General features: G+C 42.3%; 3 protein-coding genes and 2 pseudogenes across 10 annotated transcripts in view; 3 read left to right on the plus strand and 2 right to left on the minus strand.

The window, feature by feature from the left end:
* Nucleotides 1-32524: 32524 nt before the first annotated feature.
* On the minus strand, nucleotides 32525-35579 carry LOC143388110 (MRG/MORF4L-binding protein pseudogene; annotated as a pseudogene).
* A 130057-nt stretch (nucleotides 35580-165636) lies between these two features.
* Nucleotides 165637-934121, plus strand: Tenm4 (teneurin transmembrane protein 4). 7 transcript variants are annotated; one of them, XM_076846577.2, is made up of 33 exons: nucleotides 208782-208863; nucleotides 355927-355982; nucleotides 433540-433641; nucleotides 496633-496729; nucleotides 553622-553909; nucleotides 557947-558216; nucleotides 657438-657647; nucleotides 714528-714783; nucleotides 725775-725873; nucleotides 727076-727311; nucleotides 750257-750427; nucleotides 757298-757512; nucleotides 759195-759405; nucleotides 796473-796574; nucleotides 798489-798683; nucleotides 804179-804379; nucleotides 823012-823197; nucleotides 837890-838036; nucleotides 850821-851037; nucleotides 866089-866208; nucleotides 870289-870550; nucleotides 873151-873418; nucleotides 875877-876020; nucleotides 878173-878422; nucleotides 887994-888226; nucleotides 892267-892421; nucleotides 897806-898683; nucleotides 908558-908730; nucleotides 913322-913557; nucleotides 917194-917490; nucleotides 918872-920486; nucleotides 926100-926242; nucleotides 928748-934121. In XM_076846577.2, exons 5-33 carry the CDS (start codon nucleotides 553687-553689, stop codon nucleotides 929504-929506), a joined length of 8472 nt encoding a protein of 2823 aa, XP_076702692.1. In that variant the 5' UTR covers nucleotides 208782-208863; nucleotides 355927-355982; nucleotides 433540-433641; nucleotides 496633-496729; nucleotides 553622-553686; the 3' UTR covers nucleotides 929507-934121. The 7 variants fall into 7 exon arrangements, with proteins under 7 accessions (XP_076702691.1, XP_076964950.1, XP_076702692.1 ...); XM_076846576.2 differs by lacking the exons at nucleotides 208782-208863; nucleotides 496633-496729 and adding an exon at nucleotides 165637-165719; XM_077108835.1 differs by lacking the exons at nucleotides 208782-208863; nucleotides 496633-496729 and adding an exon at nucleotides 182195-182295.
* A 38009-nt stretch (nucleotides 934122-972130) lies between these two features.
* Nars2 (asparaginyl-tRNA synthetase 2, mitochondrial) lies at nucleotides 972131-1109677 on the plus strand. 2 transcript variants are annotated; one of them, XM_076846581.2, is made up of 14 exons: nucleotides 972131-972562; nucleotides 975889-975998; nucleotides 978780-978900; nucleotides 983068-983208; nucleotides 990045-990125; nucleotides 1031589-1031683; nucleotides 1067742-1067874; nucleotides 1080270-1080368; nucleotides 1080484-1080521; nucleotides 1084008-1084074; nucleotides 1087368-1087505; nucleotides 1104258-1104355; nucleotides 1106613-1106639; nucleotides 1108618-1109677. In XM_076846581.2, exons 1-14 carry the CDS (start codon nucleotides 972422-972424, stop codon nucleotides 1108760-1108762), a joined length of 1434 nt encoding a protein of 477 aa, XP_076702696.2. In that variant the 5' UTR covers nucleotides 972131-972421; the 3' UTR covers nucleotides 1108763-1109677. The 2 variants fall into 2 exon arrangements, with proteins under 2 accessions (XP_076702696.2, XP_076702697.2); XM_076846582.2 differs by lacking the exon at nucleotides 1084008-1084074 and having other exon boundaries at nucleotides 1080489-1080521.
* On the minus strand, nucleotides 981797-981957 carry LOC143391268 (apelin receptor early endogenous ligand pseudogene; annotated as a pseudogene).
* Nucleotides 1109678-1127063: 17386 nt separating the features above from the next.
* Gab2 (GRB2 associated binding protein 2) overlaps nucleotides 1127064-1153433 on the plus strand; it is a 181312-nt gene continuing 154942 nt past the window's right edge. Inside the window, exon 1 of the mRNA XM_076846583.2 lies at nucleotides 1127064-1127267. Coding sequence (XP_076702698.2) covers nucleotides 1127193-1127267 — 75 coding nt within the window. The 5' untranslated portion in view covers nucleotides 1127064-1127192. The remainder of the gene's footprint in view (nucleotides 1127268-1153433) is intronic.

The raw sequence follows: 1153433 nt of genomic DNA on the forward strand, positions 1-1153433 counted from the left end.
TGATTCCCAGCACTACACACGCACACACACAAAAATGTGTTCTTATGTTTTCAAGACTGATAACTATCAGAAATGAGCTCTTAAAAATACAGCAATCTAAAAGTCAGCCAATCCTGAGAAATGTGGTGTGAGCTCCAGAAGCCTAAGTTCCAGCCACATACTCAATTCTCTACATCCTATCCCCATCCTATCCTCTGCACCCTTGAAATTGCTCTTTACACCTCCTGAGATAATTCTGCTTGTTACTTGTCCAGTCAATCTCAGATTTACTCCTCCCAACCCAGGTCGATTGGCACTTTTTCTGGGAAGCCTTCTGGGATTCTTTGCTGAGCTAGTTAGTTGTTTCCTTCCCTGGTTTTCTCAGCAGCTCATTCATCTCTCTGTTGCTGTAGGTATGCTGTCTCCTAATTTGCATGTCCATGCATCTGTGGTTCCTTACTCATATCAGCGGTTGGACGTGAGCCTGCCCATAAAGCCTCTTTGACTAGATGTGTGCGTGGTCAGTAGAAGAGGAGGAGTGAGTGGGTAGGAGGGTAGATAGATGAATAAGGGATTGCTTTGTAGTCAAAAAGAAGAACACTGTGCTGCTATATCCACCATGCGATTAATATTTCCAAGGAGGCCCCAGTGCCCACAATCTCAGAGTGAGTCACTGCTGGTTCACTCCTTTCCCAGATCCCCTCCCCAGTCCCCAGTCCTCACCCTGCTCTTCCCTGGCCATGTGCCATTTCTGCTGCACTTTCCTGGGAGTTCCACCAGGCTCCTGGAAACAGCGAGACATACTAATACACAGTACTGACACTCTGAGCCAAACCAACACTGACATCTGTCCTCCACGGAAGCAAAACGATAGCAGGGAGAAGAGGGTGCTGATACTGGCTACCACTTCTCCAGGCCCCTCTGTGTCTAGGTCCTTCCTAGGAGGAATTTGTCAGCTCTATGGTACACTGGCCACAAAGGAAAAGCATTCTCCTCAGAGCCCTAGGAACTTAAGGGTTCTGAAATCCCAGTTCCTCCCGATGCAGAACATTTGACAGCAGGGGACCCAAATTTGTAGGATCAGAAAAGAGTGATCTTTGCAAAAACTTTTAGAATCAGTTCTCAGGTTTATAAATGTGTGTTCATTTGTTATCTTAGTTTCAACAAATACTAAATGGCCTATGAGGAACTGAAATATAGATACCAATTCTTTGAGCAGAATCTACAGAAAGATCTAAAGGTCATTATAATAAAGTGAATCTGAAAGATGTAGGTTCCTAGTGTAGGAACAGGTACATAATAGTCAACTGGCAAATATGTTGAATTGATTAATAAACGAGAAAACAAACCCAGTGAAATTCTAGTATCTTTCTATATCACTGCTGCTTAAAAAAATAAATTTTCTATTTTTCTCTCACCCACCCAGTAAAAATTATCTTTTTCTTTATGTAACATGCCCTGACGGCTGTACCCCTAAGAGGCTTGGAGGTCCCCTCTTCCTCTTTTCCACTGTTCTAGTACATTCCTCCTGTGGTTTGGTCACCTTCGCCTATGACAAACGGTTGTTAATGTGTGTGTCTCCCCGTTGGACTCTGCATTCCTTGATAACAGTGATGTACCACCTGAGTGTATCCAACTTCTTGTAAGGGGCCTGGTTTAGAGCAGGCTCTCAGAAAATGTTCTATAATTATGATTGGAACTCCTAACATATCTGGGAAATGAAGGAGTTGTTTGTTGTTATTCCTGTTGTACAAATGAAAAACGAAAATGGAAACCTCTACAGTGGCCTTTCCACATGACTGCTCCGTTGTGGAGTTCAAGTGGGATCCAGGTGCTGGGGCTGCCCTCTGAAGGGCTCCACTCTTCTCTCGCCTGCCCCAGCATAGGGCCTCAAGGCAGAGAACAGAGATCCCATTTAGGAAAGCTAGCTACAGACCTGAGAGGGACATAGACTTGCTTCCACATGGCCATCGAGGGCTAAGTTGATCTACACGATAAAAAGGCAGAGTGTTCACTTCTCTTAGTGGTTGAAAAAGACAGGATTTGTAGTGAGGTCTCTGGAGCTAAAGCAAAGGGCAGATATAGTGCAAAAGGAGGCCAGCGGCCAGGCACACTCAGAGCAAAAGGGAGCCCAAGCCTTGTTCCCCAGACATGCTAGAAAGGTGCACACTGGGTGCTCACCTGCTAAATCGATCCCATGGATAGCTTTTGTTTATCTTTCACAGCATTGAGTGATGTTGCATAAAATCCAGTTTCAGGCTTCTCTTTAAAAATACTACACATTGTGAGAACCCAGGTCAACTATTGAAACTGGGTAATTACTACCATGTTGTGTCCCTATGGGGCAGGCACTGTCTAGCTTGCCAGGGTCCTCACCATTCCCTATTGTTCTGCAGATTACCCTAGCCCACTTGATTTATTTGCATGCAGGCCTTTTAGTTTAAGGTATCTATACAGGAGAAAAGGTAAATACGGACACAGAAAACCTAACCATATAGCACACGTCATAACAACCTGTGAGGATGGAAAGAGGCAGAAGAGTATAATTCCACTTTAAGGTTGATGAAACCGAGGCTCAAATATGATAAATCTCATGGCCATGGTGAGAAAGCAAGTAAAAGGTTGATCTAGGATTCAAACCTTGGTTGATCTGATTTCAAATCCTTTATTTTCTCTCAACTTCTCCTCTAAGCACTTTCTACTTCCTCCCTCCGCCCCTGGATTTCCTTTGATTCTGAACTTGAATGGTGACCCAAAAGGTCTACCTCATTTGCATATTAATTGAATGTGGTTAGAGAGAAGGGTCATTGGTTCCAGTGTGCAGTCTAAAGTCACACTTTTAAAAACCCTAGATAAACTAATGTGTCATTTTGCTGGTGCTTCTTGGTTAAGGGGAGGAGTAGAGAAATAATTAAGTTACCTGGGTATTTGGACTTCAGTGTCCAGACTACTAATTGTTAAAGGCAGCAAGCTGATCATGAAGGGGTGGGAGCTTTGCTTCAGTACATTAAAAACCCCTGCTTCTTGCGGACACGACAAGGGAGTTATAGCCAAAGAGGGGGCTGCATGTAACTAAATGCCAACACATATTTTGAAAAATGGCTTTTAACTCCTCAAGTTTCCCAGCAGAATCAAAAGGAAAAATTCTTTGATAAAACTCATTCTGCCTCCCAGGAGGCCACTGGGTTGTTGCTCAACAGCAGAGACCTGTGGAGGGAGAGAGTCCCACCGTTGGCAGCATGACCTTCTTCATCCACCCAGATAATAAGAGCTACATACAAGAGGGCATCTCCCTGTGTCCAGCACTCCAAGGCATTGTTTCATTCCCTCTTCACAGTCACCCCTTAAAATATCATTTACATTACACGGATGAAAAAACTGAGGTGCAGAGAGATTTGGCAGCCCACCATTTCCCTTCCCTTCCCTCAACTGCCTGCCTCTGCCCACTGCCAGCTACTTCCCCAGAAATTCCATTAATCACCCACAGGGGTGAAAAAGGGTATGGAAAGAGACAGAACTATGTAGACTTCAATAAATCTAGGTTCAAAGCTTAGCCTTGTTTGGACAGTGTCATGTGTCCCTGGTGGGATTCAGCTTTCTCCTCTGTAGAACAGAAAGTTTGACAGGACCTTCAGGGTTCCTGTGGAAGTTCAATGACACAATATGCATGAGGGACATAGACTAGAAACTCAAAGGCTGCTGTTGGATTCATATTACTGATCTGCACTGGTTGATTCCTGGGTTTTCCTGACAATGAATGAACAGCCTCCCATTCCTTCTAGTGGAATGATCTGGGTTTGGGCCCTGCCTCTGCCCTGGTAACTGCGGAACTTGGGCCAAGTCAATTTTCCTGTCAAGACCCCAATGTGCTACATTATTAAGGGGAGCTAATAACTACCCCACAGGATGATGGCAAAGATCTCTTGAGTGAGCAACTAAGGAAGTTTTCAAGGTCTGATAAAACCTCTTCCCTGAAGAGAGTGTTTACCCCCTTTGAGGGATGGTGTGGCTGTAGCTCTCCACCTTTTGTGAGTCACAAACACATTGCAAACCCAATGAGAGTCATAACTCCCACCACAACCACTCTGTATGTATGTGAGCAAACACATACACACACACACACACACTACACATAGGTATCTGTACACAAGTTTAAGGGCTCATAGGTCCTTCTAAATCCATCCATGACTCTCCAGGTGGAACCTTGGTTAACTCTGTTTCTTTCCCCCTTCCAAGCCCCCAGACCCTTCCTGGTATAGAAGGTGAGGACTGGAAATGCCCCATGTGGCTGCTGATGCTTATTTGGGGATCTTATGGAATACCACAGGATGGTAGACAGAACAATATTCCCTAAGCTAACTGCCAGAAAAAGGAAGCTGAAGAGAGTGAGCCCTGCAACCCTTGACCCAACCTCTCAGGGAACTCTCCTTCAACCCCTCATTAGAGGGCAGTGTGCCAAAAGGAGAGAAGACCAGGAGTGGGACTTGTAGGTCAAAAGGTGAGAGGTTGCAGTGGGTAGGATGTGTGTGTGTGTGTGTGTGTGTGTGTGTGTGTGTGTGTGTGTGTGTATGTATATATCAAGACATTATTTTATGTACCTTAAATATATCTAATTAAAAAGAAGAGAGGACCAAGGAAGGACCAGAGGCCAAGAAGAGACCTGTCTGCTAGGTCCCCAGGATACATAGCTATAACTAGGACATAGAAACAGAAAGATGATAGAGTTCCAGTGGTTGTTAGAATAATTTAAGCCAGGAGCACTTTCAAATTGGGAACTGTCCTTTATCTTGTCTGTATCATCAATGTCTGACACATAAGTGCCCAAAGTCAGCAGATGGATGGATGACTTTCTAAATAGGCTGAAAAATCTGAGTCTGTAGACCAGATTCAAGTAACAAAGAACAATATATACTTGAAGTCAAAGTCAAGTCCCAAAGTTGTTCTAACAGCCAGCTTTAGTGAAATTACCTGGATCATGTGTTTTAAATATCCTTATCATTGGACCTCATTGCAGGTTCATTGGATCAGATTTTGGAGCCTAGGAATATGTTCATGTGTGTGCATGCATGTGGCAATGTGTCTTTCCCAGGTACTTCTTGGAGCCCAGCAAGAGCACCCTTTTCTTTAAGAGGAGTGTGATTGGTGGGTTTATTGTGGGAGCACAATTAGCCTGGATTCATCTGTTCCAGCAACTCGCAGCTATGTAATGTTGGGCAGGTCCCTTGAGATGACCACGTTACAGGTGCATCATCCATACCTTGCAGCTAAATGCACAGTTAACCTCAAGAACTCTGAGGGTTAAATGAGTTTCACTCAGAAAAGTGCCCAGCCCAGCGCTTGGCACAAACCAGCTTTCAGTAAGTATTGCTACTGCTGGTGGTAGTCGGGCTAGTTGTGAGGAATCACTAAGGCATTCACAGTGACCACAGGAAGTCAACAAAGCAGATGCCCATAATTCCAATTTCAAAGATGAGAAGACTGACGCTCAGAATGGCTCGAGGTCTCAGATGTGGAGCCAGGATATGAACCCAGATACACTGGCTGGTACAGGAGCCCCTGTGCCTGGCCAACACCATAGCTTCCCCAGCAGAAATACTTGTTATTTTTCTGAAGTGGAATAGAACACACGGCATACTCCAGGCCATTGCTGGGATTTGGCCTGGGTTGAATTTATACCGAGGGTGTGAGCTGAACCAGGTGTGGGGGCGGGAGGAGAGATGCTTACCATGAAGGAACGCCCTCTCCCTCATGGACCTTGGAATGGACTTGGCAGCTCATGTTAAGTGGCATGCTGACACCGCTTGGCGTAGGCAGATAGCTTTATTAGATGAAGGGTCAAATGCAATAAAATGCTTGGAGGCTTTTAAAAAAACATTAGAAACATTTACCATGACATTATTGACAATCTGGTTAATAAGCCGCCTGGACTGGAGTAATACTGCTGGGGTCAGCAGCTTTTACTTGGTCTTGCCTTCCCCTCCTCCTTCCCTTGTGCTCCCAGAGTATTTGGTTTGTGTTTCCTGTGCAATGGTTAATTTTTGGCTTTGCACTGGGAGTGATTTCCAGGCGGGAGGTTCCTTCAAGGGCACTCACTAGCTCTTTTCCATCTCTGTATCTTTAATACTTAGCACGTATATTGACAGTTACAGATGGTCTCTGACTTATGAGGGCTCAACTCATGATTTTTTGACTTTATGACAATGGGAAAGTGATATGCATTCAGTAGAAACTGTACTCTGAATTTTTAACTTTTCAGGCTATTGATACAGACTAAGATTCTGCTGGGTAGCAGCACAGGCCACAACTCCTAGTCTTCCATGCAAACTCACGGTCACCACATGTAAAAGAGGCCCTGATTTCAGCCAACTATAGGCTGATAATAAGTGTTCTGGACATATTTAAGGATATTTAGGATAACTTGTGATGTTCAACAGGTTAGCTGTATCTAATGCATTTTGAACTTATGATATTTTGAACTCGGGCTGGGTTTATCAGGACATAACCCCATCATGAGTGGAAGAGCAACTGTAATAACACTAGATAATGAATTAACGAGATGTTTTTTAAAACTTACATTAACATCTCCATAAATACTTCGAGTCTTCTATTTGCCTCTTCTTTTCCTGGTTTGTTCCTCGACTCCACACTCATCCCAAGTGATCCATTTCCACTCTCTGGTTCTAACAAAATAACCCCATGGAGGATTTCATGGAATGAGTAAACTCCAACAATTAAGTGAATCTGTCTGAACTCTGCTGGAGATTGGGCAATTCCCACAACAACCAGCCACTTCATGGAGGGCACATGTTCCAGCAAAGTCTTCCCTTACTAGACAGAGACATGGGCCAATCCCTTTGGCCATGAGTGAGTAATCCTCATTTTTAGACATAGCTATAAATTCAAAGGTATTGCTAAACTGGCAATAATTTACCTCAATAATCAGTATTCTCTCTCTGGGCCTGTGTGTTCTCACATGGATACTTACTGTACAAGCAGTACCTATGTCTAAACGTTGACATAGGATTGGTGATTGAGATAAAACTACTACTGAATAGAGCCATATGCTTTTCGAGGGAAACAGGTCTATCTCTCTCATGTTTCTCATGTTCCAAATGCTGACTTTGGAGTGGGGCATTGTTGAAAATGCAACTTTTAATTCATGGAATGTTTATTGAGTATCCTGTGGGCTGAATACTCTACTAGGGACTAAAGGTGAGGCAGATGACAATGGACACTGTCCCTTTTCATCAGTCTCCCAAGATATGATAGTGAAAGAAAGTACAAACTTTAAAAACTCTAATGGAAAGGAGAAAATGACCATTGCTTTAGAAATAAAAATGCAGGGTCATCTTAGAAAAAAATCCATATTTCCGCTTCAGATTGTGTTATTGTTCACTCTCTGCCTGAGAGAGGACGACACTTCCCTGCCCCATTGACAGCAGACTTGGTCATGTGACTTATTTGACTGAGGAAATGTTCCTGGAAATTTAGTGCTTCCGAGTGGTAGCATTAAAATCCAGCCTGTGATTCACCATGTTCTCGTTTTCCTCTCTTCCAAAAACTGGCTGTGGAGCTGAGCAGCAGCAGGTCTGTGGTGGCCATAGAAGATGAGTGAGAAAGCAAAAAAAAATCTTTGGAGCTATCAGAGCCATTTGTTACTACATCATATCCTTTCCCTCTTCTGTCAGAGACAAAATAAATCACAAAGGAATTCCAATGCAGAGGGAAGTAGAAGTTGTAGGCACATTGAGATCTAGACACCCCCATGGAATAAACTTTTGCAAACTAAGTATATACTGGAAACATAGCAAATTGTGTGTGGCCAAGAATACATACTCAAGGAGTTTTGATCCTATTCCATACTCAGAGAGGAGCCATAAAATTATTTGAGCAGAAGAGTGATAGAATCAAGAATACTACTTCTAACCCGGGAAAGGCATGAGCAGATGACCTTGCAACAGACCCACCAGCCAAAGGACTAAGAAGACTACAAACTATGAAGTGTATAAATATTATTGACTTTGGAATTATTGACAGGGTAGCTGCACAAACCCATAGCAGCAGAGCCCAGCTTTAAACCTCAACCCAAAGATATTTATGTGCATGGCCACAGTAGTCTAATTACTCTGTATCAAGTACCATGTATCAAAATACCCTTCAAGATTATATCAGGTTTAATTAAATGCACAGTGAAATCCACTTATGATGAGCTAATTGGGTAGAACCTGATTTTCCTTCCCGCTGCGTCTGACAGACACGAGGACATCCCAGGGAACAGTCAGCATGTGAAGAGAAGATGAAGAGGCAGGGGTCAGAAGCTGCTGCTGAAGGAGCCAAGGCAGGATGGAGTCTCCCAGAGGCAGGCATGTGGATTTGTGAGAGGCTGGGAATGAGCCCAATGAGAGCCATCTTCTCCCATCCTAGAGAGGTCGTTATTCCCAATCTACTCCCACCCCACTCTTCTCCAGCCCATTATTGGCTCCTCCCATGTTCTGTTACTTGGGCCAAAAACACAAGAGTTATCCTTGACTCCCCCTCCCTTCCCTTGTTCCATATATCCCCTCTAGCAGCCAATCCCATGGGCATAATGCTCAAAATATGGGACGTATCTGAACAATTCTCACCACTTCATAACTCCTGCCCGGGTTCAAGCCCCTGTTGTATTTTGCCTAGATGACTGAAATTGCCTCCCAGCCAGTTTCCTGAGCCTCCACTCCCTACAAATTATTCTTAGCCAGATGATCCTTTTAAAGCATAAGTCAGATCATATTTTTCCTCTGCTCAAGATTTTCCAAAGGCGCCCATCACATTCAAAATAAAACCTAGCCAAGGGCCTTACATTGACATATGTTGTTCCTTCCACACACAAAGAAAATCCAAAACTGTGTATGAAGGTTTTGATGGATGAGCTATGTCACTCTCCCTGAGTGAACCAAGACCTAGATTTCTAGACAAATGCTGATCTGAATTGGACTGCTGCTTGACATGGAAAAGATCCCATTTGCTCTCTGCAAGTCTCCAGTATTATTGGAAAGATACACAAATAAGCCCAGATGTTAAGAGAATAGCATAACTACTGGGGAGGGAGAGAGCACCAGATTTTAAAGGAATACCAGAAGGCGTGACTACTTTGTGGAGAATATGGTTTTGATAGCCATTAGTTTTATTTTAAGTTGATCTTTTGCCAGTAATATTCGGTAATGAACTGGATAAAAAATTAATAGTTTTTTTTTTTAGTTGATTCATGAGTGAGATGTAATACTGGCCAGAAATTTCAAGATCATACGAATGTCTAGGTCAGCCCTACTGCATCTTGAATCTAATAATTGCACTTCCTCTGCAGACGACATACTAATTATCCCTGCTGTTGATGGTGGAAAGAGCTGAGTACCTTCTCACAGCAAGGCCAAAGTGCTCTAGTCCAAATAACAGGATCAGAATGCTTGCCTTCAACACAACTCTACCATAACAATATCCTGTAAGCCATAGAGCTGGTCAGGTCATGCCAACCAAGGTCATGCCAACTAGCTCTACAGGGCAGAGGTTCTCCCAGTTCAGGAGACAACTGTGCCAACTGAAGCAAGATTCCAGGAGGCTGGGTACTCCAGGAGCACTCCAAAGAGCATTCGGCCCCACTACAGCTGGCATGAATGGTTTGCCTGGGCACTCACCACAAAGCAAACATTCTCTAAATATTAACAGACCACAGCTCCCTTCTCAGATTCCAGCTCTTATAGATAAATGGGGGAAGTTGTGGTTTATCCATATAAATGTAAAAACAAACGAAGTCCAAAGATACACTCCCTCCTTGCCCCACACCCCTCATGGACAAGGACAATGGACCACTGGAATGGAATTAAAACCAAAAATTAGCATGTCCCCTGCTGCCTCCCTCAGAATCCTCTAGACTTTGTCATTATCAAAGCCCTTGGAAACCAGAGTCACAATGAATGTGGGGTTTGGCGTTTTTTCCATCACGTAGCGATTTTGTCACTAATTATAATTCTGTAAAGTTTGGCAGGAATATAAGAATGTATAGAGATTCTCCCTATAGGGAGGCATTTTTAAAAAGCCTGTGATTCACTAAACATGTCTTGAGCACCTACAATAACCTTAATTGTCAGCTGGAATTGTCTCTTCCAGAGGTCTGTTCTTCCTTGCCACATGTCTTAGTCCGTTTTCTCTTGTTGTAACAAAATACCTGAAACTAGATTATTTAGGATGTAGACATGTTTCACCTCAATTCTGAAGGCTAGGAAGTCCAAGAGCAGAAGGAGCCACAAAAAGAGAAGAAGCAAAAGAAGCCAAACTCATTTTTTACAACAACCCAGTGCCATGAGAACAAACCCACTCCCAAGAGATTAGCTTTAATCCATTCATGAGAGTAGTACCCCCACAACCAGTTGACCTCTTAATGATCCATAACCTCTTACCACTGTTCATTGTGAATGAAGTTTCCAACCTGAGTTTGGGAGGGATGAACCATCTCCAAATCATAGTACCATGGCCCTGACAAATGAAGAGGATCTTCATAGCACTACCTTTTGGGCTTTTTCTTCCTTCTCTCCTTTCACTAAGTTCATTCCCATTGTGGAAAATACATGGCTCTTTGTGATGCATTTTCATGTTGGGATCTCAAAGGAGACCTTTTAATTGGTACCTCACTGCTTTGCTGTTCCCTTCCTTTCTCTACAAACAGGTAGTGAGACATTTGCATGAGGAGAGAGCCTAAGGCATCTGTCATAAAGCTGACAGGTGGCCTCTGCTTCTTATGCTGAAGATGGGCATAGATTCAGGAGATTCCTTTTGGGTCCCTGCATGCAAGGCAGTAGGCATTTGATGGGACAGTAACACCCCACACCACGCTTCCCAGGAGAAGAGATGTAGATGTTCTATGGAGACCATCTGCAATGCTTGATGTTAGAAGCCTTCTGTGGTCTCGTCTCTGCCTGTCCTTGCTTCTTTCTTACCACTGCATAAGGTAGACCTCTGAATCTAACCAAATATTTTCTCTTAAGTGTTCCCTATGTTTTTGACCTTATAATTTTGCTTCTGCTATTTCCTCTTCTGGAACTGACCACCTAGATTGATGAATAGATCCTCCTTATCTCTCAAGGTCTGATTCACACATTTCTACCTGATTCTTACCAACAGCTTCAAAATGATTATTTGCACACATGGCCTGATTAAAATATTTCTTCCAGTCTCCTGAGTTCTTCACTAGAGTGACCACCTCTCTTCTGAATTCTCTCAGCAATTTATCTGCAACCCTCTCCTGTCACAGTGTCATAGGCCCATGTCTATATCAGTTGGAAATCTCTATTACACATGACTACTAACTTCAACTCACAACACTATCAACAACAAAAAAGAAATATACTGGCCTATAGCTTGGGTTGGAGCAATCTCTAAGCTTTCCCTCCTCTAGGCTGGCTCCATTCTTAGCTGCTTCCTTCTTAGTAGCCAGCTGGTTGCAAAAGCGCTAAGATTCACAGTATTACTTCCAACACCAGTGAAAGCCAAGATCTCCTCTGGTACCTTTACCCCCAAGATTTGGATTCATATTTTCTCTCTGCTCAAGAATTGACTCAGGTGCCTACCTCTGAATCAATTTCTAGAATGAGTTGTTCTGCCCCTTCAGCTAGTTGTAGAGCCCACAGATAAAGAAGAATGTAGTCTTCTTTGTCTATAGGGAGGACAGATTCTTTTCAACAGCAAATCATCTATCTCCTTTTCTAGATAAGGTTCTTGAGATAGAAAACATGACACTTGTTTTTTTTTTATTCATTTATGTCATTCAATAATTTCTAAGGCATCCCTACCATGTTCCAGGTATATTGGTAAGCACTTGGAATTTTTAAATCTAAAACATAGTCTCTGTATCCAAATAACTGAAAGACCATTCATTCAATGCACACCTACTTGTTAGATGTATTATACAGTCAGACCACATGCCAGGCATTGGAAATAATGACAGTTAACATGCATTCTCTGCCCTCAAATACACCAAACCAAAACTGATAAATAAACAGCCAATTATGCTCCAGTGAACAAAGTATTATGATTAAGCCAGGTACAGAGTAGTTTGGGAGCACAGAGGAAGTTGCCCTATCCAGCTTACTGCAGGGGTGGTGGAGTGGGGCCAGAAAGACTTCCTAGAAGAGGTACCACCTGTACTAAATCGTGAAAGATTTGCGATAAACCCCAAAGTATTTCCCTTCAGTGTCTCACATGAGATAGGCTTTCAAGAAATGATCAATGATTGAATGCATTAATATAAAAAAAAGTCCAAGCCCTTCCAAAATGAGGAAGGACAGCAGAATTAATTAAGCCCTAATCACAATTATCCACCCCAATGGAGGGGAGAGCCATTGCTTGAAAAATCTACAATTTACTCACTTTGGGTTTGAAATGCATCGTGATCCTTGTGCATTTGAATGTTTTTGCCTAAGCTAATATTAAAGGAGTTTGCATTTCATGCCCTCAGTGCAGTTGGTAAGAATCAGCCAGAAGTAACTTGAATGAAAAGAAAAAAATAAATCTTGGACAGAAAGTGACATGAGTAATAGCAGAAATGAAGAAACTATTTGAGATTAGCTGAAAGTTAGCCATATGCAGGGGAAAAATCTCTCCCAAACAAAATGAATTGGCTGTTACTGCTTCAACTCTAAAATCAGGATAATAATAAATAACTTTTTATATGATTGTAAGAATTAGAGATTAATATATGCAAAGACTTAGCTCTGTCCTGGCAGAAATGTCATAGACATGGCTGCAATTGTCCCTGTTGTTTTATTTGCTGATGTTGCTGCAGTTCTGAAAATGTGTCGCCTTCTCTCTTCTCTTTATGCCTTTACCCATGATGTTCCTTCACCCAGAGCTCCTGTGATCACCATGATAGCTATTCAACCTTCAAATATCATTGCCTCCACCAAGCCTCTCCTCTAAACATTCTCTCCCTCAGACTGTTGAGATGCCCAGTCTGAGTCACCTTGGACTCAAACACTGTTCCCTTTGTTAGTGTCTGTGCATGTGACCCACTTTCCCCCTTGACTGAGACATCCTTTAATGCAATTATAAATTCCAAACTTATTAGACTATGAGGAGTATAGGAGGAAACTTCAGGAGGTGGGACCTAATTGGAGAAAGGGGGTCATTGGGGATATATCTTGGTTGTTTCCGCTCATCCTACTACGACCCCTACTTCCTGGCTGCTATGTTAGACCCCAAAGCAACTGGGCCAACCCATGGACTAAAACTTTGAGCCAAAATATAGGAGCCAAATTTCCTCCTTTAAGTTACTTTATCTCAGGTATTTTGTCACAATAATAGAACTCTGACTAACTCATCCTATTTCTTCATTTTACTAATAGGAAACTAGGGTCCAGGAAAACAAAATGACATGACCAGTGTCACACAGCACAAGTGGTGGCTATGCCCACTTTTTGATTTATTTGATCAAAAGTGATCTGTTAGCATCATGTGTCTACAACCCTCTTCAGACTGCTAAAGACTTGAACAGGGGCAGTTTAAGGAGCTGTGAGCTGAGTTTTATAGCAAGACAGAAGCCCTGCTGTCCGATGCCTGATGGAGGAGTGACTCTAATGGGTGCGTGAGAGTCAAGTTCCCTGGCTCCCACCATGAGAACCTACCATCCTAGGCCAAGGATTACAGCGCAATTCCCCATATTTACAGAATATTTTTCCCTCAATAGGTTCGATTGCTATTTGTATAATGTCAGACTTTCCCTCAGGGCAGTTTCTCAGACCATTCTTGACAGGAATGGATAAAGATTAAAATAAAGAAATTGAAAACCTTGCCTAATCAAGTTGCCACATTTAGTCCTGAAAGGAACTGGCATGATGATCTCGGTATTCTGAAGCCAACACTCTAGTTTCTTCTATCTCTATTCCTCCCCGCAGCCTCCTCTTTATTCTGTTGCCCTAACCCGGCATTACATGCATGCTTTCCAGACTCTGCCGTTCTCCTTGACTCTTCTCAGCTTGCCAAAGTCCTATTCATATTTCAAGACCTAATTCAAAACGCTACTACTCTGTTAAACTTCACCCCAGCCATGAACTTGGCAGCTTCCCTGCCACTGAGTTCGTACTTGATCATATCTTGCCTAAAATCTTAGAGCTTTAGTTCACATTTGAGTCTTTGCCTCCTAAGTGGTTTTTAGGTGCAAGGTCTTGTCTATTCCCTTTTGCATTCCCTTTAAAGCAGTGCCTTAGAATTTAGTAGAGCTCAAACAGGGCCTTTGAACTGGAAAGATGAAATGAAATTCTCAGTCTGTCACTGTCTATTCATTACCTCTCTGAATTTCAGCTACTTCAAGGGTAAAATGGGGACGACCATGCATAGCCTATAGGGTTGTCAAGACGGCTAAATGAGACGACATGGGTTAGTGCTTTGCAAAGTGTTGGAACACATTCAACAGTCAGTGACCGAAAACTTGCAGTGTTAGGATCATAGCCATCTAGTACCCTGACCTACATAGATGCACACAACATATCACGTGCTCTATATGATCAACACCCTGCAAAACGTAACCATTTTTCTTGGTTCTCTTTCTGAACTTGGGTTCTTGGATCCAGAGTCCTGGACCTAGAAGTAATTTAAGCATAGGCAGAGCTTTTATTAGGGACTTCTACTCAAGTCAGAAGGGAGGTAGCACCTGTGGAACAGGAATCCTAGGCTGACTCAAGCAAAGGCCAAGATCATAGCATTCATGGCATCTATGGGGATAGCTGGACTTGATTTTTTTTTTTATGCCTTCACATGTTGTCGTGGGACTTTAGCGGCATTTGTGCTCTTCATCATGCTTCTCCTTGTGACACGTGTCTCATAACCATCTTAAGTCTCCATCTAGGGGTGTGCATGTTACTATGCTAAGAAGGTAAAGGTAATTGTGGGTTACTTTGGTGATCATCCTCCACATGCATTTGTCCCTTACCACCTGACCCTTTCCCTTATCACCTGAGAAGTCTATACTATTATTTTCAGAATTGTGCAGACCCTGCTTTGTTTGGCTTCTAGCTCAGACGGCTGGGCTCACTTCCCCAGCCTCCCATTTTGGCATGCTATCTCACTCCCATAGCTTTGAAGACAGGTGCACTTTTAACTCCCAATTTTCTACTCTGACTGCTAACCCCATCAGACTGAAGCTGGCTTGACTGTCTTATTTTTCCTGAAAGGTGTTTCTCCCTTAGTCCTAAGGGATCCCTTTTCTCATGACCCTGACTGTGTCAGTTCTAGCACTGCCATTTAAGCACCCAATGCACTTTCTTCCTTCTTTTCCATAAATGCCACCTCCTTCAAGAAGTAGCTCCTGATCACAGCTGTCAAAATGAATAAATTACTCCAGTGAAATTTTGTCTTCTATTTTAGCATTTTTTTATTCTACTTAACTAGTCAACAGTTAACTAGTTATCCGCCAAGATTAATCTTTGTACCTTCAGTGTTTGTTTGCAGCTCATGATCAACTCTCAGTAAAAGATTGATAAGTGAATGGTCTTCAGTTTTAAGAAAAAAAAACTCACAACACTTCATGAAATAAATCCTAATTAAATTTTTTTCATAACACATGAGATTTTTTTTTCACTCTCGAAGCTTCATGATTAAAAAAAAAATTCATATACACTTTTCCCCTATGTCTCTTCTTGGTATACCATTCTTATTGCATGTCTATATATGGATGTAAAAGGGCCGTCACACCCCTCTGTTTGGAAATCAGAGACCCAAAACTTCCAACAGAGAAGTGCTCCTACATCCACAGATAAGAAGAATAAGCCTCTGGAGTTTTGAAACAGTTGCCTCATAGTTCAAGCTTTAAACTGTAAGGGAAGGAAGCTCACATTTGTGGAAATACTACAGGTACCATTGACTCTGCCATGGAAATATTTTGCTGCATACCTTCCAGATGTCAGGCCTAGAGCAGGCATTTTCATGTACATGATCTGATTTAATCTTCACCATAATCCTGTGGGGCAGTTTGATGCTATTTTCCAGACAGGAAATAGAAGGCAGAAAGTTCATAGGGCAATTAAATGGCTAGACCAGTATTTGAATCCATAGCCAGCTGTCTCCAAAGTCTATGTCCTTTCTCTCTAAACATTTTTACTTCTGATGTCGGGAAATCCCATTTTCTGTACAATACCCCCTTCTCAGCTAGCACTGGACAGATGTGGCCACGTTATACACACAGTTAGTTATTCGCAGCTGCAGCCGCCCTTACCTGCCATACATCAAAAGCAGAGGCCAGTCCCTGAATCACAGGCATCCATTTTTCACTTATAATTGAGAATTACCTTTCATGTTTTTCCCCACCGTGGTAAAACTGTTCTATATTTATTTCATTGTTATTATCATTTTCATCATCCTAACGATTATTCAGTATATACCAAGTGTCTCTGATGAAACATGCAGGAGATGAAAAATCTTTGGGTGGGTTGGCGTGTTTCAAATTGTTAGTGTATTATTCATTAGTGTATTAATATTGCATGGACTGTATTTTTATATGCAATTTAAAGAACAGGTAGCATAAAATGGGAATGAGACAATATTATCAGATCAATCAGAAGCTTGAGCTTTCACTCAGAGCTTTTAAATGATCATTCCGATCTGTTGGGTGAGAGACTGTGTTGTCAGAAATGTGATGCATCGGCACTGGGATGTTTTCAGGACGAGAAAAGGCATCTCAGCCTAGTAAGGGTGGGACTATTAAAGTAAATGCTTTCTTTGCATTATGCAAAGTCAGGGGAATTGGGTCAGGCCCAGGGTTCTAGCAGGAGCAGTCTCAGGCCTGGGTACCACAGGAGGGAGGGTGGACATTAAGGTTGCCCTGAGGACTGTACTGTGGCACTCCCAAATCTCTGCTGTAGAGAACTAAAAGCACTCATGCATTTTTATGTAAATTACCCTCTTTGTGAAACTGAAATAAGAATTGTGTGATCATTCCGATCTGGGAAATCTGGAGAGAAAAGCTCAGACAATCCTTCAACCATGTTCCTGCAATCCCCAGGGAAAGGGCCCCTGTCCTGACCACCACAGGCTCCTGTCCAGGCACTATGTTACTTAAAGTCTCAACACTTTTCAAGGTAAGCATGCTAGGATCATCTTAACTTCTGTAGATTAGGAAAGTAAGGACAAAGGCAGCTGAGGCATATCTTTTGTTCTCATTCTTTCTTCTTCCTACTAAAATCCACTTGGGGAAACCTTCACTATCAGACGCCCCCAGGCGGTCTTATCAAAGGACTGACCATCCCTGAGCCTATCTCCAGATGCTGCTGAGGTAGAAGCCCCGGATTCAAAGTCAGAAGTGTTGAGTCCCAGCTGAGAGGCCTCAGACAAGTCATGATCCCTTCTTCTGAGCTAATGATTGGTGTATAAAACGAGAAGACTTGACTTTCAAGAGTCACCAGCTCAAAGGCCTAGGGGAACAGAATGGCAATGAGAATCAGAAGATCAGGATGTATGTTAAATTCATAAGGGATTTGAAAATACTTAGGAGTAATGGCAGCCAAACAAAAGCTAGCATGACAGCTTTTATTATTAGAGTATGTCAGCTCTAACTGGAAGGCCACCATGGATCCTTTTAGAATGAGTTTGACATGTGCCATCTGATCATCAACTGACCTTATAAAAGTTAGTGCAACATCCATAAACAGAATAGACCTTCAGAAAACCTATCCTGGCTCCCTCTTTGTGGGTATATCTGAACCTAAAATCTAGCTTAATACTTGTTTTTAAAAGATGAATGTGAACGCAGTTATTTCAACAGTGGAAAGAGGCTTATAGGTCATTTAATGTAAAGTTCCCATTTTATAAGAAACAGGACTGAGAGCTCAGAAGATGGAAATTGCCAAGCTTGCATCTCCTAGATCTTCTTCATCTGAGACTCCAGGACCCTACTAGAGTCTTCCAGTTGGCCTGGCGTCTGCTGGGTGGGCTATGACAGCAGCCCACCACTTGCCTCCTCTTCCAACTCTGGGTCCATCAGGCCCATGAATGCCGGGACATTTCTGGCACAGGTGCCAGGAAGTAGGAAATGGCTTCCATCTGAGCCCAGTAAATATTCCCCGAGATCTGAAAGAGAGAGAGCGAGAGAAAGGCTGCAACAACCCTCCTGTGTAATTATTGCTGGCTGTAAAATAATTCATCATTTTATCACGATCACTGATGGCAGGAAAGAAGGTCTCTTAGGTACTGTACTTCCTGAGACCAGAGCCACACATCTGTATCATAGGCAGTGAAGTGATGTCTGCAGCAATCATCCATTGTGCCATTGTCCTAACCAACCAGCTCTCAGTGTTCATCCTTTATTTATTTATTTATATAGTACTGGGAATTGAACCCAGGGATGTTCTACCACTGAACGATGTATCCAGTCCTTTTTATTTTTTATTCTTTTATTTTCAGACAGGGTCTTGATAAGTTGCTTAGAGCTTCATTAAGTTGCTGAGGCTGGCCTTGAACTTACAATCCTGCTGCCTCAGCCCCCTAAACTACTAGGATTACAGGTGTATACCACTGTACCTGGTTGGTTCATTCTTTTATTATCTACTTACTTATTTATGAAATGTTATTTATAAAATGCACTTTCTTCAAGCCAGGCTTCATGGTAGGCTGTGAAGAATCGAAGTTTAAGAAAAGAGCCCTTGTTAGCATCTAAGGAAATAAACTCATAGATACTCATATTTACTGATACTGGATAATAGATACTCATATTTACTGAGTATCTACCCAATGCCTGGCTCAGTATCAACTAATGCTTATTGAATCCTAATGTGGGTGTTCTTAGATATCTTACAGATAGAAATCTGAAGCTCATAAAACCCCTTGCCCAGTATCACCTAGGAAGCAAATGATCTAAGATAAGTTCACCTGGACCTGTTTTTTGCATCTCCTATATAATACCACAGATGTGCAAAGAAATCATTACAAAATGGAAATGCTCAAGATTTTTAAAAATTTATTTTTTAGTATTAGTTGAGCCCAATACCTTTATTTTATTTATTTATTTTTCTGTGGTGCTAAGGATCAAATCCAGGGCCTCGAACTTGCTAGGCGAGCGTTCTAGCACTGAGCCACAACCCCAGTGTTTCAATATTTTAATTACAAGGGAGAGCAGGGGTGGGATGATTAAAAGGAGCAATCTGCCTTACCAATTCTTTCTCCCTGGCTTCCCACCTACCTCCCATTCTGGCCACCAATTCCAGGAAGCCAAGAACAGCTAAGGAACACTATGTTAATTGAGCAGGGTCTCTTTGCCACTTGGAAAACTGTTTATTTATTTCTCAGACTGTTCCTAATGTGTTGCAAAGACTGTCATTCCATTACCTCACCTCCCATGTAAAGGATGATGAGAAAAATAAACAATAACAGCTTCTCAGTATTAAGCAATTTCTTTGTTCCAGGCACGATACTTGCCAAACTTTATCTCTGAACATCACAATAACTTTATGTTTATAGCCCCAATTCAGAGATGAGGAAAACAGCCTTCCTTGGGTCTCCATGCACACCAGCGAGTGATCCTCCAGGCTTGGATTCCGACCAATCCCAGTGTTTCTGACTCCAGCTGGCACCCCTCTATGTACTGCTATCTCTTAAGCAATAACCACAGTTGTCATTTATTCAGTGTCAACCTTGGGTCAGATGCTACAGGTGTTTTGTTGTTGTTTTTCCTAATCTTCCCAATCAACCGGAGAAGGGAACATTAAGTTTCTCTACTTAAAAATGAGTCTAATTAAGGCTTAGACTGGTTAAACTACAGAGATAGCAAGCCACACTCCAAAGGAAGATCTGCTCATCTCCAGAGATTCAACAGTCCAAAGTGTAGTCCTGCATCTTGACCTTGACCTGCCCTCCTGTTTTAGAAAACAAAGGCACTCTCCCCAGGCCAGACTCATGAACCTTCTACTGTGCACTGCCATCCATTCCAGTTCTTCAGCAGACACCAGGTAATCGATTATCTGCTCACATCAGGAGTTTTTCTGTGAATATGCTCCAGTTATCCAGCAGTAAGCCCTCGCCCTTCCACCCATCAAGTTAGTAGCCTTCTTCCACCTCTCTTCCAGCTAGAGCTCGCTGACACTTCCCTCAGTCTTCTCATTTCACCCCTGATTCCTACATTCCCTGTAATCCAGTTTTTGCTGCTACAGAGTGCAGGGGGTGCTTCCTCAGAAGCCCCCAGGGCCCTAATACTTATTATCTATGGTGGCCTCTAGCCTCTACTGTGTTGGCTCCACTGTCATTGCCTTGAGCCCTTCCCACCTCCCTCAAATCTTCTCTTCATGGACTTGCTCATGGGACCTGGTCTAACCCAATCAAAGATTCTTAAGCCAAAGGAGAATTTCAATGGCTACAGAGGAAACTCCTATCCAGACCAGAGATCCCTTCATGGCTTCCCCACAGGTAGTCAACTAACCCCTTTTAGAACCCTTCCTGAACTGGGAAGCCCATTCCCTTGTGTCTGTTGTAACTTACTCATTGTTTCTCAGTGGTTCTCTTTTTTGTATTTTCATTATTTAGTGATTTCTGATTACAAAAAAAATATGCATTCTAATTAAAAATGAATAAGTAAAAAATCTAATATTTATTCCCACCCCACTCCTTTTACAATACTTTCCATATCCACAAAAATATGCTTCTGCACACAAATATGTGCTGGTTGTTTTACCATCAAAATTAAAATATAGACATTTATCTTTGCTTTTCTCATTTAGTAGTACCTTCTTGCAAGAGTGCTCCAAGTTGAAATTTATAAAAAGATATCAAACTAACTCCTATAACATAATAGCTGCATAATACTCCATAATATCAATGTACTAGTATTTATTCATGATTCCCTTTTTAGTGGATATCCAGATTGTTTCCAGGTGTCTTTGGTTGATGTTTTGTGCTATTTGCTGCAATAAACTTCATTATAAATAAATCTTTACATATCATATTTTAAGTGTAGGATGGACCTACATCTGGAGCCAAATGATATATATAATACCAATTTAAAAATATTTTCAGGTAACTTTCCAAAACTGTTATTACTTCACACTCCCACCAGGAGTATATTGGACCATTGCCTATTGCTCTACATATTTCCAGTAAGTACTTATCAGGGAAGGCATCTTCCATTGGCCATTTATATGGTCTTTTCTATGAATTGCCTGCACACAGCCTCCACCAGTTTTTTTTTAAAATCATTATTAATTTGATTGACTTTCTCCTGCCAATTTGTGAAAGCACTTTATATGCAGGCATGTTAACCTTGAACCCTGTAACTTTATTTATACATGTTACAAATACTTTTTCAGACTATCATTTGTTTTTGTTGTTCTTGTTCCTATTTTGTTTGGGGATATTGGACTTTGTTAATAATATCTCTGTATGCACAAATCTTACACATTCAAATATATTAATATTTTCCCCTTAGACTTCTGAATCTCTTATATTGCTTAGGAAATTTCCCCTAGCTTATAAGGCTTACAGATATTCTAATTTTCTTCCTTTTTTTCATTTAAATCCTTATTGAATTTAGAAGTTATTCTTGTATGTTTGTATGTGGTGTGAGGAAGGAGATTTTATGTTCATATTGCTTGCTTGGTTTGAACCTGAAGTCTTCTCCCTGTCTTCCTTATCTGTGTGTTGACTCTGCCCTCATTGCTACACAGCTCAAGTTCAAGGCTTGCAGGGTCTCAGTGTTGGTCCCAGATTTTTCAACCCTCCCTATATAGGCTAAATCCTAAGTCTTTGACTGGATTCCAAAGAATCTCACTGGGGAAGACTTATGATATTTTATTTTAATTGTGATAGGATTTATTTTTCTATCTCCTGCTCTACATTTTCAGCTCTTTAATGGTGAGATTTCCCTCTGAAGTTTAGCAAACCCAAATAGCACACATTTGTCGGGTTACATTCCCATCACCACACCTCAGATGTCAGTATCCTGGCCCCCTGTGATCACAACAGCCTCCCCTCTGCTGTCTGGAGCCAGTACATGTCGGAAAGTGTTTTGTCCCATTTGTCTGGAGATGGGCACATGGGAAAGTGTCACTCAATTAAGCCCTTTTGGGTTTCCTTGGAGCACTTGCCAAAATCATAATTGTGTATTAATTTGCAATTCAAGTGGGTTTTCATAATTGCTGCTGGGGGGATGGGATCAAGAGCCCATGTGTCACTTGTATCTGAAGGAGAAGGGGATGCTGTTGAGTCGTCTCCAGGGAAGGGTCAAGGTCAGAGCCTCCAAGAAATCCCTCATCTTGTCAGCCCTCAAAGGTCTGATGGCTGTCATGGCCTTATTTGGGTTTGCCTTGTGTTCCTGCCTGTCAGCTCTAGGAATTAGGATTTTATTTTTATGCTGAAGGAAAAATGAATGTACATATACCAACACAGACAGGATAGAAGCAACAGTTTAATCTGCTTCATCTTTGTCTTCCTCTAATTCAGTTCAGTCAATATTTGGATGAGTGAGTGTTATGACTTGTGAGCTCTCTGTCCTATTAGCTAATTACCATTTTATCATCTGTAAAATGGGAATGGTGATTCACCAACTCCGTGGTGAATCGGGGCTCTGTTGAAATGAGTCACATGAAATTCTTCTCACAGTATCTGAGGTAGAGTGTTCAATAAATGATAGTTGCTATCATTATTTTCATTAATTTCATTGTTATTATGATTAGATGGTGTCAGACACTGTGTGAGACTTTGAAATGAAGGGATAAATAACAAAATGTCTTAAAAAGAGAGAAGGAAGACTATCTAAGTGGGAATAGGTATTTTTGTGAAGGAAATGAGTATGAAATGGGACTTATTAGCAGAACAGTAAAAATGAGGAAGAGGAACAAGTTTGGGATGATTGTGCCTCTGGCACGCACGTCAGGGTAATGGACACGGAGACCAGAGGGTGAGAATTGGGAACAAGAGCAAGGAAACCCAGAAATAGGGGAAAACTCCAAGTTCCATGTACTCTCTCAACATGGACTAACCAAGCACCATTTAGGACTTCTCCTGGCTGCTGGTGACACAGAATGTGAGTCAGCAGAGGCCAAGTCTGGTGATACCAGAACCATGGACCAAAGTGAGAAACCACAGCAAAGATAGTCTGCTTCCAAGTTCAGAAGGGTCCCCAAATGGAAAGTGCAGGCTGTGGCTCTAGGGAGCTTCTCCCCCTCTCCAGGCCCATCTCTTTGAGCATCCTAGATCCCTTTCCACAAATGAAGTGCTTGGAGGTCCTGGTCCCACAGATGCCTCCATGTTCCACTCCTCTGTGATACTCTCTCTGGATGCATTTCACAAGAGGAGCAGGAGAATGATTATCTGTAAGAAGAATCAGTGCCCATTGAATTTATTCAACAAATACTAGATGCCAAGCATGGTTCTGGAAGTGAGGCAGATGAAGTTAAAAATCCCACATTATACAGCTAGGTCTGTCCTGTAGTTCTGTACTTCTGTGCTGTTTCTCCACTCATTGGTCTCTCCCTCCCTCTCTCTCTCACAAAGCTCTCTCACAAAGCTCACCCTCTGGGGAGGAGGGCAGTATGCAATATTAACAGGTAGTACCCTCCTGAGAAGTAAGAATAAAAAAATGAAACCAGCAAAGAGGTAATGGTAAGAGACATACCAGACAGAATGGTAGGAAAGGCCAGAATTAAAAACAATATTTAAAGGATAAAGGAGAAGTAAGGAAGAGAGGGAAGAGTCTAGGAGTTCCTCTTTTTCTTTTTCTTTTTCTTTTAAATTTAAATTTATTTTAATTCACATGTAAATTATACATAATAATGGAATTCAGTGAGATGTTTGAATACATACATATGATATGCTCTAATAAAATCCAACTTCCCTTTGTCCCCCACCCCACCCCACCCAATCCCTTCCCAACTTCTAGTAATCACTATTCTTCATCTGGGTTAACTTTTCTGGCTGAGAATAAGCCTGTGCCATTCTGCTCATTCATGGCTGGGAGAATCCATGTAATCTGCTTCTCCCCATGTTGTGGCCCCTCAGCTCTTCAACTTCCAACACCTCTGTGTCTTTGTCTGACAATCAAGAAAAAATAATTTATTCCTGCTAATAAGGCTCTGGGCCAGAATGTTCTGCAGCTCTTAAAAGATCTCAGCACAGGCCTCTTTCCCCAATGTGTGGTACTTCACAATTTACAAACTCTTATACTTGCCTCCTATCTTTTGACCCCCATGAGAGCCCTCACATGGCATCTGACCCAGCCCCTGCTATTGCAGATTATAAAGAAACCCCAGAGTAAAAGAGATGTGCCCAAGAACCCTCCAGTGACTGGTCGGCCGAAGGCCCCAGACCTCATGCCCCCTGTACACTGCTCTTTCCCTCACTGTCAATCAATTTCTTGTCAGTCTTAAAAGATGCAGGGAAGAATGGATGGGAAGTGTTTGGCTTTCTCTTTCCAGGGTCAGCAAACAGAATCTAAAGAGCCAAATAAACTCATCCCACATTATACAGCTAGGTCTGTCCTGTAGTTCTGTACTTCTGTGCTGTTTCTCTACTCATTGGTCTCTCCCTCCCTCTCTCTCTCAGCTGTGGTGTGATAGAAGGAGTACAAGCCAATATGTCAGATTTGAATCCTGACTTTGTCCATTTACTAACTGTTCTGCCTCAGTAGGCCTTGATGTCATACGCTGTAAAATGGCCTTACAAGAGGACCTACCTACACTGGTCAGAATAGATTAGACAAAAATACCCACACAGTCACTCATTACAATATATATTACTTGTTTGTGTTAAGTGTGATGTGGGTGGAATGTTCTTCCTCTACCATGTAGCTACCCACCTAGAGCATATGACCATGGAGGTTGCTGTGTCCAGAAAGGAAAGAATTGAAGGATTACACTGGGGCTTCTATAGCTGAGCCTGGAGGAGGTATAGCTTTGACCTACATCCTGTTCGCTGGAATCTATTCAGGAGCTCCCCACCTAGCCTAACTGCAAGGAGGGACAGAACGCATCTCTCCTGGACCTGGGAAGAAGCAATGTATGATGAACGCAGCAGTGTGCTTACCATACTTTGTCACGGAGGAAACATGCCAATTAAACAAGGGCAGGTGGGCAGAGCATCTTACACAGTATCAATAAGTGGCAGCTGCTCAATAAAACACAGCTGTTCTATCACATCATCACCACCAGCCAAGTCAGTGCTGGGCTGGAGCAGGGCTGGGTTAGCAATAAGCCCTCAGAGCCACCTCCCCTCTCTGTGCCTCCATTGCATCATAAGAAGAGAAAGGACTAGTAAAATAGTTGCCAGGCTTCTTTCAGCTCACTAAAGATCTTGTTGCTTAAGTGATTATCCTTAATAGCCAATAATTTTAAATTTAAAAATTTTAAATCCTCATTTTGGTAATGACTCTAGGTTTCCATTACAGAACTTAAAAGAGTCCCCAAATTCCCTGAGGAAGGCCCCCAGGAAACCAACAATCCTTCCCCGAGTCCTGCCACGCCATAGCTGGGCAGCCGATTGGATGAGCTCCAAGAGTCTCCAATACTAAGAATGCTCGTGGTCCATCATGGAGCAGAGAATTTTATTTTTGGAGAGGGGAAGGGTTGAGCATGATAATCCCTTTCTCCCTTCCCCCTCTGTTATCTATTTTACATATTGGTCTTCTGGGTTGGATGTTGCTTATAGAAATACTTCTGCTTATAGGAAAAACTTTGAGCGATACTTCTTAGAATCCTGACCTGAACTTCTGTGTTTTAGAACCAGTTCCCTCATATTGGCTTCACACCATGTCTGTGGACTACAGAGGCTGAGTCTGTCTCCACCTCCCTCCTAGGAAACATCCCCCGGCTCCCCTAGCAAAGTGAGGCAATCCCATTTTATTTATTTAGTATTTATTTAACGTTTACATGGATCCTGCCTCTTAGCCCTGCAAGTACTTTGTCAATCTTAGTTTCACTCCCCAGACTCAGATCAAGTTTTCCTTTCCCAGCCACCATGATGTCACAGCATCCTCAGGCTGACAGCCAGTCATGACCTTCTCATGAACACAGCCTCCCTTGCCCAAGACTGGCTTTAGCAGCAAAGACCAGATGGATGTACTCAGCCCCATAGACTAGACATACAGTGCAAGAAAGCTCAAAATCTACACTCCAGTGACTTTACCAGAAAACTTTCTTTCTGATTAATAGTGCAATTTATCATGAACCCGTGCCAATCAGTAGAAGCAGGTAACTTACAATATTAAAAAAATAACAATAAATTGGCATTTTATGTATTAAGTTCTTACCCAGTGCCAAGTATTGTTCTAAAGTTCCTTATGTGAACTCACTTGTTTAGTCTTCCCAACATTTCTAAAAAGTGGGTACATTTATTACCACCTTATTAAGATAAGAAAAATAGCTCAGAGAGAGACTTTATAATGTGCCCAAAATCACTTATTTCTAAATGACTGAGATACATTGTCTATTTATGGAACCCCCACTCCTAATACATCATTCATTTCACCCATGGTAGTCTTATTCTTTTTAATGATTGCAGAAAAGTCAACCATAGTTACATGGGAAACTGAGATGGGTATTTAATAGGCACAAGGGCAGCTGAAGGGTAGAAGTGATCCCACCTCTGGCCAAGATCAAGGTTTGGACAGATCCACAATATTTCAATCTCTTTTTTTAATTTCTTTATTTCTTTTTTCATAACATTCCTTATTAGACATATAGAGCACTATTTTTCATATCTCTGTACATACAGTATGTTCATGCCAACATATGCCAATAACCCCAGCACCACACACACACAAAAAAAGCAAATTTCAATCTCTTAATGCAGGAAGAGTTCAAATAGAAATGTTCTAGAGAGTGACATGGAGGACTCTGCCTCTTTCCTCTTTGGCCCATATACCCTTAATGGCCTGCAGACAGCCACATCATGTCTAGGTCTTCATGACTTTCGGGAAAATTACAGAATGGGCAGACTAGCTCACTAATGCCAGTGCTGCCCTTTGAGTGCCTGGTGAGCAAAACAAAAGGCCAGAATCTCCCTCCAGGCTGACTGGCCCTCATCTGCCCACAGACCAAGTAGAGAGAACAATTCAGATGTTCAAAAATGGCCAAGTTAATAAAGAGAACAACTTCTGCTAACATTGGCAGAGCAACTTACTACTCACAGGATACTTTCAATTTCATTCCATTTAACGTCACAATGCTCCTGGGAAGTTATTTTCAGATTTATTTTGCCAACCAGAAAACAGGTTTAGAAAGAATTCAGTTTCACAGGTCCAGAATGAGATCCTTGTATGACCAAGTGGCTAAATCCTAAATATTTATACATTCATATATCCAATCCACAAATACCACCTTTGTTCATATTATGTGCCAAACACTGTGGATACAGAGTCAAACTTAACCCTCCCCACAAGGAGCATACACAGAAAATGGTACTCTAGCCCAAAGGTGGAAGTTTCTGGAAATAGATAATAGGGCGCAGTAGAAAGAATATTGATTTGGCCACTGAAAAGGCCTGAACCCTGTCCTTACTATTCTCTATGTCCTTACTATTGACATGAGTCAAGTTGCTTCCTTTCCTGAGTCTCATTTCTTTATCCATTATAGAGCAAATTTGCCTGTGTTTGAATTTCTGCAACCTGCTGCAGCTTCCTCATCTGTAAATATAGATTCTGGTATCAATTATTTTATAGAGTTTTGGTGAGAATTTAGTGAGATTTGGTTCATTATGGCTAACATTGATTAAATGAATTACTAAATTTGTTATTAAATAATTGAATTATTAAATGTACAGTGGTTTGGACAGTGCCTGGCACACAGTAATCATAACATTAATGTCAGCTCTTATTGTCCTAATATTATCACTATTATAAAACTGGAGCTTGAGCTGGAAAAAATCTCAGTGCTCCCTACACAAATATATTTGTCTTCCCTGACTCAGACATGGCTTTGAAAGGCAATACTGGCTTCTGAGCCAATGCCTAGTGTAAGGATAAAGGGTCTGAAATGTGCTAGAGCCAAAACAGGCCCCTGAGTTCTCCTCTCCCTTGTCACTTGTTTCCTGTTCATGAGTCTCACTTCTCCAAGGCTGATGTTCTTGAGACATAGGCTGTGCTTTCCATCATTCATCCCCAAACCAAGTATAAGAGTCAAGAAGCAAAGACACATTTAAGAACTCTGTCCAGTGAACTAACGAATGAATGAACCCACGGGACTGTAGAAGACCGAGTGTCCCAATGAGCTGAACATGCAAGGAGAGATTTCAGTGACATCTATTTTCTCTGTCCTGGTAACATGCTAATGAGCTGGAGAGCTCTGACTAAATTGCGATTTCCCAAAATGAGTTAATTAATAAACTGATTTTGGGATGATTAACAGGGGGGGCACAGTTAACATGATTTTAATGGGAAAGCGTCAGTGAAGCACAAACTCATTAGCGCAAAACTATTTCCTGCCCCAGCAGGCTTGTCACATACTACTTTTTATGAAGGAAGCTGGAAAAGCCACACTGATAAAGATTGGGCTTTGAGCAGCCAGAGTCCCTAAAGGCAACACATGCTTTCAGAAGCTCCTCAATGGTATATCTGATAGCACCCTTTATATGCAAGTTCTCCGTTGACTTCTCATCAGTTTCTGTAAATTGTCTGATACTAATAAGCATGCTTGATACTTAAGCTTAATTGAGTTCCATATTACTGTTGTCAAAGAATAGGAACAGAGAGTGTGTATAAACTAGCTCCTATTGGTTCCCAAACATTAAGAAATGGTCATTGTAGTGATAAATACTATTATAATAAATAATATTTATAATAAACTTTGCGATGGGTAGAATGGAATTATATTATTTCAACTTTGAACACTTTCATTAGAACATTGCTGAAAATGAACTGCTTCCTTTCTCTGAGTACCTGCTCTGGGCGTTACCATGTTAGGCACCTTACCTGTGGATGACCTCATCAATTCCACTTTGAGATTAAGAAACTGAGGTTCAGAGGAATAAAGAAAATTCCTATGTATAAAAATAGTTCATGAAGCTCAACATACACATATTGTATTACTACAATCTTCTGGGTATCCTTAAGAGATGGATCAGGAAAGTGTTATTTCCTCCATTTTTCTAGTGAAGATGTGTAAGCTTGAGAATGCTATGATGTTTCCAGAGTCCAAGAGTCAACCAGTTAGTGGGGTGGTCATATGAATAGTGATGATGATGATAATAAAGTGGGAATCTTGGCCAGTCTTCATAAACTAAATCTTGTGTTTTTGTTATTACACTCTACTTGCTGATATGCACACTGCAAATTAAATGTACAAAGCAAGAAAATGCTACATATCCCTTTTTGAGGGAATAAGATCATGATGACTAGAGAGTAATTGAAGATTCTGTGTTAAAATTGAGTCTAATAAAAGTTCTGTTGTGCATCAGACAGAAGATCAGTTTATCATTTAAAAATGCTATTTATGCTCTATGAAGGTACCAAGGCAGTAGACTTCTGAGTTGATTTGGAGCTGTTAATGATGACATAATAGAGTGATGCCTGACTTGGATGCTTGGGATCTGGCTGCTGTAACAGGGGAAGAAGCAAATCTCCGTGAAGTGGGACCCAAGTGGAATCTGAAGACCTCTTAGCAGACTACTGGCTTTTCTTTAAAGAAGATCTGTGTTGAATCTAGAATGCTAAGACTCTCCAGAACAGATTCCCTAAGATTTGTTTCAAAGAAAAGAAAAACTGTTACCTAGAAAGGTAGGTTACCATATTCCTGGCTGCACCAGGACTTAACTGCTGGCCCTGCAATAGAACTGAGGGACCTGGGCATCTCTTCTGGTCTCAGCATGAATGGATCCTTTCAACAAAGTATAAAAGAAATGAGGAAAAACACCTCTCGTGTAACCCTCACTGTGAGCTGAGCACTTCTTGGTACTTTTTAATTAATTAAATTATTTCAATACTGAGTAGATGGTATCTTCCATATTTTGCATGTAATAAAAGCCCAAGTAGTCATATGTGCACTGGGCTTCATGGCCTGTTTTTACACATGCTAATTCTTTTACTTTTCTGACCTCAGTTTCCTCACCTGAAAATGGGTTGATTATACAATCCTCACAGAAGGTACCTAATGTAGTTGCTAGCACAGTGTAGGTCATCACTGAGAGAAGGGCAGTTTTTAATGACCAGTGCTGAGTTTCATGGTGCCTTAAAAACTAGTGTAATATCATAATTCCATTTTATACATAATGAAGGAATTCAAATCATTAGTTATTAGAAGCTACAGCAGGAATTCAAATCTTGACCTGCCTGTTTCTAAAATCTGTAACTTTCCATAATATCACATGCCATCAGAAGTTCTGATTTCTATATGGTAAACTGCATCTGTACCACCAGAAATTAACTTTCTAGTTCCAGAGGAGGGTTGCGTGCAGGTCTTTTGCTCTTAAGTAAAGGGCTCTGTACCAAGAGCACAGCTTTGCCAATGCCTCTTGCCCTCCCAAGGAACTTAGAGAAGAAAGAGAAACCTTAGCTGGAAAAGGTGTCACAAGTCCCCTTCCACCCCTCAAGGGAAGTACTGCTCACTCTTCCAAGAGAGAAGTGGCTGTAAAAGCATCCTGACAGTCTGCAGATCCATCTTGTCAGGAAGGAAATGTCATTTATGAAACCCAATTCCACTGTGACTGCTGGAACTCAGATCTGGTGCATATCTTGTGGCTCAGGCTGCCTAGGAAAGGTGTCCATACATCCTGTCTACTCATGGGTACTCTGGGTATGCTTTCATTTTTAGTAAATGTGTTCACACATCAGGACTGAATGGTGCAGGTATCAATAAAACCATCAACACTATTAAAATATGAAGCAACAGGCAATGTATCACATTTCAAAACGAAATTTGCCTAAATTCAAAGGCTACCATATAACCAATCACATCAGCATCGAATCTTAGGTGTGTAGGCTCCAAATAGGGAATAACTGGTAGCCACCCAAATGAAGCATCATTGCAAACTGTTGTTTGTTTAGGGATGGGGAGACAGGCAGAAAAGGGAGCTCATCCAGGGAATCCAACCAGGACATAACCCTGCATAGTTTGGGAAGGCACAGCAATAAACCAACTGAGGCCACTGTGCTCAAGGTGGCTTAGAGAAAGCATTGCACAGCTGCAGATAATGCTAGTTAAAGGGGAGAGTAACAAGGATCAGAAAAAAGGCATAGGTAAAGTGTCTATGCGTGCAGAAGAACATGGTCAACCATATATTGCTATTATATACAGATAGCAGTACAGGGAGGAACAAGATACCATTTTGTTGGATGTTTATCATGGGCCAAGCTCCAAACTGAGAAATTTATGTATGCTTCTCTTATTTTATCCTAACCATAATCTGGTAAAGTAACTACTAGTATCAGCCCTATCTTACAAAACCAAAGACTGAGGCTCAGAGTAGTTAAGTAATTCACCCATGTTTTCAGAGTCAAACCATTAGTTCCAACATAGATTCCTGAGAGCCCAAATTTACAATATATTAATAGTGATATGTGACCAAGAGATCATCTCTAGGTCCTTTGTCCTATAACATCAATAAGTAATTGGATCAAAATCCCATTATAAGTTCAATGGAAAGCCCAACATTCTCAGCAAGATTTTGAAAATTCAGTTATCTCTAGTCCCGCTTTTGTCCCTCAAGAAGTTCTTCCAGGAGCCACCTTGCACCTGGATTATTGCTATCTGTGGAAATACTTGTTTCTGGGTTTCTCAACAAGCAGCAAACCAATTTCCAGAATCATCTTGGGCCCGTTGTGGCCTGTGGTAGGTAGAAGGAAATGCACCTGCCATAATAAAAGTTCCCTTCAAGTTCTGTATAATTCTGTTATCCAGTGAGGTAATTGTGTAACTATTCATAGAGGCAATTTCAACATTCCATCTAGAAAAGGGATGCCTAAATGTGTGAACAGCATCAGAAGGCAGCCATTCAACCCTTTCTCTGGTAGTTGGAAGATTGGATGAAAGCTGCACTTCACCTTTTCCATCAAATCCCTTCGATGGCCAAAACTGATCTCTCTAGAGGTCTAGGGGATTAGCTGAAGGCAGTGGCTGCAAGCTTAGTTTTTTATTTTTATTTTTATTTTTTGTTCTTTAATTTTCTGTAGTCAAATGAAAATATATTTCAACCAACACTGAGGCTATCGCCTCACCAGCACAAAGATTGTGTCTTCCCCTCCGTTTCCTCATTTGGTCCTTTTGCAAGTTACTAGAATTACAAAAAAAAAAAAAAAAAAAAAAACACTATAAATTCTATGTGTCTGGTTTATAAAAACTGAGCAAAAAGTATCTCAGTAATTGTTACCTAAAAACAAAACATCTCAGAAAAAAAATACAACACAGGTTTCACTTCTGCAGTATTCTTTCTCATTTAAGAGAAACTCTAGTAAAATATGCTTCTTAAAAATTAAATAGTGAAGCAACCAAATTACATACATGGTTACAATAGAAGTGAATGAGAAAAACATCCCATTCTTAGTTTCCCAGGTAGGGAATGGGGCAAGTGGCGACCTGGACCACATGCTTCTGATGCTTCCATGGGGCCAAAGGGAGATTTAGAAGGACAAGCAAATGCAGAGCAGGTCCCCAGGAAAGGTTGGCACTATGGTCTTTCCGAGGAGGAGTAGGGACTGTTTCATTGCTTGCTGGTTCACAGCTTCTCCTGACCCCACACCCTTGCTCTCCTCCATGGGAGAAGGCACAGGGGGAGCTAAACCCAGAGAAGACAGACATGGACTCTGTGGCCTCAAAGTCCAAGAGTGTTGGTCCTCATCTTTTAGGTCTTCAACAGACCCTGGTGGTCTGACAACATGGCAGAACCCTCCACACTTCCCTGTAGATGTCCATATTTTCCAAAGGACCTGAGGGAAAGCACGGGGCTGCAGTGTCTGTGTCTGGTCCCACTTGGCAGCCCTGGGACTGGAGGGGTTGCTGTTAGCAGTCAGGACTGTGTGCTTCTGCTTGGCCCCCGTCTTTACACCCAAAGTCTGAGGAGCTCTTCTCTTTGTCTTTGCTGGATTTTCCTGTTGATTTCCCCCAAGTTCCTTGAAGATGTCGTCGGCCCCCTGTGGGGGTCCACATCTTCCTTCATCCCCTCCTTCATTTCCTCTTCATGGACCATTTTCCCTTCTCAGACTTCCTGAATGATCTCTTCTGGAAGTTCCTCTCTGGATTCGGGAATGAAAGAATCTCAGATTCATGCAGTGCCTTTTTGTCGTACTTGGTGCTCCGATGATCCCAGATGGTCTTGGATGGGGCTTACCTCCCAATATTCTGGCTGAACTTGTCAGGGATACAAATCATGAGGAAGCATTGGTTTACCTGCATGGGCTTGTGACCCAGCATGGTGTGGAAGAAGCACACCTCCGCCCCGGGGCTCCACACCACCTGTGTCCTCCACCAAGCTAGTGGCCACCTCCCCAGGCTCCTTTTCACCAGGGGCACCCCACTGACCCCCTCGGGCTTCCCTGTGGTCACCCGGAGCCAGTACCCAGTGCAAGCAGGCACAGCCTGAAAGCTAAAATCTTTGTTGAGATTTTCTTTATTAACCTTAAAACATGGTGCAAATTGTAACAACAAAGAATGTTTTTATATAAAAATAGCACTTTAATTACTTACCAGTTAACTTATTTATATTTTCCAAACTAGGGATTGGGGAGTAAGAGGGATGAATGCCAGGAAGTATGTTTAGAGCTTGACAAATGCTGTTTCATATAATTTTCACACACACACATGCAGAGAGAGAGAGAGAGAGAGAGAGAGAGAGAGAGAGAGAGAGAGAGAACAAGAGTGTGAATGCAGGAGAATGGTATAATTATCCCTATGCATTTTGATTGGTGAGAATAAGGTGTGCCACCCTAGGAAGGGGAGAAGAAGGATTCTAAGTCCAGGTTGTTTCACCCCAAAGTCTGCTCTCCTGAATAGGATGGCCCCTTTGTTGACTTTATATGGTTTGTTTAGCATCATCTATTTGCATGCCCTTATTGAAAGAAATGTCTATATCCGGTTTAATAAAGTCACAGTGAGGATTGCACTTAGGAAAAAGATGGCCTGAGAGCTCCGCTTGCTGTCACAGCTCAGGACCCCACAGCATCTACAAGATCCTGACATCAGATAAGGAGGCCTCTCAAATCAGTCCCCAGAGTTACTCTATCAGGAGCCCCCATGCACCTGGACTAACACAGCCTATAGAAACACCCGTCTCTACTTCCGATGCTAACCGCCAGCTCAATTACCCAAGGCATCTCGGGGACAATTAGCCTGAGCTGTGGTGCAGTAAAATGCACCTGATAAAATAAAAAGGATTTGCACAAAACACCCCCACTCAGATAGTATGAATCTCAGCAAGTTGTCTTAAATCCACATGTGAAAATAGCTCAGGCAGTCTGGCTAAGACTCAACATGAAGCAATGCCTCTGTGTTACAAGAGAGATCTCTTTCTTCCCATGCCTGATCTCATCCCTTTCTGGACATATGAGGATCACTTTTCAAACTAATGAGAAATTTTCAAAACTAAAAAAGGATAGAGTTTCAGAGAAGTAGTCACTTATGTTTACCTTCAAGGTTGAAGCCAGTAGCAGTATGTTGGGGAATTTCCAGTAAATCCCAATGGCACCCTACCCCTCATCACATACCCTTTGGTGTGGGAACATCAGAGTCAGACAGGACTGGGTTCAAAATCCAGCTTAGCCACTTTTGCACTGTGTGGTCTCTATGAATTATTAAACATCAATATAATAATTTTCCTCTCCTTATATTAAGGACAATGCTTTCCCAAGCAAGATGAGTGAGAGGATGGGCATAAAGCTCCTGGCCCAAGTTCAAGTTCCAATTCACATCTTCTTTGCTCACACCTCCATGCCTTTGCACAGACTGCTTGCCTACGATTCCTTTCCTCACTTTATACCTAGGAACGCCTCCTTGATTTTCAGAAGTGACTTATTCAAGGAAGCCTCTTAAGGCTTTCCCTGCTACCCTCAGACACAGAAATTATATTCCACACTATTCTATGCTCTATAGACATTAGCCCCTACTGGGCACAGGTGGTGAGTCAGGAATCTGTAGGCAGCAGGATCAGCAGGTTCACTAGCTCATCCTGAGTCATGTGGCCTGGTGAAACAGAGCGAATTCATGGCACAATGGCTGGCAGGAAAGACGCTGACTGGTGCAATACCTATGCCATTAAGCTGTGGATCCATTAACACTACAAATAGAGATTGGTACCAACAATGGGTAGGCCCTGTGGAAGATGTGAAAATGGAGCATTCAAAAAAAAAAAAAAAAAATATCTCAGCTCCAAAAGAATCCATCACCTAACAGTGGAAATACATGCACAAAGCAACTAGAAAATTCAGGTAGAAAGCTAACCACACCCAAAGTGCAGCCCACGTAAAATATGGTAGAACTTGAGAGAGAAAAGGAAATGAACATGCATTCAGCATCCAGTTTGTCCCAGACACTGTATAAGGTAGGTTTATAAATGCCAACCAGCTTGAGAGGAAAATGTCATTGTCCCCATTTTCAGATGACGAATCTGAGACTGAAAGTGAGTTAAGCTACATACCCGAGAATGTAAGACAAGTAAGTGGTGGAATTAAGATAAAAACCCATGGCGACTTCATGCTGTTCCCTTTTACTCCCCAAACTTCAATTTTCGTGTACTCATGATAACCTGGGAGCAATCTCTGCAAATCTAAATGACATTATTTCCTTGATATTTGAAAGGACAGCAATCCTTTCATCCCCAGCATTTAGACGCAGCATGCAACAGCCTGTCATTAATGTGCTGATACCCTGCATTAGGGCTCCAGGTCAATACCAGCTCATTTTGTCATAATAAATGAATGTTCAAGTCAATGTGGACAAAACTCCCATTGCCTGGCTCTCGGTGCCTGCATTAAGGCAGAGCTGATCACTTCCTCTAAGGCTGAACGCAACCCCCCAGTGCATGTATGTAACTGTTAGGTAGTTAATTGCCTTCCACTTCCAAAGAGCCAGGCCTTCAGAGATCACCACCCACTCCCCTTGCAACAATTCTTCAGTATTTCATCTTTCTTGACAGCCAGCCAATCCATCGCAGGGCCTCTTTCATAATTTGTATTGATTTGCATTTATCCTCAGTAGAACCCATTTGCAGACCATCACTCGAATTCTTGGTCATTTTTAATGACCAGGAAAACTGTCCTTTGGAGTTGACACAACTTCAAAGCACCCGTGTGAAACTCAAAAGAGTGTTCATCTCACTCACCTTGAAGGATTCAGGAGCAGTCCAGTATCAGTGGTTTTAACTAATTCGGCCACAAAGGCAATTGGAACTTGTCTCTCACTCTGCAAGTCTGAGCCACTTGACCTGTGGTACTAGATCCAGAGCAGTCCTACAGAGATGAAAAGCACCGGTCACCTACTGGCAGGCTGAGGCCTCATCTGGCTCACAGAGAGGATGAGCTTGGACCATGTGGTATTTTTAATTAGAACTAGTTGGCAAGATTAAAAATTTTGTAAAATGTCACACACAAATCAGATTTTCCACTTTCCTTGGGACCAAAATGCCTGTCAGAAACAGACCCACATGTCCACCTGATGATTATCAGCTGAGGATGGGTCCCCCTACTTCCAAATGTATTTTATCCACATTTTAACACTTCCATAATAAGTACCATGTGACATTTGAACGTATGGCCTCTAATTTAACTACAAAAGATTGATGTTCAAGCCTTGATTCCCCTGGCAACAAGCTGTGTGGATTTGGGCAGGACACTTACACTCCAAGCTTCTGTTTATCATTTGTAAAAATTAGGAAGTGATTCTATGTATGCTTCTGTAACTTGGGCAAGACACTCTGCTAGATACAAAGAATACAAAGGTAAATTAGATATACTAATTTCTTATAATTTAGGGAAAATGCACATAACTAATATATTTCAAAATCACGTCAGTGTCCAAGCATGCAGGAAGGTGCAGAATTCCAAGGTCCCATAGGGAAACAAGGGGAGACTGCCTAATAAGTGATGTCTGAACAAGGACCACAAGCAGGAGAATGTGTGTGCAAGGCATGTCCAGAGAGCCAGCCAAGGTCCAGGCCTGACTTGATTCTAGAGGATAAGAGCCGGAATATCTGAAAACCTTTGAGCAATTAGTCTAAAGATCTTAGGATTTAGTCTCTAGGAAATATGGAGCCACTGAAGACTTTAGAGAAGATGTAAAAGAGAAAACAAAAGGAATGTATTAAGAAAGTCAATGTGGAGAACATGGGGCACAAGAACTCTTCCTGTCTGCGTGAACTTCTTGGGTTTGGTCCAAGAAAGTTATCTGAGTGAAGAGTTATAATTCACACTCAGAATGGAAACCTCCAGCTACCTGTTATTTCCAGCCTGTTGCAGATCTGATAGAAAGCAGGTGGAAGGACAGGTTGAGTTTGCACTGTGGGAAAAGATCTTCAAGGGCAGAGAGACATTTTAGTTACAACAATCTTCAGAGATCCAGAATATGGTCTCTTGTGTGCCAACTTATCATAAAACACCAGGATCATTGAAGTGGCAGCTGTCATTCAATTCATAAAAGACCAGGTGTCGAATTTCTAGCATCCATCTTATTTTTTCTTTTCCTCCCCAGAAGTGTAGAGAACACATTGGTGAACAGGAAAATTAAAAATAGGACTTAGATTACAAACCTGAGTAGGCATGTTTGACATGACCCCTAGCAAGTAAACAAATAAGAAAAGATAAAACCAATGAAGCAAGATGTAAAGAAAATGAAATTGGTTACTATTATAGAGAATGGCTAGGAAAGACAGCATTTGAGAAGGTGCTGAAAGGAAGCCTTTTAAAGGTGGGGGGTCAATGTGAATTCAGATCTGAAAGATGGGATAACTCAGTTTTGGAAAGAACAATGAGGATCCTGCAATCTACTAGACCTGACCAAGGACACTGGGAAGAAAAGAGTCCAGAACAATAGAGCTGCTGTTTTTAATCTCTGTGACTTCCAATACAAAAGGACACAGAACAGTGCCACAGGGAAGAATTTCATGCCATGCACATAGACCTGAAGAGGGAGAGGAGATCTCCTCTACTGATTCCCCAAGGTATTCATGAAAACTTCTGTGCCCTGAATAATGAAAGAATGATGGACAAAATATACACCAGAAATACTTTTATTATAATCCTCTTCCCCCTTTTTCACATCTCTCTCTTCTGAATCATGTTTATAATGAGTCCATCCATATATGAACTAGATGGAGGTCTTGGAAAAACTCAGTGCACATCTTAGGATAAAAATAGTACTGTCCCCACTTAACTGTTTAGGAACAAAACAGGCAAAAAAAAAAACACACAAGAAGCCCAAATGAGAAATCCATCCTTGGTTATCAGAGAGCTCATACGCACCATCGTCACCTCCCTTGCTCATAGCAGATATTCATAATAGCAGATATTCATAATAGATCATGGCTTTCTTTCCTGTTGGGATCAAATGTGACCTCAGAATCTTTCCCAACTCATGTTTCCAAGCAGTTACTTTACATCTACCAGATTTGAAACGGGAGAAGAAACCTATTTGTTAGCCCACAATTCCAGCAATGCACGGAAGAAAAGCAAGACATTTTGATGTGACTCAATGGAAACGCAAAAATCCTGTCTACCAAGTATGCTTGCAGAGATGTCCCTGTTCTCCATCCCATTTCACATATACATTCATATAAGCGAGGACACAGACATATTAGCCAACCAAAACTCTGCATACAGTAGTCAGTTATTAGGAATTCAGTTCTGATGCCAAGTGTATGGACTCTGCCATTTAATAGTTGTGAAACCATGTTATCCATTCTCACCAGGCCTCATCTGTAAAATGGGCAAAAAAAAAAATTATGCCTATGCCATAGGCCTGCTAAAATGATTAAATAAGTTAAATATATAAGTATTTAAAAATCATATCTAGTACACAATAAGAACGTTATATATGTAGGAGTATGGAAAGGGATTAAGACCAAATGGAAATTGGAAATGTCTGAGACTGAAAAACAATTAGTTATGTTCATATATGAATACACAAACAATATAATTCCACATCATATACATCCAGAAGAATGGGAAGTTGTACCCCATGTATGTATAATATGAAAAAAAAATACATCCTACTGTCATATATAACTAAAAAGAACAAATAAAAAAAGAAGAAAACAACAACCAGAGAGAAGTTTGTCTTCAAGCAGTAAGAACCTGAGGGAACAACCAGGAAGAATAAGGTAGGGCCATGCCCAGGAGGGGATATCATGAGGGGTGACATGAACTTGAACCCCAGGGTCTTCTCCAGCTGAGAGATCATGAGCAAGTCACTTGTCTCCCTGAGACTTGGCTTACTCATTTGTGATACAGCAGTGAATATTAACATCCATCTCTGATGTGAAAGCCAAACGTGAGCACCCACCCTGGCTCAGGAGGGTACACTTCAGGAAATGTGACTGACTGCCCAGCAGCAAGGGGCCTCTGGGCTAGGGAAGAGGGAAGGCTGGGAGAGGGGAGGAGGAGAAGGAGCGGAGTGTTTCTGTGCCTGGAAGGAGACTGCAGGAGTCAGCTGCAGTAGCAGCCCCAGAGAAGGATGGAATTAAAGCCAGACCTGACAGAGCCATATACAGGCTGCTGAGTCCCAGGGCATGGAGTAGGATCCTTAACCCTTGTGGCCAAGGGCGGAGAGTGGGGAAGGCAATGCTCCTGTAGGTTAGAAGGCCGTGGAGGCAGGGGAAGGAGAGGCTGTAACTAGCATAGACTTAGAGAATAGTCGTACTCCAACACAAGAGAGCCGAAGTTCCTAGATTCTTTGAAGCTGTTTCTTTCTTTTCTTTTTTTAATCTTGTGTTTTCTCAGGAACTGAAAGGGAGGTCAGGGGAGTAGGGCCCTGGAGTAGCTTCAACTTTGCTGGTTTTATAAACTGGGGTTCCATGGGGTTTTGTTAAAGGTAAAGTTAAGCTACTTTTTTAAAAAAGGTTTCAGAACTACTAGTTGGTAGCCTGGAAACCATGCATTTTAGAATCACCACATCTTGGAATTAAGCACCCATTTCAAGAACCATCTAGTCTACCTTCCCTAAGCTGGAAAACACTCTGCTGCCACCTTCTAGGGAATCATCTGTCTCCCTCCTAGCTGTTTGCTGAGGGATATCATTGTCCTGGAACAGGGGAGTGTGTCTAATTGTTAAAAAATCCACCGAGTCCTCCTATGGTGAAGCCAGACGATCTCCAACTTCTCTCCATGGCTCTCCTATTCTACTCTCAGGACTTGGCTCCTGTTGGCCCCACTAGTAGACTATCCATCACACGTTCCAAAGAACATATCCATTTACATTGCTTCACCTCTAAAAGCACTTCTGTCACCCCAGTGTGAATTTACTGAGTCTAGCAACCATGCTGTACTCACCTCAGTACCTCTGCTGCCTGGTAGGCAGGAAGGGCTCCATACATTTTTTTTATGAGTACTTGTATGAAAGAAGGGTGAATGAATGAATGCTCAGTGCCTTACAGAACATTAATTGAGCATCTTCATTTTATTAAAAAGTCATCTAGGCCCCCAAATAATTATGTGAATTGCTCAAGGATGTTTAGCAGCAGAGCCAGAAATAGCACCCTGGTTCCAGATGCCCATGAGACATGATCTCAGAACCTGAGATGTGACCCTGAAAAATGTGGTTTGCAAAGGAGTCTGGAAAGTGGGGTTTGCAAGAATCAGACCCCTGTAACCCAGAGCAGAGCAGCTGAAGGGTGAGGAATGTTCTGAGGACACTCAGGCCTGCACAGACACTGGAAGCACTATGTACTTCACGTTCCCTGGTCAATTCCATAAACCCTTACTAAGTATGTACCATGAGCAGTGTTCTGTGCCATGCCCTCAGGAGGAATCCAAGATGGCCACATCCTTCTTAAGGTACAAGCATTCATGACTAGGTGCAATCCGAGGCAAGTTGTTCTTTATGCTATTCCAGAAGTGTCAGCAAGGTGCTATGAGAAAGCAGAGGAGAGTGATTCATTCTGCTTGGGAAGACATGAGGTCTTGTGGAAAGGTAGACATTTGAGTTAAACCTTGGCTGGCAGAAGAATTTGTGTGAGTCCTGAAAAAGTCCTGAAAGGAAGAAGAGGGGTTTGGCACGGTTAGACACACAGGGGACAGGTGGTCAAGTGGCAAAAGATTTTACAAAGATAGACTGATCCCCAAAGAGCACTTTCACAGCCAAGCTCAGGATTTTGCCTCTTTTCTATGGCAGAGGGAGTTACTCAAGAGTTTTAGGTAGAGGAGCAATGTGATAAAACCAGTATTTAAGAATATCAGGGCAGCCTGTGCCACAATCGACTATTCTATGATTTCTCAGCCAGCCCAGGGTGCCAGGCTCCTCGCACAATCTGCCTAAGGAAGCCAGATGAGCTGTTAGCACCTTGGTAGTCTTCAAGATGGCTCTGCCCTCCAGACCTTTAAGACATTCTGAGTTTTCATCACTTGAATTAAAGCACTGGATACATGTAGATTGAAATAACACAGGCAGCAGAGAACTTGAGCCTCTCTGTGGCTGGGAATGGAAGACCTGCCAATCGCTCCTGGGAAGTTCTTGCTACTGACTCTGCATGTACTGCTGGACTCCAGTTCCAGAAGCATATTGTTCTGCATAGTAATAATTTGGATCTATCCCCCATACTAGAACTTTTCTAATAAGAAGCAGAGTAAAATGGTGGCAGAGTCATCAGTCCTAATTTTCTTTAGTTCCCAGCTGTATACCCCTTGGATTTTTGTTGTTGTTGTTGTTGTTGGTACTGGGTACTGAACTCAGAGGTACTTAGTCATTGAGCCACATTCTCAGTCCTTTGTTATTTGAGACAGGGTTTTGCTAAATTGCTTAAGGTCTCACTAAGTTAGTTGCTGAGACTGGCCTTGAACTTGTGCTCCTCCTCCCTCAGCCTCCCAAGTTGCTGGGATTGCAGGCTTGCATCACCACGTCCAACAACCTCTTGGATTTTCTAAATCTCAAACCCTTATCTTCAAAATGGAGGTTATAATGCACATCTTAAGAGGGTTACTGTAAGAGATATAAATCCCCAAGCCCATTGCCAAACTCAGAGCAAGCAAGCAATAAATGGGAAGCCTTTTCCCTTCTCCTCCACCAGAACAGGAAGCAAGATTTACCTGATTTTATTTATCCAACTTCCAGCACTGAGTAAGGACTTAATAAATGTTTGGGTTAAGTGAGTGAAGGTTGACACCATATTTGTGACCTTTGCCCAAATTATCCAAATCCTCTTGACTCACTTTTCTCCTCTTCTACTTCTTAAGATACATTTTTTCCTTTTTGGAACTTGAGACACAACTTCAATAAATAATTTGTGACTCATCATTCAGAAAAAAAATAGAATACCATATGCAGGTTGCTGGGAGCAGTCTAGCTGCAAGGTGTGGTGGAAGAACAGAGTTAAAAAAGAAACCGCAGAGGTGTCTTCACAGAGCTCTGTGTTTTCTCACATTTAATTAATACAGAAGTCAAAGTCCTGTAGAACCATTTGTCATCACTGTGTAAAGTGGTCTGGGAACTTCCACTGGAGCTGACAGCCTGGGGAAAATGAGTCAGAAGGAATGTCAGAGATTGTCATCACAACAATTCCTTGCATAGTACATAGAATATTACAAACCATCCATTTGCATATATGTAGTATTCCAAAAGAGCGTATATTTAAGGTGGCTTATACATTCATGCTGACATTTATTACAGGATTATGCTATACAAGACACCGTACTCAGTCATTTATCTGTAGCATCTCATTAAATCCTCACAAGAAAACTGTAACCACAAGAAAACATACAACTTACTATATGAGCAATACCCTTTTTTTGGCAGGAGGCACTTAACTACTAAGCCACATCCCCAGCCCTTTTAAGTTTTTGAGACAGGATCTCACTAAGTTGCTTAGGGCCTTGCTAAGTTACTGAGGCTATCTTAGAACTTGTGATCCTCCTGCCTCAGTCTCCCAAGCCACTGGGATTACAGGCATGTGCCACCATGCCCGGTTTATATGAGCAATTCTATTGATGGACTTTTCATACCCAAAGTTTGAAATCATGACAGTCCCATGACAAAGACAGTGGACTCTGGGATCAGAAGATGTGGACATGTCTGTTCTATCACATCCTAACTCTCATACCTAGAGCCATCCCAGAGCCCCATTCCCTGGTATATAAATAGATAAAACGATATTGCCTTCCTCATTGCATTAGGAAAAAATCATTGAGATAATACAAATGAAAGTTTAGAGTAGAATCTGGCATGTGATACATGCACAATGAACATTAAGCATCACTATTGAATACCTTACCCAAGAATATGCAGCTAATAACAAGTGGGAATTGAACCCCAGCCCACCGGAACACAAAGCTGAAACTCCTGCTAGCTTATTACCTCTGTTTTTTCCTCACCATAGCTTGGTGTTATCTTCATTCCCTCAAGATAAATAATTGGGCTACAGGGAGGTTTAAGGACATACCGAGGACCACCAGAGTTGGGGATTTGACAGGACCCACAGAAGCACCTTGTGATCCTAAGTAGAATCACTTGCTTTTCCTGACATCACCCTGCCTCCCCATTCTGCAAGAAACTTCACATTCATCCTACAGTTGGAATACCACAGTTCAGAAAGGAAAAACATCTTCCCCCATGATACACAATTAGCAACAGGGCTGGGGCTTCCCTGCAGAACCCAGAGTTCCTCCTTGTTTCTCAAGTACTTCTACCCATACAGACTACTCCATTGCCCTCAGAGAGAATGGGTGGAGTAAGAAGAATCCAGAGGAGAGACAGGCACAGAAATAGAGACAGAGAAACTGACAGAAAGAAAGTATATTGAAAAAGAGAAAGAGGCCTGTAAGCTAAGAGTATCTTTTGATCTTCTTTCTTTAAAGAGGTACTTAAAATGATGAAACGTTGGTAATTTTTAAGACGAGAAAGGTGAAAAATAATACCGTAGCAACTACTTGTGCAGTTCTTTAGCAAGGCTGAATAAATTGGGAGCAGTAGTGGGATCATTGAACGTTGAGAGGGAAATCATGGCTCTGTCAAGCTTAAAATTGTTTAGTCAGATACCTCCCCCCTCCACCCCGCCTCCTAGAGAAAGAGCTAACGCTGTAGTGAGCATTAGCCAGGTGCCTTTGTGCAGTTGAAGATGTGAGAATCGACTAATTAAACACTCAGAAAGTGGAGACAAGCGTTTTGCAAATGCAGGTTCCTATCATTTCTCGGGTTTATTGTTATCTCACCTGTACCTGTTGAACATCAAAGGTTTCCTAAACAGGACCCACGGAGGATTTCTAAGCTTCTGCATGCATTAACACAGAGCCCACCAGAGGAGGGAGGAGAATCAATGGTCTGGGTAATCCAGAACACCAAACCACCTCATTGGAAAATGATGCTCAGGGGCTTGAATTATATCTCACTTGGGTGTCTCTGTTGAGCTCATACCCTGGGCAATGATTATCTTCATTTGGGGTTTACAAGACGCTCTGTTAAGCAGAACTACTCACTGTATCACACACAGGTGCACTCCCCCTTCCTCACCCCCCCAACTTTGCCTGTGCCTATCTTTGTCCTTGGCCTGTGTGTCCTTTCTGCTCAGCACAAGCCCCAGTGCCAGTTCTACTATTAGAGCTCATCTAGATACCCTTGCTCTAGAAAAACTCCCTATTCCACTGGCTTGATTCAACTCCTCCCTTCTCTGAATCTACATAGCATCTTCAAGTTTCTTGTGTCTTTGTAACTTCATTTTCCATGGGACTTTATAAAAAAGACAAAAATACCTACTGGCAGCCTACATCTATGAAAGAAAATAAGTGTTTTATTATGTATAGAATTTAATGTGTGGGTTGAATGCCCAGGGACCCCGTTCCAGATGATTCACACCTGCCTGCTATCCCCAGTTCAAAGAACAAAGTCAGTTGCTCTTTATAAGAATTGCGAACTGGCTGGAGCAGGGCACATACTTAGCCCCAGAATGACTTATTCATTGACCAACTACATACCCATTCATTCAACAAATATTATTTGAACAAGTGTTTTATGCTAGGCTTTGTTCTAGAATCTGGAAATATATCTGCAGATAAAGCAAGGTCTGTTCCCTTTAGAGTTTATAGTCTTGAATAAACAACACTAAACAAGTGTATAAATAAATAGATAAACACACATGTATGTGTGTGTGTGTCTGTGTGTGTGTTTATTTAGAGACATGTTCAATTTTATACAGATAGAGTGACATTTGAGCAGAAACCTAAAGAGTGTTAAGGAATGAGTATATTTTGAGCAGAAACCTAAAGAGTGTTAAGGAATGAATACATTTTATGTGTCAACTTGACTGGGCCACAAAGTGCCCAGATATTTGGTCAAGAATTATCCTAGGTATTTCTGTAAGAGTGTTTGGGATGATTTTAATATTGAAATCGATAGACTGAGGAAAGCAGATTGCCCTCCCAAATATGAGTGGGCCTCATCCAGCTATACAAAGGCCCATGGAACACAAGGACTGATTAGCCTGAAATAAAAAGAAATACCTATTGCCTGACTATGGTTGAGCTGGGCTACTAGTTTTATTCCATCTTTTTGCTGTTGTTGTTCATACCAGGGATTGAAACTAGGGGCCCTTAACCACTAATCCCTCCCCAGCCCTTTTTTATATTTTATTTAGAGGCAGGGTCTTGCTAAGTTTCTTAGGACTTTACTAAGTCGCTAAGGCTGGCTTTGAACTCAAATCCTCCTGCCTCAGCCTCCTAAGCTGTTGGCGTGTGCCACAGCACCTAGCTTATTCCATCTTTGATCTTAAACTGAAACATCAGTTTTCCTGGGGCTCCAGCTTACCAACTGAAAAAGTTGGGACTTATCTATCTCCATAATCACATGAAAAAACTTTGTGTAATTAATCCCTTTCTTGTAATATATTTGATCCTTTAAATTTGAAGAGTCAACATCCATTAATTCAATCACTGTGGATTGAGAAAAAAATCTGTACTGAATATATTCAGATATTTTTCTAGTCAGTATTCCCTAAACAATACAGTATAACAAGTATTCACATACTATTTACATTTTATCAGGTAATATAAGAAGTTTAGAGATGATTTAGAGTATAGAATATATGCAAATGCTTATGTCACTTTTTGTCAGGGATTTGAACTTCCAGGATTTTAGTATCCAAGGGTTTCCTGGAATCAATCCCCCATGGTTACTGCAAGCTGACCACCATCCTGTGGGTTCTGTTTCCCTGAAGAACTCTCACTGATGCTGTGAGCCATGTGAATAATTGGACGAGAGATCCAGACAGTGGAAACGGAGAACTTAGAGGTCTGGAGGTGGGTGTGAGGCTGATGTGTCCGAGGAACAGCTAGAGTGCCGCGAGTGAAGGAAGCAGCCAGGGTTGGAGAGTCACAGGGGTCTGATGGTGGAGGGCCTTGAAGGACAAGGAAAAGCTGGGCTTCACTGTGCCTGAGATGGGCATTCGTGGGAATGTTTTGAGCAGAGGAGTGCCATGATCAGGAGTATTTTGTTGTTGTTGTTGTTGTTGTTGTTAAAAATAATGCCAACTGAGCTAAAAGCAAAGAAATCAGTTAAGAGGCCACCACAGCAATCTAGGGAAAGATGCTGGTGCCTGAACCAGAGGGCTTGGGTGAAGGTGGGGACAAAATGTTGATGTGTAGGTAAAGAAGCCAAGAGTGTCTGAAGGTTGTTTGTATATGGAATGGAATTAGCTATAGCCAATTCCATAGGTGTTAGCCTGAGCATCTGGGAGAATGAACGTGCCATTTGCTGAGGTGGAACCAGTAAATGGGATAGGGTCTAGGAGTTCCATTCAAGATGCCTTTGGACACTCAAGTACAGATTAGGTTATTGAGTACATGAGTCTGAAGATTTAAAAAAAAAAAAAAAAAAGAAGGTCTAGGCTGCAGGTATAAATTTTGGAGTCATAATATCATGAATCTGGATAAATTCTCCAAAGGAGGGTGAGAAGAATGCAGAAGAGGGACAGGGACTGAATCCTGAGGCTCTCCGGCATTCAGATCAGCATTTTACAAAGAGAGGGTTTGAATTCATTAGTGGATTATGCAATCAATTTGGAGGATAAGGAGCGCTACTTGGTCTCATGTAATAGAAAGAGATAGAAAATGTTAAAGAGGACTTTGAAAGTAGTATTCTTTCATGAAACACATTGCACAGTGTGTATTTACATATCTGTGTGCTGTGTGTACTGCATGTGAATTTATCTTACTTTACAACGTGTATGTATACATGCAACTAGACATAATGTAAAACGTTTTTATAATAGATAGTAAACAAATTTTTTTTTTCAAAGATGAAAGTCACTGTTTTCAAGGCCCCTCCTAGCAGTGGAACTCTGCCCAACCAGAGAAGAGAAGATAAACCACTCTGGCTTGCCCCTCTGGGTATAGACCAGGTGGGTGGAGAGAGCTGCCAGCTCAAGGGAACATGGAGCAGGTGTACAGAGAGTGCACAGTCTCCATGAAAGAGAAACAACAACAGAGCCAGGACTCCTGCTCTCTGCAACGACCTTTCTTTAGGCCAGCATGTGGCTCCTCACATTTCAGGTCCCCATAAGTTCATGCACAAAGGCCTATTTTTTTTTTTTTTTTTTTGTCTTGTCTTACAGCAAGCAAGCTGATCTCAGTAAAAGTGGAACTCTGGCAATGAACTTCATTTCTTGACCCTGTCATTTGCATATCTGTATGATGCTGATGCTACATTTGGGGGAATGTTCTGAGGATTAAAAGTACACTGGGTCTCTATCAAACGCTCATTAAATGCTTCATGGAAGAAGGGGCAGCAGATGCTCTTCCGTGTCCTGCAGTTTTCCTCCTATGATACTCTGTGCCTGGGCATCAAGCCTTCTGGTGACACAGCCCAGCCTCAGGGAGGCCAAGGTCTCTTCCACCTTCTGGAGGAGCCCTGAGATGACCCAGGTAGACACAAAAGCCTTTTGAAACAAGGAGGGGCTTTCAAAGGAACTGGTCTGGAGCTCTGTCACCTTCCCTGCAGTGCCTTTTCCTTCCAATTGCCTAAGCAGCTCACAGGGGAAGATGGATGCATTGTCACCCCTGCCAAGAAACAGACGGAGCAGACTAGAAAGCAAACAGAGACTAAGTAGACTGAAGACTCAGAACTGGGTCTCAGAGGAACAGGATTGGGTCATCCTCCCTACACACTTTCTTTGACCAGAGGGATGGCTGTGTAATGTCCGTGGGGACACAAAGTGGCAGTAATTGGAGGAAGTTGCTCTTGGAGCCAGCTTCTGTGCTTTCTCCTAGTCCAGGTCTTAAGCCACAGATGCCTAAGGAACATTTGAAATTCAAACATGGCTCTGCCCAGACTATCAGATTGGCAGAACTTGGGGCTGTGCCTCCTAGTTTCCCATCTTTGATGGTCCTCTGTGTGACACTCTTTGTTCAACATCATCGTGTGACAGAGGAGGAATGTCCATGAAATGTGTATGTTTGCCCAGTGTGCATCCCCAGGGCTCTTACCTTCTCTTCAAGGTGATCCACATATAGAAGATGCTCAGAACCCCCAGAAGCCCCCACACTCCCTTGACCAAGCCCACAAAACCCACAAAAGCATGTCAGCCCATCTGTGCTCAGGGTGAATGCAGCCAGCAGAGGCCAGAGGCCTGAGCTCTGCTTGCTCAGCCCAGCAGCTACTACCAAATTAGGGCTCACCTGGTTCCTAGTGGAGCATAAGACTTCCCAAGTTGAGGGAACTTGGAGCATAAGTTTCTTTTTGTTCAATTTTTTTTTTCTTTTTGTGGCTTTCTTTTTTATTGTTTTTTTTTTAAATAAATGACAGCAGAATATATTATAATTCTTATTACACATATGTAGCACAATTTTTCATATCTCTGGTTGTATATAAAATTTAAGTCCAGAATGATTTTTTTATTTAGTCATATATTCTTTAATGTTCAAACTTTAAAACTCAGCCAAAGGGATTCAGAAGGCAAGTCCTGATGATATCCTAGTTTCAGTTAGATTGGCCCAGAACCTTCAGACTGTCAACATCTCTGGGTTTCCGTCTCTTAGATCAGGATCAGCCCTCTTTATTGTGGATTAATAGTGTGTAGGTCAAATAAGTTACACTCACAGCATTGGCATGATCAAGATAAAAGAAGGTTTTGCTTATGTAAGTCATATCACACTCAAAATATCAAAGGCATAGGTCAAGCCTTGCTGTCGTCATCCCAGACACACTCGTTTTTAAAAATATTTATTTTACATTTTGAAGAGATAATACATCTTCATGGCTCTTAAATCAAAACAACATGAAGCAGTACAAAGTGAAGGGTTTACCTCCCACTCTCTTCCTAACTGTCCTGAACGAGGGTGGGGAACCACCACTACCCATACTGAACATGTTCCTTTCCTTGTGTATGCTTACAGAGTTCCTTATACAAACTGACGCGAACATTAATATATACTCTTACCTTCCACCCCTTTTAAAATGAAATAATAGCGTACTAAGGGGAAATACTAAGAAATGATATTGGCCAAATTATATTGTTATATTGAGAGCATGTATGAATAACAATAAATCCCACCATTATGTACAACTATAATGCACCAATAAAAATACAGAAAACAAAATAATAGCATGCTATAGAAAGATTTCCAAGACATCAATTTTCTCACTTAAAAGTATATTTTTCTATTATAATTATCAGCACATATTGATTGCACAAAATAACAGGCTGCTTTGTGGCACTTTCATGTGTGCTTATAACGTATTTTGATCATATCCACCCTCCCTGTTACTCTCCCGCCTCCTCCTCACCCCTTCCCCTGGCCTCTTCCCTTTCCCTAATAGTCCCCCAGCTACTTTGATGTTGTCTTTTTTCCTAAATTCCACATAAGAGAGAAAGCTTGTGATACATGTCTTTGGGTCTGGCTTATTTTGCTGTACCCAAGGATCTCCACTTCTATCCATTTTCCAGCAAATGATGGGATTTCAGTCTTTGTGACTGGATAATATATTGTGTATATACCATATTTTCTTTATCCATTTATCCATAGATTGGCATAGGTCGATTTCACACCTTGACTATTATTTTTGTCTCTTACATGACTGGATGGCATCCTCTGAGTATATTCTTACTGCCTCATTGCTACATATGTATTCACGGTATCTATGCTAGCCATTTCCCTCTCCGCTTTCATATCACTTAACTTACACTTCTGTGATTTCATTTATGATACTTTTTTCTGTTTCACATATGTATCAGTCATTTCACAAAAACCTACAAGCTCCTCAAGGGTAGGATTTAAAAGCTAGTCATGTCTTGTCCTTGGTACTAAACACATAATGGATGCTCAATTAATAAGTATTTAGTTATTTTGCTAAATGAATTTATAAGCTCAGTTAAGCAAGCATTTATTAAGCATATACTGTGTGCTAATCAGAATTAGGTGTTCATAATATAGTTATTCCCCTGCCTTAAAGTATTGCACACTCCAGTAAGAGACAAATTTTAACAAAGAAACACAGAGTGTTAAATATATAAACGTGTTCAAAATACAGATTCTACCCCATTAAGGAGTCCTTATTTTTATGAAAGAACAGAGAAATTTCTAGGTGGAGGGGATATATGAGCTGGGCCTTATGGGTGACCAATGGATAGAAGTGGGCGAAAGGGGAAAAGGATTCATAGAAAAATTAGTGATATCACCCATCAATGAGAGAATTCCTACAGCGACAGTGCATTATCTTAAAGTCAGAGATATTTTTTTCTATGCTGGGAGCACAGTGCCAAGTATCCAATACACTGTCAGTGACTGTGGCTGAGGATGGTGAACACTATTTTAAACCTTCTACTCAGACAAGTCACAGACACAATGCAAATGTGCTTTGGAAACTGTGGGTAATAAAATAAAGCCATGTTGGAAGATTGTGGGTATAAGGACAATTGATATTCATCTTCTTCACTTTTAAAAAATTTTTCTTCCTAAGGACAGTGGAATCTAATTTAACATCTTAAGCAATTTGTTCAAATGAGCCAGCGCTGGGGTGGGGGACTCCAGAGGGTACATTACACAGGATTGTAGCTGCAGAGCAATCCCGTTGATCAAAAATGAATTAGCCAAAGAGTGCCAAGAGTTATTTGATCAGAAAAGATGCTTCACGGGAAGATGAGGTAATTAAGAATTTGCTTTTAGAAAAGCTGGCAAGGACACCATAGATTGAAGTCTTGGTCCCAAAGTTCAAACACAGGCATACATGCAGGTCTACCCACTGTGTACAGTGCTCTTCAAAGAGTATTGAGGTAAAGAAGGTGAGGTGTGTTCCTTTTAATGGGCTCATGCTGGAAAGACACAAGTGTGCTTGTAAAGAAAGCACCTACCGTATGACACCTGTTGTGGTGAATATATCCATGTCCATGGTCATAATTCACCTTCCCTTCAACACTGCTTCATTTTACAGATGAAAAAAAGTGATAAGTGAATACAAACAAGTGCTAGATAATCACAGAAGCAAGAGTAACTAAAAAGATTCACAGAGGAAGTCCTGACTCACTCAATTGTTCATTTAAGACACTTTATGAGCAACCACAAGGTACTAGACAGACACTGGAAATATAACAATCCACAGTGAAAGATGTTGTCCCTGATATCATGGTGCCCATAGCCAAGGCAAGGGGTGGATTTCATCATGTGCATATACAAAGAAACATGTGATTCCAAATGAGGATAAGTGTCCTGAAGGAAAGGCCCATGGTATTCTGAGAACATATGACAGAGGACCTGGTCACTTAAGGGAAATGTCAGCAGAAAAGTCCCTGAGGATATGATGCTTGAGATGGGGGAGTGTTGGGGATAAGGGCACTTTGGGGCTTATAGGTGACAGCACTAAGTACTGTGGCATGTATAGAAAAAGCCCTGGAAGGCTCAGCAGTGTCCAGGAACTGACAGTGGAGCCGCAGCCCGGAAAGCCATGGCAGGACACAGTCTTGGGAAGCAGGAATGGGATGGAATAAAGGGCACCATTTCAGGGCACATAAGCCACTGGAGGATGTTGGTCTTGTTCTAAGAGAAAGGGGGCAGCCATCATGGGTCATCATCAGAGTGTGACATGAACACGTTCTCATTTTGAAAAGAGAACCCTTGGCCACTGGAAGGGAGATAGCCCCATGTAGAAAGGACCAAATGGAGGCACTGCAGTCTCCAGGCAACCTGCGGTGGCTGCAGGCTGAGGGTGATGGAGATGGATGCGAAGACAATAACTCAGGAAAAGGTCAGAAATGAAGTCCATAGTGTTGGCTGATGGATTGGAGGATAATGGGGGTGAGCAGGACCGGGCAGTGTCAGGACAAGTCAGGATAAGTGCAGGAGTGAGGGCAAGCACATCGAAATTTTTGACTAGTGCCTGCTCTCAGAGATGGGGGCTAAGGAGGGATGCCACTTCTGAAAAGACGTGCGGGGAGCCCAAGAAGCAGCCTCTCAGGTTAGAGTGTGAGGCTGAGAAGGCTCCACTCCAGGCCCCGCCTCAAGGCTTTCTGTGCCTTGCACAAAAATCAAATAAAAATGGATCAAAGGCATAGAAATTTTTCCAGAATCCTTGCAACAACTAGAAGAAAACACAGGGTCAACACTCCATTATATATGTGCAGGCAACAACTTCTTCAATAAGACCCCCAAAGCTCAAGAAATAAAACCATAAATCAATGAGCAGGATGCCATCAAACTAAAAACCCTCTCCACGGCAAGGGAAGGATTAAGAGAGTGGAGAGAGAGCCTACGGAATGGGAGAAAATCTTTGCCAGCTACTTCTCTGACAAGGGATTAATATCCAGAATATATAAAGAATTAAAAAAAACCCTCAATGCCAAAAGAAAAAAAAACAAATAAACCAATCTATAAATGGGGGGGGGGGGCTTCTCAAAAGAAGAAACACAAAATAGCCCAACAGATATAGGAAAAACATTCAGCATCTGAGGCAATCAGGGAACTGCAAATCAAAACTACATTGAAATTTTATCTTACTCCAGTCAGAATAGCAATATTCAAGAATAGGAATAATAGGAGCTGGGGATCTAGCTCAGTTGGTAGCGTGCTTGTCTTGCATGCACAAGGCCCTGGGTTCTACTCCCCAGCACTACCAAAAAAAAAAAAAAGAACAGTAATAATAATAAATAATAATAATAAATAAATATATTATAAATAAATAATAATAAATAATAAATAATAATAAATGCTGGTGAGGATGTGAGGGGAAAAGTACACTCTCACATTGTTGTTGGGACTATAAATTAGAAAAATCCCTCTGAAAAGCAGTGGAGAGATTCTTCAGAAAACTAGGAATAGAACTACCTTATAATTCAGCTCTCCTACTCCTCACATTTATCCACAAGATCTAAAATCAGCATACTAGAGCAACACAGCCACTGCCACATTTAGAGTGGCAGAATTCACAATAGCCAGATTATGGAATCAACCCAGATGCCCATCAATAGATGAATGGATTAAGAAATGTGTGGTATATGTACAAAAGGAAGTTTTACTCAGCCAGAAAGAAGAATGAAATAATTTATTTGCCAGTAAATGAATGGAAATGGGGAAAATTATGCTGAGTGAAATAAGCCAGACTCGGAGAAGCAAAGGTCAAATGGTTTCTCTCTTGTGTGGATGCTAGAGCAAAATAAGGGAAGAGAAGGCAGTAGGGGAGGGGACCGATATCATAAAGATATAGAGAAGACGGGTGGAGTAGATGTGGGATAATGAGAAGGATGAGGGGAGGGCAAGGGGAGATAAATAGAATAAATTTTACAAAACCATATTCATATGTAAAGATACCAAAGGGAATTTCACTTTTATGTATATGTAGAAGAAAGGAAGTTTAATAGACTAGAGACTAGAGAAGAGCAGGAGATAGCAGAAGGGAGAAAGAGTATAAAAGGGAGGAGAAATGGGGCCTGAAATCAAATTCCTTGCCTGTAGGATTTTGTCAAAATTAACCCAGTTTCCGGGTATGGTGGTGCACATCTGTAACCCCAGAAACTTGAGAGGCTGAGGCAGGAGGATAGCAAGTTTGAGCCCAGCCTTAGTAGCTTACTGAGGTCCTAAGTAATTTAGTGAGACCCTGTCTTAATATAAAAAGTAAAATAAAAAGGGCTGGGAATATAGGGTTCAATCCCTGATATCTTAATAATAAGAAGAATAGTGTCCAATTACTATGTGTAATTATGCATGATACTCTAATTTAAAAAATTGCCCAGGGAAAAAGCAGTTTTTTGTGTGTCTATCTGAGAAGAGAACATTTTTGTGTGTGTGACAACTTATCTTTCTGAATGACCTGCTTGAGAGCTCATGCTCATTGGAATGAAGCCTTAGAAGTCTGGGTTCTCAGTATTCCTCCAAGCACCTGCCATCCCCTCTTCTTGGTGCACAGCTGACCCCATCCAAAAATACTCCTGTTAGAAGAAAAGAGGGAGCAGGTTTATAGAGAACCATAGATTGCTATTTCCTCAGAACTATCATACTCTCCAGAAGGCTGAGGCCAAGTTCTCAGTGATGTCTCAAAACAGAAGGTGAAGGGATGTAGAGAGACTGCCTGCTCTTGCCAGTTTCCACATGGAAAGTGCTAGATCAGTCATGGCCTTGGACAATGTTTCAGTGGACACTGCCTCTGTCTAGGAGTCAGACAGACCAAGGTCTGCTTCCGGCTACTAACTCACTGTAGACCCCTTTGGTAGATGTCTTGGCCGCAGGCTGCCCATTTAACAATGAGGCTGGCAGACTCATTCATTCCAGAGAGAAGATTTTCTATCAGCTTTTTGTGACACAAAGCGCATATTTGTCAAGCATAAGCTGTATTTGTGTTATTGAAGTATATGTTTTTCTTCCCTTTGTCAGCTACACCAGGATAATAAAACACCTCCTTTGAGGAGGATGAAAAAGGAGAATGGTGTAGGATCAGGAAATTCTACAGTGAATAAAAGGATCTGGAAAAATAGAAGGATTCAAGGAGACGTTAACCTCAGCAGAGCCCCAGGCAATATTGTCACTGGGATCAGGGGTACTACAGTACCAGCTCCATGATAAGCAGTCCAGCTCCATGATAAGGAGTTCAGGGGGTAAGGAGGCCTGACAAGCAGCAATTATTTTCTCTGATCCTAGTGGTCATTAGGCTCACTACCAAAATCCTATGATGTTTAGAGGAACATTAAGGTACAGAGGGATAACTATCTGATAAGAAAACCAAAGATACCACAAGAAAATAAAACAACAAGCCAATAGCCCTGATGGACATAGATGAAAAATCCATACCAAAATGTTTGCGAACTCAACTCAGGCACACATTTAAAGAATCATATACTGTGACCCAATGGGATTTGTCCACGGGATGCAACCTATAAAAATCAATTAATGGGGCTGGGGATGTGGCTCAAGCCGTAGCACGCTCACCTGGCATGGCGTGGGGCACTGGGTTCGATCCTCAGCACCACATAAAAATAAAATAAAGATGTTGTGTCCACTGAAAACTAAAAAAAAAATATTAAAAAATTCCCTCTCAAAAAAATCAATAAATGTCATAAACCACATGAACAGAAAAAGGATAAAATAATATTGACACAATCATCTCAATAGATGCAAAAAAAATCATTGATAAAAAAGCTTATGTATAAAGGCAACATACTCTATATATAAAGATATGAAAAATTGTGCTCTATATGTGTATATGCGTAACGAGAATTTTAATGCATTCCGCTGCCATGTATTTTAAAAAATAAAATCAATAAAAACAAAAAAATCCAACACTCATTTATGATAGGAAATCTCCAACAAACTAGGAATAGTGGCAATGTGAAAATCCTACAGTCAATATCATATTTGCAAAAAAAAAGGAGGAGGAGGAAGAGAAAGAGGAAGAGAAGGAGAAAGAAAGGGAAAACAGGAAAGGTATAAGACACTTGTACAAAAATCAACTCAAAATGGATTATAACTTCAACATAAGACATGCAACTAAAACTTACATAAGAAAACATAGGGACAATTTTCATGATATACCTCTTGGAACATTTTTTATTTGCCTTTTTCTGTGTCCATATACTTGTTGACTATTTGATTTGCATTTTCCTGTGTCCTCTTGGCAAAAATGTCATGGATACGACACCAAAAGCATGGGCAACAAAGCAAAAATAGACAAGTGGGACTATCAAATTTAAAAGCTTCTGCATGGCAACAGAAACAACAGAGTGAAAAAGTAACCTACAGAATGGAGCAAAATATTTGCAAACAATGAATCTGAAAAGGATCTAATTTCTAAATCTATAAGAAATTCTTACAGTTCAACAATAAAGGAATTAAAAGGCCAAGTTTAAAATGGGCTAAGGAGTTGAATTAACACAATTTACCAAAGAAGACGTACAAATAGCCAACAAGTTTATGGACACAGGAAAATGCAAATCAAAACTATGAGGACGTACCACCACACACCTGGTAGGGTGCTATTATCAACGGAAAAAGAGAAGACAAGTGTTGACAAGATGGAGGAGAAATTGGAACCTTTGTGCACCATTGGTAACAAATTAACATAGAGAAAATGCTTTTGAAACAGTATGGAGGGTCCTCAAAACATTAAAAATAGAACTACCATATGATTCAGTAATCCCATTTTCATTATTTATCTAAAGGAATTGAAATCACTATATTGCAGCACTAGTCACAATAGCTAAAATGTGGAACAACGTAAATGTCCATCAATGGATGAAAGGATTAGAAAATTATAACATATTCATAGAATGGAATATTATTCAGCTTAAGAAACAATGAAACAACACTGATGAACCTGTAGGACATTATGCTATGTGAAGTATGCCAGACTCATGGCGAATGTTGCCTGATAGTACTTAAGTGAGGTACTTATTTGTCTTGTTTTAGTTTTTTTATAGGTGTGTTATAACTATAAATAGTACTGGGATGTGTGGTTACATATTCATACTCGCACACAAGACAACAATAAACTTGGTCAATTTTATTCCCCAGTACTATCGCTTTTCTTTCCCTTTTCCCTCCCCCTGGTAACCTTCTTCTAGTCTACTAGTCATGAGATCTCCCTCCAACTTTTTTGCTCTTTTCTCTTCCACATCTGAGCAAAAACATATAGCACTTGAATTTCTGAGTTTGGCTTATTTTACTTAATAGAATGATCCCAAAGGCTCCCTCAATTTTCCTGCAAATGATATAATTTCATTCTTCTTTATGGCTGCATAAAACTCTACTGTGTATATATAACATTTTCACATCCATTCATCCATTGGTAGATGCCAAAGATGATTCCATAGTCTGCCTCTTGTGAATTACACTGCTAGAAACGTGGCTTTATGTGTATCTCTATGGTATGATGAATTTAATTCCTTAGGATAAATATTTAATTCTTAGGATAAATATTGAGGCTGAATCATATGGTGGTTCCATTCCTAATCTTTTTTTCAGTATGTTTTGTAGTTAGAGTCCGACACAATACCTTTATTTTATTTATTTTTTTTAATGTGGTGCTAAGGACCAAATGCAGCATCTCGTATGTGCTAGGCAAGCACTCTACCTCTGAGCCACAACCCCAGCCTCCCCCATTCCTAATAATTTGAAGAAACCCCATACTGATTTCCACAGTGGTTGTACTAATTTAAGATCCCACTAGCAGTGTGAAAATGTTTCTTCTCTCTCTACATTACTCTAGCACTTATTATTATTTGTGTTCTTGATGACTGCCATTCTAATGGTGTGAAATAAAATCTCAGCGTTGTTTTGATTTACACTTCCCTAATTGCCAAGGAATTTGAACATTTTTTTAAAGATCTATTGGCCATTTGTATCTCTTCTTTTGAGAAGTGTCTGTTTAGTTCATTTGTCTATTTATTGATTGAGTTATTTGTTTTTTTGGTGTGAAGTTTTTTGACTCCTTCATATATTCTGGATATCAACCCTCTGTTGGAAGAGTAAACAGCGAAGATTTTTTCCCCCATTCTGTAGGCTGTCTCTTCATGCCTTTGTTTCCTTTGCTATGCACAAGCTTTTTAATTTGATACCATCCCATTTTTTATTGATTTTATTTTTTTAAATAATGATAGTGGAATGCATTACAATTCTTATTACACATAGAGCACAATTTTTCACATCTTTGCATATAAAGTATGTTCAAGCCAATTCTTGTCTTTATACATGTACTTTGGGGTTTTTTGCATTACAATTCTTATTACACATATATACCAAAATTTTTCATAGCTCTGTATATAAAGTATGTTGAAATCGAATTCAAGTCTTCATACATGTACTTTGGATAATGATGTCCATCACATTCCACCATCCTTGCTAATCCCCTGCCCCCTGCTTTCCCTCCCACCTCTCTTACCTATCTAGAATTCATCTAATCCTCTCATACTCACCCTCCCTGCTATCTTCTCTAACACCATCCATTTACCTGCCAATGCCATGATTTTATTCTCTTTTAATGCTGAGTAAAATTCCATTGTATCTATATGCCACATCAGATATAGCACTAATCTCTAAGGTATATAAAGAACTCAGAAAGCTAAACACTAAAAAAAAAAAAAAAAAAAAACACAAATAACCCAATCAATAAATGGGCCAAGGACCTGAAGAGACACTTCTCAGAAGAGGATATACAATCAGTCAACAAATATATAAAAAATGTTTATCATCTCTAGCAATCAGAGAAATGCAAATCAAAACTACTCTAAGATTTCATCTCACTCCAACACAACAGTAAGTGTTGGCAAGGATGTGGGGAAAAAGACACACTCATACATTTCTGGTAGGACTGCAGATTGGTACAGCCAGTACAGAAAGCAGTATGGAGATTCCTTGGAAATCTGGGAATGGAACCACCATTTGACCCAGCTATCCCTCTCCTCAGACTATACCCAAAGGACTTAAAAAACAGCCTACTACAGGGACACAGCCACATTAATGTTTATAGCAGCACATTTCACAATAGCTAAACTGTGGAGCCAACCTAGATGCCCATCCCATTTATTAATTCTTGTTATTATCTCCTGAGCTTTTGGGGTCCCATTGAGAACTTCTGTTTGTGCCTCTATTTTGGAGTGTTGACCCTACATTTTTCTTTTAGTATTTGCAAAGTTTCTGGTCTAATTTCTATGTCTTTGGTCCATAAGTTGACATTTGTGTAGGGGGAGAGATAGGGATATAGTTTCATTTTTCTTCATATGGATATCCAGATTCCCCAGCACCATTTAGAAGGCTAAGCTTTTCTCTAACATATTTTTGGGTGCATTTGTCAAGAGGACTGTGTGTGGGTTAGTCTCTATGTCTTCTGTTCTGTTCCATTGGTCTACGTATCTGTTTTTATGCCAGTACCATGCAGTTTTTGTTACTATAGTTCTGAAGTATAATTTGAAGTCAGTTTTTTATGATGCCTCCAGCATTGCTTTTTGTTTTTTTTGTTTGTTTGTTTTTTTGTTTTGCTTAGAATTGCATTGGCTATTCTGGGTCTTTTATTTCCCAAATGAATTTTAGAACTGTTTTGTTTTTCTAATTCTGTGAAGAATGGCATTGATACTTTGATGAGAATTACATTCCATCTGTAGATCACTTTTGATAATATTGCCATTAAATGAGGCATTTAATATAGTTAGACTCACCGAAGCAAAGAATACAGTTTTGTTTGTCAGGAGCTGGGATAAACCCAGAGGTAAACACTCTTAATTTTCTTCTGGTTATTTTTAACAGATTATTGACATGGTTGAGATCATACTGTATGCACCCTCTACCTCCTATTTTCATTATAATATTATGGCTAGTGGTGTGCTGGGACTGGCTTGTTCTTGTTCACAACAGCCAATACACATCTCTTCCAATTCTGTGTTGAGAGACATCACACTGGTAACTTGAAATTGGTACGGTAGAAATGTTGGCACCATGGAAATTGGCAAACACCACCAGTCAGGGATGTTTTGTTTTACTTTATCAGAGGCTCGGTTGTTAAATGTCCATAAGCACACTGTGATTATATTGTAAGCTTTTTTAAGTCTTGAATGTTTTTTTCTAAACAAAATTTTAATCATTATGTAATGATTATTAAAAGTTATGATTTCCAAACATTATATCCAATTTTCACTATTAGAAATAATGCTGTAATGAACATCTTAGTGTACAAATATTTCCCATTTATTTATTATTTTTGTTAGGATAGATTCCTAGGTCAGAGAATATGCACATGATTTTTCAGGCTTTTGAGATATATTGGAATTTTTTTCCTGAAAATTTACACCAATTCTATTCTCACAATACTATGTGAAAATATCTATTTCACTCACTTACATTAAGTATATTTTAACAAAACATATAGAACAGGACACCCAATCAGAACAAATACTAATGTGTAAGGACTACATAAAAATAAAATTAAAAAATTCCCTAAGTGCCACAAATAAAATTGAGATAATAAACTAATTTAAAATCTGATATAAACAGTATATATGATGGGTTATTATATTTAACATATAAATAGTTTGCATAAATCTATAAAACCCAAAGATCATAATAAATAAAAGAACCAGGCAGCAGATGTGGCTCAGTCGTAGAGCCTTTGCCTAGCATGTGTGAAGCCCTGGGTTTGATCCCTGGCACCACAAAAAGATAAGTGCTCAAATTCAACAGTATTCTAATTTACTGCTTCATTCCAACTTTAAGACCTCCCATTATTCAACTCAGAGAACAGGAGCAAGTTGCTCTTGGGCTCTCAGGGCTTCCTGGCCAAGTCTCTATGGTATCTAGTTATTCGAGCAATGGTCATGAATGGGACTGGAATTTACTAGAATTTGTTATATTCTACTAGAAACAAATTCCCTCTTCCACTAAAAAAGCCATGCTTAAATCAACACAGGAGCATGATATAAATAGGTCATGTAGTTTACTAAAAAAGAGAAAAAAAATTAAGAGGGTGCAACAACAGGCTAAGAACAATTCCAGCAGAACAGATGGCTCTTCTCTGGTGAAACGGAAGCTCTGTTGATGCTGCCCACCTCCAAGGTTCCTGGAGTGGAGTTCATGTTTCCTTGAAGATTTTTAGATGTTTTCTATAAAGTTCTGGCTCAGGGACTGCAGGAAACTGAAGGGGGGAGCACCAGAGCACCGCTTTGTTCCTGGATGCCAGATTGCTGTCAAGAGTCTGAGCCGTGTGTAGGTTTGAGAAAATTAGTCTTCCTGAAAGTAGAAATCAGAGCCAGAGAGAAACATATTCTGGTTTGCAGCACATTTCATTATGTAAATTGCACAATGCCATTTATATAAGGTTGTAATCAATCACCAAGTGTGTGCTGAGGACCATTCAGCATCAATCTAGGTATACAGGAATGACAGCAAGAAGGCCATGATCCTTGTCTTCGAGAAACTCTGAATCTTTAGGAGACAATTGTCTAGGAATAGAAGCAGAAGTAAAATAATTGGCTAACTTCTGCAGAGAAGGCACACATCCTGCTGGAGTCCAGAGACAGGAAGGAGCTTGGCCATAAGAGCATGCTGTAGCAATTCTAGAAAACTTCATGGAATCGCTGGAGATGAAGAAGGGGAGGACCACAGGAATTATCTGTCAGAAACAGGCAGCAGCACCATGTATTTTGCCCAAAATACAGCATTCTGAACATAATAAAAGTTTCCCAGTCAATGCATGGACTGATCTTACATGATCCCTCCACTGGAATATTAAAAATAAAAAGATACCATTTTTGGATCTAGTCTATTGGGCATCAGTAAGAAATCAGCTTTTCTTTCATTTTATGTATTTGTTGTTTTATTATGATAAAATATACACCACAAAATTTACCATTTTGAGTGTCCAGTTCAGTGGGATTAAATACACTCACTTTGTTGTGCAAGCACCACCACTATAGGTCTCCAGAATGTTTTCATCATCCCAAACTAAAACTCAGTACCTGTTAGGTAATAATTCCTCATTCCCTTTTCCCCAACCCCTAAAAACACTCTTCTACTTTCAGTCTCTTTGAATTTGACTCTTCTAGGTTCATCACATAAGTGAAGTCACTCTCTTTTTAAAATTATTATAATAACTGTCAAGTTCCCAGCAAAAAGAAGATGGAATACTAAATTGGATAATGTAGGAATTATAGTTAATAATTGAATTTAAGAAAGGGAATACAGATTTTTCTTAACGTATCATGGGGTTATCCCAATGAACCCATTGTAAATTGAAAATAATATTAAGTTGAAATGCTTTTAACACATTTCATCTCTCAAGCCTCACAGCTTAGCAACACAGCACACCATAGTGCATTGGTGGGTTCCCTCATAATGGGGTGGCCAAGTGGCAGCTTCAGCTCACTGTGCTGCTGGGCATCTTGAGAGAGTGTAATACCACATGTCCCCATCCCAGGAAAAGATCAAAACTCAAAATTCAAGTGTGGTTTCTACTGAATGTGTATTCCTTTCACATCACCATAGAGTTAAAAAAAAAAAAAAAAAAAAAAAACTTAAGTTGTACCACAAAAAAATGGAGGACCATCTGAACTTGCAAAGATTTGTCCAGATTTAAGGAAATTATAAGGAATGACAGCAAGGATATAAACAACATGACTTCAAGAGCTCTCTACTCTGTTACCAAATCTAGGCCTTTAGGGACAATGACCAGAACCCCAAACCTGTGGCTGTGTAGAAAGTTTCATTGACAGGAACTGAGGCTTCAGTGCAGGGCTACAGCCAACTCAGGACACTGAATACTTGACCTCTGCTCTCCTCCTAACATTTGACCTCCACCAATGCTTTCCATTGACTAATCCCCATCAGAGACACCCAGAAGTCAATGGTCCCATTAATGCAGTTCATAGAGGAGTGGCCTCCATGGATACAGACAGAATGGAGAAAAGTGGGAAGAGTTATCTAGAGTCAAATGAAAACTATCCAGCCTAGTGACTTCCTTTGTCAAGTACAGAGCATACAATTAACATGATGGACTAGAGGTTGAATGTCCAATTATTTAAGAAGAGGATGATATTAGAAGAGAGAAGAGAGATATATTTGAAGTTATCAAAGAATAATAAAAAGGAACTAATTATCTGCCAAAAATAAAATGAACACCCCAGGTAGGTCTCCTAGATGGGTTTAGTGCTTTGGCAATGAGTGTAAAGCCCACATAGCATCTGTTGAGAGGTGAGAGGTTGCAATCCTGTTCACTTTGATTACATCATGTAAGAGAACTGAGATCCAGAAGGAGTTGGTATCTCTAGCCCATACTTTACCTCAAACTCCCACCTGCTAACAATGTTTATTTAAATCAGCGGTTCTCCTGACTCTCCCGCCAGCCCTCAGTTCACCTAACTGTGACTTTAAATTCATCTATCATTTTTATCAGCATCACCCCCCCAAACCTAGAGAGTCACATAACTTTCCTTACCTTTACTCTCCACATGTGCGGGAGGGCATTTGTCAACCATAAAGCTCCATATGAATACAAAGGGTGTTGAAATTAATACTCAACATTATGAAGAAATGGAGAAACTCTGGCAGGCATTAGTAGAAACTATACTATAATAATAAATCCAACTAGCTTTAGAAGGATACGAGGGAAGATAGAAAAGATCACTTTGCAAAACTTTAAAGAATCCACCAAGGTTCCTTGCTCCAGGGACTGGTTGGATTATTGTACTGAGCAAGGAAAGGAGAGGTGGCCCCTCAGGAGGGGGAGAGAATGCCAGAGAAGAGCAACAAACTCCTAACAGCAGGGAAGGCCAGTGCCCTGTGAATGGCAGGGCTGGAGAGGACACAAGAGAGGAAGAGCCTTCAGCCTGTGGGTGCTCAGTGGTCACCAAAGCCTTTCTGGAAGAGAAGGGAGGACAGGATTTGGAGAAGGCAAAGAAGGCCTCCCAGTGACAGTAAGCATCAGAATCAAGCATTTGCTTATTTCTTTATTCATGCAGTAAATATGGGCAGTCATTGTTGGCCACACTTGGTCCTTCGTACTTCTCTTCCAGAACAGTGTGTTGGACTTTCTGTTCCCCCATCAAGCATCAGGCTGAAAGGAATATCCCCTGAGTCACTCCAGGTAGCTGTCTGTTAGACAAAGGCTAGAGCCAGTGCTCAGGAGTCCTAGATCTAGTCTCTGCCCTACAGAGAATTTCCTTGGGAAATTCTAGAAAGTATCCTGGACACATGAAGACAACTCCCTGCCTCTGGGCTTCAGTTTCTTTGTGGATAAAATAAATTATTTGGACTAGATGATCTTTAAGGTTACTTTCATCTTCATCATTTTATGATTTATGCTTCCCAAGACAGACTCACGGATTCTTATTTACCTGGACACCTTCTCATCATAACCACCTATTCTTACATCTCCAAAAGAATATTCAAGCTTTATATTCCAGCAGTTCCCTGCATCTTATAAACCTCTAAACATGCCACATTCCCTCTCAGAATTTCACACCATCAATTTCTTCTGTCTGGAATTTGTACCCTCCCCCTTCCCCTACCTCCAACCTGGCCAGAAAACCTGCCTCACTCTCCCAAGGCAAACTTATAGGCTCCTTCCTATTTCCATTTCATTGATGCATTTGCCCACCCAGGGTTGAGCTATGTTCTTGTCTCTTTACCCCTTTACCTTCCTCATGGAACTGTGAGCTCTTTAGGATCAAGGGCTTTACTCCAGTCATCCAGGAAGTCCCAACAAATTAGCCCAGAGCTTAGGTTAGACCTGTTTAATAGCAAACACACAAATGGGTTTTTTGTGGTTATGGAGCAGGCATCCTTTCATGTTGCCTGCGATCCTGGACATGAAAATTGGACGGCAGCTGGACCCCTGTAGGTTCTGTGCTTTCACTCTTTACCAGGTCTCTCTTCTCCATGGGTCTGCCCCCTTCTTCCCTCCGACTGCCCCTGCCCCTGGGTCTCTGTCCCTGGGCTTCCACTTATTCATTATTTCACTCTCACTTCAACTTGCAAGTGGTCTGTCAATACCCCTATGACCTCTCCATCTGACCTTTGGTACCATAGCCTCATTCCCTGAGGGTTTCTTAGTTCACATTCTCAACACAGTAAATGCCATTGTTTCAGGTCCTCTCTGCAGCACATCACTGACAAGCTGTGGATTAACTAGTCTTGATTATTTCAACCAACACCACCCAGAAGGGGGATTCTGTATAACGTTCAGGTCTGCAGAGAACCAACATCTTCAGCTGGGCTCCACACAGGGCAGGTCTGACCTCTAGAAAAGATCCATATTGACCTGACAGGTCTGACTTCCACCTGCCACTTCAAGCTAACTCACTACAGAGGACTAGATCACAGATACAGCTTGTAAGCTCCAACCCAAAGAATCAGAATATTGTAAGAAATTTCCAAAGAAGAGGAGGTGTTACCAGATGTTACTGATAGAGACATTGTGCTGCTGTGACAAAAAGATCTGACAAGAACAATTAGAGGAGGAAATGTTTCTTTGGTGGCTCATGGTTTCAGAGGTCTCATGTTAGAAGGTTGGTTCCATTCCTTGGGGCTTGAGGTGATGCAGAGCATCATGGCGGAAGGGTGTAGCAAAGGAAAGAGACTCAGGAAATCCTATCGGGAAGCAGAGAGACTCTCCTCACTGTGGACAAAATATATACCTCTAAGGCCCACCTCCAATGACCCAGGTCCTCTGGCCACACCCTACCTGCCTTCAGTTACTACTCAGTTAATCCCTATCAGGGTATTAATTCACTGAATAGGTTAAGATTCTCAGAACCCATTTCACCTCTAAACCTTCTTGCATTGTCTCACATGAGCTTTGGGGAGTCAGCTCACATCCAAACCATAACAGATATCATTAGTCCAGGTCGCCATGTGTATCACCCAGAGGTCAGCCCACGGAGGGAGCTGCACCCCTGGAACATGCCAGCAGGGCACCTGTCTGTTTTGAAGGGGATCAAATATTTTAATCTTTGACTTCCCTAAGTTTCCCTGAAAATGGGCATCAGGCATCTTCTTCAAGCCCAAGGAGACTGTGACCAAATGCAGCTGGAGTGCAGAGGCAGCACAAGTAAGGAGGGGACATCTCCCCAGGCTGCCTCTGCTCCCAGACACCGAGCTGATTGGAAGATTGATTTAGAGAGGGCCCTTTGTAATAAATTGTTCCTCTCCTCGCTCACAGCAGGGGGCCAGCTGCTGCGGGCTCTCTCAGCATGGAGGGCACAACTGTGGATTTAGAACGGGAGCGGAGCAGATGGGCGGCCTCTCAGCATCTTGAGGATGGCTGCCAATTTGGGTTTGTGCTGCCATTTGATCTATTTTTTTTTTCCTCCTGATGCTCATATTATGCGATCTGTGGAGCAGCGTGGTGTCTGGGAAAGAGCACTGGACCCGAGGGCCAGGCTGGGACCCAGAGTGCCTTCCCAGCTGTTCTTCATAAACATTCCAGCTCTGGTCCACAGAGTGCCTTGTGCTAACTTCAGTTTCCCTGGCCTCTACCCTGGGAGAGCCCACAGCCCAGAGGGAGGCAGACTAGTAACAATCAGCAGACCAACAGTTGCAAGGCAGAGGTCAGCATAGGGCTCAGTTCCTGGGTAGACTGGAGGACCCTCACTTCAGAGAAGGGAAGTGCTTTGCTTTCCAGGGAAGGCTTCTGGGAGGAAGGAATGCCTCAACCGAGAATTGAAAGGTAAATAAAAGAACCTGCCAGCAAACAAAGGCCTAGGCACACACAAAAAGTATTGATACCAGGTTTTTATTCAATCAGTCTGGACAGGGGCAGAGCAGCACACTCACTGCCTTCCCTTACTCCAGAGTGAACAATGAGGTGACATGCAGCAGGAGGAAATCCTGCAGTGCCAAGTGGGGGCCAGATCATACTGGGCTCCCTGAGTCTGTTCAGGCTGCTGTAACAAAATGCCTGACATGGTAGCTTCTACACAATCGAAATTTATTTCTCACAGCTCTGGAGGCTGGGAAGTCCAAGGTCAAAACATCAACAGAATGGGTGTCTGATAAGCGTCCCTTTCCCGGTTCATAGATGGCCCCATTTCACGGCATCCTCACAAGATGGAAAAGGCAAAGCAGCTCTCTGGGGCCACCTATATAATAACACTAGTCTTGCTCCAGAGGGCTGCACTTTCATGACCTGAGCAGCTTCCAAATGCCTCACCTCCTAACACCGTCAGCTGGGGGGTTAGGATTTCACCATATGATTTGGAGAAGAAACAAACATTCAGACCATGGTGAGGGCTCTGACTGTCATTCTTAATTAAAAGTTTGTACAGTTTGGGGATCACTAGCTGGATCAAAGGCAAGCCAGTTGCATGTACTGTCTGAGCCTCACTTTCCTCCACTGTCTAATGGGGATAATAAAAGGTCCCATGCTCACTTTGCAGGGCTGTGGATGGGATTATTTACTCTATCAGTAAGTATTCATTGAGCATCCCATGTGCATCAGTCATATAGGAAGGGTAGAGATGCAGAGATGAATAAGCCATTATCACCATCCTTAAAATCTCCACTGTCTAGGGTGGAGGAGCCCCCAGGAAAGGCTAATTAATAAATCAATAAATTAAGTATGAAGCAAGGCAGATAAGGAACAATAAGGGGAAAGGAATGTGCAGTTGACTTGAAGACAGGCATTGAGCTAGATATTTCTGAGGATGCCATGCTATTTAGTAGTTCTCGAAGCTCTCAATGGTAAAATGAAAAATGCAGGTACTAGTGTCCCATCTCAAAGGAGTCACCAAATTTCATGGGAGATAGGAACAGTGGTCTAGGACTCTGCTCAGGCTTACCTGCTTAGCTAGACAAGACTAGAAATATGAGCCCCTATGAAGATCCAACCTGATTATTTCTTTTTATTCGTTTGCCTTCTTCCTCTTAAAAAGGGAATATTCATTTGCTCCCCTGGCTCTATGATGAGAGTTTGATTTACAGGAGTTGTGAAGAACTACTTGAATATGCTTTTGAGGCTGGGTGTTTGGGGGTGAAGGCAGCCTCATGCTGAGATACCTGTTGGTAAAATAATTCATGCAAAGAGCAGAGATGAATTCTTTTTAAATTAAGATTTTGTTTCATAGAATATTCATCACATTTGAGGCTGTGTTTTTGCATTTTTTCCTTGTCTCATTGCAGATCTTTTATGAAGCAGGACTAGGCAACTGGAACTCTAACCAGAACCACCAATTTAAACAACATCCATCTATTAGCATCATTACTAATGATGATAAAAAATGAAGCAGCCTTTTGCATGCATCCATTTGATCATTCATGCAATCACTCAACAAATGTTTACTGAGCACTTAGCCTCTACTGGGCACCATGCTGTGTTCTAGGAGTATGGGAAAAAGCAAGACAGACAGTTCCTGCCCTCAGAAGGAACCTAGACTCCAAGAAAGGAGACAGACAGTAAAGCAAACAAAAAGGCACATAATTATGTGATTGCAATTGATATGTTGCATATCATATGCAAATGATGTTATAATTGCTATGATATGAAAGTACAATATATACTCTGAGAACATAATCCAGACAGACCTAACCTAATTAAAATGCTTAGGGAAGTTTTCCTTGAGGTTTGCTGCTTTTAAGCTGTGCTCTAGAGGCTGAGTAGGAGTAAGTTAGGTGAGCAAGGTGATAGTAATTCAGACAGAAAGAGCAGTGAATTAGTAATTCTGAGGCAGAAAGGAGCTCACCTTGGTATGAAAGATAGGTAGTAGGACTGTTGAGTAATCAAGAACTGGGGGGAAATGGTGCTGTGATTGGTGCTAATGGAGCAAGGTAGCGAGGGGAGTGAGAGAGCAAGAAGCAGAATTGGAGGAGCACAGTGAATTACAAGCAGCCAGTTACCCCTGTGGCCCACTAGTCAGTGACCAGACCTCATGCCTTATGCCCAAATTCTGCCCTCCCTTCAAGGCAGAGCTTCAATATCACATCCATTTACTTTGGGAAATGATGCATTACACAATCTCCCACTTAGAGATTCACCATGCACATTAGGGTATCGATGGCACTGAGATAACTCTGTAATGAGAGATACATTTATCCCATCATTTCCCAAACACATGAAACACAGGAGACACTGTTGTCTCAAAAAAGGCAGTTAAGGAATTGCTTGTCTAGGAGACTGAGTTGTTCAGATTTGGACTGAATTTTGACTATGATATTGAATAGCTGAGTATCTATAGGCAAATTGTTTCTCTACTCTCTCAGAGTTCTCACCTATGCCATAAGTCTTCTATGAGGATCAAATACATAGCCCACGCAAAGTCTCTGTCTTGGTGCCTGGCATTGAACATAGTAGTTCTTCAATAAACATTGACCGATGACATTTCATCTGTGTAGAATATAACAGACTACATCATACTTTACAGAATCTTCCTACCATAAATGACTATGAGATACAAAAAAATTTCTTAGAACTAAAAACAAGTGTTTCCAATTGAAATTATTCATCACATTCTGAATGTAGAACATGAAAAAAAGACTGACGTTGAATCACATCAAGAAATTTCTGAACTCAAAGAACAAAGAGAATATTCCAGTGTTTCCAGAGTGAACAAACAATCATGCACAAAAATTGGAATTAAATCAAGTTTAGACTTCTGGATCTAAGACCAGAGGCGGGACGACAGGGGAGAATTACTTTCAATGTTCTGAAAGAAAATCATTTTCCAACTAAAAATTAATACTTAGACAAACTACCACATAAGCTGAGTAATCAGATGATCAAAAAACCCATAAAAATATTTTTTGACATATGCCTTTTCTTAGAAAAGTGGTTGAAAGTTAAATTACATCATAGGAAGCAATAGGCTGCTGGAAATGGAGAACGCGACACAAGGGAGTCACAGAAGGGCTTCCGAGGATGATGGTCAAAAGAGGACCCACATATCAACTGTAGAGCCACCTGGGAAGCAACCCATTGAGACTAGAACAGGAGGATACTTTGTTCCAAAGGGGTAACCTCTAGAAAACATGGAATTAATGTGTTGAGTTTATGAAAATATTACTAATGGGAGAATATCAAAGATAGTGGGACACGGGACAGGATGGAAACTGGAGATCAATCATGCAAATGATAAGTCAAGGCGGTTACTATTTTCTGAAAAAAAAAAAAGTTTAACACGAAGAGGAGACCCAACTTTGCTGTTTACTATATCTATCAAGTCATAATAGAAATATTCATGACTTAGGGATCAATGATGGTGGCGTGGAAGAGAAGTAAAGGAAAAGAGAGCCACTCTTCATCTATCGCTCAGAAAAGATGCTATGGAAAACTGATAGATCAAGAAATAGCAGTACTGTTTAGCAAGTTGGAGATCAGTACCAGATGCAACAATTAAAAGAGTCGGTAAGGCCAGGGATTGGTGTTTTCTAAAATGGTATTTTACACTATTTGTCTTTTTCAAATATGTATCTATTACTTTATTAGAAAATGAAACTTAAAAGAATATAAACTATGATTCTATGGTAATTAAAGTTACAATTAGGCAACAATCTAGTGTATGCATGGGAAAGCTGGTATCCAGACTCTACAACCCTCCACATTCAAGTGCAAGTCCAACTAACCCACCAAAAGCTGCTGGCTGTGGCACAGTGGCACTTCCAATGTCCCTGCTTTCCTCTTCTGTAGAGTGAAGATAAAATAGAAGTCATTTCACACGAGTGCTACAAGATGGCATCAGAGAATACAGATCAAGTGCCTGGCACTGGCTTTGGCCCATTGCGATCAGTAATAAATGATAACTGTCATTAAGGAAGGAAGAATAGAAAAAAGAGAGGGAGAAGGATGTGTGCAGCCTGTGTGGTGGGAGGGGACACCATCCGCACAGCCTCCCAAGCAGCATGTCTTCTGGGCAGGCTGTCCTCTTAGTGACCATCTACTTAAAGGAACTTTGTCAAGGTTGACAGGCTCAATTTAATATACATTAAAAAGAACTTAGTTCGTTTCCTCTGTTCCGAATAGCCTGTCAGAGCGGGAGAGAGGGTCAGCTTCACTGCAAGGTTAAAAGACTCGCTCAAGGAAAACACTCCCATGGTCCAGCGCCTCCCTAATCAGTCCATTTTGTTTTTACAGCATCCAAGTTCCCGTTTGGAAAATGCACTTTGCCACAATCGCATCCTTGAAGGCCAGGCCTGCCAGGTGCAAGTTATTCTCTGGGCATACTTAGGCTTTCCAGGTCCTATTCAGTGTCCCTCCCATGAGGGCTGAGCTTGTCAGGATACTTTCTGTAAATGCAGAGTGACCAACGGGGACCAGCCACTCATGCGCCCCAGCACCAATCCCGCAGGAGCTCTGTGGTGCTGAATAAAGCAGGGCAAACTAGGAGAGTCTGGGTAGTGGGAAAACACAAAGAGTGGAAATATGGAGCAGATGTGTTGTGAAATGAAGATTAGGATTTGGCCAATTCCAAGTCCTGTGCTGTACCCTGAAGGTTGCCCCACCTAGCCTTTAAGCAAGAACTCAAGCAACATTCACAAGTGGGAAGAATTTCTAGGTGGATTTCAGCTTTTCCACTGCCCTATTCTGCAACCATGAACTAGATCCTCAATCCCCCCTGACTCTCATTTTTGTCAACTCTAAAAATAGGATCACAGTTGTTCTTGCCTTGATGACTTCATGCTCAGAGTTGTCAACATAGGTCTGAAATATATAAAATCTAAGAATGGTGAGCAGTGGTATACCAACCAAAGATCAGATGGCAGCAACCCTCTTTCTGACCTACCCAAGGCCAAAGAGAGTCAGGAATATCATAAGTGGTCACTGCAGCAAGCCCAAGCTCAGCAGAGACCACCTTCTTACTGACCAGCTTTCACATGAACCTCATGGTTCACATCTTCCTGCCCCTTGCCTTCCTCGGTTTTAGACCCTGATTTCCCATGGTTGCTCCTTCCCTTCTTTACCAAGCCAATTTCAACCCCCTTTTCTCATCATCTAATGCTTAACTCTGCATAACCCCTAGATTTTGTAAGCATTCTTTGCTGCAAGCTCAAAACATTTCTCTGGGCCTTTTGACAAGTTACAGCCCAGGCCAAAGCGCTGCAATATGGCCGCAAGGCTCCTGGTATAAATCAAGGGCTCTTTTATTCTCAGACTGCTGATTGCTGCCTTTCAAAGTATCGTGGCTGGATCTCAGTGACTCTGGTCAGCCTTACAGCTCACAATTATCTTGAAGGAATATTTTCTTGCCCAGAACCTCATTTGGTTTGCAGAGTGACAACACTATATGACCAGTTCTTGATCAAAGATTAGTGAGAATGAGGAGGGAGGAAGACAATGCAGGATGGTTTCAGAAGGAAAGACGAGATGAGAGAGAGGGAAAATGAAGGTTGAGGAACACAGAAAGAGAACAGAAGCAGAAGGCAAGGAGGGGCCAAAGAGGAAGGAGAAGCAGATGAGCGCTTTGCCTTGCCTGGCAGCCTCTGAGTCTTGGATTCTGCTGTTCTGGCATGACACTGGGATGCAATGCAACTGGCCCTGGTTTCAGCTCAGATATAAGATCCAATCCTGTGCTGTCATTCCCTCCAGCAAGTCTTTGTAGCCTCCAAACCTCACTGTTCCTATCTGTTAACAGGAATGCCACCACCACTGCTATGCAGGATTGCTTCTGAGATTGAAGCCAAAGCATAAAAAGCAGGGGCACAGGACCCAGCTCAGAGTAAGTGAACAATAAATGGCCATCACCTTGAAGATGATTAGTTTTGAGGGCCAGGGCCACTGAACCCATCACAGGACATTGTGGCTTTTGCAGAACCCACTATGTTGGATTTACTGCTGCTGAGGAATGAGGTGATTTCAACAGGCCCTGCTCATTGTTGCCATTTGGGGAGAGCGTCTGCCCTCCAATCAACTTGCCTTTTTTGCTTAACTTCTTTTCATTAATTTTGTTGCTCTCATTAAGAAGAAAAAATATATATTAAAAAAATGCAGGCTTCCAAATTAGTACTTGAAAGCAGCTGTAAATTCATAAGCCAAACCATCAGAGAAAGTGCCACCATCTCTGAAAACTGAGCTTACAGCATCTGCATTTCATCAACATGTACACACAAATGTGAGCTTGGGAGTGGGGCGCATGAGCCCTGAGACAGCATGCGTACCCACAGGTGGATATGACATCAATAACTTCAAGTCCACTTTGGTCACCCTCATCCTCCAAGGAATCTTTCAAATTCCTAGCTCCTGTGTGCAATTAAGTACATTAAATTGGCTGCTGTAATTGAGTTCAGTTCAATTTCTCACTTCAGACTTGGAAAATTATGTGTAAGAAAAGATTCACATGCCTTTCTAATCAGCCAGAGTTGACAGGAGAAAAAAAAAGAAAGAAAAAGAAAGAAAGAATGAAAACTTCTGATCACTCAACCATTAAACAAATACCAGCGACAGCACCGGTCTAATTACTAGGTTACTATAGGCTTCTGGTATTTTTAAAAACAACACCCTGAGTCTGAAGGTCTCCACACTCCAGAAGTCAATGCCTTCTCCCCTTTGTCTCAGTTTCTGCACAAGTTTCAGTAGATCCATCCACCTCTGGTGATTCCTCTCCACAAGATACCACGCATCCTAGTACCATCAGCTCCTGAGCTCCTCTTGGCAGCCATTTAAAATACAGAGGAAGTGCTCAGAGCAGCATTATTCTCAATAGGCAAAAGTGGAAACAAGCTGAAAGTCCACTGACAGATGAATGCATAAGTTAAGTGTAAGATGCACACATGAACACACCCTGGAATATTGTACAGGATATGACACATGCTACAACATGGATGAAACTTGGAAATAGTATGTCGAGTGGAAGAAACAAGACACAAAGGATCACATATTGTTTGATTCCACTTACACAAAATATCTAGAATAAGTAAATTCTTAGGAACAGAAATAAATTTGGGGTTGCCAAGGGCTGCAGGGAAAGATAAATGAGAAATTCTTACTAAATGGATCTAGAGTTTCTGTTCGAGGTGATGAAAAAAAATTGAAAATTGCTCTTGGGCTGTTAGTTTGGTGTGTGAATAGCTGTTCAACTCGGTATCTCTGTGGGCAGAGATCCCCAGAGTAGCTCACTCAGCTCCATCTTACGCTGCTCTCCCCCCACCAATAATTTTGGAAATATTCATATAGTTATACAACATGTGAATATAATTAACAACATTGAAGTATACATGGAAAAAGGGTTAAAGGGGCATTTTTATGATACACACATACACACACACAATAAAAGATAAACATTTTTAAAAAATACAAAGGAAGAAACTAAAGTTCAGTATAGTTTCAGCTAAGATTTGATTGGCTGCAATGTCAAAAAAGCAGCCCAACTGATTTATGAAAAGGGGGACTTCACTGGCTCTGCTAAACTGAGCATTCTAGGGGCAGATCTGACTTCAGAACTTGTACCAGCACTTTCCCCCTTGCCCTTCTGCATTCCCTTGCAGTTTTTCTTCTGCCTGCATTGTTTTGAGAGCCTACAATGCCTGGGCTCCAGTAAGTTATGGGTTTGGCAAATGGGAAAAAAAAAAAAAACAGAAGTTTGGAGGGAGGAATGCAGTGAAGTCTGGCTACCTCCCTACAGGGAGGTACATCAGGTACTTCAGGCTGGCTATATTTTTCAAAGTGCCCTCTCTATAGGACCCTCCCCTTGTAGGATCTGGTAGCTCCTCTCTCCCATCCCTTTGGACTTAGAGGTGATAATAGCTCCATTGTTATTGGCCCTGAGTCACTGCAGTATTTTTGCACTCTGTGGTTGAGCATTCTACTCCCCTGCCCTCAGTGAAGGGTTCCTTTATTAAACCTTCCTCATATTATCTAGTTCAAGTTTTTCTGTTGGATTCTGACTCTAATGAGATTTTTCGTGATAATTCCCACTGGAGCCTCAACTCTGCATCTCTTGGCTACATCTTTTGCTTGGCTCCATTCTATTTAAGTTTCAGAGTGACAACAGTAGCAACAGTGCCTGTAATTCTCTTAGTTGCAGAACCTATAGGAAAAAAAAATCAGATTCTCACTCCCAAAAGCAACATCAAAATCCTCATTTCCCCCTACTGGTTCTGATTGTGCCCTCCCTGAGTCCATTATGGTGGCCAGAAGAAGGCTCCATGCTACTGACTTGGGCCATAAGTTCCACATTAGATAAACAGTGTGGAAGAGAGCAGTTTCCCAGGGGAAAGTTAAGGGACCATTACCCAAAAAGAAGGTAAATGGACGCCAATTTGCAAAAACCAAAACTGCACAGGAGTCACCTTCTCACAGCTCTCAGGGATTCTAACCCAGCTTGCCTGCCTTCAAGTCTTCAATCTTTCCAGTGTTCAACTTTTCCCAGGAAAACAGGCAGGAAGCTGAGTCCAGGCTCAAGACGGAGGCTCATGTAAGCAATCCAGCAGACGTAATTATAAGAACCATGCCAGGGAGAAGATGGGGCAGCCCATGCTAAGTTAGAGAAGGAGCAAGGAATGAAAGAAGCACCCTTCTCCAGATCATCCAAGCATGACAGCTCTATCATCTTAAAATCTCAGGACATGGAAGAGTGCGTCACAGTCATCTGCCACAAAAATGAGGCAGAATAGAATATGATGGATGGAAGGAACAAATCTAGCAAGTACATTGGCAGGAAGTTATGTTTGGCAGGTAAACGGTGACCTCTGGAAGCTAGGACAACCGTTGAACTTCAGGGCCAAGCATTCAGTAACCAGTGAGGAGCTTGCCACAGAAGTGCAGGTGAGGTAGCAGGACCTGAGCCAGCCCCAACAGGGTACTGTGCCTGGAAAGTTAAGCTTTAAGACAACAGCCAGACTCATTGCAATATTTATTTCATTGATACTAATCAGGAACAATTAAAGTCTTTTAGAAAATATTCATTGAGTACCTGGCTCTAGGCCAGGAACTAAGCATACAATGACAGGTAGTACCCTGCAGGACATTTGGTGCTGTGATGCAGTAAGTTCAGGGGATTGGACCACTGAGGTGGGCACCTGACTCTCTGCAGTTGGTCATGAAAGTCCCCTGAGAGGACCCTTATCAAATTATACAATACATGAATCCCATCAGTTAAACGGGGTACCCCTGCAGGAGTTATTTCTTGAACACTTTTATCCCCAAACTGAGTGTGTCTCCCTTGAAGTCACACAGCACCTATGTGATCCCCCAAATTAGGAGTCCCCCACCCCTTAAGTAAACATTTACGGGGCTTGACTACGTGCCAGGGATGATGAGTAAAACTCTCACACACTCTTTAACGTTACCTGTCCCCTGTGTTGGTCATCCCCAGCCCCCACCCACTCCACTGTGAGAGGCTCTGGAGCAAAGACCATGGCATATGATCCCCTAGTGCATAATATAGAGCTTAAGAAACAGCACTAACAATGACGAAGTGAAAATGTGAATGAAAGAAGGAATCAATAAGCTAGATCTCTTCCATCCTAAAAACGCTACAAAATGCTTTAAATGCTAAAGCACAGATGGTCTTTGTGAGGGACCAGGGAACATGGAGAGGTGCCTGACTTGATCCAGGAAAGGCTTCTTAGAAAAGATGATTCTGTGGCTTCCAGAATATCACCACTGCCAGACACCATCTTTATCCATCCTGGAAACACAGGGATCTTCGGGTCTGGTTCTTGATAGAGCCAAAAATTCTGCTTTCTTTAGGCAAACTTACAGACCCAAGGGACCAGCAGAGCCCCCTCCAGAACACCCATTTTTGCAGGGGAGAATTACCTCTTTAGTTCTCTTTAATTTTATCCTCCCTTTTTTTCAATTATAAAGAATTAAATAATCATTATGAAAAATTAGAAAAATTCAAACAAATTTCTTCCCATTTGAGAGTCCAAGCACTATTATCATGTAAGTATATTTCTTCCCAGGATATTTCTTAAGCATATTTTTTATCTTTACATTATATTATTGATACTTTTTTCTAAAATTTGTTCTGCTTGATTTTGCTTAACATTACATCATAAGCATCTAACCATACCATGAAAATGCCTTCATAAACATCATTTTAAATTGCTACAGAATGTTCTATCTCATATAGATGAGTCACAATTTACATAACCAATCCCAGATCAGACATTTAGGTTATTTCCACTATTCATTATTATAATAAGCAGCCCTGTGTTAAACATGTCTTGTATATAAAGCTATATTTGCATTTCTGATCAGTTCCTTAGATTTGTGAAAGCAGAATTACTGGGTCAAAAGGCATGAACAGTTTTCAGGCTCCTATTATTCAGGATCAGGTTATTTTCCAAGTGATGTTGCCCCAGAGTGGATGTCACCAACAGAGCATAAGAAAACTTTCCGCATTGGTCACTTTGTTTTATGTACTCTCTCCTTCTCTTTGCCCATTTACTCTGTTACTCCTTTCTCTTCGTATTAAAGCTATCTTCCAGGTCAGAAAAATCTGGGGAAGAAATGAATGGTAGGCTACATTGATTGCAGTTAGATTCTTCTCATCCTACTCAGCAAGGGAAAGCAAAGCCCTAGGATTCTAATTAAACTCCTAGCTGCAAGAATTTGATCCCTAAATTACTCTGAGCTCAGGGCCAGGCCCTCATGGGAGAGGGCAGGGACTATTCGGGTGATTGACAGCAGCTGCATTCAATCGTGCATGGAGGAAATAGTCTGGGGCTGTGAGGAGTGGTGGAAATATTCTGGACAGGGAGGTCCCTTGACTTCCCATTAGCTCAGGAGCAGAGAGTGAAGGTGCCCACTGGATATGCAGAAAATTGTTTAATTGGCATTGAAAGGGCCTGAATCAAATATCTACATGACACTTGACTGAGTTTAGGTTCAAGTACAAGCCTATTTAGGACAGGAGAGGTCAGTTCATATCTAGCTCAGAAACTCATCTTTGATTAGAGACTTGAGTTTGGAAATCACAGCCAACAGAAGCAGAGCTCAGAAGGAAGGCAAGAAGCTGCTGAAATCAGAGATGGTTAGAGCAAACACTTCAGTTACAAATGAACAGAGGACTCTGGAAGAACTGTGTCCATGGTGCCAAGGATTTAGAAGCAGAGGCAAAGTGGAAACCAGATCCCTTGACTCCTGTCCAGTGCTCTTTCTGATATAATGTTCTGCCTAAATTTTATTCAAAGGGAGTTGGTCAGTTGTGTTTTTGTAGAAATGTAGCGATAACAAATGCCAGATTGTATAGACAGAATAATTTCCAAGAAATGTTACCTTCCCCGACGGGTTGCGCTCTCCCTTGCCCATCCAAGTTACATGGCCCAGTGAGATGCAGGATATTTTACATACATGAGGCTATGATTCTGAAATTCAGTTTCCCTTGAACACCAGTCTTAAGACCCTCCTTTCCCTTTATTGTCCCCATCTCCATATTAGACATATGCTTCAGAAATAAGAGCACAGTCAACCTAACCCAAGCAAAAATGCCAGCTTTTTTCTTCTAAAGACCTTTATAGCAAAGTGGAACCTGCTTAGTGGAAAGTGACCTCAAGCACTGGTAGACTCATTGGAGGACTGGAGAAACTATCAGGAGAACTGGAGGAGCATATTCAAGCCCAGGCTCTTCTATCTCATAGATACCACTGTTTCCAGCCTCAGTTTCTTGATCTTTAAATTGGACAGGATACTACTTCTTCTGTGTGTCTCTGAGGAGTCATTATTGGGATGAGCTTAGATAATGTGTATCCTTAGATAATGTGATACTCCTTGTAAACTCCAGAACACTCTCCAAACTTAAGCCAGGAATGTATTTAAATGAGAAGGTATACAGAAGCTGCCAGTCACCTGTCCCGCCCCTGCTCTGGAGATCTGAGATCTTCCCAAGCCACCTTGTGGCAGCTGATCCCTTAGAGGAGGGGTTTCCAACTTTTTTTATGAAAGTACAGAATCCTTATTTATAAAGAAATATATCATGGGACCCCCCAAGTATAAATTTGATAATAGTAGCTTTTATTATGTTGGACTAGAAGGTAGGAAGATGGGACAAAGTCATTATCCTTAACTTGTTAGGTACCAACTCACACACACACACACACACACAAAAATGAAATATTTGTCCATTTATTTTGAAGTCACTAACACTCCTCTAAGGACTGTTGAAGCAAAAAATGAAGAGTTAGAATGATCTAGGCACTATGCCATGAACTCTGTATAGGTCAAGTGGGTAAATCCTCATCTTCTCAGTACTTAGACCCTGGAAGACCTGTGTCTGTCCTCCATCCTTGGGGGACCTGGGAAGGCCTTAGCCAATTCTGGATGCTCCCACTTAGGCAAAGAAGAGCCTCTTTGACAGCCCAGGAGGACTTCCTTTACTTCTTTTTTTTTTTCTTTTTTCTTTTGGCACAGTATTAAACCCAAGGGCACTTGACACTGAGCCACATTCATTCCCAGCCCTTTTTATTTTTATTTTTGAGACAGTCTTGCTAAGTGTCTGAGGCTAGCTTTCAATTTTCAATCCTCTTGCCTCAGCCTCCAAGCCACTGGGATTATGGGCATATGCCTGGCTCCTTCATACTTTTAACCAATGGGTGCTTTGTCATTCATTAGACATTCAATGAATTGAGAGCAAACAATTAGAAAGACTTTCAAAAAGTAGCCAAGGTTCTTATGCACAGTATAAGGCAGGTTCCTATAGAGGAAAGAATTCAATGTTCAAATATAGAGGAATCTGGTTGCAATTTGTTTCTACTTCTGTTATGGTTTGGATGTGAGGTGTCCCCCAAAAGCTCACATGTGAGATGATGCAAGAAGGTTCAGAGGAGAAATGATTGGGTTGTAAAGAGTCTTAACCCAATCGATGAATTAATTCCCTGATAGGAATTAAGTGAGTCAGTGGTAGGGTGTGGCTGGAGGAGGTGGGAATTGGGGTGTACCTTTGAGGTATATATTTGTATCTGGCCAGTGGAGTCACTCTCTCTGATTTCTGATTATTCTATGAGCTACTTCCCTCTACCACACTCTTCCACCATGATGTTCCACCTCACCTCAAGCCCGAGTAATGGAGCCGACCTCCTATGGACTAAGACCTCTGAAACCTTTCCTCCTGTACAGTTGTTCTGGTTGGCTACTTTAGTCATAGCAGAGAAAAGCTAACTAAAACACCTCCTACTGTCTGGCTAATGCTGACAGGACTGGAAAAATCCTAATCCCTTCATTGCTTCAGGCTTCAGTTTCCTCAATTGTAAAAAACACCAACCCCCACCCTCAGAGTTGCATGTTGTGAAGACAGTGGAGCCCCAGACCCCAGAGCCATAGTCAGGGAACTCTCTCAGAGGCATGCTAAGTAATCACATGTTTGTTTATGGTGTTAATGTCTGTCTCACCAACTAAATTGTAAACTGCATGAAGAAAAGGACTGGACCAGGTGTGTTCATCACTATGTCCCTGGACCCTAGCAGAGTCCAGACCAGAACATCCTCCATGTATGTTAAAGGAATGAGTGAAGGGCTTAGAACCGTCTGGGCACTATGCCAAGAACTTTGTCTGGATCCAGTAGATACATCTTCACATATCTCATCTCATAATCATTTTTCTTCATGGATGAGAAACCCAAAACTAATGAAAGTTAAACAAATTATCCTAGACTAAATATCCAATTGAGACTGCAATTAAGAACCCTAATCTAACTTATTTCAAGGCTCTGCTTTACCCACCACACATAACAGCCCAGTGGATTGTGTGGGTTGGGCAGCACTTAGTCCTTCCCCAAATCCTGGAGAAGGACAGAGAAGGTCCATAAGGTCTCCAGGCAGAAAGGGGTAAGTTGGAAAGAAGCAGATATGTTCAAAGACCATCATGTGGACCAGGGGGTCTATGAAGTATGGAGCCTGAAAGAGGTTAAAGTCAGTCCGTGGATTGAGCCCACCAAACTCCAGGTATGGAATTTGTCTGGTGGCATTAAGGGGTCCTTGGAGAGATTTAATAAGACAGTGTCACCATAAGTTTTGGAAGGAAAACTCTGGCAGAAAGGTGGAGAAGGTATGGAAATGGAGAGATTCCCACAGAGAATCACTTAGGCTGAGGCAAGGTTACCACCTCCAGATTCCCCTCTGCCACCTGCTACCAAATGAGCCTGAAGTGGTTTCCCCTCTCTGGGTTTCAGTCTTGTCATTTGTATGGTGGGGATGATGAAGTGCCTGCCTTACAGGCTGCTGTGGGAGGTGCATTGTATGAGGCACACCAAGTACCTGACACTCAGGAGGCTGATTTTATTATGTTAAAAGAAGTGGAGAGAGATGATTGGTACTGTAGGCATTTGAAAAATATAATTACAAATTGTAACTCCTACTTGGAGGGAAGAGAAAGGAAAACGGTCAAGAGGTCCTGGGTATCGTAAGAAATGGTGATATCATCAGGGAGAATGTGGAATTAGACTCCTGCCCTTCCAGAACCCTGGATCAAACTGTTCTCATGTTAGAAAGTCCCTTGCTTACCCTGCACCCCCATGGCCATGAGCTAGGCATTCTGAAACATGGCTTAATTCTGTCTCACTCCACACCAGGATTTATGTTCTACATCACTAACATGATATTGAAAAAAAATCAAGAAAATCTTCATCTTATTTTTCTACTGCTATTTATAAAGATTATTAATCATAACTAATATTTGTATAGTGCATTCCAGTTTACAGAACATTTTCATCTATATTGTTGTATAGAGATAAAAAAAAAATTCATCAAATGTAACTGGTCTATTGAACAGTCTGAACTCAGCAGGGCACAAATACAAACAGGTTTTACTTTTTCTCTGATCAGCACCTTTAACCATACCACATGGACAAATCTCCCTTTCTCACCCTTAATGACATCTGAGGCAGATCCCATACTTTTCTGGTTGCTTGCGGTCTAAAAGTGTGCAACTTAGTTTGCAACTTCAGTCTCATATTCCTATTGGACAGTTACCACCTCCTCTCTGCACAAGAGCTAGCCAGGCCTTGGCCTAAGAAACTTGTCATGCAGATAAGGAGAAGGTGAGCATGCATATAACCTGATGCAGGAACAAAGGAAAGAAACCTTTACTACTTGTATGGGTTATGTTGTGAGCTTCTCAGACTAAGCACAATGTCCTTCAGATGGACATATTCAAACCCCAGTGCTCTTGTAGATACACAAGTTCTGCAAGTACCTGGCAGGGGCAGCCCTCTGACGGGGGAGAGTGTAAGCTCACACCTTAACCAACCTCTTCCAGACCTACTTGCTACTCCAGCTCCCATCCAGTGTGGCCCATTTCATGGCCACTTCCAGTCTTCACCCCCAGCAGCCATTCTTCCTGAACAAAGCATAGAAGATGCCCCTTGATTGGCTATTTCCATAAACACCCTTGACTCCCAGGAAACTCACCTTTCCTGGCCATTCCATACATGGAGTACAGGATGCCCCAGTGCTACCTTCTCTCCATTCTACCATCTCTCTGCAATCATCTGTACTTCTGCCCAGATAGGCTTACTATACCAGTAGTTGACTGTACAACTACACCAACAGGGAAAGGAGAAACCTGTCTCCCCTTCCTGCTTACAGAAAGGGTCATGCTTCATTAAGAGTCTCTATGGAGGATCCTTTCAGCCTGCTTGTGGGCCAGGCTAATGACTTACAATTGAAGGATTTCCCTGTGTCTCCTAGTGCCCTGTTTAAACAACTTGCAGCATGAGTGGGGAATGCAGTCAGGGCTGGAATGCACCAAACATTCCTCAGCCCTTGGTCCATAGCTTTGAGCTCTTGGAGCTGATTTCCCCCTCCTCCGTCCAGTCACCTACACTATAAGTGTAAATGATCTTTCCCTTTCTACCCTTCTCCTCTTCTAAAATAGAAGAATTCTAGTTTGAAGGGTTATTTCCATAACCCTCCTTTGTGGGGGGCAAAGCTGGGAAAGGCATGAATGGGAGCAAAGAGAAACTTTACACAGAGAGTTTGCACACACTTTTTATGAGAGTCTAAGCACAATTGATGTCGAGAAGGAGCAAGCCTGATGTGGTAAATGTTAATCAATAGAATGATAGAGAAAGCAACGTTTGAATAGTCTGTGGTATGTCATGAAAATACTCTGTGTATTTGAGAGAGTGTATTGTATAGAGTTAAGTCTCTTGTCAATGACTTTGAATGTCATTTGGAAACATGACACTAACATGAGGTCAAGTTCCAGGCAGGTTACATTATCTTTCACAAAATTGAACTCTGGAACATTGATTTATGAATCCCATTTCTAAAACTCAGAAACTGAGGCATAAAGAAGTTAAGGGAAATTCCCAGAATCACAAGTCAATAAAAAGTAGATCACAGACTCATACTCTCATGTTGGTCTAACTTTAAATACATGTTATATTGTTGCTATGCAATATTGAAGGGAACACCATGACTTATAAACTTTATCAAAATTGGAACTGTATGAGGGATATGCCTCCAAAAGTAAAATGAATCAGACATTATTACCCTAATATATGACTGCATAACCAGTGTGATTCTACATCTTGTACCTCCAAGAGAAAGAGATCTTATACTCCATTTATGTAAGATGTGTCAAAATGCATTCTACTGTCATGTATAAGTAATTAGAATAAACTTTAAAAACAGGAAATAAAAAGGTGATAATGTATATAGATTGGCATCAGCAGTTCTCCAACATCCACTTCTATAAGCTGAAGTTGGGGAATATCCTGAAAGTTACCTTGAGGGAGCAAGCAGTTAGAACTCCCTCCCCAAAGATGCCCCCTATTCTCACCCCACATATCAGAACTCAAAGAGTTTAGTCATAGTTACCAGGACAAGGCCTCTGCCTCTGGCAGGACCACCCAAGAGCCTGCAGAGAGACAAAAAATCCATTCTATTCAAAAGTGGAATCTCAGACTTCATCTCTAAATATTGGCACCCAGAGAGTAGAGAGGGGTGGCAGTCTCCGAATTTGAATGTCACACTATTCCACAAAAGGAGATGATTTGAGGGAGCAAAAGGAGATGATTGAATGCAACTGCTTCCCAAGAAAACAAAACAATCAAGAGCTCATCAAGGTGTCTGAGCTGTGAGGAGCCATTAAAAGCTGAGACGCTCTCTCAGAACCTACACCCCATGACTGGAGACTGTGCTGCTGTTCCTCAGGCCGCAGGGTCCACCCACATGGCATTGTAGGGGTCTTGCCTCCAAATCGCTTTCATGTCTTGGCCTAAACAAGATCCCACTCTGGGCTGGAGAACATTTTGTTAATTGCTTTTATTTTTTAAGTACATGACAGCAGAATGCATCACAATTCTTATTACACATATAGAACATAATTTTTCCTATCTCTGTATAAAAAGTATGTTCACACCAATTCGTGTCTTCATACATGTACTTTGGATAATGATGTCCTTCACATTCCACCATCATTGCTAACCCCCATCCTCTCCCTTCCCCTCCCACCCCTCTGCCCTATCTAGAGTTCAATGCAACATTCGAGTTCTGTCTCAGTGTTGAGAAATATCAAGGTCCATGCAGGCTCATCCAGTGCTTCTTTTTTCTTGATTTTATTTCTAATTTAAGCAGAAAAAGTACATGGCTGTTCAATACATGTGCACATAATTAAAATATTTAAAATGTGTTAATATCTACCCTCCATTAAAAGATTACTATTTTCTATATTTTTTATCTGGTGTTTTTCTTTTTGTTTTTTGTTGAATATACCATATACCAGACACTTTACTGTCTATCATTTAATCCTTATGACCAACTTGGGTGTCAGGAATTTGATCCCTACTTTATAGTTGGAGGAACTAGGAACCATAGTGCACTGGTATCTTTCCCAGGTCTCTCATCTCATAAAACCATGAGGCTGATACTCTAATAGAAGTGGGAGATATGGATACAGCATTCTCACATGTGACAGCCCTTAGCAATTTATGCAGTTCAGGCACCCCAACATCTAGTGCACAGGTGGGATGAGGAAGGGCCAGAATATTTTCAGTTCTATGAAGTGAGATGGGGAAGCAGGACATTGCTTTGGTTTGTTAGAGCATGGTAAAGGAAATTTTTTTTAAATGTAACCAAGATCTCAAGAGGAAAAATATTCACAGTCCATTCTCCCACTCCTCACCTCCATCTGGATTGGGAGCAAATCATAATTAAACAACAACCTTTTAACTGGAGAGGACTCTGGGCAGTTTTCTCATGTGTTTCCACATGCATGACACATTGAGTCTTCATGTCAATCATGTCGCCCCAACACACACACACATTAAAAAAAAGCAAGCCTGGATGAATGGCTGCAGTTTCCATATGTGTCTCAGAGACTTGAAACACCTTGCCCAAGATCTCATGCTGACCCGTAGAGCTTGAGACAGCTGCAGAGGCTGGCTGTTTGTCATCATTATATAGTTTTGTTTTTCTGTGTTGATGAGAAAATTTTATCACATGGTTTCCAACTGAAAACTTTTCATTATCTCAGAAAAATTTCTAAATCTTCCATGATCCCTGACTACCTCTAACATTCTGCCATTTTCCTTAACCCAATCTAATCCAAGTTCTAGAATTTTCTAGCAGTGCATGCTTCCCCATACATATTGTGTGGTTACACATGCTTTTAATGCCTTGGCATCTGATGTTTCTCTTCTTGATAGGACCACCAATGTCCCCAGACTGCCTAGAACACCTCCGTACTTTGAAGACTCAGCTCACTCACCTGCGCTTCTGGGCAGCCTCTTCCTTCTCTTCAGATGGACTTATTGTTAGAAGTTCTTTGGTTTTTCAGAGTTTGTTGTTGTTGTTGTTGTTGTTGTTGTTGTTGTTTTAGCTGAAATTTAACTGCCTGTAGATTCACTCATCAATCTCTTGGGAAACACATTCAATAAGACTATGCCCTTTCTCCCCCAGCATGCTTCAGTAGTGGAAGACCCCAGTATTTCTTCCCTACAAGCATCTCCTCTTTGGATCCAGATTTTATTTCCTTTCAGCTGGATTCAAGTCCCTTATCCTCCTGGTCAGTCTTCAGGGCACATGCTAAATTATTGTAGCATTTGTAAAGAAGGAAAAGAATATCCCAGAGGTGACCTGACCAGGATGCAAAGTTGGAACCAATAAGAAATAACTATGTATTGAGCTGCATCTGGCATTCTGCCAGCTGCTTTATCAATATTATTTCATTTTAATCCTCATTAAAAATAAAATAGTATTATCTCCCATTTGCCTATAGGGAAATTGAAGCTCAGACAGATTAAATGACTTGCCTAAGGACTCACAGCTGGTAGGCAGAAGAGCAGGAATACAAACTTTGATCTGAACAACACCAAACCCATGCTTTTTCCACTATAATATCAGGATTGCTTCTCTTCCTCTAAATATTGCATTTCAATTAATTCAGCTACCCAAGGGAGTCAAATATAAAAGACACAGCTTCTTTGCTCTGCTGAGTATCTCATGATCATCTTGAAATTTTTAGAATCAAGATAATTTTCTGCTTTGTGAAGGTCAAAACTGTGATCTTAGTTCCCCTCTTCAAGAAAATTAAAATAATTGGTGTTTCCCATCTCATCTGCTCTTCTGCATCTCTGTTATTGTGCCAGTTGCTGAACAAACATGCCACCTAAAATAGTCACATCTTCACCATTCTCCATCTGTTTTATTGGTTTCCTTAAATAAAATATTGCTGCAATGAATAATATCATCTAATTGTAAATGTGCACATCACAGCTCACTGCTTCAAGTGGCTTCCCAGAGGGTTTTGATAGGGACCATAGACCTCAATGGCTCTCAGAAGTGTCATGAAGTCACTTGGATAGGGTCCACAGTCCACCTCTCAGCCATGCAAAACACTGATATCATGAATGTCCCCCAATGTCTATTGTAGCCAACATCACCTATATTCAAACAACAGGGTTCAGAAGCACCAGAGCCAGGCAGGCACTCTCTGCTGTGATAGAGCCACCTAACTGAAGGCTGAAGTGTTGGTTAAGTAAAAGATTAGTTGAATATAAGAGTGAATGGCTGGAAGGTAGACAAGATGGGAAGTGGATAAACAGTTGGGTGGTTGTATAGATAAACAGAAAGATAGGATGAATAAGAAAGAGAGGAAGGAAGAAGAGAAGGGAAAGAAGAAAATGGATCAGACCAAAGATATGATACTCATAACAAATAACTTCAGCTATGAAATTTCTAAGGGCCATTTGATAATGTCAGTAAATATCAGAAGACGTTGAATACTTACTGTCACGCCAGATAATGTGCGAGCATGCTACCAAACTATCTAGTTACCAGACTCTTCACAAGTATCATTATTGCTTTATATCCAAATATGGGTGCAAAAATTCATAGAATAGGCCATCGTATGTTTCCTTCTTCATATCCACTCTGATCCTCCTCTGTCATTGCAGGTAACACAGAACAGGTCCCTTTTCAAAGCTCTCCTATGTTTGAATGAAAGTCTATGGACGTTGACTGAGATCTCATGCTACCCAAGGAACTATATTTGATATTTGAGAGTTAGGAGTGAATATGACCTAGTCTCAGAATACTCAGAGTGAAGCAGTATAGAGAAATAAGTAAATTTACAGATTTCACTGTGATTTGTTAAATGGAAACACACCAAGGATATTGCAGGTTTCAAGAGAAGATATGAGGGGAGACCCATAACTGTACACCTACCCTGATGCTTCCTCTTTAGGAAAGAACTTCCTGTGCCTTCTTAACTATCCTTTTCCAGGCTGCCTACCAACCTAGCCATCCTCTGGGTAGCTCCGGTTTGTCTATGACTTTCTCAGAATGTGATTTCTGGGAAAGTCTAAAGGGGAAGGAGAGAAAATGGACAAGCCCCTCCTGTCCACCCCCATCCCTAATTGATAGAGTAAAATGGTGAACCTAAGAAGACCAAAGGGATTTGGAATTCCAGATCTTATGCTGGTTTGGTTTGAGCTTATACTAATGGCCTCAACAGCCAGCTTTCTGTGCTCTACTTTTTGGGAAACTGAAAGAACAAATAAGAGCATATGGATTTTCTTTGCCCTTTCATTTTGTCCATTTCTATTTTAGATAAGATTTTTTTTTAATTTTCTAACCCAAATATGACCTAGTGAAAGGTGCTATATTCAAATCAATACTAAGTAAATTCACTCTACCCTGTAATGATGAGTTGTTAACAATGACACATTTTTAGAAAATGGAAAGATTGACCATACATTCCCAATTAGTGGATGATATCTGAAATCTACAGCTGCATTTCTCCACATTATTAAATAAGATGAAAGTGAAGGCACAATTGTTTCAATGCATGTCAACAGATGTCATATTTTTCACACAGTTTATGGATCGTGTATTCATAAAAGGTGTGGTGAGTCATCTCCTGAAACCTGAAATTTAAACAGTATCATGATAATATTTCTCACTTGTCTGTGTTCCCTGAGAATCTTTCAAAAGTGGCCTAATTTTTCTTCCTTTCTGATGTTTTCCTGGATCAGTGGTTCTCAAAGTGTAGTCTATAGACCAGTAGCATCAGCATCCCCTGGGAATTTGCCAGAGGTGCACATGCTTGAGCCCTACTGATCTGGAGGTGGGGCCAGCAATCTGTGCTTTAGCAAATCTTCCAGGTGATGCTGATGCAAGCATGTGTCAGAGAGCCACTGTCCTAGATATGATGAGCCCCTGGGCAGTAATCAGTTCAATTCTAACCACAACCACTCATAGAGAACTTACTCTGAGGCAAGTCCTGAACTAGGCACTGGATGAAGATTTGTAGATTTGAATAAAACACAGAGCTTGTCTTTAAGGAGCAGTCCAATAAAACTTACAAATATGTGTAAAGCAAAGAGGCGAATTGTATAGTTCTATACTGCTTGACCAGAGAGAGTGGAGTCTCTCTCTTTCTGGAACTCAAAACAATATATATCCAGAAAATCAGATTCAGAAAGTCTGGGATGGATTCCAGGAACTTTACCATAGTTGAGAACAATGTGTTACAGCAAAGAGCTCAGGTCTGGAGCAAGACTGTGCTGGGGTAAACCTTACCTCTGCCATTTATTAACTGTACAACTTGGAAAAGTTGCACATTCTGCTCAGAAAGAAGGGATAGTGCACTGACCACCAGCATACACTCTGAAGCCCTATAACCTGGGCTTTACTTCACTCTCAAACTAGTTCTGTGAACTTTGGCAAGCTATTTTAGTTCTCTAGGCCTCAGACTTCCTATCTGAAAGATAGAATTGCTTCATAAAATCATTCATAGCTATATAGGGTTTGTGATGATGATGAAGACGATGATAATGAAGCTGATGTCCTCAAATGAAAAATAAAATATAGCACCTTTATCATAGGACTGTCAGACAATATTTAGTGGTTAAAATGTGAAACATAAGGAATGTTTCATATGAGATATATTCATTCTATTTCTAGCTTAGGGTTTACTTTGTTTTTGTTTTTCCTCCTATAAGCATACACATCTCCTCCTAAAAATTACAGTGGAGAAATGGCTGTTCATGAAAGATTCAGGTATTCCTGGATGTCCTATCCAAATACTTAACAGTGACACCTTTTTTTAATTATTTTTTTATTTTTTTATTAGTTGCTCAAAACATTACAATGGTCTTGACATATCATACATTTGATTCAAATGGGGTATGTAATCTTATTTTTCCACATGTACAGATTACAGGATCACATTGGTTATACAGCCACGTTTATACATAGGGCCATACTAGTGTCTATTGTATTCTGCTACCCTTCCTATCCCCTGGCAGTGACACCTTAATCACTCTCTTTAATACTGTTCGACCTCCCCATGACTTTTGACTTCTCACTAAGCTGCACATACTATATCTTCAGAGCTTTTGCAAGTTAATTGCAAGCACTTCTTTTTGAAGAACAATCTACCTATGCTTCTTGAAATTATTGTACACATGAATCACCTGGAAGTCTTGTTGAAAAGGAAATTCTGATCCCATAGGTCCAGGATGGAGCCTGAGAGTCTGCTGTTAAAATGATCTCCCAAGTGCTGCTGTCCAGTTCACGCACTGCCTAGCAAAGCTGTAGATAGCTACTACCAGGCCTTTCTACACAAATTCTCTTAATGCTCTCAAAACTTCCACAAGTGGCACCTATATGTTTCACTCTTCTTTTACAGCTATTCCAGCTTTAGTAGCAAACTTTCTAAAACCAGAACAACACCTGGAAGGAACCGTGGGCTGGGAAGGCAGGAGGACTCGCTTCAAGTTTGGCCTCTTGTCCCAAGCCACAATGACCTTGAAAAAATGATAAGCCGAGTTTTTCTAAGACTTTCCAACTAAACCCCCTTCGTATCCTTCACAAGGTTTGCAAAGGCAAATGAGATATTGTATGTTATAGTTTAGATGTGAGGTGTCCCCCAAAAGCTCATATGTGAGACAATGCAAGAAGGTTCAGAGGAGAAATGATTGGGCTGTAGGAGTCTTAACCCAATCGTGATTTAATCCCCCGATAGGGATTAATAGTGGTAACTGAAGTGGTGGGGTGTGGCTGGAGGAGGTGGGAATTAGGGCCTGGCTTTGGTGTTTATATTTGTATCTGGAGAATGGAGTCTCTCTCTCTCTGCTTCTTGATCACCATGATGTGAGTTGCTTCCCTCTGCCACACACTGTGCCATGATGTTCAGCCTCATCTCGAGCCCTGAGAAATGGAGCCAGCCTTCTAGTGACTGAGACCTCTGAAATTGTGAGCCCTCAAATAAACTTTTCCTCCTCTACAGTTGTTCTGGTCAGATCCTTTAGTCACAGCAGTGAAAAAGCTGAGTAAAACATTGTATATGGAAGTACTCTAAAGACGGAAAGGCACAGTATAAAAGCAATTGCTGCCATGCTTACTCCTTGTTAAGAATATGTATGCCGGGTGAGGTGGCACACACCTGTAATCCCAGTGCTCAGGAGGCTGAGGCAGAAGGATCACTAGTTCAAAGTCAGCCTGAGCAATTTAGTGAGGCCCTAAACAACTCAGTGAGACCCTGTCTCTAAATAAAATACAAAAAAAAAAAAAAAAAAAAGGTCTGGAAGTGTGGCTCAGAGTTAAGTGTCGCTGGGTTCAATCACAGTACTAAAAAAAAAAAAAAAAGGATATATATGGTCTGATTCCTTTATTAGTTCCCTGAACAAAAAGAAATGAAGCATAAACTTCCTTCTTCCTCCTTTCTCATATTCCATCAATCCTTGGATTCCAACATCTCTGTGTGGGTTGGCAATCCATGAGAGAAAGGAAAACTTACTCTTGCAAAAAATCAGGAAAAGATGCATTATAGGAGGGATCAGTAACCTAAAACCTGTAGGCCAAATCTGGCCCACTGACTGCTTTTACAAATAAAGTTTAATTAGAACACAACCACAGTCACTCATTTGTACATTGTCTAAAGATGCTTTCATTCTATAGTGGCAGAGTTGAATGTTATGACAGAGACCATATGGCCCACAATACCTAAAATGTTTACTCTCTGCTCTCTGTGACTTTGCCAATCCTGGATTATAGGACGACTGAGAGCTGAAGAAACTGACTCGAGGTGTAGCTTCCAGAAATAACTCTGAAAACGACACAGCTGAATTGAGCTGAGAGAATGGCTGCCCCTGCTATCATCAGGAAGATGTAGAAATAGGAAGTAGCCTAACAGAGTGTGAAGGCATCCCTGCGCATGCTAGTCCTGGAAGGCTGCCTCACCTTGGCTGAGATCCAGGTGGACTTCCTCCTGGGACCTCAGCTACAGCCACCCACAAAGGCAAATGCCTCTATGACTGTCCCAGCCAGCAAAAGAAACAGAAGGAGCCTAGTTGCACACTGCTCCAGGTTTGCTCGGATATGTCTGAAGGAGGACCGTAATCACATTTGAGACTCTAGCCATTAGCAGTCTGGGAAATGTAGTTTTAAATTTTCCAGTCTATTTTATGATAAGACACAATAGAAAGAAATTGAAATGGATGTGGAACAAACCAATATCCCCCAGTGTTTGCCTTAGTCAGTTTGGACTGTTAAAATGAATTTCACAGGCCAGAAGTGCCCAAAAAACAAACATTTATTTCTCCCAATACTGATGGCAGAAAAATTCAAGATCAAGATGCTGGCAGATCGAGGGTCTGGTAAAATCGCTCTTAACTGTTTGCAGGGAAGCTCTCCTGTCCCCTTATAAGAGCACTAACCTCAGTTATAAGGGCTCCACCTAATTATCTCCAACACCATCACACTAGGCATTAGGATTTCAACATATGATCTTGAGGGAACACAGGCATCAGTCTATAACAGTTTTCAATCAGGAATAGGTTCTATTCTTCATTCCGTGTTTAGTGCTTGTTTTTTAAGCTTTCCAAGTGGGGCCTCAGCATAATGACTCCAAAGTTTGGTCTCTCTCCTGACACATCTGAAGTAGCTCTATAATGTCAAGGCTTTATAAGCTCAACTGATTTTTTTATAATGCAATCACATCTTATTTCAGAATTATAATATGCAAAGAGACTCTAAGATGATTAATAGATGTGAAAGGAGTCATAATGGGCCCAGGAATGGTTGGCAGACCAATGCAGCTGTTGTTCTGAGGGCTCACTCACAGTGCAAGTAGAGAGGCTCAACCTGGAACCTCTGAACAGGGGGTTCACTCTGGAGGAAAGTGAGAATGCTCATATGTAACAGAATTGAAGACATCAGAAGAAGAAATAAAAAACATTTGGAATGTTATGGTTTAGAAAGGTGGTTCATTTTAAGAATAATGATGCTGGTAGAATGTTTAACCATATTCTGGTTGCACTGAAATCTAAAGGTCCTTTGGCTATAATTTCTCTGAAGCTTTAATCAAATCTTGGAATAATCTGAAAGTTTGTTTAAATTTTCAACATTCAACATTTCCAAGTTAGTTCAGTAGTTTTCCCAAAATATGCTGGGAAAAAGTGTTTTGATTGTCTCTACTTAGAACTACCTACATCTTCATGTATATATCACACAATTTTGGTATTCACAAGAAGACTAATGGGGGAAAGGATCCAAGCATATGTGATGTTTGTACTTGTTTCTGTTTGAGGAAAATACCATCCAGACCTCACCACCAGATGAGAATTTAGACAGCACACTCTCCTTTATTCTTGCATCCTCTCTACCCCAAAAGGACACAGGTCCAATCAATATTATATAAGCTCAACTGTTTTTTGATAACCAAAATCAGCCATGGAAGGAGCTATCCAGAACTTTCCAATGAATCACAAGAGCACAAATATGTTGGTGCAATTATAAATATGGCCAGTCCCTCCACAGCAAGGTGCCCATGTGTCCCTTAAAAGGAAGCTGTGCTAACGTTCTTGTCTTCCCTTAGCCTTGACTCTCTCATCTCAGAAAGAAAGCATCTGAACTGGGTGTTTTCTAAGTTCCCTACCCACTTAAAACTTGGGTTCTCAGAATGCATTGGTTCCCAGGAAATGACAAAGGGATTAAAGACTACATTGAATTGTAACAGCTATTGTAAGAATCCAGGATTTTATTAGCCCAAGGCAGAGGAAGAAGAGGCCTGGAGCTTCAACATAACCCTGAGAGCTACTCTTTGTGTACCAGATTAGTAAAAGGACCTGTGTCCTATAGATTATGTTTAATTCCCGCATGCAGAATGGCCTTTTCTGAGGTGGCTCTGACCGGTCACCTTCGCCTGGGGTTTAGCAACCCCATCCCAAGGCCTCAATCCCCCTCTGTCGTCCTTCAATTTCATTCTGACAACTGAAAAGATGACAGTGACAAGATGGGTATAGCCCAGGAAGATAAAAACAATGTGAAATGCAGAGATTGGGAGCTTATCAGCCAAACAGGACATGGGATATAAAAAGTAATCAACCTAAAGCTCTTATCAACATCTCTCCCCGGGAAAGGTTTTAAAATTCTGTCATTGCACAAGGAAAAATTATTGGATTATTATAAAGGAATTTCATTTGCTGTGCTTTCTGTACACAGAGGATGCAAACATTCCTGCTAGAGGCTACAGGTAGTTTGTCTTAAAAAATTACGTCTAAAAATTTTGGATATCACATTCTTTTGCAAATAAGATATGAATGATACACACACCTAAGCCCATTACCATCATAATAATTGTAATATCCCTTATACTGTTCTTAAGCATGCTAGAGATATGTGCTATTTCATGCATTTACCTCAATAATTCTGTTGTGCTAGATATTATCTCTCCATCTCCATTTTTTTTTTTTTTTTCTGATTAGGAGACTGAGACTCAGAGCAATTGTCTAAAATCACACTAGTGAAAGGTCAGATCCAAGATTCAAATTCACGGCAGTCCAAGTCCAAATCCTACATAAACAAGACTGTTCAGTTTTGATTCCCTTGCTTTCCCTTCCCTTGGTTATAATAAAATCCAAAGCATACCACCTCAGTCATCACAGGGGAGTACTGTGTAAGAGAAAGCTTTTGCTGACTTTAAGCTCTACCAGAAAAAGAAGAGACCAAAGGAGAACGCTGAAGATTAAGAAGAGGAAAAGGGCCAACCAGAGGATTAGAGAGAGCTGTCATCCATGAACCTTCCTAAATAAGACTGATTTTCCACCAGCTACTCTTCCTACCTTCCACATTTTCAAAATTTTTGCTATAGAGTACCAGAAGTGAAATATGATGTCTGACTTATAATTCAGTTGTTTGGGACAATCTATATTCTTCAGTTGTTCAAAGCATCCCTGATACAGGGTGTTCAAAGTAATGTTGTGTTTAATGAAAGCTAGTTTGAAGATTTTCTTAAATACCTGTCATCAAACCTGAGAACTTCACTAGGAAAAAAAAGCCAATATATACAGTGGCGTCCTAGAACCAGGTGCCTTGCATAAAAATGAAGGAACTGAGGACCAATGAATAGACAAGACAGATTAGTTTCACCAGTGGGTCAACATCAGGACAGGGCCAGGCTCCAGGTCCTGATGCACATTCCAAGGGCTCCTTCCATCCTCCATGGCTCATAAATTGCTGTGGTCAGAAAAGGCTTACTCAGATAACCCTTGAGATTCAGCAAAAGAAAATGGAAGTGACAGGCATTTTGGGTGGCAAGGGAAAATATTTGTAATGTTAAGAAACAAAAAGTAAATTTCCAAATTATGTTTAAAAAAAAACACGGATTCAATTATATTTCTTTAAAAATGAGCAAAGCAAAGGAAATGTGCCAGTGTGTCCATAGAGATCATTGCAGAGAGATGAGATCATAGATAAATTTTTTTCTATTTATAAACACTTCTCTGTACCTTGCAGATTTTCTGCAATTAATACAGCATACACACACACCACATTGGTAGTTTTCCTTTCTATGGTTTCAGTTGCATGTGGTCAACTGTAAAATATTAAGTGGAAATTTCCAGAATTAAGTAATTCATAAGTTTTAAGTAGCACACAATTCTAAATAGAGGTATGAAATCTCACCACCCCACTCCATCCTGCTCAGGGTGAGAATCATCTCTTTGTCCAGCATATTCACCCTGTGTCTGTTACCTGCCCATTAGTCACTTCACAGCCATCCCGGTTATCAGATCATGTCTGTCATGGCACACCATTCGTGTCTTCAAGTAGTCCTTATTTTTCTAAAATAGTGTCTCTAAAATGCAAGAATAGTGATGTTGACAATTTGGATATGCCAAAGAAAAGCCAGGAAGGGGTTCCTTTAAGTGGAAAGGCAAAAGTTCTTGACTTACAAGAAAAAAAAATCATATGCTGAGAGTACTAAGATCTACAGTACAATAAGCTATGTTGAGAAAGACCACTTTCACATAGATTTTATTATAATATATTCTTATAGTGATCTATTTTATTGGTAGTTCTTATTGCTAATCTATTGTGTTTCATTTATAAATTAAACTTAAAAAACTAAATAAATGTGTAAATTAAATAGGTATGTATGTATAGGAAGTCATATAGCAACTGTAGGGTTCAGACTCTAGTTTTTAAGTATCCGCTGAGGGATCTTAGAATGTATCCCACATGGATAAGGAGGAGCTACTATATATAACAATTTTATAATAAGGAAAAGTATAATGTCTACCCCAAAACTAGAGAGGAAAACTGTCAGAAAGGGTAATCTCTTGTGAGAACTGAGTCTCCCACAGACAATGGGTTGGGAGGAGCAGCCCTGATCCTCAGCCCAGCGGGAGAAGAGTCTGAGTTCTGTCCTCATCTCTCACCATGGGAAGCTCAGGCAATATGCAGCCTTGTTTAGGTCACTTCCCCGCATCTGCAGGATGAGTTTATGCATCTGATTTTGTCAAGATACAAGGTTTTTCCTCACTCTGGTATCTTGTGAAAAAGAAAGAGTGCTTGAAAGAACTGGAAGATCTGGAAGATTTGAAAGAGCAGGCCACTGTCAGCCTCCCAGCCTCTAGCCTTGGGGACCACAGGGACTTCCCAAATGTATCCCTCAATGGCTGGATTCAGTGGCTGGTTGGGAATCATAACCATGGACTACAGCAGCTGAGGCAGGCATCATCCTGGGACCAGAGTGACCAAGGATATTGTTTTAGCTCAGTGGACTGTAGAATGAGAGAGCATCAGGGGACTGAAAGCCCACTTGGAGATGTGGCATTCCCAGAGCAGACACACCCTGGAGACCACACCACACTCACCTTATGCTTAGGGACTCCATGGACTCAAGACCTTAACCTGAGTCTTGGGTGACCATGAGTTTTAATCTCAGAGGATAAAAATGAATTATCAAGTAAATTCAGAGCTCAGGCATTGACCTCCTCTAACAAAGTTTTACCAGCCCTACCCTGCCTCCCCCAAGTAAGACCACACACTCCTCTACAGCATCCTGGACTTCCCTCATGTACACTGACCTTCCCGTGTAGAACTGCTTGGTGCGTCTTCCCTGCCAGCTCCTTCAGGTGGGTGGAGCTTCATTCACCAGCACAGTACCAGCTCAGTATACAGGAGGGCTCAGCAAACTATGGCCCACTGCCTGATTTTTAATAAAATTTCATCAGCATACAGCCATGCTTCTTTGTTTACATATTGTTGGCAGCTGCTTTTGTACCAAAATGGCAGAGTTAAGCATTTTGAACAGTGGCATTTGGTCCACAAAGGCTAAAATACTTATCTATCCCATTAACAAGTTTGCCAGTATCTAATGTATCAGTGTGCTAGGGGTACCATAACAAAATGCCACAGACTGGGTGGTTTAAACAGCAGAAAGGGATTTTTCTTAAAGTTCTGAAGGCTCAAAGTCCAAAAGGAAGGTAACCACAGATTGATATCTTCTGAGTCCCCTCCCTTGGCTGAGGATGGCAGTATTCTTTCTGTGTCTTCACATGCCCTTCCTCTGTGTCTATGTCTCAATGTCCTCTTCTTATAGACACCTGTCATATTGGATTGAAGCCCAACCTGATGATGTCAACTTAATTACTGTTTTAATGAGTCTACAGCCAAACATAGTCACTTTCGAAGGTACTGGTTAGGGCTTCAGTATATGAATTTGGGGGACACAGTTTATCCCATCAGCCCTGTTATAGATCCTTGATAAATGTTACGTGAGCTGAGCCTTTTCAGCCAACATAGTGATGGACGTACACTTTGTGCTCAATCAACCTGGGTCCCTCACCTTTGCCTCAACAATATCCAAGTGGCATATTTAAAATTATAAAGGTTAATGAGGACCATTTCCACAGAAATGTAAATTAAAGATCTGCTTAATTTAGCATCATTCCAACATTCATTCACTGGTTTCTGGAAACATCTTTTACACCCACACTTGTGTTCCTTCATAGTTTGGGAAATTTCTGTATTGTACATCTCCCAATCCAAAATAAATAAAGAAACTATAAACCCCATCTTACCTTCTGCGTATTGACAATAAAACAGCGTAGAAGCTGAAAAAGAAAAGGCATGAAGCCCTAATGGAAATGCTGTCACAGGGGAGCCTTGCCCAGATGCCAACATAAAGGGTGTGAGGGGTTTACACATCTTAATTGTGAAATGCCAACCCCCCTCAAAAAAAAAAGTCAATTGTCACTCCTTCCTGAGATGTGTTCAGAGTGGAGTCCCAAAGCCACACATTCCCAAAGCTTCACCATAAGTTAGGCAGATGGACAAGGGCTAGATGCCACAGTGAGACCCAGCAAAGGGGTGCTCATGCCGAGGAGGGCTGAGCAGCTGGCAGCAGCACATTAGAAGGGCTGTTGGACTCCATGTAGCCCCTGGTTTGCTATCTAAGAGGCATCAGGACCTAGAGCAAACAGTCGGGCAGTCTAAACCTGCTTCTCTTCTTACTAACAAGTATCTGTGGTCACATGGTTTAGCCTCACTGTGCCCACCACACCCTGCCTGCTCATGTGAGTATCAAGGGCATTGCACATAAAGTGTTCAGCACAGAACTGGCTCCTGGAGACTCTTGGTGAACTGAAACTGCCTTCCTGCAGCCACCCCAGCTGCCCTCTTGAGGCTCACCCTTTGCCCACAAGCACCTCCACACTCCGAGCCACACCTAACTGGGCTATTCCCCAGAAGTGCTGGGGAATAAAGGAGGACTTTCCCTCCTCTACACCTTTGTATCTACCATCCCTGCCCCTTGGAATGTTCCTAATACCATGACAAATGGCCTTTTAAAGACAAAAGACAATATCATTTCTACAGAACTGTTCTTGACTCTCCCCCTTCCCAGAGCGGAATGAACCCTTCCCTACCCTGCACCTCCACTCTCTGAGGATTTCCAAGGCCTGCAACATTATGGGCCAAGGGATTCTGAAGTGAATGAGCTCACAGCATGTTGGGAATACCTTTGTTGTATCAGACAGTAGTTTTGCATATTCGTGATACCCAGTTCTTTCTGCTAGAATGTGATTTCCATAAGGAAGGATGCTGGGGTTTTCCCATCTCCGGGACCTGGCATTATCTTAATAAATGGAGGGTTTTTTTTTTCCATTTCTAACCTGTGATTCCATGATAGAATTAAAAGAAAATATTAGATGTGAGGTACTAACAAGCATTTAGGGGTCCTTGAGAAAAAATAATCAAGCTTGAAAATAATCATAGAAGTTCTATTTATGGAATGCCTACTTATTACCAAGTCCAGGGCTTGGCACTTGCACCAATGTGCTACTACTGTTCAGTCTTCCCAGTGACACTGTGGGTTTGGTCTCCTGATCTCAGGGAGCCACATAGCTATGTATTTAGGAACTGGGTCTTTGGAGTCAAGTAATTTGGGTTTCACTGCTTAAATAGCTGAGTAGTTTGAAGTAACACAACTTGCACATCTGTTTCTTAATGTGTAAAATGGGAATAAAAATAGGACCCAGCCACCTGGCAAGTATGCTCTGGGCCCTGATGCCTCTCAGGCAACAAACCAGGGGCTACATGGAGTGGAACAGGTTGTTGGGAGGAACAAATGAGAAGACACAGAGTAACCAGTAGGAGGAGCAGATCAGAGGCTCAGTACATAGTAAAAGCTCAACAAAATTAGTTTCTGTTACAGTTGTGGTTGTCCCCATTTTATAAGTAGCCACACTAGATGTGGGCCCAGTATGCCTGACTCCAGTGGATCCCCCTGAACTCACTCAGCCCGGCCTCAGCTCAGCTTGTTCACTCCAAGCACTTTTAGAGGAGGCAATGAAAGGGACAAGAAGTACCCCCAACCCTTCTAAAAGAACACATGGAGGCAAGATTCCTCGTCCATTCCTTTAGGACATGTGGATTCCTTTCCATTATTAGTAAAGGAAGCTTGCTGCAATGCCACGTTATTTCTTCCAAAGTTACCCTGTCTGAGAGAATTAAGAAATCAAGAGGAGGTTTATTTTAGTTTTGTGCTTCAGACTGAAAATACAAGGGGAGGCAATGCAGTTTGTGATTAGGGTGATCATAGGAGAGAACATCGCCCACGAGAGTCTCAGGGTACTTTGGTTGTCCCACAGTAACTATCAGTAACATTCCCTTTCATTTTCAAAAGTGTTCCAGCAAGGAGAGTAAATTATACGGCCCTCTATTTATAATGGAAGGAGCAAGTGTCTTGGAGTCATGGAGATCTTGATTTAAATTTCAATCCTACCACTTACTAGCTATCCATCTGGGGCAATCCCTCTACCTGACCGAGCTTCACATTCTCCTGTATCATTCATTCAATACTGCATGTTTTCTAGGGGGTTTTGAAGACTCAGAAAATGAGAGAATTATGGAAAGCACCTGGTACATAGTAGGTGCTCTGTGAAGGTGAATTCTCCTTCACTCCCCGTTCACCAACCCTATGTAAGTCAGAAGAAAAAAAAATGTGATTTTGTAGTTCTCTAAGTACTTCTTTTAGTTATACACTCATTTAATTTAGCTTACAAATGGGGAAGACCATCCCAGATCCTAAAGATGATAGAGGTATTCTGGCAAATATCTCTAATACGGGAAACCTATAATAAGTTCCCCAGAGGAAACACAAGAGGTCACAGGGTTCAGAGCAGGGAGTGGTGACCTCTGGTTGATGGACTTCCAGAAGAAATATAGCACTGGGGAGATATTCTCAAATGATGGAATTGACTGCAAAAGGCAGACTTAAAGATATTCCAGGCAAAGGACATAGCCTGAGGTCAGGACAATATGAAGTGAATGTAGTAGTTCAATTTAACTGACTATTGGGTAAATTGGGACAGACTTAGAAGGCCCTGAAAACAGAAGTAAGCCATTGGGAGTTACTGGAGGTCTGTGAGGAGGGAGACTGGTCCTACCACTGCTGAGCTTCGGGAACATTCTCTGGCTGCAGTTGGGTAGAATCGATTCCAGGCAATGCAGAGAGGCAGGAGGTGGGACACCCAACTAGGAAGTTATCCTGTGAACATTGTGGAGTCAACTTTATACTCAAGGGTGCAGTATAACCGGCTCCTATTGCCTCCTAAAAATCTGCAGATTCAAGAAATCAAAACTTTATTAACAGAATTATAACCATTCACCTTAAGAGTAAATCAGATTGGTTTTGTCCAATTTCTGCTCATAAGCCAATTAAAAAAAATTGCTAGTCAGCTGGTTTAAAAAAAAAAAAAAAAGCTTTGAAGAGCTCACATTGCTCAACTCTGTGATCAGGTGTTTCATATGATAGATGACATTGCCAACTGTTTCTTCAAGGACTTTTCATCCATTTTTCCTATCTTTTTTGTCTTGATCTTTCTAGTCCTTGTAATATTTTCACTTCTAAGAGGCTAACCCAGAAACATTGGCCTGCATGGTTCTCAGACTCACTCCCTGTCAGTTAGGGTGTCTATGCCTATATTCTGTATTCCCCCCAAAGCACAGACTATGACTGTGCTTATTTGGGAATGTCATCCCAGTGAGAAGAAATGTAAGAAAAGGGAAAAGAGGAAAAGCCAAAATAAGAATTTGATATTGCATTGATCACCGCTAAAGAAACAGTCTCTCAGGACTGTTCTAATAGGAACTTCGCCGAAGCCTTATAAATTGCAATGCAGTCTGAGGGAGGAAAGGGAGCAGCATTCATCCTTCAGGACATCCCCCATTTGTCATGGATGGCCCCTCGGGCATTAACTCCTCTGAACTTCATAGTGGCTTATAGCTGAGCAAAGGAGGCTCCACAGGTATCCCATACTGTGGTGTCTCAGAGGTCCCAGGGAATCAATGAAGGGTACACTGCCTGGGTCCTAAGGTGAGGTGCTGCCAATCATACCTACAAATGCTGTGGAAGCCTGCATAAAACTGGTCATCAGGCAGTGACTGGGGCAAGACATTGAGCCAGGAGGATACTGCAACATGTCACAAGGGGCATCCTGTATATAAGGTCAAGTCCAGAATGAAGCTGCTCTACCTAGGGGTTTGCACTCTACGTGTAGTTGCAGATAAAACATTTCACTAGCAATGTTCCCGCACAGCCCCCTTGAATGGCCAGAAATTCCAAAAAGTAACACTGGATTATATAGAAAGAAAAATAAAAATTATATATTCTGCCGGATGATATGATAAGCAAAGTAATTGCTTAACAAGCTAAGTATGATACTTTGCCTCATGTTCTGAACTTTCTGATGCAATGCCAATATCTTCCCTGCTTTGCAAGCATAGCGACCATCACTGAACCTTTCCTATGTCTATTCAGGTTGCTGCTGTTATCAGATTCCAACACTCACAGCTTATTCATCACTTTTCACAGCAATTCACTTACTAGCATCAACTAATTCTGCCCCCTCTCTATGTCTTTCAGGTATCTTAATTTCCATTCTATGTTCACTGAAATGCAGCCTCTTATTAACTGCCCAGGGGAATTTTCAAGAGACCCATTGATTCCATACATTTCCCCTTTAGTTCAGTAAAATAGGAATAGCAAAAACTATATTTCTCTATAGAAATTTCATGAAGCTAAAATGAGATCTATGTAATAATGTGCATGAAGCACCTAGTTTGGCACTTAGTATACTGGAGTATAGCATTTAAAATTCTGTTTGGGTGGCTGGGGTTGTGACTCAGTGGTAGAGTGCTTGCCTAGCATGTGTGAGGCACTGGGTTTAATTCTCAGCACTGCATATAAATAAACAAAATAAAGGTCCATTGACAACTAAAAAGTATTTTTTTTAATTCTGTTTTGTTTCAAGTAACTGAAAATCACAGTAGCTTAAGCAACATAAAGTAAACACTTCTTATTCTTTTTCATTTAAACATTAATATAGTACCACATCCAGTTATGAAGTATTCTACTAGCTTTCTTCCCCAAAACAACTAGAAAACTAAAGTGATAGTTTTTAGACATTAGACAAAAAGATCGCACATGACTATGAAATGAAGTAAGATAAGGTAAGACTAATAATTGTCCGTATTTCTGCTGAAGTCTCTCTCCCTAGAATAGAGAGGGAGAACCCCAGCAGAGTACAGACAGTTCTACAGAAACAGAGTTTAGGGAGACAGGCAGCTGAGATTTGCAGAGAACTAGATCAGAGAAGAAAGCACTATGCACAGAAAACTCCAAAAACTTTAGCATAGAAATCCATTTGAATTTGGAGCTTAACACTAAACTGTACATGCATAGCATGAAATTCTACCAGGGCAGGAAAACAACAATGAACAGAAAGAGAATAATTACGAGAAAGCTGCTAGCTAAAAGACTCAGAGTTTGAACCTCATTGAACCCTCATTCTGCAGGGACTCTTAAAAAGGTCACATCTTAGAGAATTAAATTATCCCTAGAGTAAAGCTACTCTTGACCTGCCCTAACAAAGCTTCTCAAAAACCCAAAACGATCAAGCTGACCTATAAGTAAATCAACTTCTTATTAAAATTAAACTCAATGCTTTCTAAAAAACAAAATCCGATTGGGTATGGTGATGCACAACTATAATTCCAGCAAGTAGGGAGGCTGAGGCAGGATAATTGTAAATTCAAGACCAGCCTCAGCAATTTACTGAAACTCCCAGCAACTTAGTGAGACTCTGTCTCAAAATAAAAATAAAAGGATGGGGGGTGTTGCTCAGTAGTAAAGCACCCCTGGGCTCAATCCCCAGTACCAAAAAAAAAAAAAAAAAAAAATCCAGACATTCAACAATCTTATATGCATAATATCTAGCATCTAGTAAAAGTTACTAGATGTGTGACTAAGCTGGAAAATGTAACTTATAGTAGGGAGTAAAATCAATCAATAGAAAGAGAAACAGAAGAGCCAGGTACAGTGGCACAAGTCTGTAATCCAGTAGCTATGGAGGCTGAGGCAGGAGGATCACAAATTCAAAGTTAGCCTGAGCAATTTAGCAAGACAGTGTCTCAAAAAAAAAATAAAAAGGACTGGGGATGTGGTTAAGTGCTCCTGGATTCAATCCCTGTATTAAAAGAGAGAGAGAGAGAGAGAGAGAGAGAGAGAGAGAGAGAGAAGAGATTTTTAAAAACTCTTATAAATATGTTCAAGTATTTCTAGGAAAAAATAAGCATGCTAGAGAAACGAAAGCCATTAAAAGGAACAACAAATAGAACTTTCAGAAATGAAAACCCTAATATATAAAATAAAATGTTTTGCATAAGCTTGCTAGACAATTGAATTCAGCATAAAAAAAATTCATGAACTTGAACACAAGACAACGGAGACTTGTCAAATTGATTCACAGAGAGAATAAAACCTGGAAAAATAATACAGAGAGTTAGTGACCTGTAGAAAAATACAAAGCGATTTAACATACATATATTGGAGTTCTAGAAATGAAGTAGTAAGCAGAAAAAGGAAGGGACGAAAAAAGTTGCTGTCCTAATGACTTCCAGATTTCCAAATCCAAAAAAGTGTACACATTCCAAGAAGGATAATCACAAAATTACCCTAATGCATATCATAATCCAATTACTAAAAAGGAAAGGAAAAATCTGAAGGGCATTGAAAGAAAAAGCCACAACTACATAGACAAGAACAAAGATAAGACTTTCTGGAGGCTTCTTATCAGATGCAAACCCAACTAGAAGGCAACTGAATAACACCTTAAAAATTCAGGAAATCAAGAGGCCTGGAGGCAGCTCAGTCCAGGTGGCACTCCACAGCTCTTTCCTTGATTGACTCAGCGACCTCAGCACAGTGCTGAGGTGCTGCACCAGGGTGAAAGATGGCTGCTGAAGTTTCCACCACTGCATCCACAATCCAGTCAGAGGAAATAGGAAGGGAGAAAAGAATCACATTCCCTTTCTTTAGGGAAACTTCCTCTGCATAGCACACAAACACTGAGTGGAACATAATTGCATAGCTACATTCAGGTCAAGGGAGACTGGGAAATACAGTGTTAATTCCAGGGACCAAGTATCTTAACTCGATAAAAATCAGGGGTCCCTTTCCTCAGGAAGCTGGAGAGAATAGATATGAGAGGCAATTAAGTTTTTTCCATAAATATTAATATGTTCAGTAAATGTTCGCTCATTTCTTTTCTTCATGCTACTGTTAACAAGATGAATAACCTTGAGTGATTAAGAGATCTTTGTCAACAAAATGAAGTTGGAGCAGGTGATGTGTAAGAGTCCTTCCAATTCTGACCATCTTTCTTTCAACCTTCTTGCTGGCGTAAAATGACGCGTAGCAGGTATCCTTCCACTAGACCAGCCTGGCCTCCAGGTCAAACCTGGCTCATCACCCATTTTTGGAAATTAAGTTTTATTGGAACACAGTCACATTTATTCAGTTGCTTATAACCCAAGGCTGTGGATATGCAACAATGGCACCAGTGAGCATTGGTGTGGGTGCTATGGCCCCCAAAGCCTAAAATACTTATTCTCTGGCTTTTAACAATGAAAGTTTGCCAATTCCTGCATTAGAAAAAAAAAAGAATTCATTAGACCAAGCAATTTAAGAAAACTTTGCTTTCAGCAAGGTATGTCTTTCTTCTCTTCCATTTACTCCTTCATTAGCTTATTTTCTATAGTTTGCAAATGAATACAGTATGGTGTTCTCATGACTTCAAGAGAGGCGAATGTAGATATTCTGCCAAAGAAATAAATGGTGGAGTATTTTCTTAATTCTTGAAAAACTTTCATCTGTCCTTGAAATATCAGGTTTTAAACACAGTAAGCTTCCTTCCCCAAAATTATACTGCCAAAAAAAAAAAAAAAGACATTGTCTTGGAACATATCCCAAAAATGTGAGTACATAAGGGATGAAATCCTGGCAAAAATGATGAAAATCATTTTGCATTTGTAGAGTGTTTTCTCACATCAAGGAAAAGGATCATAACCCAGAGGAACTCAGAAAGAAGAGAAAGCAGGAAAGGTCTGTCTGGGACTCAGACTAAAGAAAATCACTGGCTAGTTAAATTGGCCCCTAAAGCAGGTCAGCAGAAGTTCAGTTTATATGGAATAAAAAGAATATGGTAAATCTGACTGACCCACAGTGGTTAAGGCCCAGCAGATGCAATGCCTATCAGCATCGATGTCCGGGCTAGGAAAGTGATAGCTGTCCTTCAGAGAGAAGGACTCATTCAGTGGTTTCTTAGGTAACGATGGACAGGTTCAGGCCTCCAGGGAAGGGTTCTGAAAAACACCAGTGAACATGTCCTTCTCAACAAGTGGCCAGAAACTAAAAGAGACTCTATGTGAGGCCAAAAAGGTATGAGTTTTGGTGACTACACAGGATCCCGTATTTCCCCCTCTAGTTTCACATACCAGCTCAAAACTCCTAAGGCATGAGTTACAATATGTCTTCTCTGGACCTCAGTTTCCCCCATTTACAAATTGGAGGTGTTAGCTATCCTGCAAGATGGCTGGGGTTACCACAGAATAAGTACTTGACAAGTAATGCATACTGCCATCAGCACCAACACCACCACCCCGTCATCATCATCATAATCAACCTCATCATTTTGGTGTCAGGATGCCAGGTGCAAAGTAGCAAGTTTACCACTTGGGTCAGCTTCTGATTAGATCTAGCCTGGGAGGTAACAGACCTGAGCCCAGGGTTAGAGGCATCAGTGTCTGTAGAAGAATAAAACTGAATATGGCAGAACTAAAGAATGATACAATTTCTGTGGTTTCTGAGCTCTCCAGAAAGACTCTGGTCCCTGCCCTAGGGAAACAGAGTCCACAGAAGTGAGTGGAAAACAAAACAAACAAGTAACTTAAGAATAGAGTCTATCATCCTGAGTCACTTTCCAGGGGCAAAGGGAGAATTCTTATTTTTTAAAATGTATACACAAGGTGTTCACGACTCCACCACTTACCCTTTGCCAGTTCTCAGAAAGGTGGCTCTTTGCTGAGATGTCACTGTGTCTTGCTTCCTTGCTTTTCCCAAGTCTCTGTTCTAATCTTAGCTTTTCAGAGAAGTAGTCCATGACCTAATCTGGAGTCATTCTCCCAATCCTCCCCCTTTCTCCTTACTTTGCTGCTTTATCCACCAAAAATCATATTTCCCAACCCATTTGGCATTTATTTTATTGTCTGGTTTAACCAATTAGAAGGCATATTTCATGAGGCTAGACACTTTTCTTTGTTATCTAATGACTCTGTACCTACAAGTGTATGAAAAGCGATAGCTAAGCAATGAGTATTTGTTATGTTTTTGAATGAATATATTCCACCTGCCTCCAGAAAAAAAAAAAAAGAAATGATTTTGTTTTTAAAAAATAGATTATGGCTGGGTGTGGTGGTGTACACCTGTAATCCCAGCAGCTTGGTAGACTGAGGCAGGAGGATCCTGACTTCAAAGACAGCCTCAGCAAATTAGTGAGGTCGTAAATAACTCAGTGATACCCTGTCTCTAAATAAAAGTACAAAAAATGGCTGGGAATTTGGCTCAGTGGTTAAGTGCCCCTGTTTAAACCCTGGTACCAAATAAATAAATTAAATAAATAAATGCAACCAATCTACAAATAGTAGAAAAACAAATGTCCATAAAAGACAGAATTCAAGTAGAGAGAGGGGGGAAAAAGGAAAAATATTACTCTAGAAAACCTAATCCACTACAGGGACACAACCACATCAATGTTTAGAGCTGCACAATTCACAATAGCTAAACTGTGGAACCAACCTAGATGCCCTTCAGTACATGTATGAACAAAGAAAACGTGGCATGTATACACAATGGAATATTACTTAGCAATAAAAAAGAATAAAATCATGGCATTTGCAGGTAAATGGATGGAGTTAGAAAAGATAATGCTAATTAAAGTTAACCAATCCCAAAAAGCCAAATGCCAAATGTTTTCTCTGATATAAGAAGGCTGATTCATAATGGGGTAGGGAGGGGGAATGGGAGAAATAGACAAATTCTAGATAAGGCAGAGGGGTGGAAGGAGAAGGGAGGAGGCAGGGGGTTAGCAATGAAGTGGAATGTGATGGACAGTATTATCCTAAGTACATGTATGAAGACATGAATTAGAGTGAATATACTTTGTATACAACCAGAGATATGAAAAATTGTGCTCCATATGTGTAATAAGAATTATAATGCATTCCACTGTCATATATAAATAAAAAAATAATTAAAAAGGAAAAAAGAAAAAGAAAACCTAATCTATGGACACGATTGCAGTTGTCATAGTCCTGTACATCTCAGCAGCCAAGGCCAAAAGAGAAAAGAAAAATAATGATGATCAGCCAGGCGTGGTGGTGTATGCCTGTAACCCAGCAGCTCAGGAGGCTGAGACAGAAAGACTGCAAGTTCAAGGTCAGCCTTAGTAATGCAGCGAGGCCCTAATCAAGTTAGTAAGACTCTGTCTCAAAATTAAAATTTTCTTAAAGGGCTAGGGATGTGTAGTTCAGTGGCTAAGTGCCCTTGGATTAAATTCCCAGTACCAAGAAAAAAAAAATGATGATCAAAGAAGATTGATTTTTCCAGGGGAAAAAAACATATTTAAAATTACTGATTTTCAAACATTTTCATAGTAAAACCTTTTTTCTTCCCATAAAATGTTACCAAGAATTCTAATGAGATAAACAAAAGTCTATTTAGCTCTAATTTATTTTTGTAAGTTCAAAATGTAACATTGACTTATAAAATCAGTGAGAACAATGAGGTTATGAAGTTACAACCTAAAAATCTCAGTATTTTTTTATGTCTCCATATTGTATAGTTTTGCCAGTCTCCAAAATATCCTCATTTGCACATATAAGTAGCTGTGAACGGCACATTTTTAATAGCTTGCTTTGTGATCTCAGGATGCTCCTCAAACCAATTGGTCCAGAAGCTTTCTTTTCAAAGTTGAATCACTAATGACCTCCAACACCTTGCCTTTTTTTTTTTTTACATGAATATAAAGGACAGAAAAGGAACATCCAAGAATTACAATAAACAATATAACTATTCTGAATCCAATAATGCTGCATGGTACAACATTCAGGTGTGCCCACTATTTTTTACCCACTGTCTACTTTGTTATAACAGGAGAATGAAAAGATAGAGGCACCTGAGCCTTGCTAGAAATAGACTACACAATGTTCTCCGGGATGCCCTGAGCGGCAGGAGTGGATGAACATGCATGAGCAGCCTGAGAAAGCCTGACTTAAAAAACAAAAAATACAGAGCTAGACTGCCTGATCAGTGACAGTTATACAAGAAGTTCAGAATGGGCACTACAAAACTGTGAATAGACTAGGAAATGGACCCTGCATCTATTGTACATGTTACGTGCACGTGTGACCACGTGCATGCATGTGTGCATCCTCACACAGATCTGATGATGTCTGCTTTGATGGTTAAGATCTTTGACTAAACTGGAATTTATTTTCATGAGAGAAACGAGGGAGAATCAAACTTTCCTGTTTTCCTAATAGCTAGACATTCGTCCCAGCAAATGCTTATTTATTGAAGAATTTGTCATTTTATTCAGTAACACCTTTGATCCTTTTCCAAATTCCCATATGTTCAGGTTCTGTTTCAAGATCTTTTCTTCCTGTTTCATGAGAAAGCAAAACCTTTTTAAGTTTGAATTTGGATCAAGCCTCTGTAGGAGCCTGTAGCATCTCTGTGGAGTGCTGAGGTTTCCCAGTTAATCTTAATTGAGCATCAAGCTCCACTGTAGCGGAGACCTCCATGCCCAGCACCCAAGCTTACCACAGAATCCAAGCCCCTCCTAGTCCTGCTTCTCACCCAATGCAGGGATCCCAATCACCAAGCCCAGGTCAGAGTCAGCCAGGCCTGTCAGAACATTTTCAAGATAAGAAGTCAAACACCTAATATGATCACCTGTCTTAATGTTGGGTAGAAATGTCTTCCTTTTATCTGCTCCCTTGAGTTTCTATCTATTGATCTAATTTACTTAATAAACACAGAGAAAAGGCTTTATTCCTTTCCACATGACCATCTACTTGAAAACAGAGACCATGTCTTCCCTTAGCCTTCTCTGATTCATGGTCTTAATCTCTATTTCCTTCAATGAATGCTGGTAAATCCCAAAGGACAGAGGCAGAACTTGTAAAATTAGGTATTTGTAGTAGAAATAGTCCTGAATAGACAGCCAGAACATCTCAGTTTAAGTCCCAGCTGTGTGACCTTAAACTAATTATTCAAACTCCTTGAGCCTCAGTTTGTTTACCCATGAAATCACTATTATGATTCCTATCAACATAAATGAGAGTTGGTAACTATAGCCACAACACCGCAAGACTTTGCCTGAGGGACTAGAAAGGTTAAGAATAGGTTTCTTTCTCCTACCTGCCCATACGAAACACATCCACATCCTTAGCCAAGGATGCTCAGACTTCATGCCCAGATAATATTTTTATTTCCTTATCTGAGGGGGAAAAATAATACACAGCCAGAATTCCACCAACCGAATCTAGGGACAGACTTTTTTTTTTTTTTCCTTCGTTCACATTGGACAATGTCTGCATGGAATAGAAATGTATTTGCATCTCTTTGCTCTCTGGCTTAGTTTCCCATCTCACATCTGAAAACTGACACCCAACATTGGTCATAAATATCAGGGCTGAAAGGGAGACAGCTGCATCAGGGCAGAATGTGGTGGGTTATGCTGGAGAAGGGAACCGTTGGGAGAACAGTTCACGAGAACACGTATGTCCCATGCTATCTTCAGAGCACAGCGTCCTTTCCCTCACATGTGTAAGGAAGCAGACATGGTTTGCTTTGTTGGGTTTACTGCCTTGTTTGCAAACAAGAGGATTCATAAAGTCAGTGAGTGCCATTAAGGTTTCAGAAGAGGAAGCCGAGTCATGCTCTTCCTGAGGTTCTGGAAGGTGCTTGATGTACACATGGTATTCGGAGAGACTCAGTCAGCTTGAACAGTGCAGGAGGTGTTTCCCCGTTGCTCAGTGGCTTATGAATATTTAAAGGTAATAAATGTCACATTAAGTGTTTAACGATCTTGTTTACATGTAAAAGTCCTTGAGAAGGGTCTGTTAAAGATGAAGCTGATACCAATTTCAAAATGTCTTTATTCTATTTCCCCCCTCTTTGGGGACAAAAAGATGTCCTTTAATACAATAGGGATTTAGAGGATGCTGAGTCCTAAATTTTAAAAGTGATATAAGTAGGTGTTAGAATTTGTTCTTTAGCGTTTTTCAAAATGACATTATTTCCATTAACAAAAAGAGAAAACTTCAGAAGGAAGTTCCCTTTCTCCCAACTTCAATATTTGCCTGTTTGGGGAATTAATCTAGCTACCAGAGGAAGTCAATCAAGGCTACTGATTGATGGTAAAGGGACCTCAGGCTTTAGGTTAGAGAGAGCCAGGTTTAAACTCTTTGTCTTATTCACGGGGGGTATCTGGGCAAGTCATTCAACCTCTTTGCACCTCAATATCCCTTGTCTGTAACCTACCTCTTTGGGCCGCTGTGAGGCTCAAATGGCATCAATTGATGAGACAGGAGTCAAAGCAACTGACACGTAGATGCTTACCATATGCTTGTTATAAAATTATAATTACTGAATATATTCACTGTGCAACCTACTTTATACAAGACTAAAACTCTAGCAAATGAGACCTTCAATAGAATGTCCAACCCTGCAGACAATGAAATATGTTTTGGGATCTACAGCATGAGAATACAGGTAAAAGTTGTCAAGTTTCATTCATTTAACTAGGCCGTTGTTGAACAACAATGCTTATGTCCACCCTGAGTTAAGAGCTCAGTACCACAGAGGAAAGAGCACGGCTCTCTTCCAGTATCTGAATGAACTCCATGACCCTGCTCCTCACTGAGCTCCAGTTCCCATCTCTAGGTCCTGAAAGTGAAGATAACACTTTGCTGTTGGTGTTGATGTATGAATCAACTAGAAGGCCTGCAGAGGCCATGAAGTGTTCTTGTTTTTTTTTTTAATTCTAATTTGTTATATATGACAGCAAAATGCATTACAATTCATATATTATACATGTAGAGCACAATTTTTCATATCTCTGGCTGTTCACAAAGTAGAGTCACACCATTCGTGTCTTCACACATGTATTTAGGGTAATGATGTCCATCTCATTCCACCGTCTTTTCTACCCCCTACTCTCCCTTCCTTCCCCTCCCACCCCTTTGCCCTATCTAATCCTCCCATGATTCACCCCCATCCCATTATGAATCAGCCTCCTTATATCAGAGAAAACATTCAGCTTTTGGTTTTTAAGGATTAACTAACTTCACTTAGCATTATATTCTCCAACTCCATCTTTTACCTACAAATGCCATGATTTTATTCTCTTTTAATGCTGAGTAATAAATATTTCATTGTGTATATATACCACATTTTTTTTACTGAGGGGCATTTAGATTAGTTCCACAGTTTAGCTATTGTGAATTGTGCTGATATAAACATTGATGTGGCTGTGTCTCTGTAGTATGCTGTTTTTAAGTCCTTTGGGTATAGACCAAGGAGTGGGATAGCTAGGACAAATAGTGGTTCCATTTCCAGTTTTCCAAGGAATTTACATACTGCTTTCCATATTGGCTAAAGTGTTATTGTTTTTGTTTGTTTTTATTGCATTTGCAATAAAGGAAATTGAACCCAGGGCATTTTGTCCCTGAGTTGCATCCCCAGTCTTTCATTTATTTATTTTTATTTTATTTATTTAGTACCAGAAATTAAACCCAGGGGTGCTTAACACTGAGTCACATTCTCATCTTTTTTTTTTTTTTTTTTTTTTTTTAATTTTGAGGCAGATTCTTGCTAAATTGATTAGGGCTTTTTTCAATTGCTAAGGCTGGCTTGGAACTTGCGATCTTCCTGCCTCAACCTCCTGAGTTGCTGGGATTACAGGCATACACCACTGTCCCTGGTCTTTTTATTTTTATTTTTTTTAAATTTCAAGACAGGGTCTTGATAAGTTGATAAGCTTGGCTTTTAGCCTTGAACTTGCAATTCTCCTGTCTCAACCTGTGAAGTCTCTGGGATTATAGGGAAGTATCACCATGCCTGGCTATTGTTTTGACTTTATATTGCTGAGCAAAAATATTACCCAAGGTTACTAAGTTGGAGCAACAAAAAATAAAGTTTCACAGCTTCTGTGGTTTAATGGAGTCCCCTAGTTTAGGGTCTCTCACATGTTACAGTAAAGAGAAGGGGCTACTGGTGGGAGACCAGGGAACCAGGATCATTTAGAGCCATTTTAGGAGCCCACTACTACATTCACTCAGAACTGAAGGTTTATCATTTACATCACATAATAAGCAGGTCTATTTTCCTCTATGAAAACTTTGACCTTTCCTTTCTCATTCTCACATGAGCACCCAATGTCCTGATAGACTGAACCATCCAATTTAACTCTTCTCTTTTTAACTTCTGGTCCACAAGGAACCTTACAATGAGAATACATAATATACAATGAAGGGCAGCAGTGCATGATAAAACATAAAAGTAATCTGGAATACATATGAAGGCTAAAACTAAAAAAAAAAAAAAATGAGGGCTAGAAGGACATAAATATAAATGCTAAGAGACTTTATAAAGATCTCTCAACTTTGAGTTTCTTGACAACCAAAAGCAAAAAGGAGACCCATTAGGTAGTCTTGGACATCAGAGGAAGAAACAGAATTAATTCTCAAGAAATAGAAAGTATTTAAGTATTTGCTAGAAGTTAATACTTTGTAAAAAAAAAAAAATCATTATGAGGTGTACCAAGAGACTCAGTGAATAATGACTGTAACAACTTTCTGGTGGAAATGGAGAGAACAGGTTTGTACGGTAGATTTTGTATCGTTTCTCAATAAAAGCCTAAAGCAAAGCTGCTAAATGCAAAGAAAATGTGATACAAATGAAAAGACTTCTAATATTTTAGCTTAACCTAGAAAAAACATCTAGAGTGCCCTTGACCTCTTATATCTTTTTTTTTCCCATCTTATATCTTAAGCCCACACCATTGGTAGTGACTTCCCACAGGCAATAGAAGCACCGTGATCCCTTATCTGAGCTCAACCAGAAAGAGTATGGTGATTGATTAGTGATGTCTGTCATGGGTGCAGGAATTGGTGGGAATAATAAAGACTGCTCTGGAGTAAAATTTCTAAATTTCTTTTGATCAGAGCCCACTAGTATAAGTCAAAAGAGGCCATAGCCCATCTATTCTACTCTGGCTTCTTCCTGAATTGAAAAGGACACAGAAATAACAAGCATTAAGGGGCAAGAATAATGACCAAAAGAGAACAAAGCATTTCTTTAACAGTAACAAAATAATCAATTAAAAATAAAATTTTATAGCTTTCACACACTGCATCTCATTATATCTAAAATGCCACCAATTGTAATCCTCACCACTATTTTATGTGTTTTACTTAAAAAAAAATACCAATTAAACTCTGGCATAGTGATTCCTTGATCTTTGTAATTGATATTTACCTTAAAAATAAGGTATATTTTGATTGATGAAAGAATATCAGAAATTGAAAATTATATCCAACTCGAAATGGCATGGACACACTCTGCTCATGGAGGAGCCCTGTTTTTTGAGACATCACAAGATTCTGCTCCACTGAGCTGCTCAGTGCTGATGGCTAGGGGACAAGGCTCCTTCCACAAGGATCTGAGCATCTTGTCTTCTTTATTTTTCTACTTAATCATTCAATTAATGGGTGTTTGATCTAAATCTAGGTACAGTCTCAAGAGCATGTCACAGAAAAAAGGGAGCTGGAGACTGAACCCAGAAATTCCAATAGTGTCTAGATTAATCTTTTACGTTGATTAGTTTCTCTCTCAGATCATTTTATCTGAAACATTCCAAACAAGTATTTTAAAGGGAAAAGACATATGTAAAATTGCCTCAAAACACTTTTTCACTTACAGATAAAGCTGGAGGTTTCATTTAGGTGCCTAGTCCATGGTATGTTCAAAATTAGTGCATGTGCTATTTTTCCAGTCTCTGAATTCTCTGCAAGATGTGATTAATCAAAGGATTGTCCCCTCCACTGAGCACTGTTAATTACTTGGACACTTAACATGGAGACCTCCCAGTGAGGGAGCTGCTTGCCCTGTGCCCACTGAGCCTGACACAGGCCCGCCTGGGATTGCAGGGAATGATTTCTCTTGCATGGCAAAAAATCCCCACCCATCCAAATCAGGCACCCTGATCCAGAAGTGCTTCCAACAAAGGAGCCCGGAGGCTAGGGATGCAGATACAGAGATACCAAGAGCTTACTATTGTGATCCTGGGAGTGTTGCCTAAGATACTTCTCCATCTTATACTTCCATGAGTATATACATTCTTCTGGGATTTAAAAGTCTTAGTGAAGCGATTACAGTCTCTAAAGGCAACATCTCTGGAAAATGACCACCCAGAGAAGCAATCTACCTCTACTAGCTCTCCCCAGGGCTTTATGTTATAGCAGAAACCATGGTGATCCTCAGAGAACCTAGGGATGGTATCAACCAGTCCCTTCTCCAAGGAAGCACGTGGTCTAACAAAGAAGTCAGAAAAATGACCAAGGGAGGGGGATCACTGTAAATTACAGCATTAATTACAAGTAGCCATTTTTGCTTTCTAAGAGTATGGGGCCTGATTTAATTATTATCATGATTATTATCACATTTTTTTCTTCTTCTTCCCCCCACCTTTGGTAATAGGAATTGAATCCAGGGTGCTCTACCATTGAGTTATATCCCCAGCCCATTTTTATTTTTTCTTTCTTCCTTCCTTCCTTCCTTCCTTCCTTCCTTTCTTTCTTTCTTTCTTTCTTTCTTTCTTTCTTTCTTTCTTTCTTTTTGAGACAGGGCCTTGCTAACTTGCTGAGGCTGGCCTTGAGCTTGTGATCCTCCTGACTCAGCCTCCTGAGTTGCTGGGATTACAGCCATGTGCCACCACTCCAAGATATACAGGAAAGGCAAAAACCCAGACTCCAAAATTCCAAACAATGTTTCAACTAACTGACATACCTACAGTAAACAGCCCATTGTTTAGCAGAACAGATTATTGAGTCTTTGGACATGGCAAGTGGGCCTTTCAGAAGAGGCATAGTAGAGAAGAGAGTTGAAGAGAGGTGGGTGAAACCTTCAGCCAGAATAAACATATCACTTCAAACCCGCAAAGTCTGCCACATTCACAAATGCCTATGTGCAATGGTTCAAAGGAAAGTCAAGGGGAAAGGGGATCTATCCTCCATCCAGAGTAATACAGAAATGAGACAGAACAACGGAATGGCGAGATGATCCTTTACTGAACATACTCAGCACAAACTGAACCTTGGAGGCAGAAGGAAACCCCATTTATCTGTTCATTCTCTCCCCACACCCTTTCTCTCATCAGAGAGAGAATAAGGATATTTGAGGCACCCAGTGCCCTAGATGGAGTTCAAGCTAATTTAATTTGAAAGTCAGAGGACAGAGAACCCTAACTGCTTCTGGATTGTACATAGAACCCACTGGAATGCCAACCAGGGTAAAGTGGAATGTGTGCTGAAGAACAAGGCCAGCATTGTGCTTTGAATTTGCTGAAACACACGGCTTTAAACCTAATCAAAGGAGTTCTTCAATCATCCTAGACAAAGGGGTGTGTGGGTGGAGGTGTGTGTATCTTTAACCAAGAACCCTACAGGCCAGTTTTGGGCAATTTAGGCTCTCAAGTCAAAGTCTCAGGTTCAAGTCCTGTGCCGTGGAACAAGTTGCTTGAATTTTCTAAATCTGGAGCTTCTCTTCTATAAGATGTGTGTGACTGTGGTTCTAGACATCCAATGAGAAGATGTAATGTGCTTTATAACTTAGATGGCACAGAGCTTCATCCCTAAGGGCTGGTTCATCTGCAGTACCCTGACCTTCCCAGGGTTGAGCTAAAGAATCTATACCCCCGAGTTAACAAGTGATTCCCTCCCCTGCTCATCTGGAATACAGGTATAGAGTTGCCCTGGTGAGAAGCCACTCCATCACACATCAGAGCCTGGGGGTCAGTGTCTGCCCTTAGGTATTTCTATTTGATGCTGAACTATGAGCCACCATTTGATTTTTCTATCTAAGGTGTCTAAAGGTGTCTACCATACAGAAGACACTTAAGATTCTACTGGAGGGTGGCTGTCAATTACTAGTGGGTCTTCAAAGGCAGGGCAAGCTATGTTCTTGTCTTTTGAAGCCAGACCATCCCAAACAAACTGGTCCAAACTGATGTTGTCATTTTAAGGTTATACAGTAATACTTCCACCCAATATCATTTTTATAGATTATTGCTAGTATTATTGCTTTTACCATCATCAAAATCCTCATCATCATCCAAGGTCTATAAGCTTCCCAGGACTGCCATAACAAAGTATGGCAAACCTGGGAGCTTGAAATGATAGAAATGTCTTATCTTCCAGTTCTGGGGACTTGAAGTCCAACCCAAGTGTTAGTAGGGATTGGTTCTCTTATCTTGCAGGCTCTGGGGAGAGTCTGTTCCATGCTTTTCTCCTAGCTTCACATTGTTGCTGGAAATCCTTGAGTTCCTTGGCTTCTGGACATTCGGTCTACCCTCTGCCTGCACGTTCACATTGTGTCCTCCTCTCTGTGTCTCTGTTTATCCAAACTTCCCTCTAATAAGAACACCTGTCTTTGGATTAGGGCCTACCCTAATCCAGCATGTTCTCATCTTAACAAAATTACCCCAAAAAGGACCCAAAGCCCCACTCCCAGACTCTAGGTGGGCATGAATTTGGAGGAGACACTATTCAAGCTTTGAATTCACAGTGAATATTGTAGATGGTAGTGATGGAACACCACAGTCTCTGAGCTCTTTATGACACATGAAAATTGTCTCTGTGTGACCCTCTGTCTGTTTTCTAGATGGAAAAAACAAACCTTAGGTTTCAAAGTCACACTATAAACAGGGTCCTTACATAGGACCTAGTCCTTACTTCTAGTCCAGTGCATTTTCCTACTCTTTTCCTGTAACTTATAATTTTATAATATTTGTTACCATTTACATTTCAGTCTTCCCAGTCAGGTTAGACACTCTGACTCACTTGTAAATAGAAATAAAACAATTTGTAACTCATATGCTTGGTGTGAGAATTAAATAAGAAACTTTACATAAAGCACAGCTGGGGGTGTAGTAGATGCTTATTCAACATTAGAAAATGTCACATATTTAACTTTTCCTCCTTCCCTTTTCTCAAAATAATTGTAGCAGAGAGCAAGATATATAGTCAATGACCAATAAAAATGTGGATTACGATAATTTGAATCTCATTATGGTTCTTCCAAATGCTGCTGTAACCATTTGGTACCTTCACTAGGTTTGAGGCTGGGTTCCATTTAATAGTCATTTCTGAGCAGTTCCTATTCATCAGGCACTAGTCTAGGCATTGAGGATCAATGCAAAGTAGTATAAAACACAGTCCCTGTTGTCCAAGAACTTGGAATCTTCTGGGTGCATTAATAGTGAGCTGTCATTCAAATCACAGGATGATGAATGCTCTGGAAGAGGGCAAGGTATAGTGCTTTGACAAGAGAGACAATATGATGGATTCTGCCTGGGGTGCAGAGAAGAGTTTTCACGGAGATGCTAATAAAGTGGGGTCTCCAAAAGAAAGATGAATCTGAGGATGGCAGTAGGATCTCAGGCAGAGAAAAAAGCAAAAGAAAACGCATTATGATATAAAAGTCCGTGTGAGTCTGAGTTGTAGTCGGCACTCTTACAAAAACAGACAGATGGCATGTATCAGGAAGACATGAAGAGAACTGTGGGGATGGAGGCCATTGGTGAAGGCTCCCACTCCCTGGAGCAGAACAGAGGTGAGGACAGACCTTACCCGTCTGACCTACATGCATTTCATCCCCAGTCCCACCACTTGCCAGGGAGATTCTTCAAACAAGTCACTGAGCCTCTTTAAATCTCAATTCCATCTATAAAGTGGAGATAAGAAATATCTTCCACACAGGGTTCCTGTGAAGATTAAATAAGATAATGAAAATAAAGTTTAAAGCCCAATGCCCCCCAAAAAATGATAGCAACTGGTATTTTTAAAAATTGAATTTCGGGGGCTGGGGATGTGGCTCAAGCAGTAGCACGCTCGCCTGGCATGCGTGCGGCCTGGGTTCGATCCTCAGCACCACATACAAACAAAGATGTTGTGTCCTCCGAAAAAAAACTAAAAACTAAATATTAAATATTCTCTCTCTCTCTCTCTCTCTCTCTCTCTCTCTCTCTCTCTCTCTCTCTCTCTCCCCTCTTTAAAAAAAAAAAATTGAATTTCAGCTGGGGATATGGCTCAAGCAGTAGCGCATTCCCCTGGCATGCATGGGGCGCTGGGTTCGATTCTCAGCCCATAAAAATAAAATAAAGATGTGTGTCCACCGAAAAAAAAAATTGAACTTTTATTTGTTTGAACGAATATCAACTTTTGTGAATGATCATTGATTAGTTGTTCAAGGTGCTGATTTTTATTCACCAAGCAGTAGGAACTCACTGGAAGTTTCAAGCAAGAAATTAATGTCAGACCTGGTGGTAGAAGGACACTTGTAAAGGCAGGAGGAAGATGAAAGGAGAGCAGATGACACCTGGCTATACCTCAACACTGGCAGAGAAGACGCAAGAGCCTGGATAGATGAACTAGATCACTGTGAAGGAGAGAGCTGGCAGGACGTGGTGCACAACCTAGGAGGGCCTCCGCGGTCCTGAACTGGCAACTGTCATGAATGAATGCACAAAAGTCAAGATGAAAAGTTCTGGAAGGGAAGGAGCTGAATTCAGTTTTAAGCATATTGATATTAGGGGTCTGCGGAAGAGCTGGGGATGAAGATGCCCAGCAGAATGTTGGCTCTAGAGCTAGAGGTACTGGAATCATCAGAGCAAAGATGGCAGCTCACACCTTGGCCGAGGACATGCACACCCATCATGAGTGTACAGAGAAAGAGAGGAAGGCCAAATACAGCATGGGGAAGGTAACACCTAAGAGGTGGGAAAAAGAATGACAGAACCTAGCCACCTCTGACTGTCCTCCTTAGTCCCTGTCCATCTATTGTGTATTAGAGCTGAGAGTCTCAGACATCCTGTCAATCAACCTGTTCATGAAGAGATAAGGAAACCCAACAGCAAGTGGGACTTTCCAAGGTCACATGGTGCAGCAGAGCTGTGGCAGGACTGAACTCGAAGTCTCCTGACCTTCCATCCAGGGCTTCTTTCACCACCCTGGCCCCTCTTCTGGCTCAGGCATGGCCAGCATGGAAGGTGCTTGGCTAGCTGCCACTCTTCCCTACCTTAAAGCAGCCCATTTCTCTCAGTCTGGAGGAGTGACCCGGGTGACAGCTCCCTGTCAGCTAATGAACCAGCAGCAGTTGTCTGCTGTGACTTCTTAATTTCCCCCAAATGTGAGTTCCCAACACGGGGCCACAGCTTCAGGCAAAACACATCGGCACTCCCAGCAGGACACCCGGAAACCAGGGGGAGACTGATAGGGGTTCCTGGTGTGCAATCTGTGGCTCCTCTGCACTGGAGCAGAGTCTGGGGTTTGTGATTAGAAACCAGAATAAACAGGATCATCAGTATTCTGGTGCATGTAAAGTCAAGACTGTCAGGGAGCCCTACCATTCTGGTATTCCTGAGGGCACTGGACAGAGGCAAAGTCAGAGTTTCCAAGGACTGCCCGGTTCCAGCCTATGCCTTCTCCACACTGAGGTCGGATTGGATGCTTGACTGTACATAGGGCAGAGCACTGTTCTGTACTATGCAAGTAAAGGATACAAATGTGATCAGACAAAACCTCTGCTCAAAGGGCACATTGCATGTATTTAGTGAAGACTTAGCAGGATCAAGTCCCTCTGGCCCAGTCTATTGACACATGCAAGGTGTATACATGACACCCCCATTCAAACATCCAAAAGGCACAAATAATAGCTCCCAAAGCAAACTTGAGGTTTTTTTCCCCTGCCCACCCATCAGCTCCCCCATATCCTCCCCCAGCTTGTACAATGGAAACTCTCTCAGTCTTGGGGCTCAGGTCAAAAACTGTTTTTTCTCTCCCTTACACGTTTGTTCTCCTTTCAACATTTTCCCTGCCTCTGGCCACCTCCCATCTGGTTCAGATGAAGCCACCATCATCTGTATCCTGTCCCCAGAGAGTAATCCTTAGGTCTGCCTATCACACTCCTATCACCATCTGCTCTCCATCCTGCAGCCACTGGGAGCTTTTTAAAACCTAAAAAGATAACTGCATTCCCAGCTCCCATCCTCCAAAGACCCTGTCCTCCTGTCTCCCAACCCTGTGCTGCATGAGTAGCCTTCAGGTACTCACATGGCTTGCTGCCTCCTTTTATCCTGGACTCTGCTCTTGGTGGCTCCTCAAGGGACTTCCCTGACCTCCCTATCTAATGTAGCTCCCAGCACCCTCTATCCCCTTACTCAATTTTTTTTTCTGATCATTGATCTCCACTAGACATTATGTATTTATCTGGTCATCATCTTCACTGCCCAAAGCTGGGACTCTTTCTGTGCATGGCTCTGTCTCCATCATCTAGAGGATAAGGTCATACAGTAAGTGCTCAATTAAATACCTGTTAGGGAAAGAGAGAAACAGAAGGAGGGAGGGAAGGTAGAAGGGATGTAAATAATGTCAAATTTAAGGTTATGTAACACAGCAGTGCTAGGAAAGAGGCCAGGTATCACCCAAAAGAACCTACCAGAATGGGGCAAGGCACACAGTAGGTGCTTTATAGCTACATGTTCATTTAGCATACAATCAGTAATTTTCACTCTGCTTAACACCTTTCACTTTTGGAGTACTTTATAGAGCAAGATTAAATTTATAATATTTCAGAGTTCTTACTAGGTTCTCCTTTCTAAGCAATATTATGTTGCCTGCTAACCACTATACCTTAATTACCTGTCTGTAAAACTCTATAATTTCAGAAAGAATGTTCACATCATTTTTTTCATGATATTCAAAGTAACCCTATGAATGACAAAAAAAGGAAGATTTGATTTTCTCACTTTTCAGTTGAGGTCACTAAGATTCAAGTGTTTGGTAAAAAGTCCCTCAGCAAGTCACTGGTAAAACCTGAATCAGAATCTAAGTACCCCTCCTCAACATCACAGTTCCACTAAGCCAGAAACAGCTGAATTATCACATCAGAAAGCAACATGTTTTATTTACTGCTCCAAATGCCTTGGCGGTATGGTTTATTGTAAAAGGAGACTTTAAACCAAACTTGACCTGCTATTGCTGGCTCAGGAAATAGCTGTCTCTAAGAATGATGTGACCAAAAGACAGACACCCATGTGTTGCTTTAGAAGAACTGGTTTTTTAAACCATTACAGGAGTCATTGCCAAGGACAATTTGCTCTGTTAGTAAAATACAATCTGAAATTATTTGAAACTATTATTAATCATGGTCTAGAAAGGACACCTTACTTCCCCTACCAGAAATGAAAGAGGACCATTCCTCTGAATTAATGATGTGCACTTCCAACTGTACCTTGGACAACAAGACAATAACAAGAAATTAATTAAAATAATGGAATGCCCTGCAATTAATGGGATTGTTGTTACTTCTATGGGAGACAGCCCCCCATCTTCTGAATATCCAAAACTCGTTTAGTGACAGCACTTATGCTTGAATCTTGAACAATGCATTTTAGGATTTTAATTGTTAGGAAGATTATCACAGTCGTGCTCAAATTTACACAGCAATTTTTTTAAAAAAAAAATTTGCTTAAATAGGATAACACAGAATCACCTTTTTCTTTAAAGAACCACATGATTGCATTATTCCTGTGTGAAGTAGATCTTGCCCCATGACCTCCATCTCCCTTTTACTATCAGATGTATTAATTTTATGCTGTCTTGGTGTCAGACATGATGAGCTGAGAGAACCCCACGAGACCGTCTTTTTGAAATTCCTTAGTTTCTAGATGTGAGAGTAGAGACTCCAAGGGGTCAGAGGTTGCCTTGGTTTCCTCTTTTGTCAAAGGTAGACTCTTTTCTTCTTGCCCTTTCCACTTCTCAGCAAAGTCGGCAAGGCTCCCACAACACCAAAGGAAAGGATGAACGCACAAGGAAGCATTTGGACATGTTTAAAGCAACAATCGGAATTCACATGATCAATGCCCAGACATCCAAATTTTCTTCTCATTGCCCTGGTGTCTCAGGACACGTAGTTCAAGAAGAGAGCATGAAGGACAGAAAGACAGAGACGGACACTTCTCCCGAGAGGTGACATGATGACATATTGATACAATCAATTAAAAAAAAAAAAGTCTTAGGACAAGAATCAATACAAGGAAAAATCTGATACCAAATGAGTACATAGATTTACTGTACACCAGGTATTTTTTTTGTTCTGAATATCTAGAAACCTCATATAAGCTATGAGTTAACAGTTCTGTGAGGCAGGTAATATTACCATCTCCAGCTTTCAGATGAGTAAACTGAGGCTCAGATGGGCAAAATACCTTGCACAGTGATGCTAAGCTGGGCAGTCACAAGGACAGGATTTGAAGAGACAGTTCTGCCAAGTGGTGATGGTCTTAATCTTGCTGCTGCCAACACTTGTTGATCAGTCAGAGTTTAATCCATTTCATCCCAGGGAAGGAGCATACTCAGAGTTGAAGAAATGCTAAAGGCCCCTGAACATCCATCTTTCTTCAGATTGCCTAACATTTGGACCTCTTTAATTTAAATTTATTTTAATATTTAAATTTTTTAATTAAAATGTATTTCTGAGTGATCAAAACATAAAAATCCTGTATAATTAGTGTGCACTATGTAATGCTTTCACATGTGAATATATTGTATATTGTTTTATACCCAGTAGTGGGATTTCTGCATCATCTTGTAGTTCTATTTTTAATTTTTTGAGAGACCTCTGTACTGTTTTCCATAATGGCCAAACTAATTTGCATTGCCACCAACAGTGTGGAAGATTCCCTCTTCTCCACATCCTTACCAACACTTGTTACGTTTTGTCTTTTTTATATAGTCACATTTACTCTAGTGAAGTGATAACTCATTGTGGTTTTGATTTGCATTTCCATATGATTAATGGCAGTGAACATATTGCATATAACTGTTGGCCATTTGTGTGTCTTCTTTTGAGATACCTCTATTTAGGTCTATTGACCAATTTTTAATTTGGTTATGTTTGTTGTCATTGTTGTTTTTGCTAGTGAGTTGAGTTCCTTATATATTTTTGTCAGATGTATGGTTGAAAAATATTTTCTCACATTCTGAGGGTTGTGTTTTCACTCAGTTTATTGTTTTCTTTACTGTTCAGAAGCTTTTTAGTTTGAAGCAATCTCATTTGTCTATTTTTGCTTTTATTTCCTGTGTTTTGGGGGTCTCTTCCAAAAAAAAATATTATCCATTCAAATTTCCTGAAGCATTTCTCTGTTTTCTTCTAGCAGTTTTATATTTTTAGGTCTTACATTTAATTATTGAATCTATCTCATGTTGATTTTCCTAACTGGTAAGAGATAGGGGCCCAGCTTCATTCCAGACATTTAATTTTCCCAGCACCATGTATCAAAAAGACTATCCTTTTTCCAATGTGTGTTCTTAACATTTTTGTTGAGAATTAGTTGACTATAGATGTTTGGGTATACTTCTGGGCTATTTTGTTCAGATAATCTGTATATCTGTTTGGGGTTGGATTGTTTTGTTTTGTTTGTTTTATTTTTACGCCACGACCATGTTGTTTTGTTTTTTTTTTAATATTTATTTTTTAGTTGTAGTTGGAAACAATACCTTTATTTCACTTACTTATTCTTATGTGGTGCTGAGGATCGAACCCAGGGTCTCGCACGTGCGAGGCAAGCGCTATACCGCTGAGCCACAACCCCAGCCCCAACCATGTTGTTTTGACCACTGAAGCCAGGTAGTAAAATGTCTTCTGCTTTGTTCTTTTTTATTTCAGGAGCTTTGGTTATTCAGAGTTTTATGTGGTGATATCTAATTTTAAGAATGTTAAAGAAAGTTTTCTGTGAAGAATGTTAATTGGTATTTTGATAGGTTTGCATTGAATCTATAGATTTGTGAAGTCTGGAGAGTTTAACAGTATTTATTGTTTCAATCCATGAGCATGGGATATCTTTCCATTTTTTATGTTCTTTTCAATTTCTTTCATCAATGTTTCATAATTTTTATTGTAAAGGTCTTTCTCTTCAATTAAACTTATTCACAGGTATTTTATAGCAATGATAAATGGTATTGCATTCTTGATTTTTAATTCAGACAATTTTCTATTGGTGCATAACAATGATACTGATATTTGTCTGTTGATTTTGGATCCTACAGCTTTGATAAATTCATTTATTAGTTATGATAGTTCTTTGATGGAATGTTCTATGTATAAGATAATATTATCTGCAAGTAATTACAATTTTACTTCTTCTTTTCCAATTTGGATGCCCTTCATTTTACTTTCTTGCCTCATTGCTCTGGCTAGAACTTTCAGCACTGTGTTGAATAAACAACATAAACACTAAGTCTGAAAGGGAGCATCCCGGTCATGTTCCAGATTTTAGAAAGAAATTTTCAGCTTTCCCACTTTGTATGATATTAGTTATTGACTTATCATATATGGACTTTATTATGTTAAGGCATGTTCCTTTTATGATTAATTTGTCCAGAGTTTTTATCAGAAAAAATTTTTAAATTTTATTGAATGCTTTTTCTGCATCTATTGAGATGAGCATAAGTTTTTTGTCCTTCATTCTCTGGTGCTTTTTCTAAAAAGGGCATTTAGCATAGTCAGGTAAAGATATCTAGAGAAAACGAGGAAATGGCCCTGCAATTTCAGAGCTTCTAGTATGCTCCAGATGTGTTAAATATCCTCATGACATCCTCATCCAACACATGAGGAAAACCGAGGCTCAGGGAAATAAACCTCCTCCCCTGTGTCTCCCCATAGCAAGTGGCCAACCATCATTTTTGTCCTTCATCTATTTGGCTCTGCAGTCCTTGCTCTTAACTGCTGCACTACACTACTTCTCTGGTCTTCTTTTTATTTTGAGTTTATTTGTTAATTACACGCTGGACTGTGACACAAGAACAGATCAGGAATTGCGATTTAAAAAGCCATACTGGACTGGGCACAGGTTACCTTGGATCTCTGGAAGAGATTTGGTACCTTGGGCTACTCATGAGATCTACCATCACCTGGAGTAAGGCTGCATCAGGTCTTCTGTGTAAGTGCATGCAGAGCTGTGATTTCCAAGTTAAGTCTCATAGGAGACCTGTACTCCTCACAAAGTAGACCATTCTTATACAACTCCCCCGACTCCTCCCCCTGCCATAAGGAAAATCACAATCATTAATCTCAATGAAGAGAAATATCAGACTCTGAATTCTTTACCATGGATCTCCATTATTCATACTTTCAATATTTGGTAGAACTAAGATGAACAAAAGTAGAAATCGTTGCCAGACTTATGTTAGGGAAGGGCCAGGACTGACAGGTACTATTTTCCCATGACTAGGAGGCCACACTTGACAATGACAGTAAGTTCCCATATGACCCAAGGCTTCCCTGCCTTGCAGGTTCATGATATAATGTAGATTTGACTCAACCATTTTTTCAAAAAGAGAGTTGATTCCTGCCATTGACCTTTATGGTGATGTGCCTTTGCCCACATGTCCTTCCACCAAAACCAACTTTTCCCACACTCTCTGCCGGTAGACTGCCTCAAGTCCTTCAGGGACCAGCTCCAAATCATTGTTCTGATACCTGCAGCCAGAAGAATATAACAAATGTCTGTTCTGGAGGGATCCTGCCTAACTCTTCTGGAATCCAGGTTTTTCCTTGGTCCTCCCACCTCAGCAATTCAGCATGTCCCTAGAAATAAGGATCAGCTTGTCCTCTCCAAGCTGAAAATGTCCAATCCTATTTGGCAGAGTAAGTCATACATACTTACGCCAAAAATATTTAAGATGCAATTATCAGGACTAAAAAAATTAACAACAAAATGAGATCAAAGAGATGCCTTTAAGGTTGGTTTTAGGTTGCCGTCCAACTCCACCTGGCTAGCCACAAGGTCTGGCACTCTTGGTTGAGGGACTTTTGAGAAATGTGGTACAATAGAAGGATTTAGTTATTTGACCAGGCTTTGTATAGTGAAAATAGAGTGAAAGTCAGCCAAGCTACTTGAGTGGGCTTGACAATGGCAATAAGCTCCTTTGTGATCCAAGGCTATCTGGAAGAGCTGGGTAGCTGTGTTTCCCAAAACCAAGAGGAATTTATGTCAGGGGATACCACATTACCACCTCTCCCTGTTTCTGTATCCTCCTTTACACACAGCATGGTAATATCTCTCTCTCTCTCTCTCTCTCTCTCTCTCTCTCTCTCTCTCACACACACACACACACACACACACACACACACACACCCTGCAGAGTTGATGTCAAACTTTAATAAAATAATATAAGGGGAAAATATTATTATGAATGACAGAACCAATGCTCCACAGAAGTTGAATTAGTATCAGCAAGCATCCTGGCTAATGAGAGCTTATGTAAGTATTTCCACTTGTAATTTCTCATTCAATTCCCTAATAGATCTAGAAGGTCAAAATTTCTATTTTTCCCATTTCCCAGTTGTGGAAACTGAGCCTTGCTTTCAAGCAGTGAAACTAGGATGTTTAATCTGAATCTTCTGTCTCCACAAACTTTTTCCTGACATTATTATATTTCCAAGGAGAATGTTTCCATTTCACAATGTGACCTGAAAGTATGAAAGTGCAAGGTTATGTAAAGACCCAAGCCATACCAAAAAAAAAAAAAAAAAAATCTGGTCAAGAGACCACAGTCCAGAGGGAGAACCAGACACACATCCCTGAGAGGCCCCTGAACATAAGGGCCAAATGTGCGGTCCCTAGACTCACGCCTATCTCTTACTAACTGGAGAGCTTCTGAAAACGTGGTTTAGCCCGTCTAAAGACTGCTCATCTCTCCATGAAGAAAATAAAAGATATCCATCAGCAAGGATTTGGGAGAGAATTAAGTGCATCAATAGGACGTGGAACGTGTGAATACTAATACCAACTATCATTAACATTGTTAACTATTATTTGCTCAGAAAACAAGGCAATCCATGAAAAAGGAAAGGAGACGCTCCAGTGTAAAAACAGGAGATAAAGGAGGGGAAAACTAGAAGCCTGGGTGTCCATATGATTTGAAGGAAAAGGGGAAAGACTGGATAAACTCCTGGTAGGAGTTAATGGTCTAGATTCATCAGGGTCGAGTTCACTTGGCGGCCTTTTTTGGTTTGATTTTTTGTATTTGGTTTGGCTGGGGCCTCTGTTCATCATCTGAAATATTTTATTCAATCAGAGTTGCTGATGGGGGCAGAGGAATATGACTAGGGATTTCGATGGAAGTTTCAAAGAGGAGCAATAATAGAAAAAACTAACATTAGGAAATGCTTTCAAGTTGATATCACACATTTATACCCCACAGCTAATTTGACCCTCAAAGCAATGCATGGAGATATTCCAGAAAAGAAACTTCATACGCAGTTTGAAGTATGCAGATGGAAAAACTGGTACTCTAAGGAATAAGGAAAAAAGAAAAGGAAACTGGCAATTATTGGGCAATTATTAGATGGCATAATTCAGTTAGCAGATCACATGTAAGTGGCTGAGCTAGGCATCAGAGATAGAGTGCTAAGATGCATTTCCTTCATTCAAAGAAACTGTCCTTTGTGTGATGCAGAAGCAGAGAGAGGAGATCAGTCATTGAATTACAAGGTAGTAATTACTTGGATAAAGAGATGTATAACACAAATCAGAGTAATCACAGGGGCTCCAGGGAGAAGGTGACAGATAAGTTGTTGTGAAGCTTGAATAAGAGATAGCTAGCCAGGCAGAGCCAAGAGAAGAAAAGAAGCTTTCCAGGCAAAGGGGAGCAATAGCTATGTGATGTGAAGACCAGAGTGGGTTCTGGGTCCCTGGAGCACAGGGTGAAAGGCAGGGCAGGGGAGGTGGTACATGACATGGACAGATGGAGGGACTCAGATTCCAGTCACTTGTAGCCTTGCAGGTCATCCTAAAGAGGTGAGATGTTTTTCTGTGGGTGATAGGGTACATTAGATAATTCTGGCAGCTGAATAGAGGATGGAAAAAGAGCAACGAAAAGAATTAAGGCTGAAAACAGAGAGACCAGCATGGAGGTCGAAGCAGTGATCCAGTAGAAAGCAGGTGAAAGGCAGATCTAGGATAGTGGCCGCAGAGATGGAAAGAAAGGGGGGATCCAAGGAGGCAGAGCTGGCTGGATTTGGTGACTGCTGGACATGGGGAAAGTGCTCCTCATCTCAACCTTCCCACAGTGACTTTCAATGTCACCTTGGAAAGGAGCAATTCGATGGAAGGATTGAAAACATAATAGGTGAAGATTTTACACTCCAGATCACTAAGGACTCAGAAGACTGAGGTTCAAGATGTTAAATGCTGCTTATTTTTCAGATTGCAGTTCTGAAAAGACAGTTGTTGAATGCTTTCAAACTCCATGTAAAAACATATACACTCAGATGGAGATCTACAGTCTCCATAAATTCCTAGTCAATTTCTTCAGACTTGGGACACATTTTTAAAATACGAGGAAGAAAAAAAAAAAAAAACAGGTGAGGGGAGAACAGTTTATGCCAATCATTTTATAAACAACCTGACTTTGCTGATGGGAAAATAGACCTTGAAAAAGTGCAATTCATCAATACAGCAGAGGTCAGACTTCAGTAAATAAAAGAAAATTGCTATAATTGCTGATAAAATGCAGCTTTTGTCATTTCATTTATGCATTTCAATTGCAATTAGATTAACAAAGATTTCAAGGGGGAGAAATTTCCATTGCAAACTACTTTTCAGAGTGAACAAGCAAGGAGTTTCAAAAATAGCTCAAAATCTACGAGCAAGGCCCCAGAGGGACAGCCAGGGACAGGTCTTCTGCTTCCATAATCCTAAGTCCCATCTCCTATGGAGAGATATTTGGGGGTGTGTGGGGAGAAGGTGGTGGATAGCAATCCAATTGGGATATAAGCAATAAGGGGGTCTAATGTCTGTAGAGAATTTTTAAACAGTGGGGGAAAAAGTCAGACTGGTTTTTAGGATACTTATGTTCTGATGATTCTAAACAAATAATAAAACATAACTCCCCCTGGGGACTTCTGATCCCACCATATTCCTCCTTGAAAGGTCATTGCCTAAGTCAATGCATGTTTCAACCAACTATGGGACACTAGCATTTAATGGATACCATTCACTCATTTATGCCCTCAACCATTGAGCAAACATTTATTCATCCTACTCATCATTCTACTAGGTTGCTATTTTGACACCTGGCTTTATAATGAGAATTTCGAGACTCAGAAATGAAGAAATTTACCCTGAAAATCTAAATTACACAAACAATCAGAATATGAACCTAAGGCTGTCTTTACTCAAGAACTCATGTTTTTTTTTCTCCTTTAGTAGCACCCTGACAATAGCCAGTTTTAGGAACTAGCTGGCCTTTTCCTTGAAGCAAACCCTTGCCTCTTAGTGAACAAGTTCTACCTGTCTCCCCTAGGTTTCTTCCAAGAGACATGAGGGACCAGTATGGGATGGGAGCTGGTGAGTGTGAGATATTTAAGATCCCAAATGTATGTAACATTTTTAAACTGAATTCAACCCCTGAACTTGATATTTCTATCTCAACACTTATCATGGGGACAAGATATTTCTATGCCAATAGAAGAAAGAATGGCAAGGTGGAAGAAAGTGATAGGAAGGTCATTTTCTCATTCATTAAGATATGAAGATCTGACTCTTATTTAAAAACACTCGAAGTAGGAACACAGGATGCTTGGATAGAGCAGTTGACTAGCATGTGCAAGGCCCTGGGTTCAATCCCCAGTACTGCAAAAAAAAAAAAAAAAAAAAAAAAGGATTCTACAAGTCACACAAAGACAAGGTTCAGATAGAAAAGAGCTATTTGTGTATTTGTGGCAATACAATAAATTAAACTCCCCAACATTCCCATAGCACCTACTTTGTGCTTGGGATACCAAAAGTCTGAAAATATGGTCATGATTAGGTCAAGATCCTGATTCCAGAACTTAAGTTCCTGTGAAGAGCTTCTCATTCTTCTTTTATCCCACAGAATAATGTTCACTTTGGTGGATCTCTAATACTATCTGCCCCCCCCCACACACACACACACTAGAGAAAACCAAATTTCTGATAAAACCATCAAAATGGTGACAAAGAAAATAATTTTTAAAAATTAACCACAAAAATCATACTTCACGAATACTAATATTATACAATAGTGAGAGAGCATCCATAACACTCTACAGACGAAGGCATAGACAAGATAGGATCAGTGCAATTGCTGGCTCCCAGCTGTTCCTTGGTCAAGGAAGGCTGTAGATGCCACTGAGTGAACATATATGAAAAAGCATGGTCTCTGGACCAAGTACAGTAAGGTCCCAGAGGCTGGTGGGACTGCTTTTCCTTGAAGAGCTAGAATAGACCTCCCAGCACTGGTGGCCTTTGATATGAGTCTTGATACAATTTTGACAGATATATCTGGCAGAAAAAGAAAATAATTTCAGGTAGAAAGAACAGTTTAACTACAGGTATACCAGTGAGTGAGGAAAACACAGGCAACATTTGAGCCTCAATAACCAGTTCTGCAAAACTAGACAGATCTAGGGTAGAATTATGAGTATGATGGATAAAAGCTTTAAATCTTGAGTGTCAATGCAGTAATAGTTTCCACAAGGGGTAAGCTGCTCCTTCTTAGCCAAAGCAAACTGAAATTCCCCACTTCTTGAAACATGCCCACTGTGGGGAGCTTTATCTCTGAAAGACATTAACCATTAAGCCCATTTTGCAGATGAGAAAATGACTGTTCAAAGTAATCAAAACGCAGTAATTGGGAAATAGTGAAGTTGAAATGAGCACCCAATTTTAACACATTCAGAAGATTGTGACCCTAATGTTGTACTAGGTGACCTTAAGGGCTTCCTGCAAGTCATCAGCTCTCTGGGTCCTGAAAACCACCCTTACCAACTATGGCAAGAAGCTTGGCCTCTAAGGCTGACTCAGATCCTTCCTAACCAGTACCTAAGACACTTATGCAATTGAACTTAGGGTGTCCAAGATACTTACTGAAGCCCTCTCCTGCTTGCTGTCAGGGACAGCCAGACACGTTCTGTACCTAAGAGACATAAATATATAATGATAATAGAGGGTGCCAAGACCCTTAAGGAACGGGAAAAAGAATAATCTCTCCAACAAATGGTACCAGGCCTAGTGGTGTCTGCATGCCTAAAAAACAATCAAAAAAAAACCCCAACAATTTAGACCCCCAATTTTGGAGAAAATTAGCACTAAATCTTTGTAACTGCAGATTTGTCAATGGATTCTTAGATATAACAACAAAAGCACAGACAACAAGAAAACAACAGGTAAGTTTGACTTTATCAAAATTAGAACCTTCTATATATCAAATAATACTATGAAGAAAGTGAAAAGATAACCTAGAAACAATTTGAAAATCATAAATTTGATAAGGGTTTAGTATGTACAGTATACAAAGAACTCTTCCAAATCAAACACAACCAGACAAATTACTCAATTTATAAAATGAGCAAAGGACTTAAATGGACATTTCTTCAAAGAAGATACAAGTGGCAAAAAAATCACATGAGAAGATGCTGACATCATTAGTCATTAGGGAAATGCAAATGGAAACCACAGTGAGATACCACTGAACATCCACCAGAATGTTATAATTGTTAAAAAGTATAAGCCAGGTGGATGACACACGCCTGTAATCCCAGAGACTCAGGAGGCTGAAACAGGAGGATGGTGAGTTCACAGCCAACCTCAGCAAATGTGAGGCACTAAACAACTCAGGGAGACCTTTTCTCTAAATAAAATACAAAAAATAGGTCTGGGGATGTGGCTCAGTGGTTGAATACCCAATCCCTGGTATCCCCCAAAAAAGTGTAAAATAAGTTTTGAGAATTAAGATGTAATAAAATTGGAGCTTCATACATTGCTAGGATTGTAAAATGGTTCAAATGTTGTGGAAAATAGTTTGGCAGTTCCTCAAGATGTTTAGTATAAAATTTCCATGTGATAACGTAATTTCCTTCCTAAGCATCTACTCAAGAGAATAATAAACAGGTGTTCAAGGAAAAATATGCATGCAAATTTTCATAGCTATTTGACTTTTATGTATAATAGCCAAAAAGGGGAAATAACCCAAATGCTCACATCAGATAAACTGATAAAAAAAATGTTGTATGTCCATGCAGTGAAACATGTAGTATTCGATCACGAAAAGGAAGAAAGTACTAATCCATGCTGCAACATAGATTAGCCTTGAAAACATGTCACTAAGTGAAAAATCAAGACACACAGGTAGTATATTGCATGATTCCATTTATGTGAGATATCCAAACCCATAGAGATAAATAGCAGATTAGTGGTTGCTGGGGCCTCAAGGGGAGGGAGACCCATTGCCTAATGAGCATAGGTTTATGTTGCATATACTGTAAATGTTCTAGATCATCGGTGATGGTTGAGTAACATTGTAAACAAATTGAAAGTCACTCAATTTTACACTGAATAATGGTTAAAGTGGTAAAGAAAGAAGTGTACTGGAGCAGAGGGACATGAGAAATGTTACCTTTCAGGAACAGCCCTGCCCCCAAAAGTAGTCAATCAAAATTAATAAGAGAATGAGAGGAAAATAAAATATCTGACTTAAAAATTTATGAACATTTCAAAACATTAAAGAACAAAACTAAAAAGCAAAGCATAGAATAATGGTATATTAGCAACTAATAGGACAGATGATTGTGCCTATGTGTGTATGCATGTATAAATGTGTATGATGTACTTGTAAGTTAAAAAAAAAAAAAACAGCCACAGAAAAGGTTTAAAAACAAAACAAGGAGCACTTAGATTTGAAAAAAAAAAAAATTCACCCTCTTTAGCAATTGAAGAAGGGTAAGTTAAAATAAAATTAAAATACTTTTAGTTCATTAAACTATTGTTTTAATAGAAATATTCAGAGCTGTAATGGTATAAGACATGCATTATAATACATTGCCTCTATGATGGTAAACTATTGTATTTCAGAAAGGAATTTAACCACAAATATCAAGAGTATAAAAGTATACAAATATCACCTAAGATTCCACAGCTTTCAAAAAAATGAGGTAAAGAGACATGGACTCAAATACAAGAATTTTTTTCATTGCAATATTAATTTGTAAATAAAGTATTTATACTAAAGGAAAAACATGTCAAACAATAAAAAGTACCAAAAAAGAGCAAAACAACCAACCCAAATCTTGGCATACAATAATCATCATCATTTAAATTAAGGTGACAATGTCTCACATTTGTTCACAAAGCTATAGACTGAAAATGGGTAGGTGAGGTTGATTTGGAAAGATGGAAATGGGTTCATAAAATAACCTTATATAATGCTATAATTAGAAAAATACTATTTCACTTGATTTATATAGACAAAAACAGAAATTGAAGTTAAACTGGAGGATTAGGAAACTGCAGAAAATCTCTTTACCATGTGAGATTTCATTTATAAACAATCACTTTAAAAATACTGAGTTTTGTAAAGCTTCTATAATAAAATGCCACAAATTAAATGGCTTGGAACAATGGAAAATTTAAATTTATTATCTCACAGTACTTAAGGTCAGAAATCAAAAATCTTGTTGCTAGCCTGGCCATACTCCCTCTAAAGGCACTAGGAAAAGATCTGGTCCAGGTTCTCTCTCAGCTTCTGGTAGCCTCAGGTGGTCCTTGTCTTGTAGATCACCATTTACTCCTTAGTCCCTGTCCAGATTTTCCCCTTTCCTTAAGGACAGCAGTCATATTTGCTTAGGATCACACCATAATGATTTCAGTTTAACCTGATTACCTCTGTAATCTCCAGGGGCTATGGTTGTGGCTCAGTGGTAGACCACTTGCCTAGCATATGTGAGGCACTGGGTTTGATTCTTAGCATCACATATAAATAAATGGATAAAATAAAAGTTCATCAACATCTAAAAAAAAGAGCCCCATCTCCACATAGGGTCAATTCTGAGATACTGGGGGTTTGGACTCCAATCTATCTGCTTAGGGGACACAATTCAATAACAAATTTATAAATGAGGTGAGAAATCTCCTTTAAGAAAAATACTTTGAAGGGCTGGGGATGTGGCTCAAGCGGTAGTGTGCTCGCCTGGCATGCGTGCGGCCCGGGTTCCATCCTCAGCACCACATACAAACAAAGATTTTGTATCTGCCAAAAACTAAAAAATAAATATTAAAATTCTCTCTCTCTCTTTAAAAAAAAATACTTTGAAAAGGATCTTAAGGATTGTGAGTCACTATGTTTTTAATTTGGTAGACTTATTTTAAGCAGTATGAATTGACCCCTTGCATGTGAATGAATGGTAAACTAGACTTTTTATCAAGTCATCTCATGTCTAGAATTCTGGGTATTGGTTCATCTTATGTTGAATGAATTTCATCAGCAGACAACTTTTATTTTTAGGAAAAAGGTTCGTAGCTATACCTCTGAGTTCCCCAAAGCTTGAAATATAGTACTCCTATGTTGCACTTAAGAGACAATGAATGAGGGACCATTGGCTGATGACAGCCATATTGGGTCACACTTTCCCACCGAGATCAAGGAGAGATACCACCACTTGCTGACTTTGAGCATGGTCTATTCCTTCTGCTATGCTTCTCACCCTCCCTCCATGGACAGCCGGCTTTTAACTGAGTGGTCTTCTGTGGAAGAACTCGTGGAAACTGAGTCCTTATAGTTCATGTTTGGATGTTAACTTTTTGTCTATATATTTCCACAAACATTTGGTCAGATGTAATAACATTTAGTTCCTTTGTCATTCCCTCAGAATATTGCAGGCATTAAATGCATCTGGTGAAGTTGAAGGTCAGTTTGATTTCTCTCCTTGAATTTGATTTGTTTTTCTGTTTGGATGCCAAAACAATTATTTCTTCATCATTCAAATTTGGTATTAAGAGGTTATTCTCTCTTATCATTCTGATCTTTTTTTTTTTTCTGGAATATGATGTGTCCTTTCAATCCTTAGAAAAGAGATGAAATGCATTTTCTACTCCACTTGTTGGGAGCTCTTCAGCAGAGACACCAATGATTCTTATTTTTAATCCACTGTGTCCTTCACATGTCTCATCCTTTTCCCAAGAATGTGAATTTCTGTTCTTTTCCTCAGCTCTCACCGTTACTACCGCAAACCATATTTTTTTTCAGAGCCTGCAATATAATTTGCAGCTGTCTGATTTAGTTCTCTTTGTTTTTAATTTATTATTTCTGTAATTGTATCGTTCTTGCTCAATTTTCTTAGCATTGTAACCCCTCTTTTCATCTTATTGTGTTGTGTTATCATCTCATTTCTCATTGTGGAGTCCTTGTTTCATGGAATTCACATTCTTATTAAGTTCTTCTGTAGTGCAAACACACATTGGAAGTTTTCTTAAGATATATTTTCTTTCAGGTTAGATTTTTCATTTGCCAATTGTAAGCAGTACTCCTCCTTCCTTTCCTCTCCTTCCTTCCAGACTGGATGGGGTGGGCACTGTTTGCTTAGCTGTCACGTGGTTGCTGTTCATCTTTCTCATGTTTGATATGAGCTGTTCTGATGAGACTTTCGATTTCTATGAAGTGGTGCGACTAAATTTTTCTTGACTTCTTTCCCCTTCTATCTGTTCTTCTCCTAGCTCTACTTTAAGAGTCACAGTATGGCCATTCTAGGCCCTACCTGGTGGTCTCAGTCTGTGCTTCCTCTGTGTTTCACAACATAGACATAATGTGCTAGCAATGTCCTGAAAACGATGTCCTAAAAATAATGAGACAGTGAAAACTATCTGAATAGCTCAGATATTAAGATCTCAGGATAGTAATTAGGGGCTCTGAAGCTTTCCCCTAGATAGCCTGTCTACACCCTCCAAATATGGGGTCACCTTCCTCTAATCTGACTTCTCACCTGATGGGCTTGAGTTAAAAACCACACCAGCAGGGACAGAATATTTCCTTGAAGTTCATGGCATGAGACTGTAACTCTTTCCTTATTTGTTGTTACTGATGATTGTGGGTGGAGGATGGGGTTCTAGTTGTCTGCCATTCATTTAGTCAAGACCTGTGGGAGAACACAGCTGGCTTCATGACCCCACCTGGATAGAAGCTCATGTAATTATTTATATAAGTGAAAAAGTAAAGAGAATCCTAGTTCTCAATATCAGAAGATTAAATCAATAAATTATAATAGATCCTTATGACTGAATATTAAATAGTCACTAAATATGTTTTTGAAATTAAATGAGAAAATAAAAATTTTACAATGAATAAACAATAGATCAAACCACAGGCACATGACCCAGTTGTGTTTTGATTATTTGATAGATACAAAATCCAAACTGAAAATTAATCAATATACACATTTTAAAACCTGGATGGAAATACACCAAAGTTGACAGTTGTTTTCCTGGGTGGCTACTTAATCTCTTGAAGCTTCAGTTTCACATAGAGAGAGAGAGACTTCTTTGAACATTTGAAACAGAGGGAATGTATTGTAAAGTATTGGTTCACACAGGCACTAGACAGCAAAGAAGCCAAACAGGGAAGAATGAGGTACCTGAAAGATTAACAGCAAGGAGCTCAAAGGCCCTCCTCTGAAGTTAAAAGATGCCCATGAGGCTTCCCTAGCCCAGGGATGGGGTTCCCTGGGGAAGCCACACATGCAGATACCGTTTGGCCCTCCCACCTCCATCCAGTGCCTCCCACTGGCTCAGTCCAGGGGACACCAGCCAGACTGGGTCAGCCCCTTGCCAAAGAGAAGAGAAGAGAGAAAGTGTCAGATGAACTGAGGACAAGCAGGCCAGGCCCAGCAGTTGCCTCTTCCATGGAAGTCCACCTCAGGTGACAGCTGAAGAAATAATGACTCTAAGCAACCGTCAGGACAGGGGTTCACCCCAACCAGCCCTCTTCTTCAGAAATGAAAGGATGCCTGCGGGGACGGGGAACAAGCAATTACTAACTGTGAAGATGCATCAAGGACCTGTGGGAGACACGGTTTGGGGTATCTCAAGAGTATTATTGTTTTAGTCAGCGTTTTTGCTGCTGTGACCAAAAGATCTGACAAGAGCAACGAGAGAGAAGGAAACATTTATTTCGGAACTCCTAAGTTCTTAGTTTTAGAGTTCTTAGTCCCTAGCTGGTTGGCCCCAGGACTCTGGGGTAGAGGTAAAGCAGGACATCATGGTGGAAAGGTGTGGCAGAGGAGAGCAGCTTGGAACATGGAACCAGGGAGCAGGGAGAGAGAGAGACTCCACTTGACAGTTAGAAAATATATACCCCAAAGGCACGCCCCCAAAGCCCACCCTACCACACCCTACCTGCCTTCAGTTACCACTCAGTTAATTCCTATCAGGGGATTAATTCACTGATTGCATTAAGGCTCTCATAATCCAATCATTTCTCCTCTAAACCTTCTTCTTTGTCTCACACGTGAGCTTTTGAGGGTCACCTGCTATGTAATCCATAACAATTATTCAGAAGAAGACCAGGTAAGCAAGAGTCAGAAGCTGAGGCAGAGACTACAGGTTACTCTCTTAGAGTCCAAGAGGAAGGGAAGGGCTTTGTTTTCCAGAATGAGAATAAGCCTGACAGGCCACCAACTCTAGAGTGTAATGTGCAAGTCAGCTCCACATCCACCAACTCTCCCTGCCAGGAGTTCACCCCAAGAGTAGAACAGCTATCACTACCTGCCCACATGCACTTCCAGAGCATCTCAAACAGGCTGTGAGAGCAAACCTGCGAATCCCTGGCATATGCTGGCAGCCCCACCCACCCCCAAACCATGACGCCCTTTGTGTGGGGGATTTCTCACTTATCTGCCTCGTTCCTTTTTTCCCTCTCATTCTTACAACTTTGGAATGAAGTGTGGGATCATAGCCGCCAAACAGCCTCCTTATTAGCATCGGAACTATAGTCAAAACACATTATGCTTGGCTAATACATTTATTTTTTAAGGAATGGAAATGCCATCAAAGCATAGTTAATCGGAATTGAATTAAATCATAATTGGAGCTCTTGTGCCCAAGGAAGAGAAATTATTCTTTATTGTTGCAGACAGAAAATGCACCAAATGCAATTTACTTTTTTTTAAGTAAATGGCCATTATTGTCAGAGGGGTGTGTCCCGATGACACTGGCTCACAGCACAGTCAGTGCCAGTATGTTTGTTGATAGATCCACTGAGGTGACCATCATTCAGGGTGAGCCCCTGCCCAACCTCCCAATACCCTCTGTGAGAGGGGCAAGTTGATACTCACCCAGAGAGACTCTGGGAGGCAAATGCAAGGATAGAGCTGCTGGTCTCTGGGATGTCATAGTAGAGGACTTCAGACTCAAGTCTTGTTCCTATGCTGTGACTTGTCCACTACTCCAGTGGTTCCCGGCCCAGCTGCCAAACAAGAGTGCAGAAAAATCCTTCCAGAAATAGAGCTAGATAAATGATTCCCACCCAGGGCCTACTTATCAAAATCTCTAGGGTGGGGCTTGAGGTCCGGGGTCTTTTGGAAGCTCCTCAGGTCCCATGCACAGCCAGATTTGGGGACCACTCTACTAGCCCTCTGGGGTCCTCATGGCAAATAGAAAGCACACCTGTGTGGATCTCCAACACATACTACTTAAAATAAACTGAGTCCATTGCTTCCTGAGAGAACAAGAGACACTTTAAATTAATATAGAATTGATCTAACCAAGATCAGGCAAACGCACACGTGCACGCACAGGCACCCAGAGGAGCTAATGTCACCACACCCCATGACTCCTATTCCCTGCTCTAATCCAAGGTCTGCAGGAAGCTATTGGCATCCACCTGTGGGGATTCCTCCTCATCTGGAACAATGGTTATCATTTCCTAAGCACATACTGTGAGTCAATCCTTCATATGTCTGAATCTGACCCTAAGGCAGAGACATCATTATTTCCACCTTAACAGGTGAGGAAAGTGAAGCTCAGACAAGTTAGAGAACTTGCTCAGCCCATGCTGTGGTGTGAAGAATCATGGCAGAAATCAGGTTGACATTTACTCATGTTCCTTCCATGTTGTATCTTCCTCCAAAGAACAGGTGTGCATCATTTAATGATGGGGGTGCACTTGATAAATGTCATTGGGCAATTTTGTTTTCTTCTGGCCATCATAAAATGTATTTTCACAAAGATGATTATGATATCACTAGACAATATAATCTTATGGAACCACCATCATATGTGTGGTCCAGTGTTGGCTAAAACATCATTATTCAGCACATGATAAGTGCATCTGGGTCAGGAGAGGAGGAAGTAGAGTGGGGAACAAGAAATCAGAAAGGGACATCTAGGACTCATAGCCTTGAACCACCATCTTTGGCCATGGGGCGTCTCAAAGCCTAGACCAGTGGGAACTCTTTATGGGGAGAAAGGAGGGAATCAGGAAATAACAAGAATTTAGAGTCATATAGCTCTGGAGTTCCCACATTTCCTAGGACCAAGCTATGTCCTTGGGTAATTTAGTTAGTTATTGGAGGCTGACTGCCATGTGTCAAAGCAGGAGTAAGAGTACTTGCTTCTTGGGCTATGTAAAGAATGACGAAATGTCTATGGGTATTCAGCATAGTGCCTTAAATGTAGCAAAGTGTCTAGAATCACTGACATTTAGCTCTTGTGAGTTGAGCTGCTATAAACATTGATGTGGCTGATTTTAAGTCTTTTGGGTATATGCCAAGGAGTAGGATAGCTGGGTCAAATGGTGGTTCTATTCCAAGTTTTCTAAGGAATCTTCATAATGTTTTCCATAGTGGTTGTGCCAATTTGCAGTCCCACCAGCAATGTATGAGTGTGCCATTTTCCCCACATTCTCACCAACACTTATTGTTGCTTGTATGGAACCAACCTAGGTGCCCTTCAACGGATGAATGGATAAAGAAAATGTTATACACACACACACACACACACACACACACACACACACATATATATGTTTTACACACACACATACACACACAATGGAATATTACTCAACTTTAAGAAGAATAAAATTATGGCATTTGCCAGTAAATGAATGGAGCTAGAGAATATCATGCTAAGTGAAATGAGTCAATCCCCAAAAAACAAAGGCCAGATGTTTTCTCTCAAATGCAGATGCTAATTCAGAGGTACTTTGGATTTGGCAGAGGGGAGGGAAGAAAAGGAAGGGGTACAGGGGTAGAAAGGATAATAGAATGAATCGGACATTATTACCGTATGTGCATATATGACTACGCGACTGGTGCGATTCTACATCATATACAACTAGAAGAAAGAGAAGTTATACTCCATTTATGTATGATGTGTCAAAATGCATTCTACCATCATATATAACTAATTAGAACAAATAAGATAAATAATAAGTGAAATCACTTATGTTGGTAGTACTTATACAGTAGTAGTAGCAACAGGACTAAAATGCCTAAAGTTATGTCTGACAGACAGTAAATGCTCAATAAATGTTACTTCTCATATGCCTCCTCCTAGCATCAACAGGCCTGGATTCTAGTATTGGCTGTTTTCCTTATTGGCTCTGTGACCTGAGAGGTCATCTAGCTACCTCTTTGCAGACCAGTTTTCCTCTCTCTAAACTTAAGGGATCAAGCTACATGTCTTTGATGCTGAAGTCTCCCCAGCACATAACAGGGTGTTAGTCTGCATGCATTGAAGACTGGAGAGGCGGATTAGTGTCCCATGTCATTGTTTCCAAATCTAAAGAGATAGGAATTCTTTTTACAGACTGCTAGGGTCAACAGGGTTTGGCAGGACTGCCCTTTAACAATTGTGCTAAGCCCTATCTTTCTGTTCTCCATCTCTAACTGCCAAAGAAGAAATGAACTATGATTCAGTTATCCACCCATCCACACCCCTTCCCCCCTCAACAAAACAAGAACAAAACACTTGAGCACTTGTGGCATAACAAGAGGCAGGGAGACACACGCACACACACACACACACACACACACACACACACACTACACAAAGGTGGGAACTTTCAACACATATATTAATAGCATTTTAGCTAGCAAGTGGATTTCTTCAATCTAGAGTGACTTTTAATGTTTGATGGTGAAGGCTCAATTCCTTAAGTTGCTTTCAGTGGTCTTGTTTTGAGCAGAACTTTCCAACAATTTTTTAAAAAGAAAAAAAGGCCTATCTTTCTCAACCTACTGAAAAATAGTAACACCAGCTCCTCAGCCATCCTGGACCTATCAGCACAGCTGGTCACTATCTGCCTCTTCCCTGTGTTAAGACTCTGTTCCCATCTATCACCCTGCTCAAAACCCAACCTCCTCACCCTGTCCGTGCCCCCATGTTGTCACCCTTTGGTGGCTTTCCTTGAGTTCCCTTCTGGGACCTCCCATTTGCAGTTCCTTATCCTCAATGCTTTACCATTTCTGTGAAAGTCACAAGTTAAGTCTGATATTCAAGGGGAGCTTCAAATGTCTTTTTGCTGCTAGCTTCTTTCCATCTGTGGCTTTGCCAGGATGATTTATCAGGGTAATAAAGGACGGGGAGTTAGGGAAGAAGGTGGAAGTGTTCAAGAGGGGAGCTTGGGCAAGGGCCATGAGAGCCATGCAGCAACTAAAGAGAATACAGGTAGGAAAAGAGAGAGGAGGAAAAAAAAAAAAAAAAAGCTGGCCCACTTGGAATTTTCACAAAGCTGGCCTTTGGGGCATTCTATAATTTTTTGAGTTGACTTACATGCTACCTGACTCTAAAAAGGATTTGAAGGAAGTTACCAAAAAAGAACAAGGGCATCTGCAATAAACTTAATAAAAATAATTTTTAAAAAAAGGAATCAGGAAGAGAAAAAAACAGATCCCTTAGTTAAAATAGGAGAAAACAAATATGTATAAAACCTGGCACCTGGACTTCCAGCCTTCCAAAGTAAAAGCGGGAATGTCAGAGTTTTAGGCAGGCCTCCTTATTGTGGCAGGAGAGCAAGTGGCCATTCCTTGGGAAACGGGATGCTTTTCCCATATGCATGTCAGAGAGAAATCCCTGATGAGGAAGCTAATCGCTTTGTGTGAGTTAGGAAGTCACGTGCAAACATGAAAAGATAAGGCTCCCAAGGAGCCTTAGTGAAAGTCAAAGACCTGGCCTGGCTGGGACACCCAGAGAGAGCATTAGAGATGCCATGGCAGCCAGAGAAAGCAGGATGACTAGCTTTTCACTTTAGTTTTTTTCTTTCTCTTGAGTGGGGTGAGTTTCGATACAATGGAAAGAAAACATCTCCTGATATTGCTTATTCAGGTGCCACATCAAAATTTGAAAGTTTTATTTCTACACACCTACCTTAAAGTTGTGCCGAGTTTGTTCTGTGACTTTGATCTTGACAAATGACTGACAGTTCCTAGCAACTTGAGAAGCACTGCATGAAAGGTCCAAGTGGTCATCTCCCAACCTTCTCTGTTCCACGTGCTTGGGGTTTGGGACAAGACCCTGGAGTAGAGTTAGATGTAAGATACAGAGAGATGGAATCTTCATGGCACCCAATCAAGTGGGCTTCCTTTCTATCTGCATTTTACAAACAGGACAACTGAGGTTTGGAGAAAATCAACTACTTGGGAAGCAAGGTGATGCCACAAGAGAGATCTGCACTTAAGCAGTATGTCATGCAGCTCTGTCACACAGTCACAATTTCTGTGAGCTTTCTAATAACCAAGGAAAAGATGTTCAATCCACAACATCTCTAAAAGGTAGAAGACAAAACAGTTTTTTCCACAATGTACACCTATTTGTGCACTTAAGCCAAGGCCCTGCTCGATGGAGGGTCCCTGTGTCCTTCAACTCCATGTGGCCGTGTTGAATGCTTTGGAGATGAATCGTACTTTGCATCTCATGAATCTCAGCACAGTGTGCTCAATCACTTTGCCATCATTAATAATACAGACACACCCCAGGAGGCAGGCACACATAAGCAGTGAGGAAATGGAGGTGCAGACAGAGGTTAAGCACCCTCTTAAGACAGCCTTGTAAGAGCATGTAAACCAAAGAGTGACTTTTCCAACTTCACAGCTATTAATTTTCATTCTTACCAAAGGAGAAAGTTGGCTGGAGCACTGAGGAGGCAATAAGACAGCAGGTTTCCAGAACAGGACTCCACTAGAAGTGACAGCCATCCCTCTCTTGGCAGCTTAAGAATTAAAACCCCACTCTCATACTGGCTAGCTCTGTGCCCTTGCACAGGGATGTAGCCCCAGTGGGCTGTCTAGCATGCCTCCATTTTCTTATCTCTAAAATTGGGAAATTGAAATGCCTATTCATAGAGATTTTATGAGGATTCAGTGGGAAAGTCTTTGTCAAACACCTTTACAGCTAGAAGAGCCAAGTACCCAAAAGATGTTGGATGGGAGTGACGACAATGATAATGGTTATCAGCATCTCCAAGAACCCTGCCCAATTTGAATGCTTCTATATCAATAAACTTTCAGGGAAAATAGCATCCTCTACTTTTATTAGACTCTTACAATATCCACCTTGCCTAACAGAGTCTAGGCCAAAAATAGAGACTGTACAAATGTTTGGTGGCCTATTGAAGCTGCACAGAAAACTCAGTGGTAGACTGAAAGTCCACACAACGCATTACTATAAAACTAGATTATCAACCTGGCTTTAATATACTACTTTCTAATCTGTCTTCAGATTCTAATCTTCTCAGCTATACCAAAATTAGGATTGGCCAATAGGTACTTCATTATGGGACCTTGCAAAAAATTACTTCCCTCTCCAAACCTCAGCTTCCTCATCTACAAAATTGGGGTGATAATGGTAAGCATTAAACAAAAGAATGCATGTCACTGCTTGGCACCGTTCATGACACATCTAGAACGTTCACTACGTGTAGCTGGACTGATTGCAACTCCTCCTCTCTAGGTGTACTAATGTTCCTGAATAACCAACACCTGAGTGAAAGTGAGGGTCTAGATTCAGGGCATTCGTGATGATAATGAAGCTCGAAAGAACTGATGCCTCCCCAGCTGGAGCCCTCAGAGAACAGGGTTCGCAGTCACAGTAATTCTGTATCCCCCACAGCACACAGGACAGACACTTGCAATTTGTTCATGGAGACAGAAATTGGTTGAAATGCATGACCTAGGAATGGTAACCAACTGATAATAGTGAGATACCTAATATTTAATGAACCTATACTAAGACACCTTTGTGTCTGGAATATACTAAATGTGCAAAAGATTGTGGATCATGATGAGAGGAAAGAGGAAAAGGATGTCTTGCTATATCTAGGAAAAAAAAGACATCCTCTGTGGAGTTTGTAATATCCACAGTGCCTAATACAGTCTGGGGTAATAATAAAGATTATACAAATATTTGGTAATGATGGTGGGGGTGGTGCTGATGGTGATGGTGGTGGTAGGAGGGACCGTAGTGGTGTTTAGCTGCTCTAAGTCCTTGCCAACTTCAAATTCTTCTGTTGCTATGTATATTTAAGAAAGAATTCTGCACTATACTAAGCACTATACAAATATAATTCATATTCTCCCTCATAACCCTGTAACAAAGTTATTATCTCCATTTTATAGATGAGAAAATTGGAGTAAAAAGAGCTTAAACCACTTGCCAAAGGTCACCCAACCATAAGTAGAAGAGTCTGTATCTACAAGGCCCCCATCCGTCACCGTTGTGCAGTGCTGCCCCACCAAGGCAAATTGCCTTCAATCCCCAGCAGATGCGCAAGGGATATGGCCCTTGGAGTCTGAAAATTGTTCAAAATAACTGAGGACTAATGAATCCAATCCCTGCTCAAAACCTCGCTCTCTCTATAGCCTCAGGCCAATAGTTTAATCACCTCATGTATCAGTTTCTTCACCTAGAAGCAAAAATTTATACTTACCTACACATGTGGGTACTGGAAAGATTAATCGGATGTTCCAAAAGTGCTTTTAAGATGAAAAATATGGATTATTTGCATTATTATTTTAATAGCCTTGGACTTTGTTATCCCCAGTTTACATGGAGGTAGAGAGCAGAAAGGAGATTGGTGATATTCATTTTCTCCAGCTTCAGCCTCTGAACCAAGCAGGGAAAACACAGACACATGACCTGAGGTTTCGGGTGAATCCTCCCAGACCTGTCTGGATGTGCCATGGCCCTGAGGCCTGATGGCTTCCCACAGCTTCTTGAGAAGCTGGCATCTATCAAACAGCCATTTACCACCTGTCCTCACAGTAGTCCAAGGACAGGAGCTTTCCCTGTCTCTATCAACTATCCCCAGCACCCAAATAGGGCCTTAGATGTAGTGAGACTCAATAAACATAATTATTGAGTGAACAAACAAGCAAATCAGCCAGGAAACAAAGACCAGAAAACACTGGAAGTATCTAATCCAGAAAGGAGAGGCAGGGGCATCTTCTGAGAGCCATCCTTGTTATGAGCACCTGCTCTGGTCAAACACTGTGCTGGATGCTAAGATAGAAACAGAATTTGATAGTCCCCGTCCTCACAGAGTTCCCAGCCCTAGAGAAGGAGACACATTCACCAGCACATTGGGCACAGTAGCTTGGGCTCTGATAGACAAGTATGAAAGGTCACCTGAAATGACAAGTGTAGGTAGGGGAAGTAGTGTGGTGACTGATCTCATGAAAGAACACTGTCACTAAGGGACAGTAAGGAAGTCCACTGCCATAGAATGGAAACTCCATGAGGGTGGGGCTTTGTGTGTTTTGTTCACTACTGCATCAGAAGTCCTACTCTGGCAACATGGAACTAGAAGTTCTATGAGTGTGAGTAAGTGAGTGTGAGTGTGTAGTGAGCGTGTGTGTGTGTGTGCAGGACGTGTGCATTACAGACAGGATTGTTAGCAGCAACAAAATTATAAGCTTGCAAAGATGGTCAGGTATTACTTTGTTCCACAGTCGGGGAGAAACCTGTTCTTTGCTAGGGAAAGGAACAGAAGCAACAAGGGATAGAGCTGATAAATAATGGGGTGATTTCAGAAGGGCCTTGAAGGCCACACTCACACTCAGGAATTTGGAACATTCCTGTATTCTGTTCCTGCCTAATTCAAGCTAATATTTCAAGCAAAGATATTTTTTCTCCTAAGGCTCTCTTTCCTCTGCCAGGCCTGGGGGCAGGCTCATAAAATGTAAAATCTTTTTAAATTATTCAACGTGTGGCCAAGAGCAGTGGTCAGGGTAGAGGACGCCGCCCGTGACACCGTAAATCACTGCCATGGCTGGGACTTGGCGCAGCCAGGGAGCGTCTGGGAAAGCATGTGCACAGCAGCCAGAGGCTCTGCTCTGGGAAGCGCCAAGTCAGCACTACACACTTGGTTTGGGATGAATTATGGCGTGGAGGTGGGGACACTCTGTGCCGCCAGCCCTCTGACAGACAGCTGGACGCTTTGACATCCCCTGTGCTTCACTGCCCTCTTCAGCACCAAGCTGGCTTCCTCTAAGCCCAGTAGGACAAGGGGTAGGGCTGGGGCTGACACAGGAGGGGCTCCTTGCAGAGAAAGGCCTCATTGATTTCAGCTGAGCCCAGGCTCTCCTGCCCTTGAGGAGCAGAGAGAGGTCTGCAGAGATTTAGTCTGCACCAGAACCTGGGAGAGGAGGGAACAATGGGCCCCTCTGCTGTAAGGTCACAGAGGCAGGCCCTGCCCTCCCTGCTTTGCTGGGTACTCTTATCCACAGCTGGCCCTGAGCTGACAGGACCCACCCTTCACACAGTGCCAAACAGGAGGCACACTGGTCCTAGATACCAGATCTGAAAGCCAACTCCACAGCTCAGTACCTGGGTGAATTTGGAAAAGTTATTTAATTTCTCTGTCCCTCAGTTTCCTCATCTTTAAAATGAGATTAATCATAGAACGGTTGGGAGGATTTAATGAGGATCACATACATGTCCATCTCTTGGAGTTCTGTCTGGCTCATGGTCATTGATATAAATGTTAGTTCTGATGACCATTGAATTAATAAATTCTCACTGGACATTTGCCCTGGGACATATGCTTTATTTATGAACTCATCCATTCATCAAGTATTAAGAGCACCTACCACATTCTAGATGCCATGTGAGATGTCTCCTGTGTCCTCTCATTGAGTCATTCTAGAAGCATTCGCTGAGCTTGTTTTCTATGTCAAGTCAGAGCCAGAGATTCGCATCACATACCGTTTCATTAATGCTCCTTGCATTACATTCCCAGGGCTGCCATAAGAAAGTGCCACAAGCTGGGTGGCTTCAGGAATGGCAATGTATTGTCTCATGTACCTCTAGGCTGGAATTCCACCAGTAAGGTGTCATCGGGGTTGTTTCTCCTGAGAGCTGTAAGGTGGAATCTGTCCCATGCCTCTCCCCAAGCTTCTGGTGGTTTGCTGGCCATCTCTGGCCCTCTTTGGGTTGCAGATACAGCACCCTGATTTCTGCCTTCATTTCCACATAATGGTCTGTGTGTGGGTGTGTGTTTCTCTGGGTCTTTATTTGTTCTTTTTATAAGGAACCATTGGATTAGGACCCACACTAATAACCTCATTTTAACTTGATTACACCTCTAAAGACCCTATTTCAAAATAAGGTCCTAATTTGAGGTAATTTGGGTTTAGAATTCCAACATTTCCCTTGAGATAACACAATTCAACTCCTAGCTCTCTCCAACAATAATCTCCTCTGCTGAGTAGGCTACATACACTGTCTCAGTCATTCAACAAACATTTGCTCTGGTAAGCACTAAGGCAGAGTTATCTTACTTCTTCCTTGAATGTTCCTGACTCCATCCTGGGCACTGGACAGAAAGCAGTACATCTGTGAGGTGGGCATTCCTATCTAAAGTTATACAACTAGGGGTCTTTGTTCTGGGGATTCAGGTCTACTTCAAAGTCTACAGCCTTCCCAATGTACCTGCCACCTCTTGAATTCAGCAACCTTTACTTCTTCCTGAGGCCCTAGTTGATGGTAAAACCATTTTGCCCATCCCAGGTATCCAAGAGCTGTACAGTTCAGAGCAGGTAAACCACCAAGAAAAAGCCCACCATCAGAAAATGGACTCCCACCCCATTAGTTGTTTGGAAGAACTAAAAACAGCCTAGCATTGACTAGATGAAGGGGGCATTGGGTGGCACAGCCTGTCTCCAACACACAAAAAGAACAGAGAATTGCTGCTCTGGCAGAGTCTTTGGATGAAGTCATAGAGGAAAGAACAGAAAAGTTCACCCTTAATGAGAAATGACCTTCATAACTCCTCCGATCTCCCCCGAGTTTCCTTTGCAGAATATTACTTTTTTCCATATCTAATTCCAATCCATCTATCTTATCACTAGTGTAGAAATATTAATAAAGATAGTTTTGTTTAGGCCCTTTATTTAATACTTTCTTTAATATATTTATTAAATATATGTATATACACACACTGAGTATTCAAATAAATGATTTTTCTGCTCTTTCTCTTCCTTTATAGTCTTTTCTCTTGTTTGGTTTTATAAGGTCCTTGATGTTTATTTTAATATTTGTAATATCCCATTGGGTGAGGCTGACCCTCTTGGCCCTTTGCCACCCAAAGACACGCTATTAGGGACTGGGATGAGCCTCAACCCACAACTTGCAGCTGCAGCAGAAGCTGTCCTTCCTGCATGGGCCTGAAGCCTCAGTCCACAGCCCTGGTCCCCAGGCCTCATCTACAATTCATCCTTCCCATTCCCATCCCATTCTTCTTCATCTTTGGGGCACAACTTATTCCAGGCTGGTTGCAACTATGGGCTGAGTATCTTTGTTAGGTTTCATGTTGTCTGGGTCCCTATCTGTGAGCTTAGCTTTGGCCTCAGTCTTGCCCCTGTGTGCAGCTGGGAAATCAGCAGAAGCTGATTGTTACCCAATGCTGGAATTAAAGTCCTGGGTCCTCCCCTCACTAGCTCCGTGTCCTGGGGCAAATATATTAGCCTTTCTGAGAGTTTCCTCAACCCCTAAAAATGTAAGTGGTAGTGGCCAAGCTATAGTGTTACTGCTACAATTAATAGGAAGAAATTCCCAAAGTACAAGAGATTAGTAGGTTTGGTTACTACCATAGGATGATATCGCTTTTGTGAAAACTAACCCTTAACACCAGCAGACTCCTCATTTTATTTATTTTATTTTATTTAAAGATGCAATCATTGCCTGATTTAATACCACATTCAAAGGAGAGACTGGAAAAAATATCCTAAACTCTATTCCACAGGAAAGAGACTAAGGCTCCCAACACAGTGTGAAGTAGGAGGTGACATAATAGGGGCCAAGAAGGGAGGGGACTTCATGGTAAAGTTAAAGCACATCCCTAACTATCTGCCTGGGCTTTCTTTACTCTCAGGATTCTCAGATGCTGGTCAGATGATTGGTGGTCACACGTATTTTAGTTCATAATTAAGTTTCTCTTCCTGAAAATGGTAATGAAAAGTTTGGAGGTATCATATTAGCTAAGTGTGAAGCTTCCCTTAAGCCACCCAAATTAACAAACCTTGCTCCTGTCTCTCCCCTCACCCACCCTGCACCTACCCAGGGCTCCTGCTGAGGGGACAACACCTCCTGGAGCAGGTCTTTGTATCCCTTTTTGCTCTCCCTGTCTAGGGCCTTCTGAGACTGGCTGGCTCCATCACATCTTTAAGGCACATGCAGAAGCGCACAGTCCCCACTTAAAAGTGACACTTTTTCCCCGCCCCAAGTCCTTCCTATTTCCCTTCACCTTCAGAAATTCTAAATATAGCTTACCTATTATATTGAGTATCTCCTTTCTTCCACTACAATGTAAATTCCATAGGGCTTAAATTGGTGTCTGGTTGGCTCACTACTATATCCCTAGGACCTAAAAAAAAAAGGCCAGGGATTTGATAGTTGCTTATTAAATATTCGTCAAATAAATAAGTGAAGAATGAGTGAATGAAACAATTTATACTGTAACTGACCACAGCCACAGAATCTTTATAAAGCATGCCCTGGAAGCACAGATAGGGAAACAGCCTCTTGGAAGGGAAAATCTGAGAGACTGAAGAGATGAGAACTTATTTTAGTTCTTCCTTGGTGTCTGGATCATTGGAGAGAGAGAGCAGGGGAGCTCTGAGCCCAGGGAATAACACCAGCAGTGTCTCAGAGTCAGGAAACAAATGACATAATTTGGCAGAGGTGAATACTTCCAGAGAGCCAGAGAAGTATTTCCAGTGCATATTTTACTCACTCACTGTGAGATGCCCCTTGAAAGAAGGATGCCTTGCGATGTCCAGAGCAAGACAGGCTAGAGGTCCATAAGGTCACTCAAAGACCTGAGTTCAAAGGTCATCTCAGACACCTCTTGGCTAGCTGAGCTCTCTTCATTCTTTTTCCATAATAGTGGGAGGACCAAATGAAATAACATGAAGTCTTTTTCCCAATGCCAGGTCATAAGAAGTCCTCCCAGTATGGGACTTGGGCAGTAGCTGTGATTTCAGAGCAGCCGTCCATGTGAGAATCAGCTTCTCTGCTGACTAGCTGGGTGACTACCCAAGCCACTTACCTTATCTGTGCCCCAATGTCCTTAACCACAAAACAGGGCTCACCACAGTACTTGCCTGCTAGCATCCTGGGCACATACAATGATGCCTGGCTTGGAGGCCGTGTGACCTTGGTGTCAGCCACACTGTCTCCAGGCAGCCTGACCTGTGGTTCACTGGAAAGCTCTTGTAATGGAAATTTGCACAACCAACCAAGGCTCTGAGAAGTCCCAGAACAAACCAGCTTGCTTAGTCTCACTCAGTATTTTTCTCATACTAATTTCCCCATGGAATGTTGTCTTCCCACCAATTGATAATCCAAAAACCTATTTCCTGGGACTCACCTTTGGGAGCCAACAGGTTCCACCACTGGGGCATCTGCAGTGGGGGAGGGACTGCAGAGGAGGGGTGATAACCAGAAGCGGACCTTCCTGGCCTCAGAAGCTCATGAAGAGATATAAGGAGACAAGAGACCCATAAAACTGGATTTATGTGGATTGGGGGTGCCACTCAAACCCATATCAGAAAGACCAGCAAGCTGGCTGTGGCAATGGTCCTACCAAGAGAAGCAGGAGAAGTAGGATGGTGGCTGTGGGAAGGAGAGGGAAAGGGTGAGTCCCTAGAGGAAGTATGGGGAGTTTCTGTAAAGGGGGACCTCAACTCAGAATGAGTGGGGTTCTTGACAGACATTGCAGAAATCAATTAATGTATGCATCAGTTAGAGGCATAGATATTTATTTTGGAAAACAGAGACACATTCAAGGGGGAATGTGGGTTATCGAGAGAAGCATTGCCTTGGTCTGGAGTTCTAGTATTTCAGAGGGACAGAGGCCAGGTGCCAGATTAGAGATGCATCAGGGTGCAGTTCCATGATGTTGTGTCCGTTTCCCTTGTACTTGTGCATCGCCCTCCTATCATACTAATTTTTGCCTGCAAGGTTGTGTGCTGGTTATGCACATGTTCCTCGCTTTGCATCCCAACAGTTCACGGGTGTTTCCCACATTCCAATGGTGGATGAACACTTCTCTTTTGAGACCCAGTACATCTTTTCCCTGTTTTCCCAAACTTCTAGTTCAGGTGCACATGAAAATTATTTAGAAGACAAAATGGTCAGGGTTGGAGCAAAGCAGGAAAGAGGGTTGAGAGGCATAACTCTTAACACCAGACTTCAGAAGCCATGCTGACTCTGGATGAACCACCCATAGAAGGAAGGTAAGCCCCTGAGTGTCACAAAGCCATACTACTGAGGACAGGATAGGCAAGTGATCCCCATGGGCCACTGGGGAGGTCACTCAGAATGATTCTGAGGGGCCTTCTTTCATAATTTGTCTCAGGACACCCTGGAAGTCACAAGGGAGGAAAGGGGAGACAGTTCTGGTCACTGGGTCACAGTTCTTTTGCTCTTCCTCCCAATCAGCCTTTCTAACAAGTTACACACTCACACACATGCACACACTTTATCACCACCTTGGCACCTGTCTGCTGTGCTCAAACTCCGGCCCACGGGGAGAGACCATGGAGGGCAGAGTTTGAGTTCAAGGTCACCTCCTTGAATGCTTCCTATCTGTGTGCACTCAGGAATTCCATTCATCTCTCTAGGACTCAATTTTCCCATTTGAAAAGTGGGGCTGATAATGCCTTGCTAAGTTGTAAGGATGAGCTAGGATGCGTGCCAATAGCTAAGAATTGCCCAGTACTTCCTTTGAGCCCAGCCCAATGTCAAAGCTTCCCGTGTTTCCTCTCAGTGACTTGTCAACCATCTTGTGTGGCACTCTTCTTACCCCACACTCTACAGATGGGAACCTGGGACCCAGAGAATGTAAGTAACTTGTCCAAGAGCATATAACCAGTGAGAGATGGGATGGATGCAGGGACTCTGGTTGCACTCGCCACTGCTGAATTCTTAAGGAAGTGACAACAAAGACTACAATGAGAATTTACCAGGAGAGTGAGCTTCAGGAAGTTGCTCCCTACCTCAGGGCCCAATCTCCTCGCCCAAACAATGGGAGCAACAATGAGATGAGAGCTGAGTGCCCTGGTGCTAAGACTTGCCCTTGAGAACACCCAGCTTCAGCAGCCAGCCCAGGAACAGAGACTCTTGTCCTCGCAGTCACTCTGGCTTCCAGCAGAGGGATGGCTGCCACCACAGGCAAGGCCTGGACACCTCGCCAGGCAGGGAGAGCAGCCACAAAGGGCTGGGCTGAGCATCTCAGTCAGGCCCCTTGGAGTCTGGCCCTGGGTGGGCAGGCCGCCTTCCAACTTGGCATCCTCTCCTGGCACCTCTGTGGCCGAGAACTAAAAATAACCTGTAAGGGTTCTGCAGCCAGCAGGCTCTCCACTGAGGATCGGCGCCCTTTACGAGCCTTGATCATCTGCTTCCTTCTGACTGATGTTGGCAATTAAAGCACTAGATTACCTCTGCAGAGGCTGTTCCAGGACACAGGTGGGCCTGAGAGGCAGAAGGAGGTCCTTGAGCCAGCCTCCCAGATGAGCGGCCTCCGGACCAGCTGTGCAGGCAGGGAGTGGCCAGGGTCCTGCCTGAGGTGGCATGGCGGGGGGTAGCAGGAGGGAGTTGGGGAGTTGGGTAGAGAAACCAGGTCATAAGGAGGACAGCTGGAGCCAGGAGGGAGAAAATGAAGGAGGGGCCCAAGTGCTTTCTTTCAAACTTGGAACAGTCTTGGGCCAGAATAAAGGCAGCAAATCTGAGGCTGAAGAATACTAATAAGCACAGTTACAACAGCCTCCCGTGGTCCGCAGGCCATATCCTTCAGATGTAGAAGTTGTGCACGACACAAAGGTACCCAAGCTAGGGTGGAGAGTAGAGCTGAAACCTGTTGGCTATGGCACCCAAAGGAAGGGGCACCTTTCTCTAATTCACAAAGGACACCTCACAGATTAGCCTTGGCCTACTGTGTGCTCAGGTTAGTGTGAGGCATGCTCTGCTCTCATTTAGTCCTCACCACAGGCTCCCAGCTGGGTCTTATTTTCCCATGCTGCTGAGAGCCAGAGAAGCTCAGTCACATGTTCATTCAGATAAACAGACCTGGAAGAGAGTGGAACTGGATTTGAACCTTGGTCCAGTTCAGAATCTGTGCTGTTTACATTCCACCACTGGAGTTGGTTGTAACCACTGATTGATTGATGTTCAGGTCAGTCATTCTGCTAAACATTCTGTACCCATTCAATCCTCCAAATAATCCCACAGGTAGAAAAGGTCATCCCCATGCTGTAGGTGAGAATAGCAGAGGCACAGGCAGGTTAAAACTGTTGTTTGGGGTCACCCAGTAAATGCCAAACTTAGATTCAGATCCAGGGCCCCTGACCTGAGGGCCCTGGCTCTTAACAACTGACTGTAACCCAAACACCATCTGAGGTTCATTAATCTTTGGGGAATTGTGTAAAAATCAACCCGAACACCCCTAATCTACACCTAAGTACTTACCAGATGTCAGCCAGCTCCCTGGAAGGAGGAAGTTTTTGGCAATGATAGGCAATCACCTCCTGGGCTTGTCCCAGGGCCCTTCCCACCCAAGTGTGCTCCATTCCAGCTAGTGAAAACATGACTCTTGAGTGCTGATCTTCTCCCAGGTACACACAGATGTTATGGAAGTCCGGGTGATAAGAGAGATTACATCCCAGCAAAGCAGGCAAGGGGAACAATGTTGAAGGATTCCCTCACCATAGAAGGCTGTGGCCACCTCACTCACAGAACCTCCTCACTGGCCACTGTTGCCCAGGGGTGCTGGTGTTTGACCCATCCCCTCTCTCTGTTCTTCCCCGTCCCCTCCTTTGCTCCTCCTCGACATTTTCTATTAAAAGCTCATACCAAACAGTACAGCTTGATTTCCTTTCAGATTGCCTCTCATCTTCCTCTGCACTCCCAAAGGAAGTGGTCTTCAAGGTATTTTCTTAAATAAATACAATTCTCCCCCTACAGTGGACTCTCGTGACAGCCATGAAGCTATTTTTTTTCACCCTTTGGTAGACTGTCAAAGATGGGACAAGCTGCTCTCCATCCTTCTCCAAAGATGGAGAGGCACTGTGTTCCTTTCCCCTGGAAGCCAGCAAACAGGCAGAATGGCAGATGTCAGCAACCACATTCAAGAGCACAGGCTCTGGGTCAGACTGCCTGGCTACAGATGCTGGCTCTACCATGCACTGCTTAGCCTCAGTATCCTCATCTGGAAAATGGCAAAAGGAGTAATACCTACCAAAAAGGATTGAGTAAAATGATGTATTTAAAGTGCCAATTATAGGGTCCAATCTGTAGTAGGCCTACAGTACAGATAATTGGACAGTATTTTTGTTTTGTTTTGTTTAGATATTATTTTCTCCCATCCCTGAAACTTTCTAAGACTCTAATTTTGTTCTCTGCTGACTCATCGGGGTCTATCTCAGGACCTGACACATAGTAGGCATTGGATAAATACTTTTAGAGTGATAAAAGGAATAACTAACAAGAGGATTGTCCTGTGTACCAGAAGGACATCATGAATCATTCTTAGTGAATATTGGTTTGATTTCAATTTCTCCCTAGTCACTGTGTATATTTTCTTGTTTTCCTGCTGCTGAAGACAGAAGAAAGTACAGTCAGTTCTGCTATCGTGCCACATATGTGTTCTGAAAAATCACTGTGCTATGCAAATTTGTCCGTATTTTTTAAAAAAACAGAATTTATGGGGAAAATGGAGTTAGGGCACAAAGCTCAAAAATCTCATCAATTTCATTTAAAAGGGATAAGAAACTAATAAATACAGCAGCAATGTTTTCAGCATATTAAATACTATAATAAATATGGCAGTTGGCCTATAGAAAGATCCAAAGCTTGCTGGTAAAAGTGGATGACACGTGAGTTACTGTGAGATGGTAAAAGAAGGATCCTCTGAAATTGGATGTGGACAGGTGTGTGGTGGATGTTTGGTGTCCATGCATGTGTACATGCTGTGCCTTCCTACAAAGCTCTGTTCAGCTGGATCTTGGAATTCAGTTGTACCTTTTCATGAGGGTAGGTTGCTATTTTAATTAGCTTTTTCACTGCTGTGACTAAAGGACCAGAGCAGCCCTGTTATAGAGGAGAAAAAGTTTATTTGAGGGCTCACAGTTTCAGAGGTCTCAGTCCATAGAAGGCTGGTTCCATTCCTCAGGGCTCCAGGTGAGGCTGAACATCATGGCAGAAGAGTGTGATGGAGGGAAGCAGCTCACATGATGATCAGAGAGAGAGAGACTCCACTGGCCAGATATAAATATATACCCAAAGCCATTCCCCCAATGCCCCACCTCCTCAGTTACCACACCCCACTGCCTTCAGTTTCTACTCAATTAATCCTATCAGGGGGAAAAAATTGATCGATGATTGGATTAAGGTTCTTGTGACCCAATTATTTCTCCTCTGAACCCTTGCAGTGTCTCACACAAGAGTTTGGGGGAGACACCTCACATCCAAACCATAACAGTTGCCTTATGCCCATGTCATTCCTTAGTATAAGTTGCATTAGAACAAATTCTTATTTTCAAAATGGCCTTCAGAGCAGAACTGGGTATAAGTCGTTTTGATGTTTGTATTTTCCTGCTTATTAGCCCTGATTTTTTCTGATTCCAATGAGAGAGAGAGAGAGAGAGAGAGAGAGAGAAGGGGTGGGGACTACTTTGGTAGCATTCCTTCCTTCCAGTTATCCTTGGTTTCAACAGGTACTTTTGAGTACCTACTATGTGCTAAAATTGGAACTATAGGATAAAAGTACAAATGGCCCCTGACTTCACAGAGCTTACAGTCTAAAGACAAAAAAAAAAATTAAAAAGCATATAATAAGTAAAACATTTACAGAGCACCTCATTGTAAAAATAAATATGGCACTTTACCCCAAGCAGGAGCATTCCTAAATCCAGTAATGCTGAGTCCCTTGCATGTGTCAGGTCAGCCCTCCTGGTAATAGATCATGCCCACGCTCACGGCATTGTCTTCTGTTCACAGTGTACACAAGGCATCTGTCCATAAAGAACTGGAGTGCCAGGTAGGCAGAAAGGAAGCCCACACTTCTGGGTGTGTTCTAAGAATCTGGTAGAGCATCAGAACTAATGGGAAAAGTGAATGCTTTGAACTGGTTCTAAGTTTTCCCCTGGCTCAAGGAAGGTCCTCGCTCATGCCAAGAACTTTGGGCACTGCAAGCATCATTTGCCCCTCTCCTTGTTTAAAATTCTTCAGAAGCTGCCCATTTCTTTTAGTAAAATTTCAAGCCTCTCACTGTGGCCTAAAGGTACAGTTGGATCTAACTCTGGCCTAACTCTCCAACCTCATTTCACACCACCTTCCGCTCTTTCATTAAAGTCTTGCCACACTGACTCTTTGTTCCTTATCCTCTGGGCCTTTGCACCTTCTGTTCCTTCTCCCCAGAATGCTCTTCCTGAGGCTGCTTCTCTTATCCTCTCCTCAGCGGGGTCTTCTCCAGTCATCATCTCAGTCCACTGTCTCTTTTATTCATAGTTTGATCATAATCTGTAATTGTTCCATGTATTCATTTCCTACTGGAGCTGTAACAAGTTACCACAAATTTATTGCCTTAAAGCAACCTAGATTTATTCTCTGATCCTTCTGGAAGTCGGAAGTCTCAGGTGGGTAGGTAGGCTGCATTCCTTCCCCAGGCTCCTGGGGAATCCATTCCTTTGTCTGTTCAGTATCTAGAGGCTGCTTTCATTCTGTGGCTCCCAGCCCCTCCCATCTTCAAAGCTGTCAGTCACATCAGTGTAATTCTTATTGTTACACTGGATAACCCATGGTCACCCAGCATCCCAAAGCCCTGAACTTAATTGTATCTACAAGGTGCCTCTTGCCATGTAAGGTGACTTTCACAGGTTCCAGGCTTATGGATGTGGATATCTTGCCAGGGAGGGGTTATTCAACCCACCACACCTTTCATATTTGCCTATTTGTTTATTATTTTTGTCCCTACTACACTCTATGCCCCATGAGACTAGAAGATTTTTTATTATATTCACTGATGTCTCTCTAAAATCCAGTTTAATTGCTGGCATATAAGTGATCGATAAATATTTATAGAATAAAGGAATTGTTGGTTGGGAATTTGTATAAAACTGTAATCCATTTCAGTTTTTTTTTTTTTTTAAATTACACATGGATACTTTATATTCTAGAAAGAGGACAGGAGCATTAAATTTGCTCTACACCTTGCAAATGGCTGTGTGACTTTGTGGCCAGCTGCCTCCTTTCTCTGAGTCTCTGTGGTCACATCTATAAAATAGAATACAACCAAAAATACCTCCGAGAGATTGTGGGTATTAAATAAGATTATGACTAGAAAAAAGTACCTGGAAACTGTACAGCATTCACAGTTACGATAATTACTGTTACATAGATTATAGATGAGCAAGGCTGGGCCTAATGTGGAAATTACATACATAAATAACTAATGCCAGGCATATGGATGCCACACTGGTGTTGCAGTGTGCTGAGGGATAGGGTGGGATGGGGAGTGGGGGCAGAAATCATAGTTACTGATAATAGGGAGTGACCCAAATGATGGCAGGTAAAGGCAGGGAAAAGGAGGATTTGAGAACTGCTGCCAGGAACCAAATTCACATAAATCCCTGAGAGTGGCACAGGCAGAAAAGGGAGACCCATTTGCAATGACCATCTGGCTTGTTAAAATTGATTAAAGGTAAAAAGAGAAATAGAGATCTATGTCTGTGGCATTAAATTACTCCTCAGACAAGCAGGTCTGTGAACTGCAGACTATCTTTGCTGCAATCTCCGAAATATCCAAAGACATGATTTCAATTTATAAAGAAAATTCATTTTAAAACTCCACTAAAAGCCAGCTTCATTGAGAAATGTTCAACACTGCTCAATTGCTTTATTAAATCTCTTTTATTTATGTTATGAAGAGCAGTGTGGGATTCTGCAAAAATAAAACAGGCTTTGTTTCATTTCCTAACTGGGGAGTGGGGACAGCATACACTATTTTCATTGGAACTGTTTTAAATGTTTGTAATAAATTTAAAAGAAGAAATTAACAGACTTTAGGGTGGGACAGAGTCTGAGCACAGGTGTGTGTCCCACTGCTCCCTGACAGTGTGACCCTGAAAAGTCATTTACATTTCTGAGCTTCATGTCCTTCTCCGTGAGATGGTAATCATCACAACCACCTCACAGCGAGATGAGAGATGAGCAGTGACATGGGTCAGTGTTCCCTGATCATGCCACAGGACATGCATGTAGAGAGAACTCAGTAAGCATCCGTTCCTCGATATAGGAGAAATAAGAGGATGACTCAGCAAAGCAGATCTTGGGGAAGTCCAAGGTGCTTCTGTGCCCTAGTGGCATGCAGAAGACAGCCCCTACTTTGAGTTCATTATCTCTTCAAGAAAAAGCATGTATTTGTTAAGACTCCCGGGGACTCAAAAGAATGTCCTGTTGCCTGCCAACCTCAGTCAAAGGGCATAGAAACCTGGACATTTGGTGTCCAGGGATTCTGAAGTCACACGTGGGTTCCTTGGGGAGGATTGCCTAGTAATGTCTGCCATTTTCGGGGTTGTGGGAGTTTGTTCTTTACAGTTCCTGAGCTCTGGGGAGTGCTGACAGTGTCGCTTCACGGCAGCCCTTTTCTAGAAACATAACAAACATCACCACCACCACCACCACCACTGGCTCTTCAGACAAAATTCCTAACTAGCTCCTCTGTATTTTCAGAGCTGTGGGTATTATGGTTTAGATGTGAAGTATCCCCCAAAAGCTCATGTTTGAGATTATACAAGAGGCTTCCAGGTGAAATGATTGGATTCAATCAGTGAATTAATCCCCTCATGGGGATTAACTAAGTGGTAAGTGAAGGCTGGAGGGTGTGGCTGGAGGAAGTGGCCACTGGGCACATGCTTTGGGGGCATACATTTAGTATCAGCAAGTGGAGTCTCTCTCTGCCTTCTGTGCAAGCCACTTCTTTTCACTGTACTCTCTCACCATGATGTTCAGCCTCACCTCCAGGCCCAAGGAATAGACCCGGTTGTCTATGGGCTGAAATCTCCGAAACCATGAGCCCCCAAATAAACTTTTTCTCCTCAAAAATTTTTCTAGTCAGGTCTTTTGGTCACAGCATGAAAAAGCTGACTGAAACAGAGGGTCAATGTCTCCCACGCTGTACTTTGCCCTGGGTCGCCTTAGGGGGGTTTTCTTGTTCCATTAGGCCCTGGCCCCCAGGAGGGCAGACGCCAAGCCTCCATCATTTTTGTGAAACCAAAGAGAAGGAAGCTGTCACGAAGGAGAGAGATTCCACCTCAAATCAGAGTTCACCTTCTGATCCCACCACTACAAGAGCCCTCAGACCTCAGGCCATTTAATTTCCTGAACCTCATTTTCCTCATCTGTAAAATGAAGTGATAGCTCTTCTTGGAGGAAAAGCAGGACTGGAGTTGACTCAGGGGATAACTACCCCAGGATTCAGAGCAAGGAGGGGCAAGAATGGGCAAGGCACGGGGTTAGGATCCAGGAGCACCAGGACAGACCTAGGTGAGGATGGGTGAGTTGGTACAACCCTGGGAGGTGAGGCCAGGAGGTCAATGAAACAGAAGTCTCCTCCCTTCCTTAATCTCAGGAATATGTGTTTAATATAGGGTTGAGGATTAGAGGAAATGCCGTTGAAACAAAGTTACCATAGGCTAATTTGAATTGCAAAGCAACTCCCAAGCCACAGGCAGGCAGTGAGGTGTCTGCAGCTCCTAGGAACCGCTCTTACTCCTCCTAGAGGCACCTGAAGTCAATGTTCCCAGGGGCCTGCAAGCCTGAAGAAGTTCCAGTCAGAGGAGCCACAGTTCCCTAAATGGGTGGTGTTTTACTTCCTGGGTAGTAGGACCTCCCCTCCAGTCGGCTAGGTGGGCTTGGCTATGGCCTACCACAAGGGGGAGCCCAAGAGACTAAGGCTGAGGGGAGTGGAAGTCAGGTCAGGGGAGCTAGAGGACAAGGAAGACCTCCAGAGGAGGCTAGCTAGGTCCTAAAGTGCACCAGGGTTATGCTCAGAGAAGCTGCTCTGTCTGAGAGACTGAAATTGGAGCTTAACTCACACCACAGTGAGCAGATGCAGGAATGGGGCAAGGTGTGCAAAATGGGCTCATCCCAGAAAGCTGCTGAATCAGGCCTGTAGGGCTAACCCTGGCTTTCTCACCTTGTAGGCAGGGTCAGCCAGGCTAAATAGAGCAGGGTCAAGTAGAAGTGGGGGGGGGTCAATAAAGACCCCTCGAAACAGCAATTTATTTCTCACAAGTATGCTATAAATTCATGCACAAGTAGGAAACAAGAATGCATTCCACTCAGAGCTTATTCTTTCTAATACTTATGAGTTGTAAGATGAGCATTAGTGGAACATAAAAATTATGATCATGATAACAACAATAATAAAAAGGGTTTAAATTTGTATAGCACTTTATCCTTTACAAAATGCTTTCTCATTCATTAGCTTGTGTGAGCTTCATAATAGCCCTCCGTAGAAGGCAAGTTGACTGTCATTATCCACTTTATGGGTGAGGAACAGGCTTAGAGAGGTAAAGTGACTGGCCCAAGATCACACAGCTTTGCCACAGATATTTATCCCAAGTCCAAAGCTCTTTTCAAAGCCTTCAGGGAGAGAGAACTAATAATCTTCTTAGCTCTCTGCCTTGTTCAATGTCCCACAATTGCCCCCCCCCCCCAGGATAGCATGGGAGACATCCCAGGGAACGCCAACTGATGCACTATCAAATTCAGTGTGGATCCCACCAGCCCCTCTACTGGCAAGGAAAGCTTTGGCTCATAAGATTTGAAACCTATAGCTGGGCACATCCTCCACCAAGACTGCTCAGAATATAAGAAAAGCCAACAAGCAAAGTTCCAGAATTCCAGCCCCACTCTGTAACCATCTGGGGACCACACTGATGTCCGCTTCAAAGACCACTTTGTGTCTCACCATTCAGGAGCAAAGAAACTGGATATCGACAAATATCACAGCTGCAGGAGCAAAGAAGAGAGAGACGGAAAAATTAAACACACACACACACACACACACACACACACACACACACACACACAGAGGAAAATGGAGAGCCAGAGAAGGGACAGGAGAGGGAAGAGAAGGTAGAATTTGGACCATGGGCAAGAAAGAGCAGTAGTAGACAGGAGGTGGAAAGAGCAGGGAGTGAAGAGGAGGAGAGGAGAAGAAAACAGGTTTGAGAGCAAAAGGAGTAGAGGGTGAGAGACACTGGGAGGGAGAGGGGTGGAGGGGGAGAGGGGGAGAGAGCACACTAGGGCTTTGGCTTTCAGTAGCAAGGTGGAAAGCATTCATTCTTAAGAGCCGCTTAAATATCTTATTCTCCAGTCCCAAAATGTAAATTTCCCCTTTCCTCACGAGTTAATCAGGCTTAAACCAATTCTAAGACCTGAAGGGCTTGGCTTAACTTCAACAAAGAATGTACCCCACGAAGCTGACCTCTGCCCAGCCAGTATGTAAAAGCACCCGAGGGCAGGAGATTAAGAAGCAGTCCTTACCCAGGCAAGGCTACCTGGTCCACACAAAAGCAGCTTGGGAGAGGCTCGCCCTCAGCAGCGCAGAAAGTTGCACCTAAACAAGGAACAGGGCCCCCTGACACAGTAGAGTTTGTAACCCGGGAGGGCCAACAAAGGCCCTTCTGCCCCTTCTGCCCTCTTCTGGCCCCGCAGCCTCCACGAGGGACCAGAGAGGGAGAATCCCTGACGCTGTTCTCATTGGCTGAGAGACAGGTGGCGGGGCAGAAGCCTAGGGGCGGGGTCTCCCGTCTGCAACTCAGTTTAATGTGGCCACTCCAAAGGAGATGACCCCTGGAGACAGTAATAATTGTCGTAATTTCTTTAATAGCAAAGACTGCTACTTCTTTTCATCTGGTCTTTACTATGTATTAGTACATTAATTAGAACCCTGTTCCAATAACTATTGTCACTTAATAAATCACTGCAAATTTGTAGCTTAAAATAAGTCACAGTTTAAGAATTTGGAAAGTGCAGAGAAAATCGCTCCTCTCTGCTTCCTGATTTCTGGGCCCCATCTTTGAAGACTCAGAAGCTGGAGGCTGGAAGCCTCCAGAAGTATCTTCATCCCTATATCCATGCTGTTGATGCTGGCCATTGATGTGCCTCAGCTGGCAGGCCACCTACATGTGACCTCTTCGTGTGGCCTCAATTGTCTCACCCTCTGGTGAACTTACATGGTGGCTGGGGGCTTCAAAGGCCAATGGCATATTACAAAAGAGAAGCCACAAGGCGCCTTAGGACCCAGCTCAGGAAGTCACCAGCATCACAATTGTTGCATTCTGTTGATTACAAGGGGCTCATAAGCCCCCAGATTCAAGGAGAAAAAAACATTAGAGTCCAACTCTTGATGGAGGGGAAGCAAGATTCCAGAAGAGCATGTTAGATGAGTCATGTTTCATACATCTTTGGTGAACAGAATCTACAGCTCTTGAAATACCCACTCCAACTTTTTTTTTTTTTTTTTTTTTTTTTTTGGTACCAGGGATTGAATCCAGGAGTACTTAACCATGGAACCAAATCGATAGCCCTTTTTATTTAGTGACAGGGTCTCAATAAATTGCTTAGGGCCTTGCTAAGTTGCTAGGACTGTCCTTGAACTTGCAATCCTCCTGTCTCAGCCTCTTAATCCTCTAGCATTACAGGCGAGTGCTTCTACACAAGCCACCACAACCACCACCACCCCTACCCATTTTAGGGGCAAATAATTTGATCTGAGAAAGATTAAGTGATATATTGAAGACACCTCAGGTAGCTATGAACAGAGCAGTCATTTGAACCCAAAACCGATTGAAAGCTCTTTATTGCTATGTCAATTGTTCTCCTGCAACAAGAGTAAAGTACAACTTACAGCCTTATAGCCCTGCCATATGCCAGAGCTGTAGTAAGCATTTTGCCACAGTTAAGAATCTACCTTGAGTTTTCTGAATCCAGAGCAGGTTGGCAGACAGTGAACAGTGCTGCTGGTTGTGCACAAAGAATCTGAGGGTGTAGAGGAGATCCGAGGTCCTTTTTCTAAGTGGCCCCAGAACTAGAGAACCCTGTGCAAAACTGGTTATAGGCACCTTGCTTCTCACTTCTCAGTAATTTCAGGATTAAAAGGTATCAGAAGAAAACCTTCTATTCCCTTGTCTACACAATACATGGGGCAAGAAAGTAAATCAAAAGTATTCTGTGTCCTAGGGGTTCCTAGTTCAGAAAGGAATACAAGATGAACACACAAATAACTAGTTATATGGAAGAAAGTTACAAGAAGTGTGGGGATAGAACATGAGGAAAAGTATTATTGAAAAGGAGAAGGACATAGTCTCTGTAACTAGAGAAATCAAAGAGCTTTCCTAGAAGAAATGGCATTTGAGGGGGATCTTGAGATATAAAGAGGACTGCATGGCAGAGATGAGAGAACAGAGCGTTACTTTCCCTGCCTCCCACATCTAGTTTTCTTAAACCCTTCAGAGGGTTTAAGCTTCAGAAAACTATCTCTTTAGAGGGGATTAAATCATTCATACTTGTGTGTGAATGGCTGATTGCTTCATAAGTTATATTCACCAGGGAACTCAGAGCAGATGACACCTAATTGCATAAGAGACATAAGCGCTTCTGAGAAAAAATGTTGAAGGAGATCGTGTAACCCCTAATCAAGGTCCCCAAAATGCTGTGATTGATACCCCATCCAACCCTTACCCCCAAAGTTAGATTACATAAGACAGGATCCTTACTCTACAAGGACAGACATTGCCAGAGGCTCATAACCCACTCTGAGAGAGGAGACAGTGGTTTGAAAGGAAAGCTGTTCATCTTTATTTTGGACTCAAATCTCACCCTGCCCAATTTCCCAGTTCTTGTCAGCTTATTGCAAAATAACTTGCTATATAACCTGAGACGAGTCATTCAATTCCATAAACCTCAGTTTGCATAGGTAGAAAATAGGAATAATCTAAAATTAAATATTAAGTTTTTGTGGACCTCCAAGATCCCTGCTTCATCCAGCCAGGCATAACTTAAGAACTCCACGCAATAACTTTCACATATGTCTAAAAAGCTTATTAAAGACAAATATATGAACAACCACATACCAACATCTGACTTCATTTACTTTTCCTTAAGATAGTTCTAATGTAACATGGGTTTGTTTTTATTTTATTTGTATTTCAAGAATGTTGAAATTATCATGAAAATGCAAACACCAGAGAGATTATATACATTTTTTAGTCTGAAAAAAAAAATAAAACAAACTTTCTCTGTAGATACCCAAGAAAGTTGGGGCAGGAAGAGGGCTTTTACACTGATATCTTAAAAACACATCTTGAAATCATTATGGAGAAAAATGATATAAATCATAAATGAAGAAATGGTAAAATCAGCTGATGCAACAGTTAAACTTGGCAGCCCTGAAGTACCAACCACCCGATGTTTATGAGACCTGGGACAGAAGACTGAAAGTTGGTGGTGTGGGGTGCTGCTGTACCCTCAGTAATATCCAGCTGATAGTAATTCCTGAGTTCACCGAGCTGCATAAGAAGCCCCACATGTGAGAGGTGAGAGGGCAGCTCCTGTTGCTGTGGGTCTGTCCCTAGTTGGTGCTGATGTTACTGCTGGTGCTGGTGGGAGTGGTAGGGCGGTGGCCACTGTATTACTCTTGTCATTTTCAAGTCTGATGTTTTGGTTGCTCCCAGGAGAGTGGAATACGAGAAGAAACAATACACTGGTTTCTAAGTCGGGTGGCCAGTTTATAAAGTCTAGGTCTGGTACTTTCTAAATAAGTGGCCTGAGCAGATCATATAACCTCTTAGACCGTCAGTCTCTGTGAAAGTAAAATGTGGATGCTGTAAGGTTTCCATGATGCAGCGATGGGAAAGCTCTTTTGTATGTGGTCCTTGTCATTCAAATCTGGAGCCCTAATTCTTTCTGTGGAATAAGGGTGATTTTAGTTAATCTGTGTGTAACACATTGTAATTATTTTCATTGGTTCAGAAGGAGCCAAGAGGTTAAACTGCTCAGCAAGCAGGATTGGGAAAGCACCTGAGGCTGGGCCTGGGCCAAGGGCTGGTTTTCCTCCAGGAGGTTGTGAAATGTATTTGGCCTACAGAATTTGGAGCAGGGGTGAGATAGCTCTACCCGCTTGACCGGGGCAGGACTTCTTGGGGAAATGGCCAGCACCCCGTGGCTGCTGGGATCTTATAGACAGCCAGACATCCCACCCACCTCCTCTGTATGCAGTTGGAGCACTCTTTCCTTGCACCCATCCCACAGCATCCTCACCCCTCACCAGCCATGGTTAAAGTCCTAGTGGTCAAAACCTATGTCTGCACAGCAGATCCTTAGAGTGAAGGCAGAGCTTTCTGGGTAATGCGCCTCCCTGTCCTGGTTGTTGCAATATTAGAGCTGCTTGAGTGGGAAAGAAAAGAACAGGATAGCAGCCCTCAAGAAACCAGCTTCAATGTGCATTTAAAGTGTAGTCACTATACTTAAAAGTCAGGCCACAGACAACTTCAAAAATGTTGGGAAAAAAAAAACTCTTAAAATCCTATTATTTCATGTTACAATATTCAAAATCTTGGGTTTTGTTAGCAAAATGAGAAGATTTCATAACTCTGTGGCCACATACTCTACCCAACCCCATCCCACCTGGTCAAATGCTGACAGATAGCAAACACTGAATCTGGGCAGGGGTCTCCAGTCCACCACAATCATGCCTGTGCACCCAGATGTCTTCTAAATCCCCTGCCTGGCCCTGTGTGGGGTAGCTGGAAATCCCAGGGATCAGTTTACAGGCAAAGAAGTCTGTAGATCTGGGTTTGAATCCTGTCTCTGCCATGTGTTGACCTCGGAACAGTGAACCAATTTCTTAACCTCTCTGATCATCTTGAAAACAGACATAAATGAGTTCTTACCCTGTGGGTTGTCATGAGGATCCAGTGAGTACATTTAGTATGGTGCCTACACATAGTAGTTATTCAATGAACATTAATGTCAACATTATTATAGCTAGCCCATTATTATTACTCCTTCATTCACTAGGGATTTTCTGTCATTGGAAAAAACTGAGCACTGCTGAACCAGTGGTGACCCTTAGTTAACCTATACCCCAGGCATAGTGTTCCCATCAACACAAATAATAAAATAAGACACAGGCCAAGCTAGCACTTGGCAGAAACATTGGACAGAAGCTTCTGTAACGGGTGGAGAAACAGAGGGTCACAAACTCCCTTCCAGCACAAACATGGAGATATTCAACCACATGCCTGGCATTTTTCACACTTCAGTTTTATCAAATCCCTACATCAGCCCTGTAAAATAGGCATAATTATTGACCCCATTTAACAAATGAAAAAATGGAGACTCAGAGAGGACAAGTAGCTTGCCAGCAGTCTCAGAGCGGCAGAGTCAGAACTGAAGACCAGGACCTCTTTCTGTCCCTCATCAGGAAATACTTTTCTTGAAGATTGAGGAAACTTCTAGAAGTAGTCTCCCAAAGTGGAATTAAAGCACAGTTAGACACAGTTGAAGCCAGTTGGCAAAGGAGCAAAATACATACTCCACATGGATATAGTCCCATTCCTGTGCCTCATGCTGAATTGACCTAAACTGGACTGGATTGGTTCCTGGAAGCCAGAGCATTAGTCTTTGCATCCCAGTGGCTCTCTCTGTACTTAGCACAGCACTCTTTTCCTTCTTTCACCTACAGAAGGAAGGCAATAACTTTGCTTACCTCATACCGTTAGAAGAGCGAATGAATTTCTATATGTGTATGAAATTTGCTTGGGCAGCTGTAGCCAGCAAGCATCCCTGAGATGGGTGGCTTAAACAATAAACATTTTTCACAGTTCTAGAGGCTACAAGCCCAAGATGGAGATGGTAATCTATTCAGTTCCTGGTGAGGGCTCTCCTCTTGGCTTACACATGGCTGCCTTCTTACTCTGTCTTCACATGGTGGAGGGGGCCGTGCCTGCCCCCTTCCCTTTCCCATAAGGCCACTAATCCTATTATGAAGACCCCACCCTCATTACCTCATCTAACCTTAATGACCCCCCCCAAATGGGGCAAATTCCATGGCATGGAGGACTAGTGAGACCTCCAGTATGTGAGGTCTCCGAACAGTGCCTGCCCCATGGTCAATGCTATGTCTGCATTGGCTGTTGTGTGCCATGCACTCTTCTAGTGTATTGTCATTGAACTTCACATTCAGTTCGCACGCTTCGCTACCTTATCCTGCCTCCAGTATTGAATTGTTGATTGCTTAATGTAAAACCTAATGCAAATGTAAATAATAGAAGGAAAAGAGACAGGGAGAAAGGAGAGAAAAGAGAGCAGCCTGGGTGCAGGATAGAGGATGAGATTGTGGCCAGGGTACCTATTCAGACATCTGTTGCCATCAGACAATCCAAACAGGTAGCTGGCAGGGGTTGCAAGAGAAGCACATAGCATTAAAATCCACCCACTTCATGGAGCAAGAGTTCTCCCACCTCCTCTGAGGAGCTATGTGGTTTCATCCTGGTCCACAGCATAATGATTTGGTTTCTAGACCTGCCAGTCACTTGCTAAGCAACTTTGAGAGAAGCACTTGTCCCTGCTGACCTGTTTCCTGGCTCATTCAAAGAAAAATTGGTTTCCTTGGTCTGGAAATCTCCTTCCAGCCCTGTGGCAGGAAGGAATTGGATATGAGTGAAAAGCCTGCCTTCAGAGAGAACTGGATTTAAGTACTGGTTTGCTCCTTTCTAGCTGCACATCCTTGGCCAAATCATAACCTTTCCCTGGCCTTTTTGATTCTAAAGACTTACATACCTCCTCGCATCTTTTCTTGTCTCCCCCTCATTGCGATTCCATCTTCTCCCACCAAAGGTGCATCCTCTGTGCCTCAGAGAGACTTCATTCCTGAAGAAGGCACACTCATGTTTTCCAAGTATTTAGGCTCTTTCATCTTGGGCAGGTTTGAGACGGTGACAGGACAGCCTTCAGGCCTATTCCCAGACACTATCCTTTCAAAAGCTCATGAAGAAAAGTGCTCTTAAAGCATTCTCAATGTTCCTGCCACCAGATCCAGGCAGAAATCTGTCATCTGCCCACATCATCGAGCTCCTCCCACTTAGCTGGATACTCACCATTGATGGCCCTTTAGACAGAATAAATGCAAAGTCAAGATCAAAGACTGGAGAGAACCAGTTTCTAACCTGCAGACCCTGCAGGGAAGAGAATTAGGAAAAAACTTGTGACTTCTGGGAATCCTTCAGGAGCACCTGGGGACATGGTATGGATGTTCTCAAGAACTCAGAGACAAGGAAAAATCCATTGTGTGGTTCTGAAAGCATAGTCATAACCATTCTGCCGTCTGAGCAGGCAGTCCTGGGGACAATCCAAAACCAGCTTTGTGGTTCAATCAACCCTGTCCCCTATCTTAAAACCTAAGGCCAGTTCCATCAAGGGACAAAAAGTTCTCTGATCACTTCCATTGACCAAAGAGCTCAGCTCAGTAATTAGCACGGACTTAATGTAATCCTTATAATGTCTCAGTTCATTTTAAGTGAAAGCTGCTTCTATGCCTTGGCTAGGGCCTCCCTCAGAATGGCCCTTGAGTGGGAAGCTGGTGTTAGGGTTGAAAGAGAGGAAGGTCAGAGAGCAAGGAGGCAGCCCAGCTCTTGCCTGAATGAGACCTTTGCTGAAGTGGCCAGCTGTCCCTCACGGCTTATTCTTGGCTGCTTCTGAGCCATCAGTGTTAGGGAGGTTGCCTGCAATCCTCTCAACCCAGACAAAGGCTTCTGCCTGGGCTGATCACTTGAGATTTCTGCCTGTCCCTCATTCTTGCAGGTGTCCTTGGTTGGCAGCAGGGATTACCCTGCCCCCTTTCTCAGGTAGCCCGTCCAGTGCTAAGGAACTCGGGGAAGGCAGGCCATTCTCAGCCCAGACCTCCCTTTTCTCTCCTGCCTGAGCAGTGACCAGCACGACCTCTTGCCCTTGAGATTCCTTAGGTGTGAGCAGGACATCAGAGCAAAGTACCCTCCCCCAAATGCCACAGTGACATGTAGAATTCTGAGTGTTCTCAGAGAAGCCCTATCCCCAGGCACAACATAGAAAGACTGTCCACTGTCCCTGCAGGCAAGGCTAGAATTCAAAGCTCACTGATGGCTCCCTCCAAATTCCTCTAGGTTACTATAATTTTTTAAAAGGCTGAGGTCTGTGAACGCCATGTCCTACCAATCTCAGCTCTATGGGTCTCAGACTTCATATGGAGTCAGGAATGTTGGGCACCTTTTCTCAAAGATATTTTAGCAGAAACAAAGTCAGAAGGAGTCCTTTGTGAAGCTCTGTTACATGACAACCCAAAACTGAGCAGAGCAGAGTAAAATAGCTCATGGGTCAGTTGGATTTAAATAGAATCTCACAAGAAGAATTTCACTTACTAAAGAAAGAATATTTATATAAAGCGTAATGTTAGCATAGTCAATGTTGGGCACTGTGTCAACGGGTACTTGTTATATTAGTCTCCATAGTTCTGAAATTTGTTGAAAAGAAAGTCCTTGTCAACCAGAAGAGAAAAGGGTGCTTATTTGTTTATGTAGCAAACATTTATTGAGCACCTATTGTAAAGATCATGTTGGGTGCTAGTGATCCATTGACAAAATATTCTACCATAAGAAAGCACAGGGGTACTTAGGAGCTTTTATGCGGTACATATTTAGTGAGAAAAAGTAGAGAAAGTGTGTAAAAAATAAAACAAGATATAATATAAAAATTTTAAATAGGACAGAATTCAGCCCACCTTGCTGCCAATGCCTTTAACTTAAGCAGCGTGATATGCAGAGAAGGCCCCCCAGGACATGCAGGTCCTCATACCTGAACCTGTCAGTATGTTATTCTTCATAACAAATGAGACTTTGCAGATGTGACTAAATTAAGGATCTTGAGGTGGGAAGATTTAGGCTGGATCATCAAGTTGGGCCTAGTGTATCACAAAGGTTATTTTAAGTAAAAGAGGGGAGGTAGGAGGGTCAGAGTGAGAGGAGATGTGAGCAGGAAACAGGGGTGTGAGAAGCGCAGTTCACTGCCCATGAAGACAGAAGGTGTCCTGGCCAAGGAGCATCAGCCACTTCTGTGAACTAGAAGACACAGGAAGTGAATGCTCTCAGAGCTTCCAGATCTAACAAGGCCCTCCTCGCCAACACCTTGATTTCCGCCCCATGACACCCATGCTGAAGTTATGATCTCCAAAAGTATGTGATGATCGTGTATGTTATTTGTTATAGTTAAATGTGTAGTCATTCATTATAGCAGCAGGAAGCTAATATAAATAATTTCAACTGCAATTATTCAATTAAAAAAAAGGAGAAGGAAAAAAGTTGAGAAAGTATAAGAAAAATATATAATATAAAAATTTTAAATAGGACAGCAATTCAGCCCATCTTGCTGCCAACAAGGTATGCCCCAGAGCAGGCCTGAAGTGAGGTATATTTGATGCTTTTTCTATATTTGGTCTCAGTTGTACTGTGAGCATCTTGTCACACTTATAGCTGTAGGGGAGATTCGGGGACAATGACAACTCTCTGCAACTTTCCACATCCTTACTGATTTTAGAACTTAAGCCCTAGACAAGCAACTTCATTCTATTGAAACTGAGAGGCAGTTGAGTCGAGTGGTTAAGGGCTTTAGTTGTGTAGTCAGACACATGGAAGTCAAACCCTTGCTCTGATTCTTACTAGCTATATAATTTTAGACAAGCTGCTGGAATCCTCCAGCCTCAGCTTCCTGATCTGTGGAATGGATAAATAACAACAATTTCTTCCCACTTTGTAATAAGGGTTAAATTAGATAATGCATCCATAGCGTCTGAAGCGTACTGAGTTCCTAATAAATGATCATAGTAAGCACAATTGGAATTATTATCGGGATTATCTCTCCTGTTGGAATAGAATTGCCCTCTAAGGGCTAATTTGCCTCCTAGATAATGTGCCTGCCTCCAGTACCCATTGCACAAGTTTATTATTAATAAGCTTTTCAATCTTGTTTGTTAAGTAGGCAAAGCCTTGAAAAAAAATAGGGTCCTGTGGGGAAAATAATGAAAGGGGATCCTTAGTTGAGAAAAAGATGATAGGTATCAAAGATCTCATTGTTATACAGATACAACGCAACAGACACAGGACAAGGTACTCACATGCACAAAGCCAGCACCACAGGAGGCAGATGAAGGACTGAAGCTTGGGTCTCCCAGGCCCTTCTAGTTTCCTTCCCAGTTTCCACCGACATTCAGGCCATGTCCAGTTAACAAAGCTGCTTCAAAATTACAAGATCACTCATGACCCTGTCCTAAGCTGGAGTAAAGGCTAAGTATTCCCTGCTCATCCTCATTTGCGTATCTCTGCTCTCCCAAAGATGCCTCCTGAAATACAAAATTCAAACATCTGATGTCAAATATGCACATCACTGGGTTTTCTCCACGTGTCCAAACTTATAACCTCCTTTACCTCCATCCTTTTTTTCCTCTGCAGAAATTTCTTATAGGAACAAATACACAAAACAAAACAAAGTTTTAAAGGTTTTGCTTTTGCAAGGCAGACACAGGGTTAAATTAAAGGGCTAGCCCCTTTTTGTCAGCAATAAGAACAGCTCCCTTCTGGAAGGTACTCCTTTTCTTCACCCAGCCCCAAGTTGTCAGTAGCCAGCATGGGTTCTAGGTTTCTCAATGGGGACATGTCTATGTTTTTTCCAATTGAAATACAGACAGAATCCTGAGTCATTTGAGGCCAAACCTGGTAAACATACTAAATGACCAAGTGGAGACAGTGACTTCTTGAGACAGAGATAGAAGAAAAGGAACTGATCTAAAGATTCCTGAGAGAGGCTTAAAAGTGAGCCCCTAAAAGCTACTCCCAAAGAGGAGCCCCACAAAGCTCTGAACATCAGTAAATGACTGGAAATTTGTTTTAGAATTAAAGGAGAATTACAAAAATAATATCCACATCTGCTGAACATTTAATACACAAAGGGGAGGGGTTGTTGGTCATTTTTTATAAATGCATAATTCTCATCATTATCCTCTCCAGCCAGACAACATTATTATATCACTATTATTACTATTATTATTATTCTCATTTTGTAGGTAAGAAATAGAAATTATAGAGGTTAGATAATTTAAGGTCATACAGTTAGGAAACTAAGACATCAGGACTTGAAACCAGGTCATATATCCAAAGACTTGGCTTATAACCCCCCACTGTTCTTAGATGTGAAATTCTCACAACACACTGAGGGAGAAGGAGGACAGCTTCCTGAAACTTCACACTCATGTTGTGGTATCTTCAAAACATTCATTTGTCCAACAAATAAATACGAGTGCCTACTTGGCTTGGACCTGGGCCTTTAACGTAAAGGACTAAGAGGTGAGCAGAGTGAGCCAGGCTCTGCCCTGTGACAACTGAGAGCCTAGCAGGGAGATGGTCATTTAATGTGTTTAAGGAGAAGAGCAACAGGGTCCCCCGTTGTCACTTTGGAAAGTTCCCTGACCACAATGGGAATCAGATGTAGCTTCCATCAATACCAGGTTCAGGTGAGTTGTTTTTTAAGAACTTGCATCTCAGAAACTTAACTCCTCCCTCCTCCCTCATTCTGGGCTTCCTCACAATTTGTTTTGTTCTTCCCTTTTTACATCAAACCAGATTGTTTGCCTTTGATTTCCAGGTGTGTTCTCACTATTAGATTGTGCACACCTTGAGTTCAGCATTTGCCCACATGCCTCCAGGATCAAGCACATTGCCTGGTAATTCTCAGCTCCCTTAACCTTTTGTTAAATGAGTGACTTAATGCTGTCTATAGAGTTGAATTAGATGGGCTGCCATCTAATAGACAAAAAGCATCTATAGTTCACAAAATACTTTACATGTGAAAACTATGTGTATGTGTGTGTCTGTATTTTTCTATTTATATCCTCTACCAACAATTCAGAGCCTAATCACATTTAGTTTCCGCACCTGTGGAATATATTATTGTTGTTTTCTGTATGGTTGCTAATATCAACCAGTAGAAAGGGTGTTACTTACCTTTGTAGAAGGTGAATCTGTTGTTGTTCCTGCTATTGGCTATATGTTCCACGTTTAAAAATGTAATTAATGATGGCTGATTTCTCTATTTGGCTGTGGAAGAAGGATATCACTTAAATTTAGTAAAGTAAAAAATAGTATTTAACTTGCAAGGGTAATTCTCAGGATTTCTTTCCTGTTTAAAAAAAAAAAGCAAAAGACAAAACAAACAAGCAAACAAAAAACTTTTTTTGTGTCAAGAGTCATAATAAGGAAACATGTTAATCAAATTTTGTGGTTAGAACTGAAAAAAAATGCTTTATTTGCTCATAAATAAATACATGTTCATATTTTCAAATTACATATGCATTTTAATCTCTTCTTTTCCCAGTTTAAAAATTCTAATTTTTTATGCTGGGGTCTTCTCAGTTTGTATTTATCACATTTTGAGCATACTGGCCCCAAATCTTGGTGATCTCAATTTCCTATGTACCAGGCCAGTCTCCGGTATCTTTCCTGTATTTATCTACTCCATCATTCTGTCAGTCATTGGGTCAATTAGTCAGTCTGTCGGTCAGTCACTGGACCCTTCGTGAGCCCCCTCCTCTTTTCCAGGAACTGCATTAGTCTCTGGGGACACTGACCTAAGGAAGGCACAGCCCTTGTTAGGGAGCTCATGATCCATGGAAGAGAACAAACCAACCCTACTCCTCTTTTAGTATCCAAATATAGAACTTTTCAAGGAGAAAATTCATGTGTACTCATTGACACATTTGAACATACTGGTCCAAGATCTCAGTGATTTCAGTTTCCTACCTACCAGGAAAATTGACACATTCCTAGTAGATTCAAAATGCCAAACACCTTCAGTTGACACCATACTTTCCTTTTGCCAATGGCACTGCCAAAAATGCCAGGAGAGTTTTAATTCCTGACTACCTCCTGAAATGCTGGGAGGATAAAATTATATAATGTATTTGAAATTCTTTAAAACCTAGAAAGTGCCGTTCCAAGAAGAATAATTTCAGCAGCAATAGTTATAAGAGACTAGAATTCATTCAGGGTTGACTATGAATTCCTCTACCTTTGGTGACTTGGCTGGGTTGAAAAATGTTGCCCCTACTTCAGAGGTGCAAAACAGGAGGGGTGACTGAGAGACACATGGTACACAGTTTACCAGTGGCTATCATTCATAATAATAATTTCAATTTTTCTCACCTTCATAATTTAATCAGACGGGGCATTTAAAATCCTATAACTCAGCATCTGGTACATACCAGGTATACTATGAATTTCCTTGAAACTGGTATCCACTAGTAGTTTTGGATTTTACTCTATCACCTAACCCTCTCTTCAATCAATAGGCATCTTTCTGGGAACATCATGGAATAGAACAGAAAGGGTGTTTGGCCTCCCAATAAATCATATTGAAACTGATATGTCATGGTTGGCAGTGAAGTATGTATAAGTAATTTGTACCACTCATAGCTCATAACACTATCTAATTGGTGTTTGCTAATAATTTTCTTTTTAAAATTAGGGTAGATTCAAGATGACTGCCATAATAAATGTCCCTCTCACTCTTCAATGTTCAAATGTGATCTCCGGGTAGACAGCAAAGGGTGAGGACTTGGCCAGGCAAATATAGGCTGAGTGGGTCTTCATTTTCCCACTTAGCCTCATTTTCAGGTTTGGGTTTCTATTTTAGGATCTGAAAGCAAGAGGGTATTGGTACAAAAAGGCAGTGGTGTTCTATGCCAAGGTGCTCTGGCACGATATGTCCTGGGCTATACGCCGCCCCCCCCCCCAGTCAGGGGAATGAAGGAAGAGACCTGGAGTAGGGACTGGGCAAAGATTCTGGTGCAGAGGGTAATCCTGAGGCGTGGAGAGTTCCCAGCCCAGAGTGCATTGACCAAAGGAGATACCTCAGAACATCAGAGAGATGGTCCCTGCAAGTGGGTGTATAGGCCTGTGGAAACCTCCACAGCAACATCCCAGAGTGAGCTACTCACGCGTGGCTGGAGCCCAGCAAGCAGTCTCCAGCCCCACCTGGGGAAAAGATTGGTACAGAAGGAGGTGGTCAGGGAGGCAGTGCCCCAGGCAATGGGTGGGATGTGGGTCATTAGGGACCTAGAAAACCAGAGGGGAAACTGAGGCAGATCTGTAAAAAGGGAACCAAATAACAGAGAAAGACTCAGAGATTGAGTCCATCTATGTAGGTGCTGGCTCACCGTACAAAACTTTTCTCTTGAATCTTTGGCAACAAAGGCAACTTTAGGCTTATTAAGAGATGACAAGATGTCTCCTTCTAACTACTGGCTGGGAGGGGCTGGGACTAGGATGCAGTCATTCTCCTGAGTCCTCTGGCTTTCTCTTCCCGGACTGATGTCCTCTAGTTGGGGATACCACTGTCTTCAACTCTACCCCTCTTCTCCTGGCTTCCTATTGCATCTCCCCGCCCCCGCCCCCCCCCCCCACACACACACAGAATTGAGTTGGAAGTGATTCCTTTGGGATCTTGAAGGTATCACTCATTTGCCTTCCAGTTTCCAACAGTGATACTGAACTGACCAAAGATATTCAGATTCCTTCTCTCAGGGCAGAGTGGTGTTCTGCCTCAGCTGTACCTGGTGCCCTTTCTTCTCTGGAAGCTTTTGAGAACTCTTCTTGTCCCCAAAGTTGTGAAATCTTACAATGATGTACCTTGAGTAGGTATAGTTTTATCTAGGCAATCAATGAACCCTTAGATCTCAAAGCACATGCCCTTAGATTCTGGAAAACATCCTTAAATAATTTTACTGATGATTTCCTTACCCATTTTCTATGCTTTCCTTTCTGGAACTCCTATCATTTAAATGCGGAATCTCTTGAGTTAGTATGCCGACATACTTTTCTCCCATATTTTTCACTTCCTTGGTTTTGTATTTAGTTATTGCGTTATTTCCTAAAAGATCTCAGCTTTCTCTTCCAACCCTTCTAATGTGTACCATTTTCTTTACACATTGTCAATTCCCTACATGGACTTCATCTCCCTGGGTCTCCTTTCTCCATTTTGGTCTCCATCTTCCATGCTAATGGTTTTCCCAGATGTCTGCTAATGTTTAAGGCTGGAGAGTTACTTGAGCACACAGGTGGGGTTTGTCTATGTAAGTGTTGCCATAGGAGAGCTGGCATAGTCAAGTGCTGGGAAACCCTATCATCAGTCCCTTTAGTCCCTTCTTCTTGGGTCAGATTAACTAGACCCCCAGAGTAGATCTTTTGATGCCCTATGTGGTCAACAAAATAAAAAGGTCCATGCACTGATCCTTAAAACCTATGAATATGTTACTTAGATGTCAAAGGACACTTTGAAGATGTCTTCAAATTAAGGTTCTTGAGAGTTCTTGAGAGTGTCTTGGATCCTCCAGTGGGTCCACCGTAATTAGAAATTGTGATAAGAAAGAGGCAAGAGGCTCAGACTCCAAGGAGGAGATGCAATCACAAAGCAGAGGTTGGAGTGAGGAGGGCTTGAGCCAAGGAATGTGGGCAGCTTGACAAGTTGAGAAAAGCAAGGCACAAGATTCGCCTTAGGCCTCCAGAAGGGACACAGCCCTGCCAACACATTGATTTTAGTCCTTGGAACTGATATCGGATTTCTCACTTCTGGAACCATAAGATAATAAAGTTGTGTTGTTTTAATTCGCTAATTGGTGGCAATTATGGCAGCAGTAGTAACCTGGTCTGGCCTGTGGCCGGGCACTGGCAGTGGGGCAGGTCTTGCTTTCTGTGAGCAGATATGCACGTCGCCTCCTGCTGTTCACTGTGGTGTTCTGCCTCAGCTCTACCTGGCGCCCTGCAGGGCTGAGCCACTGTTGCATGCTCCCCCTTGGGTGGGCAATGAAATCTCCCAGAAAGGTAAAGCGAGGCAGAGGTTCCAGGGATCAAACTTCTTCCCACTCTGCGTTCCAAAAGTACCTGGAGCTGCCAATTCCTGAGCTATTTGCAGGTCTGACAGTGGAAATTGGGACAACTGTCAGCTTCCCCCTCCACTGACTCAGAATGGGCTTTCTAGTCCCTTGTCACCTGCTGTTAGCTACTGTGGATCTCTTCACTCCCAGTCTCCCTGTCTTCATCAGATTATGTCTTAGAAACAATCAAAACTCCTATAGTTTTAGTGGAGGGTTCAGGAAATAAAACCAGCCAGTGTGCTCAGCCCGCCTGAGGTCTTCATGCTTTCCCCACCTGAGATCTCCCTGGGTGGGGGAGGGGGTGGGTGTTTACCCCTCCTGCCCCTGTGCTGTACGCTGTCTCTGTTTACTTAAGACTGTCTCACTGGGAAAGTTCTCCCCTTTCCTTCCCCTTTGTTTATGTCACATGTGCTCAGGGCTGATTCAGCAGTGTGCCCCAGGTGGGTTTTGGTAGTTGTTAAGATGCTGAAGTTCCTCCCTACTGATTGTGCATGGCCACTGTTCCCCATGTCCCCAAGTCACCCTCCCTGTCCTGGACCCCCACAGATTCTTCCCTGACTGAACCAGGGGAGAATCTGCTGGCTAGGGTTGCCAAAACAAACGCCACAGGCTGGGTGGCACCAACAGCAGACATTTCCTTCTCTGTTCTAGAGGCTGGAGTCCAAGTCAAGGTGCCAGCAGGGAGGTTTCCTCTGAGATCTCTCTCTGGTTGGCTTGCAGATGGCTGCCCTGTTGTTGCCTCTTCACAGGTCACCCACTGCAAAGGAGCCCCTGGTGTCACTTTTATGTCCTGGTCTTCTGTTCTTAGAAGGGCCCAAGTCAGATTAGACTAGGACCCATCTGAAGGCCTTCATTCTTAATTTATTTTATTTTTTGGTCCCAGGGATTGAACCCAAGAGCCCTTAACCACTGAGCCACGTCCCCAGCCCTTTTTTGAGTTTTATTTAGAGACAGGATCTCACTGAGTTGCTTAAGGCCTCACTAAGTTGCTGAGGCTAGCTTTGAACTTGAGATCCACCTGCCTCAGCCTCCCACCCCTGAGGAGGCATGCACCAACACGCCCAGCTTCGAAGGCCCACATTTTAATGTAACTTATTTTTTTTTGTACCGGGGATATTGAACTCAGGGGTGCTTAGCTACTGAGCCACATCCCCAGCCCTTTTTTTTTTAAATTTTGAGACAGGGTCTCTGTTTCTACCTACTTAAAGGTCCTGTCTCTAAATACAGTCACATCCTAAGGTATAGGAGCTGCTAGGCACAATTTATTCATAACACAGACCCTCCTGCCAAGCAATAGCCCTCTGATTACTCCTGTTCTTGCCATGTCTGTGGCTGCATATCTGGAACACCAGCACCAAACTTGGTACATTCTTAATTTTTTACTGAAAGCCTAGGCTACAAAACCAGTCCTTCCAAGATAGCCACAGCCCCAGAACCCTAGCTTTGGAGCAAGATGGTAAACCATGGAGCCATTTGTGTTTGATATCATGTTTATGTTTCCCACTACTCAGAGTATTTTACAATAAAAATGAAAATGATATATACCATACACATGTATTGTACATGACTCTGATATTAAAATCCCTGTGTATTCCCTTGCAGACTTTGGCCTACTGCCATTCACACTTCAAGTTTCACTTATAAAAAATAGTAAGAAATCTTTAGACAATGACCCTTCATATTCTAATTAAATGAACCTTTAAAAAATTACCCACAGAGGGTAGAAACCCTTCATGAGAACATGAGACAGTGGATGAAAGCAGAGGCTTTGGAGTCCATCAGACCTACATTTCAATTCTGCTTCTACCACTTATTAGTTGTGTGACCTTGAACAAATTGCTGAGTCTCTTAGTTTCCTCATTTGTAATAATTTCTGGCTCATGAGGCTGCTGGGAGAAACAAGTGAGAGGATGTATCCGTAGTGTCCACACATGGTGTGGACAGAGGGCAAATTTCTCTGCTTCCCCTCCCCCTCTTCTGCAGAAGAAGAACCCCCACCCCACCCCCCTGAGCCAACCAGACCCCTCCCCTCCCTTTCCCGTCATCCCCTCTAAAGTGGCTCCCAAACTCTGATCTCACTCAGTGCTTAGTAAAATCCTTCATCCCCTTTCACCCGGTGAAGAGGGTTTGTACAAATCCTGTGCTAATAGATTCCTTTGGCCAATTCACTTGGCAGGTTTTACATCTGAAAGACTGTTTGACAGTTTCCCTCAGCCCTTCTCCAGGGTCCTCTAAGATCTAAAACCCTCTGGGAGATTAACTTCTGGCTCTCCCAGCCTAACCAGCAGCCTGGGTGCAGGGCTGCTCTCCAGTACTTTCCCCAGAGAAGGTAAAGGTGAACTTGCTGATAGAGATTTGGAAAGGGAATTTAGAGGGGAAGCAGAAAGAAAGTAAACATTTACCGAGCACCTTTTTAATCTGTGAGGCTCTCATATGTCACCTCCAGCTATTCCTCCCAACCACTCAGAGCCATCCACAGTATTCCTCACCATTTTACAGATGAGGAGACTGAGCTTCAGAGAGAATAAGTAAGCAACTGCAAAGCTATCATGAATGGAGAGTGAAGTTCAAGGCCTCTGGTCTGGTTCACTAACCAAATTAATTAATTAATTAATTAATTAATCTGAATCTAAGTCAGATGCTCCCACCCCCCACTGGGTCCCTCAGCCCTCCTTACAACCAACCTCTTCTGGCCACTCTCTGCCCACTTCTATGTTATGCACCTATTGCCTTCCTCTTCATGTTAGTCTGACCAAGTCTTCTGTCCTCAATTCCATCAGGAAGAGTGCCTCATTCTTCTTTTCACCAAACACACAGTAGAACCTAGAATGTGTCTTAAACAGATGAGAGGTTAAGTGAATGAGTGCATACAGAAGTACACATAAAGATGATTGAAAAAATTTAACTGTTAGTAAATGAATGATTGAATGAATGAATGGAACAGATATAAGAACTAGCACTTGCAAGCAAAGCAAATGTTGCACATACGCAAAAATGAATGCATACAGGCTAGGGCATGGATTGCATGAATGGATTAATAAGAGAATGCATGAACATGTGGATGAGTGATAATGTAAATTAATATTTGTTACTGAGTATATATACAAATGAGTGAATATTGAATAGGCAAATGAGTATGAGAATGGATGAAAGAATTAATACATGAACAAATGAACATAAGGACGAATGAATGAGTACGGGAATGGACTGCAAGTGCATGCATGCAGGAGCAAATGCATAAGTGAGCGAATGAGCCAAAAGTGGGTGAGTGAGTGCCTTTGCTGTTTCTGCTGGATTGTGCTACCTTCTGAGTATGCTGTGACTGGGAAGCCTAAGATGCCAGGAGTCATCATTTATGTTGGAGGCAAAGTTTTGGGGGTAGGATTAAGGGCTAGGGATATTAGAGCCCAACTATACATAGAGAATGTCTTGGTTTGTCCTCCTGTCTGACATGTGCCAGACCCCAGGTGGTCCTCAGGCCCACGCTTCCCAGCACATGGGAACTCTGGGGAGCATCAAGTCACTGTCAGTCCCTTTCTGCCCACTGTCCCCTTTTTCCTACAGTCCATACTCCTACCCAGCACCCCACCCCACCCCCAGCCAAGAGCACAAGCAGGCAGCCACAGACAAGGAAATTAATTCTGAGCATCCAAGAACAGCCTCCTGTAATAAAGAGGCTGCTGCAATATCTTTGCAACAAGCAGCAACCCACATGTTTGATTACAACAGGTTGAGCCATTCCACACTCCCCAGTGCCAGGGCTCAGGGAAAAGGGGAGGGAAAAAAAAAAAAAAACAACACCTAAACACCAAGCAAGAATGCACACTTCCTGACACGACCCACACACAAGGTCCTGGCTCAGTCTGGACTGATGGGGCTTTAGCGTTTCTTGCCGGGGAGTACATGGCCATAACTACTATGCTTCTCTGCTTACCGGTTCCTGAGGAATGCTTTTTTTTTTTTTTTTTTTTTGGCTGCTTCTTTTTCCACTTCAGGCTGAGCCACATCAGGTTTTGAATGACTGACATCTTCTGTCTCTGCATTGGGAGCCAATTCCTTCAGGATTGTGACAAACCGGTATTTCGGGTCCCCCTGGCAACCACAGTATCCTATCTCCTGAGGATTGTGCGTCTCCAGGACGGAGGAGAACTGGCTTCTGAGTGAGAATCTACACCTTTCTCTTTCTTTCTGTGCTGCTACCTGGGTCATGTTTCAGACAGTTTGGTTGGGAGGAAAGGCTGTCCTGGATGTGAGGAGGAGATTCGAGAAATGTCCCTAGTGCTGGGAGGAGAGGGCACAGCAAAAAGAATCTTAGCAAGGAGGACCTCCCACTTTCAGTTTCCACTCCTGCCTTTGCTTGTCTTATGATGCAACTGTCCGTAACACCTGCCACGGAGGACCCGGTGCCCACTTGGATTCAGACACTTGTCAGTCATTGAATTAATCATCTTAGCTTTGCAGGAAAGAATGGGGCGGAGTTGTGGTTGCTCAGGGGTGGGGTGAGCCTGAGGGGAGGCAGAGGGGTGGTAGCGGGTGCAGGCTGTGCATCTCAGAGTTGGAGGCAGTGCCGAGGCTGGTGTAGCAGTTTTCTTCTTTGCCCCTAGCTTCCTTTTTTCCATGCTTGAGAAATTATGTATTGCTTGAAAATTATATTTTTTCCAAAAAGGACATTGAACACAGTGTCAGGAAGGCCTATGTAGCCACCACCCCAACAACTTCCCATTCCACTTTCTGGTTTGTTTGGGGGTAGGGAAAGAGGGGTAGAGGCAGCAGGAGAAAGACCTTGGCCTTGGTGACTAACCTCAAACAATAGCCACTGGAGAAGACAGTGATGTGCAAATTACTGATTTTTATTGGACACTTTGGGGAATATAGTTGTTTGTCAGGAAATGAAAGAGAATGTTTGTGCTTATAAAATTATATGGAAAATCAATGCAGTGTTAAGTATATTTTTCAGTTGTTTGAGTCAAGGACTGTTCTCCAGCCAATTCTAGCAAACTCTAAGGGAGACAAGACATCCCAAAACACAGCCAAGGGACTGAGCAGAAAGGTCAAGCTGCGGTTTATTGCTGCACTCCTGCACTTGGGGAAAGGCCCAAGTGGCTGTAGAAAGTTGTACATGTGGCTGTCAGCCCTCCGTCATTAGCAGTGACCCTCAGAACCATGCTACACAGAGTGTTCTGAAGTTTAGACTAATTCCTGGCTTTTCTTTTCTTGTGTCCCAACTTAAGGACTGAGCACAGAGGTCCTGAGCAGATGGGGAGACTGTGGGGAAATTGAGAGTTCATAAAAGCATTTTTTCAGGCGAGAAGACAAGAGTTGTCTAGAACGTGAGCAAGAATGGGAGGCTCAGGGGTTCATGAGCCATTTACTGTCAGTAGAAGTGGGGTGCTCTGTGTTCCTAAATGTTATCTGTGGGTCTGTCTAGCTCTGAGCCTAGGACAAGGATATGAAAGGAGGCATAGAAACATCTGGGCTCCTGCCTCTTCCAGAGGATTGACATTGCACTGTGGCTGAGGGCCTTTGATGTGAAGGAATGAGAGAAGAGGAAGATATCACGCAAACTAGACTGATCCTAGGAGGTCAAAGACTGATAGTTGAGAAGCTACCAGTAAAACTCCCACCTGTGACCATCAGTTCTTTACCAGATAATATTTTTAAGATGCCAGATTGGGAGCAGACATTCTACTCTGCCATTCCTTCCGTGTGTGACCCATGCAAAATCACTGTCCTCTCGCCTCATTGTTCTTTGCCCTAGATAGTTGTTATAAGGAGCTTCTTAAGATGCCCTCCTCCTCTAAATTCTGTGGTTGTGTGAGAAGAGATCCCTGTGATTCATGGAGACAATAGTTCAGTGGAAGAGGATGGCTCTTGACTGAAGGGGATACCAGTTTTTTCCCTTGCTGGCTGTGGGGCTTAGGCAGGCCACATAACTTTGTTGTGCTTCCTTTTGAAAGTGGGAAAGTGGGTTCTGTTTGTTTGTTTGATTGGTAGGTTCTTTCCCCCCTCAACAGAATTGTGGTGATGGTTAATGCAATCATGTGTGCCAAACTGGAACCCAGAGCTCTCCCCCACTGCAGGGGCTGTGGATCCATGCTAGCTATTGACCATACAAAAGGGGGTGAAGAAAAAAACACCTTTTAACAAAGTGTCCTACTGCTGGTACTTATGGGAACAGTTGTGAAACATAATAATAAATTCCAAAGTCTTCTTCTTACAGACCAAAATGATCCTTTTGTAATGGCATGATAGATATAATTCAGGCTCTGCTTTAAATAGATATCCATGGCAAAGCAAAATAAAGCACTGAATTCGAATTCTGTCTTTCCCATTGTGAGTCAGTTTCATCAGCTTGTGAGGTTGAATAAAGACCAAGGACTGTGGAAGAATTTGATGTTTGTAATATGTACAAGGGACACAGTACTTGACGCACTGGGTAAACAGTATCCGTTATGATGTTAACATTTATTATTTGAAATTCAAAATTTTAAAAAATAAAGATCAAGGAAACAGCAAAACCTCAATTTGATTTTCACATTGCTCCATACTTGGGTACCACTTTTTCCACAAGAAAGATTTTCTCTGCCTGTCTTCTTTCATTTACTCATTGTTTTCTCAAGTGATGGGTGGAGATAATTAAAAATATCATCTAGATTTTCCTCAAGTATTAGAAGTTTCTAGAGGCTTTCAACTGTGTTGCAAACACACCCCGGCTCTTACTGCTTGCTCTAGTAACAATCTTTTCAGAGAGCTCTGACATTTGGGGGTGAGCCCTCTTTGGCTGATGTGACTCAGCTGGCTGTGATTGTGATGAATGGTAATTACAGACCCAAAGTCATCTGGCCAAATATTTGATACTTTGAACAGAGAACCACAAATCCTTTAAAAATACAAAACATGATTGGTCTCATTTTCATTTCTATTGGTGTGGACAGGAATACAATAAAATGCCTTCAGAGCCTCCAACTCCTGGATCCTCAGCCTTATATTAGAACCTTAGCAATAGAATTTGCTTGTTAGTTTGGTCCTTTGAATTGCAATTCCTTTAAATGATGATGATTTTTCCTCCAATGCCAAAAAAAAAAAAAAAAAAAAAAAAAAAGGAAGAAGCGACAGGTCAATTTAAATATTATCTAATTAGAGAACAAAATATACTGTGATCTTAATAATCTTAGTTATGAGCAGACAAAAGAAGAGCATATATAAACCAATAAAAATAAAATACCAATCTTAAGGGTAGACAGCAATGAAATTTGAATTATAGTTGTCTTTGCATAGTGGAAATATAATTCTCTTTCTTCTATCAATTTCCCCTACTTTTTCAATATTTACTGATGTACATATATTACTTTTAAGTAAAAAAAATAGTTTTTATATTTTTAGAAGAATTGTTATATTAAGTAATGGTGCTTTTTTTAGAACAGCCAGTTCTTTTATATCAAGTCAAATAGTAACTGACTGCACTTTACCTTTGTAGTAGCAAATATCTCCCGTTCATTGTACCTGATTTTTAAGCAGGTATTAATGCACATTTAATAAGGTCTTGGGGTATGCCCACCTTAGTGGTAGAGCACTTGCCTAGCATGTACAAGGCCCTGGGATCAATTCACAGCACTGCCAAAAAGAAAAAAGCAATACAAAACAAAACAAAAAAAGCTTTATTTTAAGTTTTCTGCCTCAATGGTGTATTGACAGTAATCAGGCAGGCTCCCGTTGGATTGTCTAACTTTACGACTGCAGTGTGTTAGACTTTGTTGGTGGTGTTTCCAACACAGGCCACCTACATATTTTCTTTTCTGATTTTTTAATAACACCATTGGAAATTTTTATTATAAAGGCAATGCATGTTCATTATAGAAAATGTTGCAGAGAAGAAAATTGATACACATAATACTATATTTCCTCCACCTAGAAGTAATCCCTGTTGAGTGCATGTGAATTTCCTGTTTTCGTATATATATGTGAACTGGATACATTTTAAGCAACTGAGATTATATAGTATATGTGTGTATGCATGCACATGTATGTCTGTATGTCATGAGCATTCTTAATGCCATTACAATTATTTATAAATTTTTGTGCTTGTATAGTAATGCACAAACCGTAACTTATTCAACTACTTCTTTTTTCTGAGTATTTAGGTTCCTCTCAACCCAATTTTTAAAATGCAAGCAATGCTATAATAATCATATTCATGTTCCCATCTTTGATTATTTTCTTAGCACAAAGTGCTAGAATTGGAATTAATGGGTCACAGAATATCAACATTTAAAAAACTTTTTATAGTCAAAGAAATGCAAAGTTGGACAATAATGAGAAGCAAACTTCTCATTCAATATGCATCAAACTGCAAAAAGGAAAACCACTTCCCACATGCTTATAAACATTGGAAATTATCTTTCTTTTTCACCTTTGACATATTGATATACAAAAAACTAGTCCTTTAATATTGTTTTAATTTATATTCCTTTGATTACTAGAGAGACAAAATTCTTTTTCATGTTTATTAGCTGTTTGTGTGAATTTTCTATTCATGACCTTTATCTATTTTTTTCTAAGTTTTTTTTTCAATTCATGAAAGATCCATCTCTATTAAAGATAGCAGACCTTTGTCACTTCTATTTGCCTTTTATTTTTTAATGAATTTTTGGTATGCAGAAATTTGTTTTATGTAGTTGATTGCTGATATCTCTCATCACCATGTCTTCCCATTGTGATCCTTAGAAGTACTTCCTCATTCAGACATCAGATACTCATAGCTAGCATTTTTGAGGGTTTTTTTTATTATTATTAACATAAAAATACAGGGTGAGCTGCAGCAAGTGATGAGGCCTGTGAATTTTATCAGGAGGTGCTTTCCACCTCTTGCATCATTAGGACACATGGAGCATTGCCTTTCCAGAGTGCCCTAAGGTCCCAGAGATGCGAGCACAGGAGGAAAGAGCAAGCCAAGATCTGCTAAAAAGCCAGCAAGAGAGATTTTGAGTATAGGCATGGGTGTTTCGACTGTCATGTAGCAAGTGTGATTTTAAATGTTAGTAACTGGGAAGTCGTTTGGCAGCAGGGCTGCCATAAAAAGGCAGTCTGAGAGAGTAGGTCTGTGGGTCTTCCTCCAACAAGGCCCCTGCACTGGAGAAATATGAGTGTGGTCTCAGGTGGCAGACAGGAAACTAAATGATTCTGAATTAGATCTTTGCTTTGGGTCACATCTGACCAACTCCATTTTCCTCTGTCATTTTGAGGCAATGGTTCTTAGCTTGGAGCGCTGTACACCAGTGAATTCTGCACAGAGGAAGAGATCAAGGTCCCCAAGCAGCAGCGTGGCAGTGGTAGAAAGAACATCAGCTGAGGAATTCCACGGACCAGAGTCTGACTCTTTGTTCTGTCAATGCCTAGCCATGTGATGCTGAGCCTTGGTTTTCTTGTCTATAAAATGGGGCTAATAACAGTCAACTTGCATACTTCTTGTAAATAGTAGCATGCATCACACCTATCATACCCTCCATACAGATCTGCAGTGTCTTTTGGGTCCTAGATTCTAAAAGCAGAGGGTTGTATATTTGCTGGTCCACTCAATAGGATTTCTTGTGCCATCAAACAACAGAGACTTAATTTCTCTAAATCAGAGCTCCTGATTTGCTTTCTTTCAATTGATGAACTTATAAAAAGCACTAACTGTGGTATGAAGTTAGAACTTTATTTCACTAGACATGTAATCATTTGCCTTTGTTAGTAAAAAAAAAAAAAAAAACTGAAATTATGGGAACCAGAAGTGTTCTAGAAAATTAGGCATGGCTTCAGATACAGTATTAAATGGCCTTTACATTGTAAACTCTTCAAACCTTCCTAGAAGGTGGCCCTGTTTTTCATTGATCTGCATATTATCTAAGTATAGTATGCACATGTGATAATACTGATTCATATGTCACTATAAAGAGTTACTTTATTGTGGCAGGCATGAATTATTAATGCTTCTTTAAACTAATGTTTAAAAACCTTTGTGGCTTTCTGTATGAGAGAGAATTAAATATGATTTTTTTTAAAAAAGCAATACTGCAAAGCAATACTGCAGTTCTTTATTGAGCAGCTATTAGGCACTAGCACTGTGCCAGTTCCAGTCCTGGAGGAAGAAAACAAAGGGTGTGGGGATGGAGCAGGGAGGGAGGAGAATGGAGCCAAACACATCAGCTTTGCTATTAGGAGTTCAGCTGAACTGGGGAAAAGATATGAATGTGAACATTTCAATAGTGATGTCAGGTTTAAATAAAAATTCAATCCACCCGACCTCCTGTTAAGTGCTTTAAAGAATAGTGTTATAATCCTAACTATTTATGAATTTGATTTATATGACATACACAAAAGGCAGTAAATACAATTTAAAAATCAGAAGTGAAAGACCTTTTGAGTCACTGCCTAGGGCTTTAGAGCTATGAAAGTCCAGGATCCTGCAGGGTGTCAGAGAGGGAGGAGAGCTTAGGGACCAGTTCTCCTCCCTCCAAATCCTGGGAAGAGCACCTTCAAGGCCCCCACACCTCCTACAAGCAGGTGAAAAGTCTGATGAAGAGTTAAAACTGAATTCAAATCACTTACTTCATGTGTAACCTGAGAGAAGCTTCCGAGTATCTCTCTGAGCCTCAGTTTTCTCATCTGTAAAAAGGGGTGATAATTTCCCTGATGGCCCATGGTGTTAAGAGTAACAAAGGAGAGGGCTCTGAGGGCCCCTGAGAACCAAGAGGAGAGCCACACATTCACACCCTCTCAGACAACCTTGAGGCAACAGAGTACCTGGGGTACATTGAACCCTCTAGTTTAGAAGTGTCCCTACCTCCCACCAAGTCACTCAGACGCTTCAGGTTTCTTCCTGTTCACCTGTGTTTCTAAGCAGCAAAGGAGATGAGTTCCTGTACCCTGGACAGGTCTCTACCTGATGAAGCAGACCAGAGTCCTATAATGATCCAACCACATCAAGGGGAAAATGTTGAAGGAGAAATATGATATTTTTTAGAACACTAAAATCATGTGTCGTATTGTCTGTCACGCCCTTGGCAGCTTGAGAAGCCCTTTGTTTTGAGAAGAGAATAATGTGTTATATATAGATTTACTCATGACATTATGCTGGGCATGCCAAATTTAAAGGTGCCATCTATTCAGACAGCACTTACACATTTAGGATTATAACTGGAAAGACTTTGTGTGGCCACAGCACCTAAGGAAGCCTTCATTCACCTCCTTGTATGTGCCCATTTAGGAGCTGAGAGTAGAAAGTGAACCCACCACAGAGATCAGCACAATAAGAAAAAGAGAGGAAAAGAAGAAGTATAGATTTTCTGTCCTTGAAGGTTATAAGCAGATTGAGAGAGCACTTACTTTTACAAACAGTGGAAAGGGGATAAAAACGAAAAAAAAAAAATTTTTTTTTGAGATATCTTTGGCAATGCAGACCTGGTCCAATCAGCCTCACTCAGAAATATCTATTTCTTCTGGCGAAGAGTTGCAAATTCTGCTTCCTCCATCCCACCTAATCCTCATCAGGAAATCTAGCAGTGTAGAAATGCTTCCATATGCAGGAAACTGGTTTCCCCATTTTTGCTGAGGGGGAATAAAGAAAAATGTAGTTGAGTAGCCAGCTTGCGTAGACAAGTAAATGCTTTGCTGCAGCAACATAGATTGAGTAACAGCAGCCCTCAGAGCTTGCCATAAATAACTTTCCAAGCCTGCGGGTCTCAGCTCACTGTTTGTTGAGGTTTTGCCACAACATGGCCTATTAGCAGAAATTTAATTATAATTTACATAGGTTATGGAAATAATCTAAGATCATCAAAATAGGACCCAAACATTCTGAATTTGGAAATACATAAAGAGGGAGTGCATGTATGGTAGACAGAATCTGTTATCTTAGAATCCAGTTTCTGCTCTGTCCTTAACTAGTTCGGTGAATTTAGATGGGCCACCACATCTGTCTGGGCCTCAATATTATTAATGAGATACTGAGAAAATAAAAATATCTACATCACAGAATTACGTGGGATGGCGTAAGCAAAATTACATTGTTGCTGGGCACAGTGGCATATGCCTGTCATCCCAGGAGCGGGGTTGCTAAGGCAGGAGGATTGCAAGTTCAAAGCCAGCCTCAGCAAAATCAAAGTGCTAAGCAACTCAGTGAGACCCTGTCTCTAAATAGAATACAAAATAGGGCTGGGGATGTGGCTCAGTGGTTGAGTGCCCCTGAGTTCAATCCCCAGTACAAAAAACAAAAAGGATGTTGTCACCTGTTTAACACCAAACAGACTGTCGGCGATGCTATTGGTACAAAAGTGGAAATACCACAGGTACGATGCAAAGAACACTGACTTTGGAGCAAACTGTTTAAGACTGGCTTCTGACTCCATTTCCTTGTGACAAACTCAGATTTTTCTGGCCCTTGGCTTCCGTTTTGTCATCTGTAGTAAGGATCATCCATGACGTCTATTTTCACATCACAGACAGTTTACATGGGAGAATCTGGTAACCTGCAAACCACTCCAAAGGAACCACCTCTATATTTGCTTTCCCAAGTATCCTTTGTATTAGCTTAGTGGTTGGCACATTGGAAATATGCCACAAATTTTGTGTAATGAAAAAAAAAATGAGAAAAGAAGAACAATTCTCAAGTTTTACATTTTCTTAGAGCCAGAACAGGGCCAGGTAATATGTTGTTTCAAATTTTTGTCCAGTTCAGAGTTAGACAAGTCATTACTTGTTTTGTCATATCTCTGAAGGAACATCTGGCTGTTTCTGACATTCCTCTTCCACTCTGATTTGGAAATATAATCAAAGATGAGAGGGAATATTTTTCCACACCAGCTTCATGATTTGCCTAAATACACATGGCCACTAAGCAGGAGGGTCAAGAATGGAATTCATGTCAGGCTGACACAAAGCTCTCTTCTTTTTCCCCTACATGAATGTATTTAACCTGAAGTTCAGCTGTTATCTTGAAAAAGGCCACTTTTAGACTAGGCTCAGAGCCTACTGCCTTTTCTTGTGAGGGGAATGCCCTTGGGAGGCAGAAGGGATGCTGCTCCTGAGTTTCCAAGCTCCCCTGCTTACTCCAGATGGGGAAGAATTATAATCATGCATTATTCTGCCAGGCTATAGGTAAGAACACATCTTTGGGCCAAACTTTGGGAAATGATTTCAAGGAAAATTCAAATGCCTGTCTTAAACATCTGGATTGTACTTACAATAATTTCCTAATCAAAGATGTCATTGGTGAAAAAAAATGACCAAGCCCTGTCTCTGCACCTTCAATATTGATAAGGACTGGAGAACCCTTCCAGGCAGATGCATTTCTCCTTTGATATTTGCAAAGACATTTTAAAAGGGAATAATCAGATCACCACACCTCCTCTAGTTTGACACTAAAGTGTTTGGCAAATGGACCCTGTCTTTTCCCTCTTACCCTCAGCCTCAGACATCTCTGCTGAGATGACGAGCAAAGCCAAAACATTTCTTCTCTTAAGATTGTCCTGCCAGCTTTCCTAAGAAAGCCTGACTATTTGAGAGCTGTCTGCACTGGCCTTTGGCATTTTTTTTTTTTTAAACAAGAGAAAAGAAGAGAATTCATTTCTTGTCCCACATGAATTTGCACTTTAAAATGTGCTGCATGCAATAGTAATATCATTTCATTTCATCTAATTAATGGCTATCATGAGTAAAGTACAGCATTATGCTTAGAATTCTGTGCACAGAGTAATTGCTCCAGATATATGTACGCAATGTTACTGAAACATGTAGTAATGGGAGTTTTGACAATACTGTGCTTTTAAAGTCTTTTAAGAATACCATGGGCCTGTCTACAAAAGAGCAGTGTGAAGTGAGAATTTTAAAATGCTAATATGGGTATAAAATGAAGTTGAACATTAACCCCTGTCTGTGATGGCCAATATTAGCTTAATCCTTATCTTACTGTTCTGCCTTGACTGGATTTGTTCATTTGCCTCAAATTTATATCTTAAGAATGAGCTGGGCATTAGGCCATACAGTGGTCAGCAAGACAGGCACCTGCCCTCCTGAAGTTTCCAGAACCACAGGGAAGACAAATATTGAATATGCAACTAATGGTAATGCTGAGTGTTATTTAAAAAGAAAAGAGGCAAGTTTAACAGGTTGAAAATGCTCTTTTTTAGGTCTGTTACAAATATCATCTTCTGGGCATGTGCTCCTTCTCTGCATGAAATATCCTGCCCAACTTCTCTGAGCAGGGAATCTTTGAAACAAACATATCATCTCACATATTCCCTGAGCCCAGAAGTAAAATGAGGGGCTTTTCTGCACTGTGATCCCAAGATGTAACTCAAGGCCTTTGTTAAGAGACTGTTGAGTGCCATTCCAGGACTCTGTTCCTGAGGTCAGATTCCTTAAGACTGAATCAGGGCTCTTCTGCTTACCAACTGGCCATAAGGAATTAAATTACCTTCTGGCCTCAGTTTCCCCATCTATAAAATGGAGATTTATAATAGCAGACAACTCTTAGGACTATTAAGCTGATTAAATGGATTCATCATATAAAAACCCATTTGAAACCGTTATTCCTAGTATGCAACAAATTCTTAATAAAGATTGGTTCTTGCGACAGTAGCACTAAATAGTTCTTTGCTGGAATTACATGCTTAATACATCTGTCTTCTTCACTAGGTCATAAATTACTAGACTTCAAACTCTTGATTTATCCATTCCTCCAGTTCTAGCACTTGGCATACGGCTTGCCATACAGTAGGTGCTCAAACATTGTTTGATAAATACATGCAAGAGTGGTGAATCCTTGGCTGCTCACAGTGGTGCATGCCTATAATCCCAGCAGCTTGGGAGGCTGAGGCAGGAGGATTACAACTTCAAAGCCAGCCTCAGCAAAAGTGAGGCACTAAGCAACTCAGTGAGATCCTATCTCTAAATAATATACAAAATAGGGCCGGGGATGTGGCTCAGTGGTAGAGAGCCCCTGAGTTCAATCCCTGGTAACTCCCCCAACTAAAAAATTATATGTATATCATAAATATGATATACATACTGTGAGCCCAGATCAAGAAAACTAGGTCAAAGTATTTTAGAAACTTGGTTCACGTCCCCTATATGATTTTGTTCTATTTGCTGGCGAATAACAAGTTAAAAAAGAAAAAAAAAAGTGTGTGTATCATTGCAACCATCATTTGATGTGCTCCTTGGTTCTTTTATTTAAATGAATGTTCTCTTCGGGTTCCTTGGACGCCAGGGAAAATAACTGACATTTCTTTAGATTCGGCCATCACATTCTTTGAATGAGAAAACAATATCGTGTCTCTCTTTTTTTAATTATGCCAAGCCGAGTGTTTGAGACTCATACAACAATGCAATTTTATTTCGTCAAGTGCCTTTCATCTCAAGCTGCATCCCTGGCATTCAAGTTAAATAATAAATAATACAACCCAAGGTGTTTAGAAGGGGGAAGGGAAATTAAAGGGCCCAAAACAAAGGAGGAAAGCTCTGAGAACAGAGAACCTATAATCAGATTTCAGAGGACCTCCAACTCCTTGTCCAGCTGTGATTGTTTGGTGACGTTTCAGACAGAATAACTGGAATGGGGATGTGGTTTAGCAAACGGCTTAAACAATGGCTTTGATTTCATGGTGATGACACAGTTGCACTGTATTTGTCGTGCTGTTTTGGAGCTCTTTACATACCATGCAGGGCTTTCCATTTAGATGGACGTGTCTCAACAGGCAAAATGCTGTCCCCCTCTGCGTCGTCAGAGGAGAATCGAATTGGCAGTGGGGAGCTCTGATGGGCACTGTGAGTCCATCCATGTCCCAGAGTACAAGAGTGAGAGGCCTGAAATTGCAATAACGAGAACGAGCATTTGTCGATACTCCCTGCATGCCAGGCATTATCGTAAGTGCTTCACATATTCTATTTCAGGGGATTGGCAAACTCCAGCCCATGGGCCAAATCCACCTGGGGCCCATTTTTGTGCAGCCTGAGAACCAACAATCTCCATATTTTTGAAAGATTAAGAACAAGATTTTAAGAAGGACAATAAATACAAGAAGAATATGTGATCTTCTGAGACTTGCAAAAGCCTGACACCATTACTTTCCCTTGTTTTACAGAAGTCTGTGGACCCCTGCCCTCACTCATTAATATTAATTCGAGCTAATAGTACTGTCCTGTGTAATAATGTGAGCATTTATTACCCCCATTCTATTATTTGGATGGGATAAGCACTCACCTGATATTATACAGCTCATTAGTGTGACTACTCCCCAGGGATCTCCAACTCAAATACTTAGAGGACTTAAGCAATGTAAATCAGTAATGTAGACTTAGGAGGGACTGTGACAATGGAGAGGGCACATGTCCCTTGAAAAGGACACCTGTGTTTCTGTATAAATAGTGCAACAATCAACATGGGAGTGTAGATGTCTCTTTGACATACTGATTTCCTTTTCTTTGCATGTGCAAGAAATTGTAAATGGTTGAGGTGATAGATAAGCCAGTGACCCAGATCCGATCAGTATGCATTGTGTACCTGTGTTGAAATATCACACCATATCCCATAAATACATACTGTTTTGTGTCAGTGAAGAAATGGGAGCAGCATCCGTGCAGTTCAGGCCTATGGTAGCCCTGCAATAATGGGTAACCCAGATTTTCTGATCTTTCAAGAAAAGCCAAAAAATCAGATTTTTATGTAAGACCTCCTAATTTTTGAATGTTGGCAATGAATTGAAAGTTTTTTAAGTACTCTGAATTAAGCCAAAACAATCTGGCAGGCTGAATGTAACCTAAGAGCCATAGTTTGGAAATGCTGCCTATTATTATGAGTTCACTTGGCCCAACTCCTTAGCTTCACAGTGAGAAAATTGAGGATGAGAAAGGAAGAGCGGCTTGTCGAGGATCCCAGAGCTTAGTAAGAGGAAAATCCAAGTCTTTCAAACTTATATTTGAACTATGTCTACTGAGTACTTCTCTGATGTTTAATTGGTAAAATGAATGTTGATACATAGGGGAAAATATCGTATGTACTTTTCTAGACCACTAAGTACTGCTAGAAGATGACAGAAGGTCAGATAGACTGGGAGATACACTTTAAGATGATCTGGGGACTTTCACCTCCCCCTATTTTTATGGCTTTGAAAACAGTCCGAGAATGTTGCTATAATGTCCAAAGTCACGCAGCTATGTAGGGGGGAGAGGTTGGTCTTCAGCTTCAGACCCCAGTCTTATTCTAATGTTTTCCCTTGCTCATGATGAACTCTGAATATTTCAAGTACATCTTCAAGAGCTCTTTTACTATGCTTAGCTGAGCTAAGCTGAGAGTCACATATAGCCACATGTCTGGTGAGTTAATAGACGGTCACCCCTTCACTCAAGTTGAAAGTTGGCTTGAGTTAACTTGCTTTCTAGGTGGTGAATTCTGAGAGAGCTGGTTCAGAGGGCAATGAGGGAGAAATGTATACATGAGGATAGAAGTTATATTTTCACAGGTCAGTAAGGCTACAGACAGCAGCTAACAGGGTTGCTTTCACATTGAAACCTCCGAGAGCCAGGGCACAAGCGGGGCTGCTGGGGTCCAGGTAACCCTGAATGGGAAAGAGGCTTCTGCTTATGCTGGCAAGAAACACAGCACAGCTCCCACAAAGGCTAGAGGGAGAGAACTCAGTGTCTTTCTACACTAGGAGAGTCTTGCATGCTACAGAACACGTAGAGTTAGAACCCTAGGAGCAACAGGTCCAGAGAAGGTACTAGAAGCAGTGGTACTAGCGAGGGTTTACCTTGACTGACTTCAAAGTGGCTACAATTGGTGAGAGTCTTGCCCTCAAAGCAGTAGAGGAAACTGCTTGTAAACCTGTGAGACATGCAAGGGCTCCTGAAAACAGCAGGTGGTGAAAGAAGAAGAATCTGAGCCGGAAATGATGATATGCCTCCGTAATCCCAGATTCTGGAAGGCACAAGTTCAAAGCCAGCCTTAGCAGTTTAGCAAGGCCCTAAATAAACAAGACCCTATCTCAAAAAAACTAAAATTAAAATTAAAAATGGCTGAGGATGCAGCTCAGTGATTGAGTACCCCTGGGTTCAATCCCAGGTACCAAATTAAAAAAGAAAATAAAGGCAGGGGGTGGGGAGTGTCTGATGTTCTAGTCATGCACATAGAAAGAAAGACAGCAAGATAAGTATATAAGATGGTTTCATTTGTACACTTGGAAAACTAGACCAATAAAAACATGGCCCCCGAGAGAGACCATGGTCTGAGGCCTTGCTATTCAAGTGTGGTCCCTGGACCAGTACCAGCTGAGTACCGTGGCAGTGGCTGAGTAACTCTTACAGTGCTAGCCTTGAAGATGATCGTGAATTTCTGTTATACCCAGGGGCTAGATGCACTCTGGCTCCTGCTTCTTCTCTAACACTTACTCAAATTGAAAGAGAAATGATAGAAGGCACAAAACCACAAATGAAGAAAGAACTTGAAAAAGTGAAATGTTAGACTTGAAAAAGTGAAATGTTAAGATATTAGTAGGGAACACATAGAACGTGGACGCTTGAGGCACTTCCTGCAGCAGAGGTCCAGGTAGAGTTAACAAGGGAAAGGTTGGTTGATTGACTGTGTTAAGATTCCCTCTTCCATCACGATGTCCTGGATGGCTGTTCCTCAACACACAAGGAGATCACTGTCTATAGTGAATGAGCCTGAAAACTCTGGACTTACGGGAAACAACTCAGTTGTGTGTAGATATAATGTGCAGAGAAAAGGAACAGAAAGAGTAAATGGAATCTGTATGAATGGTAAGATTACCTCCTCATCTCTTCCACTACTGGGCTCTCAGAAACCTTAGCAGCTAAACCTGTCCTTCCTAGAAAGAGGCTGGAATATTTCATTCTGGCAAAATCAAGTGGCCACTGAGAACAGACTTACAGAAACTGTTAGGAAATCATCAATAAAATGACCCAGGCAGGTCATTCTACAGGGAAGCCTACCAGTCAACAAGTATTGTTCATATACCTTAAAATTTCCAATCAGTTTTATAGTTGGTTATATATGGATATACATAAACCATCAATATCTGAGCAAAGTAATATGGAAAAAAGAAACACAGAAATAATTATAAAATACCTGCAAAGAACATGGAGACTATGAGAGAGACAGAAGAACATTTTATACAATATATCACTAGTATACTTAGAGATGCTACATATCTGAAACAAGGCTACTGTAAAAAGAGACACATTCAGATCACCAAAACAGTCTCCTGAAAAGTAAAGATAAAACAGCAGAAATAAAAATGTCAACAGAAAGGTTAGTAAGCAAAATTGAGAAACTATCCCAAAAATAAAACAAAAAGATAAAAACATAGGGGATAGAGAAGACAACTAAGAGGTTTCATATTTGAATACAAGGAATTTTGAGAACAGAGAAAAAAAGAAATCATCAAGGAAACAATTTAAAGAAATCTGTCAGAGTTTCTAAAGAACATAGCAACAGCCCTGCACAATGTTATTTAATTGGAAGTAGAAATGAGGACCAGAAATAATTGTCTTAGGCAGAACCAAAAAACTGAAATATAAGGTATGTAAAACCCCCCAGCAATTGTTCTTTAATTTCTGAACTTTGGGAAAAGAAGAAGATCTTTAAAACTTCCAGAAAGGAGCAGAAAAATATGAGAGTCACAGGAACAGGACAAAGGGACAAAATGACATCAGACTTCCTAACAGCAACATTGGAAGCAAAAGGACAATGGAACCATCAATGTCATTAGAATGACAGAGAATTTATTTCCAAACTAGTAGATCCAGCCAATTACATTCTCAAAAACTTCACCTTAAAGACACTTGTTCTACAAAGAACTAAAAAAATTAGACAATAAGATAACAAATAACCCAATCAACAAATGGGCCAAGGACCTGAACAGACATTTCTCAGAGGAGGACATACAATCAATCAACAAGTACATGAAAAAAATGCTCACCATCTCTAGCAGTCAGAGAAATGCAAATCAAAACCACCCTAAGATACCATCTCACTCCAGTAAGATTGGCAGCCATTAGGAAGTCAAACAACAACAAGTGCTGGCAAGGATGTGGGGAAAAGGGTTCACTTGTACATTGCTGGTGGGACTACAAATTGGTGCGGCCAATTTGGAAAGCAGTATGGAGATTTCTTGGAAAGCTCGGAATGGAACCACCATTTGACCCAGCTATTCCCCTACTCGGTCTATTCCCTAAAGACCTAAAAAGAGCACACTATAGGGACACTGCTACATCCATGTTCATAGCAGCACAATTCACAATAGCAAGACTGTGGAACCAACCTAGATGCCCTTCAATAGACGAATGGATAAAAAAAAATGTGGCATTTATACACAATGGAGTATTACTCTGCATTAAGAAATGACAAAATCATAGAATTTGGAGGGAAATGGATGGCATTAGAGCAGATTATGCTAAGTGAAGCTAGCCAATCCCTTAAAAACAAATGCCAAATGTCTTCTTTGATATAAGGAGAGTAACTAAGAACAGAGTAGGGACGAAGAGCATGAGAAGAAGATTAACATTAAACAGGGATGAGAGGTGGGAAGGAAAGGGAGAGAGAAGGGAAATTGCATGGAAATGGAAGGAGACCCTCAGGGGTATACAAAATTACATACAAGAGGAAGTGAGGGGAAAGGGGGAAAAATATAAGGGGGAGAAATGAATTACAGTAGAGGGGGTAGAGAGAGAAGAGGGAAGGGGAGGGGGGAGGGGGGATAGTAGAGGATAGGAAAGGCAGCAGAATACAACAGACACTAGTATGGCAGTATGTAAATCAATGGATGTGCAACTGATGTGATTCTGCAATCTGTATACGGGGTAAAAATGGGAGTTCATATCCCCCTTGAATCGAAGTGTGAAATATGATATATCAAGAACTATGTAATGTTTTGAACAACCTACAATAAAAATTAATTAAAAAAAAAGAAAAAAAAAGACACTTGTTCTCTGAAGAGTAAACAAAGAAAGAGAGGAGTGGGTAGAATCCTACAAACAAAAGACATAAACACAAGAGAGAGAGACAATGGAATTCTTAGGAAGATGTTGAAAGGTAGTCCCCCAGGAGTTCTGCCACAGGCTTAGAATGCAACTTGTCCATATTTGAATGGTGTAGACAAAGGGAAATGAAATTCCTGTGAGACAGGAAAGGAAAATAAGCAAGGAAAGGAAAGAAAGGAAACTGATAGATTATTGGATGGATTGGAATGTATTGAGAAATTTATAACTTGGTAGAGTTTAGGGATAAAAGAACAATCAGTATGTAAACTGCCAAACAACCATAAAACAAAACAACACAAAATCGCCAGTTATTAACTGGAGAGAAAACAAAATTTAGTACAAGAAATTACATCATAGTATACTACATGGCTCAGTTGAAAAAAACTTTTTATGTAATCATGACAATGGAAATATTAAAATTTAACCAAAATTATGATGTAAGTACATTGAAAGGACAGAGAAAAGGGAAATGGCTACATAGAGGAATGCAATTAAATTATTATCTACAATTATAGGAAATATATTAGTATAATCCCTAAAAATTAAAAATAGAGAAACCACCATAGAAGTATATTATTAAGAAACATGGAAATAAAAATCAGGAGAAATGACTCAACTAGTTGGAATTTGGGGAGAGGGAATATTAGGTGGAGTTGACTGGCGAAATTATAGGGCAGAGGACTCTTTGGCATTAAAATTCTTGTAGAATATTTGACTTTCAAAATTATGTTCATGAACCACTTTGGTAAAAATAAAAATTAAGTTGAAAATGAAATGAGGCATTTATATGGGCTTCCAAGTCCTGTGCTAAAGAAAGGGGCCTGAGAACAAACAGGCACTCTACCGTAGGTCATATCCTCCTGTAAAATCATAAGGAAGTGACAATCATCTAGAGATTGGTATTAAGATCAGGAGGGAACACTGACCAGAAATATAAGAACCCTGACTTCTATTCATGGTTCCATCATCTGTGATCCTTCAACCCTCGATTTTCTTATCTGTAAAGCAATAGTCCTATCCTGTCTATCTCACAGAGCTGTTGTGATGATCATGGAAGATAATAAATGCTTTGTCAATTGTAAAGCACTCAACAGATGTAAATAATGTTATCATTATTCTACCCACGCATAAGAATGGTAGAAAGTTTACTATATTGTAATTTATACCATCTGGTTTATTTTTTATTTTAGCAATTTTTTTCTTAAACCTAAAATAAAATTGACTCATTATGGATATTTGGCAAATATTAAAAACAAGAAAGAAATGAAAACTAAAAATTATCTTTAATTTCATTATTAAGATATTTTTATTGCTAACCTCACCTCACATACCTTTGCTATATATCTATGATAACTTCCTACTAATATAGATAAGGTGGCTACTTTCCCGATTCATGAAGTATTTTTGTGCACCTTGATCTATGGTGACTGTATAAAGATCCATCATTCTATTGTGTGCCATAATACATTTGATCATATGCTAATTGGTTGATATTTAGATTGTTTCCAATTTGCTTCTATTGCTACAAACACAATATAATTCTTTGAGATCCATGATTATTTTCTTTGGTTAACTCAATTAAATGTAGAAAGATACACACAATGGAAGTATTTGATAAAAACTGCTAAATTCTCTTCAAGAAAGGTTGTATGAATATATACACATATGAGGAATATAAGAAAAATAACTGTTTTCTGGGTGTGTTGTATTCTCTCTTGTTTTCTCATTTGATAAGCAAAAACGAAACAAAAACTCAGTATTGTATCTTGCATTTCTTGGAGTTATTAGCATATGAAATACATTGAGATTTGTACTTTTTTGGTAAATTAGGTTTTTGTCCTTCGCCCACTTTTCTTTTGAGATATGTTTTTCTTATACTGTAACCTCATTATATATTAAGGATGATAGCAACTTTTTCATTTACGTATCGAATACTTCACAGACATTTTGTTGTTCTTTTGATTTTTGTTTTAGATTTTTAAATTTACAAACATTTAAAATTTTGACATAGTCAAATCTATTGATGTTTTTCTTTATGATTGTTTCCTTTCTATGTCACACACTAAAAGGGTTTCTTCACTTCCAAAATCATAAAAATTGTCACCTATGACTCATAGAATTTTCATATTTGGGTTTTTTTAATTAAGTGTAAAAAAAGATTTTAAAGAGATACTATGAAGGGACAGGGATCTAATTTTCCCTTCCTGCCACATGCATGGTTTGTCAATTGCTTCAGTACAGAATTGAAATGTACACCTTTTGCCAACTGATTTGAAACTTCCCATGCGTTATTTTGTTTAAGAATCAACAGACTTGCCAGGTGCAGTGGTACACACCTGTAATCCCAGTGACTCATGAGGCTAAGGCCAGAAGGTTACAAGTTTCAGGACAGCCTCAGCAACTTAGTGAGACTCTGTCTCAAAACAAAACAAAACAAACAATTAACAACAACAACAACAAATATATATATATATTTGGAGATATAGCCTGTGGTAAATAACTGGAGATGTAGCCTGTGGTAAACTATCCCTCTATTCAATCCTTAGCCCCAAAAGAAAACAAAAAATAAAAACAATCAACAGACATGAGAGTGATAATCTAATTTGCATACTTAACATTTTTAAGCAGCTACTATGTGTTTTGTCTTAAGTTGTTTACCTGAGATTTTTGATAATATAAAACTTATCATAATCACTGTAAACCCTATGATTAAATCCACAGTTATCTTATAGCACATCCAAATAATGATATAGTATGTAATTATAAACAAAGAGTGTGAATATATGTATGTATATCCACAAAAATGGATATACATACATACATACATATATATATATATATATATATATATATATATATATATATATATCCATTTCCAACATACATTGTACATGATAAAAGTACTGTGCCTAACTGAACAGTGTGTACTTCTGTAGTCTTATAAACTGATAAGACATGAAAATGTTGTATTGCAATTTGATTTGGGGGTAGTAGAATTAATTGAACAGGACTACTGTCAGGATTAAATGCATGAATATTTGTAAAGCATTTGTCTGACACATGCTTCATATAACTTCGTTAGAATCACCCCACAGAGGGTTTGAAAGTTTAGCAGAGGCCCTTGTTGTAGCTTTTAGTTTGCTCTTGTTTCATTCTTGATCATCTCAGCCGTGGTCCTCTGGACCAATATGCGGTTCTAATAAATGCTGCACACTCCCAATCCTAGGAAAGGAATTTATTTAGCTTTGAAAAAGACCAACACCTGCTACCTGATCTGCCATGTCTGAAAAAGGTGCATCCACAGGTATGGCAAGGAAGCCTGTTAGGCAAATAATGATAAGGGCAAGGATGGAAATTGGTGGGAATGGAGGCCTCAGTTGAGATGCATCCTTCTTTGGAGAGTTTCACACGACATGGCCCATGCCAGAGAAAAGTGTTAGGAGAACTTCTGAGGAGACCATTCATTACCAGCAGCCCACAGAAGGAAAACAGAATTCAAGCAGTATCATGTGGTACTTCTGCATTGTGAAAGCAGGGGCTAACCTACTCAGAGAGGATGCTTCACCACAGAATTTTGCCAGGTCATCACCTTTGACCAGAACAGATGCTGCTATTTTCTGATCAGTGTTTTCCCATGCTATCTGGGAGCAAATATCAGTGGAGGGACAAAATCTGACATCAGAGCCATTACGTGCTCATTGGAATCTCAGCGCTACTGCCTGGACCACATGCCCTGCAGGGCAGATAATATATGGTTGGCATGGAGATGGAGTGAGTTCAGGGAAAACACCCAGCTTCACAAGTACCTATGCATGTGGGCTCACAGGCTCTCCACTGCATAGGAACAATGGGAGCTGCATTCGTTTTTCGTTTCACAAATATTTATTGAACACCTACTTTATGTCAGGCACTGTTCTAGGTTCTGGGGGTCACAACAGTGACCAAGATATACTTGGTATCTCCATTCATGGAATTTACGTCTTATATGGCAGTTGGAAAGAAGATAAAAAAACAAATAAATGCATAAACAAGTAATTGCAGCCTATGAAACATGCAATGAAGGAAATAGCACTCAATAATGTAATGGCCTACTCCAGACAAGACTAAACAGACCATTCATGAAAAGCTCACCTCACTCAGCTCATCATTAATTCATCTGTCCATCCAACACAAGGAGCAATCCATGATGGAACTAGCTTTGGCACCTACTAAATATGTAACCTTCAATAATTTGCTGAACTTCTCTAAGTCTCAGTTTCTTCACTCATGGAATAGGTACAATAATTAGCTACCACCTTTAATTGTATGCTGTGATTTAAATGACATAATGCCCTTTGCTTGGTCTTCCGTGCAGTGCTCAATATATGATAGTTATTGTTATTAGTATTTGTTTCTTCTTTCAGTAAAAGAATATTTACTAAAAACCTATAAAACAGACACTTTGCTGCCCATTAGGAGTGAGGGGTGGGGTGAAGGAGAAGATGCAACTATTTCTCTAACAGAGAATTTTTATGGGGAATCTAATCAGTGGAGTTCCCAGAAGACAGAAAGATAGCTCAGAGGTTAGACAAACCTCACAGAGAGACAGCTTACAGGTTAGACTGAATCAGCCTGCCCAAGAAAAAAATCACCACTTTTCCTCCTGGTTTTTAAAAATGGTGTTGCTCTGGGAAAGGCTAGTGGCCTGGGAGTTCTAGAGAGCTGAGTTTCAATTCCCATCCTGCTGAGCCGGAGCCACAGGCCTCAGTTTGCTCACCTCTCTCCCCATTTATCACTGGAGTTCATGAGTAACAGACATGCTGTGGAGGATCCAGGGCCACACAAAAGTCTCCCTAGAATTGTCTCCTGTTCTTTGCTTAGTTGTAGCCCCTGTTCAGCCCCTTGGATCGTCCTGGGTCCCCCTACTCCCTTGCAAACTAGAATTCACAGGATCCCTGTCAGGGTGAGTGAAGGACTGAGGGAGTCAAGAGATGCGGAAGCCCTGTGGGAAGGTGAATGGGCTCTGCTTGTATACATTGCTATGATTACTTGGGTTGGGGAGCCTATCCACATGGCAAACCATTCGATGAGATGAAAAATCACGATGCAGAGGAAACCTTACCAGGGAGCTATTTACAGCAACCTTTCCAAAGACTAAGTACATCCTCTGGCGGTACTTTTCTCACCCTCTCATTGTGAAAGTTTGATGGCGCTTATCAGTGGGTGTCTAAATCCTCTGTAACAAGCTTGTGTATTTGATGTAGTATCAGACAGCAGGCAGGAAGCATTGCCCCTTGCCCCTCTGTGTCTCCTTGCTTGAAATACTTCCTTCCTGAAACAATTTTGTTGTAACTGCTGGACTCCGAAGAGAAGTGGTGTTTTTTTTTGCAAATAAATATGTTTCCTAATTAAAATTTGCCCTTTAAAGGCTCACATTTTCTTGGCCCCACTCTATGTTTTCTTTTCTTTGTAACATATTACAGAATCAATAAGGGCAACGCAAACATCTTTAATATATACAGTTTCAATAGCTCTAATAACATTTCTGCCTTCAAAACGCCCTTTCCCCCCTCTCTAGCCCAGATGATCATTTCCCATGATTTGTTAAATACCTTTGTATTTAACTCAAAAAAACCTTCAAAGGCAGTTACTCTCCAGGGGGAGTGGGAATGGTACACTGAAAGGGGATCAAGTGGAAGGTGAAGGTCAGAGCTCTGTCTTTATTTTTAATGACAGTTCTTCATTTTTATTACAAAAGTCATGAATGTGAATCATGAAAAAGTTAAAAATATGAGAGAGAGAGAGAGAGAGAGAGAGAGAGAGAGAGAGATAGAAGAAAATTCATATTACAATCCCATCGCCTAGAGGCAACCATTATTAATATTTGGCATTTTGGATTTTGCTTTTTCAGATCTTTCTACAAGAGGATTTTTATGTAATTAAAAATTTTGGATTCTATATTTTAAATTTTACATGATAACATTGGTATTTTCTATGGCATGAAAAACTAGGCAAAGATGTACTTTGTAGTGGCTGTATAACATTCCAACAAAGGCTGTTCCCCAATTTACTTAATTTTAGGCTATTTCAATTCTGTTATCATTCTCATAAATTATATACTAATAGATCTAATCTCTTACTTTTTTGGGTAATACATAGAGCTAGCTGGCTGTTTGGCAGGTCTCAAGCTGAATTTTACAATTATTTCCTATGGGACAGAGTAGCCATACAGAAGATTCTCAAGTCAGCTATAGGGTGAGATTACAACATAGTAACAATCAACTTTAGTCTCTCTTCTAAAACTTTGACTTCCTCCTGAATTCTCTTGATAATGTAATAAGTAGTGAGTGCCACCCTCCACCAAGACACCAAAGCTTGAGAAATGCATGTTACTTTGGACTTTCCTTGCCTACTCCTATCTAATCAGCTACCAAAATCTGCCCACTACCACCTCTCTTATCCATTTTCATGGCAACTACCTTGGTTTACCTAACTGACTTAACTGGTTCCTGACTCTGGTCTTCCCAAGCTACCATCATTAATCCATTTCTCCACACTGCTGCCAAATCATCTATTTCTCATCTTTTTCAAATATGCTCAAGATCACATCTCTTCTTGACATAAAGTCTTCAACAGCTCTCTACCCCACTCCAACCCCAGTAACTGAGCTTTCAAAGTGTTTGGATCCTTGGCCTCCTCCAGGCTCTTCAATAGTCAACCCTACCTACTACTTTTAACTCTACCCACACACTTCCTTACATGCCTGACTCTGCTGCTATGCCAGCCTTATGCTTTTGTCCATATTATTTGCATACTCTTTCTTACCTCTACTGAGAAAGCAATCTCTCTCCTTTCATGGTCTAGCTAACTTCCTTGCCTTTGAATCTCAGTTTGAATGCCGCCTCCTATAGGAAGTCTTTCCTTATCACCAAAGGTTAGGCTAAGCACACTGCTGTGCTTACACTCTACCTATTCCTTAGGCAGGAACCCAGCATACCCATGTCTGTCTTTGAAGGCAAGGATTGCTGTTGTAGCTTTTCCCACCTGTACCTCTTAAAACTTTAGTTCCACATTTCCTAAAAACAAGGATAGTCCCCCTATTTGGCCATCAAAGCCTGGAAGTTATCATAGATATATACTATTGTCTCATCTACAGACCTTATTTAAATTTTGCCAATTTTCCCATTAATGATCCAATGTAGGATCATGAGTTTCATTTATTATCACACAATTAAACTGTTAACCCTTGAACTGCTCTGGAATGGTCTTTCAAAATTTGCATATTCTTAAGTAGCATTCATTAATTATTTCGTGAAATAGTCCTCTTCAGGCCTGATATGTCTTGATGATTAGATGCCACAGAAGTAACATTATGTCCTTCTCAGTGCATCATAATATCTATTTGTCACATTCCTGATGCTCCTGATTTTAATCTCTTCATTAGGGTGGAATCTGCCAGATTTCTCTGCTCTGAAGCTACTATTTTCCCCTTTGAATTGGACAGTATCTTGTGAGGAGGTAGTTCAATACTGTGTAAATATTTTGTTTCTCATCATGCTCTCACCCACTACATTAGCCTGTGGGTGTTAGTTTTCTCATAAGTCAAAGGAAGTGCATAGCCTAAAAGTTGTTTCCAAAATTTTCTCTTAAGGATTTCTTTATTATATTCCCTGCCATGGACCTCACATTTTTTAAGATTTTGCCCACTGAACAAATGGCACTTCTCTGTGTCTCTTTTTCTCTTGATATATTCATGAGACAAGTCCAGGACACTGTGAATACAGAAGGCAGGATTCATTTTCCTCACTCCTAAAATGTCCAGAACTCATCACATACCTACCACGGGTAGTCAACAAATATTTGTTGAAGAACTGAATCTGACTGCTAATCAGAGAAGGTCCCCAGCTTTGATGTATGTAGTAAGGACACGGAGTTGGTAAATACTGTCCAAAGGCAGAGACTTGACATTTTAGTTTCAGAGGCTTTGTTACTGGTGTTAACTTATTGTAAAGATTTAACAGGGTTTGAGGAAACCTCTTACACATTCCTATCCCCATCTCCGTCTTTCTATTTCAATTAGGAGATAATAAAGGGTTATCCAATACCTCAAGTTTGTAATCTGTGACCAGCTAGATGTAGGTGCTTATTAATTGAACATCTCCTATATGTCCAGTGTTTTCTTTTTATAATTTTATCTTTTAATCCTCAGCATACTAGTGGGATAAGTATAATCTGATTTACAGTTCAGAAAATTAAGGCTGGGTGATGTAAAATGGCTTGCACTGAGTCCTACAGTGAGCATACAGTAAGCTTGGGCTGGGAATTCTTCTGGACTCCCTCTAAAACCTTTGTAAGTTGCCACTACACCAAGTTGCCTATTTCATCATATAAAAATGTCCTTCCCTTAGTGATGTGCTGGTGATCATCAAACAGACATGCATTTGGACCAAGAAATCACTTGGACCACATTCACTGCTATTTTTTTTCAATGATTGTTATCACACTTCTGTAGTTATTACCCTGGTTTGGGGGGAAGTTGTCCCAGGAAAAGGGGCCTTTCTTGGGCATCTTACATGCCTGAAGAAGGAACTCAAGTTCTCAGCTCTTAATAACAACTGACAATGCTGCAGTAGCAACTGAGAGTCCATCCCTGGAAAAGTGTTGGGGGTGTGGATTAACATCCAGAGGGTAGGCAAGGAAGAGGCTAAGGGCCCCAAACAGACTTGGGGAACCGAGGAGACCAGACAACACTACCAAGAGACAAGGAAAAAGAAAAGGAAGTAAAAGAGAGGGAAAAGAACCAAAGTCAAGAGGCGAAGAAACAGAGAAAAGGCTGGACAAGGGAGGAGAAAGTTTTAGAAGGGGGGGCTAGGAAGAAAGCAAGGAAGGTAAAAGAGGACACAAAGAAAGATACCGAGCTGAGAGAGCTCAGAGAATTCGAGAAAGAAAATGAGATTAAAAGGAGTGAAGACAAATGGAGAAAGTGGAGAGCACGGAAAGGAGAGGGCAATATATTGGAGACAACAGAGAGACTGGGGTGAGTGGAGAGGCAGGCGAGTGGACTGGTGAAAGATGCTCATAGCCTGCGTGGCGCCCCCCGGCGCTGTGGTGCAGCCCTGCTCCAAACGCCTGTGCGCGGTGGCTCCCTGGGCCTCCTAGGATTGGCTCCCGCCTCCCATTCATGTAACCTGCATGTGCGTGTGCGTGTGTGTGTGTGTGTGTGTGTGTGTGGCTCGCCCTCTCTGTGTGTAAGAGAGCGAGGGTGGGGAACGGAGGCAGGCAGGCGAGCAGGCAGGGAGGGGAAGAAGAGGAGGGAAGCTATTAAACACACACACTCACACACACACACACACACACACACGCACACACACACGCACACACACGCCCCAACCCCCCAGAAGCCTCGGGATTGCAGCTGTTTCATGTGGGGCAGCAGTGCTGGCAGGGACGCCGGCCGGGAGCGGCCGGGAGCGGGAGCCGGGCGTGTGCGCGCGGCTGGAGGCTCGCTGGGGCTTCGCTCCCCGCGGGAGCTATTGTTGGTCTCGCTGGAGCTGAGCGCAGAGCCGGGACCTGTCCTTCCTGGGCGCCCCGTTCCGGCTCGCGGAGCTGAGGAGCCGCGCCGCCGAGAGGTAGAGGAGCCACCAGTGCGGCGCCTTGCCTCCCTGCCGCCCTCCTCCCCGCTTCCCCGGCGGTGGCAGCCTGCAGCCACGGTAAGGCGGCGTGATCCGCTCTACGGAAAAGCGCCTTAGGGACCGCGGCGGCGCCTCGCCAGCTCTGTGGCCCCTCTGCGCTCGCAGGACCGGGTAGCTCCGTGGCTGCCGAGGGCTCCTGGAGACGCTTGCTCGCTATCCTGGCCCTCACCGAGGGTGGGAGGAGGGAGGGAGGCTGGGACGCGGGTTGCCGGCAAGGCAAGACAGTCTGGAGCCCGGAGCCGCCGCCGCCGCCGCCGCCGCAGCCCTCGGAGCCTGCCGCGGACTGGAGCCTGAGAGGAAGGGTTGGGGAACAGCAGAGATGTGGGCGCGGGCCTGGGACTTTGGACGCGGGTGGAAAGGAGGCGGCGCGCCCTAGGTTTGTCTGCCGCGCCGGGTTCTCCTTCCCCGCCAAACCACGGCCCAGTCGCCCGCAGCCCCTCTGCAGACCCGCCCGCCTCAGACTCCCGGCGGGCGCTGGAGGAGCCCGCGAGGCGGCGCCGGGCTCCAGGACTGCAGCCTACCCTGCGGGCGAGCGCTGGCTGCAGCGGCCCCTTGTGCGCTGCAGTTGGAGTCGAGAGCCTAGAGACGCGACCCTAGCCCCGCACCTTCTGCAACCCACGCGTCGCCTATCCTTGCCTGGTCTCGCCAGCAGCCGGGCAGTGCTGTTCACGTTCGCCTAGGAGCAAGTTGAGGCTATAGCCGCCGGGTGGACCTCTGTGGGGCTCCCGGGTGTGAGTGTGTGAAACTGCTCGCACCTCCAGTTTCTGGAAAGGTGCTCTGTGTTGAAATGTGATCACCAGGCTCCTTAGTCATTTTCCTTGCTATATAAAACTGCAATCTTTACACTGGAGGAGCAGACGGGAAGGTGGTGGCGCGGTGTGTGTGTGTGTGTGTGTGTGTGTGTGTGCAGCCGAAGAATACACAGCCAACTACTTGGGCGAAGGGTGGAAGGGTGGTTCAAGTAGTGAGTCCTTGGCGGGTCAGTACGGTGGGTTTTGCTGGCCACTGCCCGCCTTTTCTCTGCCCTGCCCCCGCCTAGGCGAGGTTGGAAAGTACTGGAAATTCAACTGCGTGGTCTCTAACTTTGGAAATTGGCTCACCTTCCTCGGTGAGATGTTAAGGTGATTTCTGCAGTCTAGTCCATGTGGACAGGAGTATAACTGCTCAGCTGGGTGCGGAGCCCTTATCAGAACTACACCAATCACCCACTCAGTCCCTATTTCCCTCCCACCCCACCCCCAAGCCCTGGCGAGAAGGTTTGTAGAGATGCAGTTAACCGTAAGCCACCAACGCAGCGAAAGGGGAGCAGGGAGGCAGCCGGGGTTTTGCCGGAACCTACGCGCACACTTGGCGTTGGACTAGCCCAGGAGATCACTCTGCTGCTTTGTAGAAGGCGCCGGTGGGGCACGCTCACGATCCCGAGCTCTGGGGCCAGAGGGTGCCCATGTGCTGAGCCAAGCGGTCGCGCACCGGAGGGACAGCTGCCGAACGGCATCGCGGGCAATTATATAAGCTGCCTCAGTGATAACCCAGAACTGTGATGCGAGCACCCGGTTCTTGAAAGACAAGCCTGAAAGTTTTCCTGCTTGGGGAATGTAAGTACCCGGGGCGCTGCTACTTCGGGAGTGGAGAGCGGGGGACGTCTTGTACCCCGGCGCCTACTTCTGCGATGGGTGTTGGGTGCTGATATTGCTGTCCCCAAAGATCCAGTTACTGAGCCAGGGACTGGGTGGGTGGGGATTCAGGGTTGATCTGAGAAGAGCCGGTCAGAACTCGGGTTTCTTGGAGTTCCAAGAGCCTAGAGTCTCCCCTGGGGGTGTTGGAAGGCCTTCCAGGGAACAGCGTTTTAGGAAAATGTGCTCTGGGGAGCTCCAAAGACTCTCTTCTTGGCTTCTCCTGGTGCCCCTCCCGATCTTTACACCCAGCGCCCTTCGCGTGTCTAGAAACCTGCCCGCGATGCCTGTCCCTTTTGGAGATGCCCAGGGATCCCAGACATTCCCGACCAGTTTAACGAGGGTTGAGGGGTTAGCAAGTAGATGGCTGGCCTTTACCGGGGGCGGCTACCATCACGTGCCTTTTCCTGGGCTTGCCCGGCTCCAATGGGGACGGAATGGGGATGAACGCGGGTATGGCTTCCGTTCCCGGTCTCTCCCTTCGCGGACCGCAGTTTTGCTTCTCCTGCGTTTGTTTTCTCCGTCTCTCTGCCTTCTTTCGCCGCCGCAGCCTTGTAAGCACCTTGACGGGCGGTGATAGAGAAACCACAGTAGTAGAGTGTTTTTAAATCTTGTTTTTCGCCTGTAGAGGGATAAGTCGCCCCAAGCTCTGACAGAGCCCTCCGGAACTGAAGTCTGGGACTCAGTGGCCCCGAACTCCCTCCGCGAGGTCAGAATTGACGGGGTGCAAGGGTAGGAAGTGTTTTGGTTTTGCCACCTTCCAGTGTCCTGAAACCCCGCGTCCCCTCCCCCTGAGACCCCGGTCTGACTGAGTGTGTCCGGCGCTGTAAAATAAATCCTCCCTCGCGTAGACCTGTGGGGCCGTGCAGATTTCCTGCCGCTGCCATGATCCTTAACAATGCGGTTGCAAAGCCCGGGCTCGGGTGGGAACAATCCCCAGGTGCCGGCCGGCCGCGCCTTGACCTTGCTGAAGGCGCCTTTACCCGGGCTGCCAGAGGGACTCCGGCCCGGACGCTGGGTCCCGCCAGGAGGAGGAAGCCCAGGAGGTGGCCGGTTCGCTCCCGGGGCAGGGCGGGAATCGGGTCGCGGTGGGGAGGACCCGGGCGGGGGCGGGGGATGGGTTCGGCGGCAACCTGTTTCCCACCGCCGCTCATCCCCCCTCTCCAGTTCTGGCGGTGGCCCCACGTGGCCCTCGTCCCCAGCTTCTGGCAGTCTCCCGGGCTTCCGGGGTTGGCCTTGGCCCCTTCGCGTTATCTGCCAGCGTCGGACCGGCGTCCGGGCCTCGGGCTCCTCGGTGGCCAGAGCTGAGGTCCGCGCCGGCGGGGCTGACGAGTGGGCGGGGCCTGGGCACAAAACCCGAGCGGAGACCGCCACGTTCCCGGCCACGTTCCAGCCCTGAGCCCAGCAGGGCTGGGACCCCGCGGTGCTTCGCTCCCCTCGGCCCCCTCTTCCAGACCCCAGGTGTGCTCCAAGCGTCCTCCCGCTCGGCTTTCCCGCGGAGCTCTCCTTGCCAAACTTAGGAAGGGTGTTTTCACAGGTGGTGGCAATGGGAGCAAGTCCTGCATCCCCCTCCGCCCCCTGTGTGTGTGTGTGTGTGTGTGTGTGTGTGTGTGTGTGTGTGTGTGTTGGGGAGGGGAGGTTTGTGGCGAAACCAGACAGCATGAAAACGGAATTCCCTTATTTCTAGACTCTGTAAGGGAATAGTGAGAATGAGAAAGAATCTGTTCTCTGGTGAGGGTGATGACGAGCAACCCTTCCACCTAGTGGGGTTGGCCAGTCTGAGCTTACTGAACCCCTGCCTGCTCTCAGCAGTGCCTTGCCTGCAGTAGTAGGTCCTTGTGAAGGTTTGGGAACCTGAATGTGCCTAGGTTGTTCAGACAGGACTTAGGGCATAGATATTCTTGTGGCTTAGGGGCTACTTTCGGGAAGTTTTTATTTCCAGCTAGTGTCCTTAAGTGAGTAGGGGCGGCGTGCTTGGTGGCCTGTGAGTCTCACATTTTCCTGGGTTAGCAAAGTGTCAGGGATGGATGGAGAGGTTCTATTTAATAGGGAGAGTTCTCAGGTTCTGCTGCCAATATCCTATTCTTACCAAAGCTTCTTTTTGGGTGTGGTGGTAGAATAGAATAAGGCAGTAAGCCTATAAGCCTCCTATGTCGGGGCAGGGGAAGAGAGGAAGGGTCAGCGTTTGCCCTAGGGTCAGAACTAGTGCTCAGTAGCAACAGGAACTGCAGGAGGACAGTTCTACAGTGAATAGAATGATTTTTTTTTTTTTTTTTTTTTTTGTACCAGGAATTGAACTCAAGGGCAGTCTACCACTGAGCTACATCCCCAGTTCTACTTTGTATTTTATTTAGAGACAGGGTCTCACTGAGTTGCTTATCACCTCGCTTTTGCTGAGGTGGGCTTTGAACTCAGATTCTCCTGCCTCAACCTCCTGAGCACTGGAATTACAGGCTTGCGCCACCGTGCCCAGCTGTAATGATCTTGAATGTGGGGTAGTGAGCTCTCTGTCCAGCAGATGTTCCAGTAGTAGGGTGGATGTTGTGGTAGTGAACAGTTTTGGTTTCCAAGGACTCTCCTTCAACAGAATCTGATTGGCTTTCATATATGATTCTGTTTAGTATTTTTGGTATAATATATTTGGCCATAGGCAAGTTATTTTTGGAGCCTCAGTTCTCTGCCCTATAAAATGGGACAATATTATCTAAGTTTATAACACTGCAAGCATTAATATCCATAAAACCTCTGGCATTCTCTGGGCCCTTTGAAGATGGTCATTCCTTTTCCATCATTGTGCATTTGTTGGGTAAGATTCAACAGGAAATCAACAGCCCCAGAAGAACCAGCAACATTGCATGCAAAGTCTATTTAAAACTAGCTTCAAATGCTTAAAACAAAAATATCTTCTCTTTTCTTAGAAAAGTCATTTCCAGTTTTGTTAGAATTTATGTTTCATTGGGTCCCTTTTTCTGATGAAATTATACCCTTGTGCAGACTGGCATGTTACATAACCCATATTTCCAAATCAAAAGTTAAAATTATGGGAAAGAGGGGATTAGGAATTTAAGATAGAGATTATTGGACAACACAAACAAGGAACTCAATTTAGGATGCCAATTCACTTTTTAACTGTGATGGAGGTTGAAAACAAATGAGATTAGATAAGTTCACAATGGTACAGATCCTCGCTGGAGTGCTCAGTCATCTATCCTGTTCTAACAGCTTCTCTGCCTGGGTCCTAATAAGCTTTTGGTTGCTCCAGTCCCTCCAAGTTCTCTTATATCCCTAACTCTAACATGTGAAATAAAAGAACAATGGGATTTAAATCACCTCCTTGTGGATTTGATTCCAAGAGTCTACCAGGGTAAATCAATGTTGATTTTAGATCTAAAGGGTCAATTTTTGCCTGCTTTCTTACATGTCCATCAGCCTTACTTACTGTAACTGAAAACTGAATGACCCCATCTTTGCTTTGTGCTCACATACAGCTGTGGGAGCCAACATGAAAAAAGTAACATGCCCCAGATCCCAGGGAGCCAAAAGAACAATTCTCCATAAGCATCTTGTCTAAAGAAACAATGTAAATATATATGTGTTAGTCCTGTATGGTTTATGTGTTTGGTACTTTGTCTCAGCTTTTCCCTTAACTTTCATATTTATTCTGATTGCCTAAATAATATGTGTTCATTACAGCAATTCAGGAAATATAAAGAAAAGCAAAAACAAAATAATTTTCACTACATTTTAGATTGTATCTTGGGACTTTTATTTATGAATGTAGAGAAATTGAGGTCATAGTTAAAATAGTTTGAACGCTAATTTTGATTTAATGATAAAGCATACAAATCTATCCATGTTATAACTTTCCTGGCCGTGGCAGCATTATTGATTGATTGATTGATTGATTGTACTGGGGTTGAACCCAGGGGCGCTTAACTACTGAGCCACATCCCCAGCCCTTTTATGTGTTTTATTTAGAGACAGGGTCTCACTGAGTTGCTAAGTTGCTATGGCTGGCTTTGAACTTGCAATCCTCCTGCCTCAGCCTCCAAAACCACTAGGATTACAGGCATGTGCCACCACACCCAGCTATAACAACATTTTTAATGGCTAACTAGAGTCTCCATGTTTTAATGTAACATACTTTGTTTAAGCAGTTCAAATTGTTTGGCTTGTTTATTTTTAATTTTTAACAAAACTGTAGCAATTACCCTTGTATGCTCTGTGCAATGTTAGTATTTCTTTAAGTCAAATTCCTAGAGAGTAGGGTCACAGAGTCAAAGGCTTATACCCTACCATGGCTTTTGTCACACATGAAAAGCATTAGGGTAAACTGTGTATTCTTCATCTTTTAAACCAGAATCTGATGGTTTACTTTGTAATCCCTTTATAGGCTTGGGAGCTGAGGTAGTAGAGGAAAGTAGGGGTGACAAGTATGTCTTCAGCATAGGATTTGCATAACTTTGAGCTGTTCTGCTGACCAGAGAGGCAAATCCTTTTTCCAAGAACATTTTTCTTCCTTGGTTGTCTTGGAATCATTGCTTTCTGTAGATCTTCAGCCAGCAGTGGAGTTGAAATATGTAAATATGTTCCTCAGCCTTGTAGGTGGGGCTGGCTCCATGTTAAATGACAAACAGTTCCTTAGAGAAGTGTGTGTGTGTCTTCCAGCTTTTGCTGAGGGGGTGGATTCCCCTTCCCCACCCTTTTCCCTTTCTTTTGGCTCAGGGGCCTCAGGCTGGCCCTGGAGATCTTACAAAGGAGATAGTCTCCCAGCAAGTTTATCCCCATGCGCAACACAGCATTGCCCTGGAAAAGTCAACCCAACTCAGTCTCTTCATGTCCCAGGGCACAGTAAATAAATCAGTCAACATGCCTACTTGGTGTTTCAAAAGCTTAAGTAGTTGGGTACCCTCCTTGCATTGATCCACTTCAATCAGAGGGTACATTTTTCAGTCTTCCTCCTTCATATGTTGGATTTCTGTGACCCAGAAAAGATTGGTGCCCTGTGATTAGATGACTTGTCATCTGACAAAGAATTCCATGGAGCTAATGGGGGAAGTCCGGTCCTCTCATTTCCAAGGTGTCCCCATGCTCAGCAAGAGACATCAGGAGTTCCTTTAGATCAGGTAAAGAGGTCACCTCAGGGTTGTTGGATAGCATGTCACCATAGAGGGAGCCTGCTCTGCTGGTTGCCGACTTTGACTTCAGATGAGGTTTAGATGCTTCCTTTGATACTTAAACCACTCCAGTTTCACTAGGGCAGGCAAGGGAATGTTTCTGTCTTTTGTGGAGTTCTGAACATCAAATCAGGCTTTTCTTTCATGTGGAAAGCAGGTGAAAACAGGCCATAAATGAAGCAGGATCTCAGGAGCAGTGGCCAGCACCCGCATTCCATACCCCCCTCCCCTGCTTTGTGTTCTACATTGACTGTGTGAGATGGGAGTACTGTCCCTACAGTCAATGGGGTTTAATCATTAAAGTCCTTGATAAATTAGGCTTTAAGAATTTTTTCTCTGAAAAAGTCCATTTGCTGGATGTGGAATAACTGTTGACTTCTGAAATTTTAGTCTTGAATCCTTTGAAAGTCAAGCCAAAGGGTTGCTGCTGGTATATTTATGACTTTGGGTAAACATGCCAAGTCCTAGAGTCAGCCTTCCTCTCTATAAAATTGGGTTGGGTGAGGAGGGTGGATTTGACATTTTATAAATTGGTAATTCTCAAATTTTAACATATATATACCTTGCTGGAGGATCTTGTTAAGAGGCAAATTCTGATTTAGTGGGTCTGTGGGTACCAAAGAATCTGCATTTCTAACTAGCTCCTGGTGATGCCAGGCTTCTGGTCCACTGTCTGTTACACTTGGGTTAAAAAAAGTTTCAAGTTGCTTGTGGTCCTGAGGTTATTTCGCAAAGTAACAGTAATGACTCTGACATCCAGGAGTTGTCCATATTTTTAGAATGGCACTATGAAGGCATGTATCCATTTATCTTTTTTGGATTTTGAGAATTAGCATCTTCATTTCCATAGTCAGAGCTGGGAGGATATAGGCAGTCCCCTTGTCCAGTAGTTGTGGAGGAGGTGGAAGAATGGGGCTAGAGCAAAAGGAAGTCATAAATGAGTGTGAATGCCTTCTGTCAGGCAGCTACTATTGTCCTGTGTTCTAAGATGAGAAACAAGCTCAGCAAGGCAAAGCCATTTGCCCAAAGTCACATGCCTAGGGCTCTGATCATAAGGCTCTGATTACCAAACCCTTCTTCTTCCTGGAATGGCAACTTTGTAATTTTGTAGAATGTCATGTAATTAAAACAGAGTGCTTAGCAAAGTGTTTCTCTTTAGAAGAAAAGTGTTTCTCCTTTTTTCTGGGCCTACTTTGGGAGCGGATCAAGACATTTAAAAATTTGCATCATTATCATGCAAGCAATTAAAGTGCTTAAGAGCTTAAAAGCAATTTGTTCAAGTTGGTTAAATACCCACCCTCCCCAATCTTGTTTGTATTATTAATTTACTCATCAAACTGTGACATCAAAAACCATTGTGAAGGTAGATTTCTGTATCTTCTGATTGGTCAAAGCTTTCAGATGAAAGTTTATTTATTTATTTATTTATCTATCTATCTATTTATTTATTTATTTAGATGAGGTCCACAGTGAAAGGATCCAGTTCAGAATGAGTCAGAGAAACGAACATTTTACTAAATAAACCCAGCCCTTCTTTGGCCCCTGGATGAGAACTGGTTGTTTAAATGTTTTATTAAGGTGCAATTATTCTGAGAATCAGTCAGTAATGCAGCTCTTTGCAAACATTAATTAGCTGATCTTCATATCACCTCACAAGACTGATAAAGAGCATTAACCCTCCATTTGAGAGTACAAACGGACACACCGAGGGAGGAAGAGATCAACTCTTGACTTGACATGAGTATAAGAGGTAGGTAGAATTAGAAGATTATACATATTCTTCACTTAATAAATATTTATTGCAATGCACTAGATAGTGTAGGGCTGTGCTATGCAATATGGTAGTCGGTCACGTTTTAAATAAAATTTGATTAAAAATAAATAAAATTAATAATTCATTTCCTCAGTTGCACTAGCCAGACTTCAAGTGCTCAAGAGACACAAGTGCTTGGTGGCTGCTATATTGGACATTGCAGTTATAAAACATTTTTATTGTTGCAGAAAGTTCTCATGGGGCAAGATTGGTCTTGATGTTTGGGATAATCAAAGCATAACATAACATTCTTGCCCTTGTAAAATTTCCTAAAACAATGGCTGCCACAGGGCAGCCACTAAGTAACCCAAGTTGTGGCAAATACTTTGGGGCAGTGGTTAAAGACCTAGCTTTGGGAGATGAAGGACAAACTCATATTCTAGGCATGTCACAAATGCATTGCATGACTAGAGGTAGATTATTTAAACACTCTGTGCTTCTTCGCAAATTTATGCTACTATTTGTCACTTCTCTTATTAGCCAAAATTATTTTTAAGACAATGTTGGATCCTGGAGAAGGTTCTGGGAGACAGGTGCTCTCCTTTGTATCAGGTGGAAATGTAATAATATACCCTTTTAGGAAGGCAATTTGGCAGTAACTGTCAGTAGTCTTAGAAACATTCATTCTCTTTAGTCCAGTATTCCAATTCCAGGAATCTAGCCAAAGAAAATAATCAGAGATGGGCAGAAAAGTTTTAAGAATAAAAGTGTTCATTGCAGTGTTATTTATTATTAGAGGGGGGAAGAAAGATAAGCAATTTGATTGGATAAATATGGTACAGAAAAGTCAGACTGTGGGGTATTATACAAAGATTAAGTATTGTTTTTGAAAATATGATTTGCAACTTGGAAAAATGTTACAATAAAATGTATTTAATTTTGTGTTTAAAACAAAAAAATAATGTAAATATTTGTTGAAGCAATGCTAAAAAGAAATAGATAAATATTAAGAGTAGTAACCTGTTAAGTAATAGAATATATTTGATTTTACCTGTAAAGTAATAATCACTCTTTGAAAGATTGACTTTTTTCTTAAAGTTTTGAACTTTATTTTGTATTGGCTTTAGTTTTTTTTTTTTTTTTTAATTGAACAGTATACCCCATTGATGTCTGTGCTTCTTTCATTATAAGGTAAAAAAGACTCCTAGCTGTTCCTAATTTTTCTTCTAGGAATTACTGGCTTATTCATTCTAGTATTTGTCTTCAGGGTTAGGGGTTCTTCCTAATATCCAATCTTAGTTCCTCTTTTTGGCCATTTAAATTAATTTTCTGCGGGTGTCTGAGATTGATTCTGGTCAAACAGCATAGGGTGTTGAGAAGAACATCAGGTTCAGACCCTGAGACATCACTTCCTTGCCTTGGCATTTTGAGTAGTCTTTCTGGGCTTCCATGACCTCATCTATCAATAGGGAAAGCAACAGAATCCATTTCACATCTCATGGCAGTGAGGTTTCAGTGTTAACTTCAGTAGAACATCTTGTGCACACAGGTGAATAAAGATGCGAATGACTTCAGGGATTGGCATGTGATGCCATTTACTCATTTAATGCCCCCGAGTCTCTGGAGATTGGAGGTATCCCCACTTTCCAGAGAATGGTATGGAGGCATCATGTGGTTCTATGATATGGTCCCTGCTCTGATGTCCCTCTAACTCTAGTCTTGAGCTGTCTTTGGTACCTAGTGGAAGCCTCTTGCATCAGAGCCATTGTATTTTGTTTATCTGTTTCCCAGGGAAGCACTTCATCAAAATATTGTGTCAACCCCTCAAAGTTTCCCAGCCTTGCTGTTCCTCCTTCTCAAGCAATAAGTAAAACAGATGTCCCTTTTTGTAGAATAAATGATTTACACAAAAACAGGATGAACTAAAAAGTAGTCCTGAGCTGCTAAGTGACAGTGGCTGTGAAGCTCAGCCTGGAGCCATGTTCCAGGAAGAATCTCCAACACTGGGGTCTTGCTCACTTCCTGCCACTTTGAAAGATCTGCCAAGCCTTTCTCCTTGAAGAGGCTCTGAATTTGGTGTCATCCAGTTATGATACTTTTGTTCTGTGTGAGATCTTGATTGAGCAAGTTGCTTGATATCTCTGTGCCTTAGTTTCCATATCCATACAATGGGGATAATAAGGAGAGACTGGCAGAGTTATTTATAGGATTATCCTGAAAGAAATTTTGTGACAGTTTGATGAGTTCTTATTATTGCTAAGTTAACATTATTTCCAGAGCCTTAAGGGTAATTTATTGACGGGGGCATAGCTCAGTGGTAGAGAACTTAACTAGTGTATGCTAGGCTCAGTACTTGATCCTTAGCACTGCAATAAATGAACTAACTAAAAATAAAATAAAAGTAATTTATTGAGGTACAGCTAAGTCATGGGTTCCTTTTTCTCTAACTGCTAATGGTTCTCTCGAGTATTGCACTTAAGTGCTTTCTAGGGCCAGGTAAGACAGTAAAAAAATAACCAATATATTTTAGGTTGAATTCTCTGCTTGGATACCTGGTAGCTATATGCATTCAAGCAAGTTTCTTAGTTTCTCTAAGCTTCCACCTTTTATTATTATTATCATTTTTTTTCCAGTTACAAAATGGAAAGAGCAGAAGTTTCTACATCAGGGAGATTTGTGAAGCAACTTGCATAGTGCCTATTGGTTAGTTCCCTTGTGTGAATGGTGGCTCTTAGAATTGCCATTTTTTCCTGTTATCTCACCTTCTCAGCACCTGGTTCTCTGGCTCTTGCCTACAGAGCCTGTCAGTGCAGTTCTGTGGTGGTCATAGGTGGGGGCGAGGGAAGGGCAAGACTGGGAGAGTCTGGAGGGTCCTCTTCCAGGGTTTTGCAGGCCTGCCTACAAGTGGACTCTGGCATCCCTGCCTGCTGAGAATGAGGTGCATGTAGAAGTGGGAAAACAAAGGGCTCTAGACAGGCCAGCAGATCCTGGCTTCAGGGTTAGATGTTTCTTTGTCACCATGTACCAGCTTGATTATCTAAAAATGAGAATAATAGCACAGCAGTGTATGCCTGTAATTCCAGCCACTTTGGGAGGCCAAGGCAGGAGGATCACAAATTTGAGGCCAGTGTTGGCAATTTAATGATAACCTGTCTTTATATAAAAAATTAAAAACATCTGGGGGTGTAGCTCAGTGGTGGAGTACCTCAAGGTTCAATCCCTAGTACCTAAATGAATAAGAGGATAGTGAATCTCTACCTACTTTTTTGAGCTTCTGTTGTTGTGTGCTAGGTTTAGAGTTTGAGTACAGTGCCAGGCCAGACTCCCAGCCCTGGCTGTGCATTGAATCACCTGGGGAGCTCTAACCAAAGACCAACCCTGGCCCTGCCCCCAGTGCTACCACCGTCTTGCAGGGAGGATTCTGAGGCATCAGAACTGGATAAAGCTATCCAGGTGATTCTAAGGTGCAGAGAGTGGAGAAAATGTGCATAGATAACGTGGATCCTTATTAAAGCTTAGTTCCTTCCCTTTTGCAAAGAAGCATAAAGGAATCCCATGTTGAGCAATTTATGGATGAGGTGAGCCACCTAATTTGTTTGATCCATGGGACTATGGATATGGTAATCAAGGCTTTATTCCTGTCCCCTGCCCCCTTTCTGGCAAACTGGGGCATCTCAGTCAGAAGAGCAGTGCTCTCTCTCCCTTACCCTCTGCTCACTCCAACACAGCTGCAAGTGCTGGAAAGGCCTGGCCCTTTCCTGGAGCTATAGGGGCAGTCCTTTGGCCTACTTTTGCTCCTTTCCTGTTCACTGCTGGGCTGTGCCCTGTTAACCATTTCCACACAGCCAGTGAGGTCTCAGGATTCCCCAGGTAGAAGAGAGAATGCCTGCTTCTGACCGCATCCATCAAATGCTATCACAAGGTCAGTGCCAGAGACTTGACATTGCCCAAGGGCCTGGAGGTTTTACACCAGGTGAATTTACATGTTTTAGGTAATGAACATTTGGTTGAAAAGTCTTTCTATTCAGTTGGAAACTTTTTCTTGAGATTATCTCAAAATCGACCTCAAACTGAGAAACTGAGTTGTAGTATGTGGGCTTTTAAAACCCTAGTGGTGGCATACACCCTGCTACTTGGGAGGCTGAGGCATGGCTATCATTTAAGCCTAGGAGTTCTAGGCCAGCGTGGGAAACATAGTAACACCCTGTCCCCAAAAAGGAAAAAAAAGGAAAACAGTAAAAAAATCTTAGTGCACACAGACACCTGGGGACTTGTTAAAATGCTGGTTCAGGTGAAGTGGGTGGGAGGGTGGCACTGAGAGTCTGCATTTCTAATAAGTTCCCAGGAGATATTGATGATGATGATCCCAGGCCTCCTTTTGCTTGGAAGGATTCTGAAACCTTGTCTTCCTTCCTGCTTTTGCTTTCTCCTGCTCATCTCCACAAGTCCAGGAGTACCAGATGTGAACTGTCCTACAATGAATGAAGTCTGTCAGTTGTATGCATCTGGCTGTCAGTATTGTGGCCTCAGTGGCAGCAGCTGTAGTGTGACAGTAGACATAGTAAATAGTTGCCATTACCATCAAATCATGGAACAATTCTAGCTCTGTGTATTAGGCTGTGCTCACCAAGTTTCTTTTGATTCCTTAAATGAATGAAACCTTGTGATGTATCTTGTAGTAGGTTGTCATTTTTTTTTTCTTCAGAGAAGTATTAGTTTGAAAATTTTAAAATATTTATCATGTGTTTATTTGGTATCATTTTTCTGATTATAACAATATTGCATGTAAAACAATAGAAGATTTGGAAAATCTAAGGTATCCTAGGAAATAAGTGAGAAAAACCCCAAATCCTGCCATGTGGAGATAATTCCTTTCAAAATTTTGTTTCTCATTATTGTTTCTGTATAGAATCCTCATCCTCCTCTTTGCCTGTTCCCTCCCACCACCATCTAAAGCAAATTGTGCACATTGGTTTGTAACTTTAACACATACGATGACCATTTCCCCAGGCCATTAAGTTTCTCTCTGACATGATATTCAGTAGCTATGTAGTATTCCATCATAAGGATATACCATTTTTTTAAACCAATTTCCTGCTGTTGTTTCCAATTTTCCACTGCTGTAAATATTGCTGAGATCCACATTTTCAGGTGTTTGTCTATTTATTTCCTACAACCCTCTTTCTTTATTTGAAATTTCTGGGTCAAAGATTATGCAATTTTATAGAACTTTGGCTATGTGTCGTCCCCCAGGGTCTACAGAAGGGTGCAGCCTAGATTTGCTTCCCTCCAGTCTGGTGGAGGTTTGATCAGGGAGGTTCCCATCATTCTCATTTTGTGTGGGGAGTTTTAGAGACCGTCCCTCACCAGGGGGACCAGGGAGTGCCTGCTTTTGGTTGCGTGTTGAGCTGCATTGCACTGGGTGAGATGCCAGGAGGTCAGCAGAGTCCACCTAGACCACAGCTTGCTTCCTGGATCTCAGAAAGAGAACTTTTAAAGGAAAGAGGAAAAGGGAGAAGAAGAGCACTAATGCAGTGTCTCCCAACCCTCAGACTCCTGTGACTAACTGGCTCCGTGACAGCTCTGCTTCAATCCTGTCACAGACATCTCAAACCCACCATGCCAAAACTCATCTTCACTGTTCTGCTTGTGGTCTCAGCTCATCTCAATTAATGGTAACTGCATCCTTCTTTTTCATAGGCCCCAAGACTTGGGGTCATCTTTGATGCCTGTTTTCTTTTCTCTTCTTTGTACCAGATCCAGCAGGAAACCCTGCTGTGTTCATCTTCAAAGTGAAGCTAACCATTCCTCATTGTCATCACTGCCATCATTCTGGTCTAAGCCTCCATCCATATTCTCTCACCCAGATGCTGGCAGCAGCTTATTTCCCTGGGCTCCCTGCCTCTGCCCTTGCCTCCTTGAAGTTTCTTGTCAATCTAGTAGCTAGAGTGATACAGTTAAAACTTTACTCTGAGACCAGGAGTGGTGGCACATGCCTGTAATCCCAGCAGGGCAGGAAGCTGAGGCAGTAGGATCACCAGTTCAAAACCAGCATAAGCAACTTAGTGAGGCCCTAAGCAACTCAGCAAGACCCTGTCTCTAAATCAAATACAAAAAAGGGCTGTGGATGTGGCTCAGTGGTTAAGTGCCCTTGGTTTAATTCCTAGTACCAAAAGAAAACAACAACCCCCAAACTTAACTCTGATCATATCACTCCTCTGCTCAGACTCAGTAAAGGGTCCCCATTTGCCTCACGGTAAAAGGCCAAGTCCTCACATGACCCCCAGAGACCTCCCTGAGAGTTTGCCCCCAGCTCCAGGTCTCCCCACTGAATCTCAGACCTCACCTCCTGCCCTTGGCCCTCGGCTTTCTGTGCTTTGTAGAAACATGGCAAGCCTACCCCTGCCTCAAAGCTGTGCCCTCTACCTGTAGCGCTGTTCCCTTATTCACCCACAAGGATAGCTGCCCACCTCCTACTATCTGCTTCAGTGTCACCTTGTCAACAAGCCCTGCCCCTGTCACTTCTACTGCAGTCAGAACCCTTCTCCTGGCCTCAGCATTCCAAATCTCCCTCACCCTGCTATATATTTTCTTCTTTCCATAGTGTTAAGTATTATGTTTTATTATTTTTAATGAGATCACTCTGACTGCTGTGTTAAGAATAATCTGAAAGAAGGAGGTGGGTCAAGGGCAGAACATGCTATATAATTTACTTATTTGTTATGTGTATTGACTGGAAATAAAATAAAGGCTGCCCAGATGGGCACAAGCAGAGACTATTTGTTCAGGGCTTGTTCTAACAAGGGAGTCAGCCACCAGCTCTTGCCTTTGTCAGAGACTCAAAGGCAGGCAGGGGAGTGGGCCAACCTCAGAATGAATGGAAGGAAAGGCTTCAGGTCTGCTCAGATGGCAGGTCGCTGCCCAGGGAAACTGGAGGCCAACTACAAGCAAGCATCATGTGTGACTTGTTTGAGAAGTGAAAAATACCTGGCTGTCTCTAGGTGGAAGTAGGGGCCAGAATTAGAAAGCTGGCAGGTTATTGACCAAGTCCTGGCCACTTTTGGCTGGGTCACTATAGAGGCTGTGGGTTAACTGTCTGTTCCATATATGGTCTGGCCATTATCTATTTGTATATTCAGCCTCTCATGATTATTATTAATCTCCACCAGGGTAGAGATCTTTGTGTTCTATGCACTAGGAAATCCCAGTACCTAGAAGAGTCTGGCAAATGGAAGCTCTCAGTTAGAGTTTGAATCATGCAAGGCATTTGGCCCATATTATCTCATTTAATCCTTACAAGATGAGTGAGATTTCATTACACCTGTTTTCTAAAAAGGCAAAGGGGAAGGTCAGGGCACTGGGTTCCACCTGACCATGTTCCTCTCCTGGAGGTGTTTATAGTAGTAGTTCATGGGAAATGGACAGGGTGGGGAACTTGTCCATTCTGTCTGACAGCAGGAGCAAGATACGTACCATCTTCAGAGAACACTGAATTTTCGGCCAACACTGTGAACAGAAGAAGACGTGTAGTCTTTCCTGACACCTGAATTCATTTAGGTTCTCAGAGGGAGACATTTCTTTTGTATACTCTTCCTGAAGGTGGGGAATAGTGTGGGGAAATTCACTCTGGCCCCCCAGTTTGGGTGATGGTCTTGCACCATTTGAGTAGGTTTCAAAGGTCCCCCATTCAGGCACTTGTGTGCATGCGCATATGCGTGCCTATAATTTACAGCACATTCTTGGAACTTTTCAAGTAAAAGAATTGCCATGGCAACTCTCATGGTTGTCATTTCTTGATCTGCTGTTGTCACCCATCTCAGTTTTCCATCCACTTAATAATCAGGGATTTAAATTTATTTATTCAGAAGTGGAGCCCAGAAACAGGCAGGCAGAGGCCAAAGAGGGGTGCAATGTGGAAAAGGTAAGCAGGTGTCACAGAGCTCATACCAGGAGCTGGAAGCCATGTGAGCAGACTCCGCCAGTTGAGCCCCGTCTATTGCTGGGCCCATTCTGTGTGCTAAGCACAGCATCTCTGCGGGCAGTACCTGTTACATTCCATCATTGACTATATGGATGGTGGAGACAGGACTGAACTATGGATCAGTCGGGCTCCAATTCTGTGTTCTTGTTGTTGTCATTCCAAGAAACTAACTTCGGGGTTAGTCTCTTGGGCTAACTAGGATTGCTTCCCCAAGGCTCCAGAGGCTGAGGTGGGCAAAGGCTGGATGGAGGACTGGCTTCAGTTAAACACCAAGGATAACATTTCTGCAAGTATTGAACTGCCTGTGGAGGAAGTAAGCCCCCATCACTGGAGGAGGGCAAACAGGGGCTATCCAGGCTCCTGAGGAGACGCTTCCTACAGGAGGTGGGAAACTGGACTCAATGTCTTCCTTCATGAGCCAGTGACAGAGTGACCTTCCTTTGGTGGGACTCCTCCTCAGGATCCTGGGCACTATTATTAAGTATACTGATGAATTAAGCAACAAGAACTAGCTGCATGAGCTTAACGCTTGGACTAGATGCAGAAGAGCAGCAAGTCCTCTCAGACATTTTAGGAGCCAGGGAAGAGGATCTCAAGACTCTATGAGTGTCAGAGTCGGACTAATCTCAGTTTAAATCTGACCAAGACACCTCTGGCCCAGGCTGTCTCATCTTTGGCACCAGTGACCAGATAATTCTTTGTTGTAGCAAGCTGTCTTATGCATTGTAGGTTTAGCAACACCCCTCGATCACTAAATTGCAGTGCCTCCTCCGCCAGTTGTGACAACCAAAAATATTGTCAGACATTGTCAAAAGTCCCCTGGGAGCAGAGGACAAAGTTGTCCTGGGTTGAGAACCACTGGGCCAGCTTGTGTGATCTTTGGCACAAGTCGACTCTTGGATTTAGTTCTACCCTCTTTACTGTGAAGTAACAATAGCTGCTCTAAGAATGCAAGGAGATAACACTAGTCAAGTTTCTAGCACAGAGCCTGGCACAAGTAGGCATGCTTGAGGAAGGAAGATCTGAGTTCTGAGTCTCTCAGCTCCTGGAAGCAGTAGGTTTTGTTCTGGCCTTACACTTAATCCTCCGTGTGCCTGCTGCTCCAGGTATGTGCATGAATGCTCTCTCTTTTTTTCTGGAGTAGCCAGGAATAGGCCCTCTTTCCCCTTCTTGTTAAGTATGAATTGGAAATTTGTTTCCATGAAGCTCTCTTGCAAAAAAAAAAAAAAAAAGCCCTGAGTAAGCGTTCAGATCTAACTTGGACGAGACAGGAGCTACAAATGCAGCTGAATATTTCATGAAGACCCTTTCAAACAACATGCTCTGCTCTTGTGGACAGTGTGGGGAAGAGAGCATGGCTTAGAAGTCACACCATCTTAGCTTGAGCCCTTACTCTTGATGGAATTTTGAGGGGGAAGTCTCTTCACTTCCCTAAGCCTCAGTTTCCTCATCTGTAAAATGTGGAGGTTTGCAATTGATTTGGGGTTTGTTGTGAGAGTTAAGGAAGCAATACAGGTAAGGGACTTGTATAGGTAAGGGAGCTGGCAGGGTGCTGGGCACTGAGGTGCTTGGTAAATAGCTCTCTAGTTGGATCTTTCTACTCTCTTCCCAGAATGTGTACTTTTAAGGACAGATTGTATTGACTCAGGCAATGGCATTGGACTCCTTGAGGGATTGGATTTAGGGCATTTTGCTAATCTTCTTTGAACTTAAACTTTAGGATTGGGTTCAGAATCCTTGGAGGGTTTACCAGTTGGTCCCTTTCAGAAGACAGGATATAGAGAATTTCCCTCTGCTTCAAATGACCCAACTAAGCATATTTTCAATTTAAAAATAAGCCAGCCTATCAGAAGGCTGTTTTAAAATCAGCGGTGACAAGCAAAAGCCTGCCTTGCCTTTTGCACAAAGATACGTAATTAAAAAGAGCCAAAACAGAAGCCTGGTGAGGCTCCCCTACTTCAGACTCTGCCCCAGGCCCAGCTCCAGCCTCTGCCAGACCCTCACTCCTCCTGTTCCTGCAGGGGAGCCAAGGTTGTTGTAATGAAAACAAGAGATATGTGGTGTTTTGTAACTATTTTTATACCTACATCAGACTTGATGTTAGTGCTTCTGAATTATTTAACATTTTTCTTTCTCAGCTGGCCTCTCCAGCAAGTTTCTCTCTGGGGGCGGAGGGAACTGTTTTATAGGAAACCATGGAGGCAGATAAACATTGACTGCAGGGTTTCTGCTTTTCCATGGGGGAATGCCATTCCTAGGTGTCCTCTTACAAACCAGGGGTCTCATGTGAAAGGGAGGTGGCAGGTATCTCAGCTCCATTTTTACAGAGAGATTGAATAACGTGCCTGTGCCCAGCCCAGCAGGCAGATGGGTCTTTCTGACTGGCACAGCTTCCCCCGGGCCGGGCTGCCTGCCATGCTCTCCCTCGTGCACGTGTGTGTGTGTGTGCATTCGTAGGCTCACGTCAACTGCTAGCTTATGGGTTTCCAGATCAAATCACCCCCAAACAGTGTGGTGGTGAATAGAGATGAGAAAATGGGCCTCAGAAGGCTAAGGAATGGGAAGCAGGGAAGAGGGGTCTCTTTGTGACTGTATATTGAAGTCATAGGAAGAAGACTAGTAGTTTTAGCAGGGGGTCCATCCAGTGCACTTTGTGGCTCCCCAAGGCATTTTAGTGCAAAGTCTGTCAGTGCCACGTGTGTGGAGTGAGGTGGGGCCCCTACCTCCAGGTCCAGCCCCCTCTTTCCAGTGGTATCTGCACCTTGGCCCTCTTTGAAGGGGTGATGATTGGCAGCTCCAAACCACCCCTAACAATGGGAGGCAATGAACTGGACTCTTATCTTCTGCCTCTCATAATTAAAGTCCATCATAGACTTTTAATGGGCATTTTGAAATAGACATCCGGCTTGAAAGGAATCCTGCTGTAGATTGAGATGGTCTCCCCGCCACTGTCTGTCTGATATGTTTTTATTTCAGAGTCAGAGAAGATTACATATTTCCTTATTCTGTTCCTTTGGCTCCTGTCTAATCATCAGTGACCCCCAGATGACTTCTCATTCTACTATATGTGGAAACCCAGTTAGAATTATTATTTGAACTCTCAATGGGAGATGGGCCTCTGAAAATTAGCTAGGGACACTTACTTCTAAAGTGCCCATCATTTTAGTTTCAATAAAATTCCATGGGATAAAGCAGTTGTTAGCAACATTAATAACAGCTGTAGTTTCATAGGAATGCACTTTATATCAAGCGATTTCAAATTCAGTTAAATGAAATAATATTTGACCCGGGCAAATTCCTTGATATTAAATTTTAGATAGCTATATGAAATACTGAGTTCTTCATATGCATGTGTGTATTAAGAAGGGTCCTACATTTTCTTTTTTCTGGATGATTTTATTTATGAAAATGTGCAGACTAGATAGTGGAATGGTATTCCAAGATATTTTCTTATTTGAAATAATTTGATTTAAAGTTTTATGAGTATTAAAAAAATTTTTTTGACCAGTGTGTTTTCAAACATCTCCACTTGTGATTCTTCAGAGAGCAGAGAAGAGAAAGTCACATTTTAAAAATCCTTGCCATGTGCCACACGACTTTGTGTGGGCCTCCGCTCATCTTATGTACCATAGAAGCACGGTGCTCATTGCAACAGTGCTGAGGCCCCCGAAGGTTAAATAATCTGCACTGCTGATGGAATTGGCTTTGAACCTGGGTTTATCTGACAGGAGCACATGCTCTCACCTCATCGTGACTGCAATGACTGGTTTTCAAGCATCTTTTCCCATTGCATGTGAATATGTGGGTGTGTGGAAGGGAGCTTCCCCCCCGCCCCCGCACCACCACCACTGGGGAGAAGAACCTCCTGAAAAACTGCTTGTGTCCAGATAAATTTTGAGAAATGCCAAATTAGATGGGTTAAAGGTGTTCTTGCACTGCAGGAAACCTCAGAGCCTTTCCTCTGCTGGTGTGAATCTCCAGTAGAGATAAATAACACATGAGAGTTCCCAAACTTCCCACCTGAGAGTGGAAAGTCAAAATTGCCCAACATCTCACAAGAGCAGGGCTCCTTCAGAAACTCTGAGAAACAACTCCGTGGACACCTGAAGGCACAGGGTCATTGTTCAGATCTTGGTGCTCTGGTTGAAGCAGGAGCTTTGAGAGTCCTGCAGGGCCTTGACAACTAGCCCTCTTGGAATGCCATAAGCCTGCCTCTCCCTCTGACATCTTAGTCTCTCACATACTTGGAATTGCTTTTTGTTCTAACCCTTCCAAACCTATTTTATAGGAACCATCAAAGAATTGAAATATAAAGAATAAGGCTTTAATGTTTTCTTCATTATCGGGAAACGGAAAAAAAAAAAAAAAAAAAAAAAAAAAACCTTTACCATGTATTGGGAAGGATTTGCATTGTTGAAAGAGCAAAAAGACAAAGATAAGCTTTTAACATACATGGAACAAAGAGAACATAGCAGATTAGAATCAAAATATTTAAATCTGTCTTATTCCATTAAGAGACCTTTAAATAATTGTTTCTCTCCCATTCTCTTCCTCCCTGCTTTTTCTTCCATACACAAACACAAAGCATATAAGGTCTCACACTCAAAACCTCTATATGTTGAATCTGGAGGGAATTGAGGAATAATTTGTCTTTTAATATAGTTGCAGAAACTGAAGGCTCAGAGACAGGAAAGGCCTTGCCCCATCCCTGAAAGCTGGTTTTGGGACACCAGGCCCAGGCATGGAGAGAGGGCTGATGTCTACATGTTTGAGCCCTGATCTCTTTACCTCCTCACACCTCACCCAGGGGTGGGTTCTATTCTCAATTACAGCTGAGGAAGTGAGGCTGGAAAGTGTTGATAACATGTCCCATGGCTGGGAATTGCCATGTCTTGGGAGTTGAACCCATTATGAAGTCCACATCACAGTGTCAAGTCCGCAATGTGAATTTCTTGAAGGCTGATATAATTTTACCATCTCACCCACTACTTGTCCCTGACTCATAAGAAAAAGCTTGGGATTGTCCTGGTGGCCTTCACAGGAGCCAGGAGGGAACACACCCATCCCTGGCTGTGGTTGCAGTGGCTGTCAATCTAAACCTGAGCGAGGAGCAGACCTCATACCTGTGGGCGGGAGCAATTCAGCTTCCTTGTTCCCAGATGCTCAGTGGATTATAAGCAGTGGGATGAATCACAGAGCAGACAAAGGCCACTGACTCAGCACATAGAGGGAGGGGAGGTACCCTTGGTTCTTAACCCCACATTGCCATGGTCTGCAGGAGTGCTTTCAAATTCCTTCCTGTGTGTTTTTAAAAGCAAAGTAGATTTTTTTTCTCTCTCTCTTTGACCACCCTTGCTAAACACAGGTTGTATTGGGGAACTTAGTCATTCATTTACATAGCCTTTCAACTGTATTTGTCAAGAGGGCCTGATTTCCCAGGGCCTTTAGAGAAGGAGAGGCTTCTAAAGGGCCCTGAGGATTTAGGAGATCTCCAAGTGAGGCAATGTAGAAGGAATGAGAAAAGATGTGAAGGCTCTGGGAAAGCATGGCTGTGGGGGATGTGGGTAAGATGAGGTGACCCCAGGAAGAAGGCAGGCAAGAAAGTGAAGGAGATTGCAGGAGACATGCATCCTGTTCTCCAAAGGGTAATGTAATTCTGAGGTCATAGAACACAAACCCCATGGTTCAAAGTCAAGGTTTAGAGTTAAAATGCAAAGTGGACACTTCTTCTTTTTAGATATTGCTCTCCCTGTGATATTGCAGTGTTTACTACCACTTTTGTGGTTGGAGTTTTCTGCAGATCTTTAAGCTCAAGCAACACACCTTGGCCTTGAAGGGGTAAGAGAGAGCAGCCCCACCTGAGCCTCCCCTGGCTCAGAGCAAGAAACTGAAGCCCGGAGAGGCTGACTGGCCAGCTCAGAGCTGCTCAGATTTCCTTTACAGTGTGTGGCCTTGCCCCTTAGTGCTAGAACTCAGTCTCTAGAGTAACACAGACTCTAGACATTATTCTAATGCTTATGTAAGAGTCAACAGCTTGAAATATACCTGCCTTTAAAGAGCAAAAAAAATAAAGTTCTTGTAAGCAATTTCAGCCTAGCATGGATGTGCTAAGCACTGGCCTTCTTACGTCAGTCCTTAGATTCGAGGCCCTCAGTTAACTACTTTTCAGATATCCATTTTGCTTTTAATGTTATACAGTATTGATATATTGATCAGGACCTCAGCCACAGTGTATCTTGGCTAAAGTGCCCCATGTTTCTAACAAACAGGGAATGACTGGTGAGCAGCAAGAAAGTGTCAGCGTTACATTTATCTGCAGTGTCTTTTTCTGCCTTGTCTGGTTATATACCAATGTCCTGACTGTGCCTGAGACAGAGATGCAAACTCTGCACAAAAGCATTGTTGGAAGCAGCATATTCTGCAGGGTTTTGAGCAGCAGCCTGGGCCTGCCACAGGCAAATTACCTGACCCCATCCTGCCTCGGTTACCCCAGCTGTAAACCTGGATCTTTACACGATCCTCATTTGGTTATTATGAGGGTGAGATGATATGATGAACATCCAATTCTATGTAGAAGGGTAACAGTTTAATAAACAGTAATTAATTAATATTATTTCTATCAAATTTTCATGTCATAAAGAGGGTTTTTGTTGTTGTTTTAAATAAGCAATTGAAAGGATGCTCCTCATCATGGGTCATTAGAGAAATGAAAATTAAAGCCACAGTGAGATACCACTTCAAACCCATTCAAATATCTGAAATTAAAAAGACTGATTATACCAAGTATTGGTGATGATGTTGAGCATTCTGAATGTGAAATGATGCTAGCACTCTTAAGAAGAGTTTAGTAGCTTTTTTTTTTTTTTTTCTGGTACTCAGGGGCACTTGACCACTGAGCCACATCCCCAGCCCTATTAATATTTTATTGACAAGGTCTCAATGAATTGCTTAGCACCTTGCTTTTGCTGAGGCTGCTGGATTCCTATGTATTTACCAAATAAATGAAAATGTATTTTTATACAAAGACCTGTGCAGAAATGTTCCTAACAGCTTTTCTTGCAATAGCTAAAAATAGTAAGTGATGTAAAATGTCCTTTAACAGATAAATAGGTAAACAAATTATGGTATGCCCACACAATAGAATATTACTCAGCAATTAACTGATATAAATTCTAACCTAAATCTCAAAATACTTATGATTAGTGAAAAATCCAGATTAAAAGAATATATATTATATGAATTCATTTATTTAAACTTCTAGCAGCATGGTGGCACATACCTTTAATCCCAGTGACTTGGGAGGCCGAGGCAGGGGGTTTGCAAGTTCAAAGCTAGCCTCACCAACTTAGTGAGGCCCTAAGCAAGTGAATGAGACACTGTCTCAAAATAAAAAATAAAAATGTCTAGGGATGTGGCTCAGTGGTAAAACACCCCTGGGTTAATCCCTAGCACCTAAAAAACAAACAACAACAACAACAACAACAAAACCTTTAAACTTTTATTAAATGCAGGAATCCTTTAAGATAGCAAATAGGAGCTTGTTTGGAAAGGAGCGGGGATTATAAAGGGGAGCAGGGAAATTTTGCAGATATATATATATATATTCACTCTTTGATTATAATAATGATTTCATGGTTGTATACTTATATCAAAACTCAAGTAATGGGGCACACTGGTGCACACCTATAATCCCAGCAGCTCAGGAGTCCGAGGCAGGAGGATCACAAGTTCAAAGACAGCCTCAGCAATTTAGTGAGGCCCCAAGCAACCTAGTGAGACCCTGTCTCTAAATAAAATTATATATATATATATATATGGTCTGTGGATGTGGCTCAGTGGTTAAGTGTGCCTGGGTTCAATCCCTGGTACCACACACACACACACACACACACACAAAAAAAAAAACCCACACACAAAAAAAAGTTATATAATTTAGGCATGAGCAGTTTATTGCATAACACACACACACACACACACACAAAAAAAAAACCCACAAAAAAAAAGTTGTATAATTTAGGCATGAGCAGTTTATTGCATATCAAGTATAGCTTCATGAAGAGTTTATTTTTAAAGTTGATATTCACTATGAAGAAGGTCAAATAGTTCACTCATAAATGGAGGTTTGCTTAGGAGATGATAGATTAGCCCCAGATTCTGCCACAATGAACAATGACCCCCAACTGGGCCACTGACTGGCATCTTGGGCAAGTTACTTAAGCTCTGGGAGATGAGGTTTCTCCATATGAAAGTAGTGGTGACACATCTATAGCATACCATTGCTGTGGCCTTTGAAAGAGTTCATGTGCATAAAGCTCTTAGCACAGAGCCCAGCAGATAGGAGATGCCTCATGGCTGTCTGTTAGGATAGTATATTTATTACTTTTAGGGCTGGGGAGTACTTAGATACCCTAGACCACCCGCAAACAGATGAAAATTCCTTTGACTTAACCTGAGCAAAGTGCAATGCTCTGTACTGCCTTGGAACATAGACATGAGAGTTTCCAAAGTGCTGTGGAGCAGTTGGCTCTCCTTGGTTGATGTGCATGCTCTAATTTCACAGATATCAGTCTTAGCCAGCAAAAAAATTCTTTTTGGATTAGGAGAACTTCCCAAAGGAAGTGACTAATCACAGAATTTCAGAATCAGATGAGACGAGAACAACCCTAATCCAACATGGTCATTTTACAGAGATGAAAATTGAGGCTGCGAAAGGAAGCTTCCTTGTCCGGGTTATAAAATGATGGGATCAGGTGGGAATCTGGCCCCCCAGTGAATGCTCTTGTCTGTGTGTGTGGCCCTGCCCTCCAAGCTAGATGCTTCTCTTAGATAGAATAATGGCAGGATCAGCTGAAGCCATGTCCAGATGTTCGAAACTCACGGACTCTGAATGAATGAGATTCTCTGTCTCCATTTGAGGTTCAAAGAATTTAGGAGGAACCTGGCCAAGGGTTTGGTTTTCTTTGCCTGTGATACAGACAGGGCTGCTTGGTTGGGTCACCTCTCTGCTCAGCTTCTCTGCCTCTGCCATGTGTTTCAGATCCATTTATGTATGTAAGATAGCTTTGGAAATGCCTGCTTAAAAACAATTGAAAACTAATTGGATTTCTATTGCCTTGACTGTATGTGTAGGGGTTAAAAAGTTCTATCCATTTCTAGTGACAAGCAGCTCAGAAAAGTAAATATTTTGGAGGTCCAATTTCCAGAAGATTGACACAGAGCCAGCTTTAGTGAGAGGGTGGTGGAACCCTTCATGTGTTTGAGTCTTAGCATTTCTTGCTTGTAAACATAGGCAGTAAGATGGAATGTTCAGATGGCATCTTGATGGTCATTTTTTTCTCCTGGTCTTTGGTCTAACCCTGTGAGATTGGAAGGCAGGATGATTATAGGTCCTGGTGAGGTAACAGTGAGAGTGAGATTTGAATTGGTTCAGTGGCTTCTCAAGATCAACAGCTGCTGTGCAGCATGGATTGAACCCAAGTCCGTGGATGTAGAGTCATTCCCAAGCTCTTTACTCTTCCAGAACACCTATTCTGAGATTTCTCTTAGGGGTCTGAACTTGAAGAAAGCATCTTCCATGTGTATGTGTATGCACATGTGTGAGCAGATGTACAGGGAGGACCAATGGATTCTTTTCCCCTTTGAGGGCAAAGTCAAGTTGAGTTTTAAGATAGATGTATTTTGTGTTTCAATTCTCAATATAAGATGCCAAAATATGCTCCATGCAGAGCCACAATTAATTGATCTTTCTTTTCCTTCAAACATTTGCCATATGTGCTTTCTCCATGTTGCATTCATGCTTATATATATTTTTCTCCATTTTTTGTGGACATGATTTTTTTCTTTTTTTGGTACATACTTCAGCACATCTCTTAAAAGCAAAGACATTCTCATTTATTACCACAATATGAAATTTATACCTGAGTTAGCTAATAATAATGTATGATTATTATCTACTTTCTAGTCCATATTCAGATTGGCCCAATTATCCAAAAATGTCATCTTGGTTTTTTTCCCCCCTAAACTAGGATCTAAACACAATTTATGCATTACATTTGTTTGATATGTTGAACCAACATTCCTAATAAGCAGTTTTCATGAGCTGGAATCATCTCTAAATTAGAGTGAAACAGTCCTCTCCAGCTGAGGCAGCTGTTAGGGGCTGACCAAGAAGGTCTCACGGGAATATATGTGCCTTCCTGCTGATGTCTGTGGACCAATCAGTAGGAGGAGCTGGAATCACTGTGCCAGGATGGAGAGTCTCAGTGCTGCAGCGGAAGGCAGAGCCACGCAGCTTCTTGATGCAAAGGCCATGGATTCTGAGGAGCTGAACCAGAGCCCCGAAGCCATGGCTGGTTATGCAAGAGTCCACTGGGAGTTGACAGAGGAGACATATAAGCAGTGTGGAGTGCAAGCCTATGGACATTTTGGGAACAAGGGACAATTGCCAGGAGGTTTGGGGACCCTTTCTGAAATAAGATGTCAGATTTGGACAACAGGGGTCCCTGAATGTGTGTTTTTACCCTCACTTCTTATTTTGTTTTTCATTTCCATTTTTCATTTGAAAATGAACATGCCCTTGTAGATATATAGGGGGTTTTTTTTCTTGAATTTGCTGCAGTCTGACTAGATGGCCCTTAATGATCACAACATCATTAAGACATGTTGTAACTAGTACTTGGCTGAGGTTCCCACCACAGGTGCCTCTCGCCCTCTGTCCTGGCCTTGGTTAGGGAGCGACTGTCACCTGTGGCTGCCTTCCCTTCTGTGGTGTGAGTTGCAGCCCCTGCGCAGATGCGGTACCTGGCTGTGGTGCAGTGAAGATGCTCCTGGAATAGATACACTGGCCCAGGGTTGTGAGTGTGCGGTGGGGAGAACACTATGGGAGCACCCGGCAGGAAATGGAGAAATGAACGCATGGCTGCGTGCATGAAGATGCGATAATTAGTATGTTTTCTAAGAGGTTAGTACTAAAGATTATTGGAAGATGATGTGAATATTTATTCGATGGATACTTACAGAGTGCTTATTATGCCATAGCACTGTTTTAATGGCTGTGTAAATAACACATTTAATTTTCTTACAAGCTTAGTGGGTAAGGACTATTCCATTTCTTACCTCATGTTCGAGGAAACCAAGGCATAGAGAGGTTCAGTGACTCACCCAAGTTCACATGGGTAGGATGTAGTGGGATCATGACTTGATTCCAGAGTCAGCTCCCAGCTATGTCACTTTATGATCCAGAGTCAGAGAAATCGTTTCAGGAACTTGTGGGTGCAGATCTCCTTCCCAGGGCTGCTGCTAATACTGTCTTGGACTCAGAGAGCAGAATACTTGTTCCTGGCTTTGTTGTCTTGAGGGAGCCAGGTGTCTCAGCCATTTTTAGGGCCTGATGTCTCACCTTGGTCACCTTCACCTGGCAGGACTTCAGTGACTGGGGATGCTGCATGTGGGTGCCCCGGGACTTTAAGGAGTGGCTAAGGCACTTGATAGAGCTGGGAAATCCATGTGGTCTCAGGGTGTTCAGGAGGGCTTCTGAGCTGTCATGGTGGCTACGCCCAAATCACCTATCCTTCCATATGACCTGATCTGGTCACCAGGATTTCAGACCAGCACAAAGGTTGAGCCAGGGGAGCTCCACTGTATGGTGGCTGAGCAAAGCATCAGAGTTCTGCTGGGCTTCTCTGTAAAGCCAGAGCCAGGGGCATCGGCCCCCATGACAATGTAATTCTCTCTTGAAGAGGAGGATTTGTTGGTGTTTCATATTGTTGTTCAGTGGTTTGAATTGGTGCCCATAGCTTGTCTTCACGTGTTGACAGAGCTGAAGTAGGGCCATCAGTGGTGTGGTCTTCCAGAGTTAGAAGGGACCTTGAACAGCTAACCAGCCCCTACAGTGGTTTTGATCATTGCCACTGAACAAATCTTTCCTGAGCTCATAATCATGCCTGCACACACGAAAGAAAACAGAAAATAAAAACACCTCAGGGAGCTTGCAATCTAGTGGATCTTCTCATACTCAGCCTTTTGTGAAAAGAAGAACTGGGAGGGAGAAGGGCTGCTGCAGGGGATTACGGGAGGACAGTGCTTGGCACCATGGGAAAGAGGGAGGTCCAGCAGGCACACCCCAGAGGAACAGGGACAAGGACGGCTCAGGCTCTAGAGTCAATACACCTAGATCTGATTCTTGGTACCACTATCTATTTGATCTATGATGGAGAGCAAATGGTTTCATCTCTCTAAGTCTCAGTTTTCCCAATTATAAAGTGGGCTAATAGTATTTACCTGTTGGGTTTACCCAGGATAGTGCCTGGGGCATTGCATCAATTGACATCTAACAAAATAAGAGGAGGGCCATTTCGCACAGGGAAATGTATTGCCACAAATCTCAGCGGGTTCTAGGGTATTACTCAGTCATTACTACAGTCCATTGACTGCACTAGCAGCCTAATGAAGACCATGTGGCCAGGAAAGGACTCATGAGCCAGGCAAGCTGTATCTTCCCAGCATTTGACCTGCTGAGCCTACCCTTGGGGGGCCTCACTTTCTCTGTCCCTGAAATGGTCAGGTAGCCTGGATAAGTCTAGAAGTGTTTACTGCATGGAAGCAGGAAGCAGAAGACAGTGCAGATCATGCTTGCTGAGCTTGCAATGCAGCAGCCCTATCTTCTCCTGAATATGTAGAAGCCCATTGGGATGACTCACCAGGGACTAGAGGCTGGCCTCACATGGAAAGGGGTGCTTAAAGAATTTTTCTCCCCTAAAGGAGTATGGAACCTAACTATAGAGGTTTAGAGAGAAGGCAAGAGAAAGAAACAGAAAGGAACTCACACTTATTACTTGCCTACCATAGCTAAGCACTTCCATCTCTAAACCCCTAGCCCTTGCTTCAAGCCCAGTAGGCAGGCAATATCATTCCTATGTTGTTCTGAGATGGGCTTAGTGAGGCTCAGATAAGGCAAATAGTTTGCCAGAAGTCACACAGCTCTCTGAATTTTAAAACACTTTCCACTAAACCTCTCTCCTGTTCACAGTGTGGCGAGACAGGAGGACTACATCTTGGGAGACAGGGAGTTGGCATCAAGAGTGTGACACTGTAATCCCTGTTTATACAAACAGTTCTGGGAGGAAGCTTTTTAGCCATTTTATCTTGTCGAGCAGTAGATAGGCAGGGTTCTGCATAGTGGGGATGGAGCAGATCTAGGCTCTGCCCTTGTGAGAAGTAAGAAGAGTAAACATAACCATGGTTAGGCATGGCCAGAAAGGTAATGTAATGGATGGAGAAGGACTGGGAAGCTGGTGGGGTCGTGGATATTGTCATAGTTCTGACTCTCCTCTTCTAGGAAAGAACTTGGGTGTAAGTCACTTATGTGCAATGTTGATTCCAGGAAGGCTGGTGGAGGGAGTAGGGAAGAGGTGAGGAGGGAAGAGACACTCATAGAGGGTAAATTCATGCTGAGGCCACCCCTATGGGCACCAAGGGCTCAGTCCCACTACTTCCTCTGAGAAACTGTGAAGTCATTGCAGGATAGCTGCCCATCAGGGGGTGAGAAGACTGAGGCATTTGCCTACCTGCCTGTGCTCTTCATTGCCATGTATTTCTTCTATGAGCATTAATTCCATACTACTTGCACCCTGCCCCACATGTGGGTTCTTACTGCCAGAGTTCCCAGTGCCCTACTTGAGGTAGGAAGTCTGCATGATATGGAGAACATCTGTGAAAGCCACATGGGTCCATATGTCTTCTAGAGATGGTATGACTGGGGGCAACATTGGAATTGAGACCTAACCAAGAAGAGGCAGATATGGAACAGCCAGGATGCTTGCTGGGGACCCATCCTTTATCTGTCTAAGGGAACCTGCAGAAAGCTCATCAGCCACCGCCCAGGAGGTGCAAATCCCTAGCCAAGGTGCATCTCTGCCTCCTCATGCTCTTTTGACCTGTCCATGGGATCATGTAAATATGTCTTACTCTTCTTTAGTCAACAGAACTTACAAATAGCCTTAGAAAAATATGTCCCTCTTCAGATGATTTAAGTCCTGCTCAGTCACACCAGACTCTACCTTTAAATGCTTCAAACACTCAAACAGCTCTAAGATGTGCCTAAGTGTTCCCACTACTCTGCCACACTGCTATATTTAATCCCAATGCCCATTTACAGTCCTTTAATACATTCTGGTTTTTTTCTGGAAGAGAAGCTTGTGAAAGATTTGTCTTTCTGGCTTATTTTAAAACAATCACCACCATCAATAAGAACAACAATAATACACACACACACACACACACACACACACACACACATACACATACACCTCACTTTATAAATCAGGCAAAGGAAGACCAAAGGGGCTACTTAATTCTTCCAATTTATTCCATTCAACAGAAAAGTACTTTTAAAAGCCCATGCAATTACATGGCTTTTTTTTTTTTAAATAATGATTATTCTGTAGTGAGCTTCAAATAAGCCCAGACCCCATCAAGCACCTCTGTAAGTCCTTCTGCGCGATGTGATACTCCCACGACTGCACTGAGTGCTGGGAAGAGCAGCCCTTGTTCACCGCTGGCACTCGGTTCTGCTGGGTTTCCCGTTGTGCGCGCCTTCCTTTCTTACCAGCTACCATTTCTAATGTCTGTATTCATAGAAAAGGCAAGCACAGTTTATCTGGGCTGAAACATCACTCTCCCTGAAAGTGCAAATGCATTGCTTTCTATTTACAGTGGGGCATTTCCTGGAAAATCTGGTGTGCGTGCTCTCTCACAGAACACTCATCAATAATACAGCCGATGTATTAAATACCTACTATGTGCCAGATATTTGGAAAATTTTATACTTAGTCTCCTTTCATGTAATCTTAACATTGATGTTACCACATAGCATAATTCTCTTTAAAAGATGAGAAGCTCAGCCCCTGTGACTTGCCTGAGGTTACCCATAAAGCAAGTGGACAAGATTCTGACCCAAATCTGTCCGTCTCTACAGCCCAGGAACCCATAACCTGTTGTTTCTCAAAGTGAGTGAGATCTCCAGCTCAGTGGCATCTGCCTCTCCTGGGACTTGCTGGAAATGCCAGTCTTCAGGCTCCTCCCAGATCTGCTACAGGTGGGGCTCCTTAGGCCCTGTCTTAACAAGCCATCCAGGTGCTTCTGATGCCCAGCAAAGTTTGGGAAAAACGGTCACACCCATCTGCTTACTACTAATACATGACTAAACCAGTGGTTAAAATTTGATGGAATTTTAAAATTTCCCCATGTCTTTGTAAGTATAATTAAAATGGAAAAAAATCTCAACAAACTTCTATTTTTCCTTTAATAAGTAAGCCTTTAAAATTTTGAAATGTTTTAACTTGCAGTCAACCATTTGGATTGGTATTGAGGCCTCAGGACTTACTAGCTCTGCAATCTTGGGGAAATTGCTTAACTTCTCTAAGCCTCAGTTCCCAGGTCTGCATTTTGCAAATGATAATGATCCTTTATAGGATTCTTGCAAGGATTAAATGAGTCAGTGTCTGCAAAACTGTTTAGCATAGCACCGAGTGAATCATAAGCCTAATAAATATTAGCTAATTGTTAATAATTAATTATATGATTAGTTTGCTTATGCTGGTTTTGGTAACAGTATCTAAACTGGTTAATGCTTTCATTTAATTACTTGCTTATTTTATAATATTAAGGATCGAATCCAACTCCTCACTCATGCCAGGCAAGTGTTCTACCACTGAGCTACACCCCAGCCTGGTTAAAGCGTTTGTAGTTGTATACTTCATTAAGAAGTTCAGCAGCAGTTTTATTAAGCAGTTTCTTATAACTGAAATGAGTGATATTTTTATAGGACCTACCATTCTTATGTTTAAATCTTAGCAGTACGGGTAGTTATCAGAGCAACTGTCCAGAAAAGATCGTCAACATATCCACAAAATGTTATCAATGGAAATCCTACACACAGTAGGTGCTTTCACTTTGTGTGTGTTTGTGTGTGTGGAACAGTGGGTTAAATGAGTAGTCAATGACAGATGCCAATTCTAGTCTTAAAATTGTTTCACACAATACAGCTGGGTTGGGACTGGGGGCAGGAAGCTGTCTCTCAATTTTTTTTCTGTAGGCCCAGCACATAGCATACATTCTGGCACAGAAATAGATGATCAATAATTACTTGTTGACTGAATTTATTAATTTTTAACAGCAATGCTTGTTACTTTAATCTCTTCTATCATAGCATACTTTGTGATACTATAAGCAAAGATTAGAGTAAAAGTATATTTCTCCCCCTATGTGCTCCACTGCCCAACAGTTTTTAAAAATGAAGTTTTCTATGTGCTTTTAAATAGGACTGAGAAGCCTAAAGACTTGGAACTTGGCTTTGTTTTGCTACCAGGCCAAGATGTGACAAAGGCCTGTCACTTAACTCTGGGGCTCTTTTATTCATGTGCAACTGGAGAAGGTCAGATGGATCTGTGTTTTCCACCAGGGACAGGTACCAAATGGCTGTGTGTGTTACCTAAGGGAGGTGTTAAATAACGTTGAATCACATGGTGACAAAGTTTGGTTTCAATTCCTCTTCGTTCTTTGTGATTTAGTTGAGCAGAGAGCCTGATTTTGGTGCAGAAAGGTATGTAATATCTCAGTGACGCTTGCTCATCTCCCTGTTTAACAAAGGCCTGTCTGGATGAGGAGGCAACAAGATTGACCTTGTGTTATTCTCTTGGTATTTATTCTTTAACTTTTTCCCTCTATCCACAAAGAGATGGCATTTCCTAAATTACCACGATGAGATACATTTTATTTTTTACTAAATTAATTCAAGAAACAAATAGTTGAATTTAAATAAAAAATGTTAGGCTAATAATAGTACAGGAAGTCTGTGGCTAGGTCTGAGATCAAGAAGATGGGGGGCGCTTCATGTGAAAAGTTAGAAGACCACCACAGTCTTTGGGTTCTGCTGTCTGGGAAATAGTATGGAAAGGACAGCAAACTTCTCTTTGGTCAAGATTGTGTCTGGCCCAGCATTGTAGCACATACCTGTAATCCCAGCTGCTTGGGAGGTTGAGGCAGGAGGGTCACAAGTTCAGGGCCAGCCTGGGCAACTTAGTGAAACCCTCAACAACTTAGCAAGACCTTTCCACAAAATAAAAAATTAAAAGGTCTAGGGAAGAAGCTCAGCAGAAGAGTACTTACCAAGCACATGCCAAGTGCTGGTTTCTAACCCCAGCATCCCTTGCCACTTACAGATTGCAGGTCTATATAGTCAGGCCAGGAGTTGGGGCAACTGGGAGCATTAGTTCTGGGACAGTGCTTGAAGCCAGGGCCACCACCTTCTCCCACATACACTCACCCTGAATTTCTGGTCCTAGCTCTGTATGTATATTGTAGAACCTTCCTAGATGATGCTCATGCCCAGTTAGGGTTCCAGATAAGAACATAAAATTCAGCTCACATCTAGAATCTGAAAATCCTAAGGAGATAATTGTAGATTCAGAGAAAGCTGATTGACAAAAATGTTCACCTGGTGTTGTTTATATGCTCAAATGACTGGAACACACCCACCTGCTCAACAGTAAGAGTTAGTAACAGCATCCCCAGGGCAGAATGCTATAGAGGCTATTCAAAATCATACATAAGGGTAGCATAGAGATGTGGGGAGAACATCTATGGTTCAAGGCAAAGGGAGAAAATGTTATACTTCATTGAATCTATTTATTTCAATTATATAAAAGATACAGAAACAGAAGTAAATATGAGTGCATTCATAGTGGTCTTTTCTGGTTGGAGTGATTATGTCTTTTAAAAATGGTTTTTCATATTATAAGACTTTTTCTGACAGTTGGAATCGTGCCAAATCATAGGCATCAGTCAGATGGGCCAAATTAAAATCCTGGCTGTGCCATTATAAATGTGTGACCTTGCACAAGTATGTAACCTTGTGATCCTCAACCTCCTCACCTGAAAAATCAAAGAATTCCTTTCCATGGGTGGTTGTGAGCATTAAATGAGATGTTGCACATGAAACACTTATTGGAGTGCCTAGCTCATAGCAGTTTCTCAATAAGTAGTACCTGCCATTATTTAATAATAGGCATAATTGCTATTGTTGTCATTGTTTTTCATATAATTATTTTTACTGCTGAATTGAGAAGGCGTATCAATTTGCTATTCCAAAAAGAAAGAGTCAAGCTGTAAAAATGTAATTTTGACGTCCCTCCCCTCTGCTCCGTATATAAACACGTAGGCAGCCTGTGGACTGCTGGAGTGAACAAATGCGCATGCGTACACGCGTTCTGGTGGCGCTCGCTGAGTTTGGGTAACAGGAAGACTCACTTCACCTAACATACTCTTACAGAGCCTTCATCACATGCCAGACTCTGGGCTTTCCTTCTTTTTTTAAAAAAAGAAAAGAAATAAAATTCGCAGAACACAAATTAACCTTTAATCATTGAAAGAGAAGTGTGCAATTCAGTGATATTTAGCACATTCACAATATTGCACAACCATCGCCTCTGTTTAGATCCAAGATGTTTTCATCACTCCAAAAAGAAACTGTCCCATTAAAGTGCTTACCAGTACTCCTCCAGCCCTGGCAACCACGAGTCTACTTTCTGTCTCTTCAGCTTCTAATTTTCTCTGGACCCATGTGTAGGATTTGAACCTTGCCTTCCCTTGGTTGGTGCTCATCATCATCCCTCCTTTGCCTGAATGTCAAAGATCCCATGAAGTGAACAAGTAGTCCCAATTCCCACTTCCTTGGTTGGAAGTCTTTGGCTCTCTGCAGTTGAAATTAAAGAGGCTCAGTGAATTCATTTAAAATGCATTTTTTTTTTCTCATAAGGTACTTGGGGCTTTTAATTTTGACTTGATCAGAATGTCAGGTATTTCATTTCTAGTTCACCTGAGGACCTCTGGTGAGGGAGTTTGCCCTCCAGGTGACAGCTTCCCTAGAGCAGGGCTGGACAATTGCAATGGGGGCAGCCCTGACTGGTAAGATGGCAACTGCTCTTTGGGACTTGGGACTGTCTTGCTGTCTGATTTGAACTGAACCTGAGTTCAAATCCTAGCTCTGCCATTCTTTAGGTGTGTGTCTTTGGTCAAATGCATGCAGTCCCTGAGCCTCCGTTTCTGTGTCTCTGAAAGAGTAATCACTGTGAATATTTTGTAGAGGGTTAAATAAGGTAAAGGCTTTGAGAGGTCCCCAGAAAATTATTACCATCATACCCTTGCTCTGCTTCCTTGGCAGTGGGGTGGTATATTACCAAGATTACTCAAGATTCTAAAACAAGACAACCTGAGTTTAAACTTTAGTCCTGCTACTTACCAATCACAGGCCAGTGGGTTCCATGGAAAAGAAGACCACGGAGATGGGCAGGCTCACTTCACACTAGATTCTTTTATTTAAAGCCCTGGGAATTGAACAAGTTCCTTCACCTCTCACAACCCCCTCATCGGCTGGAGGAGGGTAGCAGAGCCTCCTTCCCATAGTTGTTGGGATAGAATGAGACCATGCATGTGAAGTGCTGAATGTCATTTCTATTACTTATGGTGCTGAACATGTGCACATGGACTCAAATGTCTTCATGGGCCAGGTTGGGTCACCACCCAGGGTGGTAAGTGGATAGGAGAAGAAAGTTGGGGCTGAGGGAGTAGGAAAGTGCAGGGGAGCAGCATTGCAATTCAGTTTTATTTTTCCTTTGTAATTCAACTGGAAAAAGAACACTGGCTGGGGTTTGGGGGCTCAAATTGAGCTGGTGAGTTACATACTCTGTTGACCTCTTCCTTAGGGTAAGCCTTGGTTTCTTCATCTGCAAAATGGAGATATCAGTACCTTATTTGACCACTTCCCAGGGTTGCTTTGAAGAAAAAGTAGAGCAAACATGTATGTGAAAGTATTTTGTGAACTGTAAAATGCTATGAAAATGTAACTGATTATTATTTCAAAGATGCCTGTTGGAATCATATCAAACAAGTAGTGCTCCCATTTAGTCAAGGTGATTATCTTTTGTGTCATAAACATGCATAGAGGAACTGTTGGTTAGTAGGTCTTTGCCTTTACCCAAGTAGTCTACAAACTGGAAAAGATGGAGAATTCCTTCACAAAGGGGCCATATATCTAGTCTATTGACAGCATGTCATGTGGAACTCAAAATTGCTTTTGTGGATGCAGATAGATGGCATCTATTAGTTGCTTCTTGTCATCATGACCTGCCAGATAGGAAAATTAAATGTGCCTACAAATATTTCAATATCTATGCTGTGTGAAGTTTTAATATTCATTTGGAGCAGTGAGTGGAGAAAAAGAGAGAGAAATATCCACACTGTTTACTTGGCCTAGGAGATTGCTAAGTACAATAAGAATTCTTTGAGCACCCACCATGAGCTAGTAAGTGAACAATGGGCCAGGGTCTACCAAAGAAAGACTAAATTGGAAGGCTGACATCTTCACCTTCACATACTTTTTCAGAAGGCACAGAGAATCCAAGGTCAGGCAGGATTCTTTGCCCACTCCCATGGGGAGCTGATGAAATTTGCCCAGAGGTTGAGAAGAGGGAAGTGGGTGAACTGGATGCAGAGCAGAGGTGAAAGTGTTTGCAGCGAAGTGAGAGAAAGAGGAAAGTGGGAGAGAATCTGTTAGACTTCAGAAACAAACACTCCAGCCTCCTAGGATGGGAGTGAGTCCTTGCACTTGCAGTTGGGACCAAGAGTCAGTAGCTTGGAATCATAAAAACCAAAATGCACAGGGGTGTAGCTCAGTGGTAGAACATTTGCCTAGCATGCACGATGCCTTGGGTTTGATCCCCAACACTGTCCACAAACAAAAACAAAGCCAAAATGCATTGAACGTTGGGTGAGAAAGCACACAGAAGAGAATGATTTAGCGAGTATGTTTTTTTTTTCCAGCAACGCAAAAATGAATTTACAAGCATTATTGTTATAGCTGTGAAGGAGAGAGCTGTACTAAAGGTATGCATGGCAAATGAAAATAAGTTGTAAAATATATATTGTTAATTTTAAGAGTATGTTGATAATTTAAGTGTCACTGATATTTGATATTTTTGAACATTGTCATTGTCATTTTTTTTATGTCAATGTAAAATATGTTCACAAGTTCACTGGTGATTTCATTCCCCTAATCCTATTTTTTCCCCAGTAAGGTCCTAAATTCCTCAAGCCTGACTTCTCCTGCCCCAGGGGCTTTCAGAAACCTAACCCCCGTGGTTGGGACTGCCGTGTGTGAAATGGTAACTGCCCTCAAGGAGCTTACAATCTAGCTGGGGGTAGATGACTTGCACATGAACACAACTAGACTGTGAGCTTCTAGAGGGCAGGGACCTTACCCTTGTCATCTCTCTGCTCACCCTGCACACCCTCCCTGAGGGATCTCATCCATCCCCATGGCGTCAACCACCACCTGTGTGCTGAGGACCCTCTAGGCCTGAGCTGTCTCCTGAGTGCCACACCCTGCTCTCCTGCTGTCTCCCTGGGTGGGATGGATGATCCACAGCACTGTCAACCCCACCTGCTCTACAAACCCAGCTTGTCCTCGCTCCTCAAGGCCAGCCCTGGCTCCTGGGTTCCAGGGCTTGGTCCCTCACATCAAAGATCCAGGGTCACCTTCTGGACAGAGCTTGATGGAAAGTGCTTATGTTTCAATGTTAAGTGAAAAGGGGGGCCTTTCTCATTGTACAGACATCATGAGCCCATTAAATACATGGGTTGAAGGAGAAATGTAAAAATGGTTGTCTTTAGTGATGAGAACGGTTGTTTCCTTTTTCTGACACTGATGTGCTTTCCAAATCTCCTGTAATGAAAATGTATTATTTTTATAACCAGCAAAAATGTCTAATAAAAATGGGTAAAAGGTTATCAATTTGAGTGTTACCTTCTGTATCCCTTTTCCCTTGGTGTCCCACACAGTCTGCGGCTCTGGCGTATAACTTCCCAGCTGGGTGACTTGTGGCACTGTGTTCTTTTGATAATTCTGTTCCCCATTAGACTGTGAGCTCCTAGAGAGTAGAACCCATGGCTTATTCATCTCGTTTTCCCAGTGCCTAGCACAAGCCTACACAGGTAACCACTCAATGTGTGTTCTTGAAGGAAGGAATAAGAGTACCAAAAAGGGAAAGGGCAATAGGATTCTCAAACTTAGTAATTTCCCTTCCCAAGACTCTTTGCTTATTACATTTTTAATCTACTGAAACACTAATTTTCAAATCAGTAATTCAAATGTTTCTTACTTTTTGTAATCAAAGACCCTATAAATGCCAACCAGAGCTCCTCTTGGGCTCACTGTGGCCTTTTTAGCCACCATCCCAAGTCTGACTTGAGCAGAGCGCCCCCTGCCTGATACCTCCCTCCAGCACAACACTCAGAACTGTCTGGGGTCCTTGTCTGGGACTGTGTGTACATTCTGGAGCATCCCTTTAAGTGGAAAAAATGGGAAACTGTGGTGTTTGAGGAAAGAGGAGGGCCTAGGCACAAAACAATATGAGAAATATGACAACTGCAAACTAATTGTGTGTTTACCCCATGCCAGGCATTGTGCTAGGCATCAACATGCACTGTCCCCTTCAGCCCTCCCTGTAGTCCTGTGAGGTGGGTATGATACTATCCCCATTGTGTCAATGAGGAAACTAGAGGCCTAAAGATACCTAGATGGAGAAACTCAAATTTGCATCTTAGTCTACTAATGTTTTTCCCCCTCTAATTAACACTATGCCATAGGTATTATTATTATTATTATTATTATTATTATTAACGTCTCCATTTTGCAAACGGTGAAACCAAAGCCCAGGGGACTGAGTAACCTGAACAGGTCAACACCACATTCCTCTCTTGAAGTTACAGGAGGAGTGAAAGGATGAAGGGGGTGTTTGTTGAAGAGGAGGAACAGCACCTGCAATTTTGAGCCTTGTTTGGTAAAGTGCAGAGTTTAGCCTGGAATGCTCAGAGCTTTTCACAAGGTCTGCAACACTTATGAAGTTGTAGGCAGTTTTTTCCATGGATGTATAGTTTTCTGGGAGGTTATTCAAAGAAGTTTGTGTGGTCAAAAAAAAAAAAAGAAAAAAAAAAGTTAAGAAAGCAGACAATGGCCTGGAGAAGAATGGGTCTTGAGTCTCGCTGCATGCTGGGAAGTTAGCCATTAATTATCACCCAGAAGAAAGGGGTGTAGTCTTTTTGATAAAACATCTTCTCACCAGGAAGACTTGGAGAAATCATCCTGGAGTGTGTGTGTGTGTGTGTGTGTGTGTGTGTGTGTGTGTATGCGTGTATACATACATGTCTTTTGAGTATGTCAATTGATTACCCAAATCAGTCAACAGATATTTATTCAAGAAGAGACCTGATAACTCCCTAGTCCATCAGAGTTGTTTAAAGAAGGGTTTCTGCCTTAGGTGGAGTTTGGACTAATGAGATAATAATAATTACCATTTATTGAGTGTTGATTCCATGCCAGGCAACACTGCTGGCACTTTAAATACACAGTTGCACTTAATCCTCACAACAACCCCAACAAGGAAGGTTATAAAACTCTGGGGTTGTTTACAAAGGAAGGGACCCAGAGGGTTTGAATGTCTTGCCTAAAGTCAGAGTAACTCAATCTCTCTGCAAGTAGAGGAGCCAAATTTGACTGTTTCCAAGAATCCACATTTCCCCCTCCCTTTCCCTCTCTTGATGTGCAGTTAGTGGGTTTCCACCCAAAGTAAGGTTCATCCAATTATCAGATTAATAAATACATGTTATTCAAGCAAAAACTTTGTGCCTACTCATTAGCCAAGCTCTGTTGATCAGGGAGTCTCATCTTGGGTGGCAAATTGGACAAGATTATCTTCAAGTTCCCTTCAAACTTAAAGTTTTCCTCTCTAAACAAATAAATAAATATATAAATATTTAAAAAATCAGTCTTTAATTGTTCTGACAAAGCAGAAAACACTGCCCTGCCACCTCCATGTCCTTCTTCTTTAACTATTGTAGCAGGAATCAGTTTTCCTTTTTTCTGCCTTCCTAACAGATTAATCCTTGTCCACAAATGTTTCAAGTGAGAAGAAATAACCATGTAAAATATGGGCAACTACTACTCATTTCAGCCGATTCTCCCTTCCTGGAGAAGAATATGGGACCAATAGATTTCAGGTCACTTAAACAGTTGGAACTCATATTATGTGCTTGGTGGATTGGTTTGCCTTTAGGAAATTGCTAGCAACTCAGAATAAGAAATGGCAGGATAAATCATTTGGGAATCATTTGGCTTTGAGGTTTGGGGCTGTCTTCATGCCCCTGCCTGCAAAAAGCCATTCAGGGAAGTGATAGTGGTGACTGTTGATGACTAAATCCTGTTCCCTCCTGAGGGAGGATGGGTGCCGGGCTTGCTGGATGTATGGGTCTGTGAGGCTCACCCCTCCTTATGACCCTGCCTGCTTCCCTCCACATCCCATCCTACTCGGGCTCTGTGCCCTTGCCACCTGCCCCTTCAGCTTTGAAAGCCTTTTCTTTGTCCACTTGGCCAAATCCTACTTATTCTTAAAGGCTCAGTCCCAGAGTACCTTGTCATCAGACAGCTCCCTTCCTGCCTATCCCAGGCCCAGTCTATCGGCCTCTTCTTGGGTTCCCAGCATGCCTTATCTTTCCCCGACCTAGGCCCTAACACACTGTGGCCCTAAATGTTTTTCAGTGTCTGTCTTCTATCACAGAGCCAGGTACTCAACATTTGTTTATTGAATACAGTGGAATAAGTTCTGCAGTCAGCCTGAGTGTGTTCTACTTAAAGTTGGGTTGTATTTAGGGCTGTAATATACTATTTAGTGCCACAATCTAGGTAGGAATGAAAAGAAACCTTGTTGCTATAGCGTGGTTTATAGGTGCATTTACACCCCTCTCCCCTCCTGTTGCCCTCAACAGCTCTGTAAGTGAAGAGGACAACCACTATTACTACTTTCATGATTTGGATGGATGAGAAAACAAAAGCTCAGGGAGGTCTTTTGAGCAGAGTTATGCAGTTTGTAAGTAGAAGTGATGGCCTGGGGTCCTGCTCTTCCTGAGGACCATGAGAGGTGGGGCTGGATGAATATCACTGATTTTTGCATTGCAGCTGACCTGGCTCTCAACCAGATAAGATACCCTGATCCCTGTTTCTCTGTTGCATCTGAAAATTCACATGTCAATTGGACCTCTGCATGTGGAATCCTAGTTGAAACTGTGGGTGGGGTTGTGCTAGGTTAAAGGACATATGTGGTTGGGGAGTTACAACCATGGGAGAGAGAGAAAAGCAGATCATAGGCAGCAATTTAGGACCATCTTCCAGATTGTTCCCCTCCTGTCTGCACTGGACTCCTTACAATTTTTTCTTGCACAAGTTGGGGAAAGTGTAAATAAACACACAGATGTATATTCATTAATTTTAAAAAATAGTCTCTCTGAGCCCTCATTTTTCTTACACAGAAATGATAATAATAATAATACCTTCTGTGCAAGGTAGTCACACAGATTTAATGAGAAACCTCATAAAAATAGGTTTTGCATGGTAGCAGAGAGTTGGCATTTTAAATGCTAGACTGTTTTCCTTCTAACTCTTTACTATGTGAGTTCCATTTGATAGTATCTGATTGCTTTCATGTTCCCAAAGGAGAGGAGAAAAAAACATCAGAAAAACCTCCCCAAGTTTGGACCACTCAGCAGCTGCCTCTCCCTAAAGATTCTAAGACAAAAAGACCATCTTTAGTAGAAGCTCTGTGACCCCCAGACCTGTGGTAGCTACCACTGGTCTGGAAAGGAATTGTTCAGATGCCGAAAAATTGAGGATAGCAGGTTAACTCAGGAAATAGTGTGTAGAGGTGACAGATTGGCTCATCAGTGGGGTCCCACAGTAGCCATTGTAGCACATGGTCACCCAGACCTTGTTAGAATCCCAGTGCTGCTACTAACTGGCTTTCTGACTGTTTTCATTTTATTCAGTTTTCTGCACTTTAGTCTCACCAAAATGGTGATGTCCATAATACTATACCACAGGACAATTTGGGGAATAAAATAAAATTATGTATAAAAATCAGTTAGTACTCTGCCTGATAAGATGTTGTAGGCTACCATGAAGTTAATGTCCCCAGCCATGGCTAGCTGGAATGGCATTTGCCTTCTTAGCTCCTGCTTTTCCCTGAATCTCAGCCCTTTGACTATCCCTCCCTCATGTGTCAAGTCAAAGTCTGCAACTCCTTTCTTTGGGCCAGATGTCTGTCAACTGAACTGGAAAGTCCTTGCTGAGACGTTCATATCCTTGACTAGGCTCTGAAGCCACTTGGTGCAGTGCTCAGGAAAAATCCATTTAAAGAAGGAACGAAAGGCAGAGGCTCCTTCATCACTGGCGATGCTTCCGGCTCCACCAACCAGTACCTACGGAGCCAGAGACAACTTTCCCTTGAGTCTGCCTGCTTTGGTTTCAGTGACTTAGGTATTCAAACTGCTCTCTCTTCCCTCCTTTAAGAGAATAAATAACCCTAAGGAGTGTGAATCAGCAAAGAAAGTGGGCTTGGGAGACCCAGCAGCCCCTATCCCCGAGGCTTAGAGTAGAGACCCGTGCCTGTACCAGGCTGGGAAGCACACCAAAGGAGGGAGGCAGATGCCTTGACTTGGCCAGCATGAGCCATTGTGTCCCCAGCCATTCCCTTACATTCTTCCCAATTAGGGCTGCAATTTGGTGGCCATTTCCTTGCCTCTGGATAGAAGGGACCCCGGCAACAGAGTGAACCACTGGTTGCTTTGGGACCCAGGAAGGCGAAAGTGACAAGGCCATTCAGGTCTGTGGATCACAGGGCTTCTCTTGTCTCAACTTTTAGGGAAGGTTGGCTCCTGATTGGCTGAATTCTTTGGTAGTTTTGTGTGACTTTTTCATCTCCCATTTTGGGGGGCTTGCATAATGAAGTAATCAGCAAGCCAATCTATAGATGCTCCCCAAAAAAGAACTGTATATAAAGCATGCTGCTAGAACACAAAAGGCAAAGAGCTAGGAGGGGGAAAGTCACAAAGGAAGCAATGCCTAATCACCATGCAGTTGGGAGAATATTGAGATTCATACAATTGTAGGGGTTAGGTTGCTCAAGCAAAGCTTACAAAGATTAGAGATTTCATCTGAGTCTTAAAAAATGTGTTTGTCATGGAGAAGTAGAGATGAAAGGAAAGAACTTAGGTAAGGAAAGTTCTGAACAAAGATGGAGTCAGGGAAATATTTGCAGGTGGATCTGGTTTCTACTGCACACCTGCCTAATGTTAGACATTTGGTGCAGCCATAATATTCATGCCAACTATAAATGCAGAATTATCACCTGCATTTTACAGATGAGAAAACTAAGGCTGAGAAACTCTAGATCTTCAGCTGCTTGAGAGCAGGGAGACACTTTTCTTACTAATCTTTGTGTCCTGAGTAAAGAGCCCCAGAACGAGTTTTTAATAAAAAATCAGTGAAATTAAGGGACCCAGGGATTCTGATTCAAGATTCCCCAAGGCCTGTGTTGCTTGTCCCTGTTCTGAAGTGAGTATTAAATGGCCACAAAAGAGGAGTGAGTGGTAAATGTCCAGAGAGGCATAAAAGAGAATTCTGGATAAAACCCAAGAGGCTGGACCTGATGCAGTAGCCACTGGTTGTTAAAGTAAGACCCTGAGCTCAGGAGCCATCTGATGGCCTCATAGAACTTGCATAAGTTTGTCAAAGTGGCGCTGGTTAGACTTAGTGGGTCATGTTTCATCTTCCTGCCGCATTTTCCCGGCGCACCATACACGCCAGATCTTGTTTAAAGTGTCCTTCTTCTAGATTGTAAACTCTGTACAGTCAAGAATGGAGTCTGTGTGGTTCACCTCCGCATCCCATACCTACCCTGGAGCATAGTAGATGCTTCATTATTATTTTGATGTGTTCATTTTAGAAAATGTGGTCAGCACCTACAAGGCTCCTTTCAAGAAATATCTTGCTGAAAACAGGTCAGAATTCATTGAGTTCAGGATTGGATGGTGAAGGCTGATGTGAGGCGATGACAATTGTTGCAGCCATTCAGAGGGGCACCCATTGCTTCATCCTTTATGCTGTAACTCTTGGTTCCTGTTAGAGTACGTTCCACATGACGGATTGGTTCGTGTCGCAGCTTCCCAGGGTTGCCATTACGAAGAATTACAAATCCGAGGGGCTTCCGGGTGATATTCAGAGGTATCTTTGACTTTCCCTGAGTTGCACAGCAACTAGACAGCAGAGATCAGGACACCTAACTCCTGGGGAGCCTTTGCCCCTGCTATGCCATAGGGAAGAGGGAAGGGAAAGGTGAGTTCCAGACAGACCACTTTGGGCAGCTTTGCAATCCAGGGGATACACGGAAACATAGGGCCACATTTCTTTCCTTAGACTCTCCTTCATTAAGAGGGGCTTTTACCAGGAAGCAATCAGCCAACTTGGCTGCTGACATAGCCTATCACTTGACCACCCTGAGGCTGTTAACAAATGCCAAGAGGCTGTTTCCTAATTAACCAATGAAGTGATTGTTCCTCTGCCTTTCTTGTCTGCCTCCAAGCTTCACAGTGTGCTCTGTGCTCCCACCACCCACATTCACCTTCTCTGGCCCCGCAGAGCATCCCAGTGAGCAACCCTCATAGGAAAAGTGTTATCATGGTTGGTGAGATGTGGGATTCAAGGCTTTGCCTTAAGAGACCATGTTTCATGTCCATATCCATCCTGCAGTGTTCCCAGGGCTAAGCCGTAGTGGTTGTTGGCTGTCTTTGACCTCAGAACTGATTTTTTTTTTTGAGCCTAATCTGCTGAATTTCTGTGTGTTGGTTATAAGTAAATATTTTCTGAAATATCCACTGTGTAAAAAGTGGAAAACTGATTTTGTTTCTTGGATCCCAACCCTATATTGATTTTCTTTTCAAATAAAAATAAGAAGTCATTTGGTTATGGGCAAACACCAATTTTCTGTATCTTTTGGTTCAAGGGAACAATAGGAGTGATTATAGCTGTCCCATGGAAATAATAAATGCATGTCCACAGTCCATCATCTGAGGCCCTTGGGGTCAGATGTGTTTGAGAGTTGGTATGTTTTTAGATTTTTGGAAGGAAATAAGTTGCATCTACTGTATATTATGTAATACCCCTGGTGGAGTCTGGGGCTGTGCTCCATAATCAAACCTATTAATTTTTCTGCAGCAAAATGTATGACTGTTCACATTAAGTGGGAAAAATAAAGACAATAAATAGCTTCACATCACTTCGGGTCAGGTTTTGCCATCAGATGAGTTATTAAAAAAAGAACCCAAATAACCTTTTGGTTTTAGAATTTTTTGAGTGTCAGAATTGATAAGGGCCTGTGGCTCTCTATGATTAATACTGGCTTCTTTACTCTATCAACCTGTACAGAGATGATGATTGCCTGTGTGCTGCTGTATAAATCAATTTTCAGTAATTCACAAAGACAGGAAGACCTCAAGTATATGGTGGGAGCTTGACTCCACATGGCATCTCACAGGTAGCACAGACAAGGCACTAAGCAGGGACCCGAAAACCACTGGGTGAATAAATCCATCAGCAGCTCACACGGGCACAAGGTCGTGGGATCCCAGCACCTGACTTATGGTTAAAAGCAGCATGGAGAATAAAAATAACCATAAAACAATAGCATTACCTCACACTGGTGGAATGCTTACCACTGCCAGGTGCATTTCCAAATGCCCTATATGTTTTAGTTTATTGAACTCTCACGACTACATTATCAGGTGACATCTATTTTTATAAATGACTTCCCCAAGGACACACAGCTAGTAAGTGGAAGAGCCAGGCTTGGTACCCTAGGCTTTTGACTCCTGAGTCTGCACCTGTAACACTGCATTGCTGTCCATGTCCATTCAGGCTGGGCTCAAGCAATAAAAATGAAGACTGACAAAAGAAAACCAACCTAATGATAATGTGCATCCTGGAGGGCTTACTGTGTACCAGGCACTGGACTAAGCACTTTGTCTTGCCCTGTTTAAGTCGATTTAAGCCTCTCAGAGGTCATACAAAGTAGTTTCAACTCCCATTTTCCAAGAGGGGAAACTGAGGCTCAGAATGGTGACAGAAGGACCAGGATTCAAAGTCAGGACTCAGAGAGTCCTGGAGCTTTCCCAAAGAACAGATGCATATGTACTTCAGAGACAAAGACATTCTGAGACCAATTAGGGACCATACAGTAATGCTGGTGACATGTTGGCACATTGAGGGCAAGTGGGCAGACTGAATTGGTCTGTTTCCTGGATATATGATATCAGTCAAGTTTCAGTGCTTCTTTGGGCACCAACTTCCTATCTGTAAGACAAGGACAGTCATAACTGCCCTGGCTGTCACAGGGGTGGTACTTGGAATTCAATGATCCAAGGAATTTTAAAGGACATTTTGGCTTTTTGTACAGAGGTTATCAGGAAGGGAACTATTCCCAAGGGCTGTAAAGAGCAAATGGAATCTTCTGGAAGAAGGGTGGAAGGGGAAAGGGACTCCAGTTGTTTCCCAGTGAATGCATAGTGACATGTGTCTAAGTACATTTCCCCTGGGTGGGGAGGTGATGCTCGTGGCTCTGTGTGGTCTTCGATGGCAAGAAAGTCTCCTGGACCTGTCTCTCCCCTTCCTTCCCATGCCCACCAGCCATGAAGCCTTCATATGTTTTCTGTCTGTAACCTCTGAGGGCTGGATTTCCCATCCATCTTGTTTCCATTGTTCCAGGTTATATGTCTTCTTCCCCAGGCCAAGGCTAAATAATAGCTCTTTTCCTATTTCCTCTTCTCTGCAGTCTCCCCTCCTCAAATCCAAACCTACACAACTGTTTTTTTAATGAAACCTCACCTGTATTCCTCCTTCTCAAAGCCATTCAATCACAGCAGGGGTCAGGTATAAATATTTTAGGCTTTGCAGCCTAAGAGGTGACACTAGGCATGCTATGAGAGTGTGGGTTGAGCATCCTTAATACAAAAATCTGAAATCCAAAATGCTCCCAAACTCAACTTTTTGAGTGTCAACCTGACAACACCAAGTCTGATTATTCAGCAGCTACAAGCTGTTGCATGTAAAAAAAATATTAAAAATATGTAAAATTACCTTCAGGGTTTGTGTGGGTGTATGTGAAATATAAATGAGTTTTATGTTTAGATTTGGGTGCCATTCCCAAGATATCTCATTATGTATAAGCATAAAAAAATCTTCACTCCAAAACACTTCTAGCTTCAGGTATCTTGTATTAGGGATACTCAGCCTGTACTTATATAATAAGATAATAAAAAAGAAAACATTTTCACAAATCTTTTATTGGCAAAATTCAAAATACAAACATCATTGAGTGCTTTTTTGTTTTGCTTTAAAAAATTGTTTTTAACTGATACATAAACATAAACATTGTACATACTGATGAGATACCATGAGATGTTTCAATATGTACATACATTGTGTAATGTTTAAGTCAGGTTAAACATACTGCCTCAAGCATCTATTATTTCTTTATGGTGAAGATATTTAAAATCCTTTCTTCTGGCTTTTTGAGATATCAAGTATGTGATTGTTATCTATTGTCACTGTACTGTGCAAAATCTTACCCCTTTCTAACTATAACTTGTACCCACAGACCAGTCTTTCCCCTTCCCACCCCACCCACCCCCCAGCCCCTGGTACTTTGCACCCTTCTTCAGTACTTTGTTGTGATATAGGCTGCTGAGGAGAAGAGTGGAACTTTTTTTTTGCGGGGTGGGGGGGGGAGATATTTTGCTTAATTGGGGTGAAGATTGGGGTTTGCTTAATTGGAGTTTGTTTTTCCTACTATGGAATAGGTCATGAATATTTATCTGTAAAAGCCATTCCTGGTTGAGCCTTACAAAAACGGATTTGGCCCCAGATCCCTGAACTACAACAATGCTTTTCTGCACTGGTGGCATGCTAGAATGGCCTGAGGTGCTACTAAGAAATGCAGATGCTGGGGCCTAAGCCTGTGCCCATTAAATACACATCTGTGGGCAGGAGGGCAGGACACTAGGAGATTTTTAAAACGCTCAATGCTTCTGATGTGCAACTAGGACTAAGAACTGCTGGCCTATGGGACAGAGCACACGGGAGGCCTTCCTTGACCTGGCACTGCCTATCTCTGACCTCTTTTCCTATCTCTCCTCTCTGCTCTGTTCCAGCAACATCATGTGGTAATTTCTCACTTCTGGGTCTTGCTCACCTGTCCCCTCTGTGTGGGAATACCCACATCTAACTCTGCATCCTGTAAGCTTTGAGCTCAGGTCTTCTCCCCTGAGTCTCTTGTATTTTGCATTTTAGCACATAACACAGGTCATCACAGTATGGCCTGTTTACCTTCTAGAACTCTCTGCGGTGTAAGCCTCCTGAGGGCAGTGGCCACACTTCATTCTTTTCTGGATGTCCTATGTCCAGCTAATATAGGGTTAGCACATCATCCACCAGAGCTGGGGATGGAAGGACCAAACTAAGTGGCCTTGGCAGGGCTGCCTACTTACATGCTGGAAGAGCCCAGCAAGCAGGGGCAGGGGTAAGAGGCCATAGGCGTGTGGTTGGCTTCCAATTTCCTGGTAATCACAAGTTTATTTTCTGGGAATCTCATGTTTTCTGTAACTTAGACTTTCTCACATTGTGACTTGGCCCTTGTTTTAAGGAAACAAAGTGGTTTTTCCCTGATTTGATTTTTTCTTTTCTTGGTCTGTGAAGAATTCTGCTATTGAGAAACTTAGCCCATGTGTGGTTAGAAGAGTAGAAATTGTGGCTGTGACCACACTAGCATGTGGTTCCTCCTGCACTCTTCCTGTTGTTTTCATGCAGTCCCCACTGACTCTGTTTATACATTCTCCCTGAGCTGGGGTCCTCCCTCAGGTTTCACACAGTCCCTGCAGGGTTGGTTCTGTCCTTGGTGGAGGAGAGGGGAGCTTGTCTCCTCCCATATAGAAACTCTAAAATGTTTCAAGGCTCCTTGTGAAGGACTCATGCAGCCTTGCACACTCAAAACATCTGCTGTGGTCTTGTGCTAATTTTGTTTTTGGTTTGTTCATTTTTAAATGTATACCAGAGAAAGAAGACTAGATCCCCAAGGCCCCAGGTCATAAGAGGGCATTATAGGGTTCAACAGGGACAGGGAGGGAAGTTCATTATAGAGGTCAAGCTGTTTCCTTGGGGCTATAAATGTATAAATACATGCTTTGGGGTTTTTTGTTTTGTTGTTTTGTTTTGGTGGTTGTGTCTCCCATTTTATCCCACACAGCGCTGTGGAGTAGGTAGAACTGTACTTACTTTCAATTTTTCAGAAGCAGAAACCATGCCAGATAGATTACATGCCTCTCCCAAGTTCACACACAGTTGAAAGGCAGACCAGCCAAGTTTGGGAGTATGTGAGTCTATAAACTTTTATGGATGTTGAGTTTGCAGGAAGAAAGTGCACAACTCTTAAGTGTGTAGCTCAGTGAGTGTTTTATAAAGTGGATGCAGCAATGTAGCCAGAGCTTTAGGCTTGAACAGAACATTTCCACTTCCCAAGCTCATCCTCATCACTGTGCCCAGTCTCTGCCCTTCCCCCACTTCCTACAAAGTTAACTGTAGTCTTGACTTCTAATGCTGCAGATTAGTTTGGCCTGTTTTATACTAATGTAAATGGAGCCATAGAGCATACACTCTTTTTGTATGCTTCTTTTTTTCAACATTATATTTGTGAGATGTATCCATGCTTTTCTGTATAGTCATTCATTTATTTTGATTTTTGTGTAGTATTGCCTCTGTGAGAATACATAATTTATTTATTTTTCTACTGTGGTTGGGCACTGGGTTACAAATGAAAATTCTCATAGGCACTGGTTTACAAATGAATATTCTCATGCATGTCTTTGGTACTGATTTGGTTTCAGGATTGGAGTTTGGGGACATACACACAAACACCCACATTCTGATTTCATAGATACTGCAAGGTATAAACCCAAAGTGATTACGCCAACTTTCCAGAAGTGTGTGAGAATTCTGATTACTTTGCCTACTCTGATGTCATATATTCATTCTCTAACAACTTCCTTTTTCATTTTAGCCATCATTTTGGTTGTATAGTTGGGTCTTACTGTGGTTTGATTTGTGTCTAACTACTATCTAATGACATGAAGTACCTCTCATGTGTTTATTGGCCATTGGGATGCCTCTGTGGGGTACCTATTCAAATCATTTTTTTTTCTTTTGCAAATGAATCATATTATATGCTTTTGTTTGCATTTACTTGCAGAAATTTTTTAAATATTTTGGCACAAGTCCTCTGTCAGATATTGTCAATATTTTCTCCTAGTAGATGACTTGTCTTTTTACTCACATGGAATCTTATGATGAATAGAAGCTTCTAATTTTTATGAAGTTTAGTTTAACCTTTTTTCCCCTAAATTTATGGCTAACATAATTTATGTTTTATTTAAAAACAAAACAACAACAACAAAATAACTTAATCTACTCCAAGATCATAAAGACATTCTCAATGTTTTCTTGTAAAATCTTCATTGTTTTACCACTTACATTTAGATCTGTAGTCCATCTGGAATTGAGCTTTGGATATAGTGTGAAATAGAGGTCAAGGTTCACTGCTTTTCATATGGACAACCAGTTGTCCTGTCCACTCAGTGTCTCTGAAAAGGCCACCTCTCTCCCCTGCCCTACAGTATCATCTCAGTTATGTATTAGGTGACTTCACAGCTGAGTCTGCTTCTGGACTCCTATAGTTAAATGTTTTGGCTGGTGCTTTCTGATTCCAGAGCATATTTTCTTTTCATTACTCTAGAATGGAAAGAATATGAGGAAGTGATTTGGAACAAGCTAAGTGTGAAAATGCATGATCTGTGGTCTTTGCAGTGGAGTCATTCTGTGCTATCCACTGGAAACACTGCAGGTGCTCAAAGTCCCAAAGGGCATAGCTGCATGGTCATCTGGAGGGAGGAAGGACAAGGAGAGCCTGAATCCCCAGACAAAGAAGGAGGTGTCAGAAATTTCTGGCAATGAGTGGAAACCTTTAAACAGTTTTTGGGAGGTAATCCCAAAGGATAGGGGGAAATATATTTTTCTATAGCTATAAAGTAAAGCAAATTGTTAGACAAGGAGTTATTTCTTGAATAAGTGGAGTTTGTAACAGTTTGATTTTAATGAGAGTACATAATTTGTACTTAGGGATTATTAGCTCTTCAAAATCTTGTTCTAACTGGGTTATTAATTACATTTTTGATTATAGGAGTTAATCCATATATGCTCTATTCTTAATAGGGGATTACATTTTTTTTTTAGATGAGGCACAAATAGAGTGTTTAGTAACGTAGCTTCTTACAATTTGCTGTGATTGAAAAAGCTCCTATTTGCCTGATCTGAAATATTTGTTCTAAATGAATATTATTGACCATCTGGTGGAAGTTTCCCAAAATGTTGACAATGAACTTGGATTAGTGGTTCTCAGTTTTGGCTACACATTTGAATCATGAAGGGAACTTTGAAAACACTGATGCCTGGGTTACAGCCCTAGAGATTCTGGTTAGATTTGTCTTGGGAGCAACCTGCCATTAGGATTCCTAAAAGCTCCTCCAGTGATTCCAATGTGCAGCCCAGGTGAAGACCACCGGTCAGGACAAAGACAGTTCACTCTGGTGGGACTCACCTGTCAATCACTCTCATACCACTTTGGGCCATAACCCTTTCTTATGCAGCCCACATCATTGCTCAAGGACAGTGGGGGTGGAATGTGCAGTGATTTTTCATGAAGGGTTCTTCCTGAGCACTAGTTCTAATGACTCACTGTGCAGGTGGGACACTGAAGGACTCTTGGTCACTCAACAGAAATAGGAGGCTCAGTATTCTGGCTGTGTTCACGGGTAGGCAGTCCTTTGTCTTATGTGGACTTTTATTTCTATGTCAGGGTTTCTTGTTCAGCACTTGGTACAGACAATGTTATCAGGGCTGGTTTGGTGAATGAATAATAAATCGAAAAATCTTTATTATTCTTTTTAATTTTGTGTTGATCAAGTAAGTGGGTGGTGTGTTGTTTTTTTTTTTAAACTGGGATAAAAATACACATACACAAACATACATATACATACATACACACAGTGGGGGGATGCATGGGAAGAGAAAGAAAAATCAGCTGCACATGCCTTCCCTTCCCACCTCCTGCTAGGCTTTCCATTGGCCGTAAGTTGGTGAGGCATGGCCAGCAGGGGACCCCATGGTGCCTCTGCAGGCTGAGAGGTAGGACTGTAAGAGATGGCATTTGGAGCAGTCTATGGGAGGCAGAGGCACCTGCAAGCTGCATGTTCCTGCTCCCCATCCCTGGGCACTGTGAGTTTCAGGGAAGTAATTAATACCGTATCCAGGAATCTCATCCCTGAACCCACAATTACATGTACAGGAATTTTTTAAAGAGTTGATGGCAGTACTTTTAATGTCTCATAAACATCCCTCCAAGAATTCTCCCCACAGAGAGAGAGGTGGTTTTGTTTCTCAGGTTTGAAGCCATCCCCAAGCATCATCTCCCCATTCTTCTTCCTCCCCCTTCCCCAGCTCCATCCTCCAGTCTGGCACAGGCCCCTCTGGCTCAGTTGAATCAGCTTGGGAGTGGCCTGGGTGAAGGGTGCCCAAGAAGATGTCTTAAGTTTTGGATCTTAGGCCTTCCTATCCCTGTTTGATTCTCTGTTTCTCCTTTGTTAAACAGCATTATAATTGTGTCTGAGTTGAGATCATTTGTGTAAAAATCTCTACCCCAGTGCTGGATACTCGCGAATTGCTTCCTGGATGTGAGCTGATTTTGCAGCCACTTTTGGTCTGAGCCAAAGCCATATCCTTCCTGTGGTCATAGAACTCTGTTTGTAACTCTGTCCCAATATTTACTGATTCATTTGTCCACCCTCCCCACTAGATTGGCAGTTCTTTTGTACCCTACGTCCTGGCCCCAAAGTCAGTCCAGAGAGGGGATCAGTCAAGAAGTGTTGAATGAATGATTGAGTGATGGGCAAATGTTGGGGACTTTTGAAGTTCAGGGCTACATCCTGTGCATTTAAGCTACCACAGAAGCCATAGTTACAGGAGACAGGGAGCCTGGGAGCATTCCAGAAACTTGATGCAGCTAGAAAGCTGCACACACTGGCTCTTTCTTCCTGGAGTTTTTTCAGGCCATTTAAGCTGTGGGGCATGATTGCATCGTTGGCTGCAATTACCATGTGCCTGAGGGGGGCTTGTTTTGAAGTTGCAGATTGGACTTGGCTGCCCCCTGACTGACCACTTGAGAGCCTGATGATGGCAGGGAATTGAGCCACCTGGGGAGGGCTGTTGCCAAGGACAGGTGGAGCGACTGGAGCAGGAGAGGCTGACCTGCACAGATACACTCTACTGTGTTCTGCTCTACTGTGTGGGGCCTTAGCAGAAGTTTTCTCTATTAATCCCACAGAATTCTGGGAGGTTGACATTCTCATCCTCAACAGACAGTTGAGAAGCCAAGATTTGGGGTGTTTTCTTACATAACTCGTGGGCACACAGCATGCCTTTGGCCCCAATTCTCCACCCGGCCTCTTCTCTTCCATCCTTCCTGCAAGGCTCCTGGCTCGTCTTTGCTAGCCACACCTTCAATTCTAAGTGGACTGTGTTGCCTTTTCTGTAAGAATAGAGGAATTGGACAAGCATTTCCCACAAACTTGTTCCCTGGAACTCTTGGCTATCCAAGCACACTGAAAGGAAACACATTTGGGAAATTCTCCTTGGAGAGTCCCAGTGCCCATTCCCGGGCTCCATGTTCTGCAGGGCCCTGCAGTGGAGAAGCTCTGATAAGCCAGCCATTGCAACCCTGTGTGGCTGGGCATGTTTGTTTTGCTAATGCTTATTAACATCCTGCAGAGCCAGTGGCTCATCAGTAAACACTAAAGCAGATGAATCAGCCTGTCCCCAAGTCCTGACACAGAAAGTGGACCTCCTAGGAGAGGGGATTCTCCTGTGACGCCATCCAGTGCTGAAGCTACACTGGAGTCAAGTGTCCGGGGTTCAGAAGCACAGTACAGCCTTGCACTATCTTTCATTCCCTCTCCCTCTTTTCCTTCCATACCATCTTGATGTGGGAAATGCCCAGGTATGCTATTCCCCAAACCACTGATAACTTGTAAGGAAACTTGAAAACAAAAAATAAAACTGAAAACCTCATTCACAGTCTAACTTTGCTCTTCTCCTTCAAAGCTCATTGCATTTCTGAACATGTCTGATCCCCTTGCCTTTCCCTACAGGATGGTGGGAGGCTAAGCCTGCATGTGTTGGGGGAGCTCCCAGACAGGTGACAATTGTCCTGGCTCCCATTACCCCTCTAATTCTGTCCCACATCACACCACTGACTGCTTTGTGAGGACAGAAAAGGGGTGAGGAGCAGATGAAGGTGGCCAGACCTTGATGTGTCCAAAACAGAGCTCAGTGTGGTTCTTCTTCTGTGTGGCTCTTCTCATTCTGGTGCATCTGCTTTCTCCTGTTCTTCCAGGGAATATGCCCTACCCCAATGACCTCCACCATGCCTCCCACCCTCCACACGCTGGTCTTTCCTTCAACTTGTCCCCATCTGTAAACAGCAGCACTATCAGCCGGTTGCTCAAGACAAAACCCTGGAAACCATACAGAATTTCCTTTCCCTCTTCTCCTTGTGGCCATCCACTGTCAAGACCTGTTGGAAGAAGAGCAGTTGCCATGTAGGCTCTGGAACTGGGTGACCTCAACTGGGATCTTGTCTCTGCCACTCGCTAGCCATGTGATCTTGAAAAGTCACCTAATCTTTTTGGTCCTCAGAACAATAAGGATATGGACCATACGAGGCTGCCAGGAGGGTCACATGAGAGAGTAACTGCACCGCACTTTGTACAGTGCCACCCAGCACTCAAATAAGTGTCAGCTTTTACAGGACTCCTCTTGAACATGTTCATCTCTCCCCACTCCCACTCATGCTGCTCTGGACCCATCCGCTGTTGCCATTCCTGGAGCCATTGCTGTAGGCATCCAGAGAGGTCCCATTCCCGCTCTATTCTGGTATGGTCTCCACACAGCAGGCAGAATAATCTGATGACCTCGCTCCCAAGGTAAAAACCCTCATGTCACCACAGTTGCGTGAAGTGTGTGCATTCAGGCACTCGGGCTACTGTGAGGGGCTCTGTGGCCTTCCCTGTGCTGTTCTCACCTCTATCTGCTGTTCTGGGTACTCTGACCTTGGCTCATTCCCTCAAGCCTCTTCCTGTGGTGACCTTTGCAAATGAGGACTGCTCCTTCCAGAGCAGGATCAAGGTTCTTCAGCACTTCGCATTCAACCACCTATTCATTTTTTTAAAAAATTAATTACTAGTAATTTTTGTTGTTATAATTTTTAGATATACATGACAGTAAGGTATATTTTGACATCCTATACATATGTGGGGTGCCACTCATTATAATTTTGATCCCATTCTTGTGGTTGTACATGATGTGGAGTTACACTGGCCATATATTCATTTATGAGCAAAGAAAAGTTATGTCTGATTCATTCTACTCTCTTCTATTTCCATCTCCCTCCCTTCCCTTCATTCACTTTTGTTTAATCCAATGAAATTCTACATGTCTACTCCCTGTCCTCCCTTGTTATCATCTTTATATCAGAAAGAATATTTGAACTTTGGTTTTGTGGGGGACTGGCTTATTTCACTTAGCATGAGAATCTCCAGTTCCATCTATTTACTGGCAAATGCCATCATTTCATTCTTCTTTATAGCTGAGTAATATTTCATTGTGTAATATACCATATTTTCATTGTTCATTCACCTGTTGAAGGGCACCTAGGTTGGTTTCATATTCTAAAGGAAGACACAGAGAGTAGAGATGAAAAATAGCATCCTCTGTGCATTGGGATTCCTTATTTCTCACCTTGTTTATTTTCTCACTTGCCTTATCTTCCTCGAATGATGACCATTTTGCAGAGGAGCTGCTAAAGCACTGAAAGGTTAGATGTGTCCCCAGGCCTCCCAGGCCTGAGCAGAGACACTAGGATTCTCACCAGGCAGCCTGGAGCCTGCTCCCACTCTTTCCAGCACCAGACTCTTCCACCTCCTCCGTTCATAGCAGCCCAATCTGAACCCGAGGTGAGATGAAGAAGTGACTCAACAAGGTAAAGCTCAGGGCAGGAGTTCAGAAGAAAGAACCTAGTGAACCAAAGGCACTTAGCAGGCAGCTCAGTGTGGCTCTTCCTCTGTGTTGCTCTTCTCATTCTGGTGCATCTGCTTTCCCCCCGAGGCCTTAACCTGGGAAACAGGACAAATTGCTGTAGAAGGCCTCCTGGCCCCGTGCCTTCCCCAAGCCTGAACTTGGCCCCCAAAGTTGCAGGACAGATATGGGGCCTTGACAGGTCTTTTCCACATCTCTAGCAGCCCTGGCATGGGTGAGGCAGCAAAACATTAATTCTGGGGGAAACAGTCATCCTTGTAAATCTTCAATTTGTAGGTATGTGAGACGGTTTCTACTTTTATTTACCTTTTTTCTTTTTCATTTTTGACCAGTGAAGCTAGAAAGTTCTTGGTGGAGCAAAAGAGTTTTGTGTTTTGAGATTGTATTTTGTTGTTGTTGTTTGTTTGTATCTGTTGTTTGGTTTTGGCTTCATGTCTCCTTCTGGGACTTTATGGCTTTACAGTAAATCATATTCAGTCACCCCACTTTCTAGGGAGCTCATGACACTTTTCTTTTAGGGTTGCATTGAACCCATTTCTTCTTGGTAATGCTGGCTAGGATTTCCTTTGGAAATGAAGACCTTGCATGGTGCCTGGCATACAGACCTCAGTGGGTGCTATTCTTTTTAAAATAATAATGGCAGAATAGAAGTAATTTACATGGAGTGACTGTTGTGTGCCTGGCATTGTGCAAGGGGTTGCACATACATGGTGCACTACGCCTCCCCTCATCTCTGCCATCTGCTGTTTCTCTCCCATTTTATTAGCAAGGTGAACAGAAAGGGAGGGACTGGCTAAGACTGAGCTGTCAATCAAGAGGAATCCCACTTCTGAAGGAGAATTGCTGAGAGAGTTTCAAAGCCAGATGGCATCTAGGCCTCCTGACCCCAGATGCCTACTACCTGGCTATCTTGGTGTCCTGTGACTGTTTAACAAATTACTACAAAAGTGGTAGCTTAAACAACAGAATTATCCTTTTACTGTTCTGAAAGCCAAAAGTTCAAAATCCTTGTTGCTAAGCTGAAATCAAGGTGTCAGCAGGGCTGTGCTCTTCCTGGAGGCTTGAGGGGGAACCTGTTCTTCCCTCTTGGATTCCTGGTGGCTGCCAGCATTCTATGGCTTGTGGCCACATAGCTGGAACTTCTGCTCCCATTTTCATATTGTCTTTTCTTCATGTGTGCCCTGTCTCCTATAAGCACACTTGTGATGTCATTTAGTGCCCACCTAGGATAATCCCATTTTAAGATTCTTAGTCATCTCAGCCGAGACCCTTTTTCCAAATAAGATGACATTTCCATGTACCCAGGATTAGGACCTGATATTTGTGGAACCAATTAGCCTGCCACACCCACCCTAGGGGCGGCACAGGCATAAGTACAGGTCCCTTTGGGTGAATAGATCCAGAAGGCAAGAGGTCAGCCCGAGTGTGAGCCACTTGGAGAGGACACATCTGTCCTGAGTGTTAACAGGGTTGTCACTCTTATTCTTGGAGAGGGATACACACATTGGCTTCCTTCCAACAAGAATTAAACTTTGAACCACAGTTCATTCATTCATCATCAAGAAGTTATGAACAGGTCTTCTCTGTGCAGACCTCTGGAGCTTATGCCCCAGACCAGGAACTAGACGGGTCAGGAGATGATTATATAAAATGTGGCCAGTGCTGGAATGGAGGAATGTGCCAACAAGAAGGGCACTTTTGGACGCCCTTCCTGGGAAGGGTGTCCAGAGGAAGTGGTGCTCAGACTGAGGCTTCAAGATAAGCAGGAGTTAGCCAGCAGGACCCACGATGGGAAAAGGGTATTTTAGCAGAGTGATCATGACAAAGCTATGTGATCAAGACTGAGCCTACCTTCTACCTGCTGAGGTCACCCAGTGGTCATCTTGGATTGAGACAACTCTGGAATGAGAAAATGTAGAGCTAAATATTTGCTTTTAGATGTACCTGACATCTTCCTCCTCGCCCACAGTCTCCCATAGGGATGAAACTCACCAACGGAGAAGAATAAGGCTGCAAGTGTCTGCAAGGTGACAGGCTCATCTTCCATCAGATGCGTGCCCTGCTGTCATGCACACATGACCTGTAGGGTGCAGACAGGCAGACTGGTCAGCCATGGGGTCCAAAAGCAAACTTGGTGCTAATTAGAGGCTTGTCATATCTAAAGAATCTAGTCCATGGCATCCTCAGTACTAACACACCTTCTCTTTTAAACTATAAATGTGCATCCTGTGTTTCTCACAGTGGGAATGGCTTTTCAATGTACTTAGTACAGAGTGGCCCACAGCGCTGCTTTCCTCCCCACTCACTGTGTGGTCCCATTATGCTGACCACTGCTAATACCATCCGCCTTTCCTGCCTCCGGGTCTTTGCACATGTGCTTGCCTCTGTCACAACACTCTTACTCCCTTTCTGACCCTGCCAACTCCTTGGCCTTCAGGTCTCCTCTGAAAGGTCACTTCTCTTACTGCATTTGCACAGCTTTAATTAAAAATATGAGCATGTGTTAATTGCTTCAAGTTTTTCTTCCTGAGGGCAGGGAAGATGGTTTTGTTGACCCGGGTCCGCACCACTTGCAGGCATGCATTAAATATCTCTGGAGTGGATGAAAGCATAGTAATGAAAGTCAAAGAAAATTTCAGAAGTCAAATATTTAACAGTAGAAGAAAGATTTAACATTCATGATACCTCCATGCCAGGTAATGTTCTGTAGCAATTAAATATGGTTGAAAGAACATTTTTGTTAGAAAAACTATAATGTTGAATGAAAGAAGCAGGATAAAAAGCTACACATGGGGAGGGGGGCTGAGGTTGTGGCTCAGTGGTGGAGCGCTGGCCTAGCACATGTGAGGCACTGGGTTTGATCCTCAGCACCACATATAACTAAAATAAAGATATTGTGTCCACCTAACACTAAAAAATAAATCTTTTTTTAAAACGTTACACATGGTCTAATCTCAATTTTATAAAACTCATGGATATTTTTGAGAATCTATCAAAATATTGGATTGTAAAGCTATAGGAGAATGGAAGTTTTTGTTCTCCTTTTTTTCTTTTTCTTTTCCAAGTTTTCCTTAATGAGAACATGTGATATTTGTAATAAAGAAATTTAAAAATTTCGATGGGGCTGCTTTGAGCCATCTGGTGTCTTGGTCCTTTCTTAAATGCAGCCTTAATCTTTTACACACACATTACGGGCTCACTAGGAATGAATTGGAGGCCCCACTAGAACGATTTAACCAATTAACTTATTCATTAACTGCCATGGTATCTTATATGCACTGGACAAAAGATTTAGAATAATCCTTATTCTGGGCCGGACAAAGGGAATATTTGAAATCCTTCTCTCTCATTCCTTTCCAGGCTTTCTCATGGAATTCCCACAGGGACTAATGCCCAGAAAAAAAAAGGGCAAAGTGGCATTAGAGTCTTTGAAAGGAAAATGAGTTCAAGACGTGCCCATTGTCACAGCCAGAGCAGAATTCCCATGAAGTGTGTGTGTGTTTACTAATTACCCCAGGCTTTCAACGGCATTTACCTTCTTTGTAATGCTTTCTTGGACTTTGTTAAAACTTCATTGTAATATTTTGCCTTTCTCTCTACTACACATATTTTAGAAATTAATCCCTCACCATTTTTCCTTATATTAAACTTCCAAGAGATATTTTTGGTAATAATCTCTACCAGAGCATCTGGGCAGAGCTAGCATCCTATTACAAAATGAGTTTGGGAAAACTTTTTGACAAAGTTTTGACCCAGTGATACCATTTTGAACCCTTACCTTAAGGATATGGTGCCAGGTAAGATGGGGGAAAGAGGATTTTTATCACTAAAAGTAGTATTACACTGTCAACTACGGTGGAGAAAAGTTGGAAGCAAGGTGAAATAAATATTGACGCTCTGGGAATGGGTATTGCAGTAATTGTGTTCACTCACTGGGCTAAATTAACCATTTGAAATAATGGTTTCAGATAACAGAAGGCAGCACACGAAATGTTTATCACCTTGAGTTCAGTTTCTATTATCAGTGTGAGGGGGTGTGCAAATTGGGTAAGAAGATTGATGTGACAAGTGACTTTGCCACATGTGGACACAGATGTCCTCCCCACATCCACCTGAATGCCTGCAACAGTGCTGAGGTTGCTGTTGACTCTATATTAATAATTACATGTGTTGGGGGTCATGTGGAGGGGTCTGTGTGATCACTGAGTGCAAAGGTTCATCTTTGAAGATGGCAGTCCTCAGTGCCCATTGTTTCCTTGAACTTCGTTTTGGTGAATCACCAGGCGATCTGTGGCTCTGACTTGAATCCACAGAAACTGTCATCTCATCTATGGGCAAGGCACTGATTGTTCCTGGTTCACTGTCTTAGTCTGTTTCGTTTAGTTTGGTTTGGTTGCAACAAAGTACCTGAGACTGGGTGGTTGATTTAAAAAAACAAACAAACAAAAAAACAGAAATTGTTTGGTTTACTGTTCTGAAGTCTGGTAGTCACTGGGAAGTCACTGTTCTGAAGTGCCCAATAGCATGGCACTGCCATCTAATAAGGACCTTCATACTGTGATGTTCCATGGCAGAAGGTAGAAGGGCAAGAGCGACTGAGAACAGGAGGGGACCAAACTCAATTTTATAAGCCCCTAGTGTTGCAAAATTGAACCTACTCCCACCATAACAACACTTATCCATGTCACGACCAATGTGCCTCCTATGGGGTCCCACCTCTCAATGCTGTTGCCTTGGAGATCAAGTTTCCAATATGCAAACTTTGGGGGATGCATTCATACGATAGCATCCAGCACCCCTGGCTTGCCTGTGTGTCCCCATTCCGTCTGCCTCCTTGCTCCAGCCTTGGTAGCCCTCTACCCTGAAAGCAGGGAAATGCTTCTTTCCTCTACCTGGGTATGTGTGAATCTGATAGTAATCACTAGTGATCAAGCCCTTGACCTTTGAACTGAGTATCTTTGCTTTCAATGGGCTGGTTTCTCTGAGATTGCTTTTAACTCTATAGTGAGTCAGGCTTTCATATAAAACAACTATTATAGGAATCAGCCCCTACATCATATTTAACCTAAAAATTAACAGAGGTTGTTTTTTTAATAGCTTCTATTGCTGAAGAAGATATAGGATTTGGTTGTCTCATATGATCTCTCTTTCTTTCAGTGTTCACCTACAGATTCTCTTCTCATTCCCTTACTGAAATGCCCCCACCACCCACCATGCTTCTATCCACCTTTCCATTCATTTACTCACCTACAGAACACATCACCAACATGTTTATTGAGCAGCTGTTTATCAAGTACTGTTCTTAATCTCTGAAGACCACACTGAACACTACAGACAAAAATCTCTTTTTTCCTATGTGTGTCTTTTGTTACAAATGTATTTTTCATAATTAAAAAAACTCTCCCTTAATAAACAAAATAGGCAAAAACTTCCTGTCCTAAGCATTTACTTGTCTCTTCCCTGTATTTGAATATGCCTCTATTGATATACTTTATAGGTCTGATGGCTGATATCCCATTGAACTGTGGAGTCAGCTTGTATCCACATGCCTTGTCTGATTCACTCTGTCCAAGTCCACTAGTATCCACAGCTGAAGTCTGCTACCCCTCTCCCTCATGTGTAAGACTCTTAAGTAAAATCATCAAAAGGAAGGGGAATAATGTAGAACCTGATATTTATCGAACACCTACTACACACCAACCCCTGCATCTACCATGCGGCCAGCGCAATGGTTTCATTAATGAGGTTCTTGGCATAAAAGTTAGCTAGCGAGATCGAAATAAACACACAGACTCAGTTACCTTTTTCTATGACCAGGTCCGAGACGGCTCCCCTCTCTGGTTCCCTTGTCTAACCGCCCGGCAGGGCAGCAAGGATTACTCAGGGCTAGCAGGAGAGAGAGAGAGAGAGCACGCCAGGGAGTAGCCTTTTATTGGGGAGCAAGAAATTCAGGGGATAATTCCATCCAATGAAGGTTGAAGGGGGAGCCGCACTCCAAGGTCAGGGTCAGTGATTGGGCCTCCGGGGTCAGTGGTCAGTTACACCCCCACACGGACAGGTTCTCTCATCAGGAGAGGGCCGGGAAAGCTCCGACACAGCCAGAGCGCCTCAGACCCTAACCGGGAGTCACCCAGTCACGTGTGAGAATGGCTTCCGACATATTCCCCCTTTCTTTTCGCAAAAATGAGGCGGCGGTTCACTCTCCGGAGTTTCTGCATTCTTGTTCTGAAGACTCGCCATCCTACAATTACAATGCAGTAGAGAATTAGCAGCAAAGAGAATAATCCAATAATGTACCAGGCCGAGTGTTTGAGAATATTTCCAGGGTTGAATCCATTTAACTCCTTCAATATTTGGTTAGCCAAAGAAGAAGGATCTGAAAAATCAGCTCTATTATTTTGAATGTCTTGGATATGGTGATGAAGTTCCAGAATATCCAAGCTATTATTACTATTTTGCCAAATACCTAACAAATGGTTTTTAACCTTCTCCCAATCCCAGAGAGAAGCATTGTACTTGGCAGCTGTGACACACACATACTTATAATTAGCATGGCATTTAAGCCTTTCTTTAAATTTTAAGGCTGAAAGTTCATTACCTATGTCAATAACAGTTGCCTCTAAGGCGTTTAATTTAGTTTCAATCTTTTCATCAATATTTACTTGATTACGCAGAGCCTTGGAAGTATTTTGAGCTAAATTATTAAGAAATTTTGCATGCTGAATATTTTGAGACAATGTCAGAGACGCAGAGACAGTTGATGCAATAAAAGAGACTAGCGCCAAAACACCAACAATTATAACTCCAATAGCACGTTTAGGTCTTGCCAGCTGGGCATGAATTTGCTGTAAGACTTGTAAACCAGCATCAGCATACCATGGCTCTGAAATATTAGCAGGTAATAAAACGAAAGAGGGCTGATGAAGTATCAGCACTCCTTTTCCTCCATTATACCTAGTAATACAATTGGTTAGGTTACATTTATTACAAGTAACAATATATCTGTCATCTATCCATTTAACTTTTACATTTCCAATGATTAAAACATAAGGAGATTGGACACAAGCTCGTAAGCCATAGCAAGATCCCTCTTTACAGTTCTTGCCAATAAATCTTGGTAAGGGTTTGTCTGTAAAATGTAAGAATTCTGAGGCAGCAATTAAACGCCAAATATCCTTTTGAACACCACCTTTACTATAAGTCAAAATATTACTAACAAATCCTGCAGGTGTCATAGCAGAATTTCTTCGTAATTGTCTCTTATCAATTTTTGGAGACCAGTCTAAAATATACCCACTATCTTTAGACACCTTATGTTGTACAGGAAAGGGATTTATACAATCCATCCATTTAGGAAAGGTGCCAATCTCAATTGTAGAACTATTTGGACAGTGGTGTATCTGTGGAGGTTTGGCAGAAATGACTGGCTTATTATGGGAAAGTCCCATCTTAATTACTGATCTAGTATTAGGTTTTAAATCTCCATAAATAGAATTATTTGTCAGTCTAGGTCTACCAATCGCTGTCTTTTCTTCGAATGATACTTTCAGACAGCCAGCATGTTTATCGTGGGACCAACACAAGGGTAATTGGGCACTATAGCCAGAATAATTAAATCTAGTCACATGATTGGGAGTAATATGAGTATCTGTAAATCCTCCCATCATGAATGAGTCATTAGTAAATACTGGAATAGATTCTCCAGTCCACACAGCTGGGTGTACCAGGGGTGGATCTGGGAAATATGTCCAGTAAGTGTCTACTTGATCCCCCTTTACCTGACAGCCCAGTAGGGCAATTACTGTTGCTACCATCATCATTGGGGTCCTGTTTTCTCCTAGGTCTCGAAGTATTCAGGAAGCCTGGGTTGTTAGCTTCTTCATGTCTTTCCATGAAATCAGCTTTTCGGCTGGGTCAATCTGGTCTTTCTTCATCCTTTTCCGATATCTCCTCCTCTGGATGGGGGCTCCTCTGGGTTGATCTTCAGTCGCTTCAATCTGGGTTCTATCTCTTCCATGTCTGATAGCACGTTCAGGCACCCAAATAGGACGAGAAGAATTTTCTGGGAAAATACAAGCATGCCCTCTGCCCCATATAATCACCGGGTCTGGGCCCTTCCACTGACCGGTTTGTAAATCTTTCCACAAAACTCTGTCTAAAGGGCCTGTTACTGAGGGAGACATTTGTCTCTCAGCAGCAGTGTGACCTTCTGCGTCACAGTTTAAAAAATGTAAAACAAACAAGGCATGATTAAGGCTATTTTGGGGAGTCATAAGCTTATCCCCCCTTTTTAATTTTTGTAATTGAAGTTTAATAGATAAATGAGCTCGTTCTACAATGGCTTGACCTTGGGGGTTATAAGGAATTTCTGTTTTATGATTAATTTTAAACTCTTGACAAAATTGTTGAAAAGAAGAGCTCACATAAGCTGGAGCATTATCTGTTTTAATCTGCATAGGGCATCCTAAAACAGAAAAAGCTGCTAGGCAATGAGAAATTACATTTTGAGAATTTTCCTTAGTACGTGCTGTGGCAAAAATAAATCTAGAATAAGTGTCCACTATGACATGCACATAACACTGCTTACCAAATTGAGGAATATGAGTTACGTCCATTTGCCAGATTTGATTTGGTTTTAATCCACGGGGATTTACCCCTGATGGCAGAGATGGAGTGTGAATAACACACTTAGGGCATTGGCTTACAATCTGACGAGCTTGTTCTCTAGTAATATTAAATTTTTTACGTAAGCTAGAAGCATTTTGATGATGCAAGGAATGGGAAGCTAGTGCACAGTCATATGAAGACATCTGTTGACAAAAAGCTACGAGTCTGTCAATTTTGTTATTACCTGAAGCTAAAGGTCCTGGAAGATTAGTATGAGCTCGTATATGTCCTATGAAACATGGATATTTCCGCATTAGCACTGCCTTTTGTAAATTATGAAATAATTTAAATAACTCTTGTGATGAAGTATACCCAATAACTGAAGTTTCAATATTTTTAGTAACTCCGACTGCATATAAGCTGTCAGAATAAATGTTAATAGGCTCATTTGCAAAGTAAGTTAAGGCACAAATCAGAGCTTGAAGCTCTGCTCTTTGGGCAGAAGTATAAGAAGTTTGTATTACCTCTGTGTGAACACGACTATAAAATCCTGCTTTACCTGAACTTGATCCATCAGTGAACACTGATAAGGCTTCATCTATAGGATGGGCACGTACAATCTTTGGAAAAATAAGTGACGTTAATGATGCAAATTGTATAATCTTATCACGAGGATAGTGACTGTCTATCTGGCCAGGAAAATCAGCAAAAGCTATTTGCCATGGGCTAGAAGTTTGAAAAAGCCAATTAATCTGTTGAACAGAAAATGGAATAATTATGATATCAGGTTCAGATCCAATTAATTGTAAAATCCTAGTTCTACCCTTAATTACTAATTGAGCTATAGAATCATGAAAAGGAATTAATGTTTTTTGAGGGGAGTGGGATAAATAAATCCACTCAATAACTCCTAATTTTTGCCATATGGCTCCTGTTGGTGTATGTTTAGTTGGAAATATTAATAAATACACCATTTCCTTAGGATCAACTCTAGTAAGCTGTGCATTTTTAATTGCATTTTCAACTTTCCTTAAAGCTGTTTTAGCCTCTAAAGTTAGCTGACGTGGAGAGACTGGAGAAGGATTTCCTTGTAATATCTGAAATAAAGGACTTAACTCAGAAGTAGTTAGTTTTAAGGATGGCCTCAGCCAATTAATATCTCCTAATAGCTTTTGAAAATCATTAAGGGTATGTAACTCCTTAATTTTTATCTGAAGATTTTGAGGACGGATTGTACGTCCTTGAATTATCTGACCTAGATATTGAAAAGGTGACACTTTTTGAATTTTTTGAGGAGCTATGCATAAACCCATTGCTGTAAGCGAAGTCTCTAACTGAGTAAAAATTTCTGAAAGTACCTCTGGATTAGCATGAGCCAATAATATATCATCCATAAAATGAATAATATATGCATCAGGAAAGCTACTTCTTATGGGATCTATCGCTTGGTCTACGTATTTTTGGCACAGAGTAGGACTATTACGCATTCCCTGTGGGAGTACTTTCCAGCAATATCTCTTAACAGGTTCCTTAAAATTAATTGTTGGGACAGTGAAAGCAAATCTCTCACAATCTCCAGGATGTAACCTTATAGAGAAAAAACAGTCTTTTAAATCTATTACCATCAAGCTATAATCTAAAGGAATGGCTGTGGGAGAGGGAAGTCCTGGCTGTAAGGATCCCATAGGCTGAATTGCATGATTTATTGCCCTTAAATCCTGCAGCAATCTCCAATTTCCTGACTTTTTCTTAATAACAAAAATAGGTGTGTTCCAAGGACTAAGCGTTGGTTCTATATGACCAGCCTGAAGTTGTTCCTCTACTAACCTATGAATTATTTTAAGCTTTTCCCCTGAGATGGGCCACTGAGAAATCCATATAGGCTCCTCTGTGAGCCAGGTGATTTTTTTTAGCTGTCTTAGGGATCGGGGAAGTACTCAGGGCCCCTAATAAAAATTTTGGCTTGGAGCATTTACTAATCTTTGTCGTGGAGACTGGTTTGTAAACAGATACTCTTCCTGAAGGGTCTCCCTATCATCTCCAGGAAAATATCTCTGACTAACTTCCTCAACTGATCTCATAGAGTTAGGAGTAACTAATAACAATCTCATTTTGGTTAAAATATCTCTCCCCCATAGATTAGCTGGTAAAGGTTCTGTGCTGTCGCCATTTTGAAATTGGGCTTTTAAGTCACGTGGCTGAGAAGAACTCTGAGCCCCTCTAGGAACCTCTTCCAGATTTTCCTCTCCAGGAAGATCCTCTGCCTCCCTTGGAGGGCTCTCTAGGACCTCGGTGGTATCTCCTCTCTGATGTTGCTCTCCATAATCTCCCTGCCGAGTAACCTGACTTTGCAAGTTTAAATTTACATTTTTAACTTTGGGCCTGGCCCCTAGCGCCTTCGTTTTTACTAGGCTTAAAGGAAAAGGAATTAACTTAGCCTCAGGAGGATTTTCCATTTGAATAGACTTGATAGCCCATTGAATGTCTTTTAGCAGGTCTTCAGGGGGCCACGAATTCTGGCCCATATATTCAAAAAGACAAACTTCCAAGGCCGTCCAGGTTCTCTGAATATTATCTATGCCTCCAGGTAATTCATTTGAAAGACAGACCTTTTGTAACTTTCTTCCTAATTTCTCCCAAGTAAGTAAATTTGGAGATTCTTGTTCACAAAACCAAGGACAATATTTACCTACAATCTCTAAGAATTGTAATAACTGAGCTTTCTTTATCTGTTTTCCTTTCTGATTAATTATACTGTCTAAAATAGTTACATTTCCTATAGGTAGAAGTTGAATTTTTTATTTTAATTAATTTAACGTCTCTTTCCTTCAATATCTTAAGGTACTTTTGTGACCCAAATTGTCACCACTTCCTTTTGTGACCCAAATTGTCACCACTTCCTTTATCTTTTACTTTTTTCTTTATCTTTATAGCGCGCGCGCTCCCACTCAATCTAGCTAATCTAGAATGCCCCCCTCGTGGGCGCCAATTCTACCACGCGTCCAGCGCAATGGTTTCATTAATGAGGTTCTTGGCATAAAAGTTAGCTAGCGAGATCGAAATAAACACACAGACTCAGTTACCTTTTTCTATGACCAGGTCCGAGACGGCTCCCCTCTCTGGTTCCCTTGTCTAACCGCCCGGCAGGGCAGCAAGGATTACTCAGGGCTAGCAGGAGAGAGAGAGAGAGAGCACGCCAGGGAGTAGCCTTTTATTGGGGAGCAAGAAATTCAGGGGATAATTCCATCCAATGAAGGTTGAAGGGGGAGCCGCACTCCAAGGTCAGGGTCAGTGATTGGGCCTCCGGGGTCAGTGGTCAGTTACACCCCCACACGGACAGGTTCTCTCATCAGGAGAGGGCCGGGAAAGCTCCGACACAGCCAGAGCGCCTCAGACCCTAACCGGGAGTCACCCAGTCACGTGTGAGAATGGCTTCCGACACCTGCATCTCCATGAATTCCTACATCCTTCCAAACAGGTATTTTTTCTCATTTTGCGGCAAAGGAAACTGAGGCTTAGAGAAGTCAATGACTTGCCCAAGCTCTCAGAGATGATGGTTGCAATCCAGGATTCACAATCAGATCTACCTTATACTGTCATAGCCCTCTCTGCTTACGTTTTTGGATTTTTGGATCTGAGAACAAGGTGGGTTTGGGGTTTCACATAATAGTAATTAGCAGCTGAGGGGCAGGCCCCATCTCCTTGTACCATGTTGGCTAATTGATTTCAGGAGCCCTGGAGGGGAGACTGCGATCTCACCCATGGAGCAGGATCTTGTGTGATTCTGACCAGCAGAGCCATTCATTACTCTTTACATACAATTTTAACCTCCCGTTCTTGCTGATTTTCTTATTAGATTTTACTGCAAAAGAAAATGGCTCTGCCATCCAAATCCCATCATATGGGTCCCGACTGTAATACAAACCCTGGGATGTCCATCTAGCAAGTATTGGATTGACCTTTCGAGACTGAGATTGGAAAAAATAAAAATAAAATCACCACTCAAAATATATTTCACAAGCTGGGGGAAGGATGCAAACATCCATCTGTCGATGCCAAACTTTTGATGACCCTTGTGAAAGCCCATCCAGTTGGTTCGTATGCAACGGATAGAGGCAGGCAGGTGCTGGGGAGCCGACTCTCTGCATTTGTTATTTCATCACCCAGGGCCAGGCCTGGCATCCTGAGGCTCTTCCTCCGTTAGTGGCAGCTGTCATTCACATCCACCTCTCATCCTGCTCACTGTTCTGAGTGCTCTTTTGGGACTATTTGCCAAAAGTGTGGCTCTGAGCGCAGGAAGAAAATGAAAGCTCTTTTCTTGAGAATTACAGAGGGCTGATGGGATGGGTGATCCCATTTGCTACGTGCAGTCCCCATGAGGTCGCTTGTCTTCTCTGTAATAACTGCCATCATATTCACAGCAGTTTGCATTTCTTTTGTGCCTTTTCTCAAGGGACTTTGGGGACCACAGTTCCCTGGTTTTCTGTCAAAGCGCATCCCAGGCAGGGCACATGCTAGGAGGGCAGAAGCCAAGAATTCTGAACTGCTGCCAAGGGCAAACTCTTCATGTGAATTTTCTCCTTCTAGAACATTCCATGAGAAATCCCAGGGGAGCTGTAAGTGAGTCCTGGGAGAATGAGAATCCCAGGAACTTCCTCGGAGCAACCCCATTGGAGGGGTTGGCTTCTGGGGCCCAGACCATGCTGCTATTTCGGTATAGATTGCTGCATCTAGTGAGTGGAAGGAACAGAGCAGAGCACCAGCAGGGCATTCCCATGTTGCTCAGACAGACTTAGACATCAGGTGCTGAGGATGAGTTGGTCCTACCATCACTGCACACACCTGAGTTGAGCTATGGCTTCCCTTGTGTCGTTCTTCTCTCGCATTCCCCTCCCCACATATTTGAAGGGCAGCCTTTTGTCTGTGTGTTCTTGTAAAGCAGATATTGTTTTGTGCTTGAATCTCTTTAATTTACATTGATGATACAGTGCTATACCTCATTATTTCCTACTCTGCTCTTTAAGCACCTTGTTTTTAGGATCCATCTGTGTTGCTGTGCATAGTTTAGACCACTATTTCTGACTGCTGCAAAATCGTCACTGTTTGAATTCCCCTCACCTTCCCTATACAACCCCCCAGAGAGGGACCCCAGGAAGGTTTCTAACTCCTTGCCCCAATGAGCAACACTGCAGGGGACATCCTCCTGCATGCCTCCTAATGGCCGTGTGGGCATCGTTGTAGGCAGTTTACCAGGGACAGACCACACATGTGTATTTAACTTGACCTAGTGGTACCAGATTGCTCAGGCCGCCTCAATCTGCACTTGCACTGGCATGAAGTGCCCTATATCCTGTATCCCAGCAGAGCCTCTGAAAGTCAGGGCAGAGCTTTCTATTTTTTGCCTAACTGCTAGATGCAGGCATAGCTTATTGGTTTGTTGTTCTTATTATCTCTTTGACTATAAGTTGGAGTATCTACACAAACAGGTTGGTCTTTTGTTTTTGTTATTATTTTTTTCCCATTGAATTACTTCTTCATATCCTTTGCCCATTTGTCACTGAAGGTTTCTGACATTTATTTTCTTGTCTATTGGAAGGCGTTACAAATGCATTTTGAATATTAATCTCTTGTCTCTGTTAGACAAGTATCTTCTCCTAAAACTATACATCCATTAATTTTGTTAAGCAAAATCTTTAATTCTGGGATTATCACATTCATCACTTTTTCACCTTAGGATTTATGCCTCTTGGGGTCTTAAGAAGTCTTTCCTCATCACCAGATCACAGAGATATTTTTCCATGTTTTCTTCTAATATCTCCTGGAGGCAGAGGGAGCATTAGGCTGTATTCCTTCAACCCAAGCTTTATGAATCCCAGGCTGACCTGGAGGATAAAGAATTTTGTATTCTTTCCTTCAAAGAACCCCATGAGCCAACAGGAAAGCAATTAGGTAGAGAGGGCTTTAATTAAATTTTCCATTTTTTAATTTTTCTGAACTTCAGGGGTGCTCATACCTCACATCATGGATGCAATAGTTAATGAGTGTAGGTGTCCCACAGGAGCTTTGCTGCTGCGACAGCTTGATACATGAAGGCCTTTGCCCCCCCTTCGACACTCTAGTCTGATAAAGCCTGGTGTCAGGTACAGAGGCATTTGTGAAGTTCAAAGTCAGTAAGAAGAAGGAAGAAGAGATACCTGTGCAGTTATAACTAAGAACAGAGTGGTCAGCCCAGGCCTCCATCTTAGTAGGTCCATCTTCATGTAAGGAGGGCCACAGTGAGTGTGAGCAAGAGCCCACCTCAGAGGACACAAGGCCCTCAGCCCTTTGCTGGGCTTTGCTTCTAGGGTCCATTTCTTGTGTATGTCAGTTGTACTCTCTGGCTTCCAGAATGAGGACATTGTTGATGGAACATGGCACACTTATACTTTTGAGACCCAAGGCCTCACCTGGAAAGCTTCACCTGGAAAGACCCTGGGCTTTGGAGACAGTACTGGGTTTTAACCAATCTCTAATGGACATTAATTAAGAATTATACAAATTAATGTAAGTATTTGCCATTGTGGTTGGTGCTTTAAAGGAAAGCTACTCAGAAATATGAGATGTTGGAGGATTCCACCCCATCTTGGGTCAGAGAAGTTTCTGGAAGTAAATGAGAAGAGATCTATAGGTGAATTCAAGTTAACTTGGTATAGAGGGGAGAGCTTGTTGGATGGACGGATGGATGGATGGATGGATAGATGGACGGATGGACAGATGGATGGGTGATTGGGTGGATGGATGACTGAGCTGAAGTTTCCAAGGCTGAATATTTTCCCACCTTGTTTGCTCTGTCTTCCGGCCTAGGGAGGCCTTCTGGTAAATTGTTAAATCTGGCAGAGCGAAAAAAAAAAGATCTCTTCCCTGACTATCAATTTTTTGAGAGTTTCACTTAAAGCTGAGCACCTGTTCTATTGAAGTGCTCACCTCTGTCCCTCTCCACTTCTTTGAACCCTATCACTGGTCCTTGGGAAGGGAAAATGCACAAGAAAAAAAAGAGCGAAAGCAGTGTTAATCATGCTGAAATGTAATGCGCCTCTCTGAACCTTAGTAGATGCGAATTATACATGCTGATTTCATCCACTACTTAACTCAGGGGGTGACAGGCTGCAATTGAAGAGGCTTCAGCGGGTTAAGTGCTCCAAACCCTCGCCCAGGTTCTTAAGCCTCTCTCGGAAACCTCTGAGACTGGTTGGTAATTTGGTGGTGTCCTTTCAAGTGATTCCTGGCCCTGCCTGGCAGGAGTAGTTCCCAGTTTAAAAAAGATTTTATTCCCAGCCAGGATGTGGCCTGTTCTTTTGTTGTCTGGGGACCTGAGACTGTTAAGAGAAAAAAAGGGTGGGGAAGAGATTCTGTAAAGAAAGAAAAGCAGGCGAGAATGGACTTGTGTGCTTACAAATGCCACAGCCCCCTGGATAAAGCTTCTTCTTCTTCTTTTTTTTTTTTGCCAGAATTAGAAAAGAAAGGATGGAGAAAACTAACATTTATTGGCCATTTAGTGGGAACTCAGTACCTGTCTTTTCTGAATTTACTGATACACACTTCCATGTAAGACACATGTGATCATCCCCATTTTGCAGGTAGGGCATTTAGGCTAATTAACTTTCCCAACACCATGACAACAGTGATGATGACATTGCTGATGTTGACAACAATGTGGTGATAAAAGCTAATATTAATGACCGGCGCTGTCCTAAACTCTTTGCATGTATATTATTTTGTCTAGTCCTCACAATAGTCATATAGGATGGATGCTGTTGTGATCTACATGTTATAGATGAGAAAAATCAGGCATGAAAATGTCCAGTAACTTGCCCTTAGCTAGTAAATGGCAGAGCTAGGGTGCAAAGGCAAGCAAACTGGCTCAAAATCCTGTGCTTTCCAATACTATGGTGGTCATTTGGAAGTGGGTGTGATGTACTCTGAGCATGCTGCCTTGCTCCCCAAAAAGGATAGTGCTGCTAAGTACAGTCCTGCAGGTGACCATTTATTGAGTGCTGGCCAAGAAGGGTAGCATACTTGTTGCTTTGTCTTGTTGTATATTTGACTCTCACTCTCTCCTATCAAGGTAGGCAGAAAATGAAGCCCAGAGCAGTCAAGGGATTTACTCAAGTTCACACTGCTAATTGAGGCTCTAGGCCACTTTTAAGCCAAATGGTTTCTCTTGCCAGCTCATCTCATTAAATTTATAAAATCATTCCTGGAGGGTTCATCTGTTGTACAAACAGTGGTTCAGCAAACTCTTGGCCATTCTGCGCTGGCAGATCCGAGATGAAATCAACCCATGCTGCCCTGAAGCAGCCCCTAGTCTTGGAGTGGGCTCTACCTTGATGCCTCCTGCCTCTCCCCTCAGGGCCAAAGCAAGCTGGAAATGACAGGATTTGGCGACTCTCAAGACCATGCAGTTCCATTTTGATTAAAGACACAGCAGCCTCTGCTTCCTTTAGATGGATCTAGTTACAGCCAGAGACTATCTTTATTATTATTGCTGTTAATCTGACACAAAGGAGGTCTGAGATTCTTGATCCTGAGAAATAAAAAGCCCCCTTAGAAGAAAAAGAAATGTCAATAACCATCCAAATTGTCACACTTTTTGAAAACTGTGAGGAAGCAGTTGGTCGGGGTTTTGTTTGTTTGTTTGTTTTTCGTCAGAGCAGGCCATTTAAGGGTCACATTTGTTCTGTTTCTCTCTTTTTTCTTTTCTTTAAATAATCTGGATATTAAAATGATGATAAAATTGCTTTATTTTTACATGGCTTCAGCAGGTCATTGACACATTGGTTTGGTATTAGTGAGTTATTTCCAAAGCCCCAATTCATATATATACACACACGTGTGTGTGTGTGTGTGTATGTATATACACATATATATGTGTATATATATATATGTTTTTTTTTTCATATTCACAAGTAGCTATTGTGATGATGATGAAAATGATGGCAGTTCTTCCACTGTATCCAATCAATAACAGATGTGCGCCAGGGAAGGCGTGATATGTGTTAACTCCCGAATAGGAAGAGAAGTTTTAAGGAACCACTTTCTTGGACTCTCCTATGTAGGGAGAGGAATGAAAACAAGCACGTACCATGCTGTGCAAATATCCTCTTTCCGGCTGACTCATAGGAAGTGGCTTCTGTCAGCCCTCCATGAGGGCCTCTAGCAGGCGTGTTATGTTGAGGTCAGAAGGAAAGAAAGAGTAAACAGCATTTTCTGAGCAGGAATTCACAGGTAGTTTTGCCTAGTCTTCTCAATGTTGCCATGTGAGTTAGACCTTAATTTTCCTGTTTTGATGGATATGGAGACCCAGGGCTCAAGGAAAGGCTTGCCCAAGGTGATTCAGATAATTCGCATCAAAATCAGGATGTGAATACAGGTTTGAATAATTCCAAAATTTATTTTCTACCATTTGCTGTACTTTTTTTTTTTTAATTGCCTGAGCCAAGTAAATGACACCTATTCATGGGAGAGTAATCATTGACTGATATATAGCCCCGTGCCTCTAGAAAAGCTGTGGAATGAACAACAGGGGCTTTTCAGTGGTAACTTGCATCATTCATTCATTCGTCATCATTTGCAGTGATGTGATTTGTCCCTTGTTTGGATCCGTTTCAGCTATTGAGTACTCTACCCAGGTCTAGGAATAGAGGATGAGTTCTATGCAGAATTCATCTCCCATGAGCCCTTTGAGAAGGGAGGACATAGGAATGTCAACTGCCAGACATAATACAGTGGGGGAGCATAGGGTGGTGGGATTACTGTCTAGTATCAGGGACAAGGTGAAAATTGCCTATAGGTTAATTAACCTCAAAAGGTCCAAGAGGCACCCTTGAAGTAGAAAAAATGATTGCACCATGAGAGGCGCAAGGGAACAGTGCACTTCATTTCCCTCCTACTCACTGCAGGCATCCCTTTTATTGCAGGGCACGTGCATTGGCCACAGGGGCCAGTGGTTCCTCACACTGTCATGTGTCTGTCTCTGAGAGCCCCTACAAACTGCATGGTGGAAGTTGCACAAGGAACGCGGCCCACTGGCTGTGCATGTTCCCATGGGGGTGTGGTGAATGCCATATAGAATTACTCCAAAGCACTGTAGGAGCTCCTGAGAAAGCCCTTGGAGAATGACTGGAAAGTCTGTACCAGGACTAATGCTGCCCTGAATCCTCAGTGATGACCCTTCCAGTGTCAGAGCTGAGGGTGTAGCAGTTATGCGAGCTCCAGTGGAAAGACCACAGCTATAAAATGGGCACAAGAAAGGGTTCGTTGTGTTTAAGGATTAGGCAAGTTAGCAAGCTAGAGTCATACCATAGCCACTGGTTTCCTGTGGCTCTTAATCCCTTCAAGTGTGGCCAGCCCAAACTGAGGAGTTTTATAAGTATAATAAACACACCAGATTTTGAAGACTAGTCCCCTCACCAAAAAAAAAAAAAAAAAAAAGGTGAAATATTTCTCTTTGTTTTATATATAAAATGTGTGATTTTTATATGCAAAATATAATTTTTAATTTTGATCACATGTTAAAATAATAATATTTTGAATATTCTGGGTTAACTAAAATCTCATTAAAATTAACTTTACTTATATGGTTATAGGGATTGAGCCCAAGGTCTCCCACATGCTAGGCAAGAACACTACCATTGAGCTATATTCTCAGCCCTTAATTTTAGTTTGCAAATGTGGTTACTAGATCATTTTAAATCACTGACATGGCTTGTATTAAATTTCTCTTAGATAGCATTGATCTAACCCAGGTCGGCAAACTGTAGCCCAGGGGTCACATTTAGCCCACCCCCATTTTTGTATGGTCCATATGCCAAGGAAAGTTCTTAGATTTTAAATGGTGAGGAAAAAAAATCAAAAACAGAATAATATTTTGTGACATGTGAGAATTTGTTTGAAATTCAAATTTTAGTGGTCTAAATAAATTTCTGTTGGAAGACAGCCATGCTCGTTTGTTTATATATTGTCTATGGCTATATTTGTACTTCAGTGGTGGAGTTGAGAAGTTATGACAGTGACTGTATGCTGCTGCTACAGAGAACTCGTTCCTCTGCCCTGGGAGCCTTTTATCCCTCGTGTGTGCTCACACTGGTTCCTCCACCTGCGTGCCTCCCCTCCTAGCTCCCTGTGCTGGCTCTCCAGATCCTTTAAGGCTGAGCTCAATGCCACTTTCCTTAGGAAATGGAAACTTCCTCACTGAATTCTGAATACCAGCAGATGCTTGGGACAAGTTACTCAACCTTCTAAACCTCACCTTTCTCTGTAAATGAGGAATAATAACAACTTATGCTGTAGGCATTGAATCCCTGCAAGAGGGATTAAATAATGCATGGCGACTATCACATAGTAGCACTCAGTATTGTCACAGCTGCCACTGTTATTGCTAAATGCAATGCTACCATGAATGAGAATAGGTTTACCATGGCTTTTTTTCCTCCTTGAGGATATGCAGACCATTCTCTCCCTCTAGATCCTCAGTCTGCACATGGGAGGGGCTTAGGAAATATTTGTAACACCTCAGGGTCAAGATCTCTCTTTCATAATTCACAAATGATATACAAATACACACTTACCTCCTTTTGTCTGCCGTTTTGGCCACCATCCTCTCCTGCCTGGATTAGTGTTCTCTACTCTGTCCATTGCCAATGGGTGACATACTGACAAAAGGTTAACGACTTGTTCTCTGAGAGGAAAAAAGTGCTCCCTGTTTTGCAGGGTTGCCAATTTCTGTGGTGTAAATGTTCTCATCATGGCTGATTTCAGGCTGCCAACATGGCGTCCCTGAAGTTGGGTGTTGGGAAGAGAGGCCGCAAATTGGTCCCTCAAGCCATGAAAACCAACTTCAGCATGCCTCTGCCCTCGACTCACTGTCCACTCCACTGCATGGTGACCTTTCACAATGGACTATGCTAGTTAGAGCCCATTGGTGGCTTCCTGTTGACCTCAGGATCAAATTTCAATTTCTTAAACATATTTAAAAACCTTATCGGACCCAGTCCTGCTGCCTGTGGGCTTTATCCCACCAGGGGCTTTCCTCCACCCACACTGAGCATCTTATTCTCCTCAAACACATCCTGCTTCTCCACCACCTCTTCCTTCACAGACCTTCCCTGGGCCTCCTGAGATCTGAGATCTGCTGGGACTTCCTCTTCCATATGCTCTTTACTCTGCCTACTTCTCTCTCTCCTGGTTACGGTTGTGGTCTGTCACTAACCTGCTACCTAACTCGTTGTTACTGCCTGTCTTTCACTGCTGCTGCGTAAGTTCTGAAAGGCAGTAGCCATAATCATCATGTCCATCATCTTATCCTCAGCCCCTGGCATAGAGCTTGACAAAAATGCTTTTGGAATGAAATGGAAGTTGAAGAAGACTGCTCTGAAGGCTATGGGGGTCACCCCCACTTAGGTATTCCACTTCCATATTGGGCAGTATTTGAATACCTAGGGTCTTGCTTGCTTTAAAAATCTCATGATTTTAGAAACTAGAAACAGTGAAGATATTGTTGCATCTGGGAGCTTTGAGGTGGGCTTACCCCCAAGGGACTGTGATGGGCCTCAGAAGAAAACCTAATGGGCTTGGTTTTTCTTTCATCAGATGTCACTCAAGCACCTCATCTTAATTCTTGGGACAGAAAGTTCTTACATCAGAGGGTACTTACCTAGTGTTGAGCAGATCTGGTGCTTAGCATCCCAGCTCAAAGCCTCTTGGGGCTGCAACTTTTCATGTCCAGAAGTTGAAAAACAATTTGTTATTCCTACTTTGCTAAATCTTTGTAATTACATATATTTTCTCCAAAGCCTCAGTGGCAATCCCATATTTATCCCACAATCAAAGCCATTGTGGATTATCAGGTAAATACCTCATTAGGAGGATTTTGAAATGTGTCTCCCAATGGTTTTTGTTTTCTTCACAAAAACAACTGAATTTTGAAGGAAAGGCAATGTATCTATTGTAAATGCTTTTAGCTGAGTAATTTTGAGTATCTCTGTTAAATCCACTTGAGAAAAGAGACTTACAAGGCGATAAATTGCAGAGACTGATTTTAAAAGCAAACATAGGACAACTAGTAGAGCAGGCAGGATCCCTGGCACAGGAGTGAGTCTGGGAAGCAGTTAGCCCCTCACTCTGGCATTCCCAGGTATGTAAGCTGGGGCCTTAGTGTTTCTGGAGCCCCAGCTTCCTGACCTATAACACTGGAATGCTCATACCTCCAGGAATTGTTGCTGGATTAAATGAGATGGTGTGTTCCCTGTCATGTAACAGGTGTTTAATAAGTACTTGTTATTTTTGTTGCCATGGATATTAATATATAATAATTAATTGGCCACCAATAAATTGGCCTCATTGACACCTTTACCATAGTTTTTCCACAACTGTGAGAATTTTAATTAGATCTGTATGAATTTTGAAGTCACTTCTGAGATAATGTAAGAAAGAGAGGGGTGGGGAGAGAGAGAGAGGGAGAGAAAAATCTCACCATTGTGTACATTCACAAGACAGGGGATCTAATTGGAATAAGATGTAGTCCATGCTTGTATAATCATATCAAAATGGACTCTACTGTCAAGTGTAACTAAAAAGAACCAATAAAAAAATGCACAGCTATTGCAAAGAAATCATTTTAAAAGAAAAAAAATAAACAGAATCAGACTTGGGCAGGGAAAATGTGATGAGATTTTGGGGAAGTGAGAGAGAGGTGGAAAAGGAAATCCCCTTTGTTCAGGCCACAGGACTGTGAGGCAGGTGGGGTGTGCTAAGAATTAAGGGAGGTGAAAGGTACTGATGACCTTGGGAAAGCACATGTAGATCATGGCCGAAGGGGGGTTCTGCGCCACTCACTGCTTTTTCCCTGTACCAAGCACTGCAGGCTCCAGCAACTGCAGTTATAGAACTTCGTGTGTGTAAGAGTTTCCATGGCCAGAGCTAAGATTACTTATCCTTTTATTTCATGGATGGTGCTTGAAAAATACCTCCTCAGTGATGTCACTTAGGTAAAGTAAGGGTCACTCTAAGAATTTTCCATCTCAATCAGCAAAGTAACTTTTCATCTCTGGGAACACAATGGAACTGAGAAGGTGGGAGCCAGCAGCTCCAGGTGAAAACATCAAAGTCACTGAACTTTAAGATGAATGACCAGAACCAGAAAAAAATCACTTTGACTTCTGTATTCCTTGCAATGAAGCAAAGTCACAAGCATCTCCTTGCAACAACGAAGGTAGGAAGTCCTGAAATGTATCCAGCTAGCACAGATTAGCATAGGAAAATGAAATGCATAGGACATGTTCCATTAAAAAAAAAAATGGACAACGCTGGTGGGGTATGCCTATACTCCCAACATCTCTGAAGGAGACGCTGTTAAAGCATCAAAGGAGGATTGCAAGTTCAAAGCCAGCATCAGCAACTTAGAGAGGCCCTAAGCAATTTAGCAAGAACCTGTCTCTAAATAAAACATATTAAGGGCTGGGGATGTGGCTCAGTGATTAAGCATACCTGGGTTCAATACCTAGTAGTCAATAATAATAATAGTAAATAAATAAATAAGATGGATAAAATAGCTCTTTTAAAGAAGTATGTATAATTTACCATTTCTTTGAGTAAAACAACAATGAAGAGGTTTTGGAGATTTATTTATAACCTAAGTGCCCCCAGCTTGTTTTTCCAAAAATAATTTGATAATTAGAACTTTTGAAAGACTGCTATAGCGAGACACTGTGCTGAACTTTATATCCACTCTCTAATTTAATGCTGATATCACTTGTGGGAAAGACCTGTTTTAGCTCATGTTTCAGAAAAGGAATCGTGAGCATAAGTTTTAGAGACAGTTTCAGAGGCAGCTGAGTCTCCGAGAGCAACTACACCAAGACCACACAACTTTAACTGACAGAGCCTTGAGTCAAAGTCAGGTTGGTCAAGTTCCCTAATCCATACACTTTATCACAAGTTATTTTCTGATAAAGTATTGTATTTCCAAAATTTGTATTTTTCTACTGTCAGGTTGGGGAAATAAAGCTTGCCTTAGGAGGAGTCTTAAACTCAAATGTCCACAGGAAACTGCCAAGTAGAGCAAGAGGCAGGTGGGGAGTGTGGCAGTGAACCCACAGTGGTCTCTCTCTGGGGGCAGCTGTTATCTCTAGTTCATTGTGGTCAGAAAGAAATAGTTTAGTTTTGTCACTAAACTTTTTATTGTTCCAAAAGAAATTGGAAATCCAGATTTTTCTTTAAAATATTGTGACTTTCACATATTTTCATTTAATTTATTAAAAAGAAAAACTGGTTACAATTGTAGAGGAGGAATAAGTTCTGGTGTTCTGTTGCACAGTAGGGTGACTGTGATTAATGATATTTTACTGACTATTTCAAAACAGCTAAAAGAGATATTTTTGATATTCTTACCATAAAAACATAAATATACAAGGTAATGGATATGCTGAATACTCTTATTTATTAAACAATGTATACGTGTGTGTACATAAATGTGTACAATTATTGGTCAAATAAAAACAGTAATAATTTTTTTAATATCAGAAGACAAAAAACTGTATAAGCCAACAGAATACGCAGAGACAGGTGTTCAACATCCCTTGATTTGTTCATCAAAGTAATCACCAGTGAAGTAACATGCCTGCTCCAACAGTACTGCTGTTGCCCATATTTTAGAGCTATTCCCTGGAAATGTCCTTTGGAACAAGAAGATGGGCTACACCAGGAAGTCAGTCTCATCACAGTTAAAGCCCATCCACTTCTAACTCTGTGCAGGCATCTACCTATACCATTTTATTTATTCCTCCAATGCTTCCATAGGGCCTTATCATTCTTCTCTTATTGGTAAGAAAATCGGTTCAGAGAGGTTGAGAGTCTTATCCAGGGTCACAGAATCATGAAATAGCAGAGCAGGACTGGAACCCAGGTCTTCCTGGCTTCTAAGTGTGTGCTCTTAACCTCTGCACTGTGCTATCTCCCTCAGGATCTATAAATATTCAAGAGTTGTCCTGGGCTTTGCTTTATTGGGTGCCCAGTGTTTGTCAGGACTGGATGTCAGGGAGTATGGGAACTAGTTCTGGAAATGAACACCTTGCCTGGAAAAGCATCTGTCTTCTAAGTAAAGTGCTTTGTGTATCGTAAAACCTTCAATTTAGCTCCATTATATTTTAGGTCCATGAGGGATAGATTGCAGCTCCTGCCTTCCCACTGATTAGAGCATCCTATTTACGTGTATACGGTACCTATTAGATGGCGCGCCTTGCAGAATTAGCTCCCTGATGAACGGGTATTATTTCCCCCTCTGCTGACATGCAGCAGCTGTCTGCACTCATTGTGTTCAAGCTTCTGCACATGAAGAGGGGATGCCAGGGGAAATGGTGCAAAACTCAGCAGTCACAGGTCCTGCCTTCACCCTCACAGAAGGGTGAAAACATGTCCTACTGATTGGATTTACTGGGTAAAAGTGCACAAGCCATTTGATCAGCCTTGGCCTCATTACTTCATCTGTTAGATGAGAATGATCCTTTTTTTTTTTTTTTTTTTTAGTAGAATGCAGGATCTGGTCCAGAAGAACTATTGAGATAAATATGGTTTTGCTCCAACTTCTGTGACTCCTTAAGTCGGAATTTGTGCTTAAGTGTTGAGGATGTCTGGGCTTAGTGTTTCAACTGCACTTATACATAAGCATTTGTCCAGTGTCTATCATTATTTTCTTTTAGCTATACATGACATTAGAATGTATTTTGACATATTTTACACATATACATTATAACTTACTCCAAATAGCATCCCATCTTGTGGTTGAACGTGATATGGAGTTTCACTGGTGGTGTATTCATATATAAACTTAAAGAATTATGTCTGATTCATTCTACTGTCTTTTCTACTTTCATCTCCTCTCCCTTATCTTCATTTTCCTTTGTCTAATCCAATGAACTTCTATTCTTCCCTCATCTCCCCTTATTGTATGTTAGCATCTGCATATCAGAGAGAACATTTAGCCTTTAAACAGTATTGGCTTATTTCCCTTAGCATGATAGTCTTTAGTTCCATCTATTTATGGGAAAATGCCATAATTTTATTCTTCTTTATGGCTGAGGAATATTCCATTGTGCATATATACCACATTTTCTTTATCTATTCATCTGTTGAAGGGCACCTATAGCATAGGTGATTGATGATTCTATAGCATAGCAATTATGAATTGAGCTGCTATAAACAGTTATGTGGCTGCATCACTGTAGTGTGTTATTTTAATTCCTTTGGGTATATACTGAGGAGTGGGATAGCTGGGTCAAATGGTGATTCCATTCCAAGTTTTCTCAGGAATCTCCATACTGCTTTCCAGAGTGGTTGCACCAATTTTCAGTCCCATCAGCAATGTATGAGTGTACATTTCCCCCCACATCCTCACCAAGATTTATTGTCACTTGTATTCTTGATAATTGTCTATGATTATTTTCTACATGGCTAGCCAGTTGTCCTGAGACTGCTTATTGCATAGCCTATTTTTCCCACCCATTGGTTTGAACTGCCACTTTTATCATATATCAAATCCCAAGGTCCCCATATGCTCATCTGTTGATGTGTTTATACCCCTATTTATCCCACATGTTAATAATATAGCTTGGTATCTAGAGGAGCAACCATCCCTACTTTATTCTTTCAAAGTAGTCCATTTGTGCTCATCAGGGTCACAACACGAAACAGGACAATCAAAAGGGGGTGACTGGAGAGTTTCATGAATGGATTGTTGATAGAAGTGCAGGCAAGGACAGGGACATGATTAGTGGTAGGGAAGTATCCAGAGACTAGCAAACATGGGGATTTACCACATAAGGGCTTAGAGAGATGCAAGTATGGGAACCCAGAGAGATGCTCTATGGAGAGGTGTCTGTTGAAGGGTTTGAAGCTGAGGATGGCAGAGTTAGAGTGATGCCTAAAAATATTGCCCTGACATTATGGTGGAGGTGTGAACTGAGACCAGTAGAGGACTGCATTTGAGGCTTGGTGAAAATGAGCACATAAACTCATAAATCTGATACAGGTAAGTAATATCTACTGCAATGAACACAAAATGTCCCTTTCCAAACTAAAGACACCTAAGCCAGGGGGTGATCACTGAGGTCAAGCCTCCCCAGTTTCTTTACAGGGGTGGCCCTAGTATTACGCCCGTGGGATTTTACAACTTGATCCATGCCACTCCAGACGTCCGGCATCATCTGCATCTGGCATATGGGTTCTGGGATCAGGCCACTATCTTGATAAATTGTCACAGGTACCTGATCATGGCCAGGCATCAAACATACATGATCACTTGCAGCTCTAAAATGTGACCTGACTGTGATACACACAGAAGTTTGGTCTGCAGTATCCAAGGCCTTCAGGCTACTAGGCAGGGTAGAAAGGGCAGGAAGAAATAATTCAGAGATACTTTTCAGTGCTTTTTGGGACATGATAGGTCTGAGATTCCTATAACATATTTTGCATTATAGGTGTGAAGGCTTAACTTAAAAATTTTTCTTTCTGGGCACCGTGGTGCAGGCCTATAATCCCATTGGCTCAGGAGGCTGAAGCAGGAGGATTGCACGTTCAAAGCCAGCCTCAGCAACTTAGAGAGACACGTCTCAAAAGGCCGGGGTTGGGCGGGGGGTGCTCATTGGTCAAGCAACCCTGAATTCAACCCCTGGTACCAAAAAAAAAAAAAAAAAAAAATCTCACTTTTTGATGGTATCTCAGTAGATTATGAGAAGGTCTCCGTATAGCCTGTTCATTCATAGAAGCTACCCTTAAATAAAGCCTCAGAAGGACTGGGTCTTTGCATATCTAAAAGTCTTACAGTCCATCTGGCCTTTCATATGCCAAGCAGAAGCATTCAATTAGATGCTTATAATTAGGGTTTACTTCTATGGTTGAAGTGGTTTCTCCTGGCATCAGTGCCACCTTGCCAAACTTATTTTATTTCCTTGATTTTGAGGGAACGTGTATGGTTGGTGTGACACAGACGCACATACTCCTGGGTGATTCCACTGACTCCAGACTTAGCCAAAGACAAACTCCTACTCTAACAGAGGAGGAAGAGACTCTCTTGTATGCAGAATCAACATGCTGATCCCAAACGGGAAGCAAAGCCAACGCACCTCTAACATTTCATTCACATTTTTTTTCTTTCTGCCCTATCACGAGTTATTAGGATTTTAGGAAAAACATTTTAGAACTTATGAATTGCATGAGATTTTTTTGCAATCAGCTGAATAGGCATTCATGGTACACATAGCCCAGCATGAGGCACTGGGATTTAGAAATGGAATTCTGCCCTCCCAAAAAAGTCAGATGGATAAATGAACTATTATATGGTGGAAGACATAGAATCATCCAACTACACACAGATCTGGGGACCCCACCAAGGAAGCAGCTATGCAATGAAGAACTTGAATAGAGGAGGGGTGTTCTTTATGTTTGAAGAGAATTTGATGATGATGATTTTGTTTTCTAAGTGAGGAAATTATATATATATATATATATATATATATATATATATATATATATATATATATATATATATATTTTTTTTTTTTTTTTTTTTTTTTAAACTGTGATTAGCCATCTTCTTTTTGTCCAGCTACCTGGCATGTTTTTTTTCCATCCATAGCCCCCTCCCACCTCTGTCCCAACACCTCAGCACTTCCCAGTAGACTTGTCCCATTTATTTTTATATGCTTTTTTGTTTTAGTTTAGCTTTTATTATAAAAAAATTTCAAACCAGCAAAAACAGAAACTGTTATTACATACCCCTAACCCCATACTCACTATCTGGCTTCAATAATTATCAATATCTAGTCTTGGAGTCCAAATTCCAGACATCATATTATTTTATCTGTAAATACTTTAGTGAGTATCTCTAAAAAGTAAGATTTCCTCACCTTGGAAAAAAATATGCGACTAATTAGCACTAAGTACTTAATAGCATCAGCTATCCAGTCACTATTCATAGTCCCCTGATTATCCCTGATTATATTATAGAGTTCTGCAACACATTATGATAAATAATGTTTATTTTTGTGCCACAAAAGTTCATATGCCTTTTTATTTAAAAAAAAAAAAAAGACTTACAAAAATACATAGAAGGAAAATGAAAGATTAAGGTGTTTTTGTTTTTACTGTATTATCTCCAGGATCCAGCACAGTGCCTGGAGGTTCCTTCAAATAATATTGATTGAATGAAGGGAGGAAGTTAGGATGTTCAGAAGGAGGGAAGGAACAGAAGGAGAGAGGCCTGAATCCCTAGCCTCACTTCCTGCTTCAATTTTTTGAATGGACCTTTTTATGAAAGCATAATTTGATTCCCCTGTGGTGACACTGTGTGTACACCTCCTGTCCTGTCCTGCTTTCCCCACATGGTAGTTTAAGTGTTTTTCATCAGTCCCTGGGGTGGTTGACAGAGCTTCCTGCCTCTACTGGGTCCCTCGCATCCCTCGCCCTGGCCACAGCCTCTCCCCAGTTCGGCTCAGAGCTCCCGGGGAGGTGGAGAGGGAGACCTTCACCTCACAGGCTGCAGGATAATCAAGGTTTCCAGGCCTCAGAGCAACACCATGTAATGCTGGCATTTACTCAGCTGGCACTGTGCTAAAGGTCATTTTTAAAATATTTATCATTTAATTTCCTGAAATTGTTCACCCCATGTGGGGGGGGCAGTTTGCAAAGTAGATGAAGAGCTAATAATTCTAAGGCATTTGGGGAGATTCTTCATCTGGCAGGAGTGCTATGATTATAGCCCTGATATTAGCAGAGCCCAGAAGTGTTAGAAGGGGAGTGCTGGAAAGGAGTGATATTTCTAGGGTATCTCAGATTGTGATAAATAAAACTCTGAGCATGGTAATCACTGTGTTAACATTTCGGAGTGGAAACATTTCCATTCCATTTAGTCTGTTCCCATCTCTCGGTTAACCTAAGGCATAGTGATACACTCGAACTATTTTGAGATTCCAGGAATTAAGTGTTCTTATGGTATGTCTTACAGAGCTTATTTACCTATAAGCACATCCCACACTTGGAAACATAACTCTGCAGCTATTGGTAGAAATGAGCAAGATAATATAGAGATTTTAAACCTAAGGCATAAATTTAACCAAAAAAAGAAAAACCGCCACCAGATACACTTCCTTTCCTCTTATTTTAAAGGGTTGCAAGATGTTGGTGCAAGGTGATTGTTTTTTTAAAAAAATTATTTAGTACCTTCTATATATTGTGTTTTCCCAATAGTGGCTTATTTAAAATTTTCCTCTTAAGCATGCTTGATGAACTGTTAAGTCAATAGGCAATGGTCAGGATGGGGTAGCTATCATGTTCAAGAGCAAGAATTTTGATTAAAAAAAAGTATTTGCACAACACTGGATCTTTATAATTCTCTTAAGGAGATGTACCCAGGAGATTTAGAATGGCTTTGAACTATTCCTGAGTCCTGGATAGGGTCTCTCCACACTTGTGTGTCTTGTGAATATCTCTGAAGTCAGGCTAATGTCATAACTGGCTATGAAAGTGGCCTCAGAATAGTAGTATCCTGAATCTACAGCGTGAGTATATTTGCAGACGCCTAAAAATCTGTAGCATTTGAAAACATATCACTGCTTTAAAATTTGTAGGTATGAAGTTCCATTCCTTGGTCAAGGCACATGTTCATTTCTGCCTCACTGGGTGGATGTTTTCTGGGGGCTGCCTGCAGTTGCTGCCTCCCGCTCTGTGGAATATGGAAGTGGCACCTCATCGATTCTGTCTCCTGTCTCCTGGTTTGTTGAGGTGCTTGACAGAGGAGATGGAAGTGAGGAAGCCCTCTTCTTGGCACCTGGGACAGATTTTTATTTCTGTAAAATGGGGATAACACCCCTTATCCCTTCACCTCAGCAGCATGCCAGTGTCACAAAAGGAGTGTCCCCTCCAGAATTACAGTAGGCAAAAGAAAGAAAGTGTTCTCATTATACTACAATGTTTATTAAGAATATATAGTTTGAAATTGATTGCTGAGATCAAGCACCAGGTCATGAAAAGAAAAGCCAAAGTAATTTTTAAAATAAATAAAAAGGCATTGTTCTGTTAGACATAAAAATGAATCGGAAGGGTTCTGCAGATTACTTCCTTACCCACTGCAGTAACACCTCCATCATTTAGGACTATCGTGTCTCTTCTCTTACAGGATCCTCCCAGGAGCCCCACTAGACAGATAGCCAGAACTTATTATTTCCATCAAACAGGGGGAGAAAACTAAAGCCCAGAGGGCTTATGTGGCTTACCTAGGGTCACAAGGTGAATAGAATCAGAGGAGGAACCCAAGCAACCCCAGAGCTGTCTTTCTTTGAGGATCAGCTGAATGTACCCCACTGTTGCTGTGGCAGTGCTGGTGGTGACTCTGTGCCCCTAGGACAGGTATTTCACATGCATGTTGGAACCTTACAGCCAGTCAACAGGCGGGGATAATTAGGATCACTTTTTAGGTCGTGAAAACTGAAGGGTAAGGGAAGGGTTGCATGTACCTGTGGCCACCCAACTAACTCCAGGGACTTGAGTCCAGGACTCCATAGAGTCCCTCAGGACCACTACCTCTCATTCCTGCAAATGTATAAATATAGAAAGAAGGAGAGTTCCCAGTCTTCTTGGAGAAATATCTAGATGCATCAGAGACACCCACTGAAGGGCACTGACACCCTGCCTTGTCCAGGTGTCCCTGACCACTGACAAGTGGTCATTGGGTGGCTTATAGCACCACTGCCCAGGGTGACTTGGTTTCAAAGCTGCAAATCTAAGAAACAATGGAGAGGATCTGCTGTGGGTCCCTCAAACACCTGGCATGGGAATCTTGCTCCTCCCCCTTTAAGATTTTTATTCTGGCTTCTAAAAGCATCAGAGTAATTTTCATTTCTCATCTTGACAGACACTCAATTGTGTAAATTTGTTCCACTGCGGTCCCATGATTTGTCACTCTGGTCTCATATGTCAGTGTGAGCTAGCTGTATGACTTTGGCTAAGGTGCTTAATTTTCTGGGTCTCAGGTTTTTTTGTTTTTTGTTTTGCCCAGGAGTTATACATTTTTTAAAAAAAAATTATTCTAATTTAAATTTTTCTAAAAAAGTGGAGGTTATAAGACATCTCCTTGTTCACATGATTTTTGTGACTTTCAATAATGTCATTTGTAGGAAATTCTTCTTAAGCTGCCAATACTCTACATAGGTTTTACAGAGAATTGTGTTTTTATGGTGGCTTATTTTTAGGACAGACTTAAATCTTTTGAACTTCAAATTCTTTGTTGTCTTTTTTAAATTGTTGTTTTGGGGGTTTCTTTGCATATATCCTATGGAGAATTATCCTGTGTCCTTGAAACTTTAATTTTTCAGCACATAGAATCAAAAAAAGAGATGAATTAATTTTTGTTTCATCCTCCAAAGCTACTGTAAGTCAGATCTCTTTGGTAAATGGGAACAGTTGAGTACAAGAAAATGCTACTACATTCTCTCCTTTGTAAATAATACTTCACTAGCATCTTCAACTATGTTACTTTAACCACAAAAAATATATGAATTTAAATTTTGAAGCAGGCAGATATAGCTTCACATTCTTTGGCTCTTTTATAATTTTGTGTAATTTTGCTGAGTATCAATATCCTCCCTCATAAAAAGGCACCAAGTCCTTGTGAGAATAAAAATGAAATAAAATATAATAACTTGTACTTGCCATAGAGTGCCTCTCACTAAATGCTCATTTTCCTCATCTAACTTCAACATTCTCCAGGACCCATTCATCAGGATGCTGAGTGCAGGTCCTCCACCAATTCTACCTTTCCTGTGTTCTGGAAACAGCATCTATGAAAATAGCGTTGATAACACAAAATGTTATTTAGCGATCACCTACTGTGTGTCAGGTAGGGTGCATGATGCTTTTTATCTAGCTTTCATTTTTAACTTAATTCTCAGCATGGGAGATAGTGATTATAAAACCACTTTATAAGTGAAAAAAAAAGAATAAGTAACAAAAATAAATAAATAAACAGCAGATTATGGATTTAGCCTCTAGGAACAAAAAAATTGATGTCTGTACTTTGTCCCAGAGGTTGGCAAACTTTTATGAGACTCAGATAGTGAATCTTTTTCCTTGTGCAGGTCATGAGTTTCTGTCACAACTATTCAACTCTGCCTTCGTGTGGAAAGCAGTCACAGATGATATGGAATCAAATGGGTATAGCCATGTGTCAATCCAAATTTATTTACAAAAATTATCTAGCTGGATTTGGCTCATGGGCCTGAGTGTGCTGACCCTGCTGTAAACCCACTTTTTTTTTTCTATTTGTTTTATTTTAATTGCACATCTCTGGCTGGTTGATCATGGGTATATCCTTTGTAGCTTTTTCTTGGCAGTAGCTATAAGCTATTTTTACAGCTTTTCTGATTTGCCTGATTGATTGTAAGTGTTTTTCATGTGCCAGGCAGCACATCAGACTCATTTATAAACCATGATGCATTAGAGATCGTCACAGTTCCAGGATGGCACCTTTGTGGAGTGACAGATGAGGCTTAGGAATTCTAAGCGATTCGCAGAATCTGGTTTGTCAGGTTCAAGGGAAAGACCATTTTTCCCCCCAATAACCACTGTAGAAGTCAGTCCAGAAAGGAGATTGCTTAGGTCAGAAAGCCTTGCTGGATTTGGCCATTGGCACATAGACTCTTGTGAACAGAAGCTGAGCCCTTTCTGGAAAGTCTGGTTTATTGGATAGATTTAAAGGGAAGAAAACTAAAGAAAACCAATTTAAGCCAAATTGCACTGAAACATTAGGTCAGGGGATGCCAGAGATGATCCAGCCCAGGAGGCAGATGTGTGCCCACCACATTTTTGCCTCCCTCCCACCCTCAGAGGGCATTGCTCATCCTACCTTCCTGCCAGGCTAAACCTTGCTTTCCTCTTCTGTAATTTGAAAGTATCAAGAAACCAAAGAGCCCCACGTCCGTCCCCTGTCCTTAGCCTCTTGCTGGGAGACAGGTTTTCTTAACATTCCACTGATCTTATTTCTATGTCAACAGCCTATCCAGGCAGGGGTCCATCTCCCTGTATACTGTCATTTTTCTGTCATTGCTTCTCTTTGATCCCCTTCTCTTTCTCTCATTCTACCCTCTTTTCTACTTTAGAGAGAACCTGGCCCTAGTACCCAGAAAATGCTCAAAACCCTTAATTTATCATGTGCCTGTCTGTGTCTCTGTCTCCCTCTTGCTCTCTTCCTCCCTTCATTCTTCTCTCTCTCCTTTTCTTCGCCTTGGGATAAACTCCTGGGGACCAGGTTGGAGGCTGCTACAGGACTGTCCAGCTGGCCGGCAGAGAGAGCACAGGGCAGAATTTCCTTGCAGCCTCTCTACTAGAAACATCCCACTCCTAATCTTCCACAGGGGCCAAGCACGTCCGCTGTCAGCAATGTGCACAAATCAATTAGCTGCAGGCAGTCACGCTCTGTGACTCTCTCTGTTCCCACTGATGTCACCCAGGCAGTGGTGTGAGGTAACCAATTGGAAAGAGCAAACTGATGGGGCAGAGGCTGGACATGCACAGGACAAAGAAGTCCCTCAGTTCCCTGGGAACCCAGGGGCTCCCTGGCCCTAGTGTGTTGTGGGCTAACCCTTTGTTGTGCACATGACTGGTGATCAGCTGAAGCCAAGGCCTTCAGCACTCGGGACCTTGGCCACGTGTCTCTCTTCTTAACCCTTAGTGCTCTCTGCTCCTCTAAGCACTCCTCCTTCCAGCCTCCCAACTCATCTCAGCAGGGTGGGAACATGTTGCCCTGTTTGGGAGATACTCAGAGCAAGACTCTCCAGAATTCAGTGTCTGTGGAGTGGCACTCTCTAGACATCTACTGTGCAGCACACCTCTCCTGGACCTGACCTTCCCCGTCCCCATTACACATGTTATCTCACTTTACTTTATGAAATAGGCATATGATCCTGATTTTGCAGATCAGAAAACTGAGGGTTATTTGGATTTGGGTGATGGATGGAAAACAAGAGAACTACACTACACGTGCATCCCAGGTTTCACTTTGTTTCCATGGTGCCCAACACAGGGCTTGTCACCTCCTCGGCTCCCATGGAGGCTTGTGGAAACATGGCACTGAGCCATGGGTGGTTAGGTAGATGAGCATGTCATGAACAGAAAAAAAGGGAGGTCAGAGGAGAAACAAGTTTGGTATGGGGAGATTATTTGTCTGGATGTTGATTTATTCCACAGATATTTATGGAGCACTTTCTATATTCCTGGCAGTAAATAAAGCATGCAAAAATCTCTGTCATCAAGTAGTTTGCATTCTAGGAAAGGAAGGCAGAGAGTAAACAAAATTAAATGAGTACATTATACTATGTATGAAAGGGTGATTAATGGTAGAAAAAGCAGGGAATAAGGAATGTTAGCAGCGGGGAGGAACAGAAACTACACACTCAAACAGGCTGAGATTTGAATAGACAATAAAGGAAGTCAGGGAGCAAATCATATAAAAGCCCATAGGAAGGGTATTCCAGATAGAGGGAATCACAAATGTGACAGCCCTGGGTAGGTCCATGCCTGGAGAATGGAAAGAAGAACAAGGGTGTGAGTGAGAGTAGCTGAGAAAAGTGCAAGAAAGAGTAATAGCAAGAGCATGAGCTCTGAGAGGTAAGGTCTTTAGGCCAGCGAAAGGATTTAGCTTTTCCTCTGAGTGTTGGAGACCATCGAGAGGTTCTGGGCCAGGAATGACATGATCCCTCAGTGTCTTGATAGGATCATTTGGCTGCTGAATTGAGAACACCAGAAGGGTATGGTAGCTGGAGGAGTTGGAGGACATTAAAAGGCTATTGAAGATTCCAGGAAAGAGATGAGGGTGACGTGGACCAAGTGTTAGCAGTAGAGGTGGTTGGAAGTTGGGCTTGAGATGCCTGGGTGGCACAGATGCGGGAGGGGGGGCGACTAGCAGGGGCCCACCTGAAGTCAGCATCTAATTCATGCTTGATGATTAAAGAGAAAACCCAGGTAGTCAGGAGGCTTTCTCTTGGTGTGTGCTGGAGAGGCAGCCCCGTTTTGAATGGCCTGGGGTAGATGCCTACTTTCTATCATAGGCACATTTATGTGTGAATTTGACTTATAATCCTCCCCAGTCTGGAGGCTTCCTGAGGGCAGGAGCCATGTGTTCTCCATGTCCCCAGTCAGCACCCAGCCCAGGGTCCAGCACACAGTGAGTAGTAGCAGATGGGCAGAGTGACTGCATGGGACTCAGGAGCTTTGCTCTCCATGAACATCTAGTTCACCTCATCCCTGGGCCTGACTTTTTGAATCCAGATATGAGACTTGGCATATTACAGGCTGTGATAGAAAATGAACTATACTCCTGGCCCTACCATCTCTCTGCTGTGTATGTCTGGGCTGTTTCCATGTCTATAAAATGAGCATGCAGTCATTCATTCAGCAGCATTGATAATCTCTGCCCAGAAAGCATTCCAACAAAAGCTCTCCTGGCCACTTAAAGCAATTTCTCCAACTCTTTCCCCTTCCCTAGCTTTATTTTTTTCCTCACACCACTTGCCAGTATCTGAAACATCGTACTGATAGATTTATTGTCCCCCTCCCTAGCAAAGCATAAAGCCCACGGAGGCAGGGGGTTATGCCTGTCTTCCTCTCTGCTAAGCCTCTGACACCTGGGAGGGTGCCTAGTACCCAGAAAGTGCTAAGTATGTGTTTATGAATGAATGATTCTGGGGACTCAACAATCTACAGAAGCCTGCTTTGCAAACCAAAAAGGGCAAAGCAAATGAAAAGTGTTGGGTTTTTATTATAAATGTGCTACACGCTTAGCACAGCTCTGACCGCACCCACAGTATTTTTCAAGGCAAACATTGGTGATAATTTTTTTTTCTATTTGGGTTTTCTTCAAAGAGAAGAATCCTGACAACCTAATTTAAGAGAATTTCCAGGTGCGGAATTCAGCAGTGGTTCTGCATCTCCTAGCAACCTCACATGGGAGCTGCTCACCGCAGGAGAGAGGTGACAGTTTCTAGTGGGTATGCTAAGTGTCAGGGATGAGGAGGGAGGACAAGACTGTCCCCAGACAGTGGAGAAGTCAGACACCCCAGTATAGATCACCCCTCATTGTGGGACTCCCTGTGAGCTGCACTTGACAAGATCCCTGCAGCCCCATTATCCTACCATGCACAATTCCATCTGGCACATCAGACATAGTATTTACCATTTATTGAACCAGTTTCTGTGTTAATCAATTTATATTCAATATTTCCTCTAGCCCTTATTTCAACTCTGAGATAGGGTTGTGGTCAGCCCCATTTTCTATGTGAGAAAATTGAGGCATATAAAAGATAAGTAAATTCACTGTATTAGTCAGTTTGGGCTGCTATAACAAAATATTGTAGACTGGGTAGCTTAAACAACAGAAATTTATTTTTCACAGTCCTGGAGGCTGAAAAGTCCAAGATCAAAGTTTGGCCCTTTCAGTTTCTAGTGCTGAAGGAAGCTCTTCCTGACTGACGGGTGGCCACCTTCTCACTGTGCCGTCACATGGCCTTGTTCTCTCTCTTCATCCTCCTATAGGGCTGCTAATCCTGTTATGAGAGCCCCGTCCTCAAGACGTCATCTAACTCTACCTCTGAAAAATGTCATCTCTAAAATATTTTTTTTTTAAATCAGACTGGGGGTTAATTCCATATATGAGTTGGGGGAGGAAGCACAGACATTCAGTCTATAGCAGTCCCATAGACAGCAAGTGGCAGAAAAAGAATTTAACTTTGATCATTAGCAGACTACTCATTCTGACTGAAGGGCATCTTGCATGATTTCTCTGCTCTGATACCAGATCCCCAAAAAAGAGGTTCTTCGGGACGTAGCAACTGGTGTCAGACAGTTTATGTGGGCTCAGGGACCCTGACAATATTGCTGACTATTATAGCCTCAGCACATAGTCCCTGCCACACTGGGAGAGATGCTTAATCATTATATCCCACATAAATGAGTGAATGACCATGACAAAGACTCATGACAATGGTTGGGTACGAAACCTCAAAAAAGTGGCTTTGTCCAGGTACCCTAGAAAGACAGGGTCCCTTGAGATCTTAACAAGAGAAGTGAGGGGAAGAGCAGACATTAAATTTCTGATACATGCCACAGTCTTCCAGCTGCTTTTCATTTTAACCTGTTTAAATATCACAACAATCCAAAGAGAGTTGCTCCCTCTCTCTGTAGATAGGGAGATGGAAACTGAGGAAAGGATGAGGTCCCAGGAGCTGAGGAGCATGGTAGCAACTCACGAAAGGTCACAGAAATGTCCAAGAAGTGTGTTTGTCTGCAGGCCCCAGCTGCCGACAGTGTGGTACCGAGAACCACGAGAGTGACGGCCTCCTACAGGGAGGTGCTGGGTGCCCACCCACGATGGGTACAAGACCCTGGCCCTAAAGCCAGTCAGTCAAGTCTTGAGGTCCTCTTTGTACTTACTGTGAGGAAAAGATAGTCAGTCAGTCTTATAGACTTGTCTTTGGGCGTGGGAATTTTAGGGTTCCTTATGCGCTTATTCAGAAAACTGAAAGAAAGCCATAGGGTTTGGTACAGACAAAGCAGACCTAGAATCTCCCTGCAGGACCAATGGAAAGGCACCAATGTAAAGACTAGTGGGAAAATGAAGGCTAAAAGTCTGGAGACTCAGTATGGTGGTACACGCCTGTAGTACCAGCCACTCTAGAGGCTGAGGCAGGAGGATTCCAAGTTTGAGGTCAGCCTCAGCAACTTAGCAAGACCCTGTTTCAAAATAAAAAAATTAAAAAGTCTGGGGATGTAGCTCGGCCAAAAAGTCTCCCTGGGTTCAATCCCCAGTGCCACTCCTCACTAAAAACAAAGAAGCTGGAGGACCTGCCTGGAAGCTTCACTTGCATAGCAGACACTTTTGACTGCATGCACATTTATTTGATGGGACCAAGGACTAATGGAAGTGATATGGAGGCAAAAGCACACCTCCCCCAAACCGTTGAGAATGCTACTTATGATTTTAAAGAAGAAAGGAAGGTTTCTAAGATTCATCCCCAGTGATGAGAAAATTGGTCTCAAGGCAGAAACCCAGGATAGAGCTTTCAGGGGACCTGTGCAGCAATGGAGGCCTCTGCCAGGCAGGTGTCTTAGTGGGAAAGGGAGAGTAAGGGGTGAGAGAAAACAGAAGGCAACAAGCCATGGGAACAGGGCTTAGGAGGCAGCAGGAATCACAGGAATGTGTTCTATTTGTTCAGTCAAGACTGATTGTGTGATTGCAAATCACTTTCAGATGCTTCATTTTGAAGAGCTCTTTGCTGTGGCCCTGAAGCACCCAGGGAAATAGTATTGTGCCCATTTGACAGAAGAGAAAAGTGTGATTGTCAGGGGCTAAGTAACTTTTCAAAGAAAGTTACCAGGAAATGAGAATGAAGCTGAATTTTCTAATCCATCTCCAGTTTTCCTTTGCCTGCCCCTATGACAGCAGATGACTATAAGAATTGGGATTTGGGAACAGGGACATGAAGCTCATTCTGCAGAGGTGGCAATTAACAGCTGCAGCAGCTCCAGCCCCCCACTTTCCATCCCATACACACGAGTTATTACTATTATTAAAGCTACTCCTGCTATAGCTATGATTGAGTGCCTACAGTACGCCACACACCATGCTCAGCATCTGTCTGAATTAATTCTCAAAACCTCTGGAGGTAGGCATTGTTATCCTCATTTTATAGATGACGTGTAGGTAGAAAGAAGAGATGTACTCAGAGTTTGAGGGCGACAGTCTGACTAACATCAAAGCCGTGCGTGTCAGACTCTTAGCACCTGAATCAACACATGGCGTTTGTTTTCATCATCCTTAATGATCATCGCTGCTAGGAGGAGGGCAGAATGGCCTCTGTGGGATTACAGCTGCTTGCATAATGGAATGAGCTAAAATGGACTTTGGGGTTTGACTTGGGAATGTCTGCTGTTGGCTTATCTTATGTCCTTTGGACTGAGACCAGGTGGTCAGGACACTCTCAAGGAACAGTCTGCTTTTCTGTCAACTTAATGGAGTCATGTTATACACCGTTTCCCATCCCACCCTCACCCTACCCCCACTGCCCAGGGAAGGACCCGAGAGAGTCTGAATTTCATTAGGTTCCCAGATGCTGCTGGATTATGAACCACACTTACTGTAGTAAGCATCTCATCCACAAGCCCCACCCACTTCAAGTAATCCATTCTGACATTCTAAAAAGTCTTCAATAAAAAACTGACCTGAGATCCTGCTGCTGGTGTGGAACTACCCATAGAGTAAGAGACAATTTATTAAGTGCCTACTGTCTGCAAGGAACTTCTCAGCAACATGGGAACCAGGTAATTATTTTGTCCTTTATGATGAGAATACTGAGTTATAGAGAGATAAGGTCATTTGAATTCATGTAGCTAATTGGTGAAACAAGAGTTTGAACTCTAGACTTTGCCCCCCTGAGTTGTATGCTTTTTCTATAGATCCACATTAGGTATATAAAACTACCCAGTGATTAAGAGATAAGACTCTTGATACATTATTTATGAAAATATGAAATTGTGTATCTTACAAATTGTCAGGGCTGTGTTGATGTGAATTGTTATTATCAATAATCAAATAATATGGAATTTAATGAGACTAATAGCATGAAAAATTTTGAGAAGATATAAGCATGTAAATCAGTATTTAAGCAAAGCCTAACATTTGTAGCACTGTCATGTAAATACAGAAATAGGAAAACCCAAGAACAATGAATATCCATTGAGAAAAAAGCCCATGGCACTAGAGAAGAATGAAACAAAGAAAAAAACACCCGTGTTACTTGGCTTTGCTTCATCCCCTTTGGGTTCAGAAAATAGAATTGAGACAAGACCAAAGGGGGTGGGTAAAGAGTTTGAACAATGAACACACATTACCAGCATCAGCTGGGTATCTTGTTAGCATTAACCTGATGCATTGCAAGTGAGCTGCAGTTAGAACAGTAATTACAGTAAATAGAATCCATTTGGAATCCTCAAGCAAATATGAGCAGGGAAGAAAGATGAGCTGAAAAAAATCCATTACCCTTTGGAAGTTATGGAAGCTTTGGATGGCAGTGATTTCGACTGTGAATTGCATCTGACTAAGAAGCAGCAATGTGAATGAATCTATCTCCGCTCTCAAGTGTGTTTAGATGGTAAATAAAATGAATTACCTAACCATTGCAGCCAAGTGCAGTTTCCTGAAATATTTGTCTTGGTAATATAGGGAGAAAATTTAGGTAGAATTGGGAAGGTGGCTTGTCTACTCTGCTTCCTGTCGTGGCTGCTAGATTTTTTTCTACACAATAAAATGTTGCCATTTTGCAAGTCAGAAGGATGGGACAGGGTGATGTAGGAGAAGGTAGGGAAGAATTCTGAGACTCAATGTAGTTGTCACTCTTGAGTGTTGGTCATAGTGATTTCATCTTCAGTGACTCCCATGCCAGTCCACAATGGCTGGGCACTTATTTGCAGGTCCTTTCTGTTGCTGTCCATGAGCTCTGTGCCTGTAAGCGCCAGAGCTCCAACCAGTTCAGCTGGGGTAGCTGCAGGGGCATGAGACCTTCCTGCAGGCCTGGGTCTCTCTTATTCCCTGGCTCTGCCTTCAGCCTTCCCTCTGTGCTTGGCTCCTGGTGGAAGCTTTGGATGTCAGTGATTTTGACTGTGAATTGCATCTAAGGTCAAGCTCTCTTCTCTGGCTTACTAACTGCTCTTCCCCAGCTCAGAGATATTTCTTCCCTAAGTTTGCAGTTCACTGAAGCCTCCTGCTCAGAGCAGCCTCCATTGACACCATGTGAGTAATATTGAAATGCTCTGGGGTGCATGGTCTGGAAATTGGGAGATGTGGGCTCTATGAGCAAGTTTTCATATATCCATCTATTCATTTAAAAACATTTTTATTAAGTGTCTGTTCCAGGCATTGTCCCAAGTCTGGGAGTATTTGAAGAATATTTTCCCATGTGGAATTTGGGATTTCCCCATGATAGTGGGCTTTAAAATGCAAAGAAAATGCAGACAACGGAAAAAGAGAACTACCAAAAACATCTCTGGGATGCAGCTGGGAAAAGTGCAGGGTGCCCAAGACTTAACCTGCGTTCTTTGTGCCATCGGAGGGGTCCCCCACCCAGGGATCAGCCAGGGGCAGCTGCCCCATTCCCCCTATCTCAAAGGACCCCAGATGGTGACCTTGGACATCTTCTTGTTGATTCAGTGCCAGGACAAGAGATACTTAGCAATGATAACAAGCTCATTCGTTTCTTAGAGAGCAAGTAAAAGAATCAAGGTAGAGATGGGAAAAATAATACTCTGGTCTTGATACTTTTCTCTCCCTCTCTCCCCACCCCTCTTTCTCTTTTTCCAACTTAGCTATAGTCCCTCTTCTTCAAACCACATAGGTGTTAGTATGAACTTCTGAAGATGAAGCAGGTTGTTTTTTTATTTTATTTTTGGTTTTTGGTACTGGGGACTGAACCCAGGGGCGCTTAGCCACTGAGCCACATCCATCCCCAGCCCTTTTTATATTATATTTAGAGACAGGGTCTCACTGAGTTTCAACCCTCACTAAGTTGCTGAGGCTGATTTTGAACTTGTGATCCTCCTGCCTCAGCCTCCTGAGCCTCTGGGATTACAGGCGTGCACCACCTCACCTGGCTTGGTGTTGTTTTTATCAAGCATCTAAATTCTAAATCCTTTAACAGCTGCTTCACAATAGGTTAACACATTAAAATGTTCACCAGGAATTATTTGTTGGCCCCATTTTACAGTTGGGAAACTGAGAACCAGGGATTTAAAGCTCAGACCCTGGAGCAAGCAGAAGCTCTAATCTTTCCCATTTGTGAAACCTTTGATTAATCACTTCACCAACTTGTGCCTGAATGTTCTCATTTGTAAAACGGGGTGATTTCAAATATCTGCTTCATAACGAATTACATGGAGAAATTAACTAGCATGCATCTAAAGCACCTAACCCCATGCCAGGCACAGAGCAGGTGCTAAATGATCTCTCTTACTTTCTCCAGGGACCAGCAGCAGAATGCTCCCTATCCTCATGTCCCCAGGCCATTCATGCTAGGGTGGGCCTCAGAGAAGCAAGCCTTAGTGATGCTCAGATGAACTGGTAGTGTGAGGCCTCAGAAGCCCACTGTGCCTCAGGGGAGAGCCACCAAACCATTGAGACTCAGTCTGGCTGGCTAGGGAGATGAGGCGGGTGGAACCTTATCCTCAAACACTGCACAAACATCCCCCCAAAGGCCCAGTTCAGACGGAGGACAGGAAGAAAAGTATCAAGTTCATGCAAAGCTGCAGGGCTTCAGGGGTGTGGGCCAGGGAAGGGGAGCGTTTCAACAGCACTGGGAATGACTGAAGGTAATTAGCCCAATTGGAAGCCAGATGACTCCAGGCTGGCATCCTTGCCCTGGATCTGAGTCCCAGAGCCAAGCTGCTCAGCCTTGCCGTACGCTATAATCACCCAGCTTTAACAAATGCCCATGCCTGGGTTCCATTCCCGGAGACTTTGAGTTAGTTGGTTTGGAGTGCAGCCCGGGAACCAGGAATTTTAAAACTCCCCAAGTGACTCTTGTGTGCAGTGAGGGCTGAGAACCTCTGGCCTAGAGAGCTGGCTGGGAGCCCCTTGGACTTTCAGCTCACAGTCCTACAAGAGTCCAGGCAGCTCCCCGTGTCCATGTGCCCCAGTGTTTGCCCAGCTGCCCACTCTCCTCCCTTTTCCCTTCTCCCTCTGTGCTTTCTCTTGCCCATCCTAATCCAGCTCCTATATCTTATCTGTCCCTTGGCCTTTGCCACAAAGTCCATGGTCTCACACTCCCAGAGCCTCCCCTGGCCCCTGATGCTTTCCACCTCTCCACCTTTACTCAGTCCATGTGCACTGCCCCAAAGCCCACCTCTCACCATGGTCCATCAAGTCACACCTCCTTTGGCCATCACAGGCTGGCTTCTTTGGGAAACCCTTCATCCCAGCCCACATCTGCATTCTGGGAGCACCCAGCTTGGATAGCCCCCATGGTATTTAAGAGAGGCAGCCTGGTACTTTATAATGCAGTGCTGTGCAGCCGGTGGGGCCTCAGTTTCCTCCCAATAGTTGTAAAACCACCAGTCCAGTGTGCTGTGCACCTTTGCAGTGAGGTCTAGAGAGGACAGGGACAGTCTCCACAGGAACCCAGTGCTTTGTGTGCATTCATATCCCTACCAGGAGGGATTACTGTATCCATTTAACAGATGAAGAAATTGAAGTTTTGGGAAATATATTTGTGGAAGCTCACCTGCAGGCATCTGGACTCTTAAATCCTGGATTTCTTTCACTTTATCATATTACACGAGGAAGGCTCAGAAAGTATAGAATAAAGTGCTTCCTGATGTTGTTACAAATAATCTAGTTTGGTAGAAGTTCTAGATTCTAAGGGCAAACATTCCATTTTTTAATATCTGTCATACAATAGGGTCGAACAAAAATACCTCCTGGCTAGGATCAGGAAGGTCCCCGTTCAGATGTATACCATGTAGTTGCTGGAACTGTTAAACCAGATTCCAGCTGGGCACTGGGGACTCAACAATCTGCGCCATTGATTGCAGAGGCAATCAACAATCTGCGTCATGACCCTGCATTCTGGTGGAAGAGACCAACACTTACATACACATTACCACATAGTGTGTCCTGGGCCTAAGTTCTAGCTCTATCAGGTAGGACCTTTGTAATTTTCTTTTGGCAAATGGCCTAATCTCTCTGGACTTTAGGTTTTTTTTTTTCACCTGTAAGGTGAGGGTGATGGTAACTGTGCAGCAACCTGCAGTGAGATTGAGGCATGATACATGTCTGGTGCTTGGGTTAGGCCCACCACTTGAAAGGAGCTCACAAATTCTAGTCATGAGGAGCTAGAGTGTGGACATGCAGTTCCAGAGCCCAGGGGAGGGAGAAGGACTCCTGTTCATGTGAATGAGTTTTCTATTGCTGTTATGCCACATGACCAGAGAGTGCCTTAAAACAATACAAATGTGTTATCTTGTAGTTTCAGAGTGAGAAGTCCGTAATCCCTGGGGGTAAAAGGTACTTCCAGGGTTTGTTCCTTCCAGAAGCACAGAAGAGGGAACACATACCCTCCCCTGATGGCTCCCCAGAACTGCCTGCAGTCCTTGGTCTGTGGTCCCACCTCAGTCTCTTCCAGCCTTTTGTTTTACATCTCCTGCTGCTAACTCTGAGCCTCCTGCCTGTCTTGCCAGGCCCCTTGTGATTATAGTGGGCTCACCTAGGTAATCTCCCTATGTCAATATCTTAACCACAGGTTACCTTAGTCATATTTGCGGAGACCTTTTTATCAAGTAAGGTAACATGGGAAAGGTTCTGGGGATTATGTCGTGGGCCCTTGGGGCAGACCATTACAGAGGCCAGGGACAAGTTCCTTAGGAAGCACATTTTTAGCCAGTTCTGGAAAAGGGAGGGGTTTGCCTGATTGACAGGCAAGAAAGGACATTCCAGAAGGAGCTAAGGCATCAGGCATGGAAGGAAAGCCTGCCTGGGTGGGGTAAGATGAGGAGTTCGTGGCCATGATAGTGTGGGTGTGAGGGGTGGAATGATGGGTGGGAAGGCCTTTTATGTGGGGACACTAGAAGCCAACGTGTGTGGTAGAGCAGCAGCTGCGGGAATCCTCTCTGCAATGTGACGTCTTGTCCAGGGAATCCTGACATTCCTCCCTGGCCCATTCTAGACAGCCGCAAGGGTATCATGTTCCAGCCGGCTATTGTGTGTGTCTGGCCATGAGGAGTTGATAGTCCCTAGGGCTGGCACAGTTGTCTCCATTTTATCACCTTCCCCATCAGCCCCCTAAATCATAACAGAAGAATCCCCCCATACTCCCTCAACTCCACCTCCCTGGTTTCCAGAGCCCAGAGCAGAGGCTCAACCCCAGTGTTGGAGGACAAGGCCCAACACCCATTTATTGGAAGTCATTTTCCTCCTCAATATCTTCGGGAGAGGTAGACCAGCTGAGCGACATCCCTGCAGAAATAATTTTTCAATTTCTTATAATAGGACATAAAAGTCGGCCCAGGGAAATTGATTCCATTCGGAGCTCCCTTTGTAGGACACTTTATCTTCCATTGCGGCCTCTGTATTTCAGCAATTTCTAAAGCCCAAGGAAGTCACGTTTCATATTTTTTTCTCCACCCAGCAGAAGGCTTTGCAGCTCAGCTGAATGTCTCTGCTGACCTGTCACTTCCCCATGCTGCTGCCTGTGGCCACTCCTCAGGCCTGGAGGGCCCACCTCACACCAGCCATGAGCAACTGGTCAGCAACCCCACAGTGTCCCCTCTGTGTCCCCAGCAGGGGGCTGTTTCTTCTCGCTGTTTGCCCTTTTTCCTCATCCCTCTCCCTCTCTCTCTTTCCCTCTTTCTCTTTTGATATTGGTCTCCTCCCATTTTTCATCTCTTGCTCTTTCATTTCTGTTTCTTCTTCCCCTATGACTCTTTCCTTGGGATTATAGTTTAACTATAACAACCATGTGACCAAGCAGGTTGCTTAGTCTTTTTGAACCTCAGTTTCTTGGTCTGTAAAATGAGCATAATAATGCACACCGTGCTGGGTTGTGAGAATCGCACAGTTGGGCAGATGCGCACAAGGCTCCAGGAGGGAGGGATGCACACGGGGGCAGGGAGTCAGTGCTAGGCCTGCAGCTCTGCACAGGAGCCTCTGAACTTAGCCCTGACTCATTATTATGGTTTAGGTATGAGCTATTCCCTAAAGCTTGTGTGTGAGACAATGCAAGAAAGTTTAGAGGTGAAATGATTGGGTTATGAGGGCCTTAACTTAATCAGTATACTCATCCCCTGATAGGGCAGTACCTGTAAGCAAATAGGGTAGCTGGAGGAGGTGGGATTGGAACATGCTTTGAGGTATATATTTTGTTCCTAGGGAGCAAAGCGCTCTCTCTCTCTCTCTCTCTCTCTCTCTCTCTCTCTCTCTCTCTGCTTACTGGTGGCATATCTTGAGTGGTTTTCCTTCACCATATCCTTCCACCATGATGGCCTGCCCTGAGTAGTGAAGCTGGACATCTATATACTAAGACATCCAGACTCTGAAAGCATGAACCCCAAATAAACTTTTCCTCTGCTAAAATTGTTATTGTTGGATCTTTTGCTCACGGCAATGACAAAGCTGACAAAGATACTTATAAAAGTTGAAGGATGCTGTGTTTCTTCCAAACTGTACAATGTAACAATTTTCAGAAGCACAGTACTCTTCAGTTTACCAGGACTTTTCTGACCCATTACCAAGCTTGATCTCTATACCAAGGCCTTGATGGAGATAAAGCAGGTGCACTGTAGATGAGGAAACCGAGGCCCATATATGGGCATCTGTGTCATGTGGCCCTGGAGCCTGGTGTTAGCTCCTCATTGGATCATGGAATTCAATGTCAGAAGGTAGCACCATCCACCTCTCTTCTCTGTGACTGCTGCTCTCTTGACCTTGGCGCTGGGGTTGGGGAAAACCAGATCATGCTGGATATTCCCAGAACTAAGAATCCTAGCTCTGGGACTGTGCTGCATGTGTGATTTCAGAGGGGGTTTCCAGTCCAGCTCATGTCCTGCTTTAAGTTTCAGTCTTGCAGATGGTGGCCCCAAAGTGAATAAGTCCATCTCCAGGGTGGCCCCGACTTCCACTCTGGCCCCTCTCCAACAGCTTATTTGGATGTGCAGATGCTCTCAGGCAGATGCTGCTCTCAGCTGGATGGTGATATCCTCTGGAGTTGAGGAAACTGAAGCTCAATGAATGTTACTTGCTCATGATTCCGTTGGGATTTAAACCCAGTCTTTAGTCTGACCAAAGTCTTTAGGACTTTTTTGGCCTCAGGGATGTTGAGGGACTAACTCAATATCATCTAGAATGTTTAGAATCCACATCTGCCTATGCCACATTCCAGAGTACTTTTCACTGCATGCTATGTGTAAGAGAGTTTGGACTGCTCTATGAGACTAAGAGGCCAAGAGCCAGGGCTCTGGAGAAATAAATAAGTGGGTTTCAAGTCAATTTCCACCCACAGGACTACCCCATGATGAAAGAGAGGACCACAGCTCCCTTGGGTAGTTTGGGCCAGGGCAGAGGTCACTTGTTAGAGATGCTGTGGAGGGAATTTTGACTTTTGCTATCTGGGTGGTAGTCAGGAGCCATCCTGTTCCAAGGATTAGATGGTCCTCTTAGTTCCCAGGCCTGACCGGGAGCTGAACCCAAGTTGACAGCAGCTGTCGTTCACAAACAATTCCCAAGGGAGAAGGAAATATTAAAAAAAAAAAAAAAAATTCCCCGGAAGAATCTGGAATCTTAAACGAAGTGGCAATTCTTGCCATCTGTGGGTAAGGATATGCAAACCTCCCTAGTTCTTATTATGGTCGAAAAGTCCTGCGTCTGATTAATGGCTTCAGCCATTTGTTCCACAAGCATCTCGGGCATCTCTTCTGGGGCCAGCCCTGTTTGGCTGTGGGGATGCAGTAGCGCACAATGACGTTGTCCCTCTCCTTTCAGTGTCATGTTCTGTGGAGGAGACAGTTTAGAAACAGATCCTTACAAATCCATTTTCCTAGCACTGTCTCTTCTTTCTGCTGAGACTTGGTGCATAGTTAACACACTTTCTTATAGCCTGAAAAATAGCGAAGGCCCATGGAGAGAGAAGAGCTCTCTGGACTTGAGCTGGGAAAGATCCTGATGTCGTCATGAGAGCCTGATTGGTCTCAGAACCTCTGTGTTTCTCAGGCTGTTCATCTACCAAGCGCGGAGAACAGTACTTACTTTACCCCTGTCCTGGGTGGGGTCATGGATAGCATGCAACAGAGACCCCCCTGGAGGTGACCCAGGGGAAAGATGTCCTGTGATATGGTACCAGGGATCTTTCAGGGAGTACAAAGATAAGAACACAATGCAATAAGCCTCATAGCAAGTCAACATGGAAAGCTAGCTGCCAGACACTGAGGCATCTGCGTCTCTGTCTCTTTCTTCATGTCTATTCTGTTCTCCTCTCGGCTTCCCCAACTCTTGCTTTCTTGTAGATTATAGTCCCAGAAAGTCTTGACCTGCCAGGGCCCACCCTGGTCACCCTGGACTTCTCAATAGCCCCTCAATTTTTACTTTTCTTTTCCTTTGGATTTCTCCCTTCTACTATCTACTACCGTCTCTGCTCCCCAATTCCAACTCCAAATGATTGAAGGAGGAACGTAACCAAGACAAACCCTGAGCTTTGGATAGTCAAGGATTGTACCTTCCTGGGACACATACTCTTTTTGTCAGCTATTTCACTACTGTGACTAAAAAGACCCAACCAGAACAACTGTAGAGGAGGAAAAGTTTATTTGGGGGCTCACAGTTTCAGAGGTCTCAATTCATAGATAGCAGATTCCATTCCTCAGGGCTCAAGGTGAGGCTGAACATCATGGCAGAAGAGTGTGGCAGTGGGACGCAGCTCACATGATAATCAGAGAGCAGAAAGAAAGAGACTCCACTCTCCAGATACAAAATATGTCCTCCATAGCCATGCCTCCAATGAACCTCTTCCTCCAGTCACCATTCAGCTAATCCCATCAGGGATTAATTCATTGATTAGGTTAAGGCTCTAGCCCAATCATATCTCCTCCAAATCTTGCATTATCTCACACATGAGGTTTTGGGGGACACCTCATATCCAAACCATAACAAGTACCCACCCTGTTCCAATCAACTGTGGTCACAGTGGGATATTATCACATGACACAAAGCAAGGCTGGCTCCAGATGGGAAAGTTTCTTTTAGAAAGTGATGCTGCTTCAGTCACCATAAAACATCTGGTACACACCTACTCTGCCTCCTGAGTTGCCTCCACCAGTTGAATGAGGTTAAAAAAGCACCTATGAGACTGATTTCCTGTGCACAATAAGGATTTATTGAGTAACTACTATTTCCAGAAGACCTGAATAAATTTTAAGGTGCTATGCTGATGTGAGGTGTGAGAATTACTGTCAAGTACTAACAAAATGTCAATGTGGCAAAGGCTGGTTTGGCTGGCTTTGGGCCAGGAACAATTAGCTTGGTAACCTCCTTGTTCTCATGGCTGTTTGTTTCCCTGGAGCCTGGGGAGACTGTGTCTTGAATGTGGATTTCTCAGAGTGGCTCCATGCTGTGTCCCTGAGTAGGTCTAGGTCTCAGCCTTGGAAATTACAATTTGTCTCATCCTGCTGGGCACAACTGAGTAGGCACTGCTGTGCACACTGGCCAGTCCCAGCAACTGGGGGCATCCTGGGCAGCTGGCCAGCAAGAGTGACAGGCAGCTTACCTCTTTCTCTCAATGGTTCTGGAGAGCACAGAAGGATGGAGAGGGTCTCAAATATGTTGCATCTTCACTGGGCCTGGATCTTCCCATACCTTAACTTTTTTCATCTTCTAATTTTTATCAAGGGAGCATTATAATCCCCATTTTAAAGATGGCAATAATGAAGTTAAATTAAGTAATCTGCTCAAAGTAGTAGAAAATAAGTGGAACTCTCTAGGCTCCTCAGTGCACTGTGGAGCTTGTAAGCATACAACCAGCCAATTCTTTCTGGGCATAAGAGCTCACTCCCCTCTGGACATGAGATTTCAGCAGACTGTCTCCTGAGTTCTTCCTTTGCCAACATGCACAAAGACCCTAAGTGGAAGTCTCAGGGTGCAGACCTCATGAGTTAAGTCAGCCCATCTTGCACAGTGCTTACTGAGACACACCCATGTTTTGAATGTACACTGATAAGCATTTGCAGTCTTCAATCCTGATTTCAAACTTTGCCTTTCTGCCTAAACTGGATAAGAAATTGAGGTAAATGTGCTGATGACCGGCTCAGGCAGGGTGAGAAGATGCAGTCATTTCTTGGTTTGTGTCTTCCTCGCAATGCTAATCAACCTGCCTTGTAGCAAACTAGCGGTTTCCTAGCAACGCCAAGTGATGTAGCAGGATGGCATCTATTTTGAATCTTCCTGAAGTGACCCATTGACTGTCTTTGAGCTTGGCAGCTATTGCCTTAAATAAGTGGCCTTGCTGGCAGGGTCCTGCGGCAGAGCTGGACTCAACCACATCCCCATCCTGACTCTGTCCTTGTTCATTTTCTTGTTCATCTGAGCACTCATTACACCCCATCGCACAAGGATGGTGGACCACGGTTGCAGGACCTGTGCCACGTCATGGGGCTTCTAGAAGGAATCAGGCTGGTTTCTGTCCTTGGGGAGCTGAGAGTCTAGGAGCAAAGACTGGTTTATAATGAATCCTGTGATAAATGCTATCAATAAGGCAAGAACACAATCAAAGCGGGAGCTTACGGGAATATTTTTCAGAGGAGTTGTAAGCAACAGACTTTGAAATAACAAGAAGATTTTTGTAGGTAGAGAAAGAAGAACAATGCATATGTCAGAAGGGGAGGGTACAGCATAAGGCGACACCCTAAAGGCATAAAAGCAACATAGAAGTTGGTGACCTCGCCGACTAATCTAAAAATCTTTCCCTTGGGATGTTAATGTGTTAGTCAGGCAAGGGATTCTGTCTCAAAATAGGAAATTCATGCTTAGAGTGAAACAGAACTCTTTATGATAGGATTTCTCGATCATACGCAACATGTTTATATTCATTATAATTATTCCGGATCATAAAATTATTTGCAGCATTTCCTAGACTCACTCACTGACTCCTCAGAGCATTCCAATCATCTTTTAGGCATTGGATTTCTTACCCTACCTTAGAACATGCTAAGCTACCGAGTAGCTTACAGTGTGGCGTTGTTTCCCAGGGATGCTTTCAGATAGGGGCTGACCCCCAGGGAGCCTCTGTCAGGGTAGAATAAGGTTGGAATTTTCCCCTGAAGGTAATGAGCACCAAGGGAGGTTTTAAGCAGGGCCCTGGGATTGTAGAGCAGGCAGGCCAGAGAGGGGAGCCTGGGGACTGGGATTCCAGGATGGGCGCAATGATGAGGGTTACTTTTTGATGTCTCTTGCTGAGTATAGATGTCTCCTGACACCTGAGATAGGTCAGGGGACTCAGCCATGACCCAGGACAATCACACTTAAAGTCATTGTTGAGGATCTCCAAACAGGCCCACTGGCCCACAGCAGTCACCTGCCCGCTTGTATGTGACACTATAAGGTATTCTGGTGTTCTGCAGCAATTGTTTGCTTGCAAGGCGGCTGGGATCTGCTCTCTGACTCTCACGCTTGTTTTTGTTAGGGCTGTCATTCTGTTTACTTTCTGCCACAAGCCCAGTTAGGTAGTCAATGGTGTTTGCTGTGAGTGGTGTTGATGGGCTCGGGAACTACAGATGACTTAGATGGATCATTCTTTGCGCTAAGAAAGGCGGAAAGTGTCGCCAGGTTATTGGATCAAAGACAGTAGTCTAAAGCAATAGTCCCGTTTAAAGGAGAGGAAATTTAACAAGTATGAATGTGAAACCCTTTGGGAATAAAAGAAAGCTCTGGAGCCAGACAGCCATGAGCTCATATGGTCCCAGCTCTACAACTTGCAGGCTGGATGATCACGGACAAATCTCTTAACTTCTCTGGGCCTTGATTTTCTTGCTGGGAAATACAAATAATAATGAAAATTTTAAAATGTTGGGCACATAAAATTTGGCTCTGTAGATTTTAGGGTTAGTTTCATTTTTCTTGGGTCTTCACACCCAATATCCAGTAACAGACATAGTTTAGTAGCAGCAGCTGTGAAAACAATTTTCACAGTTTCGGTTGAAAAGTTGCTTGTGGGAAGACTGCCAGAAAAGCTGATATGAGCATAGGCTCCATCAATAAAAGGAGAGATTGCTAAGTCAGGGAGGAGTCAGTCCCAGCTACATGCCTGTCCAGCCTCTGTTCAAAGAGTGCCTTCCATTCTGGGTCATAGGGATGTTGACACATGTTCATTCCTATCATTCAGAGAAAAATGGTCTGGAAACTGAACCCCTAAAGATCAGATAAAGGCACCCTGGAATTTGTACATGAAAAGAGAATGGGAAATGCCATGGTAGAGAGGAAAGTTTCACTGTTCAGATCATTGGCTAGCACATAGTAGATTCTCAATAAATATTTATGGAGGTGGATAAGACAGCAGGCAGATCCCCCGCCCCTTTTTCAAATCCCCTTTCCCTCAGATATCAATTTGATTTAGGGGATAGTCTCCCTGAGTGTCAGCTGCAGATGGAAAGCCTAATGTGCTGTGCTTTTCTAAGGATTCAGTGAATAAAGATGCTGAGTACTGAACAAAGAACTTCCTCCCAGACTCTTGGTGAAGTTCTGCTTCGTTCCCCTGCATGCTCACTGTTGGCTGGCAAAACCTGTTTTGTGGATGGGGAATTGGGTATACCTCCAGAGTTCCATAGTTCAGGAACAGGTAGAAGTTTAGGTGACTTTTTCAAGACTCGAACCATTTAAGAATGATGCAGTGAGCTTCCTGGCCCCAGAGAAGTTGTGCAAGCAGAGGTTGTGGAATGTTTAGCCAGGGCAGCACACAGAAGGGTAGACTAGACCTTCAAAGTCAATAATTTCTAAGAATTTCTCATGGATAGCAATCTACCAAAGCTCGTCCACTTATTCAACTTTAAAATGAAGGAACAATGGTATTGTTTAAAGCAAAATGAAGCAATCAGTTTGAAGAGTGCTTATGAACTATATAAAGCACCATGGTGTAATTAGCCCCCAGATGGATTGTGGTGGGACAACATAAGGAGCATAATGTTGACCTTTTTCCTATTCTAGAAGAGATTCCCATGAAAAGCTAAGGTTGTTCAAAGTACTTTGCAGGAAGCATGAAAGTTTTAATGACGGGGCTCCCATTTTCCCTGGCTACAGGGAGCTGAGATGTGGCCTCCCCCCCGGGGTCTCCTCTACTCTCACCTACTTTCAGTTGTCTCTTAGAACCTGAGGCCAGATTTGCTTTCTGGCCTCTGAAGTCATTGAGTTCATGACCTCAGCCCTTTATGCTAACTTTTAGGATTCGAGCTTCTGGTCCAGCCCATCATCTGCAAACCACCTACTGGCCACTGCAAAGCTGGAAAGGCAGCCAGCGTGAGGGCTGAGGGCATGGCTTCTGGTGCAGGGCCACTACATGTCCCAGTTCTGCTACTATCTGGCCAATCTCTGGTCTCAGTCTCCTTCCCAATAAAATGGGTATAATACCACTGCTTTACAGATGATGTGAGGATCAAGATGGTACCCGGCACCATAATAACCTATCATTATTAAAGCAAAGTGTCCTCTTGCCCCATGGGGCAGTGTCTCCTCGGGCTGATTGGATCTGTGCTGTAGTGCACCTGAGCACCAAAATCTGATAGGTTTTGACAACCGTGACTTCAGAACAAGTGTCCTTTCTGCTTGAGCAGTGAAGGCTTCTGGAATTGGAGACCGTTAGGTGGCAGGCAGGGATTCTGTCTGGAGCCCCCATGGGAAGAGGGGAGGGCTGGCAGGCTAAGCCCTGAGCCCCCACGAGGCTCCCCTGCCCTGTGGTTGCAGGAAGCGCAGTGATTTACCAGGGCCATTAAGCTCCGTTTGGCATCCACAATTTATAGCCTTCCCAGGGTGAGAGGGAACTAATGTGTCACTTACATTTGTATAACATTTAGACGTGAGTTGATGGGATTTTTTCCCTCCTGCTCTTTTTTTCCCCCGCCTGCTCAATCTCCTCACCCTGTTGCAGTAGATGTTGGGGAGCAAAGAAGTGTCTCCCCATGGAATAGGAGGAATACTGGTGTTGGCCCCCAGCTGTCCTCCTGTTCCACCCTGTGAGCCCCTTCAGTGCCCCCCAAGGCCCTCTGAGGTGAGGATTCTGCAGCCCCCATCCTCTAGGTGAAAAAGCAGAGGCACTTACATGAGCCACGAGCTGGAGGTCACGCATCTGCTGAGCAGAGCTTTAGCTCTCAGGACTGGGTTCCTACATCTCTATCAGCCTGGGAAAAAAGGTTGGCCATGCAAAGGGGTCACAAACAAATCCACTTATCAGTCAGGGATGGGGCAGCCCTTCTCCACCAGGCTATTGTACTGAGTGCAGCTATGACCTTGTCCCTATACTCTCTCCACCTCCAAATCATGCAAACAGTGTAAGCAAATGCTCTTCTGATCCCAGGTGGTCTCTCTTTCTCTCCTTTCTGGTCAGGAAGGAGAAATATATGGTTTCCAACTCTTGCTGGGTTTTATTCATTAATGCTATTTGCCATCAGAGCTTGGCAGGGGTGGCTGACATGTCCTTGAGACCGATGGTGAGGCATCTGCTGCCCCTGGTGGGAAAGCATAAAAGGGCCAGCCCTTCGCTGGGATGACCCCAGCAGCTGAGAATGTCAGTCTCTCTGTTTAGGGCTGTCTGAATCTCAGGCCTGCCATGTTAGCTGAGTAGGGGTGGACACATCATATTACATCATATCCTGTCACATCCTATCACATGACTTGGCTCTGAGCTTCATTTCCTCATATGCCAAATGGGGTAGTAAAACTTCAGAGAGTTACATGGGGAGTGGGGATCCTGAAGCAGTGCTTGTGGACCCTTTGGCCTTGATTCTGGAAGTTACTCTGGTTTTGTTTTTGTTTTTGTTTTTGGTACTAGGGATTGAACTCAGGGGCACTCAACCACTGAACCACATCCCCCGCCCTATTTTGTATTTTATTAGAGACAGGGTCTCACTGAGTTGCTTGGCACCTTGCCATTGCTGAAGCTAGCTTTGAACTCCTGATCCTCCTGCCTCCTGAGCTGCTGGGATTACAGGCGTGTGCCACTATGCACAGCTTGGAAGTTGCTCTATTATTTCCCATTTGATCCTCACAGTTATTCTAGCGGGGACTTCAGACCACCACGCCATTTTGCAGATGAGGCAACTGAGGCCACTCATGTGTTCTTGCATTTATCCTTTACTAAGACCTCTCTGCACTGAGTGCTGAGGAGGCAGGGAGGACTAAGACCCAGGGTCAGCTCTAAGGGAGCCCTGAACCTGGGGCATGTGTGCTTTCCTCAGAGCCTCCTGCCTTTCCGGAATCCAGAAGCCAATGAATAGACAGAGGCCAGTGATTCGGGAAGTAGCTTTTCCATTCTTCCCATCTCTCAAGCCTCAATCTTAGAGGCTTGAGATTTCCCCATTTTACTCATCCCCATGGCCAGTCCACTAGCAAGTCCTTTCAAGTGTGTCCTGAACTTAGTAGTGAACTTGGGTTGGCTCACACCAACTTATAGGAGTCGACTGTGACCACTTTTCTCTTATTCTGCTTTCTATCATGTTGACAACTTGAAACTGGCCATAGTAGGAAGGTTTACACCACAGAAATTGGCAAACCAGTGCCCCCGCCACCAGTCATTTACACATTTACCACCACACTCTTGAATCTCCTTACTTCTACCATGTTAGCCCTGCCACTTTTACTTCCCATGCAGCAGGTTCTGCTCAGCACCCTGGCTTGCCCTTCTACTATCTAGTCCCTACAAGGCAGCTGGAGAGATCTTTTAAAAAATATAAATATGTTTTCCTGTCACTCCCCTTTTTATAGCCTTCCCTGGTTTTGCAGCACACTCAACATAAAAATCAATCTCCTTGCTGAGGCCCACATAGCCTCCTCTACCGCCCCTGCCAGCCTCCTCTACCGCCCCTGTCAGCCTCTGATCTCATCCCTCTGCCCTGGTCTCCTGGCCTTTGACACTGGCCTTTTTACTGTTATTTTAAAAAATTTGCCTCAAGTTCTGCACGTTTGCTGGGTGTGCTCTGCCCACAGGTCCTCACGTCTGGCTTCTTCTAGTTATCTAAGTCTCTTCATTTGAGTGACACCTCCTCAGAGAAGTCTTCCTCGACTACCACCCCCACCACCGCCAAGTCCTCCCGTCTGCCTACCCCTCCACTGCCTAAAATCACTTTCTAAAATAGCACCCCCTGACTTTACTACTTCATTTGCCATCTCTCCATGGAAACAGGAGTTCTATATTACCAGCAATGGAGATTGGATTGATATATACTTAACAAATATTTGAGGAACAAATGAATGTCTCATTTCTGCAAAAATCAGTTCTGCCAGAGGTCTCTCCCATTGCTGCTGACTGGGAACACGGCCTCAGTTTCTCTGAATTTTTTAGAGAATCCTGCTGGACCCTGAGGACACCCTCCTACTCCTCCTTCTATGCCTACTTCTCCGAATACCAAATTTGGAGAAGGTAGAAATGAAATCTAAACACTGACAGGGGAAAAGAGAGATCTGTTGAGACAAAAGCAAAAGCACTCCTCTAGTGAAGGCTGCCACTTTCCCACAGACTTTTGAGAAGCTCAGTGGCTCCTGAATGGTGTCCAAGAGGCCAGAACCTAGTCAGGTTAATTTCCACTGGGTCAGTTAGGATGATTTGCTGCCTGACTAGAAGGGCAATTTTGTGGGAACAATGACTTTTCCTATGGAAAACTTTTATTTTAAAAGAGCCTCTGGAGTCAACTTATATCAGCTTTGGAAGACTGGGCAAGTCTCTGACCCTCACAGGCACCTCCATTTCTTATTCCATGAAATGGAACTCATATTGCCCACTTTGCAATGTTGTTTCCATGATCAAATATGATAACATCCATTAAAGTGCTTAACATAGGGCTTAGCATACAGTAAGTGCTCAATAAATGTTATTTTCCTCCCTCACTTCTCTAGGTGTATGAGTGGGCATGTTACTGAATTTGTTGCATTGCAATTTACAACAAACTTTTCCCCACTCTCTGCTTCACCCCATCTCTACCTCATGCCTCTAATCGGGCATTCTGATCTGCATGCTGTAAGTGTAGCAAGGTTAGTCAGTCCTGGAAAGTTTGCTTTCACAGGAATAATAAGTCCTTACTTAGCGTGAGGATGAGGGACTTCCTGGAGTTAGCTGGTCGATGACTCCTGAGACAGACTCTGTCTTTACATCTGCTGTGATTTTCTGAGGCCCCTCGCTGGGTTACAAAGACAAAATGTCCTCTCCCTAGCCTGAAAAAGAAGAATAAGGGTGTTAGAGACCAGCATACATGGACTAGAATTCAGGACCCATCACTCTCTCCTCTGTTACTGGTAAGTCACTTGACCCTTTTGCACCACCGGGTCCTCATGGGTTGGATGTGAGTGCTCACACCCACCTTGCATAGGTGTAGAGAGAGATTGCACATGCAAAACACTGAGTGCAACTCTTCTCAGTGGTCTACACCTATAATCCCAGCAACTTGAGAGGCTGAGGCAGGAGTATCACACGTTTGAGGCCAGCCTTGGCAATTTAACAAGGCCCTAAACAACTTAACAAGACCTTGTTTCAAAATAAAAAAATATAAAGATCTGGGTATGTAGCTCAGACATAAAGCACCCCTGGATTCAATCCCTGGTACCAAAAAGAAAAAAAGAAAAAAAAGAAGGAAAGGAAGGAAGGAAGGAAGGAAGGAAGGAAGGAAGGAAGGAAGGAAGGAAGGAAGGAAGGAAGGAAGGGATTGCATGTAAATGAGTGCCCATTCTCCTTCCCCAGGGTCTAGATTGCAAAAAAGTTCTGACTATATGTTGATATGGGTCTAAAAGGGAAGTGTTTCGATTTCCACCAAACAAAAGAAAAGACATCTTACTGAGGAATCTTTTCAAATAATCTCATGGTGCTTACAGACCCCTGGGTCCCCTAGGGTGGCAGAGGGGACAGATCAGTTGTGGGACTGCTCTTAAGTGCACTGAAGTATTCACTCTCTAAATTGTGCCCTGGAAACATTTCCCTTCACAGTTTGTGGGCAGAGTCTGTGGGCAGAACCTTTAGTTCTTAGGCACATTCCTGTTTTAGTGGCATTTAAAAGACAGTGGTGGAATTGCCTCTTTGGAGTTACACACAGCCCTTTGTGCTGCCAGGATTCAGATGGCCTCAGATCCTCTCCCCCAGGTTGTCATTTTTTCCACTACCATCTTCCATTGGTCCCTTAAGTAGGTCTGATTTTGTGCAAAGGCCACAGGGCTGATAAGTAAGAAAGAAAATCCCATTTAAAAGCCTGGCTTTGGCCTTACTGCACATAAGTGACTTTTGGCTAGATACACAAAAGACTCAGTTTTCTTAGTTATAAAATGGGAGTGATAGTGAAACTCAACTTGGGTTGCACCGACTTACCGTAAACTTTAAATTGAGATTCACGTAAACTCAATGAGCTTTTAAATATGGATGAGTTTTATGGAGAATTTCGTGGTGGTAGTGGTGGTGTATGAATTAATAAATTGTAAAATGGTCCTTTCCCATGTACTTTTGCTATTGGCCCTAAACTTTCATTTACTGCAAAGGAGTGAAATGAAAGGTAATTGACTTGTAGACCTTCTTCATTGATTCAAATGAAACTTCACTACCATCCGGCAGTGAAACCCTTGGCCTCTGTCTCAATCATAGTATTTTATTTCTATAGAAAAACAGTATCCATTAAAATTATCCATTTCTGTGACACTTAAAATTGTCAACATAGTCTTTCTGCTTCACCTTCTGGCTGACTTATGTAACCTCAGTGTGCTAAGGCTGGGGGGAAATGGGTGAGCATTTGCAAAGATTAATGTTTTATTTTAAGTATCAGGACCTGAGTATAATTCAGTTCAGAGCAACTCATTTCTATTGAATATGTGTTGCAGTTATAACATTCAAAGGGGAACAAAAACCAGGTTAAGATGAGGCCTCTACCCTTGGCAACATATGGTCCAGTTTTTTTTTTTTAATTAATTTATTTTTTTTTTAAAGAAAGAGTGAGAGAGAGAGAGGGAGAGAGAGAGAGAGAATTTTTTAACATTTTTTTTTTTTTAGTACTTGGCGGACACAACATCTTTGTACGTGGCGCTGAGGATCGAACCCGGGCCCCACGCATGCCAGGCGAGCGCGCCACCACTTGAGCCACATCCCCAGCCCCTGGTCCAGTTGTTTTTAAAAACTAATTTGTTTGTATGTTTCCTAATTTGTTTAATGTGAGTAGATACCCAAACTTGCTATGTGCCTGGCATGAGGGCATGGAGACAGAGATGAGCAGACCAGATTCCCTCCCTCTGCCTAGGAGGGAATTCATGTGAACTGAAGCAGCCCTGGGGCCTGGGGACAGACACAGTTGATCTGGAGCTGTGTGTGGAGTACCAGCTCTGTGGCTCCCAGTTACAATGGTGGGATTCTGCCGAGAGTGGGGTGGTTTGTAAATTCCATCCTGGTCTGTGGCTGCTATTGGAGAATCCAGCCTGAATCTGGTAGTGAGCAGGACAGGAAAAGCGATGAGAAACATAGGAGAAAGTGACAGCTTTGTCATATAGGACAATAAGTGCCATGGAAGACAAATGAGCCAAGAGCCATGAGACTTCAGGCCAGGAGGAGGTTCCTTAGGACTGGGGAGTGCAGGTAGGCAGGGCAGGAAAGGAAGCCTCTGGGGAGAACCTTGAGGACTGGGTAGATCCTCCAGGACAAAGATCCAGACAAGGAAGTCGCTGGGACAGCAGTGACCCTATGCAAAGACATAATGTGGGGAAGGTCACTGGGTTAACCTTGGGTGGCCTGGCCAGGTGGGTGATGTCTAACAGAAGTGGGCCCTCGGGTGGAAGGCGGGTCAAGGGCCATCCATGTCTCTCCCAGAGCAGGTGCTTCATTCTGCAGACAGAGGAGCCCAAGATGGATTTTTTTGAGCCAGGTTTTCCTTCAGAGAGGTGGGACTTTTTAAAAAACTTGTTGATTGCACTATCTTAGGAAGTCTCTGCCCCCACAGTATGTTCCTGGGATAAGGCACACGTTTCCTCTCTGAGGGTGGCAGTTAATAATAGGCATGGGGCCCAGAGCAGGAATAGGAGGGGCACGCAGGCACATGTTTAATGAGTTCACAAAGTGATTTTGTTTCCTAATTTTCACATTGCCCCCCGCCCTCCCACCTGTGTGAAAGCTCCTTATTAGCGCTGGTGCCTCACATTCCCTTGAGGATGGCAGAAACTGCCGTGTGGTGGTGATACTTCTGCTGCTGGGGTTGGGAGCTATGTGGGTGTACTCTCGTGGAGACAGGAGAGGGATTCAGGGTACTTTGAAATAAGGACAGTAATTTCTGTCCCTCGACTGCCTACCAGGTACTGGTATCATGATCTCAGTTAGTAGACATTCTTTTTTTTTTTTGCCAGGGTGGTGATATGTTGCCTAGGCTGACTTTGAATTCTTGGTCTCAAGTGATCCTCCTCCCTCACCCTTCTCAGTGCTGGGGCTACAGACAGGTGCCATCATGCCCAGCAATATTTAATCTTAAAGGAAGGCATTTGACAAGAGTAGGACACTCTTATTTGGAGATGGTGTGTTATCTGTCTATAGAATACAGTTATTTAGCTGGAGAAGCCAAAATTATGCCAATGAATATGTGTGTGTGTGTGTGTGTGTGCGGTTCTAAGAATTGAACCCAGAGGTGCTTTATCACTGAGTTCAATTCTTTTTCATTTTTTAAAATTTTGAGACAGAATCTTGCAGAGTTGCTGAGGCAGACCTCAAACTTACAATCCTCCTACCTCAGCCTTACAGGCAGGCATGAACCATGGCAGACTTCATTAGTATGTTCTGTTTAGAGTACAACACAAACAAGCAGAAGATAAGGCAGGGGGAAGATTATGTGGACTATGCATTCAATCACTGGCGAGTTACTATCCATCTTGTCCACTCCTCCAAGTTTCCTCAAAATGGCCTGGCATTCCTCCTTCATAGTGTCTCTGAAACTACTACTAAGGTAGCCTGTGTTTGGCCCACATAGATGGTAGCTGCTCTTGAAAAGTCATTAACTGTTTGGAGGTGGGGGACCCCCATTCCTCATGCATAGGGTACCTTTCACTTCATAGGACTAGGAAAGGCCACGGGCAGCCTTTCCCTGGGATATCCATCTTTCCTCTTTGGAACATCACAACAGCAGATCTGAATACTGTCAATGGGGGAGGGGCACCAGAACACATCAGTATCCTCAGAAAATCTCGTCCCAGGCCTTGTGGCAGATGGCCTCTGCCAGGGCCTTCTCTGAAGGGCCTGAAGGCCCAGAGAGGTGGGGCTATCTCCTGGGAATGGCCCCTTCTGTTCTTGGCCCCTTACTAAGGCCAAGCAGCTGCTACATCACACTCATTTGGTTTGGGAAATTCCCTTTCTTATACTCTGTGTCCCCTTCTGTGCGGCCCTGGTGGAGATGGCTTCTAGGGGGAATAGCAGTATCACTTACTCGGGATAATCTAGAGCCCTTAGTCTCTGCACAAGGTTCTCCAGAGAAATGGAACCAATAGGATGGCTCCATCAACTTACCCGCCTGTCTCCCTACTATCTATATCTATATCCATATCTATATCTGTACACATGCACATGTGTATATGTTTGTCTGTGCAAATCATATTTTGAGAGATAGGGAAAGAGATTCGTTTTGAGGAATTGGTTCAATTGTAGGAACTGGCAAATCCAAAATCTGCAGTGCAGGCTGAGCAGCCAAGAAACTCAGGTGGGATTTGTGTATTGAATCCTTGTGTCTTCCTTGGGAAACCTTGGATATTCCTCTTAAGGCTTTCAGTGGATTGAATGAGGTCCACACCTATTGTGAAAGGCAATCTGCTTTACTCAAAATCAACAGATCATAGCTGTCAACCACATTCACAAATACCTTCACAGCAGCATCTAGACTAGTGTTTGATCAAACAGCTGATCACCAAAGCCTCATCATGTTGACACATGAAATTAACCACCATGGTCTCTGAGAGGCCTTACCCTAAAGAGCAGTTCAGCTTTCTTAGGAAGCTCAAGGACCTGGGAGGGACTTGCTTTGCTGCTGAAACCTTAGACCCAGGGATTTATCATCAGAGATACAGCCAGTTGTTAGGCCAGTGTTTGTGAGGAAGAGTTCAGTCTCCAAAGTGATGGAGTGCAAAATGTACCAGATGTTGTTAGAAATTTGTTCACTTATTCATTTGATCATTTGTCCTATCTATCTACCTGTGTGGCCACTTTTACTATATGCTGATTATATACTGATCTCTGTGTTAGGCCCTGTAGGGCCAAGTTGAGAAATAAAAGACCTTTGCCTTTAGGGCTTTATAATTTCATCACTATAAGTTCTCTGTACCAAATCAATGATTTATTATACAGAACTGTGCTTTATGGAAATGCTATTCACTTAGCTTGAGATTGTTAAGGGGAAATGTGAACACTGGTCATTATAGCCCAGTGGATCTTAATCCTTTGTTAGATTCAGGACCAGCCACGATCCTTTCCCCAAAACCATGTTCATTTAAAGACACTGTAATTCATGGACTGTTTTGGGAGACACAGATACCAGGTTAAAGCCCTCTGCTTCACAAAATCCTTTTAATAAAGATTCTTAGAAGAAATTTCATTTCTTCTCCATGTTAAAAATAAATGTGCCTCTCCAGAAAAGTTGATTTGTTTTTATCTCTTACATGGAATTCTATGAAGAATTAGTGTCTCATTGCTCCTATAGACCATTTGGAAGTATAGAATCAAAACTGAGTAATAAGAATCGTAATGCATTCCATTGTCATATATAAATTTTAAAAAAACTAAAAAAAAAAAAAACCCAAAACTGAAATCTACCTGTTGAGAGAATTAAGCTAACTCACAGCTCAGTTTTGATGACTTGCTTCTCCTTTCTTTAAAATTTTTCATTTTTTTAGCTTTAGTTGGACACAATGTCTTTATTTTATTTATTTATTTTTATGTGGCACTGAGAATACAGCCTAGGGCCTCACATGTGCTAGGCGAGTGCTCTATAGCCCTCCTCTTCTTTCTTTTTCTTTCGTTCTCACCTACCAGGTTGATGTCAAATTGCTGTTTGTGGTTGTGGCGGTTTTGTGAGGAGGGAGATTGGCATCCCATTTTTTTTTCAATGTTTAAATGCTCTCTCTTTTTTGGGGCAGTAAAGAAGAATGGAAAGATTACATACAAGTAAGAACAATGATGAGTACAGGAGCATAAGAGGTCCCATGAAACAACAGCTTCAAGAGGTAGGAACAGGCACTACCACAGAATTTGCTGTACCCAGTACAAAGTGAAAATGTAGACCCCTGGTTAAAAATTAAGAATTTAGGGATGTAGCTCAGTGGTAAAGTGCCTTGCCTGGCATGTGTGAGGCCCTGGGTTTGATGCCCATATTGGAAAAAAAAAATTGAGCATTTAAAGACAGCAATGGCAGCACATTAGGCACAGCTTGGGGTTCTTCTAAGATTGTGACCATGTACAATGTCAAGGTTGTATACCCATGAATTCAGCCGTGATGGGAAAGGAGGCTTTCTAAGTCAGGTGGTGCTTGCAGAAGCTAAAGGAAAGAGTAGGACTTTGCTAGCAGAGCACAGCAATTGGCATCCACACAGAGGAACAGCTGGTACCGAGACATGGGAATGTGGGAGTTGAGTCACGAGAGGATATTAGCAGGAGGTGATCGGGCAGGGTAAGGCAAGGTGAGGCTGGGCTCTCCAAGAACCTGTGACCTGAAAATGGGAGCTCATATCCCACTTGAATCAAAGTGTGAGATATGATATATCAAGAACTATGTAATGTTTTGAACAACCTACAATAAAAATTAATTAAAAAAAAAAAAAGAACCTGTGACCTGAAATTTTTGTCAATTCTGCTTCCAGAAGGCCCATAAGAAACTGACTTCACATAGATTTCTAGGCCCCATAGAGCCCTGTTTTGCCGTGACCCAGAACATCTTCATCTGTGTGTTGCATCTGCCCTTTGCCCATCCCTCCCATAGCCTGATATTCCCATAGTGCACTGGGACAGGCCAAACTGCTGCTGATCTCTGCACACCGACCCAGGCCTCTTAAAACCTCAACTCCTGGCTGGCCCTGACTAGCTGCTAACATGGAGGAGACTGTGAGACAGATTTGCGTGCGGCATGCTGTAGCCTTTTGTGATACTCTAAGATGTCAACAGGCCTGGGGAATTTCTGTCAGCCCCATTTGCATGTCCCAAATTGTCCATTTTTTGTCATTCCTTATTTGTGCAGAAAGTCATCATAGGAGTCCCATGGCAAGTTGTTTGAACTCGGACAGATTGCCTGTTTCCTCCTGACTATGGCTGCCTCTTTCCTGGCCAGCAAAAATTGGGTAGTTAACTCCCTCCTTCTCCCCGCAATTTCTTGCTGCTCTTTTACATCACCTTCTCTGATAAATCACTTGGGATGTCGCAACATCAACAGCGTGGCCATAAACCCTTTCTACAGATACATAAATGAGATCACGCTCTGCAGAGAAGCATTAAGCAGCAATCTGGGAAGCGGTTAAGGCTGTTTATTTGTTTGAAACTATAACAGCCAGGACAGTGGCGGTGCCTGTGTGTAGAGTCTGAGAGCGGCGCTGAGAGAGAGCTCACATGGGTCATCCTACCACCCAGGGCCTCTGTATATCCAGGCTGTGGAGAAGTACGATGCCCCTGGTGAAAGCCCCTTATTGTCCTTGTAGGTAAACTGAGGCCGGGAGAAGCAAGGGATTTGCTTAAGTTATAGCCAGGAAGCAGCAAACTAACCCCCAGTCAGGTCTCCCACTCCTGTGCTATAATCACTGTTATGGTGAACACCTCCAAACCATCAGCCGTGTATCTCTGAGAAAGTCTCTCCACTTCTCTGAGCCTCAGTTTCCTCATCTGTGAATTGGCAATGTGGCCACCTTTGTTTTTTTCTCATGATCCATATGAGGAGGCTGCAAGGAGCATTTACACAGAGGCACCTAGCTCAGTCCTTACCCACATGGCCATGGCAAGTTATATAACCTCCCTGAGCCTCGGTTTCCTCATCTCTAAAATGAAGGCTGTTGGGAGGATTTGAAAATCTGATTCCACGAGTGACTGGAGTATTTTAAGCACTGTGAAAATATTGGCTAGTTTCATGATTATTATTATCATTGTCTTCTTCATCATCCTTGGCACTGACTAAACCCTTAATAATTATTTTTTCCCTTTTGTGTAGGCAAAGTTGCAAGGTGGGATTACAGGTGTGTGCCATCATGCCAGCTGGCTCTGCCAGTTATTGGCAGTATGAGGCTGCACAAACTTCTCAATTATTTGGAGCCTTAGTTTCCTCATCCAGGAAGTGGGGTAGCAAAACACACCTTGAAGAGCTGCTTTGGAGGATTGGAAAGAACTGTTACATCATTTATGCTAAAAAATGTATAGCAGTTATCCTTTTTTTTCTCCACTATGATTTGGTTGGATTTTAAAGTGAGTCTCCTCCAGCGAGGAGCTGGGCTGCCCTCCCTGCAGCCCTGTTTGTTACAGCAGGAGCCATTGCCTGGGATTTAGATAGTTTGCATCATGCAGCGCTATCTCATCATTCCATGCTACAGAGGCATGATGAAAAAGCAGGGATGGTGGTTAAGTGGGTGAACAAAACTTACACAGTAAACACTGAATGCAAACATTTTCATTCAGTCGCAATCCTGGGCATGTTACCAGGATTAGAAGGCTGCAGAAGTAAGCTGCGTTCTGCCTGTGACCTCTGGACCCTACCTGTCCTGCCCTGTGCTATGTTCTGCCTTTCCAGCTGGGACCCTCTACTGCAGCAGAAGGTAGGTGGACATCGCATAGAACAAGTGTGTTAAACTGCAGGCCCATTAATCATGGGAGGAGCGTTCACACACTCGGTTAGAGCGTCTTATCAACCAACTGTGAACCCAGTTGGCAGGATCACTTATAATGGATGAAGGGACTAGGGATAAAGCTTCAGGACACAGTAGCGTGGAAGGCAGCTGACTTGACACCAAAATATCCACCATTTGGGGGCACAGTGGAAAAATGGTGGTTAGTAATGGAATAAGATGCCTGTGCTCACTGGCATCTTTGTAATTACAGAGGTGTGCTGTTTGGATCTACTATATTAGGTATCTACTTTGATTTTATTATTTGCCCCTTTGTTATTCCCTGGCTAAAGAAAAATGTCTGTGATCAGTTAGCATAGATACTCAAAACTCCATATCGGGTGGTATATTGTTGACAATCTTGCTGGCCTGCGCCAAATTTTCCATTAGGTGGGATGAAATTAAGCTGCGTATATAGAGATTTATTTTTTAGCTTCTAATGCAGATGATTTAATATGAATCAATTTGATTTAAGATTTTAGTTTTTTGTTATTGTTGTTGTTAATTGCTAAACAACAACAAAAAAAGGAGTGTGCTATTTATTTAAACCCTTGCTTTATATGCTCTGAATATTCTGGTTTCTCACCTCAGAAGGGTGAGCCAACCCTCCTGGTGCCTGCAACTGGGAATAGACTTTCATTTCTCCTGGGTTAAAAATGAGTTTGCCTTGAAGAATATTGGAGGTTCATGAACCAATAGATATAGTGCATTTCTTTTTATATCAGAGTAATGTGCTGGCTTGAGGGAAAAGGACTTGGAATCAAACATTTCAGCACCGTCACTTACAGTTCTGTAACACTAGACAAGTTGGTTAATCTCTCTAAGCCTCAGTTTCCTCTTCTGTAAAATGGAGGTAATATTAGTTCCAAATCCACCCCCTGGGATTTTGATCAAGAAGAATGGGTTAGTGCTTACAAGCTCTTGGCATGGTCACCGGCATGGGGTGGGCACTGAAGGGTCACTGGCAGCTGCAGCTGTAGCTGTGGCAGACACCCCCACTGGATGTGCTGTGACTGCCTACCTCTCCCCCAAGCAGTCAAGACCCCATGGAGATCAGGCTTCATGAGAACTGATGAGTAATTATGGAGGGATTTTATGAGCTAAGTGTTAAACAAAGCCATTGTTAAAGATTAAATGATAGAAACCTACATGTAAATAAGTTATATTCAAAACAAAGGGAGCAATTACTTGATATTGATTCCAGATTCTTTTACTTCATTACACTACCCACCTATGTCTATGTTGTCTGTAGAGTAGAAATCATCTACCATGATCACGCTGCTCACCCCTTCCAGCTCCTCCTGCAGGGACTTCACTTTGCATGGTAGGAATATTTACACCACAGAGATCAGTAAACACTATGAATCAGGGCTTCTCCCATTTCTAGAGGGCCGAATGTGAAATATTTACCAGCCCGTCTTTAGGTAAAACTCACAAGCTAATAAGCTTGGCTGCTTTATTGTTGTGCCACTGTTGAGAAAAATCCTTTATATCATGAGATGAAATGTGTCACCTTCTAGCTGAGTTCCAGTTAGACTTTTTAGTGAATTTGTGTTTTCACTGGTAAATAGATCCTGTAGCGTAATTCGGTATCTTGGTGCCTTTTCGTATCTCCCCAGTTCACAGAGCGTGGAACGTGTTGGTCCTAACGAAAAGTATTATGGTGTTAAATTTCTTTGTATTCAGATCAGGATTTTTAAAATGTCATTCTTAGATAGGACTATTTTCCTCTAGTCATTAAGCAGTTTCAGAAGTGTTTCAACTGCGCTATTGAGAAAATCCAGCCTTGATGAGGAATTTTACTTAAATTTTTTCATTTTGATATAGGCTGTTAAAAAACAAAACAGTTGACTCAGGAGAAGGGAAGTAGATATCCTTTGGGGCCTGTGGAAAGCCAGTCCCCTTCTAGGAGAGCCCTGTCTACAAATGACCATTTACTTACCAGGACAACTCCTTCAGTGCCAGACAAAACCAAAGTGCAGTATCAGCCTGCTCAGATGTGACATTCAGAGAAATGAAAGCAGCAAGTTGCGAGAGTGCCTAGAGGGCCACAGGAAAAGTTGCAGTGCTGCTAGGGCTTTTGAAACGGAGGCAGAAAGGCACTGAGCAGGTTGACCTTGGACAACTTGATCAGAGTTTTAGGATCACATGCTATAGTCCAGATTCTGCTGGTGTCCTTCTGATGAGCCGACCTCGCTGGACCTCTCTGAGCTTCCATTTACCATCTCTGTAAGCAGGGCTTGTAAAACTTACCCCATTGTCTGTCAAGTATGTTAAATAAGATAAAGATATGAAGGTCCAGGAACATAGTAGTTACCAGTAAGAGCCACTCCACCAGCTCTATCCACCCTAATTAACTTAGGGTTTTAAGGTCCTAAAATATTAGACACCCTATCTGCATAAAAGTTGTCTTTATAGGTTGCAGGTTTCTATTACTCCATCATTTTCTTCTTTAAAATGTAAAATAACACTGTCCAAGTTGATTTGTGGTAGCTCATTATAGAGGAGATACTAGTCTTGATTCCTTTTTTTTTTGTAGGACAGACACAAAATTGGATACATGGCTTATGTCTTTCTTGAAACTAATACCATGTGTGGCATTCCATACTGCTATCTCCATGTGGAATTTCCCTAAGTGGGGGTATTGAGTTCAGTATTTTATAAACTCCACTTGCCTGGAAGAAAATTATTTTAAAAGTCACTTTTTGTCATTTTCCATTAGACACCGATTTCCTAGGCAAAATCAAATGTAGGACACTGTTGAATAAATGAAATAACAGACACATGTCAAGAGGTTAATAACTCCCATTGGCCGTTTCTAAAAGGAAGAAAAATCACAGTGTCACTTTCACTCTTGACATTTTGTTCTGTCACCCCTTGAAGTGAACAAAGCATCTTTGTGCATTTCAAAGAGGCCTCCATTTATTTCCTTCCAAAGTTCTCCCGAGTTGTGCCTCTAAATTTCTTGGCTGATGGTGAGCAATGGGAAACCTAAGAAATCTAACTGCAGGGAGGAGCAAAACACATTGCTATTGGCTGTAAACCAGAGGTGTCACCTCCTCCCTGCCCCTCCAACCTCCCTGGGTCTGGTGGCAGTGAAACATCAGAAACGAGAGGGAATTCTCCAGTATGTCAAATCAGTTACACACATTGAGAAATAGAAGCTCGCTACAATATTTGTTCTAAGGGTGGTGTAAAATGTCCCCCAATTTCACTGAAATCACAAGGAACCAGCTCTACTCAGTTTTCCTGTTTGCCCATGCAGACTCAGGTGCGCAAACTTGCATTTGCACAGCTGGACTCTTGGACCTTCATTTGATACTTGAGTTATGGTTGCTTGTTGTTTCTTTGGTGGTGACTGGAAAGTGATATTTGAAGCCAGCTTCATTTATTATTTTTCCTTCACCACTGTCCCCTCAATTGTGTGCCTCCCTAGCTGGCCTAGGCTCTCTTCCCCGTTCTTTTCCTTTTCATCTATAACCTTCTTTTCTCCTACTGTTTCCTCATCTGGCTGAGAATCTTGAGATATCTGATAAGCATCACCATGCCCCAGACATTAGAAAAACAGGTAGTGATTTTCTGACGTTGTTTAAAATACAATTCATAGTAATAAATATTTCTTATATCCTCCTTAAGATATGCATATAGTTAACAACAATACTTGCTTTTACTATGTGTGATAAACTCTGACATTTTAAATTCTTTTCTGTTCTACTTTATTCTTCTCTTTGAAAATGTTGTTTCTGATGGACTAAGTTAATTTCACAAGTCAAAAAGGAGATGCAGCCTACAGATTGAATACACTGATTCTTGGACTTCAATGCGCACACAAGTCACCTAGGGATGTTGATAAGGAATGATTCTCATTCATTAGATCTGGGGAAGGGCCCATGATTCTTTTTGTCTAATAAGCTCCCATGGGATACCAATGCTACTTAACTCTAGACCATACTTGGAGCACTCTGGTTCTCCATTTTTCAGCACCATGGACAGGAGCAAACCTGTGTTTGTCACTAATCTCCAAGCAACCAACAGATCTATGAGTCACTCTGAGTTTGGCCTTTCTGCAAGACCTGTGGCACCAGCTGATGGGGAAGGAAAGAACTTTGTAGAGACTTCCTGACAATGTGGAACATGCTCCCTGGGCTCTCTTCCTCATCAAGGAGCCTCCTGGTCTTGAGCAATGAAGCCCTTGGAGCTCAGCCAAGGAGTAGGGCCAGATACAGGGCTGGGGAGCTCTGCATGGGAGTCAGCACAGCCCTGGAGATTACTTCCTTTACTCACTGATTGTCCTGCATCATTCTAGTTCCTGCATGGTGACTCACTGTGGCTCTGCTTTTAATTGGGACCTAGCAGTAAGGCGCAGAATGCCCTTCTCTTAGATTCTCTTTCTGGTGAGCTCTACTCCCACATGATTACTCAGCTTAAATGACAAGTCTTTAACTTTGCCTTCGTCTGTGTCCCTACTGCCCTTTGAATATAACTCTGTTGGAGCTTTATGCAATGTGTTTATGTCTTCCCCAAATAGGCCAATCATTCTTGGTCCTGGACCCATTAAAATTACCTGGGGAGCTTCTGCAAAATACTGATATCCATGCCTTACCCTAGACCAATTAAATCAGAATCTTTGGGCATGCCGTCTGGGCATCAGTATTTTTTAAAAGTTCCCTAAGTGGCTGTGATGTGTAGCCAGGGCTATGAATCGCTATTACATTGTGAGTCCCTGAGGATATGGATCAAGTCTTACTCACCTTTCTTTTTCCTCTTTCCCCTCCTCCTCCTTCTCCTCCTCCTCCTCCTCAAAACTCTTTCAGCACCTTGCACAATATCCTGGACTCCCACTAGGTGTCTGATGAATAAGAGAGTACTGTATCTAGCTGGGCTCCCTTTAGCACCTACTCTATGCAAGGCACTAAAGGCTGACATTTGTCTACACTAGACTCACAGCAGACCTATGAAGTAGATCTCATTTATCCCAGTTTGAGGAGGAAGGAACTGAAGCCCAGAAAGTTTGAATCACTTAACTAAGGTCACTGGGTAAGTGTCAGAGTCAGGGTCTGAGCTCAGTCCAGGGATGGGCTGGAACTGGTTGGAACTGGCTCCACCAGTCTTCTCAAGAAGCTCCTTTTATTAAGCAGGACCCAATGGCACAAGAAAACTGAAATGCTTTTTCTCTAACATCAATTTTTCTAGAGTTTTAGGGAAGATATAGATTTGTCATTAACATTATTATAATATTAATTGTTTTAAAAAATAATACCCTTTGTTAGAGCTTTCTCTTTGCCGGGTACTATGTTTAGTGATTGCAGCTGTTTCTTGGTATCTATAGGGGGATGGTGTCAGGACGGCCTAAGAATGCTCAAATCCATGGATGCTCAAGTCTTTTGTAACAAACAGTGTAGTATTTGCACCCAACTTATGCACAGGTTACTTTAAATCATTTCTAGATTACTTATGATGCCTGATACAATGTAAATTCTATGTGAATAGTTGTTACACTATATTGCTTAGGGTATAGTGACAACCAAAAATGTTTATCTGTATTTGATACATACATCCCTTTTCCCCCAAATATTTTTGATGCATGATTGGTTGAATCTGTGGATGCAGAACTAGGAGCTGGGGAGGACTGACTGTAGCATTCGTTGCCTACATTATCCTCTGGAGTTTCACAGTGGACCACAAAGCATTATTACTCCTGCTTTGCTTTGCAAATAAGAAAATTGAGGCTTAGGGAGGTTAAGTGGCTCTATGAGGTGACCATGTCTGAAAGTGACTGAGCCAGACTTGAATTCAGGCCCTCCAGACTATAGATTCAGTCCTGCTGAACTGCGCTGCTCCTTCTGCATTTGCAGAACACCATCAGTATGATTATCTCATTATATTCTCAGAGCTCAACAGGGAGATGGATGACATGACTGAAAAAAAAAATCTCAGACTGCAGAGAGGAGGATGGATGAGAACAGGGATTGGCCCCTGAGACAGGAGAACAGAAATAGGGTCTCCACAGACCAGAAGGGCTTCATGGTAAAAGTGGAAATGGCTCCACCTTCACTCACCTCCACAGAACTCCCAGCATCCTTGGTATCCCTCCCAAGACAGTGGGGGAGGCAAGTCCCAGGCAGGGTCATTACTTTGCCTGCTTTCGGAGAGACACAGAAGCCCCTCTGTTGTTGCTGCTGGAGCTCCACGATGATAGATGGAGGGCCATTTGTCGAGCCTGAAACCATCATTCATGGAGGACAATGGCCCTCTGGGACCCAACACATTTGGAGAAGAGCATGAAGCAGACAGAAGCAGGATTATGTGAAACAAAGTCAAAGGAAATTTGTTAGGAGTCTGATTTCCAGAGCCTTGAAATCAGCAGGAATGAAGCCCTTTTTCTGTGAAAGAGTTATTAGCAAATGCATTTAGAGCTGAGGCAGGTTTGCTAGCTTCCTGGTGTCCATTACCAGCAAACATTGGAAATGATTGTGTAGGATTTAGCAGAGGATTATCCTGTTGGACAGCATTACATGGGATGTATCTTGGTAGGAAGGAGGGTCTGGTGCATGTAATTTATGGTGCTTTGTAGTAAAGAACTAGAGTGGGGAGACTGAATCAGTAACTTCAGAACTATCAGTGGGAGTATTCTTTGTCTGGATCCCTGGTCCCTTTGTACAAGTCTGGGAAGAAATAGGCAATTGAATTTTACTTGGCTTGGGAATCACTTAAAAACCAGAACCCCCTGCCCCATTATGTAAACTATGGAAAATTTAATGTTACAGGTATGAAGATGGGGCTTAGGGTAATAAAACTGAAATCAGAGAAGTACAATCTAAGGTCTATGTCCTTGCCTTCTGGTTTGGGGGCAAGGAATGTCATCAATTACACAAACTGATTATTTTTGACAGTGACTAAAGAGAAGGTCTTCTGGAAGATAAAGCGAGTATGAGGGAAGCTTTAATGGATGTGAAACTAGGTGGGAGATCAGTCCTGATGGTAGCAAAGCACATACCTTCCATATCTATGCTCCCTACCAGGAATGGATTCAGTACCTACCCTGGCAGAGAGGACATGTGGTGGTTTGGGAATTGGCAGGGAAATCGTTCATATTAAGAGGAAGAAAACATCCTACTGCAGAATATACTCAGGACAGGCTTGGCAGGGGTTGGATCTGCTCTGTCAGATGCTCATTCCATCTTGGGTCTCACGATGATTGTGGTGGCCTCCACCAAAGGGGTGCTAGGGACATGCTAATTAAGTGCTTGCTGACTGCTTGGTTCTTTGCTAGTGTCTGAGGAGATGAAGATACATGAACTCAGGCAGTGTTTATTGTTCAGAGGTTAAGAACCTGATTGCTGGAACAACATGGCTGGATTCAAGCATGGCTCTGTCACTTTCTTCATCTTGATTAAGCTGTTAAGCATATTGTCTGACTTCTCTGTGACTTGGTTTCTTCATCTTAAGAATGGGAGTAATTGTAGGACATACTTTACAGGTAGGCTGTGTACATTAAATACACATTAAATATGCTAATATTTAATAAAGCATTAAATAAACTAATGTATTTAAAGCACTAAATATGCAAATTCACATAAAACATCAAGTATGCAAATGTATTTAAATCACTAAATAAGTAAATACACAGTACTAAATAAGTTAATGTATGTAAAGTATTAAATAAACTAACATATATAAAGTATTAAATAAGCTAGTATATATAGAACAATAGCAATAATAATGCCTGGCACATGGTAAGTGTTCTATACCTGATTTCTGCTTTACTGAAATCCCACTCTGTGTCCACCCTTGCACTGACACCAGGGACATAACAGAACGTGGTCTCCCCCCATGGGCTCACAGGGCTGAGGGGCAGTCACATAAATGATTACATGGCCAGAAGTGGTTATCCTCTGAGAATGGTTCCGATGGGGAATTGTAGATAAGAGAGATCAAGACCAGTTTGATGGACCAAGGAAAGCTTCCTGGAGGAGGGAACATTTAAGGATTTAAGGATAGGGAGGAATTTCTCACACAAAGATAGCACAGTGAGGGTCAGCACCTGTCCTGCCTTGAAGGCACTCTCCTTCTTGTGAGAGCTTGTGAAATCTTGAATGGTTTAGATTCCTTCAGGGCCCTGCAGAAAATGGAACAGCCCCAAGGAAGAAAGAAAATAAAAATGGCGGCAGTTTCTCTGAGTATTGTGGGATTCCAGGGAGGGAGAGGCAGCAGGGACTTGAATCACAGGGAAAGGGTCCCACAAGTGGGTGTGCCTGGGGCAGGGCAAACACTGAAGAGGTTCTGACTGCTCCAGAAGAGAAACAGAATGAGCAAAGTTTGAGAGGCAGGACTAGATGAACATGGCTAGAGAAGGGTGGGTAGTTTGAATGGAGACTCCAGGGTGCTTGCTAGAAGGGAGGTCGGCTGGAGAGCCCCAGAGGGTAAGCCCAAGGGTCTTGTGTCCTCAGTCAGAGAGTAGCAAGTGAATTTGAGTTCACTCTGAAGGTTTTCATGGTCACATAAAGAACTATACATTGTGGGCTTGTAAAACATTAGTCCCACCCTCACAGCAGCATTTACAAGGTACAATGAAGGCAAAGCCCTGGGGAAAATGGCACACTGACTGTACTTGTCACCCTCCATCCAACCTCCAGCTACCTCCAGCACTCAGCTCCCAGCAGTGCTGCGGTGAGAGTGGCAGGGGACCAGGGAGATAAGCATTTAACATGCTGGACACTGCTGGCGGCTTGACCTGTGGTACTATCACCACACAAGTCCTGACTGCTTAAGCATAGATGCTGAGAAGCTGAGAGCTATGGTGGGTTTGGGACTTCAGGCTCTCTGACTCCAGACCCTGCCTCATCCATTTAGGATGGAGAGGAATTCGATGTGTCAATCATTGTCAGATGCAGAGTCTTGTCCAACTAGAAGCCAGAAATGTCTAGAGTGCACCCTAAGTACTCAGAATGGTTTCCACCGTGTGGGTCGCCACACTCAAAACTCCCAGCCAGGTCTCATCTTATTAGGCTGATGAAGGAATGAATTAACCAAGATGTTCTGTCTGCAAGCAGGTGCCCCCAAACCACATTTTATAGGGTGACATGGAAATGTTAATGACATTTAAAACTTAATATTTTAAAAAGCTGTAAAGAGCCCTCTCTCTCTCCTTCCGCAGCATGCTTATAGTGAGCAGAGGCTTTGGGCTTCTCTTGTTTTCCACTTTCTATTCCTTTTCCTAGAAAGCAGAAGACAGATGTCACAATAACTGACCTTCTCTTCCCAGGTTCCCAGATCTCGACAGAGGCAGGGCTGGAATATGAGGGCCCAGGGTGGAGGTGAGGAAAGAAAGTATTCAAAGAGCTGCTCATGCCTGGGATAAGCAATAGACAGGCAGGGCACAAAGGGTCTATTGTCAAAGAAGGAGAAACTGAGATAGGATGAAGAGAGTTGCACGTGTCAGCTCCAGTGCTGCCCCTCTCCTGTGTGATTCAGCCTTTGGTCCTCACCTTCCTCATTCCGGGTGTGTCCTGCCTTCTTGGAAAGCCGCTGGGTATCCAGTGAGGCAGCGTGTGAGGTATCCGGGAGGATCGGGTGCCTCTTGCATCTCCACCACTGCTGAGCTTTCCTACTTTTGTTCACAGGAGGAATTATCAAAGAAACCATGTACCTTCCTCACCAGAGTTTGGCTGCTCTTTGATGTTATAGACCAAAGTCTTTCTTTTATCTTACGCTTGGAACCACTTTTGCATTTTAACTTGATATCTGATGGTGTGTGGTGAGCTGTCCTGTGACAATCTTCATTTGCAACCTCCTTATGCCACTGCAGGTAGGAAGAGACATCATGCATTTGTCACTGCTTCATTTAGTCTTCGTTTGTAGAGCACCTCCAGTGTGCCAGGCCTGGGCTGACCTCTGGGTGGAGAGAGCTTGGTAAGGACATATACACCAGCAGTGGCCATCCCACCTGGCTTGTGCTGTGGTCAATGGAGGCATTGGGGGCTCTGGTCTGCTCCTGCCTGGCAGAGTCAGGTTCCTGCACATTGACTCAGGCTGGTCTTGAAGGTCAAGTCTGAGATAATCAAACCATCATGAACAGTAGCTTTAGGATAGAGAATCTGACACTGTCAGGAAACTGAGTGAGTTTTCAGATGACGAAATCAATGCTATGAGAAATCAGAAGATCCAAATAATGAATGTGACCCTCAACAAGTCTTTTCTCTTCTCCTAGCCTGTTTCCCCATCCTGCAGATGAGGATCTCTTCCAGTCCCAATTTGCTAAGAATATGGCTCACAGCCTGTAAGCCAGCATGAAGCCAGTTTGAATCTCTGTCTATTTATCTTATCTTCCTATTTATATTTGGAAGCCTGTTTCTTCATCTGTTAGAATTCCTGCATTACACGCCCTGGAAATGTCTCTGTTTACCTTGATGTGCTGTGAGCATGATCCAGGGTTATTAATAAAACAGGGCAGGCTCCCAGCAGTGAGAGGCTAGATCACAATTGTAAAACTGAGTGTGGCTGTTGGGGGTAGCTGTGGTTGTCCAAGCAAGAATGTCTGCTCTGCATGGGCTCCGCCTGACCTCCAGGGCTGGGACGGAGTGAGGACTCCTTAGCCTTTATGGGACACTGACCTGTTTTCCCAGGGAATGGAACCGCCCTCCCTATAAACCCCAGAGGCTACGAACTGACAAGCTTTTGGCCACACATTCTATTTTAAATATCAAGAAATTTAACACAAAAACTGGTACGTTTTGCCAAAATAGAGAGTTCCACCATCCCTTAGAAAGTCAGAGTTGCCAATATTAGTTCTACCTTCTGTAATGGAGTAATGAAGGAAAGTAACCCCTTTCAGAAGGGCACAAGTTCTAGAGTTTGCCACAGTCCCCACTCCTCCCTCTTGTATTACCCCTATAGGCATTAATGTTTGCCACCTTGGGCCCTCCTACCCTTTGGTTTCCTGAGAGGTAATGCATAGTAATTACTCACATGTGACTATTACAGATGGTCCTCAACTTTCAATGGTTCAACTTAATGATTTTATGATAGTGACATATTCATACTTAGTGTGATGAACTTTGATCTTTTCCTGGGCTAACAATACATTATAGATACTTTTTTGTGATACTGGGCAGTGGCACTGAGCTGCAGCTCCCAGTTAGCCACTTGATGAGAGAAGCAACCCCAACTCTCAGCAGCACTGTGGCAGGAAATTATGATGGTCAGGAGATTAGGCATATTAAATGCATTTTTGACATACAGTATTTTCAACCTTTGATGGATTTATCAGGACTTAACTCCCCTGCAGATCAAGGAGCATCTGTGTATGCAATGCAGAATGCTAGCCAGGTAACTTGTCCTTTTCTGGATCATTTTCTCATTCTGTCTTCATTGTAGTCCACAGAGGTGGGCATGGTCATTCCCATTTTACAGATGACAAAACCAAGACTCAAAGAATGAGGTTATTGTTCTGTATAAAGAGTTTGAAGAATCTCACACTTGGACATGGCTCTGAGGAGTGGTATGAGCAGGTCCTGGGAGGCAGCAGGGACCCATTCCTGTATCTGATTTAACAAATTCACTGGGTAACCCTGTGCAAGTCCCTGTCCCTACAGGCACTTTACTTTCCTTTTCTGTAAAATGAAGTTACTGCACTAAATCAGAGCTTCTTAATGTGAATGTGTGGCCGGGAACAAAGTAACTGAAAGTTAGCATTTTCTCCCATTGTGAATGTAGGCAATAAACCACAATAGCATTAGCAGTTTCTGAGACTTTGTTACCAGGAAGAATCAGATATTTTTGTATCCCATTATAGTTATTGGAGATGCCTCAAAATATCATTTACGCTCATCACTATCTCAAGGTTATGATAGTTATTAGGCCTGTCATTAGATCTTGTTATGACTTAAAAAAGAAATAAAAATGTAACGATCACAAATTTCTCTTTTTAACATTTTGATAACTCTTTCAATATAATTGGTTTCCTTTGTAATCTTATTGATTTTTTATTTTATGTATTTAGGAACACTTTTCTAAGAAAGGGCCTGTAAGTTTCAAGAAATTGCCAAAGGGGTTCATGGGACAGAAAGTTTATGTTCTTGTCCCCAGTGTTATCTAGGCCATTCCAGCTCCAAGGACTCCAGGTTCCATGGGTACCAGTCCTGAGACCAGCCCTCAGGAGCCCACTTCCACCCTCTGCCCGGCCCACTCTGCTTTCACAACTGACGCAGCTTCAAGGCAATTCCCTGGGCCCTATGCAGCCTGGGTGTCACTCAGTTACATCAGACCAACATCGACCAGCCTGCTGGGTGCTTGAAGCAATCAGAGAAGCTTGGGATGGGCTACCAGGAGAGAGGGTGAAGGCTCCCACCCTCACTCAGGCCTTGGCCCCCTTGAGGTTTCCGGTGCTAGAAGAGCATCAAGGTACTCAGATCTCTAGACCTCATGCCTCAGTTTCTATCCTGGTTCCTCCCCAGTGGGTTTTTGTATGGAAATCTGAGATTAGAGCTCTTGGGTATTTCTTCTTGTTTTTCAGGGGGAAAAGTTGAGACACAGAAAGGGCAAAGCCTAGGGTCACACAGAATGGGATATCTGAGGAAAGGAAAGAATTGCAGAGAGGAAGCAGAGCGGCCAGCAGGGACCAGGCCATATGGGCATGTAGCCAGTGCAAGAGGCACATGTTCCTGAGCATGGGATGCAGGGAGACCAGTGGGGATCCACTGTAGAAGCTCAGGTGAGAGATGACTGTGGCTGGGATGAAGATGGTGAAGGCAGAGATGGTGAGATGTTGACCGAAATGGGAGAGCTTAAGCAGTTATGACCAGCAGGACTCCATGATGGGTTAGTTCTGGGGGTGGAGGAGAGGGATAGGGGTTAAGGATGGCCTGGGTTTCTAGCTTGTACCACTGATGGGAGGTAGGTCCACCTACAGACATGGGAGCCAGCCAAGGGGCACCCATTGGAGGGAGACCATGGGAATGTGGAATTGATGCAATGCTGAGTTTGAAGTTAACAGGAGGGTCTGAGTGCCAGGCCCCCTGCTTCTTGTTCCTAGAGGCAAGTCACATTGCCTCTCCAAGCTTCATGTCCTCAACTATAAACCTGGGGAAGTGAAACCTGCTTTATAGGGTTGCTGTGATGATTACCACAAACCTGGAGTGGAGGTGCCTTGTACATGATAACTGCCAGTACCCACAGGCAGTCACCAGTTGATTTCAATCAAATATATATTCTTAGGAATTACTTAAGATATTGTTACAAAGAGGCATATGTGGCTAATTTCTCTCCTTGGGAAATAAAATGTGACTCCATGACACAGGTGACGGGGTAAGGTGTCTGTGCTTGGTTGTTGAAGCTTGTACCTATGTCCCCAGCATTGAGGGAGATGGTATTGTACAGAGTGGGATCCTTGGACTGGGATTCAAATATTTGGGCTCCACTCCTGCCCCTATGGCCTCAGCAGGCCACAGAACCTCTCTGAGCCTTAGTTTTTTCAGTTGTCAGATGGAAATGGTGAGCCAAATTTAAATAAAGTGAGTTCATATAGAGATGATGTCATGCACATTATCAGGTACGTAGTAAGCACTTAATAAAAGTTACTGCTTTGCTCTTAAATGACCATTGCTCTTGTGAATTAGGGAAGAAAGTAGTGAGTGACACCAGGCCCTTCCTGGCATGACTTTGTCCCCTATCACCTCTTCATCCATTCCGTATGATCCAGCACAGCGAGCTGCTCCACTTTCTCCACACACAGCTGCTCTCAGCATGGCGTGCCCTTTGCCATCTATGGCTCTCTGGTGCCTTCTTAGTCTCCAGGGTGCAGGCAAGAGCCACTTCTACCATGAAGCTTTCCTTGTGCTACTATGGAGACTTTTGTGTCACTTGACCCTTCTTGAACACACTCCAGCACTCAGTTTTAGGTTATAAGTCAGCCAAATATTCTTCACTATAAACCTCTTGGGCCCATGACCTTATCTGTTTCAGTTTACTAATACCCTTAAAAATAAACACAGGGTCCATGACAAAAAGAAAAAAAAGTACCAAATATATCAAATTAATTTAACTGGTACAGGCTGAAGCACCAACTCAACCAGCCTGCCCACTGCTCCAGGCCTGCTGTGGAGGTTGCCCTGCACCAACTGGGTCAGAAAAGAACAGGCTGCATGGAGGGTTTTACAGTTGATACCTGAAATTACTCTTCAAGGCATTGCCAATGAAGCCAGGCCCACAGCCTCTGCTAACTGGGCCACTGCAGTTATGCTGCTGAGGAGCTGGCGAGGGAGGGGAAATTAGTGACCCCAGGAACAAAATCAGGAACCCTTTCCTTGGGTCTGGATCAGCTATGGCTCTGTGGTTCTCTGCTTCAGCCCTGTTTCTCGCTGCAGCCAGTGATGATCTGAATGACAAATCTGGCCCTATATGTGCCCAGTTTAAAACCCCTGAAGGGACAATCCCATTATCAGAGCCTGGCACCCATGCCTGCATTCCACCTCCCCCTCTTCAGCAGGCCCTTCTCAGAATGGGTCTGCATCTCATGCCCAGTGCCGTGGACCTTTCTGTTGTGCAAAGACTATGCTCCTAAGTCTTACAGGAAGACTGACCTGCCTGTTCTCACCCCATTAGAACTGAACCTTCATTGGTAGATCTCACTGTAGGTCACAGGCTCCCCCATTCTACCAGTTTGTGTCCTTTAGTGCAGGAGCACGTCTTGTGGACCATGCTTAGTGGTAGAAATGTAAAAGCAGGGAGTGTTCTTCAGGACTGCTCTGTAGGACCCATCTAGATGTTTGAGAAATGCTGTTGCATATAATTCCCATAGTATCCCTGTAAGACTGGAGTAAGTATCTCTGGTTTACAGAGAAGGAAGCTAAGGCTCAGAGGGAGTAAGTAACTTTCTCAGTGTCCCCTGACTCAACTTGGGTTATAACCAGAATTTGAACATGGATTAGGCTGATGTCCTTTCTGCTTTCTAGACACCAGCTCTGGTCTGGGTCTGACACAGAATAAACAGTTAAGTGTTGAATAGAAGGGTGAACATGAAGTTGCTGGGTGGAGAAGTTGATCCTTCAAGAAGAGCTCACATGGGGCTGGGATTGTGGCTCAGCGGTAGAGCACTCACCTAGCACGTGCAAGGCCCTGGGTTCGATCCTCAGCACCACATAATAATAAATAAATAAATAAATAAATAAAATAAAGGTATTTTGTCTGACTACAACTTAAAAAAAAAAAAGAAGAAGAACTCACATGGTTGGTTTGTTAAAATTAGAAAGACTCCCTCCCATGGTTCTGTGGCTTGTTTGAAAAGAGGTGACAATATCATGTAGTATCTTGGATCATTATTAGACTTTCCATGTTTTCCATGCACATAATGAAAACCATTTTCTCTGCTGAACAGCACAGAAACTATCTCTGTCTGAAAGCAACTTGATGCAGAGTATCCCAGCTGGGAGCATGAAGGGCACCCAGAGAAGGTGTGGCTGGTCCCCAGAAGGCCAGTTAATGCATCAGGATTTCACCCACACCATGCTGGCTTGTTAGGGGCTGAGGTCTTGTGGCTAGAGTACAATTTTCTCATCCTAAATTGTTTCACACCATTCTGAGCACATACACAAAAATGAAATCTAACAAAGAGGGAGAAAGAAGAACAAAATCTTTGACTCTGAAATACCCAGAAGAAAGCTAAAATGGACATGGTTTGAGGACCTAACTGGCAGCAGACATCCAGGATTAAAAAAAAAAAAAAAAACAAGTACAAGCAATGAAGATGTTGGAAATTAAACACCATAGTCCTTGGGAAGCACCCATCCTTACTCAGACATATGGTGGCAATATGACCAGCTTCACTTATATCAAGAAATATATAATCAGCTGAAATCAGCTACTGCACCTGAAGAGCAGATATATAGAGCTCAAGAAGCATCTCTGAGTCTTAGATTTTCTAGGACCTCTTGAGCAGAGGGAGCAGAGACTTCCAGAAAGGAGACTAGCTGGTGCTCTCTCCTTCCCTGCTTTAGTGAGTCCCAGGGCCCTGCCCTTGCAGGTGTTGACCCACCCAGGTCGACCGTTGCATACGATGGGTAAGCCAGTGGGAGCCTCAGCCCCGGTTGGTGCCCTGTGAGACCAAATTAAGGTAAAGAAATGGTGGATCTACAGCACAACTTGCTCTTTGCCTTCTATCCCAGAGACCCTCTAAGAAAGGGAGCAGGGGGAGAGAGGACCTAAGTGGCGGCAGACATCCAGGGTTAAAAAAAAATACAAGCAATTTAGTTTCACTAAATTCAGTGACTGAATGTAGTGTTGAGGACAAATTTCACTTTGGGGCAGGGCAAAGAGGCAGCTGGTGAAGCGCTGAGCCTCTCTGACATATAATCCACTTTTCTTCCTTTCAATTCAGCAAAATAACCAAAGAGAAAATATTCATAAATATACATATGATCTATAGAAGGCAAAATCATCAAAGCAATAATGCTAGAAATGCAAATTTATTTTTTATTTTTAAATGTTAGGAGAAAAGCTGGTGGATTTGATGTAATTACTATATAACTTGACTCAAAGTAAATTCACTGAAGAGACACTTGTTGAAGATGGATAAAACAGGGTGGATAGAGGAGAGGAGGGAGATACAGAAAGGACAAAGGCATGGACCTCACTTTTGAAATGCCTCAACTCTGGTGAGCTTGTGGTTGCCAAAGTCAGGGATTTGAATTTTGTTCCTGGAAGGAGATATGACAGTCATTCGTGATTAGGTCAGAGCCTGGCATGTGAAGAACAGGTCTGATTTGTCACCTCATATGCTTTCTGAATAAAGACCCACATTAATTTCTTACTAAAACTTAGAGTTGATTGCTTGGTCCTTAGAATAGATTGGTTGTTTACCTTTTGTTTTTCCTTTGAGAAAGAAAGCAATTCAGTGAGTATTTATTGAGTGCTTGGCAAATGTGCTATGTACCATGCCAAGCTCTAAGGAGAGAATGGTGGACCAGGGAGACCTGTCTTTGTCCTCATGGACCTTTCAGTCTGCCACATATTAAGTGAACCACACCAAGCAGCACTCCATCACAGTGTGTGTCCTGCAAAGAAAAGACCTGTACATAGTTAGGAGAACTTACTTAGTCTGGGAGTTTGGGGTTTCTCTGGGGTGATGGCGTTTAAGCAGACAGTCCTGAAGGATGGACTTGGATTAGCAGGCAAAGGGCAGAGCATACGACCTTTAGGACAGAAGGGAATGGCACTAGGGAAGGCTGTGACCCATTTGAAGACCTGAAAGGAATCCAGTATAGCTCAAGCTCAGAGATTAAGGTGGGATGAATGGATTAGCAACCCAGAAGTACAGAACCCAGGTTCTAGAAGCAGCCTTGTAAGGCACAAGGTCACACTTTATCTTTATTGGATTAGGAAGCTCTCAAAGGATTTTTGGCAGGGGAGATAATCCAACTTGCATTTATATATATAAAAAAAATCCCTCTGACTTTGATGGTGAAAGAATTAGAGTGGAGGATTAGGGAGACCAGGTAGACGGGGACTGCCCAAGTCCAGGTGAGAGATAATGATGGCTTGCTTGCATGAGGGTAATGGAGCTGGAGAGGAAGAAAAAATGTAGTGATCTAAGGTGTCTTTGGAGGTACAGCTGTTAGGACTTAGTGATTGGTTGTGGTAGTGACATGCAGGGACATGTCAAGACAGGAGCTCAGGTTTCTAGTGAAAGTAATTAAGAGACAATGGTGCCCTTCCTGTGACTGAACATGCTGGAAGAAGGTTAAAATAACAACAATAATAACAACTATAACAACAAGCAAAAGACAAATGATGAATTCTTTTGTACCAACAAGAGACTGACATTGTATGTAGAAATGGGTTAAGGATAAAAAACGTGAAATTCCTAACAGAAGTGCAGTTGCCAAGACATGTAGAAAAAGATGTTTAACTGTATTTAAGAGAGGCAGATTAAAATATCAAAGCACCATTTACCTATCACATTGATAGAGGATTTTTTTTTTTTAGAAAAGCATGCTAATGCCTAATATTGATGAAAACCAGAATTGGCATTCACATATATTGCTGGTAGAAATTAAATGTGGTATAGTTTTTTTTCTGTTTTTTTGTTTTGTTTTGTTTTTTGCAGGGGAGGGTAGTTTTAAATTGTTCAAAATGTTAAGCAATATAGTTTAAGTACATATTCAAACAACCTTGCAAGAAATGTTTACAAAGTATCAAAGTATTTACACTATGAAAAAATTTGGAAACAATCTCTACATCTGTAAGTAGGAGGTTATTTATGTATCTATATATCCATTGTTTTTGGTACTGGGGATTGAACTCAGGGTCACTCAACCACTGAGCCACATCCCCAGCCTTATTTTGCACTTTATTTATTTATTTATTTATTGTTTGTTTGTTTTTATAAATGTAATAAAATTTTTAGTAATTAAAGAAAAAATGATTTTCATGAAAACTTCAAAATGTCACCAAGCTCTTAGCTTGATTTTTTAAATTTTTTTGTTTTAGATATACATGACAGTAGACTGCATTTATGCACTTTGATATATCATACATAAATGGGATATAATTTCTCATTTTTTTGATTATACATATAGAATCACATCGATCATGTAGTTATATATGTATATAAGGTAATAATGTCTGTTTCTTTGTACTATCCTTCCTATCCCCATATTCCCTCCTCTACCTTCAGTCCCCTCTACCTAATATAAAGCATCTCTATTTTTCCCTTGCTCATTGTTGTGAATTAGTAATCTCATATCAGAGAAAACATCTGGCATTAGCTTATTTAGCTTAGAATGATATTCTCTAACTCCAGCAAACACCATAATTTCATTCTTCTTTAAAGCTGAGAAATATTTCATCACCTACACAGATCACATTTTCTTCATCCATTCATCTATTGAAGGGCACCTAGGTTGGTTCCATAGTTTAACTATTGTGAATTGAGTTGCTATAAACATTGATGTGGCTGCATCACTATAGTATGCTGATTTTAAGTCCTTTGATATAAACCAAGGAGTGGGATAGCTGAGTCAAATGGTGGTTCCATTCCAAGTTTTCTGAGGAATCTCCATACTGCTTTTCATAGTGATTGCACCAATTTGCAGTCCCACCAGCAACATATGAGTGTACCTTTTTCCCTACATCCTCGCCAACTTTATTGTTGCCTGTATTCTTGATAATTGCTATTCTGACTGGAGTGAGATGAAATCTCAGAGTAGTTTTGAATTTCATTTCTCTAATTGCTAGATATGTTGAACATTTTTTCATATATTTGTTGGTTGATTATGTATCTTCTTCTGAGAAGTGTCTGTTCAGTTCCTTAGCCCATTTATTGACTGGATTATTTATTATTATTATTATTATTATTATTATTATTATTATTATTATTATTATTTGGTGTTAAGGTTTTTGAGTTCTTTATATATCCTAGAGATTAATACTTTATCTGAAGTGCATGTAGTAAAGATTTTCTCCCATTCTGTAGCTCTCTTTTCACATTATTGTTTCTTTTGCTCAGAAGAAGCTGTTTAGTTAGAATCCATCCCATTTATTGATTCTTTAGTTTACTTCTTGTGCTTTAAGGGTCTTGTTACAGAAATAAGAACCTAAGCTAACAGGGTGAAGATTTGGATCTACTTTTTCTTCTAGTAGGCACAGGGTCTCTGTTCTAGTGCTTAAGTCTTTGATCCACTTTGAATTGAGTTTCATGCAGGGTTAGAGATAGAGGTTTAATTTCATTTTGTTTACATGTGGCTTTCCATTTTTCTCAGCACCATTTGTTGAATAGGCTATCTTTTTTTCCAGTGAGTGTTTTGGCATCTTTGTCTAGTATGAGATATCTATATTTGTATGGATTTGTTTCTGTGTCTTTCATTCTGGACCATTGGTCTACATGTCTGTTTTGATACCAATACCATGCTGTTTTTGTTACTATAGCTCTGTAGTATAATTTAAATTCTGGTATTGTGGTGCCTCCTGCTTCATTTTTCTTGCTAAGGATGGCTTTGTCTATTCTGGTTCTCTTATTGTATAAATGAATTTCATGATTGCTTTTTATAGTCGTATGAAGAATGTCATTGGGATTTTAGTTGGGATTGTGTTAAATCTGTATAATGCTTTTGGTAGTATGCCCATTTTGACAATACTAATTCTGCCTATCTAGGAACATGGGAGGTTCTTTCATCTTGTAAGTTTTTTTCCAATTTCTTTCTTTAGTTTTGTAGTTTTCGTTGTAGAGGACTTTCCCTTCTTCTGTTAGATTTGTTACATTGATTCCCAAGTCCCCCCGACCCCCTCCGAGGCTATTGTGAATGGGGTAGTTTCCTAATTTCTCTTTCAGTGAATTCATCACTGATGTATAGAAATGTATTTGATTTATGGGTATTGATTTTATATCCTGCTACTTTACTAAATTCATTTATTAGTTTTAGAAGTTTTCTGGTAGAATTTTTTGGATCTTCTAAATATAGAATCATGTCATTGGCAAATAGTGATAGTTTGAATTCTTCTTTACATATTTGTATCCCTTTAATTTCTTTCTTCTAATTGCTCTGGTTAGAGTTTCAAGGACGATGTTGAATAAAAGTGGTGAAAGAGGACATCCTTGTCTTGTTCCAGTTTTTAGAGAGAATGCTTTCAATTTTTCTCTGCTTAGAATTATGCTGGCCTTGGATTTAGCATATATAGCTTTTACGATGTTGAGGTGTATGTTCCTACTATCCCTAGTTTTTCTAGTGTTTTGAACATGAAGGGGTGCAGTATTTTTTTAAATGCTTTGTTCTGCATCTATTGAGATGATCATATGGTTCTTGTTTTTAAGTCTATTGATAAGATGAATTGTGTTTATTGATTTCCATATGTTGAACCAACCCTGCGTTACTGGAATGAACTCTACTTGATTGTGGTGCACTATCTTTTCAGTATATTTTTGTATGTGATTTGCCAGAATTGTGATGAGAATTTTTGCATCTATGTTCATCAGGGATTCTGAAGTTTTCTTTCCTTTATGTGCCTTTGTCTGGTTTTGGTATCAGGGTGATATTAGCCTCATAGAATGAATTTGGAAGTGTTTCCTCCTCAACTAATTCATGGAATACTTTGAGGAGTATTGGTGTTAATTCTTCTAAAAGTCTTATAGAAATTGGTTGAGAATCCATTGGGTCCTGGGCTTTTCTTGGTTAGTAGGATTTTTATGGCATTTTCTATTTCATTACTTGAAATTGATCTGTTTAAATTGGGTAGGTCTTTCAGTTTGGGTAGGTCATATGTCTCTAGAAATTTGTTGATGTCTTTGATATTTTCTATTTTATTGTTGTATAGATTTTCAAAATAGGTTCTAATTATCTTTTTATTCAGATGTGTTCATTGTGATCTTTCCTTAGACAGGGTCTCAATGAATTGCTTAGTGCCTCACTTTTGCTGAGGATGTCTTTGAACTTGCCATACTCCTGCCTCAGCTCCAGAACCTCTGGGATTACAGGCATGCACAGCTGAGCCTGGCTACATAACCATTTTTAAGTATGCTATTTCACTAGGTGAAAAAATAGATCATGTGAGACTCAATGGCACAAGTCTATAATTCCAGCAACTCAAGAGGGTAAGGCAGGAAGATCACAAGTTCAAAGCCAGCCTCGGCAACTCAGAGAGACCTTATATCAAAATAAAATAAAACAGCTGGGAATGTATCTCAGTGGTGCTAGAGTGCTTACCTAGCATACATGAGACCTTGACTTCAATCCTCAGTGCTGGAAAAGAAAAAGAGTTGTTATAATGAGTTTGTTTAATATAATCCTATTTTGTAGAGTATCTGAATGTGAATGTGACTTGTGTGAATGTCCATGAGTCTTCTTACAAAAAGATTTAGGAGAAAATATATATATAAAAGGTATTGCTAGTAGTCAGTGAGATTTAACTGTATTTAGTATATTTGGATAAATAGAAAAAAATAATAGTTTAAAAACAACTCTGATTATCCCTTCCCTGGGAAGGATAATCAGAGTTGTTTGTTTTCCTGTTTCTGCCCAGCTTGGATCTCCTCTTCCATGTAGAAATAAGAAACTTTATAATGAAGGTCTAGGCCATTTCTATAGGCCTTTCAGCCTGTTTGCTTGCTGGTCATAAAATATTCATGCCAATTAATTTTAAGCCAGATGACAGGAAGTGGAAGTTTAGAGCTGCCCAAAGCTCACTCCACCACAGCCTCCATCAGTGTCCAGCACAATCCCTTTGCCACTCTTTTGCTCATCCCTTGGCAGTTGGGATTTCATCCTCATTTGCAGTGGCGGTGGCGTTCCTGGGTGTTAGATTACCAGCCCTTTCCATTTCCTTGGTTACTATCTTGGATCTTTGAACAAAGAGTCACTTTCAGTTCACATTTTTCTAAACTTGGTTTTAGAAATTATGCAGCTTCTTATCCAAGGGCCCTTTGGGGGGTCTTAAATAAGTACTGATACAATCTAGTCACTTTTTGGAGAAGCTGACAGTGTAACAGAACTGGATGACCCTGCCTTGATTTGGAAATAGAATTTAATTAGTGGTCAGATGCTAAAGAAATGCAAATTTGGAATTTGAGGACTGGCATGAACGCTGGGTTAACAGGGCAAGTCCTGGTTCCTTCTGTAAGGAGCTGTGTGACTTTGGACATATCGTAAGGTGTTTTTGTTGTTTCAGCTTTAAAATATGACAAAATGAGGTTCTGAGGTCACAGTAAAGTGAGGGAACTTACACAAGCCTCCCCCCAAAATGTAATGGGGGCACTGAGGGGGAGGTGGGCAAAGTGGATGAGCATTTTAAATGTCAAGAGTTATCTATTATAATAAGAATTAGAAAAAGGTATATAAACTGCATCTCAAACCTGTGACTTCATGGATATTTGTATGTAGAATGGTTATAAGTATAAACTGAGTTGTTAGCATCCCCTTTGTATCTACAGAATCCATTTTCAGTTGCAAGACTACCTTTCACTAGGCACGGGCGGTGGGGGTCACAGGAAAGGAGCTGTAGAATTTTTTTTTTAATAATAAAATCCCTTAAAAATAAAGTTAAACAAGAATACGTGAATTGCTTTGGAAAAGTTAATGATAGTAGAGGCAACCCATGGATATGGTAGAAAATGTGATGTTGGTGCCCAAATTACTGCATCAAGCCTTGGATGGATCACTAAGCCTTATCGAGCTACAGTTTTCTCAGCTGTAAAAATCTCCCAGGGTGTTTATGAGGATCATGAGATAATGTCTGCAGATATTATCAGCTCAATAACTGTCACTTAGTAGGGACTCAAATGTATGAGTTTTCTTTTCTTTCTGTAGCCTCTTTTTTTTTTTTAAGTTAAAATAATATCTGTGATAGGCTGGTAAGTTTTCTTATTTTCAAGATGAGGTAGCAGATCCCAACTGGAGAAGGACAGTCCAAGGGCTGAGGTCGCCTGCTCTTTACTCCGCCAGGCTCAGGTGTAGCAGTGAGGGCATAGATCAGACCTCAGATCCAAAGAGCTTGGGGAAACTGACCAAGCTGAGAGAACGAAATAAAGCAACCAAGGCAACAGTCCTGCTCTAACACCAGGGGCCAGAGAGGGAGAATCACAATCTGCTGGGCACTGAGTACTTTTAAATTGTATGGATTTGTATAGCCCCTGCTCTGAATAGAGCTGAACTCCATGTATACAAGAAAATAAGTTTGGAAAAGTATCTCAGAATGTTGGAAGGAAGTATGTTGAGGTTGCAGACCTTTTCTTTGCTCTATTTCTTCTGGTTTCTTAGTGGCCTTTCACAGATTAACATCTATGAAAAATAAACATAAGTGCCCAAATGATGGGAAGGCTGAATTTTCTGTCCTGGGAGTTGGGCACTGTTGGCATCCGGGCTTGCAACATAACTATTAATTACCATGCTTAATTTTTTATGATCACACTTCATTTTCTGAATAGTTCCCCTTGCAAACCGTGACCATTGGCAATTTCCTCTGCTCCATGGGATCATGGAGAGTTGGTAGCCAACATTAGGTATAAAACCAGTGATGCATTTTAGTCCAGAGGACTCAAGGGATTAATTGTGATTGTCTTCTTGTTTTGCAGATGGAAATTTTGAGAATCAGAGAGGGCTGGTGATCTCTCAGACGCTTGGTCAGTAGGTAAGTGATGATAAAGGACAGTCTGAAACAAAATATGCTTCTAGGCTCTATGACCTAGCCTCCGCCAGACCCAGTGGCTCCTGTTTTGTGACTTTTCTATTTTGCACAATTCAAGTAAGGAATAAGATGAGCTGGTTTGAGGCCTTTGCAACGTCGTGTGCACTTGTTTCTGGTTGTTCCCTTCGTGGAGTTGGAATGAATGTTCAAGTCGAGTTTTTGAAGACCTCCTAGGCATTGCCTGGCCTGCAATGGGACTTTTCCTGGGAATGGTAGACCCATTAGATTCTGGCCTGCCCTGTGGCTGGTGTGACACTCACTGACTGTCCCTGCAATAGACCTGAGTGTTTGATGAATGTAGCACTGATCCAAGGGGTCAGAGGGTATTGACCTCAGCCCCACAATGACCCACTCTATGACCTTCAGTACACAACTTCACGCAAGGTTGCCTTCATTTTGCCTGCCTTCTTCCCAACTGTTTTACTACAGAAAATTTGGTGCTAGTCTCTGTTCCAGGTACTGGAGATGACAAGCTAAAGACAGCATAGATTTTGCCCTTGAGGAGCTCACGGCCCAGTGGATGAGCTCCTTCTTTCCTTGGTAGTTTCTCATCATGAGAATTTCTCATATCTGCTTTGGAGTTTGTAGTTGGTGGAGTGTTTTGTGACCTTCACAAAACTATGTAAGATAGAAAGAAGTTGTGACTTCCATCCACAGAGGAGAGACCCGCGGCTCAGGTTGGCCAAGGCTATCCAGGGAGTAGGACTCAGAGCTGGACTCCAGATCCTTGCTAACTTCAAGGTTGGTTTCTAATCCCAGCAAAAGGTTCCCCCTGACAGTTTTAGCATGTGTGTGGGTATTGCTGTGCCCTAACCTTCGGCATCAGAGATGAGGTTGGGGAGACAGGCTCTTGGATGGAGCCCTTGTTGATGTGGGAATAATTTCTGCAAGTCGTTCTTTCCTGTATCTAGCTGATAGGTGCAGAAGCAATGCTTTTCCTCCCTGGCAATAAAAGCAGCCATCGGCTCTGGGTGAGCTGGTAACCAGAGGGAAATCTGCCCAAGGCCAGGGTTTCCTCCTCCAAGTGACTGGGACTTAGCATATCAGAGAGAATCTGGCAAGGTGTGGGGGGGGATACAGCCCCCTTCTTGTGCGGTGACCCTGCCGAAGGCTGCTGCTTCCCACCAAAGCTTAATGATCCTGGACTAAAGAAAGCTGGTAGCTTCTGCCTTTGCAGAGCTGCCTTGCCTCAGGCGCAGCGCAGTGGAGAATGATAGGGATCAGAGGCTGTGCTGTTTGTTTATGTGGAGGACAACTCCTTGTGGAGGAAGTTCTTGGATTGCCTCAAAGTCTGGAATTTCAAAGGGTGCAGGACTAACCTCTGGGACTAGACCTGCTTTTTCTATTTTGCAGTTTGTGTGTGTGCAGGGAATGGTGGCATCCTTGAGGTAGATATGCCTGGAGTGTGGGAAAGTAAAGGATGGCAGGATTTGTGGGCAATGTGTGAATTTGTCAGGATGGGGTATATGTGTGTGTGTGTGTGTGTGTGTGTGTGTGTGTGTGTGTGTGTGCGTGAGAGAGAGAGAGAGAGAGAGAGAGAGAGAGATCCCTAGGAAGCAATTCTTATGGGAAAAAAATAAAACTTGCTAGTATTATTTTTCAGCAGGACCCCAAAATGGGCTTTAAATAAGTCTCATTAAACTCTTTCATGACTAGGGGAGGCTGGCCCTTCTTTCACTCTGGCTGGGATCACCCAGTTCTCCCTGGCCATCTTCTTTGGGGTCAGATAACAATGCCAGTTATTTGTTTTCATTTCTCCAAAGCCCTTCCCCCTCCCTGCCCTCCACAGCCCCGACTCCCACCCCAGTGCTGTGTGATCTCTCCGCCTGGCCCTCCCCTGGACCTTAACAGGGACAGGGCTGGTGTTGGGACTGACAGATGATAGCTGCTGGAGTGCCCTGTGTCTCTCATTGTCCCAGCAGGGAACTTTAAGGTCTTTGTGCAGGAGGTACACTGAGCTGGGAGTTCCGGGGCACCTTCCTTTCCCTGAGGGTCACTTATGGCTGCAGATGCTCCGCAGGACTGTGTGTGTGCAAACCCTTTCCTTCAAGGGTTCGGTTTCCTCTTGTCCGACATGGGAAGAGGTGAAGTCCTGTTGAAAGGCAGGTTTCACCCTAGACTGCAAGCAATCTGCCAGGTCTCCTGAGTAGAGCCGTTTCCCAGAGTGATTATCTTTCCTGAGCTGAGAGCCAGGTGCTCTGCAACAGGAAGCCAGGCAGGCTTAGCAACAGACTTATCAGGCTACGCTGCAAGAATGTTCCTTCGTGTAAACAGGTCTGGGTCTGTACAGTTCTGTTCCTCTCTCTGCATTGGCTCAGCTCTGAGGCTGGTGCATCGTGATTCGCAGGGCTCCTTCGCAGTGGTAAAGCACTCCCTGAGGTGTGCGGCTCTTCTGCATCATTCTTGTTCCTCCCCACACAGAGCTGCAAGTGGCTGAGTGTATAGGAAGGACAACCAGTGTTTGTGGTCACCACAAAGAAGCCACTGGCTCAGGGTGGGGGGCGGACAATTGTCCCCCTGGGGTGCTCATGACTTGTATAATATAGCAGGCCTTCATCTGAGTCCTAGTTTGGCCTTTATTGAACCAATTGACTCAACATTTTGCTCCGGTCATTGCAACCTATTGTTGAAGATGTGTCATGTGTATTGCTGTCTAGTCAAGGGTGAGTGGGAATTCACCATCATCCTGCGTCCATTCTACTTGCCAAATTACCTGTCTCAGAGCTGCTGCAGCTGCCTAAGGGATGAGGTGTCTTTCCTGAATTCATAGAGGCAATAAAGGCATTAGTGGGGGCCATGACTCTGTCAGCCTCAGTTTCTTCATTTCTTAGGTAATAGGTTGTAGGATCGAATAATGATAATCCACAACACATAGGAAAAGACTGATACACCGCAGCAGTAATCGTAGTAGTAATGATGACAGTAATGATAATGCATTATTTTGTGGTACTGTATATTTCTTAAGGTTCTTTTATATTTGATTCTCTCAGCAACCCTGCATTAAAGGCAGGATTAGGATTACTCTCTCAATTAGACAGATGAGGAAATTGGGGCAAAGAGAAATGTGATGTGACTTGTCTACTGCCAGCTCAGAAGGCCTGGTCTGGAGTCAGCAAAAGCCATCATGGCCACAGTGTGGGCTTAGGGAAATGCTGGCTTGGGGATGCCTGGTAGAACTAGAGCATCCAGCCTGGTTGGAGCAGGAAGTACTTCCTCCCCAGACCCTTCTGCCTTTTATCCACCTTGGTCCTGAAGAGCCTGCTGTTTGGAACATTCTGCTTGGTGCTTGTCAGCAACTGCACCCTAGTGGTCATTCTCGGAGTCATCGTGGCTACAGTCTTTGGCTCGAATTGGCTCTAAACCAGAAAAGCCACCTGGCATCAATCCTGTCACATGCCCCAGGTGAACCCGTTGCCTGACTTCAAAACTTCCTAGACAGATTCTCCAGGGGTGGGAGAAAGCAGCCACCCAATATCTGCCTTCTATGTGCTCTTAGTCACTGATCAAAAATGCTCATTCAAACACTCTGATCAATAGACACTTAGTAAGCAACTGCATGTGCAAGGTACTCTGGGGATAGGTATATATTTTTTTCTAACTTTTATCTTTTTCACAATACCTAAGTTTCAAAGAAGTTAGTTAACATGCCCAAGACTACATACTAATTTAGTAAAAATGCTGGGATTTGAACTCAGATTCTAGGGCTAGAAAGCTTACACTTTGATTTAAATAAAGCATGTAGCACAGAGTGGCTAGCAAGAAACAGTGGTCATTTATTAGTGAGAGTTCTTTTTAAAAATAATCATTAACAAAGCACTCACCATACTACATTCTAATTGTTGGTTATTTGTGGTTCTCTTCCACTGGACCATGCAGTTCCTGAGGGTAGAAACTGACAGATCCAGCCCCTATCAAGGTATATGGTTTATAGCAACTGATCAATAAATGTTTGAATGGTTAACAATATTAATAATGAGTGAACTATTGACTGCATGCTAGGCATAGTGCTAAGTGCTTTATGTATAGTTTTGGGTCTCTTAACTTTGGGATTCTGAGAACTATTCTGAGAACTGTGAGGTTAGGGAATTTCATCATTTTGTGAACATCATCAGATATATTTACACAAACCAGGTGGTCTCAGTCAATCACTCTATGTGGCCTCTTGATGCAATCAAGGGACACAGTAATCATGAGATGCATAAAGCTGCTGCTGGCATGACACAGCATGCTGTTTTATGGTAAACTGATCTCTTGTAAGTATTACATTCTAAAATCATATTAAAATACAGTATAGTAAATACATATACCAGTAACATCATTGCTTATTATTATGATAAAATATCATGTGCTCTACATACTTGTATGTGCTGCACTTCTATATGACTGGCCGTGAAGTATAGATTTTTCTATACCAACGTCATCATAAATATGTGAGTAATGCATCATGCTATGATGTGATAATATTTACATCAGTAGACCGTAATAACTTTTCATTTTCTATGTGACCACTGTCATATGTAATCTGTCATTGATAAAAAAACATCCTTATGTGATGCATGATTATATTATTTTGCTTAATTTTTACAGCAACCCTATAGGATACATACTATTATTTTATACTAAAGAAAAGGTGTTGGAAGATTTTTGAGTTACTTTACCAGGTTGCATGGCTGGCTGAAGTGGCAGGACTGGGAGGGGATCTGGGCTAACTGATATAAGATTTGGTGCTCAGTGGATATCCTGTGTCGTTCAGATGCACTAGTCTCCCCAGTTGTCCCCATGTTCTTCATAGCCACAGCTGATTCTCATGGCTCCTTCTGTAAATTCCTGTGAAGCTGTCACTCAAATGCAGGGCCTGCTAATCTTGAGCTGTGTGAGGTTTCCATGGAGAAGAGATAAAGCTAGTGAAGGCTGGAGATTCATAATCATATATGAAAAACAGAATGAAAATCCACTAACAACACTAATGGGAAAGGGGTGTCTTTCCCCGGTAGTAGATTAGATTTGTAAGATACAAGTGGGGGCAAGGTCAACGTCAAGAGGCACAATCTTTTGAGTTCCATGAACAGTGGGGAAGTATTTCAGCAGCATTCTCTGGTGTAACTTTTGGTTTGGCAAGTCCACCACAGCAAACTCATTGGTGGGTGAGACTGAATGAAAGGGAAAGAACAGTCTTGGTGCATTGCTCTCAGGGGAGGGCCTTTACTTCTAGTACCTTCCCACTGGACCTCATGGACCAATGACTTGTTTCATCATGTGGAGCTTCATCTTATGCAAGCCTAAGAAATGGTACTCTAGTTTCCATGCCACAAATAATTGACCCCTTGTGACTTTGTCCAAAAGGTAGCAGGAGCATATGCTTTCTGTGAAAGTAAAGCAGCAGACAGGTAGATCCAGCTGGGAAAGAGAGGGGCTAGAAGTGGCTCTGGGGGCTACCTAGACAGAACAAGGATTCCGATGGAATTTCTGATAGGCCAGAGCTCATGTTGCATGATTCCAGGCAACATGCTGAATCCTGGGGTCCACAGTAAGGAGCACTGGTGCCACCGTCTATAAGCACAAGCACCTATCTTGTGAGGCTGCAAATGAGCACTCCTGCCAAAGGAAAAGGTAAGCAGAGTAACTTTCTGACAGTCTATCAGTTGGAGCCTCCTAGGCATGTCTTTAAGTAGAATCAGGGCTTTGCTGTTTTGGAGGCTAGTCCTGTGCACCCAGGGCGGGTGATGTTGCTAGGTCTTGAAGTTGGACCTGGAAGGTACTTACTCTTTTCTGTACTCCAATGGCTTTTGAACTATGCTCTGCAGAGCCCAGGGGGTTTAGGGAATCCTCTCTGGGATTTCCATATGAGATAAGCAGACAATTCTCTGTTGACTCCTGTCCCTCCAATCTGTGGTTCCTCTTCTGTTTGCAAACTGGGCTTCCTTGCTGCCAAGGCAAAGGTTCAGCCAGGATGCACCCCAGGACCCTGCTGTTTGCAGCTGATGTTCATTTTCACTGCAGTGTCTGATCTGATTGGTCACTGCCTGTGCCTATCAGTTGTTAAATATTTTGAATTTTACTACTCCCTGCAAGCCTTCCTTTGTGCAACAGAGGCATGGCTCTGTACTAGCTGCATCCTAAAGTAGTACCATCTGCAAGGGTCCAACCTTGAAGCCACTGCTGCACAGAGCAATGGTCGCATTATCTTTGAGAAGGGCTTATCAGTCCATCTTGGGGCCACAAAGTCACTGTTCATGTGGAGGTTGGTGACTTGTCTATTCTACCCCTCCCCCTATTAAAGCAAAAGCTGGATTTGGTTGCAGTGGCAGATCTGGGAACCTGAATCGGTCTTTGCTCTCTCAGCCCCTGCGTGTCTCTTTAGCAAGCAGGTAGCACCACGGTTTATCACCTGCATGTGAACTTGACTCCCAGACTCACTCGGCTGTGCTGTTGAGAACAAACAGTCTTCTCAAAATGAGCAGGAAATGCCAGCTTCTCTGGCAGAATTCTACACCGGCATCTCCCACTCTGTCTTCTTAAAAAAAAAAGAAAAGAAAGAAAAGGCAAAAGGAATAGCAGAGGAGATGTTATATAAAGGAAAGTATATGCACTTGTCACTCAGGCAGGCCAGGATTTATGTCCAAGCTTTGTTCCTCATTAAGCCATTTGACTCTAGAGAATTGGTTCAATCTCTTGGCCTCAGTTTCTTGGTCTATAAAATGGGAATGATGTTAAAATGGCATTTATGATTTACCATGTACCTGGCAGAATTTTAAGCATTTAGATGATAATCTCTACATTTAGATAATAATCTCTACTAGATAGCATTATTCTCTCTTCATCCTACAGATTGAGAAATTGAGGAACAGAATGACTGATTTTTCTAGGTTAACACAAATGGTAGAGCAGACCTCAAATCTGGATGGTTTGGCCAAAAAGACCACACTCCAAACCTCTGTACTTCTCCAGCTCTATCTTGATGCTGTGTAAGGACTGAGTAGTCCCCCAGGCACATGTCTGGGTCAGTGACTAGAGCTAAGCACACATTCCCTATAGCTGATTCTGTCTGCTTATTATGCATTTGGCAGAAATAGAAAAAAAAAATCTTATTCACTGAGTGCTTTCTATGTGTTTGCACCTATCATCTCTTTTAAACGGCAGTTTTCCTTTTTAGTTTTGGGAGGGGAGAATGGGATAAACAGCCTTCTGAGTTGTGAGCTCCCCATCAATGAAATGCTCTAAACAGGAATAGGATGGCCACTTGTCCAGGTTGTAGCAGGGATTTGGGCATTGCATTGTTAGATCATCTCCTGAATTCCACAATGCTCTTCAGTGCTCAATGAAGGATGCAAGCACTACCAAGATCCCATGGGGCCCCACAACAGTAAAAACAGAGGATGGGAGAAGACCCTTAAACTAATTCTGATGTTTCAGTGTTCTCTAGAAATACTGCACTGATTTCTGAGAGAGTAGCAAAGGCCAATGAAGCAGTTTCTGTCTGTGGCTGCAATCTGTATAACTGTCTGCCAAGAAACCTAGCTACCGGTCTACATTCTGCAATGAGTTTGCTGTGTTATTTAGAAAATCATTTAACCTCTCTGTACCTTTTATCCAAAAGAAATGACAGTACCCTCAAAGAGTCACCGTGTCTACAATACTTACACATGAGTTGAAAGCATCTTGCCAGTGAGTGTCATTAACATGTATTTCTTCTCATCCTGCTGACACCTTTGCTCTATAATGATTCCTAAAAGTGAGCTGTGGATAAAGGCTAACTATCTCTCTTAGGGTTACAGGGGGAGAGGAGGAGTGATTGAAATGAGAGGAATGGAGCCAACCTAGCCTTTATAGACTGGAGAGCCTCCAAATCTAAAGCAAAACCTCACCTCTGACATAGGCAAAGGAGAAGGAAGGATAAGAACTTTGAGTTTCCTTGCTGCCAAGTTAAAAAGAGAAGACTAATGGACTATGTGTTTATCTCATTGGCTAATGGTGAGTCTTCATTGAAGAGTAAGTAAGCACAGATGACAAGCTATTAGCTAGGCAGAGAGGGGATAGCTTGTGCAGGAATGCAAATACATAATGTATTAGGTGGAGTTCTCCAGGGCCAGACTCTGGGACAGAGATTTGCATGCAGAAAGTTAATCAGTATGCGCTCTTAGGACTAACAACTATAAGGGGGCAAGGGAAGCAGGATTGGGTGGAGGGAAGAGTTGAGCTATAGTAGAGTCACAACAAGGACTTCCACTGGCCCCGCTGGATCACTGGAGCTGGGATGACCCTTCACAAACCCCACACTAAGTCAAGGGCAGTTGGCTTTACTGCCCACTGCAGTGACAGCTGTGCACTGCCGCCAGATGACAGCTCTCTTGGACTAAGGGTCATTCCTGGAGAGGGACTCTATTGAGAGTGGTCAGCAGCCAACAGCAACAGCCCCCAAACTGCAGGAGTGAGTGCCTGACTCCCCAAGGGGGAACCTGGCTGTAACATGACAGCATCCATCTCACATGGCCCAAAGGCTGCCGGTCTTTCCCTCCTCCCCACTGCAGATACTGCCAATTAAAACAGCCTCTTTACCTTCGCATCCAGAAGAGGTCTTGGAACATTTTCAAATGCAAGGCTCCAAATAAATGTTACCAATCAGCTGAAATTCACTTGTGATAAGGAACCCATTTTCTACTTTACCCTCTACATCTGTAGGAGACATTTATTAATGGTATAATAATAGGTCTTCAGTGTTATGATTGAGCTTTCAAGATCGAACAGCTGGTAGACCTTAGAGAATTTCCCTGATGCGTCTACTGGAAAAAGCGATTTTCTTATATTTTCCCTTATTATGCCCTCTGACCATTTTGATCACTGGCTTGTTTTCTTCTGTCTCTACTAAGTGCTGTTTCCCCTTGGTTTATTTCTTTTTTTCCTTCTTTTCTTTTCAACATATACTCTCTTGTCATCACACTCTCATGTCAATCATCAACAATCCTGTGATAAACCTGTCCATCTGAGTAGCTTCTGTAGCCTCCCTAACAATACATTACATCCATTTTAGCTGAAGAAGAAACTGAGACTCAGAGAGGATATCTCATCTTTGCTTATTTTAAGAGACAAAGACAGCTTTATCTTTGGTCTATGGGTCCCTAAGTTTGTGTGCTTTCTTCTCTACCTTTGAGATGTGTGTGTTTGTTGGGGGTGGGGGTGATCTTGATGGATCTCCTTATTGAATTTTTCCTGGCTTGGATTCCTACAAACTCCTCTTGTGAATCCTTCAGGTCATTGTGAATCACTGCAGAGTGCTCTCCCTGCCCAGAGTGGTTACAGAGTTCTGGGCACAGCCTGGCCCCTGAGCCTACAGTGTTCTGTTTCATTCAATTCTGGAGATATTCCAATGAAGGGAGGCTTTAGGATCACAGGCTCACTGTCAGGAACAGTGCACTGGGACTAACACAGAAGCCAAATAATGGTCTGGTTATAGCTCTTGATAAATGAGACTGTGGTCAGATCAGCTGGCCAACTACCAAAAGCTTGGCAGCATCTCTGGGGGTGCCCACTAGGGTCTCTAGGCAGAATGCCTATACTCTGATCTGTCATCCTTCTCCTCCCAGAGAGAGATTTTAGGTAAAAGAAGGTCTCTTGCCTTTGCCAAGGGAAGGTTCCATCAAACCCAAGATTAGTTAGGCTGTTGTTGAGGAGGACCCACTGAAGCCCCAGTTCTGTGCCAGGTATTAAGCTAAACGCTTTGGGACGCACACACAAATCAGTGTCCCTACCCCCTCACAATTTGGGCCCGTGTCTTTGTTGTGTGTGTGTGTGTGTGTGTGTGTGTGTGTGTGTGTACCCTTTAACTAGCAGACATGGGCCCCACAGGTCTGTAATGTGTTACTTTTGGGCTCTCATGTCATGGTCTAAAGCGCCGGGGGCAGAATCAACAAACTGACCATGAGATCATTGGAGAAGTATTTATTAGACATTGGTGATCCATAGAACATACTTCCTTAAGTAATACATGAAATCCTTGTTGGATAATCTAGGGCCAAATGGGTCCAGGGGTTCTGTCTGACCTGCTTTCTCACTGGACACCCAAGGGGAACAAGTTACACACTTAATAACCTCCTTCCAGCCATGACTTGGGGAGAACTGTTCATTTTCTGGCACCTCACTTCTGTGCCATCTTCCTTCCTCATGGGTAGAGCCAAAATTTTCCAGAAGAAGAGATGGCTGAGTGGAGGGGGTTTGGCCCCATGTGCTGGCTTTATCAAACCACACACTCTCTTGACCCTTCCATGACTACTTTTCTGAGTTGTAAAGCAGGGTGATCATCCTTTCCTTGCTGGCATCCTCTGAGAATTGCACGTGAGGATGCATATGAAATTCCATTACTGAACAGCCATGGGCCAGCATGAGGATTTGTGGTTCTGGATTCTGTCTTTCTTCTATCAGTTTTTGTTTCCTGGTCTGGCCCCTTCACCATAAGCTCCCATCCCAAATTCAGAAATATATTTTGTCTATGCACATAGCTTTTCCAACAGCTATTTGTAAACATCTTCACCGTTACCCTTCCCAATGAACTTGTTTTAGTTATCTATGTGTCTGTCTTCCTTTCTAAACACCAATATATTTAAAAATCTTGGTTCATTTCTATCCCCCGTATACAACAGATGTTCCATAATTGTTTGAATAAATAAATGAAGATGAAGGGGAATGAGCAGTATGGGCACCTGCTACATATCTTCTCTGGGTATGGAAGGCCACATACAATCCTCACAGCAGCTCTGGAAGGTTGGTGGTATGCCCACTTCTGCAAAAAGGAAACTGAGATCCAGGGAGGTGGAGTCACATACCCAAGAGAGAAAGGAAGAACAGACTCAGGCCTCTGGACTCAAAAGCTAGGGCCCATTTTCTATGCTGGGCTCTCTCTACCCCTCTCCTCTGTTCACATTATTATCGCACAAAACAACATTAATACAACAATAACGGGAAAGGAAATAAAATCACCTTCCGTCTCACTACTTTTAGCAAGTCAGCTGTTTCCATTTTTTTCCACATTCCCTACAGTCTCTTTCTTGCATATTTTTTATAGCAGCATTATTGAGATATAATTCACATGCCATAAAATTCACCCTTTTAAAGAATACAATTCCCTGTTTTGTAGAATAATTACAGAGTTGTGCAACCATCACCACTATCTAATTTTAGAACATTTCATCACCCCCAAAAGAAACTCCATCCTCACTAGCAATTGCTCCCCATTCTTTGCTCCCCCCAGCTCTGGCTACCTCTAACCTACTTTCTCTATGGACTTGGCTATTCTGAACATCTTATATAACTGGAATCATACAAGATGTTGCCTTTATTCTGGTTTCTTTCTTTTAGCATAATGGTTTCAAGGTTTATTCATACTCTAGCATGAATCAGTAATTTTTTCCTCTTTCTCTCTCTTAAACACACACCCTGCATTTTTTTAATCTGTATATCAGTTGGTGATGGACATTTGGGTTGTTTCCATTTTTTGACTACTACAAGTAATGCTGTCACAAACACTTTTGTATAATTTTTGTGTGCATATATTTTCAACTCTTTTGGATATAGGTCTAAGAGTGATATTGCTAGGTCATGTGGTAACTCTATGATTAACATTTTCAGGAGCAGGCATCCTGTTTTCAAAGGTAGCTGGTACCACACTATAGAGTCCCACTGGAAATTTATGAATTTTCCAAATTCTTTTACATTATTTATTTCCAAAATTCTGAAAAAAAAATTCTGTGGTTGTGTATGGACAGCCTGCCTTTATTTTATTTGTTTATTTTTATGTGGTGCTTAGAATCAAGCCCAGTGCCGCACACATGCTAGGCAAGCAAGCATTTTGCCACTGAGCTACAGCCCTAGTCCTCCAAAAATTTTTATTATGTCTTCTTTTAGACACCCCTGTGGGTTTGAGATGGCATCTCATTGTAGCTTTAATTTGGATTTCCCTAATGACTCATAATGTTCAGCATCTTTACATGATTATTGTCAATTTAAAAAATCTCTTTGAAGAAATAGCTATTTAAATCCTTTGCCCATTTCTTCATTGAGTTGTATTTTTATTGATGAGTTATAAAGGTTCCTTATATATTCTTGATACAAGTTACTTATCAATGATTTGCAAATATTTTCTCTCATTCTGTCTTTTTACTTTCTTGGTAATGTCCTTTGTAGTACAAAAGTTTTTTTATTTTGATGAAGTCCATATTTTTATCTATTTTTTTCTTTTGTCACTTAGGCTTTTGGTGTCATATCTAAGAAGCCATTGCTTAATCTAACGGCATGAAGATTTATGCCTGTTTTTCTCTAAGAGTTTTATAGTTTTAGTTCTTACATGTAGGTCTTTGATTCACTTTAAACTAATCTTTTTATCTTGCATGGTGTTCTCAATCCAACCTTATTCTTTTGTATTTCAATATCCAGTTATTCTAGAATTATTTTTTCAAAAGATTTTCTTTCCCACTGAATTGTTTTGATACTCTTGCACAAAATCAATTGACCATAAATATGGAAGTTTATTTCTGGATTTTCAATTCTATGCCATTGATATGTATGTATGAATATATGTATACACATACACCACACACACACACACACACACACACGCACATGGATATCCTTTTGATTACTACTTCATAGTAGTTTATAAACTATTAAGTGTAGAAATGTAGATTTTCCAAACTTCTTTTCAATATTTTTTAGTTTATGTATCCTGTGCATTTCCGTATAAATTTTAGTATCGCATTGTCAATTTCTATTTGTAAAAATCCAGGGGGATTTTGATGGGAAATGTATTGAATCTGCTAGTCAATATCGCCATCTATACAATATTAAGTCTTCCAGTACATGATCCATGATTATGGCATAACTTTTCATTTATTTAAAACTTTCAAAATTTCTTTTGATGGTGTTTTATAATATTCAGAATGCAAGGATAGTACTTTTTGGGGTAAGTTATTCTAAAGTATTTTGCTCTTTTTGGATGCTATTATAGACAGAACTGTCTTCTTGGTTGTATTTTTGGTTTGGTTATTGCTAGTGGATAAAACTATAATTATTGATCTTATATCCTGCAACTTTGTTCAACTTGCTTATTAATTCATAGTAGTTTTTAAATAGATTTCTTAAGATTTTCTAGATGTATAAGATCTTATTGTCTATGAGTAGAGAGAGTTTCATTTCTTCTTTCCCCTAATCTGAATGTTTTCATTTATTTTTCTTAGCTAAATTCTCTTAGATGTTTCAGTCCAATATTGAATAGAAGTGATGAGAGCAGACACCTCATTTCTAATTTTTAGGGGAAAGTTCTCAGTCTTTGACAATTAAGTATAATGTTATCTGGGGTTTTTTTTCAAAGAGGACTTTTATCAAGTTGAGGATTACTTCCTTTCATAGTTTTGTTGAGTTGTGTGTGTGTGTGTGTGTGTGTGTGTGTGTATGTTATGAAGGAGGGTTGGATTTTGTTATTTTTCTGTGTCTATTGATCATGTATGTCATTTTTGTCCTTTGTTGTCTTAATATGCTGTATTACATTGATTAGTTTTTATTTGTTAAACCAACCTTACAGATCTTGATAAATCGTAACTTGGTGATGGTGTATAATCCTACATGTTGTTGTTTCAGCTCAGTAGTATTTTGTTGAGAATTTTTCTGTCTATATTTATGGGGGGCATTTTTCTATAATTTTTTAAAAATGATGTCCAGGTCTGATTTTGGTATCAGAATCATAAAATGAACTGGGAAGTGTCCCTCCCTCTTCTATTTCTTACACGATTTTATAAAGGATTAGTGTTAAATCTTGCCTCTTTTTTATAAACTTTAAAAAGTCCTGATGAGCATAAAGCTTATGACAGCTTACAGTTATGTCTTTTCCCTTGTTCACATCAGAAAAAGAATCTATAAACCTTAGAAACTTGGTAGTGGATTGAAGCTTGAAAATTTCCCTGTGGGCTGGACAGTGAATTTCTTGACATTATGCTAGAATAGGCACTGAACACTGAGGACCAAGGGTGGATAGAACAGATACAATTTTTAACATTTTAAACATTTGAACACAAATGCCTAGATGGATGCTCCTTTGAAGCAAAACTTTCTCCTCCATAACAGATAATAGATTGGCCTCTCCACCTCATGCTGAACAAGACCAATGCTCATACCATTATCTCCCCTGGAATCCATCCTTGTCCTTCTAGAAAACCAAAATATCCACCAGTATTAATAGCTCGGCATCCAGGAGGTTAACAAAAGAGTCCAGTGTTTGTTTTTGTTGTTTTTTAATATGTGAAATTGCGTAAAGAATATTCCTGGCTGAAATTGCTTGCAGCAGAAAAACGAAGAGTCTGAGATTACATCCTGAAATGCAGCAATTTCACTACAGTACAGATAATGAAGTCAATCCTGAACACTTCTAAACGAGAGAGGCTTAGAATTGTGGCCATCCACTCATTCATACAGTGACTTCATTAGTTAATTCTGCAATTATATATTAAGCCTCTTTCCTGTGCCAGGTCCTTTACTGGAGTGTCTGGTCACACAGAAAGGAATCCATCTGGCTTGCTGCCCCAGAGGAGCACTCAGTCTTATGGGGGGCATATTGGACTCTATTCATTGACTCACAAGCTTGAACATGGCTATAACACAGGCATGTAAGGGAAGTCACAGGAATGTGGCGGTAGGAGGGATCAAGGATGAACAATGTCAGAAGAAAGTGGTCCACACAGAGTCTTAAAGGATGCAGAGGAGTTTGCCTACTGGACTATGGAACAGGGCCATGGGGCACAAGCAGAGCCAGGAAGGCCATAAGAGCGGAGTCTATCTGCATATTCAAAGACATTCACAAGAGCTTAGGGGAACTTCTGGAAGGTGATATGGAGAGGCCCAGTGGGCAGGTCTTAAAGGACCTGTGTACTTTGTGAAGGAGTCTGCACTTTCCCCTGGGACATTAAAGATTTTAAGGATTTGAGACTTTGTCTCAACAGGAGTCCAGTGGTATCAAAGCAGAACTAAAATAAGATCTGATAACAAAGGCCAGGTCTAGATTTTGGAGAATCTTACTTGGATGGAATGTGGATCTCCTGGTGCCCTGTCATTGAGCACTGCCCACCCCATGGCCTTCATCTTCCCTTCCATTGCCCTAGAAAGGCCATCCCAGGTCACCAGGAGGTAGAACTTAAAAAGGTTTAATTCCAGCAGAGTACAGAGATGCATGCTTATAATCTCAGTGACTGGGGAGCTGAGGCAGGAGGAGTTTTTGACAAGTCTCAACAACTTAGTGAGGCCCTGTCTCAAAATAAAAAATGGAAAAGGGCTGGGCATGTAGCTCAGTGGTAGAGCTTCCTTGAGTTTGAACCCAATACCAAAAAAAAAAAAAAAAAAATTAATTCTGATCTCAACTATTATTTCCAAGCTGGGGCTGATAACACTGAGTCTCACTTTTCTCATTGGTAAAATAGGGACATTACATTCATGCTGATTCCTAGATTTTTGTGCAATGAAACGAAAAAGGGCTCTCCAAATTTTTAAAGAAATCCCTACCAATTGGACTGAACATGAGTCCTAGTCTGTAATGGATGTGAGACCATCAATGCTGAGAACTAGTGATTCCCATCCCTAGTCACCCACTGGCTGCTTAATCCTGGACAAGTCATTTAACATTCAACTCTCTGAGTCTCAGTGTCCTCCTCTGTGGAAATAAAAACTCCCTTTGCAGGTTGCAGAGGGTAGTAAGCATGAATGATCCCAGGCATGTCCCTGGTATTGAGAAAGTTCTTTAGAATCTGTGTGTGAACAAGGAAGCCCTGCTTTTTTTCAACTGTGGGGCTTTGGGAGGACTGGGCTGTGTCTCCTTCATCTCTCTATATGCAGAGCCTATTGCCACGCTTAACCTGTGAAGACAGTTCGGTGTTTTCTGCAGTTGAATTTATTTTATTTATTTATTTATTTACTCATTCCACATTTCTGTCTAGTTGCTAAAATAATTGACTGTGACCTTTTAGAAATCTAAATAAATCAATAGAGAAAGAAGATTTCAAATCATTGCATTTTATATACCTTATTTTATCCAGTGGACCAACCAGGTGTTCATCCATTTGGGGCTTCCCTAAGGGAGCGGGCAGGGCCCATGGCTTTAGCAACCACTAACCCAGCCTGGCTGTCCCAGTTTCTCCAGCAGAACAGCAGTGCCACATCTCTTGTGCCTTGGGGAGTTAGAGTTTAGCCTGGGAGAGATGTGTTCTTAATGATGCTTTTATACCCAGGGGCATCCCATGAAGAGAGCTTTGGGAAGGTGAAGTGGGGCAGGAGGCTGCGGGAGTCACAGGCCAGGGGACAAAATGTGAAGAGATGGGACTCACACCCTGGAACTTGACTCTAGGGAGGGCGTGTGTTTTTGCAGCAGCCCTAAAGACAGTTTTAGTGCAGAGTGTGACCTAGACTTGCTTCCTTCCTCAGTCTGGTTTCCATACCTGCCACCCACTGCTTCTTGTCTTTCCACCCAAATGAAAGAAGCAAGCTAAAGGACTCACAGGCCCAAAGCCAGGCCCTGAAGCTACAGTACACTCCTTGCCTAGTCTCCCACTAGTATCACCTACTGAAGACAAGGCTTTGGAATGAGTGAGCCATGGCTGACCCCTGGAGCTGGTCCCTGTGGGAAAACAGCCACAGAGGAATGAAGAAAGGTCTTTGGGAGCCCTTTGGAGGCTACAGTGAATTCTGACTTAGGGAAGAGAGAGGTAGAAGGAAAGAGCTTTGAAAGCTGCAAGAGATCCATGTCTTAGTCTGTTTGTAACAAAACGCCTGACAGCGGATAATTTATAGAAAGTAGAAATTTATTTCTCATGATTCTGGAGGCTGAGAAATGCAAGACCCAGGGGTCAGTATGTTAGATGTCTGCTGAGGGCTGCTCTTTGCTTCCAAGGTGGTACCTTGTTACTGGATCCTCTAAGGTGAATGGATGTTGTGTCCTCACATAATAGAAGGGAAGAAAGGCAAAAGAGTCTAGGTAATTTCCTCCTTTTATAAGGTGCTCATCCATTCATGAGGGCAGAACCCTCACGAATAAATCACTTCCCTAAAGCCACACCTCTTAGGATTGTTGCATTGGGGATTAAGTTTTGACATGAATTTTGAAGGGACTCAACTATTCAAACCATAGCAAGTGGGTATTTGAGGTGCATGTTGAAGGGTGAAAAGTGACATAAAAGGAATCAGAGGGTATTCCAGGCACAAGGAAAGTCTGCCCAGGTCTCATACCCAGAAGGTTCCAGAGTTTTGAAGAAATGGGATAAAATTCAGTGGAGCAAAAACAATAAATATTGGGGCAGGAATGGGGATGGTGGGGAGACATGAAGTTTTTCCTGGTTAGGAAAAGCCTGTAGGAGGGTGGACTCCATCCTTTGAGTGGTGGGGATGCCAGATAGACCAAGGAAGGTTAACCTTAAGTAGCCCTGAATTAATTCACTGAACAATCATCTGTGAAGCACTTCTTTGGTCTCCTGTTGCTTGACTCTGGAGTGAAGCAGTTGGACTTGACCCAAGGAAGCTTATTCTCCATCACCCTGCCTGCCATCCTCTCCTTAATACCATCTTATCTGCTGCCCCTCTCTTAGAAGTCAAGCACTACAGAGTTGTGTTGCTCATTTTCTGCCTGGGTACATGTGCCAAGGGCTTCTGGGTAGAAGGTGATTAGGAAACACATTAAAAATGAACCTCTTGGCAATTTAGAAAGTTCGCTGAGGTCCTCCAGAGCCCAACAAAGAAGTTCCTAACATGGTGGACTTCTAGCTTGCAAGGCCCACCTTCCCTGGACCCATGCGGAATCTAAGAGGTGCAGAGAGCTGATCCATAGCTGTGAGAGTGTCAGGCATTGGTGGTTATGCAAATATCTGCCAGTGTAGACACATGTATATGTGCCTGCTCCACAGGCGTGTGTGTATGACCTTGGATGTGAATGTTGGGTAGATCTGTGTCCCTGGACCCCTGTATACTTGTCTGGTTATGCTCCTGTGGACGTGTCTGTGAGAGTTCCTTTCAGGCTCGGTTGGTTCTTGGAAGATACAGAACTCCTGCCTCACCTTGAAAACAACCCTTTTGTTTGTGATTTCCTGATGGTGACAGTGTCGCCACGCTCGCCTGTCACTTGTGCACATGCACACACATACCCAGCACCACTTGGGAGTCGCGAGCTCTGAGAAATTCCTGAGAGACTGCCATGGGCCACTTGAGTGAGTTGCTAATGGGCCTGCCTCCTTCCTCAGAGAAATGGTCCAGGAGAGGGTTCTGGAAATGAGATTTTAGTATCAGCTTAACTTCAATAAAATTCAACAAAGATGGAGTGGGGAAAGAAGCTGCTTCTTCAGATGCTGTTCTGGTGGGAAAGTTCCTCTGATGTCTTGAATCTTGGAAGAGAAGCCTTCAGAGAGGTGCTCAGGAGCTGACAACAGCTTCCTCAATACAGGCCCACCCTGGTCTTGGGTTCTGAGTCTCTAATCTACATGCTGACTGCCTTGTAGACTACTCTAGAGGGTGCCTTTTTGCAGTTGCCAGAGAATAAGCCTGTGTGACAGTCATCAGTCAGTGTGTCCAGCCAGACTCATTTTCCTGGTGGGACCCAACTTAGATCTTTGTGTTTCTAGACTCTCTCAACTGTCTTCATTGGCATCAGCAGTGCCTAAATCCTTTGGCCTTGACTCCTTGTTGGAACAAGAAGGTAAGAAAATAAACAATGGAATGACAATATGTGTTACCACCACTCCCTTTCAGATCTGCTCTCTCTTCTGTCTTCTCTGAGGAAACCTGGGAAGTCAGGAGAATCTCATTTGCACTCTGCTGCCTTAGGCAGAATTAGGCTTGTTGTTCTCTTTTACTTTGTAGAGAGGAGTTTCAACCAGTGAGCTGATTAGAAGGCTGCTCTGGGACCTCCTGGTCAGTACGTGTGCAGTTTGCTCTCTGAGCCAGGATGGAGAACTGGCTGTCAAAATAAAGAAGACCATCAGAAACAATACAGACTCTCAGAGGCAGGGCCAGAAACATTTCTGGGGTCCCTTTATCTGTACCCCAACCTAGGCTCAGATAGCCTTATCAGTTACTCCCAACAGGCTTGCCAATAGCCAGCTTGGAGTTCAAGTCCCTGACTCCAAAGCCAGCTCTCTGCCTCCCTGGCCCTAACTCTGTGCCATAGAGAGGTAGCCTGCTTTCACCATATTCAGAAGATTCCTGCAGGGTTGAAGCCAGTGGACCTGACAGCATGATGAAAAGCGGAGGTTTTGGAGTCACAAAGCGCTGAGTTCAAATCCCGTCTTTGCATGACTAGTCATGTGTCATAGGATAAGTTGCCTTCACTCCCTCCAATCTCAATATCCTCATCTGTAAAATGAGAGCAATAACCCTCCTCTCCCCCAGGGTGCTGGAAAGATTCAATGAAATCACGTGTGCCAAATCTGTAGTAGTATCCCTGGCTCAGAGTAAATTATCAACAAATGTTATTGCCCCCTCCATCTGGAAGCTGACAAATTCAATTAACCAGAACCACCCATTTCCACCCCCACCCCCACCTGTTCCACAGGCCTCCCAGTTCACAGAATCATGAATCTTGTGTTTGAAAAAGAACTCTATAAATCACCTGGCATAGCCCCTGGCAGGGGAGCTCTCGTGGTACTTGTTCAGTGTGTTCCTCAGTCTTGCTGGCTCAGCCTGCCTTACTATAAGCAGAATTCCCACCAGCACAGCCAAAAAAAGGGAATGATGTTGTCGGTAGATTCCACAAAAGAGCTAATATTAGCTGGGTAAGAGGATGGGGCTGCACCTAAATTTAGAATCTGTGTCTTCAGCCCTTTCCTGAGGCTGCAGAAACAGGGGGATGGAGGGAGGGGTGTTTGCCAGAGCAGGCAGAGCAGCTGGGCTGGGCCTCCCTGCCTCAATGCTGCTTCACTGTCTCTCTCCCCGGAAGTAGGAAGCAGAAAATGGCCACTAGGGAGGGAGGGAGACTGCAAGCAGGTGTCCAAAAAGCAGCAAGGTATAAAATAGTGACAAAGGTCTTTAAGGCTCCTGTCAGGATACCAGAGCCCTTGGAACAGGGTGGTAGGGAGGTAGAGGCATGTGCTCTGGAACCTTCTACTCTTAAGATGGTATCCAGAGAGATACTGGTTTTGTCCTCCAGCGCATGCTTCTGTGGAGGCCTGGGTGTCACAGGACACTGGGCTCAGGCCAGAAGGGATATGCAGAAACTTCTGGCTCTGATGTGTCCCCAGGAGTGGTGTTTTGCACATGCTCTCTCACAAAGTATCTGCCCTTCCTTTCTCTGCTTGATAAACCCTCTTGGGGCCTTGCTCCAGTCTTCTCCCTGTGACCACTTTGCCATCCTTCTAGCCCCTGTATGTAGGTAAGTCAGTCAAGTACTTCTGCTAAGCAGACATCAAGGTGCAAGGTTCAGGGAGAGCAGAGCGTGAGCAGGTCCCATTTGTTCTACAGTAGGTCCCATTGTGCAGGGCACACCCTGAACAGCCACACTGATGGCCCTGGTATTCCGCCTACATGCCAGTACTGTGTCTCAACGTGTGTGCTCTGCAGGTTCCTCAGCCCTTATCACAGTGTCTTGCCACCAAAATGAAGGCCACAGCTGAAGTCCCATGGCTTTGGGGCTAAGTAGGATGACCAGTGGCCTAAAGTCCAGCCTAGGTTCTGCTCCTATAGCTGGAGGAGTCCCAGCAAGGAGCTTTCACATACCCCCTCTCTATTTTCCCATTCTTAAAAGGAGGGGGGTAAATCAGATGATCTCCAGGTCTTTCAGCCTTACAGTCTATTTATCTGCTCATTTTTAGGTGGCATGATGAAAATATAATCAGAAAAGCATGTGTGCTCTACCCTTCCCCCAAATAAAGTCCACATGATCCAAAGAGAAATAGAAATTACTTATGATTTTTTAGAGTCTGGCTTTCCCCTCATTGGCTCCCCTCTGCTGGAGTCTTAGGCCGGACCAGAAGGCCTGTCTATACAGGATGCCAAGGATTACCTGTCACCCAGGGAGGACTAGCCCAACTCTGCTTTGCCCTCAGGCTGTGTCTGCAGCTGTGGCATTAGGATGGGGCTGGGGTTGCAAGTTTCCCCAAACATGAACAAGCCTTTGGAAACATTAACAAGTCAACAGCCCCTTTGGGACACTTTTTCTGGCATCACGTCACTGTCTTGAAATGGTTACTGGATAGAGTTATCTGGGCCTTTTCCTTCTTGGAGAGATGGGCAAGAATCAGGGAAGTGCTGGGGGGCAGAGCCAGGGCAGCAGCAGGAGGAGGAGGAGGCCTGGGTGTAGGTACCTGCCTTGAAGAGCTGTGTTTGTGCAGCCACTTTCCTTGTTTGCAGGCAGCAGCCTGCAGTGTCTCTTCCATCTCAGAGTGTAAAGCACATGGCTGGGCTGGCAGAGAAGTAGGCTGGTTCCACCTGGCCTGCAGGCACTTTTTGCACATAAATCACTTGAGAGCAGTCAAGGTGTCCATGTAAAATGTTTGCATGTGGTTTGTGTCTGAGCAGCAGAGGCACCCAAAAGAGAAAAGAAAAAGAAAACGTTGAGGGATGTAAAAAAACAAACAAACAAACAAAAAACTACATGCACAAATATATTGCTCACACCTACCCAGCCCCTGGAGACTTTTGGGAATTGTTTGTTCCTAAGAATAGATTGAAACTTGGTGATTTTTAGAACCAGAGAATGTCAGCACTGGGTGGAATGTAGGAGATTATTCAGTCTGGAGGATTTCAAGCTTTTATTGACCACCAAAGCCTATCTTCAAAGAGAATTTTACAGGGACCCAGACTGTATAAAATAGAGCAAAGCAGTGCTATTCCAGATAAAGTGGGGAAGAGAAGGGAGGGGGCAACTCTGGACTCCCTTGAGCAGAGGGAAAGCCACTGAGCTCTCCCAGTTCCCTCTAGGAAACTGAGGGCTAGAGTGATCTCCTCACCAGGGTCCCATGGCCAGTGAATGGAGAGGCCCAGATGGAACCCAAAGCTAAACTATGGGAAAGGTTGTTTCACAGCAGCAATGAGACAGGATCTGTGGGGGACTGGTTCAGGATCCCAGCCCTTCATGGATGTCAAAATCCACAGAAGCTCATGTTCCTTGTAAAAATGGCATGGCATTGTCATATAACCTGGACATGTCCTCCCGTGTACTTTAAATCATCTCTAGATTACTTATAGTACCTAATACAATCAGTGATTATACTAGATTGTTGAAGGGTTAATGAAAAGGGGGGAAAGTCTGTACATTTCAGAATGGATACAATATTTTTCCCCAAATATGTTTGATCTTTGGTTGGTTGGATCTACTAGTGCAGAATCTAGGGAGATGGAGGACCACAGTGCTGCTTCCTTCTGAGCCACATCAGCCGTCTTACTATCACAACAAGCTGCCATGGTTATGTGATTAAGACCCTCCCAGCAACTTATAGTAGGATCATCAAATGCCACAGCTGGAAAGGCCAAAGGTTTTTAATCTGCCCACTGCTTGGGACTGGGGTTTCCCCAGTGGAGAGAAGGAAGGTGGCCTGGTGAGTCCCACTTTCTAGTTCACAAGACTGGCTCCTTTCTTACCTGTTTGACCAACTGTACCTTGAAAAACATAAAAGGAATGAAGGGAGTTACTTCAACTAAACAAAAAAGCATGAAAACCTCCCATTATGTTCAGACTTCTTCAGCCTGATTTACTTGACTCCATGGAAAGAGGCTGAACTTTCTATGGAAACTGAATCAACGAACAAAACTGCTGTCCGTTAAATCACTGCAGGCCCAGCATTTGTCGTCTTAGCAAACATGAGAAAAGGCCTGATGCCTCTGCAAAAGCCAGGCATGTGGATTTGTGAGCAAATGTAGATTCCTGTGGGGGACCTTCTTCCTCTTGTCCTTGGTCCCTGCCACCATGTAATTGTTTGCTTTTGACCTGTTTAGGACCTAAGGTGACCTCTCCCAACACTCCCACCCAACCTCACATTTCCTGCCCCTGGTCATTTCCACTTCTCACACACTGCCCATGTCCCCTCTCCAGTATGGGGTGCGCCCAAGTGTTAAATCTTTCTGACACTGAAGAGGTGGCCACCATTCTTCCCTGTGAGTGGATACTGGGTCTTAAGAGTTATGCATACCCTGAGCCCTGCCAGCCTGCTGGCCTGGACAGCCTTGCTCCACTCCTCCCTCCAGGGCTCACAAAGGTCTTCATAACCTGTTGCTTTAAGTTCTGTTCCTGGAATTAATCTCATAAGCTCATGCCTGGTGGTTTGATCTGAGCTTGTCTGAAGAGTTCAGTGCCTTTTCAGCCCATCAGCAAGGTGATCAGACAGCCTTGGGGCAGAGGCCTTTGGAAATGGCATGGCTTGGTGGAGACCACAGGCCCAGGTTTCTGGTAGAGCTTTTGACATGTGCTAACTGGGTGACTTCACCTCTGAACAGCCATTTCTTTCTTTTAAACATGAGTAATATACACAAAAAGACTGTTTTGAGAAGTGATTGAAATAATTTAAGGGGAGGTGGCTGAGCCATACTGAGGACTTAGTGAATAGCCATTCCTCTCCTTTCAGGCTCCAGGGCACCAGCAAACCCATCTCCTGAGTTCATGTAATTTGATCCAGGTAAGAGCTCAGCACACTCTTCCTTCAAGTTCTATCCAGTGACTCACCAGGAAAAAAGCAGTGGCCAGCAGTAGTAGTGGGGTGGGAGTGGGTGGGCACTATATTTATCACATACATTTGATTTTAAGACCAGTAATTTAATACTTTAATCACTCAAATTGGGATGTATCTTATAGTTGAGGGTGGGTCATCTGGCATTGATGTAGGAATTTTCTCCCTTTTTCAATGGTTCATGAAATTCTAGTGTCTTATTGTTTATGTAGCTATAATTGACAACACCTTCAATTTGATGAAATTGAGTGTTAACAACTTATCATATTCCAGGAACAATTCTGGACCAGTTTATAGCAGCTATTTAATCAATGCAACAATTATGGATACGAAGGATTGATAGCCCCTTTTTATAGATAGGGAGACTGAGGATCTGAGAGGTATATGGTCTTGGCCAAGACATGGATTTATTAAAGGGTAGAATCGGGATTTGAGCCAACATCTGACTGATTCCAAGCCTGTGCTTTTATGGGTGGATGTGTGACTAGGAGAAGCTGGTTTCTCTTTGCTTCCTAGGACCATCTCTGAGCAGATCCATGTCCATGTCCTAAAGTATGATTCATTTGAGCAAGTACAATTACATATACTTAGGGTGTCTGCTGTGTAAGCTTTGGAGGGTCACTAGTAAACAGATACTTGTGGAATTAAAGTCTAAGAAATCCAAACAATTACAAACACTTAATAGGTGTTTTAATAAAACCATACAGAATGCTGTAGGAGCATGTATTAGAGAACTTGACCCAGGCCAGGGAAAACATCTAGTAGGAATTGACCTCTGATTTCAAAGTTAGTGCAGCAAAGTGGGCTGGGGTGATAGGGGTCAGGCATAGGGAAGAGCATGTGACATGTGAAAAGAGGTAAGTTCACGGCTGGTTGGAGAATCTGAAAGAAGATCAAGATTTTTATTATCCAATAAGGTAGCCAAAAGCCACATATGGCTATTAAGCACTTGAAATGTGGCTGATCCAAATAAGTATATAGTATACATGCAAATATCACTGGATTTGAGAGACTTAATGGGAATAAAAAGAATGTAAAATGTCTCATTAATAATTTTTTCTGTATTGATTATGTCAAAATTACATTTTAAATAAAAATGCATATTTTTAAATGAAATAAAAGCAATATGCTGTCAATATTAATTTCATTCTTCTTATTTGCTCTTTTAAATGTAACTATGAGAAAATTTACAATTACATACATGGCCTACATTTGTTGCTTACATTATACTGGGACCTAATCCATCAGAAAATGGGGAGCCATTGAATGGTTGAAATTTGGGGAATGTAAGTTAGGGAGCTCAGTTAGAAGGTACTCATTTAATCCTTAAAATAACTCTAGAGGTAAAGATTTTTGTATTTGGGCGTGTATTTTTTGAGACAAAAGGGTATTGGCTATGTTGCTCAGACACATCTCAAACTTCGGATTCTCCTGCATTAACCTCCTAAGTAGCTGGGATTAGGTGTGTGCCATCTTGTCCAGCTAAGATTTTAAAATTCAGATGTACAGTTAAAAAAAAAAAAAAAAAAACTAAGATTGAGAGAGGAGAATGACTTGGCTAGGGTGTTACGGTTTGGATATGAGTTGTCCCCCCAAATCTCCTGTCTTAATGCAGGATATGAAATGATTAGACTATGAGACATGTGACCTAATAAGTAGATTAATTGATGGATGAATACTTTGAATGACAGGTGGGATGTGTCTTGAGAAAGTGGATCACTGGAGATGTGCCTTGGGGATTATATATTTTGTCCTTGGATACTCTTGCTCTCTCCCTGCTTCCTGGTTGCCATGAGCTGAGTAGTATTCCTCCACCGTAATATTCTGCCTCACCTCAAGCCCAAAGTAATGAAATTGGCCAAACATGGACTGAATCTCTGAAACCCTGAGTTTAAATAAACTTTTCCTCCTAGTTGTTTGTGTCACTTATTTAGATCACAACATATGAAAAAGTGACAGACACACAGGTCACCCCAATGACCCTCTTCTTTTGGACCTTCTATAAGCAGATCAGAGCACACAGCACAAAATTGCTAAGGACATAACTAGAACCCAGGGCTTCTGGGTCCAGCTTGTACTCTGTATGCACCATCTCTGGCTGCATTCTGTAAAAGACAATGTGGCTCAGGACATGGACATATGGATAATCTGGACCTCAAATTTTCACTCTATTCCTAGGATTGGGTTTCCTTTAAAAGATTTTTTAGATCACTTACTCTAAGCAATTAACAAAGATGTGATATGTCAACTACTTTCCCTGTAAATGAGCTATGATGCTTGGTAATTTCCCCAGCTTCATTATTGATTCCTTAGATGAGAACTATCTTTAGAAAGCATGGAACACTCCTGGACATTCACCACCACTTCTAGAAAAATGGCTCCTGTACCACTTGCCTTGGAATGAATGTGTAACACACAATAGAGATTCCCTTAACACCATCTTGTTCATCTACAAATCACAAGATTGAGAGGTAGCTGAGCAGAAACACAGGAATTTTACCAAAGCCCTCCAAGGTCAGTATCTTCTAGAAGAGCAAGGAAAGCAAAAAGCAGGGGATTTTTTAGTTTTGTTTTGCTTTTTTTTTTTTTTTTCCATTTTCTAAAATGAAGGAAATCCTTATAAATGACTGCAAAATAAAATAATATAGAAGGTCTTATAGTAAAAAGCAAATTCCTTCCCCAGACCCAGACCTCCTCTCCAGAGGCAACCACATTTAACTACTTTTGTTTTTAGTTCTTCTAGTGGTTACTTCCACATCACTTAAACTGCTCCACAATGATGTATCAGTTTTACACTCCATCCATTGCCTTCCTGCTGGGTCAAATGAAGGATTAGCTTACTGACATCCCGCTTCCTTTCACAGTGCACATGTAATTAGGAGTCAATCTAGATCACATTTTTAGTTCTTCTTTTGGTTACCTCTGTAATTCTAAATAATGCAATTAAATAGGAATGGTTTTGAAGGGTCAGTTCTTCCGCTGCATGTATGTCTCTAAAGCTTCTCTTCCAGTCGGGAAGCTCTGCAGAAAGGCTCCTTATAGGAAGAATTGTTCTATAGCACCTGAAAGATCCTCCTTCTCAATATTTTTAGGGGGATAGCTACACTTAATTTTTACTATTGTCAATATTTTTCTGGTTGCTTTATATATCTTACCTTCTTCTCTTGTTCATCTTTGTGATTTGAAAGCTTTTGGTTTTGATAAAATTTAATTATTTTTCTCCTTTGTGTATCTAGTTTACTAATGACTTTGTAATTTGGTTAATTTCATGGTGGTAGGTATCATTCTTCCACTTCTAATGCAGACTCCCTTAAACATTTCTTGTAAGGCTGGTCTAGTGGAGATGAGATGCCACAGTTTTTGTGTCAGAAAGACTTTCTTTCTTCTTCAGTTCTATGGGATAATTTTGCCAGATATAGTATTCCTGGTTGGTGGTTCTTTTCTCTCAGGACTTTGAATATCTCATCCCATTCTCTTCCATTCTGTAAAGTTTCCACTGAGAAGTCTATTATTAGTCTAATGGAGAGTCTTTTATATATAACTTGATGTTTTCTCTCTTGATATTTTAAAAATCTCTCTTTTTCTTATACTTTTGACAGTTTAACTATAATATATGCCTTGAAGAGGATTTTTTTATGCCTTATCTGTTTATTTTTATGTGTTGCTGGGGATCGAACCCAGTGCCTCACGCATGCTAGGCAAGCATTCTATCACTGAGCCACAATCCCAGCCCCAAGGATCCTTTTTTGCTTAAATCTATGAGGAGATTTTTGAGCTTTCTGGATGTAGAGTTCTGTATCTTTCCCAAGATTTAGAAAGTGTGTTCTTAGAAATCATTTCATTAGATAGGTTTTCTATGCCTTTTCCCATTTATTCTCCTCATAATGTATATCAACTATTAATAACTATTAATATATCAGCTATTTTCTTTTTCTCATCAACCCATGAAAACAGCTTCTTGGTTCAAATAAATTTCAGTCAAAAAGTTCAATAAAGCAAAGGAAAGGGAAAAAATTACTCATAATCTACATATTTGCTTAATGATGTTACAAGAGTCTCATAGACTTTTTTCATTCTTTTTACCTTTCTTTCTTTCTTTCAATCTGATTGGGTTTTTTCAAACAATCTGTCTTAAGGGTCTGATTTTTTTTTTCACTTATTGCCTTCCTTAATTTCAAAGTTTCTGTTTTGTTCTCTTTTACGGTCTCTGCTGAATCTTTTCATTCATATCATGAATTCTCTTTATAATCTCATGGATATTTTATGTTTCTTGTATCTCATTAAGTTTTCTTAAAATAACTATTTTGGGTTCTTTTTCAGGCAGTTCATTGATTTTTCACCCTCTTTGGGGTCTGTTCCTAGGGAGTTATTGTGTTGCTTTGGAGGTATCATGCTACCTTCTATTTTTATATTTCTTTTATCTTTATGTTGATATTTGTACATCTGGAAGATCAATTGCCTCTACCAACTTTATGAGGTAACTTTCAATAGTGAAAGAGTTTCTCTTGGTGATGTGTCCTGGGGTATCAGTTTGGTAGACCTTATTGGTTCTGGTTCCATTTGGGTACTTTAATATTGTGTGGCTTCTTCAACTAGAATCAACTGCAGCAGTACCTGCAGATATCTCAGTGGTCTACTCTGTGAGTATTTTTGGATGGCACTGATAGTTGGGCTGCAGGTCTCTTTGGCAGGCTGGCAGGTGACTCTGGGTTTGGTTAGACTGGCTGCAAATATATGAAGCTTATAATTCTGCAAGTCTCATGGAAATGGGGTCACGCTCATGGACCACACAGGTGTGGCACAGTGTGCCTGATAGCAGGGCAGGGGGTCTGTCATTATTTGAGGGCTGTGCAACTGACTTTGTAGAACCTCTGAGGCTGTTCTGCTCAGGGCGGGCTGCCAGCTGCTTTGTGAGGAAGGATGGGCAGTGGGGCTGTCTATCTGATTCCCAGAGTTTTTGTGGGCTGAGTCACTCAGTGTTGACAGCCCAGGAAGCTTCATTAGTTCTTCATCATGCCTTATATCATAGGTAGTGATCTGGAAATCAAAGCTCACACTTCTGCCTTTCAGAAGGTGCCTGACTCCTAATGTTGTAAGGAAAGTGTTGACTATGGGACTATTGGATTGCAATAGAACACATCTTGTCAAAGTTAGGTCTTAGCTAAGGGAGCTTGCTCATCCCACAAAAGGATCTCAGAGGTCCTTTATTTTTTCTTTTGAAGAGACTAAAGTGCAGGGAGATTAGCCTAATATAGCCAGCTTTATAAACTATTTGGAGAATGAGCAGGGCCTTGCAAATGTGACACAGGAAGTGCTACATTTCCATTGCCTTCCACTGATCCACAAATCTGGAACTCCAGAGCCTTCCTTGTGCTACAGAGGGACTAAGAGTGAAATTCAGAATTGGTTGAAATTAATTTTCCACCTAGTCCTAGAGTTAACCAAAGTCATAATAATTTAGTTGAAAAAGCAATGAAATGTTAGCAAGAGCAGCACTGTCTTATATTTTGTGTATGTGTGTGAGTAGGTGAAAAATCATTAATGCTAAGTTAACTGCTAAAAAATTTTCATCTTAATTTTTAGAAAAGAAAAAAAACCAATTTATTAGTTACCTAAAGTATATAAAGTACTGAACACTGAGGATATAGGAACATTTAAAATATTCACGAATTTGGTACAATTTCAATAAGCGATCACTATGTATCATGAGTAATACAGGGAATCTTGGAGAGACAGCCTGAGGCTGACGGAGTCATAGGGGACTTCCTGCAGGAGGTAGTGCCTACAGAGTCTTGGAGGATGGATAGGCATTTGACTGTGAAGGAGAAGATACTGAAGGTGCTCTAGCTAGAACAGGAACAGGAAGCAGAGGTGGAGTATAAGTGAAGAGTATGTTGGGGTTAGGGTTGGAGCCATGGTCAGTGGAACACAATGAGAAGAGATAACCTGGGGAGACAGAAGGGCCCAGAATTCAGTGAATGCCTATGTGCCCTGTGAGGTGTTCAAATTTGATCTGATGCAGATGATACCAAGTCACTTAAGAGAAGGGAAGAATAGTAATTAGATTAAAAGTGTAAATATAGCAGATTTAATTGTATATAATTTAGATACCATATATTATGGTAATTAGATTACAGGATTAGAAACTAGATTGCTTTGGCTACAAAATGGCATAAAACCATTTGGGGATTGCTTTGGATATCACAGTCCTGTTCCTCACACTAGGTGCCAGCTATGCTCCCTTGACAACAACCCAAATCTTCCCTGCATGCTTCCAGAAACCTCTTGGGGTGGAGGGATCGTTCCAGAGTCTTGAAACAGAAAGAAGCACAATTTCAAGGTTCTTGCATGTGGCCAGGCAAGGGGAGATGCTGATCGGAAGGAGGGTGGTGTGCTGGGGAGTAAGGGGTATGGAGACAGAGCCAGGAGCCAAGGAGGGTCCTGACCTGGTAGGGCCTGTGCCCAGGCCTGTGCTTCCTGGAAGGTGGGAAAGGAACCTGCTGCTGGTAGAGACAGGAAGGGGGGAGGTAGGGGACAGGAGGACACCCACAGAGCTGCAGGGAGAAGAGAAAGCCCAGAAGCAGTTAATCCTGCTGGTTGAATTGTTTTTACAAACGACACTCTAAAATCAAATAGATGCAATAAAAACACAGTGGCCTTTTCATTAAACATGCCACAGAGGCCCCTTGTTCAGCAGCCGTTGTCAATCAGATCTGGGCCATTGTCTCTTCCCCCAACCCCCTATAATTGGCATCTGTCTGGAAGAAAACAAATAAATACCAGGTCGGCATTTTAACTAGGGCAGCAAGGAGTGGGGGTGCTGCTTTTCAGGGTCTGCTCCACCAACAGGGCAAGTGAAGGCCTGAGGAGGCCTGTTCCCACTCAGGTGGGGCCTTCAGGTATAGCTCCTTATTTCCCTCCCCGAAGAGGCTGCTTGGATCTTTGCCCAAAGTTAGTGATCCTGAAATCACCTTATACTGTTTTCTGTCTACAGAAGCCTCTGGGAAACCATCTGTAGGAAAGCCTTATCTTTCTCCCTTCAGGAAGTCATGGGAAAAATAAGTGGACACATTCTCTGGCTGACTTTGGATACAACCACTTAATAGCAGCAATGTAGCACTCTTGCTACAGATGGACTGATGCTAACGTGGTTAATTAGTAATAACATTAAAGTGCTGTGATTAACTAGTAATAATAGCATGTCATAGCATTTTTATTTAAAATGCTTTTGTGTGTGTGAGCATGGTTGGGATGGCAGGGGACCCAGGGCCTCACACATGCTGGGCAAGCACTCTGCCACTGAGCCACATCCCCAGCCCATAGCACTGTTATTAACTAAGAATTTTATAATAGATTGTTAACTACTACCTTGTCCCGTATATTCATGAAAGGTGTTTCTTATTATTTGTGGTAGTTATGTTGTTTGAAACAGACATGAACACTGAATTAGTGAACATTGAGCCATTGCTTCTAGGGGAAAACAGGGTGAGGGTCCTGCTCACCTCTGGTCACTACATTTTCATCAACCTATCAATTCATTACCATTTCATGTGCGTTTCTACTTAAACATAGCTTATTTAACATATTTTTTGATTCTCTGACATTGAACACACAGCCAGTAGCCCAATAAACTCATGTCTGAGTGAAGCTGATCTCATGCATGCATTTTCCCTGTGAGGCACACTGCGGCTGGCACATAGGAACACTAGACGGCACTTCAGCACTATGCTTGAGGGACATTTTACACTGTGAAATCACCAAAAAAAAGGAAAAAACAAACAAACAAACACACAAAAATATGAAAAGCATGGTATTAAATAAACTGTGACAAGGACCTTTGTCTCTAGTAGGAAAATTGAAACAAGAAGCTGGCAGACAACTGCTGTGCTCAAACTCAGCTGGGAATGTCACATTGGGTGACATTAGTTTTTCATCACTCTGTGCGTAGTCACAAATGACCATGAGAATGTTGAGTCATTTGGGGATTACAAATAAATCTAATGAACAAGCAAATTCACAAATACATTTTAGGGGAAAGGTACACAGGGAATCTATAAACAATAAGGACTGAGTTAGTTCTCACTCATGCCAATCATTCCCATATTTTGGTAGAGGAAGTAAGGTTTGAAGAAATGAAGTGAACTTACAGTGTCTGACAGCTAGTCCATGGTTCAGGGTCAGTTCACTTAGCCACTTGTTTTTGTCAACAAAATTTTATTAAGATACAAACATGATTCATTTATATATTGTCTGTGTCATTTGTTTTGTGTTAAAATGAAGAGCTGAGCAGTTGCAAAGATCATGTAGCCCACAAAGTCTACATTATCTACAGTTTAACACTTTAAGGAAAAGTTTGCTGATCCATGTATTACTGCAAATTTTCTAGGTCTCCTTTTCCCTTCTGTTTCTGTCTCTGTTTCTCTCTCTCTCTCTGAGTTCAGAATAAAGAAGGTTCTCTTTAGTGAGTGACTGTGCTTTTTCTAAGCAGTTCAGTTTTCCCTCTTAAACACTGGAATTTCACAACTGAGTGTTTCCTTCTTTACATTAATGTTGAGAAGCAAAAAAAACTAAAAAAGCTAAGGATTCTTCACATTCATGTGATGAAATAGAAAGGATCATCTATCTAGGTTTACTTAGAAGAAGGTGAAATTTTACCAGCAGCACAGTTAAAAACATGATCAATTTATAGGTTATACAGGCATCTGGAACTTTTCAGTGAGGAAGTGCTACATCTGGGGCAGGACATGGGTTCTGTAGGAATTCTAGTTTTCCCTAAGGAGACAAAGACCTACTTTCCATGAGTCATCTTTTTTCTTTCAATCACTACAATTTATTACAAACTTGAATTCCAGATACTTGGATAAGTTCTATCCATACCCTGAATCATTCAATCTCTATGGCATGTACTATAAGGTCAAAAGAGGCCATACCATGGAAGTAGATAAGATGATCCTCTTTTACACAAGAGGAAACCAAGAATCAGAGATAGTAAGTGATTTTTCCTAGGTTCCAAGCAAGAAAGTAGCAGATTTGCAATTTGAAGCCAGACATTTCTGACTCCAAAGCTTAATCTCTATACTCTACTCTAGTGTCCTCTGCAGCTTACCCAGCATCGCCCTTCATCCTCTGGCTCAGATTTAGCACCATGGTCTGAGCAGTGAGGCTTTCCCAATATCCTTCTCATGTTGGGACATTCATCTTTGAATTTCAACAGAGCAGGTGGCCTCTGCAGAACATTGTGTGTGGGGACTATGTCAAGAGAAGACACTGGGATATTGCAATAGCCCCAGTGATGATGTGATGAGGGAGGACCGGACTCCAGTGCTGGCAGTGTGGATACAGACACATGGCAGGTGGGAGAGATGGCTAGGAAGTAACACTGACCAACTGAACAATTGATGACATGTGGATGGAAAAGAGAGTGATGGGGGGAGGCAACAGGGTTGTCTCTAGTTTCTGGCTGGTTAGGTAGGTGGATGGAGAAGTCAGTCACTGAAATTGGAAGGAAGCGATTATAGAGAGAAGACAAGACTTCTATGAGAGATCCAAAATGTACCCTGCGAGTGCTTAGCCCGTCACTCAACCTGGTTCATATCTCATGACTTAATGTGTGTGCCTGTCTCTCCCACAAAACTTGGTGGTACTGAAGGGCAGAGAGCCTTCAGTTCAATGATCCTTCATTTCATGGCTACAATGGCTTCCATTTACTTTTCTTTTGATTACTCTTTTTAGACAATCCTGAAAGTCTTACCAATCTCCTCAGTCACTTCTGCTATGCCTGTAAGTAAAGCAAAAGCCTTGCTTTGGTCAATTCAGAGCCTCCTCTGTCTCCATCAGAACCAATAAATAGTGGCTGTCACTCTGTTATTGCAACTCCTAAACTCTTTAGTACTCAATGCAAGCGAAGGGTTGTAAAGACTCTGTTAAGGAAGTCTCTAGTGAGAGCCATGGCAAAGATCAGGGCCTGAATCTTGCAGAAGGATGGGCTCTGGGAACAGGAACTTCCCCTGCCCTTTCACCCTCTTCTTCTGCAGCCATGCTTATGAAGATTCATTGAACACCTGAGATCCACCATGTTGTGAGGAACTTTTTTACACTGGCCTGGAAGCTCCATGAGAGCAGGCATTTTGTCTGTTTTGCTCATTGCAATATTCTCTGTGTCTAGACTGTGCTTGGTTTGCTTGGTACATAGTAGATGTTTAGTAAGTATTTGTTGAGAAAATAAAGACACCTCCCTTTGAGAAGAAGGATCCGTCCATTCATCCAACATTTTGCCAAGCATCTGTCAGATCTTGAGTCAGGACTTGGGGCAACAAAGAAGAGTACACCAGTCCTTTACCTAAGAAACTTTGTGAAGGAGACCAGCTGGTCCAGAGATCACACCCATTCCTGGGAGAATTGTGGCAATGGTGACTTGAGCTCAGTGACAGGAGGGGCAAATTGGAGTTCTACTGACTCCATCTGCCACATCAGGGAGGGCTTCACAGAGGAAGTAGCAGTTTCTCCAGGACTTGAAGGATGAGAAGCAAATAAGAAAGGCATCAGAAAGGGAAACTTTGAAGGAAAGAACCGAGACAGTTTCATGAGTCATTTACAAATAACCACACCTTGGGCAGAGGGAGGGAGTTGGGAACAGGTGGTGTGCCCTCCCAGCCCCAGAGGAAGACTAGTTTTTCTCTGAATCCCTATCCCATCTCCACCTCTCATGTCTCATTATCATCCTACTTGAAGATGAGAAGGAAAAGAGAAGACAGGAGAATGGAGATTATTGGTGGCAAGAAATGTTGAAAATAAATCACACACAACATAGACATGTGTGAAATAAATGAAGGCAAACTGACTTCAGAGCAGCATTTTCCAATGAAATAAAATATTTCAAATTTTCTAACAGGGACTTTTTTTTTTTTTTTTTTTTTTTGTGGTGCTAGGGATTGAACCCAGGGCCTTGTGCATGCAAGGCAAGCACTCTACCAACTGAGCTATATCTCTAGTGAATAGGCACATTTTTAAAAGGGAAGAAACAGGTGAGACAGATCAATTTTAGTAAGGTATTTTATTTCACACAATATATTCAAAATTTAAACATGTGATTAACTTTAAAATTTGTAAATGAAAAACTTAGTCTGTGAAATGGGATATGTATTTTACATGTGCCACACATTATTAGTTGGAACTAGCCACGCTTCCAGGGATGAACAGCTAGCTGTGGTGACAGCATTGAACTACGCCAGCCTAGGCTGTCTTTTTTACCCAAAGTAAAACTGAAGAATCAAGGTCTGTGTGGGCTCCATGTGTTCACCCAGTCATTCTTCTACAAAGCACTTATTGAATGCCCACTGTTTGCTTGATCCAGTCAGTATTTACTGATTGCACATTCAATGTTTGATTCAGTTAGCACTTACTGAATGCCCACCACGCATGCACTTGAGGCTTCCACAGGGAAGTCAGCAAGGAATGGCTGCTTCACCAGGAAGCATCCAATGTGATGCATTGCGGGCCAGTGAGCTAGCCATCTGACTGGGACTAGGGTCTGTTGGTTATCAGGGCTCTCAAACTGGAGGTTGAGGGTGATATGTGCCCTGTGCTTTTTCCGGTACTATATCTTAAACAACAATCCAGCAGGTGTTGTGTTTCTACTCAAGACAGCATCTTTATGAACTCCCATTTTTACCCCATATATAGATTGCAGAATCATAACCCACTTGAATCAAATGTATGAAATATGATATGTCAAGAGCTTTGTAATGTCTTGAACAACCAATAAAAAAAAAAAATGGGGAAAAAAAAAAAGACAGCATCTTTTGCCCCGTACCTGGATAACTTCTCTTACTGGGTTACCTGTGGGGCCTCTGGGGATAATTGTGTGCAAGAACCCTGGATGGGATATCCTCTAGAAATCCTAAGTGTTGACAAGACTAAAGGCAGGTGTTCACAGAGGCAACCAGGCATGGCTTGCAGATCTCTTATGTTCTGGAGTCACCAGGAGCCCTTCTGAAACACACTCTTTGGACATCACCCTCCAAGATTCTGATTCAGCTGGTGTGAAATGGGGGTGAGGTACAAGTACTTTGTAAAAGTTCTTCCCAGTGCATTGGTTCAGTTTCCAACACAACCACTGGGAAGCTGCTGCCCAGAGAGGCTGAACTTTTGGGTCAGGGTCTTGCAGTGTACCATTCTCCGACCTCTCCAACCATCCCTGTTTTCTCCTAACAACACTGAGGGTCAAGGACCCCTAGAACCCTCCTTGAATATTCAGGAGGCACTGCCACAAACCAGAAGCTTGGAGCAAAGGGACAGGAATCTATAACTGTTGTGTCGCCTCTCACCAACAAAGCTCTTGTCAGTTTACCACTCTGGGAAGATTGCCAGCCTCAAGTATTAATAATAATCCCTTTGTTTTTTAAATGCCTTATAATTGCATAAATAAAACCTACTTTCTCTTCTTCAATGGTAATGAGACTTATTGGACTGATTGGTTGATTAATAGTACTTTAATTCCTCCAGTGACAAAACACAAAGGCCAAGCGATGGATGCTGGCTCTGGTGGCTTGGAACTGTGGAGTGGCTGTTCCAGCCAGTGTTTGCAGCTGCCTTGGTAGCATGGGGAGAAAGGTGGCACCCTTTCTGCACAGTCAGACACTGGTAAGGAGGGGCTGCACTCAACATCAGGAAAATGGCCCCTGCATCTCCCATTGGGATACTGCCCAGCAACACCTTTTTCTTCCCATTACACAATGTTTGTTCTCTGAGAACCTGTGGAAGATATTTCTCTGGCTTAAATAATGGTGCTTGTCCTGGGTTTTTAGACATTAGGAATTGCAAAACAAATCAAAACTGATGCTGTTTACTGCTTCCTGTTGGCTGCCAGGAAGCTCAGAGTCAAACCTATATCCCACCTGCAACAGGTATAGAGGTGTCCTCAGCATACTTTTTATGTACTACCAGTAGCTCCTATTTATAGAGCATTTAGTATCTACTCGGACTCCTGGTACCTTCCTTTCAGCAAGCAGCATATTCCTGGAAAAACTGGAACACAGAAATCACTTTTGTAAATCAAACCATGTTTTCGGTGCCCTTGGGGAATACAGACACTCATTTGAAACAGATTCCTGTGTTGAGAGTAGCGACCTCCTTACTCCACCGTGTTCCTGCTGTTCACCGTGTTCCTACAGAGGATGCCAGCTGAGCCCAGCTGCTGCCTCTGAATTGGCTGTGAACTCGGCTTCCTTTTCCTGAGCCCTGCAAACCCCATGTTCTTGCTACAAAGCACAAGGCGGAGCAAAGCCCAGACGGGGGCCCACTGTTGTGGACAGCTTTGCACTGTCACGCACTGGCCTGGAGACAAAGGGAAACGGGAGGGCTTTTATTGGTCATCTGCCTCCTTGCAATGGGTGCCTGATAGATAGCAGATGGAGAGACATGGGAGTTAATGAGGTCTGCGTTCTGGCCAAATGCTTTCCATCTTCCTCTCGCCACTGAGACCATTGGAAAAGAATGCTGTGCTGGGCAGGCAGTGAGGGAGAATTAGAAAAGCCGAGTTTTCACCAAAGGTACTAGGGAGGGAAGGATAATAACAAACACAAATTCAATTCAACTCTTTTTGGTGAATATTTATTAAGTGCCTTCTACATAAGTCACCTTTATGTCTCATCCCATTTATTCCTGAAGGATATCATTTTTCTCCTTTTATAGCCAAGATACTTATGACTCAGAGACATTAAGTAATTTGTCCAAGATCACACAGTCAGCCTAAGACTTAGCTGGGTTTGAATTTAAATCTCCCTCTTGAATCTTAATGCACCAAGCAACTTCTCTGAGAAGCTCTAACCCTGGCAATGCCACACATTCCTTTTTGAATTGTTTTCAGAGTTACACCTTGAGGTCTTATTTCCAAAACAGCTCTTGCTGTCCTGAGGAAATGGGGGTGGGAAAAGGGTTGATCATCAAAGCATTAAGGGAAATGTGTAGAACGAGCTGTTTACACTTATAAAATTCGTTTTCAGTTCTAGCCAGGGGTAGTAGTAATTTAATCACCAGGGCTGGTGTCCACTTCCTGGGGGCTCCCGGCACAGAGACACATGTTCTTTGTTGAATCTGGTAATTTTCGAGGAAAGGTCCAGATTGGAGTGTCAGATCAACGGCTGGTCTGCCTGAACAGAGCTCGTAGAAGAACTCGAGGAAACTATCAAGAAACTGGCCAACACAAAGCACTTCACACTGCCGCAGCAGCTTTTTCTTGCTCTCGTGGCAGCCCAGGGAGATAGGTATCATGACGGGTCCCATTGTGTGGATGAGAAAACTGAGCCTCTTGACTCTCCAGGGTTGAGTGCACACCTATCATATCTCAGGGGACACGAGCCTGGCGCCTGGCACATACTGGATTCTTATGCACTTTCTAAACTTCAGATTCCAAACTCTGAGGGTTTATCTTCCCTCATGCCCTCTCCACTTCTGGAAAAAAGTCATCTATCTTGAAAGTCCTGTTTTCCAAAGATCAGAAAATCCTTGCAGGGCTGTGATGTCATGTTCCTCCACAGGCCCCTTTGGAGTCCCCAGGGACCATGCATATGATTTGCTTTCATCCATCCAGAGGCTAGAAGAAACCAAATGTCGGCAGCATAACATCTTCGGAAGAACGCTAAGCCCTGCCCTGGTATTTGTCTCTGGGGGTCAGGGAAGAAATTCAAGAGGTTGTAGAGGAAGAAGGCACTGGCTTTGTTTTGTCAAGATCTGTGCTATTAAATGATTTCATCCTTAAACCCATACACCCTCCGCCTGAAGAAAAAATAATCCAACAAAAGCGTAAGCTTACTGGTCTATAGGACCACAGACCGTTCTCTCTCTCCCTCTTGCACTCTGGCTCTCTCCCTCTTTCAGTTTGTGTATTTCCAGCCCAGCCCCCAGACTCAATGGTGGGTGGGAAGAGTCGTGCCCAGGGGTCACTGGGGTATGAGGTTCCATCCTAGGAGGGTTGAGATGGGGTTTGGATTCAGAGCTAAACCAACCCAGTCAATATAAGACATTGAAACCTAAGAAGAAAACTAGACTCATTTCCTTTAGCCTTTCAGGGGATCACGGAGAACATCAACAGAAGAACTAGGAACAGAATTGGTGCCTAAGTAATGATGGTTGCATAAGCCCCTTGCCAAGAGTTGGGTGCAGGTTTGAGTGGTAGAAACATTAAAGCATTTGGGCTATGGCAACTCAACACCCTTGCACAACTCTGTCACTAGCTCCGTGGCCAGGTACTGCATTATCCTGGGACTGAGGCCAGGGTTTGCAGTGAGGAGATACTGCCCAGGGACTTCCCATGCACAAGGTCCAGTTTGCAAAGCTCATGGCAGAAATGACCTACTAGACAGCTTCCCACCACATACCTGCCTCATCAGACAGGAGCACTGGCCCCTGTGCCTCATGGCAAATTTTCATTCAATTATAGCCTCTTTGGAGCCCAGATGATTACAAATTGACCTGGCTGTGCTCTCTAAGCTGCCTCATTTTCTTTTTCTTTGGTTCTAGAAAGGAAAATCCAGTATCAGGAAATGTCATTTTCATAGTCAAGATATTCTTTAATCAAAGGGTCACAGGAAGAGGAATGGCAGGGCTGGGCAAGGCTGGGTATGGTCTTGTCTGAGTCCCTCCAGCAAGTCTGCATCTGCAGTGGGGGTACTGGGAGGAGCGAGGGACCCTCTGGTGATAATGAGGGCAGCCTGAAGGAGCTTTGAGCCAGCACCAGGAAGTACTCTGTCTGAAGAGGGAGACGGGAGTTGAACTAAAGCAAATGGTGGTTCCCTGAATCCACAATCCTATTTCACTGCATGAGGCACAGGAGCTGCCAACTGGGCCACAAGGAAGAATAAGGCAGCTCTCCACCTTCCCTGGAGGGTTTCACTGGATTCCAGTTGGTTTTCTATTCTATGATCATCAGTCAAATACCTTCTTTAACTACAGTTTATTCTCTAAAATCAAGCAAATAGAAAGGATTTGTAGAGTGGTTGTGAAAACTAAAATAATGCATACAAAATATATCTAACACATTTGCAGGAATAAAGAGAGTTCATCAAAGGGCTGCTGGCTTGGAATTTAGCTCAGTGATGAATTTCTTGACTCAATCCCCAACACTGAAAAAAGAAAGAAAAGAAGGAATGAAGGCAGGAAAAAAGAAAAGAAAAAAGACCAGACCTGACCTCTGGTAATTTCAAATGGACCAGAGAAGTGAAGAAAAACATCCCTGGGTGCACAGCTAGTGAATGGTCTGAAACTCCACTTCAGCTGCTCATCTTGGGCTTGTTTCTTTTCAGTTGAGCATGAGCGATTGGCTTACCTTGACTCGTGGGTGGTTGCCTCAGTCTATAGACTCAGTGCAGGATCACATGCTTTAAAAGAGACCAACAGTTTTGCCTGGACCTCCCTGGTTGAAATAACTGCATCTGCCTAAGCCTCTGGCTCTGTTAGAAGACAAGGATTATGTGATGTGCTGGGAAGCCTGGTCGTCTATTGGTATTTAATGGATTCACTGTCAGTAAAGATTTTGTGGGGCAAGAAGCTGATAGGATTTAGAGATGTAGGCAGGAAACTTCTCACATTTGAAAACAGATGTTTTACAAGTCAAGGTCACTTTTGGCTCCTGCAAATTTGACCTCATGAAATAAAGCCCTGACCTGGTCCTCACAGATGAAGGATCAGAGGTGGTGTAGAGTTGTTGCAAGGGGCCAACCTTTGCTTTCACAAAGACTTGAGTTGGAAAGGAGTTCCCACAGCCCCAGCATGGAGAAGAAGAGAGACGAAAGGAGGCAATGCTTCTGAGCATACATCATGCCAGCTCACCTGGACCAATGTGGAGGCGCACTGGTTCTCTCAACCCTTTGCATGGTCCACAGGAGTGTGGGTATGTTTGACCCCATTTTACACATTGAGGAAACCAAAGGTCACCAAGGTTTCATGTTTTTATCCAAGGGATCATCATCAGTTACTGATAGAAAGGCCTGTTCGACTCCAAAGCCCTTTCCATCTAGACATGTGACAAGCCACCCAACCTCTATCCTCCTTTTCTCACCAGCGTAAGGGAGATAACATTAAATTTTCCACTCACCCAGTCTCTATCAAGTGACCCTTCACCTCACAGGTGTCTGCAGGAAGAAGGCTAGAATTCTTCCACCTGAGCAGGCTCATGTTTTTCATGCTGTTTGCACCCCTGATACTGGTGGATTCTCAGATGACAAGCCTTTTGAACATCCGCCAGGATCTCAACCCTTCTAATTAAAACCACATTATCCGTGATGATTCTTAATGATAGCATTTGTGGAGTAGGGATGCTCTCTGGTCTCAAGTTCAGTTTTGAAATTTTCCTTTCTGAACACACATGACATGGCCTTGATAATGGGTCAGGTGGAGATTCTATGTGACCTACTTTGATAGCCTGTGTGTTCTCTTTTTCTTCAGAAAACTCTACTTGGGGAGGCTCAACCTGCCTGGCAGATTGTTTCTTGCACAGGTGTCAAAGATACAAGTCAATTATTTCTAGTTTATTTTGTTAGCTGAGGTCTCCTCATCCTCCACCCTTCCAAGGTATAAGTGGAAGGAAGCGAATGGATTAGGACTCACCAGCCATCATCACTATTAGGCTTCAGGAGGAACTTCTGGCTGATGTACATTTCCTCTAGCTGAGGACCCTGATTCCAGCAGGCATGTGGTAAGCTCCAGGCTCTAGGTTCTCCTAAAACTGGAAGAGACTGAAGAACAGCATCCTTGGTAATGTGTCTGCAGGAAATGACCTATTTCCTTTACTTCTGAATAGGTTTGAAAAAGTTTTTAAATAAGCTCTTTAAGAAATTAAAACAGCCTTTTGAGACATACCATCTAGTCAAGAGGCTACTAGGCTTTTCACTTATACCTTGGAATGGTGGAGCTTGAAGAACCCACAGCTAAGGCAATAACAATAATAAACTAGTTGACATGTAGTTTTGACACCCATGTCCCCAACCACCACCCCCCCGCCCCCGAGGTTAGTGCTTCCTATTGGATCAACCCAACCACGAAGATTTTGTGGGGCAAGAAGCTGATAGGATTTAGAGATGCAGGCAGGAAACTTCGCACATTTGAAAATGGATGTTTTACAAGTCAAGGCCACTTTTGCCTCCTACAAATTTGACGTCATGAAATAAAGCAGAAGGAAAGGAATACTGCTGCTATTACTCCAAACAACCAGCATCCTGGACTGCAGAAAAGCCAGGAAAGGTAGAGCAATGTGCCAGCTTAGTAGCATCTGAACTGTGGGCCCCAGTCTCATAATGGAGGTCTAGTTCCTTAGTGCACTGACCAAGGCCCATTGTGATTGGTCCTCATATTCCTTTCCAGTCCACCTCCTCCCACCTATGCTTAGAAATGCTGAACTACTGGCATTACCTGAACATTATCCTTTGTCAGGCCAGCTCCCCTACCTGGAAAGCCTCTGCCTTCACTCACCACCGTGTCTCCATATCCCTACCATGCCAACTCCTATTCATCTTTTGAAACACAGCTTTCTGGAGGAAACCTTGTGATTCTGGTGAGGTGAGGTGCAGTCCACTCAGCTCACACTATAGCAGATTTCCTGCCATGTCTTGCTCATTTTGGCCACTCCATGTGACCTGGAACAGAGTAGTGGTTTAGTAATTGTGCCATGACTAGGTGGATGGATGAATGAGGATGTAGAAGACCTGAGCTTCTACCTTACTCATCAGAAAGTCCCAGAGCCCATTGGCAGTCATGAAATCTGAAGGTGGACCATGTGAGGTTCAGAGACCAGGCAGGAGCTTTAGGAATTGGAATCCAAGAGGCAAAATAAGTGCTCAAAGGCTGGATTCCTACTGCATCCAGACAAACCTGGTAAGGACAGTCTTAAAGACCCAATCTTCTGAATCCTTTCCACTCTGAGGTAGGACTTCCCATTGGTTCTCTTGTAGTTGTTAGCATCTTGCAAATTCTTGCTGATAGGTCGGTTTCTCAGTAGTTTGATGCAGTTGTCAAACCATGCTCTAGTGTTGGGCAACCCTGGCTTGGGATTCCAGTTCTACTGATTCCTAGTAATATGATCTTAGGCAAAGAGATTATGCATGAGGTTGTTAGGGTCGATGTTCTTAGGGAGTGGCATGGAGAGATACTTCTACTCTTCTGGAAAATGGGGGCATTGAATGAAACGATAAAGGTAAGTGCAGGAAACATGGCACACTCCAAAGGGCCCCTTGAGGAGAGTTCAACAAAAGGCAGGTTGTCCAGACACCAATAAGGGAAGCAGAGCACCCCAGGATTAGCCACGGCAGAAACATCCACCATACCCAGGACTAAATTGGAAGGGGTGAGAGGAGTTACTATTCAAGAGCTGTAGCTACCGAAGATGCTGCAGAGGAGCCACGGCCCTGGGTAGAGGAAGAAGCCCCTGTTAACCTGTTAGCAGGGAAAAATTGGGAATAAATATTCCAGCTCTGTCTTCTCCAACCCCCTGAGGTTAGTGCCTCCTATTGGATCAACCCAACCACAAAGCAGAAGGAAAGGAATACTGCTGCTATTACTCCAAATGGCCAGCATTCTGGGCTTCAGAAAAGCCAGGAAAGGTAGAGCAAGCCCTCCAAACCCAGCTCTGTCAAGTTCTTAGGCAGGGCTGTCATTCCCTCTTCTTATCAGTCCCTCCACCTTGACAGAAAAAGGGATGGAAGAGAAGATCAAAGGACTCTGAGCGTGTTCTTTATAGGTCCTCACAAGAGTATGTTAGGGATGAAGTTGAAATGGGGAGAAAGAATAAAGGATTTTTAATTTTGATTATCTGTGGATTTCTTTTATCCGTGTTATCTCTTTCCGCCAGTAGCTGGGATCACTGACACCTCATTGCCTCCCTTAACTTTGGCTCTTCGACGTGCTGAATGCACATCAAAGGTGCTTTTGAAAGGAGCTATGTGCCGTCATTTTTAATTAATTTTAGTTTTATTTTTACATTTGATCTAATAGAGTCAAATGAATCTTTATTGCTCAGATATTCCTAACTGGCTAAATAGGTCAGCTTTCCAGAAGGAGTTCTCTGAACCTCTTTGCATGTATAAATAACTTCCATTAGCAGATTCCAGGCTCTATAGAAGACCTGGCTGCACAGATCTGAGAGGGACACTTGAGCAAGGTGTGGGAAGCAAAGGCTACCTGGACCTCATAACGGCAGCATCCCAGGAGGCCCTTCAACGGGTCCTACTGACTGGGGGTACTGTGCTGGTGCTGAGCAGAGAAGGAGACAGAGGGATACCCATGTTGGTATCTTACAACTCCATGGGAAAATAAACTTGAACAGTTGGGATGAAAATTTAGCAGCTACCTTGCTCATTCTTCCTGAACCTACCCTAACTGTGGGAAGATTCTCCCCATGCCCATCCCTGCGTGGTAACTTAAAGAGCTTTGCTGTCACTTGTGAGCCATGCTCCGTAATCCCTGCAGGACCCTCTTACTGGGCTTTTTCCATGTTGTCCTTGGATCCCTGCCACTTTCTGCCACCTGGAAGTTGCCTGATGCCCCTTCAGTTCCCACCACAGCTTTTGCTTTTAGGGCTGCATACAAATCCATCTGTCCTACCCTGACTTCCACCATCTCCTTCCTCGTCCCAGTTTCTTCTTTTTTCTGATTATCCCCAGGACAGAACAACCCTGGCTTATCAAAGAAACCCACTGGGGTAATTCAAACTCCTCCCTTCCTAGGAGCCCCACCCCCCCACTCCTGCCCCTGCCCCTTCATGTTTGACTCTCCTCCTGTCTTCCTCCCTGTCACCTTGCCTGCATGGCACTTGAACAAATAATAACAAACTCCTAATATTATAATCTGGCTGGGGTTGTGGTTCAGTGGTAGAGCGCTTGACTAGCACATGTGAGGCCCCGGGTTTGATCCTCAGCACATAAAAATAAATAAACAAAGGTGTTTTGTCCATCTATAACTCAAAAGAAAATTAAACAAAAAATATTGTAGTAAGTTGTGACATTCATTAGATTTTCTTAACATGTGAAAGGGTAAGGAAAATAAAAGGAATCTTTATACTTGTTGCCCTGGTAACTCCTCTTGTATGGGGGTGCAGAGGGCAGGGTTCAGGGTCAGAAACAGCAGAGTTCAGAAAGATGCAGGGGAAGGTAAGCTTAGATCAACTTCCTAGTTGTCTACAGCTGACCACCATAGGGGAGTTTCTTATTATTCCAAGAAAAAGAAAAGGAGAAAGTTTAGACCTGTGTTTTATTTACATCAAAGAGATGCCTCCATCCTCTGTTCTCTGCTCAGCATAGCTCCTGGACTGCATTACTGGGGGTTATTTCACTATGGCTACCTACAGAGCTCACTCATTCCTGTGAATTGCTGTGTACTTGTCCATTGTTGGAATGTACCAGAGGTTGGTTGCACACACCTACTTAGGCATTTCTAGTTTTTTTTGCTAGTATGGATAACTCTTTAATGAACTTGTAAGTCTATTTTGGCATATTTTAGAGTGTGGTTATAACTGAAGAATAATTTTCTAATAATCAAGTGGATGGACCAAAATGTTTTTAATTTTGATGGATATTCCAAATTGTCCTGCAAAAAAGCTTTCCCAGTAGACACCCACATCAATAATCTCTGAGAAGGCCCTTCCCTATGGGCAAACAATGGAAATTCTCAAGCTTTTGTATTTTTGTCAACCTAACATGGAAAAAAAATGGCATTTTATTGTTTTTTTTGATCTGTATTTCTTTAATTATCCGTGCAACCAAACATCTTTTCATATGTTTATTAGCTGTTTGAATTTGTTCTTCCCTGAATAGAATGTTTTTATCCTTTGTCTATTTTTCTTTCTACTGGATGGGAAATAAATTTTAAATTGTTTTGTGAAATCAAAAGCAGGATCCAAATCTCAAGTATTTCATCACTGATTTTATTTCAGTTTGTTTTGAGATGCCAAATCAAAGGGGGAGGGATGAGGGTCTAAACGTCTTTATATTCTGCTGCTTGAACAGGGGACCCTCTCTACCCTCTCAGCATGGCCTGTCATTCCCACACCAAGTAGAACAAGACAATGAATTATTTAGGATCCCATCAGGTCAGAGGGAAAGCTATACCAATCAAACCGTTCTCTGGCAGCTGCTAAATACCAGGCGCTATGACACAGATGGGCTCTGTGCCATCCATCTAGATGAGGGCTTCACCAACTGCTCACTGAGAACCTCTGGAGGTCCCATCCTTGACACCATCTGATGGACCATGAAGGTCACCAGCAAGCCAAGGAGGAGTCTGACAGGCTGTGATTATTTTCCACTCCAGGGCAGCATGGTTTTCTTCCTCTGGCATGAAGGGGACTCATCTTCTGGGCATGTTCTTGATACAGCAGAAACCTCCTAAAGGGGAAATGAGCCTCTTCAGGGACTTTGACGTGCTCGCCCAGCTTTATAGGGTCAGATCCTGAGGGTGAGTTTGGGTGAGTACAGGTGATGAGCTAGGCCCCATAGATGAGTTGTTATCAGTTTGTCTACTCATTCATCTGTTCTTACATCAATACAATAAACACTGCTGAGATGCAGTTTGGTAAAGGTCTTTAATGTTCAGGTGTTAGAAATAGGGTAAGTCTTGGTTCTTAAAATTGACCTGAGTGACACTGGATAAGTAGTGTTCCTTCTTGTGGCCTTTCGGTTTTCCTTATGGCAAAATGGGGTCAGCAAAGCCCACCATGGAGCTGCGTAGTTGGTTGAGCAAATACATGTATTAAGTAACTGTTGCCACAATCGTGCTGTATTAATGAGCCACTTGAAAATTCAGAGACTTAAAATGATAATTTATTCCTGCTCATGAGTCTGGGAGTCAGTTGAGGTTTGCTGATGGACAGTGGGCTTGTAGGGTTTGGCTCCAGACTGCAGGGGGTGGATCCAGGGGCTTCCTGAGATTTTCCTCTCCCTGGACCAATGGATCAGCAGGGGGCATATGCTCCTCATGGCAGTGGCAGGGGAACAGAGGACAAGCTCCACAGTGGAAAGTCGTAAGTGTTTCCACACATTATATCTATTAGCATCCTATTGGCCAAAGCAAGTCACATCACTAGACCAAAGGGTAGCAGTATAAGGGTATGCACTCTGCCTCTAGTAAAAGTATTGAGAAGTCCAGGGCACAGAGCACAAGGAGAACTGTGAAGAATCAGGAATGATCATGCCATCTGACACTCAGGTAGCTCCGGGCACCCAGCAAGTGCCCTAGTTTTCTGGCATGTGCACCAGAGAGAACAACTTGACAGAACTGTTCCCCCATGGATGACTGCTACCTCCTGAGCTGCTTTCAATCCATGATTCTCTTTATTTCTTAATTCTTAATTTTTCAGCTTACCAAACATTGATCCCTTTAAGACAATGAAAGGAAACCAACACTGAGAGATTTCACTTTTTTTTTTCTTTGCCACCTTTTGTCCATAGTTTCATGTCCCTGGTCAGTTTGGACCATCCTCAGCTCTCATTTCCTCAAACCCATCCTCTCCTCCATTACTCCCTCTGAAATTGCCATGAGCTGGATATTGATCTCATTTATCCTCCTTTGTTGTAACGGATCTGTCCTGTTTTCCATCTATTCCCATGTGCTGCATTATGGGAAATTTCCACAAGCCTATTTTTGAGTTCCCTAAATCTCCCTTTAGCTGTACTTAATCTGCTATTTCATTCAGCGCCTGAATTTTAATCTTAATGACTGTGGGTGTTTTGTTTTTTTTTTTTTTCATTTCTCACATTTTACTTGGTTATTTTTCAAAACTGCTTTTATGTTTTCATAGTTGAAAGAACATAGTCTTGTTCTTTTAATATAATTTTATCCCTTCATTTATCTTTTTAGTCATTTAAATACATCCATAATCTCTCAGATTATTTTAGTATTTCAAGGGTGTTAGCTTCCTTGCACCTGCTGGTGAAGAGTTCTTGGGTGACTTATCATTTTCTGTAAGCTCATCTCCTGTTTCTTTTGCTTTGTTTTTCCAGTGTGATTTTTCTACCTGCAAAGTTATAGAAATGCCCCTCCAGAATCTATGGGACTATTTTCTGCCAGATTTGACCAAACACCACAGAAGGTCCACTGGTTTTTGGCTGACTTTCATGTTAACTTCTTTGTTTAGGATGCTAGTAACTCATAGGAATTATAAATTTGGACTTCAGAGTTTTTCTGTATCGTGGAAAAATCATTTTCTCTATTCAAACACCTGAGCAGAAGCAAATTTCTAGTGCTTCTATGTGGCTGGATAGACAGAATCTCATACTTAGAGGGAAGAAAAGCTTCCAAGATCCAGGTCTTATGCTGGGATGTTGTCACTCTTTTCTAATTCTCTTACACACATGATCATGTGGTCATTGATATGTCAGTCCCTACCTATCCAGGTCTACATGTCGTCTGTGCTGGTGGGGCCACCATGGTGTCAGTTTTTTTCACCTAACACTCTAGTTAAATATCCCCTTATTTGATTTTTTTTTTTTTCCTTTCCATTTCATTTTGTCTCAAATTTCTGGATGGTTTGATGGGAAGGGAAAGCCATACATCTAATCCTCCATATTGCCAGAACCCAACACTTACAGCTTCTCAAAAACCACTAATGGGTCCTTGTATTTTAAGCTTCTTCCCAACACATTGCCCACAGAAATACATGTTCACTGAATAATTGACTAGCGAGGCACCTGTTGGATTTAAAAAGCAATTGAGAATTTAAGCTCTGCCTAGCAAGTGACTGTCTAGAGTTGCCTTCTATTGACTCCTGTAATAATTAGAATTTCAATTATTCATTTTCAATTAGAAGCATGGCATAATGATCACAAATGTCATTAAGAAATTTAATTGTGTCTAATGTTAGATTGATACAAGGCAATATTTTCTGGGACAACAGGCATCCTCAATTAGAAGAGCAAAAGTTATAGGAGAACTTTTGAAAGATGCTAAAAGGAATGTAGAGCCGTGGGGTTAGCCTTCAGTGGCACAAGAATGTGTGATTCTGTTTCTAGTTAAGACAACGGCATGCAGTCTGATAACTCCCAGGTGCAACATAGAAAGTCACTACCTATAGCCTTGGCAGGTCACCTCAATCCAAACAGAAACAATGACTGTGTGGCAACGAAGAGACTTAAGTTGACAGAACCAGATTCCATTTGTGCCCGCCTGGTGCCTGGTGCCTTGCTTAAATCTATGCTTAGATTGCCTCAGTCTTACAACCACCTTTCTAGGCATTTTCTTAGATGAAAATTAGTGGAGACACAAATATCGTATTGGAAGTCATTGATGCATAGCAATGGTTTCAGTAATGAATGAATGATGGTGCAACTCATGCAGACAGGAATTGGTTACTCAGCTTCAACTCTGTCAGTTATGGGGACAATCAGCTTACATACGTTTCTTGATTTCGTCTTCCAGTTCACTTCCTGAGATTACTCCTGTTGGAACTATGGGGGAAACTAGCTAAGAGAAGCTGGATAAATTGCTCAAGGCCACAGAGCTAGAGAGTAACAGTTGTAAAATCTGAACCTGGATCTTTGTTTTTTGTTGCTGTTGTTTTTGTTGTTGTTGTTTTGTTTGTTTGTTTGTTTTTGTTAACACTGTGTATTGAGAAAGCAAGAAAGTTGGAGTAGAGTTTTGAAATAAAGCAGATAGATGTTTTGATATGTTCATGTAGCTCAGGGATTTTTGTTTATTCATTTTGCAGAGGAGTTGAGGGAGCATAATTCCAATTTTTCAGGAGAATTTCACATGGCTGTATTTGCTAGATGGATGGATTTGAAATAGCACCCAGCACTATGCCTGGCATATAGTAGGGGTTTAATAAATACTTAATGACTTTGTCATTCATTAGTGATTCAGTTGCTAGCTGAGGGGTCACACTAATTTCTTTTAAAAGATGGACTAGAATCATGATAAAAAATGCATGGGCTAGGTTTGGTATTAGAGAGAACTTATGTTCAAATCTTGGCTGTTGTGTTTACTAGCTCTGTGCCTGTGACCAGGTGAATGAAATCTTTCTGTGCCTCAGTTTTCTCACCTGTAAAATGGTGCACTTAGAATAGTCTGTACAGATAGTAAGTACTAGATAAAAGTTATTGTTTTGTTGTAAGCACTCAAGAAAATGGGGCTTATAATTAACAATTGTCATGCATGCCACTAAGGTTGTGTTAATGATGCTGAAGATCAGGTACAAACCTAGATCCCACAGGTAGCATCATCAGGTTGAAACTCAGACTTTCTTCCTCTTTCCCTGTATTTCTTTCCTACTTTTTTGGAAACCTGGTAACCATTTTCTGATGTCCCAAAGAGGACAACAGGGGAGGAAACACATCAGAAGGAATGGGATAAGAGAGGGGAGACTTGTCTTCCCACAAAAGGAACAAAAATGGCCTTTTATTCAAAGTCTCTGCTGAAAGGGAAAAATCCTCTGCAGAAAAAGTTGACCATATCCAATGGAAGATGCTGTGGTTTCCATGGCAATTAATGGTGTTAAGTGCACTTCATAACTGAGAGGTCTCTGGTGAAGATACAGGAGGAAGAGAAAAGACGTGCATGGTTTTTTAAAAATAATATTTGAAGGTTTTTTTTTTCCTTGAAAATCCTTTCACTGCCTCGATTGGGCAGGAATTTGATTTTCAAATTCTTGGGAGGATGTGCAAAATGACTTTAGCAACAGAATTAGAGATGCAATTGAAACACCCAAAGTAGGCTTTCCTCGAGGCAAGGAGGACACTTCTGAAAGAAGCTTCCTGCCTTCACTCCAGAGCTGTCCTCCAGCCCTGGTGGGAATTCTCTCACACCGTGGTCCCAGGCCACCAAGTGAAGGCTTCCCTTGCTCTAGTGCCCACAACTGTGGGACCTCAGCAGGGAGAGGTTTGCAGGACCCCTGCTCTAACCCCCAAATCATGGAAGCCAATAAGTAAAAATTAGTTAACAAGTATGTATTTATGAAATGCCTTCTGAGTGCCAGGTACTTTGTTTGGGACTCCACACCGGTACCTCATGTAATTCTGAAGAGAGTGAGAGTCTCTCCTTTTTGGAGGGGCCTGAGCCTCAGAGTAACTTAATGAAGTTCTGCCAGGAATTCTGGTACTTTTAGGAAGGCCACCACCAAGCTCCAGAAGAGCTGTGTCATCTGGGGCTCTTCAGTCTTCAACAAGATAAGAGGACCTTTACAAGGTGCCAAAGGACAAACTGTCGAGGTAAGCAGGGCTTCCATGTCCTCCGAGGACCCAGACCAAGGTATGGGCCATTCTGCTGCCACCATCCTTCACCTCAGTTTCCTTATCTACGAAGCAGAGATGAAGGAACACATAACCTGAGGCAATGTTCAAGTGCTCTGGGAGTCCAGAAAATTCCCTCACCTTAGTTCAGTCCTTTAGTTCTAAAACGCATTTCTGAAGAATGTGAGCCCGGTGGGGAAAAGGGCCATTTAGTATAATAGAAATGGCACCAGAGCATCGCCTGGGACAGATGTGGGCTAAATCCTGGCTCTGACACTTCCTGGCTGGGAGACACTGAAAACATTCACATATTTCCACCACCGTGGAATAAATTATTAATGGCTACATTGCAATGCTTTTGTAAGGATTAGTGATAATGAACATAAACATCCAATGCGGGATCTGGACCCGCCAGGTTCTCAGGAAGCAGTAGCTGTAATGACCATGATTGCTGCTGTCAGAAAGGAAAGACGGGGCCTCCGGGCCACTCTCCAGTGGAGGCCTGGAGTCAGCCCACCCTTTTGGTTGGCCAAATTCTATCTACCCGGTGCCTAAATGTCTCAGATTAGATGGAGGTATTCTAGAGTCCCCATTACAGAAGAAGCCTTGTCTTTTTGTTTTGTGGCTTTTGAATTTTTCATTGTGAAACACAATATTCATACAGAAAAATGTATGCACATCTATTGCCCGATCCAACAAATAATTGCAAAGTGAGCACCTTGTCGCCACTGCCCAGGATCAAAACAGGACATTTATGATGCCCTCGGAGCTTTCTTGAGCCCCTCCCAAGAAACAAAGCTCTCATTGTCCCTCAGCCCATCCTGTGGGTGGCCACCACCCACATACTGCTTTTCTTCATTGTTTCAACTCCTACCTTGTGACCCAAACAATATAACCGAGTTTTCCTGTTTCTGTACTTCCTATGAATGAAATCACACCATACATAGTCCTTTCTGGCCATCTTTGCTCAACTCCATGCTCTTCAGATTCTTTCCATGTGTGCATAGTTCAGGTTGTTCCTTTGTGATATTCCACTGAACGAGTCCAGAAATTATCCATTCCACCATTGTGGGGGCATGTTTTCAGTGTAAAAATGATGGTGCTAAGGAAATTTCTGTACAAGTCTTCTCCGTATGCTGTCTGTTGTGTTTACACCTAGGAATGAAATTGCTGCTTCCTAGGCCTGGTGTCTTCAACTTTGCTGAACAACACCCAATTATTTTCCAAAGTTCACTGCCTTGTCTTTTTGTTAACTTACGCTGTAGATCAGCCAGTCTCGGAGAGGCCCCAGTTTCTTCGCCTTTAAAATCTGAGAAATAGAAGTCATCTAACAAGGTTCTCATAAAGATAGAATAAAATAACGTTTTTGTGTGTGTTTAGCACATGCCCAGCACAGAGGAGGGTCTTTCATACTAGCTAACGTTTACTGAGCACCCACAAATGTGGCCCCTTTGCCCTTTCTGTGCTTATCTGTGGATTTGCACCTAAAATTATGTAAAGACTTAATCTCTTCCTCTGCTTTCTTTCTCCGTTTCAGATTTAAGGTCCTCTACCCCACTACCATGATACTTTTATTTTTCTTTCTTCCTTCCATCTTTTTAAAGTATTATGTTCTATGTGCTTATCATGTGGCATCCGATTTAACTTGTTCAACAATGCCATGAAACCAGTTCCATTATCACCCCTGATTTGGGGGTGAAGAAACTGAGGCATAGAGGAGTGATATGTCTGGCCTAGGTCCCCTGAGAGTAAGTGGTGCAGTCAGGGACCCTATGTCACCTACTTTTCCAGGGAGGGCAGCCAGCTAGCGCTCTGCATGAAGGATGTTTGCCTACCTATCAGCCTCCTAGTTTGGGTTTGGTTATTGGAATCTTGGCTGTCACATTACAAGTTTCCCTCCTTCAGTGTGTGTAGAGAGATGAGGAGACTGAGCAACGTTATTAAGGCTGTCAAATAAGCAACAGTTGTGGGGCTCTCCTGCTAATCTGCAGTGACTTAAGAATGCGGGTATACTGCATTCAGCCAGCCCAGAAAATTCAGTCCAGTAGGAAAGCAGTCATGACTGTAAACAGTTGTCATAGGAGGACAGAGTTTTCTGAACTCAGAGCTGACAATAAAGGGCCACGAAGTTTAAGGTCCTTCTGCCTAGAGAGATCCAGGAAGGCTTGCTGGAGGAGGTGCTCTTCAAGGCCTCACTTCCCCTAGATGCCTTTTGTTGGGACAGGGTAAATCACTTGATAGAAGACTTTTTTCTCTAGGCAGCCACCTCTGGGGGCCCTGCCTTCCGTCAGCCTGGAGGTCTTTGGTTGCCTAACAAGAGTCCCAGGCAAAGACTGCACCCCGTGCTATGAGTCTTCTTCCCTGACTTCCCTTCCCCCACCTCTTCCCAGGTCTGCAAGGGACACAGGCTTGTGAAAGAGATGACTATTTGTTTTATAACAGGAGCTTAACATGATTCATTTCAGATTCCCCAAGGACTTTTGTAAAGTTTGGACTGAGTCATAATATATTTTTTATTAAACTCCAAGACCCAACAAGCAGGAAGCTCTGTTCGACAACATAATATAACTGATGTACCGCAAAGCGGCTTTTTATGGGTGAGTCCTCAAGCTGCTCCAGAAATCCTCTGGCCTCTCCTATCACCGCCTGATTCTGGAGGGAGATTAAAAGGGTTTTGGAGACTTGTCATTTCACCCCCCAAGCACCACCACATGCACACATGTACACATATAACACACACACACACACACACACACACACACACACACACACCTATATAACACACACTCACATGCTGTCCCTCCAAATGACACAGCTAAAAGCTGAGAATCTTAGGACAGAACGACCCCCATTCCAGACCCTTCCAAGGGCCTAATATGTTCTGCCAAACACAGAAAGGCCCAAAGGGCAACATTTGAGCAGGGGAAACTGCTCCCCACCCACCCAGAGAGTGTAGGGTTATACTGTAGGGCAGTGATTCTCAAAGGATGCTTCTGGGTCAGCAGCAGCAGTGGTGGCAGTAGCTGCATCACCTTGAACTTCTATGAAGCACAAATTCTGAGGCCCTATCCCATATCTACTCAGTCACAAGCTCTGGGGTTGAACCTAGCAATTTGTGTTTGAAGGGGATTTCCAGGAGATTTTGGTGCTTGCTAAACTGAGAACCACTGGTACAAGGGGCCTTCTACTCAAAGGATGCTCTCTGTACCAGCAGCCTCAGCATTGCCTGGCAGCTTGTTGGAAATGCAGACACTCAGGCCTACCCCAGGCCATTCAGAATCCATATTTTAGCAAGACCTCCAGTTGAATCCCATTCATATTAAAGTTTAAGAAGCACTATTGTAGTCACCATTGGACTTAGGGATCTCTGCTGGGCACATAACTTCTGAGCCTTGTTCTCTTGACTGGGCCCTGGATTGGTGCGTGGGAACTCTGCACTCGCTCCTGGTTGAAACCAGGGTTGGAGGGATATCTGCCTCCCACAGCCCCAGCCTCACAGAGGTGCATAGAACCTTCCTTCCCGCTTCTCCCTGGTGATCGCGTGACCTCTTGCTCCTCGGACCCTCACCCTCTCTAGTGACAGGGGCTGTGTTCTTGCAGCCCTCCCACTGCTTGTGTTTCTGCTCTTTCTCATGATTAAATATCCCCTGGAGCACGTTGCTGGAGTTCTCTGATTGTACTGTGGAAAAGCTCACATGGTTTTCACTTTGAAGTGTTTCATTTCTTTGTTTAAATCCAGCATTGCCCTCTGATTGGGGCATATCCAGTGACCTTAGAGTACAAATCATAAAGAGTTTCTCCAGGACCATTCAAAATAGACCCCAGAATCCACTGTATGGGGATGTGTTTGAGTACAGCTGTTAGGTACGCACTCCTAAGCCTTCCCAATGCATGATGGTACTTTAAAAAAGGAGTCTTGATGAATTGCTGAAAAGAACTAAAAATGACCTCAGCATCACAGATACCTCCTCCCCACTTTCCTGCCTCCTACCATGTCACAGATCTGTGACAAGGGGCACACAGTCGGCTTAGTGCCCCATACCTAAGGTAGTGAGGCCAGAACCAAATGTGGGTCTCTAGACAGAGAAGGGACGAGGGGAATGGAAATCCACTATTCCCTCCTGCAGCCACCGAAGGGAAGTTAGAGGAACAAAATACTCCCAGCCTCCAGGCCCCAGACAAGCCCTTATTTCCCTTCCGGGAGCGTAGTATGGTTTAAACATGTATCCAATCAGGGGCTGCCCGCCTGCACAGAGGAGCCCTCGCACACTGTTAGTCAGAAAAGTAGTTTGGAAATAAGATTCAAGAGCCTTGAAAACGTCTGTATCCTTTGACCCAGTAATTCTACTTCTGGGAATCTGTCCTAAGAAAATAATCTGAAATTCACACAAAAACGTGTCCACATGGTTGTTCACAGCCGCTTTATTTACCAGGGAAAAATTGGAAAACCACTAAATGCTCCACTTCAGGGAATTGGTTAGGTAAATTATGGTTCATTCAGAGAAGGGAATATTTTGTAGCCGTTAAAAATGATGTTTACAGAACTTTTAATGACACGGGGAAATGTTTATGGCATCCTATCAAGCACAAAAAGCAGGATGTAAAATCCACACGTGCAGGCTGATCTCAGCCATGTGCAGCAATTATGGGGAAATGGCAGGAAGGAAAAGCACCCGCAAAAACTGTTCAGAGTGGTGGTCTCAGGATAGTATGACCATGGATGATTTTTCTCTTCTCTTTCCATTTTTCTGGGATTTTTGTCTACATTTGGAAACTATTACTGATCAGCACCGGGTATTTATTTGAGGCAATGAAACAAAAAGCAGCATTAACCCAACAGTGAGCAAGGAATGGAATAGCCGTCTTTCCCTCCTGAACATACGTTGCTTCTGAAAACAGAGGGAAAATTAAATAAACATTATTTACCAAACAAGAACCCAATCAAAATAAATAAATAAGGCATCCCTGCGGAGGAAGGCCCCTGCTGCTACAAGAAGTGACTGCCTGTTTCCAGCTTATCATTTTTGGGGAATCTTAGAAAACCAACCACTGTGAAATTGACTTCTTACTGATTTTAATTGAGATGGGTCCCAAATGCAAGGATCAGAAATGAAATTCAGGCCGACTGCCCGGGGCAGTCAGTGACCCTGCACTGTCCCAGATGGCAGAGGAGGTAACAAGGGTATCCCGCTCTCGGCCTTTCAGGGGTGACTCTGAGGTCCTTCCACCCATTGGCTGAGAGCTGAGTGCCAGTTGATCTCAGGGGACCTGGGCCAGCATGTGGTTGGGCATTCACTCCCCAGTACCCGCCCCCCACATACATTCTCTCACATACAGACACATCGGGGTATTTCCTTCCCTCTGCACAAGGTATGTAACATTTTGTGATGGTACAAGAAGGCACCACATTTTAGTGTGTACTTTAAATCCCACAAGGACTTAAGAAAGTGGCATCAAATCTGCTTCACAGTGTAGCAAACTCCATTGAGCATTCTTCCTTCCACCTGCTTGTGTAGCTCATGTGATTCAGGGGGAGCCTCTCTTCACTGGGATCCCCTTCAACTTTGGAGTGACTAGTTCTCTTAATGTTCCCTTGAAGCAGAGTGCCCAGGATAGTCTCAGTGTCCCTGCCACCTTTTCCTACTTGCCACCTTGGTGTCTGCTCTCTTTTCCCCTCATCCTCCTTTTAGGTGTCCCCCAGTCCCCCTTCCAGCAGTCTACTGTTTGACGCATCCATGGCTTTCTCAATAGAAAAATATGACGCTTCTTTGCCTAAATCCTGAAGACCTCCCATTTCATGTCAAAACAGGCTCATTATTGCTGCTCCCCCGACCCCCCCACAAAGAGTTTTCCCTGAAAGATACACTCTGATTTCTAACCAGTCAGCACCACTATGGCCAGTATTTTAAGATCACTTTGCTTGTATATGCTGCTTCTGGCACTGTAGGCTGTAAAATGGAGGTAATAATGGAAAACATCTGATGTTAAAATGAAAAGGGCTAATAAATAAGAAAGGAAATAAAGCAACTGATGTGATATAAAATCATAATAATACAATGAGCTATTGTAGGTACTCTAACAAGTTTGAAAATCTCTTTGAGACAGGAGATTTTCTGAGAAAATGTAAGTGACACAAAAAATTTTTTAAAAAATTAAAAGAAAAATGATGCTAAAGGGAAGGAGCATGTTTAAAAATGTTTTGATGAAATTATTTATTTTAAACAGATCTCAAGTTAAGAGGGTTTAATGGTGTCTAAGTCTCAAGGAACAGAATTTCTATGTGGGTTGCATAGTAGACAGTCTTTGGGATCAGAAGGTCTGAGTTTAAATCCTGGTTTACCCTTAACTAGTTGTGTGATCTTGGGTATGATACTAAATCTCTCTGAATCTCAGTTTCAGTAGGAATTCAGTCAAGGAACTAGTCATGGTAAGACTGAATGGTCCACGTGTGCTTTCTGGAGGTGCTGGCCTGTGATGGATTTGATATATCTGCCATGGTTACAGCTAGCCTTTCATGGTTTGTTGTTGTTGTTTTGTTTTTCATTTATTAAAAATTTGTTCTAATTAGGCCTTTCACATTTTTGCACAAACTTCATACGTTTAAGGGATGGATTTGCAAGTTGCCTGACCAAAGTTAGAATAGAGTCCATTTCATGGAAGTGTCCAATCTGCAAAAGCACTGTTATTCTCTATGGGCTATCTGCAGCAATACTATGTTCTACGTATAGTGGTCCATTCAATCCTTACAACAACACTGTGAAATAGGTGGCAGTATCACCCGATCTGAAAGATAAGGAAACGGAGGAAAGCCAGGCTTGAGAGTGCTTCTCCCATGGTCGTATAACAAATTTAGGATTGAACTCAGGCAGTCTTCCACAGAGCACTTGGCGACCACAGCCTTCTGTTCCTACCAGTGCCTTGCATTTATAAAGCACAATATCATAGACTGCTGCTCATGTGATCACGGCAATGGTGTTAGGTGCTCTTATTTTTATAAAGGAGGAAACTAGAGAATTCTGAAGTGACTTACCCAAAGTCCTACAGAACCTTAGCTCTGGGCTTGGCCATTCCTCTCTTTATACCTGAGTACTCGGAGCCTCAGTTTCCTCATTCTTGGGATGGGGATAAGGATGCCCAGTTTGCTGGGCTAAGGTGAGGATGGGACATGTGAAGCCTTTAGAAGGGTGCCAGGAATAGTAAGTGTTGAGTGGACATCGGCTACTACACTGTCATGGTGATCATTATTGTTCAATGTCAGTTAGCTTCCTTTGCTCTGTGATTTACAGACCCTAGCAATGCACCCTCTTACCAGAGTTAACGAGTGCCCCGTGTCCAGGTTAGTACAAAGGCACTAGAGTCAACACTCTAGGTCTTTGCCACTCCTAAGTTTGTCCCACACTCTGTGATTAGCCTCTCTGAACCTCAGTTTTCTTCTCTATAAAATGAGAATGATAACATCTGTCTCAAAGGATACTTGGGAGAATTAAGTGAGCGCATGTATTTTGAAAGTGCCTGACTCAGAAAATGCAGCAGCAAATATGACTTCCTTTCCCTTCTTTGGAAGTGTTTTTCATGGAGCAGAGCCATGCGTTTGATAAAAAGCAGACATTGCAGGTGCTCAGCTGTGTTTCTTCAGTAGGAGTTTTCAAGGTTCGTCTGCTGTGAAAGTGTTACCTGAGCACCTCCTATGAACCCAGGGCTAGGTGGGGATGCAGAGGAAACATAAAATATGACCCTGTGACATTTCACCTGTGGCTTGATGGGATCCGATGCTGGTAGGAGCAGAGCTGCCCCTGCAGAGAGAGCGCTCACCTGATAACCCAACTCTTGAGTCCTGTATTAGTCACCATTATACAGAGAAATGGAACCAATAGAGAGAGATGTGAAGAGATCCTTTATGAAGCATTGACTCACACAAATATGGAGGCTGAGAAGTCCCACCATCTGCAGTCTGCCAGGAGGCCCAGGAAAGTCAGTTATGTAGTTGCAGTCCACCCAAGGACCTGAGAATAGGTATCACTGGTGTTTGAGGACAGGAGAGGATAGCTCTTCCACATCAAGCAGAGAACAAATTCAGTCTTCCTCTGCTTTTTGTTCTGTTCAGGTCCTCATGGGATTGGATGATGCCCACTCACATTGATAGGCACATTGATGATGACACTGTTTTCTTAGTCTGCAGATTCAGTGCTAATCTCCTCCAGAAACACACTCATGGACACACCCAGAAGTGTTTTATCAGCTATCTGGGTACCTTTAGCCAAGTCAAGTCGACACATAAAATTAACTATCCTCTGAGTCCCCAGGCCAGGGAGAGCTTTCAAGGAAATGTTTCTTTTCAGGTAGGTAGAGCAATACGATCTAGACAGCCCTCCCAAACTGTTAGCTGCGTATTAGTCTGCAGGGACTAATATCATAACATAATTAGTATAGCAGTGCTCCCAGCTTAATTAAAAATGCTGCATATGAAGGGCAGTTAATGAGAAATGCAAGGTTTGATGATTCAGAACTGCTGAGATTTAGCAGTTTAGTGGGCGTAGCGAGGAAGCGTAGAATTTATTTCCTTTTGCTCTTCTCTTTGTACATCTGGACAGGAAGGGGTCTGAAAGGAATTGCTCACAGTATGTACAGTTAGCGAACTTTGATTATCTGGAGGTCCCTCGGCTTTCTGCAACACTGCTGGGGGCCAGCCAAGCAGGAAACAAAAAAAGCCTTGGAGCCCACAAAACACATTTCAATTTGTGCACCAGTCTTTTGCTTTTCTGATAACAAATCCACTCAACCCATACTTGAAAGCTATTTGTTGATGCTTACTTTATGCAAAATTTTAATAAGCCAGGTAATCTGATTTTCCAAGCATTAGCAGAACAGCAGACACTCAGCTGGCCCTGGGGGACAGGACCTGCAGAGGTGCCTGGCTCTGCACCCGCATCGGGTCAGGAGCGGTCTCCCAGGCACAGGGTATGTTTTGAGCACAGGAGAGATAACTATGTAAGAATCTCTACTCTTAAGGGGCTTACACTTTAGGAGCAGACAGACGTTGTCTCAGTCAAGGATCTTGGGTTCAGACAGCAGAATCTATTCTGGCTAGTTGGAACAGAAAAGGATTTGGTACAGGATATTAGGTGGCTTGCAAACTTTCCAGGAATGCCAAGGGCTCAAGCTTAGATGCTATAGAACTACAGGAGCAGCCAGCATGTCATAGGACTGTTGTGATGGAATCCCCTTTGTCCTCCCTCCTTGGGACTCAGAAGTCTAGGAACTAGACCGTGGAACCTACACCACTCTGTCCAGATCAACAAACTCCTCCACCAGTGTGCTGGCAGGCATGTCTCATTTACCTGAGCATACTCACCAGCTGCAAGAACACGCAGCCTCCACAGCCCTGCAGGATCACCAGGAGGGATGCTGTGTCCTTGACAGCTGTCCTCCCCATAGACCAAGACGGGGTGGAAGTGCGTGTTGAGAGAGTAAGTATTTGATGTCTGCTTCAGATGCAGCAGATGATTGGTGGTCAGCAAGACACATCCTGTTGTAGAGGCACTTTCTGAGGGCTGACTCAATGCTGGATGGGACAAAGGGGACACAAAAGGACACCTGTGACTATGCGTGGGGGTAATGGAGAGACTCTGGGGATGGAACCCAAACATGCTCTACTTCTGAGCTACATATTCAGCCCTTTTTCTTTTATTTTGAGACAGGATCTTGCTAAGTTTCAGGCTAGTTATAAACTCATGATCCTCCTGCCTCAGCATCCAGGAACTTGAGATTGCTGGTATTGGCCATTGTGCCCAGCTGCTGTATGTACCTACTTCTTATCCAGAGAGTCAAACAAATCTCTGCAAGTTAAATGAAAGAATGAGAAGAGGACTGGATGTGGTGGCATTAACCTGCAATCCCAATGACTTGGGAGGCTAAGGCAAGAGGATTGCAAGGTTGAGGCCAGCTTTGGCAATTTAGCAAGACCCTACCCCAAAATAAAAATAAAAAATAAAAAAAAAGAACTGGGGATACAGCTCAGTGGTAAAGTGCCCCTGGGTTCAATCCTCATTACAAAACAAATAAATAAATAGGGAGAGGGCCTACAGGAGGGTGCTAATAAGAGGAAAAGATCATTTCCACAGAGCCTCAGGCCAATGCTCAGTGTGAAACATGACAAACTTGATATGTGTTTGTATACTTTTTATATCCATAGAGTCACGTACTTATATCTATGCAGAGGCTGTTACTATGGCTTCTTTACTATTTCCTTCTCCTGCTTTCCATTCCCTTTCCCTGTCTTCCCAAACTTTCCTGGCCTGAGTTCCATTGGAACTTGTTAATTTCATTAACAAGATCATTACCATTGATGTGGATTATTGTCATTAGTGTTATTGTTAAGGTCCCAGCTCCCCCATCCTGGGTACCTACCACACATCAGGTCACACAACCAGGAGAACGCAGGAATTCTGACTGTCCCCATGTCCCTAGGCCTCAGCCCCACATCTCACACTTGGTTCTCTACAGTGAACCCCTCTGCCTTTTGGAATTTAATTAGAATGCTTCTCCGGGGGAACTCTGGGAAGGTTTCTGGTCTTCTCCTCTTAGTATTATGACAAGGCCACATGGCTTACCCAAGCCCAACACCAGCTCTTCAGTTCTAGAAATCTTTATTGCTGCAGCAGGTGTTTCCATCTTGCCTTGCCAGTCCTCCTGGCCAGCTGCCCTCCCACAAGGGAGAAAAGCCCCCGACATGCTCCACTGGCACGGATATGGGACGAGGCTTCCTGGGTGCACCGTTTCTTTTCCTAAGGGAAAAACCAGCTTTGGGAAATCAGCCCACCTCCATTCCCACGTAGCAATTATGTGCATAATTACATTCCACCAGGTGTCACTTAAGAGGGTGAAACCCATTAAGTGTTCAAATGAGAAAACAGAAAGGAGCCTCTGAGAAAGCCCAGGAATGGTGCTCTCTGCAGGGGTGGAGGGAGTGAGCGCGAGGAGGTTTCCCAAGTGTCCGCCAGGCCCCTGCTTTCCTTTAAGTGATGGCTCAGCCTGAGCATGACCCTGTGTGCAGGGGAGAGTAGGCCTGATCTGAACCAGTGAGCAAGCTGAGCTTAGCCCATGCAGTGGATCTCCCAGGGGCTGCCAGCCACAGTGAAGAACAGCCTTTACAGGAAGTGCGCCCACATAGCACTCTGTGGTCCATTTTAAATTCATAGAGGAGTAAACCTTCGCTTTCTTATTTTTTTTTTTTCTTTCTCCTAACTTTCAGGGTACCCAGCACATAGCAAGTAACCCTGGGGCACATTCCCATTGAGTTATATCCCCAGTCCATTTTAGTTTTTATTTTGAGACAAAATCTCACTAAGTTGCTGCTAAGATACTGAGGCTGATCTTGACCTTGCCATCCTCCTGCCTCAGCCTCCCGAGTCTCTGGGATAGTAGGCGTGTGCCACAAGTCCAGCATGACAGGCTTCTTTATCACCATTCTCTCTCCGTTGTTCTAATGATGAACAGAGTTCACAGGGAAAGAAGATCTGAGGGAAGAAAGCACCAGGCACAGGCGAGCTTATTTAAATTGACATTTACAATGGCTGCTGTAGAACTCATTTTACAGATGAGGAAACGGGCTCAGAGAAAGGAAGGGACTTACCTGAGGCCACTGAGGATTTGAACCCAGGTCTGCCCAACTTCAAAGGCTGTTCTCTTTGTACTAGACTGAAGAGCCCCCCTTGGGGTGCGTCCCATGCAGAGCTGACTGTGTGCTCTCCTGTCAATGCCATGAGGGAGGAACGTTCAGGGGTGTCCAGTTCCTGGGTTCAGTCATATTGAGAGAGCTCCTTCCATCCTGCTCACCAAAAGCTCCATACCCAAGCTGAGTCAGAAGAGCCTTCTGCTTACTCATGTGAACCCTGTCTTTGGGCCATCTTGATCAAGCTTTGTCCACTGAAGTTTCACAAAGGGCCACCTGGAGATTCAGTGAGAACACAGACTAGAGGCCTGTCAGCCTGCAGACCTGCTTCCTCCCTGATTAAGCCAGACTCACCCTCTCCTTTCCCTACTCACACCCCTACCAATGTGAAGTGACACCTGGGTCCCTGTCTTGCCTAAATACACACACTGTGCCCTGTCCAGAGCTGGGGGTCAGCCTCCTCCCAACATCCCCTGACCTTTCCTCACCAGCATTTACCAGGTTCAATTAAGTCAGTCTACCAACATGGCTCCAATCCCTGCCTCCTTCCCACCTCCTACCTCCACCATCATCTAGACCACTGCACTAGTTTCTCCAGAGACCTTTATATCTCCCTTTCCGCTCCCATCTCTCACACAGTTATGGGCAAGACTTGCAAAACGTTTATTTTATCCATCCAACCAACAAGCTGTCTAACCTTCATTCAGTAAGTATTTGTAGAAAGTATATGTTTGCCGGGTCAGGTTTCATCTTGGACTTGAGATGAATGTAAATTTAGATAAGAAATGGCCCAATCTGTAGTGTTGAAGAGATAAATAACCAAACATCTGCTCAGGTGGAAGGCAACCCTAGGAAGGGTGTCCTACCTGGCCTGGCAGCCTTGATGGAGGCTTCTGGAGGAGGTGGCTGGGGCGGGGCCACGGTGCACACACAAAAGCCTGACCCTGCCTTGAAGTTTGAGGAACTTCAAATACCTGTCGAGGTTAGAGGGAAGGGTGCTTGCTGCAAGTGTAAAGGCGAAATCTTGAGGAGCCTTGAACTGCTGTTGGCAGTGGGATGCCCCTGAGGGCTTAATCCAGGGAGCAGATGAGCAGAGAGCTCTTAACATTCCACCCGGCCTCACTTGCACCCCCTGGTGAGCTTTTGTTCATTTCCACCCTCCAGCCAGTTCACTGATGAACCTCCTTTTCTGGGTGACTGGGGTTGTACCTGATCAACACTTTTATTCAACACTGCTCGTGCATAAGGGTCACACTCAGAGAAATCCCTTTTTATTCTGTGTCTATTGCTGTCACAACATGGCTTGAATGTTGGCACAATTTGAGAGCAAATCATCTGGGATGTGCTCAGCCACTCCTGCCTCCCTGCCTCAGCCTATCCAGAGTGCCCTACTGGAGGGCCCAGTAGGAGCTGATCAAAAACAGGCCAGCTGCTACCTCCTGCTCTTCTAATCATCTATGGGAGAAATGGAAAACCCACTCCTTTTCTTTGCTGAATGCAGATGGGGTCAGTGTATCTTGGGTTTGGGAGTCAGGAAGTGGAGGGGCTCAAGCTGGGGGCCACCCATGCAGGGTTCCTGAGCCTAAAAAACTTCCCCACCTTACATATTCAGCCCCCCTTGGCCCTCTTTTTTCACCTATTGCCTGTCTGCAGCCTCTGTTCATGTCCCTTATATGTTCCTGCCTCAGCAGAAAGCATGACCCAAAACCTTAAACCACTGGGTTGAAGCCCTTGGCTGTGTAACCTTGGGCCAGTAACTTACCTCTTCTGAGTTTTGGGTTCCACCTTGAATTGTGTACAGGGCTAATGTTCCCTGCCTTACTTAAGTCTCAGATCTGGGTGAATCAAAAGTGTTAGCAAATGTGGAGAAGCTTTCTACATGTCACAACTGCCCTCAAGTAGGTCTCATGATCCCTATTTCACAGGTAAGGAAATAGGAAACTGAGAGGTGTGAAAAAACTTTCCAAGCCAGAAAGAAAGTGGGTGCCTGATGTAAGGCCCTGCAGCTAGAGATCATGTCTGTTTATTCACCCAGTATATTTGACAGTGTGGCTAGTATATAGGTGATAAATAAGTATCTTCAATGACTACCTCTAAAGATGGTGATCTTTCAATTCATCTCCAATCTTTTAAAAGAAAAAAATAAGCTTACTAAGTAGGCATAAAGGTTTTTTGTTTTTTTTTTTTTGCTCTAATTTTTATTTCTTTGATTACTAGAGAAACTGAACATTTTTTCCATGTGTGTATTCAGTCAACACACTTCTTGCATAACTGGCCCCTGCCCTTTACCAATTTATTTTGGGGCAGGGTACTAAATACTTTTCCTGATCATTTGCATAGGTTCATTATTGGATGGATAATAACCTTCTCCTATCTTCCATGCTACAAATATTTATCCAGTTTGATGTCCTTTAAAAAAAAAAAAAGTATGTCCTTTTTACTTTGTTTTCTTTCTTTCATGTTTTGCAGAATTATAGAATAAATTAATTTCATTCATGATAAGTTGTATCATTAGCATGCCAAAACCCCAGCCAAGATTTGGAAGTGAGTTTCCCCAGGCAACACATACCTCTCTCTCTTCCCCAACGAGCTGGGCAGGTTGAAGGTAGCATCAAAAGCAGACGTGAAGGTAAAAGCAGCCACAGAATGCAGCCCTAAACCCACAGGCTCTTGCTCAACAGCCAGAAGACAAATCTTCTGTACCATAAACATATGATTGGCTTATGTGTGTTTTACTATACACACGTGGTTTTGATCTTCATCAAAAGGCCTAGTGACATGTTTTTCAAGTTCTCCTTGATTGCGCCCATCTCCCTGCACACTGCCTGTGTCACCCTTGGCCAAATGTCACAGAGTCAGAAAACATGAGACTGGGGTAAGTGGCTGATGAGAACAACAAGACTGCTCTGGGTTTGGCTTTACTGTGACACCCCACTTTGCTATCCATTTGTACATGGGTGCTCACAGCCACCAGCGGTAATGGTGTGGGTGACGATAGGATTTCCACTCTCTGGCAAGGGAACTGAAGTCCAAGAGCTTGTTCGTGGTCCCCGTGCCCGTGCCAGCCACAGGCAGAGGCTGGAGCCTTCCCCAGGGATAACACAGCTGCTATTGCTTCTGCTCTAACAAATGAATTCCTGAGCCAGTCTTCACCATCCAGTAATGGAATGGGGCAGTGTTTTGCACCCCAAGCCCCACTCTTGAAAGAGAAGGGCCTCCCTGCTGCTGTGGAGCTCTTCAGTTCTAAACTTCTAGAGAATATCTTGCATGATATGTGTGTCCCTTCAGCCACAAGGAGATGCTCCTCCAGAGAGGGTGAGGTTATGTCTTAAAAGAACCAACAGAGACTAATGACAGCATTTCTGGAAATGGTCTTCAAGCCAGGACTTAAATGCCAGCTTGGCCATCAAACCTTCCTTCCTTCAACAGAATCTGTCCTAGAAGCTTAGAGTCTATCTGAAGAGAAAGTGTCCTACCTCAGTGACTATAAAAGTAGACTCCAGCACTGCTGTTCACTCACTCAACCAATATTTATAATTGAGGAGCTACTCTGTGCCAAGCATCACCTAGTGTAACAGTAAACACAAGAGGCCACCATTATGCACTTCCACTCCGCCAGGGAGATAGGCACCAGACAAGTGAATTGGCATAGAATGCTGGGAAGCTGGAGCCCTGGGGTGGTGAGGAGGATGGTCAGGAGTGGGCAGGAATGTGCAGTGTGGCACAGAGAAATGAGGGGTCCATCCTGCTTGGAGTGGTGGCTCAATGAAGCTCTCAAAGGGAAGCTTTCTGTGCTAAGTAGGCCCTGACTTCTGATAGGGTTTCAGGCAGACAAGGGAAGGAACAGTATTTTTGGCAAAGTAAGAAGCAAAAGCATAGACTTGGAGTGCTGAGAGGTGTGGGCTTGTTTGGGAAATTGCAAGCAAGTCTGTTGTGGCAAAAGGAAGGAGGAGGGAAAGCCAGGACTCAATGCTGGAGAGGTACATTGTGGCCAGACATGAGGGCTCTGTGGTGTTGCAAGAGCCGAGAACACTGATGTCTCTGGAGAGGCTGCTATGACCACAGACCATGTCTGCCATGGCTGCCTGGCCGAGCTGTTGGCCAGTGGCCCCAGCAGGCATAGCCATGGCTTCTGTGAATAAGAAATTGTTAGAAACACAAGGGACACTTCCAAAAGCCTGCACACCCCTCATCATAACCGAGAGAAGAATATTAGATGATGTCCAGTCGTGGGCATCTTACAAAACCCTTCCAGAACTCTCCCAAACTGTCAAGATTATAAAAACAAGTATGAAAAATTCACAGCCAAGAGGTACCCGAGGACACATGAGACTGAATATAATGTGGTATGCATGTGGGATGCTGGGACAGAAAGAGACATTAAGCAAAAACTAAAGAAATCAGAATCAACTATGGACATTAGTTTATAATAAATAGAAACCAATACTCATTCATTAATTGTAATGAATGAATCATGTTATTACAAGGTATTATTATGGGGAAACTAGACACCAGGTATAGGGCAGCTTTCTGTACTATCTTCCTTAATTTCTTTGTAAATCCTTAACTGGTTTTTAAAAATTGTGAAAGTCAGGGCATAACAAAGATTGGAAAAAAATTAAATGGGGAAACATTTGTGACCCAAAATGTCCTTGCTCCTCCCAGCTCTAGGTATAATTCTTCCCCATTCATCTTGATTCCTCCCCCAACAAAGTTTTCAGCTTCTTTAAGGTAGAAATGGCACAGGTGTCCTCATGGGTGGGCACAGGAGGCTGAGAAGGTGGATGGGGATGCTGAGGCAGAGACAGCTGTGGTGGAGCCTCGGCCCCGGGCTTCCTCCCTGGGCCAATGGAGGTTTCCAGGGAGGTGAGGCATGTGGCAGTTCATTAACAGCCCTGCTGTCGCACACCTGGTGGTCCTTTCCATTCCTATGGGGGACATGGTCTGGGAAGCTTGGGTCAGTCAATAAAAGGCCACCTGTGACAAGAGCTTGAGCAGAGGCAGGAAGCAAATGCATCAGGGATCCCAGAGCCCTCTGACCTGACTGTGGGAAGCTGACCTCTGCTGTGAAACTGGCCCACACCTGTGGGGCTCGAAAGTCTTTGTCCCTTCCTTCCTGGTAGATTTTCTTTTTCCCTCCTGCCTGTGTCTTTCTGTTTATAGAGACTTTTTTTTTTTTAATGTTCAAATTCTTTTTTTTTGCTAACAACAACAACAAAAAAAAAATTGTGCTCTCAGTAATTGCTAAAATGTTCTTCTTTGTATCCCTGACTATCCTCCCTCAGTAAGGAATGCTTCTCCACCCTTCTGAGCCTGGCAGGGCCAGTGCTAACCCTTCACAGTTGTAAGCGTCCACACAGACCAGACCCAAACAAGCCACATCCCAAGAAGACTTCAGTGTCTCACCAGCTCTTCTGGAAGGTGTCTTTCTTGGTCACGGTACTTTGGGAAAGAGCTGGATCTCTTTTCTCAGTTCCATTAAGCTCCTGGCTTTCCGGTAGTAAGGCAGGCCTCCCTGCCCCAACCTGCCAAAGGATTCCGAAGTTTTACCACAAAGCTGTTGACATCACTGATTGCCTCTTCCCACGTTCACTATCAATGGATAGCAAGAAATTTACATTCGAGCCACCTGCCCCCCCACACACACACACACTGCACACACACAAACACAGCAAAGACCTGACCATGTCTTTACCTTCTTCCCTCCAGGGCTGCTTCCCACCCAGCACTTACTTCCTGCAGGGCTTCCCTGCCATGGTGAGTTCCTGGCAGTTCCTATGGGCTTCCTGGCCTAGCCCAGGCACTGGGAGTCCAGGCAATCACTATACCAGGGAACTGCGAGTAGCAGTTCTTTCTGAAGATTCTCCCTCAGTACCAAGTCCAGCCCAAGTCCAGGTAGAAGAATAGAAGCCACTCTAAGTCTTTCAACAAAGAGAATGTAATGCAGAAAACTGACCACATAGTGGATGATACATCCAGGAAGCTACATGGTACAGGTTGAAGCAGCCCAGGGATCAGCAGGAGCAGGCAGCCACTATCACTTCTGGGCTGGAGAGACAATGAGAGGAGGGAGTATTTCCAGATCTCAGAAACTGGGACAATCCACAGAAACTAGAACCATCTTGTAGGGTGACTGTCAGGACCTGAAACAGCAGAGATCATAGGACTGCTAATGAGCACATTGTCCGAGATGGTACAAGACTAATAGAGAAGCTGGCTGCTCTCTTTTTACTTCCAATCTTCTACCAGTGTCTCCCATTAGACAAATCTGCCCAGAATCCAGTAAGCAAGGGACACTGAGCAGAGGAGGGTAATATAAGAGAAAGCATCTGGAAACAAATAGACAAATGACTGGCACAGTGTCCAGTCACCCTTCTCACCTGCACCCACATGCCTTTTTTAAAGGCTGTGTGGACCCACCCAGCCACCCACTCCAGAAAACTCCTACACTTTTCTAATTTCTCTGATCAAGACACTTGGCATCTTAATGAAGCCATCATGTTCTTATATGATCTCCTAGATAGAATAAACGTGGGGTGATCAGGATGCTCTTTGGCTTTGGGGAGGGGGTGGTAAGCTCTGTGGTCATCAATCTTGCTTCCATGTGTAATTGCACTCCTCAGTCCTTTGGAGAAGAGCTGTGTCTCTTTTCTTTCGTAAGCTCTTCCAGGCATACTGGTTCTGCTCATTCTTACAGCCCCAGAGGCTCAGCTATACCTCGAGCAATTATCTTCTGCTCTACAAGACCAAATTCATAACCCACACCCGGCTATCCAGCCACGTTCTGCCTGTGAGGGCCAGAGGGCTGCTAAATTGCGTCAAGAGCTTTCAGCTCTTGTTTGAGGTGGTTAATCAGTTCCAGCCTGCCTCCCCTTACATGGCCTTTCTCCTCCTCTCCTAGCTGGGAGCCCTTGCTGCTGGTGTGGGAGCCCTGGACAGAGGCGAATGTGCAGAGGAAAAGTCCAAGGGCAGAACAGAAGAAACAAAGGCCCCTAAGTTTGTGCAGCCAAGAAAACAACAGAAAACGTGAGAAAGGATTTGGGCTGAGCTTTCTTGTTTTGTTTTGGAGCATTTCAAGGGGCCAGGCATGCAGTTATGTTTGGATTGGGAAGAAAGGCATAACTATGCAGAAGAAAATCCTTTTCAGATTTTATTCTGGCTGTTATTGGATTAAAGAAAGCACCGAGAGGATTTCTCTGGGGATGGAGGCTGTTGCAGCCAGTCAGGAGGGGCCGTCTCTTCCTGGGCCATGTTTAGACAGCATTGGAGCCAGGGGGCTTGCTTGGTCCTTGGTCCCCAGGCTGATAAATGCAGCCATAAATGGCTCCCCACTGGGAACCATTCATGTTACTCCTTTTCTTGATTTTCTTGATGGCAATGATGATTATTAAATATTAACAACAGTGCTAGTTAAGATTGTTGGTTCAAGGTGGCAGAACCCCAAATCATCCTACTCAGAACAGAGGGATTGCCTACCATCTCAGAGAATCCCAGGAGATGAATCCTCTAGTCAGAGAAAAGGCAGAGATGCAGTGGAATTGTGTGTGGACTTTCAGTTCTGTCAAATTTGCTCTGTCCCTTCTGCCGTTCTGGTCAGCTTCTCTTGGGCTGTGTGCTCAGTTCTCTCCCTGCAGACCAACTTGCCTCCCTGTATGAGCTTCCTAGGGCTGCCATGACAAAACACCCTAAGACTTGACTTTAATGACAGAGACTTGTTGACTCACAGTTCTGGAAACAAAAGGTTGAAGTTCAAGATGTCAGCAGGGCCATGCTCCCTAGAGGGGCTTGGGTGTTCCCAACTGTTTCAGCCTTCTCTCGCACCCTCTGGAAGTTCCTTGGCTGTTGACAGCAAGGAACAGAGGATGCTCGAGGGTCTTTCATTGGCAATTAAATCTCTCCCCATGGTGTTCTCGCTGGGTACACACCTGCCTCTGCCCAAATCTCCCCCTTTTCTCAGGAGAGCAGTCATTCTGGATTTTAACTTGATTACCTCCATAAAGACCTCATCTCCAAATAAGGTCCCTGTCTGAGGGACTGGGGATTTAGATTCTAAATATCTGTTTTGGATGACTCAATTCATACCATAACACCCACATGACCCACCAATACCTCTGTTTTTACCTTTTATAATTTTCACTACTGAACGCTACATTCTTTGTTGCCTCCTATTTTCAGAAATCCCAGGAAGAATTCTAATAGGTCCATTTTTAATCAAATTCTGGTCTTCTCAAGGGGAACAAGGGATCCAGAACTACAATTAACTCCTACTTCTTTTTCAGAAAAACCAGTTGATGATGGCCAGGGAGACAGAATTCTTTAAACGCATGGCAATTCTTATAGAACCCATGCACCTGCTGCATCAGCTGATAAATGCTGGATAAAATCACCCCCCAAATCACAGGGGCCTATAACAGCAAAGGGTTCGTTCTCTCATAGTCCACATCCTGTTTGGACAGTAGAGGTGGTGGGAAGAGGAGGGGTCTCCACTCCTTCAAGTTTCCCAGGGACCAGGCTGAGGCACCACTGTGCCAATCACTGTGCTGGTGTGAAAGAGAATGCTGGAGGGCCTTTCCCTGGCAATTAAATCTTTCACCTGGAGTTGATACAATCCTGCTTACCACTCACCAGCTGCAACTAGTGACATGGCCTTATCAGGGCATGCAGTCTCACTGTGTGCCTAGAAAATAGCCAGAATTTTGACAAAGAGCATAGATGACTCTCACAACCCTATGATAGGAGAAGTGGGAAAGGGGGGTTTCCAGTAAAAAGGATGGGCTTCCCCAGAATGAGATGGGCACCTGCACAGGTAACCTAGCAGGTAATACAGGGCATCTCAGCCCAAGGAAAGAGAGCAGGAAGACAGTGTTAGATATACTGGTTTGGCTGGAGCATAGGAGGTCTGAGATGAGGCTGGAAAGCAACCAGGCTGGCTGGGGAAGAGAACTTCTTGCTCCAGGGAGGAGTTTGGATTTTGTCTCAAAGACAATGGGGGAGCAATAAGAGCTTCAAATCAGGAATGGCAAGGTCAGCCTGCATTTTAGGAATAGCATTGGCACTCCGACAATATATAGGATTATGCCAGGATCTAGTGGTACAATTAGCCAGACTGTGGCTAGCGTGAGAGTACAATTAGATGTGATAAGTATGGATGGCTTGGTGGAACTGCTGGGATCTGCACTGTCTCCTGAAGGGTAGCCAGGAAGGTCTGGGGACCATGGAAGGAGCAAGGGTCATGGCAGGCTGACACAGTCGAGCAGAGGCCCAGAAGCCTGGGAGGACTCTGGTGGTTGAAAACCAGGGTTTGTGTATTTTCTCCTGAACTTTCAAATCCCAGAATTTTTGATGGTTTGCTTGAATATTTTTAATTAGTTAAATAAAAGCAAGTTTCAAAAAATTGACAAAACTCTCCACAGATGTCACAGACTTTATTAGGTTGCTTTTGAATACCTGTGGCTCTTTAAGAACCAAGTATTTGCTTGGCGCAGTGGTGCACACTTTTAATCCCAGAGACTGGGGAGGCTGAGGCAGAAGGATTGCAAGTTCAAAGCCAGCCTCAACAACTTAGTGAGACCCTGTCTCAAAATAAAAAATAAAAAGAGCTGGGGATGTGGCTTGGTGGTTAATCACCCCTGGATTAAATCCCTGGTACATTTTTTTTTTATTCCCCTGCCACACACTTCCTGCCATACATGCAGGCAGAGATTCTGTGCATCTCTCGTGAGAGCCCAGGGCCTTTTCTCATACTCCCAGGCAGTGTGCTGAAGCACCTCCCCACCTGCTCCACTTGACCTTCTCTCTGACAGACGTCCCTGCAATAGCACTAATCCTCAGTTGTTTCAAAGATGAGCCTACACATGGTTCAGATTTTGGCAGCAAACCCTTGGAGGATTCATGAGCCGTAGCTTGCCATGGCTGACACTGAGAACCACTTGAGTGTATCAGAGGAAGAAGAGAGAGAATATCGAGTAGAAACCTGGCCACACTCCCCAGATAGATCAGAAAACAGCCAGCGACGTCTACCCTGCTTTCCTGCACCAGCAGAGGCAGACACATCCTCACCATGCCGTGTCCTGAGCTGGCTGGGTTGACCCTCTGAGGACCTGTGGATCAACTTTTTTCATGCCTTTGTGAATAAGGATGCCCAATTAAAAATTCACAGGAAGATTGCAAAAAGGCATCTGCTGACTTTATTTCCCTCTGTGTGCATTAAAAATATTCAGCTGCTCATAATGAAAAAAATTCCATTATGCCATGTGGCTCATGAGCTGGTTGTTCGTTCAAGTTCAGGGCAGAGAGAAGGTGAGGTGGAAGGGGAGGGGAAGGGGAGGGGAGGACACACTGGGATTTCAACCTGAATCTGTCTTGAGCACGGCATTGTAGAATTTTCTACCCCATTGACATTCTTTCTGAAGGAAATGCCATTCTGTGTAGTCTGTGTCTGTGATTGAGTCCCTTGGTGAGTTTGTGGTGGGGGGTGGCGTGGTGGGGTGTTTGTGTGTGTTTTTCTCTTTACTCTGAAAATTGGTCTTGGAGTCCACAAGCAGCAGCAGCTGCTGCAGCTGCCATAATTAAAATGAAATAACCTGCTTCCTTCAGTCCTTAGGGACAAAGGCATAAGAAAGTATCCATATTGTAAATGAACTCAGGAATGTGGTAGATCTTCTTTTGTTTACTTACAACAAGTTCTATAGCTTTGCTTTTTTCTGGAGTCAGAGAGAAAGTAGGGAATTAACCTTTACTAGGCATTTATCCTGACCCCAGGCACTGTCCTGCCTGTCCTAACTACACAAGAGAGGGTTTGGGTCCAGCTTTGAGGCTTCACATCTTTCCCCTTTCAGTATCTTGTTGGCCCCCACATCTCTCCACCTGGTCCGATTTCATCCATAGAGCTGGAAGGATTGGCATTATTAAGATGTTATTGAATACGTTGGCACATGTAATTGGCTTGGATTAGAAACCAAAGCTCTTAGCAAAGCAACAAGAAGTATTTTGTGATAATGATTTACATGATAATGAGATGGCTTTCAGAGGATTGGATGTGTTATTGAAGGTGTTGCTTAAAGTCACTCTTCAAACCAGTCTGGGAATTGAAAATCCCAGAAGTTCTGCAGACACTGGTTTATTTGGATCTCAAAATAAGGCATCAAAGGTAGAAGAAGCCAACTCTATGCTGGGAAAGGAGATAGTGTCTTGAAGGAGCTCCCAGCATGGTGGGAGGAAAGACATGAAGCCAAGTAATTATAAGACCCTGCTCATAAGGTCAAGGTCAAGGATATAAACAATTTGCTATAAGTTCAGTCTTTTTTCTCCCCAAACCCATTTCACCAGGTGACTTTGTGAGAAGAGCATCCTCACTAGGAATGCCCAGAATGTTAAATATCAAATGAGAAGAAGAAATTATTACACTGTCCATTATTATATATGCACTAAGGGTCTGGTATTTGTTATCTCTAACTCATTATTTTAATCCCTGTTTAATAATAAGAAGACATATGAAGTTTGTCCCAGGCCACATAGCTGGTGACTGACTGAGGTGTTATTCAGACCCACTCTGTCTGTACACCGGGCTTTGTCTCCCAAACCTACACTCTTGGTTGCCAGGCACAGCACAGGTCTCCCATGTCCCATGTTTAGAGTGAGAAAGGTTTTTGTTCCAAAGAAGAAGAAGAAAGACAGTGGGGAGAGCAGAAGCAAGAGGAGCAGGAGCAGGGAGGGAGGGGAAGGGAGGGGGACGGGGAGGGAGAGGAGGAGTGAGAGGAGGAAGAAGAAGGTAAAAGTTTTACTAGCCGGCATCTTAGTGGGAAAGATTTGCAATCATCACTTCCAGGCTGCAGGTGCAAGGACCAGACCCAAGTGCATTGTAAGTCCATTGTAAGCAGCCCTCCCTGAACAGCCCTGTCAGCCCGGAGCATGGAAATGCTGGCTTTCGCACTAACATTCCGCATGGCCCCTGCAGGTTCTGGTATGTCCAAAAGATGTTCCTCTGGATTTCCAAGTTCACTGCTCCTGTCACCACAGCTTAGCCAAGAAGGGAAAGACAAAAGTGAGCACTCCTTGCCAGGGACATGGGTGGTTGTCTGCCTCCTTTGAAATTCTCTGCAAGAAATTGAAGTGTGGTTTAAGACCCAACTCCAAGGACAATTTTATCTCCTTGATCTGTGGACACTTTGGGGGAAGCTAACAGAAGCAAAGGGTTCTATGTTAATTCCACCTGGGCTGTCCCTAAGGGCAGTCCAGGAAAAGATCAAGCTCTACACACTCCAAGGCAGGGAGAAAGTGCTCTGGGAGCAGGACAAGTGTGGCAGGCAGGCAGGTGTCATTTGCAGGGTCACAGCATGCTTTGTGGCTCACCTGGAAAGGAAAAGAACATGGCTCAAGTCTCATCTCAGCTGCTTCCCAGCTGGGGGATTAGGGACAAGCAGCTTAGATGCACCAAAGCCTCCTTTCCTCATCAGCAAGTCAGAAAGGATAATATGTGCTTCCTGCAATTGTTCAAAAGTTTAAATGAGATAAAGCACCTGACAGCCTGCCCAATACCAGCACCGTACAATCATGAAGTTCCTGTTTGTTATGATTTAACTATAGTGTCCCCCACAAGCTCAAGTGTAAGACAATGCAAGAAGGTTCAGAGGAGAAATTATTAGGTTGGGAGAGCCTTAACCTAATCAGTGAATTAATCCCTAATGGGATTAATTGAGTGGCAACTGGAGACAGGTAGGTGTGACTGGAGAAAGTGGTTCATTGGGAGCGTGGCTACGGGGTATATATTTTGTCTCTGGAAGGTGGAGATCCTCTCTCTGCTTCTTGATCACCATGATGTGAGCTGCTTCCCTCTGCCACACACTCAGCCATGAAGTTAAGCCTCATCTCAAGTCCCAAGAAATGGAGCCAGCCTTCTGTGGACTAGGACATCTGAAGCCCTCAAATAAATTTCTCCTTCTTTCTAGTTGTCACAGCCGTGAAAAAACTGACTAAAATGCTGCTCCAGGTGTGTCCCTTCCAGTTCCTACTGTGCAAGGCTAGCCAGATTCTGCTAACTAGTTCAGATCGCCAATTATGGCACATCTTTGCTCAACAACCCTTGATGGCTCCCTATTACTAAATAATGACCATTCTCTGACTTGGCATTCAGGGCTCATCCTGTTGAGTGTGACGTCCTCCACTTACCTCTACATAATCCACAGACTCCAGAATAAAAGCACCCTCCTCCTTTGTCAGGGTTTCTCCTCCTATGCCTTTACTCCATCTTGTGGAGTCCTTGCCCTGCCCCACACCTACACCATCTCTGGTGCAGGTGTCTGTCCATGCCCCATCCTCTCTCTAGGCCTCACCTATATCTCTCATGAAACCACAAGCAGTAGAGTTCTTTGTGGCCGTGCCTTGTTCTCCTTGCCAGCCTGCAAGCTTCCTGAAGACAGGATTTGCTTCTGAGTCATCAGTGTCTCCTGCGGAGCCCCTAAAACTCAGCACGGGGGTGAATGAATGAGTGAGTGAGTGAAGGAATGTCCTGATCCCTTCCTGACTGAATTTCCTCTGAACAGAGTGCTCGTGTGTACATACTTCTAAAACCTTTTCAGTAACCTATGAGTATTTTGGTATTCTTAATAGTCACCATGATGCTTATGGAAGGTACTTTGAAAAAGGGGAAATTTGAGAAGGAGGACTGAAAAAAAAAATAGATAAAAGAAAAAGAGGTGAGGGTCTCATGATTGTACCGCAGCCCATCAGGTCACCTGCCCTGGCTGCTCAGGAGCCTGATCCCCGAGGGTGGCGAATGGTTAACCCTGCACGTGGACAGAGCTTGGCAATGTTTCCTGCCTAATAGAGTTATTCTTTGTACAGAATAATTAGAGTTTGCTGTGCAGAAACATATGAAATATGGGTAAAGCTGGCAAAATTTCACACTTAGGAGAATTTTGCTTTTAATGGGAATTACTAGTCATTCCTCACCTTAAAAGAGACAATAATGACTTCTTAGATAGTTTCCTATGTATATTTGGCAAACATATATTCAGGGAGTTTCTCAAATACTGGCTTTTTGAAAAACACCAAGGCTGTGGGGCTTTCATACAAAAAGGCATTCTGTAGTATTTGTGTGTTGATGATGGTATAGTACAGAGAAAAGTTCATAGACTATAACTCCTTGAGTCCCTGTGTTCAAATCCCTGTTCCTCCTCTTGCAATGACCTGAGACAAATGACTTAAAGCCCTTAAGCTTTTCTTTACCCTTCTTTTGAAAGGGATAAGATCTTTTATATTGATTTGACAATCCTTTATTGTATGAGGGCGTTGGCCCTGGGCTCCACACCTCCTTCAAGACACACAGTCCTTTGTTCATCAAATACTCATTCTCTACTCTGCTCCAAGCCCTGTACTGCATGCCTTGGTTGCAAAGAGGGCTGATCTGCAGTCCCTGTCCTGGTAGCGATAGGTCCACCTGAGAAAACATGTACGTCAAAAATGACTCTAAGAGCTGGGCACAGTGGCACATGCATGTAACTCCAGCGTCTTGGAGGCTGAGGCAGGAGGGTCATGAGGAAGCCTCAGCAAAAGCGAGGCACTAAGCAACTCAGTGAGGCCCTGTCTCTAAATAAAATACAAAATAGAATGGGGATGTGGCTCACTGCTTGAGTGCCCCTGAGTTCAATCCCTGGTAGCCAAAAAACAAAAACAAACAAACAAACAAACAAACAAATGTAATGCAAGACCATGGCTCCTATAACACAAGAGAAATAGCGAAGAAAGGAAGATGCCCCTGAGCCTTCCAGAAGGCTGCGTAGAGGATGTCTGTGGGGCTTAGAATCCCACTCACTTCTAATCTAAATGGTGTGGGGTGGGCAGTCCCGTTTCCCCACTGGTGTGCATTTGCAATGACTGCTGGGGAGCAGTCTGTGAGACAGGGTGTGAGGCATCTTGCCACCTCACTTCAGTCTGATCTCTGTTTTCTGCTTCAACAGAAAGGATTCCGCCTTGTCCTCCAGGATCCAATGGCCTTGGAGAGAGGGCTGCAGGGCCCACGGATACTATTAACTCTTCCAAACGTGCTGACATGGAGCCAGGTCAGTCCCCCTCATTAGCTCTGACTTTCTGTTGTAAACTGCAAACTGTGGCATTCATGAGAAATATATCTTGGAATATGAAACATGCAAACTTTTTAGTTGGAGGCTTTTGCCACTAGGCAGCCTAGGAAGTGGAAGACCTCAGCCGAGTGGAGGTCTCTCAGGGAGAGAGAGATGCAAGAAGAGGACTGGTGTGGGGCAAAGGCTGCTAGAAACCAAGCTGGCGACCAGCATGGTGGGAGGCCATGGTGGGCAGGTGCCAGGAGTCTAGGACGTGGAGGGGGTGGAAGGGGGATTTAAGGGAGTGGAAAGGGGGTGTAGTCAGCCAGGAGGCAACATGCAGATCTGCCCAAGAACACAGAAGAGGGGTGGCCATCAGGCTCAATCTAGGGTCCAGGAGACCAAATTGCAGAGCCTGGAGTTGCTAGTGAGATCAAAGGCAGAGTTGAGAATGGAGTAGAGTGAAGGGAGTGGAGAGCTGTCAGAAGGCAGATGCTCCAGGGGCAAGGAGGGCTCTCTGAAAGCTTTTCTTCATATTTCTGTGCAGAATAGCAATGATAAAAAGCAGGAGGTGACTGCTGGGTTGTACAGGGAGAGTGGCATGATCTTTCAAGCTAGAGAGAAACCCATTCTACCCCAGAGAGGGGTAGAATCATAAATACAGGCTGATCACCATGAGGGAGGCTGAGGAAGCAAGGAAGGAGCGAGGGCAGAGGGAGTGTGTCGGTTATTGGAGACCTACTATGAACATACTTGGACCAAGCCCTGTTTCTTATCCTCTGAACAGTCTTGCAAGGTGAAGTATGAGTCTTGTTAGGCTGTGTTATGCTGCAGTAATAAATTAACTCTAGAATCCCAGTGGCTTAACACTGCAAAGTTATATTTCTTACTCATGCTTCATGTCTAACCCAGATGGGTGGAGAGCTCTGCTCTGCTAGCATCTCAGAGCCCCGGATTATGAAATCTCTTCTCTGTTGTTGTTTGCTGCCTGGAACATGTGGCTACCTTGGTCTCCATAGAAGGGGAGGAAATAGCTGGAGGTGTTGGCTGTTAATTGCTTCAGTCCAAAAGTGACACAGCCCACTGGCCACAACCAATTTCCACATACGCTGCCTGATTTCTACGGTTCCCGGGAATGTGGAAAAGACATGGATATTTGATGAGCCCTAACTGTCTCTGCCAGAGTAGATTTTATTCTTTCCCTTTTGCAGTTCAGGAGAGGCTCGGAGACATTAACTCTCTTGACCAAGGTCTCCCAATTAAAGTATGCCAAGGCTTGGACCTTCCATCACCTCTGCTTCAACTACATATTTAGTTATTCACCAAAGCCAGATGCAGTAGTTACTATAGGCCTGCAAAGAACAGAAACAAAGGGAGTCTCTACTCTCTGCCTGAAAGGTGTGTAATTGCAAACTGAAGTGGATGCCCTGCCATGCAGATGGGTGATGCCACCACAGATCCTCTGGGGGTTTTAACTTGTTGTAAAAAGGGACGTTTATTGAAGCATTGGCCAAGTACTTGGTGTATGCATCTCACCTCCCACAACCCCATGAGGTGGTTCTTACAGCCCCGTTTTTAAGATAAGAAAACTGAGTATTGCTCAGCAAGGAAAAAGCTAAAAGTCACCTTTTTTGCCCCATTCATGCTCTGTGCAGTAATACTGAGAAGGTCATGAATCTAGACCCCACCCCATCTAAACCAAGAAATGTGGTCTCCACTTGTCCCTCTGTCTTGGGCCTTCTCTGCCTGGTTCCCCAGTGCCCTGCTTGTGTCCTGGCTATGGAGATGCAGCCGTCAGCTCTGGCAGAGGGAGCTCCTGGAGCCCCAGACCGGCTTGCTCATATCCCCATGCTGGTGCTGCCCACAGAGCTCAGCCAGTGAGGCTTATCTCAAGCCATCGGAGAGGACGTTGTGTAAATACGTTAAGTGCAGGATCTGAGTCTGGCAGGATGGGGCTGCATCTGAGCCTTGACATCAGCAGGTTCGTCTCCTTGGAAGGTTCTCCCTCTTCTCTCAGCCTCACCTCCCACCAGCCCAACCTTTGCATAGGGTACTATATATACGCTGACCGGACACTCTGCCCTCTATTCTTCTCTGTGATCACCTCTGTTCCCACACCAGTCCCAGTCCCAGTCCCAGTCTCAGTCTGGACTATTGTGGCAGCATGGTCTTTGGGCTCTGCTTCCCCTTCCCATTGCATCTTGCACATAGGCGACTGGTACAGCATCACTCAAGTCACATCACTCCCCTGCTCAGAACCCTCCTGTGACTTCCCATCTTACATGGAGGAAGAGCCAATGTCTTCCTCTCTCTTCCATACTTACATGACCCCGCCTGGCTTCCTTTCCCACCCAGCTTTCACGCTTTAGCACTGTGACCTCTTTGCTGTTCTGTGAACAATAAAAACTCTCCTGCCTCAGAGAAGAAAGCACAGATACCTTTTTCCAGTCTGGCAGAGGGAATAGCAGTGAAGAGACGGGACATCATCATCCAAGTGAGCAGAGTGTGACTGGGCTAAAAGGTCCAAGCTCCTGAATGTTCACTGATCCAGAAGCTGCAGGGGCCAGAGTGGTGGAAAAGGGTGGTGGAGATGAGGGCAGGGTCTTCTCAACCAGCCGGTGCAAGGAACAGTCCTCCCAGCCCAGGTCTTCCTGAGACCCTCTTCTGTTTGAACTTTTTAATGCAGCATTTATCTCTATCTGATGTGTTATGAGTTACTGGGTAAGCTGCACTATTTTCTGACTTCTCCCATTAGAACATAGGTTCCATGAGAGCATCGACCTACTTTATGCCATGCTCTGCAGTGTTCTTAGGCCTGGCCCATGGTGACCCTCAGACTGAGTGAGTGAATGAACAAATAATTGAACAACACACTTCATTGTTACTTGCTTCCAAGCTATTGCTCCAACCATCCTGCTGCTACTTGTGCTGTGCCCCTTTCCCAAGATGTCCCTGCTGTCCTTCTCCCCCAGAATGCCCTCTGCCTGCCCACGAGGCTGCCTGTGGCACACTGCACAGAATAATCCATCCATGCATCCCACAAGTCCAGGGAGTTTCAAAGTCAAGTATAGCTCCTTGTCTTTGAGCCCCAGTTCCTGCCACACAGTGAGGACCCAGTTACAGTTCATTGGCCTATGCTGAGTGGACCAGAACTTCATCCAGAATTGCAGCCAGGGGACCCTTCCCTCCTCCTCTGCATGTCCTCTTCACCTGCAGTCAGGTGGCAGAACCCTTGTTGCCAGCTCAGCCTCCTCCAGCTTAATGCCTGCCTTGGAGATCAGGATGAGGAGGTAAATGGGACACTAATGAAATTCAGAGAGAAAACTAAATTGGGAGGTGTTGCAAACAACATGCAGGAGGGAGGCATGATTTAAAAGGATCTCTCCAGAGTAGGAGAGAGAAAAAGGCATGTAAACAGCCTGAAGTCAGCTTCCCACAGGCCCATCTCAATTCCAGGATGCATGGTGACCTATAGGAATCCCGTTCACTCTAGGGGCTTCACTTTCCAGTCTTTGCATTCCGGACCTTTTAATCAATGGACTCATTTATTCATTCATGCCTTCTGACCGGCTTGCCAAAAAGGATCTTAGTGGATTAACAATTTAAAATCAATCAATTAATGAATTAACGAAGACCAAAAGCATTAAGTGCAAAAAATTAAGGTAGAAAATAAGAAAGAAAACATGAAAATTGAAAAGAGAGCAGTAGAATGGAGGAAAGGGACCAGCAGTAGAGGGAGGAAGAGAGGAAGAGGGAAAACACTGGGGGATGGTACTAGACAAATGATATTGTTGTGTTGTGCACATGTCCAAATGTACAGCAGCAAATTCCACCATCATGCACGACTAAAATACACTATTTAAAAAAATTGTGGAGGGAAAAAACAAAAGGAATGAAGAAAATAATGGAGGAGGGAAGATAAAGAGATGACCAGGGCCACTCCGGAGGAGGTTCCTGAGAAAGGGGTTGCAAACCAGAGCCTTTAGGATGGCAAGGGCCTATGACAAGCCAGTGGGGACATGGACCTGGAGACCTTCAGGACTGGAGGAGCCCTGGTCAGATATGGTAATAATGAGCAGTGTTTCAGAGACCTTCAGATCCACTGTCCATTCCCCGTGTCAGGCATTGACTGTCTGCTACTTGCCAGGAACCCCACAGGGCATTTTTCCCACATGGCATTTTTCTCTCAGTACGTCATTAAAGTCTCTCAGCATCTTGTAAGTTGTTCCTTTAAAGCTCACTGTAGAGACGAAGCCACTGAGGCACAGGGACACTGAATTATCTAGTTAGCCAACAATGCCAGAACTACTGGATGCTCACATGCAAAGGCAGGAAACTGGGTCCTTCCTCACACCATAGACAAATTCTAACTCAAAAGGAAACCATCAACCTAAATGTAAGTGCTAAAACCATAAATCCTTAGGAGAAAGCATAGGCATAAATATTCATAACCTTGATTAGGCAATGATTTGGCACATACAAAAGCGGGGAAATAGAGAATAAAATAAATAAATTGGACTTCTCACAAATTAGGAAGTTTTTTTGCTTCAAAGAGTATTGTCAAGAAACTGGAAAAAACACCCACAAAATGGGAGAAAATATTTGCAAATCATATATCTGATAAGGGACTTAGATTCTGAATACATAAAAAACACAGCTAAGCAACAAAAGGACAAACAGCTAAATTTTAAAGTGGATGAAGAGTTGCATAAACATTTATTCAAAGACAATACAGAAATAACCAATTCGGACATTAAAAGATGTCAACATCGTTAGCCAACAGGGAAATGCAAACCAGAGACATGGAGTCATTTGTGTGGCCAGCCTTTCTCGTATCAAAGCCTCCTGATCATACACCTCCCTGAAGTGGGCAAAGAGGTTATAGTGAAGAGAGGGGACCTGTGCTGCCACGGAAGGTTTTCACAGGAAGGAGGAGAAGGAGTGACCAGGGAGTGGTAGGTCAAGACAGAAGTGTTCAGCCAGGGATGGACTGCAGGGGGCTGTTTGCTCAGTGAAAAGCATAAGTTGCTATCTGCAAAGGATTCCCAGCAAGAGCTGGACACAGAGTCCTCTGCTGCCTTCTCCAGTGCACACCTGAAAGCATCTTGCTTTCTGGTTTTAGGACCATTTTACAACTCAATAGTATTGAATACCCCAAAGGAGTTTTGTCTTTGTGGGTTGTATCTATGGAAATTTGTCATACTAGTAATTAGCACTAAAAAGATGTTAAAATTGTTATAAATAAGAGATCATTTAACATGCAATATTAAGCCCTTACATTAACATTGAGAACACATTTCTATGGAAATGTTTCCATAAAAACCACAATGTCCAGAGTGGTGTTGTCTTGCATTTTGTCAAGTCTCTTCACTGACTGGCTTACTAGGAGATGTACCTGTTTCTGCATATAGTCTGGAAACCTCCACTGTGTACTCATGAGAATAAGAATGAAAAGGGCAAAGACGTTACTATATTATTATAAATAGTTTAGTCCTCATGGACTTTCTAAAAAGGATTGGGGGCTCTCTGGGATCCAAAATGTGAGCCACACATGAAAAACTGTGGTACAGAGGTGAGGTCTTCACTATAGAGCTGAGTGGAGGGTGGGGGGAAGCTGACAGTGAGTGCAGTAGAGAGGAAGAGAAGTGAGAAGAGGCTTAGTGGAGAGGGGACAGGAATTCAGGAATGAAGCCAGGCTGCACGAGGGATGCTGGGGACTTTGACATGATGTTCTTCTGGCCCAGAACGCTTCCTCCCATCCTGGCCATTTCGCAAAATCCTCCTCAGACGCAGCTGGAAAGTCTTTCCTACCATCTTTACCATCTCAAGGCTGCCACCTTTCTACGCCCATCACCCTGGAGGCTGCCACCAGAGTGAGCGGTTCAGCACAAGAGTGGTTGGAGATGGGATTCCAAAAGGAGGTAGAAGGCTTGGGATTCCAGGCAGAGGAGCTGGGACTTTGGGGATTGTTGTTTAAAAAGTGAGAAGCCACTGAAAGTTTTTGAGAATATACAAATATATGGGGACATGGTCACCAATAGGCAGATAAAAACCATCCTATACTGATTCTAATTCATTAGCAAACAAAGTAATGTCAGTTATCCAGAAGGAGAAGGGAATGAGAAAAAGGAGGAAGGAAATGGCTAATTGAGGCTCACCATGTGCCAGGCATCCACCATGTTATCTGTCATAGGTGTCCAGTGGTACATTCATTATCCCCATTTTACAGACAAATAAACAGAGACCTTTTTCTCCCCACAAGGACACTATGGTAGTAAATGATGGAACTGGGATTTGAACTCCAAACTCAAGTCAATTTGCCTGCAATGCCTTTGACTGCCTTTCCCACACTCCACGTGGCCTTGGAGCCATTGGTATGGCCTTGAGTGTTTACTGCTATATACTAATCTTACATTTTTTTGTGTTCCTATCATCTTTCCAAGCACATTTTTTTTTTTTTTTTTTTTTTTAGTTCTTGAAAAGCATAACAGGAACACCAATAATGCTCCTTTGTTCCACTGTTTGGGGTCTACCATGGCAGCTTCCACGTTCACAGTAATCCATGATCCTCGCTGTGGCATGGCTTCTGTCTTCTCACAGAAGTCAGGGTCACAAGTGAAGTGCAAACCTGTGATCATTAACTACAGATACTAGTGACTCCAAAAACATCAAGGGGCCAGGCCCCGCCAGAACTGTCTCTCTTGGTTAGGGATGGGAACCTGGGAAGTCAAAGGGATTGGGACAGGTATATTTTTTCATAGAGTGAGTTTGAAGAAATAAACCTAAATGGGAGGCTCTAGTTCCTATAGAAATAATAAGGCAAATAAGCTTCATGAGGCTAAGAGCATATCATCAGGTCAGTTGAGTAAGGATAAATGAACATTTATTGAACTCTTTTTATGGATTAGTATCTGTGCTAGGCACATTGTAGGTTTCATCTTCATTATGAAAACCTATATATTTGGGGCTTTAGGAGATAGGAATGTCCCAATTTTCGTGTGTTCAAACTGAGACACAGAAAGGATCTGGCTCAGGGATATATAGCTGCCACCTAGTGACGCTGAGGCTTGGAGTAGGTCTGTTTGTCTCATCCTTTGGAAACACCATCCCATCCTCCACATAGAAAAAAAAAAGCTGAGTCTGGTCCCAGCAGGGAGCCCTGCAGTGACAGGTCAAGCTGTCCTCAGCAATGCTGTGGTGTAGCAGCAGTAAGCTAGTGCTGGATTCAGGCTCCATTCTCCCATACCATGTCCATCCATCCCCCTGGGCTGTTTCCTTACCAGAATCTGCACCTTTGGTCTTCACCTACAGCACTCGAGGTGCCCACAAGCCTTCTGTGCTGCAGTCATCTTCCAACTCAGTATTTGTTTAATTAATATTCATGGGCCAACTAAACACTGGATATTCTCAAGGAGGGAGGAGCAAATAACCTGAGGTGAAATCCAAAAGGTGCTGTAGATCTGTAGATCGGGCTTGAATGAGCAGGCCCTGCAGGGGAGTCATGATTTGGTCCCGCCTCCTGTGTTTTGGGAACCCAGCAGCTGCCTTAGAAGCTGAGTGTGGAGTTTTCTGTTTTTGTTTGGTACTGGAGATTGAACCAGCTGAGCTTTACCACTGAACTAAATCCCCAGTCCTTTTTATTTTTCATTTTTGAGGCAAGATCTCACTGTTAAGGGTCTTGCTAAAATGCTAAAGTTGGCCTTAAACTTGTGATCCTCCTACCTAAACTTCCTTAGTCTCTGGGATTATAGGCAGGAGGCACCAGCCATTGCCTACCTGCTGAATGTGGAATTCTGCCTTCCCTGAGGCCTCAGAGTCTGCTTAGTAGAGTGAGTGCAGCACTGCTGTGGGTATTGCTGCCCTCCCCAAACCCCTTAATGTGATCCTTATTTACCTATCCCATGTCCTCAGAGCAATCCTGCTGCACAGTCCTGGGTGTGCAGTCGAAATAATCACAGAGCCATTTAGCTATTTACAAGCTGAATGCCTAGTTTATTTCCAAATGGGAAGGTCAGTGTCATTATACTTGGTGGATTCAATTACCAAATCATAGGGCTTGCTTCCTGTTGCTAATTGCTTCTTCGACTGCACACCTCAGTGGCCAGGTTAGCCAAAGCAGCCAAGGTAGAGGCCTAAGGGCCCGTTTCCAAGGCCGTGGACCTCTATCACTGTATTGCCTTGACTTACCTCTGGTGCAAAGGATGTATTTAGACATCTTCCACCTCCTGCTGCTTTTGTGAAAGTTCCCCTGGTGGAAAAGAGCAATGAGTCAACAAGAGGCTCAGGATCCTTTGCCTCTTTGGATTCTAACCATAGTGGGAAAGCCAAGTGCACAGAAAACGCTCCAGGGGTGAGAACAGACATTTGTTGAGGACCTATTAGATATCAGCCACTGCACTGGGCATTTCACAGTCCATTTAACCCTCCCAACTCCCCGGTGAGGTAAGCATTGATATTTCTGATTCACAGATGGGCCCAGGCACCTCAGAAAGGGTCAATGATTGTAAGTCACATAGCTGGGAGGTGGGGGAGGCTGGAATTGGATCAAGGTCATCTGCTGAAAAGCCCAACTTTTTCCAACCAGGTTGATGATAATAACCAAAATGACTGCAGCAAGAACTAGCATCGGTGGCAAGCTCACTCTGCCTAACTTGTATTAGCTCATTTAATCCTTAAAAAAGTCCCAGGGTATTAGGCACTATTGTCACCCCCATTTTATACATGAGGAAACCAGGGCATAGAGAAGTGATTTCAGAAAGAATCATTTTCCAAAAATGGGTGTTGATAAGTCCCAGCAATCTCTTACTATTTGCTGCTCTATTATGAATGGCTCATCTAAGCAAAGTCCTTCCTCATAGGACTTACTTAGTAATCATTGGCAATTGATAATTCATGGTTTTCTTGCTACCCACTTGGGTGGGTAGTTTGGTTGCTATTAGTAAACTATTCTCAGTATTGCCCCATACTCTAAAAAACTCCTAATAGGTCAAAGAATCGTAGAGCTTGATTTCCAGAATGTTCAGGATTTCCAGAATGTTCAAAGTCAAGTATAATAGAAGGGCATCTAGTGTAGTGGTAGAGAACAGGCTCCAGAACCATAATGATGGAGTCCAATCTTGGCTTACCAACCCCAAACTCTGGTCAAGCCTCTTACTCTCTGTGCTTTAATTTTTTAAATATGTAAAATGGGTATAATAAGCCCTTACCCCAATGCACTATTGCAAGGACTAACCAGCATGAAAAATGTATATGATCATGGGTAACAGGAACACCAGATACCCTGTGTGGATAACATCGTACAACACAATATGAATTTATAGAACTGGGCTTAAGAAGGGATCTAGTTCTACATTTCATTTGCAAATGAGGAAACTGAGGCCCAGACACCAGCAGTGATTGGCCCAATTTACACAGCATTTTAGTTTTCCACTTCCGACACCAAGGCTTAATATGATAATGTACAACATATTAAGAACAACAGCCTCAAGAAGGCCACACACCAATCTTATTTCTAGAAGTTCTAGTTGAATATCTTTCAATCCACTTTATTTTTTTTTTTTTGATAGTCTGTTCTTTGCCTATACTTTCACTCTCCTTATGATATTTCTTTAAATATTGTATGCACTTATTTTATTTTCTGAATCTGATCATTTTGGTACCCATATTATTTGTAGTCTGATTCTTTGGGTCACTTTTTCCTGCTGCCTATTGCTCATGGTGGCTTGTTTCCTCATGTGTTCTTTTATATTTTGTGATCATTAAAATTTTTGTGGGACCTCTTTGAGGACTAAGTGGAAAATTAATTGTTCCAGAAAGGATTTGCATTTGTTCCTGCCAGGTACCTTGGAGGAACCACCTACTTGGGGACGTCCCCAAGTGCAGAGCTTAATTACATTTAAATAGGCAACTTGAACTTTGTGTTCTGTCTTGGTTTGGTTTGGTTTTCTCACAAAAGTTCTTGACCCACATGAGGGCCATTTTATCATCTGGGATTCTCAGGGAATTGTTTTTGGGGTTTTTCTTTCCCTTCTACCATGGCTAGGTTTCTCACTGTCTCCTCTGTGGTATAAGATTGTGTGTTTTTCTAATGCAACCTTTCGCCAGGATTACTGATGTTGTCTTGAGGAGTCTTGGCTTCGGGTGAGGACACCAGTCTGTCTTCCCACCTTTTGAAGAACGTTAGCTTTGTTTCCTTGGTTGGTCCTTCAAACCCAAAAGCCCCAGACCACCAAGGGTTGGCAGATGACTTCAGGATAGCCTCGCCTTTGGTATTCTGTAATCTCTGTGGATTTGTGCTATTTTGTAGTTACTATGACCTTTGAGGATTTCCTTCTTCTTTCTGCAAGCTTAGCTATATATTTAAAAATAGATAAATTAGTTTGCTTATTTAATCTGGTATTTTTCTATGTTCAGCATTAGGGGAATTCCTTAGGGTGAGTAGGCAGCCATGTTACTGGAAATAGAAGTCTAGAGTGGTTACCACTGTCCTTTAGTGATGTGAACATGGGACTTCATCAGTTAGGGTTCCCCTGGTTATTACTGGTTGTCAGTTTATCATGGTTTTGCCCCAAATTCCACCCAGTGTGCCAAGAGAGCAAAGAGGAAGTTTCCATACTGCAGGCCAAATCCCTGTCTCTCACAATGATTCTGTGATCACAGGCTATGTTTGTCTCAGCCCCAGAGGGGCCTTGGCCACCAGGAACATTACCTATAGATGTTGCCAAGTGAAAACTCTAGTTTTGTAAAAGGTACCCATAAAATACCACATTCTGAAGGCATGCCTACATTTTATTGCTATGATACAGCCGTCTCAGACTTGTCCTTGCTAGAACATCAAGCCAGGTAAAGCAGAAGCAGCACAAGAAATCTTATTTACCCCTTAGCTCATTCATTCCATAAATATTTACTGAGAGCCTACTATGTGCTATGCCTGTTAGGTTTTGGCATGCAGAGATGGATAAGTCTCAATCCTTCTTCTTAGGGGCAAGTTCATATACATGGACAGTGATCACTGAGTAGGGCATTGCTTTGGCAGAACAACACTGGGGACAAAGGGAACTGACTTAGCCTCAGGTGGGTGTGCTCAGGCAGGCTTCCTGTAGGAAGTGGCATGTGAATCTAAAGCATGAGAGATGGAGAACAAAACAGTGTAGAATCAAAAAGACCACAAGTCACCAATTCCTCTAAAGAAAACATCTACACTCAAAGAAATGGTCCTGCTGGTTTTCCTTCCCCAGTCCTAAGTTATGGGTGAGCAGTGCCCTCTGCCACTCCAAGTTGCTTCAAGGATCACTGGTGTAATTTATGGATTATTGACTGGGGCAGGCTGGTTCCCAAGGGACAAAATTATTTCTTGGGGGTTAAGGGTTAAAAAGAATCTTAGTTATTACAATAGTTTGTGGTTCCCCCAAAGAGTCATAGTATATAATAGACCTGTCATATGTCTATGGTATGGAAATTTCATAGGAAGGGTGATTTGTGGAGAAAGAGTTTGTAAAGGCTCCTTGGTAACTGGGGTAGGAAGAGTTATAAAGAAAAGAAAGGTTAAGAACTCCTGGTGTCATTGAATGAGCCGTGCTGTTAATGCTATATGCACTAACGTTCAAATGCTACCTCCCTCATTTAAACCTATATGACTCCGAACAAATTAGCCTCACTGTGCCTTAGTTTCCTGGGCTGTCAAATGGGCAAATAACACCTCCCGTCACTAGGTTTTCTGAAGATAAAATGGAATAGGAAATGTAAGCTCCAGGCACTTGGTGTCGAGTCTATAAGTGTCTCTGAGTATTGGTGCCCTGCCTTCGCCCAGCCTGCCACACATGTGTTTAGAAGGAGACCACTGCTGGCTGGCTGCTTTTCAGATGGTCTGTGCTCTGGGCCATGAACAGTCTCAATAGGAGAGTTCCTGTCTCTGTCACCACCTGCATGTACAGTGCCCCCAGCTCTCGGAATCATCTGGAGAGAGATGGAGTGGTCCGTTGGGTTATAAAAGATGATGTTTCCTGGCTCTTCCTTCACAGACAAAATTCATACCCAGCCTGCTGAAGCTGAGGAATCCAGGTGGAGGTGAAGCTTGTTAGTAATCCTCTCTTAAGGGAAGAGAGTTTGGGGATTTCCCCAGGTTGCCAATTAATTCAGGGGCCTTGACTTGAGGTCCTGGCCTCTAAGGTCCCCATATCATCATTCAGGGAAGAAATTGTGGACCCTGCTTGGGCAGGGGTGGTATGACAGGAGCAGGGTAGCCTGTGGCAGGAGGCACACGACACGGCAGGGAGAGCGCAGAAAGGAGGCTGGCTGGCCCTGCTCTTACCCTGAGAGTCCTGCTTCCCTCTCTGCCTCCTCACACCCGGGTGAGGGCTGCATGGTTTAGAATCACCTGAATAACACCCGGCACAAAATCCCTCATTATGTATTTATTGGATAACTAATTCTCTCCTTTTAATAATTAAAACTAGCATTATCATTAAATAATGGGTTATGTATTGTACTGTTTTCTCCTAACCCTCAAAGAAACTCAACTGCTATTTCATCATCATCATTATCCCATTTTATAGAAGAGGAAACTGAGACCAATAAGGGATAGGACATCGCCCCAGAGGACCAACTTGCAGGGCCAGGGTGAGCAGCTCTCTTGCTTGTCTTCCCATCCTGTCTCATACCTACTCTGCCATCACTGGGCCTTCCTTGGGGTGGGGCTAAAGGCAGATTTGGCTCTGAATCTCATGCCTGGCCCAAGGAAGGGACGGAAGAATTTTCCTTTCCAACAGTGAAAATGCCTGTCTTCCTCCTTCAGCCCTGTCAGAGCCACCCTCCTACATGGCTGCTGTCCTGACTCCTGTCTGGGCCTCTGCAACTCAGGTGAGACAGGCACGTCACCTCTGCCACATCACCAACACACAGGAGACAGCGCCCAAACCTGCAAACCAGGGAGTGCTGCCGTGTTCCCCAGCCAGGCAGAGGGGCCCTCTTTCTGACCCCAGCTCTTTTCCCCACAGGGCTGGCTTCTGTGGTGAGGCAGTGTCTGAGCAGTTCATTATCTCTGCACAGAACATGTCAGGGCATGGGCCTCGCAAATCCAGTGCAGCCTGGAGAATGTTTTGCAGTCCCTTGGCCTCTCTCTTCCTCACTCTTCTCACTATCTTCAAAGGAAACACACAGAAAAGATAGAGAGCAGGAGGTAATGAAGAAGAAATGAGCTTACACAAGAAGAAAATAATCTCTGCTTTGTAAAACCTTGCAGTTGGCCAGGGTGTGCTCTGTGCATGGAGCGCCACAACAGCCCACTGAAGCAGGGGTGCTGTTGCCACCTCATTGGGGAGATGAGCCTGTTTCCAGCCTGGACACCATGGGTTCTCCAGGAGGAGCTTCAGGGCTGGAGGGACTGTGATGTCATGTCATCCAACCTCCTCTCCAGCCAAGGCCCAGGAAGGGAGGGAAGCTTCTGCAGCTAACTTGGGTGTCAAGTGGCAAGGTGAAGACTTGAACCCAGATCCTACTGACTGCAATGGCCACTCCTTCCCTTCCCTTGTGAGAGGGGAGAGGGGGGTAGATCAAGGTCTGTCCCTAGAAAGTCCCACAGGCCCAGATCAACAGGAAGGACCTGGGGAGCCTCAAGAATTGTATCACCCAGGTTCAGAGAGAGACCTGTCATTAGGCTTCCCGACACTTGGTCTTGGTCTTGGGAGTCATGAGGTAGGCTCAGATCCAGCCTTGCCCATTTGGAGGTGGTACTGAGGAGATGGCACAGAATTGGACAAGGTGAAGTTTAGTGGGTCTGTAACACTCTGGGAAAAGGCTGCTTCCTAAGCTGGTTTCACACACGACTTCTCCAGGTGCCTACAATTATGGAAAGGAGCGTTGCCTAATTCTCTAAAACAAGCTTAATTTTAGTTCACCAAAATGTTAACATGCAGAGAGAGAGAGAGAGAGAGAGAGAGAGAGAGAGAGAGAGAGAGAGAGAAGAGACTCAGAAAAGAGCTAAAAAGGCCAAAAAATCAAGGTGTTTGTTTGTTTGTTCATTTTTTTCAGAAATGTTAAGGAGGGAGTTAGAGATGTCTCCAAAATAGCATTCCTGGGTGTGCCTGTGGCCCTTTCCACAGTGACTTGGAAGCCAGAACTTCTCATTGGACTATAAAAGCCCCCTTTTTAAAAAGAGTTGACCATAAATGGCAAGGAATTCAGGCTCTGAGTTCAAGTCTCGGTTCTACTTCTGAAGTGTGTGGCCTAGAGCAGGTTACTTAACCACCCTGTGTTTCTATGACTCTGTGTAAAATGATGTAGCAATAATAATAAATAACATTGTTATTGTTGTTTGGATCCCAAGAGCCCTGGCCTAGCACCCAGCCCTGTCAACACTCTTAGTTTGTGTTAGTGGTGATGTGATTGTTAGCAGCGGTGGCAGTAGCTGTAACAGCAGGTCATCCCAGCCTCTGCAACTTTACAGTGCTCTTCCCTCAAAATGGGGAGCCCTCTGGATACTTTGAATTGTCAAAATCCTGCTCACCTTTCCAGCTCTCCCTGGAAGGTGAGCTCACTGGCAGCCTGCCCTGACCCTTCAGGCTTGTTTTCTGGTTCCTGCCTCTACCCCACAGCTTCTATGACCTTCCCAGCACAGGTCAGCCTTTTCTGGTCACATGAAGGATGCATTTATGGATGTCTCAAATAGGAGCACTCCTGACCACAAAATGCCTCCTGATGTCTCAGCCCAAGGCAGGCCCCCAGTAGATATTTATAGCATGGATCTGACTTTGCCCTCCTCTCTCCCCAGCACCAAGAAACTCATAATAGATGTTTGTAAGGATTTAGGCAAAGCTATTTGGTGAGAGGTGTGGGAGGTACCCAGGAAACCAGGGCTCCACCTGTCTCCCTTGCACCTGGCAGAAACAGTATCAGGGCTTCATTATCTACCCACTGGCACCAAAAACCCAACCACTTTGACAATTAGAAGAAAGTTCTCAGTCCTTGCAATTGTTGTTCTCTATTCCAGCACTATCCAGATACTTGCTGCAATCCCGGATATTTATCAAAGGACTTCCCAAGATTCCAGATTTCACTCTGCCTCCCTTGAGCCTATCCTGTTTTCTTCTCCCTTCTTTGTGATTTACCCATTTCAGGGCAGCCCACCTACATGCCCAGAGAGGGCTTCCCCTAAACACTTGTCCTAGAGGCTGGAGGTCTCGAACAGGCTTCTTTGTTCCCATGGGAGACCTAGAACCTTGAAGCAAGTGGGTACCCAGAACCTGCCAGGTCTGTAGCCTCCGTTGTCCCCCTGAGCCCTGTACTCTGGACTGTACTTTTTGATGGCTACTCAAACTTGGCCCAGCATTACTGGTTCTTCTTTTCTCTCCTCTATTTCAACTGGAAAATAATCTTCATATCAAAAAGTAGAATGAAGAATATACTAAGAATCTGTAGACCCCAAAGAGTTAAAACACTGTAGGTATCTATGAGCTAAACACCGCAATTAGTCTAGATGGCCTTCAGAAGATGAATGGATGGTCCTTCCACTCCATGCTGTTTTATGCTATTCAACACCAAAAGGATGAACTATTGATACATGCAACAACTTGTATGAATCTCCATGAGAAAAGGCCAGTCTTAGATATTTGAAATGACAAAATTTTACAAATGGAGAAGAGGATGACAGAGTCAAGGGAGGAGGCAGGTGGGGTTATAAAAGGGCTGCAGAGATCCTCGTGATGATGGGAATGTTCTGTATCTTACCGGTGGTGATAGGTGCACAAACCTGTGTAGGTGATAAAATTGTATAGAACTTAACACATATGCACAGGAATATAAGAAAAACTAGGAAATGTGAATATGATTGGTGGATTGTGTGAATATCCATACAATGGCTATGATAGTATTTCACTTTGGCAAGATGTTACCATTGGGGGAAAGTATACAAGGGATGTCTCTCTGTGTTAGTTCTTATAATTGCTTGTGAATCTACAATTATATCAATATAAATTATAATTAAAAATAAAATATATTGCAAGTAACTGTTTAAAAGAAATATTATAGGCACAATTGAAGGCCCCAGTGTGTCTTCCAATCTCATTTCTCTCCTTCCTAAGAGGCAACCAGTATCAGAAATTGGTATTAATCATCCTCACAATGTTTTTATACAAGAGATGTGCCTAGCATATAATGGGGGCTCAAAATTTATTGAATAAATGAAAAAAATATTAATTCCAGGTGCTTTTGCTTGGGAGAATTATGGTTACTTTCTTTTTATTTCTTTCATTATTTCTTCTTTAATATCAATCATTGCTATTTAAAAAAAGTATAATTGAGATATAATTGATATATCTTTTAATTCACCTATTTGAAGAATCTAATTCAATGGTTTTGAGTATGTTCATGGTTCAACTACCACCTCAATCAATTCTAGATCATTTTCACTACCACCCTCAAGAGAGGCCAAGCCCATTAGCAGCCATTCCAGAGTCCTCTAGCCGAAGCTTCTCCTACGCCCTCCAGGTTGCTGGGGTCACCAGCCTTAAGCAGCTCCTAATCTACATGATGTCTCTATGGATTTGCCTCTACTGGACATTTCATAGAAATGGAGTAAAGAACTGTGTTCTTTTGTGACTGGCTTCATTCCCTTAGCATGTTTTCAAAATTCATCTGTGTTGTAGTAAGTTTCAGTACTTTATTCCTTTTATTGCCAAATGATGTCCCATTGTATAGATACATTCTATTGTATTTATCCATTCTCATCTAATGAACATTTGGGTTGTTTTCATTTTCTTGCTATTATGAGTAACACCACTATAATCATTTGTTGGAAGGTTTTTGTATAGTCACTTGTTTTCATGTCTCCTGGGCATATATCTAGGTGTTAACCTTGTAAGGAATTCTCAGACTGTTGTCAAGTGGCCATAATGTTTTACAGTCCCACAAGCAGCATATGGGGATTCCTGTTTCTCCTCATGCTCACCAACATTTGCTATTACCTATCTCTTTGATTTTCATTCAATCATGAGCTTTTGAATCAAGTATCCCAGTTTTGCTGTTTACTAGTTAGGATATCACAGTTAATCCCTCCCCCTCATTTTCTCCCTCTGTCAGATAAGACTAATAATACCCACCTTGCAGGACTGCTGTGAAGATGGGTCAATTAAGACAATGGTAGGTAAGACCTTAGCATATAGCAGGATGCAGCTGGCTGTCTTTGGAATGCAGTAACTGTGACAGCTTCTTATTATGGGCATCAGCTAGTTCATTTTCTTCTTCCTGGGATGCACTTAGTCACCTAGAACCTCCACTAGCACCTCTCCTTAGCTGACTGGGGGCTAAGCCATGTGCAAGTGAAAAGCCAGGGGAGCTGCCCTTCATAAATGCACAGACCTCATGGTGAGAATCGGAACAGTCCTCATCACCCCAATCTCCAGATCCTGGGCTTCCACGGGGGGCTGGCCCCCTGGCAGGGTCTTGCCAGGCACCCCTCTCCCATCCCACAGGAAGGGAGAATGGCAAAAAACATTAGCAGGCCCAGTTTCAGAAGCTTCAAATTGGGTCTGAACCACTTGAGTTTATTGAAATAGTTTTTCCCCCTCCTTTTCTTTGGCAAGAGCCCATTTTTCATTCCATCATTTTTGCAACAATCACAAACATTATCTGCACACCCAGCCATTGTATAGGGGAAGAAAAGATGATTGCCTGCTGATTGCTACTGTTGTTCATTTTGGAGATGACTCTATAGATGGGAAGGACACAGCTGTGTGTCAGAGAGGCAGAGAACAGCACAGTTCAGTAATGCCAGGGCATTGGGAGGAAGAATGGAAATGGGGTAGTCCCTCGTTGCAGGAAAGACACAGCAGTTGGAGTGGCAATGGCTCATGGGACAAGGTGTCTGTTCATGACCATGTCATGACCAGTGCAACAGGAGGCATATCTTTTCTGAATACCTCAGGCTCATCATGCCTCCAAACAGACTCAGTATCATCTCTACCTCCAGCCTACTTCCCGAGTCCTCCCTAGCTTACTGGGCTAGGATCTTGGTTCTGTTCTTTCCTTTGTCTCAAATATCTAATCCATCATCAAACCTCAAATGCATCCAGTTCCCAACATAATGTCCCTCCTGGATCTCTGTGTAGCCTTCTCACTGTTTCCTGCTGCTCTGCCTCTAACCTTGCTCCTCCTGATGAGTCATACTCCAGCCCACACTAATCTGCCCACGAAATAAATAAGATCAGGTCACTTCACTTGAAAACCCTACAATGGCTTCTCTTTTCTCTAAGAATAAAGCCAGATGTCCTTAAGCCATTTGCCCTGAATATGCATGCTTCTAAAGGCTGTTGTGATTCTTTGCTACTGCACTGACCATATCATTGGTTTACTTACCTGTCTTCCCCATTCACCCCTAGGTTCCCTAAGGGTAGAACTTCTGACTTACGATAGGTGCCCAATGTTTCCTTCCACCTACATTTGAGAAGTCTTAAAATTTTCAGAACACTTTTGCCTAATTGTTTCTTTCTTTAACCATCACTGCTGAAGTACACACAATAGGAGTTTTTAATTTGCATTTTACAAATAGGAAATACAAGACTTAGAAAAGGTAAGTGATGGTTCAAGACTCCTACATAGTAGGCAAATGGTAGAGCCAGACTAACCATGGGTCTTCCAAAGGAGCCATCACTAGAATTCCATGAAGAAGGCAAGGCAGGTTACTAATATCTGTAGTTCATGTAGTGTGGTCCCTGGACCACCAGCATCAACATTACTGTTAGAAATGTATTTGGAGCTTCACCCATAAGATGATAAAATAGCAAGTGTGCAAGCCCACACTTTCCAACTGTCATCTTCCATCCAAGATCATATTCTCTGTGTTGTCTGATGTTCTGCCTCTAGAGTTACTCATGTCCTTAAGTTCCAGTGGTAGGCTCTGATGGACCAGTTAGAACAAAAACTCTTTCGAAAGACTCTCTGCAGAATGGTCTTTTTCAATAAGGTCAGAAAACTCTGTCAAACACAATAGTGCCACCCATGGAGCATACTCTCTGTCAGGACTGATTAAACAAGGTCTGACAAGCATCTCTCCTGGGTGACTTGGGGTGTTGAGGCAACCAGAATATGAGTCATTTGTAATGCCCCAGGTAGAAGTATTTCCAGGGCAAAATAACCCCTGAGTGTGGACAGAAACTACTAGTGACAGGCAAAAAGTTCAGAGGCTGTGCTTGTGCCTGGAGCAACAGCTTTGTCCTCTCCTGCCCCCAATTTGACTTTGAAACATTCCGTCAAGAATGATCAGTCTGGAATTGAAAGGCATCCATGCACCAGCTGAGCCAAAGACCTCAGTGGTTTTGTGGGATGCCCACGTCCCTTAGGGGCACCAAGCATGGCTGCACAGTGATGAGAAGTGAGCCTGGAAAGCCTGCCTGCATCACTCTGGTGCGTGACCTTGGATGACCCTTTCCTCTCTGGACAAAATTGACTATAGTGATACATCTTTGAGACCCCTTCCTGCACTGATGTGGAGAACTATGGCATGTTCGGGGGTGGGGGTGTATCTGAAGAGCTCTGGACCAGTTTTCTTCCAGCTTCAGAATAGGAAGTCAGTGAGATGTGGTCAGCTAATAAGACAGGACACCTGTCAACCCTCAGCAGCTTCAGTTCTCAAATGTGTAGCCTCTGAAAAATAAAGGGAGAGGGAGAGAAGTTATTGTCCTCCTGAATCTCTGTATTTCTGACTCCGAAGCACTGTTAAAGGTCATCTCATCCTTTGTATTCTGCCTGTCCAGTCTGGAATCAGTCTCCACTAGTTCTCAAACTTGACTGCACTAGAATCCCCTGGAGGTCTTGTGCAAAACACAGATGGCTAAGCTTTGTCCATGGTTTCTGCTTCAGTAGGGATGGGGTAAAGTACCAGAATTCACATTTCTAACATGCTCCCAGGTGCTGCCACTGCTGCTGGTCTGGAGATGACAGGACAAGCCAATTCTCTGCTTCATGATCCCCAGTGGCTATCCTACCCCTGCTTTCAAGTGCTCTGGAGCATGAGCTCACTCCTTCAGAGTCAGCTCCCTCACCCTGTGGCATCTGTCCTGTAGATGGAGTTTGAGACCTTTCTGCCCTGGCTTCTACCTATTATCTATGAACTTAGACTTCATAGCAGGTCCCTGTGCCAGAAGGTGAGGATAATAACAGCAGCCGTTTCTTGGGCACTGATCAAGCTCTTCACATACATCTTATTGATTCCCTCCACTCGTATGGGAATAAAAATATTCTTTCCAACTCACAAAGTCATTGTACAAAAGGACAAAAATGTGGAATCATTTTCTAACCTTATAGACTAAGGGTTTGTTTTTCACTTTCAAGCTTTATATTCATCAGCTACAATATTCTTAACAAAATACCACAGACCAGGTAGCTTCAACAACAGACCTGTATTATCTCACATTTCTGGAGGACAGAAGTCCAAGACAAGGCTTGGTTTCTTCTGAGGACTGGCCTCTCTCCTTGGCTTGCAGATGGCCACCTTCTCACTGTATTCTCATCTGGTCATCCTTCTGTCTGTGCTGTGTCCTAATCTCTTCTAAAGGACACCAGGCATCCTGGATTAGAGCCCACCCATATGACCTCATTGTATCCCAATTACTTTTCATGTTCTGAGGTTCTAGGGGTTAGCACCTTCACATAACAGATTTGAGGGACATAATTCAACCCAAAACAAGCTTCTAATCGAAGTCTGATTGATGCCTAGCTGTGTGACTATGGAGATGTAAACTAACATTGCTGAGTCTTGCCTTCTTCATCAGGGCCCAGATTGGAACACTTATAAGCACAAAGAAAGGATCTGAATAGGGAAGAGAGATTCCAACTTCCTAGGAAATTGGACTTGGAGAAAAAAGAAGACCAAGATGATAGAATCTGGCTGAGAATCTGATCAGGAGGCCCCTTGTCCAGGCTTTGTGAAACCCCACCCAAGGAAGAAATCTGCAGAACCACACAGTGATGCATTGTTCCAGAGCTCTATGCAACCTCTTTGGTGGTGGAGGTCAGAGGCAAGACTCTTGAGGAGGTCCTAGGAGGAAGACTTTACTAGCTTTCACACCCTGTCCCCACTCACCAGTCAATCAGCTGCTGCTAGGGAAGATCTCCAATCATGGAGCTACCATTGCAGTCCTCTCTGAATTCTAGAACTTCCTAAACATGGGAGGTGTATAGGGTTGGAAATAAGCTAAATATCTATCAATAGGGGAAGTATCAACTTACTTACAGTTTGAGTTTGCCATCATTTATTGTTATTATGCTATCATGGGGGAAGTACACCACAACCCTGTGGTGATGGTGACCATTACTGACCCCATTTCATAAATGTAAATACTGAGGCTTAAAGAGTTCAATGAACTGCCTGTGGCCACACACCTGTATGCTAGAGCCAGGGCACAAAACGAGATTTTTTTGAATTGAAGCTTATATTCTTAAGCTCTATACTCTACTCATGATAAGTCCTGATGTAGAAGAATATTGAATGATATGGGGAATGCCTTTGATGTGATGTTAAGTGAAAAATAACAAGATATAAAGCACTCTATCTCAGTTCTATAAATAAATGTATGTGCAGTGTATATAGACAGGGGAGAGAGCTAAAATCAGTGCTTATTTCTAGATAGTAAGATTACCTTTTGATGTTTTCTGTAATAACTGGAATAAGGAGAAATGGATCTTGTTAAAGGGGATATGGATCAAGGTTTTGGAAGGAGACAAATGTTGGTAGGAACCGCTGGCTGTAGCTCTCCCTAGCTATATGACACCGGGCATCCAGCCACCGCCCAGCCTCTGGATCTCTCTGAAGGATTCAGGGACCCATGGCAAGAGACAAGGATTGGGAAGCGCACCTGATTGGGGTTCTATTTTTGAAAAAGGCCTATGCTGCCATCCCCAGAGACAGAGTGCACTGTATTTCCCTGAATAACCACTGCTATTTTTATAGGGCGACAATGAACTATGCACCCAGGGAGAAGGGGAGTGGAGCGGCTGGACGCTTCTAGAGACCCTGCTAGTCCAGAGCTGGATCTTAGACTTCTTCTTCAAAAGTCCCTGCCTGGGAAGTTGTTCCTCAGCCTTACTGTGCCCTTGGGGATTCTGTAAGGCCACTGATATCTGTAAGCTGGGAGGGCAGGGCAGTGTGGAGCACCAACCTCAGGGGACCGCTTTTCACCTTTGCCTGGTGCAGGTGTTATCAGTGTTGTCAGCTCCCAGGACAGAGGAGATATCTGAATTTAATATCCCTTTACCATGGCAGGGAAACAAGCAGGAAAGGATTACTGTCCAAGAGCAAAGCCTTCAGGACATGTTTGTGAGAATTTTTAGAGATGGGCAGAGATCAATAAAGATCAGAGCCAGGAAGAATCATGGATTCTTAGACTTCAGGGGCACTTCATCCAGCTGCCTTGCTCACATGCTGTGTGCAACCCTGGGACCTACAGTGAAGGGACTTCCTCCGAGAGCCCCCATCCTTCCTAGATTGTTGCAAGTTTGCACCAAGAGGTCCCCTATTCTCAGGCATGTGTAATGATTAATGATAAATAGTGAGGATGGTGAACTTGTGCTGCCTGCTTACCACGCATCAGGTAATGCCATAAGTAATCCATCCAGATTTCCTCCTTTAATCTTCACAATAGGAACTCAGTCACTTCATTCTAAGTTAGGTACACTATCATTCCTATTTTGCTAATGTGGATAGTAAAACAATGCCTAGCACCTAATAATAATGATAGCAAATATTTATATAGTACTCACTATGTTCCAGGCACTTTGAAAGTGGTTTACAGGAATTAATTTAGTTGTTATAAAAGCCCTTATGATCATCTCCAAGTTGGACATGGAGACAGTGAGACACAAGGAAACTAAACACATAGCTCAAATCCTCAGAGCTTCTGAGCACCATCCCTGGCTCCAGGGCCAGCGGTCCTGCTCCTCACCATCCAGGCCATGTCATTCTACCTGCCTGTGAAAGTGTATATGATGAATATTGGCCCTGCCTGCTCTCTACCTACTTCCTTTCCCTTCATCCCATTCTCTGGCTCATTGGGTACTAAAGATGGTCCTGTTGAGGCTGTCCCTTTTAGCCATCATGCTTCAGCCTTCAGGTCATTGTCTCATTTGCAGAGAGGGCTGCTCTCCTTTCTGCAGACCAGCTCAGCCCCTGTTTCACCCTTTCTCCTCGTAGCTGTGCTCACCTTTGTAGTGCCCACGACCCACCTGGGCTCAGAACAGCAGCTCCCAGGGCAGGACAGCTCCATCCTCCTACTGACTGCCATTGGCTGCTCGGCGCCTGCACAGAGGAGATGCTGGATTAAGAGTGTGTGGAGACAGGGCTAGAAAATGAGCTGGCGCTGTTCCTCTTGGAGGCAAAGGGGTGTGTGAAAGCAGGCTGGGTCTGTTCCCACCAACACCCCAGTTTCCTGAGAGCCAGATTGTGTCCCTTCCAATCATCAAGGGATCTTTTCCTTATGAAACAACATCACACCCACTTGAGAGGGGATAGTCATGGACAGAGGGGAAGGGAGGGGCCAGAGAGGCTCTCAGCTGCTATGGAGAACCACCTGGGCAGCTTCCCCGCCCCAGCTAATGGAGTTGGAACCACTGAGGATGGTGCCTGGGCTTGGGAACATCTTATATTATCAGTTTCTGTATCTAAGTCTCCATGGATTATGTTTTGGAGGCCAAGCCACGCAAAGAGAAGGAGCCCTTCTTACAAAACACAGGTCCATTTTTCCCTCTTGGTCCACGTGGACTGAAGGCATAGTATGAGAGGCCTGTCCTGCAGGGGCAAGGATGGGGACAGTGGCTTAATGCAACCCACTGTCCTCCCCACTTTACAACTGCTGTGACTGTGTGCTGAGGGAACACTGGCAATCATCCAGGCCAGTGCCTGTTAGCTGGGCAGTGGTCTTTTTACAGAGGATACCTAGATTAAGGTCACACAGTAGTTACTCAGGCCTCTGCGAGGAGGTCCAGTCCCTGCTCTAAGGGACCTGTACAACTCACAGGGAGTGAAAGTGTCCTTCCCTTCAGCACAGAGCACAGTGCAAGTGGGAAAACTTCTGCCTTCATGACTAACGAGACTCTGAGAAAAAAAAAAACAAAAACAATCCTGACTGGAAGCCTGCTGTATTCTGTGCTAGGATTTAGGAGAAATCCAGGATTCCCCCCACTGGGTCCCCCAGCAAAACAATGCATTTTAAATGGCTCCAAAATTGCTAAGCTATTTCACTGCTTCAGAGGAGAAATAGCTTGGGGGAAGCTATCGGCCCTTTATGCCCTGAACATCAAAACAAAATGCCAAATGGGAAAATGAAATCACAGGAGGTCGGGGGAAGTGGGAGGATTACGTGGGAAGAGCTTGCTGCAAAGCGTGGGCTGTGTTGAACCTGGGATTCTGGGAGGATCTGTGGGAGGCTACACAGCTCTGTGCCCATGAACCCGGCTCTGGGGTCAGATGGAGCTGGGTCAAGACTCAACAGGGAATAATACACCCACTGTCATGGCTAAGTGTTACCTGCAAGCAGGAAGGTTCTAGGGGATTTTGGAAAATGCTGATGCCCAGGCCCCACCTTCAGAGTTGCCATTCCATTACCCTGGAGCCCAGGCAAAGCTGCCCAAGTTTTAATGAGCAGAACCTCTATCTAGTTCCTCCCTTCCCCTCTCTCTAGCACTCTCGCTCCTCTGAGTCTTGGACTCCTCCTCTCAAATGGACATGATGTTATTTGAGGAAATAATAACCAATGCTTTCCAATGAGATGAGGCATCCTCAGTCAACTGTGGTGATTTGGTGGGAACAGTCCCAGCCTGTTTGCAGTCACAACTTTGCCTCCAAGAGAAATCAGTGCCAGCCCTGGTTTCTAGTTGGCATTGAAAACAGCACTGGGAAAAAGGCCTGTGGCTGGCATGGAGCATCAAGTACTCAGGCTTGTTTTTTGGGGTTTTTTTTTGTTTTGTTTGCTGAAAACCTATCACCTTTGGATATGACCAAATGCCTTCTATGGGCCTGCACTCACAATCCTGGCCTTGGGGGAGAGGACATTTTCAATCCTGAGACTGATTCTACTGCCATGAGGCTGGTTGGAAGGTTCTAGAAATGTGGGTCAAGGGCTTTGGACCAGGCCTATTATAGCTGAGAGACAAATTCCGCAGGCCCTGGAGAGAGAGAGAGGGAGGGAGGGAGAGAGAGAGAGAGAGAGAGAGAGAGAGAGAGAGAGAGAGGAGGAGGAGACTCTGGCCTCTAGAATTTTGTTTGATGAATAGCGTGGTGAGAGGCCTGGGAACAGGTGTCACCAAGGCCCTTTCAAGAAGAATGCATCCCCCTGAAGCTGCCCTCAGGAGACGTTGCGAAAGATTTCCCAACCTGCACTGGGCTGCATGGTGCATGTTGGTGATGATGGTGCTACCACTGAGGGAGTGACAGCCCAGGACTAACCAGATTCTGTCACTGCTCCCTGAAACAGCTCTGGGAAGGAGGGCTGGTATCCCCATTTCACAGCAGAGAAACAAGCTCAAGGGGCCACCAAACTAGTCCATGCTGAGGCTGAGGCTTTAGAGAATTTGAAGTGTGGCTTTCAGACCTGCATTCTCATAGGATCTTCTCAGCAAGCCCATACAATAAGCCAAGGAGGGACCATTGTCCCTGTTGGTGAGGAAAACTGAGGCTCAGAGACACATGGTGATTTCTCCAGTGTCACACAGCTAAGGAGCCATAGCTCAGATTGGTATTCTTTCCCCACAGCAGGTTGCCCTGCCGTCCACTCTCTTACCCCACTCTGGATACCTCGCCAGCTGGGTTGTCCCCAATCTCAAACATTCCCTTTCCTTATATCCCTCCTGAAACCCACCTTGGCTGCCATCTTCTAGCTGGGTGACCTTGCTCAGGCTGATTTTCCTTGACTTCTGTGAGCATTCATTTCCATTTTCATTTCATTCCCCTGCAAGTTGGGGAAAGGAGAACCAATCTCCCAGCCACCTAGGAGTACGAAGGGCAAGCGTATCCCTGGCACCATGCCTTCCCTGGCTTGGTAAGCATCAGGACCCTGCTGCTGATGGGCATTTGGTGGATCACATACATTAATCTGTGGAGCGTCCCCACAGAAGCCCAACTCCACTCAGGAAGCTGAGGACTAAAGGAGATAAGCTCTTGACCAGGGTCACTTAGCAGGTCAAGGCCAGTCATTGTCTCCTGATTCTTGGCCCAGTGTTCCATGCCCCATCCAGGCAGTGCCTGAGGACCTGGGGCAAAAGGAAGTACAAGGGACTAATTCTGAAAACAATCCCACCACCTGAAACCCTTTGAATCGCAGTTGTCCTGATGGGAAGCAAGCTTCCCCCTGGAAGAGCTCCATTGTCGCCTCTCCAGACCTGAGCTCCCAACTGCCCTGCTGCCAACTGCCTGGGAGCTTTTGGCAGGTAGGACTTTGCTCTCTGAAGTCCAGATTCTGGATTGGTGACATGAGGGAGTAGATAAGTGAAATCTTAGAGCAGGAGCATGGGGGCTGCTCCAAAAAATGGTACCCATTGGCAGGCAGTATTTTTTCTCAGTCCTTGAATACTAAAAAAGAAATGGTGAGATGGACGGTGATGGTTCTCTCCCCTGGTTTATTCTCCAAAAATTTTTTATCACTGAAACACTCTGATGCAGGCTCTGTACTGAAAATCAATCTCTCTCTCTCTCTCTCTCTCTCTCTCTCATTTTTTAAACTATAATTGAAACTGCTTTGCAACATTAAAAAAGAAATCTCCTTGAATTTCACAACCTATTCATAATGACTATTTACATTTTTATGTCATTCCTTTCAGCCACAGACTATTTTTGTTTGGAGGAGCAGTCTGCATTAGGGTCTCCAAAATGCTTCTTGAGTGGTTAAGAGATAGTGTTGTATACATTCCAACACACATGCACTCGCTGAATCTAAAAGTAAATACTGAGTATCTCCCTTTTCCTGAGCTCTGTGCCAGCCTTGAGGATCTTAAAGTAAAATAAGTCTTGGTTTTGTTTTCCAAAAAGGGTAAGGAGAGGGAAAAGAAAGGGCTTGTCATCTTCAGGGCACAGGCCAAGCACACATTATCTTATTTAAGCCTCTTGTCAACTTGCGCCCGTTTACCTTTAAGAGAGCTGAGAGGCAGAAGGTAGAATCAGTACCTACCACAATTTCACTAGTAGCAATCATGAGGCTAAAATGGGAGCTTGTGTTTAACAAAAAATTGAGGCCATCTTTTTAAATGCTATGGTATCTACCATATATGGTATCTACCAAATAATACAAATATGCAAACAGAGAACTATGGTCTAATGGGGAGAAAACTACAGGATTTTTTTTCCTCCCAAGCTGTACTAGAAGCAGAGAAAAGGAAGAGGCATATGTTGCTTGCAATGAAGGCTCCAGAAGGCTGTCCAGAGGAACAACAGGGTTTCTGTAGAAGAGAAATCATTACTCCCTAATCCTGTTGGATATGGGGAAGCCACATAACAGTAAGTGATCAGCTGCCCCCTAAGTTATTTGTCTGACCATCAGTGGCCTGGGGATCCCACAGTGCTCTGCAATATGATCCCAAGAACAGGGAGTCTGCTCAGATGGGTCTCTGGCCTGTCAAAGCTTGTAGCACTAAGCAGCTTCTGATATTATACCATCAGGCCTCTCTTCTATTATTCATGCCAACCATGGAGCCCAGTCAATATTAGCTTTGGTTTCCTTTCAAATCAAAGCAAAATCCATTTTGCAAATATTTATTGTAGCCCTACAACTTACACAGGCACTGCTTATCCAGGGTGTGAAAAGATGGTTAAGACCTAATGTCGGACTTCAAGGGAGTCTCAGTAGAGGAGGGAGAAGAGAACTAAGTAACTCTGTGGGGGCTGTCCTAGGGCATCATGGGAGTGTTTGAAGAAAGACCAATTGACTCATTTGCTGCTGTTTGCTGAGCACCTACTGCAATCCAGCATGGTGCCAAGGCCTGGGAATCAAAGAGGAACAGGACACGGTCCCTAGTCTTAGGTAGCACACAATCTGCTTGGAAAAAATCAGACATAAAATTATGATTAACTATTGTGTGATGATGAGGTGACTACTGTGGGGACACAGAGAGGGGGACTAACTGCCTATAGAAAAAAAGAAGGGACCTAACATTAATCAAGCCATTACTAAATGCAAGAATTTTACATATATTGCATGTCTTCTTAGTTGTTCTTCCTAGATTTTTTTAATATAGAGGTAGAAATTGAAACTAATAAAGTAACTTACCCAAGATTACAAATTATAAATATATGAAATTTCGCATTCTGTTTCATAATATAACCACACTTACAGTCATAAGAAATAATGTATTAATTGACTTGCCCTTACAAGTATTTTTTCATTCCCTAAAATTCAGCAAGACACCCCACCAAAGAAACTATTCCAATTACATCTATTTTAATACCTGGGAATTTCATACTAATAAATTCCATGCTCACTGGGAACTCTTTAGGATTCCTTCTTCACAAATTCAATACCATGTTTCAAAATTTTTTAGCATGCTTACAGGTAACACGTGCTAACTTTTACCCCATATCTGGGCCTTCTGAGGTTAGGACTTGAATTTCCACTTGCCATACCCATCCTTCTGCTTTAGCCCTGCCTGGGCAGCCATGAATAGACCCCAGCCCTCTGTGCCCCTCCTGCCTCCTCTGCCATTCTGCTTTCCCCTCCTTTGTCCCTCTATACTCTTTCCTCTTTTCCTTTCTCCCTCCCTTTCTCCTGGATCCCCTCCTTCTTCCCCTCCACCCTTTCTCCTTTCCCTGGCCGCCCCCAGCCACCCCTCCTTTCGCCTCCTCTTCTCTTTCCTTCCTCTCTTCCTCCTTTTCTTTCTGTTCTCCATTATTTCATCTCCACTGGGACTTCACCCAAATCCTCCACTCTAGGGTTCATAAGCCAGGATCCACCAACCCCCACAGAGTCTGTGAACAGCCCCTATCCACCCTTGAACCCAAATCCTTCTATTCTATATTCTCAGGATTCCCAGGAGAGGGACAGTGCCCAAAGCCAATCAGTCTTCCTGGGAAAAGTTCTACAGCTTTTTCCAGATCTCAGATACCTGAACGTGTGCTGGCTTGTTTCTCTTCTCCATTCCTAGTCTCCAGTTCATAATTCCTTAACTCACTACAGCTAGTGAGATTCCCAGTTCACTTATAATGGAATCAAAGATTTGCTGATTATGGAAGAAGGAACTTCACAAAAATCCTTCTTAAAGAGAACTCACTGCTGGTGAAGAATAGTATCCCAGCAGTTGTGTGGACTAAATGAGGTCTCACAGGCATGTATGGCATGTTGGCAAACAAGAGGTTCCCTCCCTCCCAACTTGTATTGTAGATGAGTAAAAGTGTATATAGTCTGCTACGGCTGCCATAGAGTACCCCAACCTGGGTGTCTCTAACAACAGAAATCCATTTCCTTCCAATTCTAGAGGCTGGAAGTCCAAGATAAGGTGTCAACAGGGTTGGTGTCTTCTGAGCCCTCTTTCCTTGTCTTGTCAATGACTGTCATCTTTTGGTGTCTTCACATGACTTCGTGTGTGTGTGTGTGTGTGTGTGTGTGTGTGTGTGTGTGTCTGTGTACTGATCTCCATTGGATTTGGGCCCACAGATACGACCTCATTTATTTTACTTCTCTAAAGTTCAACATCTCTAGCAATTAGAGAAATGCAAATCAAAAACTACTCTAAGATTTCATCTCACTCCAGTCAGAATGGCAGTTATCAAGAATTCAAACAACAAGAAATGTTGGTGAGGATGTGGGGGAAAGGCACACTCATACGTTTCTGGTGGGACTGAAAATTGGCACAACCACTCTGGAAAGCAGTATGGAGATTCCTTAGAAAAATACGAATGGAACTACCATTTGACCCAGCTATCCCTCCCCTCAATCTATACCCAAAGGTCTTAAAGTCAGCATACTATAGGAACACAGCCACATCAATGTTTATAGCAGCTCAATTCACAATAGCTAAACTGTGGAACCAACCTAGGTGCCCTTCAATAGATGAATGGGTAAAGAAACTGTGGTATATATGCACAATGGAATATTACTCAGCATTAAAAGAGAATAAAATTAAGGCATTTGCAGATAAATGGATGGAGTTGGAGAATATCATGCTAAGCAAAGTAAGCCAATCTCAAAAACCAAAAAGTTCAATGTTCTCTCTGATGATGCTGATCCATGATGGGGGGGAGGGCATGGGAAAACTGGAGGAACTTTGGGCAAAGGGGAGGGAGGGTTGGGAGGGTGCATGGAGGTAGGAAAGGTAGTGGAATGAGATGGACATAATTCCCCTAGGTGCATGTATGACTGCACATACGGTGCAATGCTACATCGTGTACAACTGGAGAAATGAAAAGTTGTGCTTCAATTGTGTACAATGAATCAAAATGTATTCTGTCATATATATCTAATTAAAATAAATAATTTTTTTTAAATAAAAGTTCTATCTCCAAAAACAGCCCACATTCTGAGATAACAAAGATCAGGACCTCCACATATGAATGGGAGGAGGGGCTACCATTCAGTCTTTAATAAATTGCATAGTCCTACTAGTTCTCTGCCTGAGAAAGCAGACACAGGAGGGGGGCAGTGCACAAAGCCAATCAATTGAAAACTATTGCATTTAGAATTTGGTCTTAATTCAAATCACTATTGACAGAAGGTTATTTAGGAAGCACTTTCTGGCCGAGCAGATCCAGGATTAATTATTAAGAGCCCATCCATGGGCCAGGCAGAAGTTGTGGACACCATGTTAGCAAGCAGCCAGCCCATGTGGTCACCTCATCTTCCTGACAGATAAGAAGAAGCTGTGTTTTATTTATATGTGCAGCTATTCTTAGTCTTCTACTTTTTCCTTTATGACCAATGGAAAGGATTATTGTAACTACTCTATTTTGAAGCCCTCTCATTATCAAATTAATAGATAGGGTTCAGGTCATTCCCCTGGAGTTCAAGGGCTGGTTGTATTCACCCCAAAGCACCCTCAGACCATTAGAGCTAGTGTATGTAAAACAATAACACTCGGGACAAGACTGGAAAGGAAGGATGGGATGGGACGAGGTAGCAGTAGTGAGACTGCAAAGTGTTTAAAGGTCATTTATAAATAATGCCACTCTCCTGTGAGAGTTTGTTAATAAAATCCTTCCTATAACTTTATCTGCATTGTAAATACATGGTCTGAGGATAATCACTCACCAGAGTCAATGGCCAGAGAATCTGGCTCCAAGGAGCTGTTTCAGATGCAATAAATTAGAACTGTGTCCTTAATAATATCCACTGGATGCAGGTGAATCAATAATCTCCGTGCATTCAAGAATAGATCCAAAGTAGTTGATTCCAGGAACAATAGCCCATGCTACTTATTTGGGTAGTTCTAGGCAACTCAGGTAAGAAAATCAAGATGATAAAGCTATCTCTGCCCTCATTTGCCCACCCTATCCCCCAGTATTTAATTTCCCCAGATTGCCTGCCTTGTGGATAGTAACCTAAATTATAATTGAAGTACCTTAACTGGTTCTGGGCTGCTGGCATAAAATGAAAAGGAAGGTTCTCCACTGACTAACTGTTTTGCTATATAGTATATCATTTGCCTTTCTAGGACTTATCTTTAAAATGAGGATAATATACGTGCTTTATGGGATTGCTGTAAGGATTAGAGAGGAAGTCTGCACAGTGTCCGTGTAGTGCCTGATAGAAAGAGTTGTGATTGTTATTACAAGAATAGTTGTGATTGTTATTACAAGGCTCTGTAGATGGCTTTGAGTGTTGGAAGAAGTTCTCAAGGGAAGCAGGACCTTGGATCTCTGTCTCCCTGCTCTGACCCAGAGCATCTTCATTCTGAGCCACAACCACCAGCCTGGAAATTGAGGCTATTGCTAGCTTAGCCAACTACAAGCAAGAGGCTTGGCAAGTTGATATTATTCATTCAGAACATGGGACTATTATTAAAGACATGTAGTATAAAGGAAGGAACGTAGTTTTGGTTGTTGGTGTTGTTTTGTTTTGTTTTTTCAGTTTGAGTGATCTGGATTCAAATCCTTGCTTTGTCACTTCCCCTTGGTCATATTATCTTATCTCTCAGTTTCCTCAACTTTGAAAGATCATCAGGACAATGAAATTAACTCCTCTACATGTTGAATACACCACATTCAGTCCCTGGTTACCCCCTGACCTGGTAACCACCATGCTGTCATCGTCATTGCTGTTGAGGATTACCTCATTGACAACTGTTTCTGGAGATTTAGTGAAACTGTATAAGGAAGAATTTTGAAAAGGAAAAGTTAATGTTTTTTTTTTTCCCAAGCCAATGCTCTTTTTCTAAGGACTGCTAAGGTTTATGATTCCATCAGAATAAAGAATTTGTGGACAGACATAGACAACTGCACCCCAAACCTGGGGCAATTGTGCATCACAGTTAGCTTTTCCATCGTCCAGGCAAGAGAGAATGAAACAGTGTAGGCCAGTGCTCACGGCAAATAGTCTCTTTCTGTGGAAAATTCCATAGTGATTGTCTCCTTTTGGCGCCAAGAGTCTCATGGCACTGAGCCATTCGTTGATGATACATTATGAAAAATGACTATTATAACTGGACCCAGTTAACCTACTGCGTCAGCTATGAGGCTCTAAGCTTCTGGTCTGTCACTTTTTGACATCATGAGCTTTGAAAAGTTACTTCTTAGTAAAGGAATCTATAAATTTTTTCTTTATTTTAAATGTTTGGATTTCTATTTCAAAAAAATATATATTTTCTGGTTTTAACCAGAAAATATAAGACATTAAGGTCTCAATCATTTGTAGCTTAGTATGGGATATTAAGAGTCTTATATTTAATTTTAAATTTTTGGTAAAGTTCATGTAACATAAAATTTACCATGTTAACCATTATAAGTATACAGTTCAGTGGCATTAAACACATTCATGTTGTTATGCAACCATACATCTCCAGAAGTCTTTCCAAACAGAAATACTATACATTAAACAATGATTCCTCCCTCTGCCTTTTCCCCAGCCCCTGGCAGCCACTAATCTACTTTCTTTCTCTATGTACTTGATTCCTCCAGGTACCTCATATAACTGGAATCATACACTATTTCTTTTTTAAAAAATATATCCCTATATACATTTTTTCCACATTTTAATTGGTGCATTATAGTTGTACATAATGGTGGGATTTGTTGTTACACATTCACACATGCACACAATATAACAGTACAATTTGGCCAACACTACTCCCCAATATTCCCACCCTAACCTGGTCTCTTTCCTCTACTGATCTCCTTTTGATTTTCATAAGATCCCTGTCCCCACACACCTTTCTTTTCCTTTTTCCTCTCTAGCTTCCACATATGAGAGAAAACATACAACCCTTAGCCTTCTGTGTCAGGCTTATTTCATTTAACATAATGTTCTCAAGCTCCATCCACTTACCAGTAAATGACATAGTTTCATTCTTCTTTATGGCTAAATAAAACTCCACTGTGTATATAAAACACATTTTCTTTATCCATTCATCTATTGATGGATACCGAGGCTGGTTCCATATTCTGGCTATTGTGAATTGTGCTGCTATAAACATGGGTATGCATATATCACTGTAGTTTGATGACTTTGATTCTTTAGGATAAATACTGAGGAGTGGTATAGCTGGGTCATATGGTAGTTTTAATCCTAGTCTTTTGAGGAATCTCCATAGTGATTTCCATACCAGTTGTACTAATTTACAATCCTACCAACAGTATAAAATCTTCTTTTTTCTCCAACTCCTCTCCAGCACTTATTATTGTTTGTATTCTTGATGGCTGCCATTCTGACTGGAATGAGATAAAATCTCAGTGTAGTTTTAATTTGCATTTCCCTAATTCCTAAGGATGTCAAACATGTTTTTTATAAATTAGTTGGCCATTTCTCCTTTTGAGAAGTGTCTGTTTAATTAATTTCCCCATTTATTGGTTGGGTTAGGTGGGGGTTTTCTGGCATATATATATATATATATATATATATATATATATATATATATATCATATTCTATATACTCATTCTCTGTTAGAGGAGTAGCTAGCAAAATTTTCTCCCACTCTGTAGGTTCTCTCTCCACATTCTTAATTGTTTACTGTACAGAAGCTTTTTAACTTGTGGAATCACATCCTATTTCTTTTCATACACTATTTCACTTAGCATAATGTCCTCAAGGCTCATTCATGTTGTAACGCAGTTTGAATTTCTTCCTGCGTATGCCTGAATGATATTACATTATATGTATGTAGCGCATTTTCTTTATCCAATCATCTGTCAATGGTCTCTGGGTTGACTCCACCTTTAGAATGGTGAATAATACTGCTATAAAGGCGGTTGTACAAATATTTCCTTCAAGTCCCAACTTTCAACTCTTGAATACACACTCAGAAGTAGCATTGTTGGATCATTTGATAATTCTATTTTTAATTTTAATCTTTTAGAGGAATTGCCAGACTCTTTTCCATAGTAGCTGTACATTCTACATTTCCACCAGCCATGCACAAGGGTTCCAATTTTCCCACCTCCTTGCCAACACTTATTTTCTCATTGGTTGGTAATAGCTATCCTGATGAACATGAAGTATAGAATGAGTGATTGTTAATTTTAAAAAAGTGATAAATAAATCCGAACTATACACCTTAGAACAATGTTTACTTCACAGCAAAAGCAAAATTGAGTGGAAAGTATAGAAGGTCCCATATCCTTGTGTCTGTACACCTGCAACCTTTCCCACCATGGACGCTCTGCACCAGAGTAGTACATTTGTTAAAACCACTGAACCTACACTGATACCTTAGTATCACCCAAAGTCCATAGTTTGCATTAGAGTTCACTCTCAATGCTGTACGTTCCATGGGTTTAGACAAATGTATTCAGTGACAAGTATCCACTATTGTGGTACTGTACAGAATAGTTTCACCACCTTAAAATTCCTCTGTGCTTTGCCTATTCATCATCCCTCCCACAACCCCTGGGAACCACTGACCTTTTTATATCTTTTTATCCAGTAACTCATAACACATCTTTTTGTATGTTTACTTGCCATCTGACTATCTCCTTTGATTGAGATGCTTTCTTATTGTTGAATTTTAGTGCTTCGTATATTTGGGGTAATAGTCCTTTACCAGATAGTCTTTTGCAAATATTTTCTCCCAGCCTGTGGCTTATTCTGTCATTCTCTTGAAATTGTGTTTCACAGATAGAAGTTTTTAATTCTTATGAGGTGCAACTTATCAATCCATTCTTTCATGGATTGTGCCTTGGATGTTGTATCTAAAAAGTTGTCACCAAGCTGAGTATGTTGTTCAAGATCAGCCTGGGAAACTTAGACCCTGTCTCAAGATAAGATTTTAAAAGGGGTTGAACCATTTGTAGTTTAGTGGTAGAGCTCTTGCCTAACATGTGTAGAAGCATTGGGTTCAACCATTAGTACTGAAGGAGGTAGGGAGTCATTACTAAGCCCAAGGTCTTCTAGGTTTTCTCCTATATTTTTCTAGGAATTTTAGTTTTGCACTTTACACTTAGGTTTATGATGTATTTTGAGTCAGTTATTGTGACGGGTGAGAGTTTTGTGGCTAGATTATTTTTTTTGCACGTTGATGTCCAGTTATTATTACACCATTTGCTGAAAATACTATCTTTGCCCCATTATATTGTCTTTGCTCCTCTGTTGAAGATCAATTGACTATGTTTATGTGGGTCTAGTTCTGGGCCCCTCTGCTGTACCATGACATTGTCTCTACCTCTCTCTCTCTCTCTCTCTCTCTCTCTCTCTCTCTCTCTCTCTCCATTATTACACTGTCTTAATTATTGTAACTTTGTGGAAGTCTTCAAGTCTGAAAGTGCCAGTCCTCCTTGTATCCTCCTAGATTATTTTGTTTCTTCTTGATCTTTTCCTTCTCTGTACAAACCATACAATCTATTTGTCAATATCTACAACATAACTTGCTGAGGTTTGATGGAGATAACATTGTATCTGCTGATAAAGCTGAGAAGAAAAGATATCTCAAAAATACTAAGTCTTCCCAACCATAAACATGGACTCTCTGTTTTGTAGTTTTTCTCTGGCATCTGTCACCAAAGTTTTGTAGTTTTTCTCATATAGGTATTACATGTGTCTTGTTAGACTTATGCCTAAGTATTTCATTTGCGGGGGGTGGGATGCAAATGGTAATATGTTTTAAATTTGAAATTCCACACATTCACAGCTGGTATCTAGAAAAGTGATTCACTTTTATCTGTAAAATGGGAAAGAACTATAATGCTGATCTCATTAATTGTTGAATTAACGATATCATGCACATGAAGACCCGAGCACTATTCTTTAAACAGGCTAGAAGTTCCATAAATACTAACTAAAATTATTACAAACCATTTTGAACACCTACTATATGCCAAGCCCTTAATTGAGTCATCTAACTTTGTCTTCAAACTTTTTATCTGTCCCTGATATTTTTGACTACAAATCCTCAGTATTTGCGAGTATTTAGAAATCATATCTATGGTTCATTCCCAATTCATGGAATATACCTGAGGCAAGTTTAATGCTTCCTCTCTTAAGATTAGGAAACAAAATAGATGTCCATGTACTGTATTTCTTCCCAAATTCCAAAGGACCATCCTAAGCTTTGTGGGCCTTCGGTTTAGCTCACCTAAGACAGAGTTTAGTCAGCATTTCCTGTCAAGGGCTAGATAGTAAAGGTGTTTTTGCTTTACTGGTTCTCTGTCATCCCTACTCACTGTTCTGCACAAAAGCAGCCACAAACAATACGTAAACATGGGATGTGGTTCTGTTCCAGTAAAGCTTTATTTACAAAAATACGTTTTGGACTGTAGTGTGAAGAGGACGACTTGCTCTGCTGTTTAAATCCTAGGTTCCCTCTGGGAAGTACCAAGTCCAGCAGTACTTGTGAATGCTGTGAAGCTACTGGCAAAGAGGAACTGTAAGGCACGCATATGACAGCTGCCTCCAACATGTACAAAGTGCACTCCGTCAAAATCCTGACCATTGCTGATGTCATTCATATCCAAACACTTTCCCATGCATAGGTGAGCCCTGGCCCTGACTTCCTGTGCCAGCCTGACTTTGCAGGAATGATAGGGAATATTTTATAAGCGAGGGCATCCCTCTCTGACCGTTTGGAAGCAAGATACATTCTTTCATTTAATTTCCTCTCCCATCTTCTGACCCCTTTGCCTCATCCATATTAAAAGGCTGGGGTCTCTTCTGTGAAAAGGTGGGGATTCACAAACAGGAAAATAAAAAAGACTGGTGACTGTGGAGAGATGGCTCGTCCATCCACTGGTCTCCCTCGCTGCCTATCATGTGCCAGGCACAGTGCTGGACATTAAGAGTGGGCATAGGGGGTGCAGCTATGAATGAGAGGCCATTTCTACCCTTGGGGAACTCCAGGCAGACTTTCTTCCCTAACACCCTTACAGTGTCATCCTTGCAAGGTCCCTGAGGACCTCCAGTTTCCTTAAATTCAAAGGTTGCTGCACAGTACTCACACGACACAACCTATGGCAGCATTTTACACAGATTTCACCTTCTTTCTTGAGCACTTCCTGTTTGCTCAGGGACTCCAGAGGACCTGGTTCTGCCTTACCTCACTACTCATCTCTTCTTCTGCCACTGCTAATGGGTCTCCCTCATCCCCAAACTACCAGCACGGGGTTATCCCAGGGCTCAGGCCTTGGACTTCTTTCCACCCTAAGCATCCTAGGAAGCGTCAGGTGATTCAGATCCATCTATATGTAAATGACTCCCCGGTTTTATCCCTCCAGCCTTGACCTCTGCACTGAACTCAAATTCATACCTCCGCATAAACTGGTGATGGCTCTTCTCAAACCTCACACACACAGAACCTCCTCCTGACTCTCCCCTCCCATCTGCCAGCACGCACTTCCTGGGGCAGCACTGTTCTTTATCTTGCTCAGGCCAAACGCATCAGCGTAATGTCTCCTCCTTTACTCTCACATCCCACATTCAATCTACCACCAAATATTGCAGGTTCTATTTTTAAGGGTGAATGGGGGGTCAGAACACATCCTATCACCTTCATACCCCACCTGGCCATTTCTCACCTGGACTATTCCAGTAGTTCTGTGTCTGCTCTTCTGCTTCTCCCTCCACCCACACCCCCACCAGTCTGTTTATAAAATTTGTCTGCTTGAAACCTTTCAAAGGTTCCCACCTCAGAGGACAAGGCCAAATCTGTACAACATTTCAAGTGATTCTACACGGTTGTCACAGAGTGTCCCACTCTGATGCTGAAGGCTTGTCTCCTTCCTCGGTCTTCAGCCCACCACAGTCCAGCTGCACCAGCTTTTTTGCTGTCCCCACAACATGCCACAGGCCCCGTATACCTTAGGATTCCCCTGGGTACTATGGGCTTTGCTGCCCCACTCCCTTCACGTCTCTGCCCATGTCACCTCCCCAGAGAGACCAGCTCTGATTTAACTGTGGAGCAAAATATTCTCATCCCTCTCTTTCCTCCTTTTTCTGTTGTTTCTTTCTATAACATTTATTATCACCTAAGGTTATGTATTTCTCTGACTTCCACCTTAGGCCGAGCATTCTGAATAGAGACTTGTTCAATGTTTGAGCCCCTGAGCTAGACCAATCCTTAAAGATGCTCCATGAAACTTTGAAGAGGGAGGGAGAGAAGGGAGGGGCAGGGAGATAAACAGCGTGCTGGAGGAGCTCAGCCCTGCAGTGCAGAGAAGGGTGTTCTGGGACTAAACGCAGGAAGCCCAAGGGATTGCAGCCCTCAGCTGCCTTCACTAGAGAAACACTGCTTTTATCTTTTATATGCTGAGCATCAAGATAAATTTTGTTTTGGAGGGAAAGTCCTACCACTTTCTTAAAAATAGTGTTTTAACAGTTCGTTCAAAACAATGATTCTAAGCCATCCATGGTGGCCCTCACCTGTAATCCTACCTATCTGGGAGACCAAGGCAGGAAGGTGGCAAGATTGAAGCCAGCCTGGGAAAGTTAGGGAGACCCTGACTCGAAATACAATAAAAAGGGCTGGGGAAAAAAAAAGGTGGGCTAGGGATGTAGCTCCAAAGTAGAGCCCTTGCCTAGCATATGTGAGGCCCTGGGTTCAATCCCCAGCACCACAAAACAAAACCATCTAAGTCATGGGCAGCCACTGGAGGGCTGGGAGCAGGTGAGTGATGTGGTTGTCTGCATATTATGAAGCTGAGGCTGCCAGGAGTATGGCAGTTGGAAGGGTTGAAGCCAGAGCACAGAATCCAGCTGGGGGACCATAAAAGGGTCAAGATGGGAGGTGATGACAATGTGAACCTTCAAGTCAGGGGACCAGAGGAGGCTCAGCAAGTTCCCACCTGCTCGTTGATGCTGACAGCAGGATGCTGGTGACATCCTTGGGATGCTTTGGCCCATGCTTTCCCCTACTAGGTGAATAAAATGAATGTGATTGAACTGTACCAAACACAACGCTATTATTACCAAGTATATATCATACAGTATATGTTACTATTACTAAATGCTATGACTGTTATGTATGTATAAGAACTTATCTCCACAGGTAAATGACTACGCATGCAGATTTATGTTGGTTAATTAGATTCACTGAGTCCTTTGGAAGCAGAAGTGAGTAAAAATGAAGGAGTAAATAATTAGGTGTCAAAAAATTAAAAGTACTGTGGAGAAAGAATGGCTTTTACATAGTTTTTTTTAAAATTGCATTTTTAATATGACTGACTTGGAAAGTTTCTCTCAGAAGATGGTGTTGATTGACAGCCTATATAGTTATAAATAACATGGAGTCAATCTGCAAGGAATACATTAAGTGTTCAGGAGAGAGCACATCTGAAAGGGACTGCCAAGGAGTCAGGCAATAGTCTCAGATTGGGCACATCTTTGTCTTGGTGGGGAGTCAATGACCACTGCATGGGATTGAAGTCAGTGGTGTGTAGAAGCAGATGGCCAGAGAATCCTAGTCATTCTGCATCACACTGTTTTGAAATGCCAGCCTCCATCAACAGTAAGACCAGAAGCCATCAGTTAAATGACTGGTCTTATAGGCAGAGCATTCAGCAAACAGTTTATAATCAGAGACAATTAACGAAATCTTCATGAGTGTCTCTTGAATATTAAGATTTCTTAAACTGTGCTTGGTGATTTTTAAAGACACATTTTATTGTGATATTTTCTTACTAGTAAAATTATATTTATTTAGTCTTAAAAACTTAGAAACTACAGGTAAGCAAATGGAATAACAAAACGGATCTGTTATCCTACCACATTACAATAAACACCGTGGATCTTTTGGATCTGTGAACACATACACACACACACACACCATTAAAAGACAAACTTTAGACAAATTAAATTGAGCAAAGATTATTTGTGCAAAGAACAATTCACAATTCAGGAAGCACTCTGAATTAGAAAGGGTTCAGGGAGCTCCTCCCAGCAGTGTGAACAGCAAGATTTTAGAGGTTAGAAACAGAAGCAAAGTCGACAAATTACATGATTGGCTACAACCAGGTATCTGTCTTATATAGGTACCATGGAATAAGTTGGCTATCTGTGATTGACTGAAATGCAGCTGCTTGTTATACTCCTGAGTTAGGTTCTGGCTTGTTTAAATGGTAATAACATTCAGTCAATGTTAGGGTGCAAGTTAGATTGTAGTTTGTTAGGTAGTACCTAGCAGCTTCCTCCAGCTTATTTAGCATATTCACCTTTTGATTTAATTTCTAAAAATAATACTATATTCCCACTGAATTTTGTGATCTACTTTTTCATTTGGTGATATATACATCCTTACAAATCAAATTCTTATGTACAGAATCATTTTGTAAGGCTACGTAGTATTCTATCATATGGAAAGCCTGAGTTAATTTCCATTTCTCCCTCTGTGTGATGATTAGGTTGTTCACCATCTCCTTCTCCATTCTTGTACTTAATACCACAGTGAGTACTCAGCTCTGGTGTTCAGTCAGCTGGAACTGCAACAGTAACACAGCCTGTCCTGTTTCAACTAGGAATTGCCCATCCTAGTCATCAAATATTTTAAGATCCCTAGAAATGTTTTCCTATCAATCCAAGGATTCCTTGGGATTCTTAATTAGAATTATTAAACTATCTAGGTTTGGGTAATTTAATATTTTTAGTTTTTGCCATATTTTGACAAATCAACCTCTAGAAAATAAGTACTAGTTAACACCAGGCTGGACCGTCCAGAAAAAAAATTTTTGAGCTCAAAGAGTCTGGTATATTTGTTCAAAAAGTTTGAAGAAGAAAGAAAGAAATAGTTTAGTTGAAGGCAAATGAAGGTAGATATAGACATAGATACTGACATAGAGTTATATGTAGCATATTAATCAGGGTCCTGGCAAGAAAGGATGGCTTTGTCAGATGAGGCGACTGAGGAAAAGTGTAGTGAAGAGACTATTTAAGAAGCATAGGCACAGCTGAGGACAACCATGGAAATGGAGAAGCTCCCCAGGACTGGTGGCAGTTGGGAATTGTTGCTTTAGGGCTGGTGAACAAGGGCATGGCGCAGCTCCTGGCCCTGGAGAGGGCTGAAGCTATAGTGTAGCTGCAGCCAAGAGCAACAGAAAAGAGTTGTACCCTCCCACTACAGTCTCAGGGACTTCCAAGGCAGCCCAGCAGAGAGGTCACACAGGGAATAAATCCCCTAAGGTCACTTTCCTCCCAAGGAAAGTGGAGCCTCTGGTCAGGGTCTCCCATTGTCTGCACCCAGCTGGAAGCCAGAGGGAGCCATCGGACCCAGTGGCTCCTGATGGGCCTCCCAGGGCACAGAACAGGCTGGACAGGGGCAGGTGAGGAGCCCGGATGTACCAAAGTAAAGGTGTGCAGCCGACACAGCCCTAGATGTAGGCAGAGAGAGCCATTTGTATGTTTTAAACCACAGTCTGAAGACCAAGGGAAGAATGGATTGAAGAAAAAGAGATTAAGGATAGTGAGGCAATTAAATCAAAATTCCAATGAAGTCTGTGCTTGCTGTAGGAGATGCAGGGAGGTATGAGTCAGTACACCCCTCCCCTGGGGGCTTCATGAACTAGGTTTCACATTTGCCACCTCTTGCCAGCCACTCCCAGTAAGGCCCGGAGGCTCTCAGCAGCACCTGGGAGAGGAACAGACAAAGGGAAGATAAATTGATGGGGAGAAAGGAAGCCAAGTTAATCTTATGTAACTTACATCCTTATGAAAACTCCTTTTGCTTTTATTTTAAGAAGTGCTATTTACGAATTCTCCAGGGGGTTAAAAAGCGGAAGAGATGGGTTTTTGATGCGATGTCAATAGAAAACTCTCTTAGCTCCTGAAATAAATGAGGCTTTTGTTTTGGCTTTCTGTTTTTCAAAAAAGGCCATCTGTTTTCATAACCATAAATGAGAATCTCTAGCCACCTTTTCCCTTATAACCCTCTGTCTCTTTGCACAAATGACAATATTCCCTTCATGATTCATTCCTGAAGACATTCTTCTGGGCTAAATGTGGCTGCTAAATTTGTACTTGAGTTTTCACTGGGTCCCACATGATCCTTGCTCAGGCGGCAACTGCACTATTACAGCTTGCATTTCTGGAGCCCCAGATTGTGACACCCGTGGGTTGCCAGCGGCTCTGTACCAGGCTTTACACAACTGGTTTCTCCTGTTTCTCAGCGGGTGTTTGAAGTCTTTAAGGAAGCCCCATAAATAGCACCCCTCCCACTACCTGAGTTCTGGACCCCCTGAGAAATAAACAAAGAGTGACAGATGGGGGCCAAAATATCATGTTAATTGTTGATAATGCATAACTAATTTTGGTGTGAGAGCCAGACAGTAATACTGGATGGGGCAGAGGGAGAGCCAGGCCTCAGGAGCAACAAAAGATGTTGCCCATTGCCAAGAAGAGAAGGGTGGGGCTCATATGAGCATGCCCAATTTATTCTTCCTCAGTTTACTACCCATGTAGCTCATTCCTTTATTTATGACTAAAGGGGCAAGGAGAAGCTAGGAGGGACACAAACAGGACTCCCTTTGCATGGAAATTAATGTTAGAAATTAAAATGAAGTTTTCTTCCCAGAGTTGACATGGGTAACACAGAAGCTACCGGGTAACCCTTGAGTAAGCCTAGTCTGTAAGATGTACTAAGGACTTATTGATTTTGTATGCTCATTTATTTAATGAATATTTATTGAGCAAAGATCAAAGGCCATGGTAAGTATTTTAGCTTTTGATTCCCAAAATCATAAAGAGCTGCTAGAAGAGTCTGAGCAAGGGGAAAAACTTGATCAGATTTACATTTTTAAAAAAAAAAAAATACTCTGTTTGCCTTTTGGATAATGGATTATTAGAAGTTTAAAAGTAGGGCAATGGATTAAAAGTTTCTTGCTGCTCTCCAAATGAGAATCAATGATGCTGAATATGAGGGTAAAATTAGAAGAGAAAGACGTAGATGGACACACAGAGCTATAACTTGCAGGTAGAGTTGGCAGCATATGCTGATGGATTGGAGTTGGGGGATAAGCATTAGTAAGGCCTGTATTTTTGTTTGAGAAAATGAATGGATAGAGATAAAGACAGGGAGGGACAGGTTGGGGAACTGGTTGAATAAATGGGTCAGTGAATGAAAGATGGAGCCCATGGTTAGCAGGTCTCCTTTGGAGGCTATAGTGGGTCACCATTCATCCATGTTTGCCTGAGATAGTTCTCGTTTACACCTGCTGACCCCACATAATTATTAAGAATGCTTCCTCTCACCCTCAAAAGTGACCTGCTTTAGATGATAAAGTACTTGGTCATTCTAGCTTAGAGAGAATTTTAAGGATGTACAGAATTGTTGGAAAATTGCTTTGAAATGTGGCAAATGCTAGATAAATGGAAAGCATCCATCAGCATTAACTACATTAATGAAGATTTGTCCAAAAGCTGAATCTTCTTTGCTCATTAACTTACACGATCATTTTAGGTTACGCTCCTCTGCGGTCTTGATTCATCTTCCACCCCATGTGGCTCCCACTCTGGAATGGAACTCGGGCTCCCGTGTCTTCCTCTCCTTCTCTCCCCAGGCCCCTACCCAGTTCATGATTTTTAAAACACCATAATAATTGGCCTATGGGGACCCTCTATTTAACAAAGTCTAATGGTTAATGCTTTTTGCAGATCAAAGGCCTCCCTATAGGTACTAACCGTTTACTTCCTGCTTGACAGCTTCTCCCTGACCAGGTTTTCCCTCAGTCTGGGAAGAAAATCCTCCCTCATCCTGGCTCTCAAAATAATTTGTGAAAATGGAAATATCCACTTTCCCGCCGCCTTCCCTTCTTGAGAATGTCTAAATATACAGTTGTGCCCACTGAGGCTTTAGCATTTCACGCAAATGCCACAGCTCTGAGTGTTTGCTGGGTAAGGCATGTTGATATTTGGAGAGAGACATTTGTGGATACCTGAGTTCCAGCCCCAGTTCTGTCTACCCTGCTAACAAAAATGCTTCCCCTGCTGAGCCTTCTACCTCTTCACTCATAAAATATGGGAAGGGGACTCACTTCTCCAATTGCTTCTACCTTGAACCTTCTGTCCACTAGGTAAAAGGGAAAAGTACCTCAAGGTTCTGATACTGGTGGAGCCAGGGAATTTGTGTCACAGCCCTTTATTTCTCAGGCCAAATTTAAAGTGACTGGAGACTTCACATGGAGATTGATGTGAGGCTCTTTGGTTTTCTTGTGGTCCTTTTTTCTATTTCTCTTCCCCCCAACTCATTCTAGAACTGAAGATATTCACATAGCTGCCCCCGCCATGCACACACCATAAATTTGGTTTCTCAGACATGCCCCACACCCTGCATTAGTTTGCTGAGGTTGCCACAACAAAGTACCACAAACAGAGAGTTACTTTGAACAAAGCCACTGTCTGAAGGCTTGAAGTCCCAGAGCCGAGGGTCAGCAGGTCAGAGGAAGAATCTGCTCCAGGTTCTCCTTAGCTTCTGGTGGTGAACCTATTACCAGATAAGATTGAATTCTGAGATATCAGGGGTTAGGACTTCAACATTTGGGGTAGATGCCACTCAACCCACAACACCTCCCACATATGGAAAACTCTGGTACTATTTAAGCAGCTCCTGCCATTGCTGCTATTTTGTTTGCCTCACAGGCAGTCACTGATCCACCATGGTCTGTTCAGTGCTGAGATCCTGATGTAGCAAAGTCTTGCTTGCCCAGCTTCCAATCTAAGCCTGAATGACCCTTGCAAGGAGAGGTATCTTCTTGCCCCTGGTGTTCCCTACTAGACTCTTGAGACCACTGGACCTCCTGAGCAACAGTCTTCTCTAAAAACACCAAAGTCCCAGTGTCTCAAATGCATGCAGAACAGCTAGAAATGGGAACACCATAAAACCACCAAATCTCTTCAGGGGCAAAGATGTCTAGACACCAGAAACACACAGTCCAGTCCATTCTTCCTTGGAATAGGAGACAAGTTACATTCCTTTCAATTAATCTTTCCTACCCAAGATGGCTAGAGAGACTTCTTGCTCTACCAGCAAAATGAACCAGTGATAAGATCTGGGAATATTCTGCTATAATGTAGTCAGAAAATGGTTACTGAGCAGGTACAGTGCTCTGTATGAGTACTGGATACAACGTTGAAGAAGCCAAAGTCCGTGCCCTCAAAGAAATCACAGTGAATGATCAAGGTTTGAAATAATCAATTAACTCCCAATCTGCCTGAGAAGGGCAATGATTCCCAAGGTCATGTAGCTAGTACCTTTCTGAATTAGAACTAGGAACCCTGTCTGCCAGCTCCTTGTTCATGCGCACTGTCTATGCGGCTTTCAGCCTGTGGTGTCAGGAGCAGGTTGCATCACGCAGCTCTGAACATACTTCTCCTGCTGGCTGACAAACATCTGCCTTGGCGCTGGTTTGTGACCACAGTGGAATTGGTGGTGGCTTGTGGTTAAGCACTGGTCTCATTATTCTTTGGGGGAGGGGGTCCTAGCGTACAGCCTGACATTGGATCTTGTAAAGAAAACCATCTCTGAAAGCCTGAGCATGACCAGAGATTTGTTAAATTAATAGTCTCTGGGGGAGCTTGAGTTACTGCAGCACAAACGTGCTGATTAAAGAGGCGACTTGCTGGAAGGGGGGGATTCAAGCCCTGGATCTGCAGTCCAGATCTGACACTGGCTCTGAGATGACGGGTAGGTGACTTAACCCCCTTGAGCCTCAGTTCCTTCCCTCTCCTAATCCTCTCGATGCCATGCCCTACTTCCTAGTCTGCAGAGCAGGCAGGCAGCTCTGCTGATCTGTACGGAGCCTGGCTGGGCTCACTCATGCCCCTGAAGTTAGCCTGGGTGTCCCACCATCTTCATTTGCCTGTGCCACTTTCAGTTCCAAATTAAGGAAAATACCAGGCCAAAAGGGGATGGCTCGGTCATCCTTTGTCAGCTGGTAGATCAGATGAGGGCTGATCGTCATGTGGGGAAAAGGGGTGAGATGAAAGGGACTGGGCCGTGTGCCCCTTGTCACCCAATAGAGCAGCCTGGGCTTGTTCTGAGGCTGTGTGGAGAGTTCCAAGAGAGGTTGCATTACGCAGCTCTGAACATACTTCTCCTGCAAATGTGAGCAAGATCTCTTAAGGCCTAAACTCAGAACTTGGACATCACCAGGGTGGAAACAAGTCATGAGCTTGGCCAGGATTTAATAGGTGGGAAAACAGATTCCACCTCTTATAGGAGGAGCTGCAGAGTCATATTGCAAAGAGGTATGAATGGAGGAATGGAGGGGAAGAGTGGGGACGACTTTATAATCAGTCTGCTGTAAGCACTAAGAGCATTGTCTTCTGTCGCAGTCAAACGCCAGGCACCAAAATGTGACCGTGAACAGACCTCAGTTTTGCCAGACCCCCTCTGTGAGTCATGCTAGGTCTTCCTTCTCCTTAGCCCTTGTGATTCCACTAACTGGAGCCCCACTCTTTGCCTGACCAGCTCTTATCCTTGGGAAGACAGTTTTCAATTTCTTCCTCCAGGAAGTCTTGCCCAGATCTCCCAGCCTGGTTTACTGTACCCTCTACCATACCCCCGGCCACTTAAGAAGGCTCTGTGCTGCCCTGCATGGCAGCCCCGACCACCAGGTGCTGACACTGGATGTGAGAGTTGCTTGACGTCAGAGATGGTCAGATTTGTTTCTGGGGACAGCACCCACTGAGGGCATGGGGCAGAGCAGGTACTCAGGAGATGGCTGAAGAATGACTTCAGGTCCTGCTGGAATGGGAGCCCCAGAGTCTTTGTTCTGCCCACTCCACCTGGGGCCTAGACCCCATCGCCAAGGTCTGCCTGCAGCAGACGTCAGCATTTCCCTGACGCTGCCTGCAAGGCACAAGACAGTGACCTAACCCTGGCTCCAGCTCAGCAAATCTAAAGAAGCTTTATTTGGTCTTGACACTGTCTAGGGTGAGAATCTGCATGCAATGACAGTAATGATGTGGGGTGTCAGGCTCTGCCTGCTGCAGTGGTATGACTCATTTTTTCCAGAATCTCTGTATGTGCCCAGCATAGGTGCTGAAGCCACTGTGCTGCAGGCCCTGTGGATATAGAAGGAGCCTTGTTGAGAGAGTGAACAGACAGACCTGGGGTCCACAGCCCCCATCCTTAACCCTACCTCAAGTCTCTGTCTGAACCCTTTCCTTCTCCTCCGCCTATGGCCCCTACCCTTGCTCAGACCCCATCTCCTTTGCCTGGAGCCTTCCTGAGGTCCAAGTTCACTTTCTAAAATGCACAAGAATGTGCAGACCTGGGAGCCATACCACCCAGTGTCTGCTACTCCAGGCTGGGCACCCCGGTAATTTTCTAACCCTTTCTGTTACTCATTGTCTTCTTTTATAATAAGGCATAATGATGGTAACTGCATCTCAAGGATGATTTAAGGGCTAGTTGATATGTATAGAGCTCCTATGAGATGATATGTATAGAGCTCCTATGTAGAAAATTCCTGATGCAGAGTTAGTGTTTTATCTATGTTAACCATGATAGCTCCTCCCTGCCTTGGGCCTTTCAATAGGTCCCCATCAACCACAAGATAACGTTAAAGTTCCTTTCACAAAGAGCAGATCTTAGTGCTTCTTCCTGCCTTCTTCTTCTTTTTTATAATACCTTTATTTTATTTATCTTTGTATGGTACTGAGGATCCAACCCAGTGCCACACACATGCCAGACAAGTGCTCTACCACTGAGCCACAACCCTAGCCCTCTTCCTGCCTTCTTTCTGTGAACTCAGATATAATGCTTGGGAGTATGGCAGCCATCTTGCACGGGGGGGGGCGGGGGGCGGAGCAGGGGGAGGAATGTTAAGGCAAAGCAGAGCTGGAAAGTAAAAGTCCAAGTCTAGAGACTTGATGACCCTGTTGACAGTTCAGAACTACTTTCTCCTGACCTCTTATTTCATGAAACAAATAAAGGTTCTGTTTATTTAACAGAGTAGTAAGAAGTCCTGGTGTTTATGCCTGACATTCATATGTCACCAATGGTCAGTCCCTGTATCCTCTGCAGCCTCATTCCTGAAATCACACCCCAACTTCCTGTTCCCCGACTTTCTATTCAAGCCCTGCTGAGCTACCGGAATTTCTCCTGCACACAACAGTTTTCAGCTCTTTTTTTTTTTTTTTTTTTTTTTTGAGAGTGAGAGAGAGGAGAGAGAGAGAGAGAGAGAGAGAGAGAGAGAGAGAGAGAGAGAATTTTTTTTTTTTTTTTTTTTTTTAATATTTATTTTTTAGTTATCGGCGGACACAACATCTTTGTTTGTATGTGGTGCTGAGGATCGAACCCGGGCCGCACGCATGGCAGGCGAGCGCGCTACCGCTTGAGCCACATCCCCAGCCCAGTTTTCAGCTCTTGGCCACTGATCATGCTTTCACTCACGCTCCTTCTGTCTGAAAATTCCACTCACTCCCACCTATTTTCCCACCTGGAAAAACTCCTATTCGTTCTTCAAAACCCTGCTCTGATATTCACTCCTCGACGATGATGTAACTGACTTCTGCAACCATTCCAGGTATTATTCCCTACCTGCCTATAAAACTGAGCTAGACCAACTGCATGCGATTCCCACTTCTGCCATTTACAGAACTCCAATCGCTCTGTGCCTCAGTACCTTCATGAATTAAGTGAAGCAAACCATAGGGTTTTATGAAAAATAAGATAGTGCCCATCATTTAGAACAATCAAAAGGAAGCACTTGATAAGCATTGACTGTGGTCATCATTGTCATTCTCACACTTCAGGCCTATAATTCCCACTTACTTATAAAGCTCCCAAGGGCAGAGACTATTTGATTCATCCCTGAAGCCCTGCCCTTCGCACAGACCTGGATGTCTATGAGGTTTCCTTACTAATGTGGCCTGAACAAGTGACTTCTGCTCTTTGGGGCTCTGTTTCTGCATCTGCTAAAATGGGTTCATAGCAAAAGATTATTGTGAAGATGAAGTGCAACAGCTAATGGGAGCATCTGTCCAGCCTCTGGTATGCAGTAGATGCTCCATCAATGTCCCTTCCCCTTAGCCTCCCTGCTCCCCTCCATTCATTTGTGCAGCTAGGCCAAGGGGAACTCTGTCCTCCCAAGCCGAGTGCTTCTCCCAATGAATCATGCTGCTGCCAACCCTGGAAGGCCCGGGAGCCCTGCGGGCAGAGCCCATATGTGTGCACGCATGTACAACGGCTTTCCCTGAAGCACAGCTCTGGCCATCAGAGCTGCAGAGTCAGCTGGCCTTGTTTGAGCACAGGCTGCAGATCTCAAGCTGCCTGGGCCTACTTGACCAGGCTGCGTGGCTTAGTACACTGCATGGCAGATGGAGCCGCTGGTGCATGGAGCGCCCGTTGGGCTCCAGCCGCTGCCTGGGAGTGTGGAGGGAAAGCTTGCAGGGTCTGTCAGCCAGGGCCAGTGAGAATAGGGCCTGGAAGCCCAACACCCAGACAGGACAAATGACCGAGCATCCAGGGTGCATGAAGGAGGACTCCAAGGGTGGCCTTGGCTTTCCGCTCATCTCTTACACTCAGTTTCCTCACCTCAACATGAAGCAAAGGAAGGGTAAACAAAATATTTTCTGGCAGAGAAGCCAGAAAATAATACCCATTTTCCTGGTCTGAATTCAATATTAATTAAGACACAGAGGAGTCAGATAATAATAACAACTACAGCAAATACATAGCACTATCACCACTAGTTAAGCATTAACCCTTATTTTGACTAATTGTCAAACTGTTCGAAGCACTGTACAATAGTAGCTAATTTAATTCTCACTGCAATTCTATAGGGAAGGTATTATTATTATTATTATTATTATTATTATTATTATTATTATATTAATTCTATAAGCAAGGTACTACCCATTTTCCAGATGAAAATACCAAGGTGCTGAAAACTTAATTAATTTGCCCCACATCTAGTAAATGATAGACAGGATATAATGTGCGGTGGCCAGGCTCTAGAGGCCATGATCTTGACCGCCAATTACAAGAGAACTTTTGATGTGGCTCTATATGTGCAGCCAGAGGGGCTTCCTCACAATTCACCTTGAATTAGATGAACGTGGCCATTGCCCTGGGGAGAGGAGAGGTGTGCTTGCTGTTTGCAATCTGGGGGTGAGCCAGGTCCTGTTCCTTCTCCCACACCGGTCAGTACAATATTTGTCACTCCTCTCAGAGCCTGTGTTGTTTTCTTAGTGCTGCCACAACACACTACCATGAAAGTGGTGATGGAAACGTTCCCACGGTTCTGGAGTCCACAGTCCACAGTGCAGATGTAGCCAGGTGGCTCCGCGGGGGCTCTGAGAGAGGGCTCCGCTTCCCTGGTGCCAACTCCCTGGTGCTCCTTGTCTTGCCAATGCATCACTTCCATCTCTGCCTCCATCTTCACACACACCTCTGCTGTGTCTCTTATTCTGTCTCCTAATCCAGAATGACCTCATCGCGATCCTTACTTTACATCTTAATGACATATGTCCAAATAAGGTCACAAGCTGAGGTCCCCAGGGGACATAAGTTTTGAGGGGACACTATTCATGAAAAAAAGACCATGAAAAAGAGAAATAAGTAAGCAAGTGAGAGAAGGTGAGTGTGAGTGTATGCCTCTAACAAAAGCAACTCCACCAGGAAACAGGATGCGGGCGAAGGAATATTCTCCTTTGTTAGCAGGTATGGCTGCTTTGGTGATGGTCAGAGCAGCCATGGCCAAAGCATGACACATAGAATCCCAGCTGGGGAACAGAGAAGTGCTGCTTCCCAAGGTTCTTCAGGGACCAGGGCTGCTTCTGTCTTGTTCAACCAGGCTCTAGAATATGCCTACGCAACGGTGGGTGGCTACAGAGGGCCATGCTAACGGGCAGGTGGGAAAAGAGGAAGCGCGGGACATCCGACTTCCACTCACACCCAGTGGCCAGAACCTAGGTGGACACACCCCACTGCAGAGAATCCCAGAAATCTAGACTTTGGCTGAGAGGTCATGTGACCAGCTAAACCCCTGGGGATTCAATTTCCAAATGAAAACCAAGGAGACTGAAGCTGAGGGACAACTAGCATGAAGTATGAGAAGCACCTGGCACATAAAAAAGGTCAGTAAATGATCATTTCAAGCTTTTGCCATAACATTACTAACCACATCCTCAATGGCCACAAAACCCTATGTTCTCCTCTGACTATGTCACCTGCCACTACAGGCATCCAAGTCCAGGCTGGGGATCTATGCCTCCATAACCCTGAGCCAAGCCACTTCCCTCCAGACAGCTTAACCTGGATTACACATAGGGATTGCTGCTCCCCGTGCTTCCCCCATCTCCAGCTTGGCCCTGAACCCCAGGTCACCAAGCCCTGCTGACAGGAGCCTCCAAGTGCCCTGCATCCTGGGACCTGAACCCCCAGGCACTGCATGTATTCCCCTGCTGCGTGGCCACTTTCCTGTGTGCTAGAGGAGTGTGTGAAAAGAATGTTCTGGCATTAAGGGTGAAAGTCAAAACAGCAATCACAAAAACATCTGTTCCTGAGCGGAAAGCATCTCCCCTGCACACCAGGAGACAGGCCCCTGCAGCCAGCTGGGTGCTCCAACGGAAGAGAGTTCTGGGATGCAGGCTAATGGAGCCAGCCATGGGGGCAGCTCTGCTTCCTGGTAGGGTGCTGCTCTGGGGAGTAGGGAGGAAGAAATGTAGATGCCAACGGGGAAAGAATGAGAGAGTGTGTGGAGAAGAGAGGAAGGAAGGCAAGAATGACTCAAAGCCTGAATGAATGAGTAAATGAAGAAAGAAATAAGTAAAGTAAAAAAGAGCCGCTAAGTGAATGAGTAAATAAACAAAGAGTCTAGTAAGTGGATGAAGGAAGAAGTGTGTGACTTTAAGTAAACAAGTGAGAGAAATTTTGGTTAAGTGAATATGAATGAACTAGTGAATCACTGTAAATGAATGAGTGCATGATGGAGAGATGGAGAATACAGTGAGTGTGTGAGTGAGTGAGCAAGTGTGTGAGAGAGTGAGTGTATGTGTGTGAGTGAGCGGGTTAGAGAGTATGTGTGAGTATGAGTGTGTGAGCAAGTATGTGAGTGAGTGAGTGTGTGTGTGAGTGAGCAAGTATGTGAGCAAGTGTGTGAGTGTGTGTGATTGAGTGTGTGAGTGAAAGCTGAGTGAGTATCTGAGTAGTGTGTGTGTGAGACAGTGAGTAGTGTCTGAGTAGTGAGTAGTGAGTGAGTGTGTGAGTGTGCGAGTGAATGTTGAGTGAGTGAGCGAGTGGTGTGAGTGTGTGAGCGTGTAAGTCAGTTATTGTATGAGTGAGTGAGTGTCTGAGTAGTGAGTGAGTAGTGAGTAGTGAGTGAGTGAGTGTGTGAACGAGTGAGTGTATGAGTGAGCGATCCAGCAGTAGAATTACTCTTTTTTCATGGCATCAAAGCTGGAACAGTGGGGTAGGACTGAGGCTCTGGCTTGGGCCCCCAGCAGGGTCCCCCAGGGGCTAGGAGGCCCAAGAACAAGCCGAGCTTAGAGAGCCAGCTATGGCTCATCAGAGCTGGAAGAAGTGCTAGAGCATTAGATCCAGCCCACTCCCCCACTTCACAGATGGGGAAACCAAGGACAAAAGCAGTGCCGAAAAGTAAGGAAATAAGACATTTGAAAACAGTTATTTTAGGGATGTTGTTTACTCTTTTTAAATTTCAGTTTCCCTAACTTCAAATTACAGAGGTTCATACCTAGTGCATAGGATAAGAAGAAATAAGAAACTGTGCCTAAACTTTTATTTCTTATGGTGTTTGTCTGGTGTTCTGTCAACAGTTTGAACCTGGAAACTGAGGGCAGGATAGACTAGAAAAAGATATAGTAACAAAGAGCCCCCAAACTCAGTAGGGTTGACACGAAGTGAGCAGCCCTTCTACCTTGTAGCGCTACAGCCTTTAAACCATAGCTTCCAAGGTCTCCACAGCAGAAGACCAGTGTGGGGACTCCTGGTTCCCTGGGCCCAGAGAACACACACATCCGTGCCCTCACGCTTGTGTAAGGAAGGTGGATATCTGACGCATAGAGCGGCAGCTGTGTGGCAGCCAGTCTAATCATCCCTACTATAGTGGAGTTATTTGGGGACCTATAGATGTGAATGTCAGAGAAGGAGCTCTTCTCCCTCAATTGGGGACCCACGTAAGTGGCTTCCTCGGTAGCCTGGGGTCATCAAAGACTCCAGATTTTAAGTCAGAGTTGGGGAGTCCAGCACAACCAGCTGTCTCCTGGCTATGTGATCTTAGGCAAATCACTCAACATCTCTGAGCCTTGATTATCTTCTCTTTAATAAAAGGATAATAGCCAAGCGCAGTGGCACACACCTATAATCAAAGAGCCTTGGAAGGCTGAGGCAGGAGGATTGCAGGTTCAAAGCCAGCCTCAGCAATTTAGTGAGGCCCTAGCTAACTTAGCAAGATGCTGTCTCAAAATAAAAAGGGCCAGGGATGTGGCTCTGTGGTTAATCAGTTAAGCACCCCTGGGTTCAATTCCTGCTACCAAAAAAAAAAAAAAGGATAATAATTTGTACATATCACAAGTTGTTTGAGGCTCAACTGAGACAAAATGTGTGAAATCAATTTCAGAAGTGCAAACTACAATGAGGAATGACTTTATTCCAACCACCTTCCCAGTTCCTGCTTGCTGAGAAGACACTGTCACAGTCAATGTGTCAAGAGTCTTGGGCCCTTGGAATTTAATCTTGATTGCAACAACAGGAGGGTGGTGATCTCAATCCTGGTTTAGAGATGGGGACCCAGAGTTCCTTGGAGAGAATAAGTAAATTGCTGAGGCCTTGCAGCTAGCATGAGAGAGCCAAGGTCAAACCCTCGTTCTCTCGTGCAAAGCAAGGCAGGACCTTGCCCATGTCTGCAGCTGGTGTGAGGACAACCTTGCAGGGGGAACCATTCTCTCTTCCTTAAAGAACCTGACCACAGTCATCCAGTATAGTCAGAAGGCTGAAGGTTCTAGAGGTTTATTTTATTTGTACACATGTTACAAAGGTAGAGCTTCTTACTTTGGATTGTGCACATTCTCCAGCAAGTCTCCAGAAAATTCTAAGTAGGGATTTGACAAAGATGCAGAGGAAAACAGCCCAGGCTGCAGCGCCCAGGGTCCCTAGGTCCCATGTGAGTGAGGAACTAACTCTGACAGCAGAGGGAAGCTGCCGGACAGGATAGCATAGGCTTTGCTGGTAGAACAAGTGGTGGGATGGGCACTGTGTCTGTCCCCTGGAGCCTGGTCAAGCTAGAACGTGCAGGTCAGGAAGATTTGATGGCAATCTGATTTAGCCACAGCCCCCTGAGTACTTTCTGGGTTGCCCACTGGGGTGCCATGAAGAAAATATTCTGCCCTAGACCTCCTGGAATTCACAGTAGTAGAGCCAAGAGAAAAAACCCACTACAACAGCATAGTGGGATTGCAGTAGGAAGCAGGGGACCCTGGGGCCCCAGTAGCGGAAGGTCAGGGGGGAGTTTGCAGGAAAGGTGGCTGTGGATTTGTGGGCAAGGTCTTGGGAATAGAAGTTTGCAAACTTCTATTCTAGAGAGGGTGTTTGGGCAGGCACAGCCCGAGCAGAATCAGGGAGAGATGGACAATGCACACTGAAGAAACGCCGAGTAACTGGAGGCAAATCCTGGGGCATCTTTACCATTATACCACACCCATAGTGGGAACACTGAAAGCATTTGTTGAATGGAGGTATAGAAGACAGAAAGCAAGCAAGAAATCAGGGAGGGTGGGAAGGAGTCGTGGGGCTGGTTGCTGGGGGCAGCCAGCATTTGGAGTCAGGGGAGCAGGTCAAGGGAAAAGTTGGGTCTATGGGGACTGGTGGCCACCTCAGGCCTGGCCTAGCTTGCACACATGTGTCTTCAATCAGTGGGTGAAGAGCTTCTGTCGGAGAGGAGCCTTTTGAATTTGTATCAGAATAAGCCAGCTATGACTTTATCACATGCATGTGATGTGATCATGTGGATCCCTGTGCTGGGACAGCCCTCAGTGACCATCTACTTCAACCCTCTGTTTTTTGTTGTTGTTTGTTTTTGTTACCAGGGATTAAACCCAGGGGCTCCTAATCACTGAGCCACATCCCCAGCCCTTTATATTTTTATTTTGAGTCAGGGTCTAAGTTGCTTAGGGTCTTTGCTAATTGCTAAGACTGGCTTAGAACTCATTATTCTTATGCCTCAGCCTCCCAAGCCACGGAGATGACAGGTATGTGCCTCTGCACCCAGCTCAACCTTCTGCTTTCACAAGTGAGGCAACTGAGGCTGAGATAGGAATGGCAGCCTGCCTCACCTGAGTCAGTGAATGGATTTAGAATTCCCATAACACTGTGAAGTCCTGGGTCTGCTTCTCCCCCTGCCGACTACTGGCAGCTCTTCCTGCCCCCTCTCTGCCTTCAGTTTCCCTCACTGAAATCCGCGCTCTATACGGCCTGCTCAGGTCCTCCCTGCCAACCTGTCTCGTTTATTCCATAAGCATCTGCTGAGCATCCCCCCACATCATTCCTGGGGGAGACCAGAGAGAAGGTTCTCCCTCCCACCCAAACTCTCAAACCAGATCACATTATCTCAACCCTTATATACTAATATATATATATATATATATATATATATGTGTGTGTGTGTGTGTGTGTGTGTGTGTGTGTGTGTGTGTATGTGTGTGTGTGTGTGTGTCTGGCATGCCACCAGACTCTAAGCTCCTTGGGGGCATATTTGATCTTTGTGCTTCCTAAATTCTTTCTGGAGCAAGGCGGAGAGTCGATGCATAGATTAATTCATGCATTGACTCTTCCCGGTCTGCACCCAGCGCCCCTCGCAGGCAGGCACACCCTGCATGTGCTGTTCACATGGGCCATTGCACAAAGAAGAGAGCTGAGCCAGAAGGGAGGCACAGGGTCTGTGGAGGCTCACAAGACGTGCCCTGAGCCAGTTAGAGGGTAAAAAAGGCTTGCAGGAGGAGGTGACCTTCAATGAGTCTTCAAGGATAAGAAGGACTTCTTGGGGAGACGAGGGCCAAGAAGACAAAGAGCTGCATGTCATTTCTGGTCATGCCAGGATCTTCCCTTCAGCTGTCCCCCCCTATGACTCCTAGATGGGGTATGCATCACACACAATAGAAACAGCAGCCAGAGGGGAGCCAAGTGCCACATTGTCCCTGCTGACAAGCGCCCAGCAAGTACAACTCTAATATACAGGATTGCTCAGTGAATGCCCGGGAGAAGGACAGCCTCTCAGGTCACCTCCCTAGGCTGCCAGTTGGGTGGAGCCAGGCCCCAGGCCATTCCCTGTGGAGCCTGCACAGGACAGTGATCACAGTAGCCCTTGGCTTTGGCTGGGAAGGCTGGTCGTAGCTGTTCATGCCCCACCATGTGAATCATGCAGGGAAAAACTTAAGAAAGAGGCTTAAAGTTTAGACATGTTTTAAGTTTAATTAGTTCTATGGTAGGTGACACGTAGATTGCATGAGTGGGGAAGAGATGAATGGAAAGGAAACCGGCAGTGGGGGGTGGTCAGGGAACCCTAGAAATGACCCAGATCCACATCTACATGTTTAAGTCCCAGATTTCAGGGAGAAAAGTAAAGCCAAGAAATTCTTGGAGTAGGAACAAGGAAGGAGAGGAGAGAGAAAGAGGAAGGAAAGAGGGAAGGGACAAGAGGAGGGAAGGGAAGGAGGGAGGGAGGGAGGGAGAAAGGAAGGAAGGGGCAGAAAAGGCAGACTATCAGACTCAGAAACAACCATCAAATATTATTTAAACATCAAATATTATTAAAGGAGAAAAACAGCCGGTTTCCAGAGCACTCCACAGTCTATCTTGATGGGTTGCATTGCTCTGGGGTTAATATGAGGAAATAGCATTCTTAAGAACCCATATTAACCTGTCTGTTGTTCTATGGACTGTGACAGCTGCATTTTACATCTTAATGGCTAACCATTTGTTTCACGCCAAAGAGAGAGAGAGAGAGAGAGAATGGCATTTTTTTTTAGCCCAAGAAGCCAGGACTCAGGCTGGAAGCTTTGCCCCCAGAAAGAGGTAGTGAAGCAGAATCCCCAAGTCGGCCTCCAGCAGGCCCCATGAGAAGCCCCCATGTGTCCCCTCTGCCACAGACTCAGGCTCTTTCCTTTCCTCCACCCACTCTGGTTTCCTCTTGGCCTTCCTCTGAACTGCTCTGGTCTCTCCTGGGAGACAAGCTACTCGTTTAGGTAGTGGCCAAGCCACGGTAGCAAATAGCACGTGGAAGGGCCCAGGAGCAGGGAAAGGACAGGGAGAGCTTGAGGAGGGACACACTGGACCGACCTCAGGAAGCAGGAAGGATTTGGCCTGAACTCAAATATACTTATTCAACACGAAGTGACTGAAGCTCTACTAGGTATTGTGCACTGGTCTAGAACAGTGACCAAAACAGAAACTGATGAGTGTTCACTGTCCCTGGCTCCCAGAGGACAAAAGTGGGCCTGCCCAAAGGGCTTACATTCAAGCCAGGGAGGGGGACATTGAACATTTGCATAAGGATGAAATCACAGGGCTCTGAAGAATGGACGGTGGAGGAAATGGCCTGGTATGGAGTGCCAGTGTTCCCAGAAAGTGACTCCAAGTGGAGAGCTGGAGGGGGAGGGGATGGGGTAACAGCCAGGGAGGTAAGCTCAGTGAGGTAGGGAGGGGCCAAAGCAGAAATAGAATGTTCATTTAAGATCAATGGAAGGCTCTTGAGGGGCTTGAACAGTGGGGAACATAGTCCTTCAGTATTTGGCACAGCCTCCATTTTTCTGGTTGTAAAAGCTACCTGGTGAGGCAGGCGGGCCTGGGATCCTCATCCTGGCCTAACAGACCCGACTGCTAACAGACCAGAATGAGTGACTTACCTAAGATCACTAGAACTGGAAGAGTGAAGATGAGGGCCTGGTCTTCCTTCTGAGGGGCTGGTGAGACAGACTTCATAGACTCTCACCCAGGGTACGCCATGGCACAAAACGGCAGGGGTGACTTGACATGGCATGGGAAAGGCCCCACCCCGTGCTTGGCACACAATGCCCATGCCCTTTCTCCAGCTGGAGGAAGCCTCACCTTGGCCTCACACCCTCCCAGGCCATGTTCATTCAAGCTCCATGTCAGTGGGTGTTTGGGTGGATGATTGACTGGTTTCAGGATGGGTTTGTCAGAGGGGAGGCAAGACCACACTCTTTACAAAAGTCTAAATCCTTTTTCCTAGCCCCAGATTACTCTTCTGAGAAGTCTGCCTCTCCCAGCAGTTGCAGGAAAATGGGGACACTTCCTGTATGTTCAGCCATTCTGCCTCTGGCCCCCACCGCAGTATCCTCTAGGTCAGATAAAGTCCTCAACAGAAAGAGCTACTGCGGAAATGTATTCGCTCAACGAGAATCTCCAAAGCTCGAAACACTTTTCATATATTTTTCTCATCTAATCCTCATAACAAATTTTAAGGTAGTTACTCATTGTGAACATTTTTTTAAAGGGACTTAGGGGGGTTGTTACACATAGCACACATAACTAGCCAAAACCCAAACATGGGTCCTCTCTGACTCCTGTCAGGTCCCCTCTTAGCTACATAACAGTGTCTCTTTTAGCAACATCCTTTACTGTTGCTGCTCAGAGACATCACAACAAACTTTTCCCCATGGTGAAGCAAGTGGTAGAAAGCCATCCCGAAGATGGGACCAGTATTCATAGGGAACAGAATCTTCCACAGAATTCATCTATGGCATGTTTTGCCTTGTATGTTTTGCCTATCAATGGGTAGCTTTTTTTTTTTTCACCAATGGTGAATACTTTGGATTTCCCTGAGCATCCACAGGGTGATTTTGAACATGTGCTGGTCACTGAAACACGAATATGGAGCCTATTGCAGGCTATCTTCCAGTAGTCATATTTGCCAGGGAGCCCAGAGCTCAGAGTTGTAGTCCCTTTACTGTGGCCTGTCCACTGAACATCAGTAGAAGCACACTAGCCAGCATTAAAATTGTGGCCTTGGAAGGGGCAGAAGGAATGTGGCCATCTCCCAGCCTCTTATTTTCCCATTCCACTGGAAGGTCGTGTTCATTTGAGCTTTTAAACCAAAAATAAATTATTGTAATCCATTTGCTAATTATACCATGTGAAGTTCTAGACGCTGTAAATTGCAGCAGTGATATATCTAGATGAAGCTTCTGGGAGATTATTTTTAGTGATTCAGAAAGCACTCGATTTCCTAGAGGCTTCATTTGCAAGTCCTAGGAGGGGACAGAAAAATGCATCTGCAAAGCCCTTCTTGCCCTGGGACTGGGAGCTCTTAGACCTCATGTCCTCTTCTATAGAAGGAGGCAGTTGAGGGACTAGTCTATCTTCAAAGCTCCAACTCTCATGTCTGGACTATGGAAACTAGAATGGGTCCAAACACCTAGCTCACCCTGGAGAGTGCCAGAGGCCACCAGACCATGTCTGTGAGCCGTAGAACAGAGGCCTTTAGAAACCTCAGAAAACATGGTCCCCATATTCTGATCCTCATCTTTTTGGAGGTGGAGAGAAAATGGAAGGATTCCATATTTACTTATCACCCTTTTAAAATGTTTTGCCTAATGCACTGTCTGGTGCTTTTGTTTGAATGATTTTTTTGGACCCCCCCTCCCCCATTCAAAGCCAATGTCATCTTGTTTCAACAGGTGCTCATTGACATCTCTATGTCTAGCACTAGCCTTCTCTCTAAAGATATCTAAGGTGAATTGGACACAACTTCTAGGCCCAAAGAGACCATCAGGAGGTAAAACCTGTGGTGAATGTATTGAAGTGCTTTTAAAACTGCAGTACTAGCCACAGATGATGAAATGATTCATGACAGCCGAGATACCAGATACTTTGGAATGCAGATCCAGGTTCATTTCTGTCTGATAGAGGAGGAAAATCGGAATATTTTAAGGATGTGGAGGCATTTACATTAAGCTTAATGTGTAAATAGGATTTTTGAAAGTGGAGATTGGGTAAGGGACCTAGGCTAGTAACCTTGGAGACTCTCCTGGCCAGATCACACGGACAGCTGTCCTTGACCAATCAGACATTCACAAATGCCAAGCATAGCACAGCCTGTCCCCAAGCAACATGACTTCTAACAAACTTTCTTCAAGTTTAACAGTAGTATGATATACTTTTTAAAAGACTAAACATAAAGAAATCCTTTGGAACAATTGCTTTGTTTGGATGGTTTTAATATTTAGACTTCTGGATAAACATACTTCTGCTGTATTTGTGAGATTCTTGGGTGGGTAGGTGGGTGCATGGTTGGAGGGATGAATGGATGTTTTGTTATTTGGAGAGCTTCCATGGCCAGGAAGCACTCACTGGGCTTATGAAGAGCTTTATGGGAAGAGGGACATCAGAACTGAGCCTTAAGCAATGAATACACAGTGTGGACAGAGGCCTTCTGCTCAGAGGGAAGCAAGATGGAAGCAGGAAGTGCCTGGTGCTGGGGGAGGATGGTGAGTCACAGAAGCCAGGATCTGGGAGGGAAGCATGAGGAAGCGCAGTGGCTGAGTACCCATGCTCTGAATTAAATGCATTGTAGTTCGGATCCCAGCTCTGCCACAGGGTAGCTGAGTGATCCTGGGCAAATTATATAACTCTTCTAAGCTTCTATTTTCTCATCTGTAAAACAGATATATTAATAATGCCTACCACCGGTAGTTATTGTGAAGATGAAGAGAAATACAATTATGTCTAACATAGGATTGGCATGCACTTAGTATGCACTTAATAAATGATAGTTTAGGGTTATTATTTTATTGAAGTAACTCTAATTAAATTATGGAAATGTCAGTTCAAACCACAGAATATAAAGATGAGTTAGAAAAAGTCCTTGGAGAAAAAGGACAAGAGTCAAGAGACTAGGGGTATAGAAGTTGAGGCAAGTTTCCAGAGGGGAGAGGGGTCCCTGCTCGCAAATGACCCAGAGAAGTCACTGCAGGTTAAGAAGCGGTGTCTGGAATTTGCAGTGACAACAGCATTATTATTCTGAAGAGAACATTCTAGGGGTGAAAGCCACACCACAGGGACTTGTGAAGAGCGTGGGAGTGGAGGAAGTGGCGGTCTAGACAACTCTTTCAGGAAAACTAAGAAGGAGGAAAAGAACTTGGGGTGAGATAGGGGACAAGGTCATGGGAAGGGCTGTATTTAAGATAAAGAATATTAGACCTCGGTTAGTACAGAGACCTTTGTAACCCCATGGTCTGTTTGACAGACATAAACATCTCCTCCCCTTCAGGACTGACATTCTGGCACCCACCACCACCCAGCACCTAACCCCCACCCCATTCAAGAATCAAACCTACCAAGGTTATGTCTGAAATTATTTCCTGTGGTTATTTTTAAAACAGTAGGAATTTTATAATCTTGGAATAAATCTGGTAAGAAATGAAGGAGGCTTTGCACAGCCTCTGTGTCGGTGAGTGCAAGGTTAAGTGATAGGCGGGAGGTAACATGTACGGCTCCCAGCCCCTTTCACAGATGAAGAAAAGGACAGGCAGGGAAGACTAAGGAAACCAGTCCAAGACTACTCCAGAGAAAGCACATTCTAAACACACATGAAGTGTTCACAAAAATTAACTACCTCTTAGGTCATAAAATATGTCAAGTTCAAGGAATCAGATTCCTACATAACCACATTCTCTCACTACAATGTAGTTAAGTCAGAAATCAATAACAGGAAAACACAGTATTTATTAATTTATTTTTATTTATTTATGAGAAAACCCCCTATTTAAAGGTGGTTGCAAAAATACTAACACTAGTATCTAATTCATGGGTCAAAAAGAAATGATACTAGAAATTATCAAAATCTTATAAATGAATGATAAAAGAAATATAAAAAGTTATGGACTATAGCCAAGGTAGCACTTAGAGGGGGAATGTTAATATAAGCCTTAAATGCTTATATTAGAAAAATAAAAGGGCTGAAAATTACTGAATGGACTAAGTATTCAATTCTAGACAACAGTAAAGACAAATAAAGCCAGTCCGGGGTTGTGCAGTTATAAGTAGGAGAGCAGGATTTGGGCATAGGTAAGGCTGGCTCCAAGCCTCACCCACTTCCCACACCATGTACAAGTCTCTCTGCTATTTTTCACGATATGCCCAGTTCCTGGAATTCCATTTCTCCTTAGGAGTTGAGGAGATGAGCCTTCAGGTACCTCCTGCATCAAAGGTTGATGTTAGATCTCACACCTGTTCATCCATTCTTTCACTCATTACCTCTGTAGTGAGCATTTGCTTTGTGCCAAGCACTGTGCTGGTTGCTACTTGCTTTGCCTCTTCCTTCTGAGTTCAAAATCCAGCCATCCACCTAGGGGAAGCTCAGCTGCAGCTCCCTTGCCCACCCCCACCCAGCCCCACCCCTCAAGCTGCCTAAATCTTCTCTGCGGCTTGTCAGATCAGCATCCTCGTCAAAAAATGACTGATTTCTCTCTTGTCTCTTCCAACAGGTAGACTGAAATTACCATGTGTCCAAATTAAAATTGCATACTTCAAGGATTATTTGAAGGACTATTCTTAGACCCTTTTAAGAAGATTTAAAGAAAAGTGAGTTGTTTTTTTTTTTTTTTTACACTTCAGAGAGTATTCATGATTTAAGTTAATGTTATGGGTGCTTTTTTTCCCTCTATCTCTTAAATATGCACTAATAGGTAGACTTTATCTCCATTTATTTTATAATAAAGGGTTTTTAAAATAAGAACAATGAGCAAAGAATACAGGATTACTGCTCTAATTATTTTTATGCATTTCAAAGGCTCATGGAATCTTAGAGATAAAAGGGTCTTAGAGTTGTGGACCATTCCCTCCTGGATGCTGGAGAGCTTGACCAACATCCCTGTGGGCCCTGGGCTGTGCTTGGAAAGCTCCCAGGACTGATAGTGAAGTTGATGTCTCCCCACATTTAGGCCTTTTAAAGAGCTCTTCATTATCTGGATTAAAAATCTTCTTCTCCTCACATCTTGCCTATTTCTTCTCTATCAGATAGTTCTAAAAATGGTGGGGCATCCAGAGCATGTCCATCCTTGAGATCTTTTCTTGTTCTTGTTGTTCTAGTAATTCTTCATAGCTGCACTTCAAGAACAGCTCTTGCTCTGCTCACCTTCTCTCCAATCCAGTCAATGTTTCCTAAAAACAGAGGTGCCATCCTGGAACACAGCCCAAGCATAGCCACTGTCACTTGCCAGGTAGACTCATGAGAATCTGAGGCAGGTAAACCCAAGAAGCAGGCCTGGGTTCCAGCCCCAGCTCCATACTTTCTGTGCCCTCAGGAAAGTCACTTTGTTATTCTGAACTCAAGCAAACCAGGAAGGTAGGATAAGATGATCCCTGAGGTGCCTTGCACCTCCAGAGGATGGTTTTGTTGACACAGAAAGGAAGTTGCTGCTTCTCACTGTCCCAGGCACTGGAGTGAGCCAGGACTTGGGGATCAGTGGGACCTGGGTCCAATCCCAGCTCGATCACTTGCTGACTAGTAGCTGTCACTGTCACTTCTCATTGCTGAGCATTTATTTCTTCACATATGAAAAAAGGATGTTAACACATGGTGCCAAGGATCCGTATGGAGATGCACTAGAGTAAGTATATTATATAGCACATAGTACACAGTAGATAGGAAATGCTCAGTAAATGGCAGTCCCTCCTGTTATTACAGTGATAGAACTCTTTACCTTCAGCCAGAAGAGAGGACAAGAGGTGGTAGAGGCTCTAATGAGAGGAGAAAAGATAAGATGTGGCATGCTTATTAGGGATAGGGGAGAAATGTCCACATCCCATAAACTCTCATCCAAACGTAAGCCCAACTCCAGAAAGTTCACGAGGTTAAAGCTCTACTTCTCAGAATCTGACAAGAAGGGATTGGTTGCTATGGAAATATATAGTTAAGGGGAAACTTTCAGAGTGGGTATGCAGAGCTGCATTTCTGCCACAAGCTAGCACTGCCACAGCTCCAGACCTGCACAGCAAGGACTGTTGTCCCTGGAATGAGGCTCCTGGACCACCAGCCCGGGAGACCTTGTCAATCATCGCATATTGATATCTGTTCAGAAGACTGGTTGAGAGCATCAGATAAGCAATTGATTGTGAATATAAATGCCCCACAATTTAATGGGTTTTTGTGTTATTTGTGCATATGTACTATTTCAATACTTTGGAAATCAGGGGAGAGGTCCAAACGCAGAAATTAAGTGTGTAATGAACCAGCAGACTCCAACCTACAAATCTGAGTAAAATGTCAGTGTGTGTGTGTGTGGGGGGCTTGTCCTGGCACCCAACTGTGTGTGTGCACATGTGTGTTTAAGCATGTGTATGTGCATACATGTGTGTCTGTATGTGAAAACTTCTGTTCGTTTGAATATGATCACTCTTTACACAGTGCCTAGTTGCCTGTAAGCAGTATTACACAGGAATGAAAACATGGGCCATCAAACCAGTTAATCTGGCTCTATGATAAACTGGGCGCACTTAGCTTAGTTGTGTGACCTTGGTTACCCTATTTGACAAGAGTGGTACAGTTCCTGCCTTCTTGAAGTTTAAAGTCCATGAAAAGGGCTACTTTAAAGTAATGGGAGGACCCTATATTGATTCTACCCTTCACACTAAGAAAGTACCCAGGGCATGGGAGAGCCTTCTTCTTGCCAGAATTTAGGAAATGTCATCTTAATCTATTGGATAAATCTTTTTACCAAGATCCCCTGAAAGTATTCTACTTCCTCAAAACCCTGCCCCTGAGGACCCAGGTACCTGGGTAGATGGAGAGTCCATGTGGGCAAATAGAACTCTGGCCTTTCTGAAAGGGTTCATTCCAGAGAGACCCTACACCTCAGATATCCTTCTAAGCCCCCTTTTTCAATTGGGGCTGTGAGGCTAGCAAATTTTAAATCCAAGAGAATAGGAAACTGCTGTCATTTAAGGTACAGAACAGGATTTTTTTTTTTAATTAAATATAGCTAACGTGTTCTCCAGATGGCTACTGACTATGGATACAGAAGTATCCAGCTAAAAGTTACTTTGATGCCACTGGCTAGAAATGATATCCCATCCAGGGGTGTCCAGACTGAGGAAAGATTGCTCAATTGTCTATTGCTGTGTTTTTCAAACTATGGGTTAGGATCCATTTGCAGGTCATGAAATTAATTTGGTAGTTCAAGATGATCATTAAATAAAGTGAAACAGAGTAACCCATAGAGTGAGCAAAGATATTTGCATTGTATTCAATAGAGATTTCTTATCCAAAATCTATATAGGAGGAAAAAAAAGAAGAAACTCTTATAAGACAGATATCCTAATAGAAAAATTAGCAAAAGACTCAGATACTTTACAAAAGAGGATATCCAAATAGTCAAAAGCATACAAAATCATTATTCTCCATGGAATCACAAATTAAAACTACAGTAAAATTCCTCTATGCACCCATTCAAAAGGCTGCAAGGAATAAGATTGCCTTTACCTAGTGTTGGCAAAGACATTGAACCACTGGAACCCTCACACACTGCTGGGTGAGATGGTATAATGACTTTGGAAAACTGTTTGGCCATATCAACTACAGCTGAACATATGCACACAAGCCGTTCCACTCCATGATATAAACCCGTGAGATATGCACACATATGTGCATCAGAGCACTTGGCCATGAGCAGCTGAATGGATTTAAAAGTGTAGCATATTCACATGGTGGGATATTACACACAGCCATACTGATGACCCTCAGAAACATAAACTTGAATGAAAATCCAGGCACAAAGATACTTTATAACTACATTTGATAAAGAACAAAAACAGGCCAAACAAAGTATGTTGTGAGAAGTCCTGGTAGTAGCTACCCTTAAGGGAGGGTCTGGGGTGGCAGAAGGAGCATGAAGGGGCTTCCTAGGATTGTTCTGTATCTTGATCTGGGTCTGTTTACATGGGTGTTTTCAATTTGTGAAAATATATCAAGCTGTTCAATTATAAAAGGTACCCTCTATATGTGTTATACTTCAATAAAAGTTTATAAATCAATATAATGGAGGAGAACATAGAGCCAGTCATAAGTTCAGCCTTGTTAAGTGAAACCTGGGTTACCTATCTCCTAACTGTGAATGTTTATGCCAACATGTCCAGTGCACTTCTCACCGTGTCATGGGGAGAAAACAAGAGCCACTGAGGGATCCAACCCTCTGCTTTTCAGGAGAGGAATCTGAGACCTAGAGAAGAGGGATTAGGAGCAGAGCTGAGAGAAGCACAGAACTAGGGAGAAGCTTCTAGGTGTCCTGCTGCTACTGAACCTGCTGCAGGACTTACCACCTGTGGGGAAGAGCAGAATGGTGCATTCAGATGGGGAGGCTCTGGCTGGCACCCTGATCTTTGAGAGGCAGCCCTATACAAGGGGAGCAATTGTTTTCCCACCCACAGACAGAATCAGAAACCCAGCTACCTCTACAGTGGTCTGGTTCCAGCTCCCCACAACCCCTCCCTCCTCCTTCCTGCTTCTTCCATCTTGATCTGCTTCTTTCAGAGCTCTGGAAACACCATTGTACCAATCACTTTTCCATTTGTGTGGAAGGCCTGTTGTGCCAACACTGTGTGATGGTTTCAGAGGTTGGAAAACTGTGAAGAAAACACTTTGGGAGACTAAGATCCAACGAAGTGATGTTTCCGTGTTACCTTTGTACTTTGCTTTGTTACAGAATTGTGAGTCCATTCTGCAGGCTCTTCTGGGGGGGATGAGGGCCTCCAGGCTCCCAGGGCACAAAAACAAGGTGAGATGCAGCCCTGTCTCTGTCAGGTAGAGCTTCCCAGAAGAGGGAATTGTGGTGCAGATTTTATTCATCTTTTTTACTGATACACATAAATATAAAAGTTGTACATATTAGCGGGATACCATGTAATGTTTGAATTTTTGTGTGTGTGTGTGTGTGTTTTGTTGTTGTTGTTGTTGTTGTAGATGGACACAATACCTTTATTTTATTTGTTTTATGTGGTGCTAAGGATTGAACCCAGTGCCTCACATATGCTAGGCAAGTGCTCTGTCGCTGAGCTTGAAATGTTCGATATGTGTATAATCACATTATGCTTAAATCAGATGAAACATATTTGTCTCCTCAAACAAATGGTCAGTTCTTCATGTGTTGTGTAGATTTTAAGTGGCTTAGCACCTGGAAACATCTTTAGTAGGAAGGTAGATGACATTAGTGGCTTGCCACTGTCCTGTTTATGACCCACCACAAATACATGGGAGCTCCTAACTCAGGTCACATCCCCACCCACACAGGTGCACAGGTAAGGCTGCTAAGGACCAGCCACCAATTCACCTTCTGGAAACTGCCTGCAGTTCCAGGAGTTATAGTGGAGAGAGTATGTGTAGAAAAGTGGGGGAGGGTGCAACAGAGGTGGGCAGAGCAGATGAAGGGCCTCATTCCCCAATAAGGAGTGTCCAGGGGAGAGGGAAAGCTTGCCTAAGACTCAGAGGCAGGAAATGCCTGTCGCCTTGGAGACAGAATAAGAGATGCAGGCAGACACTGCTATGAATGTTGGTGCAGTCCTAGAATTTTGTTTTATGGCACTCGCTTATGCCATCTTTGGAGAAAACCTTCAGAGGCTCATTCTGATGTAGGCCAGGCTGAACTCAGGAGCTGGATAGAGGAGGAAGAGAGTCCCTAGCCTCACGGACCTGCCAGTGGGCCAATAGTCAAAGCCCAACACAAACTGGACATAGTAGTTATTATTCTAGGACAAGATGTCCCAACTGTGTTCTGTGATACGTCAAGACTACAAAATTATTTATTTTTTTAAGTGGGAAGATTTCTTTATTGAGTTATCTCAGAGACACTGCACACTGAATCCCTTTTGATAGATCTCAAGGCCATTTGTAGCACACTAAAGGCTCCGAGCAGAGCAGGCCTGCAGCGAGAAGTCTAATGTTTCCCAAAATCATTTGCCCCAGAACCTGGCATTCAGATCCCTCTGTTCTTCCACTGGGAAATTCTGTCCTGGAGAAAGGCCTAAAGACTGGTTTGGAGCTCTAAGCAAGGAGAGGGGACAGGCTTCCCCAGCGAGGAAAACTGTGCTCCCACTACACAAGGCCCAGTCGGAGCCTAGGCACCAGGTCTGGTCACTGTACATTCCCAGGTGAAGGTCGATCAGTGGAGGAATGGCTGCCGTGTGTGCCTGGTGAGAAGAGGTCTCAGCAGGGGCAGGAGACAGAGGGTATATGTGCCCATGACACTTCAGGGGACGTCTAGAGGTTTCACAGAGCATCTTCTTTCTCTCTTGATTCCCTTCCCCCATCTTAACACTTTAGGAAAAGGCAATAAGAGGAAGCAAGAGCAGCATGGTCAAAGGGCATGAGCCAGACAGTGTGGGTGTGGATCCCAGCTCTGTTATTTCCCAGCTGGTTTATCGGAAAAGTCGCCTTAACCTTTTAATACAGGGCACCCAGGATGGAATGTGTCCCTATGTCTGGGAAAGGACCTGGCTGAAGTGGGGCTCTGTGGAAGCATAGCCCATCTTATCTTGCCTCCCTCCAATGGCTGCCTCCAGGGCCTTTGTCTGGGTCCTGAGCATGGTAGTCTCCCCATTGGTTCCCCCTCAGCATGGGGAAGATCCCAGATGAAGCTTCTTCATTTTGGTAGCCAGGGCTGTGGGAGGAAGGCTCTGGTTTCATTCCTGGTTCTTTGTGCTCAACCACACAGGCTGGGTAAGCACCTCCAAGGGACTCCAGCACATCTATTATTAACTTACTGCAAGCAGATGCTGCACTTTCCAGAAACACTTCTGCCTACAGATGCTTTTGTAGGCTGTGTGGAGTTCTCCTGACCTTAATGTTGTCCCTGGCACATGGTGGGAATCAGTCCCTCCTGCCTTGGTCTCCCTAGGGGGATGATGGACAGTTGTGTAAGTAGGGACACAGGGCACAGGAGGGATCTTGTTAGAACTGATAATGGAGGTAGTGGAAGCTTGTTCTTTAAACCCCTACTTTCAGCCTGCCACCTGGTTTACAGGCAGAATCATCTTTGATAGCACCCTTCATTGTCATCACCCTATATCCTATCAGTCAGCAAGACCTAGTGATGCCTTCTCCAAAATGTCATGAGGCCAATCCCTTCTCAGTACTGCGTGACAATGCAAGCAGCTGTCTTCTTTCACTTTATCTTCTAAGCCCCAAACTCCTGACCACTAAGCTAAATCAGAACCCCTGCATTGTGTTCCCATGGGAGACAAAAAATGCCTTTAAAAATTACCTGTCAGTCTTCCAGTTAGCTGTTCAGACTCTGACTTCTCTACTGGACTATAAGCCCAAGCAACCGTGCTAACAAATGTCAGCCTCCTCCCCGAGACATGAACAAGAGCATGCTCTCTTCCTCCTTTCTTCCCTTCCTTCCTTCTTCCCTTTCTTCCTTTCTTCCTTTCTTATTTCTTTTCTTTCTTTTTCTTAATTACAGTGGAAAGGGGACTAGCAATTATTTGGTCAAATTGTGTTCCCTGGAGGAAACCCAAGGCTCACTGTGGGAAGAAAAGGGAAAGACAGGCAGACCCAACTCCCCTCCACCCCCGTCAACCCAGCAGCCACCTTTTCACTCTCTTAGACCTTGGAATTTAATGTTAGATTTTCTTTATGGAAAATAAAAAGTGGTTCTTCTATGATAAAGGGTTTGGATAACATTAATCTATTCTTATACCATCATTTTTTCAGAGCAAAAATGTGCCAAGTGCTCTACATATGTTCACTCATAAACACGGAAGGTGTTATCCTCAGTTTATAGATCCAGAAACTTATCCCAGAGTAGTTGGGAAATTTATCCATGGTCACACAGTCAGTGTCCAATAGATGCAGAATTCCTATCCAGGATTGTTAGACTCTAGACTCTTCCCATGGACACCTGCTGTCTCCCAAAGACCTGTCTTCCAACAAACGGTGATTCCTGAGCCAACCTCTCAGTCTGGCGTGGCTGTAGTGGCCAAAGACAGATCACTAGGGCTTAATTGGACACCACTTGCTCAGAGGAACAGGCCTTCATTCCTGGTGTTTCCTGGCACTGTGGCTGTGAGATGCTAATTAGAGAGAAATGAAGTCTGTGTCAGCCAGGAAGAACAGGGCTGCTGCAAGGAATGCTCTTTTGTACGTAAAATGAAGCTCAGTGAGCTGGGAGCGCTGAGCCCCGACCCCTTCAGTACAGCCTGAGTCTTCCTTCCATGTGTCAAAATTTTCTCCAAATGAAATCCTAGGCAAAGTAAGGGCAAGATAACTGGGCCCCAGTTATTTTGCGCATTTATCTTACCTTGAGCTCCAGCGTCCTCTTCCTTTCTTTTGTCCCTAAGCCCAGGTAATTTCACTTCCACTTAGGATGATGTCTGGCTTACTTAAACAAAAATGAAACTAGAACAGAAGACGGGAAAGCTAAGTTCCTACCCCAGCTCCCTCAAGAACTCCCTTTATGACACTGGGCATGTCATATGGCCTCTCTAAATCTAGTCTCCCCGTCTTTTAGATGAGGGTGTTTTGGACAATATGCTCATGCCTATGATGACATAGTTGAAAGCACTAACTCTGGAGCCATTGTTCCTGAGTTTATAGTTCAGCTCTTCCATTACTCATGTGTGACCTTGAGCAAGCTGCATAAGCTCTCCATGCCTCTGTTTTCTCATCTGCAAAATGGCATAATAACCATGGCTCTCTTCTAGATTTATTTGGAGATTAGCAAGCAGTGCACTTAGAGTAATTCCCAACATATAGAAGGTCATGTAGTCAGTAACTGTAGTAGTGATTGCAGTTATTATCTGCCACCTCCATTCATGAATCCATACATTGTGGGTCTGCACTACTGTTTGCCTAGAGCATGTCCCAAATCTCCTAGTGGTTAGCACTTATTCTTTTTACTTTCATTGTTGAGAAAATATACAATGACAGAAAGCTGTGATGAATTCAGTAATGTTTTACATCCATGTGTACTCATCATAATAGTCCCTATATTGTGCAAGATATTGATTCATATATAGTCAACACTTGATGAGACAACAGAGAGTTTCCCAAATCCTGCCAGCAATGATGTGTTCCCCAGTTAAAAATCTCTGAGCTACATTATTGTTTCTTCCAGCATAGTTCTTGCCTATGATAGGCATTAAATTAATGTTTGAATAAACAAACAAGCAATGGATGAATGGATGGATGGATGAGTGTGTTTAACATTTGTTTCTTGATCAAGTTTAAGCACAATAATAAGTGTGTGCACATGTCAATGTGTGAGAGAGCATTTGCAGAGAAGGTCCCAGCTATTTCTGTTGCAGGGAAGGAGATGGTCCTAGTTACATATTTTGCATATTCCCCCATCTGTTAGTTTAAAAGGTCATTTTTCACTGCAGTCCTTTCAGCTGTCCATCCTTGACAATAGATAAGCACTCCCTTGCCTCTCCCATGCCTTCCTCCTCCAACAATGAGGGCTTTGTGCTGGGAAGATTGCCTGTGATGCCTCCTTCCCAAGGCCCCAAAGCCTTGTCTGGCTTTTATCAAGGGTATTGATGGGGGAGGGGACCCAGACAGTTGGACTCGGGAGCTGGGCCTGTGGCCTGGTGCCAGCTGAGCATGTCAGGCCGAGGTAGATAATTCAAAGTCGGTTCTGGGATACAGGCAGCCTGTTTACTTGAGCTGGCTATCCAGCCATTTGGACTCACTGCCTTGGAAGTTCTGTGCCTTCATCCAGGCCCAGTAGGGGATGCAAATCTGGAGAGGATGGTTGGGAGAAGTCAGAAGGGTGTGCAGGCAGCATGGGGGTGTGAAGAAACTCACCTATAGGACAAGGGGCTGCTGTGGCTATTTCCTCTTAGGGCTTCAACTCACTAATGAGGTTGAAATACTAACAGCCTGCCTGCACACACACTTACTCAGGAACGCATTGACTTGGGCTGCTTAATGAGTGTTAGTCAGGAATCTAAGAAAGGTCTGGGCAGGCGCCTGGCTGATGCCTTGTTGATTAGAATACTGAATGTGTCGCCCTGTGAAAGCCAGCAGTTGTTGGAGAGCGTGTGCAGTGTGGAGGCTTCCTGAGTAACCCTTACGTTCCCACTGCTTCCAGATGTTTGCATGTCACAAGCTGATCTGGTATGGACTGGTAATGACAGCGATTTGGATAACAACTAGGAGGAAAATGAAAAATTATCACAATCATTAATAATGATTACCAAACCTAGACACCCACCAGAAAACCCACCAACCAGGATTCTATTGGTTCCTTTGCTTGTTGGTTCTAGTTGCTTTAAAAATACAGACTCCTGGGCCACTTTCCTAATGATTATATTTCTCTAGACCTGGAAGTCCAAAAATCTATATAGTTAAGAAGTGTGGTGTGTGATTCTGCTGCCTGACTGAACCCTGGCTTTGGGAATTGTAACTCAATTGGACACGTTGACCCAGAGTGTATCCAACTGCCACTTCCTTAACTGTGTGACCTCATGCACACCGCTTAGCCTCAGAACCTCCATTTTATCTTCTCTAAAAATGGATTAGGTAAAATGGTATAGGTGTATGGCAATTCTGCAAAAAAAAAAAAAAAAGAAAAAAGAAAGAAAGAAAAAGAAAAAACAGAATTACTATATGATCCAACAATTCTGCTTCTGAGTCTATACCCAAAAGAAGTAAAAGTGGGTTCTTAAAGAGATATCTGCATATTGATGTTCAGAGTAGCATAATTCCCAAGCCAAAGGTGGGAGTAACCCAAGTGTCCCTTGGCAGACAAATGGATAAGCAAAATATGGTATATCTATGCCACAGGATATTATTCAGCCTTAAAAACGTGAGTTCTGACATATGCTATAACCTTGAGGACATTATGTAAGTGAAATAAGCCAGTCACAAAAAGACAAATACTATGTGATTCTATTTGTGTGAGGCAGCAAAGTGTAGTCAAATCCATAGAGGCAGGAAGTGGAAAAGTGGTTGCCAGGGGCTGGAGGGAGAAGGAATGGGGCTTCTTGTCTAATGGGTCCAGTTTCTCTTCTATAAGCTGCAAGTGATCTATAGAGGGATGGCCATGATGGTGGCATGACAATGTGAATTTCTTTTTACCAGTTAACTGTCCCCTTGAAAATGTCCAAGAATGGTAAATATTTGGTTGTGTGTATTTTGTCTCAATTTTTTAAAAAGGGGATTTGGTGTATCTGCCCTCCAGAGTCATTCTGAGGATGGCATAAAACAGCACCTGTAAAGGGCTTAGCACAGCGTCTGACACACGGAACCTATACCAAAGTGTTCCGTTTTCTTCCCTTCATCATCTACCCATTTTCTTACCCAGCGTCCTCTTTTCCATGTTCTTACCTGCACAGATAAGTCTGAAGGGAAGGTGTTATGGTTTGGATGTGAAGTGTTCCCAAAAAGCTCAGGTATGAGACAATTCAAGAAGGTTCAGGGGAGAAATGATCAGGTTGCAAGAGTCTTAACCCAGTCAGTGATTTAATCCCCTGACAGAGATTGACTGAGTGGTAGCTGATGTGGTAGGGTGTGGCTGGAGGAGCTGGGAATTAGAGCATGGCTTTGGGTATATATTTGTATCTGGAGAGTTTCTGATAACCATGTGAGCTGCTTCCCTCTGCCACACTCTTCCACACTCTTCCACCATTTTTCTGCCTCCCTTTAAGCCCCAAGGAATGAAGCTGGTCTTCTATGGACTAAGACCTCTGAAACTGTGAGCCCTGAAATAAACTTTTCCTCCTCTGTAGTTGTGCTGGGATCCTTTAGTCATAGCAGACAAAAAAAAAAAAAAAAAAAATCTGACTAAAACAGAAGGGGAATGGGAAAAAAAGTTTGGTGATAGCAAATGATGATTTCTCCCATTTAACCTTCACTTACCCTTGGGAAGTTGGTAGTTCTTGTTTTATGAATGAAGAAACTGAGGTTTAGGAAGTTGTATGACTTGCCTAAGATCACAAAACTAAGACAAGGCAGAGCTGGGCTGGCCTTACTGACCCTTCCAAGTGGCTTTCAGCCCTGCAGATAGCAGGGAGAATGTGTAAAGAGCCACACTTGCCAGTTGTCTTGAACTTTGAGGCAGTGAGAAACTTGGTTGAGATTCTTCCCAAGAATCCTTAAGGGAAGTGGAACCTTGATTGAGCCAAAGCTTTGTCTGGTCACCATCACCTGTTAGTGCTCAGAGAACAGCCCCAGAAAGCCCCTCCAGTAGAGGCTGCTTAGCTGTGTGACAAGGCAAGGCCCAGTCACACTCATAACATCAAAACATTGGCCTCTCCTAGAGACTGCAATTGTCTGACACAAGACGGGGTCCAAATCAGCCTTGAAAATAGCCACCTGCCTCCTAGGCCAAGCAGGAAAGATGGATGCCCCTCGGGTACAAAGGAATGCAACTGCCTTCACAGCATGTCTAGTTTGTGCCTGGCTCCAAGACAAAGAGAGCTGAGGAAGGGGGAAACCACGAGAGTGCAGTATGGTCTGGACCCCAGGAGTGTGGTGACTGCCAAAGTCAACATTAGGGTTAGGGTTTTATTACAATGCAAGAATTAAATCAGACAGCAAATGAATATCTGTGTTATCAACATCATCATCATAGCAAATTGAATAGCTCACTCAGATAGCTGAATAAAAATGATAATGATGATGATGATGATGATGATGATAGTGGTGGTCATAATGAAATAGGCAGCTGCAATAGCTGAACTGCACAGCAAATTGGATTCTCCCCAAGAATAAAAAAATAAATAAAATTTGTGCTATCATATGCAGGGTTCATGCTAAGTACATTATACCCATTTCTTCCACTTTTCCTTAAAAAGTCCTTTGAGGTAGAGATGCCCATCTCTGCTTTGCAGATAAGAAAGACTGAGGCCAGGTGACTCCTGACTAAAGCAGCATGGCTGTGTTGATCACAAACGGAAACGGAGGTCTACTTGGCCCCAGATCTTATGTTTCTGACTTCAGGAGATTTACTATGTCGTAAGTAAATCAGGGTTGATTATGCATTTTCAAAAACAAAATCATTTACTTGCTTTACAGGAGGAGTTCTTTAAAAAGTAGCTCTCACCTAGTGCATTTAACATAAAACCCTGATTATAAAGATTCATTTGGGAGAGAGCATTTTCAAGAATAATCCTTCCCATCTGTATAGTTGCGATAGTATTTCACAGCACTGTCATGGGTATTATGTTAAACATCAACTTGACTCACACAAAAGCTCATCACTCTTTTTCTCTATGGCAACACCATCTATTCAGTATCTGTCAGTGGTTAAAAAAGCAGGTGGTGCTGCCAAAGTCCTGAATTTGATTCTCAGCTCTGCTACTTACCGGCTCTGTTAAGTGTGAGCAAGCTCACCTAGCATTTCAGAGTCTCAGTCTCTTCATCTGTAAAGTGGGCACAAAAGTTAATTGGGGGTATACATAACAAATGTTAAGCCCTTATCTTCCTGTGCCCCAGAATAAGTGTGGAATGCCACTTGTGATTTTCTATGCTCACCACAAGCTCCTAAGGACAATTTGACTTCCCATGTGGAAAGTTCTGGTAATACTGCTGTAACATACTGATGTTCTGTTCAATCTCAAGAGAACTTTCCAAGCATCCTCAGGTCCTGGTAGCACTGGGAGGCTGATGAATTGGACTTTCTTGAAAAGCCAAACTATCATGCTGAGTCCAGGGTGGAGGAAATTTCCCCAGTCTCTTCCTGTCCTGTCTGCCCCTCAAGGACCTCATCAGAGTAGAGGAACCCAGAGTCTTGTGGTCAGAGCAGGCACTAGAGATAGCACAGCAGGACATAGCAGGCAGGCAGCTTGGCCTCTGAGGTGTAGGTGAGATATCTGGCTGGTACCAGAGAGCAGAACCCTGCTTGCCACTGGAGGCCTTTGCAGCCCTCTTCTCCCATCTCTGCCTCGTTTTTCTTACCTTGCTCACAGGATTCTTGTATCCTGGACAGGCACCTTGGAAGGCCCAAATAAGAGAGGTACCTGAGTCCAGCATGGAGAAACACAAACCACACCTTCCCTCTTTCATATGCTCGGCATCCTTAGGAAGAAAGCCAGTTGAATATTCAGATCTAGAATTCAGGAAAGAGGTCAGGACTGGAGACCAAGACTTAGGGTGAAGTCTCAAGAGTACCCATGTGGTCACCCGGGGTGGGTGGGTGTATAGCATGAGAAGAAACAAACAGATGGAGTTTATTGCAATGATTAGGAGGAAATGAAGATGTGATCTGGCCCATGTTAGTGACAATGGAAGGAAAATTACTGAGGTATAGTCAATAGGATGTGGTTTCTGCTGATTGGAGAGTTAGGGAAACAATAAAGAGAGGTGATTCAAGGTTGACTAAATCCAGCCCCTTCCCAGCCCCTCCTCTGCCCAGGGGTAGCTGGGCAGGTAGCTTTACCTTTGTGCTACTACTGATTTCCACCATGGCAAACCTCGCAGCCTACTATGATTTTCTATGAATGTGTCAGCATCTGTGCTTCTGTCAACACAGCACTGATTGACCTGTTTGGGTTCAGTGAGTCACCCCCCCACACACACACACACACACTCCAGCCCTTACTCTCTCTCTTCCTGTTGTGTTTTTCTTCATAGCACTAACCTGCAAAGATAATTATTTATTTCTTTTCCATTTCCCTCAGCCAGCACTAAGCTAGGGATAGAGTTGGTCTGCTTTGTTCACAGTTATACTCTTAGAGCCTAGAAGAGGGGTCAAGATGCTCAGAACCCATTTGCTGAATATCTCCTGCCCTTTCACATCCCCAGGTTGAATGTCCCTCAACCCAATGCTGCACACGTGGCCTGGCTTGTAATTATCCTCCACACAGCAGTTCAAAGGGTATCTACATTGCTCTGCTCTGAATAATAGGACTGTTACTGGATAAAAACACTGATAAACAGGACCAGTTACATAAATTGTAGGATACCAGGCAAAATAAAAATGTCACACCCTGGTTCAAAAGTTATTAAGAATCTCAAAATGGCCACTGCAAAGCAGAAGCATGGTGGCTTCTGAGCACGGGCTTCATGGGTTGCCAGGCCCTGCAGCCAGCCCTGCTGATGAGGACCAGGCCTTAGAAGGCTGTCAATCCCAGGCACTGGATTTATATTTTGTCATGTAGAAAGTAAGCAACAGCAGAAAGATTTTGAACAGAGGTGACATTTAAAGTTTATTTTGTTGTTTCCCAACTATAGGTCATAATCACTGTGAAAAATATGCCCAAATACAGTAAAGTATAAAGCCCTCTTAATCTCTTCCTACTGCCTCTAGCCCTGCAGGCGACCGATCCCAAAGGAGCCAGTGAGCATTTGGTTAATTTCCTTCATCTTTCTGAGTTTGTTTTTTTTCTATGTCACGGAGTTAAGAGGGCACTTCAGCAACAACTTTGCATCCTGCTTTGTTCGTGTGAGGTTGAAAGGAGGAGGAAGGGGACTTTTTAAATACATGTCTAGGGAGATGGGCATGGATACGAGTTTATGGAGTACTTGGTGGGTGTATGGTTGGTGGCAAGGGACTGAGAGGGAGGTGGAGCTAGGACCCTGGCACTTTGGAAGCTGGAGCCACTGTGCCAGGAGACTGGCCACAACCCCACACCTTCTCCAATTCCCCTGGCTTATGGCAAAGAACTTCAGGCCATGTCTTCCAGGTGTTCTGCAAAGTGACAGTAAGCATTAGGAGGCATTTCTCACATACAGCTTTTTCTGTCCCCCACTCTAAGGCTGGGCAGCAAATGGGAACCCACCAGAGAGCTGGTGTGGCAGGGGGAGGGTGTCTGGTGTGGGAGGCAGATGCCTCAGGGTCTAGTTTTGCCGGTTTTGTTGGTAATCCCCAGTGCCTGGGCTGGCAAAGGAGAGAGTTAACATTGTCATTGGATCCTTAATTGTGCGTTTCATGAATTTTCATGTTTCCGCTTGCAAGCTTAATGTTGCTTTCTCGGTGAGTTTTTTTATACTTGAGCATAAGAGACTTGTAATTACAGAGTGTTGTGGATTGCAGAGAGTGATTAAAATGGATTTCATGAAATCTGAAGCGTCCCCTCCCCCTCCCCCCACATCCACACACACCAGTCCACTAGGCGGGGGAGGAAGTCAGACAGAATCCCATGAAGTTCAGAGAATCAGGATCTGAAGAGTATGAATTTTCTTTATGCTTTTCCTCCCTGGATCATGGATCTGCTCCAAGATATCTATGCCCCCTTCTGTCTTCCTCTCTTCCTTCTCTTCCTCCTCCCCCTCCTGAATGAAGTCCAGCTCTGTCCCTGACCTGCTGCCAACTCTGACCCCAGGGCCAGCTGCTTTCTCACTGAAGAGACCATGAGATGAAGGGAAGGTTTTCATCTTTGCTTTAGTTGGCTGCTAAGCTTTCATTACCTTCCCAGCCAGACTCTACCCATCCGAGAAGCCCTTCACTGTCAATCAAGGCTGAAGATCACTACAACCAGTGAAGGCCAAGATACCCATTTTGGCTTCTCTCCTCCTAAAACAAGGCAGTGCTGGATGGATGGCAGAGCTGACCTTCTCTACCTTAGTCTGAATTAGGAAGAAGCTGGTTGGTGTTCAGAGGACATTAAAAGAATAAGCAACTGGGCAGTGGGTGGAGGACTTCCTGGAGGTGGAGGTGCTCTGCCTTGAAGAAAGAGGGGGATCCTGGTGGGGTCCCTGGAGAAGGAAAGAAGGGCTGCAGGAATCCAGCCTGGCTAACCTAGAAGGTGACTCCCCAGGAATGATTCCCTTGACTGGTGGGAACCCCGTGCATGGACATGAAAATGTGTGCATACACATTAGTGCTGGAAGCCTTGGGAAGGCTACTCAGACAGGGCTTCCATGAAAAAGGAGAATGGCCACTGCACCCCAGCCTGAGCCAGGCTGTACCTTTGTGTGAATTAGAAAATAGTGCCCCCAAGGCCACCAGCTCCGAACCAGTGCTCTGGAGCTGTATGTCCTTGAGCAGTGAACAGCCTGCCCCACCCCATGTGGTAGTGAAAGCACCTCTTTTCCTCTCAGATCATACCTTCTCTTTGCCCCCTCCCATAATCATACACTGCACCCCCCTGGACTCTACCTGGGTTTCTAAGAATTACATACATCTCAGAACTCAACCCCCACATTCTAGAATTTAATCATTCATCTGATTGATATACAAGTATAAACAAATTAACAAGCACAGGTATACTAGGCGTGTGTGTATGTGTATGTGTGTGTCCTTTAAATATTTCATAATAGAACTGCCAATGGCAGAACATCACGGTTTGTGGTTGGGCAGGGAAGTCCACCTCCTCCACCCTGACCTGAGGCAGGGCCCGCTGGGTTCCGCAGCCTCCTCAGCCACCCCACCTCTCCCGGCTCATACCTTGCCCTCCTTCCATGAACCTGGAGTTCCCTCACAGATAATATTTCATAATTCCATACCTTGGTTGATCCCTCTGCCTGGAGTGTGTCTCTCCCACTATTTGCCATTTTAACAAGTTCCTTCCAGCCAGGATCCAGCCACCTCTGCCCCTGAGATCTCCTTGACCCAGCCTTCCATCCATCTTTTCCTGTTTGACCCTTGTTTCTGGTGAGGACAGCCTCGGTGCATGTGAGGTGCCATATCCTATTTGACTCCTAAGGGTGACCTGGGCCTCACTATCTCTGTGACCCCTGTGCCTAGCACAGGTTCTGGTCCATTTAAGGAGGCTCCAGCAGTGGTTGTTGTTGGGTGAGGCTGTATCCCTTTGGTAAATGAGTGAACTCTAAAAGAAGAAGGAGTTCTTTTACAGCACAAGACGCAGGAAAACGGCCACAGTTCCATAGCCAGAGAGAGCAAGATCAGGGGCTTCCCTGACAGAGCCTGTCTCTCAGACACCATGGCCCAGTTTCCACAACGTCCCTTCAAGAGCAAAGCCTCCATCCTTCCAGGTAGGGACCTGTGCAGACCTCACCTCTTTTTTGCCCTGAGCTTTGGAACTCACCAGAAATGTACATCCCTTTGCATCTGACTGGTCTGTGCTTCAACTGGTAGATCCTGAAGCCATAAAGGGACAGTACTTTCTGCTCCTAAACTTGCACTATCAATTGGCCCTAGTCAAAATGACTAATATCTCCACCGCCCCCACCGCCCCCCCCGCCAGCAGCACCTATTTCACTGGGCCTCCTGAGTGCCAGGTCCCAGACTCTAGGTGCCAGGCCACAGATGCCCATCCATGGTGCCTAGGATGCTGTGAATGAGTTAGATGGGATGCTGCTGCTCACCCCTTCCACTCCAGAATGGCTTAGAAAGGGCTTTGGGGTCAGACCAACTAACACTTCTTGCTGGTGAATTCCTCCTTATTCTTAGAGTCTAGTTTAAATGTCTTTCCTGACCCCATTAGTTGAAACAGTCCCCCATCCCTCCTTGGCTTAGCGCATAGCCATCGTCACCACTCACCAGCCCCATGCCCACTGGATTTTGAAAAGACCCCATCTTCAGCAGCACCCTCAGGGTGGGACCAGGTTTTGTCTCCTGTTGCCAACCTGCCATGCAGCTGCCCGACCCTTATCAACTCACTGCATACAGAAGGTGGTGACATTGATCTGGCACTGGAACCACCTGCACCTTGGAAGGGTGGCTGGCACCTCGCTTCCTTGAACCTTCCCACGTCCCTTCTCAGCACCATACATGTTAACATCCCTCTGTGTACAGATAAGCAGCTGCAGCGGGAATCCACAGATGTGGGCACAGTGATGCATGACGTATGCTGGCTTCACAAAATCAAGGAGGTGGAGTTGTCCTAGGCCAGCTGAGTGGCTGAAAGCACATTTTACAGGAGGGTCGTTGTGGGTCTGGGGAAGGGCAAGGGAGAGGCAGGAAGAGAAAGAGGAAGCAGGTGGAGAGGCCGGGCCAAGAACAGAGCCAGAGCCCAGGAGAGCTTCACATGAACCATTTCTGTGCCGGGTGCACCATGATTACCAGGCTGGGCAGCCAGCACCATTGCCGGCCTGTGAGAGCTGAGGAAGGAGGAGAGTTCTTTTCTAAGTTTTAATCAATATTTCTATCTTTTCCCAATTCCAAAAGTAATTCTTCATAAAGATGTTGTGTCCTTCTGAAGGTATAATTTGGAGGCACATAATGTCCTTTTTTGTCTTACTGGTGATGTTACTTTTGAACAGTTGGTTAAAGCGGATTGTCAGTCCATGCTCTCCAAGGGAACAGAGCCAAGAGAAGGCATGTGTGTGTTTACATACACACATACATGAAATCAATCTCTCTCTCTCTCTCTCTCTCTCTCTCTCTCTCTCTCTCATATATATATATATTCATGTTTGTAATCTCTTTACACATCTCAGGCAGGAGCTGATGCTGCAATCTTGAGGTAGCATTTCTTCTCTGAGAAAACTCAGTTTTTGCTCTTAGGGCCTTTCTACTGATTGGATGAGGCCCCCCCCACATTATGAAGGTTCATCTCCTTTGCTTAAAGTCAACTGACTATAGACAGCAACCACACTTACAGCCCACCTTCAAGCAGCATCTAATTAGCCTTGGATTAAACACCTGGGCACTAGATTCCGGCCACAGAGACACAGATGAGAAGCATAGATGGTGTCCAATTTCTCCCATTGCCATTTCTCCTTTGTAATATGGAAGAATTTTGTAGGGAGATCCTTTAAGATGATGCCAATACTCTGCTCCCCCTGGAGTTGAGTATCTACTGCTGATTCTCGCTTGAACGTGGCAGTATGTGCTGGGTTCAGTACATAAACAGCCCTCCTTGGAGAAGGGCTCTGGAAAGTGAGCCTCTGATCCCAGCTCTACCACTCAGCTGGCCGTGGCCTTGGTCAAGCTCCCCAACCTTCCTATCTAGGTCTACCTTGCTCACCTGGGGTGACAGTACTTTCCCAACAGCTTGTAATGTCCACTAAGTATAGCAACATGTGTGGAAATGCCGTGCACAAGGAAGGCACCCCACAAATGGGTGTGGCATCAAGGGCCTCAGACAGACACACTCATGCCTTGATGAGGTAGCAGCCAATAGACCCTGGGCCATTTCCGATGAGGAGGATGGTCTGAGACCATGGTAGATGTTCCTCAAGGAAAACCATTATGTTCATCATCCTTTTCACGGGGTGCAGTGTTGAACCCCACCAAGGGCTGTACATTTTGATAAATGAGAAAAAATAAGCTAGACATTTACTTTGGGATTAAACAGTTGTCATTTTTCTTCAAGTACCCAATAAAATAGAAGCTATGTTATCATTTCTTTCCAGTTGATGTCCATTTCAGCTTACTTGGCTGCTGCTTGGAAGAGGTAGATTCACTAATCTACTGGAGTAGGAAAAGAGAAGACAGGATCAGGGCTGTGAGTTCTTGTCCTGCCTCTGCCATTATTTGACACTGTGACCTTGGCAAGTTAGAATCCCTCTTTGAACCTCTGTTTTCCCATCTGTAAATCTAAGTATTCACCTGCAGGGCTGGTTCAACCAACCAAATCATTTGGTTGAACCAGTTGGTACCCGAAAGCATATGCAGCTCTAAAACCCCAAGACTTGGTGACATGCTCAGTGGCTTCCCTTAGGGGACATTCAGGTGGTGGAGTCACCTGCCAGACCCTCTCTTCACATACTGCTCCATGAAGTGCCCCCAGCAGCCACATCAAGGCAGGATTCCACCTGGGACTGCCCATCTTTAGTGCTCTCCTTCCTGCCTGTTAGGCTGGGCTTCCTTTTCAGTGGGTGTCAGCAAAAGTTTAGTGATGGAATGAAGGCATGAGCGAACAGCGGCGCCCCTGCTCAGTTACTTCCCCTTCCTGCCTCCAGGGCACTGCTTGGCCACTTACTAACTCTATCACTTGTGACTTCATTTAATTTTTCTGGGTCCCAGTTTCATCTGGAGGCTTAAAGAGCACATGTGAAATATCTGCATAGTTGTTGTAGAAATCAGTGCTTCTTAGATTTTGAGATTTCATGGTAACCCAAAATGTCAAAACAAAGTTGCCAATTTTGTATTTTGCTAATGTGCAATTAGGACAGGATTAGCATTTCCTAGTGCCATTAATTCAAAATAGTAAGTTGAGTCTGCCCAGCACCAAGGTGGTTCTCTCTGTATATCAACTTGATCTTGTGAACTGCCACTCAGAGTCACCTTTCCCTAGCTAGTTTAGAGCAATAGTTAACAAGACAAAGTCTAGTAATGCCTTGAGGTCAGCAACATAGGACTGAAACCAGCTAGGGGAAGAGGGACCTTTCTTCTTGACCTGCCTGGCACATTCAGTAGACCCCACTAGCTCTGCCCAGATACAATAGAAAAGGCTCAGAACTGAGAGCCAGAATTCATAGATTTGAATCCTAACTATCTCTTATATACATTGTGAATCTTGGACAAGTCTCTTCTCTACTCTGAGCCTCAGTTAGCTCATCTGTAAAATGAGCTCAATAATGCAATTGGGCCAGTCTCACAACTGCTTTTAGAATTAGAACAGCAAAGGATGGAACATGGGTCTAGCCTGTGATGCTGTTTACATGAGAAAGATCAGCATACTCTGATATCTGACCTCAGTGAAGGCAGTTGAGGGCACAGCTAGGAGGGGTGAGAGTCAATTTTGATGGTATGAACCCTAGAGGATGATGAAGTCAGTATTTCAGACATCCTTTGCTCCTGGGTTCCCAGATTAGAGGTTTTTACCCAATGTCAGAGTAGATTTGTTAGAGGATACAGGTAGCATGAAGTTGTAAATTTCAGCTTAACCAGACTTATAAGAAAGCAGTAGCAGAAATGGGAGTTCCAAATGAAGTCAAATTATATTTATTGGTTTTATAACAGCTGTTAAATAGGTTGAGAAAGAGAAAATAGTGATTTTACCCTTTTGAACTGAAATAGGGGTTAGTTGGTGGCTCACACCTGTGCTATATCAAATTGTGGGATCCGTCAAGTCTAATTATAGAACTTAATTATAAACTCCACTGTCATGTGCAGGAATTTATCTGTATATCACAAAACTTTTCAAGATACTTTGTTTTAAAAAAAAATAATGTTTACAACTAAATCCTCGAATGGTGAAGCCACTAGCTCTATGCAATTCTTGGGAAGTGGGCACTTAACATCTTTCCAGGGGTGCTTGGCCCATATGCTAGGACTGAATACATCTTTCCAACTTGACTGAAATTGGGCAAGTGGTAGAAATGGGCTTGTCTCCTATCCCTGTCTCAACTCCCTCTGAACTTGGCAAAGTGCTTTGTGTACATTAAGATCCCTCACCTAAGAAGTGACCCCATTTCACTCCTCATTCAAAGGCCAGTAACAAGTACATACCCTTTTGACCCAGTGATAACATTTTAATGGAAATAAGCAGAACATCACACCTAGGTATTTGCACAAAGATGCTCACTGGCAATGCACTTGTCTTCATGGGAGGACTAGAACGATCTAAGCCTCCACCTGCAGGGCTAGTTAAACCAACCAGGTCACTTAAACAGGGAAATATAGCAGTGGCCAAGGTGCATGTGCATATGAAAGATGGTCATCATATGGGGGTGTATGAGAAATCAATATAAATAAAGAGGCCACGTCTTTACTATTTTAAACAAGTGTGTGAATACACACACATGCAGAAAATGTCTGGAAGGATCACTATGCAGTTAAAGGTTAGTTGTGAGTCTTCTGAATAGTAGAATCACAGAGGGTCTTTGTTACTTTATTCTTCCTGAAATTTCAGGAAATAAATATATTTTTTTTTACTTCCTTCCAATTTGTTATTCTATTTATTTGTTTGTTTCAATCAGTTCGTTACAGTTACATGTAAAAGCGGAATTCATCATGATAGTTCATCCATGCACATGACATAGTTTGATAAACTTCCCTCTGCTGCTCGCCCCCCTTTCCCTCCCCTCCCCCCACTCCTCCATCCCCCTCTCCACTCTTCTTCTTCTATGCATGCTAGGTAAGTGCCCTTCTACCAAGCTATACTCCCTACAAAATTTCTTGAATGCCTACTATACAAAATCCTTGCTTTTGAGAAGTTTACAATCTTGTCAGAAAAAGATGAAGAATAAATTATTGGACAGATAACTACCAATGCTGATGAGTGCTGGGAAGAAAATGAGATAGTTTGAGAGACACTGATGGAGCAAAGGGGAGGTGAGATCAACTTCAGTTGGGATGCATGGGAAGACCCCCCTACCAGAGAGACCTAAGAGATAAGAAAAGATAAAAAAGAGACAGATGGGATCGAGAGTAGAAGCGTTCTAGGAGAAGGAACAGCTGATCAAAGGCCCTGGAGAAGAAAAAAAATGTTGTACAATAATGATGTAATATTTTTGTAATGTGAAAACAGTTCCTTTTGTTCAATCCATTTGATTCATTAAGAATACCATAGGGCAAGGCTAACTTCTGTTCCAGAGGCCCAGTTGGAGAGCAGTTGGCATAGGTGTGAGGAGCTGAGCTGAGGAAGATGCCCTTTGTGTGCCCACCTTGACAGATTCTCTAGAAGGGGCATCTCCAAAGAGACCAACTCATGGTTTCATCATTTGCCTAACTTTTCTTGATTTTAAGCCTGTTATTTTTTAATTTTTGTTGTTGTTGTTTTACATTTTAACATTTCTAAGTGCAGAAAATATCTTTATGATCAATGTGTACATTGACAGTAGCGTTCCATTTCCTTATCTCAAGAAGGCTATTACTGAGTTGGTAGTGCGTCTTGCAATTGCTGGCATCTTAGGACTGACGAAGTGTGGTAAGGTACTCAAGTGATGCTAAGAGGACTGGTCAAAAAGCCTCAGTGGAAACTAGTGTTTTCTCCCAAAAGGGAGTATCTGGGCCCAAGGAATGTACCGGATCCTCTAGATCTTCATTCACCCCAGAATACCAGCTGTGGGCATGCTGGCAACATGGCCTGGGCAGCCCGCAGGAAGCAATGAGAAAGGAAGACAGACCAGTAACTGGTCAAGTACAGCACCACCGGCTTAATGCCAGTATGGAAAGAAAGCACGGAGGCTGAAGGAACAGAGGTGGCGCCCTCAATCCTGCTCAGATAGGAAGGAAAAGCTCAAGAAAACATTACAAGGCAGACACCGCAAAACTCATTGGAGGCAGAGAGACAGAGAGGCACAACCTATATGATCAGGGAACAGAGAGTTGTGCCATCAGGCTGCAAGGCACAGTAGGAAGACAGCCTCCTCATCTTGAAGTTATGCTGGGCCTCGATGTGTGTCACAGGGATTGGAGACTTGGAAAGACTTAGGCCAAGAAGAGACATGGCTGTATCCAGGTTTTAGAACTACTGTGATTCCAATATGGTAGCCCCTAGCCACAGGCAGCCATGTAAGTTCACTGAAATTAAGTAACTTTTTTTGAAATCCATAAGAATATCTGAAAAAAATGTTAAATAAAAAACTCAGCTCCTCAGTCACACTAGTCACATTTTGAGTGCTCAACAGCCATCTGTGGCTCATTGGCCATATGGACAGTGCAGATACAGAACATGTACATAGTGGCACGAATTTCTATTTGGACAGACTGCTTTAGTGGGATCACTTGAGGAAGGTGGGAAGGAAGGACCAACAAAATAAATTGCAATACCCCTGGGATTGTTGTATGCCAGGCACCATTCTAAGTGTTTCACACATGTTCCTTGAACCTTCCCAACATCCCACAGACAGATGCAGGTCTTCTGGGTAATAGGAACCTTGGGTGAAGGGACAAGGATGTAGATATCATTTGGCATTTTCCAAACCTTTTTCTAACTTAGCTGTGATTTGCCCTGGCCCCTATGTTATGCAACTTTGTGTTTTTGAAGAGTGGGGAGCTGAGCTGGAGCCTCAGCAGTGCTAACAAGGCTACCCATCTTACCAGCCCACACTGGCCATGAAGGAACTCCCTGGGGGCCCACCACATTTCATGACGAATACCACACAACCTAGCCACAAAGTTTTTCCAAGTGTCGAATCCAGCTTTCTAACCAACGTCAATTGATGCCTATTTCTTCTGTATATTTCTTCCCCCCAGAAAGTGGAGACTACATTTTAATAATATTAATAACTGCTGTATTTATATGCAGATTACTCTGTACTGGGCACTGTTCCAAGCACTTTACATACAAACCCATTTAGTCCTCATAAGAACTCTCTGATGTAGCTACTATTACATTGTCTATTTTACATAAAAGAGGAGAGGTTAAGTCACTTGCTCAAGGTCATGCTGTGTCCAAGCCAGGTGGCACCACTAGGATTTGAACCCACACGTTCTGGCCCTGAAGTCTGGTTCCCAGCTGTGGTGCTATGCAGCATCGGTGTAAATCTTCTGGAACTAGAAGACAGCTGCTAAGTGTACTTTCCACCTGTTTTGGCTGGAGTGGTAGAAGAGCTTGAATCTGTTCCAGAAACCCTTGGCTCAAAGTTATGCCCAGTCATAACACAAATGCCTCACATTTTGGGGGCACTTTATGTCATTTTTAGAGGACTTTTCTGCCAGGAGTAGTTACAGTAATAGTCATCCTACAGTTACACCATGTTTCTAGTTTACAAAGCTCCTTCATTTGCATGTTCTTATTAAATCCTCACACCAACCCCAAGAGGAAAGTGTGGCAAAGAGCATAGTTTATCGCACAACACGAGGAGCCCAGAGAAGCAAAGTCACCTGTTCCAGATCACACAGCCCAGCTGTAGCTATGTCCAATTCCGCTTCCATTGATCAAGAACCTCTTAGCCTTGTTAGTGGGTTCCCAAGTCAGACCAACTCAGAGGTCAAGGCCATGACCCTGTGTGCCAGCCCTGGAGTTGATTAAAATCAAGGCCTGGTCCATTGTTTTCAGAAATAAATTCAGAATAACTCAAGACCTCCACTTACATTTCACAGACACTAAATTCATAACCACACTTCTTAACATCTGCCTTTTCTCCATCCCTCTACTGCATTTATAGGCATCAGCTTCTGCTCTCGTTTTAAATATTCATTATGAAACTTTTTCATAAATAGTGAAGAGCATTTACAACACATGTGTGTGGAATAAATTCTGTGACCCCCATCAGCTCACCTGGAAAACAGAACACAGTACTGCCTTCGAAGCCCTATGAACAGCCCAGCCCTTCCCCTTGCCCCACACGTAACTGCCCTCCTGCAATTACTCTGGCTTTTCTTTAGAGCCCTGGACTGCTTTTCAACCCTCTCCCAGAAAAGCACGCTCAGACTAGGAGTGTGACTCAGGGGTAGAGCACTTGCCTGGCATGCTCAAAGCACTGGGTTCCATCCCTAGTGTCACGCAGAGAAGGAGGGAAGAAAGGAATGAGGGACAGAGGGAGGGAACAAAGGCAGGGAGAAAAAGAAAAGCACTTTCCCCAGTCCACTTGCCTCTTGTGCTTCACTTCTTGCTCCTTACCCTACGTGCCTCTGGCATGACCTGTTCTGGGAGATGGATAAGGACCTGGAGAAAAGGGATAGAGGCCCCAGGCAGACTACTTTTGCAGACAAGGTGAGTAGAAGTTGAGGGATGCTTGTTCTAGATCTTTTGTCCAGTATCTTTAGTAAATGGAGGGGGGCTTTCTCTCAGACTTACTTCTGAGCAGCATTGCCACTTGTCACCTGGAACAAATCTTTTCTTCTTGTGGACTCCTAAACTGGAGAAGGCCCTGCACAGAATAGGGTTTCTTAAAATGGTCATTTTTTCCTACAGATATACAGTGTTCACTTACTATGTGCCAAGCAGTGTCATAGGCACAGGGAATGATGTGGCATGAGATGAGACAAATTGCCTGACCTCAAGAAATTTATTATCTAGGGCTGGTCTTCTCCCCATCCCACAAATGGCTCTGATCCTCTCTTCACCATTTTAGTATGCTCACCATCAAAGGCTGGCATGGAGATAAAATTAGATAATAAATATGAAAGTGTTTGGATATGAAAAGCAAGGCAGATCTTGGATGACCTTACTTGTAGGTCACACTACAATCCTTAAAATGAAGTCACATAAAGGGTCTGGAGCTTTGGGGATGCACATCTGTAGTTCTTTTAGTCTGCCACTAGATGTCAGTGATGTGTCAGAGGGGGGGTAGCTAAGAGTGAGGAGCTCAGCCAAGTTGTGGAAAAGTGCAAAATAACTGCTCACTGTGCTAAATGACAAGGATGTAATATTTGTTATGTCATCTGATGCTCAGAGAAACCCTATTATTTTTATAACCTTATCTCCATTTTACAGATGAGGAAACTGATGTTCAAAGAAGGGAGGGACATAAATGGTAGTCTCCCCCTCCTTCAGAGGATACCCAAGCAAAGATTGCTAAAGGTACTACAAAGAGCTCTGGTATGAAGAAGCATTCAACCAGACAGCCCTTTACTGCCACTAAACTGCTGTGGACAATGTCTCCCCATATTTGGGGCTGCAAATGGCTGTCTAAATGCATGAGAACCAAAAAGTTCTGCAGTCCCCATAGCTGCCTGAGAGAGTTGCAATGCAGGCGTTCATCAGGCAAGGGGAAGGGTGCAGGCTGAGCCAAGTGTAGCCAACAGGGCTGTCTGTTCTTTGCCAGGTGTGTTGGGAACAATGGTTATTGCACGCTTGGGCTTGACATGGTGATTACAAAAGTATCTTTGGGGACCTGATTTTGGAGAGCATATAGATGATCAGGGTGTCAGCACTGAAGAACTCTAGTCCAGGTCCTTCCTAAACAATCCCTAAGATGCTCTGCTGAAGATTAAAGGGGAAAGAGGGGGAGACTTCAAGATCAAATTTATTTGGGGTAAATCTGCATGGAATATTTCCAATGATCATTCCAATCAATAGGACCAAGGAAGTTAAACCACTTCCTTGTTTAACTCCTAGGGGAGCAAGGACCTCTGGGAAGGGAAATGACAGAGGAAAAGAGGACACCGAGTTTCTGACTTCAGTGTCTAAAGAACATGCCCTGTGGAATGGGATAAAAGACGGCAGGTGGGCCTCCTAATGGGGAGAGTCACAAGGGGGCACTGGCCCAGATTCCCTGGGAAGAAAATCCCATCAACACTCCCTCAAGCAGAGCCCCTCCCAGGGGATGCCAGAAGCAAGCTGGAGACCCTGGAAATGGCTGAGGGATGGGGCTGCTCAGACAGGAGGAAGCAAGGCTCATAAGTGTTGATAGCAAGATCAGAATGTCTCTGAGTGGCATCCCAGGCACCGTTAGTTACCAGGGGGTGGGTTTGGGCTCAGCAAGAGAAATGCTTGCATTTGTATCAGTTTAATGACTTATAAAGCCATTTTTGTATGTATCATCTATTCAAATAGTCAGCCTTAAAAGGGCTCTTTTTGCCCTTCCTTTCCAGATGAGAAAAAGCAAAGTCAGAGCAGTTCCCTCGTTTCCCCAAGTTCTGATGCCAAAATTAGAACCAGATTTTTCTAGATGCAATACCACCTTCTTTTCATGGCTAAAATTGTCCTGCGATGGTGATGGTGATGCTCATGATGCCGATGGCTGTGAGGCAGGGCTCGTGAGCTCTGCTTTGCAGATGCCAGTTCCAAGCCCCAGCCAGGGCCACCACTTACGAAGCATGGCAGAGCTGGTAATGGGGAGGAATGAGTTTAATGCAGACTTCAGACTATTAGCTTAGTCTTCTCTGCTCCTCTTCCTTCCCATGAGCTCCATATTACCAAGGGTGGGAGCAAGTCTGATGCCCCCTCAGCCAGCTTCTCTTTAAGCTGAGTCCTCCCTCCACCAGTGGTTGGGAGAAGATGGTGGCTGAGTCCCCGCTCTCTAGCTGCAATTGCTCTGACTCATGCTGAGGGGATGCCAGCACTCAGGCAGGTGCCTTGCTCAAAGTGCATTCTGGGGGATTGATGAGCAGGGTTTGGGGAGGAGGCTACCAGGAGTCAGAGGCCAGGAAGGGGGGTCCTGGGGGCAGAGTGAGGTGTTTGGCTTGGAGAGAGGGAAGCCAGGAGAGATAAGCAAGCTGGGTGTGCTGGGATCAAACAGTGAAAGATGATTCTCACCGGAGCCAGAGAAAGGGCGGAGGAAGACACAGGAGACCCATGCAGAGGGCTTTGAAGGCAGCAGACAGGAGCCTGGGCAGCCCAGACCAGGACAGCGCACAATACTGGGGACAGAGGATTCCGTGAGTTAAGAATGACACATGAGACTTTATAATTCTGCAGAGCTTTTTGCAGCCATCACCAGCCATGGGATAAATACTTGCCTTCTGCTTCCTGGGTTCAGGCTTTATGCTGCAAATTTAGTTTCTCTTGGGCCACCGTCTTTGTTTTCCCAAACAGTTTGGGTATTTGTATGTTTTATTTGCTCGTGGTTGGTCTGCTGACTCCAAGTTCTGATTCAGGTGGTGTTAATTTATCAAGCCTTCTTATTTGTTTCACATTCTGGTTTTAAGAACTAACAAAATTTAAATGTAGCCCTAATGGGGAGTCTTTGAGTGAAAAATATCATCCCCTGTTGCCTCAAAGGTGGCCAAATGGCACTGAGATGGAGTCACATGTTCGCTGTTTTGTGCCATCCTGGAAATGCCACCCAGTGTGTTCGTTTGTCTATTCTCCACGTAGGACAAAATGGTATTCCCTTTCTCTATTTATTTTTGGAGAAGTTCAAGGGGGACAGAAATCCCTTTGAAGTATTTTGAAGAGGACAGAAGGCAACCTGGATTTGGTGATGAAAATATAGGACATTTCAGCTTTCAAATGTTTGTGCAAAAGAAGGCAAACTGAACTTCAAGGCTCAGATCCTGAGTCCTTGGCCCAGAGAGGGAGGGGACAGCTGGCCAGGGTTGCATTGCCTCAGAAGGTCAGCTGGTGATTCCTGTTGGAAAGTTCTGGGGCAACTTCAGACTCCTTCCTGAATCTGCAGTGGTGAAAAAGAATTCCTCTTATCCACCATACATAGCTCTAACTGCTTAGTTCTTCAGGGAGCAAGCAGAGGGAGTAGATTGCCGGCAAAGGTCTCTGGACCTGCCCTCACACACCAGCCACATCATGACTGGTAGCCTGTCCTTTACAAATCAGTCCGCCTCTCTCCTCATCCATGGAATGGGGGCGACAGAGCCCCTTCTCAAGGGCTGTTGTAAAGACATACTACTTTTTTTAAAAAAAGCTTTTTTAAAAAAAAGCTACTTTTTTTAACTTAGCATTTATGAGAATAAAATATTTGTGATGGCTATTATTAGATTTGTCACTGAAATGTTATCAGTCATACCCAGGACCAAATGAAGTGTGTGTATGTGTGTGCGTGTGCGTGTACACACCAGTGCATGTGTTACACCCACACAAGAATTGATCTTCCAAGAAAAGGGATTTAAATGTGTGAGAAAGGAGCAGATTGTTCCCTTAGAGACTGGAAGATCCTGGGAAATTTTCTATAAGTTGCTGAGACTGTCTTCTCATTGCCAGAATATCCCAAGGAACAGAAGAAAAGCCAGCCAGTGGCCCAGCTGCTGGCTTTGCTGGGCCTCCATTCCCTGTGTTTGGCTGGGCCTACATTCTGGCCTCCCAGCCTGGCTGGGGGAGGGATATGTCCCAGGGAGTGACTGCCCTGGGTACCTTCCAGACAGCTGCTTTGCTGTCCTAAAGAAACAGACCAGGGTGGGGGGTAGGTGTGAGGCACCAGTGGATGGGAAACTTGGTACTTCTCAAGTTTGAATGGGCCTTTAGGATGTAGGGAAGGGGGCTCTATAGGACCTGAACTGATTGACTTAACTGTCCATGTGATGAGCTCTATCTGCAAATCTTCTCTATTACAATGGCAACAGAAGTTCTGCCCAACACTTTGCCAATACTCCTTCTCACTCATCTCCCTATTGTTTCCATAGGACTTTATTCACTCCATGTCAACCCCATGCTGGGCACTAAAGGGAGCAGAGTTGTCACAACAGTGAACAGTTATTGATCGCTTATAGCGAACCATTGTGGTTCAAGGGGTGGAGGGGAGGCAGTGTTCCTGAGAACGATCCTTGTCACATCAGATCCCTGGGGTAGGTGGCTAGGCAGTATCACCATTTTAAAGAATAGGAAACAGAGACCAAGAGAGTGCACTTGTAGAAATTCACATAGCTGGCCAGAAGCAACTTTGGGATCCAGACCCAGGCTCTGATGCTAGTATCCACATTTGTAACCCTTATAGTGTGCATTCTTCTCAATTGAGCCACCATCTGGGCAAAGAAACAAAGAGATGACAATCATATGGCCCATCATAGAGCTTCATTGGGTTAGCCCAGGCTAGCCTGTTGTTAGAGGCTAAGATATTGCAATGAAAACAGGAGGGGTTAGAAATAAATGCACCCAGGCTGAGCCCCAGCTCAGCTACTCATTAGCTGTGGGTCATTAACCCCTTTGAGCTCTGCAAATCAGATAAAAAGACTTACTTTTCCAGGTTAATAAAAGAAACACCGAGAGCCCAGTGACTTGGTACCTGCTGGGCAAGCATGTATAAATGGCCAAGAGCACTACAGTTGCCATTATTGGACAAAGTTATAATTTGGATGAGCACTGGAGAGTTTGCTCTCCTCCCAGCTGAAAGACCAGGTTAGCCACCTGAGGGCCTCAGGCTGGAAGAGGCCTCAAGAGGCCACCAGGTCCCCAGCTCTCCTGGCAGGCTATTGGCCTGAAGTAGCCCCGGCAAGGGAGCTCATCTTCTTTTATGAAGTTCCCAGTGCCGAACAGAGCAGTCTCCGCTCACCACTCACTCAAACACACAGAAGAGCTTGGATGAATGTCAAGGGTTTCATGCTTGCTATTAATGAGCCAGGCTGTGAACTTCATCTTTACTGGTCAAGAACGACTTGCCAAATGTGGGATACCGCACAGGAGGCCGAGTGGACAAGCAGAGGTACGTCAGACCTGGGCTCCAACCCTGCCTGCTGCTTGTCACCTGCCATGTTGCTTGTCCTCTGCCTCCTATGGAAAGGGGAATACTATTTCCCTTGAAGGGTTGCCATGAGCATTGAAGTCAGCTAAAGGACTCTCTCAACAGAGCTTCCTAACTACAGCCTGGACCCCATCTTCAAGAGTGGCCACGCTGGGTATGGTGGTGCCCACCTGTATTCCCAACAACTTGGGAGGCTGAGGCACGAGGATCATAGGTTCAAAGCCAGCCTCAGCAAAAGTGAGGTGCTAAGCAACTCAGTGAGACCTTGTCTCTAAATACAAAATAGGGATGGGGATGTAGCTCAAAGGATAAGCGTCCCTGAGTTCAATCCCCAGTACCCCTCCCCCCCACACAAAAAAAGAATGGCCTGGCCCTGTCTCTTCAATTCCATCTGTTCCCCCATCAGGCAAGGTCAAAATGCCCAGGCTGCTCTACAAGTTCAGACATGGATACCTCTCCTGCTATACATGGCTGACTCCAAGCCCTCTCGCAAGACAGATGGAATAGATCTGGTACGTTCTGGGTCAGGCTTGAGATCCTTTGACCCATTCCTGGACTAATGCACAGTTTGGGGCTGGTTCAGGCACTGATCTGGGACAGCCTGGAGCCTCTGGCAGCCTCATAAATCAGGCCCCAGTCTTTGAAGCTTCTGCAAGCTCCCTGGGAGCCAAGCAGCCTGATCTTCCCCCAGGGTCTGGAGTCCAGGGGGTGACTGGAGCCTGATTTACGAAGGCCTCTCATAGCAGCAGCCCCACCGGGGAGGGGAGGCCCAGGAAAGAATGAGTTTGCCCTCTGACCTGGCCTCCCAGGCTGAGGAGACAGACAGAGCTACCCTGAAGGGAGGGTTGCCTCCCTTTGGGCCTTTGTCGACACCATCTCCCACCCCTACATACCCCTACTAGAATTTGGCCCCTCTTGCTTGAAGAGATTCATCCCTTCCTTTCATAGAGGAGCAAAGGGAGGAAACCCTTCCAATCTGGCATCCTGGGAAAGAGGCATGGTAGATAGATCTAGGTCCATATCCCAGTTCTATTATGTCCTGGGTGTATGATCTTGGATAAGTCTTTTCTCATTCTTGAGCTTCCCTGTCTTCATCTGTCTCATGAATGAATAGAGCTTGGGAAAATGAGCCAGCAGATTTTAAGACATAGCACAGCAGCCCACACATTGTGTGCACTCAGGGAATGTTCCCTCCCCTCCTTTCTCCTTCCTCAGTCCAGCCACCCAAACTTCATTGCTGGGTCATTGTGCAGGCCTTCCAGGCAGAGATGCATAAATTACCCCCTAATTATCCCAAGCTTTAAGACTTGGATTTTCTGCCTTGATGAAAATATTCCGATATTGCACAATTCAATACATTAGCCACTATCCACATGTGGCTGTTGTACTCTTAAATTGTGGCTAGTACAACTGAGAAACTTAATTTTTAATTTTATTTTAATTAGAAATTTAAATTTAATTAGCTACATGTGGCTTGTGGCTTCCTCTGGACAACACAGTCCCAGACCATAAAGAAGACTTGAAGCCTGGTCAGGCAGTAGCTTAGGTCCCTGAACTTGGACAAGTCTCCTCATCCTTCTACACTTCCAGTTTCCTCATCTGTAACATAAAGGCTGTTAATAGAACTAAGTGAGGCATCAATGGGCCTCATTCAGTACACACTTGTAGATACATGCATGTTCATTATGATTCTTTCCTTTTTATTGAGTTGGGAGCAATGGAGGCCTGAGAGGAGAAGACATAATCCCTGGCTTTGAGACTACTGTCTGATTATTTGGAGCAGACCAGCACCCAAGAGACAGGGATATGGGAGTGCAGTTTCAACCCTTCCCCCAATGTGTTCAAGCCTCTAAGCCACTCCCAGTCTGGCTTGGGCCTTCCTTTGCTTTGTTCCCACCAGGTCTAGTATTTCTGCACGGGACCATAAATAGCTGATTTCAGGATTAACATCTCTTCACACTTTTCTGTCTTGGCAGCTTGACCCTTAGCATATATCATGAGATAGCATCTGGATAGAGTCTATAACTGCCACCAAGAGAGGATGGTGCCACCAAGAGAGGATGGTGCCTCCATGGACCAGGAGCCACAGAAATTAGAAAAAGGGAAAGTGGGTCTACTTCACCATCCTTAAAGCTGATTTGTAGACCACATGGTCCCAAGATGGCCACCAGAGCTCATATTTATGGCAAGAGTAAGAAGCAAACAAAGGGTGTCAGCCATAGCCCTCCTAAGCTCCTTCTATCAGTGACTTCCTTTTCTATCTTATTGGCCAGAATGGGGTCACATGATAACCAGTAACTGCAAGGGAGTCTGGGAAATTGAGTATCTGGCAAAGGGGAAATAGGCCTGATTGACTGTCTTAGTCAAGTCAGAGTATCTCCCCTGGGGCTGAGCATGTTGTTCCCAAACAAAACTGGATCTGTGTTAGCCTGAAAATGGGGGTAGAGAATAGCTGTTGGGTTGGCTACCAATAGCACCTGTCTCCATCACCATTGCACGGTCAGTACCACTTTATAATTTACCAAGTACTTTTGATTTGTGACTTTGTACGAGCTGCCCAAGTTTGTGAGACAGCTCAGGGATTGCAGTCCTTATATTACAGATAAGGAAAATGACATTTTAAAGGTAGAGTAACTCCAGGAAACCCTGGAGCCAGGGCTAGGACCCAGTTCTCCAGACCTGCAAGCTGCCTCCTATGAACTGAGAGAAAAGCGTCAATTGAGGGCCCCAACCGGAAGTCATTTATCTTTGTATCCCAAATATCTACCTCAAGGCCTGGAATAGTAAATGTTTGATGTATCTGTAGTTAATAGATAATTAAATAGATATTCATTTATCAACTTGAACCCTGGAGTATGGCATGGGAATGAGGAGGTTGGGCCACCTATTCTTTCTTCAAAATAAGGAAATGGGCAGAGCTGAGTCTATGCATGACTCAGTCTTCTGAGAACTCAGCCCAGAAACCAGAGACTCTCCCTCAGGGGACAATGAAAAGATCCTTGGGAAAGATAAATGAGGAGCCAGGAGCCAGTGACCTGACTTGAGCTCCATCCACCTCAAAAACAGTTCATCTCAGTAAACCTTCTGTTCATTGTCACAACCATGTGTTGAGAACGCCACATACTTACACTTATTACCATCCCATCAGACCAGGTGCTCTCAAAGCAGCCTCTGAATCCCATCTGCATCCCCAGGGCCTGGCAGCATTGGGGTGGAGTTGGAAAGGCTGGATATAAAGAAAATTAAAGGCCCATCCCTCACCTCCCTGCAGAGTTCACTATCATTTGAACAAGAAGATACCCACCTACATAGCAGGCACATTTGTGGAGCACTGAGCTCTGTAACACAGGAGTACTGGGTTGGGGAAGTGGAGGGATGACAAACCAATGGAGTCAGGTGTCAGGGGAAAGGGAAGGAGGGATCTGAGGAAAGCCCAGGAGGATTGGAGCCTGCATTCCAAAGAAGGAAGGAAAATTGGCAGCCAGATAGAAAAGGTGTTCTAGGTAGGGAGCAGCAGGTACACAAAGATTGGGAGGCAGGAGAGAACAGATGGGTTGTCCAGAGTGGCATTAAGTATAGTATATTTGAAAAACAAGAGTGGAGATGAGATAGGATATATACTGGCAGGCCTCGGGATTGAAGGGCTGTCGGCATCTAGGGTTCTGTGCCTGTCAGACATCAATGTCTTAGCAGTCAATGGGGAGTCGAACTGCAGATTAAGATTGGTAGGTCTGAGGAGGGCCTGAGAGTCTGCATGACTCCAGTGCCATAGTCATTGGCCACACTCTGAGTAGCAAGAAAGGCTTTAGGCAATAGGGAGCTATTAAAGGTCTTAAGCAGGGACATGATTGTATTCTGCTTGCTTTTTTTAGAAGAATTACCCTGAAATCTGAGAAGAAGCATCCACAGAATAGAGGAATGCAGGTTGGACAAAAGATTTATTTTTTTCTATATCTCCAAAACCTAGAATGGTGTCTACCTCAGAACAGATAATCAAGAGATATTATGTAAAAGGAATAAATTAGCCATTTATGATAGACTTCTTAAATGAGAAAAAAAGAAGAATGGATGAGTTAAGCTATCCCAGGTTGGTAAACCAATATTATATAAATCCCTCATTTGGGCCAGTACAATTCAATAATGCACCTTGAGGAAGAGGTTTTCTAACTTTTTACATCTAAATATCTGATTGCTTAAATGAAATCCTAAAGGGAGGCTCAATATTTTAATCACATAAGAAATAATTAGGTGCCCAGTCTGAAGCAGGGGAAGGGGCTCTGGAACCTGACAGCCCAGTCTGTCCCTTTGTCCCCACAATTCCCACTACATCCTCCAGACTTTCACAAACCAGTTTCCCTAAAATGTCAACCCAAGTGCTTCCCTGCCCCAGGCCAGGTGAAGTAGCTTTTCTGCAGATTGTGGATGGGACATACTTGTTTTTAGCTCAGTTTCTCCCCACTACAGAGTGCAGTTCTAGAGGACAGGACCATGAGAGCCCCATCTTGACATCCTCATGGCCCACCTTGGACCTAGGTCAAACAAGGCCCTTAGGAAAAGGTGATGGGTGAGCTGGCTGAGTGAGTCGATAAGACCCAAGAACAGGGCTTGAGTTCTCAGAACTCCATACACAGTACCCCTTCCCTCCTCAGCAAGTGGGGTGATGTATGCAACACAGCATGCAGGATATGGAGTTGTGATTTTAGAGTATACAGTTTCGGGTTCAAATCCCAGCTCAGGCACTTACTAACTGTGTAACTTTGGATAAGTATCGAGCTTCTCTGGGCCTTAGCTTCTCTGGGCCTTAGCTTCTCATTACTAAAAGGAATAGAAAAGTCAGTCTTCCTTCAGAGGGGTACAGCACAGAACAAGTGAGTTCCCGGACGTAAGCAGAGCTTTCTGGACATGCATCTCTCTCCAGACACCCCTGCTGCCCACTCTCAGCCTCCCTTGCTTCTGCATAAGTATCTGCGCATTGCATTTAAGCAGGAAGTATCAGTCACGCTGACAAATCTCTGTGTCCCCAGGTGGTGTTTCTAACTAGTTAGATGTTTGGCATTTATTCTCAACTGTTTGTTGTTATATTTTTCAAATAACCAAGTATTTAAATATCATTAGCCTGATTGTTTCTGCAGATTTGTAGCCCTTGTCCTGCACCAGGGAAATCCTCTCCCAGGCGGGTGTAAGTAACAATAGCTGTAGCCTGGGGGAAAACACTCAGAACATTCAGAAAACACTCAAGAGATAAATATAAAAATCACTAAATATATAAGTCAGAGATCACTCAATATATAAATATATATTTAATGGGAAGAGAAGGAAAGCCAATAGGCTCCTGCTTCCTGCCAGGTGGGTGACCTTGGGCAAGTCACTTCACCTGATGGAGGCTTAATTTCCTCAACATGAATAACACATATTTGCAACCTGCTCCACAGTTTCAAAGCCTCATCCACCTGCTCAACCTTGCTGAGAATAGCTGATCTTCATCACCTCCATGTTGTAGCTCAATAAATTGAGAATCTGTGTGGTGCTTCTTTGAGTCCCAGCCTCTTAAAAACCAGAATGATTTAGGGGAAATCCTTGTCTCCCTGATACTCAGTTTATATAAAATAGCAAGTAGATGGAAGCAAGTATCACCAGACCTATTGGGTGCCCTGTAAGTGAGAGCAACTCTCTGTGCTGTTGTTTTTATATTCTGTCATTTGCTCAGGATCACAAAGCCAGGTCTGAAGCTAGTCTCCTGAGCCAGTTTCCACACTCTTGCCCACTGCCATCTGCCTTGCTGAAAATGAGAATGTGAAACCCATCTCTCAGGACCACAGAGAATTGGCCCATCCACGACTGGCAGTGTCATGTAAACTGTAGACTGTGTAAGGTCCCAGCATTGTGTTTTCTCAAGGTGGCTGGGCTTCTCCTCTGGTGAGGGTATCCATTGCTTAAACCCGAATTTCTTCTAGATCATGCTAAAAATCATTCTCCAGGCCCTTCCCAGTGCCTTCTCAGCTCAAGGCTTTGCCTTAGACACCCTTTTCTCATACTCATGGAATAGAAAGACATAAATATAAAAATCACTAAATATATAAGTCAGAGATCACTCAATATATAAATATGTATTTAATGGGAAGAGAAGGAAAGCCAATAGGCTCCTGCTTCCCCCTTAAGCTGAGGGGGTGCATCTCAGGCAGGTTGAGGCAAAATGGGCTGGTGTCCAGCCATCTGGCTCTTTGTGAGGACTGGCCCACTCAGGGGCTAATCCTGTTTTGTGATGCTCTCTTGGAATGGGCACAGAGCCTAAGCCAATTAAAACCCTCTCTTTGAAGGCAGTTCAGGTTTCCCCAGAGGGGACAGGCCTGCACAGTGACCCGAGGTAATTGCTTCAGGGATTGCTCTCCTCTCCTCCCTTCTGGCCAGAGCTGGAGGGGGACCAGGGCTTTGTCTGGGAAGTCTCCATCACATTCTTCCTCTCCAGGCCCCAGACAGATGACTATGTGGGTCATCAGGAGAGGCAGAAAAGCCGAGATATGAATAATTACCCATCTTTCAGATGAGGAAGGTGAAGCCCAGGATAAGTTGCTCATGGCATGTCTAGTGAGCTGAAGACTGAGATTCAAACTGAAACATGCCTTCTCAAAATCAGGGCCTTTTCTGGTTTTTTAGAACAAGAGCCAAATACTTGTTACCTTGTATCCAGCACAGATTGGGGTACATACTAGGTTCCTGGTAAATATTTGCTCAGTGACTAAATGCATGAATAAATAATGCTAAACAGACTTGATGCAATGGCGTGAGTCGGGGAGAGAAATTCAGAACTGCATGTGAGCCAGAGTGAGGTGCTTCATAGTAATGATAAGAAGGAGAGCCAAGGAGAGTTGGTTGAATTAGTATCTCCACGTGGGAGAGGAGGTGGGGTGAAGTTAGTGAGTCGCCATGGCATGCAACTGGGTGTGACACAGCTGGGATTGGAACCCTTGCTGTCTGATGGCGGAGCCAGTGCTCTCAGTCACCATTGCACTGCTTTCTCTAAGGACAATGTCCCCATGTAAAATGGAAATGGTGGTGATCTTCTCAGCATTGTGGGGTGGCAGCTGGGCTGGGTCCTACATCCCATAATCCTTCCACTTCCAGCTATGGAGAAAGCAAGCAACCCACTCCAACCCCCTTCCTGGCTGGAATAGCCTCCAAGACTGGGGTAGTTAATGGAGGTTAACGACCCAAAAAAGTCGAACTGATGGAGTGACAGGCAGAGTTTCTTAATGAAAACAAATTTAGAGCTGTAATCAGGTGAACAGTGAGGATCTGGCCCTGGGAAGGTGGGCTGCAGTGACCCAAGTGTTTCATCAGCCAGCAGAAGGGCAAGGGCCAGAGCTTCCCCACAGAGAGGAAAGGCTAAGGGCCCTCCTAGAGGTAGAAAGGCAGCCATGGCCACCAAGGAGACTCTGCTAGGGCCACAGAGCCCACCTGGGGCTTAGACAGCCCTGAGGTTAGGGAGGATCATGGTTGGTCCTTTGCACCTGGTGACTGCTGGGAAGGTAAACAGAGCCTCCTCCTCAGTCAAGGGTTCCCAGGCAGAGTGGTAAAGGTCATTATGAGAAGGTTACCTCTATGTGGAGAGCAGCCAGGTAGGAGCAGGGAAATGCAAGAGGGCACCTGAAACCAAAGAATACAGAGTTCAGAGTTCACATCTGTGGATTCCCAGGAGGATCAATCTGACCCAGAGCTGAGGACTGAGCTCTCTAGTGTTCCTGTGTTTGCTGGGAGGTTTTTGTGTTTGACGTGGGCACCCTGTTGGGATTTGGGGCCAGATGGTACAAGTTCATGAAGGACTTGTGCTAACAGGCATCTGTGATCCCAAGCAGTGGGGCTTGCACTGTGGTATGCTTCTGCTCCAGCTGTGAGCTCGTTTTGATCAGAATCCTCTTAGCATGGGGACTGGCATTCCTTAAACATGTGGAATTCATCCAACAACATTCCCTCCTAACTGTGGGGTAGTTATTCATTTCCTTGTCTCACTCACCCTCGGGATACATGGAAAATGTAAGGGTCGACCTTTGCACTCAGAGTCAAAAGAACTGGGCTTCATCTTCGGTCTGGTTCCTGCCTCTTGCTAGTTGAGTCACTTGGAAACAAAGCCCTTTGCTGCATTGAACTCCAGTCCTCCGCCTAACACAGGATCAGTGCAGCTTCTCAGAGGTGTTTGCTCGTTTATTCTTTTTGTAGGACTGAAATCTTGCGACTCAATGCCGAACAAGATAGACACAGTCTATCTTGAAACTTGGAGCATAGAATTAAGCAATTACTTAAATATCAATATAGTATTATTATAACTTTAATAAATTCCCCAAAAGAGAGGCACAGAGTTTTAGAGGAGTCGAGTGCAGTCTCATTAAAAGAGCTCTGGCATCTTAGGATTTCTAGTTACAGTGCCATAATTTATTTGAGCCAATTGCTTGCCACTTATGGCCTGTGTAATGCCTTCTTCCCCAACAAGGTGATAGCAAGCTGCTCGGATTCATATTTACCTACCAAATTCATGTGAAAATATGGAAGCAATTTACAAGCTCTGAAGTACTGTTTAACCCTTTGGTAGGTAAATATGAATCATTATTAATCACACAACATTTTCTCTTGTTTTTTAAAGTGGTTTAATGATCTGAGCCCCAGTTTCCTCGTCTGTAATGTGGAAATTATAATACCTGCATCAGGTAGCCATACTATGAAGTATATAAACCCAAAATAGAGTGGTTTAAAGTGACCTTTTATTGGTTTCTAAAGGTCAATCATTTGGGCTGGGCAAAGCTGGGTAGTTAGCTAGTCTGGTCTGGGATCACTCATGTGGCTAAAATCTCCTGCAAGTTTGTTGGCTCAGTTCTAAGTCTCAGCAGCAAGCAGGCTAGCCTGGGCCCCTTCTATGATGGCTGTTTTTAAAAACCAGCAGGAGAAGGCAAGCGCAAATGCTCAAGGGTCTTCCATGCCTCAGATTTGAGTGTCCTTTTGGTCCATTGGCCAATGCAAGATGGCCAATCCCAGAGTCAGTGTGGGGACTACACATGGGTTTGAATATAAGGAAGTGAGAGTCCTGAGGACTATTAATCTTTCCTCATACCAACTTCTAGAATTGTCTTGAAAATTTAGTAAGAAATATGGGATGCCACACTCATGGTGTTTGTATTAATATTGGTGACTGAATGTAGTAAATGCTTAAGGATTGGTAGGTAAATATGAATCTGACAGCTTGCTACCACCCTAGGGGGTGGAAAAAGACATTGCACAGGACATAAGTGGCAAGTGACTGGCCCAAACAAAATGTGAACTTTGATGTTGTAACTAGAAATCCTAAGACACCAGAGCTTTTTTTTTTATGGGACCAGGGATTGACCTCAGGGGCACTCAACCACTAAGCCATATCTCCAGCCCTATTTTGTATTTTATTTAGAGATAGAGTCTCGCTGAGTTGCTTAGCACCTCACTTCTTGCTAAGGCTGGTTTTGAACTCGCAATCCTCCTGTGTCAGCCTCCCAAGCCGCTGGGATTACAGATGTGTGCCACCGCAACCAGCCACTAGGGCTCTTTTAATGAGACTGCACTAGACTCTTTCATTTCTGGTGAAACTGGTGTTTTAAAGAGTGACATTGACCAAAAAAGAACTTTTTCAGAGAAGAACGGCCCGGATGGAGGCAAGATGGGTGAGAACTGAATTAGGTGAAGGTAGAGAACTATTTATCTTGGACAACGATGCAACATTTGCACCTGTTGTTTAGCGAGTTCTTATTCTGTGTCAAGCATCATGTGAAGTATTTTCATAGATTGCCTCATTTAAGCCTCAAGAGTACTTTGTGAGATGGTAGAAACCACCCTATTTCACAGATGAAAAAAAAAACTGAGGTTCAGAGTTTATTGGCCTAAAATCGCATAGAAAGTATGTAGTAGGTTCAATGTCCACAGTGAGCTCTGCCTGACTTAAAGCATGCTGACTCAAAAAATCCTTTATTATCTAATTGAAATTTTTATTAAGATAATTGTGACTCATGTGCAATTGTGAGAAGTTATACAGAGATTTCCTATGACCACTTTACCTACTTTTCCCCAGTAGTAGCACTTTGCAAAACTATAGTAAGACAGCAGAATTTCCAACCAGGATATTGGCATTGATACAACCCACTCATGCCTGTCTTATTCAGGTTCTCATTTGACTTATGCATATTTGAGTGTGTGCTTACTTTTGCTACCTGACAATATTCATAGGTGAGTGTATCCAGTCAAGGTGGTAAACATTTCCATCACCACAGGTATCTCATGATGTCTCTTACAGCCACACTCCCAGCCCATTCCCTAACCCTTAGCCACCATGAATCTTTTCTCCATTTCTAAAGTTTTGTCATTGCAAAAATGTTATAGAAATGGCATCATATAGCATTCAGTCTTATACAATTGGCTTTTTTCACTCACCATAATTCCCTGGAGATTCATTAGTATCATTATTTCATTCCTTTTTATCATTTAGTAGTATTCTCTGGTATTCCCCATTTATTTAACCATTTCCCCTGTCAAAGGACATCTGGACCCTTTCCAGTTCTTGGCTATTAGGAATAAAGCATCTGTGAAAATTATTGTATAGGCTTTTGTGTGACTATAAGTTTTCATTTCTGAAGATTAAATGCCCAAGAGTACAATTGCTAGGTTGTACAATAATTGCATATTTAGTTTTTAAGAAACTGCCACACTGTTTCCAAAAGGGTTGAACCCTTGTATATTCCTACTGGCAATGTGTAGGAGATCCAGTTTCTCTGCATCCTTGCCAGCATTCAGAGTTGTTGCTACTTTTGATTTTAACCATTCTAATATGTATGAGTATTAATGCATTGTGATTTTAATTTGCATTGTTCTCATAGCTAATGATAATGAACATCTTTCATGGGCTTGATTGACATCTATATGAGCTCTTTGATAAAATTTATATTCATATTGTTTGACCATTTTCTAATTGGAATGTTTATTGATGGTTTGTTGGTGGGTTTTACTTATGAGTTTTTAGAGTTCCTCATCCAATCTAGATACTAGGCCTTTGTTGACGTGTAGTTTGCAAAATGTTCCTACTACTCCATAGCTGTCTTTTCATCCTTTTTTTTTTTTTTCTGCTTGTACACAAAGTATGTTCACACCAATTCGTGTCTTCATACCTGTACTTTAGATAATAATGTCCATCACATTCTACCATCCTTGCTAACCCCATGCCCCCTCCTTTCCCCTCCCACCCCTCTGCCCTATCTAGAGTTCATCTAATCCTCCCACGCTCCCCCTTTCTACCCCACTATGAATCAGCCTCCTTATATCAGAGAAAACATTCAGCATTTGGTTTTGGGGGGATTGGCTAACTTCACTTAGCATTGTCTTCTCTAACTCCATCCATTTACCTGCAAATGCCATGATTTTATTCATCCTCTAAATGGAGTCTTTTGCAGAGCATGAGCTTTAACTTTTGGCAAGGTCCAATATTTCCTTTCTGGATCATGCTTTGGATATAAAGCCTGCATATTTAATCCCTATGTTCTACAGATTTCCAGAGTCTTGGGGAAAGAGGTCTCATTGGAAAAGAGGTCTTATTCTGGGGAGGAGGAATTCTCTTGTTCATTAATTTCTAAAGCATAGAATTAGGGCCAGCATAGAGTTAAGGCTCTTGAAGAAAGCAAACTGTGTAAAGCCAAGTTTAGGTGATAGAATGTGTTAGAGCTAAGCTTCCTGTCATCAGAGATACAACAAGGGCTGGCTGGTGTCCATGAATTCTCACAGAAAGAATATGAGCATCAGATGGGGCTTGGGCCACTGTGTCCTTTATATTCCCTTCCAAGTCTGAGAATCTAGGAAAATTGTCTTAGAATTACTCTTGCCTGAACTGGAATTTCTAATAAATATATCCTCCAAAGACCATACAATTTGAGAAATTTAGAAAGACTTTGGGTGATTGAGCCAGATGCACCAGGAGGTGGTCAGCAGAAGCCCCCTAGGAGGCAATTACCCTGTTTGGGTGGAATGCACAGAGGCCAAAGACTGTTCAGGCCAGTCTCCCTGTTCCCTGTTTGGGGCCAACAACCTGGCTGCCTGCCCCACTTCCACTCCAGTAGCCTTTACTCCATTCAGACTACCCCAGAGAATCCCTTTCTTTAAGGCACTTACGAGATTTAATTACCGATGGCAAGGTCCTCTGAGGCCTTGGATGAAAGGGTTGGGAGCTGTGCAAGGCTTGATTAGGCGTGTAGAACTCTGGGCACAATTAGCTCCATGAGAGACTGGCCCTGCCTTTATCTGTCTCCAGTTCTGTGTGACTTACAGCAGCTAATTATTGAAATAAAAATCGCCTGGCCACCCAGCTGCTGGAAAGAGGGCCCAAACATCCATTAAGTCTACCTTTAATGATTGGAAATGGGGCAGCTTCAGGCACTTTGGGTTTTCCATTCATTATGGGCCTTTTTCTCCAACTCTTTGAGATTTGGGTACCTGGAGATATAAGTAAAATTCTGCCAAGGCCACTTCTCTCTGCTTTGCTTCTAGGTGACTCTCCTTTCTGGGACACCAACCAGCTTTGTATGCCATGAGAACCCCTCTTAGCATCTCCCTAAGGCACACTGGAACCACTGCATCTTACAGAACTGCTGGCCCTTGACATTGTATGTGTATGTGTGCACACGTGCAGATTCTAAACCACTGAGCCTCAGCTCCTGCCTCTGTAACACACAAAGTCCTGAGTGGCTCTCTGAGGGCACAGTCAATTTCCAGCTGCACAAATCTAGGCTTAAATGTGTAGGCTTGAGGGAGCAGATTTGTTTCAGATGGAGTGACTTAGAGGGAGCCACAGGAAAGGTCTGGACCCCTGGAAGACAGAGCTCCCAGCCACCTGCACAGGCCATGGAAGGAAGTCTGTCCTGAGTGCTACTGATTGGCCTGTCAACAATGGTATTCAAGCTGCTTTTGGGTTCTTGCCAGACAAAGGCAAAATCAGAGTGTTTTGCAGCTAGAAGGAATCCAAGCATCCAGTGGGGATTTCGGAGAGTTGTATGTTTTTATTCACTTTGGTCCACCAGGAATGCTGGGGCCTAAGGCTTTGAGCTCATACCCCCCGTGGGGCAGCACTTCTGAGCTTGACCCAGTTCCATCAACAGCAAAAGGCCTGGCTAATAGAGTCACAATAGAGCCTTCCCTTTCCAAACTACCACTACCACTTCAGGGAGCAGCACTAAGTGCACATGCACACACACCACCACCCACAAAGACAGCAGCCCAGCCAATCCCTGATGTCCTCCTAGCAGGGAGCAGCGTCTCACTGGAGAAACTGATTCTGACTTCTTGATTCCCGTCTTTCCTTCCTCTGTAATATCCTCCACGTCAGTTGTATCTGGATAAATGCCCTGCCTGGGTTTTTGTGTTAGACAAGAAGCTATTGTACACACAAAGTAGACATTATATATATATATTACTGTGTAACATGTAATATTATATCAACAGCCCTGTTCACAGATGAGGAAAATGAGGCCTAAATAGAGAAGCACTTGTCTATGACCCTATGACACCTAAGGGTAAACAGGAGGGATTTTAACCCAAGAGTATCTGGTCTCTAAATTCCACATATATTTTATGTGTTGAGTGCTGTCTGTCCTCTAAAGAGGGAAAATTCCCTTAAGTGTCACTCCTGACCATTCTCTGTGCTAAATTCTTTGCATGTGTTATGTCACTTCAATAACTTTCCCAAGATGATCCAGTGATTATCACAAGAGAGGACAGATGAAGAAACTGAGGCTCAGAGAAGCTTGGTAAGATGTCTCTGGTCCCACAGTGGTTCACAGTGGAGCTGGGATTTGAAGTTTTAGAGTTGACTCTAGAGCTGCTGCCTGGTACCATCAAGCTTTACTGTCTGCCAAGGGTATAGGAAGGGAGCGCTAAATTATGGGTGGATCTAAGGAAGACATCTCTTGGTGTCCAGGGTCCACAGTGGAACCCTTCTGTTAGCATCAGAAGGAGGCATATTGTGTGTGTGTGTGTGTGTGTTACTGGGGATTGAACCCAGGGGCACTCAACCACTGAACCACATCCCTAGCCCTATATTGTATTTTATTTAGCCACAAGGTCTCACTGAATTCTTAGGGCTTCGCTAATTTGCCGAAGCTGGCTTTGAATTGTGATCCCCCTGCCTCAGCCTCCAGAGCTGCTGGGATTACAGGCCTGCGCCAGCTATTTTAATAGTCCTTCCCTTTAGGCCCTGAGCTGGGTACAAAGAATAAAATCCCTCTCAAAGCTGCCTGGGTAGGTCCAGGGTCTGTTTGGCTGAAAAAACAGAGGAAGAGGAGGAGTAGCCCCTTTCTACAGCTGTACAGTTTACCCAAGAACTTCCTCCAGGCTGAGGAGTCCTTTGTGAGAATCTAAGTCTCACCATTTCCAGAAGCCTTAACTGTCCCCTGCCTCTCCAAGGGGCTTAATTCCCCTCAGCTCTCTCCTCCCCACCTCACAGAGTAGATGCCTAATGGGAACCCCAGGTAATTACAGTCTAACACCAGGTCTTAGTAGGGGTGGGAGATTAATCAGCCTTCTTACTTCTTCTGATTATTTCTTAGCATGGACCTAGAAGAAGACTTTTTACAAGGATTGGCCCTCAAATAAAATGGGTTTCAGACTTGATCCTTGAAGTTTTCCAGAGAGGAAAAATGAGGTCCCTGTTGATGGGGCCAAACTGCAGAAGAAATGGGTCATTTCCCAAGGTGTCATTCATGAAGAAATTCTGAGTCCTAGCAGATACAAGCTTGTCCTGAGGCCCCAGAGGGTCTGGCTTCTGAGAAAGTCACTGGGGTTGAACTGTACCCAGAGAAGATAGTGTTGGTGCAGGACAAAGGGACATATGGAGGACATCAGTCAGCACCCGGAAGCTCCCGGTGGTTTTTGGTCAACACAATAGGAGACACAAGGGGACAAATAAGAGCATTTTTCTCTCCTGTACCCTGGTTGACTCTGGCTCACTCAGTTCAAGGGTCACCTCCTCCACTCAGCACAGGCCTGGCATTGGCATCTCCCTGTCTCTGTGTTTTGTATTACTGTTTGGTTACTGTTTTGTGTCCTCTGTGCTGGAATCACCTGTAGACATGTTTGTCCTTCTTACCACTCCATGGGCTCCTTGAGAACTGAGGCTGCTTCCAAACCACCTCCTTGCTCCACACCTTGCTCAGGGTCCCACAAAGCCCAGTGAGGCAGAAGAAGGACCAATATGGACAAGCCTGGGAGAAAGAACACAAGCAAGGTGAAGCAGGGAATCTAGCAAGAGGACTCAAGGACACAGATTGGCTCCAGTCCCAAAGTGCTATGGCTGCAGCAAAGGCTTCAGACTTATTTTCTAAGATCCCAAGGTATAGAGCTGAGGTCTATGGAAGGAAGGAAGGAAGATGGATTTCAGTTTCATGTCAAAAAGCACAGTGTAGCAGGCAGAGCCATCCCTGGAGGTAAGGAAGCCCTCAGTATTGGAGAGCACTCGATAATTCCATGGGAATGGCATTCAAGTATTTGAAGGGGCAAGAACCAGCTGACCTTCCATGTTTCCTGCAATCTGTATGCATTTTCTGATTCTAAGATGCCACTACTTATAAGAGGAATCATTGGTTGAAATGGCTTTGGAAGGAAGAAAGGATAATCAGGAAGCTAGAAATCTCATAAAACCTCCTGTTGTTTAAGGATTTATTGTGTCCTGAGTCCCACACATGCCCAGCCCTTTGAGGGGTTGGGAATCTCTAGTGGGAACTCTCTTGGCTTGGGATCACAGCCATCTGCCCTTTGATACCTGGCCTCTGACAAGCCTCCAACAGAAGGGCAAGATGGCTTCTGTAGGCAGTGGCACCATCTGTCACCTGCCTGACAACCGCTGATTAGGGATGTCCCCATAGCCAGACTGGGCATGCAGCCACAATCCACCACACTCCCAGGAAAACCCTCTCCCTGGCCTAGTGTGCTCTTCTTTGCAGGGCCCATCAAGAAGCATTTGTGAAAGTCCTTCTCCCAAGTTCAGGTCAGGTGCCAAGTCAAGTCATCAGAAGAACTAATACTATTATAAAGCAAAGTGAAAGAACAAGTAGAACACTTAAGGAAATTAGAATATGAATGACCACGTAAGAAGCAGTGTAGATTATGAATGAGAAGCTTGAGTCTTGGAGTAGCACAGGTTTGAATCCTGGCTGTGCTAATTTCTTACTGTGGCCAAGATACTAAACCTATTGGAATCCTGGTTTCTGTCTGTAGAATGGGAATGATTTAGGATGTGGTGAGGATTAATGAAGAAATGCCTGTAAAGACCTTGCTCTTAGCCACCATTATTAATATCAATGTCTCACTGTTAAAAAGACAAAGTGAGCCGGGCATGGTGGCACATGCCTGTTATACTAGCAGCTAGGAGGCTGAAGCAGGAGGATCACAGGTTCAAATCCAGCCTCAGCAACTTAGCAAGGTGCCAAGCAACTCAGTGAGATACTATCTCTAAATAAAAATACAAAATAGGGCTGGGGATGTGACTCAGTGGTTGAGTGCCCCTGAGTTTAATCCCTAGTACTGCCCCCCCCCCAAAAAAAACCAAAAAAACAAAGGCAAAGCATTACCCCAAACTGACAGGGCCAGAAAAATGCACTCTGGGTGCCACAACAGAGAGCACAGACCTGGGAGTCACACCAGTTCCAGCCCTGGTGTGCCTGGTGTGTTGTGTGAACTTGAGCATCACTTTGCTACTGAGCCTCAGCTTCCAAATCTGTAAAGTGGGAATAAGGATGCCTCCTCTGGTTTGCCCAGAGCCCAACACGGCACCTGGCACAAGAATAAGGGCAACCATCTCCTCCACCTCCCGCCAGCTTAAAGCCAAGTCCTCCAAATTGGAAGAACTAAGGGAAATAAAATTTATGGTTTTATACACACCCAGATACTACCCAGAACTTATATTTTGCAGAACACATTTTAGCTCTGAAATATTATGGGCCCTTTTTGACACACAAAGAACTAAAAATATCACCCCATGCTTATGTTAAGCAAAACTTATAAAACTTCTGTCCAGCAGGAATTCAGTCAATTTCCTGGCTCATTTCTGGCTGTTCCTGAGGTTGCGAGGTAATCGGAGTGATAACAGCCCCTATTTCCCCCAGGCCTTAGCGGGGCAGAGGTTTCTTGGCAGTGCTGCACTGTCTGTGGAAGTCTCCCTGCGAATGCTCCAGGCCCCTGCCCCTCCATAAATATCGCTGAAGTCCACAAGAAGGGCCCAGGTTTGCTAATTGAGTGTCTCCCCAACACCGACAGCTTTGTTTCTGTTATCTCTTCCTCACATCTCCCCGTCTTCAGGAGCCCCACCCTGGTCAGTCTTCCAGGGCAGCTGCAGGCCCCCAAGGCATCAAGGCCTCTCTGAAACCAGCTGGAGGGGATGCTCCCTCCAGGGCTTCCCCAGCAGGCTCTCTAATCCACATGGACTTTGCATTTTACTGCTCACTGGTATTCTGGAAATTTCTTTTAATCTCTACCAGGGTGTAGAGATTCTCCTCAGGCTCCATCTCCAATCTCTTTCCCTCCCTAAAGTCAGAATTCAGGAGTGACCACCTTCTGTCTGTTCCAGGAGCATTCATCCACAGCATGACCTAGAACAGTGTGCTTCAAACTGTAGGTTGCAACCCACTAACGATTCTACATAAGTAGAATGGAACAGAAAATACCAAATTCCGGGCTGGGGTTGTGGCTCAGTGGTAGAGCACTTGCCTAATATGTGTGAGGCACTGGGTTCAATCCTCAGCCACCACATAAAAATAAATAAATAAAATAAAACATCCATCAACAACTAAAAAATCATTTTTAAAAAAGAAAGAAAATGTCAAATTCCACCCTGTGGCAAGGTTAAGCAGAGCTTTGTGAGATTTTTTGTTTTCATTTTAAAATTTGTAGGTGTAGGTGTGCCCTGAATTGTGACACAAGTGTATTTTCACTGTAGGTCAGAAAGATCTGGAAGCTGCAGATCTAGACCTCCTCATATCTTAAAACTGTCTGGCCTGGCTCACCTTTTCCCTGACATTCTTTGGTTCAGTTTTAGATGTCAGTGTGACTGGTGAGGGCCCTTGATCATCTCTCCACCTTTGGCCCACCTCAGTAAGGGCTCAGGGCCTGTGGGTGGCATCCTTTCTTTGTCTGATTTGCCCATTCCAAGAAGCTCCAAGGAGTCAAAAGTGTATGACTTGTCCTCTGATGTCTTGAGATAGGCTCGACACAGCAGGGCAGAAACTTAGAGTTGGGGGTGGAGGGAAGGATGCAGAAAGGGAGGGGAAAGGGGGAGCTGGGGAGGAAGGAGCCTCCTGGGATATGTCCAGCATCTCCTTCAGCACTTAGGTAGGATGAAGGGGACTTAGCAATTATTTATCAAATGAATTAGCCTATGGGACTAGATGTTCACTACTTTCATTGAGGTTTAAACATTTTCTTATGGTTCAAATCTAGACCCAGACACTTGGAACCTTGTGATTTGGAGAAAGTCACTCAATCTCTTTGAACTTGTGATCTTATTATCTTATTGATAAAATAGCAGTAAATAAGAGAAAATATAAAATTAGAGAATAACACCTACCTTGCACAGTGGGTGCAGAGACTAGAAATAACATGTACCCAGGGCCCAGCACATGATGAGGTATTCTGTTAACAGTAGCTTCTTTGCTGTTACTGGCTCTTTTCCTATCTGAAATGATATTCTGATCACCATCACAACCAGGTGTCTCCCGGGCCTCCCCTCATTCACACGCCTGTTCCAAGCTTCTGGCACCATCCAAGCCCAACTCCACATAAAAGAAAAACAAACCAAAAAAAAATATAAAAATGTGGATTTTAGAGTCAGAGAGTCCTGGATTCAGGTCCCAGTCATGTCCGTTACTGGCTGTGTGAACTTGATCAGCCACTTGGGTCATTCAGCCTGCTCTCTCCAATGTGGAAAGCACTGAACTTTGGCCTCAATACCTTCTGGCTCCTTCCCTCCTCCTGTCCTGGGCCTACTTTCCCTCCCCATTGACAGACAAAACTGACACCCATGTCAGAGCATGGGGATGGACTTACAAACCTGCAGTTCATACTTTATCACAGCATTTGTTGCTGATGGTCCCTGTGGCTAATACCACAAGGGTTCAGTAAACTGTCACCACAAGGCTCATGTCCTGCTCATCACTGGAGTCCCCAGTGCCTAGCACAAGACTAGTCTGTCACCATTTGGAAGTGAATGGTTCTCTGAAAAGAACTCTGTGGTGCTCAAGTTGTACTTGGAGATGGGACTAGAAAACTGCCCCTAGAAGCAGGCTAACAGGAAAAGTCTGTGCCGTCTCCTGGGTTTTGCCCATTTCCTTGGGCTGGCCCATTGTCTTTCATGGAAGCCAATTGCTCATGGTGATTGTAGACTTGAGCTGGAGCCATGGTAGGAGCCTTGGTGTTAGCCTGCCATGATGAAGTTGCTCGATTTTCCTTTAGGCTTATATTTATTAACTACTTGAGCCTCCCAGAACAACTTTGTCTGCTTAATTGAGTCTGTCTAGTTACATAATTTGTTGATTAAAAATAAATCAATAATAATGAAGACGGTGGCATTGATAGTAATAATTTTTCCATTCTTTATGCCTATGTAAAACATTACAGTTGACAAAGCATCTGACAAACCCAGCTTCTTGGGGTAAGGGACTTTGCCAGTGCCACAGAGCAGAAGGTGGCCAAGGAGGACTGACTCCTAACCTGGAGCTACTATCACCAGCATGGCAGAGGGCATGGGAAGGAAGTCTCAGAATTGAACACTTCCAACTCTTTATTCTCTTCCTGTGATTTTAGGTAACTATTTAACTTCTCTAAGTGTCTATTTTTTTTTTTAATGGGGCCCATTCACAGATCTGGGAAGGGTGAGAACTAAATGCCATCATCAAACTAAATCCTTTCCCAAGCTGCCTACAGCAAACCCAGAGTGCGCAGTAGCTGCTGGCGTTATTCTAACAACAAGGCTGGAGGTAGCTGCTCAAAGTAAGACAGGCAGGAGGAGGGGCAGCTGTCTCCTGGTCAGCATTCTTACAGAAAACAGAATCCCCCCCAGATGGTTTAGAAGAACAGACTATAATGAAGAGACAGGGTAAGCAGGCACAGGGATCCAGCCAAGATGGTGAAATGAACAGAGTCGAGTATGGCTGGAAACTGATACAGCCCTGGTCTGGGCTGGTGAGAATGGTGGAAGGTATTAGCAGAGTCTAGTATGAGGTGGAGATCTGGAAAAGGAGTCACCTGGAAAGAGGTGGCGTGGATTGAGGCCACAGTAAAGATCAGGGAACATACCTCAGACTTCTCATATCCTACCTTCCTGCCCACCATCTCCTTCTGGTGCATCCCTTAGGAGATTTCCAGTAAATGATGCAGAGTCTTCATGGTATGAAAGAGTATGGGGAATCAGTAATGGCAGGCAGCTCTGGAGGACTGCATGGAGGGTATGTCTCGGGGATTCAGAGTGGGGTAGTGAGTTTTCTGCAGCAGTGAGAGAAGCAGAGGGAGAGTTAGGAAGGATCTTGAGAGGCCTGGGATGTCATGCTAGTGGGCTTTACAGGCATCAGGGAAATCAGAGTCTAGTGGATGTCTTAGTCCATTTTCTCTTGCTATCAAATACCAAAGACTGAGTAATCTATAAAGAAAGACATTATTTCTCAGTTCTGGCATCTGAAAGGCCAGTAACAAGATACAGCACCTAGTAAATGACTTCGTGATGCGTCTTTACCTGGTGGAGGGCATTGCATGGCAAGAGAGTGCAAATTTGCATGCTTGGGTCTCTCTTCTCTCCTTCCAAAGCCACTAAACCCATTCTGGGGTCCCCATCCTCATGACCTCATCTAACCCTAATTACCTCCCAAGGCCCCACTTCTCAATGCCATCAACATACAAATTTGAAGATTAAATCTGCAACACATGAACTTTGGGAGAATACATTCAAATCTTAGCCACCATAGGGAAAGAACAAGCATGTTTAAGCATGGCTATGTGCCACACTGCTTCTGACCCGTGGTGGAGACCACAGGGCTCCAGGTGGGCCACCTTCCCCAGCATCCCTCCCAACCTCCTGTCAGGGCCTCCCAGTCTCTGCTTTGGAGACTCTTGCCCCAAGGGGACACTTCTCTACTTCTTCCACCCCACCCTCTTCTTACTCTCACTATTCAATGCCAATTTGAATGTGAGCCATGACTGACCTGTCTATTCAAATAAGTAAATATTTCCTGAGTTGCTATCAAGATGAAAATATGCGGGGCGTTGGGAGTGGGTAGTCCTGTTATCCCTGCCTCTGCTTTCTGACAAGAAAGCTATGAGTTTGGGGACTGTGTTCTTCATAATTTGTAGTTACTGAGCCTTTGCCTTGAAGCCCGTGTCTTTAGTCAACAGGTTAAAGCTGATGTAAAGAAGTAGTCATCCTCCAGTGTAATCCCTACAGTGGTCCTCGGCCTTATAGCATAAAATTCTGTGTTGATGTACCTTCTCCAGTTATACCTGTTATGTAGCTGGAGCCTTCTAAATTACACCCTTTAAGAGAAAATGTGTAATTTTCTGATGATAATAATAGCTAATATATAGTGAGCACTCATTATGTACCAGGGACCATATAATAGGGGTATATATTGATGTATTTAATCTACAAAACAACCCTGCAGATGAGGAAACTGAATCACAGAGAAGTTAATCACTTATCTGGGGTTGTATAGCTAGTCAGTGGGGAATACATACTTCTAGCCCAGTCTTTCAGATTTACTTAATACATATTAACCTACAGGGAACTACCAAGATTTTGTGTTACTTAAGAAGGGATAAAGTAGCTGCCAAACAATTCTCTTCACTTCTTCACTTAGCAGACATTCTGTGGCACTGCGGATGCCCAGCCTGCCCTCAAGGAACTGTAGTCAAGAGGAGAGGCAGACAAGAAAACAAACATCTAGTTAGCTACATGGGCAATGATGGAATAGTGTGCCCAAAGGCAGAGAGGCCAGAGTCAATGTCTGGAAAACACAAGTGGCCCAATAAGATGGGAAGAGATGGTCCAGATGCAGAAGAGCCTTCATTTTGGCCAAAATTAGAATTCATCCTATTGGCTCAGCAGGATTGCTAGGGAGCATAAGAAGTCAGCAGCATGACCTGGCATTGCCAATTCATCTGGACAGCTTGTAACAGCAATACCATCTAGCAGTTATATTTGTGTGCTGAGTTCAATATCCTGGGGCACCATTCTGGATCTACTAGGCAAAAACTGTGTAACTCAGGCAGGATACTCAGCTTGGCAATTTCTCATCTGTAATTTGCAGATAACCATAATACCCAAATCACAGGGTTGACATAAAGATTAAAAATGATAGCAAGTGTAATAATAGTTAAAAGTAAGGACTCAATAAATATTAGCTACTAATGAAAGCATATTAGTTGTTGTTAATACTAATTTTATTATTATGAGCTATTAGTGACTAGTTCTAATAATGGCTTTAATAATTCTTATTATGCTCACCTGCATTCTTGTCACTTCGGGGTTGGAAAGGCCAGAGGGCACAGAGGCAGCAGTTGCCTTCAGGGTCAAAAGCCAGTACTGTGTTGATATCAACTTGGATAGTTATAATCAGCCTTTTAAAATATATATGAGAATTTGGGCTGGGGATGTGACTCAAGCGGTAATGCACTCGCCTAGCATGTGTGGAGCTCTGGGTTCAATCCTCAGATCCACATAAAAGTAAAAAATAAAGATGTTGTGTCCACCAAAAACTGAAAAATAAATACTAAAAAATTATCTCTCTCTCTCTTCTCTCTATCTTTAAATATATATATATATATATATATATATATATATATATATATATATATGAGAATTAAATAGGAAATTGATCAGAGTTCCCTGCTCATGATGCAGTAACTTTTAGGAATCTTTTGTTTGCATCTTATATGTGGGTGTTGGGTCATATGTAAGATGTACTTTTAACTCTGGATTTCAGTCAGGAATGTTTGAAAGGCCCTGGAGGAAAACTCATCATCACTGGTTTTTCCTGGGGATCTGTTTCTCAGATGTTCTGAAGACCATTGTCTTCCTGACAACCCATCAGGACACTGAGTATCAAGACAGCAGAACTCAGGGCCATGGGTTTGGGCCCTGGTCACATGACTTGATTTCTGTGTATGCAAGGTCAAATCCCTTGCCTAGTTTCACAGGGATGTACTGAGAATTGGCAATCAAAAAAAAAAAAAAAAAAAGTCATTCATCTATCTATTCACCTTCACTGGCTGTAGGTACAATTGTCTCTCCATTGACACCAGTTTTGCTGCTGCTAACTCACCACATGGCCCTAGGCAAAGGACTATATGGCCCTGGGTCAACATTGCTCCATCTATGTCATGGGAATGAAAATAGTTGCCTTATATACTTCATAGTTTTTATGAGGACCAATAAAACCACAAGTGTTTGCACTCTGAAAAGTGTGAAGAACTATAGAGGAGAAAGCCTACAGTAGACACACAGGTCCATGATAAATCCCCCAAAACATCAAATGAAATTATAACCCCCAACCATTTCCTTGCAAAGTGGCACTGTTTACAGGTAGAACATAAGGACTTGTTGAGTGGGTCTAGAGGGTTCTTTTAAAAAGTAGATAGAATTTTGCACTGGAGCCAAGCTAAAACCTTACCCTTGAGAGGGCCTTTGAGGTCTTAGAAGGGAAGAGAGTATCATTAGGCCAAAGGGCTCCCTCATATGTCCACGATCCCAGGCAGAACTTTTACTCTTCAGAGCAAATCTGTTGTATCGGTGTGTTTTGTTTGGCCTGAGAAGTATCTTTTTATTATTTTTAAAGGGTAATGTTTAAAACTCACACATTTCATATCTAAATTCAAATTTCCAACTTCCCTTAAAACTCACAGGACATCCTCCCACCCCAGACTCCCCTACTGCAGCATGGGCAGGCACTGGGCACCTGCACCTGAACAGAGTCACCCTCCCTGCCGTCAGAGGCCCCACCCAGCACTGAGGCCCCAGGTGCTCTCCACTTATCATGGGGCTCTTGTTCTGCTGTTTCTCTAATAAGACAGTGAAGCGAGGAAATGTTCTGTACACCCCTGTTGCTCTGAAAAAATGAAACAATGGAAAGCCAGAAGGAGAAGTCTCTGGGTTTTAAGAAAATAAGTGTTTTAGTCAGCTTTTTCACCACTGTGACTAAAAGACCCACCAGAACAATTATTGAGGAGGGAAAGTTTATTTGGGGGCTCATGGTTTCAGAGGTCTTCTTCCAAATGAGGCAGGACATTATGGCAGGAGAGTGTGGTGGATGGAAGCAGCTCACATAAAGATCAGGAGGCAGAAAGAGAGGTCTCCACTTGCCCGATACAAATATATACTCCAAAGCCACACCCTCAATGCCCCACCTCCTCCTCCAGTTACCACTCAGTTAATCCCACCAGAAGATTAATGCACTGATTGGGTTAAGTCTCTTATAACCCAATCATTTCTCCTCGAACCTTCTTGCATTGTCTCTCACATGAGATTTTGAGGTGCACCTCACATCCAAACCATAACAATAAGGATCTTATATATCTTTTTAGGGACATTCTGCTTTCTTCCTGTACTTACCCCTTAACTTAGGGAATTGTTTGCTACCCCAGAGCTCAAGGAAAACATCTGGAAGGAGAAGAAGGTATATCACAGCTAAAAATTCCTAGATGTCAGTCAAGGGCAAAAGCATCAAGCTGGGAAAAAAGAGGAACAGGGATGACAAGGAACTTCCCCAGTCAGACACCATATGCTCCATAGCTAGCCACAGATGCATGGGGCAGGCCCTGTGCTCCCAGGTGCTGGTGGTGGCACTGCTGAGACCCATGGGTCTGAAAATGGCTAGATGGAAGGATTGGAGGTTGGAATCTTGGGAGGACAGAATAGGAAAACTCAAGCTTCCGAGACAACAGACCTGAGTTTTGGTCCTGGCTCTGAAGCTGTTTCCTCACCTGACACATGAGCATTGGTCAAACAGATATTCTAAGTGCCTACTGTGCCCCAGCCCTAGCTCTAGGTGCTGTGAATAAGCAGTAAGCAAAACAGGTGAGGCACGTGCCTCAGGGAGCTTGCCTACTAGTGGAGGAGACAGGCAAGAAGCAAATAATCACATAACTACTGGGTGAGGGTGACTATGGGTTGTTTGCTTACAGCTTGACTTCTTTCCAAACATGTTGGAGACACTAATGACATCTGGGGGCATATGATGATTTATTAAGATAATATATACAAAATGTTCTTCCCAGTGCATGCATTTATTCATTCTTCAGGAGCCTTTAAGAGTTCTGGGTCCTCCCCTGTCGAAGCTGGGATATGATGGGAACAGGGTCCAGTTCCAGCCTGGAAGCATTACCAAATGCCAGGGCCCTCTGATCTTTGTTGTCAGCTCCCCTAATACCCAGCACTGGAGGAAAGGCTGGAGCATGAACAGACCAAGTAGCAGAAAGCGACAGGACTCACAACTGGAGGCCCTGGGTGCCAGTGCCCTCTGCCACCGACCAGACAACAGAGGCTTCTCCAGCCTGAGGCTCTTCACCCACTTCAGGGTGACCACCAATCCAGGGGCAGGGTAGTCCAGAGCATTGTCACCATGCCAGGTGACAATTCTGGCATTGTCTTTACCTCCTGAAGATCAGAACTCACAAGCTTCTTATGGTTCCCCCCACTCCAGACCACCCAGTTCTGAGTGCAGCAAGAGCCCAGTTGGTGGATGTGGAGGAGCGAGAGCCAGAAGCCATGGACGTGAAGGAGAGGAAGCCTTACCGCTCGCTGACCCGGCGCCGCGATGCAGAGCGCCGCTACACCAGCTCTTCTGCGGACAGTGAGGAGGGCAAAGCCCCGCAGAAATCCTACAGCTCCAGTGAGACCCTGAAGGCCTATGACCAGGACGCCCGCCTTGCCTACAGTGGCCGCGTCAAGGACATGGTGCCACAGGAGGCTGAGGAGTTCTGCCGCACAGGTGAGGGTGGGCCAGGCGCAGGTGGGTGCACAGGTGTGCCAAGAGGGAGCTGGGACAGGTCAAACCCAGTCCCTGTCCTGTAGTTCATTCTTAGCTTATTTAAATTCTTACTCAGTCCCTGGCATAGTAATGTGGCTAGGAGCTGGGCTTCTGCATCAGACCCTTCTCTAAGCTTTAGGTGTTAGGTAGCGATTGATGGAATGAACTGTTGCCCTACTGCAAGGAATTATTGTGAGGACTCAGTGGGATGACACTTTTTAGTGATAAGCATGGTAACACTTAGTAAGTACAGAAAACTTGGTGATTTGGAGGATCTCCTGATACCTGACTCCTTCTCCTTCACTTTCTACATGCAGTAATCACCAGCCTGTTCATCCTATCCCAGAACACCTTTCAAATCCATCTGTCTTCTCCATTCCCTCTACCACTTCCCATTTCTGGTGATTATCATCTGTCTTGAAGGATTAACCAAAACCATCCCCTTTGCTCAGAGGAGATGGTTTTGGTTAATCCTTCAAGACAGAAAGGCTTCCCTTGGGCCTTTCTCAGCACTACACTAGAGTGAGCCAGGGATGACGTGGAGGCTGAGCTCCTAACCTGGCACTGGAGGGCCCTCTCTGCTCAGTTTCTGTCTTCTTAGACTTTCTGTCCCCTGCCTCTCCACAGCCACCACTTATGGTCCCACCCTGCTCAACCATTCCCAGGCTGCAGTGGTAGTTGTTTCCCACTCTGGTGCCTTGGGCAGTCCTGTTTTTCTGCTTGCAGAGCCTCAAGCCCTCTCTGAGGCCTGGTGCGTGACAACCATTCCCTCACAGTTCATGCTACCCACCCTGATTCTGCCCTATCCTTCTCCCCTCCAAAGACAGGGTCAGTTAAGCACTATTCTGTGTAATTTACATATGTTTTCACAATATCATTTGATTCTTTCAACAACCCCTGAATCATTTGCCCAAGATCACAGAGGTAAGATGACAGAGGTCATACACACACAGAGCCACTTATGACTTTCTCATTTCTATTCCCTCCCTCAGGCCTAAATCCACATCAAAGCTGCCTTGCTAGTAAGGCCATCTCTCAGCCTTGAAAAAGCTCTTAGCTCTTCCCTTATGGCTTAAAGCTCATGCTTTGGCATCAGATGGATCTAGATTCAAATTCTGACTTTGCCATTGTTCTGACCCTTAGCTTCTTCACCTGTGCCACGGGATAATAGTACCTAATAGCCAGGTGGTTGTGAGGATTGGTGAGGATCATACATAATGCACTTGATACCAGAGCCTGGTGTGAACAGATGCTTCATAAATGCTGACTGCTATTAAATTGCCATCTCTGGGTCTCAGTGAGAGGAAGAGATAAAATATCTCAAAGTTAGCTGTGTCCTGCTTGAGAAAGCTCAGAGAGCCCTTAGCTTAGATGCACCTCTCATCTGTAAGGATCAGCCTGTACATTCTCATCTCATGCGCAGGCATGTGCAGAGTGGTTCACTAATTACCATCCTGGATCCTCAAAACTCCTTTGAAGGTAGAGGGTCATAGATTATCACCCATTTTAAAGACAAGAACACTGAAGCCCAGGTGATCTCCATCACAAGACTGCACAGCTAGATGCTGGGTTGGGGTGGGATGTCAACCCATGTCCTGCTCCTCAAGCAAAGATGCTAAAATGTCACAAAGCAAAACAGAGCACGAGGACTTCTCATATGTGACTTCTCATATGTCATGAAATAAACCTTCAAATTCACAAACAAGAGGAGACCGTGTATTCAACAGGATGCCTGAGCTTTTAGACTTGACTCTTACCTTGCTTTTCCTCTAGTCCCAAGATGTTTCAGCTCACTGGTATTAATGCCAATTCTGGCTGCTTAAAAGGGTTTGCAGGGTAAGCCATATGGAAATCAACGCAACCCAGGCTGTTTATGGCAAATAAATTTGATTTTTCACTTAACAGAGAAGTCATTTTTTGTAACATGTGAATGGCCTCTCTTGAGAAGACCAGCCCAGCAGAGTACAGACATAGGGCGAGGGCAGGACAGAAGTGGGGTATATGGATCGAAGGATAGCTAGGGGAGTACGATATGCAGAGAGGGTGGGAAGCTGGCTGAGGGATGTAGGCTCCAATTTGGAGTTTTCATTTTCTTCGAAGAAGAGAAAAATAGGAGGGCAGATTGTAGTATGCCGCACAGGGGTGATATTCAAAATGTGTAACATCTGGTCTGGCCCAGACCCCCGCCAATCAGAATGTCTGCTCGGCCGCTGAGCACAGCCCAGGAGCGCCTGCTGTGCAGGGCCTGCTAATGTTAACCATTTATTTAGTAACTGATCATAGGGATATTGAGAGGAGGGGTTATAGGAAGGATCTGGAATAGCTAGAGCAGAGGCTCTGAGGCACCAGGTATGTAAAAAGGCATTGGGGGCTTGGGCAGCAGTTACAGAATTTACCCACCATTATGGAAGCATTCATGACTTTGTTCAAATCAAGGCTATCAGCTTGAAGCACCTGGGGGACAGGCCCAGCATGCACCTCCCACTACCACAGCTTACCCAAGAGCTCTTTCACAGCAGTATACCAGTTCTCTCCTCCCACCTCCATTCTCCCCTTATCCACATTCAAAAGTACTGTCAGGGAGTGCTTGTTTATGTGTTTATTTAGCCAACTTTTCCTGAGCTCCTCCTCTGCAGCAGGCATGATAGGTATTAGACACAGATGACAAGGGGCACAGGCTTAGAAGGCCTCTGCTGGTCCCCTCCCCACCTTTCTGGCAGTGACTTCCACTTGCCTTTGCAGGCTTACTATGTTCAGTCCTCCCTGGTTGCAGGATGCGACCTTTAATGCTTGGGCGTCTGCCTCTGCTGTCTTCCAGCTCTGCTCCTTGCATTCACCCTCATCCTCAGACCTCTCCCCTGAGCTCCCCACCCAACTGTCTTACTTCCTATATCCCAGAGCCCCCATATTCTCCCCCACCTTGGCCTTCACCCCTCAACCACGTATCTGCTTGCCTCTCCCCACTTGACTGAGCTCTTTCATGTCAGGGGCCATACCCTACTCACTGTTGCATTTCAGTAAAGGCCAGCTTTGAGTTGGTGCCATCTGATATAAGTCGGTGTCTCCAGATCATCACTTTAATTGGCATATGGCCCTTCAAGTCATTATATACTCCCTCTTCCTTACCCACAAAATACTTCTGGGCATAGTAGACTGTGGAGTAACGTTCAAGAGCAATGAAGGTGGCTGTGTTTCCCATGAAGGCAGCATCCCTTTTGTCACTCAGGTCCTAACACCTGGGTAAATAACCCTCATCCACATCTTCTCCAGCCTCAGTTTCAGGCACTTCCAGGCCTTTTTGGACCCTCAAGGGACCCATCTCTGCTGATTCCCCATTGCAGCCCCACCTGGTGAGGGAGAAGCAGGGGTAGCCTGTTTCCTTATTCAAGGCAACTTTCCTTGGACAGGCAGGACCTTCTCCACTCTAGTACTCTGGGCTCTCCCTACCAGCCAGAAAGGAACTTCTGTTTCCAAGGAGACCACTAAAGTCTCATTGCATAGGCTTTTATCCTGTCCTGGACTTGCTGACAAGTCCCACCTGGAAGGGGCAGACTGAAGCTCTCAATGCAATTTAATGTTCATGTATTGAGTCCCTTCTGAACACTGGACTTTGTTCTAGACACAAGAATTTAGGAGTAAGCATGTTGCCTGCCATTGTTGAGGCCCTCTCCAGCAGAAGTGGCAGACAGCTCTGTCTTAAAAGCTCCACCATGCCACAGACAGGGCAGGAACTCTGACAGGGGCTGGGTGGAAGAAGCAGGGCAGTCGGCACAGGTGTGGTATTGAGGAAAACTTCACAGAGGAGGTGCCATTTGAATTGGGCTTTAGTTACAGAGACTTTGGCCGGGTGGAGAAGGGGCAGAAGAAGCCCTATAGGCACAGGAAATTCCTCAAACCAAGGCCTGGGCAGAGAATGCCATGGTGAGCTCAGACAAGGGGCTGCAGGTGGGAGGACTATCCTCCATGCACTAACCAAGATCACCTGTGTTTTCTCGCAGGCACCAATTTCACCCTGCGAGAGCTGGGACTGGGGGAAGTGACGCCCCCTCATGGGACCCTCTACCGAACAGACATCGGCCTCCCCCACTGTGGTTACTCCATGGGGGCCAGTTCTGATGCTGACATGGAAGCCGACACTGTGCTGTCCCCTGAACACCCTGTGCGGCTTTGGGGCCGGAGCACACGGTCAGGGCGCAGCTCCTGCCTGTCCAGCCGAGCCAACTCTAACCTCACACTCACCGACACAGAGCATGAGAACACAGAAACCGGTGAGTGGCTTGCTTAGCCTGTGTCGGGTGTTTGGGTTGCTGGCTAAGGCTGTAATTACAATATTGATTTTCTGTTCCATCACTTGGGACTCTGGTGAAGTTGGTGAAATTGCTTTGCTCTCAGTGGTCAAAAGTCAGAGCCTCTTCCACAGACACTGAAATATCCATTCATCGGTAACATGTCAGAGGTTGGGTTGCTGCCCTTTCCATCTGGATTAGGGAGGAACCCAAGAGGTTGGGTTATTGTTTACAAGGTGCCTACATGTGAGCAGCCAAGGGACACCAGATAGTGAGAACCCATCCCCCAAGGCTTTTCCTATATTCAATCAACAGTGCCTAGACTGAATCCTGCTCACATTATCTCTGAATCCTGAGCATCTCCAGTATCTTATGTTGATCAAAGAATGGTTTACAAACAAAAACTGGCATTTGGGGCTAACTTGAATCTTGAGGTTTTGGGAAATGTTGGTCAAAGGCTACAGAGTTTCAGTTAGAAATAAGTTTATATGATCTCTTGCACGTGGTGACTACAGTCATTCAGGCTGAGTATCCCTTATCTGAAGGGCTCAGGGACATAAAATTGGAGTTTTTAAGATTTGGGAGTATTTGCATAGACTTTGCAGGTGGAGCATCTCTAATCAAAAAATCTGAAATTGGAAATGTTTCAAAAATCTGGCATTATGCTCAAAAGTTGGATTTCAAAGCATTTTAGATTTTTAGATTAGGGATCTTCAATCTATAATAACATATGCTTTAAAACTGCTATCATCCCAGCAACTCCAAAGACTTAGGCAAAAGGATCTCAAGTTTGAGGCCAGGCTGAGCAACTTAACAAGACCCTGTCTCAAAGTAAAAAAAAAAAATTAAAAGGGCTGGGGGTGTAGTTCAGTGGTAGAGTGTCCTTGGGTCTAATCCCTGTACCAAAAAAAAAAAAAAAAAAGTAAAAGTAAAAATTTGAGATTTTGCCCCAGCTTCTTTGTGACCCCATGAAGTGCTGCCTCCTGAATCCTTATTCCACTTTCATCTCTGAAGCTCCTTTTCTCAAAGCCCTGAAATGCTATGAGAGAAAAATAGGACAGCTAGTTACCCACCTCCTCCTTACGGTGGAAAGAAAGGAGTCAGTTTCAGAATTCTTCGTCTTCCTCTTGGGCCCTTGCTGGCACATCTCCAAGGGGCTCTGGTCCACTCTAGTCCTGCATGGAGCCTAGCACTCAGGGAATCTCCCCTTCTGCTGCATATTTTTTATTGATTTTTTTTTAAATGCACAACAGCAGAATGCATTACAATTCTTATTACACATATAGAGCACAATTTTTCATATCTTTGTGTATAAAGTATATTTATGCCAATTTATGCCTTTATACATGTACTTTTTTTTCCCTCATATTATGCTCCTCCAGCCCCTGGGCAGTTTTGCCTGGCCGGGTCAGCACTGAGGCAAGTCCTGTTGTTGGGGTCTGGCTGTGAAATCTGAGGAGAGTGGAAGAACCCAGAGACAGCCCCACTGGCTGAGGAGGGTTTTGTTTCTGGGAAGTCCACAGAGAGGGTCTGCAGGTGCTTCCACACCAGAACCCCCAGAGCGGGAGCAGTCTGCATTAGAGCAGCAAGAGCCAGCCAGAGGCCATTTCACCCTACAGGCTCCCAGCTGCAAATGCAGGAGCCTAGGAATTGCTAGGTCAGGGTAAGCCCTGGGTCATAGATGACGGCCTAGACCAGTTAGTCTGAAAAAGAGTCTCCACCTGAGCTGTGTGAGACCAAATCCAGATTAGGATCTGGCAAGTGACAGGTCAGGGTCAGATAGAAACTTCATCCTCTTAAAGAGCTAGATGCAGCAGAGTTCCAAATGTCCATTCAACCACCCATGCCTGAGAACTCAGATATTTCTCAGGTGGCCTATGTGCTTCTGGGACAAGAGAGAGGCAGATCGTGGATATCACCTTGGCAATGCCTCTTTCCCCTGGCCCCCAACCAACCCTGTGGAGTGCCAGTGACCTTAGTCCCTGAGGAGCTTCTCCACTACAGCAGGGAACCACCCACACCCTTTCGCTACCTTCCCACCAAGGCCTGGACTGAGCCAGTGGCCCTGCCTCTGCCCACCCCACTGTGCACCGAACCAGGGCACCAAACTGAAGGACAGAATAAGGCCTGTACAGAGAAAATGGGTCCTATATAGGGGACAGGAAGTCTCAGTTCAATGACTGGCCTGAGATGTGGCACTGGGTGAGTTCCATCCTTTCTCTGGACCTCAGTTTTCTAATATGTAGAATGGTTAAATGAAATAAATATTTTCTTTTTTCTTGGTACTGGGAATTGAATTCCTGCCTCAACCTCCTGAGCCACTGGGATGACAGGCATGTGCCACCATGCCCAGCTTAAATCAGTAACTTCTGTGTTCTGAAAATATTGATAGTTTTTAGGTTGGGAGGGAGAAATATTCCATAGTCAAGCAATGAGGAACCACTTGGTTAAACCAGTAGGTCTATTCCAGGACTTCTCAGAGCCTTTAAGATGGTAGTATGCCAATTAATGGATAAATTAACAGAGGGATATATGCAGCATTCCCCAGATTGTTGACCTCAGAATCTTTATTCTCAGAGCATCTGATGGGATCAGTGTTTTAATAGATAGCTTTTGGTAGCAATTGAACCAAGTGATCTGCAAGCCCTTCTAGATCTAGGATTCTGATTTAAGTACTTAAATACTTAAATACATGTGCACAAGATGAAGAAACAGTAACATTGGTTATTATTCCATTACTATTAGCATTAGCATTAATAGTTGTGGCTGATGATCAGAACCCAAACACGGCACTAAACACATTAGCTGTATGGTCTCATTTGCTCCACCTACAACACTCTGAAGTCGATTTTATTATTCCCATTGCACAGAAAAAGGAAACTACATCCCAAAGAGCCTAAGAAATCTCATCGGTCACATAGCTAGCAAGATGGGAATGGATTCAGGCCTGTGTGACTCTAAAACTTTGACTCCTTTAGCCCTAGTTATTCTAGTGAATTCTCTCAGTGGAAAAATCCTCAAGTTGTCTGTTCTTTTGAAGGCTTCCTGCCATGATGACAAACGATCATTTCCCATAGAGTCATGACAGAGTGAGGCACGCACCGCCCACATTATTGTATATTCCCTCAGAGCTGAATTACAGCTGAATTAAGCTTCTGTTGGGTGATAATGACATATCCAATGAGCCCGAAGAGTTTCAGCCTTTGAGAGTGGAGACAAGGAGACGGCTGCCTGCTCTCCAGGACACTTTGCTCTCCAATTGTCCTTTTCCACCCTGGCTACAGAACTCTAAGCTCAACAACACTAGAGGATGAATGGGCAGGCAAAGGAAGAGGAGTAGAATCTCACAAAGGGCTCCTGGCCCTGCTTCTGTCTCAGGCCTGGACCTCTCAGACCCACACACTCCCATGGTGCCCATGTGCTCTCCACTTGCCTCAATTGGGAAGTGACTTTAGGGCTTTATTACAGTCAGATCTAAATAATGACAGCAGTCATAAAAGTGGCTCATCTTTATTCACTGGTCAGGTTCACCGTGTTCTTGCTCCGCTGAGGAGGCAGAGGCACAGAGAGACGAAGGTGTGCGCAGTATGCATGCCTTGTTGAGCTGGAGCCAGGCCCTATCAGGACAGTCTCAGTTCTTGCAGAACTCTCCATCCTTTTCCACCACCCTTCCTCTCTTCTTTCTCCATCCATTCTCTCCTTCTCTCCATCCGACTTGGTTCTCACCATCAGAACAGGGCCCAATTCTGCTTGAACATGTTAGGCAACACCTCACAGGGTGGCCACTGCTCAGGAATCAAGGGAAGCCACAATCTCTGTGGAGGGCCTTCAGCCGCACGTGTTCAGTTGCCTTTCATCCTCTTGATAATGCAGATAATTCCCCTTTTGCTACAAGGGGAAACTGAGGTTGAAAACTTCAACTGAAATGACGACCAGCAAGTTAGCGTGTTGGCAAGGTTTGGATTTGAGCTCCAGTCTCTCTGATCCTGTATTCTGAGTCCTTTACTTGTCTCAATTTGAATCAATGAGAGGTTTTTGACTCTCAACTGAGGCCACCAAAGATGTGCAACCAAGTCCTCAGAGATCCTTGATATATAAATGTGAAATGCAAAGCATGTCCCAGCAACCTCCAGCCACAGCAGCATCGACTCTGCCTCCACACCCGGCCTTGCATTAGTCAATCCTAACTGTCAACAGTATTGACAGCAGCACAGGCTTTTGCTGAGGTCACAGTGATACAGCCTACAACCGCCATCGATAATAACTTTTATGGGGTCCATTAAAGCCAATTTCTGCCCCTGAAGGTTAATGTCAGCAGCTTTTATGTCACTACTTAATATCTAAAATAAATACAAAATTGACTGGGTAATGTAAACACAAATCTTCCTCCTCAGGGCCATCAGGCAGAGCTAGTCCTCAGGCCCCTCCTGCCCTGTGGAACTGCAGGCTAGGGGCAGTGAGGAGGAGCCACATGTCAGGCACACAGTCAGCATTCAACCAATGTTTTTTGGAAGGCACAGGCTGTAGTTCAAAGTTTATTCCCAGCCACAGGGTCAGGATGACAGTGTTTCTTTTGTGGATTCATTCTGTAATTTGTTTCATAATTGTGCTGAGCTCCTCTGGCATGCCAGGCATGATTTTGAATATAGAAACCAGCTGAAAAGGGGAGTGGCTGGAAGTACAACCACCTGTGACTCTTTTCTTTTTTTTTTTTTTTTAATTAATTTTTATTGGGGCTGGGGATGTGGCTCAAGTGGTAGCGCGCTCGCCTGGCATGCGTGCGGCCCGGGTTCGATCCTCAGCACCACATACAGACAAAGATGTTGTGTCCGCCAAATACTAAAAAATAAATATTAAAATTCTCTCTCTCTCTCCCTCTTTCCTCACTCTCTCTCACTCTTTAAAAAAAATTTTATTGTTGGTTGTTCAAAACATTACATAGTTCTTGATATATCATATTTCACACTTTGATTCAAGTGGGATATGAACTCCCATTTTTACCCCGTATACAGATTGCAGAATCACATCAGTTGCATATCCATTGATTTACATATTGCCATACTAGTGTCTGTTGTATTCTGCTGCCTTTCCTATCCTCTACTATCCCCCCTCCCCTCCCCTCTTCTCTCTCTACCCGCTCTACTGTAATTCATTTCTCTCCCTTATATTTTTCCCCCTTTCCCCTCACTTCCTCTTGTATGTAATTTTGTATACCCCTGAGGGTCTCCTTCCATTTCCATTCAATTTCCCTTCTCTCTCCCTTTCCCTCCCACCTCTCATCCCTGTTTAATGTTAATCTTCTTCTCATGCTCTTCGTCCCTACTCTGTTCTTAGTTACTCTCCTTATATCAAAGAAGACATTTGGCATTTGTTTTTAAGGGATTGGCTAGCTTCACTTAGCATAATCTGCTCTAATGCCATCCATTTCCCTGCAAATTCTATGATTTTGTCATTTTTTAATGCAGAGTAATACTCCATTGTGTATAAATGCCACATTTTTTTTTTATCCATTCGTCTATTGAAGGGCATCTAGGTTGGTTCCACAGTCTAGAACTAACATCATCAAAATGGCGATATTACCAAAAGTTCTCTATAGGTTTAATGCAATGCCAATCAAAATCCCAATGGCATTTCTTGTAGAAATAGAGAAAGCAATCATGAAATTCATATGGAAAAATAAAAGACCCAGAATAGCAAAAACAATGCTAAGCAGGAAGTGTGAATCAGGTGGTATAGTTATACCAGACTTCAAACTATACTACAGAGCAATAGTAACAAAACCAGCATGGTACTGGTACCAAAACAGGCGGGTGGACCAATGGTACAGAATAGAGGACACAGAAACCAATCCACAAAATTACAACTATCTTATATTTGATAAAGGGGTTAAAAGCATGCAATGGAGGAAGGATAGCATCTTCAACAAATGGTGCTGGGAAAACTGGAAATCCATATGCAACAAAATGAAACTGAATCCCTTTCTCTCGCCATGCACAAAAGTTAACTCAAAGTGGATCAAGGAACTTGATATCAAATCAGAGACATGGCGTCTGATAGAAGAAAAAGTTGGCTCCGATCTACATACTGTGGGGTCGGGCTCCAAATTCCTCAATAGGACACCCATAGCACAAGAGTTAATAACTAGAATCAACAAATGGGACTTACTCAAACTAAAAAGTTTTTTCTCAGCAAAAGAAACAATAAGAGAGGTAAATAGGGAGCCTACGTCCTGGGAACAAATCTTTACTCCTCACACTTCAGACAGAGCCCTAATATCCAGAATATACAAAGAACTAAAAAAATTAGACAATAAGATAACAAATAACCCAATCAACAAATGGGCCAAGGACCTGAACAGACACTTCTCAGAGGAGGATATACAATCAATCAACAAGTACGTGAAAAAATGCTCACCATCTCTAGCAGTCAGAGAAATGCAAATCAAAACCACCCTAAGATACCATCTCACTCCAGTAAGATTGGCAGCCATTCTGAAGTCAAACAACAACAAGTTCTGGCAAGGATGTGGGGAAAAGGGTTCACTTGTACATTGCTGGTGGGACTGCAAATTGGTGCAGCCAATTTGGAAAGCAGTATGGAGATTTCTTGGAAAGCTCGGAATGGAACCACCATTTGACCCAGCTATTCCCCTACTTGGTCTATTCCCTAAAGACCTAAAAAGAGCACACTATAGTGACACTGCTACATCCATGTTCATAGCAGCACAATTCACAATAGCAAGACTATGACTCTTTTCTATGATCAAGGTGTCACAGATTGGAGGAACACCAGTGTACAGTCCAGTGACCTCAAATCCTGGTTGTGCCAGGTTCTAGTAACGAGACCTTGAGCAAATCACTTAACCTCTCTGAGCCTCAGTTTCCTCATTTACAAAAACAATATTCTAGTGGTTACCAGGGGCTGGAAGGAAGAGTAATTAGGAGTGATTATTTAGTGGGCACAGAGTTCCAGTTTGAAGAGAATGAGAAAGTTCTGGAGATAAATAGTGTTAGTGATTGCACAACAGTGTAAATACACGAATGCTACTAAATTATGCACTTAAAAGTGGCTAAGCTTTGTCCATATTTTATCACAATAATTAAAAAATACAAAGCTGCATGCTGTCTTCCTTCCTTGAGGTGTTGCTTTGAGCCTATTCAACGCTGGCAGAGCGTCTGGTCTGTGTCGATCCTTAATTCCTGCTGGCTATTAATGTTAATTGTTTAAAGAGCTGTGGGATGACAGTACAGGAGCCATTTATTTTGCCCTGAAGGCGCAAAGGCTCATTCCTTCACTCCATTCCTGTTATGCACATGGGTCTGAAGGCTTGGTGGGTCTCAATGAGCATAAGGGGTCCCAAGAGGAATTCCCAGGAGAGGCCACTGCATGAGCCAAGGTTTGGAGGCATGAAGAGGCATTGTGAGTCTGGGGAATAGTGAAAATGTGCTCCTCTCTGCATTAATCCCAGAAGCAAACTGAGATACTTACTTAGAAAAGAAACAGTGAGAGAGAATCACAATTAACCCCCCAAATTATCAAGCAGCCTGGTGTCAAAAGGGAAATTATTAGTTAACCTAATTAGGAAGCCAAATTGCATATTCAGAGTCATAGATTAGGTAAGCATCTCCAAAGCACAAGGAGAAAGGAGCTCATTACCTATTTCACTCCATTTATCCTCTGCCCTCCCTGGCCCGGTACCCATGAGAATTGATTTTTAAAAAAAATATGTAATAAAATCTATCACTAAGATCCAAAATGATCAGAGTACTGCAGCAACCCTACCCATTGTCAAGGGAACACCATATTCTAGAGCAGGAAGCTTGGCCACATCAGCTGTCCTAGGGGTTGAACCCCCACATTTGACTACTGTTCTGGTTTGGGAGCCAGACAACAGCCCAGGAATTCATACCTTTTCTTCATTTTATAGCCAAGGATGCTGAAATTTAGAGATGGTGGGTAGTTGGGTGACTTGTTGAAGGGGGTACAACTAGTAAATAGTAGAGCTGAGATTTGAGCCCAGATCAGTCCCACTCTGGTACCCATTTTGTACTACTTTGTAGAGACCAATTTTTATTATTTCAATGCATAAAATATACAAGGTCTAGGAAATATATTGAAAATATCTAGGAATATCCTGGCTGTATCCGGAACATAAATTTATTTGTCAGTGTAAGAAATTTCTGGAAAAGAAACTGAATTCACAGTCTGTCAGAGCTGATAAGGACCTTGAATTCTAACAAGCGACTCTCAAACTGTGACATGTTAGGAAAAAGACATTTAAAGTCAGCATCATAGAGGCCTAAAAGTCCAACCACGAGATGTCTAGGTTTCAGAGAGGAAGTGCTGGTCCATATATTTTGAGGGATTGGAAGGACTTTATAGTAAAGAGAGGGAAGAAAGGGTCTTCTGTGTGGATGAACAGAAGAGGTGGCTTGTGAGGCTGGAACTTAAGCATGTGAAATGGGGACCGTGGAGGCAGGATGTGCTAGGAGGTAAGGTTGGCACATCAGGTGCCTTGTCTATGGTTACATAATTGTTCTTGAGCACTTGCTAGGAGCCAGGTACTGTTTGAAATCTTGTGGTTCCAGCAATGATCAAAACTGTCCACTCTTGTGGGAATTGCATTCTAGAGGGGAGACTGATGATAAACAAATTTTAAAAACAAATTTTAAAAACTAAATTATATAGGGTGTCTCAAGATGATAAGTGTTATGGAAAGGGAAGAGTGAGTCCCAGCCTAGGGGCATTTGCAAATTTAAATATGGTGGTCAGAGAAAGCTTCATGGAGAAGGTGATGTTTGAGCAAAATCTCGCAGTAGGTGAGGGAGTGAGTCGGGAGGATATCTGGAAGAACAGCAAAGCTGGTGTAGGAAAGGGTGGGTACAAGGGCCTCAGGCAGAGCATGTGTGGCTTGTTTGGACAGCAGCCAGGAGGCCAGTGTGGCTGGAGTAGTGGAAAAGGCCTTTTGATGACTTGGGGTTTGAATGTGGGCAGGCCATTATAGGTGACACCAAAAGAGGGTTCTGAGGAGGGACAAGGCCTGATTAATGCTGAACAGGATCATTCTGGATGCTTTGTTGAGAGTAGACTATAATGGGAAAATGTCAGAGGCTATTGCAATAACCTAGAAAAGAGGCAATGGGGGTTTAGGCACAGACGAGCCATGGAGGCAGCAAGGGTGGCATCTGTACCAGAGCTTCTCTTCCCTGCTCCACCCCAGGATCTTGCTAGCACTAAGGATGACCTCTAGACTCTTAAATTCTATGACCAAAATGAGCTCCTAGGTCCTTTCAGGGGAGGGGGCTCACATCCGATCCTTCTCCTAGCCTCACAGTTACTTTAGCACAGTTGCAGGGTCCTATAGCTGCTGCCTCTCCTATGCTCTCTCTCAAGTTCAAGGCTTTGATCATGAATTGCATTCCCTTATACCACACTCTTTCCTGCTCTTATCATCTTGGTTTCTGACCTTGTGGCTGACTCCCATCCACCCCTAGCCTTTCCTTCTCTTCCACAATGAGACTCACGGTACTGTCTTGTTTTGGTATCATCTTGACTTCCCTTTAGCTAATTGCAGCCCTTCCTTCTACTTGGTTGCCTCAGACTGCCTTAGTGAAGTTTAACCTTGTTCTGCCTCTCCAAAACACCTCAGCGGGAATTGCCTGTGATCTGGGAGCCAGTACCTGACAGGCATGGACATTGCCCTTCTTAGAAGTTTCTTCTCAAAGGACTTTAAGAAGTTCTGGCCCAGATCAAATGCCCGCCACATCCACTGCATACTGGCGAGTTCTGTAAGCAATACTGTTCCAACTGCAGCCTGCTTCTGAACTGAGAGAGGAGGAAAAGAAAGATAGGGCAATCCAAAGCCATGCTAAATTAAGATAGATTGCATTCTCAAAACTCCGTTAAGACCCGCTGAGTGTGCAGAGAGGTGCAGCAAACAAGAATTTTGCTTTTAATTTGAGCCAACATGACTTTCAATTCCAGTGGAAGCAATGATGTGCACAATGACAAAATTCTTACCGAAAGACATTTGAGAGGCATTTTTTCCCCATCAGTAAGCTCAGCTTTGTTCCAGAGAGAGTCTATTTCAACTTTAGCTAACTCAGTATCATTTGGGGGAAGAAAGAGAATAACCAAGGGTGGGAGAAGAGCTTCCTGCCCACAGGAGCTAATTCCAGTGCAGTTGTGTGGCATCCAGAGATGAATCTCCTTTCAACTGTAGGCTGCCACCAATCTGAGTATGTCCCTGAACCAGTCACTTTTCTCTGATAATTAGTCACCCCATCAACAAAATAGGGTCATTGGGATTTCAAGGAGTGAGGCAATTTGGAAGGAGAATGGACTTGGGGTTTACACTCAATCCCAGCTCAGTCACATAGCAACTGGATGATTTTTGTAAAGATTACTGAATCTCACTATTCAGTGTTCTCATCTGCAATATAGGAATAAATGCCAATTCTGTGTAATAGGAATGAGAATGACAGGTGATTATATACATGAAAGAACCCTGACAGTGTTTTTCAAACTGTAGGTTATAACCAATCATGAAATAAATTTTGTGACTCGGCATCATTGTTTAAAATAATAAATAAAAATAATCATAATAAAGATAATAGAAGCAGAATACAGGACTTTGTACATGGTATTGTTTGGTGGAATTTTTATTTCAGTTACACTTTGCATGCATTATATGTACCAGATCTTCATGTAAAATGAATTTGTTATGAGAGATTTCATTTTTAAAAAGATTAAAAGATGGTATATACCTAACATGTAGTTGAATTTCATAAATGTTAACTCCCTTTCTTTAGTGACCTCTCAAATTTTTCATGATTAATGCTGTGATAGTTTTGACCCCAAACTGTCAGCCTTCTATTTCTAGAGCCCCTTGTGGAGAATGAGTATATTATCTGAGCAGGGCCTTATGGTTCCATCGAAAGAAGATGGATTCTGGGATCAGATAGACTGGCCCAAGGCCCCAGGAATAGCATAATGATTCTGCTAGAATGCCTGGTTTGTCAAACCTGGCCATCTCTCCTCTGCCCCCTCCCAGCTCTCTTCTTTACAAATGACCATGGGTGATTAATAAACCCTAGGGTAGCTGTGGGCTGAGGTCAGCAACTAAAGCATGCCCAAGTAGGAAGAGCTGGCTTGGGGGAGGAGGGGGGTCCCAGGGCTGGATGAGTCAAAGCCGGACTCACTTGGCACAAAGGCAATGAGGGCAGGTACATGTGAGCACCACATGAAGCTAGCATGCCAAATGAAATTTGGCTCCTGCCAAGTCCTGGATGAATCCTTCCCACAATTTTAATGTCACACTAATCAACCCAGGAAGAAGAACCACCACATGGAAATGGCTTTTTCTTTAACTTTAGGATGGAGCATGTGGGGCAAAGTGTTAAGAGCAGCTCTGGAGGTCTGTGGGTCGGACACTTGAAGATGGCATGAGGAGAGTGGCAGTGATTACCCATGGGATCCCTGAAGCAGGTTCAGTGCAAACCCACAAAGAGCTCTCTAAGGAAGAGCTCATAGACAAGACCAGATCCTCCCCAGACTTTCCAAACCCATAAGCCCAGCTTCCTTTGATGAGGGGAAGCAGTTCTAGAGAATAAGAGAAGCATTTGATTAGCAGTCAGAGGATTGGGGTCTGATTCCTGGCAGGATGGACCATATGGGAAATTACAAAGTTTTACTATGGCTAAAACTTGAAGAGATGGGGCCAGAGAGGAAGACTGGGTCCCATCATGGCAGAAGATGGCTCTGAAATGCTAGCTGGAGTTCAGCCTTTCCTCTGAAAGTGATAAGAAATCCTGGAAACATTTTAAGCAGGGAAACAAATACCTTCCCTGCTTCAGGGGAGGATTGACATCTCAGGGGATCTTGCTCTTGAGAAGAGAATACTTGCCATTAGCCTTGAGTTGTAAGCAGTTCAACAGAATAAAGCTGCAGATCTGGCTAGAGCCTATATTCAGAATGCATTTGCCCTGGACCATTAACTATATTTTATTAACTATAAACTTGATGATCTCAGATCCTGCCTCTGCTAAATTTGGACTTCAGAGATCCTTTAAAGAGTATCCCACTAATTGCCAGAGTTAGTTTATAAAGAGTTTGCTTGTATATACAATTTCTCTCCTCTTGATAAACTTGCCCTGGTCTGGGTTTCCTAGAAAACAGAGCTTGAGGCAATGTAAGTGCTGATGCCTAATTTGGGAGGTACTATCTCAGAGCAGGGAGGGGAGGGGAAGACGAGAAACAAGGCAAGGTGGTGTGTTCTTACAACAAACAGCCTGCAAAGAGACTTACCTGGTCTCTAAGCAGGTGCACCCCCTCCAGAGGTTCCTAGGCAGGCTGTACAAAAAAAAAAAAAAAAAAAAAAAAAACCTATGTCTCCAGAATAGTCTCTAGGAGGAAGGCAAGACAAGCAGCTGATGGGCCCTGAGCATAACTCAGTGGGTCCAAGAGGGATCAGCTGACTGCAGTGGCAGTTGGATGGATCAGTTGGCTGATGGCCCAGCAAATGGAGGCCCCAAGAGAATCTGAAAAGGTGAATAAATTGTGATTCATATCCCATTAATGGCATCTTTTTTTCTTCCCTCCTTCTTTTGCCAATCCTCTTGCCCCTTTCTCTATTTCCTCTTACTCACTCTACTTGTCAATAAGTATAATGATGTTATTCATTATACATTTGTAATATGCCAAACAGTTTGCATGCATTGTTTCATTTAATTACCATTATCAGCCTGTTAAACAGGATTTGTGATTCCCATTTTATAGATGATGCAATTGAGGTCTCAAAAGCTTAACTTGCCAATTAGGAAGTCACAGAGCTGATACCCACCCAAGACTGTCTAAATCCAAAGTTCTTACCACTGGACATACTGCCAAATGGAGGCAAAAAATGCAATTTGAATGATTGTCAATATTTTAGCAGGTTCAAAAGATGATGATATGCCAGATCAGACCCTCTAAGAAAACAGTGGCTGACAGGCTTTGCCAGACTGCCTGGGTTCAAACCCCAGGTCTTTCACTTGTGTGTTACCTTGTGTTACACAAGGCAAGTCTCATAATCTCACCAGGTGCTCCATTTCCTTATCTATAGAATGAGGGCAATTCTGGTATCCACCTCACAGGATAATTGTAAAGATTAAATTAGTTAACAGAATTAAAGCTCTTAGACTAGTCCCAGGTACATAGGAAGTGCTGCTTAAGTGTATGCTGGTGTTATTAATTGCACAGCACTTCATGATTCACAGGGTGTTTTCACATTTTGTTTAACATTTGCGACAACCTTTGAGGGAGCCATCAGTCTCATCATTGTTTAGAAGGGCTTTTAGATCACACAGCTGGCGCATGGCAGAGATGGGACTGAACCCCCCTTTCTCTCTGCCTCCACACCCATGCATGGTTGCTCATCATGCCAACTGGCAGCCGGTCAGTTTGGCTCTTACCACCAGAGATGATTCCCAGTATCAGGGCCAAGTGTGTGAAGGCTCCAACAAGCCTGATTTTTCCCCAGGCCAGTTTCTCCCAGTCTGCTCTGTGAGAAAGAGCCTTCTTCTGGAAGAAATACTTCCCTTCAAATAAATAGCCAAACCTTTTATGTTCCAAACATTGAAAAGGAATTTTCTCTCCACCCCCACTCCATGGCCTGGCTCCTAAATGAGTTTGTTGCCCTTAGTTTTGTAGTACCTTAACTACAAAATAAATTGCTTTCCCAAGTGCACCTCCAAGAAGGAAATAAGTGTATGGAACAAACGAGGTTCAAAGCGTGGTACAAACAAAGGGAAATTGTTTGCGGTTCCAGCTGCTGTAAAGATGGAAGAGGGAGGAGAGAAGAGCCATCTTGGGCATGAAGTGAGCTGTGGAAATGCAGAAGTAGGCTCTTGAAGCAGGAACCAAATGGGCAAAGGCAGAAGGTAGACAGCAATTAGGAGCAAGTCACCTCCAGGCATCCCTCACCTGGCAGTAACAGGAGAGAAACTGCTTACGCTTATGCCTTCTTTCTAGCTGCATCCACCGCCTTCCATCACTTACTACCTCAGCACAAGAGGTAGGAGGGCTGAAAGATAGATTTTATTTGAAGAAAATATTATGTCACTTTTTCCCCTGCTGGATTTAAAAAGGTCTTTAAAAGCCTGCCCCAGCAGCCTGGTCCTTATTATTCACATTTATGGAGAGCATAATAGCTCACAATACACTTTAATACCTGACATTTCATAAATTACTCCATCATCTCCTCCCTCCAGGGCACCTGAGTCCAGCCCTGACTCTCCACCCTGACTGTGGACCTTAGAACTTGGAGTCTATGTCAGGGCAGGCCCAAGGTTCAGTGGGTTCCAGAGGACTCAGCATACCATAGAACTCACAACCAAAATTTATCTCAGCAAAGGGGAAAAGAACATGAAGCAAAGCTTGAAAGAAGCCAGACACAAGCTTCTCAGAGTCCCCTCTTCACAGAGTCATACAGGAGGTGCATGATTCCTATAGAGTTATGAAGACACCTGCCCAGGGCTGTCTGCCAGGGAAGCTCAAGGGAAACCAGGGGCCAAAGTTTTCATCAGGACACATCACATAGATACTCTATGTATTCCAAGTTCCAGACTCTTGGACAGAAAGCTGGTGTTTAACATGAATTTGTTCTTTGTAGTCTGAGCATCATAAGTCATTCTGATCATTTAAGAAATAGGGAAGTCGTTTAATAGCCAACTTCCCAGACACCAATTTGCAAGTGGACCTCTCTAAGGTCATGGTCTTAAGCCTATTATGTGAATTCTTTTGCATGCTGTTCTTGGATGTCCTCCTTATTTGGCTAGAAAATGGCCCAAGCAGCCCACCCAATGTGTACTTCTCATGACAATTTCGTAGTCCTTTGTTTACTCATTGTCCTTCATGCACTTCCTCTTAGAGAATGATTGTCAACTACTTCTCTGAGAAATTTCCTGCTAGTGCTGGCAACTACAGTGAAGAGAAATTGCAATGATGCATCTTAGGTGGAAAAGTAAACTGCGTTCAAGTGAAATTCACGAAAGGACAGTGCTCCTAGGTCAATAGTGGCGTGGATGAATTTGGGACTATAGGGAGGGATGATGCAAGGCATGGTGAGTGATGCTGTGCTGCTGTATTCAGCAGCATGAGCCAGGCAGAGGCTGTGGAGGGCAGGTGTTGTCTGTGCCTTAGAACTCACAGTGAGAAGTCGACAGCGGGTGCCTTGCTAAGCAGCCACCCTGCAAAGTAAAGTGTCAGTGCTGGAAACTACCCTGGGTAGCCAGCAGCCAGAGAACCACGGAAGAACTGGAACAAGACCACAGAAGGAGGAAGTCCAAAGAATGGCCTCTCACCACTACTAGTCCCAGAACACAGTTAGGAGTTTCATGGCAAGAGTTAGCTTGGAGGTTGTGGGGCCAGGATGACTGCTTGATAGACAAAATGGGCTATAGAGAGAGCTATTCCTAGCTGTCAGATGTGAGGAAAGTCTCAGGCATCTTTCTACCCTAAATCAGTCGCCCTCCTAGGCCAAGGTAACACCAAAGTCCTTATGAATGTTGTCCTTCCAATGACCTCCAGAAACCCACCTCTATGTAGAAAAACAAAAATGGGTTTACTGGACTCTTTGCCACAAGGAAGAACGATCACCACAAAGAGCCATTGGGTGTCTCAGCAAAGGGTATTAGGGCAGACAGCATTTGACCTTGTGTTTGGTGATTTGGGGTGGTCTCAAGGAAATGGACTGGATACTGTCAGATTACAGGGGCCATTCTAGGCCTGGGTATCATAATGACTCTTATGTAGAAATCAGGAAGAATGATGTGAGATTAAAGTAGTAACTAGAAGATAGGTAGCCATCACTCATATTTGTCAGCATGGGGGCGGGGGTGGGGGTTGGTGATTTTGTCATTTGAACAATGGTCTTGGTTCTGTCTGAGTTGAGACATAACTCCAAAAACATGACTCCAAAATGGCCTTGTCTGTGACCATATACATCACAACTCTGTGTGATGTATATGGTCACAGAGTTGTCTGGAATTTTATATGACATTGTTCATTCAACAGGAGAATGCCACAGCCAGTCCCAGGGTGCCATGCCAGCTTCTGGCTGTCACAGACTGATTTTCCCTTCCTTATCCTGAACAGACAAAGGATAGGACAATAGTAGTAGGTATGACAGCTTGCTTCAAAGGCCTTCAGTGACCCAAGCCCATGATAACTGCCAGTGTCCAGAGAATAATAATGAAAATGACTCATTTAATAATAACTATGGTTATAATAATAAATTAAGTACTATTAAATAATCATTTGAGGGGCTGGGGCTGGGGCTCAGTGGTAGCTTACTTGCCTGGTATGTGTGAAGCACTAGGTTTGATTCTCAGCACCACGTATAAATAAATAAAAAGATAAAGATCTACTGACAATTAAAAAATGTTTTTAAAAAATCATTTGATAATATGTACTCAGTAAATAATTGTTACGGGTCAGGTACACACACACAATCTCATTTCATCCTCTCTCAATATCCCTGTGAGATTGTTATTTTCTTTTTTTGGCTCATAAGGAAGGAAATAGGGACTCGGACAAGGTAAGCACTTCCTCTAAAGCAACATATCTAAGAAGTTGTAGAGGTTCAGTTTAAACACAGATATCTGCCTGACTCTAAAACCTATGCTTCCCACTGGCCCAGCCTTCCTTGATATAAAGGTGCTTGTGGGCATTGAAAGAGATGGCTTGCTGAGCAGTATCAGTCCAAGGAGCATGACAGCTCTGTGACAGATCTGAAGTGTGCTCATAGACAGGGAGTTTCCAGGACCACAAAACATCCTCTCCCGCAGAAGCCCAGGCCCAGGCAGAGCATGGTGATTCCTAGTAGCTGCTGTCATAGCTCCAGCCAAGTGAGCTGTTCCTGGCATCCCCAGAGAGCAAGGGTGGGCTTGATTGAGTTTCTATTCCTGCACAGCTGGCCAATTAATATGAAAAAGAGCTGCCCATTATTGATTAACTTTGTGTTCTACCAAAACAATGTCTTAATGAAACTCAGTATCTAGAGCTCAAAAGCTGGGGTAAAACCTTTTAAGTAGAAGTGATGGTTAACCTTACCATTTCCTTCAGGGGTTCAGCATGATTTCATTGGGAGGGGAATTCAAAGACCTTTTAAAGTGTATCCCTTAGTCAGAAGCATTCATTTTCTTTCAGTGATCTCTTTGTAATTAATCTTAGAACTTTTTCACAGATCTATGCTGATCTGGGCAAGGCCATGGTTTATTTATCTAGCTCAGGGACTGCACATGAGAGTTCATAAATATGCAGATTAGAATGGGTTCTCAGTTCTGATGAATAATCATACCCATATTTCAGAATGCTAGACAAAGTTTCAGAAAGAAGACAAGAAACTAATATTTATTGGTTGCTGTATTTCTTTCCTGAGGGTGACTTAAAACAATAGATATCTATCCTTATAGTTCTGGAGGGGAGAAGTCTGAAACCCCAGGGTGTGTTCTCTGAAATCAGTAGAGGAATCTTTCCCTGCCTCTTCCTGACCCTGGGATTCTGGCTATCCCCGGCATTCCTCGGCTTGCAGCTGTGTCACTGAACTCTCTTCTTTGTTTCATGGTGTTCTGCCTGTGTGTCACTGTTCACTTGGCTGTCTTCCTATGAGGCCATTAGTCAAACTGGATTAGGGGTCCACCCCACTCCAGTATGACTTTGTCTTAACCAAGTTCATCTGCAATAAGCCCATTTCCAAATGAGATCACATTCTGAGGTATTGGGGGTTAAGTCTTCCACATAATTTTTTGAAGGGAAAACTATCCATCCTGTAATAAATGCCCACTAGCTTCTAGACACTATGAACTCCTATCATTTAGAAGCCAGACTCTTGAGTTTGTAGTTTTTCAGTGCCCCGTGAGCTATAACAGGAGAAAACATTTTGGTCTGAATGATGTGCAGGTCACCTCTTCATGCCAGACTCCAGGACTCCTGAGGCTGGGGCCCTTCCCTGCTCCCTCTGTGACTCACATCAATAACAGCCAAGCAAGCCAGCTCAGAGCACCTAATCCCGGGCCCCTTCTGAGTGAGTCAGCCCTTCCCTGGAGACATGACACTACAGAGAAGATTCCTGCCTGAGACTACGTGGGTGACCCTGTGGCCTGGCCGCCAACAGCAGGGTGGTGAATGTATGAATGTGTTTACATGGCTATGTGCTGACCTAAGATGTGTCAGCGTGGGAACGCGTGCCTATATGCGATTGCTAGTTAAATATAGGTCCATTCAACAGTGTGTGAGTGTGTGACATCATTGTCATTATGCTGGTATAGGAACAAGAGTGTGACCATGCATAGGAACAAGCGTATGTAAATTTGAATGTACATGAGGGTATTTGTGTGTGTTTGCACATGAGTGAAGGAGCAGGTGGGAATTTCTGCAAAATACTTGTTGTATTTTAGATTCTACCAACAAGCAAAGGTAAAGTCTTTCCTCCTATTAAGATGGGGAAGAAGGGTTGGAGGGGGCTTTTCCTTTTTTTTTTTTTTTAAGTTAAAAAATAAAAAAGGCATCATCCAATTAGTGTTTGTTAATTAGGAACAGGTCCCAGGGAAGCTGCTGCTATGGCAGCACCAATAAATCACTCATTAACTGTCCATGGCTGCCTGCCTCCAAGTCCACAACTCTGCAGCTTGAGCTCAAGCTGGAGCCAGGCAGGGCCCTCCCCTGCAGACCTATCCTGGGGACACACCAGATTGGAAAGAAAGGCCTGAGCCTCCATTCTCTGATTCATGAGAGAATAAATCCAAGTCCCTCTGCATCAAGCCCTCCCTGGTCCAGCCCCTTCTTGACCCCATTGGCAACATTTCTCACCGCTTGCCTGGTCTCGATGCCTTGATTTGGTTCCAGCTCTGGCATGTTCCTCAAAGTGCCCTGATGGTGGCCTCCTTCAAAACATTTCTGTGACTGCTTCAACCTGGGCCTCCCACAGTGAGGAGCATGCTGAGGGTCTCATGAACCTTGATCTGTTTCAGCCAAATTTCACACCAAAGTCATAGACCCCTCAATGTTTTAAAGTATGGATTCTAACTAAAACCACCGTAGACTTGAGGAGTGGAGAAGGAAGTAATAGGTGCAGATTTAATAGATAGAGGGTTTCTCTTTGGGATAGGGAATTTTCTAGAACATTAATTCTAAATGTCACTGAATTATACACTTGAAGATGGTTATAATGGTCCAGGGTGGTGGAATATGAACCTGAGTCTTCTACAAGCCATCCTGTTTCAGCAGCGAGGGCTTACTCCTGCTTCCAATCCTGCTCTCATAGACTAACTAAAGCATAGCACAGCTAGAGATTGAAGAAACAAGTGGATGGCAAAACAAACATGACTGAGGACAGAGCCTCTGCCTCCTTGGTCGAGGACCCTACCATCTCTCCATACAGTCCTGCTGCCTCCCAGGTGCCTGCTCACAGCACTCTCCACACAACCCCCACAGTGACCCTTCCAGCCCCATTAGCAACATGCTCTCTGCTAGAAAATAGACAGGTTTTTTTTTTTAAATATTTTACTTAGTTGTATATGGACTCAATACCTTTGTTTTATTTATTTATTTTTATCTGGTGCTGAGGATTGAACCCTATGCCTCACACGTGCTAGGCAAGTGCTCTACCACTGAGCCCCAGCCCCAACCCCAATAGACAGTTTTACTAGTCCCTGGACCTTCTTGCTCAAAAGTAGCTTAAGGAATCTCTGGCTTGAAAATGGTGTTCTTTCTTTCTTTCTTTCTTTTTTCTTTTTCTTTTTTTTTTTTTTTTTGCCAGTACTGGGAATTAAATCCAGTAGCACTTTCCCATGAGCTACATCCCCAACCATTTTTAAGACTGAGTCTTACTGGAGTTTGGCTTTGAACTTGTGATCTTCCTGCCTCAGCCTCCTGTGTGACAAGACTGACATTCTCTCTCTCTCTCTCTCTCTCTCTCTCTCTCTCTCTCTCTCTTTTTTTTTTTTTTTTTTTTTTTTTGCATACTAGGGATTGAACCCAGGGCTTGGTGCATGCTGAGTAAGTTCTCTGCCATTAAGCTATATTGCCAGCCCAGTAATGGTATTCTTTATTTTGTTTGTTTGCTTTTCAAAGTATGTAGAATCAACGCCAAACGCGTAGGCTCTGCTTTATGGCTTAATAGAAATGTGCTGAAAGAGTTCAGGATAGTTACTGAGTGTTTTCTCCACATGTATAAAGATATTTGGTCTCATGAGGGCATTGTATAATCTGGGTGGAGGTGCTATGAGAATTAGAAGTCTCTGGTTCAGGAAGCTCAGTACTCCATCACTGGGGCTAAGTCCAGACATAACCTTGGAAGTAGGATTGTGACTGGTCGAAAACTGGCAAAACATGTCACCAGTGCCCTTCCTCCAGACACGAAGGTATACCCCAGGGCCTGCATTCAGTTTTGGTTGTCATCAGTATAGACATACTTCAGAGAGAGGAATCAAAAGGTTAATCCTGCCTTTGGGTCTTTTTTTTTTAATATTAATTGTAGATAGAATCAATACCTTTATTTTATTTATTTATTTTTATCTGATGCTGAGGATTGAACCCAGTGCCTCACAAATGGAGACAAGAATAACACTGTGGGGACAGGAGGGAAACAGTGGTTATTACAGGCTCTTTTCTTTTGGCTCCAGGTAGCTATCGTGTTTTGTTTTCTAGGCGTTGTCCATTCCCCCATTCCCACATTCATTCATCCATCAGATGTTTATGAAGAGCCTGATATTTCCATGCCCTGTTTTAGTGATTATAGATAAGATATAGGAATAAGGAATGAGATTTCTTATAGGCAGTATATGTTAGTGGCTAAAATGACAATAAATGTATATGTTGCAGTTACAAATAACCCTAACGTCTAAGTGGTTTCACAGAGCTTATTTTTATGTTATTCCAACATATTTTGCTCCACATAGTCTCTCAAGGACTCTGCATAGTAGGGACTCTACCATCTTCTCTCTATACTACCTGCAGCGAATGGCCTTCTAAGCTGCTTCTTATAGCCCTAAGTCTGACTTACTCATAGGGCCACAACTAACTGCAAAGGAGTTCCTCCCATGTGCCCAGAAACAGCAAAGAAGTAGCTATGGTGAGCACCTGAAGTTTCCACACAACCTGGATGAAAATGGCTAGGCAGTCACACCACTGAACACCTTCCCCAGGGGTGTTCCCAGCTAGTAGAAGGGACAAGTGCATAGACTCCATAGCTGAGCAAATTTAAAAGTGACTTGGACAAAAGGAAGAAGAGTTGTGCTGTGAGATATGAGAGGAGGGAGGCATCACTGGAATCTTCTACGGTAAAGGGTTCTGTCAGGCTAGCCAGGAACTGTCACAGCATGTTCATGTGCACATGGGCTATGACTGCTGGAGCCCCATGGGGTGGCATGTGTGACAAGAGGTGAGGCTACATAAGCAGAGCCTTGGGCACTGTCTATAGGAATTTGAGCCTTATTCTGCAGAGCAGAGGACGTCATTGAAAGCTTTCTAAAAAGGAACCTGATCCACAGGTTCACCCTGAGTTCCACCCTATGGATACAAGTTAGAGATGAGCAGTAACCTCCAGAATCAGAATAGTGATCATACAGATTTGAGAGGAGCTTAGATGGAGGAACCAAAATAATAACAATAATAATAATAACAACAACAACCAAATATAGGTAGACAGGGGAGAAGAAAATGGACACAGGCTCATGACCCTGTTTTTTATCAGTCTCAGATTATTTAGGCTGCTCTAACAAAACACCTTAGACTGAGTAAATTATAAAGAACAGAAATGTATGGCTCACGGTTCTGAAGACTAGGAAGTCCAAAATCAAGGACCAGCAGATTCATTGTCTGGTGAGGGCCCACTTTCTGGTTCACAGGTGGGGCCTTCTCTGTGTCCTCACATGGCAGAAAGAGTGAACTAGTTCCCTTGAGCCTCTTTAGTAAGAGCACTAATCCCATTCATAGGCAGAGCCTCGTGACCTAATCACCTCCTGAAGGCCTCACCACACGAGGGATAAGGTTTCAACATGTGAATTTTGAGGGAATACAAATCGACCAGTTGCCAGGGCAGCTACGTGGATGCAGCAAGGAAATGCGAGAGCATGATTTGGAGAAAGATAGTAAGTGGAGTGTTAGACGTCATTGAGCCTGAAGTACCTGTGGACACTTGAAATCAGAGTGTCCATGGAGCACTTGGATATTAGGGTCTGATGCTTAGGAGAGTCTCCCTACCTTTCCCAAGTATCTAAGAAATTAGAGGTGTAGGGGTTACCTCTAGGGAAAACAGTGCTTTCCTCCAGGCATCTCAAATTGCACATCTTTTGGTACCAGAATTGCTTTTTAAATTGCATAGCAATCTGGGTGCTTTCAAAATGGAGTCATTTCCTGCTTATCACCTTCCTAAAACCTAGCCCCTTAGGAAGTCACAGATCTCTGGGCTTCCCCATCCTCTAGAGCAGGAGTAAGCAGTCGCTGTCATTGTGCAGACCCCTGAGTCCCCAGAGGAGCTGGCACTTATACATCTGTCCTGGCACCCAGGTGCTTAGTAAATGTTTCTCGAACAAACGAATGAATTAACTACAAACTAATCAAAACTGTTGGGTCCCTTGTGAGAACATAAATAGTACTTCCACTTTCCAGAAGCCTTTAATAAATTATAACTCAGCAAATTAAAATAAACATTTGTTTTAACTTCCACCAACCAAGTCTCTGGAGGATTGGACACCTTTTCATCTTCAAAGTGCTTTCAAAACAAGAACTGGCTTCCCCCAAGGCCCCTGTGTGGATGTTATAGACTGTAAACAGATACAGAAATGTATTAACATTCAGTAGCAAAGGTGCCTCAGGCCAGTTTTAAAGAGTACCTTCTCCAGGAAAGAAAAGTAAATTGTTTCTTTGATTTCTTGAGTATCCTCAGTGTGCCAAAAGTTGTGTCAAGGATTTTCAATATCTGTTCCATTATTCTCTCATGGTTCTGTGAGATATTCTCTTTCCTGCTGTAGAGATAAGAAATCTGAGACTCAGAGAGATAAAGTGACTTGCTCAAGGACACATAGCAGATGAGAGGGGGAACCAAAAACCTCTCTTGAATTCTTCTGATGTCTCAATTCCTGCCCTTTACTTTGCATCATTGTTTCTGAACATCTGATCTGCCCTTGACCCACACTAGACATGTGTGGGGGCAAATCCTGGGCCCTATCGTAGGTTTATTGGATGAAACTGGACAGAGAAGCTTGGAAATCTGCATTTTAGATAAACCTCCCAGGTGCTTCATGTGCACACTGAGCTTTGAAACCCATGGTGGGTTTCTAAAACTGAGAAAGATCTCTGTCTAGCAGGATGAAAATAAAAACAAAGGGGGAATAACTAGGCCCTGAACACCTCATGCCTCACGTTGAGCTTGGCAGCTTTGGCTTCTGCAGACCGTGCGGCAGCATCTTCCTCCCCCGGCCTCTGCAGGCTGTGCTGGCCAAGATGGAAAGCTTCCTCTGTTCCTGCTTTGCATGGCAAGCTCGGGTGGATGTTTTCCCTCCACTCCATATGGATTTTGCAATTAACTCACTAGAAAAGTAAATCACAGGGTGCCTGGAATAATAAGTGCAGTGAACGCCAGGCCTCAGCCAAGTAGACTGGGAGCGGATCCAGAACATGACTGAGGTTGCTGGGCCGGCGCAGGAAGAAGGCAGGAGGCCGGGGCTGACAGCTCCTGGAGGCTGGACAAAGGCAAGAGATGAGGGAGGAGAGGGGACTAATGAGCGAGGTTCAGCATCTCTTGTGCACGTCTCGGTTTTCTGACCTCCATCGCATCAATTCCACACAGCCGTCTTACGTCACGCTATCACTCCCATTTTATAGAAAAAGAAACAGAGGTTCAGAGACACAATGTTACTTCCCAACTTTCAGCTTCTCCAGGAAGTCTTCACTACTGTCTCCTGACCGACTGTGGTCTCTCCTTTCTCTGAGCAACTAGAGGAGAGAGAATCCCTTATAAGCCTAAGGATAATTGGGAGACCATGACAGCTGGTCTCAGGAGACCTGGTTCTTCCTCTATAAAAAGGGATGACTTTTGCTTGGTGTTAGGGCAAGTTATGGGTATTTGATTTTGATATCTTATGTGGGAACACTTCAGATTCTGCCTGAAACATAGTAGGCACTTGATGTCACTTGCTTCCACATCGCTCACCTAGACCATTTCCTGCCACAGAATAGGTGACAACCCTTCAGAAAGACACCGCCTCTGGTTACACAAGGAATGGCGGAGCACCCAAGCCAGCACAAGGAATGGGACCTCAAGAAGCGTTGCGGTGGAGTGGGAGACAAAGGGACTGGTGTGGCTATCAAGAGCAGGTGCCAGTGTCCTGGTCTTAGAGAATGGAACTAGCCCGATTTTCTGCATTCGAGGCTGATCGTAGGCCTCTAACTGGCCCCTTTTCAAAGAGGCCAAGGACACTGCATATATTTTCATTCTGCTTTTCTGAGCATCAGTCCTGTTTCCAGTTTTAATGTCTGAAAGAACAAATCTGATTGGCTGAACGCTTCTTTCCTTGTCAAGCCATTTGTAGGTGGAGCTGGGTAGGGCAGAGTCACATGACAGATGGCATGTACCCTAGGCTGCCCCCTTCCAAAGGGACCCTGAGCAGATATGCACAGATGGTCTCTGTTCTGGCTGGCCCCCATCTAGGTTTTGCACTCCAAGAAGAAAGATTTCTGTCTTGTCTAATTTTTTTGGTCCCCTCATGTGGCCTGTACTCAGTCCTCGGAAAGACCCCTCAGGGTTGGGAGGGGGAAGACAAAGGGAGTAGAGAGACACAGAGGTTCTGTTGCTTGAGCTGGCTCTGGATTTTTCACAGAAAAGCCATAACTGAAGGTGCAGGGCCTATGTCTCCCTCTGAAGAAGTCCTGTCCACCCCTGGTCAATGGGTTCTTTCCTGTGAAGCTCTGCTGGGCACAGTATGTAAGGCCATCATTCCTGCGACCACATCCAAATATGCTCAGTTCACAAGTCAAGAGAGGTTTTCTCTTTTTGCCTCCAAAGCCTAAAAATCAAACTGGCTTCTTTCTGCTTCTCACAGCTTCCTGAGCAATAAAGAGTCTGAAATCTGAGCCAGGCTGATAGTGCTGCTGATGTATGAGCGATGTAGGGCAGGGATCCCTCTGTTTGGTAGCATTCACTCAGCCATCACCACTGCTCCAAGCCCTTTGGGGGGCTGTAAGCCAAATAAACGGGCATGGCTCAGCAGACACCCAGAGGGGATTCAAATCATGTTGGTTCTGAAGAGGATTTGATGGATATTTCTTTGCCTAGCTGGAAACCTGGGTGAAGAGGACTTAAAATGTAGGTACAATAGTTTAAGCTGAAAGGGTAGGGTCCCGTATCTTCTTCAATGGCACAGTCCACTATAACTTCTGAAATGATAGAAATGTCCTATATCTGCAATGTCTTATACAGTAGCCATTAGTCACATGTGGTTGTTGAGCACTTGAAATGTAACTAATATAACAGAGGAAATAGATATTTTAAATTTTAATTTAATCTTAAAATCTAAATTTAAAATAGTGGCTACCATATTGGATTGTGCCGCTCTAGAATCAAGGGACACTTTTCAGCTCTTTGGGTAAGGAACACATGTTGTACCTCATATCCCCAGTGCCTAGTACATTGGCTACTATGAGTTCAACGATCAGCAGATGAAGGAAAGGCGTCAACATAGGTGGTAATGAGGTGGAGACCAAGTCAGGTAGAAAATGAGCAAAGGTTTTAGAGTTGGTCATACCTGAAGGCAAAGTCTGGCTCTGACATTTATTTATCTCTGTATATGTGAGGATGTTATTAGCATCTCTAGGCCTTCTTCTATGAAATGTCTATAATGCCTATGTTTTCAATAAAGGAACAATGCATCAGCATATACAGAGTGGTTAATGCAGTGCCTGGCGTATAATAAGCTCATTGATAAGTAATAGGTTCATAGAAAAGACCTAGAAACTAAAAATCAACCTTACTGACAGAAACAATACTATAACAAGACATAGGCCAAACCTCTCTGAGACCATGTTCAGGACATAAACATGGCCAATACATGAACACAAAAGTAACTGAGCATCCACCTCTCTAACTGCCATTGCCCTTCTCTACACAATTGCTGCTTCTTTACCTGTTGCAAACTCCAGCCCCACTTTATCCTCCTTCTCTAAAATACTTGTTCATCCACTTGCCCCCAGTTTCTGAAAGCCTAGAGTCCAGAGTTAGTCCTGCTTCCCTGACTCTTTGGAATATTCAACATAAGCCCAGACCCTGTAAGGGTTCTGAGGTCTCTTTAAGGTGCATTCTCCCTTGCTTTAGCCAGTTAAACGCACTTAATTATTGTATAATTACAGATGTGATCCTGGTAGTCTTTGTACAGTCAGAGGACACCATTAGATGTTTCAAACCCCACTTTTCCATTGTGACACCTGAGAGCAGAGCCATGGTGAGAAGGCTCCCTTCGCTGGCTTTTTCTCCTCTTATGAGGCTCAGCTTCCTGAAACCTAACTACCAAGTTAAAACACCTGTGCAATTCTAAGAGGGCTTTTTCCTAAGCCAGGACTTGAGCTTATGTTGTTAGTGGTCAGAGCCCTTGGCCTTCTCTGCTTCCCCCAAAGAGGGGTCTGTGTTATTGCACCTAGAAAAGCAGCAGAGAGATTAATTGAAAGAGAAAAAAGCTTCTGCTCTTCAGAGAGACCTCAACTGTCTGCCAGTTTGGCTCAGACTTCCTTCTCAGTTTACAAAAGATATCACTTCAGACACTAATTGACGTTTAAAGAGAAAGCAAGCCAGTAAGGAAGGCCAGGTGAGAAGCACCCAGGAAGGTATCAGAGAGAAGGTAACATTTGCACCTATAGATGAAAAAGGTGAGAAAGAAAAGTCTAAATGGTTAAAGTTGGTGTTGAAATTCCAGAGCCCCCAAAAGGAGCAGTTTCAAGGGTCAGGAGCTGAGGCTCCATGAGTTGGAATTGTAGGTGTGATGAGTTTGAAGCAGCTGGGAGGCCTCTAAGTTGAGATAATTACGAGACACCTGGAGCTGAATAAGAGACCCTGGAGACACTCATTTAGAAGTGGTCATTTTCCCAAGGGAAATGCATGCAGTACCTACTCTAGATAGACCCTGTGCTAGACACTGAGATGCCATGGTAACAAAACAGATGTCCCAGATGATGGTGGTCTCTGGCTTCCTGATCAGTTTTGGCTCTGCAGGGCCACTGGTTGGGATGTTCTTTCTGGTTTTCTGTCCCTGATGTACTTTCCCTGGAGAAGTTCCATAAAAAGAAGGCATCTTAAAATAGAGACTGTAAACACTGGTTCTGAAATGCAGGTTTTTCTCTTTATTCCACCCTCAGAGTCATTTTCTAATACTGTTCTTCAGATGATTTTTATGTTCATCTTTCTGATGATTTTCATGCAGGCCAAATTCATGAAAAGACTGTTAGTAAAAAATATTTAGTTCTCTTACCCCTTATATTTTTTTGCTTTGGATATCCTCATGGATTTGTATGAAACTGTGTGAATAAGAGTCCACTGGCTTTCTTGGGCAGGTTTCAGTTATTTTGGAGGGATGATATTTACAGACAAATCATGGATTGTCTCTTGCACATCAGCAAAGAAAAATTTAAGACATGGTGGTCTATTTGGGAGGGTTTGGACATAAGTTGTTCTCTAGTAGCCAACAGCTTTTAAAAATAAAAACAGCAAATCAAAATGAAGTATGGTGTGCTTAAGTGTAGAACTTGTAAAGAATATGACGTCTAGGCTTGTGCTGTCCTATCACTAACAAGGCAGAAATCCCAGTTCTTTGATTTTCAGAGTTTAAGAGAAGAGGGAAATTTTCCTTAGTACCCCAGATTGATGAGCAGTCTGACCATCCAATTAACTCCTAAGGCACTGCCCCACCACCCTGACCCAGTGCTGAAGATCCACACTGGGTGGAATTGGCCCTGCTGTTTAGGGCTCCCTCACACGTTCAGTAGCAGATGGCAGGGGAGCTTCCTACAGAGACCACTCTTGAGGTTCAAGAGGCCTGCCCTGGCTTTTCTAGTGGCCTCTTTGCTGTGTAAACAGCTCCACCCTACACTGTCCCTGCTTTCTCAGATAAATGTATAGACCCTGTTGTCCTCTCCTGCCTGCACTCCATCACCACCCTCTGTGTCCCTGTCAGAAGGAGCCTCAAGTGTCTATTCTTTCTCTAGTTCTCCATTCATTATGTCAATTCAGTTGCCACAACTACATGGCCACTTCAGCTGAACTTGTGTGTTCACACCTTGCTGTGCTTCGTTGGGCTTCTTCTCCCCATGAGAATAAAAAACCTCCTCTCCTCTGCTCCTCTTGGATGTCTGTTGGCCAAATATTTATGCCTCTCCTTTGGGAACTTTGGGATTAGTTATGCTTTCTGCCTTGAAGATATTTCCCCAGGCAGAAGAGGCCTGACATGGAGTTTCGTTTTATTTTGAGACCCAGAACCCTAGGGGGACTCCACATCACCCGTTACCCAAATTCTCCAAGAAGTCTTGTGCAAGTGGGCTTTCTTCTGGCCAATCTAGGAAGAGTAGTGACACAGGCATGTGGGACACATTGAAGAAACAGCTATCTTGGTGTTTATCCAAGCTGAGGAAACAAGCACCTGCCCTGAGCAGATGGCCTTTGTTCCTCAAAGTCCTCCAGGGGACCTACAGCATGAGCTGGTTAGAAAAGCAGAATCTCGGTCCCCCTCCAAACCCATTGGCTAAGACCCTGCGTTTTAGCCAGCCTCCCAAAGTGGCTCAAACACACACAGAAGTTGAGCAGCTTGCCCTCGACTTCAAAGAAAGTTGATTTCTGAGAAAACATGGAGTCCAGTGTTGAGACCAGATGCTCTGAAAAGGCTTGAGGAATCAAACAATAATAGGCCTAAGACTGTTTTATGTTGTTAAGCATCAACAACTGACTGTAATATGGAAACAAATTTGGAAAATATCCTTATATGCAACATTTAATAGTGGTTTCCTGGGATAGAATGGGATGGGAAGGAGTGAAGGAGGACTTTCATTTGAGTTCTACTTAGTTTTGAATTGCTCAAATTCAAATATATGAATACATTAGAATTTTTTAGGTAAAAATGTATGCAAAATAACTTTAAAGAAAAAGAATGGGAGATTTTGGCAAATGTTAGTTTAACAGTACAGTAAAGAATAGCCCCAGGAGGCTGCACAGGCATTCCTCAGATGAGCTTAACTTGAAAAGCACACGTTTTTGTGTTAACAGGGTAGCTCCCAGTAGTGGAATTATGAGTGATTTTGTTATTTTGTATTTATTTCTTTTTTTTTCTTCCTTATCTGAACTTTTGAAATCTTCTAAAATGAATGTATATCACTTATATAATAAGAAAAATGACCAAAATGTTTTAAGGAGGAATTACAAAAGCATGATTTGGAGAACATAAGCTAATGTGGGCACCACAGAGTAACACGGCTACAGATGCAAGTGGCTATCACTGATGGTGAGCTGAGAATTTAAAAATAAAATAGAAGATAAAACCAATAGGAAGGTGCCTGGATGTGGTGGGTGTAGAGTCTTGAACCTCCTCTATGTGTCAGCCATGGTCTACAGGATGGACACCAGGGCTATCGGACAGCTGAGGAAGCAGGAGCTAGGAGGACTCCATGACCTCTTTCAAGGTCAAGAGAAGAGTGACCTAGTGTTCAGACTTGACCTCGTGACTCTGTGCTCTACACTGTGGACTTGAAACAGTGAAGGGAATGTTATAGCCCAAAGACTAACATGTCAAGGCCCCAAGTCCTCCTCTGCTCTAGAGTAGTGATTTTCTAAGTTTTTAGGGGCACCTCTCTACAAGGGACCAGGGGAGTTTAGCCCTGACCCTCTGAGTTCTTCAGACTTCCCCTCTGGGATAGTCTGAGCACAGGGTGAAAAACAGAATGAAGGCAGAGGTTGTGAAATACCAGTTCCCCAGATGTCCTGAAGATACAGGTTTCTAGGAAGGTTCCAGACCCTCTTGAGATGTCTGCTCCTGGTGGTGTGCTGTGCACACCATCCATCCCTGGAGGAGTCCCATGGCCATGTGTTCACCTTGTCATTCCAGCCCTTTCCAGGCCTGCTTGACCACAATGCCCATTAACATGAAGTATCCTAGTGAGAGTTTTTGAGATGCTTTCTCAGGCCCCATAGAAATCAAAGATTTAAAACATTCTTTCAAATTAAGCTTTCACAATATTTTCTACATGGTGGCTTAGGATTTCTTCAGAACATTTTGTCCTTTGGAAAAAAAAAATTCTGGAGAGCTAAAAATGTCTGTAATTATATCCACAACGAGAGCGAGAGCAGGCTCTCTAGCGTGTGCTTCTGAGAGCTGGAGGTTAACAAGGATGACGCCTTCGTGAGGCCCCAGAATAGCAGCTGTGGCTACGCTAACTACACTGCAAATTACAAGGTCCGCTGAGCCCTGACATGCAGCGGGAAAGGAAAGACGTTAAACCTGAAAACTGACATCTGTAAGAGGGCCCACCCTGGCACCTATTCAGTGTGGCAATTTTAATTTTTTTAAGTTTTTCCATAATCATAATTACAGCTTCTTTGAAATCAAGTGTTCATAAGTGGGCACAAAATGCCAAAACTTCTACAACTATACTAATTAATACTTCTATGTTGCTTTGCAGTTTACAAAATTACTTCCAAGTCCATGGACTTTTCATAGTCCATAAAAGGCCTGTGTGAGTTGCATGATATTATCCCCATTTTACAGAAAAGAACATGGAGAATTGGCTCATAGATGGCAGCATTATGACCCTACCCTGCTCTTTTGTTTCCATTATCCTAAGTTTCTTTCAATAGTTAATGATTATGATTTTCCTAGATTTCCCAGGATAGACCTGATTTTCAGGGAATTTAAAAACTAAGCTCAATTCATTAATGTGATTAGCTAAATAACGTTTATTGTATATTTGTAGACCTTTTAAATAGCGTCAAAAATCTTAAGTTCATGAATCAAATCAAGTCTGTGTACTTATTGAATTATGTCTAATTAGGAAATAGACTTCTAATGCTCTGATAGTAAAGACAGTTTGGGGAAGCAGGACAGTGTGTTTTGATGGACACTCTGGCTCTTATAGTGTCCATCATTGAACTTGGGACAATAATACAAATGGTCCCCAATCTTCAGTAATTCAACTTAGGATTTTTTCACTTTATGATATTGTGAACACCTAACTATATTCACTGTTGGTACAGTATTCAGCAATTTACCTGAGATAATCAATACTTTGTTATCAAACAGGCTTTGTATTAGATGATTTTGCCCAGCTGTAGGCTAGTGGAGGTGTTCTGAGCATATTTAAAGCAGACCACGTTAAGCTGTAATGTTCGAAAGGTTAGTTATATTAAATGCATTTTTGATTTGCAATATTTTCAATTTAAACAAGTTTATCAGGATGTAACCCCATTAAAAACCAAGTATCTATGTGCTGTTTACAGATTTTTCAGAAGGGCTAAGCTTATGACCCTAAGTGCCTGGCACAAAGTAAAGGATCAGGAAATATTAGCATCCTTCCTTCTTTGGTCCCAGAACATGAAAACAGCATTTAACCCTCCATCCCCAACACCCGTTCCCCATTCCTCTTCTAGAATGCAGATTCTACTCTTGGGAACAAACTTTCCCTTGGGTGCCAACTTTTACTTCCAGGAACTGACTTAGGTAAATCAACAAATAATTTTTAAAATATTTTATCTATCTATCTATCTATCTATCTATCTATCCATCCATCCATCCTAATCGGTTAAACATGACAGCATTCTGCTGTCATGTACACAAATGGAGCAGAGTTTTCCACTTCTCTGGTTGTACCCAAAGTAAGATCACACCATTTGTCCAATCATACATGTACCTAGGGTAATGATGACCATCTCATTCCACCATTTTTCCTACCCCCATGCTCCCTCCCCCTCTAAATCAAAAAATAATTATTGAATGCCTGCAATAAGCCTATCCTTGTGCCAAGCACTAGGGACAAATTTCACAATCTGGTCAAGAAGACAACCCCCCGGGCTGGGGATGTGGCTCAAGCAGTAGCGCGCTCACCTGGCATGCGTGCGGCCCGGGTTCGATCCTCAGCACCACATACAAACAAAGATGTTGTGTCCGCCGAGAATTTAAAAATAAATATTAGAAGAAGAAAAAAAAAGAAGAAGACAACCCCCAAATCAGGTCCATAACATATTTGGCTGCTCATGTACATATATGTAAGAGTGAATGATTCATAATGTGGTAACAATTTAGTTCTTCCTTAAAGAAAAGGTTAGAAATGCCTCAGAGAGGGGAGTGATGCAGGAACAGTGTTCAGAGTAGGTGGGTGGAGGGAGAAGGGTGGAAGGAATTTGCTCAATGACTGGTTAAATGACCCCATCTCTCTGGCTAAGCCTGCTTTTTAATTTTCACTCCAAATGAGCAAGTCACTGGTATGTTCTCCGTGGACAAGTAAAGAACAGCTTTTTATCATCAAAACAAGTTTAAGGCCATGGGAAATGGAGAGGAAATATCAATGCCTATTTGTGGTGCTAATCTTTTTACTTCCTGGTACTGCTTTTCCGTGGGACAGCAGGGGAGAGGTACCCTATTATACAGTCATCTTGCTCTTTGGATCTTTGGGGTCCCCATAAATGGGTAAGGATGTCCTCAAGCAATTACCTTTTCTATACAACCAGTTCCCTTTCCTAGGCTCTTGGTCCCTGAGCAATGGTAAGTCTCAGGTGAGATGCAACTGATTACCTGAATATTTGAAAGACTTTCAACAAACCACTTGTATAGATATCACACACTTTGAATTGCAGGAGGAACTTTTTAGAAATTATGTCACCAGAGATCTTTCTCTTATAAAGAGTTCAAGACTAGCAGGTCGAAATCTGAGTTCCAGACCTGGTGTGCCACTCACTTGCCTTATGACTCTGGACACATCAGTTTTCCCTTGGACTTCAACTTTCTGTCTTACAAGGCAGTGGGATCTGATGCTCCTAGGGGAACTTCTGGTCTGAGGTTGTGAATCCTAAGACTAAAGGGAAGTCATTGCACAGCATTCTCTTGGGGTAACATGGTAACCTCAGGTGTGTGGCTGGGGTGGACAGTTTGTGTTCTCGTTGACCATCTCAGACTCCAAAACTGCTGCCGTCTGCTTTAAGGGGAAAAGAATTACAAGATTATTGCTTTTACATGTCACTGCCAAATAAATCTTTATAGAGGGCAGTGATCTTTAATGATGTTGTCTAAAATACCTCCAAATGAGACTTGAGATTCTCAGGGCAGAGAGGCGCTTGTGCTCCCAGGGCTACAGAGATTTCAACAGTGGCAGTTTAGGTCGGGTGACTGTGTTATAGAGTCTGTGCTGTGTGTTTATCATGTTTATCAGAATTCCTGGCTGGACCCTCTAAGATGCCAGTAGCACCTTTGCTATGTTGACTCCAAACATTGCCAAATGTCCCCTGGGGAGCAAAATGACCCTGTTGAGAACCAATATCCCAGCATGAGAATAGAATCAATGATCACATACTTCATCCAGAGGCACCATGTTTAAGCCTCTGTGCTAACCTCACAAATCATGATGTCCTTTCACTGGTGCAGTCCTAAATCTGTAGCCTTGACCTTTATTTATTTATTTATTTAGGTACTGGGGATTGAACTCAGGGGCACTCTACCACTGAGCCACAGCAGCATGCATCCATGCCCTATTTTGCATTTTATTTAGAGATAGGGTCTCACTAAGTTGCTTAGTGCCTTGCTTTTGCTGAGGCTGGCTTTCAACTCACCATCCTCCTGCCTCAGCCTCCTGAGCCACTGGGATGATGGGCATGCACCAGGGCACCCAGCTAGCCTTGATCTTCTTTTCCCACAATCCTGTTCTCATTCATTTACTCAGCTAACTTCTGCTGGGTACCCATTGCTTGCCTGGATTGGTGCTGGATTCTGAGAAAATGGTTCATTCCAGCCTCCACCACTGATAGCCCTATCCTCTACTCCTCCTGGGATTGGATGCATGCTGTTGGTTTTTTAATTCCTGTGACAGTACTCCTTTCCCTGCTGATTGTCTGCCCTGGCTTCGAAGCCCCAGTGGGAATCTCTCTGGTTGGAAACAGTGCTTGGCCATTAGCCCTCAATGCTTCCTTCCCCGGTGGACCTCCTAAGTTGCCTGGCCTGGAAACTGGGACCCTTCCCTTTATTCACCCCAAAATACTTCCCATCTTTATGTAGGCATTGAGTTAAATCAGTAAGCATTTATTTGGCTCCTCTTGTGTGCTGGGACTTGTGTTCTCTGTGTTCTTACATCTTTTTAGTTTTAATTTCATCTGGCAAGTCCTTGAAGTCCCTCCCCTCTGTCAGTCACTGTGCTGGTGCTAAGGATGCAAGGGTGAGCAAAAGCAGGCCCTGTCCTCCAGTGCGGTGGGAGGGCTGGGCTTTCATCACATCATCCATCACCCGCGTGAATGTCCCTTCACCGACCTTCCTGTCTCCTTTCTCTGTGCTCTCTGTCTTCCTCCCACTTTCCTCTACTGCCTTCTTCTCTCTACCTGTCTCCGGTGTCCCTCCGGCTCTCTTCATCCTTCACTCCCATCCGTATCCAGCAGGGTCCTTTGATGAAGCCAGCTGAGAGGCTTCTCAGGGGTGCGGGATCTCCATCAGATGCCTGTCACCCTGGCTTCCTCCTGGTAGGAGAATGACTGTCATTGAAGGGGGTCTATTGAGGCAGTTTGACAGGATTCGGCTGGGCTGGGCGATAAGTAAGAAAGATCACCCGTTCCTAGGGATGGTTGGAGGATATGAGGCCCATAAATCATCCACCAAGAGCCAGGCCTGAGCAACACATGGCTCCACTCTGCTCAATATGCCACTGGGGGAAATTCCTGGAAGTAGAGAGGGACCGAGTGCAGAGACCCAGAGGACAGCTTGCCAGAAATCCAGTGTGGGATACTCACTGGATTTCTCCCCATAAAGGACTTGGGGATTTCTGAAGCAAAATTGCTGCTGAGTGTTACTGGTGGCATGTCCTGCTGAAACTATTCTTTAACTTTTTGAAAGAAGCACAGCCTTCCCTTAGAATCAGGCCAAAGGATCTCCAAACCTAGCATCTCAGCCAAAGTGGTGAGAGAATTCCTGATTTGGAGTGAGGACTTGGGATCCCAACCTGGACTCCCCTTACTCTCTAGGTAAACTTGAACAGGTCCCTTCACTTCTTATAGGCTCAGTTTACCCTTACATATAATGGGGGTGATACCCGAAATTGCATCACCCCAGAAGTGTGAGGCATCTGTTAAAGGTTGCAAATGGCTTGGCACAGTACTGGGCATGTGCAGTACTCAATAAGCATGCACTCTGGTCCCTGAGTTACTCTCTTGGTTTTCTTATTTCCTCCTCTAATCACATGTCTGATTGCTGAATGCAAAATAACCAGAATCTTGCTTCTAACCCTGGGTGAATTCTGATTACCTACCTTTAAAGAAGGTAGGGTTCTGCCTAATACTTTTCCCTAAATTCTTCCAAGGCCCTAAACCTCTCTTTCCCCCAGCTAGAGTAATACAGCTGTTTAACAGCTGTTAAATTTACTCTGTTCAGCAGATCAAGTTCATTGTCAGGTGATATGATTTCTCCCCATAAAGGACTTGGGGATTTCTCACAATGAAAGCTGTTACTAAAGTGAATAGTGTTATTAATAGGGCTTCCTGGAAAAGAGCCCACCTGGATAGAGAAAGCTACTTGTCACAAATACCAAATCACTCCTGTCCCGTTTGTCGCCCTCCCCCCTTTCCTTTGCCCTCCAACTTGGAAGGTACTTTGAATTAGAATTCCAACTGCAACGGCCCCTCTGGGAATAGAGCTGAGAAATGTTGAGGCCTGGTTTTGAGGAGTTCTAAATCACTCAGTCCTCTTGGGCCTCCTGCTCCCCCAGGGACCCTTGGGTTTCCAAGACAGCCAAACATCTAAGACGAAATAAATTGCTGTATTTGGACGAGAACAATTTAATGATCCAGAAAGTAGAGAACATGGACAGAGGAGAAAGTAAACGGGCTGCAGACTGCCCTCAGACAGAAAGCAATTGATTGAAGGTGGGGGAGGTGGCAGCCCCGGCAAAACGAATTTGCTCACCCCTTAAGAGCATAGGTTATCCAGCTCCCAGAAAACAAATTTGAAAGCATTGAATCTGGCAGGCAGAGGAGACCAGCAAAAAGATTGTGGTTCTGGAAGATGCCTTGTGAATTACCCCTTTGCTAGACTTCAAGCTCTTTGCTCCTGAGGGAGGCTACTTTCAAATCTCTAGCAGGAAACTAGGCTTCTCAACCCTGGGTATGGATTTCCTTGGGCCTGTGTGAAGATTGTCAGGGAAGATAATGAGGGCCTATATTTCTGAAGACAGGAATGGAAAAATATTTTCGTATTGAAACAAACATGAATATATTATAAAAGAAGATGTAAAATCAGAGTGAATTCTTAAAATAAAATGTGAGAAATTAATGAAATAACAACTTAAGGCCAGTTTCTCAAGATTCTTTGGGGTGCACTCATACAACCTGAGATACTTATTAAACTTGTACCATCCTGGGCCCTCTACCCAGAGATTATGATTGTTGGTAGTTCTAAAATGGTACTCAGAAAGCCACATGTTAACAACTGTCCCAGACAATGCAGTTGCACCAACTCCAATCCTGCCTTGGGGAGAGGGGATTCCTTCCCCTCTGTGGTCTGGGTCTGTGGAGGATGCTGTTTCCCATGGTCCCATGGCCGAGACGCTCACTGCCCCAAATGCCACAGTGTCAAGGAGTGTTTTGCAGTTCAGAGATCACAGCCACAGGTTTCCCTGGGTGTTTTCCCTCAAAAGGAGCAGCCTCACCCAGTCCAAGGTCAAGACTTATCTCTGGAGGCAGTCTGTATCCAGGACTCCTATCTGGGAAAGTTGGGGGTGGGAGTGAAGGACATAGGAAGACCCAGCCTTCTGGGCCAATCTGAGACTGTGGAAAGGCCGGTTTTGCTCAGAGCTCTTGAGATTAAGGTTTGTGTCCTAACAGCAGGGCACTTGAAACTCTCCCTTCCCCTAATTGGTCTTCCTTCCCTTTAGGGGGCGCTCATGAGAGCAGAAAGGCCCCTTCAAGCAGATCTGCATCTCAGTTTCCCAGGGAACTTGACCCAGAACAAAAATACTTCAAACAAGTATGAAAAAAACAGTCAAAAGTACATAGGCTTGAGAATTAGATAACCTGAGACAATTATCACAGTAATAGCAACAATGAATATTTATTGGGCTCTTACTTTGTTTTATGTCTTAAGTGCTTTATATTTGTTTTTCCCATAATCTTTAAAATAGCTCTATTATCCTCATTCTACAAGTGAAACAACTGAGGATGAAGGAAATTAAGCACCTTGCCCAGGGTCACTTAGCTACTGAGTGACAGAGCTGGGATTCAAATTGCATATGGTCTCCCTCACAGACTCTTCATCACTATAATCTCCCCTCAGGGTCAAATGGAAGCTCTTTCATGTGCTAGCTATATGAGTGTCCTGCAGGTGACCCCAATCTGAGCCTCAGTTTCCTAAAATCTGTGAGGCTCAATCTGAATCAAGGCTAGTGTCAAGTGCCAACCACATGCCTGGGTCTGCTAGGAAGGTCTAGTGATGGTGGAGCCTTGACAGGAAGTCAGTAACACTTCTCAGGGGGTGCAGAAAAGAAGTGGGTTCTCCCGCAGGAAGTCCTGAGCTGGCTCACATTCAAAGGAGGCTGAAGAAGAAATGGCCAAGGAAATAAGGCACATGGGGGTTGAAGAGGAGGTTAGTGAGTGGAACAAGTCTGAGCAAATGGAAAAATGGAAAAATGAATTGCGCCCATGCACATGTCTGCAGCCATAGGGAAGGCAGGAACATCAACTCAGGAACCTGGAGCTGCAGCTGAGTATGCTGGTTTACAGGACAGTGACACAGAAGATTTAAGGTAATCTGGTGGGACCCATGCACTATGGCCACCTCACTCACATGGTCCTTAGCCAAATACTAGACTTTGACATAGAGAGTGTCTTATTCTGGCTCTGCTGCAAAATTAGCTGTGTGATCCAGGAAAAGTCAACATTTTCTGATCTTGGCCTCATTTTTAAATAGAAATAAAGAATTAGGATTTATGATTTCCAGGACTCTAGTAGATCAGAAACTTGGTGACTACATGGATCTTTGCCCTTACCTTAATTTGGAGAGAATTGCTAGCTTTCTGTGGTTTGTGGAGGGAAACCACAAACCACAAACCCACTGTTAGAATATTTTCCACCTTAATCTCTTCCCCTGAATTTCATAAGATTCCTTTTTAGAACTTTTAGGTGTGCATAATTTCAAGTTCAAGTCTTCTATTTAGCCCAAGTTCACCCTTTCTCTGCCTCCTCGCTCACCACTTAACATCAGAGTGTTTGTCTGGAAGCATCTTCAAGGACAAGTCTTAATTCCTTTTCCTATGTCTGCATCATATTTTTTAAAATAATAGAAAGAGATCTCAATTTGTAGTATCAGAACACCCAGAATATTGATTATGGATCTTTCTACCACCCAACTATCCAGCCATTTCTTTCTCTATCTCTCCTTGCCCCTTCTGTCTCTGTCTCTTATACAGAGAGAGGTGGAGGGAGGGAGGAAGGTACAGAATCTACATAGAGTAAGTAGCCAGCGTTATGCAACGTTGTTTGCATGGAAGGCACCCAAAAAACTCCATTTGCTTTGCTCTTTTATCAGAATTCAAGAAGCTCTGACCCTTCTGCTGCACCATCATCTTGATTAATCCATTTTGTCAAAGAAGTAACTCTGTAGGGCTTAGAGATCAAACCACCCAGCTTTTGATTCAACCTGACAAGAAGCTGTTGAATCCCCTCTTCATAAAGTAGAATGATAACCCTTACCTTTCTTGGTTGTCCTGAGGATAAATGAAATAATTTATAGAAAGTACCCAACAGTACCTGACCCAAAGGACACACTCAAGAAAGTACTAAAAAGAACTCCTTCAAATACCATTCATCACATTCTGGAAGGGCTGATCTCTGTTCAACCTTGGAGGGATGGGATATCTTCTAATTGCCAAATTCCTTTTCCTACCAGAAAAGGATTTCTTTGACAAGAAACAGTCCTGTGCTCTGTGTCCCAAGGGCTCTTTATAAACCTTCCTTCCACTCACTTCCTTGGGTGATGATCATTGCTTGCCCAGGACCTGACTGCTGTCAGAGCTCTGCCTTGAACTCCATCTGCCAATGCTTGCTCTCCTTCCTCCCTGAGATAATAATGCCAGATTAGACTGCCTATTTCGGTCACTATACTATGCTACTTACTGTTGTATTTTAACTATTTCTAGTCTCATACCCAGGGTTATAAAAGGCTGGTAGAATACCTTTAATGAACGTTACACAAAATAAAAATCAAGTACACTACATGCAGTTGGTCTCAGCACTAGGGTACTTGCCCTGTGGTTCACACCTGGCCAGGTACTGCTTTGAATCCTGCTCAAACATGCTGTGATCACTGCTAACATCATTGCCCTTGTTTGGAACACAGGGAAATCAGGCTTTCAGCTTCTAGGAGTATTTAAAAGAAGAGCCCTGAATGGATTCATTGTATTTTTGCCTCAGGGAAGACAAGTAGACACACATGCATACTACCACACAAGTAAACTTGTGAGCAGTGTGCACGTGACCTGGAGCCAGCCACGCAGCCCATGCAGACTCATGTTCCATGTAATTGAGAGATTGGGCTTGTTTCTGTTGTTCCTGTAAAATTCCCAATTAGCCTCCATTCAGCTGAGAGAGTTGTCAGCTTGAAAGCACCTCATTAGGCCATCCACCTCCAAGCTTCAGGAATGTTGATCCAGAGCCCTGAGTAGAAAACTCTCAGGCTGGGGAGCCAGACCAGTTTGGCTTTAAATAAAGTTGCAATGTGTGTGACCTTAGGCAGGTTACTTTCTGGGGCCTGCATTTCCTCATCTGAAGAGTAGAGATAATCATACCTATCACAGAAAGTACATATCTTTGCCAAGGATTGAATGAGCTACTACCAGAAAAGGGTTTGACACAGCTCATTAAATGGCAGCTGCCTGCACTGTCTCTGTAGCCTTGGGCAAATGTCCTAAATTGAGATGATAAACCTTGCCCTTTGGAAGTGTTTACAAAACTTAATGGAACTAGGGAGATGTTGATTATCATTATCTATGAAAAAGCACAGCACACTTCGGGTTCTTAGGCCTGAGAGTCCACACCTGCTATTTGAAAACATTTAGATATTCCCCTCTGACTGAATCACTCACTCATTCCCTCATTCGCTCATTCATAGCAATGGTATGCCAGATAGCCCTGGGTGTTGGTGGTGGGAGAAATAAACATGAATGTGGCCCATACCTCACAGATGAATGTGAGGGACAGAAGGACACACAAATAATCAAACTTTATAGCAAGAACTGGGAATTGTTTGAACTGCAAAAAGTACTAGGCCTATACCCACTCATGGTCCCTGACTCTGATCCCTCCAGGGGTTCCCAAAGGATCTGTGACTATTCTGTAATGCTGCCCCCTGCAGGTTTTTCCAGGGAGTGCTGCTGTCTTCAGGAAAGGCAGTTCCTAACAACCTCATCTCTCTTCCAAGGTCGGAATTGAAACTGGTGACAAGAGCTCTGGCCTGGGAATCAGGAGACCTGGTGTCAGCCCTAGACCCATTGCTTCCTAGTGTGTAGCCCTTGGCCAAGCTATTCACTAAGTTCCTGTTTCCTTCCATAAACTATGAGGGTAGTGTTCTTGATGTTGTTCATGGTGACCTCTATGGTAATACATAAAGGTCCCATACCAATTACTTTTTGCAATAATTCAAACAATAGTATTTATCAAAACTTTTCCATTCCTAGGGCTATAATAGGGTCTATGGAAGTTGCAAAAGCTGTGATCCCTGCCTCAAGCTGCTCACCTTCTTATTGGATAGAAATCTTTACACAGATGATCTAGGCAGGAAATGAGAGAATACAAGGCAATATCTCTGATTTTAGGATTTAAACTGGTTTTCTATATATTAAATCTGACTTTTCCATTGAATTACCTGTTTACTCCCAAGATGTGTTTTCTTGGTTGTGAAGAGCTTTAGGCTATCATAAGTCTTTTCATTTAAGCTACATAGATCCCCCCCACCCTATTCTGCTTCTCTCTGTCCTGGGATTGTTCTATGGTCAGATGAGTGAAGAGTAGGTAAGCAATCTGAAAACCAGACGCTGAGAAGTCAAGGGAGGCTGAAAGACCTGAGAAATCACATAGACCAGCTTCACCAGCTTCCTGGGTAAAGATCCTACCTCTGTCTGTGTTGCTCTGTGCTTCTAAAGTGGCATCTGAACACTCCTCTGGAGGGAAGGAACAGAAGGCAGAAACAGCCCAACTCCCTCCACCAAGCCTTTTAATAATGGCATTAATCTATCCATAGGGGTAGATCCCTCATGACCTAAACACCTCCCAAAGAGCCCCACCCACTCATGCCATTATACTGTGCATTTAATTTTCAATACATGAATTTGGGGACACACATTCAGATCATAGCAGATCCTGGGGTGCAGAGAACAGAGATGCTGTAAGCAAGTGAATAGTCTAAGTTAGTGATAGAACAGGGCCAAGGGCCGAGGCTATGGCTTATTGGCAGAACACTTGCCCAGCAAGGCCTTGGGTTTGATCCCCAGCACCCCCACACACACACAAAAGAGAGACAGAGAGAGAGAGAGAGAGAGAGAGAGAACTGGGCTTAGAAGCCAGACGCCTGTCCTGAGCCTTTACCAAGTTCCTCATCATTTCTCTCCTCCTGCTATACAGGGGGTGGGGAAGGTATCTCTGTTTATAGCTACCCTTTGGTAAACTTATGAAACTCACAGAGAGTCATAGTCAAATATTAATTCCTGGTTTAAAGAAGTCATTTAACTTCTCCAAAGTGTAAAATGTTAGAATAATGCTTAATGCTCATTTCATCATGCCGTTGTTCAGGATGCAATATCTGGTAAAGACTCTTGAGTAAATGCCAGAGAATGAGGCCCATCAAGCCACCCCAGGGAACAGCCATTCAATAAGTACTGCCCAAATCTTCATCCATGTTTGTCCCCCAGATGTCACTGTGTACCTTCAAGAGCTCCTCCTGTATCCACCCATCCTGGTCACTGGGCCCTCTAGGACACAGCAGCCCGTGCTGGGCAGTCCTTCCCCCTTCAACCAGTTACTACTGAGCAGCTTTTTGCTGCCACATTAATTAACAGTGAAGCAGATAATTGGCATTAGCTTATAGGAGCTGAAAAATCATTAATAGTCCTTTTCACACTAGTTGTAGAACATTCATTGTGATAAATCTTGATTTGAATGTAATTCACCCTCATTTTCATTTATCCCTAATGAGAGGATGAAGGCATTTTCTTGACATACAGGAATTAGAAGAGACTGGCGGCTACACTAGGTTTACCTGCAACTAAGTAAACATCTATTGAAGAAATGGATTGATTTTTAAAAGAAATGATAAAAATGAAAGAGTAATTGGAGTTTGTTAGGTTCATGGTTATAGGCATGTGGAGTAATAATTCAAGCAATAATCTCTAGCCATCCCTTTCCAGGCCTAGGGTTGTGACATCACTTCTCTACGCTTGTTTCTTCGAGTGCTAAATGGAGATGCTAATCCCCATCTTACAGGGTTATTGTGATAATCATAGATAATATATATAAAGTGCCAGCATAGCAACTGACCCATTTAGGCGCTTAGGAAATGGTAGTTGCTGCTACGCTCATCATCATCATCACCATTATCTTCATCATCACCGTCTCAATGTCTTCATCATGACTATGCCATTAGCCTTACCCAACATTATCATTCCCTTCCTCTTCACGGTTTTCATCATCTCCATCATTTTTTACAAAGCTGTATGGACTTTGATCAAAGCTAATCTTTGTCTTTATTGGGTATATCACTTTCAGAAAGACGAAATGCTATCTTTTGTGTGTGTCTCTGTTAGAAACCTTTTATTCTGAAATAATCACATTTCCAGACAGGACCCTTTATTCTGCAGTCTGCAGAGTAATTGCTAGAGCCACTGCCACCTTGAAAGGTTTCCAGGGCTGTGTGAATGGAGGAATGTATGGAAGCAAAGACTGCTCTCCCTCTGGTCCCGGGACTGATTATCTTGTTTGCCTTTAATCACAAATCAGCACAGAGATCCTTTGCTGGGGCTGTTTACTGCGAAGCTGAGCCCAGTGGAACATGCTTTGAAGGTCTTTGGATGATCAGCTATAGAGAAGGGAACTGTGGGGTTGAAGAATGAGGACAGACTCACATTCCCACCTTACTTCTGGGTTTACTATTGGGCCTCTCTGGGCCTCGGTGTCTTCATTTGCAAAATATTTTTACAGCATCTTCTAGGAATGCCATAAAATTAAATGATCTAAATTAATGTGTGTGCAGAGTACAATACAGTGCCTAACACAAAATAAGTGAGTGACAAAGTGTCCAATGATTTGATGAAGGCCCACACAGTGATTGTACCACCCAACACCTTAAGTTAGGGCTCCAACCTGTCCATCTCCATCACGGTTGGTTATATCACCATCAATGTCCCTCTGGTTCTCAATAGATTTGCTTCCATTTAAGAAGGATGGAGCCACACCTTCTAGATATCACCTGCTAAGTACCTCATGCCCCACACAAACATTACTGGATCTTTTACTAGCTCAACCCAAAGACAAAGGAATTTTCTTCTGAGGTTGTTTTGAACCTTAAAAGCCAACATAACACATGGCATCATAGCACCCTCCTGTAGAGAACCTCAGACATCCTCTGGTCCTAACCTGCAGATATATGAGTGTCCAAAGCCCACACTTCCCCTTTGGGTGTTCTGAAGGGTTCCATGTCATCACGTGACCATAATTCTCCTCATGTGGAACTGCTGCAGTGGACACCCCGACTATACCCTCTGTCAATGGCAGGATAGCCAGCCCCTTTTCTGATTCTACTTTTTTCCCCTCTGTGGCTTTCCTGGCCTCTGAAGCTGGCTTTGCCCACACATGGGGCAGATCAGACATGACAAGAAATGAACTTCCCCCTGGGAGCATCTCTCAGCCAATGATTGACAGACGTTGTTATTGAAATCCCCCAGTTCCTGCACTTTTCAGGTAGGATAATACTGCAAATATATTCACAATTGGTTGCTTTCCCCTTCCCATGGTATATCCCCACTCCTTCTCCCATATTTATTTTTCTCTCAGATGGTACTTGCACCTGTTTTCAGGGTTTGCTCTTGGAGGGCCCAAACAACAGGACATTCATCCTAGCTATAAGAAGAAGAGCTGCAGAAAGCATGGCCTTCCACTCCCCTCAAGTTTGTCAAGGGTCTGTGAGCAAATGAATCATGATTGGCCCCTGCCTTCAGATGCTTCTGTTCTTGAAAGGAGACTTGGAAACACATTTGTGACAAGAGCTTTGTAAAAGAAAAGGCCATTTGGGGGGCTGTTGTGGGATCCAATAAACTGGTGTGTATAAAATTTCAGGTGATTTGTTAACATTCACCCAACACTGGGTGAGTATGTATCCTGTGCTTGGCTCTGGGTTGGTGCAGCAGGGACACAAAGATGATTAAGACACATCCTCTACATTTGAGGCACTTGTAGAATAGTAAATGGGACAGAAATAGGAGGGTCTTGTTAATGCTTTACCATGCATAAGGTGTGCATCTATAGGGAACTCAGAGGAGAAAGCAAAATGTCAGAAATAGTTCTTTTTCCTCCCCTGAGGAATTCTCTTTGGGGCCTGAGGTCTAGCTTTGAGTGTGTCATGGAGTAGGTGCCCAGTGGTGCTGGTTGAACTGAACTAAGAAGTTGAGGAGGAAGAGCCCTCTGACCCTGTGATTCCTGTGCCCAGCTGAGAAATGCCTTTCTCTATAGATCCTTGATCTTAGAAAAGAAATAAGCCCCAAGTGATTTGAACATTGTCAGTAATAGTAGACAACAGGATCCAAACTACAAGATTTTTGTCTTTTTCATGCCTGGAAACATCCCCATTTATATTCCAAGGTTTAAATGCTTTCAGGGTTGGGTGAGGAGGAGCCATCTGAGCTGCGAGCTATTGTTCATGCTTGGCTGATATTTAATCAGTTTGTTGGGTCGTAATTGAGAATACAGTTCCAATGACACATAAATTCAAATGATCAAGTCGAAGCAGTGAGCCTTCCTCATTATTTATCTTACAGTAGAGATAACCTTTTCATTATTGAAATATAATTGCCAAATGAGATCGTTAATATTAAAACAGAATTAGCAACACAAGCTCAACATTGGGGAAGAAATTTCTAATAGTACTTTTTACGTCTGCAAAATTAGTGTTCAGTCTTGCTGTAGTGTAGATTGGTAGTTGGGGCTGGGAGAGAGACCCCACTGCCCTGCTGTCTAGCAAGGGGGTCCTCTTGAATCCTCGGAATCAGTAACGAAACTGCTGTCTGTGCCTAGAGAATAGAAGGCTTTGTTCTATCCTACGTGCTGGCCCTGGTTGATCTATTTAATAAAGAAGGGTTGAGTTCTGGCAAAAGGAGATGGGCTATGGGGGTGGGAAAAGATGAATGAGTCATAGCAGTCCCCACCAAGCTAAAAGGCTGGCAGGGTGGTAGGAAATTGATGGCCATAGAATACCAGGTGCTCATGTGCCCTGAGGTCTCCGCACCTGTCTTTACCTCTCACCTTTACACCCCACTCCCCAGTTCCTCCAGGCTCATCTTTCAAGATGCAGCTGTCTTCACTTCTCCAAGGAACCCTGGCTTGGGGAGGGTCCCTTGATGTCCCTTGGCTCCCAGTGCTTCCCTTCAATCTCACATTCTCATGGTGCATCTATCCCAACCTCCTCAATAGCCCACTCCCAAGACTGTGAACTTGAGGGTAATGAGAGCTCCTTGTCGGTGAATTCTCAGTCCTGTACCTAGTATGGAACACAGTGCACAGTGGGTGATGAATAAGTATTCACTGAAATAATGATGTGAGAACGGGCAAAAAAATAAAAATGATTTGAGAACAAAGTAAAGGATAACTTTCTGGAAGAGGCAACAGTCAAATGGGAATTTGAAAAGTAGAGGCAGTGATTCTGCCTGTTCCAGCAGAGTCAGCTGCTGTGGTTACCTGAGGAGGAATGGCTCCCAGGAGGGGTCAGAGGTACAGGAGTTGGACTTTGGAGGGTATGGGCTGTTCCACTCTGGGAGCCCTGCTGACAGCCCCTCATCCTCAAAAAAGTGAGAGAACAGCATTTCAGTGTGATCTCAGTGCAGTGTGGCCCAACTGCTTCACAAACTTTCATCCTTCTTTCTACCACGCTGTCTTCCTCTGCATGGCTCTGGGTCAGCCCTGGGGACCTAGTGATGGGTCCAGCCCTTGGAGTAATTCTCTCTTCAGCACAAGCCAGCAGTGGAATTTCAGGTGGCGGATGCTTCCACAGAGGCACAGAAGTATGCAGGGGAGGTCAGCCATTCAGAAAATGCCACTACATTTTTTACTTTTTTTTTTTTCTAGTAGTCATTGCTATCCTTTCTCATGGGCAAGATCCAAGCTATTCCCATAGGATAAGGAAATATTCAGAAGATAGCCAAGAGATGTGGGAGCTAGGAGTCAGAGTTTACACTGTAGGGCCCTGGACAAATGCCTGCCCCTCCATGAGATGAGGAGGTTCTACTAGCTCAGCTCTAAGTCTTGTTGTTTTTTTGTTTTGTTTTGTTTGGGTTTGTTTGTTTGTTTGTTTGTTTGTTTTTTGTGGTGCCCGGGGCCTCACACATGCTAGGCAAATGCTCTACCACTGAGCTACATTCCCAGCCCTTTTTTAAAATTTTATTTTGTGATAGGGCCTCACTCAGTTACCCAGACTGGCCTCGAACTTGTGATCCTCCTGCCTCAGCCTCCTGAGTAGCTGGGATTACAGGCCTGCATCACCAAACCCAGTGCTATACAGTTTTAATCTTTGTCAGCCCTTTTGTTCTAAAACTGCTAATTTGAAAGTCTGGCTAAGAAATGTCAACGAATAACATGTGTATCAGCTTGTTTGGAGCGAGAACCAACCTCCGCTCCTCCCTCCCTGCCTGGCTCAAATCACATTTCACATATTAAACCCATTTTGAAAATAAGAAGAGGGGGAAGGTCTCCAGGAAGCAAGTAAACCTATTCCAAGTAATCTCTCTGTCTCTCTCTCTCTCTCTCTCTCTGTCTCTCTCTCTCTCTCTCTCTGGCCACTCTTTCCTCCAGAGGCGGAGATAAGCACATTGTTTCAATCAGGCCTGAGTTCCATTTCCTTATCTTAAAACTATCTTCTGCCACATTATAAATAATCAGCTTACTAGTGAACAAGGCCAGACGTGTGCATGCATGAGTGTGTGGTGGGGGTGGAGCATCTGGGACAAGGCAGCTGCCCTGATCCTTAAACAGTCCAAACAGAGCGGTTTCCCCCCTGGCCTGTCAGACCCAGTAGCTGGCTACTGGCAAGAAAGCCTTAGGACAGGGTGGCCATGTAATTTGTTGACTAAAATGAATTCTTTTCTGAATGAATAGGATCACTGCTCATAATTACACAGGAACAGTGGGCACAAACCAAGATCAGACCCGGCCAACTGCACTGTGGTCATCTGAGCTCTAGGGCCCATGTGTTAGACACACTTTGTACCCAGGGTCCCTGCCTTCATTCAGGGACCAGGATCTTATTTCAGATTTGAAGAATGGCTCTATTTCTCCACCCCCAGGGCCCATGCTTGATGCTGTCCCCCAGCATTCAGCCAAACAGCTTTCTAGCCCCAGTTCACATCCCCCAAGGATAAGGATCATCTCTCCTCCCCAGCAGGATCTGCTAACACTATTTATGGGACCCGGTACAAAATGAAGATGCAGGGCTCCATGCTCAAACATTAAGAACTTCTAGATGGCAAGAGCAGAGCATTAAATAGAGCATGAGGACCTCGTAAGCCCAGGGTCCTAGAAAGCCCCACAGGGTGGGGCCTGTGCCACAGGTGCTGCTTCCCAGGCAGCCCAAGCCTTGTTTGAGGATGTACTTGCTTGCTGGCTTCTGTTACATTTCCAGTTTAATCGTTTGAGTATGTAATATTTTCACTTGGTTCAAAAGTCAAGCAATACAAATGGTTATGGTAAAAAGTTTTACTTCTGCCTCTTCCCTTCTCCTTCCTGACCCAATTCCCAGCGCGTCTATCCCCTTCCTCGCAGGTAACTAGATTTTTAGTTTCTTGTATATCCCTTCAGGATTTCTTTATGCAAATATAAGTATATGTTCTTATTTTTCTCCCTTTTTGAAGATTCAAAGGTTGTTAATAGACTAGATTTCTGGGCCTGGTCTCCAATAGTGGTTTGTCCCACCATGATTGCCCTCCTACTCCCTGTCTTTGGAACCACACAAAACAAGGCCAGTTCCTCTTTCCTGGTGAGACCCTTCCAAAATATGAAAGCAGAGTCTAATTCTCCACCTCATCACCTCATCTAGCCTCAACTCCTTTGACCTAGACAATTTCTTCAGCCATTCTTCACAGGGTGTTGTCTAGACTGCTCTTGTTTGTCTGTTCTTTCTGAGTGTGTAGAGCCCAAAGCTGGCCAAAGGATCCACCAAGGGGTGAGCAGCTATGCTCAGAGTAGAAAGAAACTCATCTCCATCATTGTGGTCCCCTGACCAGCTCTTTGCATTCACCTTAATAATTAAATTGGCTCCTTCAGGGGGATGGCATTGTGGCTCAGCAGTAGAGTGCTTTCCTAGTACGTGCAAGGCATGGGGTTCCCCAGTACCACATAAAAATAAATAAATAAAATAAAGGTATTGTGTCCAACTACAACTAAGTGTGTGTGTGTGTGTAATAACTCTCTTAGGAATTTGCCCTGTGCCAGGAGCCATATTTGCCCTCACAACTCTATGATGTAGGTTTTATAGAGACTTTTGTCCAGGGAGGCTCAGGAAGGTAAAAAAAAAAAAAAAAAAAAAAAAACTTAGAGAAGTTTAACCAGCAAGTAAATGGTAAATGTTAAAGGAAGGCTTCAAAAAGTCTTTCTGACTCTAAACAATGCTCTTGACCAGCCCATAATCCCACGTCCCTCTCACTTACCTTGGGGTCTTTTGGTGAAACCATTATGGGGCTGAAGGCCAAATGCTTCCCCCAATGTCTTCCTCACATACATGATATTAACTGTGAAATTCCTGTCAGGTGCGCTTCCTGGACATGGTAGGTGCTAACTCTTGTGTTATCTAGCTTGTTATTGAATAACCCCAACCCTGACTCTCAAGGTGATCTGTGTTTTCTTCACCTTAAATATGAGCCAAATTTACATCTTCTGCGCAGACATTTTCTCCAAACTCCAATCTCCAAATATCTATTGACATCTCTCTTCAAATGTCTAGTGAGTCTCTCAAATATAACATCACTAAAGCAGAACAAATAATCATGACTTCAAATCTATCCCAACACATCTTCCCCATCTTACTGAATGAACTTATCAGCCTCATTGCCCAAGTTAGAAACCCATGTCACCTCCAATCTCTACCTTTGTTTCAGCTTCCAGGCCCAAAACATCAACAGGCACCATCGGTTCCACCTCCAAAAGTGTATCCCTAATCCGTCTCTCTAATTCAAGCCCTCATAGTCTCTCATCTGGATGGCTTCCATATTCTATTTCTCTTTTCCCTTTTCTTATTCTTGCCTTCCATACAGTAGACCTCTGGAAGATATAAAATGAATCATCATTATGGCTCCATTTAAAACCCTTCTGTGGCTTCCCTTCTTTCCTACAGTAAACTCCAGAGCATTTATCCTGCCTGCAGGACTTTTCCCTGCCTGATCTGCTCTTGGTCATTTCCTACCCTACGCACGCTGACCCCGCCACACTTTCGGTTCCTTGGACATATCAGGCTTACCCTTGTCTTTGGCCTTTACACCTGTTGTTCCCCCTCCTGAGCTGTTCTTCCATTTGCTTTTGGCATTCTCTGCCCTTCTTGTCTCAACCTAATTCTCACCTTCTCGAAAGGCTTTTTCTGACCTTTCCTGAACTAACAACTTGGTATCCTCTCTCAAGTTGTCCTGTTAATTTATGTCCCTCAAAGCACTGAGGAACCTTCCCTCCTGGTGTCCATTTTGGTTATCTTCACTGTACCTTTCCTTTCCCGATGCATGAGGACAGCAGCGATGCCCTTCTCATCCACCATAGTACCTTGGGCAATAAGCATAGGGCCAGACAACAGCACGTTCTCAAAGACTGTGGAATTCTTTTCCTTTCTTCAGTTGTTTCTTATAATAGACTTTAATAGAAAGCTACAATATGATTTTTATTGCCTGTTGTTTTAATTGAATAGGTCTTTGCTCTGTGGGAGAGTTGACAATAAAGATGTCTCTTAGAACACATAGACACTGAATGACTCTTTGCTTATGAAATCAGCAGAGTAGCTTTTCCCTGTACTTCAGTGATCCACAGTATGAATGGAAAGAGGCAGCCACGGGCAGTCCTCATGCCTCAGGAAGCAGTTGAACCCTGTTCTAATAGAATGGCTCCTGGCACCACTCTGCAGCAAAATTATTTACCATGGCAGTGGCTTTGACCACAGCCTTGGAGCCAAACTGTTTGTGTTTACATCCCAGCTCTGCCTCAATTCTTCATCTCTACAATGGAGTGATAAATATGGTACCCACCTTCTCTGGTACTTTTGAGGAGTTCATGTGTTAACACAGTGCATGGCAGCTAGTAAATATTTGGTGTTGCACTTATTAGCATCATTACCGTGTGCCAAGTTCCTTACAGATGTTTTCTTCCAACTGTCTAATGAGATGTTTTGAGTTTAGTTTAGTTCAACAAACATTTCCTGTACCCCTCTGCCAGGACCTGGAGATTCAGGCCCTCACAGGTCTCCCAACCTCTTGGGGACACCACACAGATATGGTAGTTAAGCAATGAACTCAGCGCAGTCTGACAGCAAGGCCCAGGAGGAGGCAGCAAGCCCCCTGACAGCTGTCTGCAAATCCACTGCCCTTGACCAAGGTGCAGGCCTAGTGCATAAAGGCTCTCTTGCCTACCTCTACATCTTCTCCCAGAACCCACTTTCTCTGTGGGTATAACTTGGTTTGCAAATGGCAAGAGAAAAGCAGTCCTCTCCACAGAAAATCTCACTTGCACCTCCCCCAGGACCCTGGATGACTGCCTCTCACTCTAGGCCAAAAAGCCCTGGTGGCCACCTTGCAATTAGTCTGTTTGGGGCCTAATGGAGTGAAAAGGCATTTCCCTGCTTTGGACCCGGGAGTGCAACAGTTACTGGCTGCTGAAGGCAGACATTAAGGAGAACCATTTAATTGATTAGAATGTGCATATGCTGTATTGGTTTAGTTTGAGGGCATTTTGGAACAAATAGCGCTGTCATTGTGGGCCTTAATTAGATAATAAATTAATAGATAAATGGATTCCCAAGTTCCGGTGGCCTTCCCTCCTCCTTGCCAGAACCAGCAAAGAGATAAGGGCTTCCTCTTGTACTGCTGGTGATCTGTGTGGAGGAGGAGAGAACCAGGTCTCTGGGCTAAGGTTCCCAAGGTTCTTTAGGTTCAGGCATCCTGCAGATAACTTTTAAGTTCAACACTGAGGCAAAAAGCAAGCTTTTCATTATAGAGGAAATGGCATATAATAGAGCAAATAGAACCCAGGCTGGCTCACTTCTTTTTAATGAATATTTGTGCACTGCTTTTCTGTGGCCTAAAGACTGTGCTGGGCACAGGGAATATGATCAGCAAAACCCCTACCCTCACAGAAAGATAAATGAAATGAGTAAAATGTTATAGCTTTTGTTAGGGAGTAAAAAAAGACCAAGAGAAAAATCAAGTAGGAGCAGAGGTATTTGGAAATATAAGGTAGGGCAGTCAACAAAGAGGCAGGTGGCAATTTTAAACAGAGTGGCTAGCAAAGTGACTGAGGAGGTGATACTTGAGCCAAGAATGAAAGGCAGTGAGGAGTGGAGCCCTCTAGGAAAGGAGATTGGACAATACAGAGGTCCTGAGGCAGGAGGTGCCTGGGGAGTTTGAGGGAAAGCAAGGAATCCTGTCAGGCGTACTCTGAGTGAGCAAGGGTTGGGGGTGAAGGGCCAGAGAGGGCAAGTCACAGCCCAGCTGGGTCATGGAGGGCCTTCCTTGGGAGCTGCTGTCAGACTTGGTTTTGATTGGGCTAGAGGCAAGGAGCCTCTGGAGGGAGCTCAGCAGCGGAGCTGGAGCTGCCTATCTCATGTTTCCTCATCTGCATTCTGAAGGGGCAGGCATGCATGCCTGGAGCAGCCGTGTTCTCTGGCACCCCCAGCAGATAGCACGATGTGACTTTGGAAGCTTGCTTATCCAACCTTTCAGAAGCTCCACCAGCCCCTCCAAGGTGGCACTCCAAAGGAAGCACTAGATTCCAGCCACTTCCCCACACCATGCCTGGGCCACTTGTCTGCCCTGGGTCTGAGGATGTTTCCAGCATGTGGAAAGGCAATGGGCCTGGTGCCTGCCCAGCGGGCTTCATGGAGGGAGTTGGTGAGGGGGAAAGGAGAGCCCAAAATGCAACAGCAAGACAGGTCTGATACTCTGTCAGGAGACACAGGGCCATTAATGCTGCCTGGGGAGGAGGAGTCATGGACAGCTCCCCAGAGGAGGTGAACGTGAGAGTATCTTGAAGGTTGAGTGTGATATGATCGTGAAAGAGCAGCCTGAGGAAGCATCACCAGGAATGCAGGGCAGAGAGAAGGGGGTGGAGAACAGCAAAACCCCTACCCTCACAGAAAGATAAATGAAATGAGTAAAATGTTATAGCTTTTGATAGGGAGTAAAAAAAGACCAAGAGAAAAATCTGGTGCAGATGGAGACATGGGGAAGAAACACGGGGAGTACTTCATGAGACTTCTTGTGCCCTGTGAATGGTTGCTGACCCCTGAATTTCTACTTTCTAAGAGACACAAGAAGATAAATCATATTGAATATATTAGGATAATGCCAATTACATTTAGGAAATCAATCCTGCCATTTCAGAGGCTTACCTCAATCTCTTGTTTGTGCATCAGTCAAGGGCAGTGTTCCTGAGGGGCAGACAGCAGTTCTTTATGCTGGGGGTGATTGAGACACCCAGACTCCTGTCCTGTGGCTCTTTCATCCACTAGAGCTTCAGAAGCATGAGAGAGAGAGAGAGAAGGAGCAAAGAAGGCACACCTGCTTATTAATCATCTGAGTTCTCCTTAATTCCCTAAGTGAAATCCAGAGCCTTATTGCCACTTAGTTACAAGGGAAGCTAGGAAATGTGGTCCTTGGCTGGACAGCCACTTTGAGCTGATGCTGCACTCTGGGTGGGAGAGTGCACACACACACACACACACACACACACACACACACACACACAGAGCTGGCCATCACCCCTGTGTGAATATGCTGCCAATTCAGTCCTCATCGTCCTGCATTCCTTTTACCTCATTCAGCATAGCAAACCACATTGACAATAAGAGTTACCATTCTTCACATTTTCAGAAAATGTTATCACTTCTAAAGAACTTAGAGTTAAGTTCAGGTTGATAAGCATTTATTAAGCATCTACTTCATGTCAGACAATACAAAAACTCTGACTTTCCTCTTCTGGAAATAAGAGTAATAATTCTCCTCAGCTCAGGGTTATTACAGGTATTGAAGGGAGGATTTCCAGGCACATAGTAGGTGTTCAGTAAGCATTAGCACCCATCCTCCCTTCTTTTGGACTTGCCTAGAAGAGATCCTCAAGGTAGATGGGATGGTCTGGTACCCACCCTTCTCTCTACTTGAGGATCCTGACTTGGAAAATCTCATCATACCACAAAGAAAAGGGTCAACTTGCAAAGACAAGGCCACCAGAGCAAGGCTGTACACACAGGAATTAGAGATAGAGGTGACACGTCTGAGTCTTTCTAACACTAAGATCTGGAACTCGTAGTGACAGACTTCAACTTCATGTACCCCAGGAAAAGGTGCCAGTCCCATTTCTCTGGGTGTATAAGCCATAAGCCTTTGCTTCTGAGGACTGATGGCTAGCATTGCTGTTTGTCACAAGGACTAGCAGCCCACTTGGCTCCCGCCTGCACAGAGGAGGGAAATAGACTGGAGGGTCCACCTAACGAGAAGGGAATTTTGTCTGAAGAAAGGAAAAAGCAAGAAACTATGATCAGAGTTTAGTCTCTTGAATCAGAATGACAGAGTCATGGGATTTTTTTTTTGAAAAGGCAATAAAAAAGAGATGGACAAGGTCCCTTGCATGAAGAAATTGCCTGCTATGCTTCATGCCTGGTGACTATACTAGTGGTTTCTGTGATAATATTCCTCTAAGTTATATTCATTTCATGGCCATAAATTTCTTCCAATGGTCAGGCAGTGAGGAAAGGATGACTTTATACTGACTCCCTGAGGCTGAACAGGGGCTGTCAAGCAAGGGGGTGCTGACCCCAATGGGGTTCCTAGCTAGAAATGCTTCCTGGGGAGGAGGAGGGTTACAGGTATAGGATCTGGCTTCTCATTCCACATTTGGGAATCTTAGCATATGGGTCAAGGACCCCAGGGGAGTTCAGTCTTGGGAGAGGGTCTCAGAGAAGTAAGGCAGGTGTGGCTAAGATAGCCCTCAACCAGGCCACTAAAACCAACATAGAATCAAGGCCAAAACAAATCTGAGACCTGGGCCTTGAAAATGCTTGTGTAAGATCTTCCAATAGCAGAAAGAAGGTGACTTTTGGACAGTTAAGCCTGTGGGTTTGAGGACTAATTCAACCCAGGGAGAGCTGGAGTCAGAGTATATAGCCACTGGAAGGAGGCATGGACAGAGAAAGTACTGAGGACTCCCTCTAAGGAGCAGGTGGGGCAGAATCCCTGGGGAGCCCAGCTGCTTCAGATACAGGGAAGGTTTTTAAAAGAGAATATTGTAGTAGAGCTTGAAAGGATGTGATGGAGAGGAAAGCACACTATGCATCAAACATTCTACTATGTGCTTTATTTATTTCTCATAGACAATGCAGTAGTTTATTCTAGTGATCAGAAAACTAAGGCCCAGAGAGTAAAATAACTTGCCCGGGGACCCGCAGCTCATAAGGGGTGGAGCCTGATTCTAAAGCCTGTATTCTTTCTCCCAGAATACTATGGTCAGGTGTCAGAGTGGCACTTTGTGCTGGGATCTTTTCTCTAGCCTCCCTTTCTTGGCTGTTACCTGGTACCCTGTGGGGACACTCCCCAGAGCCAAATAGAGACTTCTACCTTGACCTCCCCAAGTCTCCCCTGAACTCCAGGAGACCAAAGTACATACACCTATTCCCCTCTGATTACTTACACTACCCTCTGCTGTCCCCTCCCTACCCACCATGAGTTCCTTTGGGTCACGAGCCAGAATTTTAATTTTTTGTCCCGACACATAAAAGGTATCAGGAAAGGGGGGTGAAAGAACAGGAAAGCTGGCATATAAAGAAATTGGGTGCTAGTAAAAAAAAATTTTTAAAAAGGCCTACACTGGGAAGCAGGACACTTGGAATCCAGACCAGCCCTGTTACTAACTTGCCCTGAGACCTTAGTCAAGTCACTGTCTTCTCTGAGCCTGAGCCTTAGTTTCCTCATCTGTAAAATAGGAGGATCCAACTAAATGATTGCTAAGATCTCCTCAACCCCAACACTGTGTTATCCTGTGGCATAAGAGTCAGGGTTTCTGGGTTCAAAGACTAACCCTAATGCTTTATAGAGTTGAATTGCAGGTGTTGGGAACATATCAAATGGCATTTATTACCCCCTTGGGTTCCAGTCACGGGTGCACTTATTTTATTTTTAAGTAGTCTGCCTACTCATTGAGGGGCTTTAACTCATCTCTATATCCCCAGATCTTGATGCATAGAATCAGGCTCATGAGAACAATGCAATGTTTGGTTGGGGACCTGTAGCTGAATTCAGTCTGGGTACACCACAGACCTAACAAAAGCTTTACTATTAACCCCCCACCTCCACAAACTGGGGCCTGAGACACCCTTGGTGTGATCATCTCACAGCTAAACAATAGTAACTAGAAACCCATTTGTGTCCATCTTGGCTTGTGCTTGAGAAGTTTTCCAGAATTAACAAATCAGTAAAAATATTTCTATAACAAATATGGCAGACAATCCTCTAGGACACAGAAATGCAGATGATACACAAATGAGCTAGATGTTCACCCTTGCTAGTATCCAAACATACAGATGAAAACACAGTGAGCAGCATTCTGTAGTTATCAAATTAGTAGATTTATTAAAAACTAAAGCTCTCAGTGTGAGCAAGGCCATGGTAACATTGACATCCCATGCAGGGTAGATGGAAGAGTCAACCGATCACCTTTTTAGAAAAGCAAGTTGGCAATATGAGTCAGGACACTTGAAAATGTATCCATCCATTGGCCCAGCAATTCTGCTTCTAGAATTCTGTGCCAAGGAACTCTTTGGAAATATGAGCAATCTTTATGTTGCCAGATGTTCATGATGTCATTATTTATAATCACACACTCGAAAATCAGAAACCAGCTCCATATCCAACAATATGGAAAATAATACTACCACTTTATGGTATATCAACCTAATGGAATATTATAAAGTTACTTAAAATGAGATCTACAAAGAGATTTTCATGACCTCAAAATGTTTATCATAAAATGTTAAGCAAATCTTATAGAATGGTATCACAGCTATGTCCAAACTATGTCAAAAATAGGTGCGCATATATAATGAAATATTCACAATGGTGTTGGTGAATCATGTCTTACAGCTCATTTTATTTTTTCAAAAATTTTTATTGTTTTAAATATATATTCTTTAAAAGAAAGGCAGGAGAGAAACTTTGCTGGCAGCAGGACGGATAGGATCCATTTGTCTCTACAATCACCAGGGACTGCCTGCTAAGGAAGCCCGTTAAACCGGGGGCGGCAGAGCCCCTGTGCCGAAATCGCTCTGTCTCTGGAGCATATTTTTTCTTTACTGAGGAAATTGCTTTCCATAAAACCAGCTCTCTGACACCTCCGAGTACCAGGGAACCATGCAAGCCCGCTTTCCTGGGGACATTCTCTAATGGGGAACTCCATCACGTTCCAGCTTGGCGATCCCAACGAATCCTAGCCAGCCATAAAAATTTTTAGCACCCTGTATGCAAGACTGATTGCCGCGTCCTCATAAAAATCCCATTCACCAACCAAGAGCTGCAGGTCTAAAACTCTGAGTTCCCTGCTGTTTTAAACCCAGTGGCACAGCACATTGCTAAGTGACGCCTGGTAGAGCTCCACACAGCCAGTCAGGAGGGGGATCTGGGGCGGAACTAGCAACAAAGCAGGACAAAATGCGCTCTTGCTGAGCTGAGCACGTGCGGGACACAGTCACGATAAAAAGCCATGTTCTTGCAGGCATGGTGAGTGCAAGGGAGAGGAATTGGAAGATAGCAATCCTTCAAGGTGGGAAAGAGATTGTGCGGGGTGTTGGAGGAGGAGCCAGCAAGGGAGCATCCTTCCATATCTGCTGTACTCACTTGGGATAAGAGTGCTCTTTTCCTGTCTGCCCCTAGGTGGCGGTGGAGGAGGCCTGGGCTATTAGGTGCCCCTCTGCTCTCTTGGGGGGTGGGGGTGGGTTGGGCTCCCTTACTCCCTTATTCCCTTTTGATTTGGAGGTTTCAGCCTCACCTCCAACAGTTGGTGAATTTGGGTTAACAGCCCTCTGCTTGCACATAGCTTGCAGCACCTCAGTCATTGGACCCTAATGCCCCATGCTTCTTTCCACACTAGCTGGGCTCTAGGATGCCTGACTTCTAGATATTTCCTCTTGTCCCCAGTTAATTTTGTCATCCTAGAGAGGTCACTTTCTTGATCCATCCCCCAACTCTTGTTTTTATCATCTGTAAAGAGAATAACAAACTCTCTTCCACTGCCACTCCCCTTGCACACATCCTTCCTACCCATTGTATTAAATTTTTATCATCAAATGTTTCAGGGCTCTAGTCAAGTAAACTCGTTTAAAAGTCACTGAAGCACTGTATTAGCCAGGATTCTCCAGAGAAACAGCACCAATAGGATGTCTGAATGCATAGAAAGAGATTTATTTTAAAGAATTGGCTCATGTCTTTGTAGAAGTTGGCAAGTCTATATTCTTCAGGGTAGATGCAGGCTTGTGGTCCAAGAAGAAATGATGTTACCATCCAAGACTGAACTCCTTCTGCTGGAAGAAACCCCTTTAGCTTATGGAAGCTTAGTCTTTTGTTCTGGTTGGGCCTTCAACTGATTGGATGAGGACTTCCCCATTATGGAAGGTCATCTGCTTTACTTAAAGTCTTATTAGTTTAAATGTTAATTCATTCAAAAACACATTTATAGAAACATTCAAAATAATGTTTAATCAAATATTTGGTTCTGTGGCCTGGACAACTTGACAAATAAAAATTAACCATCACAAGAATTTGTCTTAAAGCTTCAAAAAAATTTATTGTTCACCATGCTTCTTTGGTTTTCAGAATTCTCTACAACTCTAGTCTCTGAAACAAAAGATCAAAGTTGTCTTTCATAGAGGCCCCAGGCCTGTGCCCTATAGCTATATTTGGTGGATTTGTATCCCAAGCCTGCCCTTGGATAACTTAACATAGCTGAACTGCAGTTCTCTCATGCCTCTCTCGTAGAGTTTTGGGGGAAATTCAAAAGGATTGTATATTAAAATGCTTTGTGTAATACTTGACCTAGGTAGGATCAATAAATAACCCTGCCTGCATTTGTCTGAATAGGAATTAGAGTTTAGAGGGTTGCTCAGAGCACCTTCTTAGGATCTATATATATTAAAACTTTCCAATAAATGTTTAGGTTATATAAATGAATGTTTCATTTTTATAATTTCTGACACTGACCATAAACCAACTTAAACCTCTCTGAAAGGTATGGTGCCACCTATTCCTTGGGATTGCAACTTCTAGTTGAGTAGTAGGATGGTACTGATTAGGAAGGGGAATAGTGAGGATGGCAGTCTGTCTGCCTCAAAGAGGAAGTACTCCCAGGAGAGTTGACAGCTATCCATCATCTAGCTGCTTTATTCTATGCTTTTCTGTGCCCAGAGAGGAATGGGAAGGCTCTATAATTTTTTTGGTGGTTGTTGTTGGTAATTTCTAATACAATTCTTTTTCTTTAGGGGTGGGGGCGGGTACTGTGGATTGAATTCAGAGGCACTCGGCCACTGAGCCACATCCCCAGCCCTATTTTGTATTTTATTTAGAGACAGGGTCTCATTGAGTTGTTTAGTGACTCACCATTGCTAGGGCTAGCCTTTAATTCGAGATCCTCCTACCTCAGCTGCCCGAGCTGCTGGGATTACAGGTATGAACCACCATGCCTGGCTCTAAAACAATTCTGTTGCAATGAAAAAACACACTTTGTATGATGTCAGTCCTTATAGATTTATTGATATTTGTCTTATGGTCTGACATGGGGTCTATCCTAGAGAATGTTCCATGTTCATTGGGAAAGAATGTGTGTTCTTCAGAGTGGTCTTAAGTACCTATGAGCTCTGGTAGGTTTACATTGTTATCCTAGTCTTCTATATCCTTACTATTTTCTGGTTAGTTTTTCTATTGAGACTGAGGTATTAGAATCTCTAATTGTCTGTTTTTCTCTCTACTCTGACAGTTTTTGATTCATGAGATTTATTATGCACTTAAAACTGTCATATTTTCTTGATATATTGACCGTTTATTATTATGAAATTCCCCTCTTTTTTTTCTAGAACATCTCTTGTCCTACAACTATCACTTTATAAGAGCCACTCTAGCTCTCTTCGGGTTATTGTTTGCATGGTGTATCTTTTTAATTCTTCCAGCCTATTAGTGCCTTATAACCTAAGGTATGCCTCCTATAAACAACATATTATTGGCTCTTTTTTCTTGTCAGATAATTTCATCCCTTTGGGTAATTTGGACCATTCATAGCTAATGTCATTACCAATAAGACTGAATTTACATTTGCCACTTTCTATTTGTTTATTCTATGCTTCTTTTCTCCTTTCTCTGTTCCTACTCTGTTGTCTTTAATATTTTTCAGTGCTGCATTTTAATTCTTTTGTTGAATTTTAACTATATGTTAAGGACTTTTTTTAAAATGGCTGCTTTAGGGATTATAATATGCATCTTAATTTATCACAGTCTACTTCAGATTAATAATGACAATTCTACTAAAACTTAGAAACTTTGCCCCAAGATGGTTCCATTTCTTCTTCCCTTTTCTATTTTTGTCATGCATTGTTATAAGTACTACTGTATTAATCTGATGTTTTTGAAAGATTAAGAGAAAAAAATGAGAAAATTTATATTGATAGGTTTAATTACATTAACCTATACACTTTCCATTTCTAATGCTTTCCATTTCTTCCTGTGGATTTGAGTATATCCCACTATCATTTTCTCTTGGCTTAAGAGATTTGATTTAGACAAGTAAGGTAGGTCTCCTAGAAATAAATTGTCTCAGTCTTTGATTATCTAGAAATGTCTTTAAATTGCCTTCATTTTTTTTTAAGAATAGTCTTGCTGAATATGGAATTCTTGATCAACAGCTTTTTTTTTTTTTTAACCCTGATCCTGGACTCCATTGTTTAAGATGAGAAATCAGTCATTAATTATATTGATGTTTTCCTGTGAGTAATGACTCATTTTTCTCTCATTCTTTTTTTTTTTTTTTCAGTTGTAGAAGGATGCAATGATGCCTTTATTTTTCTATTTATGTGGTTCTGAGGATCGCACCCAGAGCCTCACACATGCTAGGCAAGCGCTCTACCACTGAGCCACAACCTCAGCCCCTCTCTCATTCTTTTCAATAGTTCCTCTTTGTCTTTGAATTATATCTGTTTGATTATGATGTATCTATCTATGGATATGTACATTAAGGTGGTTCATCAAATTTGCAGAAGTTATAGCCATTACTTCTTCAAATATTTCCCTTCACACTTCCTCTTCTAAAGCCTTCATTGTATGTTTGCTGGTACTTTTAACATTGTTTCTATTGATTGCTTTTCTTCTTGTTTCTTTACAGATGTATAAATTTGCTGTTGTTGAGAATTAACATTTTAGTTATATATTGTAGTGACTCTGGATTTTCATAAAGATTGTCATTACTGCTCTGTTTCTTTGATTTTTTGTCTTTGTTTAGAACTGTTTTGGCTAACTGTTAAATCTTTCTCTCCCACACTGTGACTATTGTTATCTCAGTTCACTTTTTGTTGTTATTGGTTGTTTTCTTTAGTTTTATCATTCTTGCTTTTAAGCTTCTGTCTGCCTGAAACTCTGGAGTCTCTGGGATTACAGGTGTGCATGACCACACCCAACTTGAGCTTCTGTCTGCATAGCTTAGTGGTCAACCAGTGATTGGATAGAGATTTTCTTCAGACACCTCCATCCCCAGCCATTTTTATTTTTTATTGCTTAGGTCCTCACTAAATTGCTGAGGCTGGCCTCAAATCTGCAATCCTCCTGCCTCAGCTTTCTAAATCACTGGGATAACAGGAATGCACCACACTCCTGGCCCATGGGGTTCTTTTGCATGTGTGTATCATCAGTGTTGGCCAGGAGTAAATGGTTTGCTCATTGCTGTCTGGTCTCCATGATTCATTTATGTCTCAGTCAAGAATATGCTTAGTCAGCCATGACCTTATGCTAGTAGAGGTGTTGACCCGCCCCCACTTGCCTATTGCCAAGGATCTTTACTTCCACTAACAATGCCATTGGCTATGGGCATCAGCTATCACTCCCATAGACCACAGCATCCAAGTTGCCAGTCCTCATGGCAGCCTCACCCCAGCTGAACCTCTGTGCTGTCCACATTGGAAGAATGGATGAGGTGATAACCTTGAGATCACAACACCACTGAGACCCCAAAGTTTTTCCCCAAAGTTTAGCAGTTTTTCAAGTATAAATATTTCTGAGATTTTTTAGACCTTTTGTCAAGTTTCCAAAGCATTGAGATGGTTATTTTTGTCAGTTTTGTCCAACTTTATAGTTCTTTCTTTGAGGGGAGATGACTTGCTCACTTCCTCATTTAGCCATACCCAGAAATCCTTTCTATACTTTCTAAAGTTCTTTCATTTTCAAGGTCTCATCGATTAGAAGAGATAGGGCAAGTGTTGTTAGCTTCATCTCAAAGATAAAGAAAATGAAACTCAGAGAGGTTAAGTGACATGCTCAGCATTATTCAACTGAAGGCTGACTGAGCTGGAATTCCAGGTCAGTTTTCTGTCTTTCAGTGTCATTTCTACTATACCACACAGTCTGGGTGTGGCTCCACTGAGCATTAAGCAAGAAAACTATCTTAGTTTCAGATGCTATAACAAAATACCATAGATGGGTAGCTAAAACAATATACATTGATATCTCACATTTCTGGAGGCTGGGTGGTCCAAGACCAAGGTACCTACAGATTTGGTTCTTAGTGGGGGCCTGATTCCTGGCCAGTCCACAGCTGCCTTCTCAATGTGTGTCGGTAACTTTCTCAGTGCAGGTATCTGAGGGGAGAGAGAAGACCTTTCTCCCTTTCTTCCCTTATGAGCGCACCAATACCACTATAACATATGACCTTATAACCTCTTCTAAACATGATTACTTCCTACAAACCCCTATCATGTTGGAGGTTAGTGCTTCAACATATGAATTTGGGAGGACACAGATTCAGCCTATAACAGAAACCAGCCTGGAGCTGAGCCTTCTTTTGCTGCCTTGAGTCCTGTGGAGTTTCACTGGTCTTCATACTCATCAAAAGCCAAACTTCAGGGAGAGAGAAACAAAGGACAAACTCCAGCTGTGGGTGCTGAAGCTCGGAGACTTCTCTCTTCTCACCATTAAGACAAGAGTGGAACTCCCTCTCTCATACAGTCACCATGCAAAGGACTCTGTGTTGTCCATGGGCAGCCCCTGAATCATAACTGTGGCACGCGTTTTGACCAGTTTTAAAGCTGTAACCATCATTTTTTTTTCCAGCTCACTCTGTTAAACAGTCCAGCAAAGAAAAGTGACATTTGTTTGAAGATTCAGACATTCATAGCCCCCCAGATCAGAGTATTACTTTCTGAGCCAAAACAAGGACTTACATATGTGAACTCAAGAGGTTGATCAGATTTCCCTGCATCCCTCGAGAGTATTGTAAACTCTGTATTCTTGAGGTGACTGCTGTTGCTTATGAATAAGCCCAGAGTCTTTGGCAGTGGGCAGAGTCTCACAGAGAAAAAGTGTTAGACTACTCTAGACATTAGGGCCACTTCCTTAATAATAAAATCTGTCACGTGTTGAACACTTCCTGTGTATCAAACACTACGTTAGGAATTTGACATGCAAAATACAGATTTCCCCAGGCCTCATCAGCCTTTGGTCACATTGGATAATAATCCAGACTTATCATATTCCCCTGGCACCAAAAGCATTCACAGAACCTATCACTCAGGGCTTCCCTGGAAGCCTCCAGGAGCCTCACATGTATTCAAGAAGTCTGCTCTGTACCTTCACATCACACTCCTCCTAAATAGTCTTCTTCTGTATTTCCAGCTGGAGCTTCCACAAGACAACCATTATTTCAACAAGGAACTAGACCTAACAATTCCAAAGCTGAAATTTCCAAACTGCTACAATGTTCACACTGTTCCATAAATGCTCTATTACCTAGAGAAAGAGGAAGAGAGACCCACACCCCCACTGTCTAAATCCTGGTACTTGGGTATAGCAGCTCTGCTAGGATCCAGATCTAATAGCTCTTCAGCTTCCCTAGAAGTCCCCCCAATTACCCCAGGCCCAAGCAGGGGAGCAAACTAAATTGTTACTTCTGGGTAACAACCCCTCACTGTGTGACAACCTACCCCAAAACTCAATGGCTTAAAATAACAACCAGGTATAATTTTTTTTCAGAATTCTGTGGATCAACCAGACAGCTCTACAAGCCCTACTCAGGGTGCAGTCATATGATGACTGGGAAAAGAGCACCCAAGATGGCTCTACACATGTATCTGGCACTCTGACAGGGTCAGCTGGAAGGCTGGCACCTCCATATGGTCTTTCCACTTAGCTAGCTTGGACTCCTCTATTCATAACCGAATCTCAAGAGTTGAAACGCTCCAATAGGGAGGATGCAGAAGTTACTAGTTCTCTTAATATTAGGCCAAGAACTATCCCAGCACCACATCTAACTACATTTCATTAGTTGAAGTAGTCACAGGGGGTCAGCCAAGATTCAGTGGGAGAGAAAATAAGCCCCACTTCCGTATGATATTGGTGACCATTTGTAGCCATCTTGAATCTACTACGATCCCTCCAGTTCTCTGGGGCTGCTCTTAGGGATACAATTCTTATGTGCTCTCTTCACTGCATGTAAATCAATTGAACAGATGAGAGCTGAGACATTGATAACCCTCCAAAAGCAAACTCCATTTAGGCTCAGAGGGGACCACTCCATTGATCTTTTCTATATTTTGCTTCCATTCAGCAAGGTGGGATTATTTTTTTTTTAATCTTTCAATTGATAGATGAGGAAACTAAAATTCAGAGAGCTGATTTGCCCAAGGCCACAGTCAGTAAGTGGCCAGGCCAGAATTCAAACTTCATTCATCCTACCTCCAGAACACAGGCTCTTCTGCCCCCCTCACTCTGCATCTCATCTCTCTGGGTCTCAGTTACCTTCAATGTAATATATTAAGTTGAGTACAGAACCAAATAATTTTCAAGGGCTATTCTAACTCTAAAATTTTATGATTCTTCCCCCACCCACCACTTTCCTGAAGAAACACATCTTTCCTCACTGCGTATACTGCTTTTCTGTGTCTCTGATGATGGTATTTCTACCTCACAGAATTGGTTTGTAAGTGCCTTATACTATTTTTTTAAAAAGCCAAATGGCTCTTATGAAAAGGTCCTTCAAATTCTGGTAGAAAAGAATTCGTTTCTAAAGCCCTCCCCAGTCCCATAAATCTCCTTTGAGTATTCCATCCTTTTCCTGCCAGCTGGGAGATGTCAAGGACAGGAGTTTTCAGGATATTGCTCCCCTGCTTAAAAGCTTTCCATGGCTCCCCCATTGCCCCTCAGAATAAAGTCTAACCTCTTAACAAGGCATGCAAGACCTCTCAAGATCAGATCAAGATCAGATCTGCTTCTCCTGTCTCCTCTCATACTGCCACACTGCAATGCTTAGTTTCCTGTGGGTGCCTTATATCTTGGTGCCTTTGCTTATCTTGTTACCATTTTCTAGAACGTCTCTCTGAATCCCAGTTAACTCTTGCTCATCTTTGGAAACACAGCACATATATTGTAGAGGAAGCTAAACCCACAAGCCCCCCACTCTTCTCCCATAGCACCTCAGGCACAACCGTCTCACCTCACTCACCACTTTGTTTTGAAAGTAATTCTTTCACCTAAAATATGTCAATTCCCAGAAGACGGGATTTGAGTCTTGTTCTTTGTAACACCGAATTCCTGCCCCAGCACAGTATCTTAGTGTGTTGGCACCCAGAGAATGGTTGAAATGAACACAGATCAAAACAAACTGTAAACTCCACTGGGGGAAGTCAAATTTGTGTTATTCACCACAAAATCCCCAGTGCATGCAGGAACTCAGTACATATCTGCTGCTCTTGCTGAAATGAGCCTCTCTCTCATTACCTTATGCCTAGGTCCTACCTATTTTTCAAACAATTTTTCCAGTTCTCCTTTTTCCACATTTTTCACTGCTAGCCATCTTGGAGAAACTGCAACTGACCATCCTATACCAAAAATGATTGTAAAATTTTATACAATATATGAAATAACTATTTTCTGACATTGGACAAAAGACAGCACAATGGTATGGTTTCCAAGAGAAAGGAAACAGCACAAGTCACATGGCTGTCCCAGCTTTCAGCTTAGAGGAGGATGTTGAAACTGCAGGAAAGGAGAGTTCCAACAGAACACAGCCATGCTATGAGGCTAGGGTCACTCACAGGTCTGGAATCTATAGGATAGGATACAAGAGAGAAACTTTAGAAATCTGAATAGAGATCCTCTGAAGTCTCTGATCAATTCTAAGTTTCACATGTACAGGGAAAGACTCCATGTGGCTGGTCAAGAAAATCCACTGTGGAAAGAACAAATGCCAAGGCACAAAACCTTGACCAAGCAGCTTTGTAAGATTGCAGAATCTCACAAAGCAGAGAGATGATTTAATTTCAACCATCCCAAATAGGAAGACCTTTTTGAACACCCCAGGCTTGTAGTAGAACTGCAGAAAGGCCATCTTTCCAGAATAGGGCACTAGCCACAGAATGAAGGCTGCTTTAGGCTGATTCTAATGAAGCTTAAAATGACCATTGAAAGGACCAAGGTAATCTGCAAGTGAATTAACTTCCTACCTAAGCAAAAGCTCAGCACTTTCTCAAGAAGGACTGCAAAACTCAGACTTTAGACATCCTAGCATCTGTAATGTACAGTGTATAGCCAAAACTTACCATGCATGCAGAAGAAGATGTGGGACCCAAAACTTAAAAAAAAAAAATTAGTCAATCGAAACAAATCACAGAAATGATAGAATTAGCAAATGAGGGCTGGCTACTATAAATACGTTCAAGGAGTTAGAACTATGAACATAATGAGTAAATGGAAGACCTCCCTAGAGAAATGGAACCAGGGGGAAGTTCAAGTTTAAAAGCGTAATATCTGAAATGAAATTTTCACTGATGGGTTTAACAGCAGATTATATCCTATGTAACAAAAGCTTCATGAACTTGCATGCAGGGCAATAAAACTGTCCAAATTGAAGCAGAGAGAGAGGAAAAAAAGGACTGGAAAAAATAAAGAAATCTTCAGTGGCCTGTGGGGACAATATGAAGTAATCTAACAAGTAATTAGAGTCCTACAAGGAGATGTGAGAGAGATGAGGACATCAAAGTCCTGAATTAAATAATAGCTGAAAATTTCCCAAAGTTAATGTAAACGAAACCCACAGATCCAGGAAGCTCAACAAATCTCAGGAATAAACACACACACACACACACACACACACACAATTATAATAAAATCATGGGAAAAATTATTAGAAGAAAAATCTTAAAAGCAAAGAGAGAATGACACAAATTGCCCCTTTTCTATAAACTGATTTTCCTTCTGTAACACTCTCTTCTCTGCCAGGCTCTCTGGGCACCTCATTTTTAGCTCCCCTGTGACTCTTGTCCAGACCAGAGCTTTATTTCTATGTCTCATCTCCCCTTTGAGATTTTGAGTGTTTTAATGGCTGGCAGCCCCTCTTGCTTTGAGACTGTCACAGCATGTTGCAACATCTTATCAGTAATAGTTGTTGAATGAATGAATTACATTAATGAATGAAGTACATGAATGAATAAGGATAAGAATAACACAGGTCAGTTATCAAATCCTGGGCATCTAAGCAAACAATCACTAAGAAGCAGTAGGACTCAGGCCATCCTACAATTTCAAATAAGAATCCCTTCCAGAATAATAATATTTAAAACCACAATTTATTGAGTATTCCCTGAATGCCTGCCACCGTGGTATGCCATTAATACACACCTAATGAATATCTTATTCTGTGAAAACTAAAGGGCAAACAGTGAAGTAAATTGCTTCAGGTCACATGAATAGTAAGTGCTGTTGCCAGGCTGTCCTTCCAGGATTGATTTCAAAAGCTGTGCTTTTTAACCACATTTCTCTGCCCCCCGCTGACCATCATTCCTCAATCATACACTTCCATGCCTCTATGAGTTTGTTCATGTTATTCCTTCTGTCCATCATGCCCCTTCTCTTATCTACCTGGTGAAGTCCAGTTCTTGCTCATGATCTACACCAAGCATTACTTTGACAGGAAAAATTCATTCTCACACCACTTGATCCCAGAAAGCAGAGCTGTCCTGGGCACCCACACTGTTCTAAGCCATAGGGATCCAGAGATGAGTGACATGTTTTCTGTCCTAGAGAAACTCACAGTCAGATCAGAGAAAGAGCCCTGTGGAAAATGAGATCAGAACTTGAGAGAAGGGGCGTGGAGGCCCTGAACCAGCCTGGAGTGGTCAGGGAGGACTTTCTGGAATAGGTCACTGAAACTGGAGTTGAAAGTAGTGGGGAGGCTGAAAAAAATGAAGAAAACCTCAGTGAACTGTGGAAAAAATAGGAATAGACTAACAATAAGTTAGAAACCTAGAAAGAGAGGAGAAAGAGAGAGAGAGGCGGGGGGGGGGGGAGGGAGGGAGGGAGGAGGAGGAAATTAGTCCTTTGCTTGGATGTTCAGAATTTGATAATTAACTTGTATTATTCTTATCCTTATTCATTCATGTAGGTCATTCATTAATATAACTTATTCATTGAACCTTAATTGTTTTAAGGGTATGCACATTGGCCAAATATATGATACTATGTAAGAACAGATTCATTGTGCCTGCATAAGTGAAAGTAAAATTATTTGGGCCACATGGTTTCATAGGTTCAATCCATGATTGGCCAACTCGATTGCTCTGGGTGTGAGATGAGGCAGAACATCATGGTGGAAATATTCTCAGCTCCTGGCAGCCAGGAAGCAGAGAGAAAGAGAGAGAGAAGGGGCCATGGATGGATATAGTCTAGGCCATACACCCAGTAACCTACTTTTTCCAGCCAAACCCTACCTACCTATAATTATTATTCAGTCATCCATTCAAATTATTAATCCATCAATGAATTAATCTACTGATGAGGTTACAGCTCTCCTATACTAATTACTTCACTTCTGAACATTCCTGCATTGCCTAACGCATGAACTTTTTGGCAGACACTAAAGATCCACTTTGTCAGAGTGCTCATTCTCTCAACATCTGTCTCCAGCAGGATTTTGTGGGTCTGAGTTCTATTCTTAAGACAAGTCTGCCATAACTCTGCCTCCTGTTCACCCTGTGGCACAGGGAATTAAATTCCTTTTGAATAGATCTACCTTAAGAGTGAGAAGTTAATGGCTCGCAATTTTTCAAATTTAGGGGAAATCCATAGTTGTCCTAGCTTTATAGCTTGGTATTATTGGGTAATCAAACACAACTATTTTCTCAAAATAGAACGGGTTTCCCTTGCCCTTCCCAGCCGCCTCCACAGGTTGCGGCAGAGAGAGGGAGGGAGGGGAAGCCAATGTTTTCCCCTGGTCCAGGCCCACATTGCTCTTTTCATTCTAGACTGGATAATTGGCCCTTGCAGACAGAGGTTAATTTCCCACCGTGAATTCCCTACCAAAGTAGTATGGGTCCTGTGGGGAAAACAGAGGAGAAATTGCTTCCAGGTGCTACCTGGTCTCCCTGCATGACCATGAGGGAAGCCACAAGAGGATGTACAAGGAGCAAGGGCTCACAAAGCCAAACCAGGGCTTTCATGGTGCCATTTACTGGCCAAGTGCCCTGGGGCTGCTGGGTCTAATCTCAGGGCTTTAGTTTGTTCACCCATAAAATAGGGATAATACCACTCTGCAAATTGTGGGAAGACAAGAGGAGATTGGCACGGCACTTATACACACAAGTATTCAGCAAATGCTTTTGCCCCTTGGCTGCTTGGTACAATGTGGCTACCATCTACCTCTCTTTTTAGCGGAATTCTCCCTTTCAAAAATCTTTGGGTAACCTCCCTCCCAGATGTTCTATCAACAGGGAACAAAAATGAATGCTTTTTTTTTTTTTTTTTTTTTTTTTGGTAATCTCAAAGGGAATGTGAAGTTCAAATAAGAGGATAGGGATGTTTTAAAACTCTACATTTAAATAGTCTAAAGGTATTTAGGCAAGTGCTCTACAGATATTTCTTAACGGCTCCATTGACATTTGGGGCAGGACATTTTTAGCATCCCTAGCTTCAGCCAGTAGCAGCCTTCTTAGTCACTGTGTCAATCAAAAACAACTTCTGTACAGCTCCAGCCACATGCAACAGGCACATACTCACACAGGCACCTCGTAACCATCTGAGAAATTCTCACCATGTGATAACCTGTTCTCACCTGTGTGGTAAATCATCTCTCTGTTCCATGAACTAAAAGCATTGCCATGGAATGCAGAACATTATAATATTTATTTTTAATATCTTTTTTCTAATTCTACAAGTAGTATATGGTAGTCAAAAATATCAAACAATGGAGAAGTGTGACAAGTAAAAAAATGAGAGTCCCCAGCATTAACCTGTTAAATATTTATACTATTTTTTCTCATAAAAAGTAATAAGGTCACATGTTTAAAAATTCAAACAGTGCTAAAGGGTATAAAATGAAAAGTAAAGGTCTTTAGCATCAACCCCATTCTGTCATTAGCAGTTTTATATGAATCTTTCTAGAAATTTCTACTCAGAGTCATGTATAGACCCCTTTCAAACGCCAGTGGAATCTTCTACTTGATTTGTTATTCTTTTTTTTAATATTTTATTTACATTTTAGTTTTCGGCAGACACAACATCTTTGTTTGTATGTGGTGCTGAGGATCGAACCCTGGCCGCACCCATGCCAGGTGAGCGCGCTACCGCTTGAGCCACATCCCCAGCCCCTTGAGTTGTTATTCTTCAAGGGTTTGTTTTTGTTTTTGTTTTTGTTTTCCCCAGTGAACAACATATCTTGTAGATCACACCCTAGGAGCATATTTAGATACTCCTTATCCCTTTTTTTCAGTTTTGAAATATTCCATAGAATATAGGAACCTGGCTGTTTCCGTGTCTCCACTATCACACACAGTCTTGCCATGGAGATTGCTGTCTATGCCAACTTAGAGGTCCTACAGCCCTAATGCTCTCAGTGATAATAGAGGATAGACATGCAGCACAGGTCAGGGGACAAACCAAACTAAGCCCAAGCTGTACAGGAGAGATCACAGACACATAAGCACAGTCAGAATGCCCAGGTTCTAGACAGCCCCCCAATCCTTCTCTGGGTGAACTTGAGTAGTCCTCTTTGGGCCATAGTTTCCTTGTCTATAAAATTGGAGGCGGGGGAGAGTGGACAAAATGATTCTTAACTTTAACATATCTGTGAATCTTAAACTTTAAAAATAAGTTCTAAAAACATTCCTCTGATCTAATAAAGAAGGTAGAAATGTGAAACCTTCATTTGTATACTCTGGAATAGGCCATTGCCACATTTATTAAGTGCCACAGCTTGGAAGAGAGGGAAGGCTCAGGGAAAGGCCCTACCATGGGACAAAGGAGCGGAAAACCCAGATGAGGATAGTTCAGGGGAACTGAAGATGAGAAGACTCCACTGTGATTTTATTACTCTCTGTGCATAAATGAAGAGTGTCTCTAAAGAGAGTTCTTAACACGTATTCCTCATGTTCTTGGAGGATGAAGAAAAGAAAAGGGGCTGAAATGAAAGCTGTAGAAATTTGTGTGAGGTGGAAAGACATTTATTTGATTATTAGGATTAAACAAGAAGCAGAAAGCATAAGTTGCTACCAGAGTCTATTACGTGAGTCTCTTACTCTGGATATACTCAAACATGGTTAAAACATCTGCCTAGAGACAGAAGGAGTAAGTGAAAACATTACTAGGTGCTTTCCTGTTTCCTATGATGCTTCCACAGGCTTTAAATGCTAAATCCTGACCAAAAGGTAACCTCTGGTTAATGTTAATAGAATCAGGCCAATCTTGACACTGATGATTAATATTCTAATGAAGACAGCTGGTATCAAACACAGCTGAACTATTATACTCTGGGTCTTCAAGAGGGCTAATTTATAAATAACAAGTAGTAAATTCTTATTTCTTCTCTGAGATGTGACATTATTCAGGCCTGTGGGATTAAGGTTGAGAGGATACAGCTAAAGTATGCAATGGCAGAGTCGTGGACCTTTACCGTGTGGACTTAGCACAAAAATGAGAGTCCAAAGGGAATCAGGAAGATTCTCAAAAGCCAGGCTGGACATTGAAACAAAGCCTCCTGAGTCTTAACCCTCAAGTGAGGCTATTGCTTTGTGATTCTTTGAGGTCTAAGTTCATCATTGAGAGTTGTTCACCACTTAATTCAAATGTCTCCTCTTTTGTATTAGTTTTCAAATGTCATATAACATATTACCCTCAAGTTAGCTACTTAGAATGGTTTTTATCATTTCACATGATTTGTGAAGATCAGGAATTCATAAGCAACTTAACTGGCTGATGTGGCTTAGTTTTCATCCAGGGTTGCAGTCATCCAAAGACTTCACCAGGGGCTGTAGGATCCACCACTTGCAAGATGGCTCACTCACACCGCTGGCAAGCTGTTTCTGGCTGTTGGCAGGGTCCTCAACTTCTCACTGCATGTACCTCTTCGTAGCTCCTTAAGGGTGCTCACACATGGCAATCAGTTTCCCAGAGCAAGTGATCTGAGCAAATGCAAGGAGAAAACAACAACGTCTTTATGACCTAGATTTGGAAGTAAGTCACACTCTATATTTCTACAATAAGCTATTGGCGTCATATTGTGATCCTATTGGTATCACAAGTCACCTCCATTCATGGGAGGGAATTATACAAGGCCATGATTACCAGACATTGAGGATCATCAGTGGCATCTTGGAGGCTGCCACACCTTATAAGGAGATCCCTTGGATTGCTAGGAGTTAATAGCATAGGCCTTGAAGAGACACAGACCTGGCTCTGAGTCCTGGTCCTGTATGGTTGAGTTGCCTGTGGCAAAGAACATAAATTGCCTTACCATCAGTTTCTTCATCTATCAAATAGAAGTGATAATACCTACTTCTCAGAGTTGTCATGAAGTAGAATATATAGTGCTTCACACAGCGCCTTCAATATAGAAAGTAGTCTGTTATAGGAACTACTATTTTTATTACTTAGAGATTCTTCACACTAATCATGTTTAGATTTGCATTTTACTTGCCCTCCCTTGAGAACTTTTAAGAAGAACAACAAGTGAATAAAGTGAATAAAGCACACTTAAGGGTACACCTCAATGATATATTACAGTAAGTCCACCTATCCCTGTAGCTATAATCTAGATCAACATATAAAAGATTTCCAACAAACTGGTAAGGTTCCCTAGTGTACCCACTGCCCTGAGGCAGCCACTGCTCTGCTTCTATAAATATTCCTTAGTTTGCCTGCTATTGAATTTTACAGAAACAGAATCATATGGTATGTGCTCTTGTATCTGGCTTCTTTCACTTGCAATGAATGAAGCTGAAAGTCTGTGAGATTCATCCATGGTATTGCATTTATCAAAGTTTTTTTTTTTCATTGCTTTGGAGCTTCACGTGGTATGAATGTACTACAGTTTATTTATCAGTTCACCTGTTGATAGATATTTGGATTGTTTCCAGACTGTTATGAACAAAACTGCCATGAACATCACTGTTATTATATCACCATCACTACAGAGTAGAATAGGAATATGAACATACCCAGCTGGAAGACAATGTGATTGACATGGAAATAATATAATGGGGAGGAAACAGGAAACAATAAAATAGTTGCTACTGCTGCTGCTGTTATTATCATTATTTCTAAAAGTGATTAATCTGTTTCTGTGGATCAGGCATGAAACTATGTATTCTGTATTCTTTTTCCTATGTAACCTTCACAGAATCTATATGAGGAAATATAATTATCTTCACTTGACAGTTTAACAAACCTAACTCAGAGAAGTTAAGTGACTGCTTAAACCAAATTGGCCCATTTGGCTCCAGAGCCCTTAACCATGGTGCCAGGAGTCAAAGACTTGGGGCCAAGACCTTTCGTCTACTTGCAGTGTGACAGGTTCACTAGTAATCTTCCCAAACCATGGTCTTCTCATGAGAAAAGGAGACCCTGCTTGTAATCACAGAGGGGTGAAATTTATGAGAATAAGATATAAAATCTCGGGCTGGGGTTGTGGCTCAGCAGTAGAGCGCTCACCTCACACGTGTGAGACCCTGGGTTCAATCCTCAGCACCACATAAAAATAAATAAATAAAATAAAGACATTGTGCCCATGTATAACTAAAAAAAAAAAATAGAAAAAAAGGATATAAAATCGTAGTTCAGTGTCTGAGATATGTATTTGATTAGTATCAATTTTCCTTCTGAAAAATTAAAAGTCTTTAATATTGGAGATGTTTCTTTGAGTCTTACAGAGTCTTTAAAAATCTCAATCCTTTCCTCAAACAAATATACAAATTAGAATCTCCTGGAAAACTGCAAATTTTTAGCACTTTTATCTGTTCCAACATCTCTGGGTCTCCATTCCTGGAGTAAAAAGAAACTGCCCCTACTGAAGAGCCACTGAAAATCAGTTTTTCTGAAGGGATTGTGCTCCTCCTACTGCACTCAGGAGGGAAGGAAGGAAGAGAAGGGAAGGAAGAGAAAAGGCTCTTTTGGATTCAGAATATCTCCAGAATGCACATAAGGACATGGGGTTCTGTTCCTGTTTTGTCTGCATGTGCTTCTTTGTTGGCCTTCAGATCCTGAGGGAGCCTGAGCAGACCTGATGACAGGAAGCAATTCAGGAAGCAGGCTGACCTTCACTGAATCAGAAGCTATAAAGAAAGACTGAGAAATCCAAGTTAAGCATTTTTTGCATGATTAAAAAATATGTATATATATATATATATATATATATACACACATACACACACATATAACATATAAATGATGTCCAAGGAAATTAGAAAAATGTTATATTATATAAAGTTTATTAATTTCCTTAACAGAATACCCACAGACCAATAAATAGAAAAAAAATGGGCAACCAAGTTGTTAGGAAAAAACTGTACAGAGATATATAGCAATTCACAGATGAGTTATTATAAATATTTGGTAAACATAGAAAAATATTTAAACTCCCTAATAGTTAAAGTAGTGACTACCAAAGAGGCTTTAAGATATTTCACATCTATCAGATAAGCAAGGATTTAAAAGTTTAGGGCTACTTAGGGTTGCTCAGGTTATAGAGAAATATGCATTATTGGAATATAGAAATCTATACATTCTCTTTTGGAAAATATTCAGCATTATCTTTTTAAAAATATTAAATATTCATGTTCTTTAATCCAGTGATTTATCTTTTAGCTTGAAAAAATTCTCATTCCAGTATAAACAAACAAAAAAACAATGTATAGCACGTGTATATCGAATGCCTAGCACAGACCATGGTTTAGAGTAGATGCCAAACCAGTGATGGTTTTTGTTAATAGGCCAACACTTAACAGATACAGCATAGTTCTAAGCACTTTGCATGTAGTAATTAATTTAATTCTCACAAAAAGCCTTCTGTGGCAGATACCATTATTACCCCAATTTTATAGGTGAGGAAACAGGGTCATGGAAAAGTAACTTAATGAGATAGCACAGTGAGTGGCAAGGTCAGGACACCATCCCTGACAGTCTGGCCCTACAGCAGCCCTATCCATTCAAACTCTCTGCTATGGTAGAAAGTTCCACCACCTGCACCATCCAATATGGATCCACTGAATACCTGAAATGTGCTGGACACAGCAGCTCAGGAGTTTGAGGCAGGAGAATCACAAGTTCAAAGCAAACCTCTGCAAAAGTGAGGTGCTAAGCAATTCAGTGAGACCCTATCTCTAAAATACAAAATAGGGCTGGGGATGTGGCTCAGTGTCTGAGTGCCTCCAAGTTCCAACGCTGCTATCCCCACCCCCCCCAAAAAAAGAATACCTGAAATGTGAAATGTACATAGTGTAACTGAGATACTTTATCTTTTATTCAATTTTAATTAAAATTCAATTTTTAAAAGGCTGCCATATTAGACAGCACAGCTCTGGAGTCTATGTTCCTAATCACTATGCTACACTTGTTATGATTACAGTAGTCCCTCCTCAACTGTGGGGGATACATTCCAAGACCACCCCCTGCCAGTGATCGCCTGAACCTGTGGATTATACCACATCCTATATATGCTATATTTTTTTCTATACACACTTAATAAAGTTTAATTTGTTAATTTATAATTTGTTTTTTTTTGTAAGAGACTAACAGCAATAACTAATAATAAAGTAGCACAATTATAACAATACAATAACAGTTGTATGAATGTGGTCTCTCACTCTCAAAATATATTACTTTTACCTTTTCACTCAAAGGAAATAGTATGATTCTCTTTGGCATATCTGAATTATTCTTTGGGCCATTATTAGGTAAAATAAGACTTAATTGCATATAAGCATTGTGATATAGTAACAGTGAAACTCTTAATCAAGATGATTGCTAAGTGATTAATGGGAGATGTGTAACAGAGTGGGTGCACTAGACAAAGGGATGATTCATGTCCTGGGCATGATGGCATGAGATTTCATCAAACTACTCAGAATCCCATGCAGTTTAAAATTTATGAAATGTTTATCTCTGGAATTTCTCATTTAGTATTTTTAGACCCCTGATTGACTGTGGGTGACTGAAGCTGTAGAAAGTAAAATTGTGGATAGAGGAGAACTACCATGTAGTCATAAGAGCAGCAATAGTGTTTCAGCATAATAGAAGAAAGACTTTTATGGTGGTCAGAGTTGAAGGAGGAGGGAATAGGCTGCCTCTGGAGAGAGAAGGGAATTTCTTGTCTTGTCTGCAGCAACCATATTGGAGATGAGATTCAGGCATTTGGATTTGGGAGGGCTGGAAGGGCAGGTTATAGGAAGGAATAGGAGAGTTGTTGATATTCAAGGTCTGGTCCATCAATGAGAACTTTAATCCTAAGAAGTAAACACAGTCCACACTCCTCATTCCACTGACATCTCAGGTGAGAAACTATGTCACCAAAATGTTTCCTTCCAAGAAAAAGTACCTAGACTCTCAGAGGAGGGGAATTAACCTTTACTGGGTATCTAATCTGTGCCAAATACTGTACCAGGCTTCATTTTCGATATCCTAAGCCTTATACCAATATAACAAGGCAGATGTTGTAAATCCCCATTTTGCATTAGAGGAAAATAAGGCTCAGAGAGATTAAGTGACTTACTATAGATCACAAAGTAAGAGACAGAGATTGGATTTGAACTTAAACATGCCTGATTCCAAAACCTGCCCCCTTCATTTCCAAATGAGAAACCTGAGGCCCAGAGTAGCACAGAGAAAGCCAGAGTCAGGAGGGTCCTGCTGCTTTGTCGTGGCCAGTCCCTTCCCTCCTCCCCCTTGCAAAATCCCCTCCTTATGATGCTTGACAGATGGATGACTACCCATTTCTTTGCGATGTTCCCTGAGGCTTCCTGTTTTATAGCTGAGAAAACCAAGTCCTGGTAAGAAAATTAGTGAAAGGCTGAAACCAAAAGTAAGGGTTCCTGACTCCTGTCCTGAGCTCCTGCCACACTAGTGCTGCCCCCAGTCCCAACCCTACCTTCAAAGGGCAGGAAGTTACCCAGAGAGCAGACTGAGCAGAAAGTTCTCTGGAGTGGCCAGCTCCAGAGGCCCAATAGAGATTGCCACGCCTTCTGATTTATCTTGGGTTGGTAAACACCCCCTAAGTGGCACAGGCAGGTCCTGGTACACAGTAGTCACCAGCTCTGTGCTGTGGATTGGATGGGAAAATAAATCACAGTGGATGGCACCATTACCTGACTTGTGTGTTAGCAGAGCTTTTCCTCACCTGAAACACATATTTAAAAAATCTTTTTTTTTTTATTGGTTGTTCAAAACCTTACAAATCTCTTGACATATCATATTCATACATTAGCATACATTAGCTTCAAGTGATTTATGGACTCCCATTTTTACCCCATAACCGTTTCATTATGAATAATGTGTTTAAAGCATTGGACACATAGTGGGTGTCCCATATGTCTCTAAGTTTCCTGACGGCATTGTCACTGGCTTGGTACTAATGCCTGACACAGGGCTTAACATGTGTGGCTTTCAGTAAATACCTGTTGAGTAAACAAATGAGTGATTTAACAAACAAATGTAAATGAACTATGAGATTTTGAAGTCTTCATATACACTGGGTGCTCAAAAGGTGTGAGTTCTTTTCTTTTTTTAATATTTTTTATTGGTTGTTCAAAATATTACAAAGCTCTTGACATATCATATTTCATACATTTGATTCAAGTGGGTTATGAACTCCCATTTTTACCCCGTATACAGATTGCAGAATCACATCGGTTACACATCCACATTTTTACATATTGCCATACTAGTGACTGTTGTATTCTGCTATCTTTCCTATCCTCTACTATCCCCCCTCCCCTCCCCTCCCCTCCCCTCCCATCTTCTCTCTCTATCCCATCTATTGTAATTCATTTCTCTCCCTTGATTTTTTTCCCTTTCCCCTCACATCCTCTTATATGTAATTTTGTATAACAATGAGTGTCTCCTTCCATTTCCATACAATTTCCCTTCTCTCTCCCTTTCCCTCCCACCTCTCGTCCCTGTTTAATGTTAATCTTTTTCTCATGCTCTTCCTCCCTGCTCTGTTTTTAGTTGCTCTCCTTATATCAAAGAAGACATTTGGCATTTGTTTTTTAGGGATTGGCTAGCTTCACTTAGCATAATCTGCTCTAGTGCCATCCATTTCCCTGCAAATTCCATGATTTTGTCATTTTTTAGTGCTGAGTAATACTCCATTGTGTATAAATGCCACATTTTTTTAATCCATTCATCTATTGAAGGGCATCTAAGTTGGTTCCACAGTCTAGCTATTATGAATTGTGCTGCTATGAACATCGATGTAACAGTATCCCTATAGTATGCTCTTTTAAGATCTTCAGGGAATAGTCCAAGAAGGGGAATAGCTGGGTCAAATGGTGGTTCCATTCCCAGCTTTCCCAGGAATCGCCATACTACTTTCCAAATTGACCGTACCAATTTGCAGTCCCACCAGCATTGTACAAGTGTACCCTTTTCCCCACATCCTCGCCAGCACTTGTTGTTGTTTGACTTCATAATGGCTGCCAATCTTACTGGAGTGAGATGGTATCTTAGGGTGGTTTTGATTTGCATTTCTCTGACTGCTAGAGATGGTGAGCATTTTTTCATGTACTTGTTGATTGATTGTATATCCTCCTCTGAGAAATGTCTGTTCAGGTCCTTGGCCCATTTGTTGATTGGGTTATTTGTTTTCTTATTGCTTAATTTTTTGAGTTCTTTGTATACTCTAGATATTAGGGCTCTATCTGAAGTGTGAGGAGTAAAGATTTGTTCCCAGGATGTAGGCTCCCTATTTACCTCTCTTATTGTTTCTCTTGCTGAGAAAAAACTTTTTAGTTTGAGTAAGTCCCATTTGTTGATTCTTGTTTTTAACTCTTGTGCTATGGGTGTCCTATTAAGGAATTTGGAGCCCAACCCCACAATATGTAGATCACAGCCAACTTTTTCTTCTATTAGACACAGAGTCTCTGATTTGATATCAAGCTCCTTGATCCATTTTGAGTTAACTTTTGTGCATGGTGAGAGAAAGGGATTCAGTTTCATTTTGTTGCATATGGATTTCCAGTTTTCCCAGCACCATTTGTTGAAGATGCTATCCTTCCTCCATTGCATGCTTTTAGCCCCTTTATCAAATATAAGATAGTTGTAATTTTGTGGATTGGTTTCTGTGTCCTCTATTCTGTACCATTGGTCCACCCGCCTGTTTTGGTACCAGTACCATGCTGGTTTTGTTACTATTGCTCTGTAGTACAGTTTGAAATCTGGTATCGCTATACCTCCTGATTCACACTTAGAATTACTCTTGCTATTCTGGGTCTTTTATTTTTCCATATGAATTTCATGATTGCTTTCTCTATTTCTACAAGAAATGCCGTTGGGATTTTGATTGGCATTGCATTGAACCTATAGAGAACTTTTGGTAATATGGCCATTTTGATGATGTTAGTTCTGCCTATCCATGAACAGGGTATATTTTTCCATTTTCTAAGATCTTCTATTTCTCTCTTTAGGGTTCTGTAGTTTTCATTGTATAAATCTTTCACCTCTTTTGTTAGGTTGATTCCCAAGTATTTTATTTTTTTTGAGGATATTGTGAATGGGGTGGTTTTCCTCATTTCCAATTTCGAAGATTTATCGCTGATATACAGGAATGCCTTTGATTTATGCGTGTTGATTTTATATCCTGCTACTTTGCTGAATTCATTTATTAGCTCTAGTAGTTTCTTTGTAGACCCTTTTGGGTCTTCTAGGTATAGGATCATATCATCCACAAATAATGATAATTTAAGTTCTTCTTTTCCTATCTTAATGCCTTTAATTTCTTTTGTCTAATTGCTCTGGCTAGTATTTCGAGAACTGTATTGAATAGAAGTGGTGAGAGAGGGCATCCCTGTCTTGTTCCAGATTTTAGAGGGAATGCCTTCAGTTTTTCTCCATTTAGAATGATGCTTGCCTGAGGCTTAGCATATATAGCTTTTACAATGTTGAGGTAAGTTCCTGTTTTCCCTAGTTTTTCTAATGTTTTGAACATAAAGGGATGCTGTACTTTGTCGAATGCTTTTTTTGAGTCTATCGAGATGATCATATGTTCTTATCTTTAAGTCTATTGATGTGGTGAATAACGTTTATTGATTTCCGTATATTGAACCAGCCTTGCATCCCAGGGATGAATCCTACTTGATCATGGTGCACGATCTTTTTGATATGTTTTTGTATCCAATTTGCCAGAATTTTATTGAGGATTTTTGCATCTAAATTCATTAGGGATATTGGTCTGTAGTTTTCTTTCCTTGAGGTGTCTTTATATGGTTTGGGAATCAGGGTGATACTGGCCTCATAGAATGAATTTGGAAGATCTCCTTCTTTTTCTATCTCCTGAAATAGATTGTAGAGTATTGGTATTAGTTCTTCTTTAAAGTTCTTGTAAAACTCTGCTGTATATCCATCTGGTCCTGGGCTTTTCTTGGTTGGTAGTCTTTTTATGGCTTCTTCTATTTCCTCACTTGATATTGGTCTGTTTAGGTTGTTTATATCTTCCTGACTCAATCTGGGTAGTTCATATGTCTTAAAGAATTTATCGATGCCTTCACTATCTTCTATTTTATTAGAGTATAGGGTTTCAAAATAATTTCTAATTATCCTCTGTATTTCTGAATTGTCTGTTGTGATGTTGCCTTTTTCATCCCAGAGGCTAGTAATTTGGGTTCTCTCCCTTCTTCTCTTTGTTAGTGTGGCTAGTGGTCTATCAATCTTATTTATTTTTTCAAAGAACCAACTTTTAGTTTTGTCAATTTTTTCAAATGTTTCTTTTGTTTTGATTTCATTGATTTCAGCTCTAATTTTAATTATTTATTGCCTTCTACTGTATTTGCTGCTGATTTGTTCTTCTTTTTCTAAGGCTTCGGGATGTAGTGTGAGGTCAAGTTCTTTTCTTTTTTTCCCAAGGATGTGGCATTTGAACTAGGCCTTCAAGAACTGATATTGGGAAGGTTCAAAGGAATAGTCCAACAAAGGCCAGAGGCCAAAAGGGGTACCAGGGATCTAGTTCCTCAGAACCAGAACATTGTGGGTCAGTCACTGTAAGAGCAGCCATGGAGACTCTATGCAGAAGGCCAAAGGACAGTGCTCAGGTCTGTTGTTAAAGTAGGCTGATCCCCAAGGCTTCATCAGAGTAACTCAGGGGATAGTGAACTTCCAAAGAGGAAGAGCAGGGATTTAACACCATGGGCATTATAGGGTCTAGGCTGTGTCCCTGGGTATCAGGACATCGTTTCTGAAATGGAGAGCCATCTGTTGCATTTTAGCTGAGCCCCTCCTAGGGAAGTGCATGAGCTGAGGCCTGGTTGGATTGTGGAACATTACAACTGTGTGGAAAGTTGGCAAGAAGAAGAGCCGTCCCCAGGACATGTGTGTCCTCAAGGTACAAGCTCATCAGGGAGGGGTGTGAGCTTGGCTGGAGGACAAGACTTCCACTTGACCACTTGCAACACTGTTGTACCCAGACTGGTTTCGGGGGATCCTCAGGGAGGAAGTTGGTTTATACTTGGTATCATCCACTTGGCAATCTTAGAAGCAGACAGGAAAGAGGAATCCAGGTGAGCAGGACCTGAGACTAGCATTGTTCCTGAAGAAGAGAAATGCTCTCAGCCAATAGTTTTCAAAAGAAGCCACAGCCCTTAGTAAGCTTGGGGCTGAAATGAGGCAAGGCCTCCAACAATTTCTACCTTGTTAGATGAGAACTCCTGCAAGAATAGGATGCTTGCCACTGGTTCTTCATGCCTCGCATGAAGTTCTTCTGCCCAACAGAAGAACCTGGGCTTCTTACTGATTAAGGGAAGTGACTATCCTTGGAGGGAACTGAGGACACCGACCCTTCCCTGCTTTATTTATAATGATTTATAAATCACTATAACCCCAGTACAGTTGAAGAAACAGCTTTGGCATCCCTGCACAGCCTTAACATCACTACACAGGCTTCTCGTGGTTGGGGTCCCTTCATGCCCGTCTTCTGTAAGTCCTGTCCATGGACAAACACTGGGAATGCAGGAGACGCTCATGTCCATTGAAAGGGAACCCAAGAAACTGAACTATAGTTTGCTTGCAACAGATTTCAGCAAGATCATATTTAGCACAGGAAAATAAGCATGAAAAGTAAAAGTAGTGGGAGTGGGTTTTTAGGAAGACTGTCTGCAGTGAGGTAGGGCAGATTAGGATGCCTTATACAAGACAGCAACTCAAACTGGCTGCCACCGTTATTATTAACGTGGACATTTATTATCTCAGCAAGAAGTCCTGAGGCAGGGCAATTCCAGACATGTTCATCAAAGCTCAGATTTAATGTCTTGGCTTCCATTATTGCCATCTCAAGCACTGTGTCCAGATGGTTCAATGTCAGACTGGCCAGTGGTTCACATTCCCCCAAAGGGAGTGGAATTGCCATCATTTTCCAGTCAGGATCCACCAACTGAGACACACGAAGAGGAAGAAGAGGAACAGCTAGTGAGCAAAGCCGGGCCTATGTCAGAGAGGGCAGTGGGTACTGGAGGCAACCAAGAGTGGCCGCCACACCAGGCAATAATAGAATGAGCTCTGTTCCCCTACCTGCAGGACAACTGTGGGGACGCAGTGAGATAATGGATGTGAAAGGGTTTTCTGAGCCACAGAGGGCTCTGTACACCGGATGAGTTGTTATTATCCTTATAAAATAATCACATTTCTATTGTAGAATAACAGATAATACTCGAATGCAGTCATGCATCCCACTTGTGGCTATGCTTTCTTGCTTGTCAATGTCCCCCTCCCCCCCACACCCATCATTTTAAGATATAAACATCAAAAACAGGCAAAATACTTCATAGTAATGTGGTGATGGGTGTCAGTGCTCTTTGCAAAGCTGCATACAAGAGGGAGAGGTTACTGTGGTTTGGGGATCAGATGATCATGGATTCCAATTCAGCTTCTGTAGCTCCCAGGAGGTGTGACTTTAGGCATGCTATTTGTCTTTCTAAGTTGGTTTCTGTCTGGATATAGGCATGATAATCCCTTTCCAATCTGAGATTCAAATAAAGAACATCAAGCATCATTTCTGGCACAGAACAATTTAACAACTGATTACAAATGCTTGGTAGAGCTTCCAGGCCTAGACCCTAAACCTTGTCCAACCCTGTGACGTAGGTACTACTCTTATCCCTATTCCATAGAAACCCAGGCCCAGAGAACTGAAAGGACTTGTCCAGGGTTGTACTGCTTGTAGGTGGCAGCAGTGGACTCAAACTCAGGCAGGTGGCTTCAGGGGTCATGGTCTAGCCACTCTGCTAGGCTGCCCCTCAGTACTGTTTCTATTATTGAAATTCAAACTGCAAAGCCAATTATGCTGCCTTATGGTAGGACCTGGGGCTCATTCCATCACCTTTACAGGCTTCAATTTCCTCATGTGTAAACCTCCAAGTTGTGCTGGAAGAGCCTTCTTCTTCTTAAACTTCCCAGAAAAGTCTTTCAATGCTTAGGCAATGAATGGTCAGCCACCTGGGGCCACCTTCAGTCCTTTCCCTGCTCAGCTTGACATTGTGACCTTAATCAAGCTGACTGATCACTGTAAGCCCAAGCTTCCTCATCTCTGAAGTGGGGACAGTAGACATCTCAATGGATGCCTGTCTCTGCGCACTGTGGTACTACGTCCAGCAAAGAGAAAGACCCAATCAATAGTAGCCGTTATCATTACCATTGTTGTTGTTGTCATTAACAAATCATTTTCTCTCTTCTCTGAACAGAATTCCTCTGAGAGCACAGGACTCAGTTATTTCCCTAGAAAGCCCAAGAGCGGTTTCTTTCACAAAATCATAGATTTGTAGAACGCAGTCACTTAACCTTCTTTGAACTTCTCTCCTCTCATCTGCTAAATGGGGGGGGGGGGAATAAAGAGTGACTCAGAGACTGATATGAGGATGTTCTAGACTAGCACGAATCGGACTCGCTACTGTTATATTGGAGATTTAAGAGAGCTTGGAAGGTAGCCTGTGTAATCATGGTAATTTTCAGCTTAAGAGACCCAGAAAAGTTTCATGACTCAATTCAGGTGGCACAGCCTAGACACTGGGTCTAGAGCCAGGGAGTAAGGACAGGCCCTGGGTTCTAGGCGAAGCCCTCATAGGATCCACAGTTTGCCTCTCCACTCATCTCTGTGCCATTTTGTCTACCTCTACTCCTGACTCATGGGACACTTAGTCTTCTCATTTCCCTAGCAGTACTGTACTCTTTTCTACCTGTGGGCCTTGGCCAGCTCTTTCTGCCTGAGACACTCATCAGCCCACCCCTTGAACACAGGTGTGGTACATCACACACATGCACATGCATGCCCATCCCACACATGCCCACAATGCCTCGGTAGCCTGGTCACCTCTGAGCTCTGCTGCAGGCTTCTGCTTCAGCCTCACTTTCTCTATGAAGGTGCTGCTGGACCTTAAGTCTTCAGAGCCTTCTCTGTTCTTCTTACCTTTATAGTGTTATGGGGCAATTGCCTATGCTGGGTTTGCTTGGCCACAAATGGGCACTTGTCAAAGGCATGTGAGGACTCAGTCCTGTTGCTCTCCATAGTTTCATTGGGGTGTTAGTTGGAATTCTGAGCAGGATTGCTGAGAACTTCCCAGGGCAGGATCTAGGTGTAGGACACTCCAGAAAGATGCTTGACTTTCTTTACCAAGTGACTGGTACTCATCTCTGGTTAGCTCAGGGTCCTGTGACAACTACATAGACCCACCTTGCACACAGCCTCTCGAACCACTGAACTCTGTGTTCTTGGCACACAGGAACATCCTAAATGCATTTCCTACCCTGCAGGCACCTCTCCCCTCATTTTCCAAACCACGTGAAATCCGAGGCAAATGCAGTCCATGTGTGCCAACTCCAAAGTCACAGGAATGCTCTTTCTCAGGATCTGCCCAAGAAATGTCAAGAAGCTTCTTCCAGGGCCTTGCCCTCCAGAAAGCAAGAAATTTTATTATGTTAGCAACAATCAGGCTTTGCCATCCAAGAAGTGGGGCTACATCTGAACTCCTGAGCTTAGGCGTATTGAATGCCATTAGCCTCTGATATCTAAATTCCTCTGATTCCAGATGAGCCTTTTGGTTAAAAGAAACAAATAGTCAAACAAATATTCCTTTTTCAATCCAGTACCCTCGGTCAGGGTGAGCAGCCTCCCCAGGAAGCCTTAGGATCAGACCATTTCATTAGCCAATTGTGTTGGCCTCTGGCTCCAGTTCTGGTGGCCAGTTCTCCTACCACAGTCCCTTCCATCTCCTTGATGAGGTTGCAGAAAAAGGATAGGTAGACAGTCTAGCCACCATTTTGGTCCTTTTCTTTGGTCCTTTTCTTCCTCTCATGAACTGACTAACCTCTCTTTCTAGAGTTCATTTTCTTTATCAGGAAAATAAGAATAATACCTATCTCATAGAGGTATCAAGGACTAAGTGTAATATCATATGTGAAAGTTCTTTCTATATAAAAACACCGCTAAGGGAATCCCATGCTGGCACACATCAATATGGGTGCTTGGCTCAGATCTGGATTTGTGATTTACTACCGCAGATTTTGAATAAATCACTTGGCCCCTGTACCAACTTACTCAACTGGAGGAGGTAGTTTCTGTGCTGGAAGCACCACACCACAGTGTTAGTGTTATGGGTTGGATTATCCTCCTCCATCCCTTACCCCTGGAAGAAAAGACACGTGGAAGTCCTAACCTCCAGTACCTGAGAATGTGACCCATATCTGGAAATTCGGTCATTGGAGTTGTAATCAGTTAAGATGAGGTCCTATTGGAGTAGAGCAGGAACCTAATCCAATTTGACTGGCAGCCTTTCCAGAAGACGGTCACACTAAAAGAACATCATGGGATGGTAGAGTCAGATACTGGAGTGACATAAGCCAAGGAAAGCCAAAGTTGCCAGCAACTGAGAGGGTGGCCCTGCTAACACCCAGACTTTGGGAACTTCTAGCCTCCAGAACTGGGAGGCAGTACATTTTTGTTGTTTATTATTCAGCTAATATTTGTTGAGTAAGAGAGTGATACTTATGTGGAGTTCATATGGGAAAGCACACGTTAGGTGCTGGGTCCTGTGCCTGACCACACAAGGCATGTGGCTAATGGCTGTTCCTTTCACTTCTCCTATCATCACAAAGGTTCCTTTGGGTGTAGAGTACAGTTCAGGATTAAAAGCAAATCTGATTTTCTTCAGATTTGTGCCATAAATCTCCCCAATGCCTCCTCCTTTGAGAACCTCCCTCAGGGGAAGCACCAAGCCTGGGTGAGATGAAGTCTCTGAGGGACAGATCCTCAGTCATTTTGCCCCCGTCCACTCTCCCCACCTTGGTTTTCTAGAGCAACAGAAGAGGTTTCTGGAACCTTGGACTTTATGATGGTTATATTTTCTCCCAAAAATGTTGCAAGAAGCTTTGTTTAAATTTAACGAGAGCAAGAAGCTGAGGCACGAGTACATTCAGAGGAAGCTGTTTCAAATCAGGGCATTTGCCAGGGAAAAGCTGTTGGAGGGAAATGCCTCTCCCCGTTATGCTTGCATTCACGCCACATGGCTTTCTGTTATTTTTTGAAATTCTTTTTATTGAAATATTATAGTTATTTAGAAAAACTCCACAAATGATAAATACACAGCACAGGCTTGGCTTTACATGCTTTTTATTTCCTGGTTGGTTTTTTCCCAGTTCATTGGTTACACTAATTCCTGACTCCCACTCCAAGACCTTATGAAAGACAGAATGAGGCCCTGGAAAGAACTGCAGCTGTGGGCTCCAGTGGCCTGGCTTTGAAGCCCTGCTCCACACCTCACTATTTTGTGGCTTTGAGTAAGTGGCTTAATTTTGAACCTAATTGCCCTCTTCTCACAGCTGATGGAAGATCAGGGAGGTAAACCCATGAATTTACAAACATACGTTCTTACACTTATTGCTATGGTCTGTTCAGGTTATTTTAGTGGGAAAAGTGTGGGCTTGGGGTCCAACAGAACAATGTCCAGAGCTCAGCCTGGCACTCACCAGCTGGGTGACCTCATTGAAACCTCAAATCTGAATCTGTCATTTGGAGCCTAACATCCTTTCAGGGGATGTGAGAATTAATTGAAATAATTTATATAAAGGGTCTTTCCATAGTGTTAGACACTAAAACAATCTCCATGATCTCCCTGCCCTCCAGCAAGTGGCTCTTTTCTCTTTGTGGCTCCCTGTCTCTTACTACTTTTATCTGTACCTAGTACCCCCACTTTTACTACTTTTATCTGTACCTAGTACCCCCACTTTCCCTCCAATATCTGAGTAGAAGGGAGCCTGATGATTCCATTACACTCATCCTTGATCTTGGGTCCTAGAATTTTGCAGCTGTATAAATTGAGTGTGGGGGGAAAAATATGTAGAGACACAGCCCCAGGAAGTAATAAATGACTTTAAACAGCTGTTTGGGAGACTTTCTTAATCAAATCTGAGTGCAAAAGTGCAGAGTCCAGGCCTCCCTGTTGAAGAAAGCTCTCTGGAACCAGAATGTTCAAAGCCATCAATTTTAGTCGCTCCTTGGCCACGTTTGCCAGCAGATCTTGACAGTCAGAGATAATCCAGCTTGCCTTGTGCCTTCCTTCTCCACATCCCACAGAAGGTGGCCCTCCACAGACAGACCCAGCCAAGCCTCCTGAGGCCTTGATGGGCCATCTTAAACCCCTCTGGAGGCAGCTGCTGGGAAAGGTGTCAGCACTAACCCTTGGAGCTCCACAGGCCCCTTGTTCACCTCCACTCTGATCCTAATACCTCCCTCACCTCCACTCTGATCCCAATACCTCCCTCACCTCTGCCCCTCCGCTGGCTTCACTGCCTCTCTTATAATAAAGTAAAGCATTTCTGTCACCTTCACCCATGAGGCTGGGTGCCCCTCCAGGGGACTGTGTCTCTAGTGCCTAGTCAGGACTGCACACACAGGCTGCCTCGGTGTATGACCTTCAAGGGAGTTGGAAGACAGCTCTCACTCTTGAGCACCTGCTGTATGCTACCTATGCACTCACTGATTTACTTTTCAAGGAATCCCTGTAAGATAGGCCCAGATCCCGAGATCCCAGGGTTCTAAAACATGAAACAATCTTTGTCAAGTCACAATCATCAGTTTTAAATCCAGATCTTATTTGCTGTCCCTCCCTGGATTGAAGTCCCACCTAGCACCCTACAAGTTGGTTGTCCCTCCATAGATCACATCACCTTCCCTTGGTTCATCTACCTGTAACATGGGGGTGATGACCATACCCCACTCAGATGTGGTAAGGATCAAACGAGATGATAGATGTGAAACTCCTGTGCAAACTATAGAGTAAATGCTATTTACATGTACATTACTGATTTTGTTAGGATTTCAGTAAAACATAATAAGTAGTAGGTGCTCATCACATGTAAATTTCATTGATGTGCAGGGGACACACAGAGATAACTAAGATCAGTCCCCTTCCTTAGGGAATTGGCTCATATGAATACATACGCATAAAGGTTCTAGTCTGCAGGTTTTGCTCATCTATAATCTGGCTCCTGGCAACATCTCAGGGCTCATTTCCTAGCACTCTCCTTGTTATGCTTCTCCAGCCTTTAGCTTCCTTGATGTCTCTCAAATGAACTGGATCCTACTGCAGAGGCTTTGGCATTGCTGGACCTCTACCTGGAAAGCAGAGGCTTCCAGATGTTTGTATGGCTCACTCCTTCACCTCCTCTGTCACCTCCTGACCACCTTATTTATAATAGCACACCCATTCCATTACCCCAGCCTCCACACCCACTTGACTTTTCTTCATAGCATTTCCCCCACTAGATCTTCTATGCAGGTGATTTGTTTTTTTGTTTATCAATTTTTCTCCTTCACTAAAATGTAAGTTTCTGAGGGCAAATGGTCTAACAATCATTCTTCTTAGAATGCTGCCTGGCAAAGTAGGCATAAAACATATGTTTGAGGATTATAATCAATGGCCACACCTCAATTTTTAAAATGGACGAAGAATCTGAACAGATATTTCTTCAAAGAAGATACAAAAGTGGTTAATAAGTGCATAAAAGACGCTCTACATCATTAGCCTTCAGGGAAATGCAAATCAAACCACAATGAGATACCGCTTTACACTCACTGGAAGAGCTGTAATCACTAACTTAGATGATAACAAATGTTGGTGAGGATGTGAAGAAATTGGAACCCTGATTCCGAGAGAAATACAAATGCATTCCCATACAAAAAATTGTACACAAATGTTTGTAGCATACTTGATACTAGCCAAAAAGTGAAAACAACCCAAGTTTGATAAATGAATAAGCAAAATGTGGTATATCCATATACTGCAATGTTATTTGGCCATAAATTGAAACAAAGTTCTGATCCATGCTTTAGCAAGGGTGAACCTTGAAAACATTATTTAAAGTGAAAGAAGCCAGACATAAAAGAGCATATATCGTATGATCCCATATATATGAAATGTCTGGAATAGGTAAATCCATGGAGCCAGAAAGGAGATTCGTGATTGTCCAGGCCTGCAGGAAGTAGGGTTCTGGGGAGTGACTGCCAATGAGCATGGGGTTGGGGGAAGAGTGATGAAAATGTTCTAAAATTGATTATAGCCATGGCTGCACTACTCTTTGAATATACTGAACACCATTAATTCGTACACTTTAAATGGGTGACTTGTATGTGAATTATATCCCAATAAATTGAATACTATAAAAAATAAATCAAGGAATGTCCTCATTGAATATGTCTATCAAACATGCAGACTAGTGGGTAGGCCATCCCATGTGAAGACCAGACAGTTGGAGGGGCTCTCTTCTGGACGCAGAGGAGGAGGAACACCAGTGACCTGGCTTCCCCAGGGAAGCAGGTAAAAGCAGAGCTCTGTTCAGCATGAATGTGTGTGTGTATGTATGTGTGTATGTATATATATATATATATATATATATATATATATATATATATATATTTTTTTTTTTTTTTTTTTTTTTTTAATGTTTTCAAGTCCCAGAGAAACCTGTAAGGAGGAGAGCTAGAGATCAAATGACCTGAGCCTGAGAAATTTACTGCGTCCTGTTTTCCAGAGACCATTTTCCCAGCGTAAGTCACAGAGACAGATGGCCCCGGGTCTGCTTCTGAAAATAACCATTGTCGAGGAGAGTTGACTTAGTGGGAGCTGCCGAGCTGGGGGAGTAAGACCCACAAGATTTACTAGGCTGAACAAGGGAGTGAGTTTGGACCCTGTAGACTGCGGTTCTTCCCAGCTCATCCCAGTAGAGGCCCCAAACAGGAGCTGTCTTCCGGGCTTTCTATATTTTCTTCTTTTTATAATAACTTCTATTGTTTGTTTTTTCAAATCTCATCATCACATTTCTTCCTTTAAAAAAATTAGAAAATTTAGAATATAAAGATTAAAATTTATTCACAATTCTACCGCCCTAAGGTAACTGGTACTAACATTTTTGTACATACACATTGTACGTGTATTCACTTAAATAAAGTTAGAAATACTTTTTAAAAATTTTTTTTAGTTGTTGATAGATCTTTATTTTATTTATTTATATGTGGTGCTGAGAATCGAACCCAGTGCCTCACACATGCCAGGCAAGTGCACTACTGCTGAGCCACAGCCCCAGCCCCAGAAATACTTTTCAAACAGTTTTGTACCATGCTTTGTTTGTATCCTGTTCTCCATAACAGTGTTTTTTTTTAATTTTAGCATTGTATTGTTGTGCCTTAGTTTATCTAATTGAAAGCATTTACTTTTTAAAATTAAAGATACGTAACCTTTTAAACATTGTTTTTTAATTTTTACTTTTTACTACCTCAAATCATATTGTGATGTGTATCCTCAAAAGAAAATCTTTTGAAAGGTCAAAATTTTTGCTAGTCATGGTGGCATACATCTGTAATCCCAGCAGCTCAGGAGGATGAGTCAGGAAGATTTCAAGTTCAAAGCCATCCTGGGCTACCTAGCAAGACCCTGTCTCAAAATTAAAAAAATAAAAAGTCTGGGTTGTAGCTCAGTGGTAAAGTGCTCCTGAGTTAAATCCCCAATATTGCCCAAAAAAAAAAAAAAAAAAGTCAAGTTTTATGTAAATTCCTAGAAGTAGAATTGTTTAAAAATCAGTTTATATTTAGTTATACAACTAGCATCAATGCGTAAAATCATGTTTGTATTTAAGACCAAATCTCTTTTAGCACCTACTAGATGCCAGATATTTTCACACATATTTTATCCATCAGTTTTAAAAATAATGTTTTAGTCAGCTTTTCATCACTGTGACCAAAAGACCTGACAAGAACAACTTAGAGAAGGAAAAGCTTATTTTGGCTCACTGTTTCAGAGGTCCAGCCCATGTTGGCTGACTCCACAGCTCTGGGCCTGAGGTGAGGCAGAACCCATGGTGGAAGGATGTGGTAGAAGAAAGCTGCTCACTTCATGACAACCAGAGGGCAGAGAGAGCTCCAGTGCAAGGAGGCAGGCATGATGTGACCCCAGGAGCACACCCCAGTGACCTACTTCCTCCAGCCTCACCCTTCCTGCCTGCGGATTAATCCATCAAATGGATTAATCCACTGATAAAGTACAGCTCTCATAATCTCATCATTTTACCTCTGAACATTCCTGCATTGTCTCACACATGAGCTTTCAGGGGACACCTCATATCCAAATCATAAAAAATAACTTTTAAAAAGTATAAAAATGATAGGGGCTTGGGTTGTAACTCAGTGGTAGAACACTTGCCTAGCATGCAAGAGGCCTTGAGTTCAATCCTCCCTATACAAAACAAACAAACAAACAAACAAAATATATATATATATATGATGTATAATTATACATGTAGATATATAGAACTACATATATCCATTGTAAAAAAATTTCAATGTATAAAAACATTAAAATTCAAATTTTCCCATAATCATTATGATAATAATTACAAAGGCCTTGTTTTTTATTTTTGGCAATATTTTTTCCCCTATACACTTATGCAAATTTATTCCTTCGATAAACATTTTATGAGCATCTACTATGCTGGAGGTATCTGACTCTCATAGCTGAAGTCATTTATGTCCTACATTTTTCCCCTTAATCCTCAGAACAAGACCTTAAGGTGTAGACCTCTGTTACTCCCATCTTGCAGAATGTTGGACCACAAAAGGACCTTAGGGAATACTAATCCAACAGAGAGAGAGGAGGACCTACCCATGATCATGAGGAACTTTGTTGACCCTGCGTCCATTTGGATCCCCTGACCCTCATTTCCATGGCTACTGAGAACCCACCTCTGATGTGGAACTGAATCTGTACTACCCTAAAACAGGGCGGACTTGTAATGAATTGTCCAAATCAAGATGTTTTTTACAGTAAAAGGGGGGACTGTTATTGTCAGTGCAGAATAATAGGGGTAATTTGGGGCTATCCTGACAAACCAGAATGGTGGGTCACTCTAGATTTTCAGATTTCCTGCTCTCTGAAATATTTTGCAGGAATAGATTCCAATCAATTTCAAGTAATTAGGGGAAATAGTTTTGTGACCCTTTGTTGATTTGAGACCCTGAGCCAGGCCTGAACAGAGATGAGCAGTACTTGATCCCTGTATGGCAGGATGTTCTGTTCAAAGAGTCGGTGTGAACCCAACTCATTGGAATACAAAGCAGAACCTGAAACCATCAAAATAGAGTTGCTGATCTCCATCAGCCCAAAATTTCTGAATCAGTAGGACATCTCAGTTTTCTTCATGTTCTTGCCTGTCCTCAGAACTGATATCATTTTACTTATCTAACCAAGCAATGTGATGGCCTGCGCTGGTGCGTGAGGAGGGAAGGAATACATTGGGTTTTAGGTGGAGGAGCTGAAATGGTTCTGGAAAGAAGGCTGAGAAGATGAAACACACCAGCTTTCACAGGACGGACGAATCTATCGGGTCAGTGCCCCAAGGACAGGAGGAACCTGTGTAGGTCTAAGGGTCTGCTTTGGTGTGGTTGCTGGGTTTCATTTATTGAGTAATGACTGAGAACTGGAGTAGACATTTCACATAAAGGTTTCTAAGTCACAGGGCTGCCAGTTAAAGCAGTTATTAGAAAGCGCCTGCAATAACCCAGGTAATTGCCTCTGTGGCAGCCCACAGCTAGTCCTCTGCTTTACTGATGGGGACTCACTTTCCATTGTGTGTGCACACCCAAATTCCCCTGCCAAAGCCTAGATGGGGTTTAACATAGATCAATACAGTTCCACTTAGCATTCACACACATTTCTCAGGACTGCTGAGCAAAGTGTTAAAAAAAAAAAAAAAAAAAGTGCTTTTGTTAATAGTCTTTCTTTGACTTGTCCATCAACTAGCCTTTCACACTTTTAGTCTCGTGGCATATCCCAAACATATGCTCAGAATCCAGAATGCTAGGAAATAGCATTCTTTGAGAACTGGCCTGCTCTAGTTATAGGATAGGTTTAAAATGCAAGGAAAGCTACCATTTACTCACAGAGAGGTATAGGTCACTGAAATTATTCCTGCAGATTCTAGGACTTTCTTGTCCTATACACAGCTGTCTCCCTAACTCACTCCATTTATCTATCCATCTATCTATCAGTATTGGGGATTGAGCTCAGGGGCACTTTACCAGTAAGCTACAACCCCAAATCTTTCTATTTTTTGAGACAAGTTCTCACTAAGTTGCTTAGGGCCTTGTGAAGTTACTGAGGCTAGCCTCAAACTTGCAATTCTCCTTCTTCAGTCCCTCAAGTCTCTGGGATTATAGACCTGCACCACTGTGCTTGGCTCCTCTGTTTTGTTGTTGTTATTGTTGTTTTGTTTTTTCCACATCATCACGTGATACATATTGATAAAAATGACATTGGCAGGCATGTAGATCTGTCATTGTTTCTTTCGCCAAACCACCACGTTCTGTCTGTGTCAGATCTACAACTGTAGAGCTGGCAGATGAAAACAATATTGGTTGAGCCTTTGCCATGTATAGGCCGACTGCAGGACTCTTTTTGAGCATAATACCATCAGTCCCTCAGCAGCTCTTTGCAGTGAGCACTGTCGTTCCATTTTTGAAAGGAGAAAATTGAGACTCATAGAAATGACTTATCTAAGATCATACAACCTGCAGTGAAACTGGGCTTTGACCCCTGGTCTGCCCAGTAGGAAGATCCTCCACCATCTTTCTACTTCAGTTGTGTTTGTCTAAAGGACATGCCCCTTCCTCTCCCTAACCTAGTAGAAAATCCAAATCACGGTTGAAAAATGTTATTCTCACTATTCAATGGAAAGAGCATTACAGTTATGGGTTCTTCTCTAGGCTTTAGAACCATAAACAAGTTCCTTTACTTCTCTAAGCCTCCTTTTCTTGACCTTGAAAATGGGGATAGGTTTTCCTACCCATACTGGTATTGTGAGGAAAAGATCTTGCAAAGCATCCAGCCCAGTTTGGGGCCCCTTGGAGCCCCCACCCCCACCCCCACCCCCAACCATGCAGGTGTCCACCCTGGCTCACCTTGTTGTCTTCTTTCTCCATCCTTATCATCTATAAGGCAGAGCCAGGCTCACTGTGCCCTCCTCAAGAAGTCTGGATAATTCCTCCTACTCTTCCAGGGGTGTTGGAGCAGGGCCTATAATTGTCCCATCTCATCTGACCACAGACACATGGAAGCATCTACAATACTGGATTCCCCTCAGCTGGTAATCAGAATACATGGGAAGGCACACCTGAACCCCAGGAAACAGGCACCCTTATTTGCCTGCCTGAGCATGTATCTGGGCCCCATTCAAAAGGCGAACCTAGGTGATCTGGATTTTCAACAGCCTGACAGAACCAAACCAGTCAGGGAGGAAATCTGGGTGACTGAGCAGATGCCTGAGTCTTAAAGAATCAATCCTTCTAAAGCATGACCCTGGGCTTGTCACCTTCCTGCTTTAAAAATCTCCCAGGCTCCCCAGTCAAAGTCTGATTTCCTTCTCCTAATATTCAAGGCCTAAACCAACTGTTCATGTCTCACCATTCTTACGTAGATAATCAAGGTATTCTTCTTCTTAAATACATACTAGTGCTTTCAATGTGCAAGATACCAAGCACAAGTAAATATGGTAAAGACCAGCTGGCAGACACATGAAGGACACAGAAGTAAATACCACAAAGTGAGAAAAGTTGCAATAGGGAGAATCCAGAGGACTTGAGGGCGTACGGTGGAGGGGTGAAGCCCCTCATAGGGAGGCATCAGGGAGGCCTTCCTGGGGGAGGCACCATAAGATCAAACTCTGAGGAGTGGGAATTAAAAAGACTTACCAGGTGGCAGTGAGGAAAGGAAATGCTTCAGGGGAAAAGACCAGCGTGTGCAAAAGCTCAGAGGCAAAACTACTGTAGTTGCACTCCCAGAAGTAGCATTCAGATAGATTCCATACAGAGAGTTTACAGCTCTGTGAACATGGGTGAGAGAACGAGAGCAGCGAGTCTCTGGAAACAAGAACAAGCCAGGTGTCTCAGCAAGTCTCAGCAGAACTTGGTGAGAAGGTAATGGTAACACATGAGACCTGAGAGGTATTGGAAGGGCAGACTGCTGAAACCAGGGAAAGAAAGGACTTTAGTACTCTTCCCTCGGCCAGGGAATGCTCATAGCCCCATCCATCCCCCATTGAAATCTCCCATGGCTCCATAAAGCCTTTCTCAGTTCCCTCATTTGCAATGAGCTCCACAGCCCTCCTCCCCTTGCACCGGGCTTCGTGCTGTTCCAACATGTCCCACCTTGCTCAGAGCTCCGTATGCATTCTCCCTCCCACCAGCACCTTGGGGCTGTGTCTCTGTGTCCCCTCACCTTCAGTAAGTGTTTAGGAAATGTCTCTGCTGTGAAGCAGTGTTCACCATACTTTTACAATCATCTTCTATTCTAATAAAAAAGAAAAACTTAGCACCCCTTCATTTTATCCATACATGTTTGCATAGCAATGTTTGATGTTCGTTGGGTGTTTACTGGCTGCCAAACACTGTTCTCAACATGTTGCTTGTTGTAATCCCTTTAATCCTCAAAGCAACACACACAAAAAAAAGAGTAGGTGCTCTTTTTTCTAATATAAGTTATAAAGATGAGGAAACTGAGGCACAAAGGGAAAAATAATTTGCCTAAGGTCATAAGCAGGTATAGGGCCTGAGTTTCCAATGCAGGCAGTTGGCTCCAGAGCTCCTACTCCCAGGGCAGCCCTGCTGTGCTGGGAACATGCTGCATTGGTACCACAGTGCATTTTAGTGCATGCATCCAAGAGTTCATGCATTGGTGTGTGTCTATCATAAAACATAATACATAGAAATTTTTAAATCATGAGTTAAAAAATAAATATTTCCTAGTATTCTCTTTGAATTCTAGGAAATCATTCTGTGTACTCTGCCTTGAAAATCAGTAAATGTAGAAGATGCCAATAAATGAGAGGAAGGGAATTAAGGGGTTTTCAATGATTTCTGTATCTCACAGAAACGTCTCATACTTGTGAAGTTCCTAGCAACTGGTTGGGGGCTTCAGATATTAGTGGTAAATATTCAGAGCAACCCTCAAACCTGGAGATTGAATGGAAGGAAGAAAAGGCAGGCATGAGGCCTGGGAGAATGCCAGGCTGGGCTCAACCCAGGGTCCCTGAAGTTTGTCATGGAACAACTTAATGCAGGAACTTTTTACTTGTTAAAGCTTCCTGGCTTTACTGGGGAAGAGGCTTTCACAGGCACCCTGAAACAACATATAGTGCTTCCTAGTTTGGTCTGAAAACTAACAATGCTGCAGGATCTGGTCCTAGTTATCTCAAGCTCATCAGAAGCTCTGATTGGAGAGTATAAGATGTCTTTGATTAATAAAAGATGAGGAAGTGGGTATTTGTTTGCTTAATAAATACAGCCTGGTAGACAAAAATCTTTCCACCGTTCAGTTCTGTAGGGGAAGGGGAGTCGTGAAAGGGCTTCCTGGAGGGGTAGCTTTGTTCAATTTAATAAGCATTTGGTGAGCACTGACCTCAGGCTCCCACGTGCTCATGCACACCGTGTGTGCTCACATAAAGTATCTTTAGTCCTCACAGGAACTAAATAACAGGCAGGGCACAGTGGGGTGGACAACTTATAAATAAAGAACTAGAAGTAATTTTCCCAAGATCATATAACTAATAGGAAGCTAGACAGGCTGCAGTGGAACTCCAAAGCCCACTCCAAGAGTGCACCGTACCCCAAAAATGCACTGCATACTTTTATGTGGGGGACAGATACAGATAATTACACATATCGCAGGGCAAACACAATATTAGAATGGAAGACAAGGTCAAAGAAAGGAATGCTCCAGTCTATAGGTTTGGCTGATAAGTAGTGTCAAGGTAAATTGAGAATACTGGTTTGAACAACTGAATTTTAGCCTGAATTTTTTTAGTAAAGAAACCAGAACCAGGAGGGAAAAGTTGTTCAGAGCTTGTACTGTGGTCATTGATTCCTACTCTTTCAATTGTCTTTACTGAACTTCTAAAATAAGGCAGATAAATGACAAACAAAGCAACTCTATAAAGTGTGGCCATGCACAGTTAAGTTCAGGGATGGGCATTAAGGTCACAGAACCTTCAAAGTCCTGCAAGATTTAGTGACTGTGAACTGAGTGGGAGTCTCTTTTGTGGACCAAATATGAAAAGCTTTTTCTTTGCCCCCAATAATCAGCAGCTCTCCATGACCTCTCCCTCTTAGAGTCCTGCCAAATTTTAGGATGCCATGGCACATCTGGGCTGCATTATGCTTCCTAAGGGTCAGTCTCTGAAAAGCCACATGGAATACGATTATGTTGGGCACCTTCTATCAATCAAGGTGGGAGAAAATAAGCAGCCCTTGCTGCCAAGTGGATGCGATGTCTTGTACTGTATACTTTTATATGTCTGTGCTTGTGTTCCCTCTCTTGTAGACGATGTACTGCACACGTTGAAAGGTCAGCCACAGACAATACTGCAAATTACCTGAACTCAAAAGTCTTGTCCCAGGCCATCACCTCCTCCTTCTGAAGAGTTAAGAGTTTGCTATAGAACTATAGGAAGCCAGGACCTTTGAATCATGACATAATAGAACCCTGGAGTCATATTGTCCTAATATTATAGAATATTGTCATATTCAACTTTCAGAACTTAAGAATCCTAGTGTGTTAAATTCCTGAAACAATTCTATTCAACAAATGTTTCTTTAGTGTGGGGTTTCAAGAATCATAAAATGTTAGATTCTTAGAAAAGTAAAACATTCGTGTGTTGAAATTCTACAATGCCATAGGTGGAAAGGAGCCCTGAATCATTCTTTCCAACTCTCACTGCCTTTTATGAGGTCCAGAGCTTGTTCCAGGCATGTTGGATTAAAAACTCTCTAATAAGAACATCATTACGGCTCGGTGACATCACAGACGGGCCTGTTTGTAGGGGCTGAGAGATCACTCAGTCCCGACTGCTCTTTTTACCCACGAGACATTGAGACTCAGAGAGGGCAGCAGTTTTGATGGATCACATAGCCCCGTCAGAATTAGACCTCAGGGTTCCGGGCGTCTCAAAAAAAACAGGCAAACCAGGGAAGGTGCCCCTAGAGTGTTCCTGAGGTGCCTTTTGTGAGCTGCACAGACTTTTGCCTGGACCCTGCTCTTCAGAAGGAGTGTTCACCAACTCTCCCTGCGGAGGTACCAGCCCCGCCCAGGCCACGTGTGCAGTAGATCGCGCAGTATCGGGAGCCTCCTCCCCTGTTGATACATGTTTTATTTTGCTCCCTCCCCTTCCCCGTGTGCCTCCGAATCAATTTTCATTATTTTTTTTTTTCTGTCTGTGTTTGTCTTTGTGGTTCGCAGGTGCTCCCTTGCATTGTTCATCCGCTTCTTCAACCCCTATTGAGCAGTCCCCCTCCCCGCCCCCTTCCCCTCCGGCCAATGAGAGCCAGAGGCGGTTGCTAGGCAACGGTGTGGCCCAGCCAACCCCGGACTCAGACTCTGAGGAAGAGTTTGTCCCTAATTCATTCTTAGTTAAAAGTGGCTCCGCCAGCCTGGGGGTCGCAGCAAACGGTAAGTCCCTCTCTCTTCCTAACTTTTGTGGGTTTGTTTCTTTTATTTCCTTTCATTGAAGATGCCTGCTTGGGCCGCCTGCTGGGCGGAGGGGCCCGATGCACGGTGCACATGCACGGTGGGCTTGCAGGCAGTCGGGCGCCAGGAGGCTCCGCGGGCTACAGCAATCCAGCTCCTGCTCCTGCCTGGCGTCAGAGGCTCTGTAGGAGCGTGGGGGGAGAGTGTTGCTGTCCTCCTCCTTGGCGACAGACTCCAGCAGGCAGGTGCACGGACAGAGGTGCACAGACACCACGACAGAAGCATCAGGTAGAGCTCCAGGCAGGTGAAGATACAAAGATTGGCAGGGAGCGCAGTGGGGAGTCCAGATACTAATAACACTGATTGGCTTCCCACTGTGTGCCAGGGACTGTGTCAGCACTGTCACCTGTTGCTTCATTGGATTCTTACAACCCTTCCTACCAGACCAGAATTAGTATCCCCATTAACAATGGGAAAACTGAGAGAAGGAGTCCTACCTGAAGCCCAGCACTAGCTTTGAAAGTTCCGAACTTTTACACAGTCTGGAGACAGGGCTCTGAAGCCCCAGGCGGTGGCAGGGCTGAATGCTGGCTGAGACAGAGCCACTGCATTTCAGCATGGATCTGCCGGTGACCAGCTCTTTTTCTCAGCTCTGCCCTGGCTTTCTTTAAGGAGAGGAGGTGAGTTGGGGTCAGTGGGAGAGTTCCAGGCTGACCGAGTTCACCTGGGCCAAGATGCTTGCCCTGTGTTCAAAATAGAGGCCAGTCCATTTCTTTGCAAAAATGTTCTATAGGGTATCCAAGCCTCTGTGGTAGATGAGGAAGCCTGGGATCACTCTAATGGCCCCCAAACTTCCTGATTCTAGCAGAAGAAATGAGACTGTTTTCCCACAATTAATACTGTAGGTTATGTTGACATGGCAAACATTTATTTATAAGTGCCCATGCAGTACTGAGTTTCAAACAGGATTCTGGAAATGGAGGCAGAGATATGGAGAAGTATAAGGCAGAGTCCATGGGGTCTGGAATCAGCTCTGCATTAGATGTAAGCTTTATTGCTTTAGGACTTTGGAAACATCCCTGTCTTTCCAAGCTTGTTTCCTCAAGCATAAAGTGGACAATATATTAGCCAGCTCCTGATGAGCACCCATCACAGTGCCTGGGACAGAGAAGAAGTTTAGCAAATATTGATGCCTTTCCCAGGCACCTGCAGTCTTCCTCTAGAGAACTTTCAGAGCCCACCTGTGAAAGCAACCCCATGCTGCCAGGCACTTAGGCAAGCTCCAAGAAGGCCTGCATCAGAGGCCCTCATTTCACAGCCCAAGGCGATAAGGGAGGATGGAGCCTACCCAGGATAAAGCCTCTGCTGCCTGAAGGAATTAGGAAATGCATCTTGGAGGAGGTGCTAGTTGGATCTGAAGGAACAGTCTGCCAGGCAGTGGTTACTATGGGCAAGAATAACTAAGAATCCTCTGAACAGAAAGAAAATGTGAAAAAAAAAAAAAAACTGGAACTGGGAGCCTGCTTAAACCTGGGAACCTGGGCCATAAACAGGCACAGACCTGGGAAAAGTATGGAAGGCCACATGGTTAAAGTCACCTGAGCTCCTCTGGGTACAGAGTCAATCCCCTAGCCAGGACCTCTCCCAGACTCCACTGCTGTCAAGCACCAGAGTGATCTTTGGCCTTCATGGTTATCCTCTGACAGGACTTTAGGCCCTTCCTTCTCTATGACCCACACCCAAAGGATCCTCCAGGGCCCATTCCCTGTGCTCTCTGAGGGTGGCACTTTCTTTTCAGTGATTTGGTGCCCATGTTTCTAACGATGTATGGAAACAGGAACTCTAGGCTGGGAGTAAGGAGACCTGGGTTCGAGGCCCAGCTCTGTGGCTTATTGGCTACTTGTCCTTGTTCTATTCCAGGCCTCAGTTTCCCCATCTTGCCAATGATGGAGCAGTTTCTAAGGTACTCTGGTTTTATGATTGCCATGTGGTGCTGTCAGAGTTATCTCTGCCAATAGCTTTCTTTAGCTTATTAGGAATGGGAGAAACGTTATATATATATTTATTAAATATAATATTATATATAATATATATATACTTTATTATACATAAGCATTGCAGGTACAAGAGAAGGCAAGAGATTAAAGTCCTTAATCTCTCCCTTTGTTAATTAACTGAAATAGAGCAATCACTTTATTGCAAATTCTGGAGCAAGCTGAGGTGCTTCTGCATTACTGATGTGCAGGGAAGATGGGGATGGGGGACTTTGGCCTATAGACCTCTGCTCAGTTTTACACCTCAGGGCTCCTGCTCCCTGTGGGGTTCGAGACATTAGGAATTGCTTCCCTGGGGCCTTGCTCTGAGTATCACTCTAAAGATTGTTTTTAAATGTGTCCCATGCCTAAAGAGAGATTCTAGGTCCTTATTGGTCACCTGCTTTAGGGTTGGGGTCCTGGGAGAAGCCACTGCATCTGGCCTATAGCTATCCCCTGCATGCTTCCTCCTGTCCCAAGCCCAAGCCAGAAGGCCTTCTATATACTAAAGGACCTGCCAGTGCTGACATGAGTCTAGCACTAGTGAGGGACCATGAGTAGGTCCTGCTACATCAGAGTGCAGTAAAGTTGAAAGAGTTTGGTATGCTTTCTTTAAAAAGAAAGGGGCGGGGGAGAATAAAAGAAAAAGATAAGTATCTTAATGAGTTTATGAGCAATAGTATTTTGCTAATTATAAAAGGAATGATGCTCGTTGGCATTCAGATAATCCAGAAGGGTAAAATGTGACGCACGTGTCATCCTTATTCCAGAGATAACAACATTTAACACCTTCGTAGATGGCCTTAGGGATACTTATTATTCAGTGTTCATTGAAGAAGTGAATGAATGAACCAGTGAGCAAGCAATGCAAACTACACACCACTACAGGTCAGCAGAGGTGACCCTGGAGGCTGGAGACCCAAACCTGAAACTGGACTCCTGATGTGGGACCCCAGGCAAGGTCCTGAACCTCTCTGATCATCTGTTCCTCCATCCCTGAAATGGCAGGGAGAAAACCTTCCAAGTTTGTTAAGGAATCTAAAGACAAAACTGTTTTAAAACCTCCCTAACTACATACCCTATTGCCTGCCACCAATTTAAGGTTTTAAAGACCACCCTAAACAGATCAATTACTTTAGAGCCGCTTTCCCTCAGATTTAGTTGGGAATGCATTTTAATGACAAAGGATGCCCCTCTGGCTCCTGAAGGGTGAAAATTTGGCAGCTTCCTGTGGCGAAGCTGACCTCTTGAAACCGGCCTTCCCAGCAGCCGGGCTGCCTCTCTCCCGCTCCCCTGGAGGCCCGCTGCCTGCAGCTGTGTCAACTCTATCCCAAAGCTGGGACCCCAGGCCTGAGATGTCTAAGAACCACCCTGCGAAAATCCCCATGTAAAGTGCAGAGAGGACACATGGGGCATCCCAGCACAACTCACAGTCCCTGTGGAAAATAGGGCAAGTGGCTCTTTGTCATCAGGAGCCTAATCCTCCCCCAAGGGCACTCATCCAGAAACCACTGATGTATAGAAAGAAAGATTTCACTGAAATATCAACTGGTCGCTGTTGAGAAGCTAAGGAAGTGGTTAGGATTAAGTAAGTATTTGTCCCTATCCCAAAGAAACTGTTCAGAATAAATATTAAATGCTTCATGAGTTGTTCTAATCTCAATTCTAAAGAGAGGGGACTTTGAAAACTTGGGAGTTAATATTTAAGAGGGTCAGAGAAGGCTGTTTAGAGTTCCTCAAAGGCCTAGGGGTGGGGAATTGGTGTCCTAAGGTCCCCTTCTGTGAATCAGATTGTTCTTTTTGTGCATAATCTTATTTAAGCTTCAGTTTATCTCTATTTCACTGTTTGGGAAACTGAGGCCCAGGGAGTGGCAGAGACTTGCCCTTTGCCCTGCTTCTTTTAAGGGACGTGGGCAAAGATTCAAAACCAAGCCTGCGTGACTCCAGAGTCATCTTTTCTTTCTTTCTTTTTTTTTTTTCTTTTTCATTTCACTTCCAATACTAGACTCTGTCACTTTTGTCCCCTCCTTAGTAGAAGGCTGGAGAGGACAAGAGGAATTCTATATAAGCTGTGCCATGATGTCTCTTGTGTCCCCTCTCTGCTTTTAAAAGAATTCCTCATTGTTGGATGCCTATCACTACAAAACCTTGAAGAAGCATGTTAGAAGCATTTTATTTTGTGGAATCATTGATACCACTTCTATCCTATGATATAACCCTGTTTTAATCTCATTGAAATAATAAAGGCCCAGAGAAGTTTATTTCCTCCTCTTAGTCACACAGCTTCTAAGTGATGCAGTCAGATTTGTACTCCAGGGCTGCCTGATACCACAGCAAGGAATCTTTTCATTGTGTTTTTGTGAAGACTTCAGGAGTTTCAGAGGCAAATCAGATCAGAGAACTTAGACATTAAATTTTGTCATAGCTTCCAAAAAACAGGACTATCCCTGACTTCCCTCCACTCCACCCCAGCCACCCCAGCACCAGATCCTTCCTGCCTCTCCTTAGAAAATTTCTCACAGTCAGCATCACTATTGTTTGGCAGTTTGATTGACTTTCTAGGGTCTTAAGCAGCTGGGATTATTTTGTTTTGACTTCCAATCCAGTGGAGGAGTGTTTATTTTTCTTTTCAATGGGAAACACTGTGTATATGTAAGCTCCTTCTAAAAGTGTTTTCTTAAAACAATATAAAAAATTTCAACTTAATTTAGAACCTATTCTGAGTCCCTGGGGGGAGACTGCCCAGGTCCCTCCAAGTCAGTTTGTGAAATGCCTGTTTCTAAATGTTGAGGAAAGTGTCCAGTGAGATTTGTTTTTTTCTCCTTTCACCAAGAATTTCATGGAACCTGCTTCTGTTGTTCTGCACCAACTGCAGTTTCTCTGGTCTGCTGGCTTAGCAAGTTGTAAGGATAAAGGGTAAAGTCTTCAGGCAGTTTGGTTCACCATTGCTCTCAGCCCTTGCATCAAAAGACCTTTGTTGGTAAATAAATTTTTATTATACCAGCTGTATAGAGAAACCAACTTCCTAACTCTTGGTAGCGAGATAAATTGAGTTTTTCCTTTATTCATACATTCCTGATGACATTTTAAATGCTTATGGGTGTTTTTCAGAAAGATGGGGGGATCATATTCTAAGCAGAAAGACCCTAGACAAAAGTTATAGGTCGAGCTGGGCGCGGTGGCACACCTGTAATCCCAACAGCTCAGGAGGCTGAGATAGGAGGACCATGAGTTCAAAGCCAGCCTCAGTAATGGCAAGACACTAAGCAACTCAGTGAGACTGTGTCTCTAAAGAAAATACAAAATAAGGCTGGGGATGTAGCTCAGTGGTCGAGTGTCCCTGAGCTCAATCCCTTGTACCAAAAAAAAAAAAAAAAAAAGAAAGAAAAAGAAAGAAAGAAAGAAGGAAAGGAAGAAAGAAATTAAATTAAGTTATGGGGTCAAAATTCCTTAAATGAAACTGTTGAAATCAAATGCATTTCAGAATTCAGATATTTTCAGATTTAAGGGGGAAAAAAAAAAAAAAAAAGCTTAAAGACTACTGTAAGTTCAGGTTATTTGCCACCAGATGAATTTTAGTAAAATATTTGGTCTATCAGTTTGGGGTTTTTGTTTGTTTGTTTGTTTTGGTTTTGGGGGGTACTAGAAATTGAACTCAGGGGCACTCAACCACTGAGCCACATCCCCAGCCCTATTTTGTATTCTATTTAGAGACAGGGTCTCACTGAGTTGCTTAGCACCTCGCCATTGCTGAGGCTGGCTTTGAACTCACAATCCTCCTGCTCCGGACTCTGGAGCCATTGGGATTACAGGTGTGTGTGACCGAGCCCGAAAATTGGGGGGGGGGGGTGTAAAGGTGGCTAATTTGTGATAATACTGAATTGTGCCTTTTTTTTTTTTTTTAATGGGGGAACAAAGACTCAGAAAGGTTTAGTAACCAGACCGCACGATACAGGTGTAAGTCTCTGGCTGGGCAGCTCTGTGGAGCACTTGTTGTTTACTCATAATTACTGCCTGGAAAGGCCTCATCCACTCTGCGTGGCAGCGAGAGCTTAGGGAACTGCACAGCATGCTGGCCAGCCTGCAGGCCTGGGAGCTGAGGAGGCAAGAGGCCTAGTTGTCATTTCTCCAAAGTCGAGAACTTGGCCAGCGTGAGTTCTTCAGGAAGTGTTCCTGCACCCTCTCTGCTGTGGTGTCCCACTTCTTGGATGCCCGACTGTCTTTCGCAGACTCCTGCCTGCAGTCTGAGCCCTGGTTATTCACGTGTCTGTACTCCTCATCTAGCTCCAAGTTCCTGGAAGGAGGTCTGGGTCACACTGTACCTCCTGCACGCCCACAGTGCCTGGCACCTAACTTCAAAATTAAAAATCAAAATGAAACTGAAAAATAAGTTGATTTCCCTTTCTCCCTCCTTTCTCCCAGCACCCCTCCCATGCACGTGCAAAACCACCACCTTAAAAATAGCACACTGAGCCACCATACCTGGTAGAATGGTGGAGATTCATGGAGATGAAGCAATTTGCCCAGCTACGGAGCTAAGATTCAAAGCATGGCCCAGACTTCAGGGCCCGTTCCACTCTGCCAGGTGCTCCCGAGCCAGACAAGCCCTCACCTGTGGCCTCCCACCAGGGGCAGACAATTATGCCCCCTAATTGGGGGCAGTGGGGACACCCTCACAGGGGTCACTTGTGTTTTATGTAGTTTACAAAGCCCTTTTTCATACATTCCCCCAGGCAAACTCTAGTGACTCTAATTTAATTGCCACATTGGCTTTCTAGGAGGTAAGGCTTCTTCCTGACCTCACAAAATAAACAGGTCACACTTTGAATTAATGTAACTGAACGTCCTGGGAGAACCAGGGCCCTCTAATTAGTCACTCACGTGACTGGATTGCAGACTCTCTGCAGCTCCTTTTCCATTCATTTCCCCCAAATGCCATTGCATTAAAAAGTACAGAAATAACAATTTTGGTGTATGGCTTGATTGGATCTAGGAACTCCCAGACCACCCCTTGAGGAAGGCACATTAGCCATGCATCCAGCTCTACCATCTGGAAACTAAGCCTGGTTTGTGTCCCCATTGAAATGTTAGTGGCCTGCTCCACAGAGCCCTTGTGAACACCACATTTTTTTTTTTTTTTAAACACCAGGCATTGAACCCAGGGGCACTTAACCACTGAGCCACATGCCCAGCCCTTTTATTTATTTTATTTAGAGAGAGAGTTTCACTGAGTTGCTCAGGGCCTCGCTGAGTTGCTGAGGCTGGCTTTGAATCACAATCCTCCCGCCTCAGGCTCCCGAGCTGCTGGGATTACAGGTGTGTGCCACTGCACCCAGCTAGGTCACCACATCTTAAAGCATTTCCTGACACTTTGGGGCCCAGATTGTTAAAGATGCACCTGAAAGAAAGTCAAGGAGCATTTGAGAGATTAGTATAACTAACATTTGTGCAGCCATTTTATTCTCAAAGCTTTGTTCACACATATCATCTTGTTGGATCTACAGAACAGTAAGGATGGCTGCGTGGGGACAGTGGTGGAGCCTGGGACACTTGAGCAACAGATGTAGAACACGGAGCACCTGAGAGAGCTCCCTTGGGCTGCACAGCTCTGAACTGGCTTTGGATTTGCTCACAATGGTCCATCTGACCTGGGAAGGCCCTGCCATCCATGTAAGCTCAGCTTTCCAGTTATAACCTATCTGGAGAAACCCTCCCAGTCTAGCATGGAAAGCTGCTTTTTGAAGAGACCTGTGCCTGGGAACAAGGCACCTGGCTTTTTTTTTTTTTTTTTCTAATTTTTAAAATTCTTTTTAGATATACATGACATTTTATACATACATGGAGTATAACTTCCCACTCTTGTGGTTGTACCTGATGTGGAGTTACACTGTTCATGTATTCATATATGAGCACAAGAAACTCATTCTTACTATCTTTCTGACTCATTCTTACTATTTTTCCCATTCCCATCCTCTCTCCCTTCCTTCATTTCCCTTTGTCTAATCCAATGAACTTCTATTCTTCCCACACAAACACCAGAATCTGCATATCAGAGAGAATATTTGGCCTTTGGCTTTGGGGCATTGGCTTATTTCACTTAGCATGATGGTTTCCAATTCCATCCATTTACTGGCAATGCCATAATTTCTTTCTTCTTAATGGCTGAGTGATATTTCATTGTATATATAGGCCACATTTTCTTTATCCATGCATTTATTGAAGGGTACCTAGGTTGGCTTCATAGCTTAGGTATTGTGAATCGAGCTGCTATAAACATTGATGTTGCTATGTCACTGAAGTATGCTGATTTTAAGTCTTTGGGGTATTAATGGAGGAATGGGGTAACTGGGTCAAATGGTTGTTCCATTCCAAGTATTCTGAGGAATCTCCATACTGCCTTTCCAGAGCAGTTGCACCAATTAGCAGTCATGTATGAGTATACGTTTTTTCCCACATCCTCACCAACATTTATTGTCACTTATATTCCTGATAATTGCCATTCTGACTAGAGTAAGAGGAATCTCAGTGTAGTTTTAATTTGCTTCTCTTTAATTGTTAGAGATGTTGAACATTTTTTCATATATTTGTTGACCGATCATGTTTCTTCTGCGAAATGCCTGTTCAGTTCCTTTGCCCATTTATTTTGCCCAGTTCATTTATTGATGGTTATTTGGTTTTTTCTGAGGACATCAGAAACTATTATTTCACCTTGCAAGAGCCTTGTCCCTTAGCTTTCTAGTCTGGGCAGTGAGAGAACTGGATTAAATCAACATTTAATCTTTTTCCTCTGTGTGTCTGTCACTGGCATAGTCTGTACCATGGTGGTGCACCCACCTACACTGTTATTTGTGTTCCTTTAGACTGACTCTTTTTCAAACTTTTTTACTTATTTTAGAAGGAAATTGCATATTACCACTGTGACTCGCTTGCCATATGGCAAGCGAATGCCTTGCCATAAATAGAAGGTAACTGTAAAAATAAACACAATGAAAACTGGTTATCTCGTCTGGCAAGAGACTGCTCAAGGACACAGAGCAGAACTTGCCTCTCTCTGTTAGACAGGGACATTGGCAAGTGTGAGATGTTAAAAACACCAGCAGCAAACTGAGACTGCTTCCTTCCATCAGTCAAAGGGCTGAAAAAAAATGGAAGCTATCCCTCCTGTGACTCCATGTTCCTTAAGGCTCACTCCAGGGGATGCTGGAAAATCTCCTCCACAGGGTGCACAGCTCCGTGACTTTTTCTAATCCACTCTCCGAGCTTTTACTGCTACCCTACCGCCTGCCTGCTCACCTTGAGAATAAACATCTCATTCTGCTCCCAGAACCCACCCTGCTGTCCCTCTCCTGAGGGAGCTGTTGGTTCCCACCTTCCCCTCACAGCCTCTGGCCCTCTGCCCCTGTCATCAGGTCTGAGCTGGGTGCTTTGAGCTCAGCTGGATCCTCAATTACTGGTTAATGACTCCAGTGTGGACCAGGAAACCACGTGGCTCCCTCTTCTCCCCACTCCTTCTTCACCTCCTCCCTCTCCCTCTGAACTGCCATTATTTATAGAGGTGTTTGAAGTTAAACAATGAAAAAACAATTCCTTCAGAAAAGCAGAAATGGCACAATGTGCACCATGGTAGGAAAAGATAGGCTATGGAGGTCTACAGGTCCTTGTTCTGCTGTGTACCACGGGCAATTGACTTAACCTCTCTGGGCCTCAATCTCCTCTTCTGTAGAGATTGATTTTAATAGGACTTCACAAAATTCTTGTGAAAATGAGAAAATATGGAAAAGGCTTCTGGCACCATGATTGCTACATTATAAGTACCCAGTGAACGCATTTCCTCATTCCCTTCATGGAACCCAAAAATGTTTGGCCCAATATCCTTGGAAAGAAGACCCATTTCAACACTCTTACCCCTCCAGGCTTGGAAGAGTCTCCACAATTAATAGCTTGGCCTGGGAACCCTGAGCTTGGATCCCCTCCCCCTCCTGGGTGATTTCCAGAGATTTGGGGAAGGGGGGCGGGGAGCCCAAGGCAGCAGCTAAGCAAACACAGCAAGGGGTCTTAGAGACAGCTCTGAGCCCCTATGCCCCTGCTCTGCTTCCTTTCCCCACCATCCCAGCAGCTGAGTGTGATGTTTGGTACCCGATGAAACTGATGTGTTTTCCTCCTGGTCAGCGGCCTTCCCCCTGGAGTTGAAAGGAGAGGAAAAGGACTGGTAATTCGTTTATGCTCCATTCCTCCTCCCCTGGTGGATCGTATTTCTATAAATAACTTGGAGAGCTGCTGCACTGGCTGGCCAACCATCAGTAGTACGCACACTGAGCTTCCAGAAGCCTCTCTGTGGAAGCTCGCTGTGGATGGCGGGGGACACACCTGATAAACTGGTGTCTCCTCCTCCTACCTGTGTGACCTCACCATGCTCAGCTCTCCGGCCCAGGTGCCCATCTCTAATGGGGACTAAGCAGAGCAGTGTGGGGGTTTCAAAGGTGGCACAGGATAACATCAAGGACAGCGGTGCTTTGAGTCTCCTTTGTGTCTCCCCGTGAATCTCTGCTCTTGCTCTTTGTCAAAGAATGCAGAACATTTTCAGGGGGTGAGAAGGTTATCGGATCCAAACTGAAGTTGTTATCACCCATCTGCTGTCATCCTGAGAAGGAGCACAAGTGCGGGTTGAGATGATTCCTAGCTATCTGCTCTCTCTGCATGAGGCTGCTCCCCTTAGCCAGAGTGTTTCCTGCTGTCTTCTTTCCTCCCTGGCTCCTTGCCTCCTGTTCCTCCCTTTAGTCCATCCCTCACACTAACCAGAGTGACCCTTCCAAAGCCCAGATTCTAGCAGCAGCTGGGGTCTCCACAGTCAGCAGTCCAGGCCTTTCTTCAGATGCCCTCCCTTCCCTCTGGCTGCCAACCTGGGTGCAGGCATGACACAGTTCTTGAGGGGACGGAGAGCAGGGCCTGTGACAAGTGTCCATCAAGACTAGAAACAAAGGCTTCTGAACACAACACAACCTCACTAATAAAGAAAGCAGGGGAGGCCAGGTATCCATGGCATGTGCCCGTTATTCTAGCAATTTCTAGGCTGAGGCAGGAAGATCGCAAGTTCAAGGACTGCCTCAGTGACTTCAACTAGGTGAAGCCCTGTCTCAAAATAATGATAATAATAATATAAAAAAAAGGTCTGGGGGTATAGCTCAGTAATAAAGCATCCCTGTGTTCAATCACCATTACAAAAAAGAGAGAGAGAGAGAGAGAGAACAAGGAAGGGTATTTATGATTTAGTGATTTAGACTGATATAGGAAGAAATGGGTCTTGTTCACCCTTAAAACCAGTTCAGTTCAGCAAATTATGATTAAGGACCTAGTGTGTGCCGGCACCCCGGAAGAATAGTAAGCAGCCATCTTGCACCTTGATCACTGGGGAGACAGACACACACAAACAGCTGTACCCTGTAGCAGACACGGTGGGGGGGAAAAGTCAGGGATGCACCAGGGTATGTGAGGCGGTTGGATGGAACCTTCCTAGAGAAAGAAGGAACTCCCCAAAAGACAGGCAAGTTTATACATTCAGATTTGTTTGGCTTGATGTTGACATATCACCTCCCATCCAATGATGATGATGATGATAATAATAATATCAGTTATTTGTGTATAGCCAAACACTCCCCATCTAATTCTGAAGTCAGAAAGTGTTTATTTCCTCAAAAATCTATTAGTTCATTCATTCATTCACCCACTCATTTAGCAGATTTTTTCCTGTGAGTGCTCTGTGTGACCAGAATGGACTCTGATCAGACTGCCTCTATTTCCTACCTGAGCAGCCAGGTGCTCAGAGGACAGGGAGGGAAGCACTGAGATCCACTGCAGGGGCCAGTGAGGGGAGGGGAGCTGTCTTCCTCCCTGAGGAAAGAACAGCCTCAAGCCCCCTCTACCTCACCTCAGGGAGTAGCTCTTTTGTGGACTAGAGTTTCCTGGAGTGGATGTAGGAATGGGTGAGCTTCTCTCCACTCATGTCAGGGCCCACCTCAGCAACCGGCGGGTGGGGGGGGGGGTGGGGAGGTGTCTCATCTTCCCTTGGCTTGTGTAGTAGAAGAGCAAATCCCACCATTCAGCTCCTGCAGGGTGCCAGGGGCTATGCTGGGTCCTTTGCCTTTCCCACCTCATTGAATATGCCAGAAGATTGGAAGGTTCTGGAACAGAAGAATTAAGCGTAGGTTTGAATTTATTTTGCCTCTGTCATTATTAGCTATGATCTTCAGCAAATGATTGAAACTCTGATGTTCGTTTTCTTCCTCCAGTATAAAATAGGGATAATAATACCTACTTCATAGGTGTTAGAATTCAATGCAAAATTACATTTGCGAAGTGCCTGGTTTGTGCAAAGTCTTAAACAGAAGTTTCTATGATTATCATTGCTCTGGTTATTGATATACTGAACTGAGTATCCAAAAGCTGCAACCTGCCCAAAGTCACACAGACAGTAAGGGGCATTTTTCATCCAGGTGTGCCTGACTCTTCAACCCAACCTCTTGTCACCCCACCAGGCTACCTTTCGTCATCTAACAACCATCGTCCTCCTTTCTTGACAGCTCTCAGGAAGCCACAGAATCTAAGGGAACCTCCAAAGCAGATCAGAGGGTTCTTTTTCCCGCCCCGTGCACAGAGGATAAGGCTACATGCAATCTTGGCAGCAATCCCTAGCCCCTGGCCAGAAGCCCCCTGAATGGAAATCGCTGAGTTGCACTCGGGTGCTCCCAGCTCTTTTAAGACACTCCTATTGGGCCCCTGTGTGGGTGACAAGATGATGCATGAGGTCTGGCTAAGCAGCTTATTTGTCTGAGCTGGTGATGGTCTTTGTCCTGAGGTGGGTTAATGGTAAGGGGCAATGGCCCCTTAAGGCCTGGACAATGGGCAGGCTTCTCAGGTCATCGAATCACTCAGCAGAATGGTGCTGAGCCCCTCAGAGCACTGGAGGCCTCTGCCCCTCTACTCCCTGCTAACCCTGCTCATCAGCTGGACATGACTCCCCTCCCTGCAAGGAGGAACACTGGAATAAAGGGGATAAAGCAGTAGAGAGCATTAGAATGACAAAAGATGAGAGGAGGAAGCCGAGACAGCAAAGCAACAGTGATAATTCCCAGCTTCCCGCCTGAACCCTGCCCTCCACCCTGTGCTGGGCTCCCCCTCCACAGTTCAGCCTCATGCCTAGCCACGCTAGACCCGGTTCCACAGCTGCTCCTTTCACTGCCAGCACTAAATGCTACAGATTACAGTCGGAACTTTCTGTCCTGGCAGTCATGGCCTGCTGGAATTCACCCCTTCCCCTCCTGTTTGAACCTCTCTGATCCTCCCCAAAGCCCCACTCAAGTGAGGACATCATATGGCCTTCACCACCTGCTTCAACCGAAGCAGTTCCCTTTTATGAGTTCCACATTTGCTTCTCATGAAGATCCTATTTAAAGAACACTTCTAATATTAGGATTTTTTAAAGTATAAAAACCACTGATTTAAATCATCTCTCTCTTTATGTGGAGAGGGGGAGCTGAGATTCAAGGCCAGGCCTTCTCCTTCTTGCGAAGTGCCTGGCTAGTGCAAAGTCTTAAATAGAAGTTTCTATGATGATTGTCATTGCTCTAGTTACTGATATACTGAACTGAGCATCCAAAAGCTATAACTTGCCCAAAGTCACACAGATTTTTCTCAATGGGTGTGTTCATTCATTCATTAAAAAGATGTCTGGAGTCACTTACTGTGTGTCCCTAGGACCTGAGTATCACATACAGCCCTGTTGAAGGGCCAAGAAGGCAAATGTGAAAGTGCCCATTGACTTTGGCCTCTGGCTGGCCACTGGGGACCTTAGGAAGGGCATTTCCAGGGTGCAGAGGATTGAGAGGAGAGAAGGCAATGAAGATACTTGACTCAAGAGGTGGATCCTGGTGTCACAGAATATTTGCTCATTACAAAGGGACAAAGGAACAAGTGGAGAACTAATTATAGTGGGGAAGCATTTTGAGCCATCCCAGTACCGTGCAGTAAGTACATTTCATCGCACACGAGGTATGCTGGCCAAAGAGGTTTAACCTAAATCTAATCATGAGAACACCATCAGAGGTTTCCAGAACGTGGGGCGGTCAGTGAGACAACTGGCCTGGACTTTGCAAACAGGTCAGTATCATGAAAAAAGGAATGCTAGGTGACTGGGTGGGTGGGAGGCTCCTGCAGATGGAAAGAGACTAAGGAAAATAAACCAGACTCGGAAAGTCAAGGATCGAATATTTTCTCTCCTATGAGTAAGCTAGAGAGAAAAAAAAGGAATAAAAGGAGGGGATCTCATGAAAATAGAAGGGAGATCAGCAGAGTAGAAGATGGGGCCCAAGATGGAAGGGGTAGGGAGGAGGATAGGGGAAGATCTGAGGCATGAAGTTGAACAAAGTGTGCTATATGCATATGAGCATATGTCAGTGCATTCCAATTTTACATTTAACTATAATATACCAATTAATAAGTAAACAAACAAATAGAAGGAAGACCAATATAATAGAGGAAAGGGATGGGCTGCAGAGAAGGAAGGGAAGGGAATAAGGTAGATTTAAGGATTAAATGGAGAAAATGATGTCACATGAATTCATGAATATGCCAAAATGAGCCCCACCATTATGTAAAACTATGATGCACTACATCAAAAAATTTTTAAAAATTTTTTTAAAATATTAACAGAATATAATTGCCAAATGCAACCCCTAATCTTAATTGGATCCTGAATTTTTTTAAGGTCATAAGAAAGACATTTGAAAAGAACTGAGGACGCTTTTAGGTGAGGCATGTATATCAGGTAATATGGTGGGACACTTCTTCGTTTGCTCACTGTGCTGCGATGCTCTTACTCTTAGGTGATGTTTGCAGATGTGAACTGTACCGATGCCTACAACTCTCTTTTAAATAGTTCAGTAAAAAATTAAATATCCATAGAAATATAGCAACGTGGCAACATATTAGCAATTGATAGGGTTAGATGAAGAGTACATAGGTGCTTTTGTGCTATTCTAACTTTTCTAAAGGGTTGAATTTTTAAAAAATAAAAAGGATACCTTATTTGGGTTGGAGAGAGATTAGACAGTAACATCTGGGTTTGGGAAAAGGGTTTCTTGGGATGGGTGACACTGGATGCTTTAAGTAGCAACCCTCCCCCGCCCCCATTCCCTTAGATATAGGGACCTCTGAAACTTTATAGACACTCTGCAGTTGTGGTGAGCCAGTCCTCGCTGGGCATGGAGGGGACTTCCGCAAGGCGCTAGAGCTGGTAATGGGAACCACATTGGCGGGAGTGTGGGGAGCCCCACCCCAGAAATAGCCTTTCTATGCTGAGGTAGGACAACTGGAACAAATTATGTGCATTCATACTTGTTAAACTGCCTTGGCACCAGAAGTGATCCTCGTAACCTGAGCTTTCCAGCGGTGCGGCCATAGTTAAAGTTGGGTCAGCCTTGTCCCCACACCCTCTCTGTTGGAGGTTTATGGCTACAGCATAAAACAATTCAGCATGAGCTGAAACATGAAAAACTCCTCCAGATTGTAAAGGCAAACTTTTCTTTTTAAAGTTTTCTAGGGAGGTAGCATTTGGGAATAAAATCTTTTTGGTCCCCTTCTGCTTTTCTAATCTTTGGCCAGGCCCCCAAACACCCTGCCTCCACCCTATCCCACTCCCCACTTTAAGCCCAGACCATAATCCAATCAGACACAGAAGCTGCTGCATTCTGTGGTTGAAGGGTTCTGTTGTGCCTGTTTCCGAGTTTGAGCCCTGAAGCTGTATGGCCTTGGTCAAGTTGATTCCTCTCTCTGGGCTTCAGCCTCTTGGTTATTTATAGACAATGTTTATTATAAGATTTACTACAAGATTTTCCAGTCCTATGGTGATATAATTATTGAATGGCTGGAGCCTGTACACACGGTAGGCACTCTGTCAGTATTGTCTTATTGATTATCAGAGCATGTCAAATTTGTGAAGCTCTGTAGATAGTAGTCATCATATTTTGGTAATGAAGAAGTTTGTCCAAAATTATTATTGTTTTTAGCTGAAAGGTAGCTAAAGTTCTTGGTGGAAGAGAACTCACATGGAAAATCCCAGGAAAGGGATATGATTTTATCTTTTCATTAAGTGTTCTAAGTAAAATAGAGACTTTGAAGTCTGATAGGCCTAGGTTCAAACCTGAGCTTTGCCACATGCTGCCAGAATGTCCCTAGGAGATGAGAAGACCCTTCTGAGTGAGCAGAATAATCCCAGCCCAGCAGGGTAGAGGGGGGCTCTCCGAATAGTCCTGATTCAGAGAGCAGGAAGGCTCCTGATGTCCAGACCCGTCTCTCAAGAGCTGTTCTTGGGCACCAGGAACTACAGACCAAGGGAAGCCAGCCAACATCTAAATCCCAGACTGTGGGATGGAGGATGAAAACCACTGTGATTCCTGCCCTTTTGAAGTTGCCTCAGCCGAGCCCTTTAAGCTACTCGTTGTTTGCAGGGCTATGAGGATGTTGAGGATGAGAAGAAAGTTCCATTTGTTATTTCAGAGCAAGGCAGCTGCCTCAGATAGGACACACCGGTTCCTTCCGAGCCTAGGCTCCTAGATGTGTGTTCAGGGGAGAGAAGAGTATTCACCCGCCTTCTTCTTTCAGCAGATGCGGTAGGGATAGACAGGAAGTGTGGGCCAGAGTTGGGTGTCTCCTTTACTTTTACCTGATTCAGGACTGAGAACCCCGCCCTGCTTCTGTTCAGGTTTGCATCTTGATCTGCAGCACCACAGAATAGGCCAGTTTACCCCAGGCAGGTAGATGTACCCGATCTCAGCTCAGCGCCTCACAAGTTGGGTGACACTACTGGAAAGTCACTCTGCCTCCTGGGTCTTCACCTCTAAAGGAAAAAGACCACCTGCTCTGCTGGCCTCTCCAGCCTCTGTGAAATGAGGCAAGTGACAGTCTGAGTGCTCAAAAGGACAGGTATAGGAAAACAGCCCCATTAGCATGCCTGCTAGAACACGCCCCCCCTCACACACACACACCTTCATGCAACAGGCATTTTGCCCAGAAGCTGTACATAAACAGAGTATGCGTTACTCTGGTAATTGGTTAGTAGAATATTTAGTAAAGAGAAGCATTTTAAGTACAGGATAGGGGATAGAGAAAACCAATATTTGTTTAACATCTGTTACTCTCAATTTTTTTTAAATAGTTTTTTTTTTTTTTTAGTTGTAGATGAACAAAACCTTTACTTATTTATTTTATGTGGTGCTGAGGATCGAACCCAGTGCCTCATGCATGCAAGGCAAGCGCTCTACTACTGAGCTACAGCCCCAGCCCTTGTTACTCTTAATTTATTCTGGTGTTGGCATCTAGATTCTTGACTGCACATTTTTGCACATTCACGTAGCACACCTGGATTGTCAAGACTTTCCAACAGGTCATCTGCACTATCACTAAAGATCTAGGTTCAATTCCCTACTAAAAAACAAAATTGTCTTTTTACTTATGCTTTGAAACTCACCACTCCTCTGGACAGATGAATCTTTATGACTGGCAATGAAGAGATGTGTATTTGCTAAATGTGAATTTCTCTTGGTGAAGCAGAGGAAGGAATATATATGAAGAGGGACAGATGAGGGTGGGAAGGGACTGGCCTTGCTTCCTGCCCATTTGCAGGCTGGGTTCAGAGTTTCCAATCTGTGTTCCTTGGAGTCCTTGAGTCTGCCAGTTGCACCCACCCAGCCCAGCACCTCGCTCCAGGACATCCTTCCATTTTCTGTCGCACTTCTTTAAGACTCTTCTCAGAACATGTCTCATGCTTCAGAACATACCTCCTCTACTACTAGAAAATGGCCTAAAAGTTGGAGTATGAAATCACCCTCTTCCTTCAGGGCCTCCTGCCCCAGCTTGAGGACTGCTGTCCCTGCTCACCAGGGAACAGCTCAGTTCCTGTCTGAAAGGTGCCTGTTAATTAAGGATCTTTAGCTAAAGTCCCCTTCTTAGGGCTAGCAGCAGATGCATAGTTCTGGAAAAGGACCAAAGAATCTGTCCTAAAGACCCCCATGGAATCTCACACCAGCTTTGAAGGGAGGGTTTGGTCAGATGTAAGTCTGGTGGGATGTGCCCAGTGCACTGGGAAGCCATGAGCTCTCCAAGCCTGCCAGGGGTTCTCCTGGGAAGACAGTGACCCGAGGGGCACAGCTGTGGGGCCACTAGAAGTGGCTTCATGTTAATACTTTCCCCTGTGTGGCCACACAGCACTGGGAAATTCCCTCATTGAGCCTTATTTTTGTCTTTTGCAAAAGAGGGATAATAATTCTTACCTGGGAAGAGAAGGGAGTGGGAGGCAGTTGGCAGGACAAATCCTCCAGGTACAAGTCCCCCAGCCCTCTGGCTCCTTGAGGCCAGACTGCTGCCTGCTGCCTTGCACATGTGAAGCACTGAAGGCTGGGGGCCGGGGTCTGCCCTTGCACCGAGGAGTGCCAGCTGGTAGCCTGGTCCCGTGGTACTATCCCCCAGGCTGTCCCCAAAGTGGCTGACTCCATGCTTCTCCATGTTTAAAAGACCTCATCTTCAATTCTCACTGCTGCTTTGGGACAGGAACAACTCCATCACAGGAGTGTCATGAGGCTCTGTGTACAAAAGCATGAAGAACAGCACCTGGCACACAGTAGGTTCTCAGAAAATGTTCAATCGTACAGAACAGAAAGCTGGTTAAAGACAGGCCAGGAATGTGTCTGGGTTTTGTCAGAGACAGCTTCTACCCACTTCGGGGACAGCTTTGTGAGGTGAGAATGAGTCAGGGCAGCCTCGGGCTCGGGGAGAGCCTGCTCTGGATTGTGCAACACATCGGGGTGGGCGCAGAGAGCCAAGCAGCCTGTGTCCCCAAGTCCACCCTGCCACAGCACCTGCTTCTAGTGGGCTCCTGGCTGGCACCCTGCCAGCACTTGCCTTCCTGCCTCCCTCCAAGTCATGTCTAAATGGGTGTCGCCAAGACCTGACCAGAACAGCCCTCCTCTGTGTGGGTGCTTCTTCTGCACCGGCTCAGCAGCCTGGCCCGAAGCTTTAGGGGGGCCTAGGCCTTTGCATGTGGACCCACCTGCCAGTCCCTGATGGGCCACTTTCTGTTCCTGGTGCACACCTGGCCCCTTTCGGTTTTCCTAGGAGCTCCTTTGCCGGCACATAGGGTGCTTAGTGCATCATGTCTCTGGCCTCATTTCATCTTTACAGCAACTCCAGGACACCAGCTGGGTTCCCTTTTTACAGGCAAGGCAACTGAGGCTTAGAGAGGTCACATGAGTTGCCTGAGGTCAGTCAGCTAGCAAGCGGAAGGCCCACAGTCTCTGCACCACCCTGCTGTGGGCTCCATGATGGAGTCTCAGGGCCCCACTGGCTTCGGGGGACACGCCTGCTCAGGTACTCACAGTGCTGGCTGTTTGTTCACTGTTCATTTGACAAAGTGGGGCAATTTGTCAGGTTCTTTGGGTAAGTCTCTTGGGCAAAGGGGCTCTGACAGAGGTAGCTCTTAGTTCTCATGAAGCAGGGCTTGAGAGGGGCTATTTCTGGCTGGCCTAGGACCAGGGACAAAAGCAAAAGCAGCTGCAGAGATTGGGGTAAGTGCGGGGCTTGTCAGAAAGATAATCTCCCCACACCTGTGTCATGGAAACACAATCCAGGGCTCTGAGATGCACTTTCGTCTGTCACCAGGGTGTCCCCAGGGTGACCTGCCCAAGCGTATCCCAACCAGTAGGGATCAAGTTACAGGGCCCTTTCTCAGGGCCCTTGAATCCTAACAATGCCTGCTTGTCCTTTGGAACTGCTGTCTCCCAGGAGGAATGTTAATGGGATGGGGCATGAAGGGGAATAGGAGGGAGAAGAGGAGGACTTTGGTCTGAGCCTGCTGTCCCCAACAGCCTGGGAGTGTGCCCACCCGGGAAGATCTGCTGTCTTTCAAGAGCCACTTAAACCATCCTAGTAAGAGGGACTCATCCTTCGTCCTTAATACAGCAGCCCATTCCTCCTGAAGGGGTGGTGGCTGGGACTTACCTCCTCCCTGGCAAAGCTCACAATTCAACTCAAGAAATATTTTCAAAAACCGAAAAAGACGTGGATGTCCAGTAATAGGAAGTGGGTAGAAGAACATTATCTCCTGCCTCTACCATGAAGTGTTAAGTAGCTATTTAAATTATATCCTCAAATAATATTTAAAGATATAAGAAAACTCTTATAGTGTATGTTAGGTGGAAATTGGACACATACCCAGTATAAGCCCCACTTGATAAAAGCATGCTGACCCACGTGTAAGAAGAGGCCGGAAGGAAACGCACTGAGAGCGTAGCTACGTTTATTGCAAAGTTTGCGACTGCAATTGGCTTCTGTCTTTTTCCTTCGTACTTTTCTCTTTCGTGCATATTCTAGTGAAAACAGGCCACTTTAGAGTCAAAAGATGATTAATTTCTTAAAAAGTAATTTATTTCCTTCCTACTGTATAACTGACACATGCCAGGTGCTGGGATAAGAGGTATAAAAGAACCAAGTCCCTGCACTCTATGAGCTCCTGGCCTGGAAGGGCCTGACTAGGAACAAGCAGGGGACAAAGATGTTATTTTAACAACAGCAGCAACAATGATGATCGTACTGACTAATTTGTTAAGTGCCATGGATCGTTCTGAATGCTTTAAGTGTATTTACATTTAAACCTTACAGCTCCATGAGGTAGGTAGTTATTAACCCACTTTACAAATAGCTTGTACAGGCTGCTGTGGGAACTTGGGGAACAGGGGAAATTAATTCTCCCTGTGGGGTCAGTAAGGCTGCAGTCAAGAACAGGCACTTAATTCTGACTTTTTTTTAAACCACTGAGCCACATCTCCAGACCTTTTTTTATTTTTTATTTTGAGGCAGGGTCTCACTAAGTTGCTGAGGCTGGCTTTGAACTTGTGATCCTCCTGCCTCAGCCTCCTAAATCACTGGGATTACAGGCATGTGCCACCGTGCCCAGTGCTTATTCTGACTCTTGACAGTATAACTGTAAGTTCTCTGAGCAGACAGCAAGGAAAAGATTTCCAGGTAGAAGAAAGATGATGAACAAAGACACCAAGGGGGAAAAGAGCAAGGCATTGTTATGAAATTGCTAATGCCAAGCTCCTTCCTCCCTCAGAGACTCCAGAAACACCTTCAGGGCCATTTTATGAAGGGCAAAGAAGATCATGCTGTAAAGTTTGAGTGTGATTCTATCAGGCAGCAGTGAGCTATCGAGGGCTCTGCCATGGGCACTCTGTATTAGAGAAAGATCATCCTGGGCTTTTTAAACACTGTGAATGGCTCAGCCATTTGTGGAGAAAGAAGTGTTCCTCTGGAGACAGATGCTGCAGGAAAATTCATCTCCGTTCCGGCTGAAGTAGCAGAGAAGGAGAAAGGAAACGACGGGAGGTTGCAGCAATGTGTGATTTCCCTTACCCTTATTGGCTTGTAGAAAGTGACTGGAGCCCTGAGGAATGGGAGATGTATGTGCAAAGAAGTGTGTTCACCGCCCAGACTACGCAAAGGCATTACCACCAGAAGAGAGACCTGGGAATTCCAAATGGACTTTTAGTTTTGAATGCAATTTCTGTGTTTAATTAGTCCAAATCACTTCTGGTGTGGCCATAGGAACAAGGAAAAGTCTTGTGTGAAGATATCGTGAATACTTACATTCCGAGCTTAGTTGAAGCTGCCAATAAATACAGAAGTCCCCTCACCATAAGCCTGACCAAATGCCAGGAAACCAGAACAACCTCTGTGGTTCCATTTGCTGTGTCTTTAGCCTACAGAAGCTGGTCTGCAGCACTTGGCACGGGGCTCTTGCTTGCAACAAAAGGGAGGATCAGAGTGATAACGGCAGTTCATCAGAATTATCTCTGGTTCTAGCAGTGTCCTCCCCAATAAGATAATCCCTTTTACAATGAAGTAGTGATGAATAGAGGACAAGTTTTCTTTTGCGATTTTTGTTTTAGACTTAAAAAAAAAACTTTACTATGAAATGCAAAAGTCTGGGAACCACTGAGTCTCTGCCTTATTGCTCGGTACTTGGTGCCAGGTTCTGGGAGAGATGCAAAGATGATTCAGATGTGGACATGGCTTTGAGAGACAGATGATCTTGAGTTGAAATCAAAGGTAGGAAACAATGAATATCATTTGGAAAGGCTGAACATTACTGAGAGTAATTGGATGAAAAATACACAAGAACTATTTGTACTATATTTGCAACTTTGAGGTGAATCTAAAATTATTTCCAAAAAGAAGAAGAAGAAGAAGGCGGGTACCTAGGGTGAATGATCAGGGGACCAGAAAGTAAAATATAGAAAACAGTCAGATTGTCATTTAAAGTTACATCAGGGAGAATCCTGAATATCAGACTTGAGTTCACATTGTATTCTGTAGATAGTGTGGATCCATGGAAATTTTTTGATTAAACGTAAAAAGCAGTCGGACTTCCTATCAAGAAAAATCACTTGATAATCAGGGTTATGACTGATTATAGAGAGATGAGCCTGGAGGTGGTTGAAATAACCCAGGTGGAAGAGGAAGATCTTTGAAAAACCCAGGCATAGTAATGCATGTCTGACTCAGGAGGCTGACACAGGAGAATTGCAAGTTCAAGGCCAGCCTTAGCAAGACCCTGTCTCAAAATTTAAAAAGAGGGTTAGGGATGTAGCTCAGTAGTAAAGCACCCCTGGGCTCAATCCCTAGTACCAAAAATAAAAACAAATGAATAAACTATCCCTAAGACATCTAGGGATAGATGCTGCTCTAATTAGCCCTGCAGTATGTTTATAGGTGCTACTTGGTGCTGGGGTTCCATGGACAGATTGCTAAAGATATTCCTTGCTCCAGGAGTTCTTTGAAGCATTAACTTGCTAGATAATGGGCACAGAGGTTCTCTAAGTAGAGAAGAGAAAATGCAGTGCTTCTCAAATGTTTTTGACTATGAAACCCTTATACTGTGGGGAGCATTGGCTGGCAATAAAATGAAGAGGAGCAGGTATGCAAAGCACAGTCCCTTCTTCTGTATTCTGCAAACTGGAAGCCATGGCCCAAACATTCTTGGATCTCTTCTGCCTGGCCTGGGGGGCAGGGTGCCTGCCTGCCAAACCACCTCCTTCTTTTCTCTGCTCTCTCAGCCCCCAGTTTCAGACATGCCTGGGGTCACTGCCTTTCCCCATGCATGGAAGACTCTTTTGTGAGTTTAACATGAACTAATAACATCAGAGATGCCTAGGCCACATTTCCAACCCATTTTTTTTTAATTCCAACAATGAGAAATAATTTGATGTTTTCCTAAGAAGGGAAGAATTTTTTTTTTTTTTTGGTGCTGGGGATTGAATCCAGGAGTGCTCTACCAGTGAACTATATCCCCAGCCCTTTTATTTTATTTCATTTTGAGGCAGGGTCATGCTAAGTTGCTGAGGCAGGTCTTCATATTTATAATCCTCCTGTCTCAGCCTCCCTGGTCACTGGGATTACAGGTTTATACCACTATGCCTGGCATTTGAAGAATTCTTTAAATATCATTTTCCAATTGATTAAGTTCCTTCATTAACCTCTTTTTTTTTGTATTTGAATGAAAATATATGGTAGTTTTTAATCTCCTTCCCCCTTTTAAGTAAAGTCTTGATTTTGACCTTCTATAATTAGTTAATGGGGCCTCTCTTTCCCACTCCCTCCTCACTTGACCACATTACTTTGTGGTTGGCAGTAGCACAAAGTGATTATTGATATGCTTATTATTCAGCATTTATTTTCACTTGAGTTCATTAAACCCTCTGATCTTGTCACACATACTAGCCTCTACCTGTTGTTTGACCCTCAGTAAGTTATTTAACCTCTCTGAGCATTGCTTTTCTTATCTTCAATATGGGAAGAGCTAGTGCAGAATGGTGCTGGGCGCCTGGCAAACACTCTTCCTAAAAGTCTCTGTCCTGTGATTCACATGTGCTCTGCACTTCGCAGTCCCTCAAAAATGCCTGTTTAGTGAATACAGATATATACAGCTGCTGTTAGCCTAATGAAGATATTAATTAAGTGGCAAATTGCACCCTTTAAGATCTTTATTTATTCTCTTTTGCCTTCTTTTCAATAAAAACACTTTACTTTGGTAATAATAAGCTGTCGACAAGCCTGTGTGGTAGCTATTATTGCTCCCATTTTATAAATGAGGAAAATGGACCTAGAGTGAGGCTTTATTAAAGTGCAGATCTTTCTGATTCCTAAGACTGTGTTCTTTGATATTGCACCAGGAATGGAAAGATCCACTCTTTCTTTCACTCTTCCAGTCAACTCAACAGTCCCTGACATGTGCTGGGTGCCAGACACAAGATGCTTTCCAGCTCTCCAGGAATTCTCCTGGTTGAAGGAGATGAACCATGTGCTTGAAACTTCCAAGGCAGCCCTGTAACACCTCATTTGTCCCTCGCCGGGGAATGAGCTGTTATATTAAGTGAATTTTACAGATGGAATCAAATAACTCAAAGAGGACTTAGAGATCTCACAGTACAACCTCATTCTTTTAAGGGGAAGAAATGTGACCTCAAAGACACTGGGTGACCTGCTCAAGGTGACTCTGCCCATCTATTGTAGAACCAACACTGGAATCCAGTTTCTTTGACTTCCTACCTAGGACTTTAAAAATATGTTAACTATTTTCTTAAACTAGAGTACATACTTCTTTGAAATTTGTGTCAAATAGTATTTATCTTTGTCTTGGTATCGTCACTACAGTCAGCATCATCACACTGTTAGAACCCAGCAAACCTTCTGAACCTTCCCAGGTGTGTGTAGGATAGTTCGTTCCTTACTCTTTGGCTCAGACAGCTTCCTTTTACCCAAGCCTGTTAGCTCACTTTCCACCCCAGAATCGTCTTTCTGGTTTTCTTTTTATACATAAACATAAAGTTGAACTAGCCATTGGAACTGTATAGTTAAACACATTTGTTTGACTGATTAACTTTGGTCCAATTTATTTCTGTGAGCCCATTTCCGTGCCTTTTAAATGGGCAGATTACAACAACCTATCTCATAGAATCGTTGGACAGGAGTAAAATGTTCCTAAAACTTAATAGGTCCTTAGCTCCCGTCTTTCCAAGTGTTCAAGAAACTTTTAAAAGTTGTATACTTCCTCACTCCCAAAGTGCACAGAAATAATGAAGTAGAACCAAAATAAGTGCTGGTCATGAAACACAGCTCCTCCTGCATAGTAAATCAAAAGTTCCACTGCCCCCCCAAAAAAACACATATAACATGTCTACTTTCTTCCTCCCAGGAGAATAAGGAAGGCTTTAACACAAAGCATAATTCATATCATCTGCAGATCTTGGGCCATAGCACCTCATGAAAACTATTAACACATCTTCCACCGCCTACTTTATGAACTCATATAAAAGCAGATCAGGTGAGCATTCTCTAAGTAATGGCTGAATCCCTGAAGTATGCGAAATTTGACCTTCTGTAAAGCAATTGTTTTAAATTCACTCTGGGAAGCAAGAACGCCTCTTTGTGATGTGCATGAGCGCTCCTAACAGCACTGTGTATTCCTAGACTCAGAAAGTCAGGCCCTGAGTCTTGGAAGGAAACTTTCAACTCCTCTAGTCCAATCCCTAAAAGGTAAAGAAAGCGAGGCCCGAAAAACACCTGACATGGCCCCCAAACACAGAGTCTGGGACAGATCCCAGGTGACTCTTGCTTTTCTAGGAATCCCATACTCATCACTTAACAATGAAAGACCAGAAGTGAGGCCTTTCTGTAGATTATGTTGATGCCTTTGTTTTAGGCTTAGGTTTCCCCTGTTTAAAATGAGCTTGTCAGATTCAGAGGCCTCTGTGGTTTGTAGGTTTGTAAGAGACAACTAAATGAATATGTGGATACCCGCAGCCTGGATCAAAGCCCCTACAGAGTCACTAGAGCCCAAATTCATCTTTTTGAAGAATCTCTTTCTGCAACATCCCCTCAACACCCTCTTTCTCAGGCTTTATTTACGCTAGCTAGACCCATCTTGAGGTGTCCTCTTCTACCACAGAGAAGGGGCTCCTTTCTCTGGCAAAAATACCGCCCCGCATCCTTGCCTACATGATAAGTGTTTTTAAATTCCCAACAGTTTCTCACAGACAGAGAAGAAAACTCTAATTCCCAGTGCATCCTTGTGCTAGGAACCTGGCGAGCAAACCTTGGCCCTTTCTCTTTCACTGTGAAAGTATTTTTTTTTACTTGGGTTTGTAGTTGGTAGACAGAGCCAAATGAAGGCCCTGAGCTCTTTACCTAGCACAGAGGAGGAAAGGGAGTTCACATTTATTGATCACCTACCAGGAGCAACATATGTTCTCTCCTCTACAGAGGCAGGTATTTCTTTCCTCTCTTGTACAGAAACTGAGGTCAAGGTACTCTGAGAGAAAGCCCAGCTTCCCGAGGCACTGTGGAGTCCAGTTGAGGCTATCTGCCTTCTCCACCTGCCTTGTCCTGACTCCTCCCCCATCCCATGAACTTCCCTGGCCTCCATAATGCCTCTGAGGTTTAAATTAAATCCACAGCAGTGTTCTCTAGGTTTAGATGTTGCAAAATATCACTGGCATTTAACAGGGTTGGGTGTTTGAGAGTATTTTCGTGTCTTGCCTGGGGCCTGAATAAAAGTTACAAGCAGCACTGAAGACCAAACCAAGAAAGAAAATGTGGGCAGCCAACCTTGTAACCTTAGCTAATCTTTAATTATACCTTAATTGAGGACCTATGAAGTAGATATAGGAAGATGAATAATAATATGTTGCACTTATGCAGCATTTTAATTTCCCAAACTCTTTCTTTTATAATTGCTGCCGTTTTACTGAGCCCCAGCTGGGTGCCAAAGGCTCAGTGAAATTCTTCATATTATTTCTCTTGTATTTCTCTCCACTCTGTGAGGGAAGTGTTTCCCCTTTTCACAAGTGAAGAAACCAAGTATTACTTGTCCAGGGGAGAAGCAGTGGGCAGCTCTTTGCCCAGGTAGAGGTAAGAGGCCAGGAAACAGGAGGAGGCCTGAGCAAAGGTGAAGGTCAACTCCAGCTTGTAACTCATAGGAAGTGCTTCCTGTGGTCCTTGGTGCCCTGGGAGCAGGGGACAAGTTTTTGCTTGCTTTTGGCCCTCTAGGGCATATCACTCTCCCTTTTGAAAGAGTTCAGAGGCAAAGGTACTGAATCCCAGTCCAACAGCTCTGTTAAATAAACCTCAGCATCCTTCTTTGTACAGATGAGGAAACTGAACAGTAGACAGTTCTTGAAAGGGCCTTGGTCAGATTCCAGTGTTAAAGCTCTTTTCTCAGCACCAGCCAGCTCCCTGAAAGAGGTAAAGCCAAAGGGTCTGAGGTCTTCTGAGAACCCTACCAAGATCCTTCCCAACTTGCCTCATCCCCATTCACACTCACACAGCCATTCTCCAGCTGGAGAGCAAGTTGGAAGCCACCACGTCATCAAACCGAGTAGTCTATGCCTGCCACACTAATGTGCGGGACACCATCACATCATCTCACAGGAATGAAGTCCCCACAACCCAGCAGTTTTCGCTTGCTTGTTTTCCAAATTGTTGATTTATTTAATTTTTCAAAGATCTGGAACTTTGGCAAGTACAGGAAGTTGAGTTGATCTTCCACAAGTCTGGCTGGCCCATCTGGTTAATCTGTATTTTATGACAATGGCTATTTAAGTACTTCCTAGGTGCTAGGCAGTCTCATAAGTACTTTTTTTTTTTTAATTCTTTGTTTTTTAAAATTGTAGTTGGACACAATGCCTTTATTTTTTTAATTTATTTTTATGTGTTGCTGAGGATCGAACCCAGCATCTCACATGTGCTAGGCAAGAGCTCTACCACTGAACCACAACCCCAGCCCCTCATAAGTACTTTATAAGAATTATCCACTGTGTCATCATCCCATGACCCTGGGAAGTAGCATTACTATTATCAGTGCCATATTTAAGGGAAGCACAGAGGTTCTGGTAACCTGCTGAAGGTCACATAGCTAGTCAGAAGTGCCTGATTTCAGAACCAATACTCTACGCTTCCACAGAATGGCTTCACCCCTTTGCAACATAGTGACCCTAGGCCAGACACATAACCAGATTCTCTAGAAGTGGGGCAATAACACTCATCTGGCTGGATGCAAGTAAGTAAGATGGCAGATAGCAAAAGCCAGCGGATGTTGGTAAAGATCTTTTTCCTTCTTTATTGAGTCACAACCAGCTAATATCTACTGATTTAGTTTTTAGATGCTTGGATACAAATGTCATGGCCACTACCTGTTTCCTGCTTTTATTATTTAACATCTGAGGAAAGCAGTGCTTTAGGCTGTGGGCTTTGGAGTCAGACAGCAAACTCCTCCTTCAGTCTCCTTTCATGCTATGCATGTCCTTTCCCTGTCAGATCTGGTGGGGCTGCTCTGAGGAGTGCAGGGTAGTGTGCCTTTTTCTTTTTTTAATTTATATATGACAGCAGGATGCATTACAATTCTTATTACACATATAGAACACAATCTTTCATATTTCTGTTGTATACGTAGTATATTCACACCAATTCGTGTCTTCATACCTGTACTTTGGATAGTAATGATTATCACATCCCACCATCATTGCTAACCCCCTTCCCCCTCCTTTCCCCTCCCACCCCTCTGCCCTATCTAGAGTTCGTCTGTTCCTCCCATGATCCTCCTCCCTATCCCACTATGAATCAGCCTCCTTATATTAGAGAAAGCCTTCCGCATCTGGTTTTGGGGGATTAATGCTAAGTGAAGTTAGTAGTGTGTCTTTTTAAAAGACTGGCTGGAGAAGGGGTGGAGGTGAGGGTGCAGAGAAAACCTATTCGCAAGCCACTCGGGAAGTCAGGGAAGGGCCCATCTCCGCAACCTGTTTTGTCATTTTCCTCATGACTGGTGGGCAGAGAGAATCCATGTAGAGTTGGCACCTTTGGGGCTGTTCAGCAAGTGCCCTGATTTCCCTAAAAGGGAGAGTTAACAGACTGGGGGAGAGTGGCTGGCGGCCATCAGGATGATGAAGTGAAATTTCAAATTACATTAGATGTTTGCTTAAGGAACAACAGATGAGGCCCTGTGGATTCTCAAATCCTCTTGGCAACACTGCAAAATGAAAGCATAACCATTTGGAACCCTTCCCCTGGACCGTATGAAGTCTGGGCCACAAAGATGACCTTTTAACGATAGCTTCCTGCCTCTGAAGGGTAGAGTGTGTCGAATTTTTCCTTGCTACAGGCCTGGTTTTAATCATTGCCTGGGTCAGAAGAAAAGGCTCTTATCCACACCATTCCCTTTTCAAAATACCTGGGATGTTCTTCCAGTTTACAATCAAGATTTTTTTTTGGATAAGATTCCCTGTCCTTTACCTGGAATTCCTTGGTATGACCTTTGGACCTTTGGACCTTTGTAATATTAAAGGAGAACCTACTCTGGCCCCCGGGCCACTTTACATGGATGGTGAATTTCATCTTCCCAAGGACCCTGGCCCTGAGACCTTGTATTTTCCTTATTTTAAAGATGAGCAAACTGAGACTCTAAAAGGTAAGTCATTGTCAGGATAACATGCACCTAATAGATGAGCAAACCCTTACCCCTGAGTAGAAGAGGGGAAAAGGGGCAGAGGGACCTTCTGTGTGCAGACTCCCTCCAAGTTCATTGCCCTTAGTACTACACTAACTCTCTAATTGGGGTAAGTTTATGGGAGGCATAGACATTTTCTGAATAGAGTAAGAACTTGGAGAATGTCAACTAGTTAGCATCTTTCTTCCTTTCTAAGTCATTCTCATTTAAGAATCTTGATATCACTAAATTCATGTAACGTACCAAGGTCAGTGTGCACATTGTACTGATGTGGAAAATGAGACCTAAAAAAGTTATATAAGCTGCCCAAGGTCACAAGCCTAGCATTTAAACAGGACACTAGGTGCTCGTGATATACCCTAAAAAAACCAACTCTGCAGACCCTGCTCTGAAGCCCAGTCCATCCCTCTCTGTAAAGCTCTCCTGGTAAAATTAGAATGAGTCCTAGAAAAAGGCTCAGAGCTGCTCCACCCTAAGTTGTTCAGTCCTTCTGCCCCCCACCCCAGAATTGCAATGATTTTGTTCTGTTCAGAATCTAAATTTAATTAGTCTTAAAAGAAAACTTTTGTGGTAAAATAGATTGCCAGCAGAGAAGCCTTTGTTTTCAATGTTTGGTGGCTAAAAAAGGGCACATTTTGCACCAAAATGACAGCATCTGGGGGTGGTGAACTTTTGACACAAGGAGACTAAATCCTTCAAGAGAAAATCTACAACCACCTGAAGCTTGGCTGGGCTGTATTTATGCAAATAGGCCCCAGCCCCCAGCAGGATATTAGGAACTATTATTAACAGTCCCCCTCTTTGCCAGCTCTGCCAAGGGCCCCCATCCTTGGCTTAAGTCTTTCATTTCCATAATAAAGGCCACCATCTCCCATTTCATCACTTACTCTCCCAAAACCATTTAAAGACCTAGGCGCCCCTTTGTGGGAGGATTTCCCTGGATCCCCTTCCCTAGCCCTTTCTCCCTCTTGTCTCTTCTGAACCTGCGGGTTTTTCCAAGGGAGAGATTAAATCAGTTGCAAAGGGCTGTTTAATTAAACTCTCCCCCTCCCACCTCTGAAGTTGCTGGAGACTTCTTTTGACTTCTCCTTGGCGATGCCTAATCACTGTAATTTAGCAGATTCTGTAATTGCCTGCCTCACACGGAAGCAATTTGATTGCTGTTTCTTTGTCTTGCCTATTTCAACCTCAACTGACAGCCGCGCTCACCCTCCACGAAGGTCTAGAACATCCTGGCAGGAGGCAGGGTGATATGAATTTACAGGCGACCTGTGTAGGGTTCCAGATTTATAGGCACGTGGGGCCAAAACTGTGAGTGAGGAGCATTCTGTGGGCCAGGTGGGCTTCCTCTGTCTGCATGGTGATCTGCCAGGCTGCGGGTGCAGGGGGGAGCCTGCAAGGATAGGGATGGGGTGGGCTTGGGTGTCCTGGCCCTGCCATCAGGATCACTGGATCTCTCTGCTCTCAGTCATCCTTCCAGTGAGCTTCTCATGCTGCAAGTCCCAGACAGGCAGGAAGTGCACAATGCTCTCCTCTGGCCCCCAACCCCCAAGCTCTTCCCACTCAGAAGTGCCAGTATCACATTGTACAGATAAGCAAAGGAAAATGACACTCCTACTAGTGACTGGTGCTGGTGGCACTTGGGTTCAAATCCAGTCCTGCCTAAACCCCATCCCACTCAATCGGTGCCCACTGGGTACATGCCTGTGTGGTAAGTGCTTCTTGTCATATCTTTTTACTTCTTTCAACAATAATTAATTACATAATTACAGACTAGGTTTAATTATTTCCATTAATTACAAAAGAAATTTAAGAAGTTTATGCAATATGTGCAAGTCGCACAGTTGAGCAAATAGGAAAGTTGGAATTCCCGCCTCTGTGGGTGTGACTCAAAGCTCACACTCAACCCCCACACTCTCCTCCCTTCTTCCTTACATAGTGAGTTCTGTTAATTCCAGGATATGGCTCAATGCTAGCAAATCCATTCTGTCAAGCTCCTTGTAGATTTGTAAACTGTTTCTATATTATTTTAATTGTTTAGCTTTATCATGCGTTTAAATATTGAACAGTTTTATTAGGAATTAGTGGCAGAACCACGTTATTCCTCTCAGGCTTTTGTTACCTTGAGTGTTACAGCTATGGGGAGGAAAGTCCTTCTTTTTTTTTTTTCTTCTTAAAGTATGATGTCACCCTCCCGAAACCATTCTGGCCATGTGGGTGGGACAGCATCTGCTGCAGCCATCCTTTCTCCCTGGGCCTCCCTATCCTTCCTGAAGACTGCTGGGGACCACACCACTCTGGCAGCAGACAAACACCCAGCACCCCCAAGGCTGCTCTGCTGGTAGGACTGCAGTAGGGAGACAGGAAGGTCCAGGGCTCCATGCCCTCTGCTTGTTGGGACAGTGTGGGGCTGCGCGGTGGGGGTGATGGCAACTTCCGAGAAGGCAATGACAACTCCAGCCCTAGGACTCTGCCTTTGGATGACAGGACCATTGGGCAGGGATCCCAGACAGACTCAGCAGGACATGGAATACCCTTCTGGGTGTCAGGGAGTTCAAAATGGAACCTGTGGCCATCGCTGAGGATGCTTCAAATTAAGTATGAATAAAAGGCAGAGAAACTGACTTTTTTCCCTTCTTCTGCAATGGGAGGGAGAGAGCTGAGCCTGCGGACTCTCTGACAGGACCTGTGCTTTGACTGGACTCCTGACTTGAAGGACATTGTTATCGAAGTTGACAGGGAATTTTCTACACGTCTCGTAAGTTTTCAAGGTGAAGAGCCCTTTGCCTTAACACAGCAGCCTGCGAGTGTCAGTCACACGTGTTTGGGTCCAGTGAGTGCTTTGGGGTAGAGTCAGCCTAATACCACAGTGTTTGGGGTAAAAGTTGCTATAAGAATCTTTAAGAGCCCCATTACCCATTATTCAAATCCCTTCCTCAAGATCTCAAGGTATCTCCTCTCTCTCTCGTTTTTTGATCTGTATAGACTTTTTCCACATTTACATCTTTAATATACTTTTATTTATTTATTTTTATGTGGTTCTGAGGATCAAACCCAGGGCCTCAACACATGTGAGGCGAGCGCTCTACCGCTGAGCCATAACCCCAGCCCCCACATTTATGTCTTTTACCAGACCAGCATTCTAATGTTTCTTGACACCTGCTTAATTATCTTTAATACAAGAATGCTGGAAAAAGTGGTATAGAGTCAACTACTTTCCTTACAAAAATTTTTTTCTAAATAAAAGTAATATATTGTTGATTATTTTCTTTTAAAATAAACTGGAATAAATTACTATGTGATCCATGGAGACAAAGCAAAGGTAACAGTGAAAAAATGACATGGCAACAAGCCAACTACTTTAACAAGAAGTCCCTATGCCAGTAGCCATATGCATGCAAGCAAATAATGCATCATATACAAGCTCTAAGCACATGGCAGTGTCATCCATGTGAAGGAATTCCAACGCCATGTTCACACGTGAACTTAAACAAATAGTTCACTGCTTATTAGTGCACAGCAAGCTAGCAAAGAAAAGCATTTTGGGAACAGGTACTAGAGATTAAACCCAGGGGCACTAACATGGAGCCATATCCCTAACCCCTTTTACATTTTTTTTTCCTGAGACAGGGTCTTACTAAGTTGCTTAGGACCTCACTGAGTTGCTGAGGCTGGCCTCAAACTTACAATCCTCTGGCTTCAGCCTCCCAAGTGGCTGGGATCATAGGCATGCAAAGAAAAATAATTTAATGGTTTATAGTAAAAACATATTTTGGTGAATATCAATGCTTTATAACAAGCAGCAAAAATGTATAGCATTACGAAGATTTTAATCTTCATCCCTCAAACTCAGAAAATTATCATCTGCAAAGCCAGGTAAATAAACATTTCCAAAGCCTTCAAAAGCTCATGTCATTGATGGATTCCAGATGATTCTTCTAATCACGGGTGTTCACCGCATTAAAAAGCAAGTTATCTTGATCTGTAAAATACCACCCTGCAGCTCTGTCTCTGTGTCCTTTCTCAAAGTGCCTATAATGTTAACATCAAATCTGAGGTTAACATTTTGCTTCTATGGTTTTTTAAAACCAACTTTTTACTTACAATTATTTTTAAATGAAAGTGATCTGTGCACAACATTTTAGCAGTTAAATTTCAGTAAAAGTTTTTAGTAAACCTTTAGTAAATTTTGGGTAAAATTCCTTGCCCCAGCCCTTCAGATCCAAGGTTCCACTCCCCAGTATTTACCTCCATGTTTCTAAATAATATTCTTGTGCTGCTATTTCTATCATCAGTTTTAGGCATTATTCGTTGATTTGTGCAAGAAAAGATGACACCCACACCTGCTCTCTTGTTTTTCCTCACCATAACTCTAATATAATTATTATAATCATTTTTGGTTAAATAAGCAGACATTGGTTATATAATTATGATTATGTAATGTATGCAATTTTTGGTTCTGGTTTGTGTTTTTTTGCTCCTAAGCTAAGTAGCTGTAACAGTCCGTCCTTTCTGGTACATGCCTTCATTTTTCTTGGGAGTTGTTAATTGCCTCTTTGTTGTTGGTGGTGGCCTTGTTTGAGAAATTGCAAATGGTTCAGTGGGTCTAGGTCAGAATGCTTAATGTAAGGGACCTGGTGACAGATAAGACTATTAAAGGACCCAGATGGAAATGAAATGCCAGACTAGGAACTTGCACTTGAGGGTAGTAAGGTAACATGGAAGGGCCTTAAGCAGGAAATGACCTTCTTGGCCATTACTCTGAGGGCTGTGTGAGAGGACCATATGGAAACTCTTAGACTGACATGGAAGGGTGTGTGAAAGCATCTGCATTTTCACCATCTTTCCAACACAACTGGTGCCATCTTTAGGAAACTCCCACACTTGGGTAGGTGTTTGTCAAGTTGCTAACAGACTCCAGCTCTCCTGCTTTTTCCTTCCCTGAAAATATGGGTACGTTGTAAGAAAGGGTAAAAATCATATCTCTGAGTGCACCTAAATGGAATTTCCTAAGACTCATTAGGAGTTATCCAGTCACAAAGTAGTCCATAGGCAATAGGATAACTATGTTTTCCAGCCCCATCCTCCCCACCTCTTTTTTGCTTAAAAAAAAAAAAAAAAGAAGGAAAAAAAAAACCTAAAATGTTGATGGGTAGAATTTGTACATCACCTATCACCATAAGTTAGAATTTATTTTACCCCCCAAATTTCTGTTTTTGAACATAAATTACACATTTGTCAGTTGCTGCTGTTCTGTTTCATTTTTGTTGGGGGAGAAAAACTAAAAAGTTTCAAAAACTCAAAATTAGAATATAGAATAAGAATTAAGATCTAACATGTTACTCAAATAGAAATAGAAACTAGGGTTCATATCAGTGACAAGAGTTATGAGATTATTTTTAATTTCTCAACTTCATAGCCTTGTCATTTCAGCCTTTCTAGGTAAACCTTGCAATTAATATTCATAAAGAAGAAAGCAAGCCCCACTGTGATGGGTGATCAGCAAATGTCCAGATTTCTGAGAGGGCAACTTACTAACCAACTGCTTCTATAATGTGCAGTGTGATTGAATTTGCTTGTCAAGTTCTTTAAATTCCATTAGTATAGTTACAAATTGCTTTTTATGCAAAGATAAGGTATCTTTTTAAAAAAGATGTCTGCTGCTTCTTCCTCCATTAGAAAATTCTGTTTACAACCAACCCATCAGCAGGAAATGAAGTGGTAACAGCTACGTGTTAGGTCCACACAGTATCATCATCATGCCCGATGTTGATGGAGCCCTGGCTATGTTCCAGGCACTGTCCAAGTACCTTCGCTAGCATCACATCCTTTGATCTTCACTACAGTCTTAGAAAATGTGATTACTTGTCCCCATTTTCTAGTGGAGGAGAGAAAATGGTGTTTGCACAAAGATAGTTGGTAAGTGACAGAATCAGGCTTTAAAATGAAGCTGGTCTAACTTTGTGTCAATTGAGATGCTTTGGGCTATAATTTACCAAAGGAACACCAAGCATGGAGATAGGTATTGTATCCCATAAAAGGAAGCCAAGAGGAAAGGTGGGCCTTGGGACTGGCTTCTCCAGAGACTAATGAAATCATCAGGGAGATTCTCTTTGTGGCTTTCCCTGCCACACTCAGACTGGTTTCCCCTTGTAGTTATGGGATGGCTGCAAGTAGCAATGTGGACCTCATGCTTGCTCACTTACTGGTTAAGAAAGACTTTCTTCCATTCCTCAGTATTAAAAACAAGGATGGATTTTCCTAGAAAACCACCTGGAGTTTCACTGGCCCAAATGAGGTAATTTCTGAACCATTCATTGGCCCAGGCAATGGGATCACCTTAGAGCACTTGGGCAACTTTATTGGAGGTCAGCTCCCTAGGCCACCCCATTGCTATTCAGGGGAAAGGACAGAGGGGTAGCTGGATGGCGAAGCTCTTTGACCATATCCATGACAGGTTACATCATTTATAGACCCTAGTGCAAAATGAGGGCCCCTGGTTCAATATTTTTTTAGGAATTTCAAGATGGTGACAACACAATCAAATCAAGAATGAGGCCTCTGTTCATAGAGTCTTGAGTGACTAAAGAGGCCATGAACCTATGAAGCTGCCCTGAACAGATGCTGCCTTCTGCAGTTTTTAACTGGTTACTTCTTTTCCTTTCATTTGAGATCAGGGACCAGCCCTTCCTGATCATCATTGGGTCCTCTGTGTTTCATTCATGACTGACAACTAATAGATGCTTCAGGAAAAATACAATGTTTGAGAGAGCAGCACTTGGCTGAGCCATTCAGAATGCTCTGGTCTGAAGACGTTGTGACAGGATAGAGGTGATGCTGAGGAGGTCCTGAGCACCAGCTGGCTGCCAGGCATTGTGCGGTGCCCTCTCCAAGCCACGACCTCAACTCTGACATCAGCACTGAGGCCACTCCACCTCTCATGGGCCTCCCCAGTGTAACTGTTCTTATTTTGATATTGAGCATTCTTATTTAGTTTGCTTTCCTGGTATCTCATCGCCCTTGGGCCTTTGGGGCTGTGACACATGCTGAACTATAGCCACCCATCTGACACCCATGACCAGGATCTCCACATGGGTGCAAGCATTTACTTCTAGACTTCATATCACCATGCAGGGGATTTTCTTTTTGATGTTGAAAACTCATTTCGGTATTTAGGGCATTCAGAAAGGGTGTTTCCCCTGTGTCAATCCATTCCATGTTTTTTCCTAGTACAGGAACATGGTCCTTGTGTTAGTAACAGTTGAGGCAGCTTTTGTTGCACGCAGAGCACTGTGTGGACTCTAAGGAGAAACAGAGATTTAAGGAAGTGTTTAGACATGTTGGCCTAGTTGGAGACACTGGCAAAATCACCGGAAGAGTTAAGTAACAAGAACTGTCATCATAAAGACATCACAGGGGCAATGCTTAATTAAATTAATTGCCTTTTGAATGGTAAAGACCACACACTCATTATTTTCTGCCTGCCTGCCTTTGCTCACGCTGTCCCTGCATATTTTCTACATTGTCCCTATCATTTAGTTCTGCCCATTCTGCCAGAGATTGCCTCTGAGACCCTGATTAGAAATGTTCTGTAGAGTGCCTGGTGCATGTTGGCAGCTGGTACACATTTATTCCCTGCTCCCAGGTGCTTTCCCCCAATTTTGCAAGAGAACGTGAGTCATCGAACTCAGTTCTACTCTGGGTACCAGTGATTCCCATGCAGCATCCAGTTAGGGCTCATTGTCCCCAAACCTGTCTCCTTAAGGCTCAGTGTCTTAATGGGAGGGATACCTTCATGCCATCCCCTCCCTCCCTGCATTTCTATCACCAGGCCTTGTAAGAAATGGGTACCATTAAAACTTAGTTGTCTTGATTCTGCACTCTGAGGTCAGACAGGAAAGAGGGTCTGTGGGTTTGAAGGTCCAAGGGGGCTCTCGTGATCCTCAGGAAAAATCAGAGGTTACAAGAGAAATAGGCAATGTGTGACTTTAGTCTAGTGAGGCACCCAGGACAAGAATCGCCTTGAGCTGTCAAGCAGACACCAGTCCCCAGGACTGACGCCTCCCTTTTGCCTTGGCCCTATGCCTTCAATTTCCAGGCCTCCCCCAGCCATCCGCTGGGAAAGCAGGACTCCCCAGGGAGCCTGCCTGCAATGCTTGACTGCATTTGTTACAGCTCTGCACAGATGGGCCCAGACAAGGCAAATATGGAGGGTCAGGGAGGAAGTGTCTGTAATTATAGCGCAGACCTCGAGTGTGTGTGAAGGGGGCGGTCAAACTCTATCTTCATGGAGGCTTTTGACATTTAGAAATACTCCTAAATGCCACATTTGAGTTCGGGGGGGGGGGGGGGGGCGGGGAGAAGAGAGATGTATTTCCAAAGATGCTTTGGGCACAACCCACTTGTGCCGCTGTGCCACTGCAGCCCCTGCTTAGTCCACATCCATGACAGACCTGGGCATCTCCTCCAGGAGCCTAAGGAATGGCAGATGGAGCTGGGACCTGACACACAGTACCACTGCCAGCCTTCAGGGGACTGGCTGTTCCCACTGTACTAAGTCCCTTTACTATACGGTGTCCAAAGGAGCGATGGGGAGGGGGAGAAAAGGCCCATGCCTGGAGGCTCGCCCCAGTCCTGGGTTTACATCTACCACGTACTGGGCGCCCTCAGGCTCACCCTTCACTTCCAGGAGCCCCTGTTTCATGTGGGAAATGAGGGTGAGAGCATTAAAACCTCACAGTGCTGTAACATATATAGGTACACACAGATTTAAAGTTGCAAGCACAGTGCTTAGCACACAGGAGACTCAGCACTTGCTTAGGAAGAGTCTGGCCAACACCACACGTGAGGTGCTCCCTGAGTGACCTGGCACAAGGAAGGGTCGCAAGGACAGTCACAAGCCTGAACATGTTTTCCCCATTTGGAATTACTCTGCCTGATTTACATGGAAAGTTAAGAGAATGGAGATGTTAAAGTGTTTTTTGATAATATCTTGTTTGATGTCTTCGTTTCTGGGATGATGGCTAACACGTATCAGATGGCTGTTTTTGCCCAATTTCAGTCATTAGATTAAGGACGGATGAGGTAGTTTGTCCTCAGGGGGCAAAAAGAATCGATGTGAGTAAGCATGGTTAGTAACAGTGCCCGTGAGTAATGCAGCCAGGGACGGGGACGTGAACAAAGGTGTGGACAGTTACTATGACCCACCGTGCAGCTGCTCCCGTGTCCACGTGGGTCATGCTCTGTCCACTTGAAGGTGGACACTCTCTTGTTATCTCATATCCACAGATCACTGCAGGACATTTTTCTTATGAGGTAGAACTGGTCGTACTTTAGAGTAGTGGACAGTGTGTTTCTGATCATTTTCTGATGCTAGTGAGGCCGGAGAAAGCCGTTGCTGTTTCTTTTGCTCCGCCTGCTTCTATACTTCCTAGGTAACAAGCATTGCACTGGGTGAAAGTGACATGACAATTCAAGAGTCACCTCCAGGGACTCACGAATTAGTGGGGGACATGCTCATGCTGAGGAATTCTTGTTCTGGCTGTGCAGGAACCTTGTGGTTTCAAGTTCATGGGACACAAAGGAGGGTGTGGCCAGGTCAATGTGAAGAGTAAGAAGGGCGCGGAGGTGGCAATTAGATGTCTGAGGTGTTTGAACCTCATGGATGAAGGAGGACATCAGGAGCTTGTTCCTCTGCCTGAGTCAGACACCCTGGCCAGAGAAACAGGGTGCTCTCATTGATTACTCAGTTCCATCCAATTCAAGACTGAGAGTAGGGCTCCCTCAAACCAGAAGGTAAGTATTAGGATCGATGACAGGAGCCAAAGCCACGCACATGAGAGACGTGGTGGGAGGAAACAGTCTTGAGCAAGAGCAGTTCTACAAGTCTTCCCAAGACGGGAGGCTACATGGACCGTACTTGACTCACTTTCCCTCCAGCCACTAAGGTCTTGGTGGCACAGGTGCCAGCAGAGCCAGGCTTTGATCGTACCACAAACTCCATCCCAAACTGCAATCCCAGGCTATTAAAAATCATGTAAATAGAGGAGTGCTGAGAGCAGTGGCCGTTTCTGCAGAAAGTGCAGCCAAAGACTGTGGTCATTGTCCTGCATTAAGACTGTGCTGGCCAACCTTTAGGACGCTCTTAGTAGCGTGGTAGTTTCTGTGCAGTGTGCAGTGTGCATACTTCATGTGACTCACCATGGCAATGGAGTGTGAGGGTTGGGATCACAGACCCCCTGGGGCTGGATCCCATCTCCTCCACACAAATCTGTCCTTAGGCAAGTTACAAACATTCTCTCTGTACTTTAGTTTTCCATCTGTAAAATGGGAATGATAATATTAATCTTCGAAGTTATTATGCAGATTGGGTTAATATATGTAAAACATTTAGAATAGAACTTGCCACATAGTATGTACTGTAGCAGGAGCCTTGACTATTGTTATCTACCTCTTTTATGTGTGTTTGTGCTCCCATGCGCACACACAGGTGCGCAGGGTAATGGGGATTGAACCCAGGGCCTCATGCATTGCTGGGAAAGCACTCTACCACTAAACTACATCCCCACTCTTTTTTATAATTTTATTTTGAAACAGAGTCTTACTAAGTGGCCCAAGTTTTGACCCTCCTGCCTCAGCCTCCTGGGTAGCTAGGATTACAGGCATGCACCACAATGCCTGGCTTATTTTTCTTATCTTATTATTATCATTCAACTTTATAGCAAAGGGCTGTTAGATAGGTCTAGTAGTTTTCATGTCACAGCGAGCCTCTGAGAGTATAAGTGACGTGCCCCCAATCAAACTGCTTGCAAATGACTGAGCTGGAATTTAGTTTCAGATCTTTCTGACTCCATATTTTTCCCACTAGCCTGTGCTCTTCTGCTTGGGATCAAATATTTATTCCTTCACTTCTCTATTTAGTGAACACAGGGCCAACTTTGTATTCGCAATAGAGTAGGTGTTAGGGATCCATTCAATGAGTTCCCCTATCTGAAACTGATCACCAGCTCTGCGTGTTTGATTTTTAAAATGAGAAAACAATTAATGATTAGTTAATGAAGATAACTTATTGACAAGGTTTTTTTAAAAATATCAGCTAGTAGAGCCGGGAGAAGGGAATTAATAGGATCCTAGGAGTGACACATTTGGAAACAATTGGCAGAAATATTTGCTAAGTTAAATAATTCAGACCTAACACCCTGCATTTAGATTGGAAGGAACCAAGGTCCAGAGAAGTGGGGCACCTGGTCTACGTGCCCACAAGATCGTGGTGGGGACCAGAACCAAGGCCTATGGCCTGCCACCAAAAGAGAGTGGGCCGCACACAGGTGGGCTGAATCAGACCCACCTGGGTGCCTGGGTGGCCCCTCCCGGTGGCCCCTCCCACCCACCGCTCCCAGTCATTCAGGAGAGCTAGACTCTCACTTCCATTTTTTCTAGAGAGTTCAGAAACCCAGGCCCCACAGCAAGGATGGAAGAGTCACCGTGCTCAGTGACTAACACGGAGCAAGCCCATGGCAAATGTTCAGCTGGGAAAAAATGATCAAGCTCCTCTGATGTTTCACCCTGACTTCTGAGTAGCCCCAAAGAATCCCAGAGCACACGGTCAAAAGGAGAAAGGGTCATTATATTCCTCAAGAACCTTTCTCAGCTGTGTGGAGGTCCGCAGGTGCTGTGGAAGGAAGGCCAGGACAGATGTGGAGTGGGCAGGCCTGGGTTTGAATCCTGACACTGCTCTGTGACCTTGGCACCCTCACAACCCCCTCCTACCAACTGTAGTATTTTGGACAAGTTACCCAATTTTTCAGAGCCTTGGTTATTTTAAAGCTGGAAAGGAGATAACAATACATGCATTAGAGTTGTTTTTAAGATAAAATAAATTTATGCATATAAAGAGCTGCCCATAATTTCTAGCACATAGTAAACACTCAGTAAACCAAACATTAGGATTACAGGCATAGTAAATAAATACTCATATTAGACTCACAATAAAGTAGGTCTTGCGCTCAGTGCTGAGAATACAAAGTTCTTCATCTAATGGGAAACACACTGTTTTCTCATTTAATCTTCAATCTCTGAGTACTTATAATTATCTCCATTTTATAGGTGATGCAGAAGATTAAGTAACTTGTTCAGGTCACATAGTGAGTGGCAGAGCTAGAATTAACTGGGCTCTCTTAACTGGACCCTGAAGTAAGTGTCCTCTTGAGGACAATGAGGCCGATTGACCTTTCTACTCTGTTGCTTCCAAAAAACAAAGGAAGTGTTCAGGTAAAAGCTTACTTCTCCCTTTCATTACTTTAGAAAAAGAAAATGTGGTATGACATTCAGGAGTGGGTGAAATTCCTGGGGGACCTGCCTCCAAATCCAGATGTGCTCCTGATTCTTCAAGACGCCAGGCCTGGAGACCTACACCCCTTCAGCTGTGTCAGCCCATCTCTGCAGTACACCCCAATTTGTCAGGAGTATTTCTTTAGGATGCCTTGGGCTGTCTAAATTAGGCAGAGCCATGATCACAGTGGTTATGAATGTGCCTCTTTGATTAAGGTTCTGGACCTGCCGTCTTATTTATTTTGCAAACCTGGGCTGGTTTGATTGGATTTCTTTCTCTTCTTTTTTTAACATAAGTAGATTCTGAAATTGGAAAAATAAAATATTCCACAGCTGAGAGAAAAGAATTAACTTGGAGAATGAGCTCAGGTGGTGTCCACAGAACATACAGTTTTTGCATTGAAATAAAGGCAGCACCACCTGCGTCCTTGCTGTGGGGACTTGCTCTATCAACAGCCCACAGTGCGTGGCAAGAGATGGACAGGGACTAGGAGTCAGTCATCCTGGGAAGGCACCAACCAGGACTATTGTCAAATATGAATCATAATACCAGTTACTAAGCACCTGGTAAATACAGGTGAACAGTAGGGTAAAGTGTGGAAGGTAATCCATAGCCCTTCAGATCAGGGAGATGAAGCTAGAGAAATAAGGATTTCAGACTTGGCTTTCAGTAGCTATGAAACAGGAGCAAATTCTCTTTCTGAGCCTCAGTTTTCTCCTCTGGGAAGTAAAGATCTCAGTAGGTAACATTAGCAGGTACATGTTATAGGTCAGGTATTTTCTTAGCAATACCTGACTCCCCGACCCCACCCTCTGTATTCCACATCAGGAGGAAGGGGGCCCCAGAAGAGCTAAGTAGCTCATAGAAGTCCACACAACTAGGAACTAGTCGAGCCAGAATTCAATCCCAGGCCACCTTCTAACACACACTACTGTTCCTTTTACACCAGTCTCAGAGGACTCTTGGGAAAATGAAATGGGGGGAGAAAAGAAAAAGTGTGTTAAAGATATTTAGAGTAATTAGCAGCCCAGCCTTCAATACTTTGAGGCCATAATTAATATTAGTATAACATTTCTGTGGCCTGGGGACAGAACTAGGCACTTTGCAGAGGACTTCAAAAGGACAAAACTCCTATTATCTGTTTCTAGTAAGACTACATTTACGGACGTTGATGGATGGAATACCTGTCCAAGATCTCCTGAGTTTGTATCAAAAAGAAAACCCACATGTGCTCATGTCATAAATGATGAAAAGCTACTCTCTGATGTGTATAATTAGTTGAGTGCTTTCTGCCTTTTCTCCCAAGTGAGGCCTTTTTGGGGCTGAGGAAGAAGGGAAGCTTGTGTGGGCAGGGCCACGATGCTGCCTGTGACAGGCTGGCACTGGACAGTTCTCTTTGAGATGGGCAGGGTTTGCATGCAGCTTCTCTAAAGGGTGGGAAGGTCCCTGGGTTAGAGGTGGACTTTAGCACCTGGGCAAGCCCCTTGGCTGTCAGAGCCTCAGTTTCCTTATCTGTAAAAGGAGGATAAGAACATCTACTTCTTTTTTTAAAAAAAAATATATATTTTTTAACTGCCAATTGATCTTATATTTAATTTATTTATTTATATGAGGTGCTGAGGATTGAACTCAGGACCTCACACATACCAGGCAAGCACACTACCACTGAGGCACAACGGCAGCCCACATCTCCATCTTCTTTTTTTTCTTGGTGGTGCTGGGGATTGAACCCAGGGCCTTGTGCATGTGACACAAGAACTTTACTAACTGAGCTATATCCCCAGCCCTCATGTGTACTTCTTAGAGTGGTTGTTATAGTGTATTGTCAAATATCAAAACTTTCTGTAGCCCTCAGAACACTTCATTCATATAACCATTGATGGTTATTAGTCATAACAAAAGCACATCGGAAGTTTTGCAATTAATAACTTGTTCAATGCATATCATTTAAATGCTTCAAGATTAAGTAGTTTTCTTCTTCTGCCTCCAAGAAGCACCAAGAATAGAAAGAACAATTGGAGAGATCTATACTGTGATCTTGGCTTCTATCATTACCTAGCATTGTGACAACAGACAGGTTTCTTTTTTTTTTTTTTTTTTTTTTTGGTGTGCTGTCTGGTTTGGGGATCAAGGTGTTACTTTTAATAAAGTTGCCCCCAAATGCTAGGACCCAAGATACCCCTTTGTTGGAAAGAAAATTGAAAAATTCATAAAAGCATGAGCAGGTTTCTGAGGCTCTATTTCCTCATCTGTAAAATGGAGAAATAAAGACCCATCATATAGTGTTGCGCTGGAGACAAATGAGAAAAACCTTCCTGAGAAGTCATTTGTCAAAAACATTCATTTCTTCCTCCCTGACAACCTCCCTGTGCCCAGACCTAAAGACCTTGCATGAACAAAGGCTTGGTTTAGTTTCACTCAACAAACATTCAGAAACAGTGTAACAGCCTCTGCAGGGAAGGCAGCTAAAGGCACAGAGAACACCAAACACTAGGCAAGAAGCCAGAGAAGATCTGCCCCTGGGAGACTCTGCAGCCTAAGAGGAGCGTCACCCGACTTAAGGCCAAGTAGCTATAAGAGACAAAGCATGGGCCACCTCAGCTGATCCTTTCTGTGTCAGTCACTGTGCTAAGGACACTTCACACATTTTGTCACTAAACCCCTACACTAAGAGGTAGATGCCCCTCTACTGCTCATAAAAACAGAGTTTATGCCCATCTCGATTATCAACTGTCTTCAATGTGCAGTTTGTAGAATAGTAGGTCAAGTTTAAAGGAAAGGGCAAGGTGCCTAGGGTATTCCCAGTCACCCAGGGCCTCTTGAGAATCTATGGTGCAGGAGCCTGCCATGGGTCCTAGGAAAAAGAGTCATCTGCTTCTACCCTCAAGGTCTGTTATGTATTAAGACTTCTACCCTGGAGCGTAGAGTCTGGTGGTAACTTCCAGCCCTGGTCCCAAGCAGTAAACAAATGGTGGTAACTCTGAACGAGCAGTGGGGGCTAGAAGAGCCCAGAGGGGAGCCTCTAGCCCAAAGTGGGTGAGGTCGGGGTGGGGATCAGAGAAGGCTTCCTGGAGGAGGTAGCTTCTAATACATAGGTATCCAGGTAAAGGATGATTTTTTGCACATTTTTTTCCATGCAAAAGAAGAGTGCATGCCAAGCCTTGGATATGAGATAAGCAATGAGCAGTTTCATGAGTGGTTTGTAATCAGCCTGTTAGCCTTGGCACCTTCTTTTGTAAATTATTATTTGTTCTTCTTAGATATACATGACAGTAGAGTGTACTTTGACATATTATACATACATGGAGTATGTATAATAACCCATTCTTGTGGTTGTACATGTTGTGGTACACGTACACACATACTGGTCACATATTCATATATGAACATAGGAAAGTTATGTCCAATTCATTCTACTGTCTTATTCCCATCCCCATTCCTTTCCTTCATTCCCCTTTGTCTAATCAGATGAACTTTCATCTTCCCTCCCTGCACCCTTATGTGAGTCAGTATCCGCATATCAGAGAGGACAGTTGGCCTTTGGTTTTGGGGATTGGCTTATTTCATTTAACTTGATAATCTTCATTTCCACTCAATTACCAGCAAATGCCATAATTTAATTCTTCTTTATGGCTGAGTAACATTCCATTGTGTATACTACCACATTTTCTTTATCCATTCATCTGTTGAAGGGTTGGTTCCATAGCATCTATTGTGAATTGAGCTGCTATAAACATGTTGTGGCTGCATCACTACTATGCTGATTTTTAGTCCTTTGGGTGTATACCAAGGAGTGGGATAACTGAGTCAAATGGTGGTTCCATTCCAAGTTTTCTGAGGAATCTCCATACTTCTTTCCAGAGTGGTTGCAGCAATTTGCAGTCCCACCAGCAATGTATGAGAGTAGCTCTTCCCCACATCCTCACCTCGACACCTTTTTACAGAGGGAGGCAGAGAGCTATGGATTCTGCTCTGCAGTTGTGGGGATTCTGCTCTGCAGTGGGAGTGCGAGGGCCACCAAAGGACTGTAAGGCAGGGCAATGAGTTGATCAGTTTCCTTTGAGGACTCTCACTCTGGCTGATGGATGGCCAGTGCACTGGAGCAGGGTAAGCCTGCAGGCAGGGACACCAATGTTGTCTATGGCCCTGGCTACACGTCCACTGATGAGGACCTGAAAGAAGACAGAGGCAGTGGGGGAGGCAAGGCTTCAACAGATACCGGGAAGGTAAAGGGAAAGGATCTGGTGTCATTGCTAAGCTGCTGAACCTGGAAAAGAGGGTGGGGGCGATGGCAAAGCCCCAGTCCTGGTTTCACTGAGGGGGTGGTGGTTCTGTCCCCACTGGTGACGGTGAGAGCAGAAACACCAGGAGGGGTCGAGCAGGGGTGGGAGCGCAGAGAGGCGTGCAGGTCAGCTCTGCGCTTTGAGTTAGAGTGCTGGAGTCTGGAGTTCCAGGCAGAGGTCAAGGTGGCCGCTTCAGGTGGCTTCCTGGAGAGGCGGCCCATTCAGTGCCTAGAGCTTGATGGGAAGAGGTTTTCTTAAACGGAACCACTGTTGGCTCCAAGTGACTTCTAAACCTGGTCCCGATTCATCTTTTGAAAGCCCCGTGGGGCAGATCTGCCCCGACTTCCACCCTGTAGCTGTTTGAAGACAGCAGGAGGGTCTTTCCTGAGAAGACCAAAGACCTCCGTGAGGAATCAGACTGTGAAAGGCTGGAAGAAACTGCAGGAGAGCCTCTAAAAACAGGGGGACCCTGTTTTTCAGATAGCTAAATTGGGGCCCAGAGAAAAGAGGGTACTTTCCAAAGTCACAGAGAAAGTTGATGGCAGAGCTGGGAAGCTTCTAGCATGTGCATCATATGGGCAGCGGCCAGGAGACTGGAGAGCTGTCCTAAGGCATCTGGCAGGTTTCAGCTGGACTTTAAGCCCTTCCCCTCTCCAGGCTCCTCTACCTGCTCCCACAGGAGTGCTGTCTCTAAGCCCTTCCCCATCCAAGAACCTCAGGGAGAGGATTGACTCAGAAGAGGGCCAGCTTTCTCTGAGGAGTTGACCCACAGTGCAGAAGTTCCTCCTCTGGACCTGCCCCGGCTAATCTGCCTAGCATGACCATCAACCCCCATTGACCATCACCTCCCTGTACCCCGTGCTTCACCTCAGTGAATGCAGCCTACGTCCATTTCCATGAGCTTACCTGTTCAGCACACCACGGCTCCTGCTGAGCTGAACTCCACCCCCATCACACACACACTCCTGTCTTAGCTGTCAAATGGGGTTCCTTATTGATTTGGGGTTTGATCTAACTGTTTACGGGTCAGACCACTTTTGAAAAGGTCCGGTCCCACCTCTCAGCTTGTCTGGTGCCCAGGTGCCCAGCACAGTCCCGTACACAGCTTGCCCAGCACATCTTTTGCAGGCAGAGGTTCATTAACCAGTAACACACGTTCATCTGCCCAAAGTGACAAAGACTTAGATTTTAAAACTGGAGGGAACTCCCTCTACCTCTTTTTCCTGTTTATCAACCAAGGACATTAGGACTCAGATGGGTTAAGTGCCTTGAACAAGACCACACAGCAAATTTTCACCAATGGGGACAAGCACAAGAATCAAGTTTGAATATACTGGGGAGACGGTTCCACTGGGTTAAAATGCGGGCTCAGCCAAGGCATTCATGCACCACCATGCTTAGAAGGGATGGGCGTTGATGCTCTTGGCTTAGTTTGTATCTGAATTGCCGTGACCCTGGAATAGACAGCAACACTGACCATGACTCTCTCTGAGAGAGATTCTGAAACTCTGCTCTTTCCCTAATTGTCTACTTGGAGGCAGCAGGATACGGTCCCAAGAACCCACCCAGCAGAGAACTCATTGCTGTGTATTTAACGAAGCCTGGGGCTCTGGCCTCACTCTCGTGACTACTCTTGGCTTTCAAAACTGGAAGTTGGGGTGAGCCCTCTGAACAACCTTAAAGCTGAAAGGGAGTCCCGTTGCCGTCCTGTGGCCAGATTCCCACTGCAGGCACCCATGTCCCTGGGCCATCCTGCCACCATGTGGGGCCTGTATCTTTCTGCCATCCCCCTTCCTGAGGCCCTCCCCTTCTTTTTAAAAATATTTTTAAATTGTCAATGGACCTTTATTTTTTATTTATTGATATGCGGTGCTGAGAATCAAACCCAGTGCCTCACATATGCTAGGCAAGTACTCTGCCACTGAGCCACAACCCCAGCCCTCTCCCCTTCTTTTGATACACTTCACCCCTACTCTACTTCAGCTCCCAGTTCAGTCCTTGCCCTTCCCTTATCTTTAAGCTGTGTAGCCTTGAGGGAAGTGACTACTGCCTGGCGCGGGAGAGGGTACCTCAGTTTCTCAGTTCTCCCACTTTTCAGCACCCTGCTGGGCTCTTACTTAGCTAAACCTATCTGAACGACAGAGGGCAGGGGAGCCAGGGTGTCCCAAGGAGTTAGAGAAGAACAGAGACTGATCAGGAACTCAGGACAGAGGTGGAGGAGGCCACCTGTAAACTCTGAAAGTAACCGTTCACCTCTCCCACCACACACTTAGGGTTCCTAGTACCATTTCTACCAAATGCCAGTTGAATTCTCAGGCATTTTAACAACTGGAAAACACCCCCTTCCACTCCCACCCACACCCCAATTTGAGAACCATCACATCAAACAATGAAGCTTTTGCATACACTGTCCCCTCATTACAATCTCTAAATTACAAAGCACTTGAATAGTCTATTTAGTCTGTTCTAAGTAAGTTAAAAAGCAAAAACAGCCACACCCTGAGCCCTACTGCCACCTCAAGGAGCTCTGTTTAACCCCCAGTAAGAACACTGGAAGGGTACCCTCCTAACTTCCAGGCCCTTCTCTCTCAGTGAAGCATCTGGGGTTCCAGGCCAAGTACCATTTAGAATCCCTGCACACTGGCCATCAGGAAGACATCAGGGAAGTGAACAGAAAGCATTTTGTTCAGGGAGGAAATGAATGGGCAGAGAACACACCACGAAAAATCCAACCGGAGCCATATGCTCAGGCCCAGGGACTCCACAGTTTACACAGTGTTCACACACACATTTGACAGACGAAGAAACTAAAACTCAGAGAGGTTGAATAAATTGTTTGAGATTATACAGCTTGAAGAAGGCAGAACCAAGATTAGAAGTCAGGCCATCAGATTGCGGCTGACGATGGTGGTGACAAAGAGCTTTCTGGCCTCTCGAAATTGGTCTCGTGGGCCAGGGTTCATCAGCTAAACTCTCAGCACCGCTACATCACCATCCCAAGTCAGGGGTAGTCAGTGGCATTTTAATGGAAGCCAAATAACTCTTTCTGTTGGCATTCTCAGGCAGCGGCATTTTTGTGTCTTATGGTAATTAAATACCGTCATCTTTCATATCTGACAATCTTTAGGGCCCGATTAATGACTGCAGTGCACACTAGGGCCATCATTAACTCCATGGCAAGGAGAACTCTGGGCACCGTCAGCCATTTTGCAGGGCATGGTGTGGGCACCCTGCCTGCCCCCCTCACTGACCTCAAATTGCAGGGTTATTGGCATATCTGAGTCCTTTGCCTGAGCCAGAGCTCTGAGAGATTATGGCTTTTCCTTGAGTGTATGATCTTATTTTAAAAAATAGTGAGGTGCTCCGCTGGAATCTTCTATCAGTAAGACACCTGGGGTTGTCGGGGCCTGCGTGTAGCTTGCCCTTCCTGCCTCCTCCTCCACAGGGCCACCGGGAAGCTCCCTCAGATGCTAATGTGACTACAGCTGTTTCAGTCAGTTTTTCCACTGCTGTGACCAAAAAGCCTGAAAAGAACAATTAGAGGAGAAAAAGTTCATTTTGAGGCTCACAGTTTCAGAGGTCTCAATCTATAGATAGCCGACTCCATTCCTTGGGGCCTGATGTGAGGCAGAGCATCATGGAGGAAGTGTGTGGGAGAGGAAAGTAGCTGGGGACGTGGTACCAGGAAGCAGAGAGGGAGTCCACTCCCAAGGGACAAAATATATACCCCAAAGGCCCATCCCCAATGACCCACCTCCTCTGGCCACATCTTATCTGCCTATAATTTCCACCCAGTTAATCTCTACCGGGGATCAACTCACTGATTATGTTAAGTCTGTTATAATAGAATCATTTCACCTCTAGACTCTCTTGCATTATCTCACATGTGAACTTTTCGGGGACTCCTCACATCTAAACCACAACAATGGCGCTCCCTCTTATCCTCCAGATAAAGGCCAGTTCCTTGGCCTGGCATCTCCAGGCAACCACCCCCTGGGCCTTCCCCTAGTGCCTCCACCTCACCCTAGCAACTGTCCCTTACAACCATCCATGCTATTTTAAAAAGGTGTCCCCAGCAGTCCTGCTCTCTCAGGCTTCTGAACGCTTGTACATGTGTCCTTCTCTGCCTGGAACGCTCTGTGTGACTTCTCAGGAAACCTTCCCTGACCCCGAGAGTCAGCTGTGCCACAGTGTGCTCCAGCTCCATAGCTGTAGTGTGAGCCAATGAGCATGACCCGGGAGGTGCTCACATGATAGGTATGGATGCAAGCACTGCCCGTGTCACCTCTCTTGATGGGCATGAGCAGAGTGCTTCTGAGCATGGGCCTAGAGTTCAGGTTCTGGCTCCATCACCTCATGGCTTTGTAATCTCAAGCAAAGTATGTACCCTCTCTGTGTCTCAGTGTCCTCATCTACAAAATGAGGACCAATGATAGTACTTTTTTTTCTTTATTTCTTTCTTTTTCTTTTTATTTATTTATTTACTTTTTTTTTTTTTTGGTAACAGGGTCACTCAACCACTGAGCCACATCCCAGCCATTTCTAGTTTTTATTTGAGACAGGGTCTCATTAAGTTGCTTAAAGCCTCACTAAATTGCTAAGGCTGGCCTCAAACTTGTGATCCTCCTGTCTCAGCTTCCTGAGTCACTGGGATTATAGGCATGCGCCACCAAGCCTGGCAATAGTACCTTCTTTACAGAGTTGTGATAGGGATGAATAAATAAGTACTTAGAAAATGTCTGGCATGGAGTACCCTACACATGTGAACTGGTATAAATGACGATGTCCATGATGTACAATTTCATCCTGATCACCATTTTGTGTAGGGTATATATGTGTGTTATCTTAACTACACTATGAACATTTCAAAGCCATGCCAAGGGCCATATTTGCTTTTGCTTTATTTCTGGTGTGTGTGCGTGTGTGTGTTTGTGTGTGTGTGTGTGTGTGTGTGTGTGTGTGTGTGTGGTTTTGAGGACTGAACCTAGGGCCTCCAGCCTGCCAGACGAGTATTCTACCACTGAGCCACAACCCCAGCCCTTATTTCTGAATCTCTGTATCAGTCTATGATAGATATGGTTTAGATATCCGGTATCCCCCAAAAGCTCATGTGTGAAACAATGCAAGAAATTTGGAGGTGAAATGATTGGGTTATGAGAGCCTTAACCCAGTCAGTGAATTAATCCCCTGACAGGGATTAGCTGGGTGGTAACTACTGAAGGCAGGCAGGGTGGGGCTGGAGGGGGTGAGTCAGTGGGGGCATGTTTTGTGGCATATATTTTACATCTGGAGAGAAGAGTCAGTGCCTCCCATTCCTGGTGCCATGTTCCCAGGTGCTTTCCTGTGCCACAGCCTTCTGCCGTGTTGTTCTGCCCTCACCTTGAGCCCTGGGGAATGGGGCTGTCTAGGGACTGAGACCTCTGAAACTGTTGAGCACCATATAAATTTTTTCTCTTGTAATTGTTCTTGTCAGGTCTTTGGGTCACAGTGATAAAAAATCTGACTAAAACAGACTGTCTTCTTTTGTCTTCTTTTATTGCAGTTACTAATATAAATACATTTTATAGATGAGTAACTAGAGGCTCAGAGAAGTTAAGTAATTTTCCCATAAGAGACAGAATTAAGGCTGAACCCAGGTCTCTGAGACCCCCAAGCTCTGCCCTTGTGCCTTTCTTTACCAACTGTCCCCCAAACACTGGCTACTTGTTCAGAATGGGACTCTCTCCTCTGATAATTCATAAGTCCCTGCACACAATGAAAGCTGTTTAATGTTGCTGATGAACTGAACAACCTCAGGGTCCTCCCACTATGCCATACCTGGAAACTGGACAGAGAGGCATGATTTGGGTGACACGCTGGTTTGCTCCAAGATGTTTATATATGAATAAATGAGCCCTCATCTTTGAAGACTTGGAGACCCCATGTGTTTGATTTTGCTGTGGGCATCAGGACTGGTCGTGCTCATCAACTTCTGACCTGCATGTTGAATCACAGGTGCCCTCCTGAGACCAGGCTCCCAAGAGCCAGTGGGTTGTCCAGAGTGTGACTCAGCAGTAATAAAAGAGTATCACACCTCGGCTGTTAGCTATTTTCCTGCTCCTTCTTTCTCAATGTATTTTGCTTTGGGGCCCCTGTTATAAATGCTGAAGAGTGGTCACCATGGAGACATTTAGTGCTTTATGATTTATTCATTCAACATCCCTTTATCATGACTATGGATTAATAGTTAATAATTTTTTTAAAAAAATACTCCAGGCACTGTGCTGCTTACCTCACATACATTATCTCATTTAATACTCATAATAATCCTATAAAGTAGGTATTATCTCTGTTTAGTGATTATAAAACTAAAATCCAGAGATATTAAGTGACTTGATTAAGGTCACACAGTTTATAAGCTTCTAAGTAGCATAACCAAAACTTGAACTATGGAATGTCTAACACCAAGATCCAATCCCTTTTTGTGATTTACTGCTTGGGCATAGAACTCTGAAGGAGGCTCCCAATGATCTCTGTTCAGGAAGAAGCAGAGAGTAGCTTTTGGTGTTCTGGATTTGTGTTCATGAAAAATTTGAAATGTCTGAGGTGTTGGAGGCCACCAGCAACTGCAAATATTCCTGAGAACTTGTAGGAAGAAAAAAGAAAAAATCTCCCTAGAAAACTGTGCTTGCAAAACTCAGATAAGCAAGAGACCTTTATTGACAACGCTATGCACAAATAACAGTAAAAAGAGTCACATTGGGCTTGCTGGGGAGACACAGTTGGTATCTGCACCTGCAAGAAGAGGGTGTAAATTGGAACTTGCAGCAGAGCTTTGTAAATGCACGGATGCTTACTCCCAGGCAGCAGGAGAGAAGCAGGAACCTGAGCAGGCACAAGGGCCAAGCCCCTCACCTGCTGCTCTTCCCACCACATGCTGAGGGTTTCCCATGCACCAGGCCCAGCTCTGTTCTGCCACTGGAGATATGGAGACAAGGGGGTATGAGCCCCTCCCTCAGGACTCCACTGTACACTTGGCACTTGAGCAAAGGCCATGACTCTTCATCATCCAGAGGTGGTGAAGCCAGAGTACATGGCCCCTCCCACAAATGCACCAACCACAGACTGAGGAGGGGAAGTGAGTTGTTGGCCAGTAAATGGAAACCAGAAGAGAGGTCTCTTAAGCCATATATATATATATATATATCCTGTTTCATTCCCAGCACCCTGTTTTACAAGACCTGGCCCAGAACCGGCACTCAGTAAATGCAGAATGCATGAATTCATTCTAATTCCTTCTGAAGAGGAGCATAGGAAAGAGAGGAGGTCAAAGAAGGCGTCTCAGTAGCCTCTCTCCCCTGCCTTCCTTCCTGGCCACAGGAGCAGAAAGGAGGGTGCAGACCAGGGGAGACATTTGCTCCTTGTGAAAGAGCTTTGCAAGTGAGGTTTCCATTGCTGAGCTGCCCAATACAGAGCTTTCCCCTTGGGAACAGCAAGGTCCCCTTTCTTAAGATTCTCAGAGCAGAAATGGTGAGGGAAGGAGGAGAAGGGCCCAGCCAAGCATCTGGAGCTCTGGCTCCAGGCAAGTAAGTAAGGGTCTGTGTGAGCCCAGGGGCTGGAGGGTCCAGGGTGGTCGCCTATCTTTTTTCCTATTCAAACAATACCCTCCTGGATAAACTGCCCAGGCCACTCACATAAGCTGCCCACTCAAGAAGCCTGTCATGCCCATCCACTCAGTTCTGGAACCTGCAGTTGCCCCACACAGAGCCACAGCATATTCACGTCTATTAGGAAGGCAGAACAGGGACAAAAGTGCACGTGATCCCCGAGGAGACAGTGGGGAGAGGGTGCTCCACTGTAGCCAGTGTTTGAGGAGAAGAGAACTTGGGGAGGGACCCAGGGAGGCAATAGGTAGGCAGCAATTGAACTGAGCTTCAGAAAATAGAGGATTTGGACCAGAACTTTCCTTGCCCCACAGGAGAAATTCCTTTTAGAGTGAGTTTTTAGATCTGTGACCAGTGACCTTATACTCGAAATCTCATCAGATCAGCAGACTTGAAGGGCTTCTGAACATATCAAGGTCTAGCCTGAGGTCCTTACTAAGTCACAAAGCAAGTCTGTAGGCTCACAGACCAGCTTGTCAGACCCCGGACCCTACTGTCTTCCCTGAGGGCATTCTTACTGCCTTCAGCCATGGACTAAGACAGCCTGTGTTTTACACAAGGCTTAGAAGACAGAATTTAGTCTTTGGATTTATGAGGACCACTTACTAGTGGTAAGCCTCAACAACCTCACCTGTAAAATGGGAATGATGTGAACACCATCCTCTAGAGATTGATGTGCACATCAGAAAAGTTAAGAAAGCAAAAACATACAGAGTAAGGACTCACTTCCGTTACAGCCATTATTAATATCAAGTGACACGCCTCGAGGTTGACTCCTGGGCAGGGGCAGGAGCAAGGACTGGGTTATCTCTCCCAGCTGGTTTTCTGAGCACCACTGGCCGTACTGGATTAGTCACTGCCCCCTCTACTCTGGTGGGCTAGTGTGGGGGCAGTCAGTCAGCCCAGGCAGTTACTTTTTCTGCTGGCTTCTGTCCCAGGCTCTGTTTCCATTAAAGTGCTGCCTGAGGACAGCTAGACTAAACAAATGACCCTGTCCATTTTTGCGGTCTCCCTGGCCCAAGGTTTCTCTGGGTGGGGGTGGGGGTGGGGCACTTCCAGACAGGTCTTATTGGCTTCCATGTACTGTCCCCTCCCATCAAAGGGCATCCTGCTAGCTCCCTTCTGGCCCAGGACTTTAGCACTGCCCATCTTCCGGGGGTACCATTCACATCCTGTGGCTATCCTGGCAACTCTCCTCATGGAGGTTGAGGTTTCAAACACTTGAACTGCCTCAGTGGACTCCTGACTTCTGAGAGGAAGTGTGTCTGGAGTGGGACGGGGGAAAGGTGAGGCTGAGCACCAGGCCTGCATCAGATTCCAGTGGCTCCATCGCCCATGTAGGATCCATGCTGAAGGTGGCAGCTTGCATGGGAAGTGACCCACTCTGGTGCCTGTTTCTTTCTCTCTTTCTCTCCTAACTCCCTACCCCAAATTCCACACCAGATTTGCTTTATAACTCCTTGGTAAGAAAGACGGGGTTACTAAAAAGCAGAGAGTGATGCATCTTCCACTGCTAAATCCACATCACTGAGAGGCCTGGCTTTCCGCTGTACTTGCAGTCTTCAGAAAGCCGTCCCTGATCCCAGAAAGAGCACACCCTCTGGAATATGGCACCCACTGTGGTTTGAATCCTGCTCTCTCAGATTCTTAGTCTCCTTTGCAAAATAAAGAATGTTCATGAGCAACAAGTAAAACAGAGTACTTTGTAAACTGTGAACTTCAAAAATATTTCTTTCCCACTGATTGTGTCATTTAATTTCTTCATAGCTCTGTCATTCCTTGCAATAAACTATCTGTCCCATTTTGCAGGCGAGAAAACTTTGGCTCTAAGAGGTTAAGAGGTTTGTCTATGGTTATGTGTTTAATAAATGGCAGAATCTACACTAGAAATCTAATTTCCTAACTTCTTTACCCCCATAATATATTCAGCATGGAAAGACTAAGCTCTCTGTATACATAGCTTATCTGGATGGTAAACATTTACCTCTAGACTGGCCACATTCATGGCATCACCAGGAATTTTATTTGCTTTATTTGTCAATAGCAACTACTTAGCCACATACCCTTGGGCACTTTACCTACCTACTTCAAGTCTAAGGTTTTCATTTATAAATTTATGATGATAATACTTGTTGCTCTGGATAAGTGAAAGGAATAAATAAAAGATTGATTTCAATCTCCTCATCTGTAAAATGGGAAGAAAAAATAGTACCTGCTCTGCAGTATGATAAATTAGCTGAATGACTACATGTAGAGGGCTCAGAAGAGTGCCTGTTAACATAGTATGTGTTCAATAAATGTTAATAGTAGTTTTTAACCACCCAGACACCAGTAGGGTTCACTTGACTTAAAAGTCATCTTCTCTCTGAAGCCACTTGGTCTAGGATTTCAGCAGTGCCTGCGCTTACCCAGGCCACAGTCTCCTTCCTTACTCTGTGTGTTCTCATATTTATCAACTCAGCCCTGGAGGCTTTGTGAAATCAGATTACTGGGCCTCACCACAAAGCTCAATAAGCCTGGAGAAGGACCCCAGAACTTTCATCTCAAACACATTATCACACCCACTGGTGATGCTGAAGCTTCTGGTCCAGAACCACATTTTAAAAATTAAAGCTCTAAAAGTATGAGAAAAGCACAGTGAAGTTGTTGACATGGGCAGCTAGTTTTTTGTTTTGTTTTAAATCTTGCTGTTTTTTTTCCCCCAACTAGAATTTAAGCTCAATGGGTTGGGTCCAGAATTTTTATTCTGTTCATCTTTCCCCACACACATACCTAGAATAGTAGGTGCTCAGTAAACATGGGTCAACTAAATCTTGATCGAATGCTTTAATCTAGATCATTGCTAACACCCAGAGTGTCTCAGTCCTTCCCCATGGTCTTGTTCAGCCCTCCGGGGCTGCTCCTCCAGCCGAGGGGCAGGGTCCAGCTAGCTCATTACTCCTCTGACCTGGCCATGTTTGTGTTCCAGATCACCCAGGAGGCCTGCAGAACCATCCTCGGCTCAGGACTCCGCCGCCACCGCTCTCCCATGCCCACACCCCCAACCAGCACCACGCAGCCTCCATCAACTCTCTGAATCGGGGCAACTTCACTCCGAGGAGCAACCCCAGCCCCGCCCCCACGGACCACTCCCTCTCTGGAGAGCCCCCTGCAGGTGGCGCCCAGGAGCCCGCCCACGCCCAGGACAACTGGCTGCTCAACAGCAACATCCCGCTGGAGACCAGGTGCATGCCCGGGGTGGCCGCTGGGGACCTGGGCGGCTGGGGGCCATTCTACCTGAGACCGAGGTCTTCCAGTGGCCTGTTGGGGTGGACTATATCCCTGCCTCCTTCCTGATCAGAGAGGCTCGGGTCAGGGGCACAGCCTTAGGATGTGATTCTCAGACTGCACGAGAAAAGGTGGTGGAATAAGGGACAGAAAGAGAGTGGGCTTTGGAAACCGTCAGACCTGAGGTCCGCTGCTAGCCTGCTGCTTCCCGAAGGAAGGGCTGACCTTGGTCCAGTGGCTGGACCATCGCTCCCTTGTCTCCCTTCTCTGAAATGGTCATGATGCCGACTGGGTAGGGCAGCTTTAGAAGTAGGTGAGAGCCGATGTGTGCAAAGGAAGCAGGCACAGGTGTGACAAAAGCAGGCTCTCAGTTCTGGTTTGATTGGGGTCCTCTCCTCTCCTGTTTCTACCATGATTTCATCACCCTATGCCTAACATTAGGCCTGTCTGACCTGGGTGGGTGCTCAATAAACCCCAGTTCCCCTCCCCTTATCCTCTCCTGCTGTCCTATCCCCTAGTGACCCCTGAGGATCAGTGTTGGTTGCAAGGGCTTTCAATGTGTGGTATTATGCAATCCTCACACCTTCATGAGAAGGGGCTTGCTAGGATGACCCCCATTTAGGAGTTTTGGAAAATAAGAATTAGACCAGATCCTAGCTCAGGGTCACACGGGCAGGTAATGCACAACTCAGATTTGAACCCTGCTTTCCTGACTCGCTGTCCAGTGCTGTTCCCAACACCCCAGATTTCTTCTTGATTCCAACCATGTGTTGCAATGCTTCCCTCAGCTCAGGGACAATCAGTCAGTCTGAGTTCTCTAGCCACTACTTAGCCACTATTTTTCCAAAAATGAAACATTTTTTTAGTACATTCTTAAAAATTATTTTTTGTTGTTGTTGATAGACCTTTATTTTTTTTATTTATACGCAGTGCTGAGACTCGAACCCAGTGCCTCACACATGCCAGGCAAGTGTGCTACCGCTGAGCCACAGCCACAGCCCCCAAATGAAACATTTTTAATGATTATAAAAACCATACAGCTCACTGTAGAATATGCAGGAAGATACAAAGAGGAGAATTCAATTTACCTGTCACCTTACCACTCTGAGATGAGTACTGTTGACTGTGGGGAGGGCATGGCCTTTCCCTGCTCTCTACACTGAAGGCAGAGTATCCTGGGGGACACAGTGGTACCACTTCATCTTCTACCCTATCTACATATCTTTTTTTTTCCAGTACTGAGAATTGAACCCTAGGGGTGCTTACCCACTGAACCACATCCCTCCCCCGCTTTTAAATACTTTTTAATTGCCAATGGATTTTTTACTTTATTTGTTTATTCATATGTGGTGCTAAGGATCAAACCCAGGGCCTCACACATTCTAGGTAAGTGCTTTACCACTGAGTCACAACCCCGGTCCAACCACATTCCCTTTTTTGTATTTCGTTCAGATTTAGGGTCTCAGTGAGTTGCCTGGGGCCTCGCTAAGTTGCTAAAGCTGCCTTTGAACTCAAGATCCTCCTGCCTCAGCCTCCCAAGCCACTAGGATTACAGGTGTGCACTACTGTGCCCAGCTATATATCTATTTTTGCAGTACTGGGGATTGAACCCAGGAATACTCTACCATTGAGCTACTTCTCCAGCCCTTTCTATTTTTTTATTTTGAGACAGGATCTCACTAAGTTGCAGAAGCTGGCCTCAAATAATAATAATAATAATAATAATAATAATAATAATTATTATTATTATTATTATTATTATTATTATTATTATTATACCAGGGATTGAATGCAGGGGCACTCGACCACTGAGCCACATCCCCAGCCCTATTTTGTATTTTATTTAGAGACAGAGTCTCTCTGAGTTGCTTAGCACCTCGCTTTTGCTGAGGCTGGCTTTGAATTTGCGATCCTCCTGCCTCAGCCTCCCAAGCTACTGGGATTACAGGCATGCACCACAGAGCCCATCATGGCCTCAAACTTTTGATCCTCTTGTCTTAGCCTCCTCAGTCACTGGGAGAAATGGCCTGTGCCATTGTGCCCAGCCCTGTTTCTTTAAAGTAGTGGGAAACATACATTTTATTTTTCTGAGCTTCTGTGTATTACATATGAAGAGCTCAAAAGTCATAGCACATTTCGGGAAGTGAAATTGATCCACATATGGAAGGTGTCCCCTTCTGACTCTGCCTGATTCACAACTACAGTGTTGGCACATTGAGCTTGTGGGGTCTAATGAAAGAAAATCAACATCCATTTGTGCCACTTTACTCCTGTAGTGTCATTTTTCCAAAAGCACATTTCTCAGAGGTGAGGCCCAACCAGCCCCCATCCCTCTCTTAATTAATATTGTTTCTGTTGGCTTCATTTAAAATTGTGCATGACTTTTCCCTACATGCCTCCTTTGCTCTCATCAGTTATAGAGTGGGATAATTGTCTGTCATCTTGTCCAGGACAGCTAATCAGGTCTCCGTTATTTCCAGTGTGTTTATTGAGTGGCACATGGCAGAAAGAAGCCAGTGGCTAATCAATGGTTCTGATTCTCTGCATGGACCACAGCCACCACTCCCTTGTCTTGGTGTTTATTTTCTCAATTAGAGGCAAAGCAGGACTTCCTACTTTGAGTCTCCAGGTTTTTCCAGGGGAAGGGAGATAGAAGACCAGCGGCCAGGGTGGTTTTCCTAACAGTGTGTGATGCAGAGGTGGGCCCAGCTCGCCTCTCCCGCCTCATGAGCCCTGCTTGCCTGCCTCCCCGATCCTCTACCTTCCCACAACCATTGCTCACGCTGCATGGAGTTGTGCTTTCTTTTCCTTTATACTTTATCACTCAAATAATAAATGTTCATCACAGAACAGTTAGCAAGTGAAGTAAGTAAGAAGAAAAGAAAGTCACCATATCTACCTCCAAAAGGTAAATGTTGTTAATGTGTACATATGTACTCACACCATTTTGTACATATATCCATGTATATATATAACACAATGACATAAATGTTACATTGAATATATTTAACAGCATCTCCCCCAGTCCCCAGCCCTTTCATGCCTCTGCGCCTTTGCAGGACTCTGAGCTCTGCCAGAGTCACCCTTTAGTTGTGGGTGAAGACAATACCTTTATTTTATTTTTATATGGGGCTGAGGACGGAACCCAGTGCCTCACACATGCTCGGCAAGCACTCTACCGCTGAACCACAACCTCAGCCCCTCTTCCTCACTTTTGGATCTAGCCAAGCATTACTTATTCTTGATGCTCTACATGAAATGTTTGAGAAAGCTTCCCTTTGTGACCCCAGAGTCACGAAGGATGAATGGCAGCTGAGAGAAGTATCTGATATGGTGGATAACACAATCAGAACCCAGGGTCTTTATACTGACCTTAACTGGTGCACAGCATTAAACTAAAAGGTAGAGTTTAAGAGGGATTAGTGACAAATCTTCCAGGTAGAATCACAAGCTGACCAGCTTGGCCAGATGGAAAGACTGTGGGCTTTAAAGTCAGGTGGAGCTTCGTTCTTACCTCAGCTTTAATGCTCAGTGCCTGGGCAAGTTCCTTAACATCTCTGAACTTTGATTCCCCGCTCTATAACTTGGGATAAGAATCTAAGCTTCTCAAGGAGGTTGGGAAGAAGAATTGAGATATCATTTAAGAAGCACACAGCACAGAGCCTGGCATATAGAAGTCATACTGCAAAAGCGATTTCCCTTCTTTTCACGTATGTCTGCCTCCCGAGGTCAACCTGTGAAGAAGTCATTTGGAGTGTCCTTATTCACCAGAGGAGTTAAGAGAATGGAGGAGTTCTACCCCTTCTCATACTTTGCACACCATGTGTGGCCTGGTGTTCAAAGGGCATAAGTGACAGTCCATTGACCATAGCAAGCGGTTCATGGCACAGATGTTAGGGTCAGACGCACCCTATGCTCAAACTCCCACCTCATGCACATTAGCTGGGACTTAAACTTTAAACTTCGTGACCTCTGAAATAGAGAAAATAATAGTAATTTCCTGTTCTGATTATATATTACTGCATAACAAACTAGCCAGAACTTAGTGGCTTAGAAAACATCCAGCCAATAATACTTCACTGGGCGAGTGGGGAGTTCAGGAAGGACCCAGCTGGCTCTTCCACTTCACATGGTGCTGAGGGTCAGCTGGGACCTGACACCTGCTGGGGGTAGAGAGCTGCACTCAGCAGGACCCCTCTCCCTCTGACAATCTCAGGACTTCTCCTAAGCAGGACAGTTGTACTTCATTTTTCTGTGACTCAGGATTTCAAGGTAGCAGGACAAAAGCCATTGATCCTCCAAGAGACTTGGCCTGGAACTGGCAAAGCATCACCTCCACCATAGTTTGTTGGTCAAAGCAGTCATGGACCAGGCAGCTTCAAGGGGAGTGGAAACAGACCTCGCATCTCAATGGGAGAAGTGTCAAAGAATTGACAGTCACCTTTAGTCCACAACACCTTTGTAAGGCTGTTGTATTAATAACATATTAACGACAGAAAATGTAGTACTCGTTATTCAGTTAATACTCACGAGTGCCCACTATGAACTAACAGACTCTTACAGTAGGATAAGTGCTGTGGTCGAGGTGAGTGTAGGGAGTGTGCTGCGTTCTCATTGCTTGGGATTCCCAGCACAGGACTCAGTGCTGGCCATAAGAGGGAAGGTGCTTGATAAATATTAACACACAGGTAAAATGAATGAGTGATGGAACAAATAATTATAAATATAGGTAACTTAAGCTTGAGTGGGGATAAGGGCTGGCTTCCCAGTGACCCTGATGCTGTGCGACAGGTTTGAAGAGCAAGCAGGGGTCCTCCAGGTGGAGGACCAGAGGGCCCGAGAGAGGCCTGGAAGCTGAGTGAGCAGGCCTTATGTGAGCTTTATAGCTTTTGCTAAGCACCACCAGAAGGAGAGCCTTTTGGTACCAGAGAAAAAAGTCACAGCCCCTTCCCTAATTGTCAAACTGAGTCCATGTTGAGAGGCTAAAGTAAATAGCTAGGCAAATAAAGTAACAGCTGGTAGGATGACCAGGAGGGATTACATTTATGTTGGCAGAAAAATAAAGGCTAGCAGAAGGATGGAGGAGACAGAGGGCTTCTGTAGGGGTGTTCCATGCTCCGTGCCCATTGCACCTCTTGTGATCCCCAAGGCAGCTTGGGGCCCCCAGGGAGGACCTGGCTTACTCATGCTTCCTAGAGCTGGGGTGAGATGCTGCTTTAAGCCACACAGATGACTCTGTGATCCATTCTTCAGAGGGCCATGTGTTCAGGGTCCCCCAAACCCTGATCCACTTCTTTCTCACTGCGCAGCATCAGATGCTTAATTGATTTCTCTGGGACTCTCTGATTAATAACCCATCAGGCTCCTGTCAGATGAAGGAGAAGTCAGAGCAGAAGGCTTGCCAGACCTCTGCCACGGGCTCAGCTGATCTCAGGCCTGGTTTGGGAGCCTGGGGCCCATTTTGTGGTCACACTGCATTTTTGGAACAGCCTTTCCACCCTCAGAATGGGGATACCTAATGGCCTTTGGGCCAGCCTGGGGGTGGGTCCCAGAATGGCTCACAGTGCCTTCCCATGGGCCAAAGCAACCCTTGAGCATTGCTGAGTTAGAATGGACAGCCTCCCCTGTCATTCAGTCACAAACATGCTTAAAACACAGAGCATTGCCATTTAAGGAGCTCATGAGCTGTGGAGGGAGGCAGACATGCCACATAGTGTTCTGACAGAATGCACACCCTCAGCAGGGGGCCAGGTGTGGTTCCCTCTGCTTGGGAGCATCAAGTAGCCATCAACAAACCCTCATAGAATCCTTACTGGGTACAGACTTCCCACTTTACCCTTTTATCATCACAAGTCCCCCATAGGTCATCTCTTCAGGTCCCCACAATCTCCAGATTGGGCTCATGGGACTCAGGGACAGCCAGATCAAGGGTCCACTTTATTAAGGTGAAAGGATACAAAGCAACAGCAGCAAAAGAATGGAACATGAGGTGAAGTCCAGAGACATCAAACCAGGTGCAAATCCATAGTCCTCAGGCCTCAATAGGGGGGCAACACGTGAAATGCTGCCAATCAGGGAGCTCTTTAGCTTCTCGGTGCCCAGGGTTTTTACTAGGGGCTGGTCTGTGGGCCCTCTGCCTGGAAAATTCCAGAATCCCAGAAGGAAGGCAGGTATTCAGCATTAACCATGTTATTTTTGCAGGTAGTTTAGGCAGGGTGAGCCAGCTGCTCCAGTCAGGGCATAGTGGGAACACTCCTGAAACCTCAGTTTCCAGATTCCAGCCAAGAGCCCACCTGATAGCAGCCCTTCTTGCATGTTAATTCTTTTCCACATAAGTAGGTTGTCTTATTAGCATCCCCATTATAGACGAAGGATCTGAAAGGCAGAAGACTGAGTTATTTGCCAAAAGTCCACAGCCAGCAAATAATAGGGCCAGGGTACCCAGGCCAGGTGGCTCAGAGCCCCTGCAACCCACCGATGCCCAAAGCCAACTTCCTAATTACTGAAAGTAGCTTATAAAGGCATCCACAGGTAGGAGTTTGCAGGGGAAAATGGAATTCTGAGTTGAGGAACTGAGCAAAACAGCCGAGAGCTGGGGGAGAATGTGGCATTTTGGAGAGGTGGCAAATAGTTGGGTGAAGTAGGAGCACAGGTGGTCTCATGAGGATGTCAGCAAAGGAGATGGACCTTGCAGGACCTGAGTCACATGAAAGGAAGTTGCACTTTCCCCTGTGGCCATGGGGGTGGGAGTGGTAGAAGTGGGGGTGAGTAGCTAGCTATCAGCATCTTTTAAGTTCAAAAGTGGAATTATGGGATGGGCTTTTGGAAGGATCTCCCAGTGCACTTTTTGTTTCTTCCTTTATTTGTTTAAATGCCAGCTCCAAAACTGACTGTGGTCTGGATCGAGTCATTGACCCCCTGCACACCGTGGGGTCTCAGACAGGTTTGAATCCTGCCTGTCCTACCTCACTGGGGGTGAGATTCAGATGCAGTGGTAGCTGTCCCAGAATCTTGTGGGCAGGAACACAGTCCAGGACAGCAGGCTCATTGTGTAGAGACGGGCTGTTGAACAGGGACGTCTGGGGGGATGGCTGCCTCTGCGGTTCCTGGGCACTTCTTTCCTGAAGCCATTTCTGCCCTTGCGAATAAGCTCAACCTGCCCTGGGTCACACACAAGCCTGGAAGTTCCTGCTTCAGGCAGCTCAGGGATTAGTTCAGGCATAAAGTGGACCCAGTCTCCTCCCCACTCTGAGAAGGGCTCCAAGAACAGAACAGCACCTGAGTGTAAGAGCTGGTGACCTCTTTCTTGAAGGTGCTGTAGGTCAGATATTTGGTTTGAGTCCCATCTCTGCCTTTCCTTGCCAAATGACCCTGGGCAGTCACTTCATCTGCCTGAGCCTCAGTTTCCATATCTGTCAGAGAGGTAGTAACACCCATCAAAGTGAAAGTCAAATGAATTAGGTGTCCATTCCTGAGAGCCCCTAGTAGTAGTGAGCAGGAGACCATGCAGGACCCTGACCCGGGAGGGCTCAACAGCTTAGGCTCCCAAGGAGGAATTCTCACAGCCATTGTTTCTTAGAAGAACTTGGCACACAGAGTGTTGCAGGGTAGTAGGAGCAGGGTGGTGGTCAGGTAACTTAGGGAATGTCCTTAAGCTGGCAGCCAGGACACTGGGTTTTCACTTCAGCTTCAGTGCTATCTTGCTGTGTGTACAGGAGTAGGGTATATGTGTCTCTGGGACTCTGTTTCCTCATCAGTTAAATGAGCACAAATAATTTGGCCCAGAACTAAGTTTTACAAGTAGAGAAAAAGACTATCTTAAGGTAGTAGTAACATTCTGAACATCCATCGTTTACAGCAAGTGCACAAATCCCCCCCAGATTCCCAAGGGATCTAAATAATTTATATCCAAGCTAGTATGTTTGTAAAGCTCTTTCAGGAGGTTTGGCACCCTATTGCTGTAGAAATCCTTTATTCTGTTGCACTGGTTCTTCCCTGATCCTAACAGACCTATACTTTTAGAAGACAACTGCCAACATTGCCAGCTCTCTCCCTTTTAAAAATAAGTTTCTTTCTAAAATGTAAAAGTTAAAAAAACATGCAATTCAGGCACTTGACAATCCCTGCCTTTAACATTTTGATCTTCATCCTTTTGTTTATCTCTGAAAACATACTTACTTATTTATTTGTGTCTGAGACACAGACCTGACTCTGAGAGCACAGTGTGTCCTGGTGACCCTAGCCAAACTCCCAGGTGTTTTGGGGAGTGGCCTGTGCAGCCAGCCCCAGTCCCAGGGAGGCAGCAGAACTCTTCCTCTGTGCGGGGATGGTTGGGGCTGCTCATGCTGGGCTGTGGGGCTGCAGAGAGACGGAAACTCCCTCTGGAAGTGCAGGGAATAGAAGAAATAAAAATAAATGCCACCTGCTGCTATCTTCAATTAAGCACATGGTCCATGTACCCCGAATTCAGCAACACTCCGCACAGATTTATTTAGTCCCTATGTGCCAGGCATTCCTCTAAGACTCCGAGCACATAGTAGTGAACAAGACAGATAAGACTCCTGCCTCGTGGAAATTGAATTGCATTAGGAAGAAACACAATTAGCAGATAAACATATATACGTTTATGGCTTCCCCATCATCACTCCCTGGCCCCTGTGCAGTTTTATTATTCATGGGGCTTAACGGTGTTGGGGGGAGGGGCAAGCAGAGAGGAGAGAGAAGAAGGCAGTGCTAGGGCCAGGAGTGGTTGGGAAGTGAGTAGGAGCTGCTCTAGCAGGGTGAGAAGGTCCTAGCTGAGGAGGAAGGAGGTGGCCCACGCAGGCCATTGCAGAAGGATGATTCTGGCAGATGAACACAAAGGCTTAGCTTGTTTTAGAAATGCAAGAGGGCAGTGTATCTGTAGTCTAGAATAGGAGGTTTGAAAAGTGGAGGAAAGCTAAAATCTCGCAAGATCTTGTGGGCCCTGGGAAGGACTAGAGAGGGTTGAGGACAGAGAAGTTATCCAAATTACACTTGAGGGTCTAACATGTGAGCAGTTATCCCCTTTCGGGGGTGCTTAGAGAATCCCCTTACCTGCTGAGAGCAGGTGAAGGATGGACCTGGGACCTGAACCCAGATGGTCTGGCCCTGAGCTTGTATGCCTCCCCTGGGCCCCAGGCCTTTCCTCAGCAGGACTGCCTGGCTGGGGGTAGCAATGAAGCCACTCTGAGGGACTTGCCCACCCCCATAGCTCCTCCTAGGCACTGAGGGATGGCTCAGGGGGCCTTGAACACCACCAGAACACCTGCTGCCCAGCCTGCCATGCTCCATGACTCACCTTAAGGGGAGGTCGCCATGGCCACTGCAGTATTCATTTTGGTCTTTGAGGCCAGTCGGGGGGTCAGCAGTCACAGGTTGTGCTGAATGAGGCAGGGTTATGAAGCAGAGAGGACCTGAGTGCTGGGCTCCAGCAAACCCAGGAGCCAGTGTCAGCTTATTGATATGACCTTTAAAACATTACTTGTCAGCCTTGCTCTACCAGCCTACAAAGCAGAGGTAACAGTACTGACTTGTAGGGTTGTTGTGAGGAATCAAATTTAAATCAGACAGTTGTAGAGTTCCTAGAAGAATGAATAAAATATGGTAGATACAGGATAAATAGCAGCTATCATATTTAGCATTAGCACTTTTATTATATTTTTGTAACCCTTAATAAGTCATCCAACATTAACCCAGTTGATGCTCATAGCAAACTTGGTGAGCTTAGTATTACAATCCTTATTTAAAAAGAGGGAAGGAAGGTTTAGAGAATTTAAGGTTCTTACCCAAAGTCACACAGCAAGAAGGCAGCATAAAAGATTCTTGGATCTGGGTATGCTGTTTTCAGGTCTGGGCAGAGTCAGAAGGAAGGTCCACCTCTCAGGACTGGGCCCACAGTTGACTTTTTGCAGCCAGTTCTTCCCTGGGGTGCATGTGGCAAGCTGAAGCTCTGCTGGCTTGTTAGAGGTGATTTACTTCAGGGTCATATAGTGTGGTGGGAACCTTCCTGAAAACAGCAGAAGACAGAAGACAGAGCACCTGAGTGTGACAGATGTCACTTAGCAGGCCTGGTTGGGATCAAAAAGGGCCAGTGAGGCTATCATCATTCATGCTATGCTGCCCTTAGTCAGGGGGGTGATGAGCCCCCCTGTGTCTTCCATGGGGAGCCACCCTTGCCAATCAGCCATCACTCAGGAGCCCACACAGCTAAAGGACAGTGACATTTCCCCATGGTCAGCATCCACCTGGAGGCTGGGGAGAATACAGATTCTCAGTCCCCACCCATTGACTCTGAGGCCCTGGAGGTGGGCAGTGCCTGCCCAGCTCTCCAGATGGTCCTGCTGGTCACTCAAGTCTGAGCATCATTGCTTTAGAGATGATAGCCCAATGCTTGGCTTTCTTGTTTCTTTACACAAGTCAAATGAATGTCTCCCATTAAAACAGATGTAGGTCACTGAGTGGGGGATTAAGTGCAGGGGTTGGATCTAGATTCACCTGAGCTCACATTCCTGCTTCCAGCCTTGCTCACTAGTGACCTTGGGCAGGACCATTACCATTCCCATCTCAGGCTCCTCAGGTGTAGGATGGGAAAGCACTGCCTTCCTCACATAGCCTATTTTGAAGATTTGAGAGAAGGGGTGTAACGTGCCTAGGTCAGTGCTGGACTCATGTCAGTCCTCTTCAGGGACAGCTGTGATTCGATGCACACAGCTGCCATTCAGGTTTGTATATAGAATTGTCCCCCTGATTGCTGTGAGCCAGGCAGACCCTTGCACATGTGGCTTGCACACTGACCCCATCGCCTGGAAACCATGTCCCGCTGGTCTCACACACAGCTGCACCAAACAGTCACTATGTGTGTTTCTCTACTCTCCCCCTTCATCGATGCATGACTCATTGCTTCATTCATGTCTCCATGTGTGCGTAGAAACCTAGGCAAGCAGCCATTCCTAGGGACATTGCAGGACAACCTCATTGAGATGGACATTCTCAGCGCCTCCCGCCATGATGGGGCTTACGGTGACGGGTAGGTGACATCCCCATGCTCCTTCTCTCTGTGTGTGCTCTCCTTGTGGCTCCTGCACTTGCATGCATACCCTGAGACCTTTCCCTGGGATCTCCTTGGGGAAACAATGCCATGTCACATGCCCATCCCCAATTCCATGTTCAATTTGCAGCAGTTTGTCCTTGGAATCCCCTATCCTCCAGCATATTAACAGCAGTCTTGTTAATATGCCGTTCTCCCCCATCTCATTGGCTGCCTCCACCATTCTGAAAATCATCTCACGTAACAATTTTTATGCAGTACAGGCCATGTATTATATGCATCTGGCCCTAAGTGTGTATTCTGTGGCCTGAGGCATCTTGTACCCCAAGAGGGATGGGTTCCCACCAGGACTAGGGTATGCAGTACATCGAAAGCACTCCATTTCTCAGGCTGTATGCAAGTCCTCCTTGGCCATGGTTAAAGCCAGGCTGGGAAAGATCTCCGGACACCTAGTTTGGCTACAACCATGTGCTTTGACCATGCCCCGCTGCCCTCAAGACTGCAGTGAGGCTGTAGGATACAGTCACCCATCTGCCTCCCACCCAGCTTTCACGTTGGGGCTCAGAAGGCATCCGCCTGGCTTCCAAGCAGATTGCTTTGAAGGCATTCTTAACAGCCACTAGCAGACTCTTGGCCACAGGCAGAACTTAGTGGTGGTTTTTTGGCTTCCAGCCCAACTAAACCCCTTTAAAAAAGTAGGATATTCCAGTCCTTAACCAATGTACACTGGTAATGCAAGTATTGGAAGAAGAAGAAAAAATTTAGATCCCGTATTCAGCGCCTCAGGAACAGACAGGATTTTAGACACTTTCCAAGTTACTTCAATAATTTCAAAGAACAGATAGTTAATTCCGCAAGCTACTCTAAGCACCATCAATTCCCAGGAAAAAGACCTCCATGCCAGCCTGGGTTGAGTGGGTAACAATTTCTGCCCTGGCTTCGGTGGGGTTGTCATAGGTAGGGCTGTCCCATTCGTGTTCCCTGGAAACCTGTCTTCGTGCCCGTTCTGTGATCCGGTTTGTGACTCTCCTCTTCCTGTCCCTGCCATCTTCTCTGTGGTGACTCTCTCTCTCTCTCCAGGCCCTCTGCATGCTTCTCCTGCGGCTTCTGTCCTGCAGGTCGAGCCGGGCGCCTCATCAGCTGGCAGACCCTGACGCCCTCTGGCCTCTCTTCATCCACAGGCACTTCCTCTTCAAGCCTGGAGGCACCTCCCCACTCTTCTGCACCACATCTCCAGGGTACCCACTGACGTCCAGCACCGTATACTCACCCCCACCCCGCCCCCTGCCCCGCAGCACCTTCGCCCGGCCAGCCTTCAACCTCAAGAAGCCCTCCAAGTACTGCAACTGGAAGTGCGCAGCCCTGAGTGCCATCGTCATCTCGGCCACACTGGTCATCCTGCTGGCGTACTTTGTGGGTAAGTGCATCCTCATCCCAGCTCCCCATGGCTCCCCTTTGGCCCAGAGGGCAGCAACCAAGGTGCCTGTGGGCACAGAAGCCTCCTCACCAGCACAGCCGTCACAATACACAGGATGAGCAGCCTTGGGGTGCTGAGCTAGCCTGCACCCCAAACCATCAGGCTCAGCTCTTTGGGACCCTCCTCCCCTCCCCTCTGCACTTAGACCAGGAAGAAAGCTGAGCATCTGTCCCGTATGTGCTGAATGCCTATCACAGATGCATAGACACCACTAAGATCAGCTTCTGAGGTGATGGTCTGTGGCATGAGTGTCATAGATTGGAGTTACTGAAAAATAAATGGCAAACGGAGAGACTGGAGAGAAAGCAACAGGTGGCTATAGTGAGGAGTAGCAAAGGGGTAGAGCACCCCAGCATTGGAGGGAAACTGCCAGGGAAGCCTGTCAGCTGGGAAGGGTCTGGCATGGTCATCTGAGGGTGTCAGAGGGACCAAGATTAGAGCTGAACCAGGGTGAGGAGCCCAGAGAAATCCCAACTGAGGAGCCATGGGTGCCAGTGAGCAGACTGAAGGAAGCACAGAGACTTGGAGCCACACTGGCTTCCTGCTGCTTACCCCTTCCCAGGGCATGGACACGATGTCAGAAACTCCTCCTGATCTACTATCTTGGTCTTGCTCCCAGACAAGCTCCCAATCTGCATTCTTTTGATATATTTCTATCACAGTCTGGTTTCCATCTTCTGACCCTCTCTTTGGTCTTCTCCCAGGAAAAGATTAATCTGAAGAGATCTGTGGGCGTCGTGTAGAGTCTCCATCTCTATGTAACCCAGCCAATTAGTAAAGGCTTAACCTTCTGTGTCCTTTCTAGCCTTCAGGTTCTATATTTCTAAGACCTAAGGTCAGGCCAGCTCAAGAAGCCCTTGAACCCAGACTACGGAATTCAGGGACAATTCTGTAAACAAATGTTTTTTGTTTTTTTTTTTCCCTAACATATGCCAATAAGTAGAAATAGAACTAACTGGCAGAGGCCAAAGGAAGACAGAGTGCCATCCACTGTGAAAAAGAACCCGTAACAAGCAAAATCATTGTGAGTGAAAAGCGGGGCTTGGCTTGAGAGGTAGACAGTGCAGGCACTGAGAGTTCTGGAGAAATGGCTTGAACATGGATAGGGTCTAGGTAAGGATGTAAGCTCCAGGGTCACTTCTCCTCAAGATTTTTGAATTTCATAAAAACCAGTAAAGAGAAAGATGATAGTCCAGCAAATAGGGAAACTTATATCTCACACTATAATAAGCCTCATTGGGTATGACAGGACTCTTTTTCCTCTTTTAAAGATAGGCTCAGAGAAATGCATGGCTCCAAGGCAGGATGGCATACATGTTTAATCTTTTCTTCTACCTAATTGATTAGTTGTTATTACCTAGAACGTTGTGTTGGGAAGGATTCTGAGGTTATATTCAGATTCAAAAAGAGCGTCTGTGATTGATTAGTGATATCTGTCACAGTTGCAGGAGTAGAGAATATAGATGACTTACCACTTATTTGCCATTCCTGCTATGGGTCATTAGATAAAAGGAACAGCTAAACTGGGAGAGGTCAGGGCCACTTAGGCTCTCTGAGAGGTGCATCATTTTTGTAGCCTGGATCACAGGTGAAGGTTGTGGAATTCATGAACCATCACCAGCATCATTCGAAGTATGTCGCCACCACCTCAACCCCTGACATAGCCCTCCCATGCTTTTGTGATATTATTTTTTTCCTAAATGAGTAGACTATTAAAGGCACTGTCACTCTTCAAGACCAAATAGTTTGCAACATATAGACAGCAATATTTTGCATTGAAGCCTTGAGATTTATACCAAATAGCTGCTTTAATCAGCTTTTGCATTGCTGTGACCCAAATACCTGACAAGAACAATTTAGAGGAGGAAAAGTTTATTTTTTTTTCTCATGGTATCAGAAGTTTCAGTCCATAGACAGCTGATTCCAAAGCTCTGGGCCCAGGATGAGGCAGAACATTCTGGGGGAAGGGTATAGCAAAGGGAAGATGGTCCCCTCATGGTAGCCAGGAAGAGAGAGAGAGAGAGAGAGAGAGAGAGAGAGAGAGAGAGAGAGAGAGTGTGTGTGTGTGTGTGTGTGTGTGTGTGTGTGTGTGTAGGGCCACAGGGCAGATGAACCCCTCCAGGGCATGTCCCCAGTGACCCACCTCCTCCAATCATGCCCCACCTGCCTACTATTACTGTTCAGTCGATTCAAGCTAGGGTGGACTGATTGGGTTACAGCTCTCATAATCTAATCATTTTCTCTGAATATTACTGCATTAACTGGAACTTTTTGAGGAGATCTCATATTCAAACCATAACAGTAGATAATTTTAGGGAGGAGGAGAAAATTTTTATAGCTAAGAAAACTATTTTTCATTCCATGGGCTTCTTCTTCCATTTTATAAGAATACTTGGTCAATCTTCAGCTAAATAAAAACGACAGGGCTACTTATGGGAAGTAGTGAACTCCCTGTCGTAGGAAAGGTACAAGTGAGCTCAATGCCCACTTAGCAAGCATAGGATTCAGGCATTGAGAGAATTTTTACTAAGTGACCATTAATTTCCTTTCCAACATTGACAGTCTTTGAGTCTTTAATGATTTTGTGAATCTTACTTTTCATTCAGCAAGCCATACCTGCTTTGAGCCGGGCACTATGCTAAGTGCTGGGATTCAAGGTAAGGTTGATAGCTTAAAAGAGGAGATAGTCGTATTAGCAGGTAAATTAAGAATGACTGATGGACACAGCAGTTCAGAGGCTGTGGGAGCAACAATCCCCAGCCAGGAGGGCTGGGGAGAGCTTCTTGGGAAAGGTGATGATGTATGTATGGAATCTTAAAGTAGGAGTTTGCAGAAGTAGACATGCAGGAGGGTATTTTAAATCAAGAGAACATGCAGAGACTTGAAATAGGACCATGCTGCAGAAAGGGTTCTTGAAGCGCTTCAGGACTGGGGTACCCCTTGGAGCTAATATACAAATGTTTTGTTAGATTTATGAAGATCACCTTGAAGTCCAGCTGAGCACCTTATTGGATGGGCAGTTGGGGCGTCATTGAAGGGTCATAAGCACAGTAGGGTATAGCCAGATTTTTATTTTACAAAGATAAGTGTAGAGGAATGAAGGGGCAGAAGGCAGAGCTCTTAGTCAGAAATAGCCAATGGCTTCAGCAAAGACAGTGACAGTGTAGGTATAGAGAGGTGGGGGTAGACAGATCTAAGGTCACTTTAGGAGAATTTGTGTCCTAAGTTAGGAGTAGTCAGTTCATTATATCCTTCTGATAAAGTTGTATCTATGTAGAAATCTTAAGACAGGACTCGAGTGATCACACCCAGGGATTAGGTCAAAGAAGCAAACCTGGGCAGGTGCAGTGGTGCATGTCTGTAATTCCAGCGACTTGGGAGGCTGAGGCAGGAGGATCATGAGTTCAAAATCGCCTCAGCAACTTAGCAAGGCCCTAAGCAACTCAGAGAGACCCTGTCTTTAAATAAAGTATAAAAGTAGGGCTGGGGATGTGGCTCAGTGGTTAAGTGCCCCTGGGTTCAATCCCCAGTACCAAAAAGGAAAGAAAAAAAAAAAAAGAGGCAAGCCTGGGTGTTCCCTTTGCTACCTGGAGACACAGCAAGGACTTGGGGAAGCACCTGGCCCTAGTGCCTAACAGCCCTGGATTCCTTTCCCCGTTCTACCACCAGGCAGCTGCTCTGCCTGAGTTCTGATCTCCTCATCTGGAAAACATGCATGACCACAAATGTAGGCAGAAGCATGAGAGGCCGCAGTGAGTTTCTGTAGGTGAATGCATTGCAGGTGTGGGGCCAACCACCCTTCCTCCAAGGGTGGGGTGGTGGCAGCCTGCATGCCGGTTCCCTCCAGCTGCTGGGCCAAAGAACCAGCGACTTGTTGCTTGGCCATAATTACAGGCTGTGATGACTAACTTATAAGGAACTATCAATTATTAAAAATCAAATTAATTGTCTCAGCCAAGCACAAATATCCTTAACAAAGACTCTTTTCCAGCAGACCAACTGATCTAATCAACAGGCAAAAGCACAGATATTTAATTAGATTTTTGATGAAAAATTGTGTTTAATTTCAAGTATAATCAATTATTAATTACTGTAATGAGTGAATCTGACTGGGTTTACTAATTAACTCATTTAAAAATTATGAATAACCTTTTCATTTGTAATTATTTTATACATCCTATCAAGTTCTAGATAAGAATCACATCACACCCCCAGAATAGGGGGAGTCGGAAACAGAGAGTCCAAAAGAATTTTTCTTCTGCTGGTATCTGCCCAGGGCTGCCATATCTGGATGGTAATCCTGACAGATCCATTTGACGTTCAGTTTCTTTGTTGGGAAGTTTCTTGAGAAATGAGCAGCCAGTGACCTTTCAATTGCAGAGCTATTTACTGGTATTTTCATGGGAAAAATAGAGAAATCAGAGTGAGCACTTCCCACCCACAAAGGCAGCAGGATGAGGGTCTTGCCATCTCCTCCCTTCCTACCCTGAGTTACTTGGCTCACCTGGCCTGGGGTGGGAGTCTGGGGAGGACCCTCTGGCAGCTGTGGGATCTCTTCAGGTAGAAAATGTACATTTTTGCTCCAAAGGACACCTGCCCTCTTGTTAAGCGAGGCAGCTATTGAGGATGAGTTTCCTCCTTTCATTTGCTGCTTCTCTTCTCCCTGTTCCAGTTTTCTGGCCCTTGTTGGTCTCCACTTAAGTGCCCTTGCTTTTCCTTTCCTGAAGAGATCTGTTCGCAGAACAACATGGCGGAGAGTGATAAGTGGAGAAGACAAGTTTTAGGTCAACATGTGAAACTTGTGCAGCCATTGTAATAATGCTTTATTTTACAGAACATTATTGTTTTAAAAACATTTTCCAGGTGCTAAGGATGTGTTGTAGAGTAATAAGAATAATCTTGGTCCCTTGTTATCATTTGACTTTGTGTGCTGTTCACCTGCCTCTCTCTGTTCTAAGGAGAACAGCTTATGCTGTCTCACTGAAATCTCCTAACAACTGCACAATTTACAGATGAGGACCCCAAGACCCAGTAAACTAAAGTAACTTACCAATGTCACTTGGTAAATGTTAGGAATGTGACCTCCCCAACCCAAATGCCCTGGCTCTTGAACTGGTGCTTTTGAAATGTACTTTCTCTTTTGAGCTCACAATCTTAACCCTTATGCTACAATCTACCTGTCTTAATATTTGGTTCTTTGAATTTTTACTGTGTGCCTAGCATTGGGCCACACCCATGACATGTATCATCTCTCTGGACCCTCACACTGATTCTGTGAAATGAGTAGTTTCAAGACCAGATGATAAAGAATCAAAAGACTTCACATCATGTCCTGGCTCTATCCCCTGCCCACTGTGTAAACTCCGGCAACATTTCTTAACTTCTCTGAACATCACTTTCCACTTTTCAGATGGTTCTTATAACGCGAGCGACTGAGATGATGTCCCATCTTACAGATGGGGAAACCAGAGTAGCATCCTGGTTGAGAGTTTAGGTTCTGTAATTAGCAGCCTGCTTTCACATCTCAGCTCCATTATTTTCAGGCTTTGAGATATTACATTGAGTTTATGCGATATTTCCAACCTTATTTTATCCTTCTGTAAAATAAGGTTGGAAACATCACATAAACTTATTTTATCCTTCGGTAAAATCAGGATAATAATAGTGATTGTTGTGAGATAATTTATATAAAGTACCTAGCCCACTGCCTGGCACAGACTTAACACCTGTGAAAGTTAGGTATTATTATCAGCAGCAATGATATTAGTATTATTGTATCACATATCAGAGCATGAGGAGCTTCTGGCTGAGAATTTGGATCGGGACTGTCTTGCATCTGGGAACTTCCCAGACTGAGTTAGTCACAAGAGCAGGTGACAGAGCAACCAGGGGACCTGTCAGGAACCATCTGTAGAGATGTCTGGCTGTTCCAGGGGAGGAGATGCAAGGGTTGGCACCTACAAAGCACCTCACATGGTTTCTTCTACTAGCACAAAAGTTCAATTTGCCTCATTGACAGTAGTTGCCTCTATCCAGATGAAACTGACAGTTTCCCTCCTGTTCCAAAGACTACAAGAGGTGAACACTGAGTGCCATGGAAAAACCTTGAATTAATATTTTGAGGACTCTTCAAGCACCTGTCTGGTCAGATAGGCCTTTGGAATAGGAGCCAAAAAAGACTTGCTAATAATATAAAAACCAGGAGTGGATTACTGAAGGAGTGGATTACAGAGGCCCCAGGATCCTCTGAGATGCTGGTTCTTCCATCAACAGACCTAGGCCAGTCTGTGAGATAGGGGTGTCACTCCCTGTGATTTCTCCAAAGCATGGTACTCTCACTGGGAGAGAAGATAGGACTCAGAGTTGGATAGACTGGGTGGAAATCCTAGCCCTACCCTCTCCAGAAATAACCTTTTGAGCCTTGGTTTCTTCAAAGTAGGAAGAATAATAACACCTTCATAAGGTTGTTGTACAGGTTATATAATATGATGTTGAAAATCACTGGGTGGGTGTAATAAAGGAGCTGTCCCTAGCTGATGGCCTTGGAAGATTATCATTACTGCTTCTTATAACTAGACCTCGGTTATTTCAACCTGAAATGTGGTAGGAGTAGATGATTCCATCTGGGTCTTCCCAGTCTAGAGTTCCCTGCCTGTGGGAAATTGTACCAGGACATGGTGGAGTCAAAAAGAGGGCTGCAGCAGAGTCTATGTACCTCCACTGGAACATTGTAACATGCTCAGAAGCAATGAGGAATCCTTTTTTAAGTTAAGTCACATTTTTACCTTTACCAGAAATTGATTATGGATTGTAAAACATAAAATAAAATCAGAATGCTTGCTTCAAGTGGTGATTGTGTAAGTTGTAAGTGAGAATGTTACTAAACTTAATTGCTGTTCTTCAAAGGGCAGCTACTGGAAAGCTTTGCTTGGTGGAATATTATTGCAATTCTTCATCTGGTAGAACCTGGGTCATCCAGTTCTTGAGGCTATCTGGGAAATGTCTGTAGAGGGGAAACTTGGGCATGAACTATAATTTGCAAAGAATTGTGCAGGGTCTCCCAAGGTCTCTGTCATTTCCCTCAGCATAGGGGATAGCAGCATGGCAGCAATCCAGTTAGAAGGGTATTAGACTTCCCATCCTCTTAGGGGCCCATCACTCACTCCCCCATCTCCTAACATCTTGCTCTCTGCTGCGTGCTTGTGCCTTTGACAAAGCTGCATACAAGGTAGCCATCCTCAATAAGGCTTGGTTAAATAGAAGGCCTTGCATGATGGCTAAGTTCACCAAGGGTAGACTAGGCAGAACAACAGTATGGGCAGAAGCATGGTGGGAGAAATGTCCATTTTATGTCCCAAGGCTTGGTAAAGTTGAAATGGATATGAGATGAATAGAAAAATAATTAGAACTAGAAGCTAGAGTGGTTATGAACTCCACACAACACTCACTCACTCATCCCCATCCGGTTCAGCTCATGCAATGTCAGGATCTCAGATGTCATTTGCTTCATAAGCAAAGGCCTGTTGCACTTTGGGCCTGGGTGCTATTAGTGAGCAATAAGGCTCATTTTCTCTCCTTTCTCATCGACTTCACATCAGGCCTTTTGGACAGAAGCCATAGATTTAGCTTTATAGCCCAAAGAATAGGAAATGGAGATGATTGAACTTGGTCTTTTAGGAGGAAGAAAAAGTGATAAAGATACAAGAGCCTGCATTAACATTTTCTCCAAGATTGATTCTTTCACACTGCTCTATAGGAATTGCTAATAGCAAGATTATATATAGGTTGTACTCTTTATAACAGACCCCAGACAAATATCTCCCAATGTCCCAAAAGGAGCCATGCAGGGGAAGTCAGACTTACTCTGGGGGCTTCAGAGGGCAAAGCCAGGCTGGAAGGGTAAATATAGTAGAAGGCCAAAGCAGATTCTGGGGGAGCAAGCTTCTCTGTCTAGAGAACTTCCCATGTGAAGAGGCCTATCTTGGGGAGCCCATGTCTGGAGTGAGAGGTGGGGGTAAGTGCCTAGACTCTATAGACCTGTGGTCTCATCTATTCATCCCTCTTCTGCTACTGGGCAAGAACTTATCCTCCTTAAGCTCTAGGATCTTCATCTGTAAGATAGGAATAAAAATGAACAAACAAAGGGCTATATGAAATTATGAGTCATTTGACATGTTTCAGCTCAGCATGAAAGAAAATTTTCCAGTTTGCAGAGATGCCCTGTGATAGAACAGTTTCAAAGTGATCTTGGCAATGGAATTACTAGGCAGGAGGTTGTTAGATTTGCTTGTTTATTTGTGTGTTTGATTGTTCATTTGTTTTTAATGTGAAAAGAATGTAATAGAAATACTAATGACAAGGGTGAAGGCTTTGTGTTAAGGAGCAGCACAACCCCAGGCTACTGATACCAGGGTACTATTGCTACCCCGGGCAGCCTTCTACCAGGACCTGGGGAGGCTACCACCAAACAGTGCTGTTCCTACAAGGTAGGAGCAGTAGAGGAAAGGTAATGATGGAGTCAGAGATAGTTATCTTCTACCCTCTCATCTCCTCCCATTGGTAGAACCCAACCAGTAGCTGGAGCCCAGGGGAACCCACCCATCCAGGGCATGTAGATAAGCTCGCAAGGCCCAGAGCAGGGCTGAGAAGGACGGAGAGGGTGTCTGAGAGTAGATGGTCGACGTCAGCTCCCCAGTTTTTAGAATTCTTTCTTCTACATTGTGCAGGGCTCTGCCTGTACCCCAAGGCCTAACACTAGGGAGGGCCTAACACATGGCCCCTCACCTCCACAGCACTCAGTCACCAGGCCCAGACCTCTTGCTTTTAAAATCAGATTTATTGAGATATGATGTTCAGACAGAAAATAAGACATTAAGTGTGAAGTTCTATAAATTCTGACAAAGAGATTGAGCTGTGTGACCAGCACCACAATCAAAATGCAGAGTGTTTCTATCACTCCAGAAAGTTCTTTCTGCCCTTTGTGGTCAGTTCTTACTCCTCATTCTGAGCCTCTGGAAACCACTTACCCTTTCCCTGTCTGGGTAGTTTCTGACTATTGTTTTTGAGAAGTGAAGTCAAAGAAGTGATTTGTTTACTGGATTCAGAATCAGGAATTGCCTAAAATTATGTCTAAACTCTTAAGATAAATTTAAGTATTTTTGGTGATTTTTTAAGATATAATTTAGAGTTCAAGACATTAGAGTAAGCAGTGGATGCATTCTAGGATTTTCTCTGTGTCCTATGGGACCTCCTGCAGGATGGTGAATGCAGCCCCAGTGCAGTGGTGTGAATGCATAGCTGGGTGTCCCTCTGCCCTTCATGGGCCACTTCTTCATGCAGGCATTTCTAAGCTCCTTCTTATCAGACTGAGCAGCCCCATGACACTTACCATCGTATCCCTCCCATTCCCATCCTTCACTATTTCAGATAGTGCTTCTGTGAGCCTCTTTGTGCTGTGGCTGTCTTCTTCTTTTGGAAGGAGCGCCCCAAGTGAGATCCCTGGGCCATGCATTGTAAATGGTTCAAAGCTCTTGTTACCACCAGAGTGTCTTCATAGGACTGAATTCCAAACCCAGCCAGATATCCAATACCCCTACAATCTTGCCTGATTTTGGGTTGACGGATTTAGTGGATGGGAAATGATAGGTACAAGTGGCTCGGGGACCTAAAGAGGATAAAGGATTTTCAATTTGAAGGGAGACGCCTGCTCTCTGTCAACCCCTTCTCCTAATCAGTTCAGTTCTCCTCCCCACCTGGTTTCTTCTTTCTTCCTCCCCGTCTTCCTTCTTCCCTTCCTTCCTTCCTTCCATCTGTACTGGAGATTGGATCCAGTGCCTCATACAGGCTAGGCAAGCACTCTACCACTGAGCTACATCCCTAGCCCTTTTTAAGTTTTACTTTGAGACAGAGCCTCACTAAGTTGCCCAGGCTGACCTTGAACTTGCAATCCTTTTGCCTCAGTCTCCTCAGTTTTTATTCAAGAGGTTCACACAAATTTCACTTATTCAGAGAGGCTCCTTTCACACACACACACACACACACACACACACACACACACACTAGACCAGGAACCATTTATATGCCCATATTTTGCTCACGGTGCCCCCATAATTACAACTAAATGGTGGTGGCATGATTGTTGAAAATCTATCTCCCTGTTAGATTGTAAGCTCCATGAGGGCAGAAACAACTGTCACGCTGTATCATAACTGCAGCTTCTTGTGCCCAGGTCTGGCATGATGTAGCATGTGTTTGGCACAAGTTTGTTGAAGGAGAAAAAGGAGGGGAGGAGGTTAGGACCAGAACTAACAGATGTTGCAGAACAGGGAGAGGAAGGAAAGGAGAGAGCAGAGAGGCTCCAAGTTCTTGCATCAAGGATGGAACGTCCAGAGCACAGCAGAGTGAAAAAGGGCTCCTGGGTCCAGGAAAGGGGCAACCAGGAAAGCAATCACCAAAGAGCTGCCAAAGTGTAGTCTGCAGGGAGCACAGGCTGTCTCTGGCCCTTATCTGTTCCTGATTACTGTCCGACTTAAAGTAAGAGTCCTGCTCTCACTGAGCCTCAGTTCCCTGGCCTGTGCATATAGATAATAGGCTGTTGTGGGGACTAAACAACTAAACAACTGTCAGCCACCTAGTTCTTACTAGTAAGAGCTACCAGCAAATGCTGTTGGTCTTCTCCTACCTTTTGGCAAACAGGACACATTGAATTTGAAGCCCAACCAATTCCTGGGTTTGGAAATGTTGTCTCAAGAAAGACTGTTCCCAAGTTATCAATACATTCATTCATCCCCACCCCTTTTTATGTTTTAAGGTAGAACCTTGCTCTATTGCCCAGGCTGGTCTCAACTTTGTGATCCTCTTTCCTCAGCCTCCCAAATAACTGGAATTATAGGTATTTGTCTCTGCGCCTGTTTTATTTTTATTTCTAATTACTGTGCAATAACATAATTTAATTGCACTTATATGGGGAGAGAGAGTGAGTAAGTGAGACAGGTTTTCTTGATGGCTGTTGTTTTTTTTGTTTTTTTTGTTTTCCTTTTGCTTTGTGAATAGCATTGGGGTTAGGGGTGGAAGAACCAGTACAATCACTTAGAGTGCCAAGACCTGGGAGAGGTGAGGAAGCAGAGGTCACTTTACTCGGGGAGAAAAGGAGGGACAGGATAGAGAAGGAAGCACACAAGGAGAGATAGTTGTAACAAACACAATGTTTTCCTCCCTTTAAAACAACAAAACCATAACAAAACAGCGACATCCTTCTACGGATAACAGTACCATCTTGTAGCAAAAGCACAGACTTGGAGCCAAGTAAGACTTGCATTCCAGCCCGGGGAGCAGACAAGATTTTTAATTTCTCTGAGTCTTGGTTTCCTTGTTGATAAAATGTCAGTTCATAGCTAGGTGGTGTTTGGAAGCTTAAGTGAGAGAGTGTCTGCAGCCCAGTGGGTGGCCCAGGCTGGGTGTGGAGTCTATGCAGCTCTCACCCCTCCAGGCAGCTGGAAATCCCCAGAGATTTTTAAACCCTCTTAAATTCAGCAGCCAAAGACCATCCCTGGATGCAGGGATTTCAGGTAATCTGGGATTAAGTAGGGGGGGATGCTTCCCCTCCCCCTCTCAGGCTTAAAATGGTGGGAGCCTCCACGGAGCCTGTCCACAGCATTGTGTCCTGGGCTGCCTGGGACAAGCAAAGCCCCATAAGCTGCATCACTGCCTTGGAGTCATCCAGAGTTTCGTGGACAGCCAGATGTGTATGGAGCCCCTGGCAATGCCAAGCAGATGACAAACACGTGGTCCTGGACTTTAAACCTTAGTCCTGTGGGATCCTGAAGGAGAGAGCAATTCATTCTAACCAGGAAGATCAGATAAAGCTTACGCGAGGCATGGAGCTTGTAAATCAAGTCAGATATTGAAACGGAAGATAGGAATGGCTTTCTGAAAGATGGAGCAGCCTACACAAAGGCAGAGGATGGCAGATAAAAATATTGGTAATTTCAGGCACCTGTGCCAGAAGAGTGAACAGTAAAATGTCCATTTGTGCGTTTCCTTCTCTATGGGCCTCAGACTCCATTTTACTAAAGGCTTCTGAATATAGAACTGCAGAAATCCTAGTGAGCAGGTGGACCCTGGCTGCCCACCCCTTCAGGAGACAGGCTGTACTGGGCAAATGCATCACAAATCCCTTGTTCTGTGTTAGCCTTTCCCATCCACTGATTCTTCCCAGCAGTCTCTGCATGTAAGAGAATTAGTCATTACATTGCCAGAGATGGAAACTGAGCTCTTTCCAGCTCAACAATGCATTCAGATGGAATGGCTGACCCTGTATAGACCAGGTGTGGCTCTACCCCTCAGAGCCTTCCTATCCCTGGGCCCCGTTTCTGAGACTCAGATCCAACACGAGGCTTTTGCCATCCTATCTGGGCTTTCCTCTGCTCCTGCTCAGAGAAGGCAGCTCACAGGAATTGAGAGCTTGCCTCATGCTACACTGTTCTGCGTGTTACATACATTTCTTCATTTAATATTCTTATTAATATTATCCAATAAGTATTTGTCAAGTCCCAACCATGTGCAAGGCACCAGGTTATTTTTACTTCCCTTTTAATAGATGAGAAACTGAAGCCCAAGAAAGTTAAGTCATTTGTCCAAAGCTGCATCACAAGCTGGAGCACTGGCAGCCTTGACCAGAGCCTGCCCTCATTCTGCAGCAGTCTGCTCTCTCCATAGCTGGGGAGCAAGAGGGCCTGGGCTGGTTCACGCCATCTGAACAGCTGAGAGGATAAGGAGAGAAACAGACTTATTTTCTTATGGAAGAAAAATTAAGGTCCATCTGTGCTGTGAGTGGGTGTGGTTTACACCCAGAGTGCTTCAGGAGGCCTGGGTGAGCTGGAAGACCCATCCATACTGAGCACTATCACCCTGTGGAATCTGGTGTCCTCCAGGCTTCATTTGGCATCAGTAGATTGTCACCAGTGTAACATTTCCCTTTGGAGAAAACTCTTCCTGCTGGTGTATGGCAGGCGGATAGGTTTATTGTGCCCTTAAGCCCAGAGTTAGATTTTTTCACAGGCCCCAGTCATGGAGGAGAAAAAAGTGACAGGACCCTTAATTGTGGTGTGGGCTCATTTTATCATATTGTATCAAATTGGACCACTCTGTCCATCTCTATAATTCTTCAAGACCTGTTCCTCTTGTCTGTGTCTCTGGGTCTGTGAGCACTCATGCAATTCCTCCCAGCTGTGCATGCAGAAAGGGTATTTGGATGGAGACAGAGTAGAAGGGGAAAAGAGCTGTAAGTGAAAGTTTGGGGATAAGTAGCATTTTTTCTTTTCCTGAAAACTGAAGTCTTTTCTTTGACCCTGTTGTTAACTTTTTCTGTCATTATCAGATCTATTAAATCGCAGACCTACACAATGAGGTACATACACCTCATTGTGTAGGTCTGAGACTGTTGATAGTCTACATAGGATAATTTTTTTTTTTTGCAAGTGTCCATATATGAAATACAGCCTGAATTAAATTAATTCATTTAAGTGTTCATTCATTAATTATTAAGCAATGGAAATAATAATGTTTCATATTTTCAATGCATTTTCTAATATATAAAGAACCTTCTTTAAATTTAATCTATACAAGAATCTGGAAGATGGTTTTCAATTATTTCCATTTACACAGATGAAAAAACTGAGTGGTTAAGTAACTGACTTGCTGAGGCAAGTGGTATGGGCCAGAACTGGAGGCCTGGCTGTCTCTCCTACAGAACTCCACTGAATAGTAAGTCTGGCAGGGAAAACAGCAAGAGAGGGAGCATGAACAGAAATAGCATCCGGATAGCACTTTTAGGATACGTGGGAAATAATGGTAAGGGCCCAGGGCAGACAATACTTCTGGCTGGGAGTGATGGTGTGAGTCCTCGTGGAAGAGACCTGGAAGGATTGGCCATTAGCTTCTTTAAGAAATAGAGAAGCTAATGGTCATTCCAGGCAGAGGATACTAAGAGCAAAAGCATGGATCTGACCATGCAGATGTGTCAAGGGACAGAGAAATCCACTCAGAGTGAGACTCCTGAGTCAGGTGAGGTCATGTGGACCACCAGACACTGTGCTCAACGGTGTTGGAAATACTCTTTTAAAATCATTTCTGCACAGAAGGGATCAAGTGTGTTCTCGGGGAAACTCTGCCAACGATATTTGAACAGGAAGACAGTTCCACGTCATGTTGAGACTGGCCATGTTTTTTCCATCTTGGTCATTTTCACAGTTCTTTATCTCATCAGAAGGTCACATCATGGAGTGGCTAGCAGCAGACTCAGGTCAGTGTGGATCTGACTGGGATCTGATTTCGTCTCTACCTCGTACTAAACGGAAACCTCAGGCAGATCGGTGAACCTCTTTTGTCTCTCTTTCCTCCTCTTGCAAATGAGGGTAAGGATACCTATCTTACAGCCTTCCTGAGGATCCAGTGACACCGTGACTCAGCTCAGTGCTTGGCACAGTATAGCTTCCAGCTAACGAGACAGTAGCTGTTGCTTATGTTATCATCATTGTCATTATCATGATCATTGTCTTCATGATGCCTGGAATTCTGTGCAGCCTTAACCTTCATAACCCAAGGACTGAACCCAACACAGGGGCTGTGTAACTCGGCAGCAGGGGACTCACATCTACTGAGTGTCTCGTGCTGTGTAGAAAAGGGTAGGGAGGCAAGAGAACGTGGCGTGATCCCAAAAACAGAGAACAGGAGAGCTATAAAGGGTAAAGAAGAGACAGCAAGCACTCTGCTGTAAAATTTTAAAGTGCTCCTTCAAAATGCTTCTCATTATGGAGAAATATTATCCCAGGTTACTAATCCGCATGGCAGATTCCATGTTAAGCTGTCTTCCCTCATTCTCCTTACCAAAGTGAATGATCCAGAGGGAAAAGGTCTATCTTAATAATATACACACAAATCAAAACTCCATTTGAGGTACAATGAGGATGCCTCCTGATTGACTTTGACCATGGAAAAAAATCAGTTACATGGTCGGTGTGCCAAAGGAAATCAGGAAATGGAAATGTCACTGTAGGGCGGAGCTACAGTATGTGTTCTAGTAGCTATGGAAATGGAGCATAGCAACAGGCATCTTTTCCTTCTGTAGGCTGTCAAGATTCACCAACCCCATGTTTTTCTTCTGCCCCATTCGATCTTTAGTACAGGAAAAGGAAGGGATGCCACATCATAGAGGCTGATCTTGCCTCAGTTGAGACACCTTTATGCAGAGATGCCTTAGTTAGTTAACCATTTGATGAGTGTCCACACTTAGGTCCAAGTGACACAATGAAAGGAATCTAGCTATGCTGAGTGTCTGCCAGCATCCCTGCCTTGGGAAATGAGAGGCACTCCCCAGATGTGGAGCTGTCATGTTGTGCTACCTAAAGGGCAGTTGGGACAAGCAGGCTGTCCTTGGATCTCTTCGATGCCTGAATCAATAATGAAGGCTTGAATATAAAGAGAAGCCTGAGGCCTTCCCTAGCATTAGCCACGTCCTCTCTGTGGGTCATTCCCTGAAAGTCTATTCCCTCGTCAATGATCTTATCAAAAAATGTCAGGAATGAATGTAAACCTGTGTTTCTTTGGCCACAGTGTGAGAGGATTTTAGGGTTCAGAGTCACTGAGACCTGCTCTGGGATGGTGGTGCTGCTATGATTAGTGGTGCATTTGTAGATAATTCCAGGGCCCTGGTTTTCTAAAGATATAGAATTCAATTATTAATGTCTACTTTGTAGCTCTCTTTTGAGGCCCCTAATCTATAAAATGGAGTTACTAAGAGCATCCATCTTAGAGAGCTAAATGACATAATGAAAGTGACTCCTTCAGCATTATATCATACATAGGCCAAAGTTTTCATAGGTAAGAACTGTTGTCTTGATACTGATCCTCAGGGCGTCTGTCTCTTCCCTTTCTTCTTCACTCCTCTGGACCATATGCTGGAGGGTAGAAATGGAAGGAATAATCCTCATGACAGCCTCATGTGGCCTGTCCTGTGGGTTGTTCCCCTTATCTTAGGTCATGAGACGGTTCCCTCCATCTGGGAAACAGTGCCTGATGTAAGGACAACCAACAAGGAGGATTCCTCCTCTTACGGGATTTTCTGCTGTTCCAAAAGGACAGAGTCATTTCATGGCAAGAGCTCAGAACTAGGGGTCTAAAGATATGGGCTCTGCTCAGTCCTAGGTCCTGTCACATGCACTGACTAATCTGGGTGGACTCCATCCTGAAGGCTGATGCTGCCCCCAGACAAGTTGCTTACATGGTTTTGGTTGTGGCAACCAGGATATGACAAAGTGGGGCTCCATACTTTGTCCTCAAGAGGAAAGTCCCTTACAACTATCTCAAAAGAGCAAATCTGCACATGGTATCAGCCACAGTTTTTCCTTACTTTCCTTTACACTTTAATTTGTTTTGGAACCATTCAGATCTGGTTCCAGTGCAGCTTGAATCACTTCCTATCTGTGTGTCTCTGACCAAGTCTCAGAACCTCTCTGAACTTCCGGTTTTCTTACTCGTTATACCAGTTTCTCAAGGTTTACCTAAGGATTGAATGAGATAGTGCACGTAAGTCCTCATGTCTAATGTCAACGTGCACATGGCACGTGCCCAAAGTTAGGTTTTCTTCCTTCTGCCCAGCATCCTTCTCTTCCACCTCTCTAGTCTGAGACAGTGGTAGAACTTCCTTTTTAATGTAAACAGTGCTTTTGGAAACTAGAGGACAACATTTATCCAGAACCCTACACAATAGGTAACTCAAGACTTGTTGATTTTCATGTACCTTTTTTTATTTATTTATTTTTTATTTTTCAGTTTTCGGTGAACACAACATATTTATTTTATTTGTATGTGGTGCTGAGGATCGAACCCAGTGCCCCGCGCATGCCATGCGAGCGCGTTACTGCTTGAGCCACAACCACAGCCCTCATGTATCTTTTTTACAAGTTTTTTTGTTTTGTTTTGTATATGTATATGTATCTGATTCTACAGAAATGTGGTCAGGAAAAACATGCAATTTTGTGTTCTACTTTCCCTCCCCCTTAACATTATATCTTAAGATTTCCCTCATTGCTGGTTGTCATAGTTATTTTTGATAATGATTGCCTTGTATTCCATCCAGTACCTGTACCATAATTTAGCTAAGTTCTGCTATTTTTAGACATCTAGGTTGCTTCCAGTTTTTTCCTATTACACTGCAGTATACCTCTTTGTTCACAGCATTTGGGTGGCAGGTTTCCAGGGATTGAACCCATGGGTGTTAAACCACTGAACAACATTCCTAGCTCTTTTGTATATTTTATCTACAGACAGGGTCTCACTGAGTTGCTCAGTACCTCACTAAGTTGCTGAGGCTGTCTTTGAACTTGGGATCCCCGTGCCTTGCCCCACTCACCCACCAAACCACTTGGATTACAAGCATGCGCCACTGCACCCAGCTTGTTCATAGCATCTTGGACTGAAACTTCTGAATGTTGTGGATTTGTAGCAAAACCAGGAATATAACCTTGGAAATGAAAATCTGTTGTTGTTCTTGCTGTTGTTTCCCCTGCTAGATGACATAAGTCAAAAGAGCCCATTGATTTGAATTTTATACCAATGACTTTATTTTAAAATAAACCAAAAGTCGCCAAAATCAAAGCATTTCATATACACAGGAAAGTGGGTAGCTGTATGGCTGGATTGGGTCCCACTGCCTTTTGAAACTCAAAGTGCCACTTGAGTCAACAATTCTTTATGGGCACAGTTATTCTGGTCACTCCCTGGCGCTGCTAGCGTGCTCACACACTGTGTTCTGCCCTGCACTTGATTTTGGAAGAGATGCCCGCACTCTGACAGCAGGAACTCTCCTGTTCTCATTGGCCACTCCTGCATAAAGACTTTGTTAATTGCCTCCTGCTGGTTGGGTTCTCTGGGGGAACCTTCAAGGTCTGCACATCTATGGAGCATTTTCTAAAAATGTCAGGTTAGAGCTTGCACTTTCTGAGCCATCTCTCATGTCTTGCTGGGTAGGAAAAGGCAACAGGAAAATGTCAGACTGACCAGAGCCAGGGAATCAGAACTTCCGCCATCCTGGCTGCTGGCTTTTAGAACTCATTAACATTTCTGTGTGGGTTATCCTGTGGACCTCTACCTTTCCACAGCCTCTTTCTGAACTCCTTAGCATCTCTTCACCTTTTCATTGAGTTACAAACTAGTCTAATGGGAAAACCAGGATCAGGTTTCTTATGTAGGTCACTTTCAATGTACTAAGCAGAGTTTTGCACCATAGTTATAAATACACACAGCAGGGTGTAATTTAGATAATTCTGTGATATACACGGGTGGTGGGTGGTTACCATTAATTCTTCAGAGAATAAGGAATACAGTAATTATAATTTATATTGTTTCAGTAGTTTGTTGCATCCTTTTCAGGCTAGGGAGACACATGTCTTTCTTTTCTTCACCATTCCTTTCTTCCTTCAATCCTTCCTTCCTTTCTTTCTTTTAAATCCATGGCTATTACTTCCAAATCACTTGGCTAACATGCATTTACTGCTCTACACAGCTTTAAATGAGGGCTATTGTGGGCCAGGGCATATTTATTATAACCACCTCCCCCACAACATTTATTTTAGCTTAAATTTGTTTATATTATATTTAGCCTTTACATTGCCCATATTTTATCTTCTTTTTAAAGTAAATATAGAAAAGAGGTGGTATGGTTTGGGAACTTGTCTCACACTTATGTCAGCTCTGTGGTGTTGAGTAACTTCATTTACCTCTCTGAGTAAATCAGAGTATGTCACTATAACTCAATTTCTTTTCTAGTTCCGTCATATATATATTCCCATTAATAATTTTCAACCTACCTTCATATGAGGATGAAATTGAATAGTATAAATAAAGTATTTGGCATTTAGTATGCACTGAAATGAGGAAAATTTTTGTGTTGGCATTATCATTTAGATGACTGTCATGGATGGAGTGGTCACTTGAGCTTGCTATTCAAGGGACAGTCTCTAGCTGAGTATATGTCTGTCCTTTGGAAAGATGAGAGCAAAGCAGACTATTTCCCTTTCTCTCTTGCCCTTGCCTATCACCCAAGACTATAAAACTAACCACCAGCCAAACAACACAATGAAAGAATCAAGAGGTCACAACAATGACTTATATTTAATATCCTGAATCACAGACGAAAGGTCTCTCTTATTTTGGCTTTAAGATGACGTTGCTGGTTGAACTTGAACTTTGTATCTCTTAATCTCTGCCTTATCCGACTCTTGTCTCTAATTATCACCTGCCAGCAAGCCATTTCTCAGTCCAGTCTAGGTGACCCTGGGTTCCTTTCCCAACCATGCAGCCTCCAAATTACTTCTGGATGGCCAAGTCACCTGGAGTCAGACTCAGTTGGACTTGGAGACAGAGCTTTGCTTTCTCATGTGGCTTTCAGGAATGCACAGGTCACAGAAACACCCCCTACCCACCCCAGCCTCACAATTGTATGGGCCAGTATGATTGCAGTGGGTAAAAAGTTAAGAGGAAAGGGCACTAATGTTCACCCCCCCACCCCCACCCCCAGGCATCTGAGTCCTAGGGACCATGTTCACCTTCAACACTTCTTTCCCCTCAGTGTGTGTGTGTGTGTTTTCAAGGAAGGACTCACTCTGCATCTTCTTTAAAAGAAGAGAAAGTTCTAACAATAAAAATGTTTCTCTTCACAGAGCTGTGAGAGTTCTATTCATTCTGGGATTAGTTAATTCTCATGACCTTTTAACAAGACAGCACTTTTGCGCACTTAGATGAGATAATTGATTCTAATGGGGGAAGAAGCGCTGCTCATTTAACTGCATGTATCTGAGTTGTCTGCAGTTCAAACAAGTTCTCCATTACCTTTGGAGTTGCCAATATATAGATTAAAACAGTAAGAAGGTAAGCAGAAATGTGAGCTAATTCAATCTTGGAAACAGAGTGCTCCCTCCTTCCAGGCAAGTGAACTGTTTTATTGTTATTATTGTCACCTCTCAGAGGAGTGGAGAGCAGTATGAAGCACCTTATAGGAATCTGGTACTTAAATCAGTGCTCAGTAAATGTCACCTACTATTGTCACTATTATTATCAACAGCACCAATGTAGAGGTCAGAAAACATGACAATCACACATATGTGCAGTTTGCAATGCACTTTTGCCACATGATACTTCATTGATAGCGACTGTCTTTTGCAATATTAGTATCCCATTTCTCAGTTTGGATACCTTGACTACAATTCAAAACCAGTTTTCTTACCTCTGGTCCCACTCCACAGTAACCAAAGGGAAAGCAAAGGGTTGATCTCATGACCATTGCTGGGTACGGCCTCCTGACTAAGTCAAACGTGTGTGTCCCCTGGATGGCTTGTGTTTGAACCTGAAGTCAGAAGCATGCGCTATATGCTCTAGGCACTCTATGGGTTTTTTTTGTCTTGAAGGCAGTCACACACTCCCTCAAAACCACCATCTGTGACATCTTCCATAAGATGGAAGCCAGGAGCCATAGCTGCCTCTCCCTCAAGGATCCCGTGTTGCTACCTAAAAAGAAGTAAAAGTCTGGAGGCCGTTGACATGTTGAAGGAGCAGTCTTTCTAATGCCTGCATTGCTAGACTCAAGTAGGGAGGGGCAGTGCAGCTAAGTAGGTGGAACCTGGGCCTCCAAGCCAGAAAGACTAGTGGTCTGTGTTTGGGGGATTTGAGCAGCTTGGGTTTCTCGTCTAGTCTCTGTCACTTGCTAGCCATTTCACCTTACATACATCATTTGGTCTTGTTGTGCCTTGGTTTCTTCATCTGTAAAATGGGGTTATTAATACCCTTCAGGATTGTCATGAGAGTTAAAGGAAATGTTGCTTTTAATACTCTTAACACAATGTGTAGTACATGGGGAGCACTCATAAACAATAGTTTTATGATTGTCATAAATTTCAACTAACCTGAGTTTTTAGATTAATTTATTTATTACTAAGACATAATATCTGTACATCTTTATGGGGCATAAGATGATAATTCAGTATACATGTATACAAATGAATAATGTTCAAATCGGGGTAATATGCATTTCCCAACTCCTCAGGCATTCATCATTTTGTGTACTGGGAAATTTTGCCTTCTGAGTTTTAATGTATACCTCTGTAAACTGGGTCTAGTGGGGCTGCCAAGAGGATTGGACATAATATACATATGTTACCTGGCATGCTCCCTGTCCCATTGCAGGACCTCAACAAGTGCAATTACTATGGCCTTCATCTGTCTGTGGATCTTCTCTGCATTCTTGAGGACTTCCTTCTGGATCAGCCACCTCCTCCTCTGGGCCTTATCCTTCTCAATAGACTTTGTTATCTGTCTGTCTTCTCTCCTTTCCTATGAGCTCATGGAAAACATGGATGGCCTGATTCGATGCCATCTCTGTAGGTTGCTTCCAGATCTTTCCTATTACACTGCTGGCTATAGAGTGGGCTTTTAGAAAATGTTCATCATTGGAACAAAGGAGCAAAAGCAGCTCACAGCACCTGGGCGGAAGGGTTGGGAGACTTGAGTGTTTCCTCCATGTGTGGGAAATCGGTGTAGGCCTCTTGAAGGTGGTGAGTCTGGATGAGTCTTGAATCCAAAAGTGGGATTTAGGCAGGTGCTTTATACTATATCACAAACTTTTTTGGAAACAGTCTTCCTAGCCCTTTCAGGGACTGTGTCTCAAACAGCATTCATGCTTTGTTATCTCGTGATTTTTTTTAGATTGTTGTATGAGACTATTTGCAATTGCTACACTGGAAAATGTTTTTTAAACAGAAATGCATACACATGGTACACAATGAAAAGGTACAAAAGATACATGGTGAAAAGCAAGTCTCCCTCCTCCCCTGACCCTACAGCTTTTTCCTTCAGAGGACATACCCACTGTTATAACTGTCTTTCATATCCTTTTTGAAATATTCTGTACAAATGCAGAAATTTATTTTTAACTCAAAGGTAGTTTGTCAAATACAGTCAGCTATACATTATAGTTTTCTTTCCAGAAAAATATATAAAAAGCTTTTTCATTCTCCTATTTTGCTGTAGATAATAGCTTATCTAGCCCCTATCAATGATTGGTTTATAACATTTTGCTATTACAAGTTATACTGTGGTGAATAGCCTTATATGCACACCATTTAGTACACGTGTGAGTATACAGGTGAAATTTCAAGAATGGAAACTTTAAGTTCCAGGGTAAAGAGTGTATATATTTTAAATTTGATTAGATTTATCAAATACCAGTTTAATCTCACATTAGCAAAGTATGAGAGTACTTGCTTCCCAAATCTCTGCCAATATAGTGTATTTTCAGTCCTCTTTATCTTTGCCAAACCATATGTGAAAAATAATATTTCAGAGTTTAACTTACATCTCTTTCACCATGAGTAATGTCAAGAGTCTTTTTCCTATGATGCAGAGTCACTGGTATTTCTTATTCTGTAAACTGTCTGTTCATATCCTATGCCTATTTTCCTACTGGGTTGTTTGATTTTGCTTATTATTGTGAAAGTTATTTTTCCATTAAGGAAATTAACTCTTGGTGATACAAATTGTAATTTTTCCCTCTAGATTGTTATTTATCTTTTGAAGCAAAAGGCCAAGACCTCCTGAAACTCCCCGTCCTGGCTCAACCAGACCGTGAGCCCCTCGAGGGCAGGGTCAAGCCTTAATCGTCTGTGTCTCCAGTCCCCTGTGCAGGGCCTGGCACTGTAAGAGCCCCTTTCCTGGGCTTTTGTTGAACTGAACTGAATGTCTGTGTTCCCCACCCGTCCCACCCTCCCCTTATGGCTTTGGAGCTCCATTTCCACCTCCAGCAGAAAAAGATGACTTTTCTCATTGCTCACCACAGCCATGCACCTGTTTGGCCTAAACTGGCACCTGCAGCCGATGGAGGGGCAGATGTATGAGATCACGGAGGACACAGCCAGCAGTTGGCCTGTGCCAACGGACGTCTCCCTGTATCCCTCAGGGGGCACTGGCTTAGAGACCCCTGACAGGAAAGGCAAAGGAGCCACAGAAGGTAGGGTTGCTGCGTTGTCCGTGTTGTGAGTCCTCTGTGTCTGCCTTTGAACCAAGGAGACCTCCATCATGCACGTCCTGTGCCTGGCTCACAGCTCCATGCTCTAGCGCTTCCTCCATCCCTCTGCACTCCACGCCGGCTGCCAGCCCACCTGTGTCTTCATTGCAGTTCCTTGTCACTATGAGCTCAGAGTGTGCTCTGGCAGGGTTCATGGTGCTCAGTGATATCCCATCCCACGCCTCAAGGGGAGCATCATGGGTGTTCACACTGCTGGGGTGGCCATCTTTGTGTGGGGTCAAGACAAGCTCTTCTGGGGAAATCTCATGGGCTGAATGGACATCTGCAAGAGTGGGGAGTGGTGAGGGGGTTAGATAATGTGTTATAATGGGAAGGTTTCTGGATCTCGTGGTTTAATGATAACACTACTTCAGGTATCTAGCATTTACCAGCCATGTGACCATGAGCAAGTTACTTAGTTTTCCTGAGCTCCACTTTCCTCATCTGCATTAACAATAGTCATTAATATTTGCATAGTATGTTTGTTTCAAAGTTGTTTTTTTAATCAAGATTATTTCATTTCATATTTAATCCTCACAGAAACCCTGTGAGGTAAGTATAATAATTTTTGCCCATTCTAGATGCAAAAACTAAGAATTGTGTTAATTGACTTGACCAGAGTCACACAGCCAATAGATGGTGGAGTATGGAATATGATCCCGGGGCTCTTGCCCTCTGCATAATCTTTCTTACCTGACCCCATCCCACAGTTACAGGACCCCAAAAGAAGTGTGAATGTGAAATCCTATAATATAATAAAACATGAATATTTCTTTCAATGACAGAAATGGTGGTGGCATTTGGATTTTGGCATTTTTTAATGGGAATCCATAAGCCTATGTTCCGAATGTCTTAGAGATCTTTCCAACATGCCATAGACATATGTTCTTTCAATGTTAGCCAAGAACAGTGCAGACTCACCAAAATTGGCACTAAGAAAGTCGTCTGAGCTCACAATTCAGAATGGTTGTCATTCTGGGCAATATACGCATCCCTTTTCCTGCATCTGCTGTGACCTACATTATCTTTCTGGTTTTCTTCATAAAGTAGCTATAGCTAGCCTTCATTGCTCATCTTTCCTCTCATCTCTGTGAATTTAGAAGTCATGTCTTCTGAGCCTCTCTGTTCTTTCAAGGATTTGTATTCCAGCCATTAGTTTGGTTAATAGAGTGGCATATTCTTGGTCACAGTATCTACTTATGACCTCTGAGATAATGATCTTGAAGTCCAAAGTCAACTCTTGACCTATGGTCATCATCAAGGGAAGTAAAAACTGGGCACATTTCCAAAGAGCTAAACCAGAACCCCTGCCCAGTGTTTTGAGGGCAAAGCTAATCTCCTTTGTAAAGGTTTTAAGACTTAAAACACTGCATAATTTACATTTTTTGTCCTTAATAGAATATGGAAGGAGATAGTATGACTGAGGCCATTGGAACCGCTTTGGGTTAGGAGTCAGGAGCCCTGAGTTACAGTCTAATTGTTGCTACTGAACTGTGGTACAACCTTAAGCAAATCCCCTGAACAGATGTTCTGGGCTTCATTTCCCTCCTCTTCAAAAGAATATTGAACTCGATTTTTCTATAAGGTGCATTGAAATTTGCAAGTTCTGCATATGAAATTAGTAATAGAATCACCACATAATTAGCTCATGGCTCTACAGAATTTTTTTCCAAGATGGCCCTGTCCATGGTCCTGCATTTTGGCTTGTGATGCTAATATTAGTTTATAGTGTCAGGTGGCTTAGGTAAATAGCATAAAGGGAAGAGTGTTTTTTAGATGAGCATGTTAAAAACATAGATTTAAAATATGCTTAACCCTCAAGGAATTGGCTGAGGCTCTCACTTAACAAAATGTGTTTTCTTCTTTCCATGATCTCTAACAGACATTCTTTAAACAGGAGTTAGATCTATCTGAAATTTCCCACTCTAATGAAATTAGTTTGTGGGTTGTTTCAGTTTTGTTTAGTTTTTCCCAAGGAGCAGGAGGTGCAGATAAGAGGCAACACAAAATTGCACAGACTTATTGGTTTATTTTAATTGGAGTATTTTTGCTTAAAGGGATTATCTGTCATTACTGATGCAAATGGAAATCCTGTTTACCAACTCCTTAAATGCAGTGCAGTGCTGGAAAGTGGTCAGCATCAGAAGCAATTACTGTGATGTAAAATATATCATTCTATAAAACAGAGGACAAAGCTTCCTATAGTTTATGTGAGACCACATGGTTCTTAAGGTTTGTGCCCTGGTCAAACCAATGTCTACTCAGTTTATGTTTTTAATTGTAATGCTAAAACTCTAGTTCCTTAGACATATCCCAAGGGGAAAAGCCCTTAACTCTGAAGTAAGTGCATATTTCTTATCCCTTCTGAGGGTATCAGGGAAGAGAGCTGATTCCAGAATTAAGATTAGAGTTCCTGCTCCACAGTGCAGGGGAAGCAGTGTAGTGTGATGGAAGATAAATACTCCGGAGCCTCGACGTCCAGGATGTGATTCTTGACCCTGCTTTTTATTGGTTCCGTTAACTCTTGCCAGTTACTCCATATCCCTTGGCCTTAGTTTTGTCATCTGTAGAGCAAGGTTGACAACACCTTTGCTTTCAAAGCCTAGCAGTAAAGACGCATTCAGCAAATGTTCATTCCTCTTTTCTTGTCTGTTCGAATCCCCAGCCATTCTCTCTTGGGTATTAAAATCCAGACTAATTAACATTTACCCCCAACAGATCCTCAAATGGTTTGGGGGTATTTTTAAATATTTTTAAAGGGTATATATTTTTAAATTATACAAATTAAATATATGATAATCCCATATCACATTTTTCATGTCTTTGAGAGTAACATCAAACTACAATTCATCCTATATTTTCAAAGCAGCTGTAACCATTTCAGGGTCGTCATGGGACAGAAACCAAATGCAGCAGCTTTTCAAAGCAAAGCCACAAAAACTTGTGTTATGCATTAATGGGGAAGGGGGGGGAAAGCATTGAATAAACAAGCATTTCTGATGGTTGAATTGGTGGGCTAGGGATAGCATTTTCTTCTTTCTACAATGAAATCAAAATTGCCCATCAGTTTGAACCATGCAAATTGCTGCACACAGGCTCAGCTGGGCTCTCCAAAATGGAACAGCTTATTTTGATAACCAAATAAATTTCAAACAGTTGCTAAGGAAACTAAAGGATTCTTTGTGCAAGTTATTGCATTGTAAAGAACCAAAAAGGTAGAAGGAGGGGGAGATTGTTAGTTGGTTAGGAATTTAGAACCTATATAGTTAGGTCTCAGTTCAGAAAAGTAAAGATGGTGATTGTAAAGCATATGGAATTTCACTTCTTCCAAATCTTCCTTGTTTGACCAAGCTATCCAACCATTTCAGCAATTCATTGAGAGATTTTATTTTATAGGCATGATTGCTAACTGTACAAAGAAAAGGATTGTCACCAGTGCAATATGTCCTGTGAAATCTAATGATACTGTTGGGAAGACCCTAATTCTGAGCTAAGCTCTGTAATTTTTGGTAAAGTTCTGAAAGCACCCAATGTTGTTATAGTGTACTTCTCATGGATGTCTTGAGACTCTGACAACTCTGGGACCTCTTTGTAGATTTCTAATTCATAAAAACAATCAACTTGAACCCGAGAAGGCTAGCAGTATTTTTAATGGGTCTTAGATATACCTGGTCAAGTCTTGATATTAGCCTGCATATCCATGAATTAACAGAACCATTGCTCCTTAAGAGGGCAGGTGACCCACCACACTGAGAATGTCTTTTTAGAGTTTTAATTAATTGTTCATTAATTCAATCCTCTTAGAAACCATATTCTGATAAATAAAGAGGGAGCCCAAATGATTTCAACTCTAGTTTCTTAAGCTAAGTCTTAAGCATCCCCGTGCCTCCATATGCAGATTTTAATTGTGTTGCAGGAATCACTGAAATACTAAATGAAGAAACCTGCCAACATAGTTGGAATTCATTAGACAGTAGTTTGTACTACTAATAATACCATTATATCTATCTTTATTACTATTTCTCCTGCTAATATTTATTACCATTATCTTCCAGAACACGGGTAGGATAAGATTTTTATACACAGAGCTTTTCTCCACCTGATCTAGCCTCTCCCCTCCCTCATTGCCTCACCATTGGTGGATTTTGCCTTGTCATAGGAAGTTTTATTTCCTAGTGTTTATGGATGGTGCTCAGAATTAAGAACAAAGAATCTTACAGGATTTGAAAAGAGGAAGACAATAGGGTTTTTTTTTTAATTTTTTTTTTAGTTGATATGGACAAGTATCTTTATTTTTATTTATTTATTTTTATGTGGTGCTGAGGATTGAACCCAGGCCCTCACATGTGCAAGGCAAGCGCTCTACCAATGAGCTACAACCCCAGCCCCGGCAATAGTGTTTTAAAAAGACAAACCAGGAGGGAGGTGTTTCCAGCCCCCAGTTCAGCCAGTCTCAGGGGGTCTTCTCCCATTGGCTAAAAGGGATCAGCAGGCTGTTCTCTCTTTTCCCTCAATAGTCCCATTCCACTGGGAACCAGATCCCCCCAATTCAAGGTCCTAGGGGTGGGAAGGATATGCCCCAAACCAATATGTACTATTTTTATCTCATTGTACACACAAGGAAGACAGTGTTTTCTCCCAGTGGGCCTACCTCATTGAGATACTAGAAAGTGCTATAACAGTCTCCCTTTGTCACCTCCTCTGGGGTAAGAACCAACATACTTATGCTGTTGTGCCCTACAGAGCTCAGATGGCATCTTCGGGCTGGCCTCTGACCTGTAGGCCTATAGAACTTAGCTGATACAGTGGCTGTCTCCTGATATATGCTCAGTGAAGGAGAAAATGAACCATGCAGGCATCTCCAGCAGCATGCTAAAAAGAAAGAGCAGTTTTCCATTATTTATTTTCAGACATAGGATCTATTTGAATGCAGACAATTCTCAAATCGCATCAGTTCTGACTTCCACCGACTCACAAAGGAAATGAGCCCTTGGAATTAGCAGTCTTGTGCTTCTTTCTCTGCAGTTCCTAGGAGTAAAAAGTTCAGCACATATCCTGCTTTTACTCCTTCTTAGTTCTTCCTCCCTCACGGAATTAAAAGCTGAGGGTACATTATTTTGTACCTGGAATATAAAAGGGTCACAGAACTGGGAACCCACAAAATCAGATAAAGAAGAATGTGAATAATTCTCTCCCATCTTAATGCTTTGTGAAGTTGGCTCCTGTCTTTGAAGTTTGTGAGTCACGGCAAAGTGGTTGGTGTGTCTGTATTTTCAAGGTAGAAGTCTGGGACATGTTCCTTCCATAAGGAATTCAATGCAAACTCTTTCCCATACTAATGACAGAATACTGGTGGCACTTTTATTGATAGCGTGCATTTCAACTTTTTTTGTTGGCACATTTTTAATTAAAATAACATTTAACGGTTTGAAGCTAAAAACCTGATGTTTCTGCCTAGGAGTTTAAAGGGAATGATAACATATGGAGAAGTTTAACATTTAAATTGAATTTTATTATTTAAAACAGTAAAATATTTTATGACTACAACAATACCCTGCCAAGCTCCATTTCAGCATTAAATGTGCTTTGTAAGGAGTCTCACAAAGCCAGGGAAAAAAAGACATTTTAATTTCTTATTCCCCAAATGCTTTTTATAAAAAGTTCCACAAACGTGTTTTCTTTACAAATGGATTCTTGTTCTCTTCAAGCATCTTCTAACATCTCTGACAACACAAAAAGCCTCGGAGCCAGAATGCCCAGGGGTCCTTCCTAATGACAAACAAAATGTAGCCTGCTGACTTGATCTGGGTCTTCCGGGCTACTAAGGATGGCCTTCCTCACGTCTCTGTGGTCTCCCTTGTCCCTTCCCTACTTTTCAGAAGGCCGATGTCTGACAGGAAGTTAAGGTTTATCTCTTTCATGTGAGTGTGTTTAATTACTTAAGAGGGGAAGTTTGATAAACAGCCTTCCTTCCTGGCCCGGTGCCTCCAGAAAGCAGTCACTCTCCTGATTGGTGACAGAAATGGGCAAGAGACCTCACCCCTGACCCTCCATAGGGATGCTAGGCATCGGGCGGGGGGCCTGGGTTAAGTTTCCAAGTATATTCTAGACTTTGTGTATGAACTTGAGAAATTATGTCAACTTGACCTTCTTTAACATAAAAATGATATTCACCTCCATCCAAAGACCAAGAGGGATTTTTCAGACATGTATCCTCCCTTTGAAGGACTTTCTTCCTCATCTTTCTCAACCCACATCCGTGCTCCAAACACAAACCCCCATCCACGTAGCTGGCCTCAGAATTTGGCTTCTGATTTATACACCATCCAGTGAACTTTTAAAATACCTAGCTCCACTCAAGTCACACCCCCCACTGCTGGAAAACCATTCCAAGTCGGAGATTCAGTACCCACACCTTGCTCCCTCCAGCCTGCCTATTTTACCATGCAGCTCTTTATACACACACTCTCACAAAATCACAAAGTTATTCTCATGTGACTGCAAATGATTATTTTTAGGATCAAAATATATTTTAACAAGCTGTGGAATTATGCAGTAAACAGATGGCCCTTGGGGAGGACCCATACATACTGCTCTGGAAGAATGCATATTTTTAGCAGAACAATTTGAGCATCACTGTGGTGGGGGGCAGTTCTGAACCTTCTTACTCCTGTGAGTAGGGGGATGCCTGCTGGCAGCGGAACATTACAGAGGAGTGAGGCTGAGCAGAGTCCTGGGTGCTGGGACGCTGATTCCTTGTGTCACTTGTGGTTAACCAAGATGCTTTTGTCTTCCTTCCTTCTATCTTGGTAGGAAAACCCAGTAGTTTCTTTCCAGAGGACAGTTTTATAGACTCTGGAGAAATCGACGTGGGGAGACGGGCTTCCCAGAAGATTCCTCCTGGTACTTTCTGGAGATCTCAGGTGTTCATAGACCACCCTGTGCATCTGAAGTTCAATGTGTCTCTGGGAAAGGCAGCTCTGGTCGGCATTTATGGCAGAAAAGGCCTTCCTCCTTCACATACTCAGGTAAGCAGAACCCTACCTGCCTACTGACCTCCTTGTGCTCCTGCTCAAATCTTTACCCAAGTCAAGAAGCCCAACCCTGACCCTAGAGCCCAAAGGGAAGTTGGTGTATTTTAAAGGCCTTTTATCCATTTGCCACCCTCTCAGACCCTGCCTTTCAGGCAAGTGAGATTTAATCCCTGAGGCTTTTTGCAAGGAAGAAATTATGAGAAATTTCTCAGTAACCTTTCTGCTATTACTCAGTCTCCTAAATTGTGTTACCCAGGAAATGTTATTGAGAGAAAAAAAAAATAGACAGTGAGTTTGAGTCCTCTTGTTATTTGCTGTGTAACCTGGTATTCATTACTCATCCTCTTCTAAGCCAGTTTCCTAATCTGTACCAGTGCCCACTTTGCAGGGCTGTTGTGAAGAAGAAAGAGTAGCATTTATAAGGCAGCCAGCATAACGCCTGGCTCAAAGTAAATGTTACTCCCCTAATCTCTGGCATTCCTTCTCTCCTTCAAGGTTACACTTTATGCAGACAGATGTGCACCAGAAACCCTTGAAGAACTTGTCCAAGGGGCTGGGGGTGTGGCTTAGTGGTAGAACATGTGCTTAGCATGTGCAAGGCCCTAGGTTTGATCCCTAGCACCAAAAAAATAAATAAATAAATAAAATGAAAAAATAAGAACTTCTTCAAGATGATTGGCATATTACTAATAATGAATGGCATACAGCAGAGACTTATGCAATGTCCTCCTGGCTCTGGAATTGGAGTAATATAAATCATAAGCATCCTCAGGTGTTCTAAGGCCACATGCAGTCTTCCTAACCCCGGTAGTCAGTTGAGATTTATAGTTATAAGCTAGACAGATAAATTTGCTAAGGATGGAGTCACAGAAAATAGAGGGAGCTTGAGCCCCTGATGACTGCAGAACTGCCATGCTAGTCCTAGAATTCATGCCTCCACACAGTTTTCATGAAGTAGAATGACTACCTATCTTTTCTGTTTGTTTTTTAAGAGCTAGAAAGATGGATGGCTACTCAATTTGCTTGCTTGCTAATAGGTCAGTAGGGCTTAACCACCTATCTGTTATTAACACTGCATGTCTGTCTTATCTGGAGTCTTATGCTAGCAGTCTCAGATCAATTGGCATTTGAATTTGACACAGCATGCAATTATTGATAGACTTTTGGACTAATCCAGTTCAGTTCTTCTAAAATATCTCCCTGAAACTGGAGCCATTTAGAAAAGATTATTGACTAAAGACAGATATAAACCAAATCTTCAACTGTTCGTGAAGAACATTCCATTCCTACCAACACTCCAATCCCAGCCTGAGACCCTTGAGATTCCATCAGTACTTGTGTAGAGCTCAGGACTGGGTTTCTAATCTTGGGCCAACATTGAAAGAGCATGGTTCTGTTTTAAATGAGGCCAGGTGAAGACTTGCCACACTTGCAGCAAAAAATATTTCCAAGACTAGGAAATAATGCCCGAATGATGCCACATTCACAAGAGAGGAAGGAGAGTATTACCATGAAATATAGGATTTGAGTTGGTTGATAGCTTTCCTGCAGCTTCTGCCTCTCTGTTTCCTTATGCATTCCCCCACCCCGCCCTGCCCCCGCCAGGAGAAGCCCAAAGAAAACATGGCATGTGCTGGAGCAGATCCGCTGCTAATCATACTTGTTTTGTGCTTTAGTTTGACTTTGTAGAGCTGCTAGATGGAAGGAGGCTCCTGACCCAGGAGGCACGGAGTCTGGAAGGACCCCAACGCCAGTCTCGCGGTGTCGTTCCCCCCTCCAGCCATGAGACCGGATTCATCCAGTATCTGGACTCAGGAATCTGGCACTTGGCCTTTTACAATGATGGGAAGGAGTCTGAAGTGGTCTCCTTTCTCACCACTGCCATTGGTAAGAAGCTCCAACTTCTGCTGTCTCTTTGGGTAGGAGGATACTTGGGACTTTGGGGGTTAATGCCAACAAGAGAATGAACGTGTCTTACTCAGAGCTGTAGATGCCACTCAGAGTATGGGGTGGGGCTGTCCTGCCTGGGCATGCTGGAGGAGGACTCAGCATGAGATGCAGGTACAACACGACAGACAGAGGGGCCATCCTGATACCTTCCTCATGCTGTCTGTGTGATGATGTATGGAGCAGCAGCCACCTTTCCAGACCAAGGGGATGGAACTAAGAACCAGACGGGAGTCTTGGATGACTGGCCACATGGCAGGAACATCTCCCCTCTTGGCTCTTGGTTCTCACCTTTTCATCTTCTGAGTCTCACTTGGTTCAGTTCGCTGACTTATTGTTTAGATTTGGCTTGATTTTTTATTTTGGAGTCAACAATCTCTGGGAAAGAGGATAAAGGCTGGAGAGAGAGTAAGAATAGCAGCACAGAGGGCTGGAGGAGCCACGTGGTCAGTCAGGTGTTACTGAGAGCAGAGGTGTCCTGGTCTCTGACAAGGGGGAGCCCTGGTGTCTTAAATGAGTCCAAACACCATCACTCTTCCTCATGCAAAAGGGCATGGCCACCTCAGGTCTATGGGTGTCTAGGTAGCCTGCTTCCCTCTTGGAAGAATTTCTCTTCTTTACTAACATAATAGATAGAACCCATCTCCTCCTTAGGTGACCATGGTGTGCTGAGGGACATAATCATCTTGGTGGTTTGGGTCAGAAAACGTGTTCTGAGTCTCTATTGGATGTACTGTGATACAGCCTGGAGATAAAATCTCTAGAGAAAGACAGGGCTTCATGAACCAGAACACCTGGGAATGGAGTGTCTGCCTAACGGACATCTCTGTGTCCTTTGGAGTTCACCTGAGAACTCTATCTCAGTCTGTGGCTGGGAGTCTCTCTGACATGGAAAATGGAGTTGAATGAACATCTCTGAACTTGATACTAGGTTTCCTAAACTTATGCGAGACCCTGGTTCTTCCTTCTAAATAGCAGTGGTCATTTCAGGCCATTTTCTTCTAATTCACCATTTCATCCTTAGTTTTGAGGCAGAGGGAATCTCCCCCATTAAATGCAAGGCATGGTTAATAAGCTTCTGCTATCAATGCAGCCTCATGGCAAAGTGAAGGAGGTGGGATCATCAGGCAGCTGGCTCTGATGAAGGAAACATCCCTCAGTGCTGCCCTATTTTGGAGGTCTGTCCTAGCTGCAAGTCTCAGACTGCCTGGAGGGCAGTCTTCAGTCTCCCTGGCACCCGGTGGGTCCCCATTGCAGTTTCCTCAGTTGGTGAGGGAGTGAGTGTGAGCATGGCCTTTCCTGTGCCCAGGCTCCCATTAGCAGGACTGTGGACAGTCACAATCTCAGCAGGTGTGCTGCCATTGGATTCTGCCCTGCAGGTCTTCTTGAAGCATAGTGCAAAGCATGCTCAGGTCCGAATCTCCGCCATGAGCTTGAGCTTTCACCTCACACAGATCACTCAAGTTTTTCAGCTCTTGGGGTCTCAAGATTCTGGAATTTGAAGCTGCAGCTTAGCAGTTGGAGGTAACATTGAGATGGAAAGTGCAGTCCCAGTCCCCATCTTGATAGCCCAGTTCTGGTCCTCTCCATCAATGAGAGTGTCATTTTGTGGGTTTTGCTAGGCTATAGTATCTGCATCTTTTCTCTTTCTGGACATGGTGGCTTCAATTTAGGGACAAAATTATCAAATTATGGTGGTGCCGAAGTTATAACTCCCTGGTCTCCCAGCTCAACTCTTCCTAGACACAGTTCACAAGCAAGAATAGAGCACCAGGTTTGCACAGAACTAGGAGTTTTTATGGTCAGATTTCTGTTTTAAGAATGGTATAAATATGAAAGAATATTAATTTAAACTCCCAAAGAAAACTACTTTTAATTATGATATGCATCTTTGAGAAATAAAATGGAGATAAGATTTGCCAACTCGTGGCTTGTCAGTGATAGCTAGCTTCTTTGTCTTAACTGGGGTGATGGTCCTGCTTTTCCCCTGGCTGCTCTGTTTGCCCCTTAACCCTGTCATGTCTATGGGATTTCTTGTACTTCTCAGACTTTAATGTACTCATGAACCACTTGGGGGTCTTGTTAAAATGCAGAGTCTCTTCCAGCAGGTCTGGGGGACCTGAGATTCTGCATTTCTGGCCAGCACCCAGTGATATTAATGCTGCTATGGACCACATTTTGAGTAGCACAGGTTTCTGGTACCTCATTGGTGGTTCTCAAACACTTTGGAACAAAGAACTCTGTGGGAGGCTAGGTAAAAATTCAGATTTCTGGGCCTTTCTTCAGAACTCCTGAATACCTCCAGTCGGGCCAAGTGATGGTGATTCTGATGGTCTGTCAACAGATTTTGAAAACAAACACCACATGAGGGACTACCCTTCATTCCTTCCTTCCCTCCCTCTGTCCCTACTTAGTTTTGCAGCCACAAGCAGCCGTGTCACCTCACTGAATCTCAACTTTTCTTGTCCAGAAGCCAAAAATGTAAAAGTACTTTGCAATCCCCATTGTGAAGATTAGAGAGAGAGATACAAAATGCCTAGCACAGCTTCAGGCCTCCATATGTGCTCGATAAACGGAAGCTGTTAATATTCTCTGCCATCCTTTTTCTCCTTCCACTTTCTCTTGCTGGCTTTCTGACCTATCTGTCTCCATTCAAGCTACAGTGATTGTTTAATGAACACCGTTCTTTTTCCCCCGCTTTAATACAAAAACAGACCGATTCTGATGTTGCTATTAATACCTCTTTCCCCAAGAGTCCCTGGCATTGAGTCTCAGCTGTCTGTGATCGTTACCTGTGAGCTGTGAGTTGTAATTTGTCTTGGCAGGTTAATTAAAAGTTTAGGTCTTGTTTTAGTGAAGTCATTATGGTCCCAATATACAATTGTAACTCTCGGGTTTGCTTAACACACAAATTGGAATATGACCCTCCCTTCGTTACACATGGAAATGCAGACCAAGAATTTTAAAAGATCTGAGTTGTCAGAATCCAGAGTATTTATGTCTGTTTGTAATTAAGTAACGGGAGAAATAATTGTGTTTAATTTAATGAATGGCTGTATTGTGTACGTTTTTGCTTTTCCCTCCATTTAATGCAATCCAGCTGATGATTTTAAATTAAATGAGTTTATCTTTTGCCTTGAAAAAAATCTAAGAGCCTTTTACAAACTGTATACACAGATATATCCTCACAGAGACCTGATGTCACCCGAGCTCCCAGGGAACAAATGCCTGTACATACATGCTCACACATGCCCCGCGAAATCCAAGCCAGTTTGAAAATAAAACATAGCAGCTCTTTTCAGAAAAAATAGTCTGCCCCATCCCATCCCCCACATGCTCCTGGCTCCAATAGGGGGTGGGAGCCTTGCTCACCCCCATGTGTTGAAGGAGGTAGGAGGATATAAACCACTCGCGGGGGTTTAATTCACCCCATCACCATTTACAAAGGGTTTTCGCATACATTCTTTAAATCTTGCAGGACCTCCATGAGGTGATTATTCTTATTTTTATTATCATCCCTGACTGCAGATGAGGAAATGGAGGTTCAGGGATGTTGAAAGAAAAGCTAGGACATGCATTCGAATCTGTCTGACTACAAAGCTCGTGATTTTCCTTCTTAAGCAATCTGCCTCCTCCCAGGATCCAGCCCCTTTGGGGCGCCCACACTCACTTGTTTCCCATCCATTTGTTTATTCAGCATTTAGGGAGCATCTACTGTGTTTGGGGAACCATGTTTATCACTCTCATATATGTAGCTTATTCCTTACAAGAACCTTAGACAAGAGATCTTTTAAGCTCCGATTTACAGATGAAGAAATTGAGGCTCAGAATTTAGTTGACTTGCTCAAAATTAAGAGCAAAGCCAGAATGAAAATTTGGACTCTAAATCCCACAAAGTCCCCACTGTGCCACAGGGTCTTGCTATTTTGTCATGGCTACTAGTAAATATTTTATTACTGTTTTTATTATATGAAACATAATTTCCCCTTGTTAACTTGCCTCCAATTATAAGTAACCATCTTACATCAACCCAGGGAGTTTTTTTGAGAAGTCATTAAAAAGACCATGTAGAAAATCTCACAGCATCCAAATTTTTAAAAATAAAAATACCTTTGTATGAATTGCTTGCAACCCCAAGACCTAACAAGTTAGTATTACAGCATTTGGGGTCTTCAGATAGATAGCCTCTTATCTTTTTATTTCAGTTGATGCTGAAGCATAAAAGGATAGATCAACTTGACATTGCACCAATGTGAGCCAAGCTGAAAAATAACAGAGGTGTCTTACAGTAGATTTAAAATCCCAGAGGAGAGAAATAAGAATCATTGGCAGGAAATAAAGACTGGGAATTTTTATGAGAAACATGCTCTGAAGATCTTCTTGGTGCTAATTGAAGAGTCTGTTTATGCCCAGGAAGCCACTGGAAATCAATCCATGTCCAGGGACTAGACACAGATTTAGTCCCTTCCCTCCCTCCCTCTCTCTTTCCTCCTTCTTTTTATCCCATTATCCAATGAATATTGCATCCTTTCCCTTTTCCAAGATGGGGATGCAGGAAAGGTATGACATGGTTCCTGGCAAAAGTAGCTGGTAGTCTAGATTAAGCGAGATGAAAGCCTTATGGAGCAAGTGTCTCTAAGCCAAGGAAAAGAGCAAGAAAGGCCACCCCTGGAGCCACCAGCCCAAGGGCCAGGAGGGTTGGAGGAAAGGAAGGGCTTGTCCAGTTGGATGAGCCAGGGAAGGCTGTCTGGATGAAGTGACATTTGATCTGGACCTTAAAGTTTGGGCAAAATTTTCACATTTAAAGAAAGAAAATGGAAGGGTGAGTGCTAAGGAAAGCATCCCAGGCAGTGGGGGTGGATGGCATGGGCAAAAGGCCAGTGGGCAGAAAAATAAGAGCTGGCTAGGAGGAGCCTGCAGTGCTGCTCCATGGGAGCTCAGGGTGCCCTGAAGGGGGAAGCAGTAATCAAGGAAGAGCCTATGACGCCACCCTACAGAGAGTTCATAAGCACTGGGTGTCATGACAGGCTTTTGAGTAAGAGGATGAAATGATCAGAGGTGGGGGGTTTATCTTAAGAGGCCCAGAACAAGAGTCCATTAATTTATGTGGTCAGAGGGTTACTGAGATTGAGTCTGTGATTTCATGAGTGCACTGCAGGGGGCTGGGTGCCAGGGAAGACAGAAGGGGCCCATCTGTGATACCAGTGATATTTTTCCTCTGATTTCCCCATGATCCATTCCTCTTTGTTTCTAGATCTGCCTAGATACTTGCACCTACATTTCTATCTTCTGTGGGTCATCAAAATTGGGTCCTTCATGATTTTCCAAAGACTGTGTTAGACTTGCCATTTTTTCATTTCCCTTGCTTTGATTGGGCATTAGCCCCTGAGTGCATTTACAAGGATCTAGGGAGAAAAATCCCCAGCATTATACCCTGTAATTTGTGTAAGAATCTACCATGACCTCAAGGAAGAAACTCAGAAAAGCGATTGAAGAACAATTTTCAGTTTTTAATAATCACCTTCCATACCCCACCTCACGTCCCCTTCCTTTGAATATACTCTAAGATAGAAACACAGCAATGAAGAATCCAGGTCTCTTGGTAATAAATTAACCTTCTTGTAAATGACATTGGCAGCACTTTGTGAAATTTCTAATGGAAACACTTCTTTGGAAAAGTGCCCTGTGAATTCACCTCTCCTTGATACGGTGATTTATTTGGAGCAATCTGGTATAAGTGGAATGAAATTGTAGGCCAAGGGAGAGCTCAAGTCAGCACATTGGAGACAGACTGTGGCCAAAATCTGTTAGGAGGAAGAGAGTTAGGAATATCAGAGTGCTATATCTGCAGAATCAAAACCTAGCCCCCCCAGCAGCTATCTCTGCTCGCTGAAGGACAGGCTGCCCCACTGTCCCCCAACTCCTTCTGCTGCCCTGCAGTCTTATCGTGGATTGCTGAAACTGAATTCTCTACCTGGATTTTCATGGCAGCAAAGAAGAAAAAGTAGCCCAAGGACACCATGAGTGCCAAGCAATAAAGTTTGTCTCTTTGTAGGAAACACTAAGAAATGTGTTTAGTGTGTCCATAACCTAAATCTTATCCAATCAGCATTTAAGTGAAGTTTTAATGTCCTTCCGCTCATTCTAAGTCTGGGGTGTTTCTATTCAGGGCCAGGATGGCAGTTCAGTAGTAGCATCAGGGACCAGGCTCTTTCCACCCTGTGCTCTACCGTCCTTCCTCTGATTTATTGGTTTCATAGCTGCTGCCTCATGGTCATAAGATGGCTGCTGCACCTCCTGGACTCATCCGCTTGTCTTGTAGAAAGAAGAAAGGGGAAGGATGCAGGAAAGCAGAATGTTTCCTAAATCATTTAACTTGCATTTTTTGGCAGAGTTGTGTCACTTGGACACTCAGAGCAAGAGGGAAGTCTTAAAGTGAATATTTTCAGCTTGGAACATTGGCACTCTGATCAAAATTAGGGTTCTCTCAGGAGGATGGGAAATGAATATTGGGATAGACAGCCAGCAATATCTGCCACAGACTTCATCAAGACATTTGGTTCACAAATAGCAACAGAGTCCTCTTACCATGTGTGAGATTCAGGCCCAGGCATTAGGAACAGCCATGAGACAGGCAAGCTTGCTCCTGAAGACTTCATGGGCCAGTAAGTTAGAGGAGGTGAAGCTGAGAAAAGGAGAAGTCACCCATGTAACGAGGTAGAGGGAATATATTTTGGTTCAGGCTCTTTGTATCACCCAAGAAACCAAGGACTTCTATCAGTAAGCCTTGAAGCCTCTTGCTTGTTGCTTTCAGATGGACAGACAGCAGGAGCAAGTCCTGATCAGTGGACACCAGGTGGTAGACAGACCTAGATAGGGTCAGTTTGTTAATTTATTCATTCAGTCAGCATTTACTAATTGCCTTTTCATATGCCATGTCCTGGGCAGGCATTCCATGTCATGGTACGTAAAACAGCCAAGCTTCCTGCCCTTGTACTTGTAGACATGCTTGAGACATATTAAGAGAGAGCCTCAAATCTATACATCCGTGTCAAAGTCCATGATCATAAATGGCACATTAACACTGTGGCAAAGAAGAGTGGGCTCTCGGGAGGCAGTGGGCCTCACACAGCTGGCTGGACCAGGTGCATGATGAGCTGTTCAGATGAAAGTTGGAGGAGGAATGTACAAAGCAGAGGGAAGAAAGTAGAATATATGCAAAAGCCTGGGACAGGAAGTTTCTGGGAGTGCTCCAGGAACCCTATGGTGGCCACATTGTGGGTGTGGCCATCAAAGGACTAAACGTATCAGGAAGGACTGGAGAGGCCACTGAGATCCAAACTGCTCAGGGTCTTAGAATGCTTTGTGAAGGGTATCATTTTGTTTTCAGTTTAGGTCAAAGGCAACAGGAAGCCCCTGTGGAAATCTAGGTCACTTAATCTGATACACATATGCAAGCATTCCCAGGAAGAACTGGGAACGTGTTAGGAGGCTCTTCCACCTGTCCAGGCAGGGCTAATGCTGTCTGCTCCAGAATGGAGGCCTCGGAAGTGGCGAGGAGGGAGCAGATTTGAGCCATTTTACTGCCCCTTAGAGACTGTTGGCCAGCTCCAGGGGTTAAGATGACATTTCTAAGGGAAGGAACAAATGGAGGGCAAAACAAAGGAGGGCAGAAGAGATCCTTCATTAAGGTGAGTTTAGATAGGCAGCTGGCAGAGGGGCCTGTGGGGGGTCAGAACTGGGAGGCAGGACCAGGAGAATATGCTGGTGGAAAGCTCAGTGGAGAGAGTCCAGGTACTTGGGGCCTCATCCACGTCAGCATTTCAGCCACCTCCTCCACCCACAGCCACCATGCGCCTCACTCCATGTTCAGTTTATGTTTTTGCCACTTGGGTTAAGGAATGCCAGAAGCCTTCACACACCTTTCATTTGTTTAACTTTCACTCTTTTGAAGATGAGAAAACTGTGGCTTCTCAAAGTCATAAGACTTATCTAGGGCCACACAGCTACCCGATGGCAGAGCCAGGATCATAGTTCTAACCACCAATTAAGTACAGATTCTTTGCCAGGTACTATACTCAGTACATCATCATTTCCCAAACAACCCATGAGTCAAGTTAAATATATTTTCCATGTTATAGATAAGGAAATTGAGGCTCAGAGGTCAAATGTCACTGGCCAAGATTTCACAGACAGGAACCAGCAGTTAGGTTAGCAGTATGCATGACCTTTCTTATACACCAGTGAGCAGATCTGCATCCAGGTTTCTAATGTGGTGATATCCATGTGTGTTCTGATCCACTCATAGTCAGAATATCATAAAGATAAACATGGGCTTAGAGATGATGCCCCTAGGCTTGCAGAGTACCAGTGGCTCACAACTCATGGGCCTTTCAGCCTTGTTTAATACAAAACCTCTGCCCAGGCCTCACCCTGCTAAAGAAACCTCTCCTCCTTCCCTCCCTCCATTCAGATGGGGAGTTTTCAGTAGAAGATATTTTCTTAGTAATGGTTTTATTTTTTAATGGATGAATAAGTGTCCTGATAGCTCTATGCTTTGTCAGTTGCTCATCCCCATCCTGCTCATTGGGGGTTCTGCAGCCACACTGCTGTTTGGGGAGGGTTCTCCCACAGTGGTTGGCGTCTTCTCTCTTTTCCTCTATGGTGCCACTGACATGAAGGACATCATTAAAAGTGTGGCCTCTTGTCCTGTAGCACACCCTTAGAAATAATCTAGCTGCCACTGATATGGGAATCTCTGCCAACTCTGGCATTGGTGGTAGATAGTTCATGTTATTGGAGACAGAAGTTCATTTGGAGGTAAGGTTGTGACCAGAGAAGTAGTGTGATCCAGAGAAAGGCAATGCTTGGGAGTCAGCTCTGTCTGCACTATGTATGTATGAGCTGAGGGACTTTGGGTAAGTCTTGGCCTCCCTGAATGCCTGTGTCATTAGCAATCAAACCTAATTTAGAGAGTTTCACAATGATGTAAAAACATATGATTCATGGAAGGTACTTAGCATGTTTTTTTGGGTGTCTTATTTATTCATCATTTGTTAAGCATCTACTTTGCTAAGTGCTAGAGTTGTGCAATGAATTAAAAAAAAAAAAAGACTTTTCCTTAGAAAGCCTACAGTCAATTGGGAGAATTGACCCTTTCATAAATAATTCCCACATAATATGGGCTGTGCCAGCAGAAGTCCAGGTAAGCTCAGAGAAGGGTCGCCACCTCTGCTATGTAGGCAGGGCCTGTGAGGCATAACAGACTTATTGTGAAAAAAGTGCTGAGTGGGCTGGTGGGCAGTGTGCAAATATGATTTTTTAGCAACACAGGGACAACAGAAATGGGACCAAGAAAGGAGACATAGGAGTACTTTCTTTCTATGGGGGATGTGTTCTGATACCTCACAGATAGTACTGAACACCATATATATTATGTTTTTGTCTATATGTAAGACCTATGATGAAGTTTAATTTATAGATTAGCTAACAGTGATTAACAATAATAACTAATAATAAAATAGAACAATTATAACAGTATGCTATGACAAATTATACAGATGAGGTCACTTTCTCTGTCTCTCTCTCAAAATACCTTTGAAAAAAATGGTACTGAGTACTGAACCCAGGGCTAGGTCAAGCACTCTGCCTCTGAGCTATATCCCCAGTTCTTTTTATTTTGAGATTGGGTTTCACAAAGTTGCCCAAGCTAGCCTTGAACTTGGGATCTTCCTGCCTCAGCCTCCTCAGTAGATGGGATTACACGTGTGCATCATCATATCTGGCTTAAAAATGTCTTGGTAATTAGAAGAAAAGATTTTTGAGTATTCTCACCACAAAGAAAAGATAAATGTTTGAGGTGATAGATATGCAGATTACCCTGATTTGATCATGACACAAAGTATACCCATATCAAAATATCACAGTGCACTCCATAGTATGTATGGTTATTATGTGTCAATTCAAAACCTTAACAATAAAATCTTGTACTATATTTATCAAAGTTGACTGTAGTAAGTGAAACCAAGGGAATCAAAACTATAGGTAAGGAAAGACTACTGCATATGGAAAAAGTCACCAAAAACAGAACAAAAGAAAAAAGAGCATATTAGTTTGCTTGGGCTGCCATAACAAAGCACCACAGATAGGATGGCTTACAAAATGCATCTGTCTCAGTTCTGAAGACTAGACATCCAAGACTAAAGTGTTGGCAGAGTTAGTTTCTGGAGAAGCTTTTATTGTAGGTGGCTTCCTTCTTGTTATGTCTTCCTGTGACCTTTTTTCTGTATATGTGTGGAGGGAGAGAGATGGCTGGTGTGTCTTCCTGTTCTCATAAGAACACCAGCCCCACCATGATGACCTCACTTAACCTTTATTGCCTCCTTCTGGACCCTGTCTCCAAATACAGTCACACAGGGGGTTGGGACTTCAAAATTTGAATTTGGCAGGGAAACCCAGTTCAGTCCATAATAAGAGACATCAAGGAGGTGATAAGACAGTAGCTCTGCTCAACCAACTGATGAACTGGCCAGAAAGTATCACTGTTTTTGGGTTGGAGATGAAGAAATGTCTAGGACCAGTGACTCATACAGGGACACAAGGCATCTTCTGAATCCAGTCCCGTAACTTCTTCTGAAGCCTGGCTGCTTAGCAGGACTTGGAACATGGCAGACCTTCATCAGAGGGTCAGCGAACTCCAAATGAGAAGGTCAAAGTTCACTGATATTCTCTGCAGTCTAGAACCTTCTGCCACGAGCATGAACTTCTTATGGGCAGCTCTGAAGAAAAGAAGGCACAGGTGCCAGTTCCAGGCACAGCAGACACCAGGATGAGGAACGGTCTTTCTCCCTGAGGGGTTTATGCATCTCAATCCTGCAAGATTCAGGGAGCAGAGCACTCATGGGGTCTTTCTTGGCTGTTATTACTTCAGGTCAAAAATGGAATGTTCTGAGGTACTTTATTTATTCTTATAAATTTGACCTCCTTCGATTCCATGGGGAATTTTTCAAATGTTCCATTCTAGTTTTGGGGCTTTTCAGTCTTCACAAACTCCTCCCAGCCTCTGTGGAACTACTTGACAAGTCTATTAATGTTAATAGATAACTACTTTTTCAATGCACAGACTATCTAAGTATTATCCTAGATGTTTTCCATAAATTCTTTCAAGCCCCTAAAACAAGCATTCAGAGTAAATATTTTTCCCTAAAGGAAAATGAAACTCAGAGTATTCAAATGACCAGGTATAAGTGAAATACCTGCTCCGTGGAGAAGCTGCAGTTGGAAATCCAGATCTGGCCCTAAATGCCACATCTTTCTCCCCATGTTTTTTTCCTCCCCCCACCCTGTCCACTTATGGCTTTGAATGAAAATGCCTAGGAGACACAGGAAGAGCCCAGTAAACTAGGGTAGGGTCACCTGGAAGGGCCTTGTAGCCAGCTTGAGAGTTTGGTTTAGAAGACAGTAAGGAGTTTGGGATGACCTTGAAGCAACAATTAGTCAGGTGTTACTTAGATTTCTTTGGCATGGTCTCTGTTCAGATGAGTTGCTTTCTTATCCTGAGGCAGGGAGAGAATTAGAAGACTGTTTCTGTAGCCATTAGGGTAAGATGAGAGAATAGAGCCGGAACTGGGGCAAATGCTGCTGCTTTTTTATAAAGGAGGGGTGCACTACAGGACATTGTAGGCTGGTCTTCTTGACCACTTGTATTTTAGCTGTAAAAGAGAGGCAGGAAGTTTTGACCTTCAAGAACGGATGGATGATGATGCTGTTAACTAAGTTAGGAGATAAGGAGGGAAGTGAATTTGTTGGGGTGGGGGGAGAGGCAGGAAGATACAAATTCACATTAGATTTGAGCTGCTAATAGAATTTCCAAGTGGATGTCAGTTGCTGGCAATGGGCAGATGGATAAGGAAGCCTTGACGTGGGGATAGCTCTGAACTGGAGACAGAGTCCATGGGCATCTCATGGTGGGTGAGGGGGAGCAGGTGGGAGGGTGGAATACCTAAGGAAATGGACAAACTGAGAAGCGGGAAGTCAATGTAGAACCCCAGCATTCAGAGGATGGGCAGAGGAAGGCAGGTAGAGATTAACCTTGGGGAAAAGTTAGGGAGATGATTATGAAGAACTGCTAGAATTGGTCATTAGGATGACATTGGCACCCTCCATGGGAGCAGTTTCCAGCCCTGGTACAGGCGGAAGCAGGGTCACCATGAGTTCAGGAGGGAATGAAAGGCAGAGCGGAACAATTGCTTCTAGATGGAGCAGGCAAGGAGACAGATGGGCGTAACCTGAGGAGGAGGCAGGTTCAAGGAAAGGTTTATATAAGGTGGGGGAGCTTTGAACATGTTGTCAGCAGTGGGAAAGGAGCCAGGGGAGAGGACTGGAGCCCCCGGAGAGAGGGGGAGATGATTAATGGGAGGTCAGGGGGAGCAGAGGGCAGAGGCAGGAGGGTAAGCGCTAAGAGGGAAGAGGAAGGCAGGAGAGGGCAGTGCGGATAAGGAAGGATGCTGGGTCGATTCATGCTGATTGCAGGGTCAGCAGCACTTTCTAGAAATGGGCTGCTCTATTGGTAAGCTGCTGTGCCTGAATTACATGGGTTTCTTCTGTGTAAAGGCAGCCTCGACACAGCACTGAATCAGATATTGTGCAATAGAACAGCAGGGAGAGAGGCAATGAGGCTTAATGGTTAGAACGTGGATGTGAAGCCAGATGGCCTGGTTTGCATGCAGCCTCTGCCACTTATTAGTAGCATGACCTTGGGCCAAATAGTTAATCCACTAGTGTCTCCTTTTCCTCATCTGAAAAAAATGATGATAATGTTAGTTGCCACATCATGAGGTAATTATGAAAATAAAGTGAGTTAAAATTTTAAAAATTCTGAGAACAGTGCCTGGCACATGGTAGGTATCTTACAAGTGTTTACTGTTGTTTTGGTGTGTGCTATCTGGGTCCCAGGAGGTTTGAAGTTTGATGCATGCATCACCTAGTTTAAAGTCTATCTTTTCAGTATCTTTTCAGACACAGGAATAGCTATTACTTATTTAATATAAAGATGAAGAAATAAAGTTCAAAGAAATTAACAAACTTGCCTACAGTTACACAGTGAGAGAGAGCAGAGCCAGGGTGTAAAGCTAGACTACTCCAGTTGAAGAATTCTGCTCCATCCACCCTAGCTTTCACTCCTGGGCCGCTCCCAAGTCAGCACCCACTTCCCCAGCCACCCAGGTTCCCAATCCCACCTCAACAGAAAGACGTGCAGTCTGTACTTTGAGGACCATGCAGGTATGAGTTTTGTCACTAGCAGGTACTTCTCTGGGCCAGAGTGTGGACCTAGGATCTGAGCTTGGGAAATGGTTTCTTCACAATCAAGCCAAGATTTAGTGATAGCAAATTTGACAGAGGTTTTGTGCTTGTTTCTTGCTGCTTAAACAGAGCAGAGGACCTTCTGTTGAAATGACAGGACAATGAGTGTTATATGAAGGGTTATAAAAAATTATAAGCCAGAGCGCTGTGAACATCTGGTTTCAGTTTGAGTCTCTGCTTGTTCCTGCCTTTATCTGAGCACACTCATGTTCTGGGCTAATGGAAGCACAGTTTGTTTCAGTCTTGGTTCATATTACATGTCAGCCGGGATTTTATATTTTTGTTTGTGTCATAGGTCAAGAAAGTCCATTCAAGGGTGCAAGAGATGGACTATATAGTTTTTAAAAAGTGAGAAAAATTCATATACACTGAAGCAGGACAGTCTGAATGGTATCTTTTCAAAATAGAATTTGAGTTTTCTTAAGTGTACAGATGCAAGGTATTCCTTAGAAATCATGCATTTGGAATGATGCTTACACCATCATTATCTCTTTCTTTTAAGTGATGGAGGAATAAGTTAAAATACATTGAGTTTTTCCTAGATGCCAAGTACTACTAAGCAAATATATCTACATTAACTCATTTTAATTCTCATAACCAATTTGTGCAATCAGAGTTATTACCCACATTTTACAGGTAAGATAGGAAGTTGTGTGCAAGGTCACACCCAGGCAGAGCTAAGATCTTACCCAGGTATATCTGGTTCACACTTATTTTGCAAGCTTTCAATGCTTTTTGAATGCATCATGCTGAGATCTGGCCTTTGTGTCCAATAAGTGATTAAGATATCTCTGATGACCATGTTGAGTTATGAAAATACTAAAAATATAACAGCATAGAAAACAACGATTTCTAGTCAGAAGTCAATGTCATGCTTTGCTTCCTGATTAAATATTAGAAGGATTCCTTTAAAATCATTAACAAAAAAGATATGTCTATGGATTTGTGTTTTATTACTTTTTTATTTTTTTGCAGTACCCAGGGGTGCTCTACCACTGAGCTACAACTCCAGACCTTTTTATTTTTATTTATTTATTTTTTTTATTTTGAGACAGGTTCTTACTAAGTTGCGCAGGCTGTCCTCTAACTGAGGGCATCCTGCCTCAGCCTCTAGAGTCACTGGGAATACAGATATGCCCTACCACAGTTGGCCAGTAGGTGTTATTTTAGAAACTTTGACTAATATAAAGCCAAACAAACACAAGAGACAGAGACAAAGTTCTCATTTTTGTTAAGGATGGGTTTGTATTCCTGGGGAATGCAACAACACTAATTGAAAAACTATATTACTCAATAAGAATTCAGAACTTGCAACTAGAGTACAAGATAGCTTTTCACAATTCAATAGATTTTTCTATATACCTGAAAAACCACTTATGAAATATATTGAACAATGTCCCAGTCAAGAAAATTAATAAAAATGAAAATATCATCTTAATGAGAACTGTATGTGATCTGTGTGACAAAAACTGCAAAATTTTATTGGGAGACATAATGTAGAACCTGAATAATTAGGAAATGTAACGTGTTCCTAGATGGAAAGGTGAAATACTCTAAATAGGTCGATTTATAGGTTTAATGGAATGCCAAACAGAATCCTAAAGGGAATTGAAGAGCTTTGATTGAATAGTTTAAGACTTCATCTGGAATAATAAACAGATGAGAAGCATGGGAAAAAAACAAGAAAGAAGAATAATGAAAGAGTACTCGTCTTTAAAGAGCCTAACGTATAATAAATCTATAATAATTAAAAGAGAATAGGAGTCAAGCAGTGTAGTAGCATATGATTGCCTAGAAATATTACCAGTTATATGTCAAAACTTAATATTTGAAAAAGGAGGAATCACAAATGAATAGAGAAGAAAGCTTAGTCACTAAAAGTTGTTGGAATAACTTGGGAGAATATTGGCATAAGCCAGAGGCTGCAAAGTGACGTTCAGTGGAACAGATGCAATGACACATGGATGTGGCCAATAGACACAGATAAGATTTGGGGCCTGTAGGGTTGGCCCACTCTTTATAAACTGAATGATTCCCATAAACTATAGGTTTATGGCTTTTCTTAAAAAAGAAGAAGACCAAATTTCTTTCAGGAACAAGCCCCTGTAAATACATTGTATTTGGCCAGTCTTCACCTTGTCCCTTCTTATGGCCAGCCTGCTGTCCCCTTTGACCTACCTGCCTGGCCCTTGAGGAATGTGGGTTTTAACCTGTCTTTCAGACTTCACCTCATGCCATATGCCAAAATTAATTCCAGATGGGTTAAAGAGGTAAATATTTAAAAGTCAAACTACAAGAGAATAAAATCTCTGGTTTGGAGGAGGACTTTCAAGCTTAAAAGTCATTGACGAAATCATAAAGACTGACAAATGTTTCCATAAATATTTGAAATTTCCATATGTCTAATAAAACTGATCAAAACAAGAAGAAAAATAGTAGATTGGGAAAATACTTGCAGTAATATCAAGACCCAGGGTGTGTGTGTGTGTGTGTGTGTGTGTGTGTGTGTGTGTAGTATTAAAGCTCAGATGCTGTGAGTGGGAAAGGATTGTGATCTTATAGGCAAATGGCTAAACTGATGTGTGGAGAAGCTCCCCAAAATATGTGGTATGATAAAAACATACATGAAATATGTTTAACCTCACTAGTAATTGAAGAAATAGAAACTAAAATCAGGCTGCATCAGCTTTCTTTCTGCCTAACAAGTTAGAATTCCCCAGGATCCTGTTGAGGCCACAGTGTAACTGTACCCACACATATTACTAGTTGCGTGGTAAATCAGCACAAGCCTTCAGGAAAGCAACTTGGCATTTTATATTGAACCATGAAAATGTTCAACTTTTGAGTTTCTCAAAAAGAAATTACCCAATACCTAGAAAAAGCTGCATGCTTATCACAACCTCTTCTACAATTGTGACAATTGGGGGACAGTCTGAATGCCTAATAATTAGAAGTCATTTAGGTAAATTATGGAATAGCCACTCAATGAATATTATATAACCATCATTACAAATAATTGTGAAAAGCCTTTATCATGGGAAATGCTTATTAATTTTTAGTCCCAGAAGTAGAACACAGAAGTCATACTTACCATATAAACACATCTATTAATAACAATTTAATCTACCTAATCCATGAAGTTTAAAGGAGGAGTTTGGGCTGGAACTCAAAGCTGCCAACTCTGACACCACAGTTTTTCCTGCCTGCCCACTTCCTCCCTGCTGTAGAGGCCAAGGCATGGCGCCCAAGCTGTGGGTAAAGAGCAGGGTGGTCAGGCTGATGAGAGACGCTGGTACTCTTCCCGTACTGTGCCCCTCCCAGCTAAGGCCAATACTTTAAAGATCCTTGCTGATGGGACTGGGAAGGTGAGACATTCACCATCCTTATACCTCCAAGAACTTGGGTTTTCTAAAAGTTTCCTCCTCAATAGACTTGGTGAATGTGATAAAATGGACAAATCTAGAGGACCAAAAAAAGCTCTGTGCCCTAAGCGATATGGATATACCTATTTCTTGAGTGCTCTATCACACCTGTATGTGTTTACATATTTTAAATATTTTGTTTTTTGAAGAATTGCATTAAGGGAAAACTATGATCCCTAAAGAATCCCCTGCTTCCGCGGTCAGCTTCGCTTAAGGTGAAAGACAAGACCCCAGGTGGTCTGCAGAGCTTGATGCCTAAGTGTTAAAGAACACAGGGAAAAGGTTTAGTGGGGATTCACTTCAAGAAGAAAGTATATTTTAAGAATTCTAAGATTTGAAAACCTGAGCCTGCCCTTCTGTTTCCTGTATCCCCCGTGCCCAAAACGAACGAGAATTTTCTGTGTAGCAGAGTTTACCATGACAGTAATAATCCCTTACATTGTATAAGGCTTTCAGCTTACTGAGCATGGTGACATGCATTTTTTTTTTTCATTTTTATTTTAATCTTCACAACCCAGTGAGGTAGGATGGCACTAGGATTATTGTCCGGATTTTGTAGACGTAGCAGATGAGGTTCAGAAAAGTTAAGGCTCTTTACTGAAAGGCTCTTTGATGGGTCTGAGATCATAACAGGCAAAAGGGCAAGCTGAGGTCTAAATGCAGCTCTCTTGCTTGTTTGATTGCCTCATTCATTTGTGTTTTCTGGCCAGCATGCATTCCTTCAATATGTTTCTCTCCTGCGCCTCCCATGTGCCTTGTACTCGGCTGTAACTGTGGTCCCTGTTGTGAGCAAGGCAAAAGGGACCCTGCCCAGGTGGATCTCAAACCCCATCCAAGGAGAAAGGCATTGATGAGTGATGTGATGTGAAGAACTATAAAGGGGTGTATGGTGCATTAACAAGGATGCTAACCTAATTGAGTGGAGGGTCAAGGAAGGTTTATTCTGAGTATATGATGTGTAATTGAGGTGAGTGATAAGAGAGGGGAGGGGAGGAGGGTATAGGACTGATGCCTGAGCAAGGGCAACTTTTAATGGGTAGAGGGAGAGCCAGAAAGGAGAATGAGGCTGAGTGACTACAGTGGTGGAAATACCAGAAAGTGTACTGTTTTTAAAGCTGAGGGGAGAGAGAGAGAGAGAGCTTCTGAACAAAGGACCAGAAAATCCTACCAGTGCTATTGGTCATCTGTACCAATTCTCTCTCTGCTGGAGTCGCACTATAATGAGAGTAAGGATTTTAAACAAGTATATAAAGAATAAACCCCTAAGGACAAAAAGAATAAGAGACAACCAGCAAGAGATGTCAACAGACCTTTGGAAAACAGAAAGTGGATGGAGTTGGTAGCAAGGAGAAAAGTGAACATGGAGCACCTGCTGATGGAACTGTCAGTGAGAAGCAAAGTCCCAGATAACCTCAGAAGCCAGAGGCACCAGGGATGGCAGAGGCCAGGGGGAGGCACAGGACTGGGAACATGGAGGGATTCAAGGCTGTGTAAGATGGAAGTAGCCACAGTCAGACCCTTCGGTTTCCTCCCTTATCACACACAGACAAGCTGCTCCCCTCCCACCCCAGCAGGGCACCTGGGACTTGTTCCTTAGGAATGTCAAATGGAAGGGCTCTGGATTCAGGGCACCAAGCAGGGGAGAAGGGTCACACTGAAAGCAGCAAGCAAGCATAAACTAACTTTTGAAAATGACATTTCTAGACCCCATTTTTGACAGCCAAACACCTATCTTCTCTATATAATAGGAGATTAGAAAATTAAATTCTTTGGGGAAACCAAAAGACCTTGTAGACGGTGTGGATTCTCCACAAAATGCAGTGGTCCCCATCCTCCAGTGACATTCAATGGCCGAAACACAGAGTTTGGGTATCTTACTCCTAAATATGAACAGATAATATAGGACTTTTGGACATCTGAGGAAATTCTAGCAAGTAAGAAAAACACCACAACAAGTAGGAAAAAAACAGAAACAAAAGAATATGAAGGAATCAAAAACAACATAATGAGCAGAAGGAAACTTCAAAGGAACAGAAACTTTAATCCATCAAGATATTAAAGAAAAGGTATCACTGTCTCAAAAACAAGAATATATACACAAAGGGGGATAATTGAGAGAATAAGAAAGATCTCATGGACATTAAAAATAAGAGACTTGAAATAAAATATGCAGAAGTGAAGGGGAAGTGCATCAAAGATAATAGGAGAAAATAGTAAGAAAATTAAAGAATCAATTCAGCAGGTCCAAAATCTGACTAATAGAACAGGGCAATAACACAGCTGAGGGCCATGGGTTTCCAGATTGCAATGGCCAGCCTAGTTAATTTTTTAAAAGTCACTCATCTTCCTGAAAGGTTCTGAAGGAAGAAAATGTTACATGCAGATGCCCACAGACTTATCAATAGCAGTGAAAATCTTGAAGACAAATGACCTTAAGAAGTGGAAGGGAAAATTGTTTCTAACTTTTAAAATTCTCCATCAAATTGTCAATCATATTATTAAATTCTATATCAAAGTTCTATGTCAAATTATCAATCAAATACAAGAGCAACATAAAGGTATTTTCAACCAGGCAAAGTCCAACAATCATACCTCCCATTCACCTTTACTCAGAAAGCTCCTGGGAAATTCATTCTATGAAAACAGTAAAGTAATTCAAGAAGTGCCTGGGAAAGAAGGAGTTTGACAAAGAAAGAGGTGAGGAGAAGCCCCAGATAATGGGTGCATAGCAGGCCTCACAAACCACCTGACCAGACTGTAGCAGGGCAGAGATCTCTAGCAGGGAGGGCCCCAGGTGTGGATCAGATAGATTACCTGGTGTTTGGTCATGTGGAAATGTCTATTTCCAAGAGATTTTATAGATCTCTTGGACAATTTGAGTAGAGTTATTAATAGAAATAGGAAATTAGCAAAGATGATGCTTTTCTATCAGATTGTACTGAACAAAAGTAGTGGACAGAGTAATAAATAACATCAGATAGCCGTGAAGAAAAGGTCTGTATAATCACATTACTTTGAAATATAGACATTCCCCAATTGACAACAATTCCAGCAATTTTCAACTTTACAGTAGTGTGATGAGCGATATGCATTCAGTGGAAATTATGCATCGCATTTTGAATTTTGATTTTTTCCCGGACTAGTGATAGGCAGTATGATCTCTTACGATGCTGGGGTATGTTCAGTCATGCGTTCACAAGTGTAAGCGCTCCACAGAATGCTGTATTGCTAACCTATGGCGCTCAGTAGATTAAGTGCACTAAATACATCTTTGACTTATGATGGGTTTGTCAGGATGTAACCCTGTTGTGAGTCGAGGGGCAATTGTACTGGAAAATTCTGGAAGAAACAGAAAGAGTGGAGAGAAGTGGCACTCAGGTGCATGGGTGGGTGGAGGACTGCTGTTTTTCATTGTAAGCTTTATAGCATTCTTTGACATTTTTAAAAAAAAAAAAAAACTATGTACATATGTTACCTTGACATGAGGAAAAACATTTTAATGACGCAGAGGTCGAGAAGGAAAGGATATTGAAAAGTGTCTTTGGGAGGTAGCCAGCCTAGCTAGCTTCCTTCTCTGTCTCCGCACTGAGCCTAGTCTGTTTGGATGGATTACTTGAGGGAAAGTTCTGTATCCAGCCTTCTACCCAAATATGCATGTACTTATTTCACCCCAGTAAAGGTCTGTGCTCCTGTAGCCTTCATTATCCAGAATAATCCAAGTGTATCCTTTTCATACACTATTGTATTGGTTCAGGTGATACCTTCTGGAGCCTGAGTACCTGGGTTCAAGTTCCTGCTGCAACACTTCTTGTTAGTTATGTAGACTTGGGCCATGTCTTATGAGCCAAGACAACAAGTGGGGCAGTGGGAGCAATTATAGGCCAAGTCCTGTGGTAAGGATGACATGAGTTAACACACGCAAAGCGTGCAGGGCCAATATACACAGCAGATGTCAGGATGAGGGTCATTCCAAATTCCTCTTTCATAGTTGTTCTCACACGATTATGAAAGCCACACAGTTGTCCAAACATAGATTTTAACTCTTTATGCTCAACTCTAAGTCTAATGAAAAGCAAATAATTTTTAAAAACATACTAGAGATTACACAGGCATGTGCACATGTGTATGCACGTGTGCACACACACACAAAGTATATATGCAAAACACTATGCAGCTTCCATGGGGGAAACAAAGGCAGTGTCAGTCTGAAGTTTGAGTCTTCTAAGAGCTTCTTGCTGCCCCAGAAGACAACAGCAACAGATTTGAAGACTGATGGCACTGTTGTGCAAGGTGAAAGTCTGGGGAATTTTGAGAAGACAAACACAGAGGGTCACTTTAGGCTAGGTTGGGCCAAGAGGGCAGTGGAGGATTCTGTTAGGAAGAAAGGAAGGGAAGAGCCATGGAAAAAAAAATTCAGCATGAGAAGTAACTGAAAGTTTAAGGGAAAGCTGCAGAGACAGGCTGGGGGTGAAGAGGGCAGTTCTCATCCCAGTTCTGCAGCCACCTAGCTGTGGGACCTTGAGAAAGTTCACTGTTCTCCCTGAGCCTCGAAGGATTGAATGAATTAATGCAGTAGGCAGGCTCTCAGCCTGCCACGCAGTAGGCGCTCATATTATTCCATTTGTACTTTCAGCCTGACTCCCAAAGGAGAGGCACGCTGACTGGCTGAGGGTCTGAATGAAGCTTTCTGGGCAGTCAGAGCTCTAGGCCCAGACCTGAGCTTCCAGCCTGCTTGGTTGTAGTTAAGCCCAAAAGGCTGTTTAGAGAAGAGAAATGGTTACAGCAGTGGGCACTTTGATTTACCTAAAATAAAGAACCTTCCAGGCTCCAGGTCAGACTGTGGGAAGTGCCTTCTTCCTCTCTACTCACTCCTGTCAGGTAACTGCCCTTCCCAGCTTCACTTGGGCTGCTTACCCCATGCTCCAGCTGTGCCGCGCTGCTCCAATCCTGGGAATGCTGCTCTTTCTTTGCACAGATCCCTGTGCCCTTCTCTGCCTGGAGAGTTTCTGCCCAGCCCCCAAGCTGAGTTACAACACCTTCCTGGAGACTTCCTAGATGTTCTTTCCTCCTCTGGACTCTATGGTTTTATTCACTGCTGCTACAGATCAGGAGGGCAGAGGACAGAGGCCATGCCTTCCTTATAGCTCAGCTGACCATTTACCAAGTATTTGCTCCTCACCTGGCCATGAACTGGGAGCTGGGGCTGCAGAGGTGGGCGTAGGGCCCACCTTGGCTTCCAGGCATGCATTATAGTAGAGGAGACTTCACAGGTATAATTAGTTGTGTTGCAGTGTCACCAGAGCTGTCTTGAAATTGGGCAGCATGTGAGGGAGAAGGGAGTGGTTAAGTCTATGAATCCCTTTAGCACTCAGCACATAGTAGGTTTTCAAGGACTATTTATTTGGAAGGTCTAACAGGTGTTGTTTGTTTTGGTTCTGCTATCTCAGACAAGCCATTTCACTCCTCTGCCTTCCATTCCTTGTCTGAAAATTGGGAGCAATAGTACTATAGCCTGGTCATGAGCTGTGAGATAATATGAGATTAATGTGCTTATGCTTGAGCCTAGCACTTAGAAGGACTCACTAAAAGGTGTTGTGATGACTATTAAAATAGCCACCTCGTGGCTTTATTAAAAACTTGGATGTGCACTAGATAGCAAAGGAGTACACATGGGAAGAGCAAGAGACCAACTCTTCTAGCCCTTCTTTGACACAGTAGGTTTTTGAAAGTGTCCCCTGCCCAGGTCTTTCTCATTATTTACTGTCCTAGCAGCTGAATGTGAAGATTGAGATTTTTCTCAGGGTCTGAGGGAGCAGAGGGGTTGGATTCAGTCATCATTCATTATAGTTGCTCTCCCCAAACCTCCAGAAGGTCAGAGGAATGGAAGGTAGCATGACAGAAGTTAACATGCAGCCACTACCCCAGGCTGAGATCCTGCCTCTACAGAGCAGAGCCCAGGGCCCCGGAGCTCAGCAGGGGGGCGTTGTTCCCTGGCAGGGTGCCTTTCCATTTCCCTTGTTTTCCATTACACCCTTTAGAAACCCTGAAACCAGCCAGCCCAGCACCCTTTTTTTTTTTTTTAAATTGGTGATTTAACAGCCTTGTAAGTGAACAGTGAGCAGGGGCAGCTCCAGGGGCTTCTCCACTGTGTCCACTCCGCTCTTAGCTGCCAGGGCTCCCACCCTGGCTGTAGAGGCTCAGTCATCAGCACAACCTCCCTTGTCATGGGAACCACTAATGCATTCAGGGTGGTAGTGACAGGATTAAGAAGCCAGGCACTAGCCAGTGAGAAGGGAATCCATAGAAAAGGCATTGGAAGTTTTCTGGAGTGGGCTACACCCTTAAAAATCATCTTTCACAGAAAAAAGTAATGTCCATGAGATATTGTCCATGTATAGGAAGTATGAATATAAGGAAGAGAGAATTAAGCAGCCCCAATCCCTCCATGTGGCCCATCCCAGGGCACTGTGTGTCCTATAAGCAGAAGAAACATGATTTCATGGGACTCAGTTGTGCCTTGGAATATTATCCAGTATGGAGACAGTGTGGGAGCATTAATTGCTGCTTTCCCCCAGGCTGACAGCCAGGCTCCCTCTCATTCTGTTGTCATAAAGTGCACACACCTGCGTGCACAGCTTGTTGGGAGCCCCTAGTGAAGGAGGAATGAGCGAAGTTCAGCCAGGGAACAACCATAATGGAGGGTCCATGACCCCCTATCCACGGTCTGTCAGCTGCTAATACCAACTGGGTGTCAGGTGCTTTACTGTCACTCTCACTTTACAGACAAGGACACAGAGATATACAGAGACTTGCTCAAGGTTACATAGGAAGTGACAGAGAAGGATCAGGACCCCCCAGCCTCTGCTCTTTCAACTGCACAGCCTCTGACTTGGCACATCCACATGGTTTTCTTTGGTATCTTTTGATTAGTTTCATTTTACCTACCATTGACTGCAAAACCTACTATGTTCTTCACTAGCATTATCTCACTTAACCCCTCACCAACCACAAAAGATAGGTGAGTGAGAAAACCAGAACTCAGAGATGCTAAATGATCTGCCCAAGTTTGCATAGCCAGTGAGAGTCAGATCCAGAAACCAACCCCAGGCCTGTCTGATGGCATAGTCCATGCTCAGCTGTGAGTTGGGGAGGGCCAACTATGTGAAGTCAAAGCATGCCAGAGACAGGGTCCAGCCCTGAGAAAGTAGGTCAGAGACCAAGCTAGGTAGGAAGGACTCCAGATGACCACACCTGGAGGTGGTCTGCAACTTGAGGGGCCCCATGAATCTCTTCATCCAGGCCCACAGAGGGCTGAATGTGGGAGAAGGAGACCACTTTCAAGCCTGTCACTGAGTAGACAGTAGACAGCCCTGGCACACAAATAGGCCAGCCTTTCATTGGTCCGAGAACTGGGGAGTCTTTTCCTTTAGGTAGGGCTCACATTTGTACTATAACCCAGCACAATGTTGGCTTAAAGTCTTGCTGCTGCCAATGAGTCAGAAGTGGCCAGGAGGTTCTATAAACTTTTCACAGCACCAGCTATTTCTCATTTCCTTGCAAGATATGTAGCTATCACTTTTGCCACTGGGCAGTTTCTGCCTAGAAGCTGAGAGAGTGATCTGTCTAGGCGGCTAGAGCGGCTATAAAATATTTAACTTGAACATATAATCACATTACCATGATCTCTAATAGGATTTGGTGTTGAACAGAAGTCCAACTTGGCCTCTGGCCCATCGATATAGACCCAAGTTATTATGTTGAGTGTTACCTAGTAGATAAATAAGAAAGAAATATTGTTCAAATCATTGTGTGACTGACCAACCTGCGGTATAATTATTGTAAAGAAAAATCCACCAGAGCTGGAGAATTTATCCATCTTGCTAATCAGTTTATTATGTTATATCCTGATACAAGTAATTCAGGTACATAATTCATAGAAGCCACCTTGGCAGCTCTTGCTAGAGAAAAAAATTGGAACCCTGCAAAATTTTATTACTACGTGATCCCCCAACACATGGTTAGTGCTGTTTTGGGAGATGAGACTCCAATACCATGTCTAATTGAATGTAACAGGCCCAGAGGAAGAGAGATGTCGATGAAGCTTCAGGTCTGGAAAAAATGTATAAAAATGAAATTTGAAAAAAAAAAAAAACTCAACAAGAAAGTTAACAGGCCTCCCAGGCCCCCCAGAAGGAGCCCAGCCTTAGGATTTGAGGTTGAACATACACCAAAGGACATGGAGTCAACCACACATTGTCCTTCATCATTTGCTACTTAACAAGTACTGCCTGAGCAGCTCCTCTAGACACAGAAGCGTGCTAGTCACTGGGGTGGCATGGAAAAGAGGGAGAACTAGAAATGGATCACTTCCTATAGAGGAATTTTCAGTCTATGAGGGTTCTAGAAATAGTAGTGATTGTAAATAACTACACTGCAAAATAAAATTAGTACACAATGTCTGTAAGAGAAGTCAAATGGCTTCAGGAATCAGAGGAAAGATCTGTCTTGTTGGGAGGCATCTGGGGAAGCTCTGTGAAAGAGGTAATCCATGCATTGGACCTGAAGGAGGGATAGGACTTGGCCAGGTTGATAAGGGAAAGGGGATAGGAATGTAAGGTTACTGAACTAGCTGAATCAGAGAGGCTGAGAAGGGTGTGTGGGTTAAGGAGGGAGCAATGTGTGTAACTGGGCAGCAGAACAAGGAAGACATAAGGAAGGCCTTTATGGTTTTGGTTTGGTCTTTTGGTGTTGAGGGTAGAACCCAGGGCTCACACCAGCTTGCTCACACTCTCCCACAGAGCCATCCCCCCAACCCAGAGAAGTTAGCATAGAAAGAGAAGCTGGAGCCTTCAACCCCTCAGAAATGTGGGCTTTCTCCTGCCCCGTATTTCTTAAAGTATTGTTCTCAAAATTATGTTAGGTTCTACAAAGACAAACTCTGTTCCAAAGTTTATATATTTATTCTAGTGAACTGGAAAGGATATAATAATTAGGTCAATCAAGTCATTGTTTCATGGTGATATTGAATTTCTGTTTTAAGTAAATTTGCTTTAAAAATAAATGATTCAAAAAAGTACTAAGAGAGTAATAGGACAGATGGTGTGTGAACAGAGCAACAGCATAAATAAGTGAGGCTGGGAGGACGCTGCTCTAGGCCAGGGGTATACTCAGATGCCTCTAGAGAAAGGTGACCTTCGTACAGGCAGCGGCAGGGGTCTGCGGCCAACCTTGGGGTCAGGCCTACCCTAAATGAGGAAAGATTGACACTATGCTAGATCTTCCAATTTTTCAAGAAAAGCCAACATTAAGCTTCTTCTTTGAAACCTTCTTGTTGAAAGATTCTGGCAACTTATCCAACTTTTCAAAAACAAGGAACCCACAGGTTCCTGGGGCTCCCGTTTGTGATATCCACTTCAGATGATAAGGAACAGTGACCTTATCAGTGGCCTGAGGCAACTCAGTTCCAGGATGACAGCTGAAAGGGACAGGGCTGGAGACAGAGTCCACTTAGAACACTGATGTAGGAGCCCAGGCTAGAGGTACCACAGCCTGGTCATTTCCACTTTCTGAGCAAAGTCCAGGCAGACATGAGATTTTTTTAACCTGTAGCTATCTAGGTCAACTTTACATAGTTTTGTGCATTTTCAGACCTAACTATGCTGACTTGAAAGCAAGAAGAAGGGAGCTATTTTTGTTATTGTTGTTTTGTATGATTTGTAAGCAGTAGTGAGCTTGGTGACTAGACTGGATAAATGATTAGAGAGTAATTAGCAGCTCCCCTCCCCAACCTACCAACCATATACACCTCCTCAGAGCCTGTTTCTGTTCATACATTGTCTGTCATCGTGGAATAATTCAACACAAAGTGATGCTCATTAGATGGAACTCTCCAGCCAGCAGCTGAGTGAGCTTTTGAAAAACTGATTTCTTAAGTAATTTGTCCCAAAGACAGGCTTGACATGAAGTTGGCATGATGATTAGCAGGTCACTGCGTGGGAGCAGCAAAAATGATTATTCTGGATCTGGCTCTTTCTCAAGCTCCATCCTGCCCAGAGCTGCTTTGCATTTCAAAAGGCCACCTATTCTCTAAGAGCTATTCACAGGCTACCTCCTGGAGGACCAGGCCCTCCTCTTTGGAAATGGTCCACATGTTCTTTTTGCATTCGCGCATAGTTTAGATCCTTCTGCCCTGTCTGGCTTGCTTTTATAGACCTGTGTTTAAAGTCTCAGTTTTCCTTCCACACCTGTGGTTCTCAAAGTGGTATGCAGACCTGGGGCATCAGTATCACCTGGGACCTCCCCCAGACCTATTAAGTCAAAACCTTGAGGAGAGTCCAGAAATCCAAGATTTTTTTTTTTTTTTTTTTTTTAACAAGCTTTCAGGTGACTGGGCCAAGCCAAAGTTTGAAAATCACTGAAATTACATAGAAGTAAACCAGTATTTCCTAAGCATATTTCATGCACCAGATGCATATATATGGTATTAGGCAAGTGATTTCTTATTTCACTGAGGAATAAGCTGACCCTCAGATATAGTGATTAGCTAAGTCTCACCCTCAGAAGAGTTAAAATTTATCCCCGACACCAAAGCCTCAAGTCTTTCCACTCCTTGAAAATAAGGACCAGGCTTTGGGGCCTCCCAGTGGCTTCAGCATTGCAAGGTCAATGGAGACTTGTTTGAATCAATCAACAGATATCATTGTCTGAGTATGATGCAGGTGTGACTGGCTAGAGCTGCGTTTTGATTTCTGAATGCTAGTAGGCCTGTTTTAAAACCAGAATTTCAATTAACAAAACCAAAGTAGGTACCAGCTGGGATTTGCTGGCCCTAGCAGCATCCTCTATGTAGTCCTAACTCAGTAGCTAGAGCCTAAGAGGCAAAAAGAGTGAGATCAGCATATTTTTATTTTTGAATTGGATCAACAGTTGTGAGATAATGAAAGAGTCACTAGATTCAGTAGGAGTAGAAATCCAGGTTAAACACAGCCATGCCACTTATTAATCACATGAACCTAGACAAGTTCTCTATACCTTCACGTTCTCATCTACTAAATGGGTAATAATAACCTTCTCTCCCTACATATAAAGAATGTATCTTTGTATCCTACATAAAATAAATATGATCCTTGGGCTGGGGATATAGCTCAATTGGTACTGAGTGCTTGCCTTGCATGCACAGGCCCCAGCAACACACACACACACACACACACACACACAGACAGAATATGATCCTTTATTTGTAAGGATCAAATACAACTCTTTCATGGAAATGCTTTTAAAACGTCGAGTTCTGTACTTGTCACTTGTCATCAAAGCCTGCAAGCTATCAGGTACTTTGAAACTGATGAGGTGCCAAGGTGAATGAATGTGTTCCACTGCCAGGAGCGAAAACACTTGGGTGACCTCAAAGAAAAGAAGGTGTGACAGCGAACTGGCTTCAAAAAGAGAACTATGGTTTGAGTCTTAGATGGTCCTGAAAAGCCTCTGGGCAAGCACCAGCCCCAAGGACCACTTTCATTCTCCTCTTTCCTGGGCCTCCCAGCCTCTTGCTCCCAGCATCCCCGCCTCTCCCTGAGCTTCAGCTTCATGCACAGTTCTCAGCACACAAGCTGGCTTCCTGTCCTCGCTCCAGACTACTCCCTCTTAACTTTGGCTCCTCCCTGGCCATGACAACCTTGCCAGCCCCTCTCTTTCCGTCTCATCTTTTGGCTTTCACTCCTACCACCAGATGCCATGCTCTCAATTTTTAAAATGTGTTTTTAATTTTCTACTAACATAATTGTACATATGTATAGAGCACAGTGTGATACATCAATACATGTATAGTAATGATCAGAACAGGTGATTAGCATATCCATCACTCCAAATAATTATTTCATTGTGTTTGGAATATCAAAATCCTCTCTACTTACTATCTTGAAATATACAATTAATTGTTATAGACCATACTTCTCTTCCTGTGCTGTATAGGATGTTAGAAGTTAGTCCAATTAGTCCCCTAAGTCCCTGGGAATTTTCTAGTTCAAATACTAGAGAGCAGGACTCTGATTGATCCAGTAACCTCTGTGCTCCAGGCCACATCCCAGAGCACTATTCAGCCTGTGAATGGGTTCTTCTTGGATCGGGTGTCATCCTGGTCCAATCAGCTGTGGACAGTGAGAAGGCTAGGCATCATGTGCTCCACCTCCGCCTGCTGCTCAGGCAGAAACTGTAGACAGATCATTCTCCTGTGATGCAACTGTGGTGAAGGATCAAGGGAAAGAAATTCTGCTCCAAACCCTGAGCACTCACCTCTCCTTTGAAGGCCCCCTGCTCTTGGCCAGCATGCCAGTTGTCAGTCTTGTCACTACTTGGTGTGTGTCTCAGTGGCCTCTCCAGCATACGCTCGAGAGGCAAGGCAGGAAACTGCACGCGCAGTGCTCTCTGACAAAGGCAGCAGAAACGAGCCAACAGCCCTACTGTGACACCTGAGAAAGCTCTTGCCAACAGCCCCGGGAAAAGGCTGGGCCCTTAGCCAGAGGCAGACAGTGAGCAAAGACTCTCTAGCCCCATCCCTGTGCTTTCGGCCATGGCCACTCACTTGAGGCCCTTTGTACAGAGCAGATGACAGACTCAGCCCCAACATGAGCAGACTTCTCTCCCCCACGTCTGCCTTGAGCCATTTACATGATGATTATTTTCTCAGCTTTTTCGTCTATTTATATAGTTTGAAAGTATAACTAATTTGGTTTGATTCCGTAGATCACAGATGTTAGACTTCATAGATGAGTTCAGCCATCCACTCAACTAAAATGCTTCCTGAGCCAGAGTAGATGCTGAGTAAATATTTGATGAATAAATTTAACAAATTTTGTAGGCAAAAAGAAAAGTCAGTAACAGGAAGGGACTTGGCCAGGATCACCTAACAAGTTGGTGGCAGGAATAGGACGAAAGCCTAAATTTCCAGGCACAGTCCAAGTATGTTCCTTTACACCATGACTCGGGGACTGTTTTAGTCAACTGTACTCCACTGTGATAAAAATACTCAAGAAAGAATGACTCAGAAGAGGAAAAGTTTATTTAGGGCTCATGGTTTCAGAAGTCTCAGTCCATAGATGAATAACTTCATTAGTCTAGGCCCAAGGTAAGGCAGAATCATGGGTGAAAGTCATGGAGAGGAAAGCAACTCACCTTATGGCAGGGTCTAAAAGCAGAGGGAGGGAGGGAGAAAAAGGGGTGGAGGGGTCACAGGGAAGATGTATCTTGGCACACTTTTAGGGACCCACCTCCTCTAGCTATGTCTCACCTGCCTGCAGTTATCACTTAGTCAATCCACTCAAGCTAGGAGGGACCAATCAAGATACAACCCTCATAATCTAATCATTTACCTCTGAATACTCCTGTGTTAATGCAGGAGTTTTTGGGGGGATACCTTATATCCAAACCATAACGTGGACTCATAAGGGTTCAGGCTTGTAAGTGCCAGGCAGTTTATTTTTAATCCCCACTAAGATATTGTCACCAGTCACTATTGTGCCCTCTCCTTGAATATATCCAGTGACTTGTAATGCATAACCTTGTAGATCACCCGTTCCATTCATTTAGTCCTTCAACTAACAAACATTTAGTTTCCTAGATGCTTTGCTCAAGGAAAATACCCTTAGCACTAGATTCAAAGATGGATTGAACATTTCCTGCCCTCAAGCATTTTACAATATTTAGACAGATGTATACACACAAGTAGAATGTAACCCCACATAGGAAGTGGCTTTCTGCTCTGAATATGATGAAGTTATTTTTTATTTCAACCCAAGTCTATTTCCCAAGGACTGTAGTACTTATTCATTGAACCTAGGTCAAACTATTAGGGTCATAGAACAAAGTCTGATTCTCATTTCATGTAATAGTCTTTCTTATATTTTAAGACAGAGGTCATACTCTCTTGGTAATAAGCAAAATTCCCAATTCCTTCCAGAATTCATTATTTGAAATGTGGCTTCAAGTTCACTTATCTTTCTGGTTGTCCTTCAATGAACCTGCTCTAGTTTATCTTATCAGTCTCTTAAATGTGGCTCCCAGATGTGAACTTCGAACTCCTAAATATGATCTAAAAGTTCAATGCAAAGTTGAACTTCCTATCATTGTCTTCATTTTTAGCATTGAACATTTAAAAATACAGGAAAAGGAAATAAGAGTTTAGTTACCAATACAATAAGTACCACTGAGTACTTGGTTGTGTTTTTCCCTCACCAGACTCTCCAGATAGGATGCCTGTCTTCAGGGAGCTCTCAGTCTTACTGGTGGAATTCCGTTTTCCCACAGAGAAATCATTAACAAAGAACCAAGACCAAATGCAGTCAAGGGAACAGTCTTTTTCCTAGACCCCTCCTGAGAGCTGCTCTTAGTAGAGGTTGGTAGACTTCTGGGTATGATTGAAAACAGATCTCCCAGTTCAAATGCCAGTGCAGAACTGGCTTCAAGCCCACACAGTCAGGGGCTTTGTCAACTTTTTGTCATTGTATTGACCTCATGGTTTCAGACTAAAGGCCTTTCATCTGCAGAGAAAGCTGGGGCACCTACAGGGACTGACACCTCACAGGCCATGGAACAGCTTTCCAGCACCTGGCATCTGCCCAGTGCCAATCTAGAGAACGGAGGGAAGAGAGTTCTTTTAGATGTTGGCATGAGTCTGCTTGGGATGGGGCTTCAGGAAGAAAACAGGTTTAATTTGCTTTGACAGTGCTTTCCCCAGGAGAAAATTTGTCTAAACACCCTGCTCCTTTCACATTAGGAACATTGTGTGTTTGCTTTCCTGTTTTTACCATGGGGAGTTTCTCTGTGTTCTGTGTGTATATGTGTGTTTACCCCCAGTAACCCTCATTTCCTTGTTTGAATTCATTAGGCCAAATTAGTGTGTTATTTTAGTTTACAAATAGAAGGCATGTGTGACCCTTACTTTAAACCAAAAGAATAATTGCCAGGTCCTGGGCCAACTTCTTTACATGCACAGCATTACCCTGTTTTCTCTTTATAACAGCTCTCTGAGGTGGGTGCTGTGATTTCACAGATGAGGAGAGTGACGTGTATAGACACTTTGTCCAAAGATGCATAGCCAACAAGAGACCGCCTAGCTCCAGAGCTCAAACTTAGGTCCAGGCCATATAGCACACACCTGGCTGCAGGTAGGATGTAGTTCACTTACCAGATCCACCCTTATCAACTATGTGACCTCAAGAAAGTGACTTCAGCTCTCAGTCTCCTTCTGAGACTAAAATGGTGACCACGATACCTAGTTTTTTCAATTATTATAAGGGTTAAATTAGAATACATGATTATATCCTCATAGTTCCATTTGAGGGAACGTGAGGGTTTCTGTTGTGCTCTTCTCTCAACCTCAAGTTGTAGAATTAAATCCTAGCTCTGATACCTAGTTTGTGTCCATCTTTCCTTTTGGTTGCTAATAATAAACCAAGTCCTTGTATATTAGGAACAGAGGGGGTGTAATAGATGTAACCTAAAGTTTAAGGTTCACTAGCTGGAGTCAAGGTGGGAATATTCAGGCACCCAGTTGGCTGTCGGGGAGTTCAAGTTCCATCTCATTTGTAGCATTAACCTCCATCCCCCTGCAGAGCAGCCAGAAGGAGGCTTTAGTAAGTAGACGACTGTTGGGCAATAGGTGGGCCTTGGTTCTTCAACCAAAGGCTCCCAAAGAGTTTCTAACATCCATTCTCACCATTGAAAGAAAGACAACAGAAACAGAGGAAGGAATTGTAGGTAGTAAACACAGGCTTCCATTAGCTTGGACACATCACGGGGGAATAAGACATACAGGAGGTGTCGAGAAGTCAGGAAGGAAGGCCTGAGGCTGGTGAGGGGAACTTGCCCTCACTCACACAGCTGATTGCCGCTGGCTCTGGTGCTGAGGTCCAACACCAAGCTCCCATGACCATAGTTTTTTGCTGCTCAAACCAGACAAGAGGCAGGTGGAGGTGTGTCCATGGTATGCAAGCTGATTGAGAAGAAGGCCACCTCTCCTCACCCAATATTACTACCTCTGTGCAGTACCACAAGGCAGTTGTCCTCCTCCAGGGGGTTTACCTATGTGGCATTTCAGAAGAGAAAAGCCAAAGACAACAAATGCAGCCTGATTTCGCAGGCATTGATCCTAGATTCCAGAGGACATGAGTATCGGCTCTGATCACCTTTCACCCTCTCAGAGCCAAGCTAATGATTCACTTCTGTGGTGAACAGACAAAATGGGCACTCTAGTGGTTCCCCAAGGCCTGTGTGGTTTCCTGACTCCGTTTCTCCTCCGTGAAGGAGCGTCATTGTCCTTCTTCCTTCTGAACATGCCCTTTGTATTTCCAGCAACACTGGGTTCCACCTCCATAGAACTCACCAGCTCAACACGTGTCCAGAGAGTACACTAAGGATACATTAAACTCTGCATCCCAAAACTGATGGAAGGGAAAAACACATTTTTCAAAATGAAATTTCCTACACAGGCCCACTGCTATGATAGAAAAACAAAACCTGGAAAAGAAAATGGTCCCCACTTTCCAACATAGCACACACCCAACTATGAAAATCAGTTACTCGTAGGCAACTGAATTTTTAATCAGAGCCAAGCATATCTAAAGGTATACCTTCCACTAATTGAAAGCATCTGTTGTGTGAGTGTGAGCACAGGGGGTAGAAACTCCCACACACTAATTGGGAACATGCAACGTATTTATCTACTAAAATTCACACTTTTCCCAAGCCACTTGGAGTGTCACTTCTGCCTTAGAGTTTAGCATAGAGATATCTGGTCAGTGGAGACTCATTATGTGTGGGATCCCAATGGATCTCAAGTTGCTGAAATCCCTCCAAACAGAAGAAAAACTATATACATAAACATGTCATTGAAAGAAAATATTCCCCAAATTCTCTCCCTTCCATTTCTTTTTGCCATCTGAAAATTATTTCACACCTTTTATGTCTTAAACTTCTGCTTTCTCTGATACCAACAGCTCAGGGGGAGTTTGGTAGCATGCAGGTATCCATTCTGTCACATGCAGCAGCCAGCACTATGCTTAGTCTCAGAAAATGTATTTCCTCACTTTTTTACTCTGAGCCTTTGATCTGCAGTTGATCATGTTAAAAATGCAACTGATAACTAAAGTGATCTTATTAAGAGACATATTTTATAACTTTGGGTTTGAGAAGGACCATACAATTTTGGATCTGGGAGGGATCTGGAAGAACATCTAGTTGAATTCTTGAATTCTTTCAGCAATAGCAATAAACATTTACTCAGAACCTTTTGTGTACCAGGGTAAACACATAAATGAATAAGCCCTGTTTCTATCCTCAAGCAGTTCAGCCAACAAGTCAACTATATGGTACTTAATAGGGGTGAGAAAAAGAGTTCTGTGTATAGCTCAGCTTGTTTAAGCTGCCAGGAAGAACTTTCAAAGGAGATGGCATTTGAATTGGATTTGGAAGAAGGAATAGAGGTTGCCAATCAGAGATGTGTGGGAGGAGCAAGTGAAATGAAAGATCAAGAAAGATCTTGGTCAAGAAAGATCCAGTGATGTAGCCCCAGACTTAACTTTTTTTTTTTTTTTTTGGTACCTACTATTGAATCCAGGAGTGCTTAACCACACTGAGTGACATTTCATCATCATTTTTTTTTTTTTTTTTTTGAGACAAGGTCTCACTAAGTTGCTTAGGTTCTTGCTAACCTGCTGAGGCTGGCCTTGAACTTGCAATTCTCTTGCCTCAGCCTCCTGAGTCACTGGGATCATAGACATGTACCACTGCGCCCAGCTAACATTCTTATTTTCAAAAAGGACATTCAGGCAGGCCAGTCTCAGCAACTTAGCAAGGATCTAAGCAACTTAATGAGACCCTGCCTCAAAATTAAAACTAAAAAGGGCTGGAGATATAGCTCAATGGGAAAGTCTCCCTGTGTTCAATCCCAGTACTATGGGAAAAAATGAAAACAAAACACACTATTCAAAATGAAACTTCTGAATGGTTTTGTAAAAACAAGAAGCCACTACCAATTTAAACATCCAGGGACATGGACTCTTCCAGGCAAAACTGGTGGAGAGCAGATAGGCACAGGGCCCTACCTGTAAGCCTCGCACTGGCAGAACCCAGACCACTCGCCCTGAAATGAGGCCACAATTGGGTTTGATCTCATGTTCTTGTTCACTCCATTGAATGAAATTTCCCACTCACAAAAGGAACCACACATTTGGACTATTTTTCTGAACTTTTGAAATCTTTTCCAAATTGCTCCTGGAAGATCTTGGAGAAAGGCCTTTCTTAAAAGTGCGACAGTGCTGTAAATGCCCCCTCTGCCACCTATCCATCACCATGCCATCCTTCAAGCCCATCCTTCTAGCTGATTTGGAGGCTGAATGGGGCTGATTTTGCCCCCGTTCCAGCTGCCACTGTCCTGCCCTTAACGCGCTGCCCCATTTAAAATCTTGATGCCCCTTCTCCACAGTCATCTCTTAATTAATGATGGACTCTTGGAATTTTAGAACAGAAATGATCTCTGCCATCACCTTCATCTTACAGATGAGAAAGCTGAGGCCCAGAGAGTGGAAGGAAGCCGATTTAGGTCACAGAGCATGGCCCTAGAAGTAAGGACCCCATACGAGGTTTCCTTACCTCTGGGTGGAGCTTTTCCTCGCCCCATGCCACTACCCAGGCTGTTTAGTTAGGCTGCACATTTCTTACAGGCAAGACTTGTGTCAGATGCACCAACATCTCCTTGAACAAAGGCCTCAGTCTTGGCATCGTGGCTGATCATTGTGACCAGAGACAGCAGTTTGAATCCTTAGCTCCATCTGCCTGACCAACCTTTTCCTCTGCTTTCAAATTCCACTCTCCTGAATCACTCAATGACCTCGGGGAAGTCACTGTCCTTCCACCAGGTCTCAGTTTCTTTCTCTGTTAAATAAAAGCACTGGAGTGGATAGTCTCTTGGAATCTTTCCAGCTCTGATGGTCCTAGAATCCTCTACACTTCTAGAGGTTCCCTCGCTGCCTTCAGGACCAGCTTCATTGTCCCACGTGCCTGCTCTGTACATCCCCTGGTGTCTGATGTGCAGTAAGTTCCCACATGGCCCAGATGGCCTTGTATCAGGGAAGGAGACCAGGCTTGGAGTCCAGGAGCCTGATTTCAAATCCTGCCTCCGTGACAGCGTCTATGGCTGTCAGCAGGTCACTTCATCTCTCTCAGCTGCCTTTTTTTAAAATTTTTCAAGTAAGATATGAATAACAATACATAGGGACTTGTCAGGCTTGGTGCAATGAGACAGATTTGTAGAAATATGTGGCACAAAGAAGGCGTTCTGTAGACAGTTGCTTCTTTGCTTTGTTCTGCATCCAGCTCATTGAGAAATGAGCTGTTACAAATAAGCAGATTTACTAACTAGAGCTACAGAACATTGCCTAATTTTTTATTAAAATCTTTCTGCGATTAATTCTGTGTTTCCTTCACATATCACATAGAGGTATATGCCAAAGATATTAGGAAGAGTAAGGGAAAGTAACATTCCTACAAAAGGTAAGCATGATAGGTTCTGGGGACATAAAAGAGAATAGGGGGGAAAATGTATGTGCCTTTTGAAAACGCTCAAATTTTTCCATCTGGCTCAGTGGGGGGCCTTTGAAGGGTTTTAAGCAGGAGAGTGGCAGGATTAGGTTTATCTCAGGGAGATCACTCAGGTTGCCAGGGGAATAAAGCAGGGTAAGGAGCAAGAGGAGAGCTGAAAGGCCACAGTGATGGGTGGTGGGGATCTGGGTGGATAGATGGAAAATCACAGGAAGAAAAAGAGATTTGCAAATTCCCAGCAGCTTTATGGGAAAAAAAAAAAAAAAAAACGAGTGGAATATCAGCCTACCATGGGAATAATGTAAAACACTGAAAAGTATACTCACCCAGGAACCCCACTCCAAAACTGACCGCCACTCACAGGCTAAACCGTTTTCTAACAATGGCTTTTAAAGACCTTCTAATGCATTTGTTGAGTCAAAGTTGATTCATAAAAACTTGGTTCGGGGAGACATTTTTCAGAACACAATGTGAATTGAGGTGTACCTCAATAAGTGTAAAAAGAGCATAATTTTAACTTCACTGGTTCCACTGGACACAAATTGCTCAAGTACATGGGTCTTGGGTGACCTGAGGCATGCTTCTGGGCTCTTATCTGTTTTCAACTTACCTCCTCTTTTCTCCCTCCAGAATCGGTGGACAACTGCCCCAGCAACTGCTATGGCAATGGTGACTGCATCTCGGGGACCTGCCACTGCTTCCTGGGGTTTCTAGGCCCCGACTGTGGCAGAGGTGAGCACTGTGGTGGGGCTTTTGGTTTCTGCTCCCAAGACCCTTTGGGAAGCTCAGGTTCCACTTCTCAGACAAACTGCAGAACTCCAGGACACTTTACCGTGTGCCCAAGAAAGGCTCCCTAGAGTCATTCTTCAGAAGCCCTTCAATGGAATCCTGTCCACCATTGTTATCCACTGTGGGCTACGAGAGTGGTCAGGAAGGGAGGGACTGTACAGGGGCAGCCACAGTGAATTTAGTGTCCCTTGTTGGAGCAGGCAGAGTAGCAGTGGGGGTTCTTTTACATAGCTCATTTCCCCTTTAGAGGAGTGATCAGCTCTTCCCAAGCATCTTTGAAGTTTCTCTTCACACGAGTGTGATTTCTCTCAGGCCTGTGGATGGGGAGCCTGGGAAGCGGCTCCATTCAGACCTTCTGACAGTGCAGGGAGAATCTTAGTTGAGACCACCAGGGAAGGACCTGGGAGGCCAAGCTTCTCCTCTCCACACGGCCCTGCTGTTGCCTGATATTTAAGCACATGTGGTGCTGACGAAAACCACTACTGAGAGAGTTTTAAAAGCTACTCACAACCTGCCTTGTGCTTTTGGTCTTCATTTCTGTCCTGGAAGAAGGAACAGGGAAAATGCCAAAGGAGGCCTGTAGTCCTGAGGATTTGGTTCTCCCCTTGGGAAGCTGAAACGGCCTCCTCTGCTGTTTTTCCACCACTTCACTCATACAGCAGCCATTGGCTTCACACCCATTTGGGATTTGGTCCTTTGCTGATCACTGTGTTTACAACATGAAACAAGGCCCAGCCCTGGGAGCTCCCAGTCTGTCCTGGGAGTTAGACAAGCAAATGGACAACGGCAAAGCAGCACCATAATAAGTAAAACATGACAGCAAGGTTAAAGCGCACCGTCTCTGCTTGGAAGGGAGAAGGATCAGCTCAGGAGGGGTTTCCAGACAAGGCAGCATTGGACCCAAGTTCTGAGGCTGATTGGAGTTGTTTATGAGTGGAAAGCAGAGATGGTTTCCCAGGCTCAGGGAACATGGCTTGGCAAATACTATGCCACGATGTCACTTTGAGGGTTCTGCTTATTTTAGCTTATGTGAAATAGACTCCATTTGAGGCGGCAGAGCTGGCAGCCCCAGGAAGCACAGTCATTACCTGCTGAGTGCTTTAAAAGGGAAAGGAGTCAGGTGGGGCCAGGGGAAGGTAATACAGAGAGAGATGAGTCATTCCTCCTAACAAGAATTACTGTCTCATCCCATATGCACTTAAAGTTAAGAGTCATGTATAAAACAGCCTTACTGTATCTTGGTAAGACTGGCAAGTACTTATAGCACAATGCAATATAATTTATTTTTATATAGTGTCCTTTGTAGAGATGATCACAAAACCCTTTACGCTAAGAGGCAGAATGGAAAGATAATATTTTAAAGAGCCAAGTTGGGCCCAGCTCTTCTCTCAAGGGGGCAGTGGTGTATGGGACTGGAGTGGAGGCCTAAAAGACAAGGGAAGCAGGGGTTTGCTGGGTTAAAGACAGCAGTAAGTGGTGCTGCAGATGAGGTGTGGGGAAGGGAAAATGGAGTGCTATTAGAAGGAGAGCATTGGAGGAGAGATTTAGGCTAGCAAGGGGCCCAGCCACTGCCTTTTCCAGGGAGAACAAGAAGCAGACTGCAGCTTACTGTCTGAGCTTCCCAGCAGCCCCCCGACCATACCAGCTATAGGAAAGGGGTGGAGAAAGCCTCATTCAGTGGGCAGCAGCACTGGGGGCCCTGCACCTCTTGCTTTCACCTATAATTCCAGATGTGTTTAACCTGGAGAAAAATAGAGCAAAAGAAATGTGACGGGCACATGTCTGCCTATCAGATGTGTGGCAAAGTTGGGAATGTTGAAAGATGACTCATGCCAGCTTCTGGCACTGTCTCCCCAGCCTCCTGCCCCGTGCTCTGTAGTGGAAATGGCCAGTACATGAAGGGCAGGTGCCTGTGCCATAGCGGCTGGAAGGGTGCTGAGTGCGATGTGCCCACCAACCAGTGTATCGACGTGGCCTGCAGCAACCATGGCACCTGCATCATGGGTACCTGCATCTGCAACCCTGGTTACAAGGGCGAGAGCTGCGAGGAAGGTAGGACATACCAGTGGCAGCTGTAGGTCTGTCCTCTGAAATAGAGGAAGCCTCCCAACCTCCCTGTGACCTCTGCCCTTGATGCTAGAAGTCCACCAGCATCCATAATGGTCCACAAAGGGGAGGAGGGCTGTCACTTACTGCCCATTTATCATATCAAGGATCTGTGCTAGAAACCTCCTAATAATACCTAATGTCAAACCCAGTTAGGAGTTTGCTCGACTGTTCAGTGGCAGAACTGGGTTTGGCCCAGTCATTCTGGCTCCACAGCCCAAGTTCTTTCCACTCCCCTCTAAGCTCATCTGCTCTTTCCTGTCTCCATTTCTCAAGTCAATTTCTACCACAGACTTCACACTCTGTCTGCCTTTATCATACTCCTGTATGTGTGTGTTACTGTGTGCGTGCATGTGTTCACATATGACTCGTTGGTGCTCATGAGCATGCCTTTCTCCTTCATAAAGCAAATGTGTGGCTAAGTAAATCAAAGATGGATTTAACAATGACATTTAGATTTTTTCTGGAAAAGCTAACTGAGTGAGCCAGATGAATATTTTTGTTTTATAAATGAAGAAACTGAGACCCAGGAAGGGGCAGTGACCTTCCCATGATCAAAATCTGACCAATGGATTCAGCCCAGGTCTTCTCCTTTGGATTTCCAGACAATAGGAGGACTCTCACTTACAAGCAACATGGAGGAGCTTTTATGACTGCATATTCTGAAATCACATATATGTTTGAGTCTGGCTCTGTACTTGCTTGCCTCTGTTCCTTCATCTACAAAATGGGAATACCTTCCTCAGAGGGACATTGTGAAGATCGAATTAAATGACCCATGAAAACCACTTAGCTCAGAGTCTGACACATAGTAAATGCTCCATAAATGTGGCTTTTTATTGTTAGGATTATTATGGGGACAAATGAAGCGCAGTTCCTGTTTTACCCACTCATTTCACCCAAAGTCTTTTGAGATAGAGGGACTTTGCCATTTGCAGTTAATGAACGATGCTGTGCACTGTGGTTATCACCTGTTCACCACCATGTAGCACCCTGGCCCCTTCCACTGCCCATGCCAGAGACTCCAAGGAGAGCTGGCCTTCTAAACCCATTTGGTATTTGACAGAGAAGCTCCTCATAGGGCATTATTTTCTCTTAAAAGAAAGAGAGTACTAACAGACTATTTTCCAAAGATAGGGTACAGGAAGGGATTGAGACAGGCTTCACACATCCCCACTTCCCCAAGAAGGGCTGGGCATCCATCAGTGGGGGTGACTGGGGCTGTTTGGGAGGAGGCACCAGCCCCTAGAACAAAGGAAGCTGGCTTTCTTAGCCCGAGAATTAGGGACCTTCCTCTGCTCTCCCTTTCCTTTTGGACAGTTGAGGTGGACACCCTGAGAAAGAACAGGAGACACAAAGGTGATTCCTCTTGAAATGGTGGGTTTTCCCACCCCTATCCCCATCTGCATAACGTGAGCTCAGGAGGGGAATGCATCTATGCCCAGAAAAGCTGTACTAGACGGTGCCTCAGAGCCGCAGGGTTATTTACAAAGAGAAAAATGTTGTTCAGAACTTTGATTTACGTTATCTATTTGAAAAGAAATGCTTTTACTCCTGCTTTCTCTTCTGAAGAGGCCCATCTGGGACTGATTCCCTTTATTATTTCTTTCTCTGGCGAGGCGTCATTACATAGTCCTGTGTTTATAATAGGGTTTTCTTGGGCCTTCCTCCTCCTCCTCCCCCTCCTCCCCCAGCTCTGTGCTAACTGTGTTTATAAAACATCAGCTAACAAGCTTACTTTTTTTCTCTCTCTTCCTTCTTCTGAAGTTTATTGCCCCGTATTTTTTAAAGCTTGAACTGAGCCAGCAGGACGCTTGGAAGGGGTGGGGGAGGGGCAGAAGAGAACAAACTTAGATCTTTTGCAGTGAAAAGTGAGACTGCTGAGTTCTTGGTCCTGAAGGTGTCTAATTGCTTGTGTGGTCACTGGAGCGTGGAACATTTGGGGGAATGGGTTGTGTCTGCAGCCTAGTCATGCAGGCCTCATCATTTCATTAATGGGCTAAGCTTCTGCTAGGAATCCTGGCTCAAATGGCAAGCTCTGCAGTGGGAAGGGGAAAAAATGTAACTGTGAATATGCCTTCTAAGAAGAAACTAAGTCAGACCCTCTTCTAAACCAAGTCAGCCCACCTCCCTATGAGTGTTACCCTCTCCTCCATCCTGTGCTCCCACCCCTGGTCTGCTGGTTCTTCCCAGGTCATGCACAGCTCCCTGTGAAATAACTAATGCTCAGATGTTGTCCTAGCACGATGGGAGGAAGGCAGCTTTGGCTCCATCCTGGGGTTGCTACCACCCCAAAGGCCCAGAAAGGGGCAGATCTAGTCTTCCCATGACCTCTGTGGCAGAGCATGGTTGTGGCATAGATAATGGCCCTCAGTTTAGGATCAACAGAGCACAGGGACAGCATCCATCCTGCTGGACCACTGCCAGTCCATCAAGGATCCCTGGAGCTGCTCCCTTCCGGCCTTGCAAGCCTCTTTCTAACCCCCCTCTTGCCCTATACTCGCTTTACCCAGTTGACCTGCAGAGATGAAGGCCTCTCCTCAGTTCCTCCTGGTCTTTGTTCTCTGCTGGGAGCGTGGGATTCACTTTGCTGGTTCCTGGGTCCCTTCAGACTCATTGCAACAGGGCAAGAACAGGACTGTGATGCCAAGAGCCTCCTGCTACACTGGACACCCTCTTGGCCTGCTCTCTAACAGTGTAGATTTATAGGTTCCACCTGGAGGGTGCCCTGGGATTCTCAGAGGCCACATGAACCCGAAGCTGAGGTCCAGCCCTCACAGAATGGGAAATACCTGTATAGGCCTCAGGGTAGGAATTGCTGAGTAGTTTCCTGTCAAATTGGAAAACTCTCTGGATCTAGGGAATTATCAGAGTAACCTAATGGGCCAGAATAATCCTTCTGAGGTTCTGAGATCTGAGGCAGGTCATGAGAATTTATCACTGTCATTATTTCATTATTTGTAATTACTAGGAACTCCAACAGGTCATGTTTTAGCCATTACTAAGTGGTGTCCAGAGACTGCAAGGGAAGAGGGTCTTTGCCTTCATTTAGCTTTATTAATTCTCCACATTGCCTATTTCTTTCGAGTTTTGTTTTGAATTCTATTTTTTAAACCACTTCCTGCATTTATGTAAGTATATATGCAGTATGCAGTCTTGAAATGAGTAAGATTGTAACAGAAAATAGCAAGAGGCCTAGACCTTGAAAGAATGATTCCAGTGGAACTTCCTGTGTACTGCAGTGTGATCTTGGGCAAGCTATTTAGCTTCTCTATGCTTCAGCAGTTTAAAGCTACTTAGTTTATACAAGTCCTTTCAAGTCCTCAGTGTCATTTGGACCTTACAGCAACCTGAGAGGTGTGTATTTTTACCATGCCTGCTTTTAGTTGGGAAGATCAGAGCAGGTATGTCCCTTGATGATGGACATAGAACCAGTTCATTTTTCCCCTAATCCTTGACTCTTAGTCCTCAGAGGCCAGATGCTAGATTCTTTCCGTTGCAGTGTAGGACTTCCTCAGGAGCTCCTGGAAGGAGGAAGTGAGTACTGGAAACCCTCTAATCCCCAGCAGCTCTGTGTTGGGTCCCTACCAGGACACGTGTCCTCTCTGTCACAAAATGAGTAGAATCCCCTTCCTCCCTAGAGCAAAAGGCAGACCTAACAACTTTTTATGGGCCAACGTCCTTGATCAATTCTGTCTTCACCCTGCTACCTTTTGTACTCTCCTCCTGAACTGGAACCACAGAGGTCGATTCTCTAACCCTTCTGCTTTCCCTATGCAGTGATTTGTGGAAGATCAGGGTCTCTTTTGATTTTGGTAGAGCCCTTAATAGACATATCATTGGCTTCAGAAACAGAAAGACATACCTTCAAATTCTTTTCTGAATGTGGAGAAATTGGAATCCTTGAACATTATTGGGAGAAATCTAAAATATTAGAATTACTGTAGAAAACAGTGTGTTGGTTCCTCAAAAAATTAAAAATCTAACTACCATATGATCCAGAAATTTCTCTTCTGGGGATATGCTCAAACAAAATGAAAGCAGGAACTCAAAGAGATAGCGTTCATAGCCTATTATTCACAGTGGCTAAAAGGTGGAAGCAACCCACATGGATGAATTGATAGACCAAATGTAGCACATATAGGGTGATAGAATATTATCAAGCCTTAAAAAGCAAAGAAATTCAGACACACACCGCAACAGTGGTGAACCTCAACAACATATCAAGTGAAATAAATCAATAAAAGATAAATACCATATGATATCACTTGCATGAGATACCTGGCGTAGCCAAATTCAGAGACAGAAAGTAGCATGGTGGTTGCCAGGGGCTGAGGGAAAAGAGAAATATGGATTTATTTAATGAGTACAGAGCTTCTTTTTTATGAGATAAAAAATGTTCTGGAGATGGCTGGTGGTTAGTAGTTGCAGAACAATGTGAATGTCCTTAATTCCACTGAACTGCACGTTTAACAATGATTAAAGTGGTAAGTCTAGTCTTATATTTTGCCACAATTTTAAAAAATGGGGAAAAAATTTATCTTTGGCATGATTTAGCTATGTGACCTAACATAAATTTGTTACCCCTCCGAGCCTGTTTTCCTCATGTGTTCCTTATTGGGTTATTGAGAGAACTGAATCTGATAGTGTAGATAAAGTACTTAATATAGTGCAGACACAAAGCAGGTGACCCACAATACTAGTCTTCCTTCCCTTTCCCCTTTCCCCTTTTCTGCATCTGCCTCTTGAAACCCCTTGCCTTGGGGCCCCTGCCTTGTAAGGGCTGCTGGCTGGGAGCTGTAGCTTTCTAGCTCACCCACCACAGAGGAGAAGCTGCGCAAAGTCAGCATTTGTAATCTTAAATACTCGATCAAATGTCACCTTCAGGCAAGCCCCAAGAATTTGGGGGAGATTATGAAATCAAATAGGATTTAGTTGCAAAAATAATTCTTGTTTAAATTAAGGAATTTATTTTAATTTCATGCTCACATAAATAAAATTGCATTATAAAGTAGTAAACAGCAAAAGTTTGTTGTATAGAGTTGTTGAGAACCTCATAGGTGCTGAGCACTATTCTAGGAGGTGAGAATCAGAAATGAACAAAGCACAATCTTGTCCTCTATCCTTGCGATTATTATGGACAATGCGGGGAAGGGGGTGTCATTGGGTGCTATATTGATGCTTGATATGAGGTTATACTTGGTCCATCTCCTAAACCAAGAGGTAGAATTTGTGTCCAAACTTCACAGTTGAGGAAACAGCCTCGAAGAGGTAAATGGTCCGTTACTGAGAGTTGGAGACTCAGCTTTGCTAAAGTACTGCTCTTTACCACAAGAGGCATCTCCATGGGACATGGTGTCCTTCTAGCTGCGCATTTGCTGACAGAACCCTCAACCTTGCTGCAAGATGCTTATTTGTGTCCCCTCTCCTCCTCATCACAGTGGACTGCATGGACCCCACGTGTTCAGGCCGCGGTGTCTGCGTGAGAGGCGAGTGCCACTGCTCTGTGGGATGGGGAGGCACCAACTGCGAGACACCCAGGGCCACCTGCTTGGACCAGTGCTCAGGCCATGGGACCTTCCTCCCAGACACCGGGCTTTGCAGCTGTGACCCAAGCTGGACTGGACATGACTGTTCTATTGGTAAATGTGGGAAGAAGGGGCACAGGGTGTGGGTGGAGGGAGGGGCTTCCCACTATGATATGTTACCCATTCTTAGATGGGCAGAAGTTTCAAAAATCACAATTGTTTCTTCCACAGAGGTGAATTTGAGATTCAAAACAGTATTCTTTTTTTTTTTTTATCAATATTAGCAATAGTACCTGTAATTCTAGATATGTTTCTTAGAGATCCTTCTCTCACATAGGACTATTTTCCTTGGGCAAGGCTGTAGGAAAGTTCCTAGACAAGAGCCATGGGGAAAGGGGTAAGAGTGGCCCCTGCCCCAGCTGCACACACTTTGGTTTCACCCATTTCCCAGAGTAAAGTCTAAGCTCATGGTGGGTTTTAGGGTTCTCTGTGATCTGGCCCCCACCTGCCTTTGGTCAGATGCTCAACTAGATGGTAAGTTCCATGCGTGCAGCATGAACATACCTGTTCATGACTAAGCCCTGGGACTCAGCACGGGCCTGACCCATTCATCAGAAATACTGATGAATGAATGAATGATTTAAGCCAGGATTGAATGTACTCTTGATTGCAGTTTCTGGCTCCCCACAGAATTTATACATGTCAAGTTCAAAGGGTAATGCTGTTGGCATCCTTCTGTTATAAGTGCTGTGATTTATAGACTCTTCCAAAGAGGATTAAGTAAGAACATACATGATTCACTTACCATAGTATTGGTACATAATAAGTTGAGTCCACATCCAATATCACACTTAACCCACATAAAATCCCTGTGAGAAAGGAATCCTCATCCCTATTTAACCAATTTACATGACACTTTAACCAGTGAATACTTATTGAGCACCTATTTGTGCCCCAGGTACTTTTCTAATCAGAGAGGATAAAGATCCTAGGACATCCCTACCTTCTCAGAGCTTGCATTCTGGGAAGAGTAGAGGGGAGACCACAAACAAACAAAGAAAGAAAAATAAAGTGATAAAGAAGCTCAGGCTCAGAGAATTTTTAAGTAATCCTGCCCCAGGACACTCAGCTAGAGAGTGATAGCATCTCCAACTAGGCTCTTCTGCTCTAAATCACCTTCCTCACCACTCCACACTGTTAAAACAATGTGAGGCTTAAATTAGCTCATTATGTTGTGGATTAACAGTTCTGGTTGTTATCTGGAAAGATGGCTGAGACCTTTGGCGTTCACACCTTTGGAATACTTTGAATCGCCTTTCCCCATTGAATGGAGAACTGACATTCAGTAACAGTCTAAATTGGACTTTTATCCTTGTTTGCAAAGCTCACATAAAGACATGATTGTGAGCACAGATGTGCAGAGTCTCAGAAATAATTCTTTTTATATAGCTCTGTTTATGGCAATATAATAAATGATCCTCTTAAAGCTACGCTGGCTTGTATAGTTCATTATATGGCCACAAAGCTAATTTATGATAGGTCTATAACTGTGACTTGCACCGTTAATCCCTAATGAAATTCCACAGTTTTGGAGGAGGCAGGTATAACTTTGGGTGATATTTTGAAGTATTCTTTAGTTTAGTCCTGTGAAAGGAGATGACAGAACCATTGGAGGGACTCTGAGTAGAACTGTTGAATTATTTGAATTGAATTGTTTCTCAATCCTGAGTACTGCCTTCCCCATAGCTGTGGCTCACGTGAAGGCAGAGAACTCTGCGGGGAGAAGAGGCCCTGAGTCAGACAGACCCAGGTTCAAATCCCAGCCCTACCACTTCATAGTTGTAACTTTGGGTAAGTCACTTTACCCCTCAAAGCTAAAAAATGGAGATAACTATAGTATCTACCTTCCAGGGTCACTGTGACAATTATTCAAAACAATGCAAAGGAGAGTTGAGCATGCTACTCAGCCCATGATGTGGGCTCCATAAATGTTATCTATTTTTATGATCTTGATTAACACAGCCATCAGTGGAAGCACTGGATATTAACAGAAACATTTGATAATATGAAACAAGATAAGACATGCCTTTCAGAAATGCAAATTATAATTTTTCAGTCTCCAATCTTTAACTGACTAAATGGTGTCATGATTGTTGCAAGGCCAGGAATTTAAAGGACAGCTTCAAGTTATTGACCCCCTTCACAGTAGTAGTAAAATTTGGGGTTTTGTTGAGTGACTGATAGCATACACCAAACTACGACACACAGAAGCACACTCCACAACCACACCACCATGGCCATGTGAGGAAGGATGGCAAGTGTGGTATCATCCATGCTGGGAAGCTCCATGACTTACCAAAGGCATGCTGGTGAGTGAGGAAGGGGAGTCCGACCCAGTCCAGGGCTCTAAGTCAAGCCTGCTTCCTGTCACCCAGGTGGAAGGATAATGAGAGCATTTCAAGTGTTCTCCTCTTATCTCAACCACCTAGGCATCACCTACTTTTGGGTCCAACCCTAGTTCTGCCTCTGTGTGGCATTGGCAGGCTTAACGTCTCTTGACTTTAGTTTCCATATCTGAAAAATGGGGGTAATAGCACCCATCTCAGCAATTATGTGATTGTTAAATTACATCATTTTTGTACACACATAGAACAGTGTCTGCCATGTAACATGCACTTTTATATCTCTTTCTACCTCCATTCCAAGAACACTTTCACCAAATGGAAGGTATTTTAAAACTAGTGAGTCTTTGCCATGAAGCCAAGCAAGAGCTGCCTCATTGTCTGGATGCAAGGGCAGCCAAGAGACCATCTTTATGTTCAAAGAGGTACTAATGGAGCAGGCTCAGGTCTCATTTCAGAAGACTTGCTCCCCACTCCTTGAGCATCTTCAGTAGGTATCTTACCCTCTCCAACCCTCAGTTTCTTCCCACTTGCCTTATAAAACTGTTGTGGGGATTGGGAGAGAAAATACAGGTGAAATGGCTACCCCAGTACCTCACACAGCTCAGACACTGGACAAGCAGAAACTCTATTCATGTTATTTATTCTGTGTGCTGTCTGGCATGCCCAGAACTTTCATCAGTCTCTGCACACCAGCAGACATGTCCTAAGTGGTCCTCCCAACATCAGGGTCCACTGTGGGTTGGCAAAGCTAGACTCCTGCTGGCCACCACCCACTAGGAAGGAGGACTGTCTCTTCCCTGAGATGAGTGTCTTGCTGCTGTTCAGCACCAGGAACAGGATTTAATGAAGGCAGCTTAAATCCACATGCCCTGTGTTCCACAGCCAGCCTGTAATGAAATGTGAGCTGACAAGTTCCTCAGCACTTTGGTGAGGTTTGTGGAAACAGTGAAGGCAGATTTTATACAGTGTTTACTTGGGTCCCTGGTTCCTGGCAGCCTGGTTTCCAGTCTCATCTCAGAAACTGTTCCTTAAATCCAGCCTGTTAATATGGTCCTCCACCCTGACAGGCAGCATGAGATAATTGTGAACAGATTCCTGTGACCCAGAAGATGCTGTATCCCACCCATCAGCCCCAGGGCACCTCTGTCCTTAACTTTGGGCCCTAAGGGAATCTGCTTCCCAAATTGTTTGGGATGATGAGGTCAGCAGGGAAGGTGACCCTGCTGTCATGTAGATAGGAAAGGTTGGAGAGGGGAAATGACTTGCCCAAAATGATTGGCTTACAGCTGCAGAGTTGAATCCAGGGCAGACCTTTGTCTCAATCCTCAGCTCTTACCTCAAACCCTTTCCATCCAAGGAGGCTTCCTTGTCAGTAATCATCTCTTCTTCCTGATAAGCCACAGGATGGAGTGCTAATTAAAGAGCCACCTATTTCTTTGTGCTCACCACATACCAGCCCTGAACTATGTGTTTTACAATCATTATCCTGGTTAAGGTTTCTAAGAGCCCTGTGAAGGTAATGTCACTAGCATTCTCATTTTCTAGATGAAGAAACTTGAAGCTCAAAAGTGGTGTTACTTTCCAGCACCTACCCCACCTTGTTAGTAAGTGGCAGAGTCCAGATTCAAACCAGATGTGGCTCCAAGGTCTTTCCTAAGTGTGTTAATCGGCTTTCTGTCACTGTGACAAAATACCTGAGATAATCAAAAAGAGGAAAGGTTTGTTTGGTCTCATAGTTTTATTGATTCCAGTCCATGGTCAGTTAGTCCCATCACATTGGGCCTTGTAGCATGGCAATATGTCATGGTGGGAGCACATGGTAGAGAAAACTGCTCACCTCATGGTGGCCATGAAATGAAAGAGAAAAAAAGAGGAATGGCTGGGGTCCCAATACAATTTCAAGGGCATGCATCCAATGACCTAACTGTCTTCCACTAGGCCCCACCTCCTACAGGGTCAGATGCTTCCCAGTAATGCCAAGGGCTGGGGATCCAACCTTCAACACATGGCCTTTGGGAGACATTCAAGACCCAGACTGCAGTGCTGACACCACGGTGATCTGAGCAGTCGGGTCCCTCTAGAACTGAGCTGTGAGCTCCATGAGGTCAGAGTCTGTCCACATCCTGAGCACAGGGCCAAACATGCATTAGATTCTCAGTGACTATTGCATGAATGACCCAAGACCTAACCAGTGAACGGGCAAAAAGAGGAAAGAGAGCCCACTGGGAACACAGAAAAGGGAGGTGTTGCAATTGAAACTCTGCCTGGGAAGATTCAGCACACCACTGGACAGACAGCCGTCCTCTCTCAGGACCCCCTCCCCCACACGGAGAACCCTTCCTTGCCACCCCACACAATCTTCAAGAAAACCAAGCCTCTGGCTCCTTCTCTGCCACTTTCCAAACCTCACTTCTATTAGTCTCAGTCGCAGTGCCAGCCAGCCAGAGCTCCTCCTGAACTAGCACCACACCACTGCCCCTTCTTCACCCCAGGGAGCAGCCTGCTGGGCTAGATGCATCATCAGCCTGTGCTTCAAGGCACAGCTCAGCAGCTTTTGGCTCCACCTACCCCAAGGGCTATGGTTGGCCATTCTTCCCCTTGGCACAGAGCTGCCTTAGAAAGGGAGGAAATTTAACCTCTTTGAGATGGTCCTTAGAATTGGAAAAGCCTACCTGTCCTTCAGAACCTAATGGCTTCATAAGAAGGTTGCAGGCTCTGTGACATTCTCCAGGGTACCATTTGAAAGGCCAGTCCTTAGACTTATCATTTGCTCCTCCATAGGATAATTTTGGGGGGGGGTCTTTATTCCCACCCTCTCCCATTGCCTCTGTTCTCAGCTTCATAAATTCATTCCTAATTTCCACTGCTCTGAGTCTTGTCTCCCATAAATGGCTTTTATTTGAAAGGAGCCTCTCACTACATTTTATTCCTTTGGGTTGCTGGCGCACAGAAGCAGCGCATGGCAGAGAGCCTGCCTGTAAAATGCTCTTGCTGGTGGTTTATGATTCTTATCATTTCATTGCACTTGAGCTTCATGGAATAACAGGTGGAGATGTTTTAGAGATACAGTGGCATTGGTTTGGAGGTAGCATGTGCCCTCAGTAAGAATCACATGAGATTTGGAGTAGGACCAGGCTAGATTGTCAAGACTCGGCTGATCCGTGGAGTATAGCTAATGATACCTGCCTTGCAGGGCTGTTTTCCAAATTAGCTTTAATATGTATGCATAAAATGCTTAGCATGGTGGCTGGCATTCAGTAAGCACTTACTAAATGAAGTATGAGTGTATATATTTTTCAGAATGCATGATTAGGTCTAAATTAGCCAAACAGTGTGAGATGCTAACAAATTTGAGTTTGAGGGCAGTTTACAGTGTGAAAGTTCAGAGCCAGAGGCCTGGATCTGAGTCAATGTTAAAACAATTTGTTTTCTCTTTCAGAGGCTCAGTGTCCTTGTTGCTTCTGAGTCTTTCTACCATCCCCTTCCCCCAGCCCCCAACACTGGTCCTTGACTCTAGACCAAGAGTCATTAATATGCTGACACATTTACCCCAAACAACTAGGTCAGTGGCCCACAGCACAAGGGCCACACTGTATTAGCAGCAGCCTTCTCTCAGGACAGTGAGTTTCCTGAGCTCAGTGCCAGCAGAGTTCAGCCCCCTCAGAGAGAGACCTGGAGTAGTTCCAGACCTGCACATACCCCCACAGCTACGCACATTTGTTTCACACAATCACTGAGCCTTTCTGGCCTCCTCTAGGTGCTGAGCACTGTTCAAGGCACCAAGGATCAGAGAGCCCCAGAGTCTGTTCACGAAGTGGAATGCCCAAGCTCGAAGCCTGGTGTGCATACAGTAGTGATTAGGAGCCTAGGAGAGGAGTCTGGGGAGGTCCTCACTAAGGAGACATGGGAGCCACACTGTGAAAGGGAACTGAAGGGATGCTTGTTGGTGGCAAGGAGGGCAAGGCATTGCAGGCTGAGGGGTAGCATGTGCAGAAGCAAGAGAGCCCTGTGAGCATGCCATCTGTTGATAAAGACATATCTTATCTGACTAGAAAGTAGGAGCCCTGAGTCAGTAGTAGAAAATCAGGTCAGAATATATGCAATGCAAATCACGGAGCCCACCCAAATGTCTTAATAAATAAAACTCTTAAATTCACAGCTTTTTCCGTGAACATTGACTATTTCCCTCCCAGATTCTACATCAGGACTCTCTCTTTGGCTCTTTCAGCTCAACCTCTGGTGTAGGCTCTACCTTAACTTAGGGAGACATTCCAGAATTCAAACTCATATCCTCTGAGTTTTCAGTTCCATCTCTATTACTCTCTTTCTCTACCAAAAAGAAAAGTGAAACCTCAAAGCATAAATGATAACAATAATGATTAGATGAATAGGGATCTGAACAGCTGTGTTATTAAATTAATTCACAATTGACAGCAAAATGAACCAAATGCTTAAAAAATAAATAAATAAACTGAAAGTAGCAGCAGGGTTAAAAAAAAATTAAAGCTCTAAACATAGCCGTTGAATTAATGCTAACTTTTGAGAATGGTAATTCAATTTTATTTACAAGGCAAAATATAATTACATTTAAATTTGAGGGAACAGAATTTAATTCTTATTAATGACAGAAAGACTGAGTGAGATGCTTTAATGCCAGAGAAATTGTCTTATGTTCATGGATGGGAGAGAAAATTAGATTCAGCATTGAGCATTCTCCCCTGTTACAAGTCTCATTTGTGTAGCCAGAATTGTTCCATCTCTGAGAAGCACCACGTTCTCAGCCCAGAAAGCACAGCACCGACATCCAATTAAACATCAAAAGGAAACGATCAGGCTGGGCTATTTCTGTATAGGTATGGTACAGGACAGGAATCTCAAGGTTAGAATTTCACCCGAGAAATAATATCCAGTGAGACTTGACATTTCCTGTGCCCCTTCCCAGCAGCAAGTGACAGCCTAAAAACCAAAGTTCAGAATAATAAATATCTGAGACATTAACGCTGCCACAGTGAGGGAAGGGGAGTGCTGGAGGGAAGCAGGAAGAGCTCTCCAGTTGTCTGGAAAGTAGCGTAGACGTTTAGACACAATGAGATGGTCAGTTCCTAGCATTTAATCAAACACTGGAAAATTGGGCCCAGACAGGCATACTGCTAAGTACTGCCAGAGTTAAAGGTTGATAAACCAGGAGTTGGCAGCTTTTTAATTTAGTGGAATTTCCCCCGACAGCCCTGGAACATTTTCTATCAGAATTGGAGCTCTTCAGTATGTAAATATAAGTCCTCCTGAAATTGGGCTTCAGAATCAGGTCTCTGTTTGGATGTCCAAGCTGATACTTATATTCTCTCTCTCTCTACTTGTCTTCTGAATCAAACTACTGTTATGATAACTTGTAATTTTAAAAAATAACTGTTCCTTGAAAGGAAATTTTACATTGTACAGAACTCCTTCATATATATGCATCAGAATTTATTCAGACAACAAATACATAAGCCTCTGACATGGCAGGGAGTATTGTTCCCAAGAAATCAGGATCTAGAGAATTTGGGTGACTTTCTCAAAAACACTTTGGGGAATCAAAAGTTCAAATCCAGGCTTCTCTGGGTTCATAGTATATTCCCTGCACAACTCTGTCACTGGCTGCTACCAAGGTTCACACTGAACCTGGCAGTGAATTAGGTATCAGGTGTACCGGGTACCACTTCATATAGTAACACTGCCAGGAATCATGCAAATGGAATCATGACCCTGGTGTGCTTCATAGTACTCCCGGAGTTCAGGAAACAGACTAGTTACTTTTAATTGGGGTGATCCAGGTGGCTTCTTGGAGGACATGGGACTTCAGATGGGTGTTGGAGGTTGGCTATGAGTAGGCACAGATAGAGGGAGGAAGCAAGCACTTTGCAGCAAAGACTTGCAACATGTACAGAGCTGAGACAGATCAAGGGCATCTCCTGGGAATTTTTAGTAGTGCAATGTGGCTTATCTTAGCATATCTATGGCAGTAGTGAGGGGGAAGAGGTAAGGAAAGCTAACAGGTATCAGAACCTGAATGATATAAAAGAGTTTAGGTTTATCTGTCATTGGAAACCTCCAAGAAGTTTTAAGTGGAGGTCCAACTTGGCAGTTTGGTCTTAGAAAGTTTACTCTAACATCAGCATGCAGTTTAGTTGCCTGGAGACATCCTGGTGCAAGTGTCCAGGAAAGAGTTAGATAGATGAGCTCATAGCTGGGTGGAGAAATGAGCCTTTTACCAAAGGATATCAGGTCAGAGATCTTTTGGAAGAGGACATTGTCTACCTTCATTTCACCCATTTGGACCCTTTTAGTGAGTTGGGTTCCACCTGTGGCCAAGGATGCACATCCCAGTCATGTTCTTTGGCTCCTTTGCTCACCAGGCCTTTCCTGGCTTGTTATCCTGCAGAGTCAGACCCTGTTTGGAGGCCTCCTCCCAAATAGGTTTGAACTCCTCTAATCAGGAAGCCTGATACCCTCCAATTAAGATGAATAACAGGTTTACTGCTTCTTGCGATAGGTACTTTGTAAAGGCTTAAAATTCTAGTCCTGGAGGAATAGGTGTGGAGACCTGCTCTGCACCAGCACACTGGAATTCACTTTTCTGCCTGGTTTGAAAGCTCTCTAAGCTCCTTGAATGAGGTGAAAGGCCATGTGCTTCCCAAGGCTCATTAGCTTTGTGCCATCTCCATCTGCAGAACAGAGCCATGACTTGGAGCAGCGCTGGCTCTCGGGTGATAGGAGGGGAAGTTGAAAAGCACAAGAGAGTGGCTTGGGTTTGGCCTCAATGTCTAGAGGACACTAATTACAGTAAGGAAGTCAGACTCAGGCTGCTTTTTTGCACCTTCTTCCTTGTCTTCCTAAAACCTGCACTGGGACTAAAAAACTATTGGCCTAAGTTAGTGAAGGAAGGATCAGGGGGTGACTTACTCGAGAGAATGCTGGCCTGTTCAAAATACGATCTCCTTTAGGAGAGAAAATTAACATATAATCAGCCTACTGCTCACTGGTGTGGTGACCAGCTTTGTGTTCATTTACATGCATGGGAAGACTTGAGTTCCTTGTGGCTACGAGTAATTTCATATCATCTCTGCATTCCCAGCCTGCATCTAGGGATATCTGGCACATAGTAGGTACACACACTCTCGATAGATATGTAGATATATAGAGATATATACACAATAATTCAGACCTTGGAAGTAACACAGCCCCGCAGAAGTAACACAGCATTTATCTGTGACCTTGAGAGTCACAGAGGAGCAACTGGAGCCAGCCAGCCATCAGGGCCTCTACTTCTACTGCTGACTACCTCTGTGATAGTGCTGGGGATTGAACCAAAGGTCTCATGCATGTTAGACAAATGTTCTACCACTCAGCTATACCCCAGCCCTTTTTATGTTTTATTTATCCTGAGACAGTCTTGCTAAGTTGCCCAGGCTGGTCTCAAACTTGTGATTCTGCCTCAGCCTCCCAAGGAGTTGGTATTACAAGTGTGCACCACTGTGCCAGGTTTCTCAATACACTGAAAAATCAATTTTAAAATTCTAGTAGCTGGGGTACTATTGTCACCATTTTACAGATGACATAGATGAGGCACAAAGGTGGGCAGCATTTGTCTCACGTTGCAGAAGTAGCAGATCAGACTCTTGAATCCAGCTTGCCTGACTCCAAGGCCTCTGCTCTGTGTAAAGTCACAGAACATTGAGTAATCACATGGCATACTCTGCCCCCTATCACTGGAATTTGGGACCACATAGATACATGTGTGAGCCTCACTGGGGAGTGCAGAGAATAATTTGTGATAGCAGGATCCTGGAGGCAACACAGATAGACTAATAATCCTGAGAAAGAATGATCTTCATAGAAGTCTTTGTGAAGGTGAACCCCTTGTGGCTGAGATAAGGCTTCAGGGAGGAGGTGTTATTGTAGCCAGAACTGGAAGCACACTTAGACTTGAACATGTGAAGATGAAGCAGAGGAGGGCCTAGACCATGGAAACTGCACATGCAGAAGCACAGAGGAGGGGCCAAAAATACATAAATGTCTCTTGTAGCCATTGCCTAGTTGGTCCCCTACAGGACTGTTTTTATAAGGTAGCTAGCAAGTTCTTTTTCAAGTACTGACATGTGTGTCACTGTGTGGCATAGAACAAGGCACTTCCTCTTCTGGGTCCTAGTTTTGCTGTCTAACATTGCTCCACCACAAAATCTACTCTTCTAAGTTCTCGTCTTTTTTACTCTTGGTCCTATAACCACATAACACAGATCTCCTGACCCATCTCTGATCTTACAGTTAGGCTTCTGATCTTGGCTAAGCCACATCCCATCATGCTCAAGATCTTTAACCTTTCCTGGGCCCTCCCAATGCAGTTCTTCTCATACTCCAAGAGCCCTCACTCTTGGTCCCCAAATGAGCTATTTCAGTGTCTACAGCTATTCACCAGGCCACTGCTCACAGATATTCCTTCCTCCTACCTCACTGAGAACATTGAGAGCATTAGTCAAATACTTTCCTATTATTATGGATGGTTCCCTACACAGCCCATGCCCACATATCTCTCTGCCTGTGTTCCCTTGCCCAGGGGATGAACTGCCCTGTAAGCCTGTCTTGCCAATTATGCTTTGGGTCCAGTGTTTGCCAACTTGTTAAGAGGCATCTCAGTGGAACATCATCCCTTGCTTTCCCCATGTTTTCAAACCCTCCCTTCCCTGGCTCTTTCCAGCATATAAACATGAAATAGTTGCCATATAATAGATGTTTACTCCGTGAAAGATGTATGTGACACTAGACACATTGCATAACATTTATTTAACCTGTACGTGAGCCTAATATTTGATATCTATATACTGTTTTGCAGATGAGAAAGCTGAGGCACAGAGAGATGAAGTAACTTGCTCAGGTCACATGTTGGATAGATGGATAGATGGATGGATGGATGGATGGATGGATGGATGAATGGATGGATGTTTAGTTAAATGGCCTGGTGACTGGATAACCAGTTAGATGATCAGGCAGTTAGGTGGAGGGACAGACAGATGGATAGATAAACAGAGAAACAAAGAAAAGGAGAAGTTCTTAATCCAACAGAGATTCAGTTGGGGTGAGGAAGCAGACTCAGACTCTGATTTTAGAAATTGTGTAGTCTAACTGTGGCAATGATCTAATTTACAATTAACAGTCAGGGAACCACTGTCAGATTACATCAGGTTTTACCTCAACCTGATCCCACAATTCACAAACCAAAAACCTGTATTAGTATAATCACCTTTTATTCTAGCTAAGTACCTTTGAGCATTTCTCCAAGCAGTCTCCTTGACTCCAGTACAGGAGTGCAAGTAGCCTTACAGGACTGCTAAGAAGCAGGAATGAGGTAACGTTTCTGTGCCATCAACAACAGTTCTGCAACGTTGTGGAAATTTCATTTCTTTCTTATTTTTGCCTTAAGTGCTAGGTAGATTGACTTGAATTTTAAGACTACCAGGATTTTAGAGAAATCCCTCAAGTGGGCAGTAACTCAGATGAACTAGTGATAAAACAGAAAATCCAAGCAGAATTCATCTTAAATTGTCAAACTCACTATTAAAATTTCTTAAGGTCACTCTCCAAATCTCAATTCCTAAGCAAAATAGAAATATTTGACTTATCAAATTTGACTTACAAACAGACTTCCCAAGAGGTCACATGGGGCCCAGACTCTGTTCCCACATCCCCAGAATTTTAAAAACATCTTCATCTGCATCCATTCCTTGTTCAGCAGAAAGTGTGCAGAACCATGGGTGGGGTCCCTACCACTCCCTATTTGGGGCAATTTTGAGCATCTTTCCAAGTAGAAAAAAATTTTATGGGAAAATTATGTGTAAGTCTCTCCCTTTAGGGGAAAGACACAGCTTCCCCTACCAGCTATTTTAATGAACAGGATTGTAAAATAAGTCCAGACAAATTAAAACATAGCCATGATAGGTCCCAGGCTTCATCTGGGCTTGTATGTGGATTAGAGTTTAATAAGAGAAGCCCGGGGCAGCTTCTCCCTTACGTATACACTTTGGGGCATAATTACCAATAGCCAAATCTTAGATCTTTTCTTTGCCCTCTTCACCTCTTCCTCATATGTTCACCTCCCTCAAGGAAAGACAACAGGTGCAGTTTGGGCATTGGCACAAAGGAAGATGTTTCTGAGGATAAGGACTGAGACCTTTTACAATCACAACTCAGAAGATGAGTGTCTAAGAAGGTTAGGTGCAAAGAAATCTGAGCCTCTATAAGAATATATTTGACAAAATAACTTGTGTGCACTATGACAGTGAGTCAAGCCAACAAACATACACTTCTTTCATGGAACTTTTTTTTTTCCCAATTATTTATTCTTTCAACAAACATCTGTAGAAAGCCATGCTGTGCCATGCCTGGTGCTAGTGCTCAGGAAACCAAGATGGATAAAAGCTAGACTCTGCTGTCAGGTGGGATTCTAGTCTAGAAAAAAGATACACAAGTGAGATGGGAAAGAGATTGCTTGGGCAAGGGAAAGTGCTTGGGTTTGACTTCCTACAAGAAAAGAGTTAATGTGTCAGGCATGGTGGCATGCACCTGTAATCCCAGCATCTAAGAAGAATGAGACAGGGGTATCATGAGTTCAAAGCCAGCCTCAGAAACTTAGTAAGGCCCTGAGCAACTCAGTAAGATCCTTTCTCTAAATAAAATACAATAAGGCTGGGGATGTGGCTCAGTGGTTAAGTGCCCTGGTTCAATCCCTGGTATCCCCCTACTCCTACCTCCTCCCACCCCACCCCCCCCAAAAAAAATAAGAAAGAAGGAAGGAAAAAGAAAAGAGATAATGTGTTCTTGAGTCTAGTTGGGTCATCTTCAAGACCCTGTTATAGTTCAGGCAAGGAATGAGAAATTTAGGACAGTTGGAGATCATCACCTGATTTCAAGAAAAATATCATCCTACACATACAAATGGCTTCTACCTAGCTTTTAATAGTCTTGACAATGGTGCCATCCAGGTGACCAGAACAAGAGCTTCATACCCAAATATTGAGGTTACTATTAGAAAAGCAAATATTTGGCTCATCCGGAAGCTGATCCTCTGTTAGGGAGCATGGAGCTCTGCTGATAAAGTATGTCTTAGGGCTTCATCAACCAGTCATACATGCAATATAGTTTACATAGAGCTTCTTACACATACCTCTTCCTTTAATTATCACCATCCACCCTATAGGAGGGAGATAATTATTACTCTCTCCATTTAAGAAGTGAAGAATTATAGCTCAGAGAGATTAAGTAATTTTCCCAAGAACCCATAGCAGGGAAACTAGGGAGTCAGTCTACCCTACAGCCAGTATACTCCCTACTACCTCCACAGATACCTGCCAGGCCCCAGACCTTCAGCATTCAATCAGAAAGCTTGGATTTTGATCATATGAAAGTCAGCCGGCAATTATCAAATGTTCTTGTATTGGATGTGTTTCCAAAGTCAGAATTCGCATCTGATCTTCAGCCTTCAATCTAGTCTACTTATCACTGCTTCTCATTTCCATTTTTTATAAAAACGTGTCTGTGAAATTTATTATATTCTGATCACACACCAGGCACTAGGCTAGACTCTTCACTTTGGCTCACATTTGCTCATGTAGTTCGGTAGATTTAGGTCATGTTCATCTGTCATGTCAGACCTAAACTCCTTGAGGTCGTCCCCACTTGTATCCTCAGTGCCAAACAACCCTCTAGAGTGAGCCATGTTGTCTCAATTTACAAAGAAGGAAACATGAGACTTAGGAACTGCAACCCAAATTTCACCAAGGCCCATTTCTATGATGTAAAAGGCATATGAGCTGTCAAAGCACATTCTGTAACATCATCCTGTTTGGATCTCACCAACTACTCTGTGAAGTTACATCTGCTTTAATGTCAAAGCAGAATCTGAGAAGGCAAAAATAGAGCTATTCCTTTATTTCAGGAACAAAAATAATAAATCAAAGTATTTGGGAGAATAAATAACAAATAGGGACTAAACCTGAGGACAGATGATAAAGTAGCAGCATAGGTTTCTGCTTCCATCATGTATCAGTGGGTCTCTTCCACTCAAACTGGCCCCTCTGCAAAGGAGAACCCGAGCGCTCCCAGGCTGCGTTACCATCAGTTAGCACCCAATAAACATCAAGGTCGCCAGTTCAGGCCCCTTCCATTAAAATGTGTAAGAGCTCACAACCCAGCTTGTAAAGGGCTGTTGGAGGGTGCCCAGCCACTGAGCAGCTTTAGCTTCGGGCCAGGAGAGCATGTCTAGTGTCAACTAGCAAGGAAATGGAATGTTTGGATGATCAGACCCACAGTCTCCAGACGCAAAGAGTGAGATCAAGTGTCTGGGAAACTCCGTGTGGAGGATCCCATTTCATCTCATATATATCCAGGGTCTAACTGGATGTAACAAAAAAAGAGGCAGCGAGGCCAGAAGTGGGTGGGAGGAATCTGCTGGAATAAACCAGGAGTTTCCCCTAAAGAAAAGCTTCCCTGGAGGATATAGGATATAGTTGGTTGTTGTTGTTGTTGTTTCCTTATTCTGAGGCTGTTTTCTTATTTGTAGAATGCCTGTCTTGCAATTCTGTGTTGCTTAAGGATGGTCAAAACAAGGAGAACACACAGACACCTACATGACCTTGTAGAATGTCCTTCTCCCATCTGGGTCTTGGTATCCTCACCTCTAAGAAGGATAGCAGCCAAATGTTCTCATAACATCCTCATGATATTTAAGTGAGAAATTGTATGTGAAATATGCTTCTTAAACTGTAAAACGTGATCTAAGTGTTAACTAAGCCAAAAATGGCCTTCCCACACATTACCTCATTTGATCCAACACCAAGTCTGTAAAATCTGTGAAGTGGGAATTATTGTCCCCATTTTATAGAAATAGAAGTTGAAGGTTTGATGGATTGCATAACATGCAACTTGCAGATTATTCAGCCAATCAGTGGCAAAGACATGGGTAGACTCCAGATCTGTGGTTTTAATCCATTGCATATATGCCAAATGGTAGAGATAATGGCTATAGGTTATTGGGATGGCTACAGATTATTTGGATAATCTTTGGAATGCCAATATCAGTTTGTGGTTTATTTGGACAAAGACATCCTGGGAGACAGATTGTATCTACTGACCTCTGTATTCGAGTACAAAGTACAGGCTCTGGCACATAGTAGGCATGTGTGGAAGATTAGTAGAAGGATAAATAAGTCAGTATGAATTTATTGAGACCTACAATATATCAGGTACCAAGTGCCCTCTGAAATGGGTGCTGTTATCGTCCCTCCCCATTTTATGGAGGAATCAAATGAGGCTAAGAACCATAGGGTAGGAGGTCAGGTAACTGGCTGAACTGAGATTTGGAATTATATCTGATTGCAAGTCTTACTCTCCTTTGTCCACACTACCTTTAGATTAATTAGTAAAGGAATGTTGTAAGGTCTTCCCTCCATATCCACAGGTTCTGTATCCATTCAACCAACTATAGGTTGAAAATATTCCAAAAAATTTTTTCATCTGTACTGAACTTATTTTTCTCATTATTATTCCCTAAGTAATATAATCTGACAACTATTTACATAGCACTTATATTGTATTTGGCATGACAAATAATCTAGGGATGACTTAAAATATACAGGAGGATTATAAAGGTTAAATACACATACTTTGCCATTTTATAAAATGGACTTGAGAATCCATGGATTTGGGTATTCAGGGGGGTCCTGAAATTAATCCCCCATGGATATTGAGGCTCATGGGGCAGCTATGCCTGTTAGGTAAGACCTGATATCCCACAGGTAAGTCCAGGGCAAGGCCTACCTCTTCTGTTCTCGGTCCCCATCAACTCCATATCCCTGCTGCCTAAAAACATGTCCACTTTGGCGCCAGCAGCCTGTCCCTCTCCTGGCTTGGTGAATAGAAGTACTGTTTGCTGTTTACTTTCACACCATAAACTACCACTGGGAAAAGTGCTGAGTAAACCCAAGCAAAGCCCAAGTTGTTCTTCTCCCCGGGGCTCTTGGGAAAGCTCCAGCCCTGAACCTAGACCCAGCCTCCGAGTCATCAGGAGATCATTGTCCTTCAGTGGTGTGCAGAAAAGGTGGGAGTTCCAGATGGGATCTAGGGAGGCCTGAGGACTGGAGATTGTCATTATTTATCTCTAGGAAAGGCTACGATGTTGTCTACACTTGATCTCAGCCAAGAGGCTGAGAAGTGTTGCCTAAAACATTGTCTGAAAGGAGCTTGAACAACGATCTAGATGGGCTGCTAGGGGTAGTAACACTTGGCTCCACAGCCCCACCCTGGCATGGTACATTTTCTGGTGGATAGGTCACTTGGGAAAGGTAGACCTTGCTGGACTTTCAGCCAGGTTGAGCAGTGTGTATACAAATTATTTTTCATCCTCATGTGCCTGTCTCTCTGGGCAACAAAACTTAATTAAGGCTCTATTCTGTGCCAGGACTTGTGCTCGGTACCAGGGATAGAGGTGATCTGAGGAAGGAGAACCTAGTCCAAGCTTGTTCCTGGTCTGACAATGAGACAGTCACAAAAACAAAGAATTACTCTTAATGTGTAATATGGGATGAGAAGGAGCAAGAGAATAACCACAGGTTGACTCCCAGGTGACTTCTTGTCACCTGTGACAGGTGAGCCAAGCCTTGGGGGTAGAATTATATTATGTAACACAGTGAGTAATTGTATCATAGACTCCCACAAAGTTAAAGCCTGGAATCTTAAAAACCATCAGGCAGGTTACCCCCTGAAATAGATGAGGAAACTGATACCCAGACAGAAGTGACCTTCTCAGCAGATTAGTGGCTGAGCAGGATTTCACAAACCTCTTTGGACTCCCAGTCTTCAGGAAACCTTTCTTGAGTTAATCAGCCATTACCGTGATCTTTTGTATTGTGCACCTCACTGAGTGCTCACTGAAGCTTGGCTTGGTCATCAGGGGGCTGACCACAGTATCACACAGCACTTGTTCCCCTGGGCCAGAAGTTGTGGCTCAATAAAGTCAAAGAACCTGCACATAGTCACACAGCTCAGAAGCTCCTGAGCCTTGCATAGAATCCAGTTCTTTGGCTCCAATTCAGAGCTATCTCTGTCCCTCCTCCAGCAGCCTCTCTCTTTTCTCAGCAGATGAGAAATCAGATGTGTAGGAAGTACCTCCATTTTGCTTGCATAAGGACACACCATAAAGAGCATTTTTTTTTAATTTTGCAAACATTTTATCCATTGTCTTCAGGTTAGTAATGAAGGTCTGAGCCTCTGAAATCTAATTTTGTTTTCTTTCCTTTTTCAAAAGCAACTAAAACATTAGCAGTTTCTACACCAGCAATGTCACTTGGAAGGGAGTAATGGGCAAAGGCACAGATGCCAGTTCACTTAGTTTAAAAGAAATTTAAAGTGTCAGGATTTTCACATGAATGTGAAGACTATTGGGCCGCGAAGCATCCGGGTCTCCATCAGAGCCCTGGCAGAGCGCATCCATGGACACGGTTGCTCAGCCTATTTCCTAAAGAGCACTTACGTTTTGGAAGCCTTCACGACCTCTGCCTGCAAGAAGCATGAAGTAGTTGCTGGCCGGAAGCCCGAGGGGCTTGTGAATCAGGCCCTGTGTGCTCCGCACCACTGCACAGACGGGCCTTTGTGAAGGAACAGGCGGCTCCACTCTGGCCCTCAAGTGCTCCCCATACCCCGCCAGCTGTTTGCTTTGAGTCTAAAAGCCCATTTAGATGGAGCTTGGATTTAGGGGGAGGAAGCAGCAAGCCAAGGACAGAGAATAAACTGCAGGTTTTGGACAACAACCCGGAGTATGCCCATGGGGTGGAGGATCCAGCCTCCCCTCACCCCCATTTCAGTTAGAGTCAGAGCTGCTGTGAAACACGGGCCCCAGAACTCTGCACATGCCCCAGCCAGACCCACAAGCTCTTTACTTGGTGACCGGGACTCCTCCTCACTTTGTTTTCACACATAACCAGTTTTTAATTAAATTTGACTTTTTCTCACATCTGTTCACAAGGCCAGTCCCCCTTGGAAGTGGCAAGCACAAAGGCGGAGACTGGCTGGCAGCAGGAAAAGCAAATAGAGCAGAGCCCTCTGTCCCTCCTGTCCTGGTGGGGAAACAACGCAGGGCAGGCTTCGGCCCAGGGCATTGTTGTGGTCCTGAGGCCATTGTCTACGGAGATTAGTCTCCCAAGCCTCTGGAATCACTCACAGAAGCCTAGTAGGTAACCAAGTGTGATCCTGTCCCCAGCAGTGACTTGCTCAGTAGTTGTTTCTTTCTCTCCTCCTCCCACCTTCTGCCTACAGAGATCTGTGCTGCCGACTGTGGTGGCCATGGCGTCTGCGTGGGGGGCACCTGTCGCTGCGAGGATGGCTGGATGGGGGCAGCGTGTGACCAGCGAGCCTGCCACCCACGCTGTGCCGAGCATGGGACCTGCCGCGACGGCAAGTGCGAGTGCAGTCCCGGGTGGAACGGCGAGCACTGCACCATCGGTACGGCGCCCAGGATACCTGGTCTGGGTCTGCAGGACACCTTTGTCTGTGGGGTCACTAGCCTGGGTCCCCATTGCATGTGGGAAGGGGTCAAAAGTCCTTTCATCTGATGACATTATGACTGGCTTTTCCTAGATGTCAATTGGATTTAAATTCACAGTGTGGTGTTTTCAACCTTAGTCTTCCGAGTTTCTATTTCCAGGTCCCACTTAGCTGGTTAGCACACCTTGCTGTTTAGCCCTTTCCAGGTGAAAGGCTCAGTTTCCTCACCTGTGGGATGGGGAGAAGAATGCAGGTAAAGAGAGCCGCACAAGCCTGCACGCAGTGGAGCAGTCCATACACATAGCCATGGATATCAGCTTCACTGTCTCTGAGTTTCCACTCTAGCTGGCCTCGGAGGCTCCCCAACAGGCCTGGAACCCTGGGGAGGCTCTCCACAGGACCCAGGCCACATCTGCATTTCCCCTCTGCTGCCCTCAGCATCCATCCTGTCTGCATCTGTCTCCTTTCTCCTCTCTTGGGGTCTCCTCAGCACCCGCCCCCGCTGCAGCAGCACTGTTAGCAGCTTTAAAAACAAGCTCATCTCCCCGTTGCCTTTCCTCTCTCTGCCTTTCCTGCTGGTTTTGTTGATTTTAAACACAGCCAGACGTTTTGCTTGGTTTATTATCCTGGAATGAACACTCACCAAAAGCTCTTTATTGAATCAACTGGTTTGTGTGTGTTTTAACTTTTTCCCCTTCCATTTTTTCAAAAGGAAGGGTCTGTAATCAGATGGTGAGCATGTGGCTTGAGAAAGCAGGATTCCAGGTGCTTCTCCAGCTTGGAGGAGACCTCTTGGGTCTTAGAGAAACTCTTAAGCTTTCAAGGGACAAAGAATTTTAAGCAAAAGGAGCTAACTCTTCTCTTTTAGGGTTTTCTGTTTTGTTTTGTTTTGTTTTGCCATTCCTTCATACCCTTGGTCCTTGCCCCGATGAAATCACTGAGTTAATAAGTAGCTATGGAACACCTTACACTTAATTAATAATAATGGCTTCTAATTTTCAAATATGTACACTGTGTCAAGCATTGTGCTAAAGATTTTAACTGCATTACTTTATACTTCTTATAAAGCGAAGAAGTATGGATCATTTCCTCTGTTTCAGGACCTGAGTCTAAAGGTCATGTATCTTTTAAAGAGGTAGATCAGGAATTTGCAGCTTGATTTCCTCCTCAGCAGCTGTTTGAAATTCTTGCACCACAAAGGCCAGGTTTTCCATGGTAGCATCCAGTGCATGTCCTTCCCAAGGCTGTGCCTTCTTCTTATTTGAGTGCACTGGAGTCCCTCACCTAATCTGCCCAGCCCTCGCTCCTCCACAGTGGCAGCAGTCTTCCTGCTCTTCCACAGCCAAAGATAGCATGTCATCTCACTGTCCACTCCTTGATGGCTTCTTTGTGTTAATGTCCTGGAAACCCCTTAATGAGATATGGCCTAGTCCCTCCCCGGGGCCTTCTTCTTTAAACTCCGCTTCCCACTCTCTTCTGCCTTTCTGCATGACAGAGGTCAGTCTGACATTTCAGTCTCACAGCCCAGAAGATGGCCCATTCTGTTCAAAAAGAAATCAGAGCCCAAGGATAGCGTATTCTGTTTTCTATCACTTGCTTACAGAATCCTCCGCTTGCCTTTCCAATCTCCAAAAAGTTTATAAATGTTAGACTTTTATAAGATAAAACATCTCAGCTGAGTCCAATAACTAGGGACTGAGGGAAATTCTCCCTTAGTCCAGTCACAGATGATTCATGGCAGGCCTCGTGGGCAGGCTGCGCTACATCAAATGGTTTGTGGATATTCATCAGCCTGGCTTTAAGAAGGTCCCATTTATTTTGATGCCAAGAAGTCAAACTGTCCTCTCTACCTCCCTTGCTCACCCTGTTGTCACTCTTTAAGAACAGATTCCTCCTCGGAGTTGCAGATGTTTTTTTTTTTCCCCTCCAGATAAGAAATACATCAAGGTAAATGTGCATGATAGAAGAGGAAGGTTGACAGTCCTAAATACCAGAAAAATGTCATAGGACATTGGAGAAGTAATGGACTAGTCACAGTGGTGCAGATGAAAGGACTTTGGCTCAGAATTCTATTACCCTTCATTGTGTGGTGGGCATTTTCTTTGTCCTTGTCTGATTTTCCTGCATGGCAGCCTTCTCTCTGTGGGTCTGTGCCGTGGCCACCTGCATCCCCATGGGAAACCCAACACCCTGGTGCTGGAGGAACACTTCAGTGACCTTGCAGGATATAAGGGATGGGGGGAAATTCAGAGAAATAGTAGTGGGTGCCTTCCTTTTCCTGTTGAGATAGAAATGAGAAGAACGCTCTTTTAATCTTTGTGGTAACAAGGACTATTTTCTTATGTTTCCAAGAAAATTCACTCATGCAAGGGTGATTTAAGAAAAGAAAAAAATCTGCTGATGTGAAAAGTTAGAATTTTAAAGTGTTAAATGTTCTCTCGTTATCAGATTTCATTATTATGCAATGGGTCATTATCATGCAGCAAGTTCCAATGCTGCAATGTAGTCATAGTTTTTACCCACACCAGAGAACTAGGACATTGGCTCAGAGTCCTCCATGCAATGGAAGAAGAGTGGAGGGTCTCTTTACGCACTGCTGCCCTCCATGAACAGGAAGAATGAGCCGATTACCTTACAGCAGGAATGAAGAACTCAAAAGAAAAAGATGAAGCTGGGCTCCCTATGACCAATCCCCAGTCTGAGAAGCTTTTTACCCCAGTGACATTTCCCAGAGCAGATTATTACAGTAGGAATTAAATATCTGCTTGATTTTTCTCAGAAGAGGTTGGTTTTCATAATAAGAGAGAACTTGATAGTGGCATCATCTTTAATGACAGATTTTAGGTGGGTTTTTTTGTTGTTGTTGTTTGTTGTTGTTGTTTTTTCAAACAGCAAGACCGTTCACACTGAAACCTAATGCCTTGTGTTAGGAATTACTGTCTATTTGCATCTGGAAGAAAGGTCTTTGGTGAAAGCACTGTGGGAAAACCACATGGTGGCTTAGGGATCAGTTTCTCTCCCAGTGCAGGTGCATCACAGAATGGGGTGGCCACAGGCATGTCCAGGGGTGAGGAATGCCAGCCCTCTCCACCACCCACAGAACTGCACACCCATCAGTCTGAACCCATTCACCTGCTCCTAAAAATATCCCATGAAGAAAAAGCCATTCTAAGCCATCCTTTGATTTTGCTCTTGCTTACTTGACACTAGTAACCCACTGGTACACATGGGACCCAGTTTTCCAAGTAGAGAAGTTAAGGTAAGAAGGATTGATTCGGGTCTATCTGTCAAGTATATGGTCAACATAGAGTCATCAAAAACATGTTTTTGGATGTCTTTTCCAGAAATTTTATTGGTCCCTTACATCTAGGGCTTGACCTCTGATTTCCTTAGCAAAACCTGACACTCATGGTTAAATTTAAGAAGGTGTTTAATTTTTCCTATTTCTTTGAAGACACTGCTAACATTCTGAATCAATCCTATGATGATTACTTTACTCACCTCAGTGCCCCTCATCTATGAAGTCTCAAAACATGTGTGGGAAGTGCCAGCTTCTGATTACATTTATAGAATTCCAACCTTGACCCCAAAGCTGTGATTGTTCAAGATGCCAGATATCCAGAATTATTTCCTCAACTTCAGGAGAGCTCTCCAAATCACATAAAACCTAATTCTTAAACATAAGCCTCCTCTGGGAGTAAAGATCAAAATAAAACTCTGATGATGCAATTACTTGAGTGAGCACAACCAGACTTCACCTTGAAGGGAAATTATAGAGAAGGCCACAGAATCTTTGGCAGCACTCGTCCACTTTGGAGTGGTAGCTTTCAGGCTTCTTTTTTGTAACCAGACAATCCTTAACCAATAGCTCACAAGTTGCTCTCAGGGATTTAGCCTGTGTGATAGCCCTGTGCTTATCCTTTCCTCAGAAGCATCTCCTTGCAACAGTACCTGTGATCCCACAGGACAGATGCTGACAAGAAGAGAGAAGGAATGTGCTACTCTCAGAGGGAAAGTGTGATTGCCAATGGCTCTAGAGAGCTCAGCACCTACATGGTAGGGCTGGGAATCAAGGAAAGCTACTGGGCTCCTTGGGTTCCTCTCAGGGTGGCACCATTCACCACTTTTTCACCAGTTCTTTATCCAAAGAAAGAAGAGCATGAATGTGTCTAAGATCTTAACAAGAACATCTCCTGGGTGGCTTGTCATCACCTGAAAGAAGATCAGATGATTGTAAGCTGTATGCACCACCTGCTGTGTTGATCTCCGTTTCATCTGGCCTGACACGGACCACTGATGCAACTATTAGAGTTGACCAGAGGCTCCTGGATCATAAGAATGGAAAAGCCACTTTCATGTCTCCACAACCTTTGACAAGAGCCCTAAAGCTTCTTGGAATTGTCCTGAAAGAAAGTCTTGGAAACCTCTGTTGGTACAGAAGAGTCATGTGGGTTGTCTTAGAGATGCCAGTGACCTAGGCCTCCCAGATCAACCTCATGCCAGAGGTTCACAGTCTTTATAATACATAAGCTGTGTGTCCCCACTATCTCCAGTTTCTTGCCTAGAGAGAAGAAGATGGTAGGAACCTACAAAACATGCCTGCAATGTCAAAAAAATAAGTATGACCCATGAGAAAAATGACTCTACTGCCATCATCTTCATCCTGAAGTCCTAAGAGAAAGATGCAGAGGATTTTGTGAAGTCTAGAATTCACCTCCCAGACTTTGCATCATTTTTTTCTAAAAGCTGGTAGGTACTTTAAAATTATGAATTTTAAAAGGATTATACTCAAAAGCATACATGTTCGGATTTTTAAGCAATCACAGCGACAGCATGGACTTCTGCATATGTCTTATAAATAAATGACATTGGACTTCAAAGACCCAGTTGTCACTTCCATTTTCAATAGCCTGAGATAAGAAAAGTCTGTTCCATTCCCAGAAATCTCTTGGACTTGGTGTTGACTGGCTGTTATCAGCTTTTGGATTCACAGAGTGGCTTGAAGTCTCTTTATGGCAGAGGAATCCCTTTTGATTTGTGGAGTCAGGGTTTGAAGTTTTGAGTGTTCCTGCTTATCTTCTGAAAAGCCACAATGTTGATTGTAACCTGAGCCTGCCTGTCACTTCCACTGGCTTCTGTTCCTACCTGCAGTCAAGAGAAATTAGCAAGCACTTTTTAAAGATATTAAAAAAAGATTTACACTGAAAGGAGAGCTTTATTACTATATAATTTTTGAAAATTGAATGGCATTTGAAGAGAGAGCACTCTCTGAAGTCAGCCCATGGGTTTCGGGAGAATATTCTGTAGAGTGGATAGAACCTTCACTGACCACCAGAGCCATGATACCACCATTAAGTTTGGAGACAATCAGGAGTGTTTTCTCTCTGGAGAGCTCCCTCAAAGTGGGTGACACACAGTGGTGTTGTCCTTTGGATCCCAGTGATGGCGTCTCCTCCAAGCTTGCCATCCCTGGGAGGGAACCCTAGGCTCACTTCACCCCTTCTGTAACTGGGTTCAGAGTTCTTTTAAGTATTTATGATTAGGACCTTCCAGAAACTCTGGGTTCAGAGTTCTTTTAAGTAATTATGATTAGGACCTTCCAGAAACTCTGCAGATGAAAACTGAGAAAACCATCTGAATCCCCGGTGTTCTTGCTCTTTGAAGGCAAAGCTCCGTGACATCCTGGGAAATGATGTCTAAGAAATTTTAAACTACTTTGCAAAATGTGATGAGTAAGCGCAACTAAAACTAAAGTGACAGATGAACCAAGCATCAAGGAAGTCTTAAGTCTTCCCCTTAGCCAGAGATGCTCCCTAGGCTGTGTTTCATGCGGGCAGTCCTGTGTTTCATTTTCTCATGAGGGTCCTTCCTGCTTGGCATTCCACAGCTTCGTCTATCCACTCCTGCTTGATAAGCCACGCTCCTTCACATTCCCTCCTGATATCCTGCTCTCATGGACTCCATGGCATCTCTAAGAATGAAGGGATGCATGCAGGCCCTGTTCATTTCCTATTCCCAATTTTCCACTTGGCTATGCACCTCCAGGAACACATCTTGAAACAGCAGTACATGGACACCTGAACCAAAGAACGTACCTTTTGTCCACCAATCTTTTGAGGCCAATATATCTTGATAAACAGCAACCATCTCTTGTCTAGCCAGAGGACTGAAAAATAGAACTTAATTTTTTTATGAAAAGAGTAATAACATTTTTACAGTATATAGAATACTAGAGCTTCCAGATTAGGTCACGCCACTGCAGTCCAGCCCTATCTTTGGGATTTTTTATTCCTGTGTGAAATTGAGCTGAGGATGGGGTGCAGCCTAGCTGAAGGTATCAAGGGGCTTTAAAGGGGAGAGTGCCATCTGCCTGGCATTTGTGGAAACACATGAAAAGGAGGCACAGGAAGACAGGGAAAGGGAAGCTCCTCAAAGGGAAAGGCAAAATGGATTAATGATTTATGCTGGGACTGGAGAGACAGCCCTGCTCTGAACACACAGGCAGTGGCTTGCTTATATGCACATTGAGTTCACATCAAAGCAATGTTTGACACCCAGCCCCATAACAGGCAAAATCTTAAATGGCCAAGTAATTCTAGGCTTGGACACAGCCCTGTCAATGTAAGACAAAGCAGGCAGCACTGTATCTTTGGAGTTAGTAAACACTGACTTGTGGTCAGGTTTTCTTTTTCTGGTGTTCCACCATGACATCCATTGATCTATACCTCACATTCTATGGAAGGTGCACAAAGTAGGAATGCATCTTACTTGAACACCAAGCATTCTGCATTCAAGTACATATGGGCACATGTGTACATGAAAAATTCAAGAATGGCAAACAGACAAGCTAATGGTATATTTGACCAAAGACTCAACCCACTCTTTCTAGTACATTTCAGAAATGATTCAAATTTTGCATATTTCTAAATCCCAGCTTCTTGGGAACACCTCTGCCTGGACAGCTTGTTTTTAGTATCGCTGCTTCCCCTTGCGGGAGGTTGGATGATGCTCTGGGTAGACAAGGGCAAGTTCTAGTTTTCCATAAACTTGGATGAACCTGACGGAGCAGGAGTGTGGCCACTTTTGCAGCTTCCCATCCTCCTTTCCCCTGTTTTCCTTTTCCATGTGTCTTCTTGATCACATTGACAAGTGCCTGGATCCCAGAATGAGCCCATGTTCCTTTGGTCTTTCCTGGAGAATGTGCTTGCTCTCCTTCCTCTCCCCTGTCATCTTATCTTTGGTTTTTTTTCCCCCCTCCATGGCAGGGGGACCTCCCCCTGTGTCTCCTTAGCACCTGGCATGGTCATGTGGCAGGCAGTACTGCACTTACTGGGTCCTACCTTAAATGTCCTGTCTTTTATCTCCCAAGCTCACTATCTGGATAGGGTAGTTAAAGGTATGGTCTTCCTTCCTCTATTTTCCTGTTGTCTTGTGTGTGTGTTTGTGATGAGCATAAAAGAAGAAACGTGTATATAAAAATGTATATACACCCCATAAGCATGAAGATGTCTAGACACTGCCACATCCCCAGCTTTGTCACAGCATCCACTGCCCAGCGGGGATGGGTGTTTGGTCTCGAGGTGATTGATATACCTGGAGTGTCATTCTCTGCCTAAGCTGCTCAGATCTGTTTGTGACATCACCACTGTGCTGTTGTCCTTCCCCCCAATACATACACCCTTCACCTATTCCATCCCATCTCATGTCACCCTGCCCATCCCTTAAGGCCCCTGGTCCATCAGAATTAAGATGCTGGGAACCAGCCTGGGTGGCCTGAGAGAGGAATAGACCCAAGAGCGAGCTAAGAAACTGTGAGGACTATATGCTCTTGCTGTCATGTTTATTCATCCAGCAGCCACCTAAGGAGCACCTACCGAGTACTAGGTACAGGGGCCAGGCTCTGGAGACAAGGGGAAACAGACTCTGGCCTCAGGGAGTGGGGGGGGCGGTCTATTTGTTTGTTGTTTGTTTTCTTTTTCAGAGAAGACCTGGCTTTGGTAAGTTTTGTCTTTGAAGAATATTCCCTAAAGGCAAAGTAATTTATGACATTTTAAACATTTATGTGAATTTGGTGATGCCTAAATTTCCAAATTGGCCTCACTGCTCTAAGACTATGTCTGAGAATGATCAGGTATGTGATAGGACAATGAGGTCCCCAAGGAGACAGATCATGTCATATTAATCTTTTCCTCATCAAGCCCTAACTTAGCACCTGGTACAAAACATATGCTCACCAGTTGAGGACAGGTATTTTGTAGTCCGAGTGTGGGGATTTTAATCCCAGATCCCACACTTGACAAACTAGGTGACCCTGAGCGAGTCACTTCACTTGAGTCTTCTCAGGGTTAGCATGAGGGTTGTGAAACAATGTCAAGTGCTTGGTGCATGGGCAGGAATGATGCTTGGTGAACGTGCTATTATGCTATTTTATCATCGTATTCTTATTCTCACCTTTCATTTGGAGTACCTCATTAGCCAGATTAATTTTTTAATTAACAGAAAAAGCAAAATTGCTTTTTAACAAGAGATAACAGCTAATTTAAACTACGTGGAAAGGGTTTGGGAGAATGATAATGGACCCAGGCTTTGCTGGGACATCTTTGCCAGATACAGCACAAGAGCCACTAGGACCCATCAGGTGACAAGAGGCAAGCCTTCTCACCACTCACGTGCTGGCCCTCAACTGACAATAAAATCATTCCAGCAGGAAAGACAAGTGCCTCTGAGCATTTTGAAAACAGATTTGACACATTATTTTCATCAGAGAAATCTTCAGGATGGATAAAATTTAATAATGGAATTATTATTTGATGGAATTTTTCCTACTATGTGAAGTTGTTTTTTTATGAGGCTTGAGGTTTATGAATGTTTTTAAGAGAACAGATATGATTATACCCATTTGATTGAAAAAGGAAACTGAGGGAGTCATATGACTCCTCCTAAATCACACCCCAAGAAGTGGTTGAGCCGGGACTTTGGAATTCCCAACCCAATCCATGTTTCCAACACTCTACCTCCTACCACCATAAGTCACTGAAAATGTCCCACAATTTCTAACATTTTATCCTTCAAACTATACCTTCCAAGCTGGCATCCTTACAGGGAAGTGGCCTGCACCTTATCTCAAGCCAACTGTTCTAATCCTTAGTTCCAAAATATCATCACCAGACCTTTAGTTGGATTAGGTCAGTGAATCATAACTTGCTTTAAAAGACAAATGTTTCTTGGCAAAATCTAGGTCTGAACCCAAGCCCCCATCTGGCTGACATTCTGGTATAATGGGTACTAATTCTAAACATGAATTCAGAGACCTATACTACACAAGGTCAGGACTTGTCTAGAGCACATATTTTGCAGTTCATAGAAAAGCCCATTTTTGTTCTCTCTTTCCAGTTGCATTGGTAGAGAATATTGGTAGCAATACTCACTCAACAAATATGTTGAACTGAGGTTTGTCCAGCTTCAAAGTAACCACCATTATAAAAAGTCCCCACCATGTGGTTTTTATTAAAAATTCAGTCTTGAATAGTATGAAATTAGAACTTCTCTGAAAATCAGGACCTGAAAATTTTAAGTGAATACTGCCCTTAAAGAAAGGGTCCCTACCCTCAGAGTGCCTGAAGTCAACAGAAAAACACAAAAACAATTCCAACAAGTGTGGTGAGAGTTATGATAGGGGTCGTGAGGGCCAGAGAAAGAGACCCCCACCAGATTAGGCAGGGGCCTTGCAACTTGTGGAATTCAAGCTAGATTATAAGAGAGCCACTGAAGATTTTTAAAAATCAGGATAACACCATTTGTGATTTGGAAGGATCAATCTGGCCCTATTGTAAAAGAAATGGAGGGGAGGGGGGACCAGTGTTTCCAGGGACAAGAAGACCAATTAGCAGATTATTTGCTAGCATCTAAGTAAGAAAAGATGGTGACCTGGAGAAGTGCATGTCAAGATGAAAAAGTACAAGAGGACCAGAAGGAAAACCTAAAGAAAGGGGACAATTGATATAAGACATGTGTATCGCATAGCCCCCTTACCACTTCACTGAAAAATAAATACCTCTAAGGATTCTGAGAGTCTTTTAGTCACACCAGATCCTAGCTGCAAGGGGGCTTCTTCATAGGCTTAAGCAGGATGTTGAAGATAAAGCAATCCCTTGTCATTTAAAGGGCAGTGCTTCTTTCTAAAAGCCCTTCTCTAAACCTTAAAATTACATTATTTTGGCTCTAGCAAACACGCCTGGTGTGAGTCCTTCCAGAGGGGATTGTTGATGTTACTCGGCCTCTCTGAATTATTGATGAGTTTCAGGTTTGTGGAATTAATGAGTTTCCGCCATGGGGAAGGATGGGCATATCACTTTAAGAAAGTCAGCAGGTTGCCCTGGAGGAGGCTTCCTCATTCTTGCTAATGGGGGCGTGATTATCCCAGAAGCCAAGTGTGGGATGAGAGGGAACTTCATTCCACCCACAGATACTCCAAGCTCCCTCTGAAACCAATGGGACAGTGCAGGTCCTCCGGGTGTAATTTGGTCCATTTGAAGAAACTGACTATGGAAAAAGTATCCCTGCGGTTCCATATTGAAAGCTTCCCTTTCCTTCCCTGGGAACAACTGGCCCTGCAGACAGCCTCAGAGTCACGCAGAATGTGCACATTAGGCACCCAGAGAAGTGCACAAGAGCAGGGCTCCCAAAGGGGGGGGTCATGGAATAGAATATTACAGGGTTATGTGGAAGAAGAATTCTGAAGTCAAATTAGAAAATGCTCCAATAATCAAATAAGCAGGTTTCTTTAATAAACATAGTGACATTCAGTGTGACTTTCTAAGATAAAAATATGGAATGCAATATTTTCTGACCTTATTTGATTACAAATGTCTCTTTCTGAGGACCTCTTAGAACTAGTATTTCACAAAATTCACTATAAGAAGTATTGTTTAAGATTGTAAAACCGGGCTAAGGTTGTGGCTCAGCGGTAGAGCACTCGCCTAGTACATGCAAGGCCCTGGGTTCGATCCTCAGCACCACATAAAAATAAATAAAGATAACTGAGTCCAACTACAACTAAAAAATAAATATTAAAAAAGATTGTAAAACCAAATTTAAATCCTGCCTGGAACAAAGCAAGGTATAGATAGAATATAAAATTCTTGATATATCTCATCTCCTTATACCCATAAATTAACACAAGGTCTGGCATCCAGTAAATGCTGAGTTGAATTTAAGCATAGAACCACTGAACCTAATGATGTTTTGACCTTTACTATTGGGTCAATTGTTCTAGAAGGACATAATAGATCATCTTGTCTAAAATTATTTTATAAATTAAGAAATTGAGACCAAAAGAGGAAAAGTTGACTTCCCAACTCCCACAGGTTAGACAGAGGGACCAGAATCTAGCTCTTTTCTCATTCATGGTTCATTTCACCAAGTACATATTAAGTGCCTACTATGTGCAAGTACTGGATTAGGCCCAATGATAGGGTTTTGTTTGTTTGTTTTTTGTTTTGTCTTGGTATGGGGGATTGAACCCAGGGGTGCTTAACCACTGAGCCACATCCCCAGGCCTTTTTTATATTTTATTTTGAGACAGGGTCTCACTGAGTTGCTTAGGGCCTCGCTAAGTTGCTGAGGCTGGCTTTGAACTTGTGATCCTCCTGCTTTAGCCTCCTGAGCTGCTGGGATTACAGGTGTGTGCCACACCCCTGGCCCGAAGTTTTCTTTTTGAAGTTTACATTCTAACTGAGGGAGTGAAACCATTAAACTGATTGCATTATTCACTTAAGAATATTTAAAATAATTTCTAAGAGAAATTATCTGCTAGGGAAGCATGAGATGGTAGGTCTGGTTCTAGGACATATGGCCCTGCCCTCTGCATTGCATGCTGACCCCAGGACCTTGTCACTGGGTTATCTCCTCTCTTTAGCAAGGTTTGTACTTCTGAAGACCATAGATTCAGATTCAAACATTGACACAGTTTGGAGTCATACAAAGTTTTTTTAAAAAAATCTAATAACAGCTGCCATTCATTAAATGCCTATTTATGATACCCACTGTGCTAAATAAGTGGTGCATGTTATCTCATTTAATCATCTCATCAACTCTTTGAATTGGGTATTATCTCCATTTTACAGATGAGAAAACTGAAGCTTAGAGCTAATTTGCCAGTCATCACATGAGTAGGAAGTAAAACAATGGCACTAGAATTTGAAATAAGGTTTGTCTAGCTCTGAAGTCGCTACTATTATGATACACGGTTTTTATTAAAAATTTAGGATTACATAGTATGGAATTGGAATTTCCCTGAAAATCAGGACCTGAAAAATTTTAACAAAAGTTAGTTACTTTAGAAATAATCCATTCAAAATACCTAGTGCAGTGGCCAGCCATAGTAGATCCCCAGCCTATGATCACTGTCCTGAAGAGTTTCAACAAGGAGTTGGCATATTACAGCCAATACACCATATCAGGCCCATTACTTGCTTTTGTAAATGAAGTTTTACAGGAACACAGTGGTGCTTATGCATTTATAAATTATGTGCATCTGCTTTCAAGCTACAGTGCCAGAGTAAGTATTTAGAACAGATTCCCTATGGCTCACAAGGCTAAACTTATTCTGTGTGGACCTTCACAGGACAAGTTGGCTCATTCTGATCTAGATAACTGCCTCTGTTTCCTATTTTGTTTTCTGAGCTCTACCTGAGGTTAGAATAACAACTTAGGATATGATATACCTTCTCCCAAATAGAAAGAAAATAAAGGGAGGTAGAGGGTTTTGCTGTGTACCAGGTTTCACGCATCATGTATTCCTGGTCTTAGCCATCCCAGTACCACTGCATGACAAGTAAGAAGAAAGTGAATAACATGCTGAATCACAGCCACTGGGTGGTAGACCCAGCCTTTGATATGGCTCCATACTTGTGCTGTTAGACAGAAGATGTTCTGATAGGAGGATATAGCAGACTACAATAAATCAATTTGCCAACATTTTTTTAAATTTATTTTTTAGTTGTAGGTAGACACAATATCTTTATTTTATTTTTATGTGCTGCTGAGGATCGAACCCAGTGCCTCATGTGTGCTAGGCGAGCACTCTACCGCTGAGCCACAACCCCAGCCCAGTCTGCTACCATTTTTAAAGATCAGACCCTTCTTCCTTCAAGACTAACCCAAATATAAATGAGCTTTAATTAAAAGCAACTCCCAGCTGGATGGACAAAAATTTAAATAAGACTAATTGGGGACAGGGAGACTGCAAATGCTTAGATCACTAGGGATGGCCAAAGCTGACTGTTGAGACGGTGTCCCGGTAACCCCTGCACATCACAGCACTTCTCCTAGGACCCACATTCACAACTTCCTTTTTAATCACTTTTGGGGGTGGCCATGCTGGTGGTTTCCCTTCTTTCCCAATAGCTCCTACTGTGCAAAGATCACATATTCTACATCTGCTCCTAAACCTCTAGAGGAATACCTCCTAGGCTTGGAGAAACACTCAACAGTTGTTTCTTCCTTTACATGGAAAACACAGTGCCCAGATTGATCGGTCTCTCTGTTGCCCATCTCAAGTGAAAATGAACATGTTCTTTTCTTTGCCGTTGGAGTATCAGTCAACAATCAAAAGTCCTTAGAGCACTAAAGTTTTAGACTCACCACCTGGTCCTAGAATCAAAGAACCAGCACAGAATAAATATTGCCTGGCCATCTTGATTAAGTCACCTGCAGCCCTTGCAGATGGCTACACCTGTTCAGTTCCCATATCTTTTAAGTCTCTCTTAAGATACTTCACAGTGAATTTTTTTGCTTATTCAAATTTGCATCCTTTGATAGACTGCATGCTCCTCAAGAATAAGATCTAAGTCTTATTCATCTCTGAGCCTATAGCACTAACCTGGAGAAGGTGCTGAATAAGTGACAGGTGGGCAGATAGATATACAGATGCACAAAATAGAAGCAGAGCAGCCTACCTGAGCCTGCGTTGGCACTTGCTGACAGCACAAGTTTGTCTCTCTCACCATAGTTATGGAGCGCCTCTGGGTGCAGAGCCCTCTTCAAAGTATAACATAGACAAGGTGGTAAGAAAAAGACATAAGTCCTCAAAACAAAGACAGTGGCTTAGGGGAAAATAGAAGAAAATAAGTCAAAAGCCTGAGGTCCAATAAAATTGACCTAGTAACAAGAGTTGAAAAAAGAAGAACCCTTTAGAGTTGAGTCCAGAAGTGCCAAGGGACAAGAGGAATAAACAGAGAGATGTTTCCTTTGTTCCAGACAGCAGCCAGAACAAAGGGGAGCACAGGAGAAGGAATAAGGAGCAAGGCCTGTGCAGAAACTCCTCTGGTCAGATTGAGCCAGGCCTCCACCCACTGTCTGCAGCCCCAGAATCCAATCACCATGAAGGGGAGAGCTGTAGATGCAGAGGGTGTGGGTTCCAGACCTATCCCTGCTACTTCTGCCTGCTACCTTAGCAAATCCCTTTGCCTCTGAGTCTCAGTTGCCTTCTCTATGAAGTGGTAGGCCTTAATGCCACCTGCCTTCCTGGTCTACTGTGGCACTGATGTGCTAATGGATGTGGAGGCACGAGTTGCTGGCAGAGTGGCTGTGTGGGAAGGCAGTCAGTGGTGCATGGGCAGACCTCGACTCTGTATCCTTTGTCTTGCAGAGGGTTGTCCTGGGTTGTGCAATGGCAACGGCAGATGTACCTTGGACCTGAACGGGTGGCACTGCGTCTGCCAGCTGGGCTGGAGAGGAGCAGGCTGTGACACTTCCATGGAAACCGCCTGTGGAGACAGCAAAGACAACGATGGAGGTAGGGCTCTGGCACCCATGGGCCCCGGCAGCTCCAGGGGCAAGTGTCGTTACTGAGTTAACAGGCTTCCAACACCAGCTGTGCAGTCGGCAGGGGCGGGGGGGTGCACCGGCAAGCAAGAACCATTCATGTGGCTTAAGGAGTGAGTACAATGTCACTAGTTGTTCCATTTGGATTCGTTAAAATTAACTAACATAAATGAAATTAATTGACATCCAGCAGCCAGGATAGAGAAGAAGGAAGAAGGTACATAGAAAAAAAGAGTTTTCCCATAATTCAACAGTGGGATGAGTTGCCTGGCAAAGTTATGAGCTCCTCCCTGGAGGTGCTAAGAAGAGGTCATCCAGTTCTGTGTGGCAGAAGCTGTTGAGGCTGCTCCTCCCGGGAAAGGATGTTGAATTACTTTTGATGAAGGGCTCTTCTCTGATTTGGAGAACACCATTACCTCCATACCCTCTGTCCCTCTGGGTATGCCAGAGAATTTGCCTTTGCTTTGGATTTTTTTCAAGTGCTAGATAATTCAAACCCAAAGAATGAGAGGCTAGTCTAAGACCTGGGTTCTAATTCCAGCTCTGACTTTGACTCCCTGTGCAATCCTTAGTGAGCTACTTATTGTCTCTGGGCTTCATTCTCCCTATGTAGAAGATGGAGCAGTTGAACCATGAGGGCCATTCCAGTTTTTATAATAGATATACAATTAGGCTTCATTTCTCTGTTGCATAAACTTGCATAAATACAACCAGAATGTATTCTACTTTGCCACCTGGATGATGCCTGTTCTACGGATCTCAAGGGATTATTAGGAAAAGAAAAGGATAAAGATGTGGAAAAGAACATCAGGACAATTAACCATTCTTTTCTAATGATGGCCCAACTGTTGTCTGGAGTTGTTTCTGCAGCTACCTTTTCTTTATACCAAGGTACTTTCTAGTATACTACAGAGTAGTAAGTCAACAAAGCAGAAACTCAGCACCCCAATCTTTGGAAATTTTTTTCCTAGGGTATTTCTAAAATCTGAAAGCATTATAAGAATTAGAAAGCCAAGTGTGTAATATTGCTCTGGTTCATTTGCAGCCAGAAATGGCTGTTTTAAACGACTGGTTATTATCTGAGATTCCCTTCAGTCCTTCTGCCTACTGCCCAAATCCAGAAGGCAGCCAGGCCTGATGCACACAGGTCTGGGCCTAGTGGAGTAACTGTCAACCAGGAGCTTGGGACTGACATTGGTCTTAATAGCAAGACAGACAGTAGGTACATGTTCTTCTGAGATCTTACAGTATTGAAATGGCCCATAATCAACCTGAAACTTGTGGAGTTTATTAATTCTTGTGCTGCATAAATATCCAGAGTTTCTATGATGGGACTAGGACTGTTGCCAGGTACACAGATGATTAAGTCCTGTCCCTGTACCCCAGGAGCTCAGGTGAAGGAAAGAGGCCCAAAGTTGAATGTTCTTGTTCTGTGATAAGTGCTGTTATGGGGTTTTATGTTGGTTGTTGTGGGAGTAGGAAAACATTCATCAGGAAGTTGATACTTGAATAGGAAGGAGTTTCTTGGAAAGGAAAGAACTTTCCATTTAGAAAGACCATCATGGGGAAAGTCAGGACAGAGCAGGGAAGGGCATTGAGAATTCCTGCTTTCAGGCAAGATAAAGAATGATCTCATTTGCTCTTCATAGGGAAGAGACATCAGCCTATATTATCTTCATGATTTGCCCAGCACCCCCTTCCCTTTGCCTTTGTGGGCACCATGCCAATGACGAACAGTCACACCCTTGTAATAGAAGAGAAGGGGAGAGCAGCCGCACCATGAAGTCATTCCCTTCTCAAGAGTTCAGTATCTTGGCCAACGCCTTCAAACAGCTGTTGAACATCTGGGCAGTAAAAAACTGAATGTATTTGGGAAATGTGGAGAAAGAGCACACTCCCCTCTAACACGCATGCAAGACTGGCTTATAGAACAAGGTTCATTTATTCTTTGCTTGAAATCCAATTCCAGTATAACTTGTCTGCCACACTTCAGAGCCAGCCCTCCCAGCACTGGAGCCCACCACTGCTTGCATATGGCCTGGGCACACAGTAGCCCAAAAGCCCCACTGCTTTGATGGAAGAGCCTTTTGTCATAGGAAATGGGGCTAAGCCCAACCCCAGGGGATTGGATCCTACTCCATCTGCTCTCAGAGGTGAGCCAGCAGGAAGTAGAAAAGAATGATCAGAAAATCCCCAATTGTAGGAAAATATACCTCTTACATTTTTGGGAGCATGTTAGGGACTGAAATGAGTTTTTACATCCATTTTAGCAACGTTATACAATAGCATGGAAATGTGATTTCATTTACTGCCTCAACAAATGTAAACTGAGTATCTACACTGCACCAAGACCTGTCCAGTGTACTAGGATTTCAGAGATAAATAAGACACAGACCCTGCCAGTGCCAAGTTCGTGATCTAGAGGGGGAGAAGAGGGAAACAGCAGGTAATTGCAATACAATGGGATACTGTGTTGAAAGAGCAGCCACTTATTCACCTGATGTTATCAGGTGTCTGGGTGCCCTCCTGGAAATAGTAACATGGTCCCTGTCCCAAGGGGCTTCCAGTCCAGCCAGGAAGAACTTCCATGAGTTGTTGTGATTAGAAATACAACCATCTGGGTAGGATGGATTATCAAGAATTTTTGGCCTTGTGTTCTCAACTGTGAAATGAGGAAACATCTCACTTTGAGATCCTCTTGATTCAGTGATCTCTCCATCCATTGGGGAAGACCAGAGGAAGGTGCAGGGGGGCCCTGCTTCTCAGGGGGCACATATGAAATAGATATAGGACCAGAGACAGGCAAAACTCATCCTCACTGGCCTTGCCTACAGAGACAGTTTGGGAAGGGAAAACAGAGTGCCCTACATGGGGAACGTGAGCGTGGGCCACATATAGCATCGGGCTCTTTTCAGTGCAGTTGAGCACCACACGTTTTGGGCCCCTGCTGTCAACAAGGCCCTGTGCTCTTTCCTGAGGGGATATGAGGACCAGTGAACATGGCCCAGTCTTTCTCCTTCAGGAAGCTCACAGTCATTTGGAAGAAATTGTCATTCAAATGACTAAATCTAATGGAGTCAGAATGAAATAAGTGCTTTTATTTCAGCCATGACAGTGAATGCAGCGTAATCCCAGATACATAATTTAGAGTGGAAGGAAATAGTGTTAGAGTCTTGCTGAGTGGTTGTTCATGGTTGAAATGACTCAAGGGCCCGAAGAAGGAATTAGCAGAGTTTAATGTTGAGTAACAGGGCCAGAAGGGACATCTGAGAAATCAACTTCAGCTCCTCCTCCTTCTCCCCTGCATGTTACAGACAGGGAAACTGGAGCCCAGAAAGGGGAGGTGACATCATATACTTCACAGTCACACGGAAAGTCATTAACACAGACTAGACCAGACTCAAACCCCAAATGCGAGTCATGGCACATGGCCTGGTGAGCCTGGAGCACCCCACCTTCTCCTAGTGCCCTCTCCTCCTAGAAATGCAGTGAGCGCTCCTTAGACTAAGTGGGCTGTGGCACAGTACAGTCACTCAGGTGTCCTTTTACAGTGTGCCAAGCAATTGTTCATCCACTGAGCCACACTATGATGGATGTGGTATGATTATCCCCTTTCTATTTCCTTATCATGAGGAAAAGAGGCTTCCTCGTGTGTTGCCCAGGTCATGTGGGTAGCCAGTGGCAAAATATGCTGCCATCTGAGCAGAGCTTTTCACTATGCCAGACCTCAGACGTGTGGCTCCATCAAAAACCACTGCGGCCCCTCATTTGTCAGATAACTCCCATTTTCTCTTCTTTCCCATCTTGGTAGGTTTAAAGCAACCCTTTTTCAAATTAAACTTGAATTTCAAGGTTCATTGAGAATACTGTTGAAGGTTTTTTAAACTGTGAGACAAAAAAAAAATGTTATTCAATGTGGCTGAGTTGGGAGCAGCTTTATTGGTTTGTTTTTGTCTTCATGTATGGTCATTGTCTGGATTTAAAAATGGAAAACAGATCCTGGATGTGACTTAGTAAGTGCCAGTCTCCTGATTTTTTATTGGAGCTGCCCATACATCCAGCAAATGGCCAGATTTCACCCTGGGGGAACTAAGTGGTAAGAGGGGCCAGCGGAGCAGGCACAGTGCCCCTGACTCACCCCCTCAATGTGAATCCCTCCCTGTGCCCCACTTGCCAAAGACAGTGTGCCCTGTTCTCATGGCACCCTATTTGTGAAGCCCTTGTTGAAGTGCTGTCAAAAGCATCTTCTCATTAGATGCACACTGACCCTCTCACAAAGATGCTCTTATGCCCATTTCAGAGATGGTCAAAGAGTGGCCCTCCTATGCTAAGTGACTATGGGGATAATAATCCCTACCTACAAGTTTGCGATCAGGATTATAGGTTATGTGTCTAAGGTGACTTAGAGGCAACATAGCACAGAGATTTAAAATGCAGGATCTGTACTGAGATTTTCTGCATTCGATTCCTGGCCCCCCTGTTTGTTGACTGTGTGACCTTGGGAGGATTACTCAACTTCTCTAAGACTTCCACCATCACCTGTGAATATCAGTTCTCCCTCCTGTTCCTTTCCACTTGCAAACAGAGAAACGTGATAGTTATTACAGAATACATATTTGTATCTAAATAAGTACTTTTAAAATTGGAATTATGCTCTTCATAATATTCTACTTTTTTTCACTAAAAGTCTCCATATAATAGAGGATTTTGACTTTTTACATTTTCTTTGCTAAAATCTATATTCTAAACTGTTACATGCTCATTGCTAGACTGAAAAAAAAATCCAAATGTACATAAAGGAAAATAATAGCCATCATTGAAAGAATCTCACAATAAACTTGCAGGCAGACATTTACATGTAGGGTTACTGAATCTCAGTAAGCTGCAATGATTTGCTCAAAGTCACATAGTGGATCAGTGGAGAGCAAGGAATGGATGGAAACTGTGTTTAAAAAGAGCATACCAGAATAAAAACTCCACTGGAATTTAAACAGCCAGACCTCTTTTGATAAAGGATCTTTAAGCAGCTTCAAGGTATGATAATCTCTTAGATGCTCTTGGCCCCATGAAAAACAATCATGGGTGGCAATACACACAATTGATAGAGCAACCTAGAATGAGAAATTTCAGGAAAACAGAAGAAAGCTTTCAGTCCTCCCTTCTCCTCCCCATCTCCCATTGCAGGAATGGAGAGTTCACAAAAAGCCATAGAATTTGGTCACCCTTCAGACTATCTCTAAACCACGCTTCTCATGATAAGAGACAAGAGAGAAATTGACCTTTAAAAATCTTGTGTTCCAAAGAGCAGATAAAGATTTTGTAAGCTTTTTGAAAGAAGGCACAGAATTTATTACAGAGAATGACAAAAACTTCTCCCAGATGTGTATAGAAAGGAGAGGCACATTCCACCCTCTCTCCCCAGGGCCTCCCAGATGCTGCTTGTGGCCTATAGTAAAACAGCTCTGTGTTCAGACGGCAGACAATGGTGGGTTGAGGTTGGCTGATGGGCTGTCCAGCCAGGGGAATGGGTAAGCCTGCAGAAAGACTGATAGGCTTGTTATAACCCGTTCATGTGACCAGCAATTTGATGAATCAAACAACTACAGTACAGGTTTACTAAGCACTTATCCATCCTCCTGGTTTACATTTAAGCATCCTCTCTTCCAGGAAATGTCCCATCCCTATCCTGAGTTGGGTTCCCCACTTGAGGCTTCCAGAACTCTGAGCTTCCTTCTTTCCCAGTTCTCTCTTGGCTGACTAACCTATGGCACTAAATTCTTTGGCGGTGACACTCCTTTATTTCTACATGTCAGGTGCCTAACACAGGGCCCACCAGCCACAGAATGGTGCCAAATAAACATACCAGGCTTGTCCTCCTTGCTCCTTTCCAAGGAAAGAGATGAGCACTTCCTGCAGGGAATGGATTCCATTACACGGTCTGGCCCTGGGCCCTGCCAAACTGATTGAGCTGCTTGATTTGGAATCCTTACTCAGTCATTTATGCATTTGTTCATATTTAACAGATATGATGCATACTTCAAGGTTTTGTGCTATGCATTTAAAATTCAAAAGTAAACAAGTCAGTTCCTGCCCGCAAGGAATGGGGACAGGGCTGGGGGGAACAAGAATAGCCGAAGTATTGCTATAAAGAGTTGTAGACTGTGGAGCTTGCCTAACAATTGGGTGAGAGCAAATTCCCAGCTCCACCATTTCTCTAGCAGTACAATATCAGGTAAAATCACGTATCCCGAGCCTCCAGGTCCTTGTTTGTAAAGATGGGAAAGTTAGTCAAGCCACCACATTTAGTAGAAATCTCCTGCACACTTTCTGGGAAAATCACAGCAAGTCAGCCCTGAGGGAAGGTGTGCTGAGGACATATGAAGGTCAGGAGGTGACTGTCAGAGAGCCCAACAGCCTGGAGGCTAACATGTCCACCTTTCTCCTGACCAAGGAGGACACTGACCTGAGAGCTAGAGACAAGTCACAGAGGTCCCACTCCTTGCTGGCAGCTGTCAAGATCATATAGGGGAAGCTACTTCCAGGCAGGACTGCAACTATGTATGTGGAGAAGGGCCAAGCAGCAGCAGAGGACTTGATTCATCTCTGTGCCCCAATGCCTATGTGCAGAGCTCTGGGTAATGGCTGCAGCAGGAGAAGGACACTAAAACTTTCCTCACTGACTAACTCCTTTACTCTCTACAACCCAGGAACCTCTCAGTCATCCTGAGAGGCTGGCAGGGTATGTCACCTGGGTATTAGGTGAGCATATTGTAGTTCAGGCATCTGAAGAGGATTCTTGGGTGGCAATACACACAATCAATAGAGCAACCTAGCTGGGGTGGGGACGTCAAAGGAAAAAGAAATTTCTGAGGGGAAAATATTCTTTCCCAAAAGTTGAGGCTTAGGATTTAGGAGAGATTTACTTAAAATTAGAAGGAAATAGAGGAAAATCCTCCCTATTTTCCTGATTTTTTCCTGCTGTGATAAATGAGAGTCTCTTAATGAAAATAGCAAACATATGAAACATCGACAATTTGTAAGTCAACCAACTTATGTGTAATATAGAATTGAGGTATGAGGTACCTGGAAAATGTGTTTCCAAACCAGCCAAACTAGAAATTCCCCAAAACTATGTATTGATGTGTTTCTAGTTTTCCCCAGAATTTATTTTTCTCTCCCCAAAGCAAACCTTTTCCTTTTAATATGAATCTTCTAAACTTTGTCATTTATGCCTAAGAAAATTAAATTGTGGAAGACTTCCCTTACCAGAGAGCACACATGCATCGTTTCAGGATTCCATATGCTACAATAACATTAAGAGGGTTTTCTACAGAAACTGGTTTTGTAAAATGCAACCTTTGAAAATTATTTGGGCAGGGGGCGTGCCTATTCACTTTAAAAATATGTACCTTGTTTAAATATGACTGTCTCTATTGGTGGAAGTTTTTCCCACATTTACTATTCAGAAATTATTTGTTATATGTATGATTAGGACAGCACAGTGTAATCAGGCAGAATCCCTGACCTGGCAGTAATCTAACCTGCAAAACGTTCAGTGAACAATGGTGTCTCTCATAAGAGCACCATTCGTGTGACACGTCCATTTCAGAGAACCACGATCTATAATTCCCCCAAGATCTCCACTGCCCTAATTTATATGTGTGTTGTTATGGCTGTGTTCATCCAATTCCATTCTCTAAGGCCAAACTGTATCCAAAAAGGCTGCCCTGGATGTGTGCATATGGAGGGCCAAGGCCAAATGGCAGCGCTGTTACCAGGATACCAAGTCAAGGAAGCAACTGGCCAGGAGCTGCTGATATCTGTAACTTGCCAAATCCTTACTTATGTGCTACTTACCATATGTTCCTTATCAAGTGCTTCACATGCCTGACCTCACCTAATCCCCACAGCATCTCTGCAAACTAAGTTTGATGATAGGTTTGATGATAGAACCAAAGCTCAGTGCTTTTGCTGGGACTTTTATTTCTAGCACAATGTCCAATGAGATTATCACCAAGACCCACTGACTATAAGACACAGCAACTTGTTTTTAAGAACTCAGCAAAAAAACAAAGGGGAAACCAGGGAACCCTGGGTCCCAGAAGCAATAATTGAAAGTCAGAGCAGCAGGCATACAAGGTGTGATGGGATCGTAGAGCCAGGAGGCAGGGCACACTCACGGAAGACCATTGCAACTGAGCCCCACTGGCTGGGACTAAACACTACCCACTCGACCAGAGCAGTGACACTTAGGCATGCTCTGCCCTGGTTCTAGAGGACAGGGGGCAGGGAGAGTCTGCTATAAGCAATAGAGCCTACACCACAAAGCTCTTGAAGTCCTTACCTACCAGAATGGCGCTAGAATGCTTTGTTAAGCATTCTACCCAAAATGTGGTCCCCTGGGTTACAGTTGTAGCTCAGTGATAGAGCGCTTGCCTAGCATGTGTGAGGCACTGGGTTCAATTCTCAGCACCACATATAAATAAATAAAATAAAGGGGAAACAAAGTCTTTGTTCTGGTTTAGTTCTGGGCCCTGAAATATTGAAATGAACCAGACTAATGGTACCTCTGAGGTGGCAAACAGAAATAATCAGAAATCACTCTGGAGGGTTCATTTAACCACATGAGATCCTCTGTATAAAAGGCAAGCTGCTCTGGGGATCACAAGCAGAATCATAGAACACACAGGACATGAGTGGCCCCAGCCGCAGTCAACAACTGCAGAATACAAAAAGCTTGCCACTCCCAAGAACGTAACAATCTGAAAGAGGCTATAACATAATAAGTTTCGAATGACTAAAGAGATAAAATGATATTTAAAACCATAAGGATCTGGGGCTGGGGTTGTGGCTCAGTGGCAGAGCGCTTGCCTCGCACATGTGAGGCACTGGGTTCCATCCTCAGCATCACATAAAAATGAATAAGTGAAATAAAGATATTGCATCCATCTATAACTAAAAAATATTTTTAAAAAACATAAGGATGGAAGAGGATGCTATCAAGAATGAAACAGGCAGGTTTTGAAAAGTTCCAAAGAAAAAAGAAAAGTTCCAAAGAGACTATCTGGAAATTTTTAAGAATGGGTAATTTAAATTAATGATCCAAAGGACAAATTAAACAGCAGACCAGACACAAATAAAGGAAAGATAAGTGAAGTAGAATACAGATCTGAGGAAATAAATCAGAAGTGGACACAGATAAAAGGATGGAAATTGAAAGAGAGATTGAGAGACATGAAAGATTGAAAGTCCTTTAAGCATTTAACAATATTCCTGAAGAAAAGACTAGAGAGAAAGGGAAAGAAGACTATTTGAAGAGCTTAAAGCAGAACTGCCAGAACTCACACAAAAAAGTCCTCATTAAAGGGCTTGTGGTTCGGCATCTCACTCACTGCATGGAACATGCTTGTATTTGGGTCATATGCTCAGAGACAGATTGCCAGCCTAACAGTTCCCTGGAAAATCTTTGTCTCATTGTCACAAGATACCCAAGAGAAGTTTTGTGCTTCACACCTGACTACAGGGGCAGATTGTAAGTTTAAGGAATTAACCATCTTCCTCTGTCTCTCTTTATAAGCGCATGACGTTTAAAGAAGTTAAGCAGCTTATACAAGGTCACACAGCTTCCATGGGAATCAGGACCCAATCCCGGCAGTTTGCCTGAGAGAGGGCTCTCTTAAGCACAGTGCACTATACCACTGAAGACACAGTGAAAGGATCCCTTAAGCTCTGGTGCCCTGTGACTCTGATCCTAGATCAGAGAAGCAGCCCTGGACTAGATAAGTCCTCTATCCATTTTTCAGATCTTTGTGGAGGACAGTCTTTGTTCTGGTTTAGTTCTGGGCCCTGAGATATTGAAATGAACCACACAGCAATGGACCTCTGGGAGCTCATTGTCTGGGGAAGAAGACAGAGAGAATAGTCAAATTATAGTTCTGGGGAGAGTCATTCTGGAATGGAATTTCCCCAGGATGCTGAAGAATAGTGTTTCAGTAACATTCATAAAACCATGTTCTCCTAACATCTAAGTCTCTCTGGGGGACTCAAAGAAAATGCCACACCTCAGAAAGAACTGAGTTCAAATCCTGAGTCAGCTCCTTCACCAACTATCTGTATGATCTTCTCCAAGTTACTTTACCACTTTGAGCCTCTGGTTTCTTTTCTCTAAAATGAGGGTGACAACCGTGGCTACCTTATAGGATGGGAGAATTCAATGACAAATTCCTTATAAAATATTAGCAAGAACAATGCGTGGCACTTGATGCATGCAGTGATTTATCTTTATCATCAATTTAACATTGATATTAGTAAACACCACCACACTCCTGGCCAACCTTTCCCAGGGCTCAAGAGCAGACGTTCCTCCTCAGCAGAAGGTGGCTCTGCCCAAGTGCCACAAAGCAGTGTTTATAAAGAGGTAAAAGACTGGTTTCCAGGGACTGCCTTGGTGGTAAACAAGAGCAGGCAAGAGCTAATAAAATTTCAAATTAGCCATGACTTTTCACGGCCCTTCAATTGTGCTGGCTGATTTAATGGTCAACATCCCTGCTCGCTGGGATTGAATAATGGAGCATTTCTGCAGAGTTATGGATGCAGCAGCTGAATCTGTCATGCTAACATCAATAGCAGAATGCAAATAACCCTCTGCTTGGGCTATAATTATGTGTTTAAGCAATGCCTGACAGGGGCAGCCCAAGAATGTGTGATGGAGTCTGCCGACTACAGGAGAGGACAGTGCTTTGCCAGGCAGTTGCATCTGGGGTGGGGACAGAAGCAACAAGTTAAGGCCCAGAACAGTGCTGGGGCAAGGGAGACCTTCCCCCATGTCCCAGACTAAATCTGCCCTGTGAGACTGAAGGGATGGCCTTTCATCTGATGAGCCATGTTCTAGGTTCAGGATCAGGAAGGGAAGATACCTTTATGAAGCACCTACTATGTATCAGGTACTATTTGTGGACTAGTACTACACATTTAAATAAGTAACAAATACCTATATGACATTTACTCCTATTACCCCCACTAAGAGATATAAGAAACCAAGACCAGAGGGTTTAAGTGACTTGCCCAAGGACACACAGTGGTAAGTTTTAGAACCCAGATTTTAGAATCCCAGACCATCTGGTTCTGGAATCCATGTGCTCTTTTACTGTGCTGCCATGAAAGAGGTGACAAGCTCTAAGACACCATGCAGAAATGGGAGAGAAAGGCAAGGAATTTTTGTCCCTAATTTATTTAATGAAAAAAAGAAAAAAAACTGGGCTTCAGGACAGCTAAGTAGTTTGCCTGCAGCCACACAGCTGGTGAGGAGGACGGGGCCTCAGTCTAGTGAAGGTATATGCAGTAGCCTTTATACAATGAACTCCATGGAGACAGAAGGGAGGTGGATATCTGAGCAATACTCCCACATTATTAATGAGGAGACAGGGGTTCAGGGAGATTAAGTACAGGAACTTGTCCAGGATCAATCTTAGGGACAACAGTAGGACTTGAACCTCAGTCTCAGTGTCTCATGATCCTTTCACGTTGCTTAATGGAATTGACTAAAGATATGGTTTTCTGGCTTTTATAGACTAGCATTTATTCTCAGCCCATTCTTCCTTTGTGAATGAATTCATTCAGTTTTCATTTATTTATTTAACAGTCATGTTTTTTAAGTATGCCTACTAAGTGCTAAGGGTGGAACAGATGACCAGAAGAGATCTGTGACCAGGGTGGTGGGAACGGTTATCCCAAGTCAAACAGCTAATAAGCAGTGAAGCCAGAATTTGAACCCAGGCAGGAATACACATCATCACACTCTGCCTGCAAAACCCAGACCATCACCCTAGACTCTTGCTGTCCCCTACTTTGAGCACTGTTCTCTGGGATCATGTCTCATTTGAAGTCATTCTATTGGGTGTCTGTAAAAGTACTTTGGGGTAATGAGGTCAAAAATCTGTGATCGGGTAGAATTTCTTCCTTTGCACTTTGGGAAGATGGTACTGCTATAGTGCAGTCCTGAAGAAGCCATCCTACGGTAAAGAGAATCCCTGCAAATGGCAACTCACAGGAGGGGGAGTTGGGCCTCCACAGGCAGAGGACTAGGCCTCAGGCCATGTGGTCACCTGGCAGCTGGGAGAGATGCCACACACCTTCATCATCACTGCCGCATCCTCACCCAGAGCCAGGCAGTCCCCAGGTCCTGGAGTTTCTCCTCAAACCCATCCACTTCTCCAGCCACCCCTGTCACTGCGCTGGCCTAGGCTGTCATTTTTCACCTATGCAGCCTCAGCGCCGCTCCTCCTCCTGGAACTCCAACTTCCCTTCTGCTTCAACAGTGCACATCCCGCTTTAACCTCCCATTTTAACCCGTTAGGTGTCCCCCGTTGTCCTGAGGATGAAGTGCACACTCCCTAACCTGGCCTACCAGGCCCAGCCCAGTCTGCTCCGGCCAACCCGGGGGCCGTGTCTTGGGCAACTCAGGTGTTCGTGTATTTTCTCACCTCTGGACCTTCATAATACTGTTCCTGCTGTCTCTTTAGAAGAATAAAAAAAGAAAAGACAGTACACTTACCTGTCTGTCTCTCCTGTTAGATTGGTGGGCTGGGGCCAGACTTGAAGTACCTGGATCTCCTTAGTGCCCAGTAAAGGCTTTGGCTTATATCAGCACTTAAAGTTAGTGAGTAAAATATAGGGAAGAAATGGATGCAGGCATTATAGGCAAACAGGGCTAACTGAACACAGCACTATAAACCACATGCTCTGTCACCCTGCAGATGGCTTGGTGGACTGCATGGACCCTGACTGCTGCCTCCAGCCCCTCTGTCATGTCAACCCGCTGTGCCTGGGCTCCCCCGACCCTCTGGACATCATCCAGGAGACACAGGCCCCTGTGTCCCAGCAGAACCTACACTCCTTCTATGACCGCATCAAGTTCCTCGTGGGCAGGGACAGCACACACGTCATCCCCGGGGAGAACCCCTTTGATGGAGGGTGAGTCCATGGGCCCAGCTCCAGTGGAAACTCTCTGAGGGAGAACCAAATCACCTCCAGGGCTACTTTTGGGTGGGAGGAGGCCAGAAGGGTGGGCCTCAAAGGTTCCTGATGGAATGTCAGAGGAGGCAGAACAGCAACCTCAGTATCCACATTAATAAAACTGCTATCCAAGGCATTCAGAATTTTTATGAGCAAAGTTGTGTTGCTCCTGCTGGGTGATAGATGGAAAGAGTGAAAAATCAAAGGTCCAAGGGGAAGCTTGGATCAATACCCACTTTGCAGTCAGCTCTTCCTGATCCTGTGGTCTCCAGATGAGCTGAAAGGTTTTGACACTGCTCACCCTCCGAGCTAGCTTCCAGAAAACTTTGCTAGGCTGAGGGAGGGGTGCATCTGCTCTGCCCCAGGGCCACATGCCCACGTGTTCTTTCCGTTTCCAGTTGTGTCATCTGTTGGACAGTTTCTTACTGAGATCTATTCTGTGCCAGGTTGCATGCTGGGATCACAGAGATGAGTAGAACAGTCTCTGCCTATTGGTCACTCACAGTCCACTGAGGGATTAAAAATATTAAAAAATATTACAGTATACTTGGCCAAAAATATGTGCCTAGGGTACTCTGATGCAGAGAGGAGGAGGTACATTGAGGTAGGCGGAAGACCAAGACTTAAGATCCAAGTCTTAAAGTTGTGATATAATTAACAAGGAAAGGGACAGAGGGGGTTCCAGGGAGAAGAAAGAGCTCATGCTAAGACCCTGAGGCATGACAGTAAACAGGAGCAGCAAAAAACATCCTCTGCTCCCCAGGTCAGGACAGTGAACCAGGATGAAGTATCCAAGAGGGGAAATTTATAATAAATTCTTTTGAAAGTCTTCCAATGTAGGGAAGCCTCATAGATGCAGAGCTTTCTCTGCAAGTCAGCACAGTTAATTTAGCAATTAGACTGTGTGCTTCTATGTTCATGATTTCTGTGCCAGAGTGTCACTGTTCTTGGGGGACAATGGAAATTGACAAGGGTGGGGACGGGGACATCAGCAGAGCTTGGTCACTGCTTGGGTGTGAGGGGTGCCGAAGAGAGGGGCCTCCTCCTGGAGGCCTAGATAGATGATGATCTCTCCACCAGGACAAGGACCTGAGAGCAGGAGCAGGGTGGGAGTGAGTGACAACCTCCACTTTAAGCAGGGGAAGGACAAAGAGGGACAGTAGGACACAAGAAGAAATATCTGTCATTTTAAATAATTCTGGAGCTCTTGCAGAGGTTAGGACCTAAAGTTCTTGCTTTGGGAAACCATCAACAACAGGCACTGGTTGAATGTAAGAGCACATGAATGAATGCTTGCTCCAGGAGCACGTGTAAGAGCTGGGGTGGCAGAGACTGAAGAAGGAGCCATGAGAGCCCCCTGTGAGGTGGCTCCTATCTTCCCAGGTAACTGGAGACACCAAGGAGAAGGCCTCACTCCTGTACATGATGGAGCCAGGATGCAGGCTAGTAGGTCTGTCAGCCCCAAGAGCCTACCCCTTTCCACTACCCCAACTCGTCCTTGCAAGGAGCATGGCATTTGGGAAAAGTGAGCAGGAGAGTCCTTTGAGCCTAGCAAGGGGGGGCCAACACACATGTCACACCTTTAAAGGTGCATTACAGCGCACACCCTTCCACCTGGCCCACGCATATGGAGGACCTGAGGAGGGGGTGACCTTTCACATTCACAGGGCCAATCAAGTGGTGGATCCAGGGGCAGAAAGAGTGAAGAGAAACCATTCATTTATCTTGGCCAGAAAATCACACTGCGGATGAGTAGCAAAAGCAGAAGTCAGCTCCAGATCATTGTTTATGTAGCTGTCACCTTCAGTTAAATTACAGACACTCTGAAAGCAGGGACCATTCATCTCTCCAAACCTGTAATACTTCAGGCAAGGCCCAGAATATGGTATTTGCTCTACAAATGAATAGATAATAGAAGCTTCCAGAATGTTACTGTAAAAATCCCTTTTACCTAACATTTGTCTAAATCATTATGTCTCTGCTCCTCACCAGAGGATGAAGATTCAGGAGAGACAGCTGTCTGTCACTTAGGATCCTCAAACAGACTCTATGTAAAACCAGCCGAGGTGACTAATAACCTAGAAACATGAGGCACCAGATGCCCTTCTTGTTAGGCCATCTATTTGGTGTCCTTGATCCGTGCCAGAAGTACAGAAGCACAGTTGGGGTAAAGTCAAGTCAGTTAGCAAGTTCAAGTCATTGATGTCTTTCCTCTGAGGTAGGGGAGTGGGGTCTAACAGGAACAGCCCAGCATTTCAGCCCTGGATTTACCTCCCCTAGCTGTGTGACCTTGAGGAAATGATATAACTCTTGTACAGTGGCCTCTAGCTATGAGTTGCAATAATAGTAACTACTTACATAAAAGTTACATCAGAGACCCATTCTAGTGCATCTTTATTAACTAAAATAAAGCACCTAAACCAGGACTGAGTATTTCGCCGTGGTTTTAATAGTGGCAGCATGTCACAGTGAATATAGCACAAGCTTGGAATCAGACAAATCTGGTTTGAAAGGATTTCCATCTTCTGTGTGACCTTAGGAAAATTCCTTAACTTCCCAGAGCTCTGGTCTCTTCAACTGTAAGATTGGAGTGATAAATTCTATATCACAGTGTTGCCATGAGCATTAAATGGGAGAAAAATTACATAAAGGCTCAACCTAGTACCTGCCACACAGAAATATTTGCTAATTACCAGATGATGATGGTGGTACTGCTGCTGCTACTGATGATGGTGATATTAAAATGAGTTTCCAATTCCACTTTCTTAATTGGAAGAAAGACTTGATACTAACCTGCCCTTCAGGAGAGTCCAACAGTCATCCAGAGAAGGGCCAGGTTTAGACCATTGAATCATTATTTGAGGAAGAAAAAAAGGCCACATTCTTCCCAGTCAGCTGTCAGCAGGGCCCTTGTAAGAGAGGAATCCGGAGGCACTTCTCCTGAGAGTGGAATTTCTGATGGACAGGCAGACCTGACTCAGTGCCTGTGTGTGACAATAACAAGGCCTGTATCTGAGGGACAAAACCCTATATCCTCCTACACCCCATATGCTGTGCAATAATGTCTGGGATTCCATTTAACGGGCTCCAAGATGCAGGATGATACCGGATACCCAACAGCACTCCTGAGACCGTCAGGAAAGATGAGCCTTAGAGGTGGAGTCCTTCACTCTGTAGATTCCCAGCCATGGGTCAGGTTCAGGGAGTCTCTAAGGTAAGGAATTCAAGCCCAGGCTTTAGAACTGGCTGGACTACCCTTCAGTGGTAGATGTCCAGGATGTCCTCAGAGGCTGGGCAGGAGGTTCTCCAAAGAGACACATGATACCAGGAATTACATGAGGTGGCAGGAGTCCCATGCTTCTGTTCAGTACCTCCACTGGTGCCAGAGGTGAGGGAACAGGGACGGACTTGGGGAGGGATGGGTAGCATCTCTTGGGATGTGAGGGCCCCAGTCAAGCACAGGGTGCTCTGATCCAGCTGGCCTTCATGGAGGAGACCAGAGGCTGACTCAGAACAAGGCACAAGTACTGCCAGGTAGACTTTCAGTGAGGACAGCCTCCATCAGAGACCCATTCTAGTGCATCTGTGTCCCTAGAGCCCAGCATGAGGCCTGGCTCAGAGCACACACTCAGGACAGGTCTCATGAATACAACAGCTCTGACATTCTGACCCTGCTGTTTCTTGTTGCCATATAAAGTGGCAGAGGTGCAATGACCTCAGCTGATCCAAGGTAGAAAGGGACATATCAGGCATGGGTATCACTGTCACCAGATGAAGTAGCTTGAATACTATTTTTCTCTCCTGGCCTAGGTGCCTGGGCATTTGCCGGATGAAATACCTGTCTCCCCTGCAGTCATGGGCAGAATGCAATGAAAGGTGCCTACTATTAACACTAAGAAGAAAGGATGGTAGATGGTGGCTCAGTGGTAGAGCGCTAGCCTAGCATGTGTGAGGCATTGGGTTTGATCCTCAGCACCACATTTAAAAAAAAAAAAAAAACTAAATAAATGAAGGGGGGATAAAAAGACTAAGGGGAGAGGCCCCTGAGGTCAGAAAGTAGAAAGAGGATCTCCAAATGGATTTTTCAAACAAAAAAGACAGGTAAGAGACACAGACTGTGGGGTTTGGGATCTACCCTCAAGGTAGAGCAACTCTGTTAGTCATGGGGCAGACATCACCTTAGTGAATAGCTACAGATTGCCCATGCTGGACAAGTTAGCAGATCATAGGAAGAGGGATGACAGAAGAACCACCCCAAGTTATTTGAATATAGGTTCAGAGAATGTTTGAGGACATATTGGTCTAAGAAAAAAATGAGATGTCAGCAAGCCTCACTGGGCTCCTTCAAGGATACCAGCTCACTCAGGCAAGCAGGTGGGTATGCACAGGGATCGAGGAGACTCAGCTGATATTAATCCCAAAGGGAAAAGACTCAAGGGGTGAAGGGAACATCAGAGAAAGGAAGGAGGAAGAGATGGTGTCCTGTAGAGGGGATCAGATCCTATGAGAAGGAGAGACTAGGTAGGCTTGGAGAGGGACCGAACCACCAAAACTTTGCCCCAGGAATGGAGGAATAAGACCTGCGTCTCACCCCATTTCTTTGGGGGTCCTTCATGGGTCTGTTCCTCTTTTGTCACTGGATGCTCAGTGCCAATGGGGGGGTTGGTGCAGAGTGAGCCGCAAGGAATGATAGAGTGGATCAAGGAGCCAGTCAGACCCTGCTGGGGGCCTGAAGAGAAGGAGGGACAAAGTGCTCAGAGCTCAAAAGTGGAGCCATGTCTCCAACTGCAAATGCCTCTCCTTGAGCCCACACATGGGCGCTGCCTCCAATGTGGTTTTGTTTCTCAGCACACAATACAGGGCAGCCCAGGGCAGACAATAGCAGATGTTGGTTGTTGAAAATTAATGAAGGAATGAAGATTTCAGGCAGCCTATGGCTTGGACCTGAGACAAAGATTTCAGTGAGAAGGTTGGCCATTAAAACATTATTTATTAAAATACAGGTCACAACAACCCATTAGTGCATCATGAATTCAACTTAGTGGGTTAAAACTACTTTTTTTTTTAAAGTAAGTTTAAATGGAATGGGGTAGAACGAATGGAAAATATGGAAAATGGAATGGAAAATGCAATTCTGTAAAAATATATATTTCATCGAATATTTTGGTGGAGGTGGTGGTGGTGGTGGCGGTAGTGGGGTGTGTGTGTGTGTGTGTGTTATGGGATAAACTGCATTGCTTACTGGATTTTAGCCACACCAGGATTTACAATTTCATTACAAATTAAGGAACCAGCATGAGCAACAACATGACTTTCCAGGATAATCAGAGAATGAGAGAATTTTAATGGAACAGGTGGATAATTATGGTGATATTATTTTATAAAACAAAAGTCAGGAGATATGTTCTAACATTTGAGATCAAGACGGGCTTAGGGGTTTGGGGGCTTATGGTCATTGTAAGCAAAGGGAACACATGGGAGAAAGAGGAACATATGGGAATAGAAGGCTAGGGTCATTTAGAGGCAGGAACTCAGAAAGATCTGATCCTCCTCACCTGTCCACAAACAGGGCTAGCATTTCATCTTAGGATTCGAAATCAACTCTAAACAGAAGTGAAATAACCTTGATGCCATGGAAGCCTTCAGAACTTCTTTCATGGCCTTTTTAAAGGCACAAAGTTCCTGGGAACTTTGAAAGCAAGAGTTTGCAAGAGGAAAAAAAAATCATGAAAAGGAGGAAGAAATAATCACATCTATGATCTCATTTTTTATTGGCCCACTGCAGAGGCAACCCATACACCAGTGCCAGTGGCACAGCAGCTACAAAGGGCATTTGCTTCCCCATCCCAAACCCCCATCCCCCCTGCCCCAGGCCTTAGCCTTCTGAGAGCTCTGGGAGAGACCAAGCAGTAGAGATCATCTAATGGACTTCAAATAAACACCAACTTCCTGACAGCTGGCCTCTAGGTGAGTTTATTATTGAATTACACTCCTGCATTTTCAGAACAAGCTGAGCTGACAGGCTGCCCCATCAGTGTAAAAAAAAAAAAAGAAAAGAAAAAGAAAGGCAATGATAAATCACCTGATGGAAGATGGAAGGAGGTAGAGATCATGCTTCCTCCAAAATGTCAGCCGTTATATATTATTCATGTTGGTTTTTTAAAAATCCCTCCCCACATTGAAATGAATGTCCATGATGATAAAGCAGCCAGATGAACTCAGTTGAGGATTCAGGCAGTGACTTGCCACATCATCCTGATGAGCAGCTCGCAACTCCTCCTCTGTCACTTGATCAGACCTTTATTGATTTCAAAAACGAATTACAATCCCTGTTTGTTTTGTAACTTAGGCATTTCCCCCTGTCCATCACAGGAAGCATTAGCAGAGCATGCTGTGGTGACACAGAAACAACCTGGGGTTTAGAGAGAGGACCTGGATCAAGTCCATGGGCAAGGGAGGCTGAGTTTCCTCCTCTATAATGTGGAGTGACTAATTTCCAACCTACCGAGTTGTTCTGAAGATTAAATAAAATACAGTATCCAGAAATACAATGGCTGGTACATAGCATCCACTCAGTAATAACACCTGACATTGACCATGAATGTGCTACGTGTCTGGCATTTTTGAAATGCTTTGTAAGTTTCGTAAGTAGTGATATGTCTTAAGTCTTCCCCAGGCCATAGGACACTGGGATGGTATTTTTCACCCTTGTTTTAGAGCAATAAATACTGAGGCACAGAGAAGTTCCATCACCTGGCCAAGGTCAGAATGGCTTGCAAGTGGCAGAGCTAGCATGAGAAGCCTTGCTCCACTGACACTAGAGCCCGCATGCTGAGTGTCTGTTCTCTGTTGCATCTGCATGCTCCCAGTTCAGTATCCTCATTCCACAATCTATACAGTGTGGTTCTACTGCACCCTACATTCCCCAGGTGGCCCTAACGGTACAACATAATATACAGTCAGGCTTCGGGCTGAGGAGAATTAGCTCAGAGTCAATAGTCTAAGCTTCAAGCCCAGCCTCACTATTTGCTAGCTGTGTGGCCTTGAACACATCTTTTAATCTCTCTGTATCTTGATCTTCTCCTTTATCATATGAGTATCCTAATCCATTCATCAAGGAGATGTTGTAAAGATTAAATGAGATATAAAAAACATTTAGGTATCAGGGCAGTAAGTTTTCAGTAAGTCTCAGCGGCCATTATTACTAATAGCAATAGTGTTTGTATTAGCATCAGCAACAGCATTCATATTTATGTAGGTTTTAGTGGCACCAGGAGAACTGAGAGGAAGTGGGAATCTTCAGTGGCAGCATAAGCATAGTTAGGTAATTGACACAAATGTCCTAGCCCCATGGGAATGGGCCCTTGAGATCATCAGTCCTGCGTGGAAGAAAGTCTAGAGAAAGGTGAAGGCTAGAGAGAGCCTTGGCCCAGCAAGTTAGTAACTAGTCTGAGTCCTGAAGACCCTGGAGTCCTAAATGAGAGTTTTTATTTCTCAAACTGTAGTTCTGGTGTTTGTAAATCAGTGTATTTCCATCAGACACTGATGAACTTTAAGTAATAAGTTAAAATATTTGGAGAGCTATGCTTCACATTAATAATGTCCTCAGTGGAAGGTGTAGGGTCAGGGCCTACAACTCCCATGCCTCCCTGGCCTCCCAGAGGCATCAAGAGTGAGCTGAGTGAGTCCCATAGTGGGGTTCTGTGACATGGAGAGATATGACCTCTGTGTAGCATTGTGGCAGAAGCCAGAGATTCCGCCCTGCTTGCCTCCCATGCCCTCTGCTTCTTCCTCCCACCATGTTGGGGCCATGTGAGTGCACCCTGGTCTAACTCTGCAGGCTTGCCACAACCAGGGGCTCACTTCTCTGGAAACATTGAAACATGTGCTGTGAACAGCTAAGGACTCAATTCTTATATACACCTTTGCCCCCCAAAAGAAATTATTCCTAAAGATTTTCTGTGGGAGAAGACTCAAAGCATCAGCAGTCAGCACCTTGTTGTCCCCAGGCTTGGGTGGCTGGAGCTACAGCCTGGAAACTCACATTCCCTCAATGCCTGCAGGATCTCAGTAGCCACATTAAGCTAGGAAGCCACAGAGCAATGGCTTCTGGGCTCTCCAGGAGGCATAGCCTATGGTCCCTAAGCACACTAGAAGTTGCTAGGCTATCTTGTCATCGTGTGACCCTAGGTGGTGTCAGGGTTCCAAGGCAGAGTTGGGGGTGCTCCAGCTTCAACAGGTGATGAAAAGAAGTACTGACCCCACCCCACCCCCACCCCCTGCAGAGATCAGAGATCACTTCCTCGATTGTAAATGAGGAGTCTGGACTCAGTCACACTGAAGACCACTCTGCTTAAAAGTTGTACTCCTCCTATCAATCTGAAGGAATCTGTGGATTTCCTCTTTCCTCTTCTGAAACATACACACAATGGTCTGAGGGGCTAAGCTTTTTTGTAAGCATCCCTCTAATGTGTATTCCATGTATCCAACAAGTCACCTGGAAACTTCTGGTGGAGTCTAACCTGAGCCAATTCCAGTGGAAAACCAAGAGTTGGGCATGTGGGCAGAGTCTGATCCCCTGTCCTAACTGTGGGGTGTCTTGGTTACCATCATATTGGAAGGACTTGTTGGCACCATTTTTATTCTTACTAGCTTCAGGTTCAGTATGAAAGGATTTCTTGGCAATCAAAGTATATTCTAGGATATTGAATTTTTCAAAGCTAGGAACTGGATCTAATTATTTTTGTTGTTATTTAACAAATATTTATGGATCCTCTGCTAAGAATACAGTGAAAACAAAACAGAAATAGGTGCTGCTGGACAGGAAACTGAGTTGGAGCATTACATGGAGAACTGTGAGGCCAGTCAGAAGATCTCTTAGAAGCTGCAGAGTGGAGAGTGGAGTCACCCCCACCCCAGTGTTGGTAATTTGACAGGCTGTCAAGTGGGACTTCCCATCTGGACTAAGGTAACATTCTACAAGACTTTGGATAAATTGTGGTGGAAGCTTGAAGAATCCCATTTAATCAGCAGGAGTTTACAGAAAACATTTTAAGGGTTTGTACAAGTCAGGCATATAAATCCATTTAAAGTATATCATGCAAAGGAGTGATTTACATAACCAATAACAGCATGGAGTAGCAAATGTTTTCAAGCAGAGGAAGATCACCATTATTATTTGCCACCTCAACTTCAAGTAATTTTTCTAGTCTCCTGAATACCAGCTTAACTCATTAAGTTCCAAGTTTTTAATTCTACAGATATTTCAATGAGATAGGAGCATTAAATGCAAAAAAAAGTACATGTATAAAGACATGAATTGGCGTGAGCATACTTTATATATAAAGATATGAAAAATTGTGCTCTATATGTGTAATAAGAATTGTAATGCATTCTGCCATCATTTATTTAAAAAAAATAAATTAAATTAAAAAAAAATAGGTTGGGGCCTGACATGGTGATGCAGACCTGTAATCCCAGCTGCTAGGGAAGCTGAGACAGGAGGATCACAAGTTCAAAGCCTGCCTCAGCAATGGCGAGGCACTAAGCAACTCAGTAAGACCCTGCCTCTAAAAAAAATACAAAATATGGCTCAGTGGTCGAGTGCTCCTGAATTCAATCCCTGGTACACCCCACACACACACACCCCCAAAAAATAGGTTGGGAATCTAGAATTTATAAGTCCTTCACCTGTTACTTTTATCGAAAGAATAGAGCTCTAAAAACAAAATTTATTTCAAAAGTTACTATAAATGATATATTCACTGCTCAATTTAATTTTCTGTAGGTGCCCCCACATTGGGGATAATGAGACTTGGCTTAATTAGCTGCCTTCATTTAATGACAACAACAAAAAATGAAATCTGCAATTTTTCTCCTCTCACTCTTCTTTATCTTATTGTACAATATATACAAGAATTCAATATATACCTTGAATCATGAATTTAACTTAACTTCTGACCTTTTTTGAAAGTTTGTCAATAAAACATGCTAGCTGAAGCCAAGTGAGCCTTCCGGGTGGGGTTCCTAGCCCTGGGAGGCAGTTTGGGCTGGCCACACAGAAAGACCCAGCCCTTACACCCTTAACCCTATCCCTGACAAGGTCAAGTAGCTCAAGTCCTCTGACATCACCTTCACCTTAAGTAACAGAAACACATCACATCTTTCTTTATTCAGTAAATAATCTATTAAGAGCTTACACTATATCCCACATTTAAACCTCTAAGGCTAACACCTGATACAGAGGTTTTCCTTTGCCACTGAGAAATGAGCATCATGCCCAATGCCAGGAATAGCGCAGTGAGGGAGATGTGGTTGGTCCCATCTTCAAGGGTCTTCTGGGGAGAAAAGATTGTCCTGATTATATGAGAGCACTCAGTTTGTGCAAAGGTAGCCTAGAAAGGGGCAGAAGTGTGTGCTGTTTAACGAATGCTCCAGCTGGGTCCTGAGGGCTGGGCAGGCAGTCTTCAAGTGAACAAGTAGAAAGATCCAGATAAAGAGAACAATTCAGAAAGAGTTATAAGCATTTTATTGAACTCTACCAAAATTCTGCAGCTGCTTGTAGTAGAGCTACTTGAGCTGGATCAGGTAGCACCAGATTAAAATGATCATAAATTCTTAATTCTAAATCCAAGCCCAGAAGGCATTGGATTTTGTTTTATACCAGGTTGGGGAAAACTTCAGTGCTCTTGACAGATGAGAGAATGGGCATTCAGAGAGTTCTGATGACTCTCCAAGGTCATACCAAGGCCAGAACTTGGAAGTGTTCTTCTGTGTCTTCTTCCTGAGTGACAGTGGCAGTTGGCTTTTTATTTGCTTGATTCCATTTTGTGATGGCCTTATCTCCAACAAAACCTGGCTACTGTCCTCAGGAAGCAGTCAAGCGTATCTTCTCCCTCCTTGCCATCAGCAAGGGTACCTCAGTCAGGCTCTGAGCGTAGCTGGACTAATGCCAGGTTGTTTGACACCCCCCTGGTCTGGCATGAACACTCCCTCCTGGCAGAGTTCACCTAGCCTAATTGCTTGTTTTGTATCCCAGCTGCCTGACATATGCCAAACCCATGTGTTGACTCCCTGACGCTGGAGACAACTACACTAGGGCATTTCAAATAAGCTTTTGTGAACTTTTACCAGTAACTGGGGGCTGTGATTCATGCACTTCTATAACTCTAGCACCTAACATGGCACCTGACTCTCTCATGGTAGGTGCCTGCTTTTTTTGTTTTGTTTTCTGTTTTTTAAGTGAATTTTAACAACTGCAGATCTAGACACAGTACTAACAGTAAGGACTTGGATGTAAGAAGTCCAAGTTTTGAGTGGCAGCTCAGACAATTGAGTTTCTCTCTGGGTGACCTTGAGCAAGATTTCTGAGTTTCAGTTTCTTGATCATTATCAGTGAAAAGGAAACAATATCCCATGCTTACCCCAGGCACTGGAGATGAGGTCCCAGTCCTCATCTACTTCACATGTAAGCACATGAGACAACTTTGTGAAGGTGAATGATATAATCCTAGATGCTCACAGAATGGAGAAATACTTAATAAGTATAGAGAAGTCCAGAAGAGAGGGTGATTAGTTGTACCAGGAAGATTTGATAACAACCTACTGAGGTAATAACGGTATAGAAGAGACTCTAAGGGTGAGTAGAAAATAGCACCCCAAACTGTTATGCCAAGACAGTGGCCAAAAGATAATAAAACAGGTCAAATGTGGGACTAGAGGTAAGAGGATCATGTGAGCTATCTGGGAAGGTGACTTGGAGACATCGATTAGCTCCTCACCTCAGTGGTTTCTCAACAAGGTGATCTTCTATTATGGACACTCACATATAAAACAGCAGCTATATCTTAGCCACATCCTCAACACTAAGCAAATACCTAATCCTAAGTGTGGGGTCAATGCTCTGGTAGTGTGCCAGCTCTTACCAGCTCACAAGAACTGATTAGTAAGTGCTTAGGAAGTCTTTAGACTGGCTGCTATACCAGTCACTATTAATAATTAAATCATATAAAATTAAATCACACTAAAAGCTTATAAATACTCAAATTTTGCCACTTCCTAAATATTTCAATGTATTTTATAATTATCTTTGCTTTTGAGGTTATTTGGGACTATTTATTTGTATCTCTATGGTGGGAATACTGTATAGTGGCCTTCTGTGCATCTCCCTCCAGCTCTGTATTCAGTGGCATCTGTTGGTAGCCTGAAATCAGCCATGATGGGAGTATTTACACCACAGCAATGGGCAAATGCTGCAAGTCACACTGTTTTTCTTTCTTCCTTTCTGTATTTTTTCCTTCCTTCCTTCCTTTTTTGTCTGTCTTCCTTCCTTCCTTCCTTTCTTTTTTTTTTCCTCCCAAGTCTACTGTTAAACAGACTTACCAGTATACCACTGGTAGCATCAAATAAATAAATGCATGAAGCATAGGAAAACTCCACATCTCTTCAAACCTCCCTAGACAAAAGCAAATGGTACAAGACACATTTCAGAGGCCTCTACAGAACTACCTTCCCCACCTCCAGCTTCTTTGTCCCAGGAAAGGCTTTCTGTTAAACTTGGGTTTCTTGACAACTGAAAATCATGGTCAAATAGAGGAGGATGGAAATGTTTTTCTCTAGGACTTGATTCCTGAGCCAAATGCCTGTTTTGACATAATGCCTCTGTGGTCTACAGGGGTACATAGAGTTGACTTAATTTTCTCCAGAATCCAAAAGCAATTCACAGGAGCCTAAGCTAAAATTTCATCTACTTTGGCTTGCAGAATTTGAGGCTACATGATAGCAAAATGGTGCTGATTTAATGATTTCCAATTATTGGAAAATCCCCAAAGAGAGATAAATCAGAAGATGCTGGCCTGCATGTACATAAGGGGCAGCAGCCAGGGTAGCTCCCAAAAGGAAACCATCCCCAGAGGGCTGATTATTGTCTAGGCAGAATCTGAAGATACGTATGTCAGGAGAAGGCTGGCTAGTAGCCAACATCAGGGGATAAGATCTGTTAGTAATTCTCTGGAAGGACAAAGTTCCTGCAATAAGAAATTCAATTGTCCTCCATTAAAGAAAGCCTCTCTCAGTACCAGCTGAATACAATTGATGGAATAAATCTTTCCCATTAGTAGAGAGATAATTTTACATAAATATATTGGGAGACCTTCAGAGCAGGACTAAAAGTCTTTGCTGAGTTGCGCCTGCTTAACTTGTTTGTCATGTAATTGCATTTAGACCAAGGGCCTCGGAAGGAAACCACTGACTGAATTAGCTTTAACCAGATTGTGGGGAGAGAGGTGGGGTGGGGGTGGGGTGCCTGATGCATTGTGGGTAGTTGTTCTTGCCTTCAGAAAGGACAAGCTGACACTAGTGAGACCAGCTGCTTACAAGCCTGGTGTTAATTGCTTTTCTCATCAAACAGAGAAAAGTTTATCACTCTAGGAAGGTAGAGATGTGGGTACCTAATAAGGCAAGGACAAAGTTTGAGATCTTTCTTCGTGAATGCCCATGGGCCTCATCAGTGGTTCTTCCCTTGGCCAGAAAAAAAGCCTTCTCTCTTTTTTTGAGCACAGTAATATGAGCATCTTTTCCTCAGACTTGTCTTGTCATCGAGGGCTGGGTCTCCAGTGTCCTGATCCTTAGGATGCTGACAGAAACCAGCACGTTCATTCCCACCAATTGCCCATGGCAAATAGGCTGGTCTAGCACTGGACCCAGAGTTGTAAGGCCCCAAGTCATGCCAAGCTACGATACCACTTCCTACATGGCTTTGACCAAATAACGTAACCTCTTCATTTCCTCTTCTATAAAGTAAGAGGTTCCACTAGCCCCATGATTGTCTAGCTCCCTTCTCCAAACACTAAGACTCCCCAGAGTGATCTTCAGAACCAACCCAAAGGAAGAGGCCTTTGCCTCTGCTTCATGTAGAGAAGATCTTCTCTTCCTTTGTTTTCCACATTGGGATATTTATAAAAGTCATCTGTATAAAGGTTCTATTTCCCACTTATTTGCTCAATCCCCCCCCCACACTTTTTTTTTTCCAACTGTGACCTAGTACTTGTTAGGTATAGTACAGGCACTCTAGAGAGAAAGAAAGGAAGAGAACTTGACTCTGCCCTCAAAGAGCTCAGGTTCTGTTGGAGACAAAAAAAAAAAAAAAAAAGTATATGGTCTAAAGGTGTTTGTATCAGGTTTTGAGGGTCAGAGGGTCTGGTTCTGATTAGGGACATCAAGAACGATTTCAGGGAAGAAGTATCACTTGAAGTGGGTCTTTAGGAATGAGAATGTCGGGAAGGGGCTACAGAAATGACATTTTAGGCAGACAGAAGCACATTATAGTGACACAGGGGCACAAAGCAACATTTGCCTGTTCAGTTAAAGCATGCAGTTTGCTGACTAGAATACAGAGGAAGAATGGGGCAGGGTGGATTGCTGGGAGAGATGACAGGTTCCAGAATCCATCCCATGGGAATGCTACATCTACCCTTCTCTCACTAATGCCAGATGAAAGCAAGTACCCTCTATCCTGTTCACTTTCTTGTACATTCAGTTCCAATGAGACAGCTAATGACAGTAATAGCCATTGCTTCTTATGGAGCTTACAAGGATGAAAAAAACAGGCTCAAAGAATTGTCACATACCTGCACAATTCAGAAAGCTAGGAAGCAGCAGAGCTGGCATTTGAACCTGGAACCCCTCACTCCAAATCCATATGTATAACTACACTGTATTGCCCTCTGGAATCAGCCAGCTTTCTCTACTTACAGCGTAATATGATATTCTTAGGAAAAATCTCTGAGTGTTTTATTTGAAGAGCTGTTCTCTCAAGGATACTTTGATACCTTAAATTGAGGTGATATTTTTAAGAGGTTATTGTTTATCTGGAGTGAATACCATGAGCCCCTGGGTATAAGATGCATCTGAGTGATTATTCTTCTGTCTTCTGACCTCTAGAAGTTCCCTGCCAGCCAGGATTCTGACCATGGAAGGTACCTCAAGTTATTCTCTCTTCTTTTCCCACAGGCATGCATGTGTCATCCGTGGTCAAGTAATGACATCAGATGGGACCCCACTTGTTGGTGTGAACATCAGTTTCGTCAATAACCCGCTCTTTGGGTATACAATCAGCAGGCAAGATGGCAGGTAGGAGACCTTTTATGGGCCAGGAAGAGTGAAGGCCTTATTCTCATGGTTTGCCACATAGAAAGAGGATTGGACTTGGATCCAAAAGGCCTGAATTCAAATGTCTCTGCAATTTACTGGTCATAGTATAGCAAGTGTATGACCTTATGCCGACTCTAGCCTATGACTCCTTGGCCATAAAATAAGCAATTTCTTCTCATGTGAACCTCGAACTAAATATAGGGTACCTTATCCATATTATCCTGCTCCATGAATTATGGTATGAAATACTCTCATCATGTGGACTACTTCCCACAGACCACACAGCTCCAGAAGTCTTAGTTATTCCTCTTGTGTGGTTTCCATCTACAACTGCTCAGGTCTATGGAAGCCATTTAGGTAATAACCTTCTGACCTTAAATTCCTCCAAGAACTATCAGCAGAATGAAGTAAATCTTCCTTAACAACCTTAGCTCTCCCCCATTACATGTGTGTTCTTGGACAGATCTCCTTACCTCTCTAAGCCTGCACTTCTCCAGCGGTTAAATGGTCCCAATGTTATCCATCTCTCAAAATGGTTGTGGGGACTAGATGATATGATGGATGGGGAAACACCTGGCACATTATAGGTGTTTAATAAATCTTAGTTCTGGCCGGGTGCGGTGGCACAAGCCTATACTCCCGGCAGCTCAGGAGGCAAAGGCAAAAGGATCATGAGTTCAAAGCCAGACCCAGCAACCTAGCAAGGTCCTAAGCAACTCAGTGAGACTCTATCTGTAAATAAAATGCAAAAAGGGCTGGGGCTGCGGTTCAGTGGTTGAGTGCCCCTGGGTTCAATCCCCAGTACCAAAAAATAAAAATAAATAAGTAAATCTTAGTTCCCTGCTCCACTCAGATTAATTGCTATATTTAAGGTCTGACACATAATAAGTCTATAATAAATATAACTGATACTAAAATTACAAATTATTGAAGAATAAGGAGGTGATGGTGACAGGATAGGCAATGAGAATATTTTGGAGAAAAGGGAAGGAGGAGCAAAGTGGAATATTTAGGCTGTCAGTGGTGACAAGTCCTCTATTTTTAATAAAATCAGGTGGTGGCATTCCATCTGGCTAACTGTGGGCCCATAAGGTTGATTTTCACTCTGTGTTGGAAATTATGCTCCAGCCTGATTGATTTTAGCACCTCTTTAATCCAATATCAGATGTGAGCATGTCCCGGCCGAGGTGCTAATGAACTAGAGGCTCATCTGTTTGTAGACATGTGTGCCTCTTAGACAGGGCTGGCAAGCTTGGCATGGGAGCCTCCCCACCTCCCTGCAAATGGGAAGGGGCCCAGCTGGAAGAGGTTCATGGCCAGCTCCCAGGGGTAACTGGCTAGGCCAGGCCACCACTCCCTGCCCTGCATACATTCCAACCAGGAAGCACATCAGTGCAGACTCCTGCTACAGTGCAAAGGAGTCTCCATTATGCACTGCCCTCACTGCCTGCTGGTTTGGGGCTCTCGGCTTTATGGAAATGGCTCATGTGAGCCTCCTAGGCAACAGGTGTTCTCACTACATGATTACCTGCTGGGAAACAGTCATCAAAAAGGAGCCTGGAGGACTGTTCTTTTTTGCCATGAAATTGTCAGTCACTCATGGGGTGACAGATCATCAGTCCTTGCGCCCTGCTAGGATTGCCTAGAGTAGGTCCAAAAAACATACAGGGTCTCGCATAAACATGGTGGCCCTTGGGGAAAACTCACTCTCTGGCACCTTTGGGCTGCCCTTTAAAGGTATGGAGGCCCCAGAGGGATAGTCCCTGCATCAGCTTCCTATGTTATGGCATAGTGACCAGTATAACTGCCACTTAGAGATTGTGTTTCTGAGCAGTTCCTACCAATGCATTGTGGGGCTTAAATTTACTTCCCGTTGTAGACATTGCATACTGTATGAGGAAGTCGTCATACACTGTCCCCATAATGTCTGAGACTTCATTTGTTACATGTGAGCAGGTTGCATCTTGCCTGTTTCTCTCCTCGCTTCCTTGACCCACCTTCTCTCTTAACTCTCATATCCTTGGAGAAACCATAAGGCCAGAGATACAGTCTGGAGATAAGAGTACATACAAGTGCACTGTAACCCTGGGGACTGATGTGTCTGTGATCCCCACTTTCCAGACAGGCACCATGACACCTGCGGCAGTTCCCCACCCCTGCACACATGCTAATAGACCAGATTTCAGGATTTAACAGGAGCTCATAAACAAAACAGTAGCAGAGAAGTTAGCCAAAGAGATCATTAAAGAAATGGAAAATAGGAGTCATGAAGAAAAACTGAAAGAATCGCAGACAGGAGGAACAGCGCAGGCTCATTGAATTGAAAAATGGGATTATATAGAGCATGACACCCAGGAAATGTGTGGGGCCCTGTTCTTTTCCCATCTATCACTCATCTCTCAAATTAATAATGCTGCCAAGTGATTATGGTCATCAGCTTCATTTTACAGATGAGGAAATAGAGGCTTGGAAAGGGAGCATAACTCACCCACGGAGTGTGTAGCAATGCTCAGGCGGCCCTGAGCTGTCTGGGCTTTGTCTGAGAACCAGGAAGGCCTTCTCTTTGGGGTCGGAGTCACATTCTTATCCATAACAAGGTTTTCCCACCAACAAGTGGGCCTGGCCCCAGCCCATTGCACTCAGTGACTGGCGAGCCAGATGCCCCAGCCTGCTCACAGTCTTGAGAATGTGCCTTCTCATGTTTGTCTTTTCTTTCTCCCCACGCTCAGACTCTCATGAAGAGAGATTTTGATGCTGGCCAAAATTCTGTTTGATAGTTTAAAATGTTCTGTCAAAGCACAGATGCTATTTAGTTCTGTAACAGAAAAGTCACTCTCTGGGTATTTCCCCAAAACCATGGAGACCCACCACCTGAACTCTTGGTCCAAAATGAGTTCCTTCCCTGGTGTTTCTCTGTCATTACAAATTGAAGGAGGTGGAGCCTGACTTCTTCTTCCCAAGTGTGGCATAGAAATCAGGGAAAGTGGGTGGAAAGTTCCTGCAGAGGATAGATAGATAGGATAGACGTCTTTGGAACCTAGGGATGTGAATCTGGGAGTGCCATGTACCAAGAGCAGGATTGGGCACTAGATCAGGGCAGTCGAGCATAAAACCCTTGTAGCTTCTAGGGGAAGGGAAAGCAAGCTGGAGCAACAGGCCCAATCCCATAAAGTGGGTTTATCAGACTAAAGGTGAGATCCGACCCTGGGTCTCTCAAACCAACTGCACAGGTGAATCCAGGTTGAATTGCAACCACCAAGTGAGAAGGGAACAAGCACTAGGAAGGCAGGTGCTGCTTAGACCTATCTACCATCCACAGAAGCTGTGTACAGGCTGGGCTATCAGCTCTCAGAGCCATGTCATGGTGATCTCATCTCAACTGACAGTGCCACTCAGTCTTCTGGCCCCCTTTTAGTTATAAAATGCTGTGATTCTAATTTTATTGTCTCTAAAGTGTTCAGCTATTTTGGAATTGAAAAGGCCTTTGTTGAATAATCTATCGTAATCAGAGCCAAAATTGCTGTAGAGTCACAGAGTCATTCAGAGTCACAGAATCTGAGTGACTTAAGAATAATCCACTTGAACCTTTGCATTTTACCATGAGAAAACTGAGGATCAGAGAAGCTAAATGACTTACTTGAGGCTGCACAGTAGTTCATGTCAGAACCAGGAAGAGACTTAGGGTTCCCAACAACTGAGTCAGAGCTTGTTCTGCTGACTTTTTACCGGGCTTCAGCTCTGACCCAGGTAAAAGGCCAATGCGCCAGGAGCACCACAGCAGCAGATTTGTTAATATCCTGTGCCCTGAAGACTGGCTCTTTTAATAGTAGCTAATCTGCCTCCGGTAAATTTTCTATGGTGAGTCACTTGACAACACAGCAACCACAAAGGCCTCTGGAGTCACTGTCACCACTGTGGCTGCAGACAAGTCTTTAGGTGTTAAGTCTCCTCACTGAGTGCTCAGACCCTTTGTGTAATTTTTTCTCCTCTTTCTCCTCCCCATCCTCCTGGTTTTCCTGCTCCCCCCTCCTCTCCCCCACCCTCCCTCCCTCCACACAGCTTTGACTTGGTCACAAACGGTGGTGTCTCCATCATCCTGCGGTTTGAGCGGGCGCCTTTCATCACACAGGAGCACACCCTTTGGCTGCCCTGGGATCGCTTCTTTGTCATGGAAACCATCATCATGCGGCATGAAGAGAATGAGATTCCCAGCTGCGACCTGAGCAACTTCGCCCGCCCCAACCCCGTTGTGTCTCCATCCCCGTTGACGTCTTTTGCCAGCTCCTGTGCAGAGAAAGGCCCCATTGTGCCAGAAATTCAGGTACCCGGCTTTCCTGGCTGCATATCATTTAGGAGATCTCAGAGACTGTACTTCTCTGGAGTCGGGGTCAGACCCTCTCAGCCCATCTTGTTGAATCCAGCTGCCAAACTCCCTGACAGGCATGATGTCAGGACATGCGGGCCACCTTTCCTACACACTGAAAGCACCTGAGCACCTGCAACCTACCTGGCTCTGGCTACAGTAAATACCCTCTCCCTTTCCCCTGTCATCCGGCTCAGTCTGCTTTCCTTTACCAGAGCCTGCAGGGTGTCCCCTCTCTCAGTATTTCTGTTGAGAGTATTTATAATAATAGGTTGAACCACAAGGAATAAGCCACGGGATCCCAAATAGCAAGCATTATAATAAAGATTAAATGAGAAGAATGTGTATGAGGTACTTAGCACGTCTGACACCTAGTAAGTGCTCAATAAATTTCAGCTATTATTATTATTAAGATTACTTAACACACGCTGCCTTCACGCCAATTAAGGATTGCTTTGGCTCAAATCTATACACGCAAGTGTTTTACTTAATTATCATTAAAAGAAAGTAATTGGGAAAAATGCATTTTAATCTGATAGAAATCAAGATGGATTCATGGCTTGACAAAGAACCCCTGAGTTGAATGTCCTCTACCATCCCCAGGCTGGTTTCCAGGGGCAGAAAGAAAGGCCTGAGGAAGGGGAGATGTATCAACCAGAAGTCCAGGAGAAGCCCTGGTCTCCTGGCCTGCCTAATGAGAACTCTGGTGCTGTGCATGTTAATGGATGGCCCTGGTGCTGGCAGAGCAGAGAGTTTATACATTTATGTGTGTATTTCACGCCTGGCTGAGCAAACACATCTCTCTGTGCGTACCCTGTTGAGTGGCTTCCAATGCCGGCCCACAAGAAGGAAATACAACCATTGCAAAAGTCTCATTGCACACACAGGTTGCAAGCTCACTCCTTTTCAGAGATTCAGCACCTGTCTCCTGTCTCAATGACCAGGCTGACCTTTCTATGAAATGGTTGTCAGTGGAGACAGAACTTGCTGGAGAGAACTAATTTGTTACTCAACCCTGGCTCTGCTCCAGCTAGACATTTTTCCCAGGAGCAGGGACTTTGGAACAAATGAGGTTCAAGGTCGCACCCTCTTTACACTGCTCTCTGAGCCAGCTGCCTACAGGGCCAGTTGGGGCACAAACCTTGCTTATTGTCAGACTCACGAAAAACATGAAAACAAACTCCAGGGTTTTGCCAGTTTAGTCATTGGTTAGCCTTTGCAAGTGCTGGCAGGTGCAAAATGTAAAGGGTACACTCAGAAAGGGTGTTGTGTATGAGAGCGTGGGGATAGCTCTGGCTCCTGCCTATGCTTCACCAAGGTGTACTACCTGCTTTGCCTTACAAGCTGTGACTTCGGAAGACTGTCATGGGTTAAGGCCAACCCCTACAATTCCCTGTATCCCGGAGAGCAGGGTTGGGACAAATGTTCCCACCTGTCTATGGGATGGACAGAAAAAGGCCCAGCTTATCTGTGCACACAAGGTAAAATACTCATTGTCCCTTGAATGGACATGCCAGCCTTGATTGATTCAGTGTTCAATGTTTTAATGAGAGAGAGCCCACAAGCTAACAAAAGTCCTCCACTTTGGCCACATACCTGATTATCTGGCATCCACTGACTCTTCTACCTTGGGCTGGGCCCACAGCACCCAGCAGAAAAAGCACTGCCTTCCCCAACACTCCATTCATCTGTCACGGGAGTGTTGTGGGGATCCCATATGTACTGAGACCCCATGCTGCCAATCCAGCCTCTCTGGGGGTGAGCAGAGGCCTCGGCATGGATCCTTGCCAAGCTGTACCTTCAGCTCTCAACTCTGCCTGGTCATTTGTTTGGTCAGCCTCACATAGTCTCCGTGTACTTTCCTGGAAAGTAACACCATTTGAAACAGATCTCATTTTAAGGAAATTTTGAGAAGCTTTCCTTCTTGCTCAAGCAGCTGTCCACATTAGTCTGAGAGGAAGATCTCTCTTCTTAGGATCCCCCACTTTCAGCTCTGCTGACACCCGCTGCACCATTGTCCTACCCAACATTGAGGTGCTGGCCACTTCGTATCCATGACCTTGCTCAGCCCTGTGCTAATCCAGGGAGGAAACTGGGCTGCAGAGCCTCCATGAGTCTTTTAGGATGGCACAGCTTGTGAGAGGCAGCCTGATGCCAGGGGTCTCCTAAGCATTATCTTGTGTGTTTCTCTCAATTATGGGATGCTGTGTTGCCATCCATGTTACAGAGGAGGAGCCAAAGCTCATCGAGGTGTGGTGGCTCATGCAGGGATATGCCACATAAGAGCTGGCCGGCCAGAGACCGGTCTTCAGGTTTCCTTTCTCCTCCCTCAATTTCTTTTCTCCTTTCTCTTCCTTTTTCCCCCCTTTCTCCTCCTGGCTCTTCTCACTTTCCATTCTCCCCTCTTCTCTTTTCTTCCTCCTCCTCCCCTTGCCCACCTTCTTCCACTCTGTTTCATCCTCTGCCTCTTGAACACCAGAATCCATGGGCCATGGCTGTCCTCCTTCCCTTGAGTGATCCAGTGACCATCCCCAACTGTGATCTATCTTGCTTTCTAGGCTCTGCAAGAGGAAATCGCCATCTCTGGTTGCAAGATGAGGCTGAGCTACCTGAGCAGCCGCACCCCAGGCTACAAATCTGTCCTGAGGATCAGCCTCACTCATCCCACCATCCCCTTTAACCTCATGAAGGTCCACCTCATGGTGGCGGTGGAGGGCCGCCTCTTCAGGAAGTGGTTTGCTGCAGCTCCCGACCTGTCCTACTATTTCATGTGGGACAAGACAGACGTCTACAACCAGAAGGTGCTTGGGCTCTCAGAAGCCTTCGGTAAGCCGCCTGCTGCAGAACGCCCCCGCCTCCCCCCAGAGCGACTCTTGTCACCTTCTTGACTATTTTTTCCTCCCTTCTTCTCAGATCAAAAAAAGTCTTAATTGCCCTTTAAGGCCTCTCAGTGACCATCCATGACATTGAAGAATGTATTGAAAGACCTAAATGTGGGAAATCCCACATTAAAAATGGCTACAAAACCCAAACAGCCCTCAAAAAGCACCGTGATGAGCTAAAAGATGCCGTGTGCCACAAAGGCCCAGCCTGTGGGCTTTGCCTGGCCACCCCACAGCCATCCTGCCTCAACCTAACCCTTAAAGAAGGGGAGCCAAGAAACTGGGCTGCTTCCACATTTTGAGGCACAGGAACTAAGATAGTCCCTTCATCGGAAAGGCATTTTGGGCCTCATGACTTTATTCCCAATCAGAGAAGTTGTTTTTCTGTCATTATTATTGCTGTCTGTTTGTCAATATAAAGCAGAAGCTGGTTCTGGCCTTACCTAGCAGCCCCACTGAGAGCTTGGGCTTCCAGGGGCAGGCTATACTTCTTCCAGCTTCTGGGTCAGTGTAGGGTCTCAGAAAGGGCTCAGAGCGGGTCATTAGCAGTCCTAACACTCAGGGCTGATCCTCCAAGCCCTTAGGGAGTAACTTCTCACCTTGAACCATACTCCAGTCTCATTCCCTTTGCCTAGCCAAGGCAGGATAAGGAAACAGAGAAGCCATGTTGTGTTTAGAAAGGAAGAAAGGGAAGGTAGGAAGGAGGGAGGACAGAAGGGAAGGCAGGAGCATGAAGTACATAAGAGACTGTCCCGAGCACCAGCTCTGGGCAAGATGCCCCCCTGTGCATTAGCATCCAGTGAATCCTTACAACCCCTCCCCAGTCAGAAATCCTGTATGAGGAGGCTGAAACCAGAGAAGTGAGGTGACTTCCCAAGGAGCCACAGCTGGTAATGAGCAGAGCTAGATTTATTCCAGGTCTTCACTACAGTTTGCATTCCCACCTGTCCCACAAAGGAACACTGGGAGCAAACATGGCATCTTTCACTCTTCGCAGTCCCGTTTGTAGATCACGCCACATCTATTGTCTTTTCAGGAAAAAAAAAAGGAGGGTCTGCACAGTGAAATTTCAGGCATGGGCTCACTTTTCTGAGGTCACAGGTGAACAGTAGGAGGTACTGTGACTCGGGGTCATAGGGAAGAGGTGACAGGGACATCGCCAGCCTGTTCCCCATTACCATAGTTGGTCAGCCATCTTTATGGTACATACAAGAAACTGTAAGGGGCTGCCCAGTTGTTAATTCCTGTCTTAAACATAAGGTAGGAAATTGTCCACTGGAAAATAGTGCCTATTCAGAAAGACACTTGGAAGAAATAACATTTCTGTCTCTGCTGGTTTCCTTCACAAGGTCACCGACAGGGCCTTTACACACCCAGACTCAAGGAGCCTGCTGTACTTAGCCTTCATCCCAAGTACCTACTGAGGGGCCTGGATTTATGAAACAAAAGTTAAGCCAAAGCATTTGCAAGTTTGGAAAGCTTGAAGCAACTTTTGGCTTCCAAAGTTCCCCAACTGAGCTTATTTTCCATGTATTCATTACAAACAAGTCCAGATTTCTTCCCTATAAAAATTTGGGAAATAGACAAAGATAGAAAAAGTCATGTGATCCCATGAATAAATACAACTACTTATTAATATTGGAATTTGCTTTCTTTATTCTTGTGTATCTTTATTTTGTTGGCACACATAGATTACTGAAGAAGGCCAGTCTTTAAGGGAGCATTACTCCACGAGCGTCCCCATGTCACCACGTGTCTTCACAGGCATAGTTTCCATGGGCTGTGTAATATTCCTGGATTGGACATGCGTAGGTTTGCTCAGTCCCTCACCTCTTTCAGACCTTTAGATTAATTCAAATTTCCAACATTATAAATAATGCTGCAGTGAAGACATTTGTGCATAAAGTATTTTCCTTATTGAAGATAACTTCCCTGGAATTGATTCACCATGGTCCTTTGACAGTATTCAGTACATTTGTTTAACTTTTCCCAGTCGTGTTCAACTGTTCATCAAAAAGGAAAAAAGATTTTGAAAACTTGGCATCACTATGTCAGTATTGGGTCAGTATTTCACATAGTTTTGTTTCCCAGGTTAGAAACATGATCCTTTTTGTCATTGTTGTCTCCTCCTCCTCCCCCCTCCTCCTCTTCTCCCTCCTCCTTATCCTCCTCCTCTTCTTCCTCCTCCTCTCCCTCCTCCTTATCCTCTTCTTCCTCCTCCTCTCCCTCCCCCTCCCCCTCCTCCTCCTCTTCCTCCTTCTCTTCCTCTTCCTCCTCCTCCTCCTCCTCCTCTTCCTCCTCCTCCTTCTGTAAAAGACAAGCAGAGGGCCTTGCCTACAAGTCTAAAGACCAAAGAGGGGACTTTGCTCACCCATGCATTTTGCTCTTTTTGGTCCCTACAGTTTCTGTGGGTTATGAGTACGAATCCTGCCCAGATCTGATCCTATGGGAAAAAAGAACAGCAGTGCTGCAGGGCTATGAAATCGATGCATCCAAGCTTGGAGGATGGAGCCTGGATAAACATCATGCCCTCAACATCCAAAGTGGTGAGTGGAATAATAGAATTCCTTGAGCCAGGCCAGGTTGTCATCTTGCTTCCTATCCCCTGGGCCCTCCAAAGAAAAAAGTACACACTTTGAATTACATGGGTTCCTGTGCAATCAGTTCAACAGAAAGCTCAGTCAACAAATATTGCTTGGGTACCTGCTCTCAGCCTATCACTGTGCTAGGCACCAGGGATACAGAAATAAGAGGCTTCAAAACTTTACATGGTCAGAGACAAATACTCACCAGGTAGTTGCATTGCTGTGCACTGGCCACGCCATCACAGTGGGAGGTGCAGGACACCATGGAAGCACACGAAGAACACAGCACTCAGTGATTCAGGGCATCTCTGGGGAGAAGATCCCTGGCCTGAGTCTCAGAGGTCTGCAAGATAACTCTGGGTCTCAAAAAGATGAACATTCCAGCAGAGGGCACAGTACCTGTGGAAGAGCTGAAGCCTCCAAGAAGAGTACTTGGAGAGAAGAAGGTCCACTGTGATTTGAGCAGAGAATGAGTTGAAGGAAAGAGTAGCCAAAGCCAAAGCTGGGGGCTGAGCAGCTGGAGCCCAGGGTAGATTAGGACTTTGGACTTCATCCAGAGGCAAATGTCAAGCCTCTGAGAGGTTTCAAGCAGGCAAGTGCCATGATCACATCTGCACTTCCAATAATAACTCAATCCGACTCTTTCAGGGTAGGACAACTAAACATGGTAACCATGTCACGTACCTTCTGCTGAAAAGTACAGTGCATGCCTGTCAAAACCACAGCATGTTTTAAGGAGAAGTTGACAAACTAATTATAAAATTTATAATGAAATGAAGGTTTATAAATAACTAAGGCAATCTTTAAAATAAGAACACAGAAAATGAGTTTACAGGTATTAAGTTAAACTAGAAAACTGTAACATCTAAAACTGTGTGGTGTTGGCACAGAAACAGGTAAATGGAGCCCACAGAGCTGAGGCAGGAATTCATTAGCTGATCTGTGAGTGGTGATTAAAATTAGCCTTGGCCACATGTGTCAGAAAAGCCAAAATAGGGCTCAGTGGTAGAGGTCTCACCTAGCATATGTGAGGCACTGGGTTCAATCCTCAGCACCACATAAAAATAAAAAATAAAGAAAAGCCAAAATAGGACTGGAGTTGTGGCTCAGAGGTAGAGCACTCGCCTAGCATATGTGAGGCACTGAGTTCGATCCTCACCTTTCTAGTTCACCTTTCAGGAAAGGATTTCCTGAAACCTAAAAAAGCACCAACTTTAAAGTGGAAAAGAAATTCATTAGATGACATCAAAAATTGAAGCAATCCATTTGATAGCTTTGGCAAAGCTAACAAGTGGCAGCTTGAGAGAAGATTCGTGTGACCCATAAAAGCCAAAACCCTCTCAGGCTGCAGGCTGGAAGGCAAGAGGTAGCCAGTTTGGAAGCTGTGACAATAAGCAGGTGGGGGAAGAATGATCTGGAATGAAAACAACATAAGTTGGGAGGAAGCTTCCCAGTCACTGAGGTCAATCTCCCCATTGGGCTGCAGGGCAGTTAAAGTGTGGAGACTGTGCAAGATCTGTGATCAGCCCGGTAGGAGCAGAACCAGGCACAACTCCAGTCTCCTGGGAGCACCTCATTCATCTCTATAAATATGTGCCAGTGTCTACTCCATGTCAGGCTTTGTGCTTGGCCCTGGGGCTACAGAAGGGAAAAAAAGACATACTGTCCACACTTGAAATGGTACTGATAGAAAGGGAGAAAGACACCTAGCAATTAGAATCCACACTGTCACAGAGGTGTGATCAGGGCGCAGGAGCCATGTGCAGCCCATTTGCGAGTCAGGGTAGCTGAACAATCAGGAGCTGAACTCTAGGGCTCGTCCACTTCTCATCTGTGTGGCCCTGAGTGAGCTGCCTGCTCTATTCCCTCTGTTACAATAGTGATCTTATCAGTGCCTTCATACGGGTTATGATGACAATTAAGTCAGTGAAACAGTGTGGCCTGCTCAGTCCTTCTGGGTTTCACTGTGGGTGAGGCACAGCCTTGAGAGGTGAGTTGGGAAGTGGTTGACAGAGACTGGGGACCTTGCAAAATCAGGTGACTGTGGCTGACCATAGGAAGAAGGACCCACCTCCTGCTCCCAGATGATTCTGTTCTTCTCTTCTTGTCCCAGGAATCCTGCACAAAGGGAATGGGGAAAACCAGTTTGTGTCTCAGCAGCCACCAGTCATTGGCAGCATCATGGGCAATGGGCGCCGGAGAAGCATCTCCTGCCCCAGCTGCAATGGCCTTGCAGATGGCAACAAGCTCCTGGCCCCCGTGGCCCTCACCTGTGGCTCTGATGGAAGCCTCTATGTGGGTGACTTCAACTACATCCGTAGGATCTTCCCCTCTGGAAATGTCACCAACATCCTGGAGCTGAGGTATGTAAAGCGGTGCCTTCTCTAAGTTCCTGATAACATCCCCTTGCCATCCTAGGGTCCAGCTACATTATCCACTGATCCAGAGAACTGGGACAGACAGTGCCATCCATGTCTGTCAGAATCTGACTTTTCACTCTCCAGATCAACCAGGTGCTGCCTCCCTCGGTGCACTGTGAAGACAAACCACCCTGGGAACAGGGAGATGTCCTTGGCATCCAGGTGACATGGAAGGCTGCTGGCAGACTTCTGGGTGCCATTGAACCTTTTTGCTCCCTAGTAATAAACTGATTAAAATTAGTCACACAAGTCACTTTTATAAAATCAAGGGATGGATGGCATATGCCATGAGGCCCCTATGGCCATGTGCCCAAGTTTGACCCTATTTACTTAGCACTCATCAGAGTTCGCAGCAGTTCCCTTTGATTGACCGGTACTGAGACAAGGCCCCACAGGCCTGACCCAGGCAGGGCCTTTCTGCTCCTCAGGTGCTGCAGAACCAGCTGGGCCACCCTTTTCCCCTCCTTCCATGAGGGCTGGTGCACAGCACAGCTACAGCTCAGGGAGGCCTCCGTGTTTTGCATTGTTTCTCTGTTTCCTGAGCCAGATCTCTTTAGAACCAAAGCACTGTGGGCTCTGGGGCTATGGAGAAGCTGTGCTTTAGAAACAGAGGAGTCCCACCCACCCTACAGGAGAAATGACACCAAGTTCCTTCACAACTATTTTAGGGAATAGGACCCATCTGTCTCCTGGGCAGGGGTCTACATGAGCAGGACAGACCCTTGAACTTGAAAGCCTTTCTCCAATGCAGGCAGGGGAAAGTTGGGCTCCTACTGTTTGCCACATGTAACTGTTCTGTGAGGTTTTTATTATTATTACCCTTTAATAAGTGGGAAAGAGGAGGCCCAGGGAATTTAAAGTGCCTATCCAAGGTCCAGCTTCTAGAATGGCAGACCCAAATCCAGAAGGCCATTAGCCAGTTCTGCCTCACCAAAGAATTGTCATCCAACCCAATGAGGACTACTTTGTCTTAATGCCTTATAAATATTCTCTGCTTGAAAGAATCTCATTCTACAGCACAACTGTGAGATGGAGGGCAAAGCTTGCTGGCTCCCTGACAGCCTCCTGGCACTAAGAGAAGTGTTAGCATCTGCCCCCACACACAGAGACAAAAGATGGAAGCTCATATGTGCAGGCCCATAGGAAATCATACATCAGGCTGATGAGAAGTAGGCCTCCAATGGAGTATTCTCTGCCTTTCTTCTATTATGAGGTTGACTGGCATAGATATCTGTCAAGACAGAAGAAATTCTGAATGTATTGATTTACTCAGCTACATATATGTACTATAATGGAGAGAGCCAAGGACCAGGGGGTTGCCTCACCTTGGCAGAGAAGCTGTACGACTTTGGACCAAACACTTAACCTCGTTGGGCCTCCACTTTTATATATTTTAAATAAGTGATATCATCTTCCTGCCTCCTTCCCACCACTGTTGTGAGGATCATGTGAGACAGTGAGTAAGTAGGGTAGGGAGGAGTAAATGTAGTTTGGAAAGAAAACTAAGTTAATCATTATATCATCGTCTTGATATATTTTCCTCCAATCATTTCCCCCAGGCCTGTTTCTCTATGCCATGCCCTCCCTTCTAAATATAGCATATCTCCAATTCTGTTTCCTATTGTGAGTAGGTTTCCCACATTTTGATAACTCTTTGTAGGGAAGTGAGGATGTAGAGACAGAGCAGCGAGCCTGTGTATCACTGGGAATGCGTCTATACGGGGAAGGGAAGTGACTGTTCCAGTCTGTGTCTTAGCTCGTTAAGGCAGCGGAATGTGTCATGCTAGTCCTCTTTCCGGAGTCAGCAGTGGGGGTGAGGTGGAACCGTGCCTCCTCTGTGAAATGTAGCTGCTTGTAAGTGAACTCACTGACAAGTAATATCCAATATAAAATATATCAGTGTCATAGCTGCTAAGTCTTTATTTATTACAGTATTGTACAGTAGCATTGCTGTCAAGTTTTCAGGCCGCTAATAATGCTTCTAACCCTGCTGCTAACACCTCATTCTTTCTTCTATTCCCTGCTCTCCTGTCTTCTGTCAGAAATAAAGATTTCAGACATAGGTAAGCCAACCAGTGGAGAATTCCCTGTCTCTCCCCTGCCTTGTTGCATGTTGTATGGTAAGCTACACATGTCAATTTCAGATGGCTCAATGGCAAAGGAATCCTGGGTGATTGGAACGGATTGGGGATAATCAGTGGCAATAAGAGGAAGTCATTAATAATGGTGGCGGTGGGTGGCAAGAGCCTGAACTCTTTGAATCCATGGCAAAGTGAGGTGGTTATCCTATAGTCTGAGGACATGACAGATAGAAGCAACAGGAGAAAGAATTTAAACCATGACATGGTAATTTGAATGCCATAGTCTGCTTAATTCTCAGCATAAATGAGGATATCACTCAGACTGTGCCAAGTGACTGATGGTCATGATGGAAAATTCTGAAAACACATTGATCAGGTGAGGAATCTGAAATTTACACTTCTATGGACATTCCAGGTACCATGGCTTTTGGATCATCCCTGTGATCAATCCACTGATATCATCTAGCAAAGATTGAGCAGGCCACAGGGAATGTATTCAGAGGACAATCCCCAGATAGGAACTTTGTCACAGAATAGGCTTGTCATAGACTCAGAGTGGCAGTACAGTCAGCAGGAGTGAGTCTAGCCAGACACAAAGCAAAGTGATACCTGTCATTGTGGCCTTAGTCTACCCCCTAACAGAGTTCCCTGCCCTGCACACATTAGGGTGACTTGAAAACTAACCACAAGCAGATAGAGCTCTGGTTCAGACAGCCACAGAGGTGGTGCTGAACTAACCACATGTAGTTTAGTTCAACATGGTGCATGGGTGGTGCTAAGTTGGGATAAAAGGAAGTCTTTGAGATGATGAACAGAGCCAGACAGACCCTAGTTCAATAATTGGATCCATTTCTATATAAGTAGATATTTTATATAATAATTGTATGTATTCTTTTAAAATAATAATAATTAACATGAATAGAGCTTTCACTGTATAGCTGAAAGAGTAGCATTTTGTCCCCAAACCATCTGTGAGGTGGATCTCTGTGAGTACATCCAATGTACAGAGGAGAAAACTGAAGCTCCCCAACTGGGTGGTCTCGAAAGAATTACCTCATTTCTTGAAGTTCTCATTTCTAAATTGAGGTTATTAAAATCTCCCTCAAAGGGTTGGTGTAAGAGTCACAAAGGATGGGGGTTGGGGGCATAGCTCAGTTGGTAGAGTGCTTGCCTTGCATGCATAAGGCCCTAGGTTCAATCCCCAGCACCACACACACATACACATACACACACACACACACACACACACACACAAAGAGTCACAAGGGATGTTTACAAAGTATAGAACATTTTCAGGCATAAAGAGGTACTCAAAAAATGGTCATCATAGCAGTAATGATGATAACAATAACAAGATACATACATAGTTAGTATTACTAATATATTATAACTTATAATTAAATGATGATATTATGATGATACAATGATATCATATTATATGGTGATGATTGTGATGCCTCCATGTTTCCCAAAAAGGAATTGAGTCCTCTTACACCCAAAGACACATATCTTAAAATTAAACAGGAAGTGGGAACCAAAGTCAAAAAGAAGAAACACGTCTGATTGTACCTCAGAGTAGACTTGATTTCATGGCAGCAGAGCAAATAAGTAGGAAAACATAGAACTACGTTCAGGATTTGCATTATCAGAAACAGAAAATATGTTCACATCTCAGAGGAGAAATGTTTTTCTTCACACTGAAATCTGAGCTATTCCATGAGATTTGTATGGAGGATACTGAATTACACATTGCTCTCAACTTCAGTTTTGCAGAACAAAAGTACATTTCCCATAAAGATCCTGGATTAAAACATAGCATTTCACACTGAAGCATCAGTCCATGGTGGTAGCTGGCTGGAGAACAACTGAGACACAGGTGACAAGCTAGGAAATTGGGGGCCATATGGCCTTGGGCTGATCACCCAGCCTTTCTGATTTCCAGTCTCATCCTCTATAAATTCAAAGAGCAGTGGTTGGAGTCTCTCTTGTTTATGATCTTCAGTGACCTTTTGATATTTCCATTGTATGATTTCAAAACTGGGTTCTTTCCCTCTCCCAATTCATTGTTTTCTCAGGTGCTAAAAACTATTTCTAAAGTGAGCCAAAGTGGAAGGGAAAGGGAACCACTTTGTGTGTTCCAGTTTTCCAAAGTCTATCAGGAAACAAAACCCGGTTTCAATAGTGATACGTGAAGATTGGCAAATCCCTTCTGCTCTCCAGACCTCAGTGTACCCCTCAGTAAATATTGAGATAGATTAAATTCTAGAATTTTGTCCTCTAGAAATTTGTCCTCCAGTAGCTGCCTCAGCTGCTCTCAGTAATAGCATTTGGCTGCACAGGGGTGACATCAGCTAGGCAAAGAGTATGCACTCCCCAGGACAGGCTTATCTCTGCCTTTGGCTGTTTGGCTTCAGGCTCGGCATATCCAGGACAAAGACCCATAATCCTTTGGGCATCTTCCTCTTTGGACCCCTTTAGGGAACAAGAATCCTTGCCTCTTTTCAGATTTCTTCCCTAGGTCCCTGAGGAATGCTCAAAGCCTCTTGTTAGAAATACACTTGAACTCAAGTCTCCCTTAAACCTAGCTGCATGTATTAACTCAACAGAACCTTTAAGTGCCCAGAAATAGGTTGTGCAGGACAATATTGCATCTCCATACTTAGCTTTTCCATTATGCACCAACATAGGTATTCTGGAGGCTTTGCCAAGGTCACCAGCTTTGCCATTCATTGAGCATTTCTCTCTCTTTCTCTTTTTTTAATGTATCTGGAACTATGCACAGAAATTTACATCCTTCATGCAATTTATATCCTCAGAATCATCCTTTGAAGTTTATATTTTCTCAGATGAAAAAACTGAGGCTCAAAGTAGCAACCTGCTTTGCCCAAGGTCACTTCATCAAGTGGGTAGTGGAACTGTATTTATCTGTGTGGCTTTAATACTCAAGCCCTTCCCACTAGTTCTAAGAACCAGTGCAACAGGTCCTGCCAACTTGCCACCTGATATGGTTGAAGGGCGCTCCTGTATATGATGCAGACCTCACTCTGAGACACAAAGAGAATTCTCACTTATAAGCTGGGAATAGATTACTTTTTGTCACAAAACACTCCTGAGTTCTTACCTCCTGCTAGGAACTTTCCTGCAGCTTCCAGAAAGATGGTAGAGTAAGATCTGACTTCAGCTCATTAACTTCAAGAGTGGTACCCTAAAGACCTCTACGTTTTTAGGTCACTTCCAGAGGGGCCAAGGTTATGTTTGAGGAACTAGGAAAGAATGCGTGTCCTTAGAGACTCCTGCAGCAAACTTTGGAAGTAGGTCTATGATATGATTCTGTGCCAACCTTGCTCAGGATACTGGGAATCAGAATGGATCATACATGGTCCCTGTCCAGGAAATGCTCTCTGTCCACAGAACCAGGCCATCTTCCATCACGTGCCCTGAAACCATTTGTGGTTTATGGAATGTTCCAAGGCCTTGCTACTCAAAATTACAGGCAACCAACACCAGTATGCTTTGAGAACTGATCAGAAATGCAGACTCTCAAGTTCTACACCCCAGAATCACTAAACTACAATCCACATTGTAGTAAAATCTCCAAGAAATTCATATGCACATTGAAGTTTAAAAAGCACTTCTCAAAAGCCACGGTTCCCAAGTCTGCCTGTGCCTTGTGGTCACCTGGAAAGATCTCAAAGGTAGATGGCCAGGCCCTTTAGTCACTATAGGCAAGGCTTTTTTTTTTAAGCTGTATTTAGAACCATCAATCTAAGATCATCAGCAGTGAGTGTTTCCTACATACCCTTAAGCCAGGGAGGCAGATATTCATTCATTCATTCTCTCGTGAACTCAGCAGAACTTTCCAGAGCATTCACTCCACATCAGCCAAATTAGAAGCACAGGGAACTTAAAGTCAATCTCTGCCCAGAAAGAGTTCAAGATTTTACTGAGAAGGCAGACAACTGAGCCGAAGTGCCTTAAGGCACTACAGATAACTAAAAGTGTAATCTGCTGAGGCTCTGGAGACACAGAGGAATGGCCCCTTCAGGAGTGGGAAGAAGTGGGGGTCCAGGAATGGTATTTCAGATGAGGTGGTGCGAGGGCTGAGTCTCTGGTTATGGGCGAGAATGAGGTGAATGAGGGCTGTGGAGCTTTGTAGTCCCTGGGCAGCAGTGTGAGGAAGCAGAAAGAACACAGACTTCAGAGTCAAGCAGAGCTGGATTGAAATGCCCTTAGCAGTTTGTGGTCCTGGTCAAGTCACTGCACCTCTTCTAACCTCAGTTTTCTGAAATAAGGAAAAAAAAAAAAAAAGTACCTACCTTTCACAATAATTGTGAGAAAATGAGGTCATGCAGGTCAAGTGGTAGCACAGTGTCTGAGACAGAGTCAGCATCCATTGGTGGTGTCAGGTACATTGGTATCCTTGGGTATCATGTCTGTGGCTCTGTCCTGCCGCCTGGTGGAAGTCCAGGTGGGCATCACAGACACAGGGACAAAGTCCAGGTGGGCATCATGGACACAGGGGTTGCTCCCTGTGCTAGGTAGCATGAGGAAGAAATGACTCTGAGAAGTTCAAAGAGCACAACAAGCTGGAAAGGACTATTAATAATTTCACTTAATCCCCTGACAAACCTGGGAGCAAAATGGAGCAGGGACTTCATCATTTGACATCTGAGGGACCTACAACTTGACCTAGTTGGGGGACTTGCCCCAATTAAAACCTATTCTTTCTAAGTTCCCAACTAATGTTCTTTCCCCCATGCTTAACTAACCACCAAACCACAAAAGAGGTGGCCACAGCTCTTACAGACTCTGAGATAATCCTGCCAGTGCCATCATCTTCTGGAAGTCACCCACATGAGAAATCTACACAAGTGACATTTCTCTGGGGCAGTGAGACACGAGCTGGAAACACGAGCTGGAAACTCAAGGGGCTAATCTAAGTGGACAGGGCCCCCACCAGATTCCCCTGGGGTCCATCTTCTGCCAAGGTAGATAGCACCAGTTTATCCCGAGTGATGCACAAAGAAATGAAACAATCAGCCCGACTCCGAGCTGACAACAGGCATGCTGGAAGATCAGGCTGCTCCGGCATTGCAGGGCAGGATCTAAGGTCACTGCACTTTATTTAGCCAGAATCAGTGTCATCGGGGAAGATTAAATCTGTGCTCCAGTATAGAGTAAGTCACGGGAGACATTTCAAGATAAATAGGACACCTGTGCTGTTACCACTGCCCCCAAATGAGAAGTAAAGGAAAAGTTAAGTAATTTGAATGCAAATACTACCTAAATAAGTGAAAGTGGAGATACCATCCATTAAATCAAGCAGCAGCTGTGATGAGCTAGAAGGCACCAAGCTGAACATTGGAAATACAGAAATGAACAAAATCTAGTCTCTAATGTAAGTACTAATGGCTGGGTCTGGGAGAGGACCCACAAATAAATAGCCATGACTATTACATTAAGTGTTGTGTAATCTAGATGCAGACCAGCATGGATCTCAGTGCACAGAGAAAAAAGGTTGGGGAAAGATTGCAAGAAAAGGTACCATCTGAGCTGACACCTGAAGAATGAGTAGAAAAGAGAAGGGGACAGAGCAGGAACAACAGGGACAAAGAGGCCTGAGGCTTGTGGGGTGTAGGGCATGTGTGAGGGAGAGCAGGGAGATGGAGCAGCCCAGCAGGAAGGGCCTGGGGTGCTTCTGGACTTCCTCTGTGAGACAGAAGGATCCTGGAAGGGAAAATGTGGAAATAACATGTTGGTATTTGGGCTAGATCAGGAGGCACAGCCTGGCTACAGGCAGAGAAACCTGGCCCTGGTTTCAGAAGGAGGTGATAGGACAGCTGGGTTAGGGATTCAGAGGAAGGATCATTGGAGAAAGTCATGTCATGTTAGACAAATTCAGGGAGAATAGCCCTGGATCTGGATGCCTGGCTCTGTTAGAAGTAGCCAGTCCCCAAGGACACAACCCAAAGTAAGGGATATTTATGATGAGCAGTCAGGTCCAGCTAAGACCCTCATTGACCTACACCCCAAAATATTACTGTGCCCCAATCATTATATGTAATTCAAAAACTCCATTCTGTAAAATAAAATTTTGTTTTTCGAAAGGACCTAAAACCTACATGCTTATAAATGTACCATAGCCCTTATTCGACCTTTCTGATTCCCTCACTGCATCTTGAAGGGTGTGCAGTGGCCCCTCTCAGTATGTGCACTGAACATGGCCAAAGCCAGGCCATCCCATCTGAACAGAGAAAGATTCTTTTTAATCAGAAAATGCTCCAGAGACTGAGAAGAGGACACCAATATTGAGATGCAGTTTGAGGGCTGGGAGAATGACCAGGAATTGTAAATTAGCTTCCCAGGAGTAGAGAGTTCAAACTTTATTGTGCCCTAGACTTGAAAGTTGGTTATCAGTACCATGGAATAACAAAATTCAGGCTTTACAGGTGCTACCTATCTGGTAGTCATCTCTAATGCAAAAACAGACATAATCACTAGTAATTAAAATAACAATTATGATTCTGAGCACCTCCTGGGTGCTCAATACTTAACAATGCAAATGCAAACGACATGGCATTTGTGATTTCAGGTAATTTTCCCAACACACCAGCAAGGTGGCTATAGCATTCCCATTGAACAGTTGAAGCAAACAAGGCTCAGCGGGCCAGGCAACCTGCCCAAGCTTCAGAAACTGGACATCATAAAGCTAGACTTAAAACCCAGACTGATTTGATATCAAAGCCCGTGCATTTCCCCACCCTGTGGCTAGCGCGGTGCCTGGTCTCAAGGCTTCTACACAGTCTTTTCTTTCCTTTGTGACCTGAGCCTAGTCTTTGTGACTGATTTCTAGAAACATGCCCTCATTAGTGCTGCTCCTGTTCTGTTTCTTTTTCCTTGAGTTTTGCTGCAGATTTACAAACTAATCCTGCAACTCATTTGTATGTGGCTACAGGAGGGAGACTGCAGGGCTCCTGAGACAGGAGACAGTGTGGACGCCAACCAGGAGTCAGGTCCACCAGGGTCTCCCCTGTTCTTCCCAAGATGAGAGTGAGAACTGCTGTAAAAAATCCTATGGAGAAGGGCTACATCTTTGAACTCTTGGATTGTTTTTTAAAGTCACGGACCTTCGTGTTTCTAGTTTGACTTAACAGGCCACCTCTGGCAAGCCTCACTGATAGCCTTTTTAAGAAAATACGTATCAGCACCTGATACAGGCACTTATCAGCAAGAGGTTTCTGCATTAGTATCTGGGTGGGATGGATAGTTAGGCCAACCCCTGAGATTGAAAAATTGAGGAACCATCCCCCAAAGTAGAGACATCATTCCCCCAAGACTATTTTTTGGCTTGGATTCAAAAAGGCCAGGGACACATCTCAAGCTACCTGACAGAGAAGAAAATGCTCACCACTGGCCGTGTCTTTGTTTTGCAGTCACAGCCCAGCGCATAAATACTACCTGACCACAGACCCCATGAGTGGGGCCGTCTTCCTTTCTGACACCAACAGCCGGCGGGTCTTCAAGATCAAGTCCACCATGGTGGTGAAGGACCTTGTCAAAAACTCCGAGGTGGTGGCAGGGACTGGGGACCAGTGCCTCCCCTTTGATGACTCTCGCTGTGGGGACGGAGGGAAGGCTACAGAAGCCACACTCACCAATCCCAGGGGTAAGGCCTTGCATTGGAATCACTCTCAGTGATGTTTATTGGGGCACTACCATTTCCAGGAGACCTACATGTTTATCATTGCAAAAAATTCTTGGAAAATACCAATAAATATACAGAGGAAAGTTAGGATTGTGATAATTCTACCTACCAGAAATATTCCCAGTTAATATTCCTTATCTGTTCTTTTCGCCTTTATTCTAAATGTTTGTATGTATATAATATTCACCAAAATCAAGTAAACAAGATGAGGTCACATTAAACAAACTGTTTTTGTATCCTGCTTTTTCTCCCTAAATGATATAGTAGGAGCTCTTTTCATGTCATTAAAGAGTCTTATGTGTCCTCGTTTTTAATGGCCATATAGTATTCCTCCAAGTGGATGTCCCATCATGTATTTATCATGCTATTGGATACACATGCTCTCTCATGTTATTGTTACCAAAAGCACTAGTGTGTCATCTTGGCATATGTTCATGAGCTATGGGACGATTAACTGTAGGTTTCAGTTTGGAATCCTTCCAAAAGCTAAACTTCTAAATGCTCAGTTTCAGTATTTGTCATTCACTTATTGAACAAGTATGTACGAGTGTATAGAGCTCTGAGGTTGCATAGATAAGTTCTTTGTAACAGAATAAATAAGACTTGGCTGTGAAGCACTCTGATGTGGGAGAGAGCGAGAAGTGTTCCCTGAGATGGAGGAAGAACTGTGCATGGGGGATCAGAGCTGGGAGAGAGCTTGGACCCTGGGAGTCTTTTTAGAAGGGAAGCCATCATCATTCAGACGTCCTGCAGTGGAGGTTTGTCTGTGGTGCCAGCCCCAGGGCCAGTGACTCTGTGTCTCAGCTGCAGGGTCCTCATCAATAGAGTAGGGGTAACGATACCATCTGTGTAGACTTCCTAGGAATGGTCTAAGGGTCAAAATCAATGTATTTCACATGGTATCCTGTAAAAACATTGTGAATGATTTATTAGAAGGCCGGGGTTCAAAGCAAAGCAGTAAACTCATGAAATCATGCATTCAAATCTAGGCTTTGTCATCTAGTAGCTGTGTGACTTTGGGCAAGTTGTCTAATCTCTCTGAACCTCATTTTCCTCATTTATGTAATGAGGATATACTACAGTTATAGTACAGATTAAATATCATCAGAAATATAAATGCTCAGCACAGCAGCATCGGGCACATAGTAAACATTGCATAAATGGTGACTCCTATAACTATTGTTATATTGTATTACAATGCATTATGTCACCTCCCATGGTATACCCTCATAGCATATTATCTCTACCGCATGGCTAGAGTGCTCAGGTGGTAACTGTGGGGTAAATATTGTGTCATCAATGGTTAATTTCCCTCTTAATTATGATTTGCTGTATGAACAAGCAGTGAGGAGGGGAGTGAGCACCGACCTTGCTCTTGGGGACCCTGCCTTACGGTTCCTCTCTGCTACTCACTGACTCTGGGACCTCCTCTTCTGGACCTCAGTTTTCCCGATAGTCCATGAGAGGTTAGCCTAATGATCCATCAGCCTCTCTCTGCTACGACACTCTGCTCTCTGAGAATTCAAAGTTTGTTCTTGAGATTTCTGTTCCGCGCAGGCGTCCCTCAGCGGCCCTGCACACTCGCATTCCCTCCCCCTCACACAGATGGAGTGGCAGCGCAATTGCCCAAAAGCCTGCAATTAACCTAGATAAAAATGACAGAGAGTGCCACAATATGCAGACACTTTGCAGTAGGGAGGAGAAAAGATGTCCATCTATTTAGCACAACAAAAAGAGGGGGAAATGAAGTCATTAATCAGGGGACAGATCACTTCGATTAGCCTGTGCAGCCAACTTTGTAAACAAGAAACCCAATTGTTCATGAAGCGCTCATCAGTCCTGGCAGATGGAAGAGAAAGACAGGACAGAGCCAGGAAGACAAGAAAACTCCTGTCTTGGTACTTACAGAATGAAATTAATTTGCATTCTAGGCAGGACCCTCGGGAAAGGCTCCCATCCTCGAGGCCGCCTGGTCCTCTGTGTGAAACCCTCTCCTGCTGCCCAGCCTCAGGGGGCATGGAAGCCACACCAGTGCTCCAGGGGCCCTTCCTCAGAGCTGGGCCATCCCAGCCCATCTGCTGGCCCAGGAAGAGACACAGGGCCCCAGAGCAAGTGCCACAGAACCTACAGAGTGCTGGGTGTTTCTCATAATCCTGATAGCCACTAATAATTATTGATGGCTAACTATTGCAAGTCAGATGTTGGTATCCTCATTTTATAAATGAGAAACCAAGACTTAGAAGGGATGGAGTTTGCTGAGGTTAACACAGTTGGGAAGTCTCACATCGCAAGCGTCTCCACCTTAGCCAACCTCGTCTGACCCTTTTTCCCCCCCGCCTGCCTCTAAGAAAATCAAGCAGAAGTGACAAGTTCTCCTCAGGCATGTCATTTTCTGGGCTTCCCCTTCTAGACCAGGCCCCTCTCAGGGGCAAATCTTGCCCATCATCCCTAAGCATCAATGGTGTGGTAGAGGAATGTCTGACAGGCCATTCTGGGCCTGGGGTGAGAATCAGAATCACCCACGATCAAATTTAAAGTGTGCATTGGTCACAGGCACAATCACCCCCTGAACTAGTATTTCCAAGAGGGAGGTCAAAAGGGTGTGTGTTGAAAATGTTCCAGGTGATTCTGATGCACAGCACTAGCTAAAAAATGCTGAGTGCGTATCATGACCACCAAGGTGTTTGCCAAGATCAGAGAGGTGCTCAGGTACACTTGAGATCTGGAGCAGGTCCCCCAAGGGATTCTCACACACATTCAAAAAAGATATACAGACTTACAACAATACCTTGGTTTGACAGATGAGGAAACAAGTGCAGGGATGTCCAGTGGCTTGCCCAAGATCACACCGGCTGGGCCAGGGAGAAAGTCAACCAAGTGTCAATCTAGGGATGGAACAGATGATATTGAGTAATCCTGGCTCCTCTCTTCGATGTGCTATCCTTAGACATTAAATTTAACAATATTCTCTATGCAAACCCATAGAATTCTTTTCAGACTATGCTTTTGCAGTGACAGATGTTTCAGTCAGCTTTTTCGCTGCTGTGATAAAGGACCTGATCAGTACAATTGTAGAGGAGAAAAGGCTTATTCAAGGGCCCACAGTTTTAGAGGTCTCCATCCACAGATAGCAGCCTCCGTTCCTGGAGGCTCAAGATGAGGCAGAACATCATGGCAAAGTGTGTAGCAGAAGAAAGCAGCTCACCTGGTAATCAGGAAGCAGAGAGAGACCCCACTTGCCAGATACAAATATATACCCCAAACCATGCCCCCAGTGAGCCACTTCCTCCAGATACACCCAACCTGCCTCTAGTTACCACTCAGTTAATCCCAACAGGTATCGATTCACTGATTAGGTTAAGGCTATAACCCAGTCATTTCTCCTCCAAACCTTGCGTTGTCTCACATGTGAACTTTTAGGGGACACCTCACATCCAAACCATAACAACCAATGAAATTAAAATAATAAGGATAGAAAAACTTAAAGAACTATCTTAAAAGAAAAGAAAATTTATTACCAAAAAAGTAAAATAAAATACAAAAAAAGTGTATTTTATTATTACATTTGCAGGACTTGAGAAGTCAGTTAATTTAAATAATGCACAGTGTACTGAAAAATATCCCCTTACCACTACCTCTAGTGCTTCAAAACCCCTAGAAGTTATGAGTCCAGTTTTTGTGGGTGACTGAGGTGATAAATAAAAATCTCTGGAGGCAGCAAAGCAGGACTAGAGCCCAAGAGGACCTGAGAACCTGGGTTCCATTCCATTTTCAAACAAAGCACACAGTTTCTGCACCTCCATCTGTTTGTCTTTAGAAGAGAACCCGAGGGCTGTGGGCATGGCTCTAGTATGCACAAGGCCCTGGGTTCCATCTCCAGTACCACACAAAAGGGAGGGGGCTGAGTGTCGTAGGAGCATCTGAGGAGACCAGGCTGCCGAGGTGCTTTCTGTGTCCTTTTAGCTCTGATGCTGAATTCCTGTTTTGGCTTCTCCATCCAGGCATTACAGTGGACAAGTTTGGGCTGATTTACTTTGTGGATGGCACCATGATCAGACGCATTGATCAGAATGGGATCATATCCACCCTGCTGGGCTCCAATGACCTCACATCAGCTCGGCCCCTCAGCTGTGATTCTGTCATGGATATTTCTCAGGTGAGAAGATCTTGTCTGCTAGAACCCTGGGCCCCTGAGCTCATCCTCTCATCCACCACCCAGCCACCCAGCCACTCTGCTGGCCCTTCATCTTTGCACCAGACAAGCCTTTAAAGGATGCCCACTTGGTACAGGCCTTTGATAAGCACCAAGGATGCAGAGATGACACTGACCCTGCCCCACTCACCTCCCAGAGGCTGTGGGAGGTCATCAAGAGGGGTAACAAGTGTGTGGGCATGGCAGAGGTTCTGGGAAATCTGCCCAAGGCCAGCAGAGTAGGATGGATAGAGCTTTAAACAGTGTTAATTTAAATCCACAGCCTCCTGAACTTCCTCTTTTGTAACACATACAGGTACTTGCATATTATCTATTCTTTTTCTAGTTCATAAACTGCATGAATCAGGAATTCTGTCTTTACTTAATCAGGTGGCTAGTACACATTGAAGAACAGCCCATATGTGTTGATTGATTGATTGAGTGATTGAATCCTGGCTTTGCCACTCACTAGCTCAGTAACTTTGGGCAGGTTTTTGAAGTCTTCTGAGCCCTATTTTTCATCCGAGAAATGGAAATCACTGCCATGGGCCTGGCAGAATTGCCTCGAGAACACATACAACAATGCCCGTGAACTTCCTAGTGCTGCTCAACACTTCAGAGGTGAAATAAACTGAATTTCTAAGGTCCGCTTATACAGGAGGTAACATTTACTCCAGGTTTTAAAGACTGAATAGGGGTTTTTCTGGGTAGCAAAAAAAGAAAAGGAGACATTTCACAGAAAGGGGACAGGATGCACAAAGGCACAAAGATGTTAATGAGACTGATATGTTCAAAAACATTGGGAAATTGAACGCTAGAGCTCAAGCTGCTTGGAAGGAAGAGGTAGGGGTTGAAATAGGAAGCATGGTCTGGGGCCAATAGGAAAGGACCTTGCCACTTCAGGCCAGAGAGTTTGGACCTTGGCAGGTGGGCACCAGTATCCCAGGATAGACTCAATAGAGACACATGTGACTAGCAATCCAGCATGACCTTAGGATAGCCTACAGTGACTTGGCAAGTGACCCTTTATTGCTAGGTCCTCGGGCTGGGTTTGGCCTGTGCCATCTTGCCAACGTTACCAGAATCTAGGAGGTACCAGAAATTGGGAGGCTGACTGTGGCGCTTGCTCCCAGCCCCACTCGTCATGCCCGCCTGTTCCTGACACATGTGGCTTCCCCAGGGCCCCATGGCTGCTGCTGGCGGTCCCAGCACTGTGCCACGTGCCAGTCGGATGCTAGTGCGGTTCCCTCTGCGCCAACTACTGTGATTGCTGCGCTCCAGAATGGAATCTGTTCTCTGCCACTCGTCTTTGCAATTTGGCAGGCTTCCCCTCGCTGGCTCGAGAGTTTCCCTCTCCAGTCTGTGAGCGAGCTGGAATCACCCACCAGGAAGCAGCCACGGCCTAAGGATGTGCATACAAGTATTTTCAATTCTCAAAACGGGCCCTCAACCAGCCAGCGTAGGGTGCTGAACATTTTCAATCCACACATTGGAAAACTGTTTAACTTTAGATAGAGATACTGCCAAGCAGTCAGAGCAAAGGCTTGGAAGACAACTGGCATATATTGGATGGGGGAAAAAATGAAAACCCACACTTAGATTCTGAAATCCTAGACTAAAAATTTCTTTATTGCTGGCCCTTACTACCTTTGTCTGAATCTAAGCATGGATTTTTTTTTTTTTTAACAAAACTCCAGAGCAGGCATATATTTTGACATACACATATGGGCAGCGGGTACTGGCTTTCATTCTCAGAGCTTCCTCTGTTACCAATACCTAGCTACTTGGATGTCCCATTGGGAATAGGGAGGGAAGCCAAAGACAGAACACAGCTAGGAGGCAAGGGTACAAAGGGGAGAACCCAGAAACCTGGACCAACGTAGGAGGAGACAAAGACCAGGTCCAAGATGAGAGAAAGGGACGGGAGGAGGCATTGAGTAGAGAGGGGGCAGATTACATGCCTGTAATCCCAGCAATTTGGGAGGCTGAGGCAAGAGAAACATGAGTTCAAAGCCAGCCTCAGCAATTTAGCGAAACCCTAAGCAACTCAGTGAGACCCTGTCTCTAAATAAAATATAAAAAGGACTGGAGATGTGGCTCAGTGGTTAAGTGCCTCTGCTTTCAATTCCTGGTACAAATAAAAAGAAAGAAAGAAAGCTGGATATTAATATAGCCAGGTATGGCCACCCCAGGCAGAGCATCACTCTCTACCTAGGGACCAAATGAGCACACTCTATGTGCTGGGTGCTTTTCTAGTGAGATTAGAGAGCTAAGCATGGCTTCTCTTTTCTCATGTAGCCATCACAGTAATCCTGTAGGGTAGATATTAGAGATAAGGAAACTGAGACCTGGTGAAATAAAAGCTGTTATTTATGCAGAGCCCTATACTAGATTTCATCAGAGATGCAAAATGAATTTTTTAAATAAAATCATGTAAGTAAACACCTAGTACAGTGCCTGGCAGCTGCCAATAGGGTGTCAATATTAGGTTCCTTTAAAATCCACAAAAGAACTTCCATGTACATTGCCTCAGCCGATCCCCACAACTACCCTATGCATATTTATTACCCCTTTTGCTATGGGGTGAGAAGGTCAGTGTCTAGGAAACTTGAGTAAGATGACGCTTCTGGTGACTGTGGAATTGGAGTCGAAGTGAGGTGTCCTGCCCTCCATCCCTTGCTGGGTCTGTGCCATTTGCTGGCCATTCATTCATTCATGTGACAGTCATTTCTGCAAGCACATCACTCTTTAACAAGGCAGTCAGCTCAGAGTGCCTCAGTGAAGCAGAGAATACTCAGGAAGATAGGGTGGAGGGGATGCCCCTCCCTGACATGGCCCTTAAACTAGGAGCTGGAGGACCTCCAAAGGCATAAGGTCTGCTCCCTCTGTTTTGGTGGTGGGAAATCAAGCCAAAGGCAGAATCATCCCTGATCAGGGGTGAGACCAGATTGGCTTACATACAGTATGCCCCAGAACCATCATGCCAGCTACATGACAGAGCAGCTCTGAGAGCCATGCCTTCTCCACCCCTGGGTGCCCCTGTGTATGCAGCAGCTTTCGACAACATGCTTGCTGTTCATTTCTTCTGGTTTCCTCTCTCCTTTCCCTCTACTGATTCCCTCTTCCCCCCTCCCACCCACCCACTCATCAAGACGCCATCTTTTCATCATAATGACAGGCAGAAAGGTCTCGCAAGCAGGTCCCCAAGGTGCCACAGGACCAGAGAGCATAAAATATTTAGCAGCCAGTGTTGACAAGAAATGGGTTTTAGAAAATTGAAAATTCTCCTGTCACTTTAGAGCAAACTGTGTTCTTGATGCAGCCGAAAGCTGGCACAATAGTGCTCCAGAGAGCACTGGGGAGCATGAGTGGCAGGCAGTCCAGGCCACAGCTCTGCAGGGTCTGCAGCGCCCTCACTCTGTGCAGACAGCCAGGCACTGGGGTCGGGGGTGAGGAGACAAGACCCGAAGACAGACTGCTCTGAAGAACCGAGAAAGGTCTCGCCCTTCCTGAGAATGGCCCTGAGCTAAGGGGACAGATGAAGGTGGCCTCGCCTAGACATATAATTTATTGGGGTTTCATTCTACCTAGGCAAGCAATCACATGCACCTTGCAAGAAATTTGAAAAGTTTAAAATCACCAAGAATATTAGAATGGCCTTTTATCCTAGTATGGTTAATGTTTTGAGATATATCCATCAGGCTTTTAATCTCCTCTCTATCCATAATCGATCTAATTTATGGTTACGTTTCCTCCTAATTGGAATCACACTGTGCTTACAATTCTGTGACCTGTTCTTTCTTCTTAACACATAGCAAACATTTCCCCCTGTCATTACATATCCATCTATAATGTCACTTATAATGATTACACATAGTATTCTTATTTATGAGTGAACTAAATATGCTATAATTTATTTAGCCAATTCTCAATTGTTGGGCATAACTCCAGTTTTTCACCCTTGTTAAAACTGGGTCTGATGAATATGCTTGTAGACAATGGTATACAAGAGAAAATTCCTGGGAGAGAAACTTCTTATCTAAATTATTATATTAGTTAGAGTGGACTCCATAAGGGACCAAAGAGCAAGGGTTTATAGGGGGCTCAGGAGCCCTAAGTTGAATAGTCTTTAGTTAGGGCCCAAAAATCAGCAGAAGGAAACACTCATCAACACTTCCAACCCTGTGTGGTGTGGTTGGACCTCTTGAAGGCCCAACTAGTGAAGTGCCAGTAGTTCCCAGTGTGATCTATCCAACAATCCATGCCCCATGTCCATGTCCATTTCTCCTCACCTTAAACCCTGAAGGTTGCAGCCTCTTAGGTTCCCACTTAAAGACTTACCAGTCAGGCTCAGAAGAAGCTCAGAGTGGGGCCCCAGACCTGTGAACCCTAAATCCTACTGCCAACTTCATTAATCCTTTCCAGGAGGACCAGTTCTCAAAGGTATTAGAAACCATTATGTAGAGCAGGGCTTCCTAAACTTCAGTGGGCACAGAAATCACCCAGGGATTTTGCTTAAATGCAGACACTGATTCAATAGGTGTGGGGCAATTCTGACCAGCTCCCAGATGATACCAATGCTGTTTGTCTGGTTATCACCCAATATAAGAGGCAGGAATCCAGTTGTGTTTCCCAACTCCCAATTAGAATCACCCAGGAAGCTTGAAATAATGTCAATGTCCAAACCCCACCCAGGGAACCGACTCAGGGTGGAATATGAATACCACTATTTTCTAAAACATCCCCAGATTATTTGAATATAGGGCCAGATTTGAGAACCACTGGTCTATAACTGTGTCTGACAGTGCCATGGTTATTCTGTCTATTATTTGAGAAATCATCTTTTATACACGTATCATATCATCCATTCATGAAGAGTCTCTTCTAAACCTCTGAACAAGTCCTACTTAGCCTCCAGACTTCATCTGACTTCCCCTCCCACCCCCATATCACTGTTTGAGCACTCTGCACAATTATTATTTCTGTTTTCCAGATGTGAATATTGAGGCTCAGAGAGGCACAGTAACTTGCGCAAGGTCATAAGTGGTAGAACTAGGATCTGAACCCAGGCCTGTCTGACTCCAAAGTCCATCTTCTCACCGGCTACTTTCTGTTGTTATCCCCTCTTCAGGTTTTGTCAGTCCTGACAGAGACCATCAATGCCTCAGTGACATGGTTTTCCTGTGCTCAGGGGGCTAACACTCCTTTTTTGATGGTAGACTCTGTAAGGATTGGCCAAGACTATATGTAAAGGTGCTTCGGATGCTGTTATGGGTTTTAAGGGGGTGTGGGATGATTAGTGGGGGACATCCTGCCAATCATTTGAGTGTTCATGTCTCCATTGTCAGGTTCGCCTGGAGTGGCCCACAGACTTAGCCATCAACCCGATGGACAACTCTCTTTATGTCCTTGACAACAATGTAGTCCTGCAAATCTCTGAAAATCACCAGGTACGCATTGTCGCCGGGAGGCCCATGCACTGCCAGGTTCCTGGCATCGACCACTTCCTGCTGAGCAAGGTGGCCATCCATGCAACCCTGGAGTCAGCCACTGCTTTGGCTGTTTCACACAACGGGGTCCTATATATTGCTGAGACTGATGAGAAAAAGATCAACCGCATCAGGCAGGTCACCACTAGTGGAGAGATCTCCCTAGTTGCTGGGGCCCCCAGTGGCTGTGACTGTAAAAACGATGCCAACTGTGATTGCTTCTCTGGAGACGATGGTTACGCCAAGGATGCAAAGCTGAACACCCCGTCTTCCTTGGCTGTGTGTGCTGATGGGGAGCTCTATGTGGCTGACCTTGGGAATATTCGAATTCGGTTCATCAGGAAGAACAAGCCTTTCCTCAACACCCAGAACATGTATGAGCTGTCCTCCCCCATCGACCAGGAGCTCTACCTGTTTGATACCAGTGGCAAGCATCTGTATACCCAAAGCCTGCCCACAGGAGACTACCTGTACAACTTCACCTACACTGGGGATGGTGACGTCACTCTCATCACAGACAACAACGGCAACATGGTTAACGTACGCCGAGATTCTACTGGGATGCCTCTCTGGTTGGTGGTCCCAGATGGCCAGGTATACTGGGTGACCATGGGTACCAACAGTGCACTCAAAAGTGTGACCACACAAGGACACGAGCTGGCCATGATGACATACCATGGCAACTCTGGCCTTCTGGCGACCAAAAGCAATGAAAATGGATGGACAACCTTTTATGAGTAAGTATCCAGCTGCTGCCATTTGATGGCTGTTTCATTAGGTGCATTGCAGGTTAGAGATGAATGATGGAGTGTTCATTCTTGAATGTATTTCATTTTTAATTCAGGACTTGGGATGCAAACCATTACCTTTAATATGCTCTCATGTTCATATTCTAGATGATTTCTCCTGAGAAGGAAATTTGTGTAGTGGAGAAGCTACAAGCTTTGGAATCAGAGGATTTGGGCTTCCATCCTAGCTGCACCATGGATTTCATTTTTCTGGGCTTTAGTTCTACATCTATAAAATGCTCCTGGTGAACATAGTACAGGGAGATGATATAGATGAAAAGTCCTTGATAAACTGCTAGCCTCTCCAGATGACCACTGTTCAGAAACATGGTAGTGGGAGAAGGAACAATTCCATATAGGTGAATTTTTTTTGCATAATTGGAGCTCACATCTTTAAGTACCAAATTTTTTTTTAATTTTTACCATTTTAGATGACCTTGTTATGAGGTACATTACCTGCCTCCTTTCTGAAACACGTGACACAGATCTAACATAACCTTTCTATTTATGAGTCAGGGTTGTTAATGAGGAGAGCAACAATGGCATATTATGCTGTTGTAGGAAAGAGCTTCTGTGGGGAGACAAGGATGCAGAACCCTTTGCCCTGCCTAAAGTAATGCTCAACTACTCTTTTCTTGGCCCCTCCATGGGGAGTTACTGTGTCCCCATTTGTTTTCAGTCACAGTGCTCACCTCATCTAGCTACATCCCTACTTCCCCCCATACAGGGCTTCTTAAGTGGTGTGGTCAGAGAAGCAGAAGTTCAGCTTATTACAATCCCAGCCAAAATTAAATAGACGTTATGAAGTGTTTCCCTATGAGGTATTTTAATGAAGGGATTTGTAACATCTCTTTTTCTAGTTAGATTTTTTTTTAAGCTTTTATTTGTTTTTCCCCAAGATGTTAGCCATGTTCCAGAGAACTGAGACTGCTGAATGGGTCACCATTAGACATGTGTGCGGGGGATGGGGAAGGACCTAGTCTTGTTGACCATCAAAAGTGGGCCAGGAACTGCATTGTCATTGCAGTCTCCCTTCACAGCAGCTGGGATTTGGGCAGATATTATCTGCTTTATGGAAGTAAAAGCTGAGGCTTGGACAAGCCCATTTGCCCGCTGTTACATAGTGAGAACACGACAGAACAGGGATTGCAGCCCAAATCTGTCTGAGGCCAAAGCTCTTGCTCTTTCATTTCTGCCCTACTGCCCTCCCCAACTCCACCCCCCTTAAGGTTGTTAATCCCAAATGCACTTGAATCCTTGAACCCTACATTCTTCTCAAAGTGGATCAAGCATCAGTTTCTCACAATCTTGAAACTCAAAGGAAAAGGACCTATAATTGATTTTTAAATATAACTTACACCAAAAAATGTCACAGCAGTTTGTACAAAGTTCACTAACTAAATTCCTTTCTCCAAACAAGGACCTTGCTAATTGCAAAGAAAAGACAAAGATCCAGGAAAACAGCAATTATCTTGATTAACTCATTGAAATGGAAATACGCTAAATAATTCAATTTTCCCCATTGCCCATGGAAATCTCATACATTATTTAGCCAATACAGGGATTTCTTTGTCAGAGCGAGTCTGTACACTTAATTAGTTCCCAAGGTCACTCCCTCAGATCCCAAACTGAATGCCTGCACGTCACTGCCACTGTTACTCTCCACCACCCTGAAATCTAAAACCATTTCCTACACCTCTACCAGACAGGGTCCCTTCCTCTCTTTCCCTGATGAAATCTACAGCCATGTTTGATATTTTAGGAAGAAGGAAAAGTTATTACAATTGCTTTTTATAAAATAGCATTTGAAATTCCAAAGAATCCACTTTATAGGAGTACACAAGAAAAGCACTGATCCTTCTTGACACAAACCAGAAATGGAAGATAAAAGCCATACAAATAAAAAAAGAAAGAAAGAAAACTCACTTTTTTTGAGATCCCTCTGTGTGCCAGGCTCTTTCCCATTTCATAGCATCTATGAGATGGTAAACCATAAGCCTGATACAAATTAATTACCTTGGGTCTCATGGTAGATCATTTTTCAGAGAGCAGGAAATTATCTTCCACATTTTTACATAAGAATATGCTAAAGCACAGAGAGATTAAGGAACAAGCTTAAAAATCACATAGTGGGTGTAGAGCACAACTGGAACACAAGTCCATGTTCCTCCAACTGCACTGGCCTGGTTCACCTGTATTCTTTGTGACTTATTGGTATGATAGAGATCTAAATAGTGTCTATTCTATAAGAACAGCCTGAGGTTCAAAATTTCCGTGAGATAAAATATGAAAAGCTCCATAAAATGACAATGGCTGCCATTATTATTATTATTATTATTATTATTATTATTATTATCAAGCAATATGTGGCAGTAGCAGTAATTATAGAAATGTTATTTGGACATGAAACATATTAGCCAGGAGCAGTTTGTAAGTAAACTAATCAGAGGAACAGATCAAAGTTTTAATAGGAGTAGGAATCAAAAGAGCAGACTCAAATGTCGAGTAGAACATATTAAGGTATGAACTAGGAAAAAGGTCAGGTCCCTGAGGATATCCTAAATGGGCTGGAAAATGGCATGCTGAGTGGGCCAAGTAAAGTGGATCAGTTCTGGAAACAAAGCAAGGGAGCCAGGCACCTATCTTCACTGAACATTAGCCATGTGACTCAGGCAGGCTAGCTGGCCTCCAGGCCCATGTCTCAACCAAACAAAAAAAATCCCTACCTTACCCTATTTATGAGCCATTCCAAGGATTAAAAACTAAATTAATACTGAAAGGAAAAAAATACTTAACAAGCTATTAAGCTTCCTAGAAGGAAAGGTGTACGGTTGTTTATTGTCGTGGTGTTTCTTTTTCTTTTTTTTTTTTCTATTTATTTATTTATTTTAATTAGGTATATCTGACAGCAGAATGCATTTCAATTCATTGTACACAATTGCAGCACAACTTTACATTTCTATGGTTGTACATGATGTAGCATCACACCATATTTTGTTGTGGTGTTTCTTAACAAGGATTTGAACAGGTTTTACCAATGGACCATTTGCTCTAGTGAAATTTCTCCTTTTAGCTCCATGAGGCACCTTAGTGGATTAAAATCCAAATGTTCTAAAAAATTTAAAAAAAAAAAAATCCATCCAGGCCTGCCTGTGACATGGGCTATTACTGAAACAAGTTTAAGTTGGCTTTATCGATCTTCCTAGCAGATTAAATAATACATCTAACATAAACATCACACACTTTAGAGCAACTTGGAGTTCACAGCTCTGGAGATGCAAGGTTACTTTCCTTCCCTGAGCCCACAGATCTGCTGGTAAAAACCTCCAAGGAGTCTGCAATAGGGACCTCATCTCTAGGGAGGGCCATCAATGCTGTCAGACTTGGCATATGGTCAGAAAACATTTGGTGGCTAAGAAAATGTCCAGTAGCATGAGGCTCCTTCCAAAATTAAGGGCTGGAGATATAGCTCAGTGGTAGAGTGCTTTCCTAGCCTATGTGAGGCTCCAGATTCAATCCCCAGCACCACAAAATAAGTAAATAAACAAAATTGACTTCCTGGGTGGGCATGAAAAACCAACTTCCCTAAATTTCAGAGCAGGAAGTGACTATGGTCTCCCACAATGCCTGACAACAGCTCCTATTATAGGTATGTTTCCTTTAGCTACTGTGAGAACCTTACTAATTTATCTCTGTGTCAAGCTTAGGGCTTGCCACCTTGAAAATGATTCACTAAATATTTTATAAATGAAACATAAATTCAAGAGGGAAGGGAGATAAAGAAAGGGAGGAAAATATGCTGTAGTGAGAAGAATGCTGGATTCAAATCCCAGCTCTGACATTATCAGTATTCCTGGAAGGACACAGAATTCAACTCAAAGAGTTCAAATCAACAGATTGGGCTTCTTTTTTTAATATTTATTTATTAGGTGTAGATGGACACAACACAATGCCTTTATTTTTATGTGGTGCTGAGAACTGAACCCAGGTCCCGCCCACGCTAGGGGAGTGCTCTACCGCTGAGCCACAATTCCAGCCCCCAGATTGGGCTTCTTGATTTTGCTTGGGGGATATGAGAGCTAGAAAGAGCATCATTCCCAATCTTATAACAAAAGTAAGCCTGACAACAGGCAAATTCATGGATTTTCCTTGAACTCCTCAGAGGTAATAGAGCAACAGACTAGCCCAGATTCAAGGAGGGACAGACACCTGCAGAGAGAGACAGGATATGAACTTAGCTTCCCTGGAGTGGATGCAACTGGAACTAGTAGGAGGAGCTCACTAGGATGGCCACCGTATTTCTGAAGGCCAAGTGTGTATGGGCAAGAGAGTATCAAGCCCTGGGAACTGAAATGGAAGGAGTCCACATCCTCTTCAGGAGTTTTCGGCCCCCCTGCCGCCACCACCACCAGTAGATTGAAGAAAGATCTCAGAAAGAGACCTTTTTGCTAGACCTGGGGAGGTGTGGAGCAACCGCTGAGGAGAAGAGCACAAATAGCTGCCTGCTCCACCCAGACCCCTATCACCCTGCATCCCCTGAGGAGCAAAAGCCTTCACCTGTGAAGAGAGAGCCAGTCACTCTCCCACTTAGACACAGGTGGAGACCCATCAGCTGAATGAGAGAAGAAAAGCAGAAAAAGTATGTAGTGCAGGAGAAGAGCAGGAATCTGTAAGAGCCCCAAACTGCCGCCTGAGAAGGGGTGGGAGCACTGAGGTGGAGACAGTCCCCAGGGTCAGGGGCACACATCCCTAAGGCTGAGTCCTCCTCAGGACAATAGAGAACTCGCCCACCACCACCTCCTACTGATTAAAAAGCTGAAAGCAACAGTGCAGAGCAAAGCATTGCTGCAAAAAGGATGGAAAGCGGGTAGAGCATGGAAGGAGACCCTCTGATTTGTGGCACAAAGGACCTAATGCTGAGGATGGAGTGGAAATTGAGGCCAAGAGAAAAACTGTTGGCAGACCAGTTTCTCACCCTAAGCACAAAAATTGCTAAAAGAACTTAAAGACTATGATGCACTGAGGCAACCACAGAAACCAGGAACTTCCAAGCCAGCCCAAATCCTAACTAGATTAACTCACAACCCCTCCCTGAAGTCCTAGCAGAAGGAAACTCATTTCCAAACACAAGCCATCAATCTCAGTCTCTACCATGCCACACGAGGTGTCACATTTTCAACTGAACACATATAGGAGAAGAAAAAGCAAAAAGGAATCATTAGAGCCATATTCTGATATGACACAGATGTTGAAACCATTATTCACAGAATTTAAAATAACTGTAATTGTATCAAAAGCTCTTGTGAAAAAAGGTGAACAGTTTCCAAGATCAGATGGATGATTTCAGCAAGAAGATAGAAACCCTAAGAAAGAATCAGATGGAAATGCTAGAAATGAGAAACACAACTACAGAGATGAAGAATGCCTTTGACCGGCTCGTTGCTCCTGATGACACAGCATGACACAGCTGCGGAAGAAAGACAGGCCAGTAGAAATTACCCAAATGAAAACATAGGAGAAAAAGAGAGCAAAAGAATACTTCAAACCCTGTGGGACAACATCAAATGATCTAGTACACACATAACTAGAATTCTAGGAGAGGAGTTGAAAAACAGGCAGAGGAATATTTGAGGAAATAATGGCCAAGAATTATTCATAATTAATAATGAACCACAGATCCAAAAAGCTCAAAAAATACCAAGTAAAATAAATACACACATACACACACACACACACACACACACACACACTTTTCTAAACATATCATATTCAAACTGTTGAATGCAAAAGAAAAACTTGAAAGCATCCTGAAAAAAAGAACAAACAAAAATTACAGCAGACTTCTCATCAGAAAACACACACACTAGAAGACAGAGTTCAGAAAGAAAAAAAAAATTTCCACTCAGATATGATATGCAACATCGATGAGAGACAGACCTGCACTGGAAGGGTGGACTACACCTTTCAAATGAAAATATGTTTTAGAGGTACAGACAGGGATAAGGGGACCAAGAAAAGATGCTGAGGCACCCAAGCACTAAAAACACAACAGCCATTACCAAGCCTCAGGCTGAAGGTCAAGGTGGTGGGGGGGCAGGTAGAATATTGTTGCTGAAGCCCCGTGGGAAGGAGAAAGTACCTGATAGAAGCTGTTATCATAGATGGAAGCAGCTATTCCTGGAAATATGGCAGTGAAGGAGAGAATGAGGAAAAGCTGGTTCTGACCTCCAGTGTCTTATCAGTGCTGGCCATAGACTTAGCTTAAGCAGACTTGAGTCAGCCCAGGTACTCAGTGATGCAGTGTGCAGGGGTCAGCCTCTCTGGGCACAGAGAAGGGCAGAGAATGATGGGGGAGGGCATGCAGAATAACCAACATAGAGACTGAGTGGCTCTGCAACATGTTAGACGTAAGGATCAGAGCCAATCCTGGATCCCAGGTAAACCTGAACCCAACATACTTTCCAGCACATGTTAAGCCATCAGTGAGAGACAGACCTACACTGGGAGAGCGAACTACATCTTGGGAATCCTGAAGGCTAGAACTCATTGTTGGGACTTCATTTTATAGGAAATAGTGAGTACAAGTTTTTACTGCAGAAGCCAGTAAATGCCCTGGCTCTGACCTGATTTTTGAGTGGACAATGATGTAGTGATGCCATTCATTACAGTGACCGAGGCCAAGGGAACTATAGGAGTGCATGGACCGTGAATTCTAATTATTCACAGATGACACAGTGTCCGTTCCCCTTGTTGGTGTTGATGCTGGTGTTTGGAACAGTCACAGATGAAAGTCGTAATACTCAGATCTTTTTTTCTGAACAAAAAGTTAAAATCATCAACAGTTTAGTATCAGAGAGGAAATTTGGCATTTTCCTCGCTAGCTGCACATAGTAAGTGGCTCGGGATGAAGTATCAAGTGTGAAGAAGAAGGCCTTACAGTGTGTGAAGATACCCTTTAGCAGTCCTCTTCTGAGAGCCAAGTTCACAGCAACTCGATGAATCTTTTATGTGTTTTCTTTCACTGTGCTCTAGAGATGCTTTGGGAAAACGGAGTGAAGAAAAGTCAGTGGAATGAAATAATGGAAAGCCAATCATTGGGCCATCTCTATCCTCCCTCCAAGAGGGGGCCTGGCATCGCTGCAAAAGTCAACTGCAGCAGTAGCCAAGCGAAGCATCTTGAAGGGAAAACTGTCAGTCTTCTTGACCCACTTGGGACTTCCAAACAGAATTTTTTCCTTAACACAGTGATGAATACAAAGGTTTTGATTTGAAACAGCATCATTATTATGGAAAGCTTGATGAAAGAACACACTCTTGAAGGTCAAATAGACCTGACTTTGAATCTATATTCTTTCACTAGCTGTGTCATTTTAAGCAAGTTACTTATCTTCTCTGAGTCTAATCATCACCATTTGTGAAATGGTGATAATAATCCCTACCTCGAGATGATTACAAGCATGATGCTTGGTACCTAAAAGATACTCTGAATCTTTGTGAACTTTCGCTTCCTCACACAGGGAATGGAGGGAGTAGTAAACTCTTAGTTGCTTTCAATCCATGTCTTGAATAATCAACAATAGTACCTACCATCTTCCTATGTATTTATTCACCCACTCAATAAATATTACTGAGTACCTTCTATATACTGGGTAATTGTCTAGGCACTGAGAATATAGACAAGATCCCTATCCCCCATGGAGCTTATCTTCCAGTAGGAGGAGACAGATAACAAGCAACTAAACAAGATAATAAGTACGATGAAGACAATATAGTAAGATAACATGATAGAGACGGGGGACCTGTCTATTTCAGAAATGGTAGTCAGGGAAGGCCCCATTTGAACTGAAACTTGAATGGTGGAACTGGCCGCACCTGTGTGGAAGAGCATTCCCTGCAAAGTGACAGTCAGTGTAAGCACCAATAGCATGGATTGAGCTTGGCATATTTGGGGAACAGCATCAGGGGCAGTGAATTACAGAGGTACAGAAGAATAAAGGTCACGGGGAAGTCAGAAGGAGAGGCTGTAAGGAGTCAAGTCATTCACATTGTTAAATGCGTGTCTAGCACTCAAAGTTCTGGCTACAATAGTAACCAATTGAAGTGCCTGCTTCAGGGAGTTGACATTCCAATGAGGACAGTCCCCTGGGGTCCTGAAGGCCCTGGTAAGAATTTACATGCATTTTAAATATGTGACCTCTTTTGGTCTTCTCTGTGTCTCTATGAGCTAGAAGTTATTATCCTCATGTATAGAAGAAGAAACAAAAGGCTCACTGAGGTTATGCTGCATTATGTAACCTGCCCAAAATGTGGTAATTTGTGGTGGGGGTTTGAGGCAGGTGGGAAACAGAACTGCACGCTCATCCTCCAGGGTCACATTGCTAGCAAGTGTGGAGCCAGGATTCAAGGCATAGACTGTCTGGCTCCAAAGACTTCATGCCAGCCATTCCTTCCATTTCTCATGGAGAGAAAGAAAATTTGTCAATGCTTTTTGGGTTCCCATAATTAAAGCCATGATGGTCATAAACAAGCCATTGTCCAGATGTCACCCAATCATAGGACTAGGACTTAAGGCAACCACTCAGAGTCTGGAGTTCTCTGTACTCTCCCTTCCAGGCCCCTGCACCTGTTTGAGCAGCTTTGCAGCAGAGCAGAAAGGGTTCTGTAGGAGCAACCCTCAGGGCAAAGGTGTTCAGGGTCTGTAGAATGGGCAGCTCCAATTTTTCCCATGCAGAGTCAGAAGAAATTGCTCTGATGGGATAATCATAGGTATTGATCAAGCAGCAGAGAGATCCAGTGGCATTTCTCAAACTTTGAAAGGTAGTGAAATGAATGAATAGGAGAGAAAGTTTTATAAATTGGTTGTTCTATTTGATGTTCATTTAATTAAGACATTCAGTCCTTCTAATGGAAAATGCAAGGAGTGGAAATTACGGGTTTTGGGCTGTCTCATATAAAATGAAAACCAGATCTTGAAGGCATGGGGCCTTTTTGCTGTATCTTCTTCAGGCTCAATTTAATTATGCATTACAGGATACCTTCAATAATAATTACAGTTGTCTGCCTTGATACAAAACCTCTTTCTGTCTTGAGACTAAAACTCTGGGGAGATACCTAGGGAGAGGGCCAAAGTATCTTTTATCAAGAGCAGCTTCTTCCATGTGTGCCTTCAGCAGATGTTTATCAGGTGTCTACATGTGTCCAGTTTCTGTCATGTCATACAGCAGGTAGAGTGTGAATAAGTCATGGCCTGTCCTCTCCTACAGAGTAGGAACAAGGTCTTGCATGTTCAATCCTGCATTCCTTGAGTTGCTCAGCCAGCATCCCCTGCCTGTCTTCCCTATGCCTGACTCAATTCTGCTGAAGCAGGGATGAACTGGGAGTAGGTCCTCCTGGGTCACAGTGCTGACAGGTGGCAGAATCCAAGTGGTGTGACACCAGATTCCCAGCCTAGTAATCGAACTCCATAAACCTCTCCTGACCTCGACAACTCACAATCCCAAGAGGGAAATGCCTTGTACATCAGCATCCCAGCACAAGAGAAGCATCCTAGGAAAAGCTCCTCAGAGTACTCCCAGGTGGTAGGCAGGGCTGGGGTATCCTCTCCACTATGTGAATTGGGAAAGGAAAACTCAGAATGGTAAATCATCTTCCTCCAGTTAGATGTCAACAGGTGACCAAGACTTGAGCAAGGAGAGGAGGGAAACAGAGGACTGTATCTGATTGAAAAGGAAAGCAGAACACATAAAACCAAGGCATGAGGTAGAACATTCTAGCTATAGCACCGTCATATTTTTGTTACTCAGTGCTACCCCTTGGTTTCCAGGTATGACAGCTTTGGCCGCCTGACAAATGTGACCTTCCCTACGGGCCAGGTGAGCAGTTTTCGAAGTGACACAGACAGCTCGGTGCATGTCCAGGTAGAGACCTCCAGCAAGGATGATGTCACCATAACCACCAACCTGTCTGCCTCAGGTGCCTTTTACACACTGCTGCAAGGTAAGCCAAGCAAGTCCGGGAGCCTTTGGGACACAGGGGGCCTTTGAGAGAAGATCCCTTCCTCAGAAGAATGAGGCTAGAAATGTTGCTTCAGGAGCCGCCCAAGAACAGGAAAGAATTATGATTTGTTTCTCTCCCTATTGCCACCTCATTTGCAAAACACACAAGCCGGAGTCCTGTAAATTCTCTCCCAGAAGCTTCAGAGTAATATTTCATTGTCCCATCCCATTATCATCAGAACAAGGGGGAGAGAATCCATTAGCTGCTAATCCAGGTGACCTCACCATTCTGCTATCTTAATGGCTTTCAGATTAAAAGACTTACACTCACTCTGATGCAGGCTAGGACAAAGGACAAGAATAATTACATCTAATTATGAAGGGGATTTAGTCATGGAGAAGTCCTTCCTGAAGCCCATGTGAGGTTTGTACCTCTGCTAGGATTCCATAGAAAAGAGGCTTCTTCTCTGCATCTGTCAGATCCCCCCTGAGACAGATTGGTCTTTTAGTTTCAGGCAAATCTCATGGTGGGACTCTGCTGTTAGTTGTCTTGCCTCAACTGTTCTCATGGGATGCGGTGGCCCAGGGTGGGCTTGAAGTTTTATTGGATTTTGTAAGCATGAAAGGAAAAAAATGATAATCCCTAAAGAGCCCTGCCTGACTCTTTCCCACCCTCTGATAGCTCTTTCTTACCCCCAAAGGCTTTGCCACAAAGCAGTAGAAGGAGCTTTGGGCTGAAAATCAGGCCAAGTTCTAGTTCTGACTCTGCCACTATATCACCCACCATATTCCTCAGTTTTATTCTCCAGGAAAAGAAAGCAAGTTGAAGCTGTGTTGAGTGATGTGAGGCAGGACAGGGGTTGGGGGGAACCTGGGGCCCCTGTGCCCACTGTGCCAAATCCCACCACGTGAACTGGAAGGAGTCAATCTTCTCTGAGCCTCAGTTTCTGGGTGTGGAAAATGGGGCTGCATTATAATACCTGCCTCATTGGCTGCTCAGATGATCTCTTTAGATGATATTTGTAAAGTAACTAGCATGGGCCAGGCACAGAGTATTGCTCAGTAAATACTTGTTGGGTTAATTGAGTAATTAATTAATTAGCAAGTAGCTTGAGTTACCATAAAAGAATAAATGTATATTTGTATAACAGCTTTTATTCGCAAAGGTAGTCCTTCACTTTTCAAAGAGATAGAGGAAAAATAGTGGTACTCAGAGAGAGAAAGCAAGCCCTGGCATTTCTTCCCCACCTTTAATAGTGGGTTGAGACACCCCGAGAATTTATCCCCTGGCAGGGTTACTGCCAGCAGAAGGTACCAGCTCCCAACCAGCCAGGGTCATGCCTGACCCAGAGTGGCAGGGCCAATGAGTACTCCAGACATGGTCCTTCAAGTCTGTTTTCTTCCCAGTGGCCAAGAATTGTATCATCCATCCACTGCATCTTGCTACACCTACTTTGAGCATTTTCTTCCCCAAAGATTAAATCAGCCTTTTTATATTTAGGCAACTTTTAAAAATTCAAAAGTGCCATATCCCTCAATTTTAAAATGTACCATCGTTTTAATAGTAGTTTTTCAGGCAAAGGATAAAAAGGAAACACTGCTTAAAATACATAGCTGGACTGTAAGACACATTCCAATTTCAGAACATTGAGATGTGAAAAGGAAAAGTGCATCCTGGGATCCAGGAAAATACAGTACCTGTTTCCCCCTTTTGTACCTCTGCCAAGCTCCCTTTCCTTCTTGCACACCAGGCTCAGATGCTCGGCTTCACATTCGCCTCAGCAGAGTCCTTGTGAAAAACCCTTTCTGTTTCATCCTGTCTGAGCCATGGGAAGTAATAAGAAGCAGCTACTAATGAGCAGTGGCCTTGGGAAGTCACAGCCTGCATTAAGTGAGGTCATGTGACATGGGCCTCTGCAGATGCTTGGTCCATCCAAAGTCCCTGGTAATGGACATATGTGGATGCAGAAAGAAGCAGCTTTAAAAAGATAAATTGACAGGTTTTTTCACTCTTCAGAGGGAGTAAAATACAGATTGCCAGTGAATGATGCATAGCAACTTTGGGGCAGATTTTAGAATTCATATGTGCAAGGGGAAAAGTGTAGAAAGATAAAACAGGGAGGGAGTTTAAGAGAGGGGGACCAATTTGATGCCATTCTAGCAGAGAAGATTTGGTGAGGGTTTCCCATGAAAACTATACCCTTGGGACTTGACATAACCTGCATCATACCTAATCAAGCAAATATTTGCTGATTATAAAAGTAGAGCAATAAAGATACCTAACATTTTTGGAGCACTTATCAACTATAAAAGTATTATTTTAGCATTTTATATTCATAGTCTTTTTTAATCCTGATAATAAGCTGATTAGGCAGGTCTTATTAATATCTTCATTATCCAAATGAAGTCAATGAATAGTTAAGCAGCCTGTCCTAAGTCACACACCTGAAAGAATATTTGAACTTGGATAAATAGGCTCCTTCACCCATTCTCTTGGCCACTAAAGACAAGAAAGAGAGCTTTTATTATTTTTTGTTTTTGTTTTTATTTTTATTGTTTTTAAGGAAGAGCTATTGAACAGCACTTGAAAGTTCACTATTACAGCTGTGTGAAATGGTGGGGGCAGAATGCATGTGATGGTGACCACCTCAGTGCCACACACAGTAAATTAGAAATAGCCAACATTTACATAGTACCACCTGCCAGGTCCTGTCCTTAGCTCCTTGTATTCATCTCGCTTCACTCTCAGAGCATCCCTGTGAAACAAGGGCACAGTTATTACCCCTATCTTACAGTGAAGCAACAGAGGCACACCAAGCCACGCATGTGGCCATGGTCTCACAGCAAGAACATGACAGAGCTGGAACCCAAGCCTATGCTCTTTCTGGGCGATGGTGCTCAGTGAGCACTTAGACACTGGGGAGTGTGTTCATTGCAGGATGGTGGACCCTGCACCCCTCAGCTGTGAGCCACTGATGAGGCCCACATAGAGGCTGAGACGTGTACAGGAAGGGAAGGTATTCCTCTGACCAGAGGAACAGGGGGCGTCTTGGATGAAATGACATATGAGCAGAGCCCTGCAGGAAGGACTTGGGCTAGCTTCCTCTAAAGACAGCAGAAACACAAGGAAGGACAAAGGAGTGAAATTCCCACACAAGCCCAGAGATACTGTTTCCATTTACAGAGGAGAACTCATGGTGCATTTTAAAGACGAAGTTTACCTTTTTCTCCAGAAGTTTCTTTAGCTAAGGAGCCAAATTAAAATGTTTTAATTAGATTTAAATTTTCTAATCAGAGCTATTTTAAAACCATTGTCGTAACAATTTAAAATGTGTATGTATGCAACATTCTGTCAGTGATTTTAGTATTATTTTTTACATTATTATAAAGAACACTCTTATCCTAGGGCATATCAAAAGACTTAAAAATGTTCTAGTAATCCTACTTTTAGGAACCTATTTTGATTAATCCAAAATGGAAATTTTGGATTCTGATTTATCCAAAGAAAAACATTTTAATTGAAATATAATGACATACCTCAAATTTACCCTTTTTTATAAATATGCTGAAGCCTTCAATCTTTTATTTATTTATCTTTATGGGGTACAGGGATTAAACAGATGGCCTTGAGCATTCTAGGCAGGTGTTCTACCACTAAGCTATGCCCCCAGCCCCAAAGTTCACTCTTGCTGATAAAAGCAATTCAATGGCTTTTATCATATTTACAAAGTTGTACTGCCATCACCAATATCTAATTCTGGAACATTTTTAACACCTCAAAAACGAAATCTCACACCTATTAGCAATCTCTTCTGCCCTGGCAACCATTAATCAACTTACTTTCTGTCTCTCTGGATTCACCTACTCTAGACATTTCCTATACATGAATTCATACATTTGGGTGCAATGTGGCACATGCCTATAATCCCAGTGACTCAGGAGGCTGAGACAAGAGGATCCCAAAATGAAGGCCAGCTTCATCAACTTAGCAAGACTTTATCTCAAAATAAAAAATAGAAAGGGCTGGGGTTGTATCTCAGTGGTAGAGCACTCCTGGGTTCAATCCCTAGTACCAATTAGCAAGTAAGTGAAAAAATATGTGGTCTCATACAACATGTGGCCTTCTGTATCTTCTTTCGTTTAGCATAATATTTGAAATATATTTATTTGCAGTGTCATAATATTTGAAATATATTTATTTACACTGTCCAGTAATTGTGAAAAACTGGAAACACACTGAATACCTATTTGGGGCATGGTTAGATAAAGTATAGTACTTCCATATAATGGAATACTTTATAGTCATTAAGAAAAATGTTTATAAAAATATTCATGGGTATGATATAATGCAGTGATGAGTCCAAAATTCCACAATTATTTAAAATTTTAAGTGTATTGGGAAATACCCTGAAATCTACAAATATGCAAAATATTTCTAATGCTCTTATTTGAGTACTGAGATTATGGATATTCTTGTCCATGTATTTCCCCAGTTTTCTTCAGTATCACATTTTACTCCTATGGCTGGGGGAATGCTCACCTCCATCTCCATCCCCAGCCCTCCTGAGCACCCGTGTTCTCCTCTCCTTCAGACCAAGTCCGGAACAGCTACTACATCGGGGCCGATGGCTCTCTACGACTGCTGCTGGCCAACGGCATGGAGGTGGCACTGCAGACTGAGCCCCACCTGCTCGCTGGTACTGTCAACCCCACGGTGGGCAAAAGGAATGTCACACTGCCCATCGACAATGGCCTCAACCTGGTAGAGTGGCGGCAACGCAAGGAGCAGGCTCGAGGCCAGGTCACCGTCTTCGGGCGCCGGCTGCGGGTGAGCAAGGCCTTGGAGGCCACTGCACAAGAGTGCATGCTGGGAGAGGATGAGGAGACTGTAAGAATCGGGTCTGTTCTCAAAACTCTCTCTGAGACCTTAGATTCCTCACCTGCAGAGGGAGGTTCTAAAGTAGGTACCACGTGTCATGAGAGGCTCCTGTGTGGTCTTTTCAGCTTTAACTTATGTAAGGATCTATGGCTTTGGAGTTATGTAGGAGGCGAATTTTCAGCTTATTGCTCCAAGTGAACTTGGGTTTGTCAGTCATCTTAGAGCTTCAATTTCCTTCTCCATAAAAGGAGGAAGATAAAACCAATTTTACAAGTTGCTACAAGGATTAGAGGTAACGTGTAAAGTGTCTGATTTAGACGAGGTGGTCAAGGATAGCTGCTCTTCTTGTCAGTGCTATTATTGTAATTGTCAGTACTGTTGCTAATGTGTCCCAAAATTCTTTGTATCTCTTTGGAACCTAAGCCACGGTCTCTTTCCAGAAAGAGTGACTGTTCCTAAATGACCAAAATGACCTCACTATAACTGTCACTGCAGGGAACTGGCTTTGTGCTATGGCATATCAGAGCACCTTGCAGGGTGTGGATGCCCTGATTCAGTGCCTGTCTGCTCACCTCCCATGAGTAGAGTGTGGCTGTGGCCTGGGGGGTCACGGCCCAGCAGTATTTCCCTCCAGATTCACAAAGGAAAGAACAGGCAGAGTCAGAGCTGGTGACCTAGGCCTGGCTTTCCACCCAGCACTTTGCAGACCACAGGTGCTCGGTAGATGTTCACTGAGCTGAAGTGAACCACAGAGTGGAGCCAGATCTTCCCAACATCCCCAAGACCAGAGAAGCCTCCTTGTAGCTGCACAGCTTGGGCTCCCTTCATTCCCTGCCTTTCCTCAAAGATAGCTCACCACCTAAGTTCCTTTTTTACATGTGGGGCAACCAAGGTCCAGAGAGGGCCAGTGATTTTTCCAGAGTCACATAACTAGGCTGTGGTAAAGACGACAAAGTAGGCCCATAACAGATACCAAAATGTTAAGTGACGTCCAATATCAAAAACTAGAACCAGGCTTCCTTTGTTCCCACCAACTCAGCCCAACGCTCTGGTAACCATCTGATGTGGGAAACAGCCTCCTGCTAGTTCTCTCAGGAAGGCCTCACAGCTTTTGTTCTCAGGGGTCCGCCACCATCTGTGGCCCTCACTGAGACCCCACCAGAATTCTCAAGCAGCCCTTCCTGCACATCTGAGGCAGTGTGCAAAATGGGAAGTTAAACCCAGGTTGGCTTCCTGCTGGGCCACGTGTGTAGCCTCAGCAAATCCTCTGAGCCTCAGGTTCCTCTGAGAAACAAGACGACATATTGAAAGCACCTAGCCCAGTGCCATAGATCCCAGGTGCTCTATAAAGGGCAGCGATTAGTACTATTAGGATTTTTCTCTCCACTGTGTGAACTGGACCAAAAGTTTCCCAGGCTTTAATTGGTCTCTCTCCCAGCCTGAGAGATGGATGGTGCTCCAGTCGGGTGGCCACATCTCGGCTTCCTCCCCAAATAAATGACCACCCACAGTGGAAGCATGTGGAATTAGAATGTTAGCCGGGTGTGCCTCCCCATAATGGAGCTCATTTTTTATATGACTGGGAACTTTTTTAATAAAGAAAGATGTAAAATAATCTCATTGCCGCCACTGCCGAGCACAGGAAGCATTAGGTGCTCCCCAGTGAGCTGCTTAATTCAATTTTATTAATTTTTGCCACAGAGGTACAACTCCCCTTCACTGGGGTCCCAGGGGGTGTCGGGGCAGCTGTGTGGGTGGCACCACCCTGGGGGCAGCCATAGGAGGCCCTTCCAAAAGGTGCCTTAACAAGGCCCCTGTCTTGTGGGTAGTGCAGCCCTGTCTCTGTGGGCCATCTCTGCAAGGAACAAGCGTCAACCTCCAGTGCCTTTGATTTTTCACAGGAATTGTCTGCCACACTGTTTTTGCTTCTGCAATTGTGTTCGATTACCCCAGGGAAGGCAACCTTATTATAACCAGGCCATTCACCGCTAAAATTGTCGCAGCATCGTCATTATAAATCCTTATTTTCAAGGCCTTAGAACTTGAGTGGGGAGAGAGGGAGACATACACATCTCTCCTTTCTCTGAGATTGACCATGAACATTTGCTGTCATTTAATGGAAATAATCTCAATCATTTATCCAGTACCGTCTCTGTGTCTAGCATTCCACTATGTAATTTACTTAAGTTTCTCGGATCCTCACAACAACTCTGTGGTTATACAGAGGAAGAAACCAGGACACAGAGAGGGGAAGACACTTGCCCAAGGGCACACAGAAAAGCCTGTCACAAAGTTGAGGTTGGATTCTGGCCTTAATTCCTAGACCTGAGTGTGCTCTATCCCCCCACCCCACCCCACACACACACACTTTTTTTAAACTACAGAGGACCCCAGAGAGATTTCATTTCCTCAGGTCACATGTGCCATTGTGCATTATGTGACCTAATTATCTGCTTTCCTCTTGAGTCTTCCTACCTGTTGAACTTAACCGGTAACTAGTGGAGAAGACAGAATATGTGCCCAAATGTCCCATGAGGCCAGGTGGCCATTAGAGGGAGCCAGCATTTTAGTACCTGGCAGGGTTTCAGGGCAGTCAGTGCCTAAGGGCCAGATCCAAGTACAGAAATAGATCCCCAAAGTATATTTCTTTACTAAACTACAAAAAAACCTGATCTCCTACCTTTGAGGGAACTCTGTATTTCTGACTCTGCAAAGAAATTAAATTGCATACTGACCCAGCAGCTCAAGTGGAGACTGTACAAGGGGCTCCTGATTCTGGATTCAGGAGCAAAGCATTCTGAAGCTGGGACTGGACCCCAACCAGCCCAAGCCAGAGAAACCACCCTAGGCCCAAACACCCACTGCCTCCTAGGCCTCTAGAAGGAGGAAGAGGAGGCTGGGGGAGGAAATGATGATGTCTTGGGAGCTGATGGAGGTGATCACAAGCTCTGACTGTGGGCAAGGGCTGGAGAGTTCCCAGAGGCGTGGGAAGTCCAGAATCCTAAGAAGGCCAGGCTTTGCCCAGAGAACCACTGAGTGTCTATCAAAATGTCACAGTGGTGAGTCAGGTGCAGACTCAGTTGTTCCCCAGCCATGAGATCTGCAGCAAATGCCTTCGCTTCTTGGGGCTTTGTTTTCATCAGTGTCAAACATAGCACAGTGTCCAGCACAGAACTGATGTCTCAGGTATTTTCTTTGCTAGGCCTACTTGGTGGCTCTGTTTTAAGGAGGGAGCCAAAAGAAATCTGCCTGGTTTTTGTTTTTTTGTTTTTTTAAATATGTCCTCATTGAAAAATCACATTAGAAAATCATGCGGATCATGCGGTCACAGCTGCCATGTGCTCAACATCTGCCTTGTCTGTCCTCCCATAATGCCCTGTGCAGTTGGCATTATCATTCCCATCTTTCAGATGAAACATCACAGCGCCGACAAGCGACAGAGCCAGGAATCAGACCCATGGGTGTTGACACCCACAACCTGTGCTGCCTCCTCTACTCAGGAGCTTCTCAGCACAGGTGAGAGCTACATTGTCATCACACAAAATTCAGTGTCCAGGCTAATTTTCTTTATTACCCCTTCCCCAGGTTCACAACCGGAACCTCCTGTCTCTGGACTTCGACCGTGTAACACGCACAGAGAAGATCTATGATGACCACCGCAAGTTCACCCTTCGGATCCTGTATGACCAGGCAGGGAGGCCCAGCCTCTGGTCACCCAGTAGCAGGCTGAATGGCGTCAATGTAACATACTCCCCTGGGGGCCACATTGCCGGCATCCAGAGAGGCATCATGTCTGAGCGAATGGAATATGACCAGGCGGGTCGGATCACATCCAGGATCTTTGCTGATGGGAAGACATGGAGCTACACATACTTAGAGAAGGCAAGTGTCTGTCTCCCTCCACCACTGTCCTTGCCATATAAAAGGTCAATCATATGGTTTAACCCATGGTTGGACCTTGCTTGCTGACTTCAGTGGAATAAGTGTGACCCAGGCAGTCTTCCAAATGGGAGATAATCATTTTTCAAAAAGAAATGTTCAGGAAAATCAACCAGCAAGGGTCAGGGGCCCAAGAGGCATCTGGATGGATCATGGTGATGATGAGGCAGGTGGGGGTCCTAGGGAAGGAAACATGAAGGTCTTGACTGAGAGAGTGGAGGTAGGAACAGGACCAAACACTAACTGGATTTACAGAACAGAACTCATGTTTCTGACATAGGGCCAGGTTCTGCTCTGAGGTCCAGCACTTGGTGCAATTCCATCATGGAGAACCAGGCAGAAACTTAGGCAGTTTGGAGATTGAAACTTAGGCAGGAGGATTCATTTCATCCCAGGGACTAGAAATCAGAGATGACCTAAAATCAAAAGTTGGTCCCAAAAAGAGAAAACCATTGCTTTAATGACTAGATGTGTCTAGGCCTGTTATCTGCTGACTTTTTCCTGAAAAAAAAAAAAGATTCTGAACTTCATGCTCCAATTCTGGTACTCAGATCCCCACTTTGTTTTCTGCTCTTGGTCACCTGTCCAGGACCAGACTCTGTTTCCTCTGTGGTATGTGTTCCCTGCCTGTGCTGGGTGAGCCTCTCTTGAAAGCAATGTTCTGTGTTAAGACCGAAGGAGAGAACTTAAAGGTCATTCAACAAACGGAAAAGCCAAACCCAGGGGAGGGGGAGACATACCCAAGAGCCACACATTAGATCTACTGCTAGAGGCCAGGTTCTCCCTATCACAGCCTGCCTCTGACCTGGTACCATATGAGCAATTGAGCAAAGCCTTCTGTACCCTTCTCAGACATGGTCTTGATGCTGTAGGCACAGGGGGTCCACAGAAGCTGCTCAGCCAGCAGATGACACCATGGGACTGTCTTTTAGAGAACACCTTGCTTGAGTAGGAAGGTTAATTTGAGAAGTCTGCTGCAAGGAAGCCTGTAGGGGGGCTGTTGAATTTCTTTAGGCCAGTGCATCCCAACCTTCCTCACAACCTACCACACACAGAAGTGATCAGGCCTGTGCCACACCAAGGATCTGCTCACAGAGGAAAGCAAATGGCCTGAGTATTCTGGGGCCCAGCCCTGCCAGGGCCAATGGCCAGGGAACACCTCACCACAGTACATCCATAGTAACCTGTTTGCAGCATCCTGCGGTGCACAGGTTGGAAGGCTCTGGTTGGGCATCACGCCACCACTTTCCTGAGCCTTGGGTACCAGATGTAGCCTTCCTCCTCCTTCTCCTCCCCTCATCTCTTCGTTTTCTTCTCCCTCTAGTCCATGGTGCTGCTCCTGCACAGTCAGAGGCAGTACATCTTCGAGTTCGACAAGAACGACCGCCTCTCCTCCGTGACAATGCCCAATGTGGCCCGGCAGACACTAGAGACCATTCGTTCAGTGGGCTACTACAGAAACATCTACCAGCCCCCTGAAGGCAACGCCTCGGTCATTCAGGACTTCACGGAGGACGGACACCTGCTCCACACCTACTACCTGGGCACCGGCCGCAGAGTGATATACAAGTACGGCAAGCTGTCGAAGCTGGCTGAGACACTGTATGACACCACCAAAGTGAGTTTCACCTATGATGAGACAGCAGGCATGCTGAAAACCATCAACCTACAGAATGAGGGCTTCACCTGCACCATCCGCTACCGTCAGATCGGGCCCCTGATCGACCGGCAGATCTTCCGCTTCACTGAGGAGGGCATGGTCAACGCCCGTTTTGATTACAACTATGACAACAGTTTCCGAGTGACCAGCATGCAGGCTGTGATCAACGAGACCCCGCTGCCCATTGATCTCTATCGCTACGATGATGTGTCAGGCAAGACAGAGCAGTTTGGGAAGTTTGGTGTCATCTACTATGACATCAACCAGATCATTACCACAGCAGTCATGACCCACACCAAGCATTTTGATGCCTATGGCAGGATGAAGGAAGTGCAGTATGAGATATTCCGCTCGCTCATGTACTGGATGACAGTCCAGTATGACAACATGGGGCGAGTGGTGAAGAAGGAGCTGAAGGTGGGACCCTATGCCAACACTACCCGCTACTCCTATGAGTATGATGCCGACGGCCAGCTGCAGACAGTCTCCATCAATGACAAGCCACTCTGGCGCTACAGCTATGACCTCAATGGGAACCTGCACTTGCTGAGTCCTGGGAACAGTGCACGGCTAACCCCACTACGGTACGACCTCCGCGACCGCATCACCAGACTGGGTGACGTGCAATACAAGATGGATGAGGACGGCTTCCTGAGGCAGCGGGGTGGAGACATCTTTGAGTACAACTCAGCTGGCCTGCTCATCAAGGCCTACAACCGGGCTGGTGGCTGGAGCGTGAGGTACCGCTATGATGGCCTGGGCCGGCGGGTGTCCAGCAAGAGCAGCCACAGTCACCACCTACAGTTCTTCTATGCAGACCTGACCAACCCCACCAAGGTCACCCACCTCTACAACCACTCCAGCTCTGAGATCACATCCCTCTACTACGACCTGCAAGGACACCTCTTTGCCATGGAGCTGAGCAGTGGTGACGAGTTTTACATCGCTTGTGACAACATCGGGACCCCTCTTGCTGTCTTCAGTGGAACAGGCTTGATGATCAAGCAGATCCTGTACACGGCCTATGGGGAGATCTACATGGACACCAACCCCAACTTCCAGATCATCATCGGCTACCATGGAGGCCTTTATGATCCACTCACCAAGCTCGTCCACATGGGCCGACGGGATTACGATGTGCTGGCTGGACGCTGGACTAGCCCAGACCACGAGCTGTGGAAGCACCTCAGCAGCAGCAACATCATGCCTTTTAATCTCTATATGTTTAAAAACAACAACCCCATCAGCAACTCTCAGGACATCAAGTGCTTCATGACAGGTGAGGACTGGGCTCCTTCAGAGGGTGGGACCCCCATTGCTCTGGTCAATTGGCAAGACCTAGTCTTCTTTTTTTTTTTTTTTTTTTTTTTGAGAGAGAGAGAGAGAATTTTTTAAATATTTATTTATTTATTTATTTTAGTTTTCGGCAGATACAACATCTTTGTTTTTTGTTTTTTTTTAAAATGTGGTGCTGAGGATCGAACCCGGGCCACATGCATGCCAGGCGAGCGCACTACCGCTTGAACCACATCCCCAGCCCCAAGACTTAGTCTTCTTAAGGAAACATTAACTTGACCTAAGGGCATCATCTCCCAAAGCATATATATTAGAAAAAACACTAGTTCAGAGAATACACTGGAAGTCATGATTCTGGCATCAAATAAACTTGAAAGGGCCACCATTCTTAAATATATTTCATAACACTTTTCAGTTTGTGAGAGGCTCTAAGAAGTCATAGTGAAGAGAGCTGTTTAATATATTTGCCCAATATTTCTCAAACTTATTTGACCATGAAAACCCCTTTTTTACCATGAAATCCTAATATCTCACTGGATACTTCCCTTGGAGTGCACTTTGGGAGTTTCTGATATAGAAATCAAACTGGCTCTGAGATTCTGATAAATCAGGTTAAGGTATGATTAAAATAAAATCAGTTCTTAATTTGTGATGATGGAATAGAAAACTCAGACTTTGGAGACAAAGCTGAGGGAAGGATCCGCCATTGCTAAGCTATCACAGGTTTGCAAAATTTTCTTAATGTCCCTGAATTCCAGTTTCCTGATCTATAAATTAAAATTAGAATATTCACCCTGACTCTAAATAGGCAAATATGCATATGAAAAACCTTACAGCAACAACTAAAAAAAATTAAAAATAAAATAGATACATAACTAATAATCAGTAGTAAAGATAAAATAGAAGATGAAGCGAAAAATCCAACAATTGCATGAAAAGTAACAAGGAACACATGAAAAAAAATAGAAAAAAAATACTTACCTACCACCTAGTTGCAAGGGTAAAATGAGATGTATTTCATATCAAACACAGTGCCTGACTCACGTTGGTTCCCTTTCCTTTTCTCTCTAATTGAAAAAGTGAGCTTTGATTTCCACTGTTGTGAAACTGATTTGAATATAGTATCCAATGGGTCCTGCAGGCAGGGATGTCTCCAGCAGCCACAGTTCTCCCAAGCAAGTAACTATGCCCAGGTCAGCCACAGAGAACCTCAAGTGGGAGTGGCTGTGGGGCATGGATAAAGCCAGAATGTCTTATATGAGAATGTGTAGTGGGCAAAAATTGGGTGTATCCCAGCTTGCAAACATGATAGTCTCCAGTCGTTTATCCTGTGACACAATCCTCTGGCCCTCTCTCTTAGGACAGTTTTCTTCATTCAGTAAATGTCTCCTCTGTGCATTCATTGTTTTAGGCACTAGAGATAGAAAGAGGACCCCTGCTGTCCATAAATTCACACTGTAAGGCAGGTGACAGTTGCTGTCCAGTGTGGGAGTCCATGGTGAGCATTTGCGGGGAAGGCCAGTGCAGCTCAGAGGAGTCCTGGGGAGGCCTCACAGAGAGCTGACACTTGGGGCTATTTTTGAGGGGTTTTTTTTAGGTAGTGAAGAGAAATGCATTCCAGGGAGTGGGAACAGATGTACAGAAGTGTAAAGAGGGCATCATGTATAGCTCCCAAGAGTGTCCCTATGGACATGGCTTCCTGGCCCCAAACTTGGCGTCCTCATCTGGACCCTGTTTCTGCTCACAGCATGGGAGGATTCCTTTTTTCAGGAAGGAACTCCAGGTTGTTGTATTAAAAGCAAAAGTCTTAAGCATGGGCAAGAATTGAGAACACGGTGATACACAGGTGTGATGAAAACATACTTGGATCCCCGAGATAAACACGAATATCCTGACAGTGTTTCCAAGCATTCACTATGTTCGACTTGGCCGCTAGCTCTAGAGAAACTTGACAGATTGAGATGACATTTCCATTACATCCGTCTACATTGAGCACACCCCCTGCCTCACCCTCCAGTGAGTTTCCTGTGAGACATTTTGGCAGGTTACTATAGCTGGAAAACACTGGTGAAATAGGACATGTACTTTCTATCAAAAAATCATTTCAGATTGCCAAAATATTATTATCCCCCCCTTTTTCTTTGTATACCACCAATGCATATGGTCTCCTTTCAGAATAGCATTAGCATGACTAACTGCTCTATGCCAGGCCCTTGCAGACTTGATCTCCTTTAAACTTGGTGATAACTCTAAGATCACTTCCATTATCTCCGTTCTACAGATGGGACATTCAAGGCTCCAAACAATGAAGTGTCGCCCAAAGTCACTTAAACTGGGGCTCTCTGGCTCCAAAACACTTCCCAGGACAATCATGCTGGTCTCCAAATCCTGTTTTTAAGAAAACAATTCAGCTGGGACTATAGCTCAGTTGGTAGCGTGCTTGCCTCACATGCATAAGGCCCTGGGTTCAATCTCCAGCACCACAAAAAGTAAATAAATAAATAAGAAGTTTCTAAGAAAGCAATTCACAAAGGATAGGAAGGGCAGCAGAATACAGCAGACACTAGTATGGCAATATATAAATCAATGGAAGTGTAACTGATGTGATTTTGCAATCTGTATACGGGGTAAAAATGGGAGTTCATAACCCACTTGAATCAAAGTGTGAAATATGATATATCAAGAACTATGTAATGTTTTGAACAACCAACAATAAAAAAAAAAAAGAAAAAAGAAAAAAAAAAAAAAAGAAAGCAATTCACCACCCAAGGGGGTACCTGACACTTTCAAATTGGGTTTTAATTTCCAAGTCAGTTAAATCCAATTATATATTTCAAGTCAGTCAAATATTATTATATGTTTTGCTAAGAATCTAGAACAGACTCAAGCATAATGCTGCCTTCATGGAATGCATGGCCCAGGGCTGCTTTTATCAAATGTCTTTGTGAACCCACCATGAGAATAAGATTTTTATATCACAGTAAGACACTAAAACAAAAGGCTTGCAAAATAATCCGTGTGATATGCTCATATTTTCTAGTCTAATCTACTCCATTTCAGGAAATATGCTTGTCATGACCCACAAAATTGTTTTTACTTACATAGTAGGTCCTATCCCACAGTTTGAAAAACAGTAGTGTACAAGAGAGGTGCCAGATAAGCAGTCAAGATTTTAGCAGATCGCTAATGAGGAACCAAGATACTACTCTCACTAAACCTGACCTTTTTATTTCTGTGTAGTCTATATGCATCCTCACTTCCAGCAACAATGACAACAACAACAACAAAAATCTCTTTCTCCAAAGATTTCTTCAGGGTTCCTGACATACACTCCAATCAGGAAGGCATAGGTCACATAACAACCCTTGAAGCAATAACTAGGGCTGGAGACAGCACACACTCATTGACTCAGCCTGGGTCACAAGAGCCATTACTGATTCAGCTTCCCTAGAACTACATGAATACTCATCCCCACTCCCACCCCAAAAAAAAGAAGGCAGAATGGGATGCTGGGAATATGACCAAAAAATGTCAACCCAGATATATTGTATATATCATTGCACTTAATCTTCACTTGAAGCCTGGGAGGGGGGAATAGTGACCCCATTTGCAAAGGCAGAAAGTGAGGTTCAGAGAAGTAAAGTAACTGGCTCACTGAGACGTGGCAAGGCTGGCATTAGAACTCAAAACCCTTGTTTTAAAATTAGAATATACTTTGTAAAGAACAAAGCTGTGTACCTGCAAAAGGATTAGTAGAGCTTGCATTTCATCATCCTCCTTGGCCCCACCTGCACCACTGATGTCTGGGTTAAGATGGGTTAAGAGGAGGTTTTTGTTGTTGTTTGGGTTTTTTGCTGTTGTTGGTGGTGGTGGTGGTTTGGGTGGTTGGTTGACTTTGGTACTGGGGACTAAGCTTTTTAATTGGAGGGAAACACCCATCTCTAATGTTGTTACAATTCTCAGCTCTTCAGAAAAAGCACAGTAGGAACACCAATGAGAACATATATCTTCACAAAAAGGAAAGATGTGTGACAGGAATTTGCCACCTCCCCTCACTCTCACTTGTAATTAAGGCCCAGCCCTCTTCTCAGCCCCCTGCTTTCCTGGGAATTCATGACATTCCAGAGAGAAGCTTTCTTTACAACTACAAATTCAGGTGCAAGTTCTCAGCCTCAAACAAAATGACTTTGTAAGGTTTCTTCCCCTCCTCTTCTGTTTGTTTAAATTTCCAAAAGAACCATCTGCCACGAGTCAGAGAATCAGAGACTCTTAGAAACTCAGTGAGGAAAGAGACTCTGGAGAACAGTTGATCCAAGTCCCAACCTTTATAAATGAGAAAATGAGGGTTCCCGGGTGTGGAGGCATGGGGCTGGGAAATAAAGAAAACCCTCTGGGAGGCAAGAATTGAGTCAGCCACTTCAAATATATTAAAACCAACAATTTATGTACAGATTTGGAATAGCTCCTGCTATATGACAGTTGCCCCCAAATGATAACACTATCAGTATTCTTCTCCACGGCATGGCTAAAACCATTTCTATTGTCAATATGCAAACAAGAAACCTAAACCTCAGAGAAGTTAAGTAAACTGTCCAAGGTCATGTAGACTATGAGCTGAGAAGCCAGAATTTGGACCTGGGTTTTTGTCTGCAGTTACCACATTCTTTCCCTTCTGTGATCCTACCTAATAAGGCCCAGGTGAGAAACGGAACCTGGATTTCTAAGCTTCCCCTTTACCACCACTTGCCTGTACCTCCTGCTTCCACACCAGCAGAGGGCCCCAGGGACAACTAAAACTAAAATGAAAACAAGCTTGAGATCCTTGAATGAGAGAGAAATGTGATACCCCACAGTGACAGGGACACAACTGTTGACCCCATGGGCCATCCCACCTCTGTGGATCCCACCTCTGGAATGAACCCTGCACCTGCTGGGAGAGGTAATTTCCAACTAGTACCATGCCTGTGGGATTAGATCCTCAAACTCAGTGTACAGACTGGAAAATGAAAGCACAGGGAGGTTGAGTGGCTTCCTTGGGCTGTCAGGAAATAAAAGGCAGGAGCACAGGGAAACTGATCTCAGTACAGGTCATCTCCATGCCCAGTGGCACTTTGGCCATGAGGCTTTCATCCCTGCAAGGGAGGTAGGAAGAGAGTGGCCGTTTGTTTCTCAGTGAATTTTCTCTTTGCAAGTCAATCATTAAAATCTTCCTCTGGATCTGACCATCCTTTTGTTTCCTTTTAATGACTGGTCTGGTCAAAGAGGAGGCTCTTCATCCACAACAGTTGTCCCTAACTACAAAGCTGGAGGTCCCAGGGGTTGGTGTGAGAGTGGAAAAGGATGTCTGGAAACCTAGATTCTACCTAAGTGACATCTTTCCTGGGTACACATCTGGGAGGAGACTCACCGGGTCCCAGGAACGCCTGGGGCTTTAGACCATGAAACCATTTTCCAAAGTGTTTGTAACAGTCACTTCTCCCACCAGCAGTCCTCCATGCCCCCACCCCACCTGCAGCCTCTCTAGGTGTTGAATTAGGATGAGTGGCATCGGAAGGCACTTACTTCATGGGGATGTTTCTGCTTCTCTCACACTCAGATGTCAATAGCTGGCTGCTCACCTTTGGATTCCAGCTGCATAACGTGATCCCTGGATATCCCAAACCAGACATGGATGCCATGGAGCCATCCTATGAGCTCGTGCATACACAGATGAAAACCCAGGAGTGGGACAATAGCAAGGTAACTCCTCAGACAGCACCTCACACCTCAAGCATTTCAACATTGCAGGAGGGTCTTGCCAACTTTGCAGGAGAGCTGGGGTCAGTGATGGAAACCAAGGCAGTGACTCTACAGGGCCTGCCAGAGAACATTTCAGAAAACACTTAGCAACTCTATTGCTAGGCAGGCCACTGGGACCCAGCTGCAGGGACACACAGATGCTCAGAAGCCATATGAAGGCGCTTTGTGTATCACAATAAGTGTGGAGTTTCACAAAAATAAAAATCCTCTGTCAATATCTGGGCAAAGGTGCAGGGGGAGAAAGTGTGTTCTAAATACAAATGTGATATTTTTTGAGCACCTAATGCACCTGGCCTTGTGTGAGGTATTCTGCATACATTAACTCAAAAATATCCCACTGTGTAACTGTTCTCGATTTACAGATTTAATGCCTGAGGGTTTTCGATACCACACAGCAAGGAAGGGATTCAAACCAGGTTTCTGTTCTGTGTCATCTTGCTGAGTGCCGGGCCTGGTATACTGTAGGTGCCCCAAAAGCATTATTTTTTTTGTCTTCCTTTTATGACCCCATTTCAAATACAGAATTATACAGCTGGAAAGATCTTTAAAAACAGTCTAGCCCCACCCGCTCACTCTTTGCATTCATTTTTCCCCTTCTCTGTCCCTTCTCTTCCACTGCCATTCATAAATTCTGTACTAGAAGCGGACTCCATGCCCAGCCCTTTGCTGTGCCCAGTGAGTGCAGAGATGAATAGGACTTTGAGGGGATCCTAGCCTGGAGGACAACAGGCTGTGGAGGAAAGCGGGGTTGCCAGATGGCGTCCTGCTAGTGATTGGAAGCTTTTGCATCCCTATTTCTTATTTCAGACTGATTCCTTTAGGCCTCAACTTAGCCGTCTGTATTGTCCTCTTGCAAAGCGCTCCCCACACGTAGCTCCAACCAGTTAAGTTCTGGGTCTCATTTAATACCCAGCCTACAGGTTAGCACAATATAGGTACACAGAAAACTTTTGTTGAATGAATAAATGATTGAAAGAAAAAAAGAGCCCATTTTACAGATGGGATGAGGGTTCAAAGAGAAACTTACCCAAGGACACTCAGCTGGGAAGGTCAGAGGAAGGTGCTGAAAATTCGGGGTTGCCCAACCACAGAGCCCATCCTCTTTCTGCCAACACCTGCTCCCCAGCACCCCGGCCCTGCCCCAGATGTCCCAGCATCTGCAGTCCCCAGGGATGATTCTACAGCGTAGCTCTTCCTCCCCCACCAGGTTCCCTGCTGTATTCCTCAGTCCCTGTCTCTGACTGCCTGTTTGCCAACCTCGCCTGTCAATGCATTATTGATTTCCGCCCTTGGCAAGCATCGGAGATCTTTGTTGTTGAGCACTCCAGCTTTCGTGAAACTCTAGGAAATAATTGTTCACAGACAGGGTTCTATTAATTATAAAGAGGACTTAATTTCAGTGGGAGGCTGATGGGCCTATTTCTAAAGCCATTTCCCTGAGTTTCCTGATGAGGCCCTGGAGCCATCCCAAACATGGCTTCCCTGATCTCCAGAGCCATGGAAGGGACAGTAGATGATACACCAAGTTGGCAAGGCCCAGCCTGTCCCCCAAAGCAGCCAAGTGCGGGAACACCTGAGGACCCCCAAGGAAGCACAATAGAGGCCCTTCTGGCAATTTATCTGTATACATGGTTAAGAGCAATAAAGCAGAGTAAGCACATTGATTCAGATCACCACTTTTCCTCTTTTTCTGCATTTCTTGCCATTCTCCCCCTAATATCACCCCTCACATCCTTCAAGTCCCAGCTGAAGCATGAACCTGTCCTCAAAACCCACCTTCTCTCTGTCCTCTCCCTTTAGGCTGGGATACTTCTGAGCCTTGTTTCTCCCTATAATAACAGCCCTTGAAACCGAGCTTCAAGAATCAGACAGAACTGGGTTTGAATGTTGACTTGATGTCAGTCATATAACTATGAACTATTTATAACTTCTTAGAGCCTTGGTTTCTTTCATTTAAAAGTAAAATTGGAATTATAAAATATCCACTACATAAAGTTATTATGATGATCAAAAGAGACAGTGATAATTATTTAGCTTAAAAAGCAAGAAATGTTAGCTATAGCTCCTATTATTATCTCTCTTAGACCACCAGTGGTCACATTTGATGGCAATCATTGTTGTCACATCTGACTTTCCCCATGAAACAATGAATTATTTTGGGGCAAAGGTGATGTCTGACTTATTTGAGTACCTCCAGTGCCCAGAAAAGGACCTGGCCCAGAATAGATGCTCCTTGAACAGTCTCTGAATCGAAGGGTGTGAATGGTGGATAATGGACAGCTAGCCATTTTGTGGTCAGCAGTAGAGATACAGGTTACTGGTTAATAAATATGTACAGACTTGATTTATTTAAGTGGATTTTCCATATTCTTGTGGTTTGCTTTTTCCCTTTGTCTTATTCTCTCTCTCTTGTTCTCTTTCTCTCTCTCTCTCTGTCCTCATCAGTCTATCCTTGGGGTACAATGTGAAGTGCAGAAGCAGCTCAAGGCCTTCGTCACCTTAGAACGCTTTGATCAGCTCTACGGCTCCACAATCACCAGCTGCCAGCAGGCCCCCGAGACAAAGAAGTTTGCATCCAGTGGCTCAGTCTTTGGCAAGGGGGTCAAGTTTGCCTTGAAGGATGGTCGAGTGACCACAGACATCATCAGTGTGGCCAACGAGGATGGACGGAGGGTTGCTGCCATCTTGAACAATGCCCACTACCTAGAGAACCTGCACTTCACCATTGACGGGGTGGACACCCACTACTTTGTGAAACCAGGGCCTTCAGAAGGTGACCTGGCCATCCTGGGCCTCAGTGGGGGACGGCGAACCCTGGAGAATGGGGTCAATGTCACCGTGTCCCAAATCAATACCATGCTTAACGGCAGGACTAGACGCTACACAGACATCCAGCTCCAGTATGGGGCACTGTGCTTGAACACCCGCTATGGGACGACGTTGGACGAAGAGAAGGCGCGGGTGCTTGAGCTCGCCCGGCAGAGAGCTGTGCGCCAGGCTTGGGCCCGAGAGCAGCAGAGACTGCGGGAAGGGGAGGAGGGCCTGAGGGCCTGGACAGAGGGGGAGAAGCAGCAGGTGCTGAACACAGGGCGGGTGCAAGGCTACGACGGCTTCTTCGTGATCTCTGTCGAGCAGTACCCAGAACTGTCGGACAGCTCCAACAATATCCATTTCATGAGACAGAGCGAGATGGGCCGAAGGTGACAGAGAGGGCCAAGGCCTGGACTTCTTGCCAAAGACAGCTACTCTTTTGTGGCCACATACCTGACTGTGTTGTACTTTAAAAAAAAAAAAAAAAAAAATCCTTTTTTTAACAAGTGCAGAAAACAAACAAAAAGATACTGGTTGCATTGTTAATTCATGCAACATTCTTTTTTTTAAGAAAAGAAAAAGACACAAATTTGGCCTTCACACATTTTTTGCAAAGAACAGAAGGTTTTTTTCTTTTTCTGTAGTGTGATCACAATGAAAACTCTGTCTTTTGTTCCCCTTCTCCTTGAGGAATTTTTCCTGTTGTTCTGGGTATGTTTCTTCTCTCTTTGGGGCACACATCTAGAGTGTGTCCTTGTCTGTCCCTAGGTACCCAGTGTGATGTGAGACATGAGTGTCTGTGCTAAGGTGTCTCATGTGCACCCCTTTCTTCTTTGACAGGGGGTTGTGCAGGAGTGGGGGTGCAGAGTGTAATGGGCCTGGAGGAACTCAGGAGCTTTTGCTGGGCTCCTGCAGGGGACTGGTGGCTTTTTACTCACTGTGTTTTGTACCTCCAGAGGACCACAAATGGTTACATCTTGCTCTGGAAAACGTCATGATATTGTTCAGCACCTTTTCAAGCTGCCCCAAACTCCTGTCCAGGCTTTATATTTTAATGCTAAATGAAACCCTCTTCCCCTTTTGCAAATTTCGTGTAGTTGTTGGTGCCACCCCCATACTGGGATAGAGAACACGTCTCCCCACTCCTTCCCCCAGTCTGGTAACATAACATCCTGGGGCTATGAGCCCCATCCTCTCCAAGAGGTGACAGCACCCAGGATGTCTGTGATTGGTTGATCCTCCATGATGTCCCTTGCTCATCTCCTCCTCTCTCCCAAAGCCAGATGTGAGAACCAGCACTGCACGGTGAACCCTCCATGGGGGCACCATTTCCAGGGAGGGGAAAGAAACCCTCTCCCCTTGACTTCAGGTATCTTCCTTCCATTGTTCAGCTGCCACTCCTGAGAAATAGGCATGTGGAGAGAGGTGCTTGGTGGCCTTTGATCCTGGAAAGATGCATAAGAAAAAAAAAGTCAGCCAAAGAGAGGACTCCGCAAAGGCCTGAGCCAGGAATCCTTCTAACCAGCTCGGAAGTCTCCTCTGCCTCCCTTGTGTAGACCATCCCAAAGCTGGGGTGCAGCAGCCTGGGCACCCAGGAAATTCCCTCTAGAGAAGCCCTGCTAGGGTTTTTGTTGTTGTTGATTGGTTTGGGGCTAGGGTTTTTGTTGTTGTTGTTGTTGTTGTTGTTTTGTTTTCTAAGATAAGGGAGAGAGAGCTAACTGGGTGTGATCTGTCCGTGTCATTCAATCCCACCAGGATCAGGGACAGTTTCTAAGACCAGTACACATATTGGGAGGCCAGTCTGACATGGTTCCCTTGGAGACCTACGAAGGGACCCGGAGCAGGTGCAGCCCACAGCTGGAAGGCTGCCCAGCAGGACGCAGCAGCCAGCAGGCCAAGGGAAGGGAGGAGGGCAGAGGAAGGTAACAGCATGAGCCGGGAGCTCCTTGTTCAAGGATTCCATTCCTGGTGCATCTGCCTAATTACCATTGTCATTACCACTCACAGGAGGCTCTGGGAGACAGGAGGGGAAGCCAAATGCTTCCTTTTGAGCTGGGCTTCTTAGAAAATGGGACTTTCATGGGTTACATTTACATTAAGTGTGGAGAATGAGTTCTGAGTCAGCTATTCCCGTGGAAACCTTGTTGGACTGATAAGCTCATGGCACCTTTATAGCCTTATTCACAGAGTCTTCAGAATACGAAATGAGTTCATGAAACCAAGAAGGGCTCTTACTGTATGAGAATTGGAGCAACATGTAGCTTGGGTTCTGCCTGGCAGAGTGAGGCATCCAAAGCTTCTCGAGGAGGGGATATCTCGCCTTACGTCATCCCACAGGGATAAGAGGATGTGTTTCGCTAAGTGCTCTTCCTGTTTCCAAAAAAAGTCACACTGCCTCAACAGTGTGCTATGGCCTGTTTGTCCACTGGTGGCCCATCGTCTCTGGATCCAGAGCTCTGCCAAATCAGATTTGCTGTTTCTCAGGTCCACTGTGTGTGGCATGAGCTGGCGATGGGGGCTCCCATCTGACAGGACTGTTCTTGGATGGGATGGAAAGCAGTTTGGCCTAAAGAACACAAGTTTTTGTTTTTGTTTTTGTTTAATCCAAAGGAGACTTATGCCTCTCAAAATTGTACTCTTGCTGTAAGGAGCCCTTGGCAAAGCTCTCCTGCCTATTGGCCTAGTTGGCCAGTCCCATCCTGGCTGCCTGACATCATCAAGACCTGCTGTGGATGTCTTCTTGGGGCAAAGACAGCATGTGGCTCAAGGGACTCATCTTCCTATTCCTCCCTAGCCTCTGTCCCTCTTCAGTTGCCCCCCCCCCAAGAGAATAGAGTAGACTTTTAAGGATCAAAAACACAAAATTATTAGGTATTATTTTATTTAAGGGAATGATCCCATACTTTCCCTGGGCTACATACCACCAAGAAGGCACAGCTTCTGGGGGGAGGAGTGGGGAGGACAAGTGGAAGCATCCCAAAGCTTTAGAGAAGGAGCCTATCTGCAAGGTGGGCAGTGCCAGGTATCACCGTTTCACACTGGTGCTGTCATGTTGGAGCAGGTGCTATGACCTTGGCCCATTTGAGCTCGTTTCCACTGGGGCTGGCGGGTGACTCCAGGCCTCACCTTTCGGTCTGTCCTCCCACTGAGATCACCAGTCCCAATCCCATACCAAGGATGAATTTGAAGGCATAAGCAGAGCTCCTGTGCCTACATAGTAGGTTCTAACCAATAAATCCCAGCACTCTTGGCACTGATCAGCCAAAATCTGTCCATTCGATAGCATGACCAGGCCTCCCACACTGGCCCAGGTCATGATTCTGCAAGAGATTGGCTTCTGACCCTGGAAGAAGATTTAGTCTTGAATAGTTCCTGCCTTCTCCACAACTGCCAGTCAGCCCCTCACCTTTTGTTCCTCTGCCACGACCTTAAATAAGACCTTACAAATTCTCTAACTTGTCTTTCGTACAGTGAGTTCCTTTGTAGCCACCCTCCACACAGACATCCCTAGAGGCAGAGCAGCGACAGAAGGAGAAAGGCAAGGAACTCCAGGGTAAACCACACTTTGACAGCCCCCGACACTTGGTTCAAAATGACTCACTGAGAACCATCCAAAGACCTCACCAGGGCCTGGCTTCGACTTAGGGATGGAAGGTCTGAAATAATCCCCAAGAATCTGACTGGAGGTTGAGAATGGCCAGAAGGTGTGCTTCCAAATAATCAGGGTGGGCTGGGTCTTGGGCACAGAGGATGGAGAGGCAAGGGAGGTAAGCTGGGCCGTGTGCCATAGACACCGAAAGAGGAACCCAGTTCTTTAAAGAACCAGAAGAACCGTTTTCATTGTAACTTTTCAGTCACCTTTATAGATGGCAGAGATCTTCATTCTGCAAAGACAGGGCTTTTGATGTGAAATCTTAGAATACACTTTTACCATTTGCAGCAGCCACATGGCGAGAACAGTGATGCTAAGATTTGTGGCCACTGGTCCTCAGCAGGGACCCAGGCTTTGGTATTTGATCACCAGAGTCTATTATCCATTCCTCACAGCAGCTGCTCAGCCAAGAAGGTGACTCCTGGTCCCAGTTGAGGGGGCCTGCTGCCTGAGGGGTCCCAGAAGGAACCCAGTCTCTCCTTTCCCTTGGGCTCTGCTCTCGGACTGAAAGCCCTCCATTTGAGGCACATCATTCCCAGCTAGATTCATGCACCTGTCTATATTTTATTGGAGGGGAGGGAATATTTTTAAAAAAAGAACTCTGTAGTTCAAGGCCCTTTTATTTAACCTTCCAAAAACAGCAAACTCATTTCAAAGACTCATTGCTCAGGTGACAGAGAGAAACTTTATCTTCTCCAACCTTTACATTCTCAAAACCAGCCTTGTGTACTTGACTGCCCCAGACACTGGTACACTCTGAGGTTTCATTGTGGATGCACAAGATCAGAGTCAGGGAGACCTGGGTGGGGCCTTTCGTCATGTTTCTTTCCCCCTCTGGAATGCCAAAGGCATAAGACTGGATGACCTCCTGGTCCCCAAGAAAATGTGATTTCTTCTGAGGGCAGACTGCCCAGGGAGGCCTGATCTTGCGCAGGCTCAGCTGTCCTGGCAGAAGCTGAGTTGCAGGTGTGTGGCAGGGCCTTGGCAGCCCCAGATTCACCCCCCACACCAGAATCCCACTTTTCTAAATCTGCCTGTTGTTCTGAGGACTTCTGAACCCGCAGCTTCGGCAGAAGGACTGTTCCAAGCTGCCTCTGGACGACCAACACTGGAGACTCTGGCCTTACCATGTGGAAATAGTTTTCCTGAAGTCTGGAACTAATTTTGAGAAGTTTTTTTCTCAATACTTTTGTGTTTCTAACACTGTATTCTTGACTGTGTAAATACCAACAAGGCTGTAAATAAATGCAGATGTAGATACCTTCTAGGAAAAAAAAAAAAAAAGCATAAAAACAAAACCAGAAGTGATCCCGTGTAGCCTTCGTTGACAAATAAAAGAATATTTTGTGTTTAAAAGTGTTTGGTGGCCTCTGTTGGGACATAGTAGCTCTTCTCAGGATGATCAGGAAGATGTCTCAGTCCAAGGTCCCAAAGTCAAGTAAACCTTTCAGGTCACAACTGTCAAAGAAAGGGACCTCCAGAGGGTCAGCACAACCCCAAGTCTCATCTTGCAACCAGCCAGGACAAATGTCCAAGCACCTCTGACACAACCGTGTGCTGCACAGCCCAGGCCACATCCTGCCCCCACCGATGCCCTCATTGGCCCCAAGGCCAGACTCTGAGGGGCAAGAGAGTCAGCCCCTGTCCTGGAGAGAGAGCCAGCCCTCCACCATCAGGCACATTGCCATGTCCACTGTGCCACTGTCTTCCACAGGGTGCTGCCCTTTGAAAATAAAAGGATACACAGTTGTCATACAATGACTAGTCAGGAACGAGAACCACACACAACTTGGGAGGAAAGAAAGGAAATTTCTTTAGCATTGGGGTTTTCCCCTACCCTGTGTTCTCAATGGGGTTTTGTTGTTGTTTTACTCTAAGGTGGTTATTATAATCACAGCATACAGTAGTGTTTTGTTTTTTGTTTTTAACATGCATTTCTCACTTAACCTCATACTTAATCTATCAGTCCTAGGAATCAGGGAGGACAGCTGGCTGCTTAGAAAAGTACATTTACTAAGCCTATCTCCTGGTGCAAATGGCAATATTGTGAAAATTCAAATAGATGTCTTTTGAGGGCAGAAGGCCTTATTTCGCTCCCTTGGCCCAGGACCAACTCACTACCAGGCCCTCAGGGAAGGAGCTCCAAGCTGCAATCCCCTTCCTTCCATGCAGGCTGCAGTGGGTGACCAGAGGGGTCCTCCAGCACCACAACCCAGACCACTGCACTGTGGTGGTGCCAGGAGGCACCAGCAGTGGTAGGAAAGAAAGGGACCTCCAGAGGGTCAGCACAACCCCAAGTCTCATCTCGCAAGACAAATGTCCAAGCACCTCTGACACAACCTTGTGCTGCACAGCCCAGGCCACATCCTGCCCCCAGTCAGGCCAGACTGGGTGCAGACATGGCTCCAGTACTTAGAGATTTTCAGCAAGTCTCCGGCCTTCCGTCTACATGCACGTACTGTGGTGCTTGAGTCCTTTAAAGGAGAGAGCACATTGCTCAGAGGTCATGGATTTGGCACATAAGTTCAGTGCCTCCCCCACTTCCCATCCCCACCCAGGGCAGCCACCCACCCTACATGCCCTCCTTTCTAGTATTCTTTCCACTAACAACAGTGCTCCTCAAACATAGGTCTGCATCAGAATCACCTTGAGAGCTTATTAAAGCAGAGTTTCTGGGCCCCACCCCCAGAATTTCTGAATCAGTAGGTTTGTCCCAAGATTTTGCATTTCCAGCGTGTTTCTAGGTGATGCTACTTTGAGAATCATTACTAACTACACTACCCTTCAGGCTGTGTACAGAATAAGCTGCTTAGCCTGGCACTTCAGATGCCCTTAGCCAAGGCAACCTACCACTTCCACCCACCAGGCCCTCCTCCACCCACCTCTCTTGTCCCCACCTACACCACACTTGGCTTCATGGGAGAGTGCCCAAGCCCCAGGTACGCCCTCAGAGTTTCACACCTATGGGCCTTTGCACACACTTTTCTTCAAGCCCAGATGAAATAAACTCCCAGAGCCCTCTGGTAAGTCCTCCCCTGACCCCAGAAGGCCCTCAATGCACATTTGTTAAGGGCCTGTACTTTTTCAATACTGGATTATTCAGGGCCTAAACTTCTCAAGGTCCACCAAGGCTGTCACTAATCTTCCATGTGTCCTCAGCACCCAAAACAGGTTACCATCAGTGTGTCACCTAAAGCCAGCCTTCCCTTTGCCTTAGGGGTCCACTCCTTCTGATGTATCTGAGAAAGAAGGGCATCATCTCCTGTATGGAGGCCTGGCCTCCTCTTAACTAACTGTTCCACCTTGCTCAGCTGCTCTCTGGGCACAGCTGCTGCATCAAGGCCTCCAAAAAAGAAGAAGGGGCAGAGAACAAGGCAATCTCCTTCCCAGCATGCCCCAGGTCCTCATATCCCTCCACAGGCCTGCCCTCAAAGTTGGGACTTCCCCAATCCACTAGAGGCCTTGGAGAAAATTATAACATGTAAGGAAAAAGACTTTAAAAGTGAGCACTAAATGTATCTTTTCCCATATCTAAAGGAATATCTAAGAAGTTAAATCTCTTGACGGTGGTCCTCCATTTGGTCACACCCCACACCAAACTTGTTCCCGGTCCTCATGCTGGCACATCTATGGGGATTTCTTCTTCGAACCCCCATATTAAAATCTCTCTTCACCATTTTGGAAACTCTATCCCTGCCTAAGGGCTCACCCATGTCCTACCAGGCAACCCAGCATTTACTTCTCAAGCCTGATCAGCTTAGAATAAGCCCAGGTGGGCTCCAGCATCTACCTCCCTAGATTAGTGCCTTCCAAGGTCTCGTAGGCAATAAGAGTTGCAAATACATTCCACATCCTTTCCAGAGTCCAACACATATTTTGGAGATTCATACCTTGCAAGAATAAATATCCCTTCTCAGGGAATAAAAATCTGCCCTATAAGTCCATCTGATCCATTGGGACTCAGTAGCAGACCTTGTATGTAGATCTTTCAAAATGTGCTCCCTCCCAGGACCACCAGATATATAAAGGGCACCCACTACTGGGCCAAGATCCAGCAGAAATTTTGAAACTCCTTCTGATGAACACCTACATTCTTTTTTTATTTTTTAATTCTAATTTGTTACATATGACAGGAGAATGCATTACAAATCATATTACACATATAAAGCACAATTTTTCGTATCTCTGGTTATATACAAAGTATATTCACATCATTGGGACACCTACATTCTTATATAGGGTAACAATCTATATGGTATGGGGGTGGAAAAAATAGACTCATCCTTACAGATACTTTTATTATATGACTGAGCAGATGGATAGATGGAGAGAGAATGTCTGATGCATGAATAAATGCCAAATCCAGCCCCTCGTCAAGGCTTGAAGAAGTTGTAGTTAATCAACTGTATGTAAGACAGCTCATCCCAACCAGCCTTAGAAGCCCTTAAGATGTAATAGGACCTTTTGGGTATAAATATCATCATCCAATCAAAGTCTAGAAGGACTCAGAAAATACTGCATTACCAAGGTAGGAACATGCTCTGTGTCGCTACTCGAGAAGCCTAAGTGTCCAGGCTTGCCAGAACCCAGAAGTCACGGGGAGAGGGCAGAAGCCCAGTTAAGAGGCACCAGTAGTGTGTGCACCATCTTGTGGGTGTGGAGTTGCCAATTGTAGAACCGAAGCAGGGCAAGGATGGCAGGGCCTCCAGCAGCCCCAGGGAAGGGTATAAACTGGATGATGTGGGGATACTGGGGGGATGAGAGGAAAACCCCATCAAGGAGCAGGCCTAAACCCCAAGGGGAGGTGGGCTCCAGCATCTACCTCCCTAGAACAGTGCCTTCCAAGGTCTCGTAGGCAATAAGAGTTGTAAACACATTCCACATCCTTTCCAAAGTCCAACACATATGCATCCAGTCAGAGGAGCTGGAGGGGCAAGCAAGGCAAGACTTCTAACCTGGCAGATAGATTCCTAGGGGTGCACATTTGACTGACAGGTTTGATTATAGGAAGAACCAGGCCCTGGGGACCTTAAGCTAATCCCCTGCCACAGCCTTGATTCTATGACAGTGGGCTCACTCATGCCCTAGCTGCCATGGCTGAAGTTCTCCCTGACAATCAGCCTCTGGTGTGGGCTAGAAACTCAGACTCCAGCTAGCTCAGGGGTAGACAGCAGGGGAAGGGGAGTGTCCAAGTGCTAAGAAAGTGATCCCAACAAAAACCTCTTTCCACAGGGCCTAGAAAAGAGAGCTCAGGGTGGGCTGAGTGGGGAGAGGAAGGCATCTGAGAAAATAATCTTGGGAGAGGTGGGTTTAGTGGGAAGGGATTAGATAAGAGGGGAAGCCATTCCAGCAAAAGGAAGGCATGCTGCTCATGTGGGCCTCTGAACCCGACTCCTGTGAACCTAGTCCAGGGACACATGAAGTCAAAATGTCCCAGCATGCCTCAACTTTTTCATATGACAAAATACACAGAGGTTGATGCTTATGTGGAGCATAAGCCCCTCCCGTCCCCGCACGTGGGTGTCTCTGGGTTTGGTTTACCATAGTTGGCAGTTACATGCAAATCCCAGCCAGTAGCAATGCCTCCTCCTTTTCCCCACTCATAAAGTATAGCAGAGTACAAGTGAGGAAGAGTGATCATATTACAGGGACAATTTGAATGTTCCCCTAATTCGTAACAAAAGGAACTAATTTGCAAAGCAGTACTTCATTATCCATAATGACTTTCTTCTGACACATTGCATCAATTTATAGTAAAGGAGACAACTGCTAACTCCTCCCCTGACCACCACCACTTTTTATCTTGGGTGGGGGCATTCCCCCAAATAGACACTGAGATGAGGATTTGTCCCAAAGTTAGTTATTGGGAAGTGGTCCCAGGAAAAATAGGTAGACTGATGAAAATGAGAGACAAGAAAAGAGGGCCAACCAAGGGAGCGAAATCAAAGCCCCAAGAGAGTAACTTCAGCTCAGCCCTGAGGGGAAGCTGTGGAAACAATCTAAGTCACACCTGGGAGTTGTTCCCATCCGAAGTGGGCTGCAGTCGTTACACCTCTGCACCTGTCAGTCATCAGTTAGGATGCCCCACCCCATGGCATTTCCCAGGCACTTCTGGTTCTCTGTGCTTAAGCAAAAGGAGCTCCTGCAGTCGAAGGACAGTCGGCCTAGAGATTTGCAGGTGGGGCTGTGAAGAATGACTGACTTCACCCATTTCCATCAGGAGGTTGGTAAGTCCCATTTCCTGTCTCATCATAGTAGGCATCTATTAAGTGCCCATTACCCATTAACTAGTGAGGGATGAAGCTAAGAGAATAGGACACAATAATCACATGCACTAAGTTAACAGAGGGCAGAACCCCACCTGTTTTGCTTACCAGTGAATACTGGCACCTGGCACAGGAAGTGTTTATACATGTCATTTGGATCAACGGTGACCACATTTCCCCACCACCCAACCCCATAGTAGTGATTATGTGATCTAAAAGTTTCTCCAGGGCCTCCCAACTTTTCCCTTTCATTCCTTGCTTAACTCTATTGACACTGCCACTCTCATAGGGGGACCCGCTTCACTGAGCAAGGGCAGCCCAACATTGGCCCGACCTCCCTGAGCAGATATGTTTCTGAGGCCAAGCATAGTGACTCCCTAGAGCCAGCTCAGTAGGCACAGGAGGTGCGGGCTCTAGACCCAGGTGATTTCTACAGCTAATCTGGGTTGAACTGGCAACACTGTTTGCGATTAGTATGATTACCTTCCATCTTGCAGATGAGCTGTATGTTCATGATTTGTGCTAGTAAGTGATAGATTCAGATTTTGAATCCAGGTTTTCCTAACTCCAAGTTCTAGGCTATTCATCTTATGCTGCAAAGCTGGGAGTCAGGAAATGTCCAATGTGAAAGGTTTCATACACCAAAAAGTCTGAGAATGAACAAGCACCTTTCAGCAGGTCCCCAACAACAGACACAAGGCTCACCTGAGTCCAATGCCAGGGCCAGCTGCTGAATGTGAGACATTAGGAGTCACACAGGGCTCTATGCCCAGAAGGGCCTAGCTTTCAGTTTACTGCTCTGCTCTTAAAGTTCTTAATTTTTGAACAAGGGATCCATATTTTCATTTTACACTGGGCTGTGCCATTTATGTAGTCATTCCTGTCCACATTGCTTACCCATCATAAACAAGCTCTGAGCACTCTAGGACATGCTCAAGGATCAGAGGCAGGGGGCGGCGGGGGGAGGTCCCTGAACCCCCTAAGAGGTGGGAGAGAGATGGGCAAGAAAGCCCTTACACATGTTGCATGAGGACTGGATAAAATCAGCAGAGATTTTTCTTCAAAGCCAGGCCATAAAATGCCCACTTAGTAAACATCTAATTCCATTAAAGTGACAAAGACCTGTGAAAAGTCTTCATGAAGGTATAGGGACAGTGGAACACAAAAAAAAGCTATCAGCCCATTTTGCTATGGGGAGGACCAGGAGAGGCTTCCAGGAGGAGGCAACACCTTGAAGAGAAAGGAATGAAGGGCATTCCAGGTGGAGGTGTGGTGGGTGGCTCCAAGGTGCCCTATGGGGTAGCTTGACACATCTCATGGGTGAGGCAGAGAAGAGAACTGAGTGTCGAGACTGAATGTGGACAGAGACCACACAACCATGTAGGCCTATCTGCCTCCTTCTCTCCTGGTTTTCATGCACACTCCTAGGTCAGTCTCCATCCCAAAATCTTACCAAATGGGTGGAATGTATTTAGATGAGGATGCTGATTCTCTTCAGATAGCTGTTTATCTGCGGTTCCCCTTACACAGGATTGCAGATACATGAAGGGTTCTTCACAGTGACAGCACCACCTAGTGGTTGCCTGCCATCCTTTCCCATCTCTCCAGACTGTCATGTGGAACTGGGTAAGATCATGTTGAACCATAACGGCCTACCCGGCTCCTGCACTTCTAGGATTCGGACCACCTTTACACACAAAGGCCTTTGACCTGCAAAAGAGTCCCAAGGTTAAGCAACGACTCAAAAGACACTCCAGAATCACTATGCACACCAGAAAGGAAAGGGAGGAAAATTAGCTTCAGAGGTCTCTTCCTCCTCTGCCTCAGTGCTTCTGATCCTTGGGCCACCCTGAGAATCCTTCAGTTATGAAGGTACTGACCCTGGAACCCCATGCAGACAATTGCAGAAGCCCTGCTGAGCCTGAGGTCAGAAGAAGGTCAACACAGCACTGACTCCTCATAGAACTTAGAGACTTACATCAGGCAAACAATCAATGACAATAACCAGGAGGTGGAGGAACCGCTATTTCTTGAGATCTGTACCCTGTACCAAGCAACCGCACTAGGCCCTTTACATATCTTGCTTGCATGCATTTTACAAGTGTGTTAAATCTTTCTCAAAGTGAGGCAAGTTCCAGATGGCACATAACATGTTCAATATGCCTACTGTGTGCTAATCCCTCTAAATGCATTTGCTCATTTAGTCCTCAACACCCTACAACAGGAGAGGTATTCATATCTCCATTTTTCAGGTGGAGAAACTGAGACACATATGTAAGGACCTACAGCTGGCAGATGGAAGAACTGAGATTTGAACCCAAGCAATCCAGTTTCAGGAATTAAATTGCTATTAATCATAGTGACATAACCTGGGTCATGTCCCAGACTACCTCCTAGTCTCAGAGACAAAAAGAAAATGTACAAATACTGACCAGGGAAGAAGACTATGTAATTGGATGCTCATAATACATTTACTTATTGACTCCTTTCAGTAAATTCTCCCTGATTGACATGTTACGTCAGGTGTGGTGGGTGCGTAGTTGGGGAAGAGAAAGGGAGCCAGGTTAGACTTTTGCACAGTTGACTCAGGATGAGGTGAGAGGTGTTGAGACTTTGGGACAAGAAACAAGATCCAGGCACAGTGAGCAGGAAGTGCTCAGACCCTGGTCTAACTGGGTCTGAGGACTACCTCTCTGCCTTGCAAATGATGAATTCTCAGCAAAATGTTAATATTTATTATATCTAAAAAACTCCACCCATTCTCTCCCCTTAATTTAATGCCTCCTCCCTAGGAATAGAAGAGAAATAAATGCTGGCTGATGGGTGGTCAGGCAGGGATAACAGCTTGTAGCAAAAACAGGACTCGGTCCTCATGGTGGAGGACTCCAGGTAGATGGACCAGAGCTGCCACCTAATGATCAACTGTGCACACTGCACCAGACATTTCCAGGGTCCCGCTTTCCTGCCCAGGTGCAGAAGGAAGGCCTAAGATAGCTGAATCCTTTGGTCCTTAAGCAGTCTTGAGAGGGGCACTAATATCTCCCTGTTTTGCAAATGAAGAGGAGAATGAGACTCTGAGAGGTGACATGAGGTAGTAATAATTTTCATTTACCATTTGTCAGGCACCATGTTAAGCACTTTACATTCATTATCTCATTGAATCTTCTCTAGAATCCCATAAGTACAATTATTTACCCCCTTTTTATTATTTATGTCTCTAAAGACCATTTATTAAATAATAGTGCCCCCTTCTTTTTTATGCCATTTACTCGGAGAAACCAAGTCATTCTAGAGAATGTCTCATGACACAACCTGGATTCAGCTGATAGCTCATCATAGAATCTCTTCACTTATCTTAAGCCTGCATATTTTCTATATGCTAGCATGTAGCTCTAAAAGTTCAATTAAATTCAGGTTCGATTGTTTAAGGCAAGCTTAGTACATATTCACTTTCTCTTATATCTGATCAGGAGGCACACAATGTTTGGTGGTCCTGTCTACTGTCGATAAGATTTCACAATGTTAAAGCCATGAAAAAAATGTTGACTTTCTAAGATTAGTGTTCCCTTATTGTCTGGAACTCTTCCTTAAAGAAGAATTTCAGGTTCTGAGTATCAAGGGAGATGGAGCAACTATAGATCCTCTACAGAATACAGACAGCAGCTCCATGAGAACTCTGGAAAGCAGACTGTAGCAGCTAGATTGGGGAAGAAGACCAGAACGTGGAGAACCACTGAATCAACAGTGAGTTGACCTCTTTTTTTTTCCTTCTCACCCCCCCTCCCACACTCAGAGCAGTTGAGAATCCAGAAGTGGGCACCCAGAAGCAGCTGCTATTTGGGGGCTTGAGGAATAGGAAAGGGGCCTCTTGAGAACAGACTTGGAGGCAGAGGCCCACCCTTTCTTTTCCTAAGAAAGGGAAAGCTCCTCTCTAATCAGAAAGGGATAGTCTCAAGAGCACAGGTGAATCCCACTATATCTTTTCTCTTTATTCTCCTACATATTGGCCCCAAATGCAAGTGCTATAGTTGCAGGAAGTGCATGTCAGAGGGTGGGTCAATAAAGGGGAATCTCTGGAAAGAAGAAAATGTCTGGGAGATGATGGTGACAAATGTGCTCAGAACAGTGAACCCATAAAATCATCTGTGAATGCCTAGACTCACCCCTAGGCATCACCTGCTCAGATCTGACCAAAGCAGTATACCATCAACTTTGAGAACTAACCTAAGAAATAGACCTTGGCCCACGTCCCAGACTGGCATATGGGTGGTATGCATGCAAAACAGATCCAAACAGCCTGACAACATCTTTAAAAAACAGACTGTAAGGCCACAGTCTACAGAAGGTTGATCAGAACTTGTGACTGAACTCAACTTGGTCAATTGCTGGCTTAGAAATAAATTCTCACTAGAAGGTAAATAATATCTTTCTTATAATATTTAAAATATTTGGGATAATTAGCATATGAATAACCAGAAAAGTCTCAATTTAGTCAATGTTAAGATAACACAGATGTTGAAATTACCTAACAAAGACTTTAAGGTACCTAAAAAATAAGGAAGTGCTAAAAAATAAGGATGAACATTTTTGAAGCAAATGGAAAGGTAGAAGGTCTCAGATAAGCAATACAAATATAAAAAAAAACAAATGAAAAAATTAAAAATTAGAAAACACATTAACCAAAAGTTTAGCCTCAGGACGCTGAGGCAGAAGAATTGAAAGTTCAAGGCCAGGCCCAGCAACAACAGAATGCATTACAATTCATATTAAACACATAGAGCACAATTTTTCATATCTCTAGATCAGATGGTTACACACAGAATGATTCCATTTATATGATATTCTTTAAAAAGACAAAACTGTAGTAACAGAGAACAGAGAGACTTTGTATACAAAGTCAAGTCACATCCTTCTTGTCTTCTTACATGTACTTAGGGTAATGATGACCATCGCATTCCACCATCTTTCCTACCTCTATGCCCTCTCTCTTCCCTTTTCCCCTTTATCCTATCTAGAGTTCATTTAATACACACACACACACACACACACACACACACACACACAGAGCATATTATGGATCAGCATCCTTAAATCAGAGAAATCATTTGGCATTTGGTTTTTTGGGATAGGCTAATTTCACTTAGAATTATATTCTCCAGCTTCATCCATTTACCTGCAAAAGTCATGATTTTATTCTCTTTTAATGCTGAATAATGTTCCATGTGTATATATACCATATTTTCTTTACCCATTCATTTACTGAAGGGTATCTAAGTTGGTTCCACAGTTTAATTATTGTGAATTGTGCTGCTATAAACATTGATGTGGCTATGATTCTGTACTCTGCTGTTTTTAAGTCCTTTGGGTATAGACCGAAGAGTGAGATAGCTGGGTCAAATGGTGGTTTCATTCCCAGTTTTCCAAGGATTCTCCATACAGCTTTTCAGCTACTGGATGTAGCTCAGTGGTAGAACACTTGACTAGCAAGTGTGAGGCACTGGGTTCGATCCTCAGCACCACATAAAAATAAACAAAATAAAGGTATTGTGTCCATCTACAACTAAACTTTTTTAAAAAGAATAGCATTTACAATATCTCCAAATATATAAATCCAATAAAGCATTCACAGAATCTCTGTGATGAAAACGGTAAAACACTGTTGAAAGAAATCAAAGAACTAAGCAAATGAAAAGGTATGCCATGTTTAAGGAATGAATGTTTCAAATAATAAAGATGTCAATTATTCTAAATTGTTTTTAAATATAATGCACTTTTGATCAAAATATCAGCAGGATTTCTTGCAGCTAGAGATGAGCGGCTTCCAAAATTGTATGGAAGGCAAAGTTGAAAAAATACACTACATGAATATATAATTTTACTGGGAAAAAAATTTGCATATTATAATTCACTCACTTCAAGCAATTTTTAAAATATTTTTTTAGAAGTTGATGGACCTTTATTTTATTCATTTATTTATATGCAGTGCTGAGAATTGAACCCAGGGCCTCACACATGCTAGGCAAGTGCTCTTACCACTGAGCCACAACTCCAGCCCCCACTTCAAGCAATTTTTAATAAATTTGCCGAATTATACAATCAAATGTTACGATTTAAAAATCAATAGTAGAGATGGAACCCAGGGCCTCACACATGCTAGGAAAACACTGAGCTGGGTCCCACTCCTTTTATTTTTTATTTTGAGACAGAGTATGGCTAAATTGCACAGGGTAGTCTGGAACTTGCGACCCTCCTGCTTCAGCCTCCTGCGTATCTGGAGTTATAGGGATGCACCAGCATGCCTGTCTATGCTACCTAATTTTAAGACTTCTTATAAAGTCACAGGAATCAAGACAATGCGGTAAAGGGACAGACACATAAACCAATGGAATAGAATAGAGAAGCCAAAATTAGACCCATACAAATATGGTCAGTTGGTTTTTCACAAAAGTACAAAGGAACGGTGAGATACCATCTTCCCAACAAATTGTGTTAGAACAGCTGGACATACATTTTTTTTAATCAAACTAAACTCTATACCTTATACAAAAATTAACTCAAAATGGATCACAGGACTACATGTTTAAGGCAGAACTATTTAACTTTTAGAAGAAAATGTAGAAGATCTTTTTGACCTGGGAATTAGGCAAAGAATTCAGAAATATGACAGTAAAACCAAGATCCATAAGAAAAACCTGATAATTGGATTTCATCAAAATCTAAAATTTTTTCTCTGTAAAAGACTGTTATGAAATTAAAAGATAAGCTATAAAGTGGGAGGAAAATATATGCAAATCACCTATTAACCAAGAACTGTAGCTGGACTATGTAAAGTTTTCTCAAAATTCAACAATAAGAAAAGCACCCACTTTTTTTAAGTGTAAAAAACATCCAAGCAGGCATGTCACTGAAAAGGTATATGAATGGCAGATAAGCACATGAAAATATGTTCAACATCATTACCCTTCACGGAAATGCAAATTGAATTCATATACCTATAGGAGTACTATACACCATACACCTGTTAAAATGACTAAAATAAGAAATACTGAAAATACCAAGTCCTGGCATGGATATACGTGGAGCAACTGGAATTCTCATAAATTGCTGATGTGAATCCAAAATAGTACAGCCACTCTGGGAAACAGCTCAGCATTTTCTTATAGTTATAGTGAGACAGGGCAATCCACTTGTAGAAATTTACCTTAAAGAAATGAAAGTCAAGGAAATGAAAGCTAAACCTGTGCAGGTATGTTTATAGTAGATTTATTCATAATTGTCAAAACCCAGAAACCACCCAAATATCCCTCAGGACAGAATGGATGATCAGACCAGGGTGCCTCCATATGATGGAATTCTACTCAGTAATAGGAAGGAATGATGTTGATACTTGAAACTACCTGGATGAATGTAAAAAACATACAGAGTGAATGAAGGCTAGATCAGATGGTTACACACAGAATGATTCCATTTATATGATATTCTTTAAAAAGACAAAACTGTAGTAACAGAGAACAAATTAGTAATTGTCAGGGATCAAGAGAAGGATGTGACAAAGGGATGGTAAAAGGGATTGGTGTGGGAGTGGGCATAACAGAACAGTTCTGCGTCTTGATTGTGGTGGTGATCAGATGAATCTATTCTTATGTTAAAGTCTACAGAACTATACACCCAAAAAAGGTCCACTTTCACCGTACATTACTCTAAAAACTAAAATATTTTTGAAAGAAGCTGAATAGCAACTCATGTTGTGAGTTCTAATCTGGTATACTATTCAAAATACCAAAGAATTCAACAAGGAAAGTTTCTATTTATTTAAAGGACTGCTTTTATAATTTGCCAGTATTTACATGGCAGCCTGGTAGATGTATGACAGAAACAGCCCATCTCTCTGTCATGCCCCATGTTTGATTTGGGCAGCCAGTTACCCCAAGAAGTAAATAGTCTGGAGACTAATGGCTGATTAGAAACATTGCTCTCTATGTCATTAAACGCCTCTTGGCATTTTGCAGACTAATCATGAATCTGGGGGAGCCCAAGTTAATGACCCTGGGCTGAAACCTCTGAAAGTACAAAGTAAAAGAAATCTTTCCTTCTCTTAAGTTATTTATCTCAGATATTTTGTCACAGTTACACAAAGCTGATGAGCACAAGTCGATACCAGCCTGTTTTCCCCAAGACCCCTGTTATCACATAATGGGCTCATGATAACTAGTAGGCAAGCCCACATAGTAAAAGATGAGAATGAAAGTCAAGTGTGAGACGGGTTCCCAGTCTTATTGTTCAGCAACTAAATTGTGCAGTGGGCAGCCTAAGTTGATCAGTTTCATAAAGCAGTTCTTCAGAAATTAAGCACCTGTTTGAGCAGTTCTTAAACTATCTGGGTTGTGACTTTGTACAAGATAGAACATGTGGACTATCTCACTTAGCCCCTGGCACATACCACATGTACAATAAATAGTGGTTGCTATGATCACTGCAGTAACAACTTCAACCTATGGAAGGGATTTCACAGGGTGGGTTGTGAGACACTGGACTAATCACACACTGAATCCATTGTTACCTTAATAAAACTTTTAAAAGGGCTGGGGGTGGAGCTCAATAGTAGAGCATTTGCCTAGCATGTGTAAGGCCCTGGCTTCAGTCCCTAGCACCACACACACACACACACACACACACACACACACACACACACACGGAGAGACTATTCCCCATAGTTTGGGTTGAATTTGGAGTGGAAACCAGGGATAAATAGAAAAGATCTCATTGGTTCATTCTTATGCTGATATTCTGTGGTCTTGGATTTAGAAAATTTCTTGGATGAACTGAAAAGGTAGGGACTAACTAAATGGATAGTCAGCAGTTATAAAGGTGGGATCCCTGGTCAGCAAGCCTCTTGAGGGTATAGACAAAGTGTCTCATTTATTTATAGCCTGGTAACTAACAAAATCTGGACTACCACAACTGCTCAGCAAGCAATTATTACATCTGTTAATAACTTCTACATCAAGTTCAACAATTGCTGAGGTCACCAGTGGTCCCTGTTTAGGGTAGCTTAGACTGAGAGAAGAATTATTGCATCCCATAAGTCTTATTTTTTTAGAGTTTTTTAATATTTATTTTTTAATTTTTGGCGGACACAACATCTTTGTTTGTATGTGGTGCTGAGGATCGAACCCGGGCTGCACACATGCCAGGCGAGCATGCTACCGCTTGAGCCACATCCCCAGCCCATAAGCCTTATTTTTGTTTGTAAAATATAAACATTTTTGTGTAGAATAACCCCATCATCCACTTTCAGTTTAATCTGATGCAACTTTTGTGTTTATGTATTTTTTGGACTGGGAATTGAACCTAGGTGTGCACTACCACTGAGCTACATCCCCAAAACTTTTATTTCTTATTTTGAGAAAGAGTCTTACTAAGTCACTGAGTCTGGCCTAAAATTTTCAATCCTTCTGCCTCAACCTCCTGAATCACTGGATTACAGGCATGTACTACTCTAAAAACTAAAATATTTTTGCAAGAAGCTGAATAGCAACTCATGTTGTGAGTTCTAATCTGGTTTACTATTCAAAATACCAAAGAATTCAACAAGGAATTCAACCTGGGCTGCACGCATGCCAGGCGAGCGCACTACTGCTTGAGCCACATCCCCAGCCCATAAGCCTTATTTTTGTTATGGAGAAGTGACCCAAATGTTTGTAGCTACTGCTGTATTATCTTCTCTCTCCCAGCCTGCACATATGGCCCATGCATAATCTCCACCCCTGTCACCGTGGCCCAACTCCAATGCAACATTTATGGAACATCTACTATTACAAGTCAAGTTTTATGAACAACTTACCAAGAGAATTATTTTATTAAAATAAAACCTACCTACTAAGTACAAACTGAATACTCTTATCAAGCACAGATATTGTCAGTGCATGCTGTATTAGTTGCAGTTTTCCCAAGACACAGAAAGACTATAAGGAATTATGGAGGCTGAAGTGTCCCAAGGTCTTTAGGGCGAATCAGGAAGCTGGAGAATCAAGGAAGTCAGTACTGTTGTTCCAGTCTGTCTGAAGGCATGAGACCTAAGAGACTGATAGTGTAGTTCCAGATTCAAAAGTGTCAGGCTCAAGCCCTAAGAAAATCTTCTGTTCCAAGGAGAGAGAGCATCACACATTGAATGCTGATTTAGAGCACCACTCACTCACTTGTAGAACCTTGCCCTATCCCTGCAAGGTTTTGCCACCTAGAGAGCACTGTATTGAGTCTTCTACAAGGCCATTCCAAAGTCCCATCCAGTTTCTTCAGGATGGTGGAAACATAGTAAGACCAGTGAATTCTATGAGCATGAGCCCGTTATTGTACTTTATTTTCTGTGGAGTAAGTTCTTTGATCAGAAGCAACGTTGTGTGGAATACTGTGACCGTGGATAGGGCATTCTTAAGTCCACAATGTTAGTTTTGGTAGAAATAATTCATGCAGGGAAAATAAACAGATACCCAGAGTCAGGGCATTCCATTAACAACAGAATGCTGCTCGTTCTGTGATGACAGTGGCCCAATGTAGTTAGCCTGCTATCAGGTAGCTGGTTGACTGCCCAGTGAATGCTGCCGTATCAGGGACTCATTGCTGGTCTCTGACGCCGGCAGATTGGACACTCAGCGGCGGCTGTAGCCAGATCAGTCTTGATGAGTGAAAGTCCATGTTGTCGAGCCCATGCATAATCTTCACCCCTGTCACCGTGGCCACTTTGTTCTTGAGCCCATTATGTGATAACAGGGGTCTCGGGGAAAACAGGCTGGTATCGACTTGTGCTCATCAGCTTTGTGTAACTGTGACAAAATATCTGAGATAAATAACTTAAGAGAAGGAACGATTTCTTTTGGTTTGTACTTTCAAAGGTTTCAGCCCAAGATCATTTGGCTTCGCTATTTGGGGGCCTGTGGCAAGACAGAACACGTGGCAGGGAAGGCCTGGTGGAGGAAGCCTCTTATCTCCTGGTAGCCAGCAAGCAAAGAAAGAGAGACCAGGGGTTCCAACTTTCTCTTCAAAGGCATTCCCCCAGTGGCCCAGCTTGGCCCCACCTCCTAAAGCTTCCACCCACCAACAACAGCACCACAGGCTCAGTGACCAATCCCTTGGCCTAGGGGCCTGTGGAGGACATTTAAGATCTAAACCCTAACAGGTAAATCCCATCTACTTAATTATTAAAATTCTCCTTGCTGAGGTTACTCTCTGGTGAATATTCACATAGCATAAATATCTTCACATTTTATGCCCATTAAAATAGGTCTATCTCCGAATTCCCTTGTCACCAATTTTCCAATCATAGTTCATGCATGTCTGTAATCCCAGCAGCTCAGGAGGCTGAGGCAGGAGGATCAGAGTTTTGAAGCTAATCTCAGCAACTTATTGAGGCTGTAAGCAACCTATGAGAGCCTGTCTCAAAATATAAAAAGGCTGGGAATGTGGCTTAGTGGTCAAGCGCCCTTGGGTTCAATTCGTGGTACCAAAAAAGTTGGGGGGGGAGTGAAGAGTAGTTATCCAAACAAGACAGCAGAGATATGTATGTTATGTATGTGTTAATTTGCTCACATAATGAAACCACATCTGTTACAGCAGCTGCAATTGGAAACATCACCTGGTTAAGTGTATAATTCACTATCATTCTCCAAGATTCATCTTTCTTCTGTGCTGGCCAAAAAGAGCTAAATGGGGATGTGGTGGGAATCACCACACTTGTGACTTTCAAGCCCTTAATCATGGCATAATCTCTGCTGTCTCCCCAAGAATGCAGTACTGTGTTTTTTGTGTTTTTTTAATTGACAGTAGAATGCATTTTGACATATTATACACAAATGGAACACAGTTTCTCCTTCCTCTGGCTGTACATGGTGCAGAGTCACTCCAGTAGTGTAATCATACATATAAACAGGGTAATAATGTCCATCTCATTCTACCATCCTTCCCATCCCCACAGTCTCACCCCCCTGTCCCCTCTACACAAACCAAAGTTGCAGCATTGTTTTTGATTTACTATTTTCCTAGGCAGAGGCAGCTCTAATGGCTTCCTTTTGGCCTTTCCCACCATAATAACCTTCTGTCCACAGGTTAGGAAGCCAAGGTAGGGCTTCTGTCAGCTGCTAAGCATATCTACTCCAATTCCGCATTCTAGAACTTGGGGAAATAACCACAGGGTGTGTTTGGGAACCACTGAACCATTTTGATATAGACCTGACTTCCATACCCCCCTATTCTAACTATAGATCACAGCAAGGCGGGTCTCCTGATATTAGTGTCAGTTCAGAACCCCAGGGCCCAGTAATCCTTGATGGGTTTGATTCTTCTATTTCTTCCATGCACAGTTACTCAGGTAAAAAGCTATAGGCCCTTTTGGGGAAAGTCAGAGGAAAGATTAGCAATATAAAATTCTGGCAGTGCCCTTGAAAGTCCTTTCAAGAAGACTCAGCCTCCCTTCTTTCAAGGGGTTCTGGGTCTATAAACTGGCTCAAGTCTGGGAATTGATAAAGGGCTATGTTTCTCTGTTTTTTATAATTCAGATTAGACTTTTGTTCACTTGACTTAGAACTTTTCTGCTTACATAAATCAAGAAAAAAATTTAGTAGACTTCCTATCTAGCTAATGGAACAACTAGCTAATGGAATAAGTCTGTGTGAGTCAAAACTATTCCAATCACTGATTTGAGTCTGCTGTTCACTCTTATAACCACTCCTACATTGACTTTGGTGGTTGAATGCCAACACTTGGTTGACCCCTGCCACTCTAATATAAAGCTCGTTGTGTAGAGTAGCTTTATCACCCACTTTTAGCTTAGTCTAATTCAGCATTTCTTGAGCACCTACTACTGCAAGTTATTTATGAACAACTTAACATGAGAGCAAAGTATTACAAGAAAACCTATCTACTAAATATGCAGAAAACATTCTTGTCAAAAAAGATCTTATCAATGTATGCTTACTTAGTTCTTCCTCTCCTTCACAGATGGCCCAGGTCAGTCTAGGGGTCCTCAGCAAATTCTCAGCCTTCTGACTGAGCACAAGGGCCCTTGATTTGGTAACATTTTCCACTTACTCTGGGACTATTCATAATTGTTCCAAACCTCAGGTCCCTGGGTGCCATCTGAGCTCCTGACCTTTACATATTTTCTCCTTGTCACCAGTTTCTGAACTAAAGCCACACAATTGGAGATGCTATTTGCTCTGGTTTTGTTGCTCTGGTTTTCCTCCCACCTAATGCTCACTTTTCATTTGACTTTCTACAAAAGGAAAAGGGGAATGACTCTAGATTTTTTGAAGGGATCAGACCCTTTTACCTTCAGAACTCCTTTTATAATGTCAATATTTTAAAACTTTCAAACTAAACTGGGCAGATTTTAAGCAAGTTTACAGATTAGGATCTTTGCAATATGTTGCCGTTAAATGTCAGAACTGGATAATGTCAACATTAATCAAAATGGCCAGCTAAGGATTGAAATGATGTGAAACTACTTGAGTCCTAACATTCAGGAGGTAATGTTGCATTAGCAGATGTCAACATTAACAGCATTAGCTAACTAAACGTGGAACTTCCTGGGCATATGGAGGTTAGCTGGCCAGCATCAATATTAATCATGCTTTAGACAGTAGACAGACAATCTATAAACACCCAGTTTGCATCAGGAAAGAACACTGATTTTAGTTTCTTTTATTGCTGTTGAAACCCTTACCACATTTCTTGTCATACTTGAAAGAAGTTCATTGACTCTGTCCCGTCTATATTTTGTATATATTTCAGTGGTTAAAATTTACTACCACCTATTCTGATTATTTGCTTATCTGTCTCACTTCCACATTAATGTGTAAGACTTTTGAGGGTTTGTAATTTGCTAATATCTGTAAGTCTACTGTGAAATAAGTAGGGAGCTTAGGATAAAAAGGGCTTGGGCTAACACCTATCATTCTACTCTGCCTCTGTGAGTTTGACTGTCTTTGATCTCACATCTAAGTGAGATCATTTCTTTCTATGTCTGATTCCTTTCCCTTGGCCCAGTGTCCTCCAGGTTCATCCATATGGTCACAGATGACAGAATTGCCTCCTTTTTGAAAGGCTAAATGCCATTTTATCATGTATATATACAGCACATTTTTTGATCCATTCATTCATTGGTGGGCATTTAGGTTGATTCCATGTCTTAGCTATTGTGAATAATTCAGTGGTGAACAAGGGGGTGCAGATTTTCTTGACATACTGATTTTATTTTCTTTTGGATATGTACCCAGAAGTTTAATTGCTGGAAAATCTATTTCTTAAATTCTTAATTTTTCAAGAGAAACCTCTATACTGTTTTCCAGAATGGCTGTCCTCATTTACATTCCCCTGAATAGTGCACCAAGGTTCCCTTTCTCTTCATCCTCACCAACACTTGTTGTCTTTTTTTAAAAAATATCTTTATTTCATTTTTATTTGATGCTGAGGATTGAACCCAGGGCCTCACGTGTGCTAGGCAAGCACTCTACCACTGAACCACCACCCCAGCCCTGTCTTTTGGTTTTTGATAATAGCCATTCTAACAGCTATGAAGTGAAATCTCATTATGGTTTTAATTTGCATTTCCCTGATGACTAGCAATGTTCAGCGTTCTTTCAGATGCCTCTTGGCCATTTGTGTGTCTTCTTCAGGGAAATGTCTGCTGAGGTTCTGGCCCATTTTTTTAATCAGGTTATTTGTTTTCTTGCTGTTTATTGTTTGAGTTCCTTTTATATTTTGGATATTAACTCTGTATCAGATATATGATTTGCAGAATTTTTTCCTGATCTATAGTTTGTCTCTTCACTCTGTGGATGGCTTCCTTTGCTGTGCAGAAGCTCTTTAGTTTGATGTCATCCCATTTGTCTCTTTTTTGCCTTCGTTGTTTGTGCTTTCCAGGTAATACTTACACACACACACACACACACACACACACACTCACACACACACTCACAGTACTTCTGTAGTTTCTTCTAGAAATTTTAGTTTCAAGATTTATATTTGATGTCATGTATGACTAAAAAAAAAGATTTACATTTGAATCTTTAATTCATTTTGATTTAATTTTTGTATATTGGGTGAGATAAGGGTCTCATTTGATTTTTATGAATGTGACTCTGCAGTTTTCCCAACACTGTTTTTTGAAGGGACTGTTCTTTCCCCATTGCCTGTTCTTGGCATCTTTTCCAAAGATCAATTGACCATAAATGGGTGGATTTATTTCCCTCTATTCTATTCTATGAAGCACTTGTATTTTTTATTTTTTATTGGTTCTTTTTAGTTATACATGACAGTAGAATGCATTCTGACATAATTATAAAAGCATAAAATATATCTTGTTCTAATTCAGTCTTCAGTCCCTCTCCTTTCTCTTCCTTCTCTCCACCCCTGTTCTCTTCCCTCTACTCCACTGTTCTTTCTGCTATTTACCCATAGTTATGTTTTCTATTAATTTCTTGTGGATGTACTCAATGTTGAAGTTCACTATGGTGTATTCATTTACGTACATAGGGAAGTTATGTCAGATTCATTCCACTGTCTTTCCTTCCCATCCCTGCCCTTCCCTGCATTCCCCTTTGTCTACTCCACTGAATTCTATTCTTATTTTTTACCTTCACCCTTATTTTGGATTAGCTTCCATATATCCAAGAAAACGTTCTTTGGTTTTTTGGGAACTGGCTTATTTCCTATAGCATGATATTCTCTAGATCCATCCATTTACCAGAAGATGTCATAAAGTTATTCTTCTTTATGGCTGAGTAATATTCCATTGTGTATCTATACCACATTTTCTTTATCTATTCATATGTTGATGGGCATCTAGGGCTCCATGGATTAGCTATTATGAATTGAGCTGCTGTAAACATTGACGTGGCTGCATCACTGTAGTATGCTGATTTAAAATCCTTTGGATAGATACTGTGGAATGAGATAGCTGGGTCAATTAGTGGTTCCATTCCTAGTTTTTTGAGGAATACTTAGAGGACTTATATTTTTAAAAGGCTGTAGAAACAAATTTAAAACACAAGAAGAATATGTGATACAGACTGTAAGTGGCCTGTAAATCCTGGAATGATTACTATCAGCCTCTTACAGAATGAGTTTGTCCACCCTAACCTAGAAACTCAATCAAATGTAACTTTTATTTATTTGTTTTTGTTTGTAAGCTACCCCCTGAAGTGTACTAAGTATTTCTTATTGTGTCACATTAGAAGGTATAAAACGTCTCATCACACTTTTAAGGACCCTAAAATCAATCAGTGATTTCAGAGGTATTAACCTGATCAATTCCTTATGAATTTCCCTATAAATATTTCTTGTAATGGTTTTAGCATTCATTGGTGATTGTTGCCCAGATATTTCATTAATGATTATAAAATAGTGATTCTCAACTTCCTCATTCACTTTGTTTTAATTAGTTGTAATATTTCAACATAGAGTAACTTTTCATGAGCCAGGTGTGGTGGCACATACCTGTAATCCTAGCAGCTCGAAAGGCTAAGACAAGAGAGTTCAAAGTCAGCCTCAGCAACTTGGCAAGGCCCTAAGCAATTTAGAGAGACCCTGTCTCTAAATAAAATAGTTATGGCTAGTTTTTAATTTTATCTAAATAAAATTTTTAAAATGGCTGGAGATATGACTCAGTAGTTAAGCGCTCTTGTGTTCAATCCCTGGTATCAATAATAATAGTAGTGATAATATTAATAACTTTTCATGAAATACAGTTCAGTAAAGAAAAGATAGATGCTTGTTTCTTCCTTATTATTTATCAATTTTCAGAATCATAAATTGGTGTCTTTAAAAAATTTCTCAGGACTAGGTTTATGGCTCAGTGGTAGAGTGTTCATCTAGCACATGTGAGGCGCTGGGTTTGATTCTCAGCACCACATAAAAATAAATAAAATAAAAATATTGTGTCCATCTACAACTAAAAAATATTTTTTAAAAAAATTCTCAAAGTAGCCAATTTTAGATTTTAATTTTTTTGTTTTTTAAGTATACAGTATTTATGATTCTTAAAAGTCTATGTATTTGATATTTTAAAAAATAGCAGATGTTATTTGTGTATATCTGTAGATATACAAAGTACTCAACTCTGGGAACCCCTTAAGTTTTGGATCTTTTTTTAATTCCTTTGACAAGGCCTAATTGGCATTTGAGAGTTTTCTTGCTCTTTGACCCAGCAAGATGTCCCACTTTATGCATTTCCTGTCTCAGACAAGAAAGTGGTGATTTCCCCAGCAAGCCCTAGTTCCATTGGTGGCTCCACTCAGGCCAACTCCATTCTACTGGTCTGTTAATGTCACCAAACACACCAAAGTCCTAAAGCCGGCGGTCAGTTATCAGCTCTCATCTGACTTGACCTGTCCATGACTTTCAGCCTGGTTAATCACAGTCTCCTCCTGAAAACGCTCCTTCTACTTGGTGGCAGCCATACTCTCCTGACTTTTTCCTCCCTCGTGGGCCTCTCTAGGGTCTCCTTTGCTGATTCTTCCTCATCCTCCTAATTTCTTAATATTGGGTTTCCCAGTGGTCAGTACTGGAACCTTTTTCAGTGTTTATCTACATTGTCTGTTTTGAGATATCACTAGTTTTATGACTTAATGTCACACTTATGTGCCAATGACTTTTAAATTTGTCTCTAATCTAAGCAAATCCCCTGAGATTTATATATCCACCTGCCTACTAAACTTCTCCACTTGGATAACTAAGATATCTTAGACATAATAGGTCTGAAAACAAGGTCCTGATCCGGCCACCCTAACCCCAACAAAATTTTGCTTTATCTGAGCCTACTTTTTTTTAAAACATATCTTTTTTTTTAAATCTTTATTTTATTTATTTATTTATTTTTACATGGTGCTGAGGATCAAACCCAGTGCTTCTCATGTGCTAGGTGAGCGCTCTACCACTGAGCCACCACCCCAGCCCTATTTGAACCTTCTTAATCCTGTAACAACTTCATCCTTCCCTCCATATTCAGTTCAAAATCATGGTGTCATCTTTGACATATCAAATACTTTGAAAACATCAAATAAATAGACTCTTTTCTCACATCCCACACCCAATACCTCAGGAAGTCCTGTTGTCTGTACTTCAACATATATAAGATCAGAGCACTTCTTAAGACTCTGTGTTAGTTTTGCATCACTGCAACAAATACCTGAGAAAAACAACTTAGAGGAGAAAAGATTCATTTGGGCTCATGGTTTCCAGGTTTCAATCCACTGTTGGTTGGTTCCATGGCTTTGGACCTAAGATAGAACATCATAGAGGAAGGGCATGGTGGAGGAAAGCTTCTCAGCTCTTGGCAGCTAGGAAGAAGAGGGAGGGAGGAGAGAGAGAGAGAGAGAGAGAGAGAGAGAGAGAGAGAGAGAGAGAGAGAGACTGAGACCAGAGGCAAGAATACCATTCCAGGCATATTCCCAGTGACCCACTTCCCTCAGCCAAGTTCCACCTCCCACTTCCACCATCTCCCCATAGTCCATTCAACTGTCAATGGATTAATCCACTAATGAGATTGTAGATGTCACAGTCCAATCACTTCCAAAAAGCTCTACCTCCAAACATCACTAAATTTGGGATCAACCCTTTAACACATGAGTCTTTGGGGTAATATAGATAGATTAGATAGATAGATAGAAAGAAAGAAAGAATATAGATTTAGATATAAATAAAATAGAACTCTACTGCTACAACCCTGTGCAAACCCTTTCTCTTCTGGAATATTCTAGTAACCTCCTAATGCTCTCTGTTTCTACCCATGCCCCTCCCCTCCTAATCTATTCACAATACCGCAACCCTTGTATTTTTACATAATATACACCAAATCGTGTTACTGCTCCTGCTGAAAACCTTCAGGTGGCTCCCCAACTTGCTCAAACTAAAAGCCAAAGTCCATCTTATGATCTACAAATCCCTAGGTGCTCTGGCTCCTGGCTATCTCTCTGACCACTACTTCCTGCCTACCCCTCTCTACCCGTGTTACTTAAGTCACAGGCCTCTTCATGGCTGTCCTTTGATCTTACCAGTCATGTGTCTCCAGCAGGGCTTTTCAGCGTATTTCCCCTCTGCCTAGGACACTCTTCCTTCATAATTACTCCTTGCCTTCTTCAGATGTCACCTTCTCAGCAAGATCCTTCCCAGTTACTCTGTTGAACATTGCAATTCTCTGAGCATTCCCCAACCGCTCTCTTCACTTTAACTCCTCTTAGTATTTCTGAAGACAATTTAACACACTGTGTGTGGGTGGGGGTTGTGTTAACTGTCTCCACTACTAGAAGGTATGTTCTGTGAGGGCAGGGATTTTTATCTAGTTTGTTAACTGCCATATGTAGTTAACAAACTAGATAAAAATAAGATAAAAAATAAGCCTTTCCTGGCTCTGTTGGTTTTGTACAGAGGGAATGTGAATTTTAACTCGGATTTCTATGAAAGCAGTTATATATTCTCTACTGAATTTCCATCTTGCTCTTGTCAGAAGCAGCTTGTGGTACTTAGGATTTTTTTTTTCTTTTTTGTTTTTTTTTTTTTTATAAGAGGAGGCTTCTGCTTCAAAATCATCACCTCAGAGCTATTGTGGGCCAATTCAGGTCTCAAATGTATTCACCTCAGATAAAATATCTCCCCATGGGCTAGGGATATAGCTCAGTTGGTAGAGTGCTTGCCTCACATGCACAAGGCACTAAGCCCTGGGTTCAATATATATATATATCCCCTTGCAGATTACACATGTCACCACCAGGTGTCAGGAATGTTTGATGAATGCTAAGAAATTCAAGTAGTTCATTTCCACAGATACACATTAATAGCAGCAGTATTTTATAGCAAAATATAGTGAAGCATATTTCCCTGTTAAAATAGTTAAACTACATATGAGTATTTATCATTTTATTTATTTATTTTTATTTTGTTTTAGTTTTTAAAAAGTACTATTTTTTAATTTGTTTAATTTTTTTATTTTTTAATTTAATTTTATTTATTTATTTTTGGGGCAGGGGTACTGGGGATTGAACTCAGGGCCACTTGACCACTGAGCCACATCCCCAGACCTATTTTGTATTTTATTTACAGACAGGGTCTCTCCGAGTTGCTTAGCACCTTGCTGCTGCTGAGGCTGGCTTTGAACTCGAGATCCTCCTGCCTTCCAAGTGGTTGGGATTACAGGTTGGCACCACCGCGCCAGGTCTAAAATAAGTACTACTTATTTTAATAAAGAGTTGATCATAAAATTTGCCAGATCTAGGCATTTGTAGTAATCATTGAACAAAAGAACCTCAAAGATCTTTACCCCTGTGGCATTCACATAGTGATTAAAAGACTCTGGAACTGGAATACCTAGGCTCAAATGGCATTGTTATTGCTTACCAGCTAAGGGACCTAGGGCAAGCCACTCAAACTCTTGCCTCTTAGTGGCCTTATCTATAAAATGAGAATGATGAAAATACCTACCTTTGGGGCTTACTGATTGCATAATCATGGTTTATTGTAGGCCTAATAGATATCATTTGCTCATTTTAACAACCCCGTGAATTAAGTATTACTATCTCTATTTCACAAAAGTGGCTCACCCCTTCTTTACCTATGAGAGGGAAAGACCTTGCCCACGGGGAGTAGCCTAATACATGGCAGAGCCAGGATTTAATCCAGATCTGTCTGTCTGTCTAGATGGGCCAATGTTTTTTCAGTCTGTTCACTAGACAACCAACATAATACAGTGAGAATAATATTTTTTGAAGTAAATTTCAATTGAAGTTTAACGTATATTTACATAAAAGCACACAAATAAATAAATTACTGAGTAAGAACACCTGTGTATTTATCTCCCTTCCAGATCTAGAAATAGAACATTGTCAGTACCCCAGATATTCCTCATGATTCCTCCCATCTTTCCTCAAAGTTAACTATTTTCCTTGTTTTATCACCATGTTTTTTAAAAAATTTTGGTGGGATTTGCTGTTACATATTCATACATGCACACACTATAACAATACAGTTTGGCCAGTATCACTGCCAAGAACTTTTGCCATTTTGTATACTGCCTATAAATGAGGCATAAAGTATGGATTCTATAAATCCAATTTATAAGAGATTCTATAAATATCTTGTGTCTGGCTTTTCTTTACACAACTTATATTTATGAGTGTCATCTTTGTTACTGTACACAGCAGTCCTTTATACATTTTCACTGTATTTACATAAATATACAAGAATTCACTCTTAGTCCTTCTTTTATTTGTGAGAATGAGTACTATGTCCGTCCTTGGTTTAATAAAAATCTACCCTAAAATTTTTCTCTATTTACCATCCAAAAAGGACCTTACAACACTTCAACTCCATTTACTACCTCCTTGCATTTTGTACCACTGAGATTATATACTTATTAATTTTTAGCCTTGCAAGAAATTCTTACATTGTTCTACACAGTCAATATTTTTTCTACTTTTTACCCTTTCCCATGTTCTTTATTTCTTCTTGACTTTTTTTTTTTTTTTTTACTTCTATCTTGAGAGTATTTTCCTTCTACACAAAGAACTACCATTAGGGTGGGACTAAAGACATTGAATTCTCTCAGTTTCTGTATGAAACCCCATTTATTTCATCTTCACTGTTGAAGGATATTGCTAAATTATATAGATCTACATTAGCAGAAATTTTCTTTCAGAATTTTAAAGACACAAGGCTGGGGTTGTGGCTCAACGGTAGAGTGCTCACCTAGCACGTGCGTGTGAGGCCCTGGGTTCAATCCTCAGCACCACATAGAAATAAATAAATAAAATAAAGGTATTATGTACAACTAAAAAATAAAATGTATTTTAAAAAAGAATTTTAAAGACACTACTATTGTGTTTTAACTACATTATTTCTGTTGAAAAGTCACTTGTCAGTCTTATTCCTGGCTCCTTTGGATTAAATGAAAAAAATTTAAGATTTCCTCTTTTCCTCTGGTTTTCAGTAACTTTATCACATGACTAGATGTGGTTTTATGTTCATCCTCTTTTGGATTTATAGAAATTCTTGAATCTGTATTTTAATATCTTTCATTAGTTTTGGAAGATTCTAGATATGGTCTCATCAATCTTACACTGAGTATGTCTTTCTCTCCTCTCCTTCTAGAGTTTCAGTTACATGAATATTAGACTTTTTCCCTATATCACATATGTTTTCCAAGTGGAACAATGAAGCAGAGATGTCTGCAAATTTAACAAGTCTAAGGAAATTAACATGGCCAACCACTACCACCTCCTAGCATTATGTCCTCTGCTTTCAACACTCATGAGTTCTTCAAGTTAGAAAATTCTAATCTGGAACCACATGAAGAAGAGAATTCTGAGAGTTCCTAGCTATGGATAGGAGTTGTAATGGCATTTGACAGTGTATAATAAAGCACAGATGAATCCTTATGAAGTATTGCTCTAAAATTAGACCTCAAACTGATGGATAGAAAGAGCTAAGAGCAAGCAGCAGTATATTGGTACAAACTGTATCATTAATTTCAATACTTTCTTAAGCCTTCTGTATACCTATGAAATATGCCTATTTATCTTCTTCTTTCAAAGGGGGTAGAGGCCCTTTTTCTCAAATAAGTCCAATTTTAAAGGAAAACCCTATATTACCAGTATTGGATATATTCACAGTATCAAAACTGGATTTGAAGGCAAAAAAAGTACATTTTTCAGCTATGTGTTAAGATTCTATATCACTGATTCCCACAAAATAAGAGGAAATGTTTATATCCCCCAAGGAAGTATATCTGAATCTTAAAGAATTATGACTTACTTTTTAAAAATTTTTTAAATTTGTTTTAATTAGTTATATTCATAACAGTAGAATGCATTTATGCACTTTGATATACATAGATGAGACATGATTTCTCATTTTTCTGAGTGTACCTGTTGCAGAATCATATTAGTCTGACTTACTTTTCTAGGAGGAATCTCAAGGACTTTTGAATTCTTCCTATCCTCCCTTCAACCACCATGAGCCAGTGTTATTTGTGAGTGTGTCTTATTCTGGGGGGTTCAGTGGGGGAAAGTAGCAAGGTCCAATGTTCTACATAAAGGTGAAGAGAGATATATTTAACCAGTTTATAAGTTATTAATTGTGTGCAAGAAACTATCCCAAAACTTTTTTTTTTTTTTTTTTTGAGTGGATGGGTACCAGGGATTGAACTCAGGGGCACTAGACCACTGAGCCACATCCCCAGGCCTTATCCCAAAATTTAAGCATTAAAACAAAAGTAAATATTTGCTCTCCTCACAGTTTCTGTGGGTCAGAAGCTAGTGATTGGCTTAGTTTGGTGATACTGGCTCAGGGTCTCTCAGGAGGTTGAAGTCGATATGTCAGTGGGCGCTATAGTAATCTGAAGGCCTTGGCTGGCCTAAAGGACTTGCCTCTAAGATGTCTCATGCATGAATCTGGCAAGATGGTGCTGACTGGCAGGATGCCTCACCATGTGGGCCTCTCCACTGGGCAGTTAGATATTTGTATGACATAGGACCTGGCATCCCCCAGAACAAGTGATCCAAGAGAGCTAGGCAGAAGGGGTGGTGTGTTTTATGACTTGTCATCAGAAGTGACACACCAACACATCTGCAGTATTATTTTGGTAATACAAACTAGTCCTGTGTGATTAATATTATAGAAAACTACACAAAAGTGCTAATACCAGGAGGCAAGGATCATTGAGGACACTGTGAAAACTGACTACCACAACCAGTCACTAGGAGAAGTCAACCAAATAATATAATTTTGTAGGGCTCCATCCAAATTGGCAACTGTTAAAATATTACACAAATGTGCACTGTATCAATGCCTCTTAACTTTAATTTATGATTTGTGTATCTATATCATACTTTTTGTGACACAGACTCTAGAAAGGAATGTTAAATTGCTTGATCTAATGTAATGAAAACTGAAATTTTTACATTTTTATACCTATCGACGTACATGATTCTGAAAGTAAAACCTAAAGAGGAAGACAAATCAGTTGTCAGTCTGTCTTCCTATTGCTGTTCTGAGGGACTGGCAGAATTCAGGAAGTTCTATTGTAGGAATCAATTTATTAAAGGAAACTTCCAGGTCTCTGAATTCTTAGGCATTACTGTTTATGTGGTAGAATCAACTAGCCATCTTTGTTATCATACAGTTTTCACAGGAAGTTCAAACAAATTTACAAAATAGCCAATCTTTCTTTCTTCTTCTTCTTGACAAACAAGGGCATAATATTATTTCCCTTTTGTGTTTATAAAGGCTTACACAATTGTCTGTGGGTACTGATGGCTGCCCGGATTCTAGGAAAACCACTCTTCAGATTCTTTTTCATAAGGACAAAAGTGTCTCACATTTTGGAATTCACAGATTTTAAACAAGGCGTATTCTTTTTGCAAAGATATCCTTCATATTCATGACATTACGTAGCTAGAGACGCATATACTGGGAAAGTATAATCCTTGAGAACATCCCTAAGTGAAAAGGTTGTTTTCTAAGTTAACAGAAGTGTAGTTAATGCAGTGGCATACGTGGGTCAGCATATGTCAGGGTGCAGACAATAAGGAGATGTGTGACTATAGACAATTCTTAAACAAAAATAAAAAGTCCAACTGTTCTCACTAAAACTATAAAGTGATAAAGTGTTATTCCCTGACAAAATATCTGAACACATGTGGATTTTACTATTTCTGAAGACTTTTCTTCTTTTTCATGTGTAATGCTTTTGGAAACTTTGGGGGAGGGAATTGTCCATTCTTTTCACCTCACCCATCAATGCAAAAATACTGTAAAACATAAGCATAATAATAAAAAGACTTTCCCAGAAAAGATACTCATTATGAAACCATGTACGCAGTAAAGACACATTTTCACAAACCAGTCTCAACCTTTGAAGTTCTATACAATCCAAAAGAAAATATGAATATGAGAGGATAAATTCAGGTTTTGCTATCTGCTATATACGATTTTACTTTTTCTGAATTATATTATTTTATGGTTTGAAGTCTTAGAGGTTAATCACACACAAAAATATTTGCGAACAGCCAGAATCGGCCTTGAGCAATGTACAATAAAGTTCCAAGATCACCACATAGAAGATCACTAACCAAGCAACAAAAAAAAATATGTAAGAAAATAGAAGTTTAAGTGGGAAAAAAGAATTCATTTTTAAAGAATGACAGGGGAAATCACAAAAAGTGCTGATCTTACATTGCCAGAAGAAATAGAAAGGGCCACACATGAGTATCTCAACTAAAGCAAATGATTAAATAATGTTGAGATTTGCTATCATTCAGCCATTTTCTCAAATTTACCATTGTAAGGGTGCCCTACAGAGTGGTTGAAGATTTTTGCAATGCATATAACTGAAAAGAGCTCATATCTAAAATATATACCTAAGAACTGAGATAGATCAGTAAGAAAACCAATAGTAAGAAAAAAGATCCCTCTACAGAAAAAATGGGCAAAAGCCTTAAATAGTGAATTCACCAAAGAAGAAAAACCAATTAAACACACAAAAAAAGGTGCTCAGCAAGAACAATAATCAGTGACGACAAATTAGAGCTACAATGAAAAAAATAATTACAGATATGAGTATACCCCCACCAATATAGCTAAATTTAAAAGTCTAATTCAGACAAGAGGGTATAAAGCAACAGAATTCTCACACAATGGATAGATGCTTTGAAACAAGTTTGGCTTTTTTAATTAAAATGGAAATTTGCATATCTTATAATATATAGTAATTTAACTCCCAGATATTATTACCAACTTAATTGCATATGCATGTATAATGAGTTATACACAAAAATATTCATAGCAATGTTACTCTTAATAGCCCTAAACTGGAAACAGCCTAAATATCCACCAACAGATAGATAATAAATTAGATTATTGCTATGATTTGAATGTGCATTGTCCCTCAATAGTTCATGTACTAAAGAAAGGTTCAGGCCCTAGTGTGACAGTATTAAAAAGTGGTGGAAACTTTAAAAGGAGAGATCTAGTGGAAGATGGTTAGGTCATCATGGGGATCACCCACAGAAGGAATTAATGCTTGTCTTACTGAGTAAGTTCAGTCTTGAAAGAGTGAATTGTTATAAAACAGCAAGCCTGGCCCCCGAATCCCTCTCTGGCTTCCAACTTTATCTATTCTCTTTCTCTCATATACACTCTCACCATAGTGTCATCCATCATGCTATGACATAGCCAAGAGGGCCCTTACCAGAAGTCAAACAGATGAGGCTTTCAGTCTCCAAAACTATGAGCTAAATAAACTTCTTGTCTTTATATAATACCCATCAAGTATTTTGTTATAGTAACCAAATATAGACCAATACAATTATAGTCATAAAATGAGATGATATGTAGCATGCAAAAATGAACAATCTACAGTAGTCCTCCCTTATGCTTGGGGATATATTTCAATAGCCCAATATATGTCTGAATCCACAGACAGTGCCAAACCCTATACATATTATTATTTTTCAATCTGATAATAATATGGCTACTAGGTTACTAAGGGGCAGGTAGTATATATGGTACGGGTACTCTAAACAAAAGGATGATTCATGTCCCAGGGATGGAGCAGGACCATAAGATTTCATTATGATCCTCAGAAAGGTGTGCAATTTAAAACTTATTTCTGAAATTTTCCACTTAATACTCTTGGATTGTGGTTGAACACAGGTAACTGAAATGGTAGAAGATGAAACTGCAGATAAGCTGGTGGACTATTGTGTAGCTACAGGCAATGATATAGTTGAGTCTCATGAAAATAATACTGAGCAACAAAATCATGCACAAAATAACAACATAGTGAAACATATCCATTTATATAAGTTCAAAGCCAGGCATAATGTTTAGGTTACATACGTGGGTTGTTAAACTATAAATAAAAACAAGGAAACGATAATCCAAGAGGACAAGAGAGTAGGAAGTTGTGAATATAAAGAAGAAGGGGTCAGAAGAGTCCCATTGACAATGTTCTTTACCTTGACCTGGATGGTGGTACGTAACCTGTACGGTTACACAGGAACTCATTTTGTAAATACCCATTAACTATGCACTTATGTTTTATCAATTTTTTCTGTTATGTGTGGGATAATAAAAACATTTAACCCCGCTTAACCTCAGCAGTGAAAACCCAGTGCAATTATTTTTCAAATTATCCCAAATAATAAGGCATAAATTGGTATGCTTCACACATGAACCTATTTGAAGAGGATATTACAATTTACTTTCAAGCCCATTTTAGGAAATGCAAATATTTACCAATGAGCCAGCCAATTAATAGGTATCCAAACTTAATTGCACAAAATTAGAATTTGTAACCAATCCATCTACTGGCAGTTTATGACCAGTCATGCAATATTTAAATTTTAAAGAATGATTTAAAAAACACTGGGCACTCCCTGGAGCAAGTATGTTTTCTTTAATCTTCACTAAGGTCACATAACATTACCGAAATATATTTTCTAAAATTTTTAGGCTTTTCTAAGTATATAAGTACCATGGTTAGCAAAACCAAGGTGGTCAAGATTAAGACCTCAAAATGAAGGTGAAGAGAGTGATTAAACACATAAAGTAACATTCAATATATTTTTAAAATAAATTTTGGTCTTAATCTCATTTTATTTCTAGGCTTTATCCTGCATACATAAGCCATGTATGTATAGCATGTTCAGTACAGATTGCAACAAGGTAAAACTGAAAACAATTTAAATATTCACAGTAGGGAAAATAGTTAAATTAAGTATAGTTTTCCATATAATAATGTAGCATATGTCTATCATAAATAATACAGATGTTTTACATTGAGGTAAAATATAGTAAGCAAAAAGATGTAGAACAAGTGGATCATATTTAATGGTAGATGTACATATGCACACATATATGCATATACACACATATTTTATATGTCTAGAAAATTTATGTAAAGATAAATAGTAGCTATCATCAGAAACAGTACATGGAAATAGGGTGATAAAGAACTTCTTTTTTATGTCATTTGTTGCTGCCTAAATCTTTTTTTGTTGTTTCTACAGTATTTTTATCAAAATAATAATAAAATTTGTTTAATTTTTTTCAGAGAAAATATTTAAAAATTGCTATATATAAAAGTACCATGACGTCTGTATTCTGAAATAACCAGAGGCTGACTAGGAGACTGAGGCTGCAGCCTTATTCTACTGACTAGGAGACTGAGGCTGATTAGGAGACTGAGGCTGCAGCCTTATTCTACTCATTGGTCCAACATGGTACGGTTCAGGGCAGTGGTTTTCAAATTCTTTCTTGCCCATCTACAGAAGAAATATATTTTACATCTTGTCTACGAGAAGCTTCATCAAACAGCAATCACTAATATTACTTGAGATACAGACAGATTGTTTTTTGTTTGGTTGGTTTTGGCTGTGCTTGGGATTGAACCCAAGGCTTCATTCATGCTGGACCACCACTAACCACTGAGCCACATTCCCAATACCTTCCTATTCTGCTGGTCAAAACCCACTCACTATATTAGCTTCTGTTCTGTGGAAAGCATAAAGCATTCCAACCAAGGGTTTTAATGTAGACTTTTTTGTGTGTGTGGGCCCATGCTGTTGAATGCTAACTGTAAGAGTCTGATTATGATGCTGAATAAACGTGTCCTTTAAAAAAATACATACCACCAGGAGACTGAGGCAGGAGGATTGCAAGTTCAAGGTCAACCTTAGTTCCTTAGTGAGACACTACCTCAAAATAAAAAATAAAAAGGGCTGGGGATGTAGTTCAGTAGTAAAGCACCCATGGGTTCAATCCCCAGTACCCAAAAAAAAAAAAAAAAAATCTACAAAATTGATTTGGTGAATCATCATTATGATTTTACTATTTCAATATGTAAGCCTACTACATCAAGACCACAATTTTAAAATATTGGCTTCAGGGGGCTTGGACTTATGTCCAGTTTAATTCTAAGTCTTATAACTAAAGAAAATTGAGGTTACTAAAATGCAGTAGGCTGGAAGGGTGTGGTTGGGTGTTGTGGGGAATGCAGAGCCAGCAGAGGGAAGATTCCTTCGTTACTCAAAGGTCCTGCTCCACTCACTCCTCTCTGATGTTGCCCTCATTTACAACTTAAAAGGCACCTTAACTGTAGGTTGCTACACCTTCTCTGAGCATACATTAGAAGTTTAAAATAATGGTGATGATGATGAAGGTAATGTAGTATAAGAAAAGAAGTTCAGAGTAAGGGCCTTCTGAAATCAAGATAAGAACAAAACCTAATCACAGAGTAAGCAATGTTTCTCAAGGTAAGTCAGAATCAATTGGCGGGAGACCCAGAAATCTGTATTTTAACAGCCCTGTAGGTGATTCATATTCATATTCATTCATTCTCTCCCTCCCCATTTTTTATTTTTTTGCAGGTGATTTGTGTGCACCTTGAAGGACTGTACCTAAAAGAAATGTACATAAAAGAGATGAAATTAATCCTGAATGTTCTATTTTGGAATTCAGACAGAGTTGGCTAATGACATTTAGAGGACTCCCTAACTCTAAAATGAAACTTGTAAATAATAGAGGGTGTTCAGTTAGATAAACCCAAATTTCTTTATGACAAATTTCACAGAATGCTTGTTTTTATGGTCAACAACCTTGTGAGGGCAGTCTAGAGTTTAAGTGACTGCACATAGGTTCCACAGTGGGTCCAGGATTTCTGATTGCCACCCTAGTTAGTGTTCCTTTCCATTATGGTATCCAAAAAAAGAAGAAAAAAAAAAAAGAAAGAAAGAAAAGGAAGGAAGGAAGGAAGGAAGAAATTTGTGTTTAAGATGGAATTTTGATGAACAAAAGAAGAAAATCAAAACATAAATATCTGAAACACTGAGATACTCTCTGTGACCCATCATTGGCAAAAGTTAGAAAGTCTGACTATGAATTCTCACTGAAGATGTGTAGCTTTGGGAAGTGTCATAAGCCTGCTGGAGAGTATATAAATTGGAGGCATCATTTGAGAGCAATTTGGCAGTACCCAATAACATTGAAGATGCATAGACTCTATGCTTTGATCCAGGGAAAGCTTTGAAATGTATCCAACATGCTTATTGCCATGTTCTGTGATCAAAGGGAAATCCATTTCCACGGAATGTGAGCTTTCTTAAATTTGAAAGATTCTAAGAAAAAATATACGACTTTATAAATGTTAAAGTAAAAATTTATTTAGAAACAAAAGAACAAATTACAGTAAATTTATGAAGTAAGTTAAAATGAAACCTATCGTGCATAAGCTGATTAAAACATTCCCAGAGCTGATGAATAACACTGATACTATTTGTTGCATACCCCCCAAAGTATCAAAGAATAACATGGAAAAATAACAATAAGGACATTTCACTTCTGTTCCTCACCCAGGATCCTTCACAGAGCTCCACGGATCAGAGAGATCCATGGGGAGAGGCTGGTAGGGCTTCTATAGATGGCAAGTTTTCTTCATGTTACAGGGGGAGCAATTCAAGGGTTGTTTAATCACTGAACAAAATGAACCAGTGTATTGACTCTGTAACCAGACTGCTAGTGTAACTTGCTGCAAGCTATGAAATCTCCCTGAACTTTATTTTCTCCTACCCCTGGGAGTGGTGCTTCTAACCCTACTTGAGAGAGCTATTGTGATGATTAAATATGATAATTCATAAAGAGTTCCTGCCACATAGTAGGCATTCTATTTTTTAATATTTATTTTTAGTTATACCTTTTTAAAATATTTTATTAGTTATTGCTGGACCTTTATTTATTTATTTGTTTATATGTGGTGCTGAGGATCAAACCCAGGACCTCACACGTGCTAAGCGAGCACTCTACCGCTGAGCCACAACCCCAGCCCTGTAATAGGTATTCTTTAGCACACTAGTCGTCATTATTGCTAATAGGGCAAGATATTCATTTTAGAAACGTCATTCTGGCTACTGTCTAGAGTGTGATAAATCTAAACACAAAGATGCAAATCTAATATTGAAAACTAAACAAGAAGATACAATTTGATATAGTACAAGATAGTAGTTTGAACTCAGCACCAGAAGCATGAATGCTATAGTCAACTTTCTATATGCATATGTATTTTTTTAATTAACATTGCTGATTTTCAGATTCACCCACTGATTTCCCTTTTCTTTACCATATTACTAGGCTGTAGTTCCTGCTTACAAAATAACCCTTTGGCTTAAACAAGTGGGGAAAAAGAAGTCAGGATTCCCACTGAGACTTAAACCCCAGTTCTTTAAATGCACATCATCCTGTGGGGTGGGAGAGAGAGGGGAGAATGAAGGCAAGACAGAAAAATGTCCCGAGAAAAAAGTGAACCAATTCTTTGCTATGTTTGAACATTTGGAAAGGGTAGGTGTAGTTAAAAACGAGGTTTGCAATGGGATGCACATCAATGTGGGGAACATGCCTTGTTTTCCAGGTTTTTAAATCAACCCACCAAAGGCATACTTATTTTGTTAAAGCCCATCACTCCAAAGGCAGTAAGTTTCCAACCTTTTCTTTTTTCAAGGTTCAAGAAGTGTTCAAGATATTTTCTAGTCTGTCTTGAGAACAGTTGTACAATACTTTATTTATTTTTATTTATTTTGTGGGACTGGAGATTAAACCCCGGGGAACTCTATCACTGAGCTATATACCATCCTTCCTATTTTTATTTTGAGACAGGATTTCTCTAAGTTGCCAATGCTGGCCTTGAAGTTAAGATCCTCCTACCTCAGCCTCCTGGGTTGCTGGGATTATAGATATGTACCATCACAACCTGCTGTACAATCCTTTTAAGCTATTTGTCCCCTTGACAACTTTAAATTTTTTTTTTTTTTAGTTGTAGATGGACACAATACCTTTGTTTTATTTATTATTTTTATGTGGTGCAGAGAGTTGAACCCAGTGCCTCACATGTGCTAGGCAAGCCCCATCTCTTCATAGCTTTTCCAGTTTATCTTTGGGCAAGAAATTTTCTTACTATCCATCTGGTAAAATTCTGATCCTTCTCAAAAATTCAGCTCAATTACCTCCTTCCATAGACTACCACTTCCACTCATTGCATTCATCTACATGTACTGGTTTATTTTGCAGTGATCTTTTTCTGGCCAGTCTTCCTTTCTAGACCATAAGCTTTTTATGGGAGGGATCATTGTTTAATTTCCACCTTGAAATGACTTGTAGCATGATAGTTTAGTGCATAGAGTCAGGACTTTTGGGTTTAAATCTTGTATCACTGAACAGGTCATTTATTCTTTCTCTAAATTCTCTTATCTGTAAAATGAATATAACAGTGGCAACTTTGAGTAATTAGCTCTCACTTCTACCTTTTATTGTTTAACAAGATAGAAACATTTTTCACGAGCTTCACTGAGTTATGGGGAAAATTATTTTTTTGGTATAAATTTAGAATATAGCAGAATATATTAAAGGGTCATTGTTTTCCGATGAAACAGATGCAGATAACTGTGTTGGAAAAAGGAGAGACTCAAGATTCTGGCAGGCAACGCTTGTTATTTCTCCATTCTCTCTCCATCATCGTTACCCCCTCATGTCTCCTCTGACTCCTGTATTCAAGGTCTCTTTAGTTCCTCTTAGTTACTTCCTTTCATAGGACTACCTTCTTCAGAAAGCCATTTCTGATATCCAGCTTGGGTTCTGTTGGCACCTGATCACCCTTTTTCGTAATTATCTATTTGGATGTCTGATACCACCCAGCTGTGATTTGATCAGGGACAGTGTCTGATTTTCTTCTGAGTTCACAACTCAGGAACGACTGACACTCTTGGGTCACTACTCTCATCAATTAAGTCTTCTGGATGCTTTCCCTCTGCATCAGTCACTCCTTGCCTTTCAAGTGCTCTCAGTTTTCCCTGAAAGCTTTAGGAAAGAGACTCTGAGACTTCACCCCAGCTGCACTCCCTTGCCCAGTCTGTGAAAACGCCTACACCAGGTTCTGCCTTAGCTCCGCCCCATCTTGGCTCCTGACCCCGCCCTCACCTCCGCCCCGCCTCCTTAGTCGAGCACACAAGTACGCATGCTCCGTTTTAGTCTTCTTAACGTGATGACACAGGCGACGTTGACGTGGTAACGTAGGGCCAGTGGAAGCGTAGATTGCAGCGGAGGGGTGTACTTTTGCTAGTTGTGCGCGGCAGTGCGTCGCGTGGTCCGCCCAGGCGCGCGGTTTGGTTTTGGCACTTGCTGAGTGTGCCTGGAAGTGGGGAACAGAGACGGTCGTTGGGTAGAGCTGGGGGCTGCAGCGCCTGAGGACAGGGCTGCGACCGTGTATAGGGGAACAGCTGAGAAGGAGGGCCGTTGCCGGCAGGATCCGAACCCGCTGTGGCCGGGGCTGGTCCCGTGGTGACCTGGGGCGGCCGCGAGATGCTCCGGGCCCGGTGTCTGCTTCGAGCCCTGCGCTCCTGCTCCACTGCTGCCTGCCCCAGGCATAGGCCTTTCGCCAGACTGAGCGTACGGGACGCTCTCGGGTCCCAGAACGCGAGTGGGGAGCGCGTTAAAGTTCAGGTGGGTGTGGGGAAAGGGATTTTTTTTTTTCTTTCTTTAGGGACTTATGTGGCACATCCACTCCTAGCGTTACTTTGTGTTGTTGGGTCAGACAGAACGACCAGCAAAGAAAAGTTAGAAAGTATAGGTATAGCGCGAGTTCCTATTTCTCCATTTCCTTGGATACCTGCCGTTACTTTTTGCAAAACTGCTGTAATGACTGTGAACTTGGTTTTCAAGATACCTGTAAACTTGTTATTCATTCAGGAAAGTGTAAGCGAACAAGGCCCCTTTCTCTTTTTACATCTCCTGATATCCGCGGGCATATAGTGGTTGCCTTGCCCTGGCCCCTTGAGGGGAGAAACTTTGTCTTACCTGACTTGATGTTGACGTGACTGGCAGTAAGTATTCGTTCTAATAAATCGGGGCTTTGATTCAGCTTTTAGCCACCTTAGTGCCTAAAATTGAGCCTGCGTGTAATTTATGTTTAATAAATTAGGAGAAAGAGTGGAATGTAGCAGTTAGAAAGAGCCTGGGGTGAAGGTGTGTAAGTTTAAAGCTCTCCCACTAAGTAACTTAATTATGAGCATGTTAAGCTTAAAACTTAAGTTTCTTTTTATGAAAACAGATAATAGTCCCTACTTTATGGGACTATAAAGAGTAGCCCACAGTCAATAAATGTTAGCCACTATTATTTCCTTCACTCCTTAAAAGAGCAGTTTAAGCAAGGTAGTTGATTACTTTTCATTAGATTACTAAAACGCATTGATAACAGTGGTTTTGATATCATCATATATCCTTGCTGTTATTATGATCTGCTCCTCCATACATTTATTGGGTTTCATATTCTTTCCATGATCCAATTCAAAAAATTGCATTTATCAGTTAATTTAGAATGTATAAATGACACCTTTTGTGTGCTGGTCAAAAGAGAAATCAAAGATGGAAAGAACAGAATTTAGTGCTTACCATCTAATATGGTAGATATCAACCACTTGTGGCTTTGAGCACTTGAAATGTGATGAGCCTGAATTGAGATATGTTGTAAGTTTAAAATACATAATAATTTTGAAGAACAAAAAAGATTGCAAAATCTCTATTTTTCTCTCTCTAAACACACATGTGTGCATGTGTGTCTATCTATGTATGTACATCTGTGGGGCTTGTGTTTTTTATTTATTTGTTTGCAGTACTGGGAATTCAATTCAGGGCTTCACACAAGCTATGCAGGCACTCTACCACTGATACACCAACCGTTTTTAAAAAATTAATTTGCCCAGGTTGGCCTTGAACTTGTGATCCTCCTGCATCAGCCTCTTGAGTAGCAGGGATTACAGACAGACATGTGCCACCATGTTTGGCTTCAATATATTTAAATATTGATTTCATGTTGATAGTATTTTGGACATAATTGGTTAATAAAATAAATTATTAACTTCATCTGTTTTGTTTTTTTTTTTACTTTTAATGTGGCCCCTAAAAACTTGAAAATCACTAATGTAGCTCACATTATGTTTCTGCTGGACAGACCTAGTCTTCAGCAGTGTGATTATTATTAATGATCAACATAAGAAGCTATGAGAAAACAGAGATAGAATTCCTCCTATGAGTAGGTAAGGAAGACTTCTTATATGGAGTGACATTTGAACTATGTCCTGAAGGATGTATTCCCCAGATAGAATAATCTAGGATGGAGTGGAAATTGTACAAGGATGTGTCCCCCAAACAGAGGAACTGGGAATGGGGTAGAAATAGCATTCCAGAAAAGTTCATTGATAAGAACATAAACTTGAAGTATAACTTGTATTTGAATCCCAGCTGAACTTGTGTTTTAACTTCTCTAAATGTTTCTTCATTTCCAAAAAAAGATAATTATAGGGCTGGGGTTGTAGCTCAGTGGTAGAGTGCCTGCCCAGCACAGTGAGGCACTGGGCTCAATCCTCAACATGACATAAAAATAAGTAAATAAAGGCATTATGTCCATCTACGACTAAAAATAAATTTTAAAAAGATAAATATAACCATGTCATTTACTTCTTGCGATAATTAAATAGCATAATATTTATAAAGAACTTTGCACATTAAAAAGTGCTTAATGAATGTTGAATTTTACTAACAAGTAAAAAAGAAGAGAGCAGTGCTTTGGAAAGTACTGTTGATTGAGCATGCCCAAAATGCAGGTGCCTTTGGGAAAGTGTGACGAGGTGAAGTACCTTGTGCATGAGGCGGTGACAATTTATACTTCATTCTATGGAGCCCTCACAAAGATCAAGGGCTTTCTAATCAAATAGACTTGGGTTCAAGTCTAACCCTTACCAGCAATCTTCAACAAGTTACTTTCTCTGAGTCTCAGTTTTCTTGCTTGTAAAATGGGTATGACAATCCTTAGAGCTATTATGTGAAGGAATGAGACACTATATGGCGGTAGTAAAACATTTGCAGAATTTCAGCTGTGTACTTGGCAATCACTTCAAAATAAGTAAACAGTCTTCTTTCCCTTAAAGCATTATGGATATGCAAGTAAGTGATAGAGAGCTTTAATAAAAGCATCTGTAGGTTATGGCTACAACAGAGAATGGTCAATAGTTTTTCTGGTTAGAATCAGCTCTTGCTTTTCCTAAGCATGAATGTCAACCTGTATTCATTTACTTTACATTTGTGGGACACTTCACAATTGTTTGGTGTCTACTAGAAAACTAGTTATTCCCTCCTAACTCCTATAGTAGTTAAATTTAATTTGGGCATATCTGAGAGCTGTTTTAATGTTACTGGCCTACTTAAAAGCATCTCTCATACTCTGATGTACCTGTCATTTAAATTAAGACTGTCTTTGAATGTTTGTATGTTACTTAATATGTGTTTATAATGAGACATTTGGGGGAGTTTTTTTTGTTTGTTTGTTTGGTACTTTGTGAAAGAATAAAAATCCTATAAAGATATTTCTAGTCTATATTACATAATCTGGGAATTTGATAAAAGGGAAAAGGCACCAAGATGTAAACCTTGTTATTTGTCATTGTCATTAGAAAAGCCAATATTGAAGAGATTGGTTATATAAATTACATACATCAACTTGATGAATATTTGGCAAAAGTTGAAAATGATGAGCTTCATTAACAAAACAGAACAAAAGGTAGAATGGCAAAGGGTGTATCTCCCTATAAGAAAAACCATTTAAAATTATTTGTACATATTGGTAAACTGAAAGCAGTTCATTTTACGCAGCTGATAATGTTAAGGCAAGATTGATTTTTTTTCTTTCATTTAGCTTTCTTTGTATGTATAAAGAAAATAAAGAATGTTTTAAGTATTTTAAGCTCACATATAGAAATCTTTCTCTTCTTTAGGGATGGGTTCGATCAGTCCGATCCCAGAAGGAAGTCTTGTTCCTACATGTAAATGATGGGTCGTCTTTGGAAAGCCTTCAGATTGTTGCCGATTCAAACTTTGACAATAGGTAAGTTGTTAAGTTTTGAGTCCTTTGATTTTTTTCTTCTTCTCTACTGTTTCCCGCTTCTCTAATCCAATATTCACATTGCCCCTTTGACCTATCTTCCTAAACACATCTATGAAAAATAGCTTTGAAGAAAGTCCAAATACTTGGAGTCAGTATCCTTAGCTCAGGCTTCTCTTTCTCTAACATCTTCACATGCCTGTATCCCCTGCCTCTACTTTCCATCTGTTTTCCTTCTCTTCTTGCAGCTCCTCTAAGCTGTTCTGCTCCTTTTTACATTCAGGCTTCTAGTCTTGTTGCCACTCTGCCTAATAAACCTCTTCTTCCCTGTCTTTCCAATCCAGTTTAGCCATCATCATATGTTCCCACCCCTTGACTGTGGTAGGTGACTCTCCTCTTTGGTCCCATACATTCTGTGCCCAGCTCTGTCCTGAAATGTATTTATCAGATGGTAATCAACTGAATTATTATTGGATTGCTTCTTTGACTAAGAACTCCTTGAAATTATGAATGGTATTTCATTTGTTTTTGTGTTCTCAGCTTCTGGCACAGTGCTGACAAAGTTACCAATTATTATTTGTTGGATAAATTGAAGAAATTTATATGATTTTGTTGTCAGATGTTAAAACTAACACAATTTTTTTTTCCTCCTAGTACTGGGGCCCACTACCACTGAGCTGAATCCCTGACCTTTCTTTATTTTTTATTTTATTTTATTTTATTTTTTTTTGATACTAGGGATTGGACCCAGGGGAGCTTTACCACTGAGCTACATCCCCAGTCCTTTTTATTTTTTATTGTGAGACAGTGAGTTGCTGAGGGTCTCACGAAGTTTCTGAGACTGGCTTTGAACTTGTGAGCCTCCTGAGTCACTGGGATTATAGGCATGTACCACTGCACCTGGCTATTCCAAACCCTTTTTATATATTTATTTTTATTTTGAGGCGAGGTCTAGTTAAGTTGCCTTGGCTGGCCTTGAATTTGCACTCTTCCTGCATCGGCTTCCCCAATAGCTTGGATTACAGGCATGTGTCATGGTGCCCAACAAAACTAACACCATTTTCATGTTAGGGTATAAGTTATGAAGAATAGAATATTATACTAATTTGTTAAAATAAGAGTGCTTTGGTATTCCAAACATGGTTAGGATTAATTCCACATATTGCATAGGCTCATGGGTCTGAGACAATAAAATTGTTCTGATGTGAAAAGTTTGTAATTTTTTTGATAACATATATCAATATGGCAATTAAATGGGTATGTCTAATAGTATCTAAATTTTAGAGATTCTGGAGGATGACTACCCACCTCTTTGAGATATTCTCAGTGGCCCCCAGGAGAAAATTCATCATATCAATTAGTGCATATGTGAAGTCAGAGCGTCTTAAAACACTTTCAGGTTTGGTGAAAGATTTATCAGGTTTTCTCTCCTTGATGTAATGGTGGACAATCTTAGTTATATAAATTATATATGAATACATTTTAAAAGGAAACAGTGATTTTGCTGAGAAAGAAATCGGAAAAACCATTTCATTCACAATGACCTTAAAAGATAAAATACTTGGGAATTGATCTAACCAAGGAGATGGAAAATCTCTACAATGAAAACTATAGAACACTGAAGAAAGAAATTAAAGATGACCTTAGAAGATGGAAAACTCTCTAGGTGGAGTAGAAGACCGAGATTTAGAAGGAGGAAGGAGGGATGGGAAAGGGGAGGAAATGCAGAATGATTTAACAAAATCACATATGTGCATATATAAATGTACCACAGGGAATTTGGTCTCTCTATGTGTGGAAAGCACCAGTCAAGGATGGATAATAGATGAGCAAGGGGAAGATTTTAAAAAATAAATTTTAAAATATTAAATATAGCCAGCAAACAAAACTGGGGAATTTCCTGATAAATTTAGTTTGATACAGTTTATTGTATTTATTGTATTATATTTTAATACAGTTTATTAAGGTTTTAATTTATTTTTAATACAGTTTATCACAGCTTTATAAGCATGCCCAGTCATCCACAATGCAGAGCCATACCAGAGCATTTATCATATTTATTGTAATTATGAAATGTTAGAACTGGAATAGATACATAATCACTTAGTTCACTCTCCTTCTTAATAGATAATTCTTAAAACAAATGAGTGTTCATCACTTTCTCTAAGAGTCATACAATAAATTTGTGGATAAACTTGCACTAGAACATAGACTTACTACCCTGAAGGTGGTCTGTGTGCTCAAGACCATCAGCTGGGTAAATTAAAGTAAATAACTTGATTAATTTTAAAAAATACATTGTAGAAAAAGTACATGTACTTTTAATTGTCTTAGAAATAGTCTCATGTAATTTTTACCTGGCTTTCCCAAGGATAACATGTTGCTTTAGTGTGTTCTCAAAACCAGGGAATTATCAACAGAACTACAGATCTGATTTGGATTTCATCAGACCTTACATGTAATCTACAATATGTTAAAAAGCATTTTGACCAACTTACATTTGATACAGATAATTATATAACTTCTTAATTCTAAATAGCTATATGTAAATCCTCAATTTCTTTATTCCCATTTAAAAATGTATGGAATTCATTTTTAAGATTTGGGTATACCACAGAGAATCCATAAACTTTGAAGATTCTTTAACTCACTTGAAGGTAAGTACTCTATCATTAATGTTCTAATAGCAAGATTTATATTAAGACAAAAGTTATACTTAATAGCAAGATTTTTATTAAAAGAAAAGTTATATATAATAATATCTTGATTTCTTTGTTATTATAGAGAATTGACTTTTGGGAGTTCTGTAGAAGTCCTCGGGCAGCTGGTACAAAGCCCTTCCAAAAGGCAAAATGTGGAACTGAAGGCAGAAAAAATTGAAGTTATTGGAAATTGTGATGCCAAGGTATGCTTTTGTTCAGGCTATTTAGGCTTAATTTAAAATAATAACAATCTGTTTTAAGTGGGATTATTGGAAAGATGGTACTTAGAACATTTTTCAGTTATGCTTCCCTGATAATTGAAACAGGGCATAGATCCTGTAGAGATAGTAGTAAAAGTATTACAAAGATGACTTAGTCTTATGAGAGCTGAGCATTAATCTGTGCATCTTTAGTGCCTGTCACAGTTGAACCTCACAGCTTTTATAAGCATGTCTAGTCATCCACAATGCTGGATATAGCCCATACCAGGGATAAGAAGTCCAGTTCTTCAGTGGCATTTTAAAAGGAAACAGTGAATTTGCTGAGAAAGAAATTGGAAAAACCATTTCATTCACAATGACCTTAAAAGATAAAATACTTGGGAATTGATCTAACCAAGGAGATGGAAGATCTCTACAATGAAAACTATAGAACACTGAAGAAAGAAATTGAAGATGACCTTAGAAGATGGAAAGACCTCTCTAGGTGGAGTAGAAGACCGAGATTGAAAAGGAGGGAGGAGGGATGGGAAAGGGGAGGAAATGTTCAAATGTTACTATTGTCTACCGTATTGGACAGCATAAGTAGAGAACATTCCCATTTTTCACAGAAAGTTCTACTGATAGTGCTGACCTGGAATGTTGTAGTGCTGAACAGACAAGAAATTCTATATTAATGCATGTTTATACTTGTTTTTGAAGACTGTGTTAGTGCTTTATATATATAAGCCTGGTAAAGAGGTTAGAGGGAATAAAATAAAAAGTCATCAATCCAGTTCTTTAAATTTACAAAGATGGAGAAAATAAGGCCCACCCTGGTAAAATTGGTGGCACATCTGAAATTTATATTCTAGCTATTTGACTCCTCCTGTCTTTGCCATAATTACCTTCAAATGTTCAATATGCAAAAAATGAGAAATTTTAAGAAAATTGCATCATTTAAATTCATTTTGGTATTTTAGAATAATAGGAAAAATTAAATGTAAGGAAGTAAGAAAGAAAATGCACTAATTTTCTTTTAAAATGTCCTGAATTATTTTCCAAGAAATTACAATTGAAAAATTGTGAAATAATTTAGAAATCGAGAGGAATAGAAAAGGTAAATATTTTTGCTTTTGCTTTCTTAGAAGGATCTATGATTATTTAAAATTTACTATGTGTTTTATTGTTCTTGAATTATTCTCCCTTGGCTTCTGTTGCTGTTGTTACCTTCTCCTTGCCTTGTTTTTTTTTCTTTTTTTTCTTTTTTTCAAGTCACCAACTGTTTTATTAAGTAATTATTAGAACCAGAAATCTGTAGCCATTAATTACATTACTAAGGCTGTTTCTTAGCTGTTTTTCTTTGCATATGAGAATTTATACTTGAAAAAATATAGGCTTTATTGAATAAGATGTTTCTGAATTGTAAAAGTATTTTTTATGCATGGTATACAAATGAGTTTATTTTAAACATAAATAAAATTGACAATAGTTTATGTTTCTAGTCAGATGCATTTGTGGAAAGGAATTATAATTCATCCAGAAAATTATTTAGGAGTTCTCCATTAGTATCTAGTTTAAATAATGAGATAAGACATTTTGTTTATGTATAAATTTAATTTCAGAACCTTATTAAGTACTTTCTATCCCAAAGACACTTTTAAATAAACTTTTATAGGCAAAGAAACTCCATGATATTGTCAGATTTTTCTATGTCAAATTTTTTGCATATGAATACCAAACTTTTATTTTAGCAAAATAAAGTTTAATGATTTAATGGCTTCTCTCAGTCTATAATGTTTACAAAGTAAAACTTTTAGGCAGGGTATGATTTTGTAAACTCTTTACCTGGAAATAACTTAAAATTTTATGTCACTAAGCTAAATTTCTTTCAATAAATAAAGATTAATAACATATTTAACCACTTGGGAACACCTAGTTATCATTACAATTCAGATCTAGATAGGATAGTTTCCTTTTGAGGTAATCATATTTCTAAATTTCTGATTTGTTGTTTGCAAATCTCACTATCACAGGTTAAGCAAAGCTTATCAGAATGATGAACACTCACCTATTAGATACAGATATTTCCATGTTAGGGTTTCACTTGCATAACTGTATTTTTTATGTAAACTAAACCAGTGTTTTTAATAATCAAGGATATGAAACAACCTCCAAGGAAACAAACTTTGGGTTCTTACAATTGCATGATGGGGAAAAAAATTGAGAAATGAACATTTTAAAATAACATGGACTACATTTAGTACTTTATGCTTTCCTCTAGGACTTCAAATGGAGATTATTCATAAAATAAAAATCAGACTTTTATAAACACTAAAATCTGTCATAGATTGGTAACAACTAAGCTTTTTTCTTATTCTCTCAATATAAATAATTAATGAATCAATAATTTTCTTCCTATTCTGAAAACCAAGACAATGCAGTTGATTTTAGATTTAGCATTTATGTTTTTTAAGAATCACTCAAACATATACAACACTAATACTTTCAGAGACTCGTAGGAATATGAAAAAAAATTTTTTTAATTATCGCAGTTTTTACCTTTAGAGAGTTCTAAGACTTAAAAAGATGGTTTTCTTTTTCATCAATATAATAATAATAATGTATAGAAAAAAAGATGAGAGATTTTTGTTATGCAAGCAAATAATTGTGCTTCAGACCGGAATCACTTTTGAATACGTTGTTTTTCCTCTAATTACAACCAGCAAGAAGGCAGTTTTGTGAACTAAAATATCATCCCCATACTTTCAGACAATTCTTTTTTGTATGATGAAGCCTAAGCAATCCCCCTATAGACACAGCTCTTTGGAGCAGTTGAAATCTGTCTTTCACCACTCTTCTTCTGGTAGACACAGTGAAATCAGCTGTAGAAGTCTATATCTCAGGGGAAGGGAATTCATGAATGGAGAGGCATACATCTCCTCTAAAGGCAGTTGTATCTGTGCAGTTTTCTTCTCAGGGCCAAATTAGCTGGTGTCTGTCTGTTGATAAGGAGACTCATCATAAAAATTAAAAACACAAAATAATTTGTTGAAATCTCATTTTCCTGCCACACGCAAGTGGAGCAGTTGCTCTTAAAGTAAACAAAGCAATCTGTAAATAGTCTCTGCAATCTGTGTTTCTGTCCTCACATTCTAATGACAAACCTCAGAGAACTGCCAGCTGCATTTTCCAGAAAGGTTAATGATCACAGCAGACACAGTTACGGTACACTGTGCTGTGGTCAGAGGCTCCCTCCTCCTTCCCTTCTTCAGTTCAGCGTCATTTAAAGTATTTAGGCTTTAGGGATTCTGAACCCCCAACAATTCCAGTTATATTCTTGTGGCTACATTTTCTTCTTGGCAAGCATGGTACTTGTTTCTGCGTATTATAAAAATCAGTGTGTGCACCAGACCTAAAAAGACGAGACTAAAGCAGTGTGCATGTGTAGCTCTTATTCAGCTTTTGTATTATCTTTCTTTTGAGTCTTTGGTTTCTGTCTAAAAGGATATGACTTTTTAATCTTGTAATATAAGTGTGGACATGGAGAAATATTTCAGGTTGGAGCCTTAAGTTCCTTTAAACTTTTTTTGTAGATTTTTAGTACTCTGCTAAATGAAAGATAGCTATTGACTGTTCCTCATGTTCTTAGACCCAGTGACATGTTGATAAACAGTAATAAATTGGCACTAGCTGATATGATTGTGGGTTTTCAAGACATTTGTGTGATTTTAACATTGAACCCCAGCTGTGTGTGTACAATGGTAGAAAACGTAATCTTTAATATCTACAATATTCTTAACTCCTGTGTGTCAAACAGTGATTTGTTTTGCATAATTATATGCTTAACCTCTCTATTTGTAAGAAGTCACAGACAGCTAGTGGATAGAAACTTGGTAAATAATAGATAAGCCTCAGTGATATTAATTAATTTAGCTAATAAATACTAAAATTGGCTTTAAACCCACATCTCTCTGAATCCATCCCACCATTCTTCTACCTGGTAAAAATTATGTGGGCTATATAAATCTGTTATATTAAGAAATAAAGGAGGAAAGCATCTTATTTTCTCTGAAGCGCTACTATTTAGGAAATGCTCTGGAAACTGGTTTTATAAAACAGGTTTTTTTGTTTGTTTTTTTAGCTTCTAATTTTTTCCTTATTTATTGGCAGGCATTCCCTATCAAATATAAAGAGAAGCATCCTCTGGAGTACATGAGACAATATCCTCACCTTAGGTGTAGGACTAACACTCTGGGTTCTATATTGAGGGTTCGCAGTGAAGCCACAGCTGCTATTCATTCCTTTTTTAAGGTAAGATACCTTACTTCCAGGTATTCTGTCTTGTGAAGAGGTTGGATAATTGTAACACTGGAACATTTTCCTGAAAGTTCTGTTGTTTGTTCCAAGTACCTTTATTTATTTGTTTCAGGATCAAATGTCACAGGTGTACATATATAGTTTAAGAGCTTATTAAGGAATAAATACTGTAAATATTTAAAGTATATAATCTGATAAATTATGAACCTATGAAATCTTCACCACAACTGAGATGATGAGCATATCCATGACCTTGAAAGTTTATGTGTCTGTAACATCTTTATTTTATCTTCATTTTTAAATGATACTTTTTCTGGATACAGAATTCTACATTGACAGGTTTTTTTCTTTAAGTACTTCAAGGTTGCCATGATACTGTCTTCTCATTTGCATTACTTCCAATGAGAAATCTGATGTCATACTTATCTTTAATCCTCTATGCACACCTTGTCTTTTTTTCTTTGGCTGACTTTAAGATTTTTTTCTTTATCATTGATGTTTTAGTCAGCTTTTTTTGCTACTGTGACTAAAAGACCTTACAAGAAAAATTTTAGAGGAGGAAAAGTTTACTTGGGGTTCACAGTTTCACAGATCTTGGTCCATAGATGGCCAACTCCATTGCTCTTTGCCAGAGGTGAGGCAGAACATCATGGTAGAGGGTGTGGCAGAAGAAGGCAGTTCAAAACAGGACAATCAGGAAGCGAAGAGAGCTTTACTCGTCAGAGAAAATATATACCCCAAAGCTGTATATGTGACCAGTGACCTGTCTTCTCCAGCCACCACCCTACCTGCCTAAAGTTATTACCCCATTAATCCACTTAAATGGGTAATGCACTAATTTAGTTAAGCCTTTCATAGCCCAATCTAAACTTTCTTGCATTGTCTCACATGTGAGTTTTTGGCGAACACCTCATATCTAAACCATAACAACTGTTTTTTTTTTTTAATCAATTTGTGATGTGCCTTGATGCAGTTTTCTTTGTTTTTCATTTAGGGTTTATTGAATTTCCTCGATCCTAAGTTTATCATGAAGTTTTTGTTTTTGTTTTTGTTTATGTTTTTTTAGCAGTATTGGTACAAATATTTTTCTGTTACTTTCCTCTTTTGGGAACTGAAATTATCCATAAATTAGTGCATTGATGCTATCCATAGCCCACTGATGTACTTTTCTTTTTTTAAAATCCTTTTTTCCATGGGGCTGGGGATGTGGCTCAAGCGGTAGCGTGCTCACCTGGCATGCATGCGGCCCGGGTTTGATCCTCAGCACCACATACAAACAAAGATGTTGTGTCCACTGAAAACTAAAAAAAAAAATAAATATTAAAATTCTCTCTCTCTCTCTCTCAAAAAAAAAAAAAAAAAAAATCCTTTTTTCCTGTGTTTATTTCTTTTGGATGTTTTCCCTCCCTTTTTGATGGTTTCTATTGGTTTTTCTTTATGCTTACTAATCTTTTTTCCTATCCAGTGTATTTTTTCCTCTGAAACATTATACATTTCATATTTATTTTTATTTATTTATTTTTAAATATTTATTTTTTAATTGTAGTTGGACACAATATCTTTATTTCACTTATTTATTTTTTTGTGGTGCTGAGGATCGAACCCAGGGTCTCACATGTGGGAGGCCAGCGCTCTACCGCTGAGCCACAACCCCAGCCCCTACATTTCATATTTAGAATTCACTTTGGGCTTTTTTATTATTATTATTCCTTTTGTGTCTACTTAACTTTTTGAGCATATGGAATACAGTTTTAATTTGAAAACCGTTTTTATGTCCTTTTAATTTTAACATGTCAACTATGGGTTAGTTTTGATTGATGGATGGATTAGTTTCATGTCTTATATTTTCCTGTCTTTTTGCATATCTGCTGATTAATGCCAGACATAATGAATTTTACTTTGGGTGCTGAATATTTATAAAGCTTCTTGAGCTTTGTTCTGGTATGCAGTTGTTAGTTGAAAACTGTTGATCCTTTTGGGTCTGCTTCTGGTTTTTGTTTAGCAGGTTTGGAACAGTGTAGTCTAGTACTAAGTATTTCCTGCTATGAAGTACTATACCTAGTGCCTTATGAACTGAGTTTTTCTAATCTGGCTTGTGAGAACATCCAGCCAGCATGTAAACACCGTGTGCTGTTCCCTCTAATTTTTTCAGTTCCTTCCCCAGTTTTGGATATTTTCCTCCATGTAGGCACTCATCAGTTCTCTACCTAATACTCCTGGATGACCCTCTGCAGATCTCTGGAGTTCTCTGTCCAGTTCTCTCTTCTTTGATACTATGTCCCATGAACTTCAGCCACATTGGTCTCAACTGTCTCTCCTCAAATTAGGGAGTCTTCTGGGCTTTACCTTATCACTGTCTCCCTATGCTGTGACCTGAAAGAGCTCAGTATCATAAGCTGGCTGACTGGTAGGGCTCAACATTCGCTTCCCATCCCTCAGAGATCAGTATCTTTTTTTTGTAATATTTATTTTTTTAGTTGTACACAATACCTTTATTTTGTTTATTTATTTTTATGTGGTGCTGAGGATAGAACCCAGGGCCTCGCATGTGCTAGGCAAGCGCTCTACCACTGAGCCACAACCCCAACCCCAGATCAGTATCTTTTATTGTCTTATATCCAGTATCGTGAAAATCATTGTTTCATCTGGGTTGCTTTTTATTTTTATTGTTTTTTTTGCTTTATGATTGTTTCAAGTGGGAAAGTGAATTCAATTCCTGTTTCTCCATCTTGATCATAGATCATAGATATGTATTATGTGAATATTAAGCATTAATTTTAGGGTTATTGGTGTTACTCTAGTGGGTTGCTGTAATGAATGAAGACATTTTGTCTCATCTCTGCATTTTAACCATTTCCCTCCACCTGGGAAAGCCAAAGGGGAATGTGGTCAACAAATTGTTGAGTTGAAGGGCCCCTCCTCTCATGTCAGTGGGAAGGCACCAAAAGGCCAGGATGATATCACAGAGAATACTCAGTGTTATTTCATGTGGTTTTGGAACTTGGCCCTTGCTCCTTCTTTAGATTCAACTAATTTCCCCTGGTTGCTTACCAATGTAAGCTTCCCCTGAGCTATATCCAAATTCATGCAGTCCCAGTACATCTGTAGCTCACCAAGAGAGTTCATGCTCTTTAAAAAGCTCCATCAGCTGGGCACAGTGGTAAGTCTTAAGTTTGAAGTCAGCCTCAGCAATTTAACGAGGCCCTAGCAATTTAATGAGACTCTATCTCAAAATCAAGAAATAAAGCTGGCACAATGGCACATGCCTGTAATCCCAGCAGTTGGGGAGGCTGAGATGGGAGGATCAAGAGTCAGCAAGGGCAAGGCGTTAAGCAACTCAGAGAGACCCTGTCTCTTAATAAAATATAAAATAGGGCTGGGGATGTGGCTCAGTGGCTAAGTGCCCCTGAGTTCAATTCCTAGTTCCAAAAACAAATACATAAAAGTTAAGAATAAGAAGCTCCATCAGAGTTAATTTCTGTTGAAACTGACAAAGAACACCATGCCTTTAAGGCACCTGCTTAAAGAAAAATAAATCACATTATACAATGTTATCCCATTGTAATTTGAAAGGGTCTGTTTACATATGCTCTCAGACTTTCTTATGCAACTTCCATATGGCTTTTCAGTAGTGCTTGAACCACACAAACATAAAATCTGTTCAGATCTAAAAATATAGTGTTTCAACAGTTGATAAAGATTTCAACAGTTGATAAAGTGGACCTGCTTTAATACTGAAACAATTTTATGGATTTTTTTGGCCACAAGGTGGTAGTATTGGCAATCCATTAACAAGTTAGACTTCACCTCCTTCGTACATTTCTTTATTACTTGTAGCCTTAATAGATATAAATAAATAAGAGAATAAACTAGAAAATGTAAAGTAAGAAAAGTGCTTGAAAATAATTTTAATTTTAACACTATTGGTGATAGTTATAAAGGTAGATACTTTTTGAGTGCTATAAATGCATTTTTTAATTGTTATGCCCTGAAAAATATAATCCTGATGTGTCATTCTATATTATCCACTTGTATGTGAGACATTTAGGATTGACTTGTTTAAAGTAGTCACTTGTAGCGCTCTAGGACATATAAAATAATAATTACATATCATCTATTTCGTGCAGTTTCTTCTACTTTAAATTCCCTAAAAGATATTAAGCTTTAAAATGTAAAATTTTCATACATTTCAAATTTATCAATAAAAATTGAGAAATGTAGGAAGAAATAGAAACTTGAGAGGTACTTTAAGTTAGGATGTTTTGAAAATCTAGAGTTATCTTTTGTTTTAGTATTGAAAATATTTTGTATTTAACTTGGTTTGCTCATAAAATTGACACACATGCCATGTGCTAAAACTTGGCTGTCTATGATCCTCAAAATGAGTCATTTAGAAGAGCCAAATTTTTCAAATAACTGAAGTTTTTCTCTTTGGGCCCATTTTTTTCTAAGTGTTCCTAGAATGGATTGCATGCTTGCTTATCTTTTTCAAATGAAGCAGTAAAAGACTGCTGTGCCTTTCGGGGCTTGTCTCCTCTGGATGGCAGTCCTTCAGAGCCTGCCATGGAGTGGAGTGGTTTTAAACCCCTGTGTTGGATGGCCTGTGTTTTGGAGTGCCTGTGACTGCTTTTTATGTTTGTTTTTTTTTTTTTAATGGGTTTTTTTGGACTCCTCTTGCTGTTGATTTTTGTTGCCAGTAGCATGCTAGTGTCTAGCAATTACTGTCACATTTCTGTTGATGGTGATTAAATAATGATATTTATTTCAGTTAAGTGTAAAGGGAAAATATCCACTAGTTTTCTGAGTGATGTGTATGGGCCTTAGTATATTAATTTTGTAGTTTTTGGATACTCAGAACCTTCTAAAATACCTGTTTCTAGAATGTGTATCACATTGTTTCAATCTGGAGGTGGCAGGTGGAGTCTAACAATTGGGTAAAGCATTTACTTCCACTTTTGGCTCCTTTTCTGGCCTTCATACCTCTATTTAGAAACCTCTTTGCTCTGGAGTGGTATAAGTACCTAATACTGGTAGCCTCTCTGGAGCAGATACTGACAACATTCCTCCTTTCCTTGCTCTTGACTTTCATTTTATCTGTTTTTCCTCCCACTTTCTCTTTTTTGGACTTTGTGTACACTGCTTTATTGTTCTTCCTTTGTATTCTCATGCATAGCTCTTTGGTAATGTTAGAGACTTTGATAAGCTTTGCTAGCAGCATTAAAGCTTAAAAAGCTATAGTGACCCATTTTGTAAAGGTTTGACGTTAAGTATTAAAAATGGTTCCTACTCCTGTGTGACTTTTGTTTTGAATCCCATAATTATTGACCTCAGGTTTACAGTGCTGTTCCTGGTGGCATTTGACCAGTTCTAACTTTGATAATTACATTCAGCCATTAAATTTTCTCCTCTCGCTCTACCTCCCCTTCCCCACCCTCATTTCCTTTGAATTTTTCACTTCCTTTCTTTGTTTACTCCACTCATGCTCATAGTTGCTTACATTCATGTGGAATAAATGATTCATGTTCATAATTCTTGGCTACTAGGAGATAAAAATTTTATGAAGTAATGTTATTGATTGTATTTCCATGGTTCTCTATAATGTGCTCTGTGCAGCACTTCTAGGCACATTGCTCTCAGGTTAAGTACATATTTGAATACTTTCTGGGGCTTAATTTATAGCTTGACTCTTTAATCAGCCTATATCATAAGTCACTGGCTTAATATAATTATAAAAGTTCATATTTGGGAGATCCCTGACAATGCCTGGAGTTGTTATATTCTACTGGTGATAGGCAGAATCTAGCATAGATGTGAGTGTATTGTATTGATTTCAAGGCTAGAATTTTGCGTTAAACACATGCTATCCTGGCTTTGTATTACAAATTTATTTTTAGCTACCTTCTACATCTATACTGACTATAACCTTTGCCTTCATACATAGTCACAATGAAAGAAGTGTAGCCTTGAAGTTGATGGGTTATTTCAGTCCTACTAGCAACAGCTTTTGTGGTTTACTAATGGAAATAGTCTCAGTTTTGATGGGAAGAACTGCCGTTGGGCGCCTTGGTGATGGATGGACTTGATGCTGCTCAGAATACTCTTCAGACCAAGGAAGTACACTGTCTGTGCTACATGCAGTGCATTGTGCCATGGATCGAATGACAGAGACTTCCCACTAGTCATTTCTGCCTCTCTTGCCGTGCATTTCTTTAGTCCCTATTAGCCTTAATTTTTCTTTTGGATGGTTTATCACCGTTGAGGTTTTATTCCCACATAACTGAACTTCATATTGATTGCTTTGTATTCCCTGAATAATACGGGCAGCATTGCTATGCATTAACCTTGATTGAGTGTGTGTGTGTGTGTGTGTGTGTGTGTGTGTGTGCGCGTGCGTGCGCGCGCGCGCACACGCACATGCATGCATGTACATGTGTGTTTGTTAAACCAACACCAGTAACTTAGAGAAGTAGAAAATGAGGGAATAGCAATACAGAGCCTGAGCACGGGGTTACAACCCTGGCTTAGCCACTGACTATTTATGTGGCTTTTGGCAATTTACTAAATCTCTCACGTACTCAGCTTTCTTATCTTTGAAATAAAGATATTGGAGAACTTAATTTCTAAGTCTGTTCCAAATCTAAAAAAATTTGTGCTTCTGTGCATAGTAAAATACTCAACCATCTTTCAATAACCTCATATTTGGAAGGTTGGGGGGATTTGATGTGGCATTCTCAGAGTTCCATTTTAATAGTATAACAACACAGTGTATATTCTTGGAATTTTTTCATGTGCAGATATATTGAAAAGAGTGTTTTTTCTTTTCCTTCCAGAACAGTGGTTTTGTGCACATTCATACTCCAATAATTACATCCAATGACTGTGAGGGGGCTGGAGAGCTTTTCCAAGTTGAGGTGAGTTCTGTTTCCCATCTTGGAAAAATATTGTTGTTTGATATTTTTCTCCTGAGGGTTTGTTTCAATTTATTTATTTATTTGTTTGTTTACTTATTTATTTATTTATTTTTGTAGTGCTGGGGATTTTGCATTCAAGGCAAGCACTCTACCAACTGAGCTATATCCCTAACCCCGTTTTAAATTCAATAAGAAGACCATAGGTAGCATCTGAAATTGATTGTAGAATTCTTAATATTTATTACAACTGCTCTGACTCCCTATCCCACTAGCCATATTACTAATACTGTGACTAAAAGGAGTGAATTTTTAATTTAGTACTCTACTTGCTTTCCTTAAGCCACTGAAATGGTTAATTAGAGAAATTTAGAGATTAATAAGGATTATAAGATATTCTGCAAATTCAACCATCAGTTGATGCTTGAACATAAATCATGTTTTTAAAGATGGATAAAAGGGCTGGAGTTGTGGCTCAGCAGTAGAATGCTCACCTAGCATATATGAGGCACCAGGTTCCATCCTCAGCACCACATATAAATAAATAAAATGAAGGTATTGTGTCCACTTACAACTAAAAAAAGTATTTAAAAAGATAAATAAAATAGAAAAGTATACATACAAATATCATTTTCTTTTTCAGATTCTTTTTTAAAAATTACATTTCCATAAGAAATGATTTGTGTGTATACCCCATTAAGGTTTTTAGTTTAATTCTTTGTTTAACAACCATTTTTGGATTTCCTACTATGTGTCAGGTACTGTCAGCCTGCCCTTCTTGCAGGAAAAAAAAATTTTCCAACTTTTCTTAGTCAGTTGAAAGCCTTTCACTTATTAGTTTTACAGCTGAAAAAGTCATTAGCTAGTCACATACTGATGGACAAAGAGAACTAAATTGATGAGTTGTGCTTTTTGTATGTTTTTTATTTGCTGAATTTTTTTTTTAATTAATTTATTTTTTTAATTGTTGGTTGTTCAAAACATTACATAGTTCTTGATATATCATATTTCACACTTTGATTCAAGTGGGTTATGAACTCCCATTTTTACCCCATATACAAATTGCAGAATCACATCAGTTACACTTCCATTGATTTATATATTGCCATACTAGTGTCTGTTGTATTCTGCTGCCTTTCCTATCCTTTACTATCCCCCTCCCCTCCCCTCCCCTCCCCTCTTCTCTCTCTACCCCCTCTACTGCAGTTCATATCTCCCCCTTGTATTATTTTTCCCTTTCCCCTCGCTACCTCTTGTATGTAATTTTGTATAACCCTGAGGGTCTCCTTCCATTTCCATGCAATTTCCCTTCTCACTCCCTTTCCCTCCTACCTTTCGTCCCTGTTTAATGTTAATCTTCTTCTCATGCTCTTCGTCCCTACTCTGTTCTTAGTTACTCTCCTTATATCAAAGAAGACATTTGGCATTTGTTTTTTAGGGATTGGCTGGCTTCACTTAGCATAATCTGCTCTAATGCCATCCATTTCCCTCCAAATTCTATGATTTTGTCATTTTTTAATGCAGAGTAATACTCCATTGTGTATAAATGCCACATTTTTTTTATCCATTCGTCTATTGAAGGGCATCTAGGTTGGTTCCACAGTCTTGCTATTGTGAATTGTGCTGCTATGAACATCGATGTAGCAGTGTCCCTGTAGCATGCTCTATTTAGGTCTTTAGGGAATAGACCGAGAAGGGGAATAGCTGGGTCAAATGGTGGTTCCATTCCCAGCTTTCCAAGAAATCTCCATACTGCTTTCCAAATTGGCTGCACCAATTTGCAGTCCCACCAACAATGAACAAGTGTACCCTTTTCCCCACATCCTCGCCAGCACTTGTTGTTGTTTGACTTCCTAATGGCTGCCAATCTTACTGGAGTGAGATGGTATCTTAGGGTGGTTTTGATTTGCATTTCTCTGACTGCTAGGGATGGTGAGCATTTTTTCATGTACTTGTTGATTGATTGTATGTCCTCCTCTGAGAAGTGTCTGTTCATGTCTTTGGCCCATTTGTTGATTGGGTTATTTGTTATCTTGTTGTCTAATTTTTTGAGTTCTTTATATACTCTGGATATTAGGGCTCTATCTGAAGTGTGAGGAGTAAAGATTTGTTCCCAGGATGTAGGCTCCCTATTTACCTCTCTTATTGTTTCTTTTGCTGAGAAAAAACTTTTTAGTTTGAGTAAGTCCCATTTGTTGATTCTAGTTATTAACTCTTGTGCTATGGGTGTCCTATTGAGGAATTTGGAGCCCGACCCCACAGTATGTAGATCGTAGCCGACTTTTTCTTCTATCAGACGCCGTGTCTCTGATTTGATATCAAGCTCCTTGATCCATTTTGAGTTAACTTTTGTGCATGGCAAGAGAAAGGGATTCAGTTTCATTTTGTTGCATATGGATTTCCAGTTTTCCCAGCACCATTTGTTGAAGATGCTATCCTTCCTCCATTGCATGCTTTTAGCCCCTTTATCAAATATAAGATAGTTGTAGTTTTGTGGATTGGTTTCTGTGTCCTCTATTCTGTACCATTGGTCCACCCACCTGTTTTGGTACCAGTACCATGCTGTTTTTGTTACTATTGCTCTGTAGTATAGTTTGAAGTCTGGTATCGCTATACCTCCTGATTCACCCTTCCTGCTTAGCATTGTTTTTGCTATTCTGGGTCTTTTATTTTTCCATATGAATTTCATGATTGCTTTCTCTATTTCTATAAGAAATGCCATTGGGATTTTGATTGGCATTGCATTAAACCTATAGAGAACTTTTGGTAATATCGTCATTTTGATAATGTTAGTTCTGCCTATCCATGAACAGGGTATATTTTTCCATCTTCTAAGATCTTCTTCTATTTCTCTCTTTAGGGTTCTGTAGTTTTCATAGTATAAGTCTTTCACCTCTTTTGTTAGGTTGATTCCTAAGTATTTTATTTTTGGGGGGGATATTGTGAATGGAGTGGTTGTCCTCATTTCCATTTCAGAGAATTTGTCGCTGATATACAGGAATGCCTTTGATTTATACGTGTTGATTTTATATCCTGCCACTTTGCTGAATTCATTTATTAGCTCTAATAGTTTCTTTGTAGACCCTTTTGGGTCTGCTAGGTATAGAATCATGTCATCTGCAAATAGTGATAATTTAAGTTCTTCTTTTCCTATTTTTATGCCTTTAATTTCTTTCGTCTGTCTAATTGCTCTGGCCAGTTTTGTTTCGAGAACTATGTTGAACAGAAGTGGTGAGAGAGGGCATCCCTGTCTTGTTCCAGATTTTAGAGGGAATGCCTTCAATTTTTCTCCATTCAGAATGATGCTAGCCTGAGGCTTAGCATAGATTGCCTTTACAATGTTGAGGTAAGTTCCTGTTATCCCTAGTTTTTCTAGCGTTTTGAACATAAAGAGATGCTGTACTTTGTCAAATGCTTTTTCTGCATCTATCGAGATGATCATATGGTTCTTATTTTTAAGTCTATTGATGTGGTGAATAACATTAATTGATTTCCGTATATTGAACCAGCCTTGCATCCCAGGGATGAATCCTACTTGATCATGGTGCACAATTTTTTTGATATGTTTTTGAATCCGATTCGCCAGAATTTTATTGAGGATTTTTTCATCTAGGTTCATTAGAGATATTGGTCTGTAGTTTTCTTTCTTTGAAGTGTCTTTGTCTGGTTTAGGAATCAGGGTGATGTTGGCCTCGTAGAATGAATTTGGAAGTTCTCCCTCTTTTTCTATTTCCTGAAATAGCTTGAAAAGTATTGGTATTAGTTCCTCTTTAAAGGTTTTGTAAAACTCTGCTGTATACCCATCCGGTCCTGGGCTTTTCTTAGTTGGTAGTCTTTTGATGGTTTTTTTCTATTTCCTCAATTGATATTGGTCTGTTTAGGTTGTCTATATCCTCCTGCCTTAATCTGGGCAGGTCATATGACTTAAGAAATTTATCGATGCCTTCACTATCTTCTATTTTATTGGAGTATAAGGATTCAAAATAGTTTCTGATTATCTTCTGTATTTCTGAAGTGTCTGTTGTGATATTGCCTTTTTCATTCCGTATGCTAGTAATTTGATTTCTCTCTCTTCTTCTCTTCGTTAGCATGGCTAAGGGTCTGTCGATTTTATTTATTTTTTCAAAGAACCAACTTTTAGTTTTGTCAATCTTTTCAATTGTTTCTTTTGTTTCGATTTCATTAATTTCAGCTCTGATTTTAATTATTTCTTGCCTTCTACTTCTTTTGCTGTTGTTTTGCTCTTCTTTTTCTAGGATTTTGAGATGAAGTATGAGATCATTTATTTGTTGGTTTTTTCTTTTTTTAAGGAATGAACTCCAAGCAATGAATTTTCCTCTTAGAACTGCTTTCAATGTGTCCCATAGATTCCGATATGTTGTGTCTGTGCTTTCATTTATCTCTAAGAATTTTTTAATTTCCTCCTTGATGTCTTCTATAACCCATTGATCATTTAGTAACCTATTGTTCATTCTCCAAGTGATGCATGTTTTTTCCTTCCTTCTTTTATCGTTGATTTTCAGTTTCATTCCATTATGATCAGATAAGATGCATGGTATTATCTCCACTCCTTTATATTGTCTAAGAGTTGCCCTGTGACATAATATATGATCTATTTTTGAGAAGGATCCATGTGCTGCTGAGAAAAAAGTGTAACTGCTTGATGTTGGGTGGTATATTCTATATATATCAATTAAGTCTAGGTTAGTAATTGTGTTATTGAGTTCTATAGTTTCCTTATTCAACTTTTGTTTGGAAGATCTGTCTAGTGGTGAGAGAGGTGTGTTGAAGTCTCCCATGATTATTGTATGTTGGTCTATTAGACTCTTAAACTTGAGAAGAGTTTGTTTGATGAACATAGCTGCACCATTGTTTGGGGCATATATATTTATGATAGTTATGTCTTGTTGGTGTATGGTTCCCTTGAGCAGTATGTAGTGTCCCTCTTTATCCCTTTTGATTAACTTTGGCTTGAAATCTATTTTATTTGATATGAGTATGGACACTCCTGCTTGTTTCCGAAGTCCATATGAGTGATATGATTTTTCCCAACCTTTCACCTTCGGTCTATGTATGTCTTTTCCTATCAAATGCGTCTCCTGTAGGCAGCATATTGTTGGGTCTTGTTTTGTGATCCATTCTACTAGCCTGTGTCTCTTGATTGGTGAGTTTAAGCCATTAACATTTAGGGTTATTATTGAGATATGGGTTGTTCTTCCAGCCATATTTGTTTATTTATGTTACTAAACATGGTTTGTTTTCCTTTTTGATTATTTTTCCCCCCTTTACTGTCCTACCTCCCACTGTTGGTTTTCATTGTTATTTTCCATTTCCTCTTCCTATAATGTTTTGCCGAGGATGTTTTGAAGACATGGTTTTCTAGCTGCAAATTCTTTTAACTTTTGTTTATCGTGGAAGATTTTAATTTCATCTTCCATCCTGAAGCTTAATTTCGCTGGATACACGATTCTTGGTTGGAACCCATTTTCTTTCAGTGTTTTAAATATGTTATTCCAGGATCTTCTAGCTTTCAGAGTCTGTGTTGAAAGATCAGCTGTTATCCTGATTGGTTTACCCCTAAATGTAATCTGCTTCCTTTCTCTTGTAGCTTTTAAAATTCTCTCCTTATTCGGTATGTTGGGCATCTTCATTATAATGTGTCTAGGTGTGGATCTCTTATGATTTTGCACATTCGGCGTCCTGTATGCTTCTAGGATTTGGGATTCTGTCTCATTCTTCAAGTCTGGGAAGTTTTCTAGTATTATTTCATTGAATAGGTTGCTCATTCCTTTGGTTTGGACCTCTATACCTTCCTGTATCCCAGTGACTCTTAAGTTTGGTCTCTTTATATTATCCCATATTTCTTGGATGTTCTGCTCATGGTTTCTTAGCAGTTTTGCTGAGCTGTCTATGTTCTTTTCAAGTTGAAATACTTTGTCTTCATTGTCTGATGTTCTATCTTCTAAGTGTTCTACTCTGCTGGTAGTATTCTCAATTGAGTTTTTAAGTTGGTTTATTGCTTCCTGCATTTCTAGGATTTCTGTTTGTTTGTTTTTTATTACCTCTGTCTCCCTGTATAGTTGATCTTTTGCTTCTTGGATTTGTTTATGTAATACATTGTCGAAGTGGTCGAAGTGATCTTTCATTGTCTGATTTTGCTGTCTAATGTCTTCCTTGAGACTCCAGATCATCTGCAGCATGTATATCTTGAATTCTTTATCTGACATTCCATCTGCTGCAGCTATTACCTCTTCTAAAGTTGGGTTGACCTGCATTGCTTGTGGTCCTTTCTTTCCTTGTCTTTTCATATTGCTCGTGTTTCTTTCTGCTTGGTGAAACTGTTGTATTTTTGAAATTTTCCCCCTATATATTTATATTGCTCTTGTATAGTTGAAAAGTCTCCCTTGCAGGGGCGGGCGGCAGCTCTGCTCCTCCTCCAATTGGGGTGATCTGTCTACCACGCTGGCGGGCCGCTGGGACTGTTCTGCCGGTCGGTCGCAGGTCTTCCTACCTTGGAGGCCCGGGCAGCGGCTCTGCTCTGCCCCTCCTCCAATTGGTGTGACGTGTCTACCACGTCCGCGAACCCCTGGGCCTGTTCTGCCAGTCAGTCGCGGATCTGACTACCTTGCAGGCGCGGGCGGCGGCTCTGCTCTGCCCCTACTCCAATTGGGGTGTCATGACTACCATGCCTGCGGGTCGCTGGGCCTGTTCCGGGCGTGGGCAGCAGCTCTGCTCTACCCCTACTCCAATTGGGGTGACGTAACTACCATGCCGGCGGGCCTCTGGGCCTGTTCCAGGCGCAGGCAGCGGCTCTGCTCTACCCCTACTTCAGTCAGGGTGACGTGTCTACCACGTCCGCGAACCCCTGGGCCTGTTCTGCCAGTCAGTCGCAGATCTGACTACCTTGCAGGCGCGGGCGGCGGCTCTGCTCTGCCCCTTCTCCAATTGGGGTGTCGTGACTACCAGGCCGGCAGGTCGCCTGGCCTGTTCTGGGCGCGGGCTGCGGCTCTGCTCTGCCCCTACTCCAAATGGGGTGATGTGACTGCCACGCCGGCGGGCCGCTGGCCCTGATCTGGGCTCAGGAAGTGGCTCTGCTCTGCCCCTCCCCCAAGTGGTATGACGTGTCTATCATGCCGGCAGGCCGCTGGGCCTGTTCCGCCAGTCTGTCACAGGCCTGCCTACCTTGCAGGCGCGGGCGGAGGATCTGCTCTGCCCCTACTCCAATTGGGGTGTCGTGACTACCACGCCGGCAGGTCGCTGGACCTGTTCCAGGTGCGGGTGGCGGCTCTGCTCTGACCCTGCTCCAATTGGGTTGACGTGACTACCACGCTGTCCGGCCGCTGGGCCTGCTCCGACCGCGGGTGAAGGCTCTGCTCTGCCCCTACTCCAATTGGGGTGACGGGTGACGTGTCTACCACACCAGCAGGCCGCTGGGCCTGATCCGCCGGTAGGTCGCATGTCTGCCTACCTTGCGGACTCGGGAGGTGGCTCTGCTCTGCCCCTCCTCCAATTGGTGTGACGTGTCTACCACACCAGTAGACCGCTGGGCTTGTTCCGCCGGTTGGTCGCAAGTCTGTCTACCTTGCAGGCTCGGGCGGCGGCTCTGCTCTGCCCCTACTCCAAATGGGGTGATGTGACTGCCATGCCAGCGGGCCGCTGGGCCTGATCCGGGTTCGGGGAGCGGCTCTGCTCTGCCCCTCCTCCAAGTGGTGTGACGTGTCTACCACGCCGGCAGGCCGCTGGGCCTGTTCCGCCAGTCTGTCAGGCCTGCCTACCTTGCGGGCGCGGGTGGAGGATCTGCTCTGCCCCTACTCCAATTGGGGTGTCTTGACTACCACGTCGGCAGGTCGCTGGACCTGTTCCGGGCGCGGGTGGCGGCTCTGCTCTGTCCGTGCTCCAATTGGGTTGACGTGACTACCACGCTGTCGGGCCGCTGGGCCTGCTCCGACCGCGGGCGAAGGCTCTGCTCTGCCCCTCCTCCAATTTGTGTGACATGTCTACCACACCAGTAGACCACTGGGCCAGTTCTGCCGGTCGGTCACAAGTCTGTCTACCTTGCTGGCTCGGGGGGCGGCTCTGCTCTGCCCCTACTCCAAATGGGGTGATGTGACTGCCACGACGGCGGGCTGCTGGGCCTGATCCGGGCTTGGGGAGCGGCTCTGCTCTGTCCCTCCCCCAAGTGGTGTGACATGTCTACCACGCTGGCAGGCCGCTGGGCCTGTTCTGCCAGTCTGTCACAGGCCTGCCTACCTTGCGGACGCGGGTGGAGGATCTGCTTTGCCCCTACTCCAAATGGGGTGTCTTGACTACCACGCCGGCAGGTCGCTGGACCTGTTCCGGGCGCGGGTGGCGGCTCTGTTCGGCCCCCGCTCTAGCCGGGGCGACGCGACACCACGCCAGCGGGTCGCTGGGCCTGTTCCGGGCTCCTGCAGCGGCTCTGCTCCGCCCCTCTGGCCTCCACAGTATTCAGCAGGACCCGGACCGAGAAACAGTTTCCGCGGGTTCTTTATCCCTGGGCCAGAGCAGTTCCGGGAGCCAGAATTCGGCCTCTCCGGACTTGGTGCATGCTCCGACAGGAGCAGGCTCCAAGAAGCAGTTTCCGCGGGTTCTATAGCCCTGGGCCAGAGCAGCTCCGGGAGCTGGAACTCCGCCGCTCCGGGCTCGGTGCATGTTCTGATAGGAGCAGGCTCCAAGAAGCAGTTTCCGCGGGTTATTTAGCACTAAGTCTGAGCAATTTGTCTGCGAGACATAGACAATTGTGAGCCTGAAATTACCTGTTCTATAGCTGAAAGAGCTGCGATCAGTCGAAAACAAGGATGGTGACGTCAGCTCTCCAATTGGTGGCCGCTGGCTTCCTCCGTGGTCTGACCGGTGTGGAGAACCGAACTGGACCGTTTCCTTCCCCCATCTCCAACCCAGAATTCAGCTCCGAGCTCAGCAAATGCCTAGCTGGCAGGAGCCCGCAGAATCAGCATCACTGTATCTCTGCGCCACCAGCCCGTTGTTTCCCAGCGCGCGCCGCAGACTCCAGCCGCGGGGCGATCTGCCGAGCAAGCAGCGTGACCCTCCGTACGGACAGATCGCTCGCGTTTGAGCCCCCAAAGCTGATCCTCGTGTGATGAAAATCCTTCCACTAGGTTTTGGAGCACCCCACTTTTGCTGGAAATTCCTAACAAGATAGCTTTTAGCCGTTCTAACTCGTCATTTTCCCTCACAGTGACGCAGTACACGGAGTTACTGCACTCCCTTCGCGGCCATCTTGCCAAGTCTGCTGAATTTTTTAACTCTAGTAAATATCAAGGTGGTTCTTTAAACATTCGGTTGATTTTATTAGCTGACAAGATGTGTATATAACTGCTTTCTCAGTGTTAGGGCTTTCTGGCTCTTGATAACCATGCTTTCTCTTTATATTTTTGAACAAAGTTTTCATTGGAAAAAGTTGTTCTGACGTATTGAAGTCATTATTATTAGGAATAGTAATCAAATGTTGTCTTTCTTCATACTTGAAGAAATCTGGATGGTAGTTAACCTTCTGGAAAAAGCAGAATTAAAAAACCTGTTGAATGTTTAAAGTGGAAGTATTAGCATCTATATATGAGTTCAAAGAAGTTAGCAAATGACAAAATAATAGTGTATTGTAAAAAACATTATTTTCTAGGTGTTTATTTTCTCTTTGTGAATATTGAAGTGAAGAAAAATTACTTAACCTTAAATGCATTTCATGATCCTTTCATCTAAACTATGGAATATTAAAAAACAGAGAAGCAAAAGTATAATTTCAAGGAGTTTTTACAAATAATAAGGGAATTTTAAAAGAGACCCAAATTAAACAAACTTAAATAATGATAAATTGGGAGATAATTTCTATACTACCAGGAAAATCTAAGTAGATCTGAGTGATTACAGTTTGTGTATTTTGGTTGCTAAACAACCAAAGGAAAGTTACTGCATAAATATGAATAGGAAGAGGGAAAAATATATTTCTGAAGCTAAATAAATGAAAAATGAAGTTCATATCATTTCAGGGCCAGAGAGAGGAATTTTACGTAATGGGATTAGAGTACTAGAAAGACATGCTCTTGAATTCATTGATCCTAATATAGTCAGGGTCTAGATCAGATTTCAGCATCTGTGACTTTTGTGTTATGTATGGCCTGCCATCTTTGTTGCTTTCAGAAGTTCAGATACCAAGACTCACCTTTTGCTCTGCCTTTGTAAGCAGTATTTTTTCTTATTCTCACCTCATACACCTTACACACCTGTGTCCTTACAAGATTCATTCTTAATTTCCTCCTGGCTACTAGTAGAGGCATAGGGGTATGAATGTTGGCAACCACTTTTTAGGAAGTAGGTCTGAAGAAGTGGAACTTTTGTATTTAATTTCTTGAATTCTTGCTTCTCTACCAGGTGTGGTGGTGCACAGTTGTAATACCAGCTATTTGGAAGGCTGAGGCAGGTTCAAGGCCAGTCTGGACAATTTAGCAAGAAGTCCCTGTCTCAAAAAGAGCTGGGGACATAGTTCAGTGGTTGAGTGTCCTGGGTTCAATCCCCAGTACCACCCTGCCTCAAAAAAAAAAAAAAAGAAGTTGATGAGGAATAGGGGAGACTACATATATTTGAGGTTACAGTGTTACCAATTATAAATGATATGAAATCTATAGCAAAATATTGTCAGGGAGAATTGAGTTGGTCAGGAAAATCTTCAAAATGAACATGTGATTTAACTATATCTTAGGGAAGGTATTCCCAGTAAGGGGAACAATGTGAGAAGAATTGGAAAGTTAAGTTGAGCTGAAGGGGTTTTATTAGACTCTGAGTGAACAGATTTGAAGGTTCATATTGGCAAATTATAGAAAATAAAGGTGGCTAGCTTTAAGAATGAGGTTATGGAACAGTTTGGGGTTTTTGTTGTTGTTGGTTGGTTGGTTGGTTGGTTGTTGTTGTTTAAGGAAAAAAAAATGTTTTGAGACATGTTTTACATACTATAACATTTACCCACTTATATCTATACCACTCCCTGGTTTTTAGTATATCCAGAAAGTGGTGCAGCCATTCACCACTTTCTAACTTGAAGGCATTTTCATCACTCCGAAATAAACCAATGTATTTATTAGCAGTCTCTTCTCATTCTTACTCCCAGCTCTGACCACAATGCTACTTTCTATAGATTTGCCTCTTCTGGAACATCTCATATAAATGGATTCATATGACATATGGTCTTTTGTATCTGACATCTCTGATTTAACACAGTTTTTGAGGTTCATCCATGTTGTTTATGTTTCCTTTCTTCATTCCTTTCTATATCAAACTGGCATTTCATTGTGGGGATGTACTTTTTTTAAATCCATTTATCAGTTAATGGACATTTGTGGTGTACTACATTTTACCTGTTACGAGAGTAATACTGCTGAGAACATTTATGAAAAGATTCTATGGATGGAGATAAACATTATCTCGTTTGTTTTGGAAGAAATTTCGGGGTAATATGGTAACTGTGTTCAACATTTTGAAAATTTTCAAACTATTTTCCAAGGAGGCTATACCATTTTACATTCCCACCAGCAGCATATGAGGGTTCTAATTTCGTTGTATCATTGCTTATGCTTGTTATCTTTTATGTCTTTGGTTTATAGTCATCCTAATGAATGCAAAGTGGTATCCCACTGTGGTTTTGATTTGCATTTGCCTAATGACTAAGGGTGTTGAGCATCTTTTCACATTGACCATTTATATATCTTCTTTGGAGAAATATCCAAGTACTTTGCGCATTTTTTAAATTGGGTCCTTTGTCTTTTTGTTGTTGATTGAGTCACAGGAATATTTTTATGTATTGAACATACAAGTCTCCCCAACCCTCAGCAGTGTAAAGGCTGTAATGTTGCCCTCAGGCACAGGCTTGGTGTGCCCACAATCACCCAGAGATGGCACTTCTTTGGATAGGGTTTCCTTTGGCTGTTTCTTCCCCTGACCACATGTAGTGTGATTGCTCCAATGTTTTAACAGTGTCCTAGAGCATGAAACTTTATCTCAAACTGATCCAGTCAATTTCAAACTCCTTTAAGGGGATAGTTTTCAAAATCAGTGTGTGGGATTTATTGTGACCTTGAAAGTGCTTCTAGCTTTTCCAGTATGTCTCTGGCACACCGATAGATCTACAGTTTAACCTTTATTTCCAACGGATCTGCCAATCTCTGATTACCTTTTACCAAATCACCAGTGTTGGAGAGAACCCTTCAGTTAGAGAAGTTTTCCACACTATTTTGCAAATAAAGTCAGTGCCTTTGAGGAGAGATCCAACCTCTATTTTATGGCCTGATACCCTGCCCAGGCAAAATCTTAGAGCCAGAGTTCTAATGCTAGAAGCATGGACAATGGATGATTCTCTGCGTGACATCTTGATTTAGAAGCTGAATACTCAGTGGAGGGGGTGACAGTCTCTTGGGCTTGCCTCTGCTGACCTGGAAACCATAGCCCATGCATGGTCTGGGGACAGAGCCTTCCACCTTGGCGTAAACAGAACCTTTGTTCTTGGCTATATCATCCTGGAGTGGAGTTTCTGTCATGCCATGCTGTGAGGGGATTAGGAGGGAATGGGCTCTGGCTCAAACAAAGCAGACACCTTAGTCCTTATCAAGTTTAAAAACTTTTACCAGTTTCACAGAGGAATGGGTCTAAGAAGCTTCCCACACAAACATACCAGAAATTAATGGGTCAAAAAAACTAGTCAGTTTTTGAGCCAGGTGAGGTGGCACATACCTGTTACCCCAGCAACTCTGGAGGCTGAAGCAGGAGGATCACAAGTTCAAAGCCACGCACAGTGAAAGCAAGGCTTTAAGACAAGGCCCTCTCTCTAAATAAAATACAAAAACAGGGCTAGGAATATTGTTTAATGGTTGAGTTGAGTGCCCCTGAATTCAATCTCCCACCTCCCCACACATGCACACAAAAAGACTAGTCATTTTTTGACTTATTTTTACTACCAGGATCCTCAATTTCCTCACTTGCAAAATGTAAATAACACTGTATTTATAGGTTGTAAGGTTTAAGTGGTTGATATGTATGAAAATTTCAAAGAGCTAATTAAAAATAAGGAAAATAGTATACAAGATCAGGCTGATGTAAACACTAGCATTTCTCCTTTCTAAACGAGTGTGCATTCTAGAAATGATAGTAAGAAGTTACCACCCCTCAGGAATTTGGGTTGTTGTAAATTTTATGGAACATATCATGTTTTGGATTCTGCTTGATGTTTTCACTTTTTAATTATTCTAACCCATTTTCTTTTAAACTTCCCCCCACCCCTCCCCTGTACTGGGCCTTACACTCTTAAAAACTTTTTAGATGATATGTAGGCTAACACAAGTCAGACCTCTTCTGAGAAAAACAAAACAAATAAACCACTTTTTTCAGCTAACATTAAACTCTTTATCTCCAACTCCTGTTGTACTCTTGTATTCAGTCACAGTGGCCTGTTTTAAGATTCCATTGTTTTTCAAAATGTTTCTTATTCATCACTTTGTTTCCCCATCTAGATTTTATATATGCTTCTTTGGGGGAAAAGCTGAGTACTTCCTAGAATATATAATATATAAGTACTTACTGATTGATATCTCCCCCACCCCACCCACGTGTCTGGCCTTGAACTTGGAATCCTCCTGCCTCAGCCTCCCAAATCACTGGGATCACACACGTGTGCCACTGTGCTGAGCTAATTAATAATTTCTAAAGACTGTTTTCGTTTTGCAGAACTTTCAACTTTAAGATTAGTCATTTTCAATCCTGTTGAGATGTCTGTTTCTACTAAAGAGGTTCAGATTCTACATGTGAAAAATGCCTAACCCTAGAACATGTTGAGGAAGATAGACTCTCAATTACATTAACCTTGGGGCATGGGGTCTGCTCTTTTATATTCTTTGAATTTTTTTATCCTATTCATATATTACTTTTAAAAAAGATTATATATGTATAAGGTACACAATTCAAAAGTGAGAAAAAAAAGCACAAAGTGAAATGTCAGATTCCTCTCTTCCCAATTCCCAGCTGTCCTGTTCCTCCTGTAAGTAATCATTGTTAGCCATTTCTTATTTAGTCATCCAGATATATTGTTTGCTTACACAAAGATATACAAATATTTTCATATCTTTATTTATTACATATATGGTAGCTTACTAATTACAACACTCTAGGCCTTCCTTTTTTTATTTATCAGTAATTCCTATTGCTCCTTCCAAGGGTGTGTTTTGTTCCAGTGTATCAAGACATGTGTTTTAATGCATTGACCATATTCTTTTACTCATGGAATTTTGTTTCTATTCTTTTAATATTATCAGTAATGCTGCATTGAATATTATTATATATACTCAATTTGCACATGAGTAAATATAGTTATAGGGTTCTAAAAGTAATTACTCAGAAGAGATATGTATTTCATATTTTGATTGACAATTTGTTCTTTATAGAGGTTGTACTAGTTTTTATTACTGCCAGTAATACATGAAGGGGTTATTTATATGAATCAGCTTTCAGAGTATGTTACCAGTTTTTTAAATTTTTCTCAATTTTAATTTGATATGTTACTTTTTAATTTTATTTATTTATTTATTTTTGTGGTGTTGGGGATTGAACCCAAGGCATTCTGCATGCACCGCAAGTGCTCTACTACCTGAACTATATCCCCAGCCCTATTACTTTTTAATTTTAAAAAATTTAATTAAAACAGGAAAAGAAAATACCACACTGGATTCAGAGAAGCAAGTTTGTTTTCTAGGACACTGAAAAAAGAACTGACACAAGAAGCTATTGTGCTCCTGACCATGTTGTGTTTTTGCCAGTTCCTCTGTGAAGTGAGAATCTTGTGATTTAACACCGCAGCTAAAAGAGAAAAAAGCCTCAGATTGTGAACTGATAGAGCCTAGGGCTACTTCTTTCCAAAGACTGAACTATTTCTTCCATTCCACATATTCACCAAGTGGAGTACATTCTTAAAATGATTCAGCCACACAACTGGACTAAAATTATAGGATTGATTCATCCTATAAATATTTGTTAAGCCTCCTTTTTTTTTTTGTAAAAAGTACTGTGCTAATGCTCTTTGATTTACAAAGTTATTTCCATTTTCCCTCTCAACAATGTGAATTTATATTTTTAAGAGAAAAACAAGATCCTACTATAGAAAATGTCACCCAAACAATGTGAATGTGAAAGCTAGCCATATTAAAACCAAACTGTGAGCATTACAAGGATATATTTTAAGTCAAATCCTTATAAATATAAAAGATACTATGAAATCTGAATCTATTTATCCTTGGGTTCATAATTTTAAAGTACTTCTTATTTTATTTAGACACCAACATTTAACCTGAGAATAGACCTAAGCTAATAGCAATATCCAACATTGGTATAGTATGTTATTAAGTCAAGTAATATTTGCATATAATTTTGCTATCATTTGTGTTGCTTCACTCATGTGTGTGTATATTATACATACCATACATAATATGTAATAATATATAATGTGTATGTGTGTGTGTGTGTGTGTACCACTAAACAGAAGGAGCTTATTAGCTGTCATAACTCAAGGAGAAAAAAGAAAGAAAAGTAACATTTATTAAATACCAAATATATTTTAGGTACCATGTCAAGTTCCTTTATTTTACAGATAGATAGTATGTGATCTCTGCAGCAAGCCTTTGAAGTAGGAATTATTTGTCCTTCTGGGGGAGCAGAAACAATATGTTTTCCTTATACATCATACCTAATATACTGGTAGGTGCTATAGGTGCTCCATAAATATTCATTGATGGATTATCATTGTTGTTTTAGATGAGGAAACAAGGTTCAGAAAAACTTGTCAAAAGCCATGCAGTAAAGGGCACAACTGTATTTTAAACAAAGTCTATTGTCTGTAGAGTAAATAGATAACAGACAACTCTGAAGAATGAGTGCCTCACTGAAATAAAGCTTCCTTGCTCTTTCTTTTGGGTCACTCTTTACACATAGCCTTTTATATTCCCAAGAGAGAAAAGATAACATTTACTCAGCCTACTGATGGCAGCCACTATACAGTACTGCTTTTGTTTGGTTTGGTTTTTGTTTTGTTTTGCACAAGTAACCTATTATTAATGCTTAATTCATTTGTATTAAATATTGTAGATCTCTCAAATAATGCAAACTGTGTAGACAGTTTAGAGTGCATACCTATACCAGTATTGAACTTAAGAACAGGGATATTATTAGTACCTTTGATCCCCCACTTCCCCATTCCATCTCTCTTCTCCCACTATCTTGAATTTTGTGTTTATTTTTCCCATGCTTTTTCTTATTTTAAAAAGTTTTATCACATGAATGTACCCCTAGGCTAAATATTTAGTTTTGCACATTTTTTAGTTCATACAAATGGAATCATAGCTTTTGTGGTGAGGTTTCCCCCCGCGCCCCAGTACTATGTTCTAATTAAATCAGAATCTCTGGAAATAAGACTTAGGCATTAGATTCTGGGTGATTTCAGTATACCTTCCATGGTGTACACAGGGTGGGGGAAGTGCATGTTCTTAACTTCAGCTTTACTATTAAATAAATCCAAATTTTCACAGGAAGGGAAGAAAGAATTTAAACTCCCACCAGTAGGGTATGCTGTTCCACATCCTTGCCAACATCTGCTATTTTCAAAGTCTTTTAAATTTGCTAATCTCATGGGTAGAAAAAAGAACCTTAGTGTGGTTTTAATCTGTTTTTCTTGGATTACTATTGAGATTATGAATCTTTTCTTATGAATATTGGCCATTCATTTCCTCTTCTGTCTGTTGGGTTGTCTTTTCATAGAGATTTGTTTTCATATTCTGGATATTACTAATCTGTTGTTGATGGTGTTATGGCAGATGTCTTCTCTGAGTTTGTGCCTTGCCTTTTTCTCTATACTATCATTTAATGAAAAGAGTTCTAATTTTAAATGTAATCAAGTTTTAGTCTTTTATGGTTTGTACTTTATTTAAGAAAACCTTTCTACATTATTTCCTAAAGTTTTGTAGTTTGTATGAATATGAATACATAGGTCTTCCAGTTTACCTAGAATTGAGTTTTGGATATTATAAGTCTAATTTTTTAAAAATGGATAACTAATTATTTCAGTACCATTTATTTAATAGTTCACTTCTATCTGGTGATTGGAATGGCCAGCTGTATCACAAATCAAAATTCCACTTATGAAATATGTCTATTTCTGTATGCTCTGTTCTGTTCCATTGGCTTATTGGAATATCCCTGTGCCATTAGCTTACTGTCTTAATTGTCATAGCTCTTCGATAAGTCTTGATGAAAGGAAGACAAATCTTCCCTCCTTATTTTAGTAGTTTCTTGCCTATTCTTAATTCTTTCCCCTCCATATAAACTGGAATTTCTTGTCAAGCTTCGAAAAACCCTATTTGACCTTTAACTGGAATAATATGGATTGTATAGAACAATTTGAAAAATGTGGTGTTTTAATGGTAATGAGTCTTCTATCTCTGGACATGATATATCACTTTGTATACTTAGGTTTTCTTTAGTGGTTTTTCAATAGAGTTTAATAATTTTCTTTATCAAGATTATTAATATCTTTATTATATTTATTTTCAGGTACTTAATATTGTCTTTTGGTATAAATGTTCTGTGTGCCGGGTACAATATTCAATATATGTCTATTAGAAAAAGGGTATTAATTGTATGATCAAATCTACAATGTGCTCACTGATCATTTTTTAAAATATTTTATTTTTTAGTTACAGTTGGAAACCTTTATTTTATTTATAATTATATGGTGCTGAGGATTGAACCCAGGGCCTCAGACATGCTAGGCAAGTGCTCTACCACTGAGTCACAACCCCAGCCCTAATTTATTTTTATTTATTTATCTGTCAATTATTGATCTGTTATAATCCTTTGGTATGTTTTTTAGTTTTTTCTCATAGTGTTTGCTCTTTATATTTTTGAGGTTATGTTATTAGGTAATGCAAGTATAGAATTGTTTCTTGATTAATCATCCTTTATCATGTAGTGGCCCTCTTTTTTAGCAATATGTTTTGCCTATGGTTTATTGTCTGATATTCGTTTAACCATGCCAACTTGTTTGTTTCTACTGTGCTAGACAGCTGAACCCAGGGCTTCATGCATGCTTAGGCAAGTACTGTACCACTGAGCTATACGCCTAGCCTCCAACTTGTTTTGATCAGTATTTATCTGATAATTTTTTACCATCATTCTTACTTTTCTTGTAAACCTTTCTTTGTCTTATGTTGTAGATATGTCCTGCAAACAGCATATAGCTCAGATGCTTTTCAAAATTAAATCTGAATCTTTGCTTTCTTGTTGGTTTAACTTAGTCCTTATTGTGATTGCTTATGCATTTGTTTTTTTTATTTAGCCATCTTATTTTGTGCCTTTATTTTAAAATAAATGCCCCCTCCTTTTTTTTTGTCTCCTTTTAAGTAAATTAAAATCTTTTTTTAACTTCACTTCCTCTCCCCCGTCCCCACCTTAGAACACTAGTGATGGAGATAAGGGAAAGGGAGAGTTTAAGGCAATGATTCTCAATATTTTTTTGGTACTATGGTTTGAACTCAGGGGCACTTAACTACAGAGTTACATCCCCAGCCCTTTTTTTCCCATTTTACTTAGAGACAGGATCTCACTGAGTTGCTGAGGGCCTTGCTATGTTGCTGAGGCTGGCTTTGAACTCGTGATCCTCCTGCCTCAGCCTCCTGAGATTACAGGCATGCATCACCACACCTGCGATTCTCAATCTTTTTTTCTTCTAATCAGTTATACATAACAGTAGAATGCAGGATACTAGAATCAACTTGACTGCATATTAAATTTACCTAGGAACATTAAGAAGTATGAATACCTAGATACCACCCCCCAGAAATTTGTATTTAATTGGTCTCAGATGCAGTGTGAGCATGAAAAATTTAGAAGCATACTAAAATGCTAATAGAAAGTCAATATTGAAAACATTAATGAATTAAATTGAACAATAACTAAATATAGACACAGAATTGATAGGCTAGATGATTGTGATCAATACCTTTTTTTCTTCTCAAACTTCTAGCTTCTTTGCCTTTACCAATGAAGAGAATTAATTAGCTAGTTAATTTTTTTTTCCTATTACATAGTAGTATGCACAAATGAGTATTGGGTCCTCTGTTGAAGTTTATAGTTTTTTTTGTTGTTGTTGTTGTTTTTTGGTGGTGCAGGGGATTGAACTCAGAGCCTTGTGCATGCAAGGCAAGCACTCTTCCAACTGAGCTATATCCCAGCCTTTGAGAAGTTTATTTTAAAAATTGTTTAATTAAAATAAGCTGGTCCTCAAGAAATGTACAGTTTTTTTTTATCCACACAGAATAATTAAATATTTAATTGGGTTTTACCTTTTATAATAGTAATTATACAGAATAATTTATACAGAATAATTAAATGTCAAATCATGATTTGCTTTTTGTAAGTGCTTTAAGAGAGCTTCCTGACAAGGAAAAACTAGGTACTGGGGTGATCAGAGAGATGTCCACAGGACCCTTTTTGATGTTTCCGTCTTTGATTTTTGTCTCAATTTTGTCTTTTACTATCTGTTTCCAGAATTAGCCACATTTACCCCAAATCCCTTTCAGAAAGTTAAATTAGTAGGAGTTTGGATTGTGGTGAGAAGCAAGCAGATAAAGTGAATTATTGATGCATATCTAATTCAATAGTTCTAATTAATATTGAGTACCTAATATGTTGAAAATATAGTACTGAACGAAGTACACAGAAGTCTTTTTCCTTGTGAAATGTACATCCTTGTAGAAGGAAAATAAAAAAATTAAAAACTAAAATAGAGAGTATGATAGATTTTGTGGTCACTATCTTCAAAGATAGCTTCCTAGCTAGCATACTATGCTTCCTAACATTTGTACTCTTCTCTTGTCCCCACCTACACTTAGGTTGGGCTGGTTTTGTATATCCTATAAAACATGGTAGAAATAAAGTTTCCTTGTCTAGGTCATAATCCCCACAGCTTCTTCCTTTGGTCTTCTGCAACATGAGTTCTGGGAGCAAGTCACTATCATATGAGCATTCTGGCTATCGTGAGGCCATCATCCTTTGAGCACACTCAGAATAGTCATGTGGGAGGCTGTGTGGTCACATGCCTGGCTAGCCACCAACTGTTTGAGCTCTACCATCTGAGGTAGTACACTTATGATGGGAGAAGTTACTTTGAATATCTAGCTCATTAGAGGAGCCTCAGATGACTTCATTACCAGAACTCATTTGAGTAACCACATACAGAAAATCCATGCAAGAACCACCTTGCTAAACCCAGGCAATCCACCTAATTGTAATATTATTTTAAAGACAGTAATATTGTTTTAAACCACTATTTTAGGAAGATTTTGTTTTACCAGGCGGTAGGTAATCAGAACAGATAAATGAGTAGTACTGTAGAGAAAAGTATACTGGGAAAAAGAGATTGAGTGGGGAGGGCATTCTAGTTTAAATTGGGTGGTCAGGGAAAGCCTTGCTAAGATGTTCAAACAAAAACGTGATGATTTGAGGAAGTAAGTAGTGTTGGTAACTGGGAAAGAACATTCCAGTTAAAAGGAGTAGCAAGGGGCTGGGGTTGTGGCTCAGTAGTAGAGAGCTTGCCTAGCACCCATGAGACCCTGGGTTCGACCCTCAGCACCACATAAATAAATAAAATAAAAGTATTGTGTCTATCTACAACTAAAAATATATATATATTAAAAGACTATTAAAAAAAAAAAAGGGAACAGCAAGTACAAAGTCTCTGTGCTAGAGCTACCTGAAAGTTTCACGAAATAACCTCAAAGGCAGGTGTAAATGGAACACAGCGAAGGAGGGCAAGAACAGTAGGAGCTGACGTCACACAAGTATGGTCATACACCACCTAGTGATGTTTATGTCAGAGACATACTACATATATGATCTCATAAGGTCTCATAAGATTATATTGGAGCTGAAACATTCCTATCACCTGGTGATATCATATTATTTATGGTGATGCTAGTGTCAACAAATCTGCTGTGCTGCCAGTGATATAAAAATGTATTACATATTCAATTATGTATAGCATAATACTTGGTAATGGTAATAAGTAACTGTTAAATGTTTTATGTATTTACTATAAGTTATTTATGCGTATACTCCTATTTAAAAAAAAAACCAAAAACACATGTTTGCTGTAGCTGGGCACAGTGGTGCACACATAATCCCAGTGACTTGGGAGGCCAAGACCAGGAGGATTGCAAATTCAAGGCCATCCTCAGCATCTTAGCAAGGCCCTGTCTCAAAGTAAAAAGGGGCTGGGAATGTGGCTCAGTGATTAAGTGCCCCTGGGTTCTATCCCTGGTACCAAAAAAAAAAAAAAAAAAAAAAAAGTTAGATGGGGGGAAAAGAGGCCACTTCAGGTGGTCGAACTATGTCATCCAGGTTTGTAGAAGTATACTTGATGATGTTTGCGCCATGATAAAATGGCCTAACAACATATTTCTTAGAATTTTTCCCCGACATTAAGCAACAAGTGACTGTATAGAAGGTTGGAAATATGTGCAGATTATATATGGCAAGTGATTCATGTTCAACTTCATTAGGTGCAACACTTTTTAAAAAGTAACAAATATATTGAAATAATTCCTTTTTTCTCTAAAGATGAAATATGAGTATATATCATGAACTTTTTGTACACATAAATAAAAGTACAGTGCTTACTCCTTAATAAAAAGAAAAAATAAAGTACCAATAATGTAATTAGTGTTTTTCATTGTGTAGAAGAATATAAGTAATCTTTATGTAGAATATTTAACACTCAGTACCAACTAAATTCTGGTAACTCTTCCCAGTTTTGACAATCAAAAACATTTCCACTAAGAACAACGTTATAAGAACTTTAACTGGGATAGGAAGTCTTTAGAATGTTCCAAATGTATTAGTTCATTTTCTCTTGCTAATAACACAACACCACAGATCAGGTTAGGAGAAATTTATTTGTACTCATGGTTCTGGAGTGAGGGGGTCAAAGGATTGCATCCAGTGATAGTCTTTTTGTCCTTTTTGCTACAGAGTCCCAAAGTGATGCAGAGCATCATCTGGCAAGAGACTGAGTGTCCAAGTATGTTTGTGTCTGATCTCTGTCTCTTCTTTTAGAGCCACCAGGATTCTATCATGATGGCTCCAGCCTTATGATTTCATTTAATCCTAGTCACTTCCCAAGTCCCCACCTATAAACACCGTAGTGGGATTTAGTTTCCACCCTCTTAATGGGGTGGAAACTATTTTAACACAGTAAAACTTTGGAGATTCCGTCAAACCATATCCAAATCATAGCAGAATCAAAGTAATACAATTACTTATATTTTAATGAGATCATCCTAGCTGCTCTATGAAGAGTAATTTGGGGGCAGTGAGCAGGTACAGAAGAAGAAAAGCTAGTTTAAAAAGTATCACTGTCAACCTGGTGGACACTTATTTTTGGCAGAGCTGAAGCAGTAGATCCTAAAATTCGGTTGGATCCTGAATATATTTAGGAAGTAGTATATGAATATCTGCTGCAATGGCATACTTTTTAAAAATTTATCTTCATTCCTGGCCTACATTTCCCCAGAAGTAGTAGGTGACTAGTTCATCTCTGCTAGAGGTCTTTGAATCTTTAATGTGGAGACAATTCTTCTATGAATAGTTGTTTCCATTGCTAATTAAAGTAGAAAAATAGATCTGGGTTTGTTTTGTTGTTCTTGTTTAACTTAAACTTTGATGTTGCTCTTCTGGACATTAGAATTCAATTAAGTTGTCATACATTTAGAAAAAAAAAAAAGAAAATGTCAGCTGCATAAACACACACAAGCCTACTGAGCTTATATTTGTTAAGGCCAGTGCCAGATATAATTATTTGTGGAAATGGGGTTTTGTTAGAAATGGGGCATTTATTTTGTAGGAAGTATTCCATGGTAATATCGACTTCAGTAGATACCTTGATCCCCCCAAAAAATTATAAAAATCTTTAAAATGGTAAAATTTATTACAATTTCTTATAATGGCTTATCCTTAAGTACCATAGCCAGAGGTGAAGGACAGTCAAGCCCTTCTATTCCGTAGATCAGTAATTTACTTTCCTCCATAAAGCAAGTGCAAGAAAATGATGTTCTTGTAAATAACTGTTGGTTGAAATTATTTTTTTTTATATTTGGGGATAGTATAGAGATAAGGGTTTAGCTTTCATACAAAAAAAATTTGATACAAAGATTCAGAATGCTTATTGTGGTTTTGTTTTATAGGTATTTATTAAGTACGTGTTGTGTTCAGTTAAGTACCTGTTGTGATTCGGGGACATAACTCTGCAAAGTAGGTTTCCCTTTTCCAGAAAAAGGCTGGGAAATGTGACTGTATCATATCTATCTTTGTTCTCATGTTATTAAAAGCTCGGTCCTTGTCCCAAATGCCAATACAAGGACACAGTTTTTAGAAAAAGGAAAAAGAAGGTTTATTGCTTTACTAGCAAAGGAACAATGCTGAGGATTCTTTTCCTAGAAGCTCTGATTCTCCTCAGGCTACATTCCGAATTCTCCCTCTAGAGTTGTAATTCACTTCTTGGGATAAAACCGAGGTGTACCACGACAAATCAAACAAGTGCACAGAAGTTAGTCAGCAAGTTGAACTTGTACTTCTACAAAATGTTGCACCCCCAAAGGGAATCGGATGAACAAGCACCCTGGGGCATGCAGTCAGTCCACCAGCATTTATCCCTAACAATCACTGCTCCTCCCTCCTGAGAGGAAGACTTCAGGGGTACAGTCAATGTGATTAGCTAATTTCAAATTGGAGCAGGCCCAGAAAAGGACTGAAGTTGTGACTGGATACCTGTTAGGGAATTTTTAAATGGCTCCATTCTGACTATATGGTTTCCCTAACTTAAGATGGCTCCATTAGCATTACAGGTTTAACTTTGATATAAAAGAAAATATATATATTACAATTTCCTCCCCCTTATATGATCTATATAAATTCTTTGCTTCAAATTTGGATAACATCTTTTGATATTTGTATTCAACTGTATCTAGTACAGAAGGATTTTTTTCTTAATTTTTTTTTAGTTGTAGATGGACCACAATACCTTTATTTTATTTGTTTATTTATATGTGGTGCTGAGGATCGAACCCAGGGGCTCATGCATGCGAGGCAAACACTATACCACTGAGCCAAAGCCCCAGTCCAGAAGGATTATTTTGATGTGAGACTGGACTTTGGTGAGAGTTGTCTCCATCAGTAGTTGAATAAGACCTCCCATACATGGTATTATGTAACATCTAACTATAGTCATGACTCCCAATGATACAGGTGTTGAGAATCAGGTTCCAGTCTTATTCCTTCATTGTTGAAGATTGAACACCCCAGAGAAACATTGAGGCAAGAGCAAAACGTTTTATTTAAAGGATAGATTTTAATCTCCTTTGTTCTCATGCCCCCTACTCCCATCCTGCCTACAGGACCCAAAAGATAGAATGATCCAAGGACAAGAACAAAGCTGCCCAGGGGTACAAGCAGGAAGGGAGTCACCAGGGGCTTCTCATTAACAACTCCTTATAGAGAGGAACAATTCCCTGGAGGCAGGTAACCTTGGTAACAGGTGGAGAAGGGGGAAGTACTCTGGAGGTATTAGCATTTTATTTCCTCTTGAATCAGCCCCCATCTTCCTGATGCAATTATTTATTATCTACACTGACTATCCTTTTGCCCCTCCACCAGTACAGCAATTATTGGGTAATAATAAATGTGATTAGTTCTTTCCTTATCATTCTGTTAGTTGCATCTATTTTTTTTTTTGCAATTTCCTTGAGTTTATCTCATAATTAATTATTCATTGTTGATTATGATCGATTAATTAATCCAATCAACATTTTTATTATAGATCACCAAAAGAGAACTGATTCAATACTTGCTGCTGATTTCTGGCTTTAAACTCTTTAGGAACCCCTTGAGGAATTTTTTTTTTTTTTTTTTTTTTTTTGAGAGAGAGAGAGAGAGAGAGAGAGAATTTTTTAATATTTATTTTTTAGTTTTCGGCAGACACAACATCTGTTTGTCTGTGGTGCTGAGGATCGAACCTGGGCCGCACGCATGCCAGGCAAGCACGCTACCGCTTGAGCCACATCCCCAGCACCCCCTTGAGGAATTTTAATTAAATCTATAGAAATATGGGGATCAAATGACCCTGGGGAAGAGATTTATTTGATTTGAGAAAATGCCAGGGTGAAAGAGATAGCCAGTTGAACCAAAGTGCACGTTCCACTTCAACTGACAGGTAAAGTCTCAATACCATCAGACACTGGCTCAGGCTATAGCAAGCACTGTTTGATTAGATATCTCCTCAAAGTATTGGCTTTCATTGCATCCAGATATAGTTCACCAAGAAGGTCAGTTGCACCCCCCCCCACAAACCCCTAGAGAGGCATGAGGTGTAATTGGTTCCTAAGGAAGGAGGTCACGTGATCTTTGGGGGCTCTTGCTTGAGGCCCCTTAACTGCTGGGAATATCTGTGACACAGTTTTGCAAGAGTTATTTACCCAGGCCATGCAACTCATGCCCATAGGGTCTGAGATCCAGCATAGCCAGAATGGGACCATTTGAGCTTCTGTCCTCCTTGGTGTGCAGGTTTACAGTCCCTTTTATTTAATGCACTAACAGAATATTTAATCCCTTCCATTCAGGCATTTGTCTCATTGTACTCAATTTCTACTTTCAGAGTTTGTTGTAAATCTTTTACTTCTAAGTGGTAACATCATTATTAGATTTCCAGAGATTAATTTCCAGAATATGCTAGACAACAGTATTTATTTGTCCCAAGTAACTGCCTTTGATTATGTGAATTTCCACAGGGAATTACCTGACAGGCATCAAATTTAACAACCAGAGGGAAGGTAGTCTGGGTTATATTGATGATCAGTTTTCAGGATGTGATTTTCCATATCACTATGAACATTATTAGAGTCTTTTCAAAGTGAATTTGATGAAATCTGGAACTGAGATCCGTTGTTTCTCCCTATTAGAAATTAAGGCTCCCTTTACTTACCTTTAATAAGTCCAACCTCGTTCTGTGGTCTGAACACCTAACTCAGTCATGAGCAGGACTTGGTAGGACCCTTCCCAAGCAGGATCCAGTTTGTTTTCCTTCCAAACCTGGATTGGGATGTGGTCACCGGGCCAAAGTGGGTATGCAGGGAATTCCAGAGGTGATATCTGCCCTAGGAAGTTCTATAAATCTCAGGGATGACAAAGTAGAAGAGAGATCTAATATATATAATTTTAAAGAAGTTGATCCTTTGTTTCAAAGGTGGGGAAACCCATTGTTTTCCCTAAATATGGTAACCCATATAACATTTCATATGGGGTAATCCTACATCTTTTCAAGAAGCTGTACTAACTCTTCTTGGAGGGGGGTCAGCACTGTTTCTTCACCTTTTGTTTTGCACAGCCTCACCCTTGAATCCTGGGGACTCCAAGCTCCTTTTCTTCTTTGTTTTCTTTCTCTTTCTCAGACTGCTCAGCAGGAAAGCAGATGTTTACAAACAGTCTGAACTAACAACTTCCTTTCTTTTTGCTCAAATACTTGCCAGAATAAAACCTTTCTCAAGACTGAGAGTGGGTTTTCTAGTTAGTGAGAGTTCTGGAATATAATTGGACCCTTTTTTTAAGAACAATTACTTTTATTTGAAAAGTTCAGGTACACCAAAATACACATTTGTGATTAGAAAGTATGAGAACATAAGCTGGACTTATTTGAAACTATTAGATCAGCAATAGGCCTACACTTATGGCTTGTTAATAATTGGAAAATCTTGAAGCTAACATAAACAGCAAAGTAGATTGCCTATTTATTGAGCCTGTTTCCACTGGCTTTAGTTTTTATATTTGAGATGGCAGTCTAATGGCATGTCAGGACAATTCATTTAGCAAAGATAGTAACCCAATTTGTAGATTTCTTATCCACAGTTTGAAAACAGGAAACTACCAAACTGAAAATCTTTGGGGACTTTATGGCAGATTTAGTCCCTATGTTTTGTTTTATAAGATCAGAATCTGTGCTTTGAAATAATACACTTTTTAAAATATTTTTTAGTTGTAGTTGGACACAATACCTTTATTTTATTTATTTATTTTTATGTGGTGCTGAGGATTGAATCCAGGGCCTCACATGTGCTAGCCGAGTGCTCTACTGCTGAGCCAGAATTCCAACCCCTGAAATAATACACTTTTTAAAAAAGATAATTTGATGGGCTGGGGATGTGGCTCAAGCAGTAGCGTGCTCGCCTAGCATGCATGGGGCACTGGGTTCGATCCTCAACACCACATAAAAATAAAAAATAAAGATATTGTGTCCACCTAAAACTAAAAAACAAATATTAAAAAAAGATAATTTGAATACTGTGGATTCATTTCATGAATACAGGAAAAAAAATATAGGAACAACTTGGTATATAAAAAAGGTAATTGTAAGGGCTGGGGATGTGGCTCAAGCGGTAGCGCGCTCACCTGGCATGCGTGCGGCCCAGGTTTGATCCTCAGCACCACATACAAACAAAGATGTTGTGTCGCCGATAACTGAAAAATAAATATTAAAAAGTTCTAAAAAAAAAAAAAAGGTAATTTTAAGACTGAAAAACCTGGACTCTACTACAGATCTTGCCAAAAATAGTGGTGTATGTCCTTTGGCTTAACATTTAATGCTTATTACTCTCTTTTAAGCTTTGGTTTTGTTTGTTGTTTTTTTTTAAACCAATGGGAAGTTGAAGTAAGGTCTTACATAACTCAAAGGTTCTTGAATTCTTTACTATCTGCATCATGAAGGTAAAGCCTCATTATAAGCACTTACCTGGGATCAAGAAAGAAAATAGAATATTCACAGGTGATGTGGAATACACAGATGGTGAGCATTCTCCTTTTCCTTCATGATCTTTAAAGGAAATTGCAGATTGAGATGAATTGAATGGTAGCATGCTATTTTGATTTTAGGCCTGTTAGGTTTCTGTGGCATGCTTCATATTTATATATTTTGTTCTCCACTTTTCCTCTCTGGGATTGTAAATAAATAGAGTGAAGGAAAAGGTGAGAGTGAGGGGACAAAGTAGAAGTTGGAAAAATCAAAAGGAGATAAAATATGCTGTGAGTGCTTTGATGATTATTGGGTCAAGTAAATTTTCCATTGTTGATTGTATTCCACTGCACAGCTAACTCTGCTTGCTCTCTCCTTGTTACATTTTATATGAAGACAGAATCAGATTTGTGTGGGTTTTTCTATTTCATTCCCTTGAGATCATGAAACTACTTATCTATATTTGTTCTGCTATGAGAACAGATAACTGGAGGGCAATTCAAAATATTTATTTACCGTTTTCTTGGGAATTTTCAAATTAAAAAAAAAGGATTTAGACCCCTGTGATATGAAACTCACTTGGCTACACACATTTTAAAATTTCTGCTTGTTCTTGGTTTTCCCTTTCTTGACTGCTGTTTTCTGTCTTCCAATGGCAAAACAGCTTACCAAAGTTTTTTTCTGTTGTACATGATAGAGAAAAGGCTGAACTAAATTGTATTGCTCCTAGAAATTTTATATGACCAGGAAAAGTTAGTTAAGTCATAGATTAAGATAGAAAAGATTCAAAGGACTCTTAAGTAGTCCTTTGTATTGGTTTATGCCGAAAAGTCTCATCCAAACAAAATGCATACTGAAAATTATTATATAAATTAGATAAAAGTAATGGCTGTCAGGTGGCTCAGATCTATGTTGTTTGATTGATTTACTCATCACCTATACAGATAGATGTCTGGCAGAACAGGAAAAACTTGAAAGACTGCAGTTTTCAAAGTCTTGTTTATTTAGGACATTGAATATATTGCAGAACATCTTTGACTCCTGCCCACTAAATGCCCCTATAAATTCCTAATTATTTTCTAGGAATCATTTTCATCATCAGTGAGAAGCACTCATCCATAATCCCTCCCCTGGTGGTTTACCCAGTTCCAAGACTGTATGTCTACATACTGACTTCTACCAACCTTTTATCTCCAGTTCCAGCCTCTATTTTCTGAGCTCCAGATTTATAGAACCAATTGCCTACTTGATGTCTAGTGTGCATTCAAAATTAATATGTATTAAATAAAACTCTTGATTCCTTCCCTCCAAAGCCTCTTAGTCTTAACAGTCTTTTTGGTCTTCATAAAAATGACTGCTGTTTGTTTGCTTATGTAAAAAAACCTAGAAGTCAAAACGTAATTCACGGTTCTCTGGCCTGTCTCCCCAGATCCCACATCTAATTTATCATTTAATTTTTTTAGGGTTTCTTTCTATAAAAAATCCTTGATCTCTCCATTTGTTTACAGTATTACCAGTCTATTTCAAGATGATCCTTACTTGCCTTTTGATTGGTCTTCTACTTACAGTCTTGTCCCTATGTTCTCTGTTCTCTACTCAGACGCTAGAATAATCCTTTATGCACATTGTGCCACAACCCTGCTTAAAATATTTCAGTGGTTGCTTGTAATTCTTAAGAATCAAGCTCTTTATCATGGTCTTTAAAGGCCCCAACTTGTAATTATCTTGTTAGTTTACCTATTCACTTTTTTTCCTTCCCATGAGAATGCAGGCTCTTTGAGAGTTCACATCTTCTCTTGTTTGTTCTTTGTGTGTGTTGATGGTGGGGGAGGTTTGCTGGTGAACTAACCCAGGCCCTCACACATGTTGAATGTACCTCACTCTACCACTGAGGTGCATTCCCAACCACAACATTTTCTGTCTTAATCATTGCTCTGGCTCTCCGAAGTCTATTATAGTACTTTCATGAGTGAATGATTGAGATATACATACATACATACATATATACATATACACGTATAATAATCTACGTGTGTGTGTGCGTGTGTGTGTGTGTAGACTATTACAGAAGCACCAAGGAGTTTTATTTTTCATAGCCCAAACATGGACTTGGGGTTGGGAGGTGATTTTCTTAGAGGTAAGAGAGCTTCATGAGTAAGTGATCTCAGAACTAAAGTGTTGTGGATTTTTTTGTTGTTATTGTTTCCAGTGGTGGGATTGATACATCCCAGGCAAGCACTCTACCACTGAGCTACATCCCCAGCCCTGATCTGAATCTTGAAGGACATGCCAGCATGAATAGGATAGCGGACTTCCTGGTAGAGGGATTATGTACTATATGTACTATGTGCAAAGACCCAGGGATCAGTGAGAGTTGTTTTGTTTTTTGTTTTTGTTTTGTTTGTTTGTTTGTTTTTTGGTGGTGCTGGGACTTGAACCCAGGGCCTTGTGCATGCAAGGCAAGCACTCTGCCAACTGAGCTGTATCCCCATCTGCCAAGAGCATTTTGTAACTAAACATCACTAGAGTGAAGAATGGAATTAGAGAAGGATTTGCGAAGGTAAAAGCCAGAAAATGCAGTTCCTGGGATTCCAGTCCAAGAGAGGATATGGGGAAGAGGATTTTTGTACTGTTATCAAAGTAATCAAAATTGCAGTTTTATAAAGATTACTCTGGCAGTAGGCTTGAGGTTTGATTGGAAGACCATAAGACCTAATTTCTTTACTTGGACATGTATTTGTGAAGACTTTATTTTAAAATTTGATTATGTTAAACTCACTTTTCTTTCTGGTGAGAGAGACAGATGGTTTTGATACAGCAGTTCCCAAGATCCTTTTTTTTTTTTTTTAATATTTATTTCTTAGTTTTAGGTGGATACAATATCTTTATTTTTTTTTATGTGATGCTGAGGATCGAACCCAGTGCCTCACGCATGCCAGGTGAGCACACTACCACTTGAGCCACATTTCGAGCCCCCCAAGATCCTTTTATACTAAAACTTTATGGAGGACCTCAAGGTGCTTTTTTTTGGTGGGTTTTAAAAACTACTTATTTTCCATAAAAACATTTTAAAACATTACATGTTAACATGTAATAGGTTTATTATATTTATTTTTAAATTAAGTAATGAATATTTAAAATTAGGAGAATTTTCAGATTTTTGAGGTATTTTGTGATAGTTACACTGTACTTCAACAAATGGTAGTTTCTTGGGGCTGGGATTGTGATTCAGTGGTAGAGTGCTTGCCTAGCACATGCGAGGCCCTGGGTTCGATCCTCAGCACCACATTAAAAAAAAAAAAAGTAAGTAAATAAAACAAAGGTATCATGTCCATGTACAACTAAAGAAATTTTTATTTAAAAAGTGGTAGTTTCTTAAACATTAGTTACAATGTTTGAAGAATGGTATTGTTTCATATATTTGTACTTCCCATTAATGTCTGGCACTATAGAAGCCAGCTGATTCTCTTTTTGTATGTGTATGCATGCATTCAGTCTCTTATAATATGTTGTTTTGGTTGGAGTATATTAATATAATCATATAGATTAGTTAGAAAAAGGAGTACTCTAATTGCCCTTTCAGATTATGGTAGCTATTTTGTGATAGCTACACTGTAACTCAACAAATGATAATTAGTTACAATGTTGAATGTACATAACTTACTGATCTCTCTACTGGACATTCTTCAGGCCTAGAACACTCTTCCCATGACTTAGTATCATGAATTTATTCTGATCTTTTCATACTCTCTCTGTTACATTGAAATCCTTTGGTCTAGTGTATGCTTTGGATCTTTCACCTATATCTGATTTTGTAGCATCTTACATCGATTATCTGAATCATGGAGAATTTCAGGTGGTGACACATCTCATATAATATAAAAAAAAAATCACATTCATTAACATTGCTTTGCACTGTCATCAAAAATAAAGATTAGGAAGTTATCAAACTCACAGTGATGAGTTCACATTTTCCCAAATCTAGTTGTCAGCTGTTTTCTTTGAAATGATAGAAGACTCCCTATCGGTCATTTTTGAGAAATATCCACTTAATATTTAAGATGGAATAATCATGGTAGGAATGTTAGACGTTCTTTGAATTAAAATTGGTATTTCATGAAATGAAGCAACTCGATGCAGTCTCATCTCAATCACATGGGTGCTTTTACTTGATAAAGGCATCTGCTATAATTTGGATCTGGAATGTCCCCCAAAGACTCATGTATTAAACGATTGTTTGCCAGTCTGTGGCACTCTTAGAAAGAAGTTGAACCTTTGGGAACTGAGGCCTACAGGAAGGGGTGTGGTGGGTGAGGGGAATGGCCTTGAGGAGTATGTTGGAACCCTGGCCCCTTTACTATCTCTTCACTTCCTGGCCACCATTAGGTAAGCAGCTTTGCCCTACCATGTGATGCTCTGCCTCAACACAGGTCCAAAAGCAACAGAGGCAACTGACCAGGGTCTAAACTGTAAACCAAAACCTTTCCTCCTCTTAAGTTTATCTCAGGTATTTTGTCACAGTAACACAAACCTGACTGATACATACCATCATACTTCATTTTGTAGCACAAGTGTTTTATGTATACTTCCTATTTTGTTGCACCAAATATTAAAAAGATATATAAGAGACAGTATTTAATAAAACTAATCATTGAAATGGCTTCATCAAATGGCTTCCTAAGTGTTACTGACTTTTTTATTTTTTATTTTTTCATTTTGAGTACATGATGACTATACCTGTAGTTTGGTGCCACTGCTTTGATTTGAACAGTTTTATCCGCTATTGTTGCATCATAAGTGTAAATTCAATCCAATGAAAAAAGACAAATAACTTGTTAGTTGTATTATGACAATGGTTTGATCTCATAAATTTCCTCAAAAGGGTGTTGGGAAACCCTAGACATCTACAAACCATATTTTGACAGTCACTATTTTGGTACAGTGTAGTGCAAAATCTTATGCAGTGCTGTGGCAAAGGCCATTGGTATAACCACTTAGGGAAACAGGCATAATGCTCATCAAAGATATGCACACCCTATGATTCCACAAGTCTATTCCATATAAATACATATATCACTAGACATTTATGAAATGTATACAGCAGCATTAGTCAAATTAGTTTCAAGTTGGAAGCAATTCAGGTATTTAGATATCTACCAACAACCACATGGATAAGTGATGTTTAATTATAACTTTTTCTGTGCTGGCCTTCCTGAACACTAGGCAAACACTCTACCATTGAGCTTCACATAACTATAAATTGAGAGCGAATTAAGTAGATATAAAAGAATGCATACTTATGTTTGCACTTATATAAAATCAGAAATAGAAAATTAATATGAAGTTGATGGTCAGGTTACCAGTTACCTTTAGGGAGGGAAAAGGGATAGGGAGAAGTGTCAGTTTTCTGGGATGTTGTTTTTATTCTGTCTTGTCATCTGAGTTATAGACATAAAGGCATTCACTTTGTGATGAATCATTGAACCTTATATTGTCTTTATTTTATCAACTAGAAATAATTTGTAGGATTTTTATTTACATTGTGGCAAAATTACATGTTTTAAATTCACAAAAATGACAGTGTATTATGTATCTTGTTCTGTTTCCTTTTTTTTTCATTTAACTTGTTGTTTTGAAATTCTGTTTATGTTGTAGATAAATTTGTCACCTTTAATTGCTATAGAGTATTGAATTGTTAGGTTTCTGCAACATTTCATTTACACATTCTCCTAATAATGAACTCTTAGTTGTTTCCAGTTCTAACTTACACCTAGAAAAAAATCCTGCGATAGTTTTATACATATTCCCTAATGGATCTGTATGAAAATTTTATCAAGGGTATATATTGTAAGGTGTGTGCAGTCTTAATTTTATTTAAGAATAGCAGTACTAGTTTATAATAGTTTATACTCTACCAGCATTTTCTGGAGGCCACCTATTTCCTGTGAATTCGTTTTCTATTGCTTGGTAACAAATTACTACAAAGTTAGTTTCCTAAAACAATATCCATTTATTTGCTCTTAGTTCTGTAGGTCAGAAATCCAAACTGGCCTGGCTGGGTTCTCCTGGGTTCTCCTCTTTCAAGGCTGAAGCCATCTGGCTGCATTCTCATCTGCATCTTGAAGTTCTCTACCAGACAGACTTAACTCCTTTTACTAGTAGAATTCAGTTCTTTGCAGTTGTTAGACTGGAGCTCCTATTTTCTTCTGGCTGCTGGCCAGGTTGATCACAGATCTTAGAGACTGCTGTCAGGACCTCTTCATGTGTTCCTTTCCATCTGAGCAGCAGAGTCATATCAGATCCTTATCTTGCAAATTTGTTGCAGTAGTAAACTTTGTACTGTTAAAGAGCTCATGTAACTAGTTCTGGTATATCCAGATAACCTCTGGATCTTGAAGTCATCTGATTTGGAACTTCAGTTAAATTTGCAAAATCAATTCATATCAGTAATTGGATTGGTATTTGATTAAATAGCTAGGAGGTGGGAATCATGGGAGCACATCTTAGAATTCTGCTACCATATTGAATTTGCACCTACAGTTGATATTATACAACTTTCTCATTTTTAACTATCTGATGTATACGTTTTCTTAAAATATCTTCTTTAAATTTGCATTTTTCTGATTCCTGGAGAGTTTGAGTTATTCTTCATATGCATCTTGATCATTTGAATATTCTTTTCTGTAACCCTATTTTCCCAATTTGGGAAGCAAACATTTTTTTTTCTTATTTTCTTGGCAGATGGTATTCCTATACTTCTTAATCACTTGCCAATTTTAGGTGTTACAAATATTTTATTTTTAAATCTATCATTCTTTGCCTGTATCTTCCTTCATTAAAGTCCTTAGTTTTAATGTATTCAGATTTGTCAGTATTTTTGTTTATCACATGTGGTTTTAGGAACTCATTAAAGAAATCCTTTCCCCTGGCAGTCACAATTTGGGTACTTAATTCATTAGTTTTATTATTTCTTCATTATTAGTGAAATATTTAAGACCACAAATTTAATATTGTAGTCCTAAATTGTATATTTGCTATTCTAGGTTAGTAGTTTTTTAACTTCTCAGATTCAACTGTTACTTTTTTTTTAGACAAGTTCTGGCTATTTTGTCAAGGCTGGCCCTGAACTCCTGGCTTCAAGCCATCTTCCCGCCTTTGCCTCCACTAGCTGGGACTGTAGGCCTACACTACCACACCTGGTTAATAATTATTCTTTTATTGTACACTTTTCACAAAGTTGAGGTAAAACTCAGTTAACATAAATTAACCATTTTAAAGGGTACATTTGTGGCATTTAGTACGTTCATAATAACTGATAATTACCATCTCTGTTAAGTTCTGAAACATTTTAATTACCCCAGAAGAAAACCCTTTGCCAATAAGTAGTCACTTCTATTTTCCCCTCCCCTTAGATGGTAACTCTTACCTATGTGTCTCTATGGGTTTGTCCGTTTCATATAAATTAAATCATATCGTTTTTGTCTTTTATGTCTATCTTCTTTCACTTAAGATAATGTTTTCAGGGTTCAGCCATGTTTTAGTATATATATTTAATTTAAATAATGTATAAGTGTACATAAATTCCTTCTGTGGCTGAATAGTATCTATTATTGTATATACTATATTTGGGTTATCCGTTTTCCACTGATGGATATTTTAGTTGTTTCTACCTTTTGTCTACTGAGAATAGTGTTATTACAAATATTTGTGTATAAATATTTATTTTAAAACTTCATTTTAATTATTTTTTATATATACCTAGTAGTAGAATTACTAGGTCACAGTAAATATATTTCAACTTTTTAAGAAACCACCACTTTTTTCCCTGGTAAACACACTATTTTACATTTCTAGTTTTATTCCATTGTGGTCAAAGAAGATATTTTGTATGATTTTAATTTTTGAAAAAATTTTGAGACTTTTTTATGGCCTTGAATATGATCTGTCTTAGAAAATGGTCCAGGTGCATTTGAAATGAGCATGAATTCTGCTGTTGGCAGGTGAATTCTTCCATTTTTAAATTCTTGGTTGCTTTAAACCTTTAACTGTTTTCTAGAGTGCCCACAATGTCAGCTCTTTTTTTTTTTTTTTTTTTTTTTGGAGGTGGTGCTTTTCTGTAGTGGGATAGGTCTTTAGAGCTATTTACTCAACCAGTTTTGCTGAGATCACTCTCAGTAATTACTTTTTAAAACAAATATTTTTAATATTTTGCAATTAAGTTTATTTGTAGTATAAGGTAATTCATCGCATAAATAGAATTAAGGACAGAAATTACTTAAGTCAGCTCAATAAATGCAGAGAAATTCTTTGACAGAATTTGGCACCCATTCATGATAAAAGCACTGAAGAAACTAGGGATAGAAGAAACCTGCCCTAACATCATAAAGGCTATATATGATAAACCCAAAGCCAACATCATAGTGAATGGGGAAAAACTGAAAACATTTCCTTTAAAATCTAGAACAAGACAAGCCATTTTCATCATGCTTATTCAATGTAGTACTAGAAATAAGACAAGAAATACAAGGGATAAAAATAGGAAAGGAAGAAGTCAAATTACCATTGTTTACAGATGGCATGATCTTAGAATAGATCCAGAAAGCTACACCAAAAGAATGCTAAAGCTAATAAACAAATTCAACAAAGTAGCATATTAACAAAATCAGCATACAAAAATCAATAGCTTTCCTATGCACCAATTATGAATTTGCTGAGAAAGAAATCAGGAAAACAATCCATTCACAACAACCTCAAAAAAAATAGAATACTTAGGAATAACTCTAACTAAGGATGTGAAAAATATAGAACATTGAAGAAAGAAATCAAAGAAGACCTCAGAAGGTGGAAAGACTTCCCATGTTCATGGATAGGCAGAATTAATAATGTTAAAATGTCCATATTTCCAAAAGCAATATGTAGGTTCAATGTGATCCCCATCAAAATACGGATGACATTCTTTGTAGAACTAGAAAAAACAGTCCTAAAATTCGTTTGTTAGAAAAAAAGACCCAGGATAGCCACAGCAACTCTAATACCTGACTTCAAATTATACTACAGCACTATAGAAACAACTGCATGGAACTGGCATAAAAACAAATATACCAGTGGTATAGAATAGAAGACATAAAAACAAACCATTCGGAATCAATCATCTGATCCTTGACAAAGGTGCCAAAAACATACATTGGAGAAAAGCCTTTTAAACAAATGATATGGGTAAAACTGGTTATGTGGAAGAATGAAACATTTTCCTTATTTTTGACCCTGCACAAAAGCAACTCAAAATGGATCAAAGGCCTATTAATTAGATCAGAAACTGTGCAACTCCTAGAAGAAATCATAGGGTCAACATTTCAATATTCAGGCATAGGCAACAACTTTTTCAGTAGGACTTTTAAAGCTCAGGAAATAATGCCTAGAGTTAATAAATGGGATGGCATCAATAAAAAACTCCTGCACAGCAAAGGAAACAATTAAGAATGTGAAGGGGGGACCTACAGAATGGAAGAATATCTTTGGTAACTACGCTTCTGAGACAGAATTAATATAGAATATATAGAACTCAAAAGATTTCACACCAAAAATTATAAGCATGGTGGCACATGCCTGTAATCTCAGCAGCACACAAAGCTGAGGCAGGAGAACTGCAAGTTTAGAGCCAACCTAGCAATTTAGAGAGGCCCTGAGCAACTTAGCAAGATCCTGTCTCAAAAAATAAAGAGGGCTAGGGATGTAGCTCAGTGGTTGATACAAGAAAAAAAAAATTAAATAACTCAGTTAATAAATGGGTAAATAAACTAGACAAACACTTCTGAAAAGAAGAAATGTATATGGCCAAGAGATATTTGAAAAAATGTTCAATATGGTTAGCAATTAGAGAAATGCAGATCAAAACTATACTACAGTCAGAATGGCAAAGATTAAGTATACAGACAATAATAAATACTGGCTAGGTTGTGTGGGAAAAGGTACACTTGTACATTGTTGGTGGAACTGCAGACTAGTAGAACCACTATGAAAAGCATTATGCAGTCTCCTCACAAAACTAGGAATGTAACCAAGTATAACATAGTATAGCTGTTCCACTCCTCAGTATTTTGGCAAAAGAACTAAAATCAGAATGCTATATCAATACAACCACCTCGGTATTTATAGCAGCACAGTTCACAATAGCTAAATCATGGAACAACCTGGGTGCTCATCAACAGATGAATGGGTGAAGAAATTGTGGTATATACACAAAGGAATTCTACAACCATAAAGAAGAATGAAATTAAGGCATTCGCTAGCCACACTCAAAAACTCAAAGGTTGGGGCTGGGATTGTGGCTCAATGGTAGAGCGCTCGCCTAGCACTGGTGGGACCCGGGTTTGATCCTCAGCACCACATAAAAGGCATTGTGTTGTGTCCATCTACACCTAAAAAGTAAATATTAAAAAAAAAAAAAACCTCAAAGGTTGAATGTTCTCTCTCTTATGTGGAAGCTAGAGTGAAATAAAGGAAAGGAGGAGGGAAGGAGATGATATAAAAAAGATATAGGAAAGATCAGTAGTGAAGAAGAATCTGGTGATCAAGAGGCAGAATGGAGAGATGGGAGAGGGGAGGCAATGCAGAATGCATTTTTTTTTTTTTTTTTTTTTTTTGTACTAGAGATTGAACCTAGTAGGGTGGCATCCCCACCCCACCTCCTTTTTTAAAAATTTTGAGACAGGGCCTTGCTGAGTTGCTTAGGGCCTCGCTAAGTTGCTGAAGCTGGACCTTAAACTTGCAATCCTCCTGCCTCAGCCTCCCAAGCCACTGAAATTACAGGCTTGTACCACCAAGCCTGGCCAGGATGAATTCTTAAAAAATCATGTTATGTGCACATACAAATAAATATACCACAGGAAATTTCACCCTTATGTATAAGTTAAAAGAACAAATAGACAAGTGAAAAGAAATCTAGCAGAGTAGAGGAAAGAGAATAGGGGAGGAGAGTGAGGGCCAGAGGGAAAAGGGGTGATTGTGAACCAAAATCAAATCCATGCATTTATGAGTTTGTGAACACCATTACCATCTATAACGCTCTAATTAAAAAAAGAAAGAAAGAAAGAAAGAAAACTACACTGAGTCCAGGGGAGAGAGGAGAGAAGTGAAAGGAAAAATACTAGGGAATGATACTGGCCAAATTGTATTGTTTTATTGTGAGCATATACAAATATGTAACAACAAATTCCACCATTAACTACAACTATAATAAACCAATAAAAATATGGAAGAAAATCAATTTAATAATTATAAGATAGAAAAATAATTTATAATAACATAGTTATTTCAATGATAAACAGTCACACATAATCTTGGGAGGTATAATGAAGTGGCATTATGTTTGTACCCATTTTAAAAAAATATTTTGTTTTAGTTGTGGTTAGACACAATACCTTTATTTTATTTTTATGTGGTGCTGAGGATCAAACCCAGTGCTCCGCACATGCTAGGCGAGTACTCTACTGCTGAACCACAACCCCAGCCCTGTTTGCACCCATTTAAAATGGTTAAATATATAAGATCAGAATCCATTTTGTACTAGTGCTAATAAGTAAAAGATTAAAATCTAGAAATAAAGACCAGACTTTTTTAAATGTACAAGAAATGACAGAAATTGCTTTAAGTAAATTTGGGATAAATACCCTATGCAAATTATAGACCAAAGAAGTAAAGGGGAGAGGGTATTATAGACTGACAAAGTTTTCGGGACCTTATTTGGAAAGCAGTTCTTCAGTGAATAATTAGTTATGAAATACCACAGAACATAGCTTTTATTTTGAGGTCAATTAGTCTTGAGTATATAAGTCCTTGAAAACAATATTCTTTCATCATTAATGGGATCTAAAGTTTTTTGTTGTTATTTGAAATTCTACAGATTGAACCCAAGAATCTAGTACTTGCTAGACAAACACTCTGCCACTGAGCTACATCCCCAGCCCAAAGATGGACTTTTAAAAAATAATTTATGTATAGGATCTCTAGGGTCAATACCAAAGTAAGTTTGAAAAAATAAAATGAAAATTTTCAATTGGTAATTTTAACTGTACATTTCTTATTTAAACTCACACATCTACACATAATATGCAATAGTTTTAGAATAGCCAATGAAATTGAATGATACCTTTATTTCATGTGTTTCCATAATTTAACGTTTGGTGTTAAGCGTATTCAAAGGAGTCCTACGTTTTCTATTACATACTTAAAATCGACTTTATTGTATGATAACTTCACTGTTACACTAAAACACTTTCAAATAAATGTGCAGTTTAAAATATGAGATTAGAAAATTTTGCTTTCTTCCAAAAAAATAGTATGATAGTAATAAACTTGATTCAGAAGTTTTCATAACTATATTGTTTAAATTGAACTTGGATCCCAAAATAGCTTTGTTTTCTAAGCACACCTCTTATAAATGTTGGCTGGCTTGTTTATTACCTTTTTCAAACGGAATAATCATTCTGTCTACATAAAAGTTTATAAATGCCTAATTGCTCATTGTATCCTTTAAAGATTGGGTTAAATTATTTATACTTCTTAACTGCAATGAATATTTAATAGAGCTTAATCCCTACGTATCTGTGTGCCATTGATTGATTCCAAGACTCCAAGGATACCAAAATCTGAAAATGCTCATGTTCTTTATATAAAAATATAGCATACATTCACTTATTACCCATGCACATCCTCCATATACTTTAAATCATTTCTTAATTATTTATGACACCTAATGTAATGTAAAAGCTATGTAAATAGTTATTAAACTGTACTGTTTGGGGGATGAAGACAAGGAAAAATTGTATGCATTCAGAACAGATGAAAGTTTTTCTTTTTCTGAATGTTTTCAATCTGAGGTTGGCTGAATCTGCAAATGCAGAACTTGTAGATACAAAGGGTTGATTGTAATTTGTTTATTTATTTTTTTTATTTTGTAATTTGTTTATAACTTTATAATGTGTTAACAAAAATCTCTGTTAAAAGCACTGTCACTGTCTTAATAATGTGTTCCAAAGACTATTTCCTTGAGAAAATTAAGCCTCAGCTGTAGGTTAGAAGTTGGAGAAATTATGTAATTCTTTGCATTTAAAATTATAAATTTAGAAACTCTAGCCTTGGTTTGCCCCTTAATCAGAATCACTTTTTATGGAGAAGTATACTTTTTTTTTTATTTTTTAGTTTTTTTTTGGCGGACACAACATCTTTGGTATGTGGTGCTGAGGGTCGAACCCGGGCAGCACATATGCCAGGCGAGCGCGCTACCGCTTGAGCCACATCCCCAGCCCTGGAGAAGTATACTTTATAACAAAGGTACCTCATCCCTTGGTTTTTGTGTTTTAAAAATATGGGGCAAAATTTACATGACTTTCATACTTTATAAATAGGCATTTTCTCTTTTAGATACGTGCTGAGAACCACCTTTATTTTCTTGAGAATGATCAGTCCTTGCATAGGTTGAATTGCACTGATTTTTAGTTCTGGCATGTGTGTAAATGTGAAAAGTAAAGCAAAATATGTAATAGCTTTCTGTGGCTTATGTTTTTCCTTTGCAGCCTTCAAGCAAAATAAAGTTACCTGAGGAGAATTTCTTCAATGTTCCTGCTTTCTTAACTGTATCAGGACAGCTTCATCTAGAAGTGATGTCAGGGTACAGAATTTTATTTTCTATTTTCCTTGTGCTGATTGTGGTTTGGGTGATGGGGAAATAGTGCTTCCCTTCCCAGTGCTCATACCTAAAAATTGAAATTAGCCTTTATAGTCTACTTGAATTTACCCAAAGTATATTTAGATTGACAATTTGACAAAATCCAGGTTTCTTGGTTTAAAAAAAAAAAAAATCCATATTAGTCTAGACTTTTGTTTTTAGTAAAATATGGAACACTGAAAATGTGAATTTGGGATTTTTTTCTTTTTACTAATCCATGTAATCAGACTTTAAGTAAAATTAATAATATGTATGGAAATAAGGACAGTTCATAATTCACACCTGAATCAGGTATTAACCTGTTTGACTTAGAAAAAGAAAGGTACCTGAAACAGATAGAAGGATGCATTTTTTTTTGTTTCAACAAGTGGTTTAAATAAAGAAAATTTACCCATGGATCCATTGTGAGACCCATTAACAAGTCTTTAAAATAAGATCAAATTAATTTTAGTCACTGTTAGACCTCTAGAAAATCATTGTATTTCTTTGGGCTCAACTTCCTTTTCTTAAAACAAGGGATTAAGCAAGAAGATCTTTAAAATCCTGTCTAAATCTTATGTTCTGTGATTCTGTAGATAGTTTATTTCTTTCCTTTTTTGGAGGGAGGTTATTTTGTTTTGTTGGTATTGAAATTGAACTCATGGGCACTTTACCACTGAACTATATCCCCAGCCTTTTAAAATTTTTTATTTTGAGACAGGGTCTCATCAAGTTGCTTATAGCCTCACTAAGTGACTGAGGCTGCCCTTGAACTTGGGATCCTCCAGCTTCAGCCTCTTGAGTAGCGGGATTACAGGCATTTAGCTATCATACCCAGTTGTAAGTGGTTTCTTAATGTTGACCAATAAGTACTGCTTTTCCTATATGAATCTTTGTTTTCTGACATAGGGATTGGGACTTAGTCTTTTCAGAAAATAGCTTGAGTGAAAAGAAAAGAATCTTTGTGTTCCCCATTGTTTAAAAATGCACAAGTGGGAAAACTTAAGGGAAATATAATAAAATAGACTGCATGTTTATATCTATACATACTTTATGGGCAGAATGGAAAGTCAAGGGTAGAACAAAGATGATCTTGAAAATAACATATACTTAAATTGTTTTTTACTTTATCTTTGAGACAGAAGTTATTTGATAATCCCATGTAGTTTTACCAGATTACTATCCAGAAAAATTGTTATCATAATAGCTCTGCAAGACTAGGATTTGCAGGGCTGGCTGATTGTCGGTAAGGTGATGTCAGTCATATCTTAGAAAGCTTCTTATGCCTGTCAAAGTATAATTTTTAAAAATTAAAACCATCACTGATACAAATATAAGTGAACATGTATCAAAGACTTTATTTAATTAGTTAATTGCTTAGGGAACAATGAAGTAGGCTGTTTCAAATAGCACCTAAGGAGCTCCATATTCATAGGCAATTTAACATCTGGTGGAATAAGATTTCTACATTAGTTACAAACTGGTTGATGTCCTACAGACCAGTAGATCCTAGCCATGGGGATCATCTCTTCTCCCTGAAAGAAATGGCTTTCAACTCTAAAGGATAAAACTTATAAGTTAACAAGTAGCTTCACTTAATCTAGGATATTTAATTAGTAGTAAGTAGAAGAATAGATCGAGTACATTCCCCTAAGTAATTAAATAACCTTTGAATGGGTGTGAATCCCCACGTCGTATTGAAAGGACATCAATGTTTTCCCTCCACATTTTTTAATTGGTGCATTAGTTGTATCAGTTAACAATGGGATTTGTTGTTACATATTCCTTTGTGCACACAATACACAGTATAACAATATAATTTGACCAGTATCATCCCCAGTACTCCCCCTCTCCCTCCATACCTCCTTCCCCAGCTCCCTTTCCTCTTCTGATCCATTGGATTTTCATGAGATCCACCCCTACCTTTCTTCACCTTTTTCTCCCTAGCTTCTGCAGATGAGAAAAAACATACAACCTTTAACCTTCTGAGTTTAATTTATTTTGCTTAACATAATGGTTTTTAATTCCATCCATTTTCTTACAAATAACAATTTCATTTTTCTTTAGGACTGAATAAAATTCCATTGTGTATATATATTCACCACATTTTCTTTATTCATTTATTAGTTGATAGACATCTAGGCTGGTTGCTTAGTTTGGCTGTTATAAATTGTGCTGCTGTAAACATGGGTATGCATGTATCGCTGTATCACTGACTTTAATTCTTCAGATTAAATATCAAAGAGTGGTATAGCTGGTTCAAATGGTGGTTCCATGCCTAATCTTTTGAGGAACCTCCATACTGATTTTCATAGCGCTTGTATTTATTTACAATCTAACCAACAGTGTAAGAATGTTCTTTTTCTCCACATCCTCTCCAGCATTCATCATTATTTGTATTCTTGATGACTGCCATTCTGATTGGTGTGAGATGAAATCTCAGTGTAGGTTTTGTTTTTTTTTTAAGTACTGGGGATTGAGCTCAGGGCTACTAGACTACTGAACTATATCTCCAGCTCTATTTTGTATTTTATTTAGAGACAGGGTCTCACTGAGTTGCTTAGCACTAAGCTATTGCTGAGGCTGACTTTGAACTCTAGATCCTCCTGACTTAGCCTCTGGAGCTGCTGGAATTATAGGCGTATGCCACTTTGTCCAGCTCAGTGTAGTTTTGATTTGCATTTCCCTAATTACTAATGATATTGAACATTTTTTCATATATTTGTGGTCATTTGTATCTTTGCAGAAGTGTCTGTTTAATTCACTTACTCATTTATTAATTGGATTATTTAATTTTTTGGCGTAAAGTTTTTTGAGTTCCTTATATATTCTAGATATTAATCCTCTGTAAGAACAGTAATTAGCAAAGGTTTTCTCCCTTTCTGTAGGTTCTCTCTTCACATTCCTGTTTGCTTCCTTTTCTGTGCAAAAGCTCTTTAATTTGAAAGACATCATTTTTTATACCTTTATTTTATTTATTTATTTTTATGTGGTACTGAGGATCGAACTCAGCGCCTCGCATATGCCAGGAGAGCACTATACCGCTGAGCCACAACTCCAGTCCCAGAAATCACTTTTTAAAAGCTGTCCACCTTTTTGCTTTATGTCCAGTGTTTGGATAACTTTTTTTAACCATCTTTCAGTATTCATTTTTTTATAAGGTACCCTGTTGATAACCAGAAGTATCATAACAGGGGAAGATGTAAATTTACCAAATACTTATTTCTGTAGTATGATACTATGAATATATTAAACACGCCTCTTTCCCAGCAAAGTGACCTGAACTACAAAAGAGGGTACAGTGAAACTTAACAGAGAATTAAACTGGTGAATTATTAGGTCTTATTTTTATAATGTGTTATGAGGTTTTTCTGATAATGTCAGTCATATGTTCCTAGTTTAATAAACATAGTTCTGGGACTATTAATATAAAGTATATCATGTTTCTGATAATGCATGATTTAATATGTAGTAAGAGATTGTTGGTCCTTTTCCCCTCAGCTTTGTTTTTTGTTTAATTTTATTTTAAAAGACTTTTAAAATGGTATAAATGGTAGTTAAATTTAGAAGGTTAGCATTTTCCAAAAGGTCATCTATGTTAGTTTGGTGGGTTTAAGGCTCCATTTTGAAGTTAATTTTTAAAAAGTTTTTAAAATAAGCATTCTGTTTCAGAATAATTTTAGATAGCATTCAAAAGTTGCAGAGGTACTACACATTTTATATAGTACCCCATACCCACTTTCCCCCATTACCGTGGTGCATCTGTCAAAACTGAGAACCCATTATTAGTACATTACTAGTAACTAAATGCCAGACTTTATTTAGATTTCACCAGTCTTTCTATTAATATCGTCTTTCTTTTTCCAGGATTCAGTTCAGGGAACCATATAAAGCTTAGCTCTCTTGTTGCCCAAGTCTCTTCCAATCTGTGACAGTTTCTCAATCTTCTTCTTTATGATCTGTTGAATGTACCCTAATTTGGGTTTCTTTGTTTTTCTCATGATTAGACTGAAGTTATTTTGGTTTTTGGAAAGAATGCCACAAAGACAAAGTGTTCTTCTCATCGTCTCAAGGAATATGTGATATACATATAGTGATACCTTAATTACTTGCAGTAGTGTTTGTTTTGTTTCTCCCCTGAAAATATTTTATTCTGTGGAAATAAGTCTCTAGGTCTTGTCTCCTCTCACTGGGGATGGGAATTTGGAGGGTGGGAGATGGAATTAACTACCAATTTGTAGAGGGGGAATATTTGAAATTCTGTATGGAAGACTGGTTATCTCCTCACTTTTGTTTATTAAGTTCATTTACATCAGAATGGACTCATGTATATTTATTTTATAGTTGGGTTATCATTCAGTACTGTGTTATTTACTTTGTTGCTTAAGCCATTTTCACTTTTAATTATTGAAAACTCATGCAGATTGACTCTTGTGTCCCTTTGGCATTCGTCTATCATGTCAATACTTCCTTATTCTCTGATATCACAGGATGCCCCAGTTTGTTGTTGTTTTGTTATTGTTTCTTAGGTTTGCTTACCTTTAAGCATTGTTTCTTTCCTTTCTTTCACTTTGCTCAATCCTCAACTGGCTTCTCTCTTTTCTTTCAAGAGTTGTCATATCTACACTGACACATCATTATCACCCTAAGTCTGTAAGTTCACATTAGAGTTTACTCTTGGAGTTGTAAATTCTGTGCATTTTGACAAATCTGTAATGGCGTGTATCTGCCTCTATAGTATTGTACATAATAGTTTCACTACCCTAAAAATTCTCTCTCCTCTACCTAGTCATCCCTCCCTCCTAATCCCTAGGACCATTGATCTTTTCAGTGTCTCAGTAGCTTTGCCTTTTCTGTTCTGTTATGTAGTTGGAAATTTAGTATCTAGCCTTTTCAGGTTAGCATCTTTTTCTTAGTAATATTCATTTAAAGTTCTTCCCTGTCTTTTAATTGCTTGATAGTACATTTTTTTTTTAGCACCAAATAATATTCTGTTATCCATAGGTAACACAGTTTATCCATTTACCAATTAAAGGACATCTTTGTTATTTCCAAGTTTGGGCAGTTTTTCCAGGTTTATTTTATCTACCCTGGCCCTAAAATCAGCCATTTCTCTAAGGACCATGGTTTCTTTTATTGGAAACCAAGATTTGATCACTGGATATACTTTCTACTACTGGGGTTGGTCAAGGACAGTTACTGCTTTTGATTACCTCTCAGTAGATTTAGCTACACACACACACACACACACACAGAGTTTTGTTTGTTTGTTTGTTTGTTTGTTTCAGGGATTGAATCCAGGAGCTCCTAACCACTGAGCCACATTTCCAGCCCTTTTTATTTTTTATTTTGATACAGGGTCTCAGTAAGTTGCTTAGGGCCTCATCGAGTTGCTGAGGCTCGCCTCAAATTTGTGATCTTCTTACCTCCGCCTCCCAAGTCACTCAGATTACAGGTGTATGCCACCAGACCCAGCTTTTTTTTTTTTTTAATTAGAAAACATGTTTTATTTGAATTCTTATAAGTGGAAAGCTCATTCTGAGAGTCAGTAATGCTCTAAATTGCAAAACCTGTTAAGAAATGTAATAAAATATCCTATTTTTTATCAGTTAAAAACAGAATGAGAGTATCAGCCTCATGTATTTGAAAGAATTATTTATTGTTTCTTTTTTTCCTCTTTTTCTTTTCAGCAGTGATGATTTGGTTTTTGTTTTGTACTAAGCCATAAACAGGAATATTTCAAGTTAAAACTAATATTCTTGTTCAAAGTATAAATTGGTACACTCTTTCTGGAGGAATACTTTTTTTCGAAGAATTTCATTTCTGGGATTTTTTTTTCTTAACATGATGATCTGATAACTGTATAGAGATTTATAAATAAAAATGTTGAAAGCAGTTTTATTTATAATAGTAAAAAATTTCTAATAATCTAAATGTTCTTTCAAAAAAATTGGTTAACCCACAGTAAACCAAGAAAAATAGTCATTGACATTTACCATCTGCAGCTTATGATCTTATTTAACAAATATTTTAAAGTCATCACATGAATAAATAGAGAAGTAAAAATAAAGGGATAGTAAAAATCAACTTTATTAGAAATTTTGTAAGAACTTAAAGATAGTAAATCTAGTAGTAATTTTTATACTGCTTTATGGAGAAGTAATTTACATAATATAGAATTCACAAATCTAAATTGTACAATTCAGTGGGTTTTCTCATTTTTGCAGTTGTTAAAATATCACTATAATAATTTTAGAATATTTTTACCACCCTCAAAAGAAACTTATTCCCATTAGCAACCACTCCCTATCCTATGCTTAGCAGGAGTTACTAATCAATTTTCTTTACAAATTTGCCTATTCTGGATATTTGATATAGAGGGAGTCACACAATCTCGTAATTTGTTAGATAATGTTTTCAAAATTCATCCATGTTGTAGCATGAGTCAGTACTTCATTCCTTTTTATTGACAAATAACATTCCATTACATGAGTGTATCATATTTTGTTTATTCCACTTATCAGATAATGAACATTTGGATTCTTTCTCCTTTTGAGCTATGATGAGTAATACTGCTGTGAACATTGAAGTAGAATATTTTGTGAGGACATGTTTTTACTCCTTTTGGATACATAGCTAGGAGGGGAATTTCTGGGTTATATGTTAACTTGATTTGTAACTATGAGCAAGTTCTAGACTATTTTCCCAGTAGCTGCTCCATTTTACAGTCCCACCTACAATATATAAAGCTTCCAGTTTCTCTACATCCTTGCCAATACATAATTATTGTCTTGTCTTTTATTTCTACCCCGTTACAAAGGATTTAACCCAGGGCATTCTACCACTGAGCTAAATCCCCACACTTTTTATTTTTAGACAGAGCTTTCTAAGTTGCCCAGGCTAGCCTCAAACTTGAGATCCTCCTGCCTCAGCTTTCCAAGTAGCTGAGATTACAAGCATGTGCCACTATGCCCCACATATGTCTTTTTTTATTATATCTATTCTAGGAGGTATGAAATAATATTTCACTGTGGTTTGGATTTGTATTTCCCTAATGATGTTGAGCATCTTTTCATGTGCTTCTTGGCCATCTGTTTCTTCTTTGGAGAAATGTCTGTATAAATTCTTGGCTCATTTTAAAAATGTGGTTGTCTTTTGTTATTGAGTTATGAAAATTTTTTACATATTCTGAATACAAGTCCCTTATCAGATAAGTGATTTGGAAATATTTTTCCCCATTCTGTGGGTTGTGATTTTACTTCTTGATGTTGACAAGCTCAAATTTTCATCTTCACATTTCTGAGTTTTAAAAGCACCCCAGTGACTCTGAGCCCAGCCAATACAACTTACTACTCATCACTTCCATTCTTGAACCCGGAAAATATACTAGCTTTCTTTTCTTTTTTTTTTTTTCTTTTTTTCTTTTAACCATGGATTTACCCTGAGCTACATCTTCAGTCATTTTATTTTTTATTTTGAGACAGGTTATCTTTAAGTTTCTTAGGGCCTGGCTAAGTTACTAAGTTACTAGTCTCAATTTACAGTCCTCCTGCCTCAGCTACCCAAATTGCTGGGATTTCCACTCACCTAGCCTGTGCTTAATATTTTGACTTTATATTTCAAAACATATTTAATAGTTCTATTTCCTTATTACTTCTGGTACTTGCATTCACATTATTAAAATGGTATGGTCCAAGTTCTTGTTGCAAATTATTACATGATGCCAAATAACTAATTGGGTGAAAAATGCTTTTTTGTCCTTTGAAAAGTGATGTTCATTTAACAGTTCTTGAGAAAATTCATTTAGGTAACCATTATCCAAAGCCTCGTTGTATCTGAATTTTTACTTACATAATTAATTTTAACATCTTTATTAGTGAATAGATTGTTGCTGTCTATTTGCATTCACTTTCGGATTTGTCTAATAACTGAGGTATTATTCTTTATCATTTTTTCTCTTTGGTATTATTAATGAAAAATAAAATATCTGAATTTCCAATTGTGTTCTGTGAAAGCTACAAAAAGTCTAGTTATTGTATATTCAGGCTTTTCTTAAACTTTCTTGAAATATGACATAATATTTTGTGTAAGGAAACTGAAGACAATAAAGTGGTAATAGTTTATCTTACTATTACATCTTCTTGAGCACCCATCATTCTTCTATAATTAGTAAATTACTTTATTTACTTTTATTTTAATTATTTTAACATACTAGGAGCAATTAATGAGTAATGATGAAGTCATTCCTAAAATCATGAACTAGTGAGATGTTTCAAGATATAAGAAAAATAACATTTCTAAAATCCTTTATGTACCTTAGATCTATGAAAGGATTCAGTGGGATTTATTCTACTTTTAAAATCCTAGAGATTTCTGTATTTTCTAGATGACCTCTTTAGTGGCTTGGATTGTGTCCCATAAAAGGATAAGTCGTAACCTGTAAATGCTTTAGGGATAGAGTTTTTGTAAATGAAGATGAGATTATATAGGATTAGGGTGGGCCCTAAATTAAGGCTAGTATCTTTTTTTAAATTTTTTTATTTGTTTTAATTAGTTATACATGACAGTAGAATGCATTTATATACTTTGATATACATAAATGGGATGTAATTTCTCATTTTTCTGAGTGTACATGTTACAAAATCATATTGGTCATGCAGTTGCATATATATATATATATATATATATATATAAATAAATATATAAATGTCTGTTTCCTTCCCCCCTCAACTCCCCTCCCTTCCCTCTACCTAATCTAAGGTAACTGTTCTTCCCTAGTTTCCCACCCCCTTAATTGTGAATTAGCATCCACATATTAGAGAAAACATTTGGCCTTTGACTTTTGGGGTTGGCTTATTTCACTTAGCATGATATTCTCCAACTCCATCCATTTATTGGCAAATGCCATAATTTCATTCTTCTTTAAAGCTGAGTAATATTCCATTGAATATATATACCACATTTTATTTATTCATTCATTTAAGTCCTTTGTGTATAAACCGAGGAGTGGGATAGCTGAGTTAGGTTAAACAGAGGTTCCATTCCAAGTTTTCGGAGCAATCTCTATACTTCTTTCCATAGTGGTTGTACCAATTTGCAGTCCCACCAGCAATGTATGAGTGCACCTTTTTCCCACATCCTCGCCAACATTTATTGTTGCCTATATTCTTGATGATTGCCATTATTTGATTAGTGTGAGATGAAATCTTAGATTAGTTTTGATTTGCATTTCTCTAATTGCTAGAGATGTTGATCACTTTTTCATACATTTATTTTGAGTTCTTTATATATCCTAGAGATTAATGCTTTTTCAGAGGTACATGTGATAAAGATTTTCTCAAATTCTGTAAGCTCTCTTCTCACATTATTGATTATTTCCTTTTCTGAAAAGAAGCTTTTTTAATTTGAATCCATCCCATTTATTGATTCCTGATTTTACTTCTTATGCTTTAGGGGTCTTGTTAAGGAAGTCAGATCCTTGGCCAACATGGTAAAGAATTGGGCCTACTTTTTCTTCTATTAGGCACAGGGTCTCTGGTCTAGTGCCTAAGTCCTTACTTTGAGTTGATTTTTGAGTAAAGTGAGAGAGAGATTTAATTTCATTTCGCTACATATGGATTTCCAGTTTTGCCAGCACCATTTGTTAAGTAGGCTATCTTTTCTCCAGTGAATGTTTTTGGCACCTTTGTCAAGTATGAGATAACCATATTTATGTGGGTTTGTCTCTGAGTCCTGTATTCTGTACCATTGGTCTACAAGTCTAGTTTCATGCTAATACCATGTCATTTTTGTTACTGTAGCTTTGCAGTATAGTTTAAGGTCTGGTATTGTGATGCCTCCTACTTCACTTTTCTTGCTAAGGATTGCTTTGGCTATTCTGGGTCTCTTATTTTTCCAAATAAATTTCATGATTGCTTTTTCTATTTCTATGAAGAATGTCGTTGGGATTTTAATAGGAATTGCATTAAATCTGTATCACGCTTTTGGTAGTATGGCCATTTTGACAATATTAATTCTGCCTATCCAGAAGCATAGGAGATCTTTCCATCTTCTGAGGTTTTCTTTAATTTCTTTCTTTAGAGTTCTGTAGTTTTCATTGTAGAGATCTCTCACCTCTTTTGTTAGATTGATTCCCAGGTATTTTATTTTATTTGAGGCTATTGTGAATGGGGTAGTTTCCTAATTTCTCTTTCAGTGGATTCATCACTGATGTATAGGAATGCATTTAATTTATGGGTGTTGATTTTATATCCTGCTACTTTGCCAACTTCATTCATTAGTTCTAGAAGTTTCCTAGTGGAATTTTTTGGATCTTCTAAATATAGAATCATGTCATTAGCAAATAATGATAGTTTGAGTTCTTCTTAACCTATTTGTATTCCTTTAATTTCTTTCTTCTGTCTAATGGCTCTGGTTAGAGTTTCAAGGATTAGGTTGAATAGAAGTGGTAAAAGAGGACATCCGTGCCTTGTTCCAGTTTTTGGAAGGAATGCTTTCAATTGCTCTCTATTTAGAATGATGCTGGGCCTCCTAGCTTTGAGGGTCTGGATTAAGAAATCTGTTGAGATCCAAATTGTTTTCCCGTAAACATAATTTGATTTTTTTCTCTCATGGCCTTTAAGATTTTATCTTTATTCTGTTTATTAGTCATTCTCATTATAATGTATCTTGGTGTGGGTCTGCTGTAATTTTATTTATTTAGGGTCCTGTAAGCCTCTTATATTTGATTTTTCCATTCCATTTTTTTAGGTTTGGGAAATTTTCTGCTATTATATCAGTGAAAAGATTGTTCCTTTGGTTTGTATCTCTGCTCCTTCATCAATTCTGATAACTCCTGGTCTTTTCATGTTATCTCATAATTCCTAGATGTTCTGTTCATGGTTTCTTTTCATCTTCTCTGCATAGACAACTGTACTTTCAAGATTATATATTTTATCTTCATTGTCTGAGGTTTTGTCTTCCATGTGATCTAGTCTGTTGGTGATGCTTTCTATTCAATTTATAATTTGGTTTATTGGTTCCTTCATTTCGAGGATTTCTGCTTGTTTTTTTTTTCACAATCTCTAACTCTTTATTGAAGTGATCTTTCACTTCCTGTATTTTTATTTATTTATTTATGTTTTGTAGTTGTAGATGGATAGAATGCCTTTATTTTTTTTATTTTTATGTGGTGCTAAGGATCAAACCCAGCACCTCATACATGCTAGGCAAACTCCCTACCACTGAGCTACAGCCCCCCACCTCACTTACAGTATTTTTTCTTTTATTTCACTCCTTATACTATCCTTTAATTCACAGATCAGTTTACATACATTCTGAACTCCTTCTTGGACATTTCTTCTACTGTGTTATCAGTGGCTTCTGTCATTGGAGCATCTTGGTTTGTTTGGGTCGTTTTATTCCCTTGTTTTTTTATGTTGTTCATGTGTTTTCCCATCTAGCAGTATGGATCTAAGGCAGCACAAATTCTACCTGGTAGTGTCCCTGAAGGTTTCCAGTTCCTTGCCTTTAATGGTGAGACCAATAACAGCAGTACCCAGTATAACAATATATAGCCTTAAACCTAATAGCTCCTACTAAGGCGTCTACTGCTTTCTCAAATTAAGCCAAAATGATGAGTTCAATTAACTGTCTATAGTATAAACAGAAAATTTGCTAAAACAGTTTACAATTTCAAATGGTGGACAAGAGAACAGAAGTAGCATAGTACGCAATTTTGCAAGGGAGGAAGAGAGAAGCTAGAAGCAAAGATTCACGGGATGAGTGGAAGAGGAGCCAACAGAGATTGGCTGTTGGTTGGAGAAAAGTTGGAAAGAGAATCCAAGAAAACAGATAAGTGATAGGAAGAATACAAACTAAGAGAAAAAATTAAAGATATAAAAATAAAAACAAAAATGCAAAACACCATTCATATATCCTTGTCCTCCATATACTGATGCATAAAAAACACCCAATATGGTAGATCCAAATACGGTAGAGATGTTAGTGAACAGGAAAGTAAAATATAATAAATCTTGATGGAAAGTCGAACTGTCTCTGTCAGCATTCAAAAGTTTGTCAGCCCTGTCTCTGACATCTCATGGGATCACCAGGCCCAGATCTGCCCTCAGAGATCCAGTCATTATCCTACCAATCTGGGCTTCAATACCTCAGGCTCGGATACAATGCAGTCCCAAGATCTCAGTGCTACTCCTATTTGCAGAGAGACCACCAGGGATACACTTATGCAAAGGAGCAACCCTGAGATTCAGCAGCAAGCCAGGGGCCACCAGCACTCCTGCAGGAAGATCCCAGGCACCTCCCAATCTATAGGCATCCCTGCAGTGGACTTGCAGGTCCCTGCTGGAGTCCCCAGACACATGCTGTTGTGGTGGTAAACCTGCTGGTACCCTGGCCCCAGGCCCTGGTCAGCGCCCCAAACCTGGAAACTGCCCAAGTAGCAGTCCTCTAGGCAGTGGTAGCAGCAGTAGTGGTGGTGGTTGGTGGCAGCAGGTGGTGGGTCAGCAACAGTGGTGCTGAAACAGCGTCTGCAGCAATGGCTGCAGTGGTGGCTGCAACTAGCTGTGAGGGAAGTGTTACCCAGGTGATATCTGGGGGGCAGCATCGGGATCTCTGGGGGGCAGCATCGGTATGGGTCTGGGGCAGTAGTGTGTGCAGCTGCATGGGCAGCAGCATCCAGAAAGAAGTCCTTCAGGTGACCTTGGGGAGGCAGCAGCAATGGTAGTAGCTATGCAGGCAGCAACTGATTGGAGAAGAGACCAACAACCGTCAGCAGTAGCCACCTCAGAGATGGGACTGGAGGTACCATGGGCCGTGCCCAGAGAAAAGAAGGCTAGTGTCTTTATAAGAGAAAGAAAAGAAAGATTTGGATACAGAGACACAGAGGGGAGAAGACCACATGAATGTATAAACAGGGATTGGATTGATGCCACCTGAAATTAGGAAGAGGCCGGAAAGAATTCTTTTCTGGAACCTTCAGAGGGAATATGACTCTGCCAACATCCTGATTTCAGACTTCTTTCCTACACAGCTGAGGATATAAATTTCTGTTGTTTTAAGCCACCCAATTTTTCATGGCAGCCTCAGGAAACTAATGCAATCTCTAAGAGTATGTGAATCATGAAATTTTTTTATAAATAATTTGAAGTGCTCAATAAAGAAATTCAAAACTTTAGAATTGGGTATAATGGAATCTGGCAAAATGCTTAGGGTTAAATTATGATTAATCTGTATGTTGGATTACCGTACAGCCTTTAATGTTGGTGAGAAAGTCAGACTGATGGCACATGTCTGTAATCCCTATGGCTCTGGAGACCAAGGCAGGAAGAGTTCAAAACCAGTCTCAGCCACTTAGCGAGGTCCTAGCAACTTAATGAGACCCTGTCTCAAAATAAAAAAAAAATTATAAAGGGAGCTAGGAATATGGCTCAGGGGTTGAACACCTCTGGGTTCAATCCCTGATACCAAAAAAAAAAAAAAAAATTGTGTTTGATAAAGCTTTATAGCATGTATTTTAAAAAGTCATCATGGTTCCAATTTTTAAAATTGTGCATATGTGTAGAGGAAAAAGGTAGAATGAATGTACACCGATATTCAACTTGTAAAAAGTGGCTTTGTATGCTAAATTTTTGTTTCCTTCTTTGAATTTGTCTTTTCCAGATTTGGAAAATTAGCATTTATCACTTTCTAATCAGAAGAAAGAATAATAAAATAAAAATAAAACTGTTTCTATTGGAAAGGAGTAAATTAGCTTGGGATTCGGGCTGATTTCACTCAATTTTGATTAATTAGTAGGTTTGTGATTGGTATGAGCAATCCTCAACTCATTCCCTTGGGTTTGTTCATTAATTCAGATATACTGAGCTCAGAAGCCATGAAACATTCATATCTAGTATGCTCTGTTAGATGGCTTTGGTGAGACTATCAACATGTGTACCTGAGTTAAACTGAGTTACTCTTATAAGGGTACCCAGCTGCCTTCCCATCTGTTCATGTCTCTTTCTCATTCTTCACCCATTTGGTACTTTGTTCATTTATACTTATTTGATTATCAGTACCTTTTTGTTGTGATTCATGCCTACATTTTCATGCATATCTCTCTTCTAATGTTCTACAGCATTAGACTGCTTTTTCCATATCTGCACATTCCTAAAGGCTCAGCTGAAATATGCCTTCTTCACACCCTCTGTTTTTTTTCTAATGTAAATTATTTTTCTTAGCCAGGCGTGGTGGTACATGCCTGTAATCCCAGCAGCTTGGGAGACTAAGGCAGGAGGATTGCAAGTTCAAAGCCAGCCTCAGCAAAAGTAAGGCGCTAAGCAACTCAGCAAGACCCTGTCTCGAAATGAAATACAAAATAGAGCTGGGGATGTGGCTCAGTGATCCAGTGCCCCTGAATTCAATTCGTGGTACCCCCTCCAAAAAAAACTATTTTTTTTCCCTGCTCTCTTAATGTACCCACCTATTTCATGTCTTTTTTAAAAAAACAAAACAAAACAAAACAAAAACTTGTTTTTAGTGTTTAGCCAATTTGGAGGTTTTTTCATATATGATTTTCTCATAGATTATAAATCCCTTGATGACATTTTTCTTAGTTCTCTATCTTCATAATTCATAGTTAAATAGTAGATACTCAGTTTAAATACTGTTAAATTGGATTCATGAAACATGAATTCTCATTCTTAATACTTTTCTCTGTTTCTACTATAAGGTTGAACTAACTGTAATAGTTCAGAATGAGTTAATCATTCCTTTTCCTCTTTTCATAGAGATGCTATTGCCATGAGACTGAGATCTTTAATTACCCTATTCCAAATTGTTCTATTCCCATAGCTTTTGTTTCCTTTCTTGATTGTATATGAATAATCCTGAAGCTTCTTTATGCTGATCTCCTGATGTTGGGACCTTGAGACACAGAGATTTCTTCTTTTAATGTATTATTTATGTTAAAAATGCACCCAATTTAGATAGATACATGAATTAGAAGATGTTGGTATAAGTGACCCTGAAATTTAATTCATCATTACCTTGCCAATATTATATTTTTGTATAATATAACCAGAGGATGAGCATTTCAGGGAGATTGATTAGCAAGGGCAGAGGCTTTTTAGTAGGCATTGTTAGCTTTCTTGAGTTCAGGTACAGAGAATGCAGAGGTTTGGGTTAAACGGGTTGAATGTTGCTAAGTAAATTTAATGGAAGTAGATAAGTTCTGAAGGTTATGATAATGGTGAGGAAGTGATAGAGGGATGCAGGGTGATGCTGGAACAAAGGTGCACTTAAAGAATTGGTGGTCTTCTTGAATTGTTGGTGTGGAAGAGCTAAAGTGAAAACCTGGACAACTATAAGGTGTTGGTCAAAGAACAGTATTGTGAAGTTCGTATCTCTAACATGGACTCTTTGCCCAACTATCAGACTATAAATTGAAATTACTCTTTTTTTGTGTTTTTTTTTCAATTGATGGTTGTACAAGCTTCTCAAATTCAACTCCTTTAATTCATTATCATAGTCATACACCTGTTTTTCATTCTGAATTATTTGTCTCAGGAAATGGCATTACTAACCTTCCAGTTTTGTCAAACCAGATTATATGGAAATCATTCCAAATTGTTCTATTCCCATAGCTTTTGCTTCCTTTCATTAAATCACTTCTACTTCCCTTTGCTCCAGCTGTCTTACACTGCTTGTAATATTCTAAGCACATCACCCTGTTTCACGTGTGTGTGCTCCTTTGTGTAAATTCATCTGCTGCCTTGACTGTCCTTTCCCCATGCTTTTGTCTAGCTTAACTACTCCCACTCATCAGTGCAAACTCAACCTAAAAATGATTACATCCAATACTCCATCACCACCATCTCTTCTTTCTTGTTTAAATGCCCTCTTTCTTGTTTAAATGCTTACCTATTTTTTTTCAGTGAAATCATTAATTTATTTCTCTAGCTTGGACTTTGGGCTTTTGAATATAAGGACTTTGTCTTATTTGATTTTATAACTATTACTTAATACAGAATAAAAGCTACCTATTGGAAATGGATTTCTATCAACTATCAAAAATATCAAAATTATCATAATAAGATTATCTTCCCATTAGCCTATGAATTCTGCTAACTCTATCTTGTTCCTATTTGTCTCTGTTTTATTAGTACCACATTGCCTGGTTCAGGACTCAAAAATCAATCTCAGTTCAATTTAGCATTTATTGAAAAGCAACTGTGTGCTAAGCACTAGGCTAGATGCTGGGGTATAGAGATGAATAAGATAGATGTTATCCTAGCCTTCATGACCATATGAGGAAGACGGACATTAAATAAGAAATTAGAAGTGAGGTAGTCATTATAAAGAAGGTTGTCCTAAGGGCAAGAGCTCGTGGCAGGGAACTTCACCTTGTCTAGGTTGAATTGAATCGAAAGGCAACATTATCAGTAGAATGATTTTATCTTAAGTGCATTGTAAAATGTCACTTGCATTTTATTACCACTGGCTATTAAATTTGATGTAGATTCTGTTGCTTTTGTATGCTTAACACAAAAGAAGTTCAGTTAATTCTCTCCCCATTATTGTAGAGCATTTCATGAAATAAAATCTGTTATCCTAGTACAAGTTATTTGTTTTGGCTCTGGAAATGTCTTTCGGTACTTTGATCATGTGAGGCCCATTATCTTTTAATAAATTATATTTAGCCAAGTCATTAAAAGCTAGAAAACTGTGTAACTTTTCTGTCCTGTTTCCTTATCAACTTCAGAATACATAGACTCTTTCATTAAACTTTATATGAAAAACTTGTGACTTTGTATCCTGTCTGACTTTAGAAAACTGCCAGGATAAAGAAGGATCTGAATATCATGACCTAAGGAAATAATTTAAGATTCTAGGCATGTTTATCATAGGGAAGACAGAGGGGAGACATAACTTGATAGGTGTTAGAGTGTATTTGGTAGGCTTCTGAGAGAGCCTTGTATGCAGACAAGTAAATGATTTCTTTAAGAACAATTTTATTGAGATATAATTCACATACCATAAAATTCACTCTTTAAAAGTATACAGTTCAGTAGTATTTACTGTGTTCACAAAGTTGTGTAATATCATAGTCATCTAACTTTACAACATTTTCACGACTCCACTGAATTTGGAGTTTATCTAGATGTTTCTTCCCACTGTCATGAGGGTTCAATTTCTGTCCTTTTGCAGTTCCTAATAAAGTGACCATTTATCAAAAAAAAAGAAAGAAAGAAATCCTGTACCCATTAGTTGTCACTTTCCATTTCCTCATGCCCCCAGGCCCTGGCAAACACTAGTGAATCACAAACACTGGGAATGGGACCCAGCAATCTGTGTCGTAACAATCCCTCTAGGTTTGATACTAATTATGAGAACCTCTGCTTTAGAGAAAGACTGGTCCCTGGTTGCTGGGAACATCTGGCTTACAGCCATTCTGGAGGGAAGAGTGAAGGAGAGTTGACTGTTTTATGTGGAAACTCTTCACTGAATCTCCAGTTCCCCCACCCCAGTGTCACCAGGGTTCTGTGTGCAGGTCACTTCCCTTCTGCTGTAGTACACTCACTCTGTATTCCAGATAACAGCTTCCATGCTTTGCTACATTGCTCATCATTCAGCCATCTGTTTGCTGTCCTTCAAAAATTTATTTAGATCCCTTATATACTGTTTCTTCCTTTTAAATGCTTTTTTTATTATTATTATTTAAGGCTGTCTCAGAAGGAATAAATATAAGTATCTCTGCTTAATCCTTATTTTAACTTAATTTTTACTATCTTGAATGGTATTAATTTTCTTCTTGTTACTGGTTAGCTTACACACTATTTGTATGATGATTTAGTGTCTCTGAATACTGTGTTAACTCTAAAGTGTCTGCATACTGCCTTTGCAAGTCCAGACACAGAGTGCTGTACCCATTTCTACTATGGAATTCCTTTGTGAATGGGAATACTAATCTGCCTTTTCTCTGCTTCAAGTGCCTGGGAGAATAGCTCCATTTTTCTGTTATTCAGCACACTGAGGTTAGGTTAAGCAGAAAAATATATATATATATATATCTAAAGGAATGAGTGCATTTTAAAATAAGCAAGTTTTATGTGAGGTTTGTGTGTGTTTGCTTTTACTTCCCAGCCAGTCCTTGGAGTAGTGGTAAAAACAAAACTCTTAGAACTCATTGTGCATAAAATGCAATACCCATTGGTGCTGTCTAGAAGCAGATGCAGGTTACTATAGTGAGACATGAAATTAATCTTTAGCAATCAGATCAATATGGACAGTGATTTGAGCTGTAAAAAGCAAAGATAATGTTGTTACTTCTTTCAATTACTGCTTAACCTTGTCCAAGTTCTGTTTTGCTCAGGTAGTTTAAGTTACTTTTTAGGAGAAAGAAAAAAGAATCTGTTTGTTGCCTGTTTGCAGAATTTAGGTCAGATTGAGAAAAGAATTTTTGTCATTTTGACTTTTTTTTTTTCCTAGCCTGTTTTCTTCTGCTAAAAATAACTATGGTTACTCATTTACTCGGCAGTAATTTGGGTCTTCAGCTAAATGGTGTATAACTGTGTTGGACACTGAGAAGGACATTAAAAGTGTTGAATGTTCCCATTGATGGGGATGGTGCTGCTGTGACAGTTAAATAGCTATTAAGATAATGTTATCCCTGTCAAAAAGTACCGATCTTGTCCCCCCCCCCCCCCAAAATGGTGTTAATTGAAGTGAATGCAGTCAGGGAAACTTAAATTGGAATTCAGGCTTCTTTATCTTCTAGTTTTATAAGCTTACTGTCTAAGCCTACCCTTTCTAATCGATTAAAATAAATTTAGAGAGCTATTGTGAAAATTGGACACCAAGTAAAGTATTTTATCACAGTGTGAGCAGTGATTTTAGGTGCAGTGGCATGTTGGTTGACACAGTGATGATGGTAGTGATGAATCCTGGAACCTGGAAAACCAGGGTGATTACAAAGAACCAGCTAAAGAGAGAAGCTAAGGTGGTGTGACTAGGTGGAAATAGCTGACAGGTGAGGCTCAAGTTGTTTTACATCAGTTAACAGAACTGGAGTTGACATGAAGCAAAGGTTAAGCCAGCCAGGATTCAGGACTCATTAGAAGGTTTAACCAAACCAGAACCTGGAATGAAGGAAGGGGTGAGGACACAGAAATCAGATACCTGTGAGAGTTTGAAGACTAAGTCAGAATTAAACTAAGAACTAAAAGCAGATTAGGGCATAATCGTTTTTTAAATTTATTCATTTATTTATTTATTTTGGTGCCGGGGTACTTAACCATTGAGCCACATCCCCAGCACTTTTTATTTTTTTAACTTATGTTTTTGGTGGTGCTGGGGATCGAACCCAGGGGTGCATGCTAGGCAAGCACTCTCCCAGCTAAACTATATCCCCAAGGGCACGGTCTTTTATAAGAGCAAGTCAGAGGAGCTCCAGTGGCTCTTTCAGTTAGCGTGCAGTACTTATAAGAGCTGGTCAGATATGTTAGGCGTCACTGTATTCTGGATTTTTTTTTTTTCAAAGGAGATCATTGTTGTTCCCCCTCTAGGGCTCCTAGGGTCTGACACATCATCTTTTATATTATAATTGGAACAAAATTAGGATTTGTATGATTAAATAACAGGAAAAAACAGTGTATGAATAAGCTGTTCTTGTTATATATTATTAATCAGCTTTATTGAGGTATACTTTATATACAATAAAAATGAATCCATTTTAAATATAAATTCAGTAAGTTTTTACAAATTTATAAACCTTTGTAACCATTGCCCTGATCAAGATACAGAATTATTTCTATCACCCTAAATTCTTTTCTTCTCCTTCGAAGTTATTCTTCCTCCTACACCCTTGGCCCTAAACAAACCCTTGTCTGTGTTCACTCTCAGCCTAGATTAGATTTCCCTTTTCTAGAATTTCATATAAATGTAATCATACAGTATTTATTCTTTTTGTATCTGGATTCTTTCACTCAGTGTAATACTTTTATACTTATTTATACTTATTCATACTTACTTATAAATATATTTATCCAGCAGGTTGTTCCCCTTTTTTGCTGAATATTATCCCACTGAATGGGATAATAATAATCTGTTGACTATTCATTTTATTTTTTGCATTTTCATAGTAAACGTTCACCATTTTAAACATTATAAGTGTACAATTCAGTAACATCAGGTACATACACAGTGTTATGCCATTTACTACCACACACACACAAAAGCTAATGAATGTGTATTTGTTTGAGTAGGTAACACATACACATATAAAAACGTCTCAAGCATTTCAAGAGTGTTCCTTGTGTGTCTGTTACATCTGGTTGGTTAGTTGTATTAAATCCTGTTTCTTCTGTCTAGCTCATCTATACATTATTAAGAGGGGGAATTGAAGTCTCCAGCTATTATGGTTAGTCTCCCTTCAGTTCTGTCAGTATACTTTATATAATTTTGATGGGCTATCATTAGGTGTGTAAATGTTTATAATAGTTATATCTCCTTGTTGTATTGGACCTTTTATTAATATAATAATGTCCTCAAAAGATACATATATACATGACCCAACACTCTTGTAATCTTTTTGGATTTAAAGTGTATTTTGTTTGAAATTAGCATAGCTACCCCCAGCTCGTCTTTGGGGTACTATTTGTATGGAATTTTTTTCCATTCTTTCACTTTCAGTCTGTTGGTATCTTTGCAGCTAAAGTGAGTTTCTTGTAGACAGCATACACAGATAGTCCCTGACTTGTTTGCTTATGGTTTTTCACCTTGACAATGGTGCAAAAATAATACACATTCGGTAGAAACTGTACTTGGAATGTTGAATTCTGATCTTCTCTTGGACTAGCAGTCATTGCTCTCTCGAGGTGCTAGGCAACACCAATGAGCTGTAGCTCCCAATCAGCCATGGGATCAAAGGGTAAACAACTGGTACTCTACAGTGTTTTGTGTTGCCAGCATTTTCTGGATATAGGCATTCAATAAATTATGAGATATTCATCACATTGTTATAAAATAGACTTTGTGCTAGATGATTGTACCCAACTGTAGGCTAATATAAGTATTCTGAGCATATTTAAGGTAGGATAGGCCAAACCATGATGTTCAGTAGGTTAGATATAGTAAAGATATAGATATATGTGCATTTTCCACATATGATATTTTCAACTTATCGTGATTTTATTGGGATGTACTAACCTGATCATTGTAAGTTGAAGAGCATCTGTCATACTTTTTAAAAATCTATTCTGCCTGTAACTAATTGGAACAAATTAAAAAATCCATTCTGTTAATTTCTGACTTGATTAAATAGTTTAATCCATTTATATTTTAAAGTAATTGCTGATAAATAGGCACTTCTATCATTGTACTATTGCTTTCTGCATGCCTTAGAGAATCTTTGTCCCTTATTTTCTGCATTACTGTCTTCTTTTGTGTTTAAAGTTTTTTAATAGTGAAATATTTAAGTTCTTTTCTTGTTTGCTTTTGCATATTTTCTATGAATATTTTCTTTGTTGTTACCATGGGGATTACATTTAATATCCTAAACAATGTGTATCAATCTAATTTTAGTAACAGAGACTTTGCTTCTGTAACAGCTCTGACCCCACCTTTTTTGGTTGTTATCATATCTTAAACATTGAGTCCTCAAACCATAAAGTAGTAGTTACTTGAGACACATTAGCCTCTTAAATTATGTAGAAAATTTATGTAAATTTATAAACCAATTGCAATAATACTAGCTTTTAACTAATGATTTCGTTTTAATGTGCTAGTCTCTTAAATCATGTGGAAAACAAAAAATGCAATTATAAACTGTCACTACCCATGTTCATCCTCATTGAGATCTTTATTCCTTCAGACTACTTCAGATTACTGTCTACTTGCATTCCACTGAGGGACTGCCTTCAGCATTTCTTACAGGGCAGATCTAATGGCAACAAACTTCTACCTTTTGTTGGTCTGGGAATGTTTTAAATTCTTCTCATTCTTTGAAGTTTCTGTCAGATACAAAATTCTTGTTGGACAGTTTCCTTTCTTCAAACACATTGGCCTACTCATTTCTAGCTTCCAGATCTTCTGATGAGAAATCTACAGATAATCTTTTTTATATATAATTATTTTATTTTTTAGTTGTAGATGGACAAAGTACTTTTATTTATTTATTTGTTTGTTTATGTGCTGCTGAGTAATTGAGCCCAATGCCCCATGCATGTGAGGCAAGCACAATACCACTGAGCCAAACCCCAGCCTTGCAGCTAATCTTAATGACTAATCCTTGTATGCAGTGAGTTGTTTCTCTCTTGCTACTTTCAACATTCTCTCTTTGTCTTTGAACGTTTAATTATGTATCTCACTATGGATTTTTCTAAAATCATCTTAGTTGGAATGTTAGGCTTCTTGAATGTTTACAGTCAAATCTTTAATCAAATTTGGGAACTTTCAGCCATTATTTCCTTCTGTCCCCCCACTCCTTCTGAGAGTCCCACTCACACATCATGATATCCCACAAGTGATGGAGGTTTTGTTCTCTTTTGCTTTTTTTCTTTCCATTATTCAGACTCCATTATTTTCATTATCTTATCTTCAATTTTGCTGACTTATTCTTTTGCCTCCTCAAATCTGGCCATTGAATCCCAATAAGAAAGTTTTTTCATTTCAGCTGTTGTACTCTTTATTTCCAGAATTTCCTTTTGTTTTCTTTTTAGGTTTCCTATCTCCTTAATAGTTGTCACAAATTCTCTTAGTTAAGTCTTTTTAAAGTAGATCTGTAATGTGATTTACTTTCCTTTTCCCCTGTACTAGGGGTTAAACCCAAGACCTCACACAGGCTAGGTAAGCAATCTTCAATTGAGCTAGATCCCCAGCCTTTTTAATTTTTTTATTTTGAGACAGTCACACTTAATTGCTGAGGTTGGTTTCAAACTTGAAGTCCTCCTGCCTCAGCCTCCTGAGTGGCTGGGAGTATAGTCATGTGCCACAAAACTCAGCATGGTTTGCTCTTTTTTTTTTTTTCTTAATTGCTATGTTTATTAAAAATATAGACTAATAGTCCTGTGATTAAATGTCATTGTGGTCGGTTTGCTCTTTTTTGTTGTTGTTGTTATTGTTATAGACTGTCTCTGTGCCAAGGTCAGTGAACTTAGTCTTCCCAGGCCTGGACCTTCCTATGGACAGGCATGAACACTTTCTAAATTTCCCCACAAATGTAGTTGTTTTTGAAAGCCTAGGTTTTTTAATATCTTAACTCCCAAAATGCTAAAAGAGAAAAAAATGAAAGGAAGAGAAAGGGAAATGGTCCTTTAAATCCCCTGAAAGTCATATCAGAAGAGAGACTTGCAGCATTTCAAGAAGGTGCAACAAAGTAGATGCCTGCTTCTTTGTATCTCTGTGATCCAAACCAGCAGTCCAGGATCCAAGCCCAGATTCCCAGTATTTGGAGGACAGAATTCTTTTTGCCTACTATGGCTCCCACAAGCCTCTGTTGCAGGAACACTTGCACAACTCCCTGCCTCAGGGTTGGGAGTGGGGAATGGATAGCTGCTACTGTGCTAAAAGCTAAAAATGATGGGGATTAACCAGTTTACTATCCTAGCCTTTCACCTTCAATAGATACCAGAATTCTTAGACAGTAACTGCAGACTGATTCTGCCATTGCTATGATCTAAGTAGGTAAACAGATCCTGGTGCTTTTTATTCCACAATCTTTCCAGAATCTTTTCTCTTCCTCATCCTTTGATAATATTTGATTGTTTCTAGTTTGGTAAATTATAATTAAAATTGAATATTCAGGTACAATTCTTTGTGAGCACATATTTTTTTTTATATTCCCCCAGATAAACACCTAAACATAAACATTGCTGAGTTGTATGGTAGATTTATGCTTAACTTCATAAGCAGCTGCCCATTTTCTAAAGTAATTATATTCTTTCATGCCCATCAGCAATGGAAGATTTTAGAGTGAAAGGCAGCACTGATAACAATTATTCTAGGGCATTTGTCATAAAGTGGGTTTGTCCTGGGCAAACCAGAACCAATGCCCCCCAAAGGTGATGAGTAGGAATAAATTAAATTTCTGCCTTCACCAGTGTTGTTTTAGTGAGACACTTAATAGAAATGCCTTGTAGGGTCTAGTAGACATACTATAAGAAATATTGCAAAAACTAGATTTTTTAATGTAAAATAAAAGGAAATTTCATCTTTGCTCCTTCAGAAGAAATTGCTAATGAAGGAACTTATTCATGGTTCTTTTGCTTCTCTCTCACCAGTAAAAGCTGATAACATATAAGTTTAGTCACCTATATTGGTTGCTATTAACATTATCTTTTATTTCTTTTGAGGTCACCCCACACACTATATCTCCCATGATATATTATACCCCCCAAAAAATAAAACTAATGTTTTGTCACATGAAACAGGTACATGGTACAGATAAAGAGATGTGTCACATAAATCTTTACAATTTGGAGAATGTGCAGAACTCTAGCAAACCTTATTTCAGGTATAAGAGAGAGATTTAGTATGTGAATTATGACAGAACCCTGTTTTTTGTTTGTTTGTTTCAGGAACATTTATTAGTGTCTTTTACTTAGTTTCTTCAACTGGGTAATTATTCTTGGATTTTCTCCTGATTCTACCATGGGATAGTGTGAAATAAAGTTCAATGAAAAAAAATTGAATTCTGGGCAGAAGTACTTTAGGGACTACTGTACAAAGAGTTTTCTCAGAAATTTTCTTTCATACTTCTCTTAGCCAAAATATGTATTTGATTTGATAACATTGATATTTTATATATATAGCTGTGGAGGGTTAAGTGTAACTTGGGATACATCCAGAATAATAACTCAACCCAGAGTCTCTTGACCCTTTGTATAGGTCATACCATGATCCATATCATTAAGAGTATTTTTTAAAGTATTCATACAGCATTTACTATTTCTTTGTATCATTTGAAGCCATATTTATAAGTAAAACCAAATCAGAAGACTAGCCATTTTATTATACATCCATCCTGAATGTTTCTTCTCAGGGGAACCAGGATCATTGGAGAATGGTAGGTTCATTATCATCTTTAGAGATAATAAATAAGATGGTTGTTAGTTTGCCTGTGGATGAGTTAAGAGCTCAGAAAAGCCTAATTCTGAGAATTTTTATGCATATTGATGGAAAGTTAATGAAAGCTGCAAAATGTCATTTACTGAATATTCCTTAGGTATGCATCAGTACCTTTCTGAAAGACAGCCATTTTATCAGAAGAGAGAAGATGTACTTATAAACACACACACAAAAGTAGGACATGGGTTCTGTAAAGCACAGATGGCGGGGTACAAGGGCAAAGAGGTCTGGCATAGTAGTGGCTATGAGGAAAATCAAATGTATATGACTAGGTCCTGGAGCAAATTCAGAAGCTCTTCCCATCAACTCTGTACTCCATTAATCTCTTTCCTTCTGACCCAGTATCTGAACACTCATTTTCTTTTAGTTGATTATCTTCTGCATTGTTGAGATTTCAACACTCTACTTCAGTGCTGGGCAGTAGAACTTAAACACATGATGAAACTGCTCTATATGGAAGCCACTGACTGACTGTTGAGCACTTGAAGGAATGGACAGTGTGACTGTCATATTTCAAGGAACTTTAATTAAATGATTCAATTCTAACTAAATTTGGAAAGCCATATATGGCTAGGAGCTGCCATATCAAACAATGCAGATCTGGTTGGCCTTGGTCAGGTATTTAAGGCATCCATGTCACATGCATTTTGGAGGTTTCTTTTGCTCTTATCATAGTAACCATGTTTGTTAGACCTAAGTTCCTAATATGTGTTAATATTTGTTGAATTAAATCAAATGGACAGACACTAATAAAAGAAAATTAGGAAGCTTGAAAAACTTGAGTAGTAGCCTGGTAAATACTTTGGACACTGATACCAATGCCTGCCCTTTACTTTTATTATAATTTTGTCATTTTACTTTTTTTTCATTCCGTTTGCTTGTTCTTTCTGACTTGTTTTTGGTGTCTACATATTATGTGAACACAAAATAAAACTTTTAGAATCCAGAGGTAAGATATTAATGTTCAACATCAGGGCCCCTCAAAATGTTTCATTTCCTTGGTGCCTTGTATGTATTTTCCTAATCCAGTCCTTTTCCTTCCCCTGAGAACTTGTCCCTATCCTCATGTTGCATTGAATCATTACTTTAGTTTTTTTCTGTAGTTTTGTCACCCGTGTTTACATCTATAACCAGTACATTTAGTTTGAAAGTTTTTTGATTTTACATAAATAGAATCACTGTTTTCTTTGGTAACTTATTTTATTCATTTAACATTATAGTCCTCACAACATGCTCGTCGTTTCATTATGTTCTAAATTATATCCATGTTGTATAACCTATCATTTTCACTAATGTAGAATAAATATTTCTTTGTATGAATATGCCACAGATTATTTAGCTATTTTAATACTGGTGGATGTCTTGATAGTATATACACAGTACAGCTCTGAAATCCCTGTGCGTGTCACTTGGTACACAGAACAAGAGTTAGTGCAGGCTCCAAAGGATCATCTCTCTGCTATGCTTCATAACCAGTGTCCTAGTTGTCTTCTTTTCACCCCCTTCCTTTACCTCCTTCTTCCCTTTTCTGCCTCCTCCTTTCTCTTCCTCTCTTCCTCCTTTCTTTCTTTCTTCCTTTTCTTCCTCCTCCAATTCAAGGAAAATGAATAGGGGCTTTTCATGTTTTATTTCTGTGGTCTAAGTATGTCGTTAAAAGCAGTTTGCCTATTTCTAGACTGCCTTAGTGCCTTTATGCTTTTGTGTTCGTAAACCAAGCTGTTGGATTTGGCGTCTGTCAAGAATATTAGAAAATTTTCATTCTATGCAGATGGTACCACTGGTATGAAATAACACCTTTGTATTGATTATTTGTGTCTTTTAATTATAATTGGCAGTTAGAATATCTAGATCATTGTTTCTCAACTCTGGGCATTAGAATGTCCCAGGAGTTTGCTTTTTTTCTTCTTTTTCTTCTGTTTTGGGGATTGAACCCAGGAGTGCTTTACCACTGAGCAACTCCCCAGCCCTAATAACTATTATCCATTTGTTGAACTATTTATATAGTTGATATTAGGTTAAGCTTTTGACATTTTATTTTATTTCATCTTTATAATAACCCTTGATAGATGTGTACATAAACCCATGTTTGCATGGAGAAATTCAGACACGTTAAAGACTTGCTTAAGTTGAGGAACCAGGAATTCAACTTAGATCTTTAATACCCACTCTTCATCACTACCTTAACCTTAAAAACTTAAGAGTCCTGGGGCTGAGGTTGTGGCTCAGCAGTAGAGCACTCACCTAGCACATGCGACGTGCTCGGTTCAATCCTCAGCACCACATAAAAATAAATAAATAAAATAAAGATATTGTGTCCAACTACAACTAAAAAAAAAAAAAAAATTAAGTTTAAAGTCCTGTGTGTGAAGACTTGAGCCCCACAACTGTGGATAGTTCATGGCCATAGTCAGTCACCTATCTACTTTTCCAGTCTCATGCCTCATAAAAGACAAATCCTTAAAATCTTTTAAACTTACAATACACATCAATGTTTATAGCAGCTCAATTCACAATAGCTAACCTAGGTGCCCTTCAACAGATGAATGGATTAAAAAAAGTGATACATAACACACACATATGGAATATTACTCAGCCTTAAAGAAGAATGAAATTATGGCATTTGCAGGTGAAAAGATGGACCCAGAGACTATCATGCTTAATGAAATAAGCCAATACCAAAAAACCAAAGGCCTAATGTTTTCTCTGATATGCAGATGCTAATTCACAGTCTGTGTTGGGTTCAGGGGCTGAGGAAGAATAGAGTTACTTTAGATTAGGTAGAGGGCAGTGAAGGGAGGGGAGGAGCCATAGGGGTAGAAAGGATAGTACAATGAATCAGACATTATTACCCTATGTACATATATAACTAGATGACTGGAGAGATTCTACATTGTATAATCAGAAGAATGATAAATTATACTCCATTATATATAATGTATCAAAGTGCATTCAACTGTCTAACTAATTAAAACAAATTTTAAAAATGAATACAAAAAATGGTACACATACCTAAATTAAAGTATTTACGTATTGTTCTCGTTTGTAGTCCTCAAGGAAAGGGCCACTAAATGTAAGAAATATGAGGGATAGTCTTGACATGAATAGAGTTGAATAGACCTTTTTGGAAAGGTGATTTTAGTGCTTTCCTGAGACATGAGGATAAATATTCAGTTAAGACGGACAGTCAGCAAATCACAGCCTTTGAGAATGTGATTTTTAGGCTGGGGAGATAGCTCAGTTGGTAGAGTGCTTGCCTCACATGCACAAGGCCCTGAGTTCAATCCCCAGCACCACAAAAATAAAAATAAAACAGAATGTGATTTTCTGAGGCTTCCTGTTCAGTCAGTCCTCTGATGAGTCCACATTGCAGCAATGATGCAATGGCACTTCCATCTGGCAGGAGCCAAAGAATCATGTGCTGCTATGTTTACATAGAGTAGACTTAAGGTGATTTTTTTTTCTTGTGGTATATTATATTTTCTCAAAAAAATAAAATCTCTCCTAACTAGAGAAGCTCACCCGATTTAGTACTTTTCAAAGATTTTTGTTGCATACAGACCAGAAGTTAAAATATGGACAGCCATTGAGAGATCTGATTCTGTTATCTTCTAATGCCTCCTGTGAACAACTATTATAGAGAGCAGCACAACTCCTTGTTTGGTTTGTTTGGAAATGGATATTCTAGTAACCATTGTAACTCTTCTACCCTCACCCTCTCCTAATGCTGCTTGGGGATCAGCATATTTTAGAGAAAAAAAAATTAATTGTTTGCTTATTTGACAAATAATACTTGTCCAGTTGTTTATGGAGGACACTATAATGAACAAATAAATAGATACAGTCGCTCATGAAATTTACAATCTAAAAGAGAAAATGAACAATCACATCCATACTATATATAAAGTTTCCATTTTAAAAGGTGCTATGAACAATGGAACATAGTATTATTAAAGAATATATTGGGAGGATTGACCAAAGAAGGTCAAAAGAAGATTGAAGCCAAATGGACCTGGGAGAACATGAGTTCAGTTTCTGATGAATGGAAGGATCAACTAAACAGATAAACAGATACATGTATCTGGAGCTCAGAAAAGAGGTCTGAGCAGAAACTAAATTTGGGACTGTATGAAATCATTGGTTAAAGCAGATCATTTAGGGAGATAGTGTCTAATGAAAAAAGAGAGTTTTTGAAGTTTTGAAGAATGCTAGTGTTTAATGAACAGCTAGAATGAGATATGTGTAAAGAAGGTAAAGAGGTCAAAAAATAGAAGGGGTGCTGGGGCCTGGGCTCAGTGGTAGCATGCTCGCCTAGCATGTGTGAGGGCCTGGGTTCCATCCTCAGCACCACATATAAATAAATAAAATAAAGGTATTGTGTCCACCTACAACTAAGAAAAAAAGAAGAAGAAGAAGGAAAACTAACAAAGTACAATATTTCAAGAGGCTGGAGTATTTCAAGGAGTATTAAATGAAATCCACTCACTCCTTATCAAGGCATGTAGGAAGGCCCTGCATGTTCTGGTCCCTTCCTGCCTCTCTGACTCCTCCCTTGCCACTCATCCTGCTACTGGCCTGCTATTGTCTCTTTGGTGGCATGTTTTTTTCAGTTCATCTCAGAAGTAGCCAGCCTTCCAGCCCCTGAAGCAGGACTGTTGTCAGACCCTATCAAACTTTGAATTTCACTGTGCAATTAAGATTATGTTTTAATAAAATATTAAAAACAGGGGCTGGGGTTGTGGCTCAGTGGTAAGAGCGATCACCTCACATATGCAAGGCCCTGGGTTCGATCCTCAGCATCACTTAAATAAAGTATTGTGTCCTCCAACAACTAAAAAAGAAATATTTTAAAAAATATTAAAAACATGTTAAACCAGGCATGGTGGAGCATGCCTGCAATCCCAGCAATTTGGGAGGCTGAGGCAGGAGGATCATGAGTTCAAACCCAGCCTCAGCAACTTAGTGAGGCCCTAAGCAACTCAGGAGACCCTGTTTCTAAATAAAAATACAAAAAAGGTCTGGGGATGTGGCTTGGTAGTTAAGCACCCCTGTGTTCAATCCTTGGTATTAAAAAAAAAAAAAAAAAACTTAAATAAAATGAATTTTGCAGAATTGTTTAGCAATAATAGTAAAAGATTTTTCCTATTTTATTTAAGTACAGGGCATTTAACACAGGGACACTTTACCACTGAGCTACATCCTTAGCCCTTTTTATTTTTTACTTTGAGACAAGGTCTCACTAAGTTGCCTCTGTAAACTGCTAAGGCTGGCATTGAACTTGCAATCCTCTTGTCTCAGTCTCCTGAATCAGAACTTTTTCAACTTTAGAATGCATCCTCCCTAAGGCTTCTTAATATGAATGGTTGAAATGTTGAAGGCCACATCTCTTGTATGCCTTTTATAAAGTATATCAAATAAAATCAAAGAAATAGGAGAAAACTGGAAAGGAAGTACCTGGAATCCACTCTAAGGTGTGTAATAATAACACATGACAAGTATGTTATGGTATTGATACTGATAATCTAGTGGACACAAAACATTAGTAAAATAGATGATCATTTTCTAGATGATGGGAAAATCACTCCACAAAGACTGTTAACTAAAGCCACGAGTTCTCTTCAATTCATTGAACGTCTTACTGACATGACAGTAGAGAAGTAATACAGAGTTTGGGGTATGGAAAAAATTTTGATCAGTCTTATGCCAAGTAAGTTCTTCCCCAGATAAAGAATAGCAGTTCCTCTATTCTTTCAGAATATGAAGCTTAGCTCTTAAATATCAGGTCCAGAAAGAATAAATGGCCAACCAGTGACCATTTTAAAATAATTGACTGGCCAACTCAAGGGCTTCATAAAACTCCACACATGTAAGAAGGTGACTTTTATATAGAACAATTTGTTATTTTATTTTTTATTTTCCAAAAAGCCATTTTTGTAGCTTTCTTGATTGATGCGTATTGAATGTAGTTTTGTTATCTTCATCATTGACCCCAAGCTCATGATCTTTCCTTTTATAGCTTTCCTTTCTCTGTAATTTGGCAGAAGAATGGTTTTCGGTGCTGAGTGTTTTCTTTTTCTGCTGGTCTCTTCTCACAGCAGTACTGGCCTTCCACCTGGCTTCGTATCTTGTTTTAGAAATAGGCTTGTTCTCAGATTTTATTTTAAATGTTGCTATAAGCCTTGCTACAAATGGTTCTCATGTCTGTAGAAGACAGAACAAAAGAAATCTGCATATATTAAAACAGAAGTGGGGCTGGGGTTGTGGCTTAGTGGTAGCGCTTGCCTAACACACATGAGGCACTGGGGATTCGATTCTCAGCACCACATAAAAAATAAATAAAAGAAAGGCCTTGTGTCCATCTACACTAAAAATATTTAAAAAAAAAAAAACATAGGAGGGGCTGGAGATGTGGCTCAAGTGGTAGCGCGCTTGCCTAGCATGCGTGAGGCACTGGGTTCAATTCTCAGCACTACATAAAAACAAAATAAAGATATTGTGTTCGCCTAAAACTAAAAAATAAATATATATTTTTAAAAGGGTGATTTTTCTATGGACCTAGAAACAAAATTATTGCAAAAGATACTAGAGTCAATGCCAAGCCTCCCTATCTCTCATGCCTATAAAAATTCGAAGACTACAAAGACTACAAAGACTAAAGACTTGCTAAAAGTTACAAAATAGTGATGAGAATTTATCATTCTCATTATTTTTATGAAGACAACACATCCTAGAGAGCTATGATTTTAACACATAAAGCAAACTATTCATAAGGCAGGGAAATATACCAGACTACTTATCTTAGTTATCTTTGAGAAGGGAGAGTGTACTATGAATTTTTCCTTCTAATTTTCTAAGGTTTGTTGTTGTTTATTTGTTAGTTTGTTTACTGCAGTTTTATAAAATTTTTATTTTTTTTATAACTTTATTTTATTTGTTTTTTTATGTGGTGCTGAGGATTGAACCCAGTGCCACTCACATGCAAGGCAAGTGCTCTACCACTGAGCCGCAACCCTAGCCCCTAATTTTCTGAGCTTTTAAATGTTTAGTTATTAGCATCATTTTTGTCAGTATCTAATCAAGGCTGTAAGCATTGAAGTAGATCTGCATTTGAGTCTGCCTCCACCCTTTAACTTAACTGTGGCTCTGTGACTTTTGAGAAAGCTTCTTAACCTCTGTGAATCAAAAGTTTCTTACTTTGGAAAACAGAAATAGTAATAATACTTTACGGAATCAACTATGAAGGGGTTAGCTGTAAGGTTTTGACATTTAATGTCTGGCTTACAAGGATGGTGGCTCTCTACTGGTGATCACAACTTTTTTGGGGGGGGTGGGGGGAGTACCAGAGATTGAACTCATAGGCACTCAATCCCTTGAGCCACATCCCCAGCCCTATTTTGTATTTTATTTAGAGACAGGGTCTCACTGAGTTGCTTAGTACCTTGCCATTGCTGAGGCTGGTTTTGAACTCTTGATCCTCCTGCCTCAGCCTCCCGAGCTGCTGGGATTACAGGCATGAGCCACTGCACCCTGCAGTAATTACTACTTTATAATAGTACACTTGATGCTGTTGTAGGGTGATAATTATTGAATGGGTTAAACATTGTTCTGCTTAAAGACTAGATGCTAAAGTAGGCAATTTTCCAACATACCTTCCAGACTATTTTTTCTTTCTGTTAATTCAAAAGAAGCACTGTGGTCATCAGTTCTTACTCGATTACAATGTTACTTACTTCAACAATAAAAAGAGGCCAGGTGGCGCATACCTGTAATCCCAGCAGCTGGAGGCTGAGGCAGGGGGATCACAGGCTCAAAGCCAGCTTCAGAATTTAGTGAGGCCCTAAACAATTTAGTAAGACCCTGTCTCTAAATAAAATGTGAAAAGAAATGGGAATATGGCTCAGTGGTTAAATGCCCTTGGTTTCAATCCCTGGTACCAAAATAAATAAATAAAATAAAAAGAAATGAACTGAAAAAAAAAAAAAGTGTTACTGAGCTCTTGAGTACCTCAGTCAGAGCCTGCTATTTACTATAATTAAAGTAAAAATTTATAATACTCTTCTACATGTTATACTGGAGAACTTGCCAAGCATATCTAGGGAACCATTGTTAAATTTTAAAATCCCTATTGCTACTCATTCTGGAGCAACATATATAGAATTGCCATGTTGAAACAAATTCCCTTATGCTTTGAATTTGGAGTTCTTGTATGAAACCACTATGTCTTTGTGCTAGTACCTTAATACAAATATCACTCTTGAATAGCATTCTCATTAGCCTTCCTTGTATTTCAGAGCCTCCAAAGTAAATTTCAGCTATACCATGTATGTATTTATGCCCTAAAAAAATTCAACACTTTAATGTTAACATTTATATATACAGTTTCTTACAACGTAGTACCAATAATAAATGCTATGTTTTAAATTTTGATATACCTATTCCTAGCCTACTTATAGATGTCATAGTCACAGATTGGAAATCAAAGGCCATATAACTTTTGATTTTACTGTTTGGGACAGACTGAATTGATTGACCCATTTTTAGGTATCCATTTTAGGTTCCCATCTTAGGTACTGAATGACAGCCCTAGTAAGGTATATTTGAGTGTTTTTCTATATTTGTAACATTGTTGTTTATGAGGATGTAGTGCTTTTCCACTTGACAACTGAGGAAGCCCGTCATCATCATTAGTTACTCATTCATTCAGCATGAGCACCTGTTTTATCTAGACACTGGAGATGCAAACATGAATAAAACATGATGCTTATTCTGGGAAATTTCATAGTTAATGGAGGAAGGGAGATATTTTAAAATATAATTACATTTCATGCATATCTATATGATAAATATATGAACAAAGTATTATATACAGGAGGAAATAATGAATTTGGGATACATGGTCAGGTTTCAAGGAAGTAATGACATAAAAGCCCAGTCCTGAGGTTGGATGGGAATTTGCCATTTAGAATGAGAGGACCCTGGCATGGTGTGCACACCTGTAATCTCAGCAGTTCAGGAGGCTAGGTAAGGCAGGAGGATCAAAAGTTAAAGCCAGCCTCAGCAATTTAGCAAGGCCCTAAGCAACTGTCTCAAAATAAAAAATAAAAAGGACTAGAGATGTGGCTCAGTGCCCTTGGATTCAACATTGGGTACCTAAAAAAATAAAATATATAGAGAGAATCAGGGGACAGGGAGTACTGGATGGAAAATGGCCTTTGCAGACCCCAAAGGTGCAGGAGCATGCTAGGTGAGGGAGGCAAGCCTACATGAGGGGAATCCTGAGTTGAAATCAAGAGTTTGAATTTTATCCTTTTGGCAGTGGGTAATCATTGAAGATTTTTAAATTAGGGCTGATATAATCAGATTTGAGCCTGAAAACTCACAGTATTTTGGGCCAAGAGAAAGACAGGTGGCAAACATCAGTCAAAAGCTGTTTATTTTTTAAGCAAAATACAGGGGTTTACCGCCAACAGCAGCTGTGGAGATAAGAGTGACTAGCTTTGAGAGAATTTTCAAAGTGTAAACAATTGAGTTTTGCAATCAATATGTGGGACATGTGGGCAGTGGGGGTTATAAGATCTGGCCTGGATGACTAAATAGATTAACTGAGATTAACAGCACTGGAAGAAAGGTAAAAAGAAAAGCAGAATTATTCATTATTTCATTTTTGGAAATGGGACAAACGTTTTTATTTTGTACAAGATAAGTTGTCTTTTCAGGAACATTCTAATAAGCAAGTCTGTGTCTGAATCTTGGGGAAAAAGTTAACCATAGTAATATTTCTGAGTTCCTACTGTTTATTTTTCCCTTAAAAGCTAAAGTTCTCTGAGGTTAACCGATTATGGTGGCTATAGAACCAAAATATAATTACTAAGTCCCTTACCAACTGAAATGAACTTTTGAAAGAAAAAAAAAATCTCTTAGTTATTACTATAATTGTTTTACTGTTTCATTTCCCAGAGTATCTTAAAATGAAACAAAACTGGTATGTTTATTTTTTATATAAAACATCTGTTTTCTGCACTGCTTACTGATCTTAGTTTTACTTGCCTAATAATGAACATATAAAGAGTATTCCAGATAATAGCTGAGGATCCCAAATTTCTTGCTTTGTTTCTGCAAAAACAAAATTTATAATTAAGTCCTAAGAAATATTCCTTACTTCGTATATGCTTGATCTGATCTCCATTTTTTTGCCCTGTCAAATATGAAGAACACTAAAATGTTCAAGAATGGAGATGTGTGTCCACTTCTTTGGGGGAATTTAAAATAAGGTTTGTTTGGGTTTTTGTTTTGTTTTCATTTGGATGGTTGAGCTGTAGTCTTTTTTTAAATCCAGGGGATAGACATTTCTTCAAAATCTGCCCTCACCCCCAAATTTCAAGGGTCAGATTTCAGCATCTATTGGAATATGTGGGTGGTTATGAAGGGCTCAGATAGACTTGGGACAAGGTAAATTGTTGCACGTATCTGATATTTCTTTCTTCATGTATTTAAAAAATAAATTTGCACACCTTATTCACATGATATTCTAATTTTTTGTGTTTCTATCTAGAATTCTCTGTGTGGTTTCTTGGGTGGTGGTATTTTTCCTTTACTTTGATCTTGATTGCTGTGAAATATCGTTGCCTGCTGTTTAAGGCAGCTGCAATAGGATGCACCCAGAAGTGGTTGTGTATCTATATTTAGAAAACCGTAGGGTTTGTAAAGCAGTTGCAAATTCCTTTGGGATAAAATGGTTTCTATAAATGTAACATTTTTAATGAAACTATTATTATCACCCATTAGAGAAGTAGAGAGCTAATATGTGTGGACTTATGAACATGACAGAGGTACAATTTTTTTTAAGAGCTCACAGAGTACTTTAAATATTTAAAATTAATCATGCGAATCCTATTTTCATGATCTTCATCTTGAATTGCAGAGCTTTTACTCAAGTGTTTACCTTTGGTCCAACATTCCGAGCTGAGAATTCTCAGAGCCGGAGACACCTGGCAGAATTTTATATGGTAGAAGCAGAGATTTCTTTTGTTGAGAGTCTTCAAGATCTCATGCAGGTAGGTACACAGTTTTAAAATTTCAGATGTCTGTGTCATTATATGGTTCTATGTATTTTTTATCCTGGATTTCTGTGAATTACAGATAATTATAAGATAAAGAAGATGGAGAGCTATTATTAATTTAATATACATTTACTGACTGCCTTTACTGTAATAGCTGAACATATGAGAGTCGAGTTTAAGTTCCTATCTCTGCTCTTCCACTTGCTATGCTATGAAATTACCTAACCTTCATAATCTGTAGCTTTCTCTACTGTAAAAGGAGAATAATTGTAGTTATTTTAAAAGGTGAAAGAATGTATATAATATAAAGCACCTAGCATGATATCTAGGAAATAAATATGCTTAGTAAATAGTAGCTCTTATTTGGTAGAAAAATAAATTTAAGACATCTGTAATATTTTAATAAACATCTATAAAGTTATTTTAGAAAAGATCCATAGGAACTGTCAGGGTTCATTTGAAGGGGCAAGGCACAAGGTTGGAGAGAGTCAGGAATCAGTTCATGAAAGACCTTGTATTTAAAGCCATGTTAAGGAGTTTGAACTTTGTCCAAAAGTAAAGGAGAAAATATTCTAGTTGGAAAAGGCATGATCAGAGTTATATTTTATATAAATCTCTCTAAGCCAGATGCAGTGGCACACACATGTAATCCTAGCAGCTCAGGAGGCTGAGGCAGTAGGGTCACAAGTTTAAGGCCAGCCTCAGAAACTTAGTGAGACCCTGTCTCAAAAATCAGAAATAAAAAGGGCACTGAGTGTGATAACGCAATCCTGTAATCCCAGCAACTCAGGAGGCTGAGGCAGAAGGATCATAAGTTTGAGGCCAGCCTTAGCACTTCAGTGAAGCCCTAAGCAACTTAGTGAGACTCTGTCTCAAAATAAAAAATAAAATGGGCTGGGGATGTAACTCAGTGGTATAATACCCCTGGGTTTAATTCCTAGTACCAAAACAAACAAATAAATTGATTTTTAATCTACTTTTTAAGCATTGGTGATTAATATTCAGAAATATTGTGAAGCAGAAAGCACAGAGTCATTTTATTTGGAGCATTTTCCTGCACTACATTCGCCGGTATTGTTTCAGATATATTCCAACGTAAGTCTAGGACTCATAAATAAGGATGGTCAACCCCAGAAAGATGGACAGCTCAGCAGCTTTAGATGGGATGGACATGAGAGAGGAGGTAGATTCAGTGCCATTGATCCTTGAGGGTTGTATAACAGCTACCTAAAACAGTCCTAATTTATACCCTCTGTATTAATTTACCAGTTTTCTGTTTTATGGATCTTGCTGTTATGCTTGTCTTATATATATATTTTTTAATATTTATGTTTTAGTTTTAGGTGGACACAATATACACAATATCTTTATTTTACATTTATGTGGTGCTGAGAATTGAACTCAGTGACTCATGCATGCTAGCCAAGTGCTCTGCAACTAAGTCCCAGCCCCTTGTCTTATATTCTTTTAAATTTATTTCTAAATTTACATACATAAAAATTCATGTTTTGAGGAACACTGTACACTTCTCTAGTTAGAGAAGTTCAATCAAGATACAAAACAAAAACTTTTTTCAATACTGGGGATTGAACTCAGGGGCACTGTACCACTTAATTACATTCTCAGAAACACACACACATACCCCTTTTTTTCTTTATTTTTCAGATAGGGTCTCACTAAGTTGCTGAGGCTGGCCTTAAACTTGTGATCCTCCTGCCTTAGCTTCCCCAGTAGCTGAGAGTACAGATATGTGCCAAACAATTTGGTCATTACAAAATGACTCCCTCTTGCTGTCATTTTATATTCCAACCCTCCTCGTTCTGGCAACCACTGATCTGTTGTTCCTCTAAATAATCTTGCCCTTCCAAAATATCATATAAAAGGAATAATTACAGATTTTTTACTTTATCTTCTGTCACGTAACATAATTATGAGAGATTCATCCATGTTTATCAGTTGTTTGCTTCTTTTTCCTGCTAGGTATTCATAGTACAGATGCATCTCAGCTCATTTATCCTTTCACCAGTTGGAGAACATTTTTTAAAATAATGAACACAGTTGCTGTAAACATTCATATGCAAGTTTTGTATAAATATAAAGTTTTCATACTTCTCGGATAAGTTCCAGGGGTGAGGTTGCTAGAAAACTGTTTGGTGTTTAATTTTCATAGGAAACCAATCTATTTTCCAAAATGACTGAACCATTTTGCATTCTCACTTGCAGTACACAAAAGTTTTGCACTTTTACTTCCTCACCAGCATTTAATTTTTTCAGGTGTGGGTGTGTGTGGGAGTGTGCACGCGCGCACATGCATGTTAAGACATTCTAATGGCAATGTATAAGTATCTCATTGTGGTTTTACTTTGCATTTTCCTCATGCTCGTTGATGTTGAGCATCTTTTCATATGCTTATTAGCCATCAGTTTATAGTCTTTGGTGAAGTGTTTGTTCAAAATGTTTTATTGGATTTTTGTTTACTTATTGGATTTTGAAAATTCTTTATTCCAAATAAAAGTCCTTTTCAGATATCTGATTTGCAGATATTTTTGCCCAACTGGTGGCTTGTCTTTGCATTTTTTTAACAGTGTCATATATAGAGAAAAAGGCTTTAATTTTTATGAATACTAATTTACCAGTTCTCTTGCTGTTAACGGCATTAAGAATGGTTTGAAGCCAGGTGCAGGGATGTGTGCCTATAATCCCAGCCACTCTGGAGGCTGAAGTGGAGAATTGTGAATTGGAAGCCAACCTGGAAGAAAAGGAAAAACTACAACTCAAGGTCACACAAGATTCTCATGATTTCTTCTGAAAGTGGTATCATCCACATTGTTGTATGCATCAGTAGTTCATTTCTTTTCATTGCTGAGTAGTATAATATGTATGTTTTTACCACAGTTTGCTTAATTTATATATTTATATATTATATATTTATACATATATAATTTTCAGTTTGGGGATATTATAATAAAACACCTGTGTACAGTTCATGTACATTTATGTATAGTTTTTGTGTGTGCATAAATACAAGTCTTTATGTCTTTGCAATAAATTTGCAAGAGTGCAATTGTTAGGTCATATGTTTAATTTCATTCGAAATTATGTTATTTTCAGCAATTTATTGTACCAGCAATGTATGAATGATCTAGTTTTTCTACATCCTTACCAGCATTGATGTGCTCACTGTTCTTTTCTAGGTATTTATTAGTACCACATTGTGTTTTTGATTTGCATTTTCCTACTGGCTGATGATACTGAACATCTTTTCATATACTTATTTGCCATCTATAAATCCTCTTCAGTGAAACGACTATTCATGTCTTTTATTAACTGTTTTGTTTTCACTGTTGAGTTTTGAGGGTTCTTTATATATTGTAGGTACTAGTTCTTTGTTGGATGTGTGGATTCCAGATATGTTCTCCTAGAAAGTAACTTACCTTTTCATTCTTTTAATTTTGGTGAGCTCTTTATCTTTGTTTTTTAACAGGTGGGTCACTGTATGTCTAGGTATGATTTTCTTTGAGTTTATCTATTTTTATAATTTAGTGAACTCCTTGAATATGTCTTTAGCCATTTGGGAAGAATTTTCAACCATTACTTCCTCACATGTTTTCTGTGTCTGTTTTCATCTTCTGATATACCAATAACACACATGTGAGGCCTTTGGATGTTGTCCCGCAATTCTTCAGTTCTCTGTTCGTTATTTAATCCATCATTTTTCTTTCCATAATTCAGACTGGGGCATTCAACTAATCTGTCTTCAAATGCACTAATTCTTTCCTTTGTTGTCGTCTTTCTGCTACTTTGCACCTTCAGTGAAATTTTTATTTCAGATGCATATTTTCTCATTTCTTTTTTATCTCCTGAGAAGTCCTATCTCTGTTCATCTAAAGAATGTTTGTTTACCTTTATTTTGTGGAAGGTGGTTATTATACCTGCTTTAAGATCTTCATCAAATATTTCCCAAAATCTGGGTCTTCTGTGTGCTTACATCAGTGGATTGTCTTTTCCTCTTAGAATTCATCAAACTTCTCTGGTTCTTTTTCTGTCTGGTAATTTTAGACTCTATCCTAGATATTTTGAATGTCATATTCTGGGGCTCTGGTCCTGCTAAAATCCTGTGGAAGTGATATAATTTTGTAGTGTTGTTTTATCAGTCATTAAACCTAGGATCAGTAACCAATGAGATCTGTAAGTTCTGTCTCACTCTCTGTTGGCATTGGTTTCTATGTCAGTTTTCAAAGTCTTTGCTGTGCTATTTGAGTCTGTCTATTGCATGTGCCACTCAGCAGTTACTCTGGAAATTGCACAGTGCTTTATACTGTAGTTCCTTGTTGGAAGGCCACCCTGTGCTTCTTTGGATCGGTTGCACATGTGCCATGCTTCAGGGTGATCCCTGGCTTTATGGAAGTTCATACACAAAATTAGGGGTCACCTTTTCCTGCTGTTCAGAATTTCCTTCATACTTTCTGGCTTCTTGAGACCCCCTACCTCTGGTTCCTCTAGCCAGAAAGACAGATTTCTTTCACATTTTTATCCTTCACCATGTTATTTATTTCCAGGTGACTGTGGTCATCCATAATTAATTAGTTAGAAGTAGCAAGAGTAAAGGTGCTTAAATTAATGGAGATTCCCACATACACATTCTCCAAACAGCAGGGTCCTCCTCTCTCAGGTCCTATGATTAGAGAAGTGAGTCTTTAGGAGTTCCAGGTATTCCACAACTGGGGCTGCCTTCAAGATAGAACCAGAAGAGAAAACAAAGAAGAGTAGAATACCAACTTAAGATTTCCCTGTAAACAGTAAAACACGGGGACCTTTTCCCAGTTCTGTGGGAAGTAGCAACCTTCTCTCAAAAGTGTTGCTTCCCATGCCTGCAGACAGTTCAATATTTCACTCCCAAATGAAAGCCAGAAGAAGGAAGAGTGGAATTGGGAAAAATCACCTTCACTACAGATTATTATTTAAGTCAGCCCATCACAAGGCTATCTATCACTGTTTACTTTTTTGAATCCTGAGGCAGTTGCTCTTTGTATTCTAACTGGATTTTTAAGTTATAATGAGTTAGAAAGATAGGGTGTAGTCAGCTTACTATAGTATAGCTAGAGAAACAGCCAGACTGAGAAACAAAATGGCTTAATTATTAATAATTCCCCTTTTTTATATTCCATGCAAACAGAAACCAAAAACAAGTCACAGTAGCTATTTTTATTTCAGACAAAATAATCTTGAAAGACAAAAGCTGAAGGGCTGGGGATGTGGCTCATTGGTGGTAGAGCCCTTACCTAACAAGCATGAGGCCTTGGATTCAGTCCCTAGTACCACAAAGAGACAGAATCACTACATAATGGTCAAGGGATCAATTCAACAAGAACATATAACAGTGGTAAACATATGTTTACCTAATACCAGAACATCCAATTTTATAAAACAAATATTAGATCTAAAAGGAGAGATAGCGTCCAGCACAATAATAGGAGAGTACATCCCTCTTTTATCAATGGATAGCCAGTCAAAAAAATCAACAAAAACTAGAGTTAAGTTATACTATAAATCAAATGAACTTAACAAAGAATTGTAAAACATTTTGTTCAATGTCTGCAGAATCTACATTCTTTTCTTCAGCACATGAAACATTGTCTACAATCAACAAGTCTCAACATCATCAAAAAATTGAAATCATATTATAACTTCTCTGATCCAAATGGAATAAAACTAAAAATTAACAAAAGAAACTATACAAAATTCATAGAGCCTTATCAACATGCTACTGAACAGTGAGTCATTGAAGAAATAAAAATCTTCAAATTCTTGAGAAACAAATGAAATGTAAACATGATATGCCAAAACGTAAGAACAGTACTGAGAGGGAAGTTCATAGCAATAGATGCCTACATCAAAAAATAGAAAGATTTCAAGTAAACAGTGATATGTATTAAGGATCTAGAAGAAAGTGAGCGCAAACCAATCTCAAAATTAATAGAAGGAAAGAAATGCAAAGATTGGAGCAGAAATAAATGAAATAGAGACTTTACAAATACAAAAATCAACAAATAAACAGTTGGTTTTTTTGAAAAGGTAAACAAAATCAACAGATCTTTAGGCATACTAAGAATAAAAGAATCAAGTAAATAAAATTGGAGATGAAAAGAAGACATTACAGCTGATACCACAGAAATACAGTCATTAGATACTGTTTGGAACAACAAATTAGAAAACAAATTGGCTAAGTTTCTGAACACATTCACCCTACCAAAATTGAACCATGAAGACATAGAAAACTGAGACTAATTACTAGTAATGAAATTGAGTTGATAATAAAAAGTCTACCAACAAAGAAAAGTTCAGAATCAGGTGACTTCATTGTTGAATTATATCAAACTTTTAAGGAAGAACTAATACTAGTTCTTTACAAATTAAAAAAATTGAAATGAATTTTTCTAAACTCTTGCTATGGGGCCAGCAACACCCTAACTCTGAAACCAGTCACTCATTCACATATATACACATACACACACACACACATGACAACTGTAAACCATTATCCCTAATAAACTTGAATGCAAAAATTCTAAATAAAAATACCTAATTTATGGGCTGGGGCTGTAGCTCAGAGGTAGAGCTCTTGTCTAGCATGTGTGAGGCACTGGGTTCGATCCTCAGCACCACATAAATAAATAAAATAAAGGTACTGTGTCCATCTCAACTAAAAATAAAATATTTTTTTTAAATACCTAATTCTGAATAAAAAGTTAGCAAATTGAATCCCAAACCATATAAAAAGAATACTTACCATAATCAAGTGGAATCTATTCCAGGATGCAAAGGTGGTTCAACATATGCAAATCAATAAATATAATACATCATATCAACAGAATGAAAGATAAAAATCGTATGTTCATCTCAGTAGATACAGAAAAAGCATTTGATAAAATTCAACATTGCTTCAATGCAAAGACTTTGGACAAATTAGGTACAAAATAAATATTATAAAAGCTGTATATGACAAACCCATACCACTGAGCAGGCAAAGGCTGGAAGCATTTTTCCTAAGGTCTGGAACAAGACAAGGTGACTACTCTTATCACTCTTATTTGACATAATATTGGAAGTTTTAGCCAGAGCAATTAGTCAAGAGAGAGAAATAAAAGGTATACAAATAGAAAGGGAAAAAAATCAAGGTATCCCTGTTCACAAATGCTATGATTCTATATAGAAAAACCTAAAGACTCTACTAAAAAACTATAAGAACTGATAAAATAATCAGTGAAGTTGCAGCATAGAAAATTAATGTTAACATAAGCATTTTATATGCCAGTGATGAGATTTCTAAGAATAAGATTATGAAGAAATCCTGTTCACAATAGCTATAAAAAATAAAATACCTAGGAATAAATTTAACCAAGAACTAAAAGGACTTATACCAAAAAAAAAAAAAAAATTTGCAAAACTCCTATGGAAAAAAATGACACAAAATATGTTTATGTTCTTTCCATGTTCACAGAGGAAGAATTAATATTATTAAAAGGTCTATAATTCCCAAAGTATTTACATATTCAATACACTCTTCATCAGAATACCAATGACATTCTTCACAGAATTAGAAAAAAATAATTCTAAAATTCATGGAAACCCCAAAGATTCCAAACAGGCAAAGCAGTTTTGAGCAAAAAGAACAAATCTGGAGGTATCACACTTCTTGATTTTAGACTACACCTCAAAACAATAGTAATAAAAACATGATGTTGACATAAAAACAGACATACAGACCAAAACAGAATTGAGCATAGAGAAATAACCCCATGCATCTACAGCCAGTTGATTTTCAGTAGAGGTGCTAAGAACACTCATTGGAGAAAAGACAGTATCTTCAGTAAATCATGCTGAGAAAATTGGGTATCCACATGCGGAAGAATAAAACTAGACCTCCTACATCTATCACTAACAAAAATCAACCCAAGCCTGGTATGGTGTCATATGCTTGAAATCCCAGCAGCTCTAGAGGCTAAGACAGGAGGATCACGAGTTCAGAGCCAGCCTCAGCAATGCAAGGTGCTAAGCAACTCAGTGAGACCCTGTCTCTAAATTAAAAAATACAAAATAGGGCTGGGGGTGTGGCTCAGTTCAATTCCCGGTATCAAAAGAAAAAATCAACTCAAATTAATTAAACACTTAAATGTGTGGGCTGGGGTGTTGCTCAGTGTGGAACACTTGCCTAACATATATGAGGCCCTGGGTTCAATCTCCAAACTTAAATATAAAAACTGAAACTAGCAAATTGAATTCTACTGGAAGAAAACTGGGAAAAACCTTCAGAACATCAGGATGGGTAAGGATTTTGTGGACTAAACTCCAAAAATATAGGAAATAAAAACAAAAAATAGGATTTCATCAAACTGAAAAGTCTCTGCACAGCAAAGGAACCAAGCAACATAATGAAGAGACAGACTACAGAATGGAAGAAAATATTTGCAAACTATATACATATGACAGGGGGTTAATATCCAAAATATATAAGGAACACCAAAAGCTCAGTAAGAAAAAAGCAAAAAACTCAATTTAAAAATGGGCAATAGACCTGGATAGAGATTTCTCAAAAGAGGACATATGATGTCCAACAGATATATGAAAAAATCATCAGGGAAATGCAAATGAAAACCAGATACTGCCTCATCCCAGTAAGAATAGTTAGGGATAAGGAGGGATGGGGAAAGGTTGACCAATGGATACTAAGTTACAGTGAAATAGGAATAGAAGTTTGGTATGGAATTGCATATTAATGGTAACTAAAGACAATATAAATTATGTAGTATATGTCTTAGAAAACTGGATATTGAATATTTTCACCATGAACAAATGATAGATGATTGAGAAAATAGGTATGTTTAACCTGATACAAACATTACACAATATATACACATATTGGACAATCACCTAGCACTCCATGTCATATTCAATTTTTATGGGTTTTTTTAATAATAAAATATTTCTACTTTTCATTCTCAGAAGTACCCCAGTTTGGATAATTTGTTACATAATTATACAAAAAGTTCTTTGATTTTGTGAATTTTAATGCTGATCTCCTTGAATCTAATAATAACTAGGCATTTAAATCAGAAGAATATTCAGGTTTCGGTGTCACTGATTTGCTACTTGAATCATTGTACTCTACTGTTGGTATTTAAAGCATACACTGTTTGATGACTTAGATAGACTACAAACTTTTCCCCTAAAGAGAGAAGGAAAAAGTATACTGCCCCAAAAGTAATGTCCCACTTCTCTTTTTCTTTTATAAATTATATTCTGTGGAAATTATCATCTTAGTGAAGAGTAGTCTCATAAATATTAAATCAGAATGTTGTAACTCAGAGTCATTTCCCCTCATGAGTTACAAAGCAACTAATAATTACCGTTTAGTGCCATTGAGCAATACATTTTTAAAACATCTTAAAGTTATGTTAACTCTTCAGTTGAGTTTCTGTTTTCGTCAACTACATTTACAGAGTGTAGTCTAAAAGTCAAGGTTAGGGAAGTCTGTTAGATACTGACTTCTCATTTTCAAATGGATATTTACTTACTGCTCACAAATACACAAATTTAACAACCTCAGTGATCAGAGTCTTCATTTTATAAACAGGTGTATTGTGTTTTAGTCAGCTTTTTCACTGCTGTGACTAAAAAAACTGACAAGAGCAAATTTAAAAGAAGAAAAGTTTATTTGGGAGCTCGCAGTTTCAGAGGTCCCACCCATATATAGCAGGCTCCTTTCCTTGGGGATTGGGGTGAGACTGAACATCATGGCAGAAGAGTGTGGCAGAGGGGAGCAGCTCACATGGTGATCTGAAAGCAGAGAGAAACTCCACTCACCACTTGCCAACTATATACCCCAAAGGCACACCAATAATCCACCTCCTCCAGCCACATCCTACCTGCCTTCAGTTACCACTCAGTTAATCTCATCAGGGGATTAATCCACTGATTGGGTAAAGTCTCTCGTAATCTGTTCATTTCTCTTCTAAACCTTCTTGCACTTTCTTACACATGAGCTTTTGGGGGACACCTAACATCCAAACCATAACAGTCCCTTGACAATACAGGTGTACTGTCCAATCCAGCTTCTTTTTTCCCTTCCAGTATGTGCTGGCTTTGTTTAGTAACTGAGGAATATAACCCATCATAAATTTCTTTATCTCACTTCTAGACTGGTAGGTGACATAGGCTCAAGGTAAAGAACCTTTAGCATCTGACTGGTCTAATTTCATCAAGTTATTTCTTACTGCTATTCTCCTCTCTGTTGATTTCATCTGATTTTCTTTATTTTCCTCCACTGGTTTAAATTCTATACATTCTATTTCTGTTATTGTAATAAATAGCTTATTTTACTTTTTTTACATTAAGTCTACAGTTAAACAACTCTTCTCGCCTTAGATTACGAGGCCCTCAGTAATCTAAATTTTGCTTGTTCCCTTCAATTTTGTCTTTATTATTGTCTTGGATTCTAACTTTTCTTCCCATATTTCATATTAGTTGTTTTTGCTGTCTTACACTGTCAGTACCTTAGAAACCTACATGCTCACCATGTATTAGATATACATGTTGTTTGGATGGATAAATGACAATAATAACAGACATTTAGAGAATAAACCAGTAATGTGGTATAGCTTAGCAAGGGATTAATAATAAATGGCATTAATGTAGTCACTTAGTATTTAAATATTTTCCTATATCTGATCATATACAGTTGCGCCCCACTTTGTTTCCAGTCTGGATAAGGCAGGTCAGTATTGCAACAGAAGAAAAGAAAATCCCCTCCATTTGAGGCAGCCTATACTTTATAAATGTGTGTTTTTTTATGAGTCAAACATCTGGAGGGCCTCATGGGATCTCACTGATTTCAAACCAAAACTTTTAGTTTTTAGCTTTGGATTTTTATTTTTTGCTATAGGGCATTGAACCATAATGCTAAGCATGTGCTCTACCACTTTGATTAAAAAGATTTTAGACATATCTTCCATTCCACAATTATCAAGAATATAAGCAACAGTGTTGGCAAGGATATGGGGGAAAATGTGCACTCATGCATTGCTGGTGGGACTGCAAATTGGTACCACTATGGAAAGCAGTATGTAAAGTCCTCAGAAAACTTGGAATGGAACCATCATTTGACCCAGTTATCCCACTCCTTGGTTTATAACCAAAGGACTTAAAATCAGTGTTTTACAATGACACAGCCGCATCAATGGTTATAGCAGCTCAATTCACAATAACTAAACTATGGAACCAACCTAGATGCCCTTCAACAGATGAATGGATAAAGAAAATGTAGTACATATACACAATGGAACATTACTAAGCCTTAAAGAGGAATGAGATTATGGCATTTGCAGATAAATGGATGGAGCTGGAGAAAGTCACCAAGCAAAATAAACCAAACCCAAAAAACAAAAGGCCAAATGTTTTCTTTGATAAGCAGATGATAATCCATAATGTGGGGGTGAAGGAACTTTGAATTGTGCGGAGGGGAATGCAGGAAGGGGAGGTGGTGTGGGGGTAGGAAAGATGGTGAAATGAGATAGACATTATTACCTATATACATGTAATGATTACATTACTGGGATGACTCTGCACCATGTTCAGCCAGAGGAAGAAGTTGTGCTTCATTTGTGTAAAAGATGTCAAAATGCATTCTACTGTCATGTAGAACTAATTAGAATAAATTTTAAAATAAAAAGAAATATCTTCCATTCCAGTTACTATTTTCTTCTCAGAACAAGTTTCTCCCATGAGGCTTCTATGGATACCCTGGTAAATTTAATCCTAAATTATATGCTGATTCATATTATTTTTACTTTATGCTTTATACCAAACAAAAATTAAACATTGATGTTTAGATATATCTCATTGCCTCTCGGATTTTAAAGTTTACTTCATTTACCAATGACTGACAGAACCCCTTTTCAAAATGTTCTTATACTTCACAACAGTTAATACATCTGTGCTTCTGTGAGCCAGGTACTAAGCCAAGCCTGCTACAAGGATTATCTCATTTTAATTCTCACAACAGTCCTATAAAGTAGGCACTACTGTTGCCCTGATTCTACAAGTGGGCTTATAGATATTCAGTTGAGACATCAGTCAGTTAAAACTGTTCATTTCATATCTCAATTCAATACCAGTATTGAAACTGTTAGCACAAAATTCAAACTTCCTTTCCTTTTTTCTTCCTCTCTGAGAAGAAATTGAGCTGCCTGGAAAACTGAACTATTTTGCTACAGTATTTTCAGGGATTAAGAAGATTAATGGATTTATAGTCACTGAAACCTGGAGAGCGGTCTTCAGAGGTATTTTGTATAAGTTGTTCACTTCAGGCAAGTCTGTGTCGTTTTCATTAGATTATGGAAGGACTCTTCAAGACCACAACAATGACGGTTCTTTCAAATTGTCCTGAAGATGTTGAACTCTGTCACAAATTCATAGCTCCTGGACACAAGGTAATTAGTTTTATAGATAAAGCCTGATAAAGCTGCTCTCTAAGTATCTTAAATTACACATAATGAATATAATTACATTTTGAAATTTTTTTCATTTTTGTCTTTTCTTACCAAGGACAGATTAGAACATATGCTAAAAAACAACTTTTTAATGTAAGTAGACATTATTCTTTTTCTGAACTCTATTTATACTTTATCATTGAATTTATCACATTGAGTTATAATTTTTTTGTTTATGTATTTGTTTCCCACACTCCCCAAATTTGTGGCAAGACTCAAGTTCTAGTTATGTTTATAGCTCTTATGTCTGGTTTATTTATAGTTGATAATCAGTGTGTCATGAATAAATAAATTAATAAGTCATGCCAAGATAAATGAACATAGTAATTAATGAGCTGTGTTACTACAATTCAACTTAAGTAGTCATTCTTTAGTACCTGTCAAGGATTTCATTGGAGTCTCGATCCAGGACCCCCTATGGATAAAAAAATCCATAGATCTCAAGTTCCTTACATGAAATGGCATAGAATTTACATAAAACCTATGCACATCCTCCTGTATACTTTAGATTACCTCTAGATTACTTATAATGCCTAAGATGGAGGCAGGAGGGATACTCTACCATAAGCAACCACCATAGAAATAACATATAGAATGATTAGATCCCCAAGAAATTCTAATAACAATAGTGATAATAGAATGATAAAATAATATTTTCACATCGTTGGTTGGGGAGAGGATCCTTCACCTTAGAACTAAAATCCTGGACCTTAATATCATGTGACACCATATAGTGAAGTTGAAGTGTGTTAGTTGAAGTGTTAGTGTTAGTGTCCTAGTTGAAGTGTGTTAGTCCTTGTATTATTTGGAAGGAAGGGAAAGATACTGATTAACATAGACTTCTTAAGTCAGACAATACTTTCGCAGTGTTAAGAGTAGGCAAGAAAGCAAAATGGGGTGGTGACGGTGTGTTGGCAGTGAATATTCCATTAATGTAATAAGTGATGAGATGGGAAGTGGTCTGTATGGCAGTGCCCTCCCTACTGCTGTCATCACTCTGGCTGCTTCATGCTCCCCAAGGCATGGATTCTGAAGTTCCTGTACATTTTAGGTATAACTGAATCTACCTGTGACTAATCCTTTAATGTGAGGAAAAAAAGGGGGAGTTGGCAAAACAAAAAAACTTGTCCTTTATGTGATCTACACCATTAATTGTCTAATCCATGCAGACTCCACATGGCCTGTATCATTTTGAATAAATAGAATTCAGTGTATCCTTCAGTGTCTGTTAAAACTGTTCTATATCAAAATGTGTCAAGGGACCTGTACAGTGAATTTATCCTCTATGCAGTAGAAGTTCAGGTAGGATTCAGTTCTTTTACATTTCCTTTATACTATTAAAAGATTTCGAAAATATATACAGTACTTGTCTTCTTTATTTGCTCTCAATTTATTTGTCTTTGTGAATTTAAGGCAAAGAAACTTCAATGAGGATGGGGGGTTACTGGGGATTGAACTCAGGGGCACTCAATCCCTGAGCCACATTCCCAGCCCTATCTTGTATTTTATTTAGAGACAGGGTCTCACTGAGTTGCTTAGCACCTTAGTTTTGCTGAGACTGGCCTTGAACTTGGGATTCTTCTGCCTCACCCTCCCAAGCTGCTGGGATTATAAGCATGCACAACTACAGAATGTCAATTTTAATCTCTTTACCTTGGCAGTTTTACTATAACAATTTTAGAATAGTGTCTTGACTTCATTCAACAATGAAAAATTTGAAATATGAAGATAGTTTGATGCTGTGTCATGCTATGTCAAAATGTCTCTCCTTTCTTCATTGGAAAGCACATTGGAAATGGTCTCTAGAAAGAAGAAATATTTATACATATTAAGAAAAATAGGGGGGCCAGGGTTGTGGCTCAATGGTAGAGCACTTGCCTAGCATGCATGAGGCACTGGATCCAATCCCTGGCACCACATAGAAATAAACAAATAAAATAAAGGTATTGTGTCCATCTACAACTAAAAAAAAGAAAGAAAGTAAAATAGGGGGCTGGGGTTGTGGTTCAGTGGTAGAACACCTGCCTTGCACATGTGAAACACTGAGTTCGATCCTCAGCCCCATGTAAAAATAAATAAATAAAGATGTTGTGTTCATCACTAAAAATATTTTTTTTTAAAAAGGAAAAGAGGGCTGGGGATGTGGCTCAAGTGGTAACATGCTCGCCTAGTATGCGTGAGGCACTGGGTTCGATTCTCAGCACCACATAAAATAAAATAAAGATATTGTGTCCACCTAAAACTAAAAAATAAATATTTTTAAAAAAGGAAAGGAGGGGCTGGGGATGTGGCTCAAGCGGTAGCGCACTCGCCTGGCATGCTTGCGGCCCAGGTTCAATCCTCAGCACCACATATACAAAACAAAGATGTTGTGTCCGCCAAGAACTAAAAAATAAATATTAAAAAATTCTCTCTCTCTCTCTCTCTCTCTCTCTCTCTCTCTCTTTAAAAAAAAAAAAAAGGAAAGGAAAGGTATTATGTCCACCTACAACTAAAAACAAATATTTTTTTTAAAAAAAATACTAGAGAGAGTTGATGAAGGCCACTAAGGAAATCCATTGTCAGACTATAATTTGAACTTGAATCTTTGCCCTAAATTAAGGTGTGGGAGAATTAGAACAGCAATATTTAGAGTCATTTTGACTTGCTAATGGAATAGTAACAATGTTATAAAATCTTACTGCTTCCCATTTTGACTGCTTTTAATATTTCTCAGTGAAATTGGTAGGTCATATAAAGTAATTGATGAAATAGAACAATAGAATGTCTAAGCAGGAAAGAACTCCAGATAAGGTAGTCCAATCTCCTTTTACAAGTATGAATACTTAATTTTTAATGTTTGTATAGCATATTACAAAAATTAATAACATGCTTTCACTGAGTTGAGGTGATTTACATAGCTAGTAAGTGGTAGAATCAGGGGAAGAACTCAATGTGTTGATTAAACATATGAAACTCCAAGTATCTTAGCAGTTAAAAACTTAGATTTTGGAGTTAGGAGATCAGTGTATATTACTTACTTTTCATGACTGATGTTTGGCAAGGTACTGATCCTCTCTAAGCTTCATTTTCTTTTCTATAAAGTACTAATTTTTAAATTCTACTAAACACCACCACTGCCATCACCATTATTACCTTAGATATTACCTATTATTTAATATTAAGTTTTAATTTGAATAGAATTTTCATCTTAAAAATAAAACCTATTAAAACATAGCTTTGGGGATTTTATTTATACTATAAAATGAAACTCTTTCCAGTTATTATAATACCTTTGTGTTACTGTGACCAAAATATTTAACAAAACCAACTTAGAAGAGGAAAAGTGTATTTGGTTCATGGTTCCAGAGATTGAGTCCATGGTCAGCCAAGTCCATTGCTTTGGGCCCAAGGAGATACAGAACATGATGGCAGAAGGGCAGGATGGAGGAGTGCAAATCCATTTATGACAGCCAGAAAACAGAGGGAAAGGGGGGAAGGGGCCACTGGGAAGTTGAGCCCTTCTGGGGCACACCCCCAGTGACCCACATCCTCTAGCTTGAGTTTAACCTTTCTCTGCTTTTATTTGTTTTCCTACAGCATTTCTTACACGGAGGCCATAGAGATCTTACAGCGAGCATCACAGAACTTTACCTTCACTCCAGAGGTAGTATTGAAATGTGTGCATGTGTGTAATATATTTCCCTCTTATTGTGTGGTAGTACAGGCCTGTAATCCCAGTGGCTCAGGAGCCTGAGGCAGGAGGGTCGCAAGTTCAAGGCCAGCCTCATCAACTTATCAGGACCCTAAGCAATTTAATGCAACCATGTCTCAAAAACAAAAAATAAAAAGGGATATGGGATGTGGTTTGATGATAAAGTGCCCCTGGGTTAAATCTCTGGCACATAAAAGAAAAAAAAATTCTTCAAAATAAACTTATTTCGCTTACTAGCAACATATAGTATTCGTTCTTCTATACCTTTGCTGGACCTTGTTAAAATACTTAAGGTGAAAAAAGTATAAAATTGTAAATTGAAATAAAATTGTAGCATTTGAAATAGCAGTGCCTGAAGGATTACAAAGGAGTATACCAAGTTGAGAAAGATGAAAATCCTAAAAAAAGAATAATAGTCATATTATATTACTGTGGAAATCAAATGGTTAATTATTTCCCAAAATTTATTCTGAATGATGTTAAAAGGTAACAGATAAAAGAGGTTATATGATGAAATAAGGTTAGTCAACATATTAACCAAGTTTCTTTTTCAGTTGAACTTTATAGACTTAATTTTGAGCCTCTCCAAATAGCTCTTTTGGGGGAGGACTGGGGGATACCAGGGATTGGATTGAGGGGTACTCAATCACTGAACCACATCCCCAGCCCTATTTTTTATTTTATTTAGAGACAGGGTCTCCTTGAGTTGCTTAGCACCTTGCTGAGGCTGGCTTTGAACTTACAATCTTCCTGCCTCCCAAGACACTGGGATTACAGGCCAAATAGCTCCTTTTTAAGCACTCCTTCATTTTTAACACTTAATTGTTTCATGTTGTATATATTCAAGGTACACAAGGTGATGATTTGACATGTATGCATGATGTAATGATCACAATCAAGTTAATGAAGATATCCATCATCACCCACACTGTAATTTAGATCCTCAGAATTTGTTCATCTTATAACTGAAAGTTTATACCCTTTGAATGACAACTGTTCATTTCCCTCAGCCCCAAACCCTGGCAACCCCTATTCTATTCTTCATTTCTGTACAGGATCTCCTTTATTCTACTGGCAAAAATATATATAGGCTCAGAGAGCCCCAGTGTTAGAGGCAGTGTCTTTGTTTCTATTCCAGTCCTTTATTCCTGTACTTTAAATATTACCAGGCAGGTGCATATGCCTCTTCTTCATCTACAACTGCTGCCACCTTCTACTGCTCCTAGCACTGTTCATGTGCACCTTTGGTATGGACCTGGTTCCTCTTTCGTTAAAACAACAACTGAAGAAACTCTAGAACTTGCCATGGCTGACAAAAAGCCCAAGAATGAACTCAAGACTATAACAATCATGTCAGTTTGAAGGTGGCAAGAGAAGGATGGTTCCATGGTGTGCAGTTTAAGATTAAGAGGAACAAACCATTTAGGGAACCGGTAAAAGCCTATTGTGGAAAGGGTTTTTAATGAGGTAGATCAATTTCCAGTTTCATGAGCAGCAATTATGAAACACACCTACATAGCTGGAAATGGAGGATGGAGATACAACTGATGTGCTCCAGCAGCAGGCACAGGTTGTCTACTAAGAAGGGAACCTGCTACTTTATTCCAGAACTCTGTTCTTACAGACCAAGAATACATTCTCAATCAGAAAATTGCAATTTGATTCCAGCATGTCCTGACTACTACAGTATTGTTGTCTCTATTCTATTCTTTTTTCCCCTTTCCCATTCCTTTATTGTACATAAAGTACTGGTGTCCTTGAAGGAATACGTTCCTTTTTTTTTTTTTTTTTTAAACTAACTGGACAATAGTATGTTTTGGTTGGCATCAAATGGAAATATGATAGGGAAAAATATTGATTCTGTATTGGTTCTGTGAAAATACCTGCTTTCTCCATTACTGGTATGCTAATTCAACTCTTATCTTTATATTTGAGTAAGTTATTTTTCTCTCACTGTTTTCACAACAACAATATAAAAAGCTTTGTACACTTTGCTGAGTATGGTGGTACACACGTGTAATCCCAGCAACTCTGGAGCCTGAGACAGGAGAATCACAAGTTGAAGGTCAGCCTCATTAATTTAGCAAGACACAGTCTCAAAATAAAAAATAAATAGGTCTGGGTATGCAGCTCAGTCGTGGAGTTGATGCTGGATTTGATATGCAATACCAAAAGGGGAAAAAAATTTTTTTTACATGCCTTGTTTAATTGTTAGAATTTTAGTGTTTTTTCATTTGTCATCTTAAAATCAAGAAGATTTTTATAACTTTTTAATATGTATTTTTAATATGTAGCTGTTAAGATGTAGTACGATTTGTCTTTAGTAGTAAATTGCAATTGAAAAAAAAAAGTCTAGGTAGTTTTACTTTGAAGTCAAGCATGTTATTGTTTAAATAAATTTCTTGTTTAAAGTGAATAAAGAATAAAAGAAAAGTTACTGCCAGACAAGTGGGAATAATAAGGTAATGTTAAGAATGTAATGCCTTTGTCCTTAAATATCCCTTACTCCAGTTCCCTCCCAGTTGTCAAATGCCTTTGTAAGTTTTAACATAACTGTGCTAGTTTGATTTATAATCAATTAATTCTTTGTATAATTTTAGTTTAAAGTTTATCTCACACCCTAGAAGTTTCACAAAGTCAGGAATTGTAACTATTTTCTTACCACCATATCTAATATCTAGATTTTAATAAGCACATTAGTATTTGCTGAGTAAATAGATTGAACAGTGCTATTAAATATTCATCAAAGAGCATCTGATATGAGTTGATGCTTTTATTAAAAAAAAAAAAAATCCCAAGAGAGACCATCTAGCCAAAGCTGGGCTCAATATTAGGAATTTTATCTTCCGTCATTTAATTTCCTGAGACTTAGGAACAGTGACTATGGGAGAAGCTCAAGGCAATATTAATAAAAACTAAAATTCTGAAGTCAGTTTTATTCGTCTACAAAGTGTACTTTGTTTTCTTGCCTGTGCTATTCACCTGCTGAATGCTGCTCCCTGAGACAGACAGAAAGCTTGGTGTTTTTCTGTGGGTTCAGCTTTCATCCCTCCAAGCCTTTGGCTGCTTTTTAACAAGTATCTTTCTTTAGTTTAGTCAGCTGTGTAACCTCTCCAGACAGCTCTACACATCACTGCGCCTCAGGGAAAAGAAGCCCTTGGAACTGATACAGGTTATTTTCAGGGGCTTTATTGAGTATTTTAGCTCTGCCTTCTCCCATTATCATTCCTTTTTTCTCATTACAGTGGGGTGTTGATCTACAAACTGAACATGAGAAGTACCTGGTGAAGCACTGTGGCGACATACCAGTCTTCGTCATAAACTATCCATTAGCACTCAAGCCTTTCTACATGAGGGATAATGAAGATGGCCCTCAGCACACAGTAAGAAGAGATACTAAATAAATTGCATCATCTCAGAGTTTGGGTTTTCCCCTTATTTAATTTCATTTAGCTTTCGGCATATTTTTAAAAATCACTCTTTCAATCTCTCAAAAATGATAGCTTTTCAGACTGGGGCCACAGCATGTGCCTATATCCTAGTGATTTGGAAGGCCGGGGGCAGGAGGTTCAAGTCAGCAATTTAGACCTTGTCTCAGTATAAAAAATAAAAAGGACTAGGAGTATACCTCAGTGGTAAAGCAACCCTGTGTCCAATCCCCAATACTGCCAAGATTTTTTTGGTTTTGGTTTTGTTTTTTTAAATATTTTTATTTATTTATTTTTAGTTGTAGTCGGGCACAATCCTTTATTTATTTATTTATTTTTATGTGGTGCTGAGGATCGAACCCAGGACCCTGCACATGCTAGGCAAGCGCTCTGGCCCCAGCCCGTTTTTGTTTTATAAAGGCACCTCCTGATAAGCATTCCCAAAGATTTTAGTGTTCTATTAAATTAAAAAAAAAAAAAAAAAAAAAAAAACTTGTTTCTATCTCAAGGTGTCCTTAGTTTAGCAGATGCAATTGTAGGGGGAGGTTTGTTTTTTGTTTTGTTTTTGTTTAAGTGACTGAGAAGTGGGCTTAGGACACTGTGTAGTCATGCCAGGTCTGCTGCGGAGTGTGGTACTGATTAAAAGACTCCTGGGAAGAGAAACAGGCTGGGCAACAGATGATATAGCTTTGGTGTGATCAGGCAGAGGAGCAGGCAGCTTCATTGGAGTACTTTGGTCTGGGCTATAAAAAGAAATAGTGAGGGGTGACTGTGGAGGAATCAAGGAGTTCTAGGCAGGGCCTCCTTGTCCAGATCTCACAGATCTCATCTGTGTCTTCTCCATCTGCCTGTAGTTCCTCTGTCTCTGATCTCTACCCTTTCTTATCCTCTATTCTTTTCACTCTTAATTTTAGTTGCTTTTTATTTTTCTGGTTTACTTTCCCCTTATTTTTCTTATTCTGTCTCTTTTCTCTCCTTTACAAAATTAGCTATAATATAAGAATATATTTTGACTTTGAAAATATTTATTCAATAGGTTATATTTAATACCATTAATTATAAAGGTCTGTGAGACAAATATATTTATTTCAAATTAGGCCCCAAAACTAAAGTTTGCTATCTGATACTTTTTCTGTGCCTGTCAAATACTTGTGGGAAATGAAGGTTAAGCCCCACTAGTAAACAAGATGCCCCATCTTTAGTATACAAGGTTATCTGTTTGAGTATATTTCCTATTTCTCATATAGTATGAATAAAACAGTTCTAGCTATAATTTACTAGATTGCTGTGAGTCACGTACTATCATCTCATCTCAAAATCCTGAAACAACTAACAACTTTACCAAGAAACTTAGTTTCCTTCATTTTATAAAAGAAAAACTACAGCACAGAGAGACTGATTGCAGTTCAGCCCCGTACCCTGTACCAACACCCTCTCCCCGCCCTCTCTCCCTCCCTCCTCTCCCCCTCCCCCTCATGTAATATCCCTAAATGGAGTACTTTAAAACTCAGTTCTGCATCCCTTTAGGTTCTCTGCTTAAGACTTTCCTTCTCTGTAAATACTTTCCTGGGTTACCCAGCCACTTCGAATGTTCCTTTTCTAGATTTCTGCAGTGCTTAAAGAATAAATAAAACTTTGTAGCATGTATTTTTCATAGCCTCCTTATAAGTTTTTCTCTCTCAAAGTAAACTCTCCTTCAGGGTTTTATTTTTTATAAAACTACACTATCGGGGCTGGGGATGTGGCTCAAGCGGTAGCGCGCTCACCTGGCGTGCGTGCGGCCCGGGTTCGATCCTCAGCACCACATACAAAGATGTTGTGTCCGCCGAGAACTAAAAAATAAATATTAAAAATTAAAAAAAAAAAAAAACTACACTATCTACTGCTCACTACTCATTCCTTCCAATATGGTTTCTGCCTCTATCATGCCACTAAAGTGGCCCTTGTTAAGATCAGAAATGATCCCCTGTTAAATCCACAGCTTTTTTTTTTTTTTTTTTTTTTGGTACCAGAATTGAACCCTAGGGGCACTTAGCCACGCGCCATATCCCTAGCCCTTTTTGTATTTTATTTTGAGACAGGGTGTCACTGAGTTGCCTAGGGCCTTGCTAAGTTGCTGAGGCTGATCCTCCTGCCTCAGCCTCCCAAGTTGCTGGGATAATAGGCATAAGCCACTGCGCCCAGCCAGAGCTACTAACTTTTAATCCATCATAACCGTTAATACAATTTGTGTCTATGTGCATAAATGTTTAATCACTCTTTTCTCTGTCTTGAGGTTTTCTTTTTCACTCACCAATGTATCCTTAGGACCTACGTAATGCCTGGGACATAGCAGGTAATAATATCTATTTGGTAGATGGATGGATGTATTGGTAGATGGATGGATAAATAGAACCAAACACAGTTTTAGACACATAGTGGACACATAGTCATGACTTGATTTGCTAAGGAAATTGGTAGGAAGCTGAAAAAAAAAAAAAAAAGCTTCTACTCTAAATATTGTTAGTGATGACAACACAGTATAGAGGAAAAGTCTAATGGCCCTAGACTCAGACACTCTTAGGTTCAAGTCCAAGGTCTGTATAGTATCAATTAGTTGATCTTAGATAATTTTAGTTTCCTGGCCTGTAAAAATGAAATGATAAAAATATTTTCTGGAGTTCAAAGGATTAAATTTAGGTAATATATGAAAAGTACATGTAGCCCAGTGTTTGGATGGTAAGTAATCAGTGAGTGTGAAGTTGTCTGTCATTACCTTCTAAATTGTGCTAAGAGCTTTATTGGAATATTAGCATCATAATGTTTGCATGTGTTGCCATATAACATGTTGCTATATAATGAGAGTTCTTAAAAGGCAGTTTTCTCAGAGACTGCACTCACACACACTTCTTACCTCAGGAAATACTGTCAGGCCTTCATTATAGCACAATCTTTCCAGTAATGTGGTCTGAAACTTTGAAAGCATCACAGTGAACTTTCGTGTGCTTCCACAATTCATATAGTACTATGGCATACAGCTTATCATTGCTAAGTTATTCAAATATCATTTAGTTAAACTGTTTACATTAGCCTTAGATTATAACATATTAGCCACCTAGATTTCTTATCATTCTACTGGTGTAAAGTGCCTGCTTCTACCCCATGTATTCCATGTTTTTTTTCAGCAATGAATATGTAGACTTTTGGGCAGATGACTAAATTCTGGATTTCTCTTAGTAAGGCTCTAATTACAAGTTGCAGAAGGGTTACAAGCGTTTCTGCAAGGGATGCAATGCAGTCTTGAAAAATAAGAAAGGTGTGTTTCATTAGTGTTTTCTCTAGGAAATCAAAAGAGAAAGCTAGGAAAATATTTAACCTACACATGGAACTCTGGGCTAAGAGGTAATACATAGTAAAATTGTATATTTCTACAGTTATAGTCTTTCTTCTTCCTTTTCTCCAACCCCTCCAAGAAAAAAGAAAAAAAAAAAAAAGAAGAAGATATGCTCTGTGGGGTAATGAAAACTACCCCAGATTGAGAGCTGCTAGTTCTAGGTTTGAAATCCAGCTGTTATTACTCAAATGTATTACCGTAGATGAGTCTCTCCAAGTGTCCATCTGTTTCTCCTTCTGTAGAATGAGAGGACTTGGTTTGATTTCCTGTAAGGTACTAACCATCTTTAAGATTCTCTGAAATCATGTAGTCTTAAGTTTTTCTTCACTGGCATATATAAGGATATCTTTTAAATTACCAAGCATATCATTTGAAAGAGACAGATCAGGCCAGGCACAGAGGTGCACTCCTGTAGTCTCAGTGACGTGGGAGGCTGAGGCAGAAGGATCACAAGTTCAAGGCCAGCCTCCAAAACTTAGCAAGATCCTGTCTCAAAATTTAAAAAAAAAATAAAAATAAAAAATAGGGGCTGGGGTTCTGGCTCAGTGGTAGAGCGCTCACCTGGCATGTGTGAAGCACTGGGTTCGATCCTCAGCACCGCATAAAAATAAATAAATAAACAAACAAAATAAAGGTATTGTGTCCATCTACAACTAAAAAAGAAATTATTTTAAATAAGTAAATAGGGCTGGGATGTAGCTCAATGATAAAGCACCCCTGGGTTCAATTTCTAGTACCAATAAATAATAAGAAGAAATATACTTTGACTTATAAAGGTAAGGAATATAAGGAGGAGAAGTATGTTTATGTGTAATAGACTTTTACATTTCTTGCTAATCTACTGATATTTGTCTTCATTTCAGTCTTTCCATTGCTTCAGCCAAACAACTGTTTAGTTAAAGCAATCAAGATAAAAGTGAACATAGATGTCTTCTAAGCTTTCTCGTTAAATAAGAGTATTGAGGAAGCTGCAATATTATGAAGAAGAACAAAGAAGAGGAATTCAGACAAGTTGAGAAATTATTTGTATCATCTTATTTACCTAAAGAGAAACTAACTTTGCAAGATTAGAGAGAAAATGTGTTTATGGTTATAAGAAGAAAATGAAAGAAAAGATGAGCAAAGTAGATTAAACTTGAGATTCCAAATCGGCATGTTAGAGAGTACTTATTATCTGACAAGTATAGTATTGAAGCATTTGAAAGAGGAAAATTTAACATTTGTTGAACGTATACCATGTGCTTTTAATCCCTTTCTTACAGAAGAGACCTTTACTTCTTAGCACTGTGCTGTAGTCACTTGTGCACAGTCACAGAGCTAGTAACTGTTGGAGCTGAGATGAAGAGGCAGGGATGTGACATGTTTGATGGCCTTGCCAGAACACTGATATTTTTGGAATATTGTTTGGAGGAGCAAGAAAAGCAGTAGGTTACAGCCAGGAAATTTAGGTTTTGCTCATTTGTCCACCATTTAATCTTTCTTAGTTGCAGTATTCTCAAGGGATCGTATTCCTAGTCTCATTTGTTGACAAGGAAGTGCAAATTAAAACCATAGAAAGGTGCCACTGCTTACCAGTTAGAATGGTAAAATAAAATAGCCTATGGCTCCAATTGTTTGTAACAGTGTTAAAAGATAAAACTTTCATACCCTGCTGGTAAAAGTATAAATTGGTCCAATCACTTTGGAAACTCTTTGGCAGTAGCCATTATTAGTCAGTTTTGTATTACTGCAATGAAATGCGTGAGGTAGCTCTCTTATAAAGAGAAAATGTTTATTTAACTTACAATTTTGAAGGTTTAGATTCCAAGATCAGGTAGCCTCATTGGTTTGGCCTGTAGTGCTGCATGGTGTGGCACATCATGGTGGGAGCACATATATGAACTAGTAAGTGGTCACATCTTGAACATAAACAGAAAGCACAGGTGGAGCCAGGCTTTACACTAACCTCTCACAAGGATTACCAAAGAGATCTCGCAAGAAATACCTCATTCCCTTAATAACCTTAGGACCTCCCACTGAGCCCCACCTCTCAAAGGTTCCACCACCTTTCAGAAGCATCAGGGGACCAAGCCTTTAATCACAGTGGACCCTTGGAGGACACAAACCATGTTGAAATCATAGAACTATTTTTTTAAAAAAATATTTATTCTTTAGTTGTAGGTGGACACAATACCTTTGTCTAATTTTTATGTGGTGCTGGGAATCGAACTCAGTGCCTCTTGCATGCTAGGCCAGCACTTTTCTTCTGAGCCACAACCCCAGCCCCAAATCATAGAACTATTAAAGCTGAATATTTGCATATTCTATGATTCAGCAGTTTCTCTCCTGTTGAAATGTGGACCTATAATTGTTCCACTCTGAGTAATAGCCTGTGAGAAACTGAGTAAGAAGGCATCCAGTTGTGTTTTCATCAATATTTGTAAATGCTCAGGTTGGGGGCAAGAGAAGTAGCAGAGGAAAGGACATGACATGTTTTCCTGCCTTTGACTTAGCATAAAAGAGGTTATGTGATGAGAAAAGGATAGTATTCCCTTCAAATGTATCAAAAAGATCTTGTTCCTATCTAGCCTATTTGTTGTTGTTGTTGTTGTTGTTTAATTCAAAGGATCTGAGTTTTAGTTTTGGTACACCTATGTTCACCAAAATACATACAAGACTATTTATAGCAGCCCCATTTTATAGCCCCACTCCAAGGAGTGTGTACTATCAGCAGTAGAATAAATAACTCACTTATGGCATATTTATATAATGGGATACAGCAGTGAGAGCAAACACTTAACCATGAGGTACCTAATGAATTTCCCTGGGTTGAGGCTGATCTGCATCAAAATAGCTAAGTCTCAAACCTACAGATGCACTGAGGAAGACCCTTGTCAATAAACTATTGCTACATGTATCCACATGACAAATGTCACAAATACAACTTTCGGTAAAAGAAACTAAACAAACAGTATACACTGTATGATACTATTTACAGAAAGTTGAAAAATCAGCAATATCACCCTATGATGATATTAGACAGGAAAGAAGTTACTTTTGGTAGATGCAGTAACTGAAAGAGCATGAGAAAGACTTTTTGGAAGCTCATCTTTTTTTCTTTTTTTAAATTGCCTTAATTGGTTAAAAAATTATTGTCCTTTTTAATTATACATGACAATAAAGTTAATTTTGATATTAATATACAAGCATGGAATGTATCTTGTACTGATTAGAAACCCATTCCAATTGATGTACGCGATGGTGGGATTCACCGTGGTGTATTCATGTATGTACATAGGAAAATTGTTTCAGATTCATTCCATTGCCTTTCCTTTTCCTATCCTCCTCTCCCTTCTCTTCATTCCCCTTTGTCTAATCTACAAAATATCTGTTCTTCCCCTTCCCCCCTTATTGTGGGTTAGCTTCCACATATCAGCAAAAATATTCGACATTTGGCTTTTTGGGACTGGCTTTATTCCTTAGCATGATAGTCATCCTGTTCTTTCTTGATGTAGGTGATGATTCATAGTGTGTTCATTTCATAAAAGTCGATAGAATATATACTTGTTATTTTTATGCTTTGTATACTTTATTTTTATAATGTACGTGTAAATAACTTAATATGTTTACTTTGGAAGGGAATACTATCCTTTTCTCATCACAGGCTTGTTGTGGAGGTAAGATGAACAATGTTTATAAAATTGTTTTGCAAATTAAAACTATAAATATATTAGAGAGTGAAATTTTGTGATAAAGATGGCTAGACAAGAGGGAACGAATTATGGAGAGGTTGGAATGTTTCGTATAGCATAGGATCCATCCAGCACAGTAGAAAGGCATTGTATTTCCTTTTTCTTGATGGCAAGATGATAAGATGAAGCTAACAAGTGGTACACAGGAGAGATTGAGGAAGGAGGGGACTCTTAGAATATGGAAAAGGAAAGATAAGATCTTAGACTAAGATGGTGACGACAATGAAAATGGAGAAAGAAGTGAAACTAAAAAAAGATATTTCGGGCCTGGGTTGTGGCTCAGTGGTAAAGCACTTGCCTAGCACGTGTGAGGCACTGAGTTCGATCCCTGGCACCAAAATACAGTAACAAACAAAATAAAGGTATTGTGTCCATCTACAACTGCAAAAAATATTAAATAAAAAAAGAAAGCTTTTAAAAATAAATAAAGATATTTTTAAAAAGTAATCAGTGAATCAGTGGACTCTGAAATAAACTGGAAGTAGAAAAAAAAGTACTACAGGAAGGAATCATAGGTGACTCCCAGAGGTCATACTTTGATTCTAAGAGTGGTGCTATTTATAGTAATGTTTATTCTCTCAAGGGGAAGAACTCATGTGAGTTTGTGGCCCCAGCTAATTTTTTTCTGCTGGCTCACTTGGAATTTAGAGCTCTCTAAGGAAGAAGGAAATGTGCAATTACCTTGGCCCTGAGGAGAAGGGAGTATGTGTCTAAGGGCAAGGTGGGAATTCTGTTCCTTTGAAGCCATTAATTCTTTGCAGTTTTGCACATTATAAAATGTTTGCCTCTTTCAGGCCACAGAAGTAATACAATTGACTCTTCATTATGCCTGCCCAAGTCCATCTTCAGTCATTGCTACCTACAGCCCATCTTCATCTTCTCACTGTGGCATCTGGAAGGCTCTTTCCTCACTGTACCCAGTTGTTTTCAGAGGGAAAATAATGTCTATATCAGAAGTTAGAGAAAAGTTCATAGAGTCTGAGACCACAAATGTGTTTCCTTTAGTTTATTTAACATTCTTTTTCTTTTGATAATTGAATGTAATGTTACTCCATCGTGAGTAGTAGCCTGTGGGAAACTGAATAAGGAGGCATCCTGTTGTGTTTTCATCAATATTTGTAAGTGCTCAGGTTGGTGGAAAGAGAAGTAGCAATGGAAAGGACATGACACTTTTTCCTGCCTTTGACTTAGCATAAAAGAGGTTATGTATCAAAAAGGTCTTGTTTCTATCTAGCCTATTTGTTGTTATTGTTGTTTTAATTAAAGATCTGAGTTTTATTTTTGGTACATTGATTGGATTCAAAGAGTCAGAGTCAGAAGGGAGTATCATAAATAGAAACTAGGGTTTGTTCAGATTGAATACCAACAGAAACTATTTCTAGACAGCATGTCACTGCAGCTGTGTGACTTAAGCAGAATCAAAACTCACACCCAAAGAGGAGGATGTGCCAAGAAGCATCCCGGGCCTGAAAGATGTAGCCAAAGTGAAACAGGTTTTGTTTAAGGTAGGGGAAATTAGGGGAATGTTTTACTACCTGGGGAGAGTGAAAGGATAGCAGAGCCAATGTCCTTCCATTTATTTCAAGTCTCCCAAGGAGCATAGAAAAACATTAGAGCTTTTTAGTTACAAAAGTGCTCAGATTTGGTCATCTTTAAATTAAGAAGGCACTTCACTGTGCAGCTGGTGAATTCTCTGATGACAGAGCTTGCTCTGGTTCCTGTTCCTTATAGCTTATTATACCCAGTAACCACCAGACCCACAGCTATACTATTCATATTCTCTGATTCTACCTTCTGTTCCCTTTGAATCCTATATTTTTCTTTCTTTTTTGGTACTGGAGGTTAAACCCATGGGTGCTTTACCACTGAAGGAATCCTATATTTTTTTATAAAGTATGGATGGCCTTTAATTCAGAAGAACATTTAAAAATTCAAGGTCGTGGCTGATTTGGGGGTGTGATGTAATAAAGTTCCAGAAACCTCATTAAAGAATAACATGGGAAGATTGAGTTACTTTGCTTTTAAACAGGAATGTAGACATATGCTTATATATTTCCTAAAGGAAGTTTCGAACACTTGCAGCTTCATGCCCCAGAGGAAAGATGGCGCTATGACCAGCTTAAGACTTGCCCTAAGAGTGGTATACAACAACCGACTGGGCAGAAAAGGAATGGTAACAATAGTCCAGTTTTAGAGTCACCTTTGCAGGTGGCTGATTCTCTAAGTACACTGAAATTGCCGAGAAGAATCATTAGTAGTCAATCAGTATTTTTTGATAGTGGCTATGCTCTGTATGATTATTCATCATACTTTATCTGTACATTTCTAGTGGCACTTAATAGCATAACTATGAATCATGGTTTCTGGTTAGTTATGATAAAATCTAATGTCTACTGCAACACTTTTATTCATCCATGAACCTTTCCTACTTTACCTCATCAGAATTAATTCCTCCCATCTGCACTGCCTGGTCAGTATCAGCCTCATTTAAACCTCAGAACTGCCAACCCATAAAGGCAAATTATAATCCCCAGCAAGTAGCCAAGCCAGCTTGCTTATTGCCAACCATTTTTCACTCATCCAGCCTCCCAAACATTTGGCAAACCACATCCAAGTTTTTCTCATCACTTCTCCAATTTGTATGACTCTCTCCACATTTTGCATTTTGTGTATACTTATATCTTGTGTTGTGTTGTATCTGTATGTGCCTTTTATCTCTGCTCGAGCCCTTGGAGAAACAGGTAGTGTCTGAAATAATTAGCCCAGTAGATATCAGGAGGAGATACAGGCAGAAGAATCCTACTTGGAATCTCAGTCCTAACTGAAAGATATGGAAATTTGAGGGGATCATTCTAATAATCTTTAGAGAAAGTAGTATTTTTTATATCGTACCAGAAGAAAATGAATCTCTGTATATACAAACTGTGTCTTTATTTGTAGTTGAGAAATATATAAAAGGTCTCAGAAAGTGGAGGCTTCTAGATAGATTGGAAGAGCAAAAAGTATTAGAATATGGTTGAGGGAAAGTAAACTTAAGTAAATGAGGAAAGAAGAATCATATTAGAAGAAGAGAAGACAACAAGGCCTTTGTGCATTTTTTGCCCCACAAGTAAATCTCTACTTGCTCAAAGAGAAATATTAGTGTTTGGTCATAGAACGTTTGAGGCACTATAAAGGAATGCCTTAATTAAAAGGTACAAATGTATGTATAAAGAGGAAGGAACTTCACTAAGTCATGGAAACATAGAATTTCCTCCACTTGAGTTAGGCATGGTGGTTCATGGCTATAGTCCAGGTAATTTAGGAAGCTGAGGCAGGAGAACCACAAGTTCAAAGCCAGCCTAAGCAACTTAGTGAGACTGTCTCAAAATAAAAAACAAAAGGCGCTGGAGGTGTGGCTCATGGTTAAGTACCCCTGGATTCAATCCCTGATCCCCCCCCAAATTTTTTTTTACCCACTTCAGAATTTTCAGACCATCTAGAAGAAGGACATAGATGATAAATGTGTTTCTCTTACATACCACAAAATTAGTGTCAAGTAAAGCTACAATAGTGATATGGAACTTTTGTCTTCTAAAATTTTTATTCAACTTAAATATTCACTTTGATAAGTTACTTCAAACTAATAAGTATCTCCAAGACGATGTGAAAGAAAATAGATAAACTGACATTCTGGTCTTAATTCTAAGGGATAAAGAAGAATTTGCTGGGACAGTAGAAGTAAAAGCATCCAAGTAAATGAGGAAAGAGCAACATGGCAAACTCTTTTGCTGTAAACAAATAGTTTCTACTTGTGCCTCAGAGATTATACTTCCGTGCCCTGTTGACATGAGCTTGCCCTGCTGCATGATGAGCCAAAGTGACAATTGTACATTACTTCTAGACGAATGCTTAGAGCATATGGTGTTCCCTGCTCTTTTTTATGTCTGCCACAAGACTTCAGAAAGAGGCTATTTTGTCAGCTTCAGGGGATGGAAAGGTTAAAAAAAAAAAAAAAAGTTCATTGTTGTAAAGTATTGATTCTTTTTTTTTTTTTTAAGAGAGAGAGAGAGAGAGAATGTTAATATTTATTTTTTAGTTTTTGGTGGACACGACATCTTTATTTGTATGTGGTGCTGAGGATCGAACCCAGGCTGCACACATGCCAGGCGAGCGCGCTACCACTGGAGCCACATCCCCAGCCCCAAAAACTAGTGATTCTTAATCAGGAATTATTATGTCTTCCTCTTCCCACCTCAGAGGACATTTAGCAATGCCTGGAGACACTTTAGTTCTCATAACTAGAATAGTGCAACTGGCATCTTGTAAATAGAGACCAGTTATATTGTTAAGTATCCCACAGTGGGCCAGACACAGTGGCTCATACCTGCAATCCCAGCTGCTCAGGAGGCCAAGGCAGGAGGATCACAAGTTTGAGGTCAGCTTGGGCAACTTAGACCTTGACTCAAAAAATAAAAGGGTTAGCTGGGTGCAGTGGTGCCCACCTGTAATTCCAGCAGCTCTGGAGATTGAGGCAGGAGGATCAGGAGTTCAAAGCCAGCCTTAGCAAAAGAGACAGGCTAAGCAACTCAGTGAGACCCTGTCTCTAAATAAAATACAAAATAGGTCTGGGGATGTGGCTCAATGCTTAAGTGTCCCTGATTTCAATCCCTGGTACCCAAATAAATAATAAGGGCTGAGACTGTAGCTCAGTGGTAGTGTACCCCTGGGTTCAGTCCCCAGTACTGGGGGTGGGGGATAGAATCTCACAGTGCATGGTTCAGGTCTTCACAACAAAGGAGTGTGTGGCCAAAAATATTACTAATGCTGAGACTGAGAAACTCATGTAAGCTTTAGAGTGGTTTTTGTTATTTGTTTTGTTTTTTAGTGGGGAGGGAGTTGTTTTGTTTTTTGGTTTGGGTTTTATTTTGTTTGTTTTGGAATAGGTCATTGAATCCAGGGGCACTTTACCACTGAGCTATATCCCCAGTCCTTTTTTATTTTTTGAGATGGAATCTAAGTTGCTGAGGTTAGCCTGAAACTTGTGATCCTTCCAGGTCACTGGGATTATAGGCATGTGCCACTGCACCTGGCACTTTGGAGATTTTGTATGATGACAGTATAACCTAGCCTATGCTGATTAATACAGCAACTGTCACCTTAATTTTAAAATAGCCAAAGCAGAAATAGTTGGATATAACTAATTATGTAACCTAGTAATCAGGAAGGCATGATAGGAAGAAATTTTTTTAAAATTATGTATAGGTCAGGCTGGGGTTGTAGCTCAGTGGTAGAGTACTTGCCTTGCATGCATTAGGCCCTGGGTTCGATCCTCAGCACCACATAAAAATAAACAAATAAAAATAAAGATATTGTGTCTGTCTACAACTTAATTTAAATTTTTTTAAAAAATATTTATGAGTATCAATCATACCAGGGCATAAGATTTTGGTACTAACTCAAAAGGTTCAGAAGTTTCCAGTTCTACTCTAGTTGCAAATATTCCAGATAAATAAAAAACAGACAGAAAGCTATAAAACCAGTATAGTTACACAGTGAATTATCCCATAAACCCAAATGTTAAAAGAGGTTTGTAATCAAAGAAAAATAGATGTCTTTTAAACTTCTTTAAAAATAGCATTTAAAAAACTAAGGTCCAGAATAGCCTAATTTTCTGCCAGAAGTACTAAGATCCCAGAGGAGTTTTTGTTTGTCTTAGTTATATTCTCAGCAAGACCAAGCAAGAGAGGGTTCTCTTGTTTGATGCTGAAGGACTACACAGAGAAAGCAGAACAACTGTCATTCGTCACTTCATCAGTGGCCGTTGGCCTCTTATTTAGCTATGTAGCCATTGGCCTTTTATTTATCCATGTCTCAAAGCAAAATATTAGGAAATAAAGATGCCAGTCTTTCTGTGTTCATAAAAACTCCCTTTGGCCTGGTGCAGTGGTACATGCCTATAATTCTAGCAGCCGCAGCAAGATCACCAGTTCAAAGCCAGCCTCAACAAAATCGAGGTGCTAACCAACTCAGTGAAACCCTGTCTCTAAATAAATACAAAATTTGACTACGGATGTGGCTCAGTGGTCAAGTGCCCCTGAGTTCAATCCCTAGTACCAAAAAAAAAAAAAAAAAAAAAAAAAAACCCTTTGGACTTTCTCCTTTTTCTAAAAATTGGAGGGTCCTAGTAGAGACTAATCATATTAAGTGTGTAGCCCATGAGAATTGTATCACATTAGTCATGCTCTCTTGTCTACCTGTCCACAGTGTTGGTTGGATTTAATTACATGTTTATCATGTCTCAGTCACCAAACCCAAATTTTTAATAACCTGGATGATCATGTAGATACCCAGGTTAATGGAATTATTGCCCAATATCAACAGACAATGCTGCGGCAGAGCAAGGACCTTTTTATACTCTTAGTCCTCAACACCTCATTGAGAGGCAAGAGATTTAGTAAGAGTAGGAACCATTGGTGAATCTTTGTTCTCTCTCCCTATAATTCAGCCTCACGATGAGAATCATACCTGATGTTTTCTCTTTAATGATAGTAATGAGGATGAGAGATACATCATTGGGAGCATATTCTAGAATGATTCTTTATTAATCTCAAATGTCTGTAAAGTATCTCAGTCAACAGTTCTGAAATCAAAATGGGGTGTGGTCTAATGGTAAAGTGTGACAAAGTTTAAAAAAAGAAATTATCTGTGACATTTAAAGAATGAAATATTTTATGGATTCCTAATCTCATTTGTTGCACTAAACCTTAGTGTTACACCTTCAGATTCTTGGACTCTCAAAAGCCCCCAAAGAATTGATAAGTCACAAAGTAATACACATACCAAACTAACATTCTAAAACATTAAATGTTTCTGGTAACTAAGGAAATACAAACTAAAATATCAAGTTGTCGTTTTTCTTTACCAAAAGTTTTGAGGGGCTGGGGTTGTGGATCAGAGGAAGAGCACTTGCCTCACACATGTGAGGCACAGGGTTCAATCCTCAGCACAGATAAGATAAATAAATAAAGTAAAGGTATTTGTCTGTCTACAACTAAAAAAAAAATTTAAAAAGAAAAAAAAAGTTTGTTTTGAAGCTGGGCACAATGGTGCACACCTGTAATCTACTCAGGAGGCTGAGGCAGAATGATTGCAAGTTCAAAGCTAGCTCAGCAATTTAGTGAGGCCCTAAGCAACTTAGTAAGACCCTGTGTCTAAATAAAATATTTAAAAGGGCTGGAGATATGGCACAGTAGTTAAGTACCCCTGGGTTTATTCCCTAGTACCAAAAAAAGAAGAAAGAAAGGAACTTTTTTTTTAATATTTATTTTTTAGTTGTAGTTGGGCACAATACCTTTATTTTACTTATTTATTTTTATGTGGTGCTGAGGATTGAACCCAGGGCCTCGCACATGCTAGGTGATTACTCTACTGCTGAGCCAAATCCCAGCCCAAAATCCCACAATACTACAATCCCACTGTATCACAGGGGCAACACAATTAAATCATATTATGTACATATCAGTCTTTTTTTATAACCATGCCTAAAATTTATCTAATAGTCTCCTGTTGGTGTACACATTAATTTTTTACTATTATAAGTAATGCTGTAATAAACACCCTGTGCAGAGATCTTTTTATTCATCTCTGATTATTTTATTAAGACCAGTTCCTAGAATTGCTATTGCTGACTCAAAGCATATTACATTTTTAAGGCTTTTGATTATCTGTTGCCAAGTTGCTAACCAGAAAAGGTTATATCAAGTGCATGAGGGTACTGATTCATCCATTCTCTTATCTATATAATTTATATTGTTTTATCTTTGCCAAGACACTCCAAAATAGTATATCATTATTTTAATTTGTACTTCTTTGAGAGAGAGAAAAGTAGAGAGAGGTAGAGAGAGAGAGAATTTTTTAATATTTATTTTTTAGTTATCGGTGGGCACAACATCTTTGTTTGTATGTGGTGCTGAGGATTGAACCCGGGCCGCACACATTCCAGGCGAGTGTGCTACCGCTTGAGCCACATCCCCAGCCCCATAAATACTACAAATTAAAGAAATCTCTTAGCCAGGCATGGTGGCACATACCTATATTCCCAGTGACTTGGGAGGCTGAGGCAGGAAGATTGCAAGATTTATGGGCAACTTGATGAGATCCTGTCTTAAAATAAAGTGTAAGAAAAACAGGGCTGGATTCATGAGTGAAATACTCCTTGGTTTAATCGTCAGTACCACAAAATAAATGTCTTCATTGTAGGGACTAGATATCTCAGTGGTGGAGTGTGTACTTGGCCCTGATTTTAGTCCCCAGCACCAAAAAAAGAAGAAAATTCTTTATTGACACACTATTTATGAGAAAACAAATATGTACACACACGTTCATAGCAGTTTAAGTAAATTGTGATATTTCTAAACCATTAAACTATATAGCTATGTAACATTAAATATATTTTTCTTGACATAGAGAAAATATTCATTTTATAATATTGGCAAAGCAATTAGAATGGTGGGTTTTTAAATGTAATTTGGTCTCTAACTTACTCTTCTTAAATGTATAAAGAAAAAAATCCTGAAAGGAAGTAGCCAAAATGCAATTGCTTCTTCATAGTGATAACTGATTTTTTAAAATATTTACTTCTTTTAGTTGCACACAATACCTTTGTTTTTATTTATTTATTTTTATGTGGTGCTGAGGATCAAACCCAGGGTCTCACATGCGCTAGGCGAGTGCTCTACCACTGAGCACAACCCTAGCCCAAAGCTTTTTTTTTTTAAAATACTTGTAGATAGACAGCATGCCTTTATTTGGTGCTAAGGATTGAACCCAGTGCCTCCTCACACATATTGGGCAAGCGCTCTGCCACTGAGCTTCAGCCCCAGCCTAATACAATAGAACAGCTTTTTTTTTTTTTTTTTAAGGTGGTGGTGGTGCTGGGGATTGAACCTAGGGCCTTGTGCATGCTAGGCAAGCACTGTACCTATTGAGCTATATCCCCAGCCTAATAACTGATTTTTTTAATAATTTATAACTTTTAAAACTTTTTAATTTTTATAGTGAACAGCACATTTGTGAAGAAAATACACTCTTGACAGGAGGGGAGAAGAAAAATTGACCACCTGCAACTTGTGCAGCATTGTTTTGTTTTGTGGTACAGGGGTTTCAAACCGGGGGTACTTAACCACTGAGCCTGAGCCAAATCCCAGCCCTATTTTATTTTATTTTATTTTGGGAGAACTGGGGGTTGAACTCAGGGGCATTGACCTCTGAGTCACATCCCCAGACCTATTTTGTATTTTATTTAGAGACAGGGTCTCACGAAGTTGCTTAGCACCTCGCTTTTTGCTGAGCCTGGCTTTGAACTAGCGGTCCTCCTGTCTTTGCCTCCCAAGCCACAGGGTTACAGTCATGCGTGCCTGGCTCTTCTATAGTATTATTCTAAAGATAATATTAAACATTTTATATTTATGACAGAAACATGGACAGATGTAAATAAGACACTGGTAAGCAGTAAAATAGCCAGTTATAAAGTTCTCTAAAAACACATTCCACTTGCTTGAGTAACTGTTGCTGGAACCACCTGAAAATGTAATGCTGATTATGACTATTTTTCCTGTTTAGGTAGCTGCTGTTGATCTTCTTGTTCCTGGAGTTGGAGAGCTCTTTGGAGGCAGCCTCAGGGAGGAACGGTATCACTTCTTAAAGCAACAGCTGGCCAGGTATTATTCTGACCTAAAAGAAGCACATGTCAGAAACTGGGATTGAGTTACCCAAAGATAGTCACAGAAAGTACCAGAAACACACATGGGACCTACAGACCTGGATCTCAGATTCTATTGCCTTAAGCAAGGTGTTTCTAACCTATCTGAGCTTCACTGTCTTAAAGACCAAACAAGCCCACAGCAGTGTTTGCCTGTACATAGGTGTGGAAAGTTACCTTTTTAAAAATTAATGAAAGGAAGAGGGATGTTTCCCCCTCAAAGCTTGTCCTACATTTTTCTTTTCCCTTTTTATGTATTTTTAGTTATGAATGGCAGACTCTCACGGAACATAAAGACAGATCAAACCAGGAAAAGGATAAAGATGGAAAAAGAAAATTACTAAAAATATCTGCAAAGCTAGCACTTGGAATAAGCAGATTTCCCTCCTCAGGTTGTCTCCTCTATATGGATCTTGATTTAGCTATTTGAATAACTTTATTTTAAACTGCTATTGGAGACCTGGGAAAGGGCTCCATAAACACATAGAAAATGTTTTGGAGATGGGAAGAAGGGAATCATATTTCTAATTGAACTACTACTCCTGTATATGCATGGTCTGCCAGCAAACCACAGTGACTTCCTAAACTTATCAAAGTTATAAAAACCTCTGTTTTCCATGATTTCTACTTTGCTCTGCTAACCTTAAAAAAAAAAAAAAAAGAAAAAAAAAAGAAAAGACTTTCCCATGTCTGTATGCTAAATCCTTCTTTCCAGATACTACTAGGTTTCTTCACAACCTGGGAAAGCCTGAATTGTTTGAAAATATCCTATTGAATTAGCCATTTGTACGACTTCTACGACCTCTTTTCCGAATGGAGAAACGCTTTAAAAGTTGATGCTTTTCCAAGATCCCAACCTGTAAATCTCTTGGGTAGTGCAGTTCTCTGATTCCTGTCTTCTGAACTGCTCTGCTATATTAGGTTCCAACAGAAGTCGGGTAAATAGGTTCTGAGAAGACCCTTTATTACCTGTGCCCTCCTTACTCCTACTAAAGCATTAGAAAGTCCTGGGAAAGTTGTAGAATTGAAGTGAAGGTCATATTTTTAGATGGAAAGTATTTGAATGTTCACTGAGGTTTTTTTTAATATTTATTTTTTAGTTGTAGTTGGACACAATACCTTTATTTTATTTATTTATTTTTATGAGGTGCTGAGGATTGAACCCAGGGTCTTTCCCGTGCGGGGCAAGTGCTCTGCCGCTGAGCCACAACCCCAATCCCATGAGTTATTTTTTTAAAGCACAATAAAACTCACGTGGCAAGAAACCTCATCTGTTGAAAGATTAATTGGCCTGTTTTTTTTTTTTTTTTTGCTTGCTTCCTTCCTTCGGGAAACCTTTCCTCATAACATTAAATGTTTACCTAATATTTGATACTGTCCAAATTTACCTTTCCTAATGAAGTAGAGATATGTTTCCCTATATCAGGGATCTGTCTGTGGCTGCTGTTCTTATTTTCTATACTTTTATATATTAAATTTCTCAGCATTCTCATGACTCAGATAACCTGTGGTCCCAAACACCTTTTTAATGATCTAAGATCAACTTTAATGAGCACAAAGAACTTAAAATGTTATCCATTTTTCTCAAGTTAAACAAGAAACAAATTCAAACAATATTATGAAGGCAGCCTCAGAATTATTGTTATTGCTTTAATAATGAGAATGAAGGTTTTGTCCATGTGTCCTTTGTTCATTCAGGTCTGCCGGACACCTTAACAAGTTATAATAGTGTCATGTCATTTTGTTTTGTTTACAGTAAGCAGAATTGAACACAGGGGCACTCTACCACTGAGTCACATTCCCAGCCCTTTTTATTTTTTATTCTAGACAGGGTCTTGCTAAGTTGCCCATATTGGCCTCGAACTTAAGATCCTCCTGTCTCAATCTCTGGGATTACAGGCATGTGCCACCAGAATTGGCCTAATTATGACATGGAATAAGAAGCTCATTTCAGATGAATCCCTTCTTTGGGGTTCTATTTTCATTCTGTAGCACCTGTTGTTTGTACCACTTATTGAATAATACCTTGGGCTATTGGTTAACTTACTATAAAGTTTCAGCTTCTTAACTCTGTTGTATAGAGAGCACAGGCTTTGTTGTTTACTTCTTTACAAAGAGCTCTTTATACACAACTCAGAATAAATATTTGACAAATAATACATTTATGAATATTTACTCCCATTGCCTAAAACAATTCTGTTATTTTCCTTTTATAGATCAGGACTCACAGAAGCCTACCAATGGTAAGAATGAGACCCTTAATGATTCTTACTCTAGCCACTGAGCTGAGCATTACATAGAAGAGTTTTTATTTGTATTCCCATGACCCTGAACAGGGAACTCCTTAGAGTATAGTCATTTCCTATTTTATGTGCCATGTGCAAATAAAATCTGTAACTAATCCCTCAAATTTTGTAGCATCTCTTCTATATCTGGTTACCCTAGAATCAATATAATAATAATCAGACATATATACATATATACATTGGCAAACTTTTTTCATAGAATTGAATTTTTTTCATCTATTAATGCAAAGGCAAGAAAAATGCAATAAACTGAATCCCTCTGCTGAATGCAGTTTGCAGACATTCATGTCAGTGGTTAGATATCAATATATGAGAAATTTAGAGACATCTGAAACTATTACCAGACTTCTAAGAGCCATCAGGTCCTAAAGGTATTCATGACAAAGTTTGGTATGCTTTTCATCTCATTTTTTTTTCATAAATCAGATTATACCCTGTCTCTGTGCCTTGTAAACTTAAAATGAATTAGCTATCAAACATTTTAATTACTCAGACTGTGTTTCTTTCTTTTATTCCTTATAGTTCTTACCAATCTGGAGTTTATGCTAAATAACCTCTGGCATATTGTTCTTTCCCCTGATTAAACTCATCTAGTTACAATTCATCTTTTATTTTAGAGATTTAAGTTTTAATCTTAACTTCTTAAAATATCAATACATCCAGCCATTATTATTGATAGTGGAAAATAGATGATAGTCTTTATTCTTAAGGAGACAAATGGCTATCAGCTGTGCTGCTTAAGTTTTATTGTGGAATTGATTTACAGATCATTCAGGAAACAATAAACTTAGTTTAATTCATATTATATAGCTCAGTTTTCCCACCAATCATAATAATATTTGTAGTCTTTCTTTTCTTCTCTTCATAAAATAACTTTTTCCATACTGATATATTGAAATCTGCATTTCAGTCATGTTTGTGCCATTTTTTAGCCATGCGGTTGTAAGTGGGAATAGAACAGCTAACATACAGCTATCTGAGGCTGTCTAGCCAACCAGAAAAATGATTTGGGGTGTCTTCGCTGGGCCTGAAGCAAAGAACCAGAAGTTTCTTTTTCTTTCTTTTTTTATGTGTGTGTGTGGGGGGGGGGCTTACTGGGGATTGAACCCAGAGACACTTAACCATTGAGCCACATCCCTAGTTCTTTGTATTTTTTATTTTGAGACAGGGTCTTGCTAAATTTCATAGGGCCTCACTAATTTGCCACGGCTAGTCTTGAATTTGCAGTCTTCCTGCCTTAAACCTCACAAGTCACAGGGATTACAGGCAGACACCACTGCACCCAGCTTAGAAGTTTCTTCTTACTGAAGCCCTCAAGAATATACTTTTGTTCCTTTAAACAATCTTCATGTAGTAAGCATTTACTCTAGAACATTCTCTGAAGATAAAAGGCTGATTAAGACTAGTGCCTGCCTCTGATATAGCTTACAGTCTAATCAAGGGCATATCTTTCTGTTATATGTCAGGTAAAACTCTTCATTCTCCTGCATGTATTGAACAATATGATTTGGATGACAGGGAGGAACAAAGGTCATTAGCAACATAACAAGATATGGAAGAGAAATATATTTTTAAGAAAACTAGTAAATCTATTATAAATTTCCTGCAGCCTCATGAGGCAATTATTTTGTATATAAGTACATAAGTAATTTAACAAGAAAAAATAAAACAGGTGACCAAAATCCACAACTACACAACAGGAACTACTGCTGCCTGTCTGGGTAAACTTGTATCGATAGATCACTTTAACTTCTCTGTTTCTGTTATCTCTGTGGAGGGGAAAGACTGGTCTGGTCTACCACAATGATGTGGACAATAACAAATGGTTGCAAAATACTTTTGAAACAAAATTGTAATCATAACATTTGATTTCATATAGTGTTTATAGGTAAAAATTCTTTGTTTTTAAAAACAGGTATTTGGACCTTCGTCGGTTTGGATCTGTGCCACATGGAGGATTTGGGATGGGATTTGAACGCTACCTACAGTGCATCTTAGGAGTTGAAAATATCAAAGATGTTATCCCTTTTCCAAGATTTACTCATTCATGTCTTTTATAGCTGAAAATTTAGTTAAGGAAAAGTACCCTAGGGCAGAAGCACAATACTTGAACAAATATGCAAGCAGAGAATACATGTTTGAACTTTAGACATGTGGATTTCAATATATAATTATTCTGGGTTGGCACAGTGCCACACTCCTGTAATCCCAGCTACTTGGGAGACAGAGACAGGAGGACCACAAGTTTGAATCCAGTCTTGGCAACTTTGTGAGACCCTGTCTCAAAATTTTAAAAGATGGGGAGGGGGCTTGGAAATGTAGCTCAGTAGTAGAGCACCCTCAGATTTAATCCCCAGTACTGGAAAAATAAATATATAATTATTCTGCCATAAGGTACAAACGTAAAAAAACAGAAATGATCATGATTTTCTTAGAAAGCTGAGAGCATTTCCTGGAAACACAAGCACACCCAAGAAGGGTTAATTACAGCAAGTGAACTTTCAAATCCATTACCTCAGTTAAGAAAAGAGCAAGTCACCTGGATGCTGAGTCAGGAAGATCACTTGAAGCCAGACTGATCAATACAGTGAGACCCTGTCTTAAAAATAAATAAAAGAAGAAAGGAAGAAGCCAAACGTGGTGGCACAAGCCTGTAATCCCAGCACCTCAGGAGGCTGGCAGATCACAAAGCCAGTTTCAGCAAGGGCAAGGCACTAAACAACTCAAGTGAGACCCTGTCTCTAAAATACAAAATGGTCTGGGGATGTGGCTCAGTGGTTGAATGCCCCTGAGTTCAATCCCTAGTACCCCCCCACCGCCAAAAAAAAGGGGGAAGAAATTGAACTAGATGGTCTCAAAGTTCTTTTCAAACTCTAAGATGAGAGCATATTTTACTTTAACTTTAATCAGTAGATTACTTCCCTGTGTGACTTTTGAGAAACAACTAGCAGCTAAAAATAAAATGTTGGATCTTTTCTCCCTTGCTGTTTAATCTGTGATAAATGCCTATATTTCGGGGGATTCACTTATTTAACAAACTTGCTATTCTGAATTAAAATTTTCTTTTATTGGGTTGGGTAGAAAAAAATCACACCTAAATTTGATCTTGCCAGGCTTGGTGGCCCATGCCTGTAATCCCAGCTGTTCGGGAGAGTGGGGCAGGAGGATTACAAATTCAAAACAGCCTCAGCAATTTAGTAAGGCCTTAAGCAACTTAGTGAGACCCTGTCTCAAAATTTTTAAAAAGGGCTAGTGATATGTCTCAGTGGGTAAGTACCCCTGACTTCAATCCCTAGTTTTTAATTAATTATTTATTAACTTAATCTTTAAAGAGATATTGCATTAAATTATTTTGATATTGTATTAAAATATTTTATCACCATTCTGATTAGATGCTTATAACTTTCTGATAGTTAATACCCTATCAAAATTTATTCTTAAATTCCTCTTGATCCTTTCCCAGTGAAGTTTGGAAGAAAGATCTCTTATATCCAGGATTGGAATAGAAATTTTGCTAAACCTAAAGGATAGGTAATTCTTGGAGTCAAAAAAACTGGCCTGGCCTATATGAGACAAGCATTAATTTGGGAGTTTGAAACCTGACAATTCTAGTTCTTTGAATAAGCCACTTACTCTGTATATGCTCAGGCATAATTTTCTTCACAGAGTTGATACAGTAATCACATGAAAGTGTGTGTGTGTGTGTGTGTGTGTGTGTGTGTGTGTGTGTGGTGTGTTTAAAACTGATTTTGAGAAATGGGGGTGTAGCTCAGGAGTAGAGAGCACTTGCCTAGCACGTGGGAGAGCCTGGGCTACACACACACACATACACACCAAAGAAAAAGCTGCGCAGACATTTTTAAGACTTTTGTGTTAGTCTTTTAGTCTTCTTTGAGTTGCATTTTTATGGACCGATAGCAAACTGTATGTTCAGTAGAATGTTTATGTACCAAGTAATTGTAAAAGGGCATGCGTGCCTGAATAATGAATTTTCTAAATCTCATTAGATAACTTAGATTATTTCTTAATGAGTTTGTGTATGTAATTTTTCTTAACCCAATTCAAAATCAAACAGTTGAAAAGAAACAAATTTCAAAAGCTTAGAGTGCGAAGACACTTGAGATTGTCGAGATTGACCCGCCTAATGCAGGTACCTATATGTACTTAGGCACCTGGTGGTTTCTGCATCTTCTTGACAGAACTCAGCATCCTACAAAATTATTCATTCCATTTCTGAATCTAATTGGTAGATTTTGCTGAGCTAAAAGTCTCAGCAAAATCAACTTCCCTGGAACTTTAATTCCCTGGGGTCACATACCAAGTTAAAGAAAGAATAAAAGGGATAATTAGGGTTTCCCTAAGGCTTGCCTTAACCATAATTATAGAGAGAAATTTGTTTATTCAAAAAATATATTTGAGCTTATTTTATATGCCAAGATTGTTCTAGGTGCCAGATAAACAGTTATTAACAAAACAGAAATGACCTGTCTTCATTGAATTTAGAATGTATTGGAGAAGATACATAATAAGCATAATAAGTAAATAAATGTATTATTTCAAAATGTATGCTAGAAAGTTATATTTAAAAAAAAAACAAAAAACAGGAAAAGCATAGGTAAGTGCCAGAGAAGACATCTCTGAAAAAAAACAGTATTTAGCTTTAAGCCTAGAGGATAAAATGCATTTTAAAACATTTGCAACATCAGCCAGTATTGATTTGAGTTTAATTCTTACTTGATAACTGTTAATTTTATGGAGAAGGTTCACAGCATTCATGGACTAGGCAGCTGGAGGCACTATAGTTTCTAAGGCCATTAGGAGTCACCTTCCATGACTTGAGAAACCGGACAGAACTGTAAACTTCTGAGCATCTAAAATAAAGTGGTGGGAAGAATGCTGAGTTAGACAAACCCCTAGGTTCTAGTCTTTGCACCACCATTAGTTTAGTGAAGCCTTAGCCAAGTGAGATAATCCTCATGACCTCCAATTCTTTCATTTTCACTATAATTTTGAAGTATATAATCTCTAAGGACCCTTCTATCTCTTAATGTTCTATGAATCTGTACTGTACATAGTCCCTAAAAATAATTGATTTAAAGTCTAACCTTTAGACCACATACAATCCCACATAGTAGTACATGCACAGTCTCTGAAAATGTATAAGTTGAATCACTGAAAATTGAACAATAGACTTAAACTTGTTCAATGTATGTGGGATGGGAAAAGATCCTTCTCACGACATCAATATATTGTGGCTTGCCCCTAATGAAGCCTTCAGTATTTCCAAAAACTTCATGTGTATTCATTCATTCTTTGCCTTTACAGTTGACAGTGATCAACTTAAAGTTATCTAGTTAAAGCCAAAACTTGCCACCAATAGCAAGCCTCAGTACTTCTATTTCACCAATAATTTCGGGGGGCGGGGCAGAACTGATGTCAGACAAAGATAATCAAAATGAAAATGTTGCAGGCGGCTGGGGATGTGGCTCAAGCGGTAGCGCGCTCGTCTGGCATGCGTGCAGCCCGGGTTCGATCCTCAGCACCACATACCAACAAAGGTGTTGTGTCTGCCGATAACTAAAAAAATAAATATTTTTTAAAAAAGAAAATGTTGCAGGCAACATAATAGGAAAAATTTCAAGTGTCCACTCATCAGCTAATTATGAATATCTAAGTTCTAAATGTAAACAGCTCTGTATAAGTCTTCATATAAACTATGGGTTTAATAAAGGACTATTTATATTAGTGCTTCATGAATTAAAAAGTTATTTGAAGGTAAATTAGTTTTTCACTTGGGTGACCAGTTTCCAATAGGATTCTGCTTTCCCAAGATTTCTAGGCATTATCCCAACATGGTAACCCTAGCAATCCAGGTAAGATTACATTTCAAATCTTAGAAATGTTTTCTCCGCCATTAATTCCCATCCCCATTTCACATTTTGTCGTAACTTTCCATCTGGTCTCTTGCCTAGGGGGAAGTTGTGTTGTTATGTTTTTTGGTCTGACAAGAACCTACTTGTGTGAATGATCCATTCCAGATCTAGACAACTCTTACCCTCTGACCAAATCCAGAGCCTTCGCCACAGGACGGCAAAAGAACTGTTTGACCTTTTGTCCCTCTCAGACAGGATCTGCCAGAAGCCTCCCTCTAACAATGTTATGTATTCGTATTCTCTATAAATTGAATCTGAATATTCAAGCATGACTGAACAGGCATGGAAGATGCATTTGGTGAGATGGATTAACTACCCATCTTTAAATCTCTTGCTTCAGATAATTATAAATGAAAGATGCATATTTGGATTAGATTGCTATTTATTCATATATTTATTTAAGTAATTGGTGAGACACGACCAAAAAAATGCAGAGTTGAAAGATTGGCTTGGATTGAAATGATAAGAAATGTGTGAGGTATTTTGGCTTCTGATCAATATTTGTATTCAGTCTGAAATCTAAAGTATGTATAATAAAAGGAAAATAGGTAAGAGTAATATTCAATTGTAATTTCTTCCCATTTTACAGTCCAAATTTTAAAACAGGAAGGACATTCAAGAAAATAGTGCTATGCAACCTTGATTACTCTCTACTAAAATGATTCAATAGAACTTCAATCAAACTGTCATGCCTAGGAACTGAGGCACATTGGATAAGTGTCTCAAACTTAAAAAAAAAAAAAAAAAAAAAAGGACTGGGGATGTAACTCAGTGGTAAAGTACTTCTGGGTTCAATTCCCAGTACCCACTCCAAGTCCTTTTAGATCATGGTCAACACCCCTCCTAGAACCACCTCATTCTAGCATTGCCAGGAGCCCTATATTTCCCATCTAACCAACAAAGGCTCCATTTAGCTCTTAACACAGCTTGGTTTGGAGTCCAGTGAATCTACAGCCATTATTAGCATGGTGGGTAGTCTCCAGATGATCTTTGGAAAGAAGCTGCCAGAAGTTTAGGTGGTTCCTAAACTCATTCACAGAGCAACTCATTGAATTAACGTAGTTCATGACTCTTCAATAGCTTTTGCTTCACCTTTACTGTTTTGTAATTGTTATTAGTAATGTGACTATCACTTAGACATTGCTTTTCAGTTTATAAATGTTTTTCACATATTTGCTTAATTCATAGGACAATGTATTGTGGACCTTGCTCTTTTGTATTTCATTTTATTTTTTGGTACTGGGGGTTGAACCCAGGAGCACTCAACCACTGAATTATATCCCCAGCCCTTTTTTATATTTTTCTGAGACAGGGTGTCATTGAGTTGCTTAGGACCTCACTAAATTGCTAAGGCTGGCTTTGAACTCGATGATCCTCTTGCTTCAGCCTCCCAAGCCACTGGGATTACAGGAGTGAGCCACAGCTCCCGGCCTCTTTTGTATTTTAGTGGGGTTGAAATTCATTTGGTTTAGTAAAGACTAGGTTTTGTAAAGAATGGAAATCCCTGATATTGAGAGGAAGTAGACTACAAGTAAAATTCACCTTCCCTCAGCCTCCAGAGAAAATGAAAATTGAACTTTCTCATAAACAAAGATCTTGCATCTTAAGTCCTAGCATTTACTGGACATATTACATAACACTTTGGCCTCTAATTTCCTCATTCTTTGTAGGGAAAAGGGACTTAAGAATGTGAAGACCGATGTTGATTGAGCCCAAATACATTCTAGTAATGTGAAACACTAGGAATAAAGATAGCAGTGAATTTAATCACTATGTCTTATTTTTTTTTTTGCCTCAGTTTTTAATTACCTTTCTCTAAAGGATCACCCAAATATACATAGGACTTGAATGGGACTTATTAACATAGTTACCACAGTGATAGACCTTTCGTTTTCAAGATAATACTCCAAGAAAGAAACTTTTTTTTTTTTGCTTTTTTTTCCTTTTTTTTTTTTATTGGTTGTTCAAAACATTACATAGCTCTTGACATATCATATTTCATACATTAGATTCAAGTGGGTTATGAACTCCCATTTTTACCCCAAATACAGATTGCAGAATCACATCGGTTACACATCCACATTTTTACATAATGCCATATTAGTAACTGTTATATTCTGCTACCTTTCAAGAAAGAAACTTGATGGACCCAAATAGTAAAAGTTTTTGTTACAAGTACCTAGAACAGTATTTGGCAGAGCCTGAGCCAATCACAGCCATAACTACCTTTTCTTCTTGATAACAAGAATTGCTGGTTTGCTATTTTCTTAGGATTCTAGTTTTGAAATTATCTCTTAAAAAGAGATAATTTTCAGGCTAGGGATACAGCTCAGTTGGTAGAGTGCTTGCCTTGGATGCACACTGCCCTGGGTTCAATCCCCAGCACCACCAATAATAATAATAATTTTCCTTCCTCTACCTATAATATATAAACAGTTCCCCTCTATTTCCCCCAGAGCTTGTGAGTAGGAACTTGCCATCTTTAGAGGGAACTTCTCCATCCTCAGAGAGCTCTAGTGGTTGGGAACTTTTACTGAAAATGACCAGACCTACCCTCTATAGCATACAAAAGTAGTAAGTTGAAAACAGCACTTTTTTCTTTCCAGTCTTCTCTAGTAGAGAACCTCTGCAGCTGCTTAGTTGGACAGTTTGTCCTTAATTTGAAAGGCTGCATCCTTCAGGTTACTCCTTGGGCAGTGTGTCCTTAAAATGCCCCTATTAGACAGGCCCACACTTGTAGTGCTGAGGCAGGAGGAGAAAAGTTCAAGGCCATCTCAGGCAATACAGCAAGACCCCATCTCAAAATAAAAAAGAGAACAGAAACTTAAAACAGTCCTTTCTATTGGCAGGTGAAGCCTTCCTCCCCTGTTCACTCAGCTGCTGTTCAAATGTCCTGTGGTAATTGTCTTGATGTTAGAAGAGCTTTGAAGTCTCCAGTGCCTCCTTCCTATCTGCCTTACCACCTGTGGTGGTTGTTCCACTTCCTATAAATACTGCTAAAGAAACTTAATTACAGTTTCAGAGTGTTCCAGAACAATCCCAACACCCTTGTTAGGATTTAAATGAGTTGTCCCCCCAAAAGCTCATGTGTGAGACATGCGGAGGTGAAATAACTGGGTTATGAGAACTGATGCATCAATCCATTTAAATGGATTGATGGTAACTATAGGCAGGTGAGGTTTGGCTTCAGGAGGTAGGTCACTGGGGGCATGCTTTGGGGGCTCATATTTTGTCCTCGTTAAGGGAAGCTCTCTCTTTCTGCTTCCTTGTACCAAGTCCTGAGCTGCTTTCCTCCACTGCACCCTTCCACCATAATGTCTGCCTCACCTTGGGTCCAGAGCAATGGAGTTGGCCATCTATGGACTAAGACCTCTGAAACCATGAACCACAAAATAAAATTTTTCTCCTCTAATTATTCTTGTCTGGTCTTTTGGTCATAGTGGTGGAAAATGCTGACTAAAACACTCCTTCACTTGAGGATTATAGAAACGGGCTTGGGTCATATACAGACAACATAAGATATTATTAAACCATAGTAAGTTCTTTACACTGAAAATTGCCATTAATACCTACATCTTCTTTGCAGTATCCCAGATGGCAAGAGCTGACTCCTGTTGTGTTATGATATGGCTGGCCAATCATCTTTTTAAATGTAAATTTCATCTGCTGCATTCTGCATTTCAGGATTTTACATCAGGAAGTTGTGAGGTCATATTCCTGCCAGAAAATGTGGTGAGTATTTGGTGTCTTGGAAATGGTACTAGACATAGAAGACCCTAGCTGAAGTCTGACATTCCACTTCCTAGCTGTATTACCCTAGGCAAGTTATTTATTCTCAATCTGTATATCAATTTGCAAAATGATACAGCTTCTCCTACAGAGTGTTGTGAGAAGCAACAAAGATTATGTGAAAGGGTTTCATTAACCAAAAGGCACCGCACAGGTATAAGTTCTCCTAAGGGAGACCCTTTCAAAACTAAAAATTTAAAAAAAAATATGTGTGAACGAAGATATTTATTCATGTTGAATGAAATAGTTTACAAGTATTAAAAATAAGAGAGCTATTAGGTGCAGTGGCACATGCCTGTAATTCGAGCAACTCAGGAGGCTGAGGCAGGAGGGTCCCAAGTTTTGGGGATGCAAATCAAGTCAAGATGGTGCCTGGCACTTTGCCAGGAGGAGTGGTTTGTGAAGCAACACCAGCAAGCCATTAAGATGATGAGGATTCCTTTTGGCTGACTGCTGTATCTAGATGATGTTAATTAAGTTAAGCAGTGTGTAATTAGTTAAGTATATATACCTCTGCTGTCTGGCAGAGAAGTGACTCCTGCTACCTCGGGTGCCCGCTACTTTGAGTTCTTGCTCAGTTCCTGCCCAGTTCACTCGCAATAAAGTAGTTCCCGCTTCAACCTTCAAGTTGCTTGTCACCTCTCGGTTATTTAGCCCAGCCAGACTACGGCACACAAGTTCCAAGCCAGCTTGGGCAACTTCACAGAACACGGCTTCAAACATAGAAAAAAAAAAAGGGCTGGGAATGTAGCTTAGTGATAGAGTGCCCCTGAGTACAATCCCCAGTACCATTAAAAAAGTTGAAAAGTTTAACAGAAATTTAAATTGCAAATATAACAGTATAAAATCTGTATCATAGATTTGAATATGAAAAAATGAAATCAGCTGTTACTTGTGCAATGTCACAAGTGACTTTCTTGTTAAATCTCTTAGCTCTATTCAGATCAGTGAACTTTAATTGGACACCTCACTATGTCACACCCACTGCTAGATTCTAGGAATACAGAGAAGTAGGACTTGCCTCCTCATCTTAGGCACTCTCATTTCATAGAAACTTTGGCAAGAGTTTACTGTGTATAAGAATCTGGGTGGAGGTGTGGCTCTATACTTTTATACCCAGCCTGCGGGAGGGCCCTGGATTTGATCCCTAGCACTGCAACGACAAAAATCATTGGGGAGCTTATTAAATTTCCCAATTACCCTGTTCTCGTCCTAGAAGGTCTGATTCAGTAGATCTGGGATGGAACAGCCCATAATTTGCATTTTTTAAGTAAACAATCACCCCAAGTAACTCTGGTGTAGGCAGTTTAATTCGGCACTGAGAAACCTACAGTGAGGTTTGGATATTTTTTATGGTAAAGTACAGGTAATAGTTACACAAACTTCGTGATCCTTGAACAAGATACTGTATTTGATTGCTGTCTGTACTGCTGAGCAGGTTAGGGATAGGGTTGGGAAAGCCAGCTTGCAGAGAGATTCCCTTGGGAACTGGTAGTATGCAGAGCCTACCACACTTCTCTTCATTTCCTTTCCTCACTCTCCACTGCAGTGCCCATGTTTCCCTCTCTCTGCATGTTTCTCTCCCCCTCTGGTTCCTCCTCTGCAAACGTCCAGGTGCTTCCTTCCTTTCTCCACCCTTCCCCAGACATGTCTATTTTAATGAAAACAACAACAACCTTTCATTTTCTACATACTAACTCAGGCTGGGTAATGTGTCTCAAAGAATAGGAGTGGGCTGTTGGTTAATCAACAATCACCAAAAAAATCCCATGTGGAAACTTTTGTGTATTTATGTTTCACTACCACTGACATTTTTCCAGTGGGTTAGCAGCCTCAACAGAAAATTTTATAAATTCCCCCGCATAGATTTCTGTCCTGCCTGTAGAGTTGGGGTGTGTCCTGCACCCTGGCTCAGTACTGCTTGTCTCCACATGCTGTGAATGGTCTTGAGTGACTTTCTCAGGCTGCACACCTGTCACCTCTTAGTCATCCAGAATTAAAATGTTAACAGCTCTAATCGCACTGTCTGAGGCTACAGGACTTTATTTCAAGAGTGGTGACACTCCAAAATGCAGCTAGGACATCTATATTTTCACATGTTAGTGTTTATGTGATTTGGACTCGAGGAAGCCAAGGATTAGACAATGCCTTCCAGACTCGCTCCTCTCCTACTTTCTTGGCACCTTGGGCTATTCCTAGTAGTCTTATGCTGCCATCTTCTCAGAGGTAGAATGTTCTTGGGTTAAATCCACTGCTCAGCAATAATAATAATAATAATAATTTTAAAATAAAAAACTTATATAATTTCAGTCCCCACAGAGTTGGTTGATAATTTTTCTGATCTCCCTTGATCATACCTCTATTATAGCATTGCCCACATACAACTGGGACACCCACCTACCTACTTGTCTTCCCAGAAAGATCCTGAAATTCTTAAGAAACTGGTCTTATTCATCTTGGCATTTCTGTGCTGTGTTTGAGCTAGTAGGTTCTCAGCAATTCTTTATTGAGAATTGAATAATGTGTACATAAATAAGCATTCCTAAAAACATGTTTTAATATAAACATTTTTATTTGAAAAGATACTTGCAGCTTTTAAGTCTTTTTGAAGTTTTGAGTAATAAATACTCAAAATGTCCTAACAAAGGAAGATGGGTTTTGTTGTTGTTGTTGTTAATGCCTATTAAAAATGTTTCAAGCTGTCTACTTATTATCAAACTGAGCTTCCTCTGGGAATTCCCCAACTCTTATCATAGCCAGTGGATCCCAGCAGACATACTGGGGACCTGAGCTTTCTTTGCTGAGTTGACTTGGGTGGACACCTGGAAAACTTAGTTGGAACACACAAGAACTTTTGCGCAACCATGTACTTCAAGAGACAAAGAAAGTATTCTACAAGAGAGAGGGGAGACAGAAATGAAGGCAAAATGCTCAGAGATGAAAAACCATATGGCCTGAGACACACACAGACACCACAAGCAAACTCATTGCCTACCTTTTACCCATGGCTATCTCCTGGTTACTATCCTTCCTGAGGCTATCAACTTATTCATGGGCTTCATGGGACATACCTCACTTTCTTACCAAAAAATTCCCCACTTGGGCTTAAGTGAGTTTGAAATGGGTTATCAGCTTTTGCAACTAAAAAACTATATGAATTAGTACACTGACTTACAAAAAGAATTTCATTACTTTTTTTTTTTTTCTTTTTAGTCTTCTAACCTTTTTGTCATACCCTCAAGTTATCCCGGGACATGTTAATCAGGAAATTATTTAGATGGGGAATTGCTGATAAACTAAGGTGCAGTAAGAGGGTGACTTCTTTGCTTTTTTTTTTTTTTTTTTTAATACCTTAAGACACACACACACACACACGAATGAAGGCTTTATTTACAGCAGGGACTGCGTACGTATCAGAACTTTTTGGAATGATACAGCCGGATTAGAGAGGTTTTGAAAAACTGACACATTGGCAGTTTCCCAAAACATCTACTTTTGAAGATTCTGCTTTTCAGAACTATATTAAGAATGGCCTTTGTCACAGGTCTTAGCAGTGTCTCAGACCAGCCAAAACTAAAAACTGGAAGAGACTAAATAAACAAGTGTGTCCCAAGATCAGCCCAGACCTTGCTATTGGCCTGGTGTAAACAGTGATGGCCAAACCCATGCAAGCAGGATAAAGACCTTGCTCTTCAGAAACGGTTCCAAATGTGTGGAGGGCTTTGTGGACCACATTCTTTCAACCCTGGTATGCCACTCTACCAGTTTAGTACTCAACGTAATTATTTTTGGAAACAAGCATGGAAAACAGAGGAACTGTTGACAACTCATCTGGATCAGGAAATTTTCAGAGAAAAATCTTCAGGCCTTTTCTAGAATGTTATGAAAATATTAAATTATAATGATTGCTGCCAACCTATTTCTTACCACTCTAGGAAAAGAAAACAACAACAACAACAAATACGTTTCCAGCTCTCATGAGTCAACCCTGACCCCTGAAGATGCTAGCATACAATTTGACTGCAACCACTTTCCTTTTTTAGTTAATTGTGTTAAATGTGCCTCATAACTTCTAGTCCCAGTGGAGCTGTCATTTAGAAGGGGGCAGAGGGGAAGCTGTTTTAATTCTGGCTTTTGTTTCAGTCACTAAATGTAATGCCACATGATTGTTGACCCAACAGTAATCCAGTTAAAAAACAGCCTTCAGAGTTACTACATCGTCAAAATTAACCCTGATTACATCAAATTATGTTGAAACAGACCACAGCTGTTTGCCCTGTTGAAGCAACTGCTTGGGAGCTCCTCCCGGAGATACATCTGAGTGTCAGGAAGATACATTTTGGGTTTATTTTTCTTTCTCAACACAGATGTAGAAGGGAAACACCCTGTCCTGCCTGGAATGCTTGGTGGAGACTGAAAAAAATCACCTTCATTCCCAAAAAGAGGGAATTCAATACCTTTTGTACAGTTTTCTATGAAAAGGGTATAAAAAGAAGGAGTTTCAAATCTGTTGAGTATTGCCCTTGTTAGAAAAAAAGGGAACTGGCTAGAAATAAGACAGTTGGATTTTCCTCAGTGGAGGGCTTAAGCTGGCTCAGCCCAGCCTGTGAGAATGGAGGGTTTATTGGAGGTATTTTGTAATCTTGTTGTTTAAAATGACATTATTAAAATTAAATTATAATTAAAATGAAAAATAAGTATTGGTGAAGATGTGGACAGATTTGAACTCTCTGATATTGCTGGCAGGAATGTAAAATGGTGCTGCCACTATGGAAAGTTATTCAGCAGTCTCTTAAAAAGTTCAGCATAGTCACTCTTATGACCCAGAAGTTCCACTCCTGGGTATGTACCTGAAGAAAACTAATAACATGTATTCACACAAAAACTTGAACCAAATACTCACAAGAGCATTCTTAATATCCAAATGGTACAAACAACTGAAATCTCCATCAACTGACAAATGGATAAGCAAAATGTGCCATATCCATTTAATGGAATATTATTCAGTCATAAAAATGAATGAAGAACTGAGAAGTGCTGCAATGTGGATGAACTTTGAAAACATACAAAGTGAAAGAAATCAGACACAAGAGGCCACATGTTGTTTGATTCTGATTATGTTGCATGTACAAAATTGGAAAATTATAGAGACAAAAAGTAGATTAGGGCTGGGGATGTGGCTCAGTGGTTAAGTGTCCCTGATTCATCTCTAGTACCAAAAAAAAAAAAAGATTAGTTGTTGTCTGAGGAGGGGATAAGGGAGTGGGGAATGAGTGGTCATAGGTACAGAGTTTCTTTTGCAGGTGATACAAATGTTCTGGAATTAGATAGGAACCACTGAATTGTATCATTTAACATGATTCCTTATATGGTAGGTCAGTGATAGCTCAAAAATTAAGGCACATAAACTTGCAATTAAGTAGGTTATATTGAAAATAAAAGGAATAAGCCAAGCATGGTGGCACACGCCTGTAATCCCAGCAGCTCCAGAGGCTGAGGAAGGAGGATCGCGAGTTCAAATCCAGCCTCAGCAAAAGTGAGGTCCTGTCTCTAAATAAAATACAAAATAGGGCTGGGGGTGTGACACAGTTGTCAAGTGCCCCTGAGTTCAATTCCCAGTTACCCCCACCCCACCCCCAAATAAATAAATAAGTGGAATAAATACACCAATTTCATCACTTATTAATTATTTTTCATTTAGCCATTTTCTCTTCCATAGACATTATTTACATCTGCTGTATCTTTATGTTGGAAATACTAAACAATGGTGTGCTGCTGTGCATCTCCTAACTGTATTCAGTGACATTAAGTTGATAGCTTGAAACTGTCCATTGGGGAGTGCAGTGGGGTGTGTATACCACAAAAACTGGCCTAAACTATAAGTCAAGCTACCACCACCACCAGAGAGCCAGTTTTTAACCATTTAACAACACCTGACCCTGGCTGTGGGTCAGGAAATTATCTTCCATAAGGGGTACCTGTGATAGAAACACAGTCAAATGAGATGATCACCTGAGGCCTTTGGATCCCCTGCAAAAAAAAAAAAAAAAAGACCAGCAAGTCTGCACAGCTATGTTATAAGCAATTGATGCAGGAGGAAAGGGCATTTCTGGACATCTATCAGATGAAATCACTTTGAATTGGGGACTTAATTTCTCCAGTTTTGCTAGATATGAGGGATTCAGTGCTAGAGCTGCCATTCAACTGTCACAGTGAAGCCTGATGTTAGAATAACCACAAAGGTTCTATTCTTGTTCTATTCTCTCAAAGAAGAGAGTATCAGTGTAGGGTTTGGAAATGAAAGGTCAACAGAGTTAACTCTCTGGAGCCTTAGGATAAAAGTCAAAAGGTCAAAAGAACCAGGTTTTTGTTTTGTTTTTTTGTTTTGGTACTAGAGACTGAACCCAGGGTCACTTAACCACTGAGCCACATCCCCAGCCTTTTTTATTTTTTGTTTTGAGACAAGGTCTTAGTAAATCACTTAGCATCTCCTTAAGTTACTGAGGCTGGTACCAAACTTGTGATCCTCCTGCCTCAACCTCCAAAGTTGCTGGAGTTACAGGCATGAGCCTCCAAGCCCTGCAAGAGCCACAGTTTTGGAACTTCCTGAGTGTTACAGCCATCTTTAAAAGTGGTACTACATAGGATTCCCTCCACCTGCTCAGCCTTTCAGTTGGGCCAGTAACTATGTTGTAAACACGACAATTGTTTATAAGTACCATCACAGATATTGTTCTCTGGTATGGATGACTCAGGGTTCTGGACACTCCAGTGGGCCACAGCCCTCATCTATTATCCTTTAAGGGTTGATTCCTTTGTTCTCACAGACAATTAATGATCCTTTATGGTGTGCCTGGCTCCCTTACTGGAGGCTCTATGGATACAAAAACAAAGAGAACGCAGTCCTGCCCTCAAGAAACTCATAGTTTGTAGACCATAAAACTGAACAATTAAGTAGGAATGGTAAGTTTTAGGGAAAAGGGCATTGACCTACATTTCTAGTCCAATTTAAGCTAGGAGTTCTTTCTACAAGCGAGAGGCCAGAATGCACAGTGTAGTTTGGAGCATGGAGGCACTTTTTCCAGGGGCTTTGATAGTCTGTTCTTGGAAGAATATAATAATTGAGTTTGCAGCAGGTTCTGTGCAACAGTGATGTTCTTGCCCTCTCCAGTGTCAGCAGCAATGTCCTGGGAGCCTAATTGCCACAAAGCAATTAGCACTGGTTCTGGTTTTCACAAAGAGAAATTGGGAAAGTGGACTTCCTCAAACTTTTTAAGGAAGTTTATTTCCAAAATATTTCCCACTCAGTGTAGTTTCAAGTAGTTCAAGTAGACTATTTGCAGCGACAGACAAGGAGGAACACCAGTTAAGTCTTTAACCACACCTCAAGCCCACTTCCACATCTCATCTTCAGCCTGGTGCCAAGAGTTAACTTGAGTAAGTCCCAAGGTACTTTGATGGAGGGAACAAGTGGTCTCAAAGCAACCAGGAGGCGCACACAATATGCCTGAGAGGTGAGTGTCCTGAAAGTCACCAAATGAGATGGATCAGCAGGTCACACTGACTTCGGCAAGCAGTCCTCAGCTCTGAAATTGACCTGTCAACTAGACTGAAAGGGAGAAAAGACAGAAGGGCTAAGACAGAAACATCCATCCCACCCCCAGTCCAATCACTGACGTCAGGCCTGAAGTAAATGGTGTTAATCACTCCAGCCTGGTGTGCAGTTGAGGACAGCTCTCTTTCCAGCCGTCCCAGCCCATTTCTGGGAGCAGTCCACCAGCCATGCACCTGCCACTCACCACAAACCCTCAACTCTGAGACAGGCACGGATGCGGGTTGTTGCTGATGACATTCAAAGCCACACTGCACTCTTTAGAACCTAGGCTTTGTGGAGAAGGGGGAGAGAGGAGTGACTAGGAGCAGGGCAAAAGTGGTACTCATGCTTTTCTCCCAGGAGGGCATTTTCTCTAATCTCCTCAAAGCTCTTCCCTGTAAGATGGTCATTTCCTGGGAATTTAATGAGAATATAGAATAAATGTCCCAAAGCACTCTTGGAGCTGGTCATTAATTCCCCCAGGAAATACCAGTGGTCTTTAATCAAAAATTGCCTACATTATAGGCTGGCGATACATGTCCTTACAGATTGTGGGGGCTGTCACCCCAGATGTTTCCAATAGATGGCGCCCACTCTCATGTAAATAAATTATTCACATAATTTGTTTTCCATTTTTCCAGGGAGGGGAAAAAAAAAAAAAAAACAGCAGGGAATGGAGAGGACTTAGTAAAGGTCCAGACAGGAACGTTCTGTTCAAGGGCTGTTTCCAGGCCTGACACGCCTCTCCAGCTCAGGAGACTGAGCCACTCCAGCCTATAGCCAGGGACCTCAGCCACAGTCTTTGCTCTCTGTGCAGCCAGAGCAAGGCAGCATAGTGATGAGGAAGGGCAGGTGGAGTGGGGGGGGGGGGGGGCAGAAGAACACCCAGAAGAGCCCCTTTCTCTGACCTTTGGGAAAAGATGGGGAAGAACATACTCTGTAACTGTTGCATTCCAAAAACATCAAACTTTTCTCTTTCCATACAGAATTGGGAATAACAACACAGGGTCTTTTACCAAACAAAATCAGACCCTAAAGAGTTTCTGGCAGAATGCAACCTAACCCCAGCTAACTGTCGCTGAACAGTTTCCCAGTTTGTGTTCTGAATCATATAACTCTCCGAGGATATGTAAAAGAAGACTACTCTCCCAGGGAAACACAGGGCATATGTCTGTCTGACTTCCATCACAAATCTTAGCTGCAGCCAAACCATGCAGATTTCTCAGACTGCAATTCTGGAGACTTGGCACCATGACTCAGATGTGAATGAAGTCAGGATTGCTTTATTTTGGTTGGGAATCACCGCCTCCTCATTAATTTGGAAGACAAAGTATTTTGATGTTGAAGGTCCTTAAAGCCAGAAGTTAGACGTGGCCGTGTTCTGAAGGTGGTCCTTTGTGTTTGGTTTAAGGATACCGAAATTAAAAGGTTAAGGGAGCTCTTATTCCAGTCACACCTCAACTGCCATGGGGCAGTGCAAGATGCTGGTTCTCCAACTGATCTGTCTGCAACACAATTCCCTACTGATAATATGTGTTACTGTCCAAGTATAAGAAGTTAGAGGAGGATCAACCTTTATTTTAATGTATTATTTGTGGTACTGGGGATTGAACCCAGAAGCTCTCTCCCACTGAGCTACATCCCTAATCCTTTTTATTTTGAGACAGGGTCTTACTAAGATGCTCAGGTTGGCCTTGAATTTGTGATCCTCCTGCCTCAGCCTCCAGGGTCACTGGGATTACAAGCCTGTGCCACCACACTCTGTAGGACCTACCTTTTAATGCTGCTTGTAAAGGCACTCTGAATTAAAAATGACTCCTGGGACTGGAAATGTAGCTCAGTGGTAGAGCGCTTGCCTAGCTATGCCTGAGGCCCTAGGTTCATCTCCAGCAGCACAAACAAAACAAAAAGATCTCCAGCAGCACCCAAAAAAAAAAAAAAAAAAAAAAAGAGCTCCTAGGGGAAAAAATATTTTTAACCCTTCCCCTGAAGTACTGATGTTATTTGGTGTTCACTTTCACACACTTTTGAGTTAAACCTCACCACAAAGCAGTGAGAAAGGTATCATTATATCTCAATTTACATATGAGAAGTCTCATAGGTAGCCTGTGTCCAGGAATTGAAACTCTGGGAATTTTTACTTCAATTCCTTGTTCTATGACTTGCCTATGGCTTCTCTATGAAATACATTGACTAATTTTTGCTTTGGCTCTGCAAATCATACGAATTTTCTTTTGAATCCTGCTTTCCTAGAGGCAATGGGGACAGAGCCAGCTGGACTTTGTTTCCTGGCTATAAAAGACTCCCAAATTATCGGTAGACAGTAAAGCAGTTCTTCACTTTGAAAAGCAGGTGAGCAGGACCCTCCTCCCTTCCCCCACCTGAATTACAAACTGCATTGTATTATCTCTGAGACCTTAGGCTATCTGTAAAATGGGAATAATACTGCCTGCCCAATTTGTAGAGGTGTGAAGACAATCAAATAAACAAGGGATGTAAATACTCCCCATACTTAGTAGGTCGGCTTCCGTTCCTTCTCGAACCACCCGGGTGGGTGCAAGAGTTAATAAACTCTCTGGGAAGTAGGTCACTAATTTCAGCCAGAACCTGACCTCGCTGAAACCTGAAACTATAGGAATGGATAAGTAACACAAGCAGCGCTCCGAGCCTTTCCCTGAAGACCCTCCCTGTAAAATCGACGTGCGAGGCGGGGTGCACAGCCTTCACACACCCCACCACCACGATCAGGGGCGAGGCGCTTGAGGCTGCCGCTTTCAGGCTTCAGGAAAAAAACAAGACCCAGGGGGCGTGCTGACTGGATTCCCGCCCCTCCCGGCACTCCGGCCTCCCGGGTCCCGCCGGGTGGTTTGCGTCTGAAGGCCTCTCTCCTGGGGGCGCGGCGGGCTGTGGGCGTGGCGAGCGCGCCGGCCTTCCTGCTGGGGCGCCCCCGCCGGGCTGCCTGAGGGTGCGGATCGCGCGCGCGGGGGGGGTGCAGAGCGGGCGCGCGCGGGGCAGTCGGGCCCGCGCGGAGCCGCCTCATCCTCGCCCGGGGCCGCGGGCCGCCCGGCCCCTCCCCTCCCCCGCGAGCTGCGCACCGCCGGCCGGCTGACCCAGCAGTCTGCGCCCGCGCCCTTGTCCGCGCGACCTGGCGGCGGGCTCCAGTCGGCGGTCAACATGAGCGGCGGCGGCGACGTGGTGTGCACCGGCTGGCTGAGGAAATCGCCCCCGGAGAAGAAGTTGAGGCGCTATGTGAGTGCGGGCGGCGACCGGGCGCGGCCGCCTTGGGGCGGGCGGGGGGCGTCCCGCGGCCTGCCGAGGGACTGGGGGCTCCCGGATACGCCGCACGCCGCGGACAGGGCGGACCTGGGGCCTCTGGGGGGCGAGGGGCGGCCGGCGCGCCCCGCGGCTCTGGGGCGTGTGGGGCACCTGCACACCTGTCACAGGTGCGCCGCCGAGGGGCGGGGCGGCAGGTTGGGGCGGCAGCTCCTCGTCGGCTAGGCGGGTGTGTTGGCGGCACCTCCCCAGCCAGCCTCCCTGTGAACTCAATACTGTATCGAAGTTTGTATTGATTGTTTTTGGAGAACGAGAGAGTTGACTCCCGGGATCCGGGAACCATGGTAGCCCCCAGAGGATTCAGCCTGCAGGATTGGGGGAGTGGGCGGGAAATGGGGCCGTAAGCTGTGGGGCCGCGCCGCCCGGCCCCACAAAGGGCTAGGCGCCTCACGCCCTCTCCCCTTGCCTTTCTCCGCCCGCCCCCGCCTCCCCCGGGCGGCCGCCTGCTTCCTTCCAGTCCACAGCCGCCGCATCACGGGCAGCGTCAGCGGCATGTGCAGCCCTTGTATTAAGTGACTCATTTGTTTGTCCCCCTTCTTTATTCTGTATGTCTCTCACATACGCCGCCCCCCCCCACCCCGCCCCACGAAGGTGACATTGCAGTTTGGTCCGTGCTAACTGGCCAGGGTTTTGTGTTGTGCAGCCCTGGGCGTCTAGGGCCGGGAGAGATCAAGGTTTTCAGTTGCCAGGTGGTGCTAACCGACAGTGTTTACTGAAATTGCTGGGACAGCCTCTCCCCTCTAGGTGAGAAACTGGCAGCATCTGGGGAAGGTGGTACAGACTGGAGCTGAGCGGTGTAGAGTTCTGGCTCGGCACAACCCAGAGGATGTCTCGCCTAGTGAGGTCAAAGTACAAGAAGGTGCCAGTTACTTAGGCTGAAAGCGGTCCTGGAGTACTCTCGGGAATTTCGAAATGGAAGAAGGTCGCTAAAAAGTGCAAGGTCTTCCATCTTCTCCCTCCTCGCTTCCGTGAATGCCCTTGCTACACTGACTTGTGGGGCTGTACTCTGGGGATCACCCCCACAACCTGGAAGTGAGCTTTTGCTTTCCAGCTGCAGTGCATCAAGGGAGCTCTGAATACACCCTGTCCTCTTGTCCCAGCACCAGGGGCTGACCCCGGGGGAGAAGCTCACCAGTTTCCTGTCTTTACTCCTTAGATCAGAATCAAGGGACTTCTGGCCTCTGGTCTGAGGAAGTGACATTCTGTTTTTCAAAGGAAGTGTTGTTGTTGGGAGTGCTTGTGTCAATGAAATCAGGCTCTTGCTTAGATCATTTGCTGGGGGAAAAAACTAAGGATTTAGCACGTGACTTTTGAAAGGAGGCATGATTTCACATAGTAGGGTGAGGCGGTGTTTTCTTCAGTTTTAAAGCTGATTTTCTGGGGTGCTGATGTAGCCCAAGTATTATAATTACTAAGAAACTTTTTTTTCTTGTTTAGAGGTGGATCCGATCATTAGGCAAATTTAATTTTTTAAATTAGGGGTAAGAAGGAGTAATTTGCTATTAACACTTTTATAATTTTTTTTTTAAAAAAACTTCGTTCTAAAGAACTTCGAATCTACTGTAAAAGTAGATTCCATGCTAGCTAAAGGAATAGAGTGTCCAGTTTAAAAAAAAAAAAAAAAAAAAAGCCATCCTTAATTCTCAAATTAGAACACTACCCTAAAGAACCTTGAAACTTTGGTTTTGAAACAACTTGCAAACAAGTTGACGCAGTATCTATAATGATGACTGTTTCAACTCTATTACCCAGACTCAATGACCCATTTCTTGGGTATTTATTTTTGCTCAAAAACAACTTTAACTTAAAATAACCAAGTTTAAAGGCTTTTGTGTTAAGCATCTTTTCACCCATTGGAATTACCTGACAGCTGGCGTCATATGATGACCTCAGCCTTTCTCTTTCCCCTCTTTCCTGTGGCCCCCCACCCATAAGGCATCTGACCAAACTAGTGATAGCCTTTCTTAAGCTGGGGTGTGATATGTTCCACAAGTACAACCAGAAGCCTCTTTCACTATGGAGTTCAGTTCCTCTTGTTGGAACAGCCAGTCTGGTTAACCCTAAACTTCTGGGGAGCAGCCTGCCTTTACATTTACCTTTAATAATAATAATAATAATTATTATTATTATTATTATTATTTATGCACTCTATTGTAAGTTAGAACTCTGCCAGTTTCCTCAGTTTGTTAGAGGCCCAAATTCATTAGACCCAAACTTGGAAAGAATTATTTCCCAGCTCCATTGCTTCTGCTTCTGATATGCATAATAGACGTGGTATTATAGACTGATAAATAAATCCATTATAAGAATACCTCAGATATATGAGATTAGGGGGAAAGTAATTTATGAAGTACATTTAAATTATTTTTGAAACCCTACTGCATTTAATTTGGGGAGGAGGTAGGTAGAGGGGGAAAGACAACGTGGAAGAAGCTATGGCAGTATTAGAGATTGTTTTTTAAGAATTTTATTTCCTCATTATCCTTTTCTAATTAACCAATCATAAGAAAGTGTAAAGGTCTTTGAGGTATTTGCTGTATTCCCTAGGGGAATTACCAAAAAAGAAAAAAAGACTGGAAAATGCTGAGTTCAGCCCTTGGGGCATCATGATTTGGTTGCACCAGAAGGCTGGTAGACAAAACAACCCTCTCAGTGTGCCTCAATGTGTGTGTGTGTGTGAGGGGGGGGCTCACATGTGTGAATAGGCACAAACATGTACATGTATGTAAAGCTTAAACAGGATTTTCTTAGCAGGAAAACATAACATACACTACAGTATAGTTTTCTGTTAATTTTCACTGTTAAACTATCGTGGGGGGGTGAGATTTGTGGCAGCACTGCCCCCTAGTGGCGAAATTAAAATTTTTGTATCCTGATGAACACCTGCATGAGGTTAACACTAATTTTTTAAAATTTATTGAATGAATTTATTAAATATGCCTGTCCCAGGGACTATATTGGGTTCTAGGAATAAATATTAACCCATTTATTTAGAATTAGCTAATACTTTCCTTCTCCTTCATAAAGAACTGAGGTAATCAAGAAATAGCCCACAACACATTATAACTAAATTTCCAAAATTACCTGTGTCTACATGGTTCCTTTCCTTTTCCTTTCTTCTTAGAGCAGATTAGATGCCCCTTCTCTCTGAGCTAATCCTGCTACCTGTACTTGGAATCATATTCGCTCCTCCCTACTCAAATAATTCTCACACTTTCTGTCATGAATCTAATTTCTCCCCTTCACCTATTCATTTACATTATCATTTAAGCTTAACTTCTTTTAACAGAATTCTCTCTTTGCATTCCACCCCTTCCTACTCAGCTTGCTTTCTGCTTCAGGGCTAAACTTGTTAATGGTTGTTTAAACTGTCTTCATTTCTCCCACCTCCCTCTCAGCCAGCTCTAATCCAAACCTATTTGTCATTTCACCAAAGCTATTCTCAAAAAGGCACCAGTGAAAACACCAGGTCACTATATTCAGAGGATGATGATTCATTGCTCGTTCTAATTAATCTCTTCAGTGCTTGGTTGCAGTTGACCACTCACTCTTGAAACATCTTCCTTTGGTCTTGAGTAACACCATTTTTGTCTGATTTTTCTCCTTTTCTGGCTGCTCTCCATCTCCTATGTTAGGCTGATCTCCTTTAGCCAGGTTGGAACTCCTTTACAGTAACAGTAGCTTTGTGGTTTATGCCCTTGTCAATCTTGTCCATTGTTCTGCCTTCCACTATCATTTGCATTCTGGTCATTATCAAGTTAAATTTCCATCGCAGAGTTTTGTTCTTAACTCCGGACTTGAATATCCAACAGTTAACTGGGCTTTTCTATCTGAGTTTCTCCCAGTTAACGCAAGTTCACCACACCCAAAAACTCTGTTTCCCTCTTCTTCACTTCACTTCTGCTTAGTAAATGGTGCCACTGATGATGCTTGCTCAAATGAGAAACTTGAGAATCATCCTTGACTCTCTGTCAACCCACTGTTCCACATCTAATCCTTCACCAAAATCTATTAGTGCTATCATCTAAATAAATATATTTTGCTTTATACTTCTCCATCCCCATTGTCAAGACTCTTAAGATTAGCATTTTATTAGCTATTTGTTGGACCATATTCTGTGCCATGCACTGTATCTAGACCATTATTTCTTTTTTTAATTTTTTTTTAAATTTAGAGATAGGTTCTTGCAAAGTTGCTGATGCTGGCCTTGAACTTGTGATCTTCCTGCCTTGGCATCCCAAGTAGTTGGGATTACAGTGCCTCAGCCTAGACCATCGATTTCTTAATTTAATTCTTTTAGCCCTATGAGAAGGGAAGTGACTTGCCCAAAGTTGTCTAACTTTGTCTCAAAGACTAAGGTTTTTTAAGAAACATTTTATTTTTAGGTAATTATAGATAAACATCTGGTTATAAGAAATAGTAACGAAAGATCCATATACCTTTTACCCAGTTTTTCCTAATGGTAACATCTTACAAAAATCTTATAGAATATCACAATCAGGATATTGACAATGATTCAGTTGCAATATAGAACATATCTATCATTATAGGATCCCTTGCACTTCTGTTCTTTGTTTTTTTTTTTTGTTTGTTTGTTTTGTTTTGTTTTTTGTTTTGTTTTTTGATACTGAGGATTGAACCAGGGGTGCTTTACCACTGGGCTATATCACCAGTCCTTTTTATTTCGAGACAGTGTTTTCATAAGATGCTAAGGGTTTTGCTAAGTTGCTGAGGTTGGCCTCAAACTTTCGGTCCTCCTGCCTTAGCCTCCCAAGTCACTGGGATTACTATCATGGCCACAGTGTCCAGCATCCTTATGTTGGACTTTTTATAGTCACATCCATTATTATCCCCTTCCCACCACATTCTTAGCCCATGACAACCACTGGTCTGCTTTCCATTTTTATAATTTTATCATTTGTGAGTAACATATAGGCAAACAGATCTATATAGTATATAACATTTGAGAATTGGCTTTTTAAAAAAATTTCATTATAATTCTTTGGAGATTCATCCAAGTTGTTGCATATATCAACAATTTTTTATTGCTAAGTAGTATTCCATGGCATAGATATATCACAGTTAATTTAACTACTTTTTCATTAGTTTTAATCTATATTTCCCTTATAGGCAATGATGTTGAACATCTTTTCGTATGATTATTTGCCATCTGTGTATCTTCTTTGGTCAAAATTGCTCTTCTTTTGTCAATTATTTTTATATGGATTGTTTTTTAATACTATTGAGTGTTTTGTTTTTGTTTTGTTTGTTTTTTTCCTGGTGGTACCAGGGATTGAACTCAGGGGCACTTAACCACTGAGTCACATCCCCAGCCCTATTTTGTATTTTATTTAGAGACAGGGTCTCACTGAATTGCTTAGTGCCTCACAATCCTCCCGCCTCAATCTCCCAAGCCACTGGGATTACAGGTGTGCACGACCATGAATTTTGAGTTATTTTTATCTTCAAAATACTAGTCCTTTTTTGAATACATGGTGCATATAGTTTCTCCCAGTCTATAGCTGTCTTTGTATCTAATTATTAGGATCTTTTGAAGTTTTTTTATTTGAATGAAGTCTGGCTTATCAATTCTTTCTGTGTGTGTGTTCACACATACATTTTACCAGGGATGGAGTCCAGGGCCTTGTCCATGCTATGCAAGCACTCTTATCACTGAACTATATCCCTGCCCTTTAAAATTTTTTTAAATTGGGCTGGGGATGTGGCTCAAGCGGTAGTAGCGCACTCACCTGGCATGCGTGCGGCCTGGGTTCGATCCTCAGCACCACATACAAAGATGTTGTGTCCGACGAAAACTAAAAAAAAATAAAAAATTAAAATTAAAATTCTCTCTCTCTCTCTCTCTCTCTCTCTCAAATTTTTTTTAAATCTCTTTTTCTTTTGACAAAGGGCTTTGAGCTTGCATTCCTTCTACTTCAGCCTCCCAAATATCTGAGTGTGTGCCTCCATGCCCAGCTCTTCTGTTTTTTTCCTGAACGTTTTATACTTTTCCTTTAAGCCCATGATCTGCTTTGAGTTAATTCTTATATAAGATGTGAGATTTGGAATAGAGGTGTTTTGTTTTATTGGCTAATGGATGCCCAAACTTTCTAGCACCATTTGTTGACAAAGATCATTCTTCTTCCATTGGATGGTTTTTCACCTTCGTCAAAAATCAGTTGGCCATGTTTGTGTGGGTCTGTTTTTTGTAACTTAACTATATGCTAGGTCTTGGAATCTACTGGACTAGATGTACTTTATTCTCTCTGTCTGTCTCTCTTTCTCTATCTCTTGTTTTTCCCCCCAGTGCTGGGGATTGAACTCAGGACCTCACATATGCTAGTCAAGTGCTCTATTGAGCTACATCCCCAGCCATTTAAAATTTTATTTTGAGATAGTGTCTTGCTAAATTGCCCAGGCTGGTCGCCCCAAATTTGCTGTCCACCTGCCTCAACCTCTCAAATCTCTGTAATTACAGGTGTGTACCATAATGCCTGGCTCCCTAATTTTTTTTAATTGACACAAAGAAATCACATACATATGTGGAGTACCATGTGGTTTTTTTAAATTCATGTGTACATTGTGTAATATTCAAGTCAGGGTAAATAAACATATCTAAATCCTCAAATAATTATCATTTCTTTTTTTAGGGTATACTGGGGATTGAACTCAATCTGGGTTCTTTGAACTCAAAAGTGGGCACTCAACTTCTGAGCCACATCCCCAGCCCTATTTTTAAATTTTATTTAGAGAAAGGGCCTCACTCAGTTCCTTAGTGCCTTGCTCTTGCTGAGCTGGATTTGAATTTGCAGTCCTCTTGCCTCAGCCTCCTGAGCCACTGGGATTACAGGCCAGTGCCACTGTACCTGGCTAATTACCATTTCTTTTTGGTTAAAACATTCACAATCCTTTCTTCTAGCTTTTTAAAAGTATACAGTACATTATCATTATCTATAGTCATACTACTGTGCAACAGAACACTTAATTTTTTTTTTTTTTTAGAGAGAAAGAGGATTTCAATATTTATTTTTCAGTTTTCGGCGGACGCAACATCTTTGTATGTGGTGCTGAGGATCGAACCCAGGCCGCACACATGCCAGGCGAACACGCTACCACTTGAGCCACATCCCCAGCCCAGAACACTTAATTTTTTTCAAAGTATTTTTACTATTCTGCACCCTTTGCCTTTAATACACATTTTAAATAATCTTGTTTATGTCTAAAAGAAAATCTTTCTGGGATTTTGATAGGAATTGCACTAAAACTATCAGTTTCATAGGAAATGACATCCTTACTATGTTAAGATTTCTAATTCAAGAATTTACATTTATATCTTCCTTGACTTCTTCATCAGTCTTGTATGAGTTAAAACATATAAATCCTGTATATGTTTTCATATTTTGCTATATTTCCATCTAAGAATTTCTCTGTCTCTTCGGTACTGGGGATTGAACTCAGGGGTACTGGACAAATGAGCCACCTGCCAGCCCTATTTTGCATTTTATTTAGAGACAGGGTCTCACTGAGTTGCTTAGCACCTTTCTTTTGCTGAGGCTACCTTTGAACTCCCAATCCTCTTGTCTCACCCTGCTGAGCTTCTAGGATTAAGGGCATGCACCACTGTATTTCTCTTTTTTAAAGAAGCCATAACGGAATTTTTCCTTTGTATTTTTAATTTTATTGTTTATATGTCCATGCTAAGATATGGAAATATAATTGATTTGGGGGTTTTCATTTTCTATCTTATGATCTGAATTATTCTAGGATTTTTGTTTCAGGGGGATTCATTGGGATTGTTCTGTATAGATTGAATTAAATCAGCTTTCTATTATTATAACAAATACCTGAGATAATCACTTTATAAAGAGAAAAGTTTTGTCTTAGCTCACAGTGTGTTGTTAGTTGGCCTCATTGCTTTGGGCCTGTAGTGATGCAGCACATCATGTCCAGAGCACGTGATGGAGGAATCCCATTCACTTCATGGCCTGGAATGAAAAAAGTAAGAGGAAAGATCCGAAGTCTCAATATTCCCTTCAAGGACACATACCCACAATGACCAGACTTCCTAGTAGGCCCCCCTTCTAAAAATTTCCAGCGTCTCCCAATCATGCCAACCTGGGGACTAAGCCTTTAATACATGGACTGTTAGGGAACCTTTGAGATCCAAACTATAGCCTAGATAATCTTTCATTTGCAAATGAGGGCAGTCTATCTGTCTTTCCAGTTTTTATAACTTTTGTTTTCTTGTCTATTGTACTGACTAGATCTTCCATTACAATGTTGAGTAACTGTTGAGAGTAGGAATCCTTGCCTCAATCCCAGTCTCAGGAGGAAATCATTTAGTCTTTTACCATTAAGTACAACATTAGCTGTAGGGTTTTTGTAAATGCTCTCTATCAGTTGCAGAAGTTACCCCTCTATTTTTCTGAGAGTCTTTGTCATCAGTAGGTGTAGAATTTTGTCAAGTACTTGTTTTCTATCAATTGATATGATCATGCAATATTTATGTCTGTTAATATGGTGATATGCACTGATAGAGTTTGAAATATTCAAACAATTAAATATCTGGAATGAGCTCTAGTTGTTTGTAGTGTATAGTTATTTTTATACATTGCTGAATTGTTTGCTAATATTTTGTTAACATTTTTTTTTATTATTTTAAGATTTTTGTGTCTGTAGTCATGATATTATCCTATGGATTTCTTTGTCATCATCTTCCTCCTCCTCTTCTTCCTCCTCTTCCTCCTCCTCCTCCTCTTCTTCCTCCTCTTCTTTTTCTTCTTCTTCCTCTTCTTCCTCCTCTTCCTCCTCTTCTTTTTTTTTGGATTTAAACCCAGAAATACTTTACCACTGAGCTATATCCCCTCCAGCCCTTTTTGTTTTTTATTTTGAGGCAGGGTCTCACTAAGTTGCTGGCCTCAAATTTGTAATCCTCCTACCTTGGTCTCCCAAGTCACTGGGATTACAGGCATGCACCACATACCTGGCTTACAAACCATTTTTAATGTCTCTGCACACACTGTATAGGTCCTTGCCACCTAGTCTCCACTTAATGCTTCCTTTGCCTGGAAAGCCTTCTTCTTTTGGCTTATTTCTTTTTAGTCAGGGGCCACCTTTCCATTAAGTGTTTTATTTTTCTTTCTTGTAGTCCCAGAACTTGGGTACTAGATACATGATTATTTGATAAATTATTGAACTAAATTATATTTTTATCTTCACATTCTCTATTAAATTAACATTCAATGTTAATTAATTACCTATAATTCCATTAATGGAATTATAGGTAATTTTTATTTATACCTTTATAATGTCCAGATTTTCTTATGATGAGCAGACTTTTAAAATTTACTAATTTTTCTAAGTTTTAGAAATTTTAATGAGTAACCTGATTGCAATGGATTAAGGTTTTTTGTCTACCTCCCTCCCCAAAATTCAGATGTTGTTATCCTAATCTCAAAGTTATGATGTGAGGGCATTGGGCCTTTGGGAAGTGACTAGGTCATGAGGTTAGAGTTCTTACAGATGAAATTAGTGCCTCTATAAAAGAGGTCCCTGTAAAAACCATTTTGAGTTGACTGGGCCATCAGCAGCTTGATGGGAGGAGTGGCCTCTAAAGCTTGTAAGAACACATGGATTGATAAGAAGAGAGGCAGAGGGAGGTCTTCAGAAACCAGAGTGTGTTTGAAGTTGTTTGTAGACCATCTGGTATCAATTCCTGGTACAGATAAACAAATGGAAATTTCTTTTAGCAGCTTTCTGTTCTTTGGTCCTAATCTCTGGACTGACTCCTTGATTGTGTTCACACGTTAAAGAGATTACTTTAACCCAGTGCCATTCTCCTGAGCTTTTTGTCACTAACATTTGATCATAACTCTTCATTTGAGCTGTGCATGGACTCCTGTAATCCCAGAAACATGGGAGGCTGAGATAGGAGGATGGCAAATTTGAGGCTACCCTCACTGGGACCCTGTCTCAAAATAAAAAAAAAAGAGGATGTTGGGAATGGTTAAGTGCCCCTGGGTTCAATACCCAGTATCCCCTAATCTCATGTGAAAAGCAACCCACATATTCACCAGTAGATGAATGTATAAACAAAATGTGATATTTACATGCAATAGAATATTATTCAGCCTTTAAAGAAAAGAAATTGTCACCAGGCTTGGTGGCACACCCCTGTAATCCTAGCTACTCAGAGGACTGAGGCAGGAAGATTATAAATTCAAGGCCAACTGGAGCTATGGTATTCAAAATAAAAAATAAAGGGTTGGATATGTAGCTCAGTGATAGAACATATCTGGGTTCAATCCCTGGTACTTCCAAAGAAAAGGATGAAGAAAACATTGATATATGGACATGCTACAACATAAACCTTGATGATATTATGCTAAGTAAAATAAGCCAGTTCACAAAGGACAACTAGTGTATGTTTCCACTCTTCTGAGACATCTAGAGTAGTCTAATTCATAGAAACAGAAGTTAGAATGGGGATTATTAGGGACTAAGGATAAGGGGCAGTGGGGAACTATTGTCCAGTGGGTGCAGAGTTTCAGTTTTGCAAGATGAAAGTTCTGGCTATGGATGATTGTGGTGGTGGCAGAACATTGCGAATGAACTTAGTACCGCTGAACTATACACTTAAAAATGGTTAAGATGGTAAATTCTATATCCTTAGTATTTTACCACTATTTTTTTTTAAATCTCTTTATTTAGTAAAGGTCAGTAATCAGTCTTGCTAATAAGTCCAACCTAAGAGAAAAGACAGATGGAATCTCCACAGTCTTGCATGATTGTGGAAAATTCTCTCAGCAATGTCAAAGGACCAAAGGCACTGAAGTCACACAAATCAGAAAAGCATGCCTGCTACTTCACTAAATGAAATAACTCTGGTGTTTCTATCTTTGGCTGAACTTTCTTTAGCTAGAAGGGGATGGTGGAATATTGTAACCTGCAGTTTATGAGAAGTGCAAGTTCCCAAGTGGGCTTTTGCCTGCATCCACATTAATTTTGTGAGGTTTTTCTAGAGAATGTGTTGTATCTTTTCCCTTCCTAAAGGAATAAGTCTATACTCAAGAAATTTACAGACTAGGGAGATTAGCAGTGCACATGTGAAAGAAAATAACACCCTTATGTGGAGTTATGTGATCTAGGCAGTGAGTTGTGTGAAGGCCAGAGCTCTGTGTATGGAAGAAGATAGAGAAGCTTCCTTGAATAGGAGGTGGGGACCTGAACTGGACTCAGAAGATTAGTACTATGGCATGTGGAGTGGGAAAGAAGTGGTGCACAGGGGATGTGGGGGGATAGTAAACATACAATGGAGGAGCCTAGAGTTGAAAGCTGAAAGAACTTTGAGAGATAAGTAGAGAGCTGAGGGGACAGTCCACAAAAGGCCTTGGAAAGTAGGATTACATTCACTGATGAAGAGCATCACTCACCAAGTCTTTGCCTCACAGATCGCCACTCCTTCAACAGGAAATGTCAGTGTTATGTTGACAGTGTTTATCTTCAGAAGACCTCTCTCTTTGTTTCAAGGGCTTTTGGGTTCCTTGAGCCAAATGCTTAATTCTCTGATCTTTCTTGACTGTTAAAGTGGAATAATGCTTATTTCACTGAATTTGAAAATATACTAGGATAGTGTATGAAATAAATCATAGTACAATGTCCAGCTCAGGCTAAGTATTTAGTATTGGGGAAGGTGGCAATAGTGTTGATTTATGCTTTTTAAACCTTTAACAGGAACTCTGAACAGGAACATGGGTGTCTTTGCATTCTTTCAACTTTGGGCCAGTCTAGAGTTTACAATGCCAGAATGTAAGTGAAATTCCCAAGCTAGATAATATATTAAGCTCTAGAGTTAAGTTTTCCTGAAAGGAACATCTCAATGTCCTCTGATCTCAGGGAAAGGAAATTAAGCTGCACAGTGATTTGTCTGAAGCTATGACTTTAGCCAGTCAATGGGAAATTTATGTGTGCTGGGAGATGTCAAGATCAGTGAGTGAGATCCTGGGCCCGTGTTTGAGAGTGGTTTAAAATGCAAAAACTTCCCTGAAAGTGGTAACTCTTCAAACTCAGCTCAGAGATCCTCCCCTACAGCCCCTCCAAAGAGAGCCCACATCTGGACTTGCTTCTATGGCACTTTTTTTTCTTTCTTTTTAAAATATTTTTTAGTTGTAGATGGACACAATATCTTCATTTTGCTTAATTTTTTTATTTGATACTAGAGATCAAACCCAGTGCCTCATGTGTGCTAAGCAAGCACTCTACCACTGAGCCACAATCTCAGCCCTCCATGGCACTTTTTTTTTTTCTGCCTCTAGTTTGACATTCTCACACTGGATTTGTTATTTTCCCTTTGCTAGTTTCTGAGCACTTTTCACAGGAGTGTAAGCATCTCACTTAGAGCTTGGTGCAAGTCTGATGCCACTGGTCAGGTACCAGCTATAAGCAAGATACTTTGCAAGTCATTGTTGTTTCTTTTCTTTTTTTTAATATTTATTTAGTTGTAGATGGACACAATATCTTTATTCATTTTTATGTGATGCTGAGAGTCGAACCCAGGGCCTCACACATACAAAGCAGGTGCTCTACCACTGAACTACAGCCCCAGCCCCACTGTTGTTTCTTTATTGTAACTAACTCTCCTCCCTCTTGGTTATTGTTTTTTTTTGTTGTTTTGTTTTTGTTTTCTGCAGGGGGCATACTAGGATTGAACCCAGGGGCACTCTGCCACTGAGCTACGTCCTAGCCCTCCTCCCATTTTTGTGTTTGCTTCTTTTAATTTACTACTTAAAATGTATCAAAGTGATCAATTAGGGTATTTTTGAGTAATGTGAACTCATATATTTAAACATTTTCACTGTTTTTTTAAATATTTGCTTTCCTTATTACAGTTCAAATTGTCCTATTTTTAGCCAATGAGAGAGAATACAAGTTGGTGTTTAGATCCATCCTATTGACATGGCACTGCTAGTCTTGATAGCTTCTTTATTATCTGGTATGACAAGATGTACCAGGTTTATCTTGTACGTTTCCTGATCCAGACCTGGAATTAGCCATTTCCTCAAATAGTCCTGGTTTCTTTCAATAAAAATTGTATAGAAACCCAGTAAGGGCACTAAGGGCTAATTTGCTGTTGGGTTGGTCACACATTTATTATTTACATAATTATAATCAACATGAACTGTTGTTTTATAATTTGCTTCTTTTTCCATAAACTGTCATTATGAATATTTTCATTTACTTTCATGTAATATTTTTCCAATTTTTAATTTAAAATTTTTGAAGATAAAGAAGAATAAGAAAAGTAAAGAAAATGATATAACAAATAATAGATGTGCTTGGTTTCAAACATTATCAAGATTTCATCACATTTGTTTTTCTTTTTTTCCTCTTTGCTGGAATATTTTAAAGCAAATCCTAGACATGTACATAAGTCTTATAAGTATCATTTGAATGACTGTGCTATTCCTTATGTTAACATCCCCCGGGTTAGACAAGACACCTATGTTATTTCCAGTTATTCAATACGTGCCTAGTGTGTCATACAGGTGGCACATCTTCTGAACTTCACCCAAACTGATGAGCCATAACATGTAGGTTTCCTTACACAGTTTAAATTTCTTTTTTATTTTAAGGCAATTTCTCACTGAGTTATTGAGACTGGCCTCAGACTTGCGATCCTTCTGCCTCAGCTTCCTGAGTCAGTGGGGTTATAGGCATGTGCCACTGCACCCAACTTGTTGCTTTGATCTTTTCAATATAACTTTCTACAGAGTAGAAAATGAGTATAGGTTAATGCATTTATACTTTTTTTTGGATACAAACAGAGGCTACAATATATTGAAGTTAAAACCTGTTAGAAATCTACCTAAAGATACTGTTATTAACAAATGGTAAGAGTCTATCACATACATGGTATTCCACTCAGCATTTTGGGGAAGCAGCTTGAATCATAATGTTAGCAATATACACCATACAGATGGCAAAGACCATAGTGGGAGTCCAGCTGGGATGGGTCTAGTGTAGTCAATGAGTACAAAGTCATAAGACCTTTGTTTGAATTTTACTTACTGGATAATCTTTCATTTCACCTTTCTTTTTTTTTTTCTTTTAAGAGAGAGGAGAGAGAGAGAGAGAGAGAGAATTTTTTAATATTTATTTATTTTAGTTCTCGGTGGACACAACATCTTTGTTTGTATGTGGTGCTGAGGATCGAACCCGGGCCGCACGCATGCCAGGCGAGCGCGCTACCGCTTGAGCCACATCCCCAGCCCCTCATTTCACCTTTCTGTACTCATTTGCTCATAAGCTCTTGGGACTCAGTTGTTTGTTACCTTGTGGTAGCCTTTCTGGTCCTGCCCATCAGAATGAGTTATGGAAATGCTTGAATCTCTTGTGTTACTGTTCTGCCTTGATGTCACTCAGTAACTGTTGGCTTGTGCTTCCCTCTGGACCAGGAGATTCTAGAGTGCATGGGGTTCTTTGTTCATCTGTAACCTTGGTACATGAAACATAGAAAGTTATTGATTGACTAGTACTTTATATACTTTTTTTTTTAAAAGAGAGAGAGAGAGAGGGAGAGAGAGAGAGAGAGAGAGAGAGAATTTTTAATATTTATTTTTTAGTTTTCGGTGGACACAACATCTTTGTTTGTATGTGGTGTTGAGGATCGAACCCGGGCCGCACGCATGCCAGGCAAGCGCGCTACCGCTTGAGCCACATCCCCAGCCACTTTATATACTTTTAAGTATTAAACAAGGATTGATTTTATTTCCTTGGAGAAGAAAGAGCATGAGCTAAAATTGAGTTGAAAAGCTTACTGTTTTAAGCTTTTCAACTCAAGGTTTTGGGACCCTTCATAGTTTAAACTTCATTCCTGTAATAAGGCTACTGGGAACACAGAAGATCACAAAAAAGCAAATGACAGTATTAAAATGCTGAGAGGAATGCCATGTATATGATAGACTCTTACCATTTGTTAATAACAGTATCTTCAGGTAGATTTCTAACAGGTTTTAACTTCAACATATTGTAGCCTCTGTTGGTATCCGAAAAAAAGTATAAATGCATTAACCTAAACTCAATGAACAGCATGGCTACCAAGGCACATAAACATTGTAGTGTATTTCCTACTCTTGTTTTTCTGTAGCTATATGTGCTACACAGAATGAGACTGTACCACCCTTTGTATACCTTTTTAAAAATTTTTATCTATTTGGTACTGGGAATTGAGTCCAGAGGCACTGTACCATTGAGCTATATTTCCAGCCCTTTTATTTTTTATTTTGAGAAAGAGTCCTGCCAATTTGCCCAGATAGCTTTTGAACTTGAAATCTTCATGCCTCAGCCTACCAAGTCTCTGGGATTACAGGTATGCACCACCATACCAATTACCCTTTGTGTCTTAAGTTTATATATGGAGAATATTTCCTTGTGTTACAAAATATTCTTCTAAGATATGGCTTTTAATAATTACTTAAGGGATTGGTATAACACAAAGCTTCTCAAGTATGTGTAATGCAAGAATACTTTAGACATTTTCACAAGTTCTTGATTTTTATTATTTTACCAAAATATGTATAAGCAAAAATTATGAGTTGTAAATAAGTAAGACAACTATAGATTTACAAATTAAATATAAAACTTCAAAACCAATGTAATTTACATTAACACAAGATATTTTGCTGAAACTAAATTGGTGCTTAAAATGTGAATATGGCACTTATTCTTTTGGGACCTGTTTGTTCTCTCTGTCCCATTCTTCTTGTTTGAACTGCAGTGAAACATAGAGCAAGCCATTTGGTTTTTAATTAGTATGCCTATGGTAATTATACATTATGACCTCTGTCTTTTCTAGTTTTTGTGCATGAAAATTAAAGAACTTGGTACTTGGTATCATTAAAATTTAAAATGCAGTGCTGGCAATCAAGGAACAGCATTCACTTCTAAGTTGATCATTCACATACTCAAATATTCCTTATAAATTTTAAAATTCACCCTTAAGATAAAGACTTCAAGACTGAAAAAAAAAATATGAAGTGGATTTGCAGATCCCTGAGGATATGTTCTCTGGATCCTATTTTGAAAAAAACTCAAATATCTGTAAAAATCATAGGCTCTGAGGTTAGCCCTGGATTGGAATCCAAATTAATCCTCCCATGTGCTTTGTGGGCTTGAACAAGTTAATCTCTCTGAGCTTTAAATTCCTATTTTGTAAGATGGAGATAATGGTCATTTTAATCAGTTAATTGAATAGTTGTAGCTTAAAGGGATACAAACATGAATCATTTTGTTGTTCTCCAGTCAGAATTTGCAACTATGCTTTCTGAAAGTCTCTCTTCTCCTATAGAGGATAGATCCTTTGATGATACCTTGGGCAGAGTCTGTAACCAACTGTCACTCTGGGTTATTGAAAGTCCACCTTTTAAAATTTTGTCTCATCAGGCATGCTGGCACCTGGAGGCAAGAGAATCGCAAATTGAAGGCCAGCCTCAGCAATTTACTGAGGCTTAAAATAAGAAATGAAGAGGACTGAGGATATAGCTCAGTGGTAGAGCACCTTTGGGTTTAATCCCCAGTACCAACAAAAATAAGTAAAAATAAAAATAAAAATTTCAGTGTATCCTGTTGCTGGCCAGACTAGTGACTCTGGGGATACGAAACATAGTGTCTCCCTGGTATTTCTTCCCTGTACCTTTCTAGGTTCCAGTTGTTCAGGTGTGTACGGTTGGGCAAAAGGGTAAGGAACAAGAATAAATGTCACTTAACTGGCTGCTGTTGAGGTCTTCTTGATAGCGTTTACTGGTTGTCTGACCAGCACTGCCTGTATGTATATACTCCTAACATTTCTAAATTGTTGTTTTTCCTCTTCCTCCTTTTCCTCCTCCTACCAGGAATTGAACCCATTGAGCCACATCCCCAGCTCCTTTTTATTTATTTTTTTATTTTGAGACAGGGTCTCACTGAGTTGCTTAGGGCCTCACTAGGTTGCTGAGGCTGGTCTTGAATTTGTGATTCTCCTGCCTCAGCCTCCCAAGTTGTTGAAGTTACAGGCGTGCGCCACCATGCCTGGCTTGTAAATTTCTTTTGGGGATGGAATTCTCATTGAGTGGTCTACTATCCTGGAGAAAAAAATTGGAATTAAGTTCTTTCAGTCTCTTTCAGGCTGTCCCTTCCCTAATTTACTTCCCTCCTCCCCCAGCTAGGATACCTTTGCTTATTGTACAGTCCTCTGGTGGGAAACTAGCGAGAGAGCTTAAGGCCAGCACTTTCCATGGGAATGTTTGACCCAGGGTACTCGTATGCATGTCAGACAGTGGGGTAACTGCATTGCTGCCACTTCTTGCTTATTTCCCCTTCCTCTGTCCAGATTGGTACAGGGCGTCTCTAAGTCAGCTGCCTAAGTGGATATTTACCAGGTATTACAGTCTTTAAAAGTTCTTGCCTCAATCCTTTGCTTCCTTTCTTCTTTTTTTCTTTTATTTTTTTCACCCCTAATCTCTGTAACCAATTATCTTAGAATCCACTAAGTCAAGTGGTCCAAGATTCCCACTCCCCATCCTTTCCTTTTGTAGACTGTGGCTGGAGAAGACCACACAGGGACACATATGGTGGTTTAGTTAGAAGACCTTATAGTATAACTTCTTTAAAAGTCCTTGAATTAGCCTGGATCCACTTACTGATTGTTCTCTTTACCTTGTGGGAACTCACCTCTGCTCTGTCTTTATCTGTGGGTTCTATTTATCAATTGTGGGGCAACTGTGAAAGTCACACTCGGTTCACTCTAGCATAATTACCTTGTAGGTTGCTTTGATATCACACATCATAATGGCAGGCATGTAGGAAGCAATCACTAATTGGTAACTTAAAGTTATTGCAGTGCCATCTTTATTTGACTCTTCTTTGTTCTTGAATATTTAGGTACTTCGCTGTCTTGGGCCTCATACATACTAAGCACGAGCTCTACTACTGAGCTCTACTACTGAGCTACCCCTCTAGCCCTCCACAATTTTAAATAATGTTGTCATAGTCTTTGGAGCAAAGACTTTTATCCTTAGGATGATTTTTTAATCCTAAGGGTACACTTATTCATAAGGCTTTTGATACATCATACCAAAATTGACTCAGAAAATATAGATTTGATTTCCATGATTATTCTTTGATACAAGACTTTATAACTTTTAAAAATACTTGAAAATTTGATGTGGATTTCTGTGATTGCCTCTGAGTTTGAATACATTTTCATGTATTAGCTACTCATTTTTTTAAACGAATTCCTTGTTCAAATGTTGGATACTTTACAATATAAATAGCTAAAGTAGTTGGAAAGACTGAGTAGCTTCAGGTGTTGTAAAAAGAAGACTTGGAACCAGTAGGGATAATGACTGACCTGGCCAGATGTTCCTGTTACTTTAGTGGTTCTCTTTTGAAACCTTTTCAGTCGTGATTCCTAAGTTTTCCCCCATGTAGCATCTTAGTTTAGTTTCAGGGCCTACCTCAAATGTCACCTGCTTTGTGGTGCTTCCTGATTTCTCCTGAGGCAGATCTGTCCTCCTATAATATCCTGCCAGGCCTCTGTAAAGATCTTGTGATACTGCAGTATGACTGTTTTTAGAGGTCTCTCCCTGTAGTTACATGGATTCCTCAAGGATACCAGTTTTTCTTTTCTGACCTCGTGTGTGGCACCTAAGGAGATAGGCACTTCAAGTAGGAGATAAGGTTGTGGCAAGTGTTGCAAGCAAGTGGTATTGAGTGATTAATTCCACCTAGAGTGGGGCACTATTGCACTGGGGGGAAGCTCCTTTGAACATGACAACTGGGCTGGAGAGAGTTTCATCAATAAATGGGAAGAGACTGTTTGGAATAATGAGAACAGCTTAACTAAAGGCCTAAAGGTGTGGGCACACAAATGTCAAGCAAAAGGTGTATGAATGGACAATGAGCCTCAGGCAACATCCTTTGGTTTCCCCAGGACCGGCTTCATTACCTCTGTTTACCATAATCCTTTTGCTTTGTCTGAAATATCTTCTTTCTCCCTGACTGCTTGTATTCTATTAGTTACTCCCAAAATACATGCACTAAGAGAAAAAAGCAAAAAGTTGGGTTCATGAATAACTCCAAGTGGCACCGTGAGAGTGTTAGTTCCACACTGAAAAGCTAGGCTAGGGAATAATGCCTTATTCAAATTCCTTTTGGAGTACTCCAGTTCTTCCTAAGATCTGAAGCATTTTCTCTTACAGCATTTGTAGATATAATAGATATTACCAACAACCAGAAATGCTACAATGTATTTAGTCACCTGTGATGAGATAATGGTTTCTTTCAAACCAGGACTAGCCAAAGAAAATAATTTTATATTTTTCTATAACTGATCTACTACTTCTTTCTCAGTTCTCATCTGCTATCCTAGTTATTTTTGCTTCGTGATAAATCTTTGGGCATGATAAAACATGCTTGAAACTTAGTGGCATAAAACAACTATTTTGCTCACAGATTCTGTGGGTCAGGAATTTGAACAGAGCACCACAGGAATGTAATCATGCTCCCCAGTGTCTGGTGCCTAACTGGAAAGGCTTGAATGACTTGGGTTGACTTGACTGCTAGGAGCTGGAGTCTTCTTTCTTTACTCATAACCTGTCAACAGAGGTGAGGTGGTTCAAGGGCTGTGCTCACCTGGGGCTGTCAAATGGAGTACCTATAAATAGCCTCACATACAGCCTAGACTCTCTGAAAATTTGCAGTCTCTAATCAGACAGCTTTCCTTCATGGTGGCTCAGGGGCTCCAAGGGTGAATAGTGGCCAGGATGGAAGCTTCATGGCATTTCAAAATTACCTGGGCTTAAAAGTCACATATTGTTACTTTTGCCACACGTTTTTGGATAAAGGAGTCACAAATCTAGTTGGATTAAAGGGAGTCTAGACTTCCAACCTCTTGGTAGGTTGTCAAAGAATTTGTGGTCTTTTTAAAAGAACTTCTACAATATTTATTCTTCAGGATAAACAGTCTATTTTGGGGGGGAGCGGGTACTGGAGATTGAATCCAGTGGCATTCTGTCACTGAGTTACATCCCCATCCCTTTTTATTTTTATTTTGATATAGTGTCTTGCTAAATTTCCTAATCTGGCCTCAAACTTGTGATTCTCCTGCCTCAGCCTTCACACCCATTGTGAATTTCCTCTAAATCATTTTAAAGTTCAACTTCCTAATCAGGCTTTTTGAGAAAATATTTTATCTTTCGGAGTTTTGCCCACTTCCCTCTCTTTACCTCCAAATCTTCTTTGGTTGGGGCATTATTTATCTCCAAATCCTCATCAACCAAGAACAGTATCTGGCAGACAACTGATGCTTAATACCATCTTAGTGGCTGCTAGAGGAGAGTGCTGCTGTGTCTTTGTGTGAGTTAGAAGGAAGAGGACATCTGTGTGTATCTATGTGATATCTACGTGATATCCTGTACTTTATTATCTAATTTAGAATATATCCCTAAGTCATCTCTTGTGTCATAACTAATTTTTTGTCTTTGGGAGTCATGGGCAGGAGTCCACCATGAAGGTTATAGTACTGGATATTTACCTCTAAGTCTGAACACACTTGAGAACTCTCATTCCAACCACAGGCCTCTGCTGGTTCACCCATCTCTTAGCAACTTCTAGATGCCCTGCATGCTGTACTCAAGCTGTGGAGAGCCAGCAGCGTTGCCCCAAGCTCATATTTTTGGACTCCTCCATCTGAATCCAAGCACTTGCTCTCATACCACATATTGGTACAGAATGAATCAAAAAATGAACTTCAGTAGCCTACTGCCCACTCTCATGTTATGTTTGGAAACATGGAGTCTCAACATTTCTAAAGTTCTCTTGCTTTCTGAGCTGAACCTGCTCTGATGAAAAGGAAGAGTACATGTGAAGAGAGGATATATGAATGAGGACCCTGTCTTTATTCTACCTCCTTCTTGTTCCCATAGGGCCACAGGGGCAGGCTTCTCTTTTACTTCTTCCTGAATGGCCAAGTTTTCTAGGCAGTATTCTCCTTTCCAGCTCCAACTCAACTGCAAATAAGGAGGCACTTCATATGTGGACTACATAAAGAGAAACTGCCCTGTAATATAAGGGCACAAATTAGGAAGACTTTCAGAAATATTTTAGCAGTTATTCTCCATTTTTATCAAGGCCCAGAGTAAAATGACTGAATCTACGGTAAGAGGGTAATTATATACTAGCTTCTGTCTAGCAAACCACAATTCCAGCACCATAAGGGAGTTTGAAAAATGTTTGCAGGAAAATGTAGGGCATCACCAGGACTCAAGTTCTGGTGTCTCCTTGTTGCTGACTTTTAGGAATAAATCCTTGAGCCTTGGTTTTTTTTTTTTTTCAATAAAGTTAGGATATGCTACCAGTCTTTTGACTGGCAGTTATTACAAGTTTAACATGATTGTTAAGAGTATGCTTGGATGATTTGCGTGGAAACTCATGCAAAACCCAGTTTCACATTCCATTTCTAAATGTTCCTAACATAAAATGTTTCCAAATGACCTGGTGAGCTTTTAAAAACACAAATGTCAGCCTTATTTTCATCTAAGTAAATCAGAACCTTTGAGAGATGGGCCTCAGGGATGTATCATTAAAACATTCTTCATGTGACTCTGATTAAAAACTCTGAAAAACAAAAGAAAAGTACTGGAAATACAATTGTGGTGTTTGGGGAACAAGACTTTTTAAGAGACTATCTAAGACCTATGTTTAAGTTGAACTTGACCAAGTTATAAAGTCCTTGTTTATAGCTTGCTGTTGTTGGCGATAAAAGAATAGGCTTTCCAAGTCCTTTATTGTAAATCCTTTATGTACTAAGGGACAGATTCAAAGTATCTCCTTATTTAATGAACTTCCATATCAAGGTTTTCTATTAACTGGATTTGTGGTTGGGGAGCTTTAAGCCAGTAAGTCCTGTGTTCTTTTGTTACTGCACATGGTATATGTGGTATTAACCTAAACTGTACCTTTAAAGCTGCCTTGTCTGAACTACTGAATTTGTGTGATGGTGAATATAAAAGAATCTATATCATCCTGAAAAAAACAAAGCAGTATTATCTTATTTTTGTACAAAACTATTATGCAACAAATGCCTAAAGTGCTTATTGTGTGCAAGAACCTGGGCTAGGCATTGTGAGAAATAAGGTCTTTTAACAAGAAGTCAGACTAAATGGGTAACATTGATGACCCTAGGGACTGACGTGGGTCACAAGGGCTTCAACTTTATAGTGTCTCAGTTCTTTTTAAAAAATAAAAGTTTTATTGAGATTATAGTTCATATATCATAAATTTCACCATTTGAAAATGTGCAGTGTTTTCAGTATATTCATAAAGTTGTACAACCAGCACCATTAATTCCAGAATATTCTCACTTTAAAAGGAAACTCCCTACCCAGTCAGTCTCCATTTTCCCAGTCCCTGGCAACCACTCTGCTGCTTTCTGTCTCTGTGGTATTTTCTATAAATGGAATCAGGCAGTATGTGGCTTCTTTCACTTAGTGCAGTGTTGTCACGGATCGTCTCTGTTGTAGTGTGTTTCAGTACTTCATTCCTTTTTGATTGAATCCCCTGTGTGGATATGTCACATTTTGCTTAATCACTCATTGATTGATGGACATTTGGATTGTTTTCACTTTTTGGCTGTTATGAAGAGTGGTGCTATGAGCATTCATGTATAATTTTTTGCATGGGTATGCTTTCAGTTCTCTTGGTTATATGCCTAGTAGTGGAGTTTCTGGGTCATATGGTAACTCTTTGAGGAACTATCAAACTATTTTATCTCAGGATGTGTGTGTATGAGAGAGAGAGAGAGAGATCCACATACTATTTTGTACTTTAAAATCAGTTTTAAGTACTTTAAAAATAGCACAGAAAGTATTATAAGGGATGCTAAGAAGAATCTAAATTTATATTTGATTGTATTTTTTTGAAACGTGCCAAGTTATGTTTGCTCTTAATTTTTTTTTTTTTTTTTTTGGATGGGAGGAGCAATACTAGAGATTGAACTCAAGGGCACTCAACCACTGAGCCATCTCCCCAGCCCTTTTTTTAAATTTTATTTAGAGACCGGGTCTCACTGAGTTGCTTAGCACCTCACTGTTAATGAGACTGGCTTTAAACCTGCAATCTTTCTGCCTCAGCCTCCCAAGCCACTGGGAATACAGGCATGTATCACTGCACTTGGCTGCTCTTAATTTTTTTTTTAATATTTTTTTTAGTTGTTGATAGACTTTTATTTTATTTTTTTATTTACATGTGGTGCTGAGACTCAAATCCAGTGCCTCACACTTGCGAGGCTAGCGCTCTACCCTGAGCTACATCCCCAGCCCTTAATTTTTACACAGTCACTTATGTTTCTCCAAAGTTTGAAAATGTACATTCCCTGTTCTGACCTCAGAGCCTGAGAATGGGAATTCTCTTATGGCATTTAACACCTTCTGCAGAGGAATTAGTAGCATGCATACCTCTTTAATGCTGGATTCTGAGGACCCTGAAAGCAAATTTGTACCACCTATAGAACACATGCTTACTTTATACTCTTCAAATGTCAGTTTGACCAATGTTAGTACATTCTTAGACTTTTCAAGTTGGTTTTAAAAGAAAAAATATTTTTTGACCAAGGCATCCTTCGTTCACTTATCTCTAGGTAGAGTTTCTCATTCTTCTGTTTCTACCTAAAAGTGTTGGTCAGCATTTTGTCACTGACCAAAATACCTGACAAGAACAACTTAGAGGAGAAGAAGTTATTTTGGCCCACAATTTCAGAGGTTCTGTCCATGTTCAGCCAGTTTCATCATTCTGGCCTGAGGTAAGGTCAAGCCTCGTGGTCCAAGGGTGCAGTGGAAGAGAGCTACTCAGCTTATGGTGTCCAGGAAGCAGAAGAAGAGAGTGGAAGGAGCCAGGGGGTCAAGATATAGTCCCTAAGAGCACACCCCAGAGACCCACCTCCTCCAGCCCTGAGTTACCATTCAATATAAAAGTCCTATCAAATGGATCAATCCACTGATTAGGTTCAGGTCTCATAATCAAATTATTTCACCTCTGAATATTTCTGCATTAACACATTTGGGGCCACTTCATATCCAAATCATAATACCAACATTCTTCTTCCAATATCTGGCTGGTCTCTGTTTATAAAATGAACATTTGTTTGAGTCAGACAGATCTGAGTTTGAATCCTGCTTCTACTATTCAATAGAAACATGACTTAGGACAAGTTTATTTTTCTGAGCCTCACTTTCTGTCTGGAAGTATTTGGCAAAATGTGAATAAAGTTCCTTACTTCATTTTAATCCCCATCTTCTTTGTGGATTTTTCTTTGCTAACATTGACAGTGTCAGGAAATTAGAGTGATGGCAGATTTCAGCTCCAGTCATGTGCTGTGTAATGTCTTGGTCAGTAGTGAAACACATGTGGGAGGGTCCCTTAAGGTTATAATGGTGCCACATAATTCCTGTGACATAGTCTTTTCAACTTTTCTGTGTTTAGGTACACAAATAATTGATATTGTGCTTTAGTTGCCTACTGAACTCAGCACAGTAGTATGCTATACAGATTTGTAGCCTGGGGTACTTGGCTAAACCAGATGGCTGAAGCGTGAGGTAGGCTATACCATCTAGGTTTATGTATGTATAAGTGATGTTCACTCAAGGATGAAATCACCTAGCAGTGAATTTTTCAAAACAAGCCACCCTCATTAAGTGACATATGATTGACTGGATTTGGGGGGCATTTGATTATGTAACAAGTTATTCAAGTTATTCAAAGTTATGTTGAATAACTTTTATTATTTAGAGATCAGGAAAGTGGAGTTATGGCTTGACATGGCACATCTGTATTGCAACCTCTAGTTTTATAATTAAATAATTTGGGAAACATTCTATACTATATTTCTTTTTCTTGGAGGCCTTATATGTATATAACTGCCTTGAAGGTTCTGGAATGATAAACCCGTTTGTTTAATACATGGTCTCTCTTACCTTTTTTTAATTTTTTAATTCTAATTTGTTATATATGATAGCAGAATGCATTACAATTCATATTACACATACAGAGCACATTTTTTCTTATCTCTGGTTATATACAAAGTATATTCACACTATTTGTGTCTTCATACATGTACTTTGGGTAATGATGTCCATCTCATTCCACCATCTTTTTTTATACCCCTTGCCCCCTTCCTTCCCTTCCCACCCCTCTACTCTAGAATTCATCTAATCTTCCCATGCTCCTTCTCCAAACCCCAGTATGAATCAGCCTCCTAATACCAGAGAAAACATTTGGCATTTTTGGGGGGATTGGATAACTTCACTAAGCATCATATTCTCCAAATCATCCATTTACCTGAAAATGTCATGATTTTACTCTCTTTTATTGCTGAGTAATATTCCATTGTGTATATATGCCACATTTTCTTTATCCATTCATCTACTGATGGGCATCTAGGTTGGTTCCACAGTTTAGCTATTGTGAATTGTGCTGCAATTAACATTGATGTGGCTGTGTCCCTGTAGTATGTTTAGGACATACGATTTAGGGGAAGGAGGCGGGAGAGACAGGTTTCTAAGAAAATTTTTAAACGAGCCTTTCTCACCAATCTATCAGTATTAGTTAGGTACTAGAGGTGGAACCTTTCATAAACCTAAAGACAGCCTGGTACTGGGGGTGAGGAAGTCGAGGCTCTTATTCTATCTTTACTGTTAAATGAGTTTTGTGCCCTTGGCCAGTTCACCATGTTTTTGAGATTAACTCATCCTCAAGACCCAGATAATACTGCCTGACCATTCCATGTTAAACACTTAACATATATTAGCTCATTAAGTCCTCAAATTAAACCTGAAGTTACATTCTCATTTCAGAAATAAGAAAACTGAGAAACTGAAAGATTAAAGAAATCATTCAGGACCACCTTCCAGTAGATGAAGGTGCTGACAGACAAGGATGGGCTGTGTTCAGGAGAAAGAATAGTTTGGAGGCACACAAATGAACAGGGGCAGGTAATCTGCAAGGAATCACAGTACAATCTGGTATGTAGAAGACAAGAATGGAAAAGGTAGG

Source organism: Callospermophilus lateralis, chromosome 2 (genome assembly GCF_048772815.1).
Source record: "Callospermophilus lateralis isolate mCalLat2 chromosome 2, mCalLat2.hap1, whole genome shotgun sequence".
NCBI classification, from domain to species: Eukaryota; Metazoa; Chordata; class Mammalia; order Rodentia; family Sciuridae; genus Callospermophilus; species Callospermophilus lateralis.

Bases quoted from the DNA above. Each gene is read 5' to 3' on its own strand.
- Tenm4 (XM_076846576.2), top strand. The intron at 750,428-757,297 runs GTAGGGTTGCTG...CTATCTTGGTAG, and splicing joins AGGCAAAGGAGCCACAGAAG to GAAAACCCAGTAGTTTCTTT. The intron at 926,243-928,747 runs GTAACTCCTCAG...TGTCCTCATCAG, and splicing joins AGGAGTGGGACAATAGCAAG to TCTATCCTTGGGGTACAATG.
- Nars2 (XM_076846581.2), top strand. From the start codon at position 972,422: ATGCTCCGGGCCCGGTGTCTGCTTCGAGCCCTGCGCTCCTGCTCCACT. The intron at 1,067,875-1,080,269 runs GTAGGTACACAG...CGTTTTCATTAG, and splicing joins GTCTTCAAGATCTCATGCAG to ATTATGGAAGGACTCTTCAA. The intron at 1,106,640-1,108,617 runs GTAAGAATGAGA...TTTTAAAAACAG, and splicing joins CTCACAGAAGCCTACCAATG to GTATTTGGACCTTCGTCGGT.